At 36.0% G+C, this 1,153,433-nt stretch overlaps 28 protein-coding genes and 1 long non-coding RNA gene across 55 annotated transcripts; 12 read left to right on the forward strand and 17 right to left on the reverse strand.

Annotated features, from left to right (window-relative positions):
- Window positions 1-3,548: 3,548 nt before the first annotated feature.
- On the reverse strand, window positions 3,549-67,343 carry LOC128859936 (uncharacterized). 11 transcript variants are annotated; one of them, XM_054097098.1, is made up of 5 exons: window positions 67,244-67,343; window positions 57,902-58,112; window positions 8,149-8,345; window positions 4,898-5,240; window positions 3,549-4,490 (listed from the first exon to the last, which is right to left on the reverse strand). In XM_054097098.1, exons 2-5 carry the CDS (start codon window positions 57,902-57,904, stop codon window positions 4,122-4,124), a joined length of 912 nt encoding a protein of 303 aa, XP_053953073.1. In that variant the 5' UTR covers window positions 57,905-58,112; window positions 67,244-67,343; the 3' UTR covers window positions 3,549-4,121. The 11 variants fall into 11 exon arrangements, with proteins under 11 accessions (XP_053953073.1, XP_053953076.1, XP_053953077.1 ...); XM_054097101.1 differs by having other exon boundaries at window positions 57,902-58,126; window positions 67,244-67,342; XM_054097102.1 differs by having other exon boundaries at window positions 57,902-58,098; window positions 67,230-67,339.
- A 19,045-nt stretch (window positions 67,344-86,388) lies between these two features.
- LOC128859939 (2-aminoethanethiol dioxygenase) lies at window positions 86,389-87,576 on the forward strand. The gene has a single exon (XM_054097107.1). It carries the CDS (start codon window positions 86,542-86,544, stop codon window positions 87,307-87,309), a length of 768 nt encoding a protein of 255 aa, XP_053953082.1. The 5' UTR covers window positions 86,389-86,541; the 3' UTR covers window positions 87,310-87,576.
- A 35-nt stretch (window positions 87,577-87,611) lies between these two features.
- On the reverse strand, window positions 87,612-90,035 carry LOC128859938 (SUMO-activating enzyme subunit 2). Its single transcript, XM_054097106.1, has 4 exons — window positions 89,790-90,035; window positions 89,579-89,733; window positions 89,224-89,511; window positions 87,612-89,161 (listed from the first exon to the last, which is right to left on the reverse strand). The coding sequence occupies exons 1-4, from the start codon at window positions 89,931-89,933 to the stop codon at window positions 87,652-87,654; spliced, it is 2,097 nt and encodes a 698-aa protein (XP_053953081.1). The 5' UTR covers window positions 89,934-90,035; the 3' UTR covers window positions 87,612-87,651.
- Window positions 90,036-93,447: 3,412 nt separating this feature from the next.
- Window positions 93,448-108,124, forward strand: LOC128859940 (phosphatidate cytidylyltransferase, photoreceptor-specific). The gene is made up of 9 exons (XM_054097108.1): window positions 93,448-94,198; window positions 101,345-101,469; window positions 101,623-101,719; window positions 101,788-101,964; window positions 102,109-102,301; window positions 104,896-105,191; window positions 105,267-105,398; window positions 105,462-105,596; window positions 105,677-108,124. The coding sequence occupies exons 1-9, from the start codon at window positions 94,094-94,096 to the stop codon at window positions 105,755-105,757; spliced, it is 1,341 nt and encodes a 446-aa protein (XP_053953083.1). The 5' UTR covers window positions 93,448-94,093; the 3' UTR covers window positions 105,758-108,124.
- Window positions 108,125-110,286: 2,162 nt separating this feature from the next.
- LOC128859942 (uncharacterized) lies at window positions 110,287-110,936 on the reverse strand. Its single transcript, XM_054097111.1, has 2 exons — window positions 110,673-110,936; window positions 110,287-110,612 (listed from the first exon to the last, which is right to left on the reverse strand). Exons 1-2 carry the CDS (start codon window positions 110,789-110,791, stop codon window positions 110,327-110,329), a joined length of 405 nt encoding a protein of 134 aa, XP_053953086.1. The 5' UTR covers window positions 110,792-110,936; the 3' UTR covers window positions 110,287-110,326.
- Window positions 110,937-111,816: 880 nt separating this feature from the next.
- LOC128859941 (uncharacterized) lies at window positions 111,817-132,527 on the reverse strand. Of its 2 annotated transcripts, none has more exons than XM_054097109.1 (10): window positions 132,168-132,526; window positions 130,499-132,103; window positions 127,539-127,890; window positions 126,216-127,470; window positions 125,916-126,148; window positions 124,959-125,856; window positions 124,690-124,834; window positions 123,344-123,795; window positions 123,089-123,278; window positions 111,817-112,686 (listed from the first exon to the last, which is right to left on the reverse strand). In XM_054097109.1, exons 1-10 carry the CDS (start codon window positions 132,369-132,371, stop codon window positions 112,480-112,482), a joined length of 5,541 nt encoding a protein of 1,846 aa, XP_053953084.1. In that variant the 5' UTR covers window positions 132,372-132,526; the 3' UTR covers window positions 111,817-112,479. The 2 variants fall into 2 exon arrangements, with proteins under 2 accessions (XP_053953084.1, XP_053953085.1); XM_054097110.1 differs by lacking the exon at window positions 111,817-112,686 and adding an exon at window positions 122,800-123,027 and having other exon boundaries at window positions 132,168-132,527.
- A 12,240-nt stretch (window positions 132,528-144,767) lies between these two features.
- On the reverse strand, window positions 144,768-145,803 carry LOC128861747 (heat shock protein 67B3). The gene has a single exon (XM_054100123.1). The coding sequence runs from the start codon at window positions 145,682-145,684 to the stop codon at window positions 145,100-145,102; it is 585 nt and encodes a 194-aa protein (XP_053956098.1). The 5' UTR covers window positions 145,685-145,803; the 3' UTR covers window positions 144,768-145,099.
- A 3,220-nt stretch (window positions 145,804-149,023) lies between these two features.
- On the reverse strand, window positions 149,024-149,797 carry LOC128861748 (heat shock protein 23-like). Its single transcript, XM_054100125.1, has one exon. It carries the CDS (start codon window positions 149,638-149,640, stop codon window positions 149,128-149,130), a length of 513 nt encoding a protein of 170 aa, XP_053956100.1. The 5' UTR covers window positions 149,641-149,797; the 3' UTR covers window positions 149,024-149,127.
- Window positions 149,798-152,947: 3,150 nt separating this feature from the next.
- Window positions 152,948-153,750, forward strand: LOC128859944 (heat shock protein 23-like). The gene has a single exon (XM_054097112.1). The coding sequence runs from the start codon at window positions 153,075-153,077 to the stop codon at window positions 153,585-153,587; it is 513 nt and encodes a 170-aa protein (XP_053953087.1). The 5' UTR covers window positions 152,948-153,074; the 3' UTR covers window positions 153,588-153,750.
- Window positions 153,751-163,045: 9,295 nt separating this feature from the next.
- On the reverse strand, window positions 163,046-164,059 carry LOC128859945 (heat shock protein 23-like). The gene has a single exon (XM_054097113.1). The coding sequence runs from the start codon at window positions 163,922-163,924 to the stop codon at window positions 163,313-163,315; it is 612 nt and encodes a 203-aa protein (XP_053953088.1). The 5' UTR covers window positions 163,925-164,059; the 3' UTR covers window positions 163,046-163,312.
- Window positions 164,060-167,386: 3,327 nt separating this feature from the next.
- LOC128859946 (heat shock protein 23-like) lies at window positions 167,387-168,612 on the reverse strand. The gene is made up of 2 exons (XM_054097114.1): window positions 167,822-168,612; window positions 167,387-167,575 (listed from the first exon to the last, which is right to left on the reverse strand). Exon 1 carries the CDS (start codon window positions 168,481-168,483, stop codon window positions 167,932-167,934), a length of 552 nt encoding a protein of 183 aa, XP_053953089.1. The 5' UTR covers window positions 168,484-168,612; the 3' UTR covers window positions 167,387-167,575; window positions 167,822-167,931.
- Window positions 168,613-172,469: 3,857 nt separating this feature from the next.
- On the reverse strand, window positions 172,470-173,383 carry LOC128861749 (heat shock protein 27). Its single transcript, XM_054100126.1, has one exon. It carries the CDS (start codon window positions 173,280-173,282, stop codon window positions 172,701-172,703), a length of 582 nt encoding a protein of 193 aa, XP_053956101.1. The 5' UTR covers window positions 173,283-173,383; the 3' UTR covers window positions 172,470-172,700.
- A 16,463-nt stretch (window positions 173,384-189,846) lies between these two features.
- Window positions 189,847-194,025, reverse strand: LOC128859947 (heat shock protein 67B1-like). The gene has a single exon (XM_054097116.1). It carries the CDS (start codon window positions 193,490-193,492, stop codon window positions 191,387-191,389), a length of 2,106 nt encoding a protein of 701 aa, XP_053953091.1. The 5' UTR covers window positions 193,493-194,025; the 3' UTR covers window positions 189,847-191,386.
- Window positions 194,026-199,754: 5,729 nt separating this feature from the next.
- Window positions 199,755-200,547, reverse strand: LOC128859949 (heat shock protein 23-like). Its single transcript, XM_054097118.1, has one exon. The coding sequence runs from the start codon at window positions 200,386-200,388 to the stop codon at window positions 199,876-199,878; it is 513 nt and encodes a 170-aa protein (XP_053953093.1). The 5' UTR covers window positions 200,389-200,547; the 3' UTR covers window positions 199,755-199,875.
- Window positions 200,548-202,593: 2,046 nt separating this feature from the next.
- On the forward strand, window positions 202,594-203,336 carry LOC128859948 (heat shock protein 23-like). The gene has a single exon (XM_054097117.1). The coding sequence runs from the start codon at window positions 202,745-202,747 to the stop codon at window positions 203,255-203,257; it is 513 nt and encodes a 170-aa protein (XP_053953092.1). The 5' UTR covers window positions 202,594-202,744; the 3' UTR covers window positions 203,258-203,336.
- Window positions 203,337-209,801: 6,465 nt separating this feature from the next.
- On the forward strand, window positions 209,802-210,875 carry LOC128859952 (heat shock protein 27). The gene has a single exon (XM_054097126.1). The coding sequence runs from the start codon at window positions 209,950-209,952 to the stop codon at window positions 210,586-210,588; it is 639 nt and encodes a 212-aa protein (XP_053953101.1). The 5' UTR covers window positions 209,802-209,949; the 3' UTR covers window positions 210,589-210,875.
- Window positions 210,876-215,928: 5,053 nt separating this feature from the next.
- On the reverse strand, window positions 215,929-267,324 carry LOC128859950 (uncharacterized). 7 transcript variants are annotated; one of them, XM_054097125.1, is made up of 7 exons: window positions 267,196-267,324; window positions 265,893-266,140; window positions 225,721-225,952; window positions 222,510-222,654; window positions 222,301-222,421; window positions 221,552-222,231; window positions 215,929-219,517 (listed from the first exon to the last, which is right to left on the reverse strand). In XM_054097125.1, exons 2-7 carry the CDS (start codon window positions 265,979-265,981, stop codon window positions 218,754-218,756), a joined length of 2,031 nt encoding a protein of 676 aa, XP_053953100.1. In that variant the 5' UTR covers window positions 265,982-266,140; window positions 267,196-267,324; the 3' UTR covers window positions 215,929-218,753. The 7 variants fall into 7 exon arrangements, with proteins under 7 accessions (XP_053953100.1, XP_053953099.1, XP_053953098.1 ...); XM_054097124.1 differs by having other exon boundaries at window positions 265,893-266,124; window positions 267,159-267,324; XM_054097123.1 differs by having other exon boundaries at window positions 267,159-267,324.
- Window positions 267,325-268,992: 1,668 nt separating this feature from the next.
- On the forward strand, window positions 268,993-270,019 carry LOC128859954 (mitotic spindle assembly checkpoint protein MAD2A). Its single transcript, XM_054097129.1, has 3 exons — window positions 268,993-269,181; window positions 269,280-269,426; window positions 269,486-270,019. The coding sequence occupies exons 1-3, from the start codon at window positions 269,109-269,111 to the stop codon at window positions 269,887-269,889; spliced, it is 624 nt and encodes a 207-aa protein (XP_053953104.1). The 5' UTR covers window positions 268,993-269,108; the 3' UTR covers window positions 269,890-270,019.
- Window positions 270,020-271,245: 1,226 nt separating this feature from the next.
- LOC128859953 (uracil phosphoribosyltransferase homolog) lies at window positions 271,246-272,824 on the reverse strand. The gene is made up of 3 exons (XM_054097128.1): window positions 272,413-272,824; window positions 271,997-272,357; window positions 271,246-271,937 (listed from the first exon to the last, which is right to left on the reverse strand). Exons 1-3 carry the CDS (start codon window positions 272,631-272,633, stop codon window positions 271,755-271,757), a joined length of 765 nt encoding a protein of 254 aa, XP_053953103.1. The 5' UTR covers window positions 272,634-272,824; the 3' UTR covers window positions 271,246-271,754.
- A 3,238-nt stretch (window positions 272,825-276,062) lies between these two features.
- On the forward strand, window positions 276,063-278,216 carry LOC128859957 (F-box/LRR-repeat protein 2-like). The gene is made up of 3 exons (XM_054097135.1): window positions 276,063-276,748; window positions 276,818-277,545; window positions 277,603-278,216. The coding sequence occupies exons 1-2, from the start codon at window positions 276,214-276,216 to the stop codon at window positions 277,435-277,437; spliced, it is 1,155 nt and encodes a 384-aa protein (XP_053953110.1). The 5' UTR covers window positions 276,063-276,213; the 3' UTR covers window positions 277,438-277,545; window positions 277,603-278,216.
- Window positions 278,217-282,189: 3,973 nt separating this feature from the next.
- LOC128859955 (uncharacterized) lies at window positions 282,190-733,439 on the reverse strand. 4 transcript variants are annotated; one of them, XM_054097133.1, is made up of 12 exons: window positions 733,239-733,439; window positions 732,589-732,810; window positions 653,745-653,768; window positions 591,038-591,080; window positions 543,714-543,743; window positions 448,609-449,788; window positions 354,753-354,948; window positions 294,050-294,308; window positions 290,419-290,627; window positions 290,139-290,363; window positions 286,276-286,427; window positions 282,190-286,190 (listed from the first exon to the last, which is right to left on the reverse strand). In XM_054097133.1, exons 6-12 carry the CDS (start codon window positions 448,741-448,743, stop codon window positions 284,073-284,075), a joined length of 3,294 nt encoding a protein of 1,097 aa, XP_053953108.1. In that variant the 5' UTR covers window positions 448,744-449,788; window positions 543,714-543,743; window positions 591,038-591,080; window positions 653,745-653,768; window positions 732,589-732,810; window positions 733,239-733,439; the 3' UTR covers window positions 282,190-284,072. The 4 variants fall into 4 exon arrangements, with proteins under 4 accessions (XP_053953108.1, XP_053953107.1, XP_053953106.1 ...); XM_054097132.1 differs by having other exon boundaries at window positions 732,589-732,837; XM_054097131.1 differs by having other exon boundaries at window positions 732,589-733,062.
- Window positions 350,849-352,778, reverse strand: LOC128859956 (uncharacterized). The gene has a single exon (XM_054097134.1). It carries the CDS (start codon window positions 352,641-352,643, stop codon window positions 351,087-351,089), a length of 1,557 nt encoding a protein of 518 aa, XP_053953109.1. The 5' UTR covers window positions 352,644-352,778; the 3' UTR covers window positions 350,849-351,086.
- On the forward strand, window positions 507,305-508,426 carry LOC128861883 (uncharacterized). Its single transcript, XM_054100259.1, has one exon. The coding sequence runs from the start codon at window positions 507,305-507,307 to the stop codon at window positions 508,424-508,426; it is 1,122 nt and encodes a 373-aa protein (XP_053956234.1).
- Window positions 733,440-758,581: 25,142 nt separating the features above from the next.
- Window positions 758,582-772,792, forward strand: LOC128861751 (uncharacterized). Its single transcript, XM_054100128.1, has 3 exons — window positions 758,582-759,013; window positions 764,426-764,624; window positions 772,392-772,792. The coding sequence occupies exons 1-3, from the start codon at window positions 758,639-758,641 to the stop codon at window positions 772,694-772,696; spliced, it is 879 nt and encodes a 292-aa protein (XP_053956103.1). The 5' UTR covers window positions 758,582-758,638; the 3' UTR covers window positions 772,697-772,792.
- On the reverse strand, window positions 772,747-774,876 carry LOC128861750 (protein BCAP). Its single transcript, XM_054100127.1, has 6 exons — window positions 774,568-774,876; window positions 774,381-774,494; window positions 774,162-774,300; window positions 773,469-774,091; window positions 773,214-773,396; window positions 772,747-773,054 (listed from the first exon to the last, which is right to left on the reverse strand). Exons 1-6 carry the CDS (start codon window positions 774,751-774,753, stop codon window positions 772,800-772,802), a joined length of 1,500 nt encoding a protein of 499 aa, XP_053956102.1. The 5' UTR covers window positions 774,754-774,876; the 3' UTR covers window positions 772,747-772,799.
- A 5,045-nt stretch (window positions 774,877-779,921) lies between these two features.
- Window positions 779,922-814,255, forward strand: LOC128859959 (sialin). 3 transcript variants are annotated; one of them, XM_054097136.1, is made up of 7 exons: window positions 779,922-780,137; window positions 803,183-803,389; window positions 806,853-807,156; window positions 807,220-807,333; window positions 811,760-812,186; window positions 813,340-813,616; window positions 813,678-814,255. In XM_054097136.1, the coding sequence occupies exons 2-7, from the start codon at window positions 803,325-803,327 to the stop codon at window positions 814,015-814,017; spliced, it is 1,527 nt and encodes a 508-aa protein (XP_053953111.1). In that variant the 5' UTR covers window positions 779,922-780,137; window positions 803,183-803,324; the 3' UTR covers window positions 814,018-814,255. The 3 variants fall into 3 exon arrangements, with proteins under 3 accessions (XP_053953111.1, XP_053953112.1, XP_053953113.1); XM_054097137.1 differs by lacking the exon at window positions 779,922-780,137 and adding an exon at window positions 780,200-780,669; XM_054097138.1 differs by lacking the exon at window positions 779,922-780,137 and adding an exon at window positions 780,200-780,504.
- Window positions 814,256-832,348: 18,093 nt separating this feature from the next.
- LOC128859960 (dual specificity protein phosphatase 18) lies at window positions 832,349-859,698 on the forward strand. Its single transcript, XM_054097140.1, has 2 exons — window positions 832,349-832,830; window positions 858,642-859,698. The coding sequence occupies exons 1-2, from the start codon at window positions 832,574-832,576 to the stop codon at window positions 859,237-859,239; spliced, it is 855 nt and encodes a 284-aa protein (XP_053953115.1). The 5' UTR covers window positions 832,349-832,573; the 3' UTR covers window positions 859,240-859,698.
- A 171,251-nt stretch (window positions 859,699-1,030,949) lies between these two features.
- Window positions 1,030,950-1,032,686, reverse strand: LOC128859623 (uncharacterized). The gene is made up of 3 exons (XR_008454174.1): window positions 1,032,537-1,032,686; window positions 1,032,210-1,032,467; window positions 1,030,950-1,031,078 (listed from the first exon to the last, which is right to left on the reverse strand). It is a non-coding gene; the product is annotated as an uncharacterized LOC128859623 (long non-coding RNA).
- A 30,686-nt stretch (window positions 1,032,687-1,063,372) lies between these two features.
- LOC128859966 (zinc finger protein rotund) lies at window positions 1,063,373-1,141,598 on the forward strand. 5 transcript variants are annotated; one of them, XM_054097146.1, is made up of 7 exons: window positions 1,116,967-1,117,643; window positions 1,120,617-1,121,511; window positions 1,126,960-1,127,651; window positions 1,127,802-1,127,918; window positions 1,129,123-1,129,161; window positions 1,131,634-1,134,457; window positions 1,134,561-1,141,598. In XM_054097146.1, the coding sequence occupies exons 3-7, from the start codon at window positions 1,127,166-1,127,168 to the stop codon at window positions 1,135,205-1,135,207; spliced, it is 4,113 nt and encodes a 1,370-aa protein (XP_053953121.1). In that variant the 5' UTR covers window positions 1,116,967-1,117,643; window positions 1,120,617-1,121,511; window positions 1,126,960-1,127,165; the 3' UTR covers window positions 1,135,208-1,141,598. The 5 variants fall into 5 exon arrangements, with proteins under 5 accessions (XP_053953124.1, XP_053953121.1, XP_053953123.1 ...); XM_054097147.1 differs by lacking the exon at window positions 1,116,967-1,117,643 and adding an exon at window positions 1,117,912-1,120,545; XM_054097149.1 differs by lacking the exons at window positions 1,116,967-1,117,643; window positions 1,120,617-1,121,511 and adding an exon at window positions 1,063,373-1,064,524.
- The last annotated feature ends 11,835 nt before the right edge of the window (window positions 1,141,599-1,153,433 follow it).

The raw sequence follows: 1,153,433 nt of genomic DNA on the forward strand, positions 1-1,153,433 counted from the left end.
AGCGTTAAAACAGTAAGCGACATCACCCAGTGGGTTTCGCACCACCATACACTATTGTGACACCTTTAGAAAGTATGTTGAATGAAAAAAATCAACTAATTCAACTGTTTAAACATTTTACGAGTTCTATAAAGAAAACTTAATATGAAAAATTTCTTGCGATATAAAAAAAACATTTTATGTATGGTGGTGCGAAGCCCACTGGGTGATGCTAGTATACTTATATATTTTAATTACGGTATAGACATATAGCTTTGATGATATTTGAATTAATCCCGAAACTGTTTGCTTTTATTTCTAAAAACTTCTCCCGATCGCTTAAATATTTTTCACCGAGGAATTACAATAGGTGTCTACATTGATTCCTTCTAACAAGAAAGATACCTTAAATACCTATGTGGCAGAAAGTTAACGTAGAAATCCAAAATTGAGGAGAGGATAAGGGTAGCTGTTGTAAAAGATGTGGCCTCCGACCAAGATTTGTATTTAGCTTCCTAATACTATTATACAACCAATTTTGATGTTTAAAGTCTGCAGGCAAAACTGCCTCTGCACGAGCTAAAAGCAATATCCTCAGAAACTTTGAGTTCATTCTCCTGGTGACTCTCCATTCACAATCCATCAGAGGCAGAGTGGAAGGGGTGCAGCATTTGGAAACAGGGTTTGGTGAAATCCTTCTGGACACGGTTGAATCGGTGGCGCTCAAGGTATCTTCTAAGATTGGCAAAGCCTCAGATCTCAAATTTTTTGGGGCTCCTTACAGCACATTGCCCGCGAAGTATGCACGCTGAGAGAGAGGATATTGAGTTTTCGCTGTGTTCCACTCAAATGTGCAAGACTTACTTACGCTTGATGCTTTTTTTTTGTATTGAGCTACTGGCGTGGAGTATCCAACTGCGATTTCGGGGAAATGTGGTTTTAAAGGGAAATTTTACTATGTAACGACCGTCATAACTGCGAACTTTTTATAAAATTCTTCGCCGAATGCATCGTCGTCTTTGAGTGTCATGGTTGCTAGTACTTCCTCCTGCTCCCAGGCTGACTACCGAAATGAATTGATTTTTCTCTATTTTATTTTATTTTATTTTATTTTTATACCACGCTCTAAGCGTGCTTAACTTACCGAATGCCAATCAGTATCGCAAAAAAGTCAGAGCGTGTTCAGGTGAAGTAAATCTACTTGAATAAACTTTAAGTCAGAAAGTCCTTGAAGGTAAAATTCAAATTTTAATGGTCAAAACAATACTTTATACGGAACAGTGAAAGCTCTGAAGGCAGACAAATTTGTGCGGAAAGAGAGTAATATGTGCATAGAGTTCTATTAAAATTGATGGACAGGCGGATATAGCCTACAGACTACAACAAAAAATCTTGACGATAAATGAACTTTTACCGAATGCCAATCAGTATCGCAAAAAAGTCAGAGCGTGTTCAGGTGAAGTAAATCTTCTTGAATAAACTTTAAGTCAGAAAGTCCTTGAAGGTAAAATTCAAATTTTAATGGTCAAAACAATACTTTATACGGAACAGTGAAAGCTCTGAAGGTAGACAAATTTGTGCGGAAAGAGAGTAATATGTGCATAGAGTTCTATTAAAATTGATGGACAGGCGGATATAGCCTACAGACTACAACAAAAAATCTTGACGATAAAAGTTCATACGTATCTGTATAAATGGTTCAGTGACAATTTGAAAGCTTGTTTAGAGAATGAGAAATCAAAAGTCAAAGAATTTGAAATTTTATTAATTCCTTCAATTTCTAGATATCGAGACTCAACCGCTTCAGAAAGAATAAGTCATTACTCCACAAATTTTTGTGTGGAATGTAAAAATAAATGTTCGCCTTCTATTTTGTAACGACTAAAAATTTATTAAGGCACATCTTAAAACATACAAAGGAATTGAATCACACAAATTAAGCAATCTAAGAGCGAAACGAAGAAACTTATTTTAAATTCGTTAAAGTTGATTAACATAGCAAAAGTGAGACGGTCCAATAGTAACTTTAGCGTATATGGATCAGTAAAGTCTGAACCAAAGCATCGAATAAGAGCTAGTGTAGAATATGACTTAGAAATTATATAATTTAAATGAACCAGAAACTGGAATTTTGGATCAAAAATTACACGCTGATCCGAAACTTCATTCAAATCGCTGAGACGCGATTCTTTAATTAAATATGAGACGGCATAACTTAAAAAAAATTAAATTTAGTTAATTTAGTTAAACAAATTTAGTTAAATTTAGTTACTGAGATGCAGGAAAGACTCTAAGGATTAATTAAAGGCATATTGTGATAAAGCAAAAGAAAGTTTGCTGTTTGTATTCTCCGAAAAACTCCTAATAAAAACATCTGCCGTTGGGAGTCGGCTTGAAACTGTAGACGCACACCACAAATAGGAGGAGGACCTCGACCAAACACCCAAAAAGGGTGTAAGCACCAATTACATATATATATATTCTCCGAAAACCTCATAGATAATTATGGTTGAGAAACATTTTTAATCTCTGCAGAACTCTGAAAAAAAAATAGCCCATTCGATTTGCTTACAAAAACCTATTCAGAAAGGATTTTTATTGGGATGGAAAGCATTAACAGTTATAGCAATGATAATATGATGTACAACTTTGAGTTCCGAGAGAGCGCTATCAAAATATCCATTTCTTTTGACGTTTTCCAATAATTCCACTCCAACGAAAAATGCAGGCCTGTCAATTTTAGTGGATTAAAATAAATAAAAAACGCGTAGCGTATGAATTATTATTCATTTAGATTATATACATAAGTATTTGGTATTGTTCCTTCCTAATATTACCAATACAACAACAAAGTTTCCAAATCGTCTTTTAAGTAAATTTTCCGATATGAAATTTGAAGCCCATATATAACTATTTTTGCATGCTCGGCTGTTCATCGCACCCTGACTCAGTTTTTTTGTCTGTCCAATGAGATCACGGGGCACTCTCATCATAACAATTAGAGAGTTCCATATATATTCATATAAACTTCAGTTGTAGATATTAAGGATAGAGCAAGAATGATAGAGTAAGCTATTATAAAGGTTGTAGTGGGCAAAAAACGTTACTCTGCCTTTTCGAAATTGATATGTGTGAGGGCGCAAAGAACAGTGCCAAATTAGGGACGTTTTTTTTAGGAAGAATAATATAAAGTAAGGAAAGAGGGGTTTATATTCCCCCCTTACATAATATAAAGCAAAAAGTTGTTTGTAAGCAAGAAAATGGTTTTTTAAGTTTGCTCAACTGCACATTCCATCAAACCCATTGGAGTCAAGTTGAGCTACCACGATATGGACAATCTTCCCTATTCTCTAACAGTGGATAAAATCGACTGATGAACTATTGAGGATGACGTCGATATGACGATAAATACTTATAGACATAGGAGATGTAACACTGAAAGCGGTACAAAGAATGTGAAGTAAAAACGTTTTTATTACTTACCCAGAGTTGCATTCTCACAACTCACATAAAAATTGAATTACAATTCAATCAATTATCGCATTAAAAAGGCGCCAATTGGTTGTAAATATACTACATATATGTTTATTCAGATTTATCGTTCGATTCATTTATTATACGCTATTTATTTACATTTAATTCTTATATTCTTTTTTATCTTCAGCAGCATAAAACGGATATGATTACAAAACAAGCATCGTAGTTTCACATATAACATATGTATGTATGTATATAAATACTGCTACTATTATGCTTTTCCATATAAAGACATTTACTTTTAAAAACATTTGTTTATTATTTTTACAATTTATGGCAAAGCACCTGCAAAGTACAAAGAAATTTATTCGCCCTTAAGGGACAGCTACTCATATGAACAGGTAGTTATTAGGTTAGTCTCACTGAGTGCCGTAGTCTCAGAGCTCGTTGAAAGTAGCAGAAATTTTAAAGCGATCAAGTATAAATACATACATATAAACACAAAAAACACAGTAAACAATCAATTTGTGTGTCGAAAATCTTTAGATGTGAGGTACATTTCTTCAGGTTAAAACAGTTCGTAAATACGATTTTCTACTTGGGCTGCTGACAAACCGGCAATTGCAACTTCGGCACAGCTGAGATGTCAGGTGTCAGATGAACATTCACCTGCTCTTCGCAGCAACGGTCGCATTAGCACTATGGCCCACCGGAGGAGTAGGTAATGCATTTGGTAACTTCAGTGGAATTTTGGCTAAGCTGGACTTGCTTTTAGTCAACACTTGATCTTTTTCGTGCGCCAACTTTGTTTGGCCGGCGTTTGAGCTGGTAATTAAGTTAGTGGTTGCGATTGTTGTTTCAGCGGCTGGTGTGGCTAACCTCTCGCCAGTTACTTTGGCTGCTTCATTGTTGAATGGTCGAAAAGCAGGTGGTGCGTCAAGGTGGGGCAACTGTTGTGTGCGTATCAACTGATCTTGATTAAATACGGATGTGTAAGGTTTATCGATAGGTGGTGTCAATTCAAGGAGTGGATACTGTAATGAAAAGGTATGACATGAGAAAATGAGAGGATGCTTGCAAGTACTACACTATAAAAACATATAAATGAGCGACAAAAGAAGCGAGTGTTGAGAAAATCGTGTATGTGTTGTGATTTATGTATAGTTTTAATATGATATACTGGAATTTGTGAAGTATGTATATTATATACACTTTTCGACATTTCATGTTTTGTTTGCGCAGCGATTTTTATTTAAATTCCTTAAAATTATCACAAATTAGTTTTAGTGTGTAAACATTTAAAGCGTAAAATTATACATACGAGTGTTTAATAACTATTTTAGCAATACGCATACATATATACATTCGCCAAAGCTTTTCTGTGTCCCTTTGTTCCACAATACAATACAGAGTAACTCTATACATAATAATAAATTCTTACATAGCGTTGTGGCACGTATTTAACTTTCTCGTATGCTTTGTACTTTTTCGTTTTTTCATTGTATTTGCCATGTAATTTGTTGTCGATGCCAAAGTAATTGTTGCCACCGTTGTTAAGATTAACCTGATTGTTGTTGCTTGATGGCGCCACCACAGCAGTGTACCTAATTCCGACGTTTGGTATGTATTTTGCTGCCAAGCTGCCCCCTCCCGAATTTGTATTGCCTTGTACATTCACATCGGAAGGTAGCAAAAGGTTGCCATGGTAGTGCAATGGCCTTTGCCCTAAGTTGGCAAAGTTATTGCCAGTTGTTCGTGGACGAGATGGTGGCGGTAAAATGTAGCTGAAAACAGAATGTGGTAAATTAAATTAACGAATGCTTTAACGGTTCAAAGATTTATAAAAATGCACTTGAAAAAAATAAATTTTTGGGAATATCTGGATACTTCACTGGAATATTTGAATTCGTTGACTTGTCAAATAGACTATATAACAAATTTAAGAGCCATCTATACTTATAGATTTGCAATGAGAAAAATGTTTGTTCAAAATGACCTGCCAGACTTATTTGAAAAAATGTGGGGAGCTAAACAAGGCGACGCGCTGTCATCCTTGGTTTTCAACTTATTGCCGAATGAAGTAATTCGTCATTTGAACTTCCGGAAGGACGTTTTCAACAGCAGTATATTAGTATGTGCGTACGGAGATGGCATAGTCATAATCACAAGAAATGTTACAGCACTAAAAGATGCATTTAATGATCTAGAAAATAAGGCTTTGCACGTTAGAATACAAATCAACCACGACAAAAGCAAGTATATGCTGCGGACCAAATCAAAAAACAACCCAGCTGATCTTGTTGTTGGCAATGAGCGTTTCGAAGCTGAAGAAGAATTTAAATACCTTGGAGTGGTGCTTAGCGCCAACGATGGCACAACAATTGCCATACAAGACTGGATACAAGCAGCAAATAGGGCATACTTCACGCGTATAAAGCTATTCAAGTCCAAAGTCCAGCATAGAAACCAAAAACTACGTCTGTATCATGCTCTCTTACGCCCAATCATGGCATATGGTTGAGCAGTGCAATGAAGATGAATGCCGTGAAACAAATAGCAACGTTCAAATGGAAAATGTTTGGTCCAATCAGGCTGGATACAACTTGTATTAGATACAACTCTGAACTTGAGCACCTCATCCAAGAGCAAAATATCATAAAATTCATAAAAGCCCAACGAATACGTTGACTTAGACACGTAAAAGGAATGCCAGACCAGACCAATGAAAAGATGAGTAGATGTATCAACGACCTCAAAGGGATGAACGTACAAAATTAGTGGCGCTTAGTAGCGGCTCGAGAAATCTAGAGGGCACAGTTACGGACTGTCGTGCTATTGGCGAAGAGGATAATTTTGCTGAATAATCAAGATACGACGGCAAACAAAAGTTCCTCCCATTTAATTTTTTAATCAGAAAGAAATGTCAGATATGGTGAATTTGTAATATATAGAGAGTCGATAATAATTTATCGGAACCTTAATATCGATACAGAATAATATGAAGGCCTTACTCAAATTAAACATGGTTGTATTAACTAGGGCGATCAGGCCCTGCCATATAAAATCTTTGAGTGATCTGTTACATGTCACCGATAGATTCGTTTTCGAAGAAACTACGTCTCAGAGTTACCTGGGGCTAAAAAAAGTACGACTCTCGAAGGAGCGGGCGTGCGGACATTTGACGAGGGAGCAAGGAGTAATGATTCATTTCACACTAGAAAGGTCTAGAAGGCTTTATTTATTATTAGCTAAACACTTCGGAGCAAATAGCCTTTTAAAGCAGGGCAGAGAGTATGACATGGACTTAACTCAACGTTACCTTGTTTGCATGCCGTGGCATCATAACATCTATCGCAACGAAATCGCTGAAGAGCTAACCTGGAACAGCTCGCCTGTAGATATATCATCAGCAAAAGGCGCTCTACTGCCTCTAAGATTCCTCAAGGACCAGATTTTCCTACACTTTTTTTTCAAAAGACGAGATAGCAGCCATATTTGTTTCCCTATAAATTTGTTTGGGTTATGAATAGCTTCCGATATGTAGAACTTATTATCGCCCTAAATTAGTTGCCAAATGATAGTTGTATTGCAATGAAGTACATCTTCATCTTTTTGGTTAAGTAAGGTATATTGGTCCCAAACAACAAGCGCCTTAGTAGTCCCTTTAGAGCATAGATGTTTTCTAGCTGAATGAGAACTATGGATAACTATGCTTTGACAACTGGAAATGGCAAACTGTGATGCCATTTCTGTTCAGTAAGATTTGGCAGGTCGTCATGAATCGTTTAACGTCAGAACAACGCTTCCAAATTGTGGAAATTTACTTAAAAAAATAAATCTGCTCGCGAAATTCATAGTGTTGAAGAAGATGCCGAAATGTCGCCGTTCTAAACTTGTTGGCCTTTGTTCTGCGACCATGTGGAAAATTTTAAGTTAGTCTCTTGACTGACGTGCTTATAAAATACAGCGCATGCAAGAATTGAAGCCAAATGACCATCGTTTGCGTCGCATTTTTATTGATTGAGCTCATTTATGTTTATTATGCAGATTTATTGGAAGAAGTAGTCAAAAATTGGATTGATCGAATGGAGCATGTAACTCGTAGCGGACCTTTGTAGGATATCATTTAAAAAAATAAATGCTATGAAATTATCTACCAGATTATAGTAAACGCAATTTGTTCCAACAATATTTCTGGCTTGTATTATCATTTAAAGCTCATAAGCTCTTTAAAAAAGAACCCGTAATAAAGCAAATTTTGGGAAATGTTGACTGACTTCTTTTAACTGAAGTGGAGGACTTTATTCCGGAAAGAACGTCACCACATTTCATACTAGTCGCGTGATTTCTTTAAATGTCATTTCCACTGGCACGTCTGTATCAAGCGACTTAGAACCTTACCTTTTTGTACCCGCGCACTTGTACCAAAGGTTGTTACAATTTTGTACACATAACGATTGTATGTAGCCAAGAATAATAGAATACAAGATGGCGTCTCCGCATGTTCCGTGACGTCAGAATTTATGTACCAAAATGCTCATAAAAAGGAGAGAAATTGTACGTGCGCAGAATAGCTCGAGCAAAAATTAATATAATATATACCAAGGTAGGTTGCAAATAAATTATATCTTTCCACAAAATAAATTAAATGTTTCATTCTGTTATATTTATTCGATTTCATTTATGACTTACGTATATGGATTCGGATTCGGTATGTCATTGCTTTGATCCTCCCAAACGGCTGCAGGTTCACGGTAAGGTTGCAATGGGCGTACTGTGGTGCGGGGCGTTGGTGGCACAATGGGACCCTTATTCGTATTGAAATCGACACGTATCGCCGAGCAGAGAGAGATAAGGCACGTAACTAGCGCGTAAGTAGGTTGTGAAAGCTAAAAAGTAGATTATTGGTTATTTTAGTTAAAACACGGGTAGCATTAAATAGTTAAGTAATCATAAATACACACAAAACATATAAAAAGAAATTTTCTATTAAGTTGGGAAACAAAATTTTAAAAACTGTCGCTCTACGGCGCCAACTTCCTTTTGTGGGAAGCCATTAAAACCCATATATTCTAATAATCCAGAAAATATTCAGGCCTTTGACACAATTTCGTTTAACACAATATTGTTGAAATAGGGACCAAAATCAACAGCTATATATGTACAACGAAACGAGTCATTCAAACAATGACGAGGATTATTTTGATATTTATAATAAATAAATAATAGGCTGAGCTAACAATTTAAACTAATTTAAACGCCGAAGCAGCCAATTAAATGAAATTGTGCTCCACAATTAATCTAAGAGTTTAGTATTTTTAATTGAACACAAATAACTGAGGAGTACTGAATGGTGTCTTTAATCATTATGCCGATGATGCTAAAATTTCGATATAAAATAAATTGTATGCCGCCAGGAAGACGCTAAAATTAACAAATTTAAAACTAAGAATATACCTACATTAGGGCGGGTCGATTTAAAAATCACTCATTGCTCTGTGAAAATCGTATTCTAGGGATCAAAATAAGAAACTTTGCCGAAGGAACCATACCTCTAAAACGAATTCTGATGTCCCCCAATTTGGGTCGAACGAAAAATCCCACTTTGACCCATTTAGAGTGCTCCAATCGAGTCCAAATGTATGGCCGACCCCCACTAACTTTAGACGGCCGATCCACCCATGCCAGTGGCACACCCCCTGGAACTCCCCTGGGGGATTCCCCATACAATCATTTCAAAATATCACCATTTTTGGCCTTTACATGAGAAAAGAAACTGAAAAGTTCGACCCAAATTGAGGGACATCAGAATTCGTTTTAGAGGTATGGTTCTTTCGGCAAAGTTTCTTATTTTGATCCCTAGAATATGATTTTCACAGAGCAATGGGCGATTTTTTTGCCTCCCCACTAATCGACCCGGCCTAACCTACATATATATTAGAGATCTATAAGAATATAAATTTTCGAATAAAATTAAATAAAACGCGCACTCCAAAAAAAAACAAAAGAATTTTTGATCTGAATTTACAAAAATGGTAATTTTTAATAGAATAAATAAAAAAATATATGTTTATTCTTTTATATTATATAATAAATAAAAACTGTCTATTTTTGTTCACTTTCCTCATACTTTTCGTTTTTCGGGACCCTTCTTTGTGACTACGCCTACTTGCTAAAAGGGGAATAGATGTGAGTATCAACACCATCGAACGTCGACTGAAGGAGGCGAACATATCCTACCGTCCCACATCATCAAAACCACTTCTCTCAGAAAAACACATTAAGAAACAACAAAACAAGAAAAAGGAATGGCCTTCCCAGCCCCCAGACGCCAACCCTATTGAAGATGTGTGCGGAATTATGAAAACGCATCTTGACGGAAGGCCAGTCCATGATTTAAAGCAACTCGTGCGTCAAGTTTGCAAAATCTAGTCCTGTTTGTCGACGAGCTACGCAGAAAAGCTGGTTCAAAGCATGAAGAAGATGCCAGGCTATACTCGCCAACGATGAAGACTACACGACTTATTGAGTAATTGCGACTCGTAGTTTTGTACATACTTTCATGTAAAAAAATTTTAAGTATATGTCTTTTATACTTCATGAATAATCGCGGTTCCTTTTTTCTGACACAGACTGTACATTCAAACTTAAATGTTTATAGGATCCGCTATATAAGGATTAATAATGAGGAAGACGCAGACGAGTTCATATTAGCATCTACATATGAAATAATTGCAAGTAATGTTTGTTGTATTGATAAAGTTTTAAGAAATTATTGATTTATTAACATAGAATATAAAACAACAACATATAATATATGCTCCAAGGGCATATACAGGTAGTCATTGTGTTTTCGACCTATCAAATTTATTTTTCCAAAATATCAAATAGCACAACAAATTGAGAGTTTAGATGATATATGACACATGAAAGCCCAAAACGCCCAAATTTTGAGTGTATTATTAAATGAATTACACTACTAATATAATTGATGTATAGATTGAAAACTGAGATTAATACCTCTGAGCTTTGAAAAGTGCCAAATTCTAATAGTTATACTCATAAAAGCTTTGAGTGCTTATTGCAGATTGCTTATCGAGTTCCCTTTAAGAGCTGACAAGTGCGAAAGAAAACAAATTTGATTTTTTGGAAATCAGAACCCACTGAAACCTTTAGAATCATAAACCTAAGAGAAGGGAGTATTTGTCTTATACCCAGCTTCATGGCACATAAAACTTTACGGTACCAGTTTTGTCTAAATACGGACTACACAATATATCTCAGGTGTTTTTTTAAGATCTTAAACAGAAATATTTTTGGAATGAATTTTTTTTTATTATAATCTGGTAGATAATTTCATGTCATTTATTTTTTGAATATGATATTCGGCATATGTCCGTCCCAGTCTAATTTTCGACTGTTTTTTCCAATAAGCCTGAATAATAAACCTTAATAAGCGCGATCAGCAAAAATGCGACGCAAATGATGGTCATTTGGCTTCAATTCCTGCCCATACTGTATTTTATAGACACGTAAGCCAAGGTCCTTACGTAATATTTTCCACATATTCGAAAGACGAAAGCCACAAAAATTTCAAAATAAATTTTCACAATTTGGAAGCATTGTTCTGACGCTAAATGATTTATGATGACTTGCCAAATCTTACTGAACAGAAATGTCAACACAGTATGCAATTCTCAGCTGTTAAACCATAGTTGTTAATTTCGATAGTTTTCATGCAACTAACAAAACGCTCAATACATATTAAATAATTGTTAGGTGTTAAGCCGACTCTCCTCCAATTTGTGGGAATCTACAGCTTTATGCCGCCTCTGAGCGGTACACGGTTTCTATGAGAAGCTTTTCACAGCAGAAATGCACTTGGACTTTCCTCATGGCATGCCGACATTCGAATTTTTTTTTCTATAATTGAATGCTTCATATCCCCGTTAGGTATCGAACCAGAACTCACCAATAAATACCCACACACAACTCTGCTCAGCTATGGCGGCCGCCATAGTAGCTACAGATGCTTCATAATTTCCCATGGCTTTAAAGTAAAACTGCTTACAAGAATAAGAACAATAATACAATAGCAAGATCTATCCTTTCTATCTTTATATCTCAGAACACTTTCTATGTAATAAAACTTAATTTGAACTAGCTGCTCATTTTTAGAATTAAACAAACTCGTAGGCAATGATAGTTACTGCTTGTATCAGCAGATGGGCGGACGAATTCTTAAACTATGCATATAAAGGATGGACGTGGTTTTTATCCGATCTCAATAATATTCACATCAGAAACAAAACTAGTGGGGAGCGATTTGTATACCAAGATTAGGCAAGTTTTATTAAATCGTCAACGAGATACGCGCATTTACCCATAAATGGGCATGGTACTGCCCAAGTTTCATAGAAATATATAACTTTTCGCTGCAGTTATTGTTCACAAGGACAGATGGCATTTTGATATATAAACATACATATATCTTTATCTATCTCGATTCCTGCATACTGTTACATGCCACCGTTATGTGAACAACACTATAATACCCTTGGATATAAAAATATTAAGTCTCAATCAAAAGATAAGAAAATTCAAATTTATTCATTGCAGCGCACGATATTCATTCCATTAATATAATACATATGTACTTACACATAAAGGGTCTTTCAAAAGTGGCACCTACGTGTCAGTAGTGAATAATTCCTAGACTATGCGTTTTTTTGAAGTGACACTCTTGGCTACGAATATTACATATACACGTAGCGACGAACTAAATAACTTTTAGGCCAGCGCCGACAGCATGGCGCGATAGCCGAGCGGCTAGCAATGTGAGCTTCCGATCCAAAATCCTTGGTTCGAATCACAAGAAAAAAAATTTTTTTATACAGTTATTTTATTTTATTTTATGATATGTTTATGAGGAGCTTTTTTTCATGGCAGAAATACACTCGGTGTTTTGCCATTGCCTGCAATGTTTTCCTTAATTTTGGTGTTTTCACCGAGATTCGAACTGACGTTCTCTCTGTGAATTCTGAATAGTAGTCACGCACCAACCCATTCGGCTACGGCGTTTGTTTAATTTTACTGATGCAAAAATGAGGAAAAATATATGAATAAAGTTTGCTTACTGTTTACACATTTTCCAAAGGTGACGGAGAACCAAGAAAAAAAGTCGATTTTCAAACAAATACGAGTGCATATGTGTAATTGTGTTAGAGTTTCGGTTACGCCCCAGCAAAACCTGCGTGCATATGTGTTTGTAACATTCAAAAAAATGTAATTGGGTTAGAGTTTCGGTCACGCAGGTTTTGCTGGGGACGCTCATAATAGCAACCGCGTGTGTATTTTTATATTCGTAAATATTTTCATTTTTAAATATTTACCGCAATTATGCCGAAAAATAATGCAGAAAAGTGTCGTGAATATCGACAGAAAAAAAAATCAATAAATAGCATCACGGAATTCATTCACGAAAATTTAATAAAGTATACACCAGAAATATCGCGGATACTTAGAAAAGATTACAATAAAGTTCCAATGATTTTAAGTGGCGATTTTAACGTAAATTTTGCATTGGACACAGCGGTTCCTTTAATTGACGTTCTCAATACAACATTCAATTTAAAAATGTGTAACAATCGCACTGAATCGACAACATGATCAAAAACAACCATTGACGCGGTATTTCAAAGACATGTTGACAACATCGAAACCAAAGCATTTGTATCATATTTTAGCTATCAAAAGCCACTCGTATCATTTGTTGAAATTGAAAACATTGAGGATGAATAATAATAAAATGAAGAAAATAAAATATGAACTTTATAGCAATATTAATAGGACTATGAATAAGTTCGTGCGGTTTTTTTTCGAAATTTGAAACTTTATTGACGTAAAATGGTTACAAATTTAATATTCAAAATATTGTCCATCGCTTACTACTACTTTTTCCCATCTTTCTGGCAATTCACGGATTCCCTTTGTGAAAAATTCGGTCGGTTTTGCCGCAATCCACGAATCGATCCATTTTTTGACTTCATCGTAATTACGGAAGTGCTGGTCAGCCAGGCCATGTTGCATCGATCGGAAGAGATAGTAATCGGATGGCGCAAGGTCTGGACTATACGGCGGGTGGGGTAGGACATCCCATTTGAGCGTTTCTAAGTATGTTTTGACCACTTGTGCAACATGTGGCCGAGCATTGTCATGTTGCAAAATAACTTTGTCGTGTCTATCGGCGTATTGCGGCCGTTTTTCTCGCAGTGCTCGGCTCAAACGCATCAATTGTCGTCGGTAGACATCCCCCGTAATCGTTTCATTCGGTTTCAGTAGCTCATAATACACAACACCCAGCTGGTCCCACCAGATACACAGCATAACCTTCAGGCCATGAATATTCTGCGCCGACGTCGATGTTGAAGCATGGCCAGGGTATCCATACGTTGCCCGACGTTTTGGATTGTCGTAATGGACCCACTTTTCATCGCCAGTCACAATTCGATGCAAAAAACCCTTTCTTTTGTGCCGTTGAAGCAGTTGTTCGCATGCCATAAAACGGCGTTCAACGTCTCTTGGCTTCAATTCATACGGCACCCAATGGCCTACCTTTCGGATCATTCCCATGGCTTTTAAACGTTTGGAAATGGTTGATTGATCAACTCCCAAAGTTTTTGCAACCTCTTCTTGCGTTTGAGCCGGATCTTGATCGAGCAATTCCTCCAATTCGGTATCCATGAACTTTGGCGGCGCACCCTCGCGTTCTTCGTCTTCCAAGCCAAAATCACCACTTTTAAAGCGTGCAAACCACTTCTGGCACGTTCGCTCAGATAGAGCATGCTCACCATAAACTTCCACCAAGATACGATGACTTTCGGCTGCTTTTTTCTTCATATTAAAATAATGAAGAAGAATTCCCCGCAAAAACACATTATTTGGCACGAAATTCGACATTTTCAAGTGTGGTAAAAATATTGTTGTTTACGCTTCAAATAAAAAACTTATACTGACGTTTGTGCCTTACGACAGTAGCTCTCCAATGAATGCTTGGAAATGTGGATCGATGGAATAATAATCAAGTTACGCCATCTGTTGTAAAACCGCACGAACTTATTCATAGTCCTATTATAATGAACCTATAATTATCTTGCTCCTAATGCTGCTTTCGTCTTATTCTCTCTCAGTTTGTTTCACGGAAGGTTTCACTTCTATCGCGTCTAACCGTTAGACTGGTGTTTTTTTTTTTGTTGTCATGTTTGACATTTGTCAAGTAGACAGAAATACAATTTTACATGATAGAACAGCGTTTTTAAAATAGTGAAACTTTTAATGAAAATGGTCGTTCTTTAAGGGGGGAGACTGGTTTATGAGGTCTAAAAATTGCATCCCTTTGCGATTTTTTTTTTAAGGAAAAAATTAATTTAGCACTGCGAGTATACAAAAAGTATAGCGAAAGTATACAAAATTTTTGTACTGGTTAAAATAAATATATTAGAAAAAAATGTTTAACATTGAAATCAGTAGAGCGCTGCAACGCTGGAGTTTCCAACTAGCGTACAAGACACAGCCCGTAATTATTATCTAAAGCAAAAAACTCAAATGGATTTCCAATTATCATGATTTTTTATTCTAGATGAACTAAGAAAACTGGGAGAAATTCCAAAATTTCAACTTTTTGGAGGTTTTAAAGAAAAAAATGCCTTTCTATAAAAAAAAATTCACTTCAACTTGGTATAAAAATCTTGAAAAATTTTTTTTTATCTATTTTGTTAGATCAAATAGAAGAGAATTTAATACTGAAGGGAACAAGCTATGATTCATTTCAAAAGGTTCATTAGTTTTTTTCATTCATGTACGCCAATTCAAAGAAATCATAAAAATGAAAACTCGAGAAAAGAAGATAAAGTTTGTTCTATAGCTGTCCGGTCACAGCGTAACTACCTAACGCTCGCCTTTTTGTACCTACGGAAATATTGAGAATTAGGCTCTGTAACTTTGTGTGAATATTCTGAAATATATTAGAAATCGCTTAAAATGAAAAAAAAAATTGATTTTTTAGACCTTATAAACCAGGATCCCCCCTTAAGAAGAACATATCGCACAATCCATGATTTTCTTGGTGGAAATAATTGTCCAAATGAGTCGACAATTCAAAGGTTGGTCAAACAATTTCAAGAAACTGGTTCTGTAAAGGATAGAAGAAAAACTGGCAGATCAAAAACTAGAGATTCTGTCGGGAATAATGCCGCCGTCGATATCTCGACGTCCCCAACAAGTCGGCATTCGACTGTTTAGCAGATTTTACCTGTAACGTGATCTTGGTAAACATTTAAATGGTGTCATTTTCCACATAAAATTGTTAAGAGCATATTTTGCATAAAAATAGTGAAACCTAAAACAACATCTAGGCGCGTCTTTTGAAAGACCCTTTACTTCCACTTTTAGAATGAGTACGTGCCACCAATGTGTGCATTTATCGAATTGACACTTTTTCTATTCACCTGCTGTTCAACTTAATTAATATTTACTATAAAGTGAAGCATAGTGAAAAAATGTGAAGAAAAACAGAAAATATGTCAGTAATGTGTGCTTATTGAGATGAAATGTTTGCCAATTAAAAATTCCTTTTAAGTTAATTGTTAGAAAAAACGTTGAATTTTTTCAAAGTTGGAATGTGTTAAGGTTGCATGGCAAGAAATGTGATTGTAGTGTAGCAAGTGATTCTATGTTCATGAATTGAAGAAGAAGAGCAGATGTGAGATGGCTCGAGCTTAAGGACATAAGCAATTGGCAACACGCTGAACTTGACATGAAATTCCGGCTGTCAATTGCCACAGCAATTACTTAAAATCAGTTTTTCAAAAAATGCCAGATTTTCTACTACAAGCCGGTGCATGCATACATATACATACGAATAATATATGTAGGTGTATAAACATAAAAATTATAATTTGATGATGCCATAAATTTTTGTGAGCTCACTTCAAAGAACGTACCTATATGTATGTAAGCAAACATATAATATAAATATATTTAAGCATATACATATGTACATATACACTCTGTAAAGAAAATGCCGGGAAAGTAGTGCAGACAACTTTCTTTGATTATCGCGAGGTTATGTGAGCTCGAAATTCTTGCCAGAAGGTCAGGTAATAAATGAAGATTATATAGCGCCATATGACGCTTACTATATGTTCGTCAAAAAAAGTCAGGTTGGTAGAAACCAACAAAAAACATAACCATCTCACAAAGCTATCAATGAGAGCCCAGAAATTCTCAACAAATTCCCTCAAACAACCACCGTATTCAAACGATATTACTCCGAGTAACTTTTAAGTTTCCGAAAAATCCAAATCATCACTTCAACGTACCCATTTTTTAGCCAATAGAAGACATAAAAGAGAATTAGTGACGAGCAAAGAAGATGATCCCGTAGAATTCGTTAGGAAGATGTTTCGAAAATTGGATTATTCGTTGATATAAGTGAATTATTTTGAAAAAATAAACATACTTTAATGGAAATAAAATAAAAAATAATGAATATTGAAAATTTTGTTTTTTACTGGTCAACTACCGGTACTTTTGTGACAAAATTTACATCTCTTAATGCTAATAAGGTACACTTAACGTAATTTGCTGCTTTTAGTCATAACTCATTTTTTCTGACAGGTATACCAAACGGGAAAAAAATGTAAGTTGAATTTTTTTTTGTTAGTATTTGTAAAGCAAATTAAGTGTAAAATAATTGCAACAACAGGGCGTCCACATATTAATACGCCTTTTAGGTAAGAAGTCAAGCGTTTATAAAAATTGCAGTCACCTCAAGCCAAGTGTTAATTTATTCGAAATGCAACGCGACTAACCGCTACGTTGGCGATACTCACCAGAGAATAAATGTAAGCGGCTAGATAATTTTTTTCATACCGCGCAAGTGAAAAAGTAAATACCGGGTGATTTTTTAGCTGCATGAGTACCATCGATATCGATAACTATGGTTTGGCAGCTGGGACAAACTGTGTGGACATTTCTATTCAGTATGGTTTGACAAGTATTCGTAAATCGTTCAGCATCCGAAGAACGTTTCCAATAAGGAAGGAACTGGCGTTACGAGCTATCGAGCCGTGATGACTGAATTTTTATTTCCAAAAATTAATCACCTAAACATCAACGACTTTTAGTTCCAACAAGACGGCGTAACTTGCCACACAGCGCGGCTAACAACCTATTAATTGCAATATCCGAGCCACAATTTTCGACATCTGGCCGTATTTATTGGAAAAAAGACTGAAATGAACCATGTCACTCGCAGCTGCGGTGGAACTGTCATCTTCATATTCAAAACGACAAATGCCATGAAATTATATACCAGATTTTAATAAACGAAATAGTATGGTTTGTGTTATCATTTTAACTTGTCAAGCTCTAAATAAAACACTCTATATAAATTTTTCTAAATATTCTCTACATACCCATTCTTCTAGACCCATTTTTTTTCTGTGCTATTTATTATCAAGATATGCCGCAAATCTCGCTGGATTTCTTAGCCGCATGTCGTCTGTTGGATATCTATAAAGTGAGGCGTAACATACACTTCGAGTTCCCTTTGCGGTAGCTGTCTAGAGAACGACGAAGTGAAATCATCACAAAATCAACATCTTAGCTGTTCTGCAGTCCTGAAGCTAAGGTTCAGGCATCTTGACATTCCTTTCTTAGCTACGCCTGAGCAGCTAACATACTTGGATATTAGCCTGAGAGACTTACTCAAAAGCATACGACGAGTTTTTCACATTTGACGACAATCATAATTAAAATTTTATCATTAAAATATCTTCCTAACCACGCTTTCTTTATATTTGAAGGTACTAAGATGAATGGAATAAAGTGTACCATCCAACTGAGCCCTCTCCTCCGTCGAACAACGATATAACCTAGCGACATGCAGCAGTACCGATTTTGTTATAAGTTCCATACTACGAGATATGAAAACTTGAATCACAATATTCGATTGCTCTAACAATAGCCATTTATGATTCTCCTCTCAAATAGAACATTTGCATCGCTTTACACTTTTACCTCTGAACCACGTAAAAACATTTTTCGGGGAACTGTTAGGCAAATGCTTCCAAAAGCTTACAAACAATGAAACCAATTGTCGTCAAAAAATATGTAAATACAACGTTACCGGAAGATCAGAAGATGTAGCAGCTTTAAATAAGTACCTGTTCCCCTCTACCCCCTTTTCAGTTCATACTTATTAATGTACATTTCTGTAACTTTCATGCTTTTATTAAATAACAAATTTTCAATAATAAATAATAAATAAATAATAAATTACTTGTAGGAATTGTACTCCTTTGTTTAGTGATTACTCTCTATTGATTGCTTTGAGAGTAAACAAAAGCAGCGGGTAGGTAAACTAAATACAGAAATTGTTAATGCCGCAATAATGCCGTTGCCAAGGTGCAAAGGTCTAAAAATCTTACGCAGAATCTTTCTCTCGAACACTCCAAGCGTCGCTTCATCGGATGTTGTCATCGTCCAAGCTTCTGCGCCATACGTTAGGACGGGCATGATGAGAGTATTGTAGAGTGTTAGTTTTGTTCGTCGAGAGAGGACTTTACTGATCAGTTGCCTACTTAGTCCAAAGTAGCACTTGTTGGCAAGAGAGATTCTACGTTGGATTTCAAGGCTGGCATTGTTTTCGGTGTTAAAGCTGGTTCCTACGTATACGAAGTCCTTTACAACCTCGAAATTATAACTGTCAACAGTGACGTGGGTGCCGATACGCGAGTGCGCCGACTGTTTGTTTGATGACAGGAGGTACTTCGTTTTGTCCTCGGTTACCACCAGACCCATTCGCTTTGCCTCTTTATCCTGTTTGGAGAAGGCAGAACTAACAGCGCGGTTGTTAAGGCCAATGATGTCGATGTCATCGGCATACGCCAACAATTGTAAACAATTGTCTTATAAAAAATTGTGCCTGAGTGATTAAGTTCTGGGGCTCGTACGATGCTCTCCAACATCAGGTGAAAGAAGTCACACGACAGCGAGTCACCCTGTCTGAAACCTCGTTTGGTATCAAACGGCTCAGAGAGGTCCTTCCCAATCCTAACGGCGCTGCTGGTGTTGAGCAACGTCATCTTGCATAGCCGTATTAGTTTTGCGGGGATATCAAATTCAGACATCGCCATACAAGTAACTCCTTTGCGTACTGTCGAATGCAGCTTTAAAGTCGACGAAAAGGTGGTGTGTGTCGATTCTCCTTTCATGGGTATTTTCCAAGATTTGGCGTATTGTGAATATTTGGTCGATGGTAGACTTTCCAGGTCTGAAGCCACACTGATAAAGTCCAATCAGTTGGTTGATGGTGGGCTTCAGCCTTTCACACAATACGCTCGCTAGAACCTTATAGGCGATATTTAGAAGACTAATCCCGCGGTAATTGGCACAAATTGCAGGATCACCCTTCTTATGGATTGGGCAGAGCACACTTAAATTCCAATTGGCAGGCATGCTTTCATCTGACCATATTTTGCATAGGAGCTGATGCATGTACCTTACCAGCTCCTCGCCGCCATGTTTGAATAGCTCAGCCGGCAGTCCGTCGGCGCCCGCGGACATCAACCAGCCGGGCAGAGGGACCGGACATTCCAGGTACATGCCCTCAAATCATAGTCCTTAGTTCGTTTGCAGGAGTCATCATCAGCGTTGAAAGTTCTCATCCGAAGGTTTGTGTATGTTTTCATTGGAGAGGGTTTTAAGAGGCGGGTCCCAAACCCAGCGCACAACCAGCTATCCTGGAATGTTTCGCCTTCTTACTTTAGCTCACTCCTGAACGGGTGCTCAGAAGCTACCCAGAGGATACTGGGGCTAATCCCGGGAGTTGTGAGCTGCTTGAACCATATGCAGAAGAATCGTCCTGGCCACTCCCAAGTGAATGGCGATCAGTAACTTTCCCCACTTGCGTGGGCTTCTACATATGGAACCATCCTCCAATTTTACTTATAAAAAATTACAAAACATTGTTCTACTCTAAATGTATAATTCCCCAGTGCACCAGGTATATGGTTATCAAGTCTCGTACAGTCAAATACATATCGTTTGCGACCCACTCAAAGAAAGATCCCACTCTGGTGCTCTCAATGTTCGAGAAAAATTAAAGTGTTTCGAACTGATAATGGCACTGGCCAGGCGTAAGCCGTGTGTTACGATATACTATAAAAGGAACAATTGATAAGAAACTAACTTATCAAAGTGAACACTCAGAGGTCGAAGGCTATAGCGATTCTGATCATCAGCTCAAACTACAACTGGCTATATTTTCCTGCTTCAGGGTGGTGTAGCATCATGGGCTTCGAAGCTACAGATGCGTATTACATTGTCAACTACTGAATCCGAACTCGTGGCAATGGTTGCAGCCGCCAAGAAAGCAACTTGACTGAAGGGTCTACTACATGAAATTTTTTCAGCAACTTCGAAACTAACCATTTTTTACGGTGACAATAAAACTAAAAGTTTGCCTAAAATCAAATTAGAATATTTTTCAAAGAAATTAGGACTAAGTTGCTTATTTACATACTTATTTTTTGTGCTTGCTTTTGTATTAAAAAATGTAATTGAACAAGTAAAAGAGTATTGAACAGCTATGTAACAACATATTAAAAAAAATATCTCGTTCAGAGGGGATGTTGCAGCTAACTTATGTTAGCTAAAATAAACTTGTTTCTCTTCTCTTTGGATAACTAAACAACAGATGGCTCTTAATTCTCGATTTCACTTAATCCTAAAACATCAGTGATCTTTCCGTGGTAAAAAAAACTCCTTATGAACCAATAAATATTTAACAGTGTTTTTTTTTTTCGAAAAACTTTCACCTTATGTCGACTTTACGAAAATATTGTCATACACCCTGTGAAAAGTTGCATATATCATATGAAAATAGAACAAGAAAAATTAAACACTTCCACAAATTGCATGCAAAAAAAACACTTAGTTTTTCGATATTAACGACGTATGCTTTTTTTCTCAGCTACAATTTAACTTAGCAGCCACATGCAACACTGACTTCGCGGCCAAGGTTACCATTTTCAATTTAACGCGCGCATGAATATCTACATGAATACTCAATTAACACACACACATGTATGGATGTAGGTGAATCGCGATTCATCACTGATGAGCAGTATTTGCGTACATTCATACATAAATAATCATTTATATACAAACATGCATACGTCAGTCCTTCAGCAAACGAGTGTAACTCTAGGCAAAACAATTGTGTAGCCACTTAGGTACCCAAAAATGTGTATGTGCATCCCTGCATATGTCTACAAACAATTACTGTACATAAATAATTACAATGTTCAGTGTTAATGTGCAATTTGCGATAAAAAATTACAAAGCTACTTTAACGCATAAATTATGTTTTACAATGTTTACAATGCCTAGGTGTATTACTGATGACAGCCTTCATAGTGGGAAGTATATTATGTACATACTTATGTATATTTTTATATGTGTAAGTCACTAACATTTGATGGTGAATATTTCGACGAATGAACAATTGAAATTTTATGTTAATAACTACGAATTAGATAAAAAAACTACTTGCAATGTATTTTTGTTTTAAAAATAATGCTGTAAATAATTTGGAGTATTTTTCCTTTCATTGGTATTTCTTCCCACTTTGTTTTTGTTTTGCATTGTACTTTATTTAGAGAATTTGTTCACATGGAACGATTTGTTCGATTTGTTCGCACGATAAAGCCGATTTTAAATGTATCTCATTGAGGTAGAAACTTTGTCACATACATACTAATAAATAAATATAAGTGCTGACCCTGAGTTCGCAAAATATCATTATTAGGATATTGTAAATCATGGGGAACAAGAAATTCTTATTTTATTCCCCAAAGGCTTTGGGGAATACACCTTCAGTGTAGTCTTGTTAAGAAAAATATCTAGATAAGACCACTATTTCATCCCACCGTGATTGAAAAGTAACTCTCCTTCCTTGACATTTGTAAAAGTTACGCCGTCTTGAGTAAATTTACCTCTGCACATGTTTTCGATTTAGTGAGTGCAGAGCTATGAATGCACCAAGCCCAAAAAAAACACGTCGTTTTCAGTCAAAAAAGGAAGCGATACTCATGGTTTTTACGGTATTGTACACCACGAATTTTTGCCAGAAGGTCAGACAGTGAATGAGTACTGTTATTTGGGCATGTGAGGCAATTCGCCAAAAAAACAAAAAAATGGTTTGTAGGAAAATCACTCGTGGACTGTGCATCATGATCACGCAGTGTCACAATGTGGCGTCATTGTACATTTTTGACCAAAAACGAAACGAATACCATCCAAAAGCCATGGAATCCACCTGATATGATTCCCTGCGATTTTATCTCTTTGATCGAGTCAAAAAACCAATGAGGGGAACGGGTTTTAACAGACGAAATGAAGTAACGGAAAAATCGAAGGCAGCTTTGATGGCTAAAAAAATGGCCACAGCGTTGGGAGAGGTGAATCTTTCTAAAAGGGGGCTTTGTTGAAAAATAATTTTTTTTTTTTCCAAAATGGTGCCTCCGTTTCTAACACGATTACTTATTAAACCCTCTTCGTAGTACTCAAATTCAATACACCTTAACATTTTTTTTTGACCTATTGAATTTCCCTTAATGGATTTTGGAAGTGTTCCGGAAATTATTTAACTGATATTTCGGATGGATGGATAAAATTTAAATAAGATTGTATTTAACTAAAGATATTACAAGGCTGTCGTTGACTTTGAATTATATTACCATTATTGTATAGAGAAACAGTATTTAATGTATACTATTTTTATTTCAAATTTAATTTCACAATGTTTGGAAACCTTCTTTTATAAACTTGCTTAAAACTACTGTGAATGCTTTCAATTCTGTATTTTGTAACAATTGCTTATTCTAATATAGCTGAACGAAAGAGCCAGGAAAAACACAAATAAGTATAAGCATACAATATTTTCTATTTTATTGTATTAACCCTTTAAGCTTTTTCGACATTAAAACGAACATGAACATGAGAAGTAATGACACCAAGTATAGTTATGCTTCTTCGCTTTAATTAAGGATTCCTCAAGTAACTGCATTTTGACCTATAGATCGTTTGTTAACTTGGAAAAGCGTGCAACATTCGTACATCGAAGTAGAAAGCGAATAAGCATACTCGCCTACAGGGTGTCCGGTGGCAGATTTAGGAATTCAAAGCTAAATTAAAATAATAATAACAATAATAAAAGTTTATTTCAATAACTATTATAAAGGAGACAAGTGCGGAATGAATTTTATTTTTAAATCATTTCCAGTAGCTAGAGAAGTGATGTCGCGATGCCATCCTCTTCGCGAACGATATTTTCTTTTAGTGCTGAGATAGAGTAGGGTTTATTTCATAGACTTTACTTTTGAGGTACCATAAGGATAAAATCGGGCGACCTGGGTGGCCAGCATATGTGATCGAAACAAATTTTCAGTTTGGTAGTTCAGTCACTATCGCTATGATCACTCTGCTCGTGAACGACGTAAAGCCATTTTTCTGAAGCCATTTGACAGAAAGTAATCATTCAACATGCGCCGATAAGAGACACCGTCGTCCACAGATATTGCTTGTCCTCGACGATTTTCAAAAAAAATTGCACTGTCCACAAAACCGTCACTTTGCGGCTGTGAAGTGGCTATTGATGTCTTAGTAGTGAGTTCCGACCTTTAAGTGCGCAATGACGCCAATTTTACTTATTTGCATTTCCATTTCCATGTATGTGAAAACGGGCTTCATCACACCAAAATATAGTGTTTACCGTACGAAATCGCTCCAACACTGTCTTACAGAAATTCTTACGCTAATTGTAGTCGCTAGGCATGAGCGCTTGCATGGTTTGAATTTGGAAGGGGTGAATTCTAAGACTCTTACTCAATAATTCATGGACAATAGTCTTTGGAAGTCATAGGGCAACATAGCGACAAGTTCAACATTTTCATTTATTCTCGAAACCTGGCTGAAACCCGGGAACGTATCAAATCTTCACTTGACGCATCACGTAAAACGTCGAATAATGTATACCTATAATGCGAGAGGCTACGATTCCCTTTAAATGCACTTCGATTGCGAGCGCACGTTTTTCGCCCGTTCACTGTGACATCGTGAGTAAATAATCCACACGAATAACGAAGCCAACGCGATCACCTCCGCGCTCATACATTCAGCGGTTAAGCATAGTACTAAGTTCACGTTTCACGTGAAGTGGCGGTCAAAATCCATACAAATTGCATTGCCGTGAAATATGCGTGAAGTTTCGTCTGACAAAGTAGTATTCAATTCACGCCGTGACAACATCACGCAACATGTCGGCAACATTTTTTTTTTCACTATTTTAAAAATTTCACTTAAAAATGTGACGAAAACTGACAGCTCCTTTATGAATGAAGTGCCTGAATTCGAATACTCCGAAGATATGGCATTTTTAATCGGAACGTATTCGCGAAGAGTATTACCTTGTATAATATGTGTATTAATTTAATTATTTGATTATTAATTTGTTATTTATATATTAATTTGTTTAAAAACACTTTTCTTATCACAATTTGCCAATTGCTTCGGGTCGGTGTTCATAAATTTTACGTTTCTTCTCATTTTGCAATCAATGTTGCTAGCAACATTTGCATGTTGCTGGCGAAATTTAACTCGTGCGAAGTTGGTACTAGCTTTTAGGGAAAAACTTTAAATTTAAAAACTAATTCGACCATCGGACACCCTGTACTATTTGTTACACACTGGCTGTTTTTATTTTGTTGGAGGGTTGATTGAATAGATTTTATAACCACAGTCATATATTTAAATGTGTTAAAAATTTGCATAGCAGGTAGCACTTCTACATACTCTTATATATACACAGTCATTCAAATCCACCCTGTAGGAAAACCTGCAATAATTAAATATATTTCTGGTTCAGTAATAATTCAACTACGCGTGGTTTTAAATGTATAATACGGCGATTTCGTTATTGATTGTCTTCCCGAGGCTGACCACGGCGAAAATGGCGTTTAATAGTTGTTTTTATATATTTAACATTTCAGTAGTAATTTTGAAATACAGCTCTCAATGGTTTATAAAGAGTCTTTCAAATGCGACGCCTAGATGTCAGTAATGAGTAATTCCTATATTAGACTATGCGTTTTTTTTTTTTTTGTTTTTGTGGTAGCTTAGACATTTGTCAAGGTTATAGATGTACACTTTTATACGTAGGACAACGAGTTTAAATTATTGAAACTTTTTATGAAAATGGTCGATCTTTAAGAACAACATATGGCACAATGCGTGATATTCTTGGAGGAAATAATTGTCCAAATGAGTCGACAGTTCAAAGGTTGGTTATACAATTTCAAGAAACTGGTTCTGTCGAGGATAGAAAAAGTACTGGCAGACCAAAAACTGGACATTTTGTTGAGAATATTGCTGCTGTAGCGAAAAGTGTTGCTGAACAACCTTCAAAATCGATATCTGGACGTCAACAAGTAGCAATTCATGAATGGACTGTTTGGCGGATTTTACTTGAACCCGTACAGGTATATATAATTTTTACATATTTTACTTCTAAAAACATCTAGACGCGTATTTTAAATGGCCCTTTATGTTTTAGCAGAACCACAGAAGAATTGCTACTACACCTAATATTTTAAAATTAATTTCAAATTTTTTAATTTATTTTTATTTTTATATTTTTGAAAGCCAATGAATTTAATCTTAAAAGCTTAATTTTAACTTATGTAAGTACAAGCGGATTGAAATAATAGCAGAACAGAACAGAAAAAAAAAATTTATTTAAAAGAAAAATTTTGGCGTAACCGCCACAAAATCACACCGTTGCTTGATATTCTGAGTGCAAAAATGATGTAATCACCAACAGCTAATGGGATTACATAGGCTGGTCTAAAAAATAGTTAAATATAAATACAATTTTATGGTATTACTCGAGCTGAATGCAAAGAAAATTAAAAATAAACTTCCTCTGTAAATCTCGATTTCTAGCGCTCACGTCTTTTTTGCGCCCAGGGCTCGATATGCACAAAGAGAATAAACGTCTCTCCCTACTAGGTACACGTTCATAAGTATTTGCTGCGATATAAACCAATTCTGCAAGTCAAAACCACTAACGCTTAATTATAATATGGGGAAACAAGAAGTCTTTCAAGCAAAACAAATTTATTCATGAGTACTCGTACGAGTATGTGCCCATAATACAGAACAGCTTGAAGGCTTTGGTCAACTTATTTTTTTATATTTCTTGGTAGATGAAGACAACGAAACCAAACCAAAGCCATTATTAACCAACTTCTTAACTATAAATAACAAGAAATTGTGACAATTAATTAAAACAAAATAAAGCAACCTGGTGCAAATTACAAAAGCGCCACTGAAGAATAAAATCAGTGTGGATCAAATGATACATACATACGCACATGCATATTTAAAGACATGTATACATTAGAATATGCAAATTTATGCTTGTTCCTTTGTAATTAAGTATGCATGTACGAGTATGTACATATTTTATATAGAGTAAAACTGAGGAAGTAATAAAACGTGCTAGAAAATGTCTGTGGCATTGCTGGCCATAAGACCCATAAGATATTTTAGTACCTTCGGTGAGCATGAATAGCAGAGGAAATCGTAAAGCCTATTAACTACTTTAAGCTGTCAGTATTCTTTCCACATTAGACCATCAGTTAGTAAGTAGCAGAGGGCTTATTTGTCACAAAATGATGATGACTACTTATTATAAAATATGTATAATTCGTAAGTATAAGTATTCAGAGCTACCGGGAAAGTTGCCCTGTATTGTTATATTTAGATAATTTTTGATCAATTTTATTTCATCATATGAAGTGCAAAACTCAACCGTTTTTGAGATATTCGATTTTAAAGAAATTTGCTAGATTCACATCGCATTTAAGTTTCATTTTTGTCTTCTTGTTTCTTGTTTTTGTTACTCAGAAACAAGTTGATGATGTCAATCATGGATATGGTTTGTTTGTCAGTTTATTAAATCAATTCAATTCGCTTTCCACCTTTTTAGCACTTGAGAGCTGCCCTGGCAAGTACATGCTTGTCCCTCGCCGCGGGCATAGTGGTAGCATACAAGCCAAGATTGAATAATTTCTTCCGTTGCCTATACATACATACATACATAAATAAATACATACATAGATAACTTACCTGTTTATATATTCATTAATATCACTGTGGAGTTACGACTGATTACAAATTCCTAGAAACTAAATACAGGTATTTGTTCCAATAGGATTTTCTTGACTGATCACGCGTGACTACTGTCAAACTAAATATATAATTTTTTAGTATTCATTGACATATCATCATGGAAAGGCTTACGCCTCAACAACATTTACACATCGTACAATTGTATTACAAAAATCAACGTTCTGTGAAGAGTGTTCATCGCGTGCTCAGTACCCGAATTAAAGAGAGGAAATAAGGAGATGCGAGTTCAGAAAATTGAGGAAATGTAAGTGTGTGTAAGCACTAGTAGCTTTGCGTATAACTGCACTTCCCACAAGAACTCTGCATAAGCTACATTAAGAGGAGAGCCTGCTTTAGAGGCTTCAAAAAATCAATGTTTTCGTGGATTTTTTTGGGAAGAAAAGAAATATTCGATTGAAACGAAACTTTCAGGTTTTGTTTTTATATATTTTAACAGTCTTATCAAATTTTTTCTTTAAAATATGTGTCATATTATGCCTGATACAAGCATTTTGCGGAGGCGCCTCGAGTATGCATGTGTCGTGCGGCGGGAAAGTTGCAGGTCGCAATTTTCATCTAAAACCAAAAACCCAAAAACATTTTTATTTCAGTATAGTATAGCTTCTAGTTAAACCAAGAAAATTAAACAAAAAGGGAGAAATTCAACAACTTTTCGCTAATTAAAAAAAAAACATTTTTTTGGAAAAACAAATTCACTTTAGATTGTTTATAAAGTGAGTTAAAGTTTTTTAAGTTCAACTAGAAGAGAATTTAATTCCGAATACAATCAATGTTATCTCGTTTCGATAGGACGCTTAACTTTTTTCCTATCTTTCCCGCCGATTAGTAAAAATCGTAAAAATAAAAAACCAAAAAATCGCACTTCGAGCGATCCGGCCGCTCGTATACCTGCTCGACGCTTGCTCACAATTTCTTCTGTAACTCCGAAAATATTTTGAATTTGCTTTCGAAATTTTGAGGACACATTTCTGGATAATTTGCGAAGACATTTATGCAAAAAAAAATCGATTTTGTTAAGCCTCTAAAGTAGGCTCCCCCCTTAAATGGCTAAAACTAGTCAACACATAGTAGTAGTGATTCCAAGAATGTATGCCAACCTACTATTGTTATGAATATACTTACAATAAATATAATACTTAATCCTATTATTTCTAAAATAGGACACCGTAACATCACCATCTATATGTACACCGTAAGAAATATTCCGGTGCAATTTGGACGTTGCAAACCTCAGTGCATCGAGGACCAACTTTTATAACTTCAAACATCAAAACGGAACACTATGCTTTTGTACTTTCATGCTTAGAAAAGCGTAGAAGGAGATATTGCTTTGTTATGTAGGGTTTATTTCATTCATTCCAACTTGTAAGTATTGAATTACATGGTAAAAAGTCGTGATTTGGAATAACAAAAGGCTAGCAATAACTGAATATATATTGAGATAATATTTCTCATGCAAACCAAAGCCGAGATACTTCGAAAACACAAGTGTATCGTACATTCAAACCAGCACAAGAGAATTGGCAAGTTTGAAGAGCATTTAAATAAAATCGCAGTTTATTTCAATAAATAATATGAGGGCGGCTGTGAGTCTTTCAGGCTGAACTGGTGGCAATAATAAAAGCCGTGAAACAGGTACAGTGTGATGCAATACCGAGAGATGATATCTGTCACTGATAGCCAGACGGCGATAAAATCCCTCACAAAGCAGTCAACACCCTCCAAGGTAGCCATGAAATGTCGCATATCTCTTAACGAAATGGCTGAGTCATTTCACCGAAAGGTAAAATGAGTTCCTGGCCGTTGTGACATTGAGGGTAACTGTAGGGCCGATGAACTAGCGAGTCTCGGCACTAAGTTAACTGACGAGTACACAGACAATGACATGGGAATACCCTTATAGACTTGTAAGTTACTTATTTTTGAGGAAATTGTAAGAGTCTGCAAACAAAAGATGACATAATGAAACCACATGCAGAATCGCCCGACAATTGTGGCCGACGCTCAATGCTAAACATACAAAATCTCTGCTAAGCCAAAATAAGCATAGTTTTAGCACATTGATGACCGTTATATGGGCCCCTGCTTACTATGCAGACACGTAGAGGATGGGCGTGCAAACGCATGACTTCTGCAGCAGGCGATCTCCCACCTTCTGTGGCATTGTTTTACTCCATCCAGGAGTACATTTACCATCCTAGGTAGACATTTTTTTAATGAATTGGAAAATCTCGGTACTTTGGTTAACAGGGATCTTCTAACCTGTTTAAATTAAAGCGCAAAAGATGGGCCATAAACTGCATGACCTGTTATTATTTATTATATTTGGAAAACTTTCAAATACCTGAAATAAAACCACCAGATCATTTTTAGATTCGTTCCAGTGGATAATAAGGTATTTAAATTAAGATGTTCCCCCATAAGGTATAATTCTCTATTAAATAAGTACTATACATCCAAGAATAATCATCAATTGTGATCGATGATGTATCTTGAAGATTATTTAAATGCAAAAGGGGGATTTATCTCTCATCTTAACGGAATGCGAACGACATTCATTACTAAAATCTTTATGCCAAGCAAATATATATTTCTCTATCTAATTTTTGTTCCCAGCAGCTTTTTATCGCCATCAGTGTGCCTGGCAAACACACTCCGCGCTCCCACTCACTGATTTTTTATTACATAGCACAGCAAACATACACTTACATATGCATACATATGTACATTTGAATAGTCATGTTGACCATGAACTTGAAATTTGATCGTGTTCGCTTAGTCTTACATAAACGTGCCAGCAAACATATATAATTATGTCTACCTGTTAAACAACATGGTTCATAAAGATGCTTATGTGTATGTGTGTATCATGAAACACATTTGGTTATACCAAAGGTGATTATGTTGTCACAGAAAACTTGTTGCCGCCTGAAATGGCACCGAGTCGCCGACTTTGGTTACTTTTATTTTTTTGCCACTTCCATGACTTTTCACATTGCCCCCGCCTTCTAGCTTAGAACTGGTTAAATTTCAAAATAACACACTTCTTTTTTACATATGTAGGTATGTAGGTAGGTATATTGGTAGTTCGTTTAACATCTAATGCATGTACATACAAATATGAATACATGCTAAGTAAGTGTAAATGTTAGCAAGCGGAAAATAATGTAGTAATAAATTTGTGTTGTTTGATAAACATTTAGTAATATACTCAGACATATTTTCCTATGCTATGAACACCAAGTGAACACATACTTTCCCAACAAAATTAGAATAAAAAAATATTTTTCTTTAACGCCCAGTAATTTTTTTTTATGCTTTTCATAGATTTTTACGCCGTATCTTCGCTGCGAAAATTTAAATTTTTGCAGGAAATATGTAAAAGTCTATGTAAGCGAAATGTTTCCGCATATTACAGCCACTATACAGATGATCCATAGTAGGAAAATTGTGTAACAGTTTTGATTCTCGACTTTTCTTCAATAACCCAAAATTGCTTGTTTATTGCTTTTTCACGAAACTAAGTTTTCCAAACTTGGTGCTCAGATACTTGAGCACTGTTGCGTAGATTGATATTAAAGGGTGTTTTTTTTTGGGGTTAGCAATTGGGGCCGTATGTCAGCAATAACGCGCCGAATATTCTCTTCCAAGAATTCAATCGTCTCGGGCTTATCTGCGTAGACAAGCGACTTCACATAGCCCCAAAAGAAATAGTCCAGCGGTGTTATATCGCACGATCTTGGAGGCCACGCCACAGGTCCACGGCGTGAGATAATGCGCTCACCAAAAGTTTCTTTCAATAAATCGATTGTTGCGTTGGCTGTAAGGCATGTAGCGCCGTCTTGTTGGAACCAAAGGTCGTCCACATCAACATCATCCAATTCAAGCACGAAAAAGTCATTAATCATGGCTCTATAGCGGTCTCCATTGACTGTAACATTATGGCCGGCCTCATTTTTAAAGAAATATGGACCAATGATTCCCTCTGCCCATAGAGCACACCAAACAGTGACTTTTTGAGGATGTAACGGCGTCTCAGCAATGGCTTGTGGATTATGTTCACTCCAAATGCGACAATTTTGCTTATTGACATACCCATTCAACCAAAAGTGAGCTTCATCGGTGAACAAAATTTTCTTGTGAAAATCGGGATCGGTGGCCATCTCGTTTTGGGCCCATTCACCGAACGTGCGACGCGCTTGATGGTCGTTCGGCTTCAATTCTTGCACGAGTTGGATTTTGTAAGCCCGAAAACCAAGATCCTTCCGCAAAAATCTTCCATAAAGTGGATGGGCACATCTCCAATTGCTGCGCGCGATGGCGGATGGACTCATTCGGGTCTTCTTCGATACTCTGCTCCACAGCAGCAATAGCGTCTTCGGTGCGAAAACGATCCATGGTTAATCGAATTAGTGACTCTGATGGACGATTATGTCGACCGAATATTGGACGCAGCGCGCGATGCGTCGCGCGAACCGAACCATTATTTTCGTAATAAATTTGCACGATTTGCAAACGTTGTTCAGGTGTAAGTCTATCCATTATGAAATGGCAAACCAAACTGAGCATAAATCAAGTGACAGCTGTCAAAAAGACCATCTACGAAAAAAGTAGTGCCAACTTGAAAACCTAACCGAATATTGGACGCAGCGCGCGATGCGTCGCGCGAACCGAACCATTATTTTCGTAATAAATTTGCACGATTTGCAAACGTTGTTCAGGTGTAAGTCTATCCATTATGAAATGGCAAACCAAACTGAGCATAAATCAAGTGACAGCTGTCAAAAAGACCATCTACGAAAAAAGTAGTGCCAACTTGAAAACCTAACCCCTAAAAAAACACCCTTTATTACTTAAAGAAAAATCCTCATATAGTCTATGAATACGCAATCCAATATACTTTATATATGTAGAGTATAAAAAATTGTTCTCCCTGTTCCAAGGCGATTTTGGTAATTAGTTCTATCGCCGTTATTTTGCATCAGAAGGATACGAAAAATACTTCAATATATTTTAAATAAATCCTTTGATAAGGCATTCTAATCCTTTTTTAAATACTAACTATTTGATATTTCAGTTTTTTTTTTGTAATTTTATTTCACGTATTTAAAATATGCTCAGATCGGCCGATAATTATTATTTACCACCTATCAGTTAAAAAAAATTTAATACATTCACAAAAATTCCACCTGGCAATGAGGTTTCCATCAAAATCGAGCCAACCGTTTCGTAGACTGATTTAGACGAAAGAAGACACAAAATTTAATAACACAATTGTAAACTACCATAAAGACAGTAAGCATATTTTAAAATATTTTAAATCCTCCTATAATGCCACGGAACAAACTAAATATTTGAAGAAGTCCATTAGGTAATCATTAATTTTAAGAACATGAGCCTCTTAAAATCAGCAACTTATTCAACGCTTTTTTAGTACTAGGTCGTGTTTTAAATAAAGCTTAAAATATATATTTCCACTTCTTCTCTAATCGTTTGAGATTAATATAAAACAGCCGCCCCCAAGGTCAATGTATGCATTTTTTGAGATTAAATTGATACTTCACTCCTTGCCTTTCCAAAAGTATTTTTACACATTTATGAGTTATTATACACAGGTGAAGGCACAAAAGTTGCATCTGGTTGTGAGCCCAAGGCCTGGGAATACCTCGTATAAAATCACTACTAAACCTACTCACCATGGTGTGTCAAATTCTTACAGTGTAAGCAGAGAGCAGACGACAGAGACGAGGCTTTGTCAGCTTATCAACATCGGATAATATATTAGCGATATCTATAGAGAGCATGCCGGTCACTGGGTGTTCGGAACGAATGCGAAGAAGCCTGGACTTCCGTACAACTCCCATTGTGGAAGCTGTGCGGATCCTGCAGGAAACTGTTCAACACTTTCTTTGGGTTTGGTGGCTGGACGCTTGAGGTTTCTTAATATGCCTTTTGGGGATAGCCCGAGGCAAATCTCCCGCTTAGATCCCTTTTCTCTGCTCCACTAAATCAACAGCACTAGATGGCTGTAGATGGTTTTTCTTCCTTTAAATTTTGTTACCTTTCGCAGGTGGTGGTATCAAAATGGCACTCTAGTGCTGCTTGCGGTGTACCCGTGGTACTCTTACTATCTAACTTACCTGCCTATAGAGAAGCATAGATGCTTTCCATTTAAATTCAACCGGGCTATTCGCGACATGTTCTCCGATTTCGATGTAACTCAAATATGTTGCTCTCTGGTCAAAGTAATGAGACTCGTATTTTTTTGTTCGTCCGAAAAAATTTTTTTTCAAAATTTATCGACTATTTTGTTATTCGGTTCAAAATTTATGTTTTCAATTATATAAGGAATTTTTTTTAATTGCTCATGACTTAGTCAAAATGAACCGATTTTAATGATTCTGGGTTCAAAATAATCGTCATTACTTGCACGAGCGACTTCATGTACAAACAATAGCAAAAAAGTAGTTGAAAATTTTTTATTTTGCAAAAAAACAAAAAACAAATGAGAATATTGAAAAACTATGTATACATACTTATATAATTGGTGCTTATACCTTTTTCGGCTGTTTGGGCGAGGTCCTCCTCCTATTTGTGGCGTGCGACTTGATGTAGTTCCACAAATGAAGGGACGTACAGTTTTAAGCCGACTCTGAACGGCAAATTAAGAGCTCTTTATGGAAAAAATACACTCGGAGGTTTGTCATGGCCTGCTAGGAGGTGATCACTATTGTACTATAAAACTTTTTTTATCATTTGGTGTTTCATGCACGGAAATTCGAACCTAAGCACTTCCGAATAGTAGTAACGGCATAGACGACCGCGGTAGTTACTTTTGCCAATATGTAAATATCCGTCGATGTTTCGGACAATATATGGTAATTTCAAGCATGCTTCCGATTTGCTTCAATATTCAATTTAAAAAAGAAAATGAAAAAGTATATTTTTTATTTTGTATTCTAGCAAATATTAAACATTTTTTATAATCAAACAATCGGCAGGCAAAGTCGTGCATGAATCGATTACATTTATTTTCGAAGAGGATGTGCTTTCGTTGGGATTTTTCAGTAACTTTTGCATATGAACAACGTACTTGCTATTAAATAGCAATTGATAAAAAGTGTTCAGCAATTTTATTACTCAGAAATTTATAGCATAAGTATTAAAAATAACAGCCACAACTGCAATGGGGTTTTTACGCTGCTGCGAGTATTCTGACGGACAATTTCACGCTGCCATATTCTCGCATGGTCCGCTTCGCCGATGGCACGTAGCTTTTATTAATTATCTGTTATTTATTAGCGATTGGTTAAGCATTAAGCAATCATTGCGATTTGCAATCCATTGGAAGCTACAAGGTGCTAGCCGTAATTGCACAGATCTCTATGTTCTTGCTCTGCACATTTTTACGAGACAACGTAAGGTTATTTGCAGGCAAAGAAACAAAACCTTGAGTAAAGTAGCTTTTTTCAGTTGAACAACTAGCTGTTTTATATATGACTATGACTACACTACTTATTTGATATTCGATTGCTTGCCGCATTCTTCGACGGTGGCTGCATTTCAAGCATTTCGTCAACAATTCAACTCGTTTGTATGCTCATCCGCATATTCAAAAGTGACGCGTCTAATGATGATAGATTAGCTCCACAGCCACTACAATGCAACACAAGAAACGGTTATAATACTACAATAATACAATAAAAAATACACGAAATTAACACTTTTTCTGTTGAGTGTTGGCTAACTTGGCATTGCTAATTTGTTCCGCCAGTCATCGTCATTCATCTTGCCCACTACCTATTCACAGTTTTTGATATAGTTTTCTAATATTAGCATTTTTGGATTTTCGTGCTGTGCTTAAAGGTCAGCATCGTACACGTTTTGGGCCACATTTTCTTTTAGCACTAATTGACCCATTAAGTGTAAATTTGTATACAAATCATCTGAACTTGTTGGTGGCGAAGACATAATTATCATATTGGTTTATATTTGAATTTGCATAATTTTTCTTGGTGATTATTATTTTATGACACTTTCGTAAAGAATTTGTTAGTAGGCGCTGATTTAAATATGCTGGTTCGCATACAAGCATCTCCCAAGGGCTACAACATATGTATGTGTTGAGCCTTGGACGCCTCGTGCCGAGAATGCAGCCTCAAGCACATTTGAATTGGGGAGTGTGGCACTCAACTTATACAAATATGTCTAAAAATACAAAAAAACCTTACCACATAAGTCACTACCTTTTGTTAGACGACCTTTTCTTAAATTAGAGAGTAGAGCGCGCATATGAGATCTGCGGAGGCTATTCGCGGAAGGTAGAATTATACTGCATCACTTGATCACAGACAAGGCAACGGATACTACTCTTGAGACAGATAGAGTACTTCAAATAAGCATTCAGGCGAGTTGCAGTCAAGCTTAATCTAAAAAACAATGCGCGCATTAAATCACAAAGAAAGTTGTGCATTAAAAGACTGCAATGGTAACACACAGTCAACAGTTTCGACATTCTTCTCCGAATTCCGTTTACCAAAACGTGTGAAATATTATACTGCCTGATTTCAGGACTAACATGAAATTTTTGTCCAGGAATTATATTGCGCATAAAACAGAGTAGAGCGTAGTGCAGATGATGATAGACGGAATACACCTCTCAACATATTAAAGATTGATCATCTCATTCACATTCGCCTCAATGCTTTAGACTAAAACAAATTTTTTATTATCCTCTGCCTAATAGAAATTCAATGTGAAGGCATTTGGCTTCATAATTCTATTGTATTTGATTACAAATAAAAATAAAATTAATAATAAACGCAATCAACTAATCGAAAATAAAAATCAACTCATCTTTTCTCATATTTAAGTGCTGTACATGCCACTAAAATGTTTGTGGTAAGCTGTTAACTTACGAATATGCGCACCTACACTCGCAAGCGCGATGAATTTGATTAAAGCTGGCAAAATTGAATTCCGGTTAGTACGGCACTTTAGAAAAAATAACAAATCAAGCACCGAGAGAGATCAAAGCCAAGCAGAATTAAATGCGTGGCTCATTGAATAAAGTTCACGGTTCGGCAAATTTCAATGAGGCAAATCGGTTCACACCACGCAATTCATTCACAAATTATAAGACAAGAATTCCATAAAATTTTTATTTTTTTGTATTTGTTCAATGGGTTGAAAAAGAAGCATTATCTCAAAAGACAAAAGACTTCATCTCCATCTCTCAATTCACAGCCTGCGATATGTATATTATGATACATTCACAATCATGCGAAATAATACGAAAGACTTTGAAGAACTGGATTCAATACAAAAGGGAAAGTTCGAACAAAGGAAAATTCAAAAAGTAAGACTTATATATATATATAAAATTGGCGCGTACACCCTTTTTGGGTGTCTGGCCGAGCTCCTCCTCCTATTTGTGGTGTGCGTCTTGATGTTGTTCCACAAATGGAGGGACCTGCATTTTCAAGCAGACTCCGAACGACAGGCACTTTTTATGAGGAACTTTTTCATGGCAGAAATACACTCGGAGGTTTGCCATTGGCTGCCGAGGGGCGACAGCTATTAGAAAAATGTTTTTATTAATTTTGCTTTCACCGATATTTGAACCAAAGCTCTCTCTGTGAATTCCGAATGGTAGTCGCGCACCAACCCATTCGGCTACGGCGGCCGCCTTAGACTTGAGTAAACCCATTAACGAAAATTGTGATATTAACAAACAACCTATAAACGGACTAGTCGTAATTCGGTTACATCAACTGATCGCAGATATGAAAATGAAAATTTTTATGTACCAAACAAATTATCTTCCATTGTGATAATTTACAAAAAAGTCATAAGTTAAGTTATTTAAATCATAACCATTACCCATAATATTTTTTCTTTACCTTACACAACTTTTGTAAATTTATACCATATTTATATATTTCTTACTATTGCTATAAATTTTTTTGTTCAGCTAAGCCGTCGCTAGCACTTGGACTATGAATTTGTTCGTGAATGATTTGATATTTTAATTATATGAATTTAACATTTCAAATTCCCCCTTTTCCAAATCAAATTAATTAATCAACTAAAACGAAAAATAATTACACTAGGAATAAGCAATTACTAATTGAGGTAGTTAAGTGGGATGAATTTAATTTGGAAATAATCTAATTTCATTTGAAACAGATTTAAATTGATATGGAAAATTTCTAATTTGCCTTCAACAAAATAACTTTAAAAAAAGTCTATTTTGATTTAGAAAAATGTGAATGTGAAGTATAAAGCCTACAACAAAAATAGAAATATTTCACTGAACAAATTAACTAAAAAAATCAATTTACTTCAATCAGACTGCCTTTTACTTCCTTATTTAACTTAAGTCTTTCTATTTATGTTTATTGTATGAGTATTGCTTTGTCTGTTTCAAACTTCACGACAAATTAAAGCATTGTTTTAGCTTAAAAATAAATGTACATTGAAATTTCATAAAATTAAAAACTTTGCTCCTGTTTCACTATCATTTCCGTAACCGGATAAAATAGAGGCTTAATTTATTTGAGCAATATTAGGTTTTGAATTATCTTTCGCCAGTCATAGCTTCAACTGCAAAAGTACAATACTCGTTTTATTAAAAAATAATCCTTATTTTAATAATAATACTTACCGCTTACACCCTCAAAAGGCGAGTTACGCTAACATCCTAAGAACAACTTTTTTATGTATATCTGGCGCTTTAAGGACTACCCCAAACAAAGCGCTGGAAGTGCTAATCAATTTACCTGCGCTAAATCTGGTAGGGAAAGACGTGGCCGCCGCCTCGGCGCTCAACTCAAAAGTATGGCGCTATGGAAAGACCTGTTGTTTGGCCACGCTTTTTTTTTTGCGCTCTCTAAATAGTAACAAACCAGAAATAGACTACTCTATTCCTAGACTTACCTTTTGGAAGGCTCACTTGTCTCACTTGTCCATCGTGGCCAGTGCTTAAGTGATAGTGTATCTTCTTATTTTTCTTGCTCAGTTCGCGGCTCAGCAATTGTGGTCGCAAAATTAATGGAAATAGGGTTACAACTCATTTCACATCCCCCCTCTGATCTCTAGGACTACTATTTGTTCCCTGATTTGATATAATTCAATGATTGCAGGAACGAATGGCTATTTTTCAGACTTGGGCAAATCCTATTATTCGGAAGGGATCAACAAACTAGAACAGCGTTTGAAAAAGTGTATAAGCCTAAAAGGAGACTATGCCGTAAAATAAACCAGGTTTACCCCCAACCATTAAGTAATTTTTATAAATAATATAATATATATAAATATAAAGGACTTTTCAAACGACGCTCGTCCTAAATAGTATTTGCGATGTATATAAATCAATTGAAAAGTACTTGTATGAAATCCTTTTGTATGAAACCCTTTTTTGTTTTTCGCAAGTCTAGACTATAATGGATTATAAATACCAATAAGACTTGTATATACAGCTCCGAATGTTGTGTAAATCATCGTGAAAGAGAAAATATAAATAAATAATAGTAATGTTGGAAACAGTGAACGACGTAAACGCAGTCCCCTGTCAGCTGTTACGATCAAATTAATGAGAACCCCATGTAAATGAAAAATTCCTTCTTCCGTATCGTAGTATCGTAGATTTTATCTCAGGATTTTTAAAAAATCCCGTAGAACCCAGTCAGCTGATTGCTCTCACCACACAGTGTTGCCAAGCAGTACATTTCGAAATCATTTAAAAAATAAACTTAGAAAAATTATAATTTTTATTAAAAGTAACTTAAAAACACATGTAACAGCTAGGCTACTATGGCCACAAATAAACAAGAAAAGGACAAAGTAATTGCTTAGCCCCCCAAGATATAACATCTCGAAGGTCGTGGCTTGTTGAACCGGTCATTGGCTATTTGGCAGGCATTCCTCGAGACTCGGAGTTTTCTAATATAAATATTGCAGAAGTTGCAGAGATGTGGAAGAAACAGTTGAGCACTTCCTTTGCAATTGTCCAGCCCTAGCTAAAATCAGAGCAGGTTGTCTAGGTAAATACTTTTTTAATTCTCGTACAGAGCTGTCTGGCGTGGGATTGGGATCAATTCCATGTTTGATAAGAGTGGTATGACAACGGAACTGTTAGGTCTAAGGTCTGAGTAGGTCGTGTAGACCGACTACCACCATTACCATAACCTACACCCTTTGTTGGGAGTTTGGCCCACTATTTGTGGAATGCGTCTTGAAGTTTTTTCGAGAATAAAAGGATCCGGAGGCTTGTCATTGACTGCCGAGAGGGGATCGTTATTAGAAAAAAACTTTAAATATCATTTGCAGTTTCATGTCCGGGCGTGAACTCGAGCGCAAATGAATAGTAGTCATGCACAACTCATTCGACTACGGCAGTCGCCTTTAACCTATTCTAAAAATTACCTTTTAAAGAATACAAATTACAAATAGTGCAGTAGGCTTTCGTTTCGTTCTTGACCCTTTTTATACAAAATGAATTATAGAAATTTATAAAACAATTTTGGAGATATTGGAAAATAAAATTTTAGTTACCATAAGCAACACCTAAAATTTAAATCATAACAAAACTCACAACTAGCCTAAATAAGGGAAGTAGGCGGAGCAGGTGGTGGAAACAAAGTAAATCAGTTATGAAATGAAAGAGTTATAGAAATATTTACAAAAAAAATTCGGTCAAAATTATTTTTTGCATTGAATCAGAATTGCTGCCTTCTTCGTGGTCTTCGACATCACTGCTTTAGATTTGCCCAATTGGCGTTTCAGGTCGTTCACGACTACTTATTTGAGAACAGAACGGCTTACTTTTCCTACGTGGCTGTTTTCTATTGCCGATTAACAATGGATCTGATGATGATAAGAAGCTTTTTAGTATATCCCTATTGCCCTTCACTATTTCAAATTTACGAGAGAAATTCTGCCTGTAAAGCCTAAAGTGCTTCAGTAGGCTCTTCTGAAAGCTGTCCGACTGGCAATATTGAATATGAAATAACAGGAGCTCTATGCATTCATATTTTTTGTACAGTAGGTGACATTGGATGCCACACATATACTTAGTTGCACGTACAGGGTTGCAGTTTCGTATGCCTAGACCTTAAAATGTGTTGGATATGCGATTGATCCCACTAGAAATTGTTTTGAGCATCACTTTAAATCTGCATATCAAATTTGGATATCTACCAGTGATCCATGAAGCAGCTTCGGGGTCAGAAAAAAATTTCTATATGAATTAATATACTATCGTTAGTGTTCCCGAATCCTGCCTTGGTATGTCCACTAAAAAGCCCATTTCGTCTCTAACTGCTTCTTGAATTTGTTCTTTCCGCTCTTTTACTATTTTCTTTTCCTCAGCTGCCACGAAGTCAACAACCTATGGCGATATGTAGAGGAACGGAATGTCATAGAACGGTTATTCAGGTGTAAGAAATAGATAATTGCAGAAAGTTTTATTAAACTTTTTGTTTCCGGCCTAGATTTTTGTATAAATACTCCTATGTGCGAAGAACGACAAGATGATAAATCTCTAATTATTTTAGTAAAACTCCTTAGCTCAGGAACACCAAATATCAGAGAACAATAAAGAAGGCAATTTTATTTAAAAGAAGTGTTGCTGCACAGAAATTCATTTGAGAAGTAAATGGAAATAAAAGTAAATTAATTTGTGTCATAGGCATTAGTCGATGGACGATTAGACGAACCAAGATTGCCTTAAAATATCTCTAGAAAATTGTGGAAGCGTTTATGGTAACCTATTTGTGGCCAAAATAACAAATATTTCTACTTTTCTTTTTTCACAAAGCGGTGAAGTATCAATAAATAAATATGGCCCATACAGCCAAATGCTCCTTTTAATTGAGCTGCCCAAAGTATTTTTTTTCTGCCCCGTACATTTTTGATTATAACAAATAACAGCTTACACAAAACAAAAAAGAACATGCAAAGATATGGTACATTAACAACGAATTACGGCGTGTATTTTGAAACACCCATTTCTAGCTTCTACAGAAAATTACAACATCATGGATTATGATGTTGACTTAATGAGCATTTCACACATTTCAGCGACATCGGCACGGTTTCGTTCAAAAAACGCAACTGCATATAAAGATAAAGTGGCACGGATGCCTGAAAATTATGTGCGAGGAGTAGGGGAGTAGTTGCCTACAACAACTACAACAATATAATTTTTGATACCACAGCAACGGTGAGGCTAATTTTCAATGAACTCCCGCAGCTGACCGAAATTGAGAATACGTACGTATGTGTATGTATGTGTGTGTCTGTAAACGCACATGTATGTATGTAACGAACGAACCAAATTTGAAATAAATACAATCCATGCCTGCTGACTGCCTTGTAGGTGATTTGCTTTACCAAACTTAACTAATTGAAATTGGTGTTAAAAAAATAACTTATGCATAGATTTATTGAACGGAATAATTACATAATTTAATGCTCACATCAGATTAGGTAAAAAAATAGGTTTGGGCAAAGCGAAACAAGTACTCGTGTAAAACAAAGCATCTAATTAATATTTCTAACTTAATTAACAATAAAAATTGATTTTAAATAACTCATAAAGTTGCCAGTTTAAACCTTAAATCATTAGTATTTAATTGCAGTTATATTACTTTGAGCTCATTACATTAAAATATTTTAATTATATTGTTACTGAAAGCATAAAACGTGAAAATATTAGGAGAAGATAGAGTGGACATAAAACTGTGAAACCAAGTGAGTAACAAAAAAGGATTTGGTTGCATAAAAAATTTATGGAAATCATATTGGAGACCTACATTAAGGTACGCCTACGCTTAAAATCACAATATTATGGCTACATATATGAGATAAGTTTACTATAATTTGCATTATTATTATTATTATGCATTGAAAAATCTTCCAAAAAACATAAATCAGCTTTTTATACTACAAAGGTTCTTCCATGATTCAATAATAAAAGGTTTGCTCAATAATATTTGCTTTCTCGTTCCCTCTTGACAAATCAGCTCCCTTAGCAAGACACTGGGTTGCTAGCTCTAGAAATTTTGAGTAAAAGCAGAGCAAAAGTAAAATTTATACAAAAACATTTCATTTTCAAAATAGTCTGCTTACGAGCAACAACCCGCTAAAGAGTTTTTATTGGTATGTCAAGGACTATGGTAGTATGACATGGAATACATACTGCTTAAGTCAGGACATGATAGAGTAATTGAGGCAATCCGAGATCGATAAAAGGAGAATTTAAAAAGCTTTATTTCTTATTATGTGGTGATTTAGAAGGAATTCATGTTTTGAAAAGAGCATTTCCCAAAGAGCTACGACAGGGAGAATAATGGGATAGTGCCGACGGAATCGATAACATTAGAGACCTGATTATAAGAAAGTTGATATTGACGGAACTTGTTTTCAATGGATGGATGAAGTGTCCAGAAGAGGCTTAGCGTAGTACTGCCGTTCGGACTCAGCTTAACACTGTAGGTCTCTCCATTTGTGGAACAACATCAAGACGCATGTCACAAATAGGAGGAGGATCTCGGCCAAACCCCTGACAGAATTGAACCCGCCAATTATTTATTTATTTTTAATGAAATAGTTTCATATTGGCGAAACTTTACAACTTCGCTATCAGTTTTAGATTTAAAAATTAATTCACAAAATAAAATCTTGGATTTAGTGAAATAATTTCTTGTTTTAATATCAGATTTGGCAATTTCCGCTAATGGCTTCTATTTGTACCATTATGTAAATTCAAATATTAATTAAAATTTATTTTTTAAGCCATTCGTTGTTTGCTTCCATTAAAGTAAAAAACTACTTTTTTGCTACCATTTTTACCAAAAAGGATTTAATTTGTTCCCCTTTATTCACCTTCTTAAATACAACCTTTTGTAAGGGAGTGTCAAAAATCGAATATCACTAGTGAGCAAACCTTTAATAATTGAATCATGAGGTTCTTCTATAAGTTAAGCGATTCGATCAGAAAGTTTCGTTTCAATCTGTCAATTCATTCTTTGTCTACAAGCCATGTATGTATTATCGTCGTGTCACAGTTTTTTCTACAATGGAAAATATTAAATATTATGCAACGCTTGAATTTTTATTTTTGGAAGTTTTAAAAGCAAAGGAAATTTATGAATGAATATTGAAAGTGTATAAAACTTTCCGCCATCAATTAGTATGGTAGAAAGATGGGTTACTGAATTAAAAGTGGCCGTATAAGCCCTAAAGCCCCGTCAACACCAAAAATCGTAGAAAAAATACTGGATATCGTATTGGAAAATCGTCGAGTGACTGAAAGAGATATAGTAAAAACCCTAGACATATCGTTGGGCTGTGGTGGTACTGAAATATTGGGTTTCTAAAAGCTGTGCGCACAATGGGTGCCGCATTCACTAATAATGGAACAAAACCTCAATGTGGCTGTCTGAGCAACACTTAGAGCGTTTTCGTAAGGATAAAGTGGATTTCACACATCGTGCCATCACTATGAATGAGACTTGGGTCTATCACCATAATCCTAAATCAAAACAAGAGGCTAAATAGTAGTGCAAACCAAACAAATGAGTTCATATCCAGAAATCGGTCAAGAAGGTGTTAACATCAGTTCTTGTAATGCGCAAAGAGTTTTGTTTATTCTGGTGAAACAATACATACACTGAATATTATTGTAATATTTATACAAATTCGTTAAAAAAAGACCCAGTTTCCAAAGAAAAAAATTCTATATTTTTCTATTTTCCATCAGGACAATGCACAGTGTCACAAGAGCATTTTGACAAGGGCTAAAATTTATGAATTAAAGCTCGAATGGTTGGAGCATCTACCGTATTGACCAGATTTGGCCCCTAGCGACTCCTATCCGTTTCCAAACCTAAACGAAATCATTCGCGTTTTCATCAAATTATGAGATCATTAATTTCAAGCGCAGATATATTCGCGCGTACAAACACGGCTAATAATTCAGACGCATCCTTTTTAATAACCCCTCAAATATTTGTTTGTGAGTAACTAATTTTAGAGTTAGTATACAGTTATTGTTTTCCAAAACCATTGAAAATAACTTTTTTCAAAAGACTTTTTTAAAAAAATTATAACTAGTAGGATCCCTGATGTCAAAGTGCACAATATCGCTAGCTGTGTAAAAGTTACACCTGTGACTTTTAAATCTTAATCGCGTACGCAAAGAATTTAAGTCAACGTTTATTTCAGTGCCATTTACTCTATACTGTTAAAAACGATTGATTCAAATTTGTCATTGATTTCTTCTTACTTTTCCCCAGTTCCCTGCCATAAACACCTTATTTCTGTAAAAAAACACAAACTTGCATATTTTTTGTATCGCGGCTGCAACCAGCAACTGCTAACAAAGTATATTTGTAGTCAAGAAAACTTAATAAATATTAACAGTACTTACATATTTTTGCACTTAAGATTGAATTAATAATGTAACTACACTTGCAGCTGCTAAAATATAACCTTAAATTGTTGGTGACAGGTGTTTCGCGCTAGTGTTGTAAAGCGCGCCAAGAATTGTAAGATGAAGCGAAATCCACATTTTTTTTTTATTTTTAAATTGTGACCTTCTTCTTTGCACTCGTAATGAAAAAAGTAGTAGAAATTAAAAATTAATGTCGGGGATTGTCTATAGCGGAATCGCTCACATTTCCCAGTATGCGGCCAAGTTCGTAGCTTAAGTCTTTTGTTTAAAAAGCAATTGCTGCTACTTTACTAAATTCTTTCTATTGCAATAAGTTTTTGAACATCTTCACATCTTGCTTGCAAGTCTTCAATTCGTACAAGTCATCAATAGTTTATTGCCATGTAAGAAAGCTATTTTCAATTTAAGATATTTTCTTCAAAACTTGAGGCTCAGAAGCCTAAAATAAATTTATTTATATAGTTAAATAAAATTATTTTAGAAACCAAAATGTAAATAAATGCCATAAGAGAAATTGGATTAAGAGTAAAGGTAAATAATGTGGATCCGCAGGTCATTTTGAAAGCTAAGAGTTAAATCTTCTATTTTTTACGTTTAATTTCTACGACTATCAGCGATAGTTACATCTTCTGTTATGGAAGATCTCTGTGCAATATTTTTTTTTCTTGTAAGTTTAATTGCTCATCTATCTATCAGCGAAAGTTGCATCTTCTGTTATGGACCATACCTCTAAAACGAATTCTGATGTCCCCCAATTTGGGTCGAACTTTTTGGTTTCTTTTCTCAGTGATGGCCAATATATAACATGGAAAAAATATTTTCAATGACTTGAAAATACAATTTCAATAACAATGAAATGCTCCATTTACTTCAGTTATCATGCAATTTTTAAATGCATTTGCTCACATTTTATTTTCCCATAAAGAAGTTCGAAGAAAAAGATTTTTTTTACTAACTGATTCATGGATTCACAACAGCTTACCTTAGTCTTACGATAAACAAAAAAATTAATTAAAATATTAATATTTAAGGTCAGGTGGTTGCCACACTCCATGAGCACGTAAAAGGCCCACTTAAGCTTTGAAGCCCATTAAGCTATCACTTATTTGGGCTCAAGTTTACTCTCTAATTCCTGATTCGTCTCTCTAATAAACGATAAAATATGAGGGACGGCTGCAAATTCCAAGTCAGTGATGGCGCGTTCTGTCAAGAGAGGAACAATTGCAGAGAAAATTTTCAACACTACCCACTTCCGTCTTGTTTCTGGAGCTCTGACATAATTCAGGAGAAAAAGACCCTACGCACTTCCCCCGTGCTCCCATTAGGCACTTCCCAATGATGATACCAAAGTACTAAAGAAAGGCCAGTCTAAATTGATGAGGGAACTACTTCTATGGTAACTCATTTTAGGTCAGACCTCTTACCTCACAGACGAGCTCCGCGGTTCGTCTTTTGTTTGCTCGAATGATGTAGACTGACCAGCATACATTTAATATTGCATGAGCATTTGATCGTCAAGATTCCTTCTCATTGCATACCGCATAATTTAACAATTGCCCAAAAAAGGACTAGTGCCGTGAAGAAATTCAGGCGCGGTGATTCAAAGCACATCTATGGCATCGTAGCAGGTAGGAATCTTGAATCCATAAATATGAACCGGAAACAAAACACCAATCAACAGTATGGGTGTCCCAAGATGAGCTTAATCCAAACAAAAAATGTTCGCGAAAGTTGCACCTCAAAGCAAATGGTAGCCTTTTTTCGAAAAATCTGATCATGTCGCAACTGTACCACTAGAGAAACTTAAATCAGTCAATCCTGAGTGGTATACAATCATTTGCCAGAAATTTTCGAAGAATTATGGAAAACCAACCGCCGAGGAAGAATCAACCTTCACGAAGATAATGCGAACTCTCACGTATGGGTTCACACAAGAGCGTTTTGAGCGTTCAAAAGAGCGAATTAATGAGTCATAATTTGGTACCTAATAGTTTCTTTTTGTTCCCAAACACCAAAAATAAAGGCGAGGTCAACGTTTTTCAACGCCTGAAGTAGCTGTTGAAGTATCCACTTCAGATTGGCAAAAGAAATGTTTTGACTTCCAAGGAAATCTATTTTTATAATTATTTTATTGTTTTCCTATTATTGGACGCAAAATATAATAGGCAACCCTCGTATATACTCGTATATATGGAGTTTCACAAAGTATTGTTTGTTTTGTTTTGTGTTTTGAATACCCAACGATGTTTATATGGAGCACGTTTTTAAGGCAGAGTCAGCAAGAATATAAATATTAATTAACTGCTTTAAGTGATTAAATATCTACATCCATAAATAAATATCACATAAATAAAAAAACAAAATAAGTCCTCGCGTGCTTAAAATATTTGCCAAATTGATTTGTAGATTTATTACAAAAAAAAAATAAACAAATAAATTTCAATGGAATCCAAATCCATCAATCAAAAGTATTTTTTCGCCAAAATAAAAACAAAAATATTTAAGCATCCATCATTTAAAAAACACGGCATGCGAAGCAGGCGTTCACTAAATTTATAGAAATTAAATCTGCTTTTGCTATTGTTGTTGCTTAAACAAACAAAACGGCTGATGTTTGCATGAGGAAGAACTCTAAACCGGTAATCAATAAATTTTTCCTTTTGTCTGCTATCTGCTGAGTTATTTCTTATTTGTTTTGTTTACATTTGTTTTAATATTTCAATGCTTTTTCTTGCTTCGTTAATTTGTTATTTACTTTTTGGAATTTCTGTCTTGATTGTAATCATTTCAATTACTTAAACAAATGATGAATTAGCAATTTCTACAAATGCCAGCTTTTTTGTTCAGGGTTCGCCTTTTACCGATAATTTATTGCTGGAAAAGTTATTGTTTGCATTTGTAAAATTTGTTTCGCTAACAGTTGTTGGCTGACTCGAACATGATTTGTTCTCCATCAACGTCAAAAATCTGCAACAGCAGCGATAGGGCAGTACACGCCGCCGCCACCAACAAATTATTTACAGCAACCTCAGCAATGGTGCCAACAATAGGAACGATTTCTCCACTGCTGGAGCTGCCGAGTTTGCTGTGGCCAAGACACGGTGGTGCTGCAGGTTTATTGATGCTTTCGACAAAAACCCTCAATCGACCTCAGCTGACCTTTTATTGGTTATTGTCTTTACGTGGCAGTTCGCGATGTCGACGGCGATTGTTAGCGATTTTTTAATCACTTCTTTTCATACATAATTTTACTTCTGCGTGCAAGTGTATGAATGTACATACTTATATATATGTGGTTATGCCCAACTGCAATTTTATTTAAGAGCATACGAGTATATTCTCATGTGTGTACGTGGAAACCTAAAGTATTGTATATCATGTCTCTATTGGATATAGGCGAGTATACGAATGTAGTCACATACGAGTTGAGTTACTTAAATTAAAAGCAAGCAATATAATTATTTTATATTATATTTATATGTATAGGCGGGGAGTATAAAGTTATATGTATTAGATTACTCATTGACCTTCCAAAGGATATATACTTAAAGAATACTATTTTTCCCGAATTGCAACACTGCAAATGGCAGTTTTCGCGTCTCCCGTTCATACATATCTTCTTTTATGCTTTTTATATTTTTTTTGCCAGTTAAAAATATTTGCAATTTTCTCTTTTACATAAAGACAAGTGTGTCTAAAAATATTTATTAAATAATAATTAGCTTTCAGCTAGTTTATAAATTCTAACTAAACGTATTATTGCATTTGCAATCTCCCCTTAAAAAAAAGTAATGCATATTAATCTCTCAAATACGACTTTTAATTTAAAGTTCAGAATTAACGATGACCGTTCATTGACCCTAGAGAAGAAGAAAAAATACTTTTGAAATATTTTCTATTTAAGCGTGCAAAAATAATTGTAAGTCGGCAATCAAATTAATAAAATTTGCAACGAATTCAACTGCATTATTGTTAAGAAGCAAACGCGCAGTGCCCGCACAACTCCGTCATTAGCGCAACGTAGAATACTCACTTATGCTAACTAAGTAGCAAAAACTCGGAGGCGTTGCAAACACGCCCAGTTAGTAAATTTTCAAAACTTCCAAAACTTTTCATGGCTTTGATAAGAATTTTATCTTGTAAGCCGCCAAACCAAGCAAAGTCAATAGGTCAAACTATAAGCAATCAACTATAATTGGTAGTAGCGCTCCAAGCATTCGAATTCTTTTGGACTTAGAGTCTGCTTCAGCTTTTTCTATTGTTTGCCTTTTGATTTTTGAACAATATTTGTATTTTTTTAGCTTTTTAAGCCAATACGAATACGTTTTTATTAGAAGTTGTAAATTGTTTATGAATGAATACAGCATTCCCGTATAGGGTGTCATAATTTTTGCCTTCACCAATTTTATGATATTAAGTTTTCTCAATAGAGTAAAAAGAAGTTTAGTGATGTGATAATTATCAGGTCCATGCTAGTGCTTAATTTAACCATTAGTTTGCGCTATAAAATAATACTTACAATTTTTGTAATGTGAGTAACCGAGAGCTAGCAAAGTAGGATTTTTTGTTACACTGGATGATCAAGACATTCGTGAATCGCCGAATTTTTTAAACCGACTTTCGTCATAATTGTCCCAATACTCAAAGTTAACCAAGAATTTTAAAATATTGCACCTGAAAACAAAATGCATGATTTGGTTTTAGCTTCACTCTATAGCCGGACACTTTCAGATCTTGGCGACACCGGTAACAAAAATTTTGTTACAAACAAGTAAAATATCATCCAATGTTTACACCATTTTCCATGCACAAACGACAAAACAGCTGTTGTTTAAAAATAATTGGACTTAGCTGTAGTCGTAAGTTGAAACATATTTTTATTAAACCCCAATTTTAATTTAAAAGCAAGTTTCGTATTTTGAGCAATAACAGGCATTCCAAAACAAACTTTTAACTAAAATTGTGCTATACAGAGTCATCCAAATGAAACGAAAAAATTATCCCAGCACTACGGAGAAATATGAGTATTTTAAGGGGGGAGCCTGGTTTATGAGGTCTAAAAATTGCATCTCTTTGTGATTTTTTTTTTTAAGGAAAAAATTAATTTAGCACTGCAAAGTTTTTTCTATCTTTTAATGAACATTTAAAAAGTATAAAAAATTTTTGTACTGGTTAAAACAAGTTGAAAAAAATGTTTAACATAGAAATTAGTAGAGCGCTGCAACGCTCGAGTTCCCAACTGACGTACAAGATACAGCTCGTAATTATTATCTAAATCAAAAAACTCAAATGGATTTCTAATTATCACGATTGTTTATTCTAGATGAACTAAGAAAATTGAGAGAAATTCCAAAATTTCAAATTTTTGGAGGTTTAAAGAAAAAAATGCTTTTCTATAAAAAAAATTCACTTCAACTTAGTATAAAAATCTTGAAATTTTTTTTTATCTATTTTGTTAGTTCAAATAGAAGAGAATTTAATATTGAAGGGAACAAGCTATGATTCATTTCAAAAGGTTCATTAGTTTTTTTCATTCATGTACGCCAATTCAAAGAATTTATAAAAATGAAAAGTCGAGAAAAGAAGATAAAGTTTGTACTATAGCTGTCCGGTCACAGCGTAACTACCTAACGCTCGACTGCCTTTGGCTTTATATCTACGGAAATATTGAGAATTAGGCTCTGTAACTTTGTGTGAATATTCTGAAATATATTAGAAATCGCTTAAAACGAAAAAAAAATGATTTTTTGACCTTATAAACCAGGCTCCCCCCTTAATAAATTCACCCTGTGCCAGCTACTGCTTATTTACATATTTGGATTGTAGGACCGAAAAGTAAAACTAAGACATTTGTGTATTTTTCTATATGGGAGGGTAAGAGGATAATGCATCTTTATTAAATAATGATTTAACCAAGCTTTATCGGGCATATAAATTTTCGACCTCCAGTTCGAAAAACCTGCTTTTAAAATTCTAAAGTCACGTTATTTATTTTAAATTAAATGTGTCGGACAACTTTATTATTTGGGCATTTACAAAAATTGGCTAAATTACTATACACCCGAATAAAATTTAACATAATTGGACATATTTTTTCGAATTAATATCCCTTTAATGTTTCACAATTAAGAATTTTCAAAATTAAGAATTTTCAAAAAATCGATGTTGTGAAAGTATAGGCTTTTAAGAATATACTGTCAAATTTTTGGAAGGAAACTCCCAGTATTTTCGACTCAACACCCGTTGTAGCAGGTAGAGTCAGATTCGTACGCGGCCACTCTCAAAATTTTAAACTCAATTATCTCAAAACTACTCTTTTCGACCTGGTATTGTCAAAAAGAAAAAATGTTATATATTGTTCACAACATCAATGGCCATCGCCCGTACTAGAATTATATTATCATTTCAATTTATGCATATATTTTTTATTAAAAAACTGGAAAAACCCAATTTTAAATTCAAAACCAATTTTTCGGGAGGGTCAACTTCAGCGCCATTTTTTTAATTATTCAAATAAAAAAAAATCATTTTGTATGCAAAAGAAGTTAAACAAAATTTAAATATCGTTTTTAACTTTTTTTACTGTAAAAAAATGCTAGAAAATACCCTAAATTTTCGAGCTCTAGACCACCGGGACCCCTTAATATGAGTGTAAGTTCATATTTTGTAAATTTGTTATTCTTCATGAAGGGAAGTTTTAATTCATTGCAATATAGATATTTCTGTGATATATTTTAGGAATTTACTATGATACTACTGTGCCCATTCGATTCAAGGTATTTAAGGTCAAGCCAAAAGGAAAGGAATTATGAAAGTCAAAATTAATTTATATCGACTGGAATAGTTGGAAAACTGAAAACCCCATAGATATGCACGAAATGGAGAATTATTCTTCTCAACAATTTAAAAAAATGTGAAATAAGAATTAAAAACTCTTACACTTTAAAAATCGTAACTTGAAACCAATACCTACCGCAGATGCTCACACCGCTTTACAGGTAGCAACGATTGGAGAACTGTAAAGTTTTTTTGGAGTTACTATATGTCAAAGTGATTTGGACAAGATTGGCAACCACAAAGAGATGAGTTCATTAATGAAACCTGAACTCATCAATAAGACCTGGATTCCAACAAAAGTCGATGCAGTGGAATAAAGCAAAATGGAAAAGTCGTCATTGAAGAGTATGGCTTTAATTTCCGTCATAGCAAGAGAATTTTATTAATTGATTGTTTTCCTAAAGGGACAACGAACGACCAGTACTCCGTCAATTTACTGAGTTAGGCAGGTGAGGCAGTTGACAAGTTGGCGCGTGAAGTATTGATTTTACAAGACAATGCGCCAATTCACCTTACATGCTACAGTATTCACAAAAAATTGCCCCCGACCCTACAGTGCGAATCTGATCTCAAAGTTGTTTTTTTCAAAACTGAAAAAAAGAGTTACGGGGACGAAGATTTTCGGACAACAGTGAGATGAAGTCGGCCGAAGAAATCTTTTTGAATATAAATCTAAAGAATATTTTTTTCATGGCTTTACCTTGTGCAAAATGTATGCATTTCACTTGCAGAAGAGTACATTGTAAAATAAAAAATTTAAAACCATAATTTTCATTCATGAAATACTTTAGGTTGTGAACTTATCAACCGCCCCCCGTGCATATAAATAAATACCATTCATACATCTATACAACTTATTGTTGTTTACTTTCACGACGTGTAAGTATTATATACATATATTCGTTTAATATAAATACAATGTGATGCCATTCAAGATACCTATTTAATATTTAAAATTGCATTAATTTTTTTTAATTTATTTTTATTTTTGGTATGCTAAATTTATACACACCTAATATTTTGCATACAATTTTGCTCAATTAAGGTGCATGTGCTTCGCATACCGTTTTTTTTTTATTTTCTTAATTCTTAAAAACGAAAAAGGCAATGTAAATGAACTCGTTAAATGACACTGTGCTAATTGCAAACAAGATAAACATTGATTCCAGTAGATGAACCCACGTCGAAGATTTTACCTCCGAAAGCATTGAATGAACTCGGAATGAAATTGTTTAAGTCTTTTATCTGTGAAAGCGTTTACTCTGAATCGAGAAAAGTGCGTTTTAAAGAAAGTACAGAACATCTTATGAAATTAATGGGTTAAGTCACTATAACGGCAGACAAAAAGAAGTATTCTTTGGAATTTTTCTTAGCAGAACAACGGAATAAGCAAAATTCTGAAAAAACTCATGTATTATGTTTTAAAAAATTATATTTTTTTTTTTTTTCAGTAATATATTATTATTTATTTTTTTTTTATATATTATGAAAAAAAAACGCGGCTGTACAGTTTTTCTTCTACGAAGACTCTTTTTTGACGGTCCAACTGCACTGCAAAAGCTACATAACTTAGTCTAAGACACAAGACCTACATACGGCGCGTTTAAAAAAGTATGTAACATATCGGAAAAATCCATCCAGACAACACCTAATTGTGATTATACAGTTGGTAAAATGTCAGTTCAATCAGTCAAGATCTGTTAGATTTATAAGTTTGACCGAACTAAAAGATATCAACTCATCGTCGTTCTCAACTCGTTGGCTTTTATCCTTCGACTATGTGGATAATTTCAAACAAGGATCTTAGCTTACAGGTCGTGCAAGAGTTGAAGCCAAATTATCATCAGTTCCGTCGTATTTTTGCTGATTGGGCTCATTGAGATTTACAGGGTTTGATTGAAAAATAATCGCCAGATTTTTTCAAATCCAATTTTATTCCTTTGTCTATTAGTTATTGGGAGGTTGAATATGATTATGAATTCGTCTGCTGAATTTGGCCTATCTTGATATCTTTGGATGATGTTACGAAAGATTTCGCTAAACTAAAGAATTCCCCAGAAATAGATTTCGATGATCTTTCGACAGCACTGTTTAAAAATTGTTTGGCGCTATCCTCTCCAGTTGATCTTCATCTCACCATTACTATATCTCCAAGTATTGTAATTTTATTGCTGAGTGGAAATTGGCTTTTATTACACCAATTTTTAAAAGCGGCAACAAGAGTGATGTGAGCAATTATAGGGTTTTTTGCAAGCTTTCAACTAATTTTAAGTTGTTTGAATGAATTTTGCAGTCAAAAGCTGAATTTATGCCACCCAGCACAGTTTCATCCCTAGTAGTTCGACTGTTTCTAGTTAGGATGTTTTCTCAGACTATTGCAAATCAACTTTTTATAAAGTTTCCAGATGAATGTTGTATATACGGATTTCTCTAAGGCATTTTATAGAGCTTCGCATTCAGCCATTATTAAGCAATTAGCATGCCTTGGAGAATCTATCTTAATACCCCCAATTAGAGCGCTGCGTAATTTAGATTTTTTCCATTTTGGCTACATAAGAACTCTGTATGCAGGGAATGCACACGTCATGAGAGCTCTGATCGAATTCAATACTATTTACAAATCTATTGGGATTGACTTTGCTTCTTCTAAACACTCTTTCATTAAACTTCTTATTTATGCCTATAAATAACTCGTTTTAGTATGTTTTGTTATATTTTTATTATGGATTAAGATTATTATTATGTTATTTGTTAAAACATATGTAAGTTTGTAAGACAATTTGTTTTTATTGAATACTTCAATAAATAAATAAAAGAAAAAATATTACAGTACTTATATACACACTGCATTCCAAAAACAAGACAACTTTATATAATATTGTATAATTATACTTATGTTGCCATCTTTTGGCATTTTTTTTTTTTTTTAAATTCAACATACTAGTGAATTCAACATACTAGTTTGTCTTGTTTTTATTGCTTCAGTTTTGTTAGTATATTTTTTACTGCACCAAATACTTCAAAAAGCATAGTTATGGCGATGATTGTTTACCGCGTAAACAAATTTACGACAGGCACAAGCGAGACAAACCAGTGAATTAACCTCCGAAAACATCGTAAAAGTGTGCGATTCCATTAAGAATAATACAAAATCTTCAGAAAAGATCATTAGAATAGAATGAGGGATTCCCCAGGAAATCATGTACCGATATTTGATCGTTCAAGGTTCAGGTATTCTTGAGTGTCATGAATCGAGTGAAGTCATTCAAGCTGCGTACAATATTTCTAAAAATGGCATAGCTAGCTGGCTCGATAACTTGGAAATACGCGACATTTGTGAATGGAAACAGAATATAGTGATTGAAAAAATGTGAAAAAACCTTTTTGCCGCAACGTATTTTAATTTCGAAGTAATGCAATTTAATTAATTTTAATATATACCACGCTTATCATACCTGTTACATTTAAATGATCAAAATATTCGTCGTGGTATTAAACTGTGTTGACATTTTATTTTTAGCGTAACGCACACGGGTTTGTGTGCAAAATTATGTATGTATTTATGACGGTGAAATATTCGAAGAATTCAAGTGCGTTATTGATATGGTTCATTTAAAAAACTCCGTTTTGTTTATACTCGTACACTTGTGCATGGCTGTATGTATCTTGAAAGGTCATTGCCTATAGAGAATGAATATATATGGTCAGTAAAGTAGGCAAATGGTCTACGCAAGTTTTTAGAACTTCAATCATGAAAAGGTAGATTCCAACTCAATTTTATTTATTTATGTATATTCCTTTTTTTTTTGTTTTCAATGTAAAATGTAATCAATGATCAATACAACGGACTCCTCTCTTAAGCGGATACCTTCCATAAGCGGACACTTTTTCAGTACATACCACATATCCTTAAGAATTTTTTTTCATAAGCCAATATCCCCATAACACCTTAACCCCCATTAATTTATTATTCACTTCTTTTACACTTTTCTCATAAGCGGACACCTCCTATAAGCAGACAAATCATTCATTACCTTAGGTGTCCGCTTAAGAGAGAGTACCTAAACCAATATCTAAATAAGTTTAAAAATGGATCACAAATAATGGATCTAGAGAAGCTTGCCAACGTAATAAAAATGCCAGTGTCACAGCCGCCTGCCAGAAATATTAAAATCACTTTTAAAAATGCATGGTTCAATTTCAAATGTTTTAAGGCTAGGTAGCTATCCTTCAAATATCCGAATAATTTCAGGAAATCTAGCATTGCAGATGATAAGCAAAAATATCTACAGGCAAACCAACTTTATAGAAACGCATGTGAAAAAGTAAAGGTATTGGTCAGCATCTCAAGCTCCTCGCACTCACGTATTTCGGCCTCTCGTTTCTTCTGTCGGATAATACGTCTCTCTTCCTTTCTTAGCTCTCTGTAGCGATCCCACATGGCTCGCGTTGCGCCCGATCGCAGCGTGGCTCTATAGGCAGTATCTTTTCTTTCGGCGGCAGCATGACATTCCTCGTCGTACCAACAGTTTTTTCGGGCTCGCCGGAAGCCGATTTCTTCTTCGGCGGCGGTACGTACAGAATGAGAAATGTTGCTCCATTGCTCGTGCATGCCGGTTTGTTGGGGAGTACTCTCTGAGAGCAGGAGTGAGAATCGAATGGCAAATCTTCTGGCTGTCTGTTGTGATTGAAGCTTTTCGATGCCGAACATTCTTTGCGTAAGTAGATGTACCTTTTTTGTTGCACAGAGGCGTGTGCGCAGTTTGACTGCAACGAGGTAATGATCCGAGTCGATGTTGGGTCCTCGGATCGTACGTACATCTAATGCACTAGAAGCGTGTCTTCCATCTATCACAACATGATCGATCTGGTTTCGCGTTTTTCGATCAGGAGACAGCCAGCCATATTGAACAGATCGGATTAATTCAGCCATAAGACGGCGGTGTTGCCTTTGTGTATTCTAGTTGAAGTAGTTAACATTTTATACGAAAGATATCGTTTTTTGTTAAATTTTTTGTAGAAAATCTGGTTGGTTAGGTTCCATTTAAGGCGGTGTTTTGTATATAAATCTTCTTTAATGTGATTCATTGTTAGTAAAGTTGAAATTGGTTGTGCTCAGTAATGGTCAGCGCAGTGATATTCAAATATATTGGCATGTGTACGGTTTTTCAATTCTTCTCCAATTCATTACAAGCGTTTTGACGATCTTCTACAAAATGGATTAATATACAGAAGGATGTAGGAATTCTGTCGTATTCGAACGACAGATGGCTTGAGTGAGAAGCTTTCTTAAGTCAGGAATATGTTTGATAATCTATATATTATATTATATATAATATGTAATAGGACTATGAATAAGTTCGTGCGGTTTTTTTCGAAATTTGAAACTTTATTGACGTAAAATGGTTACAAATTTAATATTCAAAATATTGTCCATCGCTTACTACTACTTTTTCCCATCTTTCTGGCAATTCACGGATTCCCTTTGTGAAAAATTCGGTCGGTTTTGCCGCAATCCACGAACACTGAGACTGACACTAAACCGATTTATTATATTTTCAATGAATTATATATTTGGAGCGTAACTGAAATGTTTCAAACCACATCACACAAGCTCCTGATTTTGCCTTGAGCCTTTGTGGCCACCGTGGGAACTCTTTGCTTTAGGAGCAATTTGCTAACCTAACCTAACTCATCACCTTTGTTCAAATCTTAAAAGGGCTTTTAACCAAAGATGGGATATAAGTTTCCCAACTAAACCAACATTAAGTATTTTTAATAAAAATATCCATAAAACCAATCAAATAATAATTATTTTACTAGAGCACTTACCATTGTTAATATAAATGAAGCCGCTTCTCTTTGATTCACTAAGTAATTTGAACTCCGAGTGACTTAGAGCAAAGTCTTTAAGTCCTTATATTTTCTTACTCAATGTAAAATTGTTTACATTAATATATGTATGTATGTGCGCAGTATTTTTTTTTACAAATTCGTTACGTTCACTTTTTTACACAGTTGGTTGGGGCCTTCGATAAGAAACCTTCAATTTAGAAACTGTTTAACACATTTAACTGAGATGGCACAGTCACTTTGAAGAATTATTTTTATTTTATTTTTGAATTATGACAAACTGCGTATATGAACATATTAGATGTATTCAATTTAGATGACTTTCAATATCACTGACAACAACAACCAAATGGGGAATGGCAACAGGTGATTGCAAAGACATCATAAATACCAACAGGCTGAAAACTAATATCTACTTATGTATCATATGTATGGTCTTATGAGTGTAAATAAGAACGACAGCATCGAATACCGCAAGCCACAGCTTGAGTGACAATTCCACATGTTCATAAAAAAGTGTGGCAGGAAGAGTGTGCTCGATTTAATGATTAATAGTAAACAAAGTGCAGATGCTTAAACTGCTACCCACGGAACCACCCTTTGCCTTCTTTCTACTGTTTCTTAATTCACATCTGGTTACCGCAAAGTAAAGCATTATTTTCATTTGTGGAAATGTGCGCCAATCGACATGCATTCAATTATCTCGTTGCAAGTAAATTGAAATAAGGCAAAGTAAAGCATTATTTTCATTTATCTCATTACAAATGAATTTAAATAGGGCAAAGTAATTAAATAAAACATTTCTAAAATGATATTCTGAATGAATATATATAGAGAGTGTTTTCGTAAATTAATCATCCAATTTTTTTTAAATAACTTTTTTACTAAATAAAAACAAAATTATGCTGAGTGATGGAAATGTTTATTTTGACCTCTACGCACTTTATTGCTTATACGTTTGTATACTGCAGCAGTGTAGGTCATAAGTGTCAAATATTATTGACGTACGACGCTATTTGCAAAAACTATAAATCTTCCGATATAATTATTAACTTTGCGCCTCCTTGCATAAACCTCAGTTCATAAGAAAGTGCATTTAGCCTACTTTGCCAAATATTCTCTTTTTGGTCACCAGCAAAATTTTCGAATTTATGCATTCTTTAGGTGTGGTTTGTGTGGCGGAGGCATCATTGGCATTGATAACTCCTGAATTTTCGGTTCTAGCAATATGTGCAACATTATAATCTTATTCTTCTTGATTAGCGCAATAACCGCTCAAGCGATTTTGATCGAGTTTAACTAACCGGCGTCAGTTGGACACAACAAGTGAAGTCAAGCCCTTCCTCTTCCCCACCAGCTTGTACCACACTGAATGCTTTTAGGGCCGGAGCGTGTGTATCCATTCGGATGACATAACCGAGCCAACGAGGCCGCTGGATCTTTATTCGCTGTACTATGTCTGTGTCAAAGATCAAACAGCTCAGTGCTCCATCGCCCGCTATACTCACCGCCACCAACGTGCAAGTGCCCAAAAATCTTAGGTTAGGTTAGGTTTGGCAGCCGCATCGCACATAGAGATAGCGATGCCACTTAGCCAACGAAATGGGTCCGTTTTGAACCACAGGGGCTGGGCTACATTTCTCCTTCCATATTGAACCATCCTAAGCTTTTGACAACGCATAAAAGGTTGTTGATACCTAATGTGTATAGATTACCTACATATATTCATTAAGAAGTAGGATCTTAAATATCGATTCATGCTTCTGGCTGAAGCCGGGCATGTGCAAAAAAGGTGTTCAATTGTTTCCAACTGTCCTGCAACTAATCTCCTTGCGTGATTTCCCATGAGACAATGTCCTGTGAGGGCCCATACTAAGGTCCTAATTTGAAGTCTAGTCAATTTCATAATATTTTTGGATTGGCGACAATGTAAGACACCCTTTGATGTTATTTGAAATGCATCCAGGGCCCGTAAATCTGCTTAGCTGTCTGATAGATTGCAGATATCTGTTGATGATATTCTGTTTATCTCTAACCAGCTTAAGACTTAATTTTTTTTCCCCCCCCTTTTATTTTATACATCTGTCCATTGACATTAAGTACGTTGTTTAACAATTTGGCCAGGAAGATTTCATGAATAGCGTTTATTTCCGCTTGATAAAAAGCTCTTCGCAATATAACCCTGATCCTACATCAGTGTCCATTTTAGATCCGTCCGTGTAGATCTTAACGGCTGTGTTGGGTGGTGGATCTTCTTCAAGCCATTCCAGTTTAGAAGAGATTTTCATTGAGAAATTCCTTTCGAAGCAGGTCCAAAAATCTTCCGCTGAATCTTTCTCTTAAACATTCAAAGGAAAGTCATATCGAAAATTGTCATTGTCCAACTTCTACGCCATATGATAGAACGGACATGATGAGAGCCTTATAAAGTGTTATGCTCTAGAGCACTTAAAACAAATAAATACTTTGTTGAAATTCACCTTTGTGATTGTATATCAAGACCTAAGCTGGTACATCGTATATCAAGTGTCACTAAAGAACGTAAACTATGTTGGATAACCTTGGCGTACAGAAAAATATTTGTAATATGCAATCGAGGCAGGAATAAATAATGTAAGAAAGTCAGTGAATAAAACCATGTGAAACACAAAAAAAAATTAATAAAACCAAAATTGCCCACTTCATGGAATTTTTATATATTCACTGAAAAAAGATACTTTGAATATGGGCTCAAAATGAATTCAGTATCTTTGAATAATGTTAATGAAGCATTTAACAATGGAATCGGTACATACGATCATACTTGTATTCCTGTTTGGTAAGCTAGAATACTTAGTTGTTGCCTTAAAATATTATTTGTCTACCAGAAATTGTATTTGCGTGAGCAAACTCTTAATGTAGAAGACTAAGTAGGTGTCTTCTTTATTTTTATTTGAGGAGCTGATATCGTTAAGACCACGCAGACGCCATAGTCTAATTGTGCCAAAATACACATTACTATTACAATTTTAATGTAATTTAGGTTTAAGTTAATTATTGTTGAAATTTTATCTGTATAAGTAAATATATAAAAAAAAAAATTTTTTTAAATATATCTACCTCTAACAAAAATACCTGTTACATATAAAACACATACGCACTATGGTATATGTTTGTGAAATTGTGCACAGGTACATACATTGTGTAAAATAAGTACCCGGAATTTATAATTTAAACTCTCCCGGGAATACCTGACACTTCAAATTTGGTTTTTTCGTGTTGGTACACATGTCCTTGAATGCACAAGCTTTATTAGAACGGGATCTATTACTTAGTGTGTTTTATTCTGCAGTCAAAGTGAGTTGATCTTTTGTTTACTTGGCGAATTTTACTATGGATTTTTGCAAAAAGAGCATCGGAAGGAGGTCTCTGAAGGCAAGGTTTCCCGAGCTAATACGGACCCTACGTTCATGAAACGCATAATAACTGGTGATGAGACATGGGTCTACGAGTACGATATGCAAACCAGTCAGCAATCGTCTGAATGGCGCTTCGAGAACGAGCCGTATCCAAAAAAACCACGCCAAAGCCGGTCAAAAGTGAAGGTTATGCTCACGGTTTTCTTTGATTACCAAGGCGTGGTGCACTCTGAGTTCCTTCCAGAGGGCCCAACGGTTAATAAGGAATATTATTTATCCGTTTTAAGGCGTTTACGTGAAGCCATTCGCCGTAAGCGGCCCGAATTGTGGAAGGACAATTCGTGGATTCTGCACGACGACAACGCACCATCGCACCGAGCCTTGATTGTACGCGAATACAAGACCAAAAACTTAATAAATACTATCGAACAGCCACCGTATTCGCCAGATCTCGGACCCTGTGACTTTTTTCTCTTCCCAAAACTAAAATTGCCACTTCGGGGAAGGCGTTTTGAGTCGATTGAAGACATTAAACAAAATTCGCTAAAGGAGCTGAAGGCCATCCCGGCGCCGGCCTACCAGCGGGCCATGGATGACTGGGTTGTTCGTTGGAATATTTGTATCGGCTCAAAAGGAGCCTATTTTGAAGGCGATCCAACAAATAATGATGAATAATTTGAAAAAATGTGTTTTTATTTTAAATTCCGGGTACTTATTTTACACAATGTTCTTTGAAATGACTGAGATATTTTGCCAACATATTTGTGACTTACAAACATAATAATATTCAAACACGTACGAATAAGTATCCAAATTCGACTTAAACGCTATTTGGATTTGGATTAAACGGCAGCACAAGACACCAAATAAGGCGAATGATCATTTACAGTGGCTAATTAAAACACTACATCGCCCAAATAACACCGACCTAGTCACACCTTTTTTTAACCTTTTTTTAAGTGTTGCAAATAACCGTGACAACCAACAAAATTACAAAAAAGTAAGCGCTCAGGTGGGCAGTGTGACAAAGCTAACTGTTTACGTCGAAACAAAAGCGAAATTGTTTAGTCGAAGAATGTGAGGCAAAGCGCCAGTTGCCATCTTTGGATGCCTGTGAGCTTTACAGCGAGGGATACGCTTGTATTTATATACATACGAGTATGTATGAGTGTATAACTTTTTATATGCACACTATCAGGCCATGCTTACTATAGGTATTAAGAGCAAATTACATTTAATTTTATTAACGTCCACTCGTTCCGAATCGTAGCGTCAGCACTTCATTTGAATTAAAACATGGTTTCATCTCAAATGTTTAAGATAATTGACAAACCATCGAAAGCAAGTCCCCATTAATCCTATAAATACATAGCTACATATGTAGGAATGTGTGTGTCAGTGCATTTACGTATGTATAAACGTGTAAGGCGATGTAATCTCGATTGTTCTCTGGGTGTTCCGTGCTATCAAGTTTTACTCTTGTCGGTAGTTACAAGTTCGCTGATGGTTAAATGTTTCGTGGTCATAACTGTCTCTAATTTGCCATAATTGAGACAAATATTTCACCATTCACCATTCCCTTTCCATGCCTAAGTATTTAAAAATACTGGCTAAGCTTCGAAATGGAAATCAGATTCGATTTTTGGACGTCACTTTGATGTAACCAATCAAAGATTTTCAATTCAAAGGATTCAATGATATATTCACAGTTGGACGATTAGGTTGCCAAAACTCACGAAAAAGTGTTAATCCTTTTTTTTTTTGTTTTTTGCCTTTCTATTGTTTGTTTTTGCAGCACAATAATTATTCAGGCTCTGAGGTTATTATTGCACCTAAGAACAAAAACGTGTAACGCACAACTGGTCCAACAACATTGTTTTTGTGAAAGGCCGGTTGTGACTATCTTCACGATTCAACTACTAACCAAATGACTTACACGTGTCAGAAAGAACTAATCTTTCATCATGAGTGCATATGGTTGTGGATGGTGATGATTACGTGATTCCAAGTGGTTCCGGTGGAAACCACAAATGCTTTAGCGAGTCACTGAATCATTTTTGGCTTCTGTTGGTCTTTCAGTCACAGGTCGTCTTCCGCTTTCCACATCGAGATACAATTTTCCGCTTCAAAATTATTTAACCAACGATCCATTGACTTTCAATTGCATTTATTCGTACCCATATATAATCCCTATTTTCAATGGAAAGAAGCATAGTACGCGCAGATCACTAGAAACGTATAGTGCTTCTTAATAATAATAAAGTAAACATAATGTTAGAATCACGCATCCTAAATAATATATTATTAACTACCACTCCACAAAGGCCTAACCCACAGAAACCAAACTATACTTAAGCTTTGCCCAGGGAGCCCATATTAGACGATTTCGCGCCCAAAAACTTGCGCACTTAAAACAACATTTCGTTTACTTTTATTTGCACTGTTTCGAAATTAATTTTGTGAAAATCTAATTTAGTTTTAACTACAGAAACTCAGTATGAAATTAAATTGGTTAGCCCACAGCAAAAGAAAACGAGCCGATTGGAAATATTTTCATAACGTTTTATGCAGCAACCATTTCCCATAGAAAAACACATTGTCCTTCAAGTTGAATAGGTCAATATAAAAAAATATAATGATATGAATGTATGAGAAAGCGATGAACAGTTTGCTCTCTAACGATTATTAATAGTGAAGTTGCCAGTCTCCCATCGGACTGCAATCGAGTGGAAAAAAATCCATTCAGTGTCTGTCTTACAAATAAGCGGCTGTTTGGTCAGCATCTGACTCAGAATGAGCGGATGTACTTAAAAGAAGGAAAACTCTACAGCGTCAATAGGTAAACACGCACGAAAATCATACGATAGTGATTTATAAATTTTTTGTAAAGAAATGTCGCCTAAACTGTCTTTGCATATCCATAGCAACAACCAATAACTGTATTTAAAAATTAAAACGAAGTTCAGTTTTTATTTTACATTACAAAAATAAACGTGAAACAATAAACATACGTTTTTTGAACTTAAATAATTGACTAGAAGATAATGCTACTAATATATTTATTAGTGCAATTAATTGTAAATACATTTGTAATGAAGCTTCAATACCGGCGAAGCGATAGGAATGATCTGCAACCAAAATTATTACAATTGTTTTTCTACATAGTGTGCTGATGACCAAATAAATTTATTAATTCTACCTTGAGAAAAAATCATCAGCATCAACGTAATGGTCATACAACGTACAAACTTATAATACATAAAAAAAGTTGTATACGATTATGCATGTCATAAATTACCGTAAAGTAGAGCGAAACTGGCTGGCCATCAAAACCAAAGTGTGCCACTGCAATGAATGCAACGAAGCCAACACTGTCAGCCAGCCAATTTGTACGACTATTGGCAAGAAGCAAAAACATTGATGTGCAGGTGGCAACTGTAGGTCCGAGACTGATGTAGTACACGGCCGGCAGATGACAGTGGGCAAGTGTTAAGTGAGTCGAGAGGGTATCAGCTGGAAAACTGTGAATCGCTTTAAGTAATTAAAATACCTGAAACGCTTCATTTCGATTTTTATCAAGCGGCTGCATATACCACATAAATTTGTTTTTTGTACGAGTTGTTGCCGTAATTGTTTTTTATTTTTTATTTGCTTGTTTGTTATATTTTGGTAAATATTTTCAATAAATGTGCAGCGATTTAAAATTGCATTTAAGCGAATACATTTGTATAGGGTTTTTAACCATTTTACTATTAATGAGAAGCCCAAATAGAGAATAAATGAGATTAAACATAAATAAGAAAAAAAACGCATTCTTTCAAATAAAAAGCTTTAATCGTTTTCAAGGTACTGACAGCATTAAATATTTTATAAGCTGATTTCAGTCAATACACATTTTTCAAACCCCTGAATTCTCTAGACATTCACTTTTATTTTACAATTTACCATTTCTTTGTTAAAGTCATTCCAATTCATTTTTTTTTGTAAGTAAACTAAAATTGAAATAAATCACTCTTTCAGGTATATCATTCACGTGGAGCGGTCATCTTTGTTTCGCCCTAAAGTCTGTAATCTTTGTGAGACCTTAAAGTCCTGAATTATCCGCATAACATCGATCTTGCAAGGATCTTTAATAAAAATATATAATTCGCGCGAACACCCTTTTTGGGTGTTTGGCCGAGCTCCTCCTCCTATTTATAGCGTGCGTCTTGAAGTTGTTCCGCAAATGGAGGGACCTACAGTTTCAAGCCGACTCCGAACGGCATATATTTTTATGACTGGAACCTACGTTCTCTCTGTAGATTCCGAATAGTAGTCACGCACCAACCCATTCGGCTACGGCGGCCGCCGTTAGAAGTTATTAGAATGAATTTTAATACACTTTCTATGTGTTTCCTTTAGGCAGTGTATGTTTTTGCTTTAGGTGATAACACCAAACACTGTCGGTGATAACGCCAAAGGTCGGTCTAAATTGATGAGAAACATAGTTCTAAGTTCACTCCTTCTAGGCCAGACCTGTCTGGTTACCTCACTGGTGAACTCCGCGGTCCAACTTTCGTTAACCTGATTGATGTAGACCGACTTGATTCAGAGCTTGCTTCAAGTTAAAGGAATGTTCACCCAATGGGTAGAGTTGACTGCTTTAAGATCAGTTTATCTCATTGCCACCTCGTCCGCGATGCAATTTCCAGGAATGTATGTGTGTAAAGCGACGTACGAGTGTTCGTGATGTACAACTTGGTCAGCTCATTTAAAATAGCCCTATATTAAAATAGCCCTATATTCAACAGGTATTATGGGGGGTATTGGACGATTGCACTGTAGGGATTTAATGACAGACTGACAATCAGAATACATATATGTATAGTGATCGGATGTGCTACAGCGGACGAGAACGGGATCCACAACGCAACCTCTTTTGTAGCTATTAATAATTTCGGGGGATTAAGAAAAGAAAGAAAAAAATGCTATTGATAGGGAACTGAATAAACTCCCAGTAAACTTTTCTAATTAATAAAATTTACAAGTCTTCACTCTTCCTTTCATCGCATAAATTTATCAATGTAAGTGTACTTCGTATTGTATATTTAGTGTCATATATTTTCATTTAACACAAAAAAATTAATAATGTTCTCTCTCAAATGAATTATTATTAAACGAAATCCACTGCATATTTTATTAATAAAGACTTTTAGTGTGCGTGTCTATTAGTCCGCGATTTTTCACCCACAACCTTCAAATTACAACAAAATCAATCTACAAGAAATTCAAGTGCAACAAGAAAATTGAATTTTCGATTAATTCCACTTCTCACTAGCAAAGTTAATTGCATGCTGTCGTTGTAAGAATTTTATATAATTTATGTAGTATTTGACCACTTTTATTTATATGTGTATACGAACTACACACAACTATACATAAGTATGTTTTGTCTACAAAACTTTAGCTTAATTGTGGTAGATGATATGACGGCACGGCGCTTCTTGCTGATCATTCGGTGGTAAATGGCTAAAAAATCAAATATTACGCAAAATAAATTTTAGAATAAAAATGCGTATTTTGTGTATATTTTATTTAGAATATTTAAAATGTAGTTATAATATTTATTGAGAGCCCACTTTTTCTAAACTTGAATGCATATTTATATTTAGTGTTTCAGTTTTTTACACGTTTTCATTTTTGTCTTAATAAATATTGAAGTTTTTATTGTTATTATTTAACAGCAAATTTAATTCGCATTAGTCGATTTATTTTTTCATATTTCTTCACTGGATATTTTTTTTTTACATATTCTCCAAATTTCATGGTCATTATAATATATGTACGCAATTTCTTTTCACACTTTCGCTATTGATTTCACTAATTATTTTATTTAAATTTGCTTCTTTAAAACCGTATAATCAGCTTACAAAATATCCACAACCTTAAACGATGAGTTACTTCACAACAACGAAAGAGTTTGACAACACACTTTGGCGACGCAAGCTACACTGAGTGTTTGTTGACGAACGTATCAACTCCAAGTCTTTTTCGGCCTGAGCTGCTTCACAGTTCGTTTGTTATTTCATACAAACATGTGCACCTACTTACCCGTAACATTAAACGTGTGTACGTGTACGCCGGAAACAACTTTGGCATCTCGGCTCTTATCCCAATCGCCTTTACTTCGGTTCGTGTTAGTGTTACTCGTATGCTATAGCTTCTTTTTGTACATTTCTCAGGCACCTTTTGTTGTTTTACTATACAAATACTTAAACTGAACCTATTATGCATTGGAGAGTGTAAATATTTATAAAGAGAATGTGAAAGAGTAAGCATCATCACATTTACAAAGTTTTTACATTGGTGGTAAACTTCTCTTAAATACTTATCTGCAACTGAGGCGTACTGCCACAATACTCGTAAAACTTTAGTTATTAAACAATATACATATCTTTGTAAGTATTTAATTATTACTCGTGTATTACTGTTATCTTTTATATCATGTGCACTGCTCTAAATTTAAAATGCATTGTTCATTTCACTGATAGTGAATTTTTGAAGAAAGCTGTGTTGAGGATATAATCATATATTGAGGATATAATCAGATATAGCTTTGGTACTTATTCGTTCTTTATTATATTCGTACAGAATAGTACTTTATTTGAGAACTCTGAGCAATCAAGAACATAGAAATGTTCTGTATTTCAGAATGTGCTCTACATTTCATAGAGTTTCGGATGAAAAAAATATGATACACAAAATTATTGCAAGACAAAACAAAAAAGGTTTATGTAAGGGGGTAGATATTCTATTTCTTTGACAACACTGAAATTACATTGGAATTGGCTGTCAGCGTTGAAGCTGCACTCTCTTCGTCGAGAGAACGCTGTTAAAACATGATTTTTTATAACATCTTCTTTTATTACCACTGCAGCGAAGAATATATGAATGAAAATTGTTGGTGAATTTTTTGATAAGACAAAACAAGCAAAACGTTGGTTTTATTATCTATCAAAAATTCTTCCGCGAGTGATAGCAACGATAGAAATACCAAACATTACCAATTACATTTGAAAATATATTTATATGTATGTATATATGCTTATGTATATATTCCGGTTAGAGTGTCTTATGTCAGTATTATTACAAAGTCAGGGGTGAACGATTATTGGTGAAAATTAATTACTTTTATTAATGAGTTTCATCAATCAATGACATTATGAGCCACCACATGTAATGCTTAATATTCAAAATGCGCCTGCATAAATAAAATTATCTCATTCAATTATTCGAGTTATATAAAAATATCAATATTCAGTGGGTATATATGCATTGTTTCAGAGTATTAATTACCTAAGAACGTAAAACACTTTAGTTCTTAAAACAGTTGTCGACATTATTATAAAGCATTTTATTTCTTTTTAATTCACATGTCATTTTGACACCAATACTTATTTCGCCCAAAATGGTCCCGTATCGTGGTCGGTATTGAGTTGCTACAACATTGTAAAAAGCATTCTGGCTTATTAAAATTTGGTGAATTAAAATATTTATTGAAGAATTTTGTATTTGTTTCTCCATGGTCAATGCTCCACTGATATGGGCTAATTGTTACGCATAGAATGCCTATACAAATGTCAATGGATAAATATACAAATATTTTCGATATAAACGAAGGGCGCTTTCACACTCTTATTACATGCTTTCTTTTTCTACTAAGAAGTTATTTGTTTTTAACAGCGTCATGCGTGTAAAATTCTAATAAAAATGCAATCACCACCGCCCTTAATATAACTTTCGATTGGGCACCTGGATTTACATGCATTTGAAGGGGGATGTGTGACAAATGCGCAACATTTATAATTCATTTTTAAGTATCGCAGGTATATATTTTTAATTTCTTACCTTTTTCATGGGTTTTGGTATGCATTGAGCTACCTACAGAAGCAAAATTAATCGCTGAAAATTATTTGGTTTGTGAAAAAAAGAAATTTTTTGTTTTGTTCTTTACTTGACTCATTTCGAAGAAGACTAAAGAAAAAAAGTTGACTACAATGAAGTGAAATGATATTTATTTAACATATGGATTCGGTGAAAGGCAAGCAAAACATTTAAGAGTATAAGGGATTTTTTAGAGCTGTTGACACTTGGAGTATTTTGAAAAGTTAGCCCGTTTTTAGAAAATATATCCGTTTAAACCTAGGACTTTCGTGTGTTTTTCTATTTCAATGGATGTATAATATTTAAAAATTTATCAGATTCATTACAGGAATTCAATCAAAATCATAACGTTCAACTGTGGCGTGGGTGCCGTTACCCGAGTGAAACTTTGACATATAATGTCAATGAAAATCGGGGGTAAAACACCAAAACTGCCAAATCTCCTCGGTAAAAGTGCTGTAACTCTCTTGCTTTGATTGACTTGAAACTTTGACATTCAACCGTTCAATAAAGTTGCTATAACACGCTCAATTTTGCTTTGATTGATCCGGGGTAAAACACCCAAACTGTCAAATTTCCTCCGAAAAAGTGCTGTAACTCCCTCAGTTTTGCTTTGATTGGCCTGAAACTTTCACATATCACCGCTCAGTGAAATTGCTGTAACTCGCTCAGCTGTACTCTGATTGATTTGCAAGAATTATGAAAATTGGGGGTAAAACACCAAAACTGCCAAATCTCCTTAGAAAAAGTGCTGTAACTCCCTCAACTTTGCTTTGATTCGGCTGAAACTTTGGCATATAACCTTTCAATAAAAGTTCTATAAGTCGCTCAGTTTTGCTTTGATTGGCTTGCGATTTTGACACGTAGTCGTAGAAGCGCCAGCCTTTCTAAATATGGAAAAATCATGAAAAACGGGGATGAAACACCGATACTATCAAATTTCCTCCGAAAAAGTGCTGTAACTCGCTCAATTTTGCTCTGATTAACATGAAACTTTGGCATATAACCTTTTAGTAAAATTACTATAACTCGTTCAGTTTTCCTTTGATTGGCTTGCAATTTCGACGCGTAGTTGCAGAAGCGTCAGCCTTTCTAAACATGCAAAAATAATGAAAATCGGGGGAAAAACACCAAAACTGTCAAATCTTTTACGAAAAAGTGCTGGAACTCCCTCAATTTTGCTCTGATTCGGCTGAAACTTTGACATATAACCTTTCAGAAAAATTTCCGGTACTGTTTGTTTGATGGCAAGAAGTCCTTCGATTTGTCCTTGTTCACCACGCTTTAATGCTTTATACAGTTTGGAGAAGGCAAAACTAGCAGCGCGGTTGTTAAGGTCGATGATGTATATCATCGTCATACGCCAGCAATTGTACGCTCTTATAAAAAATTGTGACTGAGCGATTACGCATGCTGGCTTATTAAAATGTGGTAAAGTAAAATAAGAATATTATACACCTTTTGCATTTCCTAAATAAGTTATTGTGTTTTCACTCATGTAATGATGATCTATAGTAGATTTTGATGCGGAGACCATTTCGACTACGGCGCCATACTTTCCCAATTTCGTGGACTGAGATTAGTCATATGAACTTGAACAATCTTGGCTTTCAATGAGGTATTGTATGACACGGGTTAGGTTACGTTTTGCCAGATGGATATTTCTATGGGGCACTCTTAAATATTTAAATAAGTAATGAAACTTTTCGTTGTGGCACTAGGGGGAAGTAACAACGAATATGTACAAACAGTGACTAATTGGGATTATAAATGCCTAACGAAATGTTGTTGCGATCTTAGACCGATATAAAAGTGATGGCTCACCCTGCCTTGGCAAGGAGAGATAGGCTCAAATGTGTTCTACAGCCAGTTCATAAGCCCTGAATCCCAGTTTCAATAAAATACCTTTGTCAGTTTTTCTCAAGTTATACATTGCACAGGCAGACGAGAGGACGGACAGACAAGCATTGTGAAGTAGCCGCCTCTCAATGGTATATATTTTTCTGCATCCCCTTAAGGAGTCCCGGTGGTCTAGAGCTCGAAAATTTAGAGTATTTTCAGGAATATTTTTCTACAAAAAAAAAATGAAAAACGATATTTAATTTTTTTAGGCTTAAAAAAAAAAAAATTTATTTTAATATTTTTAAAAATGTCATTGAAGTTGACCCTCCCGAAAATATGGACTTGGACAGTATTGTTCATTTTGGCATTTCTATTTATCTGAAACATAAAAACCAAAAAAAAAGTATTAACCAGTATGACTGTGGCTATGTCCCGCTACTAGAATAAAAACAAATTAACAAAATGGCGCGGTTTTGAATTTGACACTCTGATAGTTTTTTTAGTGGTTTAATAAAAAAATGCGAAATGGTTGAAATAATAATACGATTATAGTACGGGCCATAGCCATTGATGTTGTGAATAAGATATTAATATTTTAGACGATTCAGTTGAATATTGTTTTTTTTTTTCTTTTTAAACACCAGGCCGAAAAAAATCGTTACGAGATAAGTGAGTTAAAATTTGAGGAACAGCAGCGCTCAAACCGTTAATGGCCCGTAGAAACTATAATATTGGAAATTTCCGCATGAAAATTTCACAGTATATTCCAAGATACTATACTTTCGAAATATCGAAAAAGCAAAAAATCGATTTTTTTTAATTTCTGGCCCACCGGGTCCCCTTAAGTAGTTTTGATGAACTAGCGCTGAGAACAAAGGTAAACTAAGGCCTAAAATTTAAGTTTTTCGGGTATTTTATTTGAACGTAAAATACAGTATACTTTAAGGTGAGGCAAGCAAAAGGTCATACGTTGTAAAACGAAACCAAACAAAATAGACAAATTTGTTTACACATATTTTATGAAAAAGACTATACGCTTTAGTGAGTTTTTAATTAATTTTTAAGAATACCTACTTTAAATTTGATTTGAGGCGGATATTTGCTGGAGGCAAAGACTAACTGCTTTCAATAAAGCCTTCTGCCTTGAGAATATGTATGTCTTAATATTATTTTTTTCCATTTCTTTAAGTTGTAAATCTTCTTTAAGTTATAAATTGACTTGCCTACATTTTAATGTGCTTATAATACAATACTAATTTCATGTCTTTGTTTGTGTACATATCGAATTATGTGTCTGAGATAATTGAACAATCAGTATTTGTACAACCGTTTTCACACTATGAACGCAATCAAGTGTGACAAATCGGTTAAGTCATATTGTCAACCCCAGGGACGCTGTGATACACTCGTACGTATAGGCACTATGCAAAAAAGCAAACGAAAATTACAAACTTATGTTCATAATATACTCATAATTGAATAAGTATGCCTAGAAACAATATGTCAAATAATATTTTTTTCGCATTGTCGGCCACTTCATCCACCTACATCAATGTATGTATGTACATCAATAATTGATTTTTTAAAAAAGATATTGAATTTAGAAATTCAGGGTGGAAGGCGTTACAGAGAGTTGTGACATCATAGAAATAAATAGTGCTTCCACCCAGTGTGCAGACTTATTTATTTTTTTATGAGATATATTGTAATTTGCAATCAAAGTGGTATATTTGATTTGAGTTGATAAATATAAAAAATTATAAGTATAACACATATATGTATGTATATGTATTTTGTACATTGGGCACAATAGATCTTTCGGGTGCAGTGCTAAATTCCCTCATATTTTTTTCTATTCCATCTGCATTGTAACTAGCTAACATTAAATAAACTAACGAACAATTTTCTTTAGGCAAGACTTGCAAAGGAGTTGGTTACTGCGGCTTTTTGCGTTTCCTTCCAAACCATTTGTGTTGGTCAGTGAGGGCTGAGGACTGAGGCTTCGCTGTTAACATGATGGGTTAGCCTTTTTATATGAGATAGGGCATTTTTTTCTGTGCCAAGATCGTGTTCAAGACCGCTGATGTATACATACCAGGGCACATTAGAAGCGCGTCACAAGACGTTATTCTGGAACCTTTGGACTTGAAGTATGTTGCTGGAGCTTGAGCAACCCTATAGTTGGATCCCATACGTCCAAATTGGTTTTAGCATTTACTTGTAGAGAAGCATTTTATTGTAACTGGATAAAGCCGATCGATTACCCATAACCGAATACATTTTTCTGAATATAATATCAAATCATTCTCTTTTTTTTCTTCACGTGAGCACTCCATATGAGTTTGTTTGTTGAGTTATGATACGGGACTTGCACTCCATTTATATGTACATAGTGGTAAGATATCTCTTTTCATTGTACGTGAAGTCAATATGAACGGATTTTGTTTCATTTAAGGTAGTAGTCTGGTAACTTACACGTTTTTTGAGGCCATGTATGGGACATTTTTTGGAAGGGAAAATAAAATTCAATCGGTTTGATTTTCTGATATGTTATTAAAGGTATCAGAAGGTGTACAAGAAAAAATTTTTTCAGCAAGCGGCAAAAAAAGAGGTACAGAGGCTGGCCGGCGTGATTTCGTCAGTTGTGGTCATCTGAAACAGAAAAAACAAATTGCTTATTAATCAGTGTGCTTGTCGTTCTGGCGGGTAGTAAGATCAAATGATTTTAACAAAAAATAACAAAATGGCGGACTTCGTAAGAAAATTGCCTTTTTTAAAGTGGAAATCGGACTAAAAAATGGAAAGTTAAGGGACGAAATAAATTAAATCTACTACCCGCCAGAACTATTGATGTGTTCAGCTCAATCCGTTAGATAGAAAATTTGATTTCACGACGGCCATCCGGAAAAACGTTGTTTTGAGAAAAACGCGTTTAAAGTTTTAGCGGCTTAGCGCCCGCAAGTACGAGCCGCTCTAATGTATGTGCTATAATTTCGTCAATATTTCGAATTTCGGTCTAAAATTTGTACAGTATATTACCAATATATTGCACTTTCAAAATATGTAAAAAACCGAAATTACTACCTTAATTTTATGCGCCAAGTAACGGTCCACTCGTAGATTCTATTTAAATGTTTTTGAAGACTTGCTATTGGCTCAATCTGTTTATTTCCAACTGACAAGATAGCGGTATTGTCTGCAAATGTTGCTGTGACGCAATTCTGATCGGTAAACAAATCTCATGTAAAAATTTGGTAAAAGATGGGCTCCTGCACCCGCCGTAGCCGAATGGGTTGGTGCGCAACTAGCATTCGGGATGCAGAGAGACCGTAGGTTCGAGTCTCGGTGAAAAACTAAAACGAAGAAAAAGTTGTTTCTAATAGTGGTTGCCCCTCGGCAGGTAATGGCAAACCTCCGAATGTATTTCTGCCATGAAAAAGCTCCTCATAAAAATATCTGCTGTTCGGAGTCGGCTTGAAACTGTAGGTCGCTGCATTTAGGGAACAAAATCAAGACGCACGCCACAAATAGGAGGAGGAGCTCGGTCAAACAACCAAACAGGCTGTACGCGCCAATTATAAATTATCGTATTTAATTCGAAAGAAGCGATCGGATAAATAGGATTTTAAATTATTGTAATATTAGTTGGTAAAAGCTCTTTTATTTTGTTGCGAAGGCCACCATATCATAATTTATTGAAAGCCTTGGGTACATTCGGAAGACAGCAGAGCACCCCTTTTTTCTTTCCGAGCACCGCACCCCTTGTTTCTTTTCGATAACTTGAGTTGGCCTGATCACAGCCGTGATCAATGGTTGAATATTTTGGGCGAAAGCCAAATTGATGTTCCTCTGCTCAATAACTTTCCTAAGGCAAGTAATTTAACAAGTATTGTTCTAACAGTTTGGTAAAATTGGTTGGAGTGGTATAGGCCAATATAATGATACATCGTGTACTGGCTATCCTGGCTTGGTCTACATGATCCCCTCGGCAGTTGTCTAGTTTATAGAAATGTGCTTCACTTTGAATATGGCATTCGTAATTTTGGTTAACTTAGTTAGAGTAGTTGGTGGGAACTGTTTTTTGTGACTTTTTGTTTTGTATTTTAGTTTTTTTATTTCATCACATTCAGAATCCGTTACTGGAGGAATTTCACCGTGATCATTGCGATTTAATTTCTGCTACTCTTGATACATCGTATGGCTAGAAGATATTTTCAAGGTATTCATAGAAGGTACAGGGTTGCCCATATTCGACGGACCCATCTGGCAACCCTGTATCTTTTGACAGAGACGTCAGATCGCTTAATGACATACCGCGTTGGAAGCGTCAGTCCAAGCAGATTTTTACCATGGAACAGTACAAGGCACGCGAGCGCTCCCAAATTGTTGAAATTTACATTCAACAAAAGAAGTCAAAAGAAGAAGAACAAAATCATCATATCCGATGAGGCTCATTTCTTATTGAATGGGACGGTAAACAAGCAAAATTGCCGTATTTACGCCACTGAAAATCCTCACGAAATTCAAGAGGTACCTCTTTACGACGAACAAGTCACTGTTTGGTGCGGTGTTAGTGCGAAAACGATCAGGAGCGTTATCGCGATATGGTAACCACTTTTGTGATGCCAATTATTCGTCGAAAGCGTATGAGGCAGTTCTGGTTTCAACAACACGGCGCTCCCCCACACACAGCTCGCACCACAATCGATTTTTCGAAGAAATTGTTTCCTCGTCGTTTGATGTCGAAAATGGCTATTTTGACTTGCCACCGTGTTCACCTGATTTAACGCCACCTGACTTCTTCTTGTGGGGATATTTAAAATCAAAGGTTTATATTAATAAGCCAAAGACCATAGAAAGGCTCAAAAACAACATCCGTGAGGAAATAGCCGCTATTCCAGCCGAAATGTTAGCTAAAACTATGGAAAATGCTGCAAAACGGGCACAATACGCGTACAGGCGCAAAGCGGCCATTTGAGAGATATCATATTTAAAAAGTGATGTCAACAAATCTATTTGAACCAAATGATTATTATCGTCAACATCAAAAAAATTGTGTTTTTCTTTGATTTAAAAAAAACACATGGGACCGTCGAATATGGGCAACCCTGTATTAGTTTTCCCTATATTGGTTTTTGCCCTCATAATAATAAATAATTCAAAATCGCTCATTGCTCTGTGAAAATCGTATTCTAGGGATCAAAATAAGAAACTTTGCCGAAGGAACCATACCTCTAAAACGAGTTCTGATGTCCCCCAATTTGGGTCGAACGAAAAATCCCACTTTGACCCATTTAGAGTGCTCCAATCGAGTCCAAATGTATGACCGACCCCCACTAACTTTGGGCGGCCGATCCACCCATGCCAGGGGCACACCCCCTGGAATTCCCCTGGGGGGTTCCCCATACAATCATTTCAAAATATCACCATTTTCGGCCTTTACATGAGAAAAGAAACTAAAAAGTTCGACCCAAATTGGGGGACATCAGAATTCGTTTTAGAGGTATGGAAAACATAGGCTTCTCTGCCTAGTGGTCAATTATTTCATCTTTGACACGCTAAATTCGGTTATCGACTTACGGTGGTACCCCACCAGATTAATAAAATTTCAAAAATTTTGAAAGTTATTAGTTGAAAAACTCACTTTCGTTCGTATTATTTTTCTTACTGTATTTCTAAAAATAAACTTGTTTTTGCGCCACCTTTTTTTGAGTTATCGAATCAATCACTGATTAGGAATTACCGAAAAGGAGATGGAGTAAAAGTACATTTTACAAAGGAAGGGTTACACTTAGCTATACATATACTCCTAACACCTTTTTACACGATAGGTACGTTCCTTAGAAAAGCGTGCAAAAAAACGTGTAAAACAATGCATGCGACATGTAGCAAATTTGGGAATATGTTCCACATTTTTAAAAAATCATGTAAGATAAAAAACTCTGATATTTTTTCCAAAAAAATGTGCCTAAGAAATAATAATGAAATCCATACTACATCAGACCCTAATTGAGGCCCTGTGTTCCACCTAGGAACTATGGCATAATATGTACATATATATAATATATATATATATTAAATAAGTAATATTTATAAAACAAAAACTATTCATTTTTATTACAAAAAAAGAATTAAAATTAGTGTACAGTGAAAATTCAATCCATAAGTACAAAACATAAAAATTAATTTTGCAACTATTCGTCGCTACTTGACAACATTTTTTTATTACGGGCCGGACCAAAAATGCTATCATCAGTAGATACATATCTCAGATATGCCCATATGTCGGATTTCATTCAAATTAAAAACGGCTTCTGTCGATTTTTTCTTGTAACAAAGTTTAGCGACTGTTTTTCGTTTTCTCGAATTGTTTATACAAGGTGGGCCAAAATTAATCACTATATCGCTAATTTATAGGTAATTTTTGCAAATGGGTTGTACGTCAATCATTTTTGACAGTTGTGTACTAGACAGCTGCAGTATACAAACAGAAACTAAAAAAAAAATTCATTCATTCCTTATAATCCAGCTTCACGCGACCTAAAGATTGAATTGAAATTTCTATACACAGTCGGTCTTGGTTAGTTCCAAAATGTACTTCTTGCTTCGTTTTTTAAAAAACATATGTACATATATTATATTTATTATTTATTTATTTAATATATGGAAAATAATAATAAATTATTATTTTACAATAAAAAAGGAGCACTAGCTGCCAGGGCTTACGGCTCAACATATATTATATATGGATGTATCTTTACTTAATCGTACTCGAAAAATGTTTACTTAATAAGACATTCTATTGGAGTTATGTTTTGTTTAGAAAAACATTTTTTGTTTTGAGATTCGTGCAAGAACGGAAAATTTGTGTAAAAAAATTTATTAGTGAAGCGTGTTTTTTCAAACTCGTGTAAAAAAACCGTGTAAAACGTGTATACCGAGTGTATACGTATTGCTCATTTATTTCAATAGTGTCATAATCCAAAACAAATGTACAGGTAGATAAGTATTTAGAAATCACCACAGCTCCTCTTTTATGATGTATAAAAAATTCAGCCGACATCTATTAAAAGTACCTCATTAAATGAAAATGTGTTTCTACTTTTACTTAGATAGGCTTCGTAATTTGAAGTCGTTATTCTTGACATTTTTTGAATTGTGACACTATTGAAGCAAATACGCTATATGTAACACATGAGCTGAAAAGTCCCTGGGGACTCCGGTCCATCAGAATCAACAATAAAACGATGGTTTGCTGAATTCAAACGCATTCGTAGAAGCACCGATGATGCACAACGCAGTGGACGTACAAATGAGGTGGTAATACCAGAAAATATCGAAAAAATCCACAAATTCGTTTTGAATAATCAAAAAGCGTACTTGCGTGAGTTAGCTGACATCGTAAAGATATCAAAAGGACGTTTGGCTTTTTATATAGCGTAGCATTTGACTATGAGAAAGCTCTGTTCAAAGTGGGTGCCGCGTTTACTCACTGTTTCGTTTAATCAAGACAACGCATCGTGCCGCAATTCAATAAAAACAATGGCAAAACTACTTGATTTGAGCTTCGAATTGCTTCCACATCCACCGTATTCGTGAGATTTGGCTCTCAGCGACTACTGGCTGTTCCCAGAACTAAAAAAAATAATGCTCGCCCATTGAAATGTTAGGGCGGCGCTGAAATGATGGCGTTTTGTTCTTGGCAAACAACATATTTTCTTTGTTAGGTCTTTATGGACTTTTCAGCACATGTGTTACAAATATATTAATTCACCAATCAGAAATCTTAACATTTTAAAACATAATGCTTTTTTGACTCAGTAGCTGTATATATCAAATCTACATTAAATAAATATGGGTTACAAGTAATTTAGCGCGTATTTCTTTTTTTGGGTGTCTGGCCGAGCTCCTCCTCCAAGTTTAGGTGTGCGTTTATTTGTTTTTTCGTAAATAAAGTGGCCTACGGTTGTATGCTGCCTCCTAATGGCAGATGGGTTATTATTTCATGGCAGAAATACGCTCGGAGATTTGTTATTGCCCACCGAGATGCGGTCGCTATTAAAAAAAATCGTTCATCTTTTGGGCATAGGTATAATAGCCCACAGCAAATCTTAATCATGCTCAAAGCCATTCGACTACGACGGCCACAATAAAAGTAATTATATTCTTTTATTTAAGAAGCCAAACTCAAAATAGAAAACATTTGTACGAGTAATTGGAAATAATAATCAAAAATATTTATTATTATAGTTTGAAGCACTTAAATGTATTTTTGATCCGAAAACCTGTTATCAACCGCACAACTAAGTACTCTTCACAATATCACAAATTAAAAATTAACAAACCATTGAATTCAAAAGCAAACAAGTTTGGTTTTTACACAAATTTATCATTTCTACCTCAACTTCCCCAACACCCACACGAGGTCATTAAAACCTTATAATAACATAAAAGCCATTAGATGTTTTCAATATTTTTGCGTTGAAATTTATCACATTAATAAAAGCTTTACTCTCTGTGTTTGCAACCATTCTTTATATTTGCTAAATTTTTGTTTCCTTATTTATATTGCTTATTGGCATTAGTTTTAATTTCGCACTTTATATATAATTACAAAGAAATAAATATTTATAAGCTTATTACGATGTCCGTAAATTTGCAATCCAATGTATGTAGAGTATGTATAAGGGCGCTCAGAAAATGTTAAAAAGTTCTCATAAAAATATTACAGTGTCTTTTTACTACCTAATTTTGCTTCTCAAAATATGTAAAGGCCTGTCAAACTAAATCAACAGTGTGTGAAGCAAAATTGAACATACGAATGGTTCCACGACGACTGTGGAAGGCTGTCTTAAAGTGTTTTCTTTTCTCGAAAAAAATGTCATCTCATTATGTGTCAAATAGACTAAAATTTATTGTGGAAGTAGGGCTCAGAGAAATACTCCTGGCCGCAGTGCTAAATCCCCTCACAATCTATAATATAAAAATGATTCGGAAAATTTGTTGGTAAGCGCTTCACACAACAACGCATGGAGCAATCTTAGCAACTTTCTTTTTAAATATTCCTTGAAGTCCAAGGATGGTTTGTACGGCGAGAAAAATTCGGGGAAACCCCTAAACAGCCCTTACAAATATAGCGCGTTCGTGTGTGTGCGTTCGCGTTGGATGATCTAATGCGTTCACACAAAAGTGATAATATCGTGAACCCGACCAAATTGAAAAGTTAGAAAATGTAAGAGCTATAGATTTGATTGGCCTCGCAATATTCTTTCTTTTGTTTTAGTTTCAGAACGCAACAATAATTACATCAGTTTTCACGTCGTTGCATATGTCAAACAAACCACGTTAAAAAGCGTTTATTATATTCTTCTTCTATAATATAAAAATGAATGTTTGTCTGTATGTCAACGATGAACTCAAAAACTACTGGACCGATTATTATAAAAATTGGTATAAATATCATAGGTATGTATTTTTCGGCGGAGAAGGTTTGTAGAATATGCTCATTGATGCCACTCGCCACCATCTGGCGCTGCAGACTAACAATTTCTGCCCCGTTCAACCGATTGTCATAAAAATTAGTATGACCATGTATTTTTACACAGAGGAAACGAATATGACATGTTCATAGATGTCTTTGATTGAAGACATATGTTTGACCATCGCTAACAAGGCACTGGTGCAACTGGAAATGTCTGCTTAAAACCGACCTGCAAATAATCTTTTCGATCGTTATTTGCAACGAGAAACACACTATGAGTCTGACGAACTGGGGCATTCGCTAGAACAAATCTTCCGCAGTAACAGAACAAAGCGGTGGACTGTTTTTCATAAATGCGTCCGGTGGTACAGGCAAGACTTTTCTTCTTTCACTAATTTTGGCCACCATACGATCACAAAATAATATTGCACTGGCTATTGCATCATCTCGAATTGCGGCAACTCTTTTGGATGGTAGCCGAACAGCGCATTCGGCATTGAAACTGCCGTTGAATTTGCAAAACATTGAGCCACCAACATGCAACGTCAGCAAAAACTCTGTAATGGGAAAAGCACTCCAAACGTGTCAAATTATCATATGGGACGAATGTACAATGTCTCACAAGAAAGCATTGGAAGCGCTTGATCGTACACTGCGAGATTTGAGAGGAAACAGACGGATCTTCGGTTGTAACAACATCAAACTTCAACTTTTTTCAACCCGTCATGCAATCCTTTGTATTAAAAGATCAAACTCCAGTTCTGGAGATAAAGTAATTTCTCAAATGACGATACTAATTGATCAACAGGAAATGTAAATCTCGAAAACACGGAAAAACTTCGAAATATTTGCAATCATAATATACGAAAATGCTAAGCACAATACTAAAATTTAACGAAAACAGAAGCGTTAAAGAGAAGCTTTACTTTTAAAAATGCCAGTCTGGAATAACAAATATAACAATTCAGCTTAATTGAAAGCGATTTAGACGTACGTTTATACATAACTGCGTAAAAAGTTATTCATATATCAGATTGAATATAAAACATACATAAACACATAACATACATATGTATCTACCACAACACAAAAAATATTTGGCAAAGCTTATTGAAGACGGGAAAAGAAACGCGGGTTTCAATAAGGGTAGTAAATGATTTGAAGTCAACAGTTATCCTGGATAAAGGAACTGTAATTGAGAAATGTCAGGCTGTAGACACCATAGTTAACTACCACGGACCACAACAGGAAAATGAAGAATCGCAGGAAGCGGAAGAAAAACTCCCGACTTCATAAAATCTTGGATGCATCAATTAAGAGGTCTACAGAGGACGAAAGCTAAGAAATTGCTGGTGAAAATGCTACATTTTCAACAGTGATTGTGGGAAGTTTAGAAAGACTGCTATCGTGAAACATTGCATAGACACAGGAGATGCAAAACCAATTCGTCAAGTTCCACGCCGAATTCCTCTATCAAAGCACGAAGAAGCAAATCAGATAATCCAAAATGTGCTTGCTGCAGTGAAGTAATTGGGACACCAATAAGCCCGCGGAGCTAACTGATTGTGCTGGTTAAAAAGAAGGATGGTAGCACTCGATTTTGTGCAGATTATAGAAAGCTGATTGATTTAAGAAGTGGTTACTGACAGGTAGAAATTGAGGATTGCGAAGATTGCGAGAAAAGACAGTCTTCAGCATAGAAGATGGGTGTGGCAGTTTTCTGTGATGTCATTCAGATTATGCAACGCGGGACCTAACTTTACGCGCCTGATGGAGCGTGTGCTGAGAGGTCCCCAATGGAAAACGTGTTTGGTCTATCTGGATGGCCTCATAATTAGGGGCAAACAATTTAGCGACCATTTGAAAACTTGGAGGAAGTTTCCTTCAGTGTATTGCCTGAGTGAGATTACGATTGAATCCGAATAGAAATAGGAGGAGACCTGTCACAGATTATCAATGGGTAAGAAAAAATGATCGCATACTATAGCAGAGTTATCGAAAAGCCGGTAATGAATTACTGCGTGACCAGACGAGAACTGTTAGCTGTGGTTGAGTTTCCACAAATTCCTGTATGGACAACGATTCTAGTTCAAGCATCCAGAAGAACAAACTTCACGATGGATCGAAAGGCTGCAAAACTACGACTTTGAGATCGAGCAACGAAAAGGGCAACAACATTGAAATGCTGATTCCCTAGCTCGGCATTACGAAAGAAAGTCTTGAGGTTAGGGCATAACGGGCGCAGTGCAATAGCAATAAAATAATTGATGGAGTTCTGCAACGCGTTTGGGAAAGCGAGAGAAACTCCACAATGGGCCAAGCGGAGGTCAGCTGAGTATCACTAAAACCTGGAGAAGATTAATTAGCGGTTTAACTAGGTAAATTGCAGAAAATCAATTGCCGAAAGGACCAGAGGAGATAAGTCGTGGAAAATCGGATGGAATGGTCGAAAGACTGAACCGCACTCTGGAGGAACACTTGTGAAAAGTGTTGCCGTGAACTCTGAAAGACTCAACGAAGGTAGCTTGGTACTTCTTTATAATCCACAAAGAAAGAAAGAGGCTAAAATTATAATTCAAAAAAGAAATATTGTTGGAATGAATTTCTTTATTATAAAATGGAAGATAATTCCATGGCATTTATTTTTTGAATACATATTCGGTATATGTTCACCGTACCTAAGAATCCAATCAGTCCAATTTTTCCAATAAATCTGGCCGAAGGACATTAATGATGGCTTGAATATTGCAATAAATCGATTGTTTTGCGAGCTGTATGGCAAGTTGTCCCGTCTTTCTGGAACCAATTGTCGTTGATGTTTAGCTGAACTATTTTTGGAAACAAATATTCAGTCAGCATGACTCAATAGCGCTAGCCATTCTCCGGAACGGCAGCTCCTTCCTTATTTCGAAAGAAATAATGATCGATGATGCCGCCACTGCTCTATGAATTTCATGAGCAGATTAATTTTTTTTTTCAAAGCAAACTTCCACAATTTATAAGCGTTGCTGTGACGTTAAACGATTCAATATGAATTGCCAAACCTTACTGAACAGAAATGTCGACACAGTTTGTCATTCTCAGCTAAAAAAACACTAAACAAAATATTAGAAAAAGTTGCAAGATTGAACATATCTTTCATGAATTTGATAAATGTTTCGTAATTTTCCACGTTTGTGTAAATGTAACTTGATTAATTCAACAAATAAAATTAAAACTTTCTTTTGAAAAATGCAACCATTCCATCAGTATTTTCTTATGACGTTGTCACGTTAAACTATCGTCAGTAAACCTACTTTACAGACAACCTATTTTTTCAGATGACTAATTTATTCCAGCTATATCCATTGTACTGCTTGGAGCATGACGGTTTGGAGAACCAGGTATATGTATTCTGCCTGGTTCTCCAACCTCTTCAACAATGTTGAGAGCCTTCGAAGAATTGCAACTGCAAACAATGCTTATAAAAGAAGTAAATAATTTTAATTGAAATAAAAACTACTAAAATAAATGTATTTCACAAGGTTTATTAATGAAATCGATTTATTAATCATATTTTAAATGATTTGTTAATTTGTATTGAATATTTAGTGAAATACCTTATGTGTATGATAATTTTCACTAGGGCTGCACCCACTTAATTTTAAACCGGAAGAGGTTGTGAATTATGTAAATGATTAACAGAACACTGAACATATTTTATTAATTTAAAACACCTAATTGAGTATTTTAAGATTTTTTCCAACCTTCAACGGAAGACAAAGAAAATCAATAATTTATAGTATGAATTCCGTCATAGGAAACCCCTGTTCGTTCGTTTTTAGGAGTATTTGAGAATACTCAAACAGGAGCGGTATTAGCGGTGCGGTTTGCTGCGACATAACTTTGTACCACAGCGCGCACAGTTGACCACAGTTATTTTATTTGAAAATGATAAATTGGATTTAATAACGCAGAACCTTTTTCGACCTCGACCGAAATCAGATCACAAATAGAAGCGAATTGTGGAAAAACTGTCCGAAGATCCCTTCAGGAAATTGTTTGAATGGACGCATTGCTCGACGTACACCCAAAGTATTCAAAACAATATTGCAAAGCGCTATTTAAATAAGGGTCCTTATATTTGAAATATAATTGTCTGGAGTGACGAATAGAAATTTAATTTGTTTGGGAATGATGAAAGACCTTACGTAAGAAATTAAATCACAAGTACACTAAAAAGAAGTTAAGCATGCGGGCTCTTCGGTTACGAGATGGGGTATTTTATATCACCAAGGCCGATTGTATAACTATAATCTGAAGGCAAAATGACTGGAATTATGTACAAAGAAATCTTGCAAAAACACTTGGTAGGAAATTGGGTTTTCCAAGAAGATAACGATCACAAACATTACTAGAAATACGTCCACTTTATGAGCAAACGATGTACGGAATGTATACGGCATAAGAACTTTCCATTAAAATATTAGCAGTGCAAACTATAGAGTCAATCAAGATATAAATAATAATAATCAATCAAGATATAATAATTCTGCTCTACTTGCTACTGTTTCTGCCTCCAATATAACTGCTTTAGTTTTATCATTATTTTAATTCTAATAAATAAATAAATAAATAGTTTTGTTGTAACAATGGATTTTCTCAAGACAACTTATAATACGTTCACATATAAGTAGATTAAAAAGCGAGATTACCCATACACAATTTCTCTCGCAAAATCTGGGATTTTAAAATAATCCTAGAATATAACCATACTTTTTATACTATATTATCGATAATTATTATTACGAATGTAAGGAGAAACGTCAAAGTAAAAACTAAATAAAATGGACGCCGGCAAACAAAACAGGTTTGTAGACTTAATTCTAATAAAATGTTTGTTAGATATATATTATTAATTATGCCTTCATAATACAGGAAAAAGCGTATGCCCATAAACGTTTTGACCTGTTATTGCTTATTATAAAATGTAATATCTAATTTCGAATGCGTATTGCTGCTTTCGCAACTTCAGTAAACATCGTTTAAGGATTTCTTTCAACAATATACCACCAGCAGGAAATTGCTCAATTAAATTAACTATTGCTACTCTTTGCATTTTCTTCGTATTATTAAGAATAACAATTAAACAATATTAATATTATTAATAATAATTAAACAAACCAAAAACACTTAAAACTTGGAGGAACCAAACCAATTCGACCACCTTTCAAAACAGCATTGACAGCTGATTGGCAATTTTGCAGGTAATCTGCCATATGTGAACGGTTAGTTCAATTTTGTGGATTTATTGCTAATTAACACATATGGGAATTACATGAGCACAAAATCTCTGTTGTTTAACTCTAAAAGTTTATTGATCGACTTAAATTTATAGCAACAAGTTTTATACAAATCTTATTACTTTCAACTTTTTTCCTATTGTTTTTTAATAAAATGCGGGCTTGTGTCAGATTTAGTGTTGTACTATAGCGTAACTTAATTATATGAGCACAAGTGTATTCATAAGCAGAGTTGCAATTTAGAACTAGAGTTCTAGCATAATTTTATTTACAAACATTTCCATGTATTCTATTTTTCAATTTGGTGGATTGAATGTCACAATTTCCATGAAAACGTAAACAAAGCAACAACAAAGGAGGACGATTTGACATTCAAACAATCGAATAGCAAGAAAAAAGAACAAATCAGCAACTTTACCGAAGTCACCTTGTGGGGATTCTCCTTGAATCGGAATATGGAAAATAATCTGGTGAAATTAATATGGAATGTGTGGTAAATTTTGTTGGAACAAGTTTTGTTTAACAGCAAAGAATGCCAAATAAATTCTCAGGGGGCAACACTACTACAGTATGGCATACAGTTACTTCAGCGAACAGATGTTTTTGGAAATTTAGAAAAAATCAAGAATAATTTTGTAGCTTTGGGTAGCCTTCCCGAACTGGAGAAATAGTCCTAGGAAGAAGGTGTTGACGATGTCCTCTATGCTTGGCAGTGTACTGCGACAGGCATTTAAAACATTCGATCAAGCTAATAATGCCACTTTCAATGTCAATTTTGCGATGCTTAAAGAATTAACTGAGCAACTTACATTTCGCGATATCCATATACAACCTCAATATTTCGAAGCGGTATTCAAGAGGGACGACGACCCAGCGCCATGCAACTATATGCAAATTTTCGAAGATGAAATGTTTTGCATGAGTGTATTTGTGATGCGCGAAGGCTATACAATGCCTCTCCACGATCATCCCTGTATGCATGGTCTTTTACGTGGACTTTTCGGGAAACTAAAAGTGCAGTGTTATACTAAACAGCCGTTAAGTCCTAATGAACCGCTTTATGATCGAAAGGCACGGGAAGTGTATGTGCACCCAAAAGAACCGAAGATCATAGAATCGAGCACAGAATGTGCTGTTCTGACGCCGATAGACAGTAATTACCATGAAATAACATCTGTTGGCGGTGTAGCAGCCTTTCTTGATATACTCAGTCCCCCGTACGAAACAAATATCCCGCAGTATGGAAGTCGACGTTGCCGCTTTTACCGTGCAGGCTCACCAAAATTAACTACCATCGTCACTGAAACGGGTTTACTTGAAAAGCAAGCGGAACAAATGCCGCTAATACGTTTAGAACGCATCCCGACGCCTCTAACTTACTATTGTGATACTACTGATCCACCGGATGAGGTTATTCAATGCGCCTACCTTTGCGCAATTGAGGCATATAACACGTCGTAATGTGTAAGGACGAAGATATGATGCCAAACTAGTTTAACGTAGGAATAAAAATGTATTTAAGTAGTCCATGTTATTATCTTATTTTCTTACGCCATTAAACATTGTTTTATTAGTACCTAGGATCCGTTTTTTTTTTTTTTTCAAACAAGTACATCACACCCCAAATTGTTAAATAAATGACGAATGATGTTTTAATTGTTGGTGTTAAGAGTAGAATAAGAGAGAAAATTAATAAAAAAAAACAGACGACTTGATTAAAGAACTTAATTGATAGTTTATATTCTAGGGATACCAAAGAATACTTTAACGCTGTTACGAATGTTAAGATTTATTGAGAATTATTCAATCAATATTTATAACTTCATTGGATGTATCTTGTGGTATTGAACTGCGAAAGCGTTTAGACTTCGATGGGCCATCTAGTTCCTCATCATCGGAATCTTGAATTTCAGTTATGTCTTCTTCAATCATCTTTTTGCGTTTAACACTAAGTTGTGGCGGTAAAGTTTCTTGGGCTTGAATAGGGCTAGTTACGGTCAATTTGTTAGTAGCACTAGTCACTATATCCTCGGCGTCTATTTCATCGTCATCTTCAATTAAGCATAAATCGTCGTCATCGTCAGCAATTTCAGCCGGGCGACTTTTCTTAGATGTAGACGGACCAACTTCGGCATCATCCACTGCCGTTGACTCGGACGTTTTATTGCCATTACTTTCCTTCAGTAAAGATTCGCTTTCTTTCGGCTTTATTTGATTGCTTTCTGTAGCCACTTCGAATAACCCGCCATCGCGCTCAGCATCAAAATGTATGACGACGACGTCAAGCTCATAATTTTGGAAGAAATCGTCACACTTGAGAACCACTCCATCAACAATGCCCATTTCCGACATGAGCTTTTCCTCATTACACTCGGTTTCATCTTCTTCGGAAGAAATAATCACAGTACCCTTATTAGGATCCACGACATCTGGATTGACCATATTTAAAGTTTTGATAAGCACATCATCGCGAAACTCTTTAATGCGCATACGTTTTGTGTCAATACGGATGTGTACAGCTGGTTCGGCAGAGCAAACTATACATTTCGGATTCGGAGCCGTAAGGAATTTTTCCGGCACTAGCAACTGCTGCCGGGGATTTTGACGCAAGCGCATATACACAGATTTACACTTATCGAGTTGGCCTTGCAAAATCTTGAATGTCTGCAAGACTACAACACCTGCAGTTATCGCGTTAGTCGTAGCAATAGCGGGAATAATATTACCAGCCATAGACTTGATTTCGAAACGTGATTTACGTCCTATATCAAAAATGTAGGCTCTTATATTCGCACAAGCTGCTACAAAATCCATAGCAGGCTGATCATCTTTGTCCCAAACAAGCGCTTCACCCTCACCCAACTTAAGAAAGTTCACAGATAGTTGTTTTATACATTCACTAAAAACGGTGGCACATTCTGCTAATGACCAAACCTTATAGTATTGCTGCATAGAAGCTTTTAAAGAATCAACTGATATTTGGTTTTCTTCATTATCCTGTTTCACCAACACACTGTCCCATTTCAAAGGTGTAGGCGCTTTACGTTCCTTCCATAAGTTGGCCATGGATAACAAGTATTTAATATCGTCATAGAAAAACTTGTTAAAAAGAGTAGAAGCATCGTAGCCAGCTTCCTTAGCCCACTGACGAGTATTCACTCGAACTACGTTACCCGTTTCACTCGCTGTTATAGGACCGTCTAAATTATTATCCGCTTTTTCTTTCAACTCATTACCGTCGACTGTATTGGCTTCAGGATCAGCCATATCAGGTGATATATCCTCATCTTCTACACTTTCACCGAATAATTGGCTGAAATGAAATCAATGTGATATTATTTAAATAAACCATATCTATTCGTAATAATGTCTCACTTAAAAAGATGTTTTGCCCATACAATACAATGTATGGGCTCAGACGGCGTGTTTCGAATAGTACAGCCAGGAAAAGTCTTCTGTTTAGCCTTTGGAGTGCACTCATAGCATTGTGTTAGACCCTTCTTAATCAATTCCACTTGACCATTATAGCCAGCAGTGCCGCTCTCAATAAGTGGAACTTCCGCATGCAAGCACATTCGGTTGACATGATTACGTGCTGCCCGATTATCAAGGGCATTAAGCACAACGTCGAACTTTTTGAAGAAGCTAACTCCGTATTCCGTACTTAAAATAATCCAAATATTATATAGCGTATAGTACAAGCTGTAAATTTTTAACATTTTTAACTTACGACATAATGCTGTCGTGATGTGCTTGTATTTCCACATCTGGATTAAACTGCAGAGCACTTTCACGGGCCACCTGTGCCTTGGATTTACCCACATGCTCGCGATGGAATAAGAATTGGCGATTTAAGTTACTCAAATCAATTGTGTCCAAATCAATCTGTTTTAAAAACAACAAGTAATAATTGAAATTATTCCTGTAGATATGCCACTTACAATCTCGATATCTGGGAATCCGGATAACACCAAATTCTTCAGTATCTCGCAACCAATTCCACCGGCTCCAACAACCAATATTTTTGATTTTTCGATTTTCTCCTGCAAAGTACTTGGGAAAACACCTTTTAATGAAGCAGCCATTCTATTGTCTACCGTACTTTGTTTTATTTTTGATATTTTAATATTTTGAGCACACTATGTGAACTTGATCTGACTAAATAAATTTCTTATAAAAAGACGCTGATGGCAGTGCTGCCATATTTACCATATCATAGTGATGCCATATTTCACCTAACTTTACATGCTACCTACCACAAAACAATTACTTAATTTTTCGCGATTTTAAAAAATCTGACGTCGGCTTCTTTCCAATAGAAAAGCACAATATGAAAGCACAAATAAATGTCTATAAAGCCTCCAATGCATTTTTTTTTTGAGGATAACGCCGCGGCAAGAAAGTGTGTGTGTGTAGAATTTATTGTTTGATTATGTATTCTCGGAGCTTGACGTCACAGAGTACTCGGAAATCCGAAATATAAATCAGTCAAAAGAAGTTAATATAAGTGATGTACATAAAATTTAACTTGCTGATGCCAATTTAATTGTACTTCGTTAATTATTTTTAATAATAACAATAACAATAATAACACACTCACCGACGCGTACGTAAGCCGTGTCTACTTGACGTGAGCCACACAAAATTGGGCTAAAGTAAGAAAAAGCAGCTGTTTTGTATGTAAAATTTCATTTGCTTGTATAGACACAATGTTGCCATTCTTATGTTTACATATTTATTTTTACACACATCCGCGTTATTAACTACAATTTTTCTTTGTATAGTAAGCCAAACCCAAAAACCAACATATAAAAATAGCCCATTTATCTATAAATAGCATTATTGTACATCGCTTTTAAATTATTTTAATAAAAACTTAAATCTTATTTTATTATATTGATGATTTTAAATGTACTGTTTGGCAAAGTTATAAGGTGAGAGAGCAATCAGATGATTCGGCTGCACAGCAAAAATCAAATGTTCACAGATTACAAACGCACCCGTTGGCGAGTTTTCACTTAAAAGCGCTTGCATAAGTTTGATTATGTCAGCTGACACATAACATAAGGTAATAAATAATACGTTCACATATAAGTAGATGATCTACTTCTTCGCGCTTAACTCAAAATCTGTAATTAAAAAGCGCGATTTCCCATACAAAATGTCTCTCCCAAAATCTGAGATTATAAAATAATCCTAGATAATAATCATACTTTTAGACTCACAGCCCTGTGTTTTCTGTGTTATCAATAATTATTATTACGAATGTGAAGAGAAACATCAAAATAAACACTAAATGAAATAGACACCGGCAAAGAAAACTGAATGGTAGACATAATTTTAGTTAAATGTTTGTTAAATATTATTAATTATGCATTCATTTTATAGACAAAAAGCGTGTGGCCACAAACGCTTTGTCCTCTTATGACTTATTATAAAATATAATATCGAATTTCGCATGCGTATTGCTGCCATAATTTTTTGCAACCTCAGTAAACGTCGCATACGGATTTCCTCCAACTGTTTATTATTAGCAGCCGATTGCGCCATTAAATTAGCTATTCTTTCTCCTTGTGTTTTCCTCATACGTTAGTAATATTTAAGGAAACCAAAAACACCGAAATATTCCACAAAATAGTTTCTATGAAGGAATACCTCTCAAAGCAGTATTGATAGCTGATTGCAATTTTGCAGGTAATCCGCCATATGTGAACGGCTAGATTAATTTGGTGGATTTATAGGTGATTAATGCATATATGAACGTATTATAACATTGGTGAGTGAGGGTACCAAAATTATTTAAAGTTTACTAGGAACGTTTTCTGTTGTTAACTAATTTTATCTATTCGGCATTCTAAGTACAAAATACAAATCGCTTCCGCATCTTTCCGTTGTTCAGATTCTATTTACATGGCACAAATGGCGTAATTCGCTCTTTCATTGGTAATTCATTTCCCAACTACCTAATTCAATATACAAAATCTTAAAGTACGTTCAATTATGCATTAATTAACAATGAATCCACAAAATTAATCGACCCGTTTACATATGGCAAATTACCTGCAAAATTGGAAATCAGCCTTCAATACTTTTGTAAAAGGTTTTTGAAGTGAAACTTTTTAGGCATCGATGGACGAGCGAGAATGGAGAGTGAAGTTTCAAAGCCATGCAACGTTTTGGGCATTTTCGTTTTCCGAGAGAGAAAAAAGCTATAACGCAGAGGAAAAAAAGAGAAAGAGCTATACCTTATTTATATCTTAGATATACTTTAGGCTATTTTTTCTGAGTTTTTCCTTGTGGTTGCTAATTTCTAGTGAGAAATAACTCCGCCTACTTTTGGGCGCTTGTTTGTAGGTGCAAACTTGTAGGAATTATATTTTTGGTGCCTACTTTTTGGCGTTATATTTCCTTAATGCCTTCAGTTTGGGCATTTTTTTTTTTTATACCTACTTTTTTGCGCTTATTTCCGTTTCTTGGCTAGTGCTTGTGCGTACTATAAAGTGCTATCCATCCCGGCGTCGGATTTATTGGTATTGCCTCACATCCATGTTACAGCGTTTTGGAATCAGGTGATCTCAGCTGTGTATATTTTTTGACAACCAGCTGAAAGTGTTTTTACTTATGAGTCTGTACAATGTTCTGGTGTCACCAATCATAACAAAATGCAATTGGTTCGTAAACATTAGCGTTTTATTACAATATGTACTCGAAAAATTGATTATAAGCAAAAGTGGTCTTCTTCACGCTTATAACCGACTTATGACCGACCATGAGTAATTATTTGCTCCTTTCTTTCCCCTTCTTCCCTTCTTCCACAAGTTACAAGTTAAATTATTCACTGATTTATTTGTAAACAAATAACTATGCACAACCTAGAAATTCCATGGTAACACATAAGTTCGAGATTATTTGCAGCAAAAGGATCTCTGCAACAACAGATACGATCCGTTCAGTGACCTTTATTTTTAACGCTCTAATAGTTCTCATTCACGACAGGACCGTAATCAGTTAATAATAATTATCAGCACCGATGTTTGAAAGTGTAACAGACAATATAAGCGGGAAGAAAGAACTATCCAAAAGATTATTTGTTAAGTCAATCATTGTGATATTTGAGTTGCTACTTTAAAGGTATGTATTAATTTTAATAATTCTAAGTCCTATTCTATACTCCATGGCAAAACAAAAAAAGCATATATATAAGAAATACAAATAATCTAATTTCAATTCCTTATTTACCGTTGCAGTAGTGGTCAATTGCTGTAAAACGTTATTGGAATACAGAATTAGTTATTGTGTGTTACAGAACTAGTTGTTGTCTGCTACAATTGTATGGTTATTCATTTATTTTTATCGCTTCATTAAAAAAACAAATCAATGAAGTCGTCCTATACAGAAAAATTATATATTTAAACTTTTAATCATTTTCTCCATTGCGCAATTTTTTATTCGGCTGTAATATGTTATATTATATATTATTTCTTGAAGTCTCGTAGAAATTGCACTGAAAATTATACATTTAGTTCTAAATTTTGATGCATGAAGATTTCCAACACTAATATCATTTTAATTCCCAGACTGCCGGTAACCCTACTTCTGTATTGATTAGAAAATCTTTGCACTTTATTTTGGAAACAAATCCTATTTCGTCGTTTAGAACAGGTGAAAAATCTCGGTTTTAATACAAAATTGGATGCAATGAATTTTCATAATTTCAATAAATTTACTGCTAATTGTGAACTTGGCTCAATTAGAAAGTAGGAAGCAGATACCCATAAATTATCCTCAATATAGTGGTGTCGGTAAAGGTGGACACAGCTGGCGAGGTATCAGTCTTGAATATAGATTAACCACCGTACGAATAAAACAAACTGCTGTCGGTGGCGACGGCGCAAAAGATACATAAATATATGTACGTAGAAAAATATGACAAAAAATAAACATAGAGGAAAATCAGAAATTTTTTCAGTGAAAATTGGTTTCTAGTTGTGTACGGATCAAAATACACTCAGCACTTTTGCTTATATTACTAATTGCATTGATTTGCTGCAGAAACGGCATTTAAATAGAAAAGCAAAATATTTTTGCCGAAAAAACTAAACGAAATTTACATTAAAACTGTTTTTGTTTATGATTAATGCGGAATTCGTGTAAAATTCGAAGTGTTGCAAAAAATTACTTTAAGAATTGCACTAAGCAAATATATTAATTGTGTTGATTAGTTCATTGACGTTGAGATATAACTATGGCTGAGGTGCGTCGGCGGAAAGGCGACAATGAGGCTGATGATGCTGGTGAGAAATTAGGGGAGGGAGACAAACGTAATTCTGCTGCGGACTCATCTGATCATGTAAGTGAATTTTGGAAAAACGAAGAATTTATATAAAATACGTTGAAGCGTTTAATCAAAATGATATTGAATGTATTAATATGTATGTATGTACAGGCAAACTATATCTAATAAAAAAAAGCTGTGGATTTGCTGTTGTCTAATCAGCTTAATTGAGATGTTATCTTTTAAATAAAAGGTAATACAATCACTGCCTTTCTTGAAACGTGTACTTTAGATAACAAAATAAATCTATTTTTTTCTTATTACTGCCGAGAAGGGAAGCTAAATATAACATATATAAATATGAATGGATGTGTATTAAATAGGAAAATGTGAGTAACAAGTTAGACTCTATTTGATCGTCAGTTTTAATACTCTGCCATTTCAAAGTCTTTAAAATACACATTTTGCGCGAATGCAAAAATTGAAAACTAGTGGTTGGTCAAAAGTCCGCATATGAGGCGAAAGGTCTTAGACTAGAAAATAACAAAAATTAAGTAAAAGTTTAAGTAAAAATAAAACAAGGAATAAGAAAAACGGAATTTTGCTGTTGATAGGTGTTGTCAGTATATTTTAACAACATGGAAAGAATGTATAATGCAAAGAAAATCCAATTAGTTGCCTTTTTCAATACATACATACATGCAATGTGTACATACATAATATGTATTATATTTCTTCATATACAAGAATTACGCATCGATTTCATCCACATAGTATAACTTGGAATGCGTAAATCGTGTCTTAAAGGTTGTTTTGGAATTTTTTTTCATGCTCGGAGCTTCTTTAATGATTTACTCTTATTGGTGTATTTATTTAATCATTTATTTATTATTTACTATCACTATTTTTTTACTAGAATTGCTAAGTTATTAGACAGTTAATTTTCTGGTAATATATTATTAAACACTATCACATACAGTAACACATAAATTAATAAAGAAATTAAGTAATGTGGGAAATAAATTCATAGGATATACGGAAGCTTATTTATATAGATATTTAAGTAAAGAGACCTTTGGTTTAGGTATATTTAAATTAAATTTCTCAGATCCGCTCTGATCAAATGTACCGATTGTGTGCCCAATGCGAAGTCGGATGAAGGCAATGATGTCCTTGGTACGGATAGTTGGGTTTAGTGCCTGTTGTAATGAAGCTGTCATAACGGTGTTGCATTGCACTCAATGCCGCAGTTCTTTCCTTTGAAAAATATTCCATTGCTGCAGTCTTAGCTTTTTGGTCGGCAAGCTCGTTCCCTATAATACCCCCGTGGTAGGGAATCCACATTATTTTGCCTCTATTTTGATGCTCGACTATACGGATGCTCATATACGGAGCATACTTGGAATAAGGGATGATTTGTTTGTTGTGCTCATGATACCTGATATTGTGGACTTGCTATCGATAAAATAATTGCTTTTAATTAGTTTTCGATGACCCTATTATGGCATTGTATATAACTACAGCTTCTGTTGTGTACACAAAACAGTAGTAAGGTAGTAGACCCGACGTATTTTTTTGTTATAATTATTAGTTATTAGTATTTATAATACTTTGCACAAATTTGTATTATTTCTCTTACTCCTAATGAATCTTACATATGTTTGCTTAAATATAATGGGCTGTAGTCTATGCCCATCATAAATGCTGAGCTATAAAAGGCGACTTTATTTTTAGTATTTTCATAGCCAGTTTAGTAGATATATAGTGCTAACGAATAACGGCGTTAGTTGGGTTAGATAACAAAATTAGCCATCTCAAGCCATTCATTCTGCCCCCTTACACCATAAGAAGCTCCCGCTCAACATTTATAATATCGTCAGTACTAAATCCTGGCGTCCTGGAAAATATTAAGTAAAATGTCACTGTTGTGGTATAAAACTTCTACTTTAGAATACCAGATTCAAATAGTAGAGCAGACGAATAAGATAAGATCGTACTTTCATAGATGGCAGAAGACGGTAATCCATCTGCATTTGTTGCAGAAAATTCGACTGTTATAGATGCTTCTAAAAGCGAAGTTCGTAACAACGTCACTGGCCTCCTATGATGACAATTATTCCGTTTCCACGACAGTCGGTTCTACGTTACCGAAACGACCCGGATTTATATCCGGCCAAGGACTGTCACTCCAGCAGCATTCCCCGTATGTAAGTACGGAGAATGTTTATGCTGCTACAACAACAACAACAACATTACAATTATTCCATAATGTAGTCCGGCAATGACATTGATGAGTTGGGTTCCAAAGTGAGCGTTTACATCGCCAGCCTTTCCCGATTTTTCACTGCGATTAATCTAGAGCTTTTTCCCACTAAATCCAAGGTGATCCTCTTTATCAACTGGACGAAGAAAGTCAATCTGCAGTTAACGGCGAAACTCGATGACCCATCCCCAAAATGTTGGGATCATTTGCTAAAGCCTTAGACACCTCCCAGGCGACTACACCGACGAGATCGAGGACCAAACACGACTGCAACTACTTGATCGGGGATATATAGACCGACATTCATAATCATCTATTCACATGCCCTCTCAAACTCACTCCCCTAATACCCATCTCCATCTGGACCCAACCTGCCAAAACAGCACGTTTCCTGGTCTCACGTTCCAGGATCCATGATAACGATCGGTCACTACTCCGCAATAACAAGCCATGTGAACTGCTACAACAGCAACAAGTCCTGTTTATAGTATTAAAATGAAAGCAATTTTGCTCGAGAATGGAGATAAAACCAATGGTTTAATGCCATGATTCGTTGCCAATTAATGTCGCAGGAGGCTTCGATTAGAGGTTTTGGAAGATAGGCTCTCATTCAAGTACAACGTGCAAAATAGTACATTGCGTTTTTTGTTGTTATATATATTTTCCATTTTATCGTTTCTGACTATAAACTGCAAATTGAAAACTGGCTCAAGTTACGCGGCAAGTAGATATTGTAATTTATTTTTTTGATTTTGAGAAAGTTTTATGACTGAAGCGTGAATGAAGTGCATACAATTCTTCATTGTTTAACGCTGTAGTTGAATGAAAAATATTTTTGTTGAAAGGACACTCTTCAAGTGCAATTAAATTAACTCGAATCGGCGCAAATGCTACAAAGATCAAAAGGTCAAAATGAGCGAATAACGTGAAGATGCAGAGCACAAAGGAGTAAAGTATACATACAAGCTGTTATATTCAAATTTGAGTGTTTTCTTCAAATATATTTGCGGAAAGTAAGTAAAATACCTATTGATTTTAGGTATTTAATGTTTACTTAATATATTTTATATTTATATTGCTTTAGGGTGACATCAACAGCTTCTGAAAGAAGCCGCATCACAGCCGAGCAACCCAGTCGAACATTTCTCTTGTAGCTTGTCGTTCACGACTGGTTTGGCGAGCGTTCTCCTTCAAAAGTGACTGATGCGTTCTTCATCGAATTCAGAAGGTCTTTCGCTGTGGGACGTGTCATCGACGTGAAAGTCGCCAATAAATACATTTCTCAATGCAAAAGTAGCCTGAACTAATTACTGCAAATTGGCGTGCCAAACTCTTTCAAACGCTTGCTGTACATCAACAAAGACTGCACAACAGTACTTTTTGTATTCTAGTGCATCTGTGATGACATTCACAACTCGATGGCACTGGTCAGATGTTCCATGTTCCTTTCTGAACTCAAACTGATGTTCCCTTATGACAGCAAGTTCATCCAACACTAGCAACAATATTAGGCTGTAGTTTTGGTAGTATACCTTTTCATTTGGGAATGGATATGTTATTAAGAATCGTTAAAAAAGAGAAAATACCTGGCATAATCGTTCTACGCTGTTTAATACTTTCAATAATTTTCGAAACTGAAATCTTACTTAAAATAAATTTATTATGATTTATTTCCTCGAGCATAAAGTGTGAGGCTACATCGCACTTATGTTAGTTCATTTCTGCAAAGAAGAAAGCACAATAAGTTTCTTGGAAATAGAAAAGCTTTTATTTCAACTAAATTTTCTAATAAAAAAGGTTTTAATTCTTTCAATTTGATATTTCTAATTTTTCTGGACTCCTATTACATACATATGGTTTTAAGTATGCTCTCAACTATCGGAAGTCTAGATTGTCCGAGCAGTACACTTGTACCGTATAAAATGAATTCTGATAAAGCAATAATGAATTCATACCAACAGTAAATAATGTTGATTTATTTGTGCCATTATTGTCAAGCTGCTCAGTCTATTCACGTTCAACGCAACTTCCAGTATACACACCTGTTAATTAATTAATTTCCCGCTGACAATTCTGTTAGTGGCAATCATTTTCCACCCCTAACAATAGCTTGCTTATACGGAATATGAGCTTGCATTAATACATATGGATATGCATTTTTATGTAAGGTGTTGCCTAAACCGATTTAAAAACTTGAAACATTTAAAATTTTTTTCTCATCCCGAATTTTTCTAAAAATATCTCTCTCAAACTGCGGAACGAAATGAAATATCAAATTTTCTTTCTTAAGATTGTTTTTGACAAAATGAAATGAAAAATAAAAACCCAGTCTGAAAGCAAACACATGTACTGCGAGCCAGAACTGGCGTTACCAGAGACGTTACCCCTCATTGGACAAACTCCGGTCACGCCATTCACATACTGTTTGCGCAAAAAGTGGGTAACTCTCCCCTTACCAGTGTAACATATCGCGCGTTTCGTAGAAGCAAAATATCAAAATGAACGGGGTTTTTAGCTTGTTTCGTCGAAACCGCAGGTTTCCTCTGTCTACCGTTAGAGGAGAGCTGAGATGACGATCGACGCCTTCAGCGCGCTTAACTTAGTAAACTGATAAAACAGTATATACATAGTTTTATTTAAACATATAAATATTAAAAAAAAAAAATTTAATTTTTTTTCGAAATGGTCACCATTTTCTTTAACGCAAGCCTTCAAATGATTAGGCCATTCAGCTATTGCTCGAACCAAAGATTGTTTGAGGCTCTCCAAATTTCTGTGAGACCTTCGACAGGCCATATGCCCCAATTCTGACCACAAACTGTAGTCCAATGGATTCATATTTGGATTTCTAGACGGCCAATCTTCTGCGGCTATGAACCCAGAAATATTTTTCTTATCCCCTGCTGGGTGGTTTTTGCCCTATGAACTGGAGCGAAATCTTGCTGGAAGATCCAACGCTCTCCATTGATGAGAGTACTGCTCAACTGCTTCACCACGCCTTAGACATCCTCTTGGTACACTTCTGCCCGGCCTTAGCCCCGTTTGGACAGAAATTAAGAGATATAACGCCTTTACAAGACACTCCCTACCTGGAGTCTGGATGGTGGCCACGCTGATCCCTTGGAACAAAATTGTTTGCGTCTTTTGAAGTTTTAGCATAGATTTTGTCATTTTGCTTATTAAGAACTCCGTTAACCGACGAAGGTGCTTCCAAAAATATTTGTTGGTACCGCATCGAATACTTTCAAAGCCGGAGCGTTTGTATCCATTCGGACGACATGACCCAGCCAACGTAGCCGCTGGATCTTTATTCGCTGCGATATGTCTATGTCGTCGTAAAGCTCATACAGCTCATCGTTCCATCGTCTGCGATATTCGCTGTTGCCAACGTGCAAAGGTCCAAAAATCTTCCGCAGAATCTTTCTCTCGAACACTCCAAGCGTCCCTTCATCGGATGTTGTCATCGTCCAAGCTTCTGCGCCATACGTTAGGACGGGCAAGATGAGAGTCTTGTAGAGTGTTAGTTGTGTTCGTCGAGAGAGGACTTTACTGCTCAGTACTTAGTCCAAAGTAGCACTTGTTGGCAAGAGAGATTCTACGTTGGATTTCAAGAGTATGCCGACTGTTTGTTTGAAGACAGGAGGCCCTTCGTTTTGTCCTCGTTCACCACCAGACCCATTCGCTTTGCCTCCTTATCCAGTTTGGAGAAGGCAGAACTAACAGCGCGGTTGTTAAGACCGATGATGTCAATATCATCGGCATACGCCAGCAATTGTACGCTCTTATAAAACATTGTGCCTGAGCGATTGAGTTCTGCGGCTCGTACGATGCTCTCCAACATCAGGTTAAAGAAGTCATACGACAGCGAGTCACCCTGTCTGAAACCTCGTTTGGTATCAAACGGCTTGGAGGGGTCCTTCCCAATTCTGACGGAGCTGCTGGTGTTGAGCAACGTCATCTTGCAAAGCCGTATTAGTTTTGTGGGAATACCAAATTCAGACATCGCGGCATACAGATAACTCCTTTTCGTACTGTCGAATGCAGCTTTCTTCTGTAAGCCGCCGAACTTTCTGGTAGAATTTTCGGGCGTTGTTCCTATTGGCCAGCATCTCAAGCTCCTCGCACTTACGTATTTCGGTCTCTGGTTTCTTCTGTCGGATAATACGTCTCTCTTCCTTTTTTAGCTCTCTGTAGCGATCCGACATGGCTCGCGTTGCGCCCGATCGCAGCGTGGCTCTATAGGCGGCATCCTTTCTTTCTGCGGCAGCATGACATTCCTCGTCGTACCAATTGTTTTTTCGGGCTCGCCGGAATCCGATTTCTTCTTCGGCGGCGGTACGTAGGGAACGATAAATGTTGCTCCATTGCTCGTGCATGCTGGTTTGTTGGGCAGTGCTCTCTGAGAGCAGGAGTGAGAGTCGAGTGGCGAATTTTCTGGCTGTCTGTTGTGATTGTAGCTTTTCGCTGTCGAACATTCTTTGCGTAGTTAGATGTAACGTACATTTGCTGCACAGAGGCGTGAGCGCAGTTTGCCTGCAACAAGGTAATGATCCGAGTCGATGTAGGGTCCTCAGATCGTACGTACATCTAATACACTAGAAGCGTGTCTTCCATCTATCACAACATGATCGATCTGGTTTCGCGTTTTTCGATCAGGGGACAACCAGGTAGCTTGGTGGATCTTTTTGTGCTGGAATCTGGTGCTGCAGACTACCATGTTTCAGGCGCCGGCGAAGTCGATCAGCCTCTGTCCGTTACCGGATGTTTCGTTGAGCAGGCTGAATTTTTTTCTACTACTTATCTTGTCTTATTCTGTCTACTTATATATAATAAGTATTTGGTCCAAGAAGCTTGAAATTTGAATTTCATAGTTTCGTTGTTCACATCCATAAGCACATATACATGTAAACTTATATACAAATCCTAATACTTTTTCTACTTTTCTTCTACATTTCTAGGTCGACTCAGAAGAGGAAAAGTTACCAGAGGAAAAATTTGTTGACGAGCTATCAAAATCCCTCCCTCAGGGAACAGATAAAACTCCGGAAATTTTGGACTCAGCTTTGAAAGATCTTCCCGACAGGTAAATATTTGTATTATAGTTCAGCAAAGTTAACAACAAACTTTATTAAGTAATAAATTAGAATTGAAGTTGTTTAATGCACGTGTATTTATGCGAACGGTCTCAATTGGCACATTGGTTTTTCACTCAAGCATTTCTTATTTTCTAATTTAGATGGAAGAATTATGTTATTCGAGGCATTTTTACATGGATTATGATATGCGGTTTTGCCCTTATCATATATGGAGGTCCTTTGGCGTTAATGATCACGGTATATATCATAAATTACGGCATTGTTAAACTAAAATCTCGACTAATTATTAATATTTTCTTTTGAAGACGCTCCTTGTGCAAGTTAAATGTTTCCAAGAGATTATTTCAATTGGTTATCAGGTTTATCGTATACATGGACTTCCCTGGTTTCGCAGTTTGTCCTGGTATTTTCTGCTGACATCCAACTACTTCTTCTATGGTGAAAACTTGGTCGACTATTTTGGAGTAGTTATCAACCGTGTGGTATGTTGGCATTGCTGTAAATATAGTATACACTAATTTTCAGGATTAAATGCTTTTTATTTCTCTATTTGCTTTCAAATAACTGCGTTTTCTATCCAAAAATCACCCCTAATAACAATCAACAAAAAAACGTATACATATCAGGAATATTTGAAGTTTTTGGTGACCTATCATCGTTTCCTGTCGTTTGCATTGTATTGCATTGGTTTTGTCTGGTTTGTGCTGTCGCTGGTGAAAAAGTATTATATGAAACAGTTTAGTCTGTTTGCTTGGACACATGTCTCTCTGCTGATCGTGGTCACACAGAGTTACTTGATCATACAAAATATCTTTGAAGGTGCGTTCATGTATATTTTAATAACAAAATTGTCTGTTCTTTTTGAAATGCAACTCTTAAATTTTATTTTTCATATTATTAATTATGTAAAAAAATATGAAATCACGTGAAAATCATAAACACAAGAAAAACGAGTAATACTCAAAATCTCTGCGTAAAGTCTGCTTTATGGAAGAAGTAAGTCATATTTTTGCCAATGTACCGGTAAACCCGACCTCGCTTCGCTTCCAAATTAATGGAAAAGTAAAACACAAAGATGTTTGTTTTTTTGTTTTACAAAAAGTATTATTTTATCCAAAACCGATTCTCTCTTACAAACTGTTTCTGGAATTTATTCTAGATTTCAAGCGAGTGAACTATTAAAAAAAAATTGTATTCGTTATTAATTATTTTAAAATTGTATAAATATATTGATCAAGAATCACTAGGCAACCGGAAGAATCAGCTTTATAAAAAAAAAGTATTGTATAATAAGCCATAGCTGTATGTGTATATGACAGGTAAAGGCCACATCTTTTGGATGAAATTGTGAGCACAACATTAAAAATGTTGGGGTCCTAGAACTAGTAATTAATGGAAATTGCTGTTTTAGTGTTATACCTATAAACGAATTCATGGAAGAAATTCGGAGATATTTTATATGGAAGAAAATTTTCAATAAGTATGCAAAAACAAAAAATAAAACTGAAAACCCCTCGCGAAATTTGAGCAGCTTCAAACTTACAATTTATGTATTATAATAAAATGGAATGGAATATAAAACTGCCTACCCAGAAGGTTTCTAAAAATTCTGATTAAAAAGTTGAAAAATTTGGTGCCTTTTTGTTTAATTTGTTAAAATTTTGTGAAGGCCGTGCAAGGGCTTTGATTTTGTATTTTAATTTGTATTTACAGAGTAATCCATATAGTGTTTTTTTATCATATTTTATTTTGACGGCGACAGCTCTGCCGCTGAAAATCTTGACAGTGGGACGAAATTAATCCTCATGCACCCTTAGAAAGTGACAGTTTGGTGTCAATTTCGGGGCGGTGGCATCGTTGGCCCATTTTTCTTTGAAAAAGCTGCTGTAAACCGTATTTTGTTTAACGGTGAGCGCTACTAAGGCACGATGCACGATATACGATTTTTTGTGGAGATGGTTTGTTTTTGTGAAATTCCATGATGGGCTGATGTTATGCGAATAATTTATTAATCAGGCCGTTAAGAGGGGGTAATCGAGCAAGCCATTCGGGAGGCATAGGCAAAAACCGTCACCAAAATCTTGGAAAACGGGGTTAAGAGAGTACGTTACTCTGAGTCTAGTCAAGGCAACCACATGAATGAAATTGTGTTTCATAAATATGGGGAATGTTTGCTCTTTCGAATAAACCAATAATATATAATGAATTTTGAAAAGGAAACCACTATACGCTCAAAATAAAAACTGTGCGACATATCACAAAGATTTGACTATTTTCTATTAATTTCGTTTACAAAAATATATTTTATACCTACTACTACAAAAACCTTATAACTAAAGGGGTCAAATCTAGAATATTTCTAAGCATTCTGACTAAAGAATTTGAAATTTGGATGAAAAGTTGTTGAATTGTGTACAAAGTTTGAAACTTCGAGTTATGTATATAGTTTTTGTAGCATGACCCTATTTTTATAAAAAAATAAAAAATTGTCAAAACTTTGCAATATGACGCGCTGTTATTATTTTCACCGCCGCTGTTATTAATAATTTTATTTATATGACGGATCAAAAATTTTTCAAAATATTATTTAAATTCAAATTAAATTGGGTTTGTCCCAAAGATTTTGATATTATCTAATTCAGTATATACATACAGGGTGATTCAATAAAACTGCTGGTATTCTTTTATAAATAAAGCGCAATAAAATTTGTCAAAATTATTTTTTATTTCATCATGTTTTTTAGTTTATGATTCTTATATATGAAAACAATATTCGTTAAATGCTCACCACGACTCCTCTGGCAACACAGGATAAGACACCAAATTTGGTAAATTTCAAAGAAATTTTCAAACTTTTTAGTCAGAATTAAAAAAAAAACCTGGGTATATAATTTTATAGTTCATTCAATTTTGATAAAATATTGTGCAAATTTAAAGTGGGTAAAATTTCGTGTTGATTTTGTTTTAATTTTCGCTCAAATATCGTGCATTTGTTATAGGGAGAAAATGCGTTTGAATCACTTTTACGCATTGTTCAATTCAGTATCACTTCATGACTAAGTTTGCACAAACATTTAGTTCTAATTGTGGGTGAAATATGACAAATAATTGCTTTCAAGGATCTGCATCACCCTTGAAGCATTGACAGCACATTCAAATTCAGCACAAAAAAAAAATTAATATACTGTTAGAGAAGGAATGGAAAGTAGAATAATTCATATGGTCGACCAACTATGATGAATGACCCAATCATTGCCTACATAATTGAATATTAAAAAGCGATTACCAAACATGCAGTAGCTCACTCTTATTCATGTGTTCCGTGAAGCCTTGCAGTAAATTAAGATATGTTCTCACTATATATTGCAGTCGTTTTACTCAATATATTACTTTTATTTCATTTTATTTTTTAGGTCTTATTTGGTTCATTGTTCCCGTTTCGATGATTGTATGCAACGATGTAATGGCGTACATGTTTGGCTTCTTCTTCGGTCGTACTCCACTAATCAAATTAAGCCCGAAGAAAACATGGGAAGGATTTATTGGTGGTGGTTTTGCCACAGTTATCTTTGGAATAATTTTCTCATATATTCTTTGTCATTATCAATATTTTGTATGCCCAATACTCTATTCAGAGGAACTGGGACGCATGACAATGGCTTGTGAGCCAAGTTACTTGTTTACGAAGCAAAATTACAGCCTCAGTATGGTAAGTTATTGATAAAATTTTTACTTAAAGCTTAGCTGTGAAGGAAGTATGTTATTTTTTTTTTTTAAATTACAGTTTGGCATTGGCAAGTCTATCAGTATGTATCCATTTGTTTGGCATTCAGTTGCATTAAGTTCCTTCAGTTCAATAATTGGGCCTTTTGGAGGCTTCTTTGCTTCCGGTTTCAAGCGGGCATTTAAGATAAAGGTAGTAAAAATGTCAATTAATTGTTCAGGAATTTGGACGGATTACTTTAAATGTTTATTTTAGGACTTTGGCGATATGATACCCGGACATGGTGGAATTATGGACCGTTTCGATTGTCAATTCCTAATGGCCACATTTGTGAATGTTTATATATCTAGCTTTATCAGAACACCCGCACCATCCAAAATACTGACACAGGTTTGTTTATATATTTATTATATATGTCGCACATAGTATATCCCTTTATTTTTTTATTAATCGATTTCAATTCTCTGTAGATTTACAACTTGAAACCGGAACAACAATTACAAATTTACCAATCACTCAAAGAAAGTCTTGGCGACTTAATTACTAACTAATATATTTCCCAAAACTATTAAATTTAAGCAAATTATTTCGACAAAAAAACTACAAGTACGAGTACTGCATATTTATTTTAAATATTACTAGGAATAATTTAACTGTTTGTTCATTTTTATTATGAATATAAGATTTTCATCTTAGCTTTATAACAAGAATAGGACAGCGATTGCCACTGTTTGTTAATCCTGACTATGTATAGTATATTCACAAATACATATTTATTACAGAGCTATAAAAGGTCAATGACTCACAGACTCATCAGTTTTAAGGCGACTTTTTGTCCAACAGCTAAATGAAAAGATTTTGCAAGATTCTCTATTTAAGAAAAAATAAGTAACTGCGGGGAAAATAGTTGATCATTTTAGTGATATTTACGGCATGTTGCTGTAGATTGCAACATAATAGCTTCCTGTAGATTAGTGATGTTTTAAAATTACTTGATTTGTAAGCTTCACGACGTATATAACATGTGGCCGATCCTGACCATTGTACAATAAGATGAAGACCAGTTCACCAGTGTTTTATATTTTGTTCAAAATAATGGCTTTACCGATTACAGATCACTTCATACATAAAAAAAAACATGAAAATGAAATAATCTGTTAAGTATTTGAGAAAATTGTGCAATACTCACTGATGGGCAAAACTAAAGCTACTAAAATAACTAGTCTCAACCATTGTTAATTTAATTTGATATGTAAAACAAAGGCATACACATATTTCATTTCAAGCTTAGATCTCCTTTAATAAAAAAAGTACAGAATGAAAATTCATTAAATTAATTCTACAGAACTATTTTTTACGCTTATTAAAAAAACTGAAAATTTCCCAGCCAAAACTAACTCTACTGAACTTTTTTCCAATGACTTTTAAAAAACTGTTTTTTATCACCGCTTCTCATCCATGTGAAATTAAATATCAGCTGTAATAAATGTGGCATATGAGATAGCTTCACGTTCTGCCACGTAATTTAGCAACAATGACAACGTCGCACCTTCTGTCCGCAAGATGTTGACAATCTGGTCATCACTAGCTAATCAAATGCAATATAAAAGTTTTCACTGCGAGGTTGAAATGGAAGAGGAAAAGTAAGTTTTGATTCAATAAATACTACTTTGAAGTGTGATTTTGTTTATTTATTGTTTTTAGCGTGAAATTAAGTTCAAATGAAATGAATTTTTTCTAGCTTATTTCCATATTTCGGCTTAAAATAACTTGTGCAATTTCGCGAAAGCTAATCAACTGAGTATCAGTAAAAGCACATCAAAAAAAGCACCAATTATTGCTTTAGATTTGCGATCTATGATGATGGACTGATATCGAGACTCCGACTTTGAATCGTTTCGCCTTGAGCTACTCCTTAACACGTTCCCTGTCCCAATACAAAAATGCAAAATTGACCGACAAGTCCAACAGGGTTTTTTGAATAATTTGTTTTTTAGTAGTCATAGGATAGCTTTAGTAATAATAATAATTAAAAAACAAAAGACGGATTTAGGGTATTTCTACATGAAACACATATGGTCCATGAGCGTAGAGGGACATTTTTGCTTCTGCACGTTCATGAAACACATGTGGTTCATATACCCCCTGACGCACATATGGCTCAGGAACGTATCAGTGCTTATCAGGTGCACGTTTACTGAACCATATGTGGCTCAGCGGACAGGGAACGTGTTAACCAATTGCCTAAATCCACACTCATGGCATATTATTCTTTGCATAGAACAGAGTTGTATTTTTAAAACATAGTTGTACATTTTGCAGCCTCTACCACACGTCACAGCACCCTTGTCATCCGGTTTGTTATAGATGAACTTTTTCGAATCACAATCTTTGATATTGGACATAAATTGAATTGAGTAAAAAATATTTCTCCAATTGATTGTGCTTTAGAAAATGCTGCTCTGATTCATTGATTTTTCTTTGAAATAATATAAGTTGCACAATTTCCATCAACGTCTTTGTGTTGAGTATGACATGCTTCCTAAAACTGTAATTATTTCCTGCGTATTAGTAGTAATACTAACGGTATCACTTATATTAACGGTCTTGCATAAATCAGTTATGTTTAAATAGTTTGCTAGAAATAAACACTCAATTAGTGTAAATAAGAAAATTAAAAAAAACGATATTTAATTCATCTCCAACGTTTTAAGGAATTTGATTAGTTTTGATAGGTATAGTTTTGCCCACCAGTGTGTTTTATATTAAGAAATTATTTGGAGGTTATGTCGAGACACTTAATGCAAATATTATTTTTGAGAGCAAAAAAATAAAGGCCGATATATTTTTTATATATACATATATATATATATATATATATATTCTTTACAAAATATATTATATGTATGGCCATGTTAGCGAATGTTTGGAAAATATAAATGAGGTTTATTTTGGTAGCGGTAGCTATATCGGCTGGAAATATCTACTGACGCAAATGGTTGATGTCTCAAATACTTTTAACTGGTCCTCAAAATTTCTAAACCCTCTTATCATACAATGGGAATGTTAAGAGAAAATACACAGGTATTTTTGATAAATAAATGAGCAATTCGTGCGCTGACTATATCGCTTGCGAGAGTTATTTGAATCTTCTTCTGTATTTGTCGTGACTTGTTGAACAAATAGTGCATTATAGATGAGGGCTCCTAGAAGTGATGCGAGGTAAGTGGCAAAACAGAGATTATAGTTGTAGACTTAGTTAATGAAGTTAGTTTGAAGTGGAAAATCCTTTGATTACACTTTCCTAAAGACCTTTACTTCTTCCATTGGATTAGTGTGATAATTTTTTTCTATAAAAAATAGTAATTTTTGTCGTGGTTACTTTTTTACATTTTGATTTAATATATTTCAAGTTTCAAAATTATTATGAATTAAGCTATTTTTTGTAAGCTAGTGCAATACTTAGTCTTAACCAAATAGAACATTCTTGCGAGGGCGTGAGCAGACAAGACGATTGAAAGATAGTTTTAATTTTTTATCTTTAAAATTTTAAATGTAAGATTATAGGTGTTTGTAGTCAATGTTACATTATATCAGCTATTATCATATGTATTATAAAAATATTAAAAGAAATAAATGCATTATTGAAAATTAAAAAAAAAAAAAAAAAAAAAAAAAAATCATGTGTACAGTAAATTCAGTTCGATGTTAAAAAAAAAAACAAAAAAAAGATATGTAAATCCTTGTAAAACAAGTGAAAATCGCAAAAGATTGTCACTGAATGAGAATAAAAATGTTATGTCGTGAGATGAATAAATAGCATCAAGTATATATTTATTTATTTTATGTTCACTACAAATCTGTTTTGAGTTTGCTATGATGGGGTGTTTTTTTAAGAACTGGAGAACTTAAAATGATAATACAAAAAGATAATTCCATGGCATTTATTTTTTGCATATAATATCCGGGAAATATCCGCCGCGGCTAAGAGTTACATGATCCATTCGATTAGTCTAATTTTTGACTACTTTTTCCAATAAATCTGGTCGTATGGCGTCAATGGTGGCTTGAATATTGCAAGGAATCAATTGTTATGCTGTTTGGCAAGTTGCGCCATCTTGTGGGACCTAAATGTCGCCGTTTCCACGGCAGTCGGTTCGACGTTACCGAAACGACCCGGATTTATATCCGGCCAAGGATTGCCACTCCAGCAGCATTCCCCGTATGTAGAATGGGGAATGTTTATGCTGCTACAACAACAACCTAAATGTCGTCGCTGATTAAATTTTGGAAACAAAAATTCAGTCAGCATGGCTCGATAGCGCACGGCATTCACCGTTTTTAGGCAGCTCATTTCGAAAGAAATAATGATCGATGATGCCGCCACTGTTCTATAAATTTCGTGAGCAAATACATTTTTTTCTAAGCAAATTTCCACAATTTATCGATAGTTCTCATGTAGCTAAAAAACTCCCGATGTAGCAACATAACACATCAGAAAGTATCTCCGTTCTAGGTTTATTGAGGGAACTGGGCTCGGATGAGATATTGGCCCCTATTATGAGCTGTATTCGATCTTCGATATTCGCTGGTTGTCGAAGATCGAAAATCGAATGTCAATTTGGTATTATGAGCGGTGCAACCCTATCGAAATTTTCGTTGTTTACCGAATTTAGAGTCGAATGCAATTTTGCTTTCGATCGTGTAGCGTATAGTGGGAAAACTTGTTAAAGTGTAAGTTGTTTGCGATTATTTATGGTTTTATAGTAACCAAGTAATAAATATGTACTAATTTTGTTAATATTATGCAGGGCGAAAGTCGTGAGTACCAAACAACAATTAGAAAGGCGAATCCACAATTCGCAAAAGGGATTTGCACCAAACTTCAAGCAGCAAAAAAATGGGAGGAATTTACAACGGAGCTGAATTGCTTGGGACCACCAGTGAGAACGGCAGCAAAATGGATTAAGCTTAATAATGGTTTTTTTTTTTGTGATGTTTATAGAAATACATTTTCATATTTTTTTCGAATGACGAATAATTGAATAAAGAAAATGTATAACAAAAATAAAACAGAAAGTGTGGTGTAAAGGTTTCTATTTAATACTTTTTAGATTTTTCTATAATATTCTCAAAATTTCATTTCTTATGTTTTCTAATTCTCCGTTATTTGACTCCACTTCAATATCTTCAGCATCATCGTACACATTGGGTTGAGCAAGTCCTAGCATACCTTCATTACCAATACTCAATTTGTACGATCCCTGAGCACAAACTCGCAGAACTGTGGCTAGCTTTAAAATATTTGGAATCAATTTGGCTCGGGTGCACTGCTGCAACTGGTTTTCTGTACTGGACAGTAGGTTCACAAACGGCTCTTTAGATAATCTAAAGTTCTTTAAAAATCTGTAAGGAAATTTCTGTAATATTAAGTACGTCAACACATTTTGAAAGCTCTAAATTTACTCAGTGGAAGCCATTTCTAGGTGGTTGGATGCGTCCCTCAACTGTTTCCTACTTCTAGCTAGTTCCACTAATCTTTCATCGTCCGATGAATCGTCGAACCACAACTCCGTTGTACTCATTTTCACAAAAAATACTTTTTTTACCTTTTAAAAATAATGTTAGCAAAGAATTTCAACACAGTCGGTTTTTCTTTTATTTTGATTTGCTGTATCAGCTGAGAAAAAATTATCTATTGTAAATGCGTCGAGCGATCGAAATTCACAATAGTCCTATTCTTCAACGAATGAGCATTCGTTCGATCAGCACTTTCGACTACAGTCGAAGATCGAATGTTGCTCATAATAGGGGCCATTGTGATGAGTAGAGGGCACAAAAGAGTTTAAGGTCAAAATGCAAACAAAATGATGAGTTTGTACTTGACTACCCTTTGAGTCCTGTAAATTGTGAACATCAAACTTTTAATTATAGAAAGTTGTTTTTAATAACAACTTAGCAGGCGGCAATGGCAAAACTCCGCATTTCTTTAATAAAAAAAAATCTCCTAAAATACAGCGGTCATTCCAGGCGGACATCAGGACACACACACACGCACCCCACAAATTAGAGAAGAAGTTAGGTCAAGCACCTGACAAAAAATGTACGCGCCATTATCCATATATGGATTTAGCGCATGTAAAAAATTACCTCAGTCAAATACTCGCTATCGTCGAATGGTCAAAATCTATTGCACAATATAAATCGGCATAAAATGAGATGCAAATTAAATTCAACCAGTATAATACAATAGATTTTCATCGATGTGAAAGCATATTATTTGAATAGTTGATTGCATAGTGTAAAAATAAGATAGTATATATAATAAAAATATTGGTTTGTACTTGGTTGTTTAACATTTTTAAGAGATACAATGTAGAATAAAGCCAGGGTTTATCGAATTTTAGTTGATTTAATGGAAGCAGAAATTAATTAATATTAATTAGATATAAACAAATGAAATACCTGAATATTGTGAAATATTGTAACTTATGGACAATGCAATGAACGAAATTATTCCACAATATAACATACATAAACACATATTTCACATTTTTTTCACTCAAACTCGCTCAATATGTTGATAGAAATAATAATTATTTTTCATTCGTTTCATTTTTCTATTAAGTCCACTTTTTGTCATCTATTTATTTCAATATAAAGCATACAATTCATCTTTCTCATTCAAAATAAATTGCTTACTTAATTAAGTTAGCTGTACATACTACCTAATCTAAATAGTAATAATTATTCCCAGTCAATGTGGCTGGCATGAAGTAAAAAAATATAAAATGAAAATAACTGACGAATAACTACATACCTATGCATTTACTATTCTAAATTATGATATTTTTAATACTAAAACAGTACGACAATGAGATGGCAGAGCTCTAACTGATATTGTTGGCGTTGAACATGATTTCGATTTACTGATGAATGAAGAAACAAATTTACTAAGAGTATAACATAACATTTTGGAAATTCACACTCTTAGCAATGAAAATATGTATACTCATATGCCCTAAGTACACAAAATAGTTATGAAATAACTGAAAAGACGAATGCAACAGACTGCCTTCTTACCCCAACATATGAGGAGTTTATCAACATTGAGAGTAGTTTCATTTCTTCTTAATAAGAAGTGTAAACGTCCTTGTATTAGGCAGTGTATGCAAATGTCTTAATGTAATATTATTTACAAAAAAAAACAAAAATCACATTTTACAGGTCTGTTTCGATGAATGCTTAGGTTATTGATTATTTGGTATGCTCATTATCTTGCTTGGTTTGAAGTTCCGGCTACCACAGTTAACTCTTTGCTCGTTGTTGCAGCCGCTACTTCTGTTGCAGCTGCCGCTTTTGAAATTTTTATTCTAGGAATCACGTTTCTGTGCATATCATCCATACAATCTGCACTAAGCTCATGATAGAGTTTGCGTTCACGTGCTGCTGCCAAAAGGCTACGCCAAGCCGGAACTGTCTATAATTAAGAAAAAAAAAGAAAACAATTTAATGAAAAAATAATTAAAGTATAGTAAAATATGATACAAATAACCGTATTACAGGCGATAATTTTTTCTTTAGGGGAGTCAACATTTAGAGGAAAGTTTGACAATTTATTTATTTTTTTATTAGTATTTTCGTTGCAACTAGTATAACAATACATACACTACCGGTCAAAAGTTTGGGTTCACTTACATTATTTTGGAATTTTACACAATCAAGTCGGCTTATTAGTGGTTTTGTTTTTTAAACGTGCGTTCTGCTACTAGTTTGAGTTTAGGAGATTGTTATTGTTTACAAAGTGACTGTGGGAGACGCGTAGATCAAGCATAAACGTGTTATGACTTGCTGCATTCTGTCAGTGCGTCTAGTGCCTATTACGCGTAACATCTTATTGCTGCAAAACTCGCTTCAAGAGTTATATTTCTAATTGTTGGTGTAATCTTTGTTATCAAAAAGGTAAGTAAAACAATTTTTTGTATTCCAAAAAATAATTGTTTTACAAAAACTTACATACAAGTCGACGTTATACAAAAATTATCTTCTAATTATTAAATTTTAAATAAAACTACATATTTCCTGTTTTATTATTTAAAATGGGTCGGAAAGCAGAGTTTAGTGTAGAAACACGAGCAGTCGTTGTAGTACTACGTGGAGAAGGCTATTCAGCGCGAAAATTTGCTGCGAAATGTAATGTCTCTCAAACTGCTGTCATGAGAACGTTACAAAGAAAGAGCGATTCTGGGTGCAAAGAGAATCGTCATCGTTCTGGGAGGCCTAAAACTACGTCAAAAGGAGAGGATAAGTTCATATGTGTTGTAAGCAAAAAAAAATCGTTTTCTAACAGCCCCTGAAATTCGCGAACAACTCAATTCCTCGCGCGAGGCTCCAGTATCTGTTTCGACGGTATAGCGACGACTAAGAAACTACGGCCTAAAAGGGTGCGTCGCCGCCAAAAAACTTTTACTTCGAAAGCAAAATAAAGTAAAGAGACTTAATAGGGCTAAAAAACACAAAGAGTGGACAACTGAACAATGGTCTAAAGTCTTGTTCACGGACGAGTCCAAATTTGAAATTTTCCACAAACGACGCCGCCAATATGTTCGTCGTTTTGTCGGCGAGCGAATGATGAACCAATGGGTTATTCTCACATTTAAGCATGGTGGAGGGTTAGTGTTAGTCTGGGGATGCTTTGCTGGAGACAAAGTTGGAGACATTGTGCAAATTGAGGGTATCATGGACAAAAAAGTCTACCGCAACATACTTCAACGGTACGCTTTTCCGTGTGGGAAAAGACTTGTGGGCAGCGGATTCGTTTTCCAGCAGGATAACGATCCTAAGCACACTTCATAATTTTGCCAGGATTACATTGCAGCCAAAGAAAATCAAAAACAACTCAAATATATGGAATGGCCTCCTCAGTCGCCGGATTGTAACCCGATCGAGTTGCTGTGGGGCGAGTTGGACAGAGAAGTACGAAAATTGCAACCTACTAATACAAAACAACTTTGGAAATTTCTGCAAAATTGCTGGAATCAAATAACAGCAGAATCTTTGCGTAAATTAATTGATAGGATGCCCAGAATATGCGATGCTGTAATACGAGCAAAAGGCGGATATTTCGAGGAATCGAAAATATGAACAAATACTTGCGGGTTTCTTTAAAAGTTAACATATTTTGTATTAAACAAAATTACTTTCTGTAAAATAACAATATTAAAAAATATTTGACGAAGAAAATCATGATTATTTAAAAATTGTTTACAATTTTTCAAGTGAACCCAAACTTTTGACCGGTAGTGTACATATACTAACGAACAATTTTTGTAGAGTTTTGTTACAACAAATCATTTATGTTAATCCTCAGCAAAATATAATTCATACTTTTAACTGATTTTTGTTTATTTATTAGTTTAACACGTTGGCTGCCAATGTATCACTGGTGATCATTTCAAAAACCTACCCCCAGGTGCCAATGTATCACCGGTGATACACGCTTAGACCCCTAGATTTTAGGGGCTGGGACCCTAACGGAAGGAGTTTTGGGAAAATTGAAAGTTTATTTTAAAAGAAAAAATATTTTATTTCATAGTAAAATACAAAGTTTTGAAATAATACGAAATTAAAAATAAGAAAATTCAATTCAATTCTGGAAACAGAAAAAACTATATTTTTTGTTTTTAATTTTAATGTAGTTGTTGAAAATGTTTAAGACATAGGTATGGTGACCTCCGACATTGGGCGCAGTATGTTGCCTTTAGTTTGGCCTTCTTCCTGGCGACTGACGACGAGTTTGTAGTCTTTAATTCTGAATAGCACATGCCGCAACGATGTCTCTTGCGCCTCTTGCTACCCTCCTTTGTTGCTTCTGTCGACGTTATTAAAAAGTGTTTTCCCTGCGGAGATGAGCGCGCTATTGAAGCGCTATCTTTTCCACTCATGAAAAGGATAATGCTTTGACGAAAGTCAGATATTTGCATTTTATAAGTTTTTGATACTGTTTCAGAGGACTGGGCATTATCTGCGAAGTGAATGAATTTGAGCAAGATCTGGAACCGGTTACGAGCCATACTTGTTGGACGAATGCGTTTTTGAACAATGTGCTTGGTTTCCAATAGTCGGTTATTGCAGGGTATTCTACCATTCCCATATACATGACTATGGCTAGAAACTCCATGATCTCCTGGCGATCAGTATCTTTCCACATATTCCGCCTACTGCTGCTGCGAGTACCGATGCCAGTTACTTGAGAGTTTGCATTCCTATTTGTCTCTTCAACAATAATATCCAATATCTCATCGGTCAAAAACTTTCTGTAATGTTGAAATGGCGTACCGGCATCATATTGCAAAACCTGGAGTGGATTGGTAAATTCTTCTAAATTCTTCAAAGTCTCTCCGGTAGCAGGCGAGGTCCATGCTGTCGTAGTTTCCGTCTGTTCTTCATCAGCACTATTATTAACATTTGTAGCACTAACATCGAGGTCTTCATCAATACTGTCATCACTCCTTGTATCACTGCCTGAATCTGGGATGTACTCATCTTCATCTGGACTAAAATCCTCACCACTAACACTGGAATTTTCCATTGAATTCAACGCGTCACGTATTTCGTCGGAATTCATAACTTCACAACTTCACTTCACTATATTTCACTGTAGTTTGCAACCAACTGCTCGCTATGAACTCAAGTTTGATACTGATTTATTTTGATTTACTTCTTCGAAATGTGATCACCGGTGATCACATTTCAAAAAAAATAAGAATAGTTTTTAAAAAACGGCAAGTGGTCACCGGTGAACACAGCACAAAAACGTGCTCATACGCGACAGGAGCGTGACTTTTATTCCTGGTAAAAATATCTCGCTAAAATTCAAACGGGAACCTGACTTTTTTTCACCGGTGATACGTGGCAGCCAACGTGTTAAATCTAGAGGTTTTTTACGTTTGAGCCTTCGTTTCCATTTTTTATTATCGTTAATAATCAAAGTTTCATTGTTCACATGCTTGTTTAGTCGCACGCAGAGCAACTAAATTTGCAATTATGCAACTAAATTGCAAATTTCTTTACGGTCACGTTCCAGATCTTGAGTCCTAATATACCATGGAGCACAAAAAGCATGCTTGAGTGCCTTCGCCTGAAAAATCTTTGTATTTGCAATGTGTTACTATAGCTGGTGCATCCCCATAGCTGCGTCCCATAGGCCCAGATGGGTTTGAGAACTTGTTTGTAAAGCAGTATCTTATTGTGTGCGGATAAAGCTGATTGCTTACCCATTAGCCAACGTATATTTTGGAATTTTAGATCCAGTTCTTCTCTTCTTTTTCACGTGCGCATCTCACCTAAGTTTCGTGTTGAGCGTCATACCTAGATACTTTGCTGTATTAGAGTATGGTACTTTAATGCTGTTTATGTATATTGATAGGTAGTTGGTATTTTTGTTTGTAAAGTTAATGTGTACAGACTTTGTTTCATTCAGTTTAATGTGCCATTTATCTCTTCAATTGTATTTTTTATTAATAACAAGCTGCAATTGTGTAGTAGACTCTATCTCAGTTAGTATTGCAGTGTCATCAGCAAATGTTGCTGTAAAGCAATTGTTGCTGTTCGACAGGTTGTAAGTCAAAAGTAGAGAAGTTGGCCCCCACACTTCCTTGAGGTACACCTGCTTTTATCTCTTTCAGTTCAGAGAACTCCTCTTCGTATTCGACGCGAAAATAGCGCTCGGACAGGTAGGTTTTTAACATAATAAAAAATTTTATTGGCAGTACATTTTTTATTTTCCACAGCAGGCATTTAGAGACATCGAAAAATACAGCAGTTCAGACTTTTTGTTTTGTTCAAATGTATTCTCGATGATACGAGTAATTCTGTGAATTTGGTCATTTGTTGATTGGTGTGCGCGGAATCCAAATTGGTGTGTTGGTATTAAAGGGTTTACCAATAACATGCGTTATTTTGAATAGCCCGCTATTTCGGTAGTTGTCACTTTTGAAGCTGCCATTTTTTGATATTTGACAAGCAGAAACTACGCCATTAATAAAACTGGAACGATACACGCTTAAACAATGCATTGAAATTATTAAAATTCATCATAAAAATGGTGAACATTTTGGCAGGGACGGTTCGTAAAACTCGAACATTTTTGGGTCATCGTGAAGCATCTTGTCGGACCGCAATACAGATATTGGTGAAAAAAATTCGAGCTGTTGGGACAAGTTAGTGATGTGAAGAATAAAACTCGTGCACGTCGCTCAAGAACAGCCGAAAATATTGCTGTTGTAGCCGGAAGTGTTGAAGAAAACCCAGGTTTGTCCATTCCTCGTCGTTCTTTGGAATTAGGTATTCCACAAACGTCATTACACCGTATTTTGCATAAAGATTTGGGTCTTAAGGCTTATAAAGTCCAGTCAATACAAGAACTGAAGTGGGGCAACAACAACGTCGTGTCTTTGCTGATTGGGTCGTTGAAATGCAGGAAAATGATCCGGAATTCCATCGAAAAATCATCTTGAGTGATGAGGCCCATTTCCATATTTCCACCTCGGTGGCTTTGTCAACAAGCAAAATTGTGGGATCTGGGGCTCATAAAATCCAAGAGTTATTGTTGAAAAGCCTCTCTATCCTCAACGTGTTACTGTTTGGTGCGGTTTATGGTCCGGCGGAGTTATTGGACCTTACTTTTTCGAAAATGAAGCTGGAGCAACAGTTGCGCTGAATGGATTGCACTATCGATAGATTATTAACGATTTTTTATGGCCGGAATTGGATGGTATTGATCTGGACAACGTTTATTTTCAACAAGTCGGCGCTACATATCACACAAGCAACGAAACCATTGATCTTTTACGGGAATAACACCTCTTATTGGAAAACCCTTTATTTGCTTATTTTCTATGATAGTGTTCAGGCGCTTTATCAAAAATTTTTCCAACAGTTTTGATAAAATGGGAACAGTGACATTGGTCGATTGGTCGAAGCTACATCGTTTGGAGGCCTTCCTGGTTTTAGAATCATGATAACATCAGCTATTTTCCAATAAATTGGAAAGTATTGCAGCTTAAAGCAAGCATTCATTATGTTTGTTAGTTTTGTAATGATGTTTTGTGGAACTTGTTTGAGGACTTCAGCAGTTATTAAATCAAACACTGGAGATTTCTTCGGCTTTAACTTTTGCCAAAGTCTAACGAATTACACAAATTAGCAACAGTTTTCAACAAAATGCAGTTCAGTAACCTGATAAAAACTAGGTTGGACTAGAAACACCGGATATTTTCTACACAACTAAATGCAAATTTCGCATACAGCTTACATTGCAAAAATTTAATTTTTTTGAATGCACAAACTTATAAATGGCAACGAATTTTGTACATAGCATTTTAGTGGTTAGACTCTACCCCACTTTTTTCACTGAAAGTTAAAAAATATTCAGTCTATTATAAAATTTATGAGTCAAATATTCACGAAATACCAAATTTTACTTAAAGCATTTCTTCATGTAGCTCAAACTTTTAAGACTTCTATATTTATTTGTTATACGTTCTTAGGCGATTTGGGTCAGGTCGAACAAATCGCACTAGTTGTTTTTGTCTCGCGGTAGATTACATTGATAACAAACATCAATTGAAGCCAAACAGAGAAGACCATCTCTGCCTACATCAACAGAAACTGCATCATATGGCGATTTCGTCGAATGTTGAACCATCCTCTCAAACCTCGATAAAGAAGTTGTCACGCAAACATTTGATATAGTGTCATAGACATCGTTAAAAATGCCCATCAAGAAGTGTTTTAAAAAATATTTGTTTAAATTTCATTATAAAACCAATGGGAAATTTGATTAAGCCAATAACATCATTGAATAAGCCAAACATTTAAAATGCATTCGACCGTCAACGTAGTTTTCAATAAAAAAAAAATAAATGTTCCTTTCATAACTGTATCCATATACATATATTATCAGTGAGCCATTTCTTTAGCTTACTTGGATTCTATAATATCATCATTAGGGGACAGGCCTTTGTTGCATCAGATTTTCGTTGCAAAGATGAGTTTTGATGATCTAAAAGCCATAATTTGCTATGTCGAAAGGTTTTGTTATAATTTTAAGGGTAAGAAAAAGGAAATATTTAGAATTGTGATACAGCGCTTTTCAAATTGTGCCCTGCATTGCAACAGCGGCAATGATGAAATGAACGAAATTCGAATGAGTATAGAGCTACTCGCACTGCTCGATACCAGGGTTCTAGTTTGAAGCATGATAAAAATCATGGTGAAAAAATTGTTACAGGTGTGACCAAGATCAGACCATTAATCACCTCTCAGTGATTTTGAAAGAATCATTATTTATTTACGAAAAACTGAGATTGAGGTGGTAACACACGAAGTAATCAACAAAGTATGCGTTCATGTTGCTTTGTTGTTGTCTGAACAACGACTGATTGGACGAGTGTGTGAAGTGAGCGGGCAGAATTCTGCTGCTGAGTCCCCGAGAATTTCGTGTTTCACCACAGCTGATGGCCACATACAAGGTGGCGCGAAAATAATCATCTAATTTGGTTTGTGAATAACGTTTTTACTAAACTAACTTTTTTAGTAAATATAAAAATGATTTTGAGTGATAGAAATCTTTTAGTTTGACCTTTATGTGCTCCATTGTTTGTCTATTTGCATTCTGCAAGCTGTCTAGTTCACAAGTATCAAATATGATTGACGCAGGACACCATTTGTAAAAATTATAAATCTTTCGATAGGGTGATTAATTTTGCGCCACCTTCTATATACTTGGATAGTTGGTTTAAGTGGTGATTCATCTAGAATCTAATTAGCGCTTCCGCGCCATTTTGTTGCCGCATCCTCGTCCCCAACTTGTTTACCGGTTATTTAGAGCTAACCGGTTATTTATAACTATATCCAGTCTGTGCGGACCACAATATACTCAGAGTTACCGGGAAAGTTTACTTCGACACCTAGGAATATTATTATTTAGTTAATATCTGAATGCTTTGGCTACATGACAACATATTCAAACTTAACCGCCCTCGAGATATTCGATTTCAAAGATTATTTAAAAAAATATTTAATAAAGTTATTTAAAAGTTAATCAAGTAGTTCGTTCGTTTTTTTTTCGGGTTTTAGTGAAAATGTATCTCAATTAATAAATATTAAATAATAAAAATAAAAAATGGCTGTTTGATAAATTATTTAATTTATAATTTTGTGTTTTCTACTTCATATCATAAAAAAATGGTATGGAAACTATGCAAATTATTTAAAAAAAATGTATGATCAAACTAACGAAAATGGACTTGAAAAAAGTTTGCCATTTTTTTACAGAAGCTGTAGAGGTGGCAATAATTAAAAAAGTCCCTAACATTAGCACCTCATGCAACCTTATATAAGGTAAAATTTTCTGATCCGATTTACATGAATGGAGTATCGTTGGAAAGGTTACAAGTCAGATAGTATTTTAATTCGATTATCTTCTTAATTTTTGCCATAAAGTTTTTTCTAAAAGGTTCTACTTTTTAAATTTTAAAATCTTATTTCATATTTCCACAAACGCAAAACCAAACATGTCCCAAGACGAAGTTCGGCCGTTCTCTACTTTTTAATGCCGAAAGGACTACTGCACTTAATATTTGGCATTTTTGAGAAAAAAGCTCTATGCGCTAACTTTGTAAAATATGGAAACACTTCACCATTTAATATAAAACATTGCTTAAAGTTGAGTCTGTGAGAAAATTGTAGGTTAAAATTAATTTCTTTGCGGAATAGTATAACGGTTACTGGTTCTTGTTTCTTCCAATAAATCGGATAACAAAAGTGTAAAATAGAAAATAACTCTTTTCTGAAGTCCTTAAGACTTTTTTTATTTTTTGAGGTTAAGACCTCATTATTCTTTGAGATATTGAATATACTAAGAGCGCACAATCACTTATGGTTTATATGGGCCCTAGCACACAAGGTAATACCTGGGAAAGAAGTGGAGGATGCATTGGCTAAAAAGGCTGCGTTCTCGTTATTAAGAGGACCCATCTGTTTAGGCTCGAGATATGGTTCACCGACTTTTGTCGTTTCTGCGACGAATCCCCGAAAATTTCTTCTGGAATGCGATGCCATAGCGAGAAAAAGGAGTAGGCATCTCGGCCTAATGCGTTCGCTCAGTCTAACCCAGCTCCATACTCATATACAGGATTATAAGAAAAACGGTTTTAGACGGTACACATAGAAGTTCTCTCGACCGCAAAAAAATGTTCACCCAATCCGACTTTCTATGATTTTAATTAAGCTAGGTTCGAAATAGGTAGTGTTTGAAATTTATTTGTTGTGTTGGACTACCTACTAGATCTATTTTTGGATAGCTAAAAAGCACAAACGTATTTAAAATAATTTATAGAATAGTCTCCATAGAATTTTTTGTATGATGTGAAGTAGGAAACACTTAAGGGGTTATATACCTATGTACCTTGTGTTGGACTAAAAACTCGAAAATTTTTTTATGGCATATTCTAAGAGCACATCACATTAAAAATAGAAATTCAAAAAATCATAAAGATCGGAGCTCTAGAACGAAAGTTACAGACCGTGGAAGCGCGCAAAGGATCCATAAATGAAGTGCACGCAAAACTTTAGACGCGATTATCTCGAGGTCATGTTTTTTGAAAATTACCGTCGCGGTGATCATTATTTATCAACAACTATTTGACCGATTTGCATAAACTTTTTTTTTAATTATTCGAAGTTACAACCTCGGGAATCTGAACGGTTCACTTTTTATAAATATTTGCATAGTTCGTTGGAATTAATTTTTTTTAATTTTTCAACCCCTCAAAAATCGGTTTTTTTGGTGCAAAGCGGTTTTTATATCGAGAAAATTTTTTTTTTTGGGTAAATAAACCGTTCAGTTTCACTAAAAAACATTTTTCTACAATAATCATTTAATTTTTTTGATTTCAGTTGAGCTGCTCATGCGCTACCGTGATCATCGCAAGCCTCTTCTAAAAACGGCGTTTCGGGGGAGGGGCGATATCAACAATAAATAATAACATTTTTTAAAATAAAAACACCAAGATGCATTCTTCGAGAATAACCCTTCAGTATGATATATGCCTCATTTGAATAAGTTCTAAAACATATTTAAAAAAAGTTATGACAATCGTTCATTTTTTCGGGCTCACAAGGTATATAACCCCTTAATGAATAATCGTAAATCCAATACTTTATCCACCAGTCATTTTTAACCGCCAGGGCTTGGTTAAAATTTTATTAATTGACACACTCTTTAACCAAAAACAGAAAAAATTGGGCGCCTGAACTAACATAAGAAAAATATTTTTTCTAAATAGTTTTTAAAATCAAATATCTCGAAAACGTTAAGTTTCGGATATCATATAACCAAATTAAGACGAAATGGCTAAAATAATAATGTCCTTAACACGTAGAATGGCACGCCGGTTTTACATGGTTTGCACGTGGCGCCAACATGAATTTGTTAGTATGCAAAACATATTATGTGCACATGAAATTTATACACACATTTCTCATATTTAAATAAAATATTTTTGTATGTTTTATACTACATTATATCAATTACACTATTGCAATAACGTAAATAAAATAGAAAATTTTAAAACTTTTAATTTTAGTCAAATTATGTGTTTCTTGCAATCCTAGCCGTGGGGGTCACCGTGTTAAGTATCTAGAAACAGCATCAACCAGCCACAAATAGGAGGAGGAGCTCGGCCAAACACCCAAAAAAAGGGTGTAAGCGCCATTTATGTATATACGAATATATATCTAGGACTACCCGGTAACACTGCGTGTAATATTACGATTCAGTTTATTGGGGAATTCAAACATTTTATAATTTCATTTACCTCTAAATTTTTGAAGTTTCCACACAGTATAAGGCACTTTTTTGGACGAGTTAAAGCCACATTCAAACGCTGATAATTTGCCAAAAATCCTATGCCATTAGTGCGCGCATTTGAAATAATAATAACATCACGTTCCATGCCTTGATAAGAGTCGATTGTGTTTACCATCACATTTGTGAATCCAGAAGTTCTACAAAATAAAAAAAAAAAAGATAAAAGGAAGATGCAATAATAACTATTTTCAAAAATACTTACCGCAGCGCTTTTTCTAATGCACCTCGTTGCTGCGCATAAGGCGTTATCACACCGTAAGTGTTATATTTCATAGGAATGTAGCCATCTAAAGTTTTCACAAAGCGTGCCACAAACTTTGCTTCCAGCTCATTAACAATTTGACCGCGTAGACAGTTTTCGTCTTGCGTATACGTGAGATTCAGTATTGAAAATGGCTTCAATACTGGTTTGAACTTATGTGTTTTCGGATCATCTATCAGTTGGTTTTTGTAAAAGTAAGAATTTGGCCACTTACAAATTTCAGGATGCATGCGGTATTGTGTTCGTAAGCTGAAAATAATATCATTTTTGTTTGATACGGATGTTTTTTCATGAGCATTTAATCCGTTGGGTACATTTTTGAGATTGACCGATTCTATGCAGCGTTGAATACGTGTAAAAAGTGAAGTGCCGAGACCGAAATCTGAAGCTTTCTGTAATGAAATTTATTATAGTTTGTTTTTAGATTAGAAAAGCATTGCAAAATAAAATGTATAAATGTAAAAGCCGAACAATTAAGAGTTCAATAAAAAATATATGAAGATATATCCAAGAGAGGCAACGTATTTATAAATACTTAAGATATCCCCGTTGTTAAAGATCTTTATGAGCTAAATCGCTTATTCGATCATTGCATGCTTATATAGGGTTTTTCAAAAAGGGCGGGTAGATGTTGAAATGGAATAAAATGGCGTTTGCTGTGTGGCACGTAGCGCCGTCCTGCTGGAACCACATGTCGTCTAGGTCCATATGGTTCAATATGGGCCATAAGAAATTGGAAGAATGAACACTCATTTTGATAATAAAGTTTTATCATTTGAACGTGCTGTTCAATCGTGTAACTTGCCATGATGATTTGGCATAAACAACTGAATAATAAACAAAAGATTTGACAGATGTCACCTAAACAAAATGGCTGCCTCAGAGCGCCAAAATCGACCCGCGCCAATTGAAAAACCCATTATATGAATACACCCTGAAGGAAGATATACAGCACAAAAATTGCTTTGTAATTTTTAATTCTAAAATATTTAATCGGTCATTAAACGTTGACACGTTTTTCCTTTGGAATGTTCTTCATCAGGATCAAGATAAAAAAAAAAAAAGAAATAGAAAATTTTTTAAGGTCTTTTACTTGTCAAGCTCTTGTCGAAGCAATGCAGTTGGAAGGGGAGGAGTAACAAAACAAGCAACGTTATTGAGCAGAAAATTCGCACAAAAAAGGTAATTGGGAGGTGATTAAGAAATCCACGTAAAAGAAAAATTACAAAAACAAAAAAAAACCGCGCAAAGTGAGCAACACCTGTACTTCGAGTTTAAATACACACCTTTGAAAGTACCGTCGCTGGGAGCTGTTGCGTATCACCAACAAGCACCAACGCATTAATACCAAATTTTAAAGGCATTAGAGTCCATGGTTCTGTACACTGTGTTGCCTCGTCAATGATGCAAACATCAAAATAATTTATATATCTGGAAAAATGGTATATGTTTCAAGTAACTAATTAATTTATAATATAAGTATATTAATTCACTACTAATTATACTAAATAACTCAATTTTACTACCACATTTAAAAGTTGAAAAGAAAACATACTGTGATAATTTCACGCAGCTAGAAAGCGTAGTACACACAACATGAGCGTGCTTCAAATGCCAATTATACAGACTACGCTCATCCTCTGGACGCAAAACGCCATTCACTATATTCTGCATTAATTGAACTTGTCGCGTTTTCTCAAGCAATTCTTCCTCCTGCACAGTTCCTTTAACGTTTTTCAGTTTCATAACTTCAATAGCAGCTTCGAGTTGAACGATTTCATTTCGTAGGTACTCCTTTATATGGACTTTATCATCAATTTGAAGATTTTTGTGAGACATTTTGAGCTTTCTAATCTGATTACGTTCGATAATCTTTGGTAAAGTGGCATGGTGAACTTTGGGACTGATACGCTCCATCAAACCAAAACGTATTAATCGAAACATTACCTCTGGCAGTTTTTTTTGACTCATAATGTATAATTTCTCAGCGATAACATCAACAGCTGCATTACTTTGTGCACATACTAATATTTTTTGATCAAGAATGCGAACCTCATTACCATAGAGTAATTGGTGCACCAAATTGCCAATTACACAAGATTTACCCGTACCAGGCGGACCTTGTATTAATGTAATGTTTGGCGTTGGTTCGATGGCACGCCTATATGTACGGAACAAAACATCCTTTTGGCGATCATTTAGATCATCACAACCGTTATATTGTATATCACATTTCGGGAGCGGCTTTAACTTGCATAATTCCCTTGGATCAAGAATTTGATTGAGTAATGGCGATTGCTCCAACTGGAATACCGCGTTAAAGGCGCCAACTTCGACTCTAACAATATCTATCATGGGGCGAACTTTCATTGGAGTATTGAGACAGCTACGCAGCTCTTCTAAAAGTAAACCTTCTGCAAGCACATCGTACACAACGGTAGTAGTATTAAAGCCTGCATAAATAAAATAGTTTTGTCATAAAAAAAAATTTAAGCTATTAGTTTTTACTCACCCAAACGCCTTCCTGACATATATGCGAATGCTGTGAACTTTCCCCATTCCAATACGACAAGTTCACTTTTGGAACCAGAGTTATTCACCCCAGCATAGCGGCCCATTATCCTAAAGCGGTCCGTAGACGGAGTTACTTGTTCGGCGGAGATAATAAATGTCTTAGATTTACACCGATTTTTTTCACGCTCAAGTACACTTATGAACTCCAATTTCATCAACGGTGTAATTATGCTGAAAAGATTGGTGTTCATAAATATCACATGAATAATGTTCTGATTTAAAAAATTAAAGCATGTACCTTTTATAATGATTGAATGTAGTAAATTGATTTGGCATTGGCAACACAATATCACTAGCAGCATCCACATGGGCATTACGATTTACTAGCCATTCATTGCTCCAACCTAATATTTTTGATATGATTTCCGCAGTCTGATCAATCATTTTGTACGCTGACCGTATCATATGAGCTCGATCTGCACAAGTCGGACTTGGCAAAATATCTTTTCGATCAACTCGCTTATTGGCGCCATTAATCCGTTCAATTAAATGCACAATTGGCGTATCATTAAAGCGTACGCGCTTCTTTTGACGTTCTTTGTTTGCATTGCGGTGTACCACATCTATCAGGCAAGACCGATTAATGGCAAATTTCTGTAACAACTCTTGATTTTTTCTAGTTTCGGCAAAATTTTTCTGCATAGAAGCAAATGTAATTTTATTTATTCTACGCACAGGTGCATTTATTTTAGTTTCCTCTAGCGTATTTTCATTTTTGTTTTCTTCAACAGAGGATACTGTTTTACTGCTACTGCTGGTAGAGAATCGACGGCTAATGATTTTGTCTAATTTGCGCATCTCCTGAGCAAAAGCATCCACAACTGTCGAATGATTGGGCTTAGTTGTCGTTGCGGTGTCAGTTATGGGAGGCTCTCTGTGTGCATTCGTTATGCCGGAGGAACATTGCTTGATTTTTGGTATTTTGTACGAACCTATATTTTTCTTGACTGCTCCAATATCTTCCGCCAGAAGAGCACCACGATTCCTTGTAGTGATTTTCACTTTAGCCTTTTTCTTTTCACCACTTTCATGTTCAGCGTCATGTTTACGTTTTAGCAATTCCTTTGCCGAGCCAGCTGATTGCTTGCCAGCAAGTTCTTTTAAACGTTCCTTCCGTGACTCTTGAATGACACGTCTCTTCTCCTTTTCCCTACGTCTCTCATCTGCTGGCTTTTCAAACCACTTCCTTTTTAGTTCCTCTCGATATCCTTCATCTTTTAGTTGCCCACTGACTGCAATGGCTTTTTTGCGGATATTGTTTGTGCATACTGCTGTTGGACGAGATTCTGCAGAAACTCCTCTGTGTTTACCCTTATGCTTAGGCAAATTTGGCGCTTCGATTATAGAAGGTGGATGATGCAAGCGTTTAACTGGTTTTATTAAATCTTTCCGCAGTTCTACCTTCTCTTTAGAGGTAATACTTTCTTTACTGTCAGAGTTCAAATCTTTTTCCAGACGTCTAAAACTTTTACTACTAATACCAGCTTTCAGATCTAGAATTCATTATTAAATAACAACAACATTAGAAAATTATGTTTCTTCATATCAATTATATTCTAACCTTCGGGGGCTCCAGTTAAAGCAGGACTTGCTTTTCTTTCAGTTGCTGCTCCGCTGTAGTTAACATGTATTTTAACCTCTTCTCGTTTTGGTAACAATTCCTTATTTCTCTCGAAATCGTTATTGCTGTCACTGTCACTTGAGAGTTGCCGCTCCAATGATGGCGCTCTAGTCTCGTTTTTAATTTCCCCATTTTTTTTAGCTAATGTCTCAATCACGTCATCTACAAGAGCCTCATTGAAAAATTCATCGAAATCTTCGCTGTTACAGTCTAGTTTCAGATTTCCTTCCTTTCCAGCGTTTGGATTGTTTTCATCTAAATCTTGTTGTTTATCACTTTGCAACTCAAATACCTTCAAATAAAAATGTTGAATAAGGTATACTTCTTACATCACGCAGTGTAAGGCCCACTTTAGAATTTATTAACTTTAAAATTTACTATTAATCCAGGAAAGCGGCAACAAATTAATGAACAGTGTCCCAAAAAATATACGTACACACACTTTCTATTTTCTTTCTCTCCATTTTTTTTTTTTTTTTTTTTTTTTGCTGTAGCCAAACTTTGTTCTTTCTTTTTTTATATTAGACCCGACTTTGAAAAAACGTAAATTTATTTTAAAATGCTACCAAAAGCGGCAAGCGCTACGATTGTTGCCTTTTACATTTTACGGTCAATAATGAAAAACGCAGTTAAATAATAATAAACATGGATTTATTGTTTTTCAAAATATTCTCGTTGGAAGTCAATACATTTCTGCATTCGCTTGAACCAATTTTCAAAGCTCTTTTGCCATTCAGAAGTGGGTACATCCAAAACGAGCTGTTTGAAGTCTTCAACAGCTTAGGAAACAAAAAGAAGTTCTATTTGTGGTGCTGGATGGTAGCCCGTGGTGGCTGATGGCGGGATCAACATGGGACCACATTTGGCCCACTTCCTATGAGTCTTAAGACCTGAGCAGGTTTTAAGGGGGCACGACCCGTTGCACTGGTCGCATCTAACCGATGTAGAGTTTAGGTGGAGCCGTCTTGGGAAACGCATCACAAGTAGACTTTGGGTTTAGGGTTAGGATCAATGCCAGTCCCGAGAAGAAATTTCGGGAGCAGTATTGCTGCATGTAGCTGCTTCAGTGACGATAAATGAGGGGTGAGGTTCAGCGCACTAGACGGCTAGTTTACTGAGACCTCAGCCCTTGGTCCGGAAAAACCCCCCCAGTCATTCCGGTACGTAGAACCGGCGGCTTCCCAGTCGTCTGATGCCAACCCTACTGAAAATGTTTGGACAATACTTAAGCAAAAATTCAAAGGAAAATACATATGGACAGTTAAAAAATTATTAAGGCAAATTAGACGATTACCTTCACAACTTGCGCAGAAATTAACACAAAGATGTGAAACCATTATAACTAATGGTGCTGACTATACATTTTATTGAGTATATCGAAAAAACTGCATTGTATGCAACTAGGAAATTCTATTCGACAAGCGGTGCACAGTGTAGCGGCACAAAATTATTTAATGTGTTTAAACTATAGAACGAATTAAAATGAGTACCAGCTTGTTCGGCTATTGGGGCATATTGCGTATCGTATGTTGGTAGAGTGTACCATCCGAACTACTAATCGGATATGATTTTTAAATAGGTTTTGAAAAGCTTTCACAATATAAATATATATTTGTTTTACAGAAGGTCTTTAAATCAGCTTTTTTGAATAATAGAAAACTAATGTGGCATTTCGTTTCTAAAAGCATATAGGAAATTCAATTCTTATATAAATCTGTATAAAGTGCCCCCTGTACCTCAATAACAAAGCGATATAATGGCAATAACTCGTAAGTTTTAAATTGGCTTCGGTTTCAAAAATATTATTTCAATTCAACAAGTTCTGTGCGTAAGAAAATTTTCAAAATGAAACCTAAACAAAAAACGTTCCCGTTTTTTTAGGCCAGTGGATATCCATTGGCTTAAACCATATTGAATTGGCTAAATTGGTATAAACATTCCCCATAAATGCTGGGAGAATTCCGATGAATATAAATCCGGGTCGTTGCGGTAACGTAGAAGTGACTGTTGTGGTGGAACGTCTAACGTGAACTAAATTTGCAAACGGGCAAAATGGGCATCACATTGCGCTGACTACTTTGATTTGCACCTTTAATCTGTAGCTCATCTAAATATTACTTTGGGGATAAATAAATTCATTATTTTCTCGATAGATGACTGAAGTGATCGATAACTCGTAAAGTATCGTTCAAACAGTTTAAAGTTGATACTCGTTGTCGAGGTGGCATTTCAAACTAAAAAAAATTTGATTACTGTTTTTTGTTTGTTCCATTTAGTTGTGGAACAACATCAAGACGCACGCCACAAGCAGTTTTAAACTACATATATATATATAATTGGCGTGTACACCCTTTTTGGGTGTTTGGCCGAGCTCCTCCTCGTATTTGTGGCGTGCGTTTTAATTTTGTACCACAAATGGAGGGACCTACAGTTTCCAGCCGACTCCAAACGGCAGATATTTTCATGAGGACCTTTTCCATAGCAGAAATACACTCGGAGGTTTGACATTGTCTGCCGAGGGGCGATCGCTACTAGAAAAATCATTTTCTTCGTTTTGGTCTTTCACCGAGATTCGAACCCACGTTCTCTCTGAATTCCGAATGGTAGTCGCGGAACAACCCATTCGGCTATGGCGGCCGCCGGTATACTTATATATTATTTATAATCACGTAAAGTATGTATACATTTTTTTGAAACAATTGATTTTGAACACTCTGCCAATGCAATATATAGTAATTCTAAAATTAGTAATATTCATAGACATTGTTGCATCAGAATCCCTTTTGTAAAAACTAATATTTTAGCAAAAAATTAAAAGGGCTTCGTGTTACATGCAAGTCTTGATAGTTCATCTATATTTTAATTCTAAGTTGTATAAAAAGCTATGAAACTATACATACCTGCGACATATTCATTTTTTGTGACAACAACTTAGTGCTCCAGTCTGATACTTGATGCTCGAACTCTTCATCGTCATCTATTGTAATCCACACGTCATTTTCTATATCAGCGCTTTTTGACTCTTGTTTTGCTGTAATACTAACTGGATTCGACAGGTCGTTATCAATTATCTCTTTTTTAATAAACACGTCCAGCAAGTTGTCTTGACCATCGTTTTTTGTCATATCATCATCAGGTGCATCATCTTCAGCAGGCAAATCGGATTCATTATTATCAGCCATCATTTCAGACTTGATGTCGTTTATTAAAATTTGTGAAAACCACATATCATCATCGATATCTACGAACTCAGCCGGCTCCTCTGGCATTTTCGTAGACTTCTCAGTTTTAATTTCAACGTCTTGATTTTCTCCCGAAACACTGGCTTGTCCAACATTCAAACCCTTTTGTTCATCGCCATTGTTTTTTGAGCTGTTCAATGAATTATCCAACAAAATATTGTTTACAGCGATATTTTCCTTAGTTTTAGTAGAGTTTTGTTTTTCTCCTATTTCGGGTACTAATTTACCGAAACTTTCCACATATTCCGCAATATTAGCACCGTCATCCTCGTTGTCACTTAACAAGTCAATACTATCTCCATCATAAAGCATTTTATTTGAATTTCTGCCATTAAGAGTTGTGTATACTAAAGGACTTATTCCCTTGACGCTATCAAGAATTATATCATCAGCCCTCCCAAATATTTCAACTACATTTTCTGTGCATGAACGTATGAATTCACGTTTAACCTCAGGTAATATGGGTTCATGGATGGCAGCATCGTTTGGCGCCTGCAACATGGAAATTGTATCTTTGGTCGAAGAACTTTTATTCGGAGGCACTTCGTTTGATTTATTACATATTTCTTGGTCAGATGATTGTGCATTTTGTATGCATTCGGATTTATTGGCAATTTGAGATTGTATATTCTCTTCCTTGATTAAGTTTATAACGTCATCTTCGTCATCACTCACAATAATGATTGCACCAGAGAATAGTGTTGGCGCATTTGATAATGACGGAGCACACTTAACATTGGGTGATATTTGTTCAGATTTTTTTGCAGCTGTTGCAGCTGGTGGAAGGGAGTCTACAACTTTATGCCTTATTCCTGAAATTGGAAGTTGATTTAGGTCACCACTTGTCTTAGGCGTGGTTGCAGAAATTATGTCGATGCCTGAAATTGCCGAATCAATATTATTTGATCTTGCAACTGTTTCACACTTAGACTCCATCTGATTTATTGTAGAAGTCGATGGAGAAGATTTTGCTGAGGAAATTGAGGCATCCCCGTCTGTTTCTTTTTCTAAGATTTTTTGATTATCTGGTCTGGCATTAGCAGGTAGTGGATAGTTCATAATTTGCTGCTCATCATTTCTAACGTGATCTTGATCAATGGACGCTGCTCTTTGCATTGGAGCATATATTAGTTTATATATTGGGTGTTTGAGATCGGGTTCGAAATCATCCGTAACACCAATACCTATGCAATCATTTGCATTTAAGGCAATCGATTCATTTTTTATTTTAGTTCCATTAACAAAAGTTCCATTTGCAGAATCCTAAAGGGGAACATTGAAGTACCAATTAAGTTGCTATCGTATAATCGGGATTTTCTACACTTACCAGGTCCCTTAGTACAATTTTCTCATGTTCGTCTACAATAATTTCAGCATGTTTGCGCGAGACATATTGAGAATCTAATATGCATAGTGCAGTTCCAGGCATTCGGCCTATAGCCGTAATACCCACGTTAAGGCGTATACGGTCGCCAATCACCTTCCGCTCCAAGATCCAGGAAGATAGTACACGATTCATGCGGCCAGCCATGATATTCTACGACCACTTATTTTTGTCACGGCATATATTAAATTGCTATCCTTTTCCTATTTCTCCTTGCATTCTATTTTGACTTAAACATTAGGCGCCTATATTTATTTACAAAATTCACATCCTCCAGTCCATAAAGAATATGCGAAAAGCAACCCTATCAGGGCGAATTCATACAAGGTGTTTTTAGTAGAGTAGCTGATTTTTTCTTGCGTTTGTGTGGTTTTAATGTCAAAGTGATCTACTTTTTGTTGCTGCTGTGTTTGTTTGTTTACGTTCTGATTGAAACTTTGCCATTTAAACCACCAAATTGTAAAAACTAAATAATAAAGATGCATCGTAAGGTTAAATTTAATATAACATGACACGCAGCTGGAGATAGAAGCATACGACGATGGTGAGAATGGAGCGGCTTTTCGTCATTTAATTTTGTGCTGGCATCAACATGTACACGGCCAAAGAAAAAAAAAAAACAAATCAGCTGGTTTACTGATACCACCCAAGAATGATAGAATAAAAGGTTTCATGAATAAACAAGCAAAAGGGAGGCGAATTATTTGTGTGTGAAGAAGAGAGTAGCTGAAGCAATAGAAACTACGAAATACAAGAAATTATACACATGCATTTCCTTGCCATGAGGCGGCCGCCGTAGCCGAATGATTGGTGTGTGACTACCATTCGGAATTCACAGAGAACATAGGTTCGAACCTCGGCGAAACACCAAAATTAAGAAAAACATTTTTCTAATAGCGGTCGCCCCTCGGCAGCCAATGGCAAACCTCCGAGTGTATTCCTGCCATGAAAAAGTTTCTCATAAAAATATCGGAGTCGGGTCCCTCCATTTGTGGAACAACATCAAGACGCACCCCACAAATAGGAGGAGAAGCTCGGCCAAACACCCAAAAAGGGTGTACGCGCCAATTATATATATATATATATTTCCTTGCCATGACGTCATAGGCATAAAAACGTAAGACTGTGCTTTCACAATTTAACACGCGGCACTTCGTTTTCATTAGTTTGCTTAATTTAAATCTCTTAAATCACAATATTACCAAGCCATTCACAACTATACTGTTGAAAGCTGTTTGCGTATTGTCTGGAAGAATTATCCATTATCTGCAGGTAAAAATGCACTCAATATTTTATTCCGCTTGTAGATTATCGGTTTCTGGTCGTTTTCTTATGCGCATGTACCTCTGCTTATATACAGTGCTCGTCTAAATTGTTATCAAATTTCTTTAGATTTATTTATTTTATATATTAGTAGAAGTATGCCAAAAAGGTCGTTCACATCAAAACCTTTTTTTTGGTTGACAAAACAAACCGCCAAAGTCAGGAAATCGGTGTGAGTTATTCTAATACCTTACGGGCTAGGAACCTATGCATGCCTATCGGTTGGAAATTAAGTTTGCTCTGCCTTTCCATATGAAAGGTGATCTTGCAATCTGTCCCAACTACCGCGGATTAGACTTCTAAATATCGGGTAGAAGGTTCCTCCAATCAATTTGACCTTATCAGTGAGGGTTTATATCTCGAAAATCCACAATTGACCAAAACTCACAATCCGTCAAGTCTTGGAAAAGGCCCATGAAAAGAGAATTGACAATACCTCATTTGACAGCACGGAAGGGTATTACGTATATGCCGCAATGTTTGCCGAGTCATTTGATACCAAACGAGGTTTTAGACACTATTACACTCTATCGTGTTACTTTCTTATCCTGATGCTGGAAAAGATTGTGCGAGACAAAGAACTTAATCGCTCAGGCACCATTTATTAAAAGGGATGCCTTTTCTAAGTTAGATATAGAAGCAAAGCGAATGGGTCTGGTGTTCTTCCTGTCATCAAAAAAACAGTCGGCGCACTCGCGTATCGACACCCAAGTCACTGTTGACAGTTATGACATTGAATTAGTAAAATATTTAATTTTAAACCGGAAGAGGTTTTGTATTATATAAATGGGGAAATATTTAGTATAATGCAACACGCTTTGAAAAAAATTATGTAAAGGGGGAAAGAGGGGGACAAGCTGATCACAAAATAAAAATAAACACGACTTAAAATTTGTGATTTTAGTTAAAATTCCAAATATAAATAAAAATGGGGACTTAAATGTAAGTTAGGTTAGGTTAGGTTAGCCTGGTTGGTAATAAGCCACTCATAGACCTTTTGGTCCCTGGCGATACCAGATGGAGACCGACCTCTATGAATACCTAAAGTAAACATCATGTAGGATGTCAGCGCTTTTGGTGAATCTAAGTAGTGCTGGGAGCTCCGCTTTTGAGACGTCCTCCAGACCCTCAAGCAGGCTCCCAGGCATTGTAGTCGCGTTTTTGATAATGCCGGACAAACGCACAGAAGGTGTTCTAAAGTTTCCTCAACATCCTCTCTGCATTTCCTGCATTTGTCCGTGTTAGCAATCTCTATCTTGTACGCATGTGCAACCAATAGATTATGACCTGTCAGCATACCTATGACAGTTCTGCAGTCCTTTCGCGAGAGCGTAAGTACGAATGGAGTCAGTTTTTTGTCGTTAGTTGTACACATGACATATTTTGCATGTGGTCAGGTTAGTCCACCTAGCTTCCACTCGCCATTGTATATTGTCTTTAGCGGTTTTGATATGTCGTTCTCTTGCTCAAAAGGTAGTCTAACAGCACTTTTTGCTATCTCATCTACTATTTTGTTCAGGCCTTCAGGCTTCATGCCTTTGAAGCAACCCTCCTCTTCAATTATAGTGCTCTCTCCACAATACAGGAACGTAGCTGAACCTCAAGCATCCCCTGAATATCGTTTTTAACCATGGTACCACAAGATGGCTTACCTTTTGGAGCATGGCTGGGAAGATTCCATCCAGTCCTGGCGATTTATATGGGTCGAAACTTTGTATAGCCCATTATATCTTGTTGGTCGTAGTTACGTTCGTCGGGATGTCGTGCACAGTATCTCCTCTAGGTTCGAGATCTATAGTGTCCGCACACTTTGGAAAATGAGTGCTGATTAGGTATTCTAGAGAGTCCTCACAGCTGTCAACCCACTCCCCGTTAATTTTTCGTATTGTTCTTGGCATAGATTTATTCTTGGATAACAGTTTAGCTAAGTTTAGCTACTTCGTTAGTGTCTTCCATACTGCTACAGAAGTCTTTCCAAGATTCTCTCTTGGCTTTGCGTATCTCTTTCTTGTATACTTTTAGTAGATCCTTATACTCCTTCCAATAGAACTCATTGTCAGCAACTTTGGCTAACCTATAGAATTCATGTACCCTACGCCTTGTGCTCCTAATTCCTTGTTCCATCAAGGAGGCTTCACCTTGCGTCTGTTACGTGTTGGGGGGCATGATCTTTTGAAGACAATTCAACCCATTTCTCAAGTGCGACGCGTGACCTGTATTTCCGGGGTATCATTGGTGTTTTTGATAGTAGATCCCTATACAAGCCCCAGTTCGTATTCTTAGGATTTCTAAAGGGTATAAGTTTGTATTTTGAGCGGAAATAACCTGAAAGTTTATGTATTTTTGATCAGAGAATGAGGGCCTATTCAAGATTTCCCATTCCTGTACCATAATTTGCTTGCTTGTGTAGACTGTTAAATCAAGTACATTCTTCGAGGTTGGTCCAACGTATATTCGTTCTTCACCTCTATTAGCTATTTCTAGGCTACTCTGAAGAATATAGTTAAATAGTGACTTACCTCGGTCGTTTATGTCTGCACTACCCCAGACTGTGTGATGTGCGTTAGCGTCAGTTCCTACCACCAGAGCGTACTTCTTTCTGGCAGCTGTTTCTACCAGCTTTCGAAGTTCTATCTGTGGTGCTTCTTCATCAGGTAGCATATAGCAAGACCCAAAGAGTAACGTCTCATCCTTGCCGCCCTCCAGCGCCACCACTGTCAGATCGTCTGAAGAGAGATTACGATCAATATAAGAACATATATGTACACTTTTTAACCATTATCGTTGTTCTTACCTTATTCTTTGCAATAGGGATATAGGTGTTGTAGTTATGTGACTTTAGACCGGAGACCATGTTGCCCGATGCTATTCATGGTTCCTGGACTAGAGCCACATCGTAGAAGACTCCCTCTATGTTGAGCAGGAGCTCGGCTGAAGCGTTTTTACTCTTGTGGAGGTTTATCTGAAGGTCCTTCAGCATCTGGTCTCAGTACCTTCTCGAGGTTGGATACTTCCTCCAGCTCACCCTTCTCCATTTCATGTATATTGAGGGAGGCACGCAGCGAGCGTGTTGTGGTTGTTATCTGCCGGGTTGCGCTTTTTGAGGCGAAGGTGCAGGCTCCTCCTAAAGTAGGTCCTCTGCCGGCTTATTGATCTGTATAATGTAGTATTGGCCTCCATCAGCAGTTGCTCGTTTTGCCACGCTCAACACTTTCCAGTCTCCTGTCGGCACGTCTTTTGTAGCAGCCGCAGTGCATTTTCCGGTTTTACCACTCGCGGAATGAAAACCTTTGTGTGTGTTTGGCAGTAACATTACGACCACTGTAACCTGATCTCGGTACAGTGGAAGTTTTGTCGCTTGAGTTGTTGTTAGTATTCATCTTTTTCGTAAATCTCTATACTGTACATTGTCCGCGCATCACTACGAAACGACAACACCAAATGACGTAAACATTTTTACACATTCATATTTTCACCCAATGAAGGTTATAGGCATGTTTTTATGATGGAACTCCCTTCTCACAGCCCCCAGGCCGAGCCACTACTCTCATTCGTCACTAATAATCGAATATTTGCTTCAATTTAATCTAAAAAATCTTAGTTTTTCCTATTTCCGACTATTTATAGCACACTCTAGACTTCATAATCCGCATAAGCTATTCAACTATGACCCAAATGCAAAGTTCAAAAACAGTTAGCAAATTAATAAAAATAGTTTTGCTTGATATTTTTCTGATTGGTTGTTTAGATTTTATTGAACGAGGCATAGCAACGGATGCCGGGTATTGTAATATTATGGTTACTAATAAAAAATTATTTTCTATTTACTTCTTAAGCCGGTTTGGTAAACCCCCTGACTGCAAACCATCCAATGGGCACGGTGTCGCATAACACACTGAATTAGGGGGTGGGCAAGGAGAGGAAATAATAGGATGACGGGGGTTAGGGAATAACAAGGGGATCTTCGTCGGTACGGTAATCTTAGCATGGTGATTGGATGACCATCAAATACGCCGTAAAGCAGATGGATGACTAGCCAATCCCCATAGGGAGCTTCCTTCTTAGTTCGTGTTGGGTTGGTCCCCATGATATGAGGGTCAGACCACCACTTAAGCCTCATCCCCGCGGCAAGGAGACCAACATGATGAGGAATGAAGAATTTTAGTAAATATTATATATTTTAGATAAAATTTGTTAAGCGTATTTGACGTCATATATTAAATAGGAATCGGACAATGATAGAGAGGTATGCACTTCTGAAACACAGCCTCCAGTCACCCTTACTGCAGTTTCCGAAATACAAGTCGAAGCATTGTAATCTGCTGTTCGTAAAATTTGCAAACTGTTACTGGTCTTGCGTTCTTGTACTCTTTTAGATATCTTTCTCTTTGAGAGCGAAATTAAGTTACTATTTACCGAAAAAAGTAGCTTTAATTATGTTGTTGTTGTTTTAACAGCATAGTTAGCCCTGTCAGTGTAGGTATATCATCTGTCGTCTTCGTCTAGCTCATCTAGGGGTAGGCCCAGGAAACATGCTGTTTCGACGGGTTGGGTCCAGAGGGAGAGGGGGGTTAGATGAGTCTGATTAAGGGGGCATGTGAAGAGGTGGTTAGTGTCGTGCGGGGTACCTTCACATGCCGGACATGTGTTTGGTATGTCGGGGTCAATTCTGGATAAGTAGGAGTTTAACCTGCTACAATATCCAGAACGTAATTGTGCCAATGTTACACGAGTCTCACGGGGAAGCTGGAGCTCTTCATCTGCAATGGGTGGTGGTTGGACTCCGATTACGGCATTCACGGGACGGGAGTTCATGAAGGTGGTAACGGACTCCCGGTGAATGTCGTTTATTGACTGTCTGAATACTGTCCGGTCCAGTAGGTCTCGGTCAGTTTTGTCCTGGAGTTCGTCAGCGTAGTCGAGGAGGTGTCTCCTGACGTGCCTGGGAGGCGGCTCAGGCTCAAGCAGGTGTCTGCAGGGGTGAAACCTGCGGTAACACCCCAGCAGGAACTGCTTGCTGAGCAATTTGTTGTGCTCCGCGACTGGGAGCATTTGTGCCTCGTTGTGCAGGTGTTGTATGGGTGACATCAGGAGGCACCCGGTCGCTGTCCGAATGGCGGTATTCTGACATGTCTGAAGCTTTATCCACTGCGAATCACTAGTACCAGGCGACCAAACAGGCGCAGCATAGTTTAGAACCGGCCGGCCAATTGCCTTAAATGTCGAAAGCAACAGTTCTTTGTCCTTGCCCCAAGTGCTGCCGGCCAGCGATTTGAGGACCTTGTTGCGATTTTGGACTTTAGTGGCAATTGCGGTTGTGTGCGCAGAGAAGGAGAGCAAGCTGTCAAAGGTTACACCCAAAATTTTGGGGTTATTTACAGTCGGAATTGGTGTGTCGTCGACTTTTACCTTAAGGGACAGCTTGACCTCCTTTGTCCAGGTGGTGAAAAGGGTCGCCGTGGACTTCGTGGGGGAAAGTTGGAGATTCCTCGCAGTGAAAAAGCGAGAAAGGTCGGTGAGGTAGTTGTTCACTTTGGAACACAGGCCATCGATGTCATTGCCCGACGCCATTATCGTGCAATCGTCAGCGTATGAGATCAGGGAAACTCCCGCTGGTGGTTGGGGGAGCTTCGAGATGTAGAAGTTAAAAAGCAAGGGTGAAAGGACACCACCCTGCGGTACGCCTTGCTTAATCTTCCTCTGCTTTGATATTTGATCTCGAAAAATCACTGACGAGTGCCGACCGCTCAGGTAGTTCGCGGACCACCTCTTCAGCCCTGGCGGGAGTGTCGACTGATAAATATCATCTAGTAGCGTGGAATGGCTGACTGTATCGAAAGCCTTCTTTAGGTCCAACGCTACTAGGACAGTCCTCTCGCAGGGGCGGTTTTGGTTAAGCCCACGATTTATCTGGGCGTTTATGGCGGTGAGTGCCGTGGTGGTGCTGTGCACTCGTCGGAATCCGTGCTGATGTGGGGCTGGGGCCAGGTGGGTCGTGAAGAGTGGGAGTAGGAGGGCTTCAAGTGTCTTCACTACTGGGGAAAGGAGAGTTATCGGCCGATAAGACTCCCCTTGGTTGGCGGGTTTCCCAGGTTTCAATAGTGGGACCACTCTCCCTGCTTTTCACTTGTCAGGGATGATGAGAGTGGCCAGAGACAAATTGAAGACCCTTGTGAGGTATCCTACTCCCAGGGGTCCCAGATGCTTCAGCATCAGCGCGTTAAGTCCGTCAGGGCCAATGGCTTTCGATGATTTCGACTTGTTGATGGCCCCCTGAACCTCATCACCGGAGAAAGTAAGTGGCGCACTGTCGTTCGTCAGTTTGTGCAGCCTTCTGGTAACACGACGTTTGGTTCTGTCGCCCGGAGGATGCAGTGTAAACAGCCGGCTAAAATAGCTCGCGCATCTCTTCGGGTCCGACGAAGTACAACCGTTGAAGGTGATAGCCACCTTGTCGTTGTGTTTCGTCGGGTTCGACAGGGACCTAACGGTGGACCAGAGCTTACTCACTCCGGAGGTGAGGTTACAAGTCTTCAGGTGCTCAACCCATTTAGTCCGCTTGTGTTGATTTACCAGTTGCCGGATCTCCAAATTGAGATCCCTTATGCGGGGATCCCCGGGATCGGCCTGGCGTAGGTGGTCACGCTCGTTTGCTAAACTGGCTGCTTCTGCTGGGAAGTGAGGACGGATGTCCTTATAATATCCAGCTGGGATGAAGCGAGCCGCAGCAGCTGTGAGCACCTTGCGGAATGCGCGTTCGCCGACGCGCACATCAGTGGGGATGGGAAGAGCGGCGAAGGTGTCCTCGGTGAATTCCGTGAAGCCGGCCCAATTAGCTTTTATAAAGTTAAAATAGGACCGGTGATTCGCGGAAACGAAATCGGCAGGTCTCTCGATCGAGACGATAATGGGCAAGTGGTCTGATGCAAGCGATAGCATAGGTCGCCACGTTATGCTATTTATCAGACCCGCGCTAGCTATTGTTAGGTCAGGCGAGCTGCTACAATTGCCCACTACCCTGGTGGGGGCGTCGTCGTTCACTGTGCTGAATGTCGAGTCGTCTATCTGCTCTGCCAATTGCTGTCCCCTACGATCATTTGGCAGACAACCAATCGGTTTTCACCTCTGATGAGCGCACCTATATCAGGGTGATATCCTGCCGGGCAGCAGGTGACAGGGGGTATGTATATATTAAAAATTTCGAGCTCGGAATCGCCTGACCGGACAGCTATGCCTTGACATTCTAAGGTGCTGTCCCTGGGGTCGATTCCTTCATCGATAAGACGATATTGCACGGTGTGGTGGACTATAAACGCTAGGCCATCACCGTTGTCTCGCTCGCGATCGTGTCTGTGCACGTTATAGCCATCCCTGGTGATCAGAGATGACCTAGCGTGCAACTTTGTTTCTTGGACCGCAGCTATCTTGATACTGTGCCGGTTCATAAAGTCGACTATCTCGTCGACCTTACTCGTAAGTCCGTTGCAGTTAAACTGGAGAAGCTTGAAGCTTCTCGGTGAGGTCAGTGTAATCCGGGGGGTGAGGGACGCGTGGGGTTGTCTACGTTGGACCTGCTGTGCAATCCACTGTGGTTGTTGCGGCCTGATGGTGGTGGGCGGCCGCGCCTCCGGGGGAGGTAGTGGGTGCAGAGCTCTGCAGCAGGGGGCAACGTAGGCAGTTGTCCACTCACGGGTGGTGCGCAGGCCGGAACATCTCCGAAAATGGCACCAGCCACTGCAGGAATTGCATTGGACTGATACCAGATTCCGAGGTATTACGGTCTGACACACGGAACAGACTGTACGGGGGACCAGGAGCTGCTGGTTTGTCCCCGCACTGGGGTTGGAGCAGGAAGGGATAGGAGGGGTTAAAGGGGAGTTGTGTTGCTCCGATAGGCTCCTCACCGTGGAGGTGTGGGTTGTGGTGGCGGTTGGTAGTGCCGGCCTATCAGGGGGTGTGGTAGCCGTGGAGGCATCAGACGCCTGTTGGCGGGAGCAACACGTGGCCACATACCGTGTGGACCACTCCCTGTGCGACTTAAGGCCTGAGCAGGTCTTAAGGTGGCTCCACCCGTTGCACTTATTGCACCTAACCGAGGTGGAGTTCGGGTGGAGCCGTTGATGGCAGACGCAGCAGTAGAATACCTCTGGCCCAGGGTTGGATTCGACTCCAGCCCTGAGGAGAAGTATTTGGAGCAGGTTAGCTGCGAGAGTTTGCTCCTGTGACGTAAGGGGTGGGGTGATATGCGATACACTAGACAGAGCTAGTGTACTGGGGCGGCAGCCCTTGATCGGGAAAAACCCGAGTCATTCCGGTAACGTAGAACCGGCTGCCATGGGAATGAGCTTATCTTATCTAATGGTTGAAATCTAAATGCGCTATTTCGTTGATCAACGAAATAGTAGGCATTTCGAATAAAACTTGGCAAAAAGAAACATTACAAAGGTCAACGCGACTTATTGTCTGATATTTGAGAGAAGTGATTCACATAGGGGACGATGAGTGCTGTAGTGGTATTGTGCACTCCCCTTGGTTGTCGGGTTTCCCAGGTTTCAATATTTGGACCACTCTCCCTGATTTCCACTTGTCAGGAAGTATGAGAGTGACCAACGAGATATTGAGGTCCTTTGTGAGGTATCTTCTCAATGGACCCAAGTTTTTCAGTATCAACATGTTTATTCCATCGGGGCCAATGGGTTTTGAAGAATTCGCTTTGTTGCTGTGGTGCACAATTATTAGGCAGTTTGCGCAGCAGTCTGGTTTCACGACGCTTGGACCTATCGACCGGAGGATGTAAAATGCATCGCCGTCTAAACAAAGCTCGCACATCTCTTCACGGCCGCCGTAGCCGAATGGATTGGTGCGTGACTACCATTCGAAATTCACAGAGAGAACGTAGGTTCGAATCTCGGTGAAACACCAAAGTTAAGAAAAAGTTTTTTATAATTGCGGTCGCCCCTCGGCAGACAATGGTAAATCTCCGAGTGTATTTCTGTCATGAAAAAGCTCCTCATAAAAAATATCTGCTGTTCGGAGTCGGCTTGAAACTGTAGGTCCCTCCATTTGTGGAACAACATCAAGACGCACGCCCCAAGTAGGAGGAGAAGTTCGGCCAAACACCCAAATAGGGTGTATGCGCCAATTATATTGGATATATACATTGTGTAAAATAAGTACCCGGAATTTATAATTTAAACTCTCCCGGGAATACCTGACACTTCAAATTTGGTTTTTTCATGTTGGTACACATGTCCTTGAATGCACAAGCCTTATTAGAACGGGATCTATTACTTAGAGTGTTTTATTCTGCGTTGATCTTTTGTTTACTTGGCGAATTTTACTATGGATTTTTGCAAAAAGAGCATCGGAAGGAGGTCTCTGAAGACATGGTTTCCCGAGCTAATACGGACCCTACGTTCATGAAACGCATAATAACTGGTGATGAGACATGGGTCTACGAGTACGATATGCAAACCAGTCAGCAATCGTCTGAATGGCGCTTCGAGAACGAGCCGTATCCAAAAAAACCACGCCAAAGCCGGTCAAAAGTGAAGGTTATGCTCACGGTTTTCTTTGATTACCAAGGCGTGGTGCACTCTGAGTTCCTTCCAGAGGGCCAAACGGTTAATAAGGAATATTATTTATCCGTTTTAAGGCGTTTACGTGAAGCCATTCGCCGTAAACGGCCCGAATTGTGGAAGGACAATTCGTGGATTCTGCACGACGACAACGCGCCATCGCACCGAGCCTTGATTGTACGCGAATACAAGACCAAAAACTTAATAAATATTATCGAACAGCCACCGTATTCGCCAGATCTCGCACCCTGTGACTTTTTTCTCTTCCCAAAACTAAAATTGCCACTTCGGGGAAGGCGTTTTGAGTCGATTGAAGACATTAAAAAAAATTCGCTAAAGGAGCTGAAGGCCATCCCGGCGCCGGCCTACCAGCGGGCCATGGATGACTGGGTTGTTCGTTGGAATATTTGTATCTGCTCAAAAGGAGCCTATTTTGAAGGCGATCCAACAAATAATGATGAATAATATGAAAAAATAAGTTTTTTTTTTAAATTCCGGGTACTTATTTTACACAATGTATATACATCTCTTCGGGTCCGACGAAGTCGATTGAAACGATAACGGGCAAATGGTCTGATGCAGGATATATCATAGTTCGCCAAGTTATGCTATTAATCACGCCTGCGCTAGCAATTGTTAGATCACGCGAGTTTTATGCGGTTGCCCACTATCCTGGTGGGGGCAACTGCGCTGTCGAATGTCGAATCGTCTATCTGGTCTAGCAAAAGTTGTCCCCTGCGATCTTTAGGCGAGCTTGAATGCCAGAAATTGTGGAGCACATTAAAGTCACCTACAACCAAATGCTTTTCACATTTGGTAGACGCACCAATTTCAGGGAGATATCCAACGGGCAGCAGGTGACAAGGGTGTATATATATGTTGAATATTTCGAGCTCGGCATCGCCTGACCGGCTATTCTTTAACCCTCTAAAGTGCTGTTCCTACGGTCGATGTCTTCATCGATAAAACGATATTGCACAATGTAGTGGACTATAAAAGCCAGGCCACGACTATTATATCGCTCGTTATCTTGTTGTAGCCCTCTCTGGTGATTAGGGAGGCACTACCGTGAAATTTTGTTTCTTGGACAGCAGGTAATAAAATCCTAAGTCGAATTATAAAGTCGATTATCTTATCGATCTTACTCGAGAATCCGTTGCAATTCAATTTTAGGAGCTTGAAATTCTTCGGGATGAGAGTCGCGATTCGGGATGTGATGGATGCGTGGGGTTGTCTATGGTCGTCCTGCTAAGCATGTAGTTGATAAGAAGTATTGGGAGCAGTTTTGCTGCATGTACATAGCTGCTCCCGATAAACGAGGGGTGAGGTTCAGCGTACCAGACAGGGCTAGTTTACTGGGACGGCAGCTCTTGGTCGGTAAAAACTCAAATTATTATAGTACGTAGAACCGACAGCCAATGTTCAAGTTACTTCGTTGATGTCTGAATAACGACGTATTCAACTACACCCCCTATGACCCCCAAAAATATACCCACAATTTTGCTTCGGATGGCCAAACCCTAGGCGGATCTGCTATACTTATAAATACTCCTTGTAATCTATCTTCCTTGGAATATTTTAATGTAATACTCAACATGTTTGATTATTTTATGTTTATTTCGCATTAGTGATATTAAAAAGTGGGATAAAATGTAGAAAATTGATTTGATAATACAATATTAAATTTTCCAATAGGATAAGGTTTCACTTAAAAAAATTGCAATTAAGTATATATGTAGTATAAGTAAAATATTTCGTATAATATACCACAATTCTAAATATGCTTATTCTTTTTTGGCTTAATGCATTTAATGTTTCACAATAGCTTTAAAACACATATACGTATGTATGTATGTATGTGCATAGTATATAAGAATGGCAGATATTTAAAACACTTTAGAGTAGCTTTGTACATGCAAAGCTATGTTTATGTCACTAACATAAACTTAATTTTCACTATGTATGCATGTGTGCTTATTTTAATGCTGGCTGAGCGGCATCAGCCTCCTCCTGGCTTTTGCTCTTTAAAAATATGTCAGAAGGGCCAACCTGCTGTATTGTTATTACACGTTCCTTTTTCTCTAGTTCTGGGAGCTGGGGTGGAGAGGGTATACGCACAGTTAATGCACTATCCGATGATAAAGTCGACACAATAGTATCCGGATCATAGCCTTTGGGAAGTACGTAACGACGCACAAAGTGACGTGAAATATGCCCATGGTCATCTTCGCGCTCTTCATGTTTACCCTCAATCACTAATGAATCATCTACTATTTTCACACTAAGATCCTCAGGTTTGAATAAACCAACGTCGAGATGCACTTCAAAACCATTATTTCCGAAACGACTAGCAATATCGCATTCTGCGTTATGTTTGCTAGCCACTAGGTGTTTAGCGTGTGGACCTAAACGCGCTAATAACCCCAATGTGCCTAAATCCAATGGATGATGTTGACGCTCGTGCAATCGTCGATAAATATGATTTGGATATACATCGTGGTTGAAGTATGGAGTCGAATCCAAACTCAAGACAAATGGTGGAATGTTGCGAATAGGCATTTTCTTTAATATATTTATGTATGTAGATGTTTTTTTTTCTTTTTATTTTTCAGCAAATTTAATCTCAACAGTAATTGGACCGACTATATTTGATGTAAATTTTCACATAAATGTGACGAGCATGTACACAGCAAGGCCTTTTATACCTGCGCATACATTGCTTATGAGCAAATTCTCTGATGATGGCTAGAGAGAGCGATTGGAGCCATGCTGCTATTTTCGCCCGAATCAGCGCTACTGAGCTGAATGAAATGAAAAAGAGAAATGCTGAGTAATTCAGCAAAATAGAAGTTGAGCAGGTGGGTGGGGGCGTGGTTTTTATCTGGAGCAGAAGCAGTTCATATTAAAGAATAATTTTGTCAAATATGTATGTATCTGCATATGCATTTTTGCGATATTTACGCGTATTTATTTTCTGATAAAGTTAAAATGTATATGCATATACATAATCTTACTTTTATATGAAGGCATTAGTACAGAGTAAAGCTAATCCAAAAAAAATATCTTTTTTTCTTGACTATACCTCATAAATTTGTTCTATGAACAAAAAAATGCAGCATCTATTTTTCTTATTAAATATTTGCCCGTGTCCCCAACGTTTCGGAATTTACCATCAAATTCCTATGGAAAAATTGCCCTTATCGTAAAATTTGATATAAAATGCTTATATATATAATATATAATTGGCGCATACACCCTTTTTGGGTGTGCGTCTTGATGTTGTTCCACAAATGGAGGGACCTACAGTTTTAAGCCGACTTCGAACGGAAGATATTTTTATGAGGAGCTTTTTCATGGAAATACACTCGGAGGTTTGCCATTGTCTGCCGAGGGGCAACCGCTATTAGAAAAATGTTTTTATTAGTTTTGCTTTCACCGAGTTCTCTCTGTGAATTCCGAATGGTAATCACGCACCAACCCATTCGGCTACGGCGGCCGCCACAGATTGATATTATTTAACCTCCTTTTCTAATTTCCCTTCACAATTGTCCACAAAATTATACCCTATCCATTATTTAAAATTTCTTAATTTAAACTATTTTGTATAAAAACCTTGAAAACCCCCAAATAAAGATAACACAAATAGCATGTGGCGTGGCTTACAATAGATTAACAGTTGACAAAAATTGTTGGTTTCTTGCAATCGATTGCCTACGTGGCAAAGTTGACGACTTTTGTCATTTCATTTGAGTTTTTGAATTATATAAATGAGCGGGAAAATGGGAGAATTAAGCAAAAATTGTATAGAAGAAAAAAAACCGTACCTGGCAAGAGTGAATGCCTATGAAACTTCAAATCTTTTTCTTATTTATATTTGTATATCGTCCCCTTAGTATTAAAACAGCCTATACATTTTTTGATGTTTTGAGAAAATGAATTTCAAACTTTTTGTCGAAAGTAGCTCTCACTCAAATCTCGTTATGTCTGTAAATATTTATTATTTTTTGACTGACGTTTTGACCCACTTTGTGGAACTAGAATTTGACAAAATTTTGACCACATATAAAATCGACGATGGAGAATCCAAAAATTCAATAAAAAAATAATAGCCTATGAGCACATAGGCTATTGTTATACTAAGGGGACGATATAATTTATATATTTTATATAGGTACTCTGACTGTCGGACAATGCTAAGCCTGAGTTTCATGAAGATGAAAGGTTAGATGCGACATATTAAAATTTTTAAAAATATCGGAAATATAATATTTCGAAGAGAAAAACGCTGTTTCATTTTTGAATGTGGACTTTGAATTTGAGCGAAAAATACCAATTGTTTCTGCCTACTATTTATTAGAATAAGGTTAGCTTAATATTTTTTGAGTAGAAAATAATCGGTAGATTTTGATTTTTGTACCGAGTTACCAAATGCTAATGTTGCGGAACTCGATGTAAATACTTCTATGATAAAACACATAATAAGCCACGGTTGATATAACACGGAAGGTTGTGCCAATTCTGGTACCGCCTTCTCTGCTGCACTAGGTTCTCAAAGAATTTGACAGACTCTTTTGTTGAGCAAACGCCATTTTAGAAGTTTGGTAATTTTTTGTTGGTTTACAAATTCCAGAATGACCCAAAACTAAATACATACATAATTTTTTTCAGTATTCATAGCCATTTCATCATGAAAAGGCTTACGCTTCAATAATGTTTACAAATCGTAGAATTGTATTACAAAAATGAACGCTCTGTGAAAAGTGTTCATCGCGCGCTCATGCCAACTTATGGTGTGCATAACATTGTCTACGTCAATAAGCAAAATTGCCGTATTTGGGCTGAAGAGCAACCCGAGGCCATTCCAGAACATCCATTGAAAACAACCGTTCTGCGGCCTATGGGCTGGAGGAATCATCGGCCCATATTTCTTCAAAAAAGAGGAGATGTTGTCATGTACGAGGAATGCTGCTGAAGTGGCAGTCCTTGGCCGGATATAAATTCAGGTCGTTCCGGCTACATAGAACCGACAACGTTTGGGGGAGTAATTCATGGGCGGCGGCCGTAGCCGAATGGGTTGGTGCATGACTACCATTCGGAGTTCACAGAGAGAACGTAGGTTCGAATCTCGGTGAAACGCCAAAATGAAGGAAGCGTTTTTCCTAATAGCGGTCGCCCCTCGGCAGTCAATGGCAAACCGTCCAGTGTATTTCTGTCATGAAAAAGCTCCTCATAAATAATATATGCCGTTCGGAGTTGGCTTAAAACTGTAGGTCCCTCCATTTGTGTTTAACCACATTAAAACGTACGCCACAAATAGGAGGAGAAGTTCGGCCAAACACCCAGAAAGGGTGTACGCGCCAATTATATATATATATGTATGTATATATATATAACATATATATCCCTCCCGTGGTAACGTCATTTTTCGCACCCTCGCGCCACCATTGACTGTAAAGTTTCTTTTCACTTCAGCACATACATACAGCCGTCAGAATTTGGAAGAATCTGAACGAACCGTTACCCAGAGTTGAAGGCGTCTCCCGGCCATCAAACATAATATTAGTTACTTTAGGATTAGCTTTAGCATCATGCTTATGAACCATGGTTAACGAAAACATCTGAGAAGGTGGTCGTTCAGTGTTCGGAAGAAAGAGCTTGTGGAAGATCCATACAAGCCAAAATTTCGAATTAAACTCACCCTTGAAAACCGCTTAGGTGGTACACAGTCAAGAAAAGTAGGACGTAGATAATCAGCAAAGGTAAGGGGAGTTGGCTGAGGTACAACAGAAATAACAGGAGATAGAATAAAAATCTTGCTTGTTGGAATCAATCACCTTTGTTATAGTTTATATATCATACGTTATAATCTCATTAAAACAAAAACCACTGATGTTTTTTTTATATTTTTTATTTTTTTTTAATGTACAACTTAAGAACGCAATTTAATGAATTAAATGAACAAAATGTGCTGGGAACGTAGTTTGGTGTTCAAATTTTCCATTCTATGCCTTTGGTTTTTCTTCCTCCAGACTCTCTTTTTTATTCTCCTTCACGTTCAAGTGCGCTGGGCCAGTCTGTTGAATTTGGATCACCTTTTCATTCGATTTGTCTTCGATGGCTGGTTTTGGTACATTGACTGTTAGCACACCATCCGATGACAGCGTTGAAACTACTTTGTCGGCCTGGAAGCCTTTTGGCAGTGCATAGCGACGAACAAAATGTCGTGAAATATAACCATGGTCATCTTCTCGCTCCTCATGTTTACCCTCAACAACGATTTGGTCATCGACTACCTTCACGCTCAGTTCACTTGGTTTGAACTGTTGCACATCCATACTGGCCTGGAATCCATCCTTTCCCACAGTAGCAATGGGCAGATCCTTTTCAAACTTGCGTAATTGGCCACCGGGTGATGTAGTAATTGCGGGCCAACGGCTGTAGAACACCGGTTCATAGAATGGTGTCAAGCGGCTTAAATCGTCAGCCAAACTCAAGATTAATGGTAGGTTCGCCATTTCAATTTTGATTTGTTCTGTAATACTCTTCACTTTTATTTAATAAACGAAATAGAAAACTTTTTAAGCACAAAAAATTGTTGATATAACTTTGTTTTCGTCTATACAACGATTTGATTTGATTTTGTTCCAACCGCAAATTTTACTATGCCGCTCATTGCGGGTACCGCTCTTTATATACCCTCAGCTGTCTAGAGAAACTGTTTCGATATGCTGAGAGATAATAACAACCCCATGCATACGTGCTCACCCACCTTTCAGAGAACGCATATGTATGCACATACATATACACGTATTTAAAAAAGCCTTGTGAAGACTTATCTGGTGTAAGAGAAAATTTCAGCTTCTAGAAATTGCGCGAGGGCTCTTGCTCTTTATAGAGAATAGAGCATTCTGTCTATAGTACTATGTGTATACTTGAGTGTAGTGTACAAACGTATGCAGATATACCCAAGAATGGTATACCTACATACATGTATAATATGTATGTTAATTATTTGTTTATTTATTTATTTACTTGAAATATTATAATTATAAATAATCATAATACAAAATCAAGCCAACCAGCAGCAGGGGCTATCTGCCTGCTACTGTGTATGTATGTATGTATGTATACATATTAGGCTTTTACACCCTTGAGAAACTTTTTGTTTTATAGGTGTTGGCGAATAAAACTCGTTTTTTTATTTATTTTTATATGACCGGCTTTTTCCGTGTTATACGGACCTGGTTATTGTTACTCCTGAGTACTATATGCATTGTCTAGTCGGACACTTGGGAGTGATGCGTTATCTTTAGTTTGCCCTTACGTTAGAGCTGATATTGGGAAGTTTCGCGATTTTCTTTTAAAATTTGGCATTCTTCACTGACTGTCAGCAACTTTTATCGACCACTATGTATTATATTTCCTAAATTACGGCTCTCCTTACACTGTTTTATAACGTTTTCTATCTTTTTGAGACATCGACTAAACGTATTACAAATGTATCTCGTCGATTTTTCTTGATTGCAAAGACATGCATACATACATAGAAGAATTATTTTTTCTCCTCTAGTTATTTCTTTACCCTTTGACAACAACTGACACAAATATAAACGAAAGGAGTTGAAATGTAGTATATACATATATTAATAATAACACACACTAATAGCTCCAGTTCGGCAAAAATTAATAAACAAACGAAACTTGATCAAATAACGGCTTGGAAAACAAGCAAAAAATATGTATGAATGTATGTATATACATATGTACTCTTGTGAGTACCATTTCCGTGCACGTTTTTTGTTACAATTACTTAATGGTAAAGTATTTGTTCTTGGTGGCTACCCTATTTTTAAGGAAGTACTTAACAATTAGAATAAGCGTTTTGAAATTTGTACAAACGAAGGACTATATTAAGTACTTCTACGAGCCACAGTACCTATGTACATACATACATATGTATATTCACATAACGCAGGTTCGAATTTCGGTGAAACACCAAAAAGAAGAAAAAGGTTTTTCTAATAGCGGTCGCCCCCTGGCAGGCAATGACAAACCCTCGAGTGTATTTCTGCCATGAAAAAGCTCCTCATAATTAATATATCTGCCGTTCGGAGTCGGCCTAAAACTGTTTGAGGAACAAAATCAAGACGCACGCCGCAAATAGGAGGAGAAGCTCGGCCAAACACCCAAAAAAAGGGTGTACGCGCCAATTATATATATGTATAGGGTTGTTCAATAGGTGCGCTTCAACTTTTTTCCGATAGGGAGGGCGAACGGCGCAATATTTTTTATTTTTCGCTTGTCATTTCTTCATTTCATTAGTATACATTTCATCATGGAACGCTACACACTTGAGCAACAATTGCAAATCGTGCAAATTTTTTATGAAAATAATCGTTCTGTTGCTGCTACTCTAAGAGCATTACGGCCATTTTACGGTCCATTTAACAAGCCGCCACGTTTTGGGGTTATGTGAAGTCATTGGTCTACAGTAACAAGCCGGCGACGATTTGTGAGCTCAGAGCCAATATTGAACGCGAAATTGCTGGAATTTCGGCCGATTTATACAAAAGAGTGGTCGAAAATTGGGTTCAACGATTGGACTTCGTAAAACGTGCACGCGGTGGTCATGCAAAAGAAATCGAGTTTCATACTTAAATGTATATGTTCAAACTCGATAATAAAAAAAATTAGTTAAAAAAGTCAAACCGTTTGTGTTTTATTCAAAAAAGTTCAAAAGTTGAAGCGCTCTTACTGAAAACCCCTACATATATGTGTGTGTATGTATATATAATACAATATTTCAAATATATTTTGCTAAATTTTCATTGCAAAATATTGAAAATTGAACGAGTGCCAGTGAATCCCCGTAGGCGTCTCGGAAAAGTCGTTTTACGGTGTACATCATATTTCGCAACAGAATAATCTGAAACAAAAAGTCAAAATATATTTGCCAAAGATTTCGTTTTTTTGAGCTTAATTTCTTCCACCATTAGAGATAATTTTTTGGAAAACATATTTTTAAAAATTTATTGATTTAATATAAAAAAAATCGATTTTTAGATGTATTTTCAAATCGGATCAGCTCACGTAAGCTTAAATATTTTTCCGAAATAGTTTAACAGAATAGAAATAGTTTAAAAATGATAAGATCCGCCGTTGTTGTTGTAGCAGCATAAGTATTCCTCATACATGTACAAATAATATTGCTGGAGTAGCAGCCCCTGGCCTTATGTATGTAAGTATGTAGACCCGGGTAACGTAGAACCTACTATTGTGGGAACGTGATTTAATAGCATAAGTTGAAGTGAAATATTTATTACATTATATTTATTACTTATAAATTAATTTGTATAATTTGTTCCAGTAAATAATCTTAACATTAAATTTTTTCTATAAATTTAAATATGTACTAACGATAATAAATAAAAAAATTGAATATTATGTGAACAATTTAGTATTTAGAATGCTGTTAAGAAAATAATTTCATTAGCAATAATCATGTATGTACATATGTAGGTATATTCACAAGTATACGTGCATGGCAATATTTGCTGATAGAATGCTCTATTCTCTATACGGAACAAGAATCTTCGAGCAATTTCTGGAAGCCGAAATTTTTGTTTACACCAACTAAGTCTGTATAAAACACTTTTAAATACGCCCATATGTGCATGTATATGTACATATGCTTGCGCTCAAAAATGTGTGAGCATGTATCGTTGTGGTTGTTACAATCTCTCAGCATATGGAAACGGTTTCTCTTAACAGCTAAGGGTATATAAGAGCGGTACCCGCAATGAGCAGCATAGTAAAATTTGCAGTTGCAAGAATATCAAATCAAATCGTTGTATAAACGAAAACAAAGTTATAAACATAAACACTTGAGTGTTTTCTATTTCGTTTATTTAAAAAGTTGAAAAGTGATACATCACAAATCAAAATTAAAATGTCGAACCTATCATTATTATTGAGATTGGCTGAAAATTTAGGCCGCTTGACACCATTCCGCGAACCGGTGTTCTACAGCCGTTGGCCTGCCATTACTTCTTCGACCTGGGATCAATTGCACAAGTTGGAAGAGCATTTGCCCACCGCCACTGTGGGAAAGGATGGATTCCAGGCCAGTATGGATGTGCAACAGTTTAAGCCAAAGGAACTGAGCGTTAAGGTGATCGATGACCAGATCGTTGTTGAGGGTAAACATGAGGAACGAGGAGATGAACATGGTTATATTTCACGACATTTTGTTCGTCGCTATGCACTACCAAAAGGTTTCCACGCCGACAAAGTAGTTTCCACACTTTCATCGGATGGTGTCCTAACAGTCAGTGTACCAAAACCAGCCATCGAAGACAAATCGAATGAAAAGGTCATCCAAATTCAACAGACTGGACCAGCGGACTTGAACGTGAAGGATAATCAAAAAGAGAGTCCCAAAGAAGAAGCCCCAAAGGCTTAAAATCAACTTTATCACCAAACCCTTAGATAGACATTCAACTACCCGTTAATTAATAGAACTGTTTACATGGAATAGTACCATAGATTAATTAATTTAAAAAAAAAAAAGGATTTTTTTTTATATTTGCAAAAATCCTGTAACCTAATTTAAATAAAAGAAAGTTCAAATAAACTGTTTTTTTTTATTTAAAGGGGGTGGAAGTAAAACAAATAATTTTTAATTTTTCTGCATTTATATGTACATATGTATATGCATTGGGTTCGGGTTTTATATTTGCGACAATCACTCATAAAAGCTAACATCATATTCTAGCGAAACTTTCGGTACCATCACACGTTCATTTATTTCATTTATTGCCCAAAATCATTTTAACATAGGAGTTTACAAAGTTATGATAAAATTAGATTATTTAGCATTATCCTAACATACATTTGTATTTATCTAGGAGCTTAAAACTTATTTTTCTTTTGATTATACAATAGGTTATCATTATTATTTGGAATGTCTTTGGCATAATTTTAAAACTTATTTATATTCTCCCAAAAAGGGCTTAAAAAGGAGATAACGTATAATAAACTTCTATAATTTATTTGGCTATAAATTGATCAATGTTATAAACTAAATTTTCATCGTTGAAGTTGTAAGTATTGTATCGCCTATGATAATATATTGCTTTACTATTTTTATGTAACATATTATTATTTTTTAGTATTTTTAAATATTGATATTGGTGATAAATATTTTTCTGTTAGAGGTAATGATATTTCCCTTGCCTTTGACAGATATTTGTTTATCAGTTCATTTTCGATGAATGTCAGTTTATCAACAAATCTTACTGACGATTTCATTAAGAAAAAGTCTATGCGTGATATTTTACATTTTTCATACAAACTTTTATTAGAAACTCTTTTCCGAAAAGTACCACTTCTGTAAGGTTGGCGATTAAGACCGCTACAAATTCTTAAAACATATCGTTCAAATCGTCTGAGTCTCTCCATTTGGCTCGAAGAAATGTTGAACCATATCGGATGAGCATAAGATATGATTGGTCTAATTATTTGTTTGTAAATATTTATTTTAATACAGTTCGATAGTCCACCCTGCCTTCTTAATAAATTACAATAGCTAAAGAACATTTTTTTTTGCTTTTGTCAAAATGAAATCTATATGTCTTACAAAGGTGAATTTGCTATCCAAAATTATGCCCAAGTATTTGATTTGTTCTTTGTATTTTATGTTGAATCCATTTATTTTAATTTGAGGCTCATATTTACGAGCATTTGGATATGTTTTTACGTATTCCTTTAACAATAGTTGTTTCGCTTTTATTGAAGTTTAGTTTTAGCTTCCATTTGTGAAAGTATGTATTTAACTCATTTAGGTATGAGTTAACGGCTTCATTAGCTTTGGTTATGCGTTGGTGAGATCCCAATATAATTATATCATCTGCGTATATGAGCACTTTAATATCGCTATTATTAATTTCTGAACTTAATGGTGGGTCAGGGAAATCAGCTAAGAAGATGTTATAGAGAATTGGCCCCAACAAAGAACCTGAGCTAACGTCTCTTGTCAAAGAATTAAATATACCTTCACTAACATAAAATGATCGCTCTTTTAAATAACTATACAACATTATGCAAAGATTTTTTTCGAAGTTGAATTTCCTGTACATTTTAAATAAGATTCCTTCCACCCAAGCAGTATCGAATGCTTTTTCCAAATCTAGACTGACTAATATCGTCGCCTGTCGTTTATTTAAATTACTACAAATAAAATCAGAGAGTAAAGTTAGTGCGTGGCACGTTGAATGATATGGCCGGAACCCAAATTGATAGTCTTTTAAGACATGTCGCTCTTCAATATGTTGTTTTATTTTTTCAAGCAAAAAATCTTCCAATAATTTACTAATATTTGAAAGAAGAGACATTGGGCGGTAATTAACAAGAGAACTAAGGTCAGTGTTTGGTTTCGGAATGCATTTTATTTTTGCTGTTTTCCATTCCAGTGGGAAATAGCCTATATTAAGTGAGTGATTAAAGATAATTGCTAAGAATCTCCAGAAAGTGTTTGTTGTTTTCTTTAGCAAAAAGTTTGAGATACCGTCTTCCCCACAGCTCTTTTTATTATTTTTTAATCGTAAGATTATGTCAATTTTCCTCGCGTTTATAAAAGTGTATTGAGATTCAACTGTAGTTTGTTCACCATCAGCTGTTATGCTGTTCGTAAAATGTACAATTGGCTCAGCTGTGTTAGCTAATTCTAACACACTACTTTCAACATGAGCTGTAAAATTTGTATCTCCGAGTTGCTGGTTCTGGCGATGTATTTGTTCAAACTTATAGGCTAATGCATTTATTTTATGTAAGTTTTCTGTAAGAACAATGTTGTCACTATTATTGTTACCAACCGGATTTGCATAAAGGAAGTCAATATCAATATCGTCTTTATTAATTACAAGGTCTGGTATCTTTAACACTTTTTTTAATCCACATAATCCCTTAATTTTATTGTATGTTTTGTTATTCATGCGTATATTGGAAAAGTAATTTGTCCAGTATTTTTCTTCGTGTATACAAATACGCTCTTCTATAATCTTACTAATATAACGCACTATAGCTGTCAAAGTGTTTTTCCTCTGAGGATTAACACATCTTGACGCAATGCGACGTAATCGTTTCTTTTCGGAAATTAAATGTAGTATATCACTAGCAAGGTGGATTTAATAAGGTGACAGCATTCACCCAGCTGAATTTTTCGCCGTAGGTATGGCTTACGTCAAAATAATATGCTTTGTTTGTATGTATTGGTATGTTTACATTCGTATGTTTACATTTGCTTGCTGATTTTGACATGATGCTAGCACCAAACGCAACAACAAATACATGTAGGGTTTTACTTATATGTGTTTGCTGTCACCTGTAATAAATTCGCCTTGATCACTAGGTAGGTTTATAAGCCCACGATTGCGCACTTCTACTTTAGGAACAGCTCCTGAGTTAAGAGCTGTGTCGATGACTTTATTTAAATTTATAATGCAGTTATCAATTTCATTTCGTGTTACGTTACGATTGATTGGTAAATAGTTTGTACTAAGATTGCTTAACAATATATCATTAAAATGTTTTACATCAGTTTTATCATAATTGAAAAACTCAGTTAACGGACAACTAAGTACATTATGATCTGATTTTATGATCAATTCTACTCCACTATGATCCGATTCGTATTCATGAGTGTTTAAGCAATTAATATATCCATTTACTTCATTAAATTGTATTCCAACAAACGGTGACACTAAAAATATATCTAAGTATGAAGCTGAATGCCTAGATACCCTAGTGGGATGCTTTGTTGGTATCAAGTTTAATGTGGGACAGTGTTGAAGCCAATTATTTAGTATACGCCCATTATTATTTATAACGGAGTCTCCCCAATTGGTATGCCTAGCATTGAGATCTCCTCCAATTACTATTTTATTTGAATTAAGAGAGTCTAGAACTAAATTAAGATCATTTACATGTAATAAATCAGATGGGCGATTATATAATGATACAAACGAGATTTCTTCCCCATTTGTACAGAAAATTTTTAAAGCTATTTTCTCCAAATGAACGGAGTCTGGAACTTTTATAACTTCGTATTTATATTCTTCTCTTATGCAAATAGCAGTAGCCGTACCACCCGTGTTTTGCCTATTATGTACCTGTCTAGCGCTGTCGGTCTGTTTAATAAAGTTATAACCTTTGAAATTAACGTTGTGTCTTGGATTGAGGCGATGTTCGGCTATAAGTACTATATCCGGTTTGTGTTTTTTCAAAAATAGATTAAAGTAGTGCCTTTTGTGCTTTGATATCAAAGAGTTTACGTTTATGAGTATGCATTTGATATTTTTGTTAATCATTATTGATTCTTAATTCTGTTAGTAACCCAAACAGGGCAACTGATTTTTCGTCATCATTACGTAGCTGTTTATATGCTTTTGAAAAGCTTACAATTTTTTTTCATGCAGTCAGAAATATCGTTACCAAATAATCTAATGCATTCACTATTAACAGTATCAAACGGCTTAGTCACTGTTAATTTTTTTGTTTTAGTGTTACCGCTTTTTATGATTCTTTTAGGCTCATTTCCATGCATAACCGAAGCATATGAAGATGAATTTACTCGTATACCCATGTTAACATTACTTGTTATTGCTGTATTTGTTGGAATTTTGTTTGAGCTCTGAGACTTGCGTGCGTTCATTCGTTCTACTATTTCTAAGCGTTTGGGACAATTTAGATAGTTGGCAGTGTGACCTTCCTTATTGCAATTTATACAACTTACAGGGATACCTATTTTCTTAACTAACTGACCTGTCTCACTATCAGTATAAACATGTTCCTTGTGATTATTTTCCTTAAGAGGTATTTTACATTTTCCAGGGCCATGATTATTTAGGCATTTAATACACCGGTAGGGTAAATAACAATTACTTGCCACATGTGTATAACGTTGACAGTTTTTACATTGTGAGGGTATCACTGGTTTTAATTTTTCAAAATTAACCTTACAATTAATATTATAGAACTCCGACAAGTTAAATTTATGGCTAAGTTGAATTAGCCAATTATTACTTTTGAATTTTGATAATTTTACAATTTCAATATCAAGTTTTAAGTCATTAAGATAACTAACTATTTCATCATATTCGTAAATATTTGATAGTTTCTTAATAATTATTGAATAGGGTTTTTCTTCATTGGGGGTGTAAGTATAAAAATTTACTTTACTATCTATTAAATAAGTTTTAATATTTTTGTAGTCATTTATGACACATGAACTTATGTGTGTTACATTTTTGTTGATAATATTAAACACAAAGTTTTTGAGTTTTAATAACTGCTGTAGGTTATTTGTCATTTCTTTTTGATTGATATTATAGCAAATAAACACAGGCGGGTTCTCTTTCTTTTTTTTAATTTCAGGTTTTGGTAGTACGGATTTTGTCAACTTAAGCGTTGTTTTTGGACAACTTTCTATTGTCTGTATGCGGCTCTTTACCATGGGAAGAGAAGGAAAATTGTGCTCCCTTTCATTTTGATTGCTTACTTCATCTGACATAATAATATCTGTAACATTTTTGCTTTGATTGACGTTTGCATATATTTTTAATTGTTCGTTTTCCTCTATGAGAGAGGCTTTCTCAGAGTTAAGATTCACTATTATGCTTTTTAGTTCAGCGACCTGTGCAGTAAGTGCATGCAGTAGGGCCAACAAAGATTTTTTTGTTTTGAATTTCATCATTCCTTCTTCAACATCGTGACGTTCTTTGGTTTGCCCGTCTCTTTGCTCTTTTCTTCTTTTTATTGTTTGTTTTACATTGTTTTTAGAGCGAGAGTTATCACTAGCATTGGTGTTGTGGATTGTTGAATCACTTTCCAATAATCCATACGGATTATTGTTATTATCTTTATCACTCATAGTTTTTTTTTTTTGATTGATTTTTTTAATCAGTAAGGTTTTTATTTTATTTATTTATTTTCTTCACTTAATTACACGCCCGCTCTCGTCAAGTTGCGCGCTTCCTAACAAATGGAAGTAGCTCCTGAAAGAACTCTTGGAATTAGAGCACGAATTGCTAATTTTTTTTTTTTTTAAATTCAATTTAAATTTTTATATATTTTCTGCTTTTGGATTGATTCAGTTTTCAAAGCAAACTCTACCATCACACGTTCTACCAACAAAATGTTAAGTGTTAAAAAGTTATGCTCCAGTACTTTCTCCTGCCATTCTAAAGAAGATTTTGTTTCTCAAGAACAATTCCTGATTTGCGCCAAACAATTTGATGACCTCTTATCCCAAAAACACAAAATTTACTTTCATCTTAAAAAATTACTTGTTTCCAAATCTCTGGAGGCTTTTTTATATAATTATTAGTGAAATCAATGCGCTCTCGTCTGTTAAAAAGTGAAATAAACGGCTTTCTTGAAGAGTCAATGCCATGGTATCCAGCTTTATGTAAAACTTGTCTAACAGTTTCCGCACAAATACTGTTTTTAGATGTATGGTTTACGTTTTCAACAATTTTTAATGATTTAACTCGAGGGTTAACCTTTGCCATATTGATTATCCTGCGCACTTCTCAGTCCTATAGTGTTCTTGTACGCCCAGACCTGGGTTTAGATCTTAAAATTTTGGTTTGCTTTTAATTGTTTACTACGCATTGAGGAGAGGAATACGTTCTCCCAATATATTTCACAAATTTTCGCAAACCGTTTCTATTTTTCCACAATTTTAAAATTATTTTCCTTCCGATACACTAATTTCTTTTCCTTTGGTTTCCCTGTTTTTAAATTATTTCCACTTTTAAATAAAATATGCAACTGAGTTCCCTAACCGGTTAATTATAATAACAAAGTTTGAAAAGTGAGCAAAAACGAGAATTGCTAATAAAATAACGGTATAATTAAAAGAAACAAAGTGAACGCAGACTTTTTGGTTCCTGTATTTCCATGTTGCTTCAATATCTTACCATTATGTAAAAAATTAAGTGAAGAATCTTGTTATTTTTGTTTTTTTGTTTTGCTTTTGTAACTTAAAAACGTACACTGTTTTTTTAACTAACCTAAAAATATTTGTGAGATAAACGCAGACTTTGTCGGCTAAGTGTAAGCACAAAGAGCAAGAATATATCGTCCCCTTAGTATTAAAATAGCCTATAAATGTTTTGATGTTTTGAGAAAATGAATTTCAAACTTTTTATCGAAAGTAGCTCTCGCTCAAATCTCGTTATATCTGTAAATATTTGTAATTTTTTGACTGACGTTTTGACCCACTTTGTGGAACTAGAATTTGACAAAATTTTGACCACTTATAAAATCGACGATGGAGAATCCAAAAATTCAATAAAATAATAATAGCTTATGAGCACATAGGCTATTGTCATACTAAGGGGACGATATGTAGCAATAAAGTTTAATAAGTTCGAATTAAAAATCTGAGTTTTCATATAGCCTAATCTGTAGTTATACATGGGGAAAAAATAACACCCTCTGACTTAAACTAAGATACTAAAAGTAAAGTTTCATAGATTACAACTCTTTTTGCTAGTTTTTGTTATAAAGTGTTCCCTAAGGTGAATCTATTCAAGGTGATAGCCAAGGATGGTAGAATACAAAGTTGCGTCTTCCGAATTCGCTATGTCGTCACCCTCCATGAATAAACAAACAAAGGGAACGGGAACTACGGTTTGTGAAGAGGATAGATAGGTGAAAGCGATATAAACTACCAAACTCAATATTGAGGGTGCCCTTTCAGCGCCTTAACCTCATCGTTTCCACGACAGTCGGTTCTACGTTACCGAAACGACCCGGATCTATATCCGGTCAAGGACTGCCACTCCAGCAGCATTCCCCGTATGTAAGTATGGGGAATATTTATGCTGCTACGACAACAACAACCAAACTCAAGATAGATTGGGGGTAAGGTACGGTACACTAGACAGATCTAGTTTACTGAAGCTTTTCACATTCCCCATCAAACCCATTCATCTAACAAAGGGGCTCCCCTGGACTCAACCTGTCAAAACAGCAAGTTTCCTGGGCCTACCATTAGATGAGCTAGACGAAGATGACCAGTGATCTACATAACACTGACAGGGATAAGTATACTCCTACTACAACAATAACAACCAAACTCAAGAAATTACACACACACTTACTTGTTATGGCGTTATTCACATAAAAACGCAGAAAAACTGCATTTGAAGGTTTTTCTACGCCACATTAATCACACGCGGCACTTCGTTTCCATTAGTTTGGTTGGTTTAAATATCACAAATCACAATATTAGCAAGCCATTCACTGAATTTTCATAAACTTGTAAGTTCTTTTCCTTTTGTTTGTTTTCTATCATTTGGTTGCAGAAAATCCTTCAATTGAGTATTCGTAACAGTGTACAGAGTACAGAAGGTGGCGTCTTCCGAAACCCGCTATTTTATTTTTCGCAATTTTGACAACCGGTTGACGTCCTCTCTTCAAATAAACAAAACAAACGGACAAAAGGAAGTGCAACTACTTGCTTGCTAACTTTGCGATTTTAAGATTTTTAAAGTAAGCAAACTAATAAAAATTAAATGCCGCATATTAAATTGTCAAGTACGAATTATGGCAATACCTCCAAATGTGTTTTTTTTTGCCGATGACGCAGTGGCAAGAAAGTGTGAGTGCATGTGTATAATTTCTTGTATTTTGCAGTAAACAAACACAAACAAGTAATTTTTCTTCCTTTTGTTTGTTTATTTGAATAGATGACGTCGCAACGAATCGTGTAAAATAGAGTAAGGCAGAAAAATGTCAAATCAACCCGATCGAAGCATTGTAGAATGTAGACTGAGGACTGACTTCTAATTCCTCCTCCTTTAAACAGATTTTAATTATTAAAAGCAACAACAATGGCTTGTACGCCAGATGCAGGCGTCAGCATTTAGCAGAAGCAATAGCGTTTTACCGGATGCGTGTGCAGCAACTTGATAACCAATATTTGGCTTGTTGCGCCAATTCGTGGAATTAGTCGCAACTTCGATTGTGAGACAGGAAATGCAAAACATGTAATTTAAAAAAACTTATGAAGAATTCGCTTGTGGGAAATTCTGATTGCGAAAGTTAATATTAAATTGAATTATCAGCGTTAATTTGTTTATGAGAAATCAAATATTTAATTATGTAAATATGTTGATCGCTTTGTTATACCGGAATGGAAGGCAAACTGTAGTTAATATTAATTTGGACTATCAGCCGTTATTTGTTTATAAGGAATCAAAATTGTAAGTATGTAAATATGTAGATTGCTCTATAATGCAAACAAAACAAAAGGAAAAGGAACAAATGAAACCTGGAAACCTGCCAACCAACGACCGATTACTCCTCTCCCCCAATAGTGAAAACACTTGAGGCCCTCCTACTTATCCAGAATCGACTCCAATAATAATCACTATATGCATGTTCCCGCACGATACTAACCACCTATCCACATGCCCTCTTACACCCACTTACCTAACACTGCTCTCCCTTTGGACCGAACCCGTCAATACCGCATGTTTCCCGGGCCTACTGTTAAGTCAGCTAGACAGTGACGATCGGTGATTACACCGTACTGCCAGGGCTTGCTGAACTGCTACAGCAAACACCACCGACAGCAACACTTATAAACGTTTGCAACCCTGCTGAAAATGCTAAGCTAATACCAGGCGATTTTATTATAATAAATCTACCTTGGCTAATACTTTCTAATGTTTGGTACTTATTTGGCACGTATAGGTCGAGTGTAATTAAAAAATAATGGAGTTTTCTACAAATGCTCTTCTTGATAATTTCTACGTACTATCCAAAATTTCAAAAAAGGAAGGAAGCAACTGTGCCCTAAATTTATATTCAAACACATTCACAATTGTTACAAAATTAAAACAATTACCATTACTAATTCTAAGAATTTATTCTTCATTACATACATATGTACTTCAATAAATTAAAGAAACATTACATGTTTGAATATATAAACTAATTAAATGACGTTAATGGTGTCGCGCATTTATCGGTAACATGAAATACAACTAAATTCACAGACTAAGAATAATTATGGAAATATTTTAAGTGTGAAACACACGTAGGTGCTTAAAATATGAATTAAAACATATGGAATGACTTAAATAGATAATATTCCTAGCTCCATCGAACAAAGGTTTACTTGAGTTCAGCATCTCCATTGGAATCTCCGATCTTCTCCTCCTTATTCTGCTTAACATTCAAATGAGCCGGACCAGTCTGTTGAATTTGTACCACACGTTCGTTAGACTTTTCTTCCTGTGGCTTGGGTGCGGTAACTGTTAGAACACCATCCGAAGACAGTGTTGAAACCACTTTATCCGCGTCATAGTCCTTTGGTAGTGTATACCGACGCACGAAATGTCGTGAAATATATCCATGGTCATCCGCCCGCTCTTCGTGCTTACCCTCTACTACAATGCTGTTGTCGAGTACTTTTACAGTCAGTTCACTCGGTTTGAATTGCGCCACATCCATACACACTTGCAATCCATCCTTGCCAATTGGAGACAATTTTCCTTCGCTCTGAATAGTTCGTCGGCCCAGTGGTCGTTCACCTGAACGATTTACTAAGCCTAGTGGCAGCGTATAACCAACAATATTGGTAGCAGCAGGTTCATGACGATGATGATGGCGGTGAATGTGGTGCGGATGTAATCCCAATCCGAAGTCGTTACCGTAGTACAATGGATTGTAAGTTTCACGGTCTAATTCGTCAATCAAATTCAAGAGAATTGGTAAACTCGACATTTTTCAGTATATTATTTAAATCTTTTTCAATGAATAAAATCCAGCAAATTTTTTTTTTTACTTAGATACAGAAATTTTATAACTTTATACAAACACACTTTCAATTAGACTGAGGCAAACTGATGAATGATGAACATTTTATACTCGTTCGCTTTTTATACGCTCAAAATATGTATACGCACAGAAATTGCTAGTAAATTCTCGAAAAGTAAAAGCCATATGAAATTGAAATTGAAGAGAACATTTAGCAGAGAGTTTATAATGGGAATACCATAGCGTAGAATCACGATGTACAGAATGTATGTGAGCATGTACGCATGTTTAGAATATATGTGTAAACTCTCTGCCTAAAGTTAGAGAGAGAGAGAGAGAGAGAGAGAGAGAGAGAATTGATTCGAGTCTCGAAATGACAAGAGAAGTTTGTTGAAAATTTTAAGATTGTTTTCGGATGTAAAAGAAAAGAAAAGCAATTTAAAAAGCGGCGGAGATAGGGAATGTGTATATGTATGTATAGGAATGCATTATTGTATGTTTAAAAATTATCCAATAGCGTTATTCTGTAAAATTTAGTTTTAATTAATTTCAATAATGGCGCATATATACACACACAATACATGCGTACTTCCGCTCATTAAAAAACATATCGTCGCCGCTAACTCCTTTTGTAAAATTTTAGAGTAGATCAAAAAGACATCATAAAGTAATAACTTCAAAATTTGAAAATAACATTTTGTAACCCTTTTTATACTCTATTATAGGCTTAAATTCAGAAAAATTTATCTACCCGTTCACATATGGCAGATTAGCTGGAAAAGTGACAATCAGCTGTTCCTAAGACTGCCATTAGAGGGTTTTCTTCATGGAAATTGTTTTGGTGGAAGATATTTGGTGTTTGTTTATTTATTATTAACCATATGAAGAAAAGGTAAAGATAATCAATAATTCATTTATTTGCGCGATTTGCTGCTAGTAATAAACAGTTGGAGGAAATCCGTAAACGACGTCTACTGAGCAGCAATATGCATGCGGAATTCAATATTACATTTTATAATAAGCGACAATAGGCCAAAGCGTCTATGGACACACGCTTTTTCTGTAATATGGATGTAAAGGGTGTTTTTTTTAGAGGTTAGGTTTTCAAGATGAAATAAAACATATATGATTTAATGTTATGGCCAAGAATTTAGCTTTATTATAAAGATAAGGGTTTGCCATTATGTTTTAAAAATGATTTCGGGCAAAAGGCCGCCGCGGCTGGCTCGAATAAATTCTAGCCGAGAGGCCCAATTTTCGACCACTTTTTGCAGCAATTGGGGCCGTATGTCAGCAATAACGCGTCGAATATTCTCTTCCAAGACGTCAATCGTCTCGGCCTTATCTGCGTAGACAAGCGACTTCACATAGCCCCACAAGAAATAGTCCAGCGGTGTTATATCGCACGATCTTGGAGGCCACGCCACAGGTCCACAGCGCGAGATAATGCGCTCACCAAAAGTTTCCTTCAATAAATCGATTGTTGCGTTGGCTGTATGGCATGTAGCGCCGTCTTGTTGGAACCAAAGGTCGTCCACATCAACATCGTCCAATTCAGGCACGAAAAAGTCATTAATCATGGCTCTATAGCGCTCTCCATTGACTGTAACATTATGGCCGGCTTCATTTTTAAAGAAATATGGACCAATGATTCCCTCTGCCCATAGAGCACACCAAACAGTGACTTTTTGAGGATGTAACGGCGTCTCAGCAATGGCTTGTGGATTATGTTCACTCCAAATGCGACAATTTTGCTTTTTGACATACCCATTCAACCAAAAGTGAGCTTCATCGCTGAACAAAATTTTCTTGTGAAAATCGGGATCGGTGGCCATCTCGTTTTGGGCCCATTCACCGAACGTGCGACGCGCTTGTTCAGGTGTAAGTCTATTCATTATGAAATGGCAAACCAAACTGAGAATAAATCAAGTGACAGCTGTCAAAAAGACCATCTACGAAAAAAGTAGTGCCAACTTGAAAACCTAACCTCTAAAAAAAACACCCTTTATAACTGATAATATCTACCAAAAATTGTATTAGAATTATGTCGACACTGCCTTTCTTTTGCTGGTGTCCATTTAGTGTCCATACATTCGTAATAATAAAATCGATGATAACACAAAAAACATAGGGTCGTACCCAAAAAATTATCTTTGTAATCAAAGATTATTTTATAATCACAGATTTCGGGACAGAAATTTAGTATGGGTAATCTCGCTTCTTAATTATGGATTGGGAGTTAAAGCTGCAATTAGTTGTTATAGTACCGTAGCCATAACCGTAACCATAGCAATCAGCTGATCTGATCAAACATATGGGCATAACTCTAAGCGATTATATGTGTCGCACCATAGCTGCGGAATATTTTACATTTGTTGTAATATTTGCGATAAAAATTTGAATACTAGAAATGAACGCCGAAAAATTAAGTGACTTAGTGGAAAATTATCCGTGTTTTTATGACAAAATGCAAATTTTGTCATTAATCTACTTCAATATCAGCTATTTATGGTTACGGCATGAATAATCGACAAATGCTGCAATGTTACGGCTATGGTTATGGTTACGGCTAAGGCATTATGGCTATGGCATAACTGGAGTTAGCAGCCTTTACCGCGGCGGCGACGATTCAACATACATATGAGCATACGTACGTAGTATGTGCGCTCTGGGAAAGAGTATGGTAATGCAAACGGTAATCAAAAATCTATATGCATATGTGGATTACATGCACGCACACTACAGCATTAATAATTCTTAAACACAGAGGTCTCACAGGAAAGTAATACCCCCGTTTAAAGATTAGAGTACAAGTTGATATTTCACCGATTGTACTTTACCATCAACCAGTTTATTGTGGCTAGCATCTCTCCATTTCTCTCTATTCAATGTTTTGTCGATTATATTTGAATCCTTATTGTTTAATGTATTTAAAATCAGTAATAGGTATGCATATAAAATCACAAAATACACAAGAACTTTACCAACAACATGAGTATGTATCCAAATTTTGAAAGAAAGCGAACGAAATATACGATGACAACGCTTAAAACAATGCATATTTTATTTCTAAACATGATTTAAAAATTTTACTAAAAATATATAATTTTAATATCGGGCATTGCCACTCCGAAACTTTTAACTTATTGAAATAGAAAAGTAGTGGTAAAGAGCAACCCACTAAAATATTTTCTTTTTTTCCTAATTTCTTCAATTCGACCGAATAGTTTCTTCATGCAATTTTAATAATAAAGTCGATATTTTCACGTTTTCTTTTAACTTTTCTAAAATATTGAAGTATTTTTTCCTAAAAATTCCCGTTTTTCAAGATCAGTTTTTAATGAACATCTCGAATACCTAAAAATTTGAGAGACTACAATCACTAAAATCTAATAACTACAGAAATCTTGCAAATCCTATTCTAAAATATTTAGTTTGGCGAAAATATATTTATTACAGACATTACTACAAAATCTTGAAATTCATCAAAGTACATCTTTGGGGCGTCCACACACTTCATTCAGCGGTTTTTCGACGATTCCTCCTTTCGACGAGGGCCCTCTGTTAAGTGGATTCCGGATGATACTCTTTTTAGAATATTTCTGCCTTACCTTTAACCTTTTTTAAAAATAAATATATCGTGGTTGACACAGCAAGTACTTACTTGTTTGCCCAAACAAGCGTATTTGGTACATATTCGCCAATTGATACCAACTATTCACATACATATGTATATGCAACATTTATTCACGCCCGGATAATCCCCATGTTAAGAAAACGTGAGTTCATTACTATTATTATTTTATTAATAAACTACATTTTTAATTGAGTACCAGTACCTACAATTATATGCAGTATACACACATATATTAATAAAAAACTAAGTGTATTAATGACCAAAATATTAACCAAATTTCAGTCCAGCTCGTAATGTTTTATATTATTGAGAAATAAAGATCACTAATACTCCTCTATTATTTTTGGTTCTTCTTCTCTTCTTTGGTATTCTTCTTCTCTTCTTTGCCATTCTTTATCATCTCTACTTCAGGGTTCTTCTTTTCTTCTTCGGGGTTCTCCTTTACATTCAAATGTGCAGGACCAGTCTGTTGTATTTGTATGACACGCTCATTGGACTTGTCTTCTAGCATTGGCTTAGGAGCAACAACAGTGAGTACACCATCTGAAGAAAGCGAAGACATTACTTTGCTGGGATCAAACTCTTTAGGAAGAGTGTAGCGGCGAACAAAGTGACGAGAGATGTAACCATGTTCATCCTCCCGTTCTTCATGTTTGCCCTCCACAACGACGGTGTTGTCGACCACTTTAACGACCAATTCACTTGGTTTAAAATGTGCCACGTCCATTGACACCTGGAAACCATCTTTACCCACCAACGGTGATATTGCCTTTTCTGGTTTGCCTAAGCTTAGTTGTCGGCTCATGGGCCAGTGGTAATATGGTGAAAAAGTCGTTGTGAGACGGTCCATGTCGTTGATCAAACCCATTAGTGTTGATAATGTAGACATTTTTCCTGATCGTTAACTTTTCAGAATAATTTTCTTATTTATTGTTTTGCCGACTTAGACGAGTGCTCAAGCAGATTTTTGTTTTAATTCTCTTGATTTAATATTTCCAACTGTTGCCCGGTACTGTCGTTTTGCTGGTATTTATACATATGTATGTGCATGCACACATACATACATATGTAAATTTCAGCTTGTTGTCTCAGGTCATGGATGATTATCGTTCCTCATTTAGGGGTCATTAACCTTTTTCGCAGTAAACTAGAAATTTCGCGTATATTCGCATCGAAATACACCCTTCAAAATGCCTCTGAGTTAGAGAGAAAATTCGAAATTTATTCTCGTATGTTCTTTATGTTGACTTCACAAGAGAATGCACCAAACGACGTTCTCATTCATCTAATTATCTTCTCTCTTCAAAAATGTACCCTATGGTAATGAAGCAGTTTCTACATACTCTTGGTTCTTGCATATACGTATGTAAATTTGTAATAATTTCTTCTTTTGATTTTGTACTTGATAGAATATTCGAAAATATACTCGTGATTTCGAGCATTCCGAGAGAGCTAACTTTGTCTGTTTTCTTTTTTTCTTTTTAAGGAAGAGCGTAGGGGAATCAAGCATTGAGCAATTGTTTATCACAATGGGCTTGTGGTGTCCGTTGCGGCAACGCATTTGGAGGACGTGACGTTTAGAACGTACCATAGTTGTACAATGAAAGTATTGCCGTACTGTGAGTCACGCAAAAAACAGATGTTATTGTCGTTAAAGCAAATATTATATTTTGTTGTACGTAAAGAGGATTTTGTTGGTTGTGAAATATATTATAAAATTAATGCTTATTGAAGCAGAAGAGGTTTTAAATAGAATTTATTGTAGTCGTTGACGATGGATGTGACCACAATTTCGAGATCGGGACGCACATTCATTTTTCACCGTTAAGCTCACTTATCCAATAAGAAGGAAAAAATCAAAGAGAATCTGAAAATTCGAACAGCAAAAAATTACATTTAATATCTAGTAGGATATCCACGTAATCGAATAATTTCTTTTAGTCGGTTAGGCATTCAGTTAACCAAGTTTTTTGTATAATCCGAATTTATATTTTGCCATTCGAGTTGGAGCAAGCTTTTAAATCGATTTTTGGAAGTTATGTGGTGTTTTCTTAATTCTCATTTTTCAGCGCTTTGTAACAAGTTTTTTTTGAAGGATTTTTAAATATACTTCTTATGTCATTATTTCATCAATAAAAACAAGATTACCAACACTTGATGTGGACATTCAGCCCCACACCATGACGCCTCTACCTCCATGCTTGACGGTTGTAATTGTATTTTTGGAATTGAATTCTTCATTTCGCTTCCTCCACACTTTAAATCGCCATCATATCCGAAAATATTATATTTCGACTCGTTGGAGAAAATTACTTTATCCCAGAAGTCAAATTATTTGATGGCAAATTCGATTCTTTTTTTCTATTAACTAGTATCACTGACAAAGGGCTTTTCCTTAGCAATACATGCCTTATATCCATTTCCCTTGATTGATTTTCATATCCGATGAAACAATGGTGCTTAGAGATGTTTGCAATACAGTAGCTATATTCGGAGCACTTTCGAAATGATTTTTTTCTATTGTTCTCTTGATAAGGCCTTCATCTCTCTCAGTTAACATCCTAGGGCAGTCGGATCTCTGCTTATTTTCGATCTATTTCTCATTTTTGATTTTCTATATTATTTTTTTTAATTACGGATTGGGAGTTAAGCTCGAAAAAGCAGATAATCTATTTATGTATATGTGAATCTATTATAACTTCGGTTGGCACGTCACATGGGACTCGAGCAAGAATGATGGATTACCAGGTTTGGCCATCAGCTATGGCGAAATTGAGTGAGTAACTTTGGCTGACACGCCACTGTGGAATCGGCAGCAGAATTCTGCACGCTCATTTCAACGAAGAAAATGAGTGAGTACTGTGTTGAGTTTTGTTTTTTTGTATATCACCGATACAATCTTAGTTTTTTTTCTTGTAAGCAAACCGCTTTCATAACCCATGTGACGTCAGCTAATAACCTGATTCTTTCAAATTCGCTTAGAGCCGGTTAACGGTCTGATCACTTTCTAAATTCTTTTCACCATGGTGTTACTAGTCGAACTTTGTAGTTAGTGAACTGTCTTGCCGATCTCTTACGACAACAACAAAAAATGCAAAATAGTCAGCTGTGCGGTAGAGGGGGGAAAACACGTCAGCTGTATAAACGCAATGATACATTCTTGCTTCGGCTGACGGTCTTTCCACCGGTATAAACGCAGCTGACCATCATTATTATATTTTCGTATGTGTCCAAAATTATGTAAAAAATTTCAATAGGCATAAAGTAGTTTTACTTTTCAATTTTTTTTACAAGTTCACCTATTCAGCTGACGTGTTTTCCCCCCTCTACCGTACAGCTGACTATTTTGTTTTTATTCTACTAAATGTCAACAATACATGAAAAAATTTCAGACGGTATAAAATGAATTGGTAGAAATTTTTTCGACACGTTTCGTACCCTCCCACAATCACACCCACCGCGGGTGCGCCAGCTGACGTTCACTTTCGTTATTCATGAAAGCTAAATCACAAGTATAGTCAAGAATTTAACGGTATAAAAATGCAGTCCAAAATCGACCCCGGCTCCCGGACTATTTATACAACTATGTATGAATGTACACATATAAAATTGGAGCCACCAAATTGTGTGCAATCCTCCTACTACGGTGGCATGCCCATATGAGGGTTAAATGCTTTATTTTACTATCATATTTCGCAAATACTCTCCGTAATAAATTATTTTTATTTTAGAAAAAATTGGAAAAAAAGAAGAAAATATGACCTTGATTTAAAATTTCTTCCGATACAAATAAATTAGTACACTTGAATCACGAAAACGCTTACATAAATCTAGAATAAACATCCCAGCAAGAAAAAAGTAGTAACAGTTTCCGATTATGCACAAGTGCTTTTCAACTAAAATAAATTACTATTAAATAATATTTTTCTATTTAATATTAATGTAGTAGATATTGCACTCTGTCAAATTGGTTTTAATGAAAGCTATGCATTACTTACATATAGTCAAATTCTCACAGAAGAACGTTAGAAATAAAGGAGGTGTTGATATTTTAATGATTGGGCTCTCAAATTCGCCTTTATGATTTTATCAATAGAACTGCGTTAGATCAGATTTGCCCATGACAGTCGGTTCTACGTTACCGGAACGACCCGCATTTATATCTGGCGAAGGACTGTCACTCCAGCAGCTGCTACAACAACAACATATCAGATTGTCACAGTAAATATCTATGCAAACAAATCGGCCGTCGGCGAGAAGACTTCTTTGCCTGTTTTGATAGCGCGAAAAGAAATTGTCTATACAACGACATGTTCAAATTTGGTACCATTTGAAAATCATAGAAAAAAGTTTTTTCCTTGTTAGACCCGGAACTTTTCGGCCCATGTGTTATGCCCCTTTCCGGTGCGCAGCTGCTACCGAATTGAATGATATACCTATGGTAGGAGCTAACTATAAAGCGAGTATAACGAAAGTAAGGGCGATGGCGAAGGCAATAGAAGAACCACGTTCAGGAGAACATGTCTGCACTTTGTTTAAACAAATCGGTCAATAAAGTTTTAGGCAGATCCGTATAAAAGTAAAAGGAGGTGGCCACAAATCCAACTTCAAACATAGGGACGGAAATTAGTATTGGCCTTACAATATTATTTGAATTAAAGGCTTTTTTTAATGTTATAGAAATTCGCCTTTGTTTAGGAATTTGCTGTGACACAACTTTTACGTCTAGAAGCATATGAGTTGGGAAGCGATGAATTTCATTGCAGGAATAGTACATATACACGTAGTATAACTACTATATATGTATGTATGTACATAGCCACACAACACACGCCAATTGCAGTCGAATATACAAAAATAACACAACCGTATGCAGGTACGAAACCGTAAATAAATTTTGATGACTTACGTATTTATTTCGCGTTTGTACTTACAAACATCTTGAAACTAATTTTATATATATATACATATGCACATATCTATTGGATCTATTTTTCACTTTCTTTGGGCACATTTGTGACTAAATAGCATAGAATTTTGTGCACTTTTTACAACAAATACAAAAATTTATAGGTACATAATTTATTTATGTTTGTGGTAACTTCTTCACTTCCAGGGCAATGCCAGTTTTCCTGTTTCATGTACCCGAACCAGGCGCTCATTTGGAGCATAATATTTTGTTGGTGGCGGAGGTGGAGCTTTAATGGTCAAAATACCATCCGATGAAAGATTGGAAATTACATCGTTGGCATTAAATCCCCGTGGCAGTAAGTATTTTCGAATAAAGTGTCGTTCGACTAGTCCATTACCGTCGTTTCGCTTCTCGTGATTTCCCTGTACAACCACATAGTTGTCAGTTGTTTTCACCACAATCTCATGGGGCTTAAATTGACGCACATCAATGTCCACTTGAAAGCCCTTTTCATCCACATGTACACGCTCTCCGGCATAGTAATTATCCCATCGCATCGGATATCTCCAGTCCAATAATGATGACTGTATTAGTTGATTTCGAACACGACGTGTTACCAGGTCATCCAGTGGACGAAGTAAATGATCGGTAGTGGGCCACGATAACCTTGAATCGTCCCAGAGATAGGGATACTGTTGGAAATCGTATGGAGAATAGTAATATCTGCGATCGAGTTCACGCGGGAAACCGTCATAAGATGTAGGCACAAGCGCCATTTTTGTTTATAAATAATTTTGTTTGTTAAAAAATATGACTGCACTTATTATTAAACGAAATCGTTGCTAGACCTACGACTGCAATTGATTGTATGAAACGTTTGCTTGTGAAATTGCGCCTTTTATACTCTTGGTGTCGCCTCATTGCATCTTGTGTAGACGTCATTGCCACCAAAGTGGTTGTTGTCAGATGGGTCTGTCGGAACTATGCTACGTTATTTAAGAATGGTGGTATTACTTATGGCATATGTAGAAAGTGTATAGTTGTTTCGCATTTTTATTGAACACTACATAGGTCCATGGAGCTCTTAATTATGGCTGCTACAACAACAACATCATGGAACTCTAAGATGTTGTCATCATGATCACAAAAAACTTGTGATTTCGACTTCGGTGGGCCAGGCAGATTAACTGGTGATAAGGAGGTTGTCATGGGGGCGGGATTTTCTTTAGATACACGACATAGATAAATGTTTATGCACATATGTTGGCTAAGTGCCGGTCTATTCGGTATTTCAAAAATAGTTATACAAAAGTTTACAATTAGACGTTAATACTCTCATAGATTTATGTAAGGGGTTAGGGGTAGTAGAATTAAAAAAACAAAAATTTGTTTAGCATTTTCTTAAAGTATAATATCTTAAAAATATTGTGTGAATTTTAAGTGAGTCCGATAAATACTTTTCGAGTTATTCAAAAAATAACAGTGGGCGCTCGGGCGCAAAACTTTAAATGCGTTTTTCTTAAAATTATGTTTTTTGAACTGGTGATCACTGTGACTTAAAAACCGTTTGGTAGATTTCAATAAAATTTATACTGCTTTTGAAAAAAAAAAACAACTCGTGCCTGATTTTTTTTTCAAAAATTTCGATTTTTTTTAAACAATTAATTGTCGGTTTTTTCTCAAAAATCTGAAAATTATTTCCTTGGCCGCCATATTGTTAATTTTGAGAAAAAAACTTCGATCAGGCACAAGATTATTTATTAATAAAACTAATTTTTCTTGTCCGATTGATTTTAGATGAATCTCCAAGGACTTGTGATGATCACCGCAAGGTACTTCTGGAGAAACGGGCTCTACACAAACAGCGATAACTTTTACAATTATTAATTTTTATTTTTTTTGAAATTTTGCTAAAGTCAAGTCGAAATATTATGTATTAATGGTATGTTTTTATTTTTGTAAAATAAAGCAATTGACTAGCAATCGGGCTTCTGACTACCCGTAGCCCCTTAAAAATGAAATGTTAAAGCAGCAAGTTGCCCACATAAGAAAATGGGACAAAGTTGAAAAAGAAATTTTACAAACCTTAAGAGACATTTAGTAGAAGGTATAGATGTGGAGTAACGCTTAAGTGCATACATACATACATATAAATATATGTACGAGTACTTATGGCAACCGATTCCTTTCTGCCAATCAAATAGTTTACGTTCAGAAACGGCGCACAACGCAGTGAGCAATTTTCCAACGAAAATAATTAAACAAGCAATTGCAAATTTAAACATCCGTTTAGCATCTTCTTTATAGGCCTTTATTAAAAAATGCATCAAAAATAATATTAATTTTTTTGGAATTTCGTTGTTTTATATTATATACATATACATGCGTGTAAAAATAAGCGTTTGAGTTTAGCAGGAGCGAAGTGGGGAATTTTATTTGGTATTAGCATGAGATGATTTTACGAGTAACAAATCTATGTTCATATACTGGCATCCGGATTTAAAATGTGGGAGGCTGCTTTCTCTTATGAAAATAAGTTATTCAATTTGTTAAGTTCGTTTTGAAAATACTAATTTATTGATGTAAAAAGATTTTTCAAATTATAAGTATATTGAAGCTTCAAATGTTAACGATTGCAGTTTCTATCATATGTCAAATTTTTAGAAATACTGTTGAAAATGTGAGTATCTGTAAAAATATTGAAATATCTGTAGTTCAAATTGAATACTTCGTTACTAATTGTATGTATTATGTTTGGAATTTTAACATTTTTGATTATAAAATAAAAAAATATATGTATTTGTCAGATTTTAATCATTCAATAAGAAGTACTTGTCAAGGAGATGAGGGTTTTGGGATGTGTTGTAAATAATTTATGTACAAACAATTATTTGGCTTTGCGGAATTCATTATTTCACTTTGCTTGGCGTCTAATTGCTGTTCAAGATGTTTTGTTTCTGAACATACATGTGTATGTATGTATATCGGTGTAAACAGCTTCTTCTTTTTCGTTTTTCAGTTGTTCAGCGCCTTTTTTAAAAACTCAGTTCTGTGATCTAACTTATTTTTTATACCCGCGCGCTTGAACACAAAAGAACACATAACGGTTGTATGTAACAGCATGAAGAAATCGAGATAGATACAGACATATCGCACCCTAAATACAAAAGGGTCACAACTCAAAATACTCAGATTTTCAGGAGAGACGAAAAACGTTTTATGTAAAAACTATTGTAATATTTAAAGAAAATATTGTCCCATCATGAAAATATACAACATTGAAGAAGGTTCGACTATATTTTTTTCAATTTTATATTATGTTTGCGAAAATAAAAAAAAATATTTTGATTTATGACTCTTTAACTGAAATTTTTTCGATTAACTAGTGATATTATCTTAAGTTTTGCCTTTTTAACTGATAAAATGTTTTAATTTTATAAGTTTCCTAACCTAATTGAACTCACTTTTCACAACTAAAGAGGCACAATGCAAAATAATATACCACGAAATTTATCACTTTTTACAGTTATAGAGGCAGAACTCAAAATAAAACTCTTTATGTGTAATAAAAGTAATCAGCTGTTCTTGAGCCCATTAACGCAACTAAAAATAATTATCTTTAGTTGATCGTGCAAAAGCAACACACTTGACATAAAAATAGACATAACTGTGTTTTTCCAGCTAAAGAAGATAGTTATGTGAACGAAATATTTGCAGCAGTTAGGAATGTGTACTCTGAATTAATTTATGCAAAAAACTCAGTTTTGGAAAATTTTGAGTTGTGACCCTTTTGTATTTAGGGTGCGATATGTAAAGGGTTTTCCAATAACAGGCGTTATTTTGAATAGCCCGCTATTTCGGTAGTTGTCACTTTTGAAGCTGTCATTTTTTGATATTTGACAAGTAGAAACTACGCCATTAATAAAAATGGAACGATACACACTTAAACAACGCATTGAAATTATTCAAATTTCACTATAAAAATGGTGAAAATTTGGCAGAGACGGTTCGTAAAACTCGAACATTTTTGGGCCATCGTGAAGCACCTTGTCGGACCGCAATACAGATATTGGTGAAAAAAATTCGAGCTGTTGGGACAAGTTAGTGATGTGAAGGATAAAACTCGTGCACGTCGCTCAAGAACAGCCGAAAATATTGCTGTTGTAGCCGAAAGTGTTGAAGAAAACCCAGGTTTGTCCATTCCTCGTCGTTCTTTGGAATTAGGCATTCTACAAACGTCATTACACTGTATTTTGCATAAAGATTTGGGTCTTAAGGCTTATAAAGTCCAGTTAACACAAGAACAGTCTTGCTGATTGGGTCGTTGAAATGCGTGAAAATGATCCGGCATTCCATCGAAAAATCATCTTGAGTGATGAGGCCCATTTCCACATTTCCACCTCGGTGGCTTCGTCAACAAGCAAAATTGTCGGACCTGGGGCTCATAAAATCCAAGAGTTATTGTTGAAAAGCCTCTCTATCCTCAACGTGTTACTGTTTGGTGCGGTTTATGGTCCGGCGGAGTCATTGGACCGTACTTTTTCGAAAATAAGGCTGGAGCAACAGTTATGGTGAATGGATTGCACTATCCAGAGATGATTCACGATTTCTTATGGCCGGAATCGGATGGTATTGATCTGGACAACGTTTATTTTATAAACGAATAACACCTCTTATTGGAAAACCCTTTACATACATATGTATATCAGAATTATGACAGGAGCCAATTTAACTTTGTGGGTCCCTCCGTGATAGGAATATATTTCTATGAATCTTTGTACACATTTTTTTAAAAAGTCTTTCGAAAGACGCACCTAGATGTTGTTTTAAGATAAAACATGTAAAAATTTAGATTCTTTGAGGTTTCACTATTTTTATTCAAAACACGGCTCTTAACAATTGTGAAAATATATGCAAAATTACATCACCTAAATGTCAATCTTGATCACATCTACAGGTAAAATCCGCCAAACAATCAATTCATGAATAACTAACTGTTGGGAACGTCGAGATATCGATGTTAAAGGTTGTTTTGCAATACTTTGCGCTACAACAAGTATAGGTAGGTTTAGGTCTATCCTTGACATACCCGGTTTCTTAACATTTCTTCACCAACCTTTGAATTGTCGACTCATTGGGACGGTTATTTTCACCAAAAATGTTAGGAATTTTACGATATGTTACTCATATTACACCTGACCTCATTTAGATATGACATAATTATTATAACCGCGCACTTGCGCCCAAGGGCATTGTAATCATTGGAACGGTTATTTTCACCAAAAATGTTAGGAATTTTACGATATGTTACTCATATTACACCTGACCTCATTTAGATATGACATAATTAATATATTATAACCGCGCACTTGCACCCAAGGGCATTGTAATCTTTATACGTATGTTAAGACTAAATTTCCATGGAACACTTTTACTTTTTAGTAATTTTACAATTAACTCATGAATTAAATAAATTAATTTTATCATTATAATTAATTTAATGGAAAGGGCTGCCAAAATTTACATTTGTTTGGAAGCACTTAATGAGTATTAGTAACGCCGCGTTCATATAGGGAAATATTTGTTGCTTCAACCCTTTTAGTGATATCGTTCTTCTCAATGTTTTGGTTGACTGTAGATTAGAAACTAACAATTGCAAGGTGTATGAACCCGACGGGAACATAAAAAGACAATTCGGAAAGTTGAAGCAACAAAAGTGTTTCTGTATGAACGCGGTCTAATAAAACTCTCTTGGAACAGACTTGGTATTACTGAAAATAGTCAGTTATACCAGTTTTATACCAGTAATAAATATTATTGTTGCTTTCACACGCAAATTTTTCGTTAAGTGAGCAGAGCTCACAGATAGCGAGCGGAGAAGTGGGAACCGAAGGCGGAGCGATGGGGGTGAGCGAATTTAACAGAATAAGCTGATGGAATAACGTCACTTGGGATGTGTTTACAAAACAAACCGAGATTGTATTGTTGATATATGGAAAAAATCAACCAATGACACTTGGTTACCGGCTGAACAACGGCTGATTGGACGAGTGTGTGAATACATGTGAAATAATATACTATTGTGTTAGTGATATACGAAATAAAATCAACGCAGTTTTCGCTCATGTAACTTTCATAACTTTCTGTTTCACCACAATTAAAGAACAAATCTTGTACGCTCCCGCGGTAGTCGGTTCTACGTAATCGGAACGACCGGGATTTATATCTGGCCAAGGACTGTCACTTCAGCACAATTTCCCGAATATGTATGTATAGCGAATGTTTATGCTGCTATGATACAACAACAGCAGCAAACCTTGTAAATCTACCATCCTTGGGTATAAAGCCTTAAACGAATTATGAGTGGAACAGAGCTGTAAAATGATTAAAACAATGGAAATTTCATTTATCCATAATTCATTTGAAAAATTTGATTGTAAATATGCTAGCCACTCTGGGTCCCAGGACATCGGAACATTGAAGGTAACGAAAAAGCAGATGAACTGGTAAGAGGGGGATCTGTCATGAATAACGCTCTTGCAGAATCGGTACTCACACCATTAGGTGCAGTCAAGAGCACAATTTCCCAAAAATACCTCCGAATCGCTGACTGTAGGTGGAAAGTCCAGACGAAATGCAAAATTAGCAGAACGTTATGGCCCACCTACAACCTCAAGCAATCGTCGGCATTAATAAGAATGAAACGACGGGATGCCTGGAGACTAACGGCAGTCATAACTGGCTTTTGGTCTATCGGAGAACAAACAGCCAAAATGGGTATCCCTCACAATACATACTGTCACAGTTGTAAACAACCGGAGAAAAAGGAGACAATCTTCCATTTCCTCTGTGAATGCCCTGCCCTATGGAAGGACAGACTGTTAACCCTGGGCCAACCGCTGTTCGAGAATCTCGAACAACTATCTGGCTTAGACGTTAACAACCTAATAAGGTTCCTTAACCGCACAGACTGGATATAGTTATGCTGTAAAAAACCGTTAAACAAGTTGGCAACGAGGATGTGGCAACAAAATGGCGCGAAAGCGCTAGTTGGAATCTGGAAGAATCACCACTTTAACCAACCAACCAACCATGCTAGCCACTTTTCAAAGCGATTGAACAGTTTTCATTAAAAAATCTCTTGCGCGTGAAAGTATTCAAAAGAGAAAGTGAATATTTTCTGAATTCCCGGTCATACGTGACTGCATATTGGGTCTGTGAATGTTGTTAGGCCCCGCTTCTGCTCCAATTTGTGTTGTGTACGTTCACGCTATTCTACAAATTGAGGGTTACTTAGGTTTATGCTGAGTCTAAACAGTAAATGACTTTTATAAGCAGCTTTAAGAACAAAAGTTCAATCGGAGACTTACCATTGTTTGCCGAAGAGGGACGGCTGTACGCAGGGCGTTAAGAAACTAAAACATACAGCGGAAATGTTATGCACAAATACATACACCGGAGTACGACAGCCACATTAGATTATTTTTACTAGTCTAACATAAATTCTGAAGATTTGGCAGCAGACGAGTACCAATGACTCACTCGAATGACACAAACCCCAACAGACGTAATTTACTTGAGGGCTTTGTGCCATCAAATTAGGAACAAAGTAACTAAAATAAATAAGAAATTGAAAGTGAAAACCAAAGTGACCAATTAAAATAAATATACACATACATATGCACATATAGTGATGTGGCAGACGGGTACTTAAACTACTAAACAAGAAATTAAAGAATGAACAACTAAATAAACACATTTTATGCAATGCAGAGATCAGTAATATTTATGTATATTTATTTACTCCTAGAGCTAAATGGTTCAGACATTAGAAAACATTACAATATATGGTATAGGTGTTTTTTAGTAAAATGCGCTTAAGGGTAAATTCCGATCAAAATATGCTAAAACATTACGCAATAAATAGGACTTCAGTCTTTTATAGAATATTGATTTTGAATCCGATAAGTCTAGATCTAAAAAATTTATGAAAGAATAGAATTCAGACAAAGCTCTATTAATTGGAGCATTAGCATTGTGGAGCGTTTTATTTAAGCCTATATGAAAAGTATCGAAACTGCAAAGGTTTCTACATGGCACATTGAAATCAATTAACCAAAGGAGGAGCTAGCAGTCGATTTTATCCGAAAGAATGTCGAGAAGAAATGAAATCGTATCCATTGTATTACAATTAGCGAACAAATGAAGAGCATTGAATTTTGAGTGTATATGGATCAGAGAATTGCGAGTGATTTTGAAATAACATAATTTATATGCAAAATTTATATTCTCGTCCACCGATTAAAGAGTGGTGTTCGATAGATGGTACGATGTGTTAAGTGGATTGAGCAGCTTAGAAAACGTTATTTTATGACATTTTTCGACGTGACAACGTCTTATAATTCGATTTAGCCGGCTGCACGCGCGAAAAAATGTGTCGATATCTTGCTCATGCGTCGTTACCTTGCTTGAACTGCAAGCGAGAGCTCGGAACAAACGACGAAGAGCACAATCGGCCCCCCACAATCGAAACTGAACATATATTCCATGAATTTGATAAATGTTTCGTCATTTTTCACGTTTGTGTAAATGTAACTTGACCAATTCCATTGCGATTCCATTTACCTCCTTCTCTATATCCGTACAAAATATCTATCAAACAAATAAAATTAAAATTTTCTTTTGAAAAATGCATCAGTATTTTCTTATGACATTGTCACGTTAAACTATCGTCAGTAAACCGACTTTACGGACAACCTATTTTTATGCTAAGGAGAAGGCGATTCATTACACGACAGTTATAAAGCTTATTGAGTTCTGATAGTAAGTTCTGAGAAAACTTTAAAGTCATCGGCATAAAGAAGAAACTTCATAGAAGAGAGAGAAGAGAGAGAAGAGAATAAAAAGTAATGGTCCTAAGATGCTACACTGGCAAACCCCAGAGAAGACAATAAATTGTTTCGATGAAACACCATTAATAATAACACTAGAACTCCTCTAGTTCACGATTTAATCCATTCCAAAAAGATAGAATGAAAACCAAAATTTGCCAATTAGCAATCGGGATTTGTGGGAAATCGTATCAAAAGCTTTAGAGAAATCAGTGTAAATTATATCCATTTGGACGACGAACTTGATGTATGTAGATCGAGTCGCCACAAACCCTGATTAATAATACCAATGGCTTTCTTCGTGCAACGCGGCTTTAAAATCCAGCCATTTTCACAGTTCTTTGCACAGTAGCTTTGCTAAAATATTTGGAAAACTGTAAATTGATGTGTTCTCAAATTTTGTGGACATAACCGTAGGGTTATTTTGCACTAACTGCACGTTATATCGTTTCTCCCGATTTGTAAGTAGTGGAAGTCAGTCAGTTCATGGACGGAATACGTAATTTCCACTTTCTTTACAGCTTTTAATTACTCTCTGGACTGAGGAATACGTTCTTCTGACGGTTGCTTCTATTGCGCGAAAAGTTGTTTCCTTCTTCCACAACATTACAATAATTTATCTTCTCCAAATTCAATTCCTTTTCTTTTGACCTCCATGATTTTTTACGCCCTTGACAATTCTATAGATGCAATTAATATTGATTACTTATGAATAATTTAAGCAAGCGCATACTAATTACCAACGACGCATCAATACAACTTCGAGAGTGTACCAAATTATTGTTTGTACACACACTTTTGCTGCGTACAATTGATGGTACGATTACGATACTACGGAACGGAACGTTGGTGAGAATTCATTTACATGGAGCTCTCATTAGTTTCATCGTGTCAGCTGATACGGGCGCATGCTAACGTTGGTGAGTCTGAGCACCATTATCGATCGCTTAGAGGCAAACGCAGTAGTTAAGAAAAAATGTTGTTCAATTTTCTGACATATATAAGCATAAATGCTAAGGAATATACATAGTTTGTACGTACAGCTTTGCTGCTGAACGCACGTACTTATATGTATATTCCAATGAATACATAGATCCTTGTTTGAAAGGTGGAGCAATTTACATTAAGAAAAAATGCATTCGAACTTTGTATCTGTAGCTTTTTGTTTTTTTTTTATTATTAATTTTTATATGTACGCTACTACTCAACCCACTAGTACATGCATTTTTGTTTTGTAGTAGTACATGAAATCCGAATAGATGAATTTTGTTGGTAAATTTTTTATTTGATTATTATTTTACCTAATATGAGTAAAAATAACCAACGCAGTGATGGTTTAACTGGTTTACACATTTAAAAAACAATAAAAGTTAAATGCAAAGCATTATTTAGAGATTTATTTGGAAAGTTTATTTATTTTGTTTATTATGTATATTAATTCACAGAAACATTGTTTTATTGTAATACATGGGCTGAAAAGTCCCGGGCCTAACACATAGATGGCACTAGTTTTATTGCTTCCACCTCTTTTTCATTTAGTACTAACACTAAAAAGACAGCTGTTAAAATTTCATTATATTCTATTCATTAGTTCGTGAGTTACGCTACTTTTGATGGGAAAAATACCATCAAGCGAAGCAATGACCTGAAATATGTTATGGGGACTCCGCTCCATCAGAAACAAGAATAAAACAATGGAATGGAAACAAGAATAAAACACCGATGGTGTACAACGCAATGGATGTCCAAATGAGGCGGTAACACCAAAAACATCAAAAAAATCCACAAAATCGTTTTGAATGATTGAAAAGTGAATTTGAGTCAGTTAGCTGACATCGTAACGATATCAAAGGAACATTTGGCTTTTTATATAGCATGAGCATTTGACTATGAAAAAGCTCTGTTCAAAGTGGGTGCCGCGTTTGCTCACTGTGTCACAAGTCAATAAAAACAATGACAAGACTACATGAAGTGAAGTTCGAATTGCTCCCACATCCACTGAATTCGGCAGATTTGGATCCCAGCGACTACTGGCTGTTCGCAGGCCTACAAAATATTCGCTGCATGAAGAGACCTGAAACTGAGAAGAATTTGAGGCAAAAGATAAATCGTTTTACAAAAGTGGTATTGAAATGTTAGAGCGGCGCTGGAGTGATTGCGTTGGTCTTGATGGAAATTAGTTTGATGAATAAAGCTAACTCTGAACAAAAAAACGTGTTTTCTTTTTAAGGCCTGGGACTTTTCAGCCCATGTGTTAGAATTACAAAAATTACCTTCTAATTTACAACCAGAATATTTGCTCACTATTTTGCTGAACTTTCGAAAACTGGCTCCAATAGGCCATTTGATAGTAACGAGCGTCAGTCGGTGGAACATAGGACGTTTTTGCCTTTGCTGGAGCTGAGCTAAAAGGCAGCCGATCACGTTTTGCAGACTGTGTTGAACCTGCAAAACGTAGTACTTCTACCACTTTGATTCTAATTTGATCTAAAAAATAAATAAAAAAATAAATAAATGGCGCGTACACTTCTGTTAGGTGTTTGGTCGAGCTCCTCCTCCTATTTGTGGTGTGCGTCTTGATGTTGTTCCACAAATGGAGGGACCTATAGTTTAAAGCCGACTCCGAACGGCAGATATTTTTATAAGGAACTTTTTCATGGCAGGAATACACTCGGAGGTTTGCCATTGCCTGCCGAGGGGTGACCGCTATTAGAAAAATGTTTTTATTAATTTTGCTTTCACCGAGACTCGAACCAACGACCTCTCTGTAAATTCCGAATGGTAATCACGCGCCAACCCATTCGGCTACGGCGGCCGAATCTGATTTACTTTTGTATAATAAATATAAATTGACCATAGCATAGGAAAAATAGCCGATGCACCCATTTATTTGCCTTCATTGTTCCATGCTTATTTGAGCCCAGCTTATTTCAATTGTTTTTGTTTTTTCTTTTCGAATGCAATGTGTTCCGGTTGAGGAGTGCGATACATTCTGACAACTAATAAATGCTTTTGTTCCCACGTAAGTCGAAAGAAGGTGATTTGAATTTGCGCCGTACCAAAAAATCATGCTTACATCCGCTCCACAAACTATTCCAACACACTCCTCAGAAAACCCGCTATTCACTTTTCTTTTTTGGAGTTTAGTAGCAGTCAAAAGTAATGTTTGGAACGCGAGTTGTTTGAAATGTACCTAATCCGTATATTCGGCGGCTTTTCAAGTAAATTAACAATCGCACAGAGGTGTAAAACTCATCGAAGCGCATTATATTATTTATATAATCTGGTATGTTCTTTGCCAATCTTCCAACGACGTTTGAGACAGGTTCAAGGTCAGCGTAGTTAGGGAAAAATTGATTAACACCAGCGTCACAATATAATTCGCTCCCCTATGTGGGTTTGCCGGTATATACTGCCTTTATGCGTTTTAAATTTTACGGAAATATCGTTTTTGATGGCTTATAAATTCTAAAAGATATAAAACTTGTTTACAGATAAAAGAAATTTAAAAAATGTATGAATAGCTTACCTTTAGAAAATCGTCTGAAATAAAATAACGAAAGCAAAACTATTAAGTTGTTAAACGTTTCAGAAAATCCGGTGTGCCCTTGTTACCATGAAAATTCATCTCGTTTATGTGGAACTGAGGGTGTATGTTATTTCATAGAATTCCTTTAATTGTTGGCATATTATTTGGAATTTTACTAGAGATGCCACAAAACAGTTACCAAATGGGTATTTTGGATCACCCAACCGTCCTCTTCTTGTAGACACAGAATATTTTATTTGCCAAGTTTTCTGGTAGACTAAGCAGTTGAAACCATTTCTTCTCCAGGTGAAGAAATACAACTGGAACTGGACATTACAGAAGAAGATGGCCCATTATCTATCAGATTCAAGCTGGTATCCATTGTATTCCTCATAACTTCTGAAGAATTTAGCATTTAATAAATCAAGGGATCTTCAGGTAAAGCAAACTCAAATTTCCATCGTTACTCGAATTATCGTAATCGACTCCGCACTCGTCCTCAGAAGCGTCATCATCAGATGATAATTGTTAAAAAATGCTTAATTTCATCTTCTGATAGGTTTTTACAGCTGCTTCGAAACACATCTAATAAATAAACGAAAATGAAACCAATTGGGAAGTTGAAATGTGAAGTTGTTAAAATAAATGCCCTTATCTGCATGGGTTCGTCTCAAGGCGGGCCTTATTTACCTGTTGGGTATAACCTTTTGTACGAAGGATGCTATAAATATTTACGTAACACTATTTAGATTCGTGTGATATTTCTTTACTAACAAGCACTTTTGATGTGTAATTGCACAAATAATTCAAAGAATGAAAGTTGAATGATCCACCACTTCGAATTGGAATAAATCAAAGCTAAAAGTTATATTGCCAAACTAGGAGCGTAAAAATAAAACTGAAAATTCACTCTACTTATACATATTTGTGAAATATAAAATACGAGCTGTGTTTAAGAAAAAAGATGAAGGTTTCAAATTTCGCGAGCATTTGGCTTTCGATTATTATTATTTTTTATATTGGTACACTCGTCTCGAAGATATGTTTGGTTTGTTTGTGAGAGGCATAAATAAGGCGAGTGTTTTGCATGTTCGGCGATTTTCTGCTATCGACTCTTGGCTCTCCTGGACTCTTCCATTGGGACGATTAGGCTTTGGTTTCGATGTCATAATCATATACCCAGGATTCGTCACCACTTGTGACCCTTTTAAGCAAATCTGGATCATCGTTGTCGTCATTCAACAATTCCTGAGCAATACTCATGCGACGTTGTTTTTGGTCAAAATTCAGCAATTTTGAATCGAGCTTTGCTGCCACACGCTTCATGCCTAAAATTTCCGAAAAGATTGCATAGCATGTGCCAATCGATGTGCCGACATCCTCAACAACTTCTATAATTGTGATTCGACGATTCTCCATAACAATTTTCTTCACTTTCTCAACATTTTCATCGTTTGTTGATGTAATGGGGCGTCCAGAGCGAGCGTCGTCATTCACATCTTCTCGACCTTCTGTGAAAACCTTGTACCATTTGTAAACATTTTTTTTTACTTAGAGTACTCTCACCGTATGCCACTGTCAACATTTCAAGTGTTTTTGATCCATTTTTTTCGATAGCAGAAAATCGCCAAACACGCAAAACACTTGTCTTATTTATGCCTCTCACAAACAAAATAAACATGCCATATTGCTAAAACCGTGAACATATCTTCGAGACGAGTGTACCAACATAAAAAAAAATCATAATCGAAAGTCGAATGTATGTAGTCCGCAAAATTTGAAACCTTCACCTCATTTTTTGGGCACACCTCGTATATAAATTTTAAAACTTTAATATAAATTCTATTCTTCATCTATTGGGTCGGACATAATGGCATTGCAGGAAACGAAATTGTAGATGAGATTGCCAAAAGCGCTGTATACGAGTACATACAATTCGAACAAGAAAATGGCATACTGAAACATTTAAATACGGAATACAATGTCAACGCTGCGGACATGAAAACACGGATAGACAGGAGGTAATCTAGCCACTTGTAAAACCGCGAAAACCATGTGTACACAGAATGCAGATAAATACGCCAGATTCGTACTAGCCCTGTCTAGAAAGGAAAGCAGACTATCGTAGGTATACTGCGAGGCCACAATTTGTAAGCGAAACACGCATACAAGATGAAATTGCAAACAATGATAGCTGCAGATTTTGCAATGAACTAGAAGAGAGGGAAATTCTTGAACACCTTCTATGTTCTTGCCCTGCATTAACTAGAACCCGAATGAAATGTTTAGGAGATCTACTATATGAAAGGTTAGAATGTCTCTCTGAGCTAGAGCTTCAGAACTTACTTAGATTCGCAAAAGACGCAGGCTTATTACAAGAAGCCTACTACAAGGAAACGTAAGGGTCAAGCTCCATCTGGTACCAATAAGGACCAATAGTTCTATGTGATGGCTTTTAGCCAGTCTAATCTAACTAACCTAATATAAATTCGGTGTTTTTTCCTCCCCCGTGTGTAGGCGGTGCTACGTACTAGAAGGTAAAAAATTCATTATTCATCATTAATTCGTATGGCTGGTAAAAACTTAAATTAGAACTTAGTTTCATGAGCTTAGAGAACTTACTGGCATTTTCTGACTCCTAAAGACTAAAAGTATCAGAGAAAGAGATAGGAAAGAATAGCCCTTGCTTACTGTTTCACAAAATGGCGTAAAAAATATGATAATATGGGTAAAAAACAGACAAAACTGTGTCCAGATAAGGCGACAAGTCGAAATTTTGTATTTACACTGGTGATTCTAGATCATGCGCAGGAAAAACGAAACGGACGGTAAAGTTTCCAGCAAGCGTCATGGTGTGGGAATGCATGTCAGCACAGGCTGTTGGTACATTGCATTTCATAACTGGCACAGTAAAAGCATTTGGCCACACAAATTTATAGAAAACTAACTTACCATCTTTACAAATGCTTCGTATGAAGGAACTTATCTTCCAGCAAGATGGTGCCGTTAAAATTGGTTATAAACAAACAATATTGATATCGAGTTCCGCCTTTAACAAGTTTTCAAAAACAAAATTGGATGATTAATTCTGCGCCACCTTGTATATTGAAATAATTAAAAGAGGCATACACAACAAAGAATAGCTATGCTTGCCAACAATGATAAGTGCAAAACGAAAAGGAGAGCATTTCAAATCTCCTTTTTTGTTAAGAATAAAATCCAAATTCTGATTTCTATTAATACATATTATATGTATGTACATCCCATCTACATTTTCCTTCTAAATTTTAATTTTATGGTAAAAAACGGAAATAAATATTTTATAAAATTATCAATTGATAGGTTGGTATGCATATATTTGTACGTATATTGAAATCAGCACTGATCTGGTAAAAAGAATGAGAGTGAACAGTGAAGCTATTAACTTGTCAATGGGCAATATTAATGTGTTAGAGGAAGAAACAAAATCACACGCACACCATTGTTGACACAGCGGCCTTGATAAATTGCTACACATTTAATTTCTTTAGCTCCATCCGTCGGTGGTACGATCAATGACAGACACAGTAGGGAAAACTGCGTAAATAAATACCACCAGTTTACAGCCAAAAAGACCTAAGGCCCAAACCATCCAATTCCTATGTACATATGTTTGTAAAATTGGTTTCTGAGCCCGAAATTTTTTTCCTATCATGTAGTTTTCGAGCTATCGCCAATTAACATAAAGGTTTTGAATCAAAGAAAAAAGGGAGACCAACGAATTTTCTAATATCCGAAGAATCCGTTGACCGACAAAACCAAGTGATATATCAAATCAATTCAATTTTCTATCACTTGTTCAAGACTTTTTTTCAATAAGTCTAAAAGTTGTTAAGATATTTGCAAAAATTTGAAATTTTTGAATTGTACGAGTATTGTAACAAACATTAAAGAAAACTAGTTTCGAATAATTTTTTTTACTCATTTTTTTAACCTACCATATCTAAAAAATGTAAGATATAAATAAAAAAACCGTCTAATAAATATAAAAAATTAAAACAAGTGGCCAACGCGAAATCGAAATATAAAACTAATTTACCTCCATATTACAAGTATTTTCTACCTGTGGTACATTCTGAAGAACTCCCATACCCTTTGCATCCGCTTTTTGCAACGGCGTAAGGTTTGCTGTTCAAATTTGAACCTTTGGTTAAAAAATAAAATATAAGAATTATAAAACCTATAAGAGATTTCAAAAGCCTATCGGATGACTCTGAGTTTACCAAATATTTAGCAGCTATTGAATCTACTTCTTGGAAATCTCGGAGCTTAAAGTGATGAGCACGGCGAAATGAAGCAAAATAAATAACCTATTTTAGATTTAAAAAGTGACGTATTTTTTAGTGTGACCGAAATAATTTTTGCATTTATGTATTTATGAAGTTGTTGGATAATACCTTCTATATTTTGAAAATGCATTAGCCTTTATTATTAAACAAGAGTAAAATTTTAAATAATTTTTTATTGCTCTTCTTGGAATTTGAACAAATGTTGCCATTCTAGCTTTCAAGTTCGATACCTGCATTCTTGAATTTTTTTATAAATAGTTTTAGAATTCAAATGTATACCCTAAGTAATCGATTCTGTGTTGTCCATTTGTTAAACTTCATTTACAGATATAGGAAAGGTCAATGCAAAAATAAGTATTATCTTCTGAATAATTTTTATTATTTATTTGAGGATATTTTTCATCTATATCTTACATTTTTTGCAGATATGTATGTTAGGCTTAAATGTGTGAATTTTTTTTTCGAAAGTCGTTTTCTTATATTCTTACAATAAAAATTCACATATTTTTGCAAAGAAATTTCTTTTTTTTTTTTAATTTTTTCAATACCTTGAAAACATTTGATTTTATTTTAATTTGATGTTATACTTGGTTTCATCAGTTAACGCTTTCTCCTGATGCTGTAAATGTTTATGATCTACATTTTTTACTTTAATCGAATACCGTTACTTGGTTACATCTCGAGAACTACGTGAAATTCTGTAAGTGTTCGGACTCAACAACTGACGTTACATGGGAATTGGATGGTCTGGTTCGTGGGTAATAACATCATTAATTATTATAAGCCGTCAAAGGGAGATCACAGCAACCAGAATGCATGTATGTGTATATGTAATTAAAACACTTTTGGATGAGATTACGTTAATTTTATTGTGTATCCAGTACGACAGAATATAGCGTACATTATAGTAATTTTCATCATTATCGCCACAATCATTATTAGCTTTGCAATCTGCGTTTATAATAGGTTTCATTTTTATTTTTGTAATTTTCACTCTGTTAATAAGATTTTTATTTATTTCTCAATATATGGATCTTTTTTTAAATATCGATATTTGAATCTCTTTTGTTTTTGCTCTCTTCTGTTTTTATGTAATGTGTTTATAGCAGTTTTTATTTCTTCGCTACAGCTGTTTCCTTTTCTAAGCTGAATTTATACATAGATACACACATATGTATGTATGCTTGTATAGGTAAAATAATAAACAACACATAACGAATGTGCTGTTTTTTATATTCCAATGGAATTAAATAAAATGAAAATAATTATAAAATATTGAAATAAATAATTATTATAAGAATATAAGATCGTAATAACTGTGAGTAGCAGTTAAATTAAATATTACAATAAATATTAAAAAAACGACACGAGTAAAAGAACTGAGGACAATCGCAAACATTTAATATATTAAACAAATGAGATTGAAATAAAATAAACTAAAATGGAAGGAATCAAAACAGGAATAAAATAAAATGAAATGAGTGATTCAAATTTCAATAAAATTAAGTAGACCTACCTATGTATGCATATATATACATATGTAGCTACATGCATAATTTTTAAAACTCAGTAAATTTATTGGCAGGAAAGGCTTCTGTTGTATGTAAATATAATATTAGTATGCGTTTATGCATGTATTTTTATACCCACGCACTAGTATTCAAGGGTATTCTAATCTTTTCATTCATGAAATTTCTGATGAAAATAATATAAAATTATTTCAAGTTATCTCATAATTACTTATAGTTCAGTTGGCTTTTGTCTTTGAATATTTAACCAATAACCTTTAGGATTCAAAAAGTACACGCCTCGATAAATGAATTGTGTTTGGTTGCATGTATGTATGTATGTATGTATGTATATTCGTAGTTAGTTATGGTTAGAAGGTGTATGAGAATGCTTGTAGGAAAAGACGTCCGTACGGCTTTTCCGATTTCTACGCGATTTATCATTTTACTTTTTATATCACTTTCTTCTTCTAAATTGCCTTTATCTGCTACTACAGTAGTTAAGTACTTAAAATTTAGACGTAATTTCTTTTATATAGTATGTATATGCCAAAGTGAATGTTTATACTTTTTTGTAATTATTTTTTTCTCTGCACAAATTTTGCTTGCTAACTTTTTCATTGCTTAATTAGTTATCTCTTCGGTGGTTAGAGCAGGTTTACTAGCTTTGACATCACCTGCCCCTGAATTTGCATCACATTGTGTCTTAGCTAAAATTATAGCTGCATCAGCAGCTGCCACCAAATCAGCTGCACTGGGTGAATGTGCAGCTACTACTAAATTGCCTACAGAGCCATTTTCATCATTACCATCTTCTACGCTTGCGCTGTTTCCATCACCACCGACTACATTCACATCTACCTCCACCCCAATATCGCCTCCAACTGCGTTGCCACCGCCATCCATTCCATCCCCATCCATATCTCCTTCAACGACATCGGCAACTTCAGTAACATCAGTTTCCATGTCTGTTGTCCCGTCAATCTCTGCCACTGTTGTTTCCAAACTAATCGTTAGACCGTCTGAAGTTTTTGCTTCCGGTACGCCATTTTTGGTAAGCACAACATTGTCGTTTGTTTTTTCAATAGCTGAGCTCGCCAACTCGACATCAGCATTTTTTATTGCGGTAATTTCGATACCATTGGCGTCGATGGTGTTTAAGGAGTCATTAGTAGTGATGAAGTTGTTAGTAGTGGTATTGTTGTTGGATAAAGTAGATAAGTTAGCAACGGTATTCATGTCGCTTACTATTGGAACGATATCTTCAATATCGGATGTAAGCAATGTGTCTCCTACTTGTTTTTTGTTAACTTCTTCTTTTACGACCTCTTTCTCTGCTTCCGTTTCCATTGGTTCATCTGCAGTAGCGGCAGCCATGATGGCGTCGATTGTTGACGTTGCATTGGATGTTAGTGTCTTTTTAGTATTGGAATTATCTATTCCGACGGCTGTCTCTTCTTGCTCTGCTAAACTCTCTTTCTCTTTTCCTCCCGTTTTTAAATTGGCCTTGGAAGCAACGCTTCTGTTAGTGCTAGTGGTGTCACTGTTATTATTATTGTTGTTGGCGATGTTGGTATTGGAAGACGTGGCTTTCTGCTCAGCTGTTCGTGGTTCAGTCTCTTGCTCTACGAGAAGCTCATTCGGCTCGATAATACCATTGCGTTCTCGCGTTAACTGCAAGTCTTTTATTGTTGGCTGTAACAGTTTTGCCGGTTGTTGTTGCTGGACGCTTTCGACTATGGCATCCAATTGCTTAGTCTGCTGCTTTGGCTGCTGTTGCAATATTACTGTTGCTGACGTTGGTAATATTCCTGCCACAGCTGCTATTGACGTTGCTGCTTGCTCCACTCCAGATGCTGCATTTACTTGGTCTTCTCTTCCACTGCTTATTGGGTTTGACTCTTTAGCAGTGTTCTGTTGAGCTTGCACCGGCCCTCCGGTTTGCTGTATATCGACAATGCGTTCCAAGGATTCATCAGTCTTCATTGCTGGCGGTGGTGCCTTTACAGTCAAAATACCATCCGAAGACAATGTTGATAGTACTTCGTTCGGGTCATATCCCTTCGGTAGCATATACTTTCGGATAAAGTGTCGCGAGATGACGCCATGCCCATCTTCCTTGTCTTCGTGTTGACCCTCGACGACGATACAATTATCGATTGTCTTGACGGTCAGTTCGTTCGGTGCAAATTGCTTCACATTCATGCTGACCTGAAAGCCATTCTTATTCACCACTGAATAGGCGGATTTGCCTGCTGCCGTAGTTGATGAGACACTGTGCGAAGCTGAATTTGCGGAATGTGTATTAGCCGACGTCTCCTTGTCACCAGCGGATTGTCCGCCGGTAGAACTAGAACCAATGACACCACCTCCACCTCCTGCAGTCGAGGATGACTCTTTTTCCAGCTGATGGTCGTGCACTAACTGTATAGGTGTTTTATTGCAACATGGTTTGCCGCGATAGTAGGGATGGTGACGACTTTTACTTATATTTGGCATCCAATAGAATTGCGAAAGGGTGCGTGGGCGTCGCTGCTGCGTCAAATGTTGCTGCTGTGGTTGTTGCTGTTGCAGTGGATGTTGTGTCTGCTGTTGTTGTTGCTGCGGCTGCAATTCATGCGGATAGATACCAAAACCGAAGTCGTCGACATCCATACCACCGGTGGCCAGGCAACGATTGAATTCATGCAATTCATCGGCCAATTCGAGTATAAACGGTATGAGGGACATCGTCAAAGTAGTATATGAATATTTTTTTGCTGCTACACACACACCCACACACACGTACAGGTACACGCACGACAGTTACGAGTTTACGAGTTCACGACAATGCAAGCGGAAGCAAATTTTTGTTGGATATTTTCGTTTCCTTTTTTCAGATGAACAAATTTACTGAGCTTATTGACGAATAAGCTATTAGTTTTTTAAATCGTATATACTATAATTTTGTTTCTTTGCTAGTAATGGTTGGTATAGAAGTAGTACCATTCGAATGCAACCGATGCGCTGCCGTAACACGCCCGATTTGCTTCCTAACTAGTTTTCATATGAAGGCAAATTGCTGAATGCTGCCCTTTTAAATCAGTTTGCAGCGCTGAATGGAAAACTTAAAGCAAATTCGATTGGAAGTCCAAGTTCAAGCATATGATCGGGGTGTGCCAGGGAAAAAACCGGCCGACTAGCCAATTTGCCGATTTGCCGGTAACCGAATGTGGCATTGTAGTGCGTGCTCACTAACTTTTTGCAATACGATGCAACGCGATGACTGGATTTTCTGATGTTGTGTGGAGAAGTGGCAACATGTTTAGCTGTGATAATTCTGAGTATGCTCTCTACTGCATTTTAATTGGTTTTTCTTATTTCTCCCGAAGTTGTGGGTTTTACATTACGAAAATGCACATCCAGGCAGAAGCAAGTGGTGCATAATCAAATTCTCGTTGAGGTAAAGGTGTGCATATGAACAGGCTATGAATGCGTGTATAAACGCACTATGTGTGAAAAAAAGTATTGCCTTACATAGATAATTGTACATGAAACCGAATAAAAATGCCTGAACTAGGTGCATAAGTAGCCATATGCTGCATAAGTTCAAGTACATACAAACATATGCATGTGTGTGAATGAAGGACAACAATTTTTTTTTCAGCATACAAAGACAGCGGATACAAAGTAACGCTTTTTTACTATTATAATACAATAAAATTAATCTTGCTGCTCAAAAAAATTACGTTTTCTACCCTCTTGCGTCGTTTTCGATTGAGGGCATGTACGGGAAGTGCTGCTGGAGTGACAGTCCTTGGCCGGATATAAGTCCGGGTCGTTCCGGTAACGCTCATAAGCGTCGAAAACAACGCACAAGGCTAGTCAATGTAATATTTTAAATAAAATGTATGACAAATAATCTTATGCAACCAAACACACTTTTAATTTATCAAATAAAATATTTGCACGAATCAAGATATTTGATTAATACTTCCTAAAAGTGAAAACCTCACTTCAGGGAGGGTTACAGTTTTTAAGTTATTTGATTTCAAAATTTGATCAAAAATTTACCAAGAATCCTCTTATTTTGGTTATTTCAGCAAGCCGAAGTGCTGCCAGACATCTTATAAATAAACAATTTTAGAAGATAATAAATGAATAAAAATACAAAATTTTACAGTTTATTTCTATATTATATACGTCTATTCATATATATGTATATATATTTATATACAATACATATGTATATTAATGCTTGATTTTCAGTAAAGTATGTTTTATTGTATGCATTTTGAGTTTACAGATTTGTATTTGGTGGGTGTATTTAGATTTGTATTCAAACAAAAAATATGAAATATTAATATTTGATATATATACAATATATATATTTATACATAGATATATTTAATTTTAAACAAAAATACGTCATTAATATTTAATATATATATATTTTATTAAAAACAAATAGCGCCGCAGGCTAAAATTTGGAATAAAAAATCGCGCGATTTACAATAACACAATAATATGAATATATGATATATATTCATTATGTCCATTTATTATAAAAATTACTATCTTCATTGGTACAAGAGAATGTCGAAATACAACACTAAAAATGTTGAGAAAGATTGCCTCTTCGTAAGAGGTGCCCGGTTAATAGTTGCATAATAAAAAGTCAATTTGTGGTGGTTGGATACTTCAAAAGTACGTAGATATGTCTGCATTTTCGTGGCTTTACAGGCGAATTTTGCTTTCGCATGTTGTAATTTTTTGCAAAACAAATATGTACTTACTTTGCAAATAATGCGAATATTCATAACATCATTATTATCATTTTTCGATTTATGTTTTTTTTAATCCATATTTCAGTACAAAAACCTTTTCACCAAAACACATGACCAATTTTTTATATTTTGTACAAGTAGGGGCTGCCATAAATCGCAAACTATCTATGTATGTACATCTCACTGAAATAATCCTCTCTCTGGTCAATCATTATTACTTCTTGGGTACATTGGGGAAGAATATGTAAATCTTTACTAAGATTTCATTAATGACAATTGAATACTTTAAGAAAGTGTTATGGAATTGTTCTGAAATTGTATTATATATGTATGTATGTATTACTCTAATAAGCGAAAAAAAATGTTTTGCTATTAAACTACGTAAACTTCCTAACAATTGCGATGGGCATTATTTTATTGTACTTTGACTTATATTCGTAGCCCGTTATACATTTTTTGTGCAACAGCGATTTTGCAAAAGTTTAAGTGCAGAACATAAGTGAACTGTCAGCTTCATATAGATACAACATATTACATACCTACATATGCACATACATATGCGCATGCATGCGTGTATCAACACAACCACTACACATATCCCTGAACTGCTCTAACTTGATGCAAAACATCCACCAAATTTGTTTTAAAACAGCTGAGAGAGTAACCGCTCAACTTTTGTTATTGCTGCTACATCAAGTTCGTTGCCAGCAAACCGGTCGTTGTGCCGGCAACTGAAGCAGCAACAATTTACCGGCACGAACATCATTAAAAGCAACAAAAAACAGCTGTTTGCCAGACAAGTCTTTGCCATGCGTGTAAAGGGGCAAACGAGGAGTAGGGCCTATCGCCACGTACTTTATTGTGTGCTTTACTCAGTACATACTTCATTGCGCATGCCTTTGGAAAACTATCCCCCTATTTTTTTATAAACCTGTTCTGACTATTGGCTTCTACGCGGTATATTTTGTAAGTATGCGCTCAATACATTTACTACTTGACATGCATGCAAGGAAATGCGTATGTAGATGTTGACTGAAATTATGTGGCATTTGCAAAGGGAGGGTATGTCATATGAGCGACGTTTCGCCTGGAAACTTTTATAACATTCAGCTGATGGCTGGCTGTAAGGTAACGTGAGACATATCCACATATTAAAGTATTTGCATGCATACTTACTTACATATGGATATGCCTAGGAATCTTTGTACCCGGTGTTTATTTTGCAAACTCAGTTTTGCTAACACACACATACATACATATATTTTGCGGCTGCTGTTGATATATATACATACATATGTACTTCATTTCGCCGAAGTTTCCATGGAGGTTGACGATTTAGTTGCCAGCAACAAATTCGTCCAATTTGTATCTGCATTGGAAAGACGGCGACATTTTATTTGAAATGCAAAGAGTATTTATTTTTACTAAGTTTAGGGACTACTGATATATTTATGCAAATACACGCACACATATTTTTACGTACATACATATGTATGCACAAGTATGCTTGCCGCGTTTTAAAGCTGTTGTAAAACTGGAAATCTGCATAAAGAGGAGAAATTTGCAGGGAGAAAACAAAAATTGCCGGAATTGTTGGGAGTAATTTTATATACGCATGTTTGAACACATATCTACTACTACCTACATACATATGAATGTATATGTAAATGCATGTATGTATAAGTATTTATAATATATATGTAAAAACAATGGTGTGAAAACTCTAACCGATGAATATATGTACATATATTCTTGTTATTTTTATCCTTCTCCCATAATCTTCTTTGGTTAATTTTTTTAATCATGAATTGAAATAAGTATTAGAAACCTTTCAAATCCATACATATGTACATAAGTAAATAATATATGCATTGAGCATATACATACATACATATTTATGTATGCCCATAATAGATTTCTTCAAAAACAATACCCGCTTTCATATCGCTTCAATTCAATATCGCTTTCAGCTCCTGCCGCGGAAGTCTTCTACCGCCTGATACGGGTGCTTCGAAGTTATCGTTTCAGTTTTATATAGAGGAAGAAGTTAGCGGAGGTCAGGTCAATACGTTGATTGGGGAGCTATATGCATAGGTTGGGTTTTTCGACAGGTGTAGCAAAAAAGTGAGAGCCAAGATGCCTGAAACTGAGGAGAAGATGTTGAGAAGATTCTATCTCATCCTTCAGACAGCTTCTGTAGAAATTACTAGAAGCAATGCCCAGTCTCACCGCGTCGATACATATCGGAGAATATCCAAGAAGGGCACCTACAAAATTTGAGAGCTGCGGCTTTGTTAGCCTTAGAAGATCTTTGCATATTAAAGATAAAATAAATGATTGCGGGGCATTCGATAAATAACTAAAAACAAATATGGTCAGTAAAGGGGCAGAGTAAAATGTAAAAACTCTTGCTAGTTTGGTATCTTATCATAAATATTTACCAATAATTGTATGCAACTGTTGCTTGTTTACAATACTTGCTGTTATACGTTTTTTACCCATAGGACTTTTTTACCCTTAAAGTTATTGATATCTAAGGATTTGTGTACATCGGAAATCCGTTTCTTTAACGCTTTGATCAATATTATGTTGTCACTTCATTTGCCAATTAAAGTCCGTAAACAAATGTTTCATGTCTCCTCCGCGTAGTGTATCCTGGATAACAACAAGTAATTTGCAGCCTTAATGGGTTTTAAACCTAAATATCAAAAATATTTATTCGAGCCTGGTAAAATCGTATAAAAGAAATTACGAACCAAAGGAACTATTTCGATCTTTATAACAAGATTTTAACTATGATTGCAGCGCCTTTGCGATATCACAGTTAAGAAAACGATACCGTCTTCCCTCAATAAATGATTGATGATGGTACAACTCTATCATTTAGGAATTCGGACCATCCCTGCTCTAGAGCTGTATTAAATGTGGTAGCATAGCCTAGCCAGTGTATACTTATAAGAAGATGTCTCCCCTGCAGCATTTCCACAGCGAGGCCAATATGCTACCGAATAAGGAGCTTGCAGAGCATATTACTATGCTCCTTAACCGGGATCATAGTAGCCTTGTTGTGAAGAAATTGCAGGGGTCATATCATGATGCAACCCGTAGCTTTCCTGATGGAAGTACGCTGACACGTTTGCAGAAAACAAGCGGAAATTGTGAAGAGGGTAGAGGTTGAGTGGAAGAAAGAAGGGAGGAGTTAGCTCCAAGGAGCCGTAGAGGCTCGTTTGTGGTAATTGATGGATACACATTATGTGAGGTAGAAGCCGTGGAAGTTAAGTGCAACATGTGCCTCCAAACCGTGTAGACCTCTCCCTGCGAAGACTTACCTGAGTAAGTCTTAGATGGCATCACCCGTTGCACTGATTACATCTAACCGAAGTTGAGTTCAGGTGAAGCCATCTTTGGCAAACGCAGCAGAAATAACTTCGGGTCAAGAGTCAGGATCAAAGTCAACACTAAAAATAAGTATTAGGAACAGTCTTCCTACATGGAGTTGTTTCAGTAGGGATAGGTGAGGTGCAACGCACTAGACAGCGGCAGACCTTAGTCGGGGAAAGTCCAATTCGACGAATTCAGAAGCGTAATATAGATGGCAGATGCTGTCGATATCGAAAAGCAAAGCGAATGATACTGGTATTTCTAATCATCAAATAGTATTTACTTAATAATTAGTTTTAGAACCGATAATCATCATGGCAAGTTACACGATTGAACAGTACGTTCAAATGATAAAACTTTATTATCAAAATGAGTGTTCATTAACGCAAACGTTGCGCGCATTGCGCCCACTTTTCGGTAGACGTGGTGGCCCTTCCAATTTCTTATGGCCCATATTGAACCATATGGACCTAGACGACATGTGGTTCCAGCAGGACGGCGCTACGTGCCACACAGCAAACGCCATTTTATTCCATTTCAACATCTACCCGCCCTTATTGAAAAACCCTTTATAATGATTACCTAGTGTGATAGTGTGACGGAAAACCATGAACAATGACAACATTCGAGGGGGAGGCCATTGTAGTGTTCGCTATAAAAAGCTTTCGGAAGATCCATACAAATCAAAATTCTGAATTGAACTCACCCACATTCGCTTAGGAGCTGTACCGCCAATAAAGAAAAGTAGAGAATCAGAAAAGTTATGAGGAGTCATGACATGGAATGGAAAAAAAAATCTTGCCTGTTGGAATAAATTACCTTTGTTATAATTTATAAGCGATATCTTATTTAAAAAGAAAAAATTATTATTATTTTTTTTTTTTTTATGTACAATGTTTCGAATGCAGTTTAATGAGTTAAATAAACAAAATGTAATGGTAATGTAGTTTCCATACAGTTTCTATTCTATGCCTTTGGTTTTTCTTCTTTGGGACTCTCTTTTTGATTCTCCTTTACGTTTAAGTGCGCTGGGCCAGTCTGTTGAATTTGGATCACCCGTTCATTTGATTTATCTTCAATGGCTGGTTTTGGTACACTGACTGTTAGCACACCATCCGATGACAGTGTTGAAACTACTTTGTCGGCCTGGAAGCCTTTTGGCAGTGCATAGCGACGCACAAAATGTCGTGAAATATAACCATGGTCATCTTCTCGCTCCTCATGTTTACCCTCAACAACGATGTGGTCATCAACTACCTTAACGCTCAGTTCACTTGGTTTGAACTGCTGCACATCCATACTGGCTTGGAATCCATCCTTTCCCACAGTAGCGATGGGCAGATCCTTTTCAAACTTTCGTAATTGACCACTGGGTGAAGTACTAATGGCAGGCCAGCGGTTGTAGAACACCGGTTCGTAGAATGGTGTCAAGCGGTTTAAATCGTCAGCCAAACTCAAGATTAATGGTAGATTCGCCATTTTTATTTAAATTTGTTATATAGTAATCTTCACTTTTATTTAGAAAACGAAATAGAACACTTTCAGTAAAAAATGGTTTTGATTGCTGATGTAGTATATAACTTTGTTTTCGTTGGTACAACGATTTGTTTTAGTGCAACTGTAAATTTTACTATGCGGCTCATTGCGAGTGCTGGTCTTTATATACCCGCAGCTGTTAAGAGAAACCGACCGTTTCTGTATGCTGAGAGATATAACAACCCCATATGTGCTCACACACCTTTCAGAGTACGCATATATACATACTTATTTACGTATTTAAAAATGCTTTGTACCGACTTTTATTTGGTGGAAGAGAAATATTCGGCTTCTAGAAATTGCGCGAGGGTTCTTGTTCCTTATAGAGAATAGAGCATTCTATCGGTATGTATGTGCCTGTATGTGTATTCTTAGTGTGCAAATATTTGCAAATACAAAGATCAAAATTCATTGCAGACAAAAATACATATTTACCTTTGACTATGAGTGGTGTATACATAAATAAACATACATACATATGAATAAGCTATTTTATATTTCGTATGATAACCATTATTTTTAGGATCAACCACTAAGTGACTTGGCGTAGATTCTACTAACTTCGACAAAGTTCGACGGGTAGTTTTCCGCATTCCTCGAGCAATAGAGGCTTAGGGTCACTTTTTGATGAAATTGTATTATATATTCGCCCAATTAAATTACTAGAGGGGCCCAACTACTTTCTACATACATATGTACATACAAATAGGTTTTATGTCAGCCAAGGCTTTGGGGAAGCGTTTGTAAATGCTTTGAGAAATTTTTGTGTTATAGGTGTTGACGAACTTTTTTTACTTTTATTTTATAAACACACTAGAAATAAGTATTCTTAGTAAAAACCCATTAAGCCGGTCTGTTTTAGTAAATGACTTTTTGTACGCTTACAAATACAAAGCGTTAATTTGCTCACAATTTCAAATTCAACTACATACATACATACATACATATAGTATATGCATTCTCATCCTTGCGAGTGTCGGGCTTTGTGTCTTAACCTTACCCGATTCGGTTTTAAAATTCATGTTTTTTAATTTTTTATTGCTGATATGGAGCGTTAGTATACTCAGTCAATTTCTTTACAATAATACGATATTTGAAAAATATTTTCCTAAATTTTCATTACAAAATATTAAAAATTGAGCGAGAGACAGTGAATCTCCAGAGATGTTTAAAAACAATTGTTTCGCGGTGTACTTTGCATCATAATTCGCAACAGAATAAACTGAAACAAAAAAAATCGTGATGTATTTGTTAAACAAGATATTTCTCGAAGTATTCCTGGGTTGATTTTTTAATTTTTCGTATCGTTTGAAACTCAAAACGCAGATTTTCATTAGAAAGAAATCGGCTGATTTACATTTTCATGCATTCTAAGCTTCAATTCTTCTAGCATCTGAGGTGAGTATTTGGAAAAAATTTTTTTTAAACTGTTTGGAGCTATTTTCAACTATGTCGAGCTAACAACGTTTATCTTAATATTTTAGCGGTAAAACGTATACACATACATACATACATTTGTAACATAATCTGTGGTCGTATGACTTAAGTCGAAGCGAAATATTTATGTATTATATAATATTACACGTATGTATGTACATATGTATATATTTATTATTTATACATAAATTAATTTTTATACTAGCTCGTTCTAGTAAATAATCTTATCATTAAATTTTTTCTATAATTTTAAGTACTATATATTACTAATTAAAAATTATAAAAGTATACGAACGATGTAGTATATACATAGATTGCTGTTCAGAAAACAATTTCACTTTTATCTTAAGTCGTCTTAGTGTATGTATATACATACATAGGTGCGTTGGCATACGACCAGAGAATATAGCATTTGTCATGTACATATTTAATACAAATATATATGTAGATGGACATACAAACTAATAAAATATTATATTCTCTATAAGGAACAAGAACCCTCGCGCAATTTCTAGAAGCCGAAATTTTCTCTTAGACCAATTAAGTCTGTGTAAAACACTTTTAAATACGCCCATATGTATATGCATATGGTTGCGCTCAAAGATGTGTGAGCATGTATCGTTGTGGTTGTTATAATCTCTCTGCATATCGAAATTGTTTCTCTCAATAGCTGCGGGTATATAAAGACCAACACCCGCAATAAGCGGCGTAGTAAAATTTACAGTTGGAACAAAATCAAATCAAATCAAATCGTTGTACAAACGAAAATAAAGTTATATCAACAATTTTTTGTGCTTAAAAAGTTTTCTATTTCGTTTATTAAATAAAAGTGAAGAGTATTACATAGCAAATCAAAATTAAAATGGCGAACTTACCATTAATCTTGAGTTTGGCTGACGATTTAAGCCGTTTGACACCATTCTACGAACCGGTGTTCTACAACCGCTGGCCTGCCATTAGTACTTCACCCAGTGGTCAATTACGAAAGTTTAAAAAGGATCTGCCCATCGCTACTGTGGGAAAGGATGGATTCCAAGCCAATATGGATGTGCAGCAGTTCAAACCAAGTGAACTGAGCGTTAAGGTAGTGGATGACCACATCGTTGTTGAGGGTAAACATGAGGAGCGAGAAGATGACCACGGTTACATTTCACGGCATTTTGTTCGTCGCTATGCACTGCCAAAAGGTTTCCAGGCCGACAAAGTAGTTTCCACACTGTCATCGGATGGTGTGCTAACAGTCAGTGTACCAAAACCAGCCATCGAAGATAAATCAAATGAACGGGTGATCCAAATTCAACAGACTGGCCCAGCGCACTTAAACGTAAAGGAGAATCAAAAAGAGAGTTCCAAAGAAGAAGCTCCGAAGGCCTAAGGCATTAAACTTTTATCATCAAATTCTTAAGTCATTCTACTATCCGTTAATTCATAGAATTGTTTCCGTGAAATAGTTCCATAGGTTAATTAATTTTTAAAAGAAAAAAGATTTTTTATAAATTTGCAAAAAATTCTATTAACTAAATTAAATAAAAGAAAGCTTAAATAAAATGTGTGTTTTTATTTAAATGGGGATGGAAGTAAAACAAATAATTTTTAGTTTTTCCGCATATTTGTATTGGTTTCAAGTACAATATTTGCAGCAATCAACTTTTATAATTTGGCATCAATTCTAGCGAAACTTTCGACAACATCGCACGTTCTATCAAAAAAGTGCTTATAATGTTCGAAAGTTAGCTTGAAACCTCCCAGTACATATATTTTATCAGAAGAGAATCGATACATCCGTGAGCGTACAACTCGTTACTGAAAAATTCATATTTCGGATTGCAAAATACGTAAACACGTCTTGCATTTCACAGTTTGCGAGATTCTGGCATCCGTGATCATATAACAATGTACGCTTTTTGTGTTCATTTTTCACCTCATCCGGTACAAGAATTGAATTCGAGTGAATACAAGTGAATTCGAGTAAGAAACACAAAGCTGTCTTCTTCAGCTTCATTTTGCAGCAATGCTTTGTACTAAAGGATACAAAAAAAATATTTAAGAGTATTATTAACGATTTGGTATTATACTTAAATAAATACGTCGCCCATATTGAGTTGAGATTGGCAACCACGATGGCATATATTGTGGAAGGAGGACTCCCACGATCCATTGGAAATGAGTCATTCACGGATCTTACAATTTCCAAACTGCATTTTCTTGGAAGTAAATAAATTATATTTAAGGATCGATGGATTTCTTTGACTATAGCTATGTTTGTATTATCTTTACTTTAACTAGAAGGTGAAATTAAAAAAAAATTTAAAAACTATATATTCCGAATATGGCCCAACTCGGGCTACAGTTTTTCATTCATTTTTAAGATGTACTTTTAGCACAAACCAAATAGGATAATCTCTTAGATTTTGGCATATATACCGACCACAGGGCCTCCCAAAAGATTCCAAAGCTAACCTTCCCAAAATTTCATCAAATTTTTTCAATCTGATGAATGGACGAGCCAGAGGTGAGTTCGAGAATACCCTTTGCGAAATAGAGCAAACAACTCTGAACTTGCCGAAAAGAGGTGGATTGCTAGTGCATCGAAATATGAACCCGCCCAGGAACAAAGAAACTCACTATGAACAGGGATGCTATTCAAATGGTTAGTCTTGTCATTATCCTCGATGCCAATCTGAACTGCAAAAGGCACGCCAAAGCAACTAAGACTTCCAAGCGTACCGAGTTTAACATGACTGTGGAAAAAGCCGCTTAAAAATGTAGAATAGAGGAGTAAAAAATTCTGGGTAAGATAAACCGTATGTATATGTATGTTATGGTGCAGTTAGAACTCACAGTAGTTTTTTTTTTTTGGTGTGCTTATTTTCTCGAAAAAGTATGGGGAATAAAATATTTAGCTCTAAAAATTGTATGAGACTTTCGAATTCCGTAGGTAATTTTCTATGAGAATGTATTGAAGAAACCATAGGTCAGAAATGTGTTACGAGCCCGCATATTTTTAACGAATAATTTACATTTCCACCAAATTTTATTTTCGTTTTTGTCTGCTCGATAAACATTTTGCCGTCGGTTTTAAACTAAATTACCAATGGAGACTTGAAATTTTCAGTGTGAACTAAAAGTAGTCTACATAAAGAATTATTAATATAAAAATTAATTAATAAAGACAAAATATTTACTTTTGCACATCTTAGTCTACATACATACATACATACATATGTGAGCGAATTGAGTACAAACGCAGCCTTTATAAATTAGACTACGCACACAGTACTCAAAACCAAATCAGCCCCTTATAAAATTTCAAATAATTCCAACAAATAAAGAAATTCATTAACACACGTAAAATTTGGTGTATGTTCACACCTTGTGTTTCCTTATTAAATCAATACACATTAATAAAATATAACAAAAATTATAGGTACATCATTTGTACGTATAATACATAATACATATGCATAAATAATACCTTTCTCAGGTACCTGACATACGCCTATGACATGTGCATGCTTGCATACAAGCTTTTCGACCTAAAGTTACAAGCTCAAGTCATGTAGGAGAAGTTAAAAGCAAGCGGCTTCAAAGTAAATGTTGAGAAAACAAAGCCATTACACTTTAATAGAGCTCTATTTGAGCTGTTGGTAGTGGGTGCGCAACAATTTGAAAACGTTGGAGTCCCTTTCAGCAAGCCGGTGGAGGAACAGACAACGGACAGACCGCGTACCACCCGGCGACGCTCTACAGATGCAGAAATAAAAGCTCTTGGTCTAATATGGAATGAATTGAGATCGTTAGCACATAACCGCGTTCATTGGCGAAGGGGAGTAATTGCGGCCCTATATTCCAGATAGGAATAGAAGGAATCTTTACATCTACACATAGCCTATGCATGTCATATAAGTCTTGTCATATAATTGTTTGTTACTTTTTTTGAATTAAGCTGTTGATAACCAAAAATTAAATTATGACCACCATATGTATGAACACACATACATAGATAACGAAATTTAAATTGCTTGCTAAAGAGACGAAGCATAATATGAGTGTATCCACGAAGTACGCGTGTCTTGTGTGTCTTGTGTACCACGTACTCTGTGCTCTTAAAATATTGTTATGCTGTGCTCTCCAACAATGATTATCTATGTATCACCGTGATGTACATGGTACATATGTATGTATGCACATTTATATGTACCTATGTATATGTATAAAATGTATGTGAGCACTATTAGAAAATTTAATTTATTTGTACCGTTTTTAGTATGAATAACTGAATATGTACAGATGTAAGTTACTCTAACCCTTTAATATTTGTATGAAAAGAAGTTTTTGAATACTATTTGTTTTAGCTTTTTAGCACAATAATATTAATAATTATAATAATAACCGCTAAAATTGACAGAAAAAAAGTGTTGTTTATTTTAATGAAAACAAATATCAAAAAGTCTATAGACCATTGCCCTAAAAAATCTTCTATGATGTCCTGATTTAAGCGGTATGTCAGGGTGCATTCCATGTCATATTGGTCCTGGATCTACCGATGCAAACAACTGAGCAAATAGTTACCACCACAGCACTCACCGTCATAAACTCTCGGGCTCAATGAAAACCGCTACTGCGAGAGGACTGTCCTAGTAGCGTTGGACCTAAAGAAGGTTTTCGAAACTGTCAGCCAAGCCACACAACTAGATGACATTTTACTGTCGACACCGCGACTGAGTAATCGCGAACTACCTGAGTGGTCGTCATTCGTCGGTGCTATTTCGAGACTAAATCTCTAAACAGAGGAAAATGAAGTGATAATGGCGTCGGACAATGACATTGATGACCTGTGTGCTAAAGTAAACGACTACCCCGTCTGCCTTTCTCGCATCTTCACTGCGAGGAAACTACAACTTCACCCCACGAAGTCCACGGCGACTCATCCTTTTCACCACCTGGACAATGGAGATCAAACTACAACTTAAGGTAAAAGTCGACGACACACCAATATTGACTGTTAACAACACCAAAGTCTGGGGAGGTCCTCAAATTCCTTGCCGGCAGTACTTGGGGCAGACACAAAGAAATGTTGCTATCGACATTTGAGGCAATAGGTCAGCCAGTTTTAAAGTATTCTGCACCTGTCTGGTCGCTTGGAACTAGTGATTCAAAGTTGTCGAAGATACAGACTTGTCAAAACACTGGCATTCGGACTGCGATAGGATGTTTACTGATGTCCCTACTTCAACACCTACACGACGAGGCCCATATGCTCCCTGTGAAGAAGCACAACAAACTGCTCAGCAAGTAGTTTCTGTTAGGGTGTTACCGCAGGTCTCACCCATGCAGACACCTGCTTGAGCCTGAACCACCTCCCAGGCACTCAATTACGCAGACGAAATTTATGACAAAACAGACCAACAATTACTGGATCGGACAGTGTACAAAAGGACAATTAACGACATTCATCGGGAGGCACTTACCACCTTCTTATGCTCCCGACCTCCGAATGCCGTTATCGGAGTCAAACTACCACCTATTGCAGACGAAGAGCTCCAACTTCCCAGAGAGCCCCGCGTAACCTCGGCAAAATTACGTTCTGGATACTCCTAACTATCCAGAGTTGACCCCGACATACCAAACATACATATGTCCGGCATTTGAAGGCATCCCGCACGACACTAACCACCTTTTCACATTCCCCATCAAACCCACTCATCTAGCACCCCTCGATCTGGACCCAAGCTGTCGAAACAGCGAATTTCCTGGGCCTACCACCTTTACTCGAAATTTCTAGAGTTAGCAACACAATGCCTTGCCGATTTTTCATGAGAAAACGAGAAAATTGTTTAATGTGCAAACCTTTTAGTGAATCATGCGCACACACCAAGAATGGTAGATGAGAGAATCCGTGCTACCAACTTTTGAATTTCAAAAGCAACCAAACTTGAAAAAATCGTCCTACCATACTAAAAGCACAACATTTTTTCTTTTAATTTTCAAAAAGCACAAAATCTAACACCAGGGTGACAGTCATGCACATACACCGTGATACATATATTACTCTTGGAGCGCACAACATAGCAAAATTTAAGAGTACAAATAACACACACGTACATTGTGGATACATTCATACTCCGCTTTATCTCTTTAGTGAGCATTGAGCGTTGAGAGCAATATATAGATACGCCTTGGTTGAGAGCACATGTCGATATTGAATTTTCTTTTTCTGCTCTTGGTTAGAAATGAGAGAAATTTGTAGAAAGCTCGAGATTTTTCGCAAGAATGATAGAAAGCAGATTGCGCCCATCAAGAGTGCGTGGCAAGGCGAATTTATTACTTATTTTATTTTATTAAATCCACCTTGGTGCGTGGCGTCACGTTTGGCTCCGACCCCATGTGTTCTCCCATCACTTCTTTTGAGAGAAATATTACGAATTTTTCAATGAAATTCACAGGAGATGTTCACTTCGTACTTATTTTGCTAAAACTAGCACCAACACTATTCTGTTAATAATAGTTTTTAAGTTATTTGTTGATAAAGTTTGTCTTTTATCTTCACCAAATTTTGATAGAATAAGTGCATTTATCACATTTATTTTAATAAATATTGAAACTATATTAACATACACATACGTTTTTAACTCTTTTTATTTATTTATACCACAAATTAACCATTTATATTGCATTTTTAAGTTGCTAACTCCAAATATGCCAGCTAAATTTACAATAACTGAAAAGCATGGCTGAATGGAGTGCTGCCAGAAGCAAAAAATAAAAAAAATAATAGAATGCCATTGAAAACGAAGCAACATAGGAACATAATTTCCACACACTCTTTTCTGTTAGAATAATGAAGGAATGGGGGTTTACAACCTCTAAAGTGTATATATTGAGTTCATAAATACAATAAATACAATATCGATATGATTTTCGAAATACAGTTCCGCTTCACGTAAAACTCCGATGTGCAGCGGAGACGGTGTTTGACTATTAAGGGTGATTTTTTTTGCAGTGCGGCCGAAGGCCGCCTACGAAGAAAAAAGTTTTACGCAAAATGTTTTAATTATTCTTTTTTATATATAGATATTTAATATATAAAAAAGAATATATATAATATATTCATAATATAGGGAAAATTTGGAATTAAAAATCGCGCGATTTTTTATTCCAAATTTTCGCCTGCGGCGCTTTTTTTTTCTTTTTTTTAAATATATATATGTATAATATAGTGAAAATTTGGAATTAAAAATCGCGCGATTTTTTATTCCAAATTTTCGCCTGCGGCGCTTTTTTTTCTTTTTTTTTAAATATATATATGTATATATATATATCATATATTCATAATATAGTGAAAATTTGGAATTAAAAATATATATATCATATATATATGTATATCATATATTCAAAATGCATACAATCAAACATACTTTACTGAAAATCAAGCATTAATATATATATGTATATAAATATATACATATATCCATAAATATACCTATATATATATATATATATATATATATATATGAATAGACGTATATAATATAGAAATAATTTGTAAAATTTTGTATTTCTAGTCATTTATTATCTTCTAAAATTGTTTATTTATACGATGTCTGGCAGCACTTCGGCTGGTTGTAGTAACCAAAATAGGAGGATTCTTGGTCAATTTTACAATTTTTAAACTCAAATAACTTAAAAACCATAAGCCTCCGGTAGGTTCTGTTTTCAGTTTTAAGATGGGGATACACCCCTCTACCCCCCCTTATACCCCTTTTTTTAAAAGGGGCGGGAGAACAAATGGGGATTTCCCCTCACGTTTTGCGAGTTGTGTAGTGCCATCTCATTATTCTTTCCATCATGGATTTTTCGGCTTCTTGCTCTCCGCTGAACAATGTACTCTTTCGTCGTTGTCAGCACGTATAAAAGCGAGTGGCGTTTCTCGTGCTCCTCAGTTGGAAAAAAGAATTGAAATCATACTTAAATAATTTGTGCGAAGTGAATTGTTCCGTGTTTCGCATACGTATTCTTTTCTATATTAAACTGAAAGTGTGTTAAAGTAAGAAATACTAAATCAAAATGGCAATTGTACCACTCCTGGTGAGCTTGGCTCGTGAACTAGACAACGAATGCAGAGATTTCGAACACTATAGTGATGATGATTTCGGCTTTGGCTTGCATCCAATGGACATTTTTCGGCCGGTGCGTCACAGTCATTCGTTATTGTTGCAGCCACGGCGTCGGCATGCACCGTATGATCGTTCACTGGTTCAGGCACGGCGAACATCTCGTTTAGGCAAGGACGCTGGAGACGGTTCGTCATTAATGCCCACAGTTGGCAAAGATGGCTTCCAAGTGTGCATGGATGTGTCGCAGTTTAAGCCAAACGAATTAACCGTCAAAACTGTGGACAAGACAGTTGTTGTAGAAGGAAAACATGAAGAACGAGAAGATGATCACGGTATGATTCAACGTCACTTCATTCGCAAATACACACTGCCGAAAAACTATGACCCAAAAGACGTTGTCTCTACAATTTCGTCTGATGGTGTATTGACAGTGAAAGCACCGCCGCCACCAAGCAAGGCTATTAAAGCAAATGAACGAGTAGTCCAAATACAACAAACGGGGCCGGCTCATTTGAGCGTTAAAGCGCCAGAGGAAGCTGCCAGCGACGGCAAAGCAGACGAGAATGGCGATAAGAAATCTGGAAAATAAGTTCGATCTCCACGTAAATGGAGATGTGTCGTAATATAGTAAGAACGAAATGTACTCGCCAACCACTCATCGTCATTCCATTTGACCACAGTCACTATTTCCATCAGTGCAGTAACTAGATTTTAGTATTTCATTTTTAAAGTAAAGAAAAACATTGTATTATCGCTATTATTACTAAGTACGTACTCTTGTGGTGACTACTGTGTAGTATAAAATCAACTCACCTGTATCTAAAAATTTGTTTAACAAATAAATCTAAGTTCTTCATATTCTTATAAAAAACAGTATTTGAGTTGGTTAAATTTGGAAGTGGATGGGTAAATAAATAGGGTGGCTACCTAACCGATAGTTGCGCTGCGTCAGAAAAAAAATGAAATATTTTAATCAAAGAGTTTTTGTGATGCGTATTCGTTTGAAGCCTTTAATAGGGAATTCCCATGAACGGCGTGCGAAAAAGGAAACGTTCGGGATCTTTTTTTTATGGAAAAAAACTTCAACTATTTTTTCTTTTTACATTAGATTGTTTGATATTTAGGGAAATATTTAGTATAATGTCTATTGCTTTGAAAAAAAAGGTTAAAAGGGGGGGATAGAGGGGTGTATCCCCATCTTAAAACCGAAAGCCGCACCGTCCGGGGGCTTATAGTTTTAAGTCATTTAATGTTAAAGTTCTGTAATTTAGCGAAAAGTTGGTGTTGCCATACACCTGAAATAAAAACGAAGTTCGTATGCAGAGATGTTCAGTGGAGGGTTGAATGTAAAATTGCAGTATTGTTTGATGTAGTTTAAAATTGAGAAATATTTTTGTAAATTTGTAGAATTTTTCGCATGGGCGGCCTTCGGCCGCGCTTTAAAAAAATAACCCTCATCAGTCCAACTCCGGCTACGCAATCCACAGTATTTTTGCGTAGAACTCCTTTCCGTGTTAAAACCATTGAACACAAAATTAAAACGTCATATGCGTGTGTGTAGTAAGGAGGCACAGTAACCCTCATTCCCATCATTAACACTAAACTCAAATACTTCATTTTTGTTTTCACTTGCAGGCATCCGGCAACTCCATACTGTTGTCATTCGCGACAAATGCATTTGAATTTAATTTTTATCGAATATAAGGATAAAAATAAGTAAAAACACTCGTGTGAGTGTATATTTAGTGAATTTTATTGAAGTGTTAAAAAATATATAGTGTAATGTGCCAAACTATAGTGAAGTTCCCGAGGGCACTTTGAAGGCAAATAATTACGAAATTATTATTTCCCGAATAATTTGGAATTATAAAGATAGTTCCTTAACACCTCCCTAACATCTCCACCAAGTTTCATTAATAAAGACATTATAGTTTGCCAAATATACATTATTGCGAATCCCAGCCGATATTTATTTTATAACTGTACAAAAAATAAAATTAATATATTTAAAAATGGAGGAGATATGACTCCACAAAAAAGGGTTGTCGCCGCACCTCAGCCATGATAACGACCGTTCTATTCATCTGAAACAAAAAAAAATAAAAAATCATTTTATTCAGGAAGGTTGTCGTCATCATATGAACATTTTGATTTATCGTGGCTGAGATTTTGAAAAACGTAAGTTTTCAGGAAACGCGTTCAAAGTTGAAACGGCAGGTAAATTCTGACCTGTGCGCGCTCGGCTTTAATTCTCCGTAACTCATTGAGATTTCAAGATTTCTCGAAAATTCCTGTTGGTGATTATTTGGAAAGGATTACAGAAATAAATACTTAAAAAAAACTCAATTTTTTGAACCCGAATCATGGGAATACCTCCTTAAGTACATGCATCAAGTTATTGATACGCATCACGAAAGCAAAGCGTTCATCACCGGTTTTTATGATGCAAATCATTGCAGTAACAAATTGCAAAACGACGTCTAAAATGCCGGCTGATGAGATTATTAGAGAAGTTGCAGCAACAGAGTTGTAGTTACAGAGTAACGAGTACAACGTCTGACTCGAAGTACCGAAATATACGTTTCAGCCAAGGACAAACCTTGGGCTTGAAAGCTTGATTTGAGATAATTTTCACTTATTTCCACTGTGTGTTTAACGGAAATTGTGTTTAAACTGTAATTCGTTTGTTTCATTCTTTTGTATGTAAAGGGTGATCATTTAGGGGTATCGGATTTTGAATTGAAATAAAACAAGGAAAATACAAATTGCCATCCGCCATCCGTAAACACCAATTTTGAATGACTCGCTGGAGGATTTCGGTCGGTATCTCATGAATAAATTTAGTAATGTTGGCTTCCAGTCGAAGCTGGTTTATTTACAAAGCATTTAGATCTTATATTATATATATATATATATATATATTATATATATATATATATATATATTATATATATATATAATTAGCGCGTACACCATTTTTGTGTGTTTGGCCGAGCTCCTCCTCGTATTTGTGGTGTGCGTCTTGATGTTGTACCACAAATGGAGGGACCTACAGTTTCAAGCCGACTCCGAACGGCAGATATTTTTATGAGGAGCTTTTTCATGACAGAAATACACTTGGAGGTTTGCCATTGCCTGCCGAGGGGCGACCGCTATTAGAAAAATGTTTTTCTTAATTTTGGTGTTTTCACCGAGATTCGAACCAACGTTTTCTCTGTGAATTCCGAATGGTAGTCATGCACCAACCCATTCGGCTACGGCGGCCGCCGTAGACTTTATATACCTCCACAAATTTAAGTCCAAAGGTGCGATATCACACGATCTTGGTGGCCAATCCAGTGCTCCGAGACGACAGATAAATTGTTCCCTTATTTCATTGGCTGTTTAGCAAGTAGCGCCGTCTTGCTGGAACCAAATCTTGTGGAGATTACGTGCTTCAATTCCGGCATAAATAAGTCGTTTATCATGGCACGATAGCGTTCGCTTTCACTGTTACATTGGCACCAGCCTCGTCTTTAAAGAAATATGGACCGATGACTCCTCCAGCCCATAGGCCGCGCTAAACGGTTGTTTTCAAATAGCTGCTCTTGAATGACTCCGGGTTGCTCTTCAGCTGAAATACGGCAATTTTGCTTATTGACGTAGCCGTTAAACCAAAAACGGGCCTCATCGCTGAACGGTTATGTACACCATAAGTTGACATGACCGCGCGATGAATGCTTTTCACAGAGCGTCGATTTTCATAATAAAATTGTACGATTTGTAAACATTGTTGAGGCGTAAGTCTTTCCATGATGAAAAGTCAATGAATTGTAAAATTATGTATTTAGGTCTTCAGTTGGCACGCATGATCGGTCAAAATAAACCCTATTGGAAAAAGTACCCCCAATCTGATCCCCCTTTATATCTTAATTTTGGACGTCGGCAGTCAATTCTCGATAACAACATGCTGCAAAACATTGTTACCCTGTTTAGGTAAGTACGAATGCAATAACAAAAGGGGAAAAATTACGTAAATTAATAATAGGCCTCTTCTTTTCGCCAATTTAAGGCAGTTCTATTCCCTAGCCAAGCAGCTTGTCAAACCATGCAATTTGAGTATTGTATGCGAATGTTTTCGTGGTTGACGCTATGCGTCTATGTTGAGAAATTTTGGAAGGTGTGGCCAATATCAACCTGTTAATCGCCTCTCAGCGAGTAACTTCGGCTGCCACACCATAGGCTATTCGGCAGTAGAATTTTGCCTGCTCATTTCACACGTATTCACACACTCGTCCGATCAGTCGTTTTTCAAATGGCAGCGAAGTAACACGGTCGTAGGCTGTGATGATTTTTTTCATATATTCCCAACATAATCTTACTGTATTCGTAAGCAAACCGCTGTTAGGACCCCGGTCACGACAGCCAATCAGCTGATTCCTTTAAGTATGAAAGAGATCAGCATAGACGGGGTTGCTATTGATTTGGTCAGCGAAGTTAAGTATCTTGACCTTGTCTAGGATGCCAAGCTTAACTGGAAAAGCCATGCTGACGCAACCCTGTAACCCAATAATCCTGAGATGGATGTACATCATGATAATACTCGTAAGACCAATAATGACATATGGAGCGGCCACTTAGGCACCGAGAGTCACTCTCTCGACAGTATGGGCAGCGCTAACTAAGCTTCAACGCTTAGCATGCGTGTGCATCATGGGAGCGATGCGGACTTGTCCTACGAGGTGATGCTCGACCTGACACCGTTCCATACAGTCATTCAGCGAAATCCTTACTGGTAGGATACAACTAAAAGAGGTTTAAAAACTCATAGCCCTCCCCAAGGATAATCTGAGAATGCTCACGGGCATCCTCACAGCCCACTGCAGAGTGTGAAATCATCTGCACATGATCGGGATTTAGTCTACGGACTCTTGTCGTTTCTGCGACCAATCCCAGGAGACTCTAATGCACCTTCTCCTGGAAGGCAGCGCTATAGCGCGGAGAAGGTTGAGACATCTTGGCCAACTGCACCCAGAGGAAAGGCACATACGCTCAATCCAACCCAGCTCTATCCTGAGTTTAACAAGGGAACTGGGCTGAGATGAGGTACTGTGATGAGTAGAGGGTACAAAAAACCCTGAGGTCGAAGTGCAAACCTCATTCATATATCTATCTATCTATGGTTCCAGGGAAGACAGCTTTACTTGCCTTTGGATTGCTCATTGTTTATACCAAATTATTATTTTCTGTTTACGTAGTTATTGTAGTTTACTAAACTCTGTCAGTGCCATGTAGTCACCACCCTGTAGTACACCCGGCTTTATACTCCACTCCGTCCACTCTAATAGCAAACAGAAAACGACTAAACTACTAACAATTTAACTGTGACTCTTGCCAAGAGGGATCCTTTCAAGTCATCAAAAGCCGTTGCAAATGAAATCATCAGCGAGATGGGACGGCGTCGATTGCTCAATAGCTCGTAAAGCTCCTTTGTTTAAACAAGCAAATTTAAGGAAGAGCAAAAGTTATTCTCAAGAGCGCAAATCATTGTGTGGACCAGAAAGTTTGAAAAAATGGTATAACATAACATGAAACAAAAATAAATAACTTGGAAATGAAGCTGGGCAAAATGTATGACGTCCTAAAGTACGAGAGTTCTTACCGCGGTAAAAAAAAAAAAACAATCACGCCCGGTGGTGGTAACATAATGATTTGGGAATGCTTTTCTGAGTAAGAAGTAGTACCTATTCACCTCATAACCAACAAAATGGACAAATTTTCGGTATGAACGTGGAGTATCTATTTTAATGGCCATATGAACCTCAATTACAAGAGTTCTGAGTCTCTACTCCTTCTTATGATCCAATGAAACATTTAAAAATATATTTACTTGCATTAAAGATTTTTTTTTTATTTTAAACAAAAAATGTCTAAAATATTTTGCTTTAAAATTACATTAAATAGGTATAATTATTTATGATTCTTCGTAGTATGCAGTTCATACTTAATATTAATAATAGTAATGGTTTATTAATCAAATTAATTACAAACTTTATTTTCTTTTATGATTTATACTCGTATGCGGATGTGAAAATACTTTACAGAAATCGAAAGAAAAATGTTTAAATATTTAAGTAAATAGGCAATAATTTATTATTAGTTGAGGCAGGAGCTTTAAACAAAAAAACCAAGGCCTTCAATCTCAAACATGTTTTTATTAAAAAGAAAATCATTCTAAAGCACATTGCAAAAACAACGATTTATTATAGAAAAATATTATTTATTTTTTCTTCTAGTTTCCATATTGTTTCACTTTTAAGATTTGTGTTATTATACATATATGTATGTGTGTGTGAGGGTAATTACTTATATATGCATGGAGATTGTTGCCTTGCACCCATAGACAATAAATGGATTAAGAGAGCAAACACTCGGATGCATCTTTGCGTGATTGTGGGGTGAAAAAGAAATAGTTGCTTTCTATTATTTGCATCATTGATATACCAATCAATTGAATTACTTTTTTTATATAATTCTATATCATACATAATGCAATGCAAAAACAGAAGGATGTGTATTCTTTATAATTGTGTATGCATGTATGTACGATATTCGCAAATCAAGTCTAAAAATTACATAATTGATTAATCACAGTTTTTTAAGTATTAACTTAACGCGCCCGTCTGTATGCGATTTTTATTCAAATGAAATCAATTTTTTTCAATTTGCTTACTAAGGTAATATAAACAAGAGATTATTAAAGAAAGCTTTGCAGTAAAAAAATAATATTTTATTGATGTAGCATAAATTTGAATTATGAAATAAGGTTCTTCAACACACTCGTAGGTCAAATCCAAAATCTTAAGTGAGTTTCCAATTAAAATTTAAAGTACATTTTGTTGCCGACCAGTAGTGAGATTGTTGATTAATCTCAATAAACTTTTATACAATACGAAAGTTACGGCTTCAACATTTTTAATAACACAGCTGCATTCACACCAAACTGACATACATTCGTTTTTTATTCCTATTATTCCCAGCAAACCGCGTTTTTACTGTTGCCTATATGAAAAAAGAAAAAATCAGATTTACAGTGGAGGCCCAATGCAAGTTGGCTTTGCTTGCTTGGCTTCGATAACTTTCAAAAATGAATAAAACAATGCTAAAATATATGAAAAGAGACCTTTGCTTCAAGCGCTTCAAGTACGGCGAAATTTCAAATTGCGCAATATTCCATTCGCAGCGCTTTTGACATTAAAAATTGAACATCCCTGTCTATCATTTAATTTGATTTGGTTTAGTTTCTTATGAGAATTTTAAGCAGATTAGAGAGATTGTTTATTTACATTTGTTTTTCAAATATGTTTGAAGAAAATTTAATAAATGCATTGAAAAGCATGGATGTTTATATTATTCTTCAATTGTTCCTTGCCTCTTGTAAGCTTGCGCAAAGCTAAAAGTGCCCATGTTTTTGTCAATATAAATGTCATTCGCATATTCATCACTTTCGTCGTTGGTGTGATTGGCGTCCTATATTGCACATTTTTACTAGTAAAAGAAACATTCGAAATATGCTTTCACAACTTCTAGTTAATATCATTATTCAAAAATGTATTATGTACTATTTTATTGAATATGGCTGACATTTCTGTATCCTTTTACAAATCATCTGATTTGGCCATACAAGTTTTAAAAGCTAAGCAAAGCATAGAAAGCCTGCATTGGGCCAACACCTTTACAAATCCCACTTATTGCCGCTTCACTAAATGCGCAAAAAAAACGAAGAGCGATATTGAACTCAACAGAACTACCGATCTAGGTGTGAATACAGACAAAGTTTTTGGCACATTGCTGATCATTCGCGTTTTTAATTCTGCACAGCTTGGAGCACATTAGAGCATTTCGTTCATTCAATATTTCAATATTCAATAATTTAGAGCATAATTTAATTATAGAGCATAAATTAATTTCTGATGTTCTTTCAAATGAAACTCTCAGGAACTGAACTTAAATGTGTGCATAGAAATAGTTTTTAGTAATAATAATAATTTAGTTTGAAAATACAAATTAATATTTTTCAAATCGGATACAATTTCAAATCAAATACATTTTTTACCTTAATCTTAACAGGAGTGAGCCAATAAATAACTATTGTACTTTTCCTATTACACATGAAGAATTCAAAGGACTTCACTCGGCCAAACGTCTAACAAAGGCAAATATAATAATCATACGCGTATGTATCTATGTTATGAAGTACAAAATTTCAAATTTTTCGTTCGGTTTGTTAAAACGAATCATTTCTGGTGGCCAACGCATTTAAATATCCAAATTCAATTTCAAATTCAACAATAATGCTAATTTTAGTAAATACCAAATATTGGATTTACCCTGTTAAGTGCGCGTAAGTCTAAAATCAAACCATCTTTCATATTTTCCATGGCTTTTATTAGCGATACATTTGTATCGTTGTATTTTACTTGCTACACCTTACTCGTAACAGTCTGATCGCGTTCGTCTGACAAGCGAAATTTCAAAAGGCCCACACATGCCTTAGTGGGAGTGTCTAAAAACTCATTAAGTGTGAATAAATATTGGACGCAAATATATATATATATATATTTGTTTTTGTTTGTCGCACAAAAAAAAAACGGATATGTGCGATCCTAACAACTTAGAGAGCGTCAACTCAGTACATTTCATTATATTATATTTTAATGCATTCTTCATTTAAGAATTGGACTTTGTAAAGTTCGGCAGAATTGAACTTAGTGCTCATTTTCTGAGCAGATTTTCGCAACTGCCACTTAAATTTGGCAAAGATTTAAACATTGGTTTCGATGAGGACTGTTGTCGTGACCTCCCTATTCCTACCGCTACAGCTGTGCTGGGCATAGCTCTTCTGTTCAATGGCTCTTTTGCAACAAGACTCGCTCCTAGCTCATCGACTGTATGCAATGATCGACGCAGTGACGCTTGTGTTTGACGCGATGTTGGCATTGCCATCCGTCCCGCATATGCAGCTGGTGGTGATAGTGGTGATGTTGGCAATTCCATATCCAAAATAGTATCTGTCGCACTAGCGGAGTGCTGTTTTAAAAGTTGGCGTAAATCTTTACTGCAGCCTGCTGCTACTGTTGTGTACGACGGATCTATGGGCACTGCTGATGGTAGCAAGACATCGTTAACTCCTGGGCCCAACATCGGGCCGCTGTCTGGACCGATTACCAGTTTTGTATCTGAATAGCGGCGCAGGTCTTTTCCTAGCAATTGATCTAGCTGCTCACTTTCAGCTTCGACATCTGTTGCGCTAGGCGGTGTTACCGTGCTAGAATGTCGGTAGCTCTCAGTGGCAGGATAATCCTCCGAAGACTCCATGCTCAAACCCACTGAGTCATTGAGGATGTCGCGGTTCTCTATAAAAATCGATGAATTAGAGTAGCGTTTGGTGTGTGGCTTATAGGCGAAACCACCCAAACCATTGGCCACAGCGTTCGAAACGCCAGAACTAATAGAAGGCGCTTTTTGATCACCACTACCTGTTAATTAAATAATAAAAGAAAAAAAGGTTATAAATATTTGAGAATGTATATGATATGCAAAGAAAGTAAGAACAAATATGTATGCTGAGGAATAGCTGTGTTTTGTCAGCCAAATACCAAACTTGGGATGTATCAAATGCTTTTGTTCAAATGTATCGTATATGATTTTTTTTAAATATATGTAAGATTAATATTTATTTAAAAACTTGTTCCAAACTAAATATTAATAGTTTTCAAAAAATAAATAATTGACGCGTACACGTCACGTTGTTCCATAAATAGAGGGACCTACAGTTTTAAGCCGACTCCTAACCGCAAATGGTGCTTTTATGAGGAGTTTTTTCATGGCAGAAATACACTCAGAGGCTTACCAATGCCTGCCGAGAGGCGAGGGCTATAAGAAAAAACTTCAGTGATTTTACTGTTTCATGCACGGAGATTAGAACCTACACCCTCCCGAATGGTAATCACGCACGAACGCATTCGGCTACTTGACAATAATAGTGGAACCTGAAAGAATCAAAATTGGTACATATTTTATTTTAAAACAATATCTAAGCACGTCTTTTTAAAGACCTTTTTTTATAACGTTCAAATCCGGTGTATGCCTATTCTACACCTGTTTCAGGTTAAATTACTTGGCCCGAAAATCCTTTCTACTATTTCAAGTGATGAAAATCTTTATTTGAACCTTCATATGCTGGAAAATATGATATCTGTCAAGTGTCTGCCACCAGTGTTGTTAAATCGGGCTAACTCGCTGGCCATGCCAATCCGCAATATTCATTGTGACCTGCGGTGTGCGTGCGGTTGTACTGTCTTGTTGAAACTACATTTTTATCAAGCCCCGTTCACCCGATTCCGGCAGTAAGAAGTCGTTTATCATGACCGCGAAGCAGCCGCCAGTAACAGTGACCGTATTGCCGATGATACCTTCAATAAAATATGACCTAATCTTTCAAATCTCGGTGAAACACCAAAATTAAAAAAAGAAAAACATTTTTCTAATAGCGGTCGCCTCTTGGCAGACAATGACATACCTCCGAGTGTATTTATGTCATGAAAAAGCTCCTCATAAAATTATCTGCCGTTCGGAGTCGGCTTAAAACTGTAGGTCCCTCCATTTGTGGGAGGGTGTATATATATATGTTTCAAAATAAAATTCGGATATAACAATTTTTATTTTAACAATTTATAAAAATTCGGTAAATTAGTACAAAGTCAGAATTAAAATTAATAAAAATTACTTTTTATTTTTGTTTATTAAATTTTAAAGACATTTGTTTGTATGTGATTTTTCGTTTAAGGTCAAACATGGTAACAACGCGTCACTAACACGCTCGGTTGCTGGAACTATTACAAGAAAATTCAGAATTTGAAGTATTCTTAAATTTTGCCGTCTTTCTTCATTAAAAAATTGTATCAAAGCACTTTCAATAGAATTCGATTCATTCGAAAGATAGAAGTAATTGCAAAATAACGCTAAATAAATAACTTTTTAATCTAAAACTTGTTGGTTTACTTTGTGCCAGCTGTTGTCGAAACATAAAATTTTGCCATTTGAGTCTGGCACTTTTTTTAACATCAAGGATTCCGTGATAGCAAATCTTTCGTAGTTGCTGCGGGTCGCATTCGTAACTTTTCTACGACGGAGGCTGAATATGAGTTAAATCGAATGCCATACTTCAAATTCAAATGTGTACTGCACATGGAATAAATTTGAGCCTAATATCAATTTTAGTTTATTTTGTGTTTAAGTTCAACACGAAATTGTTTCAACCCTATTGAAAAGCCCGATATATAATTACAATATATTTTTGCAAATAAACGTTTAAAATAACGTCTCAAAAAATTTTTTTATAGAATAAATAGTTTTATTGCTAAATTAATTAAAAGGCCTTCTTAGGTAGCCAGGGATGCTGTCAAAAACTTACCACGGCCAAAAAGCAAAGGAAAAAGTTATCGATTTTTCGGTTATTCGGTTTGAATATTATTCCACTTACAGTATTTAATATCTTACTATTCACTCACCACTAAAACTACTCAGTTGAAGCGCATGCTCACGACCCGTATCTGTAGAAATTCCGCCAGTGCTAAGATCTTGCCTCGAACCACCACAAACATCATTTACCGAGCCACGACTTGAATTCTCCGAATGTTCGAGTACATTGTGAATTGAATCATGGAAAGGTGTCATGCTACCCGAACCCTGTGGACATGGGCGGAAAGACGAGATTTGCGAGACAACATCATCCAACGCCCAATCGCGTTCGTAATTACTTTGCAGCTGAGCGCATTCAATATTCGCCGCTACAGCCACTTGTCCCACTTGTTGTTGCGCCGTCAAATGGTGATGATGAGCTGCGGGCAGAACGTCTGAATCAAGATCATCTCTTTCTTGAAGACGGCGCTGATCGGCTGGAAGATGATAGTGATGAAGGGGATGCTGATGAAGAGCCGTCGCTCCCTCTATGTCCAAACTGCCAGAAATACTACCAGTGCCAACGGTGGAGGCATAGTTGTAGCCATTTGGGGCAGAAGCACCATTAGGGACTATTTCGACATTTGGTCCATCAACTCCAGTCGGTTGTGCATTTGTGCTGCATGGGTGTGATTCGCTAGACCCTTCATGTCGAGTGCGATGTGTGGCCGCAGGCGATGGGGGCGATAAAGGATGCACTTTTTCTGGAGCATTTTGAATGAGGAGAATTCTGAATCAGATTTAAAATAAAATTAATAAAATAAAATTTGTCAATTTGTCTTGATAATTTAGTATGAACCTGTTCCTGGCCTTCCAACGATGACATAAATGTAGGTAAGCTTTGCATTGAATATACATGAATACAACGCCTCCGGTGAGGCCTACCGTTACAACGGCCAATTTCGTCCAGAAAGGCCAATCTATAAAAAAAAATAATAATATCTTGAAATAACAAAATCAAAGTAAATACAAATACTACTAATTAATAAAATAAAACTAATTCCTCACCAATCAGTCCACGTTTCACATCATCGGCGGCACGTTCAATCAATACACAAAGTGACCAAATAACGCATAAAGCCGCCGCACAATGGAACAATACCGAACAACAGAGGCGTCTTCGTTCAATTCCAGAAATATCAAGGCTACGCCACTGCAATGAAATTTAGTTTTTACTTATGAACGCATCTATGAATGTTTTTGCATAGACAATTTTCGTTGGAGTTCAAAACATAATTCATAATTATTCATAGAATGTAAATATAACTATTTAAAGTGAACTGCTCTATACAGTTATGTACAAGCATTCATATACATATGTACATATATATGTTAGAAATCAGGTGTAACTACTACATACTTTTATCTTTTTTCAGTACTTGTAATTCTCAGTCAAACTTTAAAAAAGAACTACAGGGTGTGTTCCAAAGTAGACAAGACTTTCTAAAAGTAGCTATTTCTATTTCGGTCATCTATTAGCAATCGCATGATTTACTTTGAAATTTCATTACAATCAAACAAATAAGAAGAATTATTGCTTCTGACTATATTTTTATGCCATCGGTAAAAATAAGAAGGGCAATATTAAGTTTTTCTTTTAAATTTCGACTTCAATCCAGTATCTTCTAACTTACAACTAAACAGTATTTTAGGGACTAGCTATGGGTATGACATGCCCTAAAATTAATATACCATTGCAAATTGTGTATAAAGGACATAGCATAGTTTGTGAATTTTAGCGGTTTTTTCGAGGAGTATTGCGCTACATTTCAAAAGGGACACCAAATTAAGCAATTTATACGGATTTTCTGAGACTCTTGATAGGGTATCTTATCGAATTTATTCAGCTCTAGCACGTTTAGGCTTTCATTATGAACTCCTGAAGTGGATTATGTCTTAAATAACAAGCGCTGTATTGTTAATTGATAACGTATCATTCAACTCATTTGTTGGGTCTCTGGTGTGCACCTGAGTCCCTTGTTTATGCTTTTTATTATATTGCCTCTTGTTTTTTTTAAGTATGATTTCCCCCCGTATGCGGATAACCTAAATATTTATTATGAGCTTGACAGGTTGAGCTTGACATCTTATACTGTTGGTGTCTGCGTAATCGTTTATTCCTCAATATTACTAAATGTGATTATTTCTCACGCGCTAAATTGTTGAGACTCAACTCGTATGCCTTACTGTAGAGGGCCGTCGAGGTAAATCCGGAAAACATTTCGAAAGCTCTGGAGCAGTAGCATTAAGTCTAAAACCGCTGATAAAGGGACAAATTTTTAGTGTATTGTTTCCTGATTGACATTGGAGTGCCGGAGTAAGTGCTAGTGAAACGATGAGTCGAGAGCAGGACAGAACAGCTGCGATACTAGAGTCACTTCGCGCCGGAAAAAGCCCTAAAGAGATAATTGAGTGGTTCATTCATGTTTTAAAAACAGTTGTTAAACGCTGGATGGACCGCGTGGCTGCTGGAAGAGAATATGTGTTTCAGCAGGACCCCGCACCTGCTTACAAGGCAAAGAAGACTCAGGCTTGGCTCCAGAATAACCTACCCTACCACTGGTCACCAGATTTTTGGCTACCTTCAAGCCCAGACTGCAATCCTCTTGATTATTACGTGTGTGGCACAGTTGAAGCAAAAGTTAACGCGAAGCCTCATAACACTAAGGACGCTCTGAAGACAACCATCGAGAAAGTGATGACCACAATGGACAAAGAGGAGGTAGCTCGCGCATGTGGGCGCTTCGGGTCCCCGCAGGTGGAGCAGGTAATTGCACGAGATGGAGGTTACATTGAATAATTTTCAACTATGATATGTGTACTCACATTATACAAAGTTAAGTGCAAATAAAATTATTTTTGAGTAAATATCCAATTGTTTTGTTTTTAAGTTCAACATTCCGGATTTACCTCGACGGCCCTGTATATCCAATGCTCCGCTGAAATCAAGTAATGAGTTTAAAGACTTGAGTGTCGATTTCCTTCCCAAGTTTAGTTTTAATACCCACATCAATTTTATTATTATTGACCTTTTGCGTTGTTGGCATTTATTCGTCGTAATTGTTTTTCGCTTTCCGATCCTTGTACTTTCAAACCTTTGTACTCCTTTCCTGTTCAGCTCAAACAGGAATAAGCAGTAATTATTAGGAAAAATGTTCGTGCAATTTATATCAATAGATACGAGTCTGTTCAGATAGTTTGGCACGCTTTGCTTTCGGCTGAATAAGCTTTGCAGACCCCAAGCCATCATACCGTTTTCGATATTAATCAACCTTGCGTGTCATTAGATGCTAAACGTACTATTTTGTCGATGTGTTTTGCTTTTGACGTCATCTCGGGTTCTAATGATTATCTGCTTCTTATGAATTGCCAACGATCGTCTTCTAATGAAAATTGGGTTGAATGTACCTCATGTATTCTTCGCTGTAATTAGGGAATAGCTAAAATTGTGTATGACACGGACACTCCCTTGAGGAAAGTGCCACCTCTATTTAACGCTTATTGTTCTTGCCGAGAATTTGATTTTTCTTCTTTTGAGCTAATTTTTAAGAATCTACTGTTGAGACAGTTATATCTTTTTGCGTTGTTCTGTTATCTTATATATTTATCATTTAATCTGTAAGTTTACTGTTTATTGATTAATAAATGAAATGAAATGGAAAAAATATTAATTAGTTGCAGTGTTACCAGGCAAATATATATACATAATCGAACTTTGATTCGAAATAGCATGGAGTACTTTGAAGTGATTTTTTTTACTATAAAATACCGGTTTTGTTGTTCCTATGTTTGAAAAATGTGTCTTACTTTGGAACACAATTTTTGGGAACATAATTTCTGAGATACAGAATCTAAAATAATAGCTTTTGGATACTGTATAGGTTAAGATGATCACTTAAATAGATTCCCTATGTCCACTGTGGCCTCACTGATGGCCTAAGTCTTAGTGGTAGCCCCTCTTTCTATCTTGTTTGCTTATTCTGCAAGCAATATTGATGAAGGTTTCTAATAAATAAAATACTACTAAATACATACATAAAGCCTAATTTCAGGTCATAAGAAATTATAAGTAAACAAGGTCGTAGTAAGAAATTTTTTATAAATTTTGCAAATGATTCGCTTTGTCGGACTAACCTTTGATTTTTTTCGAAGTTTAAAACCCTTTTCTTTAAAAATTATCATTGATGTTATAAATTTTCGCTTATCATGCATTACTCACCTCATTGAATGGCTTAATTTTCGTATGCATTATGAATGGAAATTTGCATAATTCACAAGCATTCGTTTCCGATGCAGTTAACCATTGCTGGAGACACGCCTGGTGTACGTATTTTAAGCTACCCGCACAATAGCAAGGTGTCAGCAAAGGATTTTGTGGATCACTCTCACAGTGGCAGATGCGACAAATATCCCCACTGCTCTGAGATGCCTGACTACTCCCCGAACCAAATCTGTAACAGCAAACATTGAAAACATATTTGAAAAAATAAGTATATGAAAGTAAATTAATAGTGCATTTTTATTGATCAAGGCTGTGCCAAATTTTACAATGCATACGCAGAAAAAAGTTATTTTTGCTTTTCTTTGTTTGCGTTGTCTACTTATAATTTATACTCAATTTCGTGCTCATTTTTTCACAACGCGCTTAGAGAAAATCAGATTCGACAGATGCAAGCAGCTTCTTCGGTGGCACGCGGTCAACGCCCATGGAAATATTATTTTCACAGATGAGAAAATTTTCTCTTTTGAAAAAGTTTTTAACCCATTCGATCCCATTGTACTCGCTTGAGTACAGAAAAAGCATCTTTTTCGAAACGACGTCAAAAGCCAACGCTTACAAATTTTTAAATGTACTCGCCACCTTATAATACAGAGCAATGTCGAAAAGGAATACACATGTTTCTCCTTCTTTTTTTTGAGTCCCGTTATCCGTTATTCACTTGTCTTTGCGTGCACCTTTGCTATTTTTCTTCTTTTCATGGTTTAGTTTGCAATAAGCTCTCTGTTTGACAAAATCTAAGTTATCACGGAAAAAGTTCAGTGTTGTAATATTCATAATACATATAATTTGTATACTTTATACCAAAAAAACGAAAAAAGTTGTGGAAAAGTGCATTTCGGTAGGTTTAAATTCTAGTGTACTCGCATGGGTACAGTGGAAACATTCATATATATTTTGTGTGCATATTTCATGTAGATTTGGTAATGGATATAAAAAAATTTTACGGAAAGAGGTTTCATAACCTTTCTGCGGAAAACCTTGTTCCAATCAGCGTCGATTGCATGGATCAAATAGTCACACATTTCACATAAAAATGGCTAACAAGTCGATGGACCCTTGCTTTGTTTTGCAACAGGGTGGAGGTCATGGCATTGGCAATGTTTTGTATTTGCAAAGAAGTTGATGGACTTAGAAAAAGTGATGCGAGACGAATTCTTTTGACGACTTTATCGAACACATTGGTCCTTGCAAACATCGAAAATCAAATGAATAATCCAGCTGTTATTTCTCAATTCACTACTCGTTTGGCTATGGAATCATTTTTTAACCAACCAACCAACCGGAGCCGATACACTCAGAGCGAAGAGAAATTGTCGTCTTTGTCTACAAGGAGGCGAAAACCTTCGTCGAAAAACTCGTTTCCATTGTATTGTATGCAAGAATAAAGTATGGCAACAGCACTCAGAAATCTCTTATAAATGTTCTGATTGCCTTCCACCGAATCCATAAATAAATATTTTACCATAAATTACATCGTAATCAACTTTTTTTCTTCAACCTTCTTCGAAATGAGTAAAAATAAAGAACAAAAAAAAAATCCTTTTTTTCACAAACCAAAATATTTTCAGCAATTATTTTTGCTCCTTAGGTAGCTCAATACATGCCAAAACCAAAGAAAAAGGTAAGAAATTAATATTGTATATACCTACGATACTTAAAATTATTTAGAAATGTGGCGCGTTTGCCAAATATTTCCATACAAATGTATGGAAAAACACAGGGATGCTTAACGGTCTTTGTTATATACCGTGTTTTGAAGTCTCGGCTTTTTCACGATGAACAAAAACCTTCCCATCGGGACCAATCATATTTATTTTAATTTTATCCAGAATTTTCGTATTCTTTTCCAGAATTTTACGTCTTTGCTTCAATAAGCATTTGTGAAAGACAAACGTAGCAGTTTTTTCAGCTGACACGCCTATACAATTTTTTTCCACACAAGTCGGCTTGATACATATATTTAAGCTATATTTCTCATTTATTTCCAGCGTTATCGCTCGATAGGACTTAAAAGGGTCACGCTCACTTTTCTTAACGATGACCTTGTTCTGCTAAATTGTTGTCTTTCACTCAGGCGTCTTTCGATCTTTCTTTATTTTAAGCATATTTTTGTCTTTACTAATATATTTGACGAGGGAGGATGATTCCATGTGTAGAAGTCCACGCAAGTGGGGAAAGTTACTGACCGCCATTCACTTGGGAGTGGCTAGGACGATTCTTCTGCATATGGTTCAAGCAGCTCACAACGTCCGGGATTAGCCCACGTATCCTTTGAGTAGTTTCCGAACACCCGTTCGGGAGTGAGGTAACGTGAGAAGGCGAAGCATTCCAGGATAGCTGGTTGTGCGCAGGGTTTGGGACCCGCCTACTTTGGACTAAGTAGGCAACTGAGCAGTAAAGACCTCTCTCGACGAACAAAACTAACACTCTACAAGGCTCTCATCATGCCCGTCCTAACGTATGGCGCAGAAGCGTGGACGATGACAACATCCGATGAAGCGACGCTTGGAGTGTTTGAGAGAAAGATTCTGCGTAAGATTTTTGAACCTTTGAACGTTCGCAACGGCGAATATCGCAGGCGATGGAACGATAAGCTGTATGAGCTTTACGACGACATAGACATAGTGCAGCGAATAAAGAACCAGCGGCTACTTTGGCTGGGTCATGTCGTCCAAATGGATACAAACGCTCCGGCTTTGAAAGTATTCGATGCGGTACCAGCTGGTGGTAGCAGATTAAGAGGAAGGCCTCCTCTGCGTTGGAAAGATCAGGTGGAGAAGGACTTGGCTTCGCTTGGTGTGCCCAATTGGCGGCGGTTAGCACGTGAAAGAAACGACTGGCGCGCTTTGTTAAACTCGGCCAAAATCCGGTAAGCGATTTTCGCGCCAATTAAGAAGAAGAAGAATACATTTGGTGACATGGAATACCATTTTACGTGAATAAATCACTATTTTTGCAACTTTTGTTTGTTTTGCACCCCAAGGCTACAAATAATGTTTTTCTTTTTAAGTGAGCAGGGACGTCCTTCCTCTTTCCATTTTCGTCACCAATAACGAATTTAAAGGAAGAGCTGCGAAATGCCGATATGCAAGAATGGCTTCCCCCTTCGAAGTTTCTAAATGTCGTAGTTTCACTGCTAAACCGAGTTTTTGAATTGATAAATAAATTTAAAGGTTGGACTCACTATTCATTTTATGTTGAGCTGATGGCCTCTGCAGCCAATGCTCAAACATAATTTTAGTACTGGTATTCATTCCAGTCACTAAATAATAATAATAATAATTTTATGTTATACACATTTGTCAAGCGTTTTCCGAATAATTCTCTTGTTTTAGAAACAGTGTCCTTAAATGATTTAAATTTGAATTAAAAATTTAAACAAAATAGTATTGTATTTAAACAAAGACCTTTTGATTTAATTGACTCTCTATAAAAATTGCTAAAGAATGTAGCAAAATATGTGGTTTAGAGTTGTATTCAAGGCGAATTCATTAAAAGTGATAGCACTAGACCAACAACAACATTTTGTACATACGAACGGCGTTGAACAGTCGACTTTCATTTGGAACTAGAAGCAAACGACGATAGTGCGAATAGAACGGCTTCTCGTTATTTCATTTTTTGCTGGCATCAGAATGTACATGGCGAAAGAAAAGAACAAATCAGCTGGTCTACTGCTACCATCTTACATAGATTCGCCTTGGTTTAATTCAAAAGTTCTTAAGGAAAAACAAGGTTCCTTTAATTGAATTTCGCGGAGTGTATGTGTTGATAAATATCTCACTCGCAATTTTGTTTATAAATCGAGATAAAGAGTATTTAATTTTAGCTATAAATTAATTAACTCACAACTTCGATTCTATATCGACATAAACCGTGTCATTAATCTTAACTATTTGTTGTAGAAGTCGGCATCGTCGGCCAAGTAATATATAAGACCATAGCAATCGCCGACAAGTTTTGACAGTCTAATTGATACTCTATGTTTGCATTCAGATGTATATGAACGCCAGTGTTCTTTTATTTTCTAAAGAATGCTTTGTCATGCAACTTTCGCTTCACGTTGGCGCTCCGCTTATCTTTGACTGTGAATGCTTACCTAAATTTGTATGAAGGTGTTCACATACCCCAAAGCTGAGCCAGGGCAAAGCGCAAAGTTTTCCAACTTTTTTTTGCGTGCGTTAACAATCATCATCAGAGATGTTAACAAACAAAAGTATTCCAAAAATCACGAACGCAAGCAATATTTAATTAAGTAAATATCTAATAAATATAGTTCATGTTGGAAATATGTATACGAGTATTTATATATATATTATATAAGTATATAATTTACCCAGTTTCTATGTCAAAGCGTGCACTGCAACACGCCTTTCTCACGACCGCGAATGTTGTATGCACTCGTATGTATATACTATAGATACCCCTTAATAGTTAAGCATTTCTATAAATTATTACAAAACACAATTACGTGTACAAATATTGTATCTATCAACAATTGAACTGTAATGATTTATTCAATAAATTGTACGAGTACACATACATGAGTGCATTGTATGTCTGTATATAATACGTATGAGCATACATATTATATTATAATTTACACATAATTAAGTATTCATATATGTACTATATAATATCAATACGCATAAAAGCTGTGTATATGTGTGTGTATGCGTACATGTGAATGCCACAAATTGCATATGACGGTGCATCATTTTATTGAAAAAAGTTAATAATATTCATTTCCTAAATTGGCAGCTGAAACCATCTACATACGTATATACACCCATTGCATTTCTTAAAGGGTACATGCATTCCTCGGAAAACGATGTAAAAAGTGAGCCGCACATTAAATAATGAAAATAATTAAATACATAAATGAACAACGGATGACGTTCTAAATTTGGTGAACATAATTTGTGATTGAATAAATGTCAAAGTTAATTTGAAAAGAATGAGACCAAGAATTTTTGTACTCAGACACATCTGTATGTGAAGTTAGTTGTTTATATTTGTGAAATATTTAAAATAAATATTATGGGCCCGTTATATGGCCCATGTCATGTCTGTTTGTCTCGCTTATATTAACTTTACCCCATCCTATAGCCACTCCTATGACCAGCTAATCAGTAACAGACCGAAAATTAAAAGATATTTTTTTAATTCCTCAATATTAAATAATAAGAGTATTCATTTAAACACTAAAATACCTCGTAAGCCACGTAAATCTGTTAAATTTACGAGGCAAGTAAAATAGCCGTAACATTTTTTATGACAAATGGTTTACACAAATTTGGTTATTTTAAGAAACGATTTCAATGCGTAAATTTACCCGAAGGTAGAAAGCAACTTTGTCTAATGTGTCTGGCATGTCCCTTTTAGCCATACTTGTAAAGAAAGCTGCCTACAAAAACGCAGAAGCGTCTGCTCGTGAGGTGCAAAGAGTAAACTCCTTCGATGAGCGGCAGACAAAGTGGGAACTCTGCCAAAGAGCCTCGGACACACAAACGCATCGCCAATATAAAGATTTGGCTAATGAGGCTACATAATGAATACACCTTTACCCGACCAAATTTTTGGATTGATGCGGCTATACAGGTTCAACCAAGGTGAAAAGATTTCAGAGGAGTGGCCAGGATCAGGCCGTCCAGTCCGACCGGACCGGTTCTCAGCGAATTTGAAAGAATCAGCTGATTGGCTGACGTAAGCGGGATTATGACAACGGTTTGTTTACGAAAATGCTGAGATTGTGTTGGTGGTATACTAATAAAATCAGCACAGCCTTTCCTCATGTTACCTTGGCACCATCTAACAACGACTGATTAGACGAGTGTGTCAATACGTGTGAAATGAGTGGGCAAAATTCTCTCACTACTTTACTTCGGATGGCCAAATCTGATAGTCTATCATCCTTGGGTTCCACCACCACGATAATCCTTTCAAGGACTAAAATGCTATAGAAAATGCTCACCGCATTATTTATATGATCGCTTGAGGTGGGGAGTAATACGTGCAACACTAGTTTTAAAAAGTCGTCATAGAGAGAGACGAATTACCCATTACGCCCATTTTTCAAAATTTTACTTGCGTCATATTTATTTTCTTGGGTTCATAATTTGTACTAAGATTTACGCAAACATATTCATTTTTGCATGAATTGCCGTGCGCACGGGCGGACGGACGTTCATACATGGTTAAATTGACTTCTTCCATCATTCTGAACATTTTGGTATAGTCATTTCTATTTCGATTTTTATGCTGCCTACGAACGGCGGATAGTTTTATCAGAAGTGTTTTCACGGCAAAAATTGAACCGAAGGTTTGCCATTATCTGCGGAAGGTCGAATGCCACAATACTCGTAATATAAACCTTACTCTAATTTAATCTTTGACACTCCTGCAGGCATCGAACCCGTAACTAAACGAACGGTGGTATAACGCCCAAGTCCACTCGGCTACGACATCTATCAAATACAATTTATATACATATGTATGCATGTATGTATATTATACCAACAATACTTTATATGTATGTATGTACATAAATATATTTAAATATGTGTACATACATTTACTTATCTAACTGTAAACTTACTTTTGCAAAACGAAGAAATTGGAGGAATTGACAAGTAATAAGCATTTTACTACAGGCAATTTACAAATAAATATAATTAATATATTCATATGAAAATAATCAATAAGCTTTTATTACAATTCATTTGCTGCGGTCGCTGCTGATTTTATTAAATAAAGTTAAGTGTGAAATATACATAGATACAGTAGTGGCCAAAACTAAAGCACCGCCCTTACTGGATTTCTAATAAAACGAAATAATTCAATAAAAAACCGTGTCAAACATTACATATTTGTGTACCATATTTTTTTAAATAATTCGGTATTAATAAAACATAACAAAAAATATTCAAAACTTTTAATATAAAAGACTAAAATTGAAAATATCCTTAGCACTCAAAAATGATATGGTCAAAAGTAAGCACCCATAATTTTTTTGTAATGACAGCACTGGTTTGATGTTTGTTAGTTGAATTGTCTTACTAATTATGTGTTATTATTAATATTATTAAAATTATCAAATTATTAAGAAAAACATGGTACAAAAAAATGCAATATTTCACATGGTTTTTATTGAAGTATTGGCATTATTAGATATCCTGTAAGGGCTGTGCTTTAGTTTTGGCCAATACTGTACATATGTAGATATTTTCATTTTGTCACAAAACTTTTTCCCCAATCGAAGCTTTTACTCAATATGAAAATTATTATCGTAGTGCTTTTGATCACATTGGCGTTGCATCGTAAATGTAAACGACGCTGTTGAATGCAGCACTAACATCAACACAAAAGTCTCCTGGGCATACGCCCCAATACACCGCAATGACGAGAATGAGCGCAAGGGAAACGAAATCTCCGTCCGATTACAAGAATGTTGTTTGCGATTACAAGAATGCCACCAAATAAGATCTCTCGCTTGATCAGGAATTTCACCAATCGCGATCCAGAGCATTTGAAATACTGTTGGCGAGAATTTTACAAGAGATTGGGCAACCGGATCAGTTTTTACGGTACCCCAGTAATTGGAGCATTTTCAATACTTCCAACATTTGTTTAATTTATCTAATCCTCGCTTTCATGAGACTGTTGATGATGTGTTCTCACTCTCAGTGTCCACACCCAAATATTTGAAGCTTGTTGGTTTGGTAAGAGCTGTAATCGCGACGAAGAGGATAATGTTCCACTTTCAAATGGGAAAAAATAATTGGAATTGCGCTTTCTGCAAGTTGCGTGAGGAGTACTCTAGCAATGAACTTCTGAAAACGATAATACACTACCTAATATATCATGTCGCCTGATCTGGAGTACTTGAGTTCTTCTTTAGTTTCGTTCAATTTCAATTTTGCAAATCCGTTTGCGTAATTCAGAAATGCTTTTGGATAACCGTTTCCATTAAATTGAAGAATTTTAATTTGTAACACAATTAAAAAAAAAAAATGTAACTTGTTTGGATAAAATTTTTTTACGGTTCTCCATGAATTTGAAAGGCATTGATTGCGAAACAATTAATACATGTACAACGACTGTTGCGGACTTAATTTGAACTAAGCTATTTTTGGTTTCGGAGTAAAAAAAAACATGGCAATTTAGAAATAAAATATGCATTCTTAACTTAATAATTTATTCATAAACCAAATTTCAAGTGGTAAATAAAAACGTGCTTAAGTTTGGATAGAAAAAATGCTGAAATGCATTTGCAAGTCAAATGAGTGTTGCCACTCATTGTCATCATAATGTGATTTTTGACCGTTAACAATTTCTTGCAATGGCTTTCGACATACAAACCGCTTCGACTTTTGGAGATGAAGTGACATCCCGAGCCACCGTTTTCATTGCTTTTTTTAATTCAATAGTAGGCGCAAGCGGTACGCATTTCGTGAAGATCGCCCAAAATCGGTTTTTGTACCGGGAAATTCGATGGTGTGCGAAAACGTGTGACGTGGGATTGAGACATGCTTGGGTCATTAGTTCCATTCGCATACATTCAATATTGCATGCATATTTGGCTATCATAAAGATTTAATCGCGTTGAACACCGCATAATTCCATAATCACAAAAGAAATGTTGGTAAATTTCAATCGCGATCCATCAAAACATCGTGAAGTGACGGGCGACGATTCTTCACACATCGGCTCAAACCAGTGAATTTTTGAGCATTCCAAAGTCGAATAGAATCCTACGTTTAAAGCACCCAACGACTTCTTCTTATTCCCACACACCAAAAATAAATTATGATGTCAACGTTTTTCGCCGTTATTGTTGTTGTAGAAGTTCATCAAGTCATCGCCATCATCTATTTCATCTAACGATAGGATCAGGGAACATGATGTTTCAACGGGTTAGCCCCAGAGGGAGAGGGGTGTTAGGTGAGTGGGTTTAAGAGGTGATGTGCATAGGGGGTAAGTATCATGCAGGGCACCTTCAGATGCCTAACATATAATATGCTGAGTATGTCAGGGTCGATTCTGAATAAGTGGGAATTTAAACTACTACAATATCCAGAACATAATTGAGCCAAAGTTACGCGGATCTCACAAGGCAGCTGAAGCTCTTCGTCTGCGCTGGGTGGTGGTTGGACTCCGATGACTGCATTCGGGGACAATATGAGTCTTTCAAATAAGAAAATATAATATATTGTTAATGCATTATACACACGCTCTTATTGGAAAAACCAATATAACTAAAGAAAATGTTGAAAACGTTACACTTCGACCAGAAGCCACAGATTTCTACAGGTGATAATTTCCTGACCAATCTTCCAAATAAAGGATTTTACAAAAGGGTCATTCAAAAGTGACGCCTGGATGTCAGCTGTGAATAATTCCTAAACGACACTTTTTACTGTCATCGTTGACATTTGATGAAAAAATTTCAAGAAAATGGCCAACCAAAAACTCGACATTCAGTTGAGAATATCGCTGCTGAACAACCTTCAACATCAATATCTCGACGTTCTCAAGAATGAGGCATTCATGAATCGACTGTTTGTCAGATTTTATCTGTAGGCGTGCACATGGTGCACATTTAAATGATGTAATTTTTCACATCAATTTTATTTCCAAACGAGAACAACGCATTTGTTATGTGAAGTAATCTGAAAGCTTGCGGAGGTGCTATAAATACAGGAAGTAACATGGGCATTCCCGTACGACGTAATAAAAGCAACATTTTGTGATACGAAAGCATTAATTATGGACTTAGTAACTCCCTCGTGATTTTTCTGAAATTCACCCAACAAATACATCCTCCATTCAAGCGACGGAACATTAGATGTCTACATATCAAGCACAACAATTGTACTCATTACAATTATTTGTGTGTTATTAAATGACTTCAACTGACTTTGGGTATACGAAGAACAAATAAAGCAAAACGAATGTATCCATATATAATTCAATAAATTCAACAAATATTTATTCTTTTTTTACATATGAATTCCATATGCCGTACACATAAATTGAAATCAAACAAAAAGTTAATTTTAGCAAAATTAACAACTACATATTTACATAAGTATGATATGTGCATATGTAACTATGTAGGTATGTATATTTACTAAGTAGATTTGTTGGGAACTCTTTATTGCAATCTACCATATTACCTACAAAATTGGCGGTAATTTTTTAGTTATATCGATCTTTAAGATACTTGCGCGACGAGGGAAGAAAGAACTGGTAAAGGTAATAAATAACATCAAAGGCGAGTTGTGAGTCATAAACTAGTATCATACGCCTTTAACTCTCCGTAAATTTGTTTTTAGGAATTATAAAATCGAAAATAATGCAAGCCCAAATCTTTCACCACTCTTAATTTACGTAAGGCCATAAAATATAAAGTGGGTTTATTTTTGCTTCATTAAGTTTTAACTATCCGCTAAAACAGATTTCCATAAAAATTAAGTCTGAGCTCTGAGTTGTACTCTGATGGGTTTCCCTGATTCCGTTATTAGCCGAAGCGAAATTTGAGTAATGATTTTATTGGTTAATATTGGCTAGATTAATGCCTTAGTTAAAAGGTGAGATTTTTTTTCTATTCAAACAACTGGTTTTTAATTATCAAAAGTATGCTTTTATTGAAGCTGTTTTCTACATATTTGAAACTAATATACTTTATCGGATATGTACACGCTAAACTATTATTAAATATCATTGGATTTGAAATTAATGAAATAATTTTTACATTAAACAAAAGAGCATATTTAAAACCCATTTATTTATTATATGGTAGGATAGCTTCGAGATTGTAATTTCGATATTCCGAAAATTCGGTGATCATATACAAGTTTAATTTTAATTGAAAAAACAAAACGGATTGAACTGGAAAGGGTTTTCCAATACCGGAATTGGATGGTATTGATCTGGACAACGTTTATATTCAACAAGACGGCGCTGCGTGCCACACACGCAACGAAACCTATGATCCTTGACGGGAAAAGTTTCCGGACCGTGTTATCTCTCGAAGAGGTGGTCACAATTGGCCACCGAGATCTTGTGATTTAATACCTTGTGACTTTTTTCTTTGGGGCAACGTGAAAGAGAAGGTCTACGCCAACAGCCCAGGTCGATTCGAGACCTCGAAGATAGAATTCGTGAGGCTATCGAGGACATAGGGCAGCCACTTTGCAATTCGGTTATGGAAAATTTCATGAAAAGGATATTGCCCTGTAAGCGTGGTCGTGGTGGTCATTTGCCTAATGTTATTTTCCACTGTTAACGGCATATCTTCTTCTTTATAATGAAATAAACATCCGATCATTTATATTAAAAAATAGCATTTTTCTTTGAATATCAACGTAACACCTCTTAGTAGACAATCCTATATATACATATGTACGTTCGCACGGCAGTCGGTTCTATGTTACTGAAACGACACGGATTTATATCCAGCAGCATTATTCGTACATGTATGGATAATGTTTATGCTGCTAGAACAACAAAAACCCTATATACGTCTAACAAAAATACCAGTTACATATGTTTTTGACTAGAAGAAATAAAAATTTTCAAAGCTATTTGCAATCGCTTACCCACCTGCTTCAAATACAAATTGTGTATTTAACACATTAAGTGAACTCTAAATATCATAAATATTAATACAATATTTACGTTCTATCTAAGTTAAGCCAAATTGTTTATGGTTGTTGCAGATAATAAATAAAATATATAGCGTGCTAGCTAAAAAAATAGAATAACAAATTTGTAAGCAAAACCATATTTATATTTTTGTTAAATCGAAGGTACTTACCGAAAAACGTGACACTTTTGTAAATGACATTTTATAAAAGAAGAAACAAATCAGTAAGGGGAACAGAAAACGTATAAATGCGGGAGAATGCTTACCGCACGTTCATTTTCAGCTTGCAAACTGTTGACAATTCCACCGAAATGTAACAAATTATTTAAAAATCAATGTTTTTAAGTGTCGAAAACTTGTTTTTGCAAAAATGTTAACTTTATTACGGATTATAGAGAATTACTCAGGAATTTACTCAGTAAGAATGTTTGCTCGGGAAGATTTCTGTAGAATATCTCTTCCTTAGCAACATTTGTTCAACTATTTGTTTTTAATCAAAGATTCTTCTAGATGGGGGCGTGGCATTATTGGGACTAAAGTTAACATAATGTGCATTTTATTGTTAATTTCGGCAGAATATCTATTCATTAACAACAAGAAGAAAGCCTCAGAAATGGCTGTAACAGTTTAAGAAGAGCGAGCAAACTAAAATTGCGTAGAGAACGTCAATGCCTTTTATTTTACTAACAGCTAAACGACATAAGGCTTTTGTATTATTCAGGGAAAAAAATTATAAAAAATTTAATAATTTAATAATCTTATATATAAAAAGGGAGACGTTTTTTTGTGTTCGTTAGTCGCCGATTCACGCCTAAACGCATTCACCGATTTCAATCAAACTTTCACAGATCATTGGTATTGGTCCATAGATGGTTTATGTGAAATTTTAAAGAAATCAGTAAAAGTATGCGTGCGTTGTGTAAGTGTGAAAAATACAATATTTGCGTGTTTCCCTTATACGGACATTACGTATACGGAATGAGAATACACGCAAATGAATAGAATATACACAGACATGAATAACATTGTTTCGATGTCGAGTGACGTATGCGACTGTATTATTCGTAACGCAATAGTTGTCCTCTCTTTTCTTTCCTTTTTATCACGGCATCAAAGCACATTGCTTTTTTTAAAACCGGAAAAATAGTTTGAGCTTCATTTGAACGTTTTATGATTTAGATAAAATAAAAATTCGTTAAATATATTTGATTCCATTAATAACCATAAGCCTGTATTTTTTGAAGTTCAAAGTTTTTTTTTTTTCTTTTAAAAAATAAAATGTGTTAATTTGATGGTAGCTCGAGTATTAAGATCAGGTTTCTATTAGTATAACTTTGTTCATGGGTTTGCGTAATTTTTTTGTGGGGAAAGTCTAAAACCAAGAAAAGAAAACGCGAAAGCCGACGAGCAAAATGTAAAAAATAGGTCCTCCTGTATGTATATATACTCGAAAAAGTTATGTTAACACTTTTTTCATGCATTTAGGTAGACAATTTTATATGGGCAAACGTGCGTTTACGAGATAAATGCCTAAAAGCAGGTATAACTAAAATATCGCTCTCAGGGATTTCTGTTACAATACTTCTGTAAATTTCATGCTCCAAGTGTTCGAGCTTTGGTATAGCGCTGAGGACAAATGCTCAGGATATAATACAAAAAAGCATATTTACTAGATTTCACATAGTAATATTATCATTGTTAAAAGAGAACAAGTTTGCATTAGGTAATAATTAAATAATGCAACCTTATGTGCTGCTTTGACGAGTGGAAAAACCAAAATAAATAATTATATTTGTATGTGTGTTTAAAAGAGTTGGATTATTTTGTGAGTGTAAGCAGTTTCAAAGCAGGAATTACTCATTACACTGGAAATGTATAACGAGGCATTGATTATTATTGAAGATATGTGCTTAGCAGTTGCAAATAAATTATTGTCACAATTAGGTTTACCACCTCCTAATCGAGCAATGCATGACGTATTTAATCAAGATATACAACGTGAACAACAATACGATATAAATGATATTAACACATTTATAAATTTGAATCTGCCGAAATTGAATATAGAACAATACAAAACAAAAGTGGAGGAATGTTTTTTTCAGATGCGCGGGGTGGCACCGGTAAAACGTTTTTGATTTCGTTGTTATTAGCGACTGTAAAACAAAACAATATAGCATTAGCGCTTGCATCGTCTGGAATAGCTGCTACATTATTAGATGGTGGCCGTACAGCGCATTCCCCACTTAATTACCATTGAATATGCAAATTAATGAAAATCCAACATGTAACATTTCAAAAAGTTCTGGAATGGGAAGAGTTTTGCAACAATGCAAATTAATTGTGTGGGATGAATGTACAATGGCACATAAAAAATCAGTGGAAGAATTGGATAGAACTTTGAAAGATTTACGTAATAATCTAGAAATATTTGGTGGCGCTTTAATATTATTGTCTGGTGATTTTCGTCAAACTTTGCCAGTAATTCCCCGTTCAATACCAGCAGATGAATTAAAAGCATGTTTAAAGACATCCCATTTATGGAGGCACGTAAAAAATTTGACTTTGAAAACAAATGCATCCGCTGACGAATTTTCAAGACAACTTCTGAAGATAGGAAATGGACAAATTCCTATTGATGCTGCTACTGGCTTAATCACTTTGCCAGATAATTTTCGTAATTTCGCACACAAAAAACAAGAATTAGTTTCAAGTGTTTTTCCAATATTGCGCAAAATTATCAAAATCACAATTGGTTAGCTGAAAGAGCGATACTGCCTGCGAAAAATAAGGATGTTGGTCAATTGAATGCGAATATTTGAAATGATGTGCCTGGTGAGATTGTAACATTTAAATCAATTGATACAGTTATAAATCAAGATGATGCTGTAAATTATCCAACAGAATTTTTAAATTCCTTGGATTTACCTGAACTGCCGGCTCATCGCTTACAATTGAAAGTTGGTGCACCAATTATTTTACTTAGAAATTTAAATCAGCCACGATTGTGTAACAGAACAAGATTAGCAGTCAAAAAGGTCATGAATAATCTTATTGAAGCAACAATTTAAAAAGGAAAATTCAAAGGTGAAGACGTATTAATTCCGCGTATTCCGCTGATTCCACCATATTTAGCTTTTGACTTTAAAAGATTGCAATTTCCAATACGTCTTGCATTTGCAATGACAATAAACAAAGCACAAGGACAATCGCTGGTATTATGCGGAATTGACTTAGAATATTCATGCTTCTCCCACGGACAATTATATGTATCATGTTCACGTGCAGGAAAGCCATCAGTTCTGTTTATTTATACCACAACTCAGGGCAAAACAAAAAATGTAGTTTACGAAAAGGCTTTCCGTTAGTTTAAGTTTAAAATTACCATTAATTTTATATTGTAAAAAAAGAATAAATACACATAGAGTGAAATTAAATCGAGTGTTCATTATTCATTTCTAATTTTGATATGCCTAGCGAAGCAGGCAGAGGGTCCGCTAGTAATATATAGGTATATAATAATAATAACAATAATTTAATTTAATTTTAGAAATTCTAATTAAAAACCGTGGAATCGAGATGAAAGGTTTTGAGGAATTTTTTATTTACAATTGTATTTATAAGGGAGACATTGCGCTACACTTGTATACAAAAATAGTTAAAAAAAAATTAACAAGAAAAATTTTAAAATCTTGATTTGCTATCGATTTGTCGCAAAACACAACTGTTTTCTTTGAGATATTTTTTCTGTTTTCTTTACCTATTTACATTTTTGCATGTTTACGTAGAAAAACGAAGTCAAACACATACTAATTGTACAGTTAATGACGGTCGCAGAAATATACTTGCAGCATATCCGGAGAAAAACGCATTTGCACGCATGGCACAAATGAACGAATTTCAAATAAATCAAATATACTCGTACATTCTGTCAAAAAGTACTGGGAATTGTTAAATAAAACGCAAAATAATTGTTTAATCATCAAAATTTATTTTGTCGCCTTCAAAATAGGCTCCATTCAAAGCAATACACATATAGTGCCTCACAGCTTATTTCATGCAGTTTCAATTTATGAATTTAACCTGTTAAGTGATTATGTCGTATATATGCGCCAATTTCAAAAGTTAATTTTTTAGTTCATGTCGTATAAGTGCGTCATGTCTTTTTTTGCTATGAAATTTAAAGTTAAGCAAAAAACGAAAATTTCCCTGTTATTTTGACATTATAAAGTAAGCATGAACACTGAATTTCCTGATAATCGCTATCATAATCGTTCCACCAACGCACACGGTGAATCCAATATTTGGCTGAAAACCGGTTTTGCATCGACAGTCTTCGCTTAGTAATTCACTACAGTAAATCGAGCTGTCTAAGAAAAACTAATCGCTTAACAGGTTAAATTATTGCAGAATGAAAAATTTTCGCAATTTAAAAAAAATGGTATGTAAATATTTAGTTAAATGATTTGCTAACATAATGAGTAGAGCAGAATTCGTTGAAATATAAAGGTATCCCTCGTATAACGCGATAGTTACGTTCCAGAAGAATTGCGCGTTATGTAATTCCGCGTTATCTAAAACACAGTTTTCATATAAATTTGGGGGTTATGTTCCAATAGGTTTTTTTTTTAATCAAATACATACAAAATAACAGATGCACATATATTTCAACTCAATACTCAAGTTCAGACTTTCTTATACAATTAAAAACACAAGATATGAATAATAATACATATGTACATACATATTTCAAAATTCAAAAAACAAAATTTAAATAATTATGTGCACATTAAAAAATTTAAAAACAAACTAAAACAAATTAAAGGTTTATTAAAAACTTTATTGTTATTCTTCAAACTTCTTATCGTAATTAATCTGTTGCACTGTCTTCAAAGATCTTTGCACGTGGGCGTTTTGGGGGATCAATAGCTTCATCAGAAGATATTTCTTCAACATAGTTTTCGCTATTGGATAAGAAACTAGTTGTGGGACCTTGTGGTTCTTCTACTGGTTTTATAATTGCAAAATCTGTTATTAGTTTTTGGTGGGTGGTTTTTTTAAGCTCCTTTTCTGGTATACTCACACATGTTGTGAAGGCAAAAAAAGGTAATTCCCGGTTTACATTAAAAATACATTACATATTATATATATGTGGTACGCAAATTAGTGTTACCAGATTTTATAATTATGTATTTTCCCCTTCGCGTTATATAAGCCGAAATTTCGCGTTGTACTGAAACCTAATTTTTCCAAATCGCGTTATATCGAAACCGCGTTGTATAAGACCGCGTTATACAAGGGATACCTGTAGTCCCACTCACACTACGGGATGAAATGCAACCAAAATGCGGTATCTTTGTATTTTTAGTATGATTGTGATCGCCAAGTGGACAATATAAAAATATATAAAAAATGGGCCGACGTACTACGATTGAACAGCGATTGAAGAACTGGGCATTAAGCAATTTAAAGCGGAAAGTCGCAGCGAAAAATTGTGGCAATAGTTTGTTTGAGTAGTGCTACAGTACAAAGAATCATTGAACGCTTCGTTCATGAAAATTTTTGACGAACGTTTAATTGTTCGAAAAATAAAAGAAGACGCAATGCTATCGGCTCCAAAACTGCTAAATGAAATTCAGCAGAAAGTGGGCAAATCATGTTGTGTCGAAACAGTGCGACGGGTACTACGTGAAACGGACTTTAACGGTCGAGTCGCACAAAAGAAGCCATTCATAAATAAAAAAAATCAGAGAGAGCTCGAAATTACAGATTTTGATTTCTGGAAAACGGTAATATTTTCTGACGAGTCCAAATTCAATCTATTCGGCTCAGATGGAATGTCTTACGTCTGGCGGAAACCTAATACAGAGCTCCACAAAAGCAACAGAAACCCGTCTATGAAACATGGTGGTAGCAGTGTAATGCTATGGGCATGTATGTATATCAGCAGCCGGAGTAGGAAATTTAGTGTTTGTCGATGGACAAAACAATGTACCTCAATATTCTAAAAGATAATCTACTCCAAAGTGCTGCGAAACTTGGAATACCTAAAGATTTCCGTTTCCACCAGGACAATGACCCTAAACATAAGGCGGCAATCGTGCAGACATGGCTCATATGGAACTGTCCACATTTAATGCAACCACCGGCTTAATCACCTGACATGAAAGTCATCGAGAATTTATGGTCATTACTAGAAACTAAAATCCGCACACGTCATATAAGCAATAGAGATCAGATAAAAAACGTAATTTTGGAGGAGTGCAATAAAATCGGACCGGAAGTAACGAAAAAGCCAGTGGAGTCAATGCCAGAAAGGTTAGAAGCTGTTAATAAAGCCAAAGGATACCACACAAAGTACTGAATCATTTTCAAATCATTAGTTCAACTTAAATTTAAGAAAAAATGAATACTGCATGAAATATGCTGTGCCATAAAATTTTGAACTGTTTCAACTGTGTTTTGGTTTTTTATATTTTTTATTTAAAGCTTAAAAATATATGAAATACCTTTTTTATACTGCAGTTGCGTATAAATTATTTGATATTTAAATTTTTTCAAAAAAAGGTTTAGCTTTCAAAATACAGCATTCGAAGTTTTAGTAGTTCGCCTGCTTCATGCTGTGAGCCACTGTATGCCAACGATTAGTCCAGTTATCAAAGCACCTTTTAAACGCGTTTGAAGAGATCTTCTTCAGCGAATTCTCCTTAATGGCCTCTATCGACTAAAGCGGTGTCCGCCGAGTGGCAATTTAAGTTTTGGGAAAAGGAAAAAGTCACAGGGGCTAAATCCAGTGAATACGGTGGTTGTTCGATGATATTTGTCGGATTTTTGGTCAAAAAAAGAATTCACAATAGTAGCCTTGTGAGACGGTGCGTTATCATGGTGCAAGATCCATGAGTTTTCTTTCCACAAATTGGACCGTTTCCTAGATACATTCTCTCTCAAACATCGCATAACTTCTTTCTTTATTCTTTATTTACCGTAGAACCTTTCGGAACGAATTCCGGATGCACAACCATGATAATCAAAGAAAACGAATAACATTACTTTCACTTTTGACCGACTTTGACGTGGTTTTTTGGGTTTCGGTTCATGTAGACAGCGCCATTCAGCCGCCTAACGACTGGTTTGCATGTCAAACTCATATACCCACGTCTGATCACCTGTTATGATGCACTGGGAAAACGTTGGGTTCGAATTCACTTGTTCAAGCATGTCTTCAGCCACTTTCCGATGAATTTTTTGAAAGAAATTCAAATCTTTTGGAACGAGTCGAACAGCCACGCATCTCAAGCTCAATTGAAAGTGTAAAATGTTGCGAATTGACTTGTGTGGCACGCTAAGGTCACGAGCTACCTCCCTCAAACTTAAATGATGGTTTTCCAGCACCATTTCTTTGACTTTGCCGGCATTTTAATCCGTTGAAGACGTTGATGGACGACCAGATCGGGGCAAATCGTCCGACTTCGAAATCGACTTCTCGGCTCTCTGCAAAAGCCGTATACCCATCATAGATCCGTGTTTTTGATAAAGAACAAAAGCCGTAGGCTTTCTGTAACATTTTCAACGAAACGGCGCACGAAATTCCGTTCAAAACACAAAATTTAAGACAAATTCTTTGTTTGATATTTTTATCCATAGTGAAAATCGCAGAGCACACCTGCGGTTGACTGTTAAATGCCAAAAACAAGCTAATTCACAGATCTCGCTCAAACTCTTCGGCTCTATAGAGGACAGTTGCACCAACAGTCCAGCAAAAAAAATTTGGGCATACATATGAGTAAAGCGCACTTTTTAAATAAACAATTCCCGATTTTTTTTTTCAGAATGTAAGTTATTTAATTTCCCATTTGTTGGTAAATTTTCTAATTTTTCCATTCATTTTCGATAGGTGAAAACTGGCACCCTAAAAATCAGCTGACATGGATTTAAGGAAAAAACCAGCTTGCTCTAGATTTCAGCATTTACGCGCTGCGCCTGCGATAGTGAGTTTTCATATAAGTACATACATATGTACATACATATGTACATACATATGTATTGTATATATTGTACTACTATCATAAGGAGTGTTAGGCCTTATCACAAATGATGAGATCATAATGCAAATAATTATTGTGTTTACAGTGGGGTTGGTAATTATAATTGTTGCCTCGAGCCATATTGTGCAACAAAATTAAAAATATTTCGTTCAAGAAATTACAGAAAAAATTTAATAAATAATAAGATAATATATAAAATTATTTGATAGACACTCCTTGAAAAAAAAAATGCATTCTTATAATATTCTGCTCACTGTTCAAAGTGATAAGACCAACTTGCCAACTTGCTTGCTCGACTGCTGGAACATTACAATGGCAGCCGGTTTTACTTACCGGAATGAATCGGGTTTTCTCGACCAAGGGCTGCCGGCACAGTAAACTAGCCCTCTCTAGTGCACTGAACCTGACCCCTCGCCTAAAGCCATCGAAGAAGTTCTATGCAACTGCTTTTTAGGGCTGGCATGAAGAGTAACCTTGGACCCGAAGTTCATTTCTGCTGCGTTTGCTAAAGACAGCTTCACCGAACTCTACTAGATATAATCAGTGCAACGGGCGGGTCCTCTCACCATCAGACCACAACTATTATATAATAGCGGTATGCACAGCTGGACCAACGCAGACAAACTCACGCGTCACTCGCGCCATGAAACGCGACCCTCCTTCCGAGAAATTTTAAGTTCTTATAATTTAACTACACCGGGCTCTCGAGTAAGACTGGCCAAAAAAACCGATTTACTGAACCGGTACGAAATATTAATAATTAGCTGCAACCCAAGAATCAATACTGCACAAAAGTTCCTTACTGAAGTGGCTCCAATGATGGCTGACGTTAGAACAACACATGTCAAAGTCTAATTTTACGATTAAATAAGAGTTTTTCATATCATAGATGCGATATATCTCGGTAGCTGCCTCTTTTAGCTGAGTGCTTAAACTTTTATTTTTAAGTATGTATGTAGATACCACGTGCAAGTAAATCGAAATGTTGTTGATATTCAACATTTCAATAAAATGATCTTATTTTAAGAAAACTTCCTGACTGTGCCACTTGCTTTTAGACATTTCAATTGAGATAAGCGTTCTTGCAAGTAAGTTAAATTCGGATCTTGATCACAATATAAAAATATTATACAGGTATCCCTTGTATAACGCGGTCTTATACAACGCGGTTTCGATATAACGCGATTAGGAAAATTCAATTAACAACTGAATCTCCATCCGTCTCAAATCTCGCACAAGATGACGTCACTTCGGTAGAAGATATCTGTGAATCAATTCCCAGTTTCACTCTGAAGCGCATACGAGAGGGTTTAAGTTTGGTTGAGAAAATGAAATCTTTCTTTACAACTAATGATCCTTCGCTGGAGAGATCCAGCAAAATAATAAGGGAAATAGATATTAATCTAGCACCTTATTACGAAATTGAAAAGGAGCTTAAAAAAACCACCCACCAAAAACTGATAACAGATTTTGCAATTATAAAACCAGTAGAAGAACCACAAGGTCCCACAACTAGTTTCTTATCCAATAGCGAAAACTATGTTGAAGAAATATCTTCTGCTGAAGCTATTGCTCCCCCAAAACGCCCACGTGCAAAGATCTTTGAAGACAGTGAAACAGATTAATTACCATATGAAGTTTGAAGAATAACAATAAAGTTTGTAATAAACCTTTAATTTGTTTTAGTTTGTTTTTAAATTTTTTAATGTGCACATAATTATTTAAATTTTGTTTTTTGAATTTTGAAATATGTATGTACATATGTGTGTTTTTAATTGTATAAGAAAGTCTGAACTTTAGTATTGAGTTGAAATATATGTGCATCTGTTATTTTGTATGTATTTGATTTAAAAAAAAACCTATTGGAACATAACCCCCAAATTTATTTGAAAACTATGTTTTATATAACGCGGAATTACATAACGCGCAATTCTTCTGGAACGTAACTATCGCGTTATACGAGGGATACCTGTATATGAATATTTTTGCTTGTAGGTCTCGTTCAACTTTTGGTGACTGTCTGCCCCAGTGCAACGCCACTCGCGTTAGCCATTTCCCTGTCTTGCAATGTTAATAGTTATTGACTTCTAATAAAATTATTCATGTTATATAACTTTACAGATAGCCTTAAATCTTGCGCATCTTAACGAATCTTGCTACAAATATGAATGTGTGATTTTGCCTAAAAAATGGAATAAAAATGGGGTTTCTCTATAGAGTTTCCAATATAATCAGGTCGTTTTATCAGTACAGGTTTAACCAACAAAATGTATTGTCTTGTGAAACACATACATATTAAATTTAAATTAGTATACACAAGAATAAATGTTATTTCTTCGTATATAAAGTAGAATTTATAAAAACGAGAATCAAACCAGTTTGTTATCTTTGTGGGACTTTACGGTTTTAACACTGATATTCAACTCATTAAATAAATTAACCGTGTATATTTTTACATATTTTGTTCAGTAAAATACCAAATATAAAGCAATAAAATTAATAATATTCACTATTAATTGCCTTACTACCATTTTCGCAAAGGAGAATCACATTCTTCTCCTTTTATACTTTTATAACTGAATCTTGCGTTCGCCGGCAAATAAGTATATCACGCCCTCAATGTCAAATAAAATTGAATACGTGTACTTGTATACCAGCTTTTACAGACGACGCGCCACTACGAAAGCGTTAAAGCAGCTGCCGTTTGAAAATAAACAAACTTGCTACTTTATGAATACAATGCAATTTGTTAAAAAAAAAAAGATTTTAAATGTAAACATAACTCACGCTTTCAGAATCGTTTGTTAGTAAAGTTTGTTCGCACAAAGCGCTCTGTACCCCAACTCAAAAAGGTCCAAGAAACTCCTGAAAGGATTGTAATCATTAATTTTTAGTAATTTCAATTTAATGAAATCAAAACTGAAATACTAAAATCATAAAATAGAAAAAAATGCCTAAACCTCCAATTAATTGCAACGTCAGTAATTTCCAAAACTCTGACATATTTTCTTTATTCTCCCTCACAAAACGTTTGGCAATGTTCGGTTTTTCTTGCATCCTAACCTACAAAATGTCACTTTGAACTTTATTTATAGTTTTACTCCTTAATTAAAAGTAAATGGAATTACTTGTGGTTTTCATTTTTGTAATATGATTTTTGATGATGGGTGTACAACTAAGTTTTAAAGTATTTAAAACATATAGTAATACTAGTGTCAAATTGTACTGAGTATTTGTGTACCGAGTTTCATGTGAAAGCGTCATCATTAAGTGTCGTTTCTTAGTTTGTGTCATTTCGTCGAAGTGTAAACAAAAAATTTTTTTATACAAAGACTATGTCAGCTTTTGTGCCTACAAAGCTTCATTCGCGGGAAGCATTGCTATTTTGCTTCCATCTGAAGAAAAGTGCAGCGGAAAGTTATCGGATGCTGTGTGAGGCTTACGGTGAGAATGCTCCATCAATTTCAACCTGCGAGTACTGGTTCCGACGATTCAAAAGTGGTGACTTTGACACAGCCGACAAGGAGCGCCAAATATCCATGGCAGCAAGATAATGCTCTGCGTTTGGTGGGACCAGAAGGGAATCGTTTACCACGAACTACTGAAAAGTGGTCAGACGATAAACGGAGCACTCTACAGACAACAACTTATGCGATTGAAGCGAGCAATTGCGGAAAAACGTCCGGAATGGGAAACCAGACATGAGACATTGATCTTTCATCATGACAATGCTCGGCCGCATGTCGCACAAGTGGTCAAAACCTATCTCGATGGTAGCGGATGGGAAGTTCTACCCCACCCGCCTTATAGCCCAGATCTTGCACCATCAGATTACCATTTGTTCCGGTCGATGCAATGCCCTTACGGGAGTGCGCTTCACTTCGGTTGAAGGTATCCAAAATTGGCTTGATGAGTTCTTCGCCTCCAAAAGCGAGCAATTTTATTGGGACGGAATCCATGCATTACTAGAGAAGTGGGAAAAAGTTATAGCTAGTGATGGACAGTATATGGCAACTATTTTTGCCCGAAACGTGGCCGATCTGTCTAACAGAAACGTGACGCAAAATTCAAACTTAGATTTCCGCGATAAAATAAATTTTAATTCTGCTAAATACATAGGTGTCTCCTTTTCGCAATATGCGTTGTGCAAAACATTTAAAGAAGTCAAAGATAAATAAAGTAAATCATAAATAAATGGGTGCAATGATGTACCGCACTGACTCTATCTCAGAATAATAAAATCATCAAAGCCATTTGCATTCTCAATTCTAATTTTTTTTGTAGCTTTAAGTAGTTCATCTGAACGTTTGTGAAGTTTCATTTTAATTTGTCAATTCGGTCTTTGCTTAAACCATTTAGTATCGACGTGCCACAGTATTTCCTACAATGGCAAGAGTGAAGTATCTTACAGTGATTGAATTTTTATTTTTGGAAGATTTAAAAGTAAAGGTAATTGATAAACAAATGTGAAAGTGTATAGGGATTTTTCGTCATCAATTATAATAGTAGAAAGATGGGTTGCTGAATTTAAACGTGGTTGTAAAAGCCTTGAAGACGATCCACGTCAAGGACGGCCAACAAATGCAACAACATCGTATTGGCAAATCGTTAAGTGACTGAAAGAGATTTAGTAGAAGCCCTAGGCATCCCAATGACATTTTCTAGAAGATTTTAACACCTCAACACCTTAACGAATATTAGTTTGTATGAAGAAGTCTATATCAGTCTCGTATTCATAAAGTACAATGCATTTTGCACTCACTTATCTATGTTATTTTAAAATACATATGCATATAGATTAATTTACTAGTCATCACATCAAATTTTATTTACAAAACAATGAAAGAAAAACTATTGGAGGCAGTAGTATACATGTATGTTCTTACTATAGAATTTTTGTAATTTTACTTGCTAAACATTAATGACTTTGGTTGCTCTCTTTCAATGATTTCTGGTGCCGGTACTACAGAGTTTATTTCCAACCTACACATTTTTAAAGGCGGTGTAAACGAATTTTCTGTAATCTGACATGATTGACGTACAATTTTAAATCAGCGCTAATACAACTCTTTATTACTTAAAAGTGGTAAATCATTTCGTTTTCAAACTAAGAAAAACTTAAACCTGATTAAAAAATAAAGAAATTTAATACTTGAAACCAAAAGAAAATAAGATACAAGTTTGAGGGTGAGTGTGAAACTATGAAACTTTGTGAATGGCTACGGATTCTAAGTCTGCCAAGCATCCAAATAAGTAAGTGTTTACACAGCGATGTCGCGTTCTGGCAAAAGCGGGACAGTGGCAAAGAAAGTGTTCAACATTCGTCAATTCCTCCTCGTTTTTGCAGCTGTGACAGAAATCATTAGAGAGAAACTCCATACGTTTACGATATGTTCCCACTAGGGAGTGCACGCTGATGATTCCAACTATGGTACTAATGGAAGGCCGGTCTAGATTTACCGCTTCTAAGCCAGATCTGTCTAGTTACTTCACATGTTGCCTTCGTGGCCCATCCACTATTGGCTAGCGCGATGGGAACTGACCTGACTCAGAGCTTACTTAAAAATAAAGATATACCCATATTTGGTCAGAATTGATCAATTGATCAAGAACGTCTCTGTATCTCACCACCAAAACAACGTTCGTGGTGCACCGCTTAACCAATTTATTTAGAATAGCTCTATATTCAATTGTTACTTTGCTTGAGGTATTTTGGTACTGCAGAAATCATATGCCAGCTAGACTTTCAGCGAAGATAGTGATCGGTTGTGTTGCAATAGACAAGCCCCCAGTGGCGGATTTACACTAAGTGCCAACGGTGCCAGCGCACAGGGCGGCAAAATTTGGAGAAGAAAATTAAAAAAACAAAAAAAAAAAAATTATACTCGAGGAGCGGCGGGTATTAGGGCCCACCTCAGGGAAAACGTTTATGGAGAAAATAAGAAGGTGATCTCGGATTAGTTTCTAACTGTTCATATCACAACATATGATAAAATTATCTCCGCTGAACGAGATGTTGTAAAATGTGAACGAGGTTTAATATTGAACCGCAGCTAACTTATGTTATCTAAAATAAACTGATTCATTTTTAAACATAGTTACGCTCAGTTTTAAATTAGGCCCGGCGCTAAAGTTTCAATTCAATTCAAACGCAGTTTGCAACCCCCTCTCATTCTATAGCAAGCTATTGTCAGCTGTGACCAGCTGTGCTGTTTATTCGCTATTAAGTCAACATACCATCTTGATATATTTAACGTTTTTCCAATTAATCTGGATTGTTTTTGATTCTTCCGGAGATAATAATTCTATATGTACGGAAAATATGAGTGACGGGCGCCAAAGGCTGAGTGGGCACGCATATAAAAAGCGTGCTCTCGAGAAAAATAATAAGGAGAAGGAAGTTTTGAACAAGACTCCAAAATTACATAATTATTTCACGAAAAAACATGGTACAGAAGAGAAAGCTGGTCCGGAAAAATATTGTTTAGTCTTAGAGAACAAAGGTACGTCTCATAAGGATTAATATTATGTCCATGTCCAGAATAAAATACATATGTATGCATTTTCACAACTCGCGTACAGCGAGTACAGCTGTTGAATGATTGCTTTAATTCTTCGTTTGCGGATGACAACGATGTGACTGTTAAATTTTTAAGTAACATTTAACAACATAATGATTGCTTTTATGAGATCAAGTTTTACACATCACCTTTCTGAATCAACGTTGCCTAGTATGATATTGAAGGTATTTACTCGAAAATTGTCGCTTCCTGTCAACTGAACTTCCCCATCTCTTGATTCGACAGCTTGTAACTTTCTTCTTCTTCTTCTCGAAACAGTCGCCTGGTATTCTTGACTCTCTGATATGTTCAACGCTTCTTTTTCAGAAACTTTAAATTGCATTCGTGTATCTGCTACTACTTTTATCAACCCACGATTGTCATTAATTATATCAGTAATGTTGATTTCAACTTTCTGTAATCTTTTACTAACAGTGTGGAATCGTGAAAGTAAAAAATGCCAAAGAATGTGCATGAATGTTATCTCAAATCTATCTAGTTTTGCTCATCTAATAAAGATTGATAATATGTTTAAGTAAGTATGCTGTTCTATAGGTTCAATTGGATTCTATTTTTTAAGATGTGCTACTATATTTTATGCTATTTATTACATTTTCTTAGCACTTAATTTATAATTAAACAATACAAATTTTGCTCAACAATAAATTTGTTTGTTACACCTGTTTATTGTGTAGTCGACGATTTTCTGTACTACAATACAAACACGCACACACAAATTTAAAAAATTAGGGCGGCATTTTGCATGGTGCACAGGGCGGCATTTTGTGTAAATCCGGCACTGCAAGCCCCTGACGCATAACGCAGCCTCCTTATAGCTATTAACCCATGTTGAAAGACAGCAGCAGTAGTCAAATAGCCGGACTCTTGGATTCAGCTGAAACACCTGTGAGTGGATGCCACTCCCGACCCTATTATTTATTTTAGACCCGTCAGTGAAGGCGGTGAAGTACCTATCACGGGTAATTAACCTTATCACATTCACATCTTTCTGGGGTTTATGTTCGAAAAATTATTGGTACTGAATTGGGTAGCAGCGCAATCTTGCGCTCTATGTGTTTCCGGAATAATTCCCAGAATGTTTGACTGCCCAAATCTGAAACCTTTCTAGAGTTAGCAAGCATTCTGTCTGTTTGCATTGCAACTAGACCAAAAAATTGCCATAGATATCTAAGAGAAAAAATGTAATATAGTCTCAAAAGCCTTCGTTGGGGTAGAAAGCAGCACTCCTTGGATGAGCTTGGATGCTGCCCTTTGTGCCCTTTACTTTTTGTTCTTAAATAACAGATTTCCAACGGTGTGACTCCATAAAAAGGGATGAGGGATGAGCCCCAGTTTACAGCCAGTACACTAGGTCACTTGAATTGATCAAGAAATATACCAATAATAGATTTGATCGGTGGAAAAGACTCTCAATCAATAAATAGTAAGTAAAATTTGCTTAAAGAGCTTCAAATAACATTTCTTGTTATACGAGGGATTTTCTCCACAACGCCTAGAACTGCTATTGATGCAATGAAAAATTCCAACTGTTAAATTAGGATTGTCATTTGTTAACAAAACAAAAATTTCGAATAATTAATTATTAGCGGTTATGAAAAAAACAAAATGTATTAATTATAGTGACTAATAATTTATTTTTCACAATCCAGGGATGAGTAATCGAATAAACTAAAAATAATCCAATAATAATCATGATTATTGGCCATTAAAATAAATCTTAATAAGAAATAGAAAATAATTGGATTATTTTGTACTATTTTTTATTATTCGTGAATCTTTTTGATTATACTCGTACGTAATTTTTTTTTTCAATTTTCTGATAAGAACCATACTTTATGCTTTTTTAACTATTTTTTATTAACGAATTCAGACACATGTACATACACATATGTATAGTATGTCAAATGAGCTATTGCAGCTATTGCCCCAACCATCACGTTATTAGGTTTTGCTTTTACTTATTTGCGTTTTGATCACGTAAATCTTTTTGAGATTGAAAATAAACAGATATTAAAAAAAAATTATAATATATTATCCGCATTTTCTGGAAACAGAAATAATAATGGTACTTATTAATCATCGAACGCATTAACCATTAAATTATTTAATAATCAGTATTTAGTAATTCGGTGATAGGTATTTTTATTCCGATGTTAGGCTTAGCACTGAGACACATAAAAAACGAGACGAAAACTGTTGATGACATTTATTAGAAATTTGTATGTAATTTTTCCTTTAATCCAAAACCGTTATTTGTCAATATCTCGAAATATACAGTGCCCGATTTTACATAGGAATTGGATGGTCTAGTTATTGCGATTCTTTTTTGTTGTAAGCTACTGTACTCCGTATTTCCACTGCTTACACATTGTAGGCACAAAGTTGCTGTTGTAGAGGCATAAACATTCTTCATTCCTGAACGGGGAATTCAGCTGGAGTGGCAGTCCTTGACCGGATATAAATCCGGTAAGGTAGAACTGACACGTTTTATAATCTTTACTGATGGCTCCAAATCTGACTTTGGGTTTGAACCTGAAGTCTACGACGAAGAAAACGAAGAGCTTTTCTGAGGGAGTTTATCTTGGCAATCCTTAAGGTCTTGTATAATGACGTAGAAAATAGGAAAACTAGTTGCGCTCCAGGAGGGTTAATCTCGTGAAGCCCTTAATCTCGAAATCTCATACAAATATAATAAATGCGACTATACACAACTTGTGGGATTGCTGATAATTTTTCATGGTTTAAAACCGATGTGTTATTAATAATAATACCGATGTGTTAGTAATACCTTTGTTTGGTAGGCAATACAGCAACAAATCAGTTTGATAAGTGGGTAAAAGCTTTATGTAAACAACAATTAGATAACACGCCACTGTAAACACTCTAACTCATATTTAAACTCAAACTGCGTATGTACATATGAGCCGTTTATTTTGAAAGTGGTTTAAGTCCATTTTTTTTATATTGATTTATATATTTAAGGGTTTGCGTTTCAATTGTTTCAAAAATATTGTTAACTGTTATTAAGTTGTTTTTATGGCTTTGGGACCTTAAACATGTTAGAATATATAACGTAATACATTTTGTAAACTTTACTAGAAAGCCTAAAATGGACTTAAACCACTTTCAAAATTAATGAAATTACATTCTTGTTCGTGAAAAGGAATAAGTCCACTTTGTGTTCTTTGTTTAATATTATTATAAGTTAATTTTTTCACTTAAAGTTACTCCACTACGTGTATATAATTCCATTATAATTATTACAAGAGGGTTGATTAGCAAACAAAATACTTTAGTTTCACAAAAATATTGAACAAATTATCAAAAATAATTGTATACCTAGTGATTCCTGTAAATAGTTATATTTTTAAGGTAAGTTCTTGAAATTATTATTTTAAAGATATTAAATAATAGATATTGTAAATATTTTATTTTTGATTTAAAATAAATAGGGAAGCTTTCAATTTAGATACAGATTTTTATTAATTTAATAGGACTATGAATAAGTTCGTGCGGTTTTTTCGAAATTTGAAACTTTATTGACGTAAAATGGTTTAAACGTTTGGAAATGGTTGATTGATCAACTCCCAAAGTTTTTGCAACCTCTTCTTGCGTTTGAGCCGGATCTTGATCGAGCAATTCCTCCAATTCGGTATCCATGAACTTTGGCGGCGCACCCTCGCGTTCTTCGTCTTCCAAGCCAAAATCACCACTTTTAAAGCGTGCAAACCACTTCTGGCACGTTCGCTCAGATAGAGCATGCTCACCATAAACTTCCACCAAGATACGATGACTTTCGGCTGCTTTTTTCTTCATATTAAAATAATGAAGAAGAATTCCCCGCAAAAACACATTATTTGGCACGAAATTCGACATTTTCAAGTGTGGTAAAAATATTGTTGTTTACGCTTCAAATAAAAAACTTATACTGACGTTTGTGCCTTACGACAGTAGCTCTCCAATGAATGTTTGGAAATGTGGATCGATGGAATAATAATCAAGTTACGCCATCTGTTGTAAAACCGCACGAACTTATTAATAGTCCTATTAATTAGAAAAACATGTATTTAAAAATAAATATTAATTCATTTATTTAAAAATTAAACTAACATTCATTTATTAAGGATAATATTAAAGATATTGCCATATTATTTCCCCTCATTTAGATTATGTGTGAGGTTGTTAAAATATTCATGGTGCATATACCGTAAGTAACTCCTGTGGTATATACCGTAAGTAACTCCATCATATCCTTATACAATTTACAGGCTCGCCATTAGTGTTTTTAATCTTTTATAAATTGCTACTTCCAGAAGTTTTGTAGAAAAAAAACTCTACGTTTCATTTTAGTTAATATAAACTTGTTACTCTTTCGACATGTTTTTATGGTTTCATAGTAATCCTGGGGGACATACATTAAATTATTTTTCCTCAAATCCATTTCTATTACTCCAAAATCACTATCATTTGGCAAAAATGAATGTCCTGATACTAAAAACTTATGCATTGCACCATTTTCAACCATTTTACTGCCACTTTTATATTCCTGTTCTGCCCAGTACACATATCGCTATAAGCTATGATATGTTTCTGATTTTTAAGATTTTTTAGGTGTTTTAATAGACAAGTTAGTACTTCTTGACAACCTCTCGATGCCACAGTTTCATCCCAGGCATACATGTAAACTTCATTATTGTGAAAATTATGACAACCTAGGTTTAAAATGTACATGTTACGTTTGTAACAGGCGATGGAAACAGACAATTTTGGACAAGGTAACGCCTTTTCTAAGTCGAATGAAAAAGCGAAATATACATTTGGATTATTTCGGGCCAAAACATGATCTTCTTTTAATGATTTTCTGGCCAATTCAGCACATCTTAAATGAATATTATGCTCTTCCGTAAGGTTTTCCGTTTCTTCCGTATTACAAGATGCTTTAATTTTAATATTAAATTGCTCACATTTATGGCAAGTGTCTTTTTTCATCACCGAAAATATAACTTAAATTCGTTTTTAAAAATGTTTCTATATGCCCACTCATTAACATTGCTGAAATTTTCTTGTTTACACTCGTCCAGGTATAAATTAAACATTTTAGTAACATTTAATTCAGGATGTAAGTACCTTCTACTTGGATTATGATACCTTGTGTAATGAGATTCATATTGAGGAAAAGATTTAATATGATTTTTTACGGCTTCTCTATCCTCTTCATTAATTTTCCTAAAAGTTCCTGGCATACGTCCACGCAAATCATTTCCAATATTTTTACATTTTAAAATACGTTGTAATCAGCCTACTGATATATTAAAAGTACTCAAAAAGAATTTTTTACATACTGAAACATTTCCGTAAGTAGTTTTTAAGTAATATTTGTAAGTGTAATTTCTTGGCGAACCTTTGCCGTTTCTCAAGCGTTTACGTTGCACAATATGGTGTTCGGTAACTCCATGTAAATATAAACACATGACACTTCATCATCCATCATCATCATCTGATGACAAATCATTTTCTACGATTCTTCTTCTCTTCTTAGTACTATTAGAATTATTGATTTCTAAATCATCTTCACTTTCTGAATCCCAAATTCTTGAATTTTTATTTCTTTGCACAGGGTATATTTCTATTGAAAATAATTACACAATTTATTTGAATTATAAACCTATAAGTAAATTATTTTTTTTTACCTGTGTCACTATCTGAGGTAATTCCAGTGTAATCTTTGTCAGACATATTAAAGTTTATAATTAGAACTTAAGAAACTATTTAAATTATAATTAATAAACACAACTATTCTTATTGCATTGTTAAAGAATATTAGAAATTTACTTACTAAAAACACTTTCATATTACCAAAGAAACGCCAGTTTATAATTTTTTCCCGTTATAAATTTTACTGCGTCGTAGTGAATTTTATTACTGTACTGTGCAAGAATGCATTTTTCCGGAATTTTATAACATAAGACATTCCATATCAAAATTATTTCTTTCAGTGGACTTAAACCACTTTCAAAATAATTGTTTTTGCATTTCGTTAACAAGCTAATTATCAAGTGCCCCAAAACATAGCGATTTTAATGATAATACTAGACTTATATTTTTCATAAAAAAAATTATATAGGATTGTGATTATTGTTATCATTAACTAGAATTTTTTAAAAATGGACTTAGACCACTTTCAAAATAAACGGCTCATATATTAGCTAAGAAATAAAGTAAAAAAAAGCGCATATACATACATACATCATAGCTCGATTATTTTGAATGCAAATAAAATTCGTCTCGATTTGTTTGCATTAGATTATTGCATAGAACTGTGTTATTCCCGACTTAGATTTTATTTAGTTTTCTTAGAAACTTAGATTGCACCAGTCATATTAGTTGATCATCGTTTGCCTGTTTGCAGTGTTTTGTTTCACTTTGATGCGTTGCCATACTTTATATTTGTACGGAAAATCTGTTTTGTACGGTATATTTGAAGGAATGCTTTTACTATTCTAGGTGAACAGGTGAACAAATTATATGACAGCATGATTCTCTCACGGCTTTCTTTGCACTTAGGAACTAAACATAGGAATCTAAAGCCTACAGCTCTTTATGTTTTCTAAATCAAGTTGAGTTTTAGGTAACAAGATTTTGTCGATCTTGAATCCGATCTATAACTTCCATGCTACTAGAATAGAAAGGGTAAAACACAAATTCATTCGCTTTACACTCCAACCGTTAAAATTTTGAAGAGCCCCTTTTATAGTTAACATTGTATGTTAATTAGTTTAAAGAATCTTGAAATCAGAAAGTTTGCAGTCTCTTATGTTTGTTTATGACGCAATCATTGGTGCCATTGACTTTTCTAAGCTCTGTACTATTAGTTTGTATCTCCCCTTTATGGGTAATCTTATTAACTTTTACATTAGTAGTAAGTAAAATTGTATATGTACCTCTTTTCTGTAAGATATACCGGTCTGTATGAACTGTATGATTATTTTTAAGTCTTATTTTCATTTTGCACTTCTATAGTTTTTGATAAAATTAAATTAACGAAATGGAATAAATGAAACAAGAAACACGTGTTGCTGCTACTCTTATATGTTTAACATGCCAAGTATAAATTGTTCAATCACCACCTATTGCAGACGAAGAGCTTTAGTCTCACGAGACAGAGACTCGCGTAATTTTGACTCAATTACATTCTGGATATTGTAGCAGGTTAATCTCATACTTATCCCGAATCGATCCCGACATACTCAATATATGTCCAACATATGGGGTACTCGCACGATACTAACCACCTATTCACGTACCCTCTTAAACCTACTCACCTAAAACCACTCTCCCTCAATGGCAAAGCCTCTGAGTGTTTTTAGGCTATGAAAAAGTTTTTCATAAAAAAACATCTGCCGTTTGGAGGCGGCATAACACTGCAGGTCTCTCAAATTTGTGGAGCAACATCAAGACGCACCCGAAACGTAGGAGGAGGAGGTCAGCCAGAACACTGAACAAAGGACGTAGAGCCAATTTTTCATCGGTTTACGCTACAGCTCTTTACTGGCCTTGGTTGCAAGATCGCCTTTCACCATTCTTGTCGTTTACAAGTCGTTTTTTCCTACTTTTTATTTTGTCGGGACAGACTGGCAAGTGCAGCACTCAGACACAATTTAATCCATTGTATTGCACTCGGGATCCCTTTTTAATTTTTTTAAATCTACTCGGTTTCTGAAGAAATCTGAGAAGATCTTGTGGTACCAAGAAGCCATGGTGGTCGCTTCTTAGCACATCAGTGCTAAAGACCTCAAGCCTCATTCGAGCGAAGGCGGGGCAGATGCACAGAAAGTAGTCCGCCGTCTTTTCCTCCTCTCCACATGCTGGGCAAAGTGCACTGTCTGAGATGCCCACCTTTTCCATGTGCTTTGCCCATAAAGAGTGGCCCGTCATCAGTCCGACCAGCCTCCTACAGTCCCCTCTGCTTAGTGACAGGAGGAACTGCGACAGTCGATCGGACATGACAGGTAACATCAGTTTTGTCCATCTGCAGCCTCTCTCAGTCTGCCAAACTCGCTTGTGGGTTAGAGTAACCCATTTGCTATTCGCGGCTTTGATGGCTGCAGATGGGAGTGGCAGAACGGGCTCCAGGCCGAAAAAGTTAGCCTCTAGCCCAGTCTGGCTAAAGAGTCAGCATCTAGTTTCCCGCAATACCCACGTGTCCCGGGACCCATGTTAGCATCAGGCTATTATGTCTACCAACATAGTTCATCCTGGATTTACAGGACTCGACTACCCTTGAAGTGGTTGGGGGGGATGTCTCAGGTCATGAGCGCAGCTTGGCTGTCGCTGCAGACACATATAGATCTGCCTCTCCATCTGTTTTCCACAACAAAGTTCATCGCTTCTTGAACAGCTTACACTTCCGCTTGAAACACAGATGGATACATTCCTAGAGCAAAGTGCAGTTTTGTCCCGCTGGATTCCACGTAGACCCCAGAGGCGGAGACGTGCTCGGTCCAGGAGCCATCCGTGAAAATGCGAAAACAGTATTTGCAGACTCACATTCTGAGTTTGACCACAGAACGTACCAGTCATGCCGAGAAGGTGTAGCAGCTCTGACAACCACCTCTATCAGTAAGGGCTGCTGCCGGCTGACGCTTATCTGATTATCAGGAAAGTGAGGTTCCATCAGCAAGCTTAGTGTCTCAGTTGGGTCCCTTTTCAGGATCCTAACCAATTTCGCAGTGTCACTCAGAGATTCAATACCGCTACAGTATTCCCTATAGGAGTCTCTTTTCGATTCCCAAATAAGCCTCTTGTAGTTCTTCTAAACATCACGGTATCGCTCCCAGTCCTCAGCAAGGTTAGTCTTGAGGGCCCGGGTTAGAAGTTTTCTCGGCTCACGCCTCAACATCTGGAGCTCTCGATTCCACCAAGGAACGGGAGTCCGGTTAGAGATAGGTCTGCTAGTTACCGACTCTCATATTAAGAAGGTCCTCTGCTTTGTCCCTTTAGTACCCAGTAATCTCTTCTGCACTCTTTCCAAGTCCATATGTGTCATGGTGTAAAAAATGTAGAAGGTGTGGCTAATATCAGACTGTTAATCGGCTCCCATCGAAAGAATCGGCTGATGAGCTAACGTAACCGGGGGCGTGACAACGATTTGTTCACAAAAAAAAGTGAGATTATGTTAGTGATATGCGAAATCAACACAGTCTTCGCTCATGTTGCTTCGTTGCCAACTGAACTACGACTGATTGGACGCGTGTATGAATACGCGATAAATCACTACTCGTCGTTTCCCTTTATTGGTCCGTATCAAGAATGATAAAAAAATAGATTGCGCGTTCCGAATTCGCTGTGTCGTAAGAATCCATGAATAAACAAACAAAAGGAAAGGGAATTACTTGTTTGTGAAAAAAACGAGTAGGCGAAAGCAATGGAAAAAGCCAAATGACCTCTGGTGACGCTCCAGCATGCTGTCCAGCAGGCTTATATGTGTGCGTGTCGGGTGCTTGACGCTAATATCTAAAATTTTTGATTTTCATCAAGCAAAAGCCGACAACAAGTATGTGTGACACGAAGCAAGTACGAGTGTCACCCGACACGCACACATATAAGCCTGCTGGACAAGCATGCTGGATCGTCACCAGAGGCCAAAACACAAGAAATCATACACACACACATACTATATACTTTCTAGCCACGGCGTCTTCCGCATAAAAACGCAAAATACTGCATTTTTTTTCATTTGTGCCTTAACAATTTAACACACGGCACAATCACAAATCACAATATTATCAAGCCATTCACTGAATTTCCACAAACATGTAAATACATTTTCTCCTCCTTTTTTTTGTTTTGTTCGTTTGTTTTGTATCGGAAAGGAAGATAACGTCAGACTTGACAAAATCGCGAAAAATAAAGTAAATGTTTTTTAAAGACGCCACCTAAGGTACTTATGTAATTCGCCTTGGGCCCGTATGTATTTCTTAAAATGTTCCTCTGTAGTCTTCTCAGTTCTTCCTCTTCGGTATTGTGTTTGCGTGTATTTCTGCCATGTACCGATCGGGTATCAAGAAGCACACCACTAATAGGAGGAGCAGCTCGGCCAAATACACACAAAGACTGTATGCGCCAATTATAAGTATATATGCATATTAGGGGACCAGTGCAAGTGAGAATGAAAGCTTCCCGTTCAAGTTCTGTCAGAGTACTCCACTTAAAGTTAGATTTTACAATCAAAGATTATGAAAAAATTGTTTATAATAAAATAACAAACAAAAAATTATTACATTCAATATATAAATAGACAGAATACTCGTATACCAAAGAAAGAAAATTATCTTTAGATAATGAGAATCAAGGCAGACAGAATTCGAGATCTCGTTGAATGCGCAGAGAGCACTCAATAAGGAAGCATTTCTTTCATATATAGTCGTATCTTTATCTGGATAGAAGGGATTGAAATTATAATACGTAGAATTCTCGGTGGTGCAAGAATATTTATATTTTGCAACAAAGACGGACAATTGACAATTCCATAAAATCCCATATTAAAATCGAAGGAAAGCGAAATAATATTTCTTCTCGTTTCAAGAGGGTGGATAATAATAAGAAGCAAAAGTGAATTGTAGGATAGGATCAGCAAAATTCAAAGAACGGAGAGCAAATTACAAGAACACTTTTTACACACGATCAAGTCTGTCTATAGAAAACTAGGAATTGGGTTGTAGCAACATAAGGTAACAACAAGGCAAACCATACAGATTTCGACCCGTACAAGTGATTGTGAAAACATTTCCATGTAATTTTAAAGTTGTTATTACGAGTCCAAAGTGATTACGGCATATTTTCACGTTGTACGAAGTTCACCAGATACTGGAAATTTTCTAATATTGTAAATAATTTATATTGTTTAACTTAAAATAATAGTCTTTAGAGTTTTGTGGGAATAATAAATGAAGTTTTCATTTAATATCTGATCGCGAATGAATCGGCATTGCCTTTTAGAAAGTTGTTGTGAATAATGAGTAGTACAAAAAAATTGAGTACCAAAGAAACTAAGAGTAAACTAAGTACCTAAAATAGAAAAACATGTTAACTATTTGAAGTGCTGCGAAAAACTGTGAAGAGTCCCAAATATTGTTGAATGCAATAACAGTCATCACCTGTGACAACGTGCATGAAACGATTTCAATGAAAATGCAATGCAAACAAATAATATGAATAAAAATTAAAAAAACATGAAAGAAAAATATTATCCACAGCGCCGATACGAGTATCACTGCCAACAAAACATAACCAGGCTCAATTGTTGTCTGTGTCTGCTGTTGCTCAAATATGTAATATGTTCGTAAAAACCAGTTGTAACAACAGAATTCTAATTTCATACGCATATACTAGATAAACTCTTTTTAAACGGATTTTTTTAGGACTTGCATTTTGCGCATTTTTTCTATTCGACACAATTTTCTTATATGGAAAAAACATCTTATACCGTCAGCAGAAAAAATTGTCAAAAATCAGTGTAATTTTTAATGTATTGTACTTAAAACTTGCACTTTATTATACCAAAATTCAATAATCTACCAAACTGTGTACCTGAAATTTTTCTCTAAATTCCTAGTAAAAATTGTGAAAATTTGCTGAACATTTGCAGAATTTTAATAAATTTTGTGTTAAGTTTGAAACCTTAGATTATATGAATTTTATTTTAGTACGAACCATATTTTTATAAACAAATAATTGAAATTATAAAATAAGTAAACAAATAGTCAAATCTTAACAATATGTGGTGTACACTTCATTTTGACGCTGACTGTATATGAGCCCAGTACCGAGTTCTTTACACACTATATTTCATGGTATTTTTGTTTATAAAGCTTTTATTTAGAAAGAAAGTTTAAGACTAATTAGGAAATATTAATATCTTAAATCCAAAAGCTCCTTGTTTGACAAATATTTACGATAAACAAAACCATACAGAAATAAAATTTAACTAAACTTAGTATTTTCAACTTTCGGTACCTTTCACAAAAGCTTTGACAACCTATATCTTAAGAACTTTAAATTTCCCACAAAAGAGATATTTTTCCCATTCTCAGAAGACTTATGTTAATCCATGTACGAATTTTTGATATCGCCTGTGTCATATCGTCCCAAGCCCATTGAATGGTTTTGGTTGGGTCTTCCAACTTTTTATTCTTCCCCTCAGAAAGTATTTGACTGATGTTGCATTTGAATTTTTTAGTTTCACAAGTCGTTCCTTAACATGGGTAAGTTCTCTTTACGTGACTTTTTACGTAACTTACTTTTTAAATAAAAAGGAATTTACTGTGTTTAAAATTTCAATAGGCTGCAGAAGAGCATCACAACTTCGCCTTCTTCCAATCTCACCCGACCTCGAAATCTGTTGCCGAAAAGTGATACACGCAAACTTTTTCGCCTTGTTTCAATGAAGTGCCACACGATTTTAGCCAATCGTTTTTTTTTTTTTGCCTTTTAGGACATGCCCACATTTTGAGGTACAACAAAAACAATATTGTCATATGCTCTATCAGTGCCATATGCCTTACAGAAAATTGTCCGAGATGCGTTAAATCGGGTGATCTTGGAGGCATAATTGCTGCGTAAGATGGTTAAGTTATTCTTCCCGACAATTACATTCGGAATAAATTGATCGTTTATGTGTATAGTAGTATTTTCCATCTTATTATTGAACCCTCATATTATTCATATTCATCGGATCAACAACAGACAAAAATGTTACTCATCTTGCTCAATGACATCACTACACCATCGCCATTCCCATGGTAGCCAGCTCTACGTACGGATATATCTCCGATATTTTTCGATCAATGAGGGTTCAGTAAATTAACCCTGTTTAATGAGATTCACCGTATTCATCGAGCTTAACACTGGACCTGAAAAAAAAACTTAAAGGTTTTATCTGTCTCAACAATCCAGCTGTTGTTGTTGTAGCAGTTCACTAGGTGTGGTCACCGATCTTCATCAACTAGCTCATCTAATCGTAGGCGACGGGTTGGGTCCAGATGGAGAGGGGTGTTAAGTAAGTGGGTTTGAGTGTGAACTAATGGTTAGTATCGTGCGGGGTACCTTCACATGCCGAACATATATCGAGTATGTCGGGGTCGATTCTGGATAAGTACGAGTTTAACCTGCTATAAGTCAAATTAAACCAAAATTACGCGGGTCTCATGAGGCAGCCGAAGTTCTCCGTCCGCAATGAGTGGTGGTTCCGATGAATGCCCATTAATGTCTGTCTCTATACTATCCGACTGCTCTCACATAGTTAAAACACTACTACCGCTTCAGTGACCGATTTCTAGGAGTTCCAACACACTTCTATTTTTTATTTATGCTAAAGTTGGCGACGGACATAAATTTGCGTTTTGAGATTAAACAACGTCAGAAAAATAACAGAAGATATGAAAAATTACGATTTTTTTTTGTGAAAACGAATGGCCGCTTATCCAATAGCCTGCGGCTATTATCGTATAAAAGAGTTTCACTCACGCCAAAATACTCTGTACATGACGAGAGCTTCAATATACTCTCTCACATGTTGAAAACTTCGCGGTCCTCTTATTCCGACATTATATTAATCAATTTGCCAACAGTGTCACACATCGTACTCGAGTAATTTAAAAACACAATAAAAAGGAAACTTGCAAGTTAGTGTAGTTGAAAGTAACCCCCAAATAATTTCGTTTTCTTATAACTGCAGTCAGACTATGCACGTTTCATTTTCGAAACTAATTGCAGAAAAGGTTGCTGTTTTAATATATGTTATTTCCACAAGTTCAAATGTGTTCATTTAATTACCTGACAGCATAGTGATGCCCTGATCCGGTGCCAGTGCTCCAGTCGACATGTTCGATTTCCGATGATGTTTTCGTGTTGTCGCAATGCATTATGTTGTTTTTTTTTACTCTAGTTCACTTATAGAATTTCTCATTTAAATATACATATATGTTTTCTTTTTTTGTTACAATTTTTATAACCTTCGTTTACGTTGCTTCGTAAACACACTATCCCTCAATATATTTTCTGCCTGCTGGTTAGTTTTTTTACTATATTTAGAGTAATGAAATTTAATGTACTAACGCGAAATATTTTTCCATTTAAATACGTACTACACTTGCATGCATGTATTACATGCATATGTGTATTTATATGTATGAAAATTGTTTACTTCGTTTAAAGATTGGTATATGACGCCGACCACACTAACGATTAGTTCGGCCTGAATATTCCTATTTCCTTTTGTATCGCAGATATCTAAATGAAAATTATTTCAAACTTTCTTTACAAAATCCAGAAATATTTTCACATATTAACAAAAACCATGATTCACTAAACTATGATGCACGGGCGTGTATCTCTGCACCACTTTCTTTGACTCGAAAGCTGCGAAAGCTATGAAAGAGATTCGCAAGGAATAATAAATAAATTGGAATACAAAGAGTATACAATATGACGGAAGGACGAATGCAAATATAAAGGAAACAAATTAAAGAGCACAACAAAACTGCTTAAACGTCAAACGAAAAATAAAATGCATCCATCTTCGACTCGTCAGCGTTTCCGAAATTCGAAATTTTATGATACAGCAAAGAATAATTTATATTGCTTTTATTTTGTATATGTGTACATCTTTTTGGTGCTCTGCTTATTTCCGAGGCAAAAAGAAAAATGCGTTACTACAGTAAATATGTGGCATGGGGCCAATTCACAGCAAAACAAGTATTCTACTTCCAAAGTATGTGAAGGCTATTTCAAGTTACGATTTCTCTTAAATTCACAACAAATATGCCTTCCCAACACAAAGAGGTACATACTTTGCATTAAGCTCTAATAATATATGCTTTTTTGTACTCAAATAATTATAGACATATGAAAAAACTCCAGTTTTTCGGCATGCTTTGTCAAAAACTTTCATTATTTCTTTATTTTTCCAGTGGATTAATTTAAAAGACTAATGCATTTCCTATATCATTTTCAATCACTATATCAGCATTTCGAACTTTTAAAAGTAGCCGATGTTACACAAGCGTCAAACTGCGTTGCACTTTTGATAATTTCACATACACTTCAACTTGTCAATATTTTTCTTAGTACATAATACCAAATTTGTATTTCCTAATACAAAACAAAGTACTGATTTGACGCCTTCACAAAAAAATTAATTTGCACAGTGCTATAAAAATATACGAACGAGAAGAACCAACGCGAGTGCGAGTGACATATTACAAGACAAACAATGAAATTCCCCTTGTGCTGTGCGAATTCCGAAAAAGAGAAGAATATTCGAAGAAGCAATACTGATACAGAACAGAGTTGAGTTTTTTAGAATTCTTTTTTCTACAAAATATTGTGACCTACCGCTTCAAGTACCTTTCTGCATAAAAACAAAAGACGCGCTACTTACGTAAAATAAATATTTAATTAATTATACACCTACATAATGGGTTTTTCAGTAAGAGCGCTTCAACTTTTGAACTTGTTTGAATAAAACATAAACGGTTTGACTTTTTTAACTAATTTTTTTTTATTATCGAGTTTGAACATATACATTTAAGTATGAAATTCGATTTCTTTTGCATGACCACCGCGTGCACGTTTTACGAAGTCCAATCGTTGAACCCAATTTTCGACCACTCTTTTGTATAAATCGGCCGAAATTCCAGCAATTTCGCGTTCAATATTGGCTCTGAGCTCACAAATCGTCGCCGGCTTGTTACTGTAGACCAATGACTTCACATAACCCCAAAACGTGACGGCTTGTTAAATGGACCGTAAAATGGTCGTAATGCTCTTAGAGTAGCAGCAACAGAACGGTTATTTTCATAAAAAATTTGCACGATTTGCAATCGTTGCTCAAGTGTGTAGCGTTCCATAATGAAATGTATACTAATGAAATTTACAAATGACAAGCGAAAAATAAAAAATATTGCGTCGTTCGCCCTCCCTATCGGAAAAAAGTTGAAGCACACCTATTGAACAACCCTATATATATCATGTGGTCACTTTTACCCGGTTGCGACCGTTTGTGTTTGTATTTGCCTAGGGACAAACCCCGGGTTAATTCACCGACGAACTTCAGTTTTGAGATATTTTGATGGAGGAATCTACAAGCAAGGCGTTTAAATAGATTTTGATAAACATGTCATGTACATTTTGCAAGCACTACTCAAAATGGCGACAGATAAAATATAAGGGGATAAACTGAATTTTCATAGAAATTATATGTAGGTTCCTTTGGACAGCCATTTTTGGCTTTGTTTGGAGAAGTTTCAATGTATATGTAGGAGTTTAAAATGAATTGTAACAATTCTCGAAAAGTTTATATGACATTTACATTGAGTCAAATTCACATTCAAACCAAATCATGAAGCGAGTGCGTTAAAAAACAAAAGCTTTGCTGAAAGCTTTTATTTATTTTTTTCATTTCCCTTTTTCCCGAGGAAATACCTATAGAAATTGTCCGCATGGCATTTTGAACTTTGAATTTGTCGCGGATATTTTTATTTTGCATTTCCTTGATCTGTCAATGTAAAAATTCGGCCGCCGTAGCCGAATAGGTCGGTGGGTGACCATTCGGTAGTTTCCGGGTTCGAATCTCCTGACATACAATAACGACTGGATTCAAGTCTAATTTCAATATAATACCCCCGGTAAATATTTTTATGAAAATGTGAGGCGAGCCATGTATACTATTCCGTTCTTTTTCCAGGATAAGGAACCGCTGCTCTACACTTATGACAAAGTTATAAGGCCTTTATTCCGCTGACATTTCTTAGAACTGAATTAAAAGCTAAAAGTTAGTCGAATGTTGACCTAGCTTTAAAGTTTTCATTATTGCGAATCATGTATAACTAGAACTTGGCAACCCATACACAATAATTGGTACTTAATATAAGAAGAGTACTTGTGTAAGCTAAGCAACCCTGCGCCGTGACATCTTTTATTTGAGCGTTTGGTTTAACTTCTTGTTATAAGATTTTTATTTATTTTCTTGCTTTATTGCTAACTACAAAAATGTCTACAGCCCAAAGTACAAAAAATTGCATCACACTACGGGGTTCAGCTCAAATCATTGTCGAATATCTAAGTAAGTTTGTAGGACTCATAATCTAATATGAGTGGCGCCAACCCCCATTACATTGTACTAAAAAAAGTTATTTAAACGGTATTGGGTCTTTCTTGCAGAATATGGTATTAATTCTATTCTATTTCAACGTGGAATATATCCGCCCGAGACTTTTGAGAATACACAACAATATGGAATAACTATTCTGATGTCGAAAGATAAAAAGATTGAAGAGTTTCTGGCAAATGTATTGCAACAAACGGAAGGTTGTCGAATAGTGCCTAACGCGTGACAAAATTTTTTTGATATTTTTATTTTATTGCAGAATGGCTTGCTAAAAATATGATTGAAAAAATTTCGATGGTTATAACAAATGCACACACCAAAGAGGTGCTGGAATGCTGGGACTTCAAAATGCAGGCCGAGTTGGGCGATGGTGATGCCGGCGATACTACAAAACCCACTTCTAGCAAAGAGTTGAAACGTATACAAAATGAAATACGCGATGTTATGCGACAGATATCGGCCACTGTCAGCTATTTACCTTTGCTTGATTGCATTTGTACTTTCGATGTGATGTTGTACACGTTGCAGAACTGTGAGGTTCCCGAAAAATGGGACGAGACAGGTGCTGTATTCATACAAAATGCTCAAGCTGTTCAGTTACGTTCTTTCTCAACTGGCCTGCATAAAGTGGATACCGTGGTTAATTATAAGATGGCCTCCTAATTGTACGCAAAATCAATTTTTATTTCTTCGTTTAAATCTATTGATGCGTTGATTGTTCTTAATAAACTACATCGTAAAGATTTTGATATTCATATATTGTTCCTATTTGCAAATAAAAACGAACATCGATTTTTCGGTTTATTCGCATTATTCGCTTCCCCATCAGGCATGGGCTTAACAGTCTGACAATCAACCAAATATACGGATAATGGAAATTCAACTAATTTTAAATATAATATGAGCTGTAGAGTTTGTGAAATGCGTCAATGTTGAGAAAAAGCAATGCGAATAAAGTGCCATATATCGACCGCCAAAAATGTCAGTATGTCTTGTAAATGAACTTGTTAATATTGGAATTTTCAAAACTGGCTATATTTCACATTATGTAATAAATTATAGTTCTTTTTAAGAAATTAGTATTCACGATTATGCTCAAGTACTTAGGAAACTGCAGTTATTATAAAAAATAAATATATGTAAGAAACCTGTCTGCGAATTGCTAATAGAAACACAGGTGATTAAATATTTAACATCAATGACACCAGGATCAACTTGGTTCAAGGATTTTTAATAAATATATGTATATAATTGGCTTGTGCATCCTTTGCTGGGTGTTTGGCCGAGTTCCTTCTCAAATCTGTGGCGAGCGCCTTGATGTTGTTGCACAAATGAGGGGACTTACAGTTGTATGCCACCTTCGAACGGCAGATGGCTCTTTATGAGGATTTCTTTTATGGTAGAAATACAGTGAGAGTAGTAATAAAAATGTATGCTTGCCCAAATAATGTACCTAAGAAGACGTATAACTCATTATTGCATGTCTTAAAAGTTTTAATAAATAAGCAGGTATAAATATTTGCGGGCCCATATTCCCATTTGGTATTTTTCACCAACTTTAGTATTATACATATATATTTGCCAAATATAATTAAATAGCATAAATAGGAATGGTTTTTTCGGTTACATCTAAAAAAACTCCAAACAGAGGAGGATAAATCAATGTGTTCTGTAGGGTGGTGTGCTTTCACCCTTGGTTCTACATACCGTAGCTCTCCAAGCCACCAGAGGGAGTATCTCTGGTCTCCTAAGCTCATAACTGCACGATAATGTCTTCTTGCAATGACATTGATTGCCTGTGTGCCAAAGTAAAGGACTACCTCACCTGCTTTTCTCGTTTCTTCACTGCCTTGGAACCTAAGACTTCCCCCCACAAAGTCCAAAAAATTTTGAGAGTTACCTTTGAAAATTTGCTCTCTCATTTGGTGTTTCATGCCCCGAGATTCGAACCTGTGAACTTCACGCACCAACCTTTCGGCTACGGCGCCACAAAAATATTAGTCATTAATTTGGAGAATGTTCAGTCCTTCTTGGCCGCATATAAATCCGGATCAGTTTATTATTTATTATATTTTTTCTTTATAAAATATCTGTGACGTACTTCAAATTTCATTAATTTGTCGAACGATACACTTTTGTTTTAATATTTATAATGCAAATTAGTTAACAAATTGAAGTGTTTGTGTTTAGCAGAAAAGTCGAAATAATTTGCTTAGCCAAACAAGCACTTAATTGCAACTGCAATAACAAAGAATTATAATTTTAAAATTCTAAACTACATATGTACGTATGTAAATATTCATAAGGTTGTGTTAAATTTTGAACAAATAGTTTTGAAATAAATATTTGTAAATACACAAAGATAGGTATCCACGATTTAAGTATATCGCTTCCATTTTAAGTCAATAAAATGCATGAAAAAAGTAAAATGTACCTAATATTACTTTAAATTAAATATATGTTTAGGTCAAAATCCTTTTCTTCATATACAATAAAAGTTCAGATTGTCTGATATTCTCGATTTAATGTTAATCAGTACCAAAATATTTTTGACCAAAATGATTAGGAGCAACGGGGTGCAGCTCGGAGGTAAGAATTTTCAGTCTGGGAAAAGCACCAACTACGGTTTTAGCAGCAATTGGAGTGCAAAAAAGATTGGACAATATAATGCAGCTCTCAGGTACACCGTGCTCTTTAAGTACATTAACGGCCTAGGGATAAAAGTAAATCGATTAAACTTTTAATATATTATACTTTTTTTTCTATTTACTTGCAAAACTGTATTGCCAGTCGACATTATAGGATACATGAGTAAAACTTGCCGACTAGCAATGTCGTCGGGAAATCGAGCATATACTACGCGCGCTTCATGCGTATCCGCATCAGATTCTACTAAAATTTTTCCAATACGTATAGAACGGCAACAGTCGCGCAGGCCCTGCTCCATTGCTTCGCCAGAGCGTATAATAGAAACACCACAGTTTCCAGCGCGGTACTTGAGACCATCGTATGTCGCTCCCGTTGGTGTTTCCACGCGACAATCAGAATATGGCAATTGGTTTAGAGATTCTTCAATGACTAATCGTATGAGACGATCCGCATAAAATTTGAAGTCACTGCGCGTGGTATTCCTATACGGAAAATATCTGTTAGTGCAAATAACTCTAGGGAATAAATGCTACTTACTTGTCTCGGATAATAGTTAGTAGCTCGGCTACTTGAGAGTTGCAATCCAACAACTTTAAGTTGGAGCCATATTCCTCAAGTATTTCGGCTGGCTTGAGTGAACAAACCATTACTGCATTTGCGCTAGGTTCTGTTATGTTATTGACTTCCCCATTACTATTACTGTCGGCATTCATGGCGTGGTTTTGAGAACCAGTAATAGAAGCATCTGCGCCAGCCATAACTATACAGGGACAAAAAAAATGACTTGTCTTGCTCAAACGATTTATTGTTTAAAAATTAAACTAGGTTCTTAAATTATGAATTATTTTTTAATAAAAAGTCTAGTTTCAGCTTCGTCCCAAATATAACACAATTATAGTAATCAGCTGTTGCAAAGGCTTAGCATGTGTTGCATTAATTTCGTTGACTTCGACTATTTTTGTACATCTTTATAGAATTGTTACGATATGGTTACGTTTGTTCACACATAACGTTTCTCTAGAATACCTCTGAGTTCGTTTACTGGACTGATAAATAAATGTCACAAATTAATGGCAGTACAACTTGCTTATTTTATTGAATTTCAATTCTTTATCACTTTACTTTACGTTTACACGTTTTTACGCTCAACTTACGACTGATTACACTGTGCGCGTGCACCTTTGCTTATATACATGTGCTTCAAGATTGATACAATCAGAGAATGCGCCTTGTGACGCTGTGACGTGAGACTTCGAGAATGTAAAAACTTTTTTGTGAAGAAAAAGAGTAGACAAGGAATAGCTGTCCGGTCAGGCGGTGTCGAGCTAGAAATATTTATTATGTGTATATACCCCTGTCACCCGCTGCCCAGCAGGATATCACCCTCATCTGTTCTCATCGGGGGTGAAAACCGATTGGTCGACCGACTGTCGTGGGAACATGTAATTTCTCCTCATTTTTCGTTTCGTTTTGTTTCGTTCGTTTGTTTTGTATTGGAAAACAGCCTGACGTCTGACTTGTTAAAATCGCAAAAAGAAATAAAGTAACTATTTTGCTAAGATGAAGGTGGCATCTTGTCAATTCGCCTTGGCTAGTCATCTATACTGGTTACACTGAGCGCTCTTTAAGTATGCTGCCCTCGATAGTAACAATAAAAAAGATAACACAATTTGACAAATTAGCGAACAGTTTAAAAAAGTCAAATCAGCTATATTTTTAACATCATTGTATTGAGTTTTGTTTGTAATTTGGCAGGATTTTTGCGAAACAAAATGTCCAAGCCGAATCTATTAACCCTTTCGCGCACAAACCGGTCACCGTCGTCAAATTTGAGTAGAAACATAGGACACGACGGTATTCTCCGCCATTAATTATTGCAACAAATATAACAAAATACGGGAATTGCCGATCTGTCATATGCTATCAAGCTTGGGTTATAAATGGGACAGGTCAGCTATTTCCGCAAAAATAAAATTCAATAATTTTTCATTTTCATTATTGAACGCGCCTTGAAAATTTCAGTATTACCAACTTAGGGGACTTCTCCTCAAATTTAGGGAACATTTTTGAAACAGAACTTTTTGGGTAATTTTTAGGAGAAACATTTTTTTACTTGCGATGGCTTGGATGGATTTAATGGGTTTCACAAGAAAAATTTAATTAATCTTCTAGAATGGTAAAAATATTCAATGTAAAAAAAGAGGTTGTCTGTAAAGTCGGTTTACTGACTTTCTTTCTCTTTGTCTTTTCTTCATATCGTTCTTCATATCATTAAACCAAAAACTCAAAAATAATCCACCAAACCAATTTCTATGAAGAACAACCTTTCAAAGCAGTATTGACAGCTGATTGTCAATTTTGGAGGTAATCTGCCGTATGTGATCTGGTAAATTTATTTTGTGGTTTTATTGCTAATTACTGCATATGTGAACGTACTTTAAGCGAATTTTTGCTGATTTGAAGGACAAGTTTTTTAATTGGTTGGTAGCATTGTAATACCGCCTTTGCTAACTAGTGCAGGAAAACGATCGATAGCCTGCACATTCGATGGCGATGATGCAATTTATTCGATTCTATTGAAGGTTTTTTAAAACTTCTCTATTTGCAAGACAACTGTCCATAATACGTATAAATATTTGGCATCACCTTTCAACAAATATCAAATCAATATTTATTGAAGAATATGTTAAACTGAAAAATGCAAGCAGTAAGAAGTAAATATCTCAGTAGTTTTCAGAATTCGGAATTCTTTCGCATGTAAATTTTTCGTCAAGTTAATCGAGCATAGAGATCTCGAGCGGGGAAATGGCGAATAGAAGAGGTCTTATTTCATATGCGTATTTAAAACTGTGCGTTTATTCTTCTTCTTGCTTGGCGCGATAACCGCTTACGCGATTTTGGCTGAGTTTAACAAAGCGCACCGGTCGTTTCTTTCTCGTGCTAACTGGCGCCAATTGGACACACCAAATGAAGCTAAGTCCTTCTCCACCTGTTCTTTCCAAAGATGAGATGGTCATGATGAGAGCTGTATAAAGTGTTAGTTTTCTTCGTCGAGAGAGGACTTTAATACTCAGTTGTCTACTTAGTCCAAAGTAGCGCTTGTTCGCAATTCTACGTTGTTGTGTTTCAAAGTACGTATTGTACGTTTCACAAACAAGATATCACATATTTCAGCCTAATTGTTCCTAAAAAATCAGTTTTTTGAACAGAATGCAAAGTAATTAAAATTAATTTTAATGTTAATTTTTTTAACAAGCTGAAGCTTGTTTACATCAGTGTGCTTAAGATTGGCTCGCATGGCGGAAATTAGTTACTTAGCTTTGCTATACATCATTTTGGAATCAGTGAATGTTGCCGGGATACATAAGCATTCATAACACATACGCATCATTTTGCACGATTATTTACATCATTTAAATCGTTACCTGCCAACACGAATATCAGTAATTAATATGTCGGTTGTTTTTTGAGCTACACGAGAGCTATCGAAATCGGTAAATATAGTTTGATAACTGAGAATGACAAACTGTCTCAACATTCCTGTTCAGTAAGGTTTGGTAAGTTATTATGAATCGTTTAACATCAGAACAATGCTTCCAAATTTTGGAAATTTGAAAAGACTACATTTGTTCGCGAAGTTCATAGAACACTACCGACTAAAATTAATCAGCTAAATATCGATGACATTTGATTCCCACAGAAAGGCGCAACTTGTCATATAGTACGCTCGATTTATTGCAATATTCAAACTACTATTGCCCACATTGAAGTAGTCAAAAATTGGACTGATCAAATGGACCAAGTAACTCGTAGCCGCCGCGGGCATATGAATGCAGAATATAATACTAAAATTCATTACAATATTTCTGTTGCGTATTACCATTATCAATATAATATCTAAAGTTTATTATTACTAGATTTGAGGTCATTGTCCATATCTTTTTTCATTTACTGCCATCAACAACTATACTATTAATTTTGATACAAATGTCAATTTAAGGTATTTATTTACATATAAATTAAGTATAAGAAACTTTTTACTTATATATCACTAACCGACAAATTTGCTCAACATCTTTTGATGAAACTTCAAATAGCGAAGTGAGAATAAACTATCGATAGTGTTGGGCAACATCCGATGGCAGTGGTAAAATTTTTAATATAAATAGTACCATCGATAGTACGATCGATAGTTTTCCATCACTATTGCCAACAAACAGCTGTTGACAATCAGCTGATAACGTCTGGAAATCATTGATGAAATCGCATCTTGAATACCGGCTTTAATTGTGCTGTAAATGTAGTTAAGCATATATTATTGTGAACATTAACGGAAAAATGTGTGAGCAAAATAGAGATGTAGAATCCACGACAACGGCAGCTCGTACAAATATCAGTATTTTGATACTGAATGATGATTGTTTGCTTGAAATATTTAAGCGGCTTGAATTGGCTGAACAGGTTCGTTTAGCTATGATTTGCCCACGTTTGCGAAATGTATTCGAATATTACTGCCAGAGGCATTGCAAGGTATTGCGGAAAGAATATCTTATTGATTTGAGTACACGGGAAATTAGGCGATTTTTTGAAATGGCTGGCGGATATTTGGAGGAACTTATTAACCTGCCTTACACCGATCATGAGCGTAATGAATATGTTATCCAAGTACATAAATACTGTTCGAATGTTCGACACATTTACTTTGGAATGACCAAAATAAAGCCCAAGTGTTTACGCAAATTACTAATGAATATGAAACATCTTAATAGTCTTCATTTACAAAAGTGCTCGTTGGATGACAATGCAATGCAAAGTGTGTCTGAGTTGATAACTTTAGAAGTATTGAAATTAGAGGGGGAGGAAGACGTAACAGGTATGGTACATTGTTCTGTCAATACTTAAACAAAATGAAATAACATTTTTTACGTATATTATTCACCAGGTCGTTACTTAAGCAAGCTTAAATACCTGAAAGAACTAACGTTTGTAGAATGTGCAATACAAGATGATTACTTTGTTGAAATTTGCAGATCGCTTAAAGACCTTAAAAAACTTACTCTCCAATGGTGTGATGCATTGACGGAAGTGGCTATTTCAGCACTCCCTGTGCATTGCGTCAATTTAGAAAAGCTTAATATATCTTGTAATCAAACCTTTGAATATAATGCTATAGCACAGCTGCCAAAATTGATTGACTTAGAATTGAGTGCAGAAGTGTTTAGAACACAATCATTTAATTTATTGTTAAATGCTTTAGCTGATTATAAGGGTGAACAGCTCGAGTGTTTGCGGATATTCTCACCACGACTCATTGTTGACGAAGGAACGAGGTCTTTGTCGCAGTTTAAAAAATTAAAAGTATTCGGATGCGACTGTAGCAAATACATTGATGTGACCTGTCTTAGATACATTTGCTCATTAAAAGACATAGAAATCGTTAGTTTAAGATACTGCCGATCCGTTACGAATGAAGCGGTGTTGGCGTTGTTGGAAGACTGTCCAAAATTGAAGTATGTTAACGTTATGCACTGTGATCAGTTGACGGAGGAGCTAGTCTATTAGATTATAGATTTATTGGAACGAAAGCAACATGAAAAGCAACGCCAATGTGATAGTAGCCCAGTGCTTTTAATGGTTTCTGGAACGAAAATAAGGCATTTGATTTTGGAGGTAGTTCTTATAGAAATAACTATTACAAATATTGAATAAAAAATATTTTCATTTTAGGATACTAAATATTTAGCTGCTTTAAACGGAGGGATATTACGGCTTAGCTTTGAGAATCCATTTCAGTACCCGTATGAAAATTTATACTATACATTTAACGTGCCGGCCGTTGGTGATCTTAAGTACTTTTACTAATTACAGTGGCTGCTTTGCAGATAATCTAGCATGTAAATAAATAATAATTTCCTAAGTTTTCTATTATTTTAAATTGCTCTATAAGCTTAGCAGGCTAGTCTTACTGAATTTTTTACATTGTTTTTTATTTTTTTGAAAAATTATTGCAGAAACTGAACACTTCACAAAATTTTGATATGAAAAAGAGTTTTTGTGTAAATCCATATGCGCTTATAATATGTAGGTACATGCAGTATTTAGCTAACAATTCACTACTGTTTATTCGATTCATTGTTCATTCAATACTGCAAGCCTCTCGTTCGTTTCTTGTAAGAAAATGAAACTAAAATATATTTAATTACGCGGAAATAACTACATATTTACATATTTGTTAACTTATGTATGACAGTAACCCGCGTACTTGTAAGAATAAATTAAACTTATGAAGTCCTGCAAATTGTAAAACTGCCGAAGCGATTAAAGTTATTTGCCAAATATTCTATATTTGGTTTTACTTTTGACGGTTTCGCAACAAATTAGGTGTTTGTACATGCATATTGCATATTTACTGTCAGGGTGACGTAATTCAAGCCAGTTTTGTTTTATATAAGTATGTAGAAATGGCTACCAACTATTTTAGGCTGTGTCAAAAATGCGTGGCGATATCAATAGCATTTCATTAGATGAATGCACAGGGTAGGCCATATAGCGTTTGCTTTTTGAACCATCTATTTTTTTGGGAATGGTAACACAAATGACATGTCAAATGTGTTCATAATTTACTTAAAGGATTGACATTTACGAAATGGGACGCTATACGCTTGAACGAAATTGGAAGATATTGAAAACCTATTTCCGAAGTGGTGAGTCTTCTTCTTCTTCCACACGTTACTGTAGAGAAGCAAATGCATCCACAACGAGTCACGGTTTGGTGCGGCTTTTGGTCTGGCGGCATCATTGGGTCATTTTTTTCGAAAATGAGCGAGGAGCCGCGGTTACAGTAAATGGTGAGCGTTACCGTGACATGCTCCACGAGTTGTTTCCAAAAATTGAAGAGGATGACATGGACGACATTTGGTTTCAACAGGACGGTGCAACTTGTCACACTGCCAAAGTTACACTCGAACTCTTGGCTACCGTTTTTGAAAACCGAATAATCAGCCGAAATTCCGATATCAATTGGCCGCCTCGGAGATGTGATTTAAGCCCGTTGGACTATTTTATGTGGGTAGCCGTTAAGGACAAATGCTATGCGAACCATCCAGAGACGATTGATGCTTTAAAACACGAAACCGAGGTTGCCATTCGTTAAATTGGGGCCCAAACAATCGAAAATGTGCTTAAAAATTGGGTTGATCGAATGGCCTACTGTAAAGCCAGTCGTGGCAGTCATTTGAACGATATTATTTGTCATTCATAAATGACAATGTTCAATCTTCAAAATAAAAAAAAAGTTTGAAAAAATATTGATTAGTTTTTTTTATAACCGATTCAAAACGCAAATTTTACATGGCCCACCCTATATATGTCTTTACTTTTACTTATGGAGCCATACAACTTGAAAAAAACTGTATTTCTTTTTTTCTTTTCCTTTGAGTTTTTTAGGTTATGGCAATTGCAGCTCTATAGCGAATTCCGCTCCGCGCTAAGCCACAAATTTGTATGTGAAAGCAATCCCAATTTAACGATGTTCAATTGATTTTCTACTTAGTCGCTTAGCTCATAAACGAAATGTTTAGGCCAGTACTTTCCAGTACAAGTGGGAATATCTGTTTACTATATTTTGCGTACTTTCGGGCGCGATGCCTTGAAATGTAATGGAATTGCATAACCTTTTCAGTGAAGCTCGGTTTTTGACCGTCGTACGACGGAATCAAACCATTTTACATATTTTCAGGGCGGATGCTTTGAAAACCAATGTGATTGCATAACAGTCTGTCAAAACGAAAATAATGCAGTGCTTCGAAAACATTTGCAACGTTGAGTTCAAGAAATTTTCTTTGCTTTATTAACTACTCGCCAAGTGGTTGGTGATCGAAAGCAGGTCCCAGCTGCCGCACGATTTACCTAACCTAAACAAGCTAAGGACGTCAGAACCTTAATTGTGCTATGTTGTACATACAATAATAGCACAATAAAGCATTTTCTTTACAATTTTTAAAACTATTTTCTGATAAAATACTTCTCACAGTAGCGTTAAGTTGTGTGCTGGTCGCAATGGGAATAATTATTTATTAATAAAAGTGGTGAAATTATTTCGCCTGATTATGACGCATTAAGAAAAACAACAGCAACACCATTTATATGTGCATATTATTGTGAAGTATTTATCAAATCATTCGATTACTTGATAGCTGCTCTAAGAGCCGAGGCGTCCATTAATAAATAAAAAAGTTAATTGCTGATATTAATATTATATATTTAATACGATCTACTTGAGGATACTTACTTTAGTGAATGGAAATGCCGTATCAAATACACTACTTTTTATGTAGAATTATGCATTTATGATATTTATTTTCCTTTGAATAATATTTCTTTCTTTATCCAATTTTCTTACCTGTACAGTTTCAAATGAATACTAAAAATGCTTTTGTTTATGATTAATTATTTGATTTATGTTGGTTTCATTCCCTTTTATTCTACTTTTATTTGATTCGATTTAAGGCCTTTCTTGTTTATAAAATTTTTACTGATAAGACATTTATTTAAATTTCTTAAATATAAGCATTACATAAACCAGTAATATATAGCAAACAATGCCTTTTTCAGTTATGTGTATGAATATTCGTTTTCAAAATCATCGTATTTTTACTGCATTATTTCAACACATACTTAAATGCAAACTATGTTTCTTAAAAAAATACGGTTGATATAACAAAAAAGTTCACATTCAACTAGTCGATAATATTTGATAAATGCAAAAATGACGACACAAAAAAAGAGCTTTTTATGTTATTTTGAAATAATATACATATAACTCCTCCATCTTGTATGAAATCACTTTCAACTTATGGAAGAGTTCATTACCTGCTGTACATTTTCCGTGGAACGAGCGAATTACCCTTTTAATAACTATTTAACAAATTAAAATAAACAAATTGTACATATGTATGCATTTGTAAAAAAATATTGCTGAATTACATGCAAAGTTTTGTGAGTGTTACTCTTTTCTTAAATAAGTATATATTGTATGTAATGGTACTTGAAACATTTTATTTATTATTGTATTTTGGGCGGCATTGTAAAGATTCAAAAAATAAAAATAAAAATAAAAAATAAATAAAATAATTACATTATCATATACATCCGTATTTATTATTACATATTATTATCTTTTTCATTTACAAAGCGTAAATCTTAAGTTTAGATTAAAAGAAATAAATCATTATTTTTTGTTTTGTTTTTAACTAAAACATTTTGGCACTGTAAAGAAAGTAATTACATCAACTTATAATAATAAAGAATATAATTTGATATGTCGGTATACTGATGGGGGACTTTAAAGTAGATTTTGCACTGGTTTGGGTTATACATCGGCATGGGGTTTCGGTGCTACTAATTTGAATATAAAGAAAGCGAGGAATAGCAGGATCAAAGATGGCCACCCATATTAGGGGGCGGCGAGACATCAATTCATCGCTGTCACTCGCTTTTCGTATGGAAAAAACATGTCAAAATCAAATAATCAAAATAATACAAATGGTTTTTCGTTGTTTAAAAAGAGTTGAAGTTATATCAACCAAAGCAAGATCCAATTTTTTAACTTTGCCAATAGAGAATAACGAGACATTCAATGACTTAATGCGTTCAGAACAAACTTTTGTTTAGAAAAAAAGGCAAAATCAAACTAATAAGAAGCTGCTAAGGTTGTGTGTATGTATATTTATGCAGCTCTTCGTATGCTATATTTTTACATTATATAGGTTTAAGGGTACCCGGTGGTCTAGAGCACGAAAATTTCACCTATTTTCACGATTTTTTTTGGGGCTTATTACTACGTTTACTGAGCACACAAAAAATTGTTTTTTTTACTTTTGAAACAGTATTTATTATAAAAATGCCGCTGAAGATGACCCTCTCGAAAAATCGAACCCGAACGGCGTAGATGATTTCGAGACTTCTACTCGTCTGAAACACAAAATTCAAGAAGATTCTTAATCAGAAAGAGTGCAGCTATGGTCGGAACTAGAATAAATCGAAAAAATGAAAAATTGACAAAATGGCGCACTTTTGAAAAAAAGTTCGTAAAATCGGGGTTTTTTCACTAGTTTTTTAGTTTAAAAAATAGGAAATTATTTAAATAAAATTATGATTCTAGTTCCGACGATAGCGATACATGTTGTGAACAACATATCCAAATTTCAAGTGATTCGGTTGAATAGTTTTCTTGTTTTCATCCCCGCCGTGCCGACAAAAGTCGTTTCGAGATAAATGAGTTTAAATTTTGGGGTACAGGAGCGCGCGGATCGCTCTCTACCTAGTTAAAGGGCTGCAGAAGAGATAATATTGGGAGTTTCCGCATGAAAATTTCACAGTATATTTCTAAGATACTATACTTTTGAAATATCGAAAAACAAAAAATCGATTTCTCGAAATTTCTAGACCACCGGGCCCCCTTAAGTCAGCGTTATTCTGGGCGTCGTTCCGGCAGTAAATCCTGTATTCAAAACTCACCGTGCACATGAACTGTCAAATTAATGCAGCGGCAAATCTCCGAATAAACTTTTGCGTTAAAAAAACTTTCTACAAAGACCATCTCTCGCTCGGAAGCGGTTTAGAACTGTAAGTTCCTGTATATTACAAATTAAGGAGGAAAAGCGCAGCTCAAACGCTTGCCAAAGATCTATGCACCATATTTATTACTCGTATTATTATAAATTCAGCTACATACGACTACAGTTTTTTTTACGTAATAAATGTTAAAGTACTTGTAGATAGTTCAGTTACGTTATTCATTACAAAATAGTCCGGACCTCACTTTCTCACCGGCTCTATAGGACTCCATTTAATTTACGCGGATTTTGTCGATAATGGTAATAAACTTCATTCATTGAATATCGATTCATGAATAATATAAATGTAAATGACGGCCGCCGTAGCCGAATGAGTTGGTGCGTGACTACCATTCGGAATTCACAGAGAGAACATACATAGGTTCGAATCTCGGTGAAACACCAAAATTAAGAAAAACATTTTTCTAATAGCGGTCGCCCCTCGGCAGGCAATGGCAAACCTCCGAGTGTATTTCTGCCATTAAAAAGCATAAAAAATATCTGCTGTTCGGAATCGGCTTAAAACTGTAGGTCCCTCCAATTGTGGAACAACATCAAGACGCACACCACAAATTGGAGGAGGAGCTCGGAAAAAAACACCCAAAAAGGGTGTACGCGCCAATTATGTATATATATATAGTAAACTATTATATATATATATATATATATATATATATATATATAAATGGAATACTAAGAAAATATAGCAATTAATTTTACATATTTCTGTTGCGAGAAGTTTTCGAATTAATACCGTAATGTGACCAATGGTAAGAGCTGAACTACAATCAAAACCTGAGTCACCTGCGCACTAAGAAAAAATATATTTGACGTGAAAAGTTATATTTCAAACTTTCGGTTATAATTAGTAGAGACACAAATACTCATAGGCCTTTAAGCAAGGGCGTCGCTGTTTTTAAGGTATCCCCATTCCGCATCTAGACCCTTAAAATCATGCACGATTTATTACACACATTTGCACATTTATTTCATGCGTGAAATGCCAAGCGCATTGAAGTTATAGGTAGTCACCGTCTATCTCATCTAACGGTAGGCCCAGGAAACAAGGGGAAAAGGGTGTTAGATGAGTGAAGAGGTGGTTAGTGTCGTGGGGGTTAGCTTCATATGTCGGACAGAAAGTAATTGTGGCAGAGCTAATAACCAGTTTAGTGCTGCCGGCTTGATAGAGCTATTCTCTTAACAAAAAATCTCAACTAGAAATTCTCAAGCCGTTTCTGTTTTTGGTCGAAACATCGTTTAAGTTTGGATTTCTTGGGGTTTGAGCGCTCTAAATAATCCTGGAATTGAGAGCTAGTCACAATGGCTCTAACTTATCAACAAAGGCCACAATACCAAGCAAGTGCGGAAGTAAAAATGGTAAGTTTTCGTAAGCGGTATTGAATATGCGGATAGTAAACTTATTTCTTAATATTTCGATAGGATTATTTATATTGATTAAACTTCTATCCACCTCTAAGCTATGCGTTAATTTTGGACAGTATTGAGTGTACTATTGACCTAAGCTCTCTTAAATGTTTTGTTGAATCCCTGGTTATTGTTGATCGTTTATTTTGAATTTGGCTACACCATTCCATAATCGGTGCACAACGGCGTCGGCTGATTATTCTGTTGCTTTTCTTTGTTCGCTGCTGCGGCAGCAGCCATATTGAGTTCCACCAGCGTGTCGATACTATTAAGGCTGACACCCTGCAGGATCTTCTGCGCCGCCAATGAGGTAAAATTGAACGATAAATCTGTTAGGCTTGGAAAATTATAGAGGTCTTCATTTCCCGCTGTTGTCGTCGCGACCGTACCATTTGGGTCCTTCGACAGGCTGAATCGGCGATCGAGTCCCTCCTTATCGATGGACTTGTCACTCGCACTGGTACAGTTATTGTCCTTTAAAGCTAAATTTGGCTCGCTACCCACAGCGATCATATTTTTTTGCAGTATATGCGCAAGATCACCACTATTAATGGATGGGCTCGAGTTGAGAGCACTACCTGTCTTCTGGAGATTACCCGATGACTCATAACGGTTTAGGTTCTTCAAATCACAATTGGAGTTCATCAGCTTCGATTGTGTTGTGTCTTTAGTGTTCTTTTCGTAGAAACGTAAATTACCTACAGAACCGGCAATTTCAAAATCTTGCTTAGCTGCAAGAGCTGCCATTGCGAGGGTCTTTTCACCACTTGGTGAATTAGGGTTGGATTCGTTTTTTAGAACATTGTTTTTGTAGACAATATTACTGGAACCATTTTGTGGTAGTTGTAAGCATAACTTTCGGCTATTGTTCATAGTGGCATCGTTGTTGATATTTTTTGTAAATTTTGAGGTATCAATTACCTCGGTGGAGCTGAGTGTATCTAGATTGTCGGGCGATGTTTCGCTAATAAAAGAAATAGAATCGCATGTTTCAGAGTTGGCTTCATTCTCGCTAATCGAGTTGTCTTTGTAGATGTGGTGTACATTTGCTGGTTGCTGGTGGTGCCTTGCCGTTGGCTGGTTGGGCGTTTGTGCTTGCGACTGTGCGTAATTCTTTTTCGTTGGTTGTAGTTTTTGTTGTTGTTGACTTCTTAAAGGTGTGGTTTCTTGCTTTGATAAGGTTTTCTTGATGATCTCTCCCTTCTCGTTAGTTGTCGTTTCATTATTGATAATATACACATTGGAGTTCTCCATTAGCTTTCCATTCTCTAGAGTTATGACGCTACGCGCCGGGGAGTTTTGCACATATATCTTCGTACTTGGTATGCTACTCTGGCTGCCATTGGAGGTAGTCACCTGTAGCGTAATTGAGTTGTTAGAATTCGAGTTGGGCATGCCATTGAAAAAGGTTTGTCCTAAAGAAGAGCCTGTTGATTTTCCAGTGGATGACGTTTGCTGATTAGTGATTTCTTCGAGGATTCGTGACGGGGTTGAGGAACGTTGACGTTGTGACTGCTCAGCGGCACGAGCTCGCATGGCTTGATGACGGGGCGTGCCGCGCGGCGATCCATTCAATACAAGTATCGACCTTGCCGGACTTGGTTGCACCACTGCCGTATTGGTCGAGCACTGCGAGTCAAGACTAGAATGACCACTGGTTTTGCTGAAGGACACCTTGCCGCTATCTATACTCGATGGCCCGGAAGTAAGCATAGAAGAGGCTTTGCCCGATTCTAAACTTGACGGTCCACTTTGTACGCTGCGATAGCTCACTTTACCGCTGTCCAAGTTGCTGGCGTATCCGTTCACTGCGATGTTGTCTGCTTGTCGTTTGGATGGTGTTTTTAGTGTGCTTGACGAGCGGGAGGGTGATTGTTCGAAAATGTGTTTGCCGATAACACTCTTTGAAGAGGATTTCTGTGCGGACGCTACTGCGCTGGTGGCAGCGGTAGTTGTAATTAAGTGATTTGGGGCGGAGAAGCGTGACAGCGTCGCGGAGGAGTGATTGGTTTTATTCGTTGGTGCTGGAGCGGTGGTGATGCTCGTTGCACCGTTCGTTGTGGCCGGTATGGATTGCGTTGAACGAGGCAGCGAACTACTGCTGTAGACTGGTGAGCGGCGTCGTATAGGCGAACAATCTCGGGAAGATATAAGAAAAGTCGAGTCGCTAGACATGTGTCGTCGATGTCGGCGTGGCAGTGTGAGTGAGCGTTGACTTAACTCCGAGCCGTCATAGAAAGTGGAATTCGAAAGCGTATGTACAACCGGCATATCCTTAAGACGCAAATATATGAAAGAATAAAACAGAAAAATATTGAATAAAAAAATTATAAACAATGCATGTTGAGTGCCAACTTACGTGATCGGCTGTTTGTGTGCCAACACTATGTAGATGCACGGCTCGAGAATTGAACCATTCGGCAGGTGGAAATTGCGCTGAATACGTTTCAATTTGACGTTGCTTGGCGCGCCCACTACGCCTGAAGAGACGCGACAACAAAGATCCTTTTTCTGGAAAACCAAATTTAATTTAACTGCTTAAATTTGAAATATAAACAATGCTTAAATTTTATTTTGGCACTCTAACTCGATAAGTTACAAGGCGTAAAGAAGATCTCCTCTATCTGAAGATGTTATAAATTTAGCCAAGCTCCTAACACTCTAACATTTATTTTCGACTGAGTATACGAGCGTATATATAATTTTTCGTGGAACTGACCAAGAGTGACGAAATATTAGGCAAAAATTCATAAAGAATTTGGTGTACAACGTAAGAACTGATAATTGTGCCCAACTAGACTCTGCAATGGGGCTATCAAAGATTGTCCAAGTATGTGATTTGAAGCTTAAGCCTGTAGTGAATTGTGAAAGAAGCTTGATTGAACTCTTATTAGTGAGACATGATGGCAGCGTAGAACGAATAATTAGAGGTAAGTAATTATAGGCCTAAGTCTGAATTTAGAAATGATCTGGAATATTATCACGATGGGATAAGGAGGAGGAAATTTCCTATTTATTTTATAAGTTTTTGTGTAGGCTAGCGGCACTTGGTTAATCAAGATTGTACGTTTTTGTGGCAGATGTGTTGAAAATAGTCAAGTTTCCCAGATTCATTAAAAAGTCTAAGTGCTAAGTTAACCCGATATTGGAGAGGATCGTATGAGCCGCAGAACTTAATCGCTCAGACACAATTTTTTTATAAAAGCGTACAATTGTTGGCGTATGCCGATGATATTGACATCATCGGCCTTAACAACCGCACTGTTAGTTCTGTTTTCTCCAAACTGGATAAGGAGGTAAAGCGAATGGGTCTGCTGGTGAATGAGGACAAAATGAAGTACCTCCTGCTTTCACACAAACAGTCGGCGCACTCGCGTATCGGCACCCACGTTACTGTTGACAGTTATGATTTCGAGGTTGTAAAAGACTTCGTATATTTAGGAACCAGCATTAGCCCCTATTACAATGAGAGCCTGGAAATTCAATACATAATCTCTCTTGCCAACAAGTGCTACTTTGGACTAAGTGGGCAAATGAGTAGTAAAGTCCTCTCTCGACGAACAAAACTAACACTCTACAAGGCTCTCATCATGCCCGTCCTAACGTATGGCGCAGTAGCGTGTGCAATGACAACATCCGCTGAAGCGACGCTTGGAGTGTTTGAGAGGAAGATTCTGCGTAAGAGTTTTGAACCTTTGCGCGTTGGCAACGGCGAATATCGCAGACGTTGGAACGATGAGCTGTATGAGCTTTACGACGACATAGACATAGCGCAGCGAATAAAGTTCCAGCGTCTATGTTGGCTGGGACATATCGTCCGAATAGATACAAACGCTCCGGCTCTGAAAGTATTTGATGCGGTACCAGCTGGTGGTAGCAGAGGAAGAGGAAGGCCTCCTTTGCGTTGGAAAGATCAGGTGGAGAAGGACTTGGCTTTATTTGGTGTGTTCAACTGGCGCCGGTTAGCACACTCGGCCAAAATCGCGTAAGCGGTTATCGCGCCAATTAAGAAGAAGAAGAAGATTAACCGACTGGCTTCTAACAAAGGGTTTTAATCTTTGAGTTTTAACAAAAAAAAATGATTTATTACAAAAAAAGTGTGAATATTTCGAATATTCCACAATTAATTAAAAAAATGAAATTTAAATATAATATATTTAAAGTATTTTATATTTCGTGTAACTATGTAGATAAAATTCTGTATCAATAACCGACAATTTAACTGTTTTAACTTTCATGGTTTTCCACACTAAGATTCCAAAATTGTTTGACTGTAGTGTTATTTTGCAACAGTTCGGCCGCCGTAGCCGAATGGGTTGGTGCGTGACTACCATACGGGAGTGAGTATGGTCGAATCTCCGTGCATGAAACAAAATGATGGAAAAATATTATTCTAATAGCGGTCGCCCCTCGACAGGCAATGGCAAACTTCCGCGTGTATTTCTGTTGTAAAAAAGCTCCTCATAAAAAATATCTGCCGCTTGGGGTCGGCTTAAAACTGTAGGTCCTCCATTTGTGGAAGAAAATCAAGACGCACGTCACAAATAGGACGAGCTCGGCCAAACACCTAACTAAATGTTATAATAAATTTCCTACTGGGGTAATCCCCCAGTTTGCATTGTGCATTATAATAAAAATCAAAATTATTGCAAAGAACAAAAAAAAAAAAATAACATATGTATAAATATAATGTAGGCTTTCCCTCATTTTTTATAGCAGAAGAAGGGGTGCCGGTCCTAAATTCTGCGTTACAACATTCTTTTTTTTAATTCTGGTTAAAAATTCTGGAAAAAATGAGCAACAAAATAAATTATAAACAGCCTAAATTCCTTTATTATGGCCCATTCTGATTTTTAAAAATTCTCTAAAAACAAAATAATGTAAAATTATTATTCAAGGTATTGAAATTCTGTAGGCAAATTTATATTACACCATAATTCTGAATTTTTTAAGTAAGTATAGTGATTGCTTACGCAAATGACATAGTTGTTGCCACATGTGGCACATATTCTAGCGATGGCTTAGAATAGCGGAATGGGTATGAAAACTTAGAAAGCAGAATTAGTGCTGCTTCGGAGGATATTCCACAATTTGTGAGGTTATCATTGAATGGTGTAAGGCTAGAAGCAGAAGATGGCGCCAATTATTTAGGTATAATTACTCTTTATACTGGCTGTATAGCACCGTTATCAGCCCTATCCTCCTTTACGGAATTATAGTCTGGTGGACGTGTCTCGACAAGACTACGACTAAGAACAGGCTTCAGAATTTCAACGTATGGCGCTTATACATACTATATGTATCAGCGACGTTCTTAGAACCACAGCCTCTGATGGTCTGAACTCTTTTCTTCTTACTTCCACTAGACTTGGTTGACCAGAATGCAGGTAACATTGCTGCTCGGTTTGCCGCAACTTATCAATGGCGCGATTTAGTGTTGAACTCTTGGTTAAAACACTTTGTCTGCGTGCAACTAAACCTGTTAACTGTTATATTATTTGAATGAACCATATTTTATTAAGTTATTTAGCTCTAGACTTCCGGCTAGAGGTGAGTGGATTGACAATATACCTGATCGGAAAAACTGATTACGGTTCTTTACTGGTGGCTCAAAGCTTGACGATAAAGTTGGCTCTGACTGCAAGAAGCTAAAAGTAAGCGTTTCGGCTCGTCTTCCTAATCGCTGTAGCGTATTTCAGGCTGAAATTCTAGCCATTAAGGACGTAGCGCTCTGGTTAGGCAAAAATGTGACAACTACCTTTAGAGAAGTTTATATTTATTCTGATAGCCAAGCAGCAGAGAAGTTAGCGAGAGAGGGTACTATCATACGCCTTCCTCTTGGTATGCGGATTGTAGGTATACTCCTCTCAATCTACAAACTGCGTAGTATGAGTAACATTGTCACTTCAGCCAACACGAGATTTGAATAGCGTGATTTGTAAGCGTTGCAAAAATCCTATGTTAGCCAATTTGATTTGCGGAATGCTGTATTCTTGCATTTTTTGAGGTTTGTGCTGTGTTTGAAGTTTTTGGGCGCCCAGCTACGTATGTACATAGAATAACATACGTAACCTACGATAGAACTAATTCGAATCTATGTATACTATACACACATATGTATATGTAAATATGTAAAACATTTTTACAGAAGTAGCTCTTTGATCACCCGAACTGCGAGTTTCTATCGAATTTCGATAATTTCAATTTTTTTATCTTACTTACTTGGTGACGAAGAATCTGTGCTTTGGTACTCCGAGCTGCTACTGTCAGTGGCTAAAGTTTGTGCATATGTCTTTGAGAGACTTCGTGTTGAGGCGCACCGCTGTAGCCGTTTTGAGGAGCCAAACAAACGCAAACTGTGCCTCCTCTCTAGGCTGCGAGGTGTTGGAAATGAGGCGCTACGTCTCTTAGCAGCGCGCGGATAAAGTATTTTATCATTTGGATTACCTACAAAGTAAACGTAATGCAATAAAGGATGGGAATATTTTGTGCAATTCCTTACCGCCGCAAATAACATCGGCCAAGTTGGTTTGTATGCATTGATGTGTTAGATCACCATCGCGTTCGGTGGAGATTTCGCCGTACAATGAATGAAGCGCCTCCGCATTGGTCATAAGCATGGTTCGCGCCTCCTGAGGTATTTCGTCGGTTTCTTCAAAGTCCTGATAACCGTTGCGTATGGCACGCGGTCGTGAACGGCTACGGCGACGTCTAAAAGAAAATGGGGAAAGTTTAGTTTAGAAGCAATAAAGGACTTAAGCCACTGTAGCGTCGGATATTAACAGCATACTTTGGTTTTTTTTTTTCAGCGGGACAATTTGATATATTAAAATACGGAAAAAGTCTTATACAGATTAGTTTTTCTAAAGTATTTAATACGCTTATATGCATAAGCAAGTAAGAAAGACTAAATTCGGGCCGGACCAAACTCGACTTGCATATACACGCGCACATTTTAATAAAACGTAATTCTGTTGGGCTATTACTGTTTGGAATCAAAAAGCTCATAGACAATGAAAGGTATAGTATCAGAAGGTCGGATGGAAATTTAGTTTTAACAAAATGGCGGCTGCACAGCTTTTCTTCGACGAAGCTTTGTTTAAAGACGCGCCGTCGGACCAACTGAACCTACATTTTTTAATTTACGGTGAACCAAAAAATGTTTCGACTATACATATGAATAGCTATAGAAGTACGTATTTTTTGATGTAACGATATTTACAAAAGCAACGCATAAAAACAAATTCAAAATATTCCAAAAAAAAAGTCTGAACTTTGCTTATACAAGGTGGCGCAAAAGTAACCTTGCGATGTTTTTTGGCTGTAATTAAAAAAAAAAAAATGAAGAACTTCGGATTATTTTTATTTGGTCTTTTAATTTTTTTTACATCAAGTCGAGAATATGATGTCATGTAAATGGCCGCCGCCACAGTTGATTGCCATTTGAGCTCTTTTTATGGCATTTTCCATCACTTTGGCCAAAACTTCCGGCGATAGGTCCTCACATTCTTGACGGATACTGTCTTTAAGAGCTGCAAGAGCCTGAGGCTTGATGACATAAACCCGCGACTTCAAAAAGCCCCACAAAAAGAAGTCTGGAGCGGTCAAATCAGGCGATCTTACTGGCCAGTGCAAATCGCCAAAACGGGAGATTAGGCGCCCGGGAAATGCATCCTTCAGCATATCGGTTGTGGCACGTGTAGTGTGTGGCGTTGCACAGTCCTGTTGGAATCACATGTTTTCCAATCCTAATTCATCAAGTTGCGGCAAAAAGAACTCGTTGATCATTGCTCTGTAGCGCTCACCATTCACAGTAACCGTTTGACCCGCGACGTCTTCGAAGAAAAAAGGTCCGATGACTCCTCCAGCGAAAACAGCACACCATACAGTGACTTTGAGCGGGTGCAATGGCTCTTCGTGGGTTACACGCGGATTTTCAGTGCCCCAGAAGCGTAAATTTTGCTTATTTACGTACCCGCTAAGATGGAAATGGGCCTCATCACTCATGATTATTTTTGATGAAAAATCATCTTCCTCTTGGTGGCGATTAAGGATGGCTTGAGCGTATGTTAGACGCGATTGGCGGTCAGCAGCTAACAGCTGATGCACCGTCTGGACTTTGTACGGAAACATCTTCAAATCTTGTACCAAAATTCGCTGTAAAGACCGTCGACTGATACCCATTTGCGTGGCACGTCGTCTGGTCGATATCGACGGCGCTTCCATGACATCCTCGGCTATAGCAGCAATATTCTCTGCAGAACGGCTAATCCGGGGTCTGCCACGCCTGGCAGCATCTCGTGTTGTGCCAGTCTCTTCGAGGCGAGCGGCTAAACGTCGCAGTGTTTCACAAGTAGCCGTTGGACGCCGAGGAAATCTGCGACGAAATTCACGTTGTGCCAAAGTCTTCTCTTCTTCTTCTTAATTGGCGCGATAACCGCTTACGCGATTTTGGCCGAGCTTAACAAAGCGCGCCAGTCGTTTCTTTCTCGTGCTAACCGGCGCCAATTGGACACACCAAGTGAAGCCAAGTCCTTCTCCACCTGATCTTTCCAACGCAGAGGAGGCCTTCCTCTTCCTCTGCTACCACCAGCTGGTACCGCATCGAATACTTTCAAAGCCGGAGCGTTTGTATCCATTCGGACGACATGACCCAGCCAACGAAGCCGCTGGATCTTTATTCGCTGCGCTATGTCTATGTCGTCGTAAAGCTCATACAGCTCATCGTTCCATCGTCTGCGATATTCGCCGTTGCCAACGTGCAAAGGTCCAAAAATCTTACGCAGAATCTTTCTCTCGAACACTCCAAGCGTCGCTTCATCGGATGTTGTCATCGTCCAAGCTTCTGCGCCATACGTTAGGACGGGCATGATGAGAGTCTTGTAGAGTGTTAGTTTTGTTCGTCGAGAGAGGACTTTACTACTCAATTGCCTACTTAGTCCAAAGTAGCACTTGTTGGCAAGAGAGATTCTACGTTGGATTTCAAGGCTGACATTGTTATCGGTGTTAATGCTGGTTCCTAAATAGACGAAGTCTTTTACAACCTCAAAATTATAACTGTCAACAGTGACGTGGGTGCCGATACGCAAGTGCGCCGACTGTTTGTTTGAAGACAGGAGGTACTTCGTTTTGTCCTCGTTCACCACCAGACCCATTCGCTTTGCCTCTTTATCCAGTTTGGAGAAGGCAGAACTAACAGCGCGGTTGTTAAGGCCGATGATGTCAATATCATCGGCATACGCCAGCAATTGTACGCTCTTATAAAAAATTGTGCCTGAGCGATTAAGTTCTGCGGCTCGTACGATGCTCTCCAACATCAGGTTAAAGAAGTCACACGACAGGGAGTCACCCTGTCTGAAACCTCGTTTGGTATCAAACGGCTCGGAGAGGTCCTTTCCAATTCTGACGGCGCTGTTGGTGTTGAGCAACGTCATCTTACATAGCCGTATTAGTTTTGCGGGGATACCAAATTCAGACATCGCGGCATACAGGTAACTCCTTTCCGTACTGTCGAATGCAGCTTTGAAGTCGACGAAAAGATGGTGTGTGTCGATTCTCCTTTCGTGGGTCTTTTCCAAGATTTGGCGTATTGTGAATATTTGGTCGATGGTAGACTTTCCAGGTCTGAAGCCACACTGATAAGGTCCAATCAGTTGGTTGACGGTGGGCTTCAGCCTTTCACACAATACGCTCGCTAGAACCTTATAGGCGATATTTAGAAGACTAATCCCGCGGTAATTGGCACAAATTGCAGGATCGCCCTTCTTATGGATGGATTGTGCCAAAGTCACCGACCGATTATTGGTCAAATATATTAAATAGTCAGCAATATTCCGCGTTCTGGAGCAGTGTAGCGTAACATTGTTTTATTAACGTGTATTTCGCATGTGTTTACTACACAAATGTCAAAACAGAACTGACATTAGGGGCCAATCGCAAAATTTATAGCATTTTCTGATAGGAGGATTACTTTAGCGCCACCTGTTACCATAAAAAAATATGCAAAGATTGTTTGGTACATAGCAGAATGTTTGTTCTCCCTAATAAAATTATGGACTTTTGTGTTTATTTAATTTAATTTTGAATAATTAATTAAATTCGTTAGAAACCCATTTAAAATTTCCTACACTTACTCCGGCGTAAAAATGAAGTAACCTTTTGAGGTCTGATATATTTTCTGCTCTTGCATCAACTGCGCCAATGTATCGTATATTACTTCGGTTGCAGGAGGTGTCATGTGCGGAAATCGTATACTCAGCTTAATGCGCACATTTTCTATGGTGGCCGAATGACCTTCAGCTGTAAGGTCCATAATGACATCACAGAGTGCCTCCGGCAATGGGGTGAATTGTCCTTGCACAGTCGGTGTTACGATGCAGTCATCGATGTCACCTGAAAGAAATAACAGGAATCAGAGATTAATAAGAATGTGTGAGAAGAAATACTTTGTTGATAAAACGGCTAGAATGGGTTAATTTCTGTACTGTCGCATTAATTGTTAGTACTAAAACAAAGGCCATTTTGACAAGTTGAACAAGTGTAGTAAAAACTTGACTAATTTAATTCAACCTGCGTGTCAGTCCACGGCACAAATATCCTAAATGAATATATGTATGTGTATTTACGGATGTACCACATTCATATGTACTAATAAAACTCGAGTGCTGTGACCGAGTAACCATCGGTGGCGAGTTGTAATTTCCATTTAGAGTTGCAATTAGTTTTTACTTTTTGATCAAATTCGTGCCACAAGTGGCATTAGTTAGATTTTGGCCTGACTGAAATCATTTGGTGTAAATCAAATATGAGAATTTAATTAACTGCAGGCTATTACAAAATTGTCTTTGTATTTGGTGTGGTTGTAGAAGCAAAATGCGTTGTTTTGGTAATTAAAACCTTTTAGCGCAAACGAGGTAATCGATTTAATGATCGAATTTCAATATAAACAATAAAATTGCATTTAAAAATAATCGAATGTTAGCTGGTGTAGGCTTTTGTGTGGCATGTCGTCTATTAGCCAGAAGCTTAATAATTTGAAATAAGCTATCATTCGTGCCCCCGCCCAGCAAGACATTTTTATTTTCCCTAAACAATATGAAAAGCTTATTCAAGTTCCTCAGGATATACTTAATTGCACATAGGTGTTAGCACATACATAAGTGTTAGAAAAATCGGCAAATCATTGTAGTTTCTAGAAGTCTAGGGAATGCAAAAACAAAAACTCAATGATTTGATAAATCGGACTTTAACTATTATATATAATTTTTCTAAATATCTCGGCCCCTGCATCAATACTTATTCGGCCCATTTTGTGTAAAAATAGTTTCAGTAATTTATATGTATGCACATAAGTCATGAGGCGGGTTGGCGATTTTGGGTTAACAGTTTTTACAATAATTTAGGAATCCCTTTTCTTAGAACATAATTAAATCATACGTAAAAATCATTTTTTTCGACGACTGTGAGAAGAAAGCAAAACCAAAAGGAAAATATGTCGTATTTAAAAAGTACGTTGTCACAAAACGGTGGAATGAGTAAATAAAGAGATACTCAGAATTTTAGGAAAATAAGCGATGAGTTGAAATTAAATTATAGATCTTCCTCCCTAAAAAAATCTTAGTCGCCACTTAGAGAGTTCACTTCTCTTTGGTACAGGTAAAAATGAAATTAACTTAACTGAGTCATCTTACACGCCAGCAAATTGGTTTCAATCTTATAGTCCTAAATACTGCTATAATTGCACTTTGCTAATGCAAGGCCGTCGCAATGAAGTGTATGTTTCTTGTAATATAGAGGGACGCCTTATCAACTCTGAGTAATGGTGAAAATAATCGAAATAATGGAGATGATGTAGAGCTCCTAGCCCCCATTACCTGATCATGATCAAGCCCGCTAGGAATGGAGCCACTATAAATTACCAAAACTCGTATAAAACAATTACCAACTCTGTGAGCATAGACACGACTCTATAGTGTGGCTTCTTCAATTTGATGCCGCTTGTTAGAGCGTCGCATTCGCTCATGGTCGATTTTTTGCACGTCTTCCTCCTTTTACGAGAAAGTCTGTGCATGGGAGAGCATTTTCGAAAAGGAAAAGTTGTTCGTCCCCAAAGAATGTGTCTGTTTATAGGAGATGCCGGCTTATTAGAGCGTCCGTGTATGGAAGCTTTCACTGTATATCTAAGAATCTTTTTGTGAATTGAACAAATTTCATAATTCAATTCTTCTACGGTGCATGATGATATCATGGTCCATTTATATAATTCTCCGATTATACAATTGGCCAAAATAACTGTACTGAATCAAAGACTTTATAGACGACAAACGTACAAATTTTCATACATATTAAATGACTTGACCAACACAAAAAGGGAAAATTTGTGTCCAACTTTCAAGAGAGACATTGTCCAAGTTAAGCAATGAAATTAATGACATTTTGTAGTACTTAATTAACTTTGGTGTAGAACGTTTGCCCATTTCGTGCTTGTGTGCAAATATTAAGCGTACAACTTTATAGGCTTTACTGGTGTCGATTTACCCGCAAAAGAAAGAGAAACGACTGGCGTGCATTTTTGAAGTCAATCAAATCGCTTAGAGGGTTAAATTACCATTTAAGAGGTAAAAACATTTGGTACGATGTTAAAAAATGTAGCGAACTTCAAAAGGTTTGTGTGGATGGTGGTGTAGCGTTGAGGAATTGTTAATTTATATTCGAGTCCGAAGCTTAAAAGAAAAAAATAATATATTAATATGATAAAATTCGATAGATGCCTTAGAGATGTTTGCATTTTCCGCTTTTTTGGTGTTTTACATATTTCGAAATTTATGTGTAAGGCTTTTTGCTTTCCACAACAGCTAACAAACAGAAGAAGTTAATAAAAGTTTCGATAGCTGCAACCGTAAAGTAAAAAATAAATACAAACCGAAAAACAAAAAACAAAACAGAAAGTAATGAATTTCGCAGTTGACCGCCTGCATTATTTGAATTTTTTGCATTTGATGGAATTAATGAAATGTAATCATAGGATGGTATTCAACTCCACGAAGCTGCTACAAGTTGGATTGGTTTGCAATTCGACGTTTGCCACCTCAACTGCCGACTGCGATTTACTCTTGTGATTGACTCCCGATAGTAATGAGCCTCTTATTATTTAACTTTTTCGTCGAGTGCACCTGCGGAGCCCATTAACTTTATTGAATAATTTTGTAATTCCTCTTTGCTTAAAATATATAGATAGATTTTTAGCTGCAGTGGTGGAGGGCAAGAAATTTCATGTTCATCATTTTCTTGTACGCCAAGTGCTGTAATCTGAAAATCGCTTTAATTTATAAATACTGGGTTTATCAGCGGAATCCAATTTCATTGAGTTTGTCACTGAATTTTCAATGTAATGCCAGTTAAATGAAAATATTGAATATAATTTTGATTAAGGAATGTCGGTGAAACTCATTTATGATTTTCAAAAGGTTCGGTACGAGCTACATACAAACTGTCCGCTAACTTCGAATAATGTAATAGATTCTCGTTCAAGAACTGACGATTTTTTGAGGAATACATGTAAGGGAAACTATTCAAATTTTGGTCTTCTAGACTTTTAAAATTCTCAGGTAGAGGTACAGGAAAATACAGCAAATTTTAATTTCGTAAATAAATAGTTCAGAGTACACAAGTTTTTCAACTTGCGCAAAAATATAGCGTTTCGAAAATTAGATATATGGTGAGATCACAGATCAGAACATTTCTCGAGATGCTTTATATATTTCCATATTTTCTTTTTAAATACACATATCTAGCGGCAGAAATTAAGGCGAGCTGTAACTTCCTTCGGAAGCCAGAATCTATCCTTACATAAACCACTTCTCCATAGCTAATTACTGTGATAACCTCTGATTACTGTAATTAATGTCTAAGATCGTTATATACTTTTCCCATAGTGGTCAAAACATGCAAGCCTGCTACTCTTAAGTCCTAGGTTTTTAACAACAGTTTCATTTTCTATGTATGTCTACAATTAGTGTAGAATCACTTAGGTTGTATCGGATACTATCGGATACCGGTTTCGTTTTTGATGATTTAAATACAATACAACTTTCTTTCCTTCGTAAATGCTATTGAAGCTATCGTTTATACACTTCATCAGGAGGACCCTCAGACTACCAGTTAGTTTGGAAAGATATATTTGTATGTTATAGTATTTTGACAGCAATGTGTGTAAAATGTCATTCACAAACATGCTGGTACATAGAGACCGGTGAATAGAGCCTTGAGGTATACCTGCAGGTATTCTACTCTAAGAGGAAAACTTCTTACCGCATTGAACTTGCTGAAAACGATTACTCAAATAACTTCATAAACATTTCTTTTATTTTTCTTTTTCAGATGACCTTTCACTTGGCATAGTTTCTTCCCTTCTTCCCAAACCTTTCCAAATCGCCAATATTTATTTTCTCAAATCTTCAGGTCCTGAATGGCGGACCTGCTTCAGGTTCGCAAAATTGTAAAACAAAATCGAGCTTTTCTAAAATTGTCAAACAAAATTTCAGTAATTTCATTGCAAATAAACAAAATACCATATCTTCTACAACTTTTGCCTCTTCTGCAGCAGCTACTGATGAGCTTTGCTTTAACTGTTTGGATAGTAAATTTAAAAAGATATTTTTAAGTTAGTCCACCATGTATTTCTTTAGTGACCTCACTCCGAACGAAAGCTTTAAATAACTATTTAATGCAATACAAACATTGCAGCATAAATTTGTATAAAAAAAAAAAAATACCCTAAGCTTTAAAGTTTTTTCCAGCTGAAGAGAGCCCAGGCGGCGATGTTTCCTATAGCCGCAGCGTCGTTCACTAAATCCACCACTGGTGGGTTGGTAATGCCTTGGATGATACAAATAAATGGTTTAGGCTCACTAATTAGCGTAAGCCGCTTTGTTTAAATGCCAATTGACTATGTGACTTGTTTTACCCATTCGTTTGCACAAAAGGTTATAGGTATTTCTCACACCTATTGCAGGAATCTAAGCTGGCTTAGTGGCGCAGTGAGACATAAAACTATTTTTTGTATGCAAAAATCGTACAAAAGCGAAATCATGGGTAAAATACGCGCGAACTTATGGACTGACCTGATAAAAAAGACTGATTCGAAAGCTAAACATTTTACAACTACATTCTTTGTTATGTTGTGCGGCGTACACTTTGTACACAATACTATCACTTCAACATTTTTCGCAATTTTGACTATTTTTCTTTTTAAAGTATAGCTTATTGTCTTTTGCGCTGCTGAGCTAATCGCACTGGTACTACACCATACTAATAGCATCTGCCAATGATTTCGACATTGTGGGTGAATCCAACCACGCTGTGTGCTCGCCATACTCCAGCTTAGAAGAGAGGCAAGCAATGTGGGTATTGCCGTGAATGAAAGCAAAACAAAGTACCCGCTTTCAACACACAGGGAAACTTCGCGTCTTCGACAATTTGTCAGTGTTGACAACCAATAATTCGAAGTTGTGAACGACTTTGTCTACCTTGAGATTATCAGAGATAACAGCAAACAGGTTGGAGATCAAACGGAGAAAGGCTAAACTGACACTCTACAAAATGCTCATAATTACCGTCCTGCTATATGGCGCAGAAGCATGGGCGATGTTCGCAGCAGATGATAAAGTTTTAGGAGACTTTGAGAGATAAATTCTGCGTAAAATCGTTGGCCTCCTCCACGTCAATATATGAATATGGACATAGTTAAGCGTGTACATATACAGTGGCTGCGCTGGATTGACCATGTCATCCGTATGAAAGTATACGCTCCAGCAAGGCAAATCTACCCAAAAACCGGTACCTCAACAAAGAAGAAGAAGACCCCGTCTCCGTTCGAAAGACCTGTTAGCACCCGAGATTTCTATCTGACATTAGCGAACGCAGGACAGAAACAGCTGGCGCGCTATTTTGGAGTGGGCAAAAACCGACACGGTTGTAGCGCCACATAAGTAAGTAAGTATTGCCTAACAAAAATGATATAGAGTACAATATGGGTAGAGTCAACTAATTCAGGCAAGACCTGTTCACGCATTCAAAGTTTGTTCATATGTAGTGAAAAGAATTCAGAAGGTGTAGCCAACATCAGACAGCTATTCGGCATTCAGCGATCTTGAAGGATTTGATCTGATTTGCTGAGGTAAACGGGGATGAGATAGCGCTTTGTTTACGACCGACTTGGGAAGTTAAAAACTGATTGCCACGGCGCATTCTCAAACCAACTACTTCTTGAAACTTTATTGCTTGAAAAAAAACGGTATGAAAATATAATTTATTAGCTTAAAACATCAACTTAGTACTAACTTTAATATTTACCAACTCATTTTTTAGTTTTCCTTTTATTTGAATATAAATTACGGCAAAATATAATATTTATATGATCATTGATCACGTTAAAGCGAACTATTTTCTATAGTTATTTTTGACACCTTATTTCTGACAGCTCGTCATTCCATTCATCATCTGTTTATAAGCCCAGAGATTGGTAGTTCTGCCAAGTACTCAAACGAGTTCCTGGGCACGCTCTAATATAAAATGGGAGAGTTTTGCATCTTATCATCTATGTAATGACTGATTGGACGATCGTAAGCATACGGGTGAAATGAGCGGTCACAATTCTGCTGCCGAACCCCTATGACGTCGCAGCCGTTACTCTTACAATTTGACTTCGAATGGTCGAACTGTGTAATTTATCATTCTAAGTTTATTATACTCAGATCAGAAATTTAAAGATCCACTAAGTTAATTCATTCGTTAAACAAACCAATTTTATTTAAATATCGTATAACACATATTCAATTCAAATAATTTAATAATTAAATTTTGTTTTTCAAAAGGGTCTTGGCTCTTTTTCATTTGAGATATTTCCTTACAGCTTCACCTCTAAAATTTCGAAGGCCAAGTATATTATCAAAAGCATACGGCCAATTCGATAGCTTTGTCAAAGACTGTGATATATTCTGACGCCGTTATACATGTCTTTTGTCAATTATTAATGTTTGTTCAAAAAAATTATGTGTTACAAAGTACTCTATAAAATCAATTTGGTGTTCATTCTATTAAAGAATTTAATTAAGCAGGGGTTCTTTCAACCACGATCTAGTGTATTAGAAAAGTTTCATAAAATGTTTCTCCCAATTCTACGATTTTAATTAAAATCCCTAAAAAGATGCAGTTGTATAGCTTAATAACAAAAAATGACAAAATTGAAGTTGCTGAAAAATTTCGTTGATTTTTTAGAATTTTTTTCTTAAAATATTTTCCATTTAACAAATGCATGAACGGAGCTGCCGTTGGTGTATATCGAGCACTATAGAGCAGTGCTGACTGAAATTTTTTTTCCCAAAAATTAATCAGGTAAACATCGACGACATTTGGTTCCAACAAGATGGCACAACTTGCTGTACAACGCGCGTAACAATCGGTTTATTGCAATGTTCAAGCCACCATTTACGGCATACGGGCAGATTTATTGGAAAAAGTAGTCAAAAACTGGACTGTTCGAATGGACCATGTAACTCGTAGTCGCGGCGAACATCTGCCGGATATCATATTCAAAAAATAAATTCCTTGAAATTATCTACCAGATTATACTAAAAAATACAAAATACATTCTAAAAGTATTTCTGTTTTGTATTATCGGCCGCCGTAGTCGAATAGGTTGGTGCGTGACTACCATTCGGAATTCAGAGAGAACGTAGGTTCGAATCTGGTGACAGAAATGAAAAAAATATTTTTTCTAATAGCGGTCGCCGCTCGGTAGGCAATGGCAAGCCTCCACATGCCACAAATACGAGGGGTGCCTTTCATATTTCGGGATTTGGCAACCCTGGTCTTGCAATCTGGCAACTGACAGCTGTATCGCAAAGTTTGACATTTTTTGGCTTTTACGTACTCAGAACGTTTTGAAATACCAGCGCTATTTGTGTTGTTTACAGTAACTTAAAAGATTCATCTCGGTGCAAGAATGGAATTAAATCGTGAACATTTTCGTGCGATTATTTTTTTACAACTTTCGACGTGGATTAACTCAGCAACATTGCCGAATCTTGACGAATTTCGTGAAGGTCGTCGAAAATCAGTTGTTGTTCCGAAAACCATTGATGCTGTGCGCGAACTGATATTGCAAGATCGTCATGTGACCTATCGTGAGATTGAGACAATCTTAGGCATTAGTGGGACCAGCATACATTCAATATTGCATAAACATTTGACTGTCAAAAAAATTTGTTCGCGTTGGATCCCACACAATTTGTCAATCGCTCAAAAAAAGGCTCGTGTCGATTGGTCGAAGAAATGCTCAAAAAATACGATCGCGGGGCTTCGAAACACGTCTATGACATCGTGACAGGTGATGAATTATGGATTTACGCGTATGAGCCCGAAAGTAAACAGCAGTCGACTGTATGGGTGTTTCAAGATGAGCCAAATCCAACAAAAATTGTGCGCCCACGAAGCACTTCCTGGACATGAACTGGACATGTCGCAACCGTACCACAAGAACAACGCAGAACAGTCAAATCTGAGTGGTACACAACCATTTGTTTGCCAGTTGTCTTTCAAAAATTAGGAAAACCAATCGCCAAAGACGGATCACTCTTCACCAGGACAATGCGAGCTCTCACACATCGGCTCAAATAACTGCATTTTGGAGCACCCAAAACATCGAATTAATGGGTCATCCGCCGTATAGTCTTGACTTGGCACCGAATGACTTCTTTTTATTCCCGTACGTAAAAAACAAACTAAGAGGTCAACGTTTTTCGACACCTGAAGAAGCGGTTGCGGCATTCAGAATGTATGTTTTGGAGGTACCTCATTCAGAGTGGCAAGAGTGCTTCGACAATTGGTTGAAACGCATGCAAAAGTATATAGATCTTCATGGAGAATATTTTGAAAACCAATAAAGTGATTTTCGATGATTAAAATTTGTTTTTTTTCTCTAATCCCGACATATAAAAGGCACCCCTCGTAGGAGAAGAAGCTTGGGCAAATACCCAAATAGGCTGTATGCTCCAAAATTATATATATTTTAAGTTCTCAAGTTCTCTTAAAAAATACCTGATATATTGACATCAGAAAAATCGTAGCAAAATTGTTTAAAGAATTCAAAATCACGTGTGAAACATTTTATCTAACACAATTGATTAGAAATCAAATTTTAAATGGAAGCTTTACCAAAAGTCTTACATTAAAGGCCGGTATGCAAAATTCCAACGAAACCAAGCCAAGTCTCGCTATATTACAATAGGCTAAGCTCAAAATATGTAACTTTGCTGAAAGGAGTGGGGCATACAAGTTTATGCAGAAGTTTCTGGAGGTAAGCAAATGACAATCATTTACACAGTTATAAATGTATATAATATATTTGTAGGAAAGTATGTATTTCGAAGTGTTTTCTATGTTAATGAATTCGTGTGTGCTTTGTGAAAATTTCCGCATTTTCGTTGTTATTAGGAGATGTTATAAGTTGTTTACAGTTGCGTGTATCAGTCAGTACCACAGTATCTCTTCTGATATCAATATGTGCGTGTGGTAGTGTAGCTTACAGATTGTGGTGGTATGATCAAAACGCTTAATCGTGCCTGAAGTCAGCGGTCAATTGCTGGCGGCAGGTGCCAGTTGTGGGCGTTTCTCTAATTACACACATACTCTGGCGTTAAACACACAAATTACATATATATTTATACATAATATGGTAATCATTATGGAAGTATTTATGCCGAAAACACGTATACAAGGAAGTTAAACACAATATTTTACTCATCTACATAATTTTTATTTTGTATAGAAAATGTAGATCCAAACACATAGATACTTACACATGTGCACACACTTTTACATACTTGTATGCCCATAATTAGTTATGCACCTGAATATGTGCGGTAGTGAAGAAAATATTTTTTTACGCCTTGGTAAGAGTAAAGTTGAGAAGGATGACATAAAATGGTGCTTCTTTTAAACTTTTAAAGTTTACTTTTAAGCAATGAAAATGAGACATGAGAAAAAGAGAATTTGCCTCCGCAATGAATTTCAAGTATGTGATCTTAACTCATAACCCCAAAGAAAATAGTCTAGAGGCGTCAAATCACACGAGCGCGGCGGCCATTCGACCGGTTCATTTCTGGAAATAATGCGCTCATCGAACTTACTCTTCAACAAATCAATTGTAGCGTGTGCTGTGTGGCTTGTGGCCCCGTCCTGTTGAAACCACATGTCGTCTAAGTCCATACCATTAAATTGAGGCCAAAAATAATCGTTTATCATGTTGCGGTATCGATTTCCATTCACAGTAACGTGGCGATCGTTCTCGTCAACGAAAAAATATGGGCTAATTACGCCGCCGGCATGTAAACCGCACCAAACAGTGATTTTTTCGGGATGCAACGGTGCCTCATGAATCACGTGGGGATTGCTTTCTGCCCAGTAACGCATATTTTGCTTGTTGACAAAGCCATTGAGCCAAAAGTGAGCTTCAACACTGAAGATAATTTTTCGACTTTAAACTTTCTTAACAGAACACGCATTTTTATAATAAAATTCAATGATTTGCAAGCGTTGCTCAAGTGTGTAGTGTTCCATGATAAAATGTATACTAATGAAGTTTACAAATGACAAGCGAAAAATAAAAAATATTGCTTCGTTCGCCCTCACTATCGGAAAAAAGTTGAAGCGCACCTATTGAAAAACGCTATATATGTTATTAAATATACATATATACATATATAATATTTCGCAGTCAGCTCCGTTCGGAGTCGGCTTAAAACTGTAGGTCCCTCCATTTGTGGAACAACATCAAGACACACACCACAAATAGGAGGAGGAGCTTGGCCAAACATCCAGAAAGGGTGTACTATTAAACATTGAACTTGCGCTAGGTCTCCACAAAACTGCGGCATCACTGCCACAAACTACTATTTTTCGGATTTAAGCAGTATTTTTAAATGATATTTGATTCCCCAAAACCATCTTTTCATTTCTAAAATTAACTTCCTGAGCGCTTAAGAGCCCCATTGCCTCGAGTAATTGGTGTATCTAGTAAATCAATAGTTTTTCCTGCGTGAATCAAAGAAACGCACAAATTGTTGTATACAACTTTACTGCTATATTACATTTTTCCATATCTTAAGGCAACATGACCAACAACTAAGCAGAAAGTGCGGTACAAAATTCATATTAATATGCGTCATTTTACAAAACTATTGCCCGTTTATTTACTAAATTTTGTTTCGTTTATTATTTTGCCTTGATTATAATACTGCCATTGGCAATTTTGCTTTAAGGGGGTAGTATGGTATTTTTGTTTTTTTTCATTTTTTTTTTTTTTTTTTTAAATTATTCTATAACATCTTAAGATTATTGTGTGAAAGTTTGAAGTGCATTAGAGTAAAATTGACAAAGACACAAAGGATTAAGTATCTACCTCTCCAACCGGATTTCACGCTGCCGAAAATCTTTAAACGCGTTTTTCTCACACTTGCCTTTTTTACGGTCGGTGTCCACTGTAGATTCATATCTACTGCACCGATTCTTTTCAAATTTGGTTTTTTTGTTTCTTTACTTTATTCACGAGGTAATGACGTCGAGTTTTTTTTTTTTTAAATTTTGTCATATTTTAAAACAACAAAGTTTTCAATTTTTTTTTATGAAAAATCGGTGTTTTGACTTCAAAGCGCTTTAAAAAATTAAAAAAAAAAAAAAAAAAAAAATTCGACGTTGTTACCTGCGAAACTTCATTAGCTGATGAAATCAATTTGGTTTTTTGATTTTAGTTGATCCAGTAATGAGTTCTGAGGGACACCGCAATAAAACTTTTTTATGAGACGTCCGCGAAGATTCGCTGCCACCAACTCATTTCTTCATAAAAATCAATGAAAATTTCACACAATATTCTTTAAATATGACTTTATAATGAAGTCTGAAATATGACTTATAATTTTGTCATATTTTAAAACAACAAAGTTTTCAAGTTTTTTTTATGAAAAATCGGTGTTTTGACTTCAAAGCGCTTTAAAAAATTTAAAAAAAAAAAAAAAAAAAAAATTCGACGTTGTTACCTGCGAAACTTCATTAGCTGATGAAATCAATTTGGTTTTTTGATTTTAGTTGATCCAGTAATGAGTTCTGAGGGACACCGCAATAAAACTTTTTTATGAGACGTCCGCGAAGATTCGCTGCCACCAACTCATTTCTTCATAAAAATCAATGAAAATTTCACACAATATTCTTTAAATATGACTTTATAATGAAGTAATTTTAAAATTTTGAATAAATCAACTGTGTCGACAAAAAAAATTTCGAAAAATATGCTTGTTTTACACCGAATTAACCATACTACCCCCTTAATACATTTACGCATTCGAATATGCTCGAATATGCAACTTTCTGTTAGAAAACAGGCAAAATAAATAGAGTTGAGCAAAAATTGTAGATATAGATACGCGTGGTTTTAAAACAATTTTTTTGCATGTAGTACACGAGTCAAATATACAAATATAAAACATAAGGGTGTGCAGGGAAAGTAAAGAAAAATTAGAAAACAAATTTCTTTACCACCAGTGTGATTAACCTATTCAAACCACTTCGCTACTCATGTCGCATGTGTAGTCATATCTGTCTTCAGAGTGTGTGGAAGCGGAAATTTCGACCGAGGTGTCTTGCGAATATTGACACTATATTATACAAAACTCCTTCGAATTTGAAAATGATGTGGCTCTTAGAATTTTATAAATATACCATAATTAAGTTCATGTAAATTCAAATGTGACATTTTACTAAAATCCTAATTCACCGGTTTTGTTTTGCAATGCGCGCTACCAAATTTTATACTGGTTCGGTACCATCGAAAAAAGGATACCGACGTGCAGATGTAAGTAAGTTCTAGTTCGCGCTATCGAAAAGGGAGAGAAATTTATATTTTCTAAGACATCGCCTGTTTCTTATATGGAACAGAGAAGCAGCGGGACTAGTTTTGAGGCTCAATTCATCTAAAACGCACAAATTCGGTACGAGTGGATTTATCTGCAGGGTATATGAAGTGGTTCTTAAGTGTGCCTTTTCGGCATTTTCGTCCGCACCATTGAACAGCGCATCGCCTGTAATTACAAGTGATTCCTTATGCGCACACTCGACGACTTGCTGTTAGTGCTTATACTTACTATATATGTATATATAAATTTTTTGCTGTTATTGTGCTTGTGCTTGCCATTCGAGTCTCAGTTTGCTGCTGATTGACAGCGAGCGCTGCTTTAATGGCTTTTGCCCACTTTTTGCACACACCACATTTACGTGTGTGGTGGAGTAGTTATGTGTATAGGTATGCCTCTTTGTAATGGCAAGCAAAAGCGCTTTAGGCTCTTGACCTTAACCTCCCGCACTCGCTTGCTATCAGGCATCCGCACATCCCCTTCTCCACTTGCTTTCAACACTGTTGAAGCGCATGCGTACCATTGCGTTATGGAACCTCTTAATATTGTGTTTTCATCGAGCATTGTTGTGCTCACGTTTCTAGCCAAGTTGGAAAATCTGTGAAACTCCCACGATTTCATTTTGCCTTCTTTTATACCTGAAGTGTTTTCCTTTACCCATCGCTATCTACCTTCTTGTGTGAAATTTATGAATTGTAAATTTAAATTTCTTAACAACACACTGTTGGGTTGAGTGAAATCTGTACGTCTTTCTGGCGCTTTCATGCTCCCAAAATTGCCAGCTTGCTTACCCCTCCTCGTCAAGAAGTAATTGCTAGTTTTTCACTGACCATTAATACTTTTGGAAAATTTTGCATTGTACGGATACTAAAAAGTTGTAGCGTCTTATCTTCCATACTTAGTTCGGTTAACAAAGCGTGAAAAGGTGCTGCAAACTCACTGGCTATTATTGATGAGACAAGTATATGAAAATATAGGTATATGTTCTCTGAATTATCTAGATTTTGGTAGTCCTTGGCTATTATATACTTATATGTATGTACGTATGTTGTGGGTGAAATATTGAGAAAAAAGGTAAATAAAAGTAGAAGCAAATTATTTAGACAACAGCTCGTGCGAATGAGTACATATGCACAGTGTTTGTATGTAGATGTAAGATAAAAGCAAATTGAATAAATGCAGTCATGATCGTTGTGGCAGCCAGACTTATTGGTCAAAAGCCTCTAGCTGCATATACAATAGTAACAGTCAGCTTGTAAATGGGTCAGCATGTCTTTTATCTAATAATAAGCGAAAAGAATCAAATCTCAAGCAGAATTGTACACCTTTTTGTTTAGTTTTACAAAAAGATAAAATTACAGCAAGAAATCAAAAGATTTGTGGTAAAAGTTCTAGTAGTTTCAATGTGAGTCAGAAAATGCTGAATTATTTCAAGGGAGTTACTTTTTCATTAAAAGAGTTTGAAATTCATTAAAAGAGTTTGCAAGTTTGAATCTAGCCTGAAAACTTTTTAAAACACCCTATCCAAGTGCTTTTTTCCCTTCAGTCCCTCTGTGTAGCTCGATTTTGAAAATTAATTATTATTTATGTACAAAGAAAAGCAGACGGCCCTAAACAAGTTATCGGTATGCGGTAAATGCAAACACAATTGTAAACATGGCTATGCGAAACTGAGCTAGGTGGCTTCTGAAGGGCCAATTAATTACAAAATATCGTTCGCCAAGGTCTTAAATCGGTACTTAGGTTGCGTTATAAATATGTAATTGGCACAAAAGTACGTAAGTATTTTGTTTGGTGTTCGGCCGAGCTTTTTTTCTAATTTTTGTTGTCCTTCAAATGGAGGTATCTACAGTTTTATACCGCTTCGGAATAGCAGTTTTTCCATGACGTTTTTAATGAGTTTATTTCATTAGAAAATCAGTCTTTGGAGTTACTTCGTTTTCATTTAAATTATTGCCTCGCGCCTGCAATTTAAGTATAATTCAACATATTTATTCTGTACGACCCTTTTAGTATCAGCAAACAAAATAAATTGCACTCGCAAAATTTACAAATATCCGGTAAGGTGCAGAATAGTGTCAACCGGTCACATGATTATGATTATTTTGAGTAAAGCTTCCAGCAAAGAACGTGTAAAGACAATAAGGTGCAGATCCGCAAATACAACTCGGTTAGGAAATTTAACCTCAAAAAAACTAATCGCTTCAAAATTAATTCTGATTGATTGTTTTTTTGCAACGAAATTTCATAGCTGCGTGTTTCTAGAAGAACGAACTCTTACAATCTAAAGCGAAAATCTTGACATGTACCATGAAATGCTAAGCCATCCAATAACGCTTCGAAGTTGTTAAAATGTATTATGGAAATCAGTGTTTTGTTCGTCAAATGTTCGGGATAAGCAATCTTCAGCGATAAGCGATCATTTCTAGTTAATCGGTTCGGAAAGCAAGCAAAATTACCGTCTTGTACCGATGAAAATTCACAAGGGATTTGTTATTCATTAGGTATCACGTAGAAAGTTGGGCTTATGCAGACAAGCCACAGACATAACTCGCGCTATTTATTGGTACACCATGAGAGCTACTGGCAGCAGAGCCACTCGAGGAGTTTATGTTGGGCTACGTGAAGATTTTGTTATTTTTTGTTTGATTTCAACAATCAACAACAAAGTGCAACACTACATACAAAAACAACAACAACAAGTTTGCAATTCAAGCACACTTAACTCTAACAGATTATTTTCACCCAGGTGAGCAATATAGGCATATTTATAGAAAGGATGCTGCCTACTTGGCCACTCAACGATCAAGCATAGAACGAGCAGTGTGGAAACCTTACCACGAGTTGCAGACCGGAAAGATGTTTTTACGAAAAAAGAAGATAGGCGCAAACATATGTGAAAATTGTGCAATACAACAACAATTGTGGAATTCATAGAGAAAAGGTAGAGTTCGAACTCTCATTCGTCTGGAAGGAGTTGACGCTCGATTAATCGACTTAGCGAGGTAGAAATTAGGCCGCTTAGACCGCTTATGAGAAATTGCTTGCATCTATTCTCATGCAAAATATGGTTATGAAATTGATGTCTGTTGGTTGGAATTTACGAGTTTAAGGGATGCAGCCAGTTTTGAATTGAAGGGCAAAGTTCTTTCCGAATCTCTTATCATGTTTGTCTTTCTATACGGCGCAGAAACCTTTACGGTAAAGCCTAGACATGGAATGATGTGGCTCTTGGATGGTTCGAGACAAAGTTGCTATTTTGGACATTGGAACGATGAACTCTATGAAGTTTCGGTGAAGTACAATCTAGTCGAGGCAGAAGAGCAACGCTTCACTTGCACTTTTTATTGGGGTTTGCGATTATTTTAAGTACCTAAAAAGAAATTAATGATTTGCCTGGTAGTTGAGTATTTTGTTTAATTCCTGAAAGCTTGCTGGCGTTTACTAGAAAAGAAATCCATTATGTGGTTGCATTTCGCCTTTATCAAAGAAAAACTGTTTTAAGTCGACTGCAAAGCTTTTTATGAGGAGCTTTTTCATGGCAGAAATGAACTCGTAGGTTTGCCATTGCCTGTCGAGGGGCGACCGCTGTTAGAAAAAACTGATGTTCTATGCACGGAGATTCGAGACTACGCACTTCCGAATAGTAGTCACGCACCAGCGCATTCGGCTACGACAGCCGCAATATGGTTCCTTTGGTTAAAATGAGCTTGTAAAATTTACCTATCTGGTGTTAAATACGAACTCAATGAATTGGAGGAAAAGGAACCTATATTTTTAACAAAACGAATTCTGACGTATAAATTCTAAATACACCTTCAGAAAAGTATCTATTATTGCATTTTAGTACAATGAGAGTCAAGAAAAATTCAAGGTTAAAAAAAAGGTAATACTAAACTTATTCCAGTTCTGCTTAAATTTGGATACAGTATTTTCTTTCAAAATATAAGTTAGAACCTTTTTATATTAAGACAACAATACATAGATACTCTTTGTTGGATAATGGAGGGATTTTGTAATAATGAAATCCCCAACCAAAAAATATGAAAAATATGTCAAATTTCTCACAAAGCATTTATGTGGCAGAAATTTGTGTCAACCTGAATGGAGAAAAAATGTAAGACAGGACACTTGGCACGCTGTTGCAGCTGCAAGTTGTTGCAGCCAAATGACTACGCTTTGAAAATCGAAATAAAAAACCAGAATGCACCACATAACGGTAAATAAAGCAGGCTTGCGAAAACGGCGCAAGCCATGTGCAACATGCCACCAGCCACATGCAATGTATGTATGTACTGATGATGTAATATATTTATGAACAATTTTTCTTTTAATGTCAAACTATAAAATTAACAACAACATGCGAAGTGACAATGAAAGCTTGTTGGAAAAACATACACTCAAATATTGTAGCAGCATAGCAAAAAAGGTTGCAGCATTATTGTTGCTGCTACAACAAGCAACGCGTGCGCTCAACATTTTAATGTACCAGCGTCAAATTATAACAACAGCAAAAAAAAAGTCAATGCGCTGATTTTTGCAAATACCGAAAAAAGAAACTCTTAAATTTCAAACGCTTGTAAAACAGCGGAAAATGCAATTATAAAAAAATTGCCGCCAACACACTTAGAGCCCGCAGCAGACGAGCAAAATGCCGCTGCGCGCAAATGTATTGAAAATGCTCCTGTTACGAGTACAATAGTTTCTTTGTTTGTTTGTTTATTCATTAAGACTGTTGCCTATGTTGTTGTCGAATGTTTCCATTTTTTTGCTGCTGGTGAAGTGAAAGTGTTGCTAAAGCGCCTTTTCCTCGCTACAATTCATTGCAATGCATTATTCTTGTTGTTGGCTACCACCACCATCATTGACTTATCAACCGCTGGCTTACTGCGTTGCGTTGGTGGTGCGGCGCCGCGACTGATTGTTACGGCACTTTAGGCGGACACATGTCGCTGTTCCATCAAAGCAACTGCAGGAACGACAACTGCGATAGCGCGCAACGATAACAACATTGTTGTTGGTAGCAACTATACTGCCTGTGGCTGCAACATATCATAAATATGCAAGGCTTTTGGTATGCGATCTGCATGTGCCAAAAGTCTAAGATTTGTGGCAGCACAACCATACGGCAACGGGAGCAAAATTGTAGTTGTAGTAATGGTATGCAAGGCGACTTTTGTTGCATGCATGTATGTAAGTTGTATGTAGTCTGTTGCCACAAACATGAGATCGTCGAAAATTGGCAAATAAGGCAGCATATCCGCACATAAATTTGAAAATTTTATCAAAATATGCAAATCAACGAGTTGTTGCTGCTGCTGTAGCAAAAACAAAAAAAAAAGCATGTCGCAGCAACTGAACATGTTCGTTGTACGAGTAGTAACTTGCACAGTTGTAGGCGCTCCAATCGTGACGGAAATTCCTACTTGCAAGGAATGAAACGGAATTGCGTTTTTAAAGTTGAAGGGGACAGTTATAAGGGCAAGGGATTGGGATTAGATTCTCAAATAATTAGCAGGTGTTGTAACATCTTAAACTTAGACTCATTAACTTGTCCCTTAAGATTTATTGCCAGTTATTTTAAAACAGTGTTGCTTAATAATTTCTGAGGGCCGATCAAGTCGCACAAATTGAAAAGGATTATATATCTGTGTGAATGTGCATGCAGGTATTTATGTAAATTTTTCAATGAAATCAAGACAATCCAGAAAGAGCTTAGCATGTATCAACCTTTAAAAATTATACGGTTTACTACCTGCTCGAACTAAATTATATATGTGGCCATATTGTAGCGCAAACCCAAGACAATATCATAGGTATGGCAGCAGTTACGACTTTTTTGGTGGGTATACTCATAGAACTTTAGTTTCCTATGCCCGCCTACAACCACCTGTATAAAATGTTTCTTATGAGTGAGCACAGGTGGGCAATCATTTTGGAAACTGAACTTCTATGGCTTTCGCCATCACTATTCGAAAACCACATTGCACTCTAATAACGGGTGATTTTTTAGCTATTATCTTTTTAAACAGTTGGTTTAAACAGCTGACACACGTTTCCTGTTTTGTTTCACTGTCAAACATCTTCAGTTTGATCTATAATTTAACCATGAATCGTCTTACAAACGAACAACGCTTGCAAATCATTGAATTTCATTATAAAAATGCGTGTTCTGTTAAGAAAGTTTATCGCGCGCTTCTTCCATTTTATGGTCAGTTTAATCGACCCACTGAAGTGTCTATTCGAGCTATTGTGACTAAATTGAGTGCGAACTGAAGAAAATATCGCAGCTATATCGGCCAGTGTTAGTGATGACCATCAATTATCGATTCGTTGCCGTTCACAGCAATTGGGCCTCTGTTACTCAACAACGTGGAAAATTTTGCGAAAGGATTTAGATGTGAAACCTTTCAAAATTCAGCTGGTGCAAGAATTGAAGCCGAACGACCTACCGCAACGCAGAATTTTTGGTGAATGGGCTCTTGAAAAGTTGGCCGAAGATCCACTTTTTTATTGAAAAATTGTCTTCAGCGACGAAGCTCAGTTTTGGATCAATGGGTACGTAAATAAGCAGAATTGTCGATTTTGGAGTAAAGATCAGCCAGAAGAATTGCAAGAGCTACCAATGTTTCCAGAAACGGTTACAATTTGGTGCGTTTTATGGGCTGGAGGTATCATTGGACCGTACTTCTTCAAAGATACTGCGAATCGTAACGTAACTGTGAATGGTGAGCGCTACCGTGAAATAATATCCAACTTTTTTTTGCCCAAAATGCAAGTGCTTGACTTGCATGACATGTGGTTTCAACAAGACGGTGCCACATGCCACACAGCACGCGTAACAATGGACTTGTTGAGAGGCGAGTTCGGTGAACATTTTATTTCACGTTCGGGACCTGTCAATTGGCCACCCAGATCGTGCGATATAACGCCTTTAGATTATTTTTTGTGGGGTTATGTTAAAGCTCATGCCTATTCAGACAAGCCTGCTTCAATTAACGCATTGGAAGACAACATTAAATCATTTATATGTGAGATACCGTAAGTTTTCATAAAATGTCACAATTTTTACGCGGCTATGCATTGTACAGAAAAATTAATTATTAGTTGGACGGACAAAAGTGGTTAAATAGATTCCTCTTATCAGCTATGCTTTACATGCATGTGGCTATATCTATCTCGGTTGCATGTTTTTAATGGTTCTCTGGTTGTTGGTTTCCTAAGCTGTTGCCCCGTTGACCTATGACCTATGAACAGAGAAATCTAATTGTTACAGTATCATTTGTATAGAGAATCTGCTCGCCAAGATTTCGCTCCATAAAATAGAGGTAAATTACGAAATCGATTTCGCACTTAGTACGAAATGTAACTTTATTCTGCTAAAACAAAAAAGTAAAAAAAAAAAAAAAAAATATAGAGTCTGCTGTACTTGAAATCACGGAGTATATCTTTAAATCATCAGCATACAAATGAAAATTTGCGTTATTGAAACAACTGGACATTTTATTAACAAAAGTTATAAAAAAGAAGGGACCAAGTATACTTCCCTGGCGTACACCAGAGGACATAATACAAGAAATACATGAAGCACTGTCAACATTAGCATTCCAAGAGGCGATTAAACCGTGGGATTAACCTTATGAAAAGTCTGTGTCAGTGCCAACTTGAATTTTATTTTGCAAACTGCAAGATTTGATCTACTTTTGATCTAACTTTCGTTAAACCATGTTGGTCTACAGAGATAAAATGATTAACTGCAAAATAAATTTTATCTTTTACAAATTTTATCAAATTTTTACGCGGCTATGCATTGTACAGAAAAATTAATTAATAGTTGGACGGACAAAAGTGGATTCCTCTTATCAGCTATGCTTTACATGCATGTGGCTATATCTATCTCGGTTGCATGTTTTTAATGGTTCTCTGGTTGTTGGTTTCCTAAGCTGTTGCCCCGTTGACATATGACCTATGAACAGAGAAATCTAATTGTTACAATATCATTTGTATAGAGAATCTGCTCGCCAAGATTTCGCTCCATAAAATAGAGGTAAATTACGAAATCGATTTCGCACTTAGTACGAAATGTAACTTTATTCTGCTAAAACAAAAAAATATAGAGTCTGCTGTACTTGAAATTACGTAGTATATCTTTAAATCATCAGCATACAAATGAAAATTTGCGTTATTGAAACAACTGGAAATTTTATTAACAAAAATTATAAAAAAGAGGGGACCAAATATACTGGCGTGCACCAGAGGACATAATAAGAGAAATGCATGAAGCACTATCAACATTAGCATTCCAAGAGGCGATTGGGATTTAATCCATTTTAAAAGAGTGGAGGAAATCCTATAGCCTTTAATTTGGAAACTAAAACCGTGGGATTAACCTTATGAAAAGTCTGTGTCAGTGCCAACTTGAATTTTATTTTGAAAACTGCAAGATTTCGTTAAACCATGTTGGTCTACAGAGATAAAATGATTAACTGCAAAATAAATTTTATCTTTCACAAATTTTATCAAATTTTATCTTTCAAATAATTTTGAATCCGTGGATAACTGGGAGATTGGTATTTATTGGCAATCTCATTCTTATTATCACTTCTGAATACTGGATAAATAATTGTTACTTTCCAGTATTACAAAAAGCGGATAGGCAATTGCAAAGCAGTTTTAAAAAATATACGAAGATAGCCCGTCTACATCGGATTGTGTTGACACCTTGAGTTACCGAATTCATCTTCAATATCTGAAAGCTTTAAGGTTAACGAACCAATATATGTAAGTGACATGAATGAATCCAATTCGAGTCTACTTCAAACTTTGAGCGGAAGAAATCTGCATAAGAAGTATAACCTTGAGTTTCATTATAGTAGACAACGGAAGAAATGCTTGAGGATGATTTCCTGGATTTAACACATCGCCAGATGGAACTGGGATTTAATTTTATGTCCGATTCAAACTTAAGAATATAATTTCGCCTATTTAGAAACTAATAAAGTAACTTACGGTATGTCGGAAAAAGCGCGATGCAAAAAAACTTAAAATGTATGTTGTGGTTGAAGAAGTTCATATACTCGTATTTTTAATTTTGCACAATTTAAATGAAAAGTAGGTTTAATACATATTTATTTTATTGAAATAAAAAGCCAAGTAAGTCAATGTAACTTTTTAAGACGGAGGCACTCTTTATTGGCTGCTTGACTGAGTTCCTTCCCCTATTTGTGGTGTGCGTCTCGCTGTTTTCCACAAATTGGGAACCCACAGTTTTATGTCGCCTTCGAATTGCAGATGATTTGTATAAGGAGCTTCTTCATTGCAGAAATACACTCGGAGGTGGGCTATTGCTTTCCAAGGTCCATTTAGTGTTTCATATTTTTTGCTATAAAAATGAATATTACTGCGTCCGGGGATCATAGAATCTCATGATTGGCACCCATAGTACATACATGCATACATACATATGAATACATACATATAGGTATAACAGTTCCTTTCATATTTAACAATTAGGAAATTAATACAGTAGGTTCTGTTTTTATGCGGTAGATACGTTCCGCAAGAAACAGCATAAAAAAAAAACAGCATAAAAAAAGCTACTAGTTCTATAGTAAAACTATAGATACGTTTCAAATGCTAAAACCGCATAAATCTGAAATAATGTAATAAAATCGCATAAAAAAGGGCACTAGTCCCATATTATAACTATAGATACGTTCCATAGACCGCATGAATCTGAAATAATTAAATAAAATCGCATAAACAAAATATTGTATCTTTGAAAATTATATCTTTATATATCTTCCATACTTGTAGGGTTAGCATTTCTGATGTAATCTGTGATGAGTTTTTGCTTAGCTGGTTTAGGATGTTGTTTATATGTACAATTCCCGATAGGTCGACATGCATTTTGTAATTTAAAAAAAAACCGCACTATTTCAAAACCGCATAAAAAAAAGCCGCATAAAAACAGAACCTACTGTAATTGATTATACTTTTGTCCTTTACTGCGCACAATTTTTATTTGAGAAGACCCATACAAAAATTTTCCAGGGATTATGTTTTTGGAGAATTTTGTTTTAACTCTCCATTAACTCTAAAAATTTAGTATTTACACAATTTTAAAAATATAGGTTGAAACGATCGAAACGGATTAGAAGTATTGGGGTAAAATGTTGTACAAAAATATGGCTAATACATTTTATTATAGACTCTTATAGACAATATTAACAGTAAATGTAATTGTATGTGAGTTTTTCAAATAATTTATATTAGCTTGGGATCAAATTTGGAAACCTTCTATACACTTAAAAAAAATGTGACGTTTAGTGACAAAACGGCAAGTGGGTAAAGAAAAATAATAAAAATATTTGCAACTAATTAAATAAATTTCTGACAAGTGCAATTATAGCTGACAACTACAATGTAATGCAAAATAGCTCCCATTTGGTATACAAATTTTAACTTTTTAAAAAATATGGTTGACTTAACTATTTGTTCGTAATTAAACATTTTTTTAAGTTTGTTTAGAGCAACATATCCATATGTATATGCTTGTGAATTTATTTCTATTCAATAAATCGTTTAATTAGCAACAACCGTTGTCAAATTGTTGTCAGCAACAGTAATCAGTGACAAAAATAGTGCCGTGTTGAACAATTTTGTAGCGACTTTTGCCAATTCAATGCAGAGTCTGCAAAATGCCGAAAAAGTCCAATGGAAATGTGGTAAAATAGTGCAAACAAAGTGAAATGCACGGGCAATATACAAATGTATGTGTGTACACATGCAGCAGCACTAAGCCAGCAGTTGGAAATTCGTACAATCAAGTTGCACATGCGCCATAAGTAAGACAAATCACTGCTACTCGAGTGTACTATGTGCTTATATGCATAGACATATACAGGTGAATATGTACATACACATATAGTATTTTGCGATATGTTGGGTAGTCTTACTACCCTTTCCCTGTTGTCAATGTTAAGCAATCACATTCAACGCGCGGTGTCACAGCAATATTTATCAGCAGCGAATAAAAAGTATCCAATGGAAAATTTCTTTCGCGATACATTTTCAATGGCAGGTTGTTTGGCAATATCCATATGAACATACCTATACTTGCACTACATATACATCCCCACATGGATGTAAAATGAATGAAAGGTAGTTGTTGGCTGCGTGTCAATGGTGAGATGTGTTGCATGTGATTTGTAATTTGCCAATTTGGATTTGTTGTGCGATTGGAGAAATGCCTTGACCTCATTGTCAACTACAAATTAAGCGGACACATTTTCTTTGAGGGTTTTAAGGCTGTTAGGGAATTTGTTAGTGGTTTATTCATATCACTACGCAAACTTTTTAAATAATAACGGTATTGCATTTGGTGGCTTTTTGACTCAACACTGGTCTCTACGTTTTGCACACTTGAGGAAATCCACTTAAAATAATTTTATACAAATACTAAAGGAAAATTATATACATTAATAAAAGTACCACATCGTCAGAAATAAGAGTGAGCTCGATGCCTACTGGTAATATTAAATATTAAAATAATAGAATTGTGCTAAGACAACTTTCGCTTACATTCATTACCGCCTGTAAGTATGCAACAATCTGCGTTGTTGTTCCTTATTTACCTAGTAGATCGCCGCGAAGTGTGAATTTGGTATGCTTGCAAAACTAATACGGCTATGCAAAATTATCAATACCAGCAGCGACCTCTCCGAATCGTTTGATACAAAACGAGGTCTCAGACAGGGTGACTCGCTGTTGTGTGACTTCTTTAACCTGATGCTGGGAAATATCATGCGAGCCTCAGAACTTATTCGCTTAGGTACAATTTTTTATAATATAAGAGTTTACAACTGTTGGCGTCTGCCGATGATATTGACATCAACTGCGCTGTTAGTTCCACCTTTTCCAAACTGGATAAATAAGCAAAGCGAATGAGTCTGGTGGGGAACGAGGATAAAATGAAATACCTCCTCTCATCAAAGCAACAGTCGGCGCCCTGGCGTATTGGCACCTACGTCACTATTGACAGTTATGAATTCGAGGTTGTAAAAGACTTCTTTCTTGGAAACAAGTGCTACTTCGGACTAAGTAGGTAACTGAGTAGTAAAGTCCCCTCTCGACGAACTTAACTAACACAAAACTATTTTGAACAACACGGCGCTACGTGCCACACAAGCAACGAAACCATTGATCTTTTACGGGAAAAGTTTCCGGACCGTGTTGTCTCTCGAAGAGGAAATCACAATTGGCCACCGAGATATTGTGATTTAATACCTTGTGACTTTTTTCTTTGGGGCAACGTGAAAGAGAAGGTCTACGCCAACAGCCCAGGGTTGATTCAACATCTCAAAGATGGAATTCGTAAGGCTATCGAGGACATAGGGCAGCCACTTTGCAATTCGGCTAGGGAAAATTTCATGAAAAGGATATTGTCCTGTAAGCGTGGTCGTAGTGGACATTTGCCGGACGTTATTTTCCACTACCTCGGCATTAACGGCATACCTTCCCCTTTATAATGAAATAAACATCCGATAATGTATATTAAAAATTAGCATTTTTCTTTGAATATCAAAATAACACCTTTTATTAAAAAACCTTTTATTTCATCATGAGCTCATCCCGCAGTCCGAATAATGCATTCCCTGTATTGCACTTCATCGTAGCATTAATTTCTTCCAATAATTCAACGGTCTTTGGAATACAGCCAAGTGAGACAAATTTAACTGGCAGTATATCCAATTTAAGATATTGCTGGGATGCTACATGCAGGTTTGCTAAGAAAGTGTTGATGGCGCGGGGTACTACCAGGAGGAAGAAAGGTGAACAATAGAGCTGTTTCAGCAGTGACAGCTAGATCCAAATAATATCTGCTTCATAACGAAAGTAATAGAGACTATCGGTGACGTATAACCTCCATACGTCATAGAGCAGAGAGCCTGATCGCAGGTTTCTTCTGCGGTTGGTATGGCCACATAAATATCATTGGTGTGTTGGCATCAATGAAAATGTTTCTGATAACCTGATTATCCTCCCTTACCAAAAAAAAAAAACAAAAACTCTTCTACATAATAAGAGCGACTCATTCCCAGAGTACCTCGATGACCACCGCGTCGCATCAAGCTCTTCAAAATAAGAGCGATTCCACGACTCTCTGAGCCTTATATATACATATGTATCTATAATTTTATAATATAATATAATATTTATTACCAAATAAAAACCTATCCTTTTTCGCTTTCGTTGATACAGTATTGTAAAAAGATATCAAAATTTTGTGTCATTTTTGTAAAATCTATACTTTAGCAAAGTTAAAAAAAGGCTTAGTAACGCGTAAATTTTAAACTGGCATCCTTTTCAAATATTTAAACTCAATTTAAATTTTGGTTGTAAGAAAATAAAAAAAAAGTCGCATATCTTAGGTCAGTCAAAACCCCTTGATTTAAACCGCATTAAAATATTTCACAATTTGACCATAAATTTTGTGCTTTTAAATTAGTCGAACGCGCTACTGTGCGTTATGCCATAGTTTACAAGCTTTTCATTAATTTTTCAAACACTGAAAATCCTTACCTACCAATGTAAGAAAATTTATCTAAAGTTATCATAATTGTATCTACCTTTGCTATATTTAAACTGTAATCTGCTTACATCCATTTGGGGGCTACGTAGTTTTCTTTTATTTTGCACCTCCCGCATCAGTTTCCCACTTTCCAAATGTTAAATACATACATACATACATACATAATGTTTTGATTACATATTGAATTTTCGATCACTTTGAGGTGTGTGGATTGCAGCATTTAGTAAAACGTATTAAGTAGCTGATAAAATTGTGATTTTTTCTTTTGCCAATAAAGCGCACGCCATGTTTTTGCCACCTGATTCATATTTCGAACGAACCACTTCAGACAAACACATAAATGTTCAATAGCCATTAACAAAACAAACAAATGCTCCTAAATTAAATATGTAACACCGTATGTATGTATATACATATGCATGCACATAAATATAAAAGAAATAATAACAACACCAAATATAAGAAGTAGCGGTCGCACTCAGGCGGTGGCCGACACCACTTAAATGGGTAAATTCAATTTTAGTATGGATTTATCAGGAGCAACGCCCACCTAACCAACAACTAGCCAACGAATGTGCAATAAGATGAAAAAGACTATGAGAAAAGAAAAATAGCTCCGGCTACAACGAAAAAAGTCAGCAAAGCAGAAGAAAAATCGATATATGCGGTAAAATGCTATAATAGTGAATGCTTTTAATTAAAGGCTGCCGCAGTGACCGCCGTTACGCTGCTAGCAGACAGCAAATACTCGTATCAAATGTGCCAGACATGCCACACGCTCGCATTAGCCTTCATACATATGAGCAGGTTAAGTATTATTGCTTACGGCTCGGCTCCTCCTAATAAGGAAGGAGTGAACCGATTATTGTCAGCTGCTTTGGTCTTCACAGCTCCTTCAGCGCAGGCAAATTGACAAAGCTAAAGCTGTGAAATGGTGGCATTTGCTGCAACTGCACTGCATTAGCGTTACATCTACAGATGATGTTGTTGGTGTTAATGTCTGATTGCAACCACACTGGTGTATATACATATGTTAATATGCCAGAAATAGCAGCACTAAAGCCCAAAGCTAGTTGGGGGCAACATGTTGCTACGACCGTGTACATATGTTTACAGATACTGTATGTAGGTACGTGCGGTCAATTGATTGAATTACCTATTCGCGCGTGAAATGCGCCACAGCAACAATTGTGAACTCGAATGCCGCTCGTTGGTTGCAGTGCTTTCAATTTCCCAAATTCAATACGCCTCACAATGTTGCTGCTATGAGACGCTTCTTCCGCCTCGGCTTGAATGGCGGAGCTGATTCGCAACTGCTGGGTCTTGCCGCATTCAAGCTGTGTGTGAGTGCAACAAATTAGCTGCAAATTTAACAAATTGCAAAAAGTTCAAACATAACACGCTATAGTGGCACTGGGCAGCATGTTGGGGGTAGCCAAGTCTTAGCTGGGGCGAAGGCTTCGTTTGGGTATTTGCTTAGTGTACTCATAAATATATCGACAAATAAGTGCGAACCGTTTAAGAAAGCTATATATTTGGTACTTCTTTTGTTGTTGCTATTGTTTTAGTGGGATGCCGCTGTTCCATTCTTGCTCCCTGCTATGTAGGCGCCACAAGAGTCTAAGTCCCAATTTACTTGGTTCAAGTGCTTGAAAGCAATAATGTTTCATTATCTTTCGCGCTGTCTGATAACATTTACATACTCAAATTTGTATTTATTTTACTTGTTGTATTTGCAATCTTCGCTCTGCTTCTTATCCCTCTCTTCTAAGTATTTATCCATCGAAGTCGGCCTTTTTGGCGCGTGGATGAGGCTTAAATGGTGTAATAGGAGCTGATACCTAGGCGGTAACTCTGCATCGGGACCAGATGCCATTGCCTCAACCTCGGCCATAGAGGGCGATTCTACCGGAAAGGAAGATTGCCGTACTGTCATTCCTGTACTAATTTCTTATTTAAATACGTACAGATCACTCCTGCCTAGAGTGTCGAAACCCAAGAGAAAACTTGATGCCAATAGCACTTTTACTATTGTTGTTGAATATAGTAATTTGAAATTTGTTGTAATTTGAAAAATGCTAGTAATTGTAATTGCTTTTATTTTTTAGTTTTCGTTATTTGCTGCATGTCGTAAATTTTTAGTTTGGTCGCCTACAAGATGCGAAAAAGGTAAATAGAAGAGAAATGACTACAGAAATAATAGGAAAAATGCATAAACCACCTACAAAGTGTTTATTATCAATTACAAATGACGATTTTTATTACTGTTAAAAAGTACAACAGCCACTGCCTACTTTGTGTTGCTGAACAAATCAGCTGCACCCCACTCCAGTCATTTAGTGGCGCTAACACTCACTTTGGCCATAAATTTTGTGCGTTTTCTTTATCGTTCAAGGAAGTGCTGGAAACCGTGGCTAGAGAAAAAATTCACCCAAAACAAAAACTGAAAATAAATTTGCAAAGCAACAATGAATGTATGCTAAAAGCGCGTTGATCCGTTCGCGATGTTTATGTTGCATGCCACCAGCATGCCAGTATACATCTTATCGCTAGCCTAATAAGTGTTTAAGTATGATGTTAATGAACTGTTATTAATGCTCAAAAAGCAATTAATTGATGTTTGAATTACATAAATTTCACCTCTTCGATAGATGCGGAAGGTGAAGATTCCGCTTTTTTCGTTTCATTTTTTTTTAAATTTATTTCAATGTTGCAATTTGGTCGATTAGGACTTCATGGCTTTAGCGGAACAGTTTTGAATGCGAAGACCCTTCCAAAAAAAAAAACTGTTTTACAACACTTTTGTTAAATCCAAATTGGAATACGCCGCCATAATCTAGAATCCGTATTATTATGCCCATTTTAAAAAAATGCAACGTTTTAAAAAGAGCTTTGTGAATTTTGCTTAGTATCGAATGGAATTTGGCTTACTAATTCTGTAATAAATTTTGCGTTGCTGATTGATTTGCTGGTAGATGAACGATATCCAGGTTGATGTTCATCCATAAAATCTTCAGTGGAACCTTTGATTGCCTCTTCTTACTACCCCTCACAAAATTTAATCTTGTAATCAAATCTTTACGTCATAAACATCTATTTTCATTTGGATTTTGCAGCACCAATTACGTTCAAATGACCAATAGATTGTTATAAACTGAAATATACTGATAAGTTTTCAAGTCGTAATGTATTGAAATTTGGCTTCTCTCTCTCATTATTTTTCGTTCTCGCCTATTCTATTGTACTTAGACTTGAAAACAAAAATTCTTAACATATCTAGACGAGAATTTTGGCACATACATACATACCAACTATAAAATAAAATTTTTGCAGTTTTCTAATAGCGGTCGCCTCTCAGGAGCCAAATGCAAAGAGCGGAAAGCTGTTATGTACATCAATTTATCGGGATTGTTTTTGGAATTGTTTCCATCTTCTTAAGTTAATATATCCCACTATTTCTTGCGCCATCTATAAACTATCACTTTTTATTACGAAAAGTTATAAAGGGTCTTTCAAAAGTGACGCCTAGAAGACAGTAATGAATAATTATTAGACGGTTTCTTTTTTCTGTCATCTATGACATTTGACGACAGAAAAACGCTTTAAAATTATCGAAACTTATTATGAAAATAGTCTATCTTTAAGAACAACATATCGCAAAATTCGTGATTTTCTGGTATAAATAATCGTCCAAATGAGTCGGATTCAAAGGGTGGTGAAAACATTTCAAGAAACTGGGTCTGTCGAGGATAGAACAAGGACATGTTTTATTTTACAACAACATTTATCTTTTGAAAGATTCAAATTATAACTTAAGCAGCACTTGTTTTGGTGATCATTAGCACAATGCGAGTATATGGGATGGGGCAGTTTTAGTGTTTATGGTCCACGATTTGGTCGTTGATTTTTCAATCGTAAAAAATTTAGGACACCTTTTCACAAGACATGTTATAAAAAATCGAATCTCTTTTTAAAAATAAAACAGAAAATTCAATAAACTAGCCGAATAGGGGCAAAGTCCGGTGAATACGGCGGTGAGGTTTGTCTTTCCAATCCCGTGTCTCCAAATAGGTTTTGACCCTCATCGTAACATGTGGACCAGTGCTCGTCCTCATCTCAAAAATTAATTTGTCAAGTCTGAATTAGTAACGTGCGCGTTTTTCTTGCAGTGCTCGGTTTAATTTCATAAATTTTAATCGGTAGAATTTAAATTAAAACAGTAAATTGACAATTACCGCAAATGTCGTTTGTTTGGCAGAAAGCTTGACACTTATGTACAAAAAAAAAACAAATGTGACCTTGATGTAGAGTCACCAAACAACATTCGAGAAAACAGAAAAAGGAAACTTCACTTTGTTTCTTAATTATTTTTTATTACTCTACAATTTTGGCACAACCAACAAGATTGTTGTATATACAGTGAAACCTCCCACAAGCGGGCACTCATGGTTCCACAATTTTCGTCCGCTTATGGGGAGTGTCCGCTTATTAGAGGTGTCCGCAAGGGGAGGTTTCACTGTATTTGACACTCTATTTTATCGAACATATTATTAAAAAATGTGTCCAGGTGCGTCACAGTAAAAAATAAAAATGTGTTTGAAAATGTTTCATTCTTCATTTAAATATTTGTTATTCGTACCATTAGCAGAGATTATTTCAGCATATATACCTACATTCTTATATGTAAGTAAAATATTGTATTAATTTGACGACCGCCGTAGCCGAATGGGTTGGTGCGTGACTACCATTCGGAGTTCACAGAGAGAATATCGGTTCGAATCTCGGTAAAACACCAAAATTAAGAAAAAGATTATTCTAATAGCGGTCCCCCTCGGCGCCAATTATATATATATTTAATATAAAGTTGGCAGCTGTGGTCTGAATATACAAGTAGGCTCAGAGGCAAGTGCCACTCCGCAACGAGGGGCTTTGAAGTTATTGTACATTCTGTGCATCGTTCCATCATGAAATAAACTTAAAAGGTGGGATTAAACCCCCTATGCATGGATGGTAGTCCTTTTTACATGTGTTTTAAAAAGATAATATTTTTTTAAGCAGAAGTCCTATACTCGTATTCACGCTTGACTGCCAACAGAATCATTTTTTTTTCAATCAAGCGCTCGAAAAATGTGGGCAAGTAAATTAAAGCTAACAGATTAATAACTATTTTTTCCCAACAGATTTAGTCGGAATTAATTTTCTAAATCTCCATACACTACTCGTGGTATGCGCATGTGTACCTACGAGTCCATGTGAGTGGAGATTATAGTTTTTAATTTCATTTTTGCAGATGTCAGCCTATGCTGCTGCTTTAGTTACATTTTAATAAGATTCAATTTAGTTGGCGGCAAAGACAAGAGCAGCTCAGACAACGAGGTTGCCTCAACTATATCAGCACCACAGACAGATATCGCAATGCAAATCGGCAAAGCTCATTGAAAGATCGTCACGATTTCACAGTTTTAATGGCAGCGAAAATGCAGAAGCGGCAAAAGCAATAGGCATCATGATTGCATTTGCATAATATTCGTACTCTTATGTGCAACAAACTGCAAGCCTGCGACACTGCCTATATTCAGCGAACGCCTAAGTGGACATCCAATGTGGCTTTAGTGTGGCCACAGAGCATTGCTGGGGTGGAGTGCTACAGGAAGGGAATAGTGTTGCAATGGATGGACCGTCATGAAGCAATCAAACACAAAAGTTGAAGCATTTTTTATACAAATACATAGATATGTAATGGGAAAATGAATTTGTTGCTAGCACTTTTTCATGCTATTTTTTTTTCATAATATTGCCGCGCATATTTCGGCGACACACATTAATTGCTTCCGTCAGTTGATAGTGAACAAATTGCAAATGAACCATTCGAATCTAATGCGAGGCGCCAAAAAGCCAAACGTTTTGCTTAAATGTGTTGTTGTTTGGTTGATCGGTCGTTTTTCTTGGCTTTTTGATGCACAGAAATGTAAATTTTTGCATCAAAAATTGCATGAAGCCACATTTGATTTCGAGCGATCAGCACAAGTTGCTGCCAGTATGGCGCATATGCATGTTAAGTGTAATAATACATATGTACATATGTAACAATGTATGTATTTAAGTGGCAATTACTCAATGTTAAAGTTCAAGCCAATTGCCAAAAGTCAACTGTTCGCCGAGTAAAGCGGGTGGACAGTAAGCTGGTTGCAATCACGATCGTTTAAGCCGCGAGCAATGCATGGCAAATATTCAAAAAATGTTTTTGAAAGCGAATGTTAAAAAATATAGCGCTTCAGGTAACTTCCTCATACATGACAACAGCGACACACCACACCATAACACTCACTTTTGTTACAAATCTACAATGTGCGTCCGCGACATGTTGCAATGAAGTCATTTACTCGGGTAAACAGCAACCGTTTGATGGTGCTTGTGGTGCTTTTGATGCTTTGCGATGATTATTGTATTGCCATATTTGGTTATCTATTTTCTGTTATTTTTCCCGGCCACAGACACTGATTGTGCGACTGTTTTTTATTTTTTCAATTCCAGCACGGTTTGATGTTTCTTTTTCTGGTAATTGCTGTTGTGGACGCGGTTGGCTATTTCATCTGATAAATGTCAGTCATAAGCGCCGAAACGAAAATCGTGCAAATGAGCGCCATATTTCGCGACATTTACAAAATCCGTTACGGGCATTTATTATGAATTTTCGTTTTTATTGTTGCTCGCCTTATTGTTTCAACATTTTTATTGGAAATACTTAGTTCGTATGATCTCGAGCGTTTCATTGAAGCCAACATGCTATGGTACGCAAATTTGTTACAAAATCACAAAGGAAGACTGCGGATGGCGTTTGCATTCGTTCACACATAATATAGGAGTGGTCGTTGAATCAAAGGTGGTTGAAGAGTCGGAAAAGGCATCAAATGATTTTTATTGCCTTTGAATAAAATGGTTGTAGATTTCCTTATTTGAGGTCTTTCAGCTTTGATTTATAAATGAATAGGATGAAAAATTGGCTGAGTGGGAAAAATGTGGATGCGTTCAGGAAATTGATTATATAAGAAAAATGTTGCACTATTAGACCATGAGACATTAACAAGCAGGAGTATCTTCTCAGTTATAATACCAAAGATCGGTCAAGTAGTAGTAGCAATTCGGAAATGATTAGGCAAAAGATTTTGGTTAATTGATATTTCGAATATTGCCTAACTTTGTACAGAAACCTAGGATTTTCGTAAATCTGGCATTAAACTAAAAACAGTAGAAACTGTTTCAATTGGACAGTGGCGGTTCGAGATTTTCGAAAAATTGACTACCAAAACAAATAGCAGATGGAACACTATTACAGGATTTCTTAAGTTCAATGTGGTTCTTTAGTCTTAGGACTAAATGTAATACTCTTTTCAACAGTTGAAATGAAATTATTTCGAAAAATTTATTTAAGCAATTGAATTTTTTCATGTACTGCATATAAATGCTATAGTACAACTGATCCTTGGATTTTTTACACTTTTTAAATAACTTATTTTCCAGGTTTTTTATTTTTCATAGTTTGTTGTGGAACCACGGAAGTTTCAAAGGCGGTTTTCGAATCAAAGGAATATTTTGTAACCAAATTTCGAAAAATAAAATTTAAATTTAGAGTCATTCAAACTCGAGAAGAAGCCATCCCAGTTAATCGTAGGTTAATTTAACAGTATGCCATTCAATCAGGAAAAATCGCATAACGAGTATTTAAATGCAATTTTTTTAACTAGCTTATTGACGAAATCATAAAATTCTATCTGAAGAACTAATGACACATATTGTTTATCTACAGGCGAGAGTGCGGAATAGCACTGAGAAATGCTAGTAAATGATACTTTCGCTGTCAAAAACGAGATAAAGATTTACCAGCCTTCTGAAGATCGACGTGGAAATACAGGTCTCAAGGGTTTGAGTAGATTCTAGTTTATATAAGTTGTAAGATTTTAAAACTTATTGCTATGCTATAAAAAGCGGATTGAATAAATAAATAAATTACGTGCTGAAAAACTTCTAGATAGTATCCCTCTTGTCTATCCAAATTATGGATACTTTTTCATATATAAATGTAAAAAAACAAATAAAATAAGAAAAAGCTTATTTGAGATTGAACGGTTGAAAGCACATAACTGGTAATTTTGGAGCGAAATATTATTTTTATTATTACATGAGGCACTGTCAAGAGTAAGAGGCACAATATATCTTAAGGCCGCCAAGGACTCTTCAGTATGCATGGTTCGAACTAATCGTGCATCCACTGGCAATAATTGTATAAGTACAATAAAAGTTGCTTCATCATATTCTTCGTTTTTATTAGGGTCGCTTGAAAAGTCAGTGCAAAGTCAGAGGGAAGGCACTACTGACGCGCATCGAGGTTATGTGTAGTTAGGAGCAGTTTTTGGAAGAACACACACCAAGTTTCAGCCCGATAGGTCTATTTCTTTGTGTTTGGCCTTCGTTTGAATCGAGAAAGACGAGTGTTTCCATTACGACAACGCGCCAGCTCACGCCTCAACAGTTGTGGTCGCAAAATTAATGGAAATAATGTTGCACCTCGTTTCGCATCCGCCCTATTCTCCAATTTGAAGAAAAGGCTGGCGGGAAAAGAATTTTATTCAAACGAAGAGATAATTGCAGAAGCGAAGGGCTATTTTCCAGACTTGTACAAATCCTATTATTTGGAGGGGATCGACAAACTAAAACTGCGTCGGACGAAGTATATACTATAAGCCTAAAAGGAGACTATGTCGAAAATTAAAAGTGGTTTACCCCAAACAATTAAGTAGTTTTTATTTTTGTACAAGCTCTTCAAACGATCCTCGTATCACCGATAACTGGACATTTAAATAAAACCACCACTTATCTTGATAGCTTCTAAAACCTTTTCTCGACAGTTTTCTCCATGATTTAATTAAAGTATCAGATTTTATCGTAAATTAATTGAAAATGTACACGACCGCATTTTTAGAATGATGTTTACGATATCTAATCAAATCTTTCTTGCAAGTTTTCAGAGCTTCTTCTTAAAGCTGACAATTCGGTAAGAAAGCTGCAAAATTATTTCTGGTCCGTGCATGAAATATTTATGCAGTGTGGGGCATATTACAGCGAGGGTATTATTCTACCAAGTACCAAGTAGTTTATTGCTTAAATTTTAATTATATTAATTAATAAATTCAATAAATTTTACGTATAATTTTATTATTTCAGCTGAAACGTTTGAGTTTCTAAAAAACGCGTCGCAGTTTTGCCGTCGTTGTAATTTCCAAACCCTGGTTTAGAAGCATAGACAATCTCTACGCAACGCTTTTTGAATTCACTTCTTTTTCTTTCAATAGCAACCTCTTCTTTGAAGTCATTCTTGCACTTGCCGTATTTGCAATTCATATGACAGATACAAGAGACACTACAAGAATCGAATGTAATGAGTTAGGATCGACAATTCGTATATCTCGTTATATCACATGATGGAAAGAATAATGAGATGGCGCCTATCGTGGTCCCGTTACTTTGCGCTCAGCGAATTTGACAACTAGTTACGTGATTTTAGCTCCAGTATGGCCAGATTACCATTTTCGTAACTTGATTTAGCATTTCTTTTTTGTTATTTTTATTATTTTTTGTCTCGGAGTTTTAGTTCTTTCTTCATGACATTTTTCTAGCTGTTCTAATTAAAATGTCATGTTTATAATTTTGTAAAATATACATTTTTCAATAATTATTTAAATAATTCACTCAGTTTTATTTAGCTTTACTTTTATTAACATATGGTGGCATTGCCCGCGATTGCAGGTGTTGTTGGTGTTCTTCTGCTTTCGGCAGTCAAATCTCTCTCTCGCTACTGCAGTGTTGCCTAGCTTTGGATATAAAAACGCACTAAAATGCCCATTCAAAGAAAATAATCCAACAAATTTTTATTGAATCACTTAAAGAACTTTGTATGCGTCACAAATTGTCTTTAAAATGTGCGTTTTCTTAAATAAATGTGTTATGCTTATGTATAATTTAATTTATGAGTTTTTTTGTTAAGCGAGACTCTTTTGCTAAGGGAACGACTTTTTTGCTATATTTGAAGTTATGTAACTAGATAAGGTACTCTTTTTGTAAAAATGTCAGTATGGTTTCTTTAGTATTTTCTGGTATTTTGTTGTTTATTTTTACAATGAATATAACTCTTAATGTCCTATGTCTCACTAAGGATTGATGGCCAGAAGAAACGATTACACCTCAATGGTTTTAATCCGCATTCAGTAAATTCAAACGCCTTTTAAAAGGTGTAAAAAGTGTTCAATCTTAAGAAGAGTTGAGAGAGGGACATTTAATATTCTTCCATAACCTTAAAAGGAGCAAAAAATTAAATTCACATTTTCAAAATATCAAATTTTATAAGAGTAAAAAAATTTTCATTACCACTAAAATCTTCTCAGAGTGACCTTTTTTTCCTTTTTTTGTTTAATAATATAGTTTGTTTTTTAACCTAAAGTTTCGGTAGCTTTAAATTAAAAAAAAGAAACAAACACGAAACTTCAAAATTTTCGCATTTTCGGTATAAAAAAGCACTAAATTTATTGTGAATGGTTGGCAATACTGCACAACTCAGCAAACGTGACGTCACGTACGCTCTGATGGGCGCAATCTTCTTTCTATCATTCTTGGTTATATCATAATTACCATTTGCCGTTGGTGCACCACAAATATGAGTATGACACATTTGGCCTAGACAACTAGATGCGAAACTGTCTTTATCATGAGAACGCTGTGAAAATGTACATTTTTTAAAACTTTGGTGAGTGATCTCATATCGGCAGACACTTTAATTGGGTACTTTTTAAACAAACAGTCACTGTAAATATAATTTGAATGTCCCATATGTAACTTACTGCCTTGCTTACTCTAATTTTCTATGGCATATTGCAACTTCCGATGATTCCTTAATGATTAAATTTTCAAATATTCATTATCCGAAAAAAATGCGAAAAGAATCATTGTGTTTGGGGAAGAGTGCGCAGTGGGGCTGGTGGGAACGATATTCATGAACGGTTGATTGATTGTCGCCAAAAGATTAGGGGAAACCAAACCTTGAATAAAAAGTGTTCACAACCAGTTTAAAATTTTGACCTTTTGCCAGCTTTTGAGACTCGCGTTGAGGCAAAAGCACTATTCACCTAACCTATTCACCTCATAGATTTGAAATCTTATTGCTGACCATGGTGGCACTCAAACGTAGTTTTATTGCCGTTGCGCATTACGCATGCGCAGACACTTGAGTGTAAACAATGTTCTCAATAGCTTATAAATATATACATACATACGAGTATTTGAAGACCATACAATAAACTGTGTAAGGTTGCTTGTTGGTAAAGTTTTGTAATGAATAAGTATGAAGAAAATCGAATGACACAGCTATGGTTACAGTGTGATTAGTTATTTTAATGAATGAGTGTAAAATGATGGTGCATGTCTTGAGAATTAACAAAAAAGAACAGTTATTTAAATACGGCGCGCGTGTGCTGAAGGGAACGCAAGCGATCAAGAAATTATCGCCGTCATGCTGTGAGTTTTTTCTAAAATGCGTATTTCAAGCAAAAAATGTATAAGAATTGTTGGATTAAATCTTTATGTATGTACTCGTATTCACAAAGTTAATTGAATGCCGACAAGATGTTTTTTGTTCGTCACAAGGGGCATTAACCCTATTTACAGAGAATTTTTTTCACGATTTTTAAAAGATTGTAAGATATATTAGTTTTTTAGCATTGCATTATACTTCGTAATGGGTGGGTGCGTCGATCAAAGACTCCACTTCAGTCAGTCTAACGGTGAGTTAAATTAAATGTCATTACATTCGCCAAGATATTAGGGCCAGACAAATAAAAATAAAAAGACGAAGTAAATAGTTACATACAGTGTAGTAGTAGTATCTTGTAGATAGTATACATATATATACACAATATATGTACATACTATACATATATACAAAGAAATATTGCCGCTTTTTTACTGCTGTTCGTTAAATTTACAAATTTGAGGTCAACAGTTCGTTGCTACCCACTTCTTTTTTCAGCTACTATAAGCTATTTCTCCCAATTACTGACATGAATTAGCGTATTTGAGTCGAAAGAAAATTTGTCGCTGCAACACTTTCTCAAGCTACCTTTTTCGCCTATTTTGCCCCAACTTGCGACTGCTTTTTCGTGGTGATTGGCGCTACTTAAAAAAAAAAGAACAAAAACGTTTTGGTTAGTTTACTAGCAAAAAATTAAACAGCAATAAAAAGGAAAATATAGAAAGAAAAACCAAAATATTAGAAAACGAATTTGTCGGACAAACGCAGCCAAAAAAATCAGAACGGTGTTTAGAGACAGCGTTTAAACAAACGTTAGTAGTCGTGCCACCACGTTTTCACCAGCAACTGCAGTCCTTGGCCAATAAATAGTTTATCTATTGCCCTTAAGCGGAGGACAAGTTTGCCTGCGACTTATAGATGTGGGAATGACTGCCCAGCCCAGTGAGAAATGCTTTTTCGAAAAGCTGCGAAAAAATAAGTTTACGTGTTTTACATTCGTTATCGTATTACATCCACAGGCTATTGGTTATTTATTTGGAAAACAGACAATTTATATTCGAGCCAAGAGAATTCCAAATAATTATTAATTTCTTATTTAAAAATTAGCTGCCTGATTTTATGGTACATAGTCTTGGCCGATGGCAATTGGATGGTATTGATCTAGACAACGTTTATTTTCAACAAGACGGCGCTACGTGCCACACAAGCAACGAAACCATTGATCTTTTACGGGAAAAGTTTCCGGACCGTGTTGTCTCTCGAAGAAGTGATCACAATTGGCAATTGGCCACGGATATCTTGTGATTTATTACCTTGTGACTTTTTTCTTTGGTGCCACGTGAAAGAGAAGGTCTACGCCAACAGCCCAGGGTCGATTCAAGACCTCAAAGATGGAATTCGTGAGGCTATCGAGGACATAGGGCAGCCACTTTGCAATTCGGTTATGGAAAATTTCATGAAAAGGATATTGCTCTGTAAGCGTGGTCGTGGGGATCATTTGCCTGATGTTATTTTCCAATATTAATGGCATACCTTCCTCTTTATAATGAAATAAACATCCGATAATTTATATTAAAAAATATCATTTTTCTTTGAATATCAAAATAACACCTCTTAATGGAAAACTCTTTATATTCAAATGTGATTCCATATTTTACATTTTACATAAGTGTAGGTATACATACAAGTCTTCAATAAGTTAATAGAACTAGGGATCATCCTTTGAGAAATCCGGGAGTATTCCCTTGCGAGTACTCTCTTTTACTTCCTTGCTTGTCCTATGAGAGACTAGTAATACAAACCCTTCCTTTCACCTTCCAAACGAACAATGAGCGAGTTTTTGTTAAAAAACTCACTTTTCTGCTAAGTTACTCACAGTCTCACAGCCCTCCTATACCAGTATAAGCAATTAAAGAGTAATTATTGAAACGCAGCCTATTATGTATTTGGAAGAGATAAGACCAGAACGCTTTTCGATTTAACACATTAATTTATTTGAGACACAATTTGACAATATTCTTTTATTCTTTATGTTCAATATATAATGAACGATTTTTTTATTATGGTTGAACGGATAATCCTCCTTAATTTAAACTATGACATTAGGTAAAAGCGGAAGAAATGATTGAAATATTTTCCAATAGGAGTGAGTAATGTTGAGATTTAAATTGCAGAAAGATTTAAGTCTACCACGTCTTACTATATTAAAGCTGGCTTACGAGTAAATAGAGATCTTCTATAGAAACCTTGAAACAATATTTACAAGTATCAGAGGGAAGATGTTTGTCTTGTTCTACAGCAGCCAAGAGATATGTATGTGTCAGCGTACGGCAAAAAATGTGCGCTCTTGCATTTGTGTTCTCGAACTCTAACGATCTACTTCAACAACAGAATAGTTTTTTGGAATATTTTGAGTTCATGAATTTACTGTATCTGTACTGCGAAAATGAAAATCATCAAATTTACGCTATGATATTTTAGTTCAAACAGAAAAGAGACTCGTTAATTGCCTCTTATGTCTTTCGCGCGATTACCGAAAAAGCCCTCAATTGCTTTTATACCTTACTTCCCAATAGTAGTAGTATTTATTGCAAATAAAAGTAAAATATACAAAATTTTAAATTTACTTATTGTAATATTAAGAAAGAAAAGAAATATTTACAATAATTAATGACAATGGCATGAGCCGTCTGTCGATTTATTTTTCGTGCAAAACAATTATTCTGTTTACGGTTTTTAAAGCCAGTTCAACTCTTTTATTAAGTAATCTCTGTATATAAAGGCATATTTAATGAAACGCGAAAGTTTATCCCAATGATAATTTTTCCCATTAACACGTTGGCTGCCAAAACCTTTTTAGAATTTTGATCGTTCAGTAGCAGTGTCATTTAACAATTTTGGTCACCTGAGGCCAACAACTTATTTATGTTCTTTTTTGTTTCTTAGTGCCTAAAAATAAGTTTTGACTACTCGCGACTTTATTTTGGTCGCTAATTTTGCAGTTATAATGGTTTTTTTGTGTCGCACACTTTCGTGCGACATGGCCTGGGAGATCATAAAACATGTTGTGGGGCCACGTCGCACGAAAATGTGCGACAGTAATTTTTTGTAGTTTTCGAGTTGTATTTGATATTTTTAGTTTATTTTACTTAGTTTTCTACCAGGAAGCGAAGGCAACGAGCTTTTGAAAAACCTCTTGCTGTTATTGATTACAACAAAGCCAAATTAGGTGTTGATATATCCGATCAAATGACCGCCTACGCCCCCACTCTCAGAAGAGGTGTTAAGTGGTACCGCAAAGTGGCTTTTGAACTGTTACTAGGAATGTCTGTCGTAAATGCTTTTATAATATATAAAAAGGCTACAAGCAAACAAATTTCAATAACTAAGTTCCGGTAGGGGACTTCAAATGCTTTGTTGGACTTCATGTCTCCAGAACCTATAACAAAAGGAAAATATTTTATAGAAAAAAGAAAGGACGACAACGGAAAAACAATAAGGCGTGCTTGTGTATTGTGTTATGCCATGTCAAAAAAATCTGCTGAGAGAGTAACAGCCAGAAAGAGCTTGAAAAGGACCACCACCTACTGCCCAATAAACCGCAACTATGTGTAGAATGTTTTCCTAAATATTCCCACCAGAAAAATTAATTTTGCACTGATCTCCTTAAAAAATTGAATTTTTAATTATAAGTTTATTGTTTTTCTACTGATTTCCAATTGAATTTACATACATATATATTTTTATATTTGTTTTGTTCATAAATGAATTAATTTTTAAAAGAATTAATAAAAAGACAAACTTTAATTTACAACTTTTTTATTATCCAAAAAAATACCATTAAAATACACAACGGCCATGGGAAATACACCAAAATGTTCACCACAGGCCAGAGAATCCAAATTCTATGTAAAATTCCATATTAAAATGTACAATAATGTGTGACGTGGCCTCAGGGTAACATTTACGTGTCGCACGAAAATGTGCGACGTGGCCTCAGGGTAACATTTACGTGTCGCACGAAAACGTGCGACGTGGCAGCCAACGTGTTAAGAATCTCAATTAGTTGTGAATCGCTTAAGGTAAATTTTCGGAAAAAGACTTTTCTATATTCTCTTAATATTGGGCAGCGCGCCAGGAAATGTGCTATGTTTTAAAGCTCGCCTAAATTACACATTGATTATTTACTGCCCAATAACCAGAAATAATTGATAGAAGCGAAAGACTTTCCCCGTATGCTGCACCAGTTTAGGCGTTAAAAAATCCCAGAGGCTGGCAAAGGGGATTTGGATTTCACCTATTTATAAAAAGTACAACTTCTATTAAAAGTTTTTAATACAACATTTGCTAGTTACCCGATAATGTGTCCTACATTTCGATTTATTTGTTATATCATTGCCTCGATTTCTCGCAGGCATACCTTCAGTCATGGCGCACCCTTTGTCTGCCCTATTAGGCAGAGTAATCCTCCCGTTTGTTTGAACGAATGAACGGTTGATGTGATCTGCTTTGCATGATCATTTGAATTTTCTCTCACTGAACTTCCGTGACTGTGCAATACTTTTATCCCAAAAAAGTTTGCTGTGAAAACTCCATAAAAGGGAAAACACATTTCCCTGTCTTTATACAGACAACGAGTTTGCTTTATAATTAGTGCCGTCCAAAAAAGTAGTAGCATTTGCCACGTTCACCACCACATGCGCATACAAGTAGGTACATAATATCTGCTACACAAACGTTGCATTTTTTTTTTCGTTTTTCCGACAATTTCATGGAGACACTAAACGAAATGTACGATTTTTTTCTCACTGACTTGACGTGATCTTATAAACTTTGATCCTGGGGTAAAATAAACTCGACCACTTCGATTTGTTATTTATTGAGTAGGTTTCTCATTTTACTTCTTTTTTCAGGCAGCCATAGACAATTGTGTCATCACACCATTAGCGTGAGCGCTAAACAGAAAATGATGTTGACATAAATTTGGTCTGTCCTGACTGGTTGGATGGTTGGTTGGTTGGTTGTCAGACTGGCTTCTTAGTTTACTAGATCAATACTTGCAACCTCCCAGCGGTCATAGAGTGGTCATGCTGTTTACTAGTGAGCATATCGCTGAAACGTGACAGTATGATACTTTCAAATTTTGAGTTTTCAATTTTAGTTAATATGCAACCTTAGTCTCAACTTACTTTGCTTCGGTTCATGTTTAATAAATGTTATATGCAACACTAGTTATTGCCTTGTTTATACCATATTTGCTTTTACTTTCGCATTAGTATGCAAAAAGTGTGCACAATTTTCGAAGTGTAATGATCAGTGATCCTTCAACGAGATCAGTAAAATTGATATATGGATACAGTGGGTGATAACAACAACAACAATGAAATTGCAATAAAAGCCGCGCATATGTGCGATCGTTAACGATCGATCAAATAGCGCTTGGCTTGCTAAGATTTCGCGGATTTATTGCACTTTCCCTCATTCACTTGACTTTTTTCGCGATCCTGCTTAGTTTGTGGCAGCTGTGGCACGTGAGTGACAGGTGGTCACCACGTCTAACAAATTCCAAATGCTGAGCGCAAAGAAGCCCATTGACGTGATTTCATCAATGAAAATATCAAAGCTGATCGGTGTTGGTGGTGGCGACTCTACTTTATGCATATCAACCAACCTCAATCAACTTAACTAACAGAAAGTTTTCTTGGCTTTGCTATTGGCTCAATTCGTATGCAACCGTTAAAATGTAATGTCGATAATGATATGCACGATCCGTAGCTATACCATATTCCAGCAGCTATTACACGCAATCACGCTGATCTTCAGTCCATGACAATTGCGGATCACACAAGGTGCAGGAGCAGAGGGTAGGCGAACAAATGATTTGGCAGCTCATCGCTTTTCTGATGCGTGCACTTGTTCATTACTCTGCTCAATTACCGATTCACTAAGTGGAAAAATGCTGTGACCATGCAATGCTTTCAAACATGCAACCCGAATGCAAGAACATCAAGCTAATTTACCATTTTTGCTTGTTGTGCTGCACTGAGAAAATTGTTAACACTGAACAATTCCGTATGTATGTTTAATTTACAAGTATTGAATGAGAATGGCCGCTTAGTTTTAAAAATAGTTAAGATGACTTGGTTACTGGGTTTATTTTGGAAAGGAACACTTGTATGGTTTACACTAATGCTCTTGTTTACTGGAACCATCGACATTAAAGAGCTGACGTACCATAGATGGATATGAAACATATGAATAGACTTTGTTGATAGTATCCTAGTTTCTTCGGCTGCGACAAATTCATTAAATGGATGAATGAAGCTCCTTTAATGAAAAATTAAAGTAATATTTCCTAAAAGCTTTTACGTACTCAGAAAGCTATAGCGCTTCGTACAAAAAACTAGTTATCGCGACTCTGATTGAGATGACATCCTCTAAGCCACTCCATTTGCATGACAGTAGCCAGCTATGCATAACAACATAACTTGAAGCTAAGTCTAAACTGTTCAAGTAGTAGTCAGTCAAATTAAACGAACTAGTAAAAATAAATCGGGTGATATATGAAGTATCTCCATTTGTTCTAGGTGCTGTGACTAACGACAAAAATGTGCAGAGTATAAGGTACAGAGTATAACAAATATTTATTGCATTGTTTCTTTAGTGCATCGTACGATTTCTCCCTGTTTTTTTCATAAAATTTCTCTATACCTTTGGGTTAAATACTATGAGCTGATATTTAGAGTTATTTGTTGATGAATTTATAGTAAATTGTCAGTACTTTCAACTAAAAATATTTATTACGTCTTTAAACAATTTGTCTTCTGTGGCAAGAGTGCATTGAAGTTTCTGTGCCAGTAGGTAATGCAAATTATCAGCAAATTTGTCTTGATTACTAAAAAAATAGAAGTATAAATGAAGAACAGCCGCCGTGGACGAATGGCTTGGTGCGTGACTACCATTTAGTAGTGCTCGGGTTCAAAACCCTGGGCTTGAAACGCGAAATGATATAAGAAGTTTTCTCTAATAAATGCAAGGTAATGGCAAACCTCCGAGTGTATTTCAGCCATGAAAAAGCTCTTTATAAAATATCATTTGCCGTTTGGAGTCGGCTTAAACTGTAGGGCCCTCCCATGGAAAAACATAAAGACGTACACCACAAATTGGAGCAAAGCTCGGCGAAACACTTAAAAAGGGTGTAAGCGCCAAATTTATTTATCCAAAAGTATTTAGGAGAAGAGCATATAAAATATCTAGAGTCGATGTTGATCGTGTCCAGGCAAAAAGGAAAGTTGATCACATTTTTACTTTGTTAATTTTATTATATAAAAAACAACTTCTTTTTTCCCCAAATATGTTGTTCTGCTTCACCGGATAAATTCGCCATTTTGAATTTTGAAAATCTGTTATTAAATTCGTGATCATGAAAATCTTACTGCTGCTCGTCAAACTCATTCGCAAGAATGTCTCAATTTCACGGGATGTGACATGACGGTCTTGCTTCATCGTTTCGCGAACAGCATCGATATTCTCTGACATAGCAACTGATTTTGGACTTTGCGCCAGTATTTGCGGAGTTAAAGGATGGTTCTTGCATTGCATTCTTGCCTTGTTAAAAAAATAGTCGCATTATATCACTTGGTGTTTCATGCCCGGAGTTTCGAACCCGAATAGTATCACGAACCAATCCATTTGGCCGCATCAGCATGGTGTCAAATTTCATTTTTATCTGATCACATCTGAACAATATTTACACTATAGCTGATTTGAGTAAGTAATTTTAACGACCAGTGCCTGCATAAAAATACTAATGAGGCCATATAAAGGCTTTTCCAATAACAGGTGTTATTTTGAATAGCCCGCTATTTCGGTAGATGTCCCTTTTGAAGCTGTCATTTTTTGATATTTGACAAGCAGAAACTACGTCATTAATACAAATGGACCGATACAAGCTTAAACAACGGATTGAAATTATTAAAATTCACTAAAAAAATTGTGAAAATTTGGCGGAGACGGGTCGTAAAACTCGAACATTTTAGGGTCATCGTGAAGCACCTTGTCGGAGCGGGATACAGAAATTGGTGCTGTTGGGACAAGTAATGTGAAGAATAAAACCCGTGCACGTCGCTCAAGAACAGCCGAAAATATTGCTGTTTTAGCCGAAAGTATTGAAGAAAACCCAGGTTTGTCCATTCCTCGTCGTTCTTTGGAATTAGGTATTATACAAACGTCATTACACCGTATTTTGCATAAAGATTTGGGTCTTAATTCTTATAAAGTCCAGTTAACACAAGAACTCAAGCCGGCCGATCAACAACGTCGTGTCTTTGCTGATTGGGGCGTTGAAATGCGTGAAAATGATCCGGCATTCCATCGAAAAATCATCTTGAGTGATGAGGCCCATTTCCACATTTCCACCTCGGTGGCTTCGTCAACAAGCAAAATTGTCGGATCTGGGGCTCATAAAATCCAAGAGTTATTGTTGAAAAGCCTCTCTATCCTCAACGTGTTACTACTTGGTTCGGTTTATGGTCCGGCGGAGTCATTGGACCTTACTTTTTCGAAAATGAAGCTGGAGCAACAGTTACTGTGAATGGATTGCGCTATCGAGAGATTATTAACGATTTTTTATTGCCGGAATTGGATGGCATTGATCTGGACAACATTTATTTTCAACAAGTCGGCACTACGTGCCACACAAGCAATGGAATCATTGATCTTTTACGGGAAAATACCTCCAGTAACACCTCCTCCTCCTATTTGTGGTGTGCGTCTTGATGTTGTTCCACAATTGGAGGGACCTACAGTTTCAAGCCGACTCCGAACGGCAGATATTTTTATGAGGAGTTTTTTCATGGCAGAAATACACTCGGAGGTTTGCCATTGCCTGCCGAGGGGCGCCCGCTATTAGAAAAAAAACTTTTTCTTAATTTTGGTGTTTCACCGAGTTTTGAACCTACGTTCTCTCTGTGAATTCCGAATGGTAGTCACGCACCAACCCATTCGGCTACGGCGGATTAGTGATTGATATTATATTCGTCTTAACAGATCAGTCTCTTTCAGAAACTTATAGAGCTTATTAATGTTTCCAGCCGTTGTCTCTCCCAGAAGATTGAGAGGGCAAGAAAGGTAAACTGCATGAGAGGAAAATTGATTAGATGAATTATATTATGGCTAGATTTCTTGTAGATTTCCATCAACATGAAATTCATCCCAGAAAACGAATCAATAAGAATTATTTATAAAAACGTTTTTAATGCATTATTTTATATTCGGCATTCTGAGAAGCGGTGAATTTTCCAGTGTACCACTTCAGGATTATCGCATTTTCAGTACATACTTTTTAATTAGCACAGAACGTGCTCCTCGTACACGACGACGTAGAGCTTGAGGCCATTGAGTTGAGCAAATACTTGCAATAATCATCTTTGTGCGCACAAATAACAGTAACATGCCACACACGCGCACTCAAATTTAATATTGCCGCATTTGTTTTTGCTTTTGTAGGTCGGCAATTTTCCGCATTGTTGTCCGTCTAATGTGAAAATCATCATCCAACACAATATCAACCAATTTGTAAATATCTGTGTGTGCGCGCATTTGCAACATTTTACTCTGCATTGCATTGCATTGAAAATCGTGATGAAATTGTAGTTTGTTGCAATAATGATTATTGCTGGAGCTAATGCCGCAATAGCTGCTACCATTGCTGTTGATGATGCCGCTACTGCTGATGGCCATCATTTGTTTTCGTTTCAATTTCCATTTCCATTCGCATTTTCATTTCTATTTTCATTTTCATTTGGCATTGCATTTCAGGTGAGCAAGAAAAATCAGGGAAAAATTGGTGGCAATCGATGTATTGATGACGATTTGACTTCGATCGATCCGTTGAAGCTTGACTTATTTTTTGTTTCTGTTTAATCTTGAATAAACTTGCTTTTCGTCTTAGCTACAGTTTTGCATTTCGCTTCAACTCGGTTAGCAGATTGCTGCAGCTACCATGACAATTGATGGTTGTTTACCCGCTTTGGTTGGTTACGGTTGTCACTTTGTGTGCTTGTTCAGATACTCGCGGAGTCTTCTTTTCAATTCGTCACAAGAGCTCACGAATCACCCATTGAATGATGATGTCTAATTGAGCGAAAAATCGTCGCTGATTGATTGTTTTTAAGCTGCAACAGCAGCAACAGTTATAGCAACGCGACGATAGCAGCAGTCAGTAAGCAATTGACATTACAGGCAATAGATCATTGACGTTGTTGTTTTGTTGCCATTGCCGATGCTATCATTGCTTGTACGGTGTGCTATTCAAATGATGGGAAATTACGACATACCGTCTGTCAAATAAGTTCTGAGACTGGGAAACCAAATATATCAATTATTATTTCATTCAAATTTATGAGTGCTAAAAAGAGCTCACACTCTTCAAACAAACTTCTGGAAGTATATTAGTTTTTTGGGACTACTCTATTTTTTCGGCAAATTCTTTTTCTTGCCAATGCCATTTTACTATTTTCGTTGATTCGCTACTCAATCGCTAACGAGTTCAATAGTTACTCAATAGGGTTGGGTCACTCAGTAAGTTTTCAGAAGTTGACTCATTGACGCTAACTCACTTTAAAGAGTCAACCCAGTCAACTAACGTATTTAACTGCTTGATTATTAGGAGTACACTGTTTATATGTGATGAATTATTATTTTGAAGCTTATTGCCAGGTTTGCAATTTGATTCGCAAATTAATATGTAATAATGTATATTTTGAAATATTTAAATATGTCAAAGGACTCATCCATATTGCTTGAGTAAATATATTATTATTAAAAAGTGAACAAAAAAATTTTTGTTACTAGCAAATCAACATGTAACGTTTTGTACCATATCGATAGTAAGACCTCGCAAAGAGTTTTCAGGTCAGATCCGCCAATAATTACATATAGGAATGTATCTTTGGCTATTATAAAATCGCATAAGCTTCATGCAAGAATTTCACTCATCATGGAAATATTTTTCCATGGAGCAAAAGCATTGAGCCAAAGTAGGTACTCGATTCTTGACAATAAACCAAGTTGCAGATGACCCTAAAACTCAGCCAAAGAGGTTATATGGTAAACTCGTAGCTACATTTTTACAATACCTCGACAATTTTTTGATAAACAGTAAAACCGGCCCACTTTTGGGTAAATGCGTGTATCTCGTTAACAAGGTAATAAAACTTGCCCAAACTTGGTACTTGACATTCGTTTTCAACTCAGTAAGATTCGACTCAACTATTATTGAGATCGGATAAAAAGGCTCCTACTTTTTATACGTTGAGACTAAACTTCCTTTCGTCCATCTGAGGTTATCAGCTATAACTCGAAAGAAAGTTGAGATAGTTTTGCGAAACTCGAGTTTAGTTTTATGTTGAAAATGGCCAATGATCACGCTCGCCACCCATATAAAGGTAATTTTTAAAGAAAAAAGAAATTTGTAAAAGAGATAAATCCTACAGATAAATACGAAGCAAAATTAATGGGAGAAGATTTCACTAACAACAAAACAATACTCGCCTAAACTTCCCCCTCAATTAGATCCCACTTTTTTCAAAAAGCCCAGCTAGCACAAGTTAAATTTTACTAACATGTGCGCGGGTATAAAAAGTTCAGTTCGGACCAAATTAGCCTTCCTTACTTGAGAAATCTACCCATTTGAAAATGTGAGCATAAGTGACACACTAGCGTTTGTGTATGCCTGCCGTAATCTATTTATGTGTAGGTATTCATATCTGGCAATTCTAGCCTTTATACAAATGTTGGGTAAAAAATTTAATAATAATTTTTTTTTTTTAATTTACTAACTTCGTCATCACACCTAACGATCATATAAATGAAAATTTAAATATACTTATTGTATATAATACATCTTAAACGGCTGATTTGAAAATCTGTGAACTTATTTGACAGAGTGTTGCCAGTAGTAATGGTTTTTACCAGCATTGACAGTAGCAGTTGGCGATGAGGCAATTTAAATAAGGCTGCTCATTTGCAATACCATCACTTTTTTGTTAGTAGCAGTTTCTGTTTCGATAAGTATGCATAAATGAGCTGATTAATCAGCAATTGAATATGTATGCGCATATGGTCATGCCACGTGCTACACGCACTCACCATAAGCCAGAAAAGTGAATTTTGCTTTCTATGTAGCAGCATTTGCAGCATGTTGCAAACAACTATTAAGTTCAGGTAGTACTTATGGAGGTCTTTACTCCCCCACAGTCGGATAAACACTTGTTGGTGATATCAAAAAAGGCTGCCATCAATTTACTACTACTACCAATTAAGTTGTTTCCTTGTTGTTGCTATTACATAATTTTATTTTTACTTTGCTGTTATTGCTGTATTTTTTATTGCTATGCCATAAATTTGGGCACAACACGCCAATAACCAAGCTTCAAAGCCAATTCGATTATTCTGCCTGTCTGTGGCAGCATGCAAATGAATTGTGGCAGCTGTTGTTGTTGTAGTTTTGCACGCTACTGTCTCCGCTATAAATTATGCTATCATACATTTTGCAAGTGAGCCTAGAGCCGCATAAATTTTCGTTGGGCACATTCGCATGCTGAAAATGTGTCAAGATAATGAAATATGGGCATAAATTATTTGCAGACACCGATGTAAATTTGTTCTAAAGAAAAGTTCCGCGGGATTAGAGCAAAACAGAGCGATAACTCACTACGAGGGTTGTTTGAAAAGTTCGTGTAAAAAGTAAAGCTTCTCAATTGTTTTTTTTCCACATACCCTCCTTTTAGGTTTATACATTTCGTCTCACGCTGTTTTAGTATGGTGCTCCCTGAAAAATAGCCATTCGTTTCTGCAACCACCTCGTCGTTTGAATAACATCTTTCTATCGCCCACCATTTCTTCAAATTGGAGAACAAATAGTAAATCGAGAGAGTCAAGTTAGATAATAGGGGGGATGTAAAACAAGTTGGAACCATATTTCCATTCATTTTGCGACAACAACTGCTGAGGCGTGAGTTGGTGCGTTGTCGTAATGGAAAAGGAAAATCACTCGACTTCCTCTATTTAAATAAGTGCCAAATACAAAGAAATATACCGATCAGGCTGAAACTTGGTGTGTGTTCTTCCAAGAGATGCTAATAACTACACATAACCTCGATATGCGCTAGTAGTGCAATCTCTCTGATGTTGCACAGACTTTTCAAACGACCCTCGTATACGGAAAATCATTGTTTAAATAGCTTCTTGCCTACTTCTGTTCGTCTCACGTACTTATATTTAGTATTTTGAATAACCTATGCAACTTTATTGCAAAGCTTAGTTTGGATCAGAAAGCTTGACTATTTATTCTCATTAACCGTATATGCTAATTTGTGGTTAGGGAATAGAGGGTATTGAGATTGGCCCTATATATTCGAAGGAAAAAATTCTAAAAGATTAGTTGCTCTTTTTCATTTAAAACCGGTAGGTGACAGAAAATGGGCACGCCGTAGAGAACAGATTTTCAAACGATCCATATGCCGCGCAGCGGATACATGAAACTGTATGAACCATCTTGCCACAAATACTGTAAATGTTGAATGGCTTTATTGTAGATAAAAACGTGTCTGCTGTAATATGTTAAGGCCGGGAGGACGTCGAAGACGAACAGCGATCTGGAAGGCCTTCGACGACGCAAACAGACGAAGATGTGAACCGGGTTCGTGAATTTTTGTACATTGACCGTCGTGCTAGTCTACGTGAGATCAGTGAAGAGTTAAATTTAACTTATTACAAGTGTGTGCCAAATTGGTTCCAAAGGTTTTGACTGATGAACAAAAGCAATTGTGTGTGACAAAGAATCGTGAAGTATTTGAAAGTGACGAACAGGATAATACTTTAGACAATTGTATCACAAGAGATGAAACCTGGTGCTTTGAGTACGATCCTGAGGGCAAGAGAGAGAGAGTGTGGAGTGCGCACGAGCAAGTTGATCGAGTAACGTTGCTCCAACGATCGCTGCATCTGCGCCACTGCAAAATCCCAACACACTTTTAAAACAGCTTTCACGCGCGGAGCGAGGTTGCCTGCACCGCTGTAGCCAGCGAACTGGGACCGGTGTCTAGTGGAAGGGGAAGGTCTAACGATCATTTCCTCCCACCAGCCGATTCGGTTGATCGCTTGGCAGACGCTCCGCGCGAGAAGGCTCATTACTTTTCAATCAAACCCTGTATAGGGCTCCTACACTTTAGCAGGATTGCTCGAATTGCTATCCGTTGTGATATGTGAGTGGTTATAATTATCACTAAACGCTATGGCAATGAACAATTTCCGTGCTGATTTACACAAATTACCACTCCCTTGCGGTGTAAAAATTTTCTAAATTCTTTATTAAATAAGGTTTGTATTGCGCACAATTCTAGAAAATATACAGCAATAAATAAATAAGAAACCGTGAAATTCCTTTGCAACAGACCATTTAGCGCTATGGTATTTGCTGCAGCTGAATATTAGACGAGGCGCAACTAATGCTCGAGACGATGTAGAACAACAACATACAACTCGTACAACTCTTTGGTTTGGTAGTAAGAATTGGGATACAAAATCTAGCATACATACTCGTACGTAAACGCAATGAAACAATAGAAGCATTACTCTACATTTTTAGTCACTATGCGGTGCGAGTGTTTCTGCATGCCACAAGTCACAAGTCACATGCCACATGAAACATTGTTCATGGTAATTTAAGTGTAATGTTTTGTACTCCGTTGATATTGTTAATGAATTTTTATGCGAGCATATACACACATATAGGGTGGTCTGTACAGTGGTTTCTTTTTAAAAATCCAAAAAAATTAGCAGAATTTAATTTTTTCGGTATACTCGCAAAGCACAAACATTGCCTTTATTTATGCTACACGATTTAATTCATGTGGCTGCCTCTACTGGCTTCGCAGTATCGCATCATGTCAACATAGTCACCACGAAACGTTTGCTTGATATTCGGTACGAATCGCCAATTGATTGTTCGCATTACATCGGGCCATCACGGCAGTCCACAGAAAAGCCTGAAGGTAACAAATCGCAGTTCCGAGGCGGCCATTGACATTACCGAGACGGCTGATAACGCAAATACCAAAAATGTTGCACAAAAGATCGATTATGGCATGACGCACCATTCGGCTGAAACCAAAGATCGTTCAAGTCCATATCGTTAATTTTCGACCGCAAAATATTGTTTATCATGTTAATGTAGCGACCACCGTTCATCGTAATGGCGCTTCCAGGCGCTTTTCAAAGAATATAGTCCGACTTCGAGATCCACACAAAACTGCCACTCTCTTCTTCTTCTTGGTATCTTCTGATCCTTAGATGAGGCAACTTTGCTCGCTTTGTCAGAAAATATGATTCTGGCCTATGTATTTTTAATAAACGCATTATTTGTGCTACACAATATTGACATTGGGAATAAGTTTGCAATATTTACCAACATTGTTGAATCGTTCCGCGGAGATAATGATACTGACTTTCTGTCAACATTTCCAGTGGGAAAGAGTTGTCGTTGTTAGAACAAGATATGAGTAAAAAAACCACTATATGGACCACCCTGTACATACAATGGACATTTTTATTTGAATAGACACATTTACTTTAATTTTAAATTACTTTACCAACGATAAGGGAAGCCAAACCAAAAATAATCGAATACTCACATAGATAAATATTCCATTTACGCTATTTTTCGATTCGAGTGAAAATATTGCTCCTAACTCATTTGCACTATTGAAGTGTTATTCCGAAGGATTTAGCGAAAACTGGCAGTTGCAACATTTAAGACATTTCTATTGAGTCGATATTTGTAGCTTTAAATCAGATTATTAGTAGTTCTCAGTGAATTGATAGCTTTTTGCTATTTTGTGTAGACTTATCGAGTAAACAAGAAAAAGGAAAGAGAGGGTGGCAATTTTCTGTTACTTAAAAAAAATTTTCTTGAAGAAATATCTGTAAGATTTGTGAGCGTATTTTTTTAAGATATTTAGGGCGCTTACAGTTCCCTGCTACCTGGCATATAGGCGCGTTTTATTATATTTTATTGTACGTTTTTGATTTGTATATAAATGAGATATACCACTTTAGACCAAAATTATCTCACTTTGATTTATGCTAATTTTTTCTATTAAATTGGCATACTCAAGTGTTCGAATACTATACTGTGGGCAAAAAGTAAGGTGATTTTGGTTGCAAAATTAAAAATCTTTATTTATTCTTGTAAATCAATTTCATCCCCTTCAAAATAATCCCCTCTCGATGAAATACACTTATGCCAACGATTTTTCCATCAGCACCTTCTTCGATTCAGCTTTTATCTCCTCAATCGACTCGAAACACGTTCCCCGGAGTGGTCTCTTGAGTTTTGGGAATAGCCAGAAGTCACACGGAGCCAAATCGGAGCGAATATGGTGGAATTTTTGGCGAAATGGTCACGAAGAACGAGTGTAGTGTGAGACGGTGCATTATCGTGATGCAAAAACCAAGAGTTGTTGGTCCATAATTCTGGTCTTTTTAGACGAATTGCTTCACGCAAACGACGCAGAACGTTCAAATAATATTCCTTATTAACAGTTTGGCCAGGTGGAAGGAATTCACAGTGCACCACACCACGAAAATCGAAAAAAACTGTCATCATGACCTTTATTTTTGAACGACTTTGACGTGCTCTTTTCGGTCTGGCCTCCCGATATTCGCTTGATTGGTCGGTTGTTTCAGGGTCGTAAGCATAAATCCCAGTCTCATCTCCCGTAATGATGCATTTGAGCTTGTCCTGATAGTCTGAAAGCGTTGTTTTACACACATCAACTCGACAACTTTTTTCCAAGAAATTGAGAGTTTTCGGTACCAACCGAGATTTGACTTTTCGTAGGCTTTTAAAATGGTTTTAACAGATCTTTCTGATATTCCGATCATATCAGTAAGGTCTTTAACAGTCAACCGACGATTTTTGAGTACTAACTCCTTCACTTTATTGACGTGTTGGTCATCTGTTGACGTCGATGGTCGTCCGGAGCGCTCCAAGTCATCAACACGTTCTCGACCCTCTTTGAAGTCTTTGTACCACTTATAAACATTTTTCTGCGACATGGTCGAATCACCAAATTCCTTCTGCAACATGCTAAACATTTCCGCAGCCGAAATTTCTTTCTGCAAACAAAATTTGGTGGCACTTCTCTGCTCAATCAAATCAGACATTGTAAAAATCGAAAAATGCACTCTTGGTCGTTTGGTAAACACAAGCGTAAATATAGTACTGATAATGACATTCACATGAAAGTTGGCCCAGATATTATTAACAGTGCTGCCAACTCATGAAAAAAATAACTAGAGCGAAATTTTAATCACGCTCTTTACATCGCATAGTTCGAGTGCGAGAGAGCTAATCTAAGGTCTTCGAAGCAAAGTCTTCGCATATATGTTTTGGACGAATTCCAGCCACGAAATAAAGCCGTTAAGAGCGGATAAATCAATGAAATTGCTAAAACGAGTAAGTCTTCGCTTTATTCGCCTTTATAGGAGCAATTGATCCTTCTTGATATTAGAGCATGCAATAATCTCGGACAGTTTTCACGGGTGACTTAGAATCACATTATCGCTGTAATGCATAGTGCTCAATAAGGTAGTAATTTTATATTGACCGAGCGAAACTTGCTGAGTGAAAAGGAAACGTATGTGTAAAAACAGGCAACCTACGCTTATCTGTATTAGTACTGCCCATAGGAAAAGACATTGGATAATTCCAGCTTTTACTGGAAATATATTTTTTACTTGCACCAGATTTTCCTGTTAGACGATGAGGATCACACCAAATTTTTACTACCAAACAACTGTTATATCCAAATCATCCATATGTTAAATTCATAACTGGGCGTTTACAAAAAATTAAATTATGTTAATGTTTCAGTGGCGGTTATGAACAACAGTCGATTCAAAATACTTCAATTTGCTTCAACGGTTGCCTTGTTTAACAGTATTTATTCAGCACCACAATACATGGCTTTCTTCCGGTCATCGGATGACCTTAATGGTAGAATATGCAAGTTTTCAAATAATTTCTATTTTGAAAGGGGGAATATTTTTTTTGTATTTAAATGCGAAATCATAGTATTTAGGATACAGTAAAAATGCAATATATTTGAAAAATTTTTGCATTTTGAAGATGCAGGCCATTTTATATTAAAAAGGTCATGGAATGAACTTAACGGCCCTGAAGGGTTAAGTCAAGCGGAGATTGGGCTTGATTCACCTCAATCAACGCTGTAGATAATTTCAATTGTACTCGTAAATTGCTCTGTGCCGGTTATTCATTTCGTAAAACGGATCATTCATACTGAATGCATTGCTTAAATTTGTTAGCTACGCGCGTTTAATTGTTAGAAGATACGTAAGAAAAACAAAAATCAGTATTGATTTGAATTTGTACTACGCGTGATTTTAATAGATATTCACATTTTAGACTTGTTTACTAAAGTTGAAAAGAATTTATCTGAACCATGTGTTATTTATTGTGTTTAAATATTAGAGGAGCTTAGAATGACTATCTGTTTAGTCAAAAACCCACACTTAATCTGAATAATTCTTAATATTGAAAACTAAATCAATTTGAAGTTGCACCGAACGCTAGATGGTTTTTGTATGAAGTTTTTTTTGTGATGGAAATGCGCTTGGAGGTTTGTCACTCTCACTCTGATGGAACCTATGAACCTATGATGGAACTAGGAACCTGTAGAGTCTCATTTTAATTGTGCACTAAAGACAGGTATTTAGTTATGGAAATAAATATTTTTTAAAATATAAATTTATTACATAGTACAATATATTTTTAGCTCTCATTTTCATCGTGTTGCCATTCCTTGACATTTACCTACTTAATTTATAAGCCCGTAAGTGCATCCAGCAAGTATGATATTATTGACTTAAAGACCACACAGGGAAAACTTTCGGAAACTTCACACTTATACTAAGTAAGACAGATTTATTAAACGGCAGGCCCTGTCTGCTCAGCAACGCGGTAAACTGCGTGAGCGTCGTTCACAGTCACAAAAGCCGCGAGCTATTTTCCCTTGACACAGACGCTGTGGCATATCGGCCAAACGACTAGCAGCTTGTCGTGCCAGCGGAGAGAATCCTAAATTAGCCGCTGCTAGAGCTTTAACTGGTGATAGGCAACGCCTAGAAGAACGGTCCTGCGAGCCGGCTCGCGGGCATTGTATACTGCTGCCAGAGTTAACGGGGTATTGGCTACCACTAGTGCTTTCACGTGGCGGACAAGATTTGCTACGATGTGGGATTGAGTAAGTTCGTGCCGCGGCACGGACCATTCTTTTATTATCACTAAAAACATCATAAGAGATGCTTTGTGATGCTTCGGTGATGCCCAGCCCCGATAGTGTCATACAGTAGTCGGTATAATTACGAAAATATGGCTTTCGGCCGGTACGTGGGCTTTTCTTTGGTGTGGATGCCATTACAGGATTGGGCGCAAAGCTCGGTGACGTGTTGCGAGAGCGAGAGCCCACATCGAAAGTGATATTCCCTCGTCCTTGTTGCGATGCGGCATTGAAAGTGCGATTACGCCCACCTGACACATTGTAAGTTGCATTAGGGCAAACATTGTAGGTGGCATTTGTGGCACGTGCTTGCGGCACATTATAGGTAACATTTGCATTGCCACGTGGTACGCTGTAGGTTGCATTTCTTGGCTGAGGACATACATCGTATGTTGCATTTGGATTTTGAGATACTTTGTATGTGACATTCCGTGGCGGGCAGGTGTTATAGGTGGCACTGATCGCACGAGGCCCATGAAAGGTGACATTTTGTGGCCGGCGGACATTGCACGTTGCATTCGCAGCACCGTTTCTTTGTAAATTAAAAGTTGCATTCATCGGCGCACAAACGTTATAAGTAGCATTTGGTGCATTTACATTGTAGGTGGCATTTAGAGGTGAAGAAGGCACAATATTTCTTCGCTGAGATGATGTGTAACTGATTGGTGTGGTCGAAAGTGTAGACGGAAATCCTGGCGGCGTATACCGAGTATCTTCGGGATGCATTTGGTAAATTGTCGAACACATGTTCGGGACGGGAGGTTGCCTAGACCTGCTAAACGAAGGGGATTGATAACCGGATTCTCGAGAAGGCGAGTAAGAACGTGTACCACCATAGCTGCCTGAGCTTTCCATACATTCAGCATACATAGACTCGATTTCATTAGCAGCAGTACACAATATGTCCCAAACGGTACGACGATTAGGTGAACCGCCACCTTTTAGACGCTCTTTGTATTGCTCCTCAAGCAGAAATCGTTTCATCTCTGACAACTTCTCCAACCTTGCATACTGATTTTTACGCTGCTCATCGTAAAACTCTTCCTGCTGCGCTCGTGCAAGATGACGCTCAAGGTCTTGTTTTGACAGCGTAAAGAGCTCCGACGGTGATAGTTTGAGTTTACGGGCCCAAAAGAGAATCTCCCTTTTGGTCAACTCTGAGAGATCGTCGTCTTGCAACGGATTCGGTTTCGTCGTACTGGTCGAAGCATCGGCGCATGAGCTCATGGTCGGCCACCGTCGATTAAGAAAAATAAATTCTGGAACTTTTTTAGGTTTGTTTTGATCGATCGTTAACTTCAAATTTGTTATTTTGTATTGCACTAGAAATTTAGATTATATGTCAATAAAATTTGACTTGTGGTGAATATCGAAATGTGCACGCTTAGATAGCAAAATCAAAACAAAATTGAAAAACTCACATTTTCGATAGTGTTCATAAGCGCTACGTTATTTATAAGATTCAAATGAATTCTTAACAGGAAACTTATAAAAGCACATATGTAGTTCTTTAAGTGATAGCGACCGTAAATCTTAAATCAGATAAAAAGAAGCAAACGCACAATCAATGATGAAGTAGATTAAGTATTCGAATAATCTCATAAACAAGTTAAACGGATTGGCGAATAGGTGAAGCAAACTTCATTAACTTGTTGCCACTATTGACAGCTGAAGCGGACAATAACAAAGGCACTAACAATAACAAAGGCAGTAATCGTCGGATTGCCTCACTGTAACATCTCAGGCAATGGCGGCAACATTTATGTTTTGCTGCATTTAATTATGATTGCAATTGGCTGGTGGAAAATGGAAAGAGTCATGGACAAGTTCATGGCCATAATATGCTGAATGAAAGACACGAAGTGTATGTTCATTCGAATATAGTTGTTATAGTTAGCCGTTGTTGTGATTGCTTTTGTGGCCTTTGCAGTTGCTATTGTAACTACTGATGAAATGATTGTCTGAAGTCGATGATTATATTTGGATGGTGTTGCTAACTGTTGGCAGCTGCCGATTGCTTTCTTTATAAATTAAAACATCATTTCTTGTTGTTGCTTTAATAATCCATTTATAATTTACAAGACAAGATGAGTTCAAGTGATGAGGTCTGTTGAAATAAAGTTTTAATAACACAAATACAGAGACCGAATTACAGTAAAAGAGTTTTTTATATTTTTACTTTATTGTTTGTTTTGATTTCATTGTCGAAAGCAGAATTTCGATACTTTTTTGATCGATGTTTTTGAATTGGTTAAAAAATGAGTTTATTTCTGATCTTTATAGAAATAATGGTGCTACTAAGAGAATTGCTACACGCCATAGGGGCACAAAATCTCACTAACCAATGGGGTTTTCAATAACAGGTGTTAAAGGTGAATAGATTGCGCTATCGAGATATGAATAACGATTTTTTATGAACGGAACTGGATGGTATTGATCTGGACAACGTTTATTTTCAACAAGACGGCACTACGTGCCACACAAGCAACGAAACCATTGATCTTTTACGGGAAAAGTTTCCGGACCGTGTTATCTCTCGAAGAGGTGATCACAATTGGAAATTGGCCACCGAGATCTTGTGATTTAACATCTTGTGACTTTTTTCTTTGGTGCCACGTAAAAAGAAGGTCCAGGGTCGATTCAAGACATCAAAGTTGGAATTCGTGAGGCTATCGAGGACATAGGGCGGGCACTTTGCAATTCGGTTATGGAAAATTTCATGAAAAGCATATTGTCCTGTGAGCGCGTATATTAAAAAATAGCATTTTTCTTTGAATATCAAAATAACACCTCTTATTAAAACCCCCTTTACATATATTGATTTCATCTTCGAAAAATAAAGAGAAAACATGCTCCAAATATTTAATTTTTTTTCTTTTAATTTTATATTTTTCTGAATGAATGCAGCACTTTCTTAGATTATTAGATTAATACTTTGACCATTAATAAAATGACAGTGTAGCTTAGCAATATCGTACGTACGGACGATGATGCTTTAGTTGAAATATCGTCCGATTTGGCACCCGTGAGAGGATAATCAAACTAATCTGTGGACAATGGAGTTTCTTAATCTCTGCACGAATTGACAAATTGCCATATAGGAAGATGAGTTACGTATGGTTCAATTATTATAACTAATCTGGAAGTATTATTTGAGTTTCCTTGCGATATGCTTAGACGCATATGAATTAAAGTCTTTAGCTAGATATATGTAGGAAATACGAGTATAATTACTTAGCACGTTTATAAATTTTGAGCATTTAGTTAAGTTCTTTATAATCTTTGTGTGAGTATGTTATTGTATTTTTATATATATTGATTGTGTGTGTTACTTACCGACTGAGCTGATGACATATGTCGCAGGGGGTTTCAACACACTACGTGCATAGGCGCCTCGCAGCACTTCCAACGCGCATGGTTCGGCCGTCACCAGCAGCATTCCGGGCGCCACATGACCGGCATATTTGAGCGCGCGTGTCGCTGCTGTGAGCGGGGCATTCCACCAGCATTGTGCATTGGCGGCGAGAAAATTCTATAAAATATATCGATAAATGGGTAAGGATTAGTTAGCTAAATTAAAAATTAAATATCTACAAACAAATGTTTCCAGAGCTCTTTATCAAAAATACATACAATTCGAAAGGTTTCAAAGTTTGATGTTCAACATCGTACATAAAAAAAATTGTCAAAAATCAAAGCAATTTCTGAGTGACTTCAAACCAAGGCTTATTCATTAAGGGTGGTGGCATCTCGCACAAGGAGGTGACGGGTACGACGACCCCGCGGACCCTAGTCAGGATCTCACTCGCTTCAGCGACATTGTAAGAGTTAGCTAGAAAGTTAGGTGTATATCAGTAACCAACCGCCTTGGACCCTGATCAGGAAGTGTTCATTGGGTCAAAGAGTAGTAGCTTTCATTGCTCCGGGCGAGCGCCGGTCTGTCCGTATTTTCCAGGATCGCTAAAGCGTAGGTCAGGCCTCAGGGAACTGGGGGAGGAGCATTGCCTCCGAGGGTACACCCGCTCTTGATTATTTCGGCCCGACCCCAGCATACGATGCGCTGGTTAAACAAAAAAGTATGGATGAAATAAAGGAAAAAAGACGAGAAGAAGATAAACCACAGAAGGTCCTTAATGATGGAGATCTAGAGCAGAGTCCTTTCGTAAGAAAACCACGATTGCTTCGCTCGTCACTACAAAAAGCGAATACGTCTCTTACGAGCGGCTCATTGCCAACCATAGAAAAATCAAAGGCGGTAAATGAAGAAGTTAAAATGGAGTTAAAATGACGCATCAAGAACTAGACGTAAGAGTAATGTCAAAAGAGGCGTCAACACAAACCTCTGTAACTGCAAATGACGCAAACACAGAAAGGGAAAAAACTGCATCTCCGCGACAAGAGTTTATTCTCAAAATGCGAGCTGAAGAAGGGGAAGACGTAGAGAAATGTTTGGGAGTGCTTAGGAAAATGAAAGTAGTTCTATTGAAGAGTAGGAATACATCCACAGAAATATAGACCGGAGCTGAGAAAGCTGGCAAAGGGCGTCTCTTGTCGCACATATTAACGAAAGAAATTGGAGGTGACAGCACCGCAACAGCTCGAAAAACAGGTGTTGTCCTGGAGAGTACTCCTTCATCCGCAAAAAGAAATGCACCAAGTCCTGCCGCACCCGACTCTTCGAAGAAACTAAGAGTTCGAGAGCCTGAGAATTGGCAAGTGGTAAGCCGGCAAAATCTAGGCCCAATATCGCGCCAAAAGAAAACGATGGAGCACAGAACGATGGAGCAAGGAAGGCTTAGGATAATCAAAAGAAAAATGAGCGAATACCAAACCAAAATCGGAGGCTGTGTTGGTAAAGCCGGCAGAAGGCCACAGTTATACTGAAATTCTCAAAAACATCCAAGAAAAGACCATGCACGACGAAACCACAACGGTGAAAGGCATAATAGGAACCAAAACTGGCGCTCTTTTACTTTTGAAACAATTAGAGGAAACCGTAAAAGTGGTCGGTTCCATTACAACCCTCAGACCAAATTCAACTGTAGGGATCAGAGACCTGGATGCCGTCACAGAGAAGAAGGAAGTTGATGTTGCTGTGAGAAAAATGCTAGCCGGAACTAGCGAAAACATCGATGTTAGGATCACAAAACCTAATCCTAATGCAAGGATGAGAATTAGCACATATCTGAAGCGGTGCTACCGGTGCTTCGACGTCGGACACCTTCAATCAAACTGCAAAGGACCAAACAGAAGCGGAAAAGGTATATGCATCCGATGCGGATAAGCTGGGCACAAAATGAAAGAGTGTACTAAAGAGCCCAAGAGCTGCCAATGCACTGATGCCAATCGCAGCGAGACAAAGCATATGCCAGGCTCGGGCAAATGCCCGATGACAAAAGAACATGACAAAACTTGATTATACTCCAAGAAAACATGCACAGGAATAAAAATACAGACCTGATAATGGAGCAGATGGGCTTAGAGAAAGGAGTTCAAGCAGTATTGAGAAAGTGATAGTGATAGAGAAAGTGTTTAGTATTCGCCAATGCCCACTCGTTTTTGTAGCTGCGCAGAAGTCATTGCATGGAAACCTCATATGCTTTCCATGTGTTCCCATTAGGCAGCGGACTCTATCCAGGCACTAATTTTCGTGCCATTTTTCTGAAAGCAATAAAAGTTAAATAAATTGTTGAGTAACAGATCCCATTCTGGTGTTTTAAGAATGAAAAATAATCAACAAAGTGTATGTTGCCCCCGAGGGTAATGAGATCTCTGACTCCTTAGTTAAGAATCCGGGCATCCGGGACAAAGAAGTTGGCCTCAGAGCTTGTTCTGCCACTCCCTTCTGCAGCCATCAAAGCCACGATTAGCAAATGGGTTACTACAACCCAGAAACAAGCTTGGCAGACTGAGAGAGGCTGCAGATGGACTAAATTGATGTTTCCTGCCATGCCCGACCAACCATCGCAAATCCTCGCTGGTTTGACTGATGACGGACCACTTTCTATGGGCGAAGCACACCGAAAAGGTAGGCATCCCAGACAATGTACTCTGCCCAGCTTGTGAAGAGAAGGATGACACGGCGGACCACTTCCTGTGCGTCTGCCCCGCCTTGGCTTGAATCAGAATTGAGGTCTTTGGCACTGATGTGTTAAGAAGCGGCAATCTTGGCTCCTTGGCTTCACAGGATCTATTCAGATTTCTTCGGAGATCGGGTAGATTTAAAGAAAATTAAAAGGGAATCCGAGTGCAGTACCATGGACTTAATTGTGTCTGAGTGCTTTACTTGCTAATTACCCCGAAAAAAAAAGTTCCCCATCAGCTAAGTGACCGCAGATCTCTACTTAGAACTTTCGAGAACGGGATGCCATGTGTATAGCTCATCTGTAGTCCGTCGTTGGCTCCTTGTTTTAAGTAATATTTATTTCCTGACGAAGACCTCAACGCTGGATGGTGCTAAATTTGGTTGGAGTCACGGAAAACCTACTCATAACCAATTTTGGTAAAACGTTAGGTAACTCATTCGCAAGCTCTTCCCATTGACTTGATACCCAGAGCGAACCAAGTACGTTATGTTAAACTTACTAATATAATTAGTTAAGCCGTGTATACCCTGGAAAATTACTACCACAGACTTGTAGCCGCCCATAATGATTCGCAACAGCAGATATGTAAACTTCTGTGTCTGCACTCAATAGTCTATGGCTTAAGGAGTTTGCACATCTCGGCTTAAAATAAATGCAGAAGCATTTTCCCCGAGAACAGAGCACGTACTCATGAATTATTTAAGACAGATACTGACAGTTTAAATATCAGAAAATGATGTGCCGTAAGTGTTTCTCTAATACCATAACTGGCGATAGCATTTTCAGCCAAAAGGGATGCATGGTCGTTTACCGTGTTACAAATCAACTTTGATAGCCCTAAATTATCCGATTCAAACTTTTAACTCATGCGCCTTTGTGCGAATGCCACTGTAAAAGGTTGATGAATGGAAAGTGCCACCCCAAAGCCCTGAAGAAAACGACAGTCCACGCCTTCTTAATGGCACAAGAATATGCATGGTAAGGCCCTTAGCGGCTGCCAACTGACAGCATCACATTGACAATTACACTGCTTCAACAGTTACCTTTTTTTTTTGTAATGCAATATGCATACAGTTGCTTTTAACACTTGGATAGTGCACGTGTTGCCAGAGGAGCGCGCACAATTGGGAATAAGTTAGTTTGTGGCATTGTTTGCTGCCGCGTTATAGTGATTTAATGTGAAATTTCTTTATTCATATCTGCAGTCAATCGAAATGGCAGTGGCAAGATGGAAAAAGTGGTTGCAGCAACATTGCAAAAGAGTTTGAATGCTTTTTCTAGCTGCCTTTTGGGCCGTCTGCCTGTCTGCCTGCCTGCCACAATCAACGTTCGATAAATCGCTAGTGAAACTGATAAATCATCGATTATCCATGATTGTGCCGCTGTGGTGGCACATGCAAATTTTCGCTTTTCTATGGTACTTGACGCCGTTGCTGGTACGGTTGTTAATTTTTTGTTATTTTGGTAAAACACCACTTGCCGCCAGTCGCCTTATTTAATAGCAACACTTAGCAGCGCATTAAGTGCATCGGAAGCCATTTGCTGGTAGCGTTTGTGGCCCGCGTTGAATGCTGCATATTGCCACTGCAATGTGTGGCTGCTGTATAGCAAATTTATTTACATGCTTTGTTGTTACCACTGTTTTTCTCATTTGTAATTTTTACACTTTTTTGCGTTAGCTTTGCGTTTGGTTTTTCGCGCTTAATGTACCAATGTGCCACAACACCAAGCAATACAACAACAGCTCTGTACTGTACATTCATGAATTTTGCGATTAATAATGTTGCTTTTTTCCAAAAGTGTTGCAGTTGCATTCATTTAACCGCGTTGCGTCCAAAATACTTACACTTCTGCTTTTGTCTTTGCCGCAGTCATAGCCACAGGCGCTTTGGTTGTGGCAGCAAACACTCAACAACAAAAAAATCAAATACTGTTTGTTGGACCGCCGTTGTTGCGCTTAATTTATGATACCAACACATAAATAACATTTTATTATCTGCTGCCATTAAAGGTTGCGCTAATTACTGCGAATGTGCAACACAATAAACTGCCTTAGAGTGCTGTGGCTGTTGCAGTGGCACTGTAGTCTGGCTTAATGAACATACCACATATGTACATATGTACGTACATACATATGTATATATATGTATAATTATGCATAGATATTGGTGTATATTTAGCTTTATACTGATTGACATTCGCCAAACTACATTTTAGCTAGCCACGTGCAACTCGCGTGTCAAAGAAAATGGTGAAACATTGTGGTAATTAGTGAAACGAACGGTTAATTTTGTGAAATTGTGCTTCACTTATAAGTGGAAGTTATTGGAATTTATGTACACAGTTTTGGCCAAAAGTAGTGCGTGTAACTTGAACCCTTTACAAGCCGAATGTAATTGTGAATGGCATATCGATAGTAGATCCTGCATTCATAAAGGAGAGAATCAAATATGTAGTGTCTTCCACAACGACCACTCTGCGATTTTAGAGCTTCTCCAACAGTCCACAACTCTATGACCTCTGTTTGTGTAAGAACATCGAGAAATACACCACGTAGTGGAGGGTATAGTGCACCCAAACTCCTGTCAAGAATGTATGCGCCTCACTACTACTAGCAATATTATGTACGGTGGCGTAGTTAGAGATCTTATTCCTCGCTGATTATAATCCATTATTAAATTTATGTTATGTTCAAGTCTATAACTGGCGCGTACATCCTTCTTTAGATGCTTTTGGCCGAGCTTCCCCTCCAAATTGTGGTGTGCGTTTTGATGTTGATCTATAAGTGGAAGAACCTACAGTTTTATTCTGAATCTTTCATTAATCTTCTAACTTCTGCCAAAAGGTAAAAATAATATTTATTATCAATCTCACAGGGTTACTTTCTAGTCCATCTTTCGAGTAGCGCGCCATGTAAGGGGTGTTTGTTTCAAAACCAATCACTGAATCATTTCGACTCTTATGAAATAATTTTAGTATTTAATTCGAGCACTTGAGATTTATTGGACCCGCTTTTTATCGTCTAGAAGATGATATTTTCCTCTCACTTTTCCTCTAACTTTTTATTCAAATGATGCATTTTCTTTATACATTTTTACAACCTTGCGATTAACAAACTCCTGTTTTTTTTTGCCTGGCGCCAAAACATGAAAATTGCGCGAATTGCGTTTCTCGTGTTGGTTGGTAGGAGAATACCAGTTGTTGTGATTATTATTAGAAACCATACACTTTTCATTACTAGCAGGCGGTTGTGATTTTATTGTGCAGTACGCATATTGCAGTTTTTTAAGGTATTTTTCCCATCTTACTTCGTATTTGCGCATTTGAAGGACTCATCTTACGGGGGTAATAACTCGTGACGAATCGTAACTTTTTACTTACATATGCTCTTAAAGCAAAACGCCAAGAACCCAACCTCAACGAGAGCCGAAAAAGTTGGAATAAACAAACAGAAATTCAAAGCGATGATGATTGTTTTTTTTATACCTACGAAACTCTGCGCTTCCTGAAGGCCAACTATTCCGTATGTATCTAAAGAGGCTCCTTGTCAATTACAGCATCCCAATGTATGACTATATCCTTTATTCAGCAGATCTTACAATATACGATTTCTATCTACTTTATAATGTGAAATCCTCATAAAATGAACAATAATTGAGCCCATTCAAGTTGTGCTAGAGAAAGCGATACTGCCCACAAAGGAGTTGACAGAAGAACACTTTCAGTAGAGTTTCGTAAAGTGGAAGATTCACATGTAGCTTTGGGAGGATAGTGGAAGGGTGTATGTATATTGGAGGTAATTACAGGTTGATATTTCTTAGCGTCCGAAAGTTAATAGCCATTAGCGTATACATCTTGGCGTTTTATTATAATGCCCTGTCATGGCATTTTCTATTGTCTACATCGATGCATCGATCTTGAGACCTACCGAATGATAGACACACATCCTTTATGGCGACCGCCAAACTACTTCTAATATATGAGGTTTGAGACCTACATCCATTTCGATTATTATTTTTATGTTGGTACAGTCGTCTCGAAGATATGTTTATGGTTTTAGTAATAAAGGATGTTTAGTTTGTTTGTGAGAGGCATAAATAAGGCAAGAGTTTTGCGTGTGCGGTGTGCTTTGTCGCTACGCGACCATGACGAGGTGATACGAGTAATAGCGATAACACGGCTAAAGAACAACAAAGCCGCGGGAGCCGACGGACTGCCAGCTTAGCGCGGCGGCAAGGAGTTAGTCTTCTAAATATCGCCTATAAGGTTTTAACGAGCATATTGTGTGAAAGGCTGAAACCCATCATTAATCAACTGATTGGACCTTATCAGTGTGGCCTTAGAACTAGAAAATGCACATTCGACCAGATATTCAGATATGCCAACTCTTGGAAAATACCCATTAAAGGTGAATCGACGCACACCGTCTTTTTGTTGATATCAAAGCTACATTCGACAGCACGAGAAGCAGTTGCCTATATGCCGCGATGTCTGAATTTGATATCCTCAAAAAACTAATACTGCTATGTAAGATGACGTTGCTCAATAGCAGTAGCGCTGCCAGAATTGGGAAGGACTTTTCCGAGCCGTTTGTTACCAACCAAGGTGTCAGACAGGGTGACTCGCTGTCGTGTGACTTCCTTAATCTGATGTTGGAAAAGATCGTACGAGCCGTAAAACTTAATCGCTCAGGCACTATTTTTTGCTGGCATATGTTGACCGCGTTGTTCGTTCTGCCTTTTCCAAACTGGATTAAGAAATAGTGATAGGTATGGTAGTGAAAGAGGACAAAACGAAGTACCTCCTGTCATCAAACAAAGAGTCGGGACACTCTCGTATCGACACCCTCGTCACTGTTGACAGTTATAATTTCGAGGTTGTAAGATACTTCGTTTAGCTAGGAACCAGCATTAACACCGATAACAATCTCACCCTTGAAATCCCACGGAGAATATCTCTTGCCAACAAGTGCTACTTTGGACTAAGTAGGCAATTGCGTAGCTTAGTTTTCTCGGATGAGGCGTCACTTGGTGTGTTTGAGAGATAGATTGTGCGGAAGATTTTTGGACCTTTGCATGTTAGCGCCGGCGAGAATCGTAAGCGATGGAACAATGAGCTATATGAGCTTTACGACGATATTGACATAGCGCGGCGAATAAAGATCCAGCGGCTTCGTTGGCTGGCTCATGTTGCCTGAATCGATATAAACGCTCCGGCTCTGAAAGTATTCGATGCGGTGGTATCAGAGGAAGAGGAAGTCGTTTTCTGTGAAAGATTAGGGGGAGAAGGACTTGGCTTCACTTGGAGTTTCTCCGATTAGCACGAGAAAGAAACGACTGGCGCACTTTGTTAAACTCTGCCGAAATCGCTTAAGAAAACTGAAATAATTTTCGTATAAAATAAGTAAACATTTGTTCAAAACAGTACGTTCGCGCCAAAGAAATGGATCCGTGATGCCTGACATAGAAAGCGCAGAAAGAAAAAAAAAACGCCTAATAAATCTTCTCTGAAACAGATACATTTTAATAGTAGGAGTAAAAAGTGGCATCTACGTCACATATGATACGCACATACATATGCCAGCTGTAAAAGGGATGTTGCAAGATGTTGGAGACCGCATGTAAGAGGATCCTGTGTTGTTACGAAAACTATAGTTTTTGTAATGTGGAATTTTAATGGCATGACATTACACTTTACCACACATACAGCACGCCACACACGCCTATACATATGTATGAAAATATAAATAAATATGCAAACATTTATTAGATATGTATGTGTGTTTTTGCAGACAAGGGCTTCTTCGCCGCTGAATTTATGAACCGTAACACGGCCTATTAGATGCAGCTGTGTGTCATCGACCATCCAGCTCACCACTGCTCATTTTGAAGACATACATATGTAGATATGTCGCTGCTCAATCATCAGTCCCAACAAGATATCCCAGCTACTGCAGCACCGGCATATAATAAAAACAATGCGTGTGAACGTGGCGAAACCAAGGTTTCTTCGGCGCTTCATGCTTTCTTGTTACGCTGGTAGCGCAGAGATGGATCGTTTGAATGACAAACGCACCGAGTTTGTTAAATCGAATGTGAATAACACATGTAAATGTGTTGAATGACAACAATATTATTAATCCGGAACGCTTCAGCCAAGAATATGAAATATGTGTTGACAAGGCAAAATGAAAGAGAAGGCGGAAAGAATAAGCGCGTTGTAAAAATGGTGAAAACGAGATTGTGATTCGAAACAAAAGCAACCAAAAGTAGAATTGAAGAAGTTTCACTTTCCATTAAAATCTGTAATTTATGTTGAGTGAACTTTTATAAAGACTGTACTTTAAATATCTCTATATTTACTGGTAGAGTCGCACTGCTGCTCACTATACTTTTTGCATCTTCAGTTTGACCGTTGTTACCCTCTGGGGTATTCCGAAAGAAATCAGTACGCAGTGGAGCTTCGCGAGAGAGGTAACAAACATATAAATAATGAGATCCATTGCGTATAAATGATTGATTCAGTTAACCTAATGCATAATCACGATTCCACTAGCGTTATTATCCACTATCCATATTTACAATGTTTTGTGTTTTCCTTTATTCCCCACAATTTGTTTTTCTATGGAATTACATTTATACAAAAACTTTATTTCGTCGGTCATATCTTTGGAGGAATTTTATTTAAAATAGCTGAACAAATTATGGTGAAGCGTGATTTCCTCACGGCTTCGGTTGCACTTATATATCTTACTGAAGTTCCACAGAAACTTAGAGGTTGGTACTCAGCATGTCACCACCATTTTTCTAAGTCTAACTTCGACTAACCAGAAACAAGTGTTGCTAGTATGGTAGCTTGGCATACGAGGTATTCAAAAAGTATCGCGAATGTTGTGTTGTTTTTTTAATTATTTATTTATTCATTAATATCTATTTGGTCCCCTTCAAAGTAATCCCCATGAGATATTATGCATTTGTGCCAACGTTTTTTCCAATCTTCGAAGCACTTCAAAAAATCATTTTTTTATCTTGTTCAATCGCAGCGTAGCGTCGTCCTCTCATGGGCCTCTTCAGTTTTGGGAACAAGAAAAAGTCACAGGGGGCCAGGTCTGGGGAACACGGTGGCTGTGGCATCATTAGTGTGTTGTTTTTGACCAAAAAGTCGCGCACAAGCAACAATGTGTGAGCAGGGGCGTTATCGTGATGCAAGACCCAATTTTTATTCTTCCACAAATCCGGGCGTTTCTGGCGGATTGCTTGGCGCAAATTGCGCATAACTTGCAGGTAATATTCCTTATTGACCGTTTTACCCTGTGGCAAGAACTCATGATGCACAACGCCCCTGCAATCGGAGAAAACGGTAAGCAAAACTTTTACATTCGACCGAACTTGGTGCGTTTTTTTCGGTCTTGGTTCGTGCGGCAGCATCCATTGAGGTGATTGAGCTTTGGTTTCAAAGTCATAACCATAAACCCACGATTCGTCACCAGTTATGACTCTCTGGATCAAGTTTGGGTCGGCGCGGACAGAGTCTAACATCTCATTAGCAATGTTCATGCGATGCTGCTTTTGGTGGAAATTGAGCAGTTTTGGTACGAATTTCGCGGCGACCCGTCTCATGCCCAAATCATTGAAAAAAATCGATATGTCTAGGTCCTCAGCAACTTCTCTAACGGTGATTTGACGATTGGCCAATACCATTTTCTTCACTTCATCAATTTTTTCGTTTGTTGTTGAAGTGCTCGGGCGTCCGGCACGCTTTTCGTCATTTACATCTTCTCGGCCTTCTAAGAACATTTTGTACCACCGATAAACGTTGCTTTGCTTCTCCGTGTGATACAATCAACATTCGGAATGCATCTGTGCACTTAATTTCGTTTTTCACACAAAATTTGATACAGGTTCTTTGATCCATCTTTTTGAATAGGTAAAAATCGAACACGAGCCGAAACACGTGAAAGCAAAGCAGCTGTCAACAATTAACTGAACATTCAAAATGGCCGAACTCTGTGAGTGAGAGACATAAGTACCAACATATCGCCACAAAAAAATCTAAATTCAAATATATTACCTAGTCTGTGAAAATTCAAAATTCGCGATACTTTTTGAACACAGCTCGTAAGTTAAGTAAAATCATGTCTAAGTCTAACATATGTAGCTAATCAGCTATAGAGATTCTTTGTCTAGTAAAAAAATTTCAAATAATTCTATCCTTATTCCATCTCTATTTCAGACATTGATCTGAGCATGAAAGCCAGCCAACATTGCAGTCATGGAAAACAACACCATAATGGCCCCAAGATGTACATTCTCTCGAGCTTTTCAATGTTGGAGGTGATATAGATTGAAGTTCAGCCAATGTATTACAATTTCAACCTAGTTATTTTACGCCTCTCGTATCCGTCTTGGTTTTTTTAAGAATCTTGCCATGATATTTGCCATGCTCCTCATCGTTGCAGACTTTGCTGGGTCTTTAAGCCAAATGCGTTGGAGTGGTCGCACTGAAGCTCCCTTTTTCTTTCCGATTCTCTGCTCCCTACGTACTCGTACATATGCACATACGTATGTATGCATTTTACTTCTTAAATTTTATAACGGAAAACTTGCATTTTTTTTACTCGTTTAATTGTGGCGCCAAAGCTCTTTTTTCTCAATGGCAGCCACACGTCAAAATGTCTTAGGCTCGGCAGTGCCCTATTCGGACACTTTGCTATAAATGAGCTGTCGTGTTCATTGTCGCGCTCATTTGTTATTTCTTAAATTATTGAAAACATGATGTATGTAACTCTTCTGGAGCTACACACATATACACATGCAGATGATAGGTATGGAACTACATGAGTGAGCTCGACTGCGTATGAGCAGATAGTATGTTGCATGGTCATCAAAATTGTTGATATTGCTAGTAGCAGCAACGCTTTTTATGATATTTTGCCAGCCATGCTTCGCATATTGCTTCCCTTGCTTTGTTTGTTGTTTTGCGTAAAGTCAGTATGCAGAAGTATACGGTTGGAAATGTTTGCTATGCAACGACAAGCCATTGGCTCTTATTACATCTGTGCACAGTGGCCGATTTGTCGAAGAAGATGGCCACAAGTCGCCAAGTTTGGTGCGAATTTTAGAACTTTTGAATTTCTGATGTCGCTGATTATTAGTCTGACCTTTTTCAAAACTCAAAATGGTGCATACAAAATTGACCATATTTCGAAACAAAAAGAAATATCAATTTGGCTGACCTTTGGTTGAATTAGGTTTGCGGCACATCCAACTAATAATAAGAAATTAATTGACATACGCATAATTGAAAACTACAATTTTTCATCAATCCTGTAAACAATATCCATATAAGTGGAAACTTGGCAAATCTTAACTGTGATTAGTTGCGCGAAAAGCAAAGATATTTCGTATTTTTTATCTATAGCTGGATTTGTCGAAATTATTTGGGAGCCTCTGTTTCTTCGAAAGTACCTGTTACTTTTTTATATTGACAACAATCAAGTTTGATGGCGAAAAAATTTTGGAAATTATATTGCGTTAATTTAAAGTATTGCTTCCGCTTTAACGGAAGGGGTTGGTGCCTGACTGCCATTCTGATAGTGATAGAAAAACTTTTTAGAAATAGCGGTCACCTTTGGCATGTAAAAAATAAACCTCCGAGTGTATTTGTACCAAGAAAAAGCTCCTCACAAAAACCCTCTATCATTCGGAGGCGGCATAAAACTGTAGGCCCTTCATTTGTGAAAAGTAATATAAAGATGCGCACCACAAATAGGAAGAGGAGCTCGCCCCACGATCTTAAGTACAACACATGCAAAATTTTAAGGAGATACAAAACAGAAATCCTGGCCCAATTGTTAAACAACGTACTTAATGTAAATGGACAGATGTATAAAAAACACTAGTAGGAGTGGCCCTTCTACTTAATTTCATTTGGATAAATATCGAATTTTACCTTATCATTTTACTACTTTTGGCCAAGAATTTCGAAAAATGGGTCACTGTGTAGCGGGTGTTGCCACGTTCATTGCGCAGTTATGAATGCGGAAACAATAAATAACAAGAAATAAAAACTGATTGATTTATTACTCGATGTGAAGGTTGGAATGCATTAGAGCGGCACCTGATGGAAGCGAATGTCGTGTAGGTCATGGGTTAGAGGTTGATGGCTTCAGCAAGAGGAATTTGGCCTTTCATGCAACATACGTGTAATAGAAACTAAGATTCATATAATACAAGGTTACACCATCAATTATGTTCTCCAACTTGACAGGTATGGAACAATCATTAGAGTTGACATATTCTAACAAATCATTCATTAAATATTCAACAGGAAAAAATAAATGAAGAAAATGATTTTTAAGGGTAAACATAAGGACCAAAAATATTAAATAGTACAATAGTTTTAAGGTGTTAAAAATATGGGTTGCAAAGGAAATATACGAGCAAAAACCAAATTTCTTAAACACAAATGTAAATTACCAATGGACTTTTAAATGTTCACTTTCGCTCTAGTAATGACAATAGGGGAGCAAAAAATAAAAATAAAAAATAAAAAAAATAAAAAAATCATAAGCAAATTTCCCTCTACTTGCATACAAACAAATATATATTGTAATTATTATTTTGAAATTTACATTTATTGTATTTGGTACCATGCCATAACCTTCTATTCTATGAACCTTTTGAAGAAAAATACTTACTTTAAAGGTCTTAAAAAGAAATGTTCTATTGAGAGACCAATAGTTATCAGAGAATATGTTCAACAAAACATGTGACCAATAAATGTCTTTTCTAAATCACTTGATTCAATTTTATTTTAGTGCTTTTTGCACGTTAGTTCTAAGTTATCGTTTTAGTCAGTGTTGAATGTAAGTGTTATTTAGTGACAGCACTGAATCCCTACATTTTTCGACGAATCAAAATTAAAAAATAACTTCGGCAGGTGAACTTCGCCGTCGCTTTGGTTGTGTGCAATCTTACTATAGGTATATACTGCAGTTTATTTTGATGTGCACGAAGAAATTTACTCAGCAATTTTATTCTGTTTATATTGTACTATTAGTCGACATTTGTTACACGTAATTTATGTCACCAAATTCTTCTTATAAAACTATATACGAGTATTCACTTGAAATTTCTACCTTCCTAGCATTATTTCTTTTAAAATTATTGATGTAAAAATTATGGATTTGTCTTATTGACTTATGCGTGGCATACGTGTAGAAACTTGAAAAGTGATTTGTCTCAAAAGTATACATAATTTTCGAATGAGGCCGTTTTTGCTTGTGAGCACAGATATGAGTGAATAAGGCTTAGAGGGTGCAGCAAATTTTACAACCCTTTCTGCTGGTGTTACGGTCTTTGCTCCTAGTCACTTTGAGTTTATTGCGCTTGGTCATCAGCTGTAGCCTACTAGTCAATTTAGTTTTTGCAACATTTTCTTTTGCATACTATAGATTGATGTGGCACATGCTTACAAAGAGTGCAATTTACTGCGCTGAACATGGCTGGTTTTGAGGTAATAATACAGTCACATATATAACTGACATTGCAAAACTTTTGCTGTTTGTCTTATCCACCCTCATATTTAATTACTTGTAGCAAATTTCTAACTTGATTGTAATAACACAAAAAACTAACCTACAAAGCTTTGTGATGAAAGAGAAAAATCAATTCATATTTCGAAAGGGCAAAAAATGCAACATGAAACTTGCTATGCAAAACACACCGCTTCTCCAGGTTTAATCATAGGGAAAGACTGTAAACTGTCTTGAGAATTATTTGAAATTAAAATATTCTCCTCCTTCGATTTACCATTAAGAATGATTGCTGCGGTAATGTTGAGATAATTTTGTTAAGCAAACCCAGAAGAATTATAAGCACGCCAATATTACGTGACAGAAGTTGAAGTGAATAGTAAAAATTATATTGGATAGTTCCCAATTTCAACCACATTCATAATGCACGATGAACAGAATGCAAAGCTGAGGCCAACAGCATACCGTTAATAGACTTTCAGCGAATTTGAAGGAAGCAGCTGATTTATTGACGTTACAAGGAGATGGCATATATTTTGCAAGAGATTACGATGAAGTAAATACTTAAATTTTTGTATTCTTTTGCAATTAATTTATAAATTTATTCGGAAATTATTAAAATTGAAGATTAATACTACATAAATTATTCGGGAAAACTCAAAAACAGTTGTTACTTAACGTATAAACTTAACAATATACATACATACATACGAGCATGTACAAAAATCAGAGTTCTTTACTCACAAAAGTATTTTGCTTTTGACTATTAGTGTAAAATCTGTTTAATATTTTCTATGATAACCATTATTTTTGGAAAAAAGCTCTAAGCGTGTTGGCATAGATTTTATCACTTTCGGTAGGTATTTTTCGCATTCCTCGAGCATTCCTATAGTCTTAAAGGTTTTCTATAGGGTTTATCAGACAAAAGTATCCACATTTTAACTCCGTACGCTGAATGTTTGGAATCGTTATTGTGTTGAAATATAAAAAATCCCTTCTTGCTTACCCATTTTTTTTGTACTGTAAGGTAAATTTTCTTAGAGAATGGACAAATAACAAGGCTTATCCAACGTGGAATCTAAAAGTACATACTAAAAGTAGTTTTCCGACTTTCTGAGCTTGCATACAACTTCAAACCATGATATGAATGACTTAAGGCTTTTGCCGGTTTCCCAAAACTAAAACTTTTAGGTTTTATGGATATTTGTGAATAAAAGGCTATTTTCTTTATTTATTTGTAACTCGGCTATGTGCATCCCCTTACCGGATACGAAATAATGGCAAGCTTTTGTGTATATTTCTGCTGTGAAAAGCTCATAAAAGCCCATCTGCCGTTCAGAGACGGCGTAAAAGTGTAGGCGCTCCATTTATGGAAAAACATCAGAACGATACTACAAATAGGTAGAGGAGTTTGGCCAAACATCTGACAGATTACCAGGTTTGGCCTTCAGCTATGGCCATGTCATAGAGGACTTCGTATCTGAACTCTGCTTGCTGATTTCATACGTATTCACACACTCTTCCAATCAGATGGCAACGCAGCAACATGAGTGGGATTGATTGTTTCTGTATATGACCAACACAATCTCAGTTTTTTCGTAAACAAACCGTTGACCCCGGTTACGTCAGCCAATCAGCTGATTCTTTCACATTCGCTGAGTGCCGCCTAACGGTCTGATATGAGCCACACTTTCTGAATTTTTTTTACTATGGTAGAAATAAACATCAAAAATGAGTTTCTTGATTCAAAATATGGTTAGTTACCATGACATTACGGAGCAAGACGTTTTTCAATGGAATTTTACTCAATTTTTCTTGTATACAGGGTGGCACTAAAACAATAAGTATAGGAAAAGAAGCAGGTCTGTAGGCCTAAATTTATTTTGGAATTTTGTTATAGGATGTGTAAATTATCGTATATATATATATATATATATATGTTGGATGATATTTGTTTCGTATGTATATATGTTTGTAAAACCTTATTACTATGTAGAATTCTATAAATAGGAAATACACTTTTTCTATTAATTTTCATTTGTCCGTTATATTATAAAAGTGGAAAGCACACATTTCATATATAGATTTGTGCTCATTCATACATATATTTTGTATTTTTTTATTTAGAGTTCAAAAGTAAACTCCCTTTCAAGTTCTACGTGCTGGTACAAGAAAATCCAGTACAATAACTGTTGTTGTAAATATATATGTATTTATATATTCTTGCAGCGTACTCTTCATAGACTGCCTCTGAAGGAGTGCTAATCGTTTTCAGTCAAACCAACTTCAATTTTGTCGGCTAAAATGTTTGACATGTATACCCATTGCAATCAAAAATCCAACACACAGACATATACGACAACATTTAAATCTCAAAGGATAACCTCAGAAAGAATGACTAAGCTGTGCATGCAGCACCTATGTTTGTATGTATGCACATATATTCACACCTCACTTATGGCGCAGCTCAAGAGCTTTATAGCACATAATCTAACGCCCCTTTTGCATCAAAGCCATCCAAGTAAATTGGCTAGCTGGCCAATCAATAACTCAAAGTTGCATGCAACACGAACAAACACGTCGACTGGCAGTTTGCATGAATTTAATCTTACCTTCGACACACATTCGTCGACAACATCAGCAAGGTGACCAATAGAAAATCATATGTTGCTGTGATTTAAAATATGTTTTTGGTATTAGTCGTGTCTTTCGTGTTGCACGAAGGTTGGAAGCCTTTGTGGGTCAATTTGCCATTCCATACTCATCTGTCAGCGGCCAAAGTCAAGGAAAACCCACAAAATTGCCATTTTATGAAAAGCTTAATGATAGGATATGGCATTTGAAATATTAGTGACTAAGCAAACTACATATGCGCGGAGGTGCATGTATTAGACGTGTGCAAGTCAATCATCGTTGATGAATCGCAAAAAAGTCAAGGTTCATAACATTCAAATTTTGCATTTGATCCACCGCATTAGACTTACCTAAATGCAAGGTATTTCATTTTTGTTCAATCCCTCAAAGTGTAAATAAATATTTATTATTTTAAACACCCAGACTATTATATCTTTATATCTGCGCATTTGTGCCCAAGGGCATTATAAGTTCGCATATCGGTTGTATGCAACAGCATAAAGGAATTTGATAGATAAAGCTATATCTATACTAATATTATAAAGAGGAAAACTTTGTTTGTTTGTTTGTAATGAATAGGCTCAAAAACTACTGGACCGATTTTAAAAATTCTTACACCATTCGAAAGCTACATCATCCACGAGTAACATGGATTATATTTTATTTTGGAAATAGGGCTCGAGATATAGGTCAAAACGTGGACCTGGGTAACCTTCGGATGTGTATGTACAATATGGGTATCAAATGGAAGCTGTTGGTGAATGCTTTAGTCCAGAGTATTTTTCGTGCCGCTCCGTGACTAGGGTCTCGAGATAGAGACCAAAACGTGGACCCTAGAATGTGTTTGTACAATATGGATATCAAATGAAAGCTGTTTGCAAAGTGCTTTAATACGGGGTAATTTTCATACCTATTGATGACTAGGGTCTCGAAATATATGCCAAAACGTGGACCCGCCGTGTCTTTGAACCGAATTAAACCAAACTTACACACATTGTTAAGAAGGTATTGAAGATGGTTTCCGTATAGTTTGGATACCTATTGGTAGATAGGGCTCGAGATATAGGTCAAAACGTGGACCCGGGTAACCTCCGGGTGTGTATGTACAATATGGGTATCAAATGGAAGCTGTTGGTGAATGCTTTAGTCCAGAGTATTTTTCGTGCCGCTCCGTGACTAGGGTCTCGAGATAGAGACCAAAACGTGGACCCTAGAATGTGTTTGTACAATATGGATATCAAATGAAAGCTGTTGATAAGTGCTTTTATACGGGGTAATTTTCATACCTATTGATGACTAGGGTCTCGAAATATATGCCAAAACGTGGACCCGCCGTGTCTTTGCACCGAATTAAACCAAACTTACGCACATTGTTAAGTAAGTATTGAAAATGGGTTTCGTAAAGTTTGGTTGTAATTCGGAGCACTGGCAACGGGTACAGCGTTCTTTTGAACCAGCCATAATGTCGCTTACTTTTTTAACGCTTGGGGCGGAACTGAACTGCCAAATTGACAGTGTGAGTTACAATGTGTCAATATTTCTTTCTGATTTGGATGCCATAAGGAAAAAACGTAAGTGCAATATGTAAAAATTGTTTGTGAATTTTTTTGGAGCGGATTTTGGAACAGTGAGTAACTTCTTACGAAATTTGAGAATTTAATGTGAAATCCGAATGAAATTATGTGTTCGTGGAAAAAAAAATTTTTTTCGTTTTTTTTTTGAAAAATATAAATGGATAATGGTTAAAAAAGCTCCAATGCTTAATAAAACATATAAATTGAAACGAAAAGTTCATGGATGATCAGGAAAAAAGACTATTGATTATTCATATGCGTTGATTTGAAATTTAAAAACAATCTTCTTTTTTCCTGATTTTCAATTTATATGTTATATTTACTCAAAAACGAAAAGAAAAACAAAAGATTTTGTTTATGCCAAAGCGCTTGAATAAAGAATAAAGAAATAAATAATATGAAAACCATATATTTTCTGTTCTAAACCATATCTATTCTATTTTAGTGTGCCCAGCGAAGGGGGCCGGGTTTGCTAGTATAAGTATATATGTTTACCAAAATGCGAAGAGGAGTCTGCCCATCCGTTCGTCCAAGCGCACGATAACTCAAACAAAAATTAATATATAAGCATGTCAAAGAAACTTGGGACACATCTCTTAATCCCGGTGGACTAGTATTGAAAATACTTAGGTATACTGATTCGAAAAGAAAAGAAAAACGTATGTAATATCTCTGTTTTAAATGCAAAATGATTGATAAAATTTGGCACACATTACCTAAAAACAAGAAATATGAAATTAAAAAAATATTCAGAAAATTCAAAACAACAGTTTATTCATTTAAAGTGGTATTTTCGCCTTCAAAGTACTCCCTATCAATTACAACGCACTTATGCCAGCATTTGATCGAGCTTTCGAAACATTTCTGGAACTCTATTTTCGGTATAGCCATCAGAGCCATCTTCGGTTTTTCCATAACTTTCTTTCGGCTGTTAAAACGCGTTCTCCGTAGGATTTTTTTGACTCGATGAAACAGCTGTTGGATGATATTTGTTTTGTTCTTGGTTAAAAATTCTCTGATAATGATGACACCATGCGACGGTCCGTTATCATGTTGCAAAATCCACGAGTCGTTTTCCCACAAATTTCTTATTTTTTGGCGAACTGTTTCACGAAAACGTCTCATAACGCCCAAATAATAGTTCTTAATGTCCTTATATGTCCGTACTGTCGGAGCTTCTGGCAAAAATTCGTAGTATATGTATATAATTGGCGCGTACACCCTTTTTGGGTGTTTAGCCGAGCTCCTCCTCCTATTTGTGGTGTGCGTCTTGATGTTGTTCCACAAATGGAGGGACCTACAGTTCTAAGCCGACTCCGAACGGCAGATATTTTTATGAGGAGCTTTTTCATGGCAGAAATACACTCGGAGGTTTGCCATTGCCTGCCGAGGAGCGACCGATATTAGAAAAATGTTTTTATTAGTTTTGGTTTCACCGAGATTCGAACCAACGTTCTCTCTGTGAATTCCGAATGGTAATCACGCACCAACCCATTCGGCTACGGCGGCTGCACAATAAGAATACGCACAGAAAATTTAATATCGTTCCGGTGAGGATTTTCGAAGTTACAAGCAAATTAGAAAAGGCGTTTCAGAGTGCTTGAAAGTACTTTTCAAACTTTAAACGCGTTTTTCTCAAACTGGTGTTTTCAAAGTCGGTGACCAACATTACTCGAAAGGGGCTAGGTCGATTAGTTTGAAATTTTGAATCTTAAATATATTTTTTAGTAATTAATCAAAGATTTTTCCTCACCGATAAATATGTGTATGTTTTTTTTTTACAAAAAAAAAAAATTAAGGCCAAAAATCGATTTTGTTTCCATTTTGTCAAAAAAAAAAATGTATTTTGCTTTAATGAAATCTTTTTGGTTTTTTAATTAATTTATTTTTTATTTATTTAGAACTGGATCCTCAGATCAGAGATATAGTGGTCACCGCAAAACGTCTTTTTTGAGAGCAGCTGCCGGAGATCAGTTGTGGCTCCTTTCCAAATAAATATTTTACTAATACTAAGTCTTAAAATATAGTTAAAAGACAACGTAATATGTGTACAAATTTTTAGACCAATAAATTTTAACGACAATACGAGTGTAATTTAAAAACGCTTTTTTTTGGCCTTCTCCTTAAAGTGCATTAGTAGCTTAGACTATCGGCCTAGAATATATTAAAGCGTTGGAATTGAATGGAATGGATTTTTGAAACATATTGGATTGCAATTTGTTTTGGTTAATATAACTGGTATTTGCATTGTGAATGCATGTGACAATGCAATGACAACGGACATTTCGTAGAGCATTGTGTTGGTATGGTATTTGCTAACATTAGAGCTGAAAAGTGAAGTTCAGAGCTAGAATTTTTCCCTGCAGGGCTGCTACATAGGCACCGAAGGGCCTGGCCCGGCAATTATTAATCATTAATTTCGAGAAAATAGTATAATATATAGTATAATATATATACATATATATATAATGTTGGGTATTCTTTTAAGAGAGAATGAAAATGATAATACAAAACAGAATATTTTGAGAGCGATTTTTTTTATTATAATCTGATAGATAATTTCATGGCATTTATTTTTTGAATATGATATCCGGCATATGTTCGCCGCGGATACGAATTACATGGTCCATTCGAAATATGCGTTCGCCATTTACCCTATTGGCAGCTCCTTCCTCTTTTCAAAAGGAATAAGGAGCGATGATGCCGCCATCGTATAAACCGAACGTAAAATGGACGAAGTGCTCTATGAATTTCGCGAACTGATTTATTTTTTTCCAAGCAAATTTCCACATTTTGAAAGCCTTGTTATGGCGTTAAACAATTCACGACGACTTGCCACACTTTACTGAAAAGAAATGTCAACGCAGTTTGCCATTCTCAACTGTAAAACCATATTTATCGATATCGACAGTTCTCATGCAGCTAAAAAATACCCTATGTATATGAAAGTGTATATGTGTATTTAATTAAGCTTAGCCCAAGACATTTTTGTTAACTTGATATTATGTATTGTATGGCTGTCATTTCACTTCTATCTACTAATTACGAATGTGTATTTTGCATTTTTCACACGCCAACATTAGTGACAACTAACAACAACCCGATATGGGCCACAACAACAATTGTCAATAAAAGTCAATGATCACCGCGGTTTGCCAATAACTGCAATACAAAATAAGGCAGTTGGTAGCAATAATTGTGCGTTACAACTACGAGCGAAGCAAAATGAGCACCATTTAAGAGTGAGCGTTCACCTTAACCAGTCCATATATGAGCAATACGAAAAAAAAGTTGTAAACGTAAGTGCATAAGATGCAATAGCACAATCAAACGCACCATAGTGGGATCAGGATTTAATAGCCATTTTCACTTTTCAACATATGTGTGTGTATGTCTGTAACATTGAAATGGAAAGCAGAACTATATTTACATCATTTTATTATTGTTGTTTATAACAGCGCACTAATGAACCTAAGTGGGAGAAATGTCAAATCACAAAAAGATGTATAAAACGACATCAGCACTAACACTAACTCAATTATAGAAACTTCATGCAACACGCCATCAAAATGTTATGAGTGCATATGAACATAACTTTGTAGTAGACGTACTAGTAGACATACTCCCGCAAAGTGGTCATGCTGCATGTGCAACATAGCATAAAGTGTCAGGCACATACATATGTATGTAGAAGAGTCTGGACTGTAGTAGTGAAAAAAGTATGTCTGAATATTGGAATTAAATATTTCCGAAAAGGCACGTAAAAAGGCTATGTGGCAACCAAGCGTAGTGGCTACTACTAAAATAAGTGGCTGGTTGGTGTTGTACAGCTAAGTGATACGAAAGAAGAAAAACAATAGCCACAATAATGACACTTTGACATTTGTGCGCGGGCATGAGCGCCATGTGGCGACAAGATCCGCGCTGCTGCTGATGATGGTGGCGCGCCCTAAAATGCAGGCATGTGATGGTGGATCGCTGGGTTTCCCTGCAGGGAAAATGAAATTTTGAAAAAATTCCAATCCTTCAATCAGCATATAATGGGCCAATGCAAACTTATCCTCTAGCAAATAGTATTTAACTAGTCTAGAAGACGAAAAAATGTGTTAATACTGAATAAACGTATATAAAGATTTATTTTTGATATCTTAAGGGGTTATATACCTTGTGGTCCGGTGAAATTAGCGGAAGTTGGGTTTTTTTTAAAGATATGTAGCAATAATTTTATTGTATAAAAGTTTTTATTATTGGATATTACAATGTTTAAAGAAAAAAAAGGCCAAGACCCTTTTTTTGGAAGAGGCTTGCGGTGGACGCGATTCAAGTACACCAAGTCAACTGAAATCAAAAAATCGAAAAGATTTCATTAGTATAGGGTTATATCTTCTCAGTGAGCGATCAATATATTAAATATTTTGATTTTTGTGAAAATAGGAACATGTTTTTAAAAAACTCCACTTCTACAGTCCTAAAATTGGCATTAAAAAATTCATATCTGCAAAATAAAAATTTATACATAAAAAGTTGATCGTTCACTAAGAGGCGACATCAATTACGAACAATTTAAAAAAAAAATTATAAAAATCGGTTGAATACTTTTTTTTCAATCGCGTCCACCGCAAAAGCATTTTTGGAAAAACACGTTTTTGAGATAATCGCGTTTAAAGTTTCAAGCGCCGCATGAGGCCGTACGCTCAGGACGTGACGACGCACAATTTAAAACGCTGTAACTTTCGATCTATTGCTCAGATCTCTATGAAATTTTTGGAAAATGTTCTCAAGGGATTGTACTTTACGATAAAGAAATAAAATTTATTTTGATTTTTTTGAAAAACACAAGGTATATAACCCCTTAACTTATTCACTTTGCCGTATTGATATTCAACATTTCCCCAAAGTCGTCAATCCGTAACTGATTCTCGTTAAAGTAATGCGATTTAATGCTTCACTTAACTTAACCTTTTAATCTATTTCAATAAAAATAGTGCATGATTTAGCCCAATTTTAAGTTTGTTTTTTCACATTGAGATTTGAATATTTGTAATAATATTTCTGAACTAAATGCAGGAAAAAATTTTTTCACTTGCTATTTGTATTGCAATATTTTACAAGTACTTATACATTAGGGCGGGTCGATTTGTGGGGAGGCGAAAAAATCGCCCATTGCTCTGTGAAAATCATATTCTGGGAATCAAAATAAGAAACTTTGCCGATGGAACCATACCTCTAAAACGAATTCTGGTGACCCCCAATTTGGGTCGAACTTTTTAGTTTCTTTTCTATAACTCACTTAAATTAATTTTTTCATTTACATATGTTCTGACTAAATAAATTTCTTAAGAGAAAAAATAGATATTATTATAAATAAGTAATAAATATTATTATAAATAAATAAAAATAAAGAAAAAACATAGCCATTTAGATGATTTTTTCATGTAAAGGCCAAAAATGGTGATATTTTGAAATGATTGTATGGGGGAAGTTCCAGGGGGTGTGCCACTGGCATGGGTGGATCGGCCGTCCAAAGTTAGTGGGGGTCGGTCATACATTTGGACTCGATTGGAGCACTTTAAATGGGTCAAAGTGGGATTTTTCGTTCGACCCAAATTGGGGGACATCAGAATTCGTTTTAGAGGTATGGTTCCTTCGGTAAAGTTTCTTACTTTGATCCCTAGAATACGATTTTCACAGAGCAATGAGCGATTTTTAAATCGACCTGCCCTATTATACATATATAATTTTTTAATCATTTTAAATGGGTAACCAAGGCGAATGTATTAAAGGTGGTGCTGGTAAATCAGCTGATTTGTTTTTTTCTTTCGCTGTGTTCATGTAACTGTTAGCACAGAATAAAACAAGGTGAATTAAACTCGTCTATATAGTTTTTGGAAGCAAAACATTATCTAAAATAGTTGGGCTTGAGGTTATGTCAATAATAATCTGGTTTTTATGCAAAAATTTCACTATTTTAGGGATATTTTGTAACAAAACTATTATAAAGGTAAAAAGGGACATTTTTATATTCATCGATGCCTAATCGATCCGAACTCAATTCAGAATACTCGTCCCTCGCACATAATAAATCGTTCATTTTTTCAGCGGACATCCTAATAAAAATTATAAAACGTGTATTTATTTGATGGTAATAATATTAACATTGCATATGAGTGCAAAGAAATTTTGCCAAATTTTGGTTTGGAGGATAGAGTTGTATTCGAAGAAAAGTGTTTATTCTTTATTAACGGGACCCGGTGTTCCAGCTGAATCACTTGAAAATTGAATATGTCGTTCACAATAGGTATGTATGACCATCGTCGGAACTAGAATCATAACTTCCAATTTTTTACACTAAAAAACTAGTGAAAAAAAACCAGACTTTACGAACTTTTTTAAAAGCGCGCCGTTTTGTCAATTTTTAATTTTTTCGATTCGTTCTTGTTCCGACCATAATTGCACTCTTTGAATTTTGTGTTTCAGATGAGTAGAAGTCTCGAAGTCGCCTACGCCGTTCGGTTCCGATTTTTTGAGGGGGTTATCTACAGCGGCATTTTTATAATAATAAATATTGTTTTTAAAGTAAAAACAAAGATTTGAATGCTAAATAGATTTAGTAATAAGTACGAAAAGTTTAAATATCGTTTTTATAATTTTTATTGGCAAAAAAAAAAAAAAAAAATCGTGAAAGTAGGTGAAGTTGTCTTGCTCTAGACCACCAGGCCCCCTTAAGTTCATATACCTATTCTATTTATTTTCACGTTTGCCTTTTCGTGAAATTTTCGTAAAACCACTGCTTTGAATTTCTTTAAAAAGAATAGCTTAAAGCTTTTCGGAATTTAAAAAAAGACATACAGGGAGCAAACGGTGGTTGAGGACATGCATATCTTCTCGAAGCTATTATTTTTCTTTTTGCACTTTTTCAGATAAGACATGGAGGACTACAACATAACTCAAGAAATTAAGAGGCTTGCAGTTATCGACGCTATGTGTGCAAATCACATCGGTTTTGAAATCTCTATTTTTCATAAATGCGCCCATTCATACGGTTCGCCGTGAATTGGAAGCCTCAGGCGGCAAAATCTGGTGCATAACGCAAAAAACACGAGGAACGTTCTAACAGTGTATTCTGTCTGCTCTTCAGTATTTATTCTACAAGTACTAGCGATCATTGACGAATACCCTTTAAAATCAATCAACGACTCTTCAAAATCATAATCTTCTTCGTCGAGTTGCCCATGAAGATTTTCGGTATAAGTCCTACGTTAAGCGCAGAAACCAGTTTATGTCTGAGCAAACAAAATGAAACACCCTGAAGCGTCTAAGATGTTAAGTTTTTTTACTGGCGAGAAAAATTTTGACCAAGTCCAAAAGACCAACGTCAGAAACTACCAGAATGACAGATGTCTATCTTCCAATTCCACAGAGGTTGTCATGCACACGAAGTTTCCAACCACTGTTATGGTTTTAGGTGTTATAAACAATAAGGGACATGCCATGGCACCACTCTACTTTACTCAAGGATTTCGAGAGAATTCTGCAGTCTACATCGAGGTTCTAGAGACAGTAGTGAAATCCTGGATTGGCAGGCCGTACATCTTTCATCAAGACTCTGTTTCTTCACACCAAGCGATAGCGCAAAATTGGAAGGCGAAAAATTTCCATAACCACATAACAATAAGTATCTTCATAATGCTATATCTTCTCTGAAGGCTGCAGTTAACTCCGTTATGGCCAAAATGAATTGAGAGCATTTAATTCGGGTATGCAATCGTTTCCGGACTCCTCGCATCGAGGAGGTTATTGCAGCTAATATAAATTTTATTGAATGATTTATGATGACACATAAAGTAAATGTTGTGTGGTAAATAACAGCTTCAAAAGTGCCTTCCTAACTGAGCAGGAACAATGAGGCCTAATCGATTACTGAAGAGGCCAATTCGGGCATGCGGCAGTCGAAAAGACTCATAGATCCAGAATGGATAAAGGCAGAAGCAATCCTTAACCTAAGCAGAAAGGGCATAACACTTCATTCTGAACTACTAGCAGGACACCGGAAACTTAATTATCACATGAAAAAGATAGATGTGATAGACAATGAGAGGCACAGGAGAATACGTTCTATGCGACTGCCCAGCAGTGGCACGACGCAGACTAAATTACCTGGGAAATGGGGCTATAAATCCAAACTTCCTGGTACAAATTAAGCCTACAGCAGTTTTAGGATTTATTAATAGCCTAAAACTGATTGAGTAGGCTACATGGCTGCACAATAGATCTATTCACGCCGCAGTGCACAAAGAGCCAATCAATAATAATAATAATAATAATAACGGTGTGTAAAAAATTCGCGAAGTTTCATTAAATTTTGTTCTAAATAAATCGTAATTAGTTTTACTCTCAAATTGTCCTCAAATACCATACGCACCCTGTATACATATGCTTGCATATATGAGTGTTACTTCCTATGATTAAAAAATGTGCTTTGAACTCCTTGGAAATTTGTGAATTTTGTTTTTGCGTTGTAGGTAATTGAAAGATTTTACCCGATTTTCGTAGGAAATTTGGACGAGAATGCCTGAAATCATTGTATGCCGTCAATATAAATCACTTTTTTTTTGTTATCCAGGAAAATTTTCATATACACGTGAAACTATAGATTTTGGATAGTAATACTGAGTATTCAGTTTTTTTATTTTCTTATTAATATAGTTTAAATTTTAAATGAAAGTTCAAAGAACTAAATTAACAAACAAAAAAAAAAAAAATTAAATACCTACTCACTTTAATATATTAATATAGATATCAAAAGAAAAGGATATTTCCAGCTTTTGGAAGTTTTTTACTTTTTAACTTGTTGTTGTTGCAGCAGCATAAACATTCCTCATACATGTTTGAGGAATGAAGCTGGCGTGGCATATTCGTAACAAAATTTGTCATTCATAAATTGTAGATCCCCTACTACATGAAATATTTCAATAAACGTATAATAAAATCAAACTCAAAATATGAATTCAATCTACATAAATTGAAAAAAAGAAACTCGAACTTGAAATACCCTGAGTATGTAAGTTTGAGAGGAGTATAAGTATACTTATTGTATGTACCTATTTAGTTAGACGAATTTAAATCAGTGGAGTAGGACTACCCCGAGGGCACAAAAGTTCAAATGCAATTTCTCAATCGCTAATAAATACTTTTTCCCGTCGACTATTTAGTTGGTCAGCTTAATACACCCGTTTAGGCACTTCGGTATTTGAATAGACAATGGATAGCTGAATGTTAAAACAAAAATGTAGAGTGAGATCGTACGACAGTGAACACGACACGCGTACTAATTCCGAGCTTTTTTTGGACAACATTGCCACTCTGAGGCCTCCGTTTGCTGTGCTGCACCGTTTTTGGAAAATATTGAGTTTCTTGGTTTGTGTATTCACAATGAACGTGCCACATGTACTTTTGCAATGTATTGCATTTGTAGTATGTTGCATATTGGTTGGCGTGTTTTGTAGCAGTTAAGTGGCAAGATATTTATTTGCAACAAATAGCAAATTATTGTTATTTTCGTGGTTGGTTAGTCAAATGAAGTGTTTTTTGAGGTCATTCCGGATCGTGGTTTTGCATTTTGTAGGCGTCGCACGAAACAATAAAAACGGCGAAATGTCTCAGATAGGATTACTTGACTAAAGTATTATGGTAGTTTTGCGATGAACGTTTTTTAGTACGTATGTACTTACACACACACACATATATCCAGGAAAGTGTTAGTGCGGGCAAGTGTTTCATTTGCTTATTTATTGAATTTTAGTTTTGTAGAGATGTATTTAACTAATTCAAGCATCTTTTTGCATTCCAATTTGTTTCTTTGTACAATTTTTAGTCTTCTCAGACTGCTGTCTAAACATCAATTGCTGAAGGGAAATATGGGAATTTTAACAATATTTAGCCCTTGTCTGCCTTAAAAATGTCACTATGACAGGCCATATAAAATGGATGTGGAAATATTCCGCCATCTCGTTAAGAGACGCCAGGCTTTTGCAAGCAACGATGGAATTAGTGACAACCTCGGCCGCCGTAGCCGAATGGGTTGGAGCGTGATTACTATTCGGGATTCACAGAGAGGTCGTTGGTTCGAATCTCGGTGAAAGCAAAATTAATAAAAAAAAAACATTTTTCTAATGGCGGTCGCCCCTAGGCAGGCAATGGCAAACCTCCGAGTGTATTTCTGCCATGAAAAAACTCCTCATAAAAATGTCTGCCGTTCGGAGTCGGCTTGAAACTGTAGGTCCCTCCATTTGTGGAACAACATCAAGACGCTCACCACAAATAGGAGGAGGACGTTGGCAACAATCGTGTGTTGCAAGCGTTTGGACTTAATTAAACATACGAGTAATTTAATGTATTTAGTACATCTTAATCTTCATTTTAAGAATACTTACAGCGGTTGCGTCACGAGAAAATGGAAACTTGAAGCCATCAGTGGCTTAAAATGTCTTTGTTAAGCACCCAAGCGAAGCTGCAGTTACGAGCATTTTGAGGTAAGTATATATGTATGTATGTGCACTTCTATACAAATATACATACATACAAATGTAGTCACTTGCAGCTGCCAGGTCACAGAGTAGACGCAATAATCACTTCAAATGTAGCTGCCACTCAACACATTCGAAAATTGCAGGCAGTTTTGGACATTAAAGATGCTATCTTCATAAGCATTACCGCTGCTCAAAGACAAGTCTTTGTAATAGACGGCATATGATTATGCACTGATATACATTAATGCATATACAAGTTTATCTGTAAGTACATGTATATGTAGGTCTGCATATTCACGCTTATCCACTTTTAGCAAAGTACAAGTATGTATGAGTGCATGTAGGTATGTAAATTAAAGCGCAGTGTACATTTGTGCAACATGCCGAGCAGAACAAATGCGGGACACACACTAGATTATACAATTTACCGCCTGCAGCGCCGAAACGAAAACAACAACGTACATACCTACATACGTGCATGTGCACAAACTGATACTCAAGTACGTGAAGTCGAACGCTTGTTTGGAAACCATTTGCCACAGTTCAAGCTCAGTTTTCAGTGGCTTTGTTGTTGGATTGGCTACATTTTGTTCACCGTTTTGGGGTGTCTTAGTTTAGCTTTTCCAGCAACCCGCATGTTGGAGATGGAAGCGTTGCAGCCCTCGGGGGAAACAGAAGTAAATGACATTAGCCATTACTATTGATATTGTTGTTATCTTTATGGCTATAAATTATTTATTTATAATAAGAGAACTTTAACCGGCGTTTTCAAGTGCCTACAGCTTATAAATACATATCTACATTGGTAACGGAATTGTATTGTTTTAATGCTGTTGACATGGAATGGTGCCATCATCACCATCACCATCAGTTTTATTTTTACAATGACTGCTGACAGCAGTGACAGACAGTTCCATTTCATCACTGTTTTAATTAGAGTAGGTCGCAAAATAAGATTAGTTTGTGAGAAGAGAACTTAATGACATTTTCCGAGATTAGTCAGGTTTACAAATAATGAATAATTTGTTTACTCAAGCCATCGAAATATCGCCTAACAACGGTTTTAAATTTCAGAAAAAAAGGTAGAGCGCAAAAATTATTAATATTTGGATACCAAAATTAAGTGATACATCCAATGAGAGGTAATTAAATTTATCTCACTAAAATTTCCCGTTTCCGAAAATAGTTTTTTTTTTGCGAAAATAAGAAAATTTCTGATTTATATTCTTAGAAAGAAGAGCATGGCTCCGGCCATGTTGGGTCATAAAATTCAAGTTCTGTTTGGATTCGAGCGAGCTTAACTTTGGTCGAACCTTTCTGAAAATTGTTTTAGTCAGTCCGAACCGAACTTTATCAACCTGCGTCCATTTCCTTATCCTTATTTTCTTCTTTGAAGTCGACATGGGAACACCGTCAAAATTATGCTAAGAACTTGGAATACGAAAACTAAAAACTTTATTTTATCACTCTCTTGAAAAGACTGCGAAATATTGGTTGGAGTACTGACGGGACTCACATCTCACTATCTCACCTCTCATCACGCAACCAAACTGGGACTAGTCCCACATGCAACGAAGCGAACGCTAGGGCTACTTTGGCACACCTATTTTGCCTTTGCCCAGCTCTTTGTAGCACTCGACAAATGTGCCTAGGTTCAACATAAATATTTTTCATCCTTGAAGGATATTGTTGACAAAAGGCTGAACGACTTGTTACAATTTGCAAAGAGGTGCACTAAGAATTACTTATACATAAATTAATATCTTAGGCCCCTAATAAATAACACTATGAATACAATGGACCTTAGAGCTCTAAGTGAGATTTTCTTACAGATTAGCCAGCAATACCTAAGCTAACCTTTCTTCTTCTAAAGCGCGCCAGTTGTTTCTTTCTCGCTTTAATCGGCGTCAGCTGCACACCGAAAAAAGCCAAGCCCTTCTCCTACTGTACTTCCAATGAAAAGGAGGCTTTCCCTTTCCTCTGCTACCACCAGCAGGTATCCCATAGAATACTTTCCGAGCTGAAGTGTTTGGATGCATTCTATCAAGGGGAGCTATAGCTTTTAACATCAGACGGACGGACGGAAATAAAGTTCTAACATATAGAAGTCGATGTGCTTTTTGTGCGATATAATTAAATGTAGCCGAATGGACTGGTGCGTGAATACCATTCGGAAGTGCGCAGGTTCGAATCTTCGTGTATGAAACATCAATTGATAGACAACGTTTTTTCTAATAGCGGTTGCTCGTCGGCAGACTATGACAAACCTCCTAGTGTTTAAGTAGGAAGAGGAGATGATGCGACTGTAGAGCCCAATGGGAGAAGTTTCGCCCTTCAAATGATCAAGAAATTTCACTTCTTGAATTAATTTTTTCCTCTAGGTGGGTAGGTAAATATTTTTTAAGCAAAATTTGTTCCAATGTGGACTGAGAGATTCCTAAATTCTGTGAACTGCGTGAAATCTACTAATTTGGGCTTATTTTGAATTGAAACTCAGCGCCAATATTTTTGGTAACGGGTATATTCGTAATTTTTAAGAATTTCCAAACTTTGCTCGTTTGTCAAATTCAACCAGATAAAAATTAAAACATTTTGATATTGCCAGATCATAAAAAGAAAAATTAAGTGTGCGTTTGTATTTTCATAAATACGAAATTGTTATGTACCTATTGAAAAATTCGTTATAAAGATGTTGGGAATTTTTTATATGCACGACAGAAAGGCTGAAACATTTTGTCATAACAATATCACATGTGACATCATAGTTGCACAATGCCAAGAAGTCTACCAGATACTTGAATATGATAACATTGGGCATTTTATTGTCAACCCAAAACCCCGAAGGACAAATGCGTGGCAGCAAACAAAAATGTTATTTAGCTTATCTTACTTTGGAAATTTTTGGCTACCACACGTTTGCAATATGCAATATATTTTAAAACTTATTGTACTTCTATGTATGCTAACCATAACCTACATACTTGTTCATCCATTCATATGTACATATTTGTGAATTTATCTTTGTTTTTTGTATTTATTTTTTTGTTGCCAAAAGGCGATACAGAGCAACACAATCGGGGGTCCTACAAACAGATAAGAATATTTATCTGTATTTGGAATCATATGCATATGTATATACATATATACATATTTAAAGCTCTACATAGGGTATATGGTATTCAACCATACCAACAACCTACATATACTACATGACTTCTTGGTTATAGTCGTATTGGTTTCGGGAAAAGGAAATTCATTGTTTTTGCGTTAAATTTTAGGGAAAATGGTTTAAAACTCTTTTATGGCCAACAACGACTACTCACATTTCGGTCAAATTCCATTATTTCTGTGACGCAAAAACGTTAAAAAAAGCTTACAACAAAACAAAAACGTACAGTGCCCAAAAAGCAGTTATGGCAGTAGTAGCAGAGCAATAGGAGCGACAGCCTTAGCGGTAGCTAGAACACGAATAATTTCATACATAAGTAGCGCTCCGGCCGACTCCAAGCTTTTGCTGCTACTTCAAATACAGAGGGAATTTAAAATTTATATTGACAAAACTAAAACAATCCACACCATGGCAGTGAAACGTGGCTGGTGTCGAGAAGCATTACGCAGAAACTAAAAATCTTCACAAATAAATGCCTTCGGAGAATATGTAAAGTTTTTTGGCCATACTGTTCGGCGGAGTACTTGCAAGATCCAATCCAAAAGGTGACTTATCGTCGTAAATGGCGATAGATCGGGCACACTTTCAGAGAGTATAGGTAAAGCATTAGCAGAGCAGCATTGGAATGGAATACACAAGGACACAGACGACCCAGTCGTCCACGAAGTACTTGGAGGCGTTCTTACCTTCGAGAACTTGAAATAGTTAACCAAACGTGGGATGTCGTAAAGAGAACAGCGGTTAGCAGAATAAGATTTGAATGTTTTGTTGAAGCCCTATGTTTCCAAGTGGAATAATAAAGGAATAAAACAAAAACTATATATAATATATGTATGTATAATATATATTTTGGACAAGGTAAAGCTGGACAAGCGGAGTGGAAATAGTGATTTGATAGTGGACGCATTCCAGTCATGAAGAACGTCACATACAAATTCATAAATAGACTCTAAAACGCGCCTTAGCTAAAGAACTCACATCATTATAATACAAATATATTGTTCATATAAATATACAGGGTGAACGATATGAAGTGTTACCTATTCAAAACACCCTAACTTTTGTGTTAAATTAGTTTTATTAAATTCAAAGACAAAATTGTTTAAAAATGATTACGATTTTAACAAATATTGACTTTAGGTCGATATGACTACCTTTTGCCTTGACTATAGCCTTCAAACGTTCAAAAAATGAGTTGCATGCTGCACGAATGTGATCTTGAAGTATTTTGGCCGATTCTCGTATAATCGCTTTTTTCAGCGCATCCATACTGGCATATTTTTTAGTCCTCACCTTGCTCTCCAAAATGGACCATATGGAATAGTTCATCGCATTTGCGTCTGGCGAATTCGAAAGTCATTGTGTGGACGAAATGAAGTGTGGAACATGATTTTTTAACCATTTTTGGTTCACACGAGCTTTATTGGACGGTGCCGAGTCCTGTTGGAACATCCATGGTTTACGACCGAAATGTTTGCGTGTCCACGGCTCTAAAGCAGCTTCTAAAACATTTTCCCGATAATAAGTCGCATTCACTTTGACACCAGGCTCGATAAAAACGATTGGAGAGCGTCCATTAGCGGTCACTGTGGTCCAAATCATTACTTGCGATGGGAAATTGCTTCGAGTGGCCATACGTAGGCTCAAATTCTCGTATGAGAGTTCGGTCAAGTAAACACGATCGTTTTGAGTGTTTATGAACTGCTCAATAGGGAAATTTTTTTCATCAGAAAACACAATGTTAGGATATTCGCCACGTTCGTGCAAGCGCAACAACTCCTTTGCTCTTTCGCACCGAACTTTTTTTGCTGGGTGAAAGATCGTGCACTTTTTGGAACTTGTAAGCCTTGACCTTGAGCTCATTTTTCGAATGCTGTCTTGCGATATTTTCAGTTCTTTGGCCATTTTTTTTTCCACTTCGACGTGGATTTCGTTCAAGTCGAGCTTTCACTTTCTGAACCATTTCTGGCGTTGTTGCGGGTTTTTTTTATCTACCTCTATTGCGTTTTGCAATGCTACCAGTATCATTGTAACGTTTTATAGTGCGATACACAAACATTTTATTCACTTTGAGGTGACTGAGCTCACGAACAATGTCTGGTTGTGATTTTCCTGCCACATATAACGCAATCACACTAGTACGTTTGAATTCCATCACAGAAAAAAAAAATCAACAAAACTGAGACGCAAATGCTTTTGATGGCTTATAAACAATATATTGAACTGTCATTAGAACAATTTTGACGTTGATGTCATGAGCTGTTTTACAGATACAAGCAGCGCAAAGTTGGTAACACTTCATATCGTATATACAATAAATATAAAAAAAACACATGCGTTTTTATTGTATTTTATATTTACATTCATATGTAGGTATGTATACCACATATGTAATTGTTTTGTTAAAAGTTCGGTAAAAAAGAATATTAAATTAAAACTAACTCCAAAATTTTCAGTAAACCTCTGCAGCAAAAATTAATCGTTCAACCTTAAATTTGTAGTGTTTTTAGAGAATTGGTGCGGTAATGAATTTTTAACCTTCAATGGATGCCATCATCAACATATACCAGACTGCAGTTGAACGGTGCCTGGGCAAATACAACTTTTTAAAGGCATGAACAAATTATATGTTGGAGTTTTGAATGTTGAGAGTTGTACGTGTCGCATTGCAGCGTAATCAATTTGTGAAAATAAAAAAATATGAACATTTTATCAGCGATAGACCGAAAAACAAATCAGCAATGTTGTCTGCACGTGATTTTTTAAATGAACTTTTCAATAAAGTTTGCTCAACGTTTTTATTTAACTTTGTTTTTATCTTTTCGTTTCAATTCGTTACATTATTACCTTTGAATGGCTTGAGTTGTTGGAGCAGCACTCTGTGTGGCGCTTCAACGATTTAAGGCTCAAATATCCGTAAGTATAAGCGCATAATATTGGCATACATACGTATAGCGGCGATCAAAATAATAGTAGTGCCAAGTTTTATTATTTATTTTTTAAGTAATTTTTTTTTTTATACAAAATATAGCTATACTATAGTACAATAAAAACCATATAACTTAAGGTTTGAACGTTCTGAAAAATATTAAAAAATTCAGTAAATCTTCGTTATAGTTTTTAGTCAGAATATGTAGAAAAGTTTTGGGTATGTAGTTTGGTAAAACATTCAATTTTGGTAGATTAGTATGAAAGCTTGAAGTAGCTAAAGATCTTCAATGATTTTTAACAATTTTTTTTATTGACGCTGCTGTACACTTTCTTCCATATACAAATTTCAAGCAATCGTTGTATCAAAAAAATTATAATATAAAACGGCCGATAAAAAACCTTACCAAAAACCAACCAAGTTTTGAGTCGTATTAATAATTTGCAGCGCTGCTGCAGCGCCCGAGTGATTTGAAGTCCATGATGTCCATACCTGTACAATTTTTTACCTAATTTGGAGTCCGAAGTTGTTGGTTCGCGCAAGTGAAGAAGGCCTCGAGTGCAAGGGACACAAAACTGCATCACCATAATTTTTCTAAGTTTCTGACTAAAAAGCTTGAAATTTTCATGAAAATTTGTTAAATTTTTTAAAATTTCATATAAAGTCTGACACTTTTTAAAAATTAATAATAAGGACATAAAAAAGTAAGAAAGGCTAAATCGGTTCGGACTGAAATTTATGTACCCGCGGATATTTTAGTAAAATTAAATTTGGGCTGGCTGTTAATTTTAGAATCAACAAACTCATAGAAAATGAGATGATGAGTCAAGACTTTCTAATAAGTTTCGCTGGCAATATTTTCACCGGAACTGTATATACGAACCGTAAACTTATGGTGGGTAATTGTTTCATGTAATGGTATGTGGGCGATGGAAGTGAGGCGTAAGCTGTCGTCGTTGGCAAAAAATAGTTGGTTAAGTGGCGTCATTGTCATTTTTGCTGTCATGGCGGAAGCTATGATTCCCAACTCGTAGTCAACTCAATCACTCGCAAATATGGTATTCACATTTTTTCTTTTTCAATAATCTTTATACTCATAGGTTTCCGCTTCCCATCAATCGACAAAAGAGCTCGTGAGCATATTTGCGCGGGTAGTAGAACAATAAAAGGTAAGTACATATTTACTACAATACATCACATACAGATCGACAGGCGTAAGTACACACATACAGTGTGCCACTTAAGTCACCGTACTCTTGTTATATTTGCACAAATCACTCTGTAACTTGGCCAAATTTTTGTAAATTTAAAAAACTTTGATGTAGGCTAATAAAACAATATATTTTCTTCTAAGCTACAAAAGAAAAACAACTACTTATATAATATTATTCCAACGAATGTAAACATACTCAAATATTTGCGTCAACAACAGTCTACGTACTCTGAATTTCTTGCGCTGTCTGACGCCAGCGGAGATTTTTGAAAAATGTGTGCAGTAATGAATAAATTAAATTCAAACTCTTAGTTGGCGTGTTTTGCTTGAGCTGAACAAAATATTCGATTTTTATAGACAAAATGCCTCGAAAAGAGTTATCACTCGATGATCGTGGAAAGATCCTGCATCTCTACACAAAAGAGCAAAAATCTTATGCAGAGATAGCTAAGATTATGGGTAGAACCAAATCCACTATTCAGACTGTCATTGGGCGATTCAAATACGAATGGCGCATTAAAAATAACAAAAGATCCGGCCGGCCACCTGCACTTTCCGATCGTGACAGGCGCACAATAAAGCATCTGGTGGACAAGGATCCGTTTTGTAGCGCAGTGCAGATTGCGTCGGAGCTAGGTCGCAACACTGACATGGAGGTGCACCTGGAAACAGTCCGTAGAGCGATTAAAACATATAACTTTAGGTCCTACACTCCTCGCAAGAAGCCGCTCATAAATTAAATTAATAGGAGGAAGCGCCTAGAGTTTGCCAAAGCGTATGTGGTCAAACCAATTGATTTCTGGCAGAAGGTCATCTTCTCAGATGAGTTGAAGTACAATATTTTTGGCTCAGACGGGCGTCTCCGCGTATGGAGGAAACCAGGAGACCAGCTCTAGATCCAAAAAAAATACCATAAAAACCGTAAAACACGGCGGCGGAGGCATTATGGTTTGGGGCTGCATAGCAGCAAGAGTCGGAAATTTGGAATTTATCGACGGAGTGATGAACCAATACGTGTATATTGATATTTTGAAAAAAAGAAAAAAAAATATGAAGAGTAGTAGAGAGGGTTCCGATTTCTATTTACAGCAAGACAACGACCCTAAACACAAAGCAATAAACACCAGGATATACCTCGCGTACAATACTCCACACCTTTTGGAGACGCCACCACAGAGCCCGAATATCAATCCGATTGAACACGTGTGGAATATGCTGAAAAAAAGAAAGCACCACATAAGCAATAAAAACCTCCTGCGAGAGGCATTGCAACAAGAGTGGTGCGCAATGGATCCCAATTACATTGAGAAACTGGTGATGTCAATGTCAAATAAAGGGTTATCCCACTAGATACTAAGTTACAAGTTTTAATGAAAATAATGTTCCTTATAGTTAATAAGTTTATATTAGTTTGTAAGAGTACGTAGACTTTTGTTAACGCAGATATTGAAGTTACTTTTGTTTTTAATTAATAATATTACATTAAGTTTGAAATTTTACTATTTTTATTTAATTATTTAAAAGCAAATACATTGTTTTGTTAGCCTGCATGAAAGTTTTTTAAATTTAATAAAAATTTGGCCAAGTTACAGGGTGATTTGTGCAAATATAACAAGAGTACGGTGACTTAAGTGGCACACTGTAAATGTATATATTTACTTGTGAGCTGTGTCAGTTGAAGTGGCTGGCTTTTGACAGGTGTCGGTATTGGATCACTTTTAATTCAATTGAAATGTTTGAATGCTGTGACAAACACGCGTATTTCCTTTATTTATGGTACTCAAAGTGGATTGCGTTCATTGCAAACATTGTGGGAATATTTACAATTGCAGTGATAAAATTAAGTGACAAATGTAAATTTCACGGTATTTTTAACTATTTTTTATGTACATATGTATAAATACGTACGAGTATGTAAGTATGAAAGAAGCATACAAAATTGTGTAGACCCAACTTTAGTTAACGGAAAAAGCAGAAACGGAAAATGAAAAGATAAAAGTTTTTCAGTTGAGTTTAAAACTTGATGGATGCAATTTTTTTTGCCACAAAAGTCAGCAGGACTATTTGGGTGGCTGTAGTAGTGTACTCGTATGCTTAGGTATGTACATATGGTGAATATATTTATATACTTTTAGTATGAATGTATATGATACACTAAGGTATATCAAACTGGCCGCTGAGGCCTGTTAAAAAAGTCTGGATTAATACCTAAAATAACAATTAATATTAATAGCAATTGATTATGAGTGGAGTGACAGTTTTGAAAGGCGTATGGCGGTACTAAGTTATGCACAACCTTCTGTGTGGCTTAGTGATTTCTACGTATTCATAGTGGTCATTCGTAACTTTTCTGCGATGGATTGAGTGACGGGGCGGCGATCATCGTAAACTATGAAACGTCCATTTGCCAGATGCCAGATGCTTTTGAAAATTTGCTTCAGCTGCTACTTTTCATCAATGCCAGAACATTATTACACAGTTTGGTTTTTAAAGTTTGTTTAATTTTTATTTTTCCAAGTTACAATCTCAAACATACATAAGTCTGATATATTTGGCTACGGCAGCCGCGTAGCACATGGGATGGGGCCATTCGGAATTCACAGAGATCGTAGGTTCGAGTCTCGGTGAAAGACCAAAATGAAGAAAAAGATTTTTCTAATACCGGTCGCCCCTCGGCAGGCAATGGCAAACCTCCGAGTGTATTTCTGGCATGAAAAATCTCCTCGCCGTTAGGAGTGGGCTTGAAACTGTAGGTCCCTCCATTTGTGGAACAACAGCAAGACGCACACCACAAACAGGAGGAGGAGCTCGGCCGAACACCCAAAAAGGGTGTACGCGCAAAGTATATATCTATATATGTATATATATGTGTATATACTATGTATGCATATAAGTGCATAAATTTAAATCTAAAAGTACTTTAATTGTATTTGTAATAAAATTGGTCAAGTTTCGATTTCTTAGCCATTTCATGTGTCAATAAAGTTAATTAAGAACCGACAATTCAAATTCGTAACGCTTCAAAATTGAATACACAATTTGCGCTTTAATATTGTTTTGCCGTGGAACCCATAAGGAATGGAAGCGAAAGGAACCCCCATAAAGCAGGGTAATTCACTGCCCTCTAGACGGTACATCCCCACAAATGTATATTTGCACACATTTGTTGTATGTGTGTATGTATATGTATATGTAGACATACTTGTACCCTGCAGGGAAAAGTCAACTAGTAAGGAAACAATCTGGTTCAGATACTGGTATTTAATAGAAGAAATGATACTAGTTCATCATTCACTAGAATAATACATGAAGTAAAATTATCAGTGTGCCTTGAAATTAGTTGATTTCACATAAGAAAGTTGATTTTACATAAGAAAGTATAGACTGTTGAAAAACACTATATTTAAGACAAATATTTATTAATATCTGCATAAAATTCATTCAGTCAGTAAGATTAGAGGAGCCGATTTTTAATATTGCTACACTAACTCAGATTAAGAAACTATTTGTGAATTTTGCCACAGCTAAGGTTTGGCTCTGGCATGTAAAGGTGCTTATACCAACCATCAAGAGCTTATACCAACAAGTCATTAGTAGAGTACTCTAAGTATATACAAATTCACTATGCAACAGAATCCCGGTAAATACAGGGGCAGGGCTGCGTTTTGTCTCCACTTCTATTTAAAATTGTTCTGGAAATGGTTCTGATGAATACAATGTGCGAAGGAAGAGGTGTCACTTGTGGCCTACACGGTACTATTAGCGATCTCGGCTATGCAGACGATATCTGTCTGCGTACGCATAGCTGTACTGACATGACCGCAAAAATACAATGCCTTGCGGAAGTGGCATCCTGCTATGGCCTAAAAATCAATACATATTAATAAAATCAAAATACTACGAATCAACGCAGCGCACACTGCACACACTGTTTCGCAATAAGTAAGCGGCCGATCGAAGATGTCAACTCCTTCTGCTAACTGGGCAGCATTATAACCACCGATGGCGATGACTTCAAAAAGAAATACAGGCCTTTGGGTGACTACAACCAGTTTGGAAGTCCTCCTTTTTGTCAACGCGTATCAAAATAAAAATTTTGAACACCGATATAAAGTCAGTACTTCTGTAGGCAAGGATGCCCAGCACATAACTAGAGAAAGCAGACCAAGTTCGAAATTACAGCACAAAAAAAGAGCTGAAGAGAGATAAAGTTCCGGGCTTTAGATAGAGAAAATTAGAATATTTTTATACCAGACATACGCTTCTTGTAGGAATAATGGAAAAATATATATATCTATAAAGGTTTTTTGGAAGCATACGAGGCAATTTTATTATTATTATACCAGTCCAATGCCGATGAACCAGAAATGTCATTAAGAAAAACACTTCAATTGAATATGGTGCTTCCAAATAAGGGACATTGGAACAAAATCCTCGCAGCACCCGGTCACATAAAATATAAAATTTATTTTATTTGGCTAAAAGGAATATTTTAAATTTTATTCATTTATTAATTGTTTTTAAGAATTCGATTTAATTTTGTGGAATTTACTTTAAGTTTGAAATAATTTTGGAATGTTCAACTCATTTCTGTACTTGAAATGATTTTTATTTATGTTTAAGGAACACTTAAACACTACTCTGTAAAGAATGGATGTATCTTTTCTTTTTTTATTTTAACTATTTCAGAACTCTTTATTTAAAAACATATGGGACAAGTTTTTTTTGCTGGTATTTTGCTGAGGCATCGCTGGACAATTGCCAAGATTTACATTACCGTGTTGAAAATACAACTTTCTAATATGGAAAAAATATAACACCAACTGGATGGGTTGAGAAGTGAACTGGTTCACAACTAGTATTTTTTCCTGCAGGGTAGATATGTGTGAGTACAGATTGGTAAATATTGCAATTTTTGCAAATAAAATGTTACGAGAAAACAAATCGGACATGGTGCTTAAAATAAATAAACAGGAAAAGTGTTTCAAGTATGAGGTGTTCAACTTATGCCGCACATGCAACAATTAGACACGCATGCCGCAGTTGAGGGTTATGATATCAAAGCATACACTAATTCATTGTAAAGGGGGTGGATGGTTTGATACTCCCAACTCTTGTTTTGAGAGTTTTACTCATGTACATATGTACTTACAATATATGCAGGGTGTTTCATTAACGACTTCGGCGTATTTAAGATAACATTTTTTTAACAATTCCATTAGGAAGGAACTTAAATGGTGGGTGCCAACTCCAGGAGCGACAGCCATTTTAGTTTATGTTTTGCTTTGGAACGACTGTGTGTTTTAAAAAATAATTTTTCTTTTGTTGTCGAAGTCTTATACGCATAAAATTCGATTCATTTGATAGCCAATTAATTGGTTTTTTTTATAATCAAACACATGAACAGCGAATAAAGTATAAAAATGACTACTGTTGATGTTGATTCTATGTAATTGACATAACAACAACTTTGTAATTTAAACTTAAACTTTCCCTTTGATATGTGTGTATGTAAATAGTATCGCCAAGGGCCTACATTTGACACAATTAAATTTAATTGTAAAATTACCTGCCTCGCAGTATTGATTTTTTTCTACGATTTTCTCATAAAATCTATTGGGATTTGTAAGTGTTACGATACTCTGAGCTAGAGTTTGGGGCATTGATATAGGAGTTTAAGAACATTTACGTTACCAAAGCAACGTATTCTTCTACCGAATAAACCAGTTTCGAAACAAGTATAATTAGTGTGGAATCCATCATTGTGAAATACTACAATATGTATAACAAATTTTTACATATATACCGGAAATGTAGGAGGGAAGGTAACTACAATTATTAATAAACGCAATTATTATAAAGCGTTTTTCAGTAAGAGTGCTTCAACTTTTTTTTGAATAAAACACAAACGATTTGATTTTTGTAACTAATTTTTTTTTTTATTATTGAGTTTGAACATATACATTTAAGTATGAAATTCGATTTCTTTTGCATGACCTCCGTGTGCACGTTTTACGAAGTCCAATCGTTGAACCCAATTTTCGACCACTCTTTTGCATAAATCGGTTTCTACGATTTTCTCATAAAATCTATTGGGATTTGTAAGTGTTACGATACTCTGAGCTAGAGTTTGGGGCATTGATATAGGAGTTTAAGAACATTTACGTTACCAAAGCAACGTATTCTTCTACCGAATAAACCAGTTTCGAAACAAGTATAATTAGTGTGGAATCCATCATTGTGAAATACTACAATATGTATAACAAATTTTTACATATATACCGGAAATGTAGGAGGGAAGGTAACTACAATTATTAATAAACGCAATTATTATAAAGCGTTTTTCAGTAAGAGTGCTTCAACTTTTTTTTGAATAAAACACAAACGATTTGATTTTTGTAACTAATTTTTTTTTTTATTATTGAGTTTGAACATATACATTTAAGTATGAAATTCGATTTCTTTTGCATGACCTCCGTGTGCACGTTTTACGAAGTCCAATCGTTGAACCCAATTTTCGACCACTCTTTTGCATAAATCGGCCGAAATTCCAGCAATTTCGCGTTCAATATTGGCTCTGAGCTCACAAATCGTCGCCGGCTTGTTACTGTAGACCAATGACTTCACATAACCCCAAAGAAAATAGTCTAGAGACGTCAAATCACACGAGCGCCGCGGCCATTCGACCGGTCCATTTCTGGAAATAATGCGCTCATCGAACTTACTCTTCAACAAATCAATTGTAGCGTGTGCTGTGTGGCTTGTGGCCCCGTCCTGTTGAAACCACATGTCGTCAAAGTCCATACCATTCAATTGCGGCCAAAAATAATCGTTTATCATGTCGCGGTATCGATTTCCATTCACAGTAACGTGGCGATCGTTCTCGTCAACAAAAAAATATGGGCCAATTACGCCGCCGGCATGTAAACCGCACCAAACAGTGATTTTTTCGGGATGCAACGGTGCCTCATGAATCACGCGTGGATTGCTTTCTGCCCAGTAACGCATATTTTGCTTGTTGACAAAGCCATTGAGCCAAAAGTGAGCTTCATTACTGAAGACAATTTTTTGGAAAAAATGCTCTTAAAGTAGCTGCAACAGAACGATTATTTCAATAAAAAATTTGCACGATTTGCAATCGTTGCTCAAGTGTGTAGCGTTCCATGATGAAATGTATACTAATGAAGTTTACAAATGACAAGCGAAAAATAAAAAATATTGCGTCGTTCGCCCAATGTTTTTCTAATCAAAATTAAAAAGCAGTCAAAAGGTCTTACTTGAGAAATCTACCGTTGATGGGCGGATTTGATTAATCTTTAGATGTTTTACGTTATACCAAAATCCAGTTAATTTTTTATATCAGAAACCAAAATTTCTGGGCTCACAAAACCAATAAGCTTTCTAAAACTGATTTTCCAGCACTTTCATTTTTAGACGTTCATGTTTCTGGTAAGTATAATAAAGTCTTGTTATTTTTATTATAAACGGATTTGCCAGAAAAACACATTGCTATGCTCTAAGCTTATAAGTTTTGTCCCTGATTTAAAGTCATAGAATAGGTGTTTCATTCTGGGCAAGGTAAACGATTGAAAAAGCTCCAATAATGTCTAGAACTCTTCAAGTTCTAGTTCCAATGCAAGCCTGCTCTGTTTCTGCAACTGTCAAAAATAATAGAAACGTACTAAAATGTATAAAAATATATAAAATTTGTGCAAAATTTGCTTAAAATTCATATGTGGTAATTTTTTCCCAATGTATTTCGACCCTGCCGTGATTTGATTATATGGAGTTAACACGAATTTTTTAGCATCATCATTAATTTGTTAACGTACTGATTTGTCTTTATCGAGGTTGTTTCTTCTTTATGAAAGTCAATGTTTGTTCTAAAGGCATTTATTAAAAGCAAAGATGGCATCTTACGGATTGGCAGAGGCAACAGCAGTCGCTATATATTGACACAGCTCCGTAACACAAATAACCTATGTCCGAACGGAAGACTTTTATTCTCTAAGCATGAATCAAACTATAAATACGTTTTAACGAAATATCTCAAGCTTTGATACCCTCTTTACTTTGATATTAGTGTCATCACAATAGGTTTCGAAAAAAGTTTTTGAAAAGAAACAGCTGTTATGGTTGGAGTCAGGTGTAAAGTTGCAGTTAAAAGAAACAAAAGTGGAGATTGGGCGAAAGTTCTGGTGACATCCTCCATAAACAGACATTTATAGCTAGTCCATATTCCAAGACGAGTTCGCAATTATTCGTAATAGCATTATGTTTTTTTAGGCCTTAATTTTTGTTACGAAACTTGAATAAATATTTGATTAGCTCATTCAATCTAGCTTATTAACTTATTTTGTGCAGGTGGTCGGTGCGAAAGTTGGTCAATCTTTCCCATAATTCAAATTGTTCTTTTATCGATAAGACAAATTTGGAAATCAAATTTCATCAAAATCGGAAAATATTTAGTATTACCGTGCGGCGTAGGCCTTAGAATGAGTCAATATTTACATACTATATTTCATACTTTTTCTTTATTAAATGGAAATAAAGTAAACATAAAATTTTAACGAATTCGGAGCGCGCTTATAATTGTCATTTTGAGCGATTCGATAGATATCGTTGATTTTTCACAATTGTGTTTTCCTCCAATAGCGAATGCTCGAATGTTTTTTAAATAGAGGATAACACCTAACCTCACCAGCAGGAAAAAAACGACGTAATTTTTCAGCCACTTGAAACTTGCGCTTTGCTGGAACAAAACTCAGTGGACTGCAAAACTGCATGCTCGTAATTTTTCCACAAATTTTAATTAAAAAGTTTGAAATTTTGATGATTTTCGCCGAGTTTTTATTAATTTTGTGCCAAGTTGGAAACTTTTCGTTGTATGGGTTTTACTTTAATATAAACTATAGTTTTATAAAAAATAACTGAAATTAAAAAATTAATAAATAAATAGTCAATAAATAACTTGTCAATATGTGGTGTACACCTTCTTTTGATATGATGAAAGAAAAAAATCATTATGACAACAAACTTATTCCCGTAAAATGTAACAAAGCACACTGAACACTCTGAGTACAGTAAAGTATACATATATATGTGCATATGTACAAAATGAGGGAAAAATGTTGTTGCAATAGCTATCTCTAATTTTTTCTCTTTATGCTATTTAATACCGGCCACATCCCAATCTTTTTGCCACATAATAATTAGAGCAAACGAGATTGGCTAGTTCGAGTACCCTTCGTTACCGGAGGGTAAAATGGTACATTTCGAGATCACGTGCGGTCATAAATGCTTACGATGGGGTTCTTTAGTTCTCACTGTGGCTATTAAATATATGTGTTAGTAGATTCAAAGTGCTTATGTACAAATACATATATGTATATGCATGACTGTGTGTATGTGGGTGGTCTTGATTGATTTTGTTCAACCATCTACGTAAGTATTTCATTCTTAAGAACACACATGCGATCTCGTGAACACATACACATGTACGTACATTTTATTTTCATTCATCCCTGTTGATGCTTCAATAAAAGTTTTCCTATCGCATTTTAGCTAAATGAAGTTTAAATCCGGGTTGGCATTAACTACATCTGCTGCCACACATTCATTAAAACTACAGTTGGTATTTTATTCCTGCCCGCTCATTTTCAATTGCAAACTCAATCTATTCCTGCATTTCAATACTATCGTGTCCTTAATGCTGACTGTCTTTTTGTCTATCTCTGCCGTCTATCTACTTGCATGTCTCTCTATGCAGCTGTCTGTTTACCCAATCGTCTCTACCATTTCTCAGTTAGCGAAACTGTCAGCGACTTGTCAGTATTATTCGAGTATTCCCTTCGCATGTCAGACAGTTGCCTCAGTATATTTGCAACATATGTACTTACATGCATACATATGTACATATGTATGTGCATACCTTGTCTGGGCGTTCGTGTGAAACTTTTAGTTTAGTGCACAAGTATCCATAAGCAATGAAGGAAGTAGTGCATATTGCACATTATCATTTTGTATTGTACTCGTATGTCTGAGTGCCTGTCAGCAATTGTCAATTTTCGGTCTGACAGACATGTGCAGGCACACGGAAGCAAAATATGCACATAAATTAAATAAAATAATTCAATATTCTTTCTAAAGATGGCAACGAGGAAACCTAAAGAGTTGTGAATTTATGTATTCAATAATTTAACACCTTGGTGAAGAAAATACAATTTTATGATTTCACATTCAGGAAATTTTTATCTTTTTTGTTAAATTTTTCATTAAACATTATTTATTTTATGTTTTCAGGTTTGGTTTTTTGTTACCTTCTTAATACTAAACTGCTGTTATTAATATCGGAGTTCATTATTTCCTGTGAATTTCAGTTGCAATACAAACAAGGCTTTATCGGTGGGGTTTTTCAATTTAAAGAATTTTGAAGTACAGTACTGGTACCACTATACCAGAACAATAAAGGCATACGCCTGCAATGCCTTTGCCGTTAGTTCTGAATGTATTCAAATGGCGTGGATATTTAAAGTACACTGCTGGGCTTAGGTTAGACGCACCATCGTTTTTTTTAAACAAAATCAATTATTTATTATCATGCTTGTTCTAATTGTCCAAAATGCTTTGCTTATCAAAGTGCGAATCTTGTTCGAAAAAAAAATGTTGACAGCTGGTTGATTTGCGAAAAAATAACTGTACATTCGGAGATTATAGAAATTTCTACGGCAATTACACGTGTTTTCGATTGGTCATTGAATTAGACGCAGCTTAAATTTCTTCGTATTGCGTGGACAAGTGTAAACTTTCGTATTGAAAAAATATCAAAAATAAACAAATAAAGTGTTTTCGAGCTACATTTGAAGAAACAAATGGGAAAAGCTGCTGTTATGAGCTTATTGGAACGTCAAAAAGAAGACTTTCCTCACTCGCAAGGACTGTCCAATCGGAACATTGCCAAACAAATAAATCGCAGCTCCAGAACTGTTGACAGATATTTGAAGGATCCAGAGGCATATGGAAATAACTTCAAAGGGGGAAAAAGGCACTATCAAAACAAGCAGTACGCCAAATTGTTAGAATTGCTTCGAATTCGACTAAATCTGCTGCTAAAATCAAGGAATTGGCCGGAGTAAAAGCAAGCCTATCAACTGTTCAGCGTACGATCAGAAACGCAGAACACCTGAAGCGCCTAAAAGTCAAGAAAAAACCCCCCTTGAATGCAATACGCAAAGAAAACCGGCTTCAATTCACGAAAGAATGCATGATGTGGACTCTCCAATCTGACACTCGACTAAATGATTGGCGTTCAGTTGTATTTACTGATGAAAAACGTTTTAATTTAGATGGCTCTGATGGATTTCAATATTATTATCACGATTTGCGGAAAGATGAGCTATATTTAAGTCGCCACCATAGCTGAGAAAGAGGAATAATGGTGTGGAGTCCTATCACGTTTTATGGAACAATTGACTTGATTTTTATCGATCAAAAGATGAACGGCGATCACTTCAAAACATTGTTGGAGTCCGTATTTCCAAAATTAAAAGATCTCTTTGGACCAATTCCTTGGATTTTTCAACAAGACAATGCTCCTATTCATAACTCTCGAGTAGTAAAATCTTTTATTTCGATTCAAAACGTTAAACGTTAATATCATGACCTGGTAATTGAAAATGTTTGGGGCTGGCTAACACGGAAGGAATACGAAAGAGGAAAGCAATACGAAGATAAGGAAACAAAACATTAACTGCAGATATTAATAGTGCTTGGAGCGAGATTTCCTTGAACTACATAGATTCCTTGTAACATTCTATGAAGGACCGGATTTATGAAGTTATTACTAACAAAGGAGGCAGTACTCATTACTGAAATTATTTTTTTTTTATTTCAAATAAATCAAATAGTAATTTAAGTTAAAATCCAAATACTTTTCTTATAAAAATTAAAAAGCCAAAGAGCGTCTATTCTAATGACCAAGAAAAATTCGCCTTATTTTGAGTAGCTTTAAGAAAATGTTTGAAAAACTCAATTTTGTTAAATATGTATAATCATTTGAATATTATATTTAAAGTATCATTAAATAAGAAATGTTTTTGCATACCAATTTCTTTTCTATCGTCCTTTAATAAATAAATATGAAGCAAAGTTGTATGCAACTAAACGTGCGTCTAACCTAAGACCAGCAGTGTATGTAAAATCCCAGCAGGGACCGAAATAATATAAACAAAAAAGACAGCGACGAATCGATTTACTTTCTAGTTGTTTAGAATAAATCAGGACTAAGCGGAATTCATATGAAGGGACGGATCAGAGAAGTTCTAGGAAGAGACACTATACTTGAGTACAACTTTTTATACTCAATTCAATCAATAGAAAATTGACGGTAAGGTCTCCAAAAAACAGCAAATAACACGGCATATTCTAATGAATCATAGATCGGACAATAGCAGCGAATAGCAACTTAAGGGTATATAAGGGGTGATTTTTTAAGAGCTATAGGAAAGTTTTTCAAAAAAACATACGTAAAATTCGGAAAAATGCATGAAATTTTTATTTACATCAATAGTACAGTCCATATAATTTAATGTTTGAAGATTATTTCATGCAAATGTTGACCGCGACTGCGCTTCAAATGCTCCATCCGCTTAGTCCAATTTTGCCATATTCTTTCCAATGTTTCGGCCGGTACCTCACATATAAATGCTTTAAAGTTGTCTTCCAATGCGTTAATTGAAGCAGGCTTGTCTGAATAGACATGAGCTTTAACATAACCCCACAAAAAATAATCTAAAGGCGTTATATCGCAGGATTTGGGTGGCCAATTGACAGGTCCCGAACGTGAAAAAAAAGTTCACTGAACTCGCCTCTCAACAAGTCCATTGTGTCGCGTGCTATTTGGCATGTGGCACCGTCTTGCTGAAACCACATGTCATGCAAGTCAAGCTCTTGCATTTTGGGCAAAACAAAGTTGGATATCATTTCACGGTAGCGCTCACCATTCACAGTTACGTTACGATTCGCAGCATCTTTGAAGAAGTACGGTCCAATGATACCTCCAGCCCGTAAACCGCACCAAACTGTGACCTTTTCTGGATACATTGCTAGCTCTTGCAATTCTTCTGTCTGATCTTCACTCCATAATCGACAATTCTGCTTATTTACGTACCCATTGATCCAAAAATGAGCTTCGTCGCTGAGCACAATTTTTCGATAAAAAAGTGGATCTTCGTCCAACTTTCCAAGAGTAGGTCGTTCGGCTTCAATTCTTGCGCCAGCTGTATTTTGAAAGGCTTTACACCTAAATCCTTTCGCAAAATTTTCTACGTTGTTGAGTAATAGAGGCCCAATTGCTACGAACGGCGACGAATCAATAATTGATGGCCATCATTAACACTGGCCGATACAGCTGCGATATTTTCTTGAGTTCGCACTCTACGTAAGCGTGTTGGTGGTTTGATGTCCAATAATGTAAATCTGGTTCTAAATTTAGTCACAATAGCTCGAACAGCCACTTCAGTGGGTCGATTAAACTGACCATAAAATGGAAGAAGCGCGCGATAAACTTTCTTAACAGGAGATGCATTTTTATAATAAAATAGCTGTAATTCAGGAATTTTAAGAATAAAAGTAAAGAAAGTAAATATTAGTAGTGCCGGATCATTGTACATCCATGCTAGGTCCGAGCGAAAGTTTTCCACTCATATTCGGGGTGTAATATTTGGCAGTAAGGCATGGCAAATATGTTCACGGATGGCTCGAAGTTAAACGAAAGGGTTGGTGGGGAAGTATTCTGTGAGCTCCCCATCAAGCTCAAATTCAGGCTTCCGGACCACTGTAGTGTTTTCCAAGCTGATGTAGCCGCAATTAAGGAAGCAGTGGATTGGTTACTCACTTCGGAATTACCGTTAAGGAAGTAAATATTTACTCTGACAGCCAACCGGCAATTAGGGCCTTGTGCTCGTTGTATGTGCGTTCGAGATTGGTCGGGGAATGTCTGGTTTCTCTCTTGATTGCATCCGAATACTTCGATATCAGGCTCATTTGGGTTTTGGGTCACAGTGGCAGAGGGAAACTGTTGGACTGATGAGCTGGCTAGACAGGGAACTTTGCAGACGGTTTCGACGCAGAATGAGAGGATTGGGTTCCCTTGAGAACCTGTGGTCTGCTCCTGGAAAGATGGGCCTCGAGTCAACGAGCGAGCGCTGAAGTAGTGCGAAAACATGTAAAGTCACGAGATCCTTCTGGCCACGGGTAAAAGGGGGCGCTCGAGCGAACTCCTAAGGCTAACAAAGCCGAAGCTCTCGGACATTATCCGAGAGGTGTCCATGTGGTGGGACTTGGGATTGAACGTAAATTAGCCACCGTCGGCGTTGTTGTAAGTGCATGGTCCTCATTCCATTATCCTAAGGCCCCTTTTTCCCTCCCTTCTCCTTTCCCGTGTATGGTATCACAACGGTGTAACCTGTTTTTATATTTCGATTTTATTATATTCGTTTCAGAAAGTTTTCGAGAAACCGAAGCTCTGCTATGAGGAAGTATAGCTAACAATAAAAGTTATTTAGATGGATTTTTGAATAACTGTTCTTCAATTAGATTGTTTTTATCTATCATTAAAGAGCAGAACTTCACTATATTTTCTTCTTCCATATTTTTTGAATTATTATGAAATGCTTTGTTCATTTAGTTAATTGTATTAAGAATAATTGTATTAGTTGTTCCTTGACTTCACTGAACTCGCCTCCGTTTGATAATGGTATACATTTCTAAGGAAGTCGAAAAGAATGTTCAGCGTTATCAAACTGACGGTTTCGCCGCAGAATGAGAGGATTGTGTTTAACATGAAACCTTCTAACTTATTTCAAAAGTTAGAAAAATTCAAAAAATGTTCATGTAAATTTTAAACTTTCTAATCTAAAAATTTATTTCATGTGACAGAAAAAGAGCAATATAGCAAAAAAAATCGTTTGAGCTGTCAGCAAAAAAAAAGGAGATATATGAAAAACCAATGCGATCTGCAAACACATCACACCTTTGAGAGCATCAACGTTAACGATTAGATTTTTTCTCATTAATTATACTTTGAAGCCAAATGAAATTCTTTTGTAAAGTTATTTGTACTCGTTAACGAAATGAAGTCGGTTCATTGTAGTTTGTTTGCTGAGCATCTCTGATAGAAATTAATATTAACAAATTTTTCTAATAGAAAACAGCCCAACAATGGTAAGAAAACCATTTAAGTAAACTTGCTTTCAAAGTTATTGCTGTTAACCTCGCAGTAATTCGCTTACATCTAGCTCTTCTACTCCCCTTCTATACATTCATCTCCATTCCTGGGTCTACCGGACGTATGAGTAACTATTTTAAGTGAACGCATTGGAATAGAGAAACATAATGAAAACCCTGAGCTAAAAAAGCTAAAACGTCTAAAAACGAACTAACTCTTCTACAAACTTCAACTACTTATACTACTTTTTTACCGTGGTCCAGTAGTAACGACTGTATTGGTCACTTTCTCGTATGCTCCCATTAGCAAAACTAAATTCCTGTCCTGTGTTATACATAAGAGTATGCACTTTTGAGTCCTTGGCGACAGTGAGTACCCAACAATGAGCTGTATAGTTTTACGACGACAAAGATATATTGCAGCGAATAAAGATCCAGCGGCCCCAAGTTATGTAGTCCAGCTCTGAGAGTTACGGCATCAGGAGTTGGTGGTAGAAGAAAGGGAAGGCCTCCTTTGCGTTGGAAAGGTGGAAAAGGGCTTAGCTTCACTGACGCGCTTTGTTAAACTCTACCGCCAACCAAGACGGCAAATTCATTTCATATTTCTTATTTACGTCGCTTCAGAATATTTCCTTAAATTCAAGACTTCCAACAGAGTAGGAAGATTTCTTAAAAGTGTTGTTTTGGTTGCAGCTCACGTCGTTTGCTAACAATGAAGCTTTCTTCACTGAATCTGAAAACTTCATGGGGGATGTCTGCACCCACCTCTTTCTGAGAATATTTGTTTGTTTTGGGGACCGCATATAAAGGAACTTGTTTTTTCGCTTGTAGCTTTGCAATTGTGCACGTTGATCTCGTCACATTTTTCTCTTTAAATAGTTGATTTTTCTTTAAAAATATTTATATGTACAACACAAATTATTTATATTATCTTATTTATTTTGGATATGAACACTTTGGATTGAGGAATGCAAAAGTTTTGAGTTCTGGTGGTATTTATTGTATAAAAAAATTATACACGTTCTTAATTTATTATTAAGTTGGCAATGGTAACCTCTACTTCCACTCCTGCCTCAATATTTGATGGAAGTGATTTTCTTGGAAATTTCCGAAGGTCGATGGAAGTCGATGATACGTTTGCGGATTCTCATCTGGAATCAATCCCAAGTTTTGGAACCTTCAAAACAGGAACTCAGTTCGTCAAACGCTTTACTTCCGGTAGTCAGTAAATACTTTTTTTTTAATTTTGACTCGAAAAACTTTGTAAGTATTTAAAAAAATCACCATTTTTCCAGCTATGCTAGCCAGTGTACAAACATACATGTGCATATAAATATATTAATATTTATATTCTTGTATACATAGATAAACGTATATATTAGGGCGGGTATATTAGGAATTTAGAACAAGAGATTCTCTCGAAGCTTAGCTCTAAAATAGATGTCGGGATTTTATTTTTAATTATACAGGGTGAACAAATGCTGCACTACCTCACTTATCCATATTTTCCATTCTGCTTGTAAGATCATTCAACTTTGACCCACCCCAATAAATAAAGAAAAAGAATAAAGTAGGTTGTATTATATTGATTTGTACATTAGGCTCCAGGTCTCATAGGCACACTAAAAGGTCCAAACGGAACTATTACCAACACATTCGTAGAAACACTAGAGCTTCTTCTAAAGACTCACTTCCCAGATTGTAAAAGTGATGACCCATCAATCGACAATAGTCTAGACATGGTATCTCACCATCAACGGAGATCGACTGTCTCATTTGTCAATAAAATCATAAATTTCGAAAGGGTAGAGTGGGCAATTAACTCCTTTAAACCTTTTAAATCACCAGGGCCGGGTGTAATATTCCCAGCACTTCTATCCAAAGGCACTGTGGAACTGATCCGAGTCATGGTGAAAATCTTCAGAGCTAGTCTAATATTGGAATACATTCCAAAGATATGGAGGAAAGTGAAGGTAATATTTATTCCTAAGGGAGGTAACAAACCCCCTGATTCTCCAAAATCTTACAGACCAATCAGTCTATCGTCGTTCATGTTAAAGACAATGGAAAAACTACTTGAATACCATCTAAGAGAAGAAGTAATCTTCAAAAAACCCCTTCATAAGCTGCAATTTGCTTACCAAAAAGGGAAATCCACAGTCACAGCACTGCACACACTCGTTTTCAATATAGAAAAGGCTCTAAATCAAACAGAAATAGCCCTATGTTCCTTTATGGACATAGAGGGAGCCTTCGACAACGCAAATTACAAATCCATGGAAACAGCACTCGAAAAAAGAGGTGCAAACCCAATATTAACACATTGGATAAGCCAAATGCTTAATCAGAGGATTATTAAAGCCTCGTTAGGCCAAGCTGAACTTAATATCACAACAGTAAAGGGATGCCCGCAAGGAGGAGTTCTTTCTCCACTGCTTTGGTCCCTACTAGTTGATGACTTGGTGCAGCACCTAAACAATAAGGGATTTATAACCATTGGTTATGCAGATGACATATCTGTTATAATAAAAGGCAACCATGAAAGGACACTAACAGACTTAATGCAAAATGCCTTGAACGGAGGGGCTGTCGATCAACCCTAACAAAACTACAATAATCCCCTTCACAAGAAAAAGAAAGTTAGAGTTTCCTGCATTGAAAATAAATGAGTACATTAGGCTATTTGTATGTAAGTATTGTCGTTTTTGACGTTGTAAAACCATAAACATTTCCCATCAGTTCTTGGCCGGGTCGTTCCGGTAACGTAGAACCAACTGTCGTGTATAAGTGTAGGTGCATTCTGTTATCTTTATGGTTTACACTAGTTTCTTTGCCAACTCTGGAAATTCAGTCCAGCTTTCATTTCGTTGGAGAACCTTTTATTCAAATACACATTCCTTGTATGGACTTTATATATGTTATGTACTTTGTGGTTTGTTGCATGCCGCATTAGAAGAATGTCAATGTCGCAATGCTGGCAATGACCGCAAAAATTTATCTATTTCGCTATTTGGTAATAAGTGCAATACCTGGGCACAAAAAGCACTGACCTCATCAAAAAGTGTCTTGTACCTGTTTACTTAAACACATGCAACTGAGAAACTATGCAACAAATACATGCCCCATTTGCTGCGGTCAACAAAGTTTCTGTAAGTTGCGCCACAATAGGTACAACACTACTTCTATAATATGCGAAACGGAGGTGACATAATGTAGCTTGCTTCCGTTTTCGATTTGGGTACATTTGTGCAGAAAAAGCATTTGAATGAATATGTAAATGACCATGAAATAAACTATGCACATCCATACTATGTATGTATAACGGGAATAAAAATCCCTATACTTTTAGTGCAACTCGTTCCAATGAAATCAAATTAAGTAAACTGGTGAGTAGCACAGAGACGACAACTTTATTTGCCAAAAATACAGCACCGAGTCTTAGAAATGGCCCAGTGGTCTGCAATGGGGTCGTGCGCTACCCTAACAGTTATTGCGACACTGAACACAGCTGAATTGATAGCAAAAAGCAATACAAGCAGAACAGTAAAATTGTTTGAACTCTCCCATTACTTTTTCTCTCTTCCAGGCATTGCCCATTTCCCGAGGCCTTGGAATTTTTTTTTAAATTGTTTCATAGAAGTTGCGCAATAATTTCTGTTATATGTGTTTTTCCATATGTTGTGTCACGCTAACATGCTACATCCACCCATGGGCAAGCATATCTACTTACATATACACATGCATGGCTAAAGGTATAATGTACACACTTAATGCATCGGCACATATGTAAGTAAACCTATGCATGCATGTTTGTTTTCATTCACGAGCCGCTTCTCATATTGGCCATTGGCCTCAATATTGTTACTACTAATTTTTGTGTTTCGTTTTGTATTCATTTTCTAAGTACTTTACCAGCCAACTAACTTACTAATGGAAAAGGCGCAGAAAATGGAGTAGCCGGCTTTACTTTGTTCTACGTATATTGTCCTTGCTCACTTAAAGGCTGCTCACTTAGTTACCGTCAAATCTGGCTTTTAAATTTTACGGTCAGACTAGCATATTGTCTACTATGAAAACTCATGCTAGTGTATGTGTAGGTATATATGTATGTATGTAATGGTAATATGTTTGCGTTGATTTTTACGTATTTGCTTGTACATGCATATTTGAAGAACAGGGTGCCGCATTAAGATCACCTTTAAACTTTTGGAACATACTTTGAGTCGTTTGACAGCTATCATATGCGAAAATTGAGATACGGTCATGAAAAATTACATTATTTCTTTCGGTTGGTTTGAAAGGCGTTACGATACCAAACTGCCTTCGACTGGCATAGAAAATTTCACCAAAATACTAGTGTCCTTAAGAAGCCATTTATCGCAAAATGATAGAAAACGTTTTTTCTAATAACGGTCGCCCCTCTTCAGGCAATGACGAAATCGAGTTTACTTCTGCTATGAAAAAGTTCCTCATGAAACACCATTTGCTGTTCAAAGTCGGCTTACAACTGTAGGTCTCTCTGTTTGTGGAACAACATCAAGACGCATGCCACAAATAGGAGAAGAAGCGCGGCCACACACCTAACGGAAGTGTACGCGCCAATTATTTAATTAATTTTTTTGTTTAGTTCAATACATAAGTTTTTAAGAGAAAATCTGAGCTTTGCTAACATTGCATTATTTTATCATTTCTCGGAAGAGGTAGTCTTAATATCACACCCTTTATAGCATGTGCCCAGTTCCAAGCACAGATTATCAAAACACATGTAACTGGCGCCTTTTTAGCGCGCCTGTGTTTGCAATTATTTTTTACGTTCATATATTTCCCTGCTTCCACATATGTCTTGACAGTTACTGTCCGTTTCCGCTTCCGTTTTGTGGCATGTTGCCACATATGCTGCGGCGTCTCCCGTCTACCACTGCCACAAATGTATGAAAAAGGACAACGGCTGGGTTGTGGTACGACAGCCGCATATGTCGCTGCTATAAATTACGACATTTATGAGTTTTTAATGTTTGGAAAATATATTTTCGGGACAACCAATTTCAGCAAAATAAATTACTGGGGAATGGTACAATTTAAAATAAAGAGTTTACCAACTCCACACAGTTTTTTTTACCCAAAGCTACTACAGTTACCTTTCAATTTTTCAGGAGTATGTCGAAGACGCTCTGTTTAAATATGCGATAAATGCGGATGACTTACCTGAAATAAGAAGGAGAAAAAGATATAGTAGTAATTAGTCTTTTGTTGTTATTATTTTTTATTATTTATTATTTTTTTATTATTTTTTTGTTAATGAGCATTAGACGAAAAATAGAGGATGAGATATAAAAAAGACTTGCATATAAAAGTCTTGTGATTTATCACAGAATGGTTTGTGCCTGATAAATCGACAGTTGGTCCTAGTTCAGATTTTAGCAAGCATTAACTTAAGGGGCATTCCAACTTTAGCAGTCGTGTGGCCATAGCAACCTTCATCCAGAGGCATATTCTCGAATTAAAACATTTGATAGTTATTTAACCACATGTATTAATTTCATATTGAAATATTACAAAGTGAAACCTCCTTTGGGCGGACACTCACCCTCTGTAACTTTTTGTCTCCCAAGACAGGCGTCCACTCAAGAGAGGGTAATATGTCCCGATACCTAAGACTTGGTATAGGAAAAATGCTAGAGCTATATGTTAGGAGAAGCTACACTGTACTTTAATATTTATATTTATTTATGTAATATTTATAATTTTTCCATTGGCTGTACATAAGTTAAAGAGGAAAGTGCAAAGAACTAATTGATAATTATTATTAATTGAGATACTAAATATTAAAAAAGAATAATCTAAGCGACTTTGTGGTATTAAATAAAAAGAAAAATCTCTCAAAGAATTCGCCTTCTGTATTTCGTTTGGCAAATCCTTAATCGAAATGCATTTGTCATCTTGTCAGCCACAGTGCCACTCATAGACTAGCCAGACCAGCGCCAGCGACAACTACAAACAAGTTTTACATACGCAAAAAGTTCTATACGTTGTTGTAACAATTACAACAAAACTACAATTGTTTTAGAATTTCCAAAATTCTGCTCAAAATTCGCCCCTAACAATTTTCCCTCTAGCCTTTACTATCTAAACGGAACAGCTTCGTTGGTTACATAGCCATAGAAATAATAAATTTTTAGGTGATTTAATTTTGTTTTGTTTCTGCACCATTCGACTAGGTATCGCACTTGAGCATGTCAAAAGTCAACTAAAACAACATCAACACGGACAAAAATAAAAGCGATAGCAGCAACGGTGCGCCCAAAGCTGTGGAAGTCGATGTCGGTATCGAAAAAGCCAACAGACTCACAGCTGTAATGCTTGCAACAGCATGTTGCAAGGTATGATGGCAGGAAGGTAGACATTAATGCGGCTTCAACAATGGCAAAAACACTTTGACAAAGAACGAACAATGACAGCAGACAATGACCAAAACAACAACAACAATAAATGTAAAAATCAGAACAATACCAATTTCGACAATAAAATAAAATCATAAAGTGAAGCGCCATTGCCAGAAACGATTCCAACAACTCTCAGCGCAGGGGATTTGGGTAGCTGAATTTCAGAATGTTACAACGTCTGTATAATTTGCATGCTGGAGAGCACAGAAATATTGAAGGGAGATATAAAGTAAAACAAACTGGGGCCTTTGATGTTGCCCCACTTACTGTACTTAATGTTTATCCAGTGGCATTAAATGTTGACTGCTATTTACGCAATGAAGTGTGATGATATCAAAATTGAATATTAAATATGGATGTACACGGCAAAGGTCAGACAACTAACGAACGGCTGAATGAAAGCCAAATTAATTAAATGAACGATTAATTGAATGAAAAATCTGGACTGTGACTGTCTGCCGTGGGTTGCTTCTTTTGAACTGAAGTTTGTCAAACGCACTGCGGGTGGAAAAAATAAAAATATATGTGTAAATATTTGGGTTTGTGTTTATTTGAACAATAATAATGATTTAAGAGACATTTTGTTACGTATAAAGACTATAAATAAAGAAAAGACCATTATTTAAGTAACAAGTATATTAAATGCTTTCAGTGGAATTTTTTTGTAATTCACAAATTTTGTTCATGCTTCGGTTCGTGAAGATTATAGTGTTGATGAACTCAAATCTGAGATTTGAATTGCAAAATTGAAAATGGCGGATACAATATAGAGGGACCCATTTAATAAAATATGGTTCCAAGAGGTTTCAGGTGGCAATGAATACAAATCTGAGATCTAAATCATAAATTAACATTCGCATTATTGCGACGTAGAGACATATATGAGTATAGATGAGCAAATATGTACCATATAAATATTTTCTTCTCAAAAAAGTTAACAACTATCGCGTTTTCCGGTTTTTAAAATTGTTACATTTAAATCTAATTCCAACCTCAGATGCGAGTTCAACGATCCTACAAACTTCAGGAATCGAGGCATCAAGCCCTTGAAAGGGATGCGCCTTGGTGAGTTGCATTGCTGACTTCTAAATCTTTTAAAGAAATCTGCTTATTATAGACACTAAATAATTTTGCTCTCAAATACAGTTTTCCACAAGGTGGTGCAAGATTAATTATTTTATTTGTTTTTGCATAACTTTTTTACTAAATAAAAAAAAAACAATTTTGAGTGATGGAAATCTTTATTTTGACCTTTACGCGACTTGTCTTTGCAGCTGTTTATTTCACAAGAGCCAAATATGTATATATTATTATAAATCTTCCACCTTGTATAAGTAAACAGAGCCAGTCAAACCTGTGAGACGCATACGTCTCATTGCTCTTCAAAGAGTTAAGGGGGAAAGAAACCTAGTAAGAATATTTCAAAAGGGCACGCATCAGACTGATGCCTTATAATGGTTTAGAGTTTATTAATCTAAAAAATAAATGAAAATGCGAAAATGCGCGTATACCAAGCGTATAGTGGAAATGGTATTTGATTCTTTGGACTTGGACTTGGACTTTCACCAGGACTTTTTAAATAAATATTAGACATTTCATAGGAGTTGATTTTTGGTGAGGAGCGCTCTCATGGCAAAAATAAAAGTACAATCGGAGGTTTGAAATTGTCTGCCGAGGGACGATCGCCATTAGACAAATTTGTTTTTTAATATATCTATCGGTATTTCGCACCCAGGGTTTCGAACCAATACCAAACCAAACCAAATTTTTCAGAAAAGTGCTCGAGAAATAAATAAATGTTTATAAGTGTAAAGAGTTGTAGAAAAACACTTTCCAAAATTGTGTACGGTAGCTGTAGCCGAAAGGATTGGCATTCGGTAGTGCCCGAGTTCGAGTCTCCGAGTATGAAACAACAACTGATGCAAAAAGTGTTTCTTATAGCGGTCACCTCTCGGCAGGTAATATCAAACCTCCGAGTGTATTTCTGCCATGAAAAATCTCCTAATAAAGAAAATCATCAGCCGTCCTGAGACAACATAATACTGTAAGTCTCCTCATTTGTGGAAACAGATTCGAGTAGCAGCTCTGCCAATCACTTAATAGTTATATTCCTATTACAACTAATTCTTTGGCTTAAAGCTATGCTTTGTTTTATAAAACAATTGCAATCAATACTTTTTCATATATATTTTACAGGGTGAGCGATATGAAGTGTTACCAACTTCACACTGCTTGTATCTGTAAAACAGCTCATGACATCAACGACAAAATTGTTCTAATGACAGTTTAATATATTGTTTATAAGCCATCAAAAGCATTTGCCTCTCAGTTTTGTTGAATTTTTTTTTCTGTGAGCTTACAAGTTCCAAAAAGCACACGATGGGGTGAAATCCATCAAAAAAAGTTCGGTACAAAAGAGCAAAGGAGTTGTTGCGCTTGCACGAACGTGGCGAATTTCCTAACATTGTGTTTTCTGATGAAAACAATTTCCCAATTGTGCAGTTCATAAACACTCAAAACGATCGTGTTTACTTGACCGAACTCTCATATGAGAATTTGAGCCTACGTATGGCTACTCGAAGCAATTTCCCATCGCAAGTAATGGTTTGGGCCGCAGTGACCGCTGATGGACGCTCTCCAATCGTTTTTATCGAGCCTGGTGTCAAAGTGAATGCGACTTATTATCGGGAAAATGTTTTAGAAGCTGCTTTAGAGCCGTGGGCACGCAAACGTTTCGGTCGTAAACCATGGACGTTCCAACAGCACTCGGCACCAAGAATGGTTAAAAAATCATGTTCCACATTTCATTTCATCCACTTCACCAGACTCAAATCCGATGGACTATTCCATCTGGTCCATTTTGGAGAGCAAGGCGAGGACTAAAAAATATGCTAGTATGGATGCGCTGAAAAAACGATTATACGAGAATGGGCCAAAATACCTCAAGATCACATTCGTGCAGCATGCAACTCATTTTTTAACCGTTTGAAGGCTCTAGTCAAGGCAAAAGGTAGTCATATCGAGCTAAAGTGAATATATATTAAAAGTGTAATCATTTTGGAACAATTTTGTTTTTGAAATCAATAAAAACTAATTTCACACAAAAAAGTTATGGTGTTTTGAAAAGGTAACACTTCATATCGTTCACCCTGTATATGCTTGGATCAATCATAGCATTCAGTCTAATCATAGACATTTTTTAATTTAATCATACTATAAATATGCAGGTGAACTTAGCCGTTAAGCGCTTCGCGAAGTGAAAAAGATAGGTGTCTGTACCCCCTCCACATCCTCTCATCCCCGTTCGATTGCGAGCGTCGCTCCGTATACATTGACAAGTATATTTGGGTCCATTTGACAAAATTATCTACTCATCGAAGCCGTGCACTCATGACCAAGAAAGATTCCCACGATCAGGCAATCTAATTCAAAGTTGATGTGTAGAAAATATATTTATATATGCACACATGCATACACAATTTATTCGTATAGATTGCATGAATAAATTGCAGTTGTTATTAGCGTGAGTAAAATAGAACCGGTTATGATGTGGTTTTCGAAATATTTATTAATATTATTGTTACAGACTTCTTTTGTTTTACTGCTGCCAACTAATATCGTCTAAGTGACGTCATTTGTGGTTGGAAATAGTGAATAGTGAATGTGAATAAAATATTAAACCAGGCAACAATGGTGCCATAAGTGCGAGGTACGCAATAAATAGACGGTAAGTCTTTTCATTGTAAATGTATGTAAATGTGCTTTAGCCTCTACTATAGCTAGCCACTGCATACATATGTACATATATTCTATCCAAAGTCGAATAGGAAATTTGCACGTGTTAGGCTTGAGGGGTTTCCAATTGGTTGTTTTAGGTATACAAATTTTATTTTATAACTTCAAAAGTAGTGCTAACAGTATTGCCTAACTTTTTAAGATATCATACGTGGGTTCCTGTGCTATTTTAGTTCATTCACAACAAATTTTCGTTGATTATCGTCATAAATATTTTTACTCAAATTGCAAATAATATGTAATAAATGTGTCATAAAAATAGACAGGCTGAATTTAATGATTTAAATTTTTCTTTTTTATTTAAATTTTCCACATTTCCATATTTTAATTTACCATATTCGTGGGATTTTATTGCTCTTGTTGTCACGCTCCATCGCTTCATTTGCAGTAGTTTGATTTATAGTTGCGCATTTGATTATGTTTTCATATGAAATATTGAATTAAAAGCGGCGTTAAACGCGTTAATGGCATTTTAATGTTATTGATAATGTAAACACCATTAAACTCGTTCTTGTTACTGTAAGTCTTTGGTAATAAATGGTTCAAGCGCAGCAAAAACCATTATTCATAGCTCAACCACTCTAATGATGTCGGTGCTTTTGTTATGGTTTTCTGGTTCAACAAACAACGCAAACTATTGTTCGAAGATTTAATGGCTTGTTATGGACGCCGATCCAATTAAATAATTTAAGTATTGGTCAGTGAGTGGGCTAAAACGACGTTTAAAAATTGAGGCGTTAAGAGTAAACTTTTCCTCATTGCCGAAAATATTTAGTAGGACAAACAGTTAAAATAAAGTGGCAGTTCAAAAAGTGCGTTCTCAACTAATATCTCATTAGGGGTGCACTTATTTGTACGATTTTCCATTTATTTGTTTATCAAATTAGTAATGATAAATAATAAACCCTGAATTTTCAACATTTGAAAATTAAATTCATTGCTTCATTATTTGATGGTTTATTTCAAAATTTATTATAGATCGTTTCTGAAGGTGCAGCTGTGAATAGTTAATTTTATTGGATAGTAGCTTTGAAATTCTAGAATTTAGTGTCTTATAAGTAGAAAGTGCTAAGTTGATTAACCAATTCAGCTTTTGTGTCCTTGCATACCACTATTTGAGGTAAAAAGATTACATCCCTACTATTTATCCGCATATTCTTAACTCAACTTAATTTAATTAATTTATTAATTATTATTATGAAATAGTATTAAAGTTAAATATTATTAAATATTTAAGATATTATAAGCGTCAGGCTTTTGGAGATGAATTATGAATATGGCTTTCGTCAAATCAGGAAAGTTCACCTACCATCTTCTAATTTTTAAATTTTTACTTCTTTTACATTCCTGCTAAAAAGTTGCAAATAAATTTGTAAAGTTTCAAACTTATACGGGTTAACGAAGCGTAAATCTACATAAACCCTGGATCACAAAACATTCGTAATAGACTACGCTCGTCTACAGTTTTGCGAATTCGACAAATTCCCGTCACCCTACCTCGCTAACAAATATTGGCTATGCTAATAAGCTTTCACCAGGCCGCCGAATAGGTTGGTGCGTGACTACCATTCGGAATTCACAGAGAGAACGTAGGTTCGAATCTCGGTGAAACACCAAAATTAAGAAAAAATCATTTTTCTAATAGCGGTCGCCACTCGGCAGGCAATGGCAAACCTCCGAGAGTATTTCTGCCATGAAAAAGCTCCTCATAAAAAATATCTGCCTAACGGAATCGGCTTAAAACTGTAGGTCCCACCATTTGTGGATTAACATCAAGAGGCACACCAAGAATAGGAGGAGGAGCTCGGCCAAACACCAAAAAAGGGCGTACGCGCCAATTATAAATAAAAATAAATAAGTTTCCGCCCTCGTAAAAGAGGTGTCGCTGTTGATACTATTTTTGAGATCGCCCTAGTAATACACAGGTGTTTGAAGGTGTATATGTGAGGTCTCGATCGCAGTAGTTGACATTTGTTTGAAGCGTAAAGATAATTTTTTATCTGACGTCGAAAATGTCTACGTTCGTCCCGAAAAAACAGCATTTGCGGGATCAGTAATCATAATAATCAGTAATCACGCTGTATCAAATACAACTTGTAAAGAGTGGTTTCGACACTTCCAAAGTGGCAATTTCGACGTGAGTGATAAAGATTGCGAAGGGGCACCGAAAAAATTCGAAGATACTCACTGGATGAAGACGCATGTCGAACCTGTGATGGTATGTCTAAAGAGTTGGATGTTGACAGATCAACCGTCGGTAAACGTTTACCCGCGATGGGAATGGTCCAGAATGCTTGTAACTGAGTGCCACCTCAATTGAAATAGAGGGATATCGAGAGACGTTTGGGACGCTTCTTGCATGGCAGAGAAGAAAACGTTTTCTGCATCGCATCGTCACTGGCGATGTAAAATGAGTCTATTATTATAATCCCAAGCGTCAAAAAAGGTGGAGCCTGCCAGGCGAACTAGGTCCATCGACAGCGAGAAAAAGTTTTCATGCTTCAAAGGTTATGTTGTGCATCTGGTGGGATGAGAAGGGTGCCATCTTTTATGAACTAATGCGTGTGAATCGAGCTCTCAAAGAAAAGCGACCGGAATGGGACGGTAGATATGACAAACTGATTTTGCTGCATGACAACGCCAGGCCACGCGTTACTAAATCGGTCCCGGAATATTTAGAGGGACTGAATTGAGAAATCTTAACCCGCACGCCGTATTCCCCACTCATTGCACCTTCGGATTACCATCTGTTCCAATCAATGCTGTCAGCCCTTATTGCAGAGCGGTTCACTTCTTACGAAAGCACCGCAAACTGGCTCAATGAATGGATCAAATCAAAATAATTTGAATTTTCATTAGAGGAATGCGTATGTTGATTGAAAGATGGAGTAAAGTTGTAACTTGCAGTGGTACTTACATCACATAAAATCATGTATTATTTAATTGTTTAAATAATTTGTAACTTTGGCTAAGAAAGGACGGAAACTTATTCCCATACCCAATAGTTAAATAGAAATAATATAACACTTCTCTTAAATTATACTCATTAGTTTGAAATAAAAAAAAAGGAAATATAAAAATATAATAATAATAATAATAATAATTGGCGCGTACTTGAGCGGTTTGAGTCTTGATGTTAATCCACAAATGGAGGGACCTACAGTTTCAAGCCGACTCCGAACGGCAGATATTTTTATGAGGAGCTTTTTCATTGCAGAAATACACTCGGAGGTTTGCCATTGCCTGCCGAAGGGCGACCGCTATTAGAAAAATGTTTTTATTAATTTTGATTTCACCGAGATTCGAACCAACGATCTCTCTGTGAATTTCGAATGGTAATCACGCACCAACCCATTCGCTACGGCGGCCGAAAAAATATACGTATTTTTAGTCTGTAGTTTTAAGACGAATGATTAGTAACAGAGTAGCACTGATTTAAGTTTAGTGATCTAGGATTAAAATTATACTACAAAGTAGATTTTACTGCTCCATTATAAAGCTAAAATGAATGTATGGTGTTCAGCTACAAAGGGTACAATTCAAATTCTAGAACGAAAATATCACTCCACGTTAGATGGAGATAAATTAGTAGATTGAAAAGAGTCTACGTATAAATTTAAGTTTACTTATAACCAGTTCAGTATATAAAGCCATGTATCAAAAACAAATTGGGTTTCGGTATTTCGGTCTGCAGTAAGAAAAAGTAATCTTAATTTCCACAAGACTTCAGTCGTTACTATTTTGGGACTTTGAAGAGTTTTTTACTTAAATAATATTTTTGGTATCTTAAAAATAATATCCAGCCAGTTTCTTAAAGTTTAAATTTTTTAAGTCATGGTGAAAAAAATTCCGAAGGTGTGACCAATATCAGATCATTAATTGGCTCTTAGCGAATTTGAAAGAATCAGCTGAATGGGCGAAGTAATGTGGGTCATGCAAGCGATTTTTTTTATGAAAAACCCGAGATTGTGTTGGTGATATAGGAAAAAATCAATGCAGTCTGCACTCATTTCGTTGCCGTTTGAACAATGACTGATTGCAAGAGTGTGGAAATAGGTGTGAAATGAGCGTGCAGAATTCTGCTGCAGAGTACCCAGTGACCAAAATTACCAGGTTTGGCCATTCCTCTATTTAGCCGCAGCATCTAGTTACTGTTGCTGAATGCTCTCAAAGCCTTAAATACATTTTCCTTGACGTCTTTTTTTCTAACTGGCTACTTGAACACTGTCCACGTGACATTTTTTTATTTGCTTATCCGGTTTCTTATACAATAGAATGCAAACTTTCTTTGGATGATTACCACCTTGTACAATAATAGACTGTATATATGGATTTGTTAGACTATTTATCATCGGAATCATCAAATAAGGTCCCTAAAATCCTTTAAAATAACCTTTTTATTTTCACATGACGTGCGCGAAATTTGACACCAATTTTCGGTAGACCCACTCATCACACTGATTGTTTTTGAACTAAAATTGCGTAAATTAAATGCCGCGCAATGTGATCACTGATTTTTCTTCGTTTTCTTTTTATCCATCCTTCCACTTACTGTGGTTTTCCCAATCTTAATTGAGCGCACTATCAATTTATTATTAAAATGAATTAACTGCATTTCTGACGTTATATTCAATCAGTAACAGTTAATTGGCAAGCTAAGTGGCAACTCATTAAATAGAGCTATGTAACGCAACAACACCAAATACATATATGCCATATATATAATATGTATATCAACATCAATGTAGAATATCTTATAATGCGTTTACAACAGCACAAATACACACAAAATGATTGGGTGTGAAATAAATATCCGAGTACTTACGTGCACACTGTGGCATATATTTAAATGCGTATTTAATTGGCTGATATTGTGTTGATTGAACAAAATTTATTTGCGACACAGTTTTTCGTTTGTTAGTTAAACGATTTTATCATTTGTTTGTGCGTTCTTACTCATATATTTCATTTCATATGCGCTCATTCGCTGGCATTTATTTAATTCAAATGTATTTATTAATAAATACTAATCGATTAAAAACCACAATAGTAAATGTATGTAGATAGCGGGATTACTTGTTTGTTGAAGTAATTAATGTCAAGACTTTTTAGACAAAAGCTATGTCTTGTTTAAGTCCCAGAATGCAAAAGTTCATTAAATATATAACACATTTGAATAGAATTTGCCATGACTCAAAAATCAATATATGTATGTAAGTATTTTTATATCACAAAATAAGCTATAAGCCAAATATAGTTTCATAAACCTTGTTCTGTTCTTAGGTTAAACATAGACTGATTTGATATATTAAATAGGACAAACTAACAATATTATAATTATAAATATTTCACTATGCATTGCATCCATGAAATGACATCACATCGTGACATAACACCACATCGCATCGCAACTATACCGCATGACGCGACATGAAATGTAGGACAACATCAATTAGCACCTGTTGAAGCTATTATTACTATTAAGCATGGCCGTGCCTAAATACTGTTAGGCAAAACGCCAATACAGCTCCAAACATTGCAAGGTTGTTTTACAACATGGTAGGGTTCATATACATACAACTCAAGGCGTCAGAAAATATTTTAACATAGAAAAGGAGGAGCTCATGCACATGACATAGCTTTCAAATATCCAGACAGGCCTCGCAATTCGATTGGAAGTGAATATTAAAATTAATCTAAAAACGAGTAATTTTCTGACGGACCGTTCCAATACATTAAATGTTACTGAATTGGTGTAAGAATTATATATAGTATTTGCAATTAATTTTATAATTATTAGAAAAAGATTTTGTGATATACATACCTACATATAAAAGGCGATCAATTTATAGGTATCGGATTTTAAACTGAAGTAAAACAACGAGAATTCAAATTGATTGGACAATCTTTATTATTTTTGTGTAGAACCATTCATGACATTTATTTTTTAAATATAATCCCTCACGGAAGCCGCCGTAGCCGAATGGGTTGGTGCGTGACTACCATTCGGAATTCAGAGAGAACGTAGGTTCGAATCTCGGTGAATAATAGCGGTCGGCCCTCGGCAGGCAATGGCAAACTTCCTAGTGTATTTCTGCCATGAAAAAGTTTCTCACAAAAATATCTGCCGTTCGGAGTTGGCTTGAAACTGTAGGTCCCTCCATTTGTGGAACAACATCAAGACGCACGCCAAAAATAGGAGGAAGAGTTCGGCCATAATCCCTTTCAAATGTTGGCCGCAACTGCGCCGTAATTCGGCCATCTGTAAACACCAATTTTTAATGACTCGCTGGAGGAGTTTGGTCGGTATTTTGTGAATAACTTTAGTATTGTTGCCTTCCAATGCCTCAATCAGTGTCTGGTTTATCCACAAAGCATTTAGACTTTACATACCGCCACAAATCCCCAGTCCAAAGGTGTGATATCATACGAATTTGGTAGCGAATCCACTGGCTCAAGACAAGAGATCAATTGCTCACCGAAACGAAGACACAGTAAACCCATTGTTTCACGGGCTGAATGGCTTTGTCTTGATGAAACCAAATGTTTTGGAGATTACAAGCTTCAATTTTCGGCATCAAAAAGTCGTTTATCATGGCGCAATGGCGTTCGTCATTCACTGTTGCATTGTCGCCAGCCTCGTCTTTGAACAAATATTGGCTGATGATTTGTCCAGCCCATAGGCCGCACCAAATAGTTGTTTTCAATGGATGTAATGACTGTTCTTGAATAGCTTTTGGTTACTCTTCAGTCCAAATACGACAATGTCGCTTATTGACCAAGCCATTAAGTCAAAAATGGGTCTTATGGTACACTTTTCACAGAGCGTTGATTTTCGTAATAAAATTGAACGATTTATAAACTTTGTTCAGACGTAAGTCTTTCCATGATGAAATGTCAATGAGTACTGAAAAAAGGTTATGTGTTTGGAAATAGTAATGGTTGTACGGGTTAGGCTAAGGCCTTTATGCACTGCGACCAGATTGATTATTGTGCGCCCCTAATTACTTAATTAGCTCCTTAGGAGGGAACAAATGTAGGTCTTCCTTCTCTTGTCCTCCCAGTCTCCTGTGGCCGAATGCCTTACAGTTTATGATTAAGTGTTCCCTAGACTCCTATTCATCACAGCAGAACCTGCATGATCTTGTACTAGATAACCTTATTGTGTTAAGGTGTTTATTACAGGCAAAGTGACATAGAGTAATCTGAGGTCCTTTTTATCAAAAATTATGTATTTAGTTTGACAGTAGTCACACGTGATCTGTGAGAAAAAAGAACAAACAAAAAAACAAAACAAAAAAAAACCCTATTGGAAAAAGTACCTCCAATCTGATCATCCTTTCCTTTTGATTTATACTATCATATTTACTTACGCTTTCCATTTTAAATAATTATATTTTATATTCCATTGTTTTATTCCATTATTTTAGTTAATTTTAATATTTATTAATTGCAATAATTATACTCGTATGTATATTTACTAACACTTCTGCTCCTCACCACATTCGAGAATTCGAATTTATAGGAATTCTAATGGACTGTTTTTTTGTGACATCATTTTCCAGAACATTCAAACTCTCTCGAATTCTATTTTATAAAATAAGAGGTTGTCTGTAAAGACGGTTTACTGACGATAGTTGAACGTGACAATGTCATAAGAAAATACTGATGTAATGGTTGCAATTTTCAAAACAAAATTTTAATTTTATTTGTTTGATAGATATTTTGTATGGATATGGAGAAGGAGGTAAATGGAATCGCAATGGAATAGGTCAAGTTACATTAACACAAACGTGAAAATTGACGAAACATTTATCAAATTCATGAAAGATACCTATGTTCAATTTCGATTGTGCATCAGACGTTAATAAGTCAACAGCACTAAGAGGCAACATCATCGATTTGCCTTTTTAAAGACACATTACACTCGAAACAGCATATGCAAATACAAATATGTGAATTTATATACATATGCGCATACACATACATATACATACATATATATGCTCACTGAAGTAGGAGAGAGCCAGATGTCGAACGTTGCCGAATGCGGGACGATTGTGCTCTTTGTCGTTCGTTCCGCGCTTTCGCTTGCAGTTCAAGCAAGGTAACGACGATTGAGCAAGATAACGACACATTTTTTCGTGCGTGCAGCCGGCTAAATCGAATTATAAGACGTTATCACGTCAAAAATATGGAAATTGAACTGGGAAAATTAAAAGTGGAATTAAATAGCCAACACCAGATTGAAAGTGAATTTGAGATTCACTCGGAAGTGAATTACAGAACTCGGCTTATTATTTTCTGTTAACTAACAGATGCTTGCTGAACATAAGCGGTATTTCGTGTGAAGGTGGGAAAATATGTGCGATCCATAGATATACTCGTAGAATCAAATACACATTCCATTTTCACCAAGTCTATTTCTGGAGAAAGAGGTGTTGTAGGAATTTAATTATTGTACAATATTTACTTTATTACTTAGATAGATCTCTTGATGAAATAGCAATATTTAAATAGTCCATATTACAAGGCTATATATTTTATATATCTAGTATATACTTAAGTACAAAAATTGACTAAAATCACGATTCTACCCGTTGAATGTTGAAAAACTGGTGTTAGCAAAAAGGCAAGAACAATTTCAAACAGGTTGATTAGTTTTGTGACCGCAAACTCGCACGCCGGTTTTAGTAAAGCATTTAGTTTGAATTTATGTTAATTTATGTAAGTTTGCATTCATTACGTCTGAGACTTTATGCGCCGCTATTGCGTTATGATGCAATGTCATATATGTATAGGTATATACCTACATACACAAATTCATACGTAAGTGCCGTCTGAGCAAGTGTCTGCTTATTATTATTTCTTGGCGCACCCACAACTACGTACGTATATATATACTTGTAAATATAAGTACGCCTGCATAAGAACGTGTATGTATTGGTGCGAAGTATGACTGTTTGCAGTCATTTACACCTGCAGTAAATTGAAAATTCTGACAAGCTGAGCGACTGCCGCTTATTGTGCCACTATTACTGTTGCTACTGTTGTTGCATTTTAAACCAACGGCAAGGTGGTTTGGTTAATATTATAATATACAACACCGGCATTAAAAAACTCCGATTCGACAGCCAATTCATAAAATCACACATGGAATTGCGTGCGGCTGTGCATGCGTGAGTAATTTAAATAAACATAAATCAATTTTTTATTACTTTTTCGAATGCTGTTCATTTGTTTTATTCCCATTACGAGTGTTGTCGTTGCGGATACGTGCCCATTTAAATTTGATTTTTTATATGGAATTAATTGCGATTTTTGAAATGTCAGAATACTTATATATAGGGTGGGCCATGTAAAATTTGATTTTTGAATCGGCTATAAAAAAAAAACTAATAAATTTTTTTTTATTTTTGTTTTTATTTTTAAGATTGAACATTGCCATTTATGAATGAAAAATAATATCGTTCAAATTACTGCCACGACTGGCTTTACAGTAGGCCATTCGATCAACCCAATTTTTAAGCACATTTTCGATTGTTTGGGCTCCAATTTCATCAATGGCAACTTCGATTTCGTGTTTTAAAGCATCAATCGTCCCTGGATGGTTCGCATAGCATTTGTCCTTAACGGCTTCCCACAAAAAATAGTCCAACGGGATTAAATCACAGCTCCGAGGCGGCCAATTGATATCGGAATTTCGGCTGATTATTCGGTTTTCAAAAACGGTACCCAAAAGTTCGAGTGTAACTTTGGCAGTGTGACAAGTTGCACCATCCTGTTGAAACCAAATGTCGTCCATGTCATCCTCTTCAATTTTTGGAAACAACTCATGGAGCATGTCACGGTAACGCTCACCATTTACTGTAACCGCGGCTCCTCGCTCATTTTCGAAAAAAATGACCCAATGATGCCGCCAGACCAAAAACCGCACCAAACAGTGACTCGTTGTGGATGCATTTGCTTCTCTACAGTAACGTGTGGATTTTCTGAGCCCCAAATCCGACAATTTTGCTTATTGACGTAGCCACCCATGTGAAAATCAGAAAGGAAGAAGAAGACTCACCACTTTGGAAATAGGTTTTCAATATTTCCCAATTTTGTTCAACCGTATAGCGTCCCATTTCATAAATGTCAAACCTTTAAGTAAATTATGAACACATTTGACATGTCATTTGTGTTACCATTCTCAAAAAAATAGGTGGTTCAAAAAACAAACGCTATATGGCCCACCCTGTATTAAGGTGGTGTTAAAAGTAGGTCATACTATAGACTTATTCCACAGGAAAATCAGGCTGTTGAGTCTTTATTATCCAGTTAAATATGCTGGTTTTCACTAGGAAAACACAGTATTGCAATAACACCGGTTCTATGACAGGATATATAAAAGTGCGGATATAATAGACGTGACATTTTTAGTGAGTCATGATTGTAAAAACAGAAGTTCTCATCACATTGAAATGTGGAGTTATGGCAAAAACATAATAGGCTATGTGTATAAAATCGACAAAAATTTTAAACGTTTCAATTAGAATTAAATCAGAATAAAAAAACTGGGTATGAAGTTTCATAACTTATTTCATTTTAAACGGTGATCAGATTGGAGGTACTTTTTTCAATAGGGTTTCATGCATGACTATTGTCAAACTATTCAAGAAGAGATGAACTTTGTTGTGGGAAACCGATGGAGAGATAGATATGTGTCTGCAGCGACAGCTTATGGTCTTAGACAGTCCCCCAACCACATCAGGGGTAGTCGAGACCTGTAAATCCAGGCTGAACTATGTCAGTAGACATAATAGCCGGATGCTCACATGGGTCCCGGGACACGTGGGTATCGTGGGTAACGAGACCTTTGACTCCTTAGTTAAGATGGGCTCTGAGGTCTTTGGCACTGATGTGTTAAGAATCGACCATCTTGGCTCCTTGGCACCACAAGATCTACTCAGGTTTCTTCGGAGATCGGGTAGATTTAAAGAAAATTTAAAAGGGAACCCGAGTGCAGTAGTGCAGTACAATGGATTTAATTGTGTCTGAGTGCTGCACTTGCTAGTTGTCCTGACACAAAAAAAAAAAAAATTGTCAAACTAAATACATAATTTTTTTCAGTATTCATTGACATTTCATCATGGAAAGTCTTACACCCCTCAATAATATTTACAAATCGTTCAATTGTATTACGATAATCGACGACCTGTGAAAAGTGTTCATCGCGCATTAAGGCCTACTTATGTGCACTTCAGTACCCGCGATGAGGACCATTTTTGGCTTAATAGTGATGTAGCCGAAATTGCCGTGGATTCGCTACCAAGACCGTGTGATATCACATCTTTGAACTCATATTTGTGGCGCTATGTAAAGGCTAAATGCTTTGTGGGAAAACCAGCTTCGATTCTTTAAAATACCTATTTTGCGTATTTTAGCGTCTGCTGTTCCAGTTCAGATTTCTATAAAATCTCGATTTTAATACGTTTTTGTAAAACTATTAGTTTTTAAGTCTAAATCTGTTTGATTAATTGATGTGAAATTTGCCCAGTACATCTTCAGATAATTCACCAGTTATCTCTGGAAGCTTTCCGTTTTTTGATTTCTAAGTGCTATCGAAAATTTAAAAATCCAAAGATATTGGAGCAAATCGGAATGCCTCGAGACATATCTCCTGTGGTGTACCGTAAAACATGCAGGGTTCTGATCATGAAAAAGCGATTTACGTCTATATTTATCTGGTTTTTGGAAGCATGATATAGGCACATACTTATACTCAGACTAGTACAATCATTTAGTGGCTCTCAAGTGGTTTGAGTAGAGTTCCTTGCACGCGTTGGCTGTACTACAGAAGAGGGAAGCTATCATATCACAGCAGTCCAGTTGGCATTCCATCGAAGAGTTTTATGAATTACAACAATCAATCCTATCTGATAATGGGCGATAATAGTGCGATAGGCAAATTGGAGGAAAATTTCAAGCAGAGGATTGCTGGTCTTAACTACACTTTGATTTTCTGAAAACACACATACGGGAGAGTTTTTAATTGCTTTTACCATAGTTGCGGCGTTGATAGACCTGGAGGTGGACAGTTGCGTTAGTAACTGGGTCATCTCCATGCTAGAAACCAGGATCATCAAAGCTAATATGGGTAATATCAACATAACCATAATCCAAAGGGCGTTAGGCGAGCTTAACTCTTGGGCCACAGGATGTGGGCTAAGTTTAAACCCGCGTAAAACAGAACTTATGCTTTTCACCACCAGATACAAGGTACCAACTTTCACCCTACCAAACATCAACGGACAAACTCTGTCACTATCAACCAGTGCAAAGTACTTAGGAGTAATTCTGGACTCCAAACTTAGCTGGAAGTTAAACGTCGAAGAACGGGTAAGGAAAGCAGAAATTGCTTTATATGCCTGCAAACGTATGCTTGGAAGAAGATGGGGTCTTCAACCTAAGCATACATTATGGCTGTTTAAGGCGGTTATACGACCAATTTTAACGTATGGCTCGGTAGTTTGGTGGAAAGCTCTGGAGAGAGAGTACAATACCAAATTACTCGGCAGAATACAAAGATCAGCCTGTGCAATAACGGTTGGTGCAATCATATCATGTCCTAGAGAGGCTCTCAATGCACTGACACACGTTATTCCAATAGACCTACATATAAAGAAGACGGCAACCATGAGTGCATTTAGGTTAAATGAAGCGGGTCGCTGGAAAGAAAAAACTTATGGTCACGCTAGTCTATTATTGCGACAAACTCAGTTAACCTCGGTGAGGACTGACTACATCGTCCCGATGGTAACGTTCAATAGGAATTTTGCCATACTATTTCCATCTAAAAAAGAATGGAATAAGGGATTCTCTCTAAACACCTTCGATACCACAGTCTATACAGATGGCAGTAAAATGGATTGTGGGGTCGGAGCTGGTATATATTCTCAGAGACTTGGAATTGAAAAATCTGTGCGTCTCCCTAATACCAGTAGCGTCTTCCAAGCGGAAGTACTAGCAATTGGGGAAGCCTGTAGGTTACTAATCGCAGATTTCTCTTTCAAGGGCAATATCGCTATTCTTTCGGATAGCCAAGCTGCAATCCAGGCGCTGGATGCGACTATAACAACCTCTAAAGTGGTGGAGCAAAGTAGGAATAGCCTCACCAACTTGAGTGAAAACCATAGAGTAACCTTAATTTGGGTCCCGGGACACCGGAACATAGAAGGTAACGAAAAAGCTGATGAACTGGCAAGAGGGGGATCTGCCATGAATAGCGCTCTTGCAGTACCAGTACTCACCCCACTAGGTGCGGTCAAGAATGCAATTTCCCTAAAATACCTTCGAATTGCAGAGTGTAGATGGAGAGACCAGACGAAATGCAAAATCAGCAGAACGTTATGGCCCACCTACAACCTCAAGCAATCGTCGACATTAATAAACATGAAACGACGGGACACCTGTAGACTTACGGCAGTCATAACTGGCTTCTGGTCTATCGGAGAACAAGCCGCCAAAATGGGCATCCCTCACAACACATACTGTCATAGTTGTAAACAACCGGAGAAAAAAGAAACAATCTTCCATTTTCACTGTGAATGCCCTGCCCTATGGAAGGACAGAATGTCAACCCTGGGCAAACCGCTGTTCGAGAGTCTCGAGCAGCTGTCTGGCTTAGACGTCAACAACCTAATAAGGTTCCTAAACCGCACAGACTGGATATAGTCCTGCTGCAAATAACTGTTAAACAATTTGGTAACGAGGATGTGGCAACAAAATGGTGCGGAAGCGCTAGTTGGATTCTGGATGAATCACCACTCTAACCAACCAACCAACCAACCATAGTTGCTAATTATGTAATATTTCCCAAAATATTACAGCTCTAGCGTTAATTCTTTGCGAACTTAAGGAAATTAATGCATAAACTGCAGCAAAAACTTAAAAAAATAAAAGTAGCATATTATTTTCATTATTTTGTATAATTTTTATTATTTTTATTTATTGTTTTCGGTAATTTTAATGTTTTTCTTTATATTTACGAACCTCAAAGTAATTTTTTACCATGCCACTATTTCAAAAATCCAATTTCCTATGATACAAAATTTTTATTTTGAAAACCATAATTCCTTAAAATGACTTAATTTGCAATATTCGCAAATTGTATTTTTCTTTTGTTGTTGTTGTTCATCCTTGCTGTAAATCCGATTACGAAACTCCCAGTGCAGCTGAATTGCAAATTGAAATCGCTTGACTGCAATGCAATTTGCAATATGATGCGCTAAAATTGTTGACGTTTTGACAGTTTTGATGCGACAATTTGTGTGGTGTTGTTTTTATTGCATTTTGTTGTTGTTGTTTTTATTGTCTATATGCCGCGTGTGGCACATAATCACTTTGCCGGTGACTTGCGGTTGCTGTTGTAGCCAATTGCAAAAAGTGATTGTCACTAGATTTGCATTCAGCTGTGGCAATATCACCGTTACTGTCACTGTCTATGCTACTGCCACCAACACATAAACATACTTATGTACGTAAGTATTATAGTATGCAGATGCCGCACTGCGACTTGTCATTCGGCAAAAAGTTTTTAATTGCCCAAATAATGGGAACAATGAACCGCAATGATTGAGTGACTTTGCGTGCAATTGACTTTGGCGAGGTGGGTGAACTAAGGTAGTGGGTGAGTTTTGGAGTTTGAAGCAAACCACAACGTGGTTGGAAATTTTCTTTATTAAGATTAGAATTTCAGATTTTGAAATATAGTATGGCAAGTGGGAATAGATTTTTATAAAAAATTATAATAAAAAGATACGCAATCATATACATTTACACGTACATATGTACATAGTAGAAAGAAGCCTATATTTATTAGTACGTTATATGAATGCTGTAATGGCAAATGACCAGTACCATTACACGCACTGTGATAAACATCTTCTACAGAAAATATGAACATTTTTATCTTGTCTTATTTGGTTTAAATCTCACTATATTGTTGCATTTCCTTTAGTTAACCCCTACTATTGTTTTCAATACATTCTCATAAGTACAAATGTATGAGTGTTGAAAACTTTAATATCCAAATCTCAAGTCACTGCTTGACATTTCCTCTTCTCAGTGGCTCCTGAAACTAAAAATTAAAAAATTAGATGTCTTGCAATATTACCGCAATAACCACTTATGTGGACCAGCGCCAAAAGCAACACGATATTAAACAATAAATTAATTAAATTAAAAAAAGTGCTCTTAGTGGTATTCACTCTACGGAGAAAATATGCAAAATGAATTGGAATCGGAAACATATGTATGTATATTATGTAAATGTTAGAAGTATGGTAAACTAGACATGAAGGTCTATCCAATTGTCAAAAAATTTTCTGTGATATTTTCTTGATGAAATGTGGTAATAAAAGATACAAAGCACTTAAAACGTAAACTCAAGAACATTTTTTTAGTATGGAAGAACTTTCTAGTTTGGGATATTTTTAGAGCTAACTATCTATCAATGATTTTGGAGCCTGGAGGAGGGTGTTTGTAGGTATTGAAATGAATTGAAATTCTTAAAGCCAAATATACAACAGATATTTTATTCATAATTTTAGCTATTATTGGAATTGAAGTACCCAGCTTCAGTCAGAGGAAGTGCACAATACAAAGCTTTAAATGTTTTTCAAGCTTTGAACCAAAGTGCTCGAGTCAACCTGTCGAAACAGCACGCTTCCTGGGTGTTACGAACAGTCTGGCAGCACGGTCAATAGATAAGATAGATGAAATTCTTGAAAAACAAACTGATTTATCAAACCCCAACAGATTAGATGCGAAACCATAATTCGCATGCCGAAAGAGCGAAATGCAAAATAAACATTTATTTTGTCACCGATTCGAGTAAGAAAAAGAGGACGCCTGCGAAAGAGATGGTTAGATGCCTTTGAATTAGATCTTAAGGAAATCCACGTACACAATTGCAGAGATGAAGCTATGGATAGAATAAAGTATAGAAAAATTGTTGATAAAGCTATGGCCCCCCACGGACTGTGAAGTTAAGAAGAAGATCCACGAACACGTGACATTGATGCAGGCGGCCTTAGGTTACACCATTGTAGGGATCACTACTTAGTAACAAACTGCAAGCACATTTATTTCTTACAACAGCCCGAACTGCGTTGTGGCTGCGTCTAAAATTTAGAGCGCAAAGAAAAAGACCGTCAGCAGTATTTCTTTGAAATGTAAATGTTTTAGCATAAATATCACTTGATATATCAAAGTTATGAGCATTACCCATCGTCGATCAAGCTGTAAAAATCAAGAAATAATAATCATAAAAACATAAAAATAGCTGATTGGAATAAACCCCGACGAGATAAACATCTGATCCGCTTGCGGAGAAAGCGTCACATACTACCAATCAACTTTTCGCAAGCGCTTGCAGCCCATGATCTTAAAACCAGAATTATTATTGTCAAGGGCTGCAGACACTTTTCATATCTTGCCCACAGGCTCTCAGAGCGGTAAAAGAATGAAGGTGCGTATAAATGACAAGAAAAAAAAGGTGAGAACGAATATTCGTACCAAATTTGTAAGAATTGCCTCCCATCTAGGCCAGAGCAAGCTTAAAACTTAAGGGAGGCTGCATTGCCAGCTGTGAGGAATTTAGCTGCCCACCATTTATCAGGTAGTTTGTACGTGTTTTGGAAAGTTTAGGTCCCAGTTGTGTTTCAGTTTCCCTTCTTCTCTATTTCACTTTAACTTCTCGAGCGTACCAAAATTACTTCACATAATGAACACCACTAATATGCCCAGCACAACTAAGCAATTGCATTCGAGTACAAAGCTTGAACTGAGGAGAAGTGATGAGTGACTTGATTTCCGCTCATTATAAATGTAAATTTTTCGACATGTAAATTTTTTACGATGTTACGTCGAAGATCTTGTGGACATGTGGAGTTTGAGGTAAATTGTCTGAAACGCTTATAATATTATTCGCTTTCACAGCAACAGGGGAAGTTTGAACACAAGAAAAAAAATTGCAAATAAATGTATGACATGAAGCCACGGCGAAGAAGAGAATACCAACAATTCAGAATTGTTAACGTAATTGACAAAAAACTATTCACTCTTTGGCACAAAGAGGGGCGTACGAATTTATGTTAATAGTTTTTATTTGTTTCGAACTTAAAATGTTAAAAACTTGTTCCACTTTCGGAAGAACAAGTGCACACACATATGTACATACCAACATACACACATAGTTGTTGATGAAGCCATAGAAAAAGGTCTGCTGCCTCGCACATTCTTTAAGGTTGTCAGGCAATTGCTGGCCTGTTTTCAGTGACATCTCATTGAAGTAAATTTGGTCTGTGACTAAGACGCGGGCGGGTAAGATGAAACATCACTAAATAGAGTTGAGATATATACATTACTTACAAACATATGTGTATGTAAGTACATTTATTTGCAGTAAAACTCAGCTATTTATTCATTGTACATGGGGCTAGTCAGTCCATTTCTACTTTTGAGTTACTTATTAATACTCGTATGTAGGCATGTGAGAATGTTTGCATGTGAGTTTTCAGAAAACAATGCTTTTCAGTTGCGCATTTGATTGCTTCCGCGACTTGTATGGCCCATTTCCGCCGCAACCAACAACACTAGATAATTTGTAAATGCTAATTAGTGAGACCAAAAAAAACCTATCTGTCGTCAAATAACTCCATATGTATGCACATTGTACATATGTATGTATCTACTTGCAACTACAAACTACAAAGGCAAGCCAAATGCGCCAGACATTGCCCTGATCAGCGAATTTCAATTAAATACTCGTAGTAATGCTCATATAAGTAAATTCACGTCTAAGTAATATTTATTCGGCAAATCATAGATATTCTATGTTAGTTGTAAAATATTTACAGCGCATACTCGTAACCTTATTAGTGCAAATATGCGTAAATGAGTGAGGTGGTTACTTGAATTTCATGAATATACGAGTATATTGAGTAAAATGATCTCATCTCAATGCCAAGTATTGATTGTTTATGCAAATTTGCTGTTAAATTCAAAAATGCGTGTGAAAAGATGAAAGCAAGCCGCAAAAATTTGAATTTGGTTTGGTTACATGTGTACATACATACATATCTTCTTATATACACATGTACGCAAGCATGCATATGAGGGTCGCTAAATAAATTTTGACAATACATGAAAAACACTTATTTTAATGTTCATAAGTAAAAAAGCCACTGATGCAAAGTTTCAATTCTGAAACAATTATCTGAACGACTAGTTTTTCTGGTTTCATAACACCTAAATACTCCCGCAGGGGTATGAAAGTTGTCACCTAATTTTTTTTTTTTAAATACGTTAAATTATTGGTATTTGCTGAACAACTGCTAGGAATTACTGCTTAGAAGTCATGATTTCTTTCTCTATTTTGTATTATTTGAAAAAAAAACTAAACACATAAAATTTATTAATCGTAATACCAAATATCTTTGGGAGCTGGATACCAAATATATTGCCCAAGACGATGGTTTGGAAGGTGGACCCCACCATAGCTGCGTATTGAGTGGTAGTAATGCGACGTATATTGGGGTGCTTCTTATTCTCCAACTTACGAGAAGTAGCAGCGTGAACTTGACATTCATATCTATCACCTAAAGAACGAATGCGTGATTATTTCTATTTGTTTAGATTGATAAAAAATCTGAATACATATAATACCTTTTGCAAATTGGTAACGACTCAACATTACATTAAAAGTGCAAAAAAAAATAATGTTTTCTATGTTTTAGAATATAATAAATTTATGAAATTTGGCAAAAATTAAAAAAAAAAAAAATGTAATATAGGTGCAATAAAAGGTTAGGTTAGGTGCAGTAAAAGGTTGAAGCGATTGTCCACTGTGGGACACACTCAGACTCATAGCTCATTTTGGTGCTACATGGGGAACTAGGTGAAACAAACGAGAAATAGCTTCTATTATTTGGTGTTTCACGACCGGAGTTTTGACTCGGGGGCGCACCAACCCATTTGGCTACGTAGTCCACATTATAGGCTACTAAGTAATTTATTGCGCTATAGTGAATGGATGTGGTCTAGCGTGCCTGACAGCGCGCCTATAACTGAAGGCTTCTAATAAATTTGAGCACTTCTTCTGGCTTTTTGCTCCATATAGGTTCAAATGCATCCAGAGTCACACAGTCAGCTGCACATTCGCAGAGGATGTGTTCTGGTGTTTTATGACCCAGCTTATTTCAACGATAGATGCTTGATTTCACTACTTCTAGTTTCTGTCCTAATTATAAAGAAGACTACAATGCCACGGGAAAGTGTCCAATAAGTAGTGAGTATTCGTAAGTCTTTCCTATACAGATTTAAGAGCCTATTTGACAGTTCTTTAAAAGAAAAGATACATTGTTTTGCCTGTCTCTGTTTTGTTCTTTCTATCCAGTGTCAAATGAATTTCGTGTTGTCCCAATCACTGATAATTTCCTTTATGTAAGCTTTGGTGGGCGCGCAAAAGGGTTCTGGTCCATAGAATTTCGCTGTAGCGTCTAATTTCGCTACTTTATTAAAGAGTTAAAAAAAAAAATACATCGCAATAGCTCTAACTCAATGAAAACGAAAAGTTTTAGTGGATATTGCTTTTACTTGATTAAATAAAGATCTTTATTGATTTATAGTTATGCATCATATCAACATGATTCTCGAATTAATTTACTTACTTAATTAAATCTTCTCCTCTTTCGGAGTATTAATTCCGAATGGATTGCTAAATTTTACAATTTATTTTAGCTTAAAGAAACACACTCATTCTTAATTTTTTTGACTAACGCAAGAAGGGAATTAGTTTTCGGATGTACTCGTTTATATCAGTTTAAAGAAAAAAATCTTTTACTGGGAAATGTTTAACGATCAAAAAATTATAATCAAATACTCGTTTTTTTAATGATGAGTTCAAGTGCAGTAGCGGAAAATGTGTCTCTGTTTTAGTATAAAATTAAAAGCCAAGTGCACCAGTGAATCGAAACTTTGCGGCCAAACTCGGAGAGACGACCAGTTTCTATTCAAAGAAACTTCTGTTACTAATTAATTAGCCACACACAAATTCAAATTAGGAATAGCCAATTACTGCTTAATTTACAACGAATTTGTGTGAGATTCTCTAAGCAACCCTGTCAAGTATGTTCAATGAGAAGAATAAAGCGTTTGTTCAATGATAAAACGAAATGCCAAAAGATGAAGAAGACCATCAGATAAAAGTGATGGTAAGTAAATGGCAACAAATTCAATAAGAAAGTATATTCCATGGTAAACAAAAGTTATTTTAATTTAATTTAACAGCTTCCACACAGGCCTTTAAGCTGCATTTTGCTGTAATACTGCTAGGGGCAATATCTACTCCTTTTTTTAAAATAAGTCTGGCTGTAATCAAAACTTGATCGTATTGACTGTCAAAGTTCAGTATATCTATTATAAAATAATAAAACTTGCCCTAAAGTTAAGTTTTTCTCTATTTTCAACACATTAAATTTTTCACAAGATCAAAATACTTTCAGCTGTAAATACTAATTGTAATGCTAATGGATGTGTGTGAGCACCAAACTGAGTGAAGCGATTTAAAGTTTAATCGCCTCAGCTAACTAGTCTGTTTGAACATAAACTTAGTCTCGCTATTTACTGGCACCACCTTGTATCCACCGCTTAAATTAAAGAATGTATAAACTAACTGGGTAAAACATTAATGGTATTTGCAACGTCTATAAGCATAAAAATTAAGACTCATAAAATTGGTGAAGTATTTTGAATAGCTTTTATCTCGGTTGAAGAAAACTGTATCTTACTCACTCGTTTGACAACTTCAACATGTTATTTTTGAGGTATACTAAATATAATAATTATAATATTTTAAATAATAAATATTTTACAGTTTTTATTTGATAAAGGCTAGAATGCAAGCCAGGCAGCTGAAATTATGAATGGTGTTTATGGTGCCGATAATATAACAGCTAATTACGTACAATTTTAATTTCGTCGATTCCATTCAGGTATTTGTGATGCTAAAGAAAAAATGTCAACACGTCGATAAAATCACAGAAATAATTGAAGTTGACCGACATGTTAGTAGCATTGCCCCGGAGCTAAAAATCGTTCATAAAAACAGTTTTAAGCCATTTGTCAAAATTTTTTCGCAAAAATAATGAATTTCTTTTTCTTCAAACTAATATTTCTAGTAAAGTTTTATTTGTGGAGATCAAACCTAAAACTATCTCGGAAGCCTTTTGTTGGTATTGTTGAAGCACTCATAAAGAGACAGTGAATAGTTTTAGAGATATCGCAAAATGCCACTTTTATAAATCGCGATGACGCTGCTAAAGAGTACTCAAAAAAGTTGGTTTGCAGAGCTTATTAGGAATAACCATATATATTGTAATTATCATAATATATATATATATATATACATATATACTGTATATATCCTCTATAAATAATAATAATAAGAATAATATTTAAAAAATGTGAAAACTTAAATTTCCTATTAAAAAAAATTGTATGCGTCGGTTTTGTAACGATTTTTTGGGCAAACATTTTGAGTCTTGCTCTGAATTAATTAAGACCTTTTAGAGTTAATGGTGCCCTTCGTTTTGTCAGATTGACTCTCGATTGCGAGATAAGGGTATTTGAAAATTAGTTTTGAGGCCACTGAGATCTCAGTTAGAAACAACCTAACATTATAATTTTTTAAAGTGGATAAAAGAAACAAATAGAAAAAGCGTTTTCCATATATTTCAATATTTTTATTTTATTTCAATAAGCACTAAGCACAGTCAGTTTTGAGGCTACATATTAGGCCGGGTCGATTTGTGGGGAGGCAAAAAAAATCGCCCATCGCTCTGTGAAAATCATATTCTAGGGATCAAAATAAGAAACTTTGCCGAAGGAACTATACCTCTAAAACGAATTCTGATGCCCCCCAATTTGGGTCGAACTTTTTAGTTTCTTTTCTCATGTAAAGGCCAAAAATGGTGATATCTTGAAATTATTGTATGGGGAACCCCCCCCAGGGGAGTTCCAGGGGGTGTGCCACTGGCATGGGTGGGTCGGCCGTCCGAAGTTAGTGGGTGTTGGTCATACATTTGGACTCGATTGGAGCACTCTAAATGGGTCAAAGTGGGATTTTTCGTTCGACGACTCAAATTGGGGGACATCAGAATTCGTTTTAGAGGTATGGTTTCTTCGGCAAAGTTTCTTATTTTGATCTCTAGAACACGATTTTCACAGAGCAATAAGCGATTTTTAAATCGACCCGACCTACTACATATACTGCTAAAATTTTGCACAGAACTGTTTTTCAATACAACCCCAGTTACTTCTAAAAATCATCAAGATCAGGCCACTTTAAAATATGTATATCGCCCAACGGCCTGAGGAAAATTTTCAAATACTGTTGTCAATAAAACTGGAGCCAATCTGCTGAAACGAAATACGTCATTCAATTTAAAGTACCTCAATAAAGTAAGGTTCATATCATAATCTCTGCCGAAATTTTTAAATCACACGGTGTAATCTCTGGCATTATTATTTTATAACAAATATTATTCTGATCAAAAATATGCAGAATTTATACGTTTGAGCTTTCCTATAGCAAATGCACTCGGAAAGAAAAATAATAATAGGTAAGAAAAATACCTCTACTTTCTTCTTGACTTGCGTATATTTTCTGCATACATAATTTTAACAATAGAGCAATTTTTATTTTAAAAAAAGTGATTTCTTAAAATTTATCGGAAAAAGGGCACCCCATACCTTTCTAAAAAATTATTGATTTTATCAAGCTAACCCGACGTTAGCTAACCGACCTCTCGTGAACATTGGAAGCACGGCCCTTAGTCAATTCAGCGTCGGCGTGTTGTTCATAACGAAATGACAACAACAACAACCATAATACGTCCGAATATCGAAGTTGAAATCTGCATTTCCACATGAATAAATCTACATAAATAACTTTTATTATTTTATTTTGTTTTATTAAGTAAAAACAAAAGTTTTATGTGCACTGATGCATAGAAAAGAACAATTAACACTTTGCTCCGAAATTAACATTCATTAAATTACATTGAAGAGTACATGGAAAAGCGATAGACAAAACATGTTAAAGATTTAATTATAACAATTTCAGTGAAAACTAGGTTCAAGTGCAATGCCAAATGTGCATAACTATATACATATACAAGTATACATGTACATGCATTTAAATAGAATTGACAGAGCGTGACGCATTTGCAATAATGAGTCATGGCACTACGTGGGGTAATAATATTGCAATAATACTCGAAACCTAAATATCGAAAAACACCAGTGACCTTTTCAAAGCTTGATACTCGTGTGACATTGAGTAAAGTAAATTGCTTGGCTGACTGATGTCTAAAAAAAATATATATATACATATATAAATCAAAAATGTTATTCAAATTTCGAAAAATGTAATTCAAAGGTTCTATATGCAGTTAGACTAATGTCAGCATTCTAAGAAATTTTAAAGAGGCAATTATTTCGATATAAATCTTTAATGCCAAATCATTGAATCATTGAACCTTGAATCTCACAATTTTTGTAATTTTAATTATAAACCTACATCTCTGTTATTTTTTCATTAAAGCTTAATATACAAGTAGAAAACAATTCCGGATGGGGTTGTCAGAAAAAAAGTACATGAATAATATTAGAGGACGTAATTGTTCGGTAAGAAATCGCTGATTCACGGACTTGAGCTGAAATATTTCCTGCAATATACATATGTATGTATGCATACTAGGCCGGGTCGATTTGTGGGGAGGCAAAAAAATCGCCCATTGCTCTGTGAAAATCATATTCTAGGGATCAAAATAAGAAACTTGGCCGAAGGAACCATACCTCTAAAACGAATTCTGATGTACCCCAATTTGGGTCGAACTTTTAGTGTCTTTTGTGGGAAGGCAAAAAAATCGCCCATTGCTCTGTGAAAATCATATTCTAGGGATCAAAATAAGAAACTTGGCCGAAGGAACCATACCTCTAAAACGAATTCTGATGTCCCCCAATTTGGGTCGAACTTTTTAGTTTCTTTTCTCATGTAAAGGCCAAAAATGGTGATAAATCGACCCGCCCTAATGCATACATATATGCATATATGTATATCCCATCTGTAAATTTAATAGTGAAGTTAGTAACCTTGCAAGGTGAATTTTTCGTGAATTGAAGTTAAGAAGTGAACAGTTATTTGCATTTAAATACTCGTGCTTAAGAACATTTTGAAAAAAACAAAATTCAGAAGAATGCAAAAATATTTAATTCTGAAAATTACGTTATTAAAGATGGAATAATTTAAGCAGCTTTTAACTTTTGAAAATCGCGAGATGCTAAGGATTGCTCGACTTATAGATGTCACATGAATTAAAAGTGAAAAAGTTCCATGATGTTTACTAGCCTCACATATATACACGAAGAAGCACGTATGTAGATAAAGTCAATTTAAATTATAATCGAACGACATGCATTTATCTGGCCAAATTTTACACAGCTCGAATAGCTCTACCGGCCGTCCATCGGCTCCCGCGGCTTAAATAGTTCTTCTTGAGCCGCGTTTTCACTAGTCGCACTTGGTCATGGGCGTGTAGCGGTCCCGTCGTCAATGATTGGGTGATCGAGATTTTCACATTCTCTGTGACAGTTGTCACACAAATTTTTATTCATAGAAATACATTTAAAGCACGGATTTGAATGGGCTAGCCATCATAAAGATATGGACTGCTTAAAAATTATTTTCTTGACAAAGCATATTTTTTTCTTTAAATAGTCTTTTGAGCCACGTATGGTCCAGTCGCAGTACTTGGATATTGTTGCATTTCTCCGAAAATTGAAATGTTCAAAGAATGCTAAAATTTTGTACTGTTGGAGTTTGGGTCTGTTTTTAGAAGCTGATTTTTTCCAGCTTAACAGATTCAGCCTTATCGCGAACTCCATGACTCCATAAATGACATTATGATATGATACAAAAAGAAAGACTCTGCATTTTTATTACATGGAGTTTTGAATAAGGCCGACTATATTTTGTTTTTCATTTCATTAGAAATCGACATAAAAGTATAGGTCTGTCCATTAGTAAGATAAAATCCGAACACAAATCTCAAATTGGAAGAGAAGCGAAGGATTCACGTTATAAATATGATTACATATGCCGTTATGGGTTTTCATAAAGGGCAGTAATGTTCAACGTGAATACTGATCTTGAGACATGATGTATCACCACTTACTGTCTTGCTGGGAATAAAGGAAGTGGGTGATCTGACTCTCCTAGAGGGGGTCCTAAGCCTGACAATCTTATACCAGTATTTTTTGTCGCGGTCGCTTAAAAGAAAATATTTTTAGTGGGTATCGAAATCGGGGTCAGACGAATGTAATTACATACGTCGTACGTCGATCATATTTGACACTTGTGAACTAGACAGCTGCTGCATGCGAAATATTTCCATTAGTCAAAATAATTTTTTGTATTTAGTGAAAAAGTTATTCAAAAACAAAATTGAATGATTAGGTAGGTAGGTAGGTTTGGCAGCCGCATCGCACATAGAGACAACGATGCCACTTAGACGACGGAATGGGTCCGTTGTGAGCCGCGGGGGCTGGGCTACATTTCCCTTTCCATATTGAACCATCCTGAGCTTTTGACAAAGCGTAAAAAGTTGTTGATACCTAAAGTGCATAGATTATCTATATTCGTTAAGAAGTAGGATTTTAAAAATCGGTTTCTGCTTCTGGCTAGAGCCGGGCATGTGCAAAAAAGGTGTTGAATTGTTTCCAATTCCTTCCAATGCGTGTATACGCCTAATCTCCATGATTTCCTATGAGACAATGTCCTGTGAGGGCCCCTACTAAGGTCCTGATTTGAAGTCTACTCAGTTTTATAATACTCTTGGACAGACGTAAATTTAGCCTTGGCCATGTTTGCCCAGGAATTTCGCAGTTGTTAGCGCTAATCCATCTCTGATTTGCAGAATTGATTAGTGCGTCTTTAATGAGAAGCTTACAAGTTGCGAGAGGTATCTCCATAAAATTGAATGATTAATTTTGCGCCATTTTGTATATACAAGCCACTACCATTTATTTATCCAACGCAAGACTGAGTCTTGCTGAGGCCCTATGCTCCCGAGAGGAGTGAACAAGGAAAAAAAAAAACAAAAAAAAAGCAAAGTAATAAAAAATACAGCAGCAGTGTTGGGGAATAATTTTCTTGAGAATTCAGCGAGATTTTTTAAATTTTGAATTTTATGTGGATTCAAGGAAATATTTATTGTTTTGAGCAAATGTTATATCACTGTTGCTGAAATTAGCTCACAAATTACCTGCTATAGCGCCCAAACAGATCGACCGGGCGACTTGATATTGCATGTATACACTTCTAGATTAAATATCATATAACATGATTACAAGATAGAAACATTTAAAATGGAGGGCGAAAGCATTAAGTACTAAATTGTTTGTACCTAGAGAAGAGTGTCGTTTGGGGGTAATACATATAGAAATGCTCGCTTTGATATCCACAAAAGTTTTATAGTTAGCACATTAATATGCACATCTACATTGGAATAAACATGCACACACATATCTACATAACTACGTGTAAGCAAAGACCGGAAATTGCAGTGCAATAACTTCCCAAAGTCATCAATAACCTGCACCAAAAACTTAATATGTATGTATGTATGTTTGCTTAATACCAATGCCAGTATGCCAATGCAAGGGCACAAAAAAGGTTTAGCTCACTTTTTACTTCGCTATATATTTTGTATTGTTTTCAGGGCGGACAGCCATTTGAAGACTTCCATTTGAAGAAGAATGGCAAAGTGCATTACATCGAATGCAGTTTGTTAGAATAAAAAGCCAATGGAGCGAGATTGTTTTCAAATGCAAGCTACCGTTAGTTGCAGCCAGCGATATGCAGCTGCGATATGTCTAGTCCTTGTGACGCCTAGTCTGGCACAAATTGGGTGCCTAATCCATTGCTGTTATCTCTGTGTAGAGGGTGCAGTGTGGCAAAGGAAATGCTGGCATTGGAAAACGTGTTGAAGGTGCCAGTGAATGCAGAATCAACATTTTGGTTGCATCTGCACATGTTTTTTGGCTGATGCAGTGCAATTGTTAGTTCAAAGTTTTATGGCTGAAGTTGATTTATCAGTGGAAACTAAATGGTGGGTGCAGTCATTTGCAATAGATACTTTAGTGCATAGTTTGGAGAACTTTCGATAACCACATATTTGCACATTTTGTTATTATAAATAGCTGAAACTTTTCACGATTAAGATCTTATTGAATATACTACACTATGCTCTCTAACCGCATATGCATTTGCCTGGTATAAATACAAGAGCTAATGGTAGAGATGGGACTACAAAAGGGGGTGTTATATCAGCTCAGACCCAAACAGGATCCCAGAATATTTCTATGCACGTATTTTGGGACAAAACTTTAAAAACAAATTGCATTTAGCGAACCGAGATTCCGTTTAGTGGCGCATATGGAAATTGTCTTGAATTAAATGGCTGAAACTACAAATATACCACTTTGCGTTTGCATTCGTTACTCTATTGGGTCCATAATTAGCACATATTTCTTTGGCCGCCTGCTGAGACTTTTCACCTTGTCGTAGTGGTACTCGTAATTAAGAATACCATATGCCGAATTTTGTCTTTTTATACCCAAGCGTACTCGTGCACAAGAATATTTTGATTTTGTTCACATACCGGTTACATGCAACGGCATAAAGGAATCGATATGGATGGATCGAGACTTATATAAATCAAAGTGCTTACAATGACAAGAAATTGTTTGTCCATCCGTCCGTGCGGACCTTAATTTCAACAAAATTGCATATATTTCAAAGAAACTAAGTACTCATATTGAAAATTCGCTTATGTAATTAAAGATGTATAAAATTTGTTGCATTTTTGAAAATTACCAGGACCACCTTGCATCCTGGTTATTTCCCGATTAGGTACCAATATTTAAAAAAATTGTCGCGAAACGTCATGGAGGTTATCAAAAAGAGAAGAAGCGACTTGAGCGAAATGTCAATGAAATGGCGAAAGAACTGAAAATATCTAACCGTATCATCCGCCGATCTCAAAGTCAAGCCTTACAAGATCCAAAAGGAGTATGATCTCACACCAAAGCAGCAACAAGTCAGTCTTGAGAGAGCGAAGGAGTTGCTTGCTTGGCCGAAAGCGGTCAAATTCCGAACATTGTGTTTTCTGTCGAGAAAACTTTTCAAATTGAGTCATAGATTGGTCACCAGGAGGCAGCACCCACCACAGGTAATGGTTTGGGACGCTCTTCAATTGTTTTGATCGAGCCTGGCGACAAGGTAAATGCTAAATATTATCGGGAAAGTATATTATGTACGTTGCTTTGAAGCCGTGGGTAGACAAACATTTTGGTGGCATACCATGGACGTTTCAACAGGACTCGGCACCATCACACAAAGCTCGAGTGAAACAAGAATGGCTAAAAAACAACGTTCCGAACTTCATAACGTCCACACAATGGCTCTCAAATTCACCAGACGCGAATCCAACGGATTATTCTCCTTGGACCATTTTGAGATTCACTAGTCTCGAGGCGCTGAAACAATCCAGTCTCCGCGAGCAGGCCAAATATCTGCAAGTCATACATATTTGGACAGCTTGCGTTTCGTTTCTGGACGATCTCAAGGTCATAGTCAGGTCATATCGAGCAAAAGCAAATTGATTCTTAGTTTTTTATAATTTTCACATATGTTTTACTTTGTATTGAATAAAAGTAATTTTCCGGACAATATTTATAGCCTTTTTAATTGGTTACATTTCGAGTGCCTAGCCCTGTATATAAAATCAAAGCAAGAACAGCGGTACATCCGTCCTCCAAGAAAATTTTGTGCCTGAATGGTTCATTCGTTTATTTAGATATTGTTGTTGAGATACAAGAGAGATCAAAACCACACATCAAGTGTTCACAAACATTTCCAAGCTTTTTGTCTTTCTGTAAGCTTTTGCAACACAATTAAAATGGATTTTGAAACAAATACTGTGGAGGGTTTAGCCAGAGCTGGTTCGAAGAGAAAAAAAATTTAATGTTTGTTGCATTAACGATTTAGTAAGTGAATTATAAAATGATAACTAAACTAAAAAATAATAACATAATAACAAATAAATTAAGAAATAATAATTATAATTGTTAAATGATTTATAGCTTTGATTTGTGTACAAAAGAGGAATCGAAATTCAAAAATTTGGAAAGTCAAAAACTTAAATGATTTTTTTCCCCATTTTTGGGTATTTGTACAAAGCTTATGGGGTAGCGGGTTGCATTTTCTGAAATGGCTATCCTTGTGCTCATTACAGAGGAATCACGTGCTATGTAAGCGGCGTCAGACATTCGAACGAGTTTGTTTTATTCCAAATCTATAAGGTGTTAAAGTTCCACACTGTCATAATTGGCACATCGTCTTTCTTTTTCTTGACAATCAATTAAATTTTCTGTTTACAATTTTTGAAAAATATTTAAATCCTCTAATATCATTTCAATTGCCTTACATGTTACTTCTATTAAAAAAAGTTAGAAGTCCGCACAAAATGCCCCAAATGAAAAACTTGGACCCCACACTTGTTTCTAAGCTCACTAGCAATATTTCGGGTCGAAATCTGCAGATTTCCGGCTACTTTTCTCAACGAAATACCATTGGCGCGGTCAGATATTTTCCGTGGTCCTCCATTTGCAGGTTTCGGCTTCAGCCTATTTTCATGATATGTTATGCTATAAGTTTGTCTGATTAAATAAAACATTTGATACCTGTTGCACACTTTTTCCTATTGTATAATTATAGATCGACTGAGTCACCTCAAACGATGCCCGTTTTTCACGCATTTTTGGGTTCTTTATAATTTACATACTTTGATATTTTGATTAAAAATCACTTTTATGATCATTTTATGACTGATTAATGACTAACGCATGTGTAACAGCTCAGTGAGGTAACGGTATATCAAATCATCTTAGCAAACGATGCCGAAATTAGATATGGAAAAAAATTTTTTTGACAGCTACGAGAAACATTTATTTTGCTGTTGTATTGGGTTGAGGAATAAATACCTACATAGCGTTTCTATATTTTCTTTTATTTTACAACGATTTGTTTACTGTTTGGCGAAGGGTAGGTATTTATTCGATAGACGTCTTTCTGCTCTACAAAACTATGTTAACTGTATTTTTGAGTTATACAGAATTTTATTAGTTTTGAGGCTTAGAAATGGAATACAATATTTTCAAATTCAATGTTTTCGATACCTGGTATTCTTTGCTTTTCATCGAGGTCAAAACGCTGCTGAAATAGACCGGGTCATTTGCGACCTATATGGAGAAGGTGTTGTGATAAGCGAGTCTACATCATGGAAATGGTTTGCAAAGTTCAAAAATTGCGACCTTGACGTCGATGACACGTCCGGCAGCGGCAGGTACTCTGAATTCGATGAAGAACGTCTCACAGTCGTGAATTGGCGGAAAAATGAACTTCGATCATAAAACGATTCTCAATCACTTTCATCCAATGGGAATTACTTGGGAGCCTGAGTGACTCACGAGCTCAACGAAAAAAAAACAAAGGAATTCGCCTTCAAATTGTTTCTCATCATCTCATCTGCCATCGAGCACCATGCGGTCATAAACAGCGCAGATGAGAAATGGTGCCTATCCAGAAGATACACCACAGCCCAGAGTCAAGCTGGATCTTCATCTAAAGAAGATCATGATATGTGTTGGTAGGACTGAGAAAGTATGGTGCACTGGAAAATGCTCGAAAAGAATGCCACGGTCAACAAGGGGCTCTACATTGCCGAGCTACATCGCGTAAATGAGGCCATTCGACTGAAAATACCAGATCGACATGATCAAACCATACTCCTTCACGACAACGCCAGGCTCCATGTTCACAAGTCAGCAAAGCGTCACTCCAAGAGCTCGAACTTGAGGACCTTCAGCGGACCTTCTCCGGACCTTGCACCGATCGATTACAAACAAACTTCGATAACAAAGAGGTTCTTAAAAACTGGCCCAACAACTTCTTTGACACTAGACCAGCCGATTCTTGGTGGAACGGCATCAACAAATCGGTCGAAAAGTGGGAAGCGGTTGTAAACAGCAACGGCAAATATATAATTGATGAATTTATAGATATAATTATTGTTTTTTGTTTGAACAAAATTCTTCGGTAAAAACGCTACGAACTTATTCCCCGTTCATACTTCACCGTTATGAAGTACTGGTAACTATGTAAGTTAATGAAATAATTTTGAAATGCTCTTCAAATTCATTAAGAAGCGATGGATTTAGTATGTAGGTATGTCGAAACATTTTCTTGATAAACTGTTCGTATGTAAATTTTATTGCGATAAACTTGTAATTCTTCTTACAAAAAATATGTGCGTACGTATGCATGTTAGTCCAGTCAAAAAGATTTACAAAAAGAAAACATGCACTGACACAAGATAGACTGAAAGCTCTATTCACTAGAAACAGTAACGAAAACACTGAATTAGTCGAGACTACCGTAGAAATTGCATATAAGTCCTACTATGCTATAATTAAACTCGCTGATCTTTATCTCCCAATAATTACTCCAAACGTTGCCTCTGTATCAAGCGTACTTTTATTCACTTCAATTGAAAGTGGAATTAAATTCAGCTCAAGTAGGCAAACACAAAAGGGCCAAGGCCGCGAGCAATATCGCTTTTGCGTGACACAAATCGAAAGCCAGTTGGCGACTTGACATTCACGCAACGATAGCACTGGCAAGCAATTAAATCTGTACAAAACGTTGAAGAAAGTTAAATTATAAATATACTAGTATGTATGTACACACATACCAATAAAACATCATAGGCACAAACACACAAGTCGTTAAAACCAGTTAACTGATATTTTTAGATATCCTACATACATATGTGTGTATGTATGTGTGTACGTATGCATGTATGTATGGATTTTCTAAATGTCAACTCACTTGAAAAATCATATAACCCGAATCATACATCCAAAAATCCTCTGGGGTATGGCCAGGTTTACTCAGCTGTATGGCCAAGCAGCGTTGTAATATCAGACGGCAACGTTGCGGTCCACCAGGAGATTTCGTACCCATTGCGATGGTGTTGCTGCTGTTGTTGTTGACTATAAAAATATTGTTGCTTTAAATTCACGCACTGTCAAGAACACAATTTCACTTTCTTATCATTGAATATTTTGATTTCGTATCGAAACACTTAATAATCACGTACTTTTTTTCTTTAAACTCACTCGTGTACTTATTATTGCAATTATTTGTTTGGAGAGCTTTAGTTATGCAGAATTCATTATGTAATGAAACCCGCGTACAACTTATTTCAATTTTTCTGCAAAATTTGGCGAATTCTCAAAATTTATTACTAGCGCTAACCAGTCCACAGGTTCACAATTTCGTTATTACAAAATCATTTTTCAGCGCACCAAAATCTCGTTTGCATCTTCTTGCTGGTTTCTGCAATTTCTCACACCGCTGCACTGACAAAGTGGACACTAGCAACTAGCAGCATTCGGTTGCTCTTGTGGATCCGATTTACTTTTCACATTTTTCACTAATCTTAACGCATGCGCGACACATTTTAAGCTTCCTTTGCTGGTTCGATTCGAAATTGAAAAACAAAAAAATAATGTATATAAACTACGCGAAGAAATATGTATTACTCGCCCACAACACATTCAACAGAACACCGCTACAACGGACAGCGCGCGTCGGTAGATGAATTCGTACTAGCGCCGCCGGAGCGCCGTTCCTGTTGACAAAGTCGGACGAAACAATTCAGCCGCTGCGTTGTCGACTCCACTGATGGGGCGGGCAGCAGCTAGCCAAGGTATAAAGCCGCAACGTGCCAAAAGTCGAAAATCAACAACCAAAAACAACACTAACAAAAATGTGTGCTTAGTCGTAAAGTTGTTGTGGTACTTCAGCCTCAGTTCACTGACGACGACGAATTGTTAAGCTACTTCAGCAATAATGACGACGTCGTTGTAGACGATGCCTGCCATTCGGTACACAATCGTGCTGCGAGTATTTTTGTATCACACTGTGGATGCTATCCAAGAGGTGGCGGCGATGGTGGTTGGAGGTGGTGGAGCTGATGATCGCTACTGTCGTGCATTTACTTGATCTGGAACGAGAGACAAAAAGAGCGAATGAGAGTATGTGAGAGATTGTGAGAGTGTGACTGGGAAAATATATTTCGTTGCAAAAGTAATAAATAAGGCACATGCGCATATGTTTCTTGAGCATTTAATTCTTTGGCAAGAGCGCAATTGAGTTGCTTGGCAAATCGGGAGTACAATTAAATATATTTATGTATGAGCTTAAGAATCTTAAGCTGGCAGTAGCGTCAACGCAAACGTTGACTGCGGATATCAGTGTGCCGAATACTTTTCTCGCACAAAATAAAATCTGCGATCCATTTGGTTGGTGTTGCTGCTGCTCCAGCAGATCGGGTTCACATACTGAATGTGTGATGAGCGACAACCCGAAGCTCACCTTTAAAATTTGCAAAATCAGTAGTTTTTTCTGTTGCTTGATTGAATCTCATACCTGTAAGCTTTGTTTTTGTTGGATTTCTCACGCGCTTTTAATGTAATATAACTTGTGTCTTTCACTGAATATGTGTTTTGTGTTAAGCCACGAAACAATGCACGAGACAAATTGTCAAAAGTAGATGTAGGGAAGCAGAAAATCAGAAACCAAATTTATATGCAACGGTAGTTTTTGATTGTTAAGCCAGTCTTAATTTATAATAGGGCAAACATATTGTACATACATAGTATGTACACATTTTAAGCCTTAGAAATGGAATGACCATAGTTTTTACCTCAGAATTATGTAAACAGGGTGCGTAGTGATTAAGTAAGTATGAACTACTCGCGCCACTTTGCAGTTCACATTTCTTAAAAAATATGGAGCATGTTTTATGGTAGTAGGTATGATATGTTGGTGTTACAAAAACCTTCGATTCCGATTCGTTATTCCTATAATAATACAAATTGTCTTTTCTGTAGGAAGGTTTCTTATGTTTTTAGAAAAGCGCACCCTCTTGTTTTTGCATGTATGCACGTTTTGCATACCTACGCCCCTTATTGTAAGCAGAAGTGGTCATTTAAGGGGGCCTGGTGGTCTAAAAATTTTGAAAAATCGATTTTTTGTATTTTCGATATTTCGAAAGTATAGTGTCTTAAGAATATACAGTTAAATTTTCATGCCGAAATTATCAATATTAGAGCCCATTAACTAGGTAGAGAGCGGTCCGCGCGCTCCTGCACCTAAAACTTTAAAATCATTTATCTCGAAACGACTTTTCGGCCTGTTGTTCTAAAAAAAGCCATTCAACCGAATCGTCTGAAATTTTAATATGTTGTTCCCAACATCAATGGCTATCGCCCGTACTAGAATCATATTATTATTTCAATTGTTTCGTATTTTTTTTTATTAAAAAACTGAAAAATCCATTTTTTAAAGTGTCAAATACAAAGCCGCGCCATTTTGTCAATTTGTTTTTATTCTAGTACGGGACATAGCTACAGTCATACTGTTTAGTAATTTTTTCGGTTTTTGTGTTTCATATAAATAGAAGAGCCAAAATGGACAACACCGTTCAGGTCCAAAAAAAAAAAAATTTAATTTTTGTATGTAAAAAAAGTTAAATAAACATCCGAAAAAATTTAAATATAGTTTTTCATTTTCTGTATTGTAAAAAAAAATCCTGAAAATACCCTAAATATTCGAGCTCTAGACCATCAGGACTCCTTATGCTATTGCCTTTTACTACTGCATGCTCTATTTCTTTGTTATTGAATATATCTCTACAGAATAGGCAACGAATAATTATGTATATCATTGCTTATATTATTTTTCTATCAAATATAATCCATTACACATCCATTTTTCATACGGACACTGAAATTCCCCAAAATTAATAGGTCTATTTATAAGTTCGTGCGGTTTTACAACAGATGGCGTAACTTGATTATTATTCCATCGATCCACATTTCCAAACATTCATTGGAGAGCTACTGTCGTAAGGCACAAACGTCAGTATAAGTTTTTTATTTGAAGCGTAAACAACAATATTTTTACCACACTTGAAAATGTCGAATTTCGTGCCAAATAATGTGTTTTTGCGGGGAATTCTTCTTCATTATTTTAATATGAAGAAAAAAGCAGCCGAAAGTCATCGTATCTTGGTGGAAGTTTATGGTGAGCATGCTCTATCTGAGCGAACGTGCCAGAAGTGGTTTGCACGCTTTAAAAGTGGTGATTTTGGCTTGGAAGACGAAGAACGCGAGGGTGCGCCGCCAAAGTTCATGGATACCGAATTGGAGGAATTGCTCGATCAAGATCCGGCTCAAACGCAAGAAGAGGTTGCAAAAACTTTGGGAGTTGATCAATCAACCATTTCCAAACGTTTAAGAGCCATGGGAATGATCCGAAAGGTAGGCCATTGGGTGCCGTATGAATTGAAGCCAAGAGACGTTGAACGCCGTTTTATGGCATGCGAACAACTGCTTCAACGGCACAAAAGAAAGGGTTTTTTGCATCGAATTGTGACTGGCGATGAAAAGTGGGTCCATTACGACAATCCAAAACGTCGGGCAACGTATGGATACCCTGGCCATGCTTCAACATCGACGTCGGCGCAGAATATTCATGGCCTGAAGGTTATGCTGTGTATCTGGTGGGACCAGCTGGGTGTTGTGTATTATGAGCTACTGAAACCGAATGAAACGATTACGGGGGATGTCTACCGACGACAATTGATGCGTTTGAGCCGAGCACTGCGAGAAAAACGGCCGCAATACGCCGATAGACACGACAAAGTTATTTTGCAACATGACAATGCTCGGCCACATGTTGCACAAGTGGTCAAAACATACTTAGAAACGCTCAAATGGGATGTCCTACCCCACCCGCCGTATAGTCCAGACCTTGCGCCATCCGATTACTATCTCTTCCGATCGATGCAACATGGGCTGGCTGACCAGCACTTCCGTAATTACGATGAAGTCAAAAAATGGATCGATTCGTGGATTGCGGCAAAACCGACCGAATTTTTCACAAAGGGAATCCGTGAATTGCCAGAAAGATGGGAAAAAGTAGTAGTAAGCGATGGACAATATTTTGAATATTAAATTTGTAACCATTTTACGTCAATAAAGTTTCAAATTTCGAAAAAAAACCGCACGAACTTATTCAAAAAAAAAAATTATATAAATGAAAAACCAGAAATATTTATCTCGTTATTGGCCTATGAAATTTTTAATAATAAAATAACGTATATTATTATTAATAGAGAATGACCGAACTGCGGCTATGGCTTGGGCTTCGGCCATAAAAATTCAATTCGGTAGACGAAATGAAAGCCTTCGGGGAAAAGCGGAACTTTGGCCGAACATTTCTTTAAATTTTGTTGGTTAAAAATTGTATAAACTTTTAGTTATTGCAAAATTTTTTGAACACTGGAAAAAATTGCTTTGAAAAAGCTTCTGCTCCTTTATCGAATGAGGCCAATGAGCAAATTTGCTCTCATATTACTTCGACTCTTTAAAATTTTTATTTCAGCTTCGGCCTTAAAAAATCGATTTTCTGTCGTTCTTTAATTATTGTTGATATTTTATAATTTTGTTATTCCACCTAGAAAGTTGCAATTATTTCCTTATTTGTGTGTTGACAGTACTGATTTATTTTGTTGCCCGGTACCGTTACTTGTGGGGAGATCACGCCAAAATCGAAAAACTATCTTACTTTACCAGTTACCAGCCTTATTTAGCTTATTTTAACCGTGATATAAGAAATTAAGATACGTCGTGGGTGCATAAAGTGTGCTGGTTGGTCCAAGGGAGAAATTTAAAAAAAATTACCTTGGGACGCCAGTTCTATACACTGGGTCAACAAATCATAGCGCCGATTGCTGTTTTTATTGAACGCAATTAAAGAGGTGTTCTGAAAAGTTGAAATGAGGTATTTTGTATGTCGATCTGACATCAATAATAAAACCACAGCCCCATTTCGACAATTTACCTGTCCCCGAGTGCCCAGTTTAATGTTTAAAGGAAACAGAGACAGACAGTGACAATTGCGAGGATCAGAATTTTCATAAACAAGGAGATGCCAAGTGGAAAACATTGATATCACAACAAATTTGCGTTCTAGCAACAAATTCGGTGAATTTAGCGAAACAATAAAAGTTTTGTTGGACTCATGTTGTAAAACGGGCTGCAATACGTAGCTAAATTGAAGAAAATCATTCACATTCCAGTTTTTTTCCCAAAAATAAGGGTTCAGTTGGTGATGTTCACGGTGAACGCTTTCATCCAGAAGTCGCTCTGAAAAGCCTTATCAAAGAAAAGCGGAGACCACTATGCTGGTAGTTTACTTTTGGATTCTTTTCAAAACATCAATTAAAGTCAAGATTTCAGTTTGTAAAAAAAAATGTTATTTTAGACATGGCTTCTTATTTGTGATGGAAAACTTTCATCTGCGTTTTCTTATTACATCAAAACCAAAGACTAATATTCACATAGTGTGAAATCGGATAAAATAAAAAGTTGGAATTTTGTATTGCATATAATATTAATTATATTTGTCTGTTCCTCTCTTTCAAATGGCATCCAAATTTGCGCTGAGTGCAAACAAAAAAAACTAATAGTACTTATTCCTAATTTAATTGAAAAAATCCGTTCAATTTAAGCACCGCCTGCTTTGTTTAAGCACTTTATAGCTCCAAACTACTTCTACTTCCAGTAGTTCAGAGAGAACGTAGGTTCGAATCTCGGTGAAACATCAAAATTAAGAAAAAGGTTACTCTAATAGCAGTCGCCCCTCGGCAGGCAAAGACAAACCTCCGAGTGTATTTCTGCCATGAAAAAGCTCCTCATAAAAATATCTGCCGTTCGGAGTTGGCTCAAAACTGTAGGTCCCTCACAAATAGGAGAGGAGCTCGGCCAAACACCAAAAAAGGGTGTACGCGCCAATTATATATATAAAACGTGTGTGGGTATGTAAAGTATGTTCCGGACCGAAGTTAGCTTCTTTGCTATTTAATTTTTATTTTTTAAAATCCAAAAATGATTAAGTGGCTCATGTTCCCACACACCATAATTCAATTCGGACTTTCTGCGAGCAACTCACATCACTATAAGCCGCAGACATTTTATGAAAGTACGGACAAATATGTGAGAAAGCGATTTTGTGTCTTTACTTTTCAGATGTTAATGGCGCCATAGGCATGCGAAGCGAAGCGGTCTCAATTGACGAAGTAGAACTAATTCCCAACCAGAAATTTAGTTCATTAGTCCAGGTTTTCCCTGCTGGGCAAAGCTAATGTAATTATTTTTGAGCGCTCACATAAGCGCACATATCTGAATGAACACTGAGGTCAAGAATCTTTTAAATCATTTTGAATGTGCAGCTTTAATGCGCCAACTTTACGATGTTAGTTGTTACGATATTTTAGCAATTTTCTGTTCTTTTTATTCTATTTTTTCTACTTTATTATGAACATTTTATATTATATTTATAAATGTAGATCTATCTAGCTTTGAGCTTAATTATACGTATGCCTGCTTATACTCGTACATATTTTTTTATAGTTTTCGCGCGAATATCTTAAAACTCATTAGCGGAAGTAATAATTTAATTGCTTCGCCGTGGCTTTCGGAGTATATTTTTTTTTTACACCGTGCACTATTATTATTATACTATACTAGGGTATTATAATTGTTTTTTCACTTGGCTTTTAAATTCGAATTGAATTCATTTTCTGAGTCATTTTTTCAGAGATAAATTTTGTTTAAACGTGATGGGCAATAATGAGAACTCGGTTCAGTGTGAAAAGCTTAAACTCATGCACTTTTTTTTAAGCGTGACAATGTTTATGTATGTATGTATGTATGTGTAGCAATTTGTTGTTTGAAGTTGGTATTTTTTAAAGAGAAATAGCGAAAGACGGCATATTAAAGGTAAGCAACTAGTAAATTGAAGTAACGGTACTTAGAAATACTTGATCCACAAGAATTTAAGCGCTACAGTATTATTTGTAAAATTAAATTTATAAAATACCATATATTTCAAATCTAACAAAAATGTACATTAATCATTTTAAAGAAGGAAGGGTTAAAATCTGAGATGTCAGTAAAAACAAATAATTATAGATAATAACAATGGACTGGCGTATGAACTAATCGAAGATTATTTAAATGGAGCTTTTTCACCAATTTGGGTGAAGTGCGTTTTGATGTTGCGCCACATATTGCGGAGCCTTACAGTTTTTGGGCGCCTCTGAATGTCAAAATATTGCTTTTATGCAAACGAATTTCAATGTTAGAAATGTTCACAAAAACACTAAACAAATTATCTATCATTTGATGTGCCATGTCTCCAGTAGTCTTCGAACTAAGTACCCATTGCCGATAGGTATAAGTGCAATGCTCGTTAACTGGCTATGTGCTCGGATATTTATAGAACTCGTATTAATGATCCAATTTATCTAAAAGGTAACCCAAGAAGGGGGAATGATATCTCCTATAGAAGGGCGTAACAAGGTCACAGTAGTCATAAGCGTTTTGTATAGGTATTATAGTTAACTGAAGTGCAATTGCTAAAAAAAAGGAAATTAGTGTAAGGCCCAGAGTATAAAAATACGAACACTTACATGGCCGTATTCACAGGGATTTCCATATCGATAAATTAAAGTGCCCAATTGACCTAAGAGAAAAGTATAGTCACTCGCTATTTTCTTATAAAGGGATATGAAAAGAAAATTTGGGCTTATAATAAATTTGGCCCACATTAAGTATGTGCCCTATTTAAAATATTCTATCATATATGTATATTGAGTCCCCCTGCATGAGGTGACAGCTGACATAATGATATAATGATGAAATACAGTGCCGCAACACATCCATCGGTCACCATAACTACACTGTTGTTGTTGTTGTAGCAACGTAAACATTCCTCATATACTCGTATGTATGGGGTACGCAGCTGAAGCGACAGTCCTCTTCTTGATTGGCGCGCTAACCACTTACGCGATATTGGCTGAGTCTAATAAAGCGCCCCAGTCGTTTCTTTCTCGTACTAGTTAGACACACCAAGTGAAATCAAGTTCTTCTCCACCTGGTCTTTCCAACGCAGTGGAGGTTTTCCCCTTCCTATGCTACCACTAGCTGTTTTCGCATCGAATAATTTCAGAGCCGGAGCGTTTCTATCCATTCGCACGACATGGTCCACGAGGCCGTTGGATCTTTACTCGCTGCGCTATGCCTATGTCATTGTAAAGCTCATACCGTTCATTGAAGGATGGTTCCCTATGTAGAAGTCTACGCAAGTAGTAAAAGTCCTTGATCGCTATTGAGTGGTCAGGACGATTCTGCAGTCAGAGTTACCTCACCCTACCGCACTATCTCAGGCGCAACAATTTTCATGATCAGCGTACAGATACCCGTCGACCTCATGGTTCGGGAACGAATGGATGCGTGGGACTCCAAGAAGAAACACGTCATCACTAGCTTCTTAGAACGGAGATGCCAAACCATGCTGCGGTGGCAAAGCCGATGGGACACTGAACCGAGTGGAAGATGGACAGCGAAACTTATTCCATCAATTGATAAATGGGTCCAAAGGAACTTCGGGGAAGTGAACTACTTCTTAACTCAGTTCGTCTCGGGTCATGGATACTTCCGGAGATACCTATACCGTATGGGTAAGGTAACCGATTCCAAGTGCATATACTGCGAAGCGCTGAACAATGACGCTGAACACAAGTTTTTTAGTTGTAACAGATGGCTCGCGGAAAGAAATGCTCTGAAGGAGCAGATGAGTTTATAGCATGAAAGCCGGCTACAAATATGGTGGACCCAGACGTGGGTGAATAGAATTAGTCCTTTATGGATGCCGTTCTCGGCCCTCCCGATGTAGTATAGAAAGCAGTTGCGGGAAGGGTGCCTCCCCAGAAGGAGCGGAGGGATCGTTTTAGTGTCCACACCACATGACGCAGTAGACGACGGTCGCTGTAGGTGCGAAGGCATTTTGAACCCTACCTCACCCACCAAAAAAACAAAAATTCTTCTGCGTATGGTTCAAGCAGTTCACAACTTCGGCTTCAAGATAGTTGCTTGTGAGCTGGGTTTTGAACTCACCACGTAAAAATGCCGCCCGATGAAAACGAAAACAAAGCCCCGGATGAGAAGCAACAGTACTTGGCCGGATATAAATCCGGGTTGTTCTGGTAACATAGAACCGGCTGCCGTGGGAACGACCATAACAAAATCTGATATTTCTTACGGGGGGCTGAACTTTTAATTTTTTTTTTTAATTTTATATATATCATAAAACGACTTCAAATATAATTTTTGCCCAAGACTTGCATTGTACATTTCAACCTTAATACACTTGAACTTAGAACATCTCAACTTTATGCCTCTTACATAAATGGGAAGTTTTGACTCTCTTTCAAAATATATATAATTATTGTTTATTAAAAAGTCAGTTAGAGAGTTAGAGTCTTAAGATATGCTAAGCAGACAATTTTACCGTGGAGCACCGATGACGAAAAACTCGGACGGGCTATAATGACTGCGCAATGTTTGCACATTTGGTACAACCGATCCATGTGACGAATTTAATTTAAATCCGTCTAACTTTTAAGGCGCGAAGAAAAATCTCTCATAGTGTCGGTTTTTCATTTCATCAAATTTTAAATCAAACTGAACCGCTAAATCGAATTCTAACTTCCAAAAATAAAACTTTGTTGTCAGTTCAAGCACTTTAATTCAACGCCTGATTGTTGAAAAACGAACAAACAATGCAGGTCTGGCAACGTTCACAAAAAATGCTTTCGCATATTATAAATAAAGATAAGCTAAAAGAAATACTAAGAAAGGGCATGTAGACAATTTTTCAAAATGAAGTATTTTTGGCGAGGCGGAAGTTATTACTTTCTTCTGGGGAAAAAAAGTTAAAATTGTCATAAACCATACAAAAATTTTAGGAGATTTTTTTGTCTCTAAATTTTCCCAATTTTGGCAGTTAAGCATCTTCAAATACGGGTATCCTTAATATATAAAAATATATTTGTTTTTAATTTTTTTCATGAGATATATATTTTTGGATTGATCGTTATTATCTATAAAAGTACAGTGGCACTTCTTTTTAAGGATACAATGTCTTTTTAACACATTTTTTATCACAACTACTTTTACTTGTAAAGCGTGGAAGTAAAATGCTGTGTACGAATTTCTAGTGATGTGAGGTGATGCATAAGGCTTAAGCTTTATTCTATCCTCAAATAAGTTAGAAACTTTTCGCAATTGGAGTTTTAGCTTTCACATGATATCAAAAAATCGAAGACTTTCGATTTTTGCATTTTTGCCTACGTTCGGAGCCATGTAAGCCGCTTAAAAATTAGCTAAACACCTTTTTTAGATAAATTGCAGCACAAGCTTGAGTTCGTAAATTTTAAATTTATAGTTCCATTCCTATATTTAGTTCCTTTTAAAATTTGAAGAATTTTATGCAAATGCTTTTGTCTATATTTACATATCGCTTAATGCATAGCATGTGTATGTTTATGGACACATATGCACACACACATATAAACCTATATGTATTGAAAAATAATTACAATATGTTTTGGTATTTTTTACGAACTTCGGCCGCATATCAGTTGGTTTGGCCGAGATCTGTACAGCACAGAGCAGCGTGTCAACTCCAAAATTTGTCTTATGATCTCATCGCCCACATTATTCGTTTTGTGTCTGTCCACATTTTTAAGCCACATTTCACTATTGCTATTTTTCTTGTTTTTTGCTGTTAGCTTTTTGTTGAGTATCTTTGTCTTTGACTGTTGGCATATAAGGGGTTTGTCCATCCTAAATTATAAATGGTGTTGTTGTTTCTTTTTTTAAGTTGGTGATTTATGTACGGTGCTTGTATGTATATTTGTACATAAATGGACACACTCATGTATCTATGTATATAGGTATGGAGGAATGTGTGTCTGTTTAGGGCCATTTCGCATTGGCTCTCAACGGTTATTTTGGCAAATAACGTGCTGTTATGTACGGTTCATTTCTGGTTCATATTTCAATATTTTGGTTTCTTCTTTTTTTTAATTTAACTAAGAGAATAATGCATTTTAATTGGAAAAAGTAGGCAAGGACTCAGCGACCACAAGGCCTATTGATGATTAGTTATAAATTTAAATGATTTTTCTAGGAATTTGCATTGTATTAGATGTAAAGAGGGAACTTGCTTTCATAATCTGCTTCTTCTTAATTGGCGCGATAACCGCTTACGCGATTTTGGCCGAGTTTAACAAAGCGCGCCAGTCGTTTCTTTCTCGTGCTAACCGGCGCCAATTGGACACACCAAGTGAAGCCAAGTCCTTTTCCACCTGATCTTTCCAACGCAGAGGAGTCCTTCCTCTTCCTCTGCTACCACCAGCTGGTACCGCATCGAATACTTTCAAAGCCGGAGCGTTTGTATCCATTTGGATGACATGACCCAGGCAACGTAGCCGCTGGATCTTTATTCGCCGCGCTATGTCTATGTCGTCGTAAAGCTCATACAGCTCATCACTCCATCGTCTGCGATATTCGCCGTTGCCAACGTGCAAAGGTCCAAAAATCTGACGCAGAATCATGCTTTCATAATCGCTTTCAAATTATTGCTAGACCTTCAAAAGTTCCTTGGTTGTTTTCAATGTATGAGTAAATGAACATAAGTACATCATATGTATATAATTCATACATATATTCTTACACAATTGCGTCTACCAGGAAGAAGTCTTAGCCACAAAGGAGGTAACTGCGTACCTTAACACATACACCGTAACAAAAACTACAATAAATATCTTCTTGGGCAGTCTGTCGGCCATCAAATAAATGGAGGCCGTTATGCTAAGATCAAAGATTGCTCAGGAATGTCTGGCAGTTCTAAATGATAATGGCATCGTTTACAAGGTCAGCCTTATATGGGTTCCAGGACATAGAGATATTGAAGGAAATTGCTAGACGGATGAGCTAGCCAGAAAGGGTACTAATCTCCCACTGCTTGAAAACAGAAGCAATATTGGGATTTCTATGCAACTTGCAAATTAACGATAAAAATAATATTCTCCAGGAGGCCAATAGGTCATGGACAGATGAAAATACTTGTGTTACAACCAGGCTAATTTGGCCTCAAATAAATAAGAAACGATCAGGTGAATTGCTCAACCGCTCATGAGAGAACAAATCGAAGGGCGTGGCTTTTATCAGCGGTCATTGGCTGTTAGGTAGACACTCTTCTAGGCTAGGAGTATTTACGCAAGAATACTGCAGAAGTTGCAGAGACGATAAAGAGGAAGAAACAGTAGAATACTTCCACTGTAATTGCCCAGCCTTAGCTAGGATTAGAGCAAGGTTGTTAGAAAAATACTTCTTTGACTATCTTACGGAATTATCTGGTGCTGGGGTAGAACTTATCCTAAGCTTCATAAGAGCGTATAAATAGTTCCGTGGTGAAGAAACACTGTTGTTTCCTGTGTTACATAGTAGTATTGCAACGGACTTATATGGACTAAATGAGTTGGCTACTCCAAACCGACCGCCACAAAAATCTAACCTAACCTACACACATAATTATTTTGTAGTAGGTGGAAGTTGAATCTTCAAAGAACTGAAATCAAAATTAGTGTCGGAGTTTGTTTCTTGTAAATTTTTTAAGCTATCAATAGCCATTAGGTTCGCATTGTGGAACCGTGTAACAATATTGCGCTCCTATAAATTATTCTGTACGTTGTCGGCCATATTACTTAGCGTTGTTGCCTTCAACGTCAACTCAGTCCTTGCTACTTTGACTCTAAATTAAAGTTATATACCCAATTTAAATTTTACCTCTTTTTACCTTTAAGCATTTATAAAGCAAATGCCTATACTTTTTTTCTTCTTTCCGGTAATTTTCGGATTCCATTTGACATCAACTTTAATCACAATAATAATAATTATCGCACATCTCTCACTTCAACACCTTCTAGTCTTGCACCAAATCTCTTTTCAAATGAATCTCGAAATACTACTAAAGTTAGATGTACTGATAAGGTCAATCGAGAATATAGAGATAGAAAAAAAAATCCCTTCGGCATATATTAAAAGTTAGTGAAAAGAAACTTAATGTTTTCAAAATTAGAAATTGTTAGAGTGAATACTCGTCAAGATAAAAATAGGCACTGGTGGTACTGGAAGGAATAACTTGCCGAAGATGCCCGCTCCCATATTTTGTTGCAACTGACGTGCCACAAATCCGGGGCGATATTTGATATCTGCGCTGGCGCTGTGACGTTTATATACCGGGTATCCTTTGATGATAAAATGAAATTTCATGACCTTCCATCTTGTGGTGCTAAACGCGTTTCTAACTTCTAAGGTGGCAAGGAGAATAATGCTTCTAAGTTAAATGCTGCCCTTCTGTGATTTTTATAATGCTTTCGATTACTCCAATTGATGCATTTTTGGGGTTGAAGCCGCGTTGTTTTATATTTCAATTTCAATAAATTCAGAACTGTTGTTAAGAAAGCCACGAACAGATTCTCGTGTATTCGGAATTGCGTTCACAATAACCGGTCACTGGCCTTTGGGAGACCGTACCAGAAAGATGGGGCAATCAAACAGAGGATACAGTTTTTCACTATCTGTGTGAGTGCCCAAGTTTTGGTGTTCTGCGGCATAGAAATCTAGGAATTTTCGATGGTTAACTTGAAAGAAATTGCAGACAAGAAAATAGACAACGTAGGCAGAATCATAGTCAAATCTAGATGGTTGGACTAATAAAAAGTAGTGGTTCTAGTGTATCAAATTGGCATCTTTTGTGCTAGTTGGGTCTGGGCTGTGTCACTTAAACAACACCTCCACATCCATCCCCATCCATCCCCATCCATCCAAAGAGACTGTTGACATAACAGCGTACATAACGACGGACTTCCCACGGCAGTCAGTTATACGTTATTGGAATCATTCGGATTTATATATATCCAGCCAAGTATTCCCTACATACCTATCCACGGTTACCCCATCCGTTGTTTGTCCCTTGTTGGCTTTACTCAGATTTGCGATCCACTGCGTGAAACATTAACTGATAAAAAAAAGTTTTTCCTCGGCCACCCCTCGGTAGACAATGCCAAACTTCCATGGAAAAGCTTCTCATAAAAACCATATGCCGTACAGATGGAGCGGCACAAAGTTGTAGGTAGGACAACAATAAGAAGTAGATAATAAATTGAAGGAGAAGCTCGGCGACACATCAATTCGTTAATTAAGAAGGAAATTATCTTAAACATTTTGTCCCAGGTTGGACGGCAAATATTACCAAATGCCGTATTTTATTACGCTCATTTGGATAAAAGGTAAAGCTGGTTTTTTAATTATATGTAGGTATGTATGCAAGCATATACAAGTATGCACAATTTCTATGCTCGAAATATTACTTATATGCGTCGAATGCTGTCTTGCGATATTTTCAGTTCTTTGGCCATTTTTCGTTCAAGTCGAGCCTTCACTTTCTGAACCATTTCTGGCGTCGTTGCGGTTTTTTTTGATCCCCCTCCATGGCGTTTTGCAATGCTACCAGTATCATTGTAACGTTTTATAGTGCGATACACAAACATTTTATTCACTTTGAGGTGACTGAGCTCACGAACAATGGCTGGTTGTGATTTTCCAGCCAAATATAACGCAATCTCACTATTACGTTTGAATTCCATCACAGAAAAAAAATTCAACAAAACTGAGACGGAAATGCTTTTGATGGCTTATAAACAATATATTGAACTGTCATTAGAACAATTTTGACGTTGATGTCATGAGCTGTTTTACAGATACAAGTAGTGTGAAGTTGGTAACACTTCATATCGTTCACCCTGTATATGAAGACTGGTGCAATCAACGGCTTGAATTGATGGCAGTTGCAGATGTGCATAAAACTTACTGCAAGTTAATTGTAAGTGGTAGCACCTCAACGCTAAAAGTGGCATTAAAAGATATAAAATTCCTGATAGGTGTCTAAAGCTATTAACAACTATTTACAACTATGAAAGGAGCGGTTATGATTTGCGCGAAAAAAAAAGAGTTACAAGCACATACATGCATACAGTTAAGTACATATAAGTTAATTAATGCATCAACAGGTGCTTAGGCGTGTGCCGATGAACATTAAAAATAAGCATAATTAAAAGTTTATAAAATCAAGAAATCATGTTAACAAATAAAGCATTTATATGCATGTATGCATGAGTAGATAAGTGTATATGTTCCCCACAGCAGCATCGGTAATTGAGATCAGAAATCAGGCGTTAACTGGCTGACAAAGGACAGCCTCATGCGGTACAAGTATGTGTGTCTCAGCTAGTGTTCTCAAGTCTGATTGGTATGATAAATGTACAGGCGTTAATGACCGATTCAAGAACAGCCTAGAGAGGTGCAGCCCCCGGAGGAAAATGATAAAAATAATGCACACACTAATACGCGAGTCTTGGCTTCAAAATAAAGACATTTCAGAAGGCGTGTATGGGTTTTGAAGCTAGCCACCTGCATACATTTGGGTGGCAATCTCACATTTTGACACTGTTTCTAGTAAATAAATAATTAAATATAGTCGCCAGAGAAACCAGTTGAAAAATATTAAACTCGACAGGATTATTATACGCTACTTCTGAGCCTCCTGTACCTCTAGGCGGCGTTTCATTTTCTCTGGGGATTGCTTTTAGGTCCTTTGAGCCTTGCTGGTATTGCATTAAACCCTTTATATGGTTCCTTGCCACTGTGAGACTAGCAACCTAGTCATGATTGTTTTAAATTATTTTTGTGTTTTTAATTTAGTTTTCCATACTGTTATTCTAATTCTGAGTTGTTCTCAAGTTGAGCGTAGTTTTAACCCTTTAAAAACTTTACTAAAAAAAAAATAATTGGCGCGTACCCTTCAGTTAGATGCTTGGCCGAGCTCCTCCTCCTATTTGTGCTGTGTGTTTGATGTTGTTCCACAAATTGAGGGAACTACAGTTTTAAGCCGACTCCGAACGTCAACTATAAATCAAAATTATTGTATATTTCTGATTTAAATTATGGACCATTTCTAAAAATTTTGGAAATGCCCCTACACACCTGCACTTTACCAAATTTACAAAAATAATTACCCCAATAAACTTTTACCTGCACTTTTGTTTACGGGAACAAATATACCACAACTAAGTAACCATTCGTTCAAGTGAAATAAAATTTAATAACAATCAACTTATTTTTACTGCGATGAAACACAAAATACTGAAGAAAGAGGATTAAAGAAACGGTACATGAACTTAAAAAAACAGAAAAAAACACAAAAATTCCACATGCATTTATTTTTATCTTCTAAATCAGCGTTATTTGGTCAAAGACGTACCATTAATAAATTTAAACGCTTCATATATTTTTTTAAGCATTTTCATTAAAGTTTAGTGAAACTTTATGCAAATGATTTTGCTAATACTCTCAGGCATAAATAATGTGAAGATAACAAATGTAATACCAATTTTATTACTTTTTAGTTGCAAAACGAAGCAGAAAAACTTTGATGACCAATGGAGTTGTTTTACTTTCACTGTGGCGAAGTACCATGTCGAATTGCATTGTAAACAAAGTAATGTAAAATCTGTAAACAGATAACAAAAGTGCCCAATTTTAAGGAGAGCTAACTTGTTGCCACAAAATTGAAATTTACAACAGAAAATATTATTTATATAAATATTAGTGAAATGAAGTAAGGAGTTCTGAATATTTTCCGCTAGATATCTTAAGTGAGCCATATCTCCCGATTGGATCATACTATTGGCGATTTGAAGGTGACATTACATTTCAAATAAAGTTTTTTCACAGTTTTTGGGTTTAGTAAAGCAAAATAAACTTAAAAAGCAAACAAATCTCGATATACCTATTGCTCTGTACAGCATCAGATGAAAGAGTTCTGGTAGGCTAATCATTGCAACTGTTTGCAATGCAGGTAATTATACTTTTTTATTTCATCCTATAGAGGGTCTTTCAAAAACCCCGCCTAGATGTTGTTTGCAAATAAACCATGTACAAATTTATATTATTTTAGGTTTCAAAACATGGTTCTTAACAATTGTGAAAATATTTGGAAAATTACATCATCAAAATGTCAATCTTGAGCACTTCTACATGTAAAACTCGCCGAACAGTCGATTAATGAATGTTCAGAACGTCGAGATATCGATGTTGAGGATTGTTCCGCAATACTTTCCGCAGTAATATTCTCAATAGAACGTCCAGTGCTTGGTTTGTTAGTCCTTTTACTATCTTCTAACCAGTTTCTTGAAATTTTTGACGTGATAACGTCTTATAATTCGATTTAGCCGGCTGCACGCACGAAAAAATGTTTCGTTACCTTGCTCATTAGTGTTATCTTGCTCATTTGTCGTTACCTTGCTCATTTGTCGTTACCTTTCTCATTGCCGTTACCTTCAAGCGAAAGCGCGGAACGAACAAAGCAAACGAACGGCAACGTTCGACATCTTGCTCTCTCCTACTTAAGTGAGCGTATATATGTATGTATATGCGCGTATGTACATATATAAATTCACGTATTTGTATTTGCATATGCCTTCTTATTGATTATTATATGATTTGATTGAAGAATTTAAAATAAAACCAAGTTTGTTAATAATACCTGTTGTTTTAATGTTATTATTATTAATTTTTTTATTATATATGAAGGAAAAAGTGTATGCTAATATTTACCATATACCTTATAAGATATGTTGTATACTAATATATGTATATAAACATGCATATACATATACAATTTCGCGCAATTTTCAAAAGGAACAAATCTATATGTAAAGATGCATACAAGTCATATGGACATATCAAATATACGAATCTATTCCGTACGCAAGCAAATTTAAGCTAATGTGCTTGAACTGCAAGCGAGAGCGCGGAACGAACGACAAAGAGCACAATCGGCCCCCGCGTTCGGCAACGTTCGACATCTGGCTCTGTCTTACTTGAGTTAGCATATATATGTATGTATATGCGCATATGTAGGTATATAAATTCACATACTTGTATTTGCATATGCCTTCTGCCTGTGTGCATGGATAATGAACCATTTCTCTGTTGAGAATAGGACGATGATAGAAAAAGTAGGAAATGATGGTGCCTCTTAGTGTTGTTGACTTATTAACGTCTCATGCACAATCGAAATTGAATATATCTTTCATGAATTTGATAAATGTTTCGTCATTTTTCACGTTTGTGTAAATGTAACTTGACCTATTCCATTGCAATTCCATTTACCATCCATACAAAATATCTATCAAACAAATAAAATTAAAATTTTGTTTTGAAAATTGCAACCATTCCATCAATATTTTCTTATGACGTTGTCACGTTAAACTATCGTCAGTAAACCGACTTTACAGACAACCTCTTTTTTCATCAACCTTTGAATTGTCAACTCATTCGAACGATAATTTCCAAAAAAAAAACACGAATTTTGTGGCATGTAATTCTTAAAGATTGCCCGACTACGCGTTGTTCTACCCTCTAAAATTGTACATCTGTGCACTTGATAGGCACCATCTTGAATTATTCCCTACTGACATTAAGATATTACTTTCGAAAGACCATATATAAAGATTCTTAGTCATGTCGCATTGAGTGATCGAAAAACGAATAGAAAATGTGAAAGAAGTTGGTGAAATGTCCACTCGTCTTTTGCTCATTTGTGCTGAATTTAAACTCAAACATTTGAGATAAGTGGTTCAATTCTGACTGCGAAAAGTGACAGTATTCCTATTGGGAGGTCGTAATAACACAAAGCCGTATTAAATGTAAGTGCTCGTTGCACTATCGATCACACATGACTACATAGAGCACCGCAATCAGCAATTGAGTATTGGAGCGTCAAATTAGGAATATCCCAAAGAAAACCATGTTTAGCGATAGATGTATTTCCAATTTAGTGGCTACGATTTTACGATTTGTTTGAGCTCCTAGAAATGAGATTAAGGGTTGTTTGTAATACCTGTTAAAGCATACCAGGGTATAACAGAATACTTTTGTAATTTGATTAATAATCCTAACTGGCAATACTTGGTCAAATCAACGACACAATTTCTTATCTTCAAGTTGATCGAAAAAAAGGTTTTTTTGTTCATTTAATCTGGAAGTTAAAAAATGTATAAAAAAAACTGAAAATAAGAGTACAGCCATACTCGTATACCAAAAATTAATAATTTAATTAAACTTATAAAAATTCGAATTTATTTTATATCGAAAGCGCCCGCCCAACGTTGAGATGATCTCATAGAATAGTACAGAACGTGGTTCTTGAGGTCAATGATCTTCGAAACAAGCAAAAATTGTCTGCTCGAGACAAAAACATTCGGACCGTGTTGTCTCTCGAAGAGGTGATCACAATTGGCAATTGGCCACGGATATCTTGTGACTTAATACCTTGTGTCTTTTTTCTTTGGGGCCACGTGAATGAGAAGGTCTACACCAACAGCCCAGGGTCGATTCAAGACCTCAAGGATGGAATTCGTGAGGCTATCGAGGACATAGGGCAGCCACTTTGCAATTCGGTTATGGAAAATTTCATGAAAAGGATATTGCCCTGTAAGCATGGTCGTGGTGGTCATTTGCCTGATGTTATTTTCCACTATTAACGGCATACCTCCCTCGTTATAACGAAATAAACATCCGATCATTTATATTAAAAAATAACATTTTTATTTGAATATCAAAATAACAGCTCTTATTAACAACCCTTTATAATACTCTAATATCCGCCTGTGAATGCCGAAAATGTAAAAAGGCGACCCTTACGTTCGGCCAAAAGATATGTAACCTGCCTTCGAATCTAAGAGCTATCTTAGCAACTTAATTTTTGGCGAGCTTTAGTTTAATGGCATTAGGGTGTTAGTAACTGAGATGTGATGGGGTACTCGTGGCCAATAAACTTTGGAACAAAAAACTTTTCTTCGCGCGACAAAAACCAACTCGAAGATCTGACTTCAAATGCCTGAGGCATAAGGAAAAATGTTAAAAGGCAATCCTTACGTTCAGCAAAAAACAAAGTTCGAAGTTGTTTTACAAAAATATTTTAGACTAAGCGATTTTGTTTTGTTTTTTTGTAAGGCGCTACTGTCTAATGCCCTTATATAAAATTTTGATTAATGCTATATGTATGTTTTGGAACTTTTCATCCCACTTCCAAGGTTTTGAATTAGAAGTTCTAAAAAGATTTTTGGTATGCAGTTTTATAGCTTATTCAATTTAAGCATGACAAATTGCAAACTTAAAAATTACTAAAAAATCCCCTTAACAAAACCCATATAACAAATGCGTGAAAGCTTGCTTTATATGGAGAAAATATGTACGTAATATCGTCAAGGAAAAAAATTTAAACATTTGACAATTGGATTTATATGACTTTTGTTAGACAATGAGCTATACTTTTATACTCAAATATTTGTTTTCTTAACGATTCTTAGTAATTTTTTTTGGAACTTTGTACAATTGCACCAAAAAAAAAAAATATAAATAAGAAATTTGCATTTGATACTCGTAATTTAACTTGGTTTAAAAGGTTACATATGTCCAGAATTTTCAAAAAATAGATTTTTTTGATATTTCTAAAGTATAGTATTTTAAGAATATACTGTAAAATTTCCATGCGGAAATCCCCAATTTTATAACCCCTACAGCCCATTAACTAGGTAGAGAGTGATCCGCGCGCTCCTGTACCTCAAACTTTAAACTCGTTTTTCTCGAAACTACGTTTTCCGGCACGGTCTGCATGATAACTCATACAGTTTTAATATTTTTTGATGTGGTTGTTTTTAAATATTCGAAAGTGTTTTCTCTATAGATTTGATTTTTGATATTTTTTTTAATAAAAATTTTAATAATTAAAAAAATTAGTTTTATTAAAAAAATTTTATAAACATAATTAAAGTGTGATTAGATTTGATTTTTGATATTTTTTTTAATAAAAATTTTAATTATTAAAAAAATTATTTTTATTAAAAAATTTTATTAACATAATTAAAGTGTGACATGCGTTTTACGTTTACTTTTTTTTAATTAAATAGCAAAATTTTTCGAAGTTCAAAAATCCGACTCGACAACTACAAATTTAGTTTCGAATATTTTTTTTTTACTTTTTATAGATCTATCTACATTTCAAGGAGAAATGATGCAGACCGTAGAGCAACTATTTTTTCATTGTACTTTGAGTCACGTGATTTTTTATATACATACTAATTTTTGTAAAAAAATACATTTTTTTTATAAAGTTTAAGTACTAATAAACAATGGATAACATTTTTTATATTTATTTCTATTGATATCTCTTCTAAAACCAGTTTTTCTTTTAGCGCATTTTTGGCGCTGCTAGACGTATGTATGTATGTAACTCATTAAGAAGCATTTTACTATACTCGTATAATTGCTATTCGCTCTCCATAAAGTCTGCTATCGTTGTGCGTTTTAGTGGTCATCGAGAAGAATTCGGCTGAACATAATTTTTAGTCACTGTTTGTGAGTTTTGGCAAATTGCTTCGTTACTTCAGTCTCAGTTGGTATGTCGAGATCACGATAAAGATCTCTATGCTTAATAATATATGATAATATGGTGCGATTACTATGCTCCGCAGGATTTTGTTTTGGAGACGTTGGATAGAGGTGATATACTTTTAACTAACGCCTCCACCAATTGTGAACTGTAACTCCAAATTGGTCTTAATGTTCGTTTGTAAATAAGAAATTCTTGCGGCCTCGTCGACGTATGGGATTATAGACGCATAGGTGAGGTTTGACTTTTAAGATGAGTTCTTTAGCGAAAACACTATACCTATGAGCTGGCTTGCTTTTGTTTAGCTTTATTCTCCATTTGTTAGCCCATGTAACAATATTTAAAGCTAAACGCTACTTGTAGCTTAATCGTTGCTAGTATGGTAGTCTCATCAGCAAATGTTGCAGTTACTTGCTGATTTCTTAATTGTAAGTCGTGGATGTGCAGGAGATATAGCAGAGGACCCAAGATGGATCCCTGTGGAACGTTTATATTTTTTAGTGTTTTACACAAAAGTACCTACAATTAAGATATGATGAGAACACAACGCAGTATTGTATTGGCAGCACTTACTTGAGCCTAATGAACACTCGAAATAAAAAAAAGATGTCAAAATTGTTCGAAATATTCATGTGTTATTATTTCATCGTGATACATACATAAGGCACATACTTTGACGGTTCTTCAGAACTATAGCCCAATGTAGAGGTGCTACAACCATAACGCCACAAATTTGCTAATCGAACCAACATATGGGCAACACTGTAATTGATTAGAGGTGACATACCATAATTCCGTAGGCATAATCATAACCGTAGAGACCAATTGAATTTTGGTTTTTTGCCGTAACCATAACCAGTTGCATTGTGATTTGCTGCATTCTACACTTCGAATTTCACAAATATGTGATAGTATATGTGAATATCAGCTAGTTATGGCTATGTCACCAATAATTCATGACATAAATATCATTATAGTTAATACTATGTTTAAGGTTATGGCGTTATGGCGTGGCACCTCTACTTTGAGCTTAAGTAATATGATTTTTTTTAAGTAAAGGTAGCTTTCATTTAGTTTCTCTTATCTCGTCTTCAATGGTATTGTTGAATGTTTACAGAAATAAATAAACTTTTATAGTCGTATGTGTATGTACGAGTATACTTCATGTGATTTCAATGTTCTTTTATTGTTCGTGACTCTGAACTTGTGGTACTTTTATTAACTACTTAATAATTTGAATTAGTGTAATGGTCCAAGCGCCGTAACTAATGAACCAAGGAAAATAATAAATATCGCGGTATAAAATCGTCAACACAATCTACAATAATAAAAATAACAGGATTGTAAAATTGAGTGTAAAATTGGCACAAATGCAAACGTAGCAACGGTAATGATGTTGCTGGGCTTTTCGTTTGAAGGATGTAATTAGAGAAGATCTGAGGCGCACATAAAATTTTGAAGCCATCGCTGGAGGTGACAAAATTCGATAATTGCGGCTATGGTAACGTCTCTATTGCCGCGTATGTGGCTTTTGTTAGATTGCGGCAGTTGTGATGACTGCTTCTAATGATGAATGGCTTTGTTGTGAGCGCCGCCGAAGAGGTGCATCATTATTTTGCCGCAAGCTATGGGCAAAGTATAATTTTTAGACAAATACCATAAGTAAATGCATAAGAAAATTGCAAATGTTGACGGAAAATTCAGGTTTTCACTTTCTTTGAAATGCGGCTGAAATGAAACTCCCAGTCCCAGACATTATCTGAAAGTCGTGTATTCGTACAACTTGTTGCATGCAATGCATATCTACATGACGTTAATGCTAATGCCACTTCATTGTTTCGGGCAAAAGTTTTTCTTATGCTAATATTAAGTATGTGTGTGTAAGTGGATCTATGTGCATGCATATTTATTGTGCCCATTCAAATTGGACAGCAGATTTAAAAAAAAAAATAATAATAATAATAATAATGGCGTGTCTTCGTTGGCATTCATGGACGAGTTGTTACCGCCGCTTCCACTTGATTATGTTTGGTGCATTTGTTATCATTGCTGTTGTTGTAATCATGTTGCATGCAACTACATATATCAAATGCCAACTATCAAGCGATGATGTACAGATGTTCGTCACGTGCTTAGACATGGAGACTAGACGACATTTCCACACACACACACATATACATACTTTCTTTGGTTCGCAGAGAAGTGTTGAAAGTGAGGCGTCCAATGGTCTAGACCGGTTGATGGTGGTATTGATGTTGATGTGATGACTTCGACGGTGACTCGCCCTCAGGCAAAGCTAGGCTAGGTTTCTGTGTACGTCTTTTTGGCCAACCTTAAGAAATATGAGGATGCATGAAATTTAAAAATTGTGTTGGCACATCAAAATTGCTTGAGTCTTAATTTAGAAGCACGGAATATGTAAAAAATCATGCAAAAAAAAAAAAATGGCGTGGCTTAAAAAAACAGAGAAACGTAAACACACATAAGTGTTATAAAGATATTTATTCACAACACCAATTTTATTACGTAGTGAAAGTTTTGTAGATAAACATCAAATTCGTCGTGCAAGTGAATCGGCTATATGTTCTTTTTTTTTGTCACTTTTCATATAGTCTGTCTCTCACACGCCATGTGCTATGGATACAAATTGGCAAAAGGCAACGACGTAGGCCATTTCAACCGCATTTAATGAAAAACTAGAATAGCCTCTTCCACACTTGAGCTCATCATGTATCACAATCATTGATTATTCGCTAATGGAGTAGTGGTATAATAACATAGTGGCAAACAACTGCCATTTACATTTTGCTTTGGTATGACAAGCGCGCAAAAAGTAACGAAAGAGAGTCTCTATGAAATTCAAAGCAACCAAAAAGACTGCGGGTGTATACATGACGCGCGTGAATGGGCGTTTCTTCAAATTGGTTCCAAGTTTTTATTAGTGACTACTCTGGTGGTGGATGCATCTTCGTGTGAATTATTTATTAGCTTCAGCCATCAAAGTCTTAGCAATATCAGCGCCGTCGGTTTGTTTCCATCTAATAGTTTTTATGTTTTATAAAATCAAGTGATACTTGATGCAAGTGTGACAATCAACAGCAAAAAAGGCTATTTAATGACAGATTACTGAAAGCTGACTGTGTTTTTGTCGCAAAAGGTGTGAATGTTTTTGATGGTCATTGCCAAGTTGCCAATAGTGGCGGAAAAACCAAAAGATGCCTTACAGCAGTGGCAACACTGAATTATAATTATTTTTTCTGCTTAATGTTAAAATAATTGAAAACATATAAAGTGTGTAATTGAATTATCTCAGATAAATATGGTTCGTGGTGAGCTTGACTGGTTTTACTGTTGTATTGTATATACATATGTATATATAATTGGCGCTTACACCCTTTTTGGGTGTTTGCCCGAGCTCATCTTCCTATTTGTGGCATGCCTCATGAAATTGTTCAACATATGGAGGGACCTACAGTTTTAAGATGGCTCCGAATGGCAAATGGTTTTTTATGAGCAAATTTTTCATTTCAGAAATACACTCGGAAGTTTGGCATTGCCTGCCGAGGGGCAACTGCTATTAGAATGACTTTTTTCTTTAATTTTGACCTAACTTAACCTATCCTATCCGGGCTTTGGGCTGATTTATCCAATACTTTACTGCAATAAAAAGAACCTACCTTCTGACCATATGAGCTTTATGTTGTTGTAGGGTTGTAAATGTAATTAGGGATGCACTAGAAAGGAAGCAATACTGTTCTGCACCTTTTTTAGATGTTCAACAGGCTTTCGACAGAGTATGGCATGTGGAACTTCTATACAAAATTAAAAAACTCCTGCCAGCACATTTCTATTTGATCCTTAAATCCTATCTGAGTGAAAGGCACTTTTATGTTAGACACCGAGATGCGTCTTCAGAAATATATAATATTAGCGCTGGTGTGCCCCAGGGTAGTGTGTTGGGCGCCGTCCTATTCACAATATTTACTTCCGACATGCCAATAACAGAAGAAGTGGAAGTGGCTACTTACGCTGACGATACAGCCTTCATAGCTCCTAGCGATTCACCTGCAACAGCATCCTCTTTGCTGCAAAACCAATTAAATATATTAGAAATTTGGCTTGATAAATGGAGGATCAAAGTTAACTCCGACAAGTCTACCCATGTCACCTTTACGTTAAGAAAAGATAACTGCCCTAGAATATTTTTAAATAATGCTGTAATACCAATGAATACCAAGGTAACATATTTAGGAATGCATTTAGATCGACGCCTTACTTGGAAATCCCATATTAAGGCCAAACAAGAGCAGCTTAAAAATAAAACCAAGCGAATGCACTGGCTGCTTGGTCGTAAATCTCAGCTTAGTTTTGAAAACAAAATAAGACTATATAAAGCTATTTTAAAGCCTGTATGGACGTACGGTATACAGCTTTGGGGAACTGCTAGCAAATCGAATATAGAAATCCTGCAACGCTACCAATCAAAAACTTTGCGTGCACTTGTTAACGCCCCTTGGTTTGTCACAAATGAAGCAATACACAAGGACTTAGATATCCCATTTGTAATGAGTGAAATTCCAAACTTTTCTAACAGATATCTTGCACGGCTGTCAAACCATGTAAATACGAATGCTATATGCTTATTAGACTCAAGTAATGAAACAATACGACTGAAGCGTAATCATATCTTAGACTTGCCATTTCTCTAATTTTGTTGAATTAAATTATTTATTCAACATTAAATAAAAAACAAAATACATAAATTCCTATATGAAGATAAGCAACTCATTAGAACAATTGAAATTTAATACATTTAAGATCAAATATTAGAACAAATATCGTAATTTTATAAGTAGTTTTGCATTTGTGCAAATACTACCGCTGCTATTAGATTATAAGACCTAATTTGCTGAATGTCATTATATTAAGATAGATTGCAAATAAAATACTTACGCAAAAAAAAAAAAAAAAATGTTTTGGATCAACAACGAAGCCAAACTTGTTGCACTACTTGTCAAATAGCCTTACAAAATATTCAAGCAATGTCGTACACACACCATATCTTCTGTAAACACCAAATCACCTATTCCCTTGCTGGACATGCATCTCCACACCATGACTGAAAGTTTGCCATATTTCACTGTCGGTGTATTATTCCGCCTGTTCAGTGTTTTCAATGGTTTCTTCCACACTCTATTCAGCCTATCGTTCTAATAAAGCGTGATTTTATCTTAATGCGGAATGTCACCTCATTCCAGTATTTAATTGGATGAGCTAGGTTTGTTTTAGCGAATGATAGCCGCTTTTCAATATGCTGTGCAGAGCGCAAAGGCTTCTTTCGAGCAACTCGTGAATTATTATATATTTGTGCTTTTGCATGACTTGACGGATTATTTGATGAGAAATTTCGACCCCATATTCAACTCAAAGCTCAGTAACACGATTTGTTGACGAAATCTGGAGGTTTCAATAAAATGTGTTCGGCGCGATCAGATATTTTCCGTGGTCTGCGACTTGCAGAATTAGGATCCAGCCTATATTAATTCTTTGCGGGATAAACAGTTTGTCGGGCCAAATAAAACATTTATGGTAATTGATAACTATTGACACTTTTTCCTATTGTATAATTATAATAGACCCTAACGATGTCCATTTCCAGGCATTTTTACGTTTACATACGATTTGATATTTTGATCGAAAAATCACTCTTACGATTGCTTTAAGACTGACTAATGACTAATGCATGTGTAACAGCTCAGTAAGATAACGGTATATCAAACCATCTTAGCAAACGACACCAAAAATAGATATGGAAAAACACTTTCTTCACAGCTCAGACAAACATTTATTTTGGTTTTGTATTTTTAATTTTGCTTGCTTTGTGAATTCAAAAGTTTACCCTTATAAAGTACCTGCAATGAAATAAGTTAATGAAATAATTTCAAAGGCTCTCCAAATTCAATAAGAAGCGATGGTTTTAGTTAAAGAAGTGCAAATAACTTAAGTACTTTAGTATGCCAAAACATTTTCTTGACAAACTGTATTAACAATGATATTTGGGTTCGTTTTTCCTTTGCATTCATAATAAATTTTAAAGTAGTGCATTTCAAACAAACTAATAAAATATTTGCACAGTCCGCATACGGCGGTATAGACTACCTAATATAAATTCCTAAATTAAATTCCGCAAAACAAATTTTCGTCTGGATAATTTGTGGACATAAAGTACATAAAGGGTCCGCCATATAACTTTACGGAATTAAAAATGCTATAAAAAAGAAACTACTCAATATATTTCCACACTGTTTTTTTTTTATTTTGAAGTACAATCCTTCCGGTTAATGATGGAACACAACTTCATTCATATGGCTGCCTCGGCGTCATACCAAGGTCTTTATGCAAAATTCGTCTCAATGATGTCTCCGAAATGTCCAAATGTTGAAAACGACGGTGAACTGATGTTCCTGGTGATTCACGAACACTCTCGGCCACAGCAGCAATATTTTCGGGTGTACGCACGGTTTTTGGTCGGTCACACGTTGGTTTGTCAATAAACAACCCAGTTTCTCTTACTTTTTTCGCAAAGTAACGCACATACGCTTCATTCGGTGCTTTTCTTCTTCCCATTGCCGTACGTAATTTTCGTACGCATTCTGCAACATTACCATGATTTTCAAAGTAATGTCGCAATATTTCGCAGCGTTCTTTGAGCGTATACACAACTATTTTCGTTCAGCGGAAGAATAAAACTAATTTTCTGTCAAATCAGATGACAGCTAAGTGTTACCATTCTTCAAATAATACAGGGTGGCTGATGAAAGCCGCTACCAAAAAAAAAATTGAATAACTTTTTTTCTTTTTAAGTTATCTGTTCCATTTTTGTTTTAATTTGCAGATTGATCTTTAAAATTTATTAAAATGGATAACTGGGACACGCAAACAAGAATTTGGATAGTCCGCCGCTATCACGTACTGGAGTCCGTAGTTTTGGTACAGAGAGAGTACAGGCGGATGTTTGGCGGCGATCCCCCGAGCAGATGGACCATAATGAGACTGGTGAATAATTTTGCTGAGCAAGGAACAGTCGCAAGAAGGCCTTATCATCGAAACCCACCAGTTCGGACGGAGGAAACGATCGCTGCTGTAGCTGCAGCTATACAAAGCAATCCAAGGGTTTCAACAAGAAGCTTATCTGCTCAACTTGGTGTCAGCCGACAGTCTTTGCAAACAATAATGCACAAAGATTTAGACTTATTTCCCTACAAGATTCAAATGGTTAACAAACTGAATGCAGCAGACTTGCCGATTCGCTTGGAATTTTGCCAGAAGATCCTGCAAATGGTGGAAGAAGACCAAAACATGTTAAACTGCCTTTTCATGGCTGATGAGGCCCATTTCGATTTAAACGGCAATGTGAACAAACAAAATTGTCGAATGTGGAGTACTTCTAACCCACAGATACTCCACGAGACGGAATTGCATCCTCTTCGCGTGACAGTGTGGTGTGCGATTTCTTCACGCTGTATTGTCGGGCCTTATTTTTTTGAAGAAAATGGTCACACCGTTACGGTTACTGGAGACCGTTATTTGAAAATGCTGAAAGAATTTTGCTATTCCTTTCAAGAATTCCTTTCAACTCTGTGTGGTTTCAACAAGATGGGGCAACGTCTCACATAGCCCAGACTGTTATGACAGAGTTGCGACGAAAATTTCCCAATAAACTGATTTCAAGAAACTCCGAATTTCGTTGGCCCCCCAGGTCGCCTGACCTTACTGCACCTGACTTTTTCTTGTGGGGTTTATGTAAACAAGAAGTTTATAAAACAAAGCCAACAAATTTGGATGAACTAAAACAATCCATTCGGGCAACAATTGCGGCTATTCCTGTCGCAACTCTCAAAGCAGCAATGAACAACTTTTTACTAAGATGCCGCACTTGTGTCAACGAGCATGGGGGGCATTTAAATTCAATAATTTTTAAAACTAGTTAAGCTACATTTAATAAAATTTAATGACCTTCAACTTGAAAAAAAAATAAATGAATTCCATACACTAAAAAAAAAGTTATTTGAGTTTCTTAATGTAGCAAAATTCATCAGCCACCCTGTACCGAGTTCAAATCCGTAACGATAGATGGCGGGCCCTGTACATATTTCTATTATGACCCAGATATGGCCATTATTTGCTTCATTCGGAATACTATATTTATTGAAGTTGATTAATGAATTATTGTTTTCTGCTTCGAGCTCATCAAAAAGCTTTTGGCATAACGTGTACCGCAAGCCATTTGTAATTTGCCAAAGGTTCGTTCTGAACTTAGTAAAACTTTTCTCAATCAACAATAATGGGTGTAAAAAGTGGTTTTGGAGGCTGAGAAAAAATTCAAAATTTTCTTAGTACTCATGAAATATCGATTGTCGATTTGCAAAAAGTCTAAAGGTTTAAGAATAAAATAGTTGAAATCTCTACCTGTTTTACTTAAATTCAATACATTTGGGATTTGAAAAACCATTGTTGTGTTATAGTTAGATTTCTCTCTTAAAAGATGAATTGTTCGAACTTCCTCATGGTTGCAAGCTAGTAATCTGTGTCCCATTCGCAAACAATGCTGTGTACCTATAAACTACCAAGCAAAGGCTTATTGCCTGGACAGCTTTATCAAACTCTCAACACTCCATTTCCGCATCAACATTTCAAAGCGAAAATTTCCCAACTTATACACACATACATACATATACACTCATATATGTATATGTGCATGCATACATATTCATAAAATTAGGTGTATAGTATGCATGTATTTGTGCATATAAAGTTTCTATTCATATATGCAAATTACTCCATATAACTATGTGCAACCTCAAGGCAGTAGAAACAACAAGAAAAAGCTCTGCATATTGAATGAGTGAGTGAATGAATGAAGAAGCGGCACAACTGCAGCCTGCGGGCTACGGCAGACAGCAGACAGTCTCGGCAGCGTGTTAGCTGTGATGCATTGTTAGCTGTGAAGCAATTTGAGGAGTATGAGATGCCAGCAATGCCACAAATACCTCAAAGATGTGGCAACGGCATGCAAGCAGAAACTTTCGCAGCTACACATTAATGTGGCAGCAAAAACAAGAGCACTTCGTACATAATTCGAAAGAAAATTGTATGCTGTAAATTCAATAAAGTGAATGCAGTAAACAATCAAACCCCATTGAAGAGTTCTCCAACAACGTTGCTGCAATGCAATAAAGAAAATAATAGTTGGTGGTGCGAAAAGAAAATAAAAGTGGTTAGAGGAAGCGATTGAAATGCATACAAGGAAAATAGGTAAGTAGGTAGATAGGCAGGGGCAAGTGGATAAAAAGGGGAATTCCAAACGATAGTATGGCAAAGGCTGCAGTTGTGTTGAGAAGATGTAAAGGACAGAGTACTTCGAAATGGAAATGGAAATGATACACCCACACCCTGATACATACATATGTATGTATATACGCATATTTTTATAGGTATACAAAAACCGCATTTTTACCCACATACTAGTTTATGTGCTGAATTATGCACAGATATATATGTATGTATTTTTAGACGGAATATGTGCCACAAGTAGCACATTGCCACACATGAGTGCGAACAATTGCAGCACTCATTTTCAGTGCTGCAATCTACGATGTGCAGTTGCATGCTTGTGCTGTGGAAGAAAGCAAGAGCTTGCCAGAAAGTGCAACAAGAATGCAGCAATTAGTTTGGTGCATAATACTTACATAGAAGGATAGACGTTGAACCTCAACCAATGGTCGGCAGTCGGCAGTCAGCACTCGGCAGTCGGATGGTCGGTAAAAGTCTTAGTGATCAATTCAAGTCGAATTATTATTCATTCACATTTTTGAGTGCTGCTATATTCACAACTTAGTACATATTTAGATCCCTTGGGCCCGTTACGGTGACAGACGCTCAGGCATTTCTTCCGCGACTGTCACATTGTCATTTATTCCTTCGTGCTTCATTTATACTTTATTGTTGCAGTGACATTAAGTGTTGTAGGCAATAGCAACAATAATGCCTTTGGCGGTGATGTATTTTTACATTTACTAGCCGTAAAGTGCATAGTCTTAATTTTATGCCACATACAACAAATACTTGAGATTTTATTTCTTTTAGAGTTTTTGTGCCGCTTACTTGCTTTGCTTGTGTCAACATTTCCGCAAATTTTAATTAACAACTCAATTAGAATATTGTGCCATGCCAAATAGTCATTCAGATAAAAATGCCAGCGAATGGCAGTGATTTTTTTCTTTTGGCAAAAACTACATTTTCATTTTCCCACTCACACGGATTTATCAAACGCCAAAGCGCCGTCGATGCACATTTGCCCTCACACAGCCATTGGCAAACACCGCTTATATGTAAATATGAGAAAAATTAGAAATAAAATAAAAATAACCCAATGTGTTCACTAGTGAGTGCACAGCGATCTCTGTGCAGCGATAATATCATCACGGCAAGTGAGTGCGGGGCCAGGAGCATCGAGCAACGCGAAACGCGCTCAGCAAGTAAGCAAATATATATGTACAAACGTCACCCAACGAGTGTCGTGTCCGTCGAATCAGCCAAACAGGCAACCAGCCATTCAGGCAGCCAAGAAGTGAACGCAATAATCATAATAATATAAACTAATTAGTAATTGCAGCAGAGACAACAATCATAACTAACAAACAAAGCACCGAGTAGTTGTTGTAAAAAAAACTAGAGAGCAACTGCGAATAGCAACAACTGCAAATGCCAACAAATGCCAGAAAGGCATGCAACGCGGCGCCACTCGGTGAGCAATGTCGAGCGAGCAGATAAATGAATGACGTCTATTAAATGCCGCCAACGAAGCATCGTGCAACAAGTGCAACTATTTTGAATGTGCAACAGCAATTGTGGCAAGTGGAAGAATTTAAGGTGTGGCAGGTGGCATTTAGACTCTTTAACTTAATTTGCCCCATTTATTGTGTGTAAAAGTAAACAAATTCACCATATACATAAACACACATTTTATTAATCAAAGGCAAGACAGAAAATAATATCAAAGTAATGCATCCCAGCCGGCCGCTAGTAAACGAATGGGTTTGTGCGAGACTACCGGTAAGGACCCTAGTTCGAAACCTGCTTCGAGCACTAAAATGCTAGAAAAGTTTTTTTTTTCTAGTAGCTGTTGCCTTTTCGTAAGCAATGGCAAACTGCTCATAAAAAACATTTGCCGTTCAGTGGTGCCCTCCATTTGTAGAAAAACATCAAGACGCATCCCACAAATTAAAGAAGGAGCTCGGCTAATATATAAAATTGGCGCTTTCCCCGTTTTTGCTGAGTGTTTGACCGAACTCCTATTTTCAATTGTCATTCAAGACAGGAAACAAGATGCAAATAAATCTTACTTCGCGCATACAAAACTGATGAAGTCGAAAATGCTTTCCTGAAGCTTCGAATGTATAAAACCGTCATATGACCTGCACACACATACGGTTGCGAAGTCTAGATCAATCAATTATTTTGTTTCGAAAGAAATATTCTCAGTAAGATATAGGTATGACTCTGCACGACTTGAAGATGATAGTTACCGCATTCGGTACAATGCCGAGTGAGACACACTTATCGGAGGTGCAAATGTTATCAGATACGTAAAAGCGCAAAGAATTCGTTGGTATAGCCACATTCTACGAATGAGTAATGATATAACTGTAAGAAAGATCTTTGAAACAAATCCACAAGACGATAGAAGAAGAGATCGGTCGAGAAAAAGATGGAGAGATGACATAGAAGAATACATACGAACTATGGGAAATCTAATGCCAAAAGAAGAGCTGAAGACCGAGTTAAGTGGAGGCGAGTTGTAGCGGAAGCAATGGTACACACCGAACTGTGATACTATGTCCGAAAGTGGAGAGACCTACAGTTTTAAGCCGACTCCGAACGGCAGATCTTTGTTTTTTTATGAGGAGCTTTTTCATGGCAGAAATACACTCCGAGGATTGCCATTGCCTGCCGAGGGGTCACCTATTAGAAAATATATATATATCATTTTGGTGTTTCAAGCATGGAAACTCGAACCTGCGCACTTCTGAATGATAGTCACGCAGTAACCAATTCTACTACCTAATATGCCTACATATTATATGTCCCGACTTGCTCTGCTATTAACGGCGTTGGGCCATTTGATTGAATGAATAAAATTTGAGGTTCGTATTTCGACCTTTGTGCCGCTTTCTGATCACAGTACATCATACCAACCCAGTTCCCTTATTAAACTTAAGATAGAGCTGGGTTGAGCTGAGCATATATGCCTTTCTCCTCGCAGCATCTTGCCTAGATGTCTCAACTTTCTCTGCGCTATAATGTCATATTCAAGAAGAATGTGTTTTAGAAACGCCAGAAGCCAGCGGACCTCATCTTAAAACTACGGAAACTGCAATGGCCTGTAAGAATGCTCATGAGCATTCTCAGTTTATCTTTAGGGAGGATTTTGAGTTGTCTAAACTTCTTTTGATTAAATCCCCCTAGTAAGAACTTCGCCTGGCTTAGCCCCATAATTTGGTGGCAGCTAACACCTTTTAGTCCTAATGCAATTTTAGACTTCGCCTAGATGGCGTGTTGTCCCATAGCAAGGTAGCGCTCGGATTCAGTAATGAGGTCGCAGCCTCTGCTAGCCAATGTATCTTCCACTTCGTTCCCAGATATATCGCTGTGTCCTGGGAACCGTATGAACCGCTTGCGATTGTGCGTTCCTACTCGAGGCCCAGTGTGGACTTAACCTACCAGGATGACTATGCCTTTAGTGCCGCCTGACTGTCGTTCGGAATGGCAATTCGCTCATTCCGGAAACTTCTGTCTAATTTGATCTCTGCATGGGCTATTAATGGTAATATTTTTTCATCTCTTAGCAGTTATTCTTTATTTATGGACCATTATTGGCTCAACGATTTTTAATATTGAATATTTCTTTATACCCCTCATATATGTACATATCTAATCAAAGACAACTTTTTACATTTATTATTTTATGAAACTAAAAATTCAATGGGTTTCAAATATACTTTTTACAACATTGACATCTCTAGTATATATGAACATAAGCATTTAGCAAGTGTAAACGTAAGTGCTTTATATATGAGCAGATGTGTGAAAAGTCCATGTTATCAGATTTTGTGGCAACTATTGCATATTAAAATAAAGTTGATAATATTTAGTGCGTTTGTAAGAAGATTATTATGCGATTACGACTTTTATGAGCGAATATGAGTAGTGAAGAAATTGCAATGAAATTTCACACCCTTTTATGGTCCCACAGACGAAGAAGAAGTCATTTCTGTCCGCCAGAAATGTGTTGTAAAATTACAATACTTGGTACGGTGCGGGAAATGACGCCCACATCTTCTTTGAAAACAAAAAAAAAAAAACCATAATCGTAGAATGGGTGCATAAAGAGCGGAATATTTTTTTCAACTACATATTTATAATATTGAAATCAATCCTTGCTAAGTTAGTCAATCCTGCAAGTAATCAGCAAAATTAATTAAAATGCTAAATTACATGTTTTAAGATTTTTGTAAACATTCACCTTAATCACTTTCCGATTCTAAATTGTAAATTTCCATTTTAATATATTAAGTAACAGGGGGCGCTAAAGTAATCCTCCTATCAGAAAATGCTATAAATTTTGCGATTGGCCCCTAATGTCAGTTCTGTTTTGTCACTGCTCCAGAACGCGGAATATAGCTGACTATTTATTTGACCAATAATCGGTCGGTGACTTTGGCACAACGTGAATTTCGTCGCAGATTTCCTCGCCGTCCAACGCCTACTGGTGAAACACTGCGACGTTTAGCCGCTCGCCTCGAAAAGACTGGCACAACACGAGATGCTGCCAGGCGTGGTCGACCCCGGAGTAGCCGTTTTGCAGAGGATATTGCTGCTGTAGCCGAGGATGTCATGGAAGCGCCGTCGACATCGACCAGACGACGTGCCACGCAAATGGGTATCAGTTGACGGTCTTTACAACGAATTTTGGTACAAGATTTGAAGATGTTTCCGTACAAAGTCCAGACGGTGCATCAGCTGTTAGCTGCTGACCGCCAATCGCGTCTAACATACGCTCAAGCGATCCTTAATCACCACCAAGAGGAAGATGATTTTTCATCAAAAATAATCATGAGTGATAAGGCCCATTTCCATCTTAGCGGGTACGTAAATAAGCAAAATTTACGCTTCTGGGGCACTGAAAATCCGCGTGTAACCCACGAAGAGCCATTACACCCGCTCAAAGTCATTGTATGGTGTGGTCACTGGACCTTTTTTCTTCGAAGACGTCGCGGGCCAAACGGTTACTGTGAATGGTGAGCGCTACAGAGCAATGATCAACGAGTTCTTTTTGCCGCAACTTGATGAATTGGGATTGGAAGACATGTGGTTCCAACAGGACGGTGCAACGGCACACACTGCACGTGCCACAACCGATATGCTGAAGGATGCAATTCCCGGGCGCCTAATCTCCCGTTTTGGCGATTTGCACTGCCCAGCAAGATCGCCTGATTTGACCGCTCCAGATTTCTTTTTGTGGGGCTTTTTGAAGTCGCGGGTTTATATCAACAAACCTCAGACTCTTGCAGCTCTTAAAGACAATATCCGTCAAGAATGTGAGGACCTATCGCGGGAAGTTTTGGCCAAAGTAATGGAAAATGCCATAAAGAGGGCTCAAATGGCAATATACTGTGGCGGCGGCCATTTACATGACATCATATTCTCGACTTGATGTAAAAAAAATTAAAAGACCAAATAAAAATAATCCACAAGAAGAATCAAAGTTTTTCATTTTTTTTTTAAATTACAGCCAAAAAAACATCGCAAGGTTACTTTTGCGCCACCTTGTATATAGTATGAACTGCACACTTATTGCCTCCTAAACAGTTAATAGGTTTAACAATACGTCTCATCTCCTTCAAGATAAGTGACCGAACGCGACACATTACTATATTTATACAGTTACTTTATATTTTATAATAACCGGGGAAAAGCCGAAATTCCGGGAAACTATACAAATATTTATGCCATTTACAATGTTGCCACACCTATAAAAATGCACTAAAGAAAATCTGTAGTAGAATTTTGAACTAAATAGTAGAATGTTTTTGAGCTAAGTGGATTTGCACATTTTTCAGAGCAATTATATTTGTAACTTTTTTAAATCCCAAATTTTGTAATGATAAAAACAATGAAAATTTTAACAGATTTTTTTGGAAAAACTTTATAATTATATTAGTAAATTGTATTTATTTTTATCACTAACTATAATAATTTTTTATAAACATGAACTTACACCACTTTCGAAGAAGGAGGCTCACATAGAACATTGAGAGAATTTAATATCATAGAATGAACAAATTTCAAATTCGTTGGCTTTTGACTCCGCCTCTGGAAGTATTTAAAGCTGGTACCTGGTGGGGGCAGAGGAAGAAGAAGGCCTCCTTTGCGTTGAAAAGATCAAGTGGAGAAGAACTTGGCTTCACTTGGTGTGTCAAACTGGCGCCGGTGAGGAGGAGAAGAATGACAGGCGCGCTTTGTTAAACTCAGCCAAAATCGATCTTGATCTTGGTACTGTATTGTGATGATTTCAGATCTAATATATATTAGTAAGCTGTACAAAAGCTCGTTCAGGTTGCGGTGGAGTAATGATATATATAGCTATTGGGAATGATTGCGCTAGTTGTCAAGTGTAAAAGAGCACAGTGGATGGTTTTTTCATATCCAAATATACATTCACAACTGAAATTACTAATTTATGTCATAGGTCTGTAGCCGCAACCGGTCCTTAATATTCGCGGAACTTGTAGCGATACTGTGGCGGATGGTTTATTTATCTTTATTTGGTTATTTTGATAATTTCTTTGTATATACAATAGTATTTAATGATATTATGAAGTTCCTTTCTTTCTATATTTTTTTGGGTTTCAATAAAATTGTTGAATGATTAATCAGAAAATTAGATTGCATTTTATTGAAGCAAGCTTATTGACATGAAAAATGCCACATTTGAGATGTTATACACATTTATCAGGCGCTTATTGACCCTCCCTCACTCGTATTCGATTACCTTCAATATCTTTAATTTAATATCGTGCTAGCTTATTTACTGTTAATAAATTGTTTATTTCCTAATTTAAATCACTTGATTTTAACAGAGAAGAAATAGCGAAGCATAAAACTAAAAGAAATTCGCTTGCATTAAAATGCTTTTAATTTGATTGAATTCATCGAAATCTAATTCCGCAAATTTAAGTTACACCAACTTTTAATGCTTTTAAAGTACGTGAGGGCGCGTCACTGGTGTCACGTGGGAAATAATAGACAATAGTATTTTCATCAATGCTAAACTCGTTTTGCAAGCAGCAAAAATTTCACAAAAAGCTGCACAAATATTGGCACTCTAACCTACTGCTCAACTTGTGATCTATTGTAATTCGGTGTCGTTAATAAACCGCATGGATCGAAGCTTGCAAAGGTTGCATTGGTGATTTTGTTTATATTTATTCGAAAAATGAAAAATAAAAATGACGGCTTTGCATGCCAGGAATAATAATAATATTTGGTATTAAAAAGTTAAGTATTACGAAACAGAAAGAGAATCATTGATTTTCCAAAAGTTTGATGATAGTTGCAGCTATTTTTTTCCTGAACAATCACTGTTTTACTTCCCTTTAAGCATTTGATGGGATTATGCATGTGACTAATGCTAATGTGGCTTTCCACAGTCCCACTAAAACGCAGGTCGGCAACGAATGTCATAAAAGCGTAGTGCCTAACAAGTTTGATAGACAGCCATCATGGAATTACATCACATTAAAATTGTCATAATGGTAAATGTTTTCCTACAAACAATAACAACATTTTGAATGTTACTTCAGTACAGCTGCACTGGTTGTACAAAGCTTGTATACCAGAAAAGCCAAAAAACAAAAAAAAAATCATGCTGTTAACGATGCAAAATGCACTCGCAGATCTTGTTAATTTCCATTTTTTTATGCAAATGTTTACTTCCTCAATGGGAAATCATCACAACTGCAGCAACGCAAGCGATGGCAATGCCGATTTTGCGGTGATGAAAACGAAAGATTTACGCTGCGAACTTGAGTTTTGCGCGAAAATGGTAAGTATTTGCTGCATTGAATACGTGCGTATGTGTATATGTGTGTGAGGCAAATGTGACTTTAAACTGTTGCAATATTGCCTTTGTGACACAATAAATGTGCAATAAAAACAAAACAAAAAAGTAGAATATAAAATTTTTGACAAATTAATTGACTGCAACAACAGCAGCAACATCAGGAATTAGTTAATGACAATAATGTTACAATGGCAAATGAAAATGAGGTACATAGTTGGTGCAGCAAAAGTAACTAACGCGACAGCCAACAGACGAAAAATTGCCAACAATCATGACTTGTAATGTCGTAAGAAAACCAGGTGGCTTATATGCAGGTGACTCAATTTAAACTACAGACAGTCATTTGGTCATGCGTCTGGTTTAGATATGGAATGGGGCGGTGGCTATGAATGTGTGAGTTTGTGCGTGATATTGTAGAAGTTTGTGCTGAGTTCGAACCTCACATTGAGTAAAAAATATATATGTAATGGAATAAGTTTTGATTTGTTTGAAACTGTTTTGAAATTTTGAAACTTTAAGAAACATTATTTCAGGTTTTGCACTTTTTACCAATTTGATGTTATCAACGATACGTAGGTGAACAATAGGGAACATCCATATCTAGCATACATTGTGTAACAGATGCAATCAACCATTTCATGTTTTGCGCAAGGGTGAGGTTTCGTATGACCCAAGTGGAGTAGCAAGCGGCGAAAGAAATTTTTGAATGAGCATCAACTTGATTTTTGACTTCTCCATAAGCGATTTTTTGGGTGATGGCTCGCCTGGGGTCTTCCATTCGGCACTTTGACGCTTAGTTTCAGGTTCATGTTAGAAACATAACGTTTTATCACCAGTTACAATATTGTAAAGGAAGTTCTCGTCTTTTCTCGCCTCTTTAATGAGGTCTTTCCGATATTGAACTCTGAGCAATTTTTGGCCCTCAGTTAACTTGTGCGGAATGAATCGTGCACAAACCTTTTATAAGCCCAAATGATCACTTAAATTGCGATAAATCGATGGTTTGGAGATATTCAACTCCGATTTCATGAATTTCAAGGATGATTTTGTTTCTGTTTTGTTAAGTTTACGAACAATTTCGATGGAGTTTTCGGTGATTACTGATTTTGGGCGGTTGTTCATTGTCATTTATGTCCTTATAATGATCTCTGAAATATGTAAACCACTCATGAACTCTTATACGAGATAGACAATTATCGCCAAAAAAATTTTATTCATCAACTCCAATGTTTCGGTAAACGTTTTACCAATTTTAAATTTGAATTTTGTTAAATTGAATTTGATATTAGCTCTTGGTTGGAAACTCTGACACTTAGATGCAATAAATTCGCTTCGACTGAAACGAATGTCACTGAAATTTCTTCACTATTTTGTGAAGATATTTAAATTGTTTAAAAAAAACTTTATAAGGGTAGAAGCGCGAACTAAAATGAATATTGCCTGTAGCGCCGCGTAAATAAAAAGGAACACCGCACTCGTCCGATTAACAATTCAAAAAAGGTCACTTTATTACACATGTACTGTCCTTATATTAGGCCTAAAACTAAGATACGAGAAATAGCGGAAATGGAAGAACAGAAAGTAGGTATAGCTGTAGAAATAAAGTCAATGCTCGGAAGTAAATAGAAACAGGTAAAGAAATAGCGACAGCGAGAAACAGTAAAGTATACTATATACCTACTTATAAATAAACAATATAAAATAACTTAATATTAAGCTTTTATACAATTTCAATTTTTAAATTCAATATTATTTAATTTATTCTATTCTAATTTACGTTACATTATTCTATTATAATAGTTTGCCAGAATCTGGCTTAACAGTCACCAAGCCTTCACTGGAAGTCAGCTAGGGATGCAACTATCAACGCACTAACTCATTAAAAAGATGGCACCATCAAAAACATTTTTATGACACCAGTCATAATTGTACATCAAAAGTCTTAGAGCGCTTAATGCATCAGCAAGTGGACTCATTTTTGTCTAAAAACTCCCTGGTCAGTGTGTACTAATTGGCTTCAGGCGTAACAAAAGCTGTATCACTGCGTTCCTTACCGTATCAGATGATGCTCGAATAAATATTGACAATAATTGCTAACTCTTCTTGTCCATTCCAGAACTGCTGACACTTTCAACTGCAAGCTAATGTGTCAGAAGTTAAAGAATTTTTTTAACTTTTCATCCTCGGCGGTAAAACTAATCAGCTCATATCTTTCTGGTCGATTGCAAGTAGTCAGCATAGGAATCACAATGTCTAACTTTCTCTCTATATCTAGGGGAGTCCCTCAAGGGTCGATTCTTGGTCTTGTGCTGTTTGTTTTGTATATTAATGATCTGCCTAAGGTGCTGAAGTACAATAAAAGTAAGATATACGCTGATGATGTTGAATTGCACTTGAGCTCCCCTATTCACTCATTAAACGTTTGTATACATAACCTCAACAGGGGCTTAGACTTAGTAAACGAGTGGGCAAGTAGTAATGGTCTGGTCTTGAAACCAAATTAGTCGCAATGTATTGCTATCTTTATAAAATATTTTGACATCAATGTTTATGTCAAAAATTTATTAAACAGATCGACGATACCGTATGTCGATGTAGCTAAGAACATAGGTGTACGATTCAATAGAACCCTAACGTGTCTATAGGACAATTGGTAAAGTATACGGAATGCTGAGATCTTTATGGTTAATACAGCACCTAACACCAATGCCCTAAGAGTGGTCATCGCGAAATCTTATTTGCTACCAACGTTGTTGTAAGGTGCTCACGTGCTAACACTGATAGTCAATACAATAAAAAACTCAAAGTGATTTACAATAACATTGCCAGGTACATACATAAAATAAAATAAATAAAATAAATAATTGGCGCGTACACTTCTGTTAGGTGTTTGGCCGAGCTCCTCCTCCTATTTGTGGTGTGCGTGTTGATGTTGTTCCACAAATGGGACTCCGAACGGCATATATTATTTATGAGGAGCTTTTTCATGGCAGAAATACACTCGGAGGTTTGCCATTGCCTGCCGAGGGGCGACCGCTTTTAGAAAAATGTTTTTATTAATTTTGCTTTCACCGAGATTCGAACCAACGAACTCTCTGTGAATTCCGAATGGTGATCACGCACCAACCCACTCGGCTACGGCGGCCAGGTACATACATGACCGAAATCGCTATGATCACATCTTCCTATGGGCTGGCAAGATAATCTCGCTATCACTCGACGATATGTTGAAGTTCAAGTGTCTTATAATGCCTCACAAAATCATAGTTTCTGAAGAGCATCCGCATCTCAAAAGTCGTCTTCAAATAACCCAATCGTCACGATCAGAACAGCTTTTGCACTTGAAATTTACGTTGGTAAAATCTGAACGTCAGTTTTTCGTCCATAGCGTCCGCCTATTGAACAAACTACCCCTTAAGCTCAGGACTGCTAAAGATACATTGCACATACATTAAAATAGTATTCTTTAAGGGGTTAGGGGTAGTTAGAATTTTCAAAAAATTGGATGTTTTTTTCATTTTCTAAATATCTCAGAAATATTGTGGGAAATTTGAAGTGAATTCGACAAATACTTTTCGAGTTATTCAACAATTAACAAAGGGCGCTAGGGCGTACCGGAGCGTTTGAGAGCAAGTATCTAGCAGCAGCTGCAAGCAACCGACGTATGAAAGTGGCAGAAAAGCGCGCTAACGATAACACTCGTGAAGGTAGAATGCTACGTAGGCAACAGTAAATCGATATTTAGAAAGCTGCTATGACGGCTAAAGAACTGTTTTATGGTCCAAGATTAAATGACATAGTGTAAGTAACTAAATAATTCGTATAACTCTACATAAATCGATAGCAAAACTTTAAATGCGTTTTTCTTAAAACCTTGTAACTAAAAAACCGCTTGGTAGATTCAATAAAATTTATATTGCTTTTGAAAAACATAAGAAACTCTTGCCTGATCGAAGGATTTTTTTTTTCAAAAATCTCAATTTTTTTTGAACAATTAATTGTCGGTTTTTTTCTCGAAAATCTAAAAAATATTTGCTGAGGCCGCCATATTGTTAATTAAAAAACAAGGCTTCGATCACTCACAAGATTATCTATTAATAAAGCTAATTTCTCTTGTCCGAATGATTTTAGATGAATCTCCAAGGACTTGTGATGATCACCGCAAGGGACTTCTGGGGAGACGGGCTCCACACAAACAGCGATAACTTTTACAATAATTATTTTTTTAATTTTCCTAATTATTAATGCTATGTTTTTATGTTTTATAAATAAAGCAATTGACTAGCAATAATTTTTATTTACCCCTTAAATACTATGCACAGTAAAGGATAAGGATTAAATATTTAGTACAATCATTTGTCTCGACTACAATTATTATACTACTACTTCTTTTTCTACACATCTTGTTCTTACCCTCATCAACAATGTAATTTAATTTTAATTTAATAAGTTTTAGATGTTAAGTTAAAAATGTAATCAATTTTTTATGCATTACTTGTAATAACACTGCGCTTTGAAATTGAACTCATACATTATTTTTCGTTGTGTTCTTCTTCCTTCTTTCTTCTTCTTCTTCTACTTCTCCTACTTCCTTTTTTACAGTCCACTATTTCCACTTGTCAAATCTTCTGTGTTTGATTAATAATAAATAAATAAAATAAATTACTAAATATAAGCATTAAACAACATTTTCCACAATATTCCATTGCTGATTTATCTGCTACTATGTTAAAGCTTCATTTCTATTAACTTACATATATTCAAGGGGGATAGAGTTAATTTCCTTATGTGCACTTATGTACGAATACATTTGCAAATATCATTGGTACGTATATAGTGAATATCTGCTTATACAAATGTGTGAATACAAGTTTTGTGTGAGGAAACATTAAAAAAACTCCGCAAATCGAGTTGAACGATTCTTAATATAATATCTCCCAGGTACGTAAAAGCATCGCTAACACCCAAATTAATATGTTTTTTTAATTTCTCTTAAATATTTTCATTTTTGCACTATTGTGTAATTATGTCTGCAACTAATACCGTTATTAGGTTGTAAAAACTAATAAGCTGCTTCAAATTTCTGACAAGCCCTTTGGCCAGGCCTTAATGAGGAGGCCGTGTGAATGGGAAAAACTAAATGCAGGCGAAACAGTATCCACACCTAACGAATCGGAAACGCCAAGTGTAATGTAATAATTATAGCGAAAACTTAGAAATCAAGACGAAGAAATCAGCAAATAATATTTGGCAATTGTTAACGGCAACAATGGAACCGATTCGTTGCGCAGCATAGCAACGTTAACTAGGTAGAGCTAAACATATCGAAAGCAAATAAAATATGTACATGTGTACGTGCATGGGAGTAGGCACAAAAACTTATAAATATGTACATATACTGCTACAGGGAATTAATTATTGCTAACAGCGTTTTTTAATATTTCATTTTATTTCTTAACTCGTACTTTGCTCTTTTTCCTCAGTAACTACAACAGTGTGATGCTGGTGTGGTACGCCAACAACAATTCTGAGGTATGGCTGCTTACGAATGTATGTATGCACATATGTGCGAGTTTATGTAAGTTAGCAAAGGTAATTAGTTTTTCAAAAATCAGAAACAAACAAACATCATCAGAGTCGGCAACTAAGAAACAAAAACAAAGACAAAGCCAATAAAAACAATATGAAAAATGAGTAGAAAAACCACGGCATTTGTTAATTTTGCAACAGTAGCGAAAAGCCGCCCCCGGCAACTTGTTGTGAAGATGGGGGAATGTCGCGCTCTGTACGCCGTCACTTAGATGTGTGCTTCGGAGAGTAGGTCAGGTACATAACTTGCTATTTTTCTCAATAACTTAATGCTTAGCTGCATTGAAATTTTATTTTTGTATGCGCAATACAGCAGCGGAAACAGTCGTTGCGAAAAAACTTCGAATGATAGATCAACTCGCATATGAGCATCAATCTTCACACTTTTTACAAAGGCAATCCACTTAATTAATACGAACATTATATCGTACAGGAAGGCACCTTATTCACTTCCTCCGAGATATTGCAATATTTGCTTAATATGGGTTTATAAAAATAAATCGATCGGATTACGTTTGGCATGAGGAATTACCCAATTCGACATTTTTAATATCCAAAAAACATTGCCGTTTATTCGAAAATATCAGGTCAGTCCATAAGTTCGTGCGTATTTTACCCATAATTTCACTTTTGTATGATTTTTGCATACAAAAAATTATTCGCGGAATATAACGGAACTATTTATATTATATTTTCTTTGATATATTGTGCATTCAACAAGTGATTTTAATGGCGAATAGAAGCACGAGTTGTTAAAAAATAAAATGGAATCTTCAAACGCGTATAAAAGGCATATTTTGTATTTTTTTATAAAAGTGGTAAAAATGCAACTACTGCAGCTGCAGAAATAAACACTGTTCACAGAGAGAATACCGTGAGTGTAAGGACTGCGCAAAAGTGGATTTCAAAATTCCGAAGTGGTAACTGCGACGTGGAGGATGCCCCGCGTGCTGGTCATCCTGAAGTCTTTAACTCCGACGCCTTGCTCGAACTCGTGGAAGCTGAGCCAAATTTGACAGTCGATATGATAGTTCAGAGGATAAGTTCATCGCAGGGAACAGATCACAGGCACCTGGTTCAGTTGGGAAAGGTTTCAAAGCTGGGAAAATGGGTTCCGTATAGACTTTCCGTCGCCAACCTTCAGCAGAGAGTGAATGTGTGTTCTCAGCTGCTGCAATGGCTTGAAAATGAAAGTTTTTTGAACCGTATCGTTACTGGTGATGAAAAATGGGTCCTTTATAATAATCCTGTTCGCAAATGCCAATGGTTAGATAAAGATGAAACACTAGAACCAACCCCTAGAGATGGCCTTCACCCCAAGAAGATTCTCCTATCTATTTGGTGGGATATGGCCGTTGCTGTTTATTATGAACTTCTGGAACCAAACCAGACGATAACTGCAGATTATTATTCCCATCAGCTATCAAACCTGAATGAGGCGCTTAACAAAAATCGACCGTCTTTAGTGAATAGACGCAAAGTTTTGTTTCACCACGACAACGCAAGACCTCATACGAGCTCGGATGGGAGCTGATGCCGCATCCACCATACTCTCCGGATATTGCACCTTGTGATTATCACATTTTCCGTGGACTTCAATCCCATAGGAGTAACACGAACTCCTCCTCAGAAGAAGCTATAAAAAGGGATATCGAAGCGTATTTTGGCTCCAAGGACAACATATTTTTTGAGCAGGGATTTAAAAATTTGCCTAAACTTTGGAAAGACATTGTAAATAATGAAAGAAAATATATAATTGATTAATAAATTCTTTAAATATATTTTTTATTAATTTTAAAACCACCTTTAAAAATCGCACGAACTTATGGACTGACCTGATTGTTCATTCACGTAATATATATTTTGTAGGAGATAACTGAAATTAATTAGAATAGATATTACGACAGCAGGAATAACGTTTTGTTATTTAAAAAGTGCTGGGGAAAATTCAACGTCGGAAAAAACTTAATGCGTATGAATTACCTATGTATACATATATAAAAGTCTGTAAGTTATTAATAAAACGTGTTAGCTCTTAAACGTGCAATAAGGAAGAGAAACGACGGTATATCAGTTTTATTCTCCTAAGCTGAGTGCGAATAAGTAAATGTTAAATACTAAATTTGCGCATTGTTGAATTAAAACTAATACCAAGAAGACGAATTTAGGAGTGGTGTTGACACTTATATATTGCATTTCATAACTATAGCATGGGGTTTTTATGCTGGCGGTCTTGTGCATTTTCTCTACAAAAGGAATGCTCGACAATTTTTTAGTTATATGGAACAAAACATACAACACCGCGTGCAAAAAAATTGTCAGAAATCACGGTGATTTTTGAGCCATTTCAAACTTGTACTTTATGTTGGGTATCAATAAACCACAAAATTTCAAATATTTTTTAAAAAATTTTGATTAAAAAGTTGAAATTTTGATGAAAATTTGTTGAGATTAAAACCTTCACAACGTTTGGAACTGAATTATATTTCCATAAAAAATTATTAAAATTTAATAAGAAACGAACAAATTTTTATATAGTACATACATATATATTATATGCCATATTTGCTCAATATATTTTGCTGAAGTATTTATGATACCTCTCCAGCAGCAGAATATAAAAGTGTGACTCTAAAAACCAAACAAAACGGTGGACAAATTTCAGTATTGCAAAAACTGAAAGAGGTACTCCGAAAACCTCGACCCAAAGAATGTTTTACTATAGGTTTACGTATTTATATGAAAAAAATGATGTTACCTCATGTAGCATAAACCGCTAAGCGAAAGAAGTAACATAACTTCTTCTTGATTGACGCGATAAGGGCTTACGTGATTTTGGCCGATTTTAACAAATCGCGCCTGTAATTAATCATATTTCTCCTGCTAACCGGCACCAACTTGGGCACACCAAGTTAATCCAAGTCCCGCTCCACCTGATCTTTCCAACGCAGAGGAGGTCTTTATCTTCCTCTGCCCCTACCAGCTGTTACCGCATCGAATACTTTCAGAGCCGGAGCGTTGAACACTTTTTTCACAAATTTTCAAATTTATTCGTTAAGATTGTAAAAATAGTAATAATATTGGATGTTTATTTTAGCTGCATGAGGATTATCGATATCGATAACTATGATTTGATGGCAGGGAATGGCAAATTGTGTTGACGTTTCTGTTCGATAAGGTTTGGCAAGTCATCATGAATTGTTTAACGCCAGAACATCGCTTCAAAATTGTGGAAATTTTCTTTGAAAAGAAATAAATATGTTTGCAAAGATTATACACCGAAGTGTTGAAGAAGACGCCGAATTGTTGATCCGTCGTCGTTTTAAACTTGTTGGCCCTTTCCTTCGACAACGCGGAAAGTCTTACGGAAGTATCTTGGATTGTGTGACAATAAAATTGACGTCTTTGCGTTCTTCAAATTTTCATCACCTCCTTATCTAGTTCAGTCACCATTAATCTTTTCGTTTTTGTGTTAATGTTCCTTTCAAAGAATGCAGAGCGAATGAACGTCTCTGACAAAAAACAAATAAAAGGAATCGCTTTATGCTTTACGTTAATGGTTGTCCAGATATTGAAACAATATAAACTTTAAAAGATCGAAATAGACTACTATCGGACGAGAGAAAGTACCATTGCACGTACTAAAGAACCATCCATGCCTTCCACGTCTAAATCCGTAAAGAAGGTTTGCTATCATACTATTCGTTTGGTTCAGTCAGTCGAGAACATTGCATATGAAGCCGAGAACATTAATTTCAGCTGTAGTGAGCAGATTACTATATTTCAAAATTCCAAATATTTCTGATTTATTCACATAAACTCCTTCTTATCTTCAAAATGCCCCTCGATAAAATAGTCAAAAGACGTTAAATCGGGTCATCCTGCCGTTCAAATTGCTGCGTCGCGAAATTATTCTTTCTGGGAGTTTTGTTTGCAGTAAATTGGTTTTCCCCGAATAAAAATCTCCCTTTATAAGTTGGTTGATTGCAGTTGGCAGATGTATTTTTATGATTATGTTAAGAGGGACGGCTTCACTGGTTCACCGTACGTAAAAGATAAAGAAAAATCTGAGCGAGGTGTTTTAAACAAATTGCAAAACAAAACAAAAATTCCAAAAAAAAAAAAAATTCATTTTACTTGTTTGTAAATTTCGTTTAAAAAGTATATTACACTGTGCGACAATTTTGGGGTCATCCAAATCAAACCACACCGGACCTTTTTTTTCTGAAAATATACCTATTCAATAGCAAAACCCTCGCTGGGTTTTTAAAAGTTAGCTCGATTTTTTTTTTATAGCGTTTTGAAGTTTTCTATTTTCATGAGATTTTGGAGTTTTACCTGTACGCTAAATTTGACTTATAAATCGACCTTTGTTTGATTTAATCGATTTATTTTGTCATAGCTTGATGCAGAAATTTCGTACATCTACAAATAAACTTATTTTGAGAAGAACCTATATCTCAAAACGCAATTTTGAATACCAAAATTTCGAAAAATTGTATGTTTTTACCATTTTTTACTGTAATTATGAAAATAATTAAAATTTCTCACTATTTCTTCTAGCAAAAATGTTGCAAAATGTACTAAAAAAGTCATTTATAAGATAAAAACATAAAACTGAACTTTAAATTTGTTATTTTCTAAAAAAATAAATTTTTAACAAGATTTTTCTTCATAAAAGTAATTTTTTTATACTCTGCTTTAAATTTTTTTTTAATATCTAAAAACTCTGTAGATAAAAATATTAAATAGATTAAGTAAAAAGAATATAGACTTGAATTCTTATAATTTTTTTTTTTTTTTTATTAAAATAAAGAATTTTTACGTACTAAAACCTTAGAGACGAGCTCTTTTCGACAATGATTGAATTTCAACATCATCATTATCAGAGTAATCAGATTCATCAGTAAAGAATTCCATGCCTGTCTCTTCTTCTTCTACCTCATATTCTTTTTCCTCCTGGTTACTCCATTTTCCTTCATTTTTTTTTTTATGAGTTGGTTTTGTCAAGTAAAACAGCTTTTAAACTAAATTTCGAACTGTCAATAAATAGCCTCTAGTCGTCTGGACTGTATTTAATTCCCATTTCACTCATCAACTTTACAATATTGTGACAATGAGCAAACGTCTTTTCCTCATTAACCGTAAAACAATGATTGAATTGTTCTTTCCTATTTCGATACGCCGTAACTTTCGTACCTCTTTCTAACAAGTTATTTGATTTTAACATTGATGCTAATATTTCTGATTTCCGCTGTGTTAGTTCCAATTTAGCAACAATTTCATCTAATTTACTTTGCGTTATTAGAATCGGCTGGTCTGACGTTGATGGTTCGGGAACATACTCGGAATGTATATTATATCAAATAATGATGGCTGTGTCATAACAGAAAAAGATTCACTTAAAACATCAAAATTGGGACATTTTGGCACTGGAATATTTTCATTAAGATCAAGCGGTAATTGTACACACTGGACTGAAACGTATTTTTTGTTTTTCGCTTTCTTTTTGTTCAATCCGATCACAGTATTTGCACAACTATAACAATTTTTTGGATCATGTTCTTCTGGATTGTGCCATAGCATTGGCATTCCAAAAGGCATTCTGCTTTGTTTTTTGTGCAACCAATTAACTAAACCAACATAACAAGCTCTACACACTATGTTTGGAGCCCAAGGTACATTCAAAATAACTTCTCGATCAAAATAATGTCTGTATGCCACAGTAAAATCATCACTGATTGATCCATGCTTTTCACTCGCTGGTGTGAAACGTCCACAACAATAGCAGAAAACGTTAATATTTGCAGGACAACTGTACATTTTTTATTTTCTTAATTCATAACAAATTCACGTAAATGAAATTAATAAATTCAAATATGTTAACAAAAACCGTATTGTTCACAAAATATTTAGCGCGTCAAATGTGTTTTAGGAGTTGTTATGCACGAACCTGATCTCGCAAGACTGCTGCGATCTTAGAACAGGTAAAATCGTTGGGAACAAATTTTGGAATTTCTAAAACAAACATTTCCTGATAAGACAGACTACAACCTTCTTTATACTTTTTATTTTGGAATGTGTGCTAGCCACTTTTCTATGTACTTAACAGGCTAAAAGTCTTGTGAGACCAATCTTGCTTTTCACTACTCACGATCACATTTTGTTACATCCAATATTCATTGGAAAACCGTATCTGGAAAAAATACTAGCAAAAATAGAAAAATCTGAAAATGTGTATAACGGGTGGTTACGTATAAAATTATTTTCATAATTACAGTAAAAAATGGTAAAAACATACAATTTTTCGAAATTTTGGTATTCAAAATTGCGTATTGAGATATATGTAGGTTCTTCTCAAAATAAGTTTATTTGTACATGTACGAAATTTCTGCATCAAGCTATGACAAAATAAATCGGTTAAATCAAATAAAGGTCGGTTTATAAGTCAAATTTAGCGTACAGGTAAAACTCCAAAATCTCATGAAAATAGAAAACTTCAAAACGCTATAAAAAAAAAAAAATCGAGCTAACTTTTAAAAACCCAGCGAGGGTTTTGCTATTGAATAGGTATATTTTCAGAAAAAAAAGGTCCGGTGCGGTTTGATTTTTGATGTCGCACTGTGTTATTGCTAAAAATTAAAAAAAAAACGTGTATATTAAAATATTAGAAAGAAGGTATTTCACTTTAAAAAGCTCTACATCACCATTTTCAACATTGAATAAATCTCAAACTTATTGAATTTGTTTTCAAAATTTCTTTAGTTTACTTTTCATTATATTTAAACCTACAAATAAAAGAAAAAATTTACAATGCTCAAAATACATTTGTAGATCCATTGACATGGAATCGCTCAGCGATAAACCTATTTTTGGTAATAGCTGCTTGGGAGCTAAACTTTCGCCTCATTTTGAAGGGTCGTGAAAAAATAATATTTGCTACTAGAAAGTACTTACCAGAAAGGCGCCTCGAGTTGGGTGTTGGTGTATAAAACAGGCATTAATTTTCCATTATATTTTCAAAATAATAATAAAAATATCAGTAACAGTTTTAAAATCACTCAATTTCCTATCAATTAGGTACCTTAAATTTAACGAAAGTCGGTATCGTTAATTGAAACATAAAACCCAAAATGCTTAAAACCTAACCATGTGCTTTGGCAGCAAAACTCCTATTTATGTGGGTGTTGAGGTTTTCATCTTTTGCTGTTTTATACCCAAGAATAAACTTTAAGTTTAATGCTTTAAAAAGGAGGTATGACAGCCCTAAACTTAAAATGAGAAAATATATACTTTTTAATGAAATTTTAATTTATTAGAAGGTCATTCGCTCTGTTAGAGAATTAGAAAGACAAAAATGTGATGGCTAATTATTTTTATCGTTAAAATTATTATAACTACTAAAAGTGAAAATTTTGAACAACCAGTTCAATTAAATATGCAGATTTTGGAATGATTTGTTTACCATACACATAAAAGGCTCATTCAGTTGGTTCAACTCGAAAAAGTGAAATTCCTATTATTTTGATAGACTAAAATGCTCAAACTGAAGGGGCTGGCTGCAAAAACATACCGGTATTATATTCTAGCGGTCTTAAACACATTTTTTTGATCTTGTTCTAGCTCCTCCTTCGATGCCGTCTTTATCTCGTCAATCGGAGCGTAGCGTCGTCCTTTCATGGGCCTCTTCAGTTTCGGGTACAAGAAAAAGGCACAGCGGGCCAGATCTGGGGAATACGTTGGTTGTGGCATCATTAGCTTGTTGTTTTTGGCCAAAAAGTCGTGCACAAGCAACGATGTGTAAGCAGGGGCATTATGGTGATGCAAGAGCCAATTCTCGTTCTTCCACAAATACGGGCGTTTCTGGCGGATTGCTTGGCGCAAATTGCGCATAACTTGCAGGTAATATTTCTTATTGACCGTCTTATCCCGTGACAAGAACTCATGATGCACAACGCCCCTGCAATCAAAGAAAACGGTAAGCAAAACTTTTACATTCGACCGCACTTGGGGCGCTTTTTTCGGTCTTGGTTCGTGCGGCAGATTCCCTTGAGATGATTGAGCTTTGGTTTCCACGTCATAACCATAAACCCACGATTCGTCACCAGTTATGACCCTCTGGAGTAAATTTGCGTCGTCGCGGGCAGAGTCTAACATCTCATTAGCAATGCTGCTTTTGGTCGAAATTGAGCAGTTTTAGTACGAATTTTGCGGCGACCCGTCTCATGCCCAAGTCATTGAAAAAAATCGAATGGCATGAGCCAATCGATATGTCCAGGCCCTCAGCAACTTCTCTAACGGTGATTCAATGATTGGCACATACCATTTTCTTCACTTCATCAATTTTCTCGTCTGTTGTTGAACTGCTCGGGCGTCCGGCACGCTTTTCGTCGTTCACATCTTCTCGGCCTGCGAAAATTCAAAATTCGCGATACTATTTAAACACAACTCAGGTGGCGCAAAAGTAAGCTTGCAATATTTTTTGGCTGTAATTAAAAAAAAAATGAAAAACTTTGATTCTTCTTGTGGATTATTTTTATTTGGTCTTTTAATTTTTTTTTACATCAAGTCGAGAATATGATGTCATGTAAATGGCCGCCGCCACAGTTGATTGTCATTTGAGCCCTTTTTATGGCATTTTCCATCACTTTGGCCAAAACTTCCGGCGATAGGTCCTCACATTCTTGACGGATATTATCTTTAAGAGCTGCAAGAGTCTGAGGCTTGTTGACATAAACCCGCGACTTCAAAAAGCCCCACAAAAAGAAGTCTGGAGCGGTCAAATCAGGCAGTCTTGCTGGGCAGTGCAAATCGCCAAAACGGGAGATTAGGCGCCCGGGAAATGCATCTTCAGCATATCGGTTGTGGCCCGTGCAGTGTGTGCCGTTGCACCGTCCTGTTGGAACCACATGTCTTCCAATCCCAATTCATCAAGTTGCGGCAAAAAGAACTCGTTGATCATTGCTCTGTAGCGCTCACCATTCACAGTAACCGTTTGGCCCGCGACGTCTTCGAAGAAAAAAGGTCCAATGACCCCACCAAACAATTACTTTGAGCGGGTGCAATGGCTCTTCGTGGGTTACACGCGGATTTTCAGTGCCCCAGAAGCGTAAATTTTGCTTATTTACGTACCCGCTAAGATGGAAATGGGCCTCATCACTCATGAATATTTTTGATAAAAAATCATCTTCCTCTTGGTGGTGATTAAGGATGGCTTGAGCGTATGTTAGACGCGATTGGCCGTCAGCAGCTAACAGCTGATGCACCGTCTGGACTTTGTACGGAAACATCTTCAAATCATGTACCAAAATTCGCTGTAAAGACCGTCGACTGAAACCCATTTGCGTGGCACGTCGTCTAGTCGATGTCGACGGCGCTTCCATGACATCCTCGGCTACAGCAGCAATATTCTCTGCAGAACGGCTACTCCGGGGTCTGCCACGCCTGGCAGCATCTCGTGTTGTGCCAGTCTCTTCGAGGCGAGCGGCTAAACGTCGCAGTGTTTCACCAGTAGGCGTTGGACGGCGAGGAAATCTGCGACGAAATTCACGTTGTGCCAAAGTCACCGACCGAGTATTGGTCAAATAAATAGTCAGCAATATTCCGCGTTCTGGAGCAGTGTAGCGTAACATTGTTTATTAACGTGTATTTCGCATGTGTTTCCTACACAAATGTCAAAACAGAACTGACATTAGGGGCCAATCGCAAAATTTATAGCATTTGCTGATAGGAGGATTACTTTAGCACTACCATGTTACATATATGTAGCTTAGTTTTGTCAAAGGCGAATTTTCATCTCTTTTAATTCCATTTATATAAGGAGTGATTTTCTTTTAGAGGAATAATAAAAAAGGGGGCTACAAGTCGGCTTCTAAAAGAAGGCGAGGTATTCGAATTTTTCTCAAATTTGGTTGAAGAAATCTATGATTTTGGTGACGATGATAGTGTCCTGGACTTGTCAATATATAATGTACACTTTCTTTTGATGCTGACTGTATATGCAAAAAAAGTACGCGAATTACATAATGGGGTAAAGTTCACCCAACACGTTTTTAGGTTCTGCATGAATTCGGTGCGCACCAACTACTGAGGACTTTCTACATACATTCGAAGAGTAAAATCGACGTTGTTAAAATACAGCAAACGGTATATATCCAGGTTTTAGAAATAAACAAACCACAACCCATCAAATATATTGAGGGGTGACTCACACCCCAGTGGGTCTCTCGAAGGTTAAATACAATGTAAATATATAAGAATTTGTATTGAACTTCGTGGTTAGTTTTTTTCGCATTCTCTAATACTTTGCTTTACAACTGTCACGTTCAAAATTTATTGCTCTGCAAATTCTTAATTTATGGTTTCGATACGCGTTGATTGAAAGCAGCTTAGTGACATCAGTGTCGTTTGTAAACACAAAAACTGTTAATCGCCTGTCAAAATGGCAAGTCATAAATCTAAAATACCTCTACATAGTTCTTTGTCCATTATTCATACACAAACATATACCACACACATACCTACCTACATCAGCCTCCCGAACGAGGCTAAACAAACAAGAATGAGTTCAAACAGCAATAACAAATGAACTATAGTATGCCACAAAGCGATTTGCAACACAACCACTTATTAAAAGGACGCTTATTACTAGAACTAAAAATTTGTCAGTTCATTATGAACGCGAATGGGCGAACTGGAATTAGAGCCAGTAAGTGGTTGCCAAACGAGTGCAGCGTGTCAACGATAAGTGATTGTAAATCAAAAATTCCCTCACAGAAAATTTTTGGCAACTAAAAAAAACAAAAATACATTCCCAATAATTACAGAGCAACAGGAAATACTGTACAAAAACTGTAAAGCTCATCAGCTAAAGCTGCATATAAATTATTATTGCCCCTAAACGACTTGTTCACTCAAGAAATGGGTGAGCAAAGAAAAGCCAAAAACACCATTTGAAATAGTAACAACAACTTGAAATTGAAGATGACAATCTGGGCAATGCATTAAAAAATGGGTCAAGTTGTTTTAACGAAGTGGCAAGCAAACAACAAATATAAGGCAAAAGCAACATGAGCAGCTGACGATTTTCAGAGGAAGAGGTGCAAGAAACCCGCAAATGTGTTGTTGCGGCGGCACAAGTGTATGCTGCAGATAGTGAGAGATATTATACGAGCACTGTGCCTCAATCAGCGTAAAAATAGCGTTGAAAGCAAAGCATTTAAAAAAATAAGAAATATAATATATTTTAAAAATGTCAAAAGGTGTCGAAGGTACAAAGCTGATTTTTGAGCTTAAAATTGACAGGAAAGCAACATGGGCATCAGCCAAACACATTTGCCTGCAAGGAAGGTGCAACATTTGCATTTACTGTTGCCGTTACCTAGGTAGGGAAATTTACTAGTTAGCTTTTCGATAGCGCGGAGCTAACGATTGACTAGACTTAGTAGACCCAGTTTTTGATAGTTTCGCAATATTTCGGCTTGATTAAAAAAACCGCTAGTTAGGACTTGTTTTGAATTATTAATAGTATTCATATGAGCCAACAAAATAGGATTAGATAAATTAAATTAGTTAAACGAGTAAAGATGTAAACTGTTGATTTTATGTAATACAGCTAGTGGTAACAAAGTCATTACCACACCGGTTCTTAAATACATAAAAATGCTCTCGTTCCAAACTAACATAGGATTTTTCGTGCGAATTCCACACAACTTGTGTATCTATGTATTCACTTGTGTAAATAAAGCGTTTTTCAGTAAGAGCGCTTCAACTTTTTTTTTTTAATAAAACACAAACGGTTTGACTTTTTTAACTAATTTTTTTTTTATTATCGAGTTTGAACATATACATTTAAGTATGAAATTCGATTTCATTTGCATGACCACCGCGTGCACGTTTTACGAAGTCCAATCGTTGAACCCAATTTTTGACCACTCTTTTGCATAAATCGGCCGAAATTCCAGCAATTTCGCGTTCAATATTGGCTCTGAGCTCACAAATCGTCGCCGGCTTGTTACTGTTGACCAATGACTTCACATAACCCCAACACGGGACGACTTGTTAAATGGACCGTAAAATGGCCGTAATGCTCTTAAAGTAGCAGCAACAGAACGATTATTTTCATAAAAAATTTTCACGATTTGCAATCGTTGCTCAAGTGTGTAGCGTTCCATGATGAAATGTATACTAATGAAGTTTACAAATGACAAGCGAAAAATAAAAAATTTTGCGTCGTTCGCTCTCCCTATCGGAAAAAAGTTGAAGCGCACCTATTGAAAAACGCCTTATATGTATGTGAGCGGTGACAGGCGCGCAACTAGGGTTTTTTCGTGGGTGTTTTGTATAAGTTTCTCTTGTAGTTATAAAAAAATTAGTAATAATGCAAAAAAAAAAAAGGTTATGAAAAGAAATTAAATCTAAATATCAATGGAACAAATACAGACATTTGGTCGCGTGAAAATAAAAGAAGTCTTGTTTTCAGCAAGTTTTTATAAAATTCTTTGCAATGTGTGAATTTAAGTCAAAGCTTACTTGTGCGAATAGTAACTGAACACACGTATTCTTACGCTCTTAGAATCAGTCGTTGTGCTGACCATAGATGACTAGATGCGAAACTCCTTTTCTCGTGAGAGCGCAGCCAAAATATGCATTTTTAAAACATTCTTCAGTAATGTCACATCGGAAGAAACTTTGATTGTGTATTTTTTTAAACAAACCGTTGTGGTTGATATTTAGTGTACGGTTCCCCAGTAGACTTTTATCATCCGAATACACCTACTTATAATAAAAATAAACCTACTTATAATAATCAGCATAAAATTTATAAATAAGCAAAAATTCAAATAAAGAAATTATTCAAAATTGAAGCCTAAAGGCAGTGAATACGAAAAATGTAATTATAATGAAGTACGTAAAATATTGCAATTTTTGAATATAATGTAAAGAGTGAGTAAGAAAAAACAAATTTATAAAACAACGAACAGAATATGTTAAAACAGAATATAAGCAAATAATAATAATATTGATTAACAGGGTTAACTTTTAACTTTTATAACTTATAAATAGTTAACAAAAGCATTATTGTCAAATTTCCCAAACTCAAATTCGAGCCCCTTACCCAAGCTTTTTACCCATAAAATATTTACATATATAAAAATTTACATATGTACATAAACCAACACCCAGTTTTCAATAAAATTACATATATGTAAAACGTATTCATACATTTACAAAAGACAAATTAAAAATAGAAGCCGAAAAGGATATACGAGGTTTTGGACAAGTCGAAAAACACACTCTAATTTAAATTTTTACGTTCCCATTAAATTTATATTAAAATCAATAATTAGCAATATTTAAATCACGAAATTTTTCCATTTTTGGTGCCTAATTTCTGGCATCCGCCATTCGCCTATCAGCTGTCCATCAGCCCAGGCATTGGTAATGCTGCCAAGTTGCCCAGGATGCGCTCACACAAAATGAAAAATGATTCTGACACCAACGAAATAATATTTATAAGCAGCGGTTTTGCTGGTAATTTTCGTACGCTACCGAAGACAAATATGAATAAAATGATTGAAAACAAATTTTATCATTCCAAAAGCATTTGGTCACATGCAGTGCCTTTGGTGTAACAGATCTATTAAAAGAACGCGTGAATATAACTTCAGTAGACCAAGGCGGAAAGAATTGAGAAAGTGTGGCCAATAAAAGGTCGTTAGCAGGCTCTCAGCGAATTTGAGAGGATCAGTTGATAGGCTGGCGTAGGTCGGCAAAACCCCTCCACTGAACCCTCCCCGAGGGTGCCGACTGGAAATAGGCACCACAGTTCTCATCCTGCACTCAGTTGGGAGGTAGCTAGCTAAGGTAAGACTCTGCGGATAAGTGTTCGTTACTCCTTAATAGTACAGCATTTGTAAATGGAGTTTTACCATGGTGTGAGGTAAAGGGCCGGATCAAGGTGTCATGCGACCCGTGCCGAGGATCAGCCTGGCTGGGGGCCCTTTTCAAAAATAGCCCAGTCGCTAACGTGAGCTTACGGATACCTGGCGCCCTCCGTAATAACTAGCCTTGCCTGTGTAGTTCGGAGCTATGCACAGGTGAACATCTCTTCTCCGACACTCGTGGGACCAACAAATGAACAATTCAAAAGATAAAAACCAAAAATCAAAAGGAACAAACAAATCAGAAGGGGCAGCAAGCTCCGAGAAGCGAGCAGCATTCAAAACGAGCTCTCAATCTGCCACCACGATGACTGTAGTCAAACTTAGTCAGAGTGGACCGGCGGCAAGCGCTGACACTGGGACTGAGGTTAAGCCTAGCCCCAGTACATCGGCACCTCCTGCGGTGGTTATCGGAACCAGACCAATTAGTCGACGTCCTGTGGCTATGCGGAGAGCTGGTGAAGAGACTGCCACAGGTAGCACCGAGGCCAGTGCTCCTGCCGGAAAATGGCCGACAGTAAGGATCACTGATCCAACTAAAGCAGGGTACCTGGAGAGGCGTAATGCCGCCAGGATACTCAAAAGGCTGCACGAATCTCCACCAACAACGGAGGAGCTGACGAAGGAGGTAAGGGAGTCGATAGAGTGGGCGAAGAAGGTTCTTCCTAACTTCACTCTCGAAAGGCCAACCACATCGTCAGCTGCCACCAAAAGACAGAGGTCTACTGAAGAGGTTAAACCGTCAGCGAAAAGACCGAAAAATCAAGGCATAGCGCCTAATAAAATGTTTGCGGAAGTGGCCCGCAATCGCATCATCATTGGTGTCCTGGATGAGGGTGATCCCGAAGGAAGAATTCCCAGAGCCCAATGGAAATGGGTGCAGGCCGCTCTGACCAACGTAACGCTGGAAGTGCTACTAAGCAATCCAGGTCCGCCCCCATCATGCACTGACGCTGGCTGGTACCAAGGCCAGATTAAAATTATAGCCTGCGACGACGAAAGATCGGTGGAGCTATACAAGACTGCAATAGCGAAGATCGGGGAAGTCTACCCTGGAGCGAAGCTCGTGGTAGTAGACAAAAAAGACATCCCGTCTCGACCGAGGGCACGAGTTTGGGTCCCTACACCCTCTGACCCACAGCAAGTCATGCAGATAATAAGTGCATGCAACCCAGGCCTTCCTACGGGGAGCTGGAAATTTGTCAAGGCCTTTGACAATACCGTAACAGTAGACGGTGTGGTGACGAAACGTGCCACAACGCAAGTAATGCTGTTACTAACAAACGATTCTCTAGAACCTTTGGCGAAAAGCGAAGGTATGATAAACTATGGTTTTGGCAAGGTTAAGGTCAGAACCTATAAAACAGATGCTGATGCCATCGACCAATTGGCCTCAGAAATTGGGATCCAGTCCCATCGCAGCTGTTAAAAGAGCTAATACTGGACAGCGAAGCCTGCGGCAAGATATTACTTATGGGAGGCGACGCAAACGCCCATCACACTACCTGGGGTAGTTCAGATATTAACGAGCGAGGTGAGTCACTCTTTAATTTTATTATGAGTACCAAATTATTGCTCTGCAATCGCGGTAATGAGCCTACCTTTATTGTACGTAATCGTCGGGAAGTTCTTGACATTACGTTAGTCTCAGACTCAATTATAGATAGAATAGTGAATTGGAGGGTACTTAATGCACATTCATTCTCTGATCACAGATATATAGAATGCACGCTCCAAGAAGAGGTCATTCATCCTAAAGCACTAAAATTTAGGAACCATAGGAAAACAAACTGGCTAAGATATTCCCAAGAACTAGCAGAACGTTTGCCCATGGATCCCCCCTTTAACCCCTCTAGCATAGAGGCATTAGACAATATGGTCAATAGACTGACTAATTGCTGCAACCAAGCCCTGCATAAGGCTTGTCCGGCAGCCAGGTATAGAGGGAAGAATAAGCCACCCTGGTGGACACCCGAACTGAAAAAGCTACAAAAGAATTGCAGGAAACAATTCAATAGAGCCAAACTCTCCTAAAGCGAATGTGAATGGGACCTATACTATGACAAATTAAAAATATATAAGAAAGAAATAAGAAAAGCAAAAAGGTCTTCATGGAGAACATTTTGTGGGGAGATCGAGACTACGGTGGAGGCATCTCGACTGAGGAAAATCCTAACCAAGTCTGCTCAACCCATAGGGTATCTTCAGAAGACCTATTACTAAATACCCACTTCCCAGGTAACTTAGAGGAAGCGATAACCGCCAATATTCCAACTTCGGATGCGGTACTAGGTACCGACATCCCCAACATTGTCACAGAAGCCAAGATAACTTGGGCTGTAGAAAATTTCCATCCATATAAAACACCGGGACCAGACGGGATAATCCGTGCGCAACTACAACAAACATTGGACAACATTATGCAATGGCTGATAACCATATTCAGAGCAGCATTACGACTAAACTACGTCCCCCTAAGATGGAGGGAAGTCAAAGTAGTTTTCATACCAAAGGCTGGTAGGAGCTCGCATACAAAGCCTAAAGACTTCAGACCTATTAGCCTTTCCTCATTCCTATTAAAGACGCTAGAGCGATTAATAGACGCCTTTATAAGGGAAAACTTGACCCCGTCGCTACTGGCGAGATCACAACACGCTTACTGTAAAGGTAGATGAGACACAGAGACAGCATTAAATTCACTAGTTTCAGAGATAGAGAAATCAATAGAGGACAAAGAGTATTTTCTGGTAGCCTTCCTAGACATAGAAGGCGCCATCCTACCGGAGGCCATAACAAGCGCAATGACTGACTTGGGTGTCGCCGAGGGCCTTGTGAAATTTACTAAACAGTTGCTACTAGGCAGGTTAGTAATTTCGACGTTGGGCCCCTCGACGATACGCAGATCCGTCAGGAGGGGCACCCCTCAGGGCGGTGTACTTTCTCCTCTGCTGTGGATTCTGCCAATGAATCAATTGTTGAAGAATCTAGAGGAAAGGAGAATACACGTAGTGGCCTACGCAGACGATGTTGCAATATTAATAACAGGGAAATTCCCAGATACCCTCTGCAATATAATGCAAAATGCTTTGAACGATGTAAGCCGGTGGGCTGCATCGAGTGGTCTTGGGGTAAATCCCAGCAAAACAGAACTAATCATGTTCACCAGGAAATACAGGTTACCTGTCCTAAACCCCCCTACTCTTGAGGGTATCACACTATCAATTGGGGAAGAGGCGAGCTACCTAGGACTGATATTAGATAGGAAGCTCTCGTGGAAACAAACGATTAATGATAGAGTAAAAAAAGCAGCCACAGCACTCTATACATGCAAAAGAATTGTGGGGGCAAAATGGGGCCTAACCCCAAAAATAGTACACTGGCTATATACAGCAGTGGTACGGCCTATCATGACATACGGTGCATTGGTCTGGTGGCCAATACTCGAGAAAAGAACAACAGTAAAACGCCTAGAAAGTATTCAAAGAGGTGCTAGTCTCTGCATAAGCGGGGCACTAAAGACTACACCCACGGCAGCGATGAATGTCATGCTGCATTTATTACCGATTGAGGCCTACAGCAAGCAGCTGGCGGCGAAATCGGCACTTAGGCTAAGATAATCTTCTAACTTAGCCACTAACAGAAGGGGTCACGCTAGAATACTAGACGAATATCCCTTCCTACATCAAGCGACAGACTTTTGTAGCTCAGTAGAGTTGCACTTAAACACATCCTTTACCATAACTTTCCCAACGAGGGAAGATTGGGACAATGGGGTAATGGACAATAAAAGCGGAATCAGCATCTATACAGACGGTTCCAAGCTAAATGATCAAGTAGGCGGAGGCATTTATTCTGAAGGAATGTATGCCAACACCTCATTCCGGTTACCGAATCACTCCAGTGTATTTCAAGCTGAAATTTTGGCTATCAGGGAGGGCCTGCTAGCCCTAAATAAAAGTGTCCTCACCACAAGGGATATAAACATATTTTCAGATAGCCAATCGGCCCTGAAAGCTTTAAAATCGCCCAATATTAACTTGAAGACAGTAAAAGAATGTATCGACGTTTTGACAGAACTATCACAGTACTTTGCAATAAACCTGCTCTGGGTGCCGGGTCATAGAGACATAGAAGGCAACTGCAAAGCAGATGAATTAGCGAGATTGGGGACCACGTTACCGATCTAACCAGACAAAGCGGACATTCCTATACCCTTAGCAACTTGTAAGATGCTTATAGATAAACACACTATCAGTGCTGCCAACAGGCTGTGGTCTCAGACCTTGACCTGTAGAACTAGTAAAATGACGTGGCCGGAATGGAACATGGGCCGCACAAACCGACTGTTAAAACTAAACAGGAAAAATATGAGAAATCTACTCGGGGTCCTAACAGGGCATTGTCTGATTGGCAGACATGCCAGTAGGCTGGGAGCGCCCTATAACGACTATTGTAGAAGCTGTAACGATATTGAAGAAGAAGAGACTATAGAACACTTTCTATGCGGGTGCATGGCTCTGGATGGAAGAAGGTTCAATATTTTAGGAAAAAGTTCCCTGAATAACTTGGCAGAAGTAGCCAATGTAAAAATAACAAGTCTTGTTAAATATATTAAAGCCACAGGTTGGTTCAATGAGGACAATGTAGAGTGAGGAGAGGGGACAGCCCTGGTGGTATCACAATGGGCCTACAGCAGGCCTAGGTGTGTCAACCGACAACCACTATACCTACCTACCTACCTAGGCTGGCGTAACTGGGGTCACAAAGCGGTTTGTTTACGAAAAAACTAAGATTGTGCGAAAAAACCAACACGACATCACTTCATTGCCGTCTGAACGACGACTCATTGTACGAGAGTGTGAGTAAATGTGAAATGATAGTGTGGAATTCGGCTGCCAAATCCATCGTGACGTGGCAGCCGAAGTTCCCCGTACAATTTTCTTTTTCTTCATAGTACTTGGCCAAATCTTGTAAATCTATCATCATTGGTAGAATACTTATAATATTTTTAATAGAAATTTTGATAGTTTTCGGGATGTGTAGAGGGATAATTTGTTTACTGAAAAGAAAAAGATTTTTCTTTTATTGTTAAAGGAATGGATTTACCAAGAAAATAGCAAAGTGTTAGCAAGGCACAAGCTTCATTAAAAAAGGCGTTCAAAAAGGAATACCTTTTATAGATGGCATCCATATAAAAAAAATTTTAAAACAACTTTTGCAGGAATGCACGATGTTATTTGAAAATATTATATTTCTTTGTCTCCCAGGACACTAGGTCGTCACATAGATGAAATAGGTGCATTTATTGAAACTGAAATCAAATATTAAATAAATTCATCCAAATTTTTTTTATATATGTTCAGATGAAAGCACATATTTAAATGACCTCTGCGAGTTGATCATTTGAATTCCAGTTACGATGAGTTTAACTTAATATTTTCGTTAGAAACTTTTTACGGAAAGGTGGTCGCAAGCAATCTATTTATGGTAAAACGTATCCAATTCATACACAATATTACTTTCCTAAAGATACATCAAAGGTTCGTTGAATAGATATTTCGTTGAAGAAATACTATCGCTATATCTCTGACTTGTATTTCGCCTACCTTCTGGAGCCTTTCACACCCCCTTTCGCTGAATAAAAATTATGCTCACAGTGCTCGAGCGCGCGCCAGTTACAGAGAAGTGGTGGGAAATCGTTTGTATAGCAATTTCAGATACACTGAGGTTTTCCACACCTGTTTAGGCAATGCTCTGCTAAAACTCCGATGACGGTCGAAAAAACCGCCTATTTCAACATTTTCCAATAAACTAAATTTTAGATCTTTATAAACTTGAAAGCCAAAAATGAATAACCAACAAATACGTGTGAGTACACATACATAGAAATATTGGGTGAAAGAACTGGAACTCCACCCAATACATATATATGTTAAGTAAACTGCCTGGCAAGTTCGTCCAAAGTTGCTCGAGAAAAGCAACAATGTCCCAGTCTCAATTTAGTTCGACATGTATCAATTTCACTTATTTTACCTACTCGCTGTGTCATGGACGTAATTTACGGGCAGTAGTTGCACCAGCACGCATACTCTACACGCATGAACGCGCACCGACTTATTTGGATGACTAAACGATTCATTAATCATTTCACTTCGCACTTTTATTTTTTATAGGTTGGTTGATGGGCCAGTAAGTCGTTTGGTCATTCGGTTTGTTAGTGTGAAAAATAACGCACCGCCTTGCGTTAGCCACGTACGGCGCTTGCAGTAGCATTTTTGGTTAACACCTCTAGCTGCTGATTGCCCCTAACCAACAACAGGCAAGTGGTTTAGCTGCGTAACAATTTTGGCAGATGTGGCAGCAACACAGTTGTTGATGTAGCTGTTGTAGCTGCTGTAGATGTTGTTACTTCGAAAATCTCTAAAAACATTTGGTTTGAAGAAAGTTTTTCTTAACTGCTGTCGCTTTATTATGACATTAGTTGTTGGCTAGGCCGCCGACGATAGTTTTATTTATATTCGTGTATGTATGTGTGACTGCGCATAGAAATGGCGTCTTTCTGTGCTGCCACTAAAAATGTTTTCATTTTCTCCACTTCCAACGATTGCGGTTGACTGCAGCTGGGGACATTACATTTGCTGGAACATGTGATACCAAAAACAAAAAAAAAACAGCACAAATTGGCAGTGATGACCATATTGGGTGCTGCCGTTGCAGCCATCAATGCTAGTAATTGTCAAATTTGTAGGTTTTTTTACTCCTTTTTTGTTTTGAGGTAAAAACAATTGGTGTTGTCGCTTTTGCTCATTTGATGTGCAAAAATGTTAACGTAAGGATTTCGGAGAATCTTTCGTCACTGGTCAGCGGGTAAGAGTGAAATTCGAATAGGCCCATTTCGTGTTAAACCGTTGTCAGATTTCATTTTTCGTGGCTTTTTTTTTGCTTGCAATACTTATGACGGGTGTTGATATTTTCAAAAATCGCCATTTTAGCAAAACTTTGTTTTCCACAAAGGAATTCATGAAATTTGTTTACTGTCAGTAAGATTGCATGTCACTTATGTATTTATGTATGCAGGCACTACTAGTATATCTGTGTGCGGCTGTGTGATGTTTTATTGGAACTTGGAATGGAAATGCCACATTAGTATTAAATTGCTACTATCTGACGAGGGACGACCGCTCATTTTCGTATTGCACACCTGAGGCAGACTTTCGCAAAACATGTCCTTTCTACTAACACTTGAAGTTTAGCAGCTTTATATACCTAAGTATCTGCCCCTATGCACTTTGAAAAAAAGGCATGCGGGCTGGCAAAATTAAAAATGTTTATCAAAAAATATAAAAGGTATATCTTCTTCTTCTTAATTGGCGCGATAACCGCTTACGCGATTTTGGTCGAGTTTAACAAAGCGCGTCAATCGTTTCTTTCTCGTGCTAACCGGCGCCAATTGGACACCCCAAGTGAAGCCAAGTCCTTCTCCATCTGATATTTCCAACGCAGAGGAAGCCGCCCTCTTCCCCTGCTACCACCAGCTGGTACCGCATCGAATACTTTTAAAGCCGGAGCGTTTGTATCCATTCGGACGACATGACCCAGCCAACGAAGCCGCTGGATCCTTATTCGCTGCGCTATGTCTATGTCGTCGTAAAGCTCATACAGCTCATCGTTCCATCGTCTGCGATATTCGCCGTTGCCAACGTGCAAAGGTCCAAAAATCTTACGCAGATTCTTTCTCTCGAACACTCCAAGCGTCCCTTCATCGGATGTTGTCATCGTCCAAGCTTCTGCGCCATACGTTAGGATGGGCATGATGAGATTCTTGTAGAGTGTTGGTTTTGTTCGTCGAGAGAGGACTTTACTGCTCAGTTGCCTACTTAGTCCAAAGTAGCACCTGTTGGCAAGAGAGATTCTACATTGGATTGGAAGGCTGATATTGTTATCGGTGTTAATGCTGGTTCCTAAATAAACGAAGTATTTTACAACCTCGAAATCATAACTGTCAACAGTAACGTGGGTGCCGATACGCGAGTGCGCCAACTGTTTGTGTGAAAGCAGGAGGTACTTCGTTTTGTCCTCGTTCACCACCAGACCCATTCGCTTTGCCTCCTTATCCAGTTTGGAGAAGGCAGAACTAACAGCGCGGTTGTTAAGGCCGATGATGTCAATATCATTGGCATACGCCAACAATTGTACGTTCTTATAAAATATTGTGCCTGAGCGATTAAGTTCTGCGGTTCGTACGATGCTCTCCAACATCAGGTTAAAGAAGTCACACGACAGGGAGTCACCTTGTCTGAAACCTCGTTTGGTATCAAACGGCTCGGAGAGGTCCTTCCCAATTCTGACGGCGCTGCTTGTGTTGAGCAACGTCATCTTGCAAAGCCATATTAGTTTTGTGGGGATACCAAATTCAGACATCGCGGCATACATATAACTCCTCTTCGTACTGCTTTGAAATCGACGAAAAGATGGTGTGTGCCGAATCTTCTTTCGTGGGTCTTTTCCAAGATTTGGCGTATATTTGGCGTATTGTAAATATTTGGTCGATGGTAGACTTTCCAGGTCTGAAGCCACACTGATAAGATCCAATCAGTTGGTTGACGGTGGGCTTCAGTCTTTTACACAATACGCTCGCTAGAACCTTATAGGCGATATTTAGAAGACTAATCCCGCAGTAATTGGCACAGATTGCAGGATCCCCCTTCTTATGGATTGGGAAGAGCACACTTAAATTCCAATCGGCAGGCATGCTTTCATCCGACCATATTTTACATAAGAGCTGATGCATGCACCTTACCAGCTCCTCACCGCCATGTTTGAATAGCTCAGCCGGCAGTGCGTCGGCGCCCGCGGCTTTGTTGGGCATAATAGATAAAGCCGGGCATATACAATAGATAGTTTAATTCTTTTATGTATATTAAGTTGGTATAAATAGGAAATAATAAGGAAATGTAAGTTAATTGGGGTTTTTTTAAATTTAACTTTAGCCATTTTTTTAATAAAATGAAATATTGAAAAAGGGGAAAGGGAAGGAAAAAGGCGAAGTCTAGAATCAAAGTGTAAAAATGGTATAGTGGCTTAATAAGACGTTGAAGCTATAGTTTATACGTACGTATACGTCAAACTACAAAAGATTAAAAAGCAAAAAAAAAAAAATAATAATAATAATAAAAAAATACTTAATTTTTCGTTGTAGTATATGTTCCATTTGTGGAACAACATCCAGACGCACAGCACAAATAGGAGGAGGAGCTCGGCCAAACACCTAACAGAAGTGTACGCGCCAATTATTAATTTTTTTATATGTTCCATAAGGTTGCGAAAATGTAGGGAGTCTACTACTATTTCCTAAAGCGGATGTGGATTTTGCCTCGATTCTGGTGTACTTGAAAAATACAGCATTGATTTGCTCAATTATTAAATGTTGCTGTCACAACGCACATCACCTTTAGCTATTGCTTTATAATCATGGCCATTCTAGCTATCAGCTTTTGAAAGTATTTTCTACAATACCTGCACGAAGTGAGGAAGCAAAGAAAGCGTCCCTTCTGCGTTGTATGGACAAAGGTGAAGGAATACCTTGCTCTTCTAAATGGCGTAAGATTTCCACCACGACCGATTTTTGAAGTCGGTCAAAGTCAATTTATCTTTGACCATTTAGGTGCTATACTGATTTGTGGGTGGTTAGTTTGAATTGATTTTCTTCGTGCAATTAATTTGCGAGCGTTGCAACTAACTTAATTACTGTGATTATATAATTAAGTAGTTAGTGGAGAAATAAACAGTAAACGCCCGCTTAACAAATTGCATAGCTTTTTAAACAAAGCTTTTTTTGTATGTAAGCGTATGTATATATTTTCGTTTGCATATACGCCACTGGTGTATAAATGTTGTATTTTAGCTGAGCCATATCAAATGCATTAAAGTTAGATCAAAGAGGGGAGAATAATAGTAGCAGTTACAGACATGATGTTCGTTTATTAGACAGGCTGCCGAGCCACTGTGTGGCTGTAATGAATGGATAGCCAGAGCAGAGCTATAACAAACACGCTAGACAGATTGGATATTTGTGGGGACTCATTCCAACACATAAACATACATACTCGTGCATTTGAAAAGACGCCAGATGGGTGTGTATGCGAAGTAGCCGCACCACATTCATTTGTTGGCTCATTATGTTGGCGAAACGTTGTCTACGGCTACCACTAGTCAGTTGCTTTTATCAGGCAGTCAGTCGGTCAATCAACATTTAACACCTGAGTGATTTGTGCAGCATAAAGAAATAATGCAAGTAAGTAGGTAAGTAAATATCAATTATAATAAATGACTTAAATAAATTAAAAGTATATCCATTTAGCAAAAATTACCGACCGATAGAAAAATAAAAATAAAAAAATATATGAAAACATATAAAAAAATAAGAAAACAATAAAAACAATAAAAAAGCAACAGCGACGACTGAAAAAAACAACAAAAATGCTTACCACACATTAATCGGTGCGCTGCATTTTTTTTGAATCATGCCACAAAATGTTGAACAGATCTCTTTTATTTTTTTCATTTTATACCAACCACTTCGTGTAAACAACATTCCACGCCGTCAACAAGTAGCAACAAGCCAGCTGCGCTATGAACAATACATATGTACATACAAACACATGCACATTTATACCGAAAAAAGCGGTGAGCAACAGTTGCAGCTCGAGGAGCTCAATTGCCACCACAATTGAATTTAAAATATACGAAAAGTAATCTAACAAAACAACAACTGCAACAACAACAAATAAGTTTGCGCAGTTGGCCACTAGGCGACAAATCGCCAATTGGGAGCAATAGAAAATAATTGGCGAAACGAAATACGACGCGCCGGAATCGGTTTATTTGTTGAGGTAGCCAGACAATAATATTTATTGTATCGCGAAAATGCATTGACTTAGATCTGCAGATTGGTATGCATGTATGTATGTATGTTTGTTCATATGCCTATTGCAAGCTGTTTATTGTAAAGTAGTGGAAAAATTCGACTTTTGTTACCAATTTTACACAGTTCGATCGGTGTTCACAAGTGAAATCAATTACTGTTTTTTATAATTTTAAAAACATTTGCTGAATTTAGCGCTGGCGTCATAATTTTTGTTCGCTATTTGTTGCTTATGGGTATGTTGTTGTAATTCTCTTTTGCTTTTTTTTCTCGCACTCATTAGTAAACTTTGTAATTAACTAGTTATTGATTACATAGTGCGGAAACTGAAGACTTTCTTTGAGCCAAGCTGCTTAAGGGGTTAGGGGTAGTCAGAGGCCCGAAAAAATGATGATTTTCACGATTTTTTTTTTGCTACTTAATTAATTTATTTAACAAAAATAAAAACATAGCATAAAAACATCATGTTTTAACTTGACTTCACCAAAATTTCAAAAAAAAAAAATTAATAATTGCAAAAGTTATCGCTGTTTGTGTGAAGCCCGTTTCTCCAGAAGTCCCTTGCGGTGAACATCACAAGTCCTTGCAGATTCATCTAAAACCAATCGGACAAGAAAAATTAGTTTTATTAATAGATAATCTTGTGCCTGATCGAAGCTTTTTTTTTTTTTTCAAAATGAACAAAATGGCGGCCTCAGAAAATTTTTTCCAGATTTTAGAGAAAAAAACCAACAGTTAATTGTTAAAAAAAAATCGAAATTTTTGAAAAAAAAAAATCCTTCGATCAGGCACAAGTTTTTTATGTTTTTCAAAAGCTGTATAAATTTTATTGAAATCTACGTAGCGGTTTTTAAGTTACAGTGTTCACCAGTTTGAAAAACATAGTTTTGAGAAAAACGCATTTAAAGTTTTGCTATCGGCTCCGGAGCGGCCGAGCGCCCTTTATTAATTGTTGAATAACTTGAAAAGTATTTGTCGGATTCACTTCAAATTTTTACACAATATTTTTAAAACATTATACTTTAAGAAAATGCAAAAAAAAAAAAAAAATTTTTTTTGAAAATTCTGACTACCCCTAACCCCTTAATTATGTTGTAAGCATAATATGGATATGTCAAATCCAATGGGGCTCTCCGTCTTCTAAATTTAAAAATTACAATTTTATTTTTAATTTTGATACTTAAAATTTAACAGCTCTGTTTAAATTAAAAAACTATAAATTTTTTTAAGTTTGAATTAAACAACTCAGATTTTGAATTGAAATGTGTGGTAGGGACAATCATTATAATACTCAAATTTTCTTTAATCACAGGGCAATGGCCAGCGGCCGAAATTCGACCAATTCAAATAAGTGCTAGCAAGCTGGTCTGACTAATGTAATGTAAGTGGTGTGATGTAAATTCAAGTAACCTTGAAAAATGGATAAAGAGGAAACCCATGAGATTTTAGAGATAATATTTTTCAGTAGATAATTAACTTTATTGGCCAAGGAACCGAAGGTAGAGCTTTGAACATAAACTTTTAGCAACCATCAAACGATAAGGAGTTTAAAGCTTTTTATGCACCAAAGTACACTTTACCAGGGTTGCCTTTTATGGTTTGCGTCTAATAATTAAAACACAGTAAAAAAAATAATTAATGGTTTTATTGTTTTTCAATCGCTTGAACCAATTTTCAAAGCACTTTTACCACTCTCCACAACGAGCTTTTTACATTAGCTGAATCTTTTGAGTGCTCGAAACCTCTCTTGTCTGAGCCAATACGTGAGAGCTCGCATTTTCTTGGGGAAGAATAATTTGTCTTCGGTGGTTGATTTTCCTTAATTCACCCTAGAATGATGGATTTACTAGGTTTACTCTTTAACTATGGTGAAAAAGGAGTTTCTGAGGTGATCTTTGACTGCCACATCACTTGAGAAATTCGCCAGCCGAAATTTGCACGATAATTTCACACACTCGCCCAATCGTTGTTGTTCAGACGTCAACGAAGTGCCATTGGTTGATGTTTTTTTCGTATATCACCAACACAATCTCGGCGTTTTTGTATACAAATCCCAAGTGACGTTATTCCATCAGCTGATTCTGTCAAATTTGTTCAGAGTCGAAACACGGTCTGTTAAAGAGCATGCCACTAAAAATCTGTTCACCCTAAATTCTCCGAAAACTTCTGGCAAACAAATGGTTGTGCATTACTCAGAATTTAATGTTTTAAGATTCTCTAGTAGTACAGTTGTGACAAGACTAGATTTTTCGAAAAAAACACGCGACCAATTGCTTCGGGGTTCTTCTTCCGCTAAAAACTTTTGTTGGATACAGCTCTTCTCTATACAGTTCAACGCTGCTGAATTTTTTTATTAATTCCTTACCCTCTTTTGGGCAATTGTTTATTTATGCGGTAGCTGGTTCTTCTGATGACCCAGGATGTTTCTATCTCGCGATATGTCACGACTTTGGGTTATCAATTGATGCATCGCATCAAATGTTGTTGCCAGAACAATTGTTTTTGGATGGTGTACGCGAAATTCATACTGTGAGGATCGACGTCCACGTTGGAAGTCAATGAACCAGCGTTTCGAGGTGGCTAGTGTGGTACTTCAACGCCAAAAGTCGAAGTAAGTTCATCACTGCACTCTTGTCTACATACGAACATCATAGTAAATCATCGCATGAAAACTTTGATGAGTTAATTCCATCTTTTGGTCGAGATGAACTTTTAAACTCACTGAATAAAGAACAAATAAAGCTCGTAGGTGAAAACGTTATATGTAAGTTTATTCTTTAAAATACTAAACTCAGAGATAAAAATATCGAACTACAGCTCATCACACGTGGTGTTAATACAAAGGCGTAAAATATAAAAGGCAATCCTCGTACTTCTACTGATAGGCAAATTTTGAAATGCGCTGCTACTGATGAGTCTATGATATTAAACAGTGATGAGTGGGAATCAGAACAATAATGATTCTTGTTATTTAGGTTAAAAAATTATGATGTGGTTAGTTGGTTAGTTAAGAAACGTTATTATGTGATTCGTCAAGAAATCTTCTCTATAAGCTCTAAGCCTATGCATTTTCCCTATGTTTCTTAATTGTAAGAAGAATCTTTATGTTCTACTATTGGTTAGGTAACTGAATGTTAATAGTTCCTTTTAAATTAATGAACTAAGCTTCAGAATTCTTTAAGAAGATACTTGAAAGTGGTGACATTGTGCAAGCTCGCGTTGTTTCTATAACTGACAAAAAATAATTAAAATAGGCTGAAATATCCAATTTTGCTCCAATTACATTCTACCCTAACGTTCTTTGTGCATATGAAGTTCGATTCAACATGAACTTAGAACATTATTCTTATTTTGGAAATACTAATCAACCTTCCTTATAGCTATTACTTTGGGTGGAAAACAAAGTTATTGAAGCAGTATTTCCGCGCAGAGAAAGAAAAACTCGTGTCGATGTAATTTACGTTTTTATTCTAACTGCCGTTTTTACATTTTTTGTCATCGCCTACTATCTAATGTTTAATAAGTACAAAGTTCTTTTGGCATCGCCTACTATCTAACGTATAATTGTACAAGTATAAAGTTCCATGTAAGTGAAGTACAAGAGAGTAGGATTGGTTTGCAGAGTTGTATTTAGAATTCAACAGTTATTTCCATATCGCACCTAAGAAAATAAGGACCTCATCTGACGCAGTTGCAGAAAAAAGGGCAGAAAACTTGTAATAGAGAACAATACTGGCCCGGACCGCCGTATTAAGTCGAGCTCATTTTCGTAAAATATTCATATTGCTCTATAGCTGCGAATCACAAATGGAATGGAAAACATTGACTTCCTCATTTGAAAATACAAGCCCAACTTAAATGCTTACTGAATACAAATTTAGATATGCCCCTGTCTGAATATTTGTGATGTACTATCGATTTGTGATGTAGTATCGTTTAACTTTTTGTTAGTTTCAGCGGTTTCGTAGTTTTGTGAGACCCTATTTCTAAAATTTCAATAACAATTCCTTCTGCAATCTTTTCTTTTTTACAATAATATATTCATTTTACAAGAATGATAGAATTTCTATGTTTTGTAAATAGTGCAAAAGTTAGAGGTTATATTGAATAATTCACCTTTTAGTACAGTTAAATTCACTTTCGCTCCTGTTTGGCTAACTTTTTTATTAGAATTAAAGTAAAAAGTTATTTAAAATGCATTAATCTTCTTATTTTGATTTAAATGAAGTTTGGCTTTTAACTAAGTAAAGATTAGTTGTTTAGGTATTTAAATTCATATTTTTTATTTATGTACCTGCATACACACATAATTTATCAACAATCTATGTATTGGTGTCGAATATTCACACTGAATTTTAATATTTAATAATAGATATTCAACGCCAAATAAAGGAAATACTCTGCCATGTATCCTATGATAATCAAATTTAATTTCATTTGTGCAAGATAAGTTTTGTTTTTCAGCAAAAAACCTGTAATGAGTATATCTTAATTGGGCTTTGCTAGACATTTTTCAGAAAAAGGTTCGAATATATACTTATACTTCCATAACATTATCAGGTCCAAAGGCATATTAATATACATAAATATATTTTTTATATTTATTTTTGTTTAAATAATATAATAAGGACATGAACCGAACTTTTATAGTGCAACAAAGATTATACGTAGAAAAAACAACAAGGAGTACATGAATATCCATAAAGCAAGACAATTTGATCCCGTCATATGTAGACTAGGATATTCCATATGTAAGTAGATGCAGGACTCAGTACAATATTATGAATGAGTTAACGAAAGTATAAATACAGAACGTTCTTGAAGTTGCAGCGAATTCAAACGGGCACAGAGTTCCAAATACGGGCAGACTGACGAAAAACAGTCTTGCTGATGTTAGATAACACAGGCCGACAAAATTTAACCAACATTCAGACCCAGAAACCAGACTGTATATTTCCGAAGGTTTATGATGCGCTGAATCCAAATCTGGCCTCATAATTGCTCTATCAGCTCTGGTTTTCGAGATATCCTAACCTAAAAGTGCAAAAAACACCATTTTTGCCCATATTTGAGGTTATGTAGCCTTGCAGATGTTTTCTTTCACCAAAATTAAAGGATGGCATCTTTAAATACAATCCTTCTTTTTTCAAATGGCGTTTTGTTTGCTCAAATATCATTTTTTTTCGCAGAGATATCGCATTTTGAAATTTTCATGTTTCGAAATTTTCCTACACCTGAAAATCGATTAAGATAACATAGACATGATATATTCGATTACTAATTTTCTTGGGTTTGAGGGCCTGAAATATATGGATTAATAGTATGTAAATTTGGAGTTTGTGGGTAAGCCTGCTTGCGGCATGATAGGGGTGGTTACTAGGGGTTAGGGCTGTGTGTGACTCGGTACCCAAAGGTTAGATAGTGTAGGGGTGTGGTGAGTCAGCACACTTATGGTGTGAGACAAAATTTTAAGAAAAATAAGACTCAATTCAAGAAAATTAGTAAGCGACTATATCATGTCTATGTTATCTTAATCGATTTTCAGGTGTAGGAAAATTTCGAAACATGAAAATTTCAAAATGCGATATCTCTGCGAAAAAAAATGATATTTGAGCAAACAAAACGCCATTTGAAAAAAGAAGGATTGTATTTAAAGATGCCATCCTTTAATTTTGGTGAAAGAAAACATCTGCAAGGCTACATAACCTCAAATATGGGCAAAAATGGTGTTTTTTGCACTTTTAGGTTAGGATATCTCGAAAACTCAAACTAATAGAGCAATTATGAGGCCAGATTTGGATTCAGCGCATCATAAACCTTCGGAAATATATAGTCTGGTTTCTGGGCCTGAATGTTGGTTAAATTTTGTCGGCCTAGTTCCATTAAACACGAAAGATACGATTATCGTAAAAACTCAAACTAATAAATTAATTTTAGTTATCAATCCGAATTTTGCATGGACAGAGAAGCAGATATTAGTTTAAATTATTTCGGATACTTTTCCTTGTAGACTAGTGTAATCAGATCATTCGAGCGAGCCGATTTTGTGAAAGATAATTTCTCATAAAGATGGTTAGGTGTCTTACCCAACAAAAGCGGAATAGAAAAATACAGCTCCTTGGTTTGAATTCCGATATTTTGCATTCCAGGAACCGCCATCTCCAACTGGATTTCATTAGCCCACATGCATAGCGAGTAAAATTATTAAATACTACCATACATCACCGTTGTGAGAATATTGATAATTGGCGATATATAATAAGTTGTATGGTAAGTTTTCGTCTGATACTACGTGGTGTAACTGTTGCAGACATTACCAAATTTCTTAAAATATTATACAATTTGGATATGGCGGAGTCTACATGGTCAGCACAAGTAAGGCTAGAGTTAATAACAAAGATAAGATTTGTTGCTTGCTTATCGCCAAGGTGAAGAACTGGAATAGATGTAGAATTAAAATTTATTTATTTAATTATTTGAGGTAGGTTGGTTAGATTGCAAAGTGCCACGGGCACATTACAAGTAGCATTAGAGTGCCGTTTTGATAGCATAATGTAGACCACTACCTGCGAAAAGTTACAATACTTATAGGAAGAAAAACCATCAACATCTATTCAGAGCTGTTGATGAAGTGGAGGAGGGAAAAGGCATCTAGGCGGAGGAAACGGCCTCAGGCTATTTCCAAAAGGCAGACAAAGAAACCTCACACGACTAGTCGCCAAACCTGGACATTTGAAAATAAAGTGTTCAACAGTCTCTTTCTCTGCAGGATCGCCACAGCTTCTGCAATGAGGGTTGTACGGGAGTCTAAACATTTCACATGAGTTCCAATCACCCAGTGAACGGCAAACACCGCTATGGAAATTAAATGACGGGAGATCGCGAAAACCTCTTCTTGAAAAATACTACTAATTTTCCGCCGATTGAAATATTGGCTGATTTAGATAAAACCCCGCTCCAACTCCAGATTCCATCTTGGATCGGACGGTGTAAACAGAGTCCATGCAGACTCTCCCCTCCTTCTAACCCTGAAAGATAGCCCTAGCATAGCCCTCAAACCTCAATTTGCGGGTGGAGAGATCTGTACGAAGAAAGGAGAAATCTACCTCAAAATGCTACCATGTCCTACAAAATATTGCCTCTAGGGCCAACCTGCTTCAACCTAATAGTGCTCTGAGGAGCAATGGATTGAACTTGAAAAACGGGAAGTAAGTGCAGAATGACGTTAAGGGTGGCTCAGTGAAGCCAATACATGCAGGCCTCTGCACTGTCTCTAATTTGGTGGTGTTATAGCCCTTCCGAAGAGCTACCGACCAAGCTAGGCAACCATATGTATGTCGAAATTGGTAGAACCACTAAGTTGTACATCCAGAGTACTACACGTGACTCGAGACCCAATTTTTTGCCGAACATAGATTTACAGGAGTAGAAAGCTATACTGGCCTTCTTAACTCGGTATTCAATGTGCAGCTTCCAATGGAGCTTATGGTCAAATATCACATACATACAATATCACATACATAAGATACGAAAGCGTAACAAACTGGTTGTTCAATCTAGGAAGTCTAAAATGTGGCAACTGGCAGCTCCACGACTAAGTGCAGTCAATGCTTCCTCCGAAATTTCAGCCATGACTGAGGGAAATGAGACTGAAAAAATAGGACCAAGTCATCGGCATATCCTCACCCCTGTTTAATCGAATAAGATCTTCGTCAATAGCTACTAGCCAAAGGGTGCGCAGTTATTTGTTTAGACATTAAATACTCGAAAATCCCAGAAAGAGCTGGTAATATATTTATTGGACGAAAATCAAAAGCACTGCATGCAGACTTAGTATACAAATCTGCTAGTTCCTTGACTTTCTGTCTCGCTGTATTTAGAATTACTTTAATATTTTATTAATTTAAAGTTCCTTAGCTGGTTGCTAATGACTACAGGTTAGAAACTTTGCATAGGTAAGTGACATTAAAATAATTATAGGAATATATTCTTTTAACAAAGGAAGATTCTCGACAGGCAATGCTTAAGCAGACGCAAAAGACGCAATTTATAAGTAGAACAGGAATCTATTAAATCCAATATTGCATGCGCTGTGCAATTAGTTTCATATTTTATTATTTGTTGTACTCCAAGTGTATTAATCCAAGGTTCTGTCTTGACCCCTTCATTATTTTGAGGCATTCCTTTTTCGTTCCGCGCTGTGAAAAAAAAACCATCAACTGGCCACCAGAGTTGAAGAGCTCATAAACATAAATTTTAATAATAAATGACAGTTCTTCCTTATCATACCACATTTAACTGACGGCAATAACAAGAAAAGTATAGTAAGTAAAATGGTTTCAACAATATTCTTAACTAGCTAACAGATTCGCTTTCAAATGAGCTAAATCCACACCAACAGTCACAAAAAGGGCACATCGATGCGCATGTTGATCCCCAGCATTACAACAACTATGAAAAGCAATGGCGTGTGCAGATAGTATTTTTAATTGCATACAACAACAGCAATGACAACTGGTAATGTCGTGAATGACTACAAAGTGATCACAAAAAAGGAAGCGACGGCGGTGACAACGAAGGCGCATAAAACTGAAATTTGCGACTTTGAAAAGTTGTTGCAACAACTGAGGCTGTTACCGTTGCCAGTCGATGTTGCCTGCTGATGGCTGCTTGTGGTTTTATGTGGGCAGCAAGCAGCTAGCATTCAATAGCAATGACAACAGCAAGCAACAGCATCGAGCTTAAAAGCAAAAGGCTAAAAGGCAGCTGATGACTGGTGCCGGTTGCTGTTGATTGTGCTTTTTTTATTGTTATTGTTATTGATGTTGCAGTGGTGTTTTTATAACAGGCGATAGCGTTGGTGTCGTTGGCGGCTAAGGTGGCTGCGATGTTGGTGGCGGCGGCTTTACAATAGTTGACTTAAATGAATTTTCTTGGCCTGGCCGCCGTAGCTGAAGCCGAGCGATGCTATGCTGCTGAGTTGCACTGAGTTGAGCTCAATTGCCAGCTGGAAGTGAAAAGTGTGATGCTGCAGAAGGCCGTTCATTGACACCGAAAAAGCGAGCACCAGATAAAACAGACAATAAGAATATTGGCAACAACAAAAAACCAAAAGCAAGTGCACAAAAAAACTATATCAACATTGCAGCTATAAAAAAAAAGAGAACAGTAAGTGAGGCTTTCGCATTCCATATCAGTTTTTTCCCATCACTTTACCACTGACTGCCTGCAGCTTGCAAAATGACTCGAGTTTGTGCTCGTATGCGCCTACGAATATCTATGACATTTACAACACATACATACGTATGTATGTGTCCCATTGCTATTGGCAATTGCAATTTTTTAAGGCAATAAGTCGACAAGTTTGCTTTGTAGGAGACAGTCAATGCCAATGATTGCCAATGGGCTGTGTGGTTGTTTGTTGACTAGTTGGTTGCTTGATTGTTCAGTCGATGGTGGTGGGTGGTGAAATGCTTAATTGTTTGTTACCTTATTTGTTTTAAGCGCTTTATCGGATTTTGCCGATTGTGAAATTGGATTTTTTTACTGTTGAAAGTGCAATGTGTGTATATAAATACATAAGTATGTGTTTGCGGCAAAGTCGATTGTTTCTAGTTTTCATTTAAAGCTAACCAAATCATATAGAATGAGTAAATAAAGTCGTTTATTGGGAAAACAAAAACTATGATAGTCTTAAAATTGAAATAGGCTATGAGAGCTATGAGAATTTCGATCACTGGACTAATTGTGACCGGGTAACACTGCTCCCTTTTTTGACATTGATCAAAAGGGATTTATCCGAGTGTATTACTGCCATGAAAAGGCTCCTTATAAAAAATATCTGCCGTTCGGAATCGGCTTAAAACTGTAGGTCCCTCCATTTGTGGAACAGCATCAAGACCCACCCCAAAAATGGGAGGAGGAGATCGGCCAAACACCCAAAAAGGGTGTACGCGCCAATTATATATATTATATATATATTTTTTTTTTTTAAGAGCCTCCTGAAAGAGTAGTATAGGAAATTGGTCGGACTTCTGATTGGTATTATTACTTTTTCGCCGCATGCCATTAAATATAAGGCTAGGCCAGTTTAAATGTTTGCCCATGCAAGGGCCCACTTGAATGGAAAATTAAATTATTTCTTTGTGATACCGTAGAGAGAGAGGGGAAAGCAGAATGAGAACAACATAACAGGGGAAAAAAGGAAAGGTGAGGGTGGGCGGGACTCTAGGTGAGAAGAGCATGACAATCGAACGATGGCTGGGTTACGTTTACCTTAATCGCTTCAAGCTGTTAATGAAATGTATCAGGTGCGTGATATCTAACTTTGTTTTATTCGCATGGATAGCAAACAAATAAGAGCCAAGTTGTCTGAATCTCTGCAAAAGATCAGGATAGCTGAGGAGAGGCGGTTGAGATGATTCCACCTCATCTTCCAGACAGCTGCTGCAGAAAGGACTCGAAGCAATACCAAGTCTCACCGCATGGATATCCGACGGACTATGTCCAGTAAGGACATCCACCAAATTCAAAAGCTGCGACTTTGTTAGCCTGAGAAGTTCCCTCTAGTTCCTTCGAACTCTTTTGTGCGCACTAACCCAACACTCTCTGAGTTGACGCGAAGGCCACCTTTCCAGGAGCAGACCACGGGTTTTCAAGACAACCCCAATCCATTCCCTTTAAATAACCCCCAAGTACAAAATATATTAATATTAAATTTTTAAATTATGAAAAAATTAAATATTCCTAAAATAAAAACATGATGTTCGGTTTTACTCATATTTTCTTAAAGCCAGTTTCAAAAATGCTCCGATATTTTGCAAAAAAATATTAATTAAACCCCTAATACACAACAAAATTGTAACATCCATCTGGAAATACGTGATTGATAACTCATGCCAACAAAAAAAAAAGAGATATTCGACTTACAGAGCTGGCATAGAAATGAAGGCTTAAAAGAATAACATTAACGAGGCGTTAAAGTGAAGGAAAACCTTAAAAATATACACATAAATATTGTTGATTCTTTTAAATTATTAATTAATTATATGTATATATAATTGGCGCGCACATCCTTTTTGGGTGTTTGGCCGAGCTCCTCCTCCTATTTGTGGTGCGCGTCTTGATGTTGTTCCACAAATGGAGGGACCTACAGTTTCAAGCCGACTCCGAACGGCAGATATTTTTTATGAGGAGCTTTTTCATGGCAGAAATATACTCGGAAGTTTGCCATTGCTTGCCGAGGGGCGATCGCTATTAGAAAAATGTTTTTCTTAATTTTGGTGTTTCACGGAGATTCGAACCAACGTTCTCTCTGTGATTTCCGAATGGTAGTCACGCACCAACCCATTCGGCTGCGGCGGCCGCCTTCTTCTTTTAAATACGTTGCCTTAAATAATGAAATAAATTGACCGATCTGTTAAAAATTGGGTAATTTTTGTTGCAACTGACTTTACAGTGAAATTATCATGTAGATAGTTAGTCCCCAATCAAGATCCTTCGCATGTTAAGCGCAGTATCGAAAATCACTGCAATCTATGTATTCGGCACCACTAGTATGTTACTAGTTTCAAGATTTAAAGGTCTTTTGAGGAACGATCAAACAAACGAGTGTGCAAGGAAAGGTTTGAGTTAGAAGTTAGCTATAGTCACAAGTGAGGAAAATGTTACATTAGCTACTATGTAAGTGCAGATGGACTAATTTGGACACCAGCAGACCATCACGTTCGCCATGATCAGCACTTAATGAATGAAGAACACAGACAGATAGACAGTTCGACCATAGACAGTCACTTCAGTAACATTTTCCAAAAATTCATGACCATTCGTCATTCGTTTCGGTGGAAGTTGTGAAGATGTGGTAGAGGCAGAATCTATTTAATACTTATATCCTGTACGAATTCACTATTTTTCAAAGAACGTAGTTTAGATTTTCGGGTTACGTCTATGAACAGTTTCATAATGTTTGTAATAAATTAATTTGAAAATGCTGTATTTCACCACAACTTCCTAACAACAGTCTGGGTTTGCTAAACTGGCCACCCACTCTAAACGTTTCTAGTGGTGTTGGTGAACAACAGTAAACTTGCGTCATTAGCAAAAAAAAAAGTGTGTGCTCAAAAAATAGCTTGAAATAGCTTGTACACGAAAACAATAGAAAATCATGTCAAAGTTCAATCAACTACGCGATACAATGTTAAGTTTTAAGACAAATGCTGTAGAACCAAAAACAAAAGCAAAAAATATTCTTTTGAAATTGTGAGAAAATCTTAACCAGGCAAAAAGTGTTGCAAATTTGAACTTACTCCCCCAGATACTAAGACATTTATTTACATTTGTTTTACGGTAATTGAACTATGCCAACATTAGTCACGTAGTTAAAATATGCATTAAACGCAGAAAAACCATTTTTAAGAATTCTACATACATACATACATGCAAAGTTTGCTTCTTTACAATGCGAATATATATATGTGTTTAAGAACTTCAGAGAAGCCTAGAAAATTAAAAAAAAAAAACAAAAAAAATTTGAATCAACTTCCTACCTTTATTCTAGCGCTTAACCCTCTAACGCACAAACATAAACCGCTGGGAGTTAATATTTAAAATTTGTTTCTGGGCAATTTTGCTATGAGCAAGCAGACTCTGAAGTTGTATTTGAATTTGCGATATCTATTACAGCTAAGACACTTCTTCTTCTTAATTGGCGCGATAACCGCTTACGCGATTTTGGCCGAGATTAACAAAGCGCGCCAGTCGTTTCTTTCTCGTGCTAACCGGCGCCAATTGGACACACCAAGTGAAGCCAAGTCCTTCTCCACCTGATCTTTCCAACGCAGAGGAGGCCTTCCTCTTCCTCTGCTACCACCAGCTGGTACCGCAACGAATACTTTCAAAGCCGGAGCGTTTGTATCCATTCGGACGACATGACCCAGCCAACGAAGCCGCTGGATCTTTATTCGCTTCGCTATGTCTAAGCTAAGACACTAAGTGAGCTAATTTGACGGAATCTGAAGTAGATAATCCATAGAAGATAATCCTAGAATGTTAATGAAAAGTAGGCCTTTTCACAATATTTGTATGCATTTAAGAACTACAGAATTTGAAAAGCGAAAATTTCAGAGCAGCTACTTGAGTTACAGCGTGAGATAATTTGAAGAAACTTAGAGTGGTTAATCTATATAATTAATTTTTTATTTCACCAAATGACGAGACGAGAGTCCGTTTGTGAACCCATTAAAGCCCACATAAAGAAGTTATCTAAGAGTGTTTATTCTTCTTTTTAGAAGAGCATCAAATAGGCTCATAAATTTGGATAAAGAGCTCTTATGAACTCTCATTAGATGGATAAGAAGATAGACTCTAAATTTTTTTTCGATTTGACACTTATAATGATTATATTAAAATAATAATAATAAACAATTTACAAAAATTTTCCAAGAATTTATTTCAAAGCACCAGTGAAATACCAAATAAGAGAGTCTCATCCCAAATGCACCAATTCCATTTAAATTATCTATTAATAATTTCTTCATGACCTAGATAAAGCTTTCTCAAATATATGAATCGGATTATTTCAAAATTAGACACCCTCCTAAAAAATTACTTATGATTTCTAATTCGGTTGAGTTACAAAGTATACAGTCTAAATTTTCAAGATGTATAAGGAGTGGATAATATTTCAGGAAACAAGAATTAGTAGAAATGAGCGCTTGCCGTTTTGGGGAAATGATTGATGGGGATATACTCAAATTCATCACAAGTCTGCAATTAAAGGGTTGCGGTCAAACACCTCTTATGTGGTGATCGCAGCGCATTATGGTTCAAGACTAATAATACTAAGTGGCATTGAGTTATCAAAGTTATACTGTTATGTTTTTTGACTTATACAGAAAATTAAAAAATTACCCAGTAATTTTCATTGTGTGCTCGGGCGACAAAAAACTTAAACATTTTACATGTTAATTAATTCTCATTGGTCTCATACCAACAACTAGTGCAATGAAAAATTTAGAGGGTTAAAGCGATTGTGCACACACACTCACGTGTCCGTCATTCATTTTTAACAAACCGCCATGGGAATGAGTTTACTACGAACAGTTACTTTCCCGTTATTAAATAGTGCCTGCAATCTATCTCAAGTTTTTGGATACAAAAACATTACTACAAATATTTTATTGTTAGTGTCAGGTGATACTTGATCGTGGGCGTTGTAGCTATTAGTGCTGCAGAGACGTCAGGTATTTGTAAGTTGAGTCAGGTATGGTGTGCTGTTAACACTGAGTAAATAAGCCAGTTTGAATTTTTAAATATTATATATCCTTTAAGCTTAGTCAATAGATGTATATATACACATGGTAGAAAAAGTCTGCGTTCACCCACTGTTATAAAGTATTAAAATAATTTAACGTGTTTATCTTAAAACTCTCAGTTATTTCTTTTCACTTATTTCAAAGAAAATTATTCGTAGAGGGTATGAACAAAATTTTTTGGAGTTTGAGCTGCATCGTGTTCAGATAACGGGATTGTAGTACAGTTACTACAATAAAATAGGCTGAGCAGAAAAAGTGTGCTTTCATTTCGAATAGTGACGATTATTTGCACGGCAATTACGTTAAATTAAATTTTAAATCATTCATGTAGTTGACGCGGTTAAGAACAAATCTAAAGAGTGAAAAATTGATATTAGAAATACATTTTTTGTTACTACGGACCAATGGCGAAAAGAAATAGATATTGGTGAAAGGAAAATCATTGTAAGTTTGTGGTAAAATAGTAAGAGCTATCGGGAAATCGCGAAAATTGGTGGGAGGCAATACTCCTCGGTCCAAAGAGTTATAAACAACTTCAAGCAAACGAATTGTTTGGAGTCTAAGACTCGTTCTGGGCGTCCAAAAAAACTGACGGAAAGAAGAAGTATAATACCAAAAGAAAGTACATCCAGATAGAGTAAGAGAAATTCGGAGAATCGGATTTCACGGCAGAGTGGCCCGAAAAAACCCCTTCATATCGCGAGTAAATAGACTTAAGCGGATGGCTTTCGCCAAGGAATACGTAAACAAGCCACCTGAGTTTTGGAATAGTGTGATTTTTTCAGATGAGAGCAAGTTTTGCATTTTCGGGACAAAAGGTCGTAACATTATTTGGAGGAAAAACGGAACGGCACTTGGAAATCAAAATCAGGTACCTACGGTAAAGCATGGGGGAGGAGGTGCCATGATATGGGGGTGTATGGCTAGTTCGGGCGTTGGAAATATACAGTTTATTGAGTCGATAATGAACAGACATGATTATCTCGATATTTTAAAAACGAATTTGAGAGAAAGTGCAATCAAACTGGGACTCGGTGAAAGATTTGTTTTCCAACAGGACAACGACCCGAAACACACAGCAGAGATTGTTAGGTTGTGGTTGTTGTATAATGCTCCAAAACAACTTCGCACACCCCCACAATCACCTGACCTTAACGCCATTGAGCACTTATGGGACGTTCTAGAAAAAAAAAAATACGAGAGCGTACAATAACTAGCAAGGAAATGCTTATGAACGCGCTTAAAGAGGAATGGGAAGCCATAAGTCCAGAAATAACAGCCAAACTAGTTGGATCAATGAAAATACACCTTCTAGAAGTCATAAAAAGGCGTGGATATCCAACTAGCTATTAATTTTAAAACATTTCTATGATCTTAAGCCTTTTATTTTATTATTACTGAAGTGAACGCAAACTTTTTCCGTTTGGTTTGAATGGCCTTTTTAATTTTATGTGATCTCATTTTAAATTTGATTTTATTGTTGGTAGCGAAATATGTGTGATAGTTACGTTTAAGTGAACTAAATAAAACTCATTAAAAGAAATTTCTGAAATATTTATTGTTTTGAACTTTTTCTAATGCAAAGAATATTTGCATAGGTGAACGCAGACTTTTTCTACTATGTGTAAGTATATGCAAAAATATACCTTGGTTTGTTTTGCGATCTCACGAGCATAGCATTTGCAGTAGTTGAAGCAGTTGATGTTATTTACTATAGTTTTAAGAAGCTCTTCTTAGGAAAAGCAGAGTTAAGTAAATAGCTGAAACATTTTCTAATAAGAACTGTAAGTTAACATTAGCATCCAATCAGACCAGAGCCTATTTTAGAGTTTAGAGAAGCGGAAACTCTCGGCTACATCACATTTTTCAATCCTAAAACTCATGGAGCCGTTAGTGGCACCTATAAATAAGCCAAGGGTTTTCTAAAAAGACCAGAAAATGTGGAATCAAAATTTCAGACAGAGGAGGAGTGAGCTACGAGCTCTGATAGTACTAAATACGGTTCACAATTCATGTGAAAGACATATAAATGCTATTAGCATTATCGAAGATCCATGTGTACATCTTATTTGTAGAATGGAGATAGTGCAGAACGTTTTTATTGCCGCTGTCTGGCCTTCGCCAAACTTATGTAGATGGCGAATTTTTCGGTTGGCTGTATTGAGAAGGGACGAGCTAAATTCTCTTTCTCTCGGAAGTATGTATAGCAGCAGTGATTATTATTATTATTTTATTACAATTATTTTACAATTCAAAATATACGAAATACAGTCAGCACTAGCAACTGAGACTTTATTTCCATCTAATATATTTTAAATTCTCTTCTAGACCCTAAGTTCACTTGCTTGTCGACTTGCACGGATAACGATCAGTTCAATCGTTTAATCACAAGGCTCAGAATTTCGCGCAATCATTTTCGAGTTTGCTTACAATTTGTCTGCAATTTTTATACTTTTCAATTGTTTCTATTCTATCCATCTTGGCTTCCTATCTACCATATAAAATCTACTAAAATGTTCAAAAGAAAATAATATACTTTCGAACTCAAATTCTTTACTTCAAAAATCCTGCTTACTTTTGAATACACTTTAGATTATACAATTAACTTAGTCAGTATTTATCTTGTACAAGAGAAAAGGCTACTCTTGAAAATTTCTGTGACATTAAATGTTTGAAGAAATATCTGGGTGATCTTTTGAATTTGCATTACTTTCTCCAAACTGCCCTAATGTTAGTAGAACTTGGTGGAACGGAAATGTTTCACTTAAATAATGACTGCTTCATTCAAAGTTATGTTGAGGATTGTTTATCTCTCTTAGAAACGATCATGGAATGAAGCACTTATAAAAATAATGTACATATGTATGTAAAGGGTTTTCCAATAACAGGTGCTACAGGTGAATGGATTGCGCTATCGAGAGATGATTAACGGTTTTTTATGGCCGGAATTGGATGGTATTGATCTGGACAACGTTTATTTTCAACAACACGGCGCTACGTGCCACACAAGCAACGAAACCATTGATCTTTTACGGGAAAAGTTTCCGGACCGTGTTATCTCTCGAAGAGGTGATCACAATTGGCCACCGAGATCTTGTGATTTTACACCTTGCGACTTTTTTCTTTGGGGCCACGTGAAAGAGAAGGTCTACGCCAACAGCCCAGGGTCGATTCAAGACCTCAAAGATGGAATTCGTGAGGCTATCGAAGACATAGGGCAGCCCCTTTGCAGCTCTGTTATGGAAAATTTCATGAAAAGGATATTGTCCTGTAAGTCGTGGTGGTCATTTGCCTGATGGTATTTTCCACTATTAACGGCATACCTTCCTCTTTATAATGAAAAAACATCATTTATATCAAAAAGTAGCATTTTTCTTTGAATATCAAAATAATATCTTATTGGAAAACCCTTTACAATTGCTGGACAATCGATATTCATGATTCTTTCATAGATTTTGTCAAAATTGTGTAATAATAGATAAAAAATCTTAAGTTATTGGTTTAAAATGGAGTGTCTCAATTTATTCCGCCAGAATATGCCTGAGAAAAAATTGCCCATTGTGGCACAATAACGCGCCATACCATATGTTATATCCCACCTTGTGACATAAAGGTGAGTAATATTTTGAAAAGCCGATTTCCGTGAATTAAGGGACTAAAGTTTTTAAATACGTACTTTCTATAATTGAGAATATTGATAAGAAAAACTAGCTAGCCAATAAATACGGTGGTTATGGTAATATACATTTTTCTAAGATATTCGGGCATCATCATCATTGTTGTCTCGGACGCAGATATCTCCATGTCCGAAACCCCAAAAAACCTGCGCTTTCATCTACGCCTTCAAACCATTTAAGCGGTGCGCGGCCCTTTCTTCTTTGTCTGTGGCACTTTCCAAATAGTATTTGTTGAGGTAGGTAACACTAGTCTACAAGGAAAAGTATCCGAAATAATTTAAACTAATATCTGCTTCTCTGTCCATGCAAAATTCGGATTGATAACTAAAATTAATTTATTAGTTTGAGTTTTCGAGATATCCTAACCTAAAAGTGCAAAAAACCCCATTTTTGCCCATATTTGAGGTTATGTAGCCTTGCAGATGTTTTCTTTCACCAAAATTAAAGGATGACATCTTTAAATACAATCCTTCTTTTTTCAAATGGCGTTTTGTTTGCTCAAATATCATTTTTTTTCGCAGAGATATCGCATTTTGAAATTTTCATGTTTCGAAATTTTCCTACACCTGAAAATCGATTAAGATAACATAGACATGATATAGTCGATTACTAATTTTCTTGAATTGAGTCTTATTTTTCTTAAAATTTTGTCTCACACCATAAGTGTGCTGACTCACCACATCCCTACACTATCTAACCTTTGGGTACCGAGTCACACACAGCCCTAACCCCTAGAAACCACCCCTATCATACCGCGAGCAGGCTAACCCACATAACCGCAAGCAGGCTTTCCCACAAACTCCAAATTTACATAATATTAATCCATATATTTCAGGCCCTCAAACCCAAGAAAATTAGTAATCGAATATATCATGTCTATGTTATCTTAATCGATTTTCAGGTGTAGGAAAATTTCGAAACATGAAAATTTCAAAATGCGATATCTCTGCGAAAAAAAATGATATTTGAGCAAACAAAACGCCATTTGAAAAAAGAAGGATTGTATTTAAAGATGCCATCCTTTAATTTTGGTGAAAGAAAACATCTGCAAGGCTACATAACCTCAAATATGGGCAAAAATGGGGTATTTTGCACTTTTAGGTTAGGATATCTCGAAAACTCAAACTAATAGAGCAATTCTGAGGCCAGATTTGGATTCAGCGCATCATAAACCTTCGGAAATATATAGTCTGGTTTCTGGGTCTGAATGTTGGTTAAATTTTGTCGGCCTGTGTAATCAGTTTTAGCCCGTAATATTTGACCTGACCATCTAAGTCTGTTGATCATTATTGTGATTATTACAGACGGGTGCACGTACAGTTTTTCGAGTTCATGATTGTAGCCCTTTCGCTATTCACCTTTAACACATATCGCACCAAAGATTTTTCGCAGAACTCTCATTTCAAAGATCACCAGCTTCTTTTTATTCACGTCTCTGGTGACCAGGTACACTACCGTATAGTAAAGGCGGCTCTTTAGGTGATTGCACAAATAGAAATAGCAGCGGTTCGCCATAAGGATTCTGTGAGCAATTTCTGCATAAATTTTATTGTCGTGATCAATGGTTACTCCTTGGTACTTAAATTCCTTCCCTACTTCAAAAATAGGTATCGATTTTAAGTATTGGGCCCACATTATGTCTGGCATAGTTTGACGAAGCTGTACAAAGCGCTTCAGTTTTAGTTTTATTTATTTCTAAGCCCATATTTTTTGCTGCTCTTCAATAATGTATATGTCATCAGCGTGAGACGGCAACTGAACTGATTTAAATAAAATAGTTCTCTTTGTGTTTACATCTGAATCTCTGATAACCTCTTTAAGGGCAATACTAAAAAGAGCACGTGAGAGTCCATCCCTTGCCGGAGTCTGGACATTCAGGTGTACTGATTTGGAATATTTTAGCATGATACCAATTTTTGCTCATCATTTTTACTATCCATACTCGCATTGCAAAGCCTACTAGGCAGAGATATTTCCACATGAACTCTATAACCCACATTATGTTTGTTCAATTCATCCATTAGCTTTTCCAGTTAAGTTCTGCATCTTTTCCTCTTGAAATATTTCCATGCATTTTTTCTACTGACTAGCCAACAACATTTAACAGTTTAAAAACAATTTTAATTATTTTAAATATTCAAAATTTACTTAAATGGATAATTTCACTCTTTCAAAATTCAATTTATGCAAAAACTAAATTTTACTGTTACTTTTGAAGGGAGTAGTGTACCCATAAAACAAAAAACAAAATAAATAAATAAAAAATAGTGCCTCCAAATACTGACTCGGAAATGCACTTCAATTGCTGTCATGAGGGTACGTGGTTAAAACTTTATGTTTTTGTCAATTTTTGCAGTTTCTTAGTAAAATGAGCTTTAGAAAATTTGTGAATTTAAATACTGTATCCACTGTTAAAAATAATAATTTGCAAAGCGATAAAAGGAAGTAATAATCAGTTCATGTGTTCACAGAAAAATATGCAGACATGTACGTATGTAGGTATGTATGTATGTATTCGTATGTTTTCAAAATAAAGTGTAATGCGAAACTGAAATGCGCGTTGTTAAATTTTTGTCACTTCAGTTATATTCAGTTTTGCAGTAAAATTACAAAACAACTACACGCTTTTTAAAAATGGAGCTGAAAGTAACAGCGAAAATCGTAGGTACTAACGAAAGTTTTTGTCTTCACACGCCTAGAGAGAGTGGTTGGGCAATGTGTGAAGCAGGAGAATTCATTTCACTTTTTATGAAAGCCTATTTGAGTTAGAGTGTGGAAAATTACTTTTGCGCTTTGTACTCGTAGCAAATATGTAAAGTAATAGTTAGCAGTGAATAGTATGGAAAATTGCAATAGGTTGCTTTTACAGCCCAAAATGAGTTATACTGATAAATAGTCGTATGCTTAGTTTTGTTTAATGTTTTGCAAAAGTAATTGAAATATTTACAAAAGCATGTATTTTGAAACTTTCATTTTACTCAACTTTAAACCTTAAATTACTGACTGAAACGAATTTTGATCACTTTTATCAGCGGCAGCTCTAACTTGAACGGAGTGATACTTGAAAAAATCGTTTGTATCTCAAATGGCATTGATAAAGGATCAAATATCGTTGTGAACTTAGAAATTAATATATGTGTCGATTTTTGTTGCTTGGAAAATCATCTCGAATATTGACTATAAAATCGACTGCCAAAATATTTGAACGGGTAGGCAAAAGTCGCATGCTGCTAATTTTCTTTAAATATGAGCCGCACAGAAAACAATTTAAAATGGGATATTGAATTTATCATAAGATTTACATTGAAAAACTAGTAAGAACCGACAAAAAGAAATCATCACAACGTAAACTCATATTTTCCAAAGTCGGACATTAATAATTAAGCAATAATTTATCGCCCAGCCTCCCAAACACGAAGCAGTTAAATTAATGGATTTTATTTGACGAAATAACGCAATACTCCTAATAGAATAGAAATGAAAGTCGTTTCATTAAACTATTGCAATACAAACTTTTTGATTCAAATAAAAGCAAAAAGCCTTTATTGATCGTTAGTATTTAAATATGGTCCATTATTCTTGAATTTAGTATTCCGTCTATTTTCTAAGAGTGGTCGTCCCAAGGCAGTCATATTATTATTATCATTTTTTTTTCATTTAGAGAATAACATAAAGTCGCATGTCACAAATTTGTCGAGAACTTCATCCAGACTAAGGAAGTATGCGCCTAGGTACTAAATACCAGATTTTTTCTATGCGATGCTTTATTTTTCTCGATAAATTTTTATTTATATATCATCCATCCAGTTATAACTAGACCGACCAGAATTTTGCATACGTTCAAAGCTCAAAAATTGAAATTAGGTATGAGAAAAAGTGTTGAAGCTCTGATCAAAATTTCCACAGAAACTTAAAAATGATGCCGAGTTTGGTACGAGTTGCTGAAAAGTAGAATTAGGTTTAGGACTAAAATTGTAAATAATGCTGTTAATAACTTGTGTTTTCTTTTGGGCGGCTGGATTAGAAATTCTGACTTGTACAAATTCACTGCATTAACATTTTAAGGTGAATATGTTATAGTTATCAAGTATCTTATTTCTTTACATTTTTTATTCAAGGTGATGGGAAGTCAATTACGTGAGCTGCGTAATTTGGCAGGGACATTTTTTTTTGTATTGCCCCGACTTCAGTTGAGCCTGAACGAATTTTTAGTAAATATAAATAACCGGCGGACAAACTTGCAGTCTAAAACCGTAGATTCACTAATTTTTCTTAAACAAATTTTAAATGACGTTGGATTGACCGTAGATATATAACTGAAATATTGTATATATGCAGCAGAGCCAAAATAATTAATTGTATTATTATTCGATAGCATCGGTACTCTATAGATCAGCTATCGAAAATTATTGAAGGTATCAACTATTGATAGTTTGACTGCTCTACTCGTACAATGCTCTTCGACTCACTCTATGGTACTTTTTCGTTGAACGGGGCATACAGGCTCTTATCGAAGCCCTTTGGATTATTGAATAATATTTTGAAAACTTTAAAATTGGAATGATGAAGAAAGCGGAAATGTTATATATGGCTTGGTTTTTCGATAAAAGAAACAATCAACAGCTACAGAAGTGAATAGGATACTCATGTATGTATGTATGCAAGTATTCATTTGAATAAATCTAGGCCACTTCTAACGATAAATGAGCGCAATATTTTCTCAGATGTTGTTTTTCTTTCCAACGTTGTAATTTTCGTATATGAAGTTGCTGTTTTTTGATTTTACTTTTTATTTTTTGTTCTTTCGAGGTCTAATTTTGCCTTCTCCATTTAGATTAATATACAACATGTGATGTCTCTGTACTATTTACTTAAATGAAAAGCCAGAACTCTTGCATGTCTAAAACTACTACCTCTAGACTTTTGCAGCGACGTACTTACTCGCAGTGACTGGCTGCCTGGCTGGTTGGCTATAATTAGAATTTGTTTTCAATCACGTCTGCATGACTGAAAGTCCGACGACAAAAAGCGCTTTCCACGCTTTTACACATCTATGCCTTTTTATGCCTTAACACACATTCATATATGTTATGCATGTGTGCATGTGGACCTACATATGTATGTTTTCCAGCACATCTGACAGTTTCGTCGATGATACATACATACTCGTACATACATACACTAGCTGCCCCATGTGGCATGTTGGAAGGTGTCGTGTTGCGTGTTCAACGAGAAATTCCACTTTCATGCATGTGATGATCATCTTTTTATAACATTTTTTTTTATTTTTTATTTTATTTTTCTCTTTTTACAAATTTTTCTTTTCATTGTAGCAAACAAGTAAACGATGCTAATGCTGCCGCGACTCATATGTCAATATTTGAGGTCAGTGTGGCAACAAGTAGCAGTAGCCGAGTTGCCGTCAACCAAATTTGAAGTATTTGAATTGTGGAAGGAAATTATTGTATGGTGGTAGGCATGGCAGTGTATACAAAATGATAATGTATGTAGAGATTTGTTAGCGGCACAGGTATAATCACCCGTACTATTATTGCTGCTGGATGTCACGATTTTCTCGGGTGCTTGATATTTCTTTTTCATTAATTCAGTTAAAATTAAAGAATTCGAATTTACCTCGGAAAGAAGGCTCACGTCCAACACATGTTTTGATATTAGTACTAGCAGTAAATGCCATCATTTTCGGCATGGCTTTGAATTTTAAAATATTATGTAATATTTGATTGCTACACACTCCTTTTAAATTTCTGTTCTTTAAATTTAGTTTCTCTTGATTTTTTGCTAAAAAGAATTTGCTGGCCTTCGCATAAGAGTCACACCTCTAAAAAAAACTGTTAGAAAGCCTGCTATTAGCCGCTGCCAAAATATGAAAACCGTCTTGCGAAGATTAATTAATTTCGGCATGCAAAAATCAGTGAATACACACTCACATAAAGTATGAATATAGAAATAAGGTGAGAAAAAAGCAAAGCGGCGTTGAAGTGATCATTGGCGGCATCAAAGGTGAAGTTATTTCATATTGAGGTTAAGATCAAGTAGGTAAAGTCAAGTCATAGCTAATCAAATCAAGCCGGACCAAAGTCGAAACAATTTGCTTTCCAAGTAGCATTCGATGAATGAATTTGCAAATAATTGCCAATTTATATTAAATACTCACTCAAGTCAAGTCCAGCTAAGTCACGACTACTCTGCATATCCATTATTTCGAGCGCTGAATGTATATACTTCCTATTGCCGCAGTGACATTGAAAGTTGTCTACCACATACATATGTACCTGGCAGAGTTGACGGTCAGATCATAATCACCATCAACAAACAAGTCACTTGAAATGTATTAAACCTGTACGAATATACTATTTGTATATATTTTTGTTTATTCATTTTCAGATTGCTGAAGAATATCCCTACTGCTGCTGTTGTAAATGGCATTGCAAGCAAAACGCCAATCGTTTGCTTTATTATTGTCAATGTTCATATTTGATTATTTTGAGAGTTTTATATTAAAAAGTTATCGAACCATGTTCAGGGTTTCTGTGCCCCCTGCGTATGGCCATGAGAGTATCATTTGTGGCATAGATGGGCACACTGCATTATGTATTTACTGCATTACAAATAGCTATAGTCAAGACATTTTTTACTGATACTGAAATTCAATTTGCATTACCAAAAAATTTTTATTGATCACTGGATAAAAATTGTAGTAAGAATTTTTTTTTACTGATTACTGGGTAAAAAAAATTGCAGTACAAATGCTGATAATGTAATTTGATTTGCACCATCAGTAAAATTTTTACTCTTTATTGAACATAGTTACTGGTAGTTATAATTTACTATTACTGGCCTAAATCAAAATAGCCTGCCAGCTATCTCGAGTGCTGACAGATTCTGCAGCAGTCTTAACCTTCCTAGTCTTCCTTTTTGAGGTACCGTTTCATAAGCTCGCCGTACTGGAGCATCTTCATTATACGGGTAACATGGTCAAGCCAGCGTTGGCGCTGTATTTATACACGTTTAACTATGCCCATGTTCCTGTATAGCCCATACAGCTCTTCACCAACGTCAAGGCGACCAAAGATCTTACGGAGGATTTTAATATCGAAAGCTTCCAAAAATGTCTCATCTGCTGTTGACATCGTCGCGCTTTTGCGCCATATAGAAGATTAGCAATGATGAGCGGTTTATAGAGTGTCATTCTTGTCCTTCAAGAGAGAGCTCTACTTCTGAATTGCCCAAAGTATTACCTGTTGGCTAGAGTTATTCTCCGTTTGATCTCCAGGCTCACATCTAAAAGGGTATTTATGTATTTTATGTTTTAATGTCAGGCAGAGAAATACCGGTGATAACGGCATCCCAAGCATCAGGCTGAATCAATACTTTGACTGCAATTTCTTTTAGTAATCATTAAAAAATATTTTTACTGCATTTTTTTTGCAGTAATCAGTAAAAGTTTACTGGTAATGCAACTTTTTTCCAGTAATCAGTAAAAAAATATATTTATTGCTATTGCAAAGTACCTATCTATGATTTGTGACTAGTCTAAATACGAATGTAAATGCCTTGGTTAATTGTATCGCGCATACTACATAGGTTTTTCAAGAAGGCGGACTATAGCTATAAAGTGGCGCCCTTAAAAAGTATTTATTTTCATTATTAGGATACCGTAGCTTATGATTATAGCCATGTTCATATATATATCCACCCCCAATAAGTTCATACACTTGTTTTCTTTGCCCACTCATTTCGGTGGTACCGAATTAAAGATTCTTCAAAATTTAAATTACTTACGATTATATGTTCAGTTGCTTTTGCCTCGATCTGAAAAAAAAGATGAAAACTTAGTTAGAATAGAAGAATATTCTTTAGTAAATTATTTAATGAAAAGTTGCTAGGCATGATAATATATGTTAAGTATATAAGTAAGCGGTTGTGTACCCTACCATATATTTCTGTTATCTGTTAATTTTCTTGATTAGGAAGCCAAAGCGAATTCAGTTAACATCAAAAATGCACGTTAGTACCACACAATTTTTGCAGATATTTCAGTTCTATAATACTTTGCAATAGTCATTATATTATATGTTACACGACACTGGAGCTCAGCTGTGTGTCTAAGATTTGATAGTTTCAGTACCTTCAGAACCTTGCAGACGGAAAATTATTTTAAATCTGTATAGGTGTCTGATATGACGATAGGGTTATCTTATGAAAGAAGAATATGAATGAAGCTAATTTTTTTTATTTATAATTATTATAGAAAAATGCTCTTTAGTTCCATCTACTAATTTGTACTTGAACATTTCTTGTTCATATAAGCATATACTCATGTTCAATGCAGTATAATCTAAGGGTAGCAGAGGAAAAAGAAGGCCTCATCTGCGTTGGAGGTGGAGAAGGAGAAGCACGAGAAAGAAACGACTGGCGCGATTTGTTAAACTCGGTCAAAATTGCTTACGCGGTTATCGCGCAAATCAAGAAGAGGAAGAAGCTGAAACTATGCTCAGTAATTCCAGAAAGAGGCATACCCATAACATAATATATACAATGAACCAATAAAAAATACCGGGTATCTGCTTACCAATCCACGTAACGCCACTTCGATCGATTTTGAAACGGACATATTATACGATTTCGTATGTTAGCGTTCACTGGAACAGTAAAAAAGTAACAGACAAATTTTTTCACCAAAATAAAAATATTTTGTTTGTTGTTTAAAATATATTTATAAAATAATTATTATTTAAAAAAATTATAATAATATTCAAATGAAAATTAAGAAAAAAATGTTTTTAAGAAACGAAGATACTTCACTTTAAAAATTTCCATACCAAAATTTTCAACATTAAATAAATCTAAAAAAATTTAATTATTTTAAATTTTTGTTTCACTTTTTATATTTTTATACTCAACCCTCCAAATAAACCAATTTTCAGAAAAATTTATGATCTATAAGTCCAAAATGGAATGACATGGAATCGCTCACTATTCTCCCTAGTTCAGATTTGAATTGAGGATTGTTATAATAATTTGTTGTAGTAAATATCGTTACTTCTCTGGCTAGATGCAAGAACCTATTTTTTATTCATCGTTTAAAGTATGTAAGTAATGACGGCTCAGTGTAAATAAAAATTTCTTATGTACCCATACACATACATACTTAAAATCTGTTTTACCCCAAACTAAAGAAAAATCATCTAGTTGTATGTTACATTTCAAATCAGATATTCTATATTCGTATTTTTATTACAGATTTTAAACACAGTACTCGATTATTTGTTCCAATTAGCCATTAACATCCGTGTATGTACGTATATTCTTGTTTTTACGTAAGATCAATTCTACTAAAAATCATTAACTTTAATATACGAAGCGGTAATTAGCATCTTAACAACCGGCGGACTTTAGAATTCGAAAATGAACCTTACTTGGCGCGTATTAACAAAATTCTACTTTACACATGCAAATACAATACTTCTAGCAAGGCTAAAGCTAGCTGGAGTGTGCCTGGTTGTTTTGTTGAATTGCGTTTGCTTTGGATGTGGTGAGTCAGTATGGCGGCTAACAGGGTTCCAAATGATTAACGCAATTCTCACGCTGAGCGCAATTAGTCAGTCGGTATTTAATTGACTATTTAACTTATGTAAGTGTGTGTGAATATGTGTGTAACAGTAACAGTTTAAAATAGATGAAATTTGTTTTCTCGTATGTAAGTAGGCAGACAATTATGTAAATATTTAATATCTATCTATGTACGCATAATTAAGGTTTAGCTAAATAGTCGGTGGGTTTTTAATTAATTACTTATTCAATCATTGTTATTAAATGTAGAAAGTGTATTTGTTGAGGTTCGAGAAACAAGATTGGTAGCGTGAAATTGTGGATTGGTGTTTTGTGCATAAGCACGGATTTAAGCATCGTTAGTATATACGAAATAAAAAATACATGCGAAATAAAAATATCAAATCCATTTATATAATTATATAAATATAGTTACAGACAGTGGGTCAATAAAGAACTTGGACACCCAAGTGATATGGTTTTAAATAAAAAAATATATATTGAAATGCAAATCTAATGCGTTTATGTGTTACATTTATTTTCGTTTTTTAAGCGTATTTTTCAAAACTACGAGGAGTGCCCTTTATATGTCGGGATTAGAGAACAAAAACAAATTTTAATCATCGAAAATCACTTTATTGTTTTTCAAAATATTCTCCATGAAGATCTATACACTTTTCCATGCGTTTAAACCAATTGTCGAAGCACTTTTGCCACTCTGAATGAGGTACCTCCAAAACATGCATTCTGAATTCCGCAACCACTTCTTCAGGTGTCGAAAAACGTTGACCTCTTAGTTTGTTTTTTACGTACGGGAATAAAAAGAAGTCATTCGGTGCCAAGTCAGGACTATACGGCGGATGACCCATTAATTCGATGTTTTGGGTGCTCAAAAATGCAGTTGTTTGAGCCTATGTGTGAGAGCTCGCATTGTCCTGGTGAAGAGTGATCCGTCTTTGACGAATGGTTTTTCTAATTTCTTGGAAGACAACTGGCTAACAAATGGTTGTGTACCACTCAGAATTTACTGTTCTGGTTGTTCTAGTGGTACGGTTGCGACATGCCCAGTTTTTCCGAAAAAACCGAAGCCCCGCGATCGTATTTTTTGAGCATTTCCTTCGACCAATTGACAAGAGCCTTTTTTTGAGCGATTGACAAATTGTGTGGGATCCAACGCGAACAAATTTTTTTAACAGTTAAATGTTTATGCAATATTGAATGTATGCTGGTCCCACTAATGCCTAAGGTCGCTCAATCTCACGATAGGTCACATGACGATCTTTCAATATCAGTTCGCGCACAGCATCAATGGTTTTCGGAACAACAACTGATTTTCGACGACCTTCACGAAATTCGTCTTGGAGTCAACTACGACCACGATTGAATTCACCATACCATCGATAAACACTGGTCATTGATGGAGCTTCATCGCCAAGAAATGAATTAAGTTCATCCATGCAATGTTGCTGAGTTAATCCACGTCGAAAGTTGTAAAAAATAATCGCACGAAAATGTTCACGATTTAATTCCATTTTTGGACCGAGATGAATCTTTTAAGTTACTGTAAACAACACAAATAGCGCTGGTATTTCAAAACGTTCTGAATACGAAAAGCCAAAAAATGTCAAGCTTTGCGATACAGCTGTCAGTTGCCTGATTGCAACACCAGGGTTGCCAAATCCCGACATATACAAGGCACCCCTGTACAAAACTAAACTAAACAAACTTCAACGCATTCGTACATAGAAAATACAAACATAAAGAGAGCTAGGCAAAAAATATTTAAGAAAAAGCAATGTAATTAATATTTAGTCGGCAAACCTTTAGTTTTTCTCACAGCATTCAGTCTTCTTGGCATGGATTCGACCAATTTCTTGCATGTTAAAGGATCTATTTTCTTCTTTTTAATAACATGCTTTTTCAGTTGGTTTTCAAAATGAGTCCAAAGATGTTTATTTTTTATTTTTAAATATTTTGTAAACATGAATTAATACGTTTTCTTTCTTAATAAATGAAGCATTTAATCTGAAAATTTGATAGAGTTAGTTTGAAAAATCACTCTACAGAAATCAAAAATGCGTGAATGTGGCACACATTTAGTCAATTCCGCTTTAATTCTGAAAAATAACCATAAAAAGTATGCGAGTATGAATCCGACGAATCTGAGCTGTTGCTTAACTTGTAGCTTAACTTAATCACTGAGATTATCAAAAAAATTTAAGTCTTTAAATTATATCATAGTGGGCGTAAAAAAGGTATCCTAGGGCTCCGAGCTCTTCTTCGTTATTGCTGTATTTCCAGAAACACATTAGAGTTGATCCGAATTTATTCTTGTCTAGTTTTGTTGTGTGACATTTGCATCCTTATGATGTATAAAGGCAGCTTAACACCGGCATTCCCGGCTTCTTCTAATTTTGTATTCTGTGCTCTGTATAATTCTTTCATCCACTAGTATTCTAAAGTATTTTGAAGACTCGCCTATTTTTAAGATGGAGGTATCTATCACCGATGATTTCAGTGTAAAATATATAGCACTTATTCAACATATTTATGTATATATGAAATGGTTCTCTGCTACAAATCCCCTTCACATCTCACACGAATATCTCAATCGTGCTCACTGCTGTGATTTATGTGATCATCGTAACACTTGTACCGGCCTTTACGCTTAAACACTTAATTGAATGCCATGATAATGATTTTATTAGCACTACCAATTATAAAATTATCTCGTCGCAACCGCATTTTTTCGCTACACTTGGTAAGTAATAATACAATATTAGTGTTTCTAAAATGTCGACTACAGACTGCGAACTGGCTTCCGCAATTATATTTCAATTTAAGTAACGAGTACGAATATCTTACTGAACACTGACATTTTTCAGAAAGTATGCGAATAATTTGCAATCACCTCTCCATGAAGGTAGGAAACAAAACAAAAAAATGTGACATGCCAATAATTATTGCGTGTATATGTCTCGAAGATTTTCAGTCTGACTACTTTTCACATTCATAAGTGTGATTGACGACACCCCACACTTTTGCGAACAAAAAATGTTTGTTTCTCTTTTAAACCAGTCAATAAAGCAAATGTGGTGTGACATGCAATTTCAAAGTGAATACTCCAAGAGCAAATTTTAAGATATTACTCAATTTAATACTTATATACTAGTTTTAATAAAAGCAAGTAAGGAAGACTAAATTCGGTTTGGACGCAAATTTTAGTAAAATTTAATTTTGGCTGGTTGTTAATATAATTTTTGGAATCAAACAAATTCATAGCCAACAGGAGTTAAAGCTTATAACACTAGAGGCACAGAAGTCTTAACATATGAAAAGTGGACGTTGTTTTTATCCGATCTCATAAATAATTATGTCGGATCTAAATAAGGTGGGAGCAAATAGCGGGCAAGGTTTTGATTCGATCTCAAAAATAAATCAGTGAAATTGAACTGAGGTGGGAAGCAATACGTGTACCAAGCTTGGGCGAATTTTATTAAGTCATTATTGAGATACACGCACTTACCAAAAAGTGGGCGTGGCACAACTCGTTTTTTTTTTTTTAATTTTACTTGAGTCGCATTTCTTTACTTGGGTTCATCATAATTTCACTATAATTTTGATTGGTTTTATTTTTTGAAAATTGCACTTAGCTGGTAGGTGGGCGTGATTGGTAACCGATTTTCAATACCGAACTACCCTGAGCAAAGAGTAATATGTGCACTAAGCATCATTGAAATACATTAATGTTTGCTCAGCTATATTGGTGTATAATTATTTACGAGGGTCGTTTAAAATGTCCGTGTAAAGTCAGAGAGAGATGGCAATACTGACGCGTACCGAGGTTATTTTTAGTTAGTAGCCTCTTTTGGAAGGACGCACACCAAGTTTCAGCCAGATCGGTATATTTCTTTGTATTTGGCATTCGTTTGAATCGAGGAAGCCGAGTGATTTTCCTTTTCCATCATGACAACGCACCACCTCACGCCTCAGCAGTTGTGGTCGCAAATTTAATAGAACTAGGGTTGTAACTCGTTTCACATATTCCTTTTTCTCCAGACTTGGCTCCTTCGGATCCTTTGGACTACTATTTGTACTCCGAATTTGTTCTTCGAATTGGCTGGCGTGAAAGAGTTATTTTTCAAGTGAATATTTTAGGAGGTGATTGCAGCAACGAATGACTATTTTTCCAACTTGGACAAGTCGTATTATTCGGAAGAGATCAACCAACTAGAACAGCGTGAAACCTAAAAGGAGACTATGTCGAAAAATCAAAAAGGTTTACCCTAAACAATTAAGTAGTTTTTATTTTTGCATGGACTTTTTAAACGACCGTCGTATATATCTAAATCTATGTCGATTCCCTTACGCTGTTACATCAACCGTTATGTGTATAAAATTATAATACCCTTGTGCACAAATGCGCGGGTATAATAAGTTGTAATGTCATTTCACCAAACTCAAGACTCATTCGCCGAACAGTGAATAAATTTACTATACTGAGTGAAAATATTCGCGTTGAGCTTGTCTAATTTTATTGGCGTCTAAATCGCGCTATTCAAATTTATGTCGTTGCATTAAAAATGACGTAAAATACACAATTCGAATACATTGCACAGAATTTATTGACTGAAAAAATGTTGCAAAGTAGCTGGAAGAATTTTTACGATAGAGTCGATTAGCAGCGTACGACGATGCTGCTTGTCATGGCTCACTACGAAATTGAGTTGATGAAGACTATTGTCGTGGCCACATTAACAATCATGGGCAAATACAAATTTATTTATATACTGCAGCAACAGCTCGTATTTTTATTTAAATCTCCTATGGTTATTTTTACTATTTTGCTGCTTTCATCTCGAATAGGTGAGTAGGGCGCAACGAGCGACTGCTGTTGAAGAAATAGTGGGGATTGGCTTTGGTACTTCCATAATTAACAAAAACTTTAGTAATTATCTTTTATGCATACAGAGTTATGTATTATTTTTTATGAATTATAACGGATATAAAATGTTTTTTTTATGTTGAAAAATTATACTTTTATCGGCTATGTTAAATATGCTTGATTATTATTGTAATTAGAGGGTATGTGCTCTTTGAATGGGTCATAAAGATGGAAAAGGCTTGCTGTTAATCTTTATTGACTTCAAATTTATTAAGGTGCGAAGCAAAGCGAAAACTCGGTAACAACACATCGACTAAAAGTCTTTAAACAATTGCAAATAATTAATAAAATTAATGGTAATAAATTTAAGAAACTCATTTCTATATTCCATCGTTATTGAATCGTTGATGAATCAATATTTCAAAGTGTTGCCCAAAAAATTATAAGTTCACAAAACAAAACGCACATCCTTGTCGGGAATTGTGTGGCTGATTACTAAAATAGGCAACTTTTAGCTACACATTACGGACAACTTTTAATTGGTGTTTCAAATTCATACAGAAGTCATGTGGGCGCAATCAAATACTATATTACTTTAAGTAATTTTGTTCAAAATACAAAAAAAAAAAGCTTGATGCTGCTTGTAGAAACGAAAAACCATATCAAAATTACACATATTTTCGTAACTATTCAATCTACTTATTTATTGAAAACGGAAACAAGTGTTTATATGCTTACCAGTAGCATTATTTTTGTTTTTGTTTGATGAGCAGTAATGGCAACTTATTTTTGAAAAATTTAGCAAAGTAATTTTTAAAAACTTTGCAGGAGTGTTGACTGTTTTACTTTTCTGAATTCAGACGATGTTTGTGTAGTCACTTCTAGAATTAATATAATAAGATAACAAGTGAAAAAAAAAAATTCAAGTCAGTGCAAAAACAGAAAAAAATCGGTGACGAAAGGGTTAATAAGGCCATAACAAACCAATTAAAAATAAGCAGATTATACAATAGTTAGTTGAAAACAGACTGACTGTTCCGGTGTCATCGGTATGCAAAAGCACTCTGTTGAAAGGGAATAGAATAAACGAAGTATTAGTGGAAGAGAGTGCAATAAAAAGAATACGTTTTCCTTCCTCACTGTACTGATAGGCTTTTTAAACCGTGAATGCATATAAAAAAGATTTTTGAGTTTTAGACGGATTTTAAGTTCTCGTTCAGCCGACGGCTCAAAGATCGCGTGATCCAAAAATTGTTCACGGAAAGAAAGAAAATGGATTATTCTTATAATTTGTTCATTTTTCCCTCTGGAGTGCCAGAATAAAAATAAATATAATTGCAAACTGCAGTAATGATGGTTTATCATTGAAAGAAATTAAAAAATATTAAATGTAATTTTATTTATTTGAGAAAGTGATTTATTTCCTGTATATTATACACAGGGTGGCGCACGAATCGTGCTACAAAAACAAAACGTAATAACTTTTTTTCTGTGTGAGTAATCGGCTTTTTTTTTTATTTTGCAGATTAGTATTTAGATTTACAAAAAATGGAGGCTTGGGATACCGAAAAGAGGATTTGGATAGTGCAGCGGTACCATGCTTTGCAGTCCATCATTTCCGTCCAAAGGGAATTTAGGCGGGAGTTTGGCGGCACTCCCCCATTATGAGGCTGGTGAACATGTTTGCTGAATCTGGAAGCATCGCACGCAGACCGTACCATCGAGATCCCCATGTTCGGGTCGAAGCCATAATCGCGGCTGTAGCATCGTCAATTCAGGCAAATCCAAGAGTTTCGACTCGTAACTTGTCGGCGCAAATTGGAGTTAGCAGACGGTCATTGCAGCGGATAGTTCATGATGACTTAAACTTGTTTCCGTACAAAGTTCAAATCACAAGCAAATTAAACTTTCTGGATTTGCCTATTCGCCTGGAATTTTGCCAAAAAATTATTGAAATGGCCGAAGAAGACAACAACTTCATAAATTGCTTGTTTATGTCTGATGAGGCCCATTTTGATCTAAACGGCAATGTAAACAAGCAAAATTGCCGTATATGGAGTCAATCAAATCCGCAAATACTCCATGAGATGGAACTGCACCCAGAACGAGTCACAGTGTGGTGCGCAGTTTCATCAAGGTGCATTGTCGGGCCATACTTCTTCGAAGAAAACGATGTAACAGCGACTGTAAATGGGGACCGTTATTTAAACATGTTGAAGGAGTTTTTTTTATCCAGAACTGAGGCGAAGACGTATCCCTTTTAACAGCATTTGGTTCCAGCAAGATGGAGCAACTGCACATATAGCCAGACCGGTTATGGAGGAGCTCCAACGAAAATTTAGAAATAAATTGATATCCAGAAATTCCACTTTCCGCTGGCCCCCAAGGTCACCTGACCTCACTGCACCAGATTTTTTTTTATGGGGTTATCTCAAACAAGAGGTGTGTAAAACAAAACCAAGTAATTTGACTGACCGTTGGAGTTTTACCAAGTTACTGCTCAATTTTCACAGCCGAAGCTGCTGCGTTACTTGAGGCGGTACACTTTGCGTCCCAAAAAAACCATCAATATATAATATGCAGTGACAGCAAATCAACAATCGAGGCTATTCTGAACCCAGCTAATAACTCTCCAGTAATAACAAAAATGCGCAACATGCTCACACAAAAAAAAGGTTCAATCAAACTTATGTGGGTCCCGGGTCACAGTGGCATCAAAGGTAACGAACAGGCCGATAGTAGAGCTAAGGAGGCAACCAACGAGCCATTGTACATGTTCGAATACACTCATCCAGAAGATATAAAAAAGTTGGTAAGGCGTACCAATTATGAAAGTTCCCTGAACAAATGGAACCAGTACCAACATCACTACAAATCCTTCAATCTCTCGAGATCGAAAAACCAATACCCGTCAAATTCTTCATGCCGGAATATTAAGACCGTTGTTCGTCTGAGAATTGGCCATACAATTTCAACCCACTCGTATTTGCTAAATGGTTTGCCGAAACCCCCGTGCCCGTTTTGTGGATTTAGCGAATTTACCGTATCGCACTTCATGGATATATGTTCAGGAATCCAAAATATTAGATCATCGGTGTTTAGAAATATCAAACCATCTGAACTTCTGAAGCAGACAACGTACTATAATATTAGTATCATAAACCAATTCGTTTCTTGCTGTAAACTAAAAATTTAACTTCATAGGCTTCTAAGTTATCTGGTGTGTTGTAGTGGTTAACTCCACATACCTTCTATTGTACTATCTTCATCTTCTCCAGTGTAGATATAATATATTTTTATCTCGAATCTAGCGTATAATAAACCTAGTATAATATAATTATTGCATTTTCTCGTCTTGATATATAGTATTAACCATTTAAAACAATAGCCGAAGGCCTTAGCAGCCAGTGCTTGTTCCTTTCCTTTTTTTTCTTACCTTTAAGTGGAATAATTATTTATAATTATTACTCTTTTCAATAAATAAATAAATTTGACTGAATTGAAGCAGTCCATCACAACAATAATTGAGGCGATCCCGACTTCAACCCTTCAGTGCGCAATGAACAATTTTCTCATCAGGTGTCGCATATGCGTGAATGAGCATGGAGCTCATTTACGTTCTATTATTTTCAAAACTAATTAGTTACATAAAATAAAATTGAATTATCTATACAATAAAAAAACAAAAAGTTAAATACATTGATTAGAAAAAAAGTTATTACGTTTTGTTTTTGTAGCACGATTCGTGCGCCACCCTGTATTATAATAGAATACAATTATTATATTTCGATGCAATCAAAATGCTTAAGATTGTCTTTTATTTCGAAATAGTATGTCAACTTAAAATTTCCGTATGCATTATGCTGCTGTTGTACAAAAACGCATTCACGCGGCCAACAATACTTTCCATTTCTATTTCTGCTACCTGCACGCTCATTTCGTTTTCATTCACATTTTTCTACACATACATATGCATATGTGTACATACGAATTTTCATTTCATTTCTTTGCCTTCTTGCAACGTCTGCGTCGTGGCGTTGGCGTTGGCAGCATTTCACTTTTATGCGCAGCTACTGCACCAACGCATAAGTGCTTTGGGGAAATTTTCCTCCTTTTTCCACAGTTTTATGATTGTGTTTGTGGCACATTGCTATGCACATAAATACATACTTACGTACAGCGTTATTTGATGGCTGCTCATAAGTATGCTGATGCACCCACACGTCGCAGCGTCACCTCGCACGCCTCGCTACCGCCTGCCTTCGCATTGAATCGTGCCACTGCATGCGGCGCACGGACTCAAGTTGTGGAAAATATATAAATATAAATGTGTGTTTGTTAGTGTGGAAAAAATATTGCTGCCACAAACACTTCCCTGTGCGTATTTTTACTATTTTATTATATTTACCAAGTTGCCTTTTCGAATTGCATGGCTAATATTATACAATTTCGATTGTTGTTATTGTCGTTGTTTTGCTGGCGCTACTTTAATTGTTATAATTATGAACAATTATACAACATGCTGTTAATTTAATATTAGATCGCATGGGTATTGCATACTTACAAACGTATGCAGTGCCGATGCAAGAGCATGAAAAATTAAGTTAGTAGCACTGAGCTGAAGCGTATCATTACAACTAGGCTAAGTAAGCATTCAGCAGTCAGTCAGTCGGTCACGTATATGTACATATGTATGTATATATGCACTCACATATGAGTATTTTGTGAATGTTTTGGAATTTCGAAATCATTATTAAAAAATATTTTCTTCTAATTAACAAACAACTTCAACAGCAATGACTTGAGTTTTATTTATGCAGTATTGATAGAAATAAATAATTGATACGTAAATAACTTTATGAAACCTAAATTTGTATTTATATGTAACATACATAAGCAAATTTTCCGAAAGAAGCCCTACATTATAGTATAGAAGGCTGAGATAGTAGGCATATGTAAGTATAAACTAAAGCAGAAAATTAAGAATAGGAGGAATTTAAAACCAAGAGTGGTACGGTCCAAGAACGTTTCTCTATTAAACAGCATTAGATCGTTGCAAGTAAATAGAAAGTTCATCCATAGTAAGTGAGGTTTCGAAGCCCTATAAGAAAATTTACGGATGACAATTTTTTTTATGCGCACAATAAGGACAACTTGTTATTTTGAAAACTTATGGGAAGTACAGAAGCACAGAAAAAACAGTGATTTAAAGATAGCGTAACGAGTTCTCCTACAGAATTGCCCGACAGTTGTGGAGGACTCTCAATGCTAAAGGGGCAGAATTTCTACTGATCTGATTTCCATTATAACAAGCCAGAGTCAGAGCGTGACCCATGACTTTTGCATATTTTGCACTTTAGACAGGCAATTAGATATATAAAATACATTGGAATATTTCAGCATAAAAAGGAATCTTCTAAAGTTTTCCGACGTCCTATTGATTGTTTGCGTTGTAGACAAAGTATTTGCGACATTTTGATTTGCAAAGAAACAAAACCCTAATAACCCTACATTTTAGTTTTGATGTTCGGGAACAAAAATAAAATCATTTGGTGACAACTCAGAGCTATAAGGTCGACTAATTCGATTCTATCTTATCTTTGAGTGCTCAAAAACTCTCTTACGTGAGCCCATACGTGACAGCTCGAATTGTTTTGGTGAAGGATGATTCGTAGTACTCCTAAAACTTCTGGCAAAGAAATAGTGGTCTATCACTCATAATTGGCTGTTTTAAGGGGGGAAGCTGGTCTAGAATTTTGAAAAAATCGAAAAAATTTTTTTTGTCTTAAAAGGTGCTTTAGGGTCTTAGAAATAATATACCAAATGAGGGATGCCAGCAAAAATGTCTAAATGCCCAAATTTTTCATTCGACGGCAGTGCCTCGCAGGTATGCCCCGAACGCTACTTACAACTTTAAACGCGTTTTTCTCGAAATCACTTTTTTTAAACTGGCCGAAGACATAACTCGAACAAATCTTTACCGATTCTTACGAAATTTTGACAATACATTCGAAATACCTTTCTCCGGAGACGTACGTAGGATTTTTTATTTATATTACATAGTTTTTTTTTTTAATCAACAATTTTATGTCGTTCTTTATAGTGAAAATTGTAACTTTTTGTTCAAACGTGCACCATTTCGAGAAAAAACAAAATATCGAAAAAATCCTACGTACGTCTCTTTCTGTTGTTATATAGAAACTAAAAAAATTTTATTTTTTGATCCTGGACAAAAATTAAGGAGTTTACGTCTTCGGCAATGGACCCACTAGAAAAAAAGGCGCCTTAGGAGAACTGCTGGACAGCGACCATTTTGAAATTAATTTAGACGAAAAATTTTGTATTTGTACCATGAAAGCTATATTATTAAACCTATTTCACAGATTTTCGATTGATTCCTTTGTTGAGTCAAAATAAATTCATAAAATATGCCCATTTTTTGCGCTCTAGACCAGCTTCCCCCCTTAAGTTTCTCTAGTGATACAGTTGCGACATGACCTGATTTTCTGAAAATACAGGCTATCATTTTCTTTGAGATGCTTCTCTCGCAAACAACTTTTGCTAATCCAATAATAGTCTTGGAACACCGATTCATAGTTCCCAGAGTCTTCACTTGTTATGATGCTCTCAAAGTGCTTTGTACCACCGCGCCTGAATTTCTTCAACATGTCTTTACACCAGTTGAAAGGAGTTTTTTTCCTGCGGTAGTCAACGAAAATACACTTTTTATGTCACATGATATTCTTGCGTTATTAATTAACGCACAACCTCCATTATTTGTGGCGTAACAACCGTTTTTTGATGTTCTTCACGAAATTCATCTTGCAAGGATCGACGTCCACGTTGGAAGTCGTTGTATCAGCGTTTTATAGTGGGTAAGTGTGGTGCTTCAACGCCAAAAGTCGAAGTAAGTTTATCAATGCCCTCCTGTCTCCGTAATCCTCACCGAAAATCGTAATAAATCATGGCACGAAAACTTTCAAGAGTTAATTCCATTTTTTGGTCGGGATGAATTTTTTAACTCACTGAAAAAGGAACACATAAAGGTAGTAAGTAAAACCGTTATATGCAAGTTCACGCTAAATAATACCAAACTTAGAGATAAAAGTATCGAATTACTGCTCAGAACACGTAGTGATGCAAAGATGCAAAATACATATGCATAAAATGTAACCAACACAAAGATTTAATTTGAGGAGCTTAAAGGTAAGAACTCTATATCAAGCTAATAAATTAAATATTTAAGATTTTGAAATTAAGATCAAGGACCTGCTAAAGACCTTTAAGACTTTCGATGGACCTTCTCGCTGCTAGGAAATAGCAATTAAAGAGGTTTTGCAGTGATGTGAGAGCTGGCCTCGACAGTGCTAATGGTTTTTTAATCGGTTTTTTATTGGGAGAAGGAGCTTTAAAATCATCCTCCTATTGTTTAAAATTCCACAATTCCTCCCTATTTCCTTTAACCCACTTCTGGTAGAGCTGAAAACTTTAGAAATATCAACTTGGGTTGCTCAACATTTTTACATAAACTTTTACTTTTACAGTCATAAGTAAATCGATCCTCTCTAATTTTAGAGTTGTAGCTTTCCTACGCACACATTTTAAAACATGCGAGCTTTTCGTCTTGGACGACCCCAGTGGAATTATCTGCTCAAATTTTTTGTGGACCATTTTAGCCACTTTTGTTTTAATGAACTTTCGTTATACATGTTTCGAAAGAGCGTCAAAAATGCTCCTTTGGCAGGAGGTAGAGGGTTAAAATGTACTATAAAAAAGTTCCTTCTTAAATTCTACTATTGAAGTCTGAGGGCATAAACCATACATGAAGCTATTTAAACATAACATTTTAAATTAACTAATCGCACTCTCCCTTAAATTTTAAAACTTTAATCTAGCGTAAGAACAGATTCCGACTAGTACTAATGCTATACATAGGCAAAGCTGATCCTGGAAATATCCTCTTTCATGTTCATATTGAATAACCAGTGTTGGTCAGAATATTTTTATACCCACACGCACTAGTGCCTAAGAGTATTACATAATGTAGCAGCATAAAATAATCGAGATAGATACAGACATTTATACTTTAACCCCAAATTGCTCAAAATGACAAGAGTAGTCGATAGCTTCAGCAAAAAGTAAAATATTTCACTGAAACTTTTTACACATATTAATCTTTGTCCAGGGTAGTTTGGTATTGAAAATGGGCAAAACCGACGGTCAACCTCGCCTACCTGTCATATATCGCTAATTATAAAAAGAGATAAAGCCTGATATCTCTGTTATAAATGGAGCGAAATTACTAAAATTTAGCACAAATGCCGAACCCACAAATATAAACACGAGGTACGGTACGGTGCGATGCCACGCCCACTTTGGGGTAAATGCATGTGTTTCGATAACGACTTAATAAAATTTGCCCAATCTTGTATTGCTCCCCTCCTCAGTTAGATCCGACTTAAATATTATTGAGATCGAATAAAACTAAGCCACCATTTCTACGTATAAATTTATGACTGTGCGCCCGATGTTAAAAGCTAGAACTCAAGAAAAAGTTGAGATATTATCTCGATAATAAAGGGTGATCAATTTAAAGGTATCGGATTCGAAATTGAAATAAAACAACTAAATTCAAATTAATTGGGTAATCTTTATTATTTTGTATAGAACCATCCATGGCATTTATTTTTTAAAGATAATACTCTTCGTTGGCCCAACTGCGCCGTAATTCGGCTATCCTTAAACACCACTTTTGAAAGACTCACTTGAGGACTTCGGACGGTATCTCGTGAATAACTTTGGTAATCTTAACTTCCAATGCCTCAATTGAAACTCGTTTATCCACAAAGCATTTGGACGTTTCATACCCCCACAAATAAATGTGCAGAGGTGTGATATCACACGATCTTGATGGCCAATCCACTGGTCCGATATCAGAGATAAATTGCTCACCGAAACGACGGCGCAGTAAATACATTGTTTCACGGGATGTATAGTAAGTAGCACCGTATTGTTGAAACCAAATGTTGGGGAGATCACGGGCATCAAAAAGTCATGTATTATAGCGGGATGGCGTTAGCCAATTAATGTTACATTGGCGTCAGCCACGTCTTTGAAGAAATATGGGCTGATGATTCCTCCAGCCCATAGACCGTCAAAAATGGTTGTTTTCAATGTATGTAATGTGCGTTCTTGAATGACTTCGGGTTGCTCTTCAGCCCAAATACGGCAAACCTGTTTTTGACGTAGCTAACAATGGGTCTCATCGGTGAACGGTTATGTACACCATAAGTTGGCCTGAGTGCGCGATTAGCACTTTTCGCAGAACGTCGATCTTCGTAACAAAATTGTACGATTTATAAACGTTGCTGAGGTGAACGTCTTTCCGCGGTGAAATGTCAATGAATGCTGAAAGAATTATGCATTTAGTTTGACAGTGGTCACGGGTGATCTGTCAAAAAAAACAAAAACCTATTGGAAAATGTACCTCCAATTTGATCACCCTTTACATATGCTTACATGCCTAGATATACCGAAATATGTAATCTAAGTGAGTACATATGTATAATTTGCGGTATTTTATGTTTTGTTTATGTTTGAGATTCTTTGATTTTACACCTCGGTATAAAATTTATGTATGTATTCAACTTTTTCTCCTTTGTTGATGTTAACAGTGTTTCCCATTAACACACATCTTGTTTAGTGATCGCTGACAATGTACACTCCCTGCTGATAGCTCTTTCTTTTTTCACTTATTGGGGTTTGTTTTGGTGGGTAATCAGTTAATTTGTAGCTACCAGCTTTTATGTAATTGCAAGTTAATTGGCTGCTTTTTGGGCGTTCCAAACTACTTTCGCACATGTAATATACTTATATGTGTAAGTCTGTATGTATGTATAAATACGTGTCATGTTGTCCGCACTGTAGTATTTTTTGCAATGTGCGAGTATTGTCCAACTTTCAGTTTTTCTTTTTATTGTGTTTTAAGCTGATTAGTTCGTTTGATATCTGATACACTGCATGCACCCTGCTGTAAATCGGACTGTCGATTGACTGTTTAAATGGGTATGACGATATCATTTACCGTACTAAAAGCAAGACATCAAATTGCTTTCGGACTGCCGTAAAAATTCCTCGCTCAGCTGAGTCCATAATATTATATGACTTTGGCGCTGAGTTGCTGTGAGTCCATCCATTCCATCAACGAAAAGTAAGAAATGTCATTTTTTGACAGAAAAAAGAAATGGCTGGCAGTGGCAAATTGACTGTCTAGTCTTAGATGTCACTTAAAATAAAACGTAAATTAGAACATAAGGCAGATGTGGAACGTTGGAAAAAATTATTGTAATTATTTTTGCATTCACTACGTCGCACCTCCTTTATTTTACACATTTATTTGCTAGAAAAATAATTCAAAATAATTATTACAAAAAAAAAAAAAAAAAAAAAAAATGTTTCTAGCCGACGGCCCTGGCAGTCAGTGCTTTAGATGTAAGTGGAGCAATTATTTATAATTGTTTCTCTTTAAATAAATAAATAAATAAATAAATAAAATTATTACACATATATGTATGCATAAAAATTTAAATTCACGGCAACAACAATACCTTTGTATTGGCGACTTTCGCGACTGCCACCATGGCACACAACACTCATTTTAAGTGAGCTCTGCCGACTGGTGGAAATATGAACAAAAATTTGTATAAAAAATTTAGAGTTACTTTAAGAAAAATTTTCTGTTTAGTATTTATGTTTATTCAATGATAAACGCATACATTTTCGTAGACTCTTTTAATTTATTTCGGAAAAACTAATTTTTGTTAATTCTTATTGACGCATAGAATTCTTAAAATCGAAAAAAATCCGATTTGAGACTTTACTTTTGACTCTTTTCACATGGCCGCTGTATTGGTTCTGAAGCCAATCACGTATTGGCTAGTATGAAACTAGTTTGTTTATAGGATTACCTTAATTTTTACAGCAGATTAACGAAATTTAGGAGTGCGTCTTTGGTCGTACAAAGCTTGCAGTTATCTGCCTTTTTGCTGTTATTACGTGATTGATGGTATTATTGATATACACCTATTAGAGATATTTGTTAGATTATGCAAAAACAAGTGAATTATTTGTTAAATGCTTAAAGCGAGGGCATTATGTTGATCTTGGATGTGAAGTAACTCGAATGTAGAAGTCAAGTCATCAATTTTAGCGGAATCTTTAATTTTTGCACTCGGTTACTATTGTATCAAATAGTTTTTACTAGAAGTGGGTAGCATTCAAATATGTATATGCTGAATACAACAAATCCGAGAAACACTTCGATCTAGAGAACCTTCCCGAATCATGCTGCTAATGTGAAAAATGACGATGAGCACGTACAAATCAGATGAGTTTGTTGGACGTTAGTGACTTGCTCAAATCGGTGGCGAAGGTATTCATTATACTTTTCAAGTCTTTGCTTTGGCTTTGTGATGATTGTTTTCAGTGTTCACTTGTTCAAAAACTTCCTCAACAAAGTAGTAGGTTATTTAAGGCGGTTATACGACAAATTCTATAGTATGGATCGCTAGTTTGGTGGAAAGAAATTATTTGGCAGAATACAAAAGTTAGCCTGTGCAATAAAAGCTTCCACAATCAAATTATGTCCTATCCTCTTAATGCACTGACACACGTTATTCAGAGAGATCTACATATCAAGAAGGTGTCAATCATGAATGCATTTAGGTTAACTGAAGCGAGTCACTGGATAGAAAAAAACGTATGGTCATGCCAATCTATTATTCCGACAAGCTCAGAACACGACGGTAGCATTCAATAGGAATTTTGCCAGTCTCTTTTCAACTTAAGAGGAATGGCGTAAGGGATTCTCACTAAACAACTTCGACATTACAGTCTATACAGATGGCTTTAAAGGGGATTGTGGTGTTGGAGCAGATATATATTCTCATAGACTTAGAATCTTACACATGTAAGAGAATGTTGGGAAAAAAATGGGGTATCCAACCAAAATTATCCAACTGGTCCTACACAGCCATTGTAAGGCCAATACTAACATATGCGGCACTAGTTTGGTGGCCTGCAACAGAAAGGAAATACAACAAAACTAAGCTGAACAAGATACAAAGAACAGCGTGTATCTTGACTACAGGAGCGCTTAGCACCAGTCCTACTGAAGCGCTCAATGTACTAACACATCTATTGCCATTAGATTTACACATTAAAACAATAGCTACTTGCAGCGCGGTGAGACTCAGAGACATAGGAAGCTGGACAACAAGGCCGTACGGTCACAGCAAGATCCTCCTACAGGGACCCCCGCTGCTCAAAAACGGATCAGACTACACAGTCCCCGACCTCAACTTCAAGAAAGGCTTTACGGTACGTTTTCCACCGAGAGCCGAGTGGAGCAAAGGAGAGGTGATTGGAAGACACGATATCGAAATTTATACCGATGGTTCTAAGATGAACTGTGGTGTGGGAGCTGGCTTCCATTCGGAGCCACTCAACCTATCTCAATCAATTCGTCTTCCTGATTATGCCAGCGTGTTCCAGGCAGAACTTTTAGCGATCAGAGAAGCATGCAAATCCCTAGAACTCTACAAGGTAGTTGGTGCAAGAGTAGCTATCTTCTCAGACAGTCAAGCAGCTATTAAGGCCTTAGACTCCAACTACATTTCATCCAAACTGGTCCTACAGTGTAGAGAGAAGCTGAAATTGCTCAGCCATTGGCTTGAAATTACCCTGATATGGGTTCCCGGTCATAGGAACATACGAGGCAATGAGATAGCGGATGAGCTAGCAAGAAAGGGCTCAACACTAGACATAGCAGAGGCGGTGGCAGTTTCCACCCCACTGAACACACTAAAAGCATCTATTGCTTCACACTATCATGCTTTAGTCGAAATAAGATGGAAGCAAATACCTACATGTATCACAACAAAAAACACATGGCCGTCATATAAAATCCAAAGGACGAATGACCTGTTAGGATGTTCTCGGCGAAACATTTCACGTATCACTGCAACCCTTACAGGGCATTGGAAAGTAGGGGATCATGCAGCTAGACTCAACCTACCCTTCAATCCTATCTGTAGAAGCTGTCAAGCGGAAGGGGTGAAGGAAAGTCTGTTCCACTATTTATGTGAATGTCCGGGACTAGCCAGGGCACGACTCCGATCCTTCGGTAAGCCTTTCCTACAGCAAATTAAGGAGATCTCAGTCATCGAGATAAAGGATTTGCTCCTATACTTGGACCTCACTAAATGGATCTGACTCGGAAACACAAAAAAAAAAAAAAAAAAAAAAAAAAAACAACAACAACAACAACTCATCATTTCACGAGATAGTGGTATTAAGTGGTATTAAAACGGTGCTGGTCACTAATTAGGAGCATTTCAGCTAAGAAATGTTCAACCACCTCAACAACAACAACAACAACAACAACAGAATCGACAAATTTGTGTATATTCCTTGTTTTCCAGGCGGAAGTACTGGCCGTTGGGGAGGCTTGTAGGTTCCTAATCGCAGATTTCTCTATTATATCGGACAATATCGCTATTTTTCCAAGCAGCAATCTAGACACTGAGTTCGGCTATAACAACCTCTAAAGTGGTGGAACACAGTAGGTATAGCCTTATCTCCTTGAGTGAAAACCATAGTGTTACCTTAATCTGGGTCACGGGACATCGGAACATCGGAACATTGAAGGCAGACAAAATCGGCATCATTCATAACACACACTGTCACAGATGCAACCAACCAGAGAAAAAGGAAACGATTTCCCATTTCATATGTGACGCGTTGCTTTGTGGAAGAGATAATGATAACCCTTGGCAAACCACTGCTCGAGAGTCTTGAATCTGACTTAGACGGCAATAACCTAATAAGGTTCCTAAACCTCACATACTAGATATAATCAGGCTGTAATTAACCGTTAAACGAGTTGGTAGGGAGGATGTGGCAACAAAATGGTGGTCAAGCGCTAGTTGGATTCTGGATGAATCCAGACTAAACAGAAAAGTTTGCTCTCTTTTTATACCCGCATATCTAGGTCCGTCCATAGATGGTGGTGCAAAAAGTGACGTTTACAACCGAATAAATAAGGTACGTAATGCATTTGTAGGCTTCGAAATATATGGAGCTCCAACAATACCACGACTTGCACAAAGGTTAAAATGTTTAACGCTTGCGTTAAGTTCGTGCTGATGTACGGATCCGAAACTTGGATGGTGTCTGCGTAATATACTTAAGATATGGCGGCCAAGAGTTATAACAACGTGGAGCTCTGGATAATTACACACCAAAATAACATCAACAGTCAAATAAAGAGAAGAAAATATGGATGTATAGGGCGTACTCTGCGAAAACCTTATGAGGAAATACTGCATGCCGTCTTGACTTGGAACTCGCAAGGAACGAGAAGAAGAGGCAGACCATTGATGACTTGGCAATGGACTATCCACAATGAAACTGGAAAATCGCTTAATGAACTGAGATTTATGTCTAGAAATATAAATTTTTGGAAAACTTTTGTTGAATTCCTTAGCTCCTACAGGAGTATGGAATAATAATGGGACTGAAGTTAAATCATCATTGCAGAACATTTGTATGTTGCACATCCAAAGTCGGTTTAGAAAACATTTATTTAAACATTATTTAATTATAGAGTGATTCTATCTCAAGTGATCCTAGTATTTGGGATATTGTCATAAATTTTTCTTACAATTTGTTTGAGTGCCATAACAATTACGATAAACTGAAACATTTTTGATAATAATATATTAGTTTTTGTAAATGTTGTCGCAATTTAAATTTGTTTTATGGTCTACTTGTAGCTCTTGGGCGATGGCAAAAATGTCTGTAAACCTCGATTATTTCTGTGATTTATCGACATTATTAACATATTCCTTAACATCACAAATGCCTGAATGGAATCGACGAAATCAAAATTGTACGTAATCAGCTGGCAAATTCGCCTTTACCAAACAAAAAACAGCAAGCGAACTCTTTAGTGTGAAATTTCACCTTGACAACGAGCATAAACATTAAATAGTTGGATCGATACTATACGGGATACCGAGATCTACCGAGAAAGTAATGGATTTCTTTTTCCCCAAACTAATATTGCTTTTGAGAATTATGTTGAGAATTATTGTTGAAAATTTTGGTAAAGAGTTTTAAAAGTAAAATATCTACGATTACGTTTAACAACTTAATATCCTTAAAAAATTTTCATCCCAGAGGCGCAGAAATTAGTCAAATTTTTAATTGTTTCTTAAAAAAAATTATTTACAACAACAAACCATCAAGTTTCGGAACAAAAATAACGTTTTTGGAAAATATCATCCTTTATCAGTCTGCAGTTGAAAAATCGTTGTAATCGAATACTTACTTTACGAGAAATGTGATAATTATTCAAGCGCTGCAAAAAATTTCGATGGTTAATAAAACAAAAACTATTTAGAATTTTACAACAAAATTTTCTGAGTGTGCTTCTGGATGATAGAACTCAGTCCTGGCTGAATTTCATCGCAAAATATTCACTTTGGTAATTTTGTGGCCCACTTGAGAAAGCCTTACCCATTTACATTTCGAAAACTCCAAAAGAATTAGGTTTATCGTTCAAAAATTTGTTGAAAATTTTGAATTTTCGCCTGCCTATTTGTTAATATCAAATGCATAAATCACATTGGATATATTTGCTCACATCATAAAAATTGATTTGGCCTAAATCAGTGATTACATGCGCAATGTAAAAAATGCTCATTACAATAGCGATGGGAAGGTATTAAAGTGAAAACAGCGCCACCTACTGGGCCTAAAATTTTGTACAATAAAAAAGAAAAAAACATTGCTCCAATGTGTAATATCATTTTTATGACCAACATTTTTTTCTTTAATCAAAAATCTTTATTTGGCGATATCTCGAAAACATAAAAAAATTATGTGCTTTTTGAACTCAGCGACGGGATTTACATAGGAATTTTATAGTCCGGTTCATGTTAAAAAAACATTAGTCATTTGTAAGCCTGTGTAACCTTAGAGCTCTATAATTCCGAAACTGAATATCGTCAAGGCAGGCTTAATTCATGGATTAAGAATAGGGTACAGTTTCAGTGTGAATTATGCACCCTACATACCTTCATATTTCCAATGGTTATCAATTCTCTAACAGATGATTTGGTAACTGAATTGTTTTCAGCTCTCACCATTGAAAATTGTTATTACTGCAGCAGCAGTTATATAGCTCTGCAACACCTAGATTTGGCAATGTCTATCCACAAAAGAATAACGGTTTTACTGCACTATTCAAAATTTAAGTGCTGAATGGGAAATGAGTAAAGTAAAGCAGCGAAAAACACATATGGAAAGTAGTGGTACTTGGAACCGGAACGGCTATAAAATGTGCGCCACAAGCAAATAGTAAACCAGCATAAAAAAGCGCAGGTTTCTGTACGCACATACATGCAGGTTGCACGCATATAAATATGTATAGGAATACCAATATTGGCAGACATATGCGTACGTATATATGTATGTATTTACCTCTCTACTATCCCCAACACCTGTCGCCTGCGCAACACACGGCGTATGTGGAATGTATTGTTTTTTTTAACAAAACTCGTAGAAATACGAATGCGAAAGAGTTTATGTGCGTGCTGCTGATGTTATCGCAAGCCACTTGTTGGTTGCTGCCAGTATAGCGGCATGCAACATGCGAGTTGCTAGGCACCTCCGTTGCTGAAAGTTGTTTTGCTGCCAGCGAGTTAACGACTGTATAGCATTGCTGTGTTTGTTGGTATTGGTTGCTTGTTTACTTGGCTGTATGCTGCTCATCTGTGTGCGTATAATAGTTATTGATTTTTATAGCAATTTGATTATTTCTTGAAGACCAGCGATTAAGCAGCAGTTGATTGTAACTTTCTGCCTGTATATACGGCCATGTGTGTTGCCGTTGTTTTAATATCTTTTATAAAATTTAATGATATGCTTGCGTCATGACTTCGATTGTAACGTCTGGCAAAAATTAAGAGATAGATCCACCAATAAGTGTAAGACACTCTCGATCTCTCGTTGTCGATGCAAGGGGAATCCAAGCCAATTTGGACGTAGGCAGTGTAAGTGTTCAACGCGCAGATTTTGAATATGCTACTGATGCTTTAAGATCGCGTACAACGAACGTAGTAAACGTAACCCTGAATCAGCTGTAAAGAGAACTGCACATTCGCGAGATGTTTTCCAAATGTGCAATCAGAGAGTACTCTCAACAAGTTTTTAGCGTTAGGCAGATTATTAGATTACATTATTTTTTCGTTGGTTTTCAACAAAAACGTTCAAGCCCAGTGTTTTTTATGAGAGTGACTCATGAAGTGTATTTTTCAAGGAACTTGAGGTCTTTCTCTCGTTTCGAATACCGAATGCGTCATTTTCCAGGTAGAATAATCTGTAAAGCCTGTAGAGTGCTTAGAATTAACGCGAATGGGCACAATAAGCCAAAAAGATTTTTTGTCACAAACATCGTTAACGACAAGTTCGAGAAAAACCGATGGGGAGAACATGACATGTAAAGCTTGGATACTTTTCGCCTTCTTGTGAATATGCGCCGAAAGGGCTCTTTAATAACTTGTACACCCTATTTGATAAATAAGCAGGTTCTCAAGCGAGCTTCAACGGATATTTCTACATGACAATCATAAACATGTCCAAATTGTTTGTTTATGGAGTGGAATCGGTGCGTTGCTATTACATTCAGGCCGAGTATTCCTTTTATCTTCCTATTTTCTGGTTAAAGGTTCGCGCAATATTTGCCATAGCATCTTAATCAAATATGTTTATATCTGTACATGAAAAATCAATACGCATGCCAATATTCGTATAGAAAAGTAATTTAAGAAAATTAATTTATTATCTGATCACTGTCAGGGAAGTTTTTTTATTTGTTAGGGGTTACATGGGTTTCGTTGGTTCAAAAATCGATTTATTTTTTTTTTTTGCTTATTAATTTCTACAATTTCTCAGGAATATTATCCAAAATTTTCAAGTCGATCCGAATAATAAATTCGGAGATATAGCCTTGGGAATGTGTGTGCTCCAAGCCACTTTTATTGTTACTCAAAACTTTAAACGCGTTTTTCTCGGAACCGTGTTTTCAAAGTCGGTTGTCAAATGTTCTCGAAAACTACTCAATCGATTTTGATGAAATTTTACACAGGTGTTCGAAATACAATTTATTCGTGTTTGAACGAAAGATTTTTTTTTTTTTTTAATTACAACTATTAAAAAAAAACAAAATTTCAAGCAAATTTGACCTAAATTTTAATTTTTTTGAAAAAATGTCTGCCACAATTCCAATTTTTCTTTCCTTCGTTCAAGCACGAGTTCATGGTCTTAACTAAAGCACTTATTTTTGTTTTTTCATTTTTAATGAGCCTGTCATTTTTAATGAGTTATGCTGACGCACCTTTTTTTCGAGGGGTCCCCGAAATGACGTCGCAATGGAGGAGTTTTAATTTTTTTTTTTTGAAAATTTCAGAAATTATTCTTTAAATATGTATCTATAAGATAGAAAAAAGTTTGAATTAATTTGAAAAAAAAAATATTCAAAATAGACCTTTTTTTACCCGACGAAACCCATGTAACCCCTTAAAGGTGAAATATTGTAAACGATGAGGTAGGCCTCGACAATTCAAAATTCTAAAACGTGTTTTTCTTTTTCACTATAACCAAAGTATTCGATAAAACAACATTTGATAAATTTTTATTCACAATAAAACAGTTTCGAAGCGAGCTCAGTGACATCCTTACTTCTTTTGTTTTTGCCTTGCATTTTATTGTCTTACAGTATGAGGGTAGTTATCATAACTTTTCCAGCAGGAAATTACTGCCAAGAAAGTGAAATTTTTATCACATGCCGGGCGACGACAATGTAATGCAATATTTTAAAAGGATTTTTCTTCTTTTTTTCTTCATAGCACTTGAAAAATATCTCTCAAAAATGTCAGCATCATTGCCAACATTAAAAGTGTCAACATTCCTAACCATCGGAGATATGATGATAATTCATTGCTTTAATTGAAGGCAAGTAATAGTCCTGGTTGTGTTTGTGAAGCATAATTTAGATACATATTTTTTTTTGCCAAAGTACCGGGGAGGTCATGGCTAACTAATACCATTAGCTCTAATGGTAGTGAAGGTGGAATACATCACCGTTATTATATTAGTGAAAATGAAACCGACATTAAACTATGACATTAATCCTAGCGTTTCAAAAATTGCGCTTTTACAAAACAATCTGAATAGTGGAAAAAATTTTTTTATTCTATTTAATTATTAATTGATTGGTTATATTAGAATTTGGGTTACCTTTTGCTTGAGTTGCGATATTTTCACTACCTTTACTGGAGAAAATATTTAAGAGTATGAAACGCTGCACTTTACAGCTGGAATTAACGGAACGAAGTAAAGAAGTCTAAATGCGGTCCGAACTGAACTTTATGTAGACGCACCCCTTTTAGGAAAATTTCATTTCGGCTGGCTGTCTTGTCTTTGTTTTTAAAATCAAACAAACTCATATACCTATAACGAAAGTTATTGCAGCTTGTAGCATCAGATGGACAGTCGGAAATTTAGTTTAGTTTAGTTTTTTACTCCAATTCAATAATATTTTCGTCAGATCTAAATGAGATGGTACCCAAGTTTGAGCGAATTTTATAAAGTTGTTATCGAGATACTCGCATTTATTTTTCTTGGTTCCTGATTGGTTCTAAATTTGAGTAATTTTCCTTTATTTAGAACAGAGATATCACTTTTTTGTTTTAAGAATTACCGTTAATTGGCAAGTGACCGTAGTTATTGACCGATTTCGCTCATTTTGCGTACCAAACTACCTTGGACAAGGCGTAATATGTGTACCAAGTGTCGTCCAAGGTAAGATGTAAAATCCACCAGTTCGTTAACAGTAAAAGCAGCTTAATACCGTTGCCGGTCTCTAATGCCTTATAGGTAAATAAGAGACATGAAAGCATCGTTATCTGGGATATGTAGTAGCTTATCATTAGTACTCCTTAAAGCACGCTCAATGCCTATTAGGCACTCTTAATTACTTGGTGAGATCTAAGTTATAAATCTCTTTAGCTCGAAAAGTTTGTCTATATAAACTGTGATGGAATTATTTACTTAATCCATAATTTTTTTTCCTGTTATAAAAATAAAAAAATTACCTAAGTGGCTTGATATTCGAGTGGCAATGCTATTGATTAACTCACTGGCTATATGGCTTTTAAATGACTACGTGTAATATTGAACATTTTACAAAAACCTATTTTTGAAGGAGAAAACCTATTTTGATGGGCCACCCCTTTACAATTGAAAAGCAACACCCAAATGTGGTCAGTTGCAAACAACATTGCACTAATTATTCAGCTCTAACTATTGACTTAATGACCATTTTACCGACCGGATAACTAAATGGCTCGTCGGCGATCTCATTGTGCCTGACCCTGCTGTGGTTAGGCATCCAGCACTTCTTCAAAGATGTGACTGTAACCAACTTATTGAGAAGAACTTTTGAAGAACACTCTCTAGCCTTTTATTGAGGTTAGCACCCATCTTCTGTCTGTTTGCCAATAAAAAAATATCTTTCTTCAATTTAATACCATAAAGAATATTTCATTAAACTAACCTCCACATGTGCTCTTCCCAATCCCTAAGATGGGTGCTCTTGCAATCAGTGTCGAGTGCCGTAGAAATAAAATAAATATTACGTGTGAGATCCCATCGAGCGTCTTGTGCGAAAGACTGAAGCCCACCATGAACCAAATGATTGGACTTTACCTGTGTGGCCTAAGACTTGGAAAATCTACAATCGATCAGATATTCACAATACGCCAAGTCTAAGAAAATACCCATGGAAGGAGAACCCATACTACTTACTATCTGTTGGTCAACTTTAAGGCCGCTTCGACAGCATAAAAAGAAGCTACTTATATGCTTCAGCGTCTAATTTAGCTATACCAGCAGCTCCATTATAATTTAAAAGGACCTCTCCGAGCCATTTGATAGCAAACAAGGTTTCAAACAGGTGACTATTTGCCGCGTAAAAGAAATTTCGGTGGAAAAGATTGTGCTAGTCCCATAACTTGATCGCGCAAGCACCATATATGTTAAGAGCGCGCAATTGCTGACATATTCTGCTTATAGGCTTAGGTGTTATTTTGATATTCAAAGAAAAAGAAAAGAAAAAAAGAGGAAGATATGCCGTTAATAGTGGAAAATAACATCAGGCAAATGACCACCACGACCACAGGACAATATCTTTTTCATGCAATTTTCCATAACCGAATTGCAAATTGGCTGCCCTATGACCTCGATAGGCTCACGAATTCTTGATTCGACCCAGGGCTGTTGGCCTCAAAGAAAAAAGTCACAAGGTGTTGAATCACAAGATCTCGGTGACCAATTGTGATCACCTCTTCGAGAGATAACACGGTCCGGAAACTTTCCCGTAAAAGATCAATGGTTTCGTTGCTTGTGTGGCACGTAGCACCGTCTTGTTGAAAATAAACGTTGTCTAGATCAATACCATTCAATTCCGACCATAAAAAATCGCTAATCATCTCTCGATAGCGCAATCTCATTCAAAATAACACCTGTTATTGGAAAACCCTTTAGAATACAAGGTTTCTCGTTTCCAAGTGCCATGAACTCAATACGGAAAATAAATAAATAAAAATAAGAAGAAGAATACGCGAAAGTAAGTGGATAGCCAATAATATGGAATAAATCGGCGACATGTACATCTGCAGGTGCATACATTTACTCACAAAGATTTGTTTACTTTCTGTACTGACTTCACTCAATTATCTATTATTATTATTTTTATTAAACAAAGTATGAAATACAACGCTTAATGTCAGTAATAGAGTAGAAACAGCTTAGGCCATCGACTCTCTAACTTAAAGTTAAGTATAGGAATGCATATGAAATACGTGAACTTTAAAGATATTAAACTAATATTATTCATTATACGAGGGGTGCCTTTTATATGTCGGGATTAGAGAACAAAAACAAATTTTAATCATCGAAAATCTCTTTATTGTTTTTCAAAATATTCTCCATGAAGATCTATACACTTTTGCATGCGTTTGAACCAATTGTCGAAGCACTTTTGCCACTCTGAATGAGGTCCCTCCAAAACATGCATTCTGAATGTTGCAACCGCTTCTTCAGGTGTCGAAAAACGTTGACCTCTCAGTTTGTTTTTTACGTACGGGAATAAAAAGAAGTCATTCGGTGCCAAGTCAGGACTATGTTTGTTGTGTACCACTCAGAATTTACTGTTCTGCGTTGTTCTAGTGGTACGGTTGCAACATGTCCGGTTTTTCCGAAAAAACAGGCGACCATTTGCTTAGAAGTGCTTCGTGCGCGAACAACTTTTATTGGATTTGGCTCATCTTGAAACACCCATACAGTCGATTGCTGTTTACTTTCGGGCTCATACGCGTAAGTCCATGATTCATCACCTGTCATGATGTCATAGACGTGTTTCGAAGGCCCGCGATCGTATTTTTTGAGCATTTCCTTCGACCAATCGACACGAGCCTTTTTTTGAGCGATTGACAAATTGTGTGGGATCCAACGCGAACAAATTTTTTTGACAGTCAAATGTTTATGCAATATTGAATGTACGCTGGTCCCACTAATGCCTAAGATTGTCTCAATCTCACGATAGGTCACATGACGATCTTGCAATATCAGTTCGCGCACAGCATCAATGGTTTTCAGAACAACAACTGATTTTGGACGACCTTCACGAAATTCGTCTTGGAGTGAACTACGACCACGATTTAATTCACCATACCATCGATAAATACTGGTCCTTGATGGAGCTTCATCGCCAAAAAATTAATTAAGTTCATCCATGCAATGTTGCTGAGTTAATCCACGTCGAAAGTTGTTAAAAATAATCGCACGAAAATGTTCACGATTTAATTTCATTTTTGGACTGAGATGAATCTTTTAAGTTACTGTAAACAACACAAATAACGCTGGTATTTCAAAACGTTCTGAGTACGTAAAAGCCAAAAAATGCCATATTTTGCGATACAGCTGTCAGTTGCCAAATTCCGACATATAAAAGGCACCCCTCGTATACATAGTGAAAAAATTTCAAATACTTAAATGGCTTTCTTTGATGAAATTATATATACTTGAAATGTTTCACGATGTTACAGATTTGAGAGTAGTAGCTGGGTTTACAGAACCAAAGTGTTTTAGCCTTAATCTTTCCAAAATGAAAGAAAGTGTTAAGTGTTAAGAAAGTGTTCCACTGATGCTAATCTGGAGCAGAAAGGACAGGAAGGAAGACTCAATTATCTAATTCACCAATATAAAAGTAGCTGTTCTCGGAAGGTGCCCACTCTGTATTCTACATATACTTGTGCATTGTAGATGATATTGATATCATGGACCTAACGAAAGAAGCTTAGCGAATGGGTCTTCACCAATGAGGATAAGACAAACTACCTTTTGTCATCAAATAGGTAATCCTTACATTCCCATATCAGCACTCTCGTCACTGTTGACAGTGATAATATCTCTTGCCAACAAGCGCTACTTTCGATTAAATAGGCGCATAGTAGTGAAGTCCCCTCTTGACGAAAGCAAAACTCACTTTATAAGTAAAGTGTTCGATGGGATACCTGCTGTTAGTAGCAGAGGAAGAGGAAGGCCACCTCTGCGTTTGAAAGATCAGGTTGAAAAGGGCTTGGCTTCACTTGGTGTACTCAACTGCCGGTACCCAACCGGTTAGCACGAGAATGAAACGAATATCAGGGCTGTCGGGCCAATTAAGAAGAAGATAATCTCCATACAGCGTTTGCCAAGCGCTTTGCGAGCCACTTTGGCTCCAAACTTTATGGACTTAAAATTCATCTTCTGTATTCATTAATATGTTAAGTTAAAAACAATACCATCATTTTGAATACTTTTAAATATAACTAAGTGAAAGTATAGCTGCAGAAAATTATTTTTTATTCACATGTTCGTTTTCTTTTTAATTTTTCTAAAACTATTTTGGAAATTTTGAGAGTACTTACTGGAGCTTTAGATTTTTTGGGTCATTGCAGCTACTTTTGAGGGTTGCCATTATGTAATATTAACACTCCCATGCTGTTAGATGTTACAAGTATATTATACGTATGCTAGCTACGTATGAAAACAAAAAATGCCTGCCACCCACAGTCATTCGTTGCGAAAATTATAATTTCATGCCCATTAATTTTATGTAGCCAGCAAACGAAACTAGAGATACAATTTTTTGGTTAAAAGTTTTACATGAAATTTACATCCGGCGCACAAAACTTCGATTGATTAAAAGAAATGGAGTTAAGCACACAACAAAAAAAAAATGCGAAATGAGAAAAATAAAATGAAACAAAATGAATTTGTGTTGTAACAGCGCAAATACTTTTTTACGACTTCAAAAAAAAAAAAAAATTGAAATATTTGTAATAGAAAGACACAGTCACAGATAAACGCACATGCACATTACAAGCTATGGGATCAAATGCGTGGAATGACCTTAAATATCTAGTGGTATTTCCGATAAATGAAATATTTTGTTAGCCTTTCGCATGCAGAGTTGGATATTGAATCACGTAAGCGCAATAAAAAAATGAAGCAAATTTATATGTCTGCAATAATCTACATACTTCATGCCCGCTTTTGTCGATCGGAAAGTTGTAAAGAGTAAAAACTCTAAAAAAAAATCAAAGAGAATTACGGGAACCTAGTTTCAGCGATCGCAATAAATGTCAGACAATCATTGGCGGTCAATAAATTCGTCTAACAAATGGAAAATGGTTATGAAAAAACAAAAAATAAATTAAATTATTAACACAAAATATACTCACTCACTTGCAATAAATCGAAAATTGTAACGAGTGAGGCCTCTAATTCAACGGCATGCATTGAAATTTATATAAGGAGTATCAGTATGCGATGCAATGGGAAAGCTAAAATATATTTGAAAAACACAAAAACAAATGAATTTTAAATAACGCAGCTTACAAAAATGGAATAAACCGAAAAAAACCCCAACTACTCGATATATCTGAAAACATGCCGCCGAAGTAGGCGTGTGTATGTATGAATGTGTGCCCATAAAGAAAATGTCGGTACGTATGTAAGTTAAATTACAAAAATTAAAACTCGCTCAATCATTTCGCACTTAAGTGCAGCGACAATGCATACTTTTGGTGCTGCAATGGAGACAGGAGTAGCCTTTCATACGAGCAAATACATATACGGATTGTGCATCTGTACATACATACAGACATGCAATATGATCAAGTTATAATCGCTTGTTACAAATACACCACATTTTTTTAAGAGTACTGTTGATATTTGTTGCTGTAGTTGTTAACATTGTGTGCCAACATGCTGCAGATTATGATGGCATGTCAGTTGGCATATAAAAGCTTGCAACTATAGGCACGTCAATGCGATGACAACAAACTCTCTACACAGTTGATCCATAAATTTGTTTCTTTCATTGCTCTTTTTTATTGAAATTTCAATTCAACTGTTTGGGTTTTTTATGCACAGATATTCAGATGCATATAAGTGTGTACATGCATACACATACATGCAAACAGACATACACACTATTTTAACCGATAGTTATATCACCATTAAGAGCATTTTATAATTTTCGGTAAGAAATCGAAAGTGAGTTGAAGTTATTCTCGAGTGCAGCAGCTGCCTATTGGTGTTACCATTTTGGATGACGGTTAACTGGTGCCCGTTAAATATTGCATGAATGTTTATTGTTAGCTTGTTTATCTGGCTCTTTGTCTATCCGCTATTCATCTACTGAAATGTGTTGCATGTGCCGGCATATCTATGTATGATGTCAGTTTCTTGTTGCATAATGCGTAATTACTACGTTTACTTTACAAAAAGATGCATTTTGAGACGTTTTTCTCTATACTCTACAATTTCAATTGACACTTTTGTGGTCAAGTGACCCCTTTACATTCTTCAAAGCATTTTCACAATGGCTTTAGCCGGCATATGATTTTTATGTCATCCACTTGAATCATTTGCTTTCACTATTCATATTGGTCTCTCGAAGGCAAAGCTGCTTGATTTACGTAAACCGATTAGAAAATGAATTCTATTGAATTTTGTATTCATATAGAAGTACATACGTGCACCTTTTAATCCAAAAACAAGTCGAACTATGTATTTAAAAATAACAAGAGACCATTGTAAATTGTATGACACAGATTTTTTTTTAATAATATTTTCGGCTTCGTAACACAATTTTGCATTTTCTTTCAAGTTATCAAACGAGCCATCTAACTAGTCACAATTGTAGTTTTCAGAAAGGTTGATAGAATTTGTTTGGCTATTATTTTGTGTAGAATAAATTTTGAATTGATATTATGAAGCTTTGTCTCGTATAACTCTGTATTTTTCACAGTAAATACCATCATAAAAGCCGTTAAGTAGTTGGCCGAACTCCTCCTGCAATTTATGGTGTGCTTCTTGGTGTTTTTTTTACACATGGAGGGACTTACAATTTTATGCCGTCTCCGAACGGTAGAGCTTTTTCATGGCAGAAATACATTCGAAGTTTTATCACTACCTGCCGAGGGGCGGCCGCTACTATGTAAAAGAAATCTTTTTTTGGTGTTTTATCAAATGCACTATCAAATGATAATCACGCACCAACCCATTTGACTACAGCGGCCGATATATATACATTAGGCCGGGTCGATTTGTGGGGAGGCAAAAAAATCGCCCATTGCTCTGTGAAAATCATATTCTAGGGATCAAAATAAAAAACTTTGCCGAAGGAACCATACCTCTAAAACGAATTCTGATATCCCCCAATTTCTTGTAGGATTGGGAAGGTTTTACAAAATCGATGGAGCGAGACATGTATTTAGCGCAAAGGAAAGTGTGCAAGAGTTAAGAATCAGGAAATTAGAAGTAAATGAAACTGTCAAATTACATACATCCAATAAATATTGACAAATGGCAATCGTAATTTAAACATCTGACTCTCGATATGAATATGAAACTGAAAACGAAGTTGCAACGCCTAAGTAAATTGAATATGCGATAAAAACTTTAAAGAATAGAAAATCACCTGGCCATGACAACATCACAAATGAGAATATAAATTTAACAAGAGCTTATAAAAGTTTTCAATATCACCTTAAATCACGAAGAAGTTCCATTAGAGTGGAAAACAAGTATATCCCGATATTTAAGAAAGGTAAAAAAGACGATCTGCATACTTATCGCGGAATAATGCTCCTGCATTCCACTCAAAAGCTTTTCAAAAAGATCCCATCATCAAAATTACAGTCATACTTGCACGGACAAGAAGAACAGCAAGGATTTCATAAAAACCGATCAACAACAGATTGCATTTTTATCCTACAACTAATTATGGAAAAATCAATTGAGTTTGATTGTACATCTTTCATGTGTTTTGTAGACTTTAACAAAGCTTTCGACCGAGTCAGGCTAGATGACGTCTTGGAAATTTTAAAAGAGAGAAAAGTTCCTGGGCAAATTGTTGAGGTTATTAGGAATCTGAATACCAATTGCATAACTAAGAGTTATGTTAAATGAGAAATTTACCAACAGTATAGAGTGCACCACGGAAATATGACAACTTTTTCATAATACCACAACTTTTTAATTTCATCATGGATAAAATTAGTTCTGAAGTTAACCAACTTCAAGGTTAAAAACTAAACAATCAAAACATAACAAGTATTTGCTACGCAGACGATGCAGTTTTAATTGTTGATAGTGAAGATAAACATCGAAGGCTTTTGCACCATTTCGTTACTACTGACTTGAAATTTAATATGGAAGTTTCAACTGTAAAAACAAAATCAATGGTAATATATAAGATACCAACAAGGTGTAAACTGTTAAATAACCAGAATATTATAGAACAAGTAGTGCAATTCAAGTATTTGGGAATAGATATATCGAACGATTGGAATATCATCACAGTAGTGAGAGAAAGATGTACAAATGGTGCAAAAATATCAGGATTTCTAGAAACCATCATATTAGAATGCAGACGAACACTGACAACATTGTCAAATTTATTAGACCAAGAAGACGGGCATGGAACGAGCATGTTTCAAGAGCTTCCAACAACCGATAAGTTAATATTGCACGTGACGGAATTCCAGTGGGAAGCCGACGTCCTGGAAGAGATGTCGAAAAGATGGACGCAATGCCACTGAAAGGTTGGAAGTGGCAATTTATATGCTCGTTCCTATAGCGCCTGTAAAAAATTGGTTGAAACTGGCTTGGTACAATGCTAGGCTTATTAATCTTAATAATAAAACAACCATATAACGCAAATCTAAAAATAACGCAGAACTTTATGAAGCGTACAATTGTTTGAACACATTTCTATATCAGAACTACATTTCTAAAGTAAAGAGTGGTATAAGAAAAAATAGTAAATCTTTTTGGCAGTTTATAAACGGTAAAAAGAAAACCACCGGAGTTCCTGAAAAATGCATTATTTGGGAGAATTGTTGTCGGACATATAAAAACTTAGTAACCTTTTTGCAGATTTTTATCGTTCTTACTTAAGTGGTTTGCCTCTTATCTCTCAGATAGAACTCAATTCGTTCGTATGAACAATATAAAATGTGATGCCATTAAAGTTCAGACGTTTTTGTGACATCGCGTTGTCTGATGTATGCATTAAACAACATAAAATTGTTGTGGCAAACTAATTTATTTTCATCAAACAAGTTCCATTCCATCTCAAATGTATGTGCCTTTTTAAAAGCCTAAAGGAGCCGTTGAATGCATATTTATACAGAATAACTATGAGTTTTTTAAATGTTTAGATTATTCTGTGTTTCATCATCATTTAGTATATGCCAGAACATATATGGAATATTTTAATGTACCTTAAAATTTGCAGATTCTCTTATTGGTACTTTCCATAGCCGAAATCAATTCGCACAATTAATTTTCTCTTAAAACGAATAAAAATGAAAGAATAGTAATCGTGTATGGGTCGTGTATGTCAAGGTCGAAATGGCAGTCTTAGAGTTCATTATTTTTTCAGTGCTATTATTACCTATTCACTTCGTTTACTCAAAAAAACAAACACATTTCAAAGCACTTAAGAAATCAAATAGAGGCCATCTGTTATTTGGTTAACGACAAAATTATTGTACTGGCGAGTTATATTGTGATAATTGTATTAGGGTGGTTTCAATTTTTCCCGATTAGAGTTTTGCTTATGAAAATGTCATCCTCCTTTCTATGGTAACTGGTTTACCGTGAGGATAGGATATGAGCAACACCGTTGGAAAGTTTTGCGATTTCTTGATAATATCGATAAATTTTGTCTATTTAATTTGAATTAACTTACGTGTACTGGAAATATTATAATTAGAAAATTATAGTCATATTACTCGTAGCTGCTAAGCCACTTACAAATGTTCACTTCTCACAGCACAGAATTTTTTCGATGACACTTTTCCAAGGGTCAAAGTAATTTCAGAAAATATAGAAAACAGTGTAGGCAATCTGTTCGTCTAGGCAAAATTCGTGCAATGTACCCGTATTAGTATTATGTATTTGGAACCACTAATCTAAGCAAGTTATTTTCAAGGTAAGCGACTAAATACAAAATCACTTTTGACCGTTTAATTTATAGCTGCTTTCTACATAAGAGCTTTCTCTACAGAGCTAAATAAAATACGCTGACAAACATGTAGAAATTTGCTGGTGATTAACTGAAGAATTAAATAGAGATAGACCACTCACGCGCGATGTTGCTCTTTGCGATAATATGTATATACCTAAGTGATCCTAGTTAAGTTAACAAACTCCATCACTCATGAAGATAAAAATTTGCATTTTTCTAGAGAACTTAAATTTTTGGATATAAATTTAAAGTGAAATTATATTCTGAAGTTCGCATCGGACATAAAATTAAGTCCTAGTTCCTTCTAGGGATGTTAAACGCCGGAAATCATATTCACGTACTCCTTCCGTTGTCTATTAAAATGAAGCTCAACATATCCCTCCCTGCAGTATATCTGTTTACAGATTTCTTCCACCGAAACTCTAGAATTTAATTCAAGAGTGTCACCAGAATATGAATTCCTCAGTTAATAATAGTTCGTTAACCTTAATATCATACTTTCTGATGTTGTAGATGGGATTCGAAAACTCAGGACATCAACAAAATCTGACCTACTTATATAGTAGACGGGCTATCTTAGCATCTGTTTAAAAACTTTAAATGCCCCCTTTAACGAGGAGAGTTCATAGACGCTTGAAAAGTAACCCCTAATTATCCAGTATTCAAAAGTGGTAATAGTAATAATATTTCCAATTATACACCAATCTCCAAATTATCCACGATTCAGAATTATTTGAAATTATTGTGAAAGATAAATTTTCAGTTAATCGTTTTATCGCTGAAGGCGAACACGGATTCAAGAAAGGTAAATCAACTTTTCTAAATCTTGCGGTGTTTTCTGCATATTTTATATCTACTTTTCAAAATCGAATGCAAATTGAAACTTTGTGCAGACACTTTTCAAAAGCTTTTGATACATTTAATCACAGTAATTTCCAAATTGAGGGCTATTGTATTCCACTCCACTCTTTTAAAATGAATTTGCAATCTGATCTCTCCTCTCGGAAATATGTTGTTATCTAACCTAACCTGATAGTGCGTCACCTATTTATTTTATTGCGTCCTCTGGTGTACCACAGGGAAGTATAGTTTTTATAATTTCTGTTAATGACATTTCCAGTTGTTTTAATAACGCAAATTTTCTTTGATAAAAAGAAAATTAAAGATATATTCCATGATTTCAAGTACAGCAGACTCTACGAGTATATTACATAACATCGCTGCCTGGTGTAAAAGAAATAAGCTAAATTTAAATACTATATCAGCAAGTGTTTTTATGCCGCTTATTTTAAAACTTGTTCTCTTATTTTTACTTCCTACCGCATTGGTGGCTCTAGATTATAAGATCAAAGGAAATTATTGACCGAGATTTTATTTGACTTTAGATTCTCTTTTCAAAAACATATAAATTACTTGTACTGGCTTTTATTTAACGTTTTAGTTCGGACTTTGCTGATCCATATACTCTAAAGCTGTTATATACCTCTCTTGTGTGTTCGAAGATGGAATATGGCGTCTTTATACAATAATAAACATATTAATAGGCTCTCTAATATTCTTTATCTGTAAACTTTTATAAGAAATGTTGCATTTTCTTCGTTTTTTGGTTTACTTCCTTAGCGCTAAGTTGTTTTTCATAGTCTGTAAAAAATATTCAATTTTTAGATTATTAAATGAACCCCTTAAGTGGAAATGACGAGTGTCGCCCGCAAACATTTTCTGTGCCAAATTCGACATTGACGGGCTATGCCCGCCGCATATTTAAATGTTTCAAAAGCAGTAGTAGTAAATTTAATAAACTTAAAAACAACCGTTATAATATTTTAGTTTTATTTTCTGATAACACCCGCACAGAGTTGCATTAAAATTAAATAGTCTGAGCACGCATGTTTCTTCGAAATTAAATCGTAAGGCAAAGGGTGAAGAAAACAAATAAGTTGTTCATGTAATTTTATTCTACATATTTTGACGTTTAACATTCGATTACTCTGGCAACTGTGTGGTACCACTGCGGAACTAATAACTCGATCCGAAACCCATATAAAATGCTTACACGAATACGAGTCGAATAATAAAATCGAATAGAATTACCTTACAGAATAGAGGCCCTGGACAAGTTAGTAACGATTATTTTGTTGCAAGCTCATTGCCAAATGGAAGCTAAAAATAATCAACAAACAATTTTGCACCGCCCTACTACATGTATGCATGTATTTTGACTACTAATTAGAATAGGCAAACAATTTTATCACACCTCAATCAAATAGCAAATATGTACATACATGACATTTCGCTTATGTTTATGAAGCACTTTATCGCGCAGAAATGGGTACGTGTGCGTATACGTGAATAAACTCATACTCGTATGTGTTAGTTTTCCAGTTAATGTTTTGTTTTAACTCCATATTACTACATATATTTATTTGAGTACTTATAACAACTCCGGCGTTTTTATTTATTTTCGTTTATTTATAAACCAATAATCACGGACTGAACGTTCAATGGTGCAGCTTTTTCAATGAAGTGTGGCACTTTCCAAACAACTACTGTTGGTACAACGTTTCATTAAACAATTACGCATCTGCTTTTTATGAGTCACAACATCATCCAAAACAATTATGGAAATACGTGTACATAATAAAATCGACTCTCAATCGATAGCCGACTAGTTGATCAACACTAAGCGCAAGGAGAACAACAAGCAACATTCAGTGGCAGCAATAGCAATAGCAACAATTTTGTTGCAACATCAACAATAGCAATGCCAACAATTCCCATGCGTTCCCATCCAGTGGAGCATACAATGTAATTTTAATTTCTAATTGCTTTAAGTGCATTTTTTCTATTTTACCTGCAAATTTTTTATGGTTACCATTTAGCGAGTGTTAGTTATTATTTATTTGCCTTTTATGGTTACTCATTTGGCAGTTTCATGCATTTTTCATAGTCGCAATCAATTTAACAATGAAAAATGCATTTGAAAAGTGAATGAAAACTTTAATGATTCACGCCGTTATGGAGTCTATAACATTGACTATAAGCCATGAATTGGAGTCAACTGCTGATGTTGCTTGATCCTCACCTTGCCACTCAAATGAATACATACATACATATACACATATTCATATGCTCGTGCTGGTGCTGGTGACAACTTTCCTTTGTTGGTGGTGCATCGAAAGCACCTTTCTCGAATAATAAAACAAAAAATCATAACCAAAAATGCTTTGAGCAACATAACGAAAAGTTTGAGGCGGAAGCTTAACTTTAAATGAATAAAATATAATTTGTGTGTGATATTTTGGTATTTACAATATTGGCAATCAATTACGGAAACAAATTTAGACAAAGTCACAAAATAATGTGAAAGCAGGAATTTCTCAGTAACTTAAGAAAAATTTATATTTTGTCGGGAGAGAAAACAAAAATACTTATAAATAATATATTATATATTCACTTTTTTTTTTGTTTTTTTTAATTGAGACATAGTAGAAACCAATTGGAGAAATGTCGGCATTTCAAATGAACACTCAATAAAATGTGGTTGGAGGAATTTCCGATTCTTGTGCATCGCACTACAACGACTGATTTGGATTATTTTGCACGATATTTGCGGCGCAATTTTGGATTGGCTCATTAGCACAGAGACGTTCAATAGTGAATATGTTGAATTTATGCTCTTTAGTACGGCGCTGGTCTAGTTGCATGCTTAATGACTAAGAATCAGATCAGGCGGATCAAACTTGAGATCATCGACTAAGATTTTCAGTGATAATTTAAAAAATTTCCAAATGTTGCTCTTTCGTGAACTTCACTCAAAATGTTGAAAATGCAACTTTTTAACATTGGGAGTTCATAAACAATTTTTATTACATTTAAGTACCAAATTGTAACGTGCGAAACTATTTCTGTGTTCAGTGTCAGATTATGAATATTTTCGAGCTTAAAAATACAATTCGCCACATTATAAATTGGATAGCCATAACTTTCTTATCTGTTTTATCGATTATTTAAGTGAATCTGAGATGAGCAGGGAAAAGTAAAAATAAACAAAACACGGACACCAATGCAGAAAAGAGGTAAGGACTACTTCTGTACTTGTAAGTACTACTTTGGTCAAAAAGTTCCCATAACAACCGCCAGATGACAATGTTTTTAGTTAGGTTGCCACATCGGTGTTTAATATTCCTACCAAAATTTTATCAAAATTGCTTGTCATATGTAAAAACTATGCCGCCTTGAGTAAATCTACCTCTTCACGAGTTTTACATTTTTTACAGTTTTAAAAATGCAATTAAATTTTCAACAATGAGTTGGTATAAAATATTGCATTAAAAATTAGTTAAATGGTGCGAAAACCTAAGAAATATTGAGAAACTCTTTCGTTATGATACTCCGAAGAAGATTGCCGCTTACGAGTGGAGTGAACGCTTCAGAAGAGCTCGTGAATCCATAGAGGATGACGAACGTAGTGGCAGGCTGTCGATAATGAAAACCGAAAACCAGAACATCAATAAAGTGAAGGCAGAGTTGATCAATATTAAGAGAGTTGGCAGATGACTTTTATTATATATTGCTTCTGGATCCATTGAGGACATTATATGTAGTTAATGATTTGGATTTGGGCCATATTGCTGCAAAGTTGGTTCCAAAGGACCTGAATTTCAAGCGAAAAGGGGGTCGCGTTGACACAGTCAAAGAAATGATTTCCAAGCCTGAATTAGACACAAGATTCATCAAACGCATCATTACTGAAGACGAGTCGCGAGTTTACGAGTGCGACATTCACTTCAGACATTAGACGAGTGAGTGGAGAGCTCCGAATGAACCGAGACCAAAAAACCCCATCGTTATGGTCAAAACAGAAAGCGTAGCTCATAATTTTTATGGATTACAACGGTATTGTATACCACGAATTCTTGCCGGAGTGTGTGGCCTTTTTTTAGTCGTTATGGACGTTTACGTGAAATAATTCGGCCAAAGAGAAAGAAATTATGCGAGAACAACTCGCGGATTTTGCACAGTGCCATTTTTTTTTCTGTTTGATGGAGTCAACGACTACGGGGAGTGCGTTGTAAGAGCTGAAAGACAGCTCTAATGGCTGTACCGAAAATAGAGTTCCAAAAATGTTTCGAGAGATGAATCAAAAGCTGGCATAAGTGCGTTGCAGTTGATGAAGAACACTTTGAAGGTGATAATATCACTTTTGTGGCATAATCTTGTATTTTGAATTTTCTGAATGTATTCTGGGAACTTTTTGATTTTAGTCTAACAATAAATTTAAAATCTTACAAACAATTTAAACGAGAATTCGAGTTAAGCCCTGCGGTTAAGCACTTTATTACCACGCCGCTCTTCAGAAGGCTGCTGAACTTTTTTTCGCAGACGGCTATGACTTGTTTATTAAGTAAGGGGTTCACCAATGGGTTTGAGTGATTTTGCTAATTTACTACAATATGTATGTTTCTCTACCATTTTCTACCTCGGTCTTATCATCCTTAGGTGCCTCAAAATCTCTGAATAATTTCGTTGCGCATAAACTATAGTGCTTCTGTTGATGTCCTTAGCATTTTGAATTTAGCTATGTCCCGCTAGTAGAAAAAAAACTGGACAAAATGGCGTGGTTTTAATTTGACACTCTAAAAAACGGGGTTTTTCTCAGTTTTTTTATTAAAAAAAAAAGAAATAATTGAAATAAAACTATGATTCCGACACGACCGATAGCGGTTGATATTCCGAACCACATATTAAAATTTCAGATGATTCGGTTGAATAGCTTTTTTTTTACAACACCCAGTAGTTTCGGGATAATTGAGTTAAAGTTTGAGGTACAGGAGCGCGCGGACCCTTCTCTACCTAGTTAATGGGCTGTATGAGAATGACCGCATGAAATTTTCACAGTATATTCTTAAGATACTATACTTTCGCAATATCCAGAAAACAAACAATCGATTTTTTATAAGTTCTAGACCACCCGGGCACCTTAAGCTGCAGAGCTAATCATTCACCGCCTACGTCGCTGTTTACTGCAATAACTTTGAGGCAGTGAAGGAATTCGTATATTTTGGAATCAATATCAACAATTACAAATTGTCAGTCTCAAAATTCACTGATCAGTAACATTGAAAAATTTGTAAATGTGGCCGTAAAATATGAATGATCGTAAAAACCCTAAGGCGAGTTGTCAAACTTCAGTGTAATGTTCATAAAAGTTTGTAGTGATAAGTTGATAAATTTAGGTTTTGCCGACAAAGCTTTCAAAGGAATATTAAATAATGTTTAAGATTTTTATCTATTTATTTATTATTTGGTTTTTTAAATCCACCTGTTGAGAAGATGCCAGAAGCCGGAAAAATTAATTACCAAAGTCATTATGTAATATTCAAACTCGGAGGTAATTATAAGAAAGACATTACAAAGCAGATACGCTGGCAGTCGAATGTATTCCCAATAAACATATTTGTTCGATCTCAAGTTGAGAAGTATTTGATAACTTACCATTTCCTCAAATCTCAAACGCTAGTTCTCAAATACATTTAAACTGACCGTTGATAGCGTTCTCAAGCTTTTAATAGCAGATTTTCATTAGTTCTCAGCTTGAAAAAGGTCATATTCTCAACTTCATCTCAAACATATGACCGGAAAGGGAATGGAGTACATAGATCTCACATTTAGTTGCAGCCTTGCCGCTGATACGGAAAGATATCAAGTTACGATAACAAATTAGTTTATATTTATGAAAATTCTGTTTCGTGTAAAAAATTATTTATTAAATTCGTATTCATACATACTACAAATCCATACAAATCTTTTGTGTACAACAATTGTATAAATTGCTAAAGCAAAATACAGTAGTTTTCATTTACACAGTATTCACAAAAACTCAATTTACTATGCCTTTCTAAGTAAAAGTATAGACATGTTTTTATGTAATAAGATACTGCCAATAGGTCGGTCGGCCTAAATTCTTTGCATAGCACAAAAGAAGAGCTTAATATTACACTCTGGCTGCTGATGCTGATTTTACACTCCCCACACCATCACGACCGAAAAGAGCAAGGGTTATATAGGTATGTATAACACCTTGATCAAAAAGTTCCCGGAATGTATTCAGAAAATTCAAAATACAAATTTATTCCTCCAGCGTTTGATCCAGCTCTTGATGCATTTCTGGAACTCTATTTTCGGTATAGCCATTGGGGTTGTCTTCGATTTTTCACATTACTTTCCTTCGGCTGTTAAAACGTATTCCCTTAGTGATTTTTTGACTCGATCAAAACAAAAAAATCGCAGGGAGCCATATCAGTTGAATGGCTATTAGATGGTATTCGTGCATTCGGAATTCTCCACTCACTCGCCTGATGTCTGGATTGCGTGTCGTGAATGTTGGGTCGGATTCAGCTTTGTAATTCATGTCTTGGACTTTTTTGCATGAAATTCCGGACATTTAGCACTAACTTTTCTGCAAAACTTTGGCACTAACTTTCTAAAAACATTTTCAGGGTTTCCACACCATTGAATCTGCATTGCATTTTTAACCCAAATTTAATACAAACTCGTTGTTAGAAATTCAAATCCACGTGTAAAGGTAGATTTACTCAAGATGGTGTAACTTTTACAAATGTAAGCAATGGCGTTAGAATTTTGGTAGAAATGTGGCAAACTAAAAAAACAACATGACTAAAATCAGTTAACTTAAGAGTGTCACCTGGCGGCTGTTCAGGGAAGTTTTTGATCAAGATGGTATGATATAAACGACATATAAAATAAAGCATAAAAAGTTGTTGCATATTTTTATTTTCTGTGCACTTCTCTTTAAGCAAAGCTTTTGAAGTGAAAACTTCTTTAGAATCGTTGGGAGTGATTTGAGACTCGATGAAACGAAAAAGCGACACTACGAAGCGTTATATGGTGATATACGTATATGTGTGTGGCTGCGTACTGCTGCGCCACGCTAGTATAGTGAGTATTGTAGTATGTATAGTACACTGCCTATTACTTGCTTTGGTGTTTAGTTCAAGCGTCATACGTATGTATGTTTGTATGTTTGTATGTATGCTAGTACATATGTGTTCGCGCCTGCGTATTACGGAGCCACGGTGAGCGAGAAGGAATTATGTATACCTATACTACACTACCTAATACTTGCTTAGACCAAGCATCCTACGAATGTTTGTGCGTAGGTATGTTAGTACGTCTGTGTAATATACACGTTACGACGCTCATAATAGCAACCGCGTGTTCTGTATTGCGCCCGTATTTTTATATTCGTAAATATTTTCATTTTTAAATATTTACCGCAATTGCAGGCGGTGTTGCAATATACCACAATCAAAATGACGGTGCTCGTATTGTAACTCCACAGATAGATCTGAATGCACAGCAACTAGAATCACTGTCTGTTCAGCTCTCTAAAGTGGGAGAAATATGTGCATGCGAAACCAGATTGAGCAATGGAAAAACAGTTTTAATTCTGGCAATTTATATTTCACCGAATCAATCAATAAATAGCGGAAATCACGGAATTCATTCACGAAAATTTAATAAAGTATACACCAGAAGTATCGCGGATACTTAGAAAAGATTACGATAAAGTTCCAATGATTTTAAGTGGCGATTTTAACGTAAATTTTGCATTGGACACAGCGGTTCCTTTAATTGACTTTCTCAATACAACATTCAATTTAAAAATGTGTAACAATCGCACTGAATCGACAACATGATCAAAAACAACAATTGATGCGGTATTTCAAAGATATGTTGACAACATCGAAACCAAAGCATTTGTATCATATTTTAGCTATCATAAGCCACTCGTATCATTTGTTGAAGTTGAAAACATTGAGGATAAATAATAATAAAATGAAGAAAATAAAATATGAACTTTATAGCAATATTATAATGAACCTATACTTATCCCGCTCCGAATGCTGCTTTCGTCTCATTCTCTCTCAGTTTGTTTTACGGAAGGTTTCACTTCTATCGCGTCGAACCGTTAGACTGGTGTTTTTTTTTTTTTTTTTTGTTGGTGGGAGCTCCTAGTGAAATTTTATAGCAAATAATTTTCTTGAGCATTATAACCCTCTAGCGGCGTTCAAAATTTCATTTTATTAGGACTCTCTAAAAAGTGGCCAAAACGACCTTTCGTGACAGATCTATTGGGTTTACACACCTTAACAACATATTTCTTTCATATATGTATTCGAACTCTTTTTTTCGTTGATTCTAAAAATATTTAGGCAAAATATTGCAAATTTAAAATGGCCAGTTTTGCCAAAGAATACAAAATCATTTTGACGTTTTACTAACAGCGGCCTCAAAAATGCTGTTGCAGAGTGTAACCAATGCTGAATATCAAATTGAGAACTAAGATGTTTTCAAAGGTTTTAGAATTTCTTTCTCAAGTGTTTATTGGGTTAACACAAAAGTGTAAATATGTACAATACGTATATATGAATATTTGTACGATTATATTCATACAACTGTTTATATAACTGTATGTGCCGGAAAATTACAATAGAATCTTAAATTAGCTTAGTGGCGGAGTGCCAGTTCATGCCATGGGCGCTAGTTACATTTCATAGTCGGAGTTACCGATTTTCTTCTACTACTTTTGTTCTTGCTTTGTTCTCTCCGAATGATGATAAATAAAGTAAGCAAATTTACATTCTTTTCTCTCTGTCTGTATTCTTCTAATGTGATTTTAATTTGCTACCGAAATTATTGTTGAAAGACAAAGAATTTTAGATCTCAGAATTTTCCCTTGACCCATAAAAAATACAATAGCTAAGTTTTTACAGCTGATAGGTATATAGTAGTTACTACAACAGCAGCTTAATTGATGCCACGAAATTGTTTGCAATGACAGATGCTGTTGTATTCTTTGCTTCTTTAACCATCTCTGTCGGCTGTCGGTCCGCGAAATTTCGGAAATGAGCTGATTTCCATATTTCCTCATGTAATTCATAGATAATTAAGTGACAGTGGTTAGCAGCCAACATCCAGCGATTGAAGCAAGAAGTGTTTAGGGTACTGGAAGAAATTACGCTGCCATCCGCATTTTTGCTTTGTGGTGATTTTCACTGTTTAATAAGATTTACAGTTATTTTAATTACAACAAATGTATAAAAAATTATTTGCAAAAAATACATACAAATATTTCATTTAATTACAACAATGTATTTGGTTACCAATAAAACATTTTGAGTTCATTTGCAGACGACTTGTCTTTTTGTCAAATGCAATCAATGTTCACATACTCCCAAAACAAATAGCATATAAAATGGACTGAACATCCATAGAAAGGTTAAGGTTAAGAGCTGACTACTCGGCGCCCATTCATTCATCATTTTTCGTTATGAATTGGGCTTACAGCCCTATTATCAAAACCGTTCGTATGATTGAATAACATTTTTAAGAAAGCGGAACTGTTAAGTATTTATTAGTTTTTCAATAAAAAACAGTCAACAGCTCAAGATTGATATTTTATATGTTAAAAATGAAGAGGATGCACATGTACAAGGTGACTTAAAATTAATAATTCAATTTTGATTTCGAATGCCCTTTTTACTAAATAAAAAAGGTCATTTAGAGTCATGGAAATCCTTATTTTGAGCTTTACGCGCTCTATAGCTTGTCTGCATTCACAGTGTATACTGCATTCACAAATGTCAAATATGAATGACATACGATACCATTTACAAAACTATAAATCTTCCGACAGGGGGATTAATTTTGCGCCACCTTGGCCTATCAGGATGTCAATATTAGCGGAAAATGTTTAGATCCTGAGATTTCGTGATTAATTTGGTTCACGAACGCATATATCGCAAATAAGAATGCGAGGAATTTCGGGACCTGAAAAACACTAAGAACTCGGGATAGGCATCCCTAATCCATATTTATTTCATTCCGGTGTAAATTATAATATGTTAGTTATGGCATGCATCACCTACTTACTTCTTCATATATCGAGCGAGGGCCTTGTGGATAGATTAGTAATCTGAAATGAGAACAAAGAATAAATGAATGAAGTATTTTGAAAATTTACTTGTGCGACTATTTGAAAAAAAAAGAAAAATTTTTAAATTGTCAATTTGTTATAAACGGTGACTGTCCTAGTCAAAAAGTTTTGCCGTGACCATTTGATTGGCGTTGCGCTCGTTGCCCACTATAAACATGAAATATTACATCAAACGATAGAAATGGTTTTTTCTAACAGCAGTTGCCAATAAGTAGGTCATAACCAACCTACATGTGGATGTCTGCCTTGATAAAAGTAGGTATCTCCACTTGTGGGTCAAACTCAAGATGCACACGACAAATTGCAGAATAAAATCTGCCGAGGTTATGTACACCAAATAATAAAATAATTACGGTATGCACCACTATTATTTATGCACCAACATAACCAGCAGAACATAATCAGAAATTACTTAAACAATAATGTCCTTAAGGATTTAGGATGACTTTCTTGGTAACCCTGCATATGATTTGTGACATAGGATTAGCTGGTGTAAAGAGATCAATTTCGAAACTTTAGTAGATTTTTAATGTTGTTGTTGTAGCAGTATCTTCGCCCTGTCCGTGTAGTGTAATTACCGGTCGTCTTCGTCTAGCTCATCTAACGGTAGGCCCAGGAAACTAGCAGTTTCGACGGGTTTTGTCCAGAGGGAGAGAGGTGTTAGATGAGTGGTTTTGATGGGGCATGTGAAAAAGTGGTTAGTGTCGTGCGGAGTGCCTTCACACGCCGGACATATGTTTAGTATGGATAGGTAGAAGTTTAACCTGCTAACGTAATTGTGCCAAGGTTACGCGGGACACTCGGGGAAGCTGGAGCTCTTCGCCTGCAATAGGTGGTGTTTGGACTCCGATAACGGCATTCGGAGGTCGGGAGCTTAAGAAGGTAGTAAGGGTCTTCCGATGAATGTCGTTTATGGCTTGTCTGTACACTGTCTGATCCTGGAGTGGTCTGTCTGTTTTGTCCTGGATCTCGTCCACGTAGTTGAGGAAAAGTCTCCTGATGTGCCTAGGAGGTGGCTCAGGCACAAGCAGGTGTCTGCATGGGTGAGGCCTACGGTGACACCCTAGCAGAAACTGCTTGCCGAGCATTTTGTTGTGCTCCTTTACAAGGAGCATGTGAGCCTCGACATGCGGGTGTTGAATTGGGGACATCAGGAGACATCCTGTCGCGGTCCTGATGGCAGTATTTTGGCAGGTCTGGAGCTTCGTCCACTGCGTATCACTGGTTCCAGGCGACCAGACAGGCGCAGCATAGTTAAGAACCGGACGGCCTACTTATTTACGGTGTGCCCTGTAGAATTTCAGCGAAACTATACAAAATACATAACATAAATATAATATAAATATAATATATACATAACAAAATACACTACACATATATTAATAAAAATAAATTAAGTTCGGCAACACAAATATCAACGGCAATTAAACCAACAGAAAAACCTATATATTAAAAAACCAATTTACAGAACTATCATACATTTTTTTGTATGGGGATCGTATGGAAACCATGGCCGACTTAGCTTATCGTTTTTAAGATTCAGGGTATTGAAATTCAAAGTTTTACTATTTGAATCCGAAACTTTATTGTTCTCAATTTTAACAGTTTGATTAATTCAACATTAGTAAACATCGGGTATATGTTTTTTAAATTCTTATTCCCACTACTTTTATAAAGAAAAGTTAATTCCGATTCACTGATATTAGGTGAAATTTAGATATTTGCTGTTATCGATTCTATTACTTCCCGAGAAGAGGTCATCGTACGTATGAAATTCAATGAAGAATTCAGCACTTAGGCCATTACTGATGCTACATATTATTAACTCACCTTTTGTTACTGGCATACGTTTGCGATAAGCCACCATTTCTTTCTAGTTGAAGAAATCCGGCTAATTTTGTATTACTTTTCTACTTGAATACACTCAACGTTGCAAATTAGAGCATAGCACTTTAACGTATTTTTGCAACATCTTAAATACTCCGTAATACGAGTATTTTGCTTTCCCATTCTCATTTTCATGAAGAAAATTTGGATGCCACTTTATGTATGGTATGCCATTATTTATTCGTTTTAGTAGTCAAATAGTCATTTGAAATATTTTGCGTATTTTGGTGTGGAAAATAATATTACACACGCACTAATTTCTTTTTATCTTAAAATTTATTGCAATTTTCTTGTAGTCTTTTAAGTTTTCCTCCAAAGAAATTTATGCACATCACTTGTCAACATTGCAACTTTGTTAATTTATGACTTTGACTTTTGCTTTCATCTTGAGATGCCGTCGGCATTAGTGTTGGCGCTGGTGATGGCAATGGCGAAAATGCACTCAATGCAGTGCAAGCGATATCATAAATCATAGCCTAAAAAGGCAGCAGCGGAAGAAAATGGTTTCGCGATCAGGGCCGAGAAGAGGAGGGCACGCCATGATATGAATGGATTCCCATCGTTCCATAAATATAGCGCCACAGAGCACGCAGATGTAATGTGGATAAATGTAAATAAATGAAAATCCTACAACTATACTTATAAATACTCAGTATACATTTAAATGCAAATTGATTTGTCAAAATAAAATCATTTGGATTTTTATTTGTTTTTACTCCGTTTTTTTTTCATCACTTAATAGCAGCAACAAAAGTATAAACCAAATCAATTGCATTCTTCCATACGGACATGCATACATACCTACATATTCACACACTTGTTTGCATGTACACACATATAAGTATTTATAAGTATACACCTATGTGCGAGTACGCCTTCGCATCGAATGCGCTCCATTTGAATTAAGAAAAGCATAAATTTGAATTTTACGCCACAGTCGGCAGTGTGACGTCCACCATAAACTGGCGGCCAAAAGCACACGCTATCTAGGCCTTCGCATCATTCGGCTTCAGCTGTGACAATATCGTTAGCTACGGCTGACAATCACAACAAGTGTGCTGCTGCGTGCATTCATCTATGGCACATTCGCAGGGTCCGCAATGAGTGCAGTGCTGTGGTATCGTGGTGGGTGGCTTTTATTGGTTCCACTGTCGCCAGCGGCCACGCTATGCTGACATCAACAGCTAGAGCACAACAACAAATTGCCACCGTACCGTGTTTGCTGAAAACTATTGGCGTTGTCGTCATTAGATTGCTTGCAGCAGCCAAGGCAAGAGGAAATTATTTGCCATCAAAAGTAGTTACGATTTCTAAAAATTTGCATTTAATTGGATGGCAGCGGTGACAGTGGTGACAGCAATAGCTGTTTCGTCAAAGACAACTTTCATTGCCTGTATGCTGGGCGATAGCTTAGTGTTGATCGAGTTAATATATGTATGTTTTATTTACTTATTTATTTCAATTTTTTTCAAATGTTTATTTGTTCTACTTGTATTCGCACCAAATAAAAAAAAATAAACGTATTTGTTGCAGTGAGTAGCTTTTGCAGCCAACCAACCAAACTTTGTAGCTTGGCCAGCATGTCCAGCAAGTCGTAAAATACGTAAAATACCATTGTACATCCTCTCTTCCATGCTTTTATCGGCGGTCGCCTATTAAATGTCCAATCAGTCATAAGTATACAGAAATATGTAGTTTTATTTACACTCATACACATGCATGCACACCACTCACATACACCTTTTATGTATTATGATGCATGTATGCACTCTAATCTGCAAAAAGTTGTGTGAAAGTGAAATTCACCTATCCGATGCTTCTTATAGTTATTTGGTTTATTGTGGTTGTGTAGACGACTTCGCTTCGATCTAATATTGTTAAAAAAAAGTATTTTTTTGACTGTTACAACTATTTTAATTTATTTCAACATGTTGCAAAGTAATCATTCTAGCATCAATTTAAGTTTACAGAAATTTAAAAAATATATTGTATATATTTGCTAATTTAGTTTCCTAAGCTTTAATTTTGTTAATTACTTCTATATAAATACTCTTAGTTCTATGTAGTTTGTAAGAAACTTTGTATTTCTTGATTTACCAAAATGAAATAAATAAATAATTTAACGTTCATTATTTTCTTATCGCCCTTTAGCCGCATGTTATCAAAACTATCTGCCTGCATAGTAGTATAAAAGGGCACCTAATAATTTATAGGGTAAGAAATCAAAACGCACAACAAAAATTGAGGGAGAAGCTAGTGCCGCACAATCCGCAAACCTATTGATTTATTGGAAGGAAGTATTCCATGAGTGATGCGACTTGGCTCTTGCGGACAATGTTTTGTGTGTTTTTGTTGTTGTTTTGCTAAATCATTGATCAACTCGACAGATCAACAACTATGGTAGCCTTCAAAATCAAGATCGGAAGTAAAATACTTGACGCAGAGCCTAAAATGCACGAAAACAGTATTTGAAAGTGGGTGCTGCCGGGAGATCATCTTCAGTCAGCTTTTAAAGGGTGTCTGCCTTACTGAGATACTAAGTAATTCATGTGAAATAAAAAAGCACAAATTTTAATTCTAAGACACAGTTGATAGGGTGTACATGGTTAAAAGTGTAAGCTTACCTTTACAAAAAATTTTGAAGTAGAACAATTTTTTATAAACTGATTGCTGGATGCTAAGGCATTAAATATCCATTCAGTATACTATACATAAAAACAAGTTAATCATTTAGTATTTAAATAGCTTTTTCACTAAATAAAAAAAGCTGTTTCGAGTATTGGACATTTTATTTTGAGTGGTTGTCTGTTTGTATATTGCAGCTGTCTAGGTCACAAGTGTCAAATGGGATTGACATGAGACGCTATTTGCAAAAATCAAAGATCTTCCGATAGGATATTTAATTTGAAAAAAATAAAGGTGGATAAATATTATTCGACGGCTCAAATTGTAATTAATTACAGGAGCAAGGTGTTTACATATACCAGTTTGCATTCAGTTGCCAAAAAGGGTGTTCACATAAATCTTGTTAGATTGACAGGCAGTGGCGTTACATACTTCTTCATCTCCTTAGAAATTCCCACTTCGTTTGTATACTCATTATTTGAATCAAAAGTATTGGTTTTGAAAATTTTGCATGCAGAACTATTGCACCTGCGATAAGAAATTTGTTTCTTATTAGTTTTTCCACTAAATTATGCTTGTATGATTTTGCTATAACATTTTTTATTACGTTGGTGCATTTATTCCATTCGAGCTCAACCTGTCTTATGATCTCAGAACCCTTTCAATAGTGGAATTAAATGATCTACCACACGTAACACGGCGTTATGTTCAGCGAAAACCATGCTGAGTCTTATTTCCAAGTTTTTTAGCATTGTTTTATGTTTGCATGTTAGCGTTTTGTTTGAAAAAAAAAAATACTTTTAGTCGTTTTTTGAATTGCTTTTACTTTTCTTTTGCATATATTTGTTTCAGAATTCTTCAGAGGTTCTGATTTACCACAATTTAAAATTTTGTTACATGCAGTGCACTTAAACTTGGCTCTACTTGGCTCATCCGCCACAGGTTCCAACTATCCTTTAAAGTTTTCATCTTCTGTCCACTTTTCCGAAAACTTTTACCTCCGGTACTTTTTTGATTGTAGCTCCGTGTCGCTTGAAGAAGAGGAACTCATTTCACCTCTGGCCGCAGGACTACCGTCAAGTATGATATTACAACGCGGAGAGAGAAGGAGGAAAGAATCCGCTGCCGTGTCTTTGTCTTTCCAGATCCCTTTCATTCATAGTCTTGGCACTAAGTCGCATGCCTCATTCGACTTTTCTTTCGAGAGCAGCATATGTTACACAAATGTTTTCAGCGAAGGAGATTCTCCAAAGGCTCTATGGAGATTTTCTTATACAGAACAGAAATGCGAGCATATGAAGAATATGTGGTGAATGTGGTTCTATAATGTTTTCGTCGCAGTAATCACGATAGGGACTGTCGTCGTAGTTGAACCTGCATAGATATGCTTTGAAGCACACATGTTCACTTAAGAGCTGGGTCAGGAAGAAGTCCACTGACCTGCTTAATCGAAGCTTTAGGTTTGGAATGCATTTGTGCGTCCAACGCTCTTTTGTAGAGTTATCCCAATATGTTTGTCGCTATTTGGGCAGCTTTCATCGCTAGTATGTCTAGGAGGTACATATCAGATATTACTAAGATTGCATCGTCGGATACCTTTTTAAATGCGCTACATACCCATAGAGTACATATGTATGTACATACATTCATATGTTAAACAGTAAACCGTACTATCAACTGAAACTCGTGTAAAACTTTTGAAGGTAGAAAATATCATCCTCTATTAAAAAATGCTCACGAATTCATCAAGTTCAACTATTTACTACTGTGGGCAAAAAGTAAGGAGAATTTGGTAGTAAAATGAAAAATCTTTATTTATTCTTGTAAATCAATTTCATCCCCTTCAAAATAATCCCCTCTCGCTGAAATACACTTATGCCAACGATTTTTCCAATCCCCGAAACATGCCAAATAGTCCATTTCCGGTATAGCTATCAGCACCTTCTTCGATTCCGCTTTTATCTCCTCAATCGACTCGAAACGCGTTCCCCGGAGTGTTCTCTTGAGTTTTGGGTATAGCCAGAAGTCACACGGAGCCAAATCAGGCGAATACGGTGGTTGCGGAGCGATATGCGTGGAATTTTTGGCGAAATGGTCATGAAGAACGAGTGCAGTGTGAGACGGTGCATTATCGTGATGCAAAAACCAAAAGTTGTTGGCCCATAATTCTAGTCTTTTTAGACGAATTGCTTCACGTAAACGACGCATAACGCTCAAATAATATTCCTTATTAACAGTTTGGCCAGGTGGAAGGAATTCATACTGCACCACACCACGAAAATCGAAAAACTTATTTTTGAACGACTTTGACGTGCTCTTTTCGGTCTGGCCTCGCTTTTAGCACGATATTCGCTTGATTGGTCGGTTGTTTCAGGGTAGTAAGCATAAATCCAAGTCTCATCTCCCGTAATGATGCATTTGAGCTTGTCCTGATAGTCTGAAAGCATTGTTTCACACACATCAACGCGACGACTTTTTTCCAAGAAATTGAGAGCTTTCGGTACCAAACGAGATTTGACTTTTCGTAGGCCCAGATGGTCTTTCAAAATGGTTTTCACAGATCCTTCTGATATTCCGATCATATCAGTAAGGTCTTTAACCAACGATTTTTGAGCACTAACTCCTTCACTTTATTGACGTGTTGGTCATCTGTTGACGTCGATGGTCGTCCGTAGCGCTCCAAGTCATCAACAAGTTCTTGACCCTCTTTGAAGTCTTTGTACCACTTATAAACATTTTTCTGCGACATGGTCGAATCACCAAATGACTTCTGCAACATGCTAAACGTTTCCGCAGCTGAAATTTCATTCCGCAAACAAAATTTGATGGCACTTCTCTGCTCAATCAAATCAGCCATTGTAAAAATCGAAAAATGCACTCTTGGTCGTTTGGTTAACACAAGCGTAAATATATTACTGATAATGACATTCACATAAAAGTTGGCGCGGATGTTATTAACAGTGCTGCCAACTCATGAAAAAAATAACTAGAGCGGAATTTTCATCCCGCAAAGTTTGACAAATAAATGTAACTTACTTTTTGCCCACAGTAGTACATATGTGCCAAATACAATACACAGATATTATTATATACATGCGCCTTTTATAGAGTGCTTTTTATGTGGCCACACTGACACCAACACGAGAATGTAGCCTGAAAAACGGGTTGATTTAACCTTTGTGTGAAAAAAATTCTAAATTTGAAGAACATTTTGTGATCCGCTTTTTAAAAATCTGTCCATTTTTTTCTCCTACAGCTATTATTTTTCAACAAAAGTGCCAACGTGTAACTACACTGTTGAGAGGTCGTTTAGTGACAGTTAAATAAAACAATCTAATTATGAACGCCTTTTTTCATTTTCTCCTTTATCCGGCAAGTGACGTTATTCAACAGCTGATTGCTTTTTTGCTTGATGCTGTGATAAATTTATTATAGAAGCGTCTGAAAGCTCTAAATGTTTGAAGTGAACATTTCAACTTAGTCCATTCTGAAGAAAGGTTAATCTCAAACATTAAAGGAGTGGCTTTTAATAAGCGCCCTATTAATGTTGCTAATCTTAAAATCTATGTTGTTATTTATTAGAATCTAAAGTGGTAAAATATAATATTTTATGACTATTAGTTTTTAAGTTTTTACTAACTCTAAGTAGTTTAAATTAATTTTGCAGTGCTTGGTAAAGCATTTTGTAATTTATTGAGGTAACTTTTCAGCTTTTTTTAGAACAGATATGTACTTTTACTTTTACATCAATTTATGATTGGGCATCCTTTGTTAACGCAGAAGTACTGTAATCAGAGGTACTAAATCTAGCCTTCGCATATTTAGGATGAGACCCAATTTTGGTGCCGACTGCAGTGTCGGGTTTAAAAACCTTGAGATTGGTACGTTTCAGCAAATGAAAAAATTCAGAGTTCAAGATAGAGAAAAAAATATAAATTAGTAATGAATTTTAAATGTGTTCCAAGATTTACTTCACTTAAATTATTTATTTATCCACAATTCCAAATGCTCATATGTACATATGTACTATAACATAAAGTTCTCTACAAGCTGCCAATAGGAATGTAAATACAAAATACATTCACAAAAATATGCAAAACGCGTATAATACTAATGTACAGTGTTTAGTTCTTACTAACAGCTGCTATCTAAAAGTTGTTACTTTGAAGCCAATTCGAATTGATAATTCCAATGCCATATGATAGCCATGCGTACATGTATTTTTAACTAATATCTCACCCCCCGCCCCATTTAAGGTGCACTTACATTTTTTGTAACAAAGTTAAATGTTAACAAGTGTGGATGTCAATCATTTTTTACACCGCTGCAGTTATAATATACAAACAGACAAGCAGTGGAGTACTCATAATAAAGATTTCCATCACTCGACATTCTACCCTTTTAATTAGCAGATTAATTGATACGATTAGCCATATTACATATCCGTCCAAGACCCTTAGGGTTAAACAAATGTATTTGTGGTAAAATATAAACAAAATATGTATGTCAACTTTACGATTACTAAAGATTTTTAATTCTGTACGAAGTATACCAATACCCATTCGCTGGTTAATACTCGTTTGCCTTAGTTTTGCATTGGATGTGCTGCCACTTTTTATATTACTGTTAATCTTAGTTAGTTTAAAGCTATGGAATTTTTGGAAATAAACGAGCTATTATCTGTTTATAGAGTATGAGCTTGGTTCACACAATACTACCATCTGAGCCAGTTAAATATCGTTAAATATGAAATTATAATCTGCTTTGCCTTTGATTTTTACAACTACGACTACTCCGTGGTCTATTGCATACTGCAAAAGAAGGGAGCGTGCGAAAAGAAAATCAGAACGAGCGAGTAGTGAAGGAGTTGATTGCTTTATACAAAGGCTCCGGCAGATATGTGACCGTGGTTAATTTCTTCACTACGCTGCACAGTGCGGCCGATTCCCGAAAAGCTGGCCAAAACTCAAAAAATTAAGTAATTGATTCAAAATTTCTTACTCGGGGGTTGTCGGGGTCTCTGATTACGAATTTGATCTTAAAATTTTGAAAATCCACCCCCTTCCACCCCTATTGGCCACCCCTTCACGTGAAATAGCGTATATTCTAGAACATAATCAAGATGCACTTGTGCACAAAAAATAGCATAAAAGCCAAGGTAGCAAGTGGTAGCAGCTGAATCTTGTTTTATTCAGTAACCATTACTTTTTTGAGTAACCCTTAATAGGTTTCAAAGCAGCATATGACGGCATTGTATTACTAATATACACAGTTTGAAAACTCAAATTTTATAAAAAAAATTGCAAAAAATGTATCTACGTATTGCTGCAGCTAAAAATTTTGTGTCGAGGTATTGATATGTACTAAAGATTTCTCGTATTTCACTAACCTTCCGAAGATGATTCCATTTGGTTTTGTTCAATTTACTCCATTACAAAATCTTTCAAATGTGTACAACTTTCACTATTCATCGACAGTAATACGATGCTCAAACGAAGGCCACGTTGCGACTGAAAATACAGAGGATACTTAGGGTACAGGACGTTGCTATGAACGGTTTTCACTACTCAAGGCATTACTGTAGCCAACCCAAAGACAAAAAAACTCTATCTAGAAACTTTTTTTTCGACTTTTGGCCAGCTTTTTGGGAATCGCACAGAACTGTGCACAGCGCGCTGTCATTGGCTAAGGTTAGAGAAATTTAGAAAATGTATGTTGGGGGTACAGCAAAAAACAAAAAAATTAAATAAATGCCCCGAATGAATTTAAGCAGTCAAAAGTCAATAAGAGCACTCAAGATAATTTGGATTCTGCGAAAATGCTCATATAAAAACGAGTCATGGGAGCCACAAAGAAAGGAAGCAAAGTAAATAATTATGATTATAACAAAACTAAGGGCGGAGTCGACATAATGGATAAAACATAATCGCTGTATTCCGCAAAGCATGGAACGTTTGGGAAATTTCTTTCAATATCATAGATATAACAGCCCTTACAGCATTTATAATATACTTAGAAAACTTTACCATGGCCTTAAAGAAGGCCCCTCTTCGAGGGTCACGGTAAGCAACTTTGTGATAATTAAGTATGTACAGTAGATTCTGTTTTTATGCGGTAGATACGTTCCGCAAGAAACAGCATAAAAAAAAACAGCATAAAAAAAGCTACAAGTTCTCTAGTGAAACTATAGATACGTTTCAAAAGTGCTAAGAACCGAATAAATCTGAAATAATGTAATAAAATCGCATGAAAAAGGGCACTAGTCCCATATTATTACTATAGGTACCTTCCATAGACCGCATGAATCTGAAATAATTAAATAAAATCGCATAAACAAAATATTGTATTTTTGAAAATTATATCTTTATTTAAGAAACGTCAGAATCGAAAAATAAATTTACGTCAGAAATAGAATCAGACAATACCCACATGTTGCGCTTTCGTTTAGGATTTGGCGTAAAATCACTTTCGTCACTTGAGGAAATGTACACGTCTGATCTAGATGGTTATGCAGGCGGTTCCATACTTGTAGGGTTAGCATTTCTGATGTAATCTGTGATGAGTTTTTGCTTAGCTGGTTTACAGAACCTAATGTATTTATGAGGTCTGCTAACCCTAATTTAATTGTAAGATTTCAGCACAAAAAAAAAACGGCAGTAGAATGTTATCCATTTCTTTAAAATACAACGAGAGTGTACTACAAAAAAAGAAAAAAGATTGACCTCGACACAGTGCAACAAGACGAAGTCGCACAGATAGAGACACAAAAAGAGGAGCCAATAGCATGAAAGCTACAGATATGGTGGACCCAGACATGGGTGAATAGAATTGGTTCTTTATGGATACCGTTTTGGGCTCTCCCGAGGTAATATAGAAAGTAGTCCCAGGAGGAGAGGAAGGATCATTTTAGTAGTCATACCACACGACGCAGAAGACGACGGTCGCTATACCAAAAGAAAAATATATATACGAGTGTATAAAGCGACAAGTTAAGAAAAAAGAATACTTCAAATAAGTAAAAGTTGAAATTCGATAATTTTCTACAAAAATTCGAAATTTCGGAACAAATGTGGCAGACTAATTAGGAAGTGGAGTAAAGAATAATCACCCGGGTGCGTATTGGTAATCCTAAAATTAAGAGCTTCATTAGACTAAGAGCTTTTACTTTATAGTGGCAAGACAATATATTACAATGATCAGTTGTGCTCTTATTATTTGGTCTTAGGTACTTCGAAATGTGGATATACAGACGTATACTGAACATCTCATTGACTGATCATATTTCTAAGAGTGAGGTTATTTGCCGAACGAATCAGAGCTGTCAACTACTTGCGACGATAAAGCGATTCTTATCTAGGGCATATTCTCCTTAATCATAAATATAGACCGCTTGAACTCATCTAGGAAGGAAAAATTTAAAGAAGACGTGGCATAGACATAGAAACAAATGTCGTGGCCACTTAATATTAGACTGGAATAGGCAACAATGGTTAACTCTGAAATCAATCAGCTTAGTTGACATATTAAGTATGGTTGGTACCGTCTTCAGCGGCAAGTGATCCAATAGCCATAGACAGCTTCCAGCATTAGTTCTAATTGGAATGCGTTCAAATTATATCAATATTTAGTTCATCTTTGTATCAATTAAGTTCCGCGATTCACTTAATGAAGCTAAAAACTACCAACTGCTACATTTTCGTTGGCTTTACGATGACCTAAAATAAATCTCTAAAGAGCGAGCTGAAGACGAAACTTACTAGTTGCAGCGTCCAAATAGCGGCCTGGCGATTTGAAAAAAAAGTTTTAATATAGTTGCATACTTTTTATTAAAAATGTGTCTGTCCTTCTATCCGCTTGATCTTCACGCTTTCAGAACATTTAATTTCAGTGCATTTACATTTAGGCATTGTCTTTACATATTATATTTACACTGTTTGACAATCGCTGTTATAAAAGGTATGCCACAGTACGAAAATGGATCACTCGATTATAAAAAGGTATTAATGAAGTACTGGCACACAGGTGATCCTTTTGGTGTCTAAAATCGTCTAGTTTGGATGCAACTGCAAATCAATCTATGTGGACAAGTGTGCATGTGTATAAAAGTAAAATAATATCAATCTTAATAAAAGAAGAGAAAAAAAGTTAAATATTTCAACAATTATCAAAGTCATCGACTTCCAATAAGCTGTAATAAATGGCAAAATTATTGATTAATCAGTAAACATACCTATTTTAGAGTATCGGTCTCATGGAATTTTTACAACGTTTTTGTTTTTAAAAAGCTATAACATCTTGCCATTATTCGAAAGTTGAATTTATTGCACAATTAAATAGCTGGCAAGACCAAAAACCTCACTTATATTTACTTAAAAAAATATTTGCACATTTTTTCAATATCAAATTAAAATGGCGATAATATAATGAGTCCATCAAAGTAGGCAATCTGTCTGGCCGAAGTCCGGAAAAGCCACAAATTAACTGTTTTTGGTGATGATGGTGTTGGCGTGAATTGAATTAAATTCAATTGACTTGAACTCGAGTAGCACTTGGCGAAGAGTGGGTAGTTCGTAGAAATGTAGTAAATTAAAAATTAAAATAAAATGTTTAATTGCGTGCTGTGAACTTTGTTGTGCCAGTAACATGTACTCAAAACATGTTTGGGCAGATATCCGCCGACATTCGGATGTTGTAATAGTTACGTCGATCGAAATATATATCGGCGATCATAAAGAAATAGTTTTGCACTAATGCCAAATCAACGAAATATTGTTACGAAATCGCCAACTCACCAAATCGCCCAACGGAGGCAGCACAACAAAGGGATACAAAAATTGGTTTTACTTGAATTATTGTGAATTGTTGTTTATTTCATTTGGCATTTGGGCGTGCAAGTGCTAGCGCTGAGTAAGAAAATGTAGTGATACTGGTACAGGCTTTGTGAACCGTTCTTTTTCTATGTTCTTGAATGCCACAGTCTATCTACATTACGATTTTAAACGTTAATTAACAAAGCATAAAAAATCCGCAAACGCAAAAAATACATATAATATATTCAACTCAATGCAAAATCTCGCTGCATTAGAATATCGTTATATTTACTTCTTTGTTCTTTTTAGTTTCATTTTACAGTTTTTATTTATCATTTCATACAAATTGCTGACTTGTAATGAATGTATTTTAATTACCATTTTGTACTTGAAATACATTCGGCTACTGACGGTTGCATAGTCCGCACAATTGCATGCGATAATTCACGGTTTTCATAAGAATTTGCATTTGCAACATTTGACGACGAAACAGCCTTGCGAAATCCGAGAATGCCGACAGGTCAGAAGATAAAAAATGCATATAAATGGTTTTTATAACCGCCCGCTTGTGTTCAAGGGTATTATAATTTTATTCATATAACGGTTGTATGTAACAGCATAAAATAATTGAGTTAGATATAGACATATACATACAAAAATATTTGGAACAAGGGAGAGTCGATTTAGTCATGCCTACCATAGAACAGTAATTTTCAAACCATAAAAAACGTGACATCTCTGTTATAAATGCAGAAAAAAATTCGAATGTGGCACAAAAAAAGAAAAAAAAAATTTGAAAGTAAAATTTTGAAGTTGTGAAATACGCGTATTCCGACAATGACTTAATAAACCACGCCCAAACTTGGTTCACGTATTGCTCCTCATCTCATTTAGATCCTGCATAAATATTATTGGAGTCGGATAAAAACCACATCCACTTTTTATGCGTTAAAACTATATTTCTGCTCATCCTTGTGGTGTTGAGAAAAAGATATTGAGATATTTTTTTTTTTTTTTAATGCGGGAAAACGGTCAATAACCACGTCCACCCCCCATATAAAGGTAATTTTCAAAAAAGAAAAAAAGGGTGATATATCTATTATAAATGAAGGAAAACTTTCAAATTTGGAAGAAATGTGGAAAACGAAAAAATAAATACGATGAAAGAAAAAAAAAAATTGGAAAATGGACTTTTCCGCACCAATATTTGGGAAAATGCTTGCATCCTGATAACGACTTAATAACTCTTGCTCCTCATGTCATTTAGGTCCTACATAAATATTATTGATATCGGATAAAAATTACGCCCACTTTATGTGCGTTAAGACTTAATTTCCGTCCGTCCGTCTGATGTTGCATGCTATACTCCCTCGCCTATGAGTTTCCTGAATTCCAAAAATTAACAGAATATTTTACTCAAATGAGCGCAAGTATAAAAAATTCGACCGGAGCGAATTTAGCATTTTCCTAATTTTTTTAATGAACTTAGAGATCAAAAAACATTAAGCACTCATCGGTAGGCAATGGCAAAGCACTGCGCGAGTTACCAACCCAACACTCTTGCCACCAGTTCTCTGGAAAGGGACTCAACAACATACAAACACATACACACGGATTCCTTGCAAAAACACACAAACACACATAAATGTAAGAAACTGAAAATACTGAAATAAAAAATCAGTTCTGTCTTTGCATTCGAATTGAGCAGACGTTCTACGTAGAGCGGCAAACCCACACACGCAGACTCACACCATCCTGCTCCGGATGGGAAATCGCGCGGTAAGCCTTTCCATTAGTAGGACAGAAAGACTGACATTAGAAATTGGAGGATGTATGCGTAAATGATATGCCTATGTACTGTATATTATGCCCGCTTCTCTGGCAAAGAAATATTACTTCTTTGAAGAATTGTGCACAAGCCTACACTCTTGAAAAATAGTGAGTGAAAAGCAAAGAAGCAAAAATTATAATAAAGGGTGTTTTTTTTAGAGGTTCGGTTTTCAAGATGAAATAAAACGTATATAATTTAATGTTATGGCCAAGAATTTAGCTTTATTATAAAGATAAGGGTTTGCCATTATGTCGCCGAATATTCTCTTCCAAGACGTCAATCGTCTCGGGCTTATCTGCGTAGACAAGCGACTTCACATAGCCCCCCTGAAATAGTCCAGCGGTGTTATATCGCACGATCTTGGAGGCCACGCCACAGGTCCACGGCGCAAGATAATGCGCTCACCAAAAGTTTCCTTCAATAAATCGATTGTTGCGTTGGCTGTATGGCATGTAGCGCCATCTTGTTGGAACCAAGGGTCGTCCACATCAACATCGTCCAATTCAGGCACGAAAAAGTCATTAATCATGGCTCTTTAGTGCTCTCCATTGACTGTAACATTATAGCCGGCTTCATTTTTAAAGAAATATGGACCAATGATTCCCTCTGCCCATAGAGCACACCAAACAGTGACTTTTTGAGGATGTAACGGCGTCTCAGCAATGGCTTGTGGATTATGTTCACTCCAAATGCGACAATTTTGCTTATTGACATACCCATTCAACCAAAAGTGAGCTTCATCGCTGAACAAAATTTTCTTTTGAAAATCGGGATCGGTGGCCATCTCGTTTTGGGCCCATTCACCGAACGTGCGACGAGCTTGATCAGGTGTAAGTCTATTCATTATGAAATGGCAAACCAAACTGAGATAAATCAAGTGACAGCTGTCAAAAAGACCATCTACGAAAAAAGTAGTGCCAACTTGAAAACCTAACCTCTAAAAAAAACACCCTTTAGAGTTTTACAATGGGGTTTATGCCACTTTACCTGATAGAACTTGTAATAGAAACTCATCGGTCAGATGCTGGTTATCACTTTGCATTGTAACTTAATGTAAATACATAACTAATATCTAAGATAGACTGCGTACAACTTCATCAATGTCCTAATAAAAAGGGCAAATAAGTATTGTAATTTTTTTCTCCTTCCGTTAAGGAGAAAGTGAGTTATAAGTTGCCACTCCATGTCATCATACGTCACTATATATTTTAGACCGACTATACCAAAATTAATTGTATAAAGTTTTTTATACTTTTTAAATTTATATGCCGTATTGAGGACTCGTGTAAATAAACACCATTTATTTTATTTTTAAATATAACCAACGCCGCTTAATCTTTCTTGCGGATAACTAACATTTTTTCTGTGTTTATTGTGTATTACCTTAATTGTTGTAAGTATACATTTTTTATATTTGTTAACTTTTGCCGACACTCGAACTAAATTTTGTGAACGCGTGACAGTTTGTGACGATTCGAGCACATACTGTTATGTCTCAGTGACTTGTTACATAAATATTTTGGACCCTGTCACCCTAGTAATTTAAACATGAACATATACAGGTAGTTTCTTGCGGCCAAAAAATTAAAAACATTGCATCCATGAATTTGAACTTTTCATGGCGATATGCGACCAATGCCACACATTTACCTGGTAACATTATTAAACATTAATATTTTTAGCTGAAATTGAGTTAGGTTCATTGTAGACTAATTCAAAGTATGTTATTGTCAAGTGAGGTAAAATTAACTGCATTGCAAGTCTTCGTCGCGTTTCCTACGATGTGTACAAGGCAGAGATTCTTAAACAACGTAATATTACATATACATACTCGTATATTGCCAATTACTTTATTTACTTGGTCAGAGCAGTTCTACTTATTTTTTATAAAATAAAAAAAATAGTTTCTAGTCTTATCAGTAGCTTTGAGTGCTGCTGAGGAGATCCAAAGCAATCGCATGTTATTTCTATGAACGTGAATTTTACATATAGACATAACATAAGATTTCGCCGCGTGCAATAGCTAAGTATATGGCTAGCGTTGAGTAGAAAGGGAACTTCGGCTAAGATAATCCGCCTCATCCGAGCCCTTTATGAGAACTCCGAACTGGCTTCAATATTTGATCCTGAGACTTCGAATATAGTTTCATCAGACATCTTGAGTATTTGGACTTCACAGGTGACATCTACCTCCTTTCTTACAAATTCACTGACATGTAAGTGAAAGCAAGACATAGGTATAATGGTTGACTAATGCCCGGCTGAATTTGTAGAAAGGCTCTGCTACCTCGGCTGCACTATGATGAAGATGTCAACTGCAGGCTAAACAAATCAAGGGCGGCGTTCGGGCGAATGCATACAATATGAGCGAGATCGCAATTCTCCAGGCATTTAAGCTGCGACTCATGTCAGATTTCAGTATTATTCTATGGCAGTGAAACATGGCTGGTCTCTAATACCATCACACAGAGGCTACAATCTTTTATGAATATGTGATTTCGCATTATCTGTAGAATATTCTGACCGAACACCGTCAGCAACGATGCGCTCTGGAGATCAATGAAGGAGGAACCCATCCTATGGCACATCATGCGCAGAAAGTAGCAGTGATTGGGTCACATGCTTAGAAAAGCACCAAGATAGCATCACGAGAATTGCACTGGAATGGAACTCGCAAGGGAGCAAAGGTCGTAACTGAATAAGGAAAAAATAAAAATAAAATATATTTGTATTTAATTTTTCTTTCCCCAACACAATATTGCAGACAGATCACTATTAACTTTACAACATAGGTCTTCGAAAAGACCAAACGATTAAACTCTGGATACACATGGACACATGTAACATATTTGCAAGCCAAAAAACATCTAGTAAGTTTGATATACTAAATAACAAGACCAAGAAAAAATTGTGTCGCTAGATGGCACTTGTATGCAGATATGCACATACTTAGGTAATATACAAGTAACACAAAAAATCCAATGATGCTCTTAGGCAGGCGCATATCTCCCAAGTGCATATTATTATTATTATTGATTTATTAAGGTCTTATGCAACAATAGTTAACTTATGGAGCCTTGAAAAGTCTGTGCTTAAACCCTTAACTTAGGATTTAGATTCGAAGATGCTGAGCCGAGATCGTAAGCAAGCTCCCGCAGTTTTTTTAAATCACGCGGGCTATGCCTGTAATATTTACGTTTGGCCCTACCATCGTACAAGGGCTGTGCCCGTCATTGTAAGTTAAAGAGTTAAACTACGAGAATTAAGGGGGTAGTATGGTATTTTTTTTTTTTTCATTTTTTTTTTTTTTTTTTTTTAAATTATTCTATAACATCTTAAGATTATTGTGTGAAAGTTTGAAGTGCATTAGAGTAAAATTGACAAAGACACAAAGGATTAAGTATCTACCTCTCCAACCGGATTTCACGCTGCCGAAAATCTTTAAACGCGTTTTTCTCACACTTGCCTTTTTTACGGTCGGTGTCCACTGCAGATTCATATCTACTGCACCGATTCTTTTCAAATTTGGTTTTTTTGTTTCTTTACTTTATTCACGAGGTAATGACGTCGAGTTTTTTTTTTTTTAAATTTTGTCATATTTTAAAACAACAAAGTTTTCAAGTTTTTTTTATGAAAAATCGGTGTTTTGACTTCAAAGCGCTTTAAAAAATTAAAAAAAAAAAAAAAAAAAATAATTCGACGTTGTTACCTGCGAAACTTTATTAGCTGATGAAATCAATTTGGTTTTTTGATTTTAGTTGATCCAGTAATGAGTTCTGAGGGACAAACTTTTTTATGAGACGTCCGCGAAGATTCGCTGCCACCAACTCATTTCTTCATAAAAATCAATGAAAATTTCACACAATATTCTTTAAATATGACTTTATAATGAAGTAATTTTAAAATTTTGAATAAATCAACTGTGTCGATAAAAAAAATTTCGAAAAATATGCTTGTTTTACACCGAATTAACCATACTACCCCCTTAATATTGTATAATAATATAATTATTCTTCCATAATTTAGAAATAAAATCATTTCCACAGAGTGAATGTATCTGATTCAAATTAAATGTAAAACTCGTTTAAGAATATTGTAAATTTAGACTTAGATGAACCGGACCAACACTGAGCAAAATTCTTTATTTTCTTACCAATATTATGGGGCTAACTAAATCTTTCATACTTTTGCGTTACATAAATTTTGATTGTATTGCTATAAAATACGATAGTTTATCCGTTTTTATTTTCAAAACCATTTGCATGCAAACACCAACTAAAAAGGAATGAGCCCCAAAAATTCGCTTAAACTTTACACTCCTATAAATATTTCGGGCAATACATATTATATTTTTTCAAATGAAAGTTTTAAAGAAACCTTAATTCGTTCTACAAGCTCCGCAATCCCCTGCGTAGTACATAAACAGCCATAGAATTTAGTGTTTCGTGCACAGAATACAAATAGAAAAATGTTAATATGATTTCTCAAACTATTTGAATGAAAAATTTGGATGCTATATAATCGTGCATATATTGCTAGAATTCGTGTCACATCACGAAATTATTGTCATGACGTTCTCCGAAGCCAAAAGGAATTAAAAAGGAAGGTTGGATAAGTCGATGAATAATTTCAAAGGGAAACGCAATCAAATATGTGAAATAAATACGGGGTTAGTCATCTTAAAAATATAAACGGTGCAAACTGCTATTACTAAATGCATTGCTCCTTGTACTTATTCACCCTTGAACTTGACATTTTACACATTCGCCCCTTGAGCGCCAACGCATTACAGGTTCACGGTCAATAACGCCATAATTTTCCAATTAAGAAAATTGCGATAATTTTTCGCCTTACTTTCTGCAGTTTTTCAGGTTTGCTTCTTTTTTTTAACACTTTTGTTTTACTTGTCAGGGTATGTATCCTGCGCTTGGGTGATTTAGAGTGGCGCCTTGTGTTATGACCCGCACAATCCGTATTGTGTTTGTTTACAAAAACAGCAAATGGCTTGCAGATGGGAGTGGAGAACTGCTTGGAAGCCGGGCAGTGGTCTGCTATGTTACACGGCCCTCCCTCGACGTCTAGACAACCGCAAATTGATTTTTGTGCTCCACGCGATCGTAAAAATATTCACACGCAAATACACAAACAACTTAAGCTAGAATAGAAACAAAAACAATGCAAGGCGTGTGCACATGCAAGAATTTAAATACTCGCAGCAGAGATCTCCTTTAGCATGTCGTTCTTTTTACACCAATAGTCATGAACAACTATTGGCCTTCTTGCCGTTATTCCTTTTTTTGGAAAGCTCATTGTTATTGCTATCAGCGATGTGGCCTGTTTGCATGCAACACATGTACAAAATGCATATTTTGCTACATCGTTGGAATTGACGCCGCATAGTCGTTGGCGGATGGATTTCCACTGTGGCGCTTGTGGCACTTGTGGGTTCTTAAACTCCACTTAAGCCACTTTATGGCTTTTGGACTTGCACACTTGATTCGCGAATTTTTTTCCTTTCTTTAATGCTCAACCAAAAATCACCAAATCACCTCAAATATACCGCCTTGCAGCCGATTTTACTTTAAAATAGGCGCCAAATTTATATGAGCTAAACGTACATACATACATACGTACCTATGGTATTTGATATGCATGCACATAAGTGCAAGAGGAAATATTCGTGCTTATCACTATTACATGAAAACATTCTGGTTCTTTTCAATTATTCTGTTTGAATTACTTTCCAAAATTTATTTGTTATTCGCGTGATTTCGTGTTAGTTTAATGTTTTTCCTGAATTGACTTGATTTACTTTATACGAAATTTATGCTCTGAAATTGCAATTTAATTTAATATATAGCGCTTTGCCAACAGTAATTCAGGTAGTCTTAAATAGCGAGAAGACATAAAATTCGCAAACATTTTCGAACACAAAAGTATTATTGTGGCATTGTACGGAAGTCCACCAATATTTCTTGAAATAATTTTAATGTACTTATATTGCTATGTTATGTTCATATGAGTGCACATATGTACTCGTATATGCATACGAAAGTAGGCAGACCGAAATAGGCTTCCACCACTGTTTTCAACAATGGAAGAATCGCCGTGTTGTCGGGATATAGGCGAGTTAAATATTGAAGTTGAGAATAAGTTAATAAGTATGAAACCAAAACAAAATGTTTTATAGTATTATATAATATATATATATATATATATATATATATATTTATATATATATTTATGCGCGGAGATTCGAACCTACGCACTTCCGGGTAGTCATACAACAACCCAGTTTTCTACGGCGGTTGGTCTGTTTATTTATTACCCACGCGTCGAGTTTTAATTGTTTAAAGTTATATTAAATGCATTACTTAAAACACAGCTGTACATTTGTTCCTCGAATATCGGAGACCTTGGCCACACCAAGTGAACCTAAGTCCTTCTCCATCTAATCCTGCCTCCGCAGAGAATGTCTACCTTTTCCTCTGCTACTACCAGCTGTTACTGCATGGAATACTTTCAGGCCTGAGCATTTGTATCTATTCGGACGAATTGCCAGTGGCGCAGCTGGATCTTTATTCTCTACACTATGTCTATGTCGCCGTAAAGCTCATCATCGGAGAACTGGCAATCAGTACATGGTGTTAGTTAAGTTTGCTTTTTTTTTTTTGGAGAGACTAGCAAGTGCATCACTCAGATACAATAAAATCCATTGTACTGCACTCGGGTTCCCGTTTTAATTTTCTTTAAATCTACTCGACCTCGAAGAAATCTGAATAGATCTTGTGATGCCAAGGAGCCAAGGTGGTCGCTTCATAACACATCAGTGCCAAAGACCTCAAGCCTAATTCGAGCGAAGGCGGGGCAGACGCACAGAAAGTGGTCCGCCGTATCATCCTCCTCTCTACATGCTGGGCAGAGTGCACTGTCTGAGATGCCCACCTTTTCCATGTGCTTTGTCCATAGAAAGTGGCCCGTCATCAGTCCAACCAGCCTCCTACAATCCCCTCTGCTTAATGACAGGAGGAGCTGCGACAGTCGATCGGACATGACAGGTAGCATCAGTTTAGTTCATCTGCAGCCTTTCTCAGCCTGCCAAGCTCGCTTGTGGGTTAGAGTAACCCGTTTGCTAACCGTGGCTTTGATGGCTGCAGAAGGGAGTGGCAGAACGGGTTCCGCGCCAAAAAAGTTGGCCTCGGAGCCCAGCCTGGCTAAAGAGTCAGAGATCTCGTTTACTGCGATACCCACGTTTCCCGGGACCCAAGTTAGCATCAGGCTATTAGGCCTATCAATATAGTTCAGCCTGGATTTACAGGACTCGACTACCTTTGAAGTGGTTGGGGGGCTGCCTAAGGCCATGAGCGCAGCTTGGCTGTCGCTGCAGACACATATAGATCTGCCTCTCCATCTGTTTTCCTCAACAAAGTTCATAGCTTTTTGAACAGCATATACCTCCGCTTGAAACACAGATGCGTGCGGTCCTGGAGCCATCCGTGAAAAGGCGTAAACAGTGTTTGCATTCTCATTTTCTGAGTTTGACCACAGTTGAGACTCGGGCAGCACCACACTGTATCTCTTCTCAAGCACGACTCTGGATGGCATGGAGTCAAGGGACAATGCAAGGACCGTTGGATCGAAGTCCATGCCTACTCTCTTGTCCAGTGCCGTACAGGGGCCGTACCAGTTCCCATGGTATTTCAGCCTGCAGATGGCCTTCAAGGCCTGCCCTTGGATGAAAACATCAAGTGGTGGTAGACTAATCAGAGAATCTAATTCCGGGCTTGAAGTAGTTGGAAAAGCTCCGACGCAACAGATGGGCGCAGTGCGTTGTAGCCTCGATAAGGTCCTCCTGACTGCCACGAGGGAGAGTCTACTCATCCATACCGCTGATGCATAGGTGATAATTGGTCTTATCATAGCCGCGTAGATCCATAGGACCTTGCTAAGAGAAATACCCCACGTTTTTCCAAAAACCCCCTTGCACTGCCAGAAAGCTGCCAGGTGGATTAGGTTTGATTGCTTGCTCTTACTTTTACTTTGTAGCCAATAATATATATAGCCAAAACATTATTCTTAATTTATTATTATTAATTCACAATTATTAATTCGGTTATTACGGAAATTTTAGTAAACCATTTGAAAACATTCAGTTGTATGCCTAAAGATTTCAAATGAAAATCTTTTAGTTTGAGAAAATAACTGTAATTTATATGATACATCAGTTTTATTCATATTTGGGTATCAATTATTATTATTTTCTTGCTCATTGACAAATACTGTCGGCCGTATTTCTGGTTTAATTCAACTGCATTTCCACGTTTGCCAATTTGCTTGATTACCATTTACTTGTTAATCATGATTTGCCAAAGCACAGGGTGACCTTTTAATTTAAACCGTTTTGGATAGGAATTGTAAAAAATTTTTGAAGTGGCTAGACCAATAAACCTCACGGGGGCACTAATAAGTCTCAGTAAATGAACTCTTCGAGTGATTTTTATTCGGCATATCACAAGTAAGTATAGAACTGGAGTAGGATAACTGTACTCTTCAATAGCTTGCTTATGCAACAATAGCATATCTTTTACTACTTTCAAAACCATTTCATTTTTGTTTGTGACTCGCAATACCAAAATTTTCATAAATATTCAAAAGTATGCAGAACTGATTGGCCTGTAATCACAAAAAGTGCTCGGAGTTGTACTCGTACGTTTTTTGCGTTAGGAAATTATTCTACCTCAAATTCTTTAATCAGACTCGTAACGAAAAACAGATAAGTGATTTCGATAAACGAATTTTTTTTGGTCAAATGATTTTGTCAAGTTGTGGAAAGGCAGACAAAAGTCAGAATCTACTAAATCACATACAGTCAAAAAAAAAAAAACCAAAAAAATAAGCCCCACTCGTCTAGTGATTTATTATTTTATATTCAATTGTAATTAATTTTCAATAAAAATGTAGTTCATTTTTTAATAAAAGGTATAAGAATCAAAATTCCAAATTGCACGAAATTCAGAAAAACGCATATGTGGCAACAAAATTTCAACTTTTTAGTCAGATTTCGTAGAAAATTTTTGAGTAAGAAGTTTTATAGCCCATACAATTTTAGTATTTCTCCAAAATCGCGTTGAAAAAAAAACATTATTGATTTCATTGTAAATATTCTTCCATATAAATCATATATTTTTTGGATGAAGGGTGCAGTTGCTCTGAAGTCATCAACCCAATTGAATTCTTTATATAAAAAAATTTATAAAATAAAATGTAGGTATATCGCAAGCTGACGAAAAATACAAGAAGTAAACTATTAAATTAAATTGACTATTAAATATCTTTAGAGCGCAGTTTTCGACTTAGGCTGTTAACCAAAACAGCAGCCAACTGAGCAAATAGAAAACTTACGAACAGCAGCACCCTGTACACATAGCACAACATACACATAAATTCATATGTAGATATTTATTTTATTCAATCATGCCGCTGAAATACTCAGTCATTACAATTGATAAATTGCCCAAGTCGACACGCACATTTTCATTTCATTTTGCCGCAACAATTTTCATTCCATGGCTTTTTGTCAGCTCTTTAAAAACTTGTACATTTGCGCACGTGCAAGCAGCGCGACGCACTTTTTTTGTAAAAATTACATGTACATACGCACACACATACATACATATAACTTTACTAAATAAAAACTGAGCTTGGAAATCACAACAATCAGGATGGCTGAGGTAACGGTGGAAGTGGTTGGATTGCATACTGCCGACGGTGAATGTTTGCTTTTGTTTTTGTTATTCTGTTGTTAATCTTGTTTGCTCTAATAGCAGCTCCCTGTTTTCTTTAGTGAATTCATTTACCGCAATTAATATTGTTAATAGTAACTATTTGATTTTCTCCAACAGATTTGAGATGAGGTAAATGGATTTGAATTAAGATGAGTAGCAGTCGAGGTTCGAAACCGGAAATTGTTAAATAAGTTGCGGATTATTTTTTATCGTTTTACGATTTTATTTACTACATATTCGTTTTTTACTACTGCATTTTATGAGAGATGCACGCACTTCCTAACGGCTTCTGTTGTTCAGAGACAAATTTGCTTCGGAGCGACCCAAGGCCATGTACAATATCTATAGGCAAAAAAAAAATTATAAAAATATGTATGCGACTGGCAATACCATCATTAAGCTTTTACCGTTGGCTGTAGGGCTGGATTTTTGGATGGATTAGCCAGCTGATGGCCGCCTTAGTTAGCCCGAGAGATGGATGGTTGGACAGGGGCGGAACACCGGTGGCCCGGATGCATGTTTCGTCATTACACAAGTGCTTTAGTACAAAAACATAACAGCCAGCGGAAAAGTCAACGAGATAAGTGAAAAATATAGTATGTAGATATAGACAAGAAGTGTTGGCGCATACGCAAAAGAGCAAAAACTATTCAGCAGATAAGTTGCATTGATGATTGGATTTTCCGCTTAGCAATGCGATATTTGTGCAGTTACCGCCATATTTCCCCTGCGTACATGTGTGTGCCTATCTTATATGTATGTATTTGTATTTAGGCATACTTACACATGTTCCGGGCCCACACTCGAAGGTTAGGCTCATTTATTAATCATTAATTCATTCATTTGCGTTTGAGTGGTTAACCGAAGCGTGTGTTTTTCCATCCGTCTTCATTACCCTCGTCACATACACATTCAAACATATACTCTTAAAGGCACTGCCTATATTAAGCCGCTTTCATTCGCCTTCACCTTCCTCGGTGGAAGTGTTGGGTACTGAAATGATACTCAAGTTGATTTTATACCCTTTATTCTTTCAATGATTCGAGGTTTTATTTTTATCTCTTGCGGCACATTCGGCTGTTATTTCAGTTAATATTTCTGGTATTTTTTGCTTATTCATATATACTTATATATTTTTGCTAAACTCACAGAAAATTATAAGCGATGATCTAGCACGAAATTGAAGATTTTCTAGCAATTGTGCTTAGATAAAAGATTTATATTCTTATTTTTTGCAAACGTGCCTTTGAATGCAAGCAATAAAATGCCAACTTAACGAGTAAAGTTGACTTTTTTTATAAAAGCTCTTGCTTCCTCATTGTGGTCTGGAAATAATGATCAGTACTGACGGCTGCGTAGGAAATATTTGAAAACATAATTGTCAAAGGTTTCAACCACCAAACCAAAGATAATGAAAGTCGAAAGTATCGGAATCTAATGAGGTTATTAAAAGACCTCAAACGTCGTATCAAACGCAGCCATCTGCCTTTGAGATTCGTAAAGGTGGCTTGGGTTGAGATGAATGCGGACAGAGGGAAAGGATCGATATTTTGCCATTAGCGAGACGAAAGACGAACCAAAATTGAAAAGACGAGCCAAAATGATAGCCAGGATGTCAAATCTGAGAAAACTACAAATTCGTCCTAATATGCGGAACCAATTGTAAGAAGGCGTCATACCTTCGAAGCCGGGACCATCTCAGAAACCAAATGAGGATCTAAAATTTATCTGTAGGCAGAACTTTACACCAAAGGGGGCCAACTTCCAGCAATAGAGAAAGTTTTTGTTTTGGTGATGGGCATTGTCTCAATGGAAACCCTTCGCACTTTCGCGGATGGATTCATTTTAGGCAAAAATATGAGAAGAAATTCACGGTTTTATCTCATCTACAAGTAAATTTGGAGCATTATTTGCACTACCCTTTTATATAGTAGTCATGCGAAATTGTGATGTAAAAACTTTATGGGAATTCTTGGGTTAACGTTCTTCAATTTAGAGGGGTAGAAATACCACGCGCATCCATTATATTGCCACGTTCGGTCTAATGCACGCTGCTTTGAGAGTTCTGTTTGCAGTATCCAGTTGCAGTTGTAATTGTAGTCTTGGCTTACCAGCCAAAATATTCTTTATTCCTTGCTAATTCGAAGGTGATTACGGACCTCTTTCAGTACTTCAAATACGCAAACTCACAAAGCTCACGAGCTACATTATGTTTCCTTTGACAAATAGATAATATGATATTTTAAAAAAATCTAGGAAGTTTGCAGAGGAGCAATGAATACCCGTCTCATCAGGTTTTCCATTTATAAATCCTCTCTCTTGACCTTACGTGCATTGTGAGAAGCAGGAGGATAGAAGCTGGAGAGGTACACTTGGTTTTGTATTTAAAAGTGGCACAATTTTGATGCTCTTACACTTTTGAATTCACACTAGCAAAACGTACGAATCATTTTTGTTTTGGTACTGTACTAAGAAAGGCAGGAGTTTGTTAAAAGTCAAGATCGAACACTATTCATCAGCTGAGTAAAAAGCTAGAGATACCATCGTCAATCATCATTTTTTCAGAAAGGAAAGTATATTATTTGTTATGGTATAAAGCAGGTCCTAATAGGACTATGAATAAGTTCGTGCGGTTTTTTTCGAAATTTGAAACTTTATTGACGTAAAATGGTTACAAATTTAATATTCAAAATATTGTCCATCGCTTACTACTACTTTTTCCCATCTTTCTGGCAATTCACGGATTCCCTTTGTGAAAAATTCGGTCGGTTTTGCCGCAATCCACGAATCGATCCATTTTTTGACTTCATCGTAATTACGGAAGTGCTGGTCACCCAGGCCATGTTGCATCGATCGGAAGAGATAGTAATCGGATGGCGCAAGGTCTGGACTATACGGCGGGTGGGGTAGGACATCCCATTTGAGCGTTTCTAAGTATGTTTTGACCACTTGTGCAACATGTGGCCGAGCATTGTCATGTTGCAAAATAACTTTGTCGTGTCTATCGGCGTATTGCGGCCGTTTTTCTCGCAGTGCTCGGCTCAAACGCATCAATTGTCGTCGGTAGACATCCCCCGTAATCGTTTCATTCGGTTTCAGTAGCTCATAATACACAACACCCAGCTGGTCCCACCAGATACACAGCATAACCTTCAGGCCATGAATATTCTGCGCCGACGTCGATGTTGAAGCATGGCCAGGGTATCCATACGTTGCCCGACGTTTTGGATTGTCGTAATGGACCCACTTTTCATCGCCAGTCACAATTCGATGCAAAAAACCCTTTCTTTTGTGCCGTTGAAGCAGTTGTTCGCATGCCATAAAACGGCGTTCAACGTCTCTTGGCTTCAATTCATACGGCACCCAATGGCCTACCTTTCGGATCATTCCCATGGCTTTTAAACGTTTGGAAATGGTTGATTGATCAACTCCCAAAGTTTTTGCAACCTCTTCTTGCGTTTGAGCCGGATCTTGATCGAGCAATTCCTCCAATTCGGTATCCATGAACTTTGGCGGCGCACCCTCGCGTTCTTCGTCTTCCAAGCCAAAATCACCACTTTTAAAGCGTGCAAACCACTTCTGGCACGTTCGCTCAGATAGAGCATGCTCACCATAAACTTCCACCAAGATACGATGACTTTCGGCTGCTTTTTTCTTCATATTAAAATAATGAAGAAGAATTCCCCGCAAAAACACATTATTTGGCACGAAATTCGACATTTTCAAGTGTGGTAAAAATATTGTTGTTTACGCTTCAAATAAAAAACTTATACTGACGTTTGTGCCTTACGACAGTAGCTCTCCAATGAATGTTTGGAAATGTGGATCGATGGAATAATAATCAAGTTACGCCATCTGTTGTAAAACCGCACGAACTTATTCATAGTCCTATTATATATCAAGAGTGCTAGAATGAAAGTTAAAATATTGTCATAACTTTGAAGAAAGAGGTGAAGTGCTTTAATACTCAAGAGGAACATTCAGTTTTTGTTTCTCCGGAATAAATGAACTAGAAATTTTCCCTGTGAGCAGTTTGTAATCAATTATTATTATTACAATTACAATTATTATTATCAACATTTTTTCCAAACAAGCAAGAGTCGGAAATTGATAACCCGATATAAAGCATGAAGTAAAAACTGTTTTGAAATAGATTCTAGCCTATCTATGGAAATTTGGTTACGCGAGTTCCATACTATCGAACCACATTCCAGTTTCGGTGTTAAATTTGTAAAAAGCGTTTGAGTAACATATGGGCCATTGAATTCGGTAGTCAAAATAGACTCCTGACTTTATTAGTGGTAGTGTTAATACAGAGATTATACTTAAGTTTGATTGAATTAAGCTAGATTGTTCACCTGAGTACTCGGCTCTTGGTAAAACACCCGGAACTCCTACCGGAGATCGTACAGCATGTTTAACGCTCATTTTTTTAAACTAATTAATATCGAAAAGAAGTTAAAATCGAAATCAATAATAGTAAATTTTTTTTACATTGATAAATAATTTTGTTCTCAGAAAAAAAAAAAATCATGAAGATTGCTTTACCTCGGCTGCTAGACAACGGATAATCCCTTAATACTTTTCAGCTCTTAGCGATTTACAGTTGAAGGGCCCCATAAGAATAAAGTTGATTAAGTTACTGATGCCCACATATGTAGGTATGTATGCATTTCCTTGTCAGCTGTTGTAATGTTCTCTCTATTGGACCCCATATCCACCATCAGCGACACAATTAATGATACGAAATACCCAACATTGACAGAAATATGTTGCAGCCGTTGCAAATATGTATCACGGCTAACTGTCAGCCTAATGTTCGTATGTGAACAAACCAACCGACGGGACATGGCGAGTCAAAGGCGACTAAGTGACTGTCTATTTCATTAAGCTGAAATGCAACATTTTCTATACATATATTTAGCAAGATTCACACATATTTTTCTTTTGGAATACCAGGCAGGAAGGTACCATGAATGAAACATTAATTACTCACAATTGTTTGGATCGCCTTAGCCATCTCACATATACTCGTACTCACATATGGCCGAGTTTATTTGTCAGTGTGGGCGATTAGACATTCTTTCCTACAAATTATTTTCGTCTAAGTATCTGATTGGCCGGGTTCCAGCCAATTTTTACTTACGCTTTGTTCATTTACTTTAAAATGCTGCTACTTATCGAGAAGCTGGACGCATGTAGCAGGCAACGATGAGTGAAATTTTAGCAGCATGCTACCGTGATTGCGGGGGCACGTTTGTCTTGAAAACTAATGCGGCTGTCAAGTGTTTGTGGATGCATTAATTTCACACTTTGCTGATTTCGTGTAGTTTAATTTTTTGTGCTTCATGTCACAAAATAGAACGCATTGCCTAGTGAAAGCAAGGAGGTGGAGCATGGGGATGCACGAATATACTTCACATGATTTGTGGGTATGACTATGTGGAATACATATTAATGGAAGCGGGAGTAGATTTGTGAATGAATGGCTGGTGAAAATGTTGACCCGGACAAACCGAAGGAACGCCAGAGGACTTAACTATGATATGCAGTCTTGCATGTGGATGAATATTTACAAACTGGAATTTTAATTAAATGTACAACTCGTTGGCAGACGGCGGTGCTTTGAGAAAAGCCACAACAATTTGTTGAACGCAAATAAAAATAATATGTGAAGACGGATTAAATAATGGGCCACTTTATATAATATAATCTCAAATATCTCAAAATAATTTTTTTCTCAACATGTTCAACTGAGAAATGCCTATATAAATATTTTGATCATGCGAATAAACTTTAGTCCCTTATGCAAATTAAATCCAGCATTTCACCTTGTTTAAAAATTCCCGGAATATATTCAGAAAATTCGAAATACAAATTTATGCTTCAAAAGTGATATCATCGCATTAAAAGTACTCTCCATCAACTGCAATGCATTTATGCCAGCGTTTGATCCAGCTCTCGAAAGGTTTCGGTAAAGTCATCAGAGCCGTCTTCTATTTTTCCATTACTTCCTTTCGGCTGTTTCAGCTCTTAAAACGTATTTTTCCTAGTGATTTTTTCACTCCATCAAACACAAAAAAAAACTCGCTGTTAGATGGTATTCACGAATTGTTTTCCCGCAGATACTTTATTTTTTGGAGAATTATGACGGTCAAGTAATGGTTCTTATTAACTTCTAACCTTCTAGTAAAAGTTCAATCCATAAAAGCAGTGAGCAATGCTTTCGTTTTTGACTGAAAATTCCGTGGTTTTTTAGTCTTTGTTCAGTCGGAGCTCTCTACTCATTCGCCTACTCGCATGTTTTCTGGATTGCGTGTCGTACTCATAAACCAACGTCTAGTCTCCATTAATGATGCTTTTGATGAATGATGCGTTAGATGAATGTTGGGTCGGATTCAGCTTTGGAAATCATTTCTTTGGAGATATCAACGCGATGCTTTTTGTATGGACTTCAGGTCCTTTGGACCTTTGCAGCAACGCGGTGCAAACTCAAGTCAGGAACTACAATGCTCTGAACGGATCCATAAGCAATGTTCAAGTCCTCTGCCAACTCTCTAATCGTTAATTTGCGGTTATTGTCCAACTCTGTCCTCACTTTATTGATGTTCTAATTTTCGATATCGACAGCCTGCCTCTACGTTCGTCAACCTCGATTGACTCACGATTTCTTCCGAAACGTCCATGCCACTGGCAAACGACTGTTTTCCTTAGACTATCATTACCGCAATAATTTTTCAACATTTACAAATATTTCGCATTATTGAATCCATTTTTAACGCAAAATTTAATACAAACTCGTTGTTGAAAATCCAAATCCATTTTTAAAACTGTAAAACATCGAAAACGTGTGCAGAGGTAGACTTAATCAAAGTCAAGCAATGCCGATACAATTTTAGTGGGAATATTAATCATAGATGTGACAATCTAACAAAAAAAAAAAACAAAAAAACCAGAACTCAAATCAGTTGACTTAGAGCGTCACCTGGCGGTTGTTCCGCGAAGCTGTTGATCATGGTAATATCTTAGTCTATTGTCTAAGAAGAGTTAATTTTCTTCTTAGAAATTTATTACACGGTTTTTTGTTTTTAAATCCTTGAAAACAGCGCAGCTTCTTCAAATTGAAAATCGGTGATCTAGCAGAATAAGTAAATAAGTTGCAGTTTATATCCACAAGCGACTTCAAATATATCCTCATACATTGTTAACTTCTATGTTTATTTATGCATGGCTTTCGCAGTTCTTTGGACTTTGATGAATTAAGTGTCAGTTTAGAGATGCAGCCTCTGGCTCTTTAACTGGATTGCTCAACAAATGGACGTGATTTCTATGAAGTAAATTTTAAGTTAATTTTTCCATGCAAGTAAACCAGTTTTAATTGGGTCGTCATAGTGGAATGGATAGAGCCCGGGCTCGAAACCTCCTCATCAAAAAACCATCTATTATCGACCCGCTTTTGACCATCAAGAAAACGATACTATCACCTCCATATAATTGATGATTGACGATGGTATGTCTCTAAACTTTTATTCAGCTGATGGCATTTTTCTATAGATTAATAGTTTTCTACCTCAGCGCTTAACAAGTTTAAGTCGTTCTTGGTTAAGCGCCAAAACAAAAAGGATTCGTACGTCATCCGAACTGAATACCTCGTGTGGGTTGGACGGAAGGAGAGTAATCTTTTAGTTTATTGCACAGTGCAACATTTTCGAGGCTATAGCATGCAGACTATATTTTTACTTTAGTTTCTGAAAATACTTATTGACCTTATTTAGATTTCTTCCAGACGCATTTTATCGTCTCCTAAACTGTACCTAAAAATTGATTTTAGGTATTTTTTCTAAAGAAAATATATTGTTTCTCATAACTGTATTTTCTAAACTAATTGGGATTTTGATTTCATGCCTTCAGTACGAGTATTATTACAGGTATAGACTAGACGATAATAAAATTTATAGCAAACTGATTTGAAAGACCACGTGTAGTATTGCTTTAAAAAGGGAAAATATAGTTTTTCTCGTTTTTGGCTAGCTTCTAAGCCATCCCCAAATATAGTTTTTTAAACATTGGAAAACTTACGTATTGACCATAATTAAGATATAGAAAATAAATTGAATTAGGCAGATATTATAAATTAGGCAGACAAGCACATAACACAGTTCTTAAACAGCAGTGAATCGTCGTGGTATAATTTCAGTTAGAGTGGGTTTGTTTAGAGTCAGTTGGTATGTCGCAATTAATGATTAGCTGGAAAGGCAAAAATCATTAATGAAATGTGAGCAGGTTATTGTTTCTACATCCCTGTGAGCGTGGAAATTTAGAACTAATGGATTTCTATGCTGAGATTGTTCATATTTGTTCAATCACACTTCGGAGACAAGTGATTTGAGGCCATTCGCCATGCTGTCGAAGGTAGATTTTAACTTCCTCACTTTATTACAAGTAGCAGCAACGGAAATGGGGCAATAGAGAATGGAAATGGCAAAAATGACTTGCACATACTACAACTACACTCTCACAAGCACCTACTAACACCGTTGTCTGTATCCTATGAGTAGAGAAAATTAAATTGTAGTTGTAATAAAGTGTATTGCAGCGTTGTCTTGGCTTTCCAAACATTTGATTTAATTTGCGGAAATTGGCAATAATAAATGCTGAAACACAGAAGCAGTCGCCCCAGCACTCACACATGCAAACACATAATGCCTTTGTACGTTTAGATGTGTTTGCATATAATCGCGCTGAAACTGAAGTGGTGGGCATCTGGCGCTTGAAAAAACAAATAATGAGTACAACTAACTAATACGAGTATACAGTCAAACAGGCAATAGACAGTAGACGATGAAGCAAATGACAATGAGTGAAAGAAAATCAGTTTAAATATATCGCAGCGACTGTTTATTGGCCTGAGCAGCGTTTTGGTTGTACTTGTATTAATAGGTGAGTTGAGTGAATGACTGAATGCCTCCAAAGCGCACTTATAAATATACCAATGATTGAATTGACCGGCAGGAAGACGCGGAAAGCAGCTTTCCTACAATAAGCCAATTGGTGCAGCTGCTCTGCAAGAGGAGTTTTGAATTTCCAATGGTTGCAAGCATATTTTCCTTTGAAGAAACTTCCATTTCGCATGCTTTAGTTTATTTGCCAAGCGTTCAATAGCAATGTGTGTCTGCAAGAAATATACAAATTACAAAATATGTATGTACAGCTTGGGCAAAAAGTATGCATCTCCATTTGTGCACCTTATTATGATTTGACGTGCCATGACAGCCTGTCAATGCAAACGAAATCTTGCACATTTTTTGAATTCACATATTTTTTGTAAAAGAAAAAGTGCCTGAAAAGACGAAAGAAATGACAGAAACTTGCGTTGTTGCTTACTTTCGCACCAGCAACAGCTTTATAGTGAAAAGCAGTAAAAATTGACAAAAACACCTTAAATGGACTTTGCAAGATGTATTTGTTCCGAAAAGTTGGCAGTAAATTTCATCAGGGGCACTTGTAATAGAGTCTAACAAGACCAGGATTTTAATTTTCATAGATCTTGCTCTTAACTCTTCCTGATTTATAAAAACAAAGTGGAAAACAAATTCGGTTATATTGATTTGTTTATAACAGAGCTATCCTTTTTTTCTTTTTTGAAAATTTCCGTTATGTGGGATGTGAGCGTGGTGATTGACCCATTTTCCCTCTTTTTTAATACCAAATTACCTTCAACCATTTGAGCTGGACCCCCACCACAAATAGGAGGAGGAGCTCAGAAAACACCCAATAAAGGGTGTAAGCGCCAATTATATATAATATATACGTATATAAATAGATATATATACAAGGATGACAGATTTGGCCGTCCCGTTAAAGATTTGGCCGTCTAATCAGTCGTTGGTCAGATTGCAACGAAGTGTCATTGGTTAATTTTTTCGTATATCACCAACACAATCTCTGTTGTTTTAGTAAGCACATCCCAAATGACGTCAATCTATCAGCTAGTTCTGTCTGCTCGTTACACACGTATTCACACACTCATTGCTCAGACTGCAACGAAGTAACATAAGTGATTTCCATGCTACTGATAATTCTGAGCATTTTGCTTTACATATTTCTATTACTATCTCGATTTTTTTATGCTGTAGCATACAAACTTTAAGTGAATAAAATTGAAATACCTTTGAACGCAGTTGCGTGGGTCTAATAAAAATCTTACCCTAGCAAAGGTAACACTGACCATTCTATACAATCTGCTTACAAGTAGGATTTCATTTTCCCTAACCTAATATTTCCCAGCAGATTAAAAATTTATGTTCTATGAAAGTACACTAACTCTATTGATGTCACCATAAAACATTTAGTTGGCACATTTCGAAGCTCTCTCTACCACTAGTTTTTGATTCCTGGGTCCCATATGTTGATTACTGCCTGATTATGACATCTGACAATGATGTGAGATGTGTCGCCACTTAACTTCTCGCTTCTCCAATATAAGCAGTCTCACATTTTCTCATACAAGCCCACATCCACAGTATTCACAAAATATACGAACAAAATCACTGCTACTAGAAGAAAAGGTTGAAGAATAAAGAGTGCAGGTGGCAAAGATATGTTATAAGATGATCGAAAGAATAATTTTCAATTATCCGCGTATTCCCATAGAGTTCACTTAACGTGGCGAGGAACTGAAAAAAGAAACCCTCAAATGAAAACAAATCAGTGCCACGGCTGGTATCATAATAATAGGTGTGCGTTTCACAGGCATATTAAAAGAGATATCAGTGACCTCGCTGATTTTCGACCACTGAGATTTTAAATACGACCAGAGTATAGCACTTGAGCGAAATTCAGTGAAAGCGATTTTATAACTTCTTAAGAGCTTGCACGTTGAATAGCGTTCTCAGCAGCTAGAAAATGGAGAGCTCGTGCTGCCACTTGATACCCAGCTGATTCAGGGTAAGATCTTACCTATCCAACATATATTGCGACTTACATATTAAAATAAATATATCCTTATTTTAAAGCTCTCAATTTAGGAGCATGAGAATACTAAGTCATTCTAATTCGTCTTAGAAAATATCATTTTTCCGAAGGTTTATGTAATAAATATGAAAATAAATGCGCTCAAGAAGAAAAGGTGCGTCAATTGGTCCACTAGAGAGAGAAGGAATAATCTTTGTCATTAGTAGTTGCATATATAAATATATATATATTACAATATATATATAATTGGTGCGTACACCCTTTTTGCGTGTTTGGCCGAGCTCCTCCTTCTATTTGTGGCGTGCGTCTTGATGTTATTCCACAAATGGAGGGACCTACAGTTTGCCTGCTGAGGGGCAACCGCTATTAGGAAAACGTTTTTCCTAATTTTGGTGTTTCAGATTCGAACCTACGTTCCCTCTGTGAGTTCCAAATGGTAGTCACGCACCAACACATTCGGCTACGGCGGCATGCTCAGTTAAAAAATATCTTAAATAATAAGTGAAAATCCCCAAGTTCAGTTCGGATATCCAGGAGGTCATTAAACCAATGAATGTGGCTATATTAAGATCAAAGGTTGCACAGGAATTCCGGGCAGCGCTAAATAACATTAGCGTCGTATTTAAGGTCAGCCTTATTTGGATTCCGAGACACAAAGATATTGAAAATTTTAAAGCCGATGAGCTAGCCAAGAAAAGTACTACTGTACAACTCATTGATAGAAGTACCATTCTGATAGCTATGGCCACGAGCAAATTAACAATTAAGAATAACATTATCCAAGAGGCGAATAGGGAGAGATAAAGACTCATGCATAACAGCTAGGTTACTATGGACGCAAATAAATAAGAAAATGACAAAGGAACTGCTTAGCCTTTCAACGGAGGATATCACGAAGGTCATGGCTTGTATAACCAGTCATTGGCTATTTCGCAGGCATTCCATGAGACTAGGAGTTTACTTCCACGAATATTGAATAAGTTGTAGAAATGAAGAAGAGGAAGTTGAGTACTTCCTTAGCAATTGTCCAGCCTTAGCTAACATCAGAGCTGGTTTTTTAGGTAAACATTTTTTCAATCCTCTCAAATAACTGTCCTGCGCTACATAAGAGCCGCAAAATGGTTCCACGAAGGAAAATAAATGAGATTCCCGTGTCGCACAGTGGTATCACAACGAACCAATGAGGTCGTGGTCGTACAGACCGGCTACTACCATAACCTAACCTAACCTACCTTTTAAAAATTATTGTTTCATGTGGAGTAAATAAAATTTTCTTTCTTTTTTTACATATATTGTACATATAAAGGGTTTTCCAATATTTCTTTGATATTCAAAGAAAAATTATATTTTTTAATATAAATGATCGGATATTTATTTCATTATATAGAGGAAGGTATGCCGTTAATAGTGGAAAATAACATCAGGCAAATTACCACCACGACCACTCTTACAGGACAATATCCTTTTCATGAAATTTTCCATAACCGAATTGCAAAGTGGCTGCCCTATGTCCTCGATAGCCTCACGAATTCCATCTTTGAGGTCTTGAATCGCCCCTGGGCTGTTGGCGTAGACCTCCTTTCTCACATGGCACCAAAGAAAAAAGTCACAAGGTGTTAAATCACAAGATCTAGGTGGTCAATTGTGATCATCTCTTCGAGAGATAACACGGTGCGGAAACTTTTCCCGTAAAAGATCAATGGTTTCGTTGCTTGTGTGGCACGTAGCGCCGTCTTGTTGAAAATAAACGTTGTCCAGATCAATAACATCAAACTCCGGCCATAAAAAATCGTTAATCATCCCTATCTCATCTAAATAACACCTGTTATTGGGAAACCCTTCATTTTTTTACAAAGTTCTCTCGCTCTTACCAACCATCAGCCAAACATACCAACTGTGGCAATGAAAATATAGCTAAGCATATTTTAGTCTATAATCAGCCGATTTACACTTGATCGTAATGCAAAGCACGTTCCATCTGTTGGTTGTTTGTGATTTCTGTTTGCAATGTGAGTAGTACGTGTTGGTGGTGAATGAAAAAAACGGCACTTGCAGCAACAAAGCAACTCATTCACCAGCAGCTACAGAAACACAAACAGTAAAAGCAACAACCGATTCAGTAAGGTTTCTCTAACAGTGCACTGGGGTTGCATCTTCATTTCTATTTATCTGTCAAATGTGAGCAACACCAACACCGCCTTCACCTCCACTACTACTATACCATGCCACGGATGTGCTGCTGCTTTCTTGCTTTTTCTGATTTATCTGCCATCTGCATTTTGCATAATGAAAATTTCGTAGCTTTCTGACCATTTCTACTATGAGTATAAATACTTTTAAATGACTACTTTAATTTAATTTTATTTCTTAAAGGTGGATCGTGTTGCTGCATTTTCAATTGGCTATTTTGCGGTGCGGTTGCGGTTTCAGCCAAGTTTGTTTTGCAGTTGTATTTTTCTGTCAGCCTTCGTTTGCCATTTGGATTCTTCTTTATTGCTACGTCTGGTGCGGGTTGTCATTGCAGCCAACTGATGTAAAATGTCAAAAATTTTAATTTTTACAACATTCACTTGTCACGTGTCATCGTTTGCAAGAGATGGCTTTTTTTAAATTTTCTTTGATTTCATCTCCAGCACTCTTGATATATTTGTATGCATTTTATGTAGGTAGGTTTGAGTGCCTTGACTGCGAGTCAAAGGCGAATGCGTTTTGCATACAAATTGCTTACTACAATAACAAGAACAACTAAGCCGGTAATTGCTAGCAACAATCGGCATTTCCATTCATATCTGCTTTGCAAATGTAACTCCTCTTCGTGTGTGTGTGTGTATTTTGTTACGTGTTATTTGCTTTTTTGATCGTAATTGCATGATAAGAAATGATAATTTTCCAATCCCAATTTCGAAAAACATACACACACGCGTCTACTGGAATCTCCATATTTATGTACAAATGTATGTGAGAGTAGATGCCTATGATTATATATGTACATACTACTATGCATCAACATTTATGAGGTGTTAATTTTATGTTAATTTGTCAATTGCAATCAGTGTAACTCGCAGCTGAAGTTGTAGCTGTTGATCGAATAGGGGTATTGACTTTGACTTCAGCCGAAGCGGTTGCGTTTGTGCAAGTGCAAATATTTTGTTTTTATGTGTTGTGTTGTTACTGTTTTTCCCTTGTAATATTCTCAATCAATCAATTAAAAATAACGCAATAATGGATGTATGTATGGGTATGGGAAACGCACCAACAACATCCATAAGGAGTAGAAAGATAAAGAGTTGTATTGAAACGTTAAAAATTATACTAGAATTCCAGCTAGTCATGAGTGGGTTGGCAATATACCTGGTCGGAAAAACTGCCTTCGGTTCTTTACTGATGACTCAAAGCTTGACGATAAATTTGGTTTTTGTGTCTATTGTAAGAAGCCAAAAGTAAGCGTTTCGGCTCGTCTTCCTCATCACTGTAGCATATTTCAGGTTGAATTTCTAGCCATTAAAGGAGGCAGCTTTCTGGTGAGGCAAAAATGTGACTACCTTTAGAGAAGTCTATCTTTACTCCCGATGAAATCTCTTGATGGGATTGCTCGCAAATGCCGGGCATCTCTTAAGGAGATGGCGGAATATTTCCGCATCCATTTAATATGGGTGCCAGGGCATATTACTCGTAATACACCAGGTAATTCTTAAACAGGCAAATTAGCGACAGAGAAGGCACTATCATTCACCTCCCTCGTGGAATGGGGATTGTAGATATACCCTCTCAACCTACAAAATGCGTGCTACAAATAGCATTGTCACTTTAGCCAACACGAGATGAGTTGATAGTCTGACATGCAATGCTGCATAAAGAATTTTGCCGAAAAGGAACGTCAGCCACCCAAGGCGCTACCGATTAGTCAAGGAAAAATCGGTTTTTGTTAGTTACATTAATCACAGGCCCCTATCTGCTAGGTCGATCAGATCAAAGATTGAACGTACCTCATTTCGACTATTGCAGAAGCTGCAAGAATGAGGGGAGGAAGCAGAAACTGTCAGACATCTTCTCTGTTACTGTCCCGCGTGGCATGCCACTAGATTTCATCGCTCATCGTTCTTGAATGATACTGATTACCGTAAGGGTGTAAGTGTCAGCCAGATGGGTTTGCACTTAAAACAAAGCGGCTTAACGAGGAGTACCAGGTACGCGCTGCAGTGGTATAACTATGGATCGGCAACGGTCTAAGTCAATTGGTTTATAGATCGACTGCTACTTGTGATTAGTGAATTGACTACATCGTCCCACTTACAATATATTTTGTATTGATTTTCAAAGAGAGTGAAATTGAAGTGTACCGCATATGTCGAGTATCATACACTTTATTGGAAGACACTTTCATCAAACAAACTATCGCTTGAAGCCACACCATCGCACTGAGACCCCACCACAGGTCGAAGTCGATAGTTGAGAGCTGCTGGAGCTGTATGCAAAATATTCCTAAAATGTATAAATTTGTGATGAAGCTTTTGGCAATATCTTTTGCCAGTGGCAATTAAAAAGGGCAACATTTTGGATTACAAACATGAATTTCTCCGAAAGTTTTGTAAATTACCGTGAGCAAGGTCAGTTGCTTGGGATAGCTTAATATAAAATATTTTTAAAACGCCTCCAGCTTTAACTTTATCAGCTGTGGAATCGGACAAGTTAAATAAAATGGTGGGCTTATCAGAACCTGTAACAAATATCCTAATACCATCGTTAAAACCATAGTTGTGTGATTCGCCTTTTCTGAAATATTAACATTAAAAACAATTGCTTTGCTAAGCAATGCTAGGATAGAAATGTGCTTGCCCTATGTCTGTTATTTTTACTTTTTTCCTCCGAAATTAGTGTAATATAATATCGGAAGTAATCTGTAACAAGCTATGTATGCGCGCATGTACTGCCCCACGACGTTCAATGAATGCCAGATATTCTTGACAAATGTCCCTTTTTAAGCAGGAACCCTTACTTTGTTTTAATATCCAAACTCCTTGAAGAATTCTTCGCCCCCTTTAATGCCCTTGGAGCAAAGAACATAGTTTTGTTCGGCTTTAAGGTTATGATGGCAACGAGCAAATAGACTGGCTGCGAAAATTAGGCGCTATCTCGAAATTCGGCGAACCAGACCCTTTTGAGGGGTCACCAAATATCAAATATGGGAAGGAAAGGGAATTCACAGGCCACTCCATAGAGAGACCAGGACAAAGGCAGGTTAGACAGTTTATCTTTCCATCCAGAATAACTGCTCTCAGGGGCCTTGCGAACTCTCACTGGATACTGCGCGGGACATTGTAAATTACGTTATCACTTCAGGAAACTAGAATTAGTAAAACAAGCGTCTGCCGTTTTTACGAACTGAATGATAAAACTCCACACCACATTATCTATGAATTTGGCGCTCTTGTAAGATGAAGGTTCGTACACTTGGTGCGTCTCTGAATACATTACTGATATGGAACAAAAAGCAAGGAAAGGAATTTTTTAGTATCAATTTTATTGAAGGTTTTTAGTAATTGGCATACCCTTTAACGGCGGCCGCCGTAGCCGAATGGGTTTGTGCGTGATTACCAATCGGAATTCACAGAAAGAACGTTGGTTCGAATCTCGGTGAACCATCAAAATTAAGAAACACATTTTTCTAATACCGGTCGCTCCTCGGCAGGCAATGGCAAACCTCCGAGTGCATTTCTGCCATGAAAAAACTCCTGATAAAAAATATCTGCCGTTCGGAGTCGGCTTGAAACTGTAGGTCTCTCCATTTGTGGAACAACATCAAGACGCACACCACAAATAGGAGGAGGAGTTCGGCCAAACACCCAAAAAGGGTGTACGCGCCAATTATATATATATACCCTTTAACGAGAAACAGAAAAACTGCAACCCTTGCATTAACATTTAAAAAATATTTTTATTTAAATAATCTTTAAAATTTAATACCCATATCTAAAACGATTCATTGTACAGCATGTCATGTAACCAAATTAATCAGAAAGTTCCTAGATAATAATATTCTTAAGTACCTATGTAGGATGACTTTCCAGGTAACCCTGTCAGTATGATAACTAAACAAGAACTTCTAAAGTTATGATTTTATGAAAATTCCATGCATTTTTATATTGCAATTTTAAATTTCTAAGTATAAAAATTACGAAGCATAAATATTATGAATACCGATTTTCCGGCGTAGAGGTCCGTAAAACCCGCTTTATCCATTTTATGAAGAAGTCAGTAAATCTACCTTATCAATATTTGCTTTCATCATCCGATATATAGAATGCATGTATTTGTAACGATAGAGCGGTCGCCTGTCACCAGCTACCAATGTTTGTACTCTGATCGGTGTTAAGCGGTAGTTTGTCGTAGTCAGTCTGAAAGCCGTTTGAGCTCATCAGTTGATCGCCGTCGTGATAGGTCGCCGTGGCGCTTTTCTATTATAATTTAGTATTAATACTTTATTACCAAGCAATTCTGAACTTTCTTACTTAAATTGATATTTTGTAACATTCATTACTTTACATTCTTTGCTAGGTATTAACCTGTTAAGTAATTATGTCGTATATGTACATATATGCGTCAATTTCAAAAGTTCATTTTTCAGTTAATGTCATATAAAGGGTGGTTAAATTTCACGGGCCGATGTTGAATGTAAACCACACCTAAACGTTGGACTTCTTTCTTTGGGGTTATTTCAAAGAAAAGGTGTATGTCGATAAGCCAGCAACAACTCAAGAGCTAAAAGATAATTCGGCACATTAATGGCATAGAACCTCAATTATGCCTCAGCGTCATCGAAAATTTGGACCATCGGATGAAGGTGTGCCGCCGAGACCGCGGCGGCCATTTGGCCAAAATTTTGTTTCAAACGTAATTGAGCTATACCAATATTATCATAATAAAGAGAAATGGCAATAATTTCCTAAAAATCGTATTTTATTCAAAATCAATACCGGCCCTTGAAACGTAACTACCTTTTAGATAAGGAACTATTTGCATTTCGTGGTCTTTGAAGGTGTGCCGCCAAGGCCGCGGCGCCCATTTGGCTAATATTTTGTCCCATACGTAATTGAGTAGTACCAATATTATCATAATAGAGAGAAATGATAATAATTTCTTAAAAAAATTATATTTTATTTAAAATCAGCACCAGCCCTTGAAACTTAACCACCCTTTATGTGCGTCATGCCGAAAAAGAAAATGGCATTTGCATTTAAACTTAAGCAAAAAACGAAAATTTCCCTGTGAATCCAATATTTGGCTGAGAACCGGTCTTTGCTTGAAATTAATTCAGCACAGCAAATCGAGTTGTCTAAGAAAAACTAATCGCTTAACAGGTTAAGAGCTTTTCTCCCAATTTTATGATATAGCCCTTTAGTTAATATTACAAATAGAAAGGCCTACAATTTTATGGCACTTCCGAAAGATCCTTACTTGCCATTAGCTGACGAGTAGCGATAGGTATTAGAAAAGGCTTTCTCATCATTTTACATTGCATATCCATAGTCGTTGTGGACCCGGGACCAATTGAATGGAGTGACACACAATTCCACTCCACTACGGTGGCCGTTATTTCTTTTTTTGCTATTTTTCTCATTAAAGTAGACTATTAAGCCAATATTTTTTCAGTCATTTACGAGGTGACAAACTACTCTAACAAGTTCTTGTGGTTTCGATAATCTATTTCTTATCACTCCGTAGTAAATAACATTGTAATAGTTGTGCGACGTATACAAAATTCACGGGTATGAGGCGAGCTTCTCCATCGATTCGTAGTGCTTCAATAAATTGAGTTCCCTACAGTTATATTCGGAACTGATGTTTTAATTCGGCCGCCGAATACTATGTGAGTACGTGGTTCTGTAAAAATAAACCCAAATATCTTCAAATAAAATTATCTCTTCCAATGCTACTTAAGTTTCATTATATCCAATTCGTGGAATTTAGAATCACGCATATTGAATGAATTTACGTTTCTCAACTTAGACCAGCAAAGCAAATTTTGCCAGAAACTTCTTTCTAGTGCAACTCAATACTGAGCAGCTGCGCTCTTCCTGAATTGAAGCTCCTATAGGAAGTTTTGTCCAAATATAAGTCTGCTTACAAGAGTACTCATTACCCAGTGCTCTGTGAAAAAGCTGTTGCAGACTCTATGGAATTGTAGGTTATTCCACCTGCGATTAGCCAAGAAATCTGACTATTAATGGAAGTTAAAAGTACAAACCTCAATTGCATTCCATGTGTCTCGTTGGTAATTTTGTAATAAATATACATTTTACGGTGCCCTGCTGGTGGGTTATTTGTCGATGGGTTAAATCCATGACCTGAACTGCTTTATAAGGGCTAGACCAAGAGTTTTAATTGCAGACAGGAAATCCGCAACGATAGTTATACTCGGGTATAGTGGCAGCCGTAGCTCACGAGGCTAGGGCTATTTTACACGCTACTCATACAATGGTAATCGCATACAAGATGATCCCATGATGTGGATATTTGTTAGATACTTCCCCTTTCTAGTTCATTTGGAAACCTATCGTGAAGAAAGCTGCTCTGAGATATTCGTTAAATTATTAACGTATCTGTCCCCTACCCTATTGAGGTCACAAGGGTGCAGGGTTTTTTAAAGGAGTACGGAAGAACATACTTATAATACTCACTCTTCGGCGTAATATTTCATACCTATAAACAAGTAGACAAAGCAGCACCAAGGAGATACTCAGCAGACAGCAACAATTCGACAATCGTAATGGTGGTGTTACCTACCAAAGTTGAATGGCTTGCACCGTCAGAAAATATCTTTCCGCACTTTTGCTTTTCTTAATTAAAATTGAAATCTTGAAATTCCACAATTTGCAGCTAGACGCCAAAAATGGGCTGGCTAGCTAGCGAAACGGCAGATCGGACGTACAGGCGGACGTACAGGCGGACGTTGGCTAATCGAAGGAATGACTGCCGGCACTGTAGCAAAATCGTAACAGCCAACAAAGAGAGTAGTAATAGCGACAAAAACAATAATAAAGGAACAACTATAGCGCTGGTGTCTGCATCAAAGACTTAACGATCTATGCTAATTAAAAACATGCTTCACATACATACACACGCACATATGAACATTTCCACATACTTTTGCGCGCTTGTATATGCACTTGCATATACATATGTGCATATTCACTCATACCAGCATATATGCACATACATATATATGTAGGTAAATGTTTCTTCGTATGCAAATGTGGAACTGCAATTTACGATTGCGTTGCTGCGCTATACCTTGCACCAACACTAGGCCTTGCAACAGCACTAGCAAAGGAAAACATTTTAATTAGACATTTCATTCATTTTTTATTTCGATATAATTTTGAATTAATGATTTTCTTTAATTGCATTGGGAAAATACAATATCAATATGCTAGTTGAAAAGTAAATGAGGAAAAGCAGTTTTTATCGAATACCAAATATTTTAAATAAAAGCTAAGCGAATTATAAAATGATACCTACAAAATTCATTGGGACTCTAATAATTCATATGCTATATACAGACATACATATGTACATATATATACATGGTGGTTGTTGCCAATCGCCATATTTCTTGTTGTGTTTGGCTTTTAAACACATTGTATTGATTTGTCACCGGAAATGCATTGCAAGATTTTTTGCAGTCGATATTTCACTCACCATAGGAACTGGCAGATCGTATAACTAGGCTGCAAATCAGCTGGCCAGCTGCCGCACATTCGCAGGAAGATGCTTTCAAATTACTAAGAAGGAAATTCGAATGATAAATGTGTGTATGAATATTTTAAAAAATTTGCAATTCAATTCAATACAAACTCAAAACAAAAGTTGAAAGTGCAAAACTAGTTATGGTGAACTGTTAGATTTACGAAATGTTGCTGCTTTTGGTTTCAAGTAATAATTAATCGAGTGTTGATTGCAGACTGGCTTTACAAATTTTACCGAATTTGCTCAGCATCTTTGCTTGCTATTTTATTTATTTATTTTTTTTTAATTTTCTTGACGATGAACAAATTATTAATTGAGTTCTTGTATAGTAAATTGAGTCTTTAATAGAATAAGTTTCCTAATTACCTAACTAAGCATATGTACGGTCGTTTAAAAAGTACGCGCAAAGTCAGAGAGATGGCACTACTGGCGCGTATTGGGGTTATGTTTAGTTAGTGGTATCTCTTGGAAGAACACACAACAAGATTAATTCAGATCGGTATATTTCTTTGTGTTTGGCATTCGCTCATTTGCTGAAAAGGTGTTATAATCAAAAAAGCTAATATACAATGTCGAGAAAAACGGTTTCACAGTCTTCAATTTACTTTTAAAAGAAAATACTAGAGAATGACAGAATTTCGGCTTCCGACATAAAAGTTCAGTTCGGCTTCGATTCGGCTACTGTGAGAAGATGGCCGACAATTTCTGTAAATTTTTGTTTAAAATTTTGTAAACTTTCAGTTTGTCCAACCTATTTTAAAGACTGTTATCAAAGCCAAAATTTTCTGTTGAAAAAATTGCTTTCAAATATCTATCTGCTGCTCAACCAAGCTAGTGAGCAGGTCAGCCCTGCTCTAATAGACAATGCCTCTTGTAAGGTGAAAATGCCGATAAGCTATTGCTTTTTTATTGCACTATAAAATTATTCAGCATTAGTTTTTAATAATTACTTCCACATGTAATTATGTCCACATGGAAATATACATTTTTTTGCCCTTTTTTATTAATAAAAATATTGACTGCCAAAAAGTCATTGCTCGTTTATTACTTGGGCTCTTGAAAATATTTGATTGCGAGTTCAGTCAACAGCCATGCCTTCTCTCCACATAAAAAAGTTTGAGTAATGATATCAAGAAACGAATACGACTACAAGGTTGGAAAGCGATACACACGGAAGGGATATAGTATATATAATATATATATAATTGGCGCGTACACCCTTGTTTGGGGTGTTTGGCCGAGTTCCTCCTCCTATTTGTGATGTGCGTCTTGATGTTGTTCCACAAATGGAGGGACTTACAGTTTCAAGCGGCAGATATTTTTTATGAGGAGCTTTTCCATGGCAGAAATACACTCGGAGGTTTGCCATTGCCTGTCGAGGGGCGACCGCTATTAGAAAAAACGTTTTCCTAATTTTGATCTTTCGCCGAGATTTGAACTGACGTTCTCTCTCTGAGTTCCGAATGGTAGTCACGCACCAAGCCATTCGGCTATGGCGGCCGCCACTGGAAGGGATACACCATTTAATTTTAAAACTCCCACCAGGTATATAACGTTCAGTTTTACTCGAACCAAGACTCTTCGAATCTAAAATGGGTGTTTTCTCTAATAGTAGAACTTCAAATGGTTGTGAAAGGGGCGAGTAGTTTTTAAGTTTTCCGGAGTTTTTTGTTTTTTATGACTCTCTTGTCACTCTCCCTTACTGGTCCATACTTGTTAGATATATTATATATAGGTATATTAGGCCGGGTCGATTAGTGGGGAGGCAAAAAGATCGCCCATTGCTCTGTGAAAATCGTGTTCTAGGGATCAAAATAAGAAACTTTGCCGAAGGAACCATACCTCTAAAACGAATTCTGATGTCCCCCAATTTGGGTCGAACTTTTTAGTTTCTTTTCTCATGTAAAGGCCAAAAATGGTGATATTTTGAAATGATTGTATGGGGAACCCCCCATGGGAGTTCCAGGGGGTGTGCCACTGGCATGGGTGGATCGGCCGTCCAAAGTTAGTGGGGGTCGGTCATACATTTGGACTCGATTGGAGCACTCTAAATGGGTCAAAGTGGGATTTTTCGTTCGACCCAAATTGGGGGACATCAGAATTCGTTTTAGAGGTATGGCTCCTTCGGCAAAGTTTTTTATTTTGATCCCTAGAATACGATTTTCACAGAGCAATGAGCGATTTTTAAATCGACCCGCCTTAATATATATGTTATATAATATGTTGTTAGATATGTTTTTTGATTTTTTATGTGCGCAGTGAGGATCAAACGTAGAATTTATAATCGGCATGTTACACACAAACACTTTCTAATGCAGTGTGGGGATACATTTTTATATTCAAGTAAGTTTTTTTCTCAGTAAAGACTACTACTGGGGCACATGCGTTATATCGGTTATGAACATTGTTGCGTAAACTGACTATGTTTTATAAAAATATGAAAGATGCCACCTATACTGTCATTTTATACATTCAATAAAGCGTTTAAACCGGTCATTACCCAGGCGACACTGTCCTCGAGATCAACAGCTAACAATGGAGGCGATGTATTTTATGTGGTGTATTTCATTTGTTTTGTTTCATCATTACATGAGCTGTGCCCACCTACCCCACTGATACCCTTGGTGTTGTGAAGTGTTCGACTATAACAAAATTTCATTACCTAAAAGAGGGAGCTGTACTTTGATGGCATTAACGATTGGCAATCGTTCCCAAGTTTGGCACACTTAAGGATGTGAGCCTGACGTTGCAGTACTGGAGCAGCAATATTTGAAGCTGAATTCCTGAAAAGGGTGCCACTGAGCGCAGAGCCAATCATATTTCATACGATTAGTCCAGCTGCATTTGTGGTCTTAGACTTTCGCGAAACGAAATCAAGAATTGTTGAATGACCCATTTTTGGGTATTTTACCGAACTACTTCTCCAATTTGTGGTGTGCTTCTTGATATTTTTCCATAAATGGATGTACCTGCAGATTTATGTTGCCTCGGAACGGCTGAAGGTGTTTTGTACACAGATAAAAAAATCAGCTGAACAAGGCTCACATTCTTTTTTTGTAGAGGCTAGAAAGTGCCACACATTTACCTCGTCGGTGTAGTTTGATAAAATAAAATTAAAATCTTTCTACTCTGGCGCGGGGCGGAATAATACAACATTAGTGCGAGACAAGAAAATACCATTAGCTTAGTTTGCTGCGTTCCAGCATAAGTGGAAAGGAAAACGCAACCAAAAATATTCAGTTTTAATTAAATCTTGTAGGCAAAACTTGCTGCTTTAATTGACTTACTTTTTCCTTATCTAACTCAAGTTCTATAGCGTATTGCATATTACCGTATAAAGTCTCGTAAGATTGTACTAATGCGTTTTTATGTATTATCTGAAGATACTTATGTTGCAAGTACTCCCTGTAGGGAAATGCGAATTCGGAATCATGGCCACATACTCGCAGGTCTCTTACTTACCGTTTTATACACAAAAAAATTTTAAATTTTAAAGTGCTGGTATCTTAGTAACTGTAAGTTGCTGCCCATTGCATTGCTCCTTCAAAATATGCCATGTAATTTTCAATAGTACCCCATTGCTCATTAATCACAATTGGAGAAAATATTTTTGATAAATGTGCACATACAACTATTTCTCTTGGAGTATAAAAACCAAAACAAATCTTTGCTGTTGTCTGGTAAAAATAAAGATACTACTACTACTAGTATTTTGCAGAAAAGGCACCATATCAGCAAATTGAAAATCTTTGTCTCTTGTTAGTCTGTTTTTGCCTGCAGGGACCAATCTCTCTCAACTCAACCCCATAAGTTTAATCTTGGCAATTGCCGCATTGTGTTCCCATTATTCAAAGTCATTTCTCAATTAAATAGACAAAAGCGAAGTAAGGCAAAAACAAATAAACATACGGACGCAAGCAAACATAGGCAATGCAGAAATTCTATGCTAATAATGCATAATTCTCAATTAAGTTCAAGCAAAGTAAATAGTCGAATATTTCCGGGTGTGCTAATTTGTAGCGAATGTAGGATTGCCAAGACGGGTTGTGGAGAGAATGTCAAGTGGCATCAACACACTTATGTTGGCATAAAAGTACATATCAAACTCAAATGTATGCCTGCACGAAATGTTCTTAGGACGCGCATATGTGTGTTTGTATTTGTATATGTGTATGTATTTTACATAGTAAACTCGTCAAAGCTAAATCCGTTTAGGCTATTCATTTAGAGAGAAGAATGTGGCAAAATTAGGAGCGCACAAAATATGTATGGATGCATAGAATTGAATTAAATTCTTGTACTGACCTGACTTCAATTATTGTACTTATGCACTTCCATATGCTCAGATATAATATCTGATCTTAAATTTGTATGTCTATGGTAGCCAGCTGTGTACTGGAAATATTTGTCTCGAATGTTGTGGAAGTTTCCATAAATAAAGCAAGAAATTAAGAAGAAAATGGGGAAAATTAGTTTGGTCTCATTAGGACGAAGTTGCATGAATACTGTCCGTGAAACTATAGATCTATTGAAGAAAGTGGTCGAAGATTAGGACATCTCCAGCAAATAACCTGGGCATGCATCTATTGATACGTTTCCACCAAAAACAAGCCCAGGGTGTACAGATTTTGGGTTTGAGAAAATTGCCAACTGTTTCCATTGGGTGCTTGGTTTTTTTTATTTTTTTATTATTATTTACATTGTAACTAGTTAATAAATTATAAACTAACGAACAATTTGGATTTAATTTTGTACAATACAACTAAATTTAATAATACTCTGCATCAGACTTGCAGGGAAATGGGCTACTGCGTGAGTTGGTGCGGTTTTTTTTCGTTTCAGCCTTTCTTTCAATTTACTGGGGTCAACTAGGGCTGAGGCTTCGCTATTTCCATGGTGGCGTAGTCTTTCCATATGAGACTTAGCGTTGATGTTGATCGAAGTGGCAACTGATTCGATGCCAAGGTCACGTTCGATATCGGTGTTGCGGACGTACCCAGGTTTATTAACAGCGCATCGTAGTATCTTATTTTGGAATCTTTGTATGGATTTTATGTTGGTTGAGCTTGAGCAGCCCCATAGCTTTATCCCATAGGTCGAAAATGGTTAAGCACCTGCTTATATAAAAGAATTTTATTGTATGGGGATAAGGCTGATTGGTTGCCCATGAGCCAGAACATGTTTCTAAATCTGATATCTAACTCTTCTCTTTTCTTTTTAACGTGAACATTCCATCTAAGCTTGGTATCTAGTGTCATACCTAAGTATTTGGCGGTGTTGTGATACGGGATTTGCACGCCGTTTATATGTAGCGGTAGATATTTGATTTTCTTCTGTGTGAAGTCTAAATGAACCGATTTGGTTTCGTTTAGTTTTATGCGCCATTTAATGGTCCAATCGGAGATTTTATTTAAATAAATTTTAAGGTTTTTGATTGAGTCAGTCTGAGTTTCTCCTACCGATAAGATGGCTGTGTCGTCAGCAAAAGTTGCTGTGGAGCAATTTATGTCATTAGGTAAATCGCATGTAAAAAGAATATAAAGAATGGGTCCCACCACGCTGCCCTGTGGGACGCCAGCTTTAATTTCCTTAAGTCTTCGTATTTTATTCGGAAAAAACGATCGGATAAGTACGATTTTAGAAGTACGATTTGTTTTGGTGGTTTTATTTTGTTGAGGAGCCCAACGTGGCAAACTTTGTCAAAGGCTTTAGACACGTCCAGAAAGACAGCAGAGCACACCTTTTTTTCCGCAAAGGCGTTTTCAATGATGCGAGTAATTCTTTGTACTTGATCAATGGTAGAGTGTTTTGTGCGAAAACCAAATTGATGCACTGGTATTATATTTCTTTGCTTAATAATTATGTTGAGACGTTTGGCTAAAAGCTTTTCCACCAGTTCTGTTATAATTGGTAGGAGCGAGATAGGCCGATACGATGTGACATCATGCGCTGGCTTCCCTAGTTTATTAAACATAATTTTTTCAGCAGTTTTGTAATATATAGAGATATGGTGCAATTTGAATGTGGCGTTCATTATTTCAGTAAACTTATATATTGTGCATTAAGGAAGTTGTTTTAAAATTTCAGCAGTAATAAGATCACAACCCAGGCGCCTTTTTTGATTTTAGCTTATTTATTTCACCAAGCAATTCGGAATCCGTAACAAGGGGAATGAATTTTGGCATCAGCTTCATAGGTAAGTGGCTGCATTCCTGCTGCCCTCGACGTGTCATATGGCTTAAAGATGCTCTCGAGGTACTCAGCAAAAATATTAGCTTTTTCTTTGCTGCTTTTGGCCCAAGAACTGTCTTCTTTTTTGATTGGTGGGTACAGTGTGTTACTGGCTGTGAAGAGTTTTTTGTGCATTTCCAGAGCGCGTAATCAGTGCTGCGTTCGTTTGATAAGCCCTTTAGATAAGTACTCAGAGATCTGTTTTTAAAATCTTTTATTTTCTTGGAAATTTCTTTCGTAATATTATTTAGACGTTTTTTGTCGGATGGAGATCTTGTACGTAGATAGAGATCTCGTACGTACATATCTTTAACATCTTTGGTATATTTATGACCTGATGTGATAAACTTATTTCCGAAGTGCTTCTCCAGGCTGCCTGTTGTATAAGGTTAGATAATCTTAATATTTCATCATCTAAATCGGAAGTGTTGGTAATTTCTGCATTGTGATTATCCTTCCACGTATCTAAAAAATCATCCCCTTTCTGGCGGTTTGTTGAAAATTCATAAAAGAAAAGGGAAAGGGCAGGGCATTTCTTGAAGAAATAATTTAAAAGCCCATCATTATTCGGGAGCGAAGAGCTTTTAATGCCCTGAATTTCATCGATAGTTAGCGAAACATTGCCAAAATTTACAGAATCAGAAGAAATATCGCACATCACTAACTTGTTGAAGCAAATTTGATTTGCTTTTTAAGTAAGGCCTGTTTTACTTCCCTTTCAACTGATTAAAACCACATAACTTTCGGACCAGCTCCCATTTGCAGAAGGTGCGACGACTATGAACTACTTGTATACGTAGAAATCAGTTCCACTAGTTGGATACCACAGTCTAGTGTGCATATGTATATGTGTGTGTATGTAATTGAATGCCCATTTCGAATATTTCAATTGACCCAGTTTCAACATAAAGATAATCGCAATGTGTAAGTACATAATTACAAGTACACAACACAGGAAACAAGCATCAACAACAACAACGAATAAGAAAAAAAATATAGCAACAAATAGTAAAGGCAGTAAAGTGGCAGTAATGGCCAAAGTACAAATAAGTACAAAATTGATATGGAATATACGAGTAGAAGTAGATGAAGGAAAGTTTTGCGGTAATGTCGATGGAAAGTCGAAGGCCACAACAAAGATACGCGATTAAGACCGATGTTAAAGACGCCGCCACAATCACCGCCAAAACCATTTATGCTGATTATCCTATTAGTCCATATTGCAATATTCACAACAAATAAAAATGAAACTTCCAGCCTGCAAATTTTGTATGTTTTAATTAATTGGGTTTTTAATAAAATTATAGAAATTTTCTAAAAAATAGTGCATATGCACTATAACCCAGATCCGCAAATTGTACAATAATTATTTGTGGCTTTTAGATTTCAAACTAAATAATTTTTTTTCAATTTTTTGTCCACTGTCGGGAGAAATAAATAAGATAGAAATGAAGCGTCCTAAGAAGAATTTTCGCGATTTTCGCTTTTCGAAGACAAAGTGCTATGAAATAATAATTTTTGAATAAATTTAAGTGTTAAGAGGCGTTAAGTGATTGAATTTGGAATGGAAATATTAGGAAGCAAATCGCAGTGAAACACATAGGCAAATTTCAGGCGAGCGTACAGTTTCAGTCCGAGTAAAAAGCAAATACAATCGTATATGGATATAGTAAACTAATTAAGGGGGTATTCTAGTCTAGAAATTTGAAAAAATCGAAAAATTTTTTTTCAAAATTCGATAGTTTAGGTATTCAAAAATATCTCCCTAAAAGGATTTTGTAAAATTCGAATTATTTTCGAAATTACAACTATTTTTGTGACTCGACAGCTGGACTAGTTTGAGCGGTCGGCGAACTTTAAACGTGTTTTTCTCGAAACTACTTCGTTCGATACGGTCGGCACGATATCTCAAGTTCTAATCAACCGATTTGCTTGAAATTTGTCATGAATATTCCTTAAATATATCTCTATCGTATGAAGCTCGAAAAACTGGAAATTTCAATTTTTTAATATGTGTAAACAATTCGAGAAAGCTTAAATATAAGAGAAAAATCGACCTCAATTTTTTGAGTAGCCGCCATTTTATGGAAAAAATTTTTTTCCGTTTTTTCTGGTTCATACGATAATGACATTCATATTAATTAAGAATTTGTATTTTGTTTTTTTCAGATGACCACAAGGGTAGAAATCGTGACGACGGGGACACTGCCTTCCCCCCCCTTCCACTTCAAGGACGCATAACTCCATGAAAATTCATTTTTTTTTTTCAAACTTATTTTGTGTGCTCCTAATATAAATATATAAAAAAATGTATCGTAAAAATATCAATATCTTTTTTTTATTCATCGTCAAAAAATGCTCGAAATTCGGGCCTCTAGACTAGAATACCCCTGGTATTCTGTTCACAGTACCCAGGTTGTTCACTATATCAAGGTTAGTGTTTTTGTTCAAAAACTTCTTTTATTTGTTCAAAATACAAGTATGTGTATACATAAAAGAAAGAGATCATTAAAATAAATACTCACTTTTTCTAAGAGTTTTATTTTTAGATGTTAAAATTACCTTTCCCTTGTAGATTTTCTCCGAAATTGTAAATTTATCCACGCCAAATATTTTTGCCAAAGACGAAACGCTAACGCCAATGATTTCAGAATTTTCCTTTAAAGAAAGGAATTTCTTCGAAGGCATAATGCACCATAAATTTATTCGCATTTTGAAACCTTAAAATATATTTAAAAGACCACACTTTTACTCCCAACTGGTTTGCACTCACAAAACAAAAAATCAAACGCTAGCGCTAACGTCAAATTACAATTTAGAAGAATACCCGCTTTCGTTTCTGATTATTTTGCGTAAACTTATTTTTTTGTTTGCTTTCTGCTTGGTGTTGTTTTTTAAATTTTGTTCACTAATTAGGCCTTCGATTGTTCACTATTTGGAGTACTCCATTTAAAAAATCAGTGTTCACTATATCCAGATACGCCTGTAACTTTAAAATAATCAACTTGAAGCAAACCAAATTGCAAAGAAAAACTTAGCTTAAGTCAATATTAGCGACTGCCAATATTTCGGGCGAATATATTTCAAAAAATATATTTTTATGAAATTAAACCATCTTTCATTTTGGGTAGTGTGTATGCTTACTCAGTCGAAAATTTTATAAAAAATTCGGACCAATTTTATACATTTGGAGAAAATGGTCTGAAAGGTATCCTACATTTTACGATACTATACTACAGGGTGGGCCATAGAGCGTTTGCTTTTTGAACCACCTATGTTTCTGAGAATGGTAACACAAATGACATGTCAAATGGGTTCATAATTTACTTAAAGGTTTGACGTTTACGAAATGGGACGCTATACGTTTGAAAAAAATTGGAAAATATTGAAAACCTATTTCCAAAGTGGTGAGTCTTCTTCTTCTTCCGCGGTTACAGTAAATGTCGAGTGTTACCGTGACATGCTCAATGAGGTTTTGTTTGCAAAAATTGAAGAGGATGATATGGACGACATTTGGTTTCAACAGGACGGTGCAACTTGTAACACTGCCAAAGTTACACTCGAACTTTTGGCTACCGTTTTTGAATTCCGATATCAATTCGCCGCCTCGGAGCTCTGATTTAAGCCCGTTGGACTATTTTTTGTGGGGAGCCGTTAAGGACAAATGCTATGTGAACCATCCAGAGACGATTGATGCTTTAAAACACGAAATCGAAGTTGCCATTCATGAAATTAGTGCCCAAAAAATTGAAAATGTACTTAAAAATTGGGTTGATCGAACGGCCTACTGTAAAGCCAATCGTGGCAGTCATTTGAACAATATTATTTTTCATTCATAAATGACAATGTTCAATCTTCAAAATAAAAAAAAAAGTTTGAAAAAATGTTGATTAGTTTTTTTTAATAGCCGATTCAAAAAGCAAATTTTACATGGCCCATCCTATACTCAGAAATCCTCAGTAGAATCAGTGTCTAGTGTGACACTGGAAAACCTCTTTTTACCATAAAAACGTACCAACAAAAATATCTGTTCCTTCAAACCTATTGAATTGGTGGAATATTATACCAAATATATAAATAAATATATATCGTATATCAGTCACTAAAGTGGACAATTGTCACTGTCATACTGTATCACGGGGTGCAGAAATGGAAACCTTGTAATAATCTCTGTAGGTATTTCTCCGTTGAATGCTTCCATTTTGTACAACTAAACTAACTCCAATTGAAGTAAAAAAAAAATGTAAATTCTTTCTCTATAAGTTGGCTACTTCGTTGGTAAAACCCTCTATGAAAATTGGAAAAAAGGCACAAGAATCGAGTTATCAGGGACAATGTGTTCAAAATTCTGAATCCAGAATGTTGCTGGTAAAAATTTTAATGATGCAGTCCGACCAAGAAGAATTAAACATTTAAAGCTGATGAATTCCTGAAAAAAACCACACCAAGTGTCTAACAATTTTATTCTCGAGAAAGCAATGAGTGCATCATATACAAAACAACCTCCAAAACTGCTGAGAAGCTTGAAATCTTTTACGGTGATTAAAATAGAGCCTTGGTTCTATGGCTATTCTGCCATTCAACTTAATGGTTTTCGTTTAAATAAGGGGGATTTTTTATGAGCTATAGGAAAGTTTAAAAAAAACACACGTAAAATTCAGAAAAATACATGAAATTTTTATTTAAATTGATAGTACAGTCCTTATAATTTAATGCTTAAAGATTATTTCATGCAAATGTTGACCGCGACTGCGCTTCAATTGGTCCATCCGCTTATTCCAATTTTGGCATACTCTTTCCAATGTTTCGGTCGGTATCTCACATATAAATGCTTTAATGTTGTCTTCCAATGCGTTAATTGAACCTGGCTTGTCTGAATAGACATGAGCTTTAACATAACCCCACAAAAAATTATCTAAAGGCGTTATATCGCACTATCTGGGTGGCCAATTGACAGGTGCGAACACGCATTTATTTAATAAAATTCAATGATTTGCAAGCGTTGTTCGTTTTAAGACGATGAATCGTTAAAATAATAGAGCAAACTGAAGATGTTTGACAGTGAAACAAAACACGAAACGTGCGTCAGCTGTTTAAACCAACTGTTTAAAAAGATAATAGTTAAAAAATCACGCTTTAGATGCACTTCCAGTTGGAGCGTCTGAAATATTATAATCTTGCACTACATTCATCTTGAAATTCGTGTTTAAGATTCGCTCTCAAACCAAGATCAGAGCACACAAAGAAGCGCTTATTGGTACAACTTTCTTGACGAAATAGATCAAGGGTAGCCAAATAGTATTGTACGAGGTCTAGATACTGGGTGGGTCTCCATTCAGGAGAATACATTTTGATTGATCTTTCTCCAAGTATGCGAAGATATTATCTTGTAACTGTTCTAGATTACATTACCTGTTGAGCATTTTATCCGGAATAACCCCAAGGAATTTTGATTTCTATGCATTTATTTAACATTTTTTCGCAACAAGTACACGAGTTTGTGCTTTGTATGTACCAAGAGGTCTAACTACTAGATCTCAAAGAGTCATTTGTAACTAATCACAAAGGGTTGGCGGCAAGTTGCCCCTGTGGGCGAAAACTTTATGTCTTTTTCATTCCGTTCGAATTATAAATGAACTAACGACTGACTTCAAAAAGGCGAGAAAGAATACCTTTTTTCGCTGCGCTTGTTACAAAATTGGTAAGAATATTATTGAAAGCGCCAGGAAGACTTCTGATCGAAAAAACTATATTAGAAAATAACGAAAGTCGGTGAATAAATAGAATTTCTATTACAGAAAATTGTTTTCCGCTGGATTTGCAATAATTTAATTTTCATCATGCACGGTGATAATATGAGTGCTTCCTAACTATAGATTCATATATAGAGGGTGGTAAACATAGTGGTTTTTTTAATCATATGTTATTTTTTATAGTGACAACACTCTCTTGGAAATCTTAACAGAAAGTTGGCGAAATGAATCGCTTTTTGCTTGAACAATGTTGATAAATATTACGAACTTATTTCCAAAGTCAATGTTACATTCGGTAAACGGTCAGGGCTAGACATGATAAATTATGCTTCTGTAGCCGTATATTGAAGACATGACCTTGAACGATCTTTGGTTTTATTAGGATGGCACGCCATGCTAAACAGCCCATGCCACAATCGATATTTTGGGCACCAAGTTCGGTAAACATGTTAACATTCATGTCATGTCATTTAGCCTTGAAGTTGTGATTTGGTGCCATTCGACTTTTTTGTAGTGTGTCGTGAAAGCCGACGTTATGCGAACAATCCATTAGTGTTTCAGGTCGTTAAGTTGAATATCGAGAAGTTATTCGAGAGATAGGGCCAGAAACTGCAATTAGAGTGTTGGAAAAATGGATTAACGGAATGGGTTACTGCAAAGCCAATCGAGGCAGCCAAACGAATGCAAAAATAATACAATAATGTACCGAAAAAAATCAAGTTCAATTTTTGTTCATTTCTTGGAATTTTTTAAAAGAAATCAATTTGTACAAATGTGCTTAATTAAATTGAGTTTTAAGATTATCATTTTAATTTCGGGCGACAAGCATATTCAACTTTTTTAATTTGTAAATTGGTGTAATTTGCAAATTGTGAGAAGTTCGATAAACTTTTTAACAGCTAATTAGTCAGCTCAGACATAAATACCAATCGCATGACAAACCGCACTTAAGGTCATTGAAAGAAATCGAATTAATAAGCCCCAAACCCGCAATTCGCAATTAACTAAAAAAAATATATATATTTCTGTCGTATTTATAAACAGTACTGCAACTACATTTCTGAGTATCCATGTAGTATCATATACATACATACGCCTTACAATGCTAGCAAATTAGTCAACTGGATTACTTGGATTTAAAGAAAATCAAAATCAAAACGAAAATGCATTCCCGCGAAATGGCAACACAATGGCGCTGCTTCTTGAGAAAATCGCGTCTATGTCAGACTGTCTAACTTAATTGACTTCGGGAAATTTTCGATTCAGCGCTTTGCCACTAACAGCGTCAGCGTAAGTGGATTTAGATTAGGTGCAGATGTATAAGTGTGCGTATATAAGTGTAAAAGAGGTGTTTGGGAATCATATGGCACACAATAACAATTTGCTGCTTGCCACACGTCATACGCTCCCACACGCAACTCGCCAAAAGCACGAGCTTGTCGTCGAATCGCGTTGTATGTGGCAGTAATCAATTAATTTAATGGTGCGAGTTGTTTCTTACACCAAATATGAACAAATACTCGTATAACTGTAACATTGCATACACCTATATATACACATGTATGTATGTATGTAGTAGCACTTGATTTTGTGTCGAGCAGCAATTCGTCACTTTATTTCCGACATTTCCTAATTGCTGTACATATTTCTTGTGAATTATGTGCGAATTTTGCGAATATAATCCATAAAAGTAATGAAATACATATAAAATACATGCAAACCAGAGGTTGTTGAACTGTATTTTTGACTCGTAGCATTTTTTGCTTTTGTTTACTAAAGGGCGACCGCCTCAAGAGAATATTTTTGTGGTATTCCGCTAGCGGATCATGGATTCCTTTTTTCACAGTGTATGATATCACGTTTTCATACCAACATTGGCAAAGATTGGAGGGAATGAAAAAATGTCTTATTAAATCTTTTTTATATGAAAATATTAAGAGCTACATCTAAAATTGGTTAGGCAACGTACACTAAACCCTGCAGAGTCTTTCTATTGGTATTACACGATATATTGGATAATTTGATGGCTTAATACGTAACAAGGGGTGCACAATATAAGGGGTGCGCCCTTACAATCTGTCCAATGAAATTGTGGAACAAATTTGACAGCTCAGAAAATTCTTCTCGTCACAGCTGGAAAGGCAGCCAACGGCGATCAATACAGAACACTTTGTGTTACAGTTAATATTTATGTGAAAAAGGTTTGGTCCACATAGAAATTTAATATTTTTTAGGGAATTTTCTTTCATCTTTTTTTTCGATTACTTTTTATGAAAAAAAAAACAACTCGTATTTTGTACAAGATTTTAGTTTAATCGCTGACTATAGAGAATTCCCGAGAAAGTTGTCCTGGGTAGTTAAGGTCATTATTTTTTATTCTGACTAATTTGGTTGTATGATATTATGCCAAAAAGTTAGCCGTTTCCGAGATATTCGATTTTAAAGATTGCTAAAGACATGAGTTTTTTCCTTGTGCTTTACATTTTTTTTAAATGCTAGTTCAAGCGTCCGATTTTTTCTGTTTTCGTGATGGTTAAAGTGTATGTTAATTAACGATGATTGTTAATACGTGGTTACCATTCAATAGTGCCCAATTTGGAGCCCGCTGTGGGCATGAAAACAATTAAATCATATAAAATGTTGTTCTAATTGGAGTGACGGCATCGCAGGCAATGCCAAACCTGCGAGTGTATTTCTGCCATAAAAAACCATCTGCCCTTCGTAGGCGATATAAAACTGTAGGAGAAAACATCAAGACACACACCACAGATAGGAGGAGGAGCTCGGCCAAATACAAAACCACCAATTATTCAGCGTTACCGGGATGATGTCCAAAACTTTGTCGTTTTCGTAAGCAAACATGTGTTTTTTGGCATAAGAATCAACTTTTTTTAATGTTGGCTCAAGGATACAATGTTTATTCTTTTTTTAGTTAAATTTCATGTCAACCAAGATCTAAAAGTTAAAAGTGGCTGTTTGATAAAGATTTTAAGAGACGATTTTTCACTAAGTGTTTCCTACTTCCCATCACTGGAAAAATAATTCTTTGTATAGATGCTATTCTGTAAATTAACGGAAAAAAAACTGTTTTGTCTTTTAGTTAATCATGGTAACGTATTATAAGAATAATGTAACTGTCTATTCAGTTTCCACTCGATTCCAAACATATGTGCAAATCTAGGATGAAAATTTCAAAGCAATCAGTTAACGCAATTTTACGTCATCGTGGAGGTCAGTTACAAAAACACAGTTTTAAGGGAAAGGTATTCGAAAGTTCAAATAAATATTAAAGAAAAACTATGACCAAGGTGCTCCGAATATTGGAAAACTTCTTTACCATCCTTTTGCATACATATTTAGGAATAAGTTTTTTAACATAATGTGTGGCCGTTAGCCTCTTAAAGAGTAAAGTTAAACACCAACTAGCCCAAAACCATAGAAAACTTCAAAATTAAAATTCGAGACGAAATGGCAGCCCAATCGTCCGCAACGCTGGCAAATGTGGAAAATATCTATAAAGAACTCTCCTGTGTTTTACCAATAACTCCGATCTCTTAAAAGACATTGTTGTTGGAACAATTTGAGATAAATTAGAAAATTATAAGTTTAATAAAGGAAGGTAGCCAACTTTTATAAATCTATTGAACATTGTCGACGTCGTTCAATGATTCCATTATGAAGAGGCTGATACGTGTTTTTGGAGAAAGCCAGTGCATAAAATTCAATTTACTATTCCTTCGTAATCACAAAAAAACAAAAAAAAAACATATAAATTAGTAAATAAATGTTTGATACAGCATAAAAGAAGTTATGGCGGGTATTTCGGCCTACCTCCGTTATTTTTGGTCATGCTTCCAGCAAACCACGGTTGAGAGAACAGACAATCTGTTATTAATTTTCGTTTACGTTAATCAGTTTCGGCTTCAATCCGAGCAGTTTTGAAATCTTGCAGTGTACTAGTTTAAAGTTATGTATATACATACATACATATATATATAGGGTGCGCCATCTCGAGCTTCGGTATGGAAATATTGAATAACTTTGCTATCCATTGTCAGAAGGACTTGAGAAAAAATAATTTGGAAACGTCAATTCAGCACAATTTTAACGATGAATAACTTTACACCTAAAGAACGTGCGGAAATTGTGACCATGTATTTAGAAAATGGTCGTTCACTTGTGCTTGCTCAACGTGCATACCGTCGAAAATACCGCGGTCGTAAAGTGCCTTCTGGTAACACCATACGCAATCTGACTAAAAATTTTGAAGAATCGGGGTCTGTAGCAAATCATCAACGTGTTTCAGTTCGTAAAAGACGCTCCAATGAAATTGTTGAAACTGTCAAGCAGAGTGTTTTGAAAAGCCCAAATTTGTCATATCGTCACCGTGCCCAGCAGCTAAACATAAAAGGAACCACTCTTAGAAGGATTTTAAAAGAGGATCTTCACATGTTTCCTTACAAAGTGCAAATAACTCAACGATTATTGCCTACAGATGAGCCCCGTCGCTTGGAATACGGAAAAAGCGTGGTTCGAATGGCCCAGGTTGATTCCGAGTTTTGGAATCAAATTTTGTTCACGGACGAGGCCCATTTCCATCTCTCTGGCGGAGTGAACAAACAAAATTGTCAATTCTGGGGCACAGACAATCCTCACATTATCCACGAGAAGCCACTGCATGACCAGAAAGTCACGTTTTGGGCCGGCGTTAGCGCTAATAGAGGCATATCACCCGAAATGCTAGCAAAAGTAATGGAAAATTCGAAAAAAGAGCACAATATTGTGTGCCTCGTAAAGGTGGTCATTTGTTGGATGTTGTGTTTTAAGTGCAGTTGAAACAGATTGTAAAGGACAAAATCAAATAAAAAAACACCAACAAACATTCAATTTTGCTAGTTGCTAAAGTTATTCAATATTTCCATACCGAAGCTCGAGATGGCGCACCCTGTATATATATAAATTATTATTCTAAAAAGATAAAAGACGAACTCTCAACTTACCAATGAAGTATTTCACATAGTTTTCTGAAACAAATATAGGGAAGAGAAAATTAGTTTAAGCGTTAGTTTTAAAAATATTCGAGTGCACATTAAATAAAATCTGTAACTATATACTATGCATGTGTATATGTAAACGGAATAATTAAATAACCCAATAAATAAATACGAAATTTTCTGCACTAGAAAATATTCAAATTTGTATCACCGGGTAACAGTCTTCGACTGCTAACGTCCCAAATTTTGGCTTTCACTCCATTTGTCAGCAGAAGTCAGTGATTTAGCTTATATATTTACTTATATGTTTGTGTATATATAAAACAAAGGAAATACACTAAGGTGCCCCTAGATGTTGTTTTAAAATAGAACAGGTAATAATTTATGTAAGATCCGCCAAACAGTAAATTCATGAATGCCTAATATTTGAGAACGTCGAGACATCGATGTTGAAGGTTGTTCAGCAATACTTCGCGCTCTAACAGGAATACTCGTACAAGTATTTACAATAGAACGTCTAGTTTTGGACTGCCAGCCATTTTTCTATCCTCGACAGAACTACAGGGTTTGATTGAAAAGATAGGAACCTTCGTGCACGGAGCGTCTGTCAAGCGATCAACCGAATCAGCTGGTGGCGGAAAATGATCGTGGGGCCTTCCCCTTCCACTAGAAACCGGTCCGAGTTCGCTGGCAACAGCGGTGCAGTCAACATTGCTCCACGCGTGAAAGCTGTTTTAAAAGTGTTAGGATTTTGCTGTGGCGAAAATGCAGCGATCGTTGGAGCAACGTTACTCGATCAAATTTTGCGTAAGGCTAAACAAAACGAGTACCAAAACCATTGGGCTACACAAGGAGGCTGTCCAGTGCCCTGGTAAAACAGTGGCATAAGTCGTTCAAGGAAGGCCGGGAGGACGTGGAAAACGCATGTCGAAATCCAAGGTCAAAACCATGCTGATCATCTTTTTCGACTCTCGAGGCATCGTCCACAGCCTCTGCATTGGCCAAGATGGGGATTCTGGTGCTTCCACACCCTCCCTACAGCCCAGACCTGTCCCCTCCGGACTTGTTCTTGTTCCCGCGCCTGAAAAGAAAGCTGCTTAAACAAATAAGGCTCATTACTTTTCAATCAAACCCTGTAGATTGTCTTACACCCTTTGTTTTTGGTGTTTGGCCGAGCTTCTCTGAACGTCTAGTGCTGTGCGTCTTGATATTTTTCCACATATGGAGGAACTTACCGCCCCTGGATGGTAGTTGGGTTTTTATGAGGACCGGCTCTCGGAGCTATCAAACTATGAGCTGCATAAGCTTTACAGTGATATAGACACAGTAGCTCTGCTGGCTTGCCCATGTTTTTTTTTAAGCAGGTCATGAAGCTAATAACAGAGGAAAATGGATGCCTCCTCTGAAAGATCAGGTGGAAAATAACTTGGCCTCACTTGGCATTTCCAGTTTGTGCTTTGTGTCCTGGTGTGCTTTGTTTGGTGTTTGTTGGCCGGGCATGAAACACCAAATGCCAGAACATTTTATTCTGAAAGCGGTCGCCACTTGGCAGGCAATGGCAAATCCCCGAGTGTATTTCCTCATCACCAGTTGCCTTCATGGTCCATTCTTCTTATTTCTCAATTGTTTACTAAGTCGAAGTTATATTAATATATAAAAATAATGCAAGTCATATAAAAGTACAAGTGCATGTCAATTTGGCCAACTAACTTCTGGCAAACTGATAGTTGGGGCGAGATGTGCTTTGTGTTTGTTTATCTACCTAAAGTAACACCTAAAAATATCCTGCTTGCGCATTGCACTCGTAATAATGCAATTTCATTGTAACTAAACACACCATAAGTAGCTATTCATATGCAAATAAAAGGTGTAATTGTTTAGCTGTATAGCCGATTGTGTCATAACTTGATTACAGGTCACGGCATGATCACGTCATCCTAACAGTCGGCAGTAAGGTTATATGCTCAGTAGCTCAGTACTACAAACCTGGTGTGGACCATAGAAACCACTTTATACGTATATATCTTACATATGTGTGCAATTATTTAATAAAATAGAGATTTAGAAAGGCGCCTTAAAAGAATCATTGCAGTTGTATGAATACATCGATATTTTTATTATGTCTACGTTCTAGTTGAACTTGGCATAAACGGCTAGTTTATGGGCATTAAAAAACGTGTACTTTTTGAGCTAAACTATGATCTCATAGTAGTTTAATAAAATTATTTATGTCTGGTAGTTAAATTGAAGGAACGGGTGTTTGTACATTTATTCATATTTTATATGTTATATTTAACATATGCGTATGTATCGTATATTTTCGATTGGACTGACATTACAACAGTCGCTTTATCCCAGCTTGTTTTGGGTAAAAATTCTCACGAGAAGTTCGATAGTTTTTATAAAACGAGCTTCCTAATGCGATTCTGCAAATGGGAAATTATCTAATAAACTATAACTTACCCGCTTGAGTTCGAAAAACCTGTAGGGTCAACTCCTTGCAACAAAAATTAAGATGAAGGCTTCAAATTACACGTTTAGATGTTTAAAATTAAAAGCTTTCAGGAAAACTACATACACTGTACAAGACAAACGAAAAACAACCAGAGTCTGGCAATGGGGCAAACAAAAGCCACAACATATATGTAAAACATATAAAATATATTGTTTATATGTATTTGTTTGAAAGATACGTGTGAATTTTATTTTAAGGGGGGTAAAAATGTTCGGCGGCCACCTTAGCCGAATGGTTTGGTGCGTGACTACTATTCGGGAGTGCGCAGGTTCGAATCTCCGTGCATGATACAGAAAAATTATAGAAAAAGTTTTTTCGAATACCGGTCGCCCCTCGGCAGGCTCCGAGTGTATTTCTGCCATGAAAAAGCTCCTCATAAAAAAAACTGTCGTTTGGAGTCGGCTTGAAACTGTAGGCCCCTCCATTTGTGGAACAACATCAAGACGCACGTCACAAATAGGAGGAGTGTGCGCGCCAATTATGTATTTATGGTAAAAAACAACTGGAAAGATTTTATGAAACATTTTAACCCTCTAGCTCCTGAAGAGTTTAGCCTTTTTAACTTTTATTGTAAAAATCAGAAAACTGATTCAGGAGTTAAGTTAAGAAATCCACTTTTAGGGAGTGTCACAGAAGTTACACAATTGAAGATTGGAAAATAATAACGTGAAGAATAATAGATTAGATGGGTAGCGAGACATGTGATACTGTGGAGTTCTACTAGTTGGCAGACGATGGAAAAAACTTAATGAACTGAGGGGCAAAACGTGACAATTTGAGTGGTTGGGGCCCATTGAAAACATCACTTTTCAACGAGATAATAACTTCAGCTAGTCTGGCCTCGCATAAAATAATTACATAGGCGGAACTAAAGCGGTCTTTGGAAGCAAGGAGTAGCAAAGTGGTATTATATTAAAATTTTACTTGAGTTGCTTGCAATTTTTGCAAAAATGAATATTTTTTTAAATTAAAAATTCTTTTAAATAAAAATTAAATAAAATAAAATATTAAATAAAAATAAAAATTTGAAATAAAATCTTTAAATGCAATTGAACTTTGAATTTCTTTTTCCTCCTTAAAAATATTAATGTTTAAATTTGATCATGAAATCGGTTGAAATAGATCTTTTAAAAATACAAATGCAGACATCAGACACACGAGCAATACTTCGAGAATTTTTATATATATTAATACATCCGCAAACATATGTATATGTATATGTGCAGTAGATATCATTTCAAAGTTTGAGTTTAATTAATATATTTCCATTAATTAAATATAGGGGCCATGAAACACCAAACACCAAGCACGATATGTTCTAGTATTCATCGCACCTTAGCACCTTCGAGTGTATTTCTGCTTTTTCAGGCTCCTCATAAAGAAACAATCGGCCGCGCGCAGGTGGCATACAATTGTAGGCCCTTCAATTTGTGGACACACATTACAACGCACACCACAAATAAAAGGAGGAGGTAGACCAAACACTCGACATGGGATGCAAGCGCCAATTATATATACATACATTACTATTTATATTTCTGGCCTTGGGTACTTCTAGTTCTACCAGGTGCCATCTGACGTAACCATAGGAAAGTTAGACAAATTTTACCATAAACGCAGTTTTCTTTACAGTGGCATTAACAAATTTATAATTTTGAAGTTTTTGAGAATATTTATGTGCTGAAACTCTGTTTATGAGCAATGCCATTTATGAAGTTAATATTTCAGTTGCAAAACAAGTTCCGAGAAAAAGAAAATGAGGAATAAAGGCCAAAATGTCATCAGCGCCTATCTCTAAACTAGGCATTCATCGAGTGTAAGAACTCATTACGTTCATTTGTAGGAAAAGTAGTCAGAAGAAGTCAGGGTAGCGTGGTAGGGCCAAGCAAACATACTATATGTTTTGTTTTTTCAGCTTTAAACGCATAAAAGTTGATTCATTGGGAATACAAAGATCTATATTGTCTGCGCTTTGAAAAGAGGACTGACTGTAGATCATAGCATAATAAGTAACAGTGCCTCAATATGGAGTTAGGCCCAGCAATGAGCGATCTAACAACAGGGCTGAATTATCCAGGGCTTCCTTTTACCACTGACCAGTGATTTGCAGATTCGTTTTGTTCTACATAAAAAAAAAAAGGGTTATATGCATACAAATACAAAAAGGGGAGCAATTCTGACTAAACAAATTTTTTACAAAGCGACTTCAAAAGCGGTCCCCGTGGCAGCCACATAGCAATATTTTCCTATTTCCTCAAAAACCGCATTTTGCGCATATTTTTTGTAAGTGGAGGGCGTTTTAAAATTATAAATAAATAAAAAAAGAGTTGCTTTAACCCATGATAAAGTTTGTGCGCCATCTGTGCGATCGTTACTCAACTACTGGTTTCCTTTTGCAGCTCTGGCACCTGACAACAATCGCACCATAGCTGTGAATAAATAACAGGCACTAAAGAAAATAAATTTGTCAGCAGAGGTAGGGGTGAAATTTCATTCAGAAGTAAAAATGCTTGTGGTATTATCACACAATAATCATTGCGATTGGCTCCCAAAATTGCATTGATTAATGTATAATATTAATTGTTTATGACAGCGTAATATGTGGCAACACTCTCCACTTTGCCAAATGTTCGCGAACTGCGGTAGCATGAAAAATGCTAATCACTTTATTGCGAGTGTCGCATTGCTTTTCACAGCTGTGCAATTCAGAAACGAGTATGAGGAAATGCAGCAGCATGTGACTATGAAGTATAAATATATTTTTGGTATATTTGTTTATGTGTTTTGTGGAAAGCTATAGAGTCCGAGTACGAAGTGAATGGTAAACTTGAATTAAAGCTAATTAAATGTGAATTGTGGAAATATAAATTGTGCGCAATTTCTTTTAAGATAAGTCTTTTTGTAAAATCCGTTGTTGGGATTTTTTTCCAACTAGGCGAACTTCCATGTATATATACACATATGTACATATCTGAATATGATGCTGCTCGTGTAACTCCTTGCACTCTATCTTTATAGGAATTCCATAGTTATTTTCTTTTTTTCAAAGAGCAAAACAAAGTAGCAAAAGAACGAAGGATTATTTTAAACTATTTCATCTTTGCGATCCTTGACTGTTATGTAGTACATTACAATATTATTTTTATTGATATAGACTTAGAAAATTATATAAAATACATTTAAAACATGCTATTAGACATACAACTGGCTTAATTGAAAATAAATGTACTTATGTCATTGATGTTTGTCTATAACTTTGGGTTATGTGCGTTGCGTGGCTGGCTTGAATAAAAAGCTGTCCGTAGGTCCAATTTTATGCTATGTATTCGAATTTCCGCGACTATAGATGAGTATAATGCTTCTTGTTTTCCTGTATAGACCAGCGACTTCACATCTCCTAGTCAAAAATAAGGGTCTCATAAAACATTGCACAGTGTTCGATTTTTAAATTTCAGATGAAAAAGTGAATTTTATTTTATATTTTTTGAAAATCTGGCTACCCGTTTACAATGGCAAAATATTCGATAACTTTCAAATTTGTAAACGTTTGAAGTAAAGGGTCTTCAAAGTACCCGCCTAGATGTTGTTTTAAAATGAAACATGTAAAAATTTAGATTCTGTGTGGGTTCACTATTTTTATTCAAAATACGGCTGTTAGCAATTATATGTGAATAATGACATATTTTAAATACCCACCAGGAGCACGTCTACAGGTAAAATTCGCCAAGCAGTCGATTCATGAATATCTAATTGTTGATAACGTCGAGTGCTCCTATACAATTTGAATGTTTGAAATTCAGCTACCAATACCACCACTGATGCCACAACTTCTTGATGATACCAAAATTGTTGTATCCAGAGATAGAAATTCAAAATGCTTAGGGCATTAGCAGGTATTCAGTATATTCGCAATGGGAATACTCGCAGGTATCTTAAAAAAACCTATGGCTACAACGAATGTGGGAAATAGTAGAGAAAAATTACTAATAAAACTGCAAAATATACTTTAGCCGCCTGCGTAGAAGATATTTATCAGTCTTTTGAAGAGCGATGTAAAACTACAGGGGTCAAGTATAGGGTTTGAGTTTGTGTTGCTATAAAAAGCGCATTCAATAAAAAAAGGAGTCAGACAAGGTTGTATATTGCCACCCCTACTTTTTGACATTTACACATAACAAATTTGCAGCCGGTTTGCACAATATATTATATAAGTGAATAGGTGCAGGTAAAATTAATCACACTATTTTACCTGTATTATAATATATCATGCTATAATATGTATCATGATATTATATATTTGTATCATGATATAAAAGTTGATGAAACAACTGGAAACTTATATATTGTGAATCAATACTATTATAAATTTAATTCAGAAATCATGATGGTCATGGATTAATTAATGATTGTTTTTTATTATGGTTTTTCAAAAAAAATAATTTTTTTTTTTCGTAATACATACATAAAATTAAATGTTTCCAATTCATGAATAAAAAAAATTATGATATTTGAAATACACAAATATAGGATCGCTTAATACAGGTAAAATGGGATATTTTTCACATTTAATTTTACTACATCTATTCACATATACCATGTAAAAAGTTTCAACGTAAGCTATCCATTTATAATATATACCTATGTACCTGTATCAAATTTTTTCTATGACTATAAATACTAAAAAAAGGTATGACTAAATTTTGCTCTCCGTATTTATATAACGTCGAATAACGTCGAAATTTCGACGTATGGGCTAGTATAAATAAATATATTGTAACTCGTCAAAATGTTCAGGTTTTATATATTTTTCCCGCGCCATATATGCACCCTTTTTTTGTAGTTTAGGAAAAGTTGAAATTTTGTAAGAGCTCCTCGCAAATATCGGAAAATGTTTTTTATGAAATATGGTTATCTAACCTTGAAAAAGATTTCAATAACTACTAATTTTAGCGGAAGACTAACAACTACAAGCGATTTGGATAAACAGAAATGTCTTTCTCCACATTCATGCGAAAAATTTGAAGGAAAGTGAGCAAAATCACAACGAATGAAATCACGATTTTGGCATGGTAATGATGAACAGTTTTCAGGTGAGTTAGACTTCTCTTCGCTTACAAATAAGTTTGTGAAGGAAAGTTATCTCAGATGACAACCCCCAATAAGCCAAAAATTTAAGAGAGAAAAGGTAAGGAATTGACCGGAAATGTTAACAGCAGCCAATGTAAATGCGTTCATCCGGGAAGCGAAGTTGCGTGGAAATAGTAATAAAACTTGCACAAAAACAGTTCCTATTCAAAAGTTAAGAATAGAAAGCCATAAGGCTCTAGATCTTTCACCGGATAAACTACTGCCGATGTTTTTATATTTAGATGTATCTACAAACAAATAAAGGCAACATATCAGGCATGTAATTGAAGTTTTAAACTCATCAAAACAGTTGTACTACCTTGGAAATGTAACGATAGTGGAAGTGTACGCTGAAATAATTTTACAGTTCTTCAGTCTACCATAAGTTGGTTGTTGTCTGCAACAGGCAATTACGTTAAAAGCTAACCTAGACCCCGACCCCCTTTTATGATATGAACATTTTTTTTTTTATTAAAATATATGCAAATAATGAAAAGGAGTTCACGCACCATAATCGAGTCTCGAGATTTTCCCGCCATTGCCGACATATAAAATTATTGATTGCTAAGAAAATCACCGATCTGATACAAAGTGAGGTGTTACTCCTCAAATAGAAAATAGCAGAGCTTCGGGTAATAAAAGATGTGCAGCGCTCAATTTACGAAAGCCAAAACTTACTTTGTGTAAGGTTGAAGCAAAGGAGAGCCCACTAAGAGCCATGGGCCTAGCTCCATTAATTATAATTCGTTTTACTGTAGGATTACAATATTAAAAAATTCTTACGTTTGCTAAATAAAACGGCTTGCCACCACTACACTTTCAAAACAGTTAATGCAATGTTTATGCATACGAACACAACATAAGTATAGACTACAGTAGTAGCTCAGAAAACCAATACATGGTTCAGCATACCAAAATACATATTCCAAAGAAATTTAGCTGGGCAATTCTGAAAAGTCAGTTTAAATAATCAAAATACCAAAGTTGGAGCTTTTAAAATGCTTACATATAATTTCAGAATACTTAGCATCCGGACACTCCACAAATGCAGTGGCTTTTTGATCGTTAGGAGTCTGAAACTTTGGGTGATGGTGGTCATAACTCAGCGTAAACTTTTGCATTTAGCAAAAACAAGAGCGTTTGTGCATGACCGCCATTCAATTGGTTCCTGGTTTGATGTTTACTTCGGGCACGAAGCAACTAATCGTATAAAAATATTCGTATACCAGACCACTTTCCTAGGCAAAGGTAAGCCGACGAGTGGATTTCTACCATGAGCAACGTTTGTCATAAAACCGAATGTCGTTCGGAGCAGGTCAGAGCAGTCATCTTAAGCTACATAATGTCAATCTTGAGCTACATAAATCCGATGTTCAAAAATATATAACAATTTTAATTCTTGTTGTTTATATTCATAGAGGCATTAGATAGAAATCAAGAAAACCGAACTTGGTAAAGCTGCAGTAAAAATTATTCTAGATGTGCGCAAGAATTTCATATAACAAAACAAGAATTAATTATTAATCACAAAATGTGCATCAATCAAAACTATTGCCTGCACCAATATAGGTGCTGCATGAGTCATGCTGAACAATGGTAGCAATAAGCTGCAAATTGAAAAAGAATGCGAAAAGGAATAAAAAAATATGTATATATAAATAAACAACTTGATTCACGTTGATTTCCAGGAAGTAACGTTTCCTCAGTTGCCTTGCAGTCTCTTTGGTCGGGCAACAAGTTTCAATGTGTGGCATAAAGGCTCTTATGAGTACATACATACCCACATATTGTACAATATATCTACGCACATACATAAACAGTCTTATTCCAGTCCAAATGATCAGAGTCAGTGAATACTGGTATTTGAAGTTTACAGAGACTTGGCTTACTTTGGTTTGCTCTTTGCAACTCCTCCGCGTTCTTGGCACTTCTTTGCCAGACCTCAGCTATTCATTCTGCATATTTAGTTGTATGTATGTATGATGTATTCCCTCACTCTTACTACTTACACAGCTTCTACATATGATTTCTCGGAGTGTGTTACAAATATAAACTGATTCTTCCAGTTTTGGACTGTGCAACTTCCAACACACTCTCCCTACCAATTCCTCACCATGGCTGTTTCAACTTTGCGGTTTCAGAACGACATCATTCCATTGGCCACATCTAAGAAAAACTTGCAACATTTCTCAATTCTTGCAGCCTCACACAGCTTCCTCTTCCCTCACTTATACATAGGCTTATGTTGCTGTGCAACTTTTTGCTTTTTGCTTGCGCTTTCTTCACTTTTTCAGATTTTTGCCATCTTTTTACTGGTTTTTCTTTTAATTCTCCCGTCTTTTAATAGCAGGTTAAGTTGGCATTTAAGCTTGAGCGGTTACAAATACTTTTGCGATTACATGTTTGTATTAGTGTGTGATTGCGTGACGAAGAGTGCATTGCACTTTAACTGACCGTCATTGAATGCTTGCGAGTCAATGGATTTCGCTTCAATTTTGGCAAAAACTTGGCGGGAAATTTTAGAACAGTGCTGATAAAACTAGATGAAGTTGAACGGAAGAGGCGATTTGATTGAATGAAAATCAGTGCAGAACGTACAATGGTTGTTGAGAGATTTAGCAGACTACGCTCAATAAAGATTTTCCAAGTTGTGCTTGAGTTTACAAAAATGGTTAGAAATTATCGTATGCTCATATGCAGATGTAAAAATTATATGAAACTTTAAGATCATTTAATAAAATTTCCATTATCCACAATGAACTCTTCAACTATTCTGACAAGATCCGGGGAACTTACCACCTTCCTAAACTCCCAACCTCTGAATGCCGTCATTGGAAACACCTCACCCCCTATTCTAGATGAAGAGCTTCAGCTACCATGAAAGACTAACGTAATTTTGGCACAACCTACCTATACAGAATTGACGCCGACATACCAAATGGACCTAGGTATATTGGGGCCTTTCACACGATACTAACCACCTTTTAACATGCCTCATCAAACCTACTCACCTAACACTCCTCTCCCTCTGGACTCAATCTGCCGAAACATCACGTTTCCTGGGCTTACAGTTAAGGGAGTTAGACGAAGACGACCGGTGACTACATTGCATTGACAGGGTTTAGTAAGTTGCTACAACATCAACAACAACCCATCGATTGCATTCAGAGGCGAAATTGTGTTATGAGGATGATAATAGGTTTTATGCTCAACTACTTCCCATACGTAGTAATCCAGGGGATTCAGGTCTAGCGAGTTAGGTGGCCATATGCTCGGTGTTATGCAGTCATGGAAATTTTCAGCCATCCAAATTTGAGTCGCCATCGCTTTGTGTGAAGAAGCAAAATCTGGCTGAATGCTGTATGGGCTCTCACCGCATGCACTATCATCCATGGTTTCACTACTGTCTCTAAGACCTCCATAATCCTCCCTTAAAGAAGATTGAGTCAAAGAGTCCCCTTCTTCAAGGTGCTTTGGTGCTTGCTCCCTTCAAGCAAGTGGCTTAGTCGGTAATGAAATCAACTCTATATGAGTTGTGACAACCTTTAATCAACCAAGCTGAACAAATCACAGTCCTTTAATAGGTACAAGCTAGCTCTTTCATAGTTTACAAAAGCAATTTGGATTAAGTGGCCGCCGTTATTACAAGGGGAAAGAAAAGTTCTTTTGAGGATTTTTTATCAAGTTTACTACCTTTTCGGTTCTTCTAGGGTCTTCAGCTTATTATCTTAAGCTTTACTATTTCAAAAACCAAACCGAAAGAAGTTTGGCGATGTCAAATCCGGAAATCTTTCTAACTGGTCAATATCGCCTTTTTTGACATCATGCAAAAAATCTACTGTCGCGGTATGTTGGAACTAGTAAATTTACATTGTTAATGATATCTCTTCATGTTTCTTCTCATCAAAGTTTCAGCTTTACACTGAAGACATTAAAGTTTATTCGCCGATCAGTAACTCTTTCAATTCTCAATTGATGCAATTATAAGTAGATCTCGATAACGTAAGAATTTGGTGCATCATATGGTTTTATAATGCGTCACAGGTTGAAGTTCACTGCCCCATATACACTGAAATTTTTATATTTAGAATTTGTACATTCCAGTCTTGAGTACGCGTCCTTCATCTGGTACCCGTATTATGTGTGCCATATTACCAGGATTCAAGGGTTCCAAAACGTTTTCTTATGGTAAGCACTAGGTACTTACCATATGCTTTTCGGATTCACTTCTGAATGAAGATGCTTTCTGACAACCTTAAAAACTTGGCAAAGTAGGAGAATAATTCTGTATTTGTCTTTCATTTTCGTTTTCGATTTAGTCTTTGGTGTTGTAGACTGCTCCATACTCCTTGAGAGAATATGTTTTAATATACTACCTGCCAGACGTCTGCAATGCTCAGAGTTTTTTTTCATTACAAGTATTTTGACAATGATTTTTCATTTTCAAAAAATCACTTTACGTATTATTTAAATTTTATCATTGAAAATGGTTAAGCGCTCGAAAATATGCAAAAGCGACACGACTAAAAATCGTTACGCAAATAAAACCTATCAAAAACTAAAAAAATCAAAAAATAAATCCTATCAAAAACTAAAACCCGGGGTCGAATCATCACATCTGGCGCACGAACAACTACCATACGAAAGAAAATTACGTCCTACATCAATCGTATAAGCTGAATCGTAGTTAATCCGACGAATGCAAACGGATCGTAACTTATTTTCAATTCACAATAGTTTCCAAGTTCCACAATGCTTCGGATCGAATTTTCAAGTCACAATGGATCTAAACTATTGTCAAATTTAATAAATACATCTCAAATATATCCATGGATCCGCCATTGTTTTTTATATGAGTTCTATTTAATGTGATAAAGATGAAAAAATAGTGCTGAGGTAGGAAGGAAGAGGAAATAGCAATCCTTTAGCACTCCCAAACACAGCATAGATATATAACTGGTTAGTTATTCTAGCTCATTTACAAGCTTTTCCTTGTAGATTCCTGAAACGGCCAACGATAAGAGACCAAATAAGATATTCCTTACTGAATTTTTCCCGAAATTGAAAACATATGAATGCCTGGGCAATCTTGTAAATAGTTTTTAAAATATTTTCTAAGTGAAATGGAAAGCCTTTGTTTCATACTTAAGGTGAAATAAAGAGATACTCGTAATACTCATGCAAATAATTTTTTTTATTTATTTCTATCACATATTTCATTTATGGCCACTTGCTGCATTTATCATATAAAAATGTTTCGTCAGTCATAAATACATACTTAAATATTAAAGAATATATATATATATATATTTGGCGCGTACACACTCTTTGGGTGTTTGGCCGAGCTGCTCCTTCTATTTGTGGTGTGCGTCTTGATGTTGTTCCACAAACGGAGGGATCTACAGTTTCAAGCCGACTCCGAACGGCAGATATTTTTATGAGGAGCTTTTTCATGGCAGAAATACACTCGGAGGTTTACCATTGCCTGCTGAGGGCGACCGCTATTAGTCTAAAGAAGTATGGGATTGTATTAATCGAAAGCATAGCACTAGATAGCTGAAGTTCTGTAGTATAATAGTCCACACTTTTCCTGCGATGTTGTAACTTACGGTTGTGCTATAGGACCGTTTTCTCGATTAATGCGATTAAATGCGAGCAAACTGACGATACAAGGCATAGAAACTTGCCTTTCTGTGGTATGGACAGATAAATGGTGGGTGCGTACTGTTATGACATTATGGCTCTCTCATCAAATGACCCAAACAGTGGGTGGTAGCAAGCAGATGCTACTTTCGACGTATTGCGTCAGGACAATAACGGAAGTTGAGTTTGGTGTTCAAATCGCCTTCCGACGAATACTTAGGGGGATCAGTACGTTGACGGCAGGAGGTTTAGTTCGGGTTAAAGTCCCACACTGACGGGGTTAGGCTTTCGATGCTTCCTCCTCGTAAAAAAACCCCACAAACGAGCCGAGGCTGTGGATAGACAAACTGATCTTACCTCTCATGTCCGACCAACTGTCGCAGATCCTCCCGTCATTAAACAGAAGGGACTGTAGGTAGCTCGGTTGGCGAAGCACATGGAAGAGGTAGGCATCTCAGACAGTGCACTTAGCGCAGCATGTGGAGAGGAGGATAAGATGGCGCACCACTTTCTGCGCGTCTGCCCGATCGTCTGATCGAATCAGGTGTGATGTGTTAAGAAGCGACCACCTTGGCATCACAAGATCTATTCAGATTTCTTCGGAGGTCGGGTAGATTTAAAGAAAATTAAAAAGAGAACCCGAGTGCAGTACAATGAACCTAATGTTGGCTGAGTGTTGTACTAGTCTGTCCCGACAAAAAAATCCATTAAAAAATTATGCGTGTATTTATTTTTCAGTCGCACTTCTCATAAATAGTAAGAACGCAATGACTAAGAGAGACATCAGAGATAGTTTTGAGAAAGCCATCAATAGTTGTTCGGAAAATGAGAATGGAGAACCCATTGCAGTTAATAACAGTAACAAATATAGTATGTTGAATTAGTTTTAAAGGTTTTTTTCGAAGATTTGGGGCTTTATTGTGAAAAAACGGTACATAATATTTTATTCGAAGTATTGGCCATCGCTAGCTACAACTTTCGCCCATCTTTCGGGCAATTTCCGGATGCCGTTTCTCCAAAATTCTGGCCGCTGCTTGGCTATCCATGACTCAACCCATATTTTGGTAGCCTCGTACGAGGAGAACCGCTGGTCCGCCAAATCGAGACTCATATGCCGGAACAAATGATAATCGGAGGGAGCTATGTCTGGACTATACGGCGGGTGGGGTAACTCTTCCCAGCCAAGCGTTCCAAGGTATTTTTTGACAGGTTGAGCAACATGCGGCCGAGCGTTGTCATGTTGCAAAATAACCTTGTCGTGCCTTTTTACCGTTTCCGGCCGTTTTTCTTTCAATGCCCGGCTTAAACGCATCAATTGCAGTCGGTAACGATCCCCCATGATTGTTTCGCCCGGTTGGAGCAGCTCAAAATATACGACGCCGACCTGATCCCACCAAATGCAGAGCATGATTTTCTTGCCGTGAATATTCTGCTTGGCAAACCCCATGATTTTTTGCGTTTTGGGTTATCGTAGTGGATCCATTTTCCGTCGCCAGTCACCACCCGATGCAAAAAACCCTTCCGATTTTGTCGCTCGATCAGCAATTCGCACGTAAAAAGTCGCCGTTCGACGTCGCGCAGCTTCAACTCGTACGGGACCCAATGTCCTTGCTTTTGGATCATTCCCATCGCTTTTAGACGCTTGCAAACGGTTGATTTATCAACGCCCAATGATTCAGCAAGCTCTTCTTGGGTTTGGCACGAGTCCTCGTTTACCAATTCCCCCAATTCCGCGTCCTCGTACTTTTTGGGCTGGCCAAGACGCTCCTTGTCTTCGGTGTGAAAATCACCACTTTTGAATCGTCGAAATCAGTACTCACATGTTGAAATCGACGGAGTATGGTCTGGGTAGGCCTTCTGCAGCAATTCACGGGCTTGGGCTGTATTTTTTTTCAAATTGAAGCAGAAAAGCAAAGCTTCCCGCAAACTGCGTTTCGACGGCACGAAAGTTGACATGCTCGGAGCACGAAAACACTGCGTTGTTTATACTTCAGCGAAATGACAGATACTGATAAACAAAGCCTAGGGATGAGGCTTTGTCATGAATATATATTCAGTATTGCCAACGCGATAAAGTGATAAATAGCGCCATCTGTGTGTCACCTTTAAAACTAATTCAACCTCCAATAATAAAGCCAGAAAGTGAAGAATTCGATTTAGACATTGAATTGTAAATAAGTGGTGATGGGCAGATGTCAAAAAAATTACCCTAGTCTTGTTATTGATAAAGCAGATTTTCGACAAGGTAATATCATAAGAGCAGAACATTTAGCAAGAATGTAATCAAGATATTCAATTTTATTCAATACTAGCTTTAACCCGCAGGCCCCGCTCGCGTACGAATAGGAGAGACCCCCATTTTGTTGCCAACTATTCAATATAATTGGCACACGGAAAGTGCTGAGTTGTTTAAGGCAATACTCGATGAATTCAGAGATAGGCTGACATTGCAAAAAATTCAAATGGATAAAGTTAAGCGTATTTTGGGGAAGCTGCCTGTTAAGCACATCAAAGGCTCGAGTATTTATATGAGCAATACAGAACCAAATGCATTTGGTATAAAACTTTTCACGACTAAAGTCCCGCCGGTCAAAATTATGCCAACTATTATGGAGCTCAAAGGAAACACATTGTTTGTTTGTGAAATGGAAAAACTTGCACAACCAGCTTACATTCACGCGTTGAGCGTCATAAAACGGAATTCCTCTTGATTTTTCAGGCTATGTTCAACTATAAAAAAAAATTCAAACTTCTAATGACTGTGAAAGTGATAACGAAAATACCGATTAACAATTTTAAAACATTAAAAATATATTATATATCACATTAAAAAAAAAAAATAATAAAAAACTCAAATTTTTTTTGTGTTCTCAATTTTATGGACTAATAGCATGCAAAATCATTTTCCAAGATAACATCGTTTGCGTGTTCGCAAAGACTATACATTTTTTAATAAGTAGTTGTGCTTTCTCTAATTATCACTAATTTTAAGCTGTATTCTATTTAGCTTGTACGAAGTTTTATGGTATTCATTGACCAAAGAACAAGTAGATACACAAGAAAAAACAACAGCTATGATATTTTCGACGATATATGTAAACTTTGAGTTAACTCAATTGGTGGATTGTTTCAATGTAAAGCGACACTTCTTCTTCTTAATTGGCGCTATAACCGCTTACGCGATTTTGGCCGAGTTTAGCAAAGCGCGCCAGTCGTTTCTTTCTCGTGCTAACCGGCGCCAGTTGGACACACCAAGTGAAGCCAAGTCCTTCTCCACCTGATCTTTCCAACGCAGAGGAGGCCGCCCTCTTCCTCTGCTACCACCAGCTGGTACCGCATCGAATACTTTCAAAGCCGGAGCGTTTGTATCCATTCGAACGACATGACCCAGCCAACGTAGCCGCTGGATCTTTATTCGCTGCGCTATGTCTATGTCGTCGTAAAGCTCATACAGCTCATCGTTCCATCGTCTGCGATATTCGCCATTGCCAACGTGCAAAGGTCCAAAAATCTTACGCAGAATCTTTCTCTCGAACACTCCAAGCGTCGCTTCATCGGATGTTGTCATCGTCCACGCTTCTGCGCCATACGTTAGGACGGGCATGATGAGAGTCTTGTAGAGTGTTAGTTTTGTTCGTCGAGAGAGGACTTTACTGCTCAGTTGCCTACTTAGTCCAAAGTAGCACTTGTTGGCAAGAGAGATTCTACGTTGAATTTCAAGGCTGACATTGTTATCGGTGTTAATGCTGGTTCCTAAATAGACGAAGTCTTTTACAACCTCGAAATTATAACTGTCTACAGTGACGTGGGTGCCGATACGCGAGTGCGCCGACTGTTTGTTTGAAGACAGGAGGTACTTCGTTTTGTCCTCGTTCACCACCAGACCCATTCGCTTTGCCTCTTTGTCCAGTTTGGAGAAGGCAGAACTAACAGCGCGGTTGTTAAGGCCGATGATGTCAATATCATCGGCATACGCCAACAATTGTACGCTCTTATAAAAAATTGTGCCTGAGCGATTAAGTTCTGCGGCTCGTACGATGCTCTCCAACATCAGGTTAAAGAAGTCACACGACAGCGAGTCACCCTGTCTGAAACCTCGTTTGGTATCAAACGGCTCGGAGAGGTCCTTCCCAATTCTGACGGCGCTGCTGGTGTTGAACAACGTCATCTTACATAGCCGTATTAGTTTTGCGGGGATACCAAATTCAGACATCGCGGCATACAGGTAACTCCTTTCCGTACTGTCGAATGCAGCTTTGAAGTCGACGAAAAGATGGTGTGTGTCGATTCTCCTTTCATGGGTCTTTTCCAAGATTTGGCGTATTGAGAATATTTGGTCGATGGTAGACCTTCCAGGTCTGAAGCCACACTGATAAGGCCCAATCAGTTGGTTGACGGTGGGCTTCAGCCTTTCACACAATACGCTCGCTAGAACCTTATAGGCGATATTTAGAAGACTAATCCCGCGGTAATTGGCACAAATTGCAGGATCGCCCTTCTTATGGATTGGGCAGAGTACACTTAAGTTCCAATCGGCAGGCATGCTTTCATCCGACCATATTTTGCATAGAAGCTGATGCATGCACCTTACCAGCTCCTCGCCGCCATGTTTGAATAGCTCACCCGGCAGTCCGTCGGCGCCCGCGGCTTTGTTGTTCTTTAGCCGCGTTATCGCTATTCTCACCTCGTCATGATCGGGCAGCGGAACGACAATTCCGTCGTCAACGATTGGGGTATCGGGATCTTCATATTCTCTGTGACATGCGCAGCTGTCACTGTTTAATAAGTTCGAGAAGTGTTCCCTCCATAATTTAAGATTGCTCTGTACGTCAGTCACCAGTTCGCCGTCTTTGTTCTTACAGGAAAACGCCCCGGTCTTAAAACCTTCTGTAAGCCGCCGAACTTTCTGGTAGAATTTTCGGGCGTTGTTCCTGTTGGCCAGCATCTCAAGCTCTTCGCACTCACGTATTTCGGCCTCTCGTTTCTTCTTTCGGATAATACGTCTCTCTTCCTTTTTCAGCTCTCTGTAGCGATCCCACATGGCTCGCGTTGCGCCCGATCGCAGCGTGGCTCTATAGGCGGCATCCTTTCTTTCTACGGCAGCATGACATTCCTCGTCGTACCAATTGTTTTTTCGGGCTCGCCGGAATCCGATTTCTTCTTCGGCGGCGGTACGCAGAGAACGAGAAATATTGCTCCATTGTTCGTGGATGCCGGTTTGTTGGGCAGTACTCTCTGAGAGCAGGAGTGAGAGTCGAGTGGCGAATCTTCTGGCTGTCTGTTGTGATTGCAGCTTTTCGATGTCGAACATTCTTTGCGTAGGTAGATGCACGTTTTTTGCTGCACAGAGGCGTGTGCGCAGTTTGGCTGCAACAAGGTAGTGATCCGAGTCGATGTTGGGTCCTCGGATCGTACGTACATCTAATACACTAGAAGCGTGTCTTCCATCTATCACAACATGATCGATCTGGTTTCGTGTTTTTCGATCAGAAGACAGCCAGGTGGCTTGGTGAATCTTCTTATGCTGGAATCTGGTGCTGCAGACTACCATGTTTCGGGCCCCGGCGAAGTCGATCAGCCTCTGTCCGTTACCGGATGTTTCGTTGTGCAGGCTGAATTTTCCGACTGTGGGACCAAAAATTCCCTCCTTGCCCACCCTGGCGTTGAAGTCGCCAAGCACGATTTTTGTGTCGTGGCGGGGGCAGCGCTCATAGGAGCGTTCCAGGCGCTCATAGAAAGAATCTTTGGTCGCATCGTCCTTCTCTTCCGTCGGGGCGTGGGCGCAAATTAGCGATATGTTAAAAAAACGGGCTTTGATGCGGATTGTTGCGAGACGCTCGTCCACCGGAGTGAACGACAGTACTTGGCGACGAAATCTCTCTCCCACAACAAATCCGACACCGAATTTGCGCTCCTTTACATGGCAGCTGTAGTAGACGTCGCAAGGTCCTATGGTTTTCTTACCTTGCCCCGTCCATCGCATCTCTTGGATGGCAGTGATGTCAGCCTTTACTCTCACGAGGACATCAACCAGCCGGGCAGAGGCACCTTCCCCATTAAGGGACCGGACATTCCAGGTGCATGCCCTCAAATCATATTCCTTATTTCGTTTGCAGGGGTCGTCATCAGCATAGGGAGGTCTCATCCGAGGCTTTTTCAAACTTTTCATTGGGGGGGGATTTTTAAGTGGCGGGTCCCAAACCCAACGCACAACCAGCTATCCTGGAATGTTTCGCCTTCTCACGTTAGCTCACTCCCGAACGGGTGTTCGGAAGCTACCCAGAGGATACGTGGGCTAATCTCGGCCGTTGTGAGCTGCTTGAACCATATGCAGAAGAATCGTCCTGGCCATTCCCAAGTGAATGGCGATCAGTAACTTTCCCCACTTGAGTGGACTTCTACACATGGAACCATCCATCCACTTTAATTGGCATTTAAATAATATAATTCATGGCACCCATCGAAGTCAAAGTTCTTCAATAACTCTATTGACCAAATTGAGATTGCACACCCTGTATATGTATACTGCATACCCATACGCATTTGAAACATCCATCAAGTCATTAATTCACACTTCGCTATTATTATTTGAAGCTAGGTTTATTGCAGTTGAAATATACGGTATTAATACTACGGTTATTGAAATAATTGGCTTTGTTGTTGGCTTATGGGAGACGTAAGCACTCGATGTTATTGCTAATGTGTCTGACCGCAAACACATAATGGACCTGCAATTAATTCTAAAGTAGTTTATATGTATATATGTATGTACATATGCAAGTATAAGTATGTTTGCATGCATGCAGTTAATATTGAATGTTTTCTATATTAACGTTAATGCTGTGCATGAGTGCAAGTTTTTTCTGCAGTATTTGATTGTATCCGACATTGGTATTAGCCACTGACACGAATTGGCAACATAAATAGTACAATCGTCTGAAATACTGTCCGTAAATGTAGATATTTAGCTAATGCTGCAAAAAAAAATTAATAATGCTAACTAATCTGTGTTTAATGTTTAGTTTACATGACTCGTGCGATGCCGAAAATATGAGCGTATAGCTTTTTTTTAATATATCCAATTGGCATTGAGTTTTTAAAGCTCCAAAGATTGTAACACATTATAGCTTGCGATAAAGGGCAACGATTCATGTATCAAAAAAATAATTGCTACAACCGACCATTAAAATATGATCATATGCAATAATGGCACAATTCAACTTCTAAATGGTTCATCAACTATTTTTAAATATGGTACATCAACAAAGTGTACACATTCAAGCTTACAAAGTGTAACAGCACTCCAGTATTGTTGTGAAACCGATTATTTTTGGTATAACAATTGCTAGGGAGCTCATTAATCATATGCAGCTGTGAAGTAGGTACATTTTTTTAAGAATTCAATGATTTTCCCGCAGGGCATCAGAATGGCTCTTAAGAGATGGTGAAACCTTAAACGCTTTTTTTCTAGAAGTCACTGCAAACATTTTCCTAGATACTTCGCAATAAGATTTTACATAGAAGTACGGAGCTCTCTTATGCTAACAGGTCACAATCTATTGGCTGCACATGAGTACAGGATAGGGATTGCTAACACGGACAAATGCAGAAAATGTAGAGAGGATGTTGAGGAGACTTTAGAACACCTTCTGTGCGTTTGTCCGGCATTATTAAAAACGCGACTAAGATACCTGGGAACCCCACTGTTTGAGGGTCTGGAAGACGTCTCAAAAGCGGAGCTCCCAGCCCTACTTAGATTCGCCAAAAGCGCTGACATCCTACATTATGTCTACTTTAGGTATTCATAGAGGTCGGTCTCCATCTGGTATCGCTAGGGCTAACCTAACCTAACGGAGCTCTCTTATTATTGAACGCAAACTTCCTTTTTCATAAACAACCAGCGTTCCCGGCTTGCATTACAGTGCCAGTAACTTTTTTTATTTATATTGAATAAGTATTTTATTCTTACAGGTCACTGCAGCCTGAGGTATCATCTAAACAATATTGGTCTATCTGACACCAATGTCTGCCGCTTTTGCGAAATGGACATAGAAAGCTCGGAACATGTGCTTTGTGAATGTCCTGCGTTGGACAGACAGAGACTTCATCACTTTGGTGGTATCGAAGTATCTCCATGCAATCTTTGGAACAACAAACCCAAAATTGCGCTAAAATTTTTAAAAAGCCTAAAACTCTAGGGTTACAAAAATAGGCCTTTCACAATAGATCAGCTCTGGTCGCAGTGCGTAATGGCCTTCTAATAATAATAATAAGTATTTTATTACAGAGTCATTTTATTGTCATTGAGAAAGCAATGTGGACGGGGAAGTGCAATCGTTTGAAATGAAATCGCATATCATTTGAGATGATCGGGACTCTTCGATTCAGAACATCTTCTTAATGTTGAGAATGGTTGCTTCAATGATATTGGGCCTACATATTTTTACAACAAGCCTGGTTCCATTGCGTAATCGAAATGGACTTATATTTCGGAGAAGAATTATGGGCGTGCTAATTTTGAGTTTCAATATGTGTGGAGATTTAATGAATTCAAGAATTCAATCGGATAGCTAACAGTCTCATTTGCATGCATAACGCTGTCCCCTGATTTGTAGATCGTTCACTGATCTGCAACTTGCTCTTGAATCAGATTGTTTATTACATTGACGTCATTGCTTTTTCGTTCGCAAAACCATTGATAATTTTTGTAATTGTGTTCAATCCGTAGGAAAACTTTTTAATTTCTTTCGTGCAATTCATTGATGTGGTTTTTGGTCTTTTTATCTTAACATCTTTCCTGCGGCCGGAAACAAAAATTACCACTTGTCAAGACAAAGTAGGTTTTTATTTTGAACCAACATCAAGAGAATATGATTAACATAATTAAGTTATTGGAAAAAACATTTTTTACGATTTTAAAAGCAAATTTTACGCAAACACAAATAATAAATATTTGGCCTTTGTCAAGTGGGAGAGAGTGTATTTAAAAAGTACGATCTCAGATGAGCGATTGAATGGGGAACGCATCTTAAGCCTATAGAGACTCAAAGTCCCATGTTGGACAGAAATTCTGAAAACAAGTTACATGTCAAAGTTAAATTATAGTTTTATTTTTTATTTTCATGTGGCAAATTGCCTTTATTTGTTCAATTGCATTTTGGAATTAATTTGTTTTCATTTAAAAATAATGGTTGTTTTGAATCATTATTAATTTATTTTAGAACACTGAGGGAATTTTATGCAAATAAAATTAAAATTGAAGAAACAACGAAGATATTAAGAAATTGGTTAATTTCTAATTAGGACAGTGGAAGTGGATATCTTAAATATCTATGCCGTTTTGGCTGTGTGGTAGTCGTGCCTAGTATGAATTTTAAGACAAAAGGAATGAGATGATGGAGGTGGTAAAGCAGAATATCGTAAACCCATCTTTGGTTCCAAGGGGTAAAATTCTTGGGTACAAAACTTACTATGCCTTATCTAACAAAATGTTAAGGGACTGGTGGAAGCGGGCTATGTTTTTCTTACGCTGAACGAGCAGTATGACCTTCGTTGAAGTTGCCAAATAATTTCTGGAAATCACAACTAAAATAGCTAGAGAGCATCAAAAGCTTAGAATGTAATATGTCTATCAAATCCACAGTCACTTTGATCAATTCCCAAATATACTATACCGAAGAAAGGTACCGAGCCCGAAGCGATGAGCACACTACATAAAATTTGATACAGTTGAGTAAAAGATAATTTTTTATCTATATTGTAATGAAATTATTTTGCCCATAATAGTCAGAATCTAGAGCACTATATCACTCTAATCTGAAAAAATAGTCTTTTTCGGCATCCACTCCAGTGTTGAACTGTATATTAATTACAGGACTGTGCATATAAATATTACCACTGATGCTTTCCATTTCAATTCAACCGGGCTATTCGGGTCATGTTCTTCGATTTCGATGTAACTGAAATATTTTGCTCTCTGGTCAAAATAATGAGACACGTATTATTTTGTTCGCCCGAAAAATTTTTTTTTCAAGAGTTATCGGCAATTTTGTTTTTCGACTCAAGCTCGATTTTTTTTAATTATATAAGAAACAATTTTTTTTAAATGCCCATAACTTAGTCAAAACTGAACCGATTTTAATAATTCTGGGTTCAAAATGATCGTACTTACTTACACAAGCGACTTCATGCAGAAACAATTGCAAAAAGGTAGTTGAAAATTTTTTATTTAGCAAAAAAGAAAAAAAATTGAAATTTTTTCGAAATTCAATATTTCAAAAAGTGTATTTTTTTTTTTCTATAACTTTTTCTAAATCAAGAGGACACCTCAAACTTCAATTAAACTGAATACCCAGTAGCTAAAATGCGTTGTTTTTGAGTAATGAATTTTTGAGCATAAACCCTGTTTCGCACTTTTTGTTTTTTGCAAAATAAAACATTTTCAACTTCTTTTTTGCAATTGTTTCTGCATGAAGTCGCTTGTGTAAGTAAGTACGATCATTTTGAACCCAGAATTATTAAAATCGGTTCAGTTTTGACTAAGTTATGGGCATTTCAAAAAATTGTTTCTTATATAATTAAAAAAAATCTAGTTTGAGTCGAAAAACAAAATTGCCGATAACTCTTGAAAAAAAAATTTTTCGGGCGAACAAAATAATACGTGTCTCATTATTTTGACCAGAGAGCAACATATTTCAGTTACATCGAAATCGAAGAACATGACCCGAATAGCCCGGTTGAATTGAAATGGAAAGCATCCACTACACAAAATATAGAATAAGTCTTTCAATCCAGTCCAAATTAAAGCTTAACCAATGGAATGGCGTTATGTGCGTTCCCAGAAGACACGAAAACTTAGACAATATTATTAAAAAGCAAATTTCCACCGAGTTGTATGGTGTGGGGTGGTATCTCTTACTCTTTAGTGATACTGCATTCATAAATACTCATGTATATATTGAAATATTGCAATACTGAGAATATATTGAAATACTAAGAAAATTTGTGGAGCCTTCAATAAAGGCACTGTTTCCCGTAGTCATTGATCCGATATTCTAGAACGATTCCGCGCTATGCTATAGAGCACAAATTGCGAGTTTAATACTTTTTGTAACCGTAATAAAGTTCTTTGTAAAATGAAATAAATTAAATAGCAATTAATACTATGTTTCCTGACAGGTTGGGGAATATCTGGATGAAACTGGTCTAAAAACTTGATTATGACATGGAAAAATAGTCGAAAACAGACTTCAAGATACCAATAACTGAGGCTAAGAATACAAAAATCACTCTAGACTACTGCCAAAGTTAATAAGTTCCGTGCTGGATAGAAATGCAGGCGTGTTTAAAGTTTATACTCGTTATTAAGGTGACATTGCACACTCAAAAAATTGTCTTACGTTTTTTGTTTGTTCCATTCAGTTTTTAATTACAGGGTGTTAACAATGGAAGTCAACATAGAGAAAATTCGGTATATTTTACAGATTTTCTTTGATAAAGATCTGCAAGCCAGGCCGCTGAAATTATGAATGGTTTTATGGTGCTGCTACTGTAACAACTAATAACGCGCAATTTCGATTTCATCGATTCCGTTCAGGCATTATCGATGTTAAAGAAAATGTCGATAAAATCACAGAAATAATAGAAGTTGACAGGAATGTTAGTAGTCGTAGCATTGCCCAGGAGCTAAAGATCGACCATAAAATAATTTAAACCATTTGTGCAAAAATTTTACTCAAAAATAAGGGATTTCTTTTTCCCCAAACTGATATTTTCGTGTTCATCAATAGGCCTTGGAGAAATTTCGGGTTGTTTCCATAAATCAGAAGTATTCAGCACAGTTAAATTTTTCTTCTATACGCAATGGTTAATGATTCAGAGATTTACTAGCAGCACTTCTGGCATGAAAATGTCAAATTTTCAAAAGTATTTACTCTTAGTTTGGAATATGCACACATCGGTAACTTTTATCTGCGTAGTACTGAATATCGGCAAAACGAACTTTCATTGGGAAAATGTTCAACACTTGTACTCCGACAACGGGAATGCCAAAAACTAAAAAATAATAATAAGTCCAATTTGCGCAAAATCATAACTTTTTAGGCCTTTGTTCGTCGTAGACGATATTGGTTTTCATGGAATCTAAATTAGGGGATTTTATTTTAACATACCAATTTATCCAATTTATTATTTGTATTTTCATATAAAAGTAAATCGCAAGCCTCGTGTGGAGTTGCCTGATCTCCCATCGGGCGCGTCCCAGGTGGTGGATAGGGAAGCCCTTACATCACACGAGTGGTCTTCCCTGATGGGGTGGGTTCGGCACTCGTCATGTCCGATCGACTATCGCAAACCCTTCTGTCATTAAGCAGAGGATAGTGCAGACGGCTGGTTGGACTGATGACGGGCCACTTTTTGTGGGCGAAGCACATGGAAAGGTTGGGCATCTCAGACAGTGTACTCTGCCCGGCTTGTGAAGAGGAGGATGAGACGGCGGACCACTTCCTGTGCGTCTGCCCCGCCTTCGCTCGAATCAGGTTTGAGGTATTTGTCACTGATGTTTTAAGAAGCGACCACCTTGGCTCCTTCAGATTTCTTCGGAGATTGGGTAGATTTAAAGCAAATTAAAAGGGAATCCAAGTGTAGTACAATGGACTTAATTAATGTCTGAGTGCTGCACTTGCTATTTGTCCCGACACAAAAAAAAAAAAAATCGCAAGCAAAAAGCTTGGACTATCTACGGTGAATTCATTGTGAAAACATATTAGATTCACTGAGGAAAGCAAAATTTTCCGCATTATTAGTGGAAGCAGTCTAAGCAGGCAGGAAGTGAGTAAGTGCTCCTACGAGGACGGGTATGTACTGAAAAAGTACTTCCAAGTAAAATTATCGGTGCATCTCCACTTGTAGGGTATCCCTAGCCCACAAATGCATAAAGGATTTAGTATTATATAAACGTTAAAAAATATGTTCTGTACAATTTGAATATGATTTTACAATAAAATTTATATTTATATGTTCATATATTTGTATATGTGTATGTATATATATTTGTAATGTATTCATGTAACTCTAAACATAAATATATACTTCAAAAAAATATATGGCTACTAATATTTATGAACTCAGTGTGTCTCTTTAAGACTTAGCAAATGAAGTAATAACAATTTTAGCCCACTTCTCGCACACTTGGCGATCAGTTGTGTGGAGAACTGAGTGGGAAAGCGAGTAGGACACCAGTTGCTGCAGCGTGAATGATTTTCATGTTGGCTTACGGTAGGCTGCGAACATGCATGCAGATGCAGTGTGGGTCTGTATGTATGTATAAGTACAGTACTAGAGTGCGAGTGACTTACTGACTGCATGCCTGAATGCCTGATAGCACTCTAGTGGGCATTATTGACTTCTAAACCAGATGTGGCACATAAACGAAAATGCAGCTTAATTTTATGACTACTACTAACTTTTAGGAAAATATGGGCGTACAACTTGTTGGTTGATTGACAAAAGCACATATGTACATACATGTGTGTTTACAGACTTGGACTGAAATTGGCACTGTTGACAATAGCCTGCTGTATGCATACATTTAATGTAAGTCAGTGGGTCGAAATAATGTCCGGCTTGTGGATGCTAGTATATGAAGTCATTCGCACTCACGTTTGGTGGCACGTTGCCGCATTTAACGGTTTATGCAAATACACGTTTCGAACAATCGAGCAAGCGCAAAAAAAAACAATAAATAAAAACATAAAAAATGCCAAGCAATGCCAAGAAGGTGTTCAACAATAAAATTTGAAATTAAATCGAACAATATGTTTTCGTGTACTTTATATATATGTGTGTATGTACATAGCTCAGTTGTAGCTAGAGTTCAGCTTTGCTTTTGGCGTCGTTCTCTATGTACGATTAGTTAAAGTATTTCGTTTGAAATTCAATATCTGCATAGGACACACACTTTGACTTGCTCTGAATAATTTATGGTGCTCCACTGCACGAAACAGAAAAATTCGCACGCAGTGGCCGGCAGCACAATCGTTCAGCCGCCCAGCATCCGTTAGGTTCCAAGTTTTTATGCACTTCAGCTTTGGCAATTGTACACTTGCAAATCTCAGTGGTTTTACGGCTTCAAGAACAGCTCGTTGGTTTGCTTGGCTGCTAATTAAAAGGAAGTTACGCAATCTCAGTTGGCAATAAATTCTTTGGTTTTATGACACGACGGGCTGTCAGGGCAAGTGACGCGAATTGGCGGCGGTGGCGGACAGCTATGGGCATACCACGTTGGTTACGGCGTCACACGCTCAGGTTAGCTCTGGTTACGTTGCGGACTATGCGTGCTTGGTGCATGTTGCAAGAATGTGAATGGCAGTTGTGAATGGGCAAAACAACGCAAAGAAATAAAAAGTGTGAAATACTCATATTGACATACATACATACATATGTATTTAGAAAATGCACAAACTACTCCTACTACTGCAGTATGGAAAATCTAGACTTGTGAAGAAAATGTTTGCTTTAGTGCTAATATCATTCTCTGATCCCGACCAGATCTGAAGCAGACAAAAGTAAATGCAATTGCTTTTCAGTGTAATTTCTTTCATAAAATCATACAAATTACGAATATCAAGCTCAAGGGAAACCCACTGTGGGCATGAAACACTAAATGATGGAAAATTTTGTTTTTATAGCGATCGTCCCTCGATTGCCCACGGAAAACCTCCTTATAAAAACCTATGTGCTTTCGGAGGCGGTTTCCCTCCATTCGAGGAACAACATGAAAATGCATACCGCAAATAGAAGGATAAAATCGAACTAACTCTACAGAGGATCTTATTTATTTATTTGTTTATAATTGGCGCATACACCCTGTTTGGGTGTTTGGCCGAGCTCCTCCTCCTATGTGTGGTGCGCGTCTTGATGTTGTTCCACAGATGGAGGGACCTACAGTTTCAAGCCGACTCCGAACGGCAGATATTTTTTATGAGGAGCCTTTTAATGACAGGAATACACTCGGCGGTTTGCCATTGCCTGTCGAGGGGTGACCGCTATTAGAAAAATGTTTTCTTAATTTTTGTGATTCACCGATATTCGAAACCAACGTTCTCTCTGTGAATTCCGAATGGTAATCACGCACCAACCCATTCGGCTACGGCGGCAGACGATCTAGCATCCAATTATATCTATATATATAAGTATAACACATAACGTCAAGTTTTTTTCTGCATTTCATTTGACATTTTTTAATTTCAGACTAACTCAATTTCAACCATGGAAAGATACACTATCGAGCAACGCGTTAAAGTTATTCAGGCTTATTATGAAAACGGGCGTTCAAATCAAAATGCATATCGCGCACTTCGTGATTCGTGTTGAGGCACATTTTCCCTCAGCGGATTCATCAATAAGCAGAATTGCCGCATTTGGACGAATGATAATCCAAGAGTGATTGCCGAAAAACCAATGCACCTACAAAGAGTGACTGTTTGGTGCGGTTTATGAGCCGGCGACATCATTGGGCCGTATTTTTTCCAAAATGAGGCCGGTCAGGCAGTTACTGTGAATAGTGTTTGCTATCGTGAGATAATAACGAACTTTTTATGGCCCGAATTGGAAGATATGGATGTGGACGATATATGGTTTCAACAGGACGGTGCCACTTGTCACACAGATAACGAAACAATGGCTCTTTTCAGCGAAAAATTTGATGGCCGAATAATCTCACGTCGCGGCGATGTCAATTGGGCGCCAAGATCATGTGATTTGACACCGTTGGACTTCTTTCTTTGGGGTTATTTGAAAGCAAAGGTGTACGTCGATAAGCCAGCAACAATTCAAGAGCTAAAAGGTGAGATAATTCGGCACATTAATGGCATAGAACCTCAATTATGTCTCAGCGTCATCAAAAATTTGGACCATCGGATGGAGGTGTGCCGCCGAGGCCGCGGCGGCCATTTGGCCGATATTTTGTTCCATACGTAATTGAGTCATACCAGTATTATCATAATAAAGAGAAATGACAATAATTTCCTAAAAAATTGTATGTTATTCAAAATCAACACCGGCCCCTTAAAACTTAACCACCCTTTATAATATAGTGTATCGCAAAAGACGCACCCAGATCTTTGAATTTTGAATTTACAATATTCACTATTTTATTAAAACTAAAGCTCTAAACAATTATATGTGTATAAAAATGACCAACATAAGTACGCCTACGGAAAAAAAATCGAATTCAAACAGTCGATTCCTGAATGCTTAATTGTTGAGAACGTCGAGATATAGATGTTGAAAATTCTCTATAGAACGTCTAGTTTTTGGTCTGCCAGTACTTTTTCTATCCTACACAGAACTAGTTTCTTGAAAATTTTTCACTAGTCTTTAAATTGTCGACTCATTCGGATGATTATTTCCGCCACAAAATTATGAATTTGGCGACATGTTGTTTTTAAAGATCGACTATTTTCATAATAAGTTTAATTCATTAATTAACAACGCGCTAGTTCTATAGTTTAAAAATGTATATCAGTCTACTTGACAAATGTCAAAGATGACAAGAAGAGGTACCGTCTAGGAATTATTCACAACTAACATCTAAGCTCCACTTTTGGAAGACCCTTTATATACATAAGTTCCATCGTGTATATTACCGTAGTGATTTGGCATCAGTGATTGTAATAATGAAAAATAGATTTGACAAACGCCACCAATACAAGCTGCCAACATTTATGGCTTGGGGTGTGGCTTTCTGGCTGTGGGATTGCAGCTAGGCAAACACTTGGTAATCTGTGGTAAACACCGACCTTAGCGCAACTATTAGACGCACTATCCACATCAGTATTTTTTGAGAGCACTCAACAAGTTCACTGTTTGTTCCAAGGCCTATAGTACATTAATTTTATAATAAGAATAATCTACCATTTATCTTACGTTCGCGAGCTTTGTTACGGAGTACTAATTCGCCAGAGCGGTTTATGCCAATGAATTAATCCACAAGCTTATTAGAACATTTCTGCTGCTTGGGCTAGATGAATAATAAGGTTAGCAAATAGCGTAAACCAGTTTCACTAAGCATTCAACCAAACTACTGGGGTTTTAGTGTGAACCATCATTTGAAAATTGTCGGGTTCTGGTGTCAAACACTCGACCTTGTGCATTTCGCCAGTATTTAACGAAGCCAAATATACTTGAATTTACTAAATCGTACAGTAAAAACATACATTATAATTGTTTCCCAGATTTCAGAAAATTCGGTCACATCCGGGTTTGCTCAAAAGCTTTGTCGTCGAGAAAAAACATCCTCAACCAACCCCTTGATATTAGGCTAGGAAAAAGACCCAAGCTTTAAATTCTTGGACATCCAGAAAAATTCTCATATTGAGCTCGAAAATTTATAGCTATTCCAATAAAATGAAGTGGTAGAGGCTTGATGAATTAAATTACAAGAAACTTAGTATTAATCCGAACTGTGGCATTATTGACGGAGCTTTACTTTCGCAACAATTTTGTTTTCCAAGGGATTCTCAAATACAAATGGGTATTTTCCTCATAGTAAAATATAGTTTTCTATTACAATTTGAACTTATTTATCAAAGGATTTCGCAAAACATGTACACAAAAGAAATCTGAGTCAAAATTTAATAAATACGTGGGTAATGGATAGTTTTTAGAATCTCGAACAAACAAATCTTAGCTAAAATTGAAAACTAGTGACTAGATTTCGATATATTTAAGGTCACTGGTCAATTCGGACCTCTACTTTTCCTTTTAAAAAGAAGCAATAATTTACGATTCTCATATCCAGCCTAAATATTTTGATTCCACAAAAATACGGCTGGGCAATTCTTGCCATATTTATTTCTTGGCAAGTTCAAAAAAGAAAAATCAATTGGTGTTAAAGTTATGTGCAAGAGGTTTGACAACAAATTGAACTAAGTGAAGACTAGTCCGGCGCCAAACTCAATGGTGTCGATAATTCTTCTAGGGAAATAGTCGTTCGTACATATGTATGTACATATGTACATATATACTTAAATGCCAACAAAATTGCAAACTGTTCAGAAGATTAACGAGGTATAGAGGCAACTGGCGGGAGAGTGATGAGATGCATGAGCAATTTGAGGGAGAAGAAACTTTAAATAAAACTGAAAATCGAAGCTAAAAATAGCGAAAGGTTTAAGATATGTACACTGCGGTTTGTTTGCCGCGAACACGCAAACGAAAGCATGGGGATTCGCTTCACGCAACATGGTACACGGCATTCATACAACGAAATGCCAGAGCCAAGATGAAGCGCCAGACAATAATGCCCTGAAAATCTTTGCTTATGCGCTTGCATGTTTGTGTGTTTCACGACGGAGGACTTATGTGAGAAACAGCGGTCTGCAATTCCCAAAAGACGCGATCATAATCCGTAGACAATGACGGCATTGCCGCCACTGCCAAGACTGTGATGTGTGGCAAGAGACTGCAGGTCCTAACGTCAACCAACACAACAGCATGTAATCGGCTCACCAGTTACGTTGTGAACTTGGCAAACAACAGCCAAAGCGGAATGGCATGTTGCAACGGCAGGGCGGTTGCGGCTTTGGAAGTACGTGTGGTATGCGACAACAAATCAAAGGTTAGAGGCAACAAAGGAGTTTGGGTGCTGTGAGCGGAAAGTAGTAGTGCATGCAAAGAAAACTACGAGCAACTTCTTTATTGTGCAAAATTATGAGAAGAAACGACAAAAACAACGTATCGATGATTGGATTGCTGCAGGTACCCGAGCACCCACACTTTAGTAAGCGGAGAAAAGTAAATGGCAGCTTTTGATGGTTATTGCAACACTGTTGCTGATTGTTTTGACTTTCTGGCTGAAAGCTTTGCAGCCACTCGGTATCATTAGCAATCTTTGGATGCTAAGTTTGTGGTTAAAAATTGTATATATACTTTGCTTTGTTGCCCCCACCCTGCAATTCCTGCTCTTTGCGAGTTGAATGGCAATCAATATATTTAGTTAAATGGATTTTATGTACTTAATACAGACAATAAGTTGTTGAGTGATTTAAGTGCACTACACCGTTTTATAGATAGGGAATGTATGTGCATCTGTATGTGTTTGTGCACGTAGGTATATACAATGTGTACATGTTTGTGATTATTGATTTCGAGGAGCACTGTCAAATGGAGCACTAAACTGTCGAACAGTAGCTTTTCTGTGGCAAACTAACTTACTACAAAGTCATAAATTGTCCACCCTAGGAAATTCGATATATGTATAAATCCTGAGGCGTTTGTACAATATTGCAATGGATCCCATGGAAATTTGCGTTATTGTTATTTAATTATATTTCAACAAATACGCTGAGATATTGATACACTTTTTTACTTTTTGCTAAACTATGCTTTGTATTAATATTTTTTGTATCTCAACTTAAAGAGCTGCTTCTGTATGCAAAATAAATTGGTTTAGTTGCTGTTTTATTTCAATTTAAAATTGCAAAAATTTAAAAAAGTTTCGGAAGAAGGACGCTTTAACTGACGTAGCAAAAAAGAGCAATACTTGGGATTATTTCAGTTCATATTCAGTTACGGCAAAAATAAATGTGAATTCATATTTTATCAATCTGGCCTTCATTGGAGTTCACAAGCCGGAATAGTGTGCCACACCCTTTGAGTTACGTCCCACCAATCTTTATTATATGATATGTTGGTTTTACTTTCCAAACGGCTTTCTTAACATCAGTCCACAAATTCTCAATATAATTGCGGTCTGATGATTTGTTGGCCACTCTATAGCCTCAATCGTATTCTGCCGAAATCATACTTTTTGCCACTTTATTGGCAAACCCAAACTCGCCTGCACTAAGAGGTGAGCCGACAAATTTTACTCTGAAGTAAAATGCCGATGGATACCAACTCAGGACTTTTCGGATGCGATTTGACGAAGAATATTGTTTTTATATAGAAATTTATTTAGGCTTTAGGATTCGATATGACGAAGAATATTGTTTCGATATAGAAATTTATTAGGTAGTTAAATTTCTTCAATGCTGATACTTGTTAAAAAAATTGTTGGATTTTATACACTTTTATAAAATTTGCTACTTTGATTTTTGAGTTTTTTTAATACGCAAGTGTACTACGGAGCTTAAGTGACTTTTTATCATTTATAGCAACTCTATATTACCTATGGTTTAGATAACCCGATTTGTGGAATAATAAAAACTTCGAGCTTATTCCGATATCCACATCTTCCATCAAGAACTACTGTCTGGAATGAGTATAACAGACTCCACCCATTCATTTATTTTAATCTTAACTTCTCTTCCTCTCCATTGTTTAGTGGCCAGAACAATACCTGATGATACTGATGTATCAAAATGTTTCTATGTACTTGTAATTATATAAAAGCTGGAAAAAGCAGAATTTCTAAAAGTACTACCAGGTATACAGTCCTATACATTGTCAAAATTTTGGAACGCCGCTTTGTGAAGCATGCAACTTTGTATGTGCGGGTGTAATTATTATATAGGGTGGGCCATCTTACGTGTCAAACTTAAACTATTGATTTTTTTCAATGTGCATTGTTTGGTGCATTTCGTTAGGCTACGAACTAGGTCGACTTATGCTTGAACGACGTTGAGAAATATTAAAAATTCACTCGTGAAATGGTGAAATACCTTCCGAAACAGTAGTACATTTGAAAACTACGTTCAAAGCAAGACGAATTGAATGCAGAAGGTGGCGTTCTTACGTAACCGTTATTTATTTTTCACGATTTTGACAAGTGTGACTTGAGGCACGCGTCGTATTTTATACAAAACAAAACAAACAAAAAGAGGAGAAATTACTTGTTTGTGAAAATTTGGATTGGTAACATTGCGAATTGTGACATTTAAACTAAATAAATTAATGAAAACGAAGTGCCGCGTGGTAAATTGTAAAAGCAAGAATTACGAGTATAAAAATACCTGCAAATGCAGTTTTTCTGCGTATTCATGGGGATGACGCTGTGTTAAGAAAGTTTGTGTGTGTGTGTATAATTTATTGTGTTTGGCAATTTCTATTGCTTCCGCCTTCTCTTCCTCTTCACAAACAAGTTCCTTTTTTTCATATTCTCGGAGCCTGACGTCACAGAGATTCGGAAGGCCTAATCTGCTATTCTATCATACTTACGTTCTAAATTGAGTAGAAGAGAAGCGCCTTTAGGGTTCAACAACAGGTTCACGTGCTCGTACAGAATGAATAGCCGGAAAAATTAGCGCAGTTGCTGGAAGCGTGCAAGAACAACCAAGCATACCAACTGGTCGTGGTTCTCGAGAGTTGCATACTTTACGCACACCTTTGCTGTGCTGAGAAATTGAGTTCATCGCATCGGTAACTGCAAGGCCAAGCGTGGTACCCATTTCAACGATATATATATATAAGTATTTATATAATTGGCGCTTACACCCATTGCTTTGGGTTTGCCCCAGCTCCCATTAGAAAAAATGCGAATTCTATCATTTGATAGATGCCGGAGATTTGAATCTCCGGTACTTCCGAATGATAGTTAAACATCAACCCATTCGGCTATGGCGGTCACTGTTTCTTACTTAAGGTTCTTTCAAGTTTCAAACGTGCATGGTCCACCCTGTATATCTCTATTGCAGCGGACGTATTAGAAGCCATTACATGTTTGCTTGGCATTAGTATAACATTCACTAAAGAATAAAAAACTTTCTTTTCAATTGCGAGCCGCCCAATAGAAACAGAAACAAAAACAAAAAAATATCGCACACAAGCGGCCGCTCCTGAAATCACTTCAACACTTTATGAGTACGATGAGAGCGGACTTGTTGGCGGCGCTTGCCAAGGTCTTATGTCAATCACTGTCACCACAACGAAACTTCAAAAGCAAACAATAAGCGACAGCAACAGCAGCAGAAATACAACAACAACACTAATGCATTTCCAACAACAATTACTACTTCTTAAGCCGCGGTGTCAAAGGCAAGTGTATTTGTATTTTCATCGCGCAACTGAACATCCAACAGTGATTTATGAAAGCTTATTTTCGGTATTTATATGTGGTTGTAGCTGGTTGACTACTTGGTACCAACAAATGAGTACGCTGGCAACAACAATAGTTGAGAAACAGTAATTGTAACACAGAGCTAGCGCCAATGCCACCAACAACGAGCGACATTTGCAGCACCTTACCGTCAGCATCAGTTGCTTGTAATGATTTTCAGCAGATGCCACTACTACCACCAACAAAAACAATAACGCTATTGAACGCTATATTGTGGTGCGCTGTTAAAAATGCATGAAAAATCAGTTTGTGGATTTTAGCCATCAGCAGCAATACCCAAAAAACCAGATAATAGCAGCTATGCGGAGACAGCAAACCAATAAGCCAAACAAACTCAACAACAAAAACAACATGTACCTGTATGTTGGAGATAAACAACGCTGTTAAAAAATGTAGAGTCATAAAAGAAGAAGCAGGCAGGGGTTATTGTGGCAAGGAACACAATAACAAGTGTAACAAATGCTTCGGCGCCTAAGTAGTTGATGTTGTTGTTATCAATGCAATTGTTTCCTCAGTTTTTGTACGCGCCAGTTATTCAAGAGAGAATTTGAGGTGTGCGACAAGGTTGCTGCCGCGTTTTTGTTGGGTGGGAGGTGCGGCCATGGGTAGGATTTTTGCTTTTTTTTCAATATTCACTTTCCTCCTTTTTCCCAAAGATTGTTGGTTCATTCATATTGAACAATAAGAAAATAAATTACACAAAACAGACGTGCTCCTAATTTATGAACACGAACCAACGCGAAATGCTACAAACTATGTGTATATCTTTATATTGTTAAGGTTCGAGGGAGACGCACGGGGAAAACGCTCAAGAGGCTGCCCATTGAAGAACTCGTTGGCACTGATGCAGTCGATGCCAATGAAGACGACAATAAAGGTGATGAAGGTAGCAGCCGAAGGAAAATCAAAAGCACGCTAGCGTCTCTAAATAAAAATTTCGTAGGAAAGAGCACAACACCAACAACAACAACAGAAAATCATATCATTACAACAATAGAGCGATTTAAGTTGTTATAGAAGTGTAGAAGTTGGGCTAGGAAAAAACTCATTTTATTAAAGTGAAAGTCAGTTCACACAAGTTCAGGATGGATGACTTCGTCGTTGACTTCCAACGCAAACTCAAGAGCCCAACTACACCACTGACACGAACGCAAAGGTATAATGAAAATAGCAGCACTCCAACACTTTGGCTAGCACTAATAACAATAATAATGCCAAAAATTAGTGGCAACTAACGGCAAACAAAACAAAAAAAAATCGTGAGATACAGTGAATAGCGAAAAGTTGCTGGTTGCATGTTTGGGCTATAACAATATGAGATTATCTACATTAATTTGCAATCACAATGTACGTAAATACGGTTATACCCCTACATAGAAACATACATATTTGGCATTTAAAGATGATGCTATAAGGCGTCTCGGAATTTCCCAAAATTATTTCACGCTTTAAGTAACTAATAACTAAATAAAATGCTGTCTAATGAAAATTTAGTTCGTAAGCAATTAAAATTAATGGAATTACTATAGAATGCATCTAATACTAAAAGAAACTGGAAACAAAAATTAATTTTTTCTGAAAAACTGTGTTTCAACAATTTAATAAATCAACAAAGTTATTTATGCTTTAGAATTTATCGATAACAACCGCCGCAGCCGAGTTGGTGATATTTGATTACCATTCAGTGAAACTGAGTTATTAACTTTACTTCATTATGATCTGATATAAGATGAAAATGTTTTCAGTGTATTTCGACAATGAAATTAAGATTATTAGGATTATTTGAATTAGATAAATAAAAGAAATCTGGCTAATCTTCAGACCCTGAGCAGTTGAATAGAACTTATGCTTTAGGCCCTCAATGACGATCCGACTCGACAATATCCATGCTTTTCTTAGTATTTTAATATTTTATTTTATTTGCAAGAATGGAATCTTTGGATTCCTAACTTTGCTGCTGTGTTCGACAATGTACTGGAATTACAAACAGTACCTTGGTAGTGGTGGTACTGAAGAGTGCATTGAATATTTTATAAATTCTTAATCATGATTTTCAGCATTTGAGTGTGATTTATTTTAACGCAGATACCGTTTGATCGGGATCGAATTTCACGGGACTACTGAGACCTCAATAAATATTTATGTTCATACACGTGTATACCCTATGATCAAAAAGTACCGGGAATGTTTAATTTAAACGAACCGCGCACGTGGGAACCGGGCCGTATTTTTTTCTTATGTTTTCGAGCCAGACAGTCAATAAAGAATATTATTTATCCGTTTTGAAGCGTTTCAGAGATGATGTACGTCGTAAACGCATGGAAATGTGGTCAAACAATTCTTGGATTTTGCATGATGATAGCGCGCCATCGCACCGAGCCCCAATTGTTCTGTATTATTTGACCAAACACCAAGTAAATACCATCGTTCAAGCACCGTATTCACCTGATATAGCCTTTTTGTTTCCCAAGTTGAAGTTACTAATTCGTGGGAGGAGATTTCAGTCGCTAGAGGAGATCAAAGAGAATGCGATGAAGGAGCTGAAGGTCATCCCTTCGTCGGCCTACCAGGGGTGCATGGAGGACTGGTTTAAGCGTTGGCACATGTACGAGTATGTTGCTTCAGACGCGTCATAGTTTGAAGGAGATAAAATAAATTTACCTGAAATTTGACACTGTTTTGTTTTATTTAAATATTCCCGGTACTTTCTGATCATAGGGTATAATTATCATCGTCATCATCATAGCTTCACAGTTCGGGGTGAACCATTGCTTCCGTTAAAATTCGCATTAACGTCCCTCTGTCATCAGCTTTTCGTTTGATATCAACTTTTCGTTTTCCTATAGCTCCAAAGTCTCCTACAATGTCGTCTCTCTATCGTTTTCTTGGTCGGCTTCTTCTTCGGCGGCCTTGTGGATTTCGATCGAAGGGTCGAAGATATTTTTTTTAGCTCTACCGTTGCTCGTGGTATATGTATGTTACATATAAATAAATGGTAAATGCGAATAAATTTAATTATTGCCTTTTGTTTTGTTACTAATAAAAAAATTTTCACTTTAATTAAAAAAATTTATTTGTAGGCCATTTATTTATTATTTATTATATGGACGGAGAGCTTTTTCAAATACCGATATCGTATAATGGAAAAAAGGATCCCTAGTCCGTACTTAAAAAGTTAAATTTTTGTACTCGTAACAACTGCCTCGAAAGTAAAACTCAACCGAAATGAATTCTCTAAGAGAACAATATTTTTTCTGTATTTATGACCTTCAATTAGTTTCTTTTATAACTTCACTTTTACTTATGTTGATCGGCATGAGAAGTGATGGGGATGAATTGCAAAACTTAATTTCATAATGGGATAATAAATAATAAATACTGGAAATTTGCAACTCATTCATATGCACTTACCATTTTGCAAAAATTTTAATTTGCGATGAAAAGCATTTTATTCAAGGTAAATTTAGCGAAAAGCTTATACATTAATTAATGCACACTTATCGAAGGAGGTACAAAAGTACCTTGAAGGGAACATATTTTACTTGCATGCATATATATACTTTTTCGTATTTCTCTTTATTTCTGGATACCGTCACAGTCCGCTCTTTAATGATTTTTAACTGCACTTATATAACTATTTACACATGCTTTCGCATTTTGTTACAACATTTCTCAAATATTTGTGCAGTGTTGTAAAGAGTGTGCTTGTAAACGCGTTTAATTGTATGGAAGTTGCTACATCATATGCCACTAAGGAAAAAAGAAAAGACAAAAGAACGCCATGATGATGCATGCTAAATAATTTTAACAAAATAAAAGCATGGCCCATGGTATATGTACATAAGTCAATATCAAGTCAAATCCTTGATCTCCAAGTGTTTGTGACTTGATTTTTAAGTTATTAAATAAAAAGCTTTTTCAAGTTTTCAAATAACATTTTATTCAAACTGTTTGTTCGCCATTTACATTTTTTCTGAATTTTCTAAATTTATTTTTCTGAATTTATTTGATAGCTGTTATACAGGGTGGGCCATATAGCGTTTGCTTTTTAACCACCTATTTTTTTGAGAATGGTAACACAAAAAAGAGGTTGTCTGTAAAGTCGGTTTACTGACGATAGTTTAACGTGACAACGTCATAAGAAAATATTGCTGGAATGGTTGCAATTTTCAAAACAAAACTTTAATTTTATTTGTTTGATAGATATTTTGTATGGATATAGAGGAGGAGGTAAATGGAATTGCAATGGAATAGGTCAAGTTACATTTACACAAACGTGAAAAATGACGAAACATTTATCAAATTCATGAAAGATATGTTCAATTTCGATTGTGCATCAGACGTTAATAAGTCAACAACACTTAGAGGCATCATCATCGATTTGACTTTCTCAAGACACTTTACACTCGAAACACTCCCTTTCATTTCCTATTTTTCCTATCATCTCCTATTCTCAACAGAGAAATGGTTCATTACCATGCACACAAGAAGAAGGCATATGCAAATACAAATATGTGAATTTATATACAAATGCGCATATACAGTGGTGGTCACGATTTTAGCACACTATAATGCAGTAACATTCATTTTGCGTTTATTGCTTATATTCAAATAATCTAGCGGCAATATTTATCCCTGGCGGGTCTTTGTAGAAAGGAGAAAGAGTGGCCTTATAACCAGAACCTTGTTTTTTTCTCCTTACTTATTAAAACTGGTTTAAATACAAGCACCCTATAATAATGGAGGACACGAATTTAGCACACATATGGATAATTCTCATTTATTTTCAAAGAACAACACATTAGTGAAAGAAAAACTTAATATTTAGTTGGATATCCACCACTCTTGAGAACAGCATCGCATCGGCGTGGTAGACTTTCCACTAGGGCAGCACATCTCGTCTGGGGTATTCCATACCAAGCAGTCTTAATCTCCGACCACAAATCGTTCAAATTCCTCGGTTGCACGGCTCGAATATGCTTCTCGACATCATTCCATAAATTCTCAATCGGATTGAGATCCGGTGATTGAGCTGGCCACTTCAAAACACTAATTTTGTGATCCTCCAAGCAACTCTTCACCAATCGTGAAGTGTGCTTGGGATCATTGTCATGCATGAAACGCCATATTAAGGGCATATTTTCCTCCGCATAAGGAATCATGACATCAGTTAGTATGTTTTTGTAAACATATTGATCCATACGCGAATCTATTTTGTGTATGGGTCCAACACCTCGCCAGGAAAATGATGCCCAAACCATGACGCTTCCACCACCATGCTTCACCGTTTTTCATGTGTAGCGAGGATCATGTTCCTTATTTTGCGGTCTCCAAACGTATTATTTCCCGTCAGATCCGAGACGACAGAACTTCGATTCATCGCTCCATAAAATATATTTTCAGAAATTTATTGGTTTATGGATATGTTCCCTTGCAAAGTTCAGCCTGGCCTCCAAATTTTTTTTTGACACCAAAGGTTTGTGTTGAACTATGCACCCACGCAACCCGTTTTCATTTAAACGCCTTCTAATGGTTTTGGAAGAAACATTTATTCCATATTCCGATAATATTGCGATTTCATGGCATTAGAACTCTTAAAAGGGTCTGTTCGCGAGGCTTTGCATATTAGTAAATCCTCCCTAGCTGTTGTCTTTCGGCGTCGTGGGCGTTGTTTTACCTTCTTAAATGTCTTATGGCGCTTAATATGAGCCAGAGCATCATAAATCATTTTGCGTGAACATCTTAGAAGTCGGGATATCTCAGACACAGAGCTCCCAGAAGTATTCATACGTTGAATTACTTCCCGCTGCGCTTCGGAGCACCAAGAACCTTTCGCCATGTCTAACATATTTTTTTTCACATTAATTACAATCAACATAATAGCTAAAATATAAAAACTTACCATAAAGTTCAAATACTTAGAAAAAATTTAGTGGGAGGAATTATTTATTGATATGTGCTAACTTCGTGTCCAGCTCAAACAAGCAGCTCTTGCACTCAACTGAATTTTAAGAAAAAAATTGCAAAACAAATGCTACGGATTATAACGGTTCTTGTTATTTTAATTGTAAACAACACCCAGAGAAAAATATTCGTAGTGAATTGTCGAAAAGCAAAGAGGAAAGTGGGACAGTGTCAAGGTTGTGTATAGTGTGCTAAAATCGTGACCACCACTGTACATACATATACATACATATATATGCTCACTCAAGTTGGAGAGAGCCAGATGTCGAACGTTGCCGAACGCGGGGACCGATTGTGCTCTTTGTCGTTCGTTCCGCGCTCTCGCTTGTAGTTCAAGCACATTAGCTTACATTTGCTTGCGTACGGAATAGATTCGTATATTTGATATGTCCATATGATTTGTATGCATCTTTACGTATAGATTTGTTCTTTTTGAAAATTGCGCGAAATTGTATATGTATATGCATGTTTATATACATATATTAGTATACAACATATCTTATAAGGTATGTGGTAAATATTACCATAAATTTTTTCCTTCATATATAATGAAAAAATTAATAACAATAACATCAAGACAACAGGAATTATTAACAAACTTGGTTTTATTTTAAATTCTTCAAGTAAATCAAATTAATAATAATCAATAAGAAGGCATATGCAAATACAAATACGTGAATTTATATATGTACATATGCGCATATACATACATATATACGCTCACTTAAGTAGGAGAGAACAAGATGTCGAACGTTGCCGTTCGTTTGCTTTGTTTGCTTTGTCGTTCGTTCCGCGCTTTCGCTTGCAGTTCATTCAAGGTAACGGCAATGAGCAAGGTAACGGCAATGAGCAAGGTAACACTAATGAGCAAGGTAACGACATATGAGCAAGGTAACGACACATTTTTTCGTGCGTGCAGCCTGTTAAATCGAATTATAAGACGTTATCACGTCAAAAACATGTCAAATGTGTTCATAATTTACTTAAAGGTTTGACATTTACGAAATGGGACGCTATACGCTTGAACAAAATTTAGAAATATTGAAAATCTATTTCCAAAGTGGTGAGTCTTCTTCTTATTTTTTGATTTTCCCATCGGTGGCTACGTCAATAAGCGGATTTTGGGCTCAGAAAATCCACACGTTACTGTAGAGAAGCAAATGCATCCACAACGTGTCACTGTTTGGTGCGGTTTTTGGTCTGACGTTGGACTATTTTTTGTGGGGAGCCGTTAAGGACAAATGCTAGGCGAACCATCCAGAGACGATTGATGCTTTAAAACACGAAATCGAAGTTGCCATTCATGAAATTGGAGCCCAAACAATCGAAAAAGTGCTTAAAAATTGAGTTGATCGAATGGCCTACTGTAAAGCCAGTCGTGGCAGTCACCTGAACGATACTATTTTTCATTCATAAAGGACAATGTTCAATCTTCAAAATAAAAAAAAAAGTTTGAAAAAATATTGATTACTTTTTTTTTTATAGCCGATTCAAAAAGCAAATTTTACATGGCGCACCCTATAAATGGCTTAAGTACTTTTCCCAACCAGTTTTTCAGGCTTTGTTGTTACATATCACTATCGAAGCCTACTTTTTTCCAACCAGTTATTCGGGTTGTGTTGTAGCTTTCACGTGAGGAAAATTGTTTATGGGTGTTTGCGCATATTGTTGGTAGTTTATTGGGGATGTCAACTAATATGTTAACATAAATTCCTTTTACTCATATTCTCGAAGCTCGAGTTTAATTACAGATCTTGTCGGAGAATACTCATTATTCACGATCTCAAATGAGAAGCTTATACTACTATTTTTAAAGAACGATGGTGCGATTAGAATATTCTTTCCTGCTTAATTTATATACCTGAAATCGTTCCAATATGAAATTCTTCACATTCCCATGGCAGAGAAGTGAATAATGTTGTGAAATATTAGCGTTTGTAACTATAGATACATTGGAGTTGGAATAGCTCGTGAAAAGTTATAACTATAAAATAAATGTACCTATTATATTTCGGTTGAATTCCATTGCAAAACGTTGTTGAAAACTATCGAAACTTAGTAGAGTCAACTAAATGAGTATTTTGTCTGCACATGAAGAATCTTATTCATGTTTGTTTTTTAGTCTGGAAACTAACTACCATTCTCGATTTTTCTCTATCTTATATGTATATCCATTAGTACCGTACAAGTTGTGATAATGCTTAGGTGCCGACTTCGTTTTTATTCTTTTTCAACCACAGCTGAAAGAATTCAGAAAGTGGCGCTTATCGTCTTGGTACTCCTGTTCGGCACTCAGTACCAGTGAATTTGACAAAGACGGATGTAGAGCTGATTTCTTAGGGGAATTATAGAATACAAAAACCATCGCTACAAAAATTCAAGCGGAGAATTTACTCGTTTGTGGTAATTTACAATGGCAGATGTTTTTATAATTCGTGCTTTTACAATTTAACACGTGGCACTTCATTTTCATTAGTTTGTTTAATGTAAAATTCATAAAACTTTAAATCGCAACATTACCAAGCCATGAAATATTCACAAACAAATAATTTCTCTCCCTTTGGCTGGTTTTGTTGATTTGTTTTATTTACATATTTCAAGCGATGACGTCAACCGGTTGTCAAATTGCGAAAAATAAGGTAGTGGTTTTCGGACGGCACCACATCCAATTTCTATACGCCGTAATTCTTGGGTGCATATATAATAATTTTTTTCTTTCGATTTTCTTTCGGATCTGTTTTGTTTTCGAATTTTCGCTAGCTTGACACTCTTTTCCTAGTTCTCTCACAAACTGAACCTGCACTTTGGTCAAACTTACGCTCTTTTTTCCACTCCAAACTAAACTATATAACATATAAGGTTTTTCTCTTATACATAGATTTATTAAAGTTGAATTTCAAAACTCTCACAAGTTGCCATATTCACTTTACCTTATACAATTTTTCTCTCTACTAAGCTAACTTAACTACTAAGCTAACTTAACCGCCGTAGCCGAATGGGTTGGTGCGTGATTCCCATTCGGAATTCACAGAGAGGTCGTTGGTTCGAATCTCGGTGAAAGCAAAATTAATAAAAACATTTTTCTAATAGCGGTCGCCCCTCGGCAGACAATGGCAAACCTCCGAGTGTATTTCTGCCATGAAAAAGCTCCTCATAAAAATATCTGCCGTTCGGAGTCGGCTTGAAACTGTAGGTCCCTCCATTTGTGGAAAAACATCAAGACGCACACCACAAATAGGAGGAGGAGCTCGGCCAAACACCTAACAGAAGTGTACGCGCCAATTATTTATTTATTTTTTTTTTTAAGCTAACTTAAAACGTCATATGAGCAGTAAGCCTTATTTTAATTAATTTTAAGTTACAAAGTCATGTGTATTATAAAAGAAGTAATAATTTTACAACCTCTGCAAAAACATTACGAGTCGAATATTACGATGTAAGGTTGCCACATTGTTAATACGAGTAATAATAGGCACCTTCTCTGCTCGCTACCTCTGGGCTCTACTCACTTGACGAAAAATTTGCATGTGAAAGCAAGAACGAAGTTATCGAGAAGATTCGCCGCTGGTTATGCCTCGTAAAACTGGTATAGCTCTCTATTTTACAAACAAATGTAATTTTAGGCAGTTTTATTTCAGGGCTGCCCCGAAGAGACCTAATATTTCACTGCAAAGTTAATAGCAAGGCAAATTCATATAAAGTCATATTCTTAGAACAGCTAATTCGTTGTTTTTTCTTTCTTTTGGAGGTTTGAATGTCAAAATTTTGTTTTGTTTACATTCATATTGAAATATTACATTTGGAACTGTGTTATTAATTTTGAATTTAAAAGCAATTTTCCATAGAAGTATTGAGCTGTTTTTTTGTTTTGTATTACTACCTTTAATCTTATAAAAATTCGCATTTTCTGTAATAAAAAATTTGGAAAAAAACGGCATGCTAAAAATAGGCTTGTTTTCTTCTACTGATAATTCGATTAGTACTCGTATTATAAAACGAAACTCAGTATTCTAGTAAGCCAATTTTTTAACTCTTCTCAAAATTTGGGTAGAACTTCTGGTGAGTTTCTCTACTTTGGAAGCTCGGGATGAACCTGGAGACACAATAGCTGTGTTGCAATGGGCAATGCTCGTGATTTGCATAAACATTTTGCACGCAAATGTAACAACAACGATGTGATAGAAATATGGTTCAATTTATAATAGGTTCTGCTCGTTATGTGTTTTGCCATTCGTTTGGCAGTACAGCCTTTTGTAATTGGTAGCACTAACAAGTGATCGTATATATATAAGTACAAAAAACAATAAAGTTTTATGAATTAAATTAGAAAAGCTTTTATTTCAGAGATAAATTTCATGTTGAATAAGGTTTATGGTAATAATTTTTAATGCTACGCTATTAGGCAGAAACTATTACGGCAAATTGAAAACATTTGAATAGCGTAGCGCTTGAAAAATGCCGGTATTCAATTAAAACAAGATTTTCTTGAAAACTTGTATTATTTACAGGTCTTTCATCTTCAATGCTGTCATGTTCAAAACAACAAATGTTGTGTAGAATACATCCACATATAATTATTTTAACGATTAAGTGAAAGTCTGTGTTTTCCTTGAAATTAAGTAATAGTCTGAATCTTGTTGTAAGTGCCCACAACTTTTGTGGAAGAATGTATGCAATTAATTATGTTTCTTCTTCTTCATACTATCGAAACAGAAGTTTTATATCAGTGCTGTCAACACTCATAAAAATTATCCCGATCGTTCCAGCATTGATCGTGATGCTGAGCTGGATTACACAAGCAAACACACTAATTTTGTCTATCTTTCAACAATTTTAGACCCAATTTATCTTTGTGAAATTAGATATATTTCTTTAATAAAAATGACAAGTTTCAATAAGGGACCTGTTGCAAATTACTTTCTGGAATAGGTGTTCAGAAGTAAGGGTTTCAACGATTCACGGGAAATATCAAAGGCGCGGCAAAAGAAATTATAAGTACGGTATACTCATTACTTAATTACATTATTGAATATATTTTGTATATGTGGTTAATTTTAATCAATTAAATGACGTTTACAAAAAAAAAAAATTGACTACGCCTTCGAATTCCACTTAAACCACTACTTGCTTAAAAATTTTAAATAATAATATTGATCCGAAAATATGCACATACTCATCTCTAACATACTACGGATAAAGTTAAGTTCAGAGTAAAGTAGAACAAAGCTAACAAACAAACTCATTGACATTCGCTGCAATTTTCTTTAATTACTCAAATGGCCAGCCGCAGCTGGCAGAAGCAAAAACGAACGACGATAGGTATAATTCATAATTTTTAGATGCAGCAAAGTCAGCTTAATAACAATTCGAAGCAAGTAAGCAAAATTCAGCGTTTGTGTGCATACATATTTACATACACATTTGTACACAAACAGAACATCAAACAGCGAAAAGGAAGTGGAAAAAGCACTTCAAAGGCCTGTAATTTCATTTCGTTGACCTAGAATTGCGGACTTACCGGCTAAAGTTCCTACAAAATAAAAACGACAAAAAAAGTGAGTCAATTTGTGTGAGTGACTAAGTATAGGCGTTTGACTGACTTACTAAACGTCACCGCGCTGTTTTTGTGCCTTTTGTCGCGCACTACCATTATTAAGGCTTTTGCTTTTAACGACGGTTTCTGTTTTTTTTTTTAATTTTTTTTTAACAAAAAAGTATGCAAAACTGGCAGAATAGAGAGCAAATACAGTAAATGCAATAACATCCAACTTAAAGCCGTGGTAGCAGCACCCGCATTTGTGTTGCTCGCTAATGTTGAGTTTTAACTCAATTGATTCGAGTGCACGGAAGCAAACGCACACATATGCAATGTGCGATTGTAGTACGTACATACACATATGTCCATAAGCATTATAAATGCCTTGCATGTTTATACCTAATACTATGAACAACATAAACGTAAACAACTTTTTATACCCACTGCATGTGTTCGGAGTGAATGAGTTAAAATGTAATAAAAGGGTTATCTTTTATATTTTGCACCTTTACAGCACAACTTTGTGTGATGAGCTGTAATTCGATATTTTTATCGAAAAATTTTATATGTTTTAGCATAAAATTACATGTAATGTTTTCACTAACGAGCTTTATTTGTTCGTTTTTCAGTGAGTTGAAAAACTAAACTTGCCCAATAGATATACAATGTGATGATTTTTTACGATTTTCTGAATCGTTTGAATCGATTGAATCGTTTTATGAATTATTGCTTGTTTCCAACTTGGCGTTGAAACACTACACTTAGCTACTATGAAACGCTGGCACAATGAGATCCAACGTGACCGTCGATCCTTGCAAGATGAATTTCAGGAAGGCGGCCCAAAAACAACCGCTTCTGTGCGTCAATTAATGACGCAAGATCATCATGTGACATATCGCGAGATAGGATAGAGGCATCCTTGACCATTAGTTGGGCCAGTATATATTCAATATTAAATGAACATTTGATCGTAAAGAGTAGAACAATCGTTGGACTCCGCAAATACCCAAACACGGACTAGTGTCAATTGGTGCAAAGAAATGTTGAAGAAATTTAGCCACGGTAATTCAAAACACGTATATGACGTCGCAAAAGGAGACGAATCTTGTTCCAAGACGATCGTTAGATTAGCAAAAGTTGTTCACCACAAAGCAAGTGATCATCTGTTTAAGGCAATCTTAAAATAATCAGTTCTGAGTGGAACACAACAAATTGTTTCCTAGAAGCATTCAGTGAATTAAGGAAAACCAACCTCCGAAGAAGAATCATCCTTCACCAGACAATGCGAACCCTTACGTATCGGCTCACACAAGCGAATTTTTGAGCACTCAAAACACCGAATTGCGAATCCGCCTTATAACATTGATTTGAAACTCAACGATTCCTTTCCGTTTCCAAGCATCAAAAATAAAATGCGGGGTCAACGTTTTTCAACGCCTGAAGAACCTCGTTTTGAAGATATCCACTTTTGAGTGGCAAAAGTGCTTAGAAAATTGGTTCAAGTGGATGCAGAAGTGTATTCACTTCCAAGGAGAATATTTTGAAAAATATTAAAACCATTTTTATTATATGTTACTTTGTTTTCTTTATTAGGCGCAAAATGTACCTAAAAGGTAACAGTCGTACAACGTACCACGAACGTTTTTACGGAAACTCGTTTTCTGATTACAATTGCAATTTAACGATAATTTTAAAGAGGAATGAAATAAAAAGAAAATCTCAATTCTTACTTACAGCTATTATTTCCTTACCAAATATTTCTTAACTACCGGATGCCAGTAGAGTCATAACATAAAACTATACACTACTCTTTCAATGCGGTTGAGTGTTCAATTTTAACAACGACTTCTTAGTGTTAGCTTTTGCTCTTGTGGCATTTTTAAGGATACTCTCTTTTTAAATTTATAAAAAAAAAACTATTTAGAGTATAGGTAAGTGATAGTTGTCATGGGCATTCCCATTAGTTTTTGAATTTGAAGACAAATTCATCGGACTATTAAGAAGCAACATCTGTCATACACGATTTTTAAATTTTCTCACTGTGTACCATAGAACCGACAGAATTCAAATTTTTAATCAACTAAATCCTTCGAAACAGCCGAAACGATTCATGAGCATTGCAATCTTGTCGGACAATCAAATGGCTATTCAGTCCTTCAGATCTTTTCGGGTATCCTGACAGCTGGTGAGCTATTTCAAGGCAAGTTTGAATTCTCTGGGCACCAGCTCATATTGGAATGAAGATTGCTGGTCAACTCGCAAAGAAGCCATTTAAAAACTTCCATATGAATTATCAAGGAAGTTCCGACAGAAAATTGCCAGCAACTTTACTAAATTTGAAATTTATTCATGTGGAATCTGCAAATTCTTTAGAGTAGAAAACGAATTGGCCAGACAGAGATACAGACTTTAAGACTTTAGTATCGCAGTGCTTTGCCCTAACAATAAAACATTATATTGTCTCCATTCTGTAAGGAAATAGCAATAGAATATCCACAAATTGAACTAGAATCTTAACCCATATTCCTGTCAATGATACTCGTATTCCCATCGTACAGTTATTATTAGTAAGTATATATAATATGTAGGTATATACATATGTAGATCCAGACTCAATGTTTAATAATTTTAAATGCTGAGATTTGCTTACATACTCGTAAAATGGGGTGATGCACAAATTCATATTTAAGAAACATTCGGTGGGTCAGTGGGATTCGAAGCCTCTTATATGTAGGTCTCATCAAATTATTTTAATTTATTTCGATAGCGATCATCACTCGACTGGTAAGGGAAAATCTCCGAAAGAATTCCTGTCTTGAAAAGGCCTTGATATCCAATGTAGAATCTCTCTTACCAACAAGTGCTACTTTGGACTAAGTAGGCAATTGAGCAGTAAAGTCCTCTCTCGGCGAATAAGGCTCTCATCCTGCCCTCCTAATGTACGGCACAGAAGCGTGAACGATGACAATATCCAATGAGTCATCACTTGGAGGGTTCGAGAGAAAGATTGTGCGGCAGATTTTTTGCCTTTGCACGTGGGTGACGGCGAATATCGCAGGCGATGGAACAATGAGCTGTATGAGCTTTACGACGACATAGACATAGCGCAGCAAATAAAGATCCAGCGGCTACGTTGGCTGGGTCATGTCGTCTGAGTGGATACAAACGCTGCTGTTCTGAAAGTATTCCATGCGGTATCAGTTGATTATAGCAGAGGAAGGGGAAGGCCTCCTCTGCGTAGGAAAACTCAGGTGCAGAAGGACGTGGCTTCACTTGGTGTGTCCAACTGGCGCATATTAGCTACAGAAAGAAACTACTGACGCGCTTTGTTAAACTTGGCCAAAATCGCATAAGCGGTTATCGGGCCAATTAGTAATAAGAAGAATTTAAATAATGTATATTTTGTAAGTCATGCGTTGGGTACAAAAAATACGTCAATTAACTTGTGCAATATTTACCCATGGTTGTTCTTATTTTTTAGGGTACTCGCATTTCGATAACCCCCAGTTTGTAAAAATTGTGCTGCCGGCCCAAAAATACTGCAGCTGTGATCGTATGCAAACATACATACTTTTCCACATATAAATACTTACGAACGTAAATAAGAATGTGTGTGCAAACTCAAGTAGTAAATAATTTATTTTTTAAAGTCGATTTTAAAAGCATTTTTTTTTTTAGTTTTTGTTTGTTTTCTCACTTTTTTTCTTTGCCGACCTATTCTTTTTGTTTAGTGCCAAGGAGCACGTTCTTGAATTACTGCAACCCAAAGTATAACTATGTTGTTAATAATTTCAGTAATTTTGCAGTTGATAATTTTGCTTTGAAATGATTTGAAAAAGTAGGTTAAGAAAATGCAAGTATTTACTACTTACTAACTATACAAGAAGATAGTACGAGTAGTCGACAATTGCGTAGTATGAACCAGTTATTTGAAATTAAGTACTTTTCAGTAAGAACTTAATTGGTAAAGCCAAAATAAGTTTTTTACAAACTTCTATGTTCAGGTAACGAAAACAAAAAAAACAGGGAGTGTAATAGTGTCTTTATGAATGTTCGTTAAGATTTGAATGCTAAGGAAGTTTATAAGTAATTCTGGCAAATTTATGCTCTGCACTTCGAATAGTCTTTGCTAAGTGGTACTTTTCCCTCTTTAATGAAAAGGGATATGATAATTTTGATTAATTTTTTTTAAATATACCTTCAGCGGTTTTTGTTAAAGAGATAACTAATTATTTTCATAATAATTTCTAAAAAATATATAAAATATATTTATGCTGTATTAAACATACTAAAACTGAATATAAAACCAAGTTTTAAATCTATTAATTTATTATATATGTAGCAAATCCCTAGAGCTAAACGAAATTCACATAATTATAACGAACACTGCAAAATTGTAAATTGTTTTGATTATCGTTAATTTGGCAAATTTGTGCGTGCATGCAAAACAGCAAACGAAACTAAGTTTTTCGCATGAACTAGAGTTCGAAAATGTACCTATGATATTTTTAGGAATTTTTTTTTTTCAATAAACAATATTTAAATTTATTAGGCTTTTTATTAACTTCTTTTACATACAAAAATGAAAAAAAAAAACATTTTTATTTTAATGATTTTAAAAATGGCGCTGAAGTTGACCTTCCCTGACCGAAAAATTGGACCTGGACGGTGTTGTCCATTTTGGCTCTTCTATTTATCTGAAACACAAAAACCAAAAAAAATTATTAATTAGTACGACTGTAGCTTTGTCCCGCACTAGAATATTAAAACAAATTTGAAAAAAATCGCGCAGTTTTGAATTTTATACTCTAAAAATCGTGTTTGTTTTCAGTTGTTAAAAAAACGAAATAATTGGAATAATAACATGATTCTTGTACGAGCGATAGCCTTTGATGTTGTGAACAACATATTAAAATTTCAGACTATTCGGTTGAATAGTTTTTTTTTTTGACAACCCCGGGCTGAGTTTAAAGTTTTGAGAGAGGACAATGCGACCATTGATGCCGCCGCGTGACGAATCTGACTCTGCCTGCTAAAACGGTTGTATAATCGAAAATACTGGGAATATCCTTCCAAATTTTGACAGTATGTCCTTAAAAGCCTATACTTTCGAAATATCAAAAAAAAAAAAAAATCGATTTTTTTTTAATTCTAGACCACCGGAACCCCTTAAGTTCCAATATTTATGATTTGTCATTTTGACGTTAAGACTAAGAGAAATCATTTGAGTAAGCTTTTTGTGCGGGTATAAGGTTGGAAATAGAAAGTTTTGGCGGTTTCTGATAAAAAATTGTGAAAAATTGATAGGCAAAGTTTTCGAAAAAAGATATGTATAAAGAATGTGCAGAAAACTTAAGCAACTAGTGGTGTAATGCGAATGCTCTCACTTGAATTAGGGTACAACCGTCCTCTCCAGCCAAGCCTTAGAATAATTTTGAAAAAATTGGAAAGGATGTGAGTACTGACCCTAAGGCCTGCGACTCGTTGATTAAATATCTGAGAGTATGTGGGCATAAAAAACTATTAAAAGTAAAAATAGTATAACTTATTTAGTCCGTTAAAATTAAAAAAGCCAAAATAGCTGGAAATTTGTGATAATATGTCGGATGGTGTTCTCGATCCCAAATGGCTTTTTTTCATAATGGTTGGATCGCGGCATCTGCCAAGGAGTTGTTTAACGGAAAGTGTTCGATTGCAGAAGAGACATTGCATTTGGCGACCAGCGGAGAGGAGAAGTTGATGAGATAGTTTTGCGTGTCGAGTTCTGAGTCGTCTGCGCAAATTGCTTATATGACGTGGTATATCATCTGGGTAGAGCGCACTCGCTTAGAACTTGGATACGGATGGTTTAAACCAGCTTACTCACTCCTTTTTGGATTAAATCAATAATTTCTTATATTTATTTTTAAGCCCTTATCAAGCGGCAGCTTCGAACGGCATTACCCGTTCTGATTTGTCAGAATTTTCATTTCCCTGAATGCCTTTATGCCTAGATACCCATATAATGTGAATTTTATTTGAATTTTTTATTAGAATGTTTAGTATTTTAAATGTATACTTTATATTTATACAATATAAGTAAAGTCTTTGCATTGTGGGAATATCCCATTCTAAATAAATTTTTCAGAATTTTATAATTTTTAATTTTTAAAAAGCTGATCCTAAATTCATAATGTATTATATTTTAAGCCCCTAGATTCTCAGTTCAAAGCAAAAATACAATTTTTTTTTAACACGCCTCTAAATTTTTGAAAATTTTCAATTCCGTTTCATTATCAGATACTCAAAAAAAAAACATAATATTGGAAACATGCTTTTGATTTATTTTGTGACGTTTTCTTAGACTACAGAGTTTTGATCATTCAGTTGTGTCTTCTGACGCACATTGCAGTGCGACAAAGTTAAAATTTCTATCACGCAATTGAAAATCGAGGTGCGCTCGTTACTGATGTTCAGTTGTATGTCGGAAATCTGCATTTTTCGTTTGGTCTAGGCATAGTAGTATTTTAAAGGACTTTTAAGAAGATTAGGAATTTTTTAATTTATTGACTATTTTATTTTGTACATAAAGTAAATACATATTTTGATAATAATCCAGATAGTTTACAAAAGAAGTTAGTTTACAATGCGTGAATGATAAATAATATCTTTCAAATTCCGTTTCCAATAAATTGATTACCTCGTTCTTTGTTATATGTGGCAACTCACACGACACTGGATGGAAAGTGTAAGGCAGAAGCAGCCTAAACTGCTTATTCTTCTTTCCAGAAAAACATTAAATAGGCTCCTAAACCTGAACAGAGAGGTCTTACGACCACTCATTGAATATTTTAATACATAGCCTGAGGAGATTTCCAAATTCTTCAGAAGCTTCCTCCACGCCATCCGGTAGGTAAACCGTCGAGTGCATTTTTGCCGTGAATAAGCCTTTTATAATACCTATTTGCTATTTAGTAACTGTGGGTCTATTCATTAAAAAAAATATCAATGCGCAACCCACTAATTGGAAAAAAGCTTGGCATGCTCAATTAAACATTTAAAAGAAATGTTTTAAATTTAAATAATTACCTGTTATATAAGAATAAAAGAGATTTAATTAGGCCTATTTAAAGTCGCAGTTGATCACAATTGTAACCTCGTGATACTCTATTTATGTATATTATAAGAATACAAGGCATTGGAAAACAAGACACAACAACACAAATAATCCAAGTTGATTCACATAAAAGGTACCCAGCAAATTAAAGTGTAATTGTTGCTTTTGTTGTACATGTTGTTAACAACTTAATGAAAAATTATTGAACTGAATTTAATGAACTTCATGAAGTGATGGCACGGACTAGCTTGCTCACGCAGAGGTATGCATGCATATACACACATACACACACCCACTTTGGCAATGTGTAATTGGGTTATTGTTATCAGGCTTGTATTGGCTTGTTCGAAGCCTTTTTTTGTTTTGTATCAAAGTGGCTTTGTAGTGGTTTATTAATTATAAATTTAGTCTCACACGCCTGTGTAATTGTACGCAACGGTTAAACACAATTTAATAGCTACGGTGAGCGAGGGCTTAGTTAAACGGAGTGTTAACTTCAGCCAACTGTGGCCACTCTGCTCTAAAAGTGTGAATTGGGGGATACATAACTGATCGTTACAAATGCAATATGCTTTAAAAGCATAATATTTTGCAAAAAATAATATATATAAAAACTAGTTCAAAAATGTTGTTGCTGTCTTGCAAAGATACCCAATAGTGTTTCTGGTAATTTCCCAAAAAAAATAAGTACAATTTTCGGTAAGAAAAATGCCATTAAATTCAGTTCAAAGATTTATTATTAATTAATTTATTTATTTAACCAAGGAATACAATCATATTTTTACTAGTTATGAACTCATAAATAGCAGCCATGAGTCTGTTTATGACTTAGGACTGAGTTTTTCAATGTCGCTCTAGTAAACAAGAGGTCAACATCAATTTAAATTTATTCAATTCCCCATGAAACCTAAAGAAGTGTCTCAATTTGCTAATACGTATATTAAGGGGTTATCTTCTTAAGATATCAGTGCAACCAATTTCACTTGCAAGCACGAGGATTACGACAAAAGTGTTCTTCTATTAAGTAGTGTTTTTAAATTCAAAAACTGACATCGGAAATCATAAGAAATCAAAAGCACTGAAAAGTTCACTGACCGCAATGCAAATGTTTTAATTATCATTTATATATGTACGCTCAATCTTTTTTATGTAATATACATAAGTGGCTGCATATTCTAAACCGGTCCTATTCCTAAAACATGCTATTTACAACTTTTGGAGAATGTAAATAATAGAGAAATAAATGCAGTTAAGCCGTAAAAAAGCTATGCATTCGAAGCTAGTTAATCTATTGTATATGGTTACTGAACGTAAATTTAGACTCGAAAAATATTTTTTTATTTGATTTTTACAGTTTTCAGCTTGGACCCCGCTTGACATTCATTTTTCTAGAAAAAAACCAGTGGAAAGCATTTATCCATTGCCCGATTTATCTTGCGCAAAGAATAAACTCTGTGTATGTCAGATTTAACACCTTAAAAATCTCATCTAAAAGTACTGAATATGATGCTATATTATTAATAATAATTATAAAGAGAAATGGGGAGAATACAGCCTTGAAGAAAATTAACTGACTTCAAGGTCCTGAGTAATTTACCGAAGAGCCGTCAGCTTTTCAAGCTTACTAAGTTTTACTAAAATGGTAACTACGCCCCATCCGTAGTAATCAAGTGAATTAAGGTCTGGGCAGTTGGGCGGCCATATTTTCGGTGTTATGTTGTCATGGAAATTTGCAACCGTCCAATCTTGTGATGCCATCGCTTTGTGTGAAGGAGCAGAAACTTGCTGAAAGAAGTGTGGGCTGTCACCGCGTGCACTATCAATCCAGGGTTTGACTACTGGTTCCAGAACCTCGATATATGCAGCAAAATTCACTCGAAATTCTTCAGTAGAAAGGTGTGATGACAAGTTCTTTGTTGTCCACAACATCGAAAACTATAACAGTGGCTGGAGACTTCGTGTGCATGAAAACAGGAACCTGTTCTTAGGATTGGAACATAGCCATCTTTCACTCTGGTCATTTCTGTGGTTGGTCTTTGCGTCTCGGTCAAAATTGTGTTCATCAGAAGAAGTCTGTAGAAGGTGTTTTGTTCGGATAACTCGCTGTTCTCGTGTTTGCTCTTCTGCGCATCGTGTTTTGTATTTTGCAACAAATTCTGCATCGTCGCCAGATGCTTCCAATTCACGGCGGATCTTATGAACGAATGAACGATCGGATTTGAAAAAATTTGAGAATTGCAAAACGGTGTGATTTTATATCTTGAGTTTAGTTGTAGTCCTCCATATCTTATCTGAAAAAGAGCAAAAAGAAAAGTAATGGTTTCGAGAAGTTATTTGCACGTCTTCAACTACCGTATGCACCCTGTACCTCTCTACCGAATATAAGCTTTATACCAACTTCCTGTGTATTTTAAAAAGTTAATTGGATTAAACTTTAACATGATAATATAACGTGACGCGTATCAACTTCGCAGTAAAGCACACTTTTATAATCTGACCTTTTATCTGTGGTGTTCGAAAGTATGTTTGTTAAACTTCAAAGAAGAATGTAATAAGCTTTACAAGATATAGCTCCTCGAAGGCTTGTCTCGCTCTTTTTGTTTTGCTATGTACAGTTAGCGCCACTTTGTGTCTTTAGTTGGGAAACTTTGATGTCACTTTGGTGGAGTAAAGCGAAAATTGCAGGTAGCACTGATTTAGACACCAGTCACCTTATAATACCACAGGAGAGTACTCCACCATTACTTTTACTGAGAAGATACTACAATGTTGAGTTCCGCAATGCTCAGTGTTAGCTTACCACAGCGCCGAGCCTGGACTGATACATTGAATCTGTCTCAGCATTTGTAAATACTGAACTCCAGCTTTCTCTTTAGTGATATCCTTCCAAGCCGAAAAATTATTTCGCCCATTATCTTACTCGTTGAGATTGTGTGCAGTGACGGCAAAACTGCACTTACAAAATTGGTCAACTCTAATTACTGCAAAATTAGTTCTACAATATAACTCACGTCTTGACTTTTCTAATATTATGGACTTGCTTTATTCTGGGTACTAAGTTTCCAGGAAGAATATTAGAGTGAGAAATCTGATTTTTTGGTCAGAAAGGGCCTTTGGCTCTCAACTAGTTGTAACAAAATCTTCTTTGACTATTGAAAAGACGGCGAAAAAAATAGATAAATAATCCACTGAGGGATAACTGGGAAGCAAAGAGTCACAAAAAGTGGACTTTGGTAAAATTATCATAGATATTTTAATCCCTCAGTAGGTAGTAATAAATATTCTTCGTAATTGCACCTTATGTGAAAAAAATTTTTGGAAAATTACTTCTTTTACTATTTTTTTTTAATATAACTTTTATTCTAATCGTTAGATAAAACTTTTAATAACAGGAATTAATCGCAAAATAAATCTCTTTAAAATAAATAAAACATTTTATTTAAAAAAGTCGCCAAGTTTCGCCAACTGTTTCTTTTCTGCACTGAAAATTTTAAGGTGGATTCGTTTTACGTTTTCAAGAAAATGAATATACAGTCTTGTCTAAATATTTTGGACCAACAGAATATTATAAAGAGTTTATTTAAGGATTCAAATTAAGTTCTTTTTTAAAAAAATAATAAATTATGGATAATCGAACTGTTAGAAATCAAAAGCACTCATGGATGTGAGGCTTGAGGGCTACCATTTTTGCCAAGACAGCTCCGAGATGAGTACCATTGAGTGCACACTATTTCCACATTTAAATAATATGTCTGTCTAACCGAAGAGTGACCGACAAAATTCAAAGTTAGAACTCTGTTCTAAAAAAATTTAACTGCTGTTGAATAGGTGTATCCTTTTCGAAATGCGCTTTATACAATTTGTTTGTTTGTTTTTAGAAAATGAGTTCCGCGCATGAAAAACGATTTGAAGCAGTATTTCTGCATCTGCAGCAAAATATATGAATAAGCCCAAGACGTTCATACATAAATAGTTAAAATGGCATACCGATGTTAAGATCACTAACGATTTCCGCGGACGAGGCCCAAAACAAAGAAATCTTCCTTTTGGGCGAGTAATTGCACACGTCGGTCCTAGTGTGCTGCTGATAATCGACAACTTCAACGAACTGTTAAAGTTCATGTTCAGGGCTGAACCCCGAAAAATGATTTGGCTGCTTATTTGGTACAGCATGAGGCTTGTGAGCTCTCATTTATTGGCCACGGTACTTGGCTCTAGGGCGCTTTAAGCATTGACTTGTCGAGAAGATTTTTCTCTAGTTCTACTTATGAAATATTCTACAAGCCTCACGCAGCGCAGGTGCATAAAATAATAACTACACAGCACTTAGTAGCGCAATAATTTTACAAGAAGCAAGAAATATTTTATTACATACCATTGTACGAGTATGAGAAGACGGAAAGAGGATTTGAAAATACAATCAGATAGCAAAAAATTATATACACTTTTATAATGAGTGGGATTAGGCGGCGAAAACCAATTTCACTCTTAAATTAATTAATTCATTTCCGTTTTTTGCACACTTCTCTGCTATCGCACTCATAGATTTTATCTTCGCCACTTCTTTGTCTGCTGCGAACATTTTGCATTGTTATTTCCCGCAATAGACTCCCATTGTATTCATTTTGTAATGGAAATAAATAAATTAAAATTTTAAAGTGTTGCAGTTTGAAGAGAAGAAAACATAGGTTAATAAAGTAAATGAATTAATTCCATAACCACAGCTTGTGTAATAAAATAAAGACCAGAAAATGAAACGTTTTTTCCTCAACAATAATAACGAACCATATGCCATAAAAGTTACAAAAATGTAAATTGCAAATACCACAGCACCAACGCTTCGGAAACTACCAATGAAGATTGTAAAAAACAATAACAATAGCAGTTACTGATGGCAAGAAATCCAAGCGCCAAATAAAGCTTAATCATCCATACTTGTATGAAAACGGTATATACTCACATAGCTGTGAAATCTCAGCCAAAAAAAAAAATGGCCAACATCAGATTAATTTCACTACACTTCATTTTTTGCCAATTTTGGCAAATGAAAGTTAAATACCGTAACCGCGAGCTAAGCTTGGCGAATACAGAAATTAATTCAATAACATTAAAACCATAATTAGGCAATATATTTTATTTTCACTTATTTCCTTTATTTGAGTTGTTGAATGCTTTGTTACCTTCAAAAAATTTATTTTTAAATCACTTTAAAATTAAAGTTAGTAAAATCAAGAGAAAATTATAGGAGCATAGGAAAGATGGGCCAGAAAATTGTATGGAGAAAAAACTGGAAGTGCCTTTAGAATCAGATTATGCAATATAAAATAGGATAATCTAACAGGAATACTTAATATTTACGTATGTATATCACAGTAGAATCGCGATAACTCGTACCGCGTTAATTCGAAAATCTCAAAAATTCGTAACAATCTAATGTTGCCATGAAAAAGTCTTGCTAATTCGTATTTTTTTGATACTGCAAAACAAAATTCTGCTGGTGTGTTGGGAAACGATGAGATTTCAGGAGAAGTTTTGATAGAAAACAATGAACAAGATGATGAGAATTCCAAAAACGGAGAGAAGCAAAATCAAGCATTTGAAATTTTTTTTTTTTTGTGTTTCTCAAATCATTTTGTGAACAAAATAAACGAATAGAGCTTAAAGCTACTTAAAATTAATAATTTTTAAACTTGGTTTTCGATAGCACGTTTAGTGGCTTATTCTTGGTTCTGTAGTTATGAATATATTGAAGTATGTATATCCTGTTTTATTAAAAAATAAATTTTTGTAGAAACACAATTGAAAATATTTCTGCATTTCTTAATCTTCTTATTTTGATTTCACTAAATCGTAATCCAGCGAATTCGAAAGCCTCATTAATTCGTCAAATATTACGCATCCCTTGAGGCAACGAATTATCGGGATTTCACTCTTTATCGGAGTAGATACTACATACATAAAGGGTGCCGTTTGATATTTGAACAATAGATTTTTTTACTTTCACGGTTATAATAAGAGTCGCGACATGTCAGAAATTTTTTTCGGAAATCGCTCTTTGCTCGAACAAAGTGGGCAAATTGTAAAATCGAATATCGAAATTCGAAATTGTTAGTCAAAAAGTGTCAGATATTGCAACTTGTGCTGGAAATACTTACTCTACACTCTAAACACAGGAAGTGACGTTACTGTAACTTCAAATAAATGCATCATATGTCTAGGTTATAGTGAGTTGTTCCGGCTAAATTTATGAATGCATAAATGCATTTAACGAGGGGAAATTTGAATGCAGCATTCATACATTCTTCCAAATATATTTAATTTTCAATTTAACTACATATTTATTTAACACATTACTGCTCGCTCGTAGGAAGATTATTTAGGTCATAGAAGTTAGCTTGCATACCGCCACACTTCAACCCAACGGCTGGAGGGAAATAATGAATACTTCCCCCAAAGTTGCCTGTATTCCACTTAAAAAACTGTACAGTTAGTTGATAGAGTTAATTTGAAAATTTAAAAGAATTAGATTCACTTCTTAATTCAATTACTGTATGCGCCCATGTAAATAGTTTTTGGAATTGTCACTGTGAGCACGAGAACTTAATTGAGACTTGCTTTTCAGCCAAATTCTGTAAATTTATGCAAGCAAGGGTGGTGCCATCTGGCAAGAATGGCACACGTCAATTTAACAAAACTGCTACTAAAAATAGTAGATTATATTATAAATAGTTCGTAACCCCAGCCAATTTCCGCGCAACGTATGTGTCTTAAACGGAAATAATATTTGATGACTATTAAAGTTTTAGTTTCGAATTTTTGAATTTATTCACCTTGAATTTATTTCTAAAAATAGTTCTCTAGTTTTTCTAATATTTTGCAATCTGAATAAGGAATCACCTGGCCCTTTGAGAACCATATTAAGCGATTGCGCAATGTGACTTTAAAAATTTCTAGAAGACACAGTTATTAATTTTGGTTGGTTTTACCTATTGTCTTTTGCTCTAAAAATAAGAAAAGCAGAAAACAATCGTGCTAAAAAGGAAAAAAAATATAGTAGCGCATCGTCTCCCGGAGGGATCAATGGTATGGCCTTCAGAACGTAAACATAATTATTATCTATACTGGTAAATTTTTAATATGCATACTCACGCTTGTGTTATCTGATGACTTTCAGGAAAAAAGATATAATTTTAGTCATAGCATTCCGACCTTCAAATGGTTCATCTGATGATTATCTAGAAAATGACTGTTTAACGTTGGACTAAGCACGCGAAAGTGATAGTTCACATCAAGCCTAGCGAAAGGCACAAGCTATCGAGAGTTCAGCCCGTGATTGACATGGTAAGAAGCCAATGCAATGAATTGGCGTCTGCAGATACTTCATACTCTATTACTGGTAGATGCCCAGTCAGGCAAGTCTTCCGGTCAAAACTGCGCCCTGTGGGTTTGAAGAGTCTGGTTTGTGCTAGCTCTGATGGAATGATTGTTGATTTTGAGTTATTTCAAAGGTTTTAACCTTTCATGACTCTGGAACTGGGTCATGGACCATCAATTGTTTTAAGACTTACTACCAAAAGGAACCCATCTTTATTTTGATCGATTTTTCACCATCATCCTTCTTGTGGAGAAATTGCAAGAGAACGGATTCGAGGCGACAGGCACCATAATGGGGAACGGTTTGGGAGAAAAATTTATTTTCCAGCAGATAAGGCTACAGCGCGTGGCCGTGGGCGTATACACACATTTTCTTAAGATAAAAATGTTGTTGTTGTGAAATGGTGGGATACAAATTGTGTTACGATTACTTCAATACCATGTGGAAAAGACCCAATTGACGAAGTAAACCGTTAGAATAGAGAAAAGAACCTCAGCATTACAAGAAATAAAGTGAAAAAATCCTGCATTTTGAAATGCATATCGGTGAAGCCCTGGCAAAGTACAAGGTGCTCCATTACTTATCACCGTATTACCGAGTTGCTGGAAACAAATATCGCCCACACAACGCTACCCGTTGGCATACGGTTGGATAAGTACGACCATTGTCGCAAAAATTTAGATGGCAACGCCATGAGGGATCACAATCCACGATGCGAAAGTCGATCGGGAGATCGATACCAAAAATGTAAAATACACTTGTGCCTGTTTCAATACATAAATCAAATTACTGGCCTCAATATCTATGGATTGGACCTATTATTTTTGTTTGGGTTTTTTATTGTTTTTTGAAGTTACTTAAATATTTCAATAAATACGAGGATGAAAAAATGATATTATAGTAGGGAACGAATGTACACAATTGCAATAGGTCTTTTCCAGAAAAAAATTTTTACGAAACAATCAAAAATAATTTTCCTTGTCGCATTAAAAATAAGTAACTGAAAAAACTTTACTTTTCTTCAAAATTATGGCTTAAACTTGATTTAGTTCTCAGAGGGCTAATGAAGTCAATATATCCCACTCTGTTTCCCTTGCTGAAAATTTATATTATGCATTCCAAATTTCGATCTTTTGGCAGTGTTTTCTCGAATACAAAATAATAAACTAGGAAGGTTCACAAATTTGAATACAAATTACAAAAAAGTATTTGAAAAATTTGAATACAAATTACAAGAACAAAATATGAAAATGTAGTTAATATTTGCTTATTTCCAATTATTTTATTAAACAAAATTTTAAATCGCATATTTTCTCGAACGCCTACAAAAAGCGTGTATGTTTGCCCATTACACCGAGTTGGTCGCCAAAAAAAAAGTTTCAAAAACGCATCCTTGTATCTAAAGCTTATAATTGCGAGGATTACCGCGACATGAAAAAAATGTTAAGGTTTTAAATGCGTATCATATGGCATTAAAAATGAAAAGTATACCAAGTGGTTGTAAAACCAAGCACGAACATGTTTTCTCCAAATATACCGTAAATTTTTAATTTTGCCTTAGGTACATAAAAAATTAATGACCACTTATGGAAAGGTACTTGCTATAAAAAACGACTTAAATAATAAGTATATAAATGTAGTAAGATGTAGTAAATGTAACGCCCAACGCCCGCCGTAGCCGAATGGGTTGGTACGTGACTACCATTCGGAATTCACAGAGAGAACGTTGGTTCGAATCTGGGTGAAACACCAAAATTAAGAAAAACATTTTTCTAATAGCGGTCGCCCCTCGGAGGGCAAAGGCAAACCTCCGAGTGTATTTCTGCCATGAAAAAGCTCCTCATAAAAATATCTGCCGTTCGGAGCCGTCTTAAAACTGTAGGTCCCTCCATTTGTGGAACAACATCAAGACGTACACCACAAACAGAAGGAGGAGCTCGGCCAAACACCCAAAAAGGGTGGATATTGGAACAAAGGAAGGATATTGGAACAAAATATGGAACTTCTCAAGGCTAGGATAATACTATCCAACATAAATTTTAAGCACAGTGATGGGCTTGAACAATCTTCTGTGTGGAATCCAACTCTACTGGAAACGAAGTCGAAAAAAATTGACCTGCCCTAGCAAGTGAACATATACATAATTATTTAATTTGAATAAAATAATTGTAATTCACTTTGTTAATAGTGAAGAACTGGATATTTTTTGTGATTCACTTTTATTATAAATAAAAAAATTTCCAAGATAGATTTTGCTCCCTTCTATTTAACAGCAGAATTTAGTTGAAACATCGCTGGTTCACAATTTATCTCCTGCGATATTTCTGAGTACTAAATCTGCTTTCATCAGTAATTATGTAACATTATAATTAATTTAGAAAAATTGTATTGTAACAGAATTATACGAGTTCCCAACAGTTCAATGCATATCCGGTAAAACCAAAAGACACTTGTATTTGTATGGCGTCAAACCCATAAACTATTTTTAAAACATTTAAAATCAAAGAAAATCTTTTACACCAAAATTAGTTTCAGCAGAACGTGTAGCAGCGACAATTTGCTACAATAAGTGGGACTAAACGAAAATGTGGCTTGAAAGTCGCAAACAAAAATTAGTTTCAATAAAGAAACGGAAATAACTTGTCAACGGCGAAAATGTTTTACTTAAGCGACGCATAAAGATTTCTGAAATACAAAAAAAAAAATAATAAAAAAAATGTATGCTCAGTTTTTCTCATATTTCAATTCGCCAAACTTGTACTCGTAATACATACATATGTACATTTTTTTTTGTTTTGATACCTTGGTGGCTGACAATGTTTCTGATTCAATATCCCAGCAATTATCCTGTTTGGTATTGTAGTTGTTATCTTGACCGCCGCCGGCTGACTACGACTGCGCTCTATGCACAGTTTTTGTTGTTGCTGGTAGCAATATTGTCGCACCACTCTTGTTGTGGCAGCCAGTACAGCATATCAATTTTCAGATTGCAATAAAAAAACATGCATGTTAGGTTTGCCGGCACTCGTAGCCCACTTATGTCCATAGATAAATGTTTTATAAATAAAAATATGCTTTAAATTGGCCTTAATTGCTTGGCGATCAGTTTAGTTTATCTGCAACATTCAGCTGGACTGTAGGTATTGCTACGTAAAGAAGCACACACGCTCGCACTCACACTGCTTCAAGTAGATGACGATTTGTTGGGTTGCTTGCTAAATATATTAACTTATTTTGCGTTTAGATGGCTGACGAGACTACATGCCATATATACTTACATATGCATAAATGTATGTATGTGTGTATGTGAATTAATTAATTGTCAAATCATTGTCTATTTGGTTCAAATAAAAATTAACTTCACGAAGCTGATAAACACATGGACATTGTAAATACCCTGCAGGAAAATCCAAACTACTAAGGAAACACTCTAGTTCAGGTCCTGGTATTTAATAGAATAAATCAGACTAGTTCGCCATTGACTAGAATAATACCAGCCGACCAACGATCAATTTGTTTGCAATTAAGTTGATTTAAGATAAGAAAGTCTTAGATTAGGAAAGGATTACTGATGAATACATTTGAATAGCAGTATAGGTATTGAAATCTACCAAATAAAGGCAACAATTTATTAATATCTGCATGCAATTTATTAACTTTATTTTCGTATGTGGCCTTGCAACTCTAGTCAGTAAGATTAGGGGAACGGATTTATAATATTGCTTCATTAGCTCTGATAAATAAAGAAGAACTTATTTCCCACCATTTCGGTATGAATTGTTTCCAAACATTTTTACAAGCACTCTAGAGAATTTTTGAAATTAAGAAAAACGCCTCAATTGAATAAAAAATGGATTTCCCCAAAACAAGCTATCGCAGCAACCGAATACATAAAATATAAAACCGAAATTAAACTAGAAATAATTTTATTTATGTTCCTAAAGTGAATACCTTAAGATTTATTTCTTTATTAGTTCTTTTTTAAGAATTTGTTTAAATTTTTTTAGGGTTTACTTATATTGTATACCAATTTTCGAATGTGTAACCGATTACAGTAACTGAAAAAACTTCATTTCATTTTAAAAAAATATACACCTTGATCAAAAGGTTCCTGGAAAAACCGTCTTGTGATGCTCTAAATTAACTAATCTGAGTTCTATTTTTGTTAGGTTGCCATATCTATGATTAAAATTTCTACCAAAATTGTATCTCCATTATTTGATATTTGTAAAACTTACGCTGTTTTGGGTAAATCTACCACTGCACGGGTTTTCGATTTGTATGGATTTTGCAAAAATGAGTTTGTATTAAATTTTGCATTAAAAATGGATTCAATGGTGTGGAAACCTTAGAAGTGTTGGAAAACTGTTGCAGTGGTGAAACTCTAAAGAAAACAGCCGTTTGCGAGTGGCATGAACATTTGAGAAGAGATCGTGAATCTATCGAGGGTGACGAACGTAGTGGCAGGCCGTCGACATCAAAAACTGATGAAAACATCAATAAAGTGAAAAAAAGTTGATCAAGAAAAGTTGATCTATGGAAAAACAACTCGTGGTTTTTGCACCATGATAACGCACCGTTACGCAGAGCAATCATTATCATTGAATTTTTGGCCAGAAATAAAACAAACACAAGTACATATATCATCCAACAGCCAACGAGTTAACCTGATTCATCTGATGTGGCTCCCTACGATTTTTTTCTGTTTTCTCGAGTTAAAAAACCACTACGGGGGAAGCGCATTTTAATAACCCAAAAGGAAGTAAAGGAAAAATCGAAGACGGCCAGATGGCTATACTGAAAATAGAGTTCTAGAAATATTTCGAAAGCTGAATCAAAAGGATGGCATAAGAGTGTCACAGCTGATGGGGAGTACTTTGAAGACGATAATATCACTTTTGAGGAAGAAGCTTGTATTTTAAACTTTGTACATATATTCCGGGAACTTTTTGCTCACCATGATTTTCTGTATTCACTTTTACTATGAAATAGTATATTTTAAAATGTTGGAATGGTTTTTTTTATATATATAAACTGGCCTAGAACTGAAAATATTAGACTAGCGCTAGTATCAACTGGTATTTTGCTAGTATATGACCGGACAATTGACATTCCACAGAACATCGCCGTGTTTAAAATAACTCTTGCCAACATAGAAACAATATTGAACAAGAACTGGTTAATCTGAAAGGTGAACTGGTAATTTTGTAGTTGGCAACTAGTATTTTTCCCTGCAGGGTGTGTACACTATACATATTTTGATGTCAAGATAACAGATAAACAAAATTAGTTACCGCTGCAAGAAATGGTGGGAAAATGCAATTTTTCAATAGACACAATTCTTGTTTTGTATAAAAATCCTCCCACTCATGGGATTCCGCTTGAGGAGTAAATCGTGGTGTTGAAAATATTTGCGTCTCGTGGGAAATATTTTTCGATATATTGGAATGATTTTTGTTGAGCTTACTATCATGGTATACATATGGATATATTATATTTTAATTTTGCTTTTGATTTAGGAAGCGACTTTTTTTTGGATTTCGACAGGATGTTAGCCTATAGTCTTTGAAACCACTGTCTATCATAAATATATGCCAAGATCTCCGCTAGTTAGTGTATAAAATTTAAGATTCCTCTACATTTGTAGAAATCGGTATCAGCGTAAAAGTTAAGACTATAATTTAAAGTTCGCTTTTGTTACTCTATTATTATTCTTATGAGTATTCATGAAACACGAACTGCCAATTATTTAAATTTTCAAACCTAAAATGCGTTTTCACATACATAAAAGAACAGTGCCATACATTTTTAAACACAATCACCACATTCGCAAAGCTTTCACCCTCTGCCACAATATCATTAGACACCAATGCTTTAGCCTCTCGCTATCACATTAAGCCTGGAACGATGTAAGAGTTAGCTAGTTTTAAATACGCATCTTCTAAGTTGGCTGAATTTACTGATCGTTGGCTTTTAAAATTTATGTTCAACCTTCCCTTAACCGCACCCCGCACTTCGCTCCTAATAAGACTAAATCATTATTACGTTCGCACTTTAAGTGCACTCAACAGATTTTTAAGAAACTTTCGTCTAAGCATATGACCCCAAATCATTTATCCAACTCGTCTACCCACAAACGGCAATCAGTTGGTTTTCCAGTTTTATTTTATTTTTTTGTACAACAAAAACTGCTGATTAAGTCAAGAATTGTGGGTCGCTGTGCCGTCTTCTTATGGCCAGTTGACACTAATTCGTTACGCTTTGCCGATTCTTTTAAATTACTATTATATTATTATTTCTTTTTATTTTCATCAGAGCGCAACAAAATTAAATCGCTGAAGTCTGAATGTGCGCACGCGCATTTTCACTTATTAACCGAGGAAATATGACTCTGTTTAAATAATATATAATACTTTGAACTGCTACATAGAAAGTGATGTAAGTGTTAGACAGAGAAAACACAAGTAGTTTTATTTACTTTTTAGCACGAAATTATTTTTGTATGCGAGTTGTTAGAAGAATATGCAATAGAATAGACAAATCCGCTTCCTACAAAATTTTTAAAATATTTACCTTCCTTATTTTAAAGTAAATAGATTCGATTTTTCATAATATGGATATTTACTCAGTTGTTTGGATAGAAAGAAATTATGTATAATAATACTGATTGTAATATTTGTTCGGTAAATACAATCTTGTAAACTACCAAGAAAGAATTTCAAGTGACAATCGACCTACTGCTAAGCAGGAGGGCTATGGACTTAACTGTAAGCATGATGACTTCCAGACGCGTTGAAGAAGGTGGCGCAAAATTGGTCGTCCAATTTCGTTTTTGAATAAGTTTCTTATATCACTACATATTATAAAACAAAGTCGCTTTTTCTGTCCCTATGTCCCCTTATACGCTTAAATCTTTAAAACTACGCAACGGATTTTGATGCGGTTTTTTTTTAAAGATGGATTGATTGAAGAGGAAGGTTTACATCTATATAATGTGAAGAAATATATAAAGGGGGCGTGGCAATCGGTCAAAATGTGGCAAAAAACATAATTTTTTTGTTTTCACGGTCATAAATCATAAACGAATCAACCAAGTAAAATGAAACTTTCTTGAAGTTTAACTTTGAAATATTTACTTTCGTTCTGCATCAAAAAAAATAATTGATTTATTTGTTATTTAACCAAAATTGTTTAAACAAAAGCAGCTCTTTTTCCAAAAAAGCTGTTTGTGTGTTTGTTCGCTGTCAACTGAATGAAGCAATAGGCGTTAAGCGATAATCTCACCACACCTCATTAATGTTGAATTACATCGTATGGTGACGTATGTATGTATGTATTTACGAATCGCTCGCATTATTTCATTTCGGACATATGTACATATGTATCTATGTATGTATGTACTGAATTCCATGTAATTATATGCACATACAATTTTACAGCGAAATAAAACGCTATTTTCAGGTTCTATATTAGTAAATCGCACATAATTAAAATACAGTTTTTGAATAGTTTTTATTGATTCGGAGCGCGTTTAGTTTGCTATCGATTCCATACAATAACATTTTTTGTCATTTACTTTTTACGACAACTAATAGCTTATTTTCGAAGCGATTTCAACAAATGGGTACAACATTAATCCTTATCCAATTAAATACCTTAAATACATTGTTGCTTTCATATAGATCTATGTATATGGCTCTTTACAGCATATAATTAAAAACAATATTTTTCAAGATATTACAACAGTAATTAGTAATTGAGATCTACCGGAAAAATTGCGTTAGCTGTTGCGTCATCCGGCATTGCCGCTACTCTTTTGGAAAGAGTCTTTTGGAAAGAGGCCGAACCACACACTCTACAATGAAGCACCCGCTGAAAATCGCCACCGATGATGATAACAGCGTCTGTAGTGTTTCTAGACAGAGCAATACAGGAAAATTGATGCGTGACTGCTCATTAATAGTCTGGGACGAAGCTACCATGTCAAACAAGACGTCTGTGGAAGCACTGGATAGGACAATGCGCGACTTGCGCAACAAAAATGCACCTATGGGTGGATGTACAATTCTGTTCTCAGGAGATTTCCGTCAAATCCTACCAGTTGTGACTCGAGGAACACGTGCTGACGAAATAAATGCTTCGCTAAAAACATCCCACCTTTAGTCGTATGTCAATAAATTAGAGCTTAAAACTAATATGAGGCTTTCGTCATCTTCACGTGAGAACAGTCTATTTCCAGAGATGCTGCTAAAAGTTGGCAATGGAGAATTAATACAAAGTGAGGGAAGGATTAACCTAGAAAAACCTTTGTGTTTTGATAGACAACGTCCAAGAGTTAGTCAGTTAGACTGTTTTTCACATGGCCAACTGTATGTCGCTCTTTCAAGAGTAACCTCTAGAGAAAACATGTTTGTATTGTCTAATGACAAGAAGGCTATGAACGTTGTATATAAAGACATTCTGTAATATAGTAATTGTTGTAAAAATAAAATAAATATATATATAAAAATGCAAAAAGTTAATATGCAAAAATGTAGGGCATGAATTTAGATATCCCAAAGATAGCAGGAAATCTTCATGCTATAAAGAAAGGGGAATTGTTTTACTCCAAATTTAACGCGTGCGGGCCACGGGCAATAATGAATAAGCCAAAACTACTGGATCGATTTTAATCATTTTTTCAGTGAGTGACATAGGGTATATATTTTATACCCGTGCGAAGCTGGGCGGGTTGCTAGTATATATATAATTGGCGCGCATACCCTTTTTGGTTGTTCGGCCGAGCTCCTCCTCCTATTTGTGGTGTGCGTTTTGATGTTGTTCCACAAAATAGAGGGACCTACAGTTTCAAAAGACGACTCCGAATGGCAGATATTTTTATGAGGAGCTTTTTCATGGCAGAAATACCATCGGAGGTTTGCCATTGCCTGCCGAGGGGCGACCGCTATTAGACAAATGTTTTTCTTAATTTTGGTGTTTCACCGAGATTCGAACCAACGTTCTCTCTGTGAATTCCGAATGTTAGTCACGAACCAATCCATTCGGCTACGACGGCCGTCAATAAGTTTCTTACTAAATAAAAAAACAAAAATGTTTTAAATGATGGAAATCTTTATTTTGACCTTTAATCGCCCCATTGCTTGTCTGTTTGTATACAGCAGCTGCCTGGTTCACAAGTGTCAAATATGATTGACATACGACGCCATTTGGAACAATTGAAAACTTCTGATACGGTGATTTAAGTGATAAGTGAGGGTGATACTTCCAGGACGCAAAACAGGACAAATTGATATTTAACACTTCTAAGGCGTAGTTCGCCATATTTATGACGCGGTTGTCTACTAAAATAAATCCATTATTTTTGCGTAAAATTCACTACTTTATTTAAGATGTTTCGGATTGCCCGATTTGAGTCATATATGTACCGTTTTGTTGCATAACTTGTTGCCATTTTAAAGGCAGCAACTCATAATAAATGATTCCGTTCAAGTCATACCATATACAGTAGAACCTTCCTGGTCGTTAGCTTTGGTTTGGCCACCGTCTGAGCTGCTTCATTACGCTTTGACAACGATCGGTTTCGCACAATACTGTCGTATGTGATCCATTTTTCATCCCAAGTCACCCCAGTTTATGAAATACGTTGATTTCATTCCATTTGGGCAAGGACTCGCAGATGGAAATTCTATCCATTAGGATTTTTAATGTTAGTTGGTGTCGCACCCAAATATCGACAATGCTACGACTACTCCCATGCCGGTCAACTGCGATTATTTCTGTGATTACTGTGACGAAACCAAAATTGTTCGCAATTATCTGTTACAGTATCGGCACCATAAACACCATTCACAATTTCAGTGGTCTGGCTTGCATTTTCACCTTTATTAAAGAAAAACTGATTACGAATGCTCCCAACTTTGCCAAATCTTTTATAAATACATATAAAAGCTCTATCGATGCAAGACCAGGCTTGTAAACGACTATCTAAGCGAAAATTTCCAAAGCTTTGCAATTATATGTCTCCGGCGTATTATCAAGGAGTGTTGGCTAAACATCTACAGCAATGATAATTTATATAAAAAGTGCAACTTAGAACCAATGGTCAGCTCTATCAAATTACGAAATACCTCCATTTAGGCCACTCACTGCGAAAAGGTGCTACGGGAGCCTGCCGACAATCTCTTGATTGAAACACCCAAGGAAGCCGCCAGAGGGCTCGGCTTGAAACCGCATGGAGGAAATCATTACAAACAAAAATCATTGAATACGGGAAATCATAGCACGAATTAGAATTGCTAGCCACAAACAGGGCCAGATGGAAATGCTTTATTGAGGCCCTACGGTCCAGAAGAAGATAAAGGAAACGATGATGGTGATGATTTCATAAACATAGATAATATTTCGGTAACAAAAATATACAAACAAACATAATTTATTTTCATACATAATTTTTTTTGGCTGTGAAATTTGGCAAGGCTGTTTCAGACAGGTTACTCTCAAAAAAAAAAAACGGTAGCCACAGTTGGCGCAACATCGATGTGATACTTTCCAATGATAACACAACTGCCAAGCACTCAAATTTTGGCTTGCCCGTGGCTTGGTCATGGTCGGTGCGTGTGCACAAGTGTTTTCCAGCGACCATTTTCACTACTTTCCACTAGAATGTCCACAGTCAACAGCAGAGGTGCGTACATATGTATGTAGGTAGTACATGTAAAGTGGTATATGTATGTGTTTGTGAATGCAATGTGTGGTTAGTTGGAGGCTGTCCACTGGTGGCAGCACGCAGCAAACAGCTGTCAAACGGACACTCAATCAGAAACACGCTTTTCCTTATTCACTTAGCGGCGCAGACTCGTATCTAGCAAATACATTTTAATTGGAAAAGTAAACAAATGAAGTTACACACTGTACTCAGCAGCTAACGAGCCAACGAACTAACAAGTTTTCTTTACATGCATACATATCTACATACATACATTTTTATTCTTTTTACTACTTTACAACTTTTTCTCTGCACTTTTCTTCAATTTTCTTATACTTGTAAAGGGTAATTTTTAAGAGCTTGTGAATTTAAAATGATAATAAGCAAACGAAATATTGTTGGAATGATTTTTTGTTATTATAATGTAGTAGATAATTTTATGGTAATTTTTTTTTAATATGATATCTGGCACATGTCCGCAGCAGCTACGGGTAACATGGTCCATTCGATCATTCCAATTTTTGACTACTTTTTCCAATAAATCTGAATAATAAATCTAAATGAGTACTTGATTAGGCTATAAAAATGCGGCGCAAGGGTTGATCATTTGGCTTCAATTCTTGCACGAGCTGTACTTTATAGACACGGAAGCAAAGATCCTTACAAGAAATGGTCCTAGTAGTCGAAGGACAAAGGTCACCAAATTGGGAACGTCGACAAATCGACATTTTGGAGTCTGCTCTATGAGCTGCGCGAAGAGATTTTTTTATTTATTTATTTTTTTTTTTATGCAAAGTAAAGTTCTACAATTTGGAACCATTGTTTTGGAGTTAAGCGATTCATGATGACTTGCCAAACCTTACACAGAAATGTCAACACAGTTTGCCATTTTCAGCTGTCAGATCATAGTTATCAATATCGATAGTTCTCAATCAGTTAAAAAAAAAAAACCCTATACATATGTTTGTTCATTCAGTTTTATTTATTTTGCTGTTTTTTTTGTTTTTACAACATTTTCTCAATAGTGGTTTTCCTCCATTTTTTGTTTTGCTCTAGGTCCATTTTTATACCCGCGCACTTGTGCCCAAGGGTATCATAATTTTCTTTACATAATCGTTGTATGCTACAGCATAAAAGAGTCGAGATAGATATAGACTTACATAACGAAATGCTCAGAATGAAGGCGTCCATTTTGCCTAGTCTGTCTGTCCGTGCATATGATAACTCGAGCAAAAATTAATATATTTCCATGAAACTTGGTACGTTTTACTATTTGGCTAAAGTAAGTTGGTATTGAAAGTGTGCGAAACCGGTCAATATCCACGCCTATCTGCCGTATAACGGTAATTCCTTAAAAGCAAGTACCGTACGCAAAATTTCTCAAATTGGGCGCAAATAATGAACCTAAAAAAAAGTACGACGCAAGTAAAAGTGAGCTGCGCCACACCCACTTTTGGGCAAATGCGTGCATCTCGAAAACGTCTTAATAAAACTCCCCAAACATTGTTTACGTATTGTTTCCACCTCAATTAGATCCAAAATAATTGTGATTGAGATCAGATGAAACTCACGTCCTTTTTTTATACATATGTTAAGACGCAATTTCCATCCGTCCGTCTGATACTTCAAACAATAACTCACATTGTCTATGAGTTTGTTTGATTCCATAAACTAACAATCAGCCCAAATTTTAATAAAATGTGCGCGCGTACATAAAGTTCGGTCCGGATTGAGTTTCGTACTTCCTTACTTGTTTTCGATGCTTTTAACAGGCCGAGTGTGTGCTTACGTATGCATGTAGTAGTTGCGCCTCTTATGTGTGCGTTTCCAAGTCAGCCTTCGGTAATAGAACTGCTGTGTTTATTACTTACTTTGTTTGATATAGTGGTTGTTGTTATATGTATGTATGCGTTAGTTCAATGTGCCAGTTACAATTTTGGTAATTTCTATTTTTGCTTATATACTGCGACAACTTGGCCGAAATGGTCGCTAGCCATTTTCAACGCGCCTCAAGGCCTCTCACATTCGCACTCACACACCTAGAATACATGCATACCTACATCCATACATAGCCATGGGGGGCGAGCATGCATTCTTTGATATTTTTTTACAGTCATTTCTCGTTTACGAATTTCTCTTTCCAAGCTGGCTCGCTCTTAATTGATCTTCCTCTCTGTTTACTTTTTTATTTGGTTTTGTTTATTTTTACCTTTTCATGACATGATCTGTTCCTAACAACTGGCTTCGGACTAGAAAGCGGATTGATATATTGAATTCATCATTCACTGTCCAAAACTTAATATTTAATTTACATTATTCATATATTTTATTAAATATTATTTGCATAATATAATTTTATCTTTTACTCTGATTCGTCGGACTCTTTTGAGTGAACTAAAATGTTTAGGCATTAAATATTTAAGAAAAAAAGAAGAAAAATCATGATAATGATTTACTTATTATGCCAGTTGTTGAATGTAATTGATTCACAATAAGACTTGCTGAAGCGTTTAAACTTTATTATTAATGCTTGTGTCTTATTCATTTGTATTTATCCGTTTATATATGTATGTATGTAGGTCTTCAATTGCTAACTGATGTCTAACTGATGCAATTTTAGTGAATTCGCAGCTATGACCAGCTTTTCTGCTCTTTCGCCTATTACCAATTGGCGAGTATTGTGGGGCGTTGTCCAAGGGAATATAAATCGACAATTTTCCAGAGCTTGAAACTGATGCTTGAACAGATGAATTTGATTGAAATGATTTGGCTGCTGTACGCATTTTCCAAGTGAACATATGAAGGAATTGCATTTGAAAATATTCCAAGTTAAATTGAGAAAACTAAAAGAATGTATGTATATTGCAGTCAAAATGGTAAAAGCTCAGTGGGCGAAGCTTCAGGGTGAAACACACTTTGTATACAAGTTGTTTGGCGTAAAAAATATTCATCAGAAATATGTAAATTTAATGCATAGGTATTACCATATTTTCCCTCTGGCGCGAAAACAGAGCTTCATTTGCTCAACTGGTGCAACGCTTCATTAAATATGGTATGCATTTGCGCGTTGGGTAGCCGTTGCTTAATAAACTTCAAAACTAATGTGAAAGCATTTCATTGCAAGGTGAAACCATGGTTGCCAAGGTTGTTTTTGAAAAAAAGAGGTTTTCATTTGAAAAAAGTGCAGGAAAGGTGCCTTCTTCATGCAAATTTAAAAAACCTCCGCATCTGGCAGCTGTGGCTCTTTCATGAAAGTGCATAAATACAAATGTATAGTAGTGAAAATTTTATTGCCACCTTTTATTAGATTTATAAATGACCTTAATCGTTTAGCTGCCTAACCCGGACATTTACAGAGAAAGTGCTTAACAGTCTCCTTCTCTGAAAGGTCCATAGTCAGCAATCTGCAATGCACAGCTACGAGGTTGGGAATTGAATGACACCATCTCCATTTTGTCAGAGTTGACTCGGAGGCCGCAAATGGCAGCCCAGCGACTGAGTACAATCATAATTTTGATAATTTTGTGCTACACTTATTGGTTTATAATTAGGATTCGGTCTATTTCCAAACGTCCCAACGTTGCCAATATTGCCAGGTGTATTATTCACACTATTGTAGTTCTGATTATTCGTGACGTTTTTAGCAGCTCCGTTAAAACTTCTTTCAAAACATGTAGATTTGGTTAAAAAGTAAGAAGAATTCAATTCTGGATTTTGCCAGTGACTACCTAGGGAATTCGCCTTCTCACCAAATCGATCTATACCTGGACCACATATTCCTTGACTTTGGTCGTTGTATGTTTTTTGATTATGGGAGTTGTTAAAAGCAGAGTTGTTGTTATTTTTCTGCATTGATAACAGTTCCATTAGTGTATCAGATAACAATTTTTGAGTAGAAGGGAATGTATTAGCCGCCCTAGTACTTTCCACAGCGCCAGCTAATTTTAGAAACACCGGGTTTTCCACTTTATTTGAAAAGGATGTTTGTAGGTTTCGCCATCCCATTTTATCAGCATGTTTAAGTAAATCAGTGGTAAATTGAATAACACGGTTAAATCCCTGCACTTTAGATCTATCTAATAAGCCAGCAAAGAGTAGTCCCTTCAACTTCTCTACTGCTGTTTCCAAAAGTATGCAATTATGAAAGGTCAAAATTTGTTGTTCCAACTGACTGTTATTACAATTTTTTTCTATCATTAAAGCTTTAGAAAGTAAATCCATTATTTTAGTCCCCAAACTGCCAAGGTAATCTTCTAAAGCTGTCAAAAGTCTGATGATTTCCAAAATCTAAGCCATGACTGAGGGAAACGGTCCCGATACCATCAGAACCAATTCATCGGCGTATGCTACTACTTTAACCCCACCCTTATTTAGCATTATCAGAACTTCCTGGTATCATATTTTGGTCTCTAGTAGCGCTCAGTGATGTGGCTGGTTGACAGAAAAAATACAGTCACTTACAGACTTGTTTCACTAGTTTGCGTTTTTCAAAGTCATTAGAAGCCCACTGGGTATTTTCTGGGCAACTTCGTTTTATAAACTTTTTATTTTGAATTTGTCTTAACTCAAGTTGGTTATGCTATTCAGTCCTGAACTTGCGTATGTATGTGTGTTAAGTATAATATAAAGTTGGATGTGAAAAGTAAACTTTATTTCCATGATAATTGTCAGGTTGTTAGACTACTTTTCCTTTTAAGGCTAAACTTTTGCGCGCATATGACGAACGGACAAGTTTCGTTGTGTATTTTAATGCGAAATTTTAACTTTTTTGTTTCTAGCTTATCTTTTTTCCAACAAAAACAAGTATGTGCATAAAATTACTTAAGTGGTATATTTTGAACATACGTACATATATTAATGTAATATACTAAATAGGAACGGTAAACTGCTTTATGTTGCTGTATGAAATCAACGAGTATACTATTGTACCCCAGCAGAAAAAATATTAATGCTAGCAAAAAATTTAGCAGGTTTATAATAAAGTATATTATAGTAATAGATATATAAGAGATATGTAGATATAATAGATACCAAGCCAAATATTGTTCTAAAAAATTGACCATATACAGGGTGGGCCATATAGCGTTTGCTTTTTGAATCACCTATTTTTTTGAGAATGGTAACACAAATGACATGTCAAATGTATTCATAATTTACTTAAAGGTTTGTCATTTACGAAGTGGGACGCTATACGCTTGAACAAAATTGGGAAATATTGAAAACCTATTTCCAAAATGGTGAGTCTTCTTCTTCCTTTCTGATTTTCACATCGGTGGCTACGTCAATAAGCAAAATTGTCGGATTTGAAGCTCAGAAAATCCACACGTTACTGTAGAGAAGCAAATGCACCAACAACGAGTCACTGTTTGGTGCGGTTTTTGGTCTGGCGACATCATCGGGCCATTTTTTTCGAAAATGAGCGAGGAGCCTCGGTTACAGTAAACTGCGAGCGTTACCGTGACATGCTCAACGAGTTTTTGTTTCCAAAAATTGAAGAGGATGACATGAACGACATTTGGTTTCAACAGGACGGTGCAACTTGTCACACTGTCAAAGTTACACTCGAACTTTTGACTACCGTTTTTGAATTCCGGTATCAATTGGCCGCCTCGGAGCTGTGATTTAAGCCCGTTGGACTATTTTTTGTGTGGAGCCGTTAAGGACAAATGCTATGCGAACCATCCAGACACGATTGATGCTTTAAAACACGAAATCGAAGTTTCCATTCATGAAATTGGAGTCCAAACAATCGAAAATGTGCTTAAAAATTGGGTTGGACGAATGGCCTACTGGAAAGCCAGTTGTGGCAGTCATTTGAACGATATTATTTTTCATTCATAAATGACAATGTTCAATCTTCAAAAACAAAAAAAAAAGTTTGAAAAAATATTGATTAGTTTTTTTTTATAGTCGATTCAAAAAGCAAATTTTACATGGCCCACCCTATAGAAGAACCTTACCTCCGTGTTCTTAAAAAAGTGTTTTGTATTTTGGCACTCTGGATATAAGTAAGCAGCTCAGTTTTTCTATTTGTTTTTTTTTTTTTTTTATTTTGTAGTAAACATTTATTTCCGAAGTTCTTTTTTGAATTTCGAAAGTAAAATTCTGAGTTTAAATTTCATATGAAATTACAAACAAAAAAGGTCTTTAGAATTCGTGATGGTAGTGAGAAATTTCGTAATCTATTGAATTGTCAGTTGGTTAATAGGCGACCGAAAAGTGGTAATGGCACTACCTGCTTATAGCATCTTTATTCATACTGAACTCTGTTTTTGTTGTAAATTTCTGCCAAAATAGTTATGTGTTTTCTCCTGCCACTTGACACCATCATTTAATTGAAGCATGACTTAACACTGCGTTGAAGTTTTTCTTTAACGTTTTCTGGCGAACAAAAATATTGGCTTGTGTCTCTTTTGAAGAATATGTGCGATTTGTATGCTTTTATTATGGTAGATAAAAGAGGCTTGAGAAAGAGTTAAATACATACTCATACGAGTATGTGTATGTATGTATATTAACTAAAATACACATCAGAGTAGAATGAAGAATAAAAGTTCTGAAATATGCCCACTGTAAAGTTTTATTAACTTTTTATTGTTGTTTTCTTCACTCTTTTTCTTGCTGTTTGCTTCGTTTGCCTTTTTGATTGAATCACGAACTAACCGGCTAATGCGGCATTTAACACATGTGCTTGGCCACAATCTACATACATATTTACATACCAGCAAGTACATATTTACATGCATACATACAAACATTTTCAATATAGCAGCCCAAACATGGTGTGACGGAAAGACGTTAATGGGGCAAAACGAAGGAGGTACGTACTCACCTTTGCTGTTTCCGCTGTGTGGTAAGCCGCTTAGTGCTGCTCTTTCTTTGCAATTGTTGCGATTTTATTGTACTTATTCTGCGTTAAATGTTCTTCGTTACCTTAGTTGCTTTTGCATGAGCGTCACCTCAATAGCTTGGGGTAGGTTGCTCACGCTTGTGTCCGATTTGAGACACTTAATGGATTAAATGTATATAAAACGGGGAAAACACATGTTTGTTGCTGTTTTGTAGAAAGATTTATAATTTACTGAAATTACGTCAACATTTCTTTAGTAATACATATACAAATATAATTAATACAATTGTGATAATTAATTAGTACTTATTTCAAGACGAATTAGGAGCGATTTTGCAATGCAAAACTCTGATTTATCAATTTTTTATACAAATAGTTGTCGTATACTCTTTCGGTAACTTTTCTAAACTCTTTTAACTTTTTTCGTACGCTTCTTTCCACTGCAACACTGAGCAACTGCAAAAAATCACTTAAAAAATTGGCAAGGGCAGTGGGAATAGCTGACCGAAACTACATCAAGACTACACCGTGCATGGCCAATTTCTGTCTGCGTTGCCCTCACATCACACACTTACATACATATGTATGTATATGCAATAATTTATTACAACATCACTAAATATGTGTCATACCTTTTCATTTAGTTTAACCATATTATGTTTTCAGTACATTAAATCATTTACAAAATTTTCTGAAATTAAAAAAAAAAAAAAAAAACATCTATTGAGCACAAATTTAGCACATTAACCGTTACACATACGCCCGTATTGGCTCAAGCTGTGGTATACGCGCATACGCTAGCTTTTCACATCCGCAACGCATCGACAACAAATTCCAACTGGCCGTTGTAAACGCAATTAATGTGCACAAGTGCAGTCCAATTGGACGCCAATGTCGCCAGCGCTGCAACTTGTTTTCTGTCGGCTTGGCAGCGAAGCACCGAAACGACTGCATTGCGAGCCCGAATGAATTGTGGACTGTGGGCTGTTAGTTACTGCATTTACGCTGGTAATACAAGTAATAATACAGCGAACCGAAATTGTTATTGGCGTCAAAACAGCAGCCGTATAAACAACCTTTAAATGCAGCAGAAAAGAAGCTGCAATTGCTTTTGTCATAGCAGCACTAGCAAGCTGAGGATAATTACGTTGTGCAAAATCTTTGACACCCTCGTCACAATAATTGACTAATAAATTTCCTAGAGATTTTACAGCAGCTAATGTCTATTGATTTCAAAGTTGTTTGTGCAAAATATGTACGTTCTTTACGACTAATATTTTTAATATCTTTATCTATTTATTGATCTCGAAAAGGAAAATTCAATTCAACATATCATTCTCAAAATAAAAACTGTTAAATAAAACGCTGTACGTCCAACAAAAAAAATAGTTTTATGCATTCAAAATAAGTGATCTTAATGTGACACACAATATTGTCCATTAGACACTGATAGTTAATTTCCCAAAAAATGGGCGGAACTCATACCCATGATTCAATAATAAAAGATTTGCTCAGTAAGCAGCTTTCTCATTCCCTCTTGACAAATCGGCTCCCTTAGCAAGACACTGGGTTGCTAGCTCTAGAAATTTTGACTAAAAGTGGGGGAAAAGTAAAATTTGTAGAAAAAACATTTCATTTTCAAAATGGACTGCTTACGAGCAACAACTCGCTCAAGAGTTTTCATTGGTATGTTCAGGACTATGGTAGTATGCCATGGAATACATACCGCTTAAGTCAGGACATGATAGAGTATTTGACGCAATCCGAGATCGAGCTGGAGAATTTACAAACCTTTATTTCTTATGATGTGGTGATTTAAACGGAACTCATGTTTTGCAAAGAGCTAGCGTTTTCTAAAGAGTTGCAGCAGGGAGAATTATGGAATAGTCCCGACGCAATCGATTACATTGCAGACCTCATTATAAAAAAGTTGGCAGAACTTGTTTCCAATGAGCCCACCTTCCTATGGATGGATAAAGTGTCCAGAGGAGGCTTAGAAAAGTACAGTACCACGATGAAAGAGCTTCTCAAAAAAACCATCTACCGGAATCGGCTTAAAACTGTAGGGCCTTCCAATTGTGAAACGCGCGCTACAAATAGGAGGGGGATCTCGGCGAAACACCTAACAGAATTGTACGTGCCAATTATTTATTTATTTTTAACAAAATAGTTTCATATTGGCGAAACTTCGCGATTGGTTTTAAATTTAAAAATTAATTCATAAAATAAAATCTTGGATTATGTGCAATAATTTCTGGTTTTAATATTAGACTTGGCAATTTCCGCTAATCACTTCTATCTATACCATTATTTACATTCAAATATTAATTAAAATTTATTTTTTAAACCGTTCGCAGTTTGTTTCCATTTAAGTAACAAAATACTATTTTGCTACCATTTTTCCCAAAAAGGGTTTAATTTTTTCGTTCTTAATTACAACCTTTTGTAAGGGAGAATTGAAAACTTTAATTTATAACTTTATTCATAAGGATATTTTCATCGAAATAATGCATCAACAGCGCTTTGTTAACACACATTTTTGTAGAAGGTTGTAGAAATTCGTAAATGACAGCACAAGTAATCCTCGTGTTCACCAAGTCCGACTAGTCAAGAATATTGCTGTTTTTGCCGATGCCTTGATTTTTAAGTTTGGTTTAAGTACGAAGTCGAGAAGTAATCGATGAAAAAAAATATATATTTATAAGTTTTCCCCAGTTATATATCGGCGAACTATGCCAAATTCCCTATAAGATGGCTCTTGGAATCTTCGCTGATGATAAGAAAACAGACCTTTGGCCGAACTTTTATACATTTTGGATGCAAACCAAATATGGGATGGTCACACTGTGATTATGTTCAAAGATTCCGTTAAAAACTGGAAGAAACAAGCTTCTGCGTGAATCTTCATCGTCTCGATAACGAACACAATCATCTGCTTTCTTTTTCTGAAAATTGCAAGAAGTCTATTAAAGTGGTATGAAGTCTATTTAAGTATTTAGTATAAATTTCAATTCAAACGTAAACTTAAAAAATCGAAAACCTTTTTAATGATATTGGTTTCCCTTGTTTGTTTTAACACGTGTTGTTTCGGCGAAATCGTAAGTGGTTCAAATAAACAGAGAAAGAAAGTGGTTTGAGATTAACCGACCAGTGTAGCCACAATTGTTTCGAACAAAAGACTGAAATCTTCAGAGCTAAATATGTACATAAATAAAATGTAAACTTTGCCATTAAACACAATTTAACTCAAATTATTTCCTCAGCTGGTTTTCCAGCTGGCATTTATGTAACCAGTGACAACTTCGATTTACTGTTTCAACTCTTGAGTCGTCTCTGGATTATTGGCATCGCTCAAAAAATAGTTTAATGGAGTTATATCGCAGCTTCCAGGTGTTCAATTAAACTCACCATTTAGATTCATTATTTAATTTTCGATATCTTATTTTAATATTTCCTAACTTTGTTCATCGAAAAACGACCAATACATTTTATTTTAACTTCCAAAGTAAACAAATTATAGTTCAAGTTCCAAATACTGAGTGGGCCACACTGTATATGATGAGAGGTAATACAAGTTTTAATACTACTTTGATGTTATTGAGTAACTTCAATTAAAAAATTGTAAATCCTAACCTTAAAAATAAGGTAGAATTTCTTCACATTTCATATGAATTCAATTGCAGAAGTTAAAATTTTTGTATTCACTCGATTTTCGATAGATCTGAAATAACGCCAGTAGGTCGATCACCAAAGCTTTGCATTTTGTCCAGCGGAAAAGTAAAAATAATTATAACAAATGCATGGTTTTATTTAACTAGGTAGCCTACCCGAAATTGTTATGGGTGCACTAGCCAACTGAATAAGCTAACGATAACCGAGCGAAAATGAATGGGTAAGTAAACGTGTAAATATGTGAATTACCGCAATGAATTTGTGGAAATCGCCTGGTATGGAATTTTTCTCTGATATGGAAAAGATGACTCGGAAAATGAACTTTGGTATTATCCACTCATAACTCTCTCCCGGCTACAGCCATTCTCTTCGCTCTCTTGCCATTCTGTGTTTGGCGTATTTTTTCTGTTTTCCCTTTTGTTGATTGTTGTTCAGCTGATTTTTGCAATATGTCTTTACCGGCTTTTGGTTTTGTTGCGTTGTTGTTGCTGCACGGCGCATGTGTTTCAGCTACTCACGTGCAGGGAGAGTACATGCGTTTGTTCGAATGCGTAGCCGGTGTTTGCTGTTGCTCATCATCAGCTGTTTTTATTTTGGTTTCTTTTGTTCACTCGGCATTTGCTACCACGATTGTTGTTATTACTGGGTGTTGTTATGGGATGGTAGCGCTGTCAGTCAGTCAGTCAGTCACGTCTTTGCTAGCGCCACTGCTATTCCAACATGAGTTTTATCTTTTACGAGTTTCATCGTTTTTTTGTTTTTGTCGAAGGGTGGTTGACAAGGCAACTTCAGTTGTTGTGTGCGAATGCCCTTTGTTGTTATTATTGTAAGAAAACTCTCAGTGACGTTGAGGGTGATGTGCGTTGATGCAGCCTAGGAATGGCGTAGGTGGTTAAATGATTGGAAATTGCGAAGAGTACGATATTGAGGGTGAGGAAGTGAAACATGCGTATCTTCCTGATGGATATCCACCCCATTTTAGAGAAGTAAAGCTGTTTAGTGAAGAGTGTTGTGAAAATCGCAATTTGTTCAAAACTGAATTAGATTTTTCAAGGGCAGTCATAAAACGACACGAAGTAAAATTTGTATGTACACAAATATAAACGTAGTCGTGTGTGTGTATATTGTCATATGGATATATGTAGTTTACAATATGCAAAACCTAAAAAAAAAATTTTTTTGCCTCCTCAAAGCCAAGCAATAAGCAAACTCAAAATGAATAGTTTCATGGTTGTTTCGACAATGCACCATACTTAGATTGGATTAGATTTGTAGGTGGTTGGACAAGTCCAAGCACTCAGTCAGGACGACCATTGTACCTAGGAAAGGTTCAGGGTCCAGTGGTGTGCTTGCAGAGCCTTCATTAGCCAGTTTATCAGCCAACTCGTTCCCTGCAATACCGCAGTGGCCAGGCACTCAAATAAGACAAACTTTGATGTGTTTTGCAACACTGTTCAGTTTTGTCTTACATTCACCGACCAAATTCGAAGCGCAGCGTGGGTTAGCAAAGGCTCTCAGTGCAGCTTGACTGTCACTACAAATTCCAATACTATTACCCCGCCACTTTTTCTCAATAAGCCAGTATACTACATTTAAGATGGCATAGACTTCCGTTAAGAATACCGTAGCTATGTGTCCTGTAGTGCAGGAGTACTTAGTGTCTTCGTATAAGTAGCATCCAGATCCGCTACCATCGCTGGTTTTGGATCCGTCGGTGTAGAAAGCCAGTGTTTTCGTTTCCCCAGACTCCGTTTGATTTAATTCTGTACACCGCCTTCATTGCTTCCTTCCGGATTTGAAGATCTAGAGGTTGTAAGTGCAGGATAGCATTAAAGGCATCACCAGATGCCGTACTCCTCTGTTATACCCAAGCACACACTTCTCTGTAGTCTGCTTAGGGAATTACTTTGGAATGAACCATAGTAGCCGTCCACCAGACTACGGAGGCGTATGGGATAATGGGTCTAATCAGAGTGATGTACATCCATTGTACTATCGCCGGTCTTAGACCCCATGTCTTGCCAACCCCATGTCTTGGCTCCCCCAAGTCTTCCAGAAGACTTTTAGTGTTTAAGAACCTTCAGGTCAATTTACAATCTAGGATTAGCCCTAAGTATTTGACCTCAGAAGGCAGTTGTAGTGTTACTCCTTTAAAGGTGGGTAGTAACAAACCTTCCATATTGTGAAAAGTACGAAGGTACTTTTTATAGAATTCACCAAAAGTCCATGTCAATGATCAATCTTGTCTAGGGCTACTTGCATTTTATTGCATATAGCTATTGGTGACGGTCTTGAGTTTAGTGCGCATCCGCATAAGCTTGGACGTGTCTAATTTCCTGCAATTTGTTAAGAAGAGAATCCACAACAATACTTGGAAGACTTTTATTTTATAGAAGTACAATACTTGCCCATGAATTCCTATTCATTTATTATCAAACTTACGTGCTTCCTATATAAGATCTGCTTAAATAAGAATTTTAGAGAAAAAATAAAAAGGTCCCCTTACTAAATTCATACAGCCCGTGAAAAACGAAAGCACACAACGTTTTTACCAGTATAAAACAAAAACGTTTAAATCCAAGTTTAAAGCTTTATACAAAATTAAGAAAAAGTCCACAAAAATTGTATCCCATTTCCACGGGTATAATTAGAATTTTAGAAATATTCTGAGTACGCGGTTTTATAGCTTAATAAATTTTAGGATGATAAAGTGAAGGTTTCAAATTACTGTAAATTCCCGTTGATTTTTTATAATTTATTGCACTGACGGTGTTGTGCATTTTCTCCTTATATCGATTTTTCTCCTTATTACCATTTTTTCTTATGTTAGTTTTGCTGTAAAACTCCTCCGCCAAGTTTTTCTGGTTTGTTTACTTCTCCAATTTATTTAACTACCTGTAAGGTGACTGCGTAAGTGCCTTCATTGGATAGTTCGTTAGCCCTTGGGCCTGATTTTAGTCACTTATTCAATATACAATATTATGGTATGGACGTTATGGATCAACTGATCTGTACAGAACTTCGTAAGGATCCAACTGGCACCCCTATGGCTCAACTGACGATCTTTGGGTGGACTCTGTTTGGAAGCGTGAATGGATGTGAGCCTGATATGCCACGCTTACAGTCGTTACATTGCGATGTTCAATTGGATCGAGCATTGAACAAGTTGTGGGATATAAAGGAAGCGCCGTATCTTACGCATGAGGAGCGTTACTGCGAAGACCACTTTGAAACAACGCATCGAAGGGAACCTAACGGACGGTTCGACGTCGAATTACCGCTGAATCCCGATATACCTCTGGAAGAGTCACGAAACTTTGCTATCCGGAATTTGTTACGACTTGAAAGAAGTCTCGCTTGTGACTCCGATCTTCGTTTACGCTACAATGAATTCATGAATGAACTCATTGACATGAAACATATGCAGGTCGCGTCAGAGACTGTGAATCAACCGTATTATATGTCTCATCATCCTGTTATAAGGGAAATAGTAGCACGACCAAATTGAGGGTTGTATTCATCGCGTCCGCAAAATCAGCTTTCGGGAATCCGCTGAATGACGCATTATTTGTAGGACATCAACTGCAAGAAGATTTGTATACGATCTTGCTTCGCTTTAGAACACACCGCTATGCTATAAAAGCAGATGTCGCCAAAATGTATCGTCAAATCTGCGCATTCTCAAAGCACGCCAATTTGCAACGCATCGTATGGCGTAGCCACCCATCCCTGCCCAACCAAGATTTTCGCATGATTAGAGTAACGTACGGAGTGGCAGCTGCGTCTCATCTAGCTGTCCAATCACTTCAACAGACGGCAAGGGATTCGTCGAATGGTTGTGCTAGGGCTGTTACTGTCATTCTCAAGGATTTTTACATGGATTATCTTCCTACTGGAGCATCTAGTAAAAAAGAACTTCGATTGTTGCAGCAAAAGATTTCCGAAATATGAGGGAAGGGGTTTTTGAACTTAACGATATTATGGACGTCGACGATAAGGATGTTCACGCTTTAGGAGACTATTTCACGTTTACCATTAATTTGAGGGAACCGCCAGTTAAGTCGACCAAGCGCATGTTTCTATCAGATGCAAGTACGCTCTTCGATCCTCTGGGCCTACTCGCTCCCGCAACTATAAATTCAAAAACGTGGTTTCAAGACATATGGCGCACTAAGGTAGGTTGGGATAACATCATTCCTGAACGAAGTGGTTGGAGCATCGCACAGAACTCGAGAAATTGGCACATTTGAGGGTGAACCGTTGGCTTGGTACTGAAGTAGCTGGGTCATTTACGCAATTGTATGTATTCGCAGACGCGTCCGAACGAACTTACGCCGCCGTTTTGAACGCGACGGTAGCATTACTGTGTCATTAATTTCGTCGAAAACCAAGGTGGCTCCGCTAAAACCAACAATGTTGCCACGTCTTGAACTATGCGCAGCTCATCTTGCTGCTAAACTAGTGCGAAGCGTGCTACACTGCTGGTCTCATCTCCGCTACCTGCTTTTCGCTTGGACTGACTCTGCCATAACATTGGCTATTGGTTACAAGCTCACCCCAACAGATGGGTGATATTTATAGCCAACTGATATTCAAGAAGTTCTGCCTCCCGAATGTTGGAATCAATTTCGTTCTCAACAGAATCCTGCAGACTGCGCTTCACGAGGTATAACCCCCTCCGAATTACTTATTACGTCATTAATTGGAGTGGGCTCGTCCTATTTTCTTGAAAAGCACTGAACAATTGTGGAAGCAGAAAATATCTTAAGAGCACACTACAGAGCTGGACAAACAAAATAGCATTCGTGCCCATGTGACTAACTCTACAGCTAACAGGCGGCTCAATGTTATAAAGCGTTTTGGTACGCCGAGTTGCCAAGAGTTATCTGAAGCTGAACTTCGCCTAATCAGGTATACGCAACAAATTTATTTTTCTAATGAAATTTTTCTTTGCAGCGCTAAAAGATCAATCCCACTTCGCAGTATTTTGCGTCTGCAGCCCTTTCTGGATGAGATTTGTGTTCTACGTGTTGGAGGAAGAATAAAAAATGCTGAAGTCGCTCCTGATGTTAGGCATCCCATTATCTTGCCTCAGAATTGTCCGCTTGCTAAGTTAATGGTCTGCGAAATACATAAACTCACTTTGCACGCTGGGCCCCGCATTATGCGAACTGTCTTGCAACGTCGTTATTGGGTTGTCGGCGCTCGTAGCTTGATCCGTAATATGCACCATACGTGCGTGAAATGCACTTATTTGAAGCGCAATCTTTCCACACAAGTCATGGATGATCTACCTGTCACTCGCACAACTCGCCCGTTGTTTTACTCACACTGCTGTCGATTTCGCTGGTAAAGTCCAGCTCTACAAGTTCAACCAAGGAAGAGAAGCTAAGGCTACCAAAGGCTACGCCTGCTCGTTCATTTATATGTGCACTGATGTGATGCATCTCGAATTTGTTGCATTCCTAAGTGCGTTTAAAAGGTTCACAAATCGCAGATGCTTTTGTTAGGTCATGACATCATATAACGGTACAAATTTCGTTGGAGCCGAGAAGGAGTTGCGCATTGCATTTCAACAGTGCATGGCTGATACTAAACTTCGCTCTTTCTTTGCGGATTCAAATATCGAATGGCACTTTAATCCACCGGCTGCACCCCATATGCGAGGTTACTGGGAGACTGGAGTCAAACGTGTCAAGTATCATTTAAAACGCGTACTGGGAGAAGTTCTACTATCACACGAAGAGTTCAACACACTTTTGACTGAAATAGAAGCTTGCGTAAACTCTCGCCCACTCTGTGACAACTCTGGAACTGCTGGTGACTTAGAAGTTTTAACTCCAGGACATTTCATAGTCAGTGAACCGCTTAAGTCAATCCCGGAACCTGAGGGTCAAGGGTTCCGTGGAAATCTTCGTCAGCGATGACAAGCAATTTCTGCCACGAGACAACATTTCTGGCGTCGTTGGAGAGACGTCGAGGTACGTCAGCTTACAATGTCGCACCAAGTGGTTTCGTTATTCACGCAACATTGAAGAAGGTGATTTGGTTGCGGTTCTCAACGAGCCTAGTCCTCCGGCGAAGTGGACGCTAGCACGAGTTATCAAATGCCGTCATGGTACCGATGGACGCGTAAGAGTAGTTACGTTGAAAACACCGCATGGCGGATTGGATCGCCTTTTGCCTTTTGCCTAAGAAAGCAGATTTATTTCATGAAGAAACTACTTCGATTAAAGTAAATTCCTTTATTCTCTTACATACATGCATAGAACTTACCGCTTTTTATTTTAATCGAATACTAAGTTCGACTCAACACTAATAATTCAAGCTTTTGCTATAAAAATATGTTAGTATTACTTTATTTGCTATTTATCAATATTTTGAATATTAGGAAAACAAGATGGCGTAAAATTAATCACCGTATCGAAAGATTTATAATTTTTCAAATGACGTCGCACGTCAATCATATTTGACACTTGTGAACTGGACAGCTGAATTTCCATCACTCCAAGTAATTTTTTTTTTTATTTCGTAAATAAGTTATTAAAAAAAGGTGATTATTAAATTTACGCCACCTTGTATAGGTACATATGTACAAACAGCATAACATTTTAAGTGTCACAAATTATACTCTTCAGCCACTTAACTGACTCAATATCTATTTCTTTTTCTGTTTATTCTTTTTTGCAGATTATTTTGCTTCCCTAAGCTAACGAAAGACGGAAAGAAAGAGATTCATTGGACACTACTGATCAATGTTGTTGGTCAATTCAAAACGAGTTCCAAACCAAGTTTCGGTTTTGTTTAATAACTGGTTTCATTAAAAGGTTCTTACCTTCAGGGTATAGCAAAGCCGGATTGAAACAATAAGTGAATTTTGCAGAAAATGAAATCTTTCAGTTAGACAAGATATGGCCGACAAGCAAATTGTAGATTGAAACGAAAGAACATAGCAGGCAAAAAGAAATCGCCAATGAAGCGGAAAATTTCGTTTTATGTTCGAAGATTTGGTTGTCTGGCTGACTTGCAGACTAATGTATGTAATTTTAAATGTGCTTGATGTGTAGTGAAATCAATTCTCCATAGAAGATTAGGTGGGAAAATAAAATAATGAGCTGTATACACCGCAGTCGAAAGAATAATGCTCATATGGATGTACTTTTTCAATAAATACCTGATTTTACCTCTTTACATAAAGAGCGCTGGGCAAGTACGCAAACTTGTAAGGTCGTAAGATTCTTCTGGTCACGTGTGGATAAGGTTAATAAAGCCTAAGCTCTCGAATTTTACAGCATAAGCGTTGGCCCCTGGGGAATGGGATATAAAGTTATTATGAGGACCCTTAAGGATCTAAGAGAACCACAGCTACCATGCCCTTTCGCGAGTCGTGATTTTTACATTATTACCATATCAGGTAGAGCTAAATCCACGTCTGACTCAGCGGGTGATTGCAGATGACATTCCAGATGAAACATTGCTGATAATAAAGTTCCCGCCTGAGATGGCTGCCCAAATATTATATGGTAAGTCGACAGTAGAGGTTTCTGTTAAACTATACAAAAAATGTCTCAAGAAAAGGTTGGTACTGCTACTCAAACCGGGAAAGCAGCCGAGCCATCTATCTGCATAACGTCCACTGTAAATGCTGGATACACTCGGCAAGTACTACAGCGCGTCATATACCTATAACCGAATGCAAGAGTTTCTGGAGAAATCAACAACGCTTTCACCAAACCAGTATGGCTATAAAAAGGGCCATTCAACCGTGGATGCAATTCAGCATTGCTCGTCAAGCCCCTAACGGCGTGCAATGAAAAGGTGGCACGAAGAAATATTGCGCTGTTGTTAGCTTAGACATAAAAATGCGTTCAACTCCGCAAGCAGGCCCCAGATTATGAGTGCACTGAGAAGTTCTCGGTGCCGACTTGATAGCAGACTCTTGCTTTATGATACTCATAGAGATCTATAAAGTAACTGGCGGTGCACGGCTCGGTGCTCGGACCTACACTTTGGAATGCTGTGCATGCATGACTGTATCCTTAAGCTTGAGCTTTCAGAGGATGCTATGTACCCTAATTGGATGGCATTGCGTTTGGGGGTAGTAGGAAAGCATCTGGACGTGCTGTAAGCGTTATGCAACGATCCTTCCGTACGCGGAATATGCAATGTATTGCAAAAAATCGGTCTCGTCCAAAACGACAAGTACTGAGGTAAGGTTCCGGGAGGGCATATCGTAGGATATAAGGGGAAGCACACTACGGTTTCGGCAATAGACACAAGAAAGAAAAACAAAAAAGCTCTCGAACTTTGAGGGCACCCTTACAGGAAACTGTCCTGCCCTTCCAGTCCTTTTTTTATCAACGATATGAAGTATTAGGTGGAACCATCTCCGCGCCTTTTTCGTAGCTGCCTTGCTTTCGGTGAGCTTAAATTTAGGCTTATTGGCAATAACCACGCCTGCTGATATAGCAGGTTTTGATATTAGCCACTTGATGAGCTTCATCAGCAGCATGAAACGGTTAGCATAACCATCACTCAGCCGTTATACAGTCTTGGTTGGTAGACCTATGATGTTAATAGCATCAGCATACACCAGAAATTAATTTAGATTCTAATTTAAACCAAACCAGTGAAATGAAAACTAATTTTAAGTTGCAAGGATCATAAAAATCTGAGCTGAGCAGTTGAATGTGCTTCAAAATAGGAATTTAGAGTAAAAAACTAAATTGAGGTTAGAAATTTCACCATCCATCAATGAAATAAGAAGCAGGGGAAAAGAACAAGTTTTAGTGAAAGCGCAACGTTCTTAAGCTCCCACTGGAGTTCTAAAGTTCCAAGCATTTTTCGCCAGATGTCTTTGGTGAGCCATATCTCTTCTTACGACCAGCCTTATCCAAATGATTCCAAAAGACTTTTTGGCTAATCTTCAAATCGGGGGCAATGAAATAAATACACACAGCTCGACCGGACTCATTTTTCGACACCCATATTAACGGAATGGAATAGGTGGAATCACCGTTTTGCTTTTGCATTCAATACGTAATACTGGGATATACGAGTATAAGTGCATATTTTTTCCCCCCGCCTGCTCCAACTTTTCACCTAGGGCATAGTGGTATTTAAGATGTCGAATTTTCTCTCGCTTTAACACAAAACTGGCTTCGCACAACACAAAAATGTTGAAGACCTTTTTAGAATACTACTTTAGTGTGCCGCCCCATAGTGTGACCGGATTTGATAGATGTGAGTATATTGGGAGAAAAGATTGACTGAAGACATCCCGCGGAAAACGCTCAAAATTTTTACTTCAGTAAAAAAAAATTGGGGATTTCATTTTAACTTTGTGTTGATTTTTTATAATTAAAAATTGATCACAAAGAGTAAAAGTTCACAAAGGGTAGAAGTTCTGGGCAGCAATAAAATGTGAAAATACAAAGCAAAAATCTGGTAAAGAAAAAATTTGTTTTCAATACAGTTGACTAGACTGACAGCGACGTTGCATTGAAATAGTCCATTTTATTGAAATTTCTTGACTTTAATTTAAGCTAGAAAACGAAAGAAAAGCTACTATCACAACTTATAAGTAAACGTGAGTTTCACTACCTACTTTTAACTCGTTCCCTTTTTTGCAGTTTACCTTATTGTGATGAGATTGCCGCAATCTATGACTTGCGTGCCACATAGGGATTTTTGCGATTGCTTGCACAGGCGCGTAGATGAATGCAACGCCTCTTTTAAATCGCTTGGGGCTAATCCTCCTTCCTATTTATACGTATATATATGTACATATACATATATATGTACTTAGCCATGTGCACTTGTAAATGCGTTAAAGTTCATGCATGTAATAAAGCGCGTTTTCAACCGATACATCGATACTTGACCGTGTATTGCTGTAGGTGAAATTGTGTTTTATGTTGCATTTTGTTGTTGCAATGCAGTACACGTTCCACATAAAACTTGCTTATATGCGCCTGCGCTAAGGCATTGGCTCCATTAAAGTGAGGCAATAGCCAGTATTTGCATGCAACACATAGCCGCAAGATAGGAAACTAAAATAACTGAAATTGAAGGAGAAGTGTTTAACTAAATTCAAAAGAGGAAATCGAACTTTTAATGCGTAAATATGTTATGATGGAAAACTTATTGAAATTGTATTTCTCCGCAAAAATTCAATATAACCGGAAAGTGGTTTAATTCCACTCCAATGTCGAAGTTTTTCGAGTACGCGAGAGTAGGTAAGTATATTGCAAATATGTACAAATATATCTGTGAATATGGTGTTAGGTCGAAGTGGCGGCCATTGGGCACACTACAAAAATTAAATTAATATATCTGCGAATATTGGCTAATATTCGTCTACATGTGCAGACCAGTGACTACAAATATTAAAATGAAATATAATACCTGGAGAAGGGGAAAACATTTTAGGCTAATTTTTGGTCAAAATGAACGAAACGAAGGTCTGTTTCTTTATTAGACTCTTACTTTTCCTTATACAAGTAAAAAATATATCCCCTGTCTTTTGGCGAGATTGGGCATTTACACTTAAATGAATGTTATATTTTAAACAAACTGCCTGAGTTTCAGATTTGGAACCGCTCTGTTTACAGCTTTTTTTGCCCGATCGATCTAACATTTTACACCAATGACCAAACTGGATGTAACAAACATCATTTGATGGAAAATAGGTTTTTTTCGACACCGATCGCTGTGATACAGGAGATACCGAGTGCCATGACGGACGACTACGACCACTGGAGAGAACCAAACAAACACATTGATTCAACGACTACACTACGAAACTTAGGCATTTGACAGCGCGTGTCTCCTTTATGTCACATCGAACCAAATGTCTTTAGACGTATGTGTATGGTGGGCCATGTAAAACTTGCTTTTTGAATCGGCTATAAAAAAAAAACTAATCAATATTTTTTTAAACTTTTTGTTTTTTATTTTGAAGATTGAACATTGTCATTTATGAATAAAAATAATATCCTTCAAATGACTGCCACGACTGGCTTTACAGTAGGCCATTCGATCAACCAAATTTTCAAGCACATTTTCGATTGTTTTGGCTCCAATTTCATGAATGGCAATTTCGATTTCGTGTTTTAAAGCATCAATCGTCTCCAGATGGTTCGCATAGCATTTGTCCTTAACGGCTCCCCACAAAAAGTAGTCCAACGGGCTTAAATCACAACTCCGAGGCGGCCAATCGATATCGGAATTCAAAAACGGTAGCCAAAAGTTCGAGTGTAACTTTGGCATTGTGACAAGTTGCACCGTCCTGTTGAAACCAAATGTCGTTCATGTCATCCTCTTCAATTTTTGGAAACAAAAACTCGTTGAGCATGTCACGGCAACGCTCGCCATGTACTGTAACCGCGGCTCCTCACTCATTTTCGAAAAAAAAATGGCCCGACGATGCCGCCAGACCAAAAACCGCACCAAACAGTGACTCTTTGTGGATGCATTTGTTTCTCTACAGTAACGTGTGGGTTTTCTGAGCCCCAAATCCGACAATTTTGCTTATTGACGTAGCCACCAATGTGAAAATCAGAAAAGAAGAAGAACACTCACCACTTTGGAAATAGGTTTTCAATATTTCCCAATTTTGTTCAAGCGTATAGCGTTCCATTTCGTAAATGTCAAACCTTTAAGTAAATTATGAACACATTTGACATGTCATTTGTGTTACCATTCTCAAAAAAATAGGTGGTTGAAAAAGCAAACGCTGTATGGCCCACCTTGTATATGGTAACGGCCAATAAGCTCGCCTGTCGAATTCACGCCGCCAATCTGGCAATTATATTCTTTTATAACATTTGAATCAATCATTCAATACATTTTTGAAGTTTAGCTCCATCTGTTATGAATCATTTTCGACATCTTTTTGGCGAGCATATAAATTTATTTGCTTGGCCAAGGACTAAACACAAAAACCTATACATACATATTCAGTTTTCAAACAAATGTAAAGTTACTAAACTACTTGTACTTTAAGAAACTCATCTGCCAAGAAATATTTGACGAAATTAAAAAGCGTCTTCAATACTTTGAATTCTGTTGGCATTTCCTTATAGCCTTGCAGCACGAGCTCAATCGCATGTACACGCAAATGCTTCACCTTTCAAGTAAATGATTTGGGAGTGCAATTACCAACAAAAACCCCACTCGTTGGAGCAGCAGGTCTACCATCCTCAAACCCAAGCTTAGGGTTAGGTTCACATCGGCGTTTGCTTGATTGAGGCTGAAGAGTAACCGAAGCACCGGATGAAGTTGGACAAATGGGATCGGAAGCGGTTGCAATTGATTCCTCTGATGAAAGAGTTGCAGTTGAAGATGCATGTGCCTCAAAATCATCCAGGACACTGTCAATCCTTATCAAAAATTGAGTCGCATTCTTCTTCATTGGCTGGTTGCTAATTTTTCTAAGCGGCATTACTATGAAAAACAACGAAACGTAAAATGGACACGAAAACCTAAAACCTCACAGTGACCACAAACTCTGAGCGTAATGCCCATCCGCCTTTAGGCGGTTTCACTTTCGGAGCAATTTTAATATACTTACGAGGGGGGCTCAATATGTACCCGAGCTAGAAGTGAAGACACCATTTTTTCAAAATTTTTATTTTTCAACATAGGCCTCTTTTAGAAAGACACACTTCTCCCAACGGTCCATACATTTTTTTAACCCCTCGAAAATATAGGATTTGTCGTATCGGCGATGGCCTCCTCGTTTGAGCTAAATTTTATCCCCGCGAGCCATTTCATGTTAGGGAACAAGAAAAAGTCGCAGGGAGCCAGATCAGGTGAATACGGTGGGTACGGCAGCAATTCATAACGCAATTCATGCAGTTTGGCGGCGACAACTCCGGATAAATGCGTTATCGTGGTGAAACAGCACCTACTTTTTTGCCAAATGCGGCCGTGTCTCCCTCAATTGTTTGTGAAAGCCGTCCAATAATTCACTGTAGTATTATCCAGTGATCGTTGTTCCTTTTTCTAAAAAATCCATGAGGATGACGCCGTTCGCATCCCAAAAAATCGTCGTAATGACCTTCTCGGCCGATGGAACTGTCTTTGCCTTCTTTGAAGCAGATTCATCGGGAGAAATTCATTGTTTTGATTGTTGCTTAGTTTCTGGTGTGCAATTATGAGTCCAGGTTTCATCAACGGTGACAACTCGACACAAAAATTCCTTCCGATTAAATTGCTTCAAACACTGCTTCGAAGTTAACAGCCGCATCTGCTTGTTATCCGCCGTGAGCATTGGTGACACTCATCGGGCCGACAATTTTTTCAACGCCAACTTATGATGTAAAATATTAACTGCCATTCTGGTCGACGCACCTAAGGCTCTGTTACTTCGCGCACTTTCGATTGTCGATCAACGAGAATCATTCGTGGACTTTTTGAATGATTTCCTCGGTAACCACGTCTGCCGGGAGACCTAGTTGCTCCTCATCAAGAACGTTTAAATTCGTTGAACCAATATCTAACTGTGGTCATAGATGGCGAAAACCAGCTCGACCTTTCTCATTAATAGAATAAGCAAATCTATTAAATAATAGTAATACAAATTTGATTGAATTTAGAGTTCTGTTTAAATAATAAATGAATCCGCCTTAATGTATGTTATAGTAACATGCAGCCTTTTGTATATACTTTTTAAAGGACGTCGCAAAAGAGTAATAAGCCCAGAAAAGGGTTCGCGGTACAAAAATTATTGGACACCTCTGGCTGCTGGAGCTAAAAGATCAAGAAAAAATAACCTACTAATAAGACAACTAATTTTTGATGCATACTTTTGCTTTTCGGAAAATTCGCCTTGCTTCCACAGAAATAGAAACTGTCTCAAATATCGAATGCCGAAATAACAGCGCTGTCTTGAATACCACAAAAAAAAGCCAAAGTCAAGATGCGCAGAGAACACGAATAATTAAGATGGCAATCATTTACTCGTAAAAGCATAAGCCGACATAAAGAATTACACGATTCTAGCAAGAATAAATAAAGAGAAAAGCAATAAGTCAGAAATTAAGCTTGCTCAAGATGAGCCTTTTACCCAGTACAGACGAAAGTTCATTTCTTCAGGTAAAATAAATTATAATCTTTGACTGTGTCCAAAATAAAACTATCTTCAAGCCTAAAAATAATTTTAATACTCTTGGATAACAATGTTCACTTAGCTAAGTTGATGGGAATAAATATACAAAATAAAATATTTGATAACTGCAGAAACCAAGGATGCGGACTGCAGTGCTATCAACGTTTGTACCTCTGTCATACTTTTGATTTTCTGTGTCGCTGATGATGCTAGCCGAACACTGCTGGTGAAATTAGTGTATGTATAATCACGACTGATCCCAATAAGAAAGTCGATACAAATGTGCTTTTTATATAAAATCTTTTGAGTTTAGAAAAAAAAAAATAATAATAAAAGAATAAAAAAGAAAAAACTTTTTTAATGAAAATAATTTAAATCCAATTATAATTTGAATTCGACTCGTCTCTTGTCTTCTACAAATATCTAAAATTCTTTCCACCGTCGTCTATAGATATAAAGATGTGCTGGTTCATTCGACGGCACTTGTGTCATCGTATTTCTTAAATACACTCCCTCTCACATACTCTCTTACTCCAAAAATTCCCTTCTTCTCGATAGTAGTTCAAAATTAGAGCCTACTTTGTCTAGATGGAAGCCGTAGCCGAATGGGTAGGTTCGAATCTCTGTGCATGAAACAGTGATTAGTCAGAACAAAATATATTATTTATTGAATAATGAATGTAGAAAGTTCATCAAGTCTTGGCAGTACAATGAAGCCACCGATCATCATCGGAGAAGCCCTGGAAACATGCTGTTTCGACGTATTGAGCCCAGAAGGAGAGAGGTGGTGGGTGAGTGGGTTTTATGAGGCATGTAAATAGGTACTTAGTATCGTGCGGGGCACCCTCCTATGTCGGACACAGGTTAAATATATCGTACAGCTGAAACTCTTCGACTGCGATGGGTGCTGATTGGATGATGGCATTCCGAAGATGGTGGTAAGAGATTACCGACGAATTTCGTTTAATGTTATTCTGTCAACTGTTAGTCAAGATGAATTTAGACAGATTTGCGAAATGAGCAAATTATCATTCTGACTAACAGTCAGGCGGCACTCAATGCATTGCCATCCTGTGAGGTTAAGTTCTGACTGGTCCTTAAGTTTTTCGAGAAACTTAATTTGTTAGAAACAGACAATCGCATCCAGCTTATTTGGGTCCCAGGATACAGGGGTATAACTGGGAACGAAGTAGTGGAGAGAGGCTGCGGCCTCCTTACTAATACCAACTTACGAACCCAGCTCTATCTTAAGTTTAATAAGCGAACTCTCTTTGGATGAGGCATTGTGATGAGTAAAGAGTACAATAAACCATGACGTCGAAATGGAAATCCCAAATTTATCTATCTGTTTAAACTGTCTGATCCAGTAGTTGTAGCCGTGCTCGATCCTGGGTTTCGTTAATGGAAGAGATATATTCTGACTCACATGAAAGGTAACTCAGCTTACAGAAATGCCTGAGCAAGGGGCGGTTCCTACGGTAGCAACATACCCGGAATTACTTGCTGAGCATCTGACTATGCTCCTTTACCTCACATGCGGGACACTACAGAGACCTTGCAAGAAGTTGGCTGGTGAAGTGGTTTCCCCGTGTCAAGAGATTGTTGTGGCACCCTTGTTTACCTGTGGTCTGCTCTTCGAAGGGTGGGTTACTTGTCAGCTTAGTGAGCATTGGTCAAGAACACGAAGTTTCAAGTTAGTGATAGAACATCAAAGGTTAAAAAAGCTTCAACTTTTTATATAATCGTTAGCATATGCATATATCATCCATCATAGGCCCAAGAAACATCCGACTGTATGATACTCTGGAAGAGGGGTGTTACATAATTAGACTAAGCAGTCATGTAAAGAGGTGGTTATTATTTTGGACAGTACTTTCTTCTTCCCCTTAAATGACACGGAAATCGTTTAAGCGCTTTTTAAGTGCCTGTTAAACCAAGTGCAGCTGATCTCTCCAACGCCTAAGATGTCGTTCCCTTCCTTAGCTACCACCAGCTGGTACCGCATCCAAAACTTTCTGAACTGGAGCGATATTCGCCGTCGCCAACGCGTAAAGGTCCATAAACTCTCCACAGAATCCTTCTCTGGTCCAAGTTTCTATCTCATACAATAGGATAGGCATTATGCGTGACTTATAAAGTGTTTGTTTTGTTCACCGAGGGAAACATTTTTCTACTGAATTGCCTACTTAGTCCGAAGTAGGGTATTTTGGCGGAGTACCTTCATAAGCTAAGCAATATATGTGAGGTATGTCGGAGTCAATTCTTAGGAAGTAAGAGTTCAACCTGCTGCAGTAATTAGAACGTGTTTATACCAAAGTAACGCGAGTTTTACGAAGAGCACATAAACCTCAGCTGCACTGTTTTCGCGAGTGCATCTTTGCTCTTTTCGCCTTCAAAGATAGCAGGCTGTGATATTAGCCGTAAGCATTATTTCATCATTTATACGAAACCTGTGCTACGGTAACATCTGTCACACATTCGTCTCCCTTGCTTTCCCTTCCTCTCTTCATTGCTACCACCATAGTCGAATTTATTTAATAAAGTTCACGCGAAGTGAGTCCTTTTACCCGTGAGGACAACCATCTAAAATCTCACTATTTATAATGATTATTTACTTCATACATACATATGTATGTATGCACCTACCTATGCATTAGTGTATGTGTTCTTGTGATACAAAAAATATATTTAATTAATTTTGTTGAAAATATTTTTATAGAGAATCCACACAATAACTCGCGTAATGCACATTTATCAAAATATTGATTCACATTTCTCGCAGGGCCGTGCCACATTAGAGTTGACCATAGTCACGACTATGGTGCTAAACCTAGTAATGTACAAAGGAGGATGCTTCCCGCCAGCTAAGTGCATCCAAGCGCGCACAAATCTCTACCCACAAACCCTTCTAAAAAAATAAAAATTTATTTAAGAACAAAAATGAAGAGCTAAGGCCAAGAGGATCCAAAAAATCTACAGACGATCGCCATTCCTGATTACTAATTTGAACGCTTTTGTCTGGCTGTTAGCCAGCAGAACTGTTAGCGGCAGAAGCATCGTTTTTTTTTTCGTTTTGATTTTATTGGCGCAATAAAGCGTACAAGAACGGGAGATGAAGGAATACAGTACTAATTAAACATAAATATGAAAATACAAATAAAATGCACAAACGCCATGCCTTTCTCATTCCTTGCAGAAACTGGTTGTTGAGATTTTATGCACTTATTGCCTACACTTTTACTACAACGCGTACCAGTCTTCTGAAGCCTGATTCTTTACTTGGCACACAAGTATTTTCCCGCATTCAGTTCTCACATTATGTCACCATGAAATTAATGTGCCCACTTTGGATAAGTTATCGGCTGGCAGCACTTTACAAGCCGCAAACATTTAAATGCTGTGCTACGCGCTTTCCGAGTTCGTGTGTTGAGTCTTTCGTTGTAATCGTGCAATTTCCATAGAATTCAGTATGACAAAAGAGAGAAGGTAGCTCTATTTTTATATTTTGGTCAACATATTACTAACCACCTAAGGTTTTTATAGATTTTGACACCTCATCTCATCATACCTTCTCGAGAAATACGACAGATTGGCATTGCCTTATTCGAAGTTAGAATTTCCGAAGGGGTAAAGGACAGAAGTATTAAACAATTTTATCCATTTTGACTATTATTGGGGCTATTACTTAATTATTCTTTAACGTACACCTGATTAAAAATTACTTTTAGGGGTATTCCCTACTATGAAAAATAATTAAAATTAAAATTAAAAGCTTATTTATTTAAACTTATTTTTTATTCAAATTAGATATGAGCTAATCACAATATTTAGTAATGAAAAACAAACACTAACGGAAATCGACGAACACGCAAAACACTTATCTTAATTATGCCTTCGAATGTGCGTAGTCAATTGAAGTCTTCATCTTATTTTTTGAACACACCTCGTATGCATGTTTCATGGCATTGTGATACATCTGGCAAAATATATATAGTGTTTTTTTTTTTTTAATTTAGTAGAATCGGATAAATAATACAAAAACAAAACAAATATTAGGCATTGACACTTTACTCTGGGCACGTATATGTCCCTTTTTGCCACATTTAAAACACACAATTTTGTATCGACTTTTGGACTTGGCCAAAAACACCTTTTCATCAGGAGTTGAACACTTTTCATTTTGGCGTATTTCGCTTTCCAAAATTTTTGACACCAACGCATCGAATTTCGGCAAGGTATCCCGACTTTCAATAGCCACTACAAAACTTTCCATCTCATCAGGGAGACTACAGAGAAGCAAAATTGAGATGAAATCGTCTGGCACCACAATTCCTATTTCTCTAAGATCCTCAACAATTGAACGAAACTCATTTACACGCGCTGCGAACTTGTCTTGCATGGAAATTTTGAAATGTATTAACTTTTTAAACAGAGCAAACTTACGCGCGGCACTATCTGTGCAATAAATTGAGTTTAGGACCCGCCACGCTTCCTTTGAAGTTGCACAACTTTTTACGTGTATTAATTCGCTAGATTTTACGCACAATGTAGTTGTTGCCAATACTTTCTGGTCACTTTTTACTCAGAGAGCCCTTGCAATCTCTTCGTCCGGCTTTTCGCCAACCACATATTCCCACAAATCTAATGTTACTAACAGGCTTTTTACCTGTACCGACCACGTCGCATAATTGTCCTGGGAAAGTTTTTCAATATTTGCGATTGCACTCATTTTTCCGTATCAACGCGATACCCAAAAAAGAAACAAAATCAATTGCCCACGTGATCTGGACCCATAACCTATGTAAGGGTATTTTACCTTTATATAACCGAAAAAGAAAACGCACGTTTCCACTGCTCGATTGCTTTATTTCAACTAACTGTACATATTAAAACTAAGAATAACGGCTGAACCAAAATGTACATGGCCAACTATGATTCTTACAATTCACGGCTTGCTATGATTCTTACAATCATTGTTTGCTGTGATTCTTATAATCATGGGTTGCTCTTGATTCTTACAATACTAAATAGGCCATCATATATAAGGGATATAAGTGGCTTAAAATTGAAGGGTAACCAGCATTTATATTAGAATTAATACATACATCTGCCGTGAAAAAGCTCCTGATAAAAAATATCAGCCGTTCGGAATCGGCTTGAAACTACAGGACCCTCCATTTGTGGAACAACATCAAGACGCACCCCACAAATAGGAGGAGCAGCTCGGCCAAGCACCCGAAAAGGGTATGCGCGCTAATTATATGTATATACATATATATAATACATACATTTTACATAAACTTGATTCATTAATGAAATTTTGATATCAACCCTAGAAAAAAACTGTAAAAATCTAAAAGTATATATGTAAATTAATATTGGGTAGTCGAAAAAGTCTTTTCGTATTCTAATCAAACTTCAACTCATTTTTTGACGTGATAACGTCTTATAATTCGATTTAACAGGCTGCACGCACGGAAAAATGTGTCGTTACCTTGCTCATTAGTGTTACCTTGCTCTTTAGTGTTACCTTGCTCATATGTGGTTACCTTGCTCATTAGTGTTACCTTGCTCTTTAGTGTTACCTTGCTCTTTAGTGTTACCTTGCTCATTAGTGTTACCTTGCTCTTTAGTGTTACCTTGCTCATTAGTGTTACCTTGCTCTTTAGTGTTACCTTGCTCATTAGGTAGGTTTGTTTGTAATGAAGAGGCTCAAAAACTACTGGACCGATTTTAAAAATTCTTTCACCATTCGAAAGCTACATCCTCCACGAGTAACATGGATTATATTTTATTTTGGAAATAGGGCTCGAGATATAGGTCAAAACGTCGATCCGGGTAACCTTCGGATGTGTATGTACAATATGGGTATCAAATGGAAGCTGTTGGTGAATGCTTTATGATATGTTATGTTATGTTATGTTATGTTATGTTATGTTATGTTATGTTATGTTATGTTATGTTATGTTATGTTATGTTATGTTATGTTATGTTATGTTATGTTATGTTATGTTATGTTATGTTATGTTATGTTATGTTATGTTGTGTTATGTTATGTTATGTTGTGTTGTGTTATGTTATGTTATGTTGTGTTGTGTTGTGTTATGTTATGTTATGTTATGTTATGTTATGTTATGTTATGTTATGTTATGTTATGTTATGTTATGTTATGTTATGTTATGTTATGTTATGTTATGTTATGTTATGTTATGTTATGTTATGTTATGTTATGTTATGTTATGTTATGTTATGTTATGTTATGTTATGTTATGTTATGTTATGTTATGTTATGTTATGTTATGTTATGTTATGTTATGTTATGTTATGTTATGTTATGTTATGTTATGTTATGTTATGTTATGTTATGTTATGTTATGTTATGTTATGTTATGTTATGTTATGTTATGTTATGTTATGTTATGTTATGTTATGTTATGTTATGTTATGTATTGTTATATTATGTTATGTTAATGTTAACTCATTCTCTATATCCATAAAAATATCTATCAAACAAATAAAATTAAAATTTTCTTTTGAAAAATGCAACCATTCAATCAGTATTTTCTTATGACGTTATCACGTTAAACTATCGTCAGTAAACCGACTTTACAGACAACCTCTTTTATTTATATTTATAACGAACTTTATTAAACCAAATATGTACCATTTGGGTCGACCACCTTTTGCCATTTTTCTTCTAGAGCCATTATTCCATCAGTGTAAAACTTTTGTGGTTTCTCGGCGAAAAACTGCGACAAGTAATTTTCACAGGCTTCTCTTGAAGCCAACTTTACTCCATTAAGGGAGTTCTGCATTGACCGAAACAAATGGTAGTCCGGGTGGTGCAAGGTCAGGGCTATATTGTGGATGCATCAAAACTTCCCAGCCGAGCTCTCCCAGTTTTTGCCGAGTCCACAAATATGTGTGTGCCCTAGCGTTGTCCTGATGGAAGACGACGCCCTTTCTGCTGATCAGTTTTGGCTGTTTTTTTCGATTGCTTGCTTCAATCTCATCAGTTGTGGACAGTAAAGTGTAGAATCAATCGTTTGAGTAGGCTGGAGCAGCTCATAGTGGATGATTCCTTTCCAATCCCACCAAACACACAGCATAACCTTTCGAGGCGTCAATCCTGGCTTTGCAACCATTTGTTGAGCCTCACCACCCTTGCACCATGATCTTTTTCGCACATTATTGTCGTATTCGATCTACTTTTCGTCTCCTGTTACCATTCGCTTCAGAAATGGTTCCATTTCATTTCGTTTCAGCAAAGAATCGCAGATGTTAATTAGGTCCATTAAATTTTTCACAGACAATTCATGTGGTACCCAAACATCGAGCTTCTTTTTGCAACCATCCTTTTTTAAATAGTTCAAAACCGTTTGATGATGAATGTTCAGTGCCTTGGCGATGTCATGACAGCCTATGAGACGGTCCTGGTCAATCTTTTCCATAATTTCATCGACTTTTTCAACGATAGGTCGACCGGAGCGAGGTGCATCTTTCACATCGAAATTTCCAGAACGGAAGCGAGCGAACCGCTGTTATGCTACACGAACTGATACAGAATCGTCTCCGTAAACTTCACAAATTTCATTGGTGGCTTGCGTGGCATTCTTCGCTTTTTTATACAAAAATTTCAAAATACAGCGAATTTCTTCATTATTATTTACACTCATTTTTGAACAGCTATAACTTTTTTTCAACTTCACCGAATTTAATTTTTTTTTTGGTTAAATGAAGCTTAAAATGTCACCTTTCTAACACCATATGATATGAAACAATGTGATTGGTAGCACTGGAGACAGATGACTCCAACGACATCTATTGACAAAATGCGAAAAGACTTTTTCGACTACCCAATAGAACAAGATTCTATTTTACCTCTTTAAATTCGGCTAGCCTCTTGAAGCTTTCGGGCCAAACAATTTATATTGACTTATTATTCATATTTTTTTATTAAGAGCTTTTTCATGGCAGAAATACACCCGGAGGTATGCCATTGAATTAACAAAAATTTACTTCATAACAAATAATAATAATAGTAGCGAAATTACCGTTTTCTTGTATGAGGGTTCCATTCCTTTTTTGTATAAATATCATGGCATCCATAAATATTTCTTCGTAACCCTGTTTCACACACATTGTTCATTATTGCTTTCCTACCTAATTTGCCTATGTTTTAATGAAAAAAATAAAAATTTTTGACTAAAATGTTTGTTTTAAGTCAAATAGAAAAAGTTCTAAAAAATGTCAACAAAATTATTAGTGATTTTTAATTGTACTTTGTTAGCCTCTCATACTGGTCCTAACTTCCAATTTTCAACCAACTTGCATCGCCCATCTTGGCGTTCATTTCACGCTTGTATTTCTGTCCATCAACATCGACGCAAAAATGTATTGGCTTTTGTCAGGCCCTCTACCATTCAAGGCAAGAACAGATCAAACTCCAACAATTGGCAAAATAATATGAAACGCAACAATGAAGAGCGCAAAACTATACCGAAGTTAGTATATTTGCATAATCCCTGGAAATATTTTTTGACGAAATTCAATTTGTGGAAATTACGTCTGCTTTGGGATCGCCAGTTTAAAGAACAGGAATTCCTTCACGGATCAAAGCAGGTAATAAATACTTTAAGCCGTTTAAGTACTAATACATTAACTGCTTTGAATATTTTGAAATAATAATAATTAAATTATAATACACAAGCAATGGATTGTTGTGGCAACCACGCTTAACACTAAACCTACCGGTATTTTACGTATTCCTATTCCTACCAAAGTGGGTCAAATGACCCGTCTTTAAAATATTATATATATTATTAAGATCACATATATTTCTCGGTAAAACAATTAGCAAGAGAAGAGTAAATCTTGAAAAATACATTCGATGTATTTTTTAATAAAAGTCGTGAAAGCAAAGGACGATTTAATAATGCTATTTCTAAAAACTTTTGACAAAAAGTTTAAAATGGGTCATTTGACCCGTCCATGGTAGGTTTAGTGTAAATATCACCGTAATTGCATACAGATTTGCCAAAAAAAAAAACTCTAAATGTTACTGAAGTCGTAGTCTTTGGCTGAACAGAAGTAATACCGGGTGTCCAGTTGCAGAATTTAGTTTTAAGTTTAAAGTCTCCCAAACGGCTGAGCGGAGTTCGGGGGGGGGGTTATTTAGTGAAGGTGTCGCAGGCGACGGGTGAAAAACCTGCGTTCACAACCGAAGCGTTATTCAAGGCCAATGATTTGTGTGCAACTATTCGTCGTAAATTTCGTTCACGTTACAATATTCGACGTTTAACTGATGTTTTAGGTAAAGATTTGATTCGTTCGTAAGTGGGCAGATTTCGAGCAACCAGTTCGCTGGCAAACATCCCACGGCCGGGCCCAGCCGGGCATCGAGGGCAAATGAAAATAGTGAAGTCGACGCTTTAAGTTTAACGATAATCAGCGTCAGTCCATGCGCAAGAGAGCGATTGCCCTGGAACTTCCAAAAACGGAATATGAATATGAAATATTGGGAAAGAATCTTAGAACGGATTATGCACAATTCAAATCATGCACGAATACGATTTGCGTAAAAGTTTCTGCGAGATAATGTCCCAGCCATTTCGTACGGTAAACACTATCTTTTGAAGTGAGGAAGCGCATTTTCGCTCAAATGGATTGGCGTTATTGGTTACCTAAATGACAGTACCCACTACTAAAACATGAACAGCCACTTCACAGTCCCAAAGTGACAGTTTGGTGTGCATTGGCAAGCATTGAAATGATTAAACCATATTTTTTTTTTTGAAAATTGTCGAGAGAAAGCAATTTCTGTACGCATTCTGAACGATTATTTCCTGCCAATAATAAGAGAACATCGTTTCTTTATCACACTCCCATGGTTCCAGCAAAATAACGTTACGCCGAATACGGCCAGAGGGACCATGGCGATACTGGGTGATTTCTTCCCTAACAAACTGATTAGCCCTTTCGGTGGCATACTCTGGTTACCCAGCTCTCCCGATCTTACCACGATGGACTTTTTTCTGTGGGAGTACCTTAAAAGTAAAGTCGATGAAACAAATCCAGCAGCCATCTTAGTACTAAAAGAAAATCTCGTTCTCGAGGTTAATGACATCCCGGCATCACCTCTCCAGCGGGTGGCACTGAAAACGGAGGCCAGATTCCAAGGGCATATCGGATGTAACGGTAAACATTGAGAGCAAATCGTTAAACAAATAAAAATAGAGTTCCCACTTGTATTCTTTGTCATAGTTATTGATATAAACTTTATCATTAGTAATTATTTTTAATTCCGCTTTTAATTGTGCCACCGCACATCCTGTATGTGTGTACGTATGGATCACAACACATGTACTGTATGTGCATATTTCTAAGTAGTTTCGGTAGCGTAGCGTTCCTTGTCTATGGGCAAACGATTTCCTATAACTCCTTACAATTAAGTCCTGGGTGTTTAGTCTTCCAGTCTATATTCCATCTCTTCACTTACATGGACTTGTTGGTTAACCTCGTGCGAGTATCCGCGGTTAGAGATTTCTCGACTTTTCTGTTCTACCAGATGAAGATTAAGATGTGATTAGCTTCTTTAAATAATTTGAAAATTTAACGGGTTAAAGCATTTAAATTTTGTTTACATCATGACCTCTTCGTCAACTGAAGCGGCCTTCTGCTCACAATTGGTTTAAGTTGAAAATCTCTGCACGCGACCAGTTTTTTGACAAAGTCTTAAATTTATTGGATGACGCGATTTTAAGTCGCCGAACTGCGATCTAGCCCGATGGGCTAAGTTTATATCAGAAACAGTGGCCAGGCCCTGACGGGATTTTTCCCAAGATGTTACAGGAAACTCTTGATAACATTCTGCCATGGCTAATGGAAATTTTCAAAGTGTCTAAGCCTAGGTTGTATTCCAAATAGCTGGACACCTGTTAGAATCATCTTCATACCTAAGGTAGGCAGAAGGGGGCATGAAACAGCGAAGGACTTTAGGCCAATTAGTCTGTCGTCCTTCGTACTAAAAACATTTCAACGGCTTTTAGACATACGCATTAGAAGCTCGCTGGAGAGCTCCAGTAAATCAATTGCACAACATGCTTACCTCAAAGGCAAATCGACGCAGACAGCGCTTCACGAGGTAATCCGAACAATGGAGGTGTCTCTAGCAAGCAAACAGTACACCATGGCAGCTTTTCTTGACATAGAAGGCGCATTTAATAACGTTAGCACTGATGCTATCCAACGGGCGTTAATCCTGGAAACCAGGATATTTAGAGCTAATATGGGCAATATCCACATAACAAAAAAGTCCACAGGGGCACTCCACAGGGGGGAGTATTATCTCCACTCCTCTGATTATGTGTTATTAGTAAAATCTTAACAAAACTTAATGGAGGAGGGGTAAAAGTGGTCGCGTACGCTGATTATGTGGTGTTAATGGCATCAGGACTGTGTCCTAATACGATCAGTGGGATCATTCAAAGGCCACTAAGCGAGCTTAACTCTTGGGCGTTTTGTAGCATTCTATTTACGACCAGATATAAGGTACCAATTTTTACTCTACCAAACATTAACGTACAAACCCTCTCACTTTCACCCAGTGCAAAGTACTTAGGGGTAATTCTGGACTCCAAACTTAGCTGGAAATTAAACATTGAAGAACGGGTAAAGAAAGCAGAAATCGCTTTATATGCCTGTAAACGTATGCTGGGAAGAAGATGGGGTTCTCAACCCAAGTACACATTATGGTTGTATAAGGCGGTTATACGACCAATTTTAACGTATGGCTCGGTAGTTTGGTGGAAAGCTCTAGAGAGAGAATACAACATCAAATTACTTAGCAGAATACAAAGATCAACCTGTGCAATAACAGTCGGTGCAATCAGACCATGTCCTAGGGAGGCCCTGAACGCGCTGACACACGTTATTCCGGTAGAACTACATATCAAGAAGATGGCAACAATGAATGCATTTAGGTTAAATGAAGCGGGTCGCTGGAAGGAAAAAGCTCATGGCCATGCTAGTCTATTACTGCGACAAACTCAGTATACCTCGAAGAAGACTGACTACATCGTCCCAACGGTGACGATCAGCAGAAATTTTGTCAATCTCTTTCCATCTCGGAAAGAATGGAATAAGGGATTCTCACTAAACAAGTTCGACACTACATTCTGTACAGATGGCAGTAAAATGGATTGTGGTGTTGGAGCTGGTATATATTCTCATAGACTTAAAATTGAAAGATCTGTGAGTCTCCCTAATGCTTGCAGTGTCTTTCAGACTCAAGTACTGGCAATTGGGGAAACTTGTAGGCTACTAATCGCTATTCTTTCGGATAGCCAAGCTGCAATCCAGGCACTGGGTTCAGCTACAACAACCTCTAATGTGGTGGAGCAAAGCAGGAATAGCCTCACCACCTTGAGCGAAAACCATAAGGTTACCTTTGTCTGGGTCCCGGGACATAGGAGCATCGAAGGTAATGAAAAAGCAGATGAACTGGCAAGAAGGGGATCTGCCATGAATAACGCTCTTGCAGAATCGGTATTCCCACCATTAGGTGCAGTCAAGAATACAATTTCCCTAAAATACCTTCGAATCGCAGATTGTAGATGGAGAGACCAGACGAAATGCAAAATTAGCAGAACGTTATGGCCCACCTCCAACCTTAAGCAATCGTGAACATGAAAAGACGGGACGCCTGGAGACGAACGGCAGTCATAACTGGCTTTTGGTCTGTGGGAGAACAAGCAGCCGAAATGGGCATCCCTCACAACACATACTGTCACAGTTGTAAACAACTGGAGAAAAAGGAAACAATCTTCCATTTCCTCTGCGAAAACCCTGCCCTATGGAAAGACAGAATGTTAACCCTGGGTAAACCGTTGTTCGAGAGTCTGGAACAGCTGTCTGGCTTAGATGCCAACAACCTGATAAGAATCCTGATACAAAATAAATTAAATAGCGATTTTGCTTATCTTTCTTCCTCCATCACACAATTTGTTCATGTCGGGTTTTCACAGTTTTTCGCGAAGGCAACGTCAAAATTTTAATTGCTCGTACGCCTGTATGTAATATCTATTTTACCTCCTCCTCCTCCTCCTTGCTTTTGTACGCCCATGATCCGAAAATGTATAATACTGACACAAGTTATTCTGACTCTGTCGACTTTCCCACGGATAGCGAAAACATTGCGCCTTCTCCGGTATACCTAAATGTTTAATAAAGTATGGTTAAACTGTTTTATAATTAACTAAGTTGATATCATTCCGCAAGCAACGTTTCATAATAGTTAACACCCTGTGACAGAGAGTCTCCAACACTGGTTGTTGCCCTAGTTTACATCCCACATATCTCCAGTTATGAGTCACCATCGTTAGTCATTACACAAACCAAAGAGGTGAGTTTACACACACACACACACACGCACGCTCACTCACAATGGCAAGGCATTCAAGCCAGTTCACCTCAACGCCTATACTTCACAGCTCAACTGCAACTTTTATACTCGGATGCAGTTGTACGAGTATTGTATTGGGTATTATAATTTGAAAATTTTAACTAAATTTTATTAAGTCATTAATTTAGCATTTCAGACTCTGAAAATAAAAGAGTTAGTTAGTACTATTTTTAATTTTTTTGTTCGGCAATTGTTCGTTATTATTGATTTTTAATTTCGGGTTACAACGTGTTTCATATGAGAAGTCTAATATTACCCGAATAAAATTTGGCAAATCAATCAGCAAAATACACTAAGACACTTAATGTTTCCCCCTGTCTTCAATGGCATAGTTCCATGCTCGAACTCGTAAATAGGAGAATTTCCGATTGGTCCATTTTTGAAAAAGTGTATTTTTAAAAAGTTTCCTATATAAATATTTTAGAGAGCTTCACGGTTTTCGATGCGAATAAATATTTGAACAATAGCAAATAATTATCTATTAAACTTCGCGATATTACATAAAAAATGTAAAATGTTCTCACCAGAGTATCTTAAGTTCCTAATAAATTTTCTTTCTGTCTGCTCTTTAGGCTGCCATTGTGATCACGGATATTATACGCACTCAGAATGCAGAAAAAATTAACAAATTTACGACACCTGTTGGTTTTCAACAAATTACACGTGATATGCTGCTCTCCAGAAATGACACACGGCTGAAATTGGTGAGATTCGAAATGGAGCACTTACGCAGAGCGATACCAATGAAGGTGTCGATACGAAAAAATTTCGGTAAAAACAAAAAACAAAAAAAAAAAAAAAAATCTGTTGTTGGCAATTTTGACGAATTTTTGCTTTCACCAGAGTTTGTTGGGGGTTTGGGGTATGGCCACCAGCCCAGAGCTGTATGGAAGCTCAACTGGTGGTAGTCTTGGCTACGACATCTGGCTGAAATCTGACTTAATTCTGGTGCCACGGGGAACAGAAGTTCTTGGAGTTTACTACGACCTGTTGATGAGGACGGCCCCTCGGGGAGTATCGTGGTTGTTGTAATCTAACACCCAAACGCGGGTAAAGCCTTTTTGGCTCGATGTGGAGTTTCATTGCAACCGGATGCCGTACCCAAAGAGCGACAGAAGTTTAGATAGGTTTCGAGCCACACCAAGCTAGTGTGTCCATTCCACAATACCAATTGGCACCGTACATGCTTTTAGCGTTTTGGGGCGCTAATCAACGCTGTGATTTGATCCCCTGTCCTTTTGAGCACCTTAGGGTAAGGCCAATGTCGGCAGGTGCCCACGTAAATTACACCGGATGTTTACGAGAGTTTTGGACAGACTCGTAACATTTTCTCAAAGTCAGTCATAGTCGTTTCCATCTTTCAGCAAAGATGAGCGAAAATTAAGATAATAAGTGGTAGGAAAATAAAAATGCTGGCAGTGTTGCAACTTTTGTGTTTCAAAACGCACTGAAAATTGGAAAAAAAAGTTATGCTAATCATAAATAGAATATTTTTTTTCATAACAATTTGTGTTTAAGCGAAGTAGAAAAAAAAACTTGTAATGTATTATGATTCAAAAGTAAAAGGTTTGCCCAGTCAGCAGCTTTCTCGTTCGCTCTTAACAAATCGGCTCCCGTAGCAAGACACTCCGATGCGAAGTCTAGAGATTTTGAGTAAAAGTGGATAAAAAGTAAAATTTGAAAGAGAATATTTCATTCTCAAAATGGTGTGCTTACGAACAACAACTCGCTCAAGAGTTCGTATCTGTATATCCAGAACTATTATGATATGAAATACATCCAGGCATACTGCTCATGTCAGAACATCGTAGAGTCATTCGGGCAATGGGTGCGAGAAGTGGACTTTTTGACCATCCGAAACATATGCATTTGGTGCGTTTAGCAATATGTAATTAATCACAGTGCGCAATACCACATGTTTTGCTACCCATGGTAACGTACAACTGATGAAACCAAGTGGCTTGTGTTTTTTTGCATTCTAATTTTCGAAAAGCAATAAGTTGACAACTACGCATCCTGAGCACTGATTTTCCACAAGCCTCACATTAAAATATGTTATTTACATTCAACTTCATATTTCATGGTTATACATACATATACATATGTATGTATGTGTATATGTTTATATAAATGTTGTACTAGCTGACCCGGCGAACTTTGTTCCGCCCTAGAGGCAATAAAAAAACAGATTTTTGATTTTATTAAGGGGGTATTCTAGTCTAGAGGCCCGAATTTCGATCATTTTTTGACGATGAATAATAAAAAAGCTATTGCTATTTTTACGATACATTTTTTTATCATTTATTTATTCATATATTAGGAGCACACAAAATAAATTTGAAAAAAAAAAAAATGAATTTTCATGGAGTTATGCGTCTTTGAAGTGGAAGGGGGGAAAAAAAGGCACTGTCCCCGTCGTCACGATTTCTACTCTTGTGGTCATCTGAAAAAAAAAAATACAAAGTTTTAATTAATATGAATGTCATTGTCGTATGAACCATAAAATGGCGGCTACTCAAAAAATTGAGGTCGATTTTTCTCTTATTTTTAAGTTTTCTCGAATTGTTTACACATATTAAAAAATTGAAATTTCCAGTTTTTCGAGCTTCATACGATAGAGATATATTTAAGGAATATTCATGACAAATTTCACGCAAATCGGTTGATTAGAACTTGAGATATCGTGCCGACTGTATCGAAAGAAGTAGTTTCGAGAAAAACACGTTTAAAGTTCGCCGACCGCCCAAACTAGTCCAGCTGTCGCGTCACTAAAATAGTTGTAGCTTCGAAAATAATTCGAATTTTGAAAAATCCTTTTAGGGAGATATTTTTGAATAGTTAAACTATCAAATTTTGAAAAAAAAAATTTTTTCGATTTTTTCAAATTTCTAGACTAGAATACCCCCTTAAGTTGATTTTTTTATTAATCAAGTATTTCAATGAAGCTTTAATAGATTGCACTCTTCAGTTAAGCACCTTCTGATACACGACAGTTTTTGTTTTATTATCAGGTGCAAGAACAAACAACGCAAATGGTTTTCCGACTCGTTAACATGCCACATATAGTTGACCATGTGAGAAACATTGATTTTCTAGATTCAGACCATAAACTTTCAAGGATTGGCCTTGTGATTTGTTCATGGCATGACCATGCGAATGCAAGACGGATCGGAAATTGAAGTCTTTTAAACTCTAACGGAAGATCGGTTGGGATCATCGGGATCCTCAGAATGAGAACTTCTTCCCCTTCGAATTTTCCTTTGAGTATCGTCGCATAAATCACATTGTTCATCAATTTATTTACCACCAAACGCATACCGTTGCAAAGTTTTGGTGGGCTTATGTTTCGAAGCATGATTACTACGGAGCCAACTTTTAGGCGTAAATTGTGCGGTGGTAAGCCAGGCACATCCAAGGAAATTCAATTGGCTTCATCTTCATTTGCTACACAGTCAATGGATTTAAATGAATGCAGTGTTCCAATGATATCATTTTGAATTATGTAGTTTAGGTCATCTACATCTTTATTCTTAGCCGCTAAAATTGCTCGCTCACTCAACCATTCATTATTTTTGTAGTTATTAATGATGTTTGGGAATACTTTATTGATAAGTTCGTCTTTCGATGAGACAAAGTTACAGACCTTCTGAGGAAATGAAATCAATCCGCTCGATTCGTCGACAGGTACTCGACCATTACCGATAGTCAGTAATTGCTCAGAGAAATCTTCAGTAGATGTGTCATTAAGTAATGCAACTGTCATGTTTGTTATCAGCTGAAGTTTCTTCACATAGCGCCATAGATTCGATGATTTGAGGCAAGCGTTTATTTTGCCAGCAGCCGTTGATCTTGGAATTACTGGCAGTGTTTGGCGGAAGTCGCCATACAGTAAAATCATTGCGCCTCCAAAAAAGTCAATAATGGCAATTTCTCTCTTCCACTAAGGCAGCACAATCCGGGCGTCTCTCCGGAAAACTTCAATGCGCCACAACACTCGCAAACAACGTTCATTGGCCCAATGCAAACGCTAGGATGCAAGCAGTACTGCAATCATATCGAAACGCTGCTCGATTCAAATCAGTACTTGATAATTCTCTTCTTGTGTGTCGAAAATGATCTCTGTTATTCGCTCGACAATTTCGCATTACCAACCCAGCCGTTTCACGGGCTGCCTCGCTTTGCTCTTGTGATTGAGAAGCACGAAGTCGAGCCATACTAACGCGGCGCTCTTCACGGGCAATACCTTGCGCTTCTTCAGTCGTTTCATTCGCAATGTTTCGTATCCTTTTTGCATTACGACTTTGTCGGGAAATATTCGATCGTCTTGGTCGCGGCATTGATAATCATGATTCAATGAGAATACAAATTACTGCGATTATATATTTCTGACAAAATTTATATTATCTAATTTTCTACTTAGCCATAGACAAAATTACGTTTAGCTGCCATTTGCGTTTTGTTATTCGATATCAGATGCGTTTTTGTTATACCACATTTTATAGTGACTTCACGGAAATGCGTTCGAATGGGATAAAAAGTATCCTATGTCCGTCTCCTGGTTCTAAGCTACCTCTCCACCAATTTTCAGCAAATCGGTTCAGCCGTTCTCGAGTTATAAATAGTGTAACTAACATGACTTTCTTTTATATATAATATATAGGTGTATATATTTACCGTTCGCAGTTTGTTTCCATTTAAGTAAAAAGCGCTTGTTAGCTACTATTTTTACAAAAAGGGATTTTATTTTTCCACTTTCTTCTTAGGGGGGACCGCTCCTCCAGCACTTTAAAATGTTTGATCTTTTTTTTTGCTATAAAATTTCATTTAGAATCTAAAGAATATCTTTTCAATGTTTTCCGCCCTTTCAAATATAACTCAAAAAGTAATCAAGATATCAACTTAAAATTTTACAGCGATATTCTTAAACGTATTGGACTTTGCATGCAACTTAAATATTGCATTAATTATCCCTAAAAATATTGTTTCGATTAATTTGTTTGTAAAAAAAAATGTGAAAAATTCTGTATTTTTCTTTCTTTTTCGTTAAAAACTGATAAGTGCAAAGCGGAATAGCTTATTTTAATAAAAAAAATTTGTGTGGCTGATTTCAGTTGATAACAAGAGGCTGTACATTTCACGGCGCAAATTAAAGAAGCCACGTTTGAGCAGTTGTAGAGCCGCCATTTTTTGTTTTGTTTTAAAAACATGTCTGTATATTCATTTAAGCATGAATATTAATATGCAATTTATTTTAAGATAATGAATACTGTTTTTATTATGAAAAAACTACTTTATTTTGAAAATTTGGTTACAAGTGAATCATTAAAAGTATTGCCTATCGCTGGCTACTACTTTTGCCCATCTTTCTGGTAGATCTCGTATACCGTCGCGGTAAAACTGTTCATTTTTGAGGCTATCCACGGGTCAAGCCGTTTTTTGATGTCTTCATATGAATGGAACTGCTGGTCAGCTAGACCATGTGCCATCGATCGGAACAGGTGATAATCAAACGACGCAATATCTGGAGATTGTGGCGGGTGGGGTAAGATTTCTCATTTCAGTGTTTCCAGGTAGGTTTTAACGGGTTTGGCAACGGGAGGCCGAGCGTTGTCATGCTGTAGAATCATTTTTGCATGCCTCTCCGCGTATTTAGACCGTTTCTAGCGCAGTGCTCGGCTCAATCGCATCAATTGAAGTCGTCGATACAGATCTCCAGTGATGGTTTCGCTTGGTTTTAATAGTTCATAATAAATAACACCAACTTGGTCCCACCAAATACATAGCATAACCTTCGCAGAGTGAATATTCAGCCGAGGCGACGACGTAGAAGCATGACTGGGCCGTCCTCATGACTTTCTTTTCTTTAAATTGCTGTAATGAGTCCATTTTTCATCATCCGTCACGATACGATTAAGAAAACCTTTCCTTTCTTGCCGCTAGAGCAGTTGTTCACAGGCGAAAAAACGATGTTCAACATCCCTTGGTTTTAATTCATAAGGAACCCAAGTCCCCTGTTTCTGAATCATTCCCAAAGCATGCAATCGCTTGGAAATGGATTGGCGGGTAACGACTTATACTGAACCAAGCTCTACTTGCGTTTGACACAGATCCTAATTGAGCAATGCCTTCAATTCAGAATCTTCGAAGGTTTTTGGCCTTCCTTCACGCGGACGGTCGTTAACATTAAAATCACCATCTTTGAAGCGACGCAACCAATCTCGGATTCTTGTTTTACTTTAAGCAGCATCTCCATAAACTTTTTGTCGCCCTCAATGTGCTTCAGCCGCCGTTTTTTTCGAATGAAAGAGGAAAATCAACACTTCCCGCAAATGACGATAATTCGGCACAAAATGAGATATTTTCACAAAACCAAAAGTGTATGATACCAAAACAAAATCACTAATGTGTCGAAGCAGTTTGTTTACCATATGTCTAAGCTTGGTTTATGACGTTTAGGTTATGTTAGAATCGAGTAGCACACACCACTGACGGCATCTATTGACTATTGACAAACAGCAGGAACTTAGTTGCTCACCAATACAAAACTACGAGCCGCAATTACTCAATGAGCCGTGTAGTCTTCATCGTTGTCGAGTATTGCCTGGCATCTTCTTCATGCTTTGAACCAGCTTTTCTGTGTAGCTCGTCGACAAACAATATGTGGAGCATTTCCTGAGAGATTGGCTACGAACTTTGTTCTTAAAAGTATTCAACGAGCTTAACTTCTGCATTTGAGTTCAGAAAAAGCACTTAAAAGGGCACAAGGCACTAAATCATTTTGTTGGCATTTTAATTTTCAAAAAGCTCCAGGAATTGTCTGAAAACTCCAAAAACAGGATTTAGAGTATATAATGAAGAGGATAGAAAAAACTAAAAACCATCAATAAGATTCAGACCGTCCTTTATTATGATTAATATTTAGCAATAAGGCTATTGGTTTTCGAGCTTACAATACAAACTGTTTCGAGTTGATTATGTGTTAATATTATTTGATATTTAATATATGTACATAAGTAAGTTTAGCTACAATACTTAAGATTAATTCTGTTTATAACATGTTAACAATATTGATATGATAGTCACTAGGTTTGCTCAGAATAGAGAGTGGGGATGAATTTTGAAAGATGGCAGAGTATGTTTGTGTAAGACTGGGGCACAAGGAAGTGGGTGACGTTTAGTGGGGAGATAATACAAAAACGACAGATTGGCTGCAGTCCTCGTTTTATGATGCAAAAAGGCCTAGTATGACTAAGCTGAATCCTTGTATATATTTGATTTTGTATCATTGTGGTTGTTGAAGGTAGCCTTAGATGAATTCCATTGGGGTTTATTTGCTTCTAACAGTGATTGTAGTTGAATCAGTCAGAGGTTGTTCGATCGGCGTCCTCATCTCCTTGACCATTTGATTATCCAGGAATCCACATAAGATTGGTTTTGTAATATTTGCGATTAGTTTATCTTTTATGCGTACTATGGCTGAATGGCATTATTTTCACCGCTTCGAATACCGATTGCTATCTATACAGCTAATTTGTTTTGGCTTCGTGTTATGGCATATATTTAATGCACAGAAAGCAATTTTGCCTCGGCATTAAAAATTGATTGAGAGGCGATTAATATTTATACTAGGCCGGGTCGATTTGTGGGGAGGCAAAAAAATCGCCCATTGCTCTGTGAAAATCATATTCTAGGGATCAAAATAAGAAACTTTGCCGAAGGAATCATACCTCTAAAACGAATTCTGATGTCCCCCAATTTGGGTCGAACGAAAAATCTCACTTTGACCCATTTAGAGTGCTCCAATCGAGTCCAAATGTATGACCGACCCAACTAACTTTGGACGGCCGATCCACCCATGCCAGTGGCACACCCCCTGGAACTCCCCTGGGGGGTTCCCCATACAATCATTTCAAAATATCACATTTTTTGGCCTTTACATGAGAAAAGAGACTCAAAAGTTCCACCTAAATTGGGGGACATCAGAATTCGTTTTAGAGGTATGCTTCCTTCGGCAAAGTTTCTTATTTTGATCCCTAGAATATGATTTTCACAGAGCAATGGGCGATTTTTTTGCCTCCCCACAAATCGACCCGAAATATATATATTATAAATACTTATATTTAAGGTGCTTCTTCTTTTTGTTAGATGTTTGGCCTCATGTTAATTTTGTGCGTCTTGATATTTTTCATCGAGTGGAGAGACCTACAGTTGTATACTCAGGTTAGCAGATGTTTTTTTATGAAGTTTTTCATGACAGAAATGCATGCGGAGGCTGCCATTGCTTTGCGAAGAGCGACCTCTATTAGAAAAAACTGTTTTCTATCATTTGGTGTTTCATACCTGATTAACTTATTATATTAACTTATTTTAACGCTCGAACTATTCTGATGGCATTGCCCTTGCTCTGGCACGCCCTTCGCTGCCAAATTAAAATCTCTCGTTGTGAAACAGTTCAGATCAGCATTTTGTCAAAATTCACTTACACTGTAATTCATTTATATGATTGATTTCTATATTATTTTTCCTTTCTCACTTTAGGACGCCGTTATTGTTTCATTGATATGCTATTTGTTGGCCTGCGAAACACCAAGGACTTTGAATCTACAGAGGAGTTGGTGGAAATTAACGAAGTGTTGCGTAAACTTGACACGGATATGCGCACACCCATGGAAGTTATGGCAGTGCCACATCGCATTGTTTTTGCTGAGATTTTTATGCGCTTTCGCCGCGACTACACACCTCCCACGGACAATCCATCGAACAATGTGCGAGACAAGGACTGGTCGGTGTCATTCTACAAAATCCTAACATTCGATGTACTGAACTATAGTCCTAAGTCATAATCAATGCAATACTAATATTATTTTCCAATACATAAAGAAATGCATTAGGCTGAGAGTTTCCAAAATTACTAATATATTTTTCGAAAATAAAGAACGAAATTGTCTATTTAAGTATTCTATGTGAGACATATGCATGCAAACACTTATCCGGGGTTCCAGGTAATAAAGGAGTCACAGTCAAGGCTTTCAACATATCTTCAATATTTTCCCGTTTGCTCATTAGCTTTATAAAATCTATATATTTTTTATTTTCTTCTAGTAATTCACGCTTTTCTTTGGTTAGAACAAGATTTTCGGTGGTGGCAAGCGCCTGACGATGCCAAAAATTGTGCATGAGCTCCATTTGCCTTAAAAGTTCCTACGAAATATATAGAAAATATATTGATAAGCTTTGTGTTCCTTTTTATTTTGGAATCTAGTAATCACACTAGTGAAAATGGTAAAATTATAAAAATTAATTCTTTACGTCAACAGACTAATTGTTTTTCGAACAAGACAAGTACTACTTTATATCTACCTCTTCGGTCATGTCCACATGCGATTCTAAATTCAGCGCTTGCAACTGGAATGCCATTTGCTCCTCGGAGATTCTCTTCTCATCCGTGGGTGCTACAACTTTTTCTGATTCTGTTTGTAATTTACGGCAATTGGCAGTGAGCGAAAGCAGCAACTCGCCATACTTCAAAAGCTTCTGGTAGTCCTATGCATTAACAAAATAATTAGAGAAATAACAAATTAGTGGCTATTGCAACATAACCACTGCTTCACAAACCTTCAGCATGCCATAGCATTCGCCAGACACAGTTTGCAACTTCTCGAATGTTGCGCGCCTATCGCGTTGGATGCTTCGTTCGATTCCCTTGCGCACCTGCATAAAATATTCCTGCTCTAGTCGTAAGTCGGTGAGTCGTCGCTGCGCCTCAATTTCACTGTGCAACAAATCGCGTTGCAGGTCGCTAAATGTGCGCGTCAGATGCAATTCTACGTCATTTAGTTTCCTCGATTCGATGACGAAATTACGCTGCCGCTCCATTAGCATATGTATGTGCTCATACTTTTTTGGATCCAACGAGGTATTCATCTGTGAGGTAATAAAGTCAATGAGCTGTTTGTGTAATGCCTTCATTTTTGCGATGACGCTGTCTCGTATTTGAAAACGTTTCTCAATCTCAGTATTCACTCTACTATCTTGTTTGTCCACAAATATATCATAGTCGGTGAGCATTTGATTTTCTACTACTAAATTTGTGGCATGCATGATATTTTCGCAATTGCTTCGAAAGCCATTTTCGATCTCTTTTCGGGAGTTTAGTTCTTCCTGGAAATCTTCAATAACTTGCTGTGCCTCTGTCTCATAAAGTTGCTTAGAAACTTCAATTAAGGTGTGGTAACAAACTTTTTGGGAGAAAGTTCATTTTTAAGTAATACTTGCAGCTTTCAGGTTGTATATGTGTGTTAAGCTTACTAATGGTAAAATCCAGCACCTGTAGATGACGCTCGAAATTTCTTTTGTGCATCTCTTGTGTGGAGTCAATGTCTGCCAAAAGACTTTGAATTTTTTCATCTTTTCGTTGCATCACACGTTGGGCTTTCGTCTGCCACTCCTAGGCAAGAGGAACAAGGAAAAGGAATTGAAGTTGAAGCTTTTTTCGAGTTACTCTGACACTTGAAATTCTATACATACCAGTACTTCTGTTTTTAGTTCTTCTATTTTGATCGTCTGGCATATTTCTTCCCAATCCTCTTTGCCTCTTCTTGCAGATCGCTTGGATAATTCGAGCTCCCGTTTTAAATGTTGCTAAATTTAAAGTTTCATTTATTACCCATGTATAAATTTATTTCCTTCAAAATCTGCCGTCTGCGATACATACAGTTAACTGTAATTTCTTAAACTCGATCTCTTTTTTCAATCTTAACTCTTTCTTTTCAGCTTTGGTTAACTTCTTCTTCTTCTTTTTGGGTGGAGCTTCCTGCGGTTGTGACAACTCAGCTTCAATATTAGCCAGGTAATTGTCATCAAGTACCGTTACCCGGGGGCCTTCTGGACCAATTTCCATGTTAGGTTTATATAGTTTTTGCAAATACTCGTTAGGTTGGATAAGTAAGAAATAATTAAAAAATTGAGAAATATTTTTATACGAAATCTGTGACAAATGTTGTATGAACAATGAAAAATTTTCAAAAAGGTATTGATGTATGTGTGCGTGAAAGTGTTATCTTTGTTTGCCTGATTAATCAGAAGTGTACTCGTATACTCTTTCTGTAAAAAATTCAATAATATCGATCCTAACCGTGGTGGAAAACTATATACGAGTATGTAGAGGAAGTTGGGGAATTGTGGGACATGGGGAATTCGTCCACGTATATGACGCGAAAGATCGGGTCGCTGTCATCGTTTTGTCTCATTAATATCTTAATTTTCAATTGATGAACGACATTTGTGCACGCATTGGTTGCGCTCTTCAAACATCACGTAACATTTTTTTCGCAAAAAATGTTTTCGTCTATTTAATTTTACGTATCATTACTGGACAGGAATTGTGTATGAACATTCGTCGTGTTTCTAATTCGTATTCTCAATTGCGACATTAAAATTCTAATACTCCCTTATAAAAGATTGCATTTAAAAAGATTGGAAAAAGGGGAAAAGAGTGTTCGTTTACTTAGGTTAGGTTAACATTGTTGGCATTAAGCTACGCATAGACCTTTAGGTCCCTAGTGATACCAGATAGAGGGCGACCTCTATGAATACTGAAAGTAGACATCGTGCAGGATGTCAACGTTTTTGGCGAATCTAAGCAGAACTGGGAGATCCGCTTTTGAGACGTCCTCCAGACCCTCAAATAGTGGGGCGCCCAGGCATTTTGAACGCGTTTTTAATAATGCTGGACAAACGCACTGAAGGGGTTCTAAATTTTCCTCAACATCCTCTCTGCATTTCCTGCATTTGTCCGTGTTAACAATCCTTATCTTGTACACTTGTGCAGCCAATAGATTATGGCCCGACTGCGTACCTATGATAGTTCTGCAGTCCTTTCGCGTGATCGTAAATACGAATTGAGTCAGTTTTTTGTCGTTAGTTTTACACATAACTTTTGCTGTTTTGCATGTGGTTAGATAAGAGCACCTAGCTTCCACTCGATTTTTCATATAGTCGCCCATTTCATTATATACATTATTTAGCTGGTTTTGTATGTCACTTTTTGCTATCTCATCTACTATTTCGTTTCGCAGCACTCACTAACCTCCCAACCTTCGCTGCCAGATTTTCCCTCATAAGGTCAATAGGTGGTATACTGAGTATCATTTCCAGCGCCGCTGTTGGAGTTGCGAGCCGAGCAACGAGCCGCTGAATCCTTTCCAGTGCCATTAAGTATGCCAGTTTTCTTGTCGCAGTCCACCATACTAAGGCCCCATACAGAAATATCGGTCTAACTACTTCCTTGCAGCACCAATGCATCAGTGAGGGTGATAGACCACAAGTAACGCCTAGCATTCTTTTACATGCGTACAGCGCATTACTGGCCTTTTTCACCCTTTCCTCAACCTTGTGCTTCCACGGCAATTTGCTCTCCAGTATTACTCCGTGGTACCTCGCATGATCTTTGAGAAGTAGTTCGTTGTTGCCTAGCTTCCGGAGGTTCTACGCCGGGACCTTATGCTTCCTGGTAAAAAGTACCATGCCCGCATTTATCCCTAGCCCTGCGCGAGATGTCCATTGGTGTACAGTATTAAAAGTGTTGTTCATCACATTACTGATGGTGTCCAGGAACTTTCCCGTAACTACTATAGCTATGTTATCTGCATATGCCACTAGTTTTGGTGCCCCTCCTTCAAATTTCTTGAGCAGTTCATTTGCTACAAGTAATCATAATAGCGGCGGTAGTACTCCACCTTGCGGAGTACCTCTGCATGCATATTTGGTAACTCGTCCTTTTTCCTCAGAAAACCTAAGGAATCTTAACGCACTTTTATTAATATATAGATCCATATGTAACTTGGGACTGCCTCAAGTCCTTTCTGCAGAAGCTGTCTGGAGGATGAGGTAGAATCATCTCAGCAGCGCTGCTTTCGCCGGGCTAAAATTCAGACATCTGGGCTCTCACTTTTTTGCTACAGCTGCGGATAGAGCAGGTTTAAACATTACACACCTAGTGAATTTCTTCTGCAGATTGAAGCGGTTAACGCGATGTATGCCGCCGTATGGTCGTCACCCTCCATTCGGGTTGCCATCTGTTTGTTCCTATATATGGGATTACAATTTACGAATTTGACTCTCTATCCAAGTGAGCTCTCGCTTAGGAAGCCACATACGTGCGACTATAATGCAACTCCGTTCAAACTTCAAGCTATTTTTAAAAATTCACTTACGAATTGTACCATTCGTGCACTCGTCCATGCACAAAACTATTCATATATATTGAAAAATCAATATATTTATTGTAGATATTACGGAAAGAAGATAAAACTAGCCGTATTAATACAGCAAAACAGGCTTCTGGCTCTCTCCAAGCTGTCTGTGATACAACAAAACTAAAAACTTCAATTCGAATGAGAAGTTCAAGTTACTGCAAAACTAAAAATCTTGTACTTTGCTTCCAACCCCATATCAAACCAAAATCTATGGGTTAGCACAAACTAAAATCCAGTGCGACCGGAAGTACTCAAAAAAAAGTGGCGGTGGTGTGATCACATTTTAAGAAGAGAGCCGAACGACATCATTTGTACTTTAATCGACTAGAACCTGCAAGAACACCGGCACAGGGGTGGATCCTCATTAACCTGTAGAAGTGCCTTAGAAACGGCGAAAGCAAGAACAAATAAAAGTTGAAATGAATTTAGGTGTTAGCCTCTGATAGAAGTGAACAGACCACTTTAGAGAATATGTAATATGTACACAAAGTTGCATTGAAATATATTAACAGGGAACGTAAACAAACTCATTTGTATTTAGTCAGTATTTTTGGAATTTTAAAATTAGCGATAAATGATAAAAAAAATTTCTGAGTTTAACTGCATTGTTGAGAAAATATTATCATATACCGAGTTTTTGTTTTTTTTTTTGTTTTTTTTTGTTTTTGTGTTTCGAGTGTAATTGTTTTTTGTGCGATAAAAATATTTCATTATTTGTTTAATTTCATATTTTGTATCTAAATAAATTACTACAATATTTTTTAATTTTTTTTCCTTTGATCGAAAAGAAAACTCATTTCTTGGGGACTATTTTGCTCTCAGTCCAATTTTGTTTTTTTTGGCAGATCGAGAAACTGAAAATGCCAAACCTCATCTAAGCTCACCTCGAATTTCAAAGTCGTTTTCTTCAAGCACTTATTTTGCAACTGGATTCTTTTTAGGGAGTATTTTGAATTCGGCAAAGTAGCTTATCACTGAATAAATTGTCGAATATAAATAAATAACTTATTAACAAGGATTTTTTTAATTGTTCTTTGAATTGGCAACTATTTGCTTTGATTCAAGGATGAAGAAGATCTTGGATAGCAATTATTTGTGAACGATTTTTTTTATGTTTTAAACAATTGAGGCTTACCGGCATTGGGAGACTTAATAATGGAGCGATACTCAGTTGATAAAAGAAAAAGTAGTCCCATTGTCCGTTGTCCAGAGCTGAAGAACGAACAAATTAGGCCAAACAGTCGTGAAAAATGTTGATATGCGCTTCCTGCGTTGCTAGGAGAGTCGTAGTGGTCAATTAACAGACTACAAACCTTTTGAAATAAAAACAATAATAGTTTCGTCTTATTGATTCACGCTGCATATTTTTTTCAGGGTTGTGTTTGCAAACGTACTCGTACAACACGCCACAAAACGACAGCACATCAACATTTTGACTAATTTTACTATTTGCTTTACTTTTTTGAACTTTCATTTTTTTTAATATAGCTGATTGCCTAACAGAAACTATACAAACTCAGCTTTGAAATTTTTTTCAAAAATTAGAAACATTTCTCGAACTTTTCATTCCAACTTTACAGTTTTTATTTTGAATTACTAGAAACATTTTTAGTATGCACTTTTATTGAATTTTAGTATAAAAACTATAGTTAATTTTTTATAATTTTTTTTCTGAGCATTTTGCGCATTTCCTCCATATAAAAAATATCGTCAAATTAATATGTGGGTAAAAGCGCAACATCGTGAAGTAAAAAAATGTATCAAAAACCAGCAAGAATTCTGAGACACTCGAAACTTGCTATACTTTAATTTAAAGGGGCGGTAAAACTGCGTAACCATTTTTCTTATTCTAATATAATTAAAAAGTTTGAAGTTTTGCGGAAAATTTGTTGAGTTTTAACGAATCTTGTTCAAAATTATTATATTATGAACACGATTATAATATCAAAAATATGCGCCGATATAAAAAATTAAACCGACTTTTCTGTTGGTACGAATTCAGCACTTATTTTGCCATATGTAGAGTCATAGAAAGAGGCGAGAAGGAAGAAAGCTAGTAAAAGGGATATTTTTCTACCAACCTAATGTTTTATTGGCCATCCCGCAGAAATGTATATATGTATACATAAGTATATGTCATATATTAATTTTAGTCCAATACCTTAAATCCAAATAGGAAGAGTTTCATGTAAAGTTGAATTTTTTTATTCTTTTGGTATTTCCTATACAAACCGCGCTATTTTATTCCAAGATGATCAAAAATAAAATAGCGCGGTTTGTATAGGAAATACCAAAAGAATATTGTGAACAGAATTTACCGAGGCGCATGAATTCTATAAAACACTAATCTGTTTATCGTGAACAATTCTTACCTTCCTCCATTCAAGTATTTTTTAGCAATAAACCGCCAGGGGGTAAATATCTAAGATTTGTTTTACTATTATTCAAGAGTATAAACCAAATATCTACAATGCACTCGTACACACTTCGACACTTTCACCCTTTTCAACACTTCAACCTTTATGATCGCAATTATTTAATAATCAGTTAATACTGAATCGTGTGCGTCTGCTGATAAGGCTCATACGCCGTGGCGTTCTTGTCACACTAGAAAATTTACTTACTAGGATAAATTCTGATAAGCTTTACGAACACATTTTGCTCTGTATCAGATTGTAAAACTAGCATAAAGAGATTACTTATGGTAATGAGTATCAATAAAAGTGGTTGTGGGGAGTTCAAGCACAAACCGACATTGCGAAAAGAAAGTTGAAGGCAATAGTTTGATACGCCCGTCAGTCGATTTTGTAGACTCAACTGCTAAAGGCTGTATGGCGCGGCGGTAACTGCTGATACAAATTGTAACTTGTAAGACAAGTCCGCAGCACATATTCATTTCATATTGGTAAAAAAGTGAACGCAACCGGAATTTAATATTAAATAAAATAAGTCATAACAGCACTGTGAACGGTCTGCAGCGAAGACCATCGATTGTTGGGTAATTTCGGAGATTGGTTGCCATACACAGGTATATTTACATTCGCGACTACGTTTGCACTGTTTGGAGTGCCTGTGGCTTTTTACATTCCGGCTCATTTAGAAATTTTTCGCGAGTGTAGCTTGGCCGATGGCAAGTATGCTTTTTCAGCAATCAGTGCACTCGCACAGCTGAGCCGTGGCAAACGTGTTTCGTTTCAAACAACAGCGGTTTAGTCTACAGAAACAACGATCACGACCATTCGATTATTGCAATGCGCTCGCGGTTTGACTTTGTTTGAATCGAGTTTGAATCGAGTTTGGCGGAAAAGTAACTGCTCAGTCGGATTCGCGTGTGCTTATTTTCTTTAAAGACTTGAAAAACGTGTTGTATGCAAAGGAAATATATTTTAAACAAGGTCTTAAATCAATATTTGAGTATAAAGTATTTAGCTGAATTAAGGAAAGAATATTGTGCTTAAAGTGCTTGCAAAATGCGTATGTATATGTATTGGGGGACGTTTTGAATTATTAGTGAAAAGAAATTAACATTGCGTAAATTCAGGCTAATTTGGGAGAGAAAAGTAAGCATAAATACAAATTGTTTTACAGAAAAATCTGTCATAGAGAAAGAAAAAATTTTAATCAAATCGATAAATACATAATCTCATGCATATACATATGATGTATTATTTGTACTAAATTATAGTAGGAGTAGCCTGGTGATTTTGATGGTGCTTATGTACATTAGCGGCCGCCGTAGCTGAATGCGTTCGTGTGTGACATACTAGCAGGAGTTCTGAGTTTAATCCTCGCTATGGGGAAAATATACTAAAAAGTTCCTCTTACATAATTTGCAAAGCTTTACGTAAAAATAATTCAGCTTTCGTTCGAAAGAAGCATCGACCGAGGGTCTTTCTATTTATAGAGCAACGTTAAAGAACACACCACAAATTGGAGGAGAAGATCGCTCTTAAAAAGCCGCATAAAAGAGGTGTTAATTAAATGAATGGTTTTAAAAGTGACATTTAAATAAATATAACAATCGGATAAATTTCGGGGACTAAAAATATCGAGATTTGATGTGACCTTATAAGGGCGTTGGCCAAGATCTTTGTCGAAATGCGCCACAATATGGACATTCCTGTGAATGGCGTGAAATTTACGGATTACTGACTTATACAGAAACATTTAATAGTGAAACTGTTATTTATGCACTGTAACAGTTATGAGCAGCCCACCTGGTAGGTCGATTATTACCGGTGGTCTAGAGCTCGAAAATTTAGGGTAGTTTCTGGAATTTTTTTTACAATAAAAAAATTAAAAATGTCATTTACACTTTTTATTTAACTTCTTTTACATTCAAAAATGAAAACTATTATTTTTTTTTTATTTTAATCATTTTAAAAATGGCGCTGAAGGTGCCACTCCCGAAAAATTGGACCTGGACGGTGTTGCCCTTCTGAAACAAAAAACCAAAAAAATTAGTAATCAGTATGACTGTAGCTAGCGGGACATAACTATAATAGAATAAAAAAAAAATTTGACAAAATGGAGCGATTTTGAAATTCACACTCTAAAAATCGGGCTATTTTTCAGCTTTTTAATCGAAAAAATTGGAAATAATTGAAATAATTATGTAATTCTAGTACGGGCGATAGCCATTGATGTTGTGAACAACATATTTTTTTTTGACAACACCCGACCGAAAAAAATCGCTTCCAGATAAATGAGTTTAAAATTTGAGGTACTGGAGCGCGCGGACCGCTCTCTACCTAGTTAATGGGCTGTAGAAGCTATAACATTAGGAATTTCCGCATGAAAATTTCACAGTATATTCTAAAGATACTATACTTTTTAAATATCGAAAAAACAAAAGATCGATTTTTTGAAATTTCTAGAAAATCAGGCCCCCTTAAACGAGTAAAGTTGGGAGTCACCGACTCAAAATTTCGGTAGTAGTTTTTAATAATTTCCAAACGTTGCTCACTACAAGGTGGGCAAAATTTATCATCCAACTTTGTACTTGGATAACTTTTTTATTAAATAAAAAAAATGATGAGTGATGGATATCTTTATTTTGACTTTGGCGCGCTCCATACTGCAGCTATCGAGTTCACAAGGGTCAACTATGATTGGCGTATGACGCCATTTGCAAAAATTATAAATCGTTCGATAGGGTCATTAATTTTGTGCCATCTTGTATATAATATTTATAATTGGCGCTTACACCCTTTTTTAAGTGTTTGACCCTGCCCCTCCTTCTACAAAAAAAACTAACTTTTTTGGAAAACAAAAAAAAATTTAAAGTTTTAAGTTAGAACATTTTTTTAAAAAGTACATTTTTTCTTAAAAAAATAAAATAAAAAATATTTAAGGTGTTAAATATGTATATCTGAAGATATTTCACTTTAGAAAAACATAATTAAACCTCAAAATTATACAATATAAGACACTTTTTTAAATGCTCTCAGTTATTCTTCTTCTTATCACACTCAAGCCTACAAATAAAGTCGATTTCAGACAAATGTCCAAAATACTTAAATCACTTGGCATGGAACAGCTCTTGTGTTAAAAATTTAAATTTAGAGCCTTCCGATTTTACAACTTAACGTGTGCTACATACGAGTATGTAGGCAAATTATAACTGTACAACTAATTTACACCAGTTGTCTGACGTTTATTGGTAGCAGCTTGTATTTATTCACATTTCTCGGCAAGCAATGAACTTTGGTGCATTTTGATATTCGATTTGTTTGCATATATATTGTAAATTGTAGGCATGTGTGCTTAAAATAAATTTAAATTTGCTTCATACTTATATGAATGTTTAAAGCTTTCATAAAGCTATACGACAATAAAGATGTAATTTTCAGAATTCGTGCGAGCTCATATTAAAAATTAAGCAAAAATCTTAGCGAGAAACGTTAGAACTCCTTGGAGTAAATAATATATGCACGAGAATATATACAAGGTGCGTACTGTATTTGAGGACAACTTTAGAGCAAAACTAATTAGCTTTTATTTTGAATAAAACTTAGTGAAACTTCACAAATTTTTTACACAACATTAACTTACATTATATTCTACACAATCATGAATCAAAATTGCCATTAGCAGCAATTATGATGATGCTTATTAGTTTCACGCTCAACTACGCCCCATACTTAGAAATCCGGGGGATACAAGTCTAGGGAGTTCGGCGGCCATTAGTTCAGTTTTATGTGATCATTGAAATTTTCAGCCACACAATTTGTTGCTCACAACACTTAAACCTCTAACTGGAAACTCTGTAGGATTGCATTTTAGCCATCTACCACTTTTGCGGTTGGTCTTTTGGTGTTGGTCAAAACTTTTTTCGCCAGAAGAAGTCGTTCAGAGGATGTTTTGTTCGGATAACTCGCTTTTTTCGTGCTTGCTTCGACATAAATTGTGTTCTGCGCATAACGTAGGACTATACTAGAGATCTTCATGGGCAATGGATAAGGCTTTAGAAAGAATAATCTACCTCGCAAGGGTGCTCATTGATTTTGAAGGATTCATGTCAATTGTCGTGTTGTCCCGACAACTGGCGGCCCGCAATAAAAACAATATTTAAGTGCTTTCAAATGGTAGTAGTGGCTGAAATCTATACAAGTTTAAATATCAAATGTACAAATAATATAAAAAACTTACATTTTCCAGAAATCAAATGGAATAAATTTGACATTTGTACGTGCGAATGAGGGAATGACAAATAGAAAAGTGCGATGGGTTGCCATTGCAACTTTTCGCAACAAGCGTGAATGTAAGAAATTATGAATGAAAATTGAATTTTATCACACTAAAACTTAATAAACTTTAAAACTTCATAGCGAAAATCTTCCAAGAAATTCTTATTCAAAACTCGGAATTGTAATGAATCAATAATCGCAACATGTCGCTTGCAATTGTTGAATAAATTCTGCAGATCGGACAGCGTCAGAACTTTGCTCGTGTATTTTACGTATGGTGTGATTTGCGCGTATGGCAACGATAACTGCATGCCATGTCATTTCTTGAGTTAAATTGAAAAAGAGCAAAAAGGAAAATAATAAAAATAAATAATTGCCACATATATGCATGTCCTATTTGGTGTTTGGCGAGCTCCTCCTCCCATTTTTGGTAAGTGACTTAATGTTTTTCCCAAAATGGAGAAACCTACAGTTTCAAGCCGACTCAGAACGACAGCTGGTTTTTTACGAGGAGCTTTTTCATGGCAAAAATACACTCGGAGGTTTACCTTTACTTGTCGAGGGGCGACCACTACTAAAAAATCTTTCTCCATCATTTGGCATTTCATAGATTTGAAACTGTGCACTTCCGAATGGTAGTTAATAAATAAGAAGTACTTAAATTCAAACTTTAGTACTTGAAGTAGTATTGTACCTCTTAAGCCTTTGAAACTGAACTTTTCAAGTCCACCTATAAGCTAACAAATTTAACTAAAGTAACTTTTAATATTTAAACACTGCACTGGGGTTGATCGAAATTAAAAAAGGTATAATTGGATTTGATATATATGTATTTATACATGTATTAAAATTTAGTTTAAAAATAGTAGCAAATACAGAAGTGCATTAGCTTCGGCTGAACCGAGTTCTATCTACCCCAGATTTATATATCATTTAAAATGCCAAGGTTAAAAATCAGTTGATAAACTGTGTAAGCTTTCCTTGCACCACTTCCTTTATCTCTTTTTAAAGGTACTGTCTGACATCTTTAAATTTAAGCTCTTATTAGAAAAGGCCAAGTTCTATGCATATTATTTAAAATTTTAAAGAAATAAATAACCATTAAGTGTGAAAAAAGTTCCTTCTTGATAACTTAGATCCAAGGATTAGCTATTGAGTGCTACCCTTCCGGTGCTAGTTGAACTGTGTGTATTTGTAAACTAAGTATGAACCCGCAAATGAGGCGTTCAAGCTTAGTTTAATTGGAGCTTAGTTAAACTAGCACTGGCCTCAGCTAAAATTGGTCTCAAATAACGGCATTTCCGATGTTATAGAAGAAGGAGCCATGCACCAAATGCCAGCGGCGACTAGCTGTTTCGTACTCATATAATATGAGGCTTTTTTTTCGAAAATAAATAAAAATAAAAAATATATTTGAGTTGAAAATGAGTCGAACTTACTTGAAAGTGCCTAGAACTACAGAGGAGCCAGCTCTTTTGTACTTAAATGCATATAGCCCTGAAACGAAAAGTCAATCGCTCAAAAGCTCCAATGAGAGATTAAAAATTCAAAGTAGTTAGGATTATATTTCTTTGATATTCATTTACCAAAAATAGTTCATTCGGCATTATCTGCCAAGTGACTTCCAGCTTACGGCTTATAGCCTGAATCTCCTTAGGGTGAAATTTGCATTAAGTAAAACAACAAGGGAGTTCGTCCTAGCAGTGAAAGGCAAAGTGGCATAGGTTCTGGACGAGCTAGAAGTAGACGACTCCCAGCATAGTTCAAATGAAACGCTATCGGGGTAAACGAGCGATGTATATTGAAGTTGATAGTTGAATTAAATATTTATGCATTCGAAATAAATAATAACTGCACCTCATTACGATTTAAAAAATTAAATCAATAAATAAATAAAATAAATATAGCCCAATTTTGTTTCATTTAATTTAAAGTGTCTGATGTTGATATTGTTTTCCAAGAATTTTTATATAACTTCAAAGTTTACCTACTTAAATATCGTGCTTTTTGCATATTTCAAAATTAGTTCATATATCCTAAGTTATCTGAATTCCTACTTGAGCTATCCTAGGTACCATAGCTGTCGACAAAACTATCCTATCGGCCAATCTATAGTAAACATCTCGATTCTGTTAGACAACCCTAGTGTAGCTGTTGTAACGGGTTTTCAAATAGATATTAGAAAAATAAGAATTTATTACGATATAAATTGACTGTTGCTGGTGAAGTAAAGAGTGATGTATCTACTGTAAATCAAACAATAAAATACATACATATAGTAGTGTATCTGAGTCATCGCTATGACAGGACATGCATTTTATAGCGCTCATGCGCAAAACTTTAGAAAAAATGAGTTTAAGAGGTTCGACGATGGGTACTACCTGGTTAAACCTCCAATTTTATGAGAACCTTTTGCTTTGGCAGAAGTGACTGGGAGATTTGCCATTGTTTGCCAAAAGATTATTCTATCAACCAAATGGTAGTAATGCGCTACGACAGCCAAACGAAACTTTTCCATGACTTTGAACGTAGTGGAATTGTGGATGGCCGTAACTTTTTCAAAGCACTCAGTAAATATTGACATAACACTTAAGGCCACGCGATAAAATTTAAAGGAGTAAGGGATGCAGGTTATTTTATGAATGCTAGCAGTTTAACAAGGAGAAGAGAATGCAGCTTCTCCGCTCTCAATACATCCTGCTCCAAAAATGTACCATCTAAGTCTGGGAAAAGCTATACAGTGGCATAAAGAATGTTCTGTACTATCTTCATACTCCAACCAAGATTTACACAATGATCGTCAATGGTAACCATATGAAATTCCCATAGATGGTGGCTCGTAATTAGCTCACTCATCCTCTATCAAGGGTTCCCTTTATTATTATCATTATCACTGATGCGTACGACTATTCCTGCTATAATTGCTCCTAAAATTGGTTCTAGCCCCAATTGAACACTCCAAGAACAGCAGCTTGCTATGTCAGTTTGTCAGCCAGTTCGCTGAATTATAAGCCACAGTGTCCCGGTATCCACATCTTTTCTAACTTATTTCGGCTTCTAATAGAGTTTAGCCTCCACTTATAATCCAGAACAATTTATGAAGCGGGCAAGTTGTTTCTAAGGCGTACATACCCTGTTTTAATACCCCGGCACTTTTTGCCAGTTATCTCGTTTCCTACTTAAAGTATGGCAAAGGTTTCTGATTGAAAGACCGTCGTCATCATACCTAAAGTAAGTAAGTAAAGCATCTGTAGTGTGACTGGATTTTTCTTTGGGCATGAAATTATTCTACAAGGAATTCCAGGTATCAGCTTGTCATTAGAAGCCAAAAACTGCTCGGCCAACCTTTAAAATAACTCCCTTTGTAAAGCCAGCATATCGTTTTCATTGCCTGATATTAAAAAGGTATTCTCCAAACTTATAGCTAAGTACAGTAGAAAGTAAGATAAATAAGTAATTATATTAGCTGTAATGCTCATAGATGCGATATATTATGAATTTTTAAGACCAAATGAAACCTACACCATCTGTGAAGTAAAAATGGTCACAATATCAACAGAGGCACGTCAACGTTATTCTCTAGAGTGATAACGTGCTGGTTCTCATGTTCAAAAACGGTTAAAGACGCAATTAGACGCACTAAAATGTTAGGTTTTAGGTCATACGCTACTTCCTCCAACTGTCAGCATTTCTAATGATGGTTCATGGATAATCGCGGCTATCGCTATTGCTGCAAGTTTCTATAAGTAACTATTATCGAGAGGGCACTGTATTTATAAACGATACAAATCTTCAACTTTTACAATTCGAAATTATGGTTAACGAGTTATATAATTCCTATTATGGCTAACGTCGCACGATTAGCTGTTTGATAAGATTTTCCCAATCGCTTGAAAATAAGTAAGCAAATATGCCTTTTTGCATTCACAAAACAGTGCATTAGTAATTTTTTGAAATTTCCAAAACCTTCAGCACAATTTCGATTTGATTATTGGATTTCCGGGCACACTTTTATAAACTTTGTTTTTGCGATAAAGGGTGAAATAAAAAAACTATTACATTAGAAGATTTCTTATCATGGCAGAGAGGAATAGAAATAAATTGAAGGTTTGCCTGCCAGATTTGAAGAGAAAAAATTATCTAGTATTAAGTCCCATTTCTAAGATAGGTCCCTTATCTTAGCTATACTTAATAAGACGGCGATATTGATTTAAAAAGACTGATGAATTCAAGAGAAACTAGCGAAGGCTGCAACGTTTGCAACCTAAATCAAATTTTGACTTTAAATTAAAATAATTGAACAAACATGTAATGAAGGCTAAATTCGGTACGGACCTGGTTGTTAATTTTGGAATCAGACAAACTCATAAGCATTGAGAGTTATAACTTGTAACATCAGAGGGACGGATGGAAATTAAGTCTTGCATATAAAGGAATGGGACCATCTTAATAATAATTATGGCCAAATGAGATGGGGTGCAATACGTGTCCTCATTTTGGGTGAGTTTTTTTAAGTCGTTATCGAGATACACGCATTTACCCAAAAATGTAGTACTATTCATTCCTTCTAATTTTATTTGCGTCGTCCTGTTTTGTTTTGGTTCATAATTTGCACCAAATTTGAGTAAGTGTGCTTCTTGCAAATTATCGCTATGTGACAGGCGGACTTAGCTACTGACCATTTTTTATACCAAACTACCTTAGATAAAGAGTAATGTGTGTACCAAGTCTCATCGAAATATGCAAGGTGGCGCAAAATTAATGACTCTATTGGAAGATTTATAATTTGGAAATGGCGTCGTGAGCTGCAGATTTCCATTACTCTAAATATTTTTATCTATTTAGTAAAAATGTTATTCAAAAACAAAGTGTATAAATTTTTGGAAAATTTTTCGTGCGCATGGATAAACGACGATCAGACATGGTCATATAGTACATATATGCCTTTATGTGTCTTAATTCCTTTACAACTTTACATACGACCGCTAGTGAACAAAATTGTAACACCCTTGGGCACAAGTGCTAGGAAATAATAACATAATACAGTCACCTCCTGCATCGGATGAAATGGGAACCTGAGCCAATTTCAGAAGAACGGTGTATATCACTTAAACGCATGAAAAGTACCAAGGCCCGGAGAAGGCGGTCTTACTGTTGAGGTACTAAAAACCTTATGTGACTATGAGTTGCAAGTTGCAGGAATGCCATTTTAAAATGTCATGCAGGGTCAAGGCGATACCGTATCCACGTCGGTCTTCAACTTTTTATTACATTTTGCTATAAAAAAGTAAATAAAATCGGGAAACATTTTTAGCAGATCAGGCTTAACAATCGCGTATGCCGACGACATAGCTATTCCAGCTCGCAATAAAAAATACCTTTCCGAAATCTTCGAGGATATCAAACTAAGCAGACACAATGTCGGTCTGAAGATAAATGAAAGTAAAATGATGCACCTAAATCTTTCCCGATGCGAAAGGAATCACCGACCGGCAAATATACTATTGGCATCTATTGTTTTGAAAAAGTTCAGCAACTTAAATACCTCTGTATTTTACTAAAAAACGCAACATTATTCACGATACAAGACTAAATTTTGGCCTCAAATAAAATATACTTTGCCAATATATTTAAATATTCTAAAATCAAAAGTTCCTACACGTGGGTGTAAGATAAGCAATTTCCAAGCGGTAATAAATCTCGTTCTTATTTATGGTTGCAATTCATGGACACGTACCCAAGTAGATGAGCAATGCCTAAAAATTTTCGAACGTAAAATACTCCGAAAGATCTTTGGATCACTCCGGGAAAGTCATGGCACTTATAGAAAACGATACAACGACGAACTTTTATATTTTGGTAGAGTTTTGGTTGGTAGTCACGCACCAAGCCATTCGGCTACTGCGGTTGCCTGAAAGAACTGTGAATGAAGCTAAAGCTCACCCCGAGCTATAACGTTGCCTGATGATGATGATGATAACATTCACCTTAATTTGTTTAGCTGCTGCGGACGACCCGTTGATGTGAATTCATCGTTCGAACCAATGGCGTTGTGATTTCTTGCGTCCTGCATTTTAAAATTTTATAAAATTAGTGACTTAAGTATGTTAGAATTAAAATACCTACTCATAAAAAATATTAATTCGAACCATTCAACAGAACTTTCTATAATTGGGTAATGAAATTAAGTCATTTGATGAAAGCAGCCCATAGCTGAGTAGTGAAAGCTAAGATTTTCTGGAATAGAGGACAACTATCAATTGCAGTATGACCCAAATAATATAGAATTTACGAGTACCTATAAATAGATATGGATAGAAAAATATACTCGCCATACTTTCAACACTGCTTTGGCTTTTTGGTATAACAAATCGATGTGAATTTTCAACAAGCGACTCTAATTAAAAGCAATAGACTTTCTAAGGGGTATTTAAGTTGATTACTTTGTTAAATCTAATTTAACTCACTCTCATCACCACCCAAAGTTTGCTTGCATGAATATCTGATTTTAATTTTGTCGACTTTTCATCATATGTAAAATAAAGTAAAATTCAACAGAAAAAAGAATATTCGAACTTTATAAATATAATATATACGTACATATGTGTGTGTCTCATACACGTTTGAAGTTAATTTCAAATAATTTTATAAAGAAATATTTGTTTTTCTTATGAACAGAAGGTGCACATACATGCATATGTTTATGCATGTTTTTATATAAACTTAGTGTATTAGGCTTCGAGATATATGAATTTCTGTTCATTTTTTTAAAACAATTTTATAACGAAGATGATTGCGGTTGCAGTATGCAACTTAAATTTTTTTACCTATAAACAAGTAGAGAAATTAGTGAAATGGAACATAAGTACGATTGTAAACGCTTGCAAACAAATTACTCACAAATTAAATACATATGCACATTTTATACAACAATGGCTTAAGTGGCATTTGTGTTTGTTATTTGTTTTTTTGTTCCTGCTGAGCACTTAATGAAATTGCACTAACTAGGTGAATGTGAGTGAGGCTGTGAGTGTTCGTGAAATGAACTAACTGACTGCACTTGCAGTCGTAATCGCTCTCATCCTTATAATATTTTATCTACGTATTGTGATTTGCGAGCAAAATGTCAATAGCGATGTTATAATTTCGAAAGACATGCAAATTTATGTATTTAATTTGTTTGTGCACGCGTGTCGTTGATTGTTTTTTCTGTTTTTTTTTTTTGTTTGTTCTACTATCTTGCGTGATTTTAGTGTTAAATTTCGTTTACTTACTGATAAGTACTACGAGGCTTAAGTTAAACACAATCGGCTGAAGGAAAATTTTAATTTACAGTAGCAAAATATTTCCGTAAATCAGATTGAGAGAGTTGGCAATAGTAATACTTTCAAATAAGCATACTGGTTTGTACAGCTTTAAATATTTGTTTACGCAGAAATTTAATGCAGTAAAGATATGAGAAACTAGGTCTGTGCTGTTGGAAATCTTCATCACGTATCTCGGTGCTTGCGAACTGACTAATTTTATTTGCCCCGCAGTTGTTGTCGGAATCGTGGCAGTATTGACCAAATTTCCCGTTACGGAGTTGAACTAGTTATTATTTGAAGAATGGTAACACTTAGCTGTCATCTGATTTGACAGAAAATTAGTTTTATTCTTCCGCTTAACGAAAATGGTTGTGTATACGCTCAAAGAACGCTGGAAAGTAATGCGACATTACTTTAAAAATCATGGAAATGTTGCAGAATGTGTACGAAAATTACGTCCGGCAATGGGAAGAAGAAAAGCACCGAATGAAGCGTATGTACGTTACTTTGCGAAAAAAGTAAGAGAAACTGGGTTGCCTATTGACGAACCAACGCGTGACCGACCAAAAACCGTGCGTACACCCGAAAATATTGCTGCTGTGGCCGAGAGTGTTCGTGAATCACCAGGAACATCAATTCACCGTCGTTCTCAACAAATGGACATTTCGGAGACATCATTGAGACGAATTTTGCGTAAAGACCTTGGTATGACGCCGTACAAAGTCCAAGGCAAGAGCCATATGAATGAAGTTGTGTTCCATCATTAACCGGAAGGATTGTACTTCAAAATAAAAAAAAAACACTTTGGAAAAATATTGAGTAGTTTCTTTTTTATACCATTTTTAATTCCGTAAGGTTATATGGTGGACCCTGTATAAGTTTAGTACCTATGTAAACCGATATAGAGAAGCAGAAAAAACGTCAACACCCTGTTCGTGCAGTTGTAAGGTGTAGCTGTAATAATTGATTTGTAAATACTAAAGTATTAAAAAATATCACTGAAAAGAAGATTCTTACATATAAATATAATATAAAATAATAAAAACCACTGAATTATTTGAGAATAGGGGGTTGTAAAACCAGTTGGAGCCCTACTTCCATTAATTTTCCGACCACAACTGCTGAGGTGAGAGATGGTGCGTGATCGTGATGAAAAAGGAAAATCACTTGACTTTCTCGGTTCATACGAATGACAAACACAAAGAAATAGACCGATATGGCTGAAACTTGGTGCATGTTCTTTTAAGAGGTGCTACTAACTAAACATAGCCTCGATATGCGCCAGTACCCTCGTATGCACATAAATATTTTGTTCTATTGGTACCGAATTCCTCACACATATTCCGATTGAGCTATTGCATATTGCACCAGCCACTGTTAGGTAGTTTTAGTGTAATTTGGTCCTCAACATTTACGATGAGACTTGCATCAGGTGCTTGTGATGGTTGTTGCAAATTGTTTACGTCAATTATTCTCGTTTCGGTGTACCATATTTCAACTAAAAATTCTACGAAATTTTGTAAGTTACTCTGGTATTTCACTCAAATACCCTCGAAATATTCTAACATGTTTTTGAAGACTTACACCGAGTTAACGACAGATTTTTCTTACGCATTGCTTTGAATATCGAGTGTGAGATTCATTTCATCAGATCATCTTAGGTACCTTCTGATTTAGATTTTTTGCACTGTTTGTTTTTTTTTAATTATGTTCAGAAATAACATTTTCCTCTAAATGAGAGAGTTACCTACAACGCATTACTTAGCCTATTTTCGGTAACTGTAACAAAGAAACCACATAAACATCAACGTAAATTCCATCAAGAAAAACGCAAGCATTCCAAAATAGGACAATTTCAGCGACAAACTCTTTCGAGCGAAATTTCTTGCCGCTGAGTATTTTTCTTTGGTCTACGAACAACCAGTAGTCATTGAGAGCCAAATCTAGTGAAAATGGTGGATATGGGACGAATTCGATGTTCAATACATTCATGTTTGCCATAGTTCAGAATCATAGGCACCCACTTTGAACAGAGCTTTCTCATAGTCAAATGTTCGTGCAATATAAAGCCAACACGTCCGTTTGATATCTTTACGATGCCATCTAACTCTCGCAACTTCCCTTTTCGAACAATCAAATCGATTTTATTGATTTTTTAATGCTTTCTGGTATGACCGCCTCATTTGTACGTCCACTGGGTTGTGCATCATCGGTGTCTGTACTACGTTTGAAGTCACCGAACCAACGTTTTATTGTTGTTTATGATGGAGTGGAGTCCCCATTATACTTTTCAGACCATTGCTTCACTTGAACGGTATTTTCCCCATCAAGAAGCAGTGTAAAATTAAAACACGAAATTCTTTTTAATCCATTGTTTTGAAAATAACAAAAGTAGCATCACTCTTCGCGCAATAACTCACGAACTAATGAATAGAATATCGTGGAATTTTAACAGCTGTCTTTTTATGGTTAGTACTAACTAAAAAGGGGGGAATGCAATAAAACTAGTGCCATATATGTGTTAGGCCGGTACTGTTTAGCTCATGTGCTAGTACAATTTTCTCCATTGTTCGTTTGCGGATGAACTATAAAAAAACATTACTTGGCGGTAAAAGTTAATTTTATGGGAAATTAATGGGTGATCGTTCAAAGACTAATTTTTGAAGAATGTAGGATAGATAAGCACAGTAACAGAGACTAAATTAGTTAAACTTATTCTAAAAATGAGAGGGAGAGTGAAACTGAAAGTTACAAATACATAACCTATATGTGATATTTCACTTATATGTAAGTCAGCCCAACATCCCTCATGTGAGATTTCGTACCCATTTTACATTTTAATTTCAGTTTCTAAACACGCGTATTAGTACAAGGTAGAGAAATGAGTTTTTATAGTACAACAACAACAATTAAATAATTGTTATGAATTAGTTAATTACTCACAGACGCCTGTTATATGTAGAAGCAAGTAACACTAAATAAAAAAAAACTTAGCAACGGAGATAAATATAAAGAGACATGGTTACAGGCAATTAGTGAAAGTTATAGCACGTGCACAAGTATAAATTACAGAAAATATGGTTTTACTAAAACTGCTGCAAATGACTAAAACCTGGCACAGATTTCCAGTTACGAGTTATATTTGATGAAAATTACACGGAAATTAAAGACTGCGGCGGTTCGATTGCAATTTTGCCAACACAAGCCGATTGTGGAAAAACAATTAAATGTTACAGAATTTTCATCTTACTATATTAGAGCATAACAAAAAGCCAAAACTTTTAAAAATTGCGTATCTCAAAAAGCATTTCAATTAACAGTCTATTTTATCGGTTCTCGGTTCTCTGCATATAACAGAGCTATCGAGCAAGATTCGCCATTCGTCAGTATAGTTATACGAGTACCACATAAAACTGGTAAAACTCTCCATACTCAATGCTAAAAAACTCCCTTTTTTGGTATTACGCAAGCCGCATCCGACTGTTGAGGTAATTTGTAACTTTTCGTAGGAGGGCGACAGGAAAGGCAGGGGCAAAACCCTTTGTTTTCTCATTCTTCTCAATGTTGTTGTAGACTAAAAACAAAAACAAACGCAAGGAACTCGATTAGCCGTATCTTACTAATACTCATTAAGTGCTTCAGCAGCAAAAATTAAAATAACAGACCTTATATTAAGTGCACACTTGGTTCATCTAAACTTAATGCGAAAATTTTGAAAATGAAAGATGGATGCATATACACTTACACGTTCTTACACTTAGATCCATTTATAAAAACTTTGTATTTCTTTTTTCAGTTTGTTACCAACAACGCACATTTAACAGTCATAATATCTCGTGCTCGTAAATATTATATTTGTCAAGCACATCCGCTACTTTTGATATTGTTTTGATTAAAATCTGTTTCGCAAAATAATGAGTCTTTTTCCAATTAATGAATAAAAAACAAATATTTTCCAATAAAAATGCACTAATGATTAGTTTGTTACCTGAAAACAGCTGTGCAAAGATAAGCCACGCAGTAAGTATTTATTGCATTGAAGCAAACGTTCAGTAAGCAACAGCAATACATGGCCCATTTCATATAAAACTTACACTTAATTTTGTTTTTGGCACGTTTTTTGCAACTTTTTTCTAAACACTCTAAAAAGGATGTAAGTGCCAATTATATATATGTATATATTAGGGCGCGTCGATTTAAAAATCGCTCATTGCTCTGTGAAAATCATATTGTAGGGATCAAAATAAGAAACTTTGCCGAAGGAACCATACCTCTAAAACGAATTCTGATGTCCCCCAATTTGGGTCGAACGAAAAATCCCACTTTGACCCATTTAGAGTGCTCCAATTGAGTCATAAGGTATGACCGACCCCCACTAACTTTGGACGGCCGATCCACCCATGCCAGTGGCACACCCCCTGGAACTCCCCTGGGGGGTTCCCCATACAATCATTTCAAAATATCACAATTTTTGGCCTTTACATGAGAAAAGAAACTAAAAAGTTCGACCCAAATTGGGGGGCATCAGAATTCGTTTTAGAGGTATGGTTACTTCGGCAAAGTTTCTTATTTTGATCCCTAGAATATGATTTTCACAGAGCAATGGGCGATTTTTTTGCCTTCCCACAAATCGACCCGGCCTAGTATATATATATGGTATATACAACTCATTTTCAACAGTATTTCAAGACGTTTAGAAATTGATGTACAAATATCACCATCCTCATAAAAAATATTGTATACAAATTGCCATTTAATATCGATTCTTAAATTTTTTTTTATTGTGTATGAGGGTACGTCGTAAGCCTGATTCGACCGGGTCCAAATAATACGAACTTTGAACAGAGGGCGAGAACTAGACTTACATTTTTTCTATGGAACAATTTTTTACGCCCCTTTTGAACACTCATATAGTAATGATTGCAGAGACTGAACAAATTTTGTCAACAAAAATTAAAAAATTCCAAAAAAAAAAAAAATCATATTTACCATTTGGGAAGGTTTAAAAATACTCCTAGCGACATCTAATACGAGTAATAGCTGAAAGTCTCATTTCGTAGGTACCTACCTGGTATATATTTTTTATATATTAAATTTAGTAGTTTTTTATTTTTTATTTAGGGAGTCAAATTAATTTATTGTAGTGCTAATTTAAACGCTGAGAAAAAGTTTTAACTTGTTTGTGGTTAATTATTTTTTTATAACGTATTTGTTTTTTTTCTTAATAAAAGTATATCAGAGGTGCATATTTATATTGTGGGCGTGTAGAGTTTGAGAACTCACAACTCAGAAATTTTCCATAACGCGTCGAAATAAAAAATGTTCGGTTATCAGTTTTAGATGAAATCATTTATATATTATTACATTATGGGTATATGGTTTGAATGGGAGTAGAGTTACATTTGAAACTGCAATTAGTCATTTATGCATGTTTTTTCAAAAAATGTACAATAATTACAATTGTTTTCTTTTTGTTTCCAAGTTCGAAGTAATTAAGAATATACTTTGCTGTACATACCTTCTGCTCAAATATGAACGAGACTTTATCAATAAAACGTTCCGCGGATGACATATGGCAAAAATAAATTTTTTGTTGGATGGTAGACTGTTATAAGCTTACATGTCAAATTTCAGCGTGATATGTCGCATAGTTTGTTTTTTGTGCTACTGTAAACAAGTCAAGCTCGAGTGGGTTTTTCGAATTTAACGATGGAAATTCAAGTTGAACAAAGAATTTGTTTGAAATTTTGTTATTCCAACAAAATTTCGGCTTCAGACGCCTTAAAAATGTTGCAGACAACCTATGGGGACTCTGCTCTATCGCGTGCACGTGTTTTCCAGTGGTACAAATCGTTCAAAGAGGGCCGTACATCAACCCAAAAAACAACGCCAAAGTCGCTCAAAAATTAAGGTTATGCTGACTGTTTTTTTCGATTACGAAGGTGTGGTGCACTCGGAGTTCCTTCCGCAAGGCCGATCGGTTAACGCTGAATATTATTTAGGCGTTTAAAGGGTTTGCGCGAGAACATTCGTCTTAAATGGAAGGAATTGTGGGACAACAAGTCATGGTTCTAGCATCACGATAATGCACCAGCTCACACATCACGTCTTGTTCGCGATTATTTGAACAAAAATAATGTTAATATCGTTCCGCAAGCACTGTATTCGCCTGATATGGCTCCATGTGACTTTTTCCTGTTTCCCTGTTTGTTGTACACTCAGCAATGTAACATATATTCATTTGGATAAGTGTACCATATTTTCATTTAGAGAAAATTGTCTGATCACATTATAAACATCATTCAGTTTCTCATAAAAAAAGAATTTTACCAAAGAATACTCCGATTCATACATACATATGTACCTTTTTATGTGTGTAGGAGGCCGCCGTAGCCGAACGTTGGTTCGAATCTCCGTGAAAGAACAAAATGCAGGAAAATTTTTTTCTAATAGCGGTCGCCCCTCGGCAGGTAATGGTAAACTTCCAAGTGTATTTCTGACATGAAAAAGCTCCTCATAAAAATATCTGCCGTTCGGAATCGGCTTGAAACTGTAGGTCCCTCCATTTGTGGAACAACATCATGATGCGCACCACAAATAGGAGGAGGAGCTCGGCCAAACACGCAAAAAGGGTGTACGCGCCAATTATATATATATTATAATTTATTTATTGCAACAATATAACTCATCATCATCAGACAGCGTTACAGCTCGGAGCCAGCTTTAGCTTCATTCACAATTTTCTTCCAGGCGTCACGGTTTTTGGCTGTTTCCCTCCAGTTATTTACGTGCATCTTTTTCAGGTCAATGATGACTTGATCTAGCCAGTGCACTTCTAGGCACATTTATCAACTAACCATTAACATCTATGAAGTATTACAAACTCAAAACTCAAGACTACTTTCAATATAATGCGTCTCCATTTTAAAACATTACATAGTGAATGTCATTGAAAATCGTTATTATTTCCAATGTTTTGAAAGATTTTCCCTTTTAATCTTATATAAGTATGTACTTATACATATGGATGTAAAGAATAAAAAACGTAGACAATTTCTTCGAAAGAGCATCAGTCTATAACTACTAATCCAATTTTAATTTACCATTGGAATGGCTATTAGTCGTTGATGGTTTGCGTGCAACACTTATTTTAGCTAGGTATTGCCACCTATTTGTATCAAAAAACACTTAATACTCATACATGGATATTCGGCAAATATGTTTTAGAAAAATATATTCAAAAAACAAAAACAAAAACAAAAAAAATTTGGTAACGTTGCCAGCTAATTTTTTTGCAAAAATATCAATTTATTACATTTTTCAGTTCACTATTAAAATGTAGATACCAAATGAAGAATGTTCAAGCAACGCTATATAAAAAAAATTGGGTGGTGTTGCCACTTATTTTAATTGATTACAATAATATATTAATTGTAAAAAAAATATACATATACCAAAGCTAATTCTCTTATATTTAAAAAAAAACGTTGCCAACTTATTTTAGTAAAATATTTAAATTAAATGCAAAATTTAGTTGGAGATTAAGGTGTGGGTGTCAAACAAAATGTGCTCAAGAGAATGTGAAAAACTTCAATTAAAATTGTCTTCTAAGTCTTAGGTGTAAATAAAAAACAGTACAGATTAATTAAATATGAGGAAGTAAGCATGGGCATTTTAAAAAGTATTGCAGTTGCCTTATAAGGAAAAGTATGCATCGGGTGTTTTTAACAGCTTGAGAATTTGAAATGATAATATAAAACACAATTATTGTTGGAATGGAATTTTTTTATATTATAATCTGGTAGATAATTTCGTAACACTTATTTTCTGAATATGATATCCGCCATATGTTTGCCGCGGCTACGAGTTAGATGGTTCATTCCATCAGGCCAATTTTTGACTACTTTTTCAATAAATTTAGCCGTATGGTGTGAACAATGGTTTGAGTATTGCAATAAATCCATTGTTAAGCGCGTTGAATAGCAAGTTGCTTCGTCTTGTTGGAATCAAATGTCGTCGATGTTCAGTTGATTAATTTTTGGAGACGAAAATTCATTCAGTATGGCTCGATAGCGCTCGCCATTCACCGTGACGGTAGCTTCTTTCTTATTTCGAAAGAAATAAGTACCGATGATGCTGCCATGGTACTCTATGAACTTCGCGAATAGATTTATGTTTTTTTCAGTAAATTTCCCCAATTTGAAAGCGTTGTTCCAGCCCTTTATCGATTCATAATGACTTTCCAAACCTTACTGAACAGAAATGTCAAGCTATAGTTATCAATATCGATAGTTCTCATGCAACTAAAAAACACCCGAAACACTAAATAAAAAATGTCATCTAAAAATAGAAATTATTTGCCTTTAACTTTCAAAACTTTACTAGTGCTGTTAAGTGTTTATGTATACATATATAAATACGCGGCATCAAAAACTTTAGTCGCTTTATATATGGGGCATTCTTCGCCAACCGGACACCCCCATCTGCCCAGAACAGTTTTTATAAAAAAAAATTGTTCCCTATGCCGAAATAAAAGCTTATGTCATGTACTTTAATTTGTCATGTGGCACTTTTTAAATATTCGAGATGGACGACGAATATTGACAAATATGTTGGAAGCTTAACAAAAGATTCGAGTCTGCAGCACCAGTACCAGAAATACTAAAAAGCCATTCCTTCCAAATCTCAAACAAAAAGAAAGTGATTATTAAAAGATTTTCCAATTCTCCAGAAGAAAAAAAAGTTTTACTGTGAAAAAAATCCTGTATTATGAAAAAAAAATTCCAATTTCAGCAATTTCCTTCAATATTTATATTCAGCAGCGAACCCAGAAACCCCCGAGCATTATGTCAATATTCGTTGTCCATCTTGAATATTTAAAAAGTGCCACATGACAAATTAAAGTACATGACATAAGCTTTTATTTCGGCATAGGGAACAATTTTTTTTATAAAAACTGTTCTGGGCAGATGGGGGTGTCCAGTTGGCGAAGAATGCCCCATATATATATATAAGTGGCGCTTACACCCTTTTTGGGTGTTCCTCCTCCTATTTGTGGCGTGCGTCTCAATGTTGTTCCGCAAATGGAGGGACCTACAGTTTCAAGCCGATTCCGAACGGCAGCTATTTTTTATGAGGAGCTTTTTCATCGCACTCGGAGGTTTACCATTGCCTGCCGAGGAGCGACCGCTATTAGAAATTTTTTTTCTTTATTGTGGTGTTTACATACAATACTAAGCAACCAAATTTAAACTTTTTACAAAGTTATATTTAGATAGAGTGAACCAGACTAGAATTGTATAATGAATTATAGTCTCTAAGTGCGCGAGCAATGGATGCGTAACTCGCAAATTTAGTCTTAAAGTTTTGCCCATAAAAAGGGAAAAGATTGCGAAGATTTCTTTGTGGAACATTAAAGTTTATCCGCTCAAATAGAACTGGACAGTGAATAATGCCACTGACAACACAGAAAATAAATGAAAGTGAACATTCTCTTTTCTAGAGATTCTAGTTAAATTAGCTTTTGCCGAGCATTATAGGTAGGGAGCGTAATGCGAGCTTAAGAAATGAGGAAATTATTTAAATAACTATTTTATAGATTTTATTTTCTTGCAAATAAAAATTTTCCATCGCATTCATTTTTAATTTGCAGATTCATTTATATTCAGATATCTTAGAGTAATTCTGAATATGAAACAAATGTGCGCATAGATAGATTTCTGCCGAATATCTAGACTCAGCTCCATGAAGCCTTAACGGCGTTTATTACCAACACTTTTAACACAGAATGTGCACAACTGATTTGTTGAACTGTTGATTTGTTCGTTGTTTGCCAGGCAAGCGTTACTCAATATACATTTCGATTTTTTATGAATGAATGCTAAAATAATTATCTTGAAATCGTATGAAAATAAGCGATTGAAAAAAAATCAATAAATACCTACTTTATGTTCGCCGGTGACAATGCCGTTATAATTGGTATATTGACAATTACGTGACAGACTACATATAATTGGCTTAGTTGAGCAACCCGTGCTAATATTTTCATAGCACCTTAATTCACAGCTTCATTTAAATGCAGCAAAACACTTGCTAGGTCAATTGTAATACCTAAGTGTTTTTGTACTAAGCAATGCTGGCGGGCATCATCTTAATATTTATACATGAAGAAAAATTTCCTCTTCAGCCTATGAAGGATTTTACTTTGTTGATAGTGGTACTAGTGCGGCAGAATACAGGTTGCTAGAAATGATAATACATTTTTTTGGTAATAAAATATCAGTTAGCTCTAAATCGAATTAAAAATTTTAGGCAAATGTAGGTTAATAAGGCGCCCTTAACAGCATGACAATTTTCTCTGTTAGACAGGTGCAAGGAAAAATAAAAGCATTCCCTGGACTTATACATTTGGTACTGCGAACTCCAAACTCCTAGAGTGTGTTTAAAAATTGACCCAAAGCTATTTAAGAACAGCCATTACATCCATTAAAAAGACGAGGCTGGCGCCAATATATCAGTGAACGGCGAACGCTATCGCCCCATGATAAAGTGGTTCACATCGGTTTTTAATCTCCTTAGCCTTGGTGTCTATTACTATTTTTATATTGTTATAGATAACTTGGACCGGCTTTTCAATATTTTTGTCGATTCTTCTCTTCTTAAGGGGTTAGGGGAAGTCAGAGGCCCGAAAAATGATGATTTTCAATAAATTGTTTTGCTAGTCAATTGCTTTATTTTCCAAAAAATAAAAAACATAGCATTAATACACCATGTTTCGACTTGACTTTAGCAAAATTTCAAAAAAAAACTTATAATTGTAAAAGTTATCGCTGTTTGTGTGAATCCCGTTTCTCCAGAAGTCCCTTGCGATGATCATCTCAAGCCCTTGCAGATTCATCTAAAATCAATCGAACAAGAGAAATTAGTTGTATTAATAGACAATATTGTGCTTGGTCGAAGCTTTTTTTCAAAATTAACAATATGGTTGCCCCAGGAAATATTTTTCAGATTTTCAAGAAAAACCGACAAATAATTGTTTAAAAAAAATCGAAATTAAAAAAAAATCCTTCAATCAGGCGCGAATTTCTTATGTTTTTCAGAAGCAGTATAAATTTTATGCTTCTAAGCGGTTTTTAAGTTACAGTGATCACCAGTTCAAAAAACATAGTTTTAAGAAAAACGCATTTAAAGTTTTGCTATCGGCTTCGGAGCGCCCGAGCGAACTTTGTTAATAGTTGACTAACTCGAAAACTATTTGCCGGATTCACTTCAAATTTTCACACAATATTTTTAAGATATTATACTTTAAGATACTGCAAAAAAATCAAAATTTTTTTGAAAATTCTGAATACCTCTAGCCCCTTAAACCTATCAACTAATGTTTTTAGCTTTGGTTGTCAGTATATACATTTAATTAGCGCGTACACCCTTTTTGGGTGTTTGGCCGAGTTCCTCCTCCTATTTGTGGTGTGCGTGTTGATGTTGTTCCACAAATGGAGGGACTTACAGTTTCAAGCCGACTCCGAACGGCAAATATTTTTATGAGGAGCTTTTTCATGACACTCGGAGGTTTGCCATTGCCTGCCGAGTGGCGACTGCTATTAGAAAAATGTTTTTATTAATTTTGGTTTCACCGAGATTCGAACCAACGTTCTCTCTCTGAATTCGGAATGGTAATCACGCACCAACTCATGCGGCTACGGCGGCCGCCAGTACATGATTTGTAAATAAGCAAAACCGCACTTTATTTTCTAAAAAATTATATCACATGTTTCGATTGAAAGATATGCAGTTGTTTGTTACCTGCTGCTTTTTTAGTGATTAACATTGTTGTTTTTGTTTTTCCATTTCAAAAAATGGTGAAAAGTAATCCACCTCTATAGTAGCTGAAATTAAAGACGTGATTTTTTAGCATATTAGCCTTTTAATCATAAAACGTGCTTGTTTTTTCTTAGCAATAAACAACTTTGATAAATCACTAGCAGAAAATTAGGCAAATTGCATAGTTCATGTTTTGTTTCGCCATCCATCCATCAATTACATTTTATAATATTTTGTTTATTTTTGCCATTTTGCAGGAAATGCATTTTAAATGAATAACTAAGTAAAACTTAAAACTCGCGCATCAACGTTTGCCAATTGCTGAATATTTTCAGTGCTAAAGCGCCAATAAAGATAAGCCACAAATTCAGTTGAACTAATACAGGCTATTGAACTACAATGGAGGGCGGTTTAAAAAGTGAAAAATTCAATGGGCACAAGATGGAGATAGCGCACCATGACCCGTAAGTATAACTCATAAATCTCTTTTATAAAGTATATATTACATTAAGCTTATATGCATTTATGAATGTATGCATGTATTCTGTGACTCCACACATCAGCCGATCTGCAACCACATTTTCCACTTTCATAATCATTTTATTATTACTTAATATCTGCTCATTTGAATTCCGCAACCTAACCATTCATTTTTAATTTTAAAAGTTGTTTGACGAGAAAACCAACTTATCTCAACACACCTTCCAATGAACCGTAAAAAAAAACAGACACAATGTTGACCAACATTTGCTTTGCACAGTGTATTAAATATGGAATTTTGTAAGAAACATTGATAATTCAATTCCTTTTCCCATCTATTGTTTTTTCCCTATAACTGACTTTATTACTTAATATTCTACTTTTGTGACTTAAGCCACTGCCCCACTGTGGTCTTCAATTATGGGTATTTCTCCTTTCCGCTTTATTCTTGTTTGAGCCCAGTAAGCTTATAAGATATTTTATAAAGTGTATTTATACTATTAAAACAATGGAAATGTGTTTCCGGGACCTTTAAAGTTTGAAGAAAGAACCAACATTACTTCTCCGGCATTGATAAATGTTTTCCCTCGAACCCCTTTCATTCCTTGAATCTAAAGCAGCCAAATAAGTTCACGCACTACTACAGTACGGTGTTTACGCAGCCACACTGGTGAAGAAAAGTGATACCCTTGGTGCCAAAGGCTATTTTGAAGAATGCTCAAATGCCAACGAATTCACTTTCAAATGTACATCTTCCAAGGTTTGCGACTTTTTCAACAACTTTTGAGGATATTGACGCAATCAACCATGCGCTGATCGTCTCCAATTAACTCTCCACTTTGCTTGAATAGACGCCACTTATTAGTAATTTTATTTTCTAAAAAAGAGGCCCCATAAACACCTATGGTGCGTTTCTTTGCTAGATGAGTAACTGAATCAAAGTTCGAAACTCAATTTTCTCGATTGGTGTTATTTGCTTCCCGACGGTCTTGCTTATTTAGCGGTCTCTCAAAGATTAGTTGTAATAAGACGACAAGTATACGTATCCACATGAATAATTGGTGGACATATTCTTTGTTACATGTTTGGCCCAGCTTCTCCTTCTGTTGCTTTTTTTATAATAGTGTACACTCGAAGATTTTCTGTTGCCTGTGGAAGTGCGACCGCTAGTGGAAAAACCATTTTCTATGATTTGTTGTTTCATGTCCGCAGTGGGTTCCGAACTCGACACCTGCCGAATGGTAGTCATGCACAAATCTAATTGGCTATGGCAACCGCCAAGTATCTGTATACCTACATATATATATAATTGGCGCGTACACCCTTTTTGGGTGTTTGGCCGAGCTTCTCCTCCTATTTGTGGTATGCGTGTTGATGTTGCTCCACAAATGGAGGGACCTACAGTTTCAAGCCGACTCCGAACGGCAGATGTTTTATGAGGAGCTTTTTCATGTCAGAAATACACTCGGAGGCTTGCCATTGCCTGCCGAGGGGCGACCGCTATTCGAAAAATGTTTTTCTTAGCCAACGTTCTCTCTGCGAATTCCGAATGGTAATCACGCACCAACCCATTCGGCTACGGCGGCCGCTAAGTAATTAAAGTAAAATTCCCCCTGCTCTTTACAAACCCACCATTCTGAGCCATTTTTGATCACCCCTCGTTAGTATACCACATCCCTGGTCTCGAAGTAGTAAATCTAATCCACAATAATTACGTTTTATGTAACTTAAATCAGCATTCGTATTTGTGGCTTGTTTTTTCAATCGAACTTTAAAATAAATATCAGGGTATGATTGTAGCACTATTTCTTAGCTTTATGTTGAGTCACGATGTTTGTTGTGGATAAATGATTACATGGCAGCTGCGGAAGTTCACATTTTCTGTTACATCACCGATAGAACTCAAATAACGGTATTATACACTGTGCTTTGAAAATGTATCTATGTAAGCAAAGAGTTATGTGATGTTTGTACGGAACAAAACAATTTAATGGGAACTTGTGTAAAAGTAGTTAGATAGTACATACAGGGTGTACAGGGTGGCCCATACAGTGTGCTTTTTTTTAATCATATAGTGTGTTATTTTGACAGTGACAGCTCTTTCCCGATGACAGATTTGAAAGTCAATATAAAGTCTCTGCGGAACGAAATAAATCGCTTTACGCTTAAACAACGTAAAGGAAATATTACAAACTTATTTCCAAATCAATGTATACCCTATACGGGCGTTTATTGATAGGAAGTCAAAATCATCATATCTGGTTGGTTGGTTAGTTGGTTAAAGTGGTGATTCTTACAGAATCCAACTAGCGCCATCATATTTGACTTAGCATACTCTTATTTCGGTGGGTATATAAACCACGAAAAATTCGCACTTGATCGTCTATAGATGTCAATGCATCTTCAGAGAGTGACATATCACACTAAAGTGTGAATTTTGGAGTGGTTTCAGCATTGACCCATTTTTTCATTGATAATGCTGATGGAAACGCCGATTCGACTCGATTATTTGTGGCCGGAAATTGAAGACGTGGTTTTGAACGATCTTTAGTTTCTGTACGATGGCGCGACATACGACATAGCCCATGCCACAATCGATATTATGCGCGCCTAGTTAGGTAATCATGTAATTCGCTGCCTCGGCAAAGTCAATTATCCACCTCGCAGCTGCAATTTGGCGCCTTTAGGTTTTCAAAAATCGTCACCATGGTCTTTAAACAGGGATATGCTACTTCGAAGCCAGCATATTGGGGAATGTTTATTCTTTTAAATAAACTAATAAAGTACCGAAAAAAATGTGTTTGCATATATTATATATTTTTTTTAAAGAAACCATTGCATGCACCCTGTATGTTCAGGTACACATATGCTAATGTTTAGAAAATGCAAGTGGAAAAATCGAAGGAAACTAGTTAGTTCTCGAAAACTAGGCGAAAACAGCAACAATTTCTGCATCTGTTTAGTGTTCGTTAAACCTTGAGCTAAAGTGAGAGATACCCATTGTCTTGACGAAAGCGAAAGTTAAACACATTTACTATTTTAACTATTGTCGACAGCAAATAAACAGCGAAGTCTGCAAGCAAAAAAAGAAAAAAAAATGTAAGTGTAGCGTGCGGTGGCAGTCGGCCTTGAGTGCCGTTCCTGCTGATTAAACTGGGTTGCTTGGTATGCGCTCAATTGACTTCACCATCACGTAACAAAAACGGCTGGCACATATTTATTGCATATTTACACATTTGTTCTTTGACTCAGCTGTTCTGATGCTTTGTACATATCTGTGTATACTTAATAGAACAGCTTAAATCGAAAAAAAAAATTTTAGAAAAGGTCTCAATCCAGGGAACTCATAAAAGGTTATCAATTTAGAGGTGTCGCATTATAAAGTGAAATAGAACAACAAAAATTCACCTACATATAAAACGCTACGATTTTTTTTTCTTTCAACAGCACTGAAATAGTTGAAGCTGAGCCACTCTCTTGGAAATTTTGGAAGAAACGTCGTTATGTTGTTGTATTGTTGGCCTTCTTGGGATTCTTTAATGTTTACTCGCTGCGCGTAAATCTTAGTGTGGCCATTGTGGCTATGACGGAAAATCGCACAGTCATCGATGATGCTGGTAATGTCTCATATGAACAAGATTTTCCATGGGACTCCAAGCAAAAAGGTCTCATATTGAGCTCATTCTTCTATGGTTACATAACGACACAATTTATTGGTGGTTTCATTGGCGCAAAAATTGGTGGTAACATTGTGAGTGAAGACGCTAAGTTATTGAGTGGAACATAAATGTAATCGCATTTGTCTCTTTTTTAGGTCTTCGGTTTGGGAATCGGCACAACTGCATTACTAACACTACTCACGCCATTGGCGGCTAAACACAGTCTTGAAATGTTCCTCGCCGTGCGCATCATCGAAGGTGTTTTTGAGGTAAATTTGTGGTTTTGCAGGAATGTTAGTAATTAATCAGTGTAATTTAAAAAATTGAAGCAACATGATAAAATAACTTTTTGTGGTTAATTTTAGATATTATTGTATCCAGTTTCATAAAATTAAGTAATTAGCAATTAGTATCGTCTGCAAATACAAGTTTCCATAAATTCGTTGCTATTTGTGGTTATTGTTGCTGTGCCAACATAAACATTTCCCATACATATTTTAGGAATTCTGCTGCAGTGAGAGTCTTGGCCGGATATAAATCCGGGTCGTTCCGGTTACGTAGAATCGGTTGCCGTGGAGACGGCGCACCATATCATGTGCCGCAAAGAGCTGTTAGAGATGTGTCGAAGATGCATTCCAAAAGTCAAGTTGAGTACAATGAAAGCCATCGGTAGCTTCGCTTGAAAGGGGATCTGCCTAAACCTTGCGACCAAGACAAAATTCTTCTTCTTCTTAATTGGCGCGATAACCGCTTACGCGATTTTGGCCGAGATTAACAAAGCGCGCCAGTCGTTTCTCTCTCGTGCTAACCGGCGCCAATTGGACACACCAAGTGAAGCCAAGTCCTTCTCCACCTGATCTTTCCAACGCAGAGGAGGCCTTCCTCTGCTACCACCAGCTGGTACCGCATCGAATACTTTCAAAGCCGGAGCGTTTGTATCCATTCGGACGACATGACCCAGCCAACGAAGCCGCTGGATCTTAATTCGCTGCGCTATGTCTATGTCGTCGTAAAGCTCATACAGCTCATCGTTCCATCGTCTACGATATTCGCCATTGCCAACGTGCAAAGGTCCAAAAATCTTACGCAGAATCTTTCTCTCGAACACTCCAAGCGTCGCTTCATCGGATGTTGTCATCGTCCAAGCTTCTGCGCCATACGTTAGGACGGGCATGATGAGAGTCTTGTAGAGTGTTGGTTTTGTTCGTCGAGAGAGGACTTTACTGCTCAATTGCCTACTTAGTCCAAAGTAGCACTTGTTGGCAAGAGAGATTCTACGTTGGATTTCAAGGCTGACATTGTTATCGGTGTTAATGCTGGTTCCTAAATACACGAAGTCTTTTACAACCTCAAAATTATAACTGTCAACAGTGACGTGGGTGCCGATACGCGAGTGCGCCGACTGTTTGTTTGAAGACAGGAGGTACTTCGTTTTGTCCTCGTTCACCACCAAACCCATTCGCTTTGCCTCTTTATCCAGTTTGGAGAAGGCAGAACTAACAGCGCGGTTGTTAAGGCCGATGATGTCAATATCATCGGCATACGCCAACAATTGTACGCTCTTATAAAAAATTACTGTGTGCTTATTTTGAACTGAAAGATTGCGTAGCGCTCAGTGATACGAGTATACCTCCATCCATAGCTCGGCTAAGAGTAGAGACTAAAACTCGAAAACTGCATTGATAGCACCTTTTTCCCAATATAAAGTCTTAAGCAAGACGGCTAACCATAATTTACTAATAGGACTATGAATAAGTTCGTGCGGTTTTTTTCGAAATTTGAAACTTTATTCACGTAAAATGGTTACAAATTTAATATTCAAAATATTGTCCATCGCTTACTACTACTTTTTCCCATCTTTCTGGCAATTCACGGATTCCCTTTGTGAAAAATTCGGTCGGTTTTGCCGCAATCCACGAATCGATCCATTTTTTGACTTCATCGTAATTACGGAAGTGCTGGTCAGCCAGGCCATGTTGCATCGATCGGAAGAGATAGTAATCGGATGGCGCAAGGTCTGGACTATACAGCGGGTGGGGTAGGACATCCCATTTGAGCGTTTCTAAGTATGTTTTGACCACTTGTGCAACATGTGGCCGAGCATTGTCATGTTGCAAAATAACTTTGTCGTGTCTATCGGCGTATTGCGGCCGTTTTTCTCGCAGTGCTCGGCTCAAACGCACCAATTGTCGTCGGTAGACATCCCCCGTAATCGTTTCATTCGGTTTCAGTAGCTCATAATACACAACACCCAGCTGGTCCCACCAGATACACAGCATAACCTTCAGGCCATGAATATTCTGCACCGACGTCGATGTTGAAGCATGGCCAGGGTATCCATACGTTGCCCGACGTTTTGGATTGTCGTAATGGACCCACTTTTCATCGCCAGTCACAATTCGATGCAAAAAACCCTTTCTTTTGTGCCGTTGAAGCAGTTGTTCGCATGCCATAAAACGGCGTTCAACGTCTCTTGGCTTCAATTCATACGGCACCCAATGGCCTACCTTTCGGATCATTCCCATGGCTTTTAAACGTTTGGAAATGGTTGATTGATCAACTCCCAAAGTTTTTGCAACCTCTTCTTGCGTTTGAGCCGGATCTTGATCGAGCAATTCCTCCAATTCGGTATCCATGAACTTTGGCGGCGCACCCTCGCGTTCTTCGTCTTCCAAGCCAAAATCACCACTTTTAAAGCGTGCAAACCACTTCTGGCACGTTCGCTCAGATAGAGCATGCTCACCATAAACTTCCACCAAGATACGATGACTTTCGGCTGCTTTTTTCTTCATATTAAAATAATGAAGAAGAATTCCCCGCAAAAACACATTATTTGGCACGAAATTCGACATTTTCAAGTGTGGTAAAAATATTGTTGTTTACGCTTCAAATAAAAAACTTATACTGACGTTTGTGCCTTACGACAGTAGCTCTCCAATGAATGTTTGGAAATGTGGATCGATGGAATAATAATCAAGTTACGCCATCTGTTGTAAAACCGAAACGAACTTATTCATAGTCCTATTATCTTAAATACAAATATCTAACTTGCCTCGAGAGGGTAACAGGAGTTGATATGTGACTGAATATAGTCCCAATTGGAATAAATAAGAGTTGAACAAATATTTATTCGCAAATATTTTTCCATTTCTGAAAAGTTCATCCAAGCTTTGCACTTTTTTTCGATAGTAATATGTTTATTTCAATAACCTTAAGACAGTCTTCACCCAAATATATGTTTGTATATTAGACCGTACGTAGTGAACTTATCTACAATTCGAATATTTCCTATGGGAAGATAGTGCAGTAAAGAATTGACTTAAGGGGTTAAATATACAAAAATTTTATACATTGTTCATTAGTACTTAAACTTTATAAAAAATTATTTTAATTTTTCTTTACAAAAATTAGTATATACAAAATTACGTGACCCAAAGTACAATGAGAAAAAAGTTGCTCCACGGTCTCCATCATTTCCCCTTGAAATGTTGATGTTTATAAAGTTTTTTAATAAAAATATCAAAAATCCGGCTCGACAACTATAGAGAAAACACTTTCGAATTAAAAAAACCGCATCAAAAAATGTTAAAAACTGTATGAGTTATTATGCAGACTGTGCCGGAAAGAGAAGGTTCGAAAAAAACTAGTTTAAACTTTCAAGTGCATTTCGCTCGACAGCTACCTGTGCGCATGAAACTCTCGTCGGGGAGTTACATTTTCTACCACGACTTTGTATCTATGGGAATTTTTACAATCGACTTCCACAGAAATACGCCTAAAACTATAAAGAATAAAACTCTGTAAAAAAAATAAATTTTTTGAAAATTCTGGACGTATGTAACCCCTTAACTAGTGAAAAGACGATATGAAAATATGAGGAAACGGCCTCTACTTCTGTTAATGCTGAGCCGCCGGTGGTGTTAAAATTTCTTTGGTTGTCAGCTATCTATCCGACTCGAAGGCCAGTCCAAATCTATGTATAAAATCGTACAAGGAATTTCATATTTGTATTTCTATGCATAGTAATAAATTACGAATTCGTAACCGAAAGTAACAGACATTAACGAGCTCGTATCGCGCTCATACTCACCTTTTCCAATTGAACACCACGTCTTTGCGAAGGTCCAAACGCATTCAAGGGGTGAGAGCTTTTCAACTCCTCAGGTGAGAGTTTTTCAGCCCCGAATACAGGAGCGCCTCTTAACAGGTTTGGCTTAGCTTCCAATTCTCTAACCAGCATCCCAAACTGTGTGTTAATAATTTCTTTAACACTGAAAAAAGCGCATTTTATTAACACAAAAAAAATATTTCTTGAAATTTTTGTTTATTAGGGCCTCCGCACACGGGTCGATCATCATCGTAGCGTATGCGACAAAATATGCGCGAGGCGTTGACGCTTCGTTGTCGCACACTTGTGTTCAAATGGAGCGCCGCACACGGGTCGTCAGCTACTCGTACTCGTCACAGCAAGCATGCAGTATGACGCTGTTCGATGCTGTACGATAGCAGAGTCCTCAAATATCCTGTACGCGTGTAATTTGTTTTTGATTTTCAGTGTTAGTATTTTGTTTTTGAATAGTCGGCTTCAAAATTTCTATAAGGAAATTGAGGAACTTTAAAGAAAGATTGAAAATTTGTAACCAATTTTTTGTGAAGCGATTTAATACACATATCACTTGGTTTGTCTATTTACAGGGCGTCACATTCCCGTGCATACACGCTGTCTGGGCGCGCTGGGCTCCTCCACTTGAGCGCTCGCGCATGGCTTCCATTGCTTTTGCCGGCAACTACGCTGGCACTGTTGTAGCGATGCCTTCATCGGGTCTATTGGCCTCGGCTTATGGTTGGGAGAGTGTCTTCTACGTTTTTGGAACTATTGGGTTAATATGGTTTATTGTGTGGATGTTGATGGTGCGTTCAGGGCCAGATCGAGATCGTTATTGCTCGGACGACGAACGTGAATATATACAGAAGAAGATTGGATATACTGGCAGTATGACAATCAAACATCCATGGAGAGCGATATTTACCTCCAAGCCATTCTATGCAATCGTAGCATCGCACTTCTCCGAAAATTGGGGCTTCTATACGCTGCTAACTCAACTGCCAACGTTTTTAAAGGGTACGGAAAACTCACATTGATTATGACCACAAACTTGTAATTATGTCCCCGAACCCTAGTGTACTATAGTATTATACAATAACTTTGGCCATAACGGTTATTTATAACAGCATAATGGAGTGTGGCGGCCACCGTAGCCGAATGGGTTGGTGCGTGATTACCATTCGGAATTCACAGAGAGGTCGTTGGTTCGAGTCTCGGTGAAAGCAAAATTTATAAAAACATTTCTCTAATAGCGGTCGCCCCTCGGCAGGCAATGGCAAACCTTCGAGTGTATTCCTGCCATGAAAAAGCTCCTCATAAAAATATTTGCCGTTCGGAGTCGGCTTGAAACTGTAGGTCCCTCCATTTGTGGAACAACATCAAAACGCACACCACAAATAGGAGGAGGAGCTCGGCCAAACACCTAACAGAAGTGTACGCGCCAATTATTTATTTATTTTATAATGGAGTGTGAAAATTGGAGGAGTGGAGAGATGTATCGGTTTAGCCGTACCTGTCTACATACATTTTCACACGGTAACTCTATTAAAATTTTAGATAAATTAAAAAAGTAGTTCTTGCTCTTAAAGAGGTTAACTTTGAAGATAGGTAGCTCAGTCTCAGGCCAATTCTATATAACAGTAATTTCTCAACTTACATAAAAAATACGATACGATCTGTATATAATTGAGAGTAAATGTGCAATAATTTTGTATAGGCGAGGATATCAAATCAAATTTAAAATTCGCGATAAATAAGCGTATCGTCACCTTTTCTTGAGTATATTGAATTATTTGAAAAACAACGACAAAAAATTAATCACTCCATTGTAAGATTTATAGTTTTTGCAAATAGCGCCATACGTCATCATATTTGACACTTGTGAACTAAACAGCTGCAGGGTACAAACACACAAGCAATAGAGCGCGTCAAGGCCAAAAAACGATTTACATCGCCCGAAGTAATTTTTTTATTTAGTAAAGATGTTATTCAAAAACAAAATTGGATGATTGATTGTGCGCCACCTTGTACTTCAAACTATTGTATATACTAGTGCATATGAAAACAAATAACTCCCAAATAGAGGAATACTCGATTTTCCGTTCCCTCGTAACTTGCTCGTTTTAGACACTTCTTAATTGCTTTAAGTAATTCTATTTTTCAATTCCAGATACCCTGAACTTTAACTTGGATAAAACTGGTTTCATCTCTGCTGTTCCATATCTTGCCATGGGTATTCTCCTGGGTGTCTCCGGTTACTTAGCCGACTGGTTGCAGATAAAAAAAATACTGACCACATCACAAGTTCGCCGGTACTTCAATTGTGGCGCTTTCCTCGCGCAGACCACTTTTATGATTTTGACCGCCTACTTGCTGGACCCAACATGGTCGGTAGTTTGTATTACTACTGCTGTAGGCTTAGGCGCCTTCGCATGGTCCGGCTTTGCGTGAGTACCTTGAGTGTCAACCAAAATTCTCTCTTGCCAAATTAATATTTTTTTCCTTTAGTGTGAACCACCTTGACATTGCACCCCAACATGCCAGCGTTTTGATGGGCATCGGCAATACATTTGCCACTATTCCCGGTATTGTCAGTCCCTTGCTAACTGGATACCTGGTGACAAACCAAACCGCGGAAGAGTGGAAAGTGGTATTCTTCATTTCTGCTGGTGTTTACCTTATTGGCTGTCTCATCTATTGGTTCTGGGCTTCGGGTGAGCTGCAAGAATGGGCCAAATTACCGGAACAAAAAGCCATAGAGGCGGAGCAAAAACAAGGTGCTCTAATGACAAATGCCACTGAAAGGGAAGGCTATGTAAATGCTGCAGTCGATCTGAAAGACCAGTAGCATAATTAGCCTTCGTTCGGAATTTCACAAAGTTTATATGCACACAGATATACACTACAAATCCATGCATATGCATAGGTATAAATAAGAATAAAGTTGTGATACAAAGCGTTAGCAGCATAGTGACGGATATTCAAAATCCCTTCCCGTATTTTGCCGTGTTGTTGTAGTTTTATTTATATTTAGTTAAGTACAGTATTTAAATGAACAATTAAAATATGAACGGATTTAAAAATTATTTTTAACAAAAAGTTTTGTATAATTTATTTAAAAGCCAAAAAGTATGCAACCAAAAACTGTGTTTGACGTACTTTATTTATTTGTGTTTTTTACACATGCACATACACATCTGTCTATGGCTCTGTACTCTCTCTGCTGTGAAAAGTCCCATTACTGAGCACACATCCCGTCTACCCAAGCGGAGAGCATTTCGAAATACGCATCCAATAGGAATCTAATTTTTAATTTCCTTTGGTGTTTTTGTTTTGTTATCTCTTTCATATTTTTTTCGACGATTTTTGGAGTGTTGAGCGTTATTGCTCATTTACGGGCGCAGTTTTTGAGTATTCATCTAACGGATCCTTAGGTGGATTTGCAGCAGCGTGTTGTTAACTGAACTTTATATGAATAGATTAACCCTCTATGAGCCCTATGTAACTTTCAAGTCACAAGCTAATACATCCACTTTTTTCAGTTATTCTTTTGTTTTTTCTCACAAGGTAATGTATTATGCAATGCTTTTGAAATAACCATGACCAATATTGACGGCGGTTGGCAGCACCATCAACCTAAAATGCCAAAATCAATACCTTGCAAGTTATCTGCAAATAGAAACCAAAGGGACAAACTTATGCAATTAAAATTATTTGAACTTTTGTCAGCGTTTACTAAATAAATAAAACGTTCGTAACAGCTCTGGGTTCGTACGAAACTCTTTTGTAAGTTTCAGGTTACATTGAGCTATTGTGGCAGATTTGCGCACTCTTAGGGTAATTGTTGAGTCGTGTACTTGCTAAGCAGTGAGATCAGGCGCTGCCTCCCAAATAAAACAACTGATGCTTAGTGATCCCGCTGAAATCTTTATTAAATTTTAGTTTATTTATTATACAAAAATATAGAAATATGATTAGATTGGTAACGTTGTATTGAATAAAAATTCGATCAAGGAAATGGCACCACCGTATAATGTTTCATCTAGTAGATTTAACGGTAGTGAATGCGTGGCTTTTATATAAGAGAGATTGTTCAACGCTTTCTATGAGCCCCAAGTGTCAATATTCTTTATTAGAATTGAAAACTGATAGTGCATAGTAGCACAAAGGAACTCGTAGGAAAAGAAGACATCCTTATGCAGATAAGCAATTAGAAGAAAAATAACGGACACCGAACGCAATACTTCCAGCACAAAACGCGCAAAAACATAAAGTAGCACATAGCCCAATTTTTTTCGGATAACAGAGGGCGCTCCAAGAAGCCGTGATGTAAAGGAGTTACAAAAGTAAAATGTTCCAAATGCAACGCACATCTACATATGTTTTACGCCAAATTCCAACTGTTTTATGGAGTTTCACGCTTAAGGATTTATACACAGAAGTGGAAATATTGACATTCTATTCCTTATTTCCTGAATTACTGTACTAAGAGAGGCGCTATTTTTGTTATTTTCCAAACAATGGATCAAAAAGAATTTCGTGTTTTAATTTTACACTGCTTCTTGGTGGGGAAAAATACCATTCAAGCGAAGCAATGGCGTGAAAAGTATTATGGGGGTTCTGCTCCCTCAGAAACAACAATGAAACGTTGGTTCGGGGACTTCAAACATGGTCGTAGAGACACCGATGATGCGTATGTTCAAATGAGGCGGTCATACCAGAAAACATCAAACAAATCCTCAAAGTCGTTTTGAATGATTGAAAAGTTGTGTGAGTTAGCTGGCATCGTAAAGATAACAAAAGCTCGTGTGAGCTTTATATTGCATGAGCATTTGACTATGAGAAAGATCTGTTCCAAGTGAGTGCCTCGTTTTCACAAAAACAAGAGCGTGTACATGATTCTGGACAATGGCAAAATTACATGAATTGAACTTCGAACTGCTCCCACATCCACCATATTCGACAGATTTGGCGACTACTGGCTGTTCGCAAACCAAAAAAAATACTCGCTGAAAGTATGGCCTATTTTGAGGCAAAGGTAAATCGTTCTACAAAAGTGGTATTGAAATGACTGCGATGTTCTTGATGGAAAATATGCTAATGAATAAAGCTAATTTTGAACAAAAAAACATGTTTTTTTTTGTTAGACCCGGGACATTTCAGTCCATGTTAGGTTTTATAATAATAGATTTTTCGTTGCCCATTCAGCCCATAGAGAGTTAAAATCAATCCCTGCGCGTTCCAAGCGCTTTCTTTTTATTGTGAAAAAAAATCTTGAATAACTATATTTTAAAAGATTTCATTGTATTTTTTGAATTTATAAATTTATATTTTCATAACTTGAAGTTTGCAATGGTTTTTTCTTAAGCCAGTTTGTGTAAATTTTTCATAGGAATGCTTATATATATTTTATTTTTCCCTTTACGCATTTATTGAAAAGAGTAATCTATACATACATATGCACATATATGGAATACATTTTATTGCTTTCTATTTCTAATGCATTTTTTATTGAGGATAAAGGGATGCCCACGGGCAGCATTGACTGATTCTGCCATAAGTTTCAGCTCATTCGCGATGCAATTTCCAGGAATGTCTTAGCGTTCAAGAAACTGTTAAGGTGTAAGGCGCACTACTTAGTGGGCTCATTTAGAATAGCTCTACATTCAACTGTTTCTTTAAATTAAGTATTTTGGCACTGCACATATTTCATAGCAGCTCGAGTGTCAGAGTAGATCGTTTTTGTTGTGCTGGAACAGGCGAGCCCTTAACCCACATTGCAGCTTCTTTTAAAGCTATAGGGCTTTTATTAAGTTACTAATAATAGTTTTACTAAAAATGGATACTAAGCATAAACTTCATGTTGGTTGGAAGATCTAACTACAATATAAATTTTATGGCGTGATCGGATTTAGTAAGACGAAAATACTATGAACCAAAAGTTTTTTTTTTTGTTTGTTTTTAAATGGAAATACTTTAATTGCAATCTATCTTAGAATACAGATATTCAGCAAAAGAGATCTTATTACCTAATGACAGCATAGTATTTACACTGGTGCAAAACTACATAGACAACTATAGAATTTTTTCTTTTTAATAGGACTATGAATAAGTTCGTGCGGTTTTTTTTCGAAATTTGAAACTTTATTGACGTAAAATGGTTACAAATTTAATATTCAAAATATTGTCCATCGCTTACTACTACTTTTTCCCATCTTTCTGGCAATTCACGGATTCCCTTTGTGAAAAATTCGGTCGGTTTTGCCGCAATCCACGAATCGATCCATTTTTTGACTTCATCGTAATTACGGAAGTGCTGGTCAGCCAGGCCATGTTGCATCGATCGGAAGAGATAGTAATCGGATGGCGCAAGGTCTGGACTATACGGCGGGTGGGGTAGGACATCCCATTTGAGCGTTTCTAAGTATGTTTTGACCACTTGTGCAACATGTGGCCGAGCATTGTCATGTTGCAAAATAACTTTGTCGTGTCTATCGGCGTATTGCGGCCGTTTTTCTCGCAGTGCTCGGCTCAAACGCATCAATTGTCGTCGGTAGACATCCCCCGTAATCGTTTCATTCGGTTTCAGTAGCTCATAATACACAACACCCAGCTGGTCCCACCAGATACACAGCATAACCTTCAGGCCATGAATATTCTGCGCCGACGTCGATGTTGAAGCATGGCCAGGGTATCCATACATTGCCCGACGTTTTGGATTGTCGTAATGGACCCACTTTTCATCGCCAGTCACAATTCGATGCAAAAAACCCTTTCTTTTGTGCCGTTGAAGCAGTTGTTCGCATGCCATAAAACGGCGTTCAACGTCTCTTGGCTTCAATTCATACGGCACCCAATGGCCTACCTTTCGGATCATTCCCATGGCTTTTAAACGTTTGGAAATGGTTGATTGATCAACTCCCAAAGTTTTTGCAACCTCTTCTTGCGTTTGAGCCGGATCTTGATCGAGCAATTCCTCCAATTCGGTATCCATGAACTTTGGCGGCGCACCCTCGCGTTCTTCGTCTTCCAAGCCAAAATCACCACTTTTAAAGCGTGCAAACCACTTCTGGCACGTTCGCTCAGATAGAGCATGCTCACCATAAACTTCCACCAAGATACGATGACTTTCGGCTGCTTTTTTCTTCATATTAAAATAATGAAGAAGAATTCCCCGCAAAAACACATTATTTGGCACGAAATTCGACATTTTCAAGTGTGGTAAAAATATTGTTGTTTACGCTTCAAATAAAAAACTTATACTGACGTTTGTGCCTTACGACAGTAGCTCTCCAATGAATGTTTGGAAATGTGGATCGATGGAATAATAATCAAGTTACGCCATCTGTTGTAAAACCGCACGAACTTATAAATAGACCTATTACAATTCTTGTATGCATAAACCTTCGCCCTACATCTGGTACGTAGAATGCTGCAGGAGTGGCAGTCTTTGGCCGGATATAAATCCGCGCCGTTCCGGTAACTCAGAACCGACTGTCGTGGAAACGCAAATTGGAGAAGTTCTTCCAATTTTCCGCTTGAAACATTGCCTTTTTGACCACTGTGACTCGGTCAAAGACCACGTAAGGGGTAGGGGTAGTCAGAATTTTCAAAAAAATTTCTTAAAGCATAATATCTAAAAAATATTGTGTGAAATTTTGAAGTGAATCCGATAAATACTTTTCGAGTTATTCAACAATAAACAAAGAGCGCTTCGGATCGTTCGAGAGCAAGTAGCTAAACTTCAAATGCGTCTTTATCAAACTATGTTTTTTAAACTGATGAAAACTGTAACATGAAAACCGCTTCGTAGATTTCAATAAAATTTATACTGCTTTTGAAAAACATATAAAACCTAAAAACATAAAAAGCCTGACCGAAGCATTTTTGTTTTTTCAAAAATTTCAATTATTTTAAACCATTAATTGTCGGTTTTTTTCTCGAAAATCTGAAAAATATTTCCTGAGTCCGCCATATTGTTACTTTTGAAAAAACAGCTTCGATCAGGCACAAGATTATCTATTAATAAAATTAATTTCTCTTGTCCGATTGATTTTAGATGAGTCTCTAAGGACTTGTGATGATCACCGCAAGGGATTTCTGGAGAAACGGGCTCCACACAAACAGCGATAACTTTTACAATTATTACTTTGTTTGTTTGAAATTTTGCTAAAGTCAAGTCGAAATATGATGTATTAATGCTATGTTTTTATTTTTTGGAAAATAAAGCAATTGACAAGCAAAAAAAAATTATTGAAAATCATCATTTTTTCGGGCCTCTGACTACCCCTTACCCCATAAGAGGAAAAAAGTACCGCGTTTAAAATCTGAGTCAAAGGAATTTTTTTGGTCCTCTACTGGGTCAAAATACTGTTACTTTTTCCATTTGCATTGCATATTTTATATGTCCAGACTTATAAAGTACACAAATTCGACAAAAAGCCGTAGATATTAAATATAATACGAATTTTAATTTTCTTTTAATTCACGCCGATTATGCCGATTGTTAATAAATATGAAAAATCACATTTGGATCGCAGTGGCTTTAAGACTTATTTTCAAATTAGACACTTAAGCATCAGCAAGAATAAAAAATCAACAGCCCACATTAACGATTTGGGTGGAAACATCCAATAACAAAAGCAAGGAGGTAAAGGAAATCGCACAAAATCAAAACTAGTATTATACATACATACATACATACATACATATGTACGTGTATAACAACAAATCACAAAGGCCAATACACTCGGTTGGCGCGAAAATGCCGTAAAAAAGAGTTCATATTTACAAATTTAAGCGCAGCTAATAAAAGTTCTTACTACACATAAACATACGTGCACATGCTACGTTTACAAAAATACAATACGCACATCCATATTTGTATACACATACCTACATACATACTAGAAGTACGAGTATAAATAAAAATTTAAGCCCAAAACAATTCGGTATGCGGATGGTTTTTGGCGCATTGCCAACATTTGCAACAACAAACATTTTTATTGAAATTAATTGGGAAATTTTTGGAATTCCGATGCAAAATGAGCGAAACAGTGAGGTACATATCATCAGCTGAAATGAGTTGGAACAACATAATAGACCCAAAAGGTATGTACATACATACACACATATGAAGGGTGTTGAAGGGTGGGAATGTGTTGACGGACATTGTAATCTTGTAATGTACAAAATTAATTTATTTTTGTCAATTTGTGTGGGATGCTTATGGGGGACTTTGAGATAATAATATTTATAAATAAGTGTGTAATAATAGCACCATCACTAAAGTGGACCTATGCTTTCAAAAAATAGCATAGTTTTATTGACGCTTTATTATATACTCGTATGTAGTTCAAATGAGTACTGGCAAAAGTATAGCTAAAAGGCCAAAAGGAATGCCAATGCTGCGCCACGATATAAATATTTACAGAGTAAAAATATTAGCGCAAGGTTAGGCTAGAAGGGCAGTTTTAATTGCGCCTTCATGGCCGATGCGGCGTTTATGCAGAAAAACGTCCACCAGCAGCCACTTTATAGATACATATGTACCTAAATATATACGTATGCATTTTACATTAACATGTAATAGGACTATGAATAAGTTCGTGCGGTTTTTTTTCGAAATTTGAAACTTTATTGACGTAAAATGGTTACAAATTTAATATTCAAAATATTGTCCATCGCTTACTACTACTTTTTCCCATCTTTCTGGCAATTCACGGATTCCCTTTGTGAAAAATTCGGTCGGTTTTGCCGCAATCCACGAATCGATCCATTTTTTGACTTCATCGTAATTACGGAAGTGCTGGTCAGCCAGGCCATGTTGCATCGATCGGAAGAGATAGTAATCGGATGGCGCAAGGTCTGGACTATACGGCGGGTGGGGTAGGACATCCCATTTGAGCGTTTCTAAGTATGTTTTGACCACTTGTGCAACATGTGGCCGAGCATTGTCATGTTGCAAAATAACTTTGTCGTGTCTATCGGCGTATTGCGGCCGTTTTTCTCGCAGTGCTCGGCTCAAACGCATCAATTGTCGTCGGTAGACATCCCCCGTAATCGTTTCATTCGGTTTCAGTAGCTCATAATACACAACACCCAGCTGGTCCCACCAGATACACAGCATAACCTTCAGGCCATGAATATTCTGCGCCGACGTCGATGTTGAAGCATGGCCAGGGTATCCATACGTTGCCCGACGTTTTGGATTGTCGTAATGGACCCACTTTTCATCGCCAGTCACAATTCGATGCAAAAAACCCTTTCTTTTGTGCCGTTGAAGCAGTTGTTCGCATGCCATAAAACGGCGTTCAACGTCTCTTGGCTTCAATTCATACGGCACCCAATGGCCTACCTTTCGGATCATTCCCATGGCTTTTAAACGTTTGGAAATGGTTGATTGATCAACTCCCAAAGTTTTTGCAACCTCTTCTTGCGTTTGAGCCGGATCTTGATCGAGCAATTCCTCCAATTCGGTATCCATGAACTTTGGCGGCGCATCCTCGCGTTCTTCGTCTTCCAAGCCAAAATCACCACTTTTAAAGCGTGCAAACCACTTCTGGCACGTTCGCTCAGATAGAGCATGCTCACCATAAACTTCCACCAAGATACGATGACTTTCGGCTGCTTTTTTCTTCATATTAAAATAATGAAGAAGAATTCCCCGCAAAAACACATTATTTGGCACGAAATTCGACATTTTCAAGTGTGGTAAAAATATTGTTGTTTACGCTTCAAATAAAAAACTTATACTGACGTTTGTGCCTTACGACAGTAGCTCTCCAATGAATGTTTGGAAATGTGGATCGATAGAATAATAATCAAGTTACGCCATCTGTTGTAAAACCGCACGAACTTATAAATAGACCTATTAATTATTCACATACTGAATGGTTCACACCATATATGCATATATATATATATATATATAATTGGCGCGTACACCCTTTTTGGGTGTTTGGCCGAGCTCCTCCTCCTATTTGTGGTGTGCGCGTCTTGATGTTGTTCCACAAATGCAGGGACCTACAGTTTTAAGCCGACTCCGAATGGCAGATATTTTTATGAGGAGTTTTTTCATGGCAGAAATACACTCGGAGGTTTGCTATTGCCTGCCGAGGGGCGACCGCTATTAGAAAAATGTTTTTCTTAATTTTGGTGTTTCACCGAGATTCGAACCGACGTTCTCTCTGGGAATTGCGAATGGTAGTCGCGCACCGACCCATTCGGCTACGGCGGCCGCCATCACACCATATATACTTGAAATCTGGTATAGGTATAGGTCAAATACGAGCATGACTATGAATAATACAACTTTTTCACAGTATACGAAATACTCAAATAGTTATAATACAAAGAGGAAACACCTTCAATAAAACTCATAATGAGGACTTGAATATTGACGGTTGTATGCACTGAATTGTCCAAATAAGTACTTTGTAAAAGTTCTTTTCGAAATCACAGGCTGTTAGTACTAAGAGCTTTTCCGGTTCAATTAATTGCTTTATGTTTGAACTGGTTCTGCACACATGCTTGACCAAAAAGTTCGAAAGACTAGATTTTGAATGGACAATCAAAAGACATGGACTCACTATCGAACGATTCAATATATCCGATATCTTAACATTACACAAAGATCTGGGGTTGTTTGCTTACAAGATTCAACTGATTCAACTCTAATTGAACGAATTTAGCAAAACCAAAAATTATATTTTCATCACATTTGGGGAACACGGACAAACAAGCGCATTTGCAACAAGTGACAGTTTGATGATCATTCATTGTGTGTGGATTGTGAATGAATGCATGCAGTCGAATTCGAGACACAGCTGTGATCGGTGTATTTTTTTTCAGTGCTTTGGTTCATTTAACAAAAAAGAAAAGGCGTCGTGAAACTAAAAGATACAATAGATAGTGACATTTTTTTTCGCAGAATGCGGTGTACAGCGCTGTTTTGTCTCTGAAAACCATGTGTTTTTTTATTTACTTCCTGGAATTTCTACCTGAAAGGTGAACGGATGTATAGAGTTTTCTTACCGCAAAAGTGCCTGCGGTAAGCCGCAAAAAAGGTGATGCGATGGTGTCCGCACGCAATCGTGCTCAGTAGAAGATTTTGAGGAATTTCGCGCTAGCAATGAATCTCTGATCCATAAACCTGCTAGCGAAAAAGTGGATACAAATCTGCGAAAGACTAAAAATTAAGGTCAAAGTGAGATTTTTAAGAAAAATTCACTTTATCCTTGATCCGACCAAGCCACATGCTTCGGTTGAAAACAGTGGAGTTCAGTCTGATGAAAATGAGAGTGAGGAGATGATGGAGTTTGAGTTTGTAAAATCTTCGAAAGACTCCGTAAAAATGCAAAATATTTGTAATGCTGAAACTGGTACAGTTGAAAAAAATGAAACTACCAAAAAAATCCAGAATACAAATAAGTCTGATAGCTCCGTTGACTTTCCATCCAATTTTATTGGTAAACCTTTTATTTTGGTATACACCTCAGAGTGTGACCTATTTCAAAATATTAAAATTAGAAATGGCATGAGTCTATATCAACATACCCGCCACTTAAAAATACAGGATATCGATATCATTGAAGCAGTTGGTGTCACCTTATATAAGGTGTTCTTCTTCAATCCCAGATCGGCAAACAATTTCGTCACCAATAATGACATTCTAAAAATGAAACTAAAGCCTTTCATTCCCACAACGACCTTTGAAACGTATGGCGTAATTCAAGGAGTTGGCCTTTACCTTTTATCTGAAAGAGTTAAAGTCTACTAGCAAGGTAAACTTCGTACAAAGTTTCCTTAGACGTGATCCGGAGGTTTCAAACAAATTTCTCCCAACCTTCTCAGTTAAGCTGGGATTTTTGAGCAACAGCCTACCTAAGGATATCAAGCTTGAATATACAAATTTTCAAGTAAAACATTACTTTCCGTCTGTTAGACAATGCTGCAACTGTGGAAGATTGGGACACACACAAAAACGCTGTAAAAGTAGTAAACGCTGCTTGCTCTGTGGAAGTACATAAGTCTGTTTACCGCCCTGCAAAATAAGTCAATGCATTCTATGCAAAGCTAAGGACCATAAATACTCTGAGAGAGAGAAGTGTCCAGTATGGAAGAAGGAAAATGAAATAAATAAACTGAAAACCGTAAAAAAGTTATCTCGAAAAGAAGTACTTGACCAAAAAGAATATAGTTCAGTTGTCAAGAAGGGTGCAATTCCCAAACAGTCTTCTGTCGAGCCTGATAAGGAGCTAGTGAAGATAGCTAAAGCTACTTGTGTGACTTAATGATACTGAGACCCTTGCCCAGGTCACCAAACAGAGCAGTATGAGGGATCAGATTTTGGCTAATCGAGACGTAGCACTTTTTAAGTGCGTGAGTGAAAACCGTAAAAAAGTTATCTCGAAGAGAAGTACTCAATACCTTCAACAACATGATCGACTCTAATGAGGTCATAAATCGTTCCTTGACCAAAAAGAAATATAGCTCAGTTGTCAAGAAGGGTGCAATTCCCAAACAGTCTTCTGCCAAGCCTGATAAGGAGCTAGTGAAGATAGCTAAAGCTACTTGTGTCAGACTTAATGATACTGAGACCCTTGCCCAGGTCACCAAACAGAGCAGTATGAGGGATCAGATTTTGGCTAATCAAGACGTAGCACTTTTTAAGTGCGGTTCGTCATCAGTAAATTTTTGGTTTTATAAAGCTTCCTTTTCCATATTCCGGCACTCGAAGTGTAACCAAGTGCAGACTTTTCCATGACCGAAATACTCTCGAAGGTTTGCTATTATCTGCCGAGGAGCGATTGGCATTAGAAAAAACGAAGGTTTGAGCCTGAGCACTCCTGAATGCTAGTAACGCACCAACCCAGTCGGCTACGACGATCGCCGTAATTTGCCTCAATTACGTGTCTGGATAATGTAGTAGGTTAAATTCTTACTTATCCAGAATCAATCTCGGCATACTCAATATATAATATATCCGGCATGTTAAGGTACCCCGCACTATACTAACGACCTATTCAATGCTCGCTTAAACCCACTCTCCTAGTACCCTTCTCCCCCTGTGCCCAACCCGTCAACAGCATGTTTCTTGGGCCTACTGTTACATGAGTTAGACAATGACGAACGGTGACTTCAAGGTACTGGCAGGGCTTTATAAACTGCTACAACAAAGACCTATTCCGAAATTAAACGAAAGTAATCTTAGTCTAGGTACCTGGCCACAAATATATTATCAAGGACTGCACATCATGAAATTTGAGCGACTCTGGCTAAAACATCTAATGGCATACTCGAATCCTACAACCTGCTCTTGCAACCCAAACATAACAATCACAATCCTCCGTATCCTCCAAATCGGTATGCTATGCCTAACGACATTTTTATCAAACCCTTCCGCGAATTCTATGTATTCACTCAATATCCGAATTTCTAATATGGACCAACTTTTACCACCAGATATAGTCCAGATACAATATTTATATATTTATTATTATATTAAATCAGAGAAAAATTAGGGTATTTATTTCAAAATTTTAGATCTTTTTAAAAAATTTCTCAGAAAAACAAGCTAAAAATTACTCTAAAGAAAATAAATATTTTTTTATTAATATTTTCATTTATAAAAAACATAGCAATACAACCAATGGGAAGGCGTTACAAACAAATTAATTGTGCAAAAGAAACCGCAATGCAGAAAATATTGGCAACCACTGCTGTTTTGCATTATGCATTAGACATTTCTTATACGCCACGTAACACCGGCATATGGCACGGTGCCTGCATGCTGACAACTTCAAAGAAACCTGTGAAAAAGCATTTACGAAACATTGTCGCTTTAATGCACAAGAGCCAAAGTAATTGGTAGTCATCGCAAATAAAAATATAAAAATGGCAAAATGAAAAATTAAAACTCTGAATAAACACCAGCAACACCCCTTCGTGCATCAACAGTTTGGCCAACAGCAACTAAGAAAAACTTCTCGCTACAGTAAATCATGCAAGTGGCGCCAGCTGCCTCAAATATTACATTGCAACAGATGCGTTGCAATCACATGTGGTTATTGGACACAGACCTATGCGGTGCAAAACGAATGGCAGATTGCATAGAGAAAATTTCTGAAGTGTGTCATTCACTCAAAAAATGTCGCAGCAACAGCATAGCGCCAACTATGCCTCTAAGTTTTTGTTTTTATTAAAAGCAAAACACAACAACAAGCACCGCGCTAATGCAACAAAATGAAGCGAGTAATGGGTGTCACCCGAAAGTTGTCAACAGCAACGCCTGTACACTCTATGACGTTGCTGATAGTTTTGTCGTCTGTGGATTGACATTAAAAAGAAAACACAACAGCTGGCTCTTTTGAGGTAAATTTGTCGAACAAAAATGTGTGTTTCGCTTTCGTTTCATATAAACCATTATTTTCTGTTCTGATTTAATTTACAAATTTGTTGGGGCATGTGAAATGTAATGTGCCAATGCTAATAGTGTTCAGCCCCCCAGAGCAATGAAAAAATTCCAAAAATTTGGTTTTAGTTCCGTCGCGCCTACAGCTATTTAGAATGCAAGAAAAACAAAACTCCACATTCCAAACTTGCCGACACACAATGTACATACATTACATACATAATGTGTTAATTTTCATGTGCATTAGCATTGGTAATATTGGCATCTCTCCCAGAAATTCCGATGCCATTCGAATGTTCCTTCACTGATTCTGCACAGTGGTTTGGTTTTCTACAAATAATGCATCGATTTATTTTTATTCTAGGAATTTGCAAAACTATATTATTTAATAATTCATTAATCAAATTGTAACAAGGTGATAACTCTATAATTTCGTTAAAGAAAATAACCGAAGCTTTTGAAGTTATTAGCCAAATGTTCTCAATAAACAAACCCCAAGCCAAATCAATAAAAGTCAATGAATTAAAAGTTTTTTTTTTTTAAACGTTATAAATATTTAAATACATTTCATTCTATAGTTCACAGCTATCAAGTAATATTATTTTGTTAAATTCGACAGTATTTACAGGAAATACGTATATAACTGGAAGACAGCTGACAGATTAATTCTGGAGAAACCGTAGTTTTCGAATGGTCATATATACATACATACATATGTATATAGTAAGTTACCAATTATAGAATAAGGTGTACAGAGTGCATCCCAAAGTGATTGAATTAATTATTCATTAAATATAGGGAATAACTTTATTTGAACGACACCAGAGAGCGGGCCGCGGATTTTTGCTTATTTTTAAATAACTAACAAATCGTGTTTTTCTTGTAAATTTTAAAAAGCCCAATTTATTTTGGAACGAAATTTGTGAAATTATCGAGTTGATTCCAATTATAAGTGTACTCTTTAGGCTTTATATACTTATTTGACCATAGATCTGGTGAACAGACAGGAGAACCTTTTAAGCGGCGCCAATTAAACGGGGATTACTGTGTACTCTTTACTGACCCACTGACCGCTCTCGCCATTCCACATGCCAAAAAATCACAAACGCTCTGTGATCTATTTACACACATACCTACATATCTCAATTGCTCATTCTCTTTACCCTTCGAGATTTCCTTCCTCTTGAAAGAGTAAACGAAGAAATATTTCACTTAAACCGATCAGGCGACCTTCGGTCAACGATACTGATTCAATGAAAATAAAATTAGAAATAATATACAAAAATAATAGATTACAAAATTGTGGTTTTTTTTGTGTTTCTTTTCTTTTTTTTGAGCATTTTTTATACTGTTTCCATTTTAAAAGCGGCTGCATGTATAAAATTTATTCGCATTTTGGCAATGAATTAAAAGAAGAAAATGCGGTAATCGTGTTGAATTGTTGACTAACAGCTTAACAAATTTGGGTGGCACTAGTTGGCAAACGCAAAGATAAACCACTAAGTTGACAAACAAATAGAAACTTTGTTGATTGAAATACATGAAATTTCCTTTGTTGTAGGCAACTGCACCTGGCGCTCTACTCAGGCGACATAGTTCTTAAGCTCAAAATAACAGGGTGGTACTTTGCTGGCTGGAAAGTAAATTGCTCTAGTTACGGACTCAAGCCCTGAGGTTTTAAGGAGAAGGTTTAACTACTGAGCAGCCATAGAGATAACAAAGGAGAAGTCAAGCAGCTATGGCCACTCTGGAGAGGAAAAGTATATAGTGCGGGAGCCAGGGGTCGATTTTGGGCTGCGTTTTTATACCGTTAAATTCTTGACTATACTTGTGATTTAGCTTTCATGAATAACGAAAGTGAACATCAGCTGACGCATCCGCGGTGGGTGTGATTGTGGGAGGGTACGAAACGTGTCGAAAAAAAATTTCTACCAACTCATTTAATACCGGCTGAAATTTTTGTTGTGTATTGTTGACATTTATATATATATATATATACATATATATATAATTGGTGCGTACACCCTTTTTTGGGTGTTTGGCCGAGCTCCTCCTCCTATTTGTGGTGTGCGTGTTGATGTTGTTCCACAAATAGAGGGGCCTACAGTTTCAAGCCGACTCCGAACGGCAGATATTTTTATGAGGAGCTTTTTCATGGCAGAAATACACTCGGAGGTTTGCCATTGCCTGCCGAAGGGTGACCGCTATTAGAAAGATGTTTTTCTTAATTTTGGTGTTTCACCGAGATTCGAACCTACATTCTCTCTGTGAATTCAGAATGGTAATCACGCACCAACCCATTCGGCTACGGCGGCCGCCGAAGCAAGAATGTATCATTGCGTTCATACATCTCAGCGGCGCGCGGAATTTTCAATGCTTCGGCTGTCGGTATTTTCACCGCTATAAACGCAGCTGACTATCATTATTATATTTTCATATGTGTCCAAAATTATGTAAAAAAAAATTTCAATCGGCATATAGTAGTTTTACTCTTTAATTTATTTTACAAGTTCGCCAGTTCAGCTGACATATTTTCCCCCCTCTACGGCGCAGCTAATATAATTATTATTTTTTTTTATTCTACTTGTCAACAATACACAAAAAAAATTTCAGCCGGTATTAAATGAGTTAAAATTTTTTTCCGACACGTTTCGCAGCAACCCACGCAAGTACCCACCGCTACTGGACCAGCTAACGGTTGGTGTCGTCATCCATTGGATGTCGTCTACCTTCAGTATTAAAATCAGTCGGCATGAAATGATGAAGTCAAAATGGCCCCTAGCTCCCGGACTAATACGAATACGTCTGAAATGAGCGGGCACAATTCTGCTGTCAAATCCGTTGTGACACGGCAGCCGAAGTTATTATCACAATTTTGCTTCGGATGGCCAAACCTGTAATCCATCTCGGCAAATGCAAAACTGATATCGAGGCAATAAAAACTTTGACCCGCTAGCAAGAACAGGGTCGGTGGATGCCTGGATGTGATTTGATTTTTTAGAAACGTACTCCTTAGAGTTATGTTAACGGTCTAAAATGCACCATCACGTCCCAGAATTAGTTAGAACCAATGAAGTTTAATAAATAACTTGATCACGGTCACAGACTCGGCTTTGCATGACACATGCCACATCTTATATGTACATACATATTTAACATTTGGTCGATTTGGCTATGCATAAGTACTTCAGAAGAATTATCGTCCTGAACTTGGATTTTATGGAGCTCGACCTAGAGGGTCTAAGGAAATCTGCATTTAGCCGAAATGCAAGCATTAAAAATGTAGTAGCTTTCGTCTCTATTCCCCTCCCGCTTGCCTTAGGGATTGTGCTGACAACAGCAATGCTTGTGTCGCAACATGATGGAAAGAATCATGAGATGGCGTCTATCGTGGTCCCGTTACTTTGCGCTCAGCGAATTTGACAATTAGTTACGTGGTTTTAGCACCAGTATGGCCAGATTACCATTTTCATAATTTTATTTCTAACTTGGCATTTGTTTTTGTTATTTAGTCTCAGAGTTTTAGTTCTTTCTTCATGACATTTTTCTAGCCTGTTCTAATTAAAATTTAATGTTTATAATTTAGTAAAATGTACATTTTTTTATAATTAGTTAAATAATTCACTCAGTTTTCTTTAGCTTTACTCTTTTTTAACATCTGGTAGCATTGCCCGCGATTGCAGTTGTTGTTGGTGTTCTTCTGCTTTCGGCAGTCAAATCTCTCTCTCTCGCTATTGCAGTGTTGCCTAGCTTTGGATATAAAAAAGCACTAAAATGCCCATTTGAAGAAAATAAAACACCAAATTCTTATTGAATCACTTAAAGAACTTTGTATGCGTGACAAATTGTCTTTAGAATGTGCGTTTTTTTAAATAAATGTGTTATGGATATGTACAATTTTATTTATGAGGTTTTTTGTTAAAATAAACTCTTTTGTTAAGGGAACGACTTTTTGCTATATTTGAGGTTATGTAACAAAATAAGGTACTGTTTTCGTAAAAATGTCATAATGGTGTCTTTAGTATTTTGTGGTATTTTATGGCTTATTATTACAATGAATACACCTCTTGATGCCCTATGTCTCACTAAGGATTGATGGCCGGAAGAAAAGATCACACAGATCACAAGATTTCACAATGTGTAAAAAGGTTTTTAATCTTAATAAGAGTTGAGAGAGGGGCATTTAATATTCTTGCATAACCTTAAAAGGAGCAAAAAATTACATTTACAATTTCAAAGTATCAAATTTTATAAGAACCAACTAATTTTCATTAGCACTAAAATCTTCTCAGAGTGGCTTTTTTTTAACCTTTTTAACCTTCTTAAATTAAAAAAAAAAAAAAATACGAAACTTCAAAATTTTCGCATTTTGGGTATAAAAAAGCACTAAATTTATTGTGAAGAGCAAATGGTTGGCAACACTGCACAACTCGGAGAAACGTGACGTCACGCAATATCTTCGCAATCTTCTTTCTATCATTCTTGGTATCCCAAGAGAAACATGCAAGGCGAATTTATTATTTGAATACGTCTTAGGGAGATTTCTCTCAATGTTCCTTCGAGTTTTGTCTGTAACGTCATTTACAGCAAATCCTTGTATTGTCAGCTTTTGTGTTTACGGTAATCTCCACTGAAATTTAATAGTTTTATTGAATATTTAATAATCAAATATTATATTGTATTATATTTAAAAGGGCTTTTTCAACTGTTAAAAAGGAAAATATTCTGTTTATTATGACGTACGGAGTAAAAACTTGAGCAGACATACTCACAACGCAGCGAATTATGAACACTACGGAAATGCAAACTCTATGTACTACATACATATATCAGGGTACATCAGACTCGATCACCCGAAACGAAGAGATAAGGCACATATACGAAATTGAAGATGTAGCTGATTGAACCCGATAACGCCGAAGAAGGTGAAACCGACATGTCAAAATAATGTCTGACAGGCGAGAAAACTGTTTGTTTTAATTAATTTCAAAGTCCAAACGCTCTTAAGGCCGGTTTTTCAAATCTAACTTTACTGCGAATAGTTTGTATAAATTTGGTATGTTCGAAGTCGTACAATTCATTCGATTTCATTCAAACACAAAAATATATTTAAAATTTGAAAACTATACATACGTATATACTCGCAATGAAAATCATTTCTTGAGAATATTCAGTAGAAATGTTTTTGGCACTAAAATCAGAAATCAGCAAGGCGAGAAGAAAAATACACCTGAAAAAGCAGAAAATTCGCTGGCAAAAAATATCAAAAGTGTGAAAATATGAGCATTCAAACAAAGGCGCGCTTATGTAGTAAAAATTATTGTAACTGAAAAACAAAATGAAAAAACAACTCTCTCATATGAATACCACGGGAAAGAATTTCCTACAACCATTTATTGAAGTAGCGTGGAGTGGGTGGTTGTCGGCTGGCAAGACAAGTGGTGAGTTTAATGTGTGATACACACAACCACTTACAAGCTATTGACCGAAAATGCAACAACGCAGTTTTCCACCTTTAAATGCCAACGCGAATGATTCACTGCCACCGCGTAACAGCTACATATACGAGTACGAGTATGTTTTTGGGAGGGAAACCGTCGTCGGTGGAATTTAATGTGTGACGACTGTGATGATTCGTTGTTCTGTTCACCACGGTTGGCGATACATATATCTAAACCACAAGAATTCACCACTACCATTGGCAAAGCGCTGCTGTTTGATGGATGAATGAATATGATTGTTTGAGGTAAAAATTTAGTTTTCTGGTCGGCTGTGCGAAGTAACACATTCAGTCAGTTGCTAGACATCGACAGTGAATAAAGTCCAAGTCTTTTAAATTATAATTATAATTTTTTTAAATAATAAATTTCGCATTGCGCTAAACAAATTAAAAAACGCAAATGTAAAATAATACAATACTTACTGAAAAATTATACAATAAATATTAAAATTAGCTGAAATCATAAGAACTTCAATAAAATACTTTAAAATGCAAGTGTTATTGCCTGATCAAAAGTTGTCTAAGGCCCTGCCAGAGGCGTTGGTTGAAAAGTTTAAAATTGTCGATGAAATACAAAGTTTGTTAAAGGCTGCGAAAATAGGTGGCGCCAACATAACGGATGATGGTAATAAAGAAAATGTTGAGGAATCACCAAATGACAATAAAAACAAGAGCGTTGTTAAACACGACAACAATAACAACAGTAATGACAAGAGGTGTTTGAATAGCGACATTGCAGCGCAAAGGTAAAAAAACAATAATGTTGCTTGTTTTGGGGAAATATTTGATTTTAAAAGGGAAACAGAGGACATAATAATTTAATTTCAAATATTGTCGAATAATGTAAATAAGAAAAAAATGCAAAAAATATAAGCAAAATTATATATAAGTAAAAATTTTAATTAGAAATCATGGATAATTTGCTCTTATCGCTGGTATCAGTTCTTATCTTATTCGGCAATTTATTAAAAATAGGCTGAAGATTATTATACGATAACGATGTATTCAGCCGTATCTCGGTACGCTTGTACGGGGAGCGTCTGTTGACAATTATAAAGCTATAGGTTCAATTCAAAAATTGTCGGTTAATGAATACAAAAGCAGATAGAAAGGGTTTTATCTGATAGTAAGGGTGACTTGTAATAGAAAACATTCTAGTCCATTTCAGTCATAAAAAACTTCTTATACGCTCATCACTCTTTACTGTTGAGAAATGCCACCAAGTGTTAGATAATTCAAATTAATGAAAAAATAGCACATAATTATTTTTGGTATTAGAGATTTAATATAACCCACATAATAGAAGAATTTCGAGGTTTCCAAAATTTTCGGTTTCGGAAATTTTAAAACTTTAATTGCTTCATTATCTTTCGAGAAACCTTTTCTGCATGTCGAATTATTTTTCATCGTTTTTCATGCTGAAAAAAGCAAAAGGGTTCTAACTATATTAAAAATAAAACGAATCAAGATAAAATTATCGCTTTGTACTTGTACACTTCACAAAGCTTGTTATATGAACTGAAATGAACTGAACAGAAAATGAAACTGTTACTATTTTCCTCTTGGTCGTACATATCATTAATATACTATTTGCAAAAATTAAAGAACGAATTCCGGTTATCAGTCAGATCTGATTAACATTGCAAGAGCAGCAACAGCAAACGGAATCAAAATCGCAAAAGTACGACTCGCATATGAATTGCCAATTCCACAATGAATTTCAGATTATATTGTTCCTTTAAGTAGCCGTCATACATTTAAAATATTAAAATATTAATTTTGCAGTAGACGTTACAGAGGATTTTTTCTAATTGCCGCAGGCAATGGCAAACCTCCTAGGGCACTTCTGTCATGAAAAAGCTCTTCATAAAAAACCATCTGCCTTTCGGAGACGGCATAAAATTGTAGCTCCCTCCACTTTTAGAACAACATTAAGACCCAAACCAAAACCATATTAAAAAAATTATTTAAAAAAAAACTAAAACATTTAAACTTTTATGAGAAATGTTTAGTCAGCAATTTTTCTACAATTTCTATACATTTTTTCCTAAGTACATCTTTAAAATTTAAATTTTTCAAAACAAAAACAAAAAACTTCACTTCAACGAAGCAGAAAAAGTATTCGTACACTGCAAAATGCGGATAAAGTATTCATTATTTAACAGAAAAAAAATAAGTTTTAAGTAACTTGTGGGACAACCTTTCCGCTTGAGGACGTCCGCAAGTCGATGTGGCATAAAATGGGCCAATTTAGAAGTATTTGGTAATTTTGCTCCACTCATTAATTATTACATTTTTAAGCACATATTCTTATATTAATTTTCAAAATTGTTTTTTTTTTAGAAATTAACAATTTTTTCACATTTTAAACACTCAATCGTTCTTTTAAATTTCAAGTAAATCATACATGAGAGAGCTGACAACCTTCTAATTTATATCTGTGGTTACCGAATCTCTTCTCAATATCCATGATGGGAATACCAGACATGGATTAAATACCATCAAATGCCTATATTCATCGGGCTCACCATTAATGGTTTGTTTAACTACCTTTATCGAATACCTGTTTTTGTTTAGGTTTAACACCAACATCTAAATAGAGCTGCGACCCTTGCCACGCATTGATCAAATGCTATACTTAAAATGCCAAATGCGCCGTAACCCAATTTCGAGTAAGCCAGCGAATTTTCACTTCCGAGTTCCTAACTTTTGCTATAATGATATAATATATATGTATACAGTAGGTTCTGTTTTTATGCGGTTTTGAAATAGTGCGGTTTTTTTTTAAATTACAAAATGCATGTCGACCTATCGGGAATTGTACATATAAACAAGATTCTTAACCAGCTAAGCAAAAACTCATCACAGATTACATCAGAAATGCTAACCCTATAAGTATGGAACCGCCTGCATCACCATCCAGATCAGACGTGTACATTTCCTCAAGTGACGAAAGTGATTTTACGCCAAATCCTAAACGAACGCGCAACATGTGGGTATTGTCTGATTCTATTTCTGACGTAAATTTATTTTTCGATTCTGACGTTTCTTAAATAAATAGTTATAATATGGGACTAGTGCCCTTTTTTATGCGATTTTACTACATTATTTCAGATTTATGCGGTTTTAGCACTTTTGAAACGTATCTATAGTTTTACTATAGAATTGGTAGCTTTTTTTATGCTGTTTTTTTTTTATGGTGTTTCTTGCGGAACGTATCTACCGCATAAAAACAGAACCTACTGTATATAATCACTTTAGCTCCTGTAATTCACTGAGAATATGAAAAAAATTGCTGTCAGAACTGTTAAAAAGACCGTCAATTTAATTTTTCATTAATCATTTTAATTAAATCTATGGTTGCAAAACCTTACAGACTAGAGGTACAATATGATTTAAAGATAAGATAAAAGTTCGTAGATGCATATGGCTTTGTAATCGAAATGACATTTCTTGGTACCTTTTTCAAAAATATGGACCAATAATGTCACGCTCCAAATAAGATCCCTCGGTAGCTTTGGGTTCTTCACAATCACGCGCGGACATCCCAACATGATCTTTGAAAGTAAGTTTTCAATATTTCGAAAGTTTGCTCAAGCGTAATGTGATCATTTTCCTTCCACTGAAATACGATGCTGAGTTTCAGCTACAATACCTGACACTAACTAGAATTTCATAGTCTACGTATCTTGTAACTAAGTTCCATTAATCAGTCCGTGGGCATCTTCCAAAAACTCAATGCTTCTATATATTTTTCTAATCTCATATGTGCGTTTGAACCACTCACAGTTTTAAATAAAAGTTGAGGAAAATATCTTAAAAATCTAGGATTGTTTTTTGACGTTACTTATAAATAAGTAAATGCATTTCTCCCCACGAAGTTCAAGAACTTTAATTTAATTTAATTATTTCATTTAAATATCGACAAGCCAATTGACAACCTAGTGGCGCCTGTGCACAGCCATGTAGGTATGTATGTACATATATGAATGTGTGTGCATTCGATTTGTATCGTAATTTGCCGGCTTGTAGGTGTGAGAATAAGCGCGACTACCTCAATGAACTTTGTTTTTACGATGCTCCAGTGAATTCGCTGCCAAGGCCAAATGGCGTCATTCGTTGTGGTGCGACAGCTTAAACAAAAACAACAACAAAAAATTTAAATGTTATTATTGCGAACACGCAAACCAAATGAGCTATTACACTGTTGGAAAAGCTTAAGCTTGGTAAACAGTGGGGTGTCCCTTTAAGGCTGTCTAATTTTAAATTTTCAAAGCACTATTTAAACAGTTCTAATCACGGACCCAATTTATAAGTATTTTTTATTGCTATTAAAAAAGTGCGGGGACCTACTCTACCTGGATCTTTTTTATTTTTCGAGCTTATTGGGATTTTAACTGAAAAAGAGATTTAAACAGTTAAACTTGAGAAAGGCCTTAATTTATTTTTATGTTAAAAAAATGTATTTATTCAGATGGATGTAAGCTTTTTTCCGAATTTTGAAAAATTAAATTTTTCAATATTTAAAGATAAGATTAAAAATTAAATTTTTCAAAATAAATCATTGCACAAAAATTTTAAAATTTGATTTAAAATTGAGGTTTCAACTCTTGACTATAAGTATGCGCTAAAATTTTTTAGACGAGGTCACCCATTTGTACGCAATAACCCGAAATCATTAGGTAATTAACTAAACCATAACCAATTTTTTTCTAAAGGCCTTTATTATAAAAGTTATGAAAGTTCGCGTGCTTGATTCAAATATTTTTTAATTCAATTTTTTTATTATTAAAGAATCGCCGTGGGTTATCGACACACAAGGTGCCTTTCAAAAAATCCTACAGCAAGAAATCCAACCGCATTATGCTCGTGGTGGTAAATTCACATTGCGCGAGTGACAATGGTGATGAGATTTTAGTTTCGCCTCCTCAAAACGCTCACTCTCTGAAAAAGTGACTTTGCAATGACTTAAGCATTGTATTACAGTTTGATTGTCCTTAACTATGTAAACTTTCATGTTCATATAGGCGGAGCACAAACATTTCGCTGAACTAAAATGGGTGATCTTAAGGGGGAATGCCACTATGAAAATTCAATAAAATCGATTTTTTGTTCGCATAAATTGTTAGTATAAATACTCAAGAAAATGTGGTAAACATTTTAAAGCGAAATTCCCTTTATTCCCGATTCTGTGTGCACTTAACACTAAACCTACCATGGACGGGTCAATTGACCCATTTTAAACTTTTTGTCAGAAGTTCTTAGAAATAACATTATTAAATCGTCGTTTGCCTTCACGATTTTTATTAAAAAATACATCGAATGTATTTTTCAAGATTTACTCTTCTCTTGCTAATTATTTTACCGAGAAATATATGTGATCTTAATAATATATATAATATTTTAAAGACGGGTCATTTGACCCACTTTGGTAGGAATAGGAATACATAAAATATCGGTAGGTTTAGTGTTAAGTGATCGCCCGTCGGTTCGGCCCCGTAGCGCTTACGATACGATGCTTTATTTCAAACGCGTTTTTCTCGAAACGACTTTTTTGAGACGGTGGCAACGATTTCTCGAAGACTAATGAACCGATTTTAATTTTCTTGTTTTAAAAATTTTTGTTATTGCATCGGCTATCGTTGTACGTAGCCGATTTTCAAAAATTTGGAAAATAACTATTTTTTTGGGCCTCTTGAAAATCAAACAAATGGGGGAAAACATACATCAAATTCAAATCAGCACCATTTTGTCACAAAACAAAAAAAAAAAAACCGGCTACGTGCAACGATAGCCAATGCAATAACAAAAATTGTGTAGATTAATAAAGTTTTTGGTGTTTTGATTTCAGATGATTATTCATTGCTGTATCGCTGCCACCAGATGACGCCATTTTTTATTTACATAAATTTGTCACTTTTCAATATAAATTCAAATTTACATCAACATAGTTTAATACATATAATATATAACAATTGCCTTTTGTCCGATTAGTAATCATACCTACTTACAAACAAAAAAAACTTCCCACAAATCGACTATTTTTGACCCCCACAGTGGCATTCCCCTTTAATGGGACACCTTTCGTATATACAACTCTCTTATTACGCGGTAATTTTTTACACGATTTCGAAATAACACGGTTCACTAAAAAGTTTTTTATAAACGAAATTATCGTTCTTGCACGAATCTCAAAACAAAAATGTTTTGACGTGTAGCCGGCTGCATGCACCAAAAAATGCGGCGTTACCTTGCTTGAACTGCAAGCGAGAGCACGAAACGAACGACAAAGAGGCACAATCGGCCCCCGCGTTCGGCAACGTTCGACATCTGGCTCTGTCCTACTTGAGTGAGCATATATATGTATGTATATGTATTATATGCGCATTTGTATATAAATTCACATACTTGTATTTGCATATGCCTTCTTCCTGTGTGCATGGTAATGAACCATTTCTCTGTTGAGAATAGGACGATGATAGAAAAAATAGGAAATGAAAGGGAGTGTTTCGAGTGTAAAGTGTCTTGAAAAAGGCAAATCGATGATGTTGCCTCTTAGTGTTGTTGACTTAATAACGTCTGATGCACAATCGAAATTGAAGATATCTTTCATGAATTTGATTAATGTTTCGTCATTTTCACGTTTGTGTAAATGTAACTTGATCAATTCTATTGCGATTCCATTTACCTCCTTCTCTAGATCCATATACAAAATATCTATCAAACAAATAAAATTAAAATTTTCTTTTGAAAAATTCAACTATTCCAACAGTATTTGCTTGTGACGTTGTCACGTTAAACTATCGTCAGTAAACCGACTTTACAGACAACCTCTTTTTTTTTATAAACAAAACATGATTCCTAAAAGGATGTTTTTTTCGTGTAAGAGCAATTAAAACATTTTAGAACTAACCAAGACCAACTGTGAGTTAAAATTTCAATGTAATCTTTAGGTCGCGTGTAGCTGGATAACAAGTATGGTACAAGATGGTGCAAAGTTAACCATCCAATTTGGTTTTTGAATCATTTTTTACTGCTTATTTGAGCTTTTACTCTTTATTTGGCCTTTACATCTTCCACTGCTTGTCTGTTTGTAACTGCAGCCGTCTAGTTCAAATATGACTAACGTACGACTCCATTTGCAAAAATTTTAATTTTCCGAGAGGGTGATTAATTTTGTGTCCGCTTCTAGAAATAACTCGAGAAACCAGTCGCTAATAACAGACTTAATTGGAACGAAAAAACCACCAGAAGTCGTTTATAATTTGAATAAAGCCCGACAGATGGGCTGTATATGTATATCTGACCTATCTTCTGATGAGTCCTTTTTTGGTCCAATCCGTAATAAACGTGCAAGCTTGTTATCAAGTGGCCATGAATAGTTGCAAATTTGGTTTTTAATTCTCTTTGTAATAATTTAGAGATTTTTCATCTTACTCAATTTTTTTAAGTTGTGGAATCCAAATTTACCATATGCATATATTTTTTAGACAATTTTTTTGCACGCACTTCCAAGGAACGTATCTACCAAGTAAAAACAGGGTTGGGTGTACTAACGAGTATAGGTATGTGCTTGTCTGGGCAAATATTATTACACTTTCATATTGACTACACTATGTAGACGTTACTATAGTTAGAAATTGCCACATACATGCAATGAACTTTAGAAAAGTGAGCTAGTTTTATAAAAAAACAATTAAAAAAGAGTAAAAATAATAAAAATGATAAGTGGAAACTATAAAATTTGACGAGTTGAAGGCAATTACGACTAAATTGAAATGGATAGGGAAATTACAAGTGACGCAATGCCACAGTCCATTAGCTAAGGAGTGAGTGGCGCGTGGTTGGCAGTCGACCACGAGACTTGACTACCTCGTGTAGTTTTAATTATTGCAATTATGCACGCTAAGCTCAAACTCAGTATTTCATAGTGGCAATTTGACAAGTGTGATATTATAATATAGATGAGGGGAATTACTTAAATGCAGTTGCAAGCAATTGAACCAGTGTCCAATTAAATACATACATTCATGCATTATATGCAATTGTGTCACTATGATCATTTACAGGGTGTTAGTCAATAGCATACCACAAGGAAACGAAGAGGGTAGCACTCCATTTGATTATATCAGAAATAGTTTTTTGACTTGATTAACCCTTATCCGGTATTCATAGGCCAAAATTGCTCAAAACCACTTTTAACAATGAATATTTCTGTAGAACTTTCTTATCAGCAGATGCAACTTTTATATTTTTTATTATTTCTTAAATCTAAATTTGACAAGCGTTGGCTTTTTTGTTAAATTTTCGATTGAACGCGCTGGGCAAAAATAATTACGTATGTAGCTCATCAAAACCTGGAAAATAGGGTATTAAAATCTGAGTATTGTGCAACAGCCAATATCGAAATTATAAACCTGAAGAAAACAGGGACGTCGTGTTGTACTTGATCTATGAAAAGTAGCACAAGGCTGCAACATCACATAAAATGTTTTTAAATCTCACCATTTGGGGATGGAGTGAGTTATTTAAAAGTAAGAATAAAGCATTCTTGTTTGTAAAAGTTAAAAAAATAAGCAATAATTTTGGCAATTCCTATTCCATTTCCCAAAATGTTACTAGGAGCACCATTTAAATCAATGACTTGACTGGCTGGGTTGGTGTGTGGCTAGCACTTTGTTACTGTGGTTGTGAAACATTAGATGTTAAGAAAATGTATTTATAATACAATGAAGTTGCCCTTCGGTAGGAAATGGAACAACTAAGCTATCGAAAGTTCTCATAAGAACTATCTTCTACACGGATGTGGCACAGAACTGCAGAGCGCTCCATTTGTAGGGGCTACATATACCGCAAAATGAGGAAGAATCTAGACTTGTTGAGCCATTTTGTGGATCTCAAAAAAAGAAAAAAACATCGATTTTGTTATCAAACGGTCAATTGAGCCACGACTTAGAACTTTAATAAGAATATCAGGCGAGTTATTCGTGAGATAAACTCAAAATGCGTCTACTACTGCATGGAAATTCGAATTGAGAAATTGCCATATCAGTGAAATCGTGTTGCCTAAATAATTGAAACTTTTAAATTTGCTGAAAAAATTATTCTGGTTTTATTTTATTTTCAAGTAGAAAAGTGCATTCAATATATGAGTTTGTAAATATCTCTAAAGTGTGTAAATATCTACATGAATTTAGCCATTGGTTTTTAACTTTTTAATTTTCACACCATTTTCATCGAATCAGTCACTGCACTCGATTTTTCCATACAACTTTTCACACTCACACACATTTCTAGGCATTTGTTATGCCGACACGTTGCATGTTTATGTGCACCAATTCTACAAAATGCATCAAATGTGTGCACGGCCTTTTTGTTTATTTTCATTCCTCGAAGAGCGCGTAGTTTTTACGGCTCATTTCGTTGTTATGGTAGCTGTTTACTTTACGACTCAAATAGCTGAGGTGAAAAATCTGCAGCGACACTTATGACAACATCAATTATACGTTGATAGTGATGTGAAAAGTGTGTCAGTATTTATTTATATATATGCATACATAAGAGTTTTTGCGCTATTACTAGCGGAAGTATGTGAAAAATGCGAACAAATATTCGTATTATTTTTTTTGTAGCTGAAATATTTTCTAAAAGTATATATTCGCTTTTGCTACAGAATTTGTCATTTCGATAGTAATGAATATTGGCATGCCTTCAAAAGTTATGTCACCTATTTTTGCAATAGTGTGTTTGTTTCAGCAAACTAAATAAAACTAACGCGACCAAGTCTTAAATTAAACAAAAAGAAATAAGTTTCCATGCTATAGAAAACTATGTGTGTATGCATAATAAGATTAAGCGTTTCGTTGCGAAAAGAAAATCGAAGTGCCCTCCAAAGAGACAGAGGTCTCGTGTAGCAATCACTCATACGCACCATCGGACACCGCCGCATATTTGACGCCACTGCAGCTAAACAATTTTATATACAACTCAACTGAATTGTTCTGTGCAGATGTATTCATTTTAGTTTTTTCAAGCATTTCATTAAAAAACATTCACAATGATTTTTTCATCATTTAGAGATCCAATAGAAGGCATTGTTGGCGACAACCTTGACTATGGCAAAGAAAACTTAAAGCAAGGAAATGAAAATCAAAATTTGCAATGTCAAAACCAAAAGGCCGCAAAGTGCTATATTAATATTTTAGTTAGTGTTAAAAATATTTTCGCTTATGTAAAAATTCAATAATGGCCTTGTCAGCAAGTAGTCATGTTGGATTTCTTTAGTTAATGATGATTTTTGGTCACTTGGGTAGAAAATTGTATGCATAAATTCTAAAACAATTTTTGGCGAGGCGCTAATTATCTTTTTGTGTGACTTTAAGCCATCTAAAATAAAAAACTTAGTATGTTGATGGGGAACTGTGTAACTGAAATTACCGCGAAAATTATGTATGCTTGGCCAAAGGCTGAATTAAATTTGAGTATTTCCATTTCTTTGTAAGAAAATTGCTTTTAAGTATGAGATTTTAAATTAAAGTCATCAAAATTAGTAGCAGATTTTAAATTTTTAATATTTTTATAAGATTTTAAGGAATTAAACCAAATTTTTTGAAATAAACGAGAATTTTGTACAATTTGGTTTGCGTTATTTGCATTTACAATTGGCGCGTGCATCCTTTGTTGGGTGTTTGGCCGAGCTCTTCTTCCCATTCGTGGTGTGCATCTTAATGTTTTTCTATATAAGTCCGTCTAGTTTTCTGCCGCCTCCGAACGGCAGATGGTTTTTATGTAGAGGTTTTTTCAAGGAAGAAATACACTCGGAAGTTTGCCATTGCCAGCCGATAGGCGACCGCTATTAGAAAAAACGTGTTTCTATCATTTCTTGTTTTCATGCCAACAGCGGGTTTTAAACATGGGTGTCAAACCATTCGACTATTGTGGCCGTCAGCTTCTAATGAAATTTATTAAAAACTAATGCAATTTTTGTATAAAATGTCTTTGAAGACCATTTCATTTAGTAATCCTACTATTCGTAAGAACCTATTTAGGTACGTCTTTTGTTTGAAGTGGAATCTAACAATTAAAAAAAAAAGTCATTTACTATTTGATTTGCTTAAAATCAAAGGACCATGCGTTTTTTTCTAATAGCCTAAACCTCTTGTAGGCATAATTGACCCAAGGTGGGCAAAGAAAATGAAGCATTGTGTTAACATTACAAAAAGATTTTCTTCGATCGGGAAATAGGAGTTATGGCAATGCGATCTTTCTATGCATCATCAGCATTGCGCTGCTTAGGATAAGAAGGGTAAAGGGTGCATCGAGTTCTTGTAGGATAAGAAAGTTAATACTTTGTGTAGAAACGAATAACCAATGCATATCAATCTAAATACATGAGACAGTGTCAGCTTCCACTTTCAAGAGACTTAAATTAACACCGTACAGAGCAAATTTGGAGAAACATCTTTTGTTGGCCAGTTGGGTTAATAGCAAAATGGTAATGACCAGCTTACTTAAACCGAAGAAAATCAGCAAATAGTAATGGCAAGGGTATGTGAAGATTGAGCTATTTCATCGCAAAGCGGATGATTAGCAATTTGATTTTTGAAATTCTGGATTTTGCGATCAGCAAGATAGAAATATTATTCAATGGGGCATCACGCTGGATCCTAAATTATAGCTTAAATGTCAAAAAAGCTTACACGAATTGGGCCGAGAAGATCTTGACTTTCCTCAAACGGTAGTGTAATGGATTTAATGCTAGTTTTTTGAATAATTTCAATGCAATTCTTGGTATGCATCTTAATATTGCCTCACAAATGGTCGAACGTTGAGTTTTATGACGCCACCGAAGGCAGATGGTTTTGATCAGAAACTTCTTCGAGACTCTGAAATTCACCATTGCCTATAGAAGTAGTTCCTGTCGTGCGGATTAAACTAGGACACTCTGGTCGTTTCCCACGACTGTCGGTTCGACGTTACCGCAATGACACGGATTTGTAGTCGGTCCCTCTAGTAACATTCCACGTGCATGTGTGGGGAGTGTTTATGCTGCTACAACAGCAACAATAACAATACTGCAGTGACAGTTCACGGATTGGAGTACACATCGGTAGTGTAAAACCCACGGCACCAAATTTATAGTCATAGATTTAATTCAGCATAAAAATATTTTCATTTTAAATATCTTACAAAAAGCATTTGCAAAACTAAGTTTTGTAACTAATTCGATACTTCTGTATCTGTATGGGTTTGTGAACCAAGCGTAAGCCATACATGACCTTGCTCCGCAGTTGTTCCAAAATCAAAAATCTATTACAACTTTTAGCTAATTTACTAATATTTTGCTCTCTACATTTTACCTTATTTTCTACTGAAAGCGTTGGTCGACGTATTCAATTATTCGCTAATAACCTTATAAAATAATCAAAGAATTTATGTATTTAAATAATCGTCATAATTTAACAATGATAAACTTTTAATTTTTTCAAATATTGTTGCTAACCCATGTCTGTGGAAATATTCAATTTATTTTAAGTCACGTATGCACTGTCATGAGCAAAACGATAGCACACCGCTACGAATATATTCGTATTTGAAGGCTTTTCTTGCATGAGCCATTCCAATATAAAAGTTCAACGATTATTGAGAAACAAAGTGGTTTGGAAACACCTTATAAAATTTGTATATGGTAACAAAAACAAGATACATATTCAGAATTTAAATACATTTTCCGTTTGTAATTTCGTGAGTTTTTGCGTGCAAATTTAGTTATTCAGTGTAATCTTAATATCGATTTTTTTTTTTTTTTAATTTTTGTAACCTAAATTTTATGTATTTTATATTGAAATATTATGCTGTTACACTAACCCGCACTAGTATCAATTGTACGAAAACTTACGTGTCCCGTACACAATGTGTTGATATGCTCTGTTTATAGCAAACGTTTTACCAATAATGGCCATTACCTTTCCTATTTTTGTTATAAAATTATGTAAATAAAAATTTATTTTAATTTGGAAGAATAGAAACAGTGCTTGGTGTTTACCGCTATTGCATTGATTCTAATATTACACTCCACAAATAAATCTGATAATGGAGGTAACTCCCGTATTATAAAATGTATTGCATTGATTCTAATATTACACTCCACAAATAAATCTGATAATGGAGGTAACTCGCGTGTTATAAAATGTTTGGCCTCATAAAGACTGATGCTGAAGTTCTGATGCACTTTTCAGGGATTCCATGTCAAGCTATCCAAGTACTATATTTTGGATATTGTCGTCAATGCTTTTCAAAATTGGTTTACTTGGATTGAGTGTACCCGGACGTTCAATAATGTGTGTGACTGACACATAGATGGCGGCACTAGTACTAAATCAATATTTTTTTCGAAAGTTGGCAACCTTTTTAGGCTTACTGTCAGAATCATATGTGAATCCGACCATTTGTTTACAAGTTACAGTCCTTTAAGTGACGCTACTTTTGAGTTTTTAAAAAAAATGAATTCAAAGCAATTCCGTGTGCTGATTTATCATTGCCAGGAATGGCTTGAAAAACATTATTCGGACTCTGCTCCATCAAAAAAAAAAATTTGTTATTGGTATGCCGAATTCAAACGTGGTCGTACAGACACCGATGACATTCCATCTACTGGAAGGCCAAATGACGCTGTTATTCCGGAAAACGTTGAAAAAACACTGAAAATCATTATGTCCGATTATGTTGTTAATTAGGAGTGAATTGAAGAAATTTTGAAAAAATTTATAATTTTGAGATTTATTCAATGTTGAAAATTTTGGTATAGAGTTTCTTAAAGTGATATATCTTCAGCTCGTTGTAGTATTTTTATAACTATACCCAAATTTTTTGTTCGAAAAAATTTAATAATATTTTTTGTTAAATTTTTTTTTAACTTTAAAAACTCTTTATACAAATTTTCAACATTGAATAAATCTCAAAATTATAAATTTTTTCAAAAGAAAAGTTTCTTTGTTCGAAACAATTCTATTTTTTTTGTTAAATTTTTTTTTTTGGTAATTATTATTATTTTTTAAATACCTCCCTAATTTTTTTAAACTTTAACAGAAAATATTTCACTTTAACAACTCTTTACAAAAATGTTCAGCATTGATTACATCTCACAATTATACATTTTTTGAGAAATCTTTCAGTTTACGCTAGCCTAAAAATAAACTAATTTTTAGAAGAATTGGCACCAATGTCCAAAATACTTGAACCACTTCACATGGAAGCGTTCTGCTATTTTAATGCACACAGCTGTATGTAAAAGCATACATAAGCATATATAATATGTATGTATTCTCGCATGTTCAATTGCATATTTACGTATATACATACATACTCGTACATATGTATGTATGGAGGACATTTTTTTTTGGAATATTTAGTTCCTCTTTTCATCGCTTAATTTATTCTTAACGGCTAACCTTATTTCAGAAGACTGTTCGTATATTTCCTCGGTATTTTTGCATGCCAAATAAATCACAATTTGTTTTCATGTGACTTCATTCGTAAAATGAAATTTTATTCAATTCTAGACCGTAAATTAAAATGAAATATTCCATTTTAATGATGTGACACGCGGCCGAATCGCTTAAGCGATTAACGCGCTGTTCAAGAAGAAGAATGATGAGGAGAGTAAACTAGTAAATTGCTTTCTAGAATCCTTGAGATTTAGGTTATACGAGTATAATTTAAAATGCTATAAAAACTATAGAAACTTAAAGACAAAAAGACACCGGGATATGACCAAATAAATGGAAAAATACTGAAGGAGCTACCCGATACTAAATATAATAAACTACATGCTAGACCTCTTCAACGGAATAATTAGGCTACAATACTTTCCAAAAGCATGGAAAGTTGCACAAGTTATAGCGAACCCCAAGCCAAACAAGAACGCCACTGTTTCTAGCTCGTACAGACCATGCTAGACCTCTTCAACGGAATAATTAGGCTACAATACTTTTCAAAAGCATGGAAAGTTGCACAAGTTACAGCTAACCCCAAGCCAAACAAGAACGCCTCTGTTTCTAGCTCGTACAGACCAATAAGTTTGCTGCCCATCCTCTCCAAATTGTTTGAGAAAATACTGCTTGACAGAATTGACCCGATTCTAAAACAAAAAGACGCTATCCCCTCACACCAGTTTTGTTTCCGAAAACAACATTCAACTGTGCAATAGATTCACAGAGTAGTAAACAAAATTACAGACGACTTCAATAAGAAGAAATTTGCATTGCCGTGTATTTGCACATCGCGAAAGCTTTGACAGAGTATGGCACAAAGGACTTCTATATAAGCTAAAAAATATTTTACCACTCAACATATTTAATATCCTTAAAAGCTACATGACTGATAGACACTTCTTCATAAAATACGACGATGAGTGCTCTGTTATCTTGACGGCGTCAGCTGAAGTACCTCAAGGAAGCGTACTGGGCCTCATACTATACTTAGTATACACAGCAGATATACCAACGCCAACTACTCGAGGATCAATGATAGCTACATTTGCAGTCGACACAGTTTTAATGTCAGCTAACAACACAATTGTTTGAAAATGGGGCATTGAGGTCAATAAAGACAAAACCCAAGATGTAATATACGCGAAGAGAAAATCTGCAAGATATTCAATCCAAATTAACGTAGAAGACATAAAAATACACTCAAGTGCAAAATATTTAGGCATAACGATTGACTCAAAACTCACATGGAAAAAACACATACTGAACAAGAGAAATGAGATGAAAAACAAATTCCGACAACTCGACTGGGAAACTACTAGGAAAACAATCAACCCTAAGCTTATTTAATAAACAAATGATTTACAAACCAATAATCAGGCAGACATGGGCCTACGGACTAGAAATTTGGGGGACTGCCAGTAAATCAAACCTACAAATTATACACTCTTTTAAAATATTTTGTTCATTTTCTAAGTAATAACATATATATATGTATGTATAATTGGCGCGTACACCCTTTTTGGGTGTTTGGCCGAGCTCCTCCTCCTATTTGTGGTGTGCGTCTTGATGTTGTTCCACAAATGGAGGGACCTACAGTTTCAAGCCGACTCCGAACGGCAGATATTTTTTTGAGGAGCTTTTTCAAGGCAGAAATACACTCGGAGGTTTGCCATTGCCTGCCGAGGGCGACCGCTATTAGAAAAAACTTTTTCTTAATTTTTTGATCCTTCACCGAGATTCGAACGCTCACTCTCTGAGTTTCTTACAACAAAAAATTGTTTATATTTTTTAGGGGCAAACACAGCATATTCAGCCCAATAACTTACGAGTACACCCATTTTTGTACCTACTTAGTGCGTAGTATGCGGTATACTTAACAACCTTTTCATCCAAGTTCAGTGGCTTGTATATGTACATATGTATGGTGAGTGCGTATGTAAAGGGAATCGGAAAATGATGTCAAGTATGTTGATATTAAGTATCAAAAACAAACATATAAATCAAATGCAATAATTATCCAATGACACACCCATATATACATACTTGCATAGCAAATAACTGTGTGATAAAAAAAAGTGAAACTCATAAACTCCAACAACACCAAATAATATTCATTCAGTATATATACATGTAGGTATGTATTAAAATAAAATCTGAAGCCCGCAAAATATTAATTTTTTTATTAGTTTTGCTTTGGGTTGGTGTTGTTGCTGCCATCATTCATTTGTCGTCTAGTGAAAGTGTTGATGATGATTAAATTTGGCCGCAAGCCAAAGGAATTTCGCGCATAATATTTGCTCGCCAAGCAAACGTACAAACAACGACAAAATTTTGGTTTCTTTGTTTTTGCAAATAAATATTTGTTATTTGATTACTAGAAAGATATGCATACATACATACATGGGCATGCACATTAAATATTCGTCATATGACCAGGTATGTGTGTTGCATATACATACACACACAAGTTGCTGCCACCGCACCGTGCTGCAATTTAGTGTACGGCATGCTTTCGCTTTTTTGTTGTGCTTTTTGATGTGTGAATGACAATTAAATTGCAGCAGCAACACAAATTTTGTTAATTTAATAAAGAAATTATTTTATTGCTTTCTTGGCTATTTATCATTTTAGCGATTTCGCGCGAGTATTTACTGTATTTATTTTTTCATTGGTCTCGGGCTAATGAACCATGATTTTACAACCGATATACAAGAATGCATTGCATTTACACACACATGCGAAAGTGTTTACATATCCACTTACTGGTGCAGCGCCTTTAAGCAAAATATAGGATGATTTTGAAAGTTAAATATGAAATGGTAAATGAAGAAATCTATATACGTCCCAATATATTCATTATTATGTATTTACATAATTGCTGCTTGTAAGTTTTATTTTTGAACAAAAATGCTTTCTTGTTTATGTTAACCAAAACAAATAAAAACAAACTGTTAAAAAGGGACGAAAAATAGATGAAGTCTTTTTTGAAAATTCACCAAAATAGAAGGCAGGAAATTTAAGAGCTTGCAGCACTCTAGCGACCAAAAGAAAGCTCAACTATGACAATTTACTTTAGTAGTATGGAAAAAATAATTTATACTTCAAGTTCGTATAATACAAATATGTCGTAAAGTGTAAGATCTGGAACAATATCAGGTGATATGGTGATGATATACTTCAATCTGCTGAAAAAATCAAAGCTATAGCGGTGTCTATAGGGGCGAAAGTCTATATGCGGGCGAAACCGTGGGTAGCATCTATGTATGTATGTATGTAGGGCTGCAAGAGAATAATCCTACATGAACCTTTTGACGCTCTCATTGAATATTCAAATCCAGCTATTTTGTTAAACAACTTTACTTAAATTCGATTAATTTCACATACTCATCGCAAAAAACGCTGCATATCTGTCAAATTGATTTTGCGGGAATTCAAATAAAAAAATGTTAGAAATTGGGAAAATATCAGGAATGGTTAGCATTCAGGAAGGCATTCATATTTTTAATTATGTGTTAATATAATATTAAAAAAATGTTTCCTGCGAGGGCGTCTTTCTGTCGCGAACTCCATTAAGCCGCAGACATTTCCGGCACCGACGAATTTCACATACGCATAAGTATCTTGTTGCCTTATTTTTAGTTTCAACTTGGTAAAAATAGGAAAATTAAAAAAATAAAGAAACCTCATATATTTATACCAAATCGACCATCACCCACGCAAATGTATACGCAATGATTTTTAAGCTGTCTGAAGCGTCATGGTTCTTATACCTGTAAGTAAAACACAGTACACTCTCTCCTAACGAACATCTCTCTTAAGCGGGCAATTTCCTTAAGCAGAGGAATTAAACTTTTTTTCTGTTGAACGGACAACCCAAAGATCATAGATTACAAGGCTGGAGCAAAATTGTGAGAGTAACTTTGGCTGTTACGTCATGGGGGATTTTACAGAGAGAGAGGCGAGTGAAATGAAAACAAAATGTGTAAAGTGCGGTTAGTCGTTGTTCAGATGATTTCATTTCATTCATTTCATTTCATTTATTGCCAAAAATCATTTTAACATAGGAGTTTACAAAGTTATGATAAAATTAGATTGTTTAGCATTATCCTAACATACATTTGTACTTATCTAGGAGTTTAAAACTTATTTTTCTTTTGATTATACAATAGGTTATGATTATTATTTGGAATGTCTTTGGCATGATTTTAAAATAACGATAACGAGGTAACTGCTTTGGTTTTTTCGTCAATCAATAAAACAATCACAGTTTTTGAAATCGCTTGCCAACTATTCTGAACATAAACTATTGCAGAAAATGAGATTGACGGCAACTTGGCTTCCTATAACAAGGTTTATTTAGCTCTAAGAAAACTAAATGATTCTTCTTTATATCACTGCGATTTCAAAAAGTGTAATTGCCTACTGATCTTCAAATAGAAATTCAAGATATTGAAATTGAAGGAAAAACTCGCTAAGCTAAAATTTCTAACTTTTTTAAATTTATTTGAATTTATCTTTTACATTTTTCATTTTTCTCTATATTAATTAAAGTTCTGTTTATTTTGTCAAATATTTAGGTTTAAAAACAAAAATTTATTAAAGATTAAAGATCATCTCAAATTACTTTTAACACGCCTCCTATAAGCCGACAAATTTTCCAGTCCCTTAGGTGTCCGTTTAGGAGAGAGTACACTGTATATAGTACATACTTATGCATACGTGAAGTATATATGTATTTATGATGATGACCCATCCATGTATTTTTGAAGACAACTGAAGCGAAGCAGATAAACAAAAAGTCCAGTGACGTCAATTAGGAAATTGAAATGAAAAATAATGAGAACTATGATGGAAAAGCAGAAAATATTCGTAAACAAATAAATTTTCATTCAAAAATTTTACCAAACACAAAAAAAAGAAAGTGTAAATACTTGTTTTTTGTTTCAATTTCGCTCCGGCTACAAAAGAAGAAAAATGGTGGCGTACAAAAACTGAACTAAAGTAAAAAGGACAAAAAGGAATTGGGTTGTTTAATGTCTACGCAGACTTATTTTGAAATTTTTTTAATATCTTTTACTCAACACTTTTAAATTTGTTTACCTCACTTTTTTCATAGCATTTTTCGCATACTAGAGGAAGCCTATTTCTGTTTATCTTCAAAAATAGCTTTAATTATATTTTAAATAAAAAAGTATGCGTACACTATTTTTATTGCATTGCTATATTTGTTTATAACTATTCGTTTTTACGTCATCTACTAATGTGGTAAACATTTAGTCGCACCATAGATTCTCCCACGGCTCCAACGTCATTCCTGATCTATGTTTATACTTGAATTCTAATGTTGAAATATATGTTTATTTTTTTGTTTTGTTTGTTGGAATCAGTAGGACCGAATAGGAACTACTCGTATATACGTATGGACGTAGTTCAATTGTTTTTATCACACCACATTGTTTATATTATTTATTGAACACTTAGCACACGGCTTTAAGAAATAGCAAATATTTGCAAAATTTCGGACTTTTAGCAAAATTAAATAAAACAATTTTTAAGGTTAAAGGGAAGCAAAATTTATGGAGACCGTTGGTAACAGTACTTGCCTCAAGCTAAATTGGAATTCGCATATTTAATATACATACATATGCATGTATGTACAGACAAAGAATCGCCGACGGCCTAAACATCCGTGCAACCGTATAACAAGATTCATGAGCAAGAAGTACCTGGTTGCGTTAGGCCAAGTTGCTGATAGTGCACTGCAAAAGCGCGTTAGAGAAAGGCGTGAACTTTATAACCAACTGCTTTCCTTTAAATAAATATATACATAAATGCACATACATATGTACAAATACTTGCAGAAGCGATAGACCTTAATAACACCTCTTAACTGGCTACAATAAATTTGTGTACTTCAACAAAAAAAATTAAATTAAAAATACTTCATAGGTTGTCAAAAAAGTCTTGCAGTATTTCCGCAAGCTTGTGTTTGCAAGCGCGTAGTTCTAGTTGTATTCGTCGCATCGGTTCACGCTAGAGCTTTTTGGAAAGCTCTTTTCACGTGCTAACACGTGTTTGATTAATTGTTGTTTGCTTTTAGTCGTTCGTGAGTTATAGCGTCCCAAACATGGAGCAAAATAAAGAGAAAATACGGCATATTTTACAGTACTACTACGATAAAGGCAAAAATGCATCTCATACTGCCAATAAAATTTGTGCAGTTTACATTTCCACCGCACAACGATGGTTTCAACGTTTTCGTTCTGGTGCAGAGGTGATCGAAGATGCGCCACGGTCCGGAAGGCCTGTCGTCGAAAATTGCGATAAAATCGCTGAATTGATCGAAAGAGACCGGCATAGTAGCAGCCGTAGCATCGGCCAAGAGCTGGGCATGAGTCATCAAACCGTTATAAACCATTTGAAGAAGCTTGGATTCAAAAAGAAGCTCGATGTATGGGTGCCACACGACTTGACGCAAGAAAACATTTTTTCCTGTATGGATGCATGCGAATCGCTTCTGAGTCGCAACAAAATCGACCCGTTTTTGAAGCGGATGGTGACTGGCGATGAAAAGTGGGTCACTTACGACAACGTGAAGCGCAAACGGTCGTGGTTGAAAAGCGGTGAAGCTGCCCAGACGGTGGCCAAGCCTGGATTGACGGTCAGGAAGGTTCTTCTGTGTGTTTGGTGGGATTGGCAGGGAATCATCCACTATGAGCTGCTCCCCTATGGCCAAACGCTCAATTCGGACCTGTACTGCCAACAACTGGACCGCTTGAATGCAGCACTCATGCAGAAGAGGCCATCTTTGATCAACAGAGGCCGAATTGTTTTCCATCAGGACAACGCCAGGCCACACACATCTTTGGTGACGCGCCAGAAGCTCCGGGAGCTCGGATGGGAGGTTCTTTTGCATCCACCGTATAGTCCGGATCGCGCACCAAGTGATTACCACCTATTTCTGTCCATGGCGAACGAGCTTGGTAGTCGGAAGTTGTCCACATGAGAGTCCTGTGAAAATTGGCTCTCCGAGTTTTTTGACAATAGGGAAGCGAGCTTCTATAAGAGGGCCATTATGAAGTTGGCATCTCGTTGGGAACTCGTCATCGAACAAAACGGCGCATATTTGACTTAAATCGCATTATTATAACCAATTTTATGAACAATTGAAAATTCAGTAAAAATACTGCAAGACTTTTTTGACAGCCTATATAAATAATTAACTTCAAATTAACTTGAGTATCAAGAAATGGGGGGGGGGGAATTTGAATTTAACATAAACATGTCCCATAACTTTTTTAAATTAAACCTACTTTACTAGCAAAAATAATCCTGCATTTCCCAAACAGCGTTCGGATGTTTGTCATCGTTGATATCTTCCGTTTGATTGAAAACCAACGTAGAACTTAGAACTTTCTCCCACAAAAGAAGAAAATGAATGAAGCAACTGTCAAAAAGTGCTTTAAGGTAAGAAATACGAATAAGAAGCACAAAGTGTGTCGTCAGTACAGGAGACAAATTCCCTTCTCTCTTTCGCGGCCATTCGGGGGTCAACAAAATGTTTCCTTTCCAAATGTGTCCCTGTGTAAATAGGACATATCGCTGAGAGTTATCGCTTCAGTTACAGCATCAGACAGAGGAACGCAAATTTGGTCTAAGCATTCAAAAAGTGGGCGTGGATTTTTTTCCAACTTCAATACTATTAAAGTCGAATTTCAATGAGGTATACCAAGCTTGGACGAGGTTTTTTGAGTCGGTATCGCGATGCAAGCATTTAATGAAAATGGGCCCATTTATTTATCACTATTGATAACAAAAACCGTGAAATTCTTCACTTATATTGAAGTACGAATTGAATTTCAAAAAACTTTTTTCACACTTTTGGAAAGGATTGTTATGAAAAAATGTTTTTTTTTAATTCTCTAGACTTCACTTTGTCTATGACGAAAATTTCAAAATCATTTTTCACACTTTTGGCGAAAAAATATGTATATATTTTTGATTTCTCTTTCTTAATGCTGGGTTCTAAATGAAACTGAGGTCCTTTAAAAAAGATCTTGACCTGGTGGTGAAAAACTAACGAGTCAGATTTGCTATTTTCTGATGTGTGAGAAGTTCTGTTGCATGGTTTAATACATGCACATGTATCTCTGTGTTATAATAAAATAGTGGCTGCACAGTTTTCCTTTTCTACGAAGCCATTTTGTAAAGGTGCACAGTTGGTCTAACAGCACCTGCAATTTATAATTAACAGTGAAGCAGATATTTTATTTCGATTATATTGGGTGTTTTTTTAGCTGCATGACAACTATCGATGTCGATGCCTATGATTTGACAGCTGAAAATTGCAAACGGTGTTGACATTTCTGTTCAGTAAGGTTTGGCAAGTCGTCTTAAAGCTTTCAACGCCAGAAAAACGCTTCCAAGCTGTGGAAATTCAATTTGAAAAAAGAAGAAATAAATTAATCTGTTTGCGAAGTTCATGGAGTGAAATGTTGAAGAAGACGGCGAAATTTCGATTCGTCGTCGTTCTCCTTCGACCACGTGGAAAATTTTACGAAAATATCTTGGCTTCCGTGCTTATAAAATACAGCTCGTGCAAGAACTGCAGCCAAATAAAATAGCCATCGTTTACGTCGCATTTTTGCTGATTGGGCTCATTTATTAGTCAGATTTATTTAAAAAAGTGGTGAGAATTTGGATTGATCGATTGTTACTGGTAGCTGCGGTGGAGATATGCCGGATACCATACTCAAAATCTCATTCCCATCAAATTATCTACCAGATTATAATAAAAACAATTCATTCCAATAATTTTTATGTTTTGTATTATTGGCCCTTATTATGAGCATCATTCGATCTTCGACTGTAGTCGAAAGTGCTGATCGAACGAATTTTCATTTGGTATTATGGTGCTCATTCGTTGAAGAATAGGACTATTGTGAATTTCGATCGCTCGACGCATTTACAATAGATAATTTTTCTCAGCTGATACAGCAAATCAAAATAAAAGAAAAACCGATTGTGTTGAAATTCTTTGCTAACAACATTTTTAAAAGTTAAAAAAAGTATTTTTTGTGAAAATGAATACAACGGAGTTGTGGTTCGACGATTTATCGGACGATGAAAGATTAGCGGAACTAGCTAGAAGTAGAAAACAGTTGAGGGGCACATCCAACCCCCTAGAAATGGCTTCCACTAAGTACGTTTAGAATTTTCGAAATGTGTTGACGTACTTAATATTACAGAAATTTCCTTACAGATTTTTAAAGAACTTTAGATTATCTATAGAGGCGTTTATGAACCTACTGTCCAGTACAGAAAACCAGTTGCAGCAGTGCACCCGAGCCAAATCCATTCCAAATATTTTAAAGCTAGCCACAGTTCTGCGATTTTATGCTCAGGGATCGTACCAATTGAGTATTGGTAATGAAGGTATGCTAGGACTTGCTCAACCCACTGTGTCTGTTGTGCTATCGGAAATAATAGATGTCCTGGAAAATTATATTTGCCAAAGATGGATACAATTTAGTAGTACAGAGGCTGATCTGCAACAAAGAAAAGCACATTTTTATAGCAAATGCAGCATAAGAAATGAAATTCTTAGAATATTATAGAAAAATCTAAAAAGTATTAAATAGAAACCTTAACGCCACAGTTTCTCTTTTATTTTTGTTATAAATTTTCTTTATTCAATTATTCGTCATTCGAAAAAAATATGTATTTCAGTTCCTCTACGTATTTCAGCCCATACCTGCCAAGGGAAAATAAAAATGTATTTCTATAAACATCACAAAAAAAAAAAACCATTATTAACCTTAATCCATTTTGCTGCCGTTCCAACTATTGGTCCCAAGCAATTCAGCTCCGTTGTAAATTCCTCCCATATTTTTGCTGCTTGAACTTTGGTGCAAATCCCTTTTGCGAATTGTGGATTCTCTTCCATTAATGAAACTAGCCTTTCTAATTGCTGTTTGGTACTCACGACTTTCGACCTGCATAAAATTAATAAAATTAATTAGTATATAATTATTATTTGGTTACTATAAAACCATAAATAATCGCAAACAACTTACATTTTAACAAGTTTACCCACAATACGCAACACAATCGAAAGCAAAATTGCATTCGACTCTAAATTCGGTATTCCACGAAAATTTCGACAGGGCTGCACCGCTCCTAATACCAAATTGACATTCGATTTTCGATCTTCGACAACCAACGAATATCGAAGATCGAATCTAACTCATAATAGGGGCCATTATTTTAAGTTCTCAAGCATTGTTGTATATGACTATAGAAGACGTAAGATCCTTTTGATATTTTTGCAAAATTGGCGCTTCTCTTTAGCTAAAATTTTTTATAAGAATATGTAAATAAATATTGAAAATATCCTTAAGTACTTCCATGTAGAAAGCAAGTTTAAACAAACAGTGGAAATTTCAAGCCATTCGGTCAACTATTGCGACTCTGGCCGACTTTGAACCTAATTCTTTTTTTTGAGAAAAACCGAGTTTTGGTGCCCTGAGGTGGTATTAAAATGTTTTTTATCGAATTGAGAGCGGCTGCATGAAAACTCAAAACAACTGTATTTAAACATTTATCCCCTTCAATTCTTTGATTAGCCAATTTTTGGTTATTGGTGCTTCTTTAAGCCAGAAAAATATTTATTTTTGGAAATTCCTTCAGCGATCTAACTTCTTAAACTCTAAAAACTTTGCATTTTCAGTTTAGTATTTGTAAGAAGGGTTTTTATGAAAATTTAACTATAAATTTGTTGAAATGGTTGTGATCGCTTTTGGGAGTATGTATAATATACGAACTTTTTAGTTTCTTTTCTCATGTAAAGGCCAAAAATGGTGATATTTTGAAATGATTGTATAGCGAACCTTCCAGTGGAGTTCCAGTAGGGTGCCACTGGCATGGGTGGATCGGCCGTCCAAAGTTAGTGGGGGTCGGTCATACATTTGGACTCGATTTGAGCACTCTAAGTGGGTCAAAGTGGGATTTTTTGTTCGACCCAAATTGGGGGACATCAGAATTCGTTTTAGAGGTATGGTTTCTTCGGCAAAGTTTCTTACTTTGATCCCTAGAATACGATTTTCACAGAGCAATGAGCGATTTTTAAATCGACCCGCCCTAATGTATATATGTATATCGCATTTCTCACCTAATTTGGAAATGAAAATTATATTCGAAAAACAGATTGGAACTTGCACACTTTTTAATAAAAAAATATTTATAATACTTTTGCTATACTTGCAAAAGTTCGATTTGTGCTCCAAAACATAATCTGTGGTTCACACTTCAGTGGGTACAAAGTGTCGACCTGCAAAAATTAAAATTTTTTACAACGCAAATGTGATAAATAAATACTTAGTTCCTCCTACCTTGAACTTGTTTATTGAATTATTCTATTTATAAAATATTTTGTTTTTGCAAAATAAATCTCATATTTTCACTTCATTTCGACAGGTTGTTTTCGACTTGAAAATATGTATAAGTACATACATATCTATCATAAAAGTGCTGAAGAGCAACACAATAAAAACCTACAAACATGTGGATATGTAGAAGTACATAAAGACATAAACATGACTGTACAAACTTATTTTTGGCAGCCAGTCAGTGAATTAAAATGTTGACAACAGATTTTTTTATATGTCGAAAATAAAAATGTGCATAGAAAAATTTTATTTATAATTATTCTCCCCATATAATTCTCCTATAAACATTTTTGATTAAGTACTCTGCATTTTTGAAAGACAATTTGTCACAAATAGAGCAGGTTCTACGAGAAAGAAAAAGCTATGCGATCAAAAATGTATTCAACAAAAAGCAGCGACAAACTTATTGCGCAGTATTTTGTTTTAAGATGCTGAAATTATACAGCTCATTACAGAAATATTAAAATATAAAATTGGGGCTTCAAAATACAAATCAATTTTCATGAGCATTGAATGGAATGAATCTTTTTGTAAATATTTTTATATTTAAGTTGTACTTTCTTCACTTCAACCTGTTCATATTTTGATAGATTTTTTCTTTTTGTTCTTTTCTTTCAGTTCCTTACACGCCCCCATTATCACGCACACCCCTTTTCCGGGCATTTCACAATTGTTACCCAGCCTCTATCTATGTGGCGCAGGCGTTGCAATGCCAATGGTACTGGATAAACTGCAGGTGCGTTTCATCATCAACGTTGCGCCCGAGTTGCCCGACACTCCGCTTTCCAGCGTCACTAAGCCCCTTTACTTGCGCATCTGTGTCCACGATCGTCCCACTTCGGATCTGTCGGTGCACTTCGACGAGGTGGCAGATATGATTGAAGAGGTGCGTCAACTTGGCGGCAAATCACTGGTACACTGCGTGGCGGGTGTAAGTCGGTCGACTACGCTGTGCTTGGCGTACCTTATGAAATATGGCGGTATGTCACTTCGTGCCGCTTACCACCACGTCAAGGCCGTTCGACCACAAATACGTCCGAACACAGGATTTTTCCAGCAGTTGCGGCGCTATGAAGAACAGTTACGAGGCACGTGCTCCGTCAATATGGTCTATTATGAATCGTTGAACAAGGAGATACCAGACGTTTACGAGCCGGAATATCGGGCGATGGAAGAGTTCTATCAACGGCAGCGCAAAGCATTGAAGCGACATTAAATGAGAAATTTGTGAAAAAAGGGGATTGTGGGTGTAAAAAAGAAAACTGAATTCCAAAGGGTAGAATTAAAAGTCTATGATTCGACGTTAAGTTGCATTTTTAATGTATGTATGTTTAGTGTGTGATGCGAAAGTTTTAACGACTTGTGAAGTATTGATGTGCCTTAGGCCCGATTAGTTTCTAGTATACATACTATGTATTTCCTATTGTAGTTTTACTGTTTCGATGTAGAGTTCTAGATTTATATATATGTATGTATATCTATATCGTTCCCAGAATGTCCTCATTCTATATACCTATGTATGTATATGTGCATATCTATGTACTTGTGAGAGCTTGCATATTTTTGCCGAGCTGAAGTAAAAGTTGTAGTATTTTATTAGTACATACTTGTTATTATTTTTCCGAAGAATTTTAAGAAAAAACAACCAAATATAAAAATTTACAAAATTTTATAATTTTGTGCAAAGTATTTCTTTCTATTGGAATATGGGTAAGTCAAGCCAAAAATTGGTAAAAAACTAAAGAGAGTAAAAATAACTGAAATGCAATAGTTTTTGCCGAGAATGCTACCTAAAAATGTGTTCACATACGCAGTGATTAGCAATAAATTCACAAAAATTTATTTACCACTTCGCATATGGCAGATTAGCAGCAAAATTGACAATCAGCAGACAAGACTGTTTTGAAATGTTTTCGTTCACATAAATTGCTTTGGTAGAATATTTTGGAGTTTTTGGTTTGTTGAATTATTTATTATTGACAATTTGAAGAGAAGGTAAATAGAGCAAATAATGAATTTAATTGCGAAATTCGCTGACACTACCAAGTTTCGAAAAATAGCTCACTTTAAGACAAGGGAATTATTCCCTTCAGCTTTCACTCTTAAAAACGTATCTAAATTGATAAAAAAAAAAAAAATAAATAATTGGCGCGTACACTTCTGTTAGGTGTTTGGCCGAGCTCCTCCTCCTATTTGTGGTGTGCGCGTCCTGATGTTGTTCCACAAATGAAGGGACCTACAGTTTCAAGCCGACTCCGAACGGCAGATATTTTTATGAGGAGCTTTTTCATGGCAGAAATACACTCGGAGGTTTGCCATTGCCTGCCGAGGGGCGACCGCTTTAGAAAAATGTTTTTATTAATTTAGCCTTCACCGAGATTCGAACCAACGACCTCTCTGTGAATTCCGAATGGTAACCACGCACCAACCCATTCGGCTACGGCGGCCGCCATCTAAATTGATAAAAACACAAATAAAATAGACCTAACCGGGTACTATCTTCGTAAAGAAATGCCAAAAAAGGTTTGACCTTCCGGCATCTACTATAATTGTAAAAGCATAAAATATTCCCTATACATTTTAGGGGAATGCTACTGATGTGACAGTCCTTGAATATAAATTCGGATCGGTCCAGTCGCATTTTTCCACCATAAGTCTTAGGCATTTGCGAATCCTGCTAAATCTTGAGGAATAAAGTCACCAATAGAAACGAAGAGGGAATTTATTGTCAAAGCCAAGTGGCACTATTAGCAATAGTTTCTCCAGTGTATAGTAAAGAAATGCTAAAGGTAATGAGAGCGATGCACTTTCTTTCTAATGCAAAGTTTATTTTAACTTTCTTTGTCCAGAAAGGAAAGGATGGTCATCCATCCAAGATGTACAATAGCAAGACAACTTTGGCCTTGCTACTGCAGAAGAAGACAGTCTTCTAAAATTAAAGCAAATATCACGGTACTATGGCCACTATGAAGGTGTTGCAAAAATAGCGTTAGAACAACGCCTTAAAATTATTGAAATCTACAGGGTCCGGCACTTGAAGTGTAACCAATTAAGAAGGCCATAAATTTAATTTGGAAAAAAGTAAAAAATGTGTGAAAATAATAAAAAATTAAGAATCAATTTACTTTTTCTCGATATGACCACCTTTTGCCTTGAGACGGTTCAGAAACGAATAGCAAGCTGCCCGAATGTGACTTGCAGGTATTTCACCTGTTCGCGGACACTGGATTTTTTCAGCGCCTCGAGACTCTTTTAGTTCAGTCATTTCCCTCCAAAATGGCCCAAAGAGAATAATTCATCGGATTTGCGTCTGGTGAATTTGAGAGCCATTGTGTGGACGTTATGAAGTTCAAAACGTGGGTTTTTAGCCATTCTGGTTCACTCGAGCTTTGTGAAACGGTGCCAAGTGCTGCTGAAATGTCCATGATCTGCGACCGAAATGATTGTCTGCTTACGGCTTCAAAGCAACCTCCAGAATACTTTCCCGATAATATTTCGCATTTACCATGACGCAATGCTCGATGAAAACGATTGGAGAGCGCCCATCTGCGGTTACAGCGGCCCAAACCATTACCAGTAGCGGGTGCTGTCGGATGGTGGCAAATCGATAACTAAAATTCTCGCATGAACGGTCGATTAAATAAACCCTATCCTTTTGGGAGTTTGTGAATTGGAAATCAATTGGAAAATTTTCTCGTCAGAAAACACAATGTTCGCAAATTGACCGCTTTCAGCCAAGCGAAGCAACTGCTTCGCTCTCTCAAGTCTGACTTGCTTCTGCTTTGGTGTGAGATCATGAGCCTTTTGGATCCTGTAAGGCTTTACTTTGGGAGCATTTTTAAGTACGCAGCGGATCCTACGGCCAGATATTTTCAGTTATTTTGACATTTGATTGGCCCTTGGTCGGGGATTTCGCTCAAGACGCTTCTTCACTTTCACCAACTATTTCACGTGACGTTGCAGTCTTTTGATGACCACCTCCATGACGTTTCGCGATGCTACCAGTATCATTGTAACGAGTAATGGTGCGCTAAACAAAAACTTTATTTACATACTTTAAGGTGCTCGACCCCACAAACAATCGCTTGTTGTGATTTTCCAGCCAAATATAATGCAGTCACACCATTACATTTCAAATCCATTACTGATTTTCTTTTTTCGCGTTTCTCTTCTTAATTGGCGCGATAACCGCTCACCCGATTTTGGCCGAGTTTAACAAAGCGAGCTAATCGTTTCTTTCTCGTGCTAACCGGCGCCAATTGGACACACCAAGTCCTTCTCCACCTGATCTTTCCAACGCAGAGGAGGTCTTCCTCTTCCTCTGCTACCACCAGCTGGTACCGCATCGAGTACTTTCAAAGCCGGAGCGTTTGTATCCATTCGGACGACATGACCCAGCCAACGTAGCCGCTGGATCTTTATTCGCTGCGCTATGTCTATGTCGTCGTAAAGCTCATACAGCTCATCGTTCCATCGTCTGCGATATTCGCCATTGCCAACGTGCAAAGGTCCAAAAATCTTACGCAGAATCTTTATCTCGAACACTCCAAGCGTCGCTTCATCGGATGTTGTCATTGACCAAGCTTCTGCGCCATACGTTAGGGCGGGCATATGAGAGCCTTGTAGAGTGTTGGTTTTGTTCGTCGAGAGAGGACTTTACTGCTCAGTTGCCTACTTAGTCCAAAGTAGCACTTGTTGGCAAGAGAGATTCTACGTTGGATTTCAAGGCTGACATTGTTATCGGTGTTAATGCTGGTTCCTAAATACACGAAGTCTTTTACAACCTCAAAATTATAACTGTCAACAGTGACGTGGGTGCCGATACGCGAGTGCGCCGACTGTTTGTTTGAAAACAGGAGGTACTTCGTTTTGTCCTCGTTCACCACCAAACCCATTGGCTTTGCCTCTCTATCCAGTTTGGAGAAGGCAGAACTAACAGCGCGGTTGTTAAGGCCGATGATATCGATTTGCGTTTACTCTCAGCAAAATGCTTCCACGCGCTTGTAAATAATACTCTGCACTGTCATTTAACCATCTAACAGACCTGTATTATAGAAATGGTCGATTTTCAAGAACAAAATATCACAAAATTCATGATTCTTTTCATCCCAATGAGTTTACAGTTCAAAGGTTGGTAAAAAATGTAAAGAAATTGGTTTTGTCGAGGATAGAAAAAGGATTAACAGAGCAGAAAACTGGACTTTCTTCTATGAATATTGGTGCTGTGACACAAAGTCTTGCTGAACAAACTTCAACAGCGATATCGGGGCGTTCTCAAAAATTAGGCATTCATGAATCGACTGCTTGGCGGATTTTATCTGTAGACGTGATCACGTCATTTAAATAATGTAATTTTTAAAATATTTTCACAATTGTTAAGAGCGTATTTTGAATAAAAATAGTGAAACCAGAACGAATCTCAATTCTTCCATGTTTTATTTTAAAACAACATCTAGAATCATCTTTTGAAATACCCTTTATTATGAATTATGGCGCAGCTGCCACTTTTACAAAAGTGGAAACCTTCCATCGTTCCCGGTTCTAATATCCGAGCCAGGATGACTAGGACAAAGAAGGTTGCGTAGGTATGTAGATGTAGCAAATAACAGACTTATTAGGTTCTAAAATAGGATTTTTAGGTTTATTCGTTTGTATAATTGGATTAAGCTATGAAAATGTCACTTCCATGCCTTAATTAGCTCTTAAAAAGTTCTTTGACTAGCTCTGCAACCAACCGATTTTCAAAGCGATTTTTATTGAATCCAGCAATCTGCTGAGACTCAGCTTATGTTATGTCACACGAGAGATTGAGGTTAACAATTTCATAACAGAGCCTGTAATTTTCAGAAAAATCTAAATGTGTACTTCTGCAAAGTCTGAAGTTCATGACCGCTTTCTTCGTTCTATTTTTGCATTTAGAAAATTATTTTCTTTCGATAATGGGTTGTAGAATATTTGCTAAAATCTTTTATTCCAATTAATCTGAAAAATTTCTATTTTTAATTAAAATTTTGAATATTGTTGAACTATCTTAAAATTATTCGAAGTCACTCGTTTGTCATAAACACAGAAAACTTCTTTTAAAGATGCGCCTAAACGTCAGTGCTGTGCTTCTTGAGTTGTTAGAAAAAGATATTTTCAAAGAATGTGACTTTGAGACTTCAGTTGGTTGAAGTGGTGTTTCATCCAGAATCCATTAGTGCTTCCGCACCGTTTTGTTGCAACATCCTCGTCACTGACTTGTTTAACGGTTATTTACAGCATGACTATATGCAGTCTGTGCGGTTTAAGAGCTTTATAAGGTTGTTGACATCTAAGCCTTTAAGTTCGAGACTCTCGAACAACGGTTTGCCCAGGGTTGAAATTCTCTCCTTCCATAGGACAGGGCATTCACAGAGGAAATTGAAAAGCGTTTCCTTTTTCTCCGGTTGATAACAACTGTGACAGTGTGTGTTGTGAGGGATGTACATTTTGGCTGCTTGTTCTCCAACAGACCAAAAGCCAGTTACGATTGCCGTGAGTCTCCAGGCGTCCCGTCGTTTCATGTTTATCAGTATTGACATTTGTTTGAGGTTGTAGGTAGGCCATAACGATGAGGATTCATTGTCTACAAAACAAAAATAGTCCGCAAGCGACATTGAATCCAAGGCAACGATTCTATGCTGACATCATCGTAAGTATCATAGGAGTATTTTACTCTCAACATTGTGGACAATTGGATAGATTGAAATAAATGAATTTGAAAAAAAGTTGTTTTGGCAATTGGTGCTTTTCTAGGAAGGCACCCACAGTACTCGCCTGACAGTGTGTTCAAACTTTTTAAACAGATTAATGAAAATGTAAGTAAACATTTTCCAAAGGGTAAAATTTTACCAAAAATCAACACGAATTTCGTGGCACTTCAAACTTGCACTTTATTGCACTATAATTAATTGGGCTAAGAAAATCAAAATGTTTATTTAGATTCTGATTACAATGTGTAATTTTGATAAAAAAAAATTTTAAATTAAAAAAAAATTTTTTTAAACTTTGACTTATATCGTATTTGTTGCGTTGCTAATTAGATGCACGCAACTGTATGTTTATCAATACGTTCATCAACTGCCATACGTAATTACAAAATTTACGTAGATTCATAAATGCAAACGAAAATTGGTTTTTCACTCTGCTAGAACACTTTTTATTTGTACAGTACCTTCGACGGAACCGCATTCGTTCTCCATTATTGCATATTTCTAGGCGCTCATTTCTGTATCCCAGCAAACAGAGCCAAGGCAGAGCAGAGAATGTTAATGGAATTTTTTTTCATTGTTTTTAATTTTCTTTTTTTTTTTAATGTAATCGAAAAAATATTTTGTAATAAATTTTACGTATTCGGTTGTTATTTCAAAAACTTATGTAAGTAGTAATAATTTAATTGGTTTAATGTCGAGGTGAGAAATGAGTTGTGTGTTGAGGTGAAGATGTGTGGTGATTTCAAATTTTGTGTGGGCAAAACTCAGTTTGGTGTCTATGAAGTCGATGTTCTAAAATCCCTTGCTATAAATCTTTCAAATCTCAATTGTACTAAAAAAAGTTACATTTGCACCTTCTCATTCCATTAACTTTCTCTGCTGCTACCAGGTGTAGTCTTCTGACTTGTTTTTGTGGGAGGCAAAAGCTGTGCAATTTGGTGGAATGATGAAGTCAGAACTTAATTTTATTATTTATGTACTTGAAGTGGATGCCATACATCATATTTTAATATTCTCCTTCTTCTTAAATGGCGCAATAACCGCTTACTCGATTTTGGCCGAGTTTAACAAAGCGAGCCAGTGGTTTCTTTCCGTGCTAACCGGCGCCAATTGGACACACCAAGTGAAGCCAAGTCCTTCTCCACCTGATCTTTCCAACGCAGAGGAGGCCTTCCTCTTCCTCTACTACCACCAGCTGGTACCGCATCGAATACTTTCAAAGCCGGAGCGTTTGTATCCATTCGGACGACATGACCCAGCCAACGAAGCCGCTGGATCTTTATTCGCTGCGCTATGTCTATGTCGTCGTAAAGCTCATACAGCTCATCGTTCCATCGTCTGCGATATTCGCCGTTGCCAACGTGCAAAGGTCCAAAAATCTTACGCAGAATCTTTCTCTCGAACACTCCAAGCGTCGCTTCATCGGATGTTGTCATTGACCAAGCTTCTGCGCCATACGTTAGGACGGGCATGATGAGAGCCTTGTAGAGTGTTGGTTTTGTTCGTCGAGAGAGGACTTTACTGCTCAGTTGCCTACTTAGTCCAAAGTAGCACTTGTTGGCAAGAGAGATTCTACATTGGATTTCAAGGCTGACATTGTTATCGGTGTTAATGCTGGTTCCTAACTAAACGAAATCTTTTACAACCTCGAAATTATAACTGTCAACAGTGACGTGGGTGCCGATAAGCGAGTGCGCCGACTGTTTGTTTGAAGACAGGAGGTACTTCGTTTTGTCGTCGTTCACCACCAAACTCATTCGCTTTGCCCCTTTATCCAGTTTGCAGAAGGCAGAACTAACAGCGCGATTGTTAAGGCCGATTATGTCGATATCATCGGTATACGCCAACAATTGTACGCTCTTATAAAAAATTGTGCCTAAGCGATTAAGTTCTGCGGCTCGTACGATCCTCTCCGCTCATAGGAATGTTCTAAGCGCTCATAAAAGGCATCTTTGGTCGCATCGTCCTTCTTTTCCGTCGGGGCGTGGAAGCAAATTAGCGAGATGTTAAAAAAACGGGCTTTGATGCGGGATATTGCGAGATGCTCGTCCACCGGAGTGAACGACAGTACTTGGCGACGAAGTCTCTCTCCCACAACAAATCCGACACCGAATTTGAGCTCCTTTACATGGCAGCTGTAGTAGACGTCGCAAGGTCCTATGTTTTTCGTGCCTTGCTCCGTCCATCGCATTTCTTGAATGGCAGTGATGTCAGCCTTTACTCTCACGAGGACATCAACAAGCCGGGCAGAGGCACCGTCCCCATTAAGGGACCGGACATTCCGGGTGCATGCCCTCAAATCATATTCCTTATTTCGTTTGCTGGGGTCGTCATCAGTAAAGGTAGTTCTCATCCGAGGCTTTTCAATATTACGGACATTAATATTTCCGTCAAAAATTTAACATTGAACACCGAAAACCCAGCTGATTTCTACCGCAAAAATTTTGTAATAAGGGAGTTTTCTGTCAAAATACAAATCCCGAAATTTCTAGGGAAAGACCGGGATCTCGATATTAGAGATGCCAATATCTCTAATACACATCTTTTGCTATATATCCCATTTGAGAGTTGATGTGAGAGTAAGCTGTAAAATAGCGACAAAAATGTAAAGTTAAATTAAGTTAGTTGAATTCATTGATAAGAGGAAAACTGCCACCTCCAAGGTCAAAAAAGACCGCCAACATCTGCTTTGTAGAAGCAGAGAAATATAATGGACATTAACATTCTCTGGTAGAAGTGTCCACCTTGGCACGAGTTTTAATGAAGAGAATAAAAAGAAAATAATTGGCGCGTACACTTCTATTAGATTTCGGCCGAGCTCCACCTAACATTTGTGGTGTGCGTCTTGATGTTTTCGCACAAATGGAGGGACCTACAGTTTTCAGCTGACACCGAACGGCAATGGTTTTTTATGAGGTTTCCATGGCAGAAATACACTCGGAGGTTTGCCATTGCCTGCCGAGTGGCGACAGCTATTAAAAACAAGCACTTCCGCACATTTTAGTAAAATATAATTTGGACTGGCTGTTAATTTTTGGAATCAACAAACGCTTAGACGAGAGATGATGAGATAGGTAAAGAGTTATAGCAGGTAACATTAAATAAACGGAAGGAAAAGTGGGCGTAGTTTATATCCGATCTCAATAATATTTATGTTGGGTCTAAATGAGATTTATAGTAAGTTTGGTGAGTTTAATTTAGTCATTTTCGATATACCCGTAGCCACCCAAAAGTAGGCGTGCCACCGCCAAATTTTCATAATTATACTTGCTTCATATTTGATTTCTTGGCTTCATCAATTGATCAGATGGGATTTCAGCCAAATATCCTTAAGTGGTTCGCTTCTTATATGTCTGATACCCCAATTCGGAGGGGATAAATATAATATTACCTTGTCCTTTGTAGATGGTTTTGATTACGTTTTTCCAGCAAATCCCATAAATGCTCGATGGAGTCCATGCCTGGAGATTGTGGGGGAATGCTTAGAGTATGAGGAGTATTGTATAAGATCCATTCCTAAACATTCCTGTTGGAAGTAATATTCCGAGGACAGACGCAAGTTTTCAGCGCTGTGTATTAAATTTTGCTTCAAAATATCAATCGATCGATTACAAGTTCTCTCACGTCGAATGCCGCCATATATCGTCTTACCGTAGTCCCACCGCCACCGTGTTTGTATGGATATATGATTTTACGAAACCCAATCTTTTGTGCTGGTTTATTTTGCTTATACATACAATATGGTTTCTACCACGGAGCTCTTGCGCTGTAACCAGTCACCTCGGTGTTAAAACTTTTCTTAAGCGCGGCTGTGATTTACATATAGAAACGGTGGGACATTTATTGAGAAGCAATGGAATCCACAACGGTGTGCCTCGAAAGAAGCCATTCATCAGCAAAATAAATATGGAGAAATGAGTAGAATTTGCTAAGAAATATATTGATGCATACGAAGATTTTTGGACTAATGTTTTATTTAGTGACGAAAGCAAGTTCAATTTGTTTGGCTATGATGGCAAACAAAAAGTATGGCGTCGAAATAATGAAGCATTATTGCCCAAAAACTTGCTTCCTACGGTGAAGCACGGTGGTGGCTCCATAATGGTTTGGGGCTGCATGTCAGCGGTTGGGGTGGGTAATTTAACATTTATTGATACTGAAATGGATCTAATGGTATATTTGGACATTCTCAAAGATAATTTGAAGCAATCCGCGAGTAAACTGGGTCTTACGGCGGGTTAGTACTTTCCGCAAGATAACGACCCAAAACATACCGCTGGGATTGCCAAAGAATGGCTACTATATAATGTGCCCCATCAACTTCATTCCCCACCCCAGCCACCGGATTTGAACCCCATAGAGAATTTATGGGATGAATTGGATCGTCGCATTAGGAAAAGGACAATTAAAAATAAACAGGACCTCAAAAATGCTTTACTTGAAGAGTGGAATGTAATTTCGAATAATTACACAAAAGTATTGGTAAATTCCATGCAAAATAGATTAAATGCTGTTCTAGAAAGTCGTGGCGGACCCACCAAGTATTAATTCTGTTGTCTTTTTATTTCCTTTTAAGTGAAATACATTCTTTTTACAAAGTATGCAGACTTTTCTGTGTTGGAAAAATGAATTTTGTTTGTTTTTGTTAATAAATATTTTTGGATTAAAATTTATTGTTTTTTGTTAGATTGGATTTGTTTGGAATATATTCTAATGCTACAATGTTCACAGAAATCTCCAAACCTCGCTTTTCAATGGGGTATGTAGACTTTACTGTGTAACTGTAGATCAAGAAGTCTTTGGTGATTTTTCTCCAATTTTTATTAAGTGACGCTTTTGTTTCTCCCTCAACTTTCTTCGTCGGTCTAATTTTTAGCGCAATTTTTTTTCCTTTAAACAATTTTTAAAACAGAGTTGGCCTTAAACTGTATGATGAGCTTTCTTATGGTATAAATACACTCGGAGGCTTGCAACTTCCTGCCGAACTCCGATCACTATTAGAAAAAACGTTTTCTCTCATTTTATTTATAAAACTCACTAATATTTGCTTGCAATTAATATAATATTTTTTAAAAACTTTTCATCGACTTTATATTGTACGAGTACCTATGCGAAATTATTCCACTCATTCCAGTGACTCAGAGAAAATTCATAAATGATAGAATTTTCTCTGGGTCACTTCCATTATCATTTGTTCTTGAATATGGATTAAATACTTCCCTCATATTAATTAGTATTTTATATATAATAATAATAATATTAATATTAATAACAAAAGTAATAAATGAAATAAATTAATATACGAGTACCAAAGTCAATTTAACCCATTGAAGATTTTATTTATCGTGAATGACTGAAGTTTTCCAGTGAGTGGCCATATGTACAGATTCATTGATTCGTATTTTTTTTAAATATGAGTTGCTCATTTCATCTACTTCTGAATGCCACAGGTAAAGGTCAGCGTGACCGTGACCATGATCATGACCGTTCTCATCGTCTCATTGTCCAAACGAAAAAAAGTAAGAATAAAGAGCATTTAGCCAAAAAAGAAATACTTTTATTCGACTTATCTAATGCGATGTGGCGGACAATGAACCAAAACACCGAGACGAGCAGTCACCCCATCAAAGCAATACACGGAGTTGAATAATAGTCACGCTGTCAAGTTTGGGAACTATTATTAAGCAGGTATATGGTAAGCGAAATCGTGAGTTAACTTTTTCCTGAATTTACTTTTTCGCTTACTCCACCCTTCACCTGCTTCCTCCATACTCAAAGCGTGGCAAAATTAAGCGTGCGCACGCAATTTTATTTGCATTCCTATTTCTCTTCAACTCTCTCGGTTTTGGTTCAACGTTCGCTGTTATGTGTGTATGTATGTATATATGAGTCCACATATATCTACATGTCTACATAGACATGAATTAGCATAATGAAAATTTATTTATTTCGCATTTTCTCTGGGCCCTCAAATTAGACAGAATTATTGATGTTTCTAATCCACACCTACAGTAATGTGCAAAACTTAAGTAACTTTTTCTTCTAAGTCATATATACTAATTTGCTTCTCAAAATGTGTCAAATAATTGCTAGAGGAGGGATTAAAAACATATTTGTTGATGTTTATAGAACTCAGTGTTTTTACTTTGAAATTTCTAAAAGGTCAATTACTGGAAAATGCCTTGGTTTTATAATACTGAAAATGTTTAATAATGTATTTTTTATTATAAACGGGAAGTAATAATAATGTATTGAAACCTGCGTTGAAGATGTTGGACAAACACTTTTTTATTTTTTTTTTGGTTTTTTGGTAAGGAGGTTAAAATCATAATGTCAGAAACATTATAATGTACAACATTTTTGAAGTCATCGAATGTGCACTCCGTTTTGACTTCAGTTTCTGAGAGTACTTGTCACAACTAACAAAATTGCACTTGGGTTTTTTTGTATTAGCTCGGATTCCAATTTTATAGTGTTTTGAATATATTTTATCTAAAACTTTATTTTGAGCACTTTCTTCAATGAAAATGTAATTTTTCTCACTTCTATATCGCTTAAACCGATTGCAATTTTATTTTCCTTTCTTCAACATAAATGTAGGTAGAGACTACAAAAAAATCTGTTAAAAAAACTACATCAAATGCCTTAAAAATGAAAAAGTAGAGAGAAGTTAATGTCTATATAATAGTCTAAGCAATCAAAATTTTCTTTTTTCTTTTAAATATTGTAAAAATGATTTGTATCAACAAAAATGAGTGTATTTAAACAGTGTTAATGTGTATCCAGACTACTATTTTAGTGTGAATACTTTTAAAGAATTTCGAATTAAAAACAATATTTAAGGCATTTAGTCAAATTAAACATTTTTGACGATAGATGTTATCAAATTTTTCATTCGGTTTTACTATTACTATTACTATTAATATACTACTCAACGCTCTTTAATCATCAACAAATATTTACTCTTTAATTTTAAAGTTTATTATTTCATCTTATAATAAAAAGTTTCCATTTATTTTACTACTATTTTATATTTAAAATTTAAGATGTTACTTTGTGAAAAACACAATGTTAGTCAGCGTCCATTGAAAGCGAAGTGGACCTTCTCGATTTTTTCACTGGTCGTTCACATTGATGGTCTGAATCTGCTTCTTCATCTAAAGTTGATAAAACATTTAAGGGCATATTTCTTTCATCATGTCCTTCAAATCTAGTATCTTCGGTACCTTTATCTTCATATTGAGATACCTTATGACTCCACCAACACACTTCAGCAAGTAATGCATCCAGTCTTTTTCCTTTGTAGCGTTTTTCCATTGGCATGGTAACTTGATGAAAACGTTCTCCTTGTTCGTCTGATTCAGTAGGCAACTGTTTTAAGAACTCATTGAGGTGATGATGCAGAAAATGTAATTTCAATGTCATGGATGCTTTGATTTCATGAAAATAATGGAGCATTGTTTTCACCAATTCCTGTGCCTTGTCTTGCTGTACACGATTTTTTCCTAAAATTTCCTCGATTACAGCTTTCAGTGCGTTCCAAGCTTTTCGGAAATTGTCTGTCAGCACGTTACTAAATTCTTCGCTTTTCATTAGTTTTCTGATATCTGGACCATTGAGTACACCTGATAAAAATATAAAAATTCATTTATAAAGAAATTATTGAAATGTGAATAGATCACAGAAAAGAATATTTTTTAGAGGCAGTGAAAAAATTTCATTGAAATAGCTAAAGTTTTAACCATTACATGCCTAAAGGACCTTGAAATTTAACAGGTGATGCATTGAAAAATAAAACTTTGTTTTTTTTGTGGGAAAAGTTTTTTAAACGTGAGTAAATAAGGAAATATATGAAAAATATTCAAAAGAGCAATCATACCGTTTTTAATTTTTTCCTTGCTTAGTTTCGGAAAGATGTTTTTTAGGCATTCAAAGACTTCATCACTATGTTTGACGGCCACTTCGATGAATTTCTTAGCAATTCCCAATTTTATATGGAGTGGTGGCAATAGTATATCATCAATATTTGTTATTAAAGGTTTATTGAATAAATTTAGCCATTTTTCGTTTTCAGAAGTTCTTTTTATCCAGTGTTTACATTGATATTGATCGATTTTGCTTCGCGAATCCCAATTACAAAGGATGCAAAAATATTTTGGAAAACCACCCTTAGAAATAACACCTTGCAAAATGTTTACTACTTTTAAGTCACAGCATATTTTCCATTTGTGTTCATTATATTTAATTTTCTCTAATATATCTTTTAGCGTTTCATACGTTTCGTGCATATTTGTACCCAAAGACTGCTCAAAATCAAGTTTCAGAGGAAATATTCATGACGCAATAAAATTAGAATCCGAGCTAATCTAGAAAAACCCAAATGAGATTTTGCTAGTTTCGATGAGAACTTTCAGAAACTGAAGTCAAAATGGAGTGCACATTTTATGTGTTGCACTGTGTTATTAAAGGTGCCGTCACACTAGTGGTATGTGGGGCATGTTCCTATTAACACGATAACATTTCACCTCTTCAGCTGATTTTCACTCTGGAGCCGCTTTAACTTTTCTTTAGGCTGAAGCCGTCTTTAAGTCTTTTAACACAACTTCTTTCCGCGTCCAGGTCGCACTTCTGCAGGGGTTGGGATACTTTAAGCCATCGATAGTATTCACTCCTCCCACTGAATTCATAAGTAGTTCTGGAGGAAATGAAACATCGGAAAATGTACAATAGTCCGATACTTACAAACTTGTCTTCTGTTTGGATCCGGTAGTGAGGATTGACTCAAGCGTCTGTATTTATCTGAAACAGGTCATCCGCACTACCGAGCTGCTTACAGGGCTGCTGCCGCTTTGTTTTTTTTTTTGCTGCTGAAGTTGCACCTGCTGTTGTCGGCCCTAGATTTTCCTTTTCCAGTCAATGTGATTGATAATGTAATCGCGAAAATTTTTACAGTGTCCCATTTAGTGATGGACGAGCATATATCCAGGACAAATCATGTGTGAGACGGCAGTTGCTCGAGTGCCTTCTCCAGCTTTTCACTAAAACTTTTGCAGTGAAAGGCCACAAGTTCTGCGCTCTTACTAACAAGTATTAATTTGCACTGAGTAGGCAGTTCAGTAGTAAACTCCTCTATCGACGAACGAAACTAACAATTTATAAGGTTTTCATCATATCCGAACTACGGTGCAGGAACTGGTACGGTGACAACATCCGAGGAGGCGCCCTTTGAAGTATTCAAGAGAAAGATTTTTGAACCTGGCGACCTTTATTATCGCAGACGATGGAATAATGAGCTTTCTGAGCATTAAAGCGACTTAGACATAGTACAGCGAATAAAGATCCAGCGATTCCGCGGGCCAGTTTATGGACACGAACGCTCCGTTTCTGAAAGTATTCGACGCGGTACCAGTTGGTGTAGCAGAGGAAGTGGAAGGCCTCTTCTGTGTTGGATAGATCAGGTGGAGAAGGACGTGGCTTCACTTGGTGTGTCCAACTGGCGCAGATTAGCAAGAGTAGGAAACGACAGGCGCGCTTTGTTAAATTCGACCAAACCGCTTAAGCTGTTGTCGCGCCAATCAAGAAAAATAAAAGATTTCGGAAACTAATTGACAATTTTGCGTGAGAAAATAATGTACATACCATAAATATATACGTACAAGTATGATTCGAAACAAAGACAGATACTAATGCTTCGGCTATACACACTACTGTACATATGTATGTATGTATGTGCTGCTAATAGGCAATTTCTATTTCTTTTAAAAGCTTTCGGCGGAAGGGAATACCTCAGCGACAAAGCGAGAGTGTTTTGCTCTTAGGAAATTTTTTGATTCGTCTTTCTTTAAAGCCTGCTGCTACGTTGCGCACTCACGGGAATAAGCTGTGGCCTTCAACTCGATATTCGCAGTGGCAGAGGCTAAATTATGTGTGTATCCATTGATGCCAAACCCATCAAATATCAAATATGATTGATTAATGGTTTAGTTGCTTTTTTATTAGTACACTTTTTTTTACTTTAAATCATTAGAAATATAATAAGGTTTTGTGTGCTCGTAGATTTTATTAATTGCTTGCATATTTCTTTTATTTTTAATACCTACCTATCGAATTAAGTTCCCACATTTCTTTTCAGTAACCTCCCTCTCAAAGGCAATGGAATATTCGGCGTAGTAGTTTAGTGGCATTTCCAAGAAAAACCAAAAGATTTCAAGGCTGAATGAAGGTGTTCAAAAAAGTTTGCAAAAAGTGTTAATCCCTTTTTTAAGTTACTTTTACTTAGTATAACCATAGTTTTGAGTTAGTGGGCAAATTTATAATGGGTGATTTTTTAATAGCCGTAGGGAAGTTTTTCAAAAAAACACACGTAAAATTCAGAAAAATGCATGACATTTTTATTAAAATCGATAGTACAGTCCATATAATTTAAAGTTGGAAGATTATTTCATGAAATGTTGACCGCGACTGCGCTTCAAATGGTCCATCCGCTTAGTCCAATTTTGGCATACTCTTTCCAATGTTTCGGCCGGTATCTCACATATAAATACTTTAATGTTGTCTTTCAATGCGTTAATTGAAGCAGGCTTGTCTGAATAGCCATGAGCTTTAACATAGCCCCACAAAAATAATCTAAAGGCGTTATATCGCACGATCTGGGTGTCCAATTGACAGGTCCCGAACGTGAAATAAAATGTTCATCGCCTCTCAACAAGTCCATTGTTACGCGTGCTGTGTGGCATGTGGCACCGTGTTGCTGAAACCACATATCATGCAAGTCAAGCTCTTGCATTTTGGGCAAAACAAAAAGTTGGATATCATTTCACGGTAGCGCTCACCATTCACAGTTACCTTACCATTCGCAGCATCTTTGAAGAAGTACGGTCCAATGATACCTCCAGCCCATAAACCGCACCAAACTGTGACCTTTTCTGGATACATTGTTAGCTTTTGCAATTCTTCTGGCTGATCTTCACTCCAAAATCGACAATTCTGCTTATTTACGTACCCATTGATCCGAAAATGAGCTTCGTCGCTGAACACAATTTTTCGACTTTAAACTTTCTTAACAGAACACGCATTTTTATAATAAAATTCAATGATTTGCAAGCGTTGTTCGTTTGTTAGACGATGAATCGTTAAAATAATAGACCAAACTGAAGATGTTTGACAGTGAAACAAAACGCGAAACGTGCGTCAGCTGTTTAAACCAACTGTGTAAAAAGATAATAGCTAAAAAATCACCCGTTACATTTGAAAGAAAAATACTTTTGGCGCCTTTGCACTCTATCCTAGTTCAGTTGTAACTTAATAAAAAATCTGTATAATATACAGAACCCAAAATCTGTATAATATACAGATAATAGAAGTTAAAGTGGAATTTTTAGTGTATTTTTGGCGTATTATAGTTTTGGACGAGCTATAAGAGATCCATGCGGCCGACGATTGGGTTGGTGCGTGACTACCATTCGGAATTCGAATCTCCTTGAAACCTCAAACGAAAAAAACGTCTTTTGTAATAGCGGTCGTCCCTCGGCAGGCAATGGCAAACCTCCGAGTGTATTTCTGCCATGAAAAACCTCCTCATAAAAATATCTGCCGTTCGGAGTCGGCTTGAAACTGTTCTCCCTCCATTTGTGAAACAACATCAAGACGCACGCCAAAAATAGGAGGAGGAGCTCGGCCAAACACCCATAAAGGGATTAGCACCAATTATACAATGTATACATATTGTATATGAGAGGAAAGTGAGAATATAATTTCAAAATATCTACAATTTGCTAACTGGAATGAAAAGTTAGTTTAGTTTTATGTAATCAAGAAAGATCATTGAAACAAAGAAATGAATTGTTTGCAAATAAAAAATTTTACGAAATCTCTAAATTGACTATAGCACAGAACTGAATTTGTCAAATTCAGTAAGAACCGCGAAATGAGCAATCTTCTGTATTCTCTTAATCAGGTGGCGAAACATAATATAGTTGCATACACAACTGATGCCAGCTGCAGTATAAATTATTCACAATTATTTGCATAACTATGTTCTAGGAAGGGATCAGTAATAAGCTCTCCGCCAAAAGAGCAGAATCTGCAATGAGAGTCTTCTGCGAATTGACACCAATTTATGAAAAGTTTGAAATCCCACAGCTGTTCGATATAAGACAGAGATTGCCATACGAGATTATAGTTGCACTGCGAGTTAAGCTATCTTTAGATTATCCAAGATAATGCTCAGTTGGTTCACTTCACCAGAGAGCGGCAGAACTTCTATTATAACTCCTGGCATATAACTTCGTACTTGTTGATAAATGTGGCTATCGTTCCTAGTAAAATATAATCAAACAAAAAGGCATTTGGGACTTGAAAAATGTTTTGATAAAATTTATTCGTATAATTTTTTGTATGTCTACGTAAATTATGAGTACTTAGCTTAGACTTTACATCCATTTCATTCGGAACTTGCTCATGAAGTTGAAAATATAAAAATATGTACATACATATACATACACATATTATATGTATAGGTACTTTTTTGCTGAAAGGCCGGAATATCTATTCCCACTCTTTCCTTAACTTCTATTGCACGCTTGGCCATTAGTTTTAAGCATTACATCACTTTTGTTGAACATACCATATAATTTCGTTGCGAAAAAAATATGTATTTCTTATTCGCATATTCATGTATGTATGGATGTGCAGAAATAGTTTTTTATTTTCCCTTTTTTCGCTGGAAGTTCTACGCCTCGTTGGCTGCGTGCCTCAATTAACGTCGGTGTCTATCAACTTCTAGCTAAATAATGACCGAAAACTTCCAAAATAGTTGAATGCCCGTTGGTTGCTCTTTGTGCTTGTAAATTTTTTCATGTGAATTTTTTGCTATTTTTTCGCTTTTTTCGTAACTTTTGTTTGCATAAATGCGTTTATTGAACTTTTCCGCTAAATGAAAAGAAAAAGTTTTGTTTGGTGTTGTTATGAAATTATCTCACCTTTCGCTTCGAGGTTTTTTTCGCTTTCTTTGCGACCTTCATTTAGTATTTCATAATGCGCAGTTACATATGGAATTGAATAATTTTGACTAAAGATTAGAAAGCTTCCGTCTCGATGAGTATTCTTTGCGATTTGTTATGCAAGCAAGGCATAAAGGTTCATTAAGTGGTCATTATTCCCGGAGAATTTTGTAAGCAACTAAACCCGTTTGACCCTCAAAGTTTGAATGGGATTATTGTTTAATATTAATGTTTTAATTAATTACGTAATGTTCTTCCACCACTAAAATATGAGTGATTTGAATAGGAGCCCATATTTTTGTCACCTTAGCACAACTATCGCGTAATGTTAATAGTGGCGATTAGTCTTTATAGCAAAATATTTTTAAATGAATCGTCAGTGGTAGACAAATTTTAGAGATTAAATAACAGAATTACATCAGGCGTTAGGGGTAGTCAGAATTAAAAGAAAATATATATTTTTTTGCATTTTCTTAAAGTATAGGTATTATCTTACAAATATTGCGCTCCGGAACTGGTGATCACTGTAACCGCTTGGTGGATTCCAATAAGATAGATTTGAAAAACATAAACTCGTGTCTGATCCAAGGATTTTTTTTCAAAAATTTCGTTTTCTTTTTAAACCATTAATGGTCGGTTTTTTCTCGACAATCTGAAAAATATTTCTTGAGGCCGCCATATTGTTAATTAAAAAAAGCTTCGATCAGGCACAATATTATCTATTAATAACACTAATTTCTCTTCTGCGATTGATTTTAGATTAGTCCCCAAGATCACCACAAGGCTCCATACAAACAGCGATACCTTTTACAATTATTAATGTTTTTTTGTAAAATAAAGCAATTGAGTAGAAAAAAAAATTATTGAAAATCAGCATTTCATTCCAATTTGTGTTTAGATTGACTTCTTCGTATGATTTGTAGGTTGGATTTACTGGCCGTCCCCCAAATTTCTATTGTTTATTAAAAAAGCTTAGGGTTGATTGTTTTCCTAGTAGCCAGTAGAGTTGTCGGAATTTGTTTTTCATCTCGTTTCTATTGTTCAGTATGTGTTTTTTCCATGGGAGATTTGAGTCAATCGTTATGCCTAAATATTTTGCTCTTGAGTGTATTTTTATGTCTTCTCCGTTAATTTGGATTGGATTTTTTGCCAATTTTCTCTTCGCGTATATTACATGTTGTGTTTTGCCTTTATTGACCTCAATGCCCTATTTTTCAAACCATTGTGTTGTAGCTGATAGCGTATCTTGCAGTGTTTTTGTTGCTGCTTCTTCATTGTGGTTAGCTGACATTAAAATTGTGTCGTCTGGAAATGTAGCTATCATTGATCCTCGAGTAGTTGGCGTTGGTATATCTGCTGTGTATACTAAGTATAGTATGAGGCCCAGTACGCTTCCTTGAGGTACTTCAGCTGACGCCGTCAAGATAACAGAGCACTCATCGTCGTATTTTATGAAGAAGTGCCTATCAGTCATGTAGCTTTTAAGGATATTAAATATGTTAAGTGGTAAAATGTTTTTAAGCTTATATAGAAGTCATTTGTGCCATACTCTGTCAAAGCTTTCGCGATGCCCAAGTACACGGCAATGCAATATTTCTTCTTATCGAAGTCGTCTGTAATTTTGTTTACTACTCTGTGAATCTGTTGCACAGTTGAATGTTGTTTTCAGAAACCGAACTGGAGTGAGGGGATAGCGTCTTTTTGTTTTAGAATCGGGTCAATTCTGTCAAGCAGTATTTTCTCAAACAATTTGGAGAGGATGGGCAGCAAGCTAATTGGTCTGTATGAGCTAGAAACAGTGGCGTTCTTGTTTGGCATGGGGATCGCTATAACTTGTGCAACTTTCCATGCTTTTGGAAAGTACTGTAGCCTAATTATTCCGTTGAAGAGGTCTCATATTTAGTTTATTTACTATATTATAGTATCGGGTATCTCCTTTCGTATTTTTCCATTTATTTGGTCATATCCCGGTGTCTTTTTGTCTTTAAGTTTCTTTATATAATATTTGATTTCTTCTTTTGACGTGTTTTGTATGGCGTGGTCTGCATTTTCAATTGTGCTTGGCAGCTTTATGTGTGTATTATCCATGCTCTTTGTAAATATTGCTTTAAAGTGGTCAGCTAATGTTTCAGCCTTCTCTTAGTTCTTGCCCATGTGTTGGAATTTTTTTTATTGGAAGCTTGTTTAAAGTTGTTTTAGTGAGTTTTTTAGCTGCTTTCCATAGAGAATAGTTGGTAGCTGTAGTTGTTTCGAGGTTGCTAAGGTCCATTATGTTCTTGGAGAATTTTTTTGAGTTCATATGATGATTTGTTTAGGTTCATTTTAGCGGCTGAGTGTTTGGAGCGTCGCCAGTATTTTCTGAGTTTGTGTTTTTGTTTGATTTTGTCTAAAATAAAATCAGGGATTTTCTTTGTTGTTAAAGTGTCAAATATTGGTGTCGATTGTGTTACTGCTTTTATTATTTATCATTTAAGTATACGATTGCATTGTCCAGTTCGGTGGGGGATTTCAAAGAGACTCGAGTTTCTATATTTTCTTTTATGACATCACGAAACATATTCCAGTTCGTCTTATGGTTATATAGCGAGGTGGTGATTTTTCAAACAGGTCTATCCTGGAGCGGTCCAGCCAGTACTTTTTGAGTGTTCTTTGTACAGTGTTTTGAGTTTTGTTTTTATGTTTTTTATTACTGTTCATCTGTTCGTTTGAGTTGTGGGCACTGTCTGTCACGGCGTCGTTTTCGGTTTTTTTGCTTATTTGGTTCTTTGGGGGTAATGGTGTTAATATTTTGTACTTGCGATTTTGTGGAAGTTCTGGCAGTTAATGCCAAAGAGCAAATCCGATGTGACAGGGAACATACTGATGTTGTAGCTGTTGTGCTTGCTGTTGTTGTTGTGTTGGTTGTTGATGTCATTGTGAGCGGAAGTGTGGAGAGAGCGACCAGAACTTTGTTAACAAAGTGGAGGAGGATGTATCGGTTGATGTTTTCCATATGTGCGGGAGAATTGAAGTTGATGGTGACGCGCACTGGGCACTCCAGGGAAGGGAGAGAGTATTGATATTGATATCTTTATCAGGCGCGTTAAGGCAACTGTTATCTTTGAAGTGGTTTGGTGTGTGTGAATATGTGAAATATGCATTATTCACTTTTGGTTTTGTTTGAGGGTCTTGCCTTAGAGTTTGAGCGTTTTTCACGATCAGTTTTTTTTATTTTTTGTTTTGGTGTTTTACGATGCAAGGGAAATGTCAGTTGGCAACACTGAGTGAATTTATTTAATGCAGAAGCACAAAAAGCTTGCATATTAAAGATTCTAGTTAACGAATTATAATTAACTATAGCTGTGTCAAGATAACGACGGCTTAGAACATAAGATTTAAACCTATTTGGCCCACTAATTCAGGACAATCAATCTATCCACAAACTAAGTATAAAAAATACAATAGCGACTGAATGATTCTAGTGTACTTCTTTCTAATGATTGTAAGTTTGTCGGAAGAGCAAGATAAAGGAAATCTCGAAACATGATAGTTACAAATTGGACTCTATAAACAAGGTGGCGCAAAATTAATTGTTTTGGAATAACTTTTTTACTAAATAACAAAAAAAGATTTGGAAAGAAAGCGCTCCATTACCTTACTTGTCTGTTTGTTGTTCTATTTAGTTCAAAAGAGAAAATTTGAGTGACGTACGACGCCATTTGCAAAAATTATAAATCTTCCAATAGGCTGATTAATTTTGCTCTACCTTGTATGAACACAAATAAATATGTGCGTGTAATTTTTTTTTAACATAATCAGTTATATGAGCCCACATCAGCCGAGTATACTTTTGAGTGGCATTGCGGAGGTTTGATTCAGTAGGACTCAGGGAAATAGTTTTTCTCATAAGGCTTCTCATAGAAATAAATTATGGTTGAAAAAGGAATATGTATGTATATGTGTAAGATGTCAAAACACAAGCAAAAAGACGCAGGAGGAGATGAAGACCTCCGAATTTTTTACGCTCTCTAGGGGTTACATCGCCAGACCTACTAGTTGTTACAAAGTGTTACCGCTGTTGAAGTTAATTTGTAAAATATAGCTCCAGATAACACTTATTTTCCTTTATTGGCACAGTAACCGCAAAGGCTATCTTCTCCGAGTTCGCCAAGCACGCCGCTCGTTTCTTCATCAAGTGAGCCCAACTTCTCCTCCACAGCATATAACTCATCGAATATTTTCTGATCTCGGGAGCTTATATTCATTCGTACGATATAGCAAAGGTGATAGATACCGCTTATTGCTCCATCGGCTGCGACATTCATAGTTGAAGATTCTGACTTAAAGTGTGAGTTTAGTTCGTCGCCAAATGACCTTACTGCTGAACTATCCACTCAATTAAAATAAGCACCCTTTCGTTTTTAAGGCTGTCATTATTAACGAAGTTAATACTCGTGCGTGACCCCCATTCGGTAGGCTTCGAGTTTCAAACTCACTCTGAGCATGAAACACAAAATGATAAAAAAGGTTTTTCTAACAACAGTTAAGCCTGAGCAGGCAATTGCATACCTCCGTGTGTATTTCTGCCACGACGCACACCATAACTTGGAGACGGAGCTCTGTTTTTTTTTTGTCGGGACAACTAGCAAGTGCAGCACTCAGAAATTAATGAAGTCCATTGTACTACACTTGGATTCCCTTTTAATTTTCTTTAGATCTTGAGGTGCCAAGAAGCCAAAATGGTCGCTTCTTAACACATCAGTGCCAAAGACCTCAAACCTGACTCGAGCGAAGGCGGAGCGCACAAGAAGTGGTCCACCGTCTCATCCTCCTCTTCACAAGCTGGGCAGAGTACACTGTCTGAGTGCTTTGCCCACAGAAAGTGGCCCGTCATCAGCCCAAACAGCTGTCTGCACTCCCTTCTGCTTAATGGCAGGAGGGTTTGCGACAGTCGATCGGACATGACAGGTAACATCAGTTTAGTCCATATGCAGCCTCTCTCAGCCTGCCAAGCTCGCTTGGGGGTTGTAGTACCACATTTGCTAACCGTGGCTTTGATGGCCGCAGAAGGGAGTGGCAAAGAAGTTGGCCTCAGAGCCCATCTTAGCTAACGAGTCAGAGGCCTCGTATCCCACGATACCCACGTGTCTCGGGACCCATGTTAGCGTCAGGCTGTTATGTCTACCTACATAATTCAGCCTAGGTTTACAGGACCCGACTACCCCTGATGTGGTTGAGGGGCTGTCTAAGGCCATGAGTGCAGCTTGGCTGTCGCTGCAGATACATATAAATCGATTTTTCACAACAAAATTCATCACTTCTTGAACCGCATACACCTCCGCCTGAAACACAGATGCATACATTTCAAGAGCAAAGTGCAGTTTTGTCCTGCTGAATTCCACGTAGACCCCAGAGCCGGAGCCAAGCTAAGTCCGGTACCTTGACTTCTGCTGTAACACAGAATTTTGCAAAGGTTGTCTTTAGATCTTAGAATTTTTTTCATGTAGTTGCAGTGGTCTAATGTGTCTATGCATGGAGTTTCAGGAATTGGTTCAAGGTTCGATGCCTTTTTGCCGACTTAAAATATCAACTAAATTTTACTAGCAACAGTTACCCGTCGGTTGGCAAGGGGCAAGACTACTTTCGGATAAAAACCATCAGCAGAGGCGCTTAACACTAAACTTACCACGACGGGTCAAGTGACCCATTTTAAACTTTTTGTGAGAAGTTCTTGTGTAATTGGCGCGTACACCCTTTTTGGGTGTGTGGCTGAGCTCCTCCTCTTATTTGTTGTGTGCGTCTTGATGTTGTTCTACAAATGGAGGGACCTATAGTTTCAAGCCGACTCCGAAAGGCTGGCCAGAAGTTCTTAGAAATAACATTATTAAATCCCCGTTTGCCACTCTTGCTAATTGTTATACCGAGAAATGTGTATATGTGATCTTAGTCATATATACATATATTACGGCCCACTTTGGTAGGAGTAGGAATATATTATATAAAGTATCGGTAGGCTTAGTGTTATAATTATGTAACACATCACCTAGTGCGCATCACAAATGGGAGTGGAAGACTGTCATAAACGCCAGTTTATGTGTACTCGTACCTATTACACTTTTTGCAATTCCATGAAATTGTGTGTGTACATATATATTTACGTGCTCGTACACACATATATTTATAGGAATACGTAATTTCGTCAATGTTAATGACCACCTGCAGCAGCTTCAACGGCATTTGGTAACCGCTATCGAATATTTTCAAATATTTAATTTCAAATTCACGCGATACGGCGAAATCATGGAGAGTGTGCATACATAAAAACATACATATGTAGATATTAATACGCATACATACTCGTACAGATGTACATGCAGTTGTTGTTGTGCCGCATCATTTGACTTTCGACTTCATCGTTGAAAATGCTGCTAAGAAAAAAGTGTAAACAAACTTTATCCGACTTCACGTCAGTCATTCGTGTGCTCGCGTCCCTTTCATTTTGCCTGCTTGACCAGTAGCGTAAATTATGACATAATCATCTGACTTGATGCCACTGAGGCCGAACATGTGAAAGTTACGTGTAAATACACCAACAAATTACCACAAAAATTTTATTACACTTTTTTGCAGCCTAAACAAAAAAAAAACAACTAAAACAATAACAATCAAGAACAAAGTACTTACCCGTAAAACACTGCTGTTTTATTATTATTTGCAAGAGTGATTTTTGTGCGCGTTGATGCGCTAAGACCAAATATATACCACGTTGCAAGGCACCGCATATTAACAAGTTCTGACTATTTATTTATTTTTTTTTTTTTTTTAATTCAAAATTTTTTATAAAAATATAGTTTATTCTATAACGAGTACCACATTAATCCAAGCTCCAAACTTTGCACAAGGTTCATAACTATTTGACAAATTTTCATCAAAATATCATACTTTTTGAAAGGAATTTAAAAATTAAGGTACACAGTCTTATAGCCAATTAAATTCCATTAAAATAAAGCGCAAGTCTGAAGTGGCTCAACGTTTTCGTTGGTTTTTGATAATTTTTTTCCCCGACGGTGTTATGCATTTTTGTCATATAACGAATGCAAAACATACTTCTCTTATATGGGGAAAAATTAATGAGCTACGGGGTATAAATTACTGTACATATATACAATACAGATATGTGCAGTCATAAGCCGTCATAAGATGTGCAAATTTTAATAAAATATATTAGCAGAATATCTGAAATATTTTCTCCTGACGTTTACTTTAAGGTGTGTCCCACAAATTTAGTTGATTCATTGCAATAATATTTTTAAACTTACACATATATGCATACATAATTTCTTTATATCAGAAAGTATTGAAAGAACTCCCAGTGACGCGTTAACAATTTGAAAAAAACATTTTCGCTGCTTTATTTTAATAAATTATAAATTTAGACATGCACTTCAAAGACATAAATGCATATTAATTTTGTTTTTGACTTTAAGGCGTCGTGTTACATATTTACATACATATTTACCACAATATTTAGAGCGATGTGGAAAGCCAATTTCCTGATGAATTCTTCCCCCCAATCATTTTGGTTTTTACTTTCACTTAATTCGCTAAGAAAGTTAAATATAAATGCGAGCACATATAAATACGTCCTTCCATCAATCGCCCAAAGAAAGCATTTGAGTATAAAATTATCATACTTCGACTCTTCTCTATATTCTATAATAAAGGGATATTCTAAGAATATATGCAGGATAATAAATTAATCAAACGAAAAAAAAAAATAACAGCAAAGATTTAAAGTTAAATTTAATTTGGGATAAGTGTTAATATTTGGAATAAAAAAAAAATTAGAGAAAAGGAGAGTTATCGCTTGACTTTACCAGACGTAAGAGCGAAAATTTAGTTTTAACATATAAAAATGGGCGTGATTTTTATCCGATAGCAAAAAAAATTATCTTGCATCTAAATAAGTTGTGTATTAAGTATGGCCGAGTTTTATACAGTGTTGCCAACGCCAATAAATCTGAGTCGCTAGGGTCAATATCAAAAGTCGCTAGAAAGTCGCTAACTCCATCAGGGGCGGATCCTAAATTTCATTCTGAGAGGTGCACAAGAGGCCAGCTGCGGACTTAAAATTTTTAGATGAATAATAATTAAACCAGTAATACCAACTCTACTGAAATTTGAGATCAACGGAAGTTAGTTTCAATCTCCTGGAATACTGCCTTTTTTCATAGGTAAATCCATTATTTAAGCAACCTCGAGATAGATTTAAATATTTTATATTTACTTAAAATGAATTAAAAAGTAAGTGAGCTAGAGGATAGTAAACAATCAACTGAGCCGATATCAATTCAAATGTTTCCGGTACAGAACATAATAAAATCAGGGGATTCCCCGACCGCATTGCTCTTATGTGATCAGTGGTAAAAATAATTTGGTTACTCATTACAATTGTGTGAAACAAGGTTTAATTGAATTGGAATATATTTTATTATTTCTTAATACAACTTATGATTTTTGTTAATTTCATAAAAAAATGTAAGGTACAAAAAATTTAAAATTTCAATTATAGATCGATAATTTATACGATAATACACCAATAGGTAGTGCGTTATTTTATCTATAGTCAGTAAATTGTTACTTTAGAATATGGAAGGTAAAGGACATTCACGGGTAATCAAGTTGACAGAAAAGTATCTATTGCCTAAAACGGTTTTGATTTGCTCTCCAAAAGTCGCCAGATAAGTCACTAAATCATTTTTGTCGTCAAAACTTTTTTTTTGTCGCCAAGACTCAAGCAAAAGTCGTCAATTCTAGCGACAAAGTCGCTAAATTGGCAACACTGGTTTTATAAGTCGTTATCGATGCATCGGCTCTTTGCGCCCCGGCCGGCGCTCTAGCAAATAATAGTAATTATAATCTATTAGCCCGCATTTACCCAAAAATGCCATTTTTCATCGCATTTCTCAAAAATAAAAATAATAAAAAAATAAAAATATTTTTCTTATTTGAAAATTACCGTTATATCCACTTGCCACGTTTATAGTCCCATTTTTGATGCAGACTATTTATAAAATGTTATATTATATTTATATTTAGAGCATTTTCCTCCTGTAGTTGCCGCAATATACTTTTCTTTGCATTTTTGATAAACCCATTATATGTTTACTAAGTTCCGTTGAAATAACTATATTTTTACTCGGATTATCGTGGAAACCACCGACTAAATTGGTTTCCCTCATCATTCTTAACATTTCAATATATGTACACTTGTGCTCACATAATTAAGCCACTTTATCTCCTTGCAATATTCCCAATATTTCTCTTGCTAAACTTTTTCTGCCGCCGTAGCCGAATGGGTTGGTGCGTGACTACCATTCGGAATTCACAGAGAGAACGTAGGTGAAACACCAAAATTAAGAAAAAACATATTTCTAATAGCGGCAAACCTCCGAATATATTTCTGCATTAAAAAGAGCTCCTCATAAAAATATCTATCTTTCGGAGTCGGCTTGAAACTGTAGGTCCCTCCATCTGTGGAAGAACATCAAGACGCACACCACAAAGAGGAGGAGGAGCTCAGCCAAACACCCAAAAGGGTGTACGCGTTAGTTAATTTTTATAAAAATATAAATTCATTGTTACCAAAAACTTTATAAATCAAATTTGCCAACTTTGTACAAAATTCACAAAACTTTAATTACAAACAAAAAAAATTATTATATGCAGGCTTTTCACTGGGAACATTTGAGCTCCTCTGCTATATCTCCTGGATATACACGACCTACCCAGCAAGTAGTTGCAGCACTTCTGAATGACACTGCCATACTTGATGACACTATCGAAAACGCAACGAATAAGCTATTGGATGTGCTTTTAGTTGCATGAGATCTATTAATATCGATAACTATGGTTTGACAGCTGAGAATGGCAAACTGTGTTGACATTTCTACTTTATTCATTAAGGTTTGACAAGTCATCATGAATCGTTTAACGCCAGAACAACGATTCAGGATTGTGAAAATTTATGTAAGAAAAAAAAATAAATCTGTTCGCGAAGTTCATAGAGCACTGGCGGCTTCATCGGTACCCATTTCTTTCGAAATGAGCAAGGTGCTACCGTTAGGGTGAATGGTGAGCGCTATCGACTGAATTTTTGTTTCCAAAAATGAATCTGCTAAACATCGATGCCATTTGGTCCCAACAAAATGGCGCAACTTGCCATGATGCGCGCTTAACAATCGATTTATTGGACTGATCGAATGGACCATGTAACACGTAGGCGCAGTGGACATATTCCTCATATTATATTCAAAAAGTAAATGCCATGAAATTATCTATCAGAATAGAAAAAGAAACAAAAAAAAAATTAATTTCAACAATATTTCTGTTTTGTATTATCATTTTAAGTTCTCTAGCTGTCACCCTTCTCTCTACATGGGCTAACAAATGTAATATTTCCCTAAAAAAGCTACACACAATCAGCATCGATGTGTCGATAATCCCAAATATATGGATATCACGCTTGATGTCAAACTGCGCTGCAAAGCTCACATGAAGAAAAAACAAGAAATGCGCGACAGAAATTAAATAAGCTATATTACCTCAACGGCAAGAGCTCGTCAATCTGCAACAAATTACTTATTTACAAAGAAACACACAGACTGGTTTGGGCTTACGGTACACAGTTCTGGGGATGCGCTATTCAAAACTACCTTAATCCACGCCCTTCATCGTGATGTTGGCATACCAACTGTGACTGAAGTAATGAAGCGAGTAGCGAGTAAGGAGAGCGAGTAGCTATTATCTTGTAAAATGCTTTCTTAAATCAAGTTAAATTATCAAATAAAAATTGCATATTACTATCCTTTTATAGGTATTAATTGCAATTGTCCAACCCTTAAAAAAATCAATAAGAATTATTAATAAAAAAATTTTAAGTCGCTCAAAAATCCAGTTGATTTGTGAATAGAGCGATGTTGAGCATCGTATTACATATTTATTTATTTATTTATTCTTAGTGTTTCGAAAGACCTCATTAAAGAGGCGAGAAAAGACGATAACTTCCTTTACAACATTGTAACTGGTGATGAAACGTGGTATGTGCAACATGAACCTGAAACTAAGCGTCGAGGTGCCGTATGGAAGGCCCCAGACGAGCCCCCAGCCAAAAAATCGCGTTTGGAGAAGTCACAAATCAAGTCGACGCTTATTTATTTTTACGGTCCCAAGGGAATTGTCCACAAGGAGTTCGTGCCAACGGGCCAAACCGTCAATGGAATTTTCTATATTGACGTTTTGAAGCGTTTGTTGTATCACATTCGTGGAATTCGCCCTGACTGATTTTTTGACTAGAAATCGCATTTTTAGCATCAATCACTCACCGTATTCGTCTGATATGACACCCTGTGACTTCTACACTACTCGGAAAGCTGCATTTAGCTATGAAAGGAAAACGTTTTGTGTCCGTAGAGGTTATCCAAAAGACTTGTACCGACATCCTGAAGGACATTCCGATCAATGACCCGAAACACTCTTTCGAAAAGCTTTTAAATCGCGCAAAACAGTGTATCGAGGCCAGAGGGGACTATTTTGAATAAATAAACTGGAAGTTATTAGAACGAAGCTGCTGTCGTTTCTATTTTAGCTTAGTCTTGTTTATTTTGGCCCTAAGCAATAAGCAAGCAATCATTTTTTAAAAACCCAGTATTATTAGTAAAAAAAATGCAAAAAAAAAGTTTCAATTATTTTAATTTTGGCTCAAAACACGCATATGTATGTATATTTATTTTTGTTAAATTAATAAAAAAATTTGTCCACAAGTGCTCATGTGTATGAATGTCTTATCTCAATCAATTTAGGTGCTTTTGTTAAACCGTTACCATTAACTGTTAGGTATGTGAAAAAAAAAAATGCAATAACCTTGGGCAATAGTTCGCACGGTAATAAAATCAGCTGATTGCATACTGCAATAAAAATCTTGATGCCACTTCAATATCTACCTCGGACATTTAGATTTTTCTTCTATTTCCTATCAATGGAAGAATTGCACAAATTTACTTATTCTCAATAGAAAGATTGTGGCTACGTTATTGGCCATCTCGCTACACTTTAGCTTTACGAGCATTGGTATTTACCTTATAATGCGGCTGCTACAGTCAATGAACTCTCCACTTTTGATGAATATCCATTTGTCACATGCCTTCCTCAAATCACACGAACCTTTCCCAATAAAGACAATGACATCAGAACTGATTTGAAAGCCGGCTTATAATGCGCTCATACAAGGCGAATGGGAATTTAATTGAGCAAACGGTATAACAAACGAGACAATGATCAAGCGATCAGCTGATTGAGCGACAAAACCATTCAGCGCATAAGAAGAGCGGACATAAAAAGAAAAAGTCAGTCAACTTAAGAGCATGTGCAGCAGAAAACGAATGAATGATGATGACCGAAAATACTGCACATGTATGCGAATCAACAAGTGAAAGAGGCCAATGAACTTTTAGCCACGAGATAAAAGTACAGCAAAGGACGGGAAGTGAGATATTAAAATAATGCAATCAATGGACACATAAAACAGAATCTGCAGGTAAAAGCGTTAATATTACGCATTACCGTTTTCGGATTAATGGAAGTTTTTATTTTTATTCGTGATGATGATTAATAAAACCGTTGTCAAAGGAAGTCAAGCCAGGACATATAGGATTGCATATTAGACGGTGTTTCTTTTTTGTAATGCAACGAAAAGAATAATTCTGTCACACACAGCGAGCTTTTAGAATTGAATAAAAGTACATGAATATTTTTTTTTCAGCAAAACAGAGTGCAGAAAAGTGATGAAATAAGGTGCTATGGTCTCAAAAAATTTATCCATGAAGTGGTTACTAACTGTAGTCAAGTTAAGTTATCTAACACAAAATATTTGGACCTAAAATCGTCACGCATAGTGCATGTAGCGTACGTAGTATGCATAAGGGCTTCTAGTCCCTCCGTCAAGTTGAAGAGGTTCCACCAGCGCAGTGAAGAAGAACCAATAATCATCCCATTAAAATACGAGCTGGTGGGCTTTTGTTAAAAGACTCTTCTATTAAAATCCAAAGAAATACAAATTGAGATAAAAGTAGTAAAACCTCATACAATGTTACAAAATAAGTATAAAAAATTGCTTTTAAAAAGCGTTACACAAAAGTTGTACGAAGAGTTCACTGACATTATTTTACACATTAAAGTACAATGTGTGTATAATGTAATACAAAAAGCAAGACAATAATTAACGAAAAAGCAGGAAATGGAATCCGTTCTCTACCATGGCCCTTTCTCGCTTATTAAACCACACGAAATGATGTGCAAACCCAAAATACGAACCAAAAGTCAAAAATAGTTATCACACGAGCACATACAAGCACGCCATTTACCGCCATACTTGTACACTTACTCGTATTTATTTAGACTCCCAGCCAAATTGCTCTCTTTAATTCTGAAGCGGGACGTTGACTGCGTCGTCGACACATTTCACTTTTACCGGCCGGCTTTGAAGGCCAAAAAGATAACAAATACAAGTGGTTATCAACCGAGTTCCCATAACAGTACACATTAATACACACGTACATTTATCCGTAGGAAGAAGCTCCATTAAAACAACCATTCCAATGGCTCTCTCAAACACATATACATATGTAAGTACGTATCTCTTGGGGTCATTGACCAAATTCGTTTTCCCAAAGCATGTAAGCAAGAAAAAAATATTAAAAATTGGTCAAAAACAACCAAGTGTTCACACATATACACCGACGCTCGCTAGATGGAGTGCTGGTGCTTTGCGGTGAGCGATTGTGCAGGGAAAGGCGTAAACTGAACGAGTGCGTGAGAGTGAGTGTGTTAGCGTTGAGCGGAATTAGTAGAGTTGTCGTATTGAAAATTTAAATATTTTGTTTATTGAAAACTAGGGTTTTAATTGAAAATTACAATCCGATGCAACATAGAACGATAGCAACGGAGGCCTAACATAAATGCTTACAAATGTATTTACGAGTACATACATAAGTGCATAGGTATGCTAAAATTCATATTATTCATATACATATGTGCCTTCTTGACCCTAGACTACTAAACTTAAATCAGTGTTACTCTGTCACTAATCATTCGTCTTACAGACTACAAGTTAAAAACAAGTATATTTTTATATATCCTTCTTTATTTCAGTTATTGAGTTATTTTTGTATGACCCTACCTTAAACGCTCAGATTGGGTTATGTGCCTTGCCTTGTCCTCGGTGTTTTGAATTTCTTTGGTAATGATTTGTGAGTGTTAGCTTTTTGATGCCTGGCTGGTGTATGGTATGTGTGATTGAATCTTGTTGTATGCATGCTTTTTTATATGCGTAATGCTTTTAGGGTTGTAATTAGGCGCCTTTGATTCGCATGTGAAAGCAACAACAAAGTTAAACCATAATAAAACTGGTATAACTCACTAATTTCACAAACAAATGTAATTTTTGGCAGCACTTTTCCAGTGCTACCATCTATTTACCATTGCTTCATCTACTCGCCACTTGCTTACGCTTGGCGAAACGTATTTATGAACTGATTTCTAATAGCAGTACTATGGTATAATATCTTTTGCTGTTTTAATTTTATATGGCAGTAAGAGCAGAAAGAGGGTCAGTGCAGATCTATTGTTTACCACGTCGATTTTTTAATATTGAGATTGCTTCGAAGAAAGCAATGATTTGTGAGGTAAAAACGGATAGTCAGGTAATTATGAAGTTTGAATCATGGTGCTTATAGTTTTACGCTGTAAGATGCTGTTAGATTAGTTTTGGATCCATCTGCGAAAGTAAATGTATACGAGGGGTGCCTTTTATTTGGCAGGATTTGGCAACCCTGGTGTTGCAATCTGGCAACTGACAGCGGTATCGCAAAGTTTGATATTTTTTGGCTTTTACGTACTCAGAACGTTTTGAAATACCAGCGCTATTTGTGTTGTTTACAGTAACTTAAAAGATTCATCTCGGTTCAAAAATGGAATTAAATCGTGAACATTTTCGTGCGATTATTTTTTACAACTTTCGACGTGGATTAACTCAGCAACATTGCATGGATGAACTTAATTCATTTTTTGGCGATGAAGCTCCATCAAGGACCAGTTATCGATGGTATGGTTAATTCAATCGTGGTCGTAGTTCACTCCAAAACGAATTTCGTGAAGGTCGTCCAAAATCAGTTGTTGTTCCGAAAACCATTGATGCTGTGCGCGAACTGATATTACAAGATCCTCATGTGACCTATCATGAGGTTGAGACAATCTTAGGCATTAGTGGGACCAGCTTACATTCAATATGACTGTCAAAAAAATTTGTTCGCGTTGGATCCCACACAATTTGTCAATCGCTCAAAAAAAGGCTCGTGTCGATTGGTCGAAGGAAATGCTCAAAAAATACGATCGCGGGGCTTCGAAACACGTCTATGACATCGCGACAGGTGATGAATCATGGATTTACGCGTATGAACCCGAAAGTAAACAGCAGTCGACTGTATGGGTGTTTCAAGATGAGCCAAATCCAACAAAAGTTGTTCGCGCACGAAGCACTTCCAAGCAAATGGTCGCCTGTTTTTTCGGAAAAACTGGACATGTCGCAACCGTACCACTAGAACAACGCAGAACAGTAAATTCTGAGTGGTACACAACCATTTGTTTGCCAGTTGTCTTCCAAGAAATTAGGAAAACCAATCGCCAAAGACGGATCACTCTTCACCAGGACAATGAGAGCTCTCACACATCGGCTGAAACAACTGCATTTTTGAGCACCCAAAACATCGAATTAATGGGTCATCCGCCGTATAGTCCTGACTTGGCACCGAATGACTTCTTTTTATTCCCGTGCGTAAAAAACAAACTGAGAGGTCAACGTTTTTCGACCCCTGAAGAAGCGGTTGCGGCATTCAGAATGCATGTTTTGGAGGTACCTCATTCAGAGTGGCAAAAGTGCTTCGACAATTGGTTCAAACGCATGCAAAAGTGTATAGATCTTCATGGGGAATATTTTGAAAACCAATAAAGGGATTTTCGATGATTAAAGTTTGTTTTTGTTCTCTAATCCCTAAATATAAAAGTCACCCCTAGTATTCAGCAAATTTGCAAATCTTTGAAGAGGTTACGGAAGGTAACTGGTGGGGTACATTGTTTATCACATTTGTGGATACTAGTGTTTATACAAGATTTATTTAGGAATCACAATGGGCCTGAAGAAGTTATTTATATTTATTTGCAAACAGGCATTTATAACTCTGCATATTTACTTATATTGGAAATATAATACGAGTATTAACACGAACTATGTAATTATTTTGCAAAGTTTGTCCGTTTGAGACAATTCAATATTTACAAGGCTGGGGTTTGCTTCGTAAAACACTATTTTAAATGGTAATATTAAAAGCAGTAAAAAGAGCATTCGCTGTATGCCTTTATTAGCGGTGGGACACCAGCAATAGTTTCATTATTTCTGGAAAGACTATCGCTGTAATCGCCATAATATTATTAATGCCAGACTATGAAACGGTTAGCAAATTTGCGCAAAATTATAGCTCCCAACGATATAGTCTCGCTACAAAAATTAGCCAAATAAAATGTGTGTTATGAGAACTCATTTTTAACGATTTTAAACGAATTTCATTCTAATCAGTCAAGATGTTTTTAATTCAAATACATTTATTCAATATTTGCAAAAATTAATTACATTAAAGAAAAGGTTGACAAAAATTATTTACATATATTGCATTTTTTAAATTTTATAACAGAAGTTCTTTATATTATGATAATGTAGAAACATAAATACAGTCGCTCGCAGAAGTATTCCTCATTTAGGTTTTACACAATATTAAAAAGAATGTTCCGAAGGCGGCATAGAACTGTAGGTCTTTTTTGGACAAATTTTATATATAATATATACATATATATATATAGCGTCCACCGTAGCCGAATGGGTTGGTGCGTTACTACCATTCGGAATTCACAGAGAGAACGTCGGTTCGAATCTCGGTCAAACACCAAAATTAAGAAAAAGATTTTTCTAATAGCGGTCGCCCCTTTGGCAGGCAATGGCAAACCTCCGAGTGTATTTTTGCCATGAAAAAGCTCCTCATAAAAAATATCTGCCGTTCGGAGTCGGCTGGAAACTGTAGGTCCCTCCATTTGTGGAACAACATCAAGACGCACACCACAAATAGGAGGAGGAGTTCGGCCAAACACCCAAAAAGGGTGTACGCGCCAGCCCGATATATATATATCGGGTGTTATTTTAAGATCTATAGAACTTAAAATGATGATAAAAAACATTGGAATTCGAATGTATTTCCTTTTATTATAATCTGGTAGATATTTCATGGCTTTTATTTATATTCAATATGATATCCGGTATATGTCTGCTGGGGCTACGAGCTACATGGTCCGTTCTATCAGTCCAATTGTGGCCATATGGCATCAATGATGGTTTGATTATTGTAATAAATCGATTGTTAGCACGCAGTATGGTAAATTGCGCCATCTTGTAGGAACCAAATGTCATCGATGTTTAGCAGATTCATTTTTGGACAAAAACTCAGCCAGCATGACTCGATAGAGCTTACCATTCACCGGTACGGCGGCTACTTCCTCATTTCGAAAGAAATAAGTACCGATGTACGCCGGCGGCGCTCTATAAATTTCATGAACAGATATATATAGTTTTTTTGAAAGTAAATTTCCACAATTTGGAAGCATTGTTCTGGCGTTAAGCGTTTCATGATGACTTTCCAAATCTTAATGAACAAAACAGAACAGAAATGTCAACATAGTCTATTTTCTATCTTAAAGCGTCATTGAATTGACATTGATTGGCAACTCTGTTGGTTTGTGCTTGTATTTGTAAGTTGGACTCAATATGAGTGAGTGCATAGTGTTCAAAAAAGTTAAAGTTATTTAAAAAATTCGCTCAGCCATACTCGACTTTAAGGTCTCTTTCCTCCTCCGGATTCTTGTGACCATTAACGCGGTTATATCACCCATTTATTTCACATTGTGAACACGTACACTTCCTCTTGAGCGGCGAACTTTCTTTACAACATTTGTGGTTAAAATCACTTATGTATGAAGATATTTATACATGTGTGGGTACTCACGCTTAAGAAATTCGAAAGTTCTGAGCCTCAAATCAAATAAAAAAAGCGTCGTTTTTCGTTTCCCGATGGCTTATATCGCACCCCAAGCTGTACAGATGTACGTATGCATGTAAGCTCGATTTTGTATGCTCTACGCATTAACGCGTAACTGAGTCAGTACACAGAATACGAACACACATACATACATACGTATTCACTTTCATAAGTAAATAGCGAAGAGCTTTGGTTCGTACTTATGCATTGTTCTATTTTTAAAGTTCTTTTTTAAATCTTTCGTTTTTATTTGTGGCTGCGGACGAGTCATTCTTTTCAGCTTTTTAAATACATATTTCGAAAGCGGGTTCATTAAACTCGCTTGTTACTTTTCTTGATGGCGTATTTAATTTTTAAATTTAATACATATATAAGTATATGTGTATGTATATAAGTTGAATCAAGAAGCATGTTGGAGAATGCGGAGAAGCGAAATAGAAGAAACAATGACTTCACGCAGACGCATATCTTTCATTAATTGAGTTATGTAAAACTTTTTACGCTTCGAAGGGTAAATTTTATAAAGATAGGATCTATTAGAAATATTACAAAATTACAAATATTTAAATTTGCTCCATATAACTCAAGGTTGGTCCTATGTTAGCCAAATATTTATAACTATATGGGACATAATCTGACTTGAACACATTTCCGTGATAGTGAGTGCTTGACTAGAAAAAATATATTTTTATCTTCCTGTCAGATTGCATATTTTTGGTTTTGTTTTCTTTTGTATTGTAAATAAAAAACTCCACCTGCAAACTCTTTCCTTTATGAAGTTGCTTCAAGTATTGATTTACCAAATAAATATCTTTGAACCTTCTTATTATATCTTACTTATGTGGTCCATTGAGCTCGCAGGCCCTCTGACTTTCGGTGCCCACCCGTATGGGGAAGGATTTTTTTTACAAAATGGGTAATGGAGAACAGCTTGTTGACTATGCCATTCTTTTCACCAGCATTTTCCAGAGCACCATGCCCTCCCAGTCCCACCAAACATATATTATGATCGTTTTTGGATGAAGATCCGGCTTGACTCTGGGCTTTGGCGTATCTCCTGGAGCCACCTTTCTTTTCTTCACATTGATGTATAGGCAGCATTTCCCATCCCCCCACAAAAATCGCTATTTATGGCCGCGTGTGGCTCGATGGCGATCGAGATGCTGAGAAGCAATTTGTAGCCGAATTTCTGTGTTCTTTCATTGAGCTCGTGAGGCACTCAGACTCCCAATTTTCCGGTAAATCCCATTGAATGAAGAATCGTTTTATGATCGCAGTTAATTTTTTGTGCCAATTCACGACTGGTTTGGCGACCGCTTTTCTTCAAAAGTGATTTTAGGCGTTCTTAATCGAATTCAGAAGGCCTCCGCTGCGGGACGTTTCACCGACATCTAAGGCAACATTTTTTAACTTTGCAAACCATTTCCGTGCTGAAGACTCGCCTATGACACCTTCTCCATACACGCCGCAAATGTCCCGTGCTGCTTCTGCAGCTTTTTGACCTCGATACTTTGCATGATAGTGCTGTTAAAACGGGACGCTAAGGGGTTTTCGTTTCAACAAGACAATGACCCAAAACATTTATTTTATCTCGTGCAAGAATGGTTTATTTTCCACCGTAAGCAGCTTAAAACTCCACGTCAATCACCGGATCTGAACCAATTGAGCTTGTCTAGGAGCTCTAAGAAATGGGCATCAGAAAGCACAAAATAACATCAAAAGCCGTCATTAAAGGTATGGGTAAAAACTACTGCGTTTGGAAGCAGTTATTAAAGCTAAAGGCGGCCCAAAAAAGTCCTGAATAATCGGTTTTCTAGTATTTTTTTTTGAATAAAATATGCTTTATATGGTTATGTACGAATAACATTTTTGCATGAAATTGTGTCTTATTTCGTTATTGCCTTAAGGGGGTACTATGGTATTTTTTTTTTTTTTCATTTTTTTTTTTTTTTTTTTTTAAATTATTCTATAACATCTTAAGATTATTGTGTGAAAGTTTGAAGTGCATTAGAGTAAAATTGACAAAGACACAAAGGATTAAGTATCTACCTCTCCAACCGGATTTCACAATCTTCACAAATCTTTAAACGCGTTTTTCTCACACTTGCCTTTTTTACGGTCGGTGTCCACTGTAGATTCATATCTACTGCACCGATTCTTTTCAAATTTGGTTTTTTTGTTTCTTTACTTTATTCACGAGGTAATGACGTCGAGTTTTTTTTTTTTTTTAAATTTTGTCATATTTTAAAACAACAAAGTTTTCAAGTTTTTTTTATGAAAAATCGGTGTTTTGACTTCAAAGCGCTTTAAAAAATTAAAAAAAAAAAAAAAAATTCGACGTTGTTACCTGCGAAACTTTATTAGCTGATGAAATCAATTTGGTTTTTTGATTTTAGTTGATCCAGTAATGAGTTCTGAGTGACACCGCAATAAAACTTTTTTATGAGACGTCCGCGAAGATTCGCTGCCACCAACTCATTTCTTCATAAAAATCAATGAAAATTTCACACAATATTCTTTAAATATGACTTTATAATGAAGTAATTTTAAAATTTTGAATAAATCAACTGTGTCGACAAAAAAAATTTCGAAAAATATGCTTGTTTTACACCGAATTAACCATACTACCCCCTTAAGTTTTCTATTTTTAGAAATGTATTTGGAAGTTTTTGTACCTTAAATATTGAATAAGAATTTTATCCAAGAATATATCCAATTTTTGTTTTTTTGTATAAATCGTGCTAAATATCAGGTATATTTGTTTATAAACTGTGAGTGTACGAATTAATTGTGTGACCACTGTTTGTGAATGTGGCTTAGAGCTCTACCAGATTGCACAAAACTTACCTGAATATCTTAAGAGGACCCGGTGGTCTAGAAATTTCAAGAAATCAGTTTTTTGTTTTTTCGATATTTCGAAAGTATAGTACCTCATGAATATACTGTAAAATTTCCATGCGGAAATTCCCAATATTAAAGCTTCTACACCCCATTAAATAGGTAGAGAGCGGTCCGCGCGCTCTTGTACCTCAAATTTTAAACTCATTTATCTCGAAACGACTTTTTTCGGGCTGGTCTTGACAAAAAAAAAAAAAACAACTGTTCAACCGAATCGTCTGAAATCTTAATATGTTGCTCACAACATCAATGGCTATCGCCCGTACTAGAATCATATTATTATTTCAACTATTTCGTATTTTTTTGATTAAAAAACTGAGTATCAGATTCAAAACCGCGCCATTTTGTCAATTTTTATTTATTCTATTACGAGACTTAGCTATAGTCATACTGATTAATAAGGCTTTTGGTTTTTGTGTTTCAGATAAATAGAAGAGCCGAAATGGACAACCCCGTCCAGATCCAATTTTTCGGGAGGACCAACTTCAGCGCCATTTTTTAAATTATTACAATTTAATATTTTTTAAATTATTAAAATTAAAAAATAAATTGTTTCCATTTTTGTATGTAGAATAAGTTAAATAAAAAGCCTAAACATTTTAAATATCGTTTTTAATTTCTTTTATTGTAAAAAAAAAAAAAATCTGAAAATACCCGAAATGTTCGAGCTCTAGACCACCAGGACCTCTTAACATCACTGTCACTATATCTCTCTCACGATATCATTCTGAACGACTGCCTTATTGTTTTCGTCCTAATACTAGTTCTTCTGCCATTTGCAAAAATTATTAATTAAGCAGCCATGATTGATAACTTTTTTATTTTCAAATTACATGAGTATCTCATGTTTTCGCTTTGTTCGCGTTTCACTTCACACTATGAGCTTGGGCTTTTCGCTTTTTATTCGGTCAATAAACTCATAGTTGGAAAACTATCGCCAACAAAGTGCGCTGCCGAGCGGGTGCTGACTGATATAGCAATTGAATTGCTTCTTCGAAGGAAGAAAGTAAGAAAATGCATGCCTACTTTCATTTGAAGGCACAGAAATCTCGCGGCAGAAATTTCTCCTAACTCAGTTTGCGCTTCTGCTTCATCTGGTTGCGGCACATATGCCACGGTTTGTTTGTGGCAAGAATGTGTGTTTACCGGCGTCTAGTTTGGAAAAACTGATAAACTAAAGTAAGAAAAGTATGAAATGAAAATTCGAAAAGAAAGCAAAGCAAACTTTCATTTACAAGTATTTCTAAATATGTCGGCGTCTGTAAGCGAAACTGATTTGAGCCTGAAACTAAGATTTGCAAAAAAATAAAAAAAACGAAAGATTTCTGCAGAACGAGGCAAACGTAAATGCAACGCGTGCAGTTAGTGTTTGTGAACAATAAGACGCGAGTGCCAATGCCGCTATGTGCGTTTTTCTTATACTCACACACACACACACACATATATATATATATGAATGTACGTACATATACATATATCAAGTCAACACTCGCTTGGCTACAATTTATGGCATAGACTGCAAACAGGCCTAAGAATTTAGAAAATGAAATGAAGTGCAATGCATTTTTTCCTAAGCCCGCTTCAATGCTTCTGCGTCGCGCTTTCGTGCATTGCCTTTGTTTACACACTTTAAACAAAACCAACAACTGAAAGTCAAGGCAGCCAAACATGCAGACACATAAAAACATAGGAGTTACGCTCACACCTATAAGAGTTGCGAATGTGGGGCTTTTTGCTTTGACTTGACAAATGTCTACTTGTATGGGTGTCTGCCACTTGTGGCGTGCACCATTTATGTCATTCACTTTCGTAAATGCATTGCTTTGGTTGTGCTTGTAGCCAAACTTTCATTCTACGCATGCCCCAATGCCTTTGTGTGCTAAAGAGCCCAATATCGACATTAGATAAAAACTGCTGCAAAAAAAAAAGCAAGAAAAAAAAACACCTCCAATTCGCTTTAGCAAATAAAATAATGTTGTGATTATCCTTTTTATTCTTTCTTCTCGCTCCGTAAGCCGCATTTCGAAATACAGACTAAGTCTCTAATGGAAATTAATGAATCACTTAAAAAAAATGTTAGTGAAAAATATCAGCTATCAGTTTTCATTATCTGGTACTGTCTTGAGTTTTGTTTAAGTATTCTGAAAAAATGGGACACTTAACAGTTCTCACGCCATTTGTGGTTACTGTTTCTTGAGAGAAAATAATAATGCAATACATGCAATTAATCCTTACCAGGTAATCTGTTGCTCTTTTTTCATTCAGTTGTTATCCTGAACTCTCGATTCTTTCTTGTTAAAGTTCATTATTGTTAAAAGTAGTGTAGCAAATTTATATGTCAAATTTTTCATCTACAAATCGTTAATAGAAAGGGCTTTGTCGATATGGCGAATTTTACTATTAGAATATGTAATAAAACATTACCTTTTAAGATTTAAAGGACAACAAATTTTGCAGCTTGAGAATAAAAACGTGCATATGAAAATACATATTATATATTGTAGATTATGGTCAAGCCGACAGCCTCGGTAGCTAATGCTAAATAATAATCGTTTTTTTCTTTTAATAATAATAAAAATCAGGCTGGATCCCTCCATGATGAACTAACCTTAAATATTAGAGAATATTTTAACAAAAACTACCCCAGCCCAAACTGCACAGGGCTGTTAAAGCTGCGGATGATAATTACACCCCACTTCGAATGAGGCAACTCTACTAAATTAGGAATGAAACATCAACAGAAGTAAATATTCAGATACTCTGAAATGCAAGGCTGCTTATCACGTTTATCGAAAATACTTGCTGAGCCCACATGTCGATCATAAATTGTCGACCCTTTGGCTTAGGTTGATATTCGCCGTAATGGAGGGTGCCATTTTCGCCAAACAAGATAGAGTAATTCCAACAAGAAATTACTTTAAGTATGTAATGCAAGATTCAAAAGCAGCTGCGGATAGGTGTCCAAGATGTAATTACCGGAGTGAGGCTTTAGACCACTTGCTGACAAACTCAATGTGTCAGTGAAGCGCCACAATAACATTTTCAGAATTGTCAAAAATATTGTACGAAAATGTGAAGTGAATTAGACAACAGCAAATCGATATTTTGGAAGCTCCTAATGACGGCTGAAGAGTCATTATATGGCCCAGGAATAGATGACACAGTGTAAGTAATTAAATAATTCGTATAACTAATAGGATCAAATAGATCAAAATAAGAAACTTTGCCGAAGGAACCATACCTCTGAAACGAATTCTGATGTCCCCCAATTTGGGTCGAACTTTTAGTGTCTTTTGCGGGGAGGCAAAAAAATCGCCCATTGCTCTGTGAAAATCATATTCTAGGAATGAAAACAAGAAACTTTGCCGAAGGAACCATACCTCTAAAACGAATTCTGATGTCCCCCAATTTGGGTCGAACTTTTAGTGCTTTTTGCGGGGAGGCAAAAAAATCGCCCATTGCTCTGTGAAAATCATATTCTAGGGATGAAAATAAGAAACTTTGCCGAAGGAACCATACCTCTAAAGCGAATTCTGATGCCCCCCAATTTGGGTCGAACTTTATAGTTTCTTTTCTCATGGAAAGGCCAAAAATGGTAATATTTTGAAATGATTGTATGGGGAACCCCCCAGGGGAGTTCCAGGGGGTGTGAGCGATTTTTAAATCGACCCGCCCTAATGTGTACATATTTTATATTTATATTCTTTTTCAATATTCATTTACTTTTCATCATGGAAAGGCCTACGCCTCAAAAACCTTCACAAATCATATAATTGCATTACGAAAATTGATGCTATGTGAAAACTGTTGATCGCGCATTCAGGCCAAATTATGGTTATGCACATAACCGTCCTACCGAACACACTTTTCGGTTTCAATTGAAAGTAATTGTACATTAATGGATGATACTCGACCGGTTAGGTCACGTATAGCCCGAAGTGAAGAGAATATTGTGGCTGTAAATGAGAGTTTTGCCGGGCCCCGATCTCAACTAAAATACAACTAGTCCAAGATTTGAAGTGGACCGATCTTGCAAAGTGTCATAATTTCAGTAGTTGGTCTCTTGAAAAACTAGCAGAAGGTCCGCATTTTGGGACCCAAACTTTGTTCAGTGATGAGGCCCATTTTTGGCTTAATGGCTACGTCAATAAACAAACACGCCGTATTTGGGCTGAAGAGCAACCCGCAGCCTTTCAAGAACAGCCATTACATCCACTGAAAATAACCGTTTTATGCGGTCTATGGGCCCATATTTCTTCAAAGACGAGGCTGGCGTAAATGTAACAGTGACTGACGAACGCTATCGCGCCATTATAAACGACTTTTTGATAGAGGAAATTTAAGCCCGTGATCTCCACAATATTTGGTTCATGGCGCTACTTGCCATACAGTCCGCAGAACAATGTACTTATTTACTGCGTCATCGTTTCAGTGAGACATTTATCGCTCGTCTCGGACCAGTGGATTGATCACCAAGATCGCGTGATATCACACCTTTGGACTTTTAATTGTGGAGGTATATAAAATCTAAATGATTTGTGGATAAACCAGCTTCTATTGAGATATTGTAAGCCAACATTACTGAAGTCATTCACGAGATACCGGCCGAAGTCCTTCAGTGAGTAATTGAAAATTGGTGTTTACGGATGACCGAATTACGGCGCAGTTGCGACCAACATGAAAGGGAATATTTTTTAAAAAATAAATGTGATGAATGGTTCTATACAAAAATAATAAAGATTGCGAAATCAATTTGAGCTTTCGTTGTTTTATTTCAATTTGAAATCATTATTGATCACCTTTTATATATATATAATTAGCACTTACGTTTTTCCACGAATGGAGGGACCACCAGGTTTAAGCAGGTATATACTCGGAGATTTGCCATTTCCGCTATTAAACAATTTTTTTATTATTTGGGGCTTAGTGTCCGAGAGGTTTCCATTGCGAATACTTTATTTCATAGGAGGAAAGTTAAACTTTCCTTACGTTTTGACAAAACAGTAAGAAGAACGAAGTTAAGGGATATATTACACATACATACATACAACTGTGACATATATTGTTTCCAAAATAATTCACAATATCAAATTTTTATGATATTTGAGTATAGATTTTTCAAAGGACATTATTGTACTACATTTGTTTTGATGAATAGTAAACAATATTGTCTATTTATAGCTAGATATGCCCTCTTTCGTTTTATATCGAAATTGATGAGAAAATGAAAAACAGAGTATGGAGAATTTTTATAAAAAATTGAAACTTTTATGAATAAGTTTTCCAACCATGAAATATATACTTTAGCGTGCACATATCTAATGAAATAGCCTACGGTATGCCAAACGAATTTAAAAACGCGGGAGGAGCCTTTTTACCCATTTCTGTGTGAGAAAAAAGTTGTGTAGTATGGTTTGAACTTGAAATGATAAAGTCAGAACTTAACTTTATTATTTATATACATACTTGGTAATATTTGTTACAACACCAAAACTAATATTTCACCCAGGCGAAGCCGAAGTCGTTCTCTACTATCTCTATCAGCTGTCCACTATGGCTTGACAGCTGTTGACATTTCTGTTCAGTAAGATTTAGCAAGTCATAATGAATCGGTCAACGCTAGAGCAATGCTTTAAAATTGTGGAAATTTACTTTGAAAAGAATTATTTGTTCGCGAAATTCATAGAGCACTTCTCTCGAAGTAAGGAGGGTCCTGCCGTTACGGTGAGTGACGAGCGCTATTGAGCAATGCTGACTGAATTTTTGTTTGTATAAATTAACCATCAACGACATTTGGTTCCACCAAGCCATACAGAGCGCTTAACAATCGATTTCTTGCAAGACTCAAGCCTCCATTAACCCCATACGACCATACGGTAGTCAAAAATTGGACAGATCGAGTGGACCTTCTAATTAATTGCAGCGGGGGACATAGGCCTCGCACGAAACACCATTTGATAGAAAAAGTGGTTTTTTTATGTTCTACTTTTCTATTCTGTATCACAAACCGAAATTTGATTAAGTAGTTTTTTTGGAGCTATAGTCGGGTGCGATATAATCGATCCTTTCGGAAATTCTCTGACTAATTTTTCGGCATTTTCTTGGAAAACGTACGTTCAGATTCAGACATGTTTATATATTTTTAACAATAATTAACTAAATAAATTGATGTACATATTTAAAGGCATTTTTAGTTGACCCATAACTAGTTTTCTAAAATTTAAGAAAATATGTTTCCAATGTAAAATTAGTAACAGAATGCATACAGGACAGAGATATAACGGACTTCCCCACAATGCCATGTAATGATGATTATTTTTATTGGATGACCTAGTAAAATAGTTATTTTTATACAAATATATTCCTTCATTTCAGTACTATCAAAAAAAAAATTAACAATTCAATATCTACAATCCCATTTTGAACTGGACTCGAAATTAGCGCACTTTTACTGATCTGCAAAAAAAAAAAAATTATTATTTGTAATTGGTTAAGTTTGTTTATTTAATTCTTATCTGATTAGTATTTTGTTGACTATCCATTATTTTTTAAGACTGCTTCATTCCAGCGAGGTAAACATTTTATTAAATTTTTGCATCTCTGCGAAGAATTGAGTTCCGCGCTTCCTGTACACCTTGCCACAGTTCATAGGCATTTCCAATTTTTTTTGCCCCGCCTTAACCTCAATATCGTTCCACATATTTTCAATTGGGTAAAGGTCGAGTCTTTGTGCTGGCCAATCCAGAATTGCAATTTTTTCTTTGCAAAACCAATTTTTTATCACCATCTTATTCATTTTACCATTTATTTTCACTATTGGTCCAACTTCATTTCAAGAAAATTATCACCAAACTTTCAAGTCATCTCAGCGGTGATTTACTGCTTTTGTTGTATACGGGGAATGGAGTTCTTGTTTTTTTTAATGATACACACAAAGGTCCTTATCAGGTCCAATCGTATTAAATTTAGTTTCGCCCGTAAAACTTATCCTTTTCCAAAACTAAACTAAAGCTAAACTAAAACTAAACTAAAACTAAACTAAAACTAAACTAAAACTAAACTAAATCTAAACTAAAACTAAACTAAAACTAAACTAAACTAAAACTAAACTAAAACTAAACTAAAACTAAACTAAAACTAAACTAAAACTAAACTAAAACTAAACTAAAACTAAACTAAAACTAAACTAAAACTAAACTAAAACTAAACTAAAACTGAACTAAAACTAAGCTAAAACTAAAACTAAAGCTAAACTAAACTAAACTAAACTAAACTAAACTAAACTAAACTAAACTAAACTAAACTAAACTAAACTAAACTAAACTAAACTAAACTAAACTAAACTAAACTAAACTAAACTAAACTAAACTAAACTAAACTAAACTAAACTAAACTAAACTAAACTAAACTAAACTAAACTAAACTAAACTAAACTAAACTAAACTAAACTAAACTAAACTAAACTAAACTAAAACTAAACTAAAACTAAACTAAAACTAAACTAAAACTAAACTAAAACTAAACTAAAACTAAACTAAAACTAAACTAAAACTAAACTAAAACTAAACTAAAACTGAACTAAAACTGAACTAAAACTAAGCTAAAACTAAAACTAAAGCTAAACTAAACTAAACTAAACTAAACTAAACTAAACTAAACTAAACTAAACTAAACTAAACTAAACTAAACTAAACTAAACTAAACTAAACTAAACTAAACTAAACTAAACTAAACTAAACTAAACTAAACTAAACTAAACTAAACTAAACTAAACTAAACTAAACTAAACTAAACTAAACTAAACTAAACTAAACTAAACTAAACTAAACTAAACTAAACTAAACTAAACTAAACTAAACTAAACTAAACTAAACTAAACTAAACTAAACTAAACTAAACTAAACTAAACTAAACTAAACTAAACTAAACTAAACTAAACTAAACTAAACTAAACTAAACTAAACTAAACTAAACTAAACTAAACTAAACTAAACTAAACTAAACTAAACTAAACTAAACTAAACTAAACTAAACTAAACTAAACTAAACTAAACTAAACTAAACTAAACTAAACTAAACTAAACTAAACTAAACTAAACTAAACTAAACTAAACTAAACTAAACTAAACTAAACTAAACTAAACTAAACTAAACTAAACTAAACTAAACTAAACTAAACTAAACTAAACTAAACTAAACTAAACTAAACTAAACTAAACTAAACTAAACTAAACTAAACTAAACTAAACTAAACTAAACTAAACTAAACTAAACTAAACTAAACTAAACTAAACTAAACTAAACTAAACTAAACTAAACTAAACTAAACTAAACTAAACTAAACTAAACTAAACTAAACTAAACTAAACTAAACTAAACTAAACTAAACTAAACTAAACTAAACTAAACTAAACTAAACTAAACTAAACTAAACTAAACTAAACTAAACTAAACTAAACTAAACTAAACTAAACTAAACTAAACTAAACTAAACTAAACTAAACTAAACTAAACTAAACTAAACTAAACTAAACTAAACTAAACTAAACTAAACTAAACTAAACTAAACTAAACTAAACTAAACTAAACTAAACTAAACTAAACTAAACTAAACTAAACTAAACTAAACTAAACTAAACTAAACTAAACTAAACTAAACTAAACTAAACTAAACTAAACTAAACTAAACTAAACTAAACTAAACTAAACTAAACTAAACTAAACTAAACTAAACTAAACTAAACTAAACTAAACTAAACTAAACTAAACTAAACTAAACTAAACTAAACTAAACTAAACTAAACTAAACTAAACTAAACTAAACTAAACTAAACTAAACTAAACTAAACTAAACTAAACTAAACTAAACTAAACTAAACTAAACTAAACTAAACTAAACTAAACTAAACTAAACTAAACTAAACTAAACTAAACTAAACTAAAACTAAACTAAAACTAAACTAAAACTAAACTAAAACTAAACTAAAACTAAACTAAAACTAAACTAAAACTAAACTAAAACTAAACTAAAACTAAGCTAAAACTAAAACTAAACTAAACTAAACTAAACTAAACTAAACTAAACTAAACTAAACTAAACTAAACTAAACTAAACTAAACTAAACTAAACTAAACTAAACTAAACTAAACTAAACTAAACTAAACTAAACTAAACTAAACTAAACTAAACTAAACTAAACTAAACTAAACTAAACTAAACTAAACTAAACTAAACTAAACTAAACTAAACTAAACTAAACTAAACTAAACTAAACTAAACTAAACTAAACTAAACTAAACTAAACTAAACTAAACTAAACTAAACTAAACTAAACTAAACTAAACTAAACTAAACTAAACTAAACTAAACTAAACTAAACTAAAACTAAACTAAAACTAAACTAAAACTAAACTAAAACTAAACTAAAACTAAACTAAAACTAAACTAAAACTAAACTAAAACTAAACTAAAACTAAGCTAAAACTAAAACTAAAGCTAAACTAAACTAAACTAAACTAAACTAAACTAAACTAAACTAAACTAAACTAAACTAAACTAAACTAAACTAAACTAAACTAAACTAAACTAAACTAAACTAAACTAAACTAAACTAAACTAAACTAAACTAAACTAAACTAAACTAAACTAAACTAAACTAAACTAAACTAAACTAAACTAAACTAAACTAAACTAAACTAAACTAAACTAAACTAAACTAAACTAAACTAAACTAAACTAAACTAAACTAAACTAAACTAAACTAAACTAAACTAAACTAAACTAAACTAAACTAAACTAAACTAAACTAAACTAAACTAAACTAAACTAAACTAAACTAAACTAAACTAAACTAAACTAAACTAAACTAAACTAAACTAAACTAAACTAAACTAAACTAAACTAAACTAAACTAAACTAAACTAAACTAAACTAAACTAAACTAAACTAAACTAAACTAAACTAAACTAAACTAAACTAAACTAAACTAAACTAAACTAAACTAAACTAAACTAAACTAAACTAAACTAAACTAAACTAAACTAAACTAAACTAAACTAAACTAAACTAAACTAAACTAAACTAAACTAAACTAAACTAAACTAAACTAAACTAAACTAAACTAAACTAAACTAAACTAAACTAAACTAAACTAAACTAAACTAAACTAAACTAAACTAAACTAAACTAAACTAAACTAAACTAAACTAAACTAAACTAAACTAAACTAAACTAAACTAAACTAAACTAAACTAAACTAAACTAAACTAAACTAAACTAAACTAAACTAAACTAAACTAAACTAAACTAAACTAAACTAAACTAAACTAAACTAAACTAAACTAAACTAAACTAAACTAAACTAAACTAAACTAAACTAAACTAAACTAAACTAAACTAAACTAAACTAAACTAAACTAAACTAAACTAAACTAAACTAAACTAAACTAAACTAAACTAAACTAAACTAAACTAAACTAAACTAAACTAAACTAAACTAAACTAAACTAAACTAAACTAAACTAAACTAAACTAAACTAAACTAAACTAAACTAAACTAAACTAAACTAAACTAAACTAAACTAAACTAAACTAAACTAAACTAAACTAAACTAAACTAAACTAAACTAAACTAAACTAAACTAAACTAAACTAAACTAAACTAAACTAAACTAAACTAAACTAAACTAAACTAAACTAAACTAAACTAAACTAAACTAAACTAAACTAAACTAAACTAAACTAAACTAAACTAAACTAAACTAAACTAAACTAAACTAAACTAAACTAAACTAAACTAAACTAAACTAAACTAAACTAAACTAAACTAAACTAAACTAAACTAAACTAAACTAAACTAAACTAAACTAAACTAAACTAAACTAAACTAAACTAAACTAAACTAAACTAAACTAAACTAAACTAAACTGAACTAAACTAAACTAAACTAAACTAAACTAAACTAAACTAAACTAAACTAAACTAAACTAAACTAAACTAAACTAAACTAAACTAAACTAAACTAAACTGAACTAAACTAAACTAAACTAAACTAAAACTAAACTAAACTAAACAAAACTGAAACTAAACTAAAACTAAACTAATAATAAACTAAAACTAAGCTAAAACTAAACTAAAACTAAAACTAAAACTAAACTAAAACTTATTCTTACGCCTTGTCTGGCTGAATTGTAGCCTTATACATATATGTAGCACATTTGCACAAAATAATTCGTAGTTATTGATGGACAGTCGTTAAATGTGGACAATAATCTTGTTTCGTAAAAAAACGTGTTTATTTTGTACAATAATAATAGAAATAACATTTATTGATAACAATGGGGCGAGGAACGCAGCTTAACCGTGCAGAAGTGAAAGTGGCTCTAAATTTGCATAAAAACAAAGCAAAAATAAGTGAAACTGCAAAACAATTAAATAGAAGCCGTAAAGTAATTTCAAATTTATTAAAAGATCCCGAGAATTATGGAAAAGCTCATTCCGGAGGCCGCCCAAAATCAATTACGACTAGACAAGAGCGAGGGATTTTGCGTGTTGCATCCAATTCAGACCTCACTGCCAAGAAAATTGCAGAAGCAGCTGTTGAAACACGTGTTCGTAATGTACAAAGATTTTTGCAAAAATCTGAAACTATCCAACGCAAAAAACTTCAAGGAAGCCACCACTAAAAGCGACGCATCGGCAAGAAAGATTACAATTTGCAGAAGAGGACATTAAGTGGAATAAACGTTGGCGGCGTGTTATGTTTACTGACGAAAAAAGGTTCAATTTAGTTGGACCGGATGGTTGGGCTTACTATTACTACGACTTGCGGAAGGAGCCTAAGGTTTTGAGCCGTCACCAACATGGAGGAGGATGTGTCATGATATGGGCCGGGATTGGTTGTCATGGAAGGAGTGAAATTAAATTTGTACCTTCAAGAATGAACAGCAGAGACTACATAAATCTGATTGGCAACGAAGTGGTAAGCCGTGGCCATCATGTTACAAAAGGTTCCCTAATTTTCCAGCAGGATAACGCAGCTGTGCATACAGCAAAAATTGTTAAACAATTTTTCAACGAAAAAAACATTAATATTTTGAAGTGGCCCTCCCGATCTCCTGACTTAAACATAATTCAAAATTGTCGGGGATCTCTTGCGTGAAAGGTTTACTCCGAAAATCGTCAGTATGATAGTATTGACGAACTTAAAAACAGCATTTTAGCACAGTGGGACAAGACTCCGCAAAAGTATATTCAGAAACTATTTAAAACACTTCCAAATCGCGTGACTGAAGTCATAAAGAAAAATGGAGGGTCCACTCATTATTAGAATAAGTTTTTTCTTTATTTATTATTGTTATGTGTTTAAAACTCACTGATTCCATAAATGTGCTATATATTTTACGCAGTACGAAAATAATTTTTTTCATTTTAATGAAGAGCTACTAACTTTGGTTGTCCATAATCACTATTTTTAAATATATTATAACATATATATCGTAATATATGTAAAATTAAAAATAAAAAATCAAATGTGCTATCATTTTGACGCTGACTGTATGTACTTACACATATAAAATCAACGTCTTAATTAGAAAGGTTTGAATGATTTTTCCGTACCATAGTCCGACAAATTTGTAGGTGTTTTGAGGTAACCTAGTAGTTTTCAATACTCTCTGCTCAGCTCCTTAATAATAATTGTCAAAAGCTCCAACTTTTTATATTTCTCTTAAACTAAAGCTTTCGGCGCTTTATAACTCCAGAGCTATTTGTTAACTCATAAACTTTAATGTTACGAAACCGACAATTGTAGGCCAACGACCGTCATCAGCACTGAGTCACAGCCTTCGGAGTGGCATTCAGTGTTGGTGGTCAAATACAAGAATGATAGAAAAACTAGAAGCAAGCGCATACATACTTACTCGTACATTCAAAAATAGTCACTCAGAATCAGTTAGTTAAATAGCCTTTATTTCAATAAAACAAATTCGTAAACATTTCCCCCAAATATATTTGTTACAAAATGTGACATATATTTACACATTTGTAGTTGATGTTTTCCATTTCAATTCAACCCGGCTATTCGGGACTTGTTCTTCGATTTCGATGTAACTCAAATATGTTGCTCTCTGGTCAAAATAATGAGTCACGTATTTTTTTGCTCGTCCGAAAAAAAATTTTTCAAGACTTATCGGAAATTTCGTTTTTCGGCTCAAAATCTTTTTTTAATTATATCAGAATTTTTTTTTTTTTAATTGCTCATAACTTAGTCAAAAACCGTTTTTAATGATTCTGGGTTCAAAATGATCGTCATTACTTGCACGAGTCACTTCATGTGTAAACAATAGCACAAAAGTAGTTGAAAATTTTTTATATTGCAAAAAACAAAAAGTGCGAAACAGGTTTTTTACTCAAAAATTCATTACTCAAAAAAAAATTATTTTAGCTACTGGGCGTTCAGTTCAATTGAAGTTTGAGGTATCCTCTTGATTTGCAAAAAGTTAAAAAAAAAATACACTTTGAAATATTAAATTTCGAAAAAATTTCGCAGAGAGAGTAATGAATGGGGATTTTAGAACATACTAGTTTATTTGTGCAATTACATATTTATTGAACTGTTGATCAGTTGAATATTATAATATTGAAGTAGTAAAAGGGTAGGCACTAATCTCCAGAACACTAACTGATTTCTTGGATTAGAAATTCATCTACTATATGTTCATATAAAACACAAGTTAACGAACACCGTAGAATATATCTAGAGTGCTCAAAGTATATTTAGTTTTTATAAGCTTTCGATTAAAAACGAGACATCGAAACATCGTTCTTAATACTTACGTATCAAATTGGCCAGTTGGTTATAGTTAGTTGTGAATTTTTTTGCTTGGAAATTCTAAGAACTTTGCTGAATGTGTTTCATTGCCTATGTGCCTCAGCATAAAAGTGTGTGTAATAAATTTCATTTCTTTACCATTACTTACATTTTTCAATCTATTATTATGTCTACTTAAATTTTTTTCGTACGGGACTACTTGTTTTTACAGCACTATGTGTAGACCCACACACAAATCAAGTCTTTTTCAATTTCTTCTCATTCACAAATACTACGAAAAATACTCATAGAGGCCAGGCATATCAACGCGGAAACGTTTCAAACTCATTTCGTCATTCTGCTCTATGCATTGTGATGCATACTTTCGTAAGTATTCTCCATTCATGTATGTATGTATGTAAGCTCGATATGCGATAAGTGCAACGATGAGAACCGAATGAATGCCTGACACAAACACACTAACGTGGTCATATACACACTAACATCTATTATGCATGCGAATGCATACTCCTGCACAACAACTGCACTTATCAAAGTTTCCGCTCTTTGTGCTCAATTTGAATCATTATTCTTTTAGAGCCAAGCAGCTATAAACGTATAAACTAAGTTATACATTTTAATGTTTCTACGTAAATATACATTCTACATAGTATATACGCCTCTCATAAAGCTTTTGCTGTTACCTTCCTCTAGTTGCACTGTGTCGTATTAGCAACCACAGGAATGAGCAGATAGCAAAAGCAATGAGTGTCATATGCATCAGTGAACAAAGAGGAAGAAACTTGATCTTGAGTATGCATAGAAAATCTAAAGAGAGAGAGAGCGCTGCCATTGCATTTGATTTGCTTTCCGCTCTGTGTGTGACGTTTTTAGCGCAGCCATGGAAAAGTTCAAGTTGAATGTCGCTGTCGTCGTCACCGATGAATGTTGTGTGTTGTGCCAGCTGTCAATGTTAGGTTGTTGTAATTATGTCCTCGCACTTGTGCACGAGAGTATTATAATTTTGTTCACATAATGGATATAAATATATACTGATATGTTTAAAATGATGAGCGCTCAATAACTCGAGTCCAATCAATATGTTTAGCATTATAATTTTATATTTTATTGCGGAAGAGTAGAAGAGTTTGAACTGGACAGGAAGGCTAAATTTCGTCCGACTGAACTTTATATACGTGCGCATATTTAAAAAAAAAATAATTAGACATCATACAGATGTACGGAATTGTAGTGGGAGTGGTTTTTTCGATCTCAATAATCTCATCTAAATGAACGTGGGGCAATACATACACTAAGTTTGGGCAAGTTTTATTAAGTCGTTATCGGGATAAACACATTTAGCCGTAAATTGGCCAAAGTAGTAGCACCAAAATGCTACTTCCGTCATATTTCTGTTTTTGGACCCATCATGAGAAATTTTGCTTCTTTTGTTAAATAGATATTACGCTGTTTTCTTCCTTTCAAATTGCCGTTATGTGGGATGTGGGTGTGGTTATTGACCGATTTCGCATTTCATTTCCCATTTTCAACACCTGCCTACGCTAGACCAAAAGTAATATGTGTATCAAATTTAATTGAAATATATGTATACACATATTCATACATATGTACTTAGTCTATTAAAGAGCTTTAGACAAAAGTCGAGTCTGCTTCCACAGATCGACGAAAGGATACAGTAGATGCTTTCCATTTCAATTCAACCGGGCTATTCGGGTCATGTTCTTCGATTTCGATGTAACTTAAATATGTTGCTCTCTGGTCAAAATAATGAGACACGTATTTTTTTGTTCGCCCGAAAAAATTTTTTTTCAAGAGTTATCGGCAATTTTGTTTTTCGCCTCAAACTCGATTTTTTTTAATTATATAAGAAAAAAATTTGTTTAAATGCCCATAACTTAGTCAAAAATGAACCGATTTTAATAATTCTGGGTTCAAAATGATCGTAATTACATACACAAGCGACTTCATGTAGAAACAATTGCAAAAAAGTAGTTGAAATTTTTTTATTTAGCAAAAAAGAAAAAAAATTGAAATTTTTTCGAAATTCAATATTTCAAAAAGTGTATTTTTTTTTTTTTTATAACTTTTTCCAAATTAAAAGGACATCTCAAACTTTAATTGAGCTGCATGCCTAGTAGCTAAAATGAGTTGTTTTTGAGTAATGAATTTTTGAGTAAACACCCTGTTTCGCAGTTTTTGTGTTTTGCAAAATAAAAAATTTTCAACTACTTTTTTGCAACTATTTCTATATGAAATCGCTCGTGTAAGTAATGACGATCATTTTGAACCCAAAATTATTAAAATCGGTTCATTTTTGACTAAGTTATGGGCATTTAAAAAAAATTTTTTCTTATATAATTAAAAAAAAATCGATTTTGAGCCGAAAAACAAAATTGCCGATAAAGCTTGAAAAAAATTTTTTTTGGGCGAACAAAAAAATACGTGTCTCATTATTTTGACCAGAGAGCAACATATTTGAGTTACATCGAAATCGAAGAACATGTTCCGAATAGCCCTTTTGAATTGAAATGGAAAGAATCTATATAAGAAAATTTCTTTTAATTGCTCATAGCTTAGTCAAAAATAAGCCGATTTGAATGATTCTGGGTTCAAAATAATCGTAATTACTTACACAAGCGATTTCATGTAGAAATAGTTGCAAAAAAGTAGTTGAAAATTTTTTCTTTTGCAAAAAACAAAAACTGCGAAACAGGGTGTTTACTCAAAAATTCATTACTCAAAAACAACTCATTTTAGCTACTAGGCATGCAGCTCAATTAAAGTTTGAGATGTCCTTTTAATTTGGAAAAAGTTATAAAAAAAAAAAAAATACACTTTTTGAAATATTGAATTTCGAAAAAATTTCAATTTTTTTTCTTTTTTGCTAAATAAAAAAATTTCAACTACTTTTTTGCAATTGTTTCTACATGAAGTCGCTTGTGTATGTAATTACGATCATTTTGAACCCAGAATTATTAAAATCGGTTCATTTTTGACTAAGTTATGGGCATTTAAAAAAAATTTTTTCTTATATAATTAAAAAAAAATCGAGTTTGAGGCGAAAAACAAAATTGCCGATAACTCTTGAAAAAAAATTTTTTCGGGCGAACAAAAAAATACGTGTCCCTTTATTTTGACCAGAGAGCAACATATTTAAGTTACATCGAAATCGAGGAACATGACCCGAATAGCCCGGTTGAATTTAAATGGAAAGCATCAGTAGCGAAAAAAAGGAAACATGAAATACAATCGAGGTAAAAGAAGAGTGTTTAAACTACATAATTGAGTTCACTCGATATGGTATTGTATTTAGCAATAGACTGACGCATACTTTGGTGAATAACAATGACATTCTCAAAAAGCCCTCAATTTGTGGTGTACTTTTTAATAAGGTTCAAGAAATTGCGAAATTTATGGACGCAGTGGGGACCTTTGGTGGCGTATAGTATTATAAATTTCAAATTTTATTTGTATTATTATAGCTCGCATACAAATTCACGAAATCACATGAAATTAAATTAAATTGACTGTAACATAATTTATTAAAGTGAAATGTAATGAAGTCGGTCGTCGTAGCCGAATGAGTTTGGGCGTGGTTACGATTCTATCAATTTCAAAATTCTTCTATAAAAAAGCTCCTAATAAAGAAATAGGAGGAGTTCGTGCAAACACCCGACCATGGGCATAAGCGCCAATTATAAAGAGTACCGGACATTTTAGGACATTTCTGATTAATTTAATGGACGTTCGAACTTAAGCGTTTTTGAGGTATTTGATGTTAAAAATTATTAAAAAAAATATATTTTTTCTTACTTGTTTGTCATCTTTTTTGTAAATTTCAGTTTAAGTGCACGATTTTTTATTAATTGACGGACCCTTCAGCTTTAGAGTACTAATGTTAGCTGGTTCAACTAGCCTAGTTTATATTTCGTAGCACAGCTTTTCACTCACTTTGCCGATCGTTTTCAAATACTCGTATTGTGTAATCTCAGTTGTCGATCTTATTTTGTTGTGTGCTGTAGTATCATTGCAGAAGGTTTGTTGTTAGTCGATCGGACTGATAATTAACTTACTTTCAGCTCTCCTTTTAGCAACATTTTGTTCTGGAATTAAAGCTAAAGAGCTTGTGGTTTTTGTGCTTTTTGCTAGAAATAAGTTTTGAAAAGACGATTTTATAAAAATAAAGCGCGGAATAGCCAAGTCTACAAGTGAGAAGTGCCAAGTCTACATGATGAAGTTGAAGTCTGCACCAATTGTTTCGTTTTAAACGAAAAACTTATTCTATTTAAGCGCTATATATTTTTAAAATTTATTTTTGTTTCTTGTAATTGTGAATTTTTTGTTTATGCGTTTATTTATTTTTTTACAACTGACCCCAAAATATGTTCCTTGCTAAAGTATTTTTTTAAAATGAATTTTCTTAAATTTAAGTAATAACAAAAGGGCAAAACTTTTATTTTATTATACTTAGAACACATATAAATACAAATATATTCAAACTTTGCTGATGATTAATGCCTAAGATTCGACAAAATCAGAGTTAAATACATGTTAGTCGAATAGACTAAGATCCGGATAAAATATAGCAATAGTTCTCTAGGATTAAGTAAAAACAGAAAAAAATTGGACTCTTGAACAAATATTAGAAAAATGTGAATGTACAAACGAAATAACTTTTTTTATGTGAAATATTCTTCAAAATTGAATATCTCGAGAACTTAAGAGAACTTAAGGACATCATGCCATATTAATCAGATTAAACAGAAATCACATAAGTGATAGCGCACTTAAGTATCGAATTTCCCGGTAACCCTGTGTACATATACTGAATACGATATAGTATTTAAACGAAAAGCGTGTTTTCGCTTGAAGTCTTATCTAAAAAGGAACGCAAAAATGTGACTAAGCTTATATTCCTCACAGTTGTATCAGAAATTAAAAATAATATAATATATATTATAAAATTGAAAAAATAAATAAATAGTAAATAAATAGTAAAAAAATAATAATGAATTTGCTGGCTTATTTTACTTTTTTCGAAATGAAGTTTACCAAGTATTGGTTGCCAGAAGCAAAGACCGAGACACGCTTTGCAATAGCATCAGCTTCATTAACATCAATGCAGGGAACTGACCTATACAATGCAACATCGATTGGTGTTTAACTTCTAAACAGTCAACAAGCAGCGGCTGAAAAAAAGTTTTTAAGTTTCGACCCATTAACAACAACTTCAGCTGATGGCACGGCAAAAGCAACACGAATAACTTTTGTTCGTTGATTTGCTTTCTAAAAATCCAATACGAAACATGGAAGAAATGCAAAGAAATAGTCGAGAAATAATTGAAGAAATAATACACAGGAGAAAGGAAAGCAGTAAAACAGGAAAATATTGAAAAAAGGAAGATGTAAGAAGAGCAAACAGTCAAATGGCAGACGAACGGTATAACAGACATTCTATGAACTGGTTGGGCATGACGCGAAAGCGTTAAGAAAAAACGGCATCTTAGCGCCGAAAGCAGTTGATATTGTGGTAGCGCAGCTTCAGCAGATACTTGTACTCAACTCGAATGGAGTGCAAAAGGCGAATGAACTCTGGGCGGGAGCATGTTGGCATTCTGGTGCACCCAGCTAAAGGTGAGGCAAGCGGTTCGGTATAGAGCGCAGTTCAATATTCACAATAAGGTAAAAAAGCGACCAACTCAAGCAAAAAAACAAAAAAACAAAAAAAAAATAACGCGATCGTCAACCAGTTGTTTCGCCGAGCAACAACAATTGAGTGGATGTGTTTTTGTTTTTCAAAAGGAACGGGGAGAGGAAGCGAATGAAAGTTATGCAACGGACTAAGCGCACAGCGAGCAACAAGAAGAAGAACGAGATCATGGCATCAAGTCAATTGCAAGCAATCAAATTGGGTAGTGGCTGAGGCATATGTAACACGCATTGCCTGGTTTGCTTTTCAGTCAAGTGAATAAACAAATGAATCAACGTTACAGTTAAGGGCTTACATTTATTTTTTACTCAGTACCTGGGTATTCAAAATCATAATAATTAGTAACTAGCACAAAGAAAACATATTTTGTTGCTGCGTCACACAAGAAGAAAAAGCTGAGATCCCCGTAAAGTACGACCTTATCAATATCCTAGCTGATTCTTGATTCGTTCTGATTTAATTCGTCGATACATCTCATAGGCATTTTTTTTTTCTGGGATGACGTTCGTAAAGACGAAACTCTCACGAGTACTGCTATACCGGTATAGCAGTGTGCACGAATTGTAGCTTTACAGCTAAGCCTACGTACCAAACACCTCTCCACTACTTTATACTCTCCCCACGGAACTGCCACAAAGGTATCACCTCACGTGACTGGTTAACTCAAACGACGCATATTCCCTTCCAGTTATTAGCTGATTTCAGCATAAAATCAGTAATATTTCCTCTGCTTAAAATTTTAAACGTTTCGGGAGAACAGCGTGTACATTATAACAATAAGTGTTGAACATCCTTTCCCCCATTTGCATGCATTTTAAAATTTAGGTATTTAATGGCGGGTTTTGAATTGGTACTTACAGTCCCAACTTTTACCTTCTTGCACTCTACCGCCTTCCGGCTGCTTGATCTTACTTACTGATTTTCCTTGATCCTACTTATATATGTACATATCTAAATACACCGTCGTACATAAGGTTCCACAGTAGTGCGCCTAGAACTGATCCTTGGGGGACCGCTGCTGTTACATTGTACTTCTCAATGCATTTGTCGGTCCTAAACCTCAGTTTACGACACGAAGCTCATAGAGCATACCAAAGCTATATTGCCAACGGACTCCTTTAGCTTGGATTTCAAAAAAATACCTGTATCAATAATTTTTGTCCCGCGCTGATGAGTAGATGGTATTATTTAGCTTATCATTTAGCTCTTGCTTCATTCACTTCGAAATTATACTTCCAAGACTTTGAATGAGGTTCCGAATTTTCCCGTCTAATCTATTGTTATATATTTTTATGACAAGAAAACACCTCGCGAGAGATGTATAAGCCGGTATAGTCTTGTGTTCCAGCACCCGTATAAAATTCTTATCTTAATACATTTCGAATGACATCGAACTTGGGCGTATTTTTTCTGGTTACCGGTACCTGGTTAGGCGGTACCAGTTGGCGAGAGCGAATTTTTATACAATTTAAAAATATTCCCAATCATTGAAAATTTAACGACCAGCTCATTATATCGTCTTTGGCGATATATATTGCACAATAATGTGCCCTTTCTCTATCGGCTCAATAAAAATACTAACCTCTTGGATGTGTTTCAGAAATTATTCTAATTCATGTAAAAAGCACACACGCATTTTTTGAGTTTTATGTAATACTAGCAAACCCGGCCCCCTTGGCAGGGCACACTAAAATAGAATAGATATGGTTTAGAACAGAAAATATATGATTTTCATATTATTTAATTCTTTATTCTTTATTCAAGCGCTTTGGCATAAACAATATTTTTTGTTTTTCTATTTGTTTTTGAGTAAATATTGGAGGTTGAATTAGTTTTAAAGGTTTTTTCGAAAATTTGGGGCTTTATTGTGAAAAAACGGTACAAAATATTTTATTCGAAGTTATGGGCCATCGCTAGCTACAACTTTCGCCCATCTTTCGGGCAATTTCCGGATGCCGTTTCTCCAAAATTCTGGCCGCTGCTTGGCTATCCATGACTCAACCCATATTTTGGGTATAAATTGATAATGAGGAAAAAAGAAGATTGTTTTTAAATTTCAAATCAACGCATATGAATAAACAATCGTCTTTTTTCCTGATCATCCATGAATTTTTCGTTTCAATTTATATGTTTTATTAAGCATTGGAGCTTTTTTAACCATTATCCATTTATATTTTTCAAAAAAAAAAAAACGAAAAAAATTGTTTTTCCACGAACGCATAATTTCATTCGGATTTCACATTAAATTCTCAAATTTCGTAAGAAATTATTCACTGTTCCAAAATCCACTCCAAAAAAATTCACAAACAATTTTTACATGTTGCACTTACGTTTTTTCCTTATGGCATCCAAATCAGAAAGAAATATTGACACATTGTAACTCACACTGTCAATTTGACAGTTCAGTTCCGCCCCAAGCGTTAAAAAAGTAAGCGACATTATGGCTGGTTCAAAAGAACGCTGTACCCGTTGCCAGTGCTCCGAATTACAACCAAACTTTACGAAACCCATTTTCAATACTTACTTAACAATGTGCGTAAGTTTGGTTTAATTCGGAGCAAAGACACGGCGGGTCCACGTTTTGGCATATATTTCGAGACCCCAGTCATCAATAGGTATGAAAATTACCCCGTATTAAAGCACTTATCAACAGCTTTCATTTGATACCATTTTGTACACACACAACCAAAGGTTACCCGGGTCCACGTTTTGACCTATATCTCGAGACCCCAGTCACGGAGCGGCATGAAAAATACTCTGTACTAAGGCATTCACCAACAGCTTCAATTTGATATCCATATTGTACAAACACATTCTAGGCTCCACGTTTTGGTCTCTATCTCGAGACCCTAGTCACGGAGTGGCATGAAAAATACTCTGTACTAAAGCATTCACCAACAGCTTCAATTTGATACCCTTATTGTACATACACATCCGAAGGTTACCCGGGTCCACGTTTTGACCTATATCTCGAGCCCTATCCACCAACAGGTATCCAAACTATACGGAAACCATCTTCAATACCTTCTTAATAATGTATGTAAGTTCGGTTTAATTCGGTGCAGACACGGCCGGTTAGCGAACACACACAAAAAGTTGACTTTATTTTATATATAAGATTTTTTTCAGTTTGGGTCCGAAAAATCCAAATATCTTACGGAACCCTATTTTTTTCCAAAATAAAATGTAATCCATGTTACTCTTGGATAATGTAGTTTTCTAATGGTGAAAGAATTTTTTAAATCGGTCCAGTGGTTTTTGAGCCTATTCGTTACAAACAAACAAACAAACAAACAAACAAAGTTTTCCTCTTTATAATATTAGTATAGATAATATTTAACGCAAATATCTAGTATACAAGGAGAAGTCCAGAATAAACAAAACTGAGCCTAAATAGAAACGTCAGGAGCTTGTTCTGATAATTTTGAGTTGATTTATTCAAAATAATCCCCTCTGCCCTCGAAAGAGTGTCACAGGACATTGACCGGAATGCCCTTCACGATGTCGGTACAAGTCTCTTGGATGGCCTCTATGGACGAAAAACGTTTTCGTTTCATGGCCAAATGCAATTTTCCGAATAGGTAGAAGTCACAGGTAACCATATCAGCCATAAAATGCGATTTATAGTCAAAAAATCAATCACAAGAGTGGATCGATGAGATGGTTCATTATCATGTAAAAAGCGCGAGCTTCCTCCATCGCGGTGTTTAGGGCGAATTCGACGCATGCGATGCAACAAACGCTTCGAAACGCTACGATGGAAAATTGCATTGACGGTTTTACCCTTGTAGACAATTTCCTTGGAATCGTAAAAACAAATGAGCATCGACTTGATTTTTGACTTCTTCAAACGTGATTTTTTGAATGGTGTCTCATCTGGAGCCTTAAATGTTAAAAGAAGCTCTTTAATGAGGACTTTTGAATGTGGTATTCTGAGCAATTTTTGGTCCTCAGTTTACTTGTGCGGACTGAAACGTGCACAGACCTTTTGTAAGCCCAAATGATTAGTTAAAATGCGATTTGTTCGATGTTTTGGAGATATTCAACTCCGATTCTATGAATTTCAACTATGGTTTCAGTTCATTTTTGATAAATTTTTAATAAATTTCGATGGAGTTTTCGGTGATTAGTGATTTTGGGCGGCCCGTATGTTTATTGTCATTTATGACCTCACAACCATCTCTGGAACGTATAAACCACTCATGAACTCTGGCACGAGATAGACAATCATCGCCATAAACTTGTTTTCATCAATTTAAATGTCTCGGTAAACGTTTCACCGATTTTAATACAAAATTTGATATTAGCTCTTTGTACGAGACTCATTTTTGTACGGATGACACAAACATACTGACACTTTAGATGCTATAACTTCACTTCCACTAAACCTAATGTCACCAAGCTTACACTGGAAGTCAGCTAGGGATGTAACTTACAACGCACTCATTAAACAGATAGCGATATAAACAACATTTTTATGATGCCAGTCTTGGTTATTTTGGACTTCACCTTGTATTATTTAGTTCAGTTCCGGCTTAACAACGATCTCACTGGTACTGAACTTATTCGGTCATAATCTACCATCAGAGATGTTGTGAACAAAACTAATTAGAACCATCGGAAATCGGCAAAAAATTATATGTATACTTATAGATATCAGGGCAGAGAACACTCGGAGGTTAGCCCTTGCTTGCCCAGGGTGGCCTCTATTTTATCCATTTATTTTTATCTATCATTTGGTGTTACAGAGATTCGAACCTGTGCACTTCCGAATGGTAGTCTCGCACCAACCCATTCGGCTACAGCGGCCGACAAAAAAGTACACTCTTTCATAAAACATGGGATGAGAAACATTTGCCAGAGTTCCACGAGAAAGTGGTAGTACTTACTTTTTCAGAAAGGCTCGATGAAAAAACTCCCTTTGGTGGATCCAATGTACTTATTTGAGGCAAGAAATCCACGAATTGTTAAGTTAAATTAAAAAAGAGAAAAACGAATACTTACCGCTGTACTCTGAAATAAATTTAGTGAGTTGATCACGAGGTCTACTGATCGCCGGAGAGAGTTTTGATGAAATGAAATTTTTACACTTCCGACTTGTTGCTTTTATTTTAAATATACATTTCTCGCGCCTTAATACATCGATTGCTTAAGTTACGTTGAAATAAACTTCCCAACAGTTTTATCCACGAGCCGAGCTCCTTCAATTATCTGTGCTGAGCGCCACCTATCTAACCCACGGGTACCGAAACATGAAAATTTCAAAATGCGATATCTCTGATGATATCTGAGCAAAAATGACATTTGAGCAAACAAAACGCCATTTGAAAGAAGAAGACTTGTACTTAAAGATGTCATCCTTTAATTTTGGTGAAAGAAACATCTGCAAGGCTACATAACCTCAAATATGGGCAAAAACGGTGTTTTTTGCACTTTGCAGATTTGGATTCAGCGCATCATAAACCTTCGGAAATATATAGTCTGGTTTCTGGGTCTTTTTTTTAATATTTTGCCTTCAAGTTTATCAAATTTTGCCCTTAAGTAGGTTAGTGAAATTAAAGACCTTCAAGTAATTTTGTTTTATGAGCAATAACGCCCATATAATGTTGATTTCCTACTCCCAACTAGGTTTTGCAAAGCGTAATGGTTCCAAAATCTTCGATCCATATACCTTTAAGCTTTTCTTTACATCATCTATTAGCCCATATCTTCGATATACTGATTTTATTTGGAGCTTGCAACCATTAGGATTGAACGTAATCAAAAAATTTCTCCTAAATTCGCTCTTTAAGCTTTAGTGAACCCGTACCGTTACACCTTTCTCGTCTATTACTCGAAAGCCTTACATCTCTTGAAAATTGTAGGTCTATCCTAAGCCTTTCTTTTACTTATAAAATTATCAAAAGCGCGATTGATTCTCCGTATTTGCTGGAATGAATCAGATTCAGTTGTTCTCTTCGAAACTTCTTTGAGGATAATGTGAGAGCTAACTATTCTTCTAATGATCGTACCGCTCGATCTATTCTTGAATTTAATGGACTTTTGTGTTTCAAGGGCAGCTTTTTTAATCTTTTTGATCTTAATATTCGCAATCAATTTCCAATATAAGACCTGTTGCTGGTTATATGTACAGCTACCATTAAAGGTGTTAAGATGTTTTATATCTAGTGAATTTGGATAAAATCCATAACATACAGTCTATATGATGATACGCGACGTACTATAACCACTTCCGACCTGAGACACGAGTGCATAGATTGTTAACATTTCAGTATAATAGTAAACAAGAATATTGTTAAGTTTATGTTGGGTGGAGATACAGTAAAAGAAGTTTCTTCAAAGCCGCCAGAGTGCAAATTTTAGAATCACTGACTAGCAACAATGTCGACGGCCGACCACCAAACAATTCAAAACTGTACATTCACCCACTTTTGCAAAGCAATTTTAGTCAACCTTGTTGTTTGCACTGTTGTTGTACAGTGTAGAAATGCAACAAAAACAACAACAATTGCCGCAATGCACCCAACAACAACCACAAATCACTTCTATTCATATGAAAATGCATTGTACGTGAAAGTACTTCTGTATTGGTGCAGTTTGCGTATGAAAGAATAAATTGGTGAGAATGCTTGTACACATGTGTAATACGTTTGTATTGGTGTTGCAAGCAAAAAGAACTGCTTTCTCTGTGCAGATTTTCCATTGCCAACCGACAAATCAAGCAACCAAAGTGCAACGCGAATGCTCGGATGAAGCAGATCCGCCGAAGAAAGCAAAGAAATGGCATAAACCATACAAACATGAAGAACTCGTATGAAAAAAGTTGTACAAAAAAATTGTAATAGCAATAGAAAAAAACCGTTATCTTGCATGTGCCTGCGTTCCCCATTTCACTGCAACTGCAACTGCAACTTCGACTACTACTGCGACTGCCTCTTTCGGTGCACAATGTGGCAGTAACAGCTGCAGCGGCTTCGCAATGAAGTTGTGGCAGTGCAAAGTACCGTTAGAACAAAATGCTCCTGTTATAAAATCACAGCAAAATGGGAAAATCATTTCGAATGGCAAACCGAGGCATAACAACAAGCGGTTGCAGTGGGCGTGCGAGCGAAATTCTTAAACTAAAGAAAAAAAAATTTAATCAATGAAGCAACTTATCAATTCGGGTTTTTATGCTTATTCAAAACGGATAGTAAAGTAAAAAATTTAAATTCTGTAAAATTTTTGAACCTTTTTTTTCGGTTTAGTTGGTGTGTATTTTGACCCAAAAGGATAATATATAAGCATTCTAAATATAATCGAGAGACTAATACCAAACTATAAAATTTACGACGTTACCGCGTACGTCTACCTACACATGGCACGAATTTACTTCTAAAGTTAGTAGCCTTCCTTGGATTTTGTCAAATATAAGCGAATGGCTCGACTCCAATATATTAGTGCATCTATGGGGTCATCTTGAAGAACCAAATAAGGATAACCCAATTATCAAATACTTGTCAAACAAATCGCATGTAAACCGACTAATAGAACGTTCCCCAATAGATTATACTATTATATATACATATGTACAGAAATACAGAAATACGAAATATGTCTATTGTCGCTCTTATACTCATTTTTATTCCACACTTATGTTTTTCGATTATCTAATCCCATCTACCTTCACCTTCCTATTGTTCTAAAAATTGCTCTGATTGTACTGCACAGCTGGCAACCGCTGACGTGGTAATCTCTTTATTTAATAGGTCTACTTCGTTTACATAGCGCATATTCATTCTACATATTCCCACATTCTTAGATATTTCTCTGGTCTTCCTGCTGACCTGCAAAGAAAAGGACATAAGTTTCATGCCACCACCGGCCGGCAAGTGATTTCAATAAGCAGTTTTTTATAGCAGAAGCGCATTCGGACGCCTACTTGTGACTGAAGAGTTGTGATCGCTATTACAAAACACTTTTCTCTAATTTAATATATTCTCAATGGTCTTCCATGGGAACCGGACCTTAGCGCCGGCGAATGGTACTACCATACTACTGGTTGTAAAAACTTGCTTCTAAAATCAGCGCTTAGTAAAATATGCTCCCATTACAGTACTGAGGTTTTACTCTGCTTCAATAGCTGTGGGAATAAGCGCAATTGTCACATTTGGAGATCTCTAAGCCAGACATGTCTTATCAACTATCGATAAATTCCGAAAAATTCGCGCTTCTCGATTTTGTTTCAGCGACGGAAGCTTATTCGGGTCTATGCTACTTTAAAGATGACGCATGCAGAGCTGTTACCGGCAATTACGGCCGGTGTAGGCATCATCGACATTTTTCTTCAAAAGTGCCCGAACGTGGTACGAAAAAATTTGGATGTTGCTCAATTAGCCCCGTACACCTGTCGATCCGTACCCGATGATCTATTTTTATACAACTTTCTATATTTTATTATAAATGAGTGTAATATGAAAGGTGGGTTCAATTACTGCCCGATTTTCTTATAGTTGTAGCAAATTTTATTGGGATATCTCAAATTTAATTTAAAAAGAATATTTTTTATTTTATTTTATAAAAGCTTAGAAGGCAATAAAGTTATTGTATAAATTAAAACTAATGCAGCGCTAGCCTCGGAGGCTTTAGGCTGAAACTACTAAAGATTAAACCTTTTCCAAAAACGAAACTTCTAATAAGTCAATATAAGGCTTTCTTTAGCTACAACTGCCACTGGTAGGTCCGGTTAAGAGGACGCGGGGACTAGCGAAAAGTTTCGCATTTCTCGCTCTCGTGTAGCTTTGGTAGAGATGGCTCTACTAGACAGGGAGATCCTTTCTGAAATGTGATTAAATTTAGCGAATCGGGTATTTATAGAAGGAACAGATTTAATTGGTTTATCTGATCGCCAATTTTTCTCTTGGACATCCATGTCGCGATAAAATTCTTGCAACACAATTAATGCAGCTTGGATTATTTGTCATCACAATTGCATATTTCAAGTTGAACCGACAGAATAAATACTAACATTAAAATAAATTCCAGCTAGCCAAATTTTACTGATCTATGTTGCATATACTAACTTTCGGAAAAGTATGTGGTTAATATGCATTACATAGGAACTTAATAGTTCGATTTTTTAAATAAAAATTTTACTCTAATTTTACAGGGTTCATACATGTGACATACTTTCATATATGTAGATCAGTTTATGACAATACCAATCGTTTAGGTTCAAAATTTTTTTTGGTGGGTGAGGTAGGGTTCAAAATACACTTACAGCGACCATCGTCTACTACGTCGTCTGGTGTGGCCACTAAAACGATCCCTCCTCTCCTTCTGGGGAGACACCCTTCCCGGGATTGCTTTCTATATTACTTCGGGAGGGCCCAGAACGGCATCCATAAAGGACCAATTCTATTCACCCACGTCTGGGTTCAGTATATTTGTAGCCAGCTTTCATGATATAGGCTCGTCTTCTTGTGTCTCTATCTGTGCGGCTTCGCTTTGTTGCACTGCGTCGAGGTCAATCTTTTTTTTTCGCACCGCGTCCCAGTTGTCCCCGCGTTCGAGCATTTTGCTGATTATGTTGCTCGGTGCGATGTCGCCGATCTGCTCCCTCAGAGCATTTCTTTCTGCGAGCCATCTGTCACAGCTAAAAAAACGTGTGTTCAGCGTCATCGGTCGGTGCTTCGCAGTATATGCACTTGGAATCGGTTACCTTGCCCATACGGTATAGGTAACTCCGGAAGTATCCGTGGCCCGAGAGGAACTGAGTTAAGAAGTAGTTCACTTCTCCGAAGTTCCTTTGGACCCATTTGTCAATTGATGGAATAAGTCTCGCCGTCCATCTGCCACTCGGTTCAGTGTCCCATCGGCTTTGCCACCACAGCAAGGTTTGGCGTCTCCGTTCTGGGAAGCTAGTGATGACGTGTTTCTGCGTGGAGTCCCACGCATCCATTCGTTCCCGGACCATTAGGCCGATGGGTATCTGACCGCTGATCGCGAAAATTGCAGCGCCCGAGACAGTGCGGTAGGCTGAGGCAACTCTGAGTGCCGCTGCTCGTTGCACAGCCTCCAGTGCTTTGCGCTTGGCTTTGCAATTTAGTACAATTTCCCATACTTCGCTGCCTTATAGGAGAATTGAGCTTGTGGCCGCCATAATTAGCTTTCTTTTACTCTGTGTTGGCCCACCGATATTTTCCATTAATCTACTTAGCGTACCCGTGTCCTTTGCTGCTTTGGTAGCCGCATGCCGTATCTGGGCCCAGAAAGTAAGCCTGCAGTCAAGTGGAATACCTAAGTAGTTTATTACTTTTTGGGTCACTAAGGACGTGTGGCCTATTTGCATGCTGACCTCGAGTGGCATGTGACCTCGTGTCATAAGGATGACTTCGGTTTTATGTTTGGCGAGTTCCAGGCCGTGGTCCTCAAGCCATATTTGCGTCCTTATCATAACTTGGTTCAGCTTCCTTCTAGTATTATTATTCCATCGTAATCTGTTAAAGGCATTTTGTACATCAAGCGTAGCCAAGACGGTGATGCGATTCGGGTAGTGCCGTCTGCGTTGAGCGCAGCTTACGACCTCCTCTATTGCGCCAAGGGTTGAGTTTCCGCATCGGAAACCGTATTGCCTTGATGATAATCCTCCTGCTCTCTCAACAGACCCTGAAAGTCTGCGCTGTATGAGTTTCTCAAACAATTTCCCGGCGCTGTCCAGCATGCAAAGCGGACGCCAAGCTGAAAGTTGCGCTGGGTCACCCTTACCTTTACTGATCAATAGGTTCAATATTTCAAAAAAGAAAAAAGAACATAAATCTCTAAAGTGTTCGTGTGTTATTTAATACATGCATATACATCATCTACATACTATAACATCACAAAGTGCATGCTGCGAGTTTTAATACATGCAATTTCTGAGGTATTTTTTGCTATCTCTAACAGCTGCCGCTATACGTGCAACTATTGCAGTTGCGTTATTGCCTCACCGTCTCGTCGTCGTCGTCGTCGAAGTGTTGCATTTGCGCATTCGCAACTCCTCTTCCGGGGTAAATAAACTGAAAATGGGTCAATGGGTGCATTTTACGCTCAATGTTTGAAGTTCCCTCTGTCTTTACAGCTTTGATGCATTATTATGTATGATTGTATTTTGAATGTGTAAAATACCCAGTAGAGCCAGAAGTGAGATCTCCCAAAGTGAGAAATAGAAAAGTAGTCCTTTTGACATGATTTCGGAGCAATAGGCGTTATTTTTGACCCTGCATACCTTTATTACATTTGCTGTAGATGCTTTCCATTTCAATTCAACCGGGCTATTCGGGACATGTTCTTCGATTTCGATGTAACTCAAATATGTTGCTCTCTGGACAAAATAATGAGACACGTAATTTTTTGTTCGCCCGAAAAAATTTTTTTTTCACGATTTATCGGCAATTTCGTATTTTCTGCTTAAAATCGATTTTTTTAATTAATTATATAAGAAACTTTTTGTTTAAATGCTAACTTAGTCAAAAATGAACCGATTTTAATGATTCTGGGTTCAAAATTATCGCCATTACTTACACGAGCGGCTTCATGTAGAAACAATTGCAAAAAAGTATTGTAGTTGAAAATTTTTTATTTTTCAAAAAAAAAAAAAAATCGAAACTTTTTCATATATAAACTCATAGATGCCACTTATAAGTGCATAGCTAGTATGAATATAATTGCATTCCTTAGTTAAGTAAATTAATTAAAGGTTTTATTTTTTTTTAGCTTTCGACATACCCAGATAAATTTCTGTTGCATACTCGTTAATATTGTCCACCCGATCCGAGATTTTCGTTGCCCATAGTAAAGAGGGACTTGTGAATGTCATCGAAAACTAATAAAATCATAATTTAGAGGCACTAACCAAGGCATTAATGCTAAATACTAAATTAAAATATTATCAGACTGTTTGATGATTATTAGAAACGGCATTCAGTATAGATTATTATAAACGAATAACTTCTTCAAATTGCCGTCATAGATTTTCTTTCATCCGACACCCATGCAATTACATATTATGCTTTTACAAATTTGTAATAAATTTTCAAATTCTGTACCCAAAATGAAGCTTTGAACTCCTTGAAAAATGTTCTGACGAGCTGGTGAAGGGTTAAAAAACCAGATTTCCTTCAATTGAATCTTAGAACTCCAGAAGTACCGATTTTCTCATGAATGTATAAATATCGGATTTTGTTGGAAGGTGCCATAGAACGATAAGAAAACATAGAAAGGATTGAGTAAAATGCAATATTTATACTAAAGAGAGTTAGTAAAAATATTTAAAATTAAAATAGGTTTTTGTTTTATTGGGTAATACGTAAAAATTGATTTTCCAATTATGCAATTAGTGGCCAGTCCACTCTTGCATTTTTGAGTATGTATGTGCAAATATACATACACAGCATGTCATATATCTACATGCGAATACATACGCAGATGTAGATTAGGTCGGGAATGGGAACGCTTATATACCATGTACATTTAAAGAGCATATATATGCATGCATATGCTACAATACGTACATACAAGTGTCTATTCACTAAGTCAACGCGCATGCGCAGCTATCTATACGCACCGCTGCATCACAGAGTTGCGAATGCGCTAGCATTGTTTTCGTGTTATTGTTCTGACTGGCAAACTGCACTCTAGCCCCCAACAACGCCAGTACCGTAATTTTAGTGCATAGTAGTGGTCCCAGTGGTTATGTTTCGGCGCATAGTTCATATCTACTTGTACTTACTATCTTTGTTGTTGTTGTTAGGCTGCTGCGGCAATGGTTGTTGTTATTTTTGTTATTGCTATTTTGTTGTTGTTATTCCAAACGTTGAAGTTCTGTACGTTGTTCCAGCTTGCAATGGTGTTGTTAACGTTGCTGTTGTTGTGGCTGTTGATGCTGACGCGTTCGCTTTTGTTGTTGCTACTAAAGCTTTGAGTTAGCTGTTTTCTGTTTTGTTGGCTGTTTTGCACGGCTCGTTAGCAAAAGTATGCCAATGAACTCCGGCGGCCGAGTGAACGGTGAATTTTGCACTCAGTATCTTTTTTCTTGTCTTTACTTTTCCACTGTCACAGTTGCTCTGTATGTTGCCTTTGGTAGTGTTAGTGCTTCGTGTTGTTGGTGGTTGTTTGGTACCTTTTGTCTGTTCTTTTTCGAGCACTTCTGAGATACATGTTTTGTTCTTTTTCTCATCTCTTCCTCTATTTTTTCATCTCTTTTCCATATTCTATATATTTTGCGCAAACTACTCGGATTATATAGTTGGCAGATATACTAATGCACTTGTAAGTATGTATGTGTGCGAAGTAGCTTGGTTCTACACTATTGGGGATTGCTCCGACATCTCCTGCATCTTCTCTCCTCTAAGAATTATCACCAGTTTTGTTTGGGTGTCAAAGTGTCTGTTTGTTTGTAAAACTGTCCGCCCAACATCTTTCAGCACCAGGAACCAGTTTCGTTAGTGTTGTTGTCGATATTGTTGCTTTTGTTTTTAATGAAAGACTGCCCAAACTTACTGCTTTCGCAATAATGAATATTGCTATTATATCAAAGTGATCAGGTTTTTTGTTTGCACTCAAGTTATTTGGTGTTGATCGACGGGCAATTCAATTCTTAACATTTGATCTGGGTGTTGGGTAGTTAGTTAGTCTTTATAAGTCCCAGAATTCCGTTAGTCAAGCTGGTGAACTGATCAATAGTAAAAAGCTTGGAATTGATGTAATTGGAATTGTTTGGTGTCTCACAGTTCATCAAATAAACAAGTCTATGTCGAACTCTATAAATTCCTGGAGAAGAAGAAAGCTTAGGTATTTGCAAATAAAGTAGATGCGCGAATGAAGTAATAGGGAAAACCTATTTTGTAGAGGTTTTCAAAGAATGGGTTTTACGAACTGCCATTAAAAGAATGAAATCCCTAATTTGTTTATAAAATACGTTGCTGTTAACATTTTAGCAAAACTGAAATATACTCTATCTGTATGTTCGTTTACGATAGAGAAAATCGCTTGCAATAATGGAGTACTTGCGGCACTGAAAATTGGCAATTAAAAATAACAGGAAAACACCCCTATCAGTCCAGTAAAGATAATTTTAAAATTACTAAAAAACAGCATTTCAATAACTTATGACGACATATTGATAGTATTTTTTGGAAGAGACTACGAATATTACAACATTAAAAAATGGGCATCTCTATATTTTATCAAAAATCTACAGAATTTAAAATACGTACATATATGAAGAAATTAACGAAAACGATGATGAAATTCATTTAGTGTTAGTTATGAAAGTGGTTTAAGTCAAAAACTTAAAGAAATTACAATATATAAACATAACTTGAAAATGACGCATGTCCCTCTTTCACGCGCTTCTGAATTAATGAAATGAGCTAAATAATCAATCCTTTGTTAAGGAATGAATTCACAAGAGGGTATTTAATACTTAATTTAGCTTAAATTTCCATGATCCGCGAAAAGACACATGCCAAAAATGTGATTTTCTAAAGAGAAAAATCGGAGCATGCAATAATGAAGTAGACAAATTACGTCTTAGAGAAAACAATGATGTAGGTACATTTACCAAATGCTGAATAAACTATGAACTTTCTTACAGAGGACAAGAAAAAAGCGTGAAAAAATGCCAAGAAATATTATCGGTTATCATTTAATTTTCAAAAAATACTTCCGTATCCTAAACTTTCTGTTTCGCTAGCCTATTCTAAGCGAAATACGTACACGCACGGGCAAAATTGTTCACACAACAAATAATTTTTTATTCAAGAAGCCGTATCTTCGCCGTATCGAATGGTAAATCAACAAAGGACATGCCATGCAAACACTATTCTTTACTCAAGACTTTCGAGTGAATTCTACTGCATATTGATTGATAGTGTACGCGCTGACAGTTCATATATTTTTCAACAAGACACTACTCCTTCACACAAAGCGATGACGACAAAATTGGAGGGCTGAAAATTTCCATAACCACATAACATCTGAAGCCAAACTCCCCAGACCTTAATCGCCTGGATTACTATGTATGCGGCGTACTCGACCATGAAACCAATGCACATCTTCATAATACCATTTCTTCTCTGAAGGCTGCAATTAATACCGTTATGATCAATATGAATAAGGAGCTAAGGCTCGGAGCTAATTCGGCTAGGAAATCGTTTCCGCACCCGGAGGAGGAGGAGGTTTTTACTACGAATCGAAATTTTATTGAATGATTTCATAGATATTTAATAAACCAATATTACTATATAAAATTTATAGTTTCACATGCATACGAAAGTTCTCTTGGATAAAGTTTACTGTCGCACGGCAATATCCCGAAGCAGGATCTACAATTGAACCCAATGACTGTGACTTTGAACATTTACCGTCCAATATGGTGGGTTGCTATTGCTTATTCATCGCTCTTTTTGCTACCAACGCTTGGCGGTAGGTTTTTGTCTTTTTCTAAGATAACACAATTGATAAAATAACGGCACTACATATTATCATGTTTACATCCTACACTATAAAAGTCTAAGCACTTGGCGCGAATAAAGTCACGTTTAGTTGGTTTTATTGTATTATTTATTTTTTGCCTAAATTCACGCGAATTTTTTCTGAAAACCTGTGTACATAAAAACACACATAAGTATTTAGATACACCTGCATAAGAGTACATGAGTATGTGTGTGTATGCATATGGGAATGTAATTGGTTTCTTTGTACATATGAATATATGTTGTTGGTGTTATTACTGCATGTCGCGTTGCTCCGGCGAGTTCAATGGCTAGCAGCACTGTTTTGAATAGGTGACAATTGTGAGCGTATATCACTTTACCGTTGTACAGGAAGTAATTTTACAGACAGCAAATCAGCAAATTCGTAATCGACGGTTCAATGTTGAATCACATCTGTCATTACCGGTCACCAAGTGTAGTTTTGCTCCTGCAATTCTTTTTGTATGGAAATGCTATCGTATTTGTAAATAGCATCAATTGTGAATAGTACCGTCGGATGTGTACTTATAAGGTTTTAGATTAAATAATATAATACAATTTATTATGTGTAAAAGCTACCATTACCCAGTTGACTTCTGATGTCACTGGCGTTTTTAAGCGCAAATTTTTATTTTTCTTATTTAAACTTTATTTTGTAAAAATTTAAACTATATTTGAATTCATGCAAAAAGTGACATTGACTTAAGTATCAAAGGTATATATCCTAAATATATCCTTTCTCGTAAACAAATTTGAAATTTTATAGGCAGCTCTTAGATAAGCTGGCTCGATGTTTTCCTTTTCAATCTAAAAAATACAAGCAATGGGGACATGAGAATAGAGGCCAGTTTATTTGGGTGTGATTGAATACGATCTCGGTGCTTGCTGGTTAAATTTTTTGTTTCATATTTAATTAAAGGAACTTTTAAGCGCCGAATAATTTGGGAATTCCTCATGTACCACCGAACGTTTACTAGGGTGCGAAGGTTATTGGACTAGAAACGTTACAGAATTTCCAAATTTGAATTTGATGCACTGCCCACTTTTGGATTCCATAAGTCCATACTGATTTGAGCACAGATTTATAAAGGATAAGCTGGTGGTCCGTTGGGAGGGGGATTTACAGCTTAACAGAGATCTCCTTTTGCCAAATATATGCGTTTTCCATGTAAGCTCTCTTGTGGGTCTCTTTGTGGTAAAGGCTATAAGTAAAGATTTATTATTGTTTACTTTCAAGCGTCAGCTTCGGAGCCAGTTGGAGATTTTACTCATGTCGGTGGGATCTGCTACTTCATAATAGATGTGTCATCAGTAAAAGCACCGGTGAGAACATGATTTGTGGTTGGGAGATCTTAGGTAAAAGTTAGGCACAGGATTGAACCTAATATGCTGCCTTGTGTGACCACCTTTATTTGTTGGAAATTGGAGAATTCAATTTCATAATTTAAATTGAACATGTATTGGTTTGGATACAATTTAAGGAGCAAATATGCATTTAGCGGTAATTTGGTTTTTACTTTAAAGAGTAGACCTTAGGGCACCACTAGGTCGAAAGCTTGTGAAATGCTGAATAAATTTGTTTTTGGTCAAGCCTTGTTTGTATTTCTCCGACGAGTCCATATACCTGCTCAATTGTCGAGTGCTCCTTTTTGTATCTGAAATGATATTTTGGAATTAGTTTTTTGCCTTCAATAACAAACAATACAACTTTAAGGGGGGGGGGGGGGGGGGGGTAAGGGATAAAAATCGATTTTTTTTTTTGCATGTTATTGTAGTAAACCATTTCAAAAATACCGTGTTAAAATTTTAAGTCAATCCGAGCAAAACTTTTTAATTTATAGAGCATAAAGCCGAGCCGCCTCAAACATCTGCCGAGACGCAGCAGTTGCGCGCGTAGTCCGTTACAAACTTTAAACGCGGTTTTCTCGAACCTTTTTTTTTAAAGTGCGTAGTCATTGGCATTTGAAAACTACTCAACCGATCCTTTTGAAATTTTGCACACATATTTTACATATAAAAAACCTCCCCCCAACGTTTTTTTTCGCCATTTTTTTTTATATTAAGGCCACCTACAAAATGGCGGCATTTTTTCGTCAAAAATCACTTTTTACTTCAAACGACTACCAAATGGCTGAAAATGAAAATAAATCGTCAAAATAAACGTTGGGGGGAAGTTTAACTCATACTTTAACTAAATTATTCGATTTTTTTGATTTCAGATGATTCTACGCTGAGATATGCTGACTACTGCAAAATGTATTTTTGAAAAGACGTCTACGTAAATGTGCTCTCATTCGCTCATTTTGCAATATTTTTACATGAAAATTTTATCAAATATTCTTGAAATATTACTTTATAATATGCAACAACTTTTAATAAACTGACTTGAACCGTTTCGCTACAATAAATTCATGAAAAAAGTGTTTTTTTTTTTTAGCGTTTATCCCTTACCCCCCCCCTTAAGGGAAACTTTTTTTGACAAAACTGATAGAACGCTGATAATATTTCACTTCGTCGCTTGGTTTTCTCGGTTCCTGATGATATCCGCTCACTTAAGGAGAATTGAGTCTAATTGTGAATACCGTTAGAATTAAGATTTTTCTTCCACATTAGGATTATTTGGCCACAAAAAATATGATTAGATGTAAAGGATTGATTTTGCAATAAATTAATACTTGTTTTTCGTCTAATAGAAGCAAATGCAGAGCTTATTGACCAAATATTAAAACTGTTTATTATAATTTTTGTCAGATATGTGCCACACGTAAACGCCGAAAGCAATTTCCTTCGGATGCAAATTTAAAACGTGTCGAAACTGAACAAAAGCTTAGAAGAATTGATTTCAGTCACTTAGGAAAAAAGGAAAAAAATGCAACAGATAAATTAGCTTTTTGTGATGATATATGTAAGTAAGTATGGACCGCAAAGATCTTTGCACTTTTCCAATGCTCTCACCCGCAGATTACAAATATACCTATATACACACACACATCCCCATACACATCCTCATAAACATACAATAGCAATAGAGGCGTTTAGCTTCGCTATTCGAGAAAATATATTTAGAACGCAGAACAAAACGCAATGGCTTTTGCCTTCAAAACATCACTTTTCTATAACAAGAAAACTGCTTCGTGATGGAAAAGTGCTAAAGCGATTTTTATTACTGCCAGTTTTGGTGCTCTTCCATGCGGTCAACGCTAGTTATAGGCTACATTTTTAAGTTTTTTTGTGCTTATGTTTTGCGAATAGTTAATGTAAGCACAGACGCAAAAACGGCGCCGCATAAGAATAAAATGCCAAATGCATGAAGAAAACAACAAGAACAATGGTTAACAAACTAACAACTTGCAACATCATTGCAACAACGCACACATTGCAAGATGGCGAAAGAAAGGCTTGGAAAAGTAAGCGAAGAAATAATCACCTTTCTCTTTGGAATTTTCTAGGAAAATATCATAAAATACTGGTTTCTAGCTGCAGCTTGGATGCACTGTTGTCGCCATATACTCGTAGAATTAACACGCCACCTATGCATATGTTTCAATTAGGTCGGAACAAAATTGAGAAGGTCATACATATTTTTTCCAAAAACTATGTACATGCCTTTGATATCGTTTTTAATAGAAAAGAAAATAATAGCCAAATTATTTTCACAGAACTGCATAGTAGCTAAATTTTAAGTTCCCGAGGTCGGACCCGTCCTGCTTTTCAACTGAGGTGTGCAACATTTCATGAAGACCGCGGAAAACTTAGTTTGAAGGTGCAAATTTCTGTAACATATAGTGAAATAAATGTTTTTTTTATATCTTAAAAAGATGGGTGGAAACCTTATTCAAAATCTTACTTAAATAAATTTTTTCCTTTTTTAAATCTCTTGCTTAATACAGATATTATTATATGTTGGCTAATTACTGCTTATTCGGGCAACCGCCATAGCCGAATGGGTTGGTGCGTGACTACCATTCGGAACTCACAGAAAGAACGTTGGTTCGAATCTCGGTGAAATACCACAATTAAGAACAACATTTTTCTAATAGCGGTCGCTCCTCGGCAGGCAATGGCAAGCCCCCGAGTGTATTTCTGCCATGAAAAAGCTCCTCATAAAAATATCTGCCGTTCGGAGTCAACTTGAAACTGCAGGTCCCTCCATTTGTGGAACAACATCAAGAGGCACACCACAAATAGGAGGAGGAGCTCGGCCAAACACCCAAAAAGGGTGGACGCTCAATTATATATATATGTAATTACTGATTATTAAGTTTAAGGGGCCCGGTGGTCTAGAAATTTCAAAAAATAGATTCTTTGTTTTTCGATATTTCGAAAGTACAGAAATATTTTTTTCTTATTTCCATTATAAATTACAATCTGTTAATACTAACAATGCGTAATTGGTCTTAGGGTTTGGAATTAAAATGTGCCTTACCTTTGGAAGAGATAATTATTGTCTTTGGTAGCATTTAGTTACAATTTTACTAGCACAACATAATTTTCTATAATTTTATTTATATTACAGTACGAGCAAGATCAGTGTGAGTTTTGCGCTTTAGTCTTCTTGGTTGAAGTTCCATTTCCGGTATCAGTCTCATTTCATAGTTTCTATACTTTAATAGTCGCAAGATATGCTTACTGCTGCTTCTTTTTACAGGAATAATAATAAGAGCGGTCCGCGAGAAATGACTTTTTTCATTCTGGTGTTGTCAAAAAGAAAAAAAAACTGTTCAAGCGAATCGTCTGAAATCTTAATATGTTGTTCACAACATCAATGGCTATCGCCCGTACTAGAATCATATTATTATTTCAATTATTTCAATTATTTTATTAAAAAACTGAAGAAATACCTGATTCTTAGAGTGTCAAATTCAAAACCACGCCAAATTTTTTTTTTTATTCTAGTGGCGTGACTTAGCTACAGTCATACTGATTAATAATTGTTTTGATTTTTGTGTTTCAGATAAATAAAAGAGCTAAAATGGACAACACCGTCCATGTCCAATTTTTCGGGAGGGTCAACTTCAGTGCCGTTTTTAAAATTATTAAAATGAAAAAAAAAAAATTTGTTAAAGAAGTTAGATAAAAAGCCTAAAAAATTTAAATATCGTTTTTCATATTTTTTATTGTAAAAAAAAATTCCTGAAAATACCCTAAATTTTCGAGCTCTGGACTACCGGGACCCCTTAATGTTTCAATTGAAAAGTAGATGGCAGCCCTATAAAAAATATTTCTAAATTAAAATCAGTCTTAAATACGTGTCATTTGACACTAGTACTGTACTATTTTCCTAAACTCTTTAACTAAATCTTAAGTATGTGCTAAAACAAAGTGGCAACCCTATTATTGCCGAATTACAACTTTATTTATGTATATATTGCAGATCTAGTTTGGTGTTATTCTACTGGTATTATAAATATTTAACTATTTAGTTAGCTAGAGAATTACATATTTTTTATTTATGTAGGGTGGAACTTAACTTAATTGGCTCAAAATCACCAAGGTGCAGAATTGGCTTTGATAGCAATTTAATGTCTTAAATCTTGACTTGTTTGAAATAAAAAAATTAATAAATTACTTCAACTAACCTGTTTTGTGTGTACGTAAAACAATATAACTAATTAATAAAGCAAATTTTAAATAAAATCAATATAAATGCATGGATAATCATTTCGGAACGCGTCCTAATATACAATCTTCGCAACAAGTCCAAAATTTAATATAAAAATTTAAGGTATTAAGTTACCCATTTCATTACTTAAGACACCGTATTCTTTACACAAAACTTAGTTTTAGAAAGGATACTAAAAGATTATTTATTTTTAACTATAAAAATGTCCAATATAGTTTGTCCGATACCGCACAAGTCATTTCAGTGAACGTTTCGATAATAGATCAAAAATAATTTTAAGTGAATGCAGCCATTCGGTGTCTAACGTCAGCCGAGGAAGAAAACAATAACAAAGCGGGCTGTCAGAGTATTTATCGTCAAATAAAATAAATCCAAATGGTAAGTACCTTTCAATTCATTATTCGTAAAGCGTACATCAATAGTCCGTCATTTCGTGAACGTAATTATTACATTTAATTATTGATGAAATTCTTTTTTACGACACGAAATAACAAAGTAAACTCACACATTATCCTATTGGCAAGCCCAGATCGCATTTAAGATGGCCGCCGTCTAATCAAAGCGCGCGCTTATTTGAAATCGTCATTTCGTGAACGGTCATTTCGGGAACGTTCCCGGACATGATGACACGTTCCCGAAATGACTGTTGCGTTCACGGAATGATGATTAATATTTCTAAGGGCGAATCATTTAGAATTTTTTAATAAATTTATTTTAAAATTTTGTCTCTTTATAATTACAGCATAATGGAAACTCCTGATAAAGAAAGAAATAAAAAAAAAAATAAAAAAAAAGCTTAAAAAGGATATTGCAGCTTATTTGCGCCAAAGATAAAAGGTGAATGCTAGAAGAAGAAAGTTTTTGGATAAGATGACTGAAGAACAGAAAGAAATTAAGCGAGCTAAGGACAGAGAATATTACAGAAATCAAAGGCGAGGCTGGTCATGGTAAAGGCCCAATGGATGCTGTAGGAGGATACCTAAAAAGAACAGCTAACAGACATGTCTTGATGGGTAATGATGCTAGAACAGCCTCAGAATTCGCCGATTTGTTCAAAAATGCTGCTATCGAAGTAAAAGTCATCCCAGAAGACAACGTGATTGAGGAGAAAAACCGTGTTCCAAAGTCTCTGGATGCTATTCCAGGTATAATGGACATCACAAAAGTGTACTGGCAAAAAGGACTAGACGTTTATGTCGATACGAACATTTTCATAAAGAGCTAAAACTATCAAAGCTTTCTAGCCTTTGTAATATGAGTACAGTTGAACCTCAGGAAGTTTTTATGCCTGCAGTTGAATCTCCTGTTGACGAAGAGCCCATGATCACAGATAACGATTTGAGATTTAAAAATAGAGTAAGCATTTATAAATATGTATACTGGTCATCTTCCTCGGACAATGAAGATTTAGAGACAATATCTCGTCGTCAGCAGATTAAAGTTAAACAAATTGATGTTGAAGCAAATACGTCTTATGGCAAAGAAAATACACATCCAAATCTCGTATCCCCTGGGACATTCTTGCTTGTTAAAGTTCCTACTGGGAAGCCAAATGCTTGCTTCAGATATGTTGCTACCTGCCAGACATGTGTCGATGACGATGATGGAGAAATCTTAGTAACCTTTTTGAGATCTGTGCGTAACAATATTAGAAAATTTAAACTGGAACCTAAGGATATATTATATATTGATTTTGAGCAAGTAATCAGTATTATTCCAACACCAACGCTAAAAAAAGAAAAAAGTCAAGAATATTATTATTTTGATAATGATATTGATGTTTTCGAAAAATAATAACTTTTGTAAAAAAATAAATAAATAAATAACTTATTTATTTTAACCATTGTTTATAATTTAAATATTTCCTTATTTCTACCTAATTATATCAATATCATCATTTCGAGAACATTTTTGTCATTCCGGGAACGGTTGTTCATTTTCGGGAACATTACAATATTTCAATAAAATACGCATAAATGGAGGTATTAAATATTATATATATATTTATTAGATTACAGAACTTTTGTTCTGTACATATTACGTTAATTCGATTATAAGAGTTTTAGATATTCTGAGATTTCTTAAATTGTATGCTCAATAATAGCAACTTCTTTAATTTTTTGACCCATGTTTAAAAACAATGCTTAAATTATGCGCTTTGTTTGGTTTTTGCGGATTTTATGAAACTTAGGAAAACGTTCCCGAATTGATGATTTTCTGCAAGATATTTACTACTAAGCAATATTACTAAAAAAATAAAGAATTCTGTGCGCTGCCCTGTAAAGGTTTAAAAATATACAAATTAAGCAACAGTAGAAACTAATAGTCATCATTATAGATTGCAATTTTTTTTGTCATAAAAACGATTTTGAAATTCGCAACCTTGGTGATTTTGAGCCAATTACGCTATAAAGGAAATTTTTTACACAATTTTTTTATTTTGTTGGGTTTTATGAAGGAGAATACTTTTATATTAACCATGGTACATAGAGGGTATATGGTGACGGAATTAAGAATTAAAAGCAAAATAAAAAAAAAAAAAAAAATGATAAAAGTTTATTGTAATAACTATTACAAAGAAGGCAGCGCGGATTTTTTTTCCTCTAAATATTGACCATTATGTTGGATACGCTCTTGCAATCTGGCCTCCGTACTCCATGTCACTCGCTTGAGAAGTGATGTCGGTACGTCATTAACCTCGCGGACGATATTTTTTTAGTGCTGATAGAGTCGCTGGGCTTGTTCATTGATTTTTCTTTTGAAGTACCTCCACAGAAAAAAGTTCTTTGGGGGAAGATATGGCGACCTGGGAGGCCAGAATATGTTACCGAAACGGCTTATCCGTTTATTAGAGAAGAAATCACGCAGTATCGCCATGGTCTCTCTGGCCGTGTGCGTTCCGAATGTAGGATATTCTCTCAATCGTAGAAAATAATCCTTCAGCATGCGTCGATAAAAGACACCGTCTGCAGAAATTGCTTACCTTCGCCGATTTTCCAGAAATAATATCCAATTATTCCACTACTTGACAATGCACACCAAACCGCCATGTTGGGTCTGTGAAATGGCTGTTGATGTAGGTTCTTTCCTATCTATGGGTTTTGTCCTTTAGGTGACGAATAGGGGCAATTTTGCTTATCAATAAGGGCAAAATTGCTTTACCACTAATTTCTTACTGGTGGTTGAAATATGGGTTTCATCACTACCAAATCTTCAGTTTTTCATTTAAATCACTACAAAAGATAGTATTTACCGTACGAACCCACTCTAACATTGTGTCGCAGAACCGTAATCGTTAAGCTTCAGGGCTTTCATCACTTGAATTTTGAAGGGGTCAAGTCTAAGCTCCTTCCTCAATATTTCAATCACAATCGTGCAAACTTGTGACAATGAGTTCAGTATTTGTATTGTTCCCGATGAACTTCTTGAACGGTTTGCCATCGCTCCGATGAACGAATAAATTCTTCTTTTGGGGTATCACGTAAACGTTGAATTTTGTAACGTGAAAAAAATATAGAACGAGCAGTTGCACCCAAATTATTGGTATTGAAATGTGCTTGGATTGCGAAAATGCGTTGATCGCCAGTCCACTGCGACTTCGTGACTCTTTCCCCACTCATACGCTCAGCAATTAGGCAGAAACTTTAAATTTAAAACCAAATTCTGCCACCAGACACCCTGCATATGCGGCAAAAGTTTGATTGAGTTTATGCATGACATTGCGCCTTCCTGATAAATGTTACGAAAATGCTTACCAGACGAATCTCTAACTCCTAGAGGTTCGAATATACATGAGTAGAAGAGATTTTGGGGTGTCCAACTGACGCCGGTTAGCACGAGAAAGAAACGATTGTTGTATATTTTCCGATTCCGATTTTTCCGATACAAGCATTTTTTATCGATGTGGTTCTTTTTTTCATTTGCCTGAGTGCAACACTTGGAAGTCAATACTTACCTTCGTTGCTTTATTTTTTAGGCAACACTGCTTGTTATTCGCTAGAATTTTGTTCGACTATAAATTGTGACTTGGGAAACTAGCGAAGCTAAGCGTGAAATATCGGATGTCCTATATAAATCGACAAGCATTTTTGGCCGGAATGGTATTTTGTATTCCTTGTGAAAGGATTTTTATCCAAAAGAGGAATTAGTCTAACTCCTTTTTGAAATATAAAATAAACCTCTATGTTATTTCAGGTTTTGTGTAAAAATAAACATAAACACAAGAAGGAGTGAATTTATAAGAAAAATACTTATAAAATGTAAATGCTATTTTAAAACATTTAAATACTTGTACCTGTGGCACTCTTGCCATTTTACCTACCTACCTACCTGCATACTTCATACTTATTCCGATGTTTATGAGATGCTCGATAAAAATATTTGCCCGAAAGCAGCATTGGGTGATCAATACTTAAGCGCTAAGTTTTATCAACCAGAAAGAAAGGAGTTGTCCTTTTTTAAATTTTTTGCTGGCGTTTGAAATTTAAAGTTGGAAATTTGCTTACCCTAAATGTGACTTCTATGCATTTGCTGATTTTTCTAAACCATACAATTTATGAGAATTACAAATTTTACTTAAAATTATCTGATAAATATTTTCAAACCACGTTCACTAGATCTTCTATCACTCAGTGCACTATACGATTGTGTACACCTATACATACGCATTTGTAGATATACTATTATGAACACTCTGTGTAACAAGTTTATATTTAAAAATACTTATTTTATGCCTTGTGATTTAGTTATTACTCTTATCTCTGCACGTTTCCTTTGACGACTGCAATTAACTTAAACGTATTTTTTTGAGAATTGGTTTAGGTAAAAAGTCTGACAGAACCATGTAAGACGAGAACTGTAATTTTTTTTGCGCAAACTGTCCACGATCTGCTCATAGTACCTCATTTTTGAAGTGCATCACCCTACTCCAATTGCAAACAGAAATTGTCTACAGGAGGTCAGCCTCGTATTCCTCACCTCGCCAACTAAGATGTGTTTCCTGCAGTTGGTGTTAAAAAAGCTATAGAAATCAAGCTTCAATCAAATGATTGTGATGCACTATTTGAACGAATTTTAATAAAAGCGCTTTAAAGATTTTACTATACACAAGTATATTTATGATAATAATATTGTATGCAGCTACTCACATATACATAGATAAGGAGATATTGGCAATATATTTTCCCCGCGCCTTTAAAATTCAAAATTAAAGATACTTTTCACACAGAGTGTTGCTGCATGCGAGTGCATTTGCTCTTTTCTACCACTGCTTTTCAAACATTTCTCGAATGTAAGCTACTTGCGGTCATTGGCTTTTCGTCCGGCAAGACTGCATTTGCACTGCGCAGACGCGAAGCGATGGTGCGTTAAAATGCGCGATAGTGTTGCCAAGCAGCCACCGACACAGCCAGTTCATTGTTACTTCTTGCAATCTCCCTGCAACTTAAACTTTTTGCCACTCTACTTTTTTGCAATTTTGCTTCTGCTTTCCGTCGTATTTTCTTCTTACCTGCTTTTTAACAGTTTTCACATGCACGTACCGCACTTATTACCTCCCCACGAGAAACAACTGTTAACGGTTTGCTCTTCTCAGACTGCAACTCTTCAGTTGCATTTTCTAAGGTTAGACGAGGCCATTGGTCTGATTTCCATTCCTTTATAGCCAATTTCGAAGCGAACTATTTTGTCGATCGCTTGTTCTTGCATATACTCGCGCAAAATTATAGTAGTAAGCATGAGGAAGTCGTTGAAAGATTCTTGTGCTATTGTTTTTGCATACAGGTCCCTTCTGATGACTTTGGTATTGTTATTGCAATAAACGTTATTCACTCAATTTATAGTTTATTGCAAAATGTTTTTAAAGCGATTTTTATTTCTCACATTTAAGCCATTTCAGGAAGCATTTGTAGTTATTGCCCAGCTACATACACACTTACTTTTATGAAATTAAAATAAGAGAATCTAGTGGACATTTTCAGTGGGTTGGTTGTTTTTGATGACGATGCCGGTATGCCGTTCTAAATTATAACCTGTCGCTAATTGTAATTGATAATTTCTTTATAGCTTTATGCTTTTCCGATTTGTTTGAAAGCTTCCTGTGACATATGTACCCATTTAGTTGGTAGGTAAGACGAGCTCTTTCTCTTAAAATTTGGGTCTTAAAATCAATCAATGGTGGCCGCCGTAGCCGAATGGGTTGGTGCGTGATTACCAATTCACAGAGAGAACGTTGCTTCGAAACTCGGTGAAACACCAAAATTAAGAAAAATTTGTTTCTAATAACGGTCGCCCCTCGGCAGGCAATGGCAAACCTCCGAGTGTATTTCTGCCATGAAAAAGCTCCTCATAAAATTATCTGCCGTTCGGAGTGGGCGTGAAACTGTAAGTCCCTCCATTTGTGGAACAACACCAATACGTACGCCACAAATAGGAGAAGGAGCTCGGCCAAATACCCAAAAAAGGGTGTACGCGCCAATTATATATATATATATAATTTCAATCAAAGCTCAACCTGCAGCCGGTCAACATTAGTTGGAAGTGCGCTATGCAGATTTTGGGTTATTGGATTTACGAGGGCAGGGCAATTAGTCTCTGAAAACTGAAAAACGAACTCTGTTTGACAAAAGTCCTCTTGTTGTTCAACCTTCTCCTCTTAACTCAATAAACTTCGTCCCTATTTCTCCAAATTTATGACTCAGAGTACCATAACATTTTTTCAAGCATTTAAAACAGGTTTTTGTTCGTTGACGCATTCTTTATCTCTCTTACCATTAAAACATTTCTTCATTTTCGGAAACATTCGCAGGGCAATTTTAAATCTAACTAACAATTTGATGTTTCCAACTGGAAACTGTTGTGCCAGTGCGCCAAATGCGGCAATTTTTAATAAAGTCGGCGTCAGATCAACCTGTGAACATACTTTTAGGTAGTGCGTTGTGAAGAATTCATGCTCTTCATGGTGAGATTAGGTTAGCTTAGAGTAAGTTCACTCTCACTCTCAGTGATGTGGCCCATTTAGGCCTCGATGCCTTTTGAAATACCACTTTGGATACGAAAACTCATAAAGTTCGAGTTTTCAGATCGCCATACACTAAAAGGAAAATGACTGCAAAATAAGCAAACTTAATGAGGCACCCTATATGACTACCCAACATGCATCAGGATATGTATATATGTTTTTGCTTTAATTCTAAATAATTTTATGACCTGTAATCCATAACTCCATCAATTCAGCGAAGCTCAGGGCAACTTTGTTTTATTTGTATATGAATAATTAAATGCGATGGATAGGAGCTGTGGCTTTTCATAGATTGGCCAGCCTAGTGCCAGTTGCTTTTGTTATATAGAAATCATTAGACATGCTGTAAAAATGTTTATATATTTGATTTATATTCTATTACACTGATCGTTCGCTGTACATAATAAGTATTGGGTATCGATATCACCCTTTTTAGAATGGTTAATTGAACATTTTTTGCAAAGAAGAAAATAAGTGCTACAGAAAATTGATAAGACTGGAGGACTGAAGTTAAGATTGCAAAACATATTTGTTGGATAAAAATTAAATAAAACTTAACATATTTATAAATGTAAAAACAAACTATAACATATTTTTAGCCTCTGTATATTTATATAATAGGACTATGAATAAGTTCGTGCGGTTTTTTTCGAAATTTGAAACTTTATTGACGTAAAATGGTTACAAATTTAATATTCAAAATATTGTCCATCGCTTAATACTACTTTTTCCCATCTTTCTGGCAATTCACGGATTCCCTTTGTGAAAAATTCGGTCGGTTTTGCCGCAATCCACAAATCGATCCATTTTTTGACTTCATCGTAATTACGGAAGTGCTGGTCAGCCAGGCCATGTTGCATCGATCGCAAGAGATAGTAATCGGATGGCGCAAGGTCTGGACTATACGGCGGGTGGGGTAGGACATCCCATTTGAGCGTTTCTAAGTATGTTTTGACCACTTGTGCAACATGTGGCCGAGCATTGTCATGTTGCAAAATAACTTTGTCGTGTCTATCGGCGTATTGCGGCCGTTTTTCTCGCAGTGCTCGGCTCAAACGCATCAATTGTCGTCGGTAGACATCCCCCGTAATCGTTTCATTCGGTTTCAGTAGCTCATAATACACAACACCCAGCTGGTCCCACCAGATACACAGCATAACCTTCAGGCCATGAATATTCTGCGCCGACGTCGATGTTGAAGCATGGCCAGGGTATCCATACGTTGCCCGACGTTTTGGATTGTCGTAATGGACCCACTTTTCATCGCCAGTCACAATTCGATGCAAAAAACCCTTTCTTTTGTGCCGTTGAAGCAGTTGTTCGCATGCCATAAAACGGCGTTCAACGTCTCTTGGCTTCAATTCATACGGCACCCAATGGCCTACCTTTCGGATCATTCCCATGGCTTTTAAACGTTTGGAAATGGTTGATTGATCAACTCCCAAAGTTTTTGCAACCTCTTCTTGCGTTTGAGCCGGATCTTGATCGAGCAATTCCTCCAATTCGGTATCCATGAACTTTGGCGGCGCACCCTCGCGTTCTTCGTCTTCCAAGCCAAAATCACCACTTTTAAAGCGTGCAAACCACTTCTGGCACGTTCGCTCAGATAGAGCATGCTCACCATAAACTTCCACCAAGATACGATGACTTTCGGCTGCTTTTTTCTTCATATTAAAATAATGAAGAAGAATTCCCCGCAAAAACACATTATTTGGCACGAAATTCGACATTTTCAAGTGTGGTAAAAATATTGTTGTTTACGCTTCAAATAAAAAACTTATACTGACGTTTGTGCCTTACGACAGTAGCTCTCCAATGAATGTTTGGAAATGTGGATCGATGGAATAATAATCAAGTTACGCCATCTGTTGTAAAACCGCACGAACTTATAAATAGACCTATTAATAAAAGTGTTTGTTCGACCACCATCCCGAGCTACTGGCATATTATTTATGGGAGACGTTGACTAATTATATAAGCATGCGAAAATCTGTTTCAGTATTTCAGTTTCTATTACAATAGACTAACATTTCAATATTTAGGTAGCAGAAAAAAATTGAATAAACTAACAAAAAGAGTGCGCGTGCAAGATGGCAAATTAAATAAAAAATGTAGCAAGTACTATTCCCCCCGCCCCCATACCGTTAGTTTGCTGTGAAGAATTTAATTTTGAAAAATTACAGTTTTTAATTATCCGCCATTATTCGCTGTGTGACCTGTTGACGATCAAATAAAATACGCCTAATATTAAAAATTAAAAACTACACATACATTTTCACTTTAACAACAATTCAGAAACCTGCATTATTGTACGTGCGATGCATTGCTGCATTTCTTTAGTGTTAATACATGTGACTACTTAGCACATCCATGTACATATGTAACTCAACATAAAGTACAACTACAACTAGCAGCATATGAACCATAAAATGAAAGACTTAAGCGAGCAACTTGTTCACTCACATTTGCACTGAAGTAAGCAAATCAACAAGCGCTGATCGATCAAATCACTACTGTCGGAGCTGGCTCACCGATATCTCAATAATAGCCCTCACGTCTCATCTCTTAGCCGTCATCCATAACTGTTGTCGCTGTGTTTGGTGACCATTGCTGTGGCCACAGCGCGCAGTTCAACGAACTCGCGCGCAAATCTAGGCTAAACATTTGCTCGACACTGCAATGAAAACGAAAAGTACCGCAAGTTTACCGCTATTCGAACCACACTCAACCATTCAATGACGACAATGAACGACACTCAAACATTTACTCGCACATCGATATCCAAATGCTTTGTACGCTCAGTTACTCAGCCACTCAGAATTTTACAAAAGCAATAAATAATGAGTGCCTCAATCTACTCTGAGAATTATTTTCAATTTGTGTGGAGTGAGAGAAAACAAATAATAAAAAAAAACGAAGAGAGTATGAGTGAGGGTGAAATTAAGAAAGAGTAAAATAAAGAGTGTGCCTCGGAATCTCGGATTTCGATTGTGCGTCTGCGCTTGGTTTGATTTGATTAGTCTGCATTGAGTATGCGCTGTATGAAATACTATTGTCATTTATGTTGCTTGCTGTTGACGAGTGTTCTAAGTAAGATAAAATTGAAACAATTAGAACACTGTTTTTGATTGTTTTTTATATACGCAACTAAGAATTTACAAGATCTGTTAGTTAATAAGTTCATCTTTCAGGAATTTTGATCGCTATTGTAATTGCCAGACGTTTTTAATATGTTTTAGAAACATATGTGGCGTAGAATATGAATTACCGAAAGGGAGGATTTATAATTTTTGCAAATCGCGTCATACATCAGTCATATTTAAGACTTGGAAACTAGACAGCTGCAGTATACAAAGACAGCTAAGCAATAGAGCGCGTAAAGGTCAAAATAAAGATTTCCGTCACTCAAAATATTTTTTTTCATTTAGTAAAAAGATTATTCAAAAACCAAATTGGATGATTAAATTTGCGCCACCCTTTAGTTATTTAAGGCATTATATATAAGAAGAGGTTTGGTGAAGTTGAAGCGGTTGTCCACTATGTGACACACTCAGGGGCGTCGCACATTGTCTTTGTCTCACCTCAATGCATCCCCATCCACTGGGCGTATCAGCCTGTTAGGCAGTGCTCCGTTAAAATGGAATTCGGTGTGCTAGGCCTATTTTGGCTTAGCAGAAATTCTATGCATTTGCCATTGGGAGTCAGTAACAACCATCTTTCATTCGCCGATTTTACAATTTCCTCAAAGATAAGTAGCTTTCATGTTTATAAGTGTTTGCCTATGTCGTTGTCTGTGTACTAATCGGTCAGTTTGGTGCCGAGTCTCACTAGTTCATCGACTCTTCAGTTACCCTCAGTACCACAATGCTATGTGACCTTTAAGTGAAATGACTCGGTCATCTCGTTAAGAGATGTGCGGCATTTCATGGCTACTCTTCCCTCGAGGGTAGGAGGGTAGTGAACGTTTTTTTGTTTTTTTTTTTTGTTTAAGGAGGTTGAAATCAAAATACCAGAAACATCTCAAAGGTGCCCTCACCCCAATGGTATGTGGGGCGCGCTCCCACTAATACTATAACAATCCTCCACCTCGGCTAGTTCTACCCTGGGACCACAAAAGAATAACTTCTGGGTAGGGCCGCGTTTATGTCCGAAGACACAACCGGTACCCGCGTCCAAGTTTCTCTCCTGTAGGCGTATGAAGGCTATAAACCGTCTATAATCTCAATTACTCCCACTATGTTTATAGGTGGTCCAAAGTAAAGGATGCATCGAAAAGCTTGCAGTAGTGTTTTCTTAATTCACTACCGTTTTGTCTTCTGTATGATACTGTATTGAGTGTTTCACTCAAACGTCTGTGCTTGTTGTCGGTTCGTCAGAGACTGTCCGCCTTCTCTGTTGCTGAAACGCTTTGCGTTCCCAATCAATATGGCGAAGTCGCGTCATAATCTTACCTGCAAACGTTTGCGTTGCCTCCCACTTATCGCTGGTTGCCCACATATCTCGTATGAGGGTGCTGGAGGACGGTTGATGACCCAGGGCTTGCTCCAGTATAGCTCGTTCCTCTCTAAAGCGGTCGCAATAAAACATGACGTGTTCTGCGTTTTCGTCTGTATTCGGGCAGTTTTGACAGAAAGGGCTGTCTGCCAGCTTAAAACGGTGCAGTTATTCCTGAAAACAGCCATGTTCGCTGAGCAACTGTGAAAGGTGATAGTCGGTGTCTCCATGTTTTCTCATTAACCACTCATCAACACGTGGCATGAGTTTGTAGGTCCAACGTCCGCTTTGTGACTCATCCCACCGCTGCTGCCACCGGCCTATTGTCAACAGTCGCTCTGCTGCTTTTTCTCCCGGTGTGGGCCGCGTTCCCTGTCTGTTATAGAGCCGAAACATTTCATCTGCCAAGAGGTTTAGGGGTATCTTTCTTGCTATTACGCAGATTGCATCATCAGACACCGCACTAAACGCGCAAGACACACGCAGCGCGCCTTTCCTGTATGTCTGGGTGACTTCCCGCAGATTAGACTTTTTGGTCCCCGCCCAGATAGCTGCTGTATACAGAATTATAGAGTCAGCAACCAATGACAGTAGCCATCTGCGATTTCCCTGGGACGTTCCTATATTAGGGAGAAGTCGCGTTAGGGCACCATTGATAGAAGCCGTCTTGGAACATATATTTATTAAATGCTGCTTGAAACAAAGAATTGTGTCGATCCAGACCCCAAGATATTTGATCGCCTTTTTCGAGACTATACGGTGTGTACCTATGTTCAGCTCAAAGGACTTTCGCCCTCCAGCACTTATTAGAACTGCCTCGGCTTTGTTACCGGCTAAATCTAACTTATCCTCGTTAAGCCATCGTTGCACTCTCGCTGCATCATCGTTAAACTTTTCCTTTAAGTGGTCAAGTTTCCTATCAACTACCACCAGGGCAATATCATCGGCATAACCCACAATTTCGGCGTTTGGCGGGAGCTTCACCTTCAGGACTGCATCGTACATGATGTTCCACAAAGTCGGTCCCAGCACTGAACCTTGTGGTACACCACCTGAGACCTTGTACGTTTTTTGTCCATTTTCAGTTTCATATCGCAGAATGCGGTCACTTACATAACTGCTGATAATGGACGGACAAGGTAGGCTGGTACATTGAAACCTCTGAGGGCCGTGATGATGCTAGGCCAGTTTGCCAGTTAAAAGCATTTCTTAAATCTAGGGTGATCACAGCGCAGAACTTTCTTGCCGATCTTCTCGAACTTATAGCCCTGTGTGCTATTTCCACCACCGTTCTTATGGTTGTCTGAGAGACCTGTCGAGCCTTCCAGATGCTCCTGAAGTCGTTCGCAGATAATGCGTTCCAGTACCTTTCCCACTGTGTCCAGGGTAGTGAACGTTGTAATGGCAAGTTCACCCCTCCTTCAAATTGTAGATGATTCCTGTTCTATTTTTGTTCTCCATCCGCCTTGAAGCAGCAGTTTTAATTTATTTTTGGGCTTTGAGACGGTCATATTCTAAGGTAAGATGTCGCAACTCGCGATAGTTCTTATTTTAGAAATAGTAATAGAGCTGTACCAAAAACTTGTTTCACTAAACCACTTTTTCGACGCACTTTACTGATAAATTGCAGCGTGAAACTGCAAATAAACTCAAATTTATAATCGCTCTGTCAGTCTGTATGGCTTGAAACCAGTCAGAAGTGGTAATTTGGGGGCAAATCTTTACCTTGTTTGTTTCTCGGATAGGAGTAAATAAAAGGTAGCTTTACTTCCACTCCACTAAGCACAAATAAATACTTGTTTTAGGCTTAACACAGGCTTTTAAGTATATCCGTAATCTTTTTATATTACTTCACTTTAGAACTGGCTTCCTACGCTACCGAGTACTAAACTGGGCTACATTTTTTTGTAAATGGTAATATAATTCCCAAACATGATACGGTCAAATACCTTGGCATACATTTGGACAAACGGCTAACCTGGAAATGCCATATTCAAGCAAAAAAACCCCAGTTAAAGATAAAAACAAACAAACTTTACTGGCTACTAGGAGCAAAATCAACACTTAATAACAAAATATTAATATATAAGGCTATACTAAAGCCAGTATGGACCTACGCAGTACAACTGTGGGGAACTGCTTGCAATTCTAACATAGAAATTCTGCAAAGATATCAGTCAAAAACTTTAAGGCTTATCACAAGTGCACCCTGGTTCGTCACAAATAAAGCCATACATACTGATCTAAAAATTCCGTTTATAAAAGATGAAATTAAAAAAATTACCACAAAATATTTACAGAGATTAAGTTATCACGATAACCCGCTAGCAATTGCATTACTTGATGAAACTAATGAAATTAATAGACTTAAAAGACATCATGTATTAGACATTCCATTCAGAACCTAATAGATAAATCTAATATTAAAATGTATTAAAATCTAACACATAAGTCTGAATATAAGTGTACATTAATCGTAGTATACATATATATCCTTATTGACCTCAATGGAGCTCAATAATATAAGTCAAATTGTTAATAGTTAGATAATTTGCTTATTATTTTAAAAATAGATTGCAAATAAACGACAAAAAAAAAAAAAAAAAAAAAAAAAAATTGTTTTGTATATTTGTGAGTTAGAGATTGTTTAGTTGGAAATAATAATTCAATATTATTATCCTCAAGTTCAATTCCAACTTAAGAACAAATTTTTTATTGCTTGACTATACTTATAAGAAGAAGAACAACGCACTCGCATACAACTAATATTTGAAGGAATTAGAACAATGAAATGAAAAGCTATTAAGGCACTTAATATTATTTGGTTGCTTTAATCTATTATTGCTATTGAACTGTATTTTCGCTACACCTCAGATACACTACAATAATTCTTAACATACTTGGTCTCCCGCCTATGTAGAGCGATTACTGACTACGGCAAACAAGTAATGTGTACATATGCAAATACATACATACTTACATATGAGTTAACTAAAAGCGAAGTTCAACGCCCCTTTTTGTATGCCAGACTCCATAAAGAGTCTTTCTGTTATTCCTATTCATGTGTTCAACGAGTCAACCGTTTTAGTCGCTTTAACAGTTGTGAAGTCTTAAAAAGAATAAATAATGAAAATCGATTTAATGACGGACGTTGCGATGTTGCAAATAAGAATGTAAACAACAAGAAGAAGTGCGCAAAACTTTCACCAATTTGTTTTGCTTTCGGGAATTTTGGAGTTTCCGCCAAGTAGCTGATGATTTTGAAAACAGTCACCTAGAACGTTAGCCAATGCTGAAGTGCGTAGCCGATCTTTACATGTGTATATACGCACACACTTACATCTATTTTTATAAAGCACAAATATATGAGCATACCGTCGTTTACTTAGCATTGTATGTTTGTGTGTGTAAAGTGGTTTCATTTTGTGATTTTTGTTCAAAATATTTCTTTACTTTATATTCTCTTTATATATACATTAGGCCGGGTCGATTTGTGGGGAGGCAAAAAACTCGCCCATTTCTCTGTGAAAATCGTATTCTAGGGATCAAAATAAGAAACTTTGCCGAAGGAACCATACCTCTAAAACGAATTCTGATGTCCCCCAATTTGGGTCGAACTTTTTAGTTTCTTTTCTCATGTAAAGGCCAAAAATGGTGATATTTTGAAATGATTGTATGGGGAACCCCCCAGGGGAGTTCCAGGGGGTGTGCCACTGGCATGGGTGGATCGGCCGTCCAAAGTTAGGGGGGTCGGTCATACCTTATGACTCGATTGGAGCACTCTAAATGGGTCAAAGTGGGATTTTTCGTTCGACCCAAATTAGGAGACATCAGAATTGGTTTTAGAGGTATGGTTCCTTCGTCAAAGTTTCTTATTTTGATCCCTAGAATACGATTTTCAAAGAGCAATGAGCTATTTTTAAATCGACCCGCCCTAATATACATATATAGATAAAAGAATATGTAAGTACTCGTATGTATTTAAACTAGCGCTTCTTTTGGCCAGTGAAAGAGAGAGCGCCTATCCTCTGCTGCAAAATAATTTCAAGTTCAGAGAATTGTTGCAAACTGCATAAATGTTTTTTGAAGCCTCTGCCGACTAAGTTGCTAATCGATATTGGGCCGTTGGTAGGTTGTTGACCGCTGCAGACCAAAAAACCCTCATTAAAATGTGGAAAAATAAATGGAAACAAAAATTAAGTTTACTTTCCTTTGATAAAATACGCGCAATTTTCGGACTATGGTGGATAATGAAATAAGAAATGAGGCCTTGATGTGATGGCAGATAGCGTTTTATTCCCAATTCAAGTAGTTTTCCGTACAGTGATCAAATGAAGATCATTAACTGAAGTAAACCATCATCATAACTAGTCCAAATATTGGTTCTAATTACTCCCATGAATTTTTTTTTTTAATTTTTTAACTATTCACGATAACACTCACCTCTTTTCAGTACAACAAATGCAATGTTTGTCTCAACCACTTTAGTATCCACACGATTTCCTCTCATACCTATATAAATAACAAACGCATCATATTTTTTATAAAAATGTAACTCGCACATTCCATTGCGCATTTTCGAACAGCCCGGGCAAATGATCAAAGAATTCCTGCACGCCTGTTCAATGCTCATTACTTGAAAATTTTGGAGCGTGAGCTTGAGCATGGCGAGTATTTTCCAGTAATTTGAGCGATACTTGTTTAGATTATTTTTAAAAATTTTGTACACTATTTGAAACTTTGCGTTATGTGGCTTTTATTGTAGTATGAACTATATTTTTATGTATGTATATAGAACAAAGTGGGTGTAATTTTGCAACGGGGAGAGGTTAAGACAAATATAATAATCCATACATATTTACTCATAAGCTTGAGAAGTGCATAGATTGAACTCTCCGTGCAAGAAACACCGAAATAATAGCACAGCATGTTTTCTACAGGGCCTGGCACTCGAAAAATGGGGCACAAATTTAGTTTGGAAAATTATTTTATTCAATTCAAAGCAAAAATGTGTGAAAACAACACAAAATTTATAATTTCCTTTTGCTCGATATCACCCTTGCCTTGATTACGGCCTTGGGACGGTCCAGAAATGAACCGCAAGCTCTCGGAATGTGACTTGCATGTATTTTGGCCCACCCGCGGACAATGGTTTGTTTCAGCGCCTCGATATTGGTGAATCTTTTAGCTCGGACCTTTCTCTCCAAAATGGCTCAAAGAGAATAATTCATCGGATTCGCGTCTGGTGAATTTTAGAGCCATTGTGTGGACGTTATGAGGTAGGTAGGTAAGATGGCAAGAGTACCCCAGGTACGCTACAAGTAGCACTTACGTACCGTTTTGATACCATAAAGTGGACCACTGTGAAAGGATTAAGGGAGGAGATAAAACCGTGTACAGCCATCCAGTGCTGTTGATGTAGCGGAGAAGAGAAAAGGGATATAGGCTGGAGAATTTCATCAAGTCATCCCCAAAGGGGACGCCGAGGAATCTCAAGCGCCTAGCCGCCAAAGCCGGACATCTGCAGAGAAAGTGTTCCACAGTCTCTTTCTCTGTAGAATCCCCACAGCTTCTGCAATGGGGGTTGTACGGAATTCCAAGTTTCTCCGCGTGAGTGCCGATCACCCAGTGGCCAGTGATCACCGCAATGAGTTTGGAAATTGAATGGCGGGGGGTTCCCATCACCTTAAGCGTTCTGTTTATATCGTATTGAGGCCATAGTGCTTTTGAAATGGCACACGCGCATGCAGCTCTCGGCACGGGTACCTCGACACCTTAGCTTAAAGTGCTGACAAGGTTATACCGCCTTGTCACCGGTCGACAGAGCCTCGTTAGCGAAGACAGGGAGTACCAAGTCCAGGGCATCAGGTCCTGGACAGTGGGTAGAGGTTGCCATTTGGAGAGGAGTGGTTATATTATTCGCATCACTTTCCCATCTAACCCCCCAAAACATTTTTTTTAGCCATTCTAGGTTCACCCGAGCTCTGTGAGACGGTCACGAGTCCTATTGAAAAGTCCATGGTTTGCCACCAAAAATGTTTGTCTGCCACGGTTTCAAAGTAACCTTCAGAATACTTTCCCGACAATATTTCGCATTTAAGCCTCTGCGATTACAGCGACCCGAACGATTACCTGTGGCGGGTGCTGCTTCCTGGTGGCCAATTGATGACCCAAATTCTCCTATGAACGGCCGCTCAAATAAACTCTATCGTTTTGGGAGTTAACGTTTATCGTTTTCAAAAAATTTTTCATCAGAAAACACAATGTTCATAAATTCACCACTTTCGGTCAAGCGAAACAACTCTTTTTCTCTCTCTCAGGTCTGACTTGTTGCTGCTTTGGTGTGAGATCATGAGCCTTTTGGATCTTGTAAGGCTTGACTTTGAGATGATTTTTCAGTATACGGTGAGATATTTTCAGTTCTTTTGCCGTTTGAGGGGCACTTCGTCGGGGATTTCGCTCAAGTCGCTTCTTCACTTTTTGAACCATTTCACGTGACGTTGTAGTCTTTTGATGACCAGTTCCCTGACATTTCGCGATATTACCAGTATCATTGTAATGAGTAATGGTACGATAAACAAAAACTTTATTTACTTTGAGGTGCTCGAACTCACGAAGAATCGCTGGTTGTGATTTTCCAGCTAAATATAATGCAATTACACTATTACGTTCGAAACCCATCACTGATTTTCTTTTTTCGCGTTTAATCTTGGTAAAATGCTTCCGCGCGCTTGTGAACAATACTCTGGACTCTCCTTTAGCCAACTAACAGACAGCTGATGCTCGTGCATCTGTAATAGCGGTTACCCCTCGGCAGGCAATGGCAAACCGCCAAGTGTATTTCTGCAGTGAAAAAGCTCCTCATAAAAAACTTTCGGCCGTTCGAAGACGGCATAAATTATTCATTCACCTCCATGTTCGTAAAAAGGGTGTAAGATCTTATTATATATATACTGTGTGCGTCAAAGTAAAGTGTACAAAGCATTTTGTTATAGTCATAGGTGGGCACTTTGCAGTAACAGTAAGAATGCAGTAAATATAATATTTTACTGATATTGCAATTTAATTTTCATTACCAGTAAACTTTTACTGATTACTGAAAAAAATTTGCATTACCAGTACACTTTTACTGATTACTGAAAAAAATTTGCATTACCAGTACACTTTTACTGATTACTGAAAAAAATTTGCATTACCAGTACACTTTTACTGATTACTGAAAAAAATTGCAGTAAAAATATTTTTTTACTGATTACTGAAAAAAATTTGCAGTAAAAATATCTTTTTACTGATTACTGAAAAAATTGCAGTAAAAATATTTTTTTACTGATTACTGAAAAAAATTTGCAGTAAAAATATTTTTTTACTGATTACTGAAAAAATTGCAGTAAAATTACTGTTAATATAATTTTATTTGCTATCAATTTCGATCTGTAACTCCACGTCTGTCGAAACATTTTCCTTGTGCGAGCCACACTCTAAATCTTTTGGCTTCAACCGATTTCAACAAAATTATGAATTCTTCAAGTCAGGATATAAAAGATATTCACAAAAGATCTTTCCAAAGGCAAAAAATCCTTCAATTTAATTGAAATTTTTTATATTTACATATTTTCTTACTGCACAGATGCACACAACTTTGGAATAAATGCAATAGACCGAAATCTGCAGAAGTAGTTAATGGAGTGATAAATGCGAATTTAATAACTCCATGCATAACAAGGTGGAACTCGCTTTATGATTCCGTAAATAAGTTACTGGAGCACAAAACCAATTTAGCAGAATTGTGTTTCCGTTTAAAAATTCCTACCATTCTCAGTGGTGAGCTTGAGTACTTAGAGGAATACGTAAAGCTTATGAGACCTATTGCAGAAGCAATCGATTTCCTTCAGGGTGAAAAGACCATGTATTTTGGTTATTTCATACCCACTATAGTGTCCTTAAGTATAAAAATGCGTCGTTTGGAGCCTAAAAGTTTGAAGTATTTAACCGAAAGTAGCAAAAAAATGCATGAAGCTTTGCTTAAAAGATTTGAAAAGTACTGCCTGATTCAGCCTGACGCTTGGGATGCTGTTATTGCCGCTATTTCTATCCCTGACATTAAGTTGCGATTTGTGAAAGCTCTTTTAGAAACAGCTAAAACGCAAACAGAATAGGAAGTTAAAAAAATGTTCAACACTTATGTGGTCAAGTATGGAAAAGTAGCCTGTACCAAAACTCGTATTCTACCTCAACCACCTCAAAAAACATTTTTTGACTTCGGGGATGAAAGTAATGGTAAACTGTTTACACTTGGTTTTCAATTAAATATTTGTTTTATGCATATATTTACTTAAATAGATATTAGCATACAATGTGGTTCCACTGACTCGGAAAATTATCTGCAAGAAATACCTGGCTGAACGAGAAGAAACAACAAGTTGCCTAAATAAATATCAGGCTATTAAAAACGTATTTTTAAAATATAATACCCCATTACCGTCATCTGCACCTGTAGAACGGTTGTTTTCATTCGCTGGAATTGTAAATCAGTCTAGAAGGCAAAAACTCAGCGATGCAAATTTTGAAATGCTTGTGTTAAGAAAGGCTAATAGCTAATAGCAAATAAAATTATATTAACAGTAATTTTACTGCAATTTTTTCAGTAATCAGTAAAAAAATATTTTTACTGCAAATTTTTTTCAGTAATCAGTAAAAAAATATTTTTACTGCAATTTTTTCAGTAATCAGTAAAAAGATATTTTTACTGCAAATTTTTTTCAGTAATCAGTAAAAAAATATTTTTACTGCAATTTTTTTCAGTAATCAGTAAAAGTGTACTGGTAATGCAAATTTTTTTCAGTAATCAGTAAAAGTGTACTGGTAATGCAAATTTTTTTCAGTAATCAGTAAAAGTGTACTGGTAATGCAAATTTTTTTCAGTAATCAGTAAAAGTGTACTGGTAATGCAAATTTTTTTCAGTAATCAGTAAAAGTGTACTGGTAATGCAAATTTTTTTCAGTAATCAGTAAAATTTTACTGCTTACTGCTATTTGTAATGCAGTAAATTTATAATGCAGTGTGCCCACCTATGGTTATAGTATGGATTTTATTTCAGTCTTTTATAACAAAACTATGTATTTTTTTAAATTAGTATTTGATTCTCTACTTAATACTTAATACTTAATACTAGAAAACAACAAAAAATAAATTACAGCAACAAAAGTTTTAAAACAAAAACAAAAATTAGTGCATATTTTACGCGTCAAAATAAAGTGTACTGATATATATTTTTTAAAAATTATAGGATATAGTATTTTGTTGATTTTCCTTTTGCTTTGATAGCGGAAGACAGTCTTCGGGGCATCGACTCAACTGGTTTTTTTGTCACGTCAGATGAAAATTTATCCCACTCTTCCTTTATAACGAGTTTCAGCATATCTATATTGGTGATTGTCCTTTTCCGGATTTGGCGGTCTAAATGGTCCCACAAATGTTCAATAGGGGTTAAGTCCGGTGACTGTGGAGGTTGGTCCAATGTCTTATGAGTACGCCAAAGCAGCCGTTCTACTATTTATTTTACTATTTTTGCCGTGTGATTGGGATCATTATCTTGTTGAAAAATCCAAGCAAGTCTAATTTCTGCACATTGGTTAGCAAATTATTTTGTAAAAGATTCAGATCATCTGTTTTGTTCATGGTATTTTCAATAAGAACCAAATTTGCCAACTGCTCTTGCCGCCATACATCCCCACACCATCACCGAATCCCCACCGTGTTTAACTGTGGTTATCAAATTTTGGTCGGCATACCCACTATTTTTGGTTTTCCAGACTTTAACCGGGTTTTTCTGCCCAAATACCTCGAACTTACTTGCATCGCTAAACGGGACATTATTTCAGAAAGAAACATCCCGATTTTCGTTTTTTTTGCATAGTTAAGGCGTTTTTTTGATTAACTGTCAATATTAGCGGATTTTTTCTTAGGAGACGACCATGTAACCCAATTGTGTGCAACGCTCGACGTATTGTACTGGCACTTACGCTAGTATCTGATGCAGTTGAAACTTCTTGTGATATTTTGACCGCACTTTTAAAGGGATTTTTCTTCATATCACGCACTATAGACCTTACTTCAGTCTCATTTAAAACTTTTGGACGGCCTGCACCTAGGCGATTTTCTACTTTCCCAAACTTTTTGCATTTTTCAACTATTTGTTTTCACAGTATTATGGCTTCTGTTGACAATAGAGCCAATTTCAAGAAAGGTTTTACCTTCATTGCGAAGCTTTAGTACCATTTCTCTAACATCAGTCCAAGTTTGTTTACCCATTATTGAAAAAATAAATAATATGTAGCATTTAATTTACTTAATTTTGTTTTTGTTTTAAAACTTTTGTTGTTGTTATTTATTTTTTGTTGTTTTCTAGTATTAAGTAGATAATCAAATACTAATTTAAAGAACATGAAATTAAAATATATTGTTTTGTTATAAAAGACTGAAATAAAAGCCATATTATAACAAAATGCTTTGTACGCTTTATTTTGACGCTCACAGTACATATATAATACGAGTATACAGTAGGGAGCAAAAGTGTTTCCATAGTTGACATTCTCAACTTTGTGGACCAATAAAATGCAAACGAAAAAAGCAAATCAAAAAAACTTTTTGTAATAATAATATGTCTTTAATTCTTAACAAATTGCCATATATGATAAAAACAAAACAGAATCAGCAAAATATTCAAACAAAAAAAACCAAAACAACTCGCATGTGTACAATTTTGCACCTTTAGTGAACAAAATGAAATATGATATAAAATTAATATTTTGTCCACAGACCCTTATTAGCTATTACAACTTTTATTCAGTTTGGCATACTCTCGGCCAACTTCTCTATGTCTTCTTTTGGAATTCGGTTCCACTCCAGTTCTACACGCTTCCAAAGATCGTCTAGGTTGGATGGCGCTGATTGATATTGCCCGAGCCGTCGCTTCACGATTGACCACAGGTTCTCAATCGGATTGAGGTCGGGACTTTGAGCTGGCCACTCCATCAACTTAAAATTTTGGCTTTTTAACCATTCGCGGACAATTTTGGCTTTTTAACCATTCGCGGACAATTTTGGCAGTGTGCTTCGGGTCCCGATCTTGTTGAAAAGTAATTTCCTCTTCGGGATATGCACACTTGTCTAGAAAATTTGATAATTGGGTTTGCAAAATATTGAGGTGGTCTTCTTTTAACATTATACCATCAATTTTTTGTAATGGTCCAATGTGCCACAAAGTAAATCATCCCCAAACTTTGACATTGCCTCCTCCATGCTTGACGGTTTGCTTCACATGGTGTTTTTGAAGCTTGTCGCCGGGCCTATGCCAATAGTATTGCTTGCCATCCGACTGAAAATGGTTGAACTTGGATTCATCTGACCAGATAACACGTTTCCAGTCATCTAGAGTCCAGTTTCTGTGTTCCCGGGCAAATTTCAATCGAGCCTTGACATTCTTCTCGGATAGAGCTGGTTTATTTTTTTTCACCCTTGCCACATATCCAATCTTAGTCAGTGCTCTTCTAGCTGTCCACCGACTCACGTCTTTTCCTATGTCCATAGATGCCTTCTTTGGTGTTAGGAACTTATCAGATCTCATTTTCGACATCATTAGTCTGGCGCCAGAGTCTTTTAAGAGGCGTTTACGGCCTTTAATAATGTTTTTGGGTACAACATTTCGTCTTTTTTGGACCTTGGAAACCGCTGAATGGGAAATCTTAAGCTGATCTGCAATAGCACGAGTCGAACAGCCACTTTCAGTTAGGCTAATAATACTATTTTCGACATCAGACGAAAGCTTCTTCATTTTTTCGCGGTACTTTATAGACTAATTGCTAAAATCAACAAATCTGTTTCGAATAATAAGAAACACGTGATTTTCTGGATCATATAAGCGAATAATGAACAAACAAAACATATAATGGGAAAACTGCATGTCTATTACTGAAAAGAGAATTAAGAAATCAAACAAAAGTAAGAATAATGGAAGGTGCAAAATTGTACACATGGGAGTTGTTTTGGTTTTTTTTGTTTGAATATTTTACTGATTCTGTTTTGTTTTTATCATATACCGTAATTTGTTGAGGTTTAAAGACATATTATTACAACAAAAAGTTTTTTTGATTTGCTTCATTCGTTTGCACTTTATTGGCCCACAAAGTTGATAATGTTAACTATGGAAACACTTTTGCTCCCTACTGTATATGTATGCACGCTTGAACAATTCATGAGTTTTTATTAAATTATTTAGGTTACCTGTTTACTCCCGGGCATCAAAACTTAAATATCCGGATTTAATATTGGCTGAAATTTATGGCTTCATATGACGTGTGATTACAACTACTTCCTTATTAAAGTGCCACCCTGTAGGAGTTTCCTCTTCCATGTATGCACTTACGAGTTCACTGATTTTAATATTTGGCGTAATGGAAATATTCGGTGAGAATAGAATACTGAAGACAGCTCAAATATTGAGGTTAAATGCTAAATAGAATAATACATATAAACCTATGTTTTGTAAGCTCAAACGAGATTCTGTGTGATATGTAGGCATACATTTTTATTTCATACGCGTTGCTTTAATTTGTCTCAAAAGTGGAACCGACACATGTCTTAATTACTTTAATTGCTCGCACATAACGAATAAGGCATTTACAACCAAAATCACAACCAACGAAAAATTTAAAGAAGAATGAAGTGAAATGATTGCATTAGCGTAAGACATTCACCTTTAATCTAAAAAAAGTAGCCTTAACTTATTTCCACCGATGGAGTAATACTCACACATACGTGCATACTTGTACATAATTACATAAAAAGCCAAAAAGATGTCAAAATGAGGTCTTTGAACTTCGAACTGCGTTAAAGCTAAGTAATCATTATAATAGACTTGGGCAAAGAAAATCCGAAAAAATGGTAATAGTAGACAATGAAAAGTATGTACCATAAATGATGCTGATAATCACCATAAAGATAATAATGAAAACGCCGGCTTAGACAGTTGTTGCCTTTATGCCATCATAATTTAGAAAAAAAGGCAAATAGAGTTCATTCGCCTTGGTGATGGTACGCACACCTACTTACATATCTCATACTTTAGAAAGCCTTGTGTGTATTTGTTTGATCGTTATTTTTTATTGGTAAGAAAATATACTAGACTCAGCAGGAGAGGTGTGATGTGTGTTTTAGAAGGGTTTTGATTGAGCTTTATTTTTGTTGCTGTCGAAAAAGAAATGAGAAAGACTTAGCGATTAGAATAACTTTTTGTGTAACAAAATTGAAAAAAGGGAAAAGAATGAAGAAGGCTAAGAGCATTGACCGCATCTACGCTTCTTGTTCACTTACCACTACTTCCATACAGATATACATACATATTTGCAAGAGTAGGTATTACTATATTTTAGATATATGTATATATATAAGACTTTCAAGGGCTCTACGAGTCTCATTTAAAAGTAAAAAAACTTAGTATTATAGGTCACCGCTGCTTCCCCAACAACACCATGCGACTGTTGAGATCGCACTGGCTGATGCTTTGTTGCTTACTACAGGCCATTTATAATAAGTTGAGCGTTAAATCATCGTAGGTCACAGCTTTTTATAATATTTGCGATTTGCTCGTTTTGGTGGATGTCGCCTTACCTTTAATCGGGTGGAGCTATAAAAGGCAGGATTATAATTTTCGCTCTTAGAGAGGAAAGTGAATGATAAGTATGAAATCTGCACTGAAAAGAGTTAAAAGTTTTTATTATTAATTATTGTATGAAAAATTTAAACTTTACAAAAAAAAGTTTAACTTATATGTTTATGATGGAGCAGTAAAACGGCATGTGGAATCAACAACCACAGCATATATTGTAATTCTTCCGCTTTCCATGTATGCTGTTCAAAATCTAATTTTTCATGTATTAGTTGTTTCCGATTAGGAAGCCAAGATACTGACCACTGGACTCATCCTTTCATATGAAGTGGAGGCAGCCGCTCAGTATGATTTTCGTTGGCCCATTTTCTGCAAAGACAAGAAAAGCAAGCGTAGTTTTGACATATGTATGTACTACATGCATGTAACCGTGAGCTTAATGTAAGAGTAATTATCAGAAAAAACCCATAAGATGTCTACACTTCTAGCTGCTCATTCAGGTCGGACTTTTAAATAGATCTTTTAAGTTTTAAAACGTCAGCAGCTTAGCTTCCTTGAACTCTTCCATGCTAGTCTTACTTGGGTGAAATATTCAACCACCATCTGAAACAGGAAGCACTGCGAGGGTTAAAAATGATTCATCAGACATAAAAGGAGATGAACAGCTCCTACTGGGCAAACCTTGACATACGTGCAAAATAGGTACCGCCATTGCTTTTGAAGCTGGTGCAGCTCGAAAAAGTGAGGGACTTTCCAGAGCCACTTGGAAACTTCTGAAGAGTTATCTCTTAAGAGGATTTAACTTCAAGAGGGCCAGAGAGCCTACTAAAGGACATCTTGGGCAGAGGAAAGAGATGGCTCTTTGAATGCGACTCCACCAAAGGCAGGGGTAGACAACAGAAGAAAGGCAGCAGAAATAATGTTTTATCATTTGCCGATGCACCCAAGCATTGCCACGAGGCTAAAAACGTCCAGTAGTCAATATCATGAGTCAACATCATATTCGGCTAATGAATGTTCCCGAGAGAAAATCAGGACTGTCTGTACTATACTAAAAGAGTAAAGAAGGCAAAGCAATGATGCTGCAAATCCCATCTTCGACGACTGCGCGCTTCGCCATAGATGACAGTTGATAACATGAAGGAATGCGGCACATGTGGTAGTCCTGAAGATGCTGCCGTGATAAGATGCGAGATTCAAAGTAGTCCCAAATGCAGACATGACAAGTTGCATAATTCTCGTGGACAACTTACCGGAGCTGGATAGCTCCTCAAACGAAGATTCAGGCCCTGAGCAAAGGATGGAGAACGAACCAATTTATTGTCCACCGACGTAGTGAGGCTTCTATATTAACGCGGTCCAGGCGAAGGAAGAACCGTCGTGAGTTTTAAGCACCAGCAGCGCGAGGAACGTAGCAACCAATATTTTGTGCAGAAGATTCGTAAACGAAGACTTTCAAGAGCCCTGAGATGTTTATAGTGCTGTTAGGCTTAATCACAACTGATGCTAAATTTAGTTTAGTTTATACCAACTACCCTCGCCCAAGAACGGTGATACTTTTCAGTAATAGACTAACGTTGCTTCTTCTCTTGCAGTTCTTTACGTGTGGAAAAGAATCACTATCCCTAGAGGAGATAAAGACGCAATTTTATCCTCTGCCAATCTTTCGGGTGACGAAGAGACGTCTTTAGCCTCAGAAGTGAAAGCCCACGTCGAACACTCTGATCGAAAATATTTGCATAGCTATATAGTGAATAGATGAATATAAGAGCAAAAAACATGCTTAGAATTGAAATAATTTATGAAAATCCCGATGAATAGTAATTTTGGAAGGAACAGCTCTTATTAATAAAATTTGAATACATACCGAATGCCTATTAATTTTATTTTAAAATTATTTAAGTGTAACTCTCTAAATATGTACGTAGTTATGCATATACAATGCCCATTGTAGCCATACCACCAAAAAAAAATCCTCACAATACTGCCAAATTTTAATAAAAATATTAGTAATTAATATAATATTTTTCCGAGGAATTTTTTAAGCATTTTCCACATTTTTTACAAATTTTCAACGTAATAAGCGTGTAGAGTTTGCAGGTTATTGCTTACGAGAATTTTTCGTGACCTACTTTTGTTAACTTATAAAAAACGTATTGGATTTGCGGAGAGGTAAAAAACGTAAGTGTTTGATTTTTTATTAGTACAGTAAAAAAAAGAAAAAAAACCAATGCATAAAAAAGGCTTTGATTTTTCGCACACCTGGCCAACTCAGTCGAATATAATCTAGAATATAATTTCTTTAAATTTTCTTCTGTCAGTAACAGCAAATTTTGACCGCAAGTTTGTGTCCAAAGTCTTTAGTTTCTATGCGAAAAATTCTTCCAACTCAAAGTTTTTGCAACGAAATTTAAATCAACAACAAACACAGTTGCTCTTCCAACTTACAACAACTATTTGTAATGCCAAAAAAGAAATTGCAAATATCATTGCTGTAGCGTACTAAGCTGCAACCCGCTTGCATTTCTTCATTTCATTGAATGTGTGTGTGTGTGAGTGCGCATGAGTTGCATTTACCCACACACACTCACACATGATAATGAGAGAAAGCCTTTCTCTTTGTTGCAGAACTGGTTACAACGAAAGTAGTCGCTGGTCTTCGCCAAAGTCGTCGTGTTGGACATTGCAATCCCCCACCACTTCCTAACACCCGCTGTCCCCAGCGCAATTTAATTTTTTCATTTATGTGAAAATGTGCAAACAATTACTTGTATGTGTGCATGTATATGTGTTACCATAGGCTTACAAGTGTGGTTGTGTTGATAAAAGAAAGAATTTTTCTGGTAAAAAAATCTCGTTTCTGCAGAAATGGTGCGCTCGAGTTCAACTCAGTACATTGAACTCTTCACAGCATGAAAATAATAAGAAGAATTAATAAAGAAGAAACTGAAAACAAAAATTTAAATCTTTATTCTAACCTTTTCCTAAACAGCATTTCCTGATGAATGTTAGAATAAATCTGAAAATATACTCCACAGAGGTATTTCAGATATTTTACAAGACTTTCGGTCCACCAGAGTTGATATAGAAATATTTAGCGCGAGGCTAGCCACAATTATCAGGTGAAATTTGTTTCAGAGTAGAATAAATTTATTATTTATTTATTTCCAAAAATTGTGTTCGATAATTGTTATGGAAAAATAATATATTTTCTTCAATGCTAGTCATGAAATTCGTTCACTCTAATTTCTAACCCAAATTAATTTCGGTTTAACAAATCAAATAAAAATAAATTTTAAGCAAATTAAAAATATCTTCACTTACCTCAATTCCTCTATTCTTCTACCCAACCTGTCCGCCCATCATTCATCGAGTCATCAATGTGAACACATTTGTTTGTACAAATACTTCTCTTTCCCCCACTCCTAATTTCTCCATTTCTCCATTTCACCTATTTTCGCTTTGGTCACTGTAACTGTCATCTGGTAGAACATTCTTGTTGGCAAAGAACTACAGTAAACGCAATAATAACAAACACAATATCCAAAGAGAACGTAAAACTTTCAGACTATTAAGCGTTGGAGTTATTTTGTTGGTGGTGGCACGTTCAACAACACAACGCACGATCAGGCGTAAATGGGTCAAGAAGCGAACGACCAGCCAACTAACCGGTGAGCCAACGAACCTTCGCGCACATTCGAATGCAATGCTATTCAATGTGGTTTTTCTACAACAACCATACGTACCTATGTATGTATGTACATCAATATATATGCAAACATTATATGCACTAATATACACACATACATATGCAATATCTTAATACAAATGGTATTTATTCATATTGCAAGCGTTGTAAGGTTATCCGTCTACACCTATGCAACCACCAATATTTGTTTACACTGTGCCACGTAAACAGGCAGCCAACTTAATGCCCACTTTAACTTGTGGTGATCGCTTTTTGTTGAAGAGGCGCTATATCGCGAATAACTCTTAACATGGCTAAAGTTTCCGTTGCTTGTAGGCTGACGTCTTTTTCGGGGCTACTGAACTTCCAACATTACTCAGTGATTCAGTTCTGCGAAAAGAAATTTTCGTTTCTTGTTTACAAAATTGCTTAATAAAAGCTAATCAACAAAAGAAAGGGAATGCATTACTTTGACTAATGAGTCACTTTTTGGGATTTTTTTTAAACTTTTAGAGCAAAGTATTTTTTATTTAATGCTTCAAAAGATAATTTACTTAACGCTTTGGTCGAAAGATGAATTGGAACAGTTTCATTGGACTGAACACTACGACGTCCCCTCCATATACAGAGGAATTGGACTCAGTGGACCAGCTGGAGGTTGTACGCATTAGTTTTATGAGCGCTCTTAAGGCTCATTAAGGTATTAGCTCATAATACGGGACCTGCTCAACTCAGCCTGTTGAATCATTATTGTGATTATTACGTACATTTTTCTCAAGTTCAGGATTGTAGCGCTTACGCAATTCGCCTTTATAACATATAACCCCAAATATTTATAGCAGAACTCTACTTTAAAGGTTAGCAGCTTCTGTTTATCTACATCTTTGAGAGATCAGGTTTCACTAGCGGATGGCGAGGTGGGAATAATACTGGCACATTAAAGTGAAATCTCATTATTCTACCTACAAGGCGGGTCTTTAGGTTATTGCACAAAGATACATTTTACATGGACTTATTTTTACTATCACATACTCAAAACAGGAAGGATGGGTCATAGCACTGCGGATGATTTTTAATCGCCCAGCCTCTCATTTTTGGTTCTTAGAAGAGGCTCATGAGTCTATAGATCACGGAGTGCTTTACCGCCGACATTTCCAGATAAAATGTTTATCACAATGGTAGGTTAAATATGGCTGCATTATTTGAGCTTGTCGCGCGTGGTAAACCAAGAGAAAGTCTCTGTAATAGCTTTTCCAGATGTGGAGAAAGTACATAACAAGACTCAGTGCAATGCATCCACTTCTCTGAAGTTGCTTACTCCCTGCATCAATGTCATGTTGAGCACAAGAGACAGCAAATATTTTCTAGGTACCGCTGCTTTAACTCGACTGTTAGACTGACTAGCTAAGTGGAGAGAATGGAATATCCGAATGTGTTTTACTCTCACTGTTAGTTCTGCCTTCTCCAAACTGGATAAGGAGGCAAAGGGAATGGATCTGGTGGTGAACGAGGACAAAACGAAGTACCTCCTGTCTTCAAACAAACAGTCGACGCACCCACGTCACTGTTGACAGTTATAATTTCGAAGTTGTAAGAGACTTCGTCTATTTAGGAACCAGCATTAACACCGATAACAACATCAGCCTTGAAATCCATCTCTTGCCAACAAGTGCTACTTTGGTCTAAGGAGGCAACTGAGCAGTAAAGTCCTCTCTCGACGAACAAAACTAACACTCTACAGGACTCTCATCATGCCCGTCCTAACGTATGGCGCAGAAGCTTGGACGATGACAACATCCGATGAAACGACGCTTGGAGTGTTCGAGAGAAAGATTCTGCGTAAAATTTTTGGACTTTTGCACGTTGGCAACGGCGAATATCGCAGACGATGGAACGATGAGCTGTATGAGCTTTACGACGACATAGACATAGCGCAGCGAATAAAGATCCAGCGGCTACGTTGGCTACGTTGGATAATCGCGTAAGCGGTTATCGCGCCAATTAAGAAGAAGAAGGAGACGTTTTACTCTCGTAACAGAATTTTTTATAAAAACTGGGGAGAACAAATACTTTTCGATGTATATAGCGGTTGTAAGAACCATTCTAAATTATGGCGCGATAGTCTGGTGGAAGGCGGCTGAGTTAGGTTAAAATGACAGCGAAGAACTCAACTCACTGTTGATAATTGAAAATACTGTGAAGATTTTGATTAGACAAATCATGCATAACATTGTATGTCACGTCCACTTCCAAAAGACGTCGTGAATTATTAAACTTCTTTCTTTCTGAAAAGCACTCACAGACTCGGGGGGATGGAGGAATTTCCTTACTCTCAGGCATGCAGAACTTATAGTATCCGCTTTTTTTTACGTTTCTGATGTTTGCAAATATTCGCCGTAGCCGAGCTTGTTTGTGGGCGCCATTCGGTAGTGCATTCTAGGTTTTAAACAATTGATAGAGATTCGGTCCTTCTTTTTTATTTATTTCAACAATTTTCTATCTACTACTCATTACTATTTAATGTTATCCGACTATAGAGCATAAGTAATATTTTCTAGTCGTATATATACTTTCATGAGGTCATATTATTCTCAGTAATCTTTAATGCTGCTAGGTACGTAATTTTTTCTAGGTGAGCGCAAATTTCGGTGGTTCTGCCCTAGTTGCAACGAGAGTTTCTATCAAAATTCATTGTAGTTTTTCGAGGATTTAGCTTTGATCGACTGACAAATGGCCGAGCTGCTATTTTGATGCAAATATTTTCTATACATATTTGTATTTCCTTTCAATTTTGCCTTACTAATGTAGGATTTTAGAACTTCTGAGCTATTTTCAGCAGAAGAGTTATTGCTTTGAACAAAAAATGTGCTATTATTTAAGGTTTCATGTCCTCAATGAATAACAATGGTAGTTGCGCATTAACTCAGCCGGTTGCAGCCCCAGATGGTATTTATAAAAATTGCTACCATACGTTTCTTTGCGTACTTGCATATTCAGCTATTATGTGGTAAGATCGCTAGTTTTAAGGATGAGCTGTGGTGCCTACCAGCGTTTCTTAACTAATTCCTTAACGGTACAAAATATAAATTAATTTCGGAAAATGTTTGGCAGATGTCCACGTATTCATCTATTGAAATTTCTATACTTCCATCAAATGTCATACGTTGTTACTTCCACTCAATACTAATTAAACTTAAAAAGGCGGCGTAACGTTTTTCTTATTCCGTTTACTTTCCTGTAACTGTTTCGTAATACAAAATACTTGTTTAGGTACATACATACATACATACATATCAATCATGCTGAAAAGAGCTATTATGGCAGCGGGAAATCGGATGGAGCAGCAGATGGAGCGTAGCGTAGCATCTGTGATTGCACACAGATATAAAAAATATGAAAATCCGCTAAAGGGGTATTTCGTTTTTTTTGCTTGTTGAACCAGTCTGATATTCTAAAACAAATGACGGTTTTGTTTTGGTTGCCTAACTCAGTTTTCACTTCCAACATTGTACAGTTAGCTTTTTACCTAACGGCTTACACATCCTTTCATAAATCAGTCAAAATTGCAGTGTTAAAAATTTGAATAGGATTTCCGCTGCCAAATAAGCAAGAACTCCAACAAAGCGGGACAGAAGGTGGTACAAAAAGGTGTCTTGAAGATTGTATGAAATGCAAATTCGAACAATTGGTACCGTAACAAATCCTTTTAAGTTGTAAGGATAGACAAAACAAATAGCAAAAGGATTACAAACTTGCGTACATGAATGAAGAAATTCAGCTATATCAGAGGAAAGAAATTATGAGAAATTAGAAATCCTTTCTATACCCTTTGCTTGAGCAGTTTCTCACTGATATTCGACGCACCGCATGCCAGTATCCTCCTCCGCATCCACACCCCCTCCAACACTAATACTATGTACACATGATTGCGAGTTGTCTGAATGCGTAGGTATGTATGTACCTTTTTGTCGTGCGCTTACTCATTGGGCCTTTTCCATTAGGATGGCAGAAGAATTATTCTCACTGCTTCAAATTAAATGGAAACCAGCACAACAAAATTTGAATACATATAAAATATTTTAATGCACATATTTGACGACTAAATGGACGAAATACCTACAAACAATTTTTTGACTAATCTCCAAAGAGAGTATTCCGGGATTAGTCTCTATGGGCTGCAATTGGGTATTAATTCGTCGTAAATCGAAGTTTAAAAGTAACAAGGCTGAGAAGAAAATGTAAATAGTCACTGCACTCGCGCGTGACCACAATCACATAATGTTAATATATATGTATAAAGAGTTTTCCAATAACAGGTGTTGTTTTGAATAGCCCGCTATTTCAGTGGATTCCACTTTCGAAGCTGTGATTTTTTGATATTTGATGAGTACATAGAAACTACGCATTAATAAAAATGGAACGATACACGCTTAAACAACGCACTGAAATTGTTAAAATTCACTATAGAAATTGTGAAGATTTGGCAGAGACGATTCGTAAAACTCAAACATTTTTGGGTCATCATGAAGCACCTTGGCGGACCGCAATACAGAAATTGGTGAAAAAATTCGAGCTGTTGGGACAAGTTAGTGATGTGAAGAATAAAAGCCATGCACGTCGCTCAAGAACAGCCGAAAATATTGCTGTTGTAGCCGGAAGTATTGAAGAAAACCCAAGTTTGTCCATTCCTCGTCGTTCTTTTGAATTAGGCATTCCTCAAACGTCATTACACCGTATTTTGCATTAAGATTTGGGTCGATTTAAAAATCGCTCATTGCTCTGTGGAAATCGTATTCCAGGGATCAAAATAAGAAACTTTGCCGAAAGAACCGTACCTCTAAAACGAATTCTGATGTCTGAAGTGAAGAAAATGGTATTGGCAAATCGTCGAATCACCGTTAGAGAAGTTGCTGAGGACCTAGACATATCGATTGGCTCGTGCCCTTCGATTTTTTTTCAATGATTTGGGCATGAGACGGATCGCCGCAAAATTCGTACCAAAACTGAAAAAAGCGCTCCAAGTTCGGTCGAATGTAAAAGTTTTGCTTATCGTTTTCTTCGATTGCAGGGGCGTTGTGCATCATGAATTTTTGCCACAGGGTAAAACGGTCAATAAGGAATATTACCTGCGAGTTATGCGCAATTTGCAGAAGAACAAAAATTGGTTCTTGCATCACGATAACGACTCTGCTCACACATCGTTGCTTGCGCGCGACTTTTTGGCCAAAAGCAACACACTAATGCTGCCACAGCCAGCGTATTCCCCAGATCTGGCCCCCTGTGACTTTTTCTTGTTTCCGAAACTGAAAGGCCCATGAAAGCACGACGCTATGCTATGATTGACGAGATAAAGACGGATAGGTAAAAAAAAAAGATTTTTTGAAGTGTTCGCAGAATGGAAAAAATGTTGGCACAAGTGCATAATATCTTATGGGGATTACTTTTAAGGGGGTAAAATAGATATTAATGAATAAATAAATAATTTTGAAAAAACACAAAATTCGCGATACTTTTTGAACACACCTCGTACGCAGTGGCCAGCATAATTTAGTGCATGATGATGTTTTTAATAATTGTTATGTTATAGAAGGTTCCATTTTCTGCAATTTTTTAATTTTTTTTTCTGAATTTTTCGAAATTTTATGTATAGTTTGAAAGTTTGCCTTATATGGATTTGCTTAAGGAAAGGAAATGCTCAGTTATGCATTTAGTTATGCTGGCCACTGTTTATGTTTAATCTATCTCAATTTCTGGAAGCAGCTGCTTATACATACATCCGTTTTGTGAACAACATTGTGATGCCTGTATAAAATAGCTTAGCCCACCGTCTCTCTACTTACAAACAAAGTTGTTCTGTTGGCAGAAATGTTTTAGTGTGAAATCGCCCATCTGTATTTATGTATGTGTGTGTGACGTATTTTGACAAATGCCTGCGAATTCGTGCCTCACACGTCTTTCTTTGGCTTTTACGTACTTCGTCCGTTTTGTCAGTAAACGCTAATCGAGGAAAAGAAAGCAAATAACAACATCCTGATAATGCCACAAAAGCATGAGCCACAACTCGAGTGAAAACAACAATGAACTAATACAATATTTTTACCGTAATCCTTTCGCTGTTCATACACACATACTCGTATACATTTCATACCATTCAATTCCGTTTACATGAAATTTTCTTACTTTGCGCTATCTCATGGTCCTCTTGAGAAAATATTTTCATTCTACTGAAATGAGATTTAAACCCTAAGCAGTTTGAAATGATGAGCTGGCAAATTGCAAAGGAATAGATGGCTGTGAGTGATCAATAGATGCATGTATGAATATATGTATGTATATACACGTCCATACATAAATATACGTACGTTTAAATGCATGTTTGTATGCGTGCGTGTACCCGTGTCGCTTCGTTGACTGATTGACAATGGAAGAGGATTAAATTGCATGCTCACTCGGTTACACCACCATAAGGAGCATCACCTATAGCCGTGATCATTAACCCAGCCAGCCAAATGCGTATCGCTCCGAAGCAATAGTGAAAAGGGAGTGCTTTAGAACACCGCATGTGAGAGTTTAAGAAGCACGTTGTTTCTCTTTGTTATCCCGTTGATATTTACTTATTCATTTTTGCATTCCCTTTTGGCCTAATTTCTCCTTAGAATTTCGTGCGTGTTCGGTTTGCATTGTTTTTCGCATGAGGTTATTAAACTGTAGACTTTATCGTAGTTATGAATGCAAACAATAACACATAAAATAATACCTTAACTAATATTCAACCATCTGACGCACATTTAACAGATAGTCTTTGGCACTGATAAGAAATTCAGTCGTGCGAGTGGAAAGTGGTTCTAAACTTCAAGCCAACCTGGGATGCTGAAATCACTCATTAAGTAGTCCTATAGGCTTATTTTTTCATATACGAGTACATTAAGAGAACACCTCTTTCCGCTTCTTTGAGACTCTTTTCGAAGTCTCCTCACGGGAGTCAGCGCCCCGCACAGTGTCTTTATTGTAAAACTTGCAAAACTCCGATGGTTGGCTGGGAATACCAAATACACACATACATACATACTCAGTCTCTCTAGCTTCACGGCGAGTGAATTTACAGTATTCGAGTTTACCATTAAGGTAAAGGATGCGTGTGCGTAAATATTTGTGTACACAATGTACATGAATGTTTGGTATAAGTTTAGGATGTGTTTGTATGAGCACTGCGGATAGGCAGTGGAAGGAAAAACAAAGGCCGCAGCAGGTATTTCCATAATGATGACATCAGGTGAACGGTCTAACGTCATATGATATTTGCTGATTAGGAGATCTTGGCAGTATCAAGCAAAATTTCCTTCAGTGTTGCTTCTTTGATTGATCTTTTATTTCAAGGGAATAAAGTGTTTGAGTGGAATGAAATGAAAAAATTATGGAAAATGGTGTCGAAAAGTTGGAAATTTTATCGGCTTTATGAACCAATTCCATTTAATTTTGAATAAACCTTTCTATATGGCGAATTATTTAGTTAAGAATACAACAGAAGTACCTATCAACACACGATTACGAATGACCCAGCCGCTAGACTTTCTGGCCCTTGGCAGTGTTCACTACCCCAACGGCCCTACTTCTGTTAAACAATTATCTCAAGTTATAGTGGCATTGTCATTATTTTATTACTGGCAGTTCCCAAAGATAAATGTAGCCAATGATCACAAGTGAAAAGCTCAACTAATTCACGAAACCAGACGTAAAGCTCTCTACAGCTGGGACTAGATGTTTTGCTCTAATGCTTATTTTTGTATTTAGTACATACAAGTTTCTAGGGAGTTGCTGGAATTAGATTCCGTTCAGTTTATTCAAACAAGTCATTTTAACTCTTAACATAGTACTTATGCGATAGAAAACGAAAGGCCCCAATACGGTGACATGAAAAGAATTCAGTTTTCATTTCATTTATTTATCATCAGTGTAATTTTATTTAACAAATATTGCAACTTTGTACATTCCTAGTTTGTTGATCATATAAAATTATAAATCAAGTAAATATATTGGATTCATATCTAAATTTCATTTAATTTTCCGTCGTCTTATGGGCGAGTATTACAAAAAAAGCTGTCGGCCGTTAAAGGTTAAACTGATACGGAGTTCATGGTTGTAGTCCAGTTAAATCTGCCTAGCCGTATGAATATAGAATTCTTATATATGTCTGTCACACAAATGTATGACTACTTTTTGTGCTAACGAAAGATAATCTGAAGTCGATGAAAGTCTAGTAGATGTTGACTTGTTTGATTTTTGAATTTAACTAAACCTTACTGTTTATAAAATGTATCAGGCTGAAAATAGAATTGGTTCCTGGCTACTTAAATTTTCGAAACCCTAAAAAATTTTTCAGACATGTATTATAAATATTGATTTTGATTTTTTTCGATAAAAGTATTCAAAAAAATAAATATTGATTTTAGATTAATATATAAAGTAGTATTGAACAAGAAATTTTCAGAGCTTTTAAGCAGGGAAGGAGAACTGAAAGAGTGACATTTGAAGACTGTAATCAGTTTCCTTAAAAATGTCTGAGGAATATTATGATTCCATAATACCAGCAACTGCAATTAAATGTCGAAAATTCTGTACCGGAATATCTAGCCACCGCGTGAGTATGAAGTGTCTTTTGAAAAGTTAATACCTTTAAAAAATTTAAAACTACAGATCTCTTGCTTCCTAACAAATTGGAAATAACGACGAATCGACATGTCGGAGTCTTCTTAAAGACTTCGCTCCTTGAACTTCGCGCATAGATTTATTTGTTTTAAAGTAATTTTCCACAATTTGGAAGCTTTGTTCTGGCATTAACTGATTCGTGATGACTTCCCAAACCTTAAAATAAAAAATTAATAATTGGCAGTTTGTCATTTTCAGTTATCAAACCATAATTACCAATATTAATAGTTCTCATTCTGCTAAAAAAATACCCGATACATGTGCATATAGTGAAGATGGTATTTCTATCAAACTCATACAAATAGTTGTGAAAGGTGGCACAAAATTAATCATCGCGTTTTGTATTTAAATAACTAAATTAAAAAATTATTTCGAGTCATGGAAATCTTAATACGCTCTATTGCATGTCTGTGTGTGTGCCGAAGCTGTCTGTACCACGCCTTTTCCAAAAATTATAAATCTTCCGATAGGGTGATTCATTTTGAGCTAATTTGTACCAATTAGTCTGTCTAAGCTTCACATATAATTAACTATGGCATCACTACTTCTGGCATCTCTTATGATGCGAAGGCTACTACTGTGGTTCCGATTGTTAAAATTAAGTCTCCGTGCAGTTTTTCTGATAATAAGTACCTTACTCGTTTTCTAAGTTTTTTGAGTCTATAATGTCTGAACAAAAATGTTGGTACTTTTGGACTTTCATTTGATGTCTCCATTCCAGTATGGTTTTCGAGCAAAGCATAGTCGTTGCACGGCTATGATTAAAATTCTTTACGAAGTTAAGATATCTTTTGAAAAAAATCACATAAAATGGCTATGCCTACTTGAATTTTTTGAAGCTTTTGACTCCTTTAATCACAAACTACTGTGCCCTAAACTAAATAACTAGTTAAGGTTTGTTGAGCCCGCAGTAAAGCTAATGAGAAGCTATCTAACAGGCAGAATTCAGTGTGTAAAAATGTGTGCTGAGCTCTCTCAGCTAAAGCCACATTTATCAGGCGCAAGGCTCAATTCTCGAACCACTGCGTTTTAGCGTATTCATCAATGACATTTGGCGACGTGTCAAAAGCCTTACTTATGACGATGTTATTCTGGATTATTTATCTCAAACTCTTAACCAAACAGGTGACTTGTGCTCTAGTTTCAACAGCGACTTATCATCTGTAACCTCTTGGGCATCAAAATGCGCTCTACGTTTTAACAGTGACAAGTCTCATGTGTTACCCATTTGTAAAAAATGCGTTAGTTCTATTATACATCTATTCCATTTCTTAATGTACCCTTAAGTATATTTATTTATTGGCTTTGATATTAACACTAGCCTTTTTTGTATAACCCATGTAAATTTCGTCATATCAAAAGTGTATCATATTTTATGAAATTTGAGAACGTCTGAAACGTGGTCACTGATATCAGACGAAAACTTGGCATGCAGTTTTCTTTTTGTCAGGAATCTATTATTGACTATCACTAAATTGATTAAGCTAATTTAATCATTTTACTCGTATGTGAGCTAACGAAATGTATGCATACCTCCAGCTGGAGGTTGTGGTTATTGGTACGTCAAATATTTGAATACATTAATGCAAGGAGCTGCACTTTTCTATTTCGACCTAGTATGTTGGATAACACATCTAACTATCTTCACAAGAAATTATCTTTCACAAAATACGATTATCTAAACTTAGCAGGACTGTTTTTCGTTAATGCTGTTCGCACTTTATTCTAGCTTCAATTCGCAGCAAATTAAGTAAAAGGAACTTCAAGAATATCCTGTACTCATTCTTTCGTTAACTCATTCATAATATTGCACTAATCTGTTATAGAATCACAATGTCGTGATATTCTTTCCTCTTGTTTTATGGATACTCAAGTATATCTTGTAATTTTATTATTCTAATAATAATTTTATTGTACTAATAAATTGTTAGACTAATAAAGGGTTTTTCAATTGGCGCGGCTCGATTTTGGCGCCCTGTGGCAACCATTTTGTTTTGGTGACATCTGTCAAATCTTTTGTTTATTATTCAGTTCTTTATGACAAATCATCATGGCAAGTTACACGATTGAACAGCACATTCGAATGATAAAACTTTATTATCAAAATGAGTGTTCATTAACGCAAACGTTGCGCGCATTGCGCCCATTTTTCGGTAGACGTGGTGGCCCTTCCAATTTCTTATGGCCCATATTGAACCATATGGACCTAGACGACATGTGCTTCCAGCAGGACGGCGCTACGTGCCACACAGCAAACGCCATTTTATTCCATTTCAACATCTACCCGCCGTTAATGAAAAACCCTATAGATAAATACATATGGAAATAAACAAATATCGGAAGCCAGACCCAAAAAACCAAATAAAAGGAAAATTACTAAATTTTATTTTTATTTTGATAAAAAAATCCCTCTGGCTTCTAAATTTTTGACCGCAGATGATATACCGATGATATGCCGAAGCAACACTGATAATTCTTTAATCGAAAAGTTGGTGAGTTTTTTATTGGATAAAAGTGGAGTGAAGGATTAGACAAACACATCGAAATGAACAATTATGCATTTGTTTTTTTTTTACGCATGGTACACACACACACACAAATATTATATCTCCCTTATTGTGTGAGAAACAGTGTGCGGACGGACGGCCGTATGAAATGAAGATTGAATGAAGAGCGTGACGCAAGTGAAGGATGAAAATGTTTCACGCATTAGAAAAAAACGTAATGTGTGTGTTTTTTATGACATAATAACGGCGCTTTAATAAAGGAAAGCAACAAAAAAACTTAAAAGTGGTAAAAAGGATGAAATCATTAAGGGAAATAAAGAAAATTCAAAATATTCCCACACGCGCACATAGCGTAAGTAGATTTAGACAAGGGTACAGCGAAAATGGAGGGAAATCGGGAACTGAACAAGTGTTTGTAGGATATTTTGATGGCAAATACATCCATTTAATCGACAGCTGTCCCGTCAGTGTGCATCAACTGCAGTACTTACAAATTAAGCTGAAAGTACGTCTTATGCTTGAAATGATTGTTTATTTAGCAACAGATTATGAATGAAAAAATTCTAAAAGTAACTAAGCAAAACAAACTAGAATATGCTCAGCCATAGTCAGACAAGTGTTTCCGAAAAAAAGCATTAGAAATATACAGTAAAACAAATAAGATTAGGTGGCATCTTAGATCTAAAAAGGTAAGTAGTAGGACTTAAATTTTTAAAATATCGAAATTTTAAAATATGTATGTGCAAATGTACTACGCGAATTTTTCCAGGAAATGTAAAGTGCTGTGTCAGCACCGAATAGCCAATTTTAAACTCTTTCGCTGGCAAACTAAATATACCTGGTCTGCTCAAATCCTTTCGTTTGTCGGATTTACAAATTAAAATCAAAGAAAACTAGAGCAACACCATCAGAGGAAAACAATAAAATCATTTCAGTTTAAATAGTGAAAAATTAAAGCAAGGACGTATATACTCTGACCCCTGTTATTCGGCAATTAAACTGGATTTGTTGTCGCTCGCGCAAAACTGCAGAACAATACGACTTTGCGCTCGAATTACAAAGGTGCGTTTATGCCAAACTCTTTCAAGTGAGTCAGTAGCAATTCATGACATGCGTTAACCCTTTCGCGCTCTGGTTCTAATTATTGTCTGCTGACTAGCTGCCAGCAGCTTCTGGTCATGGTGCCGAACAATTAAGCATTGTGTCAAGGACACGCTCGTGGTGTGAGAAATGTAGTACTAGCTGATTGCCTTCTTCTAGGCAAGGTTTCCAGTTTGCACTTATTCAAAATATGTGAAACATATTTAGAGAGTTTGCAAACATTTCCTAACATATTTGAAAACATTTATAGAATATTGTTACCTGTGGAAATTTATAGGTATTTAATGTATTGAAATTTTGTTAATTTGTAAAGTTGTAGGTGATGAAATCCGTTTGAGTTTCAAATTGAACAATGGCCACATTAGACGCAAGTAAACAAATAGTAAAAAAAAATACAATGAGGAAAACTATGAAAAAGCAACGTTATCGTCACGGGCAACAGTTTCATAAAGTTTGTCTTTCTACAGGCTTATCCATAATACAACCATTTTCAGAAAGTATAAGTAGTTTCACTTCAACACAAACACACGATATTGTAACTGAAATGAATTTGTGAATTTTTTGTCTTTATTTTAGGTCAAATATGTATATATGTAAGTACATTCTTTAACTGATCACTTAAATTTAAAAATCAAATAAATGGAATTAATATATGTATGTAATGAATTTAATAATATAAATAGTATGAATTTAATATTTAATCCCACTCCTCCTTTTTTAGACTATGTTGCAAAGAAATGTTGGTGCGCCATGTAGCTAAAAATTCTAGCCAGGGATCTTTTTATAATGACATAATGCGCTTGAAAATCGAGGTCTTAAATTCGAGCTGACCTTTTTTCCAACATATTTGTGAAAAAGGCTTTGCTTTATAACTCCTAAATTTAGGCAATAATAATTAATTATATTGGGTAGTCGAAAAAGTCTTTTCGTATTTTGTCAATAGATGTCGTTGGAGTCATCTATCTCCAGTGCTACCAATCGCATTGTGTCATATCATAGGTGTTAGAAAGGTGACATTTTATGCTTCATTTAACAAAAAAAAAAAATTAAATTCGGAGAAGTTGAAAAAAAGTTATTGAACAGCTATAACTAAATGAAATAAATAACTAAAAAACTAAATGGGTGAAAATAATAAAGAAATTCGCTATATTTTGAAATGCTTGTATAAAAAAGCGAAGATTCCCACGCAAGCCACCAACGAAATTTGAGAATTTTACGGAGACGATGCTGTATCAGTTCGTGTAGCACAACAATAGTTCGCTCGCTTTCGTTCTGCAAATTTCGATGTGAAAGATGCACCTCGCTCCGGTCGACCTATCGTTGAAAAAGTCGATGAAATTATGGAAAAGATTGACCAGGACCGTCACATAAGCTGCCATGACATCGGCAAGGCACTAAACATTCATCATCAAACGGTTTTGAACCATTTAAAAAAGGCTGGTTACAAAAAGAAGCTTGATGTTTGGGTACCACATGAATTGTCTGTGAAAAATTTAATGGACCGAATTAACATCTCCGATTCTTTGCTGAAACGAAATGAAATCGAACCATTTCTGAAGCGAATGGTAACAGGAGACGAAAAGTGGATCAAATACGACAATAAAGTGCGAAAAAGATGATGGTGCAAGAGTGGTGAAGCTCAACAAATGGTCGCAAAGCCAGGATTGGCGCCTCGAAAGGTTATGATGTGTGTGTTGGAAAGGAATCATCCACTATGAGCTGCTCCAGCCTACTCAAACGATTGATTCTACACTTTACTGTCCACAACTGATGAGATTGAAGCAAGCAATCGAAAAAAACGGCCAGAACTGATCAGCAGAAAGGGCGTCGTCTTCCATCAGGACAACGCTAGGCCACACACATCTTTGATGACTCGGCAAAAACTGGGAGAGCTTGGCTGGGAAGTTTTGATGCATCCACCACATAGCCCTGACCTTGCACCATCGGACTACCATTTGTTTCGGTCAATGCAGAACTCCCTTAATAGAGTAAAGTTGGCTTCAAGGGAAGCCTGTGAAAATTACTTGTCGCAGTTTTTCGCCGAGAAACCACAAAAGTTTGACACTGATGGAATAATGTCTCTAGAAGAAAAATGGCCAAAGGGGTCGACCAAAATGGTACATATTTGGTTTAATAAAATTCATTATAAATATAAAAAAAATGAGTCGAAATTTGATTAGAAATACTCGTACGAAAAGACTTTTTCGACTCCCCAATATATATTTCATGTTAATTTGGAAAATAAAACGAAAAATGTTGGAAGAATGTTCTAGATCGCGTACCACTGATTGATCAGATATTAATAAAATGGAGGATATTTATAATAGATCACTGATCTCGGTATTTTTTTCGCGGCCAAGTCAGTCTTACTAGGTAAGCCGTCAACTTAAATAATTGCACTGCATTTTTTATGTACATTCTTAAGCTTTATCCCAGAAGCAGGAGAAGAAAAATGGAAACAGCTATGATACAGCTATTCCGGATGTTGCAACAATGAGCAGCAGCTCATTTCATTTTTAAAATTTTTCTATGATGGAAATTATTTAATATAAAATTTGCTGAACAATTTTTTAGTTATTGTTTGGCTTTGCTTTGTTTTGTTTTTCCAACCTGAAAACTTGGATTTTTTTCCAATTAGTGTGCAAAAGAACACAAAACCCGATTTCTGCGAGACAGCTAACAGGTGGATAGGAACAAGCAGTGAAACCACCTTTTAAAAATTAATCTATCAAGGGCGGCACTATTTCGTACTTCTCATGCTTCTGTGCTTATTTCATTATTTCATATCTTCGAGCAGATTGCTTTAATTCAATTTAGTAGAGCGGCCTTGATGTAGGAAATGGTAAGTTATTTGGCCGCCAAAACCGAATACCGAAACCCTACCATTCCGTAGAGTCTGGGTCCGAAACTCATTGTGGGTAAAAATATGTTTTCTAATAGCATCCCCTTCTCGGTAGGCAATAGCAAACCTCCGACTATATTTCTGCGACGAAAAAGTTCTTCATAAAAAGCCAGAAAACTGCAGAACTCTCCGTTTGTGAATCATCATCAATGCGAGATCTTCAAAATTGAGGAGGAGCACGGCGAAACATCTATATAATTCTATATATATGAATATTTTATCACTGAAGATCAGATGATTCATTCAAGTATTAATGTTTACATATGATATAAGTAGTAGTAGTAGTAGTATTTACTGAAAAAAAAGTAAAATGTACAAAATTTTCATAATTATAGTCTGAAGAAAAATAAACACTTACATCAATTTAAAGAAAATGGCATGAGTTGTCTGTAGACTTATTTTTATTTATTTATTTTAAAAACTTTTATTAAGTAATAGCTGTATCTAAAGGCATATTTAACAAATCGCAAAAGTGTATCCCAATGATAATTTTCTCCATTGAGAATCTCAATCAGTTGTGAATCATCTAATGCAAATTTTGCGTAAAACTTTTCTATATTGACTTCTTATTGGGCAACGCGCCAGGAAATGTGCTATGTTTTCAAGCTCGCTTAAATTACACATTTATCAGGTTTTATTTTCTGTATCAGATTTGTTGTCATTTACAATTACCATATCATCTCTAGTCCTTATTATCCACATGCTTGATTTTAAGTTACATTTTTTCTAAATAAATCAGACGTAAGTATATCTTACTAACTAGTAGTTAAGGCTTTGTGTATGTACACATTCACCCTTACCTGGTTGTGGTTTGTTGAAAGCAATTTTGCAGCTTCTATCCGGGTTTCTGTTTGTATGTTATTTATTCGCCAGATGCCATTGTTTTTTCTAAATACGTTCTTTAAGTCTCTAATCCAGAAGACGTCATTCTTAATAACAATATTTAACAGATAGGCAGATAAACAAACACTTAAGGAACAACTCTAAAGTAAACAAATGATTTTCTTGCATACGATATACTATCCGGGACCAATGACTGTTCAGTCTTTATCGGCCAATTAAGTCTCAATGTTCCTAATAGAGTACTTTGCTATTATAATTCATTTTTTATTGAAATTCTCTGACCTAATTATCTCCACTTCGCTCATCTTACAAGAGGACTTGAAGAGTTTAATCGGCATTCTAGAAGCCTTAATCTTTATTTGCCGATGCCAACTAAACCATCAAATTAGTTTAGTTCTTAAGTTTATTTTTTTATTTATTTACAAACGTGGTATAATAATACAATTATTTTAACACGAGAATAGGAGCACTGGCTGTCAGGACCTTCGGCTCTCTGATTTGTTATAAAATGAATTATGAATTAATTACTGGCAAACTAGGTAAAGTTATGGTAGGTTAGTTAAATAAGTTTCTTTAAATCGGCCTGTGCTAAGTAATCTGATATTTTTATAATATTTTCGTAGCATATATTTTTTAATAGTGATGATGGGATTTGGTCCCCAAAAATATTGCTCCTTACTGTAGAAAATTGTGTGCAGTTGTCGAGAAGATGAATTGATGTTAGTGGTGATGTAGGGCAGTGCTGGCAGTTTGGCCGGTTAGTTCTGTTGAATATATAGGAGTGGCTTGCAATCGTGTGCCCAAGCCGTAGCCGAACAAACATTTTGACATCATTGCATCGGCAGTAAGATGGATAGTCGGGTTTTAGCCTGTTTGGATTAAATGTAGTGTATTGGTGCTGTGTATATCCCCAATTGTTTTTGATACAGGTGATTGAGTACATATTTATTGAAGTCTTTTTTCGAAAACTTGTTAAATGTTTTGAGCGGTTCCATGGCGGCCAATTTAGCTCGTTCGTCCGCTATTTCGTTCCCTTTAATGCCTGAGTGGCCCTTTAGTTTTCAACAGAAATGAGCCCGTTCAGGATTGCTGTGGCTTCAGCTGTGTAAACAGAGGCAAAATGGGGAAGGATGCCTGCTAAGACAGTGTTCCTAGAAGAATCCACGACTGTGAAGGATGTACTTGTCTCAGTTTTTGATCCATCAGAAAATATCATGTTCCATTCGACAAGTAGAGGGTTAGTGAGCTCTGAAAATAAGCGCCGATAGGTTATTGGGCTAGTGCCACTTTTATTGCATTTTTCTAATTCCAAGATGAAAAAATACTTGTTTATGTGCCAGGGCGGGAAGTCTTCTTTTTCTGAGATTACTGGTGAGTATATGCCAAGTTCTTTAGCCAAGTCGATGATAAGTCCAATTGTTGATTTCCGTTTTGGCGTTTAATTTTCATTAAGTTATTGTTGAATAATTCTATAAATCTAGTCAGTAAAGTTGTTACCATTGACTTAAATACAAAAGTAAAGTAATAAAGTTACTAGCAGGCGTATAATCTTCTACTATAGCCAAGTTTGGCGTTACTTGACGTTTTAGATTTTAGCATAAGTGTATTCACTAGCATCACAACCTCCCAACCACGAAATATAAAACCTTTGGAGAAAATGTTGCAGCAGTAATTAGCAAGTAATTTGTTGGCTTTGTGAGACTAATATGGTGAGGATTTTTTTTTAAAGCCTGTGCTTTGTTATGAGTTTCTAATACTAAATATTTTATTTAATTTTATACTCACAGGTATTGTAGGAAAAATGACCCGTGCCCGCATCTCAGTTAGATTAAGCAGTGAAAGTTTAGGTTTTGGCTGTTTTTACGATCACTATAAATTTTAAGGCGGCCGCCATAGCCGAATGGGTAGGTGAGTGATTACCATTCGGAATTCACAGAGAGAACTTTGGTTCGAATCTCGGTGAAACCAAAATTAATAATAAAAAAAATTTCTAATAGCGGTCGCCCCTCGGCAAGCAATGGCAAACCTTCGAGTGCCATGAAAAAGCTCCACATAAAAATATCTGCCGTTCGGAGGCGGCTTGAAACTGTAGGTCCCTCCATTTGTGGAACAACATCAAGACGCACACCACAAATAGGAGGAGGAGCTCGTCCAAACACCAAAACAGGGTGTACGCGCCAATTATATATATACTATATATATATACCATATATTTCAACTTCAGTCATGACAGACCTCATCAAGGGAGGATATTCTACCAGGAAATTTATTTATGGTCGGCTAGTGTTATTTTCCAACAACTCTTAATCAACCTTAACTTTTGGCTTTTAGTTTACTGCAGTGTATTTTAAGCAGCTGCCGGAAGAAGTAGCACCATAAGCCAAGTGCTTGCTTTCACTCTCCGTTGAGCAAGGCGACATCAAGGCAGCTCTAACAGGCAAACAGGATAGGGAATATTTAAAAGCCAGAGATAATCTTCACAATATTTCCATCTGGAATATTTTGCTTTTACTTTGGCTAAAACGAAGACATTTTATTTCCTAAATACTTTTATAGGCATATCATGAAATTCCTTTGGCATCGTTTGATTAGTATATACTCTAGTATTACATCCCAGTTCTTGGCGCCTCTTTTAGTCAATTAAGAGTATTTTTTAAGTTTTCTAATTAATTTTCAATTAAGAACCATACTAATTTATAACTTATAACTATTGAATACACATATAAAACTGGCATCTTTTATATTAATTGATTTAAGCGGGCTTTTGTTATCAGAATGCGCAGAACTTTGGCAGACGAATATGATGGGCTTTTCAGTTCCTATCGAGCAAATACAGAGCAAACACATTTAAACATCTATTAGTGATAAAACAGTTCACGGAAAGACATGTGCAGATATAGTAACTAAGACTTTGGTTTTATTCAACGGGTGTCTGAACATCTTCTTTCATCCTATGTCACAGTATTGGTGGTTCTCGGAAGTTAAGCATATCCGGATTAGCAGTTATTAATTTCAGGATATTTTACAGGCTTACTGGATGTTTTATTTTTTAAAATAAATACTAAAAGAAATGGGTTCAGATCGGCTAGAAAACTCACTCAGGCAATTCAGACTACTATTTATTTCTTTGTTTATAGGTGGCATACTCTTAAACCGTTAATCCGCTTTTGATGAAATTTTAGTCCACTTATATTTTATGGGAATTGTATTTATGGCTCAGTTTGACTTATCTTGGAAATACCTTTTATTTACCTAGTGAAATGTTTTTGAAGAAAGTAGACCAGCTAGTAGCGTTGTGGTCCAGACCTTAAAGTGATTGAGATGATTTCAGAATATAACACTCCAGGGTTTTAATCCAACTATATTTGGTATTAAATGAAACATAAAATTAGTACGGTATAAAATGCATGAGTAGAATAAATTTTTTCTTGTACTTGTACTCCCATAACAACCATAGGGGAATTTCTTGACAGCTCTCGTGGCAACGCTCTGTGGACAAACTTCCACAGTTGATGATGCAGTTGCCACAATATTCCAAACAAACGTGGGCTTTTTTAGATGCTGTTCACATTCGGAATATTTAAAGAGAAATGTATTTTTAAATAGTTTATTCACTAGTTGGTGCTGAGGACGATATATTTCTAAACCCCCATATATCTATGGTTCGTAATATATTTGAACCCAAAAGGCGCATCAAAGAAGACTGAATTCATATTGTTTGGAGACATTAGGAACATTTTTTTTAGACAAGAAACTTGTTTTATTCTTATACTAGGGCTTCGTGGCCTATGTCACAAATGAAAACTCTAGTAGTATAATTTACGAGACATGCTATTATATTAGATATTGTTAAACTAGATACTGCACACTTAGGTCGTGCTGGTCTTTCAGAAAATAAATAACAAAGTTGTATGCCCTACCTAGATAACGTGCAGTTCTCCGCATTCATTCAACTCCAATTTCACTAATTTCAATAATTTCCATTTTCATTAAAATGCATTACGGGAGCTCGGGAACGGTTAACGGTTAAAACTAATAAAAACAAGGCACACAAAAATACTACAAATTAAGTATTCGAAGCAGCGGTAAACAAAATATTAAAATAAGCAGCACAAGTTTGTTGCTTAAGTCTTTCGTATATCATCGTGTAGAATGAGCGATGTATTGATGGAGCTTCAAAATGTGTAAGTGTTGGTGTAAATGGGCTTGGATTTGTGCATTGCAACATTACAACAACGGGCTACTTGTGTTGGTTGTTATTAAAGTTGCTTAACGCTGTTGATGAGTTCAATGAACGCCGAAAAACGCGCGCGCTAGCCGACCAAGTAGGCAGTCAAAGCGAAGAAGAAAAGTTCATCAATAAAAGCAACATCGCCGTGTAATTGTGTTTATTTGTTCTTGTTGTTGCTGTTATTGTTAATGCACGCAATGGCCAAAAATTAAGTTTATTGACCTCCGTCGACTCAAGTTTTGGCCGAAAAAAGAGGCAAAGAACAATTTTTCATGGATTCTTTTTTCATTCAAAATGAAAAAGAGAGTCAAAGATGCCTAAAAAGTAAAGGTAAATAGCTTTTTATATCTGCAAAAAGTATACACGCACACACGTTTACTTACGCAGGGCTAAAAAAAGTGAAGCGAGTCAGTGAATCGTTGACCAGTGAGTGAAGGAAAGAGTGAATGTGTCCAGCACTTTGAGCGCCAGTTTTAATGGTTTGGTTTGTGTGTTCTTATTTACTTGAACGTATTTTACGTATCTGGATTCATTGCCTGCATTTGAATGTTTGTGTGTTGTAAATACAGTTATACTTGTACGTGTCGAAAGCGAAAAATTCTGTAATAAAACCAAGAGTTGTTGAACGTAGAATTATCGACTATTTGAATATAATTTAATTGGTTATACTCATCCCATGTAAAATATATATATTGAGCGTAATTTTTAATTGGTATTACAGATTGCCTGTGATCACCATACAGTGTTCGATTTTCGTGTTCTGGTTGCATTAAATATCAAAACTGCAGTTTATATATTTTTGTAAGAATTACCGGTCAAATAAAAGTGACGAGCCTCATTATAGTAATGTGAATGTAAGAACGGAAGCACGAGCAAGTGGCTTCATTTTTATTGACGGAAGCCGATATAATGTAGAGATAAGCCACGGAGTTGAGCGAAACATTTTTTCTGATTTTTCCGTGGCCCTTTACAATCACCCATGTTATTGGTGGGCAAAGCACGGAAAATCGCTTTACACTAAAATAGCAACTTGTGCACGGTGGGCTTAAACATGAGATAGGTTGGACAAAAATGTCATGCAAAACGGCCTAAGGGTATTTATTACTGTCTAGTCATATACACAGTATGTTCAATAAAGAACATAATTTTTCAGATGTAGAATAAAACACGTATCGTACTGTGTTGGAAAGTTATTTTTTATTCAAAATAGTCTCCATTTAACTCGATTCAACGTTCAGAACGATCAACCAATTTCTGCATAGACTTTTTTATGTCATCTAAGGGAATGTTCTTTAACACCTGTGTCACGGCTGCTTGAATGGCTGAAATATTATCATAAAACGCACCTTTCATGGCAGTTTTCAGTTTAGGGAACAGAAAATAGTCGCATGGTAATAGATCAGGAGAATACGGAGGGTGGTCGATGACATAAATATGTTTTTGCATAAAAAATGCACGAACATTTTTGGTTTTGTGAGGTGGTGCATTATCATGCAATAAAAACAGCTGTTTCCCCTCTGGATATTCAGGTCTTCGAACAATTCTTGACCACAAACGATGTAAAACTTATAAATAGTATTCTCCATTAATAGTTTGACCTTCTGCTACAAATTCCTTGTGTACAATACCCTTGGAATCGTATAACGTGATCAACATTGTTTTGATTCTTGACTTCTGAAAACGCAATTTCTTTGCTTTTGGCTCCCCTTTCGTCCTCCATTCTGCAGATTGGCCCTTAGTTTCAGAGTCATATTTGAAGCACCATGTTTCGTCAGCAGTTATGATCGAATCTGGATCGTTTTCAGCTGTTGAAATGAATTCTTTACAATGCTCTACACGAGCGATTTTTTGATCTTCATTTAATTGGTGTGGAACAAAGCGTGCACAAACCTTTCTTTTACCCAAATCGTCAGCTAAAATTTTCCAAATAGTACCAGTAGATGAATTTAGTTCTTCAGCCAACATTCTTGCAGTGGAATTTCCGTCAACAGCAATGATTTCGTGAACTTTTTCCATCAATTCAGCACGATTACTTGGTTCTGGACGACCAGGGCTTTCATCATCATTCAAATCTTCACGACCATATTTAAATCGTTTAAACCAATTACAATATATACATTTGAACGAGCCAAACAATCCTCACCATTAACTTTTTGCATCAATTCGTACGTCTCAATAAATGTTTTTCCAAGTTTAACACATAATTTAATATTTACTCTTTGCTCCATTGTATTTTTGTCAATAAAAGGCGCGTAACTTTTTAACCTGTCAAACGATTTACATGAAGTTGGCTGCGGTTGAAAGCTGACGCTTCTACCTTTCCAATACGATCAAAGTTTAATAGATAGCTCTACGTGTTCCATGATTTAAATAAAAAGTTCTGTTATTTATTAAAGATACTGTGTACATATGTGAAATCAGTTTAGTTTGAAATACTACGCGCATATAAACTCAAAATATCTCAAAAACGAAAGTGCCGATGATTTATTATAATATTTTAAACTGAATTGCGGCCGTCTTTCTTTAGATTAGTTGATTTGGAACTACCTGTACTAAAAGTTAGTTCATTATTTTCCTGATTCTTAGCAGTTTTTTATTCAAATTTCCTTTTCAAAATATGACTTGATCTTGCTGCTTTCCAGGGATTTTCTCCAATAATGTGACTACTATTTCATGATCAAGCCTACCGTGTGTACATAGATTATATCATAACACTGAACATCATTCGGCTGGGTATTAGACCAAACCAGTTTCTTAAGATATTGAATCATAAATAAAGTAAAGTAGAACATCCAGATATGGGCCTCCGAAGTTCAAAATCGGGGCTTTAGTAAGAAATTATTTAAAATAAATTGTGTAAATAACTAAGACGATGCGGCTTTTTCAAATACAAAATTATTATTTAGACAGAGAGAGATTAGAGAGTTATTCATTTAGGTAAGCACACGGCGGCCGCCATAGCTGATTGTGTTGGTGCTTGACTGCTATTCAGAACTCGGAGAACGTAGGTTCGAGTCTCCGTGAAGCACCAAAATGAAGGAAAAGGGTTTTGCGGCAATCAAATGGTAAGCCTCCGAGTGTATTTCTGATATGAAAAAGCTCCTCATAAAAATATCTGCCGTTCGGAGTTGGCTTAAAACTGTCGGTTCCTTCATTTGTGAAACACCATCAAGTCGCACGCCATAAATAGGAAGAGGAGCTCAGCCAAACACCCAAACAAACATATATATAAGCATTTTTAATAAGAAATATCGTTGTAAAATATTGTTTGAAAAATTATAATTCATTATGCCCAGCTTATCGTATGTATTTATTTAGGTATACAGGTGACAAAAGAGGCATTCACTCTTTGTAGCATTTAAGGTGTAATGTTGCTACGTAGCATACTGCTTTTCCAAGAACAAAACGCGGACAAGATAGTTTTACTGTCGCGACAAAATTTACCAATTGTGTCAGTACGCGCGATGGAGTTTCTAAAACAAAAACATTAATGAAGAATTAAAAAAAAAAAATGGAATTGAAAGTGATAAAATTCAGGAAAATTTTCGAAGCCATCATTTACCGAATTTTGCAGTGAGTAATTTGATAATAACTATGAAACTATTTGTTGAATTGTAATAAAATTTTAAGACAGTATATTACATATTTTGGCCTTTAAGGCAGGAGCCTTGGTTTATAAGGTCAAAAGAATCTTTTTTTTTTTTGTTTTAAGCGACTCCTAATATATATCAGAATATTCACACTAAGTTATAGAGCCTAATTCTCAGTATTTCCGTAGATACAAAACCAAAGGTAGGCGAGCGTTAGGTAGTTACGCTGTGACCGGACAACTATAGTACAAACTTTATCTTCTTTTCTCGACTTTTCATTTTTATGATTTCTTTGAATTGGCGTACATGAATGAAAAAAACTAATGAACCTTTTGAAATGAATCATAGCTTGTTCCCTTCAGTATTACATTCTCTTCTATTTGAACTAACAAAATAGAAAAAGAAAATTTTTTCGAGATTTTTATACCAAGTTGAAGTGAATTTTTTTTATAGAAAGGCATTTTTTTCTTTGAAACCTCCAAAAAGTTGAAACTTTGGAATTTCTCTCAGTTTTCTTAGTTCATCTAGAATAAAAAATCATGATAATTAGAAATCCATTTCAATTTTTTGCCGCAGAGAAATAATTACGAGCTGTATCTTGTACGCCAGTTGGAAACTCCAGCGTTGCAGCGCTCTACTAATTTCTATGTTAAACATTTTTTTCAACTTATTTTAACCAGTACAAAAATTGTTTATACTTTTTAAATGTTCATTAAAAGATAGAAAAAACTTTGCAGCGCTAAATTAATTTTTTCCTTAAAAAAAAAAATCGCAAAGAGATGCAATTTTTAGGCCTTAAAGTAATATATATAATTCAAAACGTTTCTTTGACCTTCTCTGGCACAGTGTATCAAATTCATATATGTAAATAGATATTAAGTAATGATAGCTCGATGTAGGAAATTATTGCATTATTTATTTAATGCACTATGCCCAACTCTGGTATTAAGCAATGGGTTGCTCACTCTTTATTTCGAATATTTGCCAATTTAGCCACGCTTGCTACAAACAGTGAGTACCCGTAGAGTAAATAATTGCAAAACTTGTCATCTGCTGTTACGGATACCTAAATATGTAATAGTTTAAAAAATTCTTTTTATCAAAAAACTTTATGTGGCTCTTTAAAAGCTTTGAAATTGTACGAATCGTAATTTTTAACTCTTCCGTATATGTTCAAACTCGATAATAAAAAAAAAATTAGTTAAAAAAGTCAAACCGTTTGTGTTTTATTCAAAAAAGTTCAAAAGTTGAAGCGCTCTTACTGAAAACCCCTATATATACCCATTTTCGCCTGTAACTGCAGAATGTAAAATGTTGGAATTGTTCACGATGAGGATAGTTAGACATTTCTAATATGGGACCTAGTTGATTTTTTTAGTATTTGGAAGCATAATTTATTTTAATAATATTGCCATTACTTCTTATCTTGCAGAGCAGAATTTGCCAATACAGAATTTAACATCCAGAATTTCGAAGGCAGAATATAACACCAGACGAATTTTCCACCCGAACCCAACCCAATTTAGTCCATGTCATGCCTTATATAGTTTGTTTATTTTCGATTGAGAATGCCATCTAAAGGTATAATTTATCAAAGGAATAAAAAACAAGGAACAACAAACATGCCTAGACGTCAATACGAGTACACCACTAGGCAACCAATACCAGCTATTTTAACAAAAACAAGGTTTAAACATAAAAACTTCATTATTAAAATCAAATGAAAGATTTACAAATGTACATTGAAGCTTTTTCCAAATTTCGAAATAATTTTTATAAGTTAACCACCTTGCAAACAAAAATCAAGAATATCATTTAAGCAAAACGTGTTGATTTCTTTTTGGGTAAATGCACACTGGAGCGTGCGGGGCATAATCTCAAGTATGCAGTCGAAAATAATTTTCTTATAATCATTTGACCTAATTCAATTACGCAATAAATTTCTAAACACCCTCCTGCTTCCTGTTGTTCTGTATTCATTTCATGGTATTTTAATGAATTTTACATGGACATTTATATCCGCCCTCCAACTGACACTTCCGTTCAACATATTAACCCATTATCCTGCCAACCTAATTTCACATCTTTTTCTAGCCACCGCAACGGCTGTTGCACTTTTGGTCATATCTTCTGTTCATTTATTAAAATCTAAAAATGCGCAGCAGTACTTTCTAATGTTTTTATTTCGATTTCCTGCTACTACTTTTTTTAATAGAAATCAACAAAAAATTTCTTCGCTACGTGCATGCCATTTGTGTTTATTCCCCTCCAAAACATGATGTGTTCCTCAATTAGTTTAGCTGTCCCTGCAACTGGCAATTATGCCGGCAGTTCATTCTTCAATTGCATTAAATGCCACCACCGCGAGCAACGCAGGTAGCTCAGATTTCAAGTGGGCGCGAAAAGGATGCCTTGCATTTTCCAAAAGAAAAACAAAAATAAATAAAAGATGCGCATCGTCGAGTTTTCTCGCGGATTTTCCCCTAAGATTTTATTCATATTCACTTTTACGCCTATTCATCGAGACTTCGAATCAATATAAAAAACGAATTAAAAAATGTAGTCATTCGAAATGTGCCAGTGACAGATGGCTCAATATACGTGAGTGTGGGTGAATGTGAGCGCGTAATCAAAGCGAATGCGATTGTAATCGTAAGCGCTAGGCACATGTAGGATACACTTTGATTATAGACTCCGCCACTTCAAGCACTCTCCTTTGTCTACTGAGGACAATGTATAACTGTACCTTTCCTCCTATCGTGCTGATGTAGATTTTCTACCTACGCTATCTGGTGTTCGTAGTTTTCAAATTTGAATCCTTTGTTTTCTGTTTACTGTTACGCATAGCGAATCGCATCCGCTGAGAATTTAAAGAAAGAACTCAGTTGCATAATTGCGCATTTCTGAAGAGAAATGTGAGAAAGTTTTTTTAGTATGAATAAAAGTACCGCTATGCGTATATTTTGAATTGTGTCTTCCTCTGCTGTGACAGGATGTAACACCTATGCATACGCTAGTATGCAGCTGAATAGATAACTGTTGGGCACGAACTCAACTAAATGATGATGACATAATGGCATGATGTACTAGCATTTGTATGGATATATTCGAAATTCGCGAAATATAAAATGAAATAAAATAGATATGCACGTATGTTACAATATTGTTTACCAAAACGTGCTAAGTGTGGTTTAAATATCAAAAGGTCTAGAGATTTCCTAAAGGGACGAAAGGTGCAGTACGCTTTGAACGTAATTGTGAGCTGCTCCAAGCACTCTTCATCTTACTAAATAAACCATATATGCATAAATGTTCAGCTCCCCATAAATTTTTTTGATAAACATCGAAAGTTATGAGTAGCTTGGAATTAAACATTTTACAAGTCAGATGGCAAGCCATGGAGAAAAATTTTTTTCAAAAAAATGCTGGGGCACAGTTTCTGAAAGTGTTTATTTTTTTTTAAATATCACAAATTATCGGAAAAGCAAAAAGCAGGAATTTTTAAAATTTTTGAAAACCTCTTAGTCCACAGATACCACTTGCATAGCATTAAATACTAGTCAACTTTAGACAAAAAAAAACTAGGGTCTGTCAGACTCACGCACGGTAGAAGTGAAACTTCTAAGTTGGTTGTTCCATGCATGGGAGCCCCGGTTTAGATCTCTCCCCCCTCTCTCGTGTTAAATTCAGGTTTTCATTTTTTTTTTTTCTATATCACTCCACATAAATTTGTACTATTTATTTTTGTCCTTATTAGCTTCAAATTTGACACTTAGGTGCAGTGTTGCACTTGACGCTGACATTTCTTTGCACTTCCAAAGGTATTTTTTGCCTACTTTTGGCGCGTTAATCAATTTGCTTTGATCACCGAAACGGTTGAAATGTCATTTTACAACCTTCTACTTCAACTATCGTCACTCGTTTGGCAAACGCACTCATTGTATCGCTTCGTCTCCTCCATACCTACCATCTATTTACTTCACAGCAGTTTCTTATTGCTTTCCCGCTTACACACATTCAATCGGCGCTTTATCTGATACTCACACACAGCACTCATTTGCACGGGCTATGGCTATCTATAATACCCGTTGTCGGTTGTCGATTGTCGGTTGCCTGCATGTCGCCAGTCTACTTCAATGCTTGCGATGCGAGAGAGCGACAGAGAGAGCGAATAGGCGAGAGTGGGAAGGAGCAGCTGCTCCTTGGCCTCGCCCATTTGACGGATTTCGGTAACGCTCCGAACTTACCGTTTCACTCGCCTATTTTCAATCTGCCTTGGAGCCCCCGACGCGCCTAAAGAAGTTTCACTTCAAAAAAAACCGTGGAATACGTCATGCTGACTTTGATATTTCTGAGAAATTTTAACACATACGTACACTTATGCTCACATAAATAAGTCACTTTATATTTTTGAAATATTCACAATATTTTTCATGCTGAGGTTATGGACAAAAGGAAAATTTCTGACAAAAGCAATTTTTGAGAATTTTGTCCAAAGTATGGAACTTCACTCCAACTACTTTTGAATTTGTTGGGCAAAACAAGTTACGCCTTTGCGGTTTTATTTTACTTTAGGTGCGTGGATACACAGAAATACCTGGAATTCGGGCATCCGGTCAATAGGTTGCGCACGGACCCAATTATATAATATCCACCATCAAAGCCAACCCCAAACAAGAAAGGAATACCCAGTAATGGATATAGAGTTCAATAAGAAGGATAATTTAGTATTTGAAGCCAAACAAACTCGTAGATGAGCTTGCAACAAAAGGTGGATGTATGGAAATTTAGTCTTAACATATAAAAAAGTGGACGGGGTTTCATCCGATCTCTAATCTAAATGAGCTGGGGAGCAATATGTGTGTGGAGTTTGGGTGAGTTTTGTTTAATCGTTATCGAGATACACAAATGGGCGAGTGCAGCGCACATTTTAAAAAATTTACTTGAGCCGTGTCCTTTCTTTTTTGGATTCGAAATTTTTACAAAATTTGAGAACTTTTTCTTCGTTTATAATAGATATATCACTATTTCCTATTTTTGAAAATTATCGTTACCAACCTACCTTGAATGAAGAGAAATACGTATACCAAGTTTAATTGAGAAATATTAATTTTTATTGAGTTATCGTGGGTTGGGGCAGACAGATGAACGAACGGATAGACATGGCTAAATCCACTCGTTTCTTCTTTTTGAGCTCTTTGCAATATGTACTCGTTTGAATTTTGATTTAAAATACATTTCATGAGATGAAATCTAACAAACTTGAAGAAATATAGTTTTTTTTTTAATATAAATCATATAAGCCCAAGTTCGAAACTTTATAAAAAATTCCCAAAATTGCATCGAAATTTTAAAATATTTAATCAGAATTTCTATAAAACTGTTGAGTCTTTGTACTAAAGAAACAAGAGTATTGACACTCTTCTACAAAAAGTTTTAAGGAGGGTGCTTGGTAAACTTCTTTCAAAGTTTTGTAATTTTGAATGAATTTGTGCAGAAGAGTTAAATATATTTCACTACTAATAAAAAAAAAAAAAAAAAAAATAATTGGCGCGTACACTTCTGTTAGGTGTTTGGCCGAGCTCCTCCTCCTATTTGTGGTGTGCGCCTTGATGTTGTTCAACAAATGGAGGGACCTACAGTTTCAAGCCGACTCCGAACGGCAGATATTTTTATGAGGAGCTTTTTCAGGGCAGAAATACACTCGGAGGTTTGCCATTGCCTGCCGAGGGGCGACCGCTATTAAAAAAATGTTTTTATTAATTTTGCTTTCACCGAGATTCGAACCAACGACCTCTCTGTGAATTCTGAATGGTAATCACGCACCAACCCATTCGGCTACGGCGGCCGCCGTTGCTTTATTTCATTTTATTAAATCTATGTTTATAGAACCTTACAGATCAGGGGTACAAAATGAAGACAACCTTTAGAGATAAGACTTAAAAACTGACATTTTCTTTTTCAATTCGTTGGATTTAGTCTACGGCATGACCGGTATATCCTACAGACTAGAAATAACAACTTTACTTAAATCTAATGTAAAAATTGTACTAACAACATGTCCCATAAAAAGTAAGAATAAAGAGCATCAAAGGAAGATTTAAAATCAAATTTAGAATTGAAAAACCAATATTTATTTATGTATTTTTTTAAGATTCTGTTGTAATCCGATGGTGCTGTGGTCATAGATGCATAGGAAAGATAATTGACCGTGAGCACATATATAATATATTAAAACTAATCTACTCCAGAAGTTCAGTAATGTTAATGGAACCACTGATTACTTCATGAGACTAGATTAATCTTCTATTTTCCAGTATATTTATGCTAATATAAAAAAATGAACTAAAGACTGTACTTAGTTTTACCCTTTTTATTGTTTCAGCGTGACAATTATAGAGCGATATAGCAAAGGCATAATCGAGCGAATTAAAGAGTTGTAGAGAATATTTCTGATATACGAATCTTTGAAATCCTTTGAGTGGAGGCGCAAAAATGCTAGATTACTGTAACTTTTTTTGACCAAAACTCCAAGATCAAAAAATTCGATTATTGAAATCAGTTTATTTTTATTTTTGATAATTGGCGCGTACACCCTTTTTTGGGTGTTTGGCCGAGCTGCTCCTCCTAGGTGTGGCGCGCGTCTTGATGTTGTTCCACAAATGGAGGGACCTACAGTTTCAACCCGACTCCGAACGACAGATATTTTTATGAGGAGCTTTTTCATGGCAGAAATACACTCGGAGGTTTGCCATTGCCCGCCGAGGGGTGACCGCTATTAGAAACAACTTTTTTCTTACTTTTTTGATCTTTCACTGGGAGTCGAACCGACGTTCACTCTCTGAATTCCGAATGGTAGTCACGCACCAACCCATTTAGCCACGGCGGCCGCCGTAAGTTGCTTATTAATAATATTAACATTAAAATAAGTTGCTATGATAATATTCAACGTAAGTTTATTTCTGATTGGAGTAATCCAATTCAAGCCCTGTTGCCAGAAATTAATATCAGTCTCATAGGTAGTATCACGAAAAAACATCAAATCATCTGCATAAAGTAGAAAATTTGAGATTTTCAAACTGGAACCATTGATATTAATAAAAATAATAAATACAATTATAAATAGTATATACAAAAATAAAAAATATTACCTTGTAAAGCACCTGAGTACGCCATGAAAGAGAATGGCATGCAATTTTCTATTTCTATTGTACAAATAACAATCTTCCTTTTGAGGCCAATTAGATTAGTCAGATGATATCATTAAATTTTAAGTTTTGTTCTCCGTTTCACGTTTTCTTATGAAATATTATAGAAAACATTGTCAACTGTTTGCAACGATGTGAATTGCATAGAGTTTATTAACTTTCTTTGCCCTCAAGGAGGCGTACTCTCTCTACTCTTTTGTGGACTCAAGTCATAGATGAACTTCTCCACAAACTGAACGACCTAGGTTTTCACACTCAGGGTTACGCTGATGACCTAGTAGTTTATGTATTAGGCTGGCATGAGGAAACCATTTCGGATCGCATGCAGCAAGCCCTTACAATAATAAACAAATGGTGCACGGGAAAAGGGATTTCCATTAACCCATCCAAAACAGCACTTGTACCGTTTACTAGGAGAAGGAACAACACTTCAACTCTCGACAGAAGCGAACTATCTTGGCATCAGTCTTGACAAAACGCTTACGAGGAATTCCCATATTGGGAGAGCTACTTCAAAAGCCACAAGGGCATTCTTTGCCTGCACAAGGCTTTTTGGTAAGACATGGGGATTAAACCCTAGAATGACCTTCTGGACATTCACCATAGTTGTGAAACCCATAGTCACTTATGCATCCTTAGCATGGTGGCCCAAGATCAAGCAAAGAAAAGCAGTAAGCGAATTAAACAAACTGCATCGCCTGATATGTTTTGGTATTACAGGGGATATGAAAACATGTCCCACGGATACATTGGGTGTGCTCCTGAAGTTACCACCGCTTCCAATCTTGATTGAAAGGGAAGCTCGCTCGAGTGCCTTAAGATTAAAAGGTATATCTGAACTTAAAAGTGGGGATATGAAAGAACATTCAAAGATCTTAGAAGACTTCTTACATAGTCCCATTCTTCATAGGGATGATATACTATCACCGAAACCAATACTCTTCAAGAACTTCCAAGTTATAATTAATGAACGCGCAGACTGGAGAACTAATTCTATCTCTTTCAAACCTGGCCAAATTGGAAAATGGTAGAACAGGGGCAGGAATCAATGGGCCTAAATTCAAAAAATCGATTCCGATGGGACTCTACCCAACAATATTCCAGGCAGAAATACATGGCATTGAAATATATGTGAGAGAATGCCTTAGCAGATAAATGAGAGGTACTCACATCTACATACTTTCAGATAGCCACGCGGCTCTAAAAGCTCTTCTATCAACAACTATCACCTCTAAATTGGTAAATTTATGCCTAAACCTTCTCAGCACGTTAGGAAACCTCAACATAGTAACACTAGGCTGGATTCCGGGACATGAAGGGCATGAGGGAAATGAAATGGCTGATGACTTTGCAAAACAAGGAGCAAATATGCAACTTACTGGTCCTGAGCCTTTCTGTGGACTCACAAAAGGGCACATTAAAGAATTCCTTAGGAAATGTGAAGAAAGAAAATTGGCTGCACACTGGCTAAACTGTGCCGGTCAGCGTCAAGCCAAACTATTCATAAGTCCCAACAAAGGAATATCTGACAAGCTTCTCTCACTAAGCAGAGTAGATCTGCGTCTTTTAACAGGATATCTTACTGGTCACTGCAGCCGAGGTATCATCTAAATAATATTGGTTTTTCTGAGACCAATGTCTGTCGCTTTTGCGAAATGGACATAGAAAGCTCAGAACATGTGCTTCGTGAATGTCCTGCGTTGGGCAGACAGAGACTCCATCACCTTGGTGGTATCGTAGTATCTCCATGCAATCTTTGGAACAACAAACCCAAAATTGTGCTAAAATTTTTAAAAAGCCTAAAGCTCCAGGGTTACAAAAATAGGCCTTTCACAATAGATCAGCTCTGGTCGCAGTGCGTAATGGTCTTCTAATAATAATAATAATAACTTTCTGTATTATTGCAACTAGTTCATACATATTTCCAACTGACAACAAGCATCTTAAATATTACATCATAATACAATTTTCACTTTACATAACATAAGCATTTTTATGGTAGTAAGTGTACGTCTGGGCCTTCGTATAAATCTGTCAATTAGATTATGTGCTTCTTTATTGATGTGGTGTATTAGTCTTTTTATATGGGCTACTGCGATCTTTGTGATTTCAGTGTTGACGGAGTAGTTACAGAGTTTGGGTATGGTACCTGTAGGTCATCTATGTACTTATATAGTGGTATATGTTATATTTTAGTTTTTAGTGGTTTAGTTTAATTTTTATTTTAGTCTACTGGGAGACCTTATTTAAGGCGGTTTGTAATGTGGCTTTCAGTTTCACCAACTGCAATCAGAGTGATGTAAATCACCAGTGTTGCTATGATGTGATTAGGATTAGACTGTAGGTCATGATTCGAAAGTAGTGATCTGATAAGTACAACTCCAAGATTTCGTAGAATTCTTTAGGAAGTATTAATTTTAGTTTAACAAGCAAATCTGTGTGACAAAATTTATCGAACACGTTTACCACATCGAGAAATACGCCAGAACAATTTTTTTTTATTTTCGAGCGCTATTTCTATAGCGTGCGTGATTCTGTGTACCTGATCGGTGGTAGTGTTTACTTCGAAACCAAACTGATGTGTTGGAATTATTATTTTGTCGTTCTATTATTTTGTTGTTTCGTTTTGAGATTACAGGTAGGAGTAATATGGGTCCATACCGTGATGGAAAGAATAATGAGATGAAGCCTATCGTGATACCGTTAATTCGTTCTCAGCGAATTTGACAATGAGTGACGTCATCTTAGCACCAGTATGGCCAGATTACCGCTTTCGTAACTTGATTTAGCTTTTTGTTTTTTGTTATTTAGTTTCGAAGTTTTAGTTCTTTCTTAATGACATTTTTCTAACCTGTTCTAAATGAAATGTAATGTTTATAGTTTTGTAAAATATACATTATTAATAATTAGTTCAATAATTCACCCAGTTTTATTTAACTTTACATTTTTTAACATCTGGTCGCGTTGCCCACGATTGCTGTAATTGTTGGTGTTCTTCTCCTTTCAGCAGTCAAATCTCTCTCTCGCTACTGCAGTGTTGCCTAGCTTTGGATATAAAAACGCACTAAAATGACAATTTCAAGAAAATAAAATACCAAATTTTTATTGAATTACTTAACGAATTTCGTATGCGTGACAAAATGTCTTTAAAATGTGCGTTTTTTTTCATATTTTTCATGTACAATTTAATTTATAAGTTTTTTTTACGAGAAACACTTTTATTCAGAGAACGACTTTTTTGCTGTATTTGAGGCTATGAAACCAGATAAGGTACTATTTTTGTAAAAACGTCGTTATGGTTTCTTCAGTATTTTCTGGTATTTTGTTGCTTATTTTTACTGTGAATACACCTCTTGATGCCCTATGTCTCACTAAGGATTGAGTACCGGAAAAAACGATTACACCTCTATGGTTTCAATTCGCATTCAGTAAATTCAAATGATTTTTTAAATGTATAAAAAGGTTTTCAGCGTTAAAAAGAGTTGAGAGAAAAGATCTAATATTTTTACTTAACTCCAAAAGGAGCAAAAAATTAAATTTACAACTTCAAAATATGAAAAATCTCCTCAGACCTTCAAACCTTCTTTTGTTTATTAATAGAGTTTTTTTCTTTTTAACTTACAACTTCGATAGCTTTAAACAAAAAACAAAAAAAGAAACAAAAACCAAACTTAAAAGTTTTCGCGTTTCGGGTATAAAAAAGCACTCAATTTATTGCGAAGAGCAAATGGTTGGCAACACTGCAGAACTCGGCCAATTTGACGTCACGCACTCTCTGATGGGCGCAATCTTGTTTATACGATGAAACCTTATGTACAGGCTTATTGTTTGATGAGAATTCTTTAAGTCCTGTAATGGTGAAGGTAGCTTGGCAAGAAATATATGGTAAATATAATTTTCAAATTTTCTTTATTAGGAAATTTTCCCGCTCAAGAACCAATATGCGGCGGAATGTTTATATACATAGGTTCCATATTTAGCAAAAGTCATATTTATCATATGCTCATTTTCAATCTGCTCAAACAATGTTTACATTTTTCATAAAGTAAAGCCATAAACAGTAAGCGCGTGCACACTTCCCAATCGCATAATTCAAATTCCTGACACGAGCACGTGTGTCCTTGACTCTTCTTATGATCGTTTAAAAATAACAAATTTTCTACCTTTTCACGTTTATTAAAAGATGGAACGAAATGACGAATTGTTTAGGTCATCCATCATAAAAAATAGAAAGTACGAGTACACATTATCCTTGAATGCACAAACAATGCGACCACAGTATGAGGGTAGAGAAGGTCACTGTTGAAATGCGTAGCTGTGCATGTCCAGCGCACAGAATATTGCGTAATGTTGCTTGTTCTGTTTACAGTTTTCATATATTTCTACTTCACGCGCTGGGTGAGAACGTAAATTGCATAACTGTCGGACCGCAGCAGCAGCCGCAGATTCCCAGAAATCGTCACAGTAAATCATAAAAAATGCTTATGACAGTTCGTAGGCATAACGTGCCGCATATCAAGCAAAAGTGTGCATACACACATACACACCCATATATATGTACATGCATGAATTTCGAGGATATTTGTGAAATGGATAGTAAAAGGAAAAACATGTGGCGGTAACGAAGTGTTAAAGGCAGGTATAAGGCGGTGTGACAACGAAACTGTTCCAGTCGGTTTTTCGGGCATATCGAATACAAAAAAGGCGTGCAAGGGATGTGGAGGAAATGGAATCTTTTAATATATTTGTTTATATTTGTATGTATAGTTGTGTGCATTTAAATATCTTTCTGGAAAAATGTTTGCCATTTATTTGCAAAGATCTACTAAAAAACGTAACAAAATACTTACGTGAAACTAATTCGACGAACATTTCTCATTGTGGAAATATTTGGAAGTCAACAATTTTTACATTGTTTCCTTTTCCTGCTATAAAGAAGAAGGTAACTATTACTTATTGTCGGAAGCAGTAAAATTTGAAGTTCGTCATTTAATCTTTAGCAAATCGGAATATCTCGCAGAGGGCTAAATATACCCATTCATTCATTTATTGCTACGCAAAATACTCGTATATATTTTTGTTGTTAAGTAAGGTTTCCTGATCAACTACGTTCGGATACAGGCAACAGAACTGATTTCAAAGTTTGACATAATAATACAATATAAAATAAGTTACTAATGTAAATAATATACACATTTTTACGTAAATGTACATAAGTCGAAATGCCTATGTATTTATTAGTAAGAACCTGTTCTCTTAAATTTGGAATGAATGTTGTTGTTGTTTTAACATTAATGGTAGCCCTGTCAGTGTAAGGTATATCACCGGTCGTCTTCGTCTAGCTCATCTAGGGGTAGGCCCAGGAAACATGCTGTTTCGACAGGTTGGGTCCAACGGGAGAGGGGTGTTAGATGAGTCGGTTTTAGGGGGCATGTGAAGAGGTGGTTAGTGTCGTGCGGGGTAGCTTCACGTGTTTGGAATGTCGGGGTCGATTCTGGATATGTAGGAGTTTAACATGCTACAGTATCCAGAACGTAGTTGTGCCAGTGTTACACGAGTCTCATGGGGAACCTGGATCTCTTCGTATGCAATAGGTGGTGGTTGGACTCCGATTACGGCATTCACAGGACGGGAGTTCATGAAGGTGGTGACGGTCTCCGGGTGGATGTCGTTTATTGAGTGTCTGAATACTGTCCGGTCCAGTAGGTTGCGTTCAGTTTTGTCCTGGATTTCGTATATGGAATGAATATTAGTTTCTGCTGGACCCCAACATCTTTTAATAATTGCCTTAGCATTTGCGTAAAACACGATTCATTCGATTATAATAAATTAGCGATTTACTGAATATTTTCTAAATATTGGCATAATCAATTAACTTCTAACAACGTCCCCTAACATTTCACTACTTCTTCCGGTGGAAACAGCATGTCAGTTTCGCACAATATTAAAATAAGCAAGACGTGCTGCTGGAGCATCAACAAACCCTTTGGTTACTATTTCCCATCAAGTGCTCAACCTTCATGCTGTGTACGCCCTGCCGACCTTACTAAGAGTAACTAAGTAGTAACTAATTATAATTACCGTAAAGGGTTTTGTAATAGCTTTTCCCCCATTTTTGCGGAGCGTGTTGCATTCTTCCTTCACATAAAGGTCTTACAAGGAAAAAATGAAAGTTTATCAATAATTGAATGCATAGATTAGGTACTTAAAAAGATAATTACTCAAGCAAAAATTAATATATTTCATTTCTTCTCGGTACACATACGTTACCCAAGGTTATTTGGTAAAAATGGATAAAATTGGTCAAAAACTAGGAACACCTCTCATATAACGGGAATTTCGAAAACTTAAAAACCTAATGTATTTCTTATAAACGAAGCACACTTGCTCAAATTTTATAAAAGTGTTAAGCCAAAAAACAAAACGAACATGGAAGGGAAATATGAGTAATACTCATTTGCGTAAATCTCGATAATGCGTAAATCTCGATAACCTTGTCCAAATTTAGTATGCACTGACCTCATTTTGATCCAAAATAATTATTATTGAGATCGAATACCAAGCTCACTTTTCATATACTGAGGCCAAATTTCCTTCCGGCCATCTAATGTTACAAGCTATAACTCTCATTTTCAATAAGTTTTGTTGATTCTAAAAATTCACAGCCAGCCCAAATTTAATTTTAGCAAAGTGTTTGATAAGGTAGGTAGTCTGCTTGTTAATAAGGGTCGGTTGGGACGAACATCAACATTCGCTATCCATGTTCTTCATATACGTTTTGTGCAACAACAAAGAAAAGTATTTATTTATTCATCTTTATTTTGTCTCTTTCAAATAAATCCAAGATAAAAAAGATAATATGCTTCGGTCAGAGGCTCGAGGTCTATTTCTGATATAAATTGTTTGGTAAGGTTCTTCCAGCGGCACCCCTCTTATTTCTCAATGATGGCAAATCTTCGTCTATTATCGATATTTTTTTTTGCTTATTGAACTGGCACATTATTGCTTGACGTAAACTGTACATAATTTCTAGTTAACATTGTGTTCCGATCGTGAAATCTTCTGGCAAGGGTTTAAAATGCAACTTGTCATCATAATCATGTATCAATTGTGACAGTTTTGAGCAAATCTGGATCGCCGTTGATGACAATTCTGAGCCATTGCTCATGCGACGGTTAGGTTAGGTTAGGTTAGGTTGTGGTGGCAGTCGGTCCGTATGACCAACTCACTTAGACCTCACAGGTCCGTTGTGATACCACTGTGCGACACGGGAACCTTGTTTATTTACTTTCGTGAAACCATTTTGAGGCTCTTATGAAGCGCAGGATTGGTCTAATCCCCGCGCCAGATAGTTCTGTAAGAGAATTGAAAAAGTATTTACCTAGACAACCTGCTCTGATTTTAGCTAAGGCTGGACAATTGCAAAGGAAGTGCTCTACTGTTTCTTCCTCCTCCTCATCTCTGCAGCTTCTACAATACTCATGGGAGAATACTCCTAGTCTAAAGGAATGCCTTCCAAATAGCCAGTGGCCGGTGACACAAGCCACGACCTTCGAGATATCTTCTCTTGACAGGCTAAGCAATTCCTTTGTTCTTTTCTTGTTTATTTGCGGCCATAGTAGCCTGGCTGTTACGCATGTATCTTCTTCTTCCCACGACCTATTGGCCTCTTGGATAAAGTTGTTTTTACTATTAATTATTACTATTAATTTACTCGTGACCAAAGGTACTCCAAGGGTACTTTTATCACTAAGCAGTTGAAGAGCAGTACCTTTTCTGGCTAGCTGGTCAGCTTTACAGTTTCCCTCAATATCTCTGTGTCCTGGAACCGAAATAAGGCTGACCTTGAATACGACGCTAATATCATTTAGGGCTGCTCTGCATTCCTGTGCAACCTTTGACCTTAGTATAGCCGCATTCATTGATTTAATAGCCGCTTGGCTATCCGAGAATATGTTTATAGTCGTTTTTGTTGCGGCATGCAAATTTAGGTATGTAGCCACTTCTTTTATAGCTAGAACCTCTGTCTGATAGACGCTGCAGTAGTCTGGTAGTCGAACGGATAGTTCCAGTCCTAATTTTTTCGAAAATGCTCCATAGCCAACTTTCTCGTCTAGCTTGGAGCCATCTGTATAAAAATTTAATTCCCCCTTCTCCATGGCTTTGGTGTTTGCCACTCCCTTCTTGACGGTATACTTGTCTTGAAGAGCTTGTCGAAGGTAAGTCTAGGAGTAGAATAGTCTATTTCTTGTTTGTGACTGTTCAGAGTGTGCAAAATATAGGCGTGGCCAAACCGCCGTTCTTTCCATAGCGCCATACTTTTGAGTCTAAGCGTCGAGGCGGCGGCCACGTTTTTCCCTACGAGATTTAGTGCAGGCAAATTGATTAGCACTTCTAGCGCTTTATTTGGGGTAGTCCTTAAAGCCCCAGAGATGCATAAAAGAGCTGTTCTTTGGACCTTACTCATGATTTTAGCGTAACTCGCCTTTAGAGTAGATGGCCACCATACAAGTATTCCATATATTAAGATTGGTCTAACTACCGAAGTATAGAACCAGTGAGTAACGCGAGGTGTAACCCCCATTTAATACCGACCGCTCTTTTGCAAGTATATAATGCAACGCTGGCCTTTTTTACTCTTTCCTCAATATTAGGTTTCTATGTGAGTTTCCTATCTAATATGAGTCCTAAGTACTTGACATTCTCTCTTAAAGGAATCTCCACACCCTTGAAGACCAGCGGGGAGATTAAAGGAAGCCTATGTTTCCTTGTGAAGAGAATTATTTCAGTTTTTGCGGGACTTATAGCGAGTCCCCTACACTATTTATAGCACACTCTAGACTTCATAATCCGCATAAGCTGTTCAACTATGACCCAAATGCTAAGTTCAAAAACGGTGTGAGATAGAAAATTTATAAAAATACTTTTGCTTGATATTTTTCTGATTGGTTGTTTTGATTTCATAATATACTCCAAGCGCAGCTTGAATCGGAAGCTATCAACATCCAAGCTTCTGCATCATACATTAGGAGAGTCAAATATGATGAGCGTCTCAGAAGCTTAGCTTGTTGAGAGAGGACTTTACTGCTCGGTTGTTTACTCCATTTAAGGCACATCATAATAGCAAGAGTAATTAGGCGTTAATATGGGTATTTGTTTTCGTATCCGAGTAAATGGAATCTTCTACATCTTCAAAATTATTGACTGACTCTTTATTGGAAGACTTTGTTCTTGTTTGTTGGCTTCTTCTTTTTACATCTGAGTGCCGTATTTCGAAGTCAGAGCTGATGTATGTACTCTGAATGATCCAACCCTAAAGTTGGAGATATTTTCTGCTATAAATAATTAAAAAAATTAAATTTATCTTGTTTGGTATCCACTCTAAATGTATTGGAGGGATGCCGGTGGAATTTTACTTTCTCATTTTACTTTCTCTCTGAATTTAGAGTATGCATGCAATTTCATACACTTTACTTCTGTTCTATAAGAAGTGGTTTTAAAATCCAATCAAAAGTATAGTGCGTTCAAATCCTGTTAAAATGTAGATGGCTTTGGTTGAAGATTTATTAAAAATAGCAACTCACTCGTTTTTCATCCAAGTGGGTCCTATCTTTTTACTGAAATCTAAATTGTTACTTAAAAACTTAAATATTCGTGATAAATCACCAACATTTAAAATTAAAATTAAATTAAACTTTTCTGAAATTAGAAGACACAACCTTCAGTTTAGGTTTAAACTTCTTATAAAAGAGGTATTAAATTCTTAAGCAATACCTATTCAAGAAGCATTTGCACTACAAATCAAAAACATATGAATTAAAAGGTGCTAAAGCGAGTATAAAAAAATAATTTTATATGCCCGAATATTAGTATAGTTGCTTCAATCTAAGGTTGAAGTTTTTCGCCATAAAAACAGTTAGCTCTTATATTAGCTCGATTTCCTGCAGGGTTATATGTATATGTATAAACACAACGCTCTAAGCCATACGCGCATGCTCACACCCGCTTAACGTTCTGTCGCACATCACAACACAACTTAACTCAAGCCAACAAAAGTAACTCCCTTTTACCCGCCGCTGCTACAATCACTCCTACATGCTTTTTCACTTCTTTATTTTCATGACTAGCTGTTGGTTAGCTGCTACGAATAATCATGGCAACAGTTCTTTCTGTTGGCTTAAACCTGGCTTTTGCAGTCGGTATCGGTCATTGGCTTAACACACTTTTTAAATTTTTCTTTTCATTTCACATTCGGTTTTGCAGTCGCGTCAACAAAGCGAGGTTTAAAATAGAGAGTAAGAGAGTTCTAGCACTTTGTGCTTAAACTCTGATCAGTGTGCAGTGAAGTTGGACTGTTGTAATTCAGAGATTATTATTACCGAGTGTGCATTCTAGTGCATATATGTAATTCAATTCGGTGATAAGATCCTTTCGCACCATTCTGCCAAAATAAAAGTGGATGTGTTGCTTTGTCGAGTCATTAAGTTAATTGTGATGGCTTGACTATAGCAAAAATACCACTATCCTACTGCTTTTATACATTGGGTCTGTGCCGGCTTTTGTCATCTTACTACTTAAGGGTCGGCCTACCAATTTCAAATTCTGTCTACTACAATAACATTTATTTTTGGATTTGGTTTTGCGATTACATTATGGACCTTTTCAAAATCTGAACTTCTCAAAAATTGCAATTAAGATATATCACTTCCCATCATCTTTCCCATTGTCCCCAATCGACTAAAATAAACATTTTGGCCAATTTTGACCTTATTTTTGTAATGTTAGTTATTTTTATATAAAGCATAGCTCATTGCCTAATAAAAAATATTCAGATCCAATTTTTTAGCTTACTATCAGATTAGAAAAATTCCACAGCCTTTATCGGTTTTCAATTACAATCTTTTGAATTTTTTAATTTAATTAGAAAGAATTTGGTATGTTGTATGCTGAGTTTCAATGTAATAAATTGCAATTTTGGAATTGCGAGAAAGCTCAACTTGATTTTTATACCTTTTTCCCTAATGTTATTGACCAACTACTCGAAAAAAAAGCAAACCTTGTCGAAATTTATGTCGTCCCCTTCACAGTAATCGGTCCTCTGCAACGTTTCTTTTCTTTCAATTATAAAACGCTTTCGAAGCAGCCTTCAGTTCAGTCGACAGTTCACATTGGCTCATATCTAAGAAACTTTTGATTACCTTATTATTACAATTTTTCTTCTTTCAATTGTAATTCGCTGGCTTAATTGACTGCTTCGGTCTCGCAAGCATACTTATAGATTCAAATCTCATATTTAATTACGATGACTTTGATTACCTCAAATTCAGAAATTTTATCTCAAGGTTTATCAGCTGGATGTTCTTAATATTAGATATTTTGTAGAACCACATGGGACTCGTGGTAGGCAAAAATGTTTTTCAGATATCTGTGCTGATCGATACGCTGATCATATCAACGGGACCTCTAATGATCCATCAAAGTTTTTTGAGCGCCAACTCTTTGAAGATAATGGCATTAAATTTGTTGCAGACACCAATGACTATACTACTAACCTAAAATATTAATCAATATCAATACACCCGAAAAATTTAACTTTGAAAGTTACTAGTATTTATAAGGAAATCATCATCGTTATTTATTGTACAAAACGATCTACTCCATACTACTCCTATTCCTCTTATTACTCAGGCACTGGGTATAAAAATCCATGTTTTGTTCGTCATTCTCGCATTCTCAAGCTATGTTTATGTACCTTAGAAGAGTTTTTGAATTGTGAAGCAGTTACACTCCATGCAGCTAAATCTCAAGGTAAATCCATAAATTGGACAGTTGCCCGTTCATACGCATATGCAACACTTGGGTTCTAAGCTCCAGCAGCTGAAGCAATCAAACTGTTCTCATTGCTGTTGCATTTCACTCAGTTATTCACTTTTCTAATGCTTATGGCTACAACTTAGTGTACATGTTTGTACGTGTATTTACCTGCATATTGGCTGCATTCTCATTTCCTCAGTTTTTCGTGCCTCACTCAAGGCTGGCGAAATTCTTCAATACTAACTAGTTGTGTACTAGTTTATGAGCAGGCACAAACATTTGCGACTGCCACTCTACGAGTTCTTAGCTTTTGCTATTTTTCTTATGTACTTATTGTTGTTGCTTTGTTGCAAAAATGCGAACAAAAGTTCAAACTGCTGTTTTTTTTCTGAACGTTGTCTCTGCTATTACTTGCGGCATGTGGTTGCTGGTGGCAGCCTTTCTTCTCCGTCTACCTTTCTACCTAATTGTATGTACTTGCATATTATATCTTACTGAAATTTTTCTGAGAATTTGAATGAGTGCGCGCAAAAATGTTTATGGCGACATAATTAGATTGCTACACAGATCGCTCAAAGTTCATGACGGTCACGAGTTTCCTCCTCTCATACACATGGGCGTTTTACATGCTTGCATGTACATATGCATATACATATATATATATACAAAAGCTTCGATAATTATTAAAAAGCGGGCAGTTTTTGGTAAAATATTTCATTTCATATTTGAGTAACTTTTTAAACCCAATTACTTTGTATCTCATCCATATGTACCTACAAATAGCTTTGGGTGGAAGGATTGTTCTAAAAATATGAAATCAAAGTAAAATCTGTCTTAGGAGCGGCCCAGTCCTTTTCCACCTGATCTTTCCAACTCAATTGAGACTTTTCTCATTCTCGCATTGAATACTTTCAGATCTTGAGCATTTGTATCTACACGGGCGACATGACCTAGGTAGCAGATTCACTGGATCTTTATGCACTATGTTTCTGCGCCGTAAAACTCAAACCGACTGCGATAATAGCCTTAGCCAACGTCCCAAGATTTAAAATTCTTCCTTAAAATTTAACTTGCAAATATTGTAAGAGTCACTTCATAGGTCAAGGTCGAGTAACGAAATGGCAATCGGGCGTTAAATATTTGGGGACAACTCACAACAAATTCGTCACCGGGCTACTTTACATGAAAACTGTAGTAGATATTGGAAGGTTAAATTCTCTTTTTGCTTTGCCTTTGCCACCACAATTCTTGAATGGCGGTAAGTTTTTATAAGGACATTAACCATCCGCGGAAAGGTGCTTCCCCTATTAGTCGTCCTCAATCTCAGTTAAAGGTAAGCTTTTATTTTTATTGGAACGTTGTTTAATGCGGCGGATCTCAAAGCCAGTGGAATTTGGGTTTCATGTGCACATTTACCACAGTGAGCCGTTAAGGTGTTAGACAATTTTAAGTGTAAAGCCAACTTTAAGAGTAAAAGTCGATTGCAACTCTATTATGAAAAATGATGTTTTCTTTTCTCGAAATAAAGTCACATTTATTCTGCTCTGTGCCTCGGCTGTAAATTTTTCGAATTTTTTCTCAGCACATTCATAAGGTATGCATCCTCAAGCCTTTGTACCCACACCAGCGCTGGTAAGTGTTGTTCAGCGGATTTTAGTTTATCTTATTAATATAGGTATATGAGAATATAATATAATTTAGTTGTTACGAAAAATGTAAGTGAATCACTAAATTTTATTACATTCAATAATTGAGTACAAATATTACATGAGCAGAAACGCTCCAGCTGAAAGTATTCGATACGACGAATGAGGGGGGAAGGGCTGCACAACAGAGAAAGTAGAAGGGCTGCACTGAGCTGGAAGGACCAAGTGAAGAAGGGCTTGGTTTCTCTTCGGGTTTCTAAGTGGTGTCGGTTAAAAAGTGAAAGAAACGACTGGTGTGCTTTGCTGGACTCGGCCAAACTTGGTTAGACGGTTACTGATCCTCTAAAGAAGAAGAATTGGAATTGCTAATCAGTAGATGAAGTGGATGTGTTTCATTCTCATATGACACAGTGAACGTTTTCGAGGGGCGTATAACAATATTTTCATTTATACTATCAGATAGTAGGATGAGATTATTTTTTGAGAAAAGAAAACGCTTACTATAAAACGTGTATTTTTGTTTTAATTAGAGTCCGTTATAACTTATTTCATTTAGAGCCGACTGCAGTTTGACAACACACAAGTATCTTTGTCATTGCCTGACGAGGGGTGAACAATTCAAGTCATTTCGTGTTTCATGCCCACAATGGTTTTCGTACCTGGAGGGATATTTTCTACATGCGCGCTTATAATAAACACCGCTCATTTACTGTGCAAGTCCATCTCTTGTAAATATATTTGTAATAAACGACAGTTATTTAATGGGTTAAAAAATACAAACAATTTGTACTGAGTTTTGTAAAGTTTCAACGTACTTAAAACTAAGTTATTCTATTACATATATGATTTTTAGTTGAGTTTTTCTAAAATATAGTTTCTGCTTTAGTCAAATGGCCATGAAACAGCAAAATGACAAAAAATAATTTTTTTTCTATTGGCGGTTGCTTCTCGGCAAACCTCTGGGTATATTTCTACCATGAAAAGCTCAACATACAAAAAACACATCTGCACATCTCTGGCGCTGTAGTCTTTGTGATTAGCGGGGATATACCCGACGACCTCATGGCCCGGGAACAAATGGATGCGTGAGACTCCAAGTAGAAACACGTCATCACTAGCGTCGCTGAACGGAGATGCCAATTGGGGGAAATGAATTACTGCGTAACTCAGTTCCTCTTGGATCACGGATACTTCCGGAGATACCTATACCACAGGGGTAAGATAAGTGATACCAAATGTATATACTGTGAAGCGCAGAGCGATGACGCTGAGCATACGTTTTGTAGTTGTGGAAACAGATTAGCGACATCGCGTCGAGCAACATAATCAGCAAAATGCTCGAGTGCGAAGACAGCTGGAGTACGGTAACGAGATACATCGAGAACGTACTACGGAAAAAAGATAGGCACAATGCCACAAAGCGAAGCCGCATAGAAGGGACACAATAAAAAAGCCTATGCATGAAAGCTGGCTAGAAATACGGTGGACCCAGACGTGGGTGAATCAAATTGGTTCTTTATTGATGCCGGTCTGGCCCCCCCGAAGTAAGGTAGAAAGAAGTCCCGGGTAGGGTGTCCCCCCAGAAGGAGAGGAGGTATTGTTTTAGTGAGCACACCACTTGACGGTCGATGTAAGTGCGAAAGCATTTTGAAACCTACCTCAACCACCAAACAAAAACAAAAAAAATTGATGGGACTACCACTAACTAGAGCAGGATCGCATATTCATTACCACTATTATCACTTTGTTTTAGACTAGTACTTCTCGTTCTTTTTAACTACAGTACAACTATCATTATATTTTCTTGTAGCGCAGCGATTCGCAATAGAGGACACATTTCCGAACATATATATGTATATAATATATGTTATATATAATCGGGGCTTACACCCTTTTTGGGTGTTTGGCTAAATTCTGCTCCTATTTGTGGCGTGCGTTTTGATGTTGTTCTGATTCCCTTGGTTTAAGTCAGACGTAGGCAAAAAATTAAAACTTTTAAGACACATATCTCTTTTTTTATTTCATTTTACGAAGTTCTAAGAACCTTATATCCACTGTAATCGTTTTAGATTCACTACAGCGCTGGCATTAGAAACACTGGCAACACCAGAGGTATCAACATCAAATCAATGTAGCTACCCACAAATCAACACATTGCTGTTATACCTACTGGCTGCGGTTCTGTGTCAAGTTTCGCTGTATTTGCTGTTGTCAACAGAGAACGGCAGAGTTCAATGCTCCTAACCTAATTTTTCAATCAAGCCATCAAAGTGAATGCAAAGAATGGCAAGTGGCAATGGCTTTGGTAAAAGCAGCAAGTGGTGCCAAGTGGCAGTGGCAACTATTGGTAGCAAGTGGGTTTGGAGGCAGCAAGTGATACCAGCTTTTTGTATGTGTGTGTTGTAAACAAATCACTCTAATACAGTAAGAAATTAAAAAAAATGTTACAATTTGATATTAAATAAATAATTAGTTAGGAAAATCTCATAAACGTGAAAACTGAAAAAGCACTTATTCAATATTAAATTACAACTAATTTACATTTATCTGCAAGTACATATTAAGATAATTTAATAATCCACTACAGGTCTCTTGACCATGTGAGCATAGCTACAAAAGTCCATACATACGTATGTACATTGAGCTCATTCGAGAGGCTTGATTAATTAAGCCTTAATATACGTACACTACGAAGTTCACTGACACTGACACGGGGCAAAAGTTGCTGAAGCAAACTAGAAACAATAATAACAACAACAGACAAATAGTCCGAACACAAGGAATTTTTCTACATACTACATATAACGACCAGCAGATAAGGTAGAAATGCAAAAAAATTACAAAAGTCAAATAAGCACCATCATTTATTATAGTTCTTTGTTTAAAAAAAATCAAACGAATATCTAAATAAAAACATAATCTTAACACGCTGAACTGGTGACTGACTGTTAGCCGGGAGAAGCCTCATAAAATAATCAATAATTAAAATTCGTTTAGGAAATTACGGTTAGATTGCTATAAATTTAACAACTGGTATTATTCTACGAATGTGACTGCTTTGATTTTATATTCTTCATAAAAACAAATATTATTTAATGTTTATTACATTTCACTTCCTTCACTTTACAGTAAAAGTAATTAATTACTTTTTTACATATTTTGCTTTTGCTTCGTTTTGGTTTCGTGTCACTGTTCATTTTATTCTCTTAGTCGGCGATCATTGAACGCGGTCGTTATTTCTAACGGTATTCACACTTGTAGGTCGATGCTGTTTGTTGGTGTTGGTGGACAGTCGACAACAATGACGACAAAATAGTCACAAAACGAAATCGTTGAAGTCGTGTGAGCGAATATTGACTTGCACATCGCACATCGAAGGTGAGTGATGGGAGTAAAAGGAGTAGGTATGTAAAACCGAATGGCACAGTGTTCTCAAGTTCATGCATGCACTGGTAAAAATAAGCAGGGAACAATGAAATGAATATCATGAAGTATAGAGGAATTTTGATAATTATAGAAATGAAGGAACGAATATAAAAGGTCGAAATATGTGCGTAAGAAGTGATTAAAATGCTGGCCGACGAGATAAAAGCTCGGCGAAATTTCCTCTAAGAATGAACTTTTTTTGAGGAGTACTTTTACTACCTGCTGAATAGTGCCATTAGTGGGTGGAACAGAGAAGATAAAGGTCCAAAAATTGTAATTATGTAGTACGAATAATGTATAATAAATCGGTTAAAAACAACAAAGCCAGTGGAACCGACAAATTGTTGACTGAACTATTGAAGTTGGTCAGCGTAGAGCTTATAAAGTGCAACGAACATCTTTTAAGAAAAATATGGTCGATTGGAATTTAAATGTACTCGCCCAATGCGGCCGCCGTAGCCGAATGGGTTGGTGCGTGACTACTATGCGGAAATCACAGAGAGAACGTAGGTTCGATTTTCACCAAAATGAAGAAAAACTATTTTTCTTATAGCGGTCACCCCTCGGCAGGCAATGGCAAGCCTTCGAGTGTATTTCTGCCATGAAAAAGCTCCTCATAAAAATATCTGCCGTTCGGAGTCGGCTTGAAACTGTAGGTCCCTCTATTTGTGGAACAACATCAAGACGCACACCACAAATAGGAGGAGGAGCTCGGCCAAACACCCAAAAAGAATGTACGCGCCAATTATAAAGGGTGATTTTTTTTTTAAATCGATAGTACAGCCCATATAATTTAATGTTTGAAGATTATTTCATGCAAATGTTGACCGTGACCGCACTTCAAATGGTGCATCCGCTTAGTCCAATTTTGGCATACTCTTTCCAATGTTTCGTCCGGTATCTCACATATAAATGCTTTAATGTTGTCTTCCAATGCGTTAATTGAAGCAGACTGGTCGGAATAGTCATGAGCTTTAACATAGCCTCACAAAAGATAACCTAAAGGCGTTATATCGCACGACCTGGGTGACCAATTAACAGGACCCGAATGTGAAATAAAATGTTCACCGAACTCGTCTCTCAACAAGTCCATTGTTACGCGTGCTGTGTGGCATGTGGCACCACCGTCTTGCTGAAACCACATGTCAAGCTCTTGCATTTTGGGCAAAAAAAAAGTTGGATAACATTTCACGGTAGCGCTCACCATTCACAGTTACCTAACGTTTCGCAGCATCTTTGAAGAAGTACGGTCCAATGATACCTCCAGCCCATAAACCGCACCAAACTTTGACCTTTTCTGGATACATTGGTAGCTCTTGCAATTCTTCTGGCTGATCTTCACACCAAAATCGACAATTTCGCTTATTTACTTACTCATTGATCCAAAAATGAGCTTCGTCGATGAACACAATTTTTCGATAAAAAGTGGATCTTCGGCCAACTTTCCAAGAGCCCTTTCACCAAAAATTCTGCGTTGCGGTAGGTCGTTCGGTTTCAATTCTTGCACCAGCTGTATTTTGAAAGGCTTAACACCTAAATCATTTCGAAAAATTCTCCTCGTTGTTGAGTAACAGAGGCCCAATTGCTGCGAAAGGTGACGAATCGATAATTGATGGTCATCATTAACACTGGCCGATACAGCTGCGATATTTTCTTCAGTTCGCCCTCTAGCGTGTTGGTGGTTTGATATCCAATAATGTAAATTTGGTTCTAAATTTAGTCACAATAGCTCGAATAGCCGCTTCTGTGGGTCGATTAAACTGACCATAAAATGGAAGAAGCTCGCGATAAACTTTCTGAACAGAACACGCATTTGTATAATAAAACTCAATGATTTGCAAGCGTTGTTCGTTTGTAAGACGATTCATGGTTAAATTATAGACCAAACTGAAGATGTTTGACAGTGAAACAAAACACGAAACGTGCGTCAGCTGTTTAAACCAACTCATTAAAAGGTAATAAAAAAAAAATTACCCGTTATATATATATGTTCATTGCGTATAAAGGGTTCTTAAAATCACATATAAGGCCCTAACGAGGGTATTATGTGAAAGACTGAAACCCACTGTCGATTAACTATACGGATCATATGTTTTCCGACCTTGTAAATGAACCCGTGACCAAATATTCACGATATACCAAGACGTGGAGAAGACCTGTGAAAAGGAATCGACAAGCACAACTTCTTTCGTTTTGACTAAATGCCCAAATGTTTGAATTTGATATCCCTGGGAAGGACCTTTCCAAGCTGATTGACAACAGAGCTGGCTGATAAAGAGTACGATTGCCACGTGATTATGGTTGTAGTAATACGCAAAAATTAAGAAAAACCAATTAGAATGAACGCATTCGTTTATCGAATAATCTTAGATTTGCATTGCAGCAATCATTATTTAGAAGAAATTTATTAATGACGAATCTCCCACTGGATTCCACTGGAAACAGCAAGGCCGCAAATACATATACCGTGAAGCTCATTGCAGAATTTTAACAGAGTGGTTGTTACATATAGAGTTAATGTTAGATAATTTCAGAAATTATTAAAACATTGTTCTCAAATTATTTTTTTTAGGTCGGAAATATTTCTAATTGATTATGATAATGATAATGGAAGATGAAAAGCTTACAAAATGGCTTCAAAGTTGGATGCAGGTAAGTAGTTGGGTGAAATGGTTGAAGATCTATTTGATACGTTTTGATACTATTGTGAGAACTCCAACAGACAGCTCATCAGAGCTGTTGATGTAATGGAAAAAGTCCTCCGACAATCGGTTCTACGTTACCGGCACGACCCGGATTTATTATATATTCGGCCAAGGACTGTCCCTCCAGCAGCACTCCCCGTACATGTATGGAAACGTTTTTGCTGCTACAACAACTCCAGCAACATGTAATGGAGAAGGTTGATGGAATTTAAGTTGTGGCACTATCCCAGGCTATCGAAGAAAAGAGCACCCATGAACCTTAATTGTTTAGCTGCTAACCCTGGACCTCAAAGGTCCCCATAGATGTTGCAATGCGGATTAAATGGTAAACCTGGATTTTCTGCGTGTGTACCGATCGTTCAATGAATAGCGTGGAGTTCCCAGAACTTTCTGCGCCCTGCGTCTATTGCACTGAGGCCAAAGGGTTTTCGTAATAACACTCGAAGAAATGAAGCCCCAAATGTTCTGCGATTTCCTGAGAAGTAAGTTGTGCAATTCCCCTTTAACAACAGTGAAAGGGATGCCGATGGCCGGGTAGGAGATCTCTAAGACCAGGATTTTGAACACGTTAAATTACGCTTCGCCGACAAAGAGTGAATCTCCCACTCATATTCCTAAAAGACGTTCGCTTCATGTTCCCATGAATTAAAATTCATATACTATTTTTGGTTGCTATTTTATAATGTTATGAAATTTAAAATGACAACAATAAGCTAAAATACAGGGTGGTCCATATAGCGTTTGCTTTTTGAACCACCTATTTTTTTGAGAATGGTAACATGACATGTCAAATGTGTTCATAATTTAATTAAAGGTTTGACATTTTCGAAATGGGACGCTATACGCTTGGAGAAAATTGAGAAATATTGAAATATTGGCCGCCTCGGAGCTGTGATTTAAGCCCGTTGGACTTTTTTTTGTGGGGAGCCGTTAAGGACAAATGCTATGCGAACCATCCAGAGGCGAGTGATGCTTTAAAACACGAAATCGAAGTTGCCATTCATGAAATTGAAGCCCAAACAATCGAAAAAGTGCTTAAAATTGGGTTGGTCGAATGGCCTACTGTAAAGCCAGTAGTAGCAGTCATTTGAGCGATATTATTTTTCACTCATAAATGACAATGTTCAATCATTAAAATAAAAAAAAAAAGTTTGAGAAAATATTGATTCGTTTTTGATTTTTATAGCCAATTCAAAAAGCAAATTTTACATGCTCACCCTATATTTGCCGCTTATCTCACTTGATTTCCTTCTGGATTGCTGAATGAAAACCAACATTAACATCGCCATTGCAACTCACCCGACCGTACGTATTTAATAAAGCTACTGTTGTGGGCTAGCCATCAGGAATGTAGCCGAAGCAGCTGTCGTTGTCATCGTTGTTGTCATCAGCACAAACTTTACGATCATTGCCATTGCCAACGTAACTACGCTCACCCGAACGCCACTAGGTAAGTAGTTCAATAGCCGAAAGTAACCTCAAATACAAAAACAACTTCCCCATTCCACAATATATATACACACACATGTATATAACTGGAAGCTAAGGCGACGACGTCGCGACGGAGACGTCAACATCGGTGGCGAAGTCAAATACTCGATGCTAAAAAGCGGCAACAATTACAAGCGTAAAATAAGTATTAGTATGTTATTACAATGGCAGTAAGACTTAAGCCGAAGAAACGGAAGATAAATATACATCATGTGTAAAGAGTAGTAAAGAGTAAATACGACCCACTGATTTCGATCGCTGAAGTACTGTTAAAGTTGCAAGTACATTGTCGTCTTTTTTTGATAGCACATATATACTAATACTAATATATAAAAATTTCAAAATTGGACATAATTTTTTCAAATTTTAAAAATTTGTTTCCTTTACTTCAATCATAATAAAATATATTGACTAAATTTTTTTAAAAATCTTTGATCAGTAAATTCGGGCAAAATACGATCATTTACATACACATATGTTTTGAAATAATTTGAAGAGCAACACTTAAGAATTTGCTAAGTTTTTACAAGATATCTGCAAATGTTTATATGGGAGCACAAAAAGTACAGTAAACTGTAGTCACAGAGGCACCATCTAGACAATTTATAATGCCGTTCCGTTTTCTGCAATATAACTATAACCTAATACCCAACCAAGTTTGAAAACGAAGTATTCATATGCGACCGAAAGATAAGTCACCTAAGCCCCTTTTGATTTCTAGCGCACCATCAGTGAGTCCTGAGCCTTAACATCGGCTTGCAAATCCGTGTAAATAATCCGCGTGGAAACCACTGCAGCGATGTGGAAACCTAAATATGAACTTCGAAGTATTCATGACAAGTACACTTCGTCTATTCTTCCAAATATTATTTATAATCCGCCCTTGAACAAATGTGATAGAAAAATGTGATCATATTAATATAAGTTCAACCAAATACGGTTCAAACTTTCCTGAATGATATTACATTAACCATTATATCCAACAGATATGACACAGATACTAGATTGTTCAATAAGTTTTGCGGTTCGATAAGAAAAATACAATTTTATGGTTTAAAATATACTTTATTATTCAGTATAGTCTCCATGACCATCAATACACTGTTCCAGCGAGATTCTAATTTATAAATTCCACCCCTGAAGTGAGAATCTGAAAGGTCTGCAAAATACGCGTCCACAGCTGTTATGACCTCATCGTTTGATGAAAAACGCTTTCCACACATTAAATGTGTTTGCTTTGGAAACAGATGGAAGTCGCTAAGCTCCAAATCTAGTAAATATGGTGGATGTTCCAACAGGTCGAACTATAATTCATGTATTTTAGCCATTGTCGAAATCCTCTTGAGACACGGTGCATTGCCCTGATGCAAACTAAGTGTTTTTTTCACGAACTTTTCTGCTTACGCTGGACTAAAAGTATAATAATATTCAATATTGTTTTACCAGTTTGCAAGTAATCCACATGCAAAATTTCTTTCGCGTCCCCAAAAACCTGATGCTAAAACCTTCTTGGCCGATTTCTGGGCACGAACTAATTTCGGAGCTGAAGAACCAGATCAAACCACACTTTAGGCTCTGGTTTTGATTTAGTATCATGATGATATACCCAAGTCTCATCCATAGTGATGAATTGACGCACAAAATCCACTTTATCCATTCGAAAACGCTGAGAAAATCGCATGCGAATGTGTTTGCTCCATTGTTAGCGAATGCGGCACCCATTCTCCACACAGCTTTCAGAAACCCAATACTTCAGCTAATAAAATATATGCTTACACTGTCCAATGGGTTGTCCAGCGCTTCTACAAAACGCCTTTGAGTTACTCGACGATTTTCCAATACGATATCCTGTATATTTCAACGATTTCTGGTGTTTTTGCTGTTTTTGGAAATCCTTTACGTGGCTCGTTTTCAAGGCTTCTACGACCACGTTTAAATTCAACAACCCATCTTTCTACTGTACTAACTGATGGCGAAAATTCCCTGTACACTTTCAATATTCGTTCATAAATTTGCCAAGCTTTTAAACCATCCAAAAATAAAAATTCAATCACTGCACGATACTTGATTTTTTTCATTGTAGAAAATACTGTGACACATCGATATTAAATGGCTGGTAAACAAAGCATGAATTGACAGATTTAAATGGCATCTCACGTTGATGTGAAGAGTGTACCAACATAACAATGAAAAAAATTAGGCTAGAAGCACTACCCTCTCTTATCGAACCGCAAAACTTGTTCAACAACCTAGTACAATCGGAGGTTTACTATTGCCTTACGAGGGGCGACAGCTATTAAAAAAAACGTTGTCTAGAATTTTGTGGTTTACAGTGGTTTTCAAATCCAGGTCCTATCCCATCACAGTCACGCCCAAGTCCTCTCCGAAAGCATTCCAACAAACACACTCAAGGTTCATATCCGCAGGAAATTTGGTCGCTACTAATTATGAATTGAAGCTTGAGAAGTTGTACAACAACAAAGGTTGTCACATATTTTATATATACGCAGCGTATATAAAATTCTGCTCCATCTGAGCTGGGCACTTGTTTACTTGTTAAAATTATGTCGAGGTTTTGAAGTGGGCCATCACGAAAATCTCTACAAAGTTCAATGATATTTGCTAAGAAAGTAGTTTGACACTTTCTTCATCCAACTGAGTCATTTGCGATAAGTTGAATGTACTTTGGAGAGGAAAATTTTTTTGCAAAACAAGTAAATATTCCCCTTTGCACAAAAATAGCTATGTATTTTTTAAAAGCCCGTAGATGAAGACAGCGAGTTCTTTTCAAACATCATTAACACATTTACAATTGTTCCAAAATAGAGTTTGAAGAAATTATTCTTATTTTGCATATGCTAATGAAAATTTAAGTAATAGAAACTTTATTTGTTTAGTAAAAATTCACTCTTAAAAACTCAGTAAGTACGCGAATACACAATAGGGAACCGAGTCACGGTAAGTCAAGTACCCCGCTACCGATTTGCAATTCCAATTATCGGCTGTACTAGTTTTAATCGTTTGTTCATATTTCGCTGATCACTTCTACACGTTCATCACGGTGTTTATGCATATGAACAGCAAAGATGATGAGCAAAAACAAATTTCTCTTTTCAATTGGAATTCTACTGTAGCGTGTACAGCGTGAACAGATGTTCGCTTACGCAAAAAAATAGTGTACATACAATACAGGCATCGAACGATCAAGAGGTTTTTCAGTTTTTTGCGGAACACTTATCAATTTTGCGGAACACTAATGAATGCGGGAGAAGCGTAGCGCATAGACCTTCCACAAATGTGGTGAGCCTCCAGTAGGAACTACTCAACAAAGGCTTCTTGTTATCCCTCTCAATGGTGAAGAAAGTTCAAATGGGTAATAACAAAACAAAAACACAATAGAAAAATGTGACCGCCAACAACTACACTTGCTACATGCTTAATCACATTGGCGGTACATGGCCAGAACCACCAACGGATGCCAATAGCGAACTTTTTTTGCCACAAACAACAAAGTGTACGCAAGACGAGTAGCCAAAACTGAAAATCATCGCCCCAAGCGACACAGCATCACATCTCACAATTAGCATCTTGAATGTTGTGAGCTGTAGAACCGTGGGCATCTGGTAAAGTGGTAAAATGACGAAGTGACTATCGAAGCGACGGCATATTTTGCCAACACTGCCACATAATTACCCGTTCATAATCTAATTGTGATGAACGCTTAAAAAACGTGTAAATAGAAAATAGAACGCTTCGCGCCTGCAGACATCACTTGTATGTACGTGTTTGGCTATATGTGCGTATATATGTACGTAAGTAACCATCATGAAAACAACTTGGAGTCATATCACATTTTGCATCGGCAGATTCAGTGTAGAAATATTTATTCACGTATAACTTTCGAAACCGATTTTAATGATTTAGGTGTCGAGAGGAAGATATTCTAGGCTGCTGCACAAATTCATTATATAAAATTTGAAAGCGAAATTTTGTTAAAGAAAAACCTATCGACGTGGTTTCAAATATAAAGGACAAGAACAAATATCACGACAATATAAATAACATCTTTTATTTTTACATATCGAGTTACAGCTTTCCAGTAGTTGATTATATTTCTGGGAAAAATTAGTGCCCCAATCAGCAATAATATTTACCAACTCCGTAAAATGTTTACATAAAAACAAAGAAACTTTATTCTACTCAGTAACTCATTAGGTCGCCATTTTTAATTCAGCGCCATCACATAGTGGCGCTATCGTGAGTGAACTAAAGGGTTTTTTTAATAAGAGGTGTTATTTTGATATTCAAAGAAAAATGCTATTTTTTAATATAAATGATCGGATGTTTATTTTTTTATAAAGAGGAAATTATGCAGTTAATAGTGGAAAACAACATCAGGCAAATTATCACCACGACCACGCTTACAGGACAATATCCTTTTCATGCTCCTCAATAGCTCCACGAATTCCATCCTTGAGGTCTTGAATCGACCCAGGCCTGTTGGCGTAGACGATCTCTTTCACGTGGCCCCAAAGGGTGTTAAGTCACAATATCTCGGTGGCCAATTGTGATCACCTCTTCGAGAGATAACACGGTTCGGAAACTTTTCCCGTAAAAGATCAATGGTTTTCTTAATTTTGGAGTTTCACCGAGATTCGAATCAACGTTCTCTCTGTGAACTCCGAATGGTAGTCGCGCACCAACCCATTCGGCTACGGCGGCCGCCTATTAATAAAACTAATATAATTTCTGCTGTCCGATTGATTTTAGATGAAACTCCAAGGACTTGTTTTGATCACCGTAAGGGACTTCTGGAGAAATGGGCTCCACACAAACAGCGGTAACTTTGACAGCTATTAATTTTTTTTTAAATTTTGCTAAATTCAAGTCGAAACATGATGTATTAACGCTATGTTTTTATTTTTGTAAAATAAAGCAATTGACTAGCAAATTAAAAAATAATGGAAAATCATCATTTTTTCGTGCCCCTAACTACCCCTAACCCCTTAAGTCGACCGAATAAAGAGTTTATTTGTTTATTTAATATATAAGTTAAATATTTAATACAAAATCCGAAAAACTTAACACTCATGTACAAAACATAAAGCATTTAATTAAACGCATAAAAAAATCGAATCTACCTTACATCGGAAGCAAATTAAATTAAAATAACTGCAGTCGAATCGACAAAGATAGACCTTAGTGCTTAAAAAAAAGAAGTGTGATTTTGGGTTGAGTGCTGAAGCACCAAAATTATCATGATTAATGATACACTAGCGCATGGTGCCCGTTAACTACCATTTATTAATTACATAGATATGTAAAATCAGTGATCTGTGGGCTCTAGCTGCATTAAAGCTTCTACCAGCAGTCTGCAGAGGGCTTAATAAAGAAGTTAAGAATAAATTGATTATTCCAGAAGCCAGCGGAGAATCGGAGGCATGTGAGCTAGGCGAATGAAATAACAAGGAAAAACGCAATTCGTTGAAATACTTTTTGCCTGGTCAATAAAGAAGTGTGTGGGTGCATATACATATTGCAACATGTGCTAATTTGAGCAGCGTTTGGAAAGTAATGGATGAATTTCCCCGGAACACTTACATATTCCTTTATTCCTTTTATCCTCTGCCCCCTCTGGTATACTCACATCATTCTTGTTTGCACTAAATGCGGTAATTAGTAGGAACAACATTGTGTTATTGTGTTCTTTACTGCTCTTAAATTTCTGCAGCCACACTGTCGTTTTCTGTTTCGCTAGGAACTCAGCTTGAGTTTGTTACTTCATACAACTTCGTGTGCTCTGTTAGTTTTTTTTTTTTGCTCACAATCATTTTATTAATTCGCCGAAAAATGGTTGTGGAGTTGCATTAGACACAAAATATATATAAATTGTCAAATATATTATTGGGACTTCTTAAAAAAACCAATATTACGTTATTGTTCTCGAAATATATCACCAACACATTCACACCAAAGTTTTATACTTACCAACAACTCAACAACAACAATTTATGGTAGTGGCATAAGCGCCGCCTACAGAATTTGTTTTTTTTTTATCAAACGGACATGCATAATTTCTCCCTATTCTGCTTAAACAAGATACATGGAATTAGGTCAACTGGCAACAGACTCAGCTGGCAGCAATGGCTGGTTCACAGCCCACAATAACATCGGGAGCGGCATATTTGAATTATTTTGTAAGTTTTATGGAGTTCTCACATGAAATTAACCAATTTAATTCTATGGGAGGTGAGAATCCGCTAGGAGGGTAAAATGTATAGTTATACTTTTGCTAGTGAATATAGGTTTCGAAAATTATTATTGCAACTCCCAGTGCAACATCCTGCTAAGAAATCTATTGTGCAACAATTGAATTATTCCCATTGGCGTTGAGAACATAAAATGCAGTGAAAAAAAATAAGGGGAAAATTTCGATTGCAGTAAATTCATTCGAGACTAACAGCAGCTTTCATCTAGTATGAAACTACGTAGAAAGATTAACTCATTTATTTATCTCAAAAAAGTCAATAACCTACAAAAATTCTTACTGACTAAAATGATAACTCAGAAGGAAAGTGCAGAAAACACTAAAATAAAATTGAATTCAATAATTTAGAAAACTCATTAATGGCCAAAGCAAAATCAACCAAAATATTAGGTTGGGGAATAAGTTCGTGGCGCTTTTACCGTAGACTTTTATTAAAAAAAAAGAACATAGTTATATCAATAAGTTAATCAATTATATTGTCATTGCTATTTACAACCTCTTCCCACCTCTCGACCAATTTTTTGATGCCGTTCCGCCAAAAATCGCGTGGTCTGGTGTCAAAGAAGTTATTGGGCCAGTTTTTAAGGACCTCTTTATTATCGAAGGAAGGGCGGCCGCCGTAGCCGAATGGGTTGGTGCGTGATTACCATTCGGAATTCACAGAGAGGTCGTTGGTTCGAATGTCGGTGAAAGCAAAATTAATAAAAACATTTTTCTAATAGCGGTCGCCCCTCGGCAGGCAATGGCAAACCTCCGAGTGTATTTCTGCCATGAAAAAGCTCCTCATAAAAATATCTGCCGTTCGGAGTCGGCTTGGAACTGTAGGTCCCTCCATTTGTGGAACAACATCAAGACGCACACCACAAATAGGAGGAGGAGCTCGGCCAAACACCTAACAGAAGTGTACGCACCAATTATTTATTTTATTTTTTAATGCTCTTCATTTGGTTTGACAGGGAGTAAAGAACTTGGTAAACGGTCGGTACGGGAAATACGACGGATGCTAAAGGATCTTCGATACGAGCTATTGGAATGCGACATTGACGACTTGTGCAAGATATGGCTTGGCGTTGTCGTGAAGTAGTGTGGGTTGACCATATTGATCAGTAGGTGTAGCTGGGTAATGTAGAGCTCCTTGTCACACCAAACACATATCATAATCTCCTTTGTATGAAGATCCGGCTAAACTTTCGGCTTTGGCGTATCTCCTGGAGCCACCCACTCCTTTCATTGTTTCATGTTTATGTACTCATATAGGCACCATTTTTCATCTTCCGTTACGATTACGTTGCTTGATGGCGGGCGAGATGCTGATGCAATTTGAAGGCGACTCTCTTTGTTTTTTCGTTGAGCTCGTGAGGCACACAGGCTCCCAATTTTTCGGTAAATCTCATCGATTGAAGGCTATTGAGAATCGTTTTATGATCGCAGTTCATTTTTTCTACCAATTTACGACTGGTTTAGGGACGGTTCTACTTCAAAAGTGATTTGATCATCGAATTTAGGAGGCCTACCGCTGCGGGACGTGTTATCGATGTCGCATTTTTGAACTTTGCAAACCATTTCCGTGCAAATGTCCCGTTCTGCTTCGGCAGATTTTTGACCTCGATGAAAAGCAAAGAAGAGCAGTTGTCGAAAATGTTGATTTTTGCCTCCTGTGTATTCCATTTCTAAGCCTCAAAACTAGTAAAAAATTAAATAATTCAAAAATACAATTAAAATAGTTTTGTAGAGCAGAAAAAGTTCTACCGAAAGACTACTTACCCTTTGTCAAACAGCAAACAAATCGATGTAAAATAAAAGAAAATACAAAAACGCTATGAACCCAATAAAATTCGAAATCTCGTTGAGTGCTTGCGTAATTCGTACTGAGGGTATTAGGGAAAAGAAAAATTAGAACGAAATGTTATCAGAGGAATGCAAATTGAATAGCTAACAATGCGGCGCAATCGATTACACCACTTACCAACCTATGCACAAAAGACAAGAAAAGAATAGTCCTTCTGTTTTCGCGGGACTTAAGATTAATCAAAAGGAGGCGAGAATTGTACGGAGTGATGGGAGTCGATAAATTTAGGGGAGAAAGAATTGTACGGCAGGCCGACTTGAAAAATGTCGTTTTCAGAAGGACGCGTTTAAAACTTTCAGTGTGACACGTGAGAATGGCTGCGCTGAAATTCAAAATAAAAGAAATATTTAGAAATTTGTTCTAATTTAATCCATCGAATATGAAATTTTTAAGCTACTAAAGTACCTTCTCAGCAAAAGAAATTTTTTAATTTTCACATAGCATAATTAAAACGATTTAATAAAACGAAGTTTGGCTATTATTAAATGGTGGCTCATGCCTGTAAACATTTTAGTTTGCTTTGATTTATATTTACTACTTATTACCAACAGTAATACACACGCATTTGGCTTGGCACCGTAGCCGAATGGGGTAGTGCGTGGTTACTGTACCATAATTCATAGAAATCTTGACCAATTTGTTTGAAGTTTTGACTTTTTTATGTTACTCAATATTTTTTTAATTTTGAGCTTAAAAAACTTATTGTTTAGCTTTTCACATTTATAAATACAATCGAAAACAATTTGTTTTGTTCATCGTGAATTAAAAATCCTAAATTCTGTGTATTTGGTCAGGCGCCTTTCGCAACAAAAGCTTTGGCCAAGAAAAGCTGTGCAGTCGACGTTTTCATTTATATTATTGTATTTGGAAAAAAAAAAAAAAACAAAAAACAATTATAATGTATATATGTTAAATGACTGTTTTGAGAGTTTCAATTTATCTCATTGTCTCGCGGAAAAAAACATCTAAAATATTCTTATTTCCTCGCCGTTAAGGGGTTACATACGTCCAGCAGCGCCAAAAACGCGCTAAGCGAAAAACTGTTTTAGAAGGGATAACAATAGAAATAAATATAAAAAAATGTATACACAGTTTATTAGTACTTAAACTCAAAATAAAAATTATTTTAGTTTTTTTCGTTAAAATTAGTACGTATATAAAAAATCACGTGCCCCAAAGTACAATGAAAAAAAAGGTTGTCTGTAAAGTCGGTTTACTGACGATAGTTTAACGTGACAACGTCATAAGAAAATATTGATGGAATGGTTGCAATTTTCAAAACAAAATTTTAATTTTATTTGTTTGATAGATATTTTGTATGGACATAGAGGAGGAGGTAAATGGAATTGCAATGGAATAGGTCAAGTTACATTTACACAAACGTGGAAAATTACGAAACATTTATCAAATTCATGAAAGATATCTTCAATTTCGATTGTGCATCAGACGTTAATAAGTCAACAACACTTAGAGGCACCATCATCGATTTGCCTTTTTCAAGACACTTTACACTCGAAACACTCCCTTTCATTTCCTATTTTTCCTATTATCGTTTATTCTCAACAGAGAATTGGTTCATTACCATGCACACAGGAAGAAGGCATATGCAAATACTAGTATGTGAATTTATATACAAATGCGCATATACATACATATATATGCTCACTCAAGTAGGACAGAGCCAGATGTCACACGTTGCCGAACGCGGGGACCGATTGTGCTCTTTGTCTTTCGTTCCGCACTCTCGCTTGCAGTTCAAACACATTAGCTTACATTTGCTTGCGTACGGAATAGATTCGTATATTTGATATGTCCATATGATTTGTATGCATCTTTACATATAGATTTATTCTTTTTGAAAATTGCGCGAAATTGTGTATGTATATGCATGTTTATATACATATATTAGTATACAACATATCTTATAAGGTATATGGTAAATATTACCATACATTTTTTCCTTCATATATAATAAAAAAATTAATAATGATAACATTAAAACAACAGGTATTATTAACGAACTTGGTTTTATTTTAAATTCTTCAAGTAAATCAAATTAATAATAATCAATAAGAAGGCATATGCAAATACAAATACGTGAATTTATATATGTACATATGCGCATATACATACATATATACGCTCACTTAAGTAGGAGAGAGCAAGATGTCGAACGTTGCCTTTCGTTTGCTTTGTCGCTCGTTCCGCGCTTTCGCTTGCAGTTTATTCAAGGTAACGACAATAAGCAAGGTAACGACAAATGAGCAAGGTAACGGCAATGAGCAAAGTAACACTAATGAGCAAGGTAACACTAATGAGCAAGGTAACGACACATTTTTTCGTGCGTGCAGCCTGTTAAATCGAGTTATAAGACGTTATCACGTCAAAAAAGTTAATCCACGGTCTGCATCATTTCTCCTTCAAATGTTGATGGATCTGTAAAAAGTAAAAAAAATCTTGTAAAATAAAGTTGTAGTTATAAAGGGTTTTTCAATTGGCGCGGGTCGATTTTGGCACCCTGTGGCAGCCATTTTGTTTTTGTGACATCTGTCAAATCTTTTGTTTATTATTCAGTTGTTAATGCCAAATCATCATGGCAAGTTACACGATTGAACAGCACGTTCAAATGATAAAACTTTATTATCAAAATGAATGTTCATTAACGCAACCGTTTTTCGGAAGACGTGGTGGCCCTTCCAATTTCTTATGGCCCATATTGAACCATATGGACCTAGACGACATGTGGTTCCAGCAGGACGGGGCTACGTGCCACACAGCAAACGCCATTTTATTCTATTTCAACATCTACCCGCCTTTATTGAAAAACCCTTTAGTATGTCGAGCAAGATTTTTGAATTTCGAAAAATTGTACAATTTAAAAAAAAGCACACGTTTTACGTCATAAATGTCACACTTTAAGGGGACCCGGTGGTCTAGAAATTTCAAAAAATCATTATTTTGTTTTTTCGATATTTCGAAAGTATTTTTCAAAAGTGCGCCATTTTGTTAATTTTTCATTTTTTTCGATTGGTTCTAGTTCCGACCATAACTGCACTCTTTCTGATTAAGAATCTTCTTGAATTTTGTGTTTCAGATGAGTAGAAGTCTCGAAATTATCTACGCCGTCCGGGTTCGATTTTTCGAGAGGGTCATCTTCAGCGGCATTTTTATAATAATAAACATTGTTTCAAAAAAAAAAAAAAATTTTTTTTGTATGCTCAATAAGCGTACTAATAAGCCCGAAAAGTTGAAACATCGCTTTTTTTAAATTTTTAATGACAAAAGAAAAATCGTGAAAATAGGTGAAATTTTCGTGGTCTAGACCACCGGGTACCCTTAATAATGTTTATACAATTTTTTAATAAGCTTATCAAAGATCGGGCTCGACAAACTATAGAGAAAATACTTTCGAATATTTAAAAAAACCGCATCAAAAATATTACAAGTTGCCGGAAAGAGTAGTTTCGATAAAAACGAGTTTAAACTTTCAAGTGCATTTCTTTCGAGGTAGCGCGCGTTTAAAGCAAGAACTTAAAATAATTTTTTTAATTTATTTTGTTAACTTACGTCTAATATCCCATTCCAGCTTCATATTGTATGCCTTCCTGATCAATAAGCAATTGTTGTTGTTTATTTTTTTCCAGTCGACTAGATGTTCTGGCCTCTTTTGTTGCTTTCATAGCCTTGATTCGTGCGTGTTTTAGCCGGTTCGAATTTTATCCGAGACAATAGTGGTACCCCTCATATCCAATTGTCATTCTAAGTAATCTTTCCATTCTTAGATACAGCAACATTGGTAGCTATTTGAACTACTATACAACGACGCTGTAACATTTTCGAAAATCACAAATAAGACACACAACCGTTCGTTTCGAATGATCAAAAACAACTAACCTTTAGTTTCATAAACCTTGGCATATCCACCATACACATCTTCTCATAATGTTTTATAGATGCCCCCATACATACTTTAGAATAACAAAAGAACTGACAGGCTGAAAGGCTCCGAAAGTAACGGCCAGCTGCTTCAAACGAAGGACAGCTACCTGTGTGCATCAAACTCTCGTCGGGAGGTTACATTTCCTACCATAACTTTGTACACATAGGGAACTTTACAGTCGACTTCCACAGAAATACGCCTAAAACTATAAAGAATAATAAATGTAAAAAAAACGATTTTTTGAAAATTCTGGACGTATGTAACCCCTTAATGGAGCCTAACCCCTTAACAAACAAATTTTAGGCCTTAAGACCAAATATTCGGTTCACATCAACGAAAACATTCTATTTTTTTTCAGTGCCCAAAAACTTAGTCCGTCCATACAATGCAAGACGATCTTTTTACCTAACCTCATTATTCTGTTGCTTTACTTCACTTTACCGCGTACGTGTATATGCAACACGCTGCATATTAAGTGCAATTACAGTGCCGATCAGAAACCAATGATAAGCTTTTAGTTTTACTGCCACTATACATATAGTATATGTACCCGCATACATACATTTATATGTATATACACATATCTACATGTAAATGCATATTTGTATGCATGCGTTCGTATATGTGCATACGCCTAAGTGTAGAGTAACGAGCATTGTGCTATTTGCAACACTATTAGAAGGAAGCTATGCTTTTGGGCAGAACACTAAATACATACTTACTTACATATGTATACGTGCCCATGTGGTGGGCTTAGAATTAGAACAACCTTTTTTTAGAATTTTTGTTGCATTTTACTTATTCACTTAAATTTCTATTTTGTTTTATTTTATGGTGCATTTTATGTCTTATTCCCATTTAAGGTTCTGTACTGGAACTTCATTCATTGTTCGGTTTATGCTTGCGTTCTATGCAAATGTGTGTATCTATGCTCGAGTGTACTAAGGAACCCAGTTGACTACACATTTACATATACAAACAAGTTCATATGAAGAAAATGCATAGAATTGGTGAAGGGCAGCAGTAGATGGGGCAAAAAGTGGGTGATGGATAGTTGATTGTTGAATTTGTGCTCACGAGCGGTCACTAATTGAAATGCATCACGAGTTTTCTAGCTGCATTTGCTACACCACTTGCCGCAAGTATGCAGACGGCAGTTTTCTACAATAAAACAATTGTTTTCGTCAATGCTGAAAGGAGGAAGATGGCATTGGTGGAAGTGATGAGGTGGTGATAGCTTTGTACTCCTGACGTCGTTTAATGGACATGTGGCGGCACGACGTCGAACCCAGCTGAGTAGGTTGGTAGGGCATGTTCGATGTAGACATACTGACGAAGAGAAGGCGGTCTAAAAAATGAGCACGGATAAGCGCCAAGAAAATGTTTATTAATTTCACATAACAAGCCTTAATTTCAATCCATTTCAGTTAAATTATTGACAGGGTTACATTTGCATGTATCTCATATTCATCATAGCATTTATACTATATCATAAAAAATGTACGAAAATGAATATTAATAAAAAAACCACAATGTAAAAACAGTGAATATAAATAAGTTTAGCGACAAAGTAAGGGCTTGAATTGTTCTTGTTCTATCATGAAGCAAGTCCAGAAAGTTAGTGTATGGGTGTTCTCACGACCATCAAGAATATTTTTCGACGTGTCGTCAACATTAACTGATAGCCTGATTTCTGCACTTCAAAACGTGATTAATTCTACATTATCATATAGAATGCTTTTGGCCCAAGAGCATCTTTTCTAAAAAATGTCTATCATATCTCTCCAAGTGCGGAATCTTTAAATCGTTGTAAAAGGCGGCGTCGTGTACAAGTCGTTGCACTTTTCGCCCTCCGCTAAAAACTTAAAACTTACACTATTGCAACCAAAAATAATAGGACTATGAATAAGTTCGTTTCGGTTTTACAACAGATGGCGTAACTTGATTATTATTCCATCGATCCACATTTCCAAACATTCATTGGAGAGCTACTGTCGTAAGGCACAAACGTCAGTATAAGTTTTTTATTTGAAGTGTAAACAACAATATTTTTACCACACTTGAAAATGTCGAATTTCGTGCCAAATAATGTGTTTTTGCGGGGAGTTCTTCTTCATTATTTTAATATGAAGAAAAAAGCAGCCGAAAGTCATCGTATCTTGGTGGAAGTTTATGGTGAGCATGCTCTATCTGAGCGAACGTGCCAGAAGTGGTTTGCACGCTTTAAAAGTGGTGATTTTGGCTTGGAAGACGAAGAACGCGAGGGTGCGCCGCCAAAGTTCATGGATACCGAATTGGAGGAATTGCTCGATCAAGATCCGGCTCAAACGCAAGAAGAGGTTGCAAAAACTTTGGGAGTTGATCAATCAACCATTTCCAAACGTTTAAAAGCCATGGGAATGATCCGAAAGGTAGGCCATTGGGTGCCGTATGAATTGAAGCCAAGAGACGTTGAACGCCGTTTTATGGCATGCGAACAACTGCTTCAACGGCACAAAAGAAAGGGTTTTTTGCATCGAATTGTGACTGGCGATGAAAAGTGGGTCCATTACGACAATCCAAAACGTCGGGCAACGTATGGATACCCTGGCCATGCTTCAACATCGACGTCGGCGCAGAATATTCATGGCCTGAAGGTTATGCTGTGTATCTGGTGGGACCAGCTGGGTGTTGTGTATTATGAGCTACTGAAACCGAATGAAACGATTACGGGGGATGTCTACCGACGACAATTGATGCGTTTGAGCCGAGCACTGCGAGAAAAACGGCCGCAATACGCCGATAGACACGACAAAGTTATTTTGCAACATGACAATGCTCGGCCACATGTTGCACAAGTGGTCAAAACATACTTAGAAACGCTCAAATGGGATGTCCTACCCCACCCGCTGTATAGTCCAGACCTTGCGCCATCCGATTACTATCTCTTCCGATCGATGCAACATGGCCTGGCTGACCAGCACTTCCGTAATTACGATGAAGTCAAAAAATGGATCGATTCGTGGATTGCGGCAAAACCGACCGAATTTTTCACAAAGGGAATCCGTGAATTGCCAGAAAGATGGGAAAAAGTAGTAGTAAGCGATGGACAATATATTGAATATTAAATTTGTAACCATTTTACGTCAATAAAGTTTCAAATTTCGAAAAAAAACCGCGCGAACTTATTCATAGTCCTATTAAGTATAGAATCTGTATTTTGGTACCACAAAGGTATAATTTTAAATAAATATTGTTTTTATCAGGGAGAGAATATCCGCGCGGCGGATAATGGAAGACCTTATTAAAATTTTAAAGAGAGTTTCGAAAGAAAAGGAGTTGGCAAAGAAGTCTGTCTTCGGCTCGACAATGTCAGATCTTACACAGCCAACGCTACGAAGCAACTTCTGGACTCAGCATTAAACGTTTTGAACCACTTCATGCGTACCTTTCATTTAATTAGCTAAGAATATTTATAGTTAATGCTAGCAAGCACCCGGTCGGTTTTGCTGTTCCGCTAAAGCAAAGTAGAACTGCAATACTACCAGTAATGAAATGCACCCAGTTTTTTACAAAAGGCCTTTCAAACTTACCTGCCATTGTTCCTGCATCTCAGGCGAACGGGCTTGTTGCATTGGAATATGCGCGTCAACTTCTAACCAAAAACCCACATAATAGAATACCTTCATTCCGACTCTATAGAGTACCCACTAGGTTAGGTTAGGCTAGGTTTGGCAGCCGCATCGCCCATAGAGACAACGATGCCACTGAGACCCCGAAATGGGTCCGTTGTGAACCGTGGGGGCTGGGCTACATTTCCCTATCCATATTGAACCATCCTGAGCTTTTGGTTGTTAGCTGAGCTAGGTTGTTGATACCTAAAGTGTATAGATTATCTATATTCGTTAAGAAGTAGGATTTTAAAATTTGGTTCCTGCTTCTGGCTAGAGCTGGGCATGTGACAGCGTAAGACACTCCTTGCTGTTGTTTGGAATGCATCCAGGGCTCGTAGGGTAGCTTGGCTGTGCGATAGAATGCAGATATCCGTTGATGATATTCTGTTTATCTTTAACCATTTTAAATCATTCATGAATTCATGAATAGCGTTTATTTCCGCTTGAAAAACACTACACTGATCCGGTAGTTTAAAGGATTCACTCATAGAAAGTTATTTGCAAAATAACCATGATCCTACACCGGTGTCCATTTTAGATTCGTCCGTGTCAAATAAAAAGCGTCTAATGCTGTCCAAAATTGTATTAAAATTCCTTGTATACTCGTAACTACAAAAAACTGAAGGCTCTGCCATTTCAGTGTTGCGCTTAAAAATATAACGACATCAATAAAGAACACCTATTTACGTAGTTGCTAGATTTATTAAGCCAACCTCAACACATCTGATCTCCTTAATAATAGGAAAAAAATCACTTCAAAATAATTACTCAAGGGTACTGCTATTTTAATTTGCACAGCTATACATATGTTTTAGGTATGAGAAAATTCCATTTTTAGAGATACATCCATCTGTGCAGCACTTATCGGTTTTATCCCTTGTAAATGTAGTTTTTTCATTGTATTAAAGAGGAGAGTCATGGATTTTATGTACGCGGAATGAACGATTTAGTCACTCCGCCATTCCAAAATGCGCACCAAAATGTGACACGTAATGGATGGATGAGACGGTTGAAAGACCTCTCTCGTATTACGTCTTCCATAAGCGTCGTTAAAATAATAAATACTGTTTGTTGGCACAACCAAAAAGTTCTAAATGCGCTTCATCAGAGAAAATAACTCCCTTCACCACTCACTTGTAATTACCGTAAGATTCATTCTGCGACCGTTACGCGCGTCATATGCTCTGCTTGTTTCAAACGATAGGTGAGGAAAATCAACAGCAAAAAAATTGGAAAACTCATCTAACTCTTTCATTTCATCATTCTATGCATTGGAACGTAGGAGGCATAAACCGTTCCAACCCGATAGAATTTATAATTACTCTGCAGACTTTTTCTTGTGGAATGTGAAAATAAATGCGCTCTAGAAGAATAGAACAATCAAATGCACTATTGATGATATCAAAAATGAAGCAGAGTTAAAGGATACTCCCTATATTTCGTAAAAACTTTAAATTGGTTAGGACACATCTTGCATCATACGAAGGAATAGGATCAACAAAATTGAGCGATCTGAGAGCGAAGAAAATTCTTTTGAATTCATTTGAGTCTATTCATATAGCAAAGATGATGCGGCTTCCATATAAAGACAACATTTCAATTTAGGTAGATCGTGCAAGCGAGGTAGGTAGTAAGATTGACGTGCATGGATCAGCAAGTCTAAGCCAAAGCTCCGCATGAAAGCAAGTATAGAAGATGGCTTACGAAAAGTACATATAATTTATATTACTTTGAAATAATAATTTTGAATCATAAACTATACCCATATTTAAAACTTCATTCCTAATGTTGAAAGGTGAGTCATTAATTCAACATGAAGTAGAAAATAGCTGGCGAGGCGGAAAAAACGATATATGAAAATGTTTCTTAAAATTTTTCTTTTTCTTTTTTATCACACCATGCCGCGAAGTTATTGAGATCTGATTGGGGCTTACACGATTCGGAAAGACTTGAAATTGATTTACAATTTTTTATATCGTCTGCATATAAATAAAGTTTCCGATAATTCTGAAAATTTAGAGTACTCAGATATATGATTAACTGCCCTAAGCGACGCCAGAAGAAGAACTTTGAAAGGTAGCATAATGTCGCCAATTTCTGGGTTAAAGTCTATAGATAAGTTTTTTATTTTTTATTTTTTTTTTTTTTTTGTTTTTTTGTTGTCCTCTCAACTTGGAGTTTCTAGCATATATGTATTAGCTTTAATTATTCGCCACAATATGACAAATCTTTTCAACTGAAAGATGAGAGATCGCCGTTAAAGTCTATATTCACATCGCATTTAGATTCGCTTTTTTAGAATATCATTCAACTGATACCATTAAAACATTTCTAGATTAGCGCAGACAAAGTTATAGATATGGTCCTCATATGTTAATATGAAATGTCAGAAAAGCCATAGCCAGAGCTGACAATTTGACTTCGTCTTAATATAGGCACTATTTTGCTTCTTTGAAAGAACCTTTGTATTCGAGGCAGTTTTTACATACTAAAGTTATATAACAAGTAGGTAATGTATAATATAATTTAGTACCATGATTTTCTTTCTTCTTTGGTGATTTACAAGAGCCTTAAACGCATCTAGTTGCTGTTGGTTAACTGATGGTTAACTGCCGTGTTAGCTCACAGCAAAAGAACTCGGTACGGTCGATGAACTTTGCAATGAAAACGAACTTACAAAACAGCGAAAAGTGTGGAATGTTACAATAAAAACAGCAACAACATAATTCTGGTCATTACAAGAAATAGTATGACTTAAAGAGCGTACAAAGCAAAGTTAAGAAAACGAAATATTATAAAGAGAATGGCATACAGAAAGAAGCGCACGCACAAGAAAAGCCAGCTGCAGACATCTTAAAAGCAAGTCAAAATTAAAGTTAAGAACCAAATAACCACAAACAAAATTTAAAGTCAACGAACTTGCCAACCAAAAAATTAATAGCCCAAAAGCCAATGTGAAGCAAATCACAAATACAGTCAAAGCAACGCAACTGTCAGTGTGCGTATGAGTATTCTATTTGTGCTCATTTAAGCTCTCATATAAGTGCGTGAGGTTTTGTGTTGACAGCGAATATACAGACACATATAAAAAATACGTATGTAAAGATGGGATAGCTGTGTTGTAACAAGATGGTCACTGGACGAACGTATCTTACCAAAACTTTTGCAGGGAGTGTAATGTGCTACCTTTAGAAGCAACTATTAAAATATTAATTTGCTGGGATTTAGCTAACAAGTGTACATAGTTTTCTTTTACGATATCTTAATTGAATATTGCTCGCAAGTATAGGTGGATGGGCGCGCGAATACAAATCATGATGTTTTATAAAGGGTGGTCGAATTAGCGTTGGAAGTATCATTTTTTTCTCATTTTGACAGTTAACATTCGTGATGTGTCAAAAATTTTGTTTTTTTGTTACACATTTACAAAACAGGCTATTTTTTGTTTGCAAAATATTAAAAACATCTGGAAGTGGATTAAGCAGACCATTGGCGATGTAAAGTGGACATCCACAAGCCAAGATTAAACCACATTTGACTAATTTTTTATGGGAATAAATGCTACGCCAACCATTAAAAAATTACTGAAGAGTTTAAACATAAAAGTGAAGTTGCCTTTGATGAAATAGGTGTGGAATCTCCATGTACCCATAAATTATTATACTATAATGGGCTAATGTAAAGCTAACACTAAAATGATATTATTTATTTGTTATCTATAATTAAAATTACAAAATAACTTTTTAGCACAAGCTACCAAGGCTATCGGCTCTAAAATGATATTTTACTCCATGTTTAATGGCAAGAATTGCTCTTTCCAACGAAAATAGTCATATACCAATACTCGATCGCCTTTTATTTTAAACCGAATTAAATTTAAAAACATAATTTAGCTGCACTCTCCTGTACTTGGGTAGATATTTGTAAGATTGTACGAAATTTAAACCAAAGGCAGTAGTTTGCCCATTACGAGCATGAAACATAAAGTATAAAAAAAAATTTATAAAAAAAGTGTTTGTAAAGCGCTCCTGGTTTTTACTCAATTTGAATAGTTTTCTAAATCCCGGATGTTATGGCCAAAGATGTTTACGAACTTTTTTCAAGATACACAAACTTACTCAAACGCATTTTTGTGCTAAATTTGTATTTTGTTCAGTAGTACGAGTAGTAGTTTTATACTTTACCTCCGTCAGCCTTTCCCCCAAACTGTTATACTGCAACAACAAAATCCTGCGCAAAACTATACAAATGTTGGTAAGCATTCAGTCACAAATCAATCATAATGAGATGCTTAACCCTTCATTAGGCACGTGGTCTACAATCGTAGACCACTTCTTTTCAAAGTCGTGCAACTCCTTAAATTTGTCTCTTAAATTACCTAAGCTTTTTAATAGCTGTTTATAATTAATCTCTTTATCCAATTAGTGCATTCAATGCGGGTTTGACGTGCAGTTGTAAATTTTTTCAAGGTCTGAACAGTGCTGGTCTACATATGTAGACCACGTGACTAACGACGTTACTTTTTCTTGCGGCAATATTATTTGATATATTAAATATTTGAATTAAGTTCAGGTAAGTTTTGCTTATATTTTTTTTACAAAAGTGTGCTAATTTAATTAGTTTCAGATAATATTATGTCTGATTCCAAAAAAAGACGATTGGAAAGCAGCAAAAATCCTGAAGTATGGGAAAGATGGCTCTCCGAACTATCAAGTAGTGAAGAAAGTGCTATGGATGAAGAAAACGAGACGGAGGTTGACGAAGATACGGATATCAATGTGAACGCTGCTGAAGAGAGTGACCACGAGACCGAATCGGAACTAGAAGGATTAACCGATGATGAAATTCTTTCAGACGATTCTTGTGCATCTCATCCCCAAAATGTCTATTTAGGAAAAGACAATGTCACTAAGTGGAAGAAAACCAGACCCAATTTGCAAGTTCGTATTCGTTCGCACAATATAATCAAACTTGTGCCGGGTACAAAAGGTAATGCGCGCAATGTTGAAACAGAAATTGAGTGCCTAAATTTATTTGTGAATGATTCGGTTATAAGAATAATAACCGTTTCCACAAATTTGTATATTCAAAAAGTACGGGTTAACTTTCAAGAAGATAGAATGAATCAAGATGCAAGAGAAACCGATGACACCGAAAATCGCGCTTTCATTGGCATTTTGTTTTTGATTGGCGCTCTTAGAAGCTCGAGAAAAAATCTTCATACAATTTGGGACAATTCCCAAGGAAACGGGGTTGAATCGTGCTACCTAGCGATGAGCGAGAAACGGTTTCGATTTCTGATAAGATGCCTGCGATTTGATGGCATCAATACACGACAGCAGAGAAGAGCAATTGATAAATTGGCACCTATAAGAGAACTCTTTTAAGGTTTCCTGGTCAACTTTCAAAGTAATTTTATTGGTAGTGAGTTTCTTACTGTGGATGAACAATTATTAGCATTTAGAGGACGTTGCGCGTTTAAGCAATACATTTCTAGTAAGCCGGCCAAGTTTGGCATTAACACATTCGCGATGATGGATGTAAAAACGTCTTACACTTTTAATTTGGAAACTTATATGGGCACTCAGCCGGACGGACCGTACAAACTTAGCAATAGTGCGGAAGAGATAACTCTTCGATTGGTAGAGCCAGTCGCAGGAACTAATCGCAATATTACTGGTGACAATTGGTTCAGCAGCTTATCGTTGGTTAATAATTTGCTATAGAAAAAGCTTACATATTTGGGAGCTGTGAGAAAAAATAAACGTGAAGTTCCCAAAGAATTCCTTCCCAGGAAGAATCGTAAAGAAAAGTCAAGTATTTTTGGTTTCCAAGAAAATTGTACACTAGTGTCGTACTGCCCGAAAAAAACCGGTCAATGATCCTGATATCATCTGTGCACCATGATAACGCAATAGATGAGCAAACAAATGATGAAAAGAAACCAATTATGATAACCGATTATAATCACATAAAAATTGGTGTAGATCTTGTGGACCAATTATGTCAGAAATATAATGTTGCAAGGAATACGTGTCGTTGGCCAATGGTAATATTTTACAATTTACTAAATATCTCTGGTATAAACGCTCTTTGTGTATATAAAGCAAAGATCCCCAAAATAATATAAAGCAGAGTGATTTTCTTGAAAAATGCGCTTGGGAGCTCATTCGACCACAAATTGAAGTTAGATCAAAGAATCCTCGACTACCCAGGGAAATGAGGTAGCGAGCCCACAACCTTCTTGGCATCCCAGGCATTGCACCACAACCCACTCAATCACCAAGTAACTATGTCGGACGTTGTCATATTTGCCCTCGCAATATGAACAAATCATCCCGAAAGTCGTGTACTAAATGTGGCAGATTTGCTTGCAAAAATCATATGAGGGAAAGCTGCACGGGATGTCTCAGTGAGGAAATATAAGCAGTTTTCAAAAACCGCAACATATAAGTTTTGTACTGAACTTTTATTTTTTTATTCAAAGAAGTGAATTTTACATATTTTTATTTTAAGTTTTACGAATAATAAAAACTCTTTTGTAAATCGTCCATTAGTTATAAGAAAAAACTTTTATGAATTGCAATACATGTTAAAAAACACATACATTCATGTTTTTATTGAACTTACAGAAGATACACAAATATTTTAGTGAAAATATTAGTTTATATTCTTCACATTAAATCACAGAATATACTTATGAAGTATTATTAAGAAACGCAAATGAATAACACTTTTAGTCATAATATTAAAATGGTCTACGATTGTAGACCACGTGCCTAACCACGTTACAAAAATCCACGTGCCTAACGAAGGGTTAAATTTTTCGAAAGAAATCTACACCCAGTATCACTACATGTTATAAAACAAAGTCGCTTTTTCTGTCCCTATGTCCCCTTATACGCTTAAATCTTTAAAACTACGCAACGGATTTTGATGCGGTTTTTTTTTAAAGATAGATTGATTGAAGAGGAAGGTTTATATCTATATAATGTGAAGAAATATATAAAGGGGGCGTGGCAATCGGTCAAAATGTGGCAAAAAAACATAAATTTTTTGTTTTCACGGCCATAAATCATAAACGAATCAACCAATTAAAATGAAACTTTCTTGAAGTTTAACTTTGAAATATTTACTTTCGTTCTGCATTAAAAAAAAAATTGATTTATTTGTTATTTAACCAAAATTGTTTAAACAAAAGCAGCTCTTTTTCCAAAAAAAGCTGTTTGTGTGTGTGTTCGCTGTCAACCGAATGAAGCAACAGGCGTTAAGCGATAATCTCACCACACCTCATTAATGTTGAATTACATCGTATGGTGACGTATGTATGTATGTATTTACGAATCGCTCGCATTATTTCATTTCGGACATATGTACATATGTATCTATGTATGTACTGAATTCCATGTAATTATATGTACATACAATTTTACAGCGAAATAAAACGCTATTTTCACGTTCTATATTAGAAAATCGCACATAATTAAAATACAGTTTTTGAATAGTTTTTATTGATTCTGAGCGCGTTTAGTTTGCTATCGATTCCATACAATAACATTTTTTGTCATTTACTTTTTACGACAACTAATAGCTTCTTTTCGAAGCGATTTCAACAAATGGGTACAACATTAATCCTTATCCAATTAAATACCTTAAATACATTGTTGTTTTCATATAGATCTACATATGTATATGGCTCTTTACAGCATATAATTAAAAACAATATTTTTCAAGATATTACAACAGTAATTAGTAATTAAGATCTACCGGAAAAATTGCGTTAGCTGTTGCGTCATCCGGCATTGCCGCTACTCTTTTGGAAAGAGTCTTTTGGAAAGAGGCCGAACCACACATTCTACATTCAAGCTCCCGCTGAAAATCGCCACCGATGATGATAACAGCGTCTGTAGTGTTTCTAGACAGAGCAATACAGCAAAATTGATGCGTGACTGCTCATTAATAGTCTGGGACGAAGCTACCATGTCAAACAAGACGTCTGTGGAAGCACTGGATAGGACAATGCGCGATTTGCGCAACAAAAATGCACCTATGGGTGGATGTACAATTCTGTTCTCAGGAGATTTCCGTCAAATCCTACCAGTTGTAACTCGAGGAACACGTGCTGACGAAATAAATGCTTCGCTAAAAAGATCCCACCTTTAGTCGTATGTCAATAAATTAGAGCTTAAAACTAATATGAGGATTTCGTCATCTTCACGTGAGAACAGGCTATTTCCAGAGATGCTGCTAAAAGTTGGCAATGGAGAATTAACACAAAGTGAGGGAAGGATTAACCTAGAAAACCTTTGTGTTTTGATAGACAACATCCAAGAGTTAGTCAACAATGTCTATCCAGACATTGATAACATAAGTTATAAGACAATATCTTGGTTTAAAGAAAGAGCTATTCTGTCACCAACTAACGAACAAGTAGATAAAGTAAATAACTTGATTATTTCAAAGATTGATGCGCCGACGAAAATATACTACTCGGTCGATACTGTTCTCGATTTGGAAGAAGCTGTTCAATTTCCTACAGAATTTCTAAATTCTTTGAAACCGTCTGGACTCCCTCCTCACAAAATGGAGCTGAAAATAGGTTGTCCTGTTATTTTATTAAGAAACCTAAGTCCACCTAAACTTTGCAATGGCACGCGTTTGCTGGTAAAATCACTGAAAACTTTCATAATAGAGTGCACAATACTCACAGGATGTGGTACCGGAGAAGATGTATTGATTCCCCGAATCCCTCTGATACCATCGGATCTACCATTCCAATTTAAACGCTTACAATTTCCGGTAAAGACATCTTTTGCAATGACCATTAATAAATCTCAGGGTCAAACCTTCAACGTTGCAGGCTTAGATTTGAGTTTTGACTGTTTTTCACATGGCCAACTGTATGTCGCTCTTTCAAGAGTAACCTCTAGAGAAAACAAGTTTGTATTGTCTAATGACAAGAAGGCTATGAACGTTGTATATAAAGACATTCTGTAATATAGTAATTGTTGTAAAAATAAAATAAATACATATGTAAAAATGCAAAAAGTTAATATGCAAAAATGTAGGGTATGAATTTAGATATCCCAAAGACAGCAGGAAATCTTCATGCTATAAAGAAAGGGGAATTGTTTTACTCCAAATTTAACGCGTGCGGGCCACGGGCAATAATGAATAAGCCAAAACTACTGGATCGATTTGAATCTTTTTTTCAGTGAGTGACATAGGGTATATATTTTATACCCGTGCGAAGCTGGGCGGGTTGCTAGTAAGGTATAAATTAACTACGGGTGGCTCATCTCCATCTTGGTTCCTCAAGAATTCTTCGTTTGTCACTAATCTTATGTATCCCGAAGAACTCAACTATGACTGTGAAGAAACCCGGCCACTCTTATCGAATTAAAGGAGTTGCATATACTTGACCGGCCGCCGTAGCCGAATGGGTTGGTGCGTGACTACCGTTCGGAGTACGTAGGTTCGAGTCTCGGTGAAAGACCAAAATGAAGAAAAAGTTTGTTCTAAAAAAAACGGCAAATATTTTTTGTGAAAAGCTTTTCGATGGCAGAAATACACTGGGAGGCTTGCCATTGCCTACCGAGGGGCGACCGCTATAAGAAAACACATTTTCTTCATGTTGGTGCTTCACGGAAATTCGAACCTGCGAATGGTAGTCACGCATCAACCCATTCGGCTACGACGGCCACCTTGACATTGCTGCTGGTATATAGGTATGTTGGTTCATAAATAACATGAATAAAACTTTTTCAGCTATAAAGTTTTGGTTGTCAAAAGTGTCGTGTGTTTCAAGATAACCACCAGATAAGTCTGAAGAGCGATACAATGATTATATAAGAGACCATAAATATACACCCAAACGCTCCGATTAAAAGTCCCAACCTTCCCATCAAGTTTTGTTCAAGCAGAGTGTGCATGGATGGACCTGGTCGCGCTAGATCTTCACGCAGGTAAGATAAGCTGGTGAGTTTTCATTGGTAAATGAACTAGTTTGATCTATATTGGGTTGTGCCCAATGTAAATATGCATCCCCGTTTTTAGTATCTAGCATTCAATCATATGACAACAGTTTTTAATGGCTACAATTTTCAATAAGCTAACAAGTTGTTCTTACCCCTATCTATGGTCCTTGTTTATTTTTCTAGAGTCAATCTTCTTTCAAAGATTATATCAAAACATACAATAATACAATATCAGTATCTGCATACATAAAATATCTCCCAGTTCTTGTTTTAGACGCTGCTACCGTTTCTAGAGATTATCCGAAATTTTTCGCCATATTTCACTAAAGGTATTCCTGTTCTCACTAATGGTACCTACTTTTTATATTATATTAAAAATAACTAGTTTAGATTGAGTAGAATTTTTCAGCAGTAAAAACGTGAAAACCATGCAGATTAAGGGGTTAGGGGTAGTTAGAGGCCAGAAAAAATGATTTTCAATTTGTTTTTTTGCTAGTCAATTGTTTTATTTTACAAAAATAAAAACATATCATTCATACACCATGTTTCGACTTGACTTTAGCAAAATTTAAAAAAAAAATTTTAAAGTTATCGCTGTTTGTGTGGAGGCCGTTTCTCCAGAAGTCCCTTGCGGTGATCATCACAAGTGCTGAAGATTCATCTAAAATCAATCGAACAAGAGAAATTAGTTTTTTTAATACACAGTATGTTCAATAAATAACATAATTTTTTATTTAAATAATGGAACACGTAGAGCTATCTATTAAACTTTGATCATATTGAAAAGGTACAAGCGTCAACTTTCAACCGCAGCCAACTTCATGTAAATCCTTTGACAGGTTAAAAAGTTACGCGCCTTTTATTGACAAAAATACAATGGAGCAAAGAGCAAATATTAAATTCTGTGTTAAACTTGGAAAAACATTTAGTGAGACGTACGAATTGATGCAAAGAGTTTATGGTGATGATTGTTTAGCTCGTTCAAATGTATATATTGTAATTGGTTTAAACGATTTAAAAATGGTCGTGAAGATTTGAATGATGATGAAAGACCTGGTCGTCCAGAAGCAAGTAAACGTGTTGAATAGGTGGAAAAAGTCGGCGAAATCAATGCTGTTGACGGAAGTTTCACTGTAAGATGGTTGGCTGAAGAATTAAATTCATCTAAAGGTACTATTTGGAAAATTTTAACTGACGATTTGGGTAAAAGAAAGGTTTGTTCACGCTTTGTTCCATTCCTATGAAATGAAGATCAAAAAATTGCTTGTGTAGAGCATTGTAAAGACATCATTTCAACAGCTGAAAAGGATCCAGATTTTCTTGATTCGATCATAATTCGACAAAACATTGTTGATCACGTTCTACGATTCCAAGGGTATTGTACACAAGGAATTTGTTGCAGAAGGCCAAACTATTAATGGATAATACAATACTATTTACAATTTTTACAAATTGAAAACTGCCATTAAAGGTGCGTTTTATGATGACATTCCAGCCATTCAAGCAGCCGTGACACAGGTGTTAAAGAACATTCCCTTAGATGACATAAAAAAGTCCATGCAGAAACTGGTTGCTCGTTCTGAACGTTGTATCGAGTTAAATGGAGACTATTCTGAATAAAATATAACGTTCAAACACAGTACGATACGTGTTTTATTCTACATCTAAAAAGTTATGTTATTTATTGAACATACTGTGTATGTAGATACTCTTATGCATGATCGAAGCATTTTTTCAAAATTAACAATATGGCGGCCTCCGAAAATATTGTTCACATTTTCGAGAAAAAATCGAAAAAATAATTGTTTAAATAAAATAGAAATAAAAAAAATCCTTCGATAAAGCACAAGCTTTTAATGTTTTTCAAAGCAATATAAATTTGATTGAAAACTACAGCGCGGTGTTTCAGTTACAGTGATCATCAGTTCAAAAAACATAGTTCTGAGAATAGAGTTATACGAATTATTTAATTACTTACACTGGTCATCTATTCACTTCAAATTTGCAAACAATATTTTTAAGATATTATACTTTAAGAAAATGTAAAAAATAAATCCAGTTCTTTGAAAACTGTGACTACCCCTAACGCCTTAACCGAGCTCAGAATTTGCTTGGCCGTTATCATAAGGTTAATATCAGGGACTTCCTCCCGTTAAGCCTCCTCAGTTGAAACGATATAATTCTTTATTGAGATATTATACTTATTCTAAAAGGCTTGAAGTAGTAAGGAAGAGAGTCTAACAGGTATAAAGCCTATCTTAACTATTTGTATCATACATTTTTTATTCATAAATTTGTTTTTTTTTCATTAATTTGGTCGTAAGTGAGTTGACGGAATGCTTCGCGCGCTCTGGACTAAGCACTACTTCACTCTTCTATGCATTCACATTCTTATCGTTAAAATATTCTATATGTTATGCCATCGGTACTATGGGGTAGTGAAATCTTTGTAAATTAAGGTTATGCACGTAACGCACGCTTATTGTTTAATAATATTACTTGTTATGTGTTCGGGATCAAGGCAAGAAACCACTTTTTTCATCTGGCTGACTCTATCTACTCCATGTCCCTGGTTAAGCTTATTCAGTTCTGATCCCTCTTATTTTGCATAAAATCAACTACTAGAAGGTACCTAGGTACCAGGTTCCCTCAAAAAACTGCCACAAAGCCAGTGAGAAACTCTAAATTTCTCCCTGCTGTATACCAAATTTAGACTTATGAATTCCCTTCCTCAAAATTTAGTATATGGACGCGAACTTCATAGGTACATACAGGTATATTAGTATATAGATAATATTAATTCATAAGTAATTTTTCTCGTTTCTTTAGTGCCAACTTGATTGGCTTGTCTTTGTAACTTGATATATCTGCAAATTTTATCGTGGAAATTCTAACCTATTGTGACTTAATAATTATACTAAGGCTTACCCATGCTGTATTAAGATTGAATTACTAAATAAATATATAGACATATACTTATATTTATACATATTTTAGTTTGAGAAAAAAGAAATCCATTATTTTTGCGTAAAATTTTTACGCGAATAGTTTAAAACTGTTTTATGGTCGATCTTTAGTTCCCGGATGATTATACGACAACTAACACCCCGGACAACTTCGAGTATTTTATCGACATTTTCGACATTACCGATATTTTCATTAACATCAAAAATTCCTGAACGGAAACGGCGGAACCAAAATTTGCTCGTAATTATCTATTACAGTAACGGCAACATATACACCCGTCACAATTTCAACGATTTGGCTTGCATTTTCGCCTTTATCAAAGGAAAACTGTAAAATGAACCGAATTTTCTCTTTGTTGACTCCCATTGTTAACACCCTGAGACTCTCGACTGAACGAAGCAACCAACAAACGGGAAAAGAATTTTAAATTAAGAAATTTGACCTTGATAACGAGGATAAACATTAAATTGTTTGATCGATACTCTACGGCATACTTTACGAAATGACTACAGCCATCTACCGAGAAAATAATGGATTTCCTTTCGTTACAAACTAATATGATTATCTACGACGCCATTTGCAAAAATAAAAAATCTTCCGATACGGTGATTAATTTTGTGACACCTTGTATTCAAACCTTTTCATGCCAACAACCATTAAAACAGATGACGAAGGCAATAAACAAAATAACGGTGTATCTCTGCAATAGTAAACTGCCTATAAGAGGAATGTCTATCTCGGCGAAGCTTAGGCAGTTTCAAAAAACCTGAGACCCTCAACGGGTGACCAGTTCCTCGAGTTCGAGTCTCTCGGCAAGAGTAGGTGCGACTGAAGCTGTAAGTGGGACTGGTGTGGAAAGCCGCCTCAATTTCTCCAATACATTCAAAGGTATATTGCAACAGTCAGATTAAATGAGCACGGCAAGCAGCAAACAAAAGCACCAATAGAAAGGCCAGAAATGTTTGTCACAAATGTGGATAGCAGGATAAGGATAATTGGACAGATGGGCAATTGTGCTCATCACGTTGCACATTTAGTTAAGCACAATCAGTTATCTAATCTACCTATTTTATCTGGTTGGCATTAGTAATACGCATTAGTTAGATGCTGCTTCGAAGTATATACGTCAAACCTTTTCTTCCATTGTTCGAAAAATAAAAGGCGTCTCAAAGAGGTTGTTTCAAAAATGCTTGTGCACATTAAGGCAAATACTTAACTTCCATCCGTTTCAACATAGCAATTATTAGTCAAAAATCCTAACACACACATACACGCATATGTATATACATATATAGATATACGCATATACATATACATATATTTCCACTCATGTGCATATACATAATTTGCTAATTTCCAATAAGCCAGAGGTGGACGAGACATAAGCGACGAGCTCGTTGCCAATAAATCGAAATATTAATTGACATAAAAATGAGCGAAGACAAAAGCCAGCTTTATCTTTGACACTAAACTAGAAAAAGTCCAATAAATCATAAGCAAATAAAGATATAATTATTTTGATCAAAGCGTAAAGAATACGATGATTGTGAGTAAGTCTTTAAACGTGCTGTGTTAATGTCGTTGATGATTGCTTGCCAACTTTCAAAGCGGGAAACAAGCCAAATAAGTTTTGTGTCTAACCTTGAACTTTGGGCAAGCATACAATGAAATTTTTTAGTTATTAGCGGTTTACAACGAAAGAAATAATAAGCGTTATTTCCACGAGTTGCGGAAGACAGACATATCACTTATTAGGATGATCTCAGCCTTAGCTCAAATTTAATTCCAAAAAATTGAAGGGAACACAAACACAGCAGCTTGAGTTATCTATAAATATCTAAACGTACATAAGTTACAACATACACACAAATATAATGAATTACTCAACAAAATTAAAAGTGAAAACATAAAATCTTACTCATTGTACGAGAATGACAACAGATGTATTCAGGTATATGTAGCTTGATGAAGTTATAATTCCATATTTGATACTTTCCACGTATTTCGGTTTTGCGAAATGTACGGAACACCGAGTAAACTATATAACACTTAACTATTTTGTCCCTTTCCGATTTTGTAACTAATAGAATAAAATTTAGTATTGGTATTGCACCGCATTTTTATAATATTCTTCAAAATAGTTCAGCTGCTTTGTAACGTTACTGAAAGATAGAGAAAAAATGTGCGCGCAAACTTAAAAAGTTTACCAAATCGTAGCTAAGTGTACCAAATAGTAATGTTTCCGAATTCGTTCTGAAGGACCCTAATACTTATATAAAAGACTCATATATAGAGTGGACCATGTAAAATGTGCTTTTTGAATCGGCTATAAAAAAAAAACGAATCAATATTTTTCAAACTTTTCTTTTGAAAATTGAACATTGTCATTTATGTTAATATCGTTCAAATGACTGCCACGACTGGCCTTACGGTAGGCCATTCGATCAACCCAATTTTTAAGCACATTTTCGATTGTTTGGGCTCTAATTTCATGAATGGCAACTTCGATTTCGTGTTTTAAAGCATCACTCGTCTCCGGATGGTTCGCATAGCATTTGTCCTTAACGGCCCCCCACAAAAAATAAACCAACGGGCTTAAATCACCGCTCCGAGGCGGCCAATTGATATCGGAATTTCTGCTGATTATTCGGTTTTCAAAAAAGGTAGCCAAAAGTTTGAGTGTAACTTTGGCAGTGTGACAAGTTGCACCATCCTGCTGAAACCAAATGCCGTCCATGTCATTCTCTTCAATTTTTGGAAACAAAAACTGGTTGAGCATGTCACGGTAACGCTCGCCATTTACTGTAACCGCGGCTCCTTGCTCATTTAAAAAAAAAAAATGGCCCGATGATGCCGCCTGACCAAAAACCTCACCAAACAGTGACTCGTTGTGGATGCATTTGCTTCTCTACAGTAACGTATGGATTTTCTGAGCCCCAAATCCGACAATTTTGCTTATTGACGTAGCCACCGATGTGAAAATCAGAAAAGAAGAAGAGGACTCACCACTTTGGAAACAGGTTTTCAATATTTCCCAATTTTGTTCAAGCGTATAGTGTCCCATTTCGTAAATGTCGAACCTTTAAGTAAATTATGAACACATTTGACATGTCATTTGTGTTACCATTCTCAAAAAAATAGTTGGTTCAAAGAGCAAACGCTATGTGGCCCACCCTGTAGTAAATACACTAGGACGAAATATTTTATACACCAACCTTTAGAGAATCTATTGGCTAAGTAATTTTATGTGATTTGACGCCAATTAGGACTCAGTAAATCACAGTATTTCCTTTCTGGACGGCACTAGAGGAATTGGGCTCATGCATTGGCAATGATCAGCTGGTGCCAGTTTGTGGGAAGTAGAAAATGGAATGTGATTAGAAGATGGAATAGATTCCGATTAAGCAAATGTAAGTATGTAAGAAGCTTTATTTGCTTTTTCATTGGGAGAGAATTTTTATGTGGCGGGTCCCAAACCCAGCGCACAACCAGATATTCTGGGTTGCTTCGCCTTTTCACAATAGCTCGCTCAAAAGAAGAAGAATTGCCCTGGCCACGCTGAAATGAATGGCTACACATGAAAGCATCTTCCGCGTATCGGCACCCACACCACTGTTGTCAATTATGATTTCGAGGTTGTAAGAGATTTAGGAACCCGCATTAACACGGGTCCAACGGAGAATATCTCTTGCCAACGAGTGCTTCTTTGAACTAAGTAGGCAATTCAAGAGTAAAGTCCTCTCTCGACGAACACAACTAACGCTTTATAAGGCTCTCATTATGCCCAATCTATCTTATGGCATACACGCTTGGACGATGAGACGTCCCTTAAGGGAACGATTTTTATACCTTTGAACGCTGGCGACCTTAAATATTGCAGACGATGGAGTAATAAGCTTTATGACCTTTACAACGACAAAGACATAGTGCAGTGAATAATAACATCTTAATAACATCTGGGCCAACTTTCATGTGGATGTCATTATCAGTAATATATTTACGCTTGTGTTTACCAAACGACCAAGAGTGCATTTTTCGATTTTTACAATGTCTGATTTGATTGAGCAGAGAAGTGCCATCAAATTTTGTTTGCGGAATGAAATTTCGGCTGCGGAAACGTTTAGCATGTTGCAGAAGGCATTTGGTGATTCGACCATGTCGCAGAAAAATGTTTATAAATGGTACAAAGACTTCAAAGAGGGTCGAGAACGTGTTGATGACCATCGTCGTCAACAGATGACCAACACGTCAATAAAGTGAAGGAGTTAGTGCTCAAAAATCGTCGGTTGACTGTTAAAGACCTTACTGATATGATCGGAATATCAGAAGGATCTGTGAAAACCATTTTGAAAGACCATTTGGGCCTACGAAAAGTCAAATCTCGTTTGGTACCGAAAACTCTCAATTTCTTGGAAAAAGTCGTCGCGTTGAAGTGTGTGAAACAAAGCTTTTAGACTATCAGGACAAGCTCAAATGCATCATTACGAGAGATGAGACTTGGATTTATGCTTAAGACCCTGAAACAATCGACCAATCAAGCGAATATCGTGCTAAAGGCGAGACCAGACCGAAAAGAGCACGTCAAAGTCGTTCAAAAATAAAGGTCATGATGACATTTTTTTTCGATTTTCGTGGTGTGGTGCACTATGAATTCCTTCCACCTGGCCAAACTGTTAATAAGGAATATTATTTGAGCGTTATGCGTTGTTTACGTGAAGCAATTCGTCTAAAAAGACCAGAATTATAGGCCAACAACTCTTGGTTTTTGCAGCACGATAATGCACCGTCTCACACGGCACTCGTTCTTCGTGACCATTTCGCCTGATTTGGCTCCGTGTGACTTCTGGCTATTCCCAAAACTCAAGAGACCACTCCGGGGAATGCGTTTCGAGTCGATTGAGGAGATAAAAGCTGAATCGAAGAAGGTGCTGATGGCTATACCGGAAATGGACTATTTGGCATGTTTCGGCGATTGGAAAAATCGTTGGCATAAGTGTATTTCATCGAGAGGGAATTATTTTGAAGGGGATGAAATTGATTTACAAGAATAAATAAAGATTTTTCATTTTACAACCAAATTCACCTTACTTTTTGCCCAAATTCACCTTACTTTTGCTCGGTACAACACCTCCTCTGTGAATGTCCTGCACTTCGAAGAAAGCGGGGCCAAATATCTTGGCGACTATTTCTTCGAAGACTTGAGAAATTTGCAAAATGTCTAAGTGGTTTACGCAACTTAGTAAGGGGATGCAAATCAACCATAGTAGAGAACCAACTGGTGTATAGAGTCTGTGTTCGGTTCTTCTCTTTTTTCCAACGGATTATAAAATTGTCTACCCAAACTTTTTCTAATTCTGAAAATTGGTCGAATTTTTATAAATCTTATACAACAATGGAAACTCGGGTTAGTATGGTCTCAATATATAAAGTGGACTGACTATAGACAGGTAAGTGAAATTGGTGAAGTACCACTCTGGCTCTTTCCAAGTAGCCTTAAAGCGGCACTTTGATATCATTATGAGGCATCCAACAGGCAGATATGCACTGCTAGCCAGAGCTGTTGTTGTTATGGAGAAGGTTGATTGGCTTTAGGGTAGCGCACTGCTCCAGGTTGTCGAAGAAAGGAGCACCCTGCGACGTTAATCGTCAAGCTGCCAAACCCAAAAGTGCTCAACAGTCTCCTTCTCTAGCATACCAATTCAGCTCCCTTCCTGACAAGCTTACCAGCAATACCATTTCCCTCTATGTTCCTATGTCCTGGAACCCAGTGGGTTGATCTCCTCCTTACAAGAGTTGGCCAGTCGGGATCTTGACTATTGGAGAAAATGTTAACATCTCCCTCGCTCCAACGGTCCTTAACTATATTGCATGCCTGCAGGATTACAAAGACTTCTGCTTGAAAAACACTAGCACTATTCTGCAATTTTAAGAAAATAGATAAATTTGCTGATTTAGCGAAAACCCCTGCTCTGACTTCCGATTTCATCTTGGAGAAATCAGTGAGGACAGAGGTAACAGCATCGGTGCAGATTTTCGTCTCATTCCAATTTTGCCTACTTGGAAAGATCGCCATGGCACGACCCTCAAGCTCCAATTTGCGAAGCTCAGAGAAATGCTACCATGTCCCTTGAGAGATTGCCTCCAGAGGCCAACCATCTAATAAAGACTATATTTTTATAAAAAATATTTTAAATTTAAAAAATTGTCAAATTTTGCCAAATCTTTGAGGTGCTATATTTTTTAGTGATCTAATTTTTGAGTTTGGTTTTTATTGAGTCCAAATATACTCTTATTAAAGAAATTTTAAAGCCATCCTCAATAACAGTCTATTCCACTGATGAAATATAATTTTAATTATAAACAATATATTTTAAGAAACTAGTAAACCTTGAAATGAAATGTTTTCGAAAGTTAAAAGTAGTACCACAAACTTAAAGCAAACTTTGTAATACTAAAAGCTTATATATGATATATGATATATGATATATGATATAGGTATATATATATTTATATCAATTAATATATTTTATTAATTGACACTTACACCCTTTTTGGGTGTTTTTCGGCTGAGCTCCTCCTCTTTGTGATGTGCGTCTTGATGTTGTTCCGCCAATAAAGACACCTACAATTTTAAACCGACTCCAAACAGCAGGTATTGCACTCGGGTGTTTGCCATTGCCTTCCAAGGGGTTCCAAACGTCGAAAACACCACTTAGAAAAATCATATATTTTTTTATTTTAATTGATATCCTGAGGGAATTTTGACAGAAAACAAAAATAAAACCATGTGTGTAAAAAGCGAACGACGAATAAAATATATAAGAAATATTGAAGCTGCCTTCTACTTGAATTCAACTTTGGGCTAAAACATCATCAGTCAACTAATTTTTCTCTTTTCCTGAATAATTACTGCAAACGAATGAATGAATAGTTTGATGCCAACTATATCCACCATTACGCTGTATTTTAACACTCGTATATGTACATATGTCTCCTTAAACTACGCAACTTTAGCTTTTAAAATATATTTTTTTGTACTAAGCGCTTAGGTGCTGCCTATTTAATTTTTTGTTTGGCATTTTTGTTTGCGTTGTGAAGGCGCTGATGGGCGCCACTATATATATATATATATATATATATATCACCGCCAGAGTTCTTTCATTTGGTCTTTGATCAAGCAATAGAAGAGAAAGAATTATACGCTAAAGTGTTTAAGCTCAGATATACGAGTGTATGTATATGTTTAGTAAAAAGTAAGTGTACGCTTACTCGCCATGAAACCCATATAGCTTTATACTCGTAGCTTCTGCCACGCTTCTCTGCTTTAGGTGCGGGTTTATACTAACTCTTCAACTCTTTAACTCACCAACCCACGAGTTAGTCAATCAGCCATTCAGATAGTCAGCTTGCCATCCAGCCATCTAGCCAGCTTAATTTGCAGCCAATGAACTTCGAGAACTCTGGCTTCACATTTCTTCAATTTTGCCACACTTTTTACCATGCATTGTTGCGTTTATTTCATTATTTAATTTTTGTTAACAATTTATTTCTATTTGAATTTGGTATTTTCTTTTACAGTTCTATTTTGTTGCTTTTACACTTGTATTTGTATTTTGTTGGTTATGCGGCGCTTTAGTCCACTTTTCAATGAAAGTGATTAAAGCTCCGAAAATAGAATTGTGAAGATAACTTTTTTTGCGGTCGCATTGATTGATCTGATAAATATACAATATTAATACATATAATGATGAGTAAATCCGATGTTTTGTAAGTATTTTCATTGGGTGGATTTTTAAGTAGCGGGTCCTGAACCTAGCGCACAATCAGCTATCCTGGAATGCTTCGCCTTCTCACGTTAGCTCACTCCCGAACGGGTGTTCGGAAGCTACCCAGAAGATACGTTGGTTAATCCCGGACGCTGTGAGTTGCTTGAACCATATGCAGAAGAATCGTCCTGGCCACTCCCAAGTGAATGGCGGTCAGTAACTTTCCCCACTTGCGTGGACTTCTACACATGGAACCATCCTCCATATATATACTTCGTATATTTAGGAACCAGCATTAGCACCGATAACAATGTCAGCCTTGAAATCCAACGTAGAATCTCTCTTGCCAACAAGTACTACTTTGGACTAAGTAGGGAACTGAGCAATAAAGTCCTTTCTCGACGAACAAAACTAACACTCTACAAGACTCTCATCATGCCCGTTCTAACGTATGGCGCAGAAGCTTGGACGATGACAACATCCGATGAAGCGACGCTTGGAGTGTTCGAGAGAAATATTCTGCGGAAGATTTTTCGACCTTTGTACGTTGGCAACGGCGAATATCGCAGGCGATGGAACGATGAGCTGTGTGAGATTTACGCCGACATGGACATAGCCCAGCGAATAAAGATCTAGCGGCTACGATGGCTGGGTCATGTCGTCCGAATGGTTATAAACGCTCCGGCTTTAAAAGTATTCGATGTGGTAGCAGAGAACGAGAAAGGCCTCCTCTGCGTTGGAAAGATCAGGTGGAGAAGGACTTGGCTTCACTTGGTGTGTCCCATTGGCGCCGGTTAGCATGAGAAAGAAACGACTGGCGCGCCAATTAAGAAGAAGAAGAATGATGAATAATTACAGAACTTTAAACGAAGCGAGGAGTATAATATTTATTTACATATTTATCATCAATGGATACAATGGTTTCCTATTGACTACACAAAAACTGATAAAGGGCTACTTTTAAATAAATTTAGAAGAATATTGTTTGATATCACTCTAGAAAATGTTATGCCAATAACGATAATTCCATTAAGCTGATTAAGTTCTCTAAATGCTAATTATTATTAATTATTTTGAAAAAAGTTGCATAAAATAAAAAAAAATAAATCACTTTTAAATATACTTGTTAATGAACTTCTGGCTTCACATTTTTTAAGGAAAATATTTAGTAGGGATAGTCCTGCCATCGCTTCTATAGCAACAGGGGCACAGTTGTTACGGCAGCAAGAGTGCTGGTATCAAGCTTGAAAGGCTAAGTACCGATATCCCTTGCAAATTTCAAATGCAAATAAATGACGCCCATTTGTTGTTATCAATGAATTGAGTCGTAAAGCCGTTTTGTTGCACAAAATAAATTCTCATTTCTATCCATACTTACTGCTTATTCTGTAAACGCAAAAGAAACATATGAAGGCAGGAAAATATGTTGAATTACGTAAAATTGTCTCGCTTACAAAGCGGGTACACCAAGTACTGCTACTTCCTTTGTTTATAGGATAGCCGGGAGCGTAGGCAGCATTATAAAAAAATTCCCAAAAAGAAATGATGTTAGAATTGGAAAAAATAATCTTAAGTCAGTATTCAATATTGGTCAAAAAAGGAAACATAAGATTATCTTCATAAATATTAAACTTGGACTCATTAAAAATTATGTCAAAGGGTTGAAGAAGGGCAGCGCAGGTTTTACGTATCTCCAAACCTTTTGCGATAATTTTTGAATGGTAGTAACTGAGTGTATCGGCAACAAGAAAAGAGCAGAAAAGAGAACTAAAGTTGAAGGCACGTTGTAAGCTTATTCAAAAATGGAATACAAAATATCTTCTTAAAGCCAATAATATTGACATCATCGACATACGCCAGTAGTTACGAGCTCTTGTAAAAGTTTGTATTAACTCGGTTCAGTTCTTCAGCATCCGGCTAAAGGAATCGTACGGTACAGATTCGCCTTGTCTGAAGCCTCGTTTGGTATCAAACTACTGGGAGAGGTTCTTCCCAATTCTAATAGAGTTAGTTTATATTTCTTAGTGTAATTCCGCATAACCATTTGAGTTTTTCGGTAATACCAAATTCAGACATCGCGGCATATAACATACACACTTTCTTTTCGAGACGTTTTGAAATCGACGAAAAGGTGGCGTGTGTCTCTGCTCACGGGTCTTTTTCAAGATCTTGCGTACTGTGAATATTTGGTCAATGGTTGATTTACTAGTTATAAAACCATACTAAAAAAGCGCAAACTGTGCATTCCATCGGCAATGCCTTAGTCTTTCACACCTGGCTATTGGATCAATGGGAAGACTCTTTTTGTGGATTGGGCAGAGTATACTTGAGTTCCATCCGGCAGACATGATTTCATCCAACCAAATTCATGCACCCTACCAGCTCCTCCCCGTCAGGCTAAATTCTGTTGCTCTCTCCGTCAGCTTCAGCTTCTTAGTTATTTTTTAATCGTGTTATCGGTACTTGCACTTCACTAAGGTCAGGTAAAAGGATTGTGGAAATACGTTCGTAACCCGGGGGGAACGTCAGTGATCAGAAACTAGTCGAAAACTAAATGTTAAAATTAAATTATGTGCATTGTCGGATTCAGCGTCGATTTCATTGTCTTTTTATTATTTGGTGGATGTACACAAAGGTAATTTCTGTGGTGAGATTAAGTAAGGCGCTCTTGGGTTGTAGAGGAATCACTTCTCCTAGTTGCTTAATAGTGGATGTGGCAGCGTAGATACCGATACCCCAGTCGCTGACGATGGAATCATCGTGCTCCCACCCGACCAAGATGAAGTCCGAACATCCATTAGGCGACTCAAAAACAACAAAGCCGTTGGAGCAGACGGACTTGCCGCCAAGCTATACAAAGCAGCTCCTTTGCAGGACATGCTCGGATGAGCGCATGCCAAGCGAATGGAACCTGAGTATGCTGTGTCCAATACATGAGTGGTGTGATCCTGCAATCTGCGCAAATTACCGCAGGGTAAGCCCTGCTTAACATCGCATACAAGGTCCTGTCGAGCGTATTGTGTGAGAGAATGAAGCCCATCGTCAACAAACTGATTTTGCCCTATCAGTGCGGCTTCAGACTTGGTAAGTCCACCATAGATCTTCACAATATGCCAAATCCTGGAGAAACCCCACGAAAAACATTTTTACACGCACCACCTCTTCGTCGATTTAAAAGCCGCCTTTGATAGAACGGTTAGAAATCACCTCTATGCCGCTATGCCTGAGTTTGGTATCTCCGCAAAACTAAAACGGCTTTGTAAGAAGACGTTGCGCGCTACCACAAGCGCCGTCAGAATTGGAAGTAATCTCTCCGATACCAAGCGAGGTTTCAGACAAGGTGATTCTCAATCTTGTAACTCTTTCAACCTCTTTCGCGCTTCCAAGCAGAGCCGCACTGGTACTATCTTTCATAAGAGTACCATACTGCTAGGATATGCCAACGAAATCGATCAATGTGGGTCTTCTGGTGAATGGGGTAAAACAAAGCACCTGTTGTCAGCACACATGGAGTCTTCGCGTCTTGGACAATATTTTAGTGATGACAACCAACAATACGAAGTTGTGAAGGACTTTATCTACCTTGGGACCAGTATTAATAACAGAAATGACTCCAACCTGTAGATCAAACGGAGAATAACTCTTGCCAACAGGTGTTACTTTCGGCTCAGTAGGCAACTGAGAAGTAGAGCTTTCTCTTGCAAGACTAAAATGGCACTCATCATTCCCGTCCTAATATACGGCGATGTCCACAGCGGATGAAACAGTTTTAGGAGCCTTCGAAAGAAAAATTCTACGTAAGATCTTTGGCACGCTCGTCGTCAGTGAGGAATATCACGTATGGTAGAACAGCGAGTAGTATGAGCCATATTGGGTCATGGACATAGTTAAGTGTGTAAAAATGCAGCGGCCACGCTGTCTTGGCCATGTCACCCGTATAAAAGAAGATCAACAAGGCGAATTTACGACACGGTACACCAAAAAGGAAGGAAAGACTGCAGGACTTGTCTTCACTCGATATTTCCAATTGGCACCAACGAACGCAGGACAGAAACAGCTGGCGCGCTATTTTGGATTCGGCCAACACCGACACACGGTTGTAGCGCCACATATGTAAGTACCTAAGTAACTTGGTTTTAGCTCTTTCCTACTGTTTAGTTCTATAAGAGGCACACCACAAATAGGAGGAGGAGTTCGGCCAAATACCCGGAAAGGGTGAGCGCGCCAATTATATATTTACAACAGAAACCCTGTATAATCAACAGAACTAGTGATAGCAGACATCTTTTAGTACGGTAATGAAAAGTTGATTTAATTATTTATGTCCCCTTGAGATTTCAGATTTACTAAGAATAGTTGTAGATTTGTTAAGGGCTACAACTTGAGATTTCCAAGCTTTTCTTAATTCATCACTTATTTATTTATACCAAACTTTCATTTTGGAATAATGTCATACTAGAAAATTTTTAAATCATACTTCTGAACAAATGTTAGTTACTTTTCCAGCTAATTGAAGCTTTTCAAATATACCCAAATGCTCTTTGATCTAGTTGATATCACTTAGGACGAGTTGAGTGATAATAACATTTAAAATAACATGAGCCATCACAGCAAGGAACCGTACTAATTTTATATTGTATTTATTTATGGAATTAATAAATCTTGCCTATCCTTCCCAATCTTACATGTTATATATCACTGCTCTTTCAACGCAAATTAGTTCCGAGCAGTACGACACACTTTTCCAAATTTAGTACGACCACAGAGGCTTAATGAGCTAATGTCGGTCCATTGTGAGACACCTTTTAGAAAAAAGTTATTAATTTGTATGTTGAAATGTAAATGTTGTCGACATAAATAAATCAAATCTTGCATGGCTTTAAAAGCTGAAGATGGTAATACTTTTGGTGAATGCAAGAGTTGCAAAAATTGCTGTTAAGCGCAGCTAAGCGATGCTGTTCTTATGTTATCTGTTAGGAGTGATCATCTAAGTAAGAAAAACTATGAGGCACCAACAGTGGCAATGACAATATTGTGGCAATGGGAATCGAGCTTCAAGAATCGGGAAACATCGTTATTCTTGTCATATAAACGAGAATGGCAAACGGGATTTGCGATTCGCTTCAAATATTCAGCCAACCAATCACAACGAAGAATTTTGTAATTTTACGCTCTCACGCTCAATTTGGCTTGTGAGTGGTGAATTAGAAGTTATATGTTCTTAGAACTTCAAACCTACACAGGTAAAAAATCTATTCACACTAGCGCCTACAACTGAGTGCCTCTGTACGAGTGCGCCTTCATCCCAACGAACATTTTAAAATAAATTCTCTAAGTTCTTCTTCTTAGTCCTCAAGCTGATGTTCACCATTTATAGTTTGAAAATACATTTTAAATTTTTCTTAAATATTTGTTCACAATTTTAGAACGAGTGGAGAAATACTTTAAAAAATATTAATCCCACTGTTTACTATTAGTTTGAAAACTCCATCAATTGAAAATTTATATGCGCTAAACTAACTAAAATACTTACGTTACCAAATGCTTCTCACCTGCAGATCGCACAAATGTTTATTGGGACGTGTGTCTCTCTGTATAAGGGTATGGGTGTGTGTGTGTTTGTGTGTTTGTGGCAATAGAACATTTGCTTTGAGTGGGACTTTCAATTGACCGTGTTGAGTGTATTCCAACAAAGAATATGCCATGTAAACGACTTCCCTACCGGCAAACGTTCAATGTCAACAATTGTTGTTGTACTAAGACACCTGTATAGGTACGTATGTAAGAGCGCAAACTGTAATGGTATTTGCGCGCGACTGTTGTTCGTAGAATTTCTCTTCCACACTGACAACAGCATATTCTGATAGGCGCGCACGCCAGACAAGTAAAAGCCGATCAGAAGAGATAATTCTTTTCCGATGGTGAAAGAGTCATGCGATGAATAAGACACGTATTTTGAGTGCTGAGTGAAACTTCAAAGAGGAAGATTGTTTTTGATGATGAATTGCGATTGCTTTCGTTGAGTTGCGAGCATTTAGAATACCAAAACCCGATTACTGAGTGAATGAAGCTGTACACTGGTGTCTCTTGCTACTGCCACTGCCATGGCCGCGAGCACCATGAGTACATATCAGAATTTTCTTTGCACACATGTGTGCGTGTACATTGTAAATGGGAAACATTTGCCGCTCGCGGAGTAAATTGCGTGTAAAAGTCTAACTATCTATTCACGATTGACTTTCAGGTGCCACCAGAGGCGCTCAAATTCTACTCGAACTCGAGCTCAGCTTTGTCGAGCGACGGTTAGCTTCATATTGTTAATGTATGTATGAATTTGTTTTATTCTGAGCGAGTGTGGGTCTGTGTGCTAAGTACGTTCACAAGTGTGCCCATGACATTGATGTGGCGATGCGACTCATCCGTGATTCAGTTTTCCGCAAGCAACAATACGATCGAGACACAGTTTCGTAAATGTTTTCTGGATGCGAGACTTATGTGCTAACAAAACAACCAACCAACTAACAAAGTAGCCAGTTAAACAGCTAAACTAAATTCAATGTAGATATTGGTAGAACGCTGACTATGCGGCTCTGTTGTGGAAAAGAAATAAGAAGAAGAAGAAAGAGAAGGCAATTGGTGATGAAAGAAATGTGTTAAGAATAAGTAACTTAATTTGGTTTGAATAGTTGTTTCGAAAGGTTGGAAATTTGCAAAACAAACAAAAACAAAAACACAAATTCAACAAAAATTCTCAATCCCAACTGTGAAAATGTAACTAGTGAGCTTGTGATTACAATGCGGAAATGTGGCCGATTGGCAGGAATGTGGCAAATATTTAGTCAAAAAAAATAGTGCACAAAATGGCAAAGAAAATTCTTGACGAAAGCAGTTTTTTGTATAACGGAATTGTGAATTAAGAGATGTTTGTGCTAATTCAATTGAATCAAGAAGAAAAAGCAGAGGAGAGTGACACAATTGCGAATAAAAAGAGCAATTATTATTTTCAAATAGAAAAATTAGTTGAATAACACTAACACTACTTGTTAATTGTTAACCCATAAGACTGCATTTATTGGATTAATCGCATAAGTTAAGCAGCATTTAAGTAAAAAATAATAAAATAATTAAAGCCAAAAACAAAATAAAACCTAAAATAAACATGAAATAATTTAAATTGGAAACAAAGTAATTGTAAAAATATCAAGTAAACGTAACTGACGTTTATAGTAATAAACTTAGTTAACAAAAGGAAGTGACATGCATTAAAAATTAAGAAAAAAATTTCATAAAATATATAGCAGAGAAACTCAAAAGCAACTTGGATTACTGCGCGCAAATTATAAAGAATTCAAGCACAACAGAAATAATAACACGGGAACTCTGGAGAATATGCACAGACATCTGTGTATAGATACGCAATTGTTTACAAGCTAACTGTAGCTTTCTGAAAGCTGTCTGGCATAATTGGAGACTACGAATTGGATTGACTGATTTGGATACTCAATTATTTTAGTTTAAATGGATTATTTCGAAACGTCTGAAATATTATGAAAAGGATTATTACCAAGGAAACTAAAAGGTAAGCAGCAGACACGCCCTGAATAATTTGAAAACGATTTCAAAGAAATTTTAAAATTTTCTGGTTTCAATGAAAATAAAAATTACAAACTTCAAGCAATATATTCAGCATAATTATATTCTGCAACTAGCATTTTAGTTTTAAATTAGCTTTACCTTTCAATTACCGCCCACTTCACGTAAAACATTTTACCAGATATTTCTGTAACATCAATTACGAGAGCAAGTATTCGCAGTCCAAGTATTCGTAGCCCGAAGTTCGAGCGCGAGAAGTGTAGAAAGAGAGTCTCTATGTGAAAGAGAATATGAGAAGTAAATATTTTAAGCTCGGAAAACTAAAATATATATCATTTTTGTAGCGCAATACGGGTGGGAGTTCTATGATCTCCGAGTAGTTACACCGAACACAGAATTGCTTTAATAGAAATTTTTTGTTTTTATTTATATTTGGGCCCAAAAATGTTGCTCGACTCCATTACAAAATAAACTTTTTCTAATTTTATGATTTCCTTTAACTCTTTTTGTCACAACTCTCATATTTAAATATTTTCTAGACTGGTAGTGACGCTGGATAAAATCAGATAATTTTTCTTTGCATCTTCTTAACTGGTTTCACTTCACGTTAGCCCAACTTAAATCCAGCTATAGATTTGCGGAGACCTCTTCTAACGGACACTTTTCTTGGGCGGACATTTTTCCCCTATAACAAGTCATAGGAATCGGAACAAATTATCCTCTCCTTGGCGGACGCCTCTTTAAAGCGAACAGACTTTCAGTTCATACAAAATAAGTTGAAATGAATGTTATTACTATTTTTAAATTTTATGCAAGTTCTTGTTATGACTTTAAAATTACAACAGAATATCCTTCCATTGAATGTTTGCAAATATACTCCACTGTGACCAAAAATAGGTATCTTAGAAAATAAAATACTTTAAAAGAAACTAGGTTGCTAACAGATTAAGCAATCTGACTGAGAAAATGTTTTGCGCACACCCTTTTTCACTAGGTTCCTTGCCAAATTTTCAAAAACGTTCCTTCTAATAAGATCATGTATGTCAGTTAAAGCATTTGAGATAGGAGAGTAAAAGCAAACAAGTTAAAAAATAACAAAGAGACTATTGATTAAAACGGTAGATACTAAAGGCAATTTGAAAACTATATAAAGGATAGCGCCCTGTTATTTCATCAATTCACAAATATTAATTAAAAGTAATATTGCTAGCTCTATACAAGCTTGAAATAGAACTCAAGGCTCAAAATAATAATATACACTTTCCTATTGAAATTCTGAGATTTTTCTGGCATCTCTTACCTTTTAAAACACATCTTCCATAAGTAAATAATTGTAAATTTAACCATTCAGAATAATAAAAAAAATGTATTTACGGAAATCTACTGATGTATGTATATAAACTGAAGAACATGTAAACAATCTTTCGAAAAATAAACGCAAGTAACACTCATGAGCTCATCATTCAAATCCCCTTCTCTAATAAAAAAGCTTACAAAAAATGTTACAAAAAAAAAAAAACCAGAAAACTGACTGAAATGAAAACTTATATCCACAAAAAGTATAAAGTGGCTAAGCACAAACGTAAATGTATACGTCAGCCATCAACTATAAAAAAATATAGATATTACCGAAGTAATAATGTCTTTTACACTTCTGAAATAATTTTTGTTTTTGTTACAAACCGCTGTCAGCTTAGCTATTGTGGCGAATAATTAATCTCAAGAGCCAGGCGACGTACTTTGTTGAATGTATTATGTAACATGGCGAGCTCAAATTAAAACTACGTAGCTTTGCACATGCAAACATACATACATATTTAAGCACATTAAACTCTGAAAAAAGTATATAAGACATTGTATTATAATTATTAGAAAAAGAAAAGTGCAGCGCACACTCGCATACATAAGTATGTATTCACTCGTCTAATTAAAAGACTTAAGCCACGAACTTGATTAACGCGACCGCTCACAATAATTAACTTGTGTACGCATGTGGCAGCTTAGAATAATCACATTTGAAAATGCTATTAAAATATAAAACAACAAAAGCTGTTACAACAAATTTTGTTCGCTAATTTAAGGTTTCGAATTTGTTGTTTTCTTTGTTTTTGTTTAATTTTTTCCTTTTCTTGCCTTTACATTTACACGATCAATGAAAAATAATTTACAGGCTCTATAAAACACAACTTCATCGCTGATTATTAATATTAATGTCGATAGCAAAAATGGCTATTCCATTTGTCTAGGAAGTGATTTTTTATTTATTTATTTTTAATCAAAACTTTATACTTTACTGTTCCCCCTGCGAGCTATCATCGCTAATTCTTGTTCTGCTCTCGGCAGATTGTTTTGTTGTAATAGATATACTCGCATGTGTCAAACACTTCATTTGTATACTTCTACTGCGCATGTCATCATTTCGGTTGCCGGGAGCTTAAGAGGCGAACTTCACTAATTAATTGCCATAGTAATTATTCAAATACCTTCGATTTTGTTGTATCATACTTGCACGAGTCTTTAAAGTTACTTCACACTAATTATTTAATTTCCTCTGTAGCTTATTTTTGGCGATGTGAGTCATTCCTTAGAGAACATAGTACATAAAAAACAAAGCTAATATCAACAATTAAGCATGTTTATTTTTTACTTCACATCTAAGCCTGCGCAAAGGGTAACCGATGAGCTTTGTAGGTCTTATAAGAGTAGTTGCTGTTTCAAGTGAGTGTCTCAGCAGAATTGAAAGAAATTTTGTTTATTTGACACGTACTTAGGTGGTGAAGAGATTAGTATTCATGGCAATTTGTATATATCCTGTCAATGAACCACTTAAAATATACGGCATATTGTCTGGATTTTATTTGCCGAGTGACAACCAAAGCTCTCCTACATCACCAGAAATTATTACAAAGGCAGCACATATTGACAAGTTTTGACTACTTACCTTATTACTTAATTTCAGTTTTAATTATTTTTCATGAAAATGTGCATGTTGATTTTTTCCCCAATAAAGGGGTAATTTTATGTTGGTTGTTTAGAAGGAGCTTTTTCATGGGATAAATTCGCTGGTAGGCTTGCCATTGCTTGCCGGGGGGTGACCGCTTTTAAAAAAATATTTGTTTTTATTGGATGTATCAGATGCATAGTATTTCTCAATATTTCTTTATGATACCACGGAGCAAATGATAAAGGTAACCAAAATTGTTCATCAGTGCTTCTTTTAGAATATATATATATATATACATATAATTGGCGCGCACACCCTTTTTGGGTGTTTGGCCGAGCTCCTCCTCCTATTTGTGGTGTGCGTCTTGATGTTATTCCACAAATGGAGGGACCTACAGTTTCAAGCCGACTCCGAACGACAGATATTTTTATGAGGAGCTTTTTCATGGCAGAAATACACTCGGAGGTTTGCCATTGACTGCCGAGGGGCGACCGCTATAAGAAAAATCTTTTACAATACTTTTCTTATTAAGTATCTGAGTAATTTGCTATGATTCGACGTTCTATGCTTACAATTTTTGCTTTGTTTACAAAACATTGAAAATGTTTATTGAAATATTAAAATAAGCACTGAATTTGTTAAAAAATTACCAAAATTTTAATCATCAATGCCCCATTTTTATTGAAATTATATTTTATGTAGTTCAATTACTTTTAACAGCAATACTTCTCCCATTGACTTTTTGCATATATCCACATTAATTTGTTGTGCAAGCTATCCATATTTACGCTATCAATATCACTGTACTAGTACAACAATACAAATTCAAGCTTTTGTTGCTGTTTCGCCGTATAAAGATGCTAATCACCACACAAACCAGTTTGCCGGCGCTCCTCTCAAAAAGCATACACATTCACACAGACATGTATTCCAAATTTCATATATAATATTTTACGAGAAAATTGTTGTGCAAAAATCAACAACATGTAACAAGTCATTAAATTGTAGTCAAAGCAACAACAGCGATTAACCTATACGTAATCAAAAAGTTAGTAGAAAAAAGCGTAAAAAACGTGAAATAAAAACAAAAAGTCAAATACTTTGTATTATGAATGTACTTGGCCGTCTCTCCCAATAGAAATAAGTACACAGCGTATCTTTGAAAGCGTTTGAAAACCTTGACTTTGACTTTGAATGACTCCAAAGCGCTCGTTATGGGCAATACAACAGAAAATACAGACTCAGCCACACACACACACACGCACGTTAGGAGGTAAAAGCACATAGACAAATACTTCAGTAGTCATGAGAGATTTTGAGTCAAAGCTTTAAAACGCAGTAGCAGCTGGGGCGAAATATAAAGTTTATGCCAGTAGACGTACGAGTACATGATAGCCTCCTGAATTACACATTTACTTGAATATTTATAAATAAATGGTTTTACCGAAAATGAAAATGCTCTTGATGATAGCTCCAAAGGGGTTTGAATTAAAAATGCTCGTTTACAACACATACAGTGAACTCGGGGGTAACGTGTGACATGCGGCTGAAAGCGTTAGATTTCATTTCTCAATTGACTCATGCAAAAACAAAAACAACAGACGTTCACACTACACTTAATAGTACTTGTATAAATACCGGGCTTATTTAAGTCAATACACAAACAGATGAAGATATATACTTATATATATTCGTACAAAGTCTGCAGTAGAACAAATAGACAATCTCAAATAAAGCCTATTTTTATACTGCCCTTTGCATGATTACTTAATTCCTTAATTCGCTTAATAATACAACAACGCAAGTTAAAATGCTTTTCACTCATTCAATTAGCTTCAGTCTGGTCAGTCATTACAGACTCTAGTATATAAAAGTGGTACAAAACTGATCCCAAATGGCTACACTGACATGATAGGTTAATAGTTTGCCGAAATCAGATAGTTGGAGGTTATTACTTGGGACTAAGCGCGGCTTCAAAGAGCTCATGCCGCGCTACAGGTGCACATTCCGATTTACTGCTGAGTAGATGTTTACATTTGCCTGATTGTGCACTTGTGAGCTTTCGAACGAGCGAGAAAAATGAAACTGAAATTGAAAATTTAAATAAATTATTTACGTAGGTGCATATATCTGCATATTTACAAGTTTCTAAATGCAAAAAGCAGGTGTGTATGCCTCTGTATTATAGTACAAATTAAAAAAATAACACGTACTTGACTATGGATGCACATTAAACAAATTTCGACAACAAATTTAGTGTAATTTAAAAATTTAAAAATTTTATATGCAAAAATGTTCGGTATAATGAGCGGCTGCCGTAGCGGGGCAATAGGGCCCGGGTGCGAAACGCATCAAATAATAAGTAACGTTTTTTTTTCTAAAAGCGGTCGCCGTTCGGCAGGCAATGGCGGGCCTCCGCGTCTATCCGTCTGTAATGGGAAGGCTTCTCATAAAAAAAGACATTTGCCGTTCGATGGCAGATTTTTCTATTTTTGAATGAATATCAAGAATTTTATATGGAGCAGCCTACAGTTGAAGCCGACTCCGAATGCAAATATTTGTTTTTTGAGCAACATTTTAATATCAGAACTACACTCGGAGGTTTGCCATTGTCTGCCGAGGGGCGACCGCTATTAGAAAAAACTTTTTCTTCATTCGAGATTCAAACCAACGTTTTCCCTGAATTACGAAAGGTAGTCACGCACCAACCCATTTGGCTATGGCGGTTGCCAACAAAGAATATGCACGATAAATATGTATATTTATGTATATTAGGACGCATCAACTTTTTTCAACAACGTTCCCAGCAGATATGGAAAAAATCCATTTAAGTCATACTCGATACCGCAAGTTTTTCAAAAGCTATTTATTAATACGAAGTTAATATAGACAAAATATAATTTTAATAGTTAAGTATTTTGAGTGTTACTTGCTTATGCAAACTTGTAATTGGGAATATTAAGAATAATATTGGGAAGAATAATTATATAAAAAAAGAATAAAACTTGTAAAAAAACAACAATTAATTTTCGCTAATATTAAACAATTTGTTTTTAATTTTTTTTATCGTAAATGTTTTTTACAATTAAAAACATTTCAACAGTTATTTGGGTTTAGATTCTTTTCACTTTCTATACGAGCTGTATTTTTTTCTGTTTTCTATTTTCAGAGCCATTTTTAATATATGCAATATTTAAAGATTTATTTATGCTTTTTTATTTCATAAGTATGGATAACTGTATATACGTGCGCACATACGACATCTCATTGCATGAAGGCACATCCCACCATTACACGTCGAGTAATATTATATTAATTAGAAATACTTTTCATATCATTAATTTGCTTGAATGTTCACTTGTTTTGTTGAATTTTTTGAATATTTTGAATTCTGTACAATTTCATTTTCAGTTTCAATATCGGGCTATTTACTTAGTTCTTGTATGCATATAAAGCCTTTGCCAAAAGTATTAGGTGCCCCATTAAATTACAAGTAAATTCAAATATGGCAAGCAAAGTGACCGGTGCTTGCTATATTGCAAATGTTTCTAGTGAGTACTTTTCAAAAAGAATTTGGTTCTTTTAGTAAAAACCTCACGCCCGTAAGAACATTACCACACGCTATTTTCCATAAAACATAGCCATAGATATATATGTATGTATGTCACCATCGCATGCGCAAAAATGTGAAATGTTTGCTTTATACCCCATAGACGTTTCTCCACACACACATCCAAGCAAGAAAGCGCTTTTAAAAAGCATATTTTATAATTTAATTTATGTAAATGAAGTTAAAGGAAGTGCACGCATTGACATACGTACCTATGTATCCCATATACCATTGTGCAATGTTGAAAGAGTAGAATACGAAAAGCAAAACAAAAAACGAAAAAGACCAGCCAAGCCGGTGTTTCTACTGTTGCTGATGTTGTTGTTGCTGTTCTCCTTCCTCTTGAGTTTATTGTCATCGCTCTCGTTGTGAGGTGTGATTATGTTCAAAAAACAGCAAGCAAAACCACAATAGAAAGGAATAAAAGTACATTGACTTTTTCTAGTCGGCTCCGCAATTTAATTAGTTAGCCAACGCTTGAAACTCGCTCTTAAATGCATATTTATTGTAACGTATGTGTGTATATATGTAGAGCACAATGCTTCATATTAGTTATGAGTACTTTTTAGCAATTTTTTGTATATTTACTCTTTTCTCTTTCTCCCTTCTTGGCCTATGAAATTCCTAAAATAAAAGTAGAAACGCGAATAATGTGAAATCGTATTTGCTAATTTAATCAACTCAACTTCTGGCAAATTAATTACTAAGAACATATTTCTATATGCAAACCTTATAAAAAATTCTTCAAACATAACTCTCTGGGAAAAACTCAAACAACATACGCTTGTCTGAGGTGCCAGTACTACTCATTTCCGCAATAGTAAGGATTTGCTTTGTACTTCGATGAAATATTTCTAGACTTTGATAAAAATTTTATGGCCTTTTCATTTACAGGAGTTATTTAAAATATATATAAAAACGCAATTAATAGATTAAAAAATCTCACCCAAGTGAGCCCTTTCATCCTTGTGCGCAACCAACGAGGCACAGAAGAAAACTGCAGCCGCCCTATGCGTGAAATAGACATTTATAGGGAATATTCTACGAGCTGTATACGCCTCTGTTCACTTCTATTGGAACCTAAAGCTGTTTACACGAGATGATAACAGAATTGCAAGCAATGCCATCTGTTAAGTTTTTTTATTATTGTATTTTTTAAATTTTTAAGTGTTTAGAAGTTATTTCGTTCTTCAATGCAGATCTGTATTAAATAAATTCAGTTTAAATATATAGACAAACAAGTATACCTATATATACAAGTACTACAGCACTATAAGCTCTTCTGTCTCTCCAACTTAATGTGAAGTTATGCAACTCGTCATCAACTGGAAATCAAAGGTATTAAAAATGAATATTTGGTTTCCTGCCCAAAAAATTAATGAACTTGTGGTTTTTCTGAGAAAACTTTTTAGGACAGAAATGTGCATAAATTTTGTCGTTGTACGCCGTTTTGTCGTTTGGGCCAATGGGCCTCGAAGTCGAGGCTAACCGAGTGATAGCCATGGAAGAAACCCACTCGGTCATGACGGCCGCCTCAACACTTATTGATTTGATTAAGCAACGAATATTTTTGCATCGTGAACCGAGAGTTTACTTTAATTTCAACTTTTAAATAAGTTTTTTATGATGATGAGAGAATATTTCAGGTAATTTTTTGCATTTAATGCGTCCTACCTAGTATTTGATTTATAGAGCTGCATTTAAAAATTAAAAAAATTTGTTTGAAATTAATTTGCCCAGCAAAAATCTTCAAGCTTCTAATTCGAATTATTCAATTTACGTTAAACTAAAATCTCATATGCTTCTTCCTATGGCATTAGCGCAAAGCTTGTTCCAACACCTGCAAATATCCAATTTCCTATCACAGCATTCATGCCAACTACTCAAAGAGATTATCTCCGAAGAATTTCTCATATCAGCCCATTAATGCTGTCATTTATGTCATTTCCCTCTGCTTACTGTGGTAATCAAAAAATATTTCCTTTCACACAAATCTACGTCCAACATGTTCCTACTATTTGCGGATTGTCATGCACCAGCAAAACGAATGACTTAAGTACCAAACTTGTTCCCAGTGGCGACACTCTTTTTGTACAGTAATCACAGCACCAATTTAAGTTTATTGCAATTATCCAAACGTAAATTGCACATTTTAGCAACTAATAAGCTAACGACTAGCGCAACTCACCAGAATTCCCGCACACACATGTGAATAATAAATGCGTGTGTGTGTGTGTGTGCCTTTGTGGTAAGTTCGTCGCAGGCTTGTAGGAAGGTTAAGTGCAAATATGACCATACAAAAATAATAAATGAGCGCAAGTGCCATAAGAATAAAGCAAAGTTAACAGCAACAACAACAACAGCGGCAACAACAACAATCACAATAATCGTATAATTATACAATGAAAGCGAACAATACGACCGCAACAACACAAACATGAAAGTGAGTGCTAGAATCAAAATCATTGCCTTGGCATCCTTGCCACAAAATCTCTCATGTGTTTGTACGCGTTGTGCTTTTGAGACCTCTTTCACGTGCATGCCGTTCATTCACATTTCAGGCAGAGTGCATTTACCTCAACATACCACGACCACTTAAGTCGAAAGAGAGGGGGTGCCGCGGTGGCATCGCAACAGAGAAGTGAAGCAGCAAAGTACAGCCTTTGTATGCACAGAAGAGTGGCAACGATCCCGAAAATCTGCTGTCAACGATTGCTGCAACCCGGATCGCTGGTGCTGTTCCAAGTACCATGCCATCACATCTACCCAAAGAAATATGGCATTCTTGCTTTCGTTCTTATGGCAGCGGTTGCCACAACCACCGCACAGTCGCTTTTGTTGCTATTCCTATTTTTGTTGTTGTTGTTCTTGTTGGGCAATAAGTTTTCGTTTTCGTTTGAAATATTTCACAAAATGATGAACGCTGCACGTTGCCACCTCAACCGTGTTCACGTTAGAGATCAACGAACGATGCGGCGAAATGAAAAGCCACAACAAACATAAATAAAACTTAATAACAAAACTACAAAGAACAATGATACAAAAAACAAAAACAGAAAACAAAGGTAGATACTTACAATACAAATGCAGTGCACCGGGCTGTGGAAGCAGGAATTAGAAGGAATAGCAACAGCAGCTAATACTTGGCAGCAAAAAGTGAATCTTATATGAAGGTCTTTGCTTCCTTTGACTTTTCCCCCTTCTATTGCAGTATTTATTTTTACTGCTGTTGTTGTTGTTTTTCACTAGTTCTTCTTCTTCGCCGATTTTTTAAATGGCCACTTGTTGATCCCAGCCAAAGTCGGTACATAGCGAGACATTAACAGGCAATGACGTTTGTTGCATGCAACCAATTGCCAAGAGCCATTAGCGAGGCATTTTCAAAGTAAAGCAACTAACGTCTCGATCGACTTGCCTCACTATTGCTGTTATTACTACATACATACATACATACATACATATATATACATACACACATATGCATGCATCGCCGCCACTATTTTCCCCCTTTGTTGCATGGCATTAGAGATAGCAGCACGAAAATGAAACCAGTTCATAGGCTGCCACCAGATCGCATTTTGCAGCGACCATCCTGCAAAAAAACGGCGATGAGTGCGAGCAAGTTGTTAGTTAGACTAGTAGAATCCGGCAGTTGGCAGGGCTATTTGGCGGCGGCAGCAGCCAGTCAATGGCATTGGACGAATGGAACGTTTGTGGTTAGAAGCATTAGCAGCAACCACACAGGGGTAATGAAGCAGTAGGGGCTGAGGGAAATGACACGCCGTTTGGAGTCACTTGCCGTGAAAAGGGCGTTCAACTGTTGATGTTCCTACCATACACACACATCCATAAAATGTATCCGAATATGTGTTTGAGGGGCAAGCAACGGAGGAAATGGGATAATAGAAGCATTTCGTATGACAATCTATGACCATACTTGCACTTTGCGAGCACTTTTAAAGAAGGAGAAAGGAACAATAAAAAAGTCAAAGAACTTGAATATTCTCATTCTTTTTAACTTAATTCAAGAGCTGTCAATAGTTAAAAATAGCTTTGCAGTTCCGAAAAAAATTACAAGAAAGTGCTAATTTATGTTTAAAGGTAGCTAAAAGCCAGGAAAGAAACAAAAATATAACAGAAAAACAACAGAAAGTAAATATTCTGTCCAACGAGCAATAACGAATTATTAAAAAAAAGCATTGGCAAATTAGAAGCGATGTTAAAAATACGGTCGCCTTATAACAGCAAAATCAAATAGATAAATTATTGGTATGATAAATTGTTAAAAAAAAGTTGAAAAACATTTTTCTGCTAAAGAGGATGTAACGAACACCTTTTTATTTTTTACATCAGTGTTCCCTAACTATTGGTACTTTGCTATTTTACCAACGAGTCGGTCGCCGTAGCAAAATGGGTTTTGTGCGGAACTACCAAGTTCGAAACCCACTTTGGGCATTAAACACCAGAAAATGTTTATTCTAATGGCGGTCGCTCCCTTGCAGACAATGGCAAACCCTCGAGTATTTTTCCACCATGAAAAAGCTCATCATAAAAGAACCATCTGCCATTGACATAAAACTGTGTGCGTCGTAAACTGCAACTTCGGTCAGTAAATAGTTTGGAAGAGTAAATTATTTTAAAAATTATTAAATTAACAGTGTATTTGCTTCACTCACTCGTATAATTTTTATTCACTACAGTTATTCAAAGAATTCAGTTTTGACGGCTTGGCTGGGAATTTAAATATAAGTCCATTCGATGCTGTCATTTAATCGATGCTGAACATTATTTAAGAACATTGAATATTTATCAATAAAGTGACATATAACTGACCTCGTGAATATATTAGGGTTCTAAATAGACTTCTGTGATTTTCTATAATTGCAAAATCTAGCCGAACGAGAAGTTGAAGCCTTTTGAATTCAAGAGGCTTTTTGGAATGAATAGGTGGTGGTATACATACATTGAATGAAAAAGTCATCCTTCGATTAACTGAGTATTATTGCACTATTTCTGCGATTTTTTTGCTTTTAAGCATCATTATCTTAATACAGCTTTCAAAAGCGATTCATAACATGTAATTTTTGCCGACACAAGCGAGTACAAAAAACTCCACATACAAGGCGAATCGGATCCAATATGCGATTTCATTTAATGCGTCTTTTTTTACCATGCTGGGAAGTTTAGTTAATTACTATGTAACTTTTAAGTCGCGTTCAATAAGTTATAAGCGCTGCACAGCATGAATTTATATCTACTTAGAACTAAAAAGCCACTCTGGGCAGAAAAAAATGCAATTATTCATAAATCCAAATACTTATTTACATACATAATTGAAGATTGGAGTCGAATATAATTTTTTTCAGTTGTCATATTGTATATTTTTGAGCACGCCCTATTATTTAACGTCAAGAGATGTGTTCAAATCACATGTCCAGTGAGCAAACATAGCATCACACAACAAGACTGTGTACTAAATGTACGAGTATATATACACACATACACATATCTAAGCATTAAGTTTATAAACAGCAACCGAAACCACTCGTTTAGCATTCACTATTTTGTTATTTTTTTTTTTTTCTTAGCTGCATAAGTTTTCTATTAAAAGCGGATATTTCATAATGGCGTGTTTTTGGTGATTACATTTTTCAGTTTAGAATTAAATTTCTTTACTCTTTTATTTCTAAGTTATTTATTTTAATTTGCTTTAAACATGAATAAATGACGAAATACAAAATTTTTAATTGTTGGAGGGTAATTTTTAATGTTATTTTTCTTTTTATTAATAAACATTCAAATTGACTTTTGCGGATTGCAAAGCGTTATGCGTTTTACTTTGTTTGTGTTATATAATATACAATGCGTCATAAAACTAATCATGCAATTTTGTTTTTGAATAACTTTGTTACTAAATAAAAAAGTATTTAAAGTGAAGAAGATATTTATTTTTACTCTTATGTGCTCCATTGCTTGCTTGCCTCTGCCTGCTGCAGCGGTCTAGTTCGCAAGTGTCAAACATGATTTCCTGGTATTATAAATCGTCCGGTAGGGTGATTAAGTTAACGCCACTTTGTATCTTTCGTACACGCATACATGCACATGTATGCACAAACAATAGACTCAAGTCACGAACCTTTCAATTATCGTGCAATTAATTCGCTAATGGCATTCGAATATTTTCATTAAAAGTCAGTATTTAAAAAAAAATTATTATTTAAATAGCTAAACCAAAAAATTATAAGCGTATAAAAATGCAATTATTTAAAAATATCTATTTCTCTTACTAAAAATAGTATGGTGGCTTATACAACAACTGGAACGCTTTACCTTTACATTATACTTGTCGAACACTTCCAACACCACCGCTCACCGCGCCACACCTGTTAACTAACAATGCAATTATATACATAATAAAATAATTACCGTTATGTTTGCTTGCAACACATTTGCCTATTGTTATTTAACTAATGTTATCCGATAACTTAAGTGTATTACTCGAGCACCGCACTTATCGTCACATCCACCGCCACCACCACTGCCATTCACTCGCCCATACACACATTCAATAAAATGACATTCAACAATTTTCCAATACCTTCCATCCACTACACTATTTTTTATTTATCTTTTATTTTACATTTGTTTTGTTTCATTTGTCTGTTTGATGTTTATTCTACGCTTTGTTGAAATTCAATATGTTCAACAGCGGCAGTAGACACCTTACGGTACAATGCACATGCAACAGTGCTCCCTCTGCAGTAAGAACCAAGGGAAGTAAATAAAAAAATATTCAAAAAACAAACAAGTGCACAACACTTGTATGTGTGCGTACATGTCTTGTATTTGTCTGCATAGGCAACAGGTAAGTACACACAAAACCGGCCAATGACCTCTACCGACAGCGAGCGGCTGAAACGGCTACATGGCTAACAGAGATGCGTGGAGGTGTTATTTTTTAATTTTGACTAGTTTTAAGTATTTGAGGAGAATTTTTACCGAGATTGTTATAAATTTTGGCGCATATGTTGCTCCTGCTGTCAAAGCTTTAGAACAGAATTTAGTTTTATAAAGTTCCAATGATTTCTTGGAGTTAAAATCTGAAGATAAAAAATCAGATAGTACGAATTAGGTATTTAGAAATGTTAATTATTTTAAGCAAACTAAGTAAACAGGACGACTACCGTGGCTGAATGGGTGATACAAGAATGCCATTCCCTGGTTCTAAATCCAGGGCACGAACACCAATTGATAGAAAAAATTGTTTCTATGGGCGGTCGCCCCTCGACATTCCATGGCAAACCTCCAAGGACACTTTTGCCATGAAAAAACTTCTCATGAAAAAACCATCTGGCTCAAGAAACTGTAGGCCTTTTCATATGTGGAAACATATCAACACACTGACCACAAATGAGAGGAGGAGCTCGGCCAAACACACTGTAAAGGCTGTAAGTGCCAAAAACATTTTGAGACAATTGAAGTCATAAAAGAGAATTCGAAGAACACACTCGAGCTTGACTTGTTTACAGTAGCACAGAAAACAAACTATGTGACATATCACGCTGAAATTTGCCATGTAAGCTTATAACAGTCCTACCAAAAAACAAAAAATGTATTTTTGCCATATGCCATCCGCGGACCGTTTTATTGATAACGTTTCGTTCATATTTGAGCAGAAGGTATACTTTAGCGGAATTGCATTACTTCTCCGTTTAATGTTCGCATCACCAACGTGAGATGAGCTCACCATAATCCACATACTCAATCATTAAATTTCATTATATTTAATTTATATTTCATCCTCATATTGCTGTAAAATTTACATTGAAAAAAAAAATTTACAAATTAAATATAAATTAACGCTCTGCCGAAGACCTCTAGTTATTTATTATTGTCATGTTAACGGTTATTTATACAACCCTAATGGAATAGAGTTAAAAATAGGTATACGTACATAAGTATGTAAAAGTGTATAAAGATCAGTGACTAATAAGGCAAATGACTCTAATTTGATACAATGCAAAAACTGGAAAAAGGAAAACTAAAAGCAAATTATATACTATACAAACCATTGATGGAAACTCGAACATTATTTGACAAAAACCATACTGAAAACTAGAAAAATTTTAAACGTAATGTTTCCCTAATATTAGACCACACACGCTGATAAGGAACGCAGTATGGACTTCAACTTATGTATGTATATCAATGCGTTCAGACAATTGGATGTGAATAAATCTCTATGCATACTCGTTTGCATGTATGTACTATATTAGTTGCTCACCCATTAAATAAAATTTACAATTTTTAATTTTATGATTATTTATTGAAATTGTTCATCTCAGCACACAAAAGAAAACAATGAAGTCACTTTTATTTCTGCTATTGCAATGTCATTAACATGCAACAAGTGCACTTCCTATACAATAGATTTTCATTGGCGAATCAGTGTACCGTTGCGTTACGCTTTAATGCTTCACCACAGAGCGGATTCTGTTGCACTCAACTAATGCGAATGCAATGTTAACAAACGAGTGACTTGAGAACTTTATATACATACATACATACACACATTCGTAAAATCGAAATTTAATAATTGAACGTTGAAGTGCAACTCAAACGATTAACCATTTGCTTCCAAGTGCTAAGTTTATTCCTACTTCACTTATATTGCGAACCGCTGTTGATATTGCCAACTGGCGTTGTCCTTTGCAACTGATACATTGCAGCCTTCGTAAAATGCCGCAATGCCAATCAACTCATAGAAGAGTACAAGCTTTCATTCAATGGCAACAACACAGCTCAGTAAAACTCTAAAACAAAAATTCAAAGAAACCTAAGCAAACAAGCCAACAATAACGTCGGTACAGAAAAGAAAGCAACCATCCGAACGAAAGCCGAGCAACTGTAGCTAGGAATGAATGCGCCAGCGAACAGCGCAACAACAAACAGCAACAGAGCTACAACGACAATGGCAGTGGCAGTGACGGCGAGAAATAAGTTCGTCAGTTCAATGACCGACCTACTCAAGCGCAATGAGACCAACTCGTCGGCCTACAACACACACACACACACACACATAACCAGCCAATTCGCAGTAAAACAGTTAGTATAAAAAGAGCGCGAAAGAGTCAGTAGTTGGCTATAAAAGAGTATATTGTTGCGCATGCGTAAGAGTAATTTAAAAAAAAACAGTGAGCAGAATTTTTATTCTCCATGATTTGAAATGCATGACGAAGAGTGCGCATGCTCGACAGAACTCACAGAAACAGATTTGCTTTGTGCAGAAATTTTGTTGTTGACAGAGTCGTAGTTGGTCGTGCTGCTCTTGCTGTGCCTGTTGGGTTCGTGTTTGATTGGGTTGTATTAAGTTGCATTGCACTGATGAATGTCATGGCATTAACCATGGACTCCTTGTGCACTGACTGTGACTTTGAGCTAACAAAAAATCAGCAACATAGTGTGGTGTATGAAATGCAGCAAATGCAATTGACAAAAGAGCGAGAGTGCGTAAGAGAGTAATGATTATGCAGAAGAGATATAATTAGCACAGCGAAAAGTTGAATGACTTCTTTTTTGTTTTGTACAAAAAAGCTGAAGAAGGGAGTACACATTGCAACCACTTGAACTTCTTTGCTAGCCTAACGTCAATGTTCCGAGTACTGATAAGAAGTTTTTAATAAGATTCATAAACTTCAACATTTTATTATCGCATAGATGACATTAATTTGTATTTATTTTTTACATTAAAATTACTAATTTTACTCATATATATATATATATATTTCAGTATGTATATATACTAATACATATATATCTATATAATTCCTATTTACATCTTTTGTTGGTTGTTTGGCCGAGCACCTCCTCCAATTTGTGGTGTGTCTCTTGATGTTCTTCCACAAATGGACAGATCTACAGTTTAACGCTGCCTACGGACGGCAGATGGTTCTTTGGGAAGAGCTTTTTCAAAAATACACTTGGAAGCTTGCCATTGCCTGCCGAAGGGCGGCCGCTATTAGGAAAATTTTTTTCTTCATTTAGGTGTTTCACAGAGAACTCCTATGAACTCTGAATGGCAATCACGCACCAACCCATTGTGCTACGGCAACCGACCTATAATATTAATTTAATTTTTTTCTTTAATTAACTAATTTTTTAGTTTAAATTTTTTTTGTTGTACATTATAATTCGTTATTCAATATATTTTTTATTTTGTTTACTATTTTGCTTTACTTAATTTAATATTTTTTTAGTTTTTTTTTAAGTTTTCTTTTGGTTTTGTTACAATATGTTATTTTTTTATTTGATTTTCCTTATTTAATTTTGTTTTTCCATGCTGCAATCCATAAACTATCCGCAATGAATAATCTCTTCTTTGTTATTCGTTGTCAACAAAGTTCGCCCCATTAAATTATATACTTTTCTTTTTAACTTTCCTCTTTAATATGTAGGAAAAAATGTATACAAACAGTTTGTGTTAAAGAAAAATTTACATAAATTCTTGGTTGCGTTCTATATTCATCTAACACTCACCGTCTGCTTTGCATGCATATCCATCAAAAGTGCGTACATTCTAATAAGAACAGCAATGACGGTTTCCAACAATCCGTCAACCTGACTTGCATACAAAATGAGCGACAGCCTCAATTGCCTCTGTTGATCGGTTAAATATGCAGGTGTGTGTCTGATTGGACTACTGGTATATACTCATATAAATGTATATACTTAGGAAACTTTGGCTTAGACCGAATTTGACTTTGTGTAAAAAAGTTAGAGGTATGGACTAATGCATGGTCGCTCGAGGCATAGTTTGAAATTAAAATGGAGATCTTGGAGGAGCTATATATATTAATTTTTTTGAATTTAGATTTTATATACTTTATATTTGAACATAGTCTGCACAGATAGATAAAACCTAGAGATCAATACTTTGTCCCGAGTCCATTGCTGTTATTGCACTTTTCATTTTACTACCAATGTAGTGAGACATAAATAAATGAAGTAAAATTGTTATTCATAAACTTTGGTTTTCATACAGTGATTGACTGACTGACAATCGCACACGACTTCATTTCACTGATTGTTACGTGGTTTACGCTTTTAGTTTGCATACTTATATACCCACGAGTACATACATACACATAATATACGCATTATTGCATTTGTCGCAACTAACGGTGAATTAAATGCACTTCATTTATTCATTTTGGATTTTTTTTGTAGAATTATTATTTCTCCTACGTTACCTGGTACGTGCACCGCATGCCAAAGGAGGCCTGTTTCCAAGTAGTGATCAAGTTGATTTATTTGCATTTTACCGTTCGAAGTTCGTGAGTTAAGTGTTGCCAACGTTAGCAGTAGCAACAATAATAAGAATCCGCACACAAACAAATATACACACATACATACATGCACATATAGCATGCAATATGGAAAGCGAACGGATGTGCAGTGTTGGCGCCTTCGAGTGCCGAGCAATATCTACAGGTCACTGCGTCGCTGCCCCTATCGAGTCGCACACGCACAATCTCTTTGACAAATAACTTATGGTGATCGTGCCTGCGTAAAGGCAAATAATGTGCTTTGTAGTGGCTTTGATTGCAGCACATACAACTGTTTTACATTTTTTACTTATACTTACATACAAGCATGTGCATATAATTAAGCTTTAAGTTCAATTTCATGTTGCATTTCGAAAGTTACTTGACACATAATTGTGTCACAAAGGAATGCGTAACGGTTATAGGTTGCGCCAAGTTCTGCCGGTCACTGGCCACCCTCGATGATGTCATAAAGAAGCATCGCTGAAGCGCAGCGCGTAGCGTTAAGAAATTTGTAAGCATACGAATTTACATTTTTTTATTAACAACTGAAATAAGTAGTAAAAATTATTACGTTCTTATTAACAATAAAACAAAATTTGTATTATAGTCGTTGTACATAATTTGCTATGTGACTGTAATTAGTTTGAGTTTTTAATTTCAATATATAAATAAATTTCTATAATTTCCAAGGCTGGTAAAAGTGTACAAATGTAGCAAACTTCATGAAATATATTTATGCGAGTATTTAATGTGTGATTGTCTACACAAATCATGCTCAAAGTCATGACATATTTTTGAGCTTTCAACGCAGCGTACGCTACTTAAATCAAATATTGAATCATTGTACTCTGAATTTAACTCATATTACTTGTTACTTAGTATTTAATCTAGTATGTAAGATTCATAATGTCATACACTATAAAATAAATGCAAGAATATCTACTGAGCTAAAATTATAGACATACCGCAATTTCAAAATAGTACCTGAATAGCATCCGATCATGCCCCAGCACAATGGTAAAATAAAAGAATATTTCATTATTTTATAAGAAGTCATATTTGACCAACTCAAACCATCTGCGCTATCGTTGAATATTCTGGGAAACAAAAACAAATAATATACGAGCCCAAAAAATAAATGCCTTTAAATAGTAATCCTAAGAAAAATAAAATAAAATAACAAATTTTAAGAAACATATACCAGCATTAATGAACATTTACTTATACATAAAAATTCATTCCATAAAGTCACTTCATTTTGTTGAAATAGTCTCATTTTTTATGCTAATTTTGTTTCCTTAATTTTTATAAAAATATAGTTTATTGTATAACAAAAACTTTACAAATTAAAGCTTAAAGCGCTGCTTAATTTACAAAAATTTTACAAATCTTAAAAAATTTCATCAAAATTGTCAACTTCTTAATCAGAATCTTCTTCTTCTACTGAGTGTGCAGAGATTTAAGTAAAACCGCACGAACTTATTCATAGTCCTATTAATAGGACTATGAATAAGTTCGTGCGGTTTTTTTTCGAAATTTGAAACTTTATTGACGTAAAATGGTTACAAATTTAATATTCAAAATATTGTCCATCGCTTACTACTACTTTTTCCCATCTTTCTGGCAATTCACGGATTCCCTTTGTGAAAAATTCGGTCGGTTTTGCCGCAATCCACGAATCGATCCATTTTTTGACTTCATCGTAATTACGGAAGTGCTGGTCAGCCAGGCCATGTTGCATCGATCGGAAGAGATAGTAATCGGATGGCGCAAGGTCTGGACTATACGGCGGGTGGGGTAGGACATCCCATTTGAGCGTTTCTAAGTATGTTTTGACCACTTGTGCAACATGTGGCCGAGCATTGTCATGTTGCAAAATAACTTTGTCGTGTCTATCGGCGTATTGCGGCCGTTTTTCTCGCAGTGCTCGGCTCAAACGCATCAATTGTCGTCGGTAGACATCCCCCGTAATCGTTTCATTCGGTTTCAGTAGCTCATAATACACAGCACCCAGCTGGTCCCACCAGATACACAGCATAACCTTCAGGCCATGAATATTCTGCGCCGACGTCGATGTTGAAGCATGGCCAGGGTATCCATACGTTGCCCGACGTTTTGGATTGTCGTAATGGACCCACTTTTCATCGCCAGTCACAATTCGATGCAAAAAACCCTTTCTTTTGTGCCGTTGAAGCAGTTGTTCGCATGCCATAAAACGGCGTTCAACGTCTCTTGGCTTCAATTCATACGGCACCCAATGGCCTACCTTTCGGATCATTCCCATGGCTTTTAAACGTTTGGAAATGGTTGATTGATCAACTCCCAAAGTTTTTGCAACCTCTTCTTGCGTTTGAGCCGGATCTTGATCGAGCAATTCCTCCAATTCGGTATCCATGAACTTTGGCGGCGCACCCTCGCGTTCTTCGTCTTCCAAGCCAAAATCACCACTTTTAAAGCGTGCAAACCACTTCTGGCACGTTCGCTCAGATAGAGCATGCTCACCATAAACTTCCACCAAGATACGATGACTTTCGGCTGCTTTTTTCTTCATATTAAAATAATGAAGAAGAATTCCCCGCAAAAACACATTATTTGGCACGAAATTCGACATTTTCAAGTGTGGTAAAAATATTGTTGTTTACGCTTCAAATAAAAAACTTATACTGACGTTTGTGCCTTACGACAGTAGCTCTCCAATGAATGTTTGGAAATGTGGATCGATGGAATAATAATCAAGTTACGCCATCTGTTGTAAAACCGCACGAACTTATAAATAGACCTATTATATCAGATTATAAATTTCAAGCAGTTAAAAAAAGTTTTTAAAATTTATTTTTACAAACATTGTTGTTATTTATTTTTGGCGAACGATTGAACATCGAATTTTAAGGCCGTGCTGTGTATACTAGGTCTAAAGATTACTTAGCCTATAAGTGCATCGATTAACTAAAATTTCTTTCATATAAAAGTCTTTCTTAAGAAACTTTTGAACATCGTATACAAAGAAAATTATTAAAAATTGAAAGAAAAAGAATATTTGGTGTAGAGTTGTCCCATTCCATCAAAATTATGCTTAACTATATCGCTTTTAACTTACCTATCAAAAAGGTGGCCGCCGTAGCCGAATGTTTTGGTGCGTGACTACCATTCGGAATTCATAGAGAGAACGTAGGTTCGAATTTCATTAGAAAAACATTTTCCTAATAGCGGTCGCACCTCGGCAAGCAATGGCAAACCTCCGAGTGTATTTCTGCCATGAAAAAGCTACTCATAAAAATATCTGCCGTTTGGAGTCGGCTTGCAATTGTAGGTCTCTAAATTGGTTAACAACATCAAGACGCACGCCACAAATAGGAGGAGGAGCTCGACTAAACACCCAAAAAGGGTGTACGCGCCAATTATATATATATATCAAAATATTACTCAACCAAGAGCCTTAATAAAAACGTACTAAATATATTCATATAAAAGTGTTAGCATATTTAGTGGTTTAAAACAACCAGTTCCCTAAAAATTATTTCTTTTTCCAATTGACTATTTTCAATTATAAGTGAATTCATTCGAAAATTAAAAATTAATCACGTTTCCTAACGTCTGTTGTGAAACATCCTGTTTCCCTTGCGCCAACATTCTCCTTCAGCCATTAAAAACCCAACCATCCACAATCTCCCTAATCTCCTCCATGCACCTGACCTGTCTGCTAGTCAGCGAATTTTTGCAGTGTTCGTTTTTTCGTTGCCATAATTGTAATTTTGCAGACGCTTTCGCTTCTACATTGCCATTTTGTTTATTTGCATTTTTTTCTCGTTGTTGGTGTTGCCAGTGTCATCGCCTTCAACATTGTCAATCCGTTTCTGCCCCACTCTCTCATAGTTAATTTGCAAGTTGTTGTCATTATTCTTGCAGCGAACGACTCTACAGTTCATTCACACCCAAGGACGTTCATTACTACCCGACGCTGTAACCCATCCCCCAGTTCATTTGCAGAGGAACTAGCACAGCACAGCAACAAAGTTGAAACAGTAAGCACGGGCGAGTATCTTGTTGGGATTACAGCAGTAAACTATATGCGCATATGTACGAGTGTTTGATGTCGCCGAAATGGCGAGTTGAATTTTGTTTTTCTTATAAAATTTACGTATTTATTCTAGGACAGGTTTGTGTTAATACAGCGGATTGCTGAAAATTAGTAATAAAAGTTATTTGCTACGCTTGTGGGGGACTGAATATATAAATAAAAAAAAACTAATATTTAGATTTTCATTTCAAACTTTTAGCAGAAGGTAAAAACATATTTTTACGGGAAATAGGAAGTTTCTTTTTCAGAAAATAGAAAACTCCGAAATAGCAAAATAAATGTAAACACGCGCACTTATCGCAGAAGTATGGACAATTTTGAGATTGATATTCTCTATATAACCCTTTTTTCAGAAAAACATTTCTTGAATTTGATATATTCAATGTAGGCTTACGTCATTAGCACAGAGAGGCTGTTCACCGCAGACCCAACAACAACGCCAAGCAATACTTAATGCACCATACTCCAACACATTATTCGCCAGCCAGCAGCTGAACGTGCATATTATATTAAATACAAGCAACAAAAATGCAAACAAATAAATCAGCAGGTTCTGCCATCATCCACCGCCTAAATTCACCCTGACCAAACTCAACTAGTCACGCCTGACGGGTGTCTGGGACAACCTCAATTGCACTAAATACACATTTACACCTCCATACATATGTTCGTTTGTATGTATGTTTAGGTATTACATAGTTAGATGCCAATATGAAAATTGTTGTATCAGGCTGGATATCGGGTGGATTCGGGTGAGTTGCCCTAGGTCGACAAGCTTTATAATTTCAAAATTGCTATTGCCGAAATTACAGCAGGCGTCTAACAGCGCGACTGTGGCCGCGGAACGAAGCGTACGCAGGCAATGTCTGCGTACTGTAAAATCGCAACCCCCAAAACTTTCGAAGCATACAATAAAAATGTATGTTTTAATAAAAAGTAAAATTCGCGCATAAATTTAGGCGTAGAGTAGTGAGTGCAACAATAGAACAACGACAATAAACTAACATGAAATGTGCGTTGCATACTTTGCAGCGTTGTGCAGCAGTTTTTGGCACTGCAAAGTTGCTGCGACAACCACCACCACTACCGACTCCATCTCGTCGCTGTATTCGTTCGCTATTTTTGCGCCTGCTCCTACCAGCTCTCCACTCGCTGTTGTTGTTCCCATTGTCAATGCTGTTCCTGTTAGCTGTTGGCTGCAAGCAGTTTTTTAATTCTTCTTTTTTGCTCTTACTTTTGTTCTTGTGCAAGTTGTTTCGCACTCCTCGTCATCTACTGCTGCTGCTGGTTTCACTTGATTGCCGCAGCGAATGAATTTTTAGTCCTATACCGGGATGTTAACGCGTAAGGCAGGTCATGTCTGGCCACTGAGACTGAAAACGCAAATATTTTTGAGACTGAATTTTTGATTTCTGTGGTTTTTGTGGAATATTTTCAATAATATTTATATAGTAATACGAATAGTGTGAACAATAAACAGCAAATATTAATCATACTCATAAATTTATATAAATAATCGATTAACTAACTACTACTGCTAGAGCCTTTATAGTTTCATCGAATGTGGGTGTGTGGCAATGCTAATACATCGAGAAGAAAATTCCATACCAAAATATTAAAAAGCTAAATACTAAACATTTAAGGAACGTGATTTAGGAATAGAATCAATTTAAATTCGAAAAAAAGCAAATATTAAAAATATATAAAACCTCGAGTTGGGCAGCCAAGCACTCAAGCAGCCAGCTCATCAACTCGACTATCAAAAGTAGCAGCAACAGCAGCAGCAGATACCACGAAATGTGTTCATTCAGCAATAAATGGATACGGCGTTATCCTTTATACTTTCGAAATATATTTGCGTTCGTGAATTTTTTCAAATCACGTTTAAAAATATAAAAGCCATAAATAAAGGAAAGTCAAATAAGTATTTATGTAGTATGTAAACGAAAATATGTAAAAACTGTGACAACTACAACAGAGCCCAAAGTAGCAGCGCAGCAGAATTGTGTGATTGATGCAGCCGAGCGAGTGTTGTAGTCTGAGGCGCAGTAAATCAAAAGGGCTTTGAGAAGGCAGTCCAAGAATAAAATAATATACGTATTTGTAATCATAAAACTAGTTTTTACATGAACTATATATGTACATATGTATGAGTGTAGGAGTAGTATAAGTTTTCGTTCATTAACGGTTTTGATTAGTTTCGAAACGAGTTTTTCGCAAATTCTTACTGTAAAAAGTTTGTAAATTAAGTGAGAACACAAGACTGATATCTATAAGCAGTATATAGGAATAGAATTAGCGGCTAATACAATTAAACTACGAATATGTAAAAAAATCAGTATTGCAGAAACTCGGCTGATGGAATTGAAGGTAAAATAAATTAAATATAAATCTATACGTATATGTAAATATTATTAGATTCACTGAATTAATGCTGAATTTACTGAGATCCTATTATGGACTTGCGAAATGTTGCCTTGATTCTTGTACATATAGTTTATGTATATCTTTTTAACCTTTCATTGTTAACCTTATTTCTTTCCAAAATAATTACTAAGTATTTTTGAGTTCATATTCTATAACATATATGACAAACTCTTAACTGGCGAGTATGAAGTGTAAGTTTTTATTAAAAAATTTAATTTATTTATTGAAAAATATTTAGCATGTCTAGGGGTCTAAAAATATTTATCCCGATATCCATTTGTTAGATCTCATACGAGTAAGCATCACTACATTTGGGCATAACTGGATGTCCATAGTTGATCAGCTGAAGTGATCTGATGCTAAAGAAGGCGGAAAATGCGCCCCACTGAGTTCTACTGCGGAAGTGAACACTTTTTTCTAGAGGATAGTTTGCTACTCGCTTTTTCTTCATCTAAGAACACTAATATCTGCATGGCTAAAATAGCTCAAATAACTCTAAGTTTTTTTTAAATAAATCATTGGAATTAATCATTATTAATCTAAAATGCTTATTCGCATAGTTTTATTTATTGCAATTAATTACGCTTCATAACTAATAGAGTATTGCCATGTCCTGCTAGTGCGTATTGATATTCCTAAGCCATTTTTTAGCATTTCATACATTTCACTTGCACGCTCTGCCAAAATCACAAAAACCGAAATTATTATTTCAATTTCTCCGCAGTCTCTCTTCTGGTAGTAAAAAATGTCTAGCTCAGACTCAAAATACACTCGATAAGCTGCAACTAGACGAAAATTAAAAACCACAGTTATACCCAAACCAAGAACCAAATGCGAAAAAAATAATGTAATAAACATTTCATAGACCAATGCTAGCGACGGCATGGTGCGAGTAAAAAGCACACCGAAAAAAATAGCAATAACTACTATGGCAATGTGATCGCTGTTTTTGGTGACGACAACCGAAAAGCTGTTGTTCTGGTCTTGTCCTAGCCTGATTTGCTCGTACCGGGTTGAATATACAAGCGAAGGGCTGGCTGCCTTTTGGTGTAGGTCCGGACGTCTGTACAATTGCGAGAAGGACTATTATTGCTGCACTCACTTTTGTTGTTATTATTCTTTGTCGGTTAAGGGTGTTGGTAGCAGCAGCATTGGCAGCGGTGATGACGATGGCTCCGCAAAAGTTCATTGAACTGCTAACCAAAAGCCACAACAACTAAAGTTTACATATACATATGTGTGTGTACGTGTGTGTATGGCAGTAATAGCAACAACAAGTGGCGATGATACCAGCAGGGCGGAAAAGTTTGCATACGTATTTGTGCGATGTTGCATGACTGTTGGCTGCTACTCTACTCCGTCAGTAATATGCGGGCAAACCAGTCGCACTACAGTGTCGATATCAACACCAGTTATGCCAGCATGAAACCTTATCGACCATACCCAGGGCCAATGCACCGCTTGTCCTTTCACGAACACAACACCATGCACATGCTTACGTGCCTACGAAGCATTCAGCAGCAAACACAATTGCAGCGAGAAGCTGGCTGCTGTCGCACAAAACACTACATACATGTTCCTTCTTGAATGGCTGAAAAAAATTAAAAGTGAAACTTTGCAAACACAACAGTTCACACACATGCATGTATGTATGCTTGTGTATATGCGCAGACGTAGACACACAGACAGAGAGGTCCTTGGCCGCAGTTGCGTCACTGGTGCAGCGGCGCTGACGGCGCCAAATACAACGACTTATTACATACAACAAAAAGCACACTGTCGCTTTTGCAGACGATGCTTTTGCACACAGACAATATCAAAAACAACTCTGAGTGCGTTGACGCTGAGAGTGGCGAGGGTGGTTAAAATGGGCTACAATAACAAGAGGGTGGCAGCGAGAACTGTTGGATGCAAGTTCTTTACTGTTGCTCCGCTGTGAAGTGGATTGTGGTGGCTGTGACCACCAATAACCAAACAAGTCAAGACCAATCCTAAGTGATTGTGCACCCCAATTTGTGTGTTGTTATACAATAGATTGTTGCAAGTCTGCATTTCAAAAAACCAACACCGACGGAATGGAATGAAATGGAATGGAATGTATGACTAACTGAATGGAAATGGCAAGGAATCGAATTTATTGAAACCGCTGGACTTGGAGTGGCTTAGTGTAATGGAGAAGGCATTTGAATTGGAACATTGTAGCATCAGCGACCATGTGGCAGTTATAATTTGCAACGATTGCCAACTATAAATTTGAATCAATGACAAAGCAAATAGTTTTATAAGCGCAACGAAAACATATATTGAAGCGTAAGGTTTCAATAAATCCTTTTGCGGATATTTAAATATTTCTCAGACTGATATATAAAGCTGAGTTTTCTTAAAGAATGAACAGATTGTTCTCGGGACCTGCAATATTTTTTATGGACATTTCTAATAGCGTCATTGTACCTGGCTCAGAATACTTAGCGATGCCTAGTCCTTTCGAGAATAAACTCCGCCTATTCTTTATTTTATATTATACATACTCGGCTCATAATGTCCGCAAAAATTGCTTTTCAATATTTGTTTTTATTTTTTATTTATATGTACCATAGAAAATTTAACTGAATTTTACTCAGCAGATAATGACAACCAATAGCCTCAGTAATACTAACTAGTCCCAGTAGTACTAATAATAACTTAACACGATAGAGTAGATCTTCTGCTATCAAATGTTTTAAATCAATCAATGAACATCGAAAGTAGTAAGCTAATAAAGGTTCCGAAATGTTTGAAGATCAGAGAGCAAATCGTAGAAAAACTTTTTGAACTCACTCAATTTTTTCTGTGTGAGTTAGCAAATGCAGAACCATTTCGACACTATTATAATCGTGGGTTTATTATTATTTGAATTAGATGTGTTTCCCGTGAGCTAGAGAACACTTAAGAAAGCATTTGAGTTCATAACCCTTGAACAGCTTCTCGAACCAGTTTAGATATTACTATGAAAGCCATTTCATTTGTATATGCATTGGCAACTCTTTTAGACTAAACAGGCAGACAGTAAGCACAGGGCTTCTGTCAGCCAGTCGGCAGGACCTTGCACCACCAACCATAACAACACTTTGCAACTCCAACTTCTGCTCAGCGTACAATGAGTATTTCCTTGTAGTGGTGGTAATGAATCACAACAACTGCCAAAACAAAAATAACAATAAAGCAGACAACTGAAGTTCATTCGCTTATATATGAAAATCCTGTTTCGCTTTCCATATTGGGTATGTATACTGCCAACGGCAACGGCAGCGGCAGCGGCACAGAACTCCTGCACAATAAAATTTGAAGTGAATGCTGAAGTCCAGACGGCTGGGAATAGAGGCGGTAAGGATATGTGGGAGGGTTGGCAGCTGCCGGAAAAGCCGACGACCATACTTGTTCAAAACCGGTAGGTCAATGAACGCCGAGCTCCGAGCCACGTTTATGTGATATAAAAGGGAAAAGCGATGCCGTGAAGGGGCCGCCAAGTGAGGGGGTTAGCGATGGCAATGACAAGGATAAAGGTTAGATGATATGTAGACTGCGGAGGTTGACAGCGAAACTTTTGATTGGGATATTCTGTGTAAAACTAGTACAGTGCAGTGTAGTGGCGCCTACATTTACAAGGAAAATCATCGCTATCTGTTGGGAAAACTTTCTTACCCTGAAGTGTGTAAGGGTTAAAAATAAATATAAAAATGTTTACTGTCTGGGGAGTAAATGGCTAGAAAAAATTTGCAGATTAGAAATTATTTAGAGTGAATTACGTAATTGTGAAAAAAAAAAACAAAATCAGCCCAATATTTGTTTATTTTTAAAATATAATAAAACATATCTATGATGGTGACATAGAAATATTATTAATAAATTTATTAAACAACTGCAAGTATTATTATCATTTCATTCATCCTTTTGTCCCACACACCTTCACATATAAACAAACGTAGTTGAGACACGAACAAACAAACGAGCCTCCAAGCCTTCTAAGGCTCACCCATAAGCTGCTGTATCAATTACTCTAACAAAGCAACTGCCTGACTTTTTACCCACCTGTAAAGTGTTGCTCAGCGTGTCATGTTATTGACATTTAAATGGGTGCGACTAGACAACTATGGCATAAGCCCAAACACCAATTATTATGGTTGTCATTGCGGAATAATTTCTTCTAAATAAAATCGCCTGCCACATTCATGGCATACCTATAGGCGAGCAGACATCTACACACATGCATACACGGAAACACACATATGTATGTATATGTATGTGGCTTTGAAAAGCATAGTCAGCCGACCGGCAGACTGGCTGAAAAGGCCGCACCGAGTGCATTGCCATCGTTGAAAAAGGTCGTTCGCCTTTATGTCTGCAACATTTCCAGTCGTCGTTCGCTTCTGTTGCCTCTTCCATTTGTCTGACGTTGTTGCTTTTACTGTCGTTCACGTTCTGTTGTTGCTACACTTTGCTCTGTTTGCTGTTGGTCGTTGGGCCTACGAAATACTGTTCATGTTGTCGTAGGTCGTGATTGCCGCTCTGCCGTGCTTTGGGCCAGCTAGTAGGCTCATTCACCCATTTTATAGAAGCATTCAATTTTAGCTTACTCTTGGTCTTTAGTATTTGTTTATGTGCAATTCTGTAAGTGTATGAGTGTACATTACATTATACAGCAGTAAACTGTAGAATAATATGCAAAAGGATATTGACATCGGTAACGGGATGAACCAGAATAGGTCTTAGTGGCTTTTAAGCCTTAGTAGATATAATAGAAAAAATCAATTACATTTGATGTCTATATTCTCATCATTGAGTTGATTGAACTCAGTCATTGCAACAAGTCACTAAAAAGGATATAACTTTCTAATAAATATCGGTGTCCAACACAATGTTTTTGGTATAAGATATGTATGTAGGTTTGTTTAGTAATTTCAATTCGCAACTAAATATATAGTACTTATTTAATTTATTTTGTATTTTTAATATATACACCTTGACAACTTAATGCATAAGTCATTTTATTGTGGAGCTGATGAGAAGCAGGAACGACTGAACGAGTTGATGCGGCGCTCCATTGAAACTTTCTGACTAGGGGAAATATATATATCTAATCATTGACATAAAGCTACTATGGATGGCCAACAGTGAGGAGAGAAAAAAGAGGGCAACAATGGCTTTGTATGGATGCAGGGGCGCCATTGAAAAAAAAATGGAGCTTCTCACCCAGAATTGTATTTTAGCTTTATAATACTATTACAAACCGTAATTCAACTATCGTTCGGTCTCTCTCGTTCCCTAACCACTATGCCTAGTTATTTCCCTTATTTCTTCCTCTGCAATGGTAACATAAAAGCCAAATTTCAACCTAACTAACTTCAGAAGTTACTGTTAAATGCACCAACATAGATGTACATAAAAAGTTTTCTGTTCTGTGCAGTTAGATGCGTTTTATTCGTATTCGAGAAAAATTAAACCGAAGTAAGCCCTAAATCATGAGATATTTTTAATTAAGCAATAAATTTCTATGCTTGGTGCTAGAAATTTTTATTTTTATTTGCAATTCAATTCATAATAACAGTTAACTTAAAATTTAAACTGTTTCTCCTTTTTTGTGATATTTTTTTTATAATATAAGGTTTGTCTTGAAATCCTATTCTAAGTGCACACAACACAAAGAATAATAGCTAAAGTCGAGTTGGAGCAAAATAGATCAAATACAAAATTTGACAGAAGGATTTAAAGTTCAAGGCAGTTATTCGAACATCCTGCTAGTATTTGAACTTTCGTAGTATTGTACTTAAATGCGTGCAGATTAACATTAGCTTGAAATATGTAAAACTAAGATTTTTCATAGTACTTTTTTCCTTCGAAAAAATGCTTTAAAATACCAGAACCTATTATAGTAATATACCTATGAACATAATGATGTATGATAATATAATAAGGCGGACGCCGTAGCCGAATGGGTTGGTGCGTGATTACCATTCGGAATTCACAAAGAGAACGTTGATTCGAATCTCGGTGAAACCAAAATTAATAAAACCATTTTTCTAATAGCGGTCGCCCATCGGCTGGCAATGGCAAACCTCCGAGTGTATTTCTGCCATGAAAAAGCTCCTCATAAAAATATCTGCTGTTCGGAGTCGGCCTGAAACTGTAGGTTCCTCCATTTGTGGAGCAACATCAAGACGCAAACCACAAATAGGAGGAGGAGCTCGGCCAAAAAGGGTGTACGCGCCAAAAAAATTATATGTATATTAGGCCGGGTCGATTTGTGGGGAGGCAAAAAAACCGCCCATTGCTCTGTGAAAATCATATTCTAGGGATCAAAATAAGAAACTTTGCCGAAGGAACGGCAAACGAATTCTGATGTCCCCCAATTTGGGTCGAACTTTTTAGTTTCTTTTCTCATGTAAAGGTCAAAAATGGTGATATTTTGAAATGATTGTTTGGGGAACCCCCCAGGGAAGTTCCAGGGGGTGTGCCACTGGCATGGGTGGATCGGCCGTCCAAAGTTAGTGGGGGTCGGTCATACATTTGGACTCGATTGGAGCACTCTAAATGGGTCAGAGTGGGATTTTTCGTTCGACCCAAATTGGGGGACATCAGAATTCGTTTTAGAGGTATGGTTCCTTCAGCAAAGTTTCTTATTTTGATCCCTAGATTACGATTTTCACAGAGCAATGCGCGATTTTTAAATCGACCCGCCCTAATTTATATATAATGATGTATAATTTAAGTTTATACCATATTCTCTAATATCTTCCTCTCCCATTGAAGCATAGGAAATCTCTGTAAATTTGGCGATCACATAAACATTGCAATGTTTTCCAGCTTAATACAATCATTCTTTTTCTTCTTCTTTTACCATTGCATTCCATGCATCCAAATTCACCACTGAGCAATGTTATATCATTGCACCTCAAAAAATTAATATTTCATGCAAAAAAAAAACTAAATACCTACAGTTGAATTCTATTCTGTCTTGATATTGCTTCAATTTGCTTCAATATTTTTTCAAAAATATTCTTAAATAAAATTCGGACTACACTCCAAACCGTGCAGTGATTTTATTCAGTCATGAAATTTCTGCCTTATTCGAGTTTAGTAATTAATTTGTTGGAAAAATTGATAGTTTTTCAAATTTGGAAACAAGCAAACTCGAGTTTAGTGGTTATTCAGTTTCATTTCATGTTTGGAGTAATCCATGGATTAACACGAAATAGTGGGTGATTTGCTAGAAACTATTTTTAGAAGGTAAAACCAAGTGCATTGGAAATCGAGCAGAAGAAAATTTATCAAAATTTAGTTCTATAATTCTTCAGGTATATCAGTACATGAATTCGCGAATATATGAATTTGTTTATTCGAGCGAATTTTACATTAATATACATTAATTTAGCGTTTAGCAAGAAAGAAAAATTTGTAAGCAAACAACTCATGCAAGTTCTACAAAGTCCCTTGCACCGCCAGTAGAACTCGTAAATAAATTTGTACAGAAAGTTGCAGAACTTATCAACCTTTTTCTTAAATGGAAACGAACTTTTTTTTGAGTGATGAAAATTTTTATTTTAACATTTACCCGCTCCGTTGCTTGGCTCTTTTTATACACTGCAGCTGTTTAGTTCACAAGTGTCAAAAAGGGTTAACGTACAACACCATTTGCAAAACGTATAAATCTTAAATAGGTTGATTAGTTCTACGCACCCTTGAGTTAGTACTTGCTTGCGTATTCGTATTCATGTTTGTGTTTATGATTGTGTCCGAGTTCGTATTTACAATCATATACATATATGGCTGTATTTATATGCCGCAAACAAATCGATGGAATAAATATGAGACTTTAGTTGCAAGAAAAAAATCGTTTCGAACTCATTTCCATTCTATTTAAGAAAACTAAATAAGATGACCATGACGGAGACAGCGAAGATAGCGTAAAATTTGAAGAATATTTAAAGGTAATAATTTTAGCTCACTATATATTATGACATCTATGCCATGAAAACGCTGCTCTTAAAAACTATTCCATTCGCCATTGGCATACAATTTCAGAATAATCTATTTGTAAAAGACAATCACAGCACGCAAGAGAAATTCCTGCTGCATGTCATGAAAATATTAAGTATACGAGTACTAACATTCTCATTGAATTCTATGTGAAAAATATACATTTTTTCAAATAATTATTCAAATGAAATTAGTTAAAATTTGGATAGGAAATAATTTTTCCCAATCTTTGTTCTGCACATTTACATTTGTAATAAATTCAAATGAACTTTCTACGAATTCAAGGTTGCATTGAATAGGAATAATACTGAACTGAATAAATAATAATAAAATAACACACGCGAAAATAGTTTTGTTTGAATTGGCAACAAAAACAGTAAACAATAGCAAAGTAATTACTGATAGCACCAAAACTGCATTCAACGAAAGTACTTTACAATACTTTCACTGCGCAATAGAGCACAAAAGGGCGAATGAGTTGCAAAAGTCATATACCTGTAGAGGGAATTTAATAATGGAGAATTAATAAAAAAGTTGTTGAACAAAGTTTATGAAACAAACAACTGCTAAATAAAATGATATCGTTATCACCATTTTCACTGCAACGACGACAAAACTAACACAAGATAAGGGCGGGAGAATACACAAATCATAAAACTAGAAATGAGTAAAATAACAAAGGGTTTAAAAAGCGCACTAACTAAGCTTTTAACTACAAATTTCTATTAGTTGCACTTTTTTACAATTCCATACGTAAGCAAATGTATTTATGTGCATAGCTGATGGTGCACACGCTGCTGATAATAGAATCGCACAATATAATACTCGTTTGTTGATAACAAAACTGAAAAGAACCAGAACCAGAATTCACGTAATGAATTTTCATGGTTTCCCATCAGTGTGTTTTTCGCAATTTGAATTTTGGATAATGGAAAATAATTTTTCATTTATTCGTCTTGACAGACAATTAATTTCGTTATACGATTAGAGTTTAATTGCATTTTATACTTGATTAAAATAAAGACCGTTTCTATAAACAAGAGATCACTCTGAATACTAAAACAGGTAGTACCATAAAAGGCAGTAGCAATTGTAACCACTGAACACCATAAAATCCAGAATTAGTATCTTTGTTTTCTTTTTCGATGCCAAGTTATGAATGATAATACATACATACATACTTCGTACGATGAATAGAAAATTTTATTTAAAAGAATCTTAGAGTGAGGGTAAGTAAATATCAACTTTTAGGGTCACTTGTAATCAAAGATTATTTGACGAAGTTTGGCTGCATTGGGATACTTAGTCTTATGTCTATATTTATATATCATTTATTCTTATCTATATATAACTATATATATATATATATATATTATATATATGCAAACTCGTACCGTACGGAAGCCAAATGTCAAAAATAACTTTTTGGTTAGAGAGACAAATAAATGATTTTGTTACTATTGTATAACAGTACTTATTTATAACTGCACTATTTCTTAAGCCGGTTCAGGTTGGCCGTAATTATGATCGTGAAAATATTATAATAAGTACAATATTTTTTCTATTATTATTTTAGGAAATAAAGTTACCAGACATTTCAATAGCTGGATTTAAGTAGATAATTGCTTTTGGTTATAAGTTTTGCTTTCAAAGTCTTATACAACAGTTCCCCGATATGTGCAATATAAGGTGGCGCAAAATTAGGCACCCTTCGTACTTCAAACATACTTGTCACTTGTGAATTAGACAGCTGAAGTATTCGAAAACAGACAAGCACTGGATCACGTAAAGGTCAAAATAAATGCTTCCATCACTCAAAATGTTTTTTTAAGAGATATTCAAAAACAAAATTATTAATTTGCGCCAACTTATATAAGTATATATCAAAGGATAATAGTTTTATTCCTAGAATCCCTAGTTCAAGCTTACTGTAGTTGCACTGATTCTATGTAACTTTTAATTGCGGTTGGTGATCAATTATTTACAATAATATTGTATCTGCGTAGTACTAACTATGAATGAGGGCCAAATGTGGATTACGTTTTTATCCAAGAGATCTAGCAAATTGATGGCAAGGTACAAAAAATGTTGCACTTTGAAAGTTCCTCCTCCTTTTTGTGGCATGCCTCTTGATGTTGTTCCACAAAATGAAGGAAACCTACAGTTTCAAGCAAACTCCGAACAGCAAATATTTTTTATGAAGAGCTTTATCATGGCAGAAATGCACTCGGAGGCTTGCCATTGCCTGTCGAGGGGCGACCGCTATTAGAAAAAACATTTTCTTCATTTTGGTGTTTCACCAAGATTCGAACCTACGTTCTCTCTGGATTCCAAATGTTAGTCATGCACCACCGCATTCGGCTACGGTGGTCGCCTGCAGATACATACATATGCATATTTTTGATTTTCTAATTGTAAAAAATATATATCTATGTGCAGATGTATGTGTTCCACATGTTATTTATGACCCTACTCATAACCGCTTAGTGCGTGGATTAGCATAAATATTTGTCTCATATACATAAGCAGGTAGATACATACATATATGTGAATTCAGTCAATTGCACTAAACAAATTCACTGTCACAACCAAAAACCGCAAGCGAAAGTTTTTCTGACCAACACATAAACACTTGTGCACATGCACACATTGTATACAAATTCATGCATATGTGCAATGCTCATTCGAGAAGGGCATTGACATAACTTATGCCATCATTAGCAACAACAAGTGAAGTTCGTTTCGCAACCCTTAACTTTGATGACGAAGACATTTTTCATCGTTGACGCCAAAGTCATATAGTGGAACCATACCGTCAACTCGAACTTATTATATCTTTACCTTTGAAACAAGAACAGTCCTCAGCAGACTCATCAATACCTTCTGTTTTATGCTCTGTAAACACTCTCTTTTCACATATCTTACATACAAACGTATCTACTCACACGCAATATGTATGCGTATGCAGCGCAATGCACCTTTTAGAGGTTACTCATACGCTCCGTAGTATTTCTGCAGACAATTTTGCAGCGAAGGATAACGTGCTAGCAGCATGCACGTATGTATGGTACAACAATATTCATACTACGCCAGCTTCAAGTAGCATCGTACAGCCACGAATACTCTTTCGCTGTCAAATAGCCTCTTTCATTGCATCTGACTTTCGTCACGCTCTCCATAAGTATTGAGCAACTTTGGACCTGCGCATGTGCCACCGCTGTTCGTATGCTCTCATATGTTAAAGAAGCGCAAAAAGAAAAATACACATTGTGAAAAAGTAATTTTCAAGGTTAAAGTGCACTGAAACCGCAAACGCCAACAATGCACTTGGCCATTGAGTACAAACGAGCATACGCACACACATGCATTGATATATGAACAGGGTTGAGAGAGTGTGTCAATAATTGTGAATATATGTATATGAAGGTGTGCGAGAGGTAGCTGAATAACAGTAAAAGTGTTGCAGTGAATAACACCGCCTAATGGGCCAGTGCAAGTGTTTTGGAGGGTGTGATACAGCCGCACAACAAGGCACAAAGCATAGGAAGGGAGAGGGTGAAGTATAAGAATGCGTATATATGTAATACAATGTATCCGGGTAGTTCCTGGTAGTATTGAGTTAATTTCGAAAATTCATTGACTTATGCACAGCTACAATAATCCTTCGCTTCATAGCCTATATCATATTTTAATACCTCAAAAGGTATCGTTGATATAGGTAAGAAAATGATTCTGAGAGCACTGAAATCGGTGTTTTTTGACAGAATGGGACTAATATACTACAATGTTGGCATCAAACAAAATATATACAAAAATATCCCCTATTTGTTAATACAATTAATTTGAATGAAACACGTGCTCAACGCAGTATACAATATCAACTAACTACCATCTAGCAGAATATTTAAGTTTAAGTTTATCGGTGTAGCCTTCTAAGTTCAATATGAGAAACTAGATCAATGTTCAAAGTTAATGATTCCAATATGGCATAGGATTCCTGCCAAAAATAACTATTGATTCGGTAATTGACACTGGGACGAGATAGCAGATTTCCAAAAATCATATATATTGTCAGATTTGCTTCCTCTTGGCTATATCTGCCCTAACCATGAATAAGTCTTAGATGCAAAAAATTCGCGGTAGGAAACGCTGACTACAGCAAGTATTGCCCTTGATATGGGCATCACTCTACATATGTTGGAATCTTCCGAAAATCAATTTCTTTTGCTACAAGAAAGCAATAGAACATTAATCATATTATGTATGCGTATAGTGGTGTAATGCCTTGATATGATTCTCTACTCAGCTTTATGATAAGAATTGTCAAAATTATTTTCAATTTAAAATGTTATATTTAAATGTTTGCAGTTTTTCGACTGAATAACACGGTATTCTTCGCCATGTAAAAACAGTTTAAATAAACTGAACAAAAAAATTTACTATGCGTGCTTGAGTTTATACAAAAGAAGAAGTCAATAGAAAACAAGTAAAAAATAAATTAGCCATAAGCATTGAACGACAAATTTAAAACAACAAAAACTGTAAAAAGTTACATTTTTCGTAGCTTTTTTTATTTTTTAGCTCACAATCCATATTGATATCAAAGAGTGTGTAAAGACATACCTATAAAACTTTTTATAGAAGGAGCTTAGCCAAATTAAACTGGATGCTACATAGTTGAGATGATGCTACAAAGTTTATTTGATGATAGAACGAAAAATTTAGTATGCAATTTAGTATATAAAATCTATAGTTTCTCATGCATATACAATTTTTTTTTCGATAACTTTTATTAACGCATAGCATAGCATAACTCAAGTAAAGAAAATGCGAATACGAATGCGAATACGAATGTTGTTACCTGCAAAATAATACATTTTTTAATTATAAATATAAACTCATTTGAACTAAAAACTCTCCAAATGCCTACATTATTTTTGCTTTCACTTTCCTGCTGATGTAATTAGTGCGAAATATCTTAGCTTAGCATAAAAAAACACTGATTTTTTTCTTGTAGCTGTTCTTTTTATATGTTCATAACACTTCTCTAATGTATTGTGACAAAATTTAGTAGCAATTACTGTAATTTTACATTTTTTACACACATCAGCAAAAGTATTATAAAAAGATAAAAAACGGAATTATGAATATAAATGGAGTAACAAAATAATTAAAATACTTTCGTTTATTCTGCTGTCAAAAATGTTATTTCTGCTTTTTTCTGACTTACCACATCGCAAATTTGTTTGTTATTTTTCACTGCAGCTAATACATTTGTATAAAATAATTGTTAAAAACAGATTTAACAAATCGAAGCCAGGCAAAAAACGCCTAAACGGTTTACGTAAGTAGTATTTGTTACTTATACATATATATATATAAGTGTGCTTTCCATATAAGTGGAAGCTTTGTAAATAAAAAAAGTTAAATAAACGCAACAGGTATAAAGAGACGTCAAAGCTTCAAAAAACGAGAAAAAAAATAGCAAAAACAAAAGCAAACTCTAACCATCAATTAAAATATCCAACAGCCGTCGCGCAACCTTGAGCTGTCAGCAATCATACACTTTGTTGCATACATGCAAATTTCCCAATGTACTTATATACATTTACCTTATACTTAATATATATATGTATATATAGATGCAATTTTATTTATATAGATGTGCCCATTTGTATTCCTGTATATATTGAGGAGGCAGCTGAGGTGGAATATTTAGAAACAAAATTAGCCGAAAATGTCCCAAAACTTTATGAAATTTCGATTTTACATTTATACTGATTAAAATCTGGATATGTTTGACGATTCACAGCGGTATTAAATGAATATAGTAAGCTTTATTATGAGTTATGAAGTACTTATAAGAATTATATATATATATACAATATATTCGCCGTAGCCGAATGGGTTGGTGCGTGATTACCATTCGGAATTCACAGAGAGATCGCTGGTTCGAATCTCGGTGAAAGCAAAATTAATAAAAACATTTTTCTAATAGCGGTCGCCCCTCGGCAGGCAATAGCAAACCTCCGAGTGTATTTCTGACATGAAAAAGCTCCTCATAAAAATATCTGCCCTTCGGAGTCGGCTTGAAACTGTAGGTCCCTCCATTTGTGGAACAACATCAAGACGCACGGCACAAATAGGAGCAGGAGCTCGGCCAAACACCCAAAAAGGGCGTACGCGCCAATTATATTTATATATATATAAGAATTACCGCAACTTGTTGTATCAAAAGTACGCAAGAACAAGCAAACATCCGGAAACTTTATATGAAGTTTCGAATTTCAGACAAGAAGTTATGGAATATGCATGTAAAATGAAGTTTTAAAAATCAACTCAACTTCCTATTATTTTACAAAACTTCACAATATTTCAAAATATACCTTTTTTTACATTCATAGCCACTAAGAAGCTTTCCCGAGTTCCCTTAGCAGCATACAAGTAATTTAAATATATTCGAAATAAATTTGCTCAGTTGCCATGTTTCATTTGACTGCCTCTCCCACTTTTCCAAACTCACTTACAAATGTTTTTATCTACATCTACACACACGTACACGTACAAACTGTGTGCTTGTTACAACAATGCATTCGCCAGACTACAGACGATAGTCGTCTTTGCTGACGCTACCGCTTCCAACGTTTGTAAATATGCGAAATTGATAACGAACCGTCAAGGCCAAATGCAATAAACGCCACACAAAGTGCCTTTTTGTATTTGATTTTTTTCTATTGTTTGTATTGAAAACAAAACACAAAAATGTGCATGTGTGTCTGTGGGCGAGCGGGTGACAGGTGATGTGCAATGCTGTATACCCTTTTGAGCTAGTGTGTGCGTATGTGTGTGTCTGTGTCTGTGTAGAGTTATAACAATGTGCATGCAAGCTTAATATATATGCATAGCTAAGGGGTGTCCAATTTAGTATACAATTTAATTGAAAACAAGAATACCCTACCAATTTTTATATTTAATATTATTTAAGTTTTATGAATGTATTTTAGTTTTATAATATTAAATATTATTTTGAAGTGATACCAAAATGTAGTGAACTTTTAATTTATGGGTTGATGAGCCATTAATAATGGTTATGTGAAAGCATATTGTACAAATCCACCAACAGTGACTACTCTTGGATGTGAGTTAGTTACTGAGATCATGTAATTAAGCTTCGTTGAATTTTCTTCCTTGAGGGTTTTTTGAAAGGCAAACTATATATTAAAAATTCAAAAACAAAGCCCGAACTGATGATTTGACGTGCGATTGGTAACGTCAGCGAAGGTTTCACATAAGCGACCATATACCGATTTGTGTGCTCCATACCATCATCTTCATGTCTACACTGTACTTTTTCAAATTTCAAATCAGGCATCCCTAATGGAACACTCTTTGCCCAAGTGAATACTTTCAACTACATTTAGCTAAGGAAAACGTAATGAATATCTTGACAGCCATAAATACGTGGTAGAAGATATTTTCAAATATATTTGTTTTTTGTTTACTGCATTACTACCTCCACTTAATAAAATTGGAACTATGGAGAATTTTATTTACTCAACTGAAGAAGCCATTGCCACCTTGAAAGTAAAAGCTTCCTGTTCTTCAACTATATTTTTTAAATTCATTCCTAGTTATGCTATCAATTAATATTTATACAGGGCATAGTAGAATGCAAATTGCAAAGGTATTTAAACTAAGTCCACTGACGTGCATTCACTATACTCTCATGGGAAAAGGATGCAAAATCGTCAGGAACAAAATTATAAAAAAGAGCTTTTTTGGCAACTTCAAAGGTACCTAACCACATTTAATAAACTTTAAAACTGCTTACCAAATATTTTTCTAGAAATTCTATTAAAAACCATGTTGAATTGGGACGAAAAGTTTGCGTAGAGAATATTAAAAAAAGAAAACATCAACTAACCAAAACTTATGAATTTTTTGATTATCTTTCTAATTTTTATATCGTGTTGAATAAAGGGGAAGATTCATTAATTCTAGTAACTCTAAGGCAAGCAAATATATATGTACTTATAGTATATCTATAATTGACGCTTACACCCTTTACTGAGTGTTTGGCTGAGCTCATGTTTGTGCGGTACGTCTTCCTGGGTTTCTACTAATGGAAGGGGAATCAAAGTTTTACGACGCCTCTGAACGCCAGATGTTGCTGCTCGCCGAGAAGCGCCTGCTAATAAAAAGAATATACTCGGGCAGGCATAGTCATCTATTTATAACTTTTAGATTTTCCGAAATATGACAATATACAGCGTGAGTCATCTAATGTTTGAAACTTGACTACTCAATGCCACGGTACTACTAAAATACTTTGGTATGAAGGCTGGAAATTAGGTTAATATCTGAGGCTTGCGAAATGGGTCGATTTACGCTTGAAGGAATTTGGGAAATAACGATTAAAAATTTACTTACAAAGTAAAGAAAATCAAATCAACCAAAAAAGTCGTCCTTTCCGACGAATCTCATTTCCACCACAAAGGGTACATACGTCAAAAAGCGAAGTAGCTGAATTTTGAGCACGTAATTATATCCTACCATGTCATAAATTGAATCATGTGTTCTTTGGTAGCATTGAAGTATTCATCATCATGATCTTCAATTCCTACTGTTCCGAATGGAAAATAGATCCATAGGTAAAATAAAAAGTGATTAGATAAAACAAAAAGTTCTCTTCTTTTCGCTATAATTATTCCATGAAATGGACACAGTTAGTACCTCTTAGCCGGTTAAGATCAAACTTATTTCTGGGTGAATCTTCAGTTCATGTGCAATGAGCGCACAAGATCTACTGACTCCATACTTTACTGTTGGATTTAATGCTATTTTGTGTTCATAGACAGCATCTGCTTCTGTTTTTCACCTTCATCATTGTGGCACTGAAGAATGCAACTAAATGTTTATTTTCCAACTTTATTTCTAAAAGATGACTATGCATCTGGTTATATTATAAAAATTATATGCCCATAAATTCACAATCTTGGAAAATGCAGACTTTCTTTCTTCAGATTTTATTAATTTTCGAATTTTCTAACTTACGCATATATTTTTTACATCCGCTTTTTTCTATATATATACATCTATTGCTTTATTATTTATGTACGACATATTATATATTTAATCCTAATTTATACAAATCAACAACTTGCATAAATATTCCGTATTTCTTCTTATCGACGTTCTTTTAGGTAAGCTGTGAAGAAAGTTAAAGTCTACTGCAATCATTTATTTATAACCGCAACTACTCACGTAGCCGTAAGCACATCAGCCCATTATATTGTAATGTAAGTATGATTGCATACATAAAAACTGAAATGTGCACATTTTATTCAATTTATAATCAATTTCAATGTCAGTTTTCTGCTGGCACCAGCACTCGCACTCGCACATCATCTGCGAAACAAGTGAACGCACAAGGGTATGTACTATGTATTTGCATACTCAAAAATGCAGCAAGTGTGTTCCTAGTTATTTGTGAAATTCTAGTTAATTCAAAATATTTACACACACAAATACATAATTTATATAAAGTGTGCCGCAACCCCCAGCCCCATCATCATCTCCTCACATTTTGCTAGTTGTAAAATTTTTATTTCAATTAATTATTTGCATTCGCGCGCTAGAATGCTTCCTGGTTGCAATAAAACGCACATTGCGCGCCAAACACAACAATAACAGCAACAGCAGCGATTCGCATGAAAATTACCATAGGAAAAATAGAAAGAAAACGACAAAACAACAAAACAAACTGCAACTGTAATCAACAAGTCATCAAAGACGAAAAGTGAGAAGATGAGTGACTAGGCGGCGAGCATACGAGCGCATTCGTATGTATGTGAGCATGCAGGCATGTCAGTGTGTTTGTGTACGAGTACATATGTACCACAAATAACAATTGATGCTTTTCCTAAATACGTACATATGTATACTGCTCTTGCGGTTATTGTCGCACTTGCGTTGTGGTTGCTGGCAAATTGGATGACAACAATAAATATCATGAATCGGTAGCAGAAATAAAAGAATACTGCATGTGGAATAACTAAGCTTCATAGCAACGTCGAATACATACATATATATATGCATATGTTGCATGTAGATCCATATGCATTTAGAGCAGAATATTTTGTGCCTCTGCTTGTTTGTCAATTTATTAGCTGCCAGTCGGTCAGTCGGTCAAACGAAATAAACCGCCTGCTACCCATTCCCAATGCAAAGTAAATATATTGAACAAAAAAAAAAAACAATGCAAGTACACTTGCAAAATGCAAATAGTCGCATTTAGAATATGCACTAACATAGATGTGCGTTTATAAATTCTTCATACATATGTACCATACATATGTATATAATTCCTTGAGTAGCACATTTTTATAGTTTCAATTTGTCTGCTACGTAGTCGGTGTGTGCTAGCACTTGCACTTGCACTGCCATTTTCAAAAAGTATGAAATATTATAGCAACAACGTTCGAGAAATGCACAGATTTTCAAATATTATATATTATTAGTGTATTTTTCTGCAACTAGTCACCAGCAACTTGGCAGAATTGAACAGCAAAAAGTTTTAGTGAAAGCAAGTGCTTAAATTAGAAGACAATGAGATAAATTCATTTGATTATCCTAATGTACTTTTTTTTAAGATTTTATACTGCGCACATTCCCATTGTATATAACACTGAACAAATAAATGACTAAAGTTACTTATGATATTGATTGTGTGACTGTAAATGAGATGACACATGCAGTGTGGGACAAAAAATATTGAACCGGTACACTATCATCTCTTGCTCTAATCAATATTATTGTGAATATAATAAAATTAAAAATAGAGCAGCACTTATTTCACTCCGTGACGTTAGATACGAAAAAATGCACTCTTTAAATTTTCATTGCGGCGGAAAATATTGGCGAAATTTCCATTTTATAATTTCATATTTTGTAGCATAACTATTCTTAATGGGATAACCGCTTCTCCATAGAAGCATAGATGCATAGGTGATGTAATGATGAATACTTCAGCAGTTTCAATTAACTTATTTCTGTCCACACTGACACCATCGCCCTTTTTCCTCCTCTCTATTATTTTTGAGAAATCTTTTAATAGATTAAGGTCTGGTGAATGACCTGCATTTAAGGACATACATTTTTTCAGTTGTAATCCAATTTTTTACGCGTTGCGAGGTGTGTTTTGGGCCGTTATCATGTTGCAACGACCATCAGAGTTGCAAACTCCGTCTTCAATGGAAAGCATTGCACTTTCAAGAATTTTTTGGGACATAAATCGAACTGTTCTGCTATTTATACTTTTAAGTTTGCTAGTTTAACTATATTTGGCGCCAATTTATCTGAATGCTTCTTTAATTCTATAAGCGTCTTGAGTCTTCTTGTCGTGTTGTAGCCTTAGAATGCCTTACTCGATAATGAATGCCTTTTATGAAAACTTTTTACTAATGTCTTTCTGAGATGAGCATTTCTTGTAATCATTAATAATAACCAGCGAAAATCATGTGTGAATAGAATGCAAATAAATACGCCTTATTCGTGCTAGCTCTCCCAAGAAAAGAAAATAGAAGTATCGTAGGTATACTAACAGGCCATAATTTGCTTGCGGCACTCGCTTACAAGATAAGAATTACAAACAATAATAGCTGCAGATTTTTCAATGAACTGGAAGAAATGGAAAATTTTCAACACCTTCGAAATTCGAGATCTGCTTTAGCTGAGAAAATGAGAATGAAATGCTTAGGAGCTTCACAATATGAGAATTTGGAATGTGCCCCGGATTAGAGCTTCAGCGTTTACTTAGATTCGCAAAAGATGCAGACTTATTGAAAGATGTCTATTACAGGCAAATGTACAGGTCTAGCTCCATCTGGTACCACTTGGAACCAATAGGAACATTTGATGGCTTTCAGTCAGCCAGGCCAACCTAATAATTATGCCATAACCACTTTTTTACTAGACTTTTAAGGAAATATTAAACAAATTAAATACGTCGCTACTTTTACGATTAACGGCATTTTCGTCACGTATTATGACGAAGTGTGACCTGTCTAATATGTTTTATCACGCAATTTTTGGCACTTTTGCTTGTTTGTTTCAAATTTGTAATAAAAGCTTGTGATGATAATTCACATCGTATTCGATTATGAAGGGTAACTAGAATTAGAAAAATTGGAATAATTACTGAAAATTAAAGGTAATTGTTTAATTTTTGTTCACTAATTGCCTAAAGTTATATGGTACACAATATGAGATCCTCCTAGTTGGAGCACAGGTCCGATTTTAGTCCTTATAGGTGAGCCAAATGTGGTTAACGATTGTTTGACAATTCGATGTAAGGTAATAGTTAATAATAAAAATAATAATAAGTTAATTTAATTTAAAAAATAATAATAAGTTAATTTTAATACTTATTGTACATAAAATGTTTTGTCCGATAAGGTACATGTTCAAGGTGGCACAAAATTAGTCATCAAGTTTTATTTTTAAATAACATTTTATCACCAAACAAACAGTGGGTACCCACGTTACTGTTGGCAGTTTATGATTTCAAGGTTGTATATGGCTTCATTTTTTTATGAACCAGCATTAACACTGATAACAATGTCAACCTTGAAAGTCAACGTGGAATCTTTCTTACCATCAAGTGCTGCTTTGGACTAAGTAGCCAATTGAATAGTAAAGTCCTCTCTTGACGAACAAAACTAACACTCATTCAAAGCTCTCATCATGCCAGCGCAGAAGCTTGGACGATGACAACATCCGATGAGCCGTCCCTTGGAGTATTTGAGAGAAAGATTCTGCATAAGATTTCTGGACCTTTGCATGTTGGTGGTGGCAAACGATGGAACAATGCGAAGAAGAGAATGTATTTCTCTTTATCACTGCAGGCGGCCAAAACACTTCAACTATTTAAGCGCCTAATACGATTTCGAAGCAGAAAATTACGAAATCGTCACATCTGGCCGGCATGTGAGCACTTAAAAAACTCATCTCGCATTGGGTTTTCACCTATCGTGAATTTTCTAAAATATTTCAAAGATCTAACAACCGAAACGATTAGATCGAACTAATCAGATCTTGCCTTTTTAAGGCTTCAGATAGTTAACAAACCTGTGGTTATAGGCAAAATTTATATTCATCTTTAGTGCTGAAAACGCATAATTTTTAAGCAACTTTGCAATCCAAATGCGTTTTCAAAATATATAATCGGTTGAGAATAGAAGAGTTAAACTACAAATTATTTATAAATGAACTTTAGCTTAAGAATAAACTTTAAATGAATATTACTCATACAAAATTCAAACAAAACAAATTAATACTTCAGAAATTTCAATTCTAAATATTTCTTTGCACATGCCACGCCATTCGAAGTAACTTCGAATTAAGAAATTAAGTTTTACTAGACGATTTATCATAAAATACATGATAAATATAAGCATACGGCTGCTTGATTGTACGTATTTAAAGTATGAAACTTAAAATTTCCTCTATTATAAAAAAATAAGTAAATATGGGAATAGAAAATAAATAGATACATATGTATAAGTATGCATAACTAAAAGCTATAAAAATTACACTTTTTTTTGTGTTTTTCCTACTTGGTCAAATAGCTGATAAGATACTCAACACACAGTCGCTTCCTCATACCACATGCACTCCTCATAAAAGTGTGTACTTGTATTTATAGTACTTACATACATACCTACCCAGTCAATTGCAGTTACGGTTGATCAAATGTGTGCTGTTTTCTAAATTTGATTGCGTGGCTACATAATTGTGTAACATACATTGTATTCACATAGATAGACACATACAAGTGTACATAAATATGCTAGTGCAGATACTTGAGTTAATATTGTACACTTGAGTATCGCTCAATTCTAGCAGATAGTGATAAGCGGCGATAAGCAAAACATATACTGGGTGCTCCATTAACATTACTCTGACATGCGTACAGTAATGTTTGGCAAATAGTATGTGTGAATATTAAAGCTGAATTGTGAGAGTATTGCAAATGCCAATACCCATTAATAATGATCAACAATTGAAAGATTATATAACTATATACAATACTTAGACAATGTCCCTTCTGTGCCCAAATGTAGAGCTCCGGCGAAAGGAATAAAAGTCTCGAAGCGGCCATTTATACCCATACAGCCTCCATGCTCTCAGCTTTTAATCCAATGAAAATAACAAATAAGCACTACCGATTGTATTGGAACGCCCTGTACTTATGTACATATTCACCCTCTTTCATCAAACTATATTGTAGACATGTGTATTTATATGCATTAAAAGGTATCAGCATTAGCATTGACATTAGCGAATGTCACATCAGGCACAGTGGCATCGTTTTACAGACTTCTCAATTATACTTACAATAAATTATTAGATATCGTGAATATGAATATTAGTAGATATTAACAAATATCTTTAAACTTTAATATTCTATGCTTCGCCTTTGTTTTTGTATCATAGTTGGCAGCGGAACGTATTTCGCATCGATTGTAATTATCTTGGTTCGCACAAATTTACTTTGCGTATTTTTTAAATCTCTAATTTTTCTTTGCAATTTTAATTACAAATATGGCTTTCGCCTTTTCTTAGAATAACTAAAATGTGGAATATCCCCTGATATTTGTTTGCATTTTTTATATTTGTATATAACACTATGCAAATAGTTACAGCTTTCGTGCACGGGAACCTGTCTGGCCTTGAACTGATAATGAAAGTTCAGTAATTTGAAATTGTAATGCATTTACGAATCGCTAAATGAATACAAGCGCACAAATACATTCAAAAGAAAGTCTGTTTGCAATATCAGTGGGATGCATATGAGGGAAAAGTTGTATTAGACAATTTTTTTGAAGAGTTAGCAACTATCCAAAAGCCCGTCGTAAAAAAAATATTAAGGGGGGAGCCTGGTTTATAAGGTCAAAAAAATCAATTTTTTTTTCGTTTTAAGCGATTCCTTATATATTTCAAAATATTCACACAAAGTTACAGAGCCTAATTCTCAATATTTCCGTAGATACAAAGCCAAAGGTAGGCGACCGTTAGGTAGTTACGCAGTGGCCGGACAGCTATAGTACGAACTTTATCTTCTTTTCTCGACTTTTCATTTTTATGATTTCTTTAAATTGGCGTACATGAATGAAAAAAAACTAATGGACCTTTTGAAATGAATCATAGCTTGTTCCCTTCAGTATTAAATTCTCTTCTATTTGAACTAACAAAACAGATAAAAAAAACTTTTTCAAGATTTTTCTACCAAGTTGAAGTGAATTTTTTTTTTATAGAAAGGCATTTTTTTCTTTAAAACCTCCAAAAAGTTGAAATTCTGGAATTTCTCTCAGTTTTCTTAGTTCATCCAGAATGAAAATTCTTGATAATTAGAAATCCATTTCAATTTTTTGCCGCAGAGAAATAATTACGAGCTGTATCTGTACGCCAGTTGGAAACTCCAGCGTTGCAGCGCTCTACTAATTTCTATGTTAAATATTTTTTTCAACTTATTTTAACCAGTACAAAAATTTTTTATACTTTTTGAATGTTCATTAAAAGATAGAAAAAACTTTGCAGTGCTAAATTAATTTTTTCCTTAAAAAAAAAATCGCAAAGAGATGCAATTTTTAGACCTAAAAACAAAAATAAAAAAATATAGTTAAAAACAAATAATAAAATGTTAAGCAAATGGATGTTATTAAGAAAAACTTTTTATAAAAGCGAAGAAGAAAAACTCTTATTTTAAATCCTTGGTATTTGGAAATGACTATTGAAGCCGTATGGCGTTAAAATGCGAAGAATTTAAGAATAAAACGGAGAATTTTTTTTCAATTTCTTTCCGTAATGAACCAATTCATATAGCACCGTTAAAATAAGTAATTTTCAAAAAATTTTTTTAATCAACAACTCTTTACGTGCACATATATTGCATATATTTACATCTTGATTAGGTGTTTGGCCAAGCTCCTCCCTCAATTTGTGATTTTAGAACAGAAAGAAAGTAACTACTTGGTAAATACCACCCTTTTAAAATTTTTCTAAAACTTTTGAACCTTTTTAAATCTGGTGATAAGGTGGAACTTGGGTTTTAACGATACATAAAAAATAACTAAAATTTCAAGCCGCATTGCCGTATCCTGTTTCGTTATCCTCAAGATAACTTTAGACCGAGATAAGTAAAATTATGCATTCTATTTCAATTTATTCGGTCTGAACTGAACTGAACTGAAAATAATATTTACAAAGGACCCCCAAAATCAAAATAAACAATAAGGTAACAGTTTCAACATAGCTCACACAAAAACTCACAGAAAATACAATCGAAAAAGTACTCATATTGCAAGTAAAGTGGCAAGATGGAAGGGTTGAAGGTCGGCGAAAAAAATCAACAAACAGGGAAATATATACATATGTATATACTTACACACTTTATGTACTGCAGCTTGAATATGCTACATGCACTTGCTGCACGAGGTATTGAAAATGTGAAAGCGGTTTTATTTGATTGTACAAATAGTTCGAAAACACAAATGTCTGAATTGAAAAAAACTAAATAGATTTGCTAATTGTGGCGCGACGCAACAATTAATGCAACTGCGAATTTAAGAAAAAAAAATACAAACCAGAAAAAAATATAGTCGGACACACATATTTTCTATAGTGGCATGCAGCGCATGACCGACATCGAGCTACATCGCTTTGCAGTTCAAGTTGAATGTCGGCACAAATATAGTACCCAATAAACAAACAACAAATGCGGGAATAGAAGATATGAGAAATAAATATGCATTTCACTCATACATACAAAACACTCTTACGCATTGATAGGCAGAAGCGTTTGGATGTGTATGTATGTGCATATTCTTGTAATTTGTATGTCAGCGAACTACAGTATTTTCTTGCGCTACGCTTAATTGAGTTGTGCACTTTGTTTTGTGTTTTGGTTTTTTTGTAATGTATTTAGTAATATTTCGCCTCTGCCGCCATACAACTTGGCAATCGTATCCCTTTCTCAATTTTGTAAACGCTGCCAATAGCGAAAAAGTTTTCCGTATCACGGCAGCAAAAGCTTCGGCTATGAGCAAAAACAAATATTTACCGCTCCATCCCTTACACTGCTCGCTGTCTGACCCCCGCCAACATCAACACTTCTTTTTATTAGCATCTGCTTTTGCTCTATCTGTCGGTCACATGTTTGTATGTATACACATCCGTGCATACTTAAGTTGAACATACACATATACGAGTGCATTCGTGTCGGCGGCGTTAGCGAATGTCCTTCAAATGCAATTTTGCGATTAGATGCGAAGCGCTTTTTACCGGCTGGCGTACAATGATTACAAACAAGCAAGCATATGCGCACTTATAAGTTATAAATGTATATGTGTGTATGTGTATATGTACATATGAACGCAAATGTTTTAGTACGCTTTGCATAATAGATTTTATGCGCTGCCGGTCTTAGCGCCGAATGCGGATGAACAATGCAATAATAAGCTAATTGCAATTGGAAGGGTGGCCAGATGATAAAATACTTGTGCAACAGGAAAACGTAAACAACTTTCCAAAACTTTAAATTTTTTAAATTTTACTTTTGCACTCAGAATTATTCAAAAGGGCTGGGTATTAACTACTTCAAATTATGTCAATTTCTGTTCAATAGGGTAGTATGGCATTTGCAAATTACCACGGCATAACAACAGAATGCAAAATTTTCCTTCAGAATTTGTTAACCGGCATAGTAATTTAATTCATGTCATAAAGAAAATTTTTTTGCTCACATAAAAAATTGCATTGCAATCCTATTTTTTCATATAAGTATAAAACGTACATATGTAATTCTACTCAAATTTTAATTTATGCTCTGATGTAAAATTAAATCAAGGGACATTTTTTTATCGTCTAGTAGTACTTTACTTAATTTTAAACTATTTTTAGTTTCATTTTACTATATTTTAGTTCAAATTGGTTCATATATATTTTTAAGTTATTTTACTTAATGTTTGTTTTTTTCATTTTATTTTCTTAGCATTTTTGCTGTTAAATATTTTTTTGTTTTATTTAATATTTAATTTTTTTTTGTATTTAACATAATTTTTTTTTATTCTATCATTTGGTGTTTCATGCCACAGTAGGTTTTCAACTCGCGCTCTACCGAATTGTAATCACGCGCAAATCCTTTCAACTAATAGCCGAATAAAATTTATTATTATCGAGTTTTTGTGAAAAATATTCCTTTATTTCAAAAATTCACAAAATTAAATCAATTATATTATAATCTAAAATTTGTTGGCGATCGTCGGTCAGAAATACAGCGAGCATTTTTGAGTACCTGGTAATCTTTTATTTGCATTTGCATTTGCATTTGTCTTTGCAATTATTTTTGCATTTCATTTCATTTCCTCAATTCTCGAGTATTTTTCTCTTGCTTTTCGTAAATATTTCTTGTTCTGATTTTATATACCCGCGCGAACTTCTGTTCAAGGGTATTAAAATTTCGTTCACATAACGGTTGTATGCAAAAAGATAAAGGAATTGAGATAGATGTCGAGATATATGCACCAAAATGCTTAGAATGATGAGAGATGCCGATTTAGTCATTTGCGTTCGCCCATGCGCAAAGTCGGGCAAAACTTAATAAATTTCAATGAAACTTGGTACACATACATATGTATTACACTTTTGCTTGGTATTGAAAATGGGCGAAATGGGTTTACAACCACGCCTATCTCTCATATAACGGTAATTTTCAAAAAAAGAGAAATAGTGCTCGTGAATGAATGAGTAGTGCTTTAAATGAAGGAAAATTACTCAAATTTGGTAAAAATGGTGAACTCAACAAAAGGCGTACGAAGCAAATTAAATTTTTAAAACGGGCCGTACACACGTCCATATGTGTATTTCCATAACGGCTAAATTAAAGTAAATCAATAGTTATGTAGTTGTGATCGCTAACCTTCTGTAAATGGGTTAGGTAAAAAAGAAGAATCACGGCTCAAACTTTGTACCCGTATTGCGGCCCACTTTATTTAGAGCGGACATAAATTTAATTGGGACTGGATAACTAGTGTACGTGAACACTTCTTATATATTACTACTAAATTTCCGTGCATCCATCTGACGTTAAAGTCTATAACTCTCATTATCTATGAGTTCGTTTGATTCTACAATTAACAGCCAGCTCAAATTAAATTTTATAAAATATGCAAATGTAAAGTGGTCTCCGGACCGAAATCAGCACTTCCTTACTTGTTTTATGCGACCTAGCTTTTACTGCCGTTTCACTATTAGATTATTTTACTTTGAGTTCATTCGAATTTTCACTTCCTAGTTGCTATAGTGCACGAGCAAGTTCGAGGCACTATACTACTATGCACACCCGACACTCATCGCTACGAGGGCGCGAATGTTTCAAGCACTTATATATAATATCATAGATTAATTCTCATAAGCAAGGACACAAGGAAATATTTGCGTTTGCATTTTATAGCCAAATATTATTAAGCAGATATCTGTGTTGTCATACGCATCGTTTTGATTTTTAAACGCTACCGGTTAAGACGCCCTCCGATGCGTCCCTTCTCTATGAGCTTTTGCCAAACAACATGACAGCTCATCGACTCATCCCCTCAATACTACGATCTGCTATTTTACCCGCAGTTAGTATTTACTCAGCGCACAATTATGCCTAGTAACACTAAATGCTTCCATCTCCTTGTAATTCAAATATGTTGCAATGCATACAGGCGCACTCTCCCTCAAAACTAATACACACCCACAAATACCTGTATATGTGCATGCCTATGTATTTATGGCAATAAATAGTTATATACTGAATATTTATACATATGCGTGTATATATGTGTATGCATACAAGGAACTGATATCATTCCTTCACCCCTTCAACTTTCGATAGACCTGCTCATCTCATATCCCGTATACTGCACTCAGCATTGCACTTTACGTCTCGCAAAATGTTGATTAGTGTTTGTGTCGCGTTGTGTGGCGGATACTTTCGCAGCTTTTCGCATTTCTGCACTTTAGAATGTCATTGCTGGTGCTCGGTTATGTTTCGAAATTCTGTTTGTGGCGCGCGCGGTTAGCGGTCCACCAAAGAGGACAGTATAGGTTGAAGAAAAGTAAAATTTCTACGTTTCTGGTATCGTATAACACTTTCACAAAATTTGTTTTTGTATACGAAAAATAAAGTATTGCGCGTCACAGAAGAAAGTGATACGCAGTTTGAAGGTGGAAAAGAAAAGCGGAAAAATTTTACAATTTTCTGAAATATGGACATAACTCGTATTAAAATACGTACATACATATCTGCGTCCATTTATGCAAATGAAGAAAATCGTTTATATGAAACTAATATAACTGAACCTTTATACCACGAATGTGTTCTTAATTAAAATTAAAAATTAAATAAAAATTATAAAACAAATAATAATTTTAAATCAAACTGCCATTAAGACTTCTTACTGCCATTTTTTGCGACAACTTTTGAAACTAGAAAAACTTTTATCTCACAAAGTTAAAAAAATATGAATATTATAAAATATAGAAAATTAAACAAAAACATTTTTTAAAATACCGCTTAGCTTTCTGTTAAAACTACAAGTTAATAGAAATAAGGAAGCCCATTCCTTCTATATAGGATATTTTAAAGTTTAGCGCCTCAAGGTAAGTTTAACGAAAATCGAAATTCTTATGTATTGAGAATAAGTAACCTACGAGAGAATATTGAGCACAGCTATCAAGCTGGTTACAAAAGTTGGGCCAACAAATAATTTCTAATACAATGAGCATTTTATATTCATTAATTTGTTCATACCTATATTGTTTTTTTTATTATTTATTTTTGTATTAATCTTATTTCAGTTTTTAACTTCAACTTTTTTCTTAAAAAACGTATTTGTTTTAAATATTACGTATTATTATGTTACATAATTTATTATTTTATGCGGTTACGCAATTGTATGCTCCTATGTATTACTTAGAAACATGCTGCTTATGTTACTAGCAACATGTTGCCAAGAATATGCAAAATGTAGGCAATTACATATCCCAAAGCAATCACCAAACTTCAGAGGCAGCTATTATTTACTTTATAAATATGTGTTAAATGTTATAGATTTCTTAAAAAATATCGCTTAAAATTCAACGTTTAAAAATCTAAAATAAAAGTAGACAAACGACATCCTTGAAATCATGTATTAAAAGAAGTGAATAAATTAAAAAATTACTGAAAAAAATATGTACATAAATTCTAGAAAAATACTAAAAAATATATCAGCTCCAAGGAAATTCTTCCTCACATATAAAGTCGCAAAATGGAAACAATGCAACTAAGCCCTTATGGCTAGCAATGGTTGTTGCCTAATCCAGGGTGAAGGTTTTTGACATAACCACCGAATAACAAATCAGAGATTGAAAAAGGAAAAACCTTGTGTAAAATTATATTCAGCGTGGCTAGGTTTGGTGATGGAAAGACCAGAGCTTTACAGAAATAACTTGTGAGGAACGCATTTGCATATCTCTGTGTAACTAACTTACTGGTAAATATACAATCAGACTGCGGTAGTGCTCCCTGCAGAGAACAGAGGCTGCGATGCGACATAAGACGAATAGAATTGAGCATCTGGGTGAATATTTTCTTGAAGCCTTACGAAGAGCACCTCTTAAGATAAAGATACCAAATGGCTCGAAAAATATTGGAACTGTTATGAGTTTTAGAGATATGGGAATTTTGTCTCAGCATAATGTTTTAGTAGCCACTTGTCACACAGATATGCATTTTCCCTGCAACCAGATAATTTTCAAATTGATTAATTAATTACAAATTCTAATACAACCTTTTAATTGAATTTTAAATGGCTACCAAAATATTGTCAACAAGCAGCAACATTACATCCGTGATTTAGCAAAGAAAAAATTTAAATGAAAATTTGGAATTTACACTTTTAAGGCGCCAACTCATTGTGAAACATGCACGAAAACTTAAAAATGCATTGTAAATGTAAAAAATCCAAAGGTAGAACCCACATACTTGGGTATTAAAATTAAAAAAAATATTAATAATTATAAAATCACAGTGCAAGCGAAAACGATATGACGATGGCCATAAAAGCGCAAGTCGCTCACAAATTAACAACACAGCAGAACGTGGCACAATTTATGATCATGAAACTGTGTCGTGCTATCATTACCAACTCACTTATACATACTCCTATGTATATTGGCTTGCAAAACATACATATATGTAGATAGATTTATACCGAGCAAAATTAAAAATATCCTAAACAACAACCAATTATAGACACTGCACTTCAATTCGTAAGGGTTTGGCCATGCCGCTTGTTGGGTAGACGGCGCTTGATTAAAAATAGTAATAGCAATAACAACAATGGCGAAATAAGACAACGAACAAAATGCAGAAATAGCTGCAAACGAATTAATATGCAATAAAGTCACCTAACCTGCTTCCGCTTTCTCCTTATTACGACGTGCCTTTGAATTAGCTCAAGAGTGTGAGAGCGAAAGTGTAAAAATAATAAAGAAATCCTTACAGCTTATAACACATTAAGTGCAAGCATTAGTAAGAATAGAGAAAAAGGCAGCAATATGTCGGCGAGGGGTAGTATGCAAACGATACAAACAAACGTGTTTGTATAGGTGTCTACTTATACACTGAGTGGCGTATAGCTTGCCAAGTGCATAAGCGCCTTCCACAACAGATTTGAAATTGTGTGCACACAAGTGGCCCAAGTGGTGACCATACGGCGTATGCTGCAACAAATAATATAGCTTGCAGAGCTTTTAGCGGTCTCGTGAGAGCTTTTTGCCACCCCAAAGCAGTTGGTGGCGCATACCAGACACCCCACCGGCAAAATGATAAGAACAAATGCATTGCACTCATTCACTCACTCATAACTTGTACTCATTGCACGTGTGGTGAGAGTGTTTGAGTTACTTCCTTGTTGCCTTAGTGCAGTACACTTTGGCATCTGAGTGCAAGAGTGCTCAGAAGCTTTTGTAATTGTTTTGTGTTTGTATGTGAGGGGCGCTAGAAAAATGGGTCAGTAGTGGATGTGCATGGAAATTGTAACTGCAATTGCACTTGCTTTTGTAAACAGCAACACTTTGAGTTTCCGCATATGCACGCACACAAACGCAGCTATGGAGAGCGTTGCGACAGCGAAGTACTTAGCTCAAAAGAAATTAACATGAGGAAATTGGTATTTGACAACAAAAAAAATTAGTGTATAAACAAAGATAATACTATTCATTTTAACAGTTGAATATCCTTGAGTTGTTGGTGTACTACAAATGCGATATTTTGTTGTTCCTGCTGTTCCACAGCACAGTTAAAAATTTTGCTCAATTTGACAGCTCGGCAACTGCTCGCAGTCAGATGCTCGACCACTCGACCGCTCTATAGTACGGCTAGGTCCCACTCATCGCCTACATACATACTTTAGTGCATTTTTGAATGCAGACTCGCCCGTCAACGCCGAGCTGCAAAAGCGCATTATGCATAATTTTATTTGTAGTAAACATTAATATGATTTTGTTCTTTTCAATGGTACATAAGTGAAGAAAAAAGTATTTTTGAATCCAAAAATTTTCTTAACAAAATATTTTTTTATATAACAGTTATTAGCTTAAGCTATTATTAGCTAAAGTGAGGAAGAAAAAATGCAGCAAAGCTGAAAAGGTCGAAGCGATAACACATCAATAAAAATAATTTGATTAACTGTGAAACCAAGCAACACAAAGTGTTAAAATTTAGCTGCATAAATGTGCACGAAGATAAAGTTCGCTACAAAAACTACATATAGAGTACAAAATGTCCGAAAATATATACGGTAGCCCTTAAGAATATAAATAAACTTTAAACGTGTAATATATTCAGGCGAACATTATGAGCACAATCATCTTACGTTTAAAATAAAAGTGAAATGGCTTTCAGTCGCAACCTTGAAACAAAGCGAATGAAAAAAAGTGCAGGCGGCAAAAACGGCGAATGCAAATCAAAAGAAAATTGAAAATTTAAAGAATACGGCAGAAAAAGAAAAAAAATTTATATATATATTTATTTACTACAAACGAAATGAGAAAATCTAATTGAAAACTTTAATTGAGTGGAAATTGAGTGCAACTGCAAAGGCAAAAATTTAAGAAATAAGATTTTAATATAAGTCATAGCGAAATCGAGAACAAAAAGCAACAGCCGTCGGCAAAGGCAAATGAAAACGATAAAAGTCAAAAGTCAATTCCTCGACTTCTCGTGTCACATGAAAGTGAAAATTTTGCCTTTTGCAAGTGTATAAAACTAAAAAAAAAAAAATAAAAAAACTATATATATTTTGTACTAAATATATTTTGTACGACAAAAAATATAAATGAATAATAGAATTAGCAAATTGACTAATAAAAAAACGGGAAATAGTGAGCAACAATCTCTAGCAGAAAACAAATTCACGTCTGTATAAATGAATGATGTTACTCATACGTCGTGTAGTATGCCATACGTACTAGCAAGAGACTGGTAAGCAAACGCGCAGAAAAGGCAAACGCAAACACAAAATGTGTCTAGTTAATGGTTATTAGCAGTAACAATGAAAATAAATTTAAGCCTATTCACAGGAAGTACAAAGAAGTGTTTATAGAAGATAAAGCAAAGATTGATTTATTATAATTTTTAGATGGCAGCTTTTTTGCGGAACGTCTTCTCTTAAAATATTTCCAAAATAACAACTAAGCAAAATAAACTGCCTCAACACCATGCAACCCACTTTCGCTTTTCATAAAAAACCTTGGGTGTTTAGCAAATTCAATGCGTCATTTAATGTCACCTTCACCCTCGCCATTTTACAACAAGCATCGCAGAAACAGAAACATTCAAGGCACTTTGAAATATATACATACCTACACGAAGGTACCGGTGGCATAGCGCATATAACAATAAAGGTTGATAGTGTTTGTGTGGGGGGTCAGTGAAGATGTTTGTGTCAAAATCAAGTACGTAACCTCTAACGAGGTTACCAGATATTACACAAGTTCCTCTCTTCGGCCTTTCGCCTAATAGAATTTGAGAGTGTCACAGACGTTTTGAGTGCAACTGCATGTGTATTGAAAGTGGACGGACAAAAGAGTTGCAGAGTTGAAATCAACATTGAAATGTGCACAAGTCAAGGGGAACGAGAACTTGTGAGCTAGGAACACGTCTCAAAAACTGTTGATGAGTAAAATGTGTATACGAGTATAGTATATATGTAAAACCTATTTTGCATACTACGGCATTGATTTTCATTTGGTGTTAATGAAAACGATAAGAAAATGTATGATCGGGCTAAGCAATAGTTTAATTGGGATAGGCAATTAATGGCAAAAGAGAATATTGCAATTCAAGAGCTATGCTTTTCTTGCATACATATATAGTTGCCATTTTTACATAATATATACGATATTTGCTTACGTATATATTCCAATTTGCGGCTTTGCATAAAACATATACACACATACATACCAGAAATACCATACAAATAAAAATAGCGACGTCAAACCATGCAACAGACATGAATTGGTTGCGCTCACATGGTCTTGGGCAAATACGCATACATAAGCACATACTTTTATACATAAACACTACAAATTATAAGTGTTTAAAATATCCATGTGTATGCATACATCGCAAATTTAAGGCTACGATAAGATAAGGTGGCTTAATAAAGGTTTGCAAGCGCGAGCGGAAGGAATAGAAAGAACTTCATACAGATATGGTTATATGTTCGTGCATGTGAAAGCAATATATTTAAATATAGGCGTGTGTGTATATAGTGGGTTGGTTGTGGTGGAGGTATACACGCAAACTTATTTTTAACACAATTAGATTGTATGTATTGCTTGTATATGCACGCATGCATTTTTGAGTGTTCTCGTGCGTGTAAGTATGTAATACTGTTTTATTAATAGTCGCCAATTGGCCGAACATCTTATGGAAGTAGTGGTAGAGAGGCATTATATAATATGTATGTATGTAGGTATAGGGTGTAAATTGCGTAGACGAACCTGCTTATGGCTGGCACATCATCGTGCAAACTGAATGCTCTGTTATATCCAGATTTCTAATATGAAAAATAAAGATTTAATAAAATTGTTTTTTCCTTTGAATATTTGCTATTCGAAACGCCACGAAATATTGAACTTTCTTTAATTTTCATAAAGAGAATTAAGCCTTTGGAGGATGAATTCCAACTAAATCTATCAAGGTTGCAAGCTTCACAATATTAGTACTGTACAATTACTATGGTATCGAAAAAGCTTGAAAAAGATAAATAATTTGTGATGAAGGGATATACAAAGTAAGCTGTTTTAAAAGTTAGGTTAGGAGATACTGGCTGGCTGAAGCTACGCAAAAACCATTTTGGTCCATAGCGATAGCAAAACAAAGTCATTTTTGTTGTTTCTTTAGCGGAAATATGCGTCACTCAAGATACGCGTACTGTTCGCGAATTTTAAGTGTCGCTCAAGTTCCTGTTCAGGAATAGATTCTAGTCTTAGCCGAGAAGATTCTCCAGAATTTCTCTTGTACACGGCTCATTACATTTCCTGCAAGCATCGTTAAGAGTTGATTTAGCTTGTAAGCATGCACTGCAACTAGGCAGTGCCATGTTAGTACACCAACTAGAGTTCTACAGTTCCTTCTATCGAACGATATAACCGATTTAGTATACCTGTCATCTTATGCGCGTTCGCACATTATCCAGCCAACCTGGCAATTGGCCATCGCTTTTCTTAACATGTGCTCTTCTAGTACCTTTTGAATTATGCGAGGAGGTTAAGCACCTTAATTATTTGATCCACTGTAAGTCTCGTGCCTTCTTTAGCTATTTTGCCTACTATTTCATTTCCCTCTATACCTTTATGACCCGAACCCAACATACACAAAGGCTACGGTTACGTCCAAGCTTATTAATTACTTCCTTCCACTCATGGACATTTTTGGATGATAGACAGTATGATTTTATCGCTTTCATAGCTGTTTGGCTATCCACGTAAAAGTTTGCTCTTTCAGATTCTTTGACTCGTAAATTATATCATATCGTTTTACTTACCTCATACTTACATATTTACATACCATAAGTTATATGTACAAAAAATCAATACATTTTCCTACAATTATTTTCAAGTTGTTCCGAACAGAAACAACCAAGCACTGGTCATAGCGACGTGTGACCACAGCTAAAGTAAAAGTGAAAATGTAACAGAACAACAGCAAAACTGTCGTCACTACAAATACACTCACAGTAATTTAAAATCTATATTTTGCACTTACATCAAATAAAACTCAACACTTAGCTCTTTTTCATTACATTTTGTTCGCTCTCACAAACCCTTTGACGTGGCTCACCCTCACGCCACCTTAAGTACCTACTCGTATTAACTTACATGCAATGCATATGTATGCAGATGCATTAATACTGGCTCTTGAGTAGTGAGCAGCAACAATTAAAATTTGCATACGAATGATCAGCAGTCGGAAGGAAGGAGGGAGAGTGAGGGTTCGCCAGTGAACTATCGTGCACACTTACGATAGGAAAAATTCTAATATAAAAAAATTAAATATGCGAAAAATACCAATTTAACCTTGATATTATAGTATTATTTTCTTAGATAAAACTACAAAAAGTATTCATAGAAAGAAAAAGCAAATCGAAGAAAGTGCGCGGTAAATTGTTATTTTTTACTTTAAAATGTTGCTCTGCTTCCGCACAAACGTCACTAGTTCTCAGTAAGTTTGTTTTTGTTGTAGTTCAAGTTTAAGGTTATCGTATATACAGTATAGGACATATATACAGACACATATAAAAGGGAAAACTTCAACTGTAATTTTCTTGGCTGAGTGAGAAATTATTAACGCGTCCAAGACGGCGCATTTGAAATGTGAGACGTGTTTTAACGGAGATATTTTTTAGTATAACTACTCGTACATGCATACTGGTATGCTTATATTGTACATGCGTATTGTACGACATGTGCAGGTCCAAAAAATTGAAATTCCTATAATCGTCTAATTTTACGCTACGTTGCCTTGCTCACAGACTATTAAATAATGATTGCTTTAGATTGAGACAGGCGAAAAATCATAATTTGTTATTATAAGTCAGATCTGGGGTTGGAATCCTCATGTAATACTGTAATGGTATATCCTTTGCCCCTACATATGCATGCTTGTTTATTTGCCTATTTGTAGTTTAAAATCTCCTTAGCTGTATATTTGGGAAGACTCACAAATTTGTTAGTATCCGCCAAATAGCAGGAGGAGTGCTGCTAAACACCTAACAGAATTATTATTTTTTTTTTATTCGAGATCAAAATTAGTTTTACTATTTTTTAAAAGGTATACTCGCAAGATGATACTAGGTGCACCTCGCTTGTAAATATGCACCAAGTTACGCCTTTTGTTAAGTCTAGCAAATTCTTTCATCTCCCAAATGATTTATAAAAAAATTGATCCACCAGGTAGCACTTTGATCGAGATATTCCAACAAATCTGCTTAATATTGAAAGCTATTAGAAAACTAAAGCCATTGGCGCGCAAGTCGAAGATGGGCATTATATTTTTGGTTTGTTTGTAAATTATACCCTAGGAGAGGAGTAATAAGAATTTACTTATAATCTAAGAACAAAATTTCAGTTTCTCAGCTTTTTGCATAAATACTCAAATTAAAATGAAAGCTAGGGGGCGGCAAAGGTTACACTCTGAGGGATTCAATTACACCGCAGATAATGCTAGCGTGCCGGCTGGGGGCGCAAAGCGCCGAAACAAATGAATTCCATTGGGATTGATTCCTGACTTTAAGCATTATTTGCCGCCATTTCAGCGAGTCGACCTCTGCGGTGCGAACCTTTTGGATTCTAGTCTAAAGACATTTTGCTGATGTAAGGGCCAATGATTACCTACCCATGTCTCTTTACGGTCGCGAATGTTCTGCTTGCGTAGCTACGTCATTGGGCTAACGTTGCACATGCCCCCTTTGTTGCGAAGAAGCGGTGACGGAATGCAGCCTTGTTTGACCCACTCACTCCTTTTATAAATAAAACAAAACAAAATTTCCCAAAACTATTAATTTGTCTTTTATTGTTTTTTAGTCTATTTATGAAACCCAATATCTACCAAATATCCAAGATGAGTTCTCTGGCCACACAAGATACTCAAAATATAGTTCGGGTGTATATTAAATGTGGCACCCCATTCTTTAGCCCTGGAACCGTTTCCAGCTTAATGGCATCGATGTCGCTCTATAGAAACTCCTTCATTTCGTGAGAAAATACGTCCTGAAAATTTCGTTCGCAACAGGGCCGTAGCCGTTCGGCCGCCGTAGCCGAATGGGTTGGTGCGTGATTACCATTCGGAATTCACCGAGAGGTCGTTAGTTCGAATCTCGGTGAAGGCAAAATTAATAAAAAAAAAAAAAAAAAAAAACATTTTTCTAATAGCGGTCGCCCCTCGGCAGGCAATGGCAAACCTCCGAGTGTATTTCTGCCATGAAAAAGCTCCTCATAAAGATATCTGCCGTTCGGAGTCGGCTTGAAACTGTAGGTCCCTCCATTTGTGGAACAACATCAAGACGCACACCACAAATAGGAGGAGGAGCTCGGCCAAACACCTAACAGAAGTGTACGCGCCAATTATTTATTTTTTTTTTTTTTATTTAAGTGACAAGTGGCATCGTCCTGCTGAAATCACATATTGTTCAAGCTCATGTCATCTATTTCGAGTAATAAAAAGCTTGTATTAAAATACTTCTTTTTATAACCATTTTTGTATAAATCGTAAGCTCTTTTCATGTTGCCCTCTTTGTCGTCTTCAGAATAAATAAAATAAAAGAGTTTTTAAAATTTAAAAATAGTATCTTATTTTAATAAAGAATAAGAGTAAATGTATGAATTACAATAGATAATGAAAATCTCTAATCTAAATTTTTTGCAGAAATACTATCCATAAGGGAATTTCCAATGCACTGAATCGTTTATTCGTTGACTATCGAACTGCAAAAGTAAATCAAATCACACACTTGTCAACATCAGAAGTACGAAAGAGAAGGAAGTAACTACACACGCGCAATTTATATCACACAAGTTTTTACATAACTTTATAAAAACACATCACAAATCAATCAACTAAACATAGCGAATATGCAAGTTACGCCACAGTCTATACAACCCAGCTTGAAACATTGCACTAGCAACAGCAACAGTAGTAGCATCAATAGCCAAAGTAGCAACCACATCAACACTAACAACATGAACTCCACCGTCAACACACAACAACAACAGCAACAGCCAGCCAACAACTGCACAATGTTCACAGCGCCGACGACGACGCCATTATCGTCTACGCTAGCGCATAGAATACAAAGTCCTAAGTTACTGCCACCGCCCACCGCCTCGACGACATCAACCACTGGTGCAGCCACAGCGGCGTGCGCGCGTAGCCCGTCGCCGGATGGTACGCAGGACTACGATGTGACGCGAATGCGTGAGGAGGACTTTGAACGGCTGGCCGTTTACATAGTGCCCGACGTACAGTGCGAGCGTGGCGTACTGAATCGGGCGGATCGCACGCTGCCACGCAGCCTAGCACTAAAACCGTCAATGGTTTTCTCAACGCCAAATGTTAAGGTTAGTAATTAGCAAATGAACAAATACAAGTTTTTTCCAACCAAAAAAAAGGGAAAATACAGCCAAAACCAAAAAAACAAAACTAGAAAGTACTTAACTCTTGAATGTAAATTCTAAATATTTCAATAGCTTCCGTTATTTCCTTTTCAGACTGAAGGAGTTTGGAGCACTGGTGTCATACCGCGCGGCACACGTTTTGGCCCCTTTGAAGGCGTTCCAACTCCAAATTATCCCAACGATACAAATAAGGCGCGCTATTTTTGGCGGGTAAGCACGAAAATTATACAACGACAATTTCTTCATCATCAATCACAAATTTGTACCCAACATTACTCACAAGCATTCAAGTGAACACGTATTCGCTCTGGATGAATCGATATCGATCAGTATCACCTAGAATGTGTGGTTGTATGGGTGTGTGTATATGTGAGTGTTTGTGTGGGTAAATGTGAAATCTGGAAACATGGATCATAAGCACAATCGTGTTATGTTGAAGCATTAAATCCACTAAAATTCTTATCACAATATCGCCGATAAGTGCAGTCAGTCAAATTTTTCAGATTTTTTCGATTCTTTAAATTCTTTAGATTTTTCAATTGTTTTTATCATAGCCATTTAATCGTTTTGGGGCAACTAAAGTTATGAATTTTTTTAATACTTTACCAAAATTACTTCAACTAAACTTTTATTATTTTAAGCAAAAGTTTCATACAAATTACAGAAATTATTGCACAGCAAATAACCAATAGCGGCAGATAATTTCTTTAAAATTTAATAAAATTAATATACTATTTGTTTTAGTGATTATTTTTATGGTTGTTCTAAAACAAACTAAATTCCGTAAACCTCGACTGCCGAAAATCACCAAATGTGTAAAATTCGCTAAAATTCCAAAACACGCCTAAAAGATGCAATGAAATACTATCAAATGCTTGTACTCGCATTTTGTGTTGGCAAAATAATGTCGTAGAAATATATCTTACCCCTAGTTTTTTATAATTTGTGGTTTTAACAGTTCGAGATTTAGCATAAGCTGGGGAAGAAATATTTTAAACATTTATCTTTTTTTTATTATTTACATAAAGCTTATTAAATTCTTTTCATTTTAATCATCCTTGTACGAACATTCAATAAACCATTTCTGAACACATTTTACATTAATTCTGATTGAACCATTCATCATCCTCCATAACAATGTCCATTTCCATTTCCAATACTTCATTTGTGTCTTATATGCGTACTATACATACAAATTCAAAATTATTTTTAATACAATAAATTTGTTTAAATGTAACCCAACCGTACTTTTCCATTTAATTTCATGTTTATTCCTTCCACCAAAACTACAATCACCAAACTTAACAAAATAACCCATCAATCAACCATCTAAATCAATAATTAATAATCGAAAAACTGAAATTTGAAATTACATTCGTTTCAAAAATATAAATTAAAATTCGAATCCAATCAGGTGCAGGAAACACGCCACATAACCTACGGGAACATTAAGGTACTATTTTACGCTTTTTAACAACTTTTTACTGCTCCTTCTTAAACGTTTAGAGCTATGTACTCTCTTTTCATTTCGATACATACTTTGACGTCCTACATCTTTCTTTCAACTATCTGTAACTCTAACATCTACTTTACTTACAAACGTTTGGCTCTGTATAAAATGGCTGTTCAAAAGTGTAAAGAATAAATGTTTATGTTGATAATTTTCGTATATATCTTTCTCGTGAACAGTGGGCGAAACAATTTTAGCCGCACATACATTTTTCGAAAAAATCCTCAATAAAATAAAATTTAATTCTGGTTTAGTCTATTTCATAATCAACTGTTGACGACTTAAATTAAGTACTTCATAAAAATTGTTATTTATTATTGATTTATTTGAATTTTCTCTTTTATTAAGGCAGTAGTCTGCTTTAGAAGCCGAAAAAAAGCGTTTTTTTAGCAATTTTTTTTGAAAGGGAAGGAAATGATTGCGGTAAACGGAATTTTAAGACGATAGTGTACTATATTTAAGGTTTAAAAAACAATATTTATTTTTAAAAAATATTGAAATTTTTTAAAGTTGTAAGTATTTTTCTGGAGCGCCTGGAGTCTGCACTTGTAAATCGGTGCCGGTGATGGAGGTCGTGCGATGCATCTGAAACAGTCGAACCAAATTTTTTTTTAATTTTTATAAGTTTCTTTTCTTTATGAACTAAAAAAATACCGAAGAAGTTATAAAATTCCAAATTTTTTCGAAGTTTGAAAAAAAAATTCACTTTTTTAAGAAAAAAAATTGACTTTAAGTTGCAAAACAAGTAGTTTAAATAATACTTTTGTCCAACTTTTTTAGTTCAAATAGAAGATAATTTAATACTGAAGCTAGATCACTTTGGTTTTTTTCGATCGGACATATATTCTTTTTGCTATCGCCGGCACCGTTTTCTAACACTTGTGAAAATGAGAACTCGAGAAAACGCGCTTTAAAGTCTGCCTGAGCATTCGCACCTGCTCGACGCTCGGCCACCAAAACTGCTCTAGCTTCGAAAATATGTCGAATTGGCCTCTGGAATTTTAAAGACATATTCTTGGATAGTTTTGGAAGAGATTTAAAACAAAACAAAAAAATCGATTTTTTGAAGCCTGTAAAGCAGACTACTGCCTTAAGGCGCAAAAGTTCGCTTTAGATTATATTCACTGGACAGATCAATAGCGAAACATTATATTTTATGATGAAAAGAAGTTTAACCTGGTCAAGCCAGAAGGATTTGCTTGCTATTAGCACGATTTACCTCTAAAGAAAAGATATTCAATAAGCATCGATCTGGTGGTAGGTTGGATGTGTTGTGTGATGGCATTGGGTACTTGTCATTCATTGAAGCAAGAATACCAAGAGATGGGCGACCCCAAATGTTCCAACATATGGCGACGAATGCGGTGGTTAAACTGGCAACTTCAACAAGGTAGCGCGCCTATTCCTGTAGCCAGCTCAACGTCCGCTGATTTAATTTATCGCGACACCAATATTTTTGCCAACTGGCCATTCAAATCACCTCATATTAACATAATCGAGAATGCCGGTTCGATTTTAGTTCGGAAGGTGTACAAAGAAGGTGGAAATCTCAACAACAACCCCCAGCTTAACGTCAAATCATCGTTTGAAAGTCTTCCACGCCAATCGCACTATATGATGCTTGAAGAAAATGGTTCAAACATTAATCTCGAATGTAGCTTTTGGATGCAAATAGTGAATAAATTAAGTTTGCACATCTAATACACAATAAGAGTAAACATTTAAATAAGTCAATAATAAATAATAATTTTTATGAAATACTTATTTTGACGTAAATGCAACAGTTGATTATAAAACGGTCTAAAACCAAGTACGAAATTTTTATCTTACTTAGACTTTTTCCAAAAAATATGTAAACAGCTAAATTTTTCTCTTTCAAAATCCTTTCTACAACTTTTAGGAAGCCTATATTTGCATAGAAGCCAAGAACTGAACCAAAGCTTCGGGGAATAGTTCGTTAATTTGTTTTATTTCTTTCTTTAATATGTTTATAAGTATACTTGTACTGTTTCCAGCCTGTTATTGTAATTTCCTAAATTGGTGTTTTGGAATATACATACATATAAATATTATGTTTAGTAACCGTTATTTTCTAATGTTGCTGTTGTCATCTCTTTGAATATATATTATTATTAAAAGATTTTCTTGTGTTAATAATCTCTTCCACAACTTTGTAGTTTGCTCTATGAACTTTTGTGTCAAAATTCTTCCATTACCCAAAAATGGTTCACAACACTAGGTACCCAATGCTGCTGGCACCCAACCGGTGTTTTGAACCGTTTTTTTTTTTTTTTTGGACTATGTATATTAACTTGACTTTTATTACATTTTGGCTTTATCCCGAAAACTAACCAATCTCCCCCATTTCTTTTCTTTTCCTTTCTTCCCCTCATGATTGACACTTTTTGCCAACAGATCTTCAAAGATGATGACTTTTACTACCTGGATGGGTCGGACCGCGCGCAAGCAAACTGGATGCGTTACGTTGCCTCTGCATACAGCTTGTGCGTAATGAATTTGGTGGCATGCCAACATCAGGAAAACATCTACTTTTACACAACGCGTGACATTATGCCCAATGAAGAGTTAATGGTGTGGTATTGCAAGGATTTCGCACGACGGCTTGGTTACGACGTAGACCCAGAGCGTACGATTTTTGGCGCTTGTAAGCAGTCTGTTGACGAAGATGATGATGCCGAAGCAGATGGAGAAGAAGAAGATGGTTCAGCACTTCCACCAGGTTCTACGTTATTGCAAGGGCACAAGGCAAAGATGAGATCGAATTCGCCATATTGTATGCCCGCCCCAGAAATACCTCCAGAAGTTGCGTACAATCATATCACCTACGTTATGGGTCTGCCGATTCCGCCTTTGCCTGCTGTCACGTGTAACGCACCTGGTGTAGGTAATCGGGGGTCCATCACTCCTAGTCCCTCGCCTCCCATCTGCCGGGACAATACCGCTGGTCAAACGCAACACTTGACTGGCCTGCCACATATTCACCACGCCCAATCCTCACAGCAACAGCCTGCCTCAAAACAGCAGAGTACGCATCAATTACCACAGCATGCCCAGCTGCCGTCACACCTGCAACACTATCAACACATTCAACAGCACCAAACCGTCTTACACCTTAAACAGGAGCCTGGTTCTTCAGTAATTGTGCGAGACCGTTCGCCGGCGAATAGCGAGTGTGGCATTAAGGACGTTAAAGAGGTTGTTGGTTCTCCAATTCAGCATAAAGATCCTCAATATGAACATCAACTGACGCCAAACGACGGCAGTGTGCGCTCAGTGCGTTCGGATGAAGGTTATCATAGCAACGAATATCATGAAGATGGTCTAACGCCTCCCGAGGACTCCAGTGACAGTGAGAGCGAAAATAATTACGTATTGGATTGTTCAAAGAAAGCCATTGCCCCAAAGGAAACTGTTATAACGCATCCGCAGAAGGCGGCTGTTGCTGCGGCACTTGCTGCAGCCACAGCTGCTGCTAACAACAATAACAATACGGGCAGCAGCAACACAACTGCTCCGGTGGTAACACCCGCGGTGGTCTCGCCTGCAGTTACCATGGATTGCGATGACAAAAATGAGTATCGCAAGTTCAAGGTGAAAATGCCGCTCAAATATGAGTTCAAAAATAGTAAATTAGCCATTAAGACTGAGGCCGTGTGCCACCTCAATAATGCAAGCAACACCAAACCAACGAACAGTGACGCACTACCTATAGAGGGCGCTACCTCTAGCGAAGATGATCTGCTTTCTGCCAACGAGGCTATACCAACTTGCACCTCCTCAACACAACTGGACGACGAGACGATGGAAGTGGATCAATCGCCAGGCTCAACCACGCAACAACGTGCATCAAGCACAGTCATTGTGGTAGACCATGCGCTCTCCAGCGCAAGCAGCCATTCGGGGCGCAGTATTGTGCCAATCAAAAAGGCATACTATGAAGCCGAAACGAGTTCACCGCCACCCACAGCTACACATTCTGCCGCTGCGGCAGCAGCTACCGTCGCGTATATGCGATTTACACCTCCCTCCTCGAGTATACTCGAGACTATACTTACGGGCCAACACCGACTCGAAGCTGCAGCCGCAGCGGCAGCAGCTTGTCGCCAAGCTAATGCAGCCACTCCACCACCCTCGTCTCCCACAGAAATGGCATACTCGTACAAGAAATCGCATCGCTATGGCAATGCTGTTAGTCCCGATTCTAGCTCAAACCTAGCACAAGCCCCCGATATACATGCCTCGTCCATACACGAAACCGAATTGTTAATTGCATCATCACGCGGCAGCATTAAGGGCGAATGTTCACCACCTCCACCACCAGGCCATCATGTGATATACTCTCCTGCGCACGGAGCACACAGCGCCTACATGTCAGATGACCATCAAACTCCTCCCTACTCGGCGTACTCACCTTATTCCAGCGGCAGTGTAAATGGTGGTATACCGGGTGTGGGGCACCCCCTGTCACATGTGCCCACATCCACCTTCCACTCACCCCCGCACAGTTCGCACTCCCCTTTCGACCGTCATTCGAATGCGTCCAATGGGTCCACACCTAACCTACACCTACTACAGTCCAACTCTAAGATGTTAATGCAACCACTACGCATCTCCCCGCCCCATAGCTTGAGCCCGGATGGAAATTCATGTCCGCGCAGTGGCAGCCCACTCAGCCCAAACTCGTTGGGTTCACGGGGCTATCGCTCGCTGCCATATCCGTTGAAGAAGAAAGATGGAAAAATGCATTACGAATGTAATGTATGTTGTAAAACTTTTGGTCAGCTTAGCAATCTTAAGGTTCATCTGCGTACGCATTCCGGCGAGCGACCGTTCAAATGTAATGTCTGCACGAAGAGCTTCACACAACTCGCGCATTTACAGAAACATCATTTGGTGCACACTGGCGAAAAGCCACATCAATGCGACATCTGCAAAAAGCGATTCTCCTCGACATCTAATTTGAAGACCCACCTGCGCCTACACAGCGGCCAAAAACCATACGCGTGTGACCTATGCCCGCAGAAATTCACCCAGTTCGTTCATCTAAAGCTGCACAAACGTTTACACACTAACGATAGGCCATACGTATGCCAAGGCTGTGACAAAAAGTACATTAGTGCCTCGGGTCTGCGTACACACTGGAAGACGACGAGCTGCAAGCCCAATGATCTGGAGGAAGAACTAGCGATGGCTGCAGCGGCGACATCAGAATGTTTGGGTGAGTATTGATGAATTGACGATTCAATCATAAACCTAATGAGCAATCATTCAATCATAAACCTAATGCTTATTTTACCCTCCCCCCACCAACAATACAATAGATAAAGATCTGCCAGAGCCCGATTCTCGCGAGGCCTTTGAGCACATGCAGCAACAAATACATCCGCATCTGCGACACATGTCCGCCGGCGGTAGTTCGAGTAGTACCGGTGCCGCCCACCCATCACCGCCACGTCTTATTTCCATCAATCCTCACCACCAGCACCAGCACCAGCCACAACAACAACAAACACATGCACATCTGCAACAGCAGCACGCTGCCATGCTCCAACAACATGCCGCGTCACAACAACATTTATCAGCAGCGCCTTCAAACTCTGCCGCCGCCAGCATGATAATCAGCACAACAGGGAACCAACAGCAACATCACGGCCACCAACAACAACACCTACACCAACAGCAACTGCTCCAGCATCAGCAATCACACCCGCTAAAGTTTGCTGTCAAACAACAAATGCATTTGCTACCTCCCGGCACAGCCAGTAATAGTTCGAGTGCAGCGTCGGCCACAGCAGGTGGCACAAATGACACTTACATGGGTGTTTCGCATGCTCAAGCGGCCGCAGCAGCAGCACACGCAGCAGCGGCGGCGGCACATGCCGCAGCAGCACACCAACATGCACAAAATCAAGAAAGTCGACCGTCGGTGATCGAGTCGAGCCAGCCCATGATAATCGAGTGCACGTAGAACGGTGAGCGTGAATAGAGATGGGACAGAGAAAATTGAATTAAGCTGGGAAAGTTACGGTTGAAGTGTATAGAGCAGATCGAGTTCGTAGCTGAGCTGAACTGACTTCAACAGTCACTCCTATTTCGCTCTACATATAGAGCTGCCCCAGACATGGCAACTCTGAGCTGGAGTACCATGTACCCACAAACCGAAGAAAAAGAATAGTGCAATATGAAAATGTGAAAGCTCATTTCGAACACTTTTGATGATGACGGCGCTTTAAATTCAAAATTGTCGAAACTGAGTTGTTTACATACTCACTGAGCTAAAAAATAATGGTATTACTAATTTAATAGTCGACTTCATTTTATAATTAGTAAATTTAATGATTGGATATATGTACATACATGCAACTAGTTAAAATATACATTTATTGCTACAAAATCAATACAAAAACAATCACACAACTACTCACTTTAACCATTTGAATAAGAGCCTTGATGGGCAAGTGATGATTTGTAGTGCGACATACAAAACAAAATTTTTCATTTCTTGAAAAGATCTCAAAATTGGCAGCCAATTAATTTGCAGAACATTTATTTTTGATAAACATACAAATTTAACACAATTCTTTATGTGAGCCAAGGGTGGCGTAGAACCGCGAGTTTTATACGTGGAAATTATGCATCTAGTAGTAGTTATGTAATTTAGTTGTAATTACAAATAGCAGTAAGACATGCAAAACTAAGTCCTGTTAAGTCTTTAAACCATATTTGTCTCTTTGGCTAAATTTAATTGCAAAATGCATTTAAAATCAGCATTGTATTGTACTAAAATTAAATTTTAACAAATTTACATGCAAACATACATACACACGTTTGTTAGCAGAAATCGCAAATATGTTTAAGAAAAGTTGCCTTACTTTTATTTTCATCGAATCGACTGTTGCGTTGGGCCGTTATCTTTTGTGCAATGTTGATTGAGAATTAAACGATGAACAAGCAGCAGTCATATGCACATATATGTATGTGCATATATGTATAGAAGCTAACGAAAAGTTGAAAGCTAAGTGGGCCTGATCACTCCAACGATTTCAAAGGTTTACCATACTTTACTTTACTTACAAGAAAGTTCCGTAAAATGCTCGTGTTCATGAGCAGTTCTGGAAAATTTGTCTATTGCTTGAAAATCAGTAATATTTTCTTTTTATACTTAATTAATTACAGAAAGAAGGTTAAGCTGAAATTGAAATTAACTTGTGTGCCTTGAGATTTTGTGTGACATTATTTAAAGTTCTTGCAATTAATGTTTAGAAAATAATACTTGCTTCTGAAAATATGTGCTTTTGAAACATTGCTAGTACTTTCGCTTTCAACTGTCGTTTCTAGGCCCATCCTGCAACACCTGCACGCTATGAAGTCGGCGCGAAATTCAGCGACTAAAATAGGTTTTGTTGAATTATTAAAAACAAAAACAAAATTAATGTAATTCAAAACAAAAATTGTATTCAAAATTTTCCGCATATCTTGTTATTCGAGATTTGTAACAACAACCACAAACAGCGCTGAATTAGTGTAGATATATTTCAAAGTTAAATTAATAAAAGCATTGCACATACTTAGGATTTACTTGGACGATACTGTAAATACATAGGTACATATATACAATACTTACGCATGTAAAATAACATTTATGTAATATATGAATAGCAAAATACACACATACATAGAACATTGTACGAAGTAAGTTTATAGAAATTTACTGGAAATATTTAGTATTAGACAACACACAAATATTACACACATACACACATATATACATTTACTTATAAATATAAAAAACCAATCGTATATAAACTGTATATAAAACCATACGTAACGTGGCATGTGAAGGCGTGGGCACGTTAGCAAAACTTAGCTGAAGATCGGTGCTTTTTGAACTGTTTCTATTTGTACAATTTTAATGTATTGTATTATTATCGAAAACAAAATAATAAGTAAATATTGAATTAAATATTTTTCCAAAAAACTTAAATGGAGCCAAATGGACATAAGGAAGATATTTCATATAATTACTGTTAAAAATATGTTAAATAACTACTATACATTAATAAATATTAAAATATGTACTGATACATTTAATTGTCGAATAGTAAATAGTTTTAATATTAAGCTTAATATATGCATCAAAATACGAAATCAAACACTTAAACACGTTTGGCTTGTAAACACATAAAAACTTTACTTATACCAAATTTTTGAAAACATACTACAAATACAAAAGAGAGTATCGAAAATACTATATTACAATATTTTCCAAATTCTTAAAATTATTTGTTTTTTTCTTCAGTTCCCTGTTATATAGTTGGATTTATTAATCATTTATTTTTTGTTGCTACTTTTATTTTTATTTAATTTGGATATTTTTCCTTTTATGTTTGAGCGAATTCAAAAATTTGTTTCAAACCCACACACAAACATCATACAACTGGAAAGAAACTAAGACAGTGCTTGCGCCTGTCAATCAATCGTTACGAAGAAATCCTTTTTTAAACAATGGACGTCTTTTAGTGGGAAATAATAAACGGCCGCTTGAATTCTGTTATTATGCAGACATCCCAGAAATTTCAAAATTCGAAGAATGTAAGCAGAGCATAATGCTAATTGTATTACTTTGAAGCAGCCTGTGTGAAAAACTTCTATTTTCTGATACAAAAGGATTTTTGTTAATTTTCTCCAATGTAAGTGAGACCTTCTCTGTTGTGGAATTTTTATGCTTCACATTACGAAAACTCAGTCTTATTCTGTGACAGTAAATTTTAATAATTTTAGAAATACTGTGGCTATCAACATGAAAGAATAAATACGATTTTGATTTTATATAGGTTTCTTTTTCAATTAGACTCAGTGACAATGCTCTGTATTTCTTCTTCTGCGTTAATCTTATTTCCTGGTGTAGTTCCATTTGGCTCGCAATCACTAGCTTTATTAGTTGTCTCTCTGCTTCGCAAAGTTTCGCTACTTATTCAAACAAAATGTAAACAGCATCTTAGTTCTTTGCTTCATTTTGCGACCATTGGTGCCGAAACGAGGTATCTATTCAATAGATAATCAGCATTCTTATGAATGATATAGCCAAGTCAATGTAGTTGTTGTAAACGCATACTACTTACAATGTTCAAGATTCGTACAGCTCAGCATTGAGTCTTCTCTGGTGTCCAATAACGATGCGCACAAAATCATAGATCCAGCCCGGAATATCTTCCGAAATTTTTAAGTAATTTTAAAGAAAACTAAGAACCATTATATTTATGCCATGAAAGTAGGATTTTGTTCAAGTAACCTTGATTTGGTTCTCAACAATTAAGTACTCAATCAATTAAGTACTCATTCAGTTGTTTAAGAAAAGCAAAAATGGTCCAACAAACATGAAAAACTCTACACCATTTGTTTTATAAGTTAGAAAGAAAGATATGGGAGTCAGCTTCTACCATAACACCGTGCGACAGTAAAACCTATCCGACCAAATTTCATGAACGTAACTCTTCAGGTTGGCGGCCGCCGTAGCCGAATGGATTGGTGCGTGATCACCATTCGGAATTCACTGAGAGGTCGTTGGTTCGAATCTCGGTGAAAGCAAAATTAATAAAAACATTTTTCTAATAGCGGTCGCCCCTCGGCAGGCAATGGCAAACCTCCGAGTGTGTTTCTGCCATGAAAAAGTTCCTCATAAAAATATCTGCCGTTCGGAGTCGGCTTGAAACTGTAGGTCCCTCCATTTGTGGAACAACATCAAGACGCACACCACAAATAGGAGGAGAAGCTCGGCCAAACACCTAACAGAAGTGTAGGCGCCAATTATTTATTTATTTCTTTTTTTATTTAACTCTGCAGGTTTTATATATGTAGTAATGCTACGTTTTTCATGTTCTCATCAATTTAAGCTTTTGAGGCACTTTAAAGTTTCAAAGAACCACATTTTCAAAAAATAGTTTCAAATCTTTATGCTCTTTCTGTGATATAAATATGGATTTTAAACGAAAGGGAACATATCCAGCTATTCAATTTTGTTTTACTTTTCGCCAGGACAAATATTGTACAATAATGTTTCTCGAGCAATTTATTCTTCAAATGTGCTTGAACTTTTCTAATGAATTATTTTATGCTATGAAATTTATTGCTATGAAATAAAGTATACGAAATGGGTATCCCTGCTAAAGGTTTTGCCTTTGAAATTTCAAGGTACTTTAAAAAATTTACTTGATGAGAAAATTGAAAACTGAGTATACACTATTAATATGAAAAACTATGGTTGAAAAATGATCTTTGTACCCCGGTGTAAATGGATATCTAAATGAAATATTCAATTAAATAAGACGAGTGTAATTGGCAATCTATCATACATGAATTAACTTCGCTATCATCTAAGGATCAAACAAGAAGTAGTTTTAGTTACTAAACTCTTGACAGACTCCCATTCGGGTTACCCCATTTTTGAAATTTCAATCAAAATTATATTTTTGTGAACTTTAACTACTTTTCTGGTGCATAAGAACTCAGCAATTGTAGTAATAAATAATAAAACGTATTATAGGCTATAACTCCGTTGATAGATCCGGACTGCGGTAATAATTTTGTAATTGTTCTACCACCGTCTATATTCTATGCCTTCTATTCGTCTATTTTCATATGCCTTCAAAACGCACTTTCAACGGTTTAAATCAACCTTTTTATTACATAGTTTTGATCACTGCTCTGTCCTAAGTCTATCAAGAGCGTGGTAGCATTTCAATAATGCATCACGCCAACTCGCTGCTTGCTGAATTTTTTACCAAATAGTACGATTAATTTCCAATTGAATAAAAAACGATTGTTTTAGCGTCACGGAGTCAATTTTTACGGACCACTGAAAAGAATGTGAAACGTGCAGTAATACCCGACCTAACCTGATTAACCTGAAAACTGTTTTTCAAGCTTCTAAAAACAAATCTAACATGAAATAGCTCGATGGTGAAATTGAGCTACACATAAAGAATTGGATCGGCTATTTTTGTGTAGGAAACTATTAAACTTGATTTAGTCATTAGTACTTGACCTAAAATAATCGGAATAATATGCCCTTTCATATTATAATACTTAATCTAATAGTCTTATTTGACTAATGAATACATCTTGCAAAGAATAACTTTCATTTTAGCGATTTAAAGTGATTGAAATTCGATTGAAATAGTAAGTGGTTCAGATTGCCATTGTAACGATTTGGAAATTGCAGCACCTAATTTCTTAAAAATGAACACCCTCACCTTACATCAATATTTTTGTCATTTACACTTGCACACATTTTCAACTTAAAGTCTTGTTTTTAATTTCCCTTAAGCGCCCGATCAAACTTCTAAACGGAACGTAAAAATCAATTCTTTTTCACAAAATTTATTTGGTCGGTTTTTCATCGTACTTCTCATCAAAGGCAATACGAATCTGCTAACGTTTTTTCATTCTTTCATAAACTTTTTCATATACCCTTTCCAGTATCGGTTTCAGTGCTACCAGCGAATTCGTTGCCCACCGTAGTCAAATGATGGTGTTTCTTGATTTTTCGAAAAAATTCATAATATGCCACAGAGCGAATCCTGAATTCCAGATAGAAGTTTGACTGAATGCCAAGTCCAGTCAATAAATTAAATTCCTCTCAACATTTAAAATCCTAAGCTCAACTTTTGAATTTATGGGAACTATAAGAGTAAAATTTATACAATAATAATTGTGAAGTAAACTCTGCGATGAAAAAATAAACACAATAAATAAGTGAGAAAGGTTACATGAATTTTCTAAAAATAAATTACTTAGTAATAGCAACTAAATTTAAGCTTACACTATGAGGCTGATTAATTTAAGTATTTAAGCGCTAAGCAATAACTATTGGATTTACCTAGCTTCTACTAACACATATTTATACACATACATACACACATAAATGCATACGTATATACAATATTAGCAATGTAATTAGTTTTAATTTAGTGTGAAAATGTTTTAGTGTAATCGAAATGCATATAGCCGAGTGTGATAGAATGTAAGCAAAAAATGTTGGCAAACAATCACTGTAAGAAGAAAAACACCAATTCGCGTTAGATGCTGAAAACCCGTTAAGGATAACTATGCATAAATAGCCGTGCATATGTACGTATACGTACTATATATAGCTTATAATTGTATGTATGTATCTAAATTTGATTTGTTTATTTCCTACCGAATTTATTTGTTAGTTCTTTTTTAAATTATTTTTTGTATTTAATTAAACTGAATTTCTTATTGTGTTGATCACTGTTTTAGGAGTGTACGTATGTGTATGTGAATTTGATACTGAATAGCATAATATTTACAATAGAAATAAATGATTTGCCTACATTTGAAAATTTTACCGCATTATTTTTCGTTGAGTTTAATTTTCATCTATTTGAGCTTTAAAATTTTTTATTCTTTCCCACCAGAAGCATTGTTGGGACGATAAGCCGCATATTTTCAAGCTAATGAGTTAAAGTTCTGCACAAAGACATTCAAAATATAAAAGATGGACTGGTAATTTCAACAACTTCAATTAACTTGCAAATACTTATATGGTACATATATTTTTATGACAGCTAAAGCTAAGTTAAGTTAAAAAATAAACAGAAATTTTGGTGAAATCTTACCAAACTCTCTAATACAGTGTTTCTACGCTAACACTAGTTTACACCAAAAATGGTCCTCGACCAAAAGGCGTTTTTTAAACTAATTTGAGGTCGCTGAAACCAAAGATGAATTTTATTTTTATTTTTTCAAAGAACGGTTTCCGAGATATTCCCAAAAAACCTGTTTTTTTGGGCAATAGTGCAGTTATTACCTGCAATCTCGAAAACAGTGCGCGCCATTTCTTTGAAGTGCATAAATTTCGAAAGGCACACATATAACCTATATGGAAATATATAATTCGTGTCAATGGAAGTCGTAGTTTTCGCAAAACAGCTGTTGAAAGTTAAAAAAAAGGCATTTTTGACGTTTTTTCACTAAATTATCAAAGTTTATTAACTTTTTTCTGGAACAAAAAATTGTGTCTATCGACATAAGATAGGTTTTCTAAAAGACAATTTTGTCACCTACATTTTAAGCCTAAGTTTGTCTGAATCAACGAAAAATTGTAGAAGTTATGACCCACAAAGTCAACACGTGTGATTTTGCAGCTTTTGACTTGGCTATGTTTGAGGTCGAAAATACGCTTTTACTCTCAAACTTCTTCTTTTATGTTGCACGGAATCTTCACGAAGTTGCATCCAGCAGTAGTCGCTCATCATTCCTTGATCCCAATATCTTGATGAAATCGCTCGCCTTGTTCATCACTTTCAGCCCCCAAATTCGGAGGAAAAAAATCCAAATGACTGTGAAGTAGGTGCATTTTTAACGATGTGCGAGCACCTGTTAACAAAAACAAAGTTGATTGTAAATTTTCCAATCAATTTATATGATAAATATATTTTGGAGTATGTACGTTTTACAATACTAACCAAATAGGTTTAAAGTATTTCATCATTGTATGAATCAATTGACGGACGTTGTTGCTCCTGTTGTTTCCCAAGAATCCATGAACAACTTTTTGGAAAGCTTTAGCTTCAGAACTGTGAAGGCATTGCTGAAATTTTGTGTCCGTGAACAATTTCTTTATCTGTGGACCGACGAATATACCCGCTTTGATTTTCTCTGTTAACAATCTTGGAAGCTTGGTTTTCAAGTATTTAAGGGCTGTGTTTTCCGGTTTTTTTGCCAAAGCTTTCACAAAATTCTTCATTAGCCCTCTGTCCCCGTGCAAAAATTTATACTTGCAGAAATATGGCGATGCAGAATAGACATATTTCAAGCTTTTCCCATTGTTCAGCTCCGAACCCGATGATGCCAGAGACACAACAATTCTGTAGCAAGATTCATTCAGACATTGTTTAAGCGTTGTAGGGTAGACCGTTGTAAGCAGTTAGTTTCCGAATTATATTAACTACAGTAGTTTACAGCCAAGAAGAACCCAAAAACTAGACAATCGGTCACTGAATCAGAAAATTCACAAAAGTTTGATACCTGAATTTTTGCTATCCCAGATGTTAGGCAGTTTTATAAACCCAATTTATAACTCTTAGAAAATTTTTACTACGAAAATAAAAAAATAAGTGATATAAAAAAATGTGATACCAAAAAATTGATTTTGAGCTCACCAGTTGTTAAAGTTTGACCACTGTAAAAATTAGTATTTTTGTTCTCGTGCGCAAAGCTTTTATATTTATTTGAGGAGTTCTTTTTATATTTAAATTTTTTCCCAGATATGTACGAGATTGTTAGTTTTAACAATGGGCAAAATTTATTTTTTGAAAGTCATCTTCTTATATAAGTATTTCTTACAATATAAATCGAAAATTTTCAATATTTTTGAAAAGAGAAAACAGGTTTTTTTAACTTTGTAACTATGGAATCTTGAAAGTTTTTAATTTGGTTAACTGGATGATTGAATGCATTTTACTTTTGATTGCCTTTACTTATTTAATGCCAGATATTATTCATCTTATTGCCAGATACATTCATTTTTTTTTTTTGATCTAGCCTTATTTCTTTGATCCAAATCTGTTATTAACGATATCTCGAAAAGTAGGTGGTAGAAAAATTATGTAGATTTTCCGACTCAGCGACCGATTTTGCGTAGAAATGGGATTACCTACTTCTTAGGTAAAAAATCATGAATTATTTTAACGCACTATGTTTAAATAACTGAAAGTTTAAATAAAATATCAAAATACAAGTAAGAAACTACAGAGAAGTGAGCCAAAATTCGGAAAATTACTGCTAGACTTTCGAAGAATTTAACTGTGACAGATAGCATAAAAACTAGCAAAGAACCGCTTGAAGAAAATTTACATGAATACTTGAACGAGAAAAAATGTGTGCTCCTCAAGCATAATTCAATAATAAAAGGTTTGCTCAGTAAGCAGCTTTCTCATTCCCTCTTGACAAATCGGCTCCCTTAGCAAGACACTGGGTTGCTAGCTCTAGAAATTTTGACTAAAAGTGGAGGAAAAGTAAAATTTGTAGAAAAAACATTTCATTTTCAAAATGGACTGCTTACGAGCAACAACTCGCTCAAGAGTTTTTATCGGTATGTTCAGGACTATGGTAGTATGACATGAAACAGATACCGCTTAAGTCAGGACATGATAGAGTATTTGACGCAATCCGAGATCAAGATGGGGAATTTACAAAGCTTTATTTCTTATGATGTGGTGATTTAAACGGAACTCATGTTTTGCAAAGAGCTAGCGTTTGCTAAAGAGTTACAGCAGGGAGAATTATTGAATAGTCCCGACGCAATCGATTACATTGCAGACCTCATTATAAAAAAGTTGGCAGAACTTGTTTCCAATGAGCCCACCTTCCTATGGATGGATGAAGTGTCCACAGGAGGCTTAGAAAAGCACAGTACCAGTATGAAAGAGCTTCTCATAAAAAACCATCTACCGGAATCGGCTTCCAATTGTGGAACGCGCGCGAAACAAATTGTACGAAATTGTACGTGCCAATTATTTATTTATTTTTAACAAAATAGTTTCATATTGGCGAAACGTTGCGATTGGTTTTAAATTTAAAAATTAATTCACAAAATAAAATCTTGGATTATGTGAAATCATTTCTTGTTTTAATATTAGACTTGACAATTTCCGCTAATCACTTCTATCTATACCATTATTTACATTCAAATATTAATTAAAATTTATTTTTTAAACCGTTTCCATTTAAGTAACAAAATACTATTTTGCTACCATTTTTACCAAAAAGGATTTAATTTTTTTCCTTTTTAGGCACCTTCTTAAATACAACCTTTTGTAAGGGAGTGTCAAAATTCGAATGTCACTAGTGAGCAAACCTTTAATAATTGAATCATGCTCCTCAAGCAGCGACGATTGGGGGTTGTAAAGATTTTTTTAAATTATGTCGGAACGATTTGTGCAAGATTTGCATATGCATTATACCGATTAATGACACCTGGATTCACCAGTATGATACAGAGTTTAGGCAAGAGTCAATTCAGTGAATGAAATAGAGAGAAAGAACACTGAAATTCGATGTGGAAAAGTGAGCTTTTAAGGTCACGGCTACCGCCCCACATGAGTCCACCCTCGAGCATGGAGCTGAGCTTCCAGTGACTTATTTCGAATCTAAGTAATATTTTCTCATTGACGTAAAAGTGTTGTAAAGCCATACTTATTAGTCACTAAGCACCAGGACCTTATCAATCGTCGTTCGTATCTGCATTCATGGGGCATATTAATTTTATTTTGTTTTGGTGACAAAACAGGTATGTTTCTATATATTTTAACTTGCTAAATAGTTTTTTAAACAGAAAAAACTTGTGATAACATATTTTTTAATTAAATCTGTAAGATTTATATCCATAACTTTCTATCTGTTATTATAATATTTTATTGTATTTGTTAATAACATCAAATACATTATAGGAATATTCTCTAGGGCAATACCTAACCGATTAAAATTTTTGCAGTACATTTCATTTGCTACACTGAATTCTCCATATTTTTTACTTCTTTATTAATTCAAAGAAAGATGGAAAACTTATAAGAATAACTACTGTGGATAAGAATAACTGAGGATATCTCCTATTTGAGTAAACCTTAAAAGTAAGACTTTATCTAAATGCAACACGACTATTTCCGAGAAACCAAAGAATACAAAATAATTATTAATGTAAATATTTGGTGAAACACAGAACACTCCACTGGAGTAATGCAACACAAAAGCGGTGCAGTCGCATTACAAAGCAGCGCAGTCACTGCATTGCACCTAGCGGTAACTTGTTTTCATTGTTCAGTTCAACGTGCCGCTAATTAGGAGCTTATACATAAGAGCGTACATAAAAAATGTAATTTCGGCACTACCAACAATACGACAACCCTCGTAGTAAACTGCAACTAAAGATCACACCACCAAATACCAACGCCTTGCTCTTTGTTCTCGTTACCCGTCATTATTGGTCATCACCTACCAACTATTACACCAATCTTCGCTTGACAAAGCATCGCATTTTTTGCCTTTCTAGGTTACAAATAAAATAAATTCCATCATCTTAAACCTAAAGCACTTCGCTAATGGTGTCCATTAAGTACGAATTGGTTGTCCACCCTATCTAACAACTTGCAGGATGCTCTCTAAAAAGTATTTGCTCTTAATCTAGAAGGAACCTTCTTCTAGTTAGGGGTGCATCGGAAGAGGTGCTCTCAGACAAACCGATGCACAACTCCTATTGTTTTTTTTTTTCTCAACGAACTGTTATTTATTGATCTATGTATATAAGCGTGCCTTCTTGGGACTCGCGCCCTACTCTAAAATAATCTACTCCAGTAATCGGTACGAAATTGATTTATTTTGCACCTCGCAATGGTAAATAAATATATGTGTAAAGGGTTTTTCAAAAGTGAAGTCTAAATGTTAGTAGAGAATAATTCCTAGTCCGTACCCTTTTTCAAGTCATCTTTGACATTGGTGAAGTAAACAAATGTACAATTTTTCACGAAAGAACAATGCGTTAAAATTAATGAAATTTATTATGGAAATTGTAGATCTTTAAGAACAAAGTCGTGATTTTTTCGTTGGCAATAATCGTCTGAATGACTCGAGAATTCAAAGGTTGGGGAAAAAGTTTCAAGAAACTGGTTCTGTCGAGAATAGAAAAAGGACTGGGAGACCAAAAACTGGGTAGCGTAAAATGTTGCTGAACAACCTTCAGCATCGATATCTGGACGTTCTCAACAATTAGGCCAATCCTTCTTCTATTCTCGAAAGAACCAGTTTTTTTTAATTTTTTCACCATTCATGACCCGACTATTTGGCGGATTTTACCAGTAGACATGCTCATAATTAAATCGGTATTTTGGATAAAAATAGTGAAATCTGAAAGAATCTAAGTTGTTTTACTTGAAAACAACATTTAGACGCGTCTCGTGAAAGATCCTTTATTTATATAATTTATATATATTTGGATAAGCAAGTATTTGGTTTGGCAAAGCTAATCATCCGGCTTATCAAACGGTATTTTTTTTTAATTTCATTAGTTTTTTTAAAGAGAAAGAGAGGTGTACTATTTATGGAATTCGCTTAACTTTTCAATGTACCTACATATATTTGGAACCAATTCGTCAGCTTTAGTTTTGAGTTTTTTATGGTGAAAAATTTACAACAGCTTCATATGATCTAAATAAAAGTAATTTGTAAATTTACAATACCTTGCGGAATATAACATTTAAGGAGAATCAATGACTGCTTTTAGAGAAATAAGTAAGCAATTAAATATAAGTAGTTAAGATATATGTGAAGGAATTCCATTAAGAAGTATTTCATTTGGTTTTTGAATTTGACCGATTTCACAAAGGCGCGGCAGTCGGTTTCTTTTAGGAGCAATATGATACCAATTAGTTAGAAAAAAATATGCTCAAGTCTTTCTAACTCGTAGGAGATCTTCCCACATTCTCTTACCAGAAACTGAGTTTAGGGGCTTGAGCGTTTGAAACCATTCGCACAACATTATCATCATCATAAATTCTTAAAGTTCCCGTATGGAGCAAAGGGCACAACACCCAGCCAAATATACCACTGCATTTTAATTCACTGCTCTGCATCTATGCCGTTGTAAAAGCTACTTTCCTTCGCCTCTACTAAATTCACGCCAAAGCACAAGCGCCCATAAGTATTTTGCAGAATCTTTCTCTCGAACAATCCTAGAATAATTTTACAGATATTGCCATCGTCCATGCTGCTCACCATAAAACGTGTTGGACCCGATAAGAGACTCATGAAATGTAGTTTTTATTTATCGAGGTTTCTCTGTTACTTTATTACCTACAGAGCTTACTTACTACCTTCATTTTAACTCACGTTTTTCATTAATCCCTTTTTCAAATAAAAGCACTTTGTGGTAGCAGGTTGTGAGGCATTTGGCGTCGTTTTGCTGGAACTTAATTAACTAATTCCAAGTAAACTTAACCGGTGCAAATATAACTGATTCCCTGTTAAATCTTGACAATAATCAGCTCAGAAAGAATATCGATTCGTTAGCATTAGAACCACTGCAATCAAACAGACACTTTTTCGTAATAAAGTGTAGGCCAGATGTACGCTTTATAAATGAAATTGAGCATCGCTTTTGAAAGTATACAACACCAAATCTAAGATTGTATGAAGCCTCATATGATCTAGTTACATTGGAACTTGAGTCATTTTGATTTCGTACGTATGTACTTGGGCAAAATCCGTCATAATGCAGCGATGCCTAATAAAATGATTTGGGTCATTCTGGTTGCTTTGAGTTACCTTTCCAGTACTTCAGGAGATCATTTGTCCTACATTCCAGTTCCTTAAACAGAGTTTGGCAAACATGAGCAACGAGAACGTACCAAAGCTTGAGGTTAGCGTTCCTATAGATTCAACACTCAACTCGAAATTTTTGTAATATGGCAGTTAACGTGAAGGAAAGGTAGACCTTGCTAAGTAAACTGGCATTGATATTTCTTTTTAAACAAAAGCTTTAAGGGGAAGTTTGGGTTCAAAAAGTGAAATTGATAGTTCCTCTGTAATACCCCATATTTCACTTCTAAAATTTACTCGCTATTGAAGTGCTAAATTCGATCCGGATCAAACTTTATGTACGCGCGCATATTTAATAAAATTTAATGTTTGCTGGCTCTTATTTTTTTGGTATCAAGCTAAATCATAGACAATAAGAGTTGTAGTTTGAAGCATCAGACAAACGTATGAAAATTTAGTGTTAACACTTAAAAAGTGGGCATAATTTTGTGCGATCTCAATAAGAAATAAGCTGAATCTATCTGAGGGGAAAAGCAATGCGTGTACTAAGTTTGGGCGATTCGTTATTAAGTCGTTATCGAGATACAGGCATTTACCCTATTGGGAAGGCCAATAGAAAATAAAAGCAAGTTATTCTTTTTTGATGTAATCCGTTTAATGGTTTCAATATATACATATATAATAGGGGTAATATGTACAATATATTATAGCATATGTAAAGCATAAGTCTATTTATTAGCTATACATTGGCGTTGCCATATTTCAACGTATCCAAAATGGGATATTATATTTAAAAAATTTGCTTCTGTCATGTTTCCGTATTTGAGTATTACTTACTAAATTTGAGTAATTTGGTTTTCTCTATAACAGAGAGAGAACAGTGTTTTTTTCCTGTGAAAACTTCCCATTTTCAATACTAACCTACCTTAGATGAATAATAATTATAATTTGTGTACCAAGTTTTATTGAAATGCAGTAGATTCTGTTTTTATGCGGTTTTTTTTATGCGGTTTTGAAATAGTGCGGTTTTTTTTAATTAAAAAATGCATGTCGACCTATCGGAAATTGTGCACATAAACAAGATTCGAAACCCGCTAAGCAAAAACTCATCACAGATTATATCAAAAATGCTAACCCTACAAGTATGGAACCGCCTGCATCACCATCCAGATCAGACGTGTACATTTCCTCAAGTGACGGAAGTGATTTTACGCCAAATCCTAAACGAATGCGCAACTTGCGGGTTCTATTTCTGACGATGTAAATTTATTTTTCGATTCTGGCGTTTCTTAAATAAAGATATAATTTTCAAAAATAAAATTTTTGTTTATGCGATTTTATTTAATTATTTCAGATTCATGCGGTCTATGGAAGGTACCTATAGTTATAATATGGGACTAGTACCCTTTTTTATGAGATTTTATTACATTATACAGGGTGGCTGATGAAAGCCGCTACCAAAAACAAATTGAATAACTTTTTTTCTTTTTAAGTTATCTGTTCCATTTTTGTTTTAATTTGCAGATTGATCTTTAAAATTTATTAAAATGGATAACTGGGACACGCAAACAAGAATTTGGATAGTCCGCCGCTATCACGCACTGGAGTCCGTAGTTTTGGTACAGAGAGAGTACAGGCGGATGTTTGGCGGCGATCCCCCGAGCAGATGGACCATAATGAGACTGGTGAATAATTTTGCTGAGCAAGGAACAGTCGCAAGAAGGCCTTATCATCGAAACCCTCCAGTTCGGACGGAGGAAACGATCGCTGATGTAGCTGCAGCTATACAAAGCAATCCAAGGGTTTCAACAAGAAGCTTATCATGTCTGATGAGGCCCATTTCGATTTAAACGGCAATGTGAACAAACAAAATTGTCGAATATGGAGTACTTCTAACCCAGAGATACTCAACGAGACGGAATTGCATCCTCTTCGCGTGACAGTGTGGTGTGCGGTTTCTTCACGCTGTATTGTCGGGCCTTATTTTTTTGAAGAAAATGGTCACACCGTTACGGTTACTGGAGACCGTTATTTGAAAATGCTGAAAGAATTTTTCTATCCAGAACTACGCCGAAAGAGAATTCCTTTCAACTCTGTGTGGTTTCAACAAGATGGGGCAACGTCTCACATAGCCCAGACTGTTATGACAGAGTTGCGACGAAAATTTCCCAATAAACTGATTTCAAGAAACTCCGAATTTCGTTGGCCCCCCAGGTCGCCTGACCTTACTGCACCTGACTTTTTCTTGTGGGGTTTATTTAAACAAGAAGTTTATAAAACAAAGCCAACAAATTTGGATGAACTAAAACAATCCATTCGGGCAACAATTGCGGCTATTCCTGTCGCAACTCTCAAAGCAGCAATGAACAACTTTTTACTAAGATGCCGCACTTGTGTCAACGAGCATCGGGGGCATTTAAATTCAATTATTTTTAAAACTAGTTAAGCTACATTTAATAAAATTTAATGACCTTCAACTTGAAAAAAAAAATAAATGAATTCCATACACTAAAAAAAAAGTTATTTGAGTTTCTTAATGTAGCAAAATTCATCAGCCACCCTGTATTAGATTTATGCGGTTCTTAGCACTTTTGAAACGTATCTATAGTTTTACTATAGAACTGGTATCCTTTTTATGCTGTTTTTTTTTATGCTGTTTCTTGCGGAACGTATATACCGCATAAAAACAGAATCTACTGTAAATAAATTTTTGCTCGAGTTACCATGCGCGCCGACGAACATAAATGGCTTAATAGTCTCTTCACTTCATTTTGAGTATTTTGACACCTTTTTTTTCATATATATCTCTGCCTGTATCTATCTCAATTCCTTTTTGCTTTTTAAACAACCGTTATAGGCACAAAATTACAATACTTTTGTGCACAAGCGCGCGCGGATATAAAAAGAAGACAATAACGTCTCAATTAAGCATAAGATCAAAATTTACTGTACAAAACGGATTTTCATACATAAATAAAATAACTCACACATTCAATTGATTTTATTAAATCAATAATATTTAATTAATTGGAATGTATAGTTGAGATATACATATGTGTGTATATGTATGCATTTGATTCACTCACAATAATCTCTCTGAACTGTACTTAAAATTTAGATGAAGCTAACTTAAACATTTCTTCTTAATAAGTGTCCTTGGCATGACACTTTTGGTATTGCCGCAACATACTTTAACAAGCAAACATTTAATACTGCAAATAGACTTAACTAAATTTTAAAATTTCAAATACTTTCCTAGATTAAATTAACAGAAGTCAAATTTTTAGTAAACAAGAATTTAAATGTAATACGCATTTGTACATCAACCAAACCTTATTCCTATGCAATTACGATGTGCGTGTGAATTAAAGTACTTATAGAACATTTTCGATTAGTGCATATAGGTATTAAATTTGTATTTGTAAAATCGATTATACCGAATTATATTCCATGCAAAGAAATGTACTCACACAAGGCAGCTGTATTTAAGAAATAAAATAAGAAATAAGAACAGAAATAAAAAAAGTCATATTACTGGCTTAGAATAACTGCAGTATAGAGGAAAATATAGGCATATGGAAAATAAAGCGATAGCAAATGGAAATACAAATTTGAGTCAACTCATCAGCTGATGGGCTCAGTTTCCTAATTATCAAACATAAAAATTATAAAAATTATAATTAAGGGGCATGCAACATACTTGAAAAATAAATAGTAAAGTAATAATCATAAGGCATACTTACACGAAAAAAGGGAACAATAGTTATTACGGAAAAAAATCTGCTACTCGCAAAGCCATATCAGGCATTAAGGCTCATGTACAATTTTGATATTTTTATAAAAGCGACGAAAGGCTTGTAAAAATACAATAAAAGTAGACTTACTCACATAATACAAATATCGCAAATACTTATTGGTTTCCATATAAGAGCTCGTTTTTCGATAAACTAACTAAGTGAATATTGGCAACTCTTCTTTTTTATGAACTTCATTTTTTTTTTGTAAAAAATTATATACAAAGTAAGATAAAGTAATAATAATACACAATATATAGTACACATAGACACACGTAGAGGGAAGCGTATTTAATGAATTTGTTATTGGTGCTCATACCTGTTTTTCATACATAAATACAAAACATAAATCTATATGTACATTCATTTTTCAATAAGCTATGATGTTTCAAATACTTTTTTTCTATTATATAACATATGGGCCGAAAAGTCCCGGGCCTAACAAAGAAACCAGGTTTTTTGTGTTCAAAATTAGCTTTATTCAGGGGGGAGCCTGGTTTATGAGGTCTAAAAATTGCATCTCTTTGCGATTTTTTTTTTTAAGGAAAAAATTTATTTGGCACTGCAAAGTTTTTTCTATCTTTTAATGAACATTTAAAAAGTATAAAAAATTTTTGTACTGGTTAAAATAAGTTGAAAAAAATGTTTAACATAGAAATTAGTAGAGCGCTGCAACGCTGGAGTTTCCAACTGGCGTACAAGATACAGCCCGTAATTATTATCTAAAGGAAAAAGTTGAAATGGATTTCTAATTATCAAGAATTTTTATTCTGGATGAACTAAGAAAACAGAGAAATTCCAGAATTTCAACTTTTTGGAGGTTTTAAAGAAAAAAATGCCTTTCTATAAAAAAAAAATTCACTTCAACTTGGTATAAAAATCTTGAAAAATTTTTTTTTATCTATTTTGTTGTTCAAATAGAAGAGAATTTAATACTGAAGGGAACAAGCTATGATTCATTTCAAAAGGTTCATTAGTTTTTTTTTTCATTCATGTACGCCAATTCAAAGAAATCATAAAAATGAAAAGTCGAGAAAAGAAGATAAAGTTTGTACTATAGCTGTC

The sequence above is a fragment of the Anastrepha ludens genome, chromosome 4 (genome assembly GCF_028408465.1).
Source record: "Anastrepha ludens isolate Willacy chromosome 4, idAnaLude1.1, whole genome shotgun sequence".
Classification (NCBI taxonomy): domain Eukaryota; kingdom Metazoa; phylum Arthropoda; class Insecta; order Diptera; family Tephritidae; genus Anastrepha; species Anastrepha ludens.

Bases quoted from the DNA above. Each gene is read 5' to 3' on its own strand.
- LOC128861751 (XM_054100128.1), top strand. From the start codon at position 758,639: ATGTCAACAAAATTATTAGTGATTTTTAATTGTACTTTGTTAGCCTCT. The intron at 759,014-764,425 runs GTAATAAATACT...TCTGCTCTTTAG, and splicing joins TCCTTCACGGATCAAAGCAG to GCTGCCATTGTGATCACGGA. The intron at 764,625-772,391 runs GTAAAAACAAAA...TTCTCACTTTAG, and splicing joins GTCGATACGAAAAAATTTCG to GACGCCGTTATTGTTTCATT.
- LOC128859953 (XM_054097128.1), bottom strand. From the start codon at position 272,633: ATGGCTGGCGCAGATGCTTCTATTACTGGTTCTCAAAACCACGCCATG. The intron at 272,358-272,412 runs GTAAGTAGCATT...TTTTCCGTATAG, and splicing joins CTAACTATTATCCGAGACAA to GAATACCACGCGCAGTGACT. The intron at 271,938-271,996 runs GTAAATAGAAAA...TTTTATCCCTAG, and splicing joins CTGGCAATACAGTTTTGCAA to GCCGTTAATGTACTTAAAGA.
- LOC128859939 (XM_054097107.1), top strand. From the start codon at position 86,542: ATGTCCTCTATGCTTGGCAGTGTACTGCGACAGGCATTTAAAACATTC.
- LOC128861748 (XM_054100125.1), bottom strand. From the start codon at position 149,640: ATGGCGAACCTACCATTAATCTTGAGTTTGGCTGACGATTTAAGCCGC.
- LOC128861750 (XM_054100127.1), bottom strand. From the start codon at position 774,753: ATGGAAATTGGTCCAGAAGGCCCCCGGGTAACGGTACTTGATGACAAT. The intron at 774,495-774,567 runs GTATGTATCGCA...CTTTAAATTTAG, and splicing joins TTAAGAAATTACAGTTAACT to CAACATTTAAAACGGGAGCT. The intron at 773,055-773,213 runs GTAGATATAAAG...TATATTTCGTAG, and splicing joins ATGTGGACATGACCGAAGAG to GAACTTTTAAGGCAAATGGA.
- LOC128859950 (XM_054097125.1), bottom strand. From the start codon at position 265,981: ATGCATTGCGACAACACGAAAACATCATCGGAAATCGAACATGTCGAC. The intron at 225,953-265,892 runs GTAATTAAATGA...TTGCTGTTACAG, and splicing joins GGGCATCACTATGCTGTCAG to ATTTGGTTCGGGGAGTAGTC. The intron at 222,232-222,300 runs GTTCATACTAAA...AATCTGATTCAG, and splicing joins CGTTGGAAGGCCAGGAACAG to AATTCTCCTCATTCAAAATG.
- LOC128861747 (XM_054100123.1), bottom strand. From the start codon at position 145,684: ATGCCTATTCGCAACATTCCACCATTTGTCTTGAGTTTGGATTCGACT.
- LOC128859946 (XM_054097114.1), bottom strand. From the start codon at position 168,483: ATGTCTACATTATCAACACTAATGGGTTTGATCAACGACATGGACCGT.
- LOC128861749 (XM_054100126.1), bottom strand. From the start codon at position 173,282: ATGGCGCTTGTGCCTACATCTTATGACGGTTTCCCGCGTGAACTCGAT.
- LOC128859952 (XM_054097126.1), top strand. From the start codon at position 209,950: ATGGCAATTGTACCACTCCTGGTGAGCTTGGCTCGTGAACTAGACAAC.
- LOC128859938 (XM_054097106.1), bottom strand. From the start codon at position 89,933: ATGGCTGCTTCATTAAAAGGTGTTTTCCCAAGTACTTTGCAGGAGAAA. The intron at 89,512-89,578 runs GTAAGTTAAAAA...GATTATTTTAAG, and splicing joins CATCACGACAGCATTATGTC to TACGGAATACGGAGTTAGCT. The intron at 89,162-89,223 runs GTGAGACATTAT...ATTTCATTTCAG, and splicing joins TGGGCAAAACATCTTTTTAA to CCAATTATTCGGTGAAAGTG.
- LOC128859955 (XM_054097133.1), bottom strand. From the start codon at position 448,743: ATGGGTACGAAATCTCCTGGTGGACCGCAACGTTGCCGTCTGATATTA. The intron at 354,949-448,608 runs GTGAGTTGACAT...TATATTTTATAG, and splicing joins CGGGTTATATGATTTTTCAA to AATTTTCTCGCCGCCAATGC. The intron at 290,364-290,418 runs GTAAGGAATTGC...TTTACTTTGTAG, and splicing joins GGCCGATGTTATTTGCGGCG to GTAATCCAAATGATAAAATA.
- LOC128859960 (XM_054097140.1), top strand. From the start codon at position 832,574: ATGCAAGTGTTATTGCCTGATCAAAAGTTGTCTAAGGCCCTGCCAGAG. The intron at 832,831-858,641 runs GTAAAAAAACAA...CTTTTCTTTCAG, and splicing joins AGCGACATTGCAGCGCAAAG to TTCCTTACACGCCCCCATTA.
- LOC128859949 (XM_054097118.1), bottom strand. From the start codon at position 200,388: ATGGCGAATCTACCATTAATCTTGAGTTTGGCTGACGATTTAAACCGC.
- LOC128859947 (XM_054097116.1), bottom strand. From the start codon at position 193,492: ATGTCCCTCATACCGTTTATACTCGAATTGGCCGATGAATTGCATGAA.
- LOC128859945 (XM_054097113.1), bottom strand. From the start codon at position 163,924: ATGTCGAGTTTACCAATTCTCTTGAATTTGATTGACGAATTAGACCGT.
- LOC128859944 (XM_054097112.1), top strand. From the start codon at position 153,075: ATGTCGAACCTATCATTATTATTGAGATTGGCTGAAAATTTAGGCCGC.
- LOC128861883 (XM_054100259.1), top strand. From the start codon at position 507,305: ATGACTGTAGTCAAACTTAGTCAGAGTGGACCGGCGGCAAGCGCTGAC.
- LOC128859941 (XM_054097109.1), bottom strand. From the start codon at position 132,371: ATGGCTGGCCGCATGAATCGTGTACTATCTTCCTGGATCTTGGAGCGG. The intron at 127,471-127,538 runs GTTAGAATATAA...AATGAATTCTAG, and splicing joins TTTAACTGGAGCCCCCGAAG to ATCTGAAAGCTGGTATTAGT. The intron at 125,857-125,915 runs GTGAGTAAAAAC...TTATTTATGCAG, and splicing joins TATGTCAGGAAGGCGTTTGG to GCTTTAATACTACTACCGTT.
- LOC128859957 (XM_054097135.1), top strand. From the start codon at position 276,214: ATGTGTGAGCAAAATAGAGATGTAGAATCCACGACAACGGCAGCTCGT. The intron at 276,749-276,817 runs GTATGGTACATT...ATTATTCACCAG, and splicing joins GGGGGAGGAAGACGTAACAG to GTCGTTACTTAAGCAAGCTT.
- LOC128859954 (XM_054097129.1), top strand. From the start codon at position 269,109: ATGTCTACAGCCCAAAGTACAAAAAATTGCATCACACTACGGGGTTCA. The intron at 269,182-269,279 runs GTAAGTTTGTAG...TCTTTCTTGCAG, and splicing joins AATCATTGTCGAATATCTAA to AATATGGTATTAATTCTATT. The intron at 269,427-269,485 runs GTTGTCGAATAG...ATTTTATTGCAG, and splicing joins TGTATTGCAACAAACGGAAG to AATGGCTTGCTAAAAATATG.
- LOC128859956 (XM_054097134.1), bottom strand. From the start codon at position 352,643: ATGAGCTCATGCGCCGATGCTTCGACCAGTACGACGAAACCGAATCCG.
- LOC128859936 (XM_054097098.1), bottom strand. The intron at 5,241-8,148 runs GTAAGTCATAAA...TTCTGTTTTCAG, and splicing joins CCGAATCCGAATCCATATAC to CTACATTTTACCGCCACCAT. The intron at 4,491-4,897 runs GTAAGAATTTAT...TTTTCATTACAG, and splicing joins AATACGTGCCACAACGCTAT to TATCCACTCCTTGAATTGAC.
- LOC128859940 (XM_054097108.1), top strand. From the start codon at position 94,094: ATGGCTGAGGTGCGTCGGCGGAAAGGCGACAATGAGGCTGATGATGCT. The intron at 105,192-105,266 runs GTAAGTTATTGA...TTTAAATTACAG, and splicing joins AAAATTACAGCCTCAGTATG to TTTGGCATTGGCAAGTCTAT. The intron at 105,399-105,461 runs GTAGTAAAAATG...TGTTTATTTTAG, and splicing joins AGCGGGCATTTAAGATAAAG to GACTTTGGCGATATGATACC.
- LOC128859948 (XM_054097117.1), top strand. From the start codon at position 202,745: ATGGCGAACTTACCATTAATCTTGAGTTTGGCTGACGATTTAAGCCGT.
- LOC128859959 (XM_054097136.1), top strand. From the start codon at position 803,325: ATGGAGGGCGGTTTAAAAAGTGAAAAATTCAATGGGCACAAGATGGAG. The intron at 807,157-807,219 runs GTGAGTGAAGAC...TCTCTTTTTTAG, and splicing joins CAAAAATTGGTGGTAACATT to GTCTTCGGTTTGGGAATCGG. The intron at 812,187-813,339 runs GTACGGAAAACT...TTTCAATTCCAG, and splicing joins ACTGCCAACGTTTTTAAAGG to ATACCCTGAACTTTAACTTG.
- LOC128859966 (XM_054097149.1), top strand. From the start codon at position 1,127,166: ATGCAAGTTACGCCACAGTCTATACAACCCAGCTTGAAACATTGCACT. The intron at 1,127,652-1,127,801 runs GTTAGTAATTAG...TTTCCTTTTCAG, and splicing joins TCTCAACGCCAAATGTTAAG to ACTGAAGGAGTTTGGAGCAC. The intron at 1,127,919-1,129,122 runs GTAAGCACGAAA...GAATCCAATCAG, and splicing joins AGGCGCGCTATTTTTGGCGG to GTGCAGGAAACACGCCACAT.
- LOC128859942 (XM_054097111.1), bottom strand. From the start codon at position 110,791: ATGAGTACAACGGAGTTGTGGTTCGACGATTCATCGGACGATGAAAGA. The intron at 110,613-110,672 runs GTAAATTTAGAG...ATTTCCTTACAG, and splicing joins CTAGAAATGGCTTCCACTGA to ATTTTTAAAGAACTTTAGAT.